This window comes from Pleurodeles waltl, chromosome 7 (genome assembly GCF_031143425.1).
Source record: "Pleurodeles waltl isolate 20211129_DDA chromosome 7, aPleWal1.hap1.20221129, whole genome shotgun sequence".
Taxonomy (NCBI): domain Eukaryota; kingdom Metazoa; phylum Chordata; class Amphibia; order Caudata; family Salamandridae; genus Pleurodeles; species Pleurodeles waltl.
Window position 1 is genome coordinate 1,111,753,379 of NC_090446.1, and position 1,153,433 is coordinate 1,112,906,811.

General features: G+C 44.8%; 6 protein-coding genes across 10 annotated transcripts; 3 read left to right on the top strand and 3 right to left on the bottom strand.

Annotated features, from left to right (window-relative positions):
* Nucleotides 1–2,397: 2,397 nt before the first annotated feature.
* On the bottom strand, nucleotides 2,398–601,561 carry ACSF2 (acyl-CoA synthetase family member 2). Its single transcript, XM_069200070.1, has 16 exons — nucleotides 600,690–601,561; nucleotides 365,243–365,438; nucleotides 352,883–353,011; nucleotides 340,513–340,566; nucleotides 326,623–326,741; nucleotides 302,439–302,601; nucleotides 300,678–300,776; nucleotides 289,841–289,989; nucleotides 251,593–251,684; nucleotides 228,537–228,613; nucleotides 110,145–110,252; nucleotides 82,423–82,574; nucleotides 64,066–64,207; nucleotides 62,934–63,044; nucleotides 6,831–6,899; nucleotides 2,398–5,049 (listed from the first exon to the last, which is right to left on the bottom strand). The coding sequence occupies exons 1-16, from the start codon at nucleotides 600,770–600,772 to the stop codon at nucleotides 4,999–5,001; spliced, it is 1,794 nt and encodes a 597-aa protein (XP_069056171.1). The 5' UTR covers nucleotides 600,773–601,561; the 3' UTR covers nucleotides 2,398–4,998.
* On the top strand, nucleotides 151,283–208,348 carry CHAD (chondroadherin). Its single transcript, XM_069200072.1, has 4 exons — nucleotides 151,283–152,109; nucleotides 177,767–177,930; nucleotides 178,852–178,997; nucleotides 206,661–208,348. The coding sequence occupies exons 1-3, from the start codon at nucleotides 151,333–151,335 to the stop codon at nucleotides 178,991–178,993; spliced, it is 1,083 nt and encodes a 360-aa protein (XP_069056173.1). The 5' UTR covers nucleotides 151,283–151,332; the 3' UTR covers nucleotides 178,994–178,997; nucleotides 206,661–208,348.
* Nucleotides 601,562–639,440: 37,879 nt separating the features above from the next.
* LRRC59 (leucine rich repeat containing 59) lies at nucleotides 639,441–711,773 on the top strand. 5 transcript variants are annotated; one of them, XM_069200076.1, is made up of 8 exons: nucleotides 639,441–639,518; nucleotides 665,586–665,694; nucleotides 673,775–673,834; nucleotides 694,211–694,369; nucleotides 696,297–696,401; nucleotides 697,788–697,860; nucleotides 707,308–707,481; nucleotides 710,941–711,773. In XM_069200076.1, the coding sequence occupies exons 2-8, from the start codon at nucleotides 665,590–665,592 to the stop codon at nucleotides 711,177–711,179; spliced, it is 915 nt and encodes a 304-aa protein (XP_069056177.1). In that variant the 5' UTR covers nucleotides 639,441–639,518; nucleotides 665,586–665,589; the 3' UTR covers nucleotides 711,180–711,773. The 5 variants fall into 5 exon arrangements, with proteins under 5 accessions (XP_069056177.1, XP_069056175.1, XP_069056178.1 ...); XM_069200074.1 differs by lacking the exon at nucleotides 639,441–639,518 and adding an exon at nucleotides 648,285–648,391; XM_069200077.1 differs by lacking the exon at nucleotides 639,441–639,518 and adding an exon at nucleotides 648,286–648,426.
* On the bottom strand, nucleotides 711,695–790,244 carry EME1 (essential meiotic structure-specific endonuclease 1). The gene is made up of 9 exons (XM_069200071.1): nucleotides 790,137–790,244; nucleotides 767,435–768,180; nucleotides 766,852–766,979; nucleotides 763,786–763,875; nucleotides 747,297–747,418; nucleotides 746,520–746,658; nucleotides 742,321–742,436; nucleotides 741,377–741,566; nucleotides 711,695–712,122 (listed from the first exon to the last, which is right to left on the bottom strand). The coding sequence occupies exons 2-9, from the start codon at nucleotides 768,153–768,155 to the stop codon at nucleotides 711,946–711,948; spliced, it is 1,683 nt and encodes a 560-aa protein (XP_069056172.1). The 5' UTR covers nucleotides 768,156–768,180; nucleotides 790,137–790,244; the 3' UTR covers nucleotides 711,695–711,945.
* Nucleotides 790,169–809,824, top strand: MRPL27 (mitochondrial ribosomal protein L27). The gene is made up of 4 exons (XM_069200078.1): nucleotides 790,169–790,301; nucleotides 802,902–803,027; nucleotides 805,211–805,278; nucleotides 807,635–809,824. Exons 1-4 carry the CDS (start codon nucleotides 790,214–790,216, stop codon nucleotides 807,839–807,841), a joined length of 489 nt encoding a protein of 162 aa, XP_069056179.1. The 5' UTR covers nucleotides 790,169–790,213; the 3' UTR covers nucleotides 807,842–809,824.
* Nucleotides 809,825–882,538: 72,714 nt separating this feature from the next.
* Nucleotides 882,539–1,018,476, bottom strand: XYLT2 (xylosyltransferase 2). The gene is made up of 11 exons (XM_069200079.1): nucleotides 1,018,289–1,018,476; nucleotides 985,567–986,038; nucleotides 973,704–973,879; nucleotides 973,245–973,447; nucleotides 946,051–946,131; nucleotides 944,737–944,953; nucleotides 920,042–920,218; nucleotides 905,110–905,372; nucleotides 887,564–887,759; nucleotides 885,786–886,119; nucleotides 882,539–884,881 (listed from the first exon to the last, which is right to left on the bottom strand). The coding sequence occupies exons 1-11, from the start codon at nucleotides 1,018,418–1,018,420 to the stop codon at nucleotides 884,559–884,561; spliced, it is 2,574 nt and encodes an 857-aa protein (XP_069056180.1). The 5' UTR covers nucleotides 1,018,421–1,018,476; the 3' UTR covers nucleotides 882,539–884,558.
* Nucleotides 1,018,477–1,153,433: the final 134,957 nt, after the last annotated feature.

Genomic DNA, 1,153,433 nt, shown 5'->3' on the forward strand with positions numbered 1-1,153,433 from the left:
AGCAGCAGCTGCAGTGAAACCCCAGGAAGGGCAGTTTGGCAGTACCAGGGTCTGTGCTACAGACCACTGGGATCATGGGATTGTGCCAACTATGCCAGGATGGCATAGAGGGGGCAATTCCATGATCATAGACATGTTACATGGCCATATTCTGAGTTACCATTGTGGAGCTACATATAGGTAGTGACCTATATGTAGTGCACGCGTGTAATGGTGTCCCCGCACTCACAAAGTTCAGGGAATTGGCTCTGAACAATGTGGGGGCACCTTGGCTAGTGCCAGGGTGCCCTCACACTAAGTAACTTTGCACCTAACCTTTACCAGGTAAAGGTTAGACATATAGGTGACTTATAAGTTACTTAAGTGCAGTGTAAAATGGCTGTGAAATAACGTGGACGTTATTTCACTCAGGCTGCAGTGGCAGGCCTGTGTAAGAATTGTCAGAGCTCCCTATGGGTGGCAAAAGAAATGCTGCAGCCCATAGGGATCTCCTGGAACCCCAATACCCTGGGTACCTCAGTACCATATACTAGGGAATTATAAGGGTGTTCCAGTAAGCCAATGTAAATTGGTAAAAATGGTCACTAGCCTGTCAGTGACAATTTGGAAAGAAATGAGAGAGCATAACCACTGAGGTTCTGATTAGCAGAGCCTCAGTGAGACAGTTAGTCACTACACAGGTAACACATTCAGGCACACTTATGAGCACTGGGGCCCTGGGTTACCAGGGTCCCAGTGACACATACAACTAAAACAACATATATACAGTGAAAAATGGGGGTAACATGCCAGGCAAGATGGTACTTTCCTACACTAGTGCAATTTAAATATCTCCACCAGGCCTACCTAACACCCCACCGTTTGTGGAAAGTCAGTACCCGTAACTCCTCAGCCTGCTATTGGTGCCAGGAACCCAAAAGGGACTTCCTTCATATCGTATGGACGGGCCTGGTGATATATAAGTACTGGAATACAGTCATGTTCACCCTGTCCGATGTAGGGGGGACTCACATAGAGGTCCAGCCAAGTATAGCACTGCTGGGATAGTAGACAATGTAGGAAGTCTCAGCAATGACAGGACGCTGGTGAGCCTGGGAACAGAGATAGCCAAACGAGATATAGTTAGGTGTTAGATCTCCCCCACAGCTCCTTCAGCAGCAGCCTGGATGAGGGACATGGGCTGGTGAGGAAAGATGGAAGAAACAATCTATGAGGCTGCCCCCGCAAATACAAAAGAATCTGGAGTAAATGGTGGCTACATCATGGTTTGGAGGTATAATAAGGCGAGTAACTGATAATCTGCATAGTTGTGCGGGCAACACTGTAGAATGGGGTGGAGAGCTCAACAAAAATGAGGATTATAATGTAATGCCTTTTATCTGACAAGAGCAATTGTTTTTGTTGTTTGTTTCTATGCAGATCAACAAAATAAAAATGTTGCTATGAAAAAACAGCACACCAGACCAAAAAACAGGCCCACAAACCTCTAAAGAAACAGCTCACATATTTCCCTGTCAGACCAGCACCTCGAACTCTACTCGATTGTCCCATAGGCCAGTCTGACCCTGCTTTTCGGTCTATTTCGCATGAACCATCTTTTGGTAAAGCTACAACAATTCTTTTCAGCACATTACCATTCCTTGCACCTATCCTTATGCTAAACCTGTTAGGGCTAGTACACTCTTGTAGTAGCTGTGCACTTTATAAATTCCTTCAGTCATTTATTCATTCAAATGCAAGCAAACCTTGCAAACATACCATCAGACACGCTTACTGTCAAGACCCCTTCCTATTAACAATAAAAGCACAAAACGCAAAAACCCCACAATCAATACACAATACCAAATCGACCACCACAGAGAACTAATGTTCCCCATCTTGCCCAGACATCTCACTACAATACATGAAAACCAGCCTTATCCCATATTACAAAACTCATCACTTTCAACACACAACCAACCGTCTTCAATACAGATATTTTGGACAATCATCAACTAACAGTACACTTTCATCAGACAGCTTCAGGTCTCAGTGACCAGTGAGATTTCTGTCTTTAGACACTGAGTAAATGATAAGGAAGAAAGCAACAAAAGCTAGAATGTTCAACAAAATAACCACCAAAGCAGAATTCAGAGCAGAACTCTATGAACCACCACTACCACAAAAGCAGAACAAATCACTATCAACACACATGCCACATTACACCATTATCCGAACACAGTCCTATACATCTTTATCGCATCCCTTGAAATGTCAGTGGTTTAGGGTCAGGGTGTCTTCTTTGGAAAGTAAGAAATTACTGCATGGTCTCTCCGGTGCATGGCGCACACTTCCAATGCCGAACTTATCATCTGCACAAAGTCCCAGAAGTTAAAAATAAAAAGAAGGCAAACGTACTAGATTTTCGGGTGTATTAGTTTAATACAAAAGCTGCTCATATTCTGAATAGTATCCTGAGGGTAGCATGCCTCCATTGACATATTTAATCATGCAATCTTTTCTTTAAAAACAAATATTTGCAAACATGTCACATTTATTTTGGCGAAAATCATGTCCTATTTAAGGTTATGTTTTCGAAGGAATTTGACAGTTATTTCCATAAAGCGAAATAAACAAGTGCTGGGTTGAGAGAGAAATCGATGTAAAACGAAGAGAAAAGGGTAATTAGAGAACGAACGACAGACGCCAAAAGAGATCTAAACAAAGAGATAGAGAGGAGGATTCGAGAAGAGAGCTAGAGTGTGGCCTGTGGTAACAGATGCATCCACGACAAGGACCTTGGTTTAAAGGTGTGGCCGCAGGTTTGAATCTCAGCAGGTCAACTCAGCCTTTCAAGCTCCTGGCATCCAAACAGCGAGCAAGGTTAGTTGGGTAACAATCATCTGTTATAAGCACCAGGCGTACCTGAGCTGTCAGTGTGTGCGTTAGAAGTAGGCGGTAATGGTATGCAGCTCAAATAAGGCCTGCCGCTTCTGTGAAGCCTGTCACCGGGTGCATCGCTGTGTCTTTTTAGTGTCATGACTTGTTCTTTGATTTAGTAATTCAAAGATCACCAGGAGTATGACTGACGGTGAGGGGACAAACGACTATGGGTTTCGAGATTTGTCAGTCAAGAAGCGTCACTAAAATGATTCCACAACAAACCCTGCTGTTTGCTTTCCAGAGGAACGTTTTAATAATGGGACACAATATTATTGTTTTTACTAGTCATGACTGGGCATCCATGATGGGGTGGAGATGTTGTTTCTGAATGGGTCAGTAGTCCGGTGCTCATGATGCACAGAAATTATCCCTGTTCCGTCCTTAGATGGGTATGCAAGAAGCACATGTGTGATAAACACAGTGCCTTACGAAGCTTTACTGTCAAGTGGTCCATCTGGGATTACAAGCATGTCAAATTCTAAAAGTCCATTCCTATCTGTACGTTAGCATGAGCATGACCCAATCAGAGCAGGGGAGAGAGAGGTGGATCAAAAAGCATATGATAGGATGGGAAAGTACACTCTGCACAGCTTCTGAAGTTTGAAGACATTCTTTGTATGTATGGGCGAAGAAGAGCATAGAAGCGGTAATGGGAATGGAAAAGCAAGAAAAGAAAAGATAACATGATGAAGTTGTCAAATAGGGACGATGATGGAGGTAATGCAGTAAAATCGGACAAGGATAAGATTGGGAGAATGATAGTATATGAGTGCGAGTAGGCACAGGTGGTAACTTCTTGATTAGTCTAGGAGCAAGATGTCTGCACCACGGGAGGCTGCTCGAAGACATTGGTCTTTTGGTCATTACAGAAGTGGTAAGGAGAAGGGGCCTACATCATCTGGACTGGATGAGGGTTCCATAACATTAGAGTGGAAGTCCAGTGGCTACAGAAATTCTTAGATCTGCTCACTAATGAGGGGAGTTAATTGTGGTTAATCAGACCAAGGAGGACCGCTGGTGCTATGACCACACTGACCAAAAGGAAAAGACGACCAAAGTTACCTAGCTCAATAAAGATGGCAGAAATTAAACTTCACACCAAAGGGGCACAACAGAAGCTGGGATGTGATATTAATGGTGATGGACGGATGCCAAGCCAATGTGGATGGCAGATGTTACAATCACTGGACAATGAGAAGGGCAGTTAGTGGCACCTTGGTTCATTTGGGATGAAAGGTGGCATAATTCTATATATGGATTTGTATGTATTTGGTATTTTTATAGCACAAACCTGGCAAAAGGAGAGTGCTGTACATGGTCAAAGGCAAGCCTAAAGTCAATGAGGAAGAAGACAGGAACCTGAGTTGTGGATAGCTAATATATTGTGATGTAGTGTTCTTTTAAAAAGATAAGTCTTCAACTCTTTCCTAAATTGGAGCAGCGTTGGGGTGGTCCTGATGGACATGGGGATGTTGTTCTGGAGGAAACTGCAGTCTGTGATTACTTGGATTACTGAGGTAGAAATGGCATGTGATAACAGCTGAGACCAAAGAGGATGTTGGAAGGTGGGAGTTCTGATCAAGGGGATGGCAGACTGTCATCTGAGATCCTTGAGGAAAGCAGATTATTGCATTTCAGAACAAAAAAGGACAATAGTAGGTGGGGCCTTTGACTAAAAAGGATTGCATACTGTGGCACCTGAGACTAAAGAGGACAGCAGTCATATACCTTCCGTCCAATAAGTAAGGCAGATAGTTGAATTTCAGAGGCAGACATACCAGTACCGAAGATGAGAGGAATTGGGAGATACCGTGCGTTTGGTCACCCCACCCACTCTTGACGTTATACTCTAATGTTAACTTGTCTAAAATGTGTGCCTAGTTTTTTTGTTGTACAGAGAAAGCAGTCTCCACAGGAGAGCTTTTGGTTGCATATTGGCCCTGGGTAGGGAACACCCTATTTGATTGAATTAAGAAAGTCTTAATGGTGGTCTACAAATATGTGAAGCCAAACTTAAGGGGGCATTCGGGCAACCAGAACCCACAGTGGCATCTACATAGCATCATTAACCATCACTCAGAGATTCAGTGACTTCTTTGCAATCTCCTTCAGTTCAAACTTCTTCACCTGGAACAAAGGGAGAAAGAGAGTCAGGGTACAATGGATACATTCAGCCAGGGGGCAAGGAATAGAACCCCACTTCCCACAACAGAAAAGAAATGCGTCTTTTTTCCAGAACCCCAATATTTCTCTTCTAGCATGAGGTTGGACGCTTCCTCTGCTGCTACTTGAATTCTCATTACTGGATGCATGCAATACTATTCGCAGATCTCTGTATTATATGTTCCGATATTAAAGCTTACACTGTTGCTGTCATACTGATGCATCCACACTTCATAACTGCATTGCTGTCTTATGAGTTTCACCTGTTGTGCGTGGGGGAATTTATATTTTTGCACAAGTGAAACTGTCACTGCTGCTGTCTGACATGCACCTGTGATTTGCATGGAAGTCTCACAATGCTCTTAGGGCCTGTTTTGTTCTTCAGAGCCTGTGAGGGAAGTTTGAAATGCTCTCTGCCTGTGCATTTTCTTTAAAGTGAGACAAAACGCCTCACTGTTCTACCCCTACTGTACTGCTGTGTTATCGAAGCCTCACTGCCCATGCCCCTGCTGTACTGATCTGCACACAAAGAAGACTCCTACTTCTAGGGCCACTTCTGTAATTCGCTTGTGAGAAGGAATGGCCCTGCTACTTGGGGAACATTGCACAGCTGCTTCTCCCGCTGTACCTGTTCGGGTGCTTACTGCGTCTTGCATACTGCCTGTGAGGGAAGCTTACACTGCTGCTGCAGTTCACAGTGCATGCGTGCTACTTGGGGAACATTGCAATTTTGCTGCCTGAGATGCATATGTTCTGTGTGTGAAAGAAGTTTGCACTATTGCTACCTGAGCTGCATATGTTCTGTGTGTGACAGGTTTGCACTACTGCTGTCTGAGCTGCACACGTTCTGTGTGTGAGAGAGGTTTGCACTACTGCTGTCTGAGCTGCACACGTTCTGTGTGTGAGAGGTTTGCACTACTGCTGTCTGAGCTGCACACGTTCTGTGCGTGACAGAGGTTTGCACTACTACTGTCTGAGCTGCACACGTTCTGTGCGTGACAGAAGTTTGCACTACTGCTGCCTGAGCTGCACACGTTCTGTGCGTGACAGAGGTTTGCACTACTGCTGCTTGAGCTGCACACGTTCTGTGTGTGAGAAAGGTTTGCACTACTACTGTCTGAGCTGCACACGTTCTGTGTGTGACAGAAGTTTGCACTACTGCTGCTTGAGCTGCACACGTTCTGTGCGTGACAGAGGTTTGTACTACTGCTGCCTGAGCTGCACACGTTCTGTGCGTGACAGAGGTTTGCACTACTGCTGCCTAAGCTGCACACGTTGTGTGTGTGACAGACGTTTGTATTGTTGAGGTGCAGCTGTGTGTATTTAGAAACTGAATAGTCAAACTATTTTTTATTGTGTGTGCTTGTGCCACACAGAAAGCGAACATCACAGAGAGGCACTTCCATGCTCTTCATTGCTACACCTACTCCGCGTGTAATGAGAGTTCCCCTGCAGCCTGTGCTGTAAATATTCTGTGAATAAGGTGCCTGTTTTGAGTGTGACGGTTTCTTCGCCCTGGTGTCTGTGCTGGGTCCGACGTGTAGGTGAAGGAACCCTGCTGACATAATGCTGTTGCTGCCCTGTGCGTGTGGAGAAACCTTGTACTGCTGCCCTGATGTGTATTTGTTCCACATGTGAGGGAAGGTTGGCCAGTGAGGGCTGCGGTGCTCAGGCTCTAAATAGCTGCACATCTTGCTACTTCCTTCGCTCCCGCGCATGCGCCCTCCTCCCCCGGTCATTCTTACCTTTCCAGACACGGTGAGCGGAAACGCTTTATAAAATAACACATATCGCGGGATCTTGAAGTGTGCGATCTAGAAAACAGAAAAAACAGCTCAATATTACCTTGGAAGCGCGCACAAGCAGCGAACAGTATACACGACCCTCAGGACAGGCTCTAGGATTTTTGTCGCCCTGTGCAAAACGGAAGATACGAGGCCCTTCTAAACTGCATCACAGGAAAATACATCATAGGCAGTGACATCACAGGGCTATTCATATTTTTTGCATCATTGAAATTAGTTGCAAGACCCAACTTCTTGGGTGTAGATAGCAGTACAATGAATAAGAGCATAAATATCCCAACTAAGACAAGTCCATACATTTTAAACCTCTGTTAGTAAATTACATTAGTGAAATTGGGTGGAATCGCTTGGCGCAGGTCTCACGAAAATGAGTATTTTACTCCGGTGTTCACTGTCCAATGTTTACTGATTACATGCACCACTTTAGACAATGTAAGCTGTACAGATGTGACCTACTGAAGAAACAAATTCTTCAAGTGCCTCAATGAAGTGGTAGTGGACACTCAGGCGCATACGCCAGACCTCCGCGAGGCCCTCAATGAGCGTGGCACACAACAAACAGCGTGGAACAGTTGTTTACTGCAGACACTGTATAGGGCTATGTGTTAAAAAACAAAGACCCAGCAGGCACAGGACTGTGATCCTGAGCGGCGATATGGATAAACGCGAATCTTGGCTGGTACAGGATGAAGCAGCAGAGAAGTGTGAGTGTTGTAGGGATGGGACAAACACGAAGATTGGGTGGTGTAGGGATGAAGCAGAGACTCAGTACTGTAGGGGTGGAGCAGGCAGAGATTGGGTGGTGTGAGGATGGAGCTGGCAGAGATTGGGTGGTGTAAGGATGGAGCAGACAGTGAGTGGGTGGTGTAGGGACTGAACAGCAAGATTGGGTGGAGTAGGGATGTAGCAGGCAGAGACTGGGTGGAGTAGGGATGTAGCAGGCAGAGACTGGGTGGTTTAGGGATGGAGCAGAGAGTGATAGGGTGGTGTAACGATGGAACAGGCAGTAAGTGGGTGGTGCAGGGATTGAGCAGGAAGATTGAGTGGTGCAGGGATGGAGCAGGCAAAGACTGGGTGGTGTAGGGATGGAGCAGAGAGATTGGGTGGTAAAAGGATGGAGCAGGCACTGAGTGGGTGGTGTAGGGATAGAGTAGGAAGATTGGGTGGTGAAGTGATATTGCTAAGGTTGTATAAGTAGTGGGGCTGCTAGAACTGCATAATAATGTAAAAGGTGGATAGTCTTGGGTTTTCCTGGCACAAAAGCAGCAGGGCTGCAAATGAAAAACAAGCATTTGCAATTCAACGGGTCTTGCGATTGCTCATGTTAGAGCTGATAGCGTTGTAAACTCCTAACCCGACTTTTCACCTATCGGCAAAAGTGCATTTATGTACGTAACCTGAAAAAGTGCAATAAACTGTGTAAAGCGCTCAACTTCTACCAAGCGAAATCGCGCTAGGAAAATAGAGAAAAAGTAGTCCACGAGCCGGACAGAAAACAGCGAGCCTTGCATGTTTTCTGTACTTGGTCGATGCGCTTGAGGAGGGCTAGCCACCGGAAAAGGCATGACGTATGCATGCCTTCGACTAATGAAAGCAAGCAGATTGTAATAGGCAAGCCCACGCACCAATGAAAAACACTGACGTGACGTTGACAGGGCTCCAAGCCCTTTTCTAATACCTAAAGCGTCTTGCTGCGCATGCGACGCAGGCTCGACCATAAAAAGAACAGCTACCAGTAAACAGCTGCCCATACCCCACGACACAGGGGAGGAATCATACTCCCCAGACCCTCCCAACCATGATCTTGAACTGGACGTCCAAGGGGAGGGGGCAACCCTGCCAAATATCACTCATCACATGTTAAACAAATGCATGTTTTAGTCTTCATTGTATTTCTGCACTGAAACATTTTGTCACAAAATTAGCAGAACTGATATAGCTCTGCAGCAGTTCATGGTCTGGACCACAAATTAGCAGGTATTTGCCAGTTTGAGCTCGGAGAAGACTGACAGCATACAACCGCTACCAGTGCGTGGAGCCCGGCTAGATGGTCTCGGGTTGAGGAAAGGTGGGCGCTGCGTCAACTAGCTTATGAACAAACAAACATGTGGTAGTTGAGAGACTCTATTTAATGGAGGTATGCTGGTGCAGAGTTGAAGGGTTGTGCTGCAAAGAATTGATGGGGAATACAGGAGGAAACATCTCAAAGAGAAAGGCTATCTCTATCAATCCTCTTTGTCTCTTTGCTATCTGGTACTTATATTTCTGCATTTTAATATTAGGGGGAGTACAAGTCGAAGATACAAAATAAGACTGGATGTGCTACTCATTCTTAATAGAAGCTGCGACTCATTCTTGATAGAAAGTATCTCAAGAGATCTACTCACATCAACACACAGGATCATTTTCACGCCTTTAAGTAGTTTAATCAAAGAAAGTTTTACTCCACAAAACAAAGTTTTATTCTGCTGACTCCTGTGGTTATTTCCTAGTTCACTTGGCAGCCCAATCAGGTACCAGGGTTCTGAGGTGGGGCATGAGGGAGGGCTCATTACAGAAGAAAAAAGTATATGTTGGGTACAGTTGCCCCACAGACAACCCATCATAACCAAATGACAGAGGACATGCAATTTCAGTATTAAACAATATGCCCAAACCAAAATAAGTGGCAAACTAGTTTATGGCATGGCAATGTTTTTCAGATTAACTGTTTGAAACGTGATCAGTTTGGAAACATTTCAATGTGTTGATGCATACTAGACCTTTACATAGCTCAAATAAGTGGAACCTTTCTGGAACTAGCAACAGTACCAAAAACAAATTTGTAGGACCGTTCATAATAGTGTCATTTTAAATGTCAATCATGAGACATACAGATATCATCCAGCCTGCTACAAGCTTGGAAGGGAAAGACATGCAGTTTGGAACCTGGAGGGCCCTTCTTCTGGACATAGCAGCCATGATCCAGCGTTGTGCGGCCCAGAAGAGGGCACCCCATTTCTTGGGCCTCCCAGGAATGGTGTAGTGCTACAAGGCCAGAAGAGGGCACCAGTGCCTATGGGCCTTGCAGCACTGGATCGTGGCTGCAAGGCCTAGTAATCCTATGCTAGGATTGCCAACTGTTATTTTACCAGCCTGGCCTGTACTTGTATGTCCATGCTTGCAAATAACCTGAAATAAGCAGTGACATATGTCATTTGTTTCAGTTTGCAAAATAAAAAGTTGAAAACAAACATCTGGACACTTAGCAAGTGTTGGAAATGGCCCTTTTTGAAGGGTTATCCCCAAACGTTTTGCTTTCTTCCTGCTATGTTTTCATATCTGTTTTGCTGGTTTATTGTCTCTGCCCACTTACCACTGCTGATCAGTGCTAATGTGCAAGTGCTCCGTATGTAAATTATATTGGTGCTTAGTTTATCCATGATTGACATATTTGCTTTACTAGTAAGTCCCTAGTAAAGTGCACTAGAGGTGCTTAGGGCCTGTAAATCAAATGCTACTAGTGGGCCTGCAGCACTGATTGTGCCACCCACATAAGTAGCCCTGTAAAGATGGCTCAGACCTGCGACTGCAGTGTCTGTGTGCGCAGTTTTAAACTGCCAATTCAACCTGGCAAGCGTACCCACTTGCCAGGCCCAAACGTTCCCTTTTACTACATGTAAGGCACCTCTACGGTAGGCCCTAGGTAGCCCCAAGGGCAGGGTGCAGTGTATGTTAAAGGTGGGACATGTACTGGTGTGTTGTACATGTCCTAACAGTGAAATAATGCCTAATTTGTTTTTCACTATTGCAAGGCCTACCTCTCTCATAGGCTAACATGGGGGCTGTCTTTAATTATCCTTAAAGTGCAGTTTCACTTAGTAAGCAGACAGAGATATGGAGTTTGGGGTCTCAGAGCTAACAATTTAAAAATACATCTTTTGGTGAAGTTGTTTGAAAATGCCACTTTCAGAAAGTGGGCATTTTTGTGCTTAAACCATTCTGTGCCTCTGCCTGCTTGTGTATTCCATGTCTGGGTCAGACTGACAGTTGGGCTGTTGTGAATTCCCTCTAGACAATGACACAAAGGGAGCTGGGGTGTAGCCTACATATCCTGATGAACCATCTGAGCTACAGTGGAGGAAGGAGTTGTCATTTACACCTGAAAGGGCTGTGCCTGCCCTCACACACTGCAGTCTCCAACCCCCTGGAGGGTGTTTGGGGCCAGGCCAGGGCAAGGAAGGATCTTGTCAACAACAGAGACTTTCCTTTGACGTTTGCCTACTTCAAAGGCAGAAAGAGGTATAAGTAGTGGACCCCAGACTTATAGAATCTTTTTGGATCAAGAGAGACCTCTGCCAAGGAGAAAAGCTGAAGAGCTGGAGGAAGAGTACTGCCCCTTTGCTGTGTGCTTTGCTGGGTTGGCGTGCAGTTGCTGCTTCTGCTTTAAAAGAGAGCAAATGGTGAACTTTGCTGTGTATCCTGCTTGAGAAAGTTCTCCAAGGGCTTGGAGTAGAGCTTGCCTCCTGTTGTAAGTCTCAGGGACACCAAATGAACGCGTTACTTACCTTTGGTAACGACTTTTCTGGTGGATACATTAGCTACCTGTGGATTCCTCACCTAATGAATACTCCCATGGCGCCAGCATTCAACAGAAATCTTCTTCCTAGTCTCTGCACGTCGACGAGGACGTCACTCTAGCCCACGCGACGCCGTCTGACGTCATACAGGCAATAAGAGGTCCTCGACGACGTGCCGACGTCAGTACCAACATTTTTGACGTGCATGAGAACAACAACCCAATACAATGAAAGAGCAAGGCAATATCCCATAACATTGTAAAATACACAACATTGCAATAAAATGGTTGTAGATTTAATATAACTTTTTTTTTTTTTTTTTTTTTAACAGCAAATATATGTAAATCATGTATATACCCAAAAATATATACATATATATATATATATACATATAAATACATACAAGTGTCCATATATACATCATCTATTGCAATCCTGAAGACCAAGAGGAGCCCACTCAAGGATTACTTGGTAAGACCAGAAAGGCAACGGGGAGGCGGGTGGGACCGTGAGGAATCCACAGGTAGCTAATGTATCCACCAGAAAAGTCGTTACCGAAGGTAAGTAACTCGTTCTTCTGATGGATACAACTACCTGTGGATTCCTCACCTAATGAATAGAGTCCCAAAGCAGTACCACTCCCGGTGGAGGGTGCCGAAATGGTCAAATCAAGAAATCCTGCAGCACTGACCGTGCAAAATGGCCGTCCCTTCTGACCTCAGAGTCCAAACAGTAATGTTTCGCAAAAGTGTGAAGGGACGACCAAGTTGCGGCCTTGCAGATGTCGACCACAGGAACACCTCTGGCCAAGGCCGAAGTGGCCGACTTAGCTCTGGTGGAATGAGCTCTAATGCCATCAGGAGGATCCTTCTTTGCCAAAGAGTAACAGATTTTAATGCAAAGAACAACCCACCTGGAGAGTGTTCTCTTGTGGACTGCCTTTCCTCTCCTCTTGCCCACGTATCCGATGAACAGCTGATCCTCCAGCCTGAAATCCTTCGTTCTATCAATGAAGAAGCTTAACGCCCTCTTTGGGTCCAAGCGATGTAGTCTCTCTTCCTCCTTTGAAGGATGAGGCGGAGGATAGAACGTGGACAAAGTAATTGTCTGGGCCAAATGGAAGGGTGAAACAACCTTCGGAAGGAAAGCAGCCTTGGTCCTCAACACCACCTTATCCCCATAAAAAGTTGTATAAGGGGGTTTTACCGATAAGGCTTGCAACTCACTCACTCTCCTTGCAGATGTTATAGCCACCAGGAAGACTGTTTTAATAACCAAATACCTTAAGGGGCAAGAATGCATAGGCTCAAAAGGGGACCCCATAAGGAAAGTGAGGACCAAGGACAAATCCCATTGAGGCATAACGAATGGTTTTGGCGGATATTTATTTAGAAGACCTTTCAAGAATCTGAGAACAATAGGGGATTTAAATAACAATGGTTGGTCTGGAAGACAAATGAAGGCTGACAAAGCCGACAAATAACCCTTTATGGTAGCCACTGCACAACCCTTCTGCGCTAGAGACAGAGCAAAAGACAAGACATCCGACAGATGAGCATGTAAGGGATCAATCTGTCTCTCCCCACACCACGTAACAAATTTAGACCGCCTATTAGCGTAGATAGATTTAGTGGAGTGTCGCCTGGCCGCTAATATAACATCCACTACATCAGGCGGGAGAGAGAAGGAACTCAGATTGCCCCGTTCAATCTCCAGGCATGTAGGTGTAGACTCTGGAGGTTGGGGTGTAAAACCTGCCCCTGCGAGAGGAGGTCTGCCCTGAGAGGGAGACGGAGCGGAGGGCACAGCGAGAGTTGGAGAAGGTCGGAGTACCACACCTTCCTTGGCCAATCCGGAGCTATTAAGATGACTTGGGCCCGGTCTTGGCGAATCTTCCTCAACACTCGAGGAATCAAGGGTATGGGGGGAAACGCGTAAAGCAACTGGTCGCACCAGGTTATCAGAAACGCGTCCCCCAATGCTCCCTGCACCGGATACTGGAGGCTGCAGAATAACGGACAATGCGCGTTCTCCCGAGTGGCAAACAGATCTATCCGAGGAAACCCCCACATCTGGAAGATTAAACGGACTTGATCTGGATGGAGATGCCACTCGTGGTCGGCCGAGAATTGGCGACTGAGACTGTCCGCACATACATTCAAGACCCCGGCCAGATGATTTGCTACCAAGCAAATCTGATGGTCCTTTGCCCAGGACCATAGTCGAAGAGCTTCTCTGCAGAGAAGGTACGACCCTACTCCTCCCTGTTTGTTTATGTACCACATCGTGGTAGTATTGTCCGTCAGGACCTGTACCGACTGACCACGAAGGGAAGGGAGGAAGGCCTTGAGAGCCAGACGTACAGCCCGTAACTCTAACAGATTGATATGAAACATCTGTTCCTCTGGAAACCAAAGTCCTTTGATCTCCAGATCCCCCAGATGAGCTCCCCACCCTAGAGTGGAAGCATCCGTTATGACCGTGGCCACTGGTGGCGACTGCGCGAACGGCTTTCCTTGCAAAAGATTGTTGCTCGCAATCCACCAATTCAAGTCCACAGCAGCATCTCTGGAGATCTTGACCGCACCTTCTAGATCTCCCTTGTGTTGAGACCACTGCCTTCGGAGGCACCACTGAAGAGCCCTCATGTGCCAGCGAGCATGCGTGACCAACAGTATGCAGGAGGCAAACAGACCGAGCAGACGAAGGACCTTGAGGACTGGAACGACAGCTCCATTTCGAAACATTGGAACCAATTCCTGAATATCTTGAACCCGCTGAGGCGGAGGAAAGGCTCGATTCAATGTTGTATCCAGTACTGCCCCTATGAACAGGAGGCGCTGAGAGGGCTACAGGTGAGATTTGGGCACGTTCACCGAAAAGCCCAGGTCGAACAACAACTGGGTTGTTGACTGCAGATGATACGACACAAGCTCTGGGGACTTGGCTTTGATCAACCAGTCGTCCAAGTAAGGGAATACTGCTATCCCCTTCCTTCTGAGCTCTGCCGCAACCACTGACATCACCTTCGTGAAGACTCAAGGTGCTGAAGTAAGACCAAACGGGAGGACCGCAAACTGATAGTGCTGCGACCCTACCACAAACCGGAGATACTTCCTGTGCGACTTGAGTATCGGGATATGAAAATAAGCATCCTGCAAGTCGACAGACACCATCCAATCTTCTTTGTTCAACGCCAAAAGCACCTGTGCTAGGGTCAGCATCTTGAACTTTTCCTGATTGAGGAACCAATTCAAGATCCTCAGATCCAGGATCGGTCTCAACCGACCATCTTTCTTGGGAATCAGGAAGTACCTTGAGTAACAACCTTGACCCCTTTCCTGCTCTGGCACCAACTCCACCGTGCCCTTTGAAAGGAGGACTTGAACCTCCTGTTTTAGCAACAGGAGGTGTTCTTCTGAACAATAAGATGGGCGGGGCGGGAGGGGGGGCGGAAACTCCCGAAAGGGAAGGGTGTAGCCTTTCTCCACAATACTGATAACCCAAGTGTCCGTTGTAATAGTCTCCCACTTGTGGAGAAAATGCCGTGATCTTCCCCCTACAGGAGAGAAGTGAGTGGTAAATGGTAGAGGCCTAAGGCTGCTTTCCCTGCTGCACCCCTCCAGAGGACGAGGAAGAGGCAGAGTGCTGTTGAGAGGCTCCTCTGGTGCGGGCCCTACCTCTCCCTCTAAATGATCTATAGGGGTGAGAAGAGGCGGCTTGCTGGAACCTCCCCCAAAAGGAAGAGGAGGAAGAGCCACGCCCAAATCCACGAAACCTCCTGAAAAACCTGGAAGAGGCAGAGGAAGAAGGAGCTTGCAGCCCTAACGATTTGGCTGTGGCCCTGCTCTCTTTAAATCGCTCCAACGCCGAATCTGCCTTTGCTCCAAACAGTTTGTCCCCATCAAACGGGAGGTCTAATAGGGTCGACTGTACATCCGCAGAAAACCCTGAATTACGGAGCCAGGCCTGTCTCCTTGCCACCACAGCCGTGCCCATCGCCCTAGCCACCGAGTCGGTCGTGTCCAGTCCAGACTGGATAATCTGGGTTGCGGCAGCCTGGGCGTCTGAGACAACATCCAAGAGTCCCTGGGGAAGCTCCGTAAAAGAAGATGAAATATCATCCATAAGAGCATGGACATATCCCCCCAGAATGCAAATTGCGTTGGTGGCCTTCAACGCCAAACTGCAAGAAGAAAATATTTTCTTGGATTGCGCATCCAGTTTTTCGGAGTCCCTGTCTCCTGGCACCGTCGGGAAGGATCCAGGCGCTGATTTTGATGAACAGGAGGCTTGCACCACCAAGCTCTCCGGCGTAGGGTGTCTTGAAAGAAAGCCAGGGTCAGATGGAGCAGCCCGATATCTCCTGGCCACAGCCCTATGGACTGCAGAGGAAGATACAGGCTTTTTCCACACCTCCAACACCGGATCAAGCAAAGCCTCATTAAACGGCAAGAGAGGCTCCGCTGCAGCAGAGTCCGGATGCAGCACCTCCGTCAATAAATTCTGCTTCGCCTCTGCCACCGGCAAAGGCAGGTCCAGAAAATTAGCCGCCTTCCTCACCACCGCGTGAAAGGTAGCGGCCTCCTCCGTATACTCCCCTGGTGATGAAAGGTCCCACTCAGGGGAAGTATCCAGCCCACTGGACGTATCCAGACCATGCAGTCCATCACCCGAGTCCTCAACCTCTCCTTCCTCCAGGACTCGCTGGTACTCCTGCTCTTCCAACAGACGGAGAGCACGCCTCCTTGAATGTAGTCTCTGCTCAATGCGCGGAGTCGACATGGCCTCTGCCGAAGTCGATGATCGGCGCCGATCTCCAGAAGCATCCGACGCCGCATCCGGCGCCGCAGGCAGCTTCGGCGCCTATGAAGGAGCAGGACAAAGAGATCTTGGAGCCGATGGACCCAACGGAGTCACAGGATGAAATCCCGACGTCGACGGGATGGAAACATCCGAAGCCAACCCCTCTGAAGCCACCGGAGCGGCCACCGGCGCCGACACCGGCGCCGAGCCCACATTCCCAAAAGGGAGAAAGGGCATAAAGGGTGCCGGCCGAAGAGGCGCAGGATCACCCAATGAAAAGGCCAAAGGCCCCGAAGGACCAGCCGGAGCACCTCCTGGAGCCATCTGCTGAAAGATGGTATACATCGCATTCAGAAATGCGGTACTATCGGCTCCAGGGGCTGGAAAAGCCGGATACTGAGGTGCCTGGATCGAAGGCGACCCCAACGCCGGCCTCGACGCCGGAGACATCACAAGAGTCTGCATCACCTCAACCACAGACGCTTGTCCAGGCGAAGTCGGTGACGCCGGAGAGGGCAACGGCGTCGATGGATGCGGCGTGACCGTCGGACTGACCTCCCAAGTCCTCCGACGCCGAGCCGAAGGCGACCTCGAACGAGTCTCCTTGCTTGAATGACGCCGTGAATCTCTACGGCGCCGGGAGTCTCGATGACGCCGATGAGACCTTGGCGAGGAAGACTTCTTGTGATGTTTTTCCTTTCTCTTCGACTTCGCCAGGAATAATTTAGCCTCACGTTCCTTGAGGGCCTTCGGATTCATGTGCTGACATGAATCGCAAGTCACAACGTCGTGATCGGAGCTCAAGCACCAGAGACAGTCGGAGTGAGGATCTGTAACGGACATCTTGCCCCCACACTCTCGACAGGGCTTGAAACCCGACTTTCTCTGAGACATTGTTACCGCAGAGAAGAACTACGCAGCAGAAAACACACTGTAACCACTAAAGTAACAGTAGCTCCCTCGAAGATAACCGTTTCGAATGCACGGAAAAAAGGGAACTGACGTCGGCACGTCGTCGAGGACCTCTTATTGCCTGTATGACGTCAGACGGCGTCGCGTGGGCTAGAGTGACGTCCTCGTCGACGTGCAGAGACTAGGAAGAAGATTTCCGTTGAATGCTGGCGCCATGGGAGTATTCATTAGGTGAGGAATCCACAGGTAGTTGTATCCATCAGAAACTTAATTTTCATCTGCTTACAGCACTGGGAGCTATGTGTTTTGTGCTGTTCAGGAAAAAAAGCCACAGTGACGCCGTCAACGATGCCGCTGGCCTGCACCATGATCTGCCGATGCCACACAGAGCCTCACCGCCCGCTTCACTCTGCAACCCTGGCCTCACCAATGCCGCCATCTGACACCGCCACAAGCCGCTGCTTGCACCGTCACCTGTGGACCCCGCACTCTGGCATCGCCTTGCTCACACCGCAGCCTGGGCATCCCCGAAGTCGTCGCTTCTTGTAACACCAGTGCCACTACCTGCAAGGTGGCATATGAAAACCGCTTGTGAGGTCCACAAAGCACCGTCCCATCACGCACCGCAGCTCCAGTCCACCGACGCCAGCACCATTGTCTCCAGTGTCCTCACCAGGCGTCCCTGTTTGCACCAAGACCCGTGGACACTGCATGGAGCCCGTCCCACGCCGCCGACTTGGGCCTACCCACAACAGCGCTTCACCAATGACAACACCGCTGCCCCGCTTCAAACTGCAGCCCTGGTCTTACTGACGCCGCTGGACGCCGTCACTGAGCCACTGCCTGCACTGTGACCTGTAGGTACCACACGTTGCATCATCCCGCTTTGCATCACAGCCCGATGCCATCCACACCAGCGCTCCTGACTTCATCAGCCTGGAGTTGGATTTGCAACGGGTGTGACTTCAAGGGCCTGATGACCCCTGCACCAACCTCCGGAACCGACGCCAGAGACGCCGCTCTCCAGATCTCATCACAAGGATCACGACGCCCTGCATTTCCAAGGTTCTGTTTGTGGATCTTCCTGACACCGTAGCTGGCCTGTGACGCCACGGCTGGCCTGAACTGTTGGATTTGTTGTTTACAACACCGTGATAGCCCCAGACAGAGCTATCGACTTCGATAGCTGTACCTTTAAGCTAATTCTTGCAAAATTCATATCTTTATTAGTGTATGTTGGATTTTTCTAGTTTTGGTCTTGTTTTACACAGATAAATATTGGCGAATTTTCTAAAACTGGTGTGGTGTCCTCTTGTAGTGTTTTCACTGTATTACTGTGTGCTATGTGCAAATGCTATATATATTGCTTCTGAGATAAGCCTGACTGCTCGTGCCAAACTACCAAGGGGGTGAGCAGGGGTTATCTGAGCGGGTATCTCCCTTATCCTGACTAAAGTGAGGGTCCGTACTCAGGGTGCAAAGCGACTGCCAACTAGAGAACCCATTTCTAACAGCAAACACAGAAGTAAAACTACGATTGTTCATCAGCTGAGGGGCACTGATTGACAAATAACAGCAGCTATTACCATAGAAACACAGACGAGGCACTAAGGAACTAAATTAAGTGCACCTTTTAAACCCAGACTCATGTGTCTTAAATAAAGACTGGGAAAATAAAAACGTGCCTCCCTATGCTGAGGTGCTACATTTGCCAAAATCTGCACCGGTAGTTGAATAAAACCCTGCTGTTCCCTCTTCCACCCTCTTCTCCTTACCTGTTATTTCTCACCAGTATAACTATCCCCCATCTAGAATCAACCAGCGTCTCAAAATGTAGTAGCACAAGTTACACTAAATACACACCAGAAATTCTACAATATAAGCACAGGATCACCCAGGAAATCTACTATAGCTTGTAAGGTCACATCGGTTATTTACACATAATCACAACTGTGATATGCAGTCGAGGGATCCATGCTGCTGTTCATAACTGGGTTAGCACTGTGCCCTGTCCGATGATCAAAAATAAATGTGTGACTAGATCAAAGGCCTTCATTTCTCCTGCGAGGATCTAAAACAAAAGATCCATACGTTTTTTTTGTAAGAAATTTAAGTGATTCGAACCTTGAAGGAATGGTCCTAAACTACGATATTCATTTGAGTTTTTATTTTGCTCTAAGATAAAAGCCGATTTTATGTGAAACTTGAAATGATCTCATAACCACTTCTCTGCTGTAGTATGTAACTGTTCTTAAGTAAAACGCACTGAAGTCTTGTTCAAGGTACAGAAAAGTGCAAAAAATAAATACATGAAAAAATATATATTCTTTAGCTTCAGTAAGCTATACAGAAGTAAAAGACACGCAAAGGCAAAGCCAGTAGTCCTGCCCTTGGGCTGCTGAGGTGATAGAATTTTTTTAATGTTTTATTGCAAGCACATGCCAGAAAAATAGATTAGAAATAAAACATAAACGCATGCATTAAAAAAAATAATTCACTTAGATGGCCATTTCATTAATGATGTTTTTCAAATAACAAGTCTTTCAGTTGTGCCATGCATGTTATTATTATTTGAGAAGGTGATCAGAACGACTACTTATGCACACAACAGGCAGCTACAATGTTACAATATCACTAAACAATTTATAACAGTAACTTTTAAAAAGGAGAAGGAGAACAAATGACCATGGAATTGGGCACCCGAGGTGCAGGCAAAATAAATAAATAATCGGCATTTAAAGTTAATATAAAAAACATTCTAAAAAAAACAAGTTCAACTGATGAAAAAGCAACTATTTTGGGACGTATGTTAAAAATGTGCCCAGCATTTGTGCAGACGCCCAAAGTGAAGGGAGCCAATGGGTAAAGCGATTGATCCACTGCACCATGCTGTATATATACCGTGGTAGGCAAAAGCAAAATGTCAATGGCAATTTAATTGGCCAACACATGAAGCTCATTGATTTAAAGTCCCTCTTTGTGTGTACAATATCTATGAACTGACTGAAAAAACACAGTAAAGCCATCTCAACGGCCAGGCCTAAAAGAAAACAGAAAAAAACACAGTAGAAATAAAAACAATAATTGGCAAAGTCAATTTGTCTCACCCATCGTGACACTGCAAATGCTATTTTACCTCATCTCCCTCAGGATGGCTGTCACACAACTACAAACAGGCACATTAGCAATGTGGGAATTATTGCTCTTTTGAGAAAAAGAAAAGACATTCCAAAATGACCACCATGTGTAAACAACCCGAAATAGTGTCAATTGTTAGTACATTTTCTTAATGGATAATCAGACGGGCCCGTCCTTTAGGGCGGAGGGGCCACGCCCCCCTTCACCTTTTGCTCCTTATGAAGAGTGTCTGTCAGGCTGAGCAAAGGTCAGCCTGACAAATACTCTTCATGTTCAGGTCAGGCAGCCAGGAGCAGACATGCGCGTTTTGCGCAGACTCCTGGCTGCCTGAGCTGAACTTTGCTGGGCTGAGGAGGTCACAGCTCCTATGGGCGTGACCTTCTCAGCTCAGCAAAGGTGCTTCGAGGCCCTTTCCTGGGTGACGAGGAAAGCATCACCCATTGACTTCGACCTGGGCGCTTCAGGTTTAAGCCCTGAAGCGCCCAGGGCGAGTGTCAATCAGTGACACTTCGTCACAGAGTGGGGTGGGGTCAGCAGTCTCACTGACCCCATCCAATTCTGTGAAGAGGCTGGGAAGGATTTGTGATTGATCTTTTAAAATGAATGTTTGGTGCGTGCGTGCATGTTTGAATGTTATGAGTGTTGTTAATGGATATGCCTGCGTGCGTGTGTGTGTGAAAGAATGAGTGTTGTGTGATCTTTTAAAATGAATGTTTGGTGTGTGCGTGCATGTTTGAATGTTATGAGTGTTGTTAATGGATGTGCGTGCGTGTGTGAAAGAATGAGTGTGTGTGTGTTCTTTTAAATGAATGTTTGGTGCGTGCGTGCATGTTTGAATGTTATGAGTGTTGTTAATGGATGTGCGTGCGTGCATGTGTGTGAAAGAATGTGTGTGTGTGTGTGCTTCCCGCCCACCCCTCTCCCCCCCTAAATCTGCAGGCCGCCACTGTGCATAATTATTTTAATATGGCTGCTGCACACACTTGTGCACTCAAGTTGCCATCTTGGAAGGGCTGAAAAACCATATTATGTGTTCGCCATCTGATACAACAGAGGATGGTGTGAAGACCACAAAGGGCAAAGGGGGACAAGCAGGGGCTGGGTGTTGGACTAATATATACATAATTTTTAATAAAGATAGCAAGGGTAGGAAATGAATAATGGGAGCAAAATTTGACAGAAAGAGGAAGTCCCTTCTGGACTGCAATGCAAAGTCTGATATACCTAGAAGAATACAAGTCAAGGCTGAAAGGGCTGGTGGAGGTGGGACACAGAGCAGGTGTTAGGGGGAGAACAGGAAAGTTGAGGATTGGAGCAGCATCTTACAGGAGAGAGACAGGACAGGGATCAGGTTGAGGAATTAGTGGAGCACTGGGTTATGGGAGGGACAAGACAAGCACAGGGGCTAGGAAGGAGAGGTAAGAGATGCACACATGCACTACCCTCCCACAGATTCAGCAGTGATCGCTGTTGGAAGTGCTTGCAGGTTGGAGTGGCTTTCATGGACCCCTGCATATTTTCCTACCCAGAACGCCCTGCAAAATTGAAAGTGTAGTGAATCCTAGTTTGTTTTAATGGGATAACAGGAGTTGGCTTAGCCTTTGGCTTGCAGACTTGTGCCCCTGTCACCTAGTGACTTTTAGCCTACTTAGCTTGCTCTGTCTTAGCCCATTTAATTATTTAATTCTTCTAAGATCGCTGCCTTGTTTATAGTTAGGCCACTTGTTATGATTTACATTATCAGTGCCACCGCGTTAAGGCGTAAAGATCAAGTGACAAAGACAAACAAACAGTAGGTGTTTACACTTAGGGACTTTTCCTCTCCATGCTTTCGAGGGAATTGTTTATATTAATTGCCGACCCAAGCATGCCTGTTATCTATTGTTTGGGAACACACCTACGTCAGGGGTCCAAGTAGATCTGTATAAATACATCACACTTTAGACAATTAATCAGAGGGATTCCGACCAGAGGGCATCACCACCATCGCTGATATTGATGCTGCACATCGTCTTGACGCTGACTGAGTAGAGACTCAGTCTTCGTGTCCCTATGGAGTCTGAGATAGAGACTTCATTCCAAGGTAACGAGGATTGGGGGCTCCTCTCATGGACATGGCATTAGCAGACTAGATTTAACATACCCAGCTCTCCATTAGGTAGGAGGTTAGGCCTATTATGATAGGGTATTAGGACATATTACACACCTTATGTCTTTCCATGTTATTGCAACATGGTGGGGGTCTTTGTAATAATGACTTGTAGTTACAATTCTGTTTCTTTATCCTAATCATTGCAGCCCATGCAACATATCGCAGATTGCAGTTGTGTTAAATAAAAACTATTGAAACTTTACTGCATCTTCGTTATTGCCTGTGTTTGTGTGAGACATGACATATCTGTGAGAAAGGGGTAATCTCCGTTTAACCACGACACTCCCTGAGATGTCATACTTTTGAGTCCATGCGTAAAGGCTGCCACAAATCACCTTTTACTGTTTGGGTTTTTGGTGAGCCGCAAGAGTTGGGACAACAGTTGCGAATTGTTGTAGGATAGGCATAGTGGCCTACAAACATAAGTAATGTCATCCTTAAACCAGCAGTCTTGCCTAGAGTAAGAGTCCAAACTACGACAAAAGTATAGGGGGAAAAATCTATTTCCACAAATTTATTTGACAGAAAAACTCAATAAAAAACAATACTCTACATGTGTGGGTGGGCTTATTATCAGTGACAAGAACTGACAAAAACTGTGGCCACGTGAGGACCATGTTGACACTAAATTAACACTAAATTGACACTTAATTTTCATCACTTATTGTCCATAACAATAGGCCCACCGACAAATGTGGGCAACAGCTTTCATCAGAAGAAGTGTGGAAATGCAGGATGGTAGGACTTTTGCTTTTGGCTGCAAGATCTGGAGTTTCTTGACACAGATGTTAGGAAAATATAGTCTTTTTTCATCCACACTTCAGCATTTGTAAGACACTCTGGTTAAGAAAATGGGCTGGGGGAGCCAGTAGCCAAAGAAGTAGGTGCATATCACTCATGCTCCCAGCCGGCTTGACGTGATCCTGCACCATGCTGAAATTAACACAGCAAAATACGATAAAGTTATATAACAACACTAAGAAAATGCAGTTTGGTCCATCATAGCAGACAAAAAACAGGGCACCAGGGTGAAAAACACAGAGAAGAAACACCACAGCCCCCACAGAACAAACGTGGTAGTGTGGCTGCTGCAGCGGAAGCCCTAGCAGTTGTCAAGAAGTCTGTGGAGAGGAGGGGGGGGACTGGGCTCTGCCCTAAAGGACAAAAAAATAGTCAGAGAATCCTAGCAGTCCCCATCATGCGGGAAGAAATTTCATAAGCCATTGATCCCCTAGGCGGACCTAAAGCCCCCTGACATGATGATTTCACGGGTCACTTTTACAAAGCTTTTAAACCAGGGTTGGTCCTGCACCTCTCTGAAGTCTATGTGGAGGCCCTTGAGGACGGCATTCTTCTCCCCATTTGCGGGAAGCTATTGTTACTTTTCTTCTTAACCCCTTCGCTGCCAGGCCTTTTCCCCTCCTGTGCGAGCCTTTTTTTGGCTATTTGGGGCAGTTCGCGCTTAGGCCCTCATCACTTTTTGTTCACATAAGCTACCCACGCCAAATTTGAGTCCTTTTTTTTCAACATCCTAGGGATTCTAGAGGTACCCAGACTTTGTGAGTTTCCCTGAAGGAGACCAAGAAATTAGCCAAAATACAGCAACATTTTCGTTTTTTTTATTTTTTTAAATGGGAAAAAAGGGCTGCAGAAGAAGGCTTGTGGTTTCTTCCCTGAAAATGGCGTCAACAAAGGGTTTGTAGTGCTGAAAGCACCATCTTCCCAGCTTTCAGGAACAGGCAGACTTGAATTAGAAAACCCAATTTTTCAACACAATTTTGGCATTTCACTGGAACATACCCCATTTTTACTATTTTTTGTGCTTTCAGCCTCCTTCCAGTTAGTGACCAAAATAGGTGAGGAACCAATGCTGGATCCCAGAAAGCTAAACATTTCTGAAAAGTAGACAAAATTCTGAATTTAGCAAGGGATCATTTATGTAGATCCTACAAGTGTTTCCTACAGAAAATAACAGCTGAAATAATAATAATATTGAAATTGAGGTGAAAAGAACAGCCATTTTTCACAACTTTTTACTCTGTAACCTTTTCCTGGGATGTCAGATTTTTTAAAGCAATATACCGTTATGTCAGCTGGTTGTGGGGATATATAGGACTTGTAGGTTCATCAAGAACCCTAGGTACCAAGAGCCAATAAATGAGCTGCACCTTGCAATGGGTTTTCCTTCTATACCGGGTATACAGCAATTCATTTGCTGAAATATAAAAAGTGAAAAATAGGTATCAAGAAAACCTTTGTATTTCCAAAATGGCCACAAGATAAGGTGTTGAGAAGCAGTGGTTATTTGCACATCTCTGAGTTCCAGGGTGCCCTGTGAATTACAGGGCATTTCTCAAATAGACGTCTTTTTTACACACTGTCTTACATTTGGAAGGAAGAAATGTAGAGAAAGACAAGGGGCAATTATACTTCATTTGCTATTCTGTGTTCCCCCAAGTCTCCCGATATAAATGGTACCTCACTTGCTTGGGTAGGCCTAGTGCCCCCGACGGGAACTGCCCCAAAACATAACGTGGACACATCACATTTTCACAAAGAAAACAAAGCTGTTTTTTTGCAAAGTGGCTAGCTGTGGATTTTGGCCTCTAGCTCAGCCGGCACCTAGGGAAACCTAGCAAACCTGCACAGTTTTGAAAACTAGACACCTAGGGGAATCCAAGATGGGGTGACTTGTGGGGCTCTGACCAGATTCTGTTAACCAGAATTGTTTGCAAACCTCAAGATTTTGCCAAAAAAACACTTTTTCCTCTAATTTCGGTGACAGAAAGTTCTGGAATCAGAGAGGAGCCCACATTTCCTTCCTCCCAGTGTTCCCTCAAGTCTCCAGATAAAAATGGTACCTAACTTGTAGGGGTATGCCTAGCGCCCGTGGCAGGAAATGACCAAAACACAACGTGGACACATCACATTTTCACAAAGAAAACAGAGCTGTTTTTTGCAACGTGCCAAGCTGTGGATTTTGGCCTCTAGCTCAGCCAGCACCTAGGGAAACCTAGCAAACCTGCGTAGTTGTGAAAACTAGACACCCAGGGGAATCCAATATGGGGTGACTTGTGGGGCTCTGACCAGTTTCTGTTACCCAGAATCCTTTGCAAACCTCAAAATTTGGCCAGACACTTTTTCTTCTCATTTCGGTGACAGAAAGTTCTGGAATCCGAGAGGAGCCAAAAAGGTCCTAACACCCAGCGTTCCCCCAAGTCTCCCGATACAAATGGTACCTCACTTTTGTGGGTAGGCCTACTGCCTGTGACAGGAAATGCCCCAAAACACTATCTGAACATATCAAAATTATAAAATACTAAACTACCTGTTTTTGCAGGGGCATCTGCGTCTTTGGTCCCGGGCTCAACAGCATTCTAGGGAAACCTACCAAACCCAGACATTTCTGAAAACTAGACACCGAAGGGAGTCCAGTGAGGTGTGACTTGCGTGGATCCCCCAATGTTTTCTTCCCCAGAATCCTCAGCAAACCTAAAATGTAGCTAAAAAAACACCGCACTGGGACATATAACCCAATGTTCCCTTCCGTCTCCCGGTAAAAATGATACCTCATTTGTGTAGGTGGGCCAAGTGCTTGTGAAAGGGAAGAACCAAAAACATGTCGATACTGAGGGGGAACCAAAGGGGTCCAAAAGGGCAGTTTGCAAAAAAAAAGTTTTTAGGCTGACAAGTGCAGCAGAATTTTTATCGGTATAGATGAGACAATGCTGGGTGGTAGGAATTTTGTGGATTCCTGCAGATTCCGGAAGGTTCCATCACAAAAACGTGGAGAAAATGTGTGATTTCCAGCAAAGTTCCAGGTTTGCAGGGCATTGTGGGTAAAAAAAATGGTGCAGGGTGCTTGTGAAACACACCACCCTGGAACCACCCAGATGTTTAGTTTTCAGATGTGTCTAGGTCTTGTGGACTTTTCTACATGGCAGGGTCCCAAAGTCCATAAAATGCAGCCCTCACCATTCCAAGTGGGACGATTTTGAGAGTTCGCCAAGCTCTCATGGTCCAAATGTAAAACCAAACCCAAAATAATCAAGTGTCTTCTTGCTTACTCTGGGATAAGATGTTTTAGAGTGTGTGGGAGAGCTGAAAGACTGTTACCCCCTTCAGTTGGGGTGGGGGAATAACCAGGCCCATAATGGTTGGTAGCCACCACCCCAATATATATATATTTTTTTAATTCCCTGGCATCTAGTAGACTTTTTGCCCCCTTGGGAGGTGGATCAGGGGTAATTGCCCCATCTGCCCACTGGTGGGCAGAACAACTTTGGCCCCATTTATTTGGGGTGAGGGTATGGCCATACCCCCACCCTCTTATTTTGGAAAAAAAACAACTTCCCAGGTGTCTGGTGGGCTTTCTGCCCCCCTTGGAGGCAGATGGGCCTTCCAAAAATAGGCCCCTTTTCTCCCGAGGGGGGCAGATATGGCCAACAGTAATGTGCCCCCATGGGGAGCGACCCTTACCCAAGGGGCTGCCCCCCTAAATAAAACACATGCATACACACACACACACCAATCCTTGGTGCCTAAGTGGTCTCTGCCCCCCTTGGGGGCAGATTGGCCTAACAAAAATCCGCCAATCTGCCCCCAATGGGGGCAGAAATGGACTAAAATAAATTTGCCCCCCTCCCCTGGGGAGCGGTCCTTGCCTAAGGGGTCGCTCCCCTTGCGTGAAATTGGCACAAAAAAAAGATCCCTGGTGCCTAGTGGTTTCTGCCCCCCTTGGGGCAGATTGGCCAAACAAAAGCGGCCGATCTGCCCCCAAGGGGGCCAGAAATGGTCTAAATACAATTTGCCCCAGGGGAGCGACCCTTGCCTAAGGGGTCGCTCCCAACCTCTAAAAAACGAAAAACAAAAACCTAAAACAATGTATCCCTGGCGCCTAGAAGTTTCTGCCCCCCCTGGGGGCAGATCGGCCTAATAACAATATGCTGATCTGGCCCAGGGGGAGCAGAAATGGCCTAAAATAAATTCTCCCCAACCCCCCCACCCCTGGGGAGCGACCCTTGCCTAAGGGGTCGCTCCCCTTCCGTGAATTCGCCATAAAAAAAACTCCCTGGTGTCTAGTGGTTTCTGCCCCCCTTGGGGGCAGACTGGCCTCATAAAAATAGGCCGATCAAGGGGGGCAGAAATGGACTAAATATAATTTCCCCCCTAGGGAGCGACCCTTGCCTAAGGGGTCGCTCCCCTCATGCCAGTTTCTAATGAAAAATAAATTCCTGGTGTCTAGTTGGCATTTCAAAAGCCGGATCGCTTTACGATCCGGCTTTTGAAATGCTAAGAAAGACTTCCAAGGGAAGCAAATTCCTTTCCTTCCCTTTGAAGCCTCTCACGGACCCCATCACATGATCAGAAGAGACATGCTTTGCATTTCTCTTCCAATCGCGCTGGAAGCTGAGCTTCCAATTCGCGCGCTGATGTTATCAGACGTCACTGGGGAGGTCAGGGGGGGGTCGGGGTGGAAGGGGAAGGGCTTCCCCTTCCATCCCTGCCTTGGGGGGTGGGAGCTAAGCCCACAGAGGGAGCGCTGGCGCTCCCTCTGAGCTCAGTGTCGAGGACGTAATGGTTACGTCCTCGGCACATGAGCACTGTGCCGGTGGACGTAACCATTACGTCCCTGGCACAGAAGGGGTTAAACCTGGCAAGCACCCGCACCTTTCTACCTTATATAGACCTCTGTCCCTCCTCAATTACAATAATAACATTTTAGCAAAAGTCATAGCAATGCGACTAGTGCTCTGTATGGAACACATAAGTTCCCCACTTCAGACGGGCTTTGTGCCACATCACTCCACCACCATTAACCTGCGTACAATATTTGCGATAATAAATCAAATTAACCAAACTTTCTCTGCGGCTGTCGCCCTTCTTGACCCAGAAAAGGCATTAGAATCCCTCGGATGGCCGTTCCTGCAAGCTACGCTCAACAAGTTGGGCTTCCCACCGGAGCTTCTGTGACCTGATACTGCTTCTCTACCCCAAACCTGCAGCCCACCTGAACATCAAGGGTCATCGCACTTATGCTTTTCCCATAACCTGAGGCACCCGGCAGGGGTGCCATTCCTCCCCTTCTTTTTATTATAACCCTTGACCCACTAATCTGACACTTCCAGGAGCACCACCTAAACATGGAATTGTGCTACCAGAGGGGCCCCATCCTGGCCACCATGTACGCCAACAATATACTGTTATTTATGAGAGATCCCGCCAAGTACCTCTTCCTAATTCTCTGGTAGATTCTACGGCTCAGTGCTCTATTTGGCCTCCTGATAAACGGGCATAAATCTGAACTGTTCCCACTCACTGAGGCTACTGTTCTTGTCCCCTTGAGTACCCTCTGCAGTGATGTGAATACTCCTCTAAGTACTTGGGAATCTTTGGTCATCCAAAAGGATTAAATGTTCCGTCACAACTACTGACATGCCATGGACACCCTCTCCTCCTAAATCAACAGGTGGATCTAGCTTCCACTGTCCACTCGGGATCACATTTCGATTATTAAAATGGTAGTACTTCCATGCTTTCTACACCTGTTCCTCAACATCCCAATCCCAATCCCAATCCTGCTGCACATTTCCTTTTTTTCTACACTGCATACCATTTTAACATGCTTAATATGGGCCGGCTGCCACCCCAGAATTAAATGGGAAACGCTCACCCTCCTTTATTCCAAATGAGGCTTTGGGGTATCTGGCTTTCATCTCTACTACTTGGTGGCTCAATGCGACTTTTCATACTACTGGTAGCACCAGAAAGCAAAGGCTCCCATACCTGAAACCTGAAAGGCTCCAGGCGGATCACCTCCCCTTGTCATCTCTCCTCCCGAAGGGATTACCCCGAGAACCCCAAGGGTATGGTGTGAACTTCGAATATATCTAGGGTATAACATCCACTACTCACCAGCTATCCCTCTCAATGATAACACGTGGCTTCCACTGACGCAGGAAACATTGGTGCAAAGCTCGCTCTCCATGCATCAGATCCGTACCGTTGGCGATCTGTTCACCAATGGTAAACTAGACCTCCACTCTATCTTTTAGGTTGACAGGAGGACCTCCACGATGGTCCACTTTGCCCATCTCCAACTGCACAGTACTCTACAGGAAATTCTGCCTGCATTCCCGGCAGAAGCACCCAACTTCTCCCCGCTCACTATGGTCATCTCAGCAATGGAAAGTACTAGGCTTGTCTCCCATCTTTCTCACACCAGCCTTGAGCTGCAGCAATTGCAACATGCTGCATCACAAGTGGCTTGAGAGAGGGATTTAAACTCCCCCATCTCTGACAAAGTGTGGCAGTTTTGCTGCATGCAGACTAAACCAGTTTTAATAAATAGTCAACACAAACTCCTGCATTATGAGTTTTTGAACCGTGCATATACCACTCCCCAGACCTTTGCCAAATCTGACCCATCACGTTCCCACAAATGCCCTAAATGTACAGCCAACTATGCCGATTTTGCTCATCTAACTTATAACTGTACCATCATACGGGATTATTGGCAAGGTATATTCACACTGTGATACTGGAAGTGTACTCTACGCCTCACTGTAGCCTTCTATTTCCAGGCCCAAGGATATCTGGACCCCTCTTCGTTCATACTTACTGACTGACGATGTGACCAACCCACCTGATGCTGCATCTGATTCATAATTTTAGCTTGTTTTGTGTCTGGTACTGCCTGAGGATTGTAAACATTGGTTGGAAGCATTGTGTCTTTGTGTGTCACTATTGTTCTATATACTGCAGAATGTGGATATGTATTTTGCTGTTTAAAAAGCAATAAAAACATTCCCCCCCTCCCAAAAACAAAAAGATGAAAAGCCAGAGAAGACATGACTCCTTTGGAGGTGATGGTGGCAGTAAGCGGTGCAGTGGCAAACAGGAGACATCAAGAATAGAGAAAGCAGCTGCTGTAGAGATTACAGCGCAGACAAAGTACGCCAGAAGCTGACTGAGCACATTAAGCAAGGCCAGAGCGACACACAAAACAGATGCTGCACCAGGGAAGTAAGGCCAAGGATATTCTATAAATGAGCCCACTTAAAGAGAGGGGGGAAAACAAGAGACTGTGGAACAAGGCACCACAAAGAGATCTGAGAGAACTCCACAAACTCAGCATAATTAAACCAGGACCTGTGAGTAGTACCATAAAAGTGTCTGAACTGCAAAAAAAAAAAGAATGGAGCCAGGGAGGGCAAAGGAAGATAAAATCCTGAACACTAGAAAAGCAAGAAAAGGTGGCTGGAAAGAACCTTATTTTCAAGCAGAGCTGTGTTTGAGATGTGGAATAGATAGAGCTGAGTGATAAAAGGCGCTAAGGAGAGGCCAAGTGCTTCCACAAAAGCAGTAGGGAAAAAAGACACTTGTGATGACCCGTAAAGTCGAAGGATAAACACTCTCTCTAAAGGAGATAAGTGCTACTGAAGTGCAAAGCTAGTATAACTTTGTGAGGTAGAAGACAAGGGAGAGCCTCTACTCATCAATAAAAGACAGTGAGCTAAAGAACACTTCAATAAAATTGGGCACATAATAAATTGGAGTGGCGAATGCCTAGAGAGGAGATCGCAGAATGAAAGTGATGGGAGGGTACACAAAAATAAAGCAACCCTTCAAAGGGCTATGGGAGAGCGGGTTAGTCCAATGGAAACAAAAGCAGGCTCTCATAACAACAATGGAGACCTACCAAATGAACAAATGAGATGCAATTTTGTAGGATACTCCTTCATCGAAAGACACCCTCAACACAAAATAGAGACAAGTCATAGAAGATGGCTATTGAAGACCTAGTGAAGTAGGAGAGGGACCTCACCAACAGAGTAAGCCCTGGAGTACATTACTGAGGATTCCGAAAGCTATACTCAGCAAAACAATATTAGGATGATGGGCCTTCCCAAAAAGATTGAGGGAAATAATATGATTACATTCCTCAAACAGTGGCTGGCACATACAGTAGCTCAGGAAGGTTTAGCACTATTCTATACAGTAGAAAGAACTCACAAAGCCCAGACATTATGGCACAATTGCTTCATTAATTGAACTGGACTTTTCGCTACATTAAGGCCTGTGAGAAATGACATTTTAACGTTGACAATAGAACAGTTATGACGTTCCCAGATTTCACAGCTGTTATTTGGCATCAGAGGTCCTCCTTTTTGGAATTTAAGGCTTCGGCAGATGAATGTCAATTTTTATTTTGTTTACTTAAAACTATTCATAAAGCGCATTCACACTCATGGATAGAGTATCTGCACTAAGGATTCCTCTTTCAAGGCCGTGAAAGAATAAGCAGGAGTTACGCCATATTACAGGTTTTAAGCAGAGTGCAGAACTTGTAGGGGACCAGCTATGATTCAATAAAAAGTGATGCTGCGATTCACAAAGATGTCCCTGTTACAAGAAGAGATCTTCCACCAAAATTTTGCAGTCTGATTTTTGCAACAGAAAAGAGTAAGCTGGAGGAGGATCTCGACAGGCATTGATATTTTTTTCCAATATGTGTAAGAACCATAAAAAACTTTGAGCAGAAAACAAACAACTGACCACAGTATTTAGAGACATGGTCAGTTCTCTTTGGAGTAAATGCAAACCTGACTACCACACTCTGAAGTCTTTGCAATCAATCCTACGTCTTCTTGAGCAAACAAAGCTATGCAGAGTTGCTATTGTTTAAGCCGAACTGTGTAAAGGCAGCAGCAATAATCACTCTATACTATAAGAAAGTGCGAGGAAAGGAAAAACCCACAAAGCTATCTTACCTGAGGGAGATACTGTTTTGTAATTGGTGAAATCTGAGATTCAAGTGAAAGTTTGGAATCTTGAACAAAGGCCTGATTACATACTGCAGACATCGTATCTTGGCAGACACCCAAGGAAATGCTTCATAAGGAAGGGTCCCAGTTGTTAATCTTTTTTAAAAAAAAGGGAGAATCACAACCTGACTGGGATTCAAGTTAAAAAAAGTTTGATCTAATCTATTTTTCAGTGGCTTATGCAATTAATGCTAGGTTGGTAAGTCTGGTATAAAAGTAAGGCTTCACTTGTAATTCATGACAGATAAAGGTTTGCATTTTTTTGCTGACCCCCAAGTAGCCTGGAAATTAAATGAGCAGCAAGGACCGGGTATGAACATTCTATCGAGTGGAGGGTGGGGAGAACCTTCTCCCACAAAGATGGAGAAAATCAATAAGTAAAAGAAGCCACGCTGGGTGTCCAATGGAAGGAACAAGCTCAGAGACAGATACAGTGCATTGGCAGCAGTGGCAAGTCTAGGAGAAAATGAAGTTGTGGACGACTTCAGGAGAACAAAAGATAAAAATTCAGAATTTGACGCAGACAGTCACAATGCCTAGAAGAGGAACACCAAATGCACCAAGTGACCCCAAGAACTGTAGGCAAACTCTAAGACACTGTACAGAGCGAGTGGGATGGCAGGATATGAATGCTTATGGGAGTACCATGAACTGTTGGACATGATGGTGGGTGGTGGGGGGGTGTCTAGGACAGAGCATTTCCCTTTTATAATGTGTCTAACGAGAGTCCAGTAAAGGGCACCAACAAGTTTACAGTTTTGTATGGGGAGGATTTGCCTTTCAGTCCTAGGATGGGTAGGCTGAGTGAGTTGATGGAGTTTAAGTTCAGAGGGTCAAAAAGACTGACCAAAATAAATGGGGCAAGAAAAGGAGGAGGAGGGATGCCTCGCAATCAGCAGGAGCATGCAAACCAGTGACTCGAAGAGCAATCTGTCCCAAATGGACTTTGTTCAGGACTTCTTTCTTCTACACAAAGGGAATTTGTCAAAGAAACCAAGCAAGGTGATTCCAGAGACAGCAGAGAGGAGAAACACTTCAGGAAAAAAACAGGCACTTACTTCAGAAAAAAGAAAATGGACATTTAAAAATGTGGAGTGAAGCCAAAACCCTCCTAAAAATTTGAGGTTTACAGCGAAGATAAGACTTAAAAAGGGAGCAGTGTTTGGAAGTCCTTCTCAGGTGATCTAGAAAAATTAGCTCCCTCATTCAACTGCACTGCAAGATGGGTAGGCAGGCAGTCTTGGAGTTCATTACAACTTTGGCGGTAACTATCGCCTACCTCCACGGCGACGGCCGCCAACATACCGCCGCCGTGGCTATTAGCTGTCTACACGTATCATGACTGCCAGAATGCTGGCAGAACACCACCGACGGTCATATCGGCAGACGGCGGTAAGGCGGTGCTGCTGACAGCAGCACCACGCCAACAAAACACCGCCGACCGTATCATGTCCAATGATATGGCCTGGTGGTGTTTTGCTGGCAGACGCTGCTGCTGGCAGCAGTGCCACGGACCGTTTCCACCCGGAGGACCCCCTGCAAGCAGGTAAGTCGGGTTCTCCGACCTGAGAGTGGGGTGGGGGGTGTTGTGTGTATGTGTGTGTGTGTGTGTATGTTTTGGAATGCGTGCATGCGGGTTTGAGTTGCGTTGGATGCATGCATGAATGAGTGACTGTGAGTGTTGTGAAGGCATGTGTGTGACAAGGTATGTTGGTGTGTACTGCGGTGTGTGGGTATGTATGTGTGCATGCGTGGGTGGGGATGTGTATGTGCATGTGTGTATGTGGGTGCGCATGTGGGTGTATATATGTGCAGGGGCACGAGAAAGAGGGGGGGGTGGGGAGGACTCTGGGGTGAGGGAGAGGGCGGGGGAGACCCCTATCAGTGCCAGGGAAGTGATCCCTGGCACTAATAGTGCCTACCGACATGGTTTTCAGGGTGGTAAGTTTGGCACGGAAACCATGGCAAGGTCGTAATCCCGAGAGAGGGACTGTGGCGGCCGCCAGGCTGGAGACCGAAGCGGCCATTACCACCCTAGTGGTCGGTGTGTTAAAATGGCGGTCTTGGATGGTGGTTACCTCTAGGGTCCAAATCCCATGTTTTTTACCGCCGACTTGTTGGCGGTCTTAACTCTGCTTTAACACCGACCGCCAGGGTTGTAAAGAGGGCCAAAGTGTTGATTATCAAAAAAGATCCAGTACAGTGGGCTTTTCATGCAAATACCCTATACTGTTAAGTTGGCTAATTTGATTTGTTTTTTAAAACTAGAAAAAAAGTAAAAATGTTGCCTTTTATATGCATGTTCTGGAATCCCACAGATTTGAGAAGATATTTTACTGTTTATGGATATCAGAGATAGCATTCCATGATACAAATGCACCTCGCCCATGGAGCTTAAGGAATCTCCAGACCATGCACTTCTTCTGTGCCATCATTACCATGAGATCTGGTAAGAGAAGCTACTTCAACCTATCAGAGACTGTAGTGTCATGAGGCAAGTTGAAAATTACACCCTTTGCAATGTCTAATCAGAATGCTGCCACCAATGAAAGAATCACTGCCCAGCTGAGAGAATGCTGAAGGAGGAGATCCACTATTATCCAAATACCTATTAGCTAATGAGGGCACATGGAACACCTAGTACACTTGAGCGCCTCAAGTACCTACAGCCTGGAGGCTATGGTCATGATTCTTGATTAGATTATTTTGTTTCACGCCATTTGCGGTGGAGATAAAATGGAGGCAATTGCTAGTAATGTAGAGCCCAAAATTAACTTGGTACCTTAATACTGTTGCATGACTACTCCTGAAAACAGGTAGGTGGGCAGGTTGGTGACTAATCTGTAGATAGAGCATCCACCAGAAAGATTGTTAGCAAAGTAAGTGACAAGAATGGATGATCAGGCAACAGGCAAGCCCGTAGTGCTGGAAAAAAAAAAATCTGTACCCAGAGCAAACCTTGCTGTGGTAAAACAGCACAGAGAACAACACATCGCATAACTTGCCTAAAAGGCTCCATACCAGCTCCACTGCAACAAAAAACAATATGTCTAGGAAGTAGCATTCACAGATTTGGAGGAAAACCACAATGGTGGTAATGGCCACCACTCCAGGAGACAAGTCAAGAACTTAAAGAGTCTCACACAATTGATCGACCCAGTTTATTTTGACTCCCTTTTTTTGTCACTTTAGCCTTTGTTTTTGTTTTCCGTATATATTTATATTTGTGTGTGTGTGTGTATATATATTCAGAAACAAAGATTAAAGTGAGGTCCTTATAAAAGCGTGAGAAATTCACTGAGAAAGGCAAAGGCTAAAGGGATGTTATAGTTAGTTGAAAATATCAATTAAAACATACCATTTTAAACTGGCAAAAACACTAAAATTCACCAGTTACTGTTAACTCAAGTAACTATAATTCGCACCCTAAAGTAACTATAACTAGCGTCCCGCCATGCAGAGTTGTCATCAATGATGTAATTTCAGATGTTGCAGTGATGTTATCAATTGTCACAGAACATGTCTGAATGTTGTAATATGTAAAATCATAACACTATATAGTTACTTTATAGTTTGAGTCCAACGCCCCATGGGCACACAACGCCCCCAGCCCCTTTAAAAAAAAAAATTCAGGACATAGGGTCCGAGTCCCCATATCCTGAAATGGTGGCTGCAACATTTCTGTTCAAGTTGCAGCCAGCCAATCACAGCACAAACTCGCTAGTGATTTTTGCTCTCACGTAAGTGAGAGGTCAAAGGAAGAAAAAAGCTCTCTCGGCCAATAAGATAGATTTATTTTCGAAGTTGAGAGATCACAGATTCTCTTGACACTTTTGTGAACCCAACTGTCCATATATACAAAGTTTTTTAACCTTAATTTCTCAAAAACTTCTTAACAGATTTTCATCAAATCACAAAAGCACGCTTTCGGGACAAAGATCTAGCTTTCTGCCAACTTTGGTGTAACTGAGTTCAGCTGTTTTCATGTTATAGATGTTCAATTTCCCTATGGAAAAATGAATAGGGAAATTGTGTTTTGGGATCCCTCTTTTTTCTTTCCAGGAAAGAGCTGAGGTGGTTGAACTTTTTAATTTGGAAAGTGTCATGAGTATTCGTAAGAACAGCACCAAAGTTATTAGCAACTAAAAAAATGTAGTTCCTACGGTAACTAGGTCCTAACTATAACTGCAAAGTGCCCACTGACACTCTATATATATATATATGTTTATATATATATATATAGAGTGTCAGTCGTCACTTTGCAGTTATAGTATGTATATATGGAAAATGTCACTTACCCAATGTACATCTGTTCGTGGCATGTTCCGCTGCAGATTCACATGCTGTGCACTGTTCCTGCCATCTAGTGTTGGGCTCAGAGTGTTACAAGTTGTTTTTCCTTCGAAGAAGTCTTTTCGAGTCACGGGACCGAGTGATTCCTCCCTTTCGGCTCCATTGCGCATGGGCATCGACTCCATCTTAGATTGTTTTCTCGCATAGGGTGAGGTAGGAGTGATAGAATGAGAATATTAAAGATGTCCATGCAATGGAATAGATATGTATGTACATAGTTTGTGCTAAAGGAATGTTTATTTACATATAAACAATTTTTGATTGCAACTTAAATGGCTACAGGCTCCCGGGGAGGAGGGAAGGCGCATGTGAATCTGCAGCGGAACATGCCACGAACAGATGTACACTGGGTAAGTGACCTTTTCCGTTCGATGGCATGTGTAGCTGCAAATACACATGCTGTGCATAAACTACAAAGCAGTAATCCTCCCCAAAGCAGTGGTCAGCCTGTAGGAGTTGAAGTCGTTTGAAATAATGTTCTTAGTACAGCCTGTCCTACTGTGGCTTGTTGGGTTGCTCACACATCTACACAGTAGTGTTTGGTAAACGTATGAGGTGTAGACCAAGTGGCTGCCTTACAAATCTCTGTCATTGGTATGTTACCTAGAAAGGCCATTGCTGCTCCTTTCTTTCTAGTGGAGTGTGCCTTTGGTGTAATGGGTAACTCTCTTTTAGCTTTGAGGTAACAGGTTTGTATGCATTTGACTATCTATCTGGCTATACCATGTTTGGATAAAGGGTTACCAGCATGGGGTTTTTGGAAAGCAATGAACAATTGCTTAGTTTTATGAAATGGTTTTGTTCTGTCTATGTAATACATTAGTGCTCTTTTTATGTCTAATGTATGCAGTGCTCTTTCTGCTACCGAGTCTGGCTGTGGGAAGAAGACTGGGAGCTCTACAGTTTGGTTTAGATGAAACAGTGAAATTACTTTTGCCAGAAATGTTGGATTTGTGCAGAGAACCACTTTCTGTTTGTGTACTTGTATAAATGGTTCTTCGATAGTGAACGCCTGTATTTCGCTAACTCTTCGAAGTGAAGTGATGGCTATTAGAAATGCTACCTTCCAAGTTAAGAATTGGATTTGGCAAGAATGCATGGGTTCAAAAGGTGGGCCCATAAGTCGTATAAGTACAATATTAAGATTCCAAGAGGGTACTGGTGGGGTTCTTGGAGGTATGATCCTTTTTATTCCTTCCATAAAGGCTTTAATAACTGGGATTCTAAAAAGTGACTTTGTATGTTTAATCTGCAGGTAAGCAGAGATTGCAGTGAGATGAATTTTGATGGAAGAAAAAGCGAGATTTGCTTTTTGTAGATGTAGTAAATAAATCACAATGTTTTGTATGGAGGCATCTAACGGTGTGATTTGGTTTGCTTGGCAGTAGAAAACAAACCTTTTCCATTTATTAGCATAACAATGCCTTGTTGTCGGTTTTCTTGCCTTTTTAAGGACTTCCATACACTCATTTGAAAGGTTTAGATAGCCAAATTCTAAGACTTCAGGAGCCAGATTACTAGGTTGAGCGATGCTGGATTGGGGTGTCTGATCTGTTGTTTGTGTTGTGTTAACAGATCTGGTCTGTTTGGGAGTTTGATGTGAGGTACTACTGAGAAGTCCAACAGTGTGGTGTACCACGGTTGGCGAGCCCACGTTGGTGCTATGAGTTTATTTTGACTCAGTTTGTTGACTAGGAAAGGAATTAGCGGGAGAGGGGGGAAAGCGTAAGCAAATATCCCTGACCAATTGATCCGTAGAGCATTGCCCTTGGACTGAGGGTGTGGGTACCTGGATGCGAAGTTTTGGCATTTTGCGTTTGTTTTGTTGCGAACAGATCTATGTCTGGTGTTCCCCAGCGGTAAAAGTATTCTTGTAGAATCTGGGGATGTATTTCCCACTCGTGAGTTTGCTGGTGATCTCGACTGAGATTGTCGACTAACTGATTGTGAATGCCTGGTATATATTGCGCTATCAAGCGAATGTTGTTGTGAATTGCCCAATGCCAATTTTTTTGAGCTAGGAGGCATAGTTGTGATGAGTGTGTCCCCCCTTGTTTGGCTTTTATTAGCCAATCGTCGAGATATGGGAATACGTGCATGTGATGTCTCCTTATATGAGCTGCTACTACAGCAAGGCATTTTGTAAATACTCAGGGTGCTGTTGTTATCCCGAAGGGCAGTACCTTGAATTGGTAATCTTTGCCCTGTATGACAGATCTGAGGTATTTTCTGTGAGATGGATGGATGGGTATATGGAAATACACATCTTTTAGATCCTGTGTTGCCATGTATTCTCCGTGTTTTAGTAAGGGGACTACATCTTGTAGTGTGACCATGTGGAAGTGCTCTGATTTGATGAAAAGGTTTAATGTCCTAAGATCTAAAATTGGTCTTAGCGTTTTCTCTTTCTTGGGAATAAGGACATATAGTGAATAAACCCCTGTTCCTTTTTGCTGGTGAAGTACTAGTTCTATGGCTTGTTTTGTTAATAGTGCATGTACCTCTATTAGTAACATGTCTAGATGTTGTGCCGACAGTTTGTGCGCTCTTGGGCGAATATCTGGAGGGAAATGTGTGAATTCTATGCAGTAACCATGTTGGATAATTGATAGGACCCATGTGTCCGTGGTTATGTCTGACCAATGTTTGTGATAAAGTGTTAGTCTTCCCTCTACTGGTGATGTATGTTGAGGAAGGGTGACAGTCAAGTCACTGTTTGTTGTTAGGGGCCTGCTTGGTGGGTTGAAACTTTCCCCTTGATCTTGGGAATTGTCCCCTGAAGGATCCGCGAAACCCTCCTCTCTGGTATTGGGATTGGTAGGTGGGTTTTGCTTGAGAGGTGGATGCCTCTGAAGGTTGCTGTCTGAAACCTCCCCTAAATTGCGTTTTTCTAAATGTACCTCTATACTGGGACGAGTAGAGCGTGCCCGTGGCTTTGGCCGTGTCAGTGTCTTTCTTCATCTTTTCAATGGCTGTGTCCACTTGTGCTGTATCTCAGGTTTGAATCCTGAGGATCTTAACCAAGCATGTCTCGTAATTGTGACTGCCGTGTTCACCGTTCTTGCAGCAGTGTCAGCGGAATCCAATGTCGAACGAATTTGATTGTTCGAAATTGCTTGCCCTTCCTCTACCACTTATTGAGCCCGTTTTTGATACTCTTTAGGTAGATGCTGGATGATGTCACTCATTTCATTCCAGTGAGCTCGGTCATAATGGGTGAGGAGGGCTTATGAATTTGCGATACGCTATTGGTTAGCAGCTTGCGACGCCACTCTCTTTCCCGCTGCGTCATATTTGCAACTCTCTTCATCCGGAGGTGGTGCATCTCCCGATGATTGTGAGTTTGCTCGTTTCCTTGCGGCACCAACCACTGCAGAAACCGGTGGGACCTGCTGCGTAATGAACACTGGGTCCGACGGGGGTGGTTTGTACTTTTTTTCCACCCGTGGTGTGATGGCCCTTCCCTTTACAGGCTCTTGAAACACTTGCTGTGCATGCTTAAGCATGCCTGGTAGCACAGGCAGGCTCTGGTATGATGCATGCGTAGAGGCCAGGGTATTGAAGAGGAAGTCATCCTCCAGTGGCTCAGAATGCATACTGACATTATGGAATGCCGCAGCCCTGGCCAAGACCTGGGTGTACGAGGTGCTATCCTCCGGTGGAGATGGTTTTGAGGGGTAGCACTCAGGGCTATTGTCAGAGACAGGAGGATCATAGAGGTCCCAGGGGTCTACATCATCTTGCGTTTGCACAGTATGTGTAGGTGACTGTGCAGTGGGCGTGCCAATTGGTGACCCTGTCCTTTGTGGCGAATGCGGGGGAGAAAGTTCTGGCAAAAAATGGCAAGTTGGTGATTTCTCCCTAGTCACTTTAGCTCTTGGCTGATCAGTCTCAGTCTCTGTTTGTGGTTGAAAAGCCAGCTTTCTCTTGAATTTGAGAGGAGGGGCAGTTTGGATCTTTCCAGTATCCTTATGGATCTGTATCCGTGCCTGCGTTTGGTCAAACTCTTCAATGTCCAGCTCCTCTTCAAATCTGTGCCTCTCCTTTAATTGTTTGGAGAGCCTATGTTCCGCTGTGTAAGAGGTCTTTTTCGGCTCCGAAGCCGGTTTCCTCGGCACCGAAATGCCCATGGTGATGGATGGCCTCGGCTCCGAAAGGCTCTTCCGAGGCTTAGTGGATTCGACAAGGCGATGTAGAGATTTTTCGACGCCGGTTTCTCGACTCGAGTCGGAACTCTTCGGCACAATTTTGGCCTTTTTCGGTGCCGAAGGTGTTGCTTGGTCACCGCTCTGTTTTTTGTGGGTCGAGCCATGGCCTTCAGGCCCAATTCGAATCACGGAGCGAAGAGGAACATGTCCGAACCCGATGACGGAAAGAAAACAATCTAAGATGGAGTCGATGCCCATGCGCAATGGAGCCAAAAGGGAGGAGTCACTCGGTCCCGTGACTCGAAAAGACTTCTTCCAAGAAAAACAACTTGTAACACTCCGAGCCCATGCTAGATGGCAGGAACAGTGCACAGCATGTGTATTTGCAACTACACATGCCATCAAACATATATATATATATATATATATATATATATATATATATATATATATATATATATATATGTGTAAATGCAATGAAAAAAAAACAAAGGTTAGAAGAAACGTTATAGTTAGGAAAACGTAATGAGCTATTTGTATACAAAGCCAACTTAACCTACACAAACCTTGGAAATTCTTGTAACTTAAAGTTATAATTTGCGCACCACCCAAACCGTAACATAACTTGTGCATCTATGCACATAGTGCTGTGAATTCCCTATGCAGACTATATGAACTATAACTCTCATCTTCCACATGCACTGCCTATACACTTTAATGATACATCACTTATAGTATGTTAAATCATTGTATTCATAACAACCCTCATGCCATCTCAAATGACATCACTTATGAGAACACTGAGAACACTATGCATGGCAGCAGGCTGAATTATAGCGGGATGAGGAAGAAGAGGTACAGTTGCAGCAGGAGGAAGAAGAGGTGCAGCAGAGAAAGAAAATAAAGGAGTTGATCATTTGAGATTTTTTCCCATTGCCACCCGGAGGGCAAAAGTTGAACTCCAAACTGTTGACGTGCATTGTATGCAACAAAGTAATCTCCTGTGGGAAGGTGAAACAGTATACATTTGGTACCAGAGGAATGAGAAAACACCTCCAAGCAATGCATTCCAACAAGATGGAGCAAGCTGAAAAAATGCATCAGAAAGAGACTGAAGATGCTGAAGCAGAAACATTGGCTACGGTCACTTCTTTGACTATTGCAACACATTCAACTTCTACTTTGTCACCACCACCCGCTGTGTCCGGGGCCGGTGCTAGGCATGGGTAGCTGACCAGGAACCTGCACCCTGCCCACCATCATAGGGCCTCGCACCAGTGTGTCACAGCCAGGCTAGTGCACTCATCCTCTTGTTCCCCTCTCCTTCAATTAAGAGTGAGGTGTGTCTTCTTACTGGGAAAGGGGAGAGGGCCCTCCCCTGGGCCTCACAGCTATAGTCTAGTGCTGCGAGGCCCAGGCAAGGGGCCCCGCTCCCATGGGCCAGCTAGGTGAGACAAACTGTGATGTTTTGTCAAGCAATCAGGTCTACTGTCTGAGTGCGAACCCTACTGCGGAATGCACATTGTCACCTAGATCGTGCACTGCCTCTTTTAGCCCTTTCTTTCAGCCCTTTAAAGGCTATGAATGAGGTGTCATGTCGGTCACTTCAAAAAAGTATATTTCTTTAACCTGTGGAAGCTTTGACATTAATATGTCACATTACAGCACTGCAGTGAGAGGCACATTAAATTCTTTAAACATAAATTATTCAACTAAGAGACAAGACAGTTGTCATGTAAACTCTGTGTTATTAAAGAGCAACATTATAGTCCACTAAATCAAACACAATTTATTTTTGTACAAATGGTATTCCGAACTTACGTTTGAAAGTGCTTTCATACGGTATAATAAAGAAAAAGGAGTTTTGGTGAAATAAAATATTGCCTTATATTAGCTAAGATCACACAATTTAAGCGGGTAAGCCACGATTTATCAAAGTTTTCTAGATTACCTTTGTATAAATCAGCCACTAAATAGATGGCTATTTGTCTTTCCTTTTTTATCTTAACACTTTGTTTTTATCTCTTTGTGCATTTTTCTGCAGTTTTTATACAGCACGAACTTGACCGAAAAGTATTGGGGTGCTTTATGTGAGTACCAGTTACATTACCCATCTGTTTTTATAGGCATAGGGGAATAAGTGATTCGTTCAGAATCAGAGGACGTTGAGCTGATGCCAAGACTCAAACCTGGTTCTCCAGTTGCAAAGTTGGTAGCTCTAGCTGTAATGCCACACCCTGTTAAGACGGAGGGTGGCAGGCAGAAGCCACATGACAGTTCGGCTCTTTATGGGCTTTTGGTTCAAACTGGACCTTGAGCTAAGCCAGAGTCAGGGAGGACGCCATTGGTGTCTATTTCTGTCACTAAGCCTGTTTCAAAGTGCTGCCTTATTGTCAGATCAGTGGACGAGGCACAGGGAGAATATTAATTGCCCAGGATCAAATAGTTTGTTAAATTAGTAGACCTAGGACTTAGTACACTGCTACTTGGTACAAAACTATATATTTACCACTATACTTTCTGGGGACTTGGCCAAGTCAGCCAACACAGTGGACGTGAAAGTGTAACACTTCATCACAAGCCTGCATAAAGTCCTGCAAACATCTACAGATGGTGGCACGGTCGACTCGCACTCACCACCCTACTACACCCTGAGGGCGACAGAGGTTATTCTGACCGGAGGAGCCATGACCTCACTCACCCGTTGCTCCCTGATAGCTGGTGCTTGGCTTGTCTGGGCTGGTGTGGCTGCCTGTGGTTGGCACAGATGGAAGACACTTGATTGAAAGACCTCCCTCTCCCCTTACTGCGCAACGCCCGGCGAGGATCCACTGGGTACTAGGAGGCCCCACCCCCCCATAAGGGGGTTAATTGCATCTGCGGCACCTCTGACCACCAACAAAGTGGGGGCTCCTCTGGGGGGTGCCCGCAGGCCCCTGTGGCCACCAGAACATTTAACAGTGAGTACATTTGCCCTCTCCAGAGTTCCACAATGCACAGAGACTGGGGCCTCTTTCCATACCTGCATTACAGACCAAGAGAACATAATGACCAGTGACTATCCCATGGCACACACAGTCCTGGGTGCCGTCCTTTGAATCCTAAACTCACCAACGTGCATTCTCGCTTGGATCCCCACCCACTGCTTGACCAGCCTGAATGTATAGCAGGAGGCCAGGACTAACCGGAGCAGACTTGAGGTGTTGAGAGCAGTTGATGCACAAGGGAATGCTTACTTGCAGCTACCTGGAGGGCGCGCTCGTCTCGCTCCCCTCCCGGCATGCGCCACCAGGACAAAGACCGGGGGTACCCCAGGGTCTGTTGAGGATCACAATGGGCAGACAACGACCTCATCCACCAGCCCCCTCCCCCGACCATGACATCGGGCCCCCTGCAGGTCATGGGCAAGGTGACCCTGGCACAGGGTGGTGCTGACACACCCTCGATGTCTGCCAAACCCAGGTACTTGCTGTAATTGAACAATCCAGACTATCCATGGAGACACAATTGGGAACATTAATTATGAGGCTCAGTCTTCTGTGCGTCGATCATCGCAAACTGGTGGACAAGGTGTCCCTGGGGGGAAAAACACTTACTGAACTGCAGCCTTAGGTGATGGAACACCACACAGTGCTGTGGGACCTCCCCAGTCAAGTCCAGTAACTGGAGATACGGACGGACAGCGCTAAGGGGCGCTCCCAAAGGAGCAGCATCAGGATACTTGGGCTGCCGGAAGGGGAGGAGGAACAGGACCGCCTGTTCTTTCTTGAAACCTGGTTCAGATACTTAATTCCAAGCTTGGATCTCACACCCTTTTACACCTTGGAGGGAGCCCAAAGGGTCCCGGCCCGCCACCCACCCCTGTGGTCATTCCCACGCCCCATGCTTGCCAAGCTCCTCCACTTCCGAGACAGAGATACCATTCTCCGGACAGCTAGGCTGGTGGCACCACTGCAGTACAAAGATAAGACAGTGATGTTGTTCCCTGACTACACAAGATTGGTCTAACAGCGCACTTCCTTCATGACTATTAAGCGCTGCCTCCAGCATATTGGTCTCTAGTGTTCATGAACTTTCCCGTTTAAAGGTCATCACAAACGAACAGTCACTTCTTCACTAGCCACACGCAGGCATGGGAACGCCCGGATAAACAAGATGGCGGCACAAAAACATGCAACACCGGGATGTCCCCAAAGCACCAACCCCTGATGGTGTCAAATGGCTTAATCACAGAAGAGGATGGCCCCTCAGAGGGCAGAACCGCCTCCTCAGGCCTAGAACAAATTATCAAAGAACGAAAGGCGGCATTGACTGCAGCGGCCACCCTGGGCATTGCAACTGCCTCCATAGACGGAGACACAAGACCCAATCTCTTCTCAGATGAAGTCTCAAGGGACTTGATCACTATGTCTCAAGATTCACAAGCGATTTCCACTGTCACGCCACAAACAGCAGATGGCCTGATTTTATGACTCTCACCCACTACTAGTGAGCTCTATAACTTCCTCACAAAGGCGTAAATGAACTGACATCCAGTGGATGGAGGGAAAAACACTCAGTCACCGCTTACTAAACAATTAATATAGTGAACACTATGCTGTGTTCCCTAATATCCACAGTACTGCGACCTGCCCAGTCAGCAGCTTTCACTACATAGACGAACAGTCCAGATCCCAAAGGAGACTGACAACCTGCTCTTCTGACACACTAGCTACGACTGCACCATCTCTATGAATACATGTAGACACATAAATGGCTTACGAGCTGACCCGTTCTTCTATCTAAGCCACTTCAACCCCCTACAAGGGCAGTTGGCTCTGTACATCTACAGTTTGGGCATTCCACCTGTTGCGAAGTGCTCTCCATGTTATTTGTATCCCATGCATAACTCCACTTCCTCAACACGATTCCCCCCCCTTATAGTGGCTGCACACTGAGAACCCCTCACACTGACACCGAATGGCTTCGCTAGCAGGGCCGGGCATAGGTCCTAGGACAGATGGGCCCTGGTCCCCCCCCTTTACATGAATTACACATGCAAACACCCTCGAGCATCCGATTAGTTACACTCAATATGAGAGGTATGTAATTAGTGAGGAAAGGATATACGGTCTACTCATATGTATGCTGCCAAACTGTCAACATAATACACTTGCAAGAGACACATGCCTCTGCAGAAGAACTGCAAAGACTGTGCCGCCGTTGGCGAGGGACCATCCATGCCACTACGTACTCTATATGCACGTGGGGCATTGATCTGGGTGAGACCAGGCCTCCCCTTTCAGGAAACGGAGATTACGATTGACAGAGGTCAATTTGTACTGCTAGAGCGCAGACTAAATGGCAAGCCATTACAGATAGGCAGCATCTATGCCCCCAACATCCACCAACACCTCCTCTGGGAAAGGCTGTCAGAACTCCTGACTCATAAGACACACCTTCCGTGGCTCCTAGGGGGTGACTACCATAGTGTTCTGGATACAACTCTAGACAGACCCCATCCTCCCCCTTCCCTGCACTCTCCCATGCCGTCAAGCGGCACATCGCAGAGCAAGGGCTGAGCACTGGTCCCTTATGGACATATGGCACACACTATTTCCTACAGATATACTTTACTCTTTTTATTCTGCTCCCCAGCAGCTTTATGTCAGTCTGGATTGTGTTTTGTGCTCCAGTACAATACTTCCCACAGTGAGGCAGTCTGACTATCTAGGCAGAATTGTGGCGGATCAAGCAGCACATATAGTGGACATGAGTTGGTCACCTCCACAACCCCCGGTCTGCCTCTGGCACCTCCAATGCGACACACTAGATGACCCCACATTTTGCGACGCTCAAGTCACCCACATACATCAATACTTCATAGATAATCAGAACTCCTCTGGGAGCTGAGCCACAGAGTGGGACAACTTCAAGGTTGTCAAGTGAGGCTTATGAATTAAAGAAATATCAGGTGTCCGCAGGACAATGGAGTGCGAGATAAAAGCTGAGATGCAATTGGCCTTCCTTGTTGGCCCCCGAGGCTCGCACAGACATAACTGCACAGCACATCCAAGCAAAAGAGGTCCTCACATCTCAGCTGGAGCGCCTCCGGTGTTTCAACTTTACACCATAAGTGGCCATGACCCACCAGGAAGGTAACAAAGCCGGAGGGCTTCTGGCTTGGCTGACGTGGAAGGTATCGACCACCCCACCGATCACGGAGCTACGCTCCTGGACTGGGGAGATACTCAGCGGTCAAGAAGCGTTACTCCAAGAATTCACCCAATACTATTCACATATACAGAAAGCCCCAACTGCAGTCTCCCCAACGGACCTCACAGACTATCTGTCACAGATCGACCTCCCGTGCATAGCGGCCAACAGGACAGAACTAGATACCCCAATCATGGTCCAGGAGGTCCTTCAGGCCATTAAAGACTTAGAGAGCAACAAATCCCCATTTTTAAACCCAACCGACATCCTGCCTTGTTAAGCTCCTATCAACCAACAGCCATATTAGGAGCGGACAATAACATACTAGGTAAAATCCTAGCGGGTCCCTTATACCAATTGTCCCTATGCTAGTACATGGGGACCAAAATGGTTTCATCCCCAGGCAGAACACCTTACAAAATCTTTGCTACTTGTTCCATGTCCAGGAATGAGACTCCTTCCCCCATGCCGCGGCGCTCATCCTAGACATGGAGAAAGCATTCAACACGCTTTCTGGAACTATCTGTTCCAGTTATTGGCCTGCATGGGAATCGGGAAGCGTCTCCTGGCACATACTTGTCTTCTGTACAGCGATGCTTCCTCCAGGTACACTTACGGTCCCTAGTCTCTGATTTGTTCCCAATCCAACGGGGCACGCAGTAGGGCTGCCCACTACCTCCCCTGTTATTTGCTCTGGCAATGGAACCCTTGGTAATCTGTCTACAAGAGGAGGGCAAACATTGGGGCATCCCATTGTCAGACAGGGTACACTTGGGTTTCCCTATATGCAGATAACATGCTTGTGTACCTTAGATGTACACGAATGCCCTTCATCCCACTACACAACATTTTAGGGGAATTTGCAGAAGTCTCCGGCCTCCCTATCAACTGGGCCAAATACATGATCTACCCTTTACACCCGGGAGCTCTGCACCATGATGTTGTACTGGGCCACAAGCATCTCCAATGGAGCCCAGAGGCGGTCCGTTACCTGGGAATCTGGCTTTACCACTTGGCTACGGACCTACATGAGGGTAACCTTTGTAAGGCGCTTGAAGGCATCAGGGCACAGATGACATTCTGACAGTCTCTTCCCTTGCCCCCATTAGTAGGATAGCGATTATTATTTAGATGCTTATCCTCCCTAAGCTGTTATATTTCTTCGGGAATCTCCCACTTGTTCCCCCTCGTGCCTTATTCAGAGAGCTAGACACGCTGTTGGGCTCCCTGATCAGGGGGACGCAATAACACAGAGTAGCCCTCTCAAAACTGCAACTCTCATCAGACCGGGGTGGACTAAGAGCCCCCTCCTTTTGAGGCCTACTTTTTAGCAGTGCAAAGACAATGACTGTCATGCTGGACAGCCGGCCAATCCATGAGTGAGGCCACAGGCCCACGTGGCACCCTAGACATGATCACGTTGCGCCAGCTACTCTTTGCCAGGTTGACATCCACCTCCCCCTGGCTCCTCCAGATCGCAATAGCATGAACCTGTATGCTACGTATCCACCGACTCTCCCGAGACAGACCATGCTATGCGCCTAACATCCCAATGGTGGGTCTTCCCCGCTTCCCAGGTTATTACACAACATGCACACTAACACCATGGAAAGCGCACACCCCTTGCATCAAAGGGGACCTTTACACTGATGGCAAATTTCTCACATTTGACCAGCTCACCACAGATGACACCCTTGCAACCTGGCAATTCCTCACCTACCAACAAAGGCGTACCTACATGCTGACACTATATACACTGAAGGACCACCACACCCTGTTATACAGGCTATATACACCATGGACACCAGGCGACAAGAGACATTCATACAGCCACTTGACCCCACTCTTACGCCGGTGGGAGGTGGACCTAGGCAGGGAATTGAGGGACAAGGAATGACAAATAGCGCTGTCTTACCCCAAGAGAGTCTCCCGTAACTCACGCTGCAAGAACATTCAATTCCATCTTCTTCACAGGGTGTACCTTACTCCAGCCCGAATTAATAGATACTACCCCACAGCACAACTCACATGCCTGCATTGCCCCCAACTTAGCGCAGATCTCAGCCACATGCTGTGGGCCTGTCTGACATTGCATCAGTACTGGACCACGGTCCACAAACACATTAAGGGAAGTGACAGAATTACCAGGCCTTCAAACATGGGAAGCCTGCTCCCTAGGTATCTTCAAGCACATGTGTGTTCCCACTTCGTATCGCTAGCACTCCCCTCTCCCCTGCGGAGGCCTGGAGGGAGTTCTGAATAAATGCCCCTCGACTGGGTGCCCCCCACTCTCATCCTCATTACTCAAAAATAGGATACATCACACCATTCATATTAGTGTGGCAAGCCAAGGACAATTTACATAGCCTCCGAACCCCTCCCAGTTCTACCCAGTTTAAATTCCTGAAAGACCAATGGTGCACCATCCCACTGACAACACTGTCAAATCTATAACTCTTGTAGACTCGCAGAGAACCCATCCTCAATTGATGCCGACCCAAAACGGACTCAAGCATTGCTGAACACTGAATAAAGTCTTCAATTCCATAACTGTATGATGTAAACGCCGTGCTCATATGGTGTGCCTCATGTTTTGCTTTTCTGTTTAAATAAAATTAAAATACTACTAAAAAAGGGGTAAGGAAAAATATTTACCACTGTCCTGCATTTAGGTGACTATTACATATAACTGGGTACCTCCTTCCTCTCAGTAAATATTAATACAGTTTTAAAAATATTGGTGGTGGACTAGAGGTTTTTATAATGAATCACAGTATTCCCAAACTTGTCAAAAAGGGAGCAGCAGAGCAATTAGCAGGGCCACTGAAATTATGTGGCAGGGGAGCGTCAAATTATGCAGCAGGGATGTGTAAATTATGCCCCAAGAAAAGGCATATTAGGCAGCATAATTTAGCACATTTTATAATAGTATTACTTCACTATATTGTCATTTTTGCACTTGTTAACACTGCCTGGGTATTGATGCACTAACTCTGTACCAGTTTAACATCCATAGCAATAAGCAAAACAAAGGTAACTAATCTAGCTTTACAAAGGATCTTTAGCTGCATGGCAACATGTCAGGAACGTTTGAATAATTTGAGCTAGAAACAAAAATTGTTTTTGTTAAAGCCTGCAGATTATGCAGTAATAAACGGATTATGTGGCAAATCTATAATTATGTGAAAATTGCAGCAGCTGCACAATTGCATAAATCCAGTGGCCCTGGTATTAAATTCAGAAAAGTGATTGCCCAAGAGCACACAATTTGGCCAAATGGGAATCCAGGATCGAAACGTGTGTCTCCTAGTTCCATATCTCCAACTAGTCCACTAAACCACAACTGAAGTGTCAGTGATTCTGATGGCAAGATGAAGGAGCTACCCCTCCCAGGGAACTGCCACTCTGTTATGGGCCCGCTGCTTTAAAACATGGTGATTATTTCCATCATAACTGAGATTAGGTGTCAAATATCCTAGTTCAATGGTTAAAACATACCAGTTGGACCAGGTCCTGTGGTAGTGGGTTCTTACTGGACAGTATGTGTGATAGGTACTGACATTCATTACTGGTGTTTCAAAGCTTAAGACTATTTCATTCTGTTTGAATACCAAAGTTCTTTTTCTAAATATGTCGCTCACAATTTGCATTTGTGTGCAGTCAAAGCTCTATTTTAGACATGCAAAAACTATCTATGATGGTAAAATACTTACCAGACACACGCCTAGAGACCTGGCCTCTCTCCCATGGACCTTGCAGCCATAGTCTATCCTTGTGAGGCCCGAGCAAATGGACTGGTTAGAAGGCCTGGCTCGCAGCATTATTTAATTGCATTTAAACATGCTTTCTAAGTTTTGTTCAAAATTGGGAGAAACCAAATGAGAGCAGATGTATCTCAAATCTATTCACTGAATCTGCCTCATACTAATTTAGAAAATAAATGCACTCTGGAGCTATGTAAGTGTACACTAATTATTAGTATCAGAACATTTAAAGGCTTCAGAGGGTGTTAATAGGGGTGTTGTAGCCATGGCTCATGGCACATGACATTAAACCATTATAGCCTACTTATGATTGCATTCTGGTGATTTCTGGTGTTTTTCAGTGACTACCATGATGGCTTTAATAGAGGGCAAGCTATTTTCAACTGTTCTATTTGCTTTCATATCTTTCTTGTACATCCCCTATATTTCACTGGGTGTCTGGAAAACCATCTTGAAATTTTAATCCACACTGGCCCCTTAATGACATTTTACATGCTGCAGAACACCTAACTAGGGCATAAAGAAATATGACCACATCATAACACTGTGATGGATCTCCACAGGTCCTCCTTGCTGGCCTTCACCATCTTCATGCTCAGCTCCATTATCTGCAAAGCTATCACAATGCGTTAACATCTCACAAACCAGCTATCTTTCCCATCACTCCTTGACTTTATGTTTGTCATTGACCCTGTACAGTGCTCTACTGCTTTTGGTTAGGTTTGCACTACATGACTGACACTTTGCCTTCTTGGCTGACAAGCTTACCATCGCCTGTGGCTTGCCACACACCCACAGTGAGGACACCTTCATAAAGAAGATGAAGAAGAGATACTAAAAAGAGAAAATACAAGAAAAAGGCCTTTCCCATCTATGGCCCAAAATCTGGAATGATATTCCCTTATCCATCTGGACAGCCCAGTGTCAGCTCCAATTTAGAAAACAGTGAATGCTCAACTTTAAAAAAAGAAACTAAATTGTGATTCGGTCACAATACATAAACCATCTACCCCTCCAACCACATGTTGACTGTTGGCACTCTAGAGTGCTTTGCAGCCTTTCTGCTTGTTTTGCACTATATAAATAAACAAAATACAGATGTGTAATCTGGAAACAAATTAGCATTTGATTGAATTTATAAGCTTTGGAGAGACCTAGGCTAAACCTTATCAACCAGAGTCACTAATATAATGTATTTCCAGTTAACTGAAATGTAATATATATGTACTTCTTTTATTACTGTTAATATTTATGTTTTTGATTTACTGATATTCACACCAAGAAAATTGCTTCTTGCAAAGTCAGGCAACAATAGTCAACTGATGGTCCTTCCCATGATGCCATTTTCTGTGATTTCACGCTGTATGCAAATTAGGGGGGCCTCACACATTTCCTCTCTGCCTGGGGCCCCAAACTTCCTAGGACTGGCCCTGGCTGCGTCTGTCCCTTTAGTAGTACCTTCAACTTCTTCCACTACATCTTCCCCTAAACCACCAGCCAATGCATCTGTCCCTGTATCAGTACATGCTCCTAGTACATCAGTGCCAACCCATCTGTTGAGAATATATAGAGAAATGATCAAGCCATACTGTCATGTAGCGAGAGAGAGGGTTATGACCATACTTCAGGAGCTGGTCATGGCTCACTAGTGTCCTCCTGTTTGCTGTTAAGATTTTTTTTGTTGGTTGGTCATCTTAACATTTGAAAAAATATATAAAAACTTCCATAAAAAAATCTTTAAAAAAGAAAATAAAAACGTTATTTTCAGAACTAACTAAATATCTCAAAGTATAAAAGACTGTACCAAATTTAACCGTATTTTATTAGGTATCAGAATAATTAAAATAGACATAAATGATTAGTATAAAGTAAGTCAAACAGGTGCCTTAGGGTGGCTTTATAGTAAATGGTAAGTTGATAATAGACTACTACAGTGATATCTGATTACATTTAGAGTGGAGTACATTGTCAGAGAAGAGTGGAGGGTGGTGTCGTTGAGTAGAGTGTGGCAGAATAGCACAGGATGGAGTAGAGTGTTGTGGCCTAGAGTGGAGTGGGGTGGGGTGGGGTAGAGGCGTACAGTGAAGTTGTGTAGAGTATGATATCATAGAGGAGAGTGGAGTGGTGTGTCAGAGTAGAATGGAGTGGCACATCATAGAGTAGTGTTTTGAAGAGTGTGTTAGAGTGGAGGGGAGTTGAGTAGCATGTCATAGAGTGGTGTGTCACAGAGTGGAGTGTCGTTGAGTAGAGTGCTGTAGAATGGCATAGAGTGGATTAGAGTGTTGTAGGGTGGAGTGGCATAGAATGGAGTACAGTTTTTTAGAGAGTCTTAAAATGGAGTGACGTCCAGTAGAGTGGAGGAGAGTGTGGTAGTGTGGACTGTTGAAGAATGCAGTAGAGTGGAGTGGCACAGAGTGTTGTAGAGTGTGCTGCAGTGGAGTGGCATAGAGTGGAGTAGCATAGTGAGGTGTAGAGTGGAGTACAGTGGAGTAGAGTAGTGTGTCAGAGTAGAGTGAAGTAAAGTGGCATAGAGGGAGTTGCACAAAGAGTGTCAAAGAGTGGAGCAGAGTATTGTACAGTGGCGTAGAATTTAGTGGCAAAGAGTGGAGCGGTGTACAGTCGAGTGGCGTACAGTGGAGTGTCATCTCGTAGAGTGTTCTGGGTTAGAATGGAGTGGCGTGGAGTGGCGTCCTCAAGCACCGTGGAGTGGCGTTTCATAGAGTGGTGTGTCAGAGTGCCTTAGATTGGAGGGCGCAGAGTGAAGTGGCCTAAAATGGAGTGGCATGTCATAAAGTGGAGTGTGATTTTGTAAAGTAGTGCGGTGTGTTGTACAGTGGAGTGGCATTGACTGACGCACCTTGAGTAGAGTGTTGTGGCACAGAGTGGAGTAGAGTGTCGTACAGTGGAGAGTTAATGAGACAAGTGTCGTTTAGTAGTGTGGAGGACACTGTAGTAAAGTGGAGTATCATTGTGGTGTGTCGTAGAGTGGAGTGGAGTGGTGTGGTGTGTCGTACAGTGGTATGGCATCACCTGAAGTGTGTTGAGTAGAGTGTCATAAAGTGGCAGAGAGCATAGTAGAGTGTCGTAGAGTGGAGTGTTGTTGACTGTCGCACAGTGGGGAAGAGTATCATAAAGTGGAGTGTCAGAGTGAAGTGGCATGTCAGAGTGGAGGGTGTATCGTAGAGTGGAGGTCATATTGTAGAGGGGAGTGGTGTTTTGTAGAGTGGAGTGGCATGCTGTAGAGTGGAGTGGCTTGTAATAGAGTGGAGTGTTGTAGAGTGGGGTAGACATGGCACACAGTAGAGTGGAGAGGTGTGTAATAGAGATGGGTGTCACAGAGTGTCAGAGTGGAGTGGCATGTAGTAAAGTGGACTAACCTGTCGTAGAGTGGAGTGTCATACAGTAGAGTCATGTGTCGTCGAGTGGAGTGGTGTTGCGTACAGTGGAGGGATTTGGAGTGTCATCTCAGAGTAGAGTGGCATGTCATAGTGGAGTGGCGTGTCGTAGAGTGGAGTAGCGCGTCGGAGAGTGGAGTGGCTTAGAGTGGAGTACAGGTTAACTATGTTTGCACATTATAGATTACATAAATACATACCTTGAGAGCTTATCATATTTTGGTTCTGAACATGAGCTACAGAAGCAGAGTAGAATTACAAAAACAGTATAAAAAAGCTCTGGCTGTTAGTAACGAAAGAGGACCAAGCATGCTACTGTTTCAACTCATTTATAAAAACCATGCAGAGAACTACTAAAAGAAGAGCATGGTGAGCATATTAACTATTATATAGGCAATTTTCCAACTAGCCAAGCCTAGAGCAAGACATTCAAGTCCAATGCCAATGCTCTTAAGTAGGCCCCCTTCTATACAGTAATACCAACTTTGGGGGACATAAACGAAGATTTGAATGAAAAAGGGAAATGTCACAGCATATTAAAAGAACACGAGATTTTTGTAATGATATGGCAGCCATTGTCACGAGTTAAAAAGAAAACAAAGCCAAAAATCCCTGAGAAAGCTCCAAGGGAATGAAACACATTTTAGCTGATATAAAGCAGCAATTTAAAACCAAATCTAGTGAGTAGGTGCCAATAGGCAACGCCTCCTATAATTCCTGAAACATCATCAAACCTATCTTTCCACCTTTTTAGTTGGGGCACTTTAGAATTTGAAAAACAGGATTACCTTTGTGCTGTATTGTATTTTCTCCTGTTAATGATCTGCTCTTCACAAGAAATTTCAGTAGTGAGATGACATATCTATCTTTATGGCTTAAAGTGTCTATTTCCAACTTTTCCTGACTTTAAGTGGAAAATCCAGGGGCTTTATCCATCTCACATGAATGACACTTGTTGACACTGAATTAAACAATCCAAGAATCTACAGGCCATTAAGAAGCACCTCTTTGCAAACCAGGTAAAACACGAAAAAGCAGGGAAATAAAGGGCAGGAGATTAAATTAATAAATGGAATACGTGTACTTCTTTTTATGCTAGATTTGTGTAAGCTTTTAGAGCCCTTATGCACTGACCACACAAACTCTTTCTTGCCTTCCAGGACCCTTGAAACAGAACAGAATGTTGGAGGTACATAAAAAAGGCCAGGTAAACAAACTCTGGCAAGCAACTGTGACAAGTTTTCTTCACCGTTGGATTTTTCATAGTTAACGTTGCTAAGGCTGGACCCAAGCCCAGCTACAAAAGGAGGAGAGCTATGTGTGGGGATAGCTATCCCACCAAACATCATCTACTGAATGGAGAAGAATTCTAATTTTTGTCTCTGTTCTGTTTATCCTTCAGCATTCTAAGCTCCTTTTTGTAGTTGGGTGGGCTCATCCTAGAGACCTCAAACTGTCATCAGGACAGACAACATCTTGAAAAAAAAGACTTTTATACTCTTGTGATTATTGGGGAGCCAGCAAAGAGTATGTAGATTTGGTGAGGAAATGCTCCATTTGCAAGTAGTTCAGCTGCAGGACATTCCACGATAGAAAGGGAACGCTCTTAACAGCACTTAAGGCACCTGGTGGTGAATCTGTCAGGTGCCCTCCCCTACAGACCACTGCTAAGACCAAGGAGTGAACATTAGCTCCTGCCTCGAAAGATCCTGTCAATTCATCCTCAATCAGTAAGGTGTCCTTTGGCTCTGCCTCTGAGGACCAACTTTTGGTGAGGATGACAAGCCTCCTAACAGAACCAAGATCCTAAAGACCAGCAGTGGATCAAGCATGGCTCTTTCGGAGGGGTCTCTCAAACCTTCTTCAACAGCAACATCTTCTTCAGCCGCACACTAATGATCATGCACACTTCGTCATCAGCAGTCTTGTCAACAAGGAAATGACTGTCAGCACCACTGTTGCTGATGATGAACGAGCCCCCTTGTGTGGTGAATGAGACTTCACTGATGGCAAGAAAAATCGTATCAATAGCAAAGAAGACCACATCCACTATGATCAAGACTCCTTCGACTACCAGCATGAACTTCACAATGACCTGAATGCTGGTGATGACAATCTGTAAAAAATTAGCTTTTTACAAACACATTAATGATCATGGTGGCACCAGAGATGCCATCAGCACTATCAAATCTACTGTTGGCAATATCTCTGAAAACTGTAGCTTCCTCAACAAGGATACTGACACCGTCAACAAAACTACTATACCCTTGCAGAGCAGTTCTTTAGTGTGAACCATTCCTGACTAATTGTTTATTGATCAAATGTTAATAATGTTGGAAACCCCATCGAGACTACTAAATAATGAGTTCCTTTTCTCCATACTCAAGGAAACACAGGAGGAGGATTTAATGCATGTTTACTCAGATGAAGATGATGAGTCAGTATGATTTGTTTTAGCACAAACTCATCAGGATATGTACATTTAATGCATTCATGATGATGACTTTCAGCATGAAGAAACCTATCTATACCAGCACGGCAATAGATGGAGCTATAGAGACCTATAAATGTTATCAGCTCCACCGATAGTCCAAGTGTCAGCAAAGCTTTGGGACTCATTGAAGAATACGTTTTAAGGAAGACGGCCTCCATAGGCACCGCAACCATCAGTGTCAATGGTACTGCCACCTGTGACTCCTCAGTTTCCACTGTCATCGTCTCCAAAATCTAACCCTGTCATTGTCCCTCCTCAAATGTTCATTCCTTACCCAGCCAATCCTATTTGGGCCATTGTCTGAACATCCTTAAGACACAGATGACAATTCCCTAGATTCCGATGGTAAAAGAAGTTAGGAAGATGATACTGATCAGGGTGATGCAACATATTCTTTCTGAATGGCCATATGTCTATGTGGGATGCATAAATCCCTTTAGAAAGAACTCATCAGAATACAGTTCCTGACAATTCTCAGCTTCAGAGTAAAGCTAGAAGTAGACAAGTGTGTTTTTTATTTTAAAGATAACGCTAGGAAATCCATCAGATCTGTTCATATGATAGACTTCTGTTAGCAAGAAAGTCTAACTTATATGTGGAATCAAGCTACAATCTCAACAGCCATGGCTCAGGCAGAGAAAAAGTGTAAGTTTCCTGATATAACTGCTGCCAGTTACTTTAATCAACTTAAGAATTATTTGGTCATCTCAACTGTGGTGCAACATCAATCATGCAACAGTACAGCTCCATGCACATTATGCCCAAATGGGGAAGGACATCAAGCGGACCCCACAAGTGGACACAATAGGCAAGCATATTAGAGTATTTGTAGCAACACTGACAAAGACTGCTAATACCTGAACCACAGTATAATAAGCTAGAGAATTAAGGCACAACAGCTTTGTCCTCATGGACAAACTGCCAGACAACTGCCAGTCCCTAGAAAAGGTTATTTTGAAGGAAAGAAAATTTGAATTGTCCGCTCTTACTTATACCTTTTTAAATGCATCTAACACTGCCTAATGCCAGTTGTCAACAGAAGCACATCTACTGGCTTTGCAGCACATCGCTTCGACCTAGGGTGCAGTCTGAGGCATTAGATATGCCCCCGATGGAGAGCATCTGTTTTTTCAATGTGTGGAGGAGGCCTTGCAAGCCATCAAGGCTGATACTGACACAACCTTTCTTTGGGCACTTTTCAAAAACAACAAAACTACCAATGAAGGGAATACTATGGCCAAAAACGAGATTACCAACAATCCTATCTAATCTAAGCTCATTACAAACAAAGTTAGTATGGGGATAAAGGACAACTTTACTCACAATATGGAAAGCACCATAAGTCATCCAGTAGGCAACAAAGAAAAGGGCAAAGAGCCTCTCATAACAGAGGCTAAGACTAAGCTTGCAAAACTTAACTCTGTTGCTTCCCCATCCCCTCGCACATCCACACTGCTAGGGGGGGAGATACTGGTGTTCCTCCTGGCGTGGGGCAACACCACCTCAGACAGTTGACTTCTGTATATAGTCCGGCAAATACTTCCAATAGAATTTCTTTCTATCTAGAAACCTTGCAGGAAGAAATCATAGGACTCCTCTCCAAGAATACAGTACAGCTAGTTCCAAAGGCCCAGCGAAATCAAGGTTGCATTCAAGAATCTTCCTTATCAAGACTAAAATCAGGAAATGGAGCCCTATTTTAGAAAAAGATTGCTCCACAAATTCATCAAGAAACAAGGTTTCAAGATGGAGACATAGTTGGATATACTTTAATCCAAAAATGGAGGGGATTATTTTGTATTCATAGACCTAGAGGCCACATATTCCACGTTTGGAAACAAATATCTAAGGTTCATGGTCAAAGGACAGAATTATCAGTTCAAGACCATTCTTCCCTTCCAATGGACCTCAACAGAAGTCCATGAGTCTGTACAAAATGCATATCACCTGAAGCAGCACATTCAGATCATCTTGGGGTGCAAGACATCCATTACTTGGCAACTGGCTCATCTAGGCAGGCTACAAAACATGAGGCACATGATGCAACTCATTGAGCTCTCAATCTGTTACATGAGCTCGATTTGGCTCTGGACATGGTGAAATCTGCTTTTATCCCTGCAACTGAGATGCTGGTTCTAGCAGCACAGATTTATTCTGGAAACTCGGAAGGTGTTTCCCTCACAAGAAAGAGGCTTCTGACAGATGCGCTTACCCCAGCATATTGATACACAAATCCAAGTTGCAGCAGGCAAATGCTACAAGGGATGATGTCTTCTAACTTTCCTTTTAGTATCTTCATGATGCTTGTGAGTAGATCATGGCCATAAGTATGAATCACTGGAACAAATGGTAACTCCTGCCATGGAGAAAGCTCTACGGTGGTGGATAATGGAAGAGATATTTTAAAAATCCACAAGTGCATGTGACACCAGATGCCAATCTGAACAGCTGGGTGCTCATCATCAAGACCTAGGAAAAACCAGACTCTTGCACTTAAAAGAAACTGTTGCTTCGAATAAATGTACTAGAACTGAGAGCAGAAACAATTACATTAAGAGAATTCTTGCAAATCAAGAGATGCCGGTAAGAACAGACGGTATGACACTAAACTATCTTGTGAAGCATGCAGGAATGATATCCCAAATTTATGTCATAGGAATCACAACAACAGAGGCACAACAGAGTCATGCTGACAGTTGAGCATGTGCCATTGTGGTGAATCCAATTTAATTTTTACTGGGATTCAGGAGATTTAGCTTAGCCCTTTGGCTTGCAGGCACGTGTCCCCGTCACCTAGTGACTTTTAACCTACTTAGCTTGCTCTGTTTTAGTCCATTTATTTTATTATTTCTTTTATGATGGCTGCTGTTTATATTTTATAAAGATGTTTTGATTTGCATTATCAGTGACACTTGGAGAAGGTGTCACTAGCAGCATTTTGATCAGTGATGTACGTAGGTATTAACATCATGTCCCTTTCTCACTTACGTGTGAGAGGAACATAATGTACACCTGTTGCGTATTATTTATATAATTGCCGCCACAAGTCAGCCTCCTTATCAGTTGTTTTGGAACATACCTGCATCGGGGTCCAACATGATCTGTATAAGTACATCTCACAAGGACAAGGTAATTAGAGGGATTCTTGCCAGATTTCATCTAAACTGTATGTCCCCTTGCTGCAGAAGTCAGCCTTTGTGTCACCATGAAGTCTGACCAAGAGACCTCATTCCAAGGTAACGAGGATTGGGGGCGCTTCTAATGGACATGGTACTGCCAGATTAGGTTTATCATACCTAGCTCTCATTAGGTTAGAGATTATGGGGGTGATTCTGACTATGGCGGACGGCGGAGGCCGTCCGCCATAGTACCGCCGCCAAATGACCGCACCGCGGTCAAAAGACCGCGGCGGCCATTCAGACATTTCCTCTGGGCCGGCGGGCGCTCTCCAAAAGAGCGCCCGCCGGCCCAGAGGAAATGCCCCTGCAACGAGGACGCCGGCTCAGAATTGAGCCGGCGTAGTTGCAGGGGTGCGACGGGTGCAGTTGCACCCGTCGCGTATTTCAGTGTCTGCAAGGCAGACACTGAAATACTTTGCGGGGCCCTCTTACGGGGGCCCCTGCCGTGCCCATGCCATTGGCATGGGCACGGCAGGGGCCCCCAGGGGCCCCGCGGCACCCCCTACCGCCATCCTGTTCATGGCGGGTTTCCCGCCATGAACAGGATGGCGGTAGGGGCTGTCAGAATCCTCATGGCGGCGGAGCGCGCTCCGCCGCCATGAAGGATTCCCCCGAGCAGCAGTAAGTCGGCGGGAGCCCGCCGACTTGCCGCTTCTGACCGCGGCTGAACCGCCGCGGTCAGAATGCTCGTGGGAGCACCGCCAGCCTGTTGGCGGTGCTCCCGTCGTCGGTGGCCCGAATGACCCCCTATGTTCTCTATGCTAAGGATTTTACATTTCATGTTTATTGGAAGATGGTGGCGGTCTTTGTATTCACGACTCTCATCTTCACAATTATGCTTCTTTTATTGTTCATTATCATAAACGTTGCAGCTCATGCATTTTATTGTAGATTGCAGTCTTTTCAATAAATATACAGAAAACTTTCCTGCATCTCCTTCATTACCTGTGTGTGACTGAGAATTGTTGCTAACATAAGAAAAGGATAACTTCTGTTCCACCACAATGTCCCTGAGAGGTCTAATCTGGAGTTCATGCGTAAGGATGCCAGAAATCACCTTTTACTGTTTGGGGTTTTAGTGAGGTACTGCTTGTGAGCCGGGAGGGTTGGGCCAACAATAGCGACTTGTTGTAGGAGGACTCAATTGCCTACAAACAAAAGTGCTGTTTCCCCTAAACCAGCAGACTCGCCTAGGAGCGAGAGTCCAACTACGACACCATAGCTTTGCAATGTGTCAGTGGGTTCCCTCACAGTAAAAGAAAGAGACTATTACAAGAGGTAGAGAGTGTTATACAGTTACAACTCTTGCATCAAAGATGCGTAAATCCACATATAGAGGTTTTTGCGAATCAAGAGAAAGTAAAATGCTGACTTGTCGCAAGCAGGTGGTGGTATCCAGTCACTCAGGATGCTTTTCAACATAGTCAGGAATATTCACCTACCATATTCCACAAACCCAATTGATTCCCTGGGTTCTACGGAAAGCAAAATGGGTCAGACAGTTTTAGTACACAGATATGTGAGAATTATTGATGTACAAGCCAATGATATTCAATGCTGAAGCATAACTCATATCAAAAGATAATGGCTAGGTGCTACGTCGCAATACAGTCTCACTTCACTTGACTGCTTCAGAAAGAGTTGGATCTTCAAATTTGACTCCTGAATGTCTTCAAATTCTGTGAACGGAAGACCTAATTCCATGAGCAAAATTAAACTCTCTATTAGAAGGGTTTTTGTATCTGGGAAGAAAGTGCACAACTTAAATCTGCTTCTGATGGATCCTAAATATTTCTTACCATACCTACTTCATTTGGCTGAATCAGGCACTTTGTACTCTTTGGTAGGAGTCCTCTTAGCAGCCATTGCCAGATATTAGCACTCTCTTTCAAGACCTTCTCTGTTTTCTACCAGGAACATAAAAGAATTTATGAAAAGGCTTATTCAGAATTTTTGATCCATGGTCAAAGCAACCACCTGCTTGGGAACTGAACTCATTTTTGGGGCCCTCACATGAAACACTGTCGAACCTATTTATCTCTCCAGACACTTTCATGGAAATGTCCTTTCCTACTGGCGATAACCTCCACCAGGCGAGTGGAAATAATTCAAGTTTAAATACATGTTTCCAAGGACAATATCATATTAACCACCAATCCAACCTTCCTTTCTTATTTCACATACATGAAATAGTTCATTAACTAATACTCTTTTCTCAGTCATCCACTCCTGCAGAAAGGGCAGTGTGCAATAACAATGCTTGAAATTCTATACAGAAAGAACAAATAGTTTCACAAATCCGACCAACTCTGTGGCATTTGGCAACAAGGGTAAATGTGCCCCCAATTTAAAACAAGGTATTTCCCAATGGATTACTTCATGCATCACTTCTGCCATTTCAATGCTGACGAACAAATGCAATGCAAATTAGGAGTGCACTTCACCAAGAGACATGGCAGCCACCAGGTCCTGTTTGTAGGAGTGCCACTCACAGACATATGCAAAATTGCAACATAGGCATTGGTGCATACCTTTACAAAGCACTACTGCTTGAACATCTAGTTCATATCGGAGACTGCAGTTGGACAGGCACTGCTATGCAATTTCTTCAATTATGGTGAACTTCTTCCTGCACTGCTAGTTGTAATTCAAGCATGTGAATCTATAAAATATCTGATCCTGGAGAACAAAAAAGTTACTTATTTTTTACTACAGTTCTTCCACATTTATATATTTTATTAGATTCACCTGCAACACTTCCTCCTCCCCTGTTGAGGCATAGATGTATATATCCATATATGTACATATTTGTACATGTTTAAGAATTTGAGAAGCTGAGCATCGGGGATGGAGTGGAGCTGTGTGTGTCTTCAAAGGATTGGCTGAAGTTGGGATCATCAAATTAGGTCAAGTGACTATGTAGAGTCTATGGCTGTTTCAGTGTCTACACTGCTGTGTTAACATTGATTACTGAGGGTTCAGGAACTATTCAAGCATGCAAATCTACAAAATATACCAGTTCCAGAGAAGTGAAGTTACAAGAAAGCAACTGTTGTCTTATTTAGCACTTCAAGAAAAGATTCAGCTGCATATGGGATGCTGAAGAAGGTCAACGTCTTACCTTTCCTTTGCAGAAAGCTCTGATTTCCTCAGCCTTGCATTCCTGGCCTTCTTTCAGCCTTACACAGGCACAGACCTCTTCTCCCATCCGCTCATCATCTATGCCAACCACCTTGGAAGGAAGAGCCAGTTTTACACAATTTACAGAAAACTCCATCCACAAACAATTATTTTTCATAATTTTACATCACCACAGATGCAGGCCGCCCTTCCACCAACATTATATCTGCAGGCAGCTCTTTTAATGCCTGCAATGTCAGCCTGAGTTGGATCTATATTTGTGTGCACTTCTCTGACGCCAATTACACCTATCCTGCACTGTATAAATCTGTTTAAACAATAAATAAATTAATTATAATATACAAAGAACTCCTAGTGCACTGTGTCTGGTTCTAAAACCATAACATACAATGGACTGAACCTGTCCATAAAATACAAAGAATTCCTGGTGCACTGGTTATATATGCATGGCATACAACAAAATTAACTCTTGGAGCATCTTGTGTGTTCCGAATTACATGCCACAGCATTAAAAGAATCTGAAGAATAGAGCCTGTTCCTGACTGTCGGACATGGTATAGAACGAACTGCGGTTGCTTCTATTCTGTTCTTTCTGCATGACATTCTATACAAACAACACCTGGTGCATTAAGTCTGACCATAACAGCAGGGAATAAAATCCAAAGATCCAACTCCTAAATGCATGACAATCTATAAAAAGAACCGTGTATGCTCATCATACAAAGAACTCCTGTGCCACTGAGGCTGTACCTGACTGCCTGGTTTATGATACAACACCTGTGTGGTGCACTGAGTCTGTTTTCACCACCATGGTTTACCATGTAATGAGCTTGGGATGCACCAAGACGCATGTCATGGTATAGAGAGAACCACGTTCACACACAATCCGCCCCCAATTGCATGTATACAATACAAGGAACGTGTGGTGCATGAATCTGCTCCTATCTCCACAGTGTATCTTGCACCAAACTACTGGTGAACCCAAGTATAGTCTGATATGTGTGTCATTCAACTTTATACCATGAAACATGGTCATCAGGCGAGCATCAGAACATAAATGAGTAGATCCAAATGTACAAACAAGTTAAATGAATACCCTTGCTTTTACAGACCTGTGCTTCATCAATCTTAGGGTGTGTGTGTAGAAACTGCTCAATCTCTGCTGGATAGATGTTCTCTCCACCTCGAATAATCATGTCTTTACTACGCCCGACTATTTTACAGTAACCATACTCATCCAAGGTGCCAATGTCCCTGAAAAGCGAACAGCAGCATGAGTAAAGGTAGACTGCACCAATGTATTTTCAAATAAACACTTTACCAATTAAACCATCATGTTCTCCAATCAAGGCTCTGTATCAATGAACTCCTTCAAACATGGTGCGCGGTATGAAGTTTGCAAACACAGCAATAGATAACTCATTTTACCACAAATCACATTACTCTCCCACACACCTAGAGGATAGCCATACAAGCTTCTATTAAGGTACATGAAGAATACGAACCTATGAAACCAATTCAATGTCCTCTACAAACTGAATGAGCCCCACCCATTGTCTTCGATGGCCTAGGTGGGACAGCTGGGATTCTTGTGCTGCATAGCAGAGGTCCTGCTAAATCTTCTTGGCGGAGGACTACTCTCTCTACTTGTTGCTTGTGAACCCTTGGCACTGAGCAATGTCTATGCTGGGCCGCTGTACCCAGAACCCATTTGCCTAGTGTTGCATGTGATTCAGATTCATGCAACACCTACAACTGATTCAGCCCAACCATTTGCACATCCCGATGCTGTCTGGACCTCTGTTTGTTTTTGGGTCTATTTCCCTATGTCGGGGTTGCCAAAGCTGTCTACAGTTTTTCTGTTTGAACTTGCCGGACAGTTCAGTCCTGCTCGGATGCTTCGTGATATGACTCTTGTTGGTTTGAGGTCACGGAGGGTCTCAATAGGTGACTTTATCACTCAGGGCAGAATGGGACGGGCTCCTCTGTGGCTCTTGTCCCTCCCTCGTATCCCCAACACCACGGGGCTGGCTATCTGGCAACCATTTTTCAAAGACATCAGCCACCTAAGCTCTCCTTTGACACAGGCTATCAAGAATATTGTGTTTCCTTGGTCTCCTGTCCCCCCCTTAGAGAGTAGAGAGTCCTGGGCATTGATGGTTTTCATACAGTGACATGCTGAGTTTCCACCATTCTGGAGTGCAAATGTACGTTTCTGCTTCGTTGAAAAACAAATCCTTCTCTTTTTGTGTGCACTGATTTTTCAAACAACCTTATTGAAGAAATCGACAGCTACAACTGCCCAGCATCATTGAAACATTCTGCTGCAACAGGAACAATTCTGAAGGGTGACACAAAATGCTTGCAAAATGTTACTTACGACCTTCGGAAAATGCTGTCCGATTTGTGCCTTCTACTTTTGGAAAAGCAGCAGATTGCTAGAAAACAGAAATAATGCTCCGGCAGCAACTTCTGTGCTCTGTTTTTAATTTGCCGTTTTGTTTCTATTATCAATTCCTGTATACACAACCCAACACAACACCAAAGCACCAGACTGTATGCACTCTGCCCACTATATATGTAAAATCATTTTGTCAGGGATGATTTGTCTTGTGTTTTACTGCATAAGGCTTCGAAATGAAATTTACTTTTGCACGGAAAACATAAGCCTATTTTCTTTAAAAAAATAACCAATGCAGTTGCAGTCTTGGTCATTATTTCTTTTTATTGGTGTAATAGCACATTATCTATTTATAGGTGCTAAATCCTCTATAAGTAATTAAAAGTCTCCATAATCAGCTCACTTTTTTTAATTTTTATTTACATTTTTAAACACTTACACATACAGTGAGGCAGGAAAAGAAAAAGCAAGTGCATCCATTCACAGTATAGTTGACCATTATGTAGAATTCAACCATTTAATCATCATCTAAACAAGTCTGGCAGGAAGCTTTCATGTCACTGTTAATATCCATATCTATTCTGATACCATCCCCACTTTTCTCTCGGGTATCATTACATGCGCCTTCTGATTCGCCAGTTTCTTTACCTATTAAATATTGCTTGTAGGTGTCCCAATATTTCGCTGGTTTGTGAGTTAGTGGTAGTAGTTCGCTATATAGATCTCTTTGTGTGTTACAGTATACCGTATCTCTGTGCCAGTCTTCAATTGTCGGCACTGGGCCACGATCCCACCTCATAGCAATTCGACGCTGGGCTAACAGTAGACCAATGGCACCAACCGTCTAATTGATTTTGGTATGTCTCCATCCCACCCCAGAAGTGCCAGAACAGACTCACAACCAAGTCTTTGTTCGCATATCACCTCCAATTCTTTAAAAACCAACCCCCAGAATTGCTGCACCCCCGCACACCCAGGACATGTGAAGAAAGTCCGCGCTACACCTGGGACAGGCCGCACTTGTGCGCAGGCCGTAGCCATAAAGTTTAAGGGGAGTGTAGCATACTCTATTAAGGTATTTAAAGTGGATCAGGCGATGTTGACCATTCAGGGAGAAGGTACGAGTCAGTGCGCAACAGCGACGCCACTGCTCATCTGTAAGCTGCTTTTCCAAATCCCTCCGTCATGCGAGCCGGGCTGTATTTAGGTCGTTGAGACGTGCCGTCTGCATGTGTGCATATAAACATGATATCAGTCTCCGGGGTAGGTCATTTACCAACATTGCGAATAAAGCTAGCATATCTGGAGGTTCCTGCATATCTTCCCCCAAGTGTGCTGCCATAGCGTGTCTCGCCCGAAAATATTGATATTGGAGCAGTGTAGACGGTCCGGAGATCTGTCCATGCAGCGCTTCCCATGGTCTCATGACACTGTCCTCAAATAGATCCCCCATGGTGGTGATGTCTAAGGTGTCCATGGCCTGTACTAAAGTCTTATCTCGCATAAGCGCAAACCAGGCACACGACCCCAAGGGCACATGCGGGGAGTATAGCAAAGCCATTCCCTGCTTATGTAATAAGTAATGCCAAGCACGCGTGACTGAATTCAAAGATGCTAGCTCGCTACATCATGTATCTGGACTATGGAATAACCTACTTGTCAGCGGTAACGGGGATGCCAGCTCACGTTCTATGGGCAAAAAAGGGAAATCATCAGCCCCATGGATCCAAGCATAAGCAGCTGCTGCATGTGTAACCATGTGGTAGGTTTCCAAGTCCGGGGCTCCCAGGCCACCCAGCTCGTATGGAAGCGTCAGTGTATGCCACTTGACTCGTGGCTGCTTACCCGCCCAGGCTAGTTTGATAAGTGATTTCTTCAAAGCCACAAACTATGTTTTCTTTAGTGACATAGGAATATTTTGAAATAGGAACAGAAATCGGGGGAGCACTACCATCTTTATAAGTGCCATGCGGCTGATCAGTGAGAGCTGGAGTCTAATCCACCTCTCAATATCACCTGCTAGGGTCTCTAAAGCTGTCATGTAGTTTTCTGATACTACCACCTTTGGGCCCGTATGAACCTTAGTGCCCAGGTATCTGACCGAGCCCGCCTCCCATAGGAGAGGGAACCCCCACCTCTACCTGTGATGCCTCTGGCATCAGGGGGAACATAATGGATTTGCCCCAGTTTACTTTAAGACCGGAATAGGTACCGTACCGCGCTATCTCTCGCAGAACCGGAGCAACATTACGTTGTGGGTTTTTGATATATAATAACGTGCCATCTGCGTAGGTGGAAAGTAGAAGGGTGCAGCCGGAGAAGTGGAGACCCCGATGACCATGGTATTCTCGCAGGGGGCAAGCCAAGAGCTCGGTTACAATAGCGTATAGAAGGGGGGACAATGTACATCCTTGTCTAGTGCCTCTAGTAATAGGGGCCGCGGCGGTGACTATCCCATTTATTCTCACTCTGGCTAATGGTTCCCTCTATAGAGTAGACACCAGACGCATAAATATATCTCCCACTCCAAACCGCCACAGAACTGCATTCATAAAACCCCATTCCACCGAGTTAAACACTTTTTCGGCATCTAAAAAAACTGCAACGGCCTTCAGGTCTGGGTTTATATTTTGTATAGTACCGAACAGTGTTCGGAGGTTAGTGGTAAGATCGCGACCCGGCACAAATCCTGATTGCTCCGGCCGCACCATTTTTGGTAGCAGTTTGGCTAACCGATCCACCAATATCTTTGCGTATATTTTAACATCCACATTCAATAAAGATAGCGGGCGATAAGATGAGCATTGTACCTGGGACTTGCCTGGCTTAAGTAGCACGATAAGCATTGCCTCGCCCATGGAAGGGAGCATAAGACCGTCCTCCACCATCTCCTCAAAAACCTCTTTGAGATGAGGGAATAGAAGGCCTTCCCCTCTGCCATGCCCCCTATCGCTTTGTTCATTTCTTCTAATGTCAGAGGTGCGCTGAGAGATTCTCTATCTACTTCTGTCAATCTCTGCATCTCAATATGCATTAAATAGTCCAGTAGCCCCCCCCGAATCCTGAAAGACCTTAGAGGCGTAAAGCGATTCATAGTACTCACGAAATCTGTTAGGTATGGATTCTGGTTCCCGGATTTCGCTACAATCTTCTGCTTGTATTACTACAATCAGGTTGTTATCTTTATTTGGCCGAATCACTTTCACCAAAGTCGATCCCGGCCTCTTCCTCTCTCCATACACCTGAGCCATGGCATATTTCCCCATGAGCTGAACCTCGGCCATCGCAGTGTTTTGAAACTCAGTCAACTTAGCTTGTATGCGGCCTAGGGTCTGGTCATCAGCATCGAGCACCTGCTCCTGTTCTAATTGTGCCAACTCCTGCTCTAGTGTGCATAGGCGCCCCCTGATCAACCGCAAAACTCCAGCTTTGAGCTTGTGATCCCTCTAATGTACACCTTGAATGTTTCCCACACTGTGCCCACACTAGCCACTGAGTCCTTATTCAGTTGGAAAAAGTCTACAATCGCCGTAGCTAGCTCTTTCTGAAAAACTGGATCTGACAGTGAATAGGGAGGGAAGCGCTACGAGAAAGAGGGGGGGCACCGCACACCCACAGCCACTCTCAACGGGACTGTGGAGTGGTCAGAGTATGTCCTCGGCCATGGAGCTCCCGGGTGTGCACCACCCAAGGGGCTCCTGGCAACCAACCATAAATCTATGCGTGTGTGCAGATTATCTGCAGCGGAGTAGTGCATATACCCACCTTTGCCTGGATGCCTATTGCGCCACACATCCACCAGCCCCAAATCGGATGCCACTTTCGTCACCGCTCTAGCTGCAGGTGCTAGCCTACGGTCACCCCCACCCGATGTGTCAAGGGCAGGGCTCAGCGTACAGTTGAAATCTCCCCCCCAGATCTGCGGCAACCCCCACCCATGAGCCCGCCTTAGTGGCCAAATCATAATAGAAGTGAGGATAATCAAAATTTGGGCCATAAATCCCCACCAGTAGAAAAGGGGCAACGCTCCCCTCACATCGTGCTACTATGTACCTTCCTCCTAGGTCTGCCACAACTTTCCTGAGGTCCACACCTGAGGGCCGTGAAGCCCAGATCATTACACCACGTGCATGAGTAGTGAAACCTGCCACCACAAATTGTCCTTGCAACTGCCTGGGGCTGAGCATTGGGATGTCCGGCGCTAAGTGTGTCTCCTGCAAAATAGCAAGAGCCACTTTGTGCCTGTGTAGGTAGGCTACTACCTTACAGACTTTTCGAGCGTCATTCAAAGCTCTTACATTCCACGTGATCAGTTTAAGCCGGCCCGGGGTCCTCGCGTGATCCAGGTACCAAGGATCATGTGACATTACATGTGTAGTGGTCACTATAGCCTGCCAATCCTGTCTCACTTACATGTCTGCACTCGCTTGATTGGATACACACAATACTATATCTGCAGTGAAAGTATAAAATACCCATCAACTGCCACCCCCCTCCCACAGCGGGCACTGCCCCAACTCACCTAGCTGACATTAACATAAAGTGTCCCCCCTCCCTACCTGAATGTCTACCCCTACCCCTTTCTATAAGTGTGGTACACGCTTAAGTGGATGTTACCCAGCCACTTCGTACTGCACTTATGCGTCAGCCACCAACAGTTATAACCAACAAACGAGCAAGCAGTAGACTGAGTTATATTCCAAGAAAAAATGGTATGGTAGGAACAAAAATGCCCCGTCCTTATTATCAAGTAGTACAAATACCAACCGCCCCCAAAGTATCCTACAGGGTCGGAGTCTTACAACCGACCACTTGAGGTTAGCAAAGGTCCTAAATTGTAACAGTGTTATACCTCACACCGTGGGGCTATCAATACCCTCCCCGCAGGTACACTCCAGGGGTGAACAATTCAGTCTTCAGCTGCAGGGGAATCAGTGTCGTCTCTGCCTCAGTCCACATTCTTCGTCGCCCTATGCTTGATGAATTGAGCACGTTTTTTGTGATCCATGAAAAACAGTGGCTTCCCGTCCACCTACACTTGCAACTTGGCTGGGTAAAGCATGCGATATTCCAGTTGTAGATCTCTAAGTTGTTTTTTCCCAGCAATAAATTGTCGTCTTGCCTCCTGCACTGGCAATGTGAAATCCGGGTATAGCGAGATGGACATGCCTTCGTTTTATAATGTCTTCAGTTCTCTGGCACGGCGCAGAGCCGCATCTCAGTCCCTGTAGTTCAGTAATCTTGCTATTATAGGATGTGGAGGGGCAACCAGAGGTGGGCGGGTTGCCAAAGAGCGATGGGCCCTTTCCACTACTAACAAGTCAGAAAAAGCGGTGCGTTCCAGCAGTTGTATAAACAGGCGTTCAATGAAGCTTTCCATGTTATCAATCGCAGTGGACTCAGCCACCTTGGCCTGTAAGGAGCACACACTTTTATTCAGTTTAGTCTGCATAGTGTTCAATTCCGGCTGACCATCCTCTGCCTCTGATATCCGCCTTTCCGCCTGATCCAACTTTTCTGCATGTTTGTCTAAACGTTTGGACATTCTGTCCATGCGGTAGGAGAGGGAATCAATCTTCCCATCGATTTGAGTTAGACTATGCTGCATTGCCACCAGGATTTGCCTCAGGTCCTGTTCCTCACCTGCTGGCATGCTTGATCCTCCTGCCTGGCCAGGTCCCGCATCTTCACCAGGGGGACCACTTGCTTTACGCTGATCGAATTGCAGCTTGGCTTGGGTTTTGTCTGACTTGCCCAAACTGCGGGCCTCCGGAGGGCAAGTTACACCAATCGAAACTCTTCGCGCCACTGTAACGCCACACGCCCAGAGCACGGGCACCAACTGCACTTGGCACAACACTGCTGTATCCCACAGACCGCTAGTTGCACCGCCTCGCTCCAACAGGGACCCGTTTCGGGATGATGTGTCGCCTCACCAGTTGCCATGGAGCACTCCTAATGTTATCACCCCGTAGGCTGCAGGGTCCTTAGTGCAACACCCCAGGGCAGCCATATCCAACAATCAGAGGTCAATAAGAGTCAGGGGGGCCGGGTGGCCAATCTCACCAGGCGTGGAACAGCGCCAGCACACTCCAGGACATGCAGCCACACCACACTCCACCGCAGCACTAGGCCGCTCACATGTGCCAGCAGCTCAGCCTACCTCCGCCGCACTTTAACTCTGCCCCCGGTCACCTCCCGTCCCACCGTCGCTGTCACCCCCACCCCGGGGCACTTCATAATGCGGTGTCCTGCTCCAGCTGGGGTCCGATCCACGACCACCACTGCTGACGTCTGCGGCTTCCCTGTGCCCCGACTGGACACCTCCACGCCCTGACCTGCCAGCCGGGACCGCCCCCAAGCACGCCGGCTTCAGGTCTGTCTAGGCCTCAATGTTGATACACGCGGATGCGGGCAATCTCTGCAGCTGCAGCCACGATTTCCAGCGCCAGGATACCAACAACGATAAATGCCGTACCCGGGCCAATTTTGTAGCTTGCTCGTTATGGAGGATTATGAATGGATTGTAGGGTGGCAGACAGCGTGGCCATTTTGCGGCTCGGCAAAATCGCTTTTAATTTGATGAGAAGACCTGGTTCCCAAATGTGATACAAGATTGCCCTGATTTTTTCCACACAATACAAACTAGATCATGCTTGCATACGCATGTTTGAGAATATTTAATTAAGGCTCCCAGTTTTCAATTTTTACTGATTTTTTACAGATGAATACAGACAGAAACAATGTGTTTCCTGCCTGTAATTATTGTTAAAAGCGAAACAATACTGAAAATTGTGTTTCTTGTGAGAGACTGTTGATGCTGTCTTTCATGAATTCCAGGTAAAAGCTGCACAGATAAGCTACACAGAAAACCCCCCTGGGGAGTTAAAAACCAGGATGAGAATTCTTTAAATACAGGCGTATGTTAACATATATTTGTAGTATAATGCTAATGTGCACCTGCAGGTGTAGTGTTTTGTTATATGTGGCTGCTTAATTTTCTAAAACGCGACAGGCATCCACGTATGAGTGCACGTTTCAGAATTAAATAAATGTGTAAATACACTATTTTACAACTCCATTTATTCTCGAAACACAAATTAAATATGGATAAATACCAATAAGATAGTCATATGCTCCATATGTCCAGCACTCAAAAAAATCTAACTTACTCGACCTTAAAGTACTCATGTTCAGGATACAACAACCTTGGGAGCCCAACCAACTCAATGACCGCAAAAGATAGGTGCAATATCGTGAGAAGAGTTGGCAGCAGCTATGAAGATTGAATCTCTTGCAGTTGTCAACTCAATAAACGAAAGGAAAAGTTACTACAGTTCTCCAGCACTGGTATTTCTATTGGATTCAGAGACTTGAATTATTCCCCAGTGTCATGATGGGAACTCGCAGAAGCCAATGCTAATAGAACAGTATTATAATACAGCAACTAACATGTAATACAAGTTGAAAACAACCACTGACTTCGAGTTGCTCTTCCACCTCATTTTATGACCTGAGGTTTGGCCAATCAGGGGAAGGGTCCATAGTTTCAACCCTCCTCAGAGGTATCCAATTATCAGATTTGCTTAGTTTGTTTCTCAAAGTTATTCATAGCTTTAAGAGCAGAGAGGAGGATTACAGCATGTGGATCTATAAAAGATATCATGCTGGAGAACTGTAGTTACAGGTTAGTAACTATTTCTTCTCCAGCAGTTTGTCATTCATGGACTTGTGCTTCAATTAAAATATCAAAGCTGTTCATTATATCTGGCAAAATGCACAGGCAGAAATGAGGTTTTCCTTAATTAAATAAGTTTGTGGTGCATTGCCTATCCCACTGCTATCAAATGGGCATTTAAACAGTAACTCTGCCAAGCAGCTGCTTTGCCAATGTCCAGTGAGGACACTCCACTAAATAGTGCAGCTGTGGCAGTCAGGCCCCTCATCAAATGTGCCCAGCCTCTGTGTTTGAGAGGGTGCCATGTTTTGGTGTGGCAAACAGTAGATGTATGCTGTGATTCAACAGGCTAGGCCCACTGTGACAAATAGCATCTGTTAGACCTGACATGCCTTAGGGTGGTCACCCCTAACTTTTTGCCTGCCTCCCTCCACTTTTTGGACCCTGTTTTGCTGGCTTTTATACTCTGCGCACTTTACCACTGCTAACCAGTGCTAAAGTGCATATGCTCTCTCCCTTTTTAAACATGGTAACTTTGGATCATACCTGATTGGACTATTTAATTTACTTATAAGTCCCTAGTAATGTGCACTATATGTGCCTAGGGCCTGTAGATTAAAGGCTACTAGTGGACCTGCAGCACTGGTTGTGCCACCCACTTAAGTAGCCCCCTTAACCTTGTCTCAGGCTTGCCATTGCAAGGCCTGTGTGTGCAGTTTCACTGCCACTTCGACTTGGCATTTAAAAGTACTTGCCAAGCCTAGAACTCCCCCTTTTCTACATATAAGTCACCCCTAATGTGTGCCCTAGGTAACCTCTAGAGCAGGGTGCTGTGTAGGTAAAAGGCAGGACATGTACCTGTGTAGTTATATGTCCTGGTAGTGTAAAACTCCTAAATTCGTTTTTACACTACTGTGAGGCCTGCTCCCTTCATATGCTAACATTGGGGCTGTCCTCATACATTGTTGAAGTGGCAGCTGCTGATCTGAAAGGAGCAGGAAGGTCATATTTAGTATGGCCGGAATGGTAATACAAAATCCTGCTGACTGGTGAAGTCGGATTTAATATTGCTATTCTAGAAATGCCACTTTTAGAAAGTGAGCATTTCTTTGCACTTAAATCTTTCTGTGCCTTACAATCTACGTCTGGCTGGGCTTGGTTGACAGCTCCTTGTGCATTCACTCAGACACACCCCAAACACAGGGTACTCAGCCTCACTTGCATACATCTGCATTTTGAATGGGTCTTCCTGGGCTGGGAGGGTGGAGGGCCTGCTCTCACACAAAGGACTGCCACACCCCCTACCGGGACCCTGGCAGACAGGATTGAACTGAAAGGGGACCTGGTGCACTTCTTAGCCACTTTTTGAAGTTTCCCCCACTTCAAAGGCACATTTGGGTATAAAACAGGGCCTCTGCCCTACCTCATCAGACACTTGCTGGAGAAAAAACCTGAACCAGAAACTACATCCTGACAAGAAGAACTGCCTGGCTGCTCAAAGGACTCACCTGTCTGCTTTCTACAAAGGACTGCTGCCTTGCTGTTGGCCTGCTGCCTTGCTGAACTCTTGTCTGGCTGTGAAAGTGCTCTCCAAGGGCTTGGATAGAGCTTGCCTCCTGTTCCCTGAAGTCTCAGGACCAAAAAGACTTCTCTTTTTCACTTGGACGCTTCGTGCGCCGAAATTTTCGACGCACAGCTTGTTCTGCGGTGAGAAAAACGCTGCACACCAACGCTGATCGATGCAACGCCTTCGGGACTTCCGGAACTTCGCCGCACGGCCTCGCAAAGACAACGCCGCCTGACCTCCAGAGAAGAAATCGACGTGACGCCTGCCGTCAGAGCGAAACTTCGACGCGCAGCCCTGCAGAACGACGCACAGCCGGAAAACAAGCAGGAGAATCCACGCACAGACCCGGGACATCTGGTAATCCCCGCGATCCACAGAAAGAGACTGTCCGCGCGCCGGAAAACGACGCACAACTTCCCCGCGTGAAAAATAACGACGCAAGTCTGTGTGTGCTGGGGATAAATCGACGCACACACCATTTTTCCACGTATCTCTTCTTCTGTGGCCCTCTGAGGAGATTTTCCAATCCAAACCAGGTACTTTGTGCTTGAAAGAGACTTTGTTTGCTTTTTAAAGACTTAAGACACTTTATATCACTTTTCCGTGATATCCCTACAAATTCATATTGCAACTTTATTCGTTTTGACCTAGAATTATCCTGATAAATATTATATATTTTTCTAAACACTGTGTGGTGTATTTTTGTGGTGTTATATGGTGGTATTGTATGATTTATTGCACAAATACTTTACACATTGCCTTCTAAGTTAAGCCTAACTGCTCGTGCCAAGCTACCAGAGGGTGGGCACAGGCTAATTTTGGATTGTGTGTGACTTACCCTGACTAGAGTGAGGGTTCTTGCTTGGACAGAGGGTAACCTGACTGCCAACCAAAAACCCAATTTCTAACAGCATCCATAATTAGAATTTACATATAAAAAAATAGAGATCAGTCTTGTGAAAGTTTATTGTTCTATCAATAATGAATATTAAACAAAATCTAAGGTCCAAAGAATAAGGGGATATTTTTGCGGCAGTAGATGATTATGGAAAAAGTTGGTAAATTACATTTTCTTTAGATGGAACAATGGTGGTACCTTGGGTCTGAATTTAGGATTTGCAGACAGCATCAGGTTGCCAAATTTTAGGTAGTGTGGTTTATTGATAATGCCTGATCCTCGCTGATGCATCCTTTAAATGTTCTTGTTAATAAGAAAGCCATCTTTCATGACAGCATCTGAAGAAGTGGTTTATGCATAGTCTTCAAATATTCTTTGATAAGTGCTTCAAGCACCGTATACGGCACCTATGCTGGCAAGTTTTCTGCTGGAACAGGGAAAATGAGATACATGCCTATTGTAAATTCTTGAATCACTCTAACCGAGAATAAAGATGGTGTGGTGGGAGTTTGCGGTATCTGGATATAACCACCAGATGAACCCTAATCAAAAAATATCTGGTTAGAAGGAGGAAGTAAGACAAAATCTAATTTGGACAAAGTGAAAGAAAATCAAGATTTTGAGATGAAGCCCAAAATTACAATTGTTTATATTTTGAAGGACCTGAGGTTTCACCACTTCTCTACTCACCTACAGAATTGTTTTACACTCTGCTGGAATGTTACGAGAACCATCTCAATGTCTGCAACAGCCAGGCAGTCAGGAAGACTGAGTTGTGCTGAGGTTTGATGTAACACAAGCTCTTGATTCTTTGAGAGAAGGTTTGGATCCTATTTGAATTTAAATAGTGCTGCTATTGATTAGTCCTTCTGGTTTCATGGACTAAAACTGCCTGTACCACGTGGGTGTACCATTAGTGTACATAGTTGTTTTTTCAAAGTCTGCAGGACTAGGGTGGTTGAGGGGAAATAGGGCCTCATTACAACATTGGCGGGTGGCAACCGCCGCCCACCAAGTTGTAACCGCCGTGCGGCCGCCAATGCGCCCGCACTCCAGCGGTGCCCATTATGACATCCCCGCCAGCCCAGCGGGGATGTGGGCCGCAACATGGGAGCCGGCTCCAAATGGAGCCGGCAGTGTTGCGGCCGTGCGACGTGTGCAGTTGCACCCGTCGCGCTTTTCACTGTCTGCAGAGCAGACAGTGAAAAGCCGCATGGGGCAGTGCTGGGGCCCCCACACTCCCCGTACCGCCAGCCTTTTCCTGGCGGCCCAAACCGCCAGGAAAAGGCTGGCGGTAGGGGGACTCGTAATCCCCTGGGCAGCGCTGCTAACAGCGCTGCCCTGGCGGATTACTACCGTCGGGGCCATTGTGGCGGGAAACCGCCGGCTCCGGCGGTGCGACCACGGCGCTTCCGCCGCGGTCGTAATGACCCTGGAAGCACCGCCAGCCTGTTGGCGGTGCTTCCGTCATTTCAGCCCTGGAGGTCCTGTACCGCCAGGGTTGAAATGACCCCCATAGTGTGCAAAATGTCCCTGCCCAACGAATTGAAAAAACACCCCCATAGTTCCACCAACTGCTTATATTTTTCTATTTGGAGTTCTCTAGAGTAGCGAAAAGATCCAGAGGAGGTGTGGCCCAAATCTGAAATATAAAGTCCAGTTGTTTTGTATCAAACTCCCAATCATAATAGTCTGTTTGTGTTTTGCTTATGGTGCCTGCTCTTGAGTTTTATAGTCCTAGCACATGCCCCACCGTCAAAATTATCTTGTGACACAACACCCCGTACCAAAGCAGCAGCGTTTTTGTTCTGCCTTGTTTTCTTGTATATTACATAGTTGCCATATTGTCCACTTTTATCATGACTTCCTGGTGCAAGATCAGATGTATAAAGGCTTTCACTACCAATCTGACTGCCCTTAGTACCAGTATAATTATATGCAGTTTGTTTTGTCTTGAAGCCACAGCCAAGAGCAGACAGGTTTTTCACATGTGCTCCCAGCTTTTAAATGAGGCATCTGTTAGAGAAGCTGTGGTTGATGCAGTTTTTTCTCTTTAGGAGGCCACTTGCAGACATATTTTTTACATGTGCTCCTTAGCTTTTTAATGAGACATATGTTAGAGAAGCTGTGGTAACCCCTTGTAAACACCCTGACACGGCTATCTAAATGTACCGGTCCCATTGTCCTGAGATCTGCTTCCACTGCATATCAGGTTTTCTTGCAGGGGTCTCATCCTCATTGCGGGTTCAAGGGGATGCAAGTAGACATCTTTCCCAATAACCCTTTCAGGGTGTGGTCCATTGGAATACATAACAGAAAATTTAACCTACCATCTCACTCTTAAGGTTCTCTTTTATAAAACCTTCTGTGTGAATAGAGGTAAATTTCACATGAATTAATCTAGGACCACAGTAAATCTGTTGAAGGTATCCTATTCATGCTTGTAAATGGGTTTCTAAATCAATGGCCCCTCCTTTCATCATGAAGATCTAGGCAAGTAGTCCTGCCTCCTATAAAATAAAGAAAAATCAACCCTTTCTCCTACCTATTCGACTTTAAGAATCTCAGACGAGTGACAAAAGTCTCCCACGCTGGGAAGTAATGAAAAAATGTTCTTTAACCAACTCCAAGAGCACATCAGCTAGCAGAATCTGCTATGGTCCCACTAGTGTATGGTTTGAAGTGGCACTGTAGTTCACAGGCAGTGACTCTTCATGAGGCTCTGCACAACCTTGAGTACGTAAAGACCTCTCTCCAAGGTATACATATATACTTATATATATATTTGACAATGGGAAACTTCAAAACACTTCTGGACTTTGCCAACAAAGTGTGATGCATTCCAAGTTAATTTTGGGTCAACCTTTAGCAAGCATTACATGGACTTCTTGAGGAATATTCCAACATGGCACTGCCAAGAAAATGCCAACACTACCCTTCTTTTTACTGGCGGGTGTGTACCGCTGAATGACATCCATCTGCTTCAGCAATTCATTCATGGTCTAGTAATCAGGATGTTCTCTTTCTAACTCTGTGTAAAGCCATGTTCACGGCTGCATCATCAACAGGATGAAATTGAAATTCTGAATTAAATGCAACCTCAGGGGTTCCATGTGGCCTGGGAGCCACCATAGTTTGAAGAGACTAGACTAGTCTTTAAATAGATAAAAACTAGACAAACCTACGCCAATCCTGTTAAAATGCTGCTCCCTCCAAATTTTTTGGGTGGAATAATATTAAGCTTTTCAATTTGGAACTTTGAAGACAACAGTATGTCGCATCATCGACCAAAATAATTATAATCATGTTTCTTCTTCTAACATAATAAAAGAAAATATTTCATCATTACTTGAATTCTCAGTACATGCAATGGAAATTGGATGATATGTGAATTTCAAAACTGTGGCAAGAGTAAATGTTTTCATTACTATACCCTCTGCCAAAGGTTATGATCCTATATTTGATCCAGAGGAAACTGTAATACTTCCAGAGTATTAGAATATCTACAGAGCACACTGCATAAATCTGTTAATATACAGAGGCGAGAGTACTGATGAGAGTAGAATGCAGATACACAATAATCACAGACCTTAATCCCAAGATGATTACTTTCCAAACAACTACGGTCAAGAATAGATCCTGGAAAGCGCATCAGGCTATGCGTCTGGTCATCAGCATGTCCACTGTCAAAAGACACTGAGGCTGGCTGGTGAGGCCAGCTAATCCTCCCATCAAGGGACGAAGGTCGTCTGTCTCCTAAAAAGTCTCAGTGTTCTACCAGCTCAAATAAAGTCATCAATCACGGTCAGTAAGTGCCTGAGAATCACAGTGTAGTGAGTGAAGTACAATATTTTAGGTAATATGGTAATCTTGCCTATCGCTAAATACTCTATCTAGGAGAACACGTTGTTGTGCCAATTCTGAAGTTCCTGCTGAACGTCCTTAAAAAGTAGAGTGTAAATGAGCTGAACCATTTTGGAAACAAAAGTGATGCCTGATTAAGTGACTGTGCTAATGGCTTATCTCTGCAGGAAACATGATCAGAAGATTGTCACTTGATCTTTGGACATAGCTAAGTTAAAGGCTTGGGACATTTGCATGTTAATCTTGAATGCAGTGTCTTTTTTCCATTTATCAGTGAGTGGACTACCATAATGTCAATCTGCATCATCAGTTTAAAAATATCTTGACCAATTTTAAGTATCAATCAATTTTACTGAGATCAAATTATGCATTCAACAAGAACATTATCTTGCCCACCAAAAGGACAGGACACTATATAACCCCTAAAAAAGGGATATGCACTGTCACCGTATTAGTCCAATGAATGCCATTCAAAACCATTCTCCGTCCCCCATATGGGCAGATTGGGGTATGATACAGTGGGAGTGTCAGTTTCATCCAAACTCAATAATCAACCACAAATATCATGAGCTCACCAAAACCCACTCTGGGCCAAAAACACATAAGGCCTATGCCTTCTTGCAGACCATTCAATCAGTCCTGGTAACAGCATAACAAATTATTTAACCCAAAACACATCGCTACTCATGTCCTTTATGCTTCACCCCTAAAAGGTTTAGTCTGTCTCAAACTGGATAAATATATCAATCTGTCCTTCATGATTCACTTTTAACGTCATGAACTGCCATATGAATGCTTTACGTCATAGCACGATCAAATATTTTTTGACAAAATTGAATTACTTTTTACTGATCTGCATCTCATAATTAGTCAGGAAGGATCAAAATGTGCTTACAATCAATAGTGGTTGTTTGGCAAATTAACTGCCTTACTTAGGACCCTTTCTTTCTTGAGCACCACTTAATTCTGAAACGACCATACCGCCAGGCTCTTTATTGCCATTCAAACTCTTTGATGAATGTCTATTTAACTTTCACACTTCAGCCCTATGGAAGTATTAACAGGGAGGATCTCTGTTTCTAAAAATGTCACTGTGAGGGTGTCAAGGGCCATCTCATAATACAGAAATTCTAGCATCCCCAAAAGGCGAATGTGGGCAGGTCACAGATTCTCTTCCGGGTATTTAGTCTGTGTTTCAACGTAAATCAGGACTGGTACATCCAAGTATTAAAAATTCTGTTGCATCTTGTTGACATCACAGTTCTTGCAACATTGTCTGTGGCAGTACCTTTAGTTTTTGGACAACCTTTAGCCCCTAGAAACTATGGTGGCCTCAACAGAGATTACCTTATTTCTTATGTTGGCAGTCTATTGTAAATCCAGAAAGGCCACCAAAATCAGTGTTGCTTCATGAGACATGCCTTCCACACAGTCATCAGCTGAATCAGACATCACTGTTTCCTTATCGCCTAAATGCGGTGGTAGGCAAATGCCATTTTGGAGTTGAGTGTGCCCAAGACATTATTTTGTGTGTGAGCCACACATTATCAAGAGGCATGTGGGGCCCCATTGTATTTCTTGCAGAAATCCTATAAGCATTTACTGCAAGACCAAGAATGTATACTTTTCCTGGTCTATACATGGCTGGGTACCTTTGTTTAGGAATTTCTTGAAGGACAGGATGCCTCCCAGCGCTCTTGGTGCTCTACTACAAAGTCTATTCAAGCCTCCTGCCAAGCAGGGTTCCCCTGCTGTCCTAAGAGCAGTGCTGTAAAGCAGTATTGACCAAGCTGACAGCATCCTCAGGCTGGTACCCCACAAAACAGTCTACCTCTGAATTTCTTCACTCACCAATCTTATTTTTCAACCACTCATCATGAACCCCATGAATGCTGCATGTAAGGCTGCGCAGGTATGGTCTAGACTGGGGGCTACCATACCCTGATGCAAAATCCAGAAGGACTCCTTTAACTGCAGTATGTGAAAGGGCAGACTGCTCTGCTCTCATTCAGGGCAAGAGTTGCAATGTTTACACAGTGAGTTGAGTTTACTGTAGTTCAAGGCACGGGGTGCAGACGTCTCTCCATGCTCCTCCGGTCACATTTGGCCCTCCAGAGCTTGCATGTCTGCTCCAGCCATGGAACTGGCCTTTCTCAGTCTCACTGCCAATGGATCTTCCTCGCACACGGAGCTGAGAGCTGCCTGAAATTCTCAGTTTCTCAAACCCTGAAAGGTTGTTCTTCTGCCTGCTCAAACTGCACTGCATTTGTGTCGCCAGTCTCAGATTTCTGTATTTGCAGCAGTGCTGGACAACTCACCTCTGCATAAGGAGACTCTTCTTTTGGGTGACTTCAGGGGCACTGATCACAGTAGTCCTGACCCTGAATCTGGGTGCCCCTCCTGAGCAGCCAGCAATGACGTGTCCAAGCCAGCACTCACTTCATCTACCACCATGGGAGTCCCCATCACAGCACTACAGAGGTAGCCAAGCTGCAGACCTACAACTTTTCACTTAATGGCCCTGCACTGAGTCCCATTAACTACTGAAGCTCAACTTTTTCTATAGGAAGGGAGCAGCAGTAGATGTTCCCCTCCCTTTGTGCTGCAGCAGATTCAGGGTTCATTTTGGGACGTGAAGTCCTCAAAAATGGAGTGGAGCACCACGATCCATCTCTCTCCATGCTCCAGAAGCCACATCTCAAACCTGTTAATCAGTTTTCAATACTACTGCTTGACAAATTTGTGCTTAGCAACAATCTGCTTTGACTAGTAATAATGAACATGTATTTTACTACATTATAATAAAAAAACAATTTCTGTGTCACGAATACAATTTTTGGCCATTCCCTTTAACATATCATTTTCTGTGTTCATCTCATGACTTTGCAGAATCATATCCAATGAGTAGCAAACATTACCAGAAACGACCCACTTCTAGTTTGGATCTGACACGCTTGATGCTTGAAACATTTTAGCTGTTTCACTTTGCAACAAATATTTTAGAAGGACAGTAAAATAGGGTTTTGCTTTTTCTATTTTGGATTAAAGCAGTTCTACTTACCCAGTTTTGTACCATTTTCCAGGGGCAAATGTTTCTTTAGTTTTCTCTTCATCGTCCCAGTATCCCAACATGTTGCAGTAGCCTCGGACCAGGATCTCTCCAGGGGTGTTCAGAGGTACAATACGACCAGTCTGCGTGCACACAATTTTAGCCTGGAGAAATAAAACACCTGAGTATAATAGCTAATGATGTGCACTGATTCTTCAATCTGTGGCTGTATACACCAACCCCAAACCCACATAGTCAAGTCTGCTTAAAAGAGGTTACCCTTGATGGGTAACATCAAGATTCCTGAATCCCTGATAATCTTAGTAGATCAGAGTAAGCTTTCTGATTCTCAGATAACTGCAGGGGATCATCGTCAGAATTTCTGGATCACTAACAACATCACCATCTTCCTCTAGATGGTTGCCCTCACATACAAAATGCTGACAATGTAAAATGTTGCACCACATAGTATTCCATAAGAACATTTTATTGAAGAAGGGATAAACCAGCTGACGGGGTGACAGGGACAGCATCTGCATAGCACCAAAGTCTGTCTCCAACTTCTTCAAGCTGAATGACATACACAGTCCATTCTCACTTCACCTGTGTACTCTATGTTCACACATTCTACACACCCACATTACCTCAACCTAGAAGGCCCAGCATACAGAAGCTTTAAGTAGGAATTACAGCAAAAACATCCTGCCCCTTCCATGATGGGGAGGAACTAGGGGAAAGAGCCACGTCTTGAGGTTGTTCCTCAAGATGGGGAGCGAAGGGCTTTGTCTGAGGTGCCAGGGCAAGGTTGTTCCAGCTTTTTGCTGTGATGTAGGTGAAGGATCGTCCTCCGGCAGTTGTTTTTATGAATGCGAGGGATGGTGGCCAGAGCCAGCTAGGCATAGCGGGGGGATCTGGCGGGGGTTTGGAAGGAAACACTGTGGTTCAGGTAGGCTGGTCCTGCGTTGTGTATGACCTTGTATGTGTGGGTGAGTAGCTTAAAGGTGATTTGTTTTTTTACTAGGAGCCAGTGGAGGGTCCTCGGTGTTGGGAGATATGTTCTCTGCATGGGAGGTCTAGGATGAGTCTGGCAGCGGCGTTCTTGATGAGTTGTCGTTTTTTTATGTTTCCAGTCGAGGTGCCAGTGTAGAGGGCGTTGCCGTATGAGCGCTGCGGTGTGGCCGCAGTCTAGGAGAGATCGGATGTCGTCGGTGGCTGCCAGGAGGACTCTCTGTGTTCTGTGGTTGCTGCGGAAACCGGACTGGGAGCTGTCCAGGGAGTTGTTGGGCTCAATTAAATTCTGTAGTTGCATGCTTTCTCCAGTACTTTGGCGGGGTTGAGTAGGAGCAAAATGGGCCGGAAATTCTTTCGTTCTGATGGGTCGGCTGAAGGTTTCTTCAGGAGGGGGCATATTTTGGCATGTTTCCAGTCCTCAGGGAAGGTGCCAATGTTGGTGGAGCAGTTCATTGTGTTTCGGAGCTCGGGGCGATATAAGTGCTGGCTCTGATGTATTTGTGGTGTGGGCAGGGGTCCGTGGGGGCTCCGGAGTGGGTGCTGTTCATGATGCCTCCGTGGTGAGCATGGACCAGCTGTGAATGGTCTGGGTGGGTTCTGGGGGGTGGGTCGGTCGCTGGTTCCAGCACCAGGATTTTCCAGGAGGAACCTGTCGTAAATTACCTGGATCTTAAAGTGGAAAAAGGTGGCGAGTTTGTTGCAGAGGTCCTGTCACGGGGATGCTGGGGGCTTCAGAGGGGGGATTTGTGAACTCATTGATGACTGAGAAGAGTTCCTTAGAGTTGTGTGCGGAGGAGTTGATGAGACCCTGGAGTGTGTCCTTCCTTGCGTTCTTGATGTTTCGGTAGTGGGCGGCGGTTGTGGCTCTGAAGGAGGTGAGGTCTTCGCTGGTTTGGCTGTTCCTCAACTTTTCCTCTAAAAATTTTGCGGGACGCTTTGATTCTTGGAGTTCGGTGATGAACCAGCTGGCTGTCTTAGGTACGCTTTCGGCTGATGTCAGCCAGAGGGGGGCTAGAGTGTTGTCACATTTGGTGATCCATGCGTTGAGATTGCGCGCTGATGTGTTGGCATCATCGGAGGGAGGGACTTTGGCGAGAGATGAGGTCAGATTGCCTGATAGGGTGATACCTCACACCAAGGGGACAGTGAGCACCTGGAGGGTGAAAATGTCAGAGGAACAAGACAGGCTAGATTCATGAGTGTTGTGTGGATGAGTGGGAGATCCCTAAATCCTTGCCTTGCTTCATCGTTTTTTTACGTAAATTTTCTGTACAATCAGACTGACAAGATGCCATGCATACAAGCAGGACAACAAGATCTGTAGGAATCTCATTAATTACAATTAGAGTAAAGTCAACTGTTTAAAAGCACCCCTACAAACTCGCCTCTTGGCGCTGGTCTGATTCTATTCTATTCCTCTCCAAGCCAAGATTTTTATGAGAAAAAAATATGCTTTAACAGCTTCCTATGAAAGTTTGGGACAGAGGCATATACTAAAGAGCAGTTCAGGAGATATTACATAAAGTAGGGCATCACGAACATTTTTTTATGCTCTGTGAAAATCTAGTTTTTTTAATTCTAAACATGTTTCCTATGGCTGAAAGCTGCACATCGGATGCTATATAAAAGGTGACACCAATCTGATTAAAGTAGCTAGGAACTTCGAAATAAAGGTATGTGTGTATCAACTACCAATTGCGAAAGGAGCAAACGGGCAATCCTGCTCAAAAAGCGGAACCACTAGCAGCTAGTGTTGCTGCATTTTATTCTTCTCCTTTCTCACATTGAGTGAATGCAGCCCATTTAACTAGCAGCTAGTGTTGAAGCGTTTTTAGGAGAATTGCAATTTTGTTCTTTTCCGACTGAGCTTCTGGAGCCAGGGTCGGACTGGGATCACAATTAGGCCCGGGCGCTCCCAAAAAAGCCCACGTCCCCTGATCGACCCTTTCATGGCTCACCATCTGCTTAGTCTCAGTTGAAACCGTTTTTTTTTTGTTCTTTTATATAGCGTGAAGTAACCAATGTTACATGTACCAAAGTACATGAGCACCAGTTACATTATACAAGATCAAATAAATGTTTATTTTAGGTATGCTTATTAAATGATTTGCCTAAACTCACAGCGTCTGCAGCACTGACTATAATGCTACACCCAAATGTATACAACCCTCGCCGTCCCCCCATTAAGGCATAAAAGACATTTTGGCTGAGGTGACAACACCTGCCCCCTAGCATGGCCACTTCTCTTACTCATCCCTCCCCAGCACACTATAGCCTGAGGGAAATTACCTGTCAACGGAGGTGTAAAAAACCTACACTGCTTCTGCTCCAGGGGGGCTTAGGTGAGAAGGGGCCAGGGGCACAAAATCACCTGGCTCCCCTGCAAGGCCTCTGCATACTTCCACCCTCCCCACACCCACCATGGCCTAAAAGTGATGGCCCAGCGGGGATGACACTGCTTCTAAAAGGGCAGGCCATGTGAGGCAAGGGGCCAATATGAGATTGCCTCATGGGGTACGTCGTTTATGGCTTTTTCTAAGGCAAGGCACGTTCCCTTTGAATCCTCTCTTGGCGAAATGGTACGTTACTTCCTCAATATGTAGCTTGTGCTATAACGGTCTCCAGGATTTTAAGCATGTTTTATTTGTCTGCCCGGCTCTCTGGCAGCACCAAAGGATCTGGTTGAGGACGATTTGTAAGCAATTGTCTATTTCCTCCTCTTCTGATTTCTTGAAGACACTTTACGCTCCCCCGATGAAAGGTTCTGTTACAAAAATGTTTGCTTTTTTAAGGGCTTTTTAAAACTTTATTAATGACATTTTAGTGGTTTGTTTGTAATGGATGTAAAACTGCTATATGAATTGTAATTTTCTTTCTTTCACCCTCCACCCCGCCACGAACAGGACTAGGAGCAGGATCCAACGCAAGACTTGATGCTTGACTGTGTTCTAGCGGGAGATATATTATATCACCTTCTATCTGTGTTTCAATCAGATCCTCTCTACAACAGAGCTTTCTGTGTCCCTTTTTGGGAAATCTGCATTGGGGTTTGTTCCTTTTCCCTCTCCGGTTTAGCTTCCTGTTCCTCTCCTCCAACTGTGGAACAACCAGCTCATCTGTACATATTACAGGTATGGGCGCAGTTTTAATAATCAGAAACACATTCTGATCAGCTCCCTGACCCTCCTTAACCAGATTCTTCCTAGTGAGGAAGTGATGGAAGATAAATCTAGTAGATTCCACAGGACTCTCTCCATACTGGGTGCATTTTTCATAGACTTCCCATGGGGAACAGGGTCAAGACTGATTTGCATATGGTTGGGTCCATACTGGAATGGCTTGGCAAGCAACAAAAAAAAAAAGCCGATGGATTAAACCCAGATCTGTAACTGGTGTGAATGTTTGATTTGTTCTGCATTCTGTCCATCATATGTTGTTTTTGCAAATTATATCACAGCATGAAAAATGCCGCATAGCTGGTCAAATTAGCTGGCTCCAGAGCAGCTAATGGTTTACCAAAAATGCGCCCAATCATATGATATTTATGCAGTAGAACAACATTCTACTCTCGAATGTAAGAGGCTTTAACAGAACAAAAGTCTAGACGCTATCCTGGATAAAATTAACCACGACTGTCAATACTCTAAACAAAATAACCTAACCCAACAATACCCTGGACGGAAACAATTCAGGAGACACAATATCTCAAAAAACCCTACAACAATATTTCAAATTAATATATATTTTTTTAAATGTACCACTTTAGTCTTTTGATACTGTAAACTTGTGAGCCATCTCTTTTTAAAATATAGATTTGTTTAACCCAAGGGTGGCTGTGTATTTTACAGCAGCAATAGACAACTTCACAATATAACTGTTGCAACTATACACGCAATAAAAGAGGCTCAGCAGGGAAGTGCGTTTGAAGGCTCCTTTGTTTTTAGTACCAATGTATGGAGCCACAGTAGCGCGACCCGAGCATCAGAGAGTCAGCAGGAAACTGATTCAACCGATCCCCAGGCAACACCAGGTAAACTCCCGCATTCTAAAACATAATACAATGCATCACGAGAAAACAGCTTTCAAGACAAACAAATTCCAATAAAGAATGCTCCCTGCACTGAGCCACTCTCGAGCACAAGAGCGGCAATACCATGAGCTGCAATAACATACAACAATAACTATACTCATTTTAGGCAAAGTAATGCAAGGTTACAAGTAAATGAGTGTGTTCCGAATTTAGGGGTTGCTAATGCAGCAAAGACAGCACTATTAAAACAAGGTTGCATGTGTCTTTCTTTTGTTTTTATTTGCTCTGGGTCGCTAGGATTTTCACCTCCGCTAAAGGCTGATGACTGCTAGACATGCCTCAACTGGATTACAACCAATGTGTATTCTACTTACGCAATTATAATTGAAATTATAATTGTACTTATATAGTGCTTACTACCCCTGAAGAGGCGCTGAATCCCAATACTGGTTAGTCCACTGTTATTGTGTGTTATTGGAATTAATTTTGTACTTTTAAGGAAACCATCCCATGAGTTTGCTTCTTTGTGGTAGATGAAATTAATACGACGTGGCTGAAATCATTAGTAGGTGGCTTGTGCGTTCATGCAGATGGCTGGTGGGATTAATAAGTGAGCTAGAGGATATTCAGGGGTATTACTTACAAAGTAGTTTGTTATGCTCTTTGAAAGAAGGTGTGGACAATTTGCAGAATGCAATACAGATTAAGGCAAACACGGGTGACAGAGTAGGCTGAGTTATTGCAGACGTGGCAAGCAGGGATGGAAAGTAGGAATGTGTCATTGAAAGAAAAAGAGAGGTGACAACTAGATGTTTTGAGAGAAGTTTGGCTTTCATGCAGGGTTTTAGGACTATATTAGGCTTTTCCAGATAGCATGCAATCTGAGGATGCAACACTCTAGAAAGAAACATCATCATTTGCATGTGATATACGTCTGACTGGCAATATATTCAAATGAACACTATGTCCACTGCTCAAATACTAAAGCACTACTGCTTCAGCAAGTGCAGGGGTTGGAAGTGTAAATAGTATAAAGTAATAACTGGATGCATGTATTGAGAAATATCAAGAGATTTAGGCAGCACTTGAAAAAGTAGGAACCTTATGAGCGTAACCATGCGATAAAATGAAAGGGGTAAATAATGCAAACATTGAAAGACATGCTTAAGCAGATTTCTTTTAATGTTCACCCTTACATTTTGGCTCACAGCATGAGAGAGGCTCAATACTAGTCCCTAGTTTAGCATGGCAGAAGATGACGGAGAGAGAGAAGTCTTCCCAGACAATGGAAGTGTGGGTGGGAGGTAGCGATCCAGATATTGAAGGGAAAGTGTTGGAGACAAGACTACCTCCAGAAATGCATGCACACTTTATTAGTGAAGCATTTCAGATTCGTTTTTACTGGGCACTGTCCTTTCTTGGCTAGGCCTGTTCTTTTGTCTGTCTCTCATTTCTGTGCTAGGAAGGTTGAGATGCAGAGATTTCACACCTCCTTGTGACTCTGGTTTGTGCACTCCTGCTTGGAGTCAGCCCTAGTGAGTTGCGTACAGTGTTGTATAGTGGACTAGACTTTTGTAAAGTGGAGTGGAATAGAGTGTTGTACAGTGGCATACAGTATAGTACAGAGTTGTACAGTGGAGTGAATGGGTATAGACAGGAGTAAAGTGTCCGAGAGTGGCATAGTAGTGTGTGAAATAGTGGAGCTGAGCAGTGTAGATTGCTGTATAGTACTGTAGAGTGGGATAAAGTCTTGAACAGTGGAGTCGAGAGGAGGGGTGTAACATAGTGTGGAGTAGAGTACAATAGAGATTATTGGTGTGTCTTAGAGTGGAGAGTTATAAACTGGAGTGGGGTCTCGTACAGTAGAGTGGAATACTGTTTCATATAGAAAAGTGTTGCATAGTGGAACAGAGAGTTGTACACTGGAGTGTATTGACACAGAATGGAGTATAGGGTTGGACAGTGGAGTGTACAGAAATAGAGTGGAGTAGAAAGTCACAGAGTGTCATGAAGTGCAGTAGACTTTTATAGAGTGGAGATATATAGAATGCAAGAGACTGTCATAGAATGGAATGACAGAGTGGAGTGCCCTACACTGTAGTGGGGTATAGTGGATTACCATAAAGTGGAGTAGCATAGAGTGGAATACTGTACAGTGGAGTGTAGAAGAGTGGCGTGGCACATAGTGGAACAGCGCAGAGTAGAGTGGTATACAGTGGAGTGGCTTAGAGTGACATAGGGTACAGTGAATTAGTGTAGAGTGAGGTGGCATACATTGAAGTTGCGTCGAGTTGTTATTAATTGGAGTGGTGTCTCATACAGTAGAGTGGAGTGCTGTGTAGTTCAGTGCTGGAAATTGTCATAGAGTGAAGTAGAGAATTGCACAACGGAGTGTACAGGCACGGAGCTGAGTAGAAATTTGAACAGTGGAGTGTACGGGGATAGAGTGGAGTAGAGTCTAATAGACTGGCATAAGTGTAGTGAAGTTTTGTAGAGTGGAGTTATATAGAGGGGAGGAGAGTACAATGGAGTGGTGCAGCAGAGTGGAGCAGAGTGCAGTGGAGTGGTATAAAGTGGAATTGTGTAGAGTGGAGTAGCGTAGACTGGAGCAATGTACAGTAGAGCGACGTAGAATGTAATAGCGTATAGTATAGTAGTGCACAGTGGAGTGGCATTAAGTGTAATAGCGTATAGTGTAGTAGGAGTGGCATACAGTGAAGTGCTTTTGACTGGAGTGACATTTTGTGGGGTGGAGTAAAGAATGACAGCATTCAGTGAAGTGGAGTTGAGATGCAGAGATTTCACACTTCCTTGTGTCTCTGTTTTGTGCACTCCTGCTTGGAGCCAGCCCCAGTGAGCTGCGTGCAGTGTTGTATAGTGGACTAGAGTTTTGTAGAGTGGAGTACAGTGTTGTACAGTGGAGTGAAGGGGTATAGACAGTAGTAAAGTGTTTGAGAGTGGCATAAAGTGTAGCAGAGTGTTCTAGAGTGGAGCTGCATAGAGTACAGTAGTGCGTGAAACAGTGGAGTCGAGTGGAGTGGTGTAACGCATTGAGGAGTAGAGTACAATAGAGATTATTGGTGTGTCGTAGAGTGGAGTGGAATGTACTGGGGTAGTGTAGGTAGTAAACTGTTATACACTGGAGTGGGGTCTCGTACAGTAGAGTGGAGCGCTGTTTCATATAGAATAGTGTTGCATAGTGGAACAGAGAATTGGACATTGGAGTGTATGAATATAGAGTGGAGTATAGGGTTGGACAGTGGAGTGTACAGGAATAAAGAGGAATAGAAAGTCAGAGTGTCATGAAGTGTGGTAGATGTTTATAGAGTAGAGATTTATAGAATGCAGGAGACTGTCATAGAATGGAACGACCTAGAGTGGAGTGCTGTACACTGTAGTGGTGTATAGTGGATTTATCATAAGGTGGAGTAGCATACAGTGGCAAAGCATACAGTGGCATAGCATACAGCGGAATACTGTACAGTGGAGTGTAGAAGAGTGGAGTGGCACTTAGTGGAACAGCACAGAGTGGAGTGGTTTACAGTGGAGTGACATAGAGTGACGCAGGGTACAGTGGATTAGTGTAGAGTGGGGTGGCATACATTGAAGTTGTGTAGAGTTGAGGGAACTGCTATAAATTAGAGTGGTGTCTCATACAGTAGAGGATAGTGCTGTGTCGTACAGTGGAATAGAGTCTAATTGAGTGGCATAAGTGTAGTGAAGTTTTGGAGAATGAAGTTATATTGAGGAGAGGAGAGTACACTGGAGTGGTGCAGCAGAGTGGAGTATCGTGGAGTATCATAAAGTGGACTAGCGTAGTGTGGAGCAGCGTAGACTGGAGCAATGTACAGTAGAGCAGCATAGAGTGTAATAGTGTGTAGTATAGTAGTGCACAGTGGAGTGGCGTGAAGTGGAATATTGTATAGTGTAGTAGGAGTGGCATACAGTGAAGCGGTTTCGACTGGAGTGGCATTTTGTGGGGTGGAGTAAAGTATGATAGCATTCAGTGGAGTGGCGTACAGTGGAATGTGGTAGAATGGGCTACCATACAGTAGAGGGGAAAGATAAAAGTTGAGTAGTGTAATAGCATGGAATGTAGTGGCATACAGTTGAATAGCGTGGAGTGGAATAGCATACAGTAGATTAGTGTAGAGTGGAGTGGCGTACAGTGGTGTGGTGTAGACTAGAGTAGTGTAGAGTGGAGCAGGGTAGAGTGAAATAGCATATACTAGAGTGGCATAGAGTGGAATAGTGTCCAATGGACTAGTGTAGAATGGAATAGCGTAGAGTGGCATGGTCTACAGTAGAGTGGCTTAGACTGGAATAGTGTATAGTGGAGTAGCGTACAGTGAAGTGGTGTAGACTGGAGTGGCATACACTGGAATGGGGTACAGTGTAACAGCATACAGTGGAGTGGCGTCAAATGCAATAGCGTAGAGTGGAGTGGACTGGCATACACTGGAGTGGTGTAGAGTGGAGTACCATACAATGGAATAGCATAGAGTGAAGTGGCATAGAGTGGAATATCATACACTGGAGTAGCATATAGTGGAGTCAAGAAATAAAGACCCCACCTCAACCTAAGGCTACCATATGCATAAATCTAGGGAGCCCAAGTTGATACAAAAGGTTAGCTTATTGTTTTATACACTGCTCCCAGATATTAGGCTCCAGAGGCAAAGCTTCAGTACCACAGTACCTTATGTTGTCATGTTGCATGGGACGTGTCTGGAGTGTGAGCTCTATTCCCACAAGACCTAGGATCTCTTTTTAATCTTGTTTCCAGTGGTGGCTTCTTTGGGACTGCTAGAAGACAGTCGCCGTTGGAGCTGTAAAGCTGAAAATGCCGATTTGCGACACATGCTGTATGCATGCCCTTCTTTACCCAATTTTTGGGGGAACATACATGATGTTACTGACCACAAATTTTACTTACAATTGACCAGGAACTTCTTGTTATCCATTTGTGGCCTCTTTAGCCCTACACTTACATTAACATTGCAAAAAGAGGAATGTTTACTTCTAGATCTAATGTTTACACTTGCCCACAAAACCATTTGGTCAACCTGTAAGTCTCTGGGGTAATGCCTCGAGCAATGCATGGTGGGAATTGCTATACTACATTAGGGGTGCACAAACAATCATGTCTGTTCGAGACCCATAGATTTCACCTAACAAGCCACTCTGGAATAGCTTGGACTTTTGGTTAAACCCCCATAGAACCCCTTCTGTTGCTCTGCGTGATATTAGTAACTTCCATCTGCTGCTTGTATTATGTTGCAAATTCTGTGCGTAGTATCAAAACTCAATACAAACGCCCCCCTCAGTAGTGGTTGGCTTGTTTACAGTGTTATATAAAATTGCCTTCTGCTTCTTTTTGTTGAAAACAATAAAAACTTTGGAAATCAAAAATGTTGTCATGCTGCAACATAACATGTCAGTTGCATTGGAGTTATTGATTAAACTGCGAGGTGTCTGTACCGTCCTGCATTTTACTCTGAAGTCGAGTTTTGATGAATTTCGTCACAGGCTTCCAATCAGTACAGGTGGGGGCACTGCTTCCATAGAACACAATGCATTTTGCAGTAAACAGCATCGCTTATTTTACCTTCAGCTAGTGTAGCTGTTTCTTGACCTCGTGAATGCTCTTTTAGCTTCTTGTGCTGTGCCACTGAAGTCAGAAATATAGAAATCGTGATTCCTTGATATTAAATGTTACCCTTTCATGACAGGTCTCAAGACTGTGTTGAGGATCCAGTAATTGAGGATCCAGTAATTGAGGATCCCTTGGGAGGACTGCCCAGAGACAGCTGCTAAGCCACATTATGGTCTCTGAGAAATGAGATGTGCAGCACTAAGCAGATTTTCAATGAATAATTTACTTGCATCTATGTTTTTTGTTTCTGCCAAGCCAAGATGAGGATATTATTGCACTCTGAGTGAGCTTTGAAGTCTTCATTTTTCACTTTGAATAATGAGAACTCTCTTTCCATGTGTAGGCTTTTGTAGGATACACTAGAGGTATCTTGTAGATAGGATTTGCAGTATTCCACATAGGCTATCCACTTGCTCTGTATATCTATCCTTTCCTTCATCCGGTCCAGCCTTTCTGTTTATCATCAATGGCCCTGAGACTGTTTTTCAAACCTAGTAGAATTTCTCACATTTCATTGTTGGGCGCATTAGCAGCCTAAGACTAATTTCTCTAAGTACGTGTGAAGGTTCTCTCCTTGGTGTTTGGTGCCTTACTTGTTCTCAAAGTATAACTTGCAATGTTGGGCTCTTTTTTCCCATGCTGTGATCATAGCTGGGGGAAGGTATGGTGTTGTGAAAACCCTCCTGTCTGGTGGAGATTTTGGAGGTCGAACTGTGACAATGTGATGCCTCTCCTGGTACCAGAGACCTCTAATGTCTAGGTCCTCTCACTCACAGGCACGACCTAAGGAGGAAAGTGAAGCCAGAGAGAGGAGGAGAGAATCAGTCTATTCAGGCTCATTCACCCAGTAGACTCCACACTGCTTTAGCCTTGCCTGCTCATCTCAGTCTCCTGGTCCCATGCTAAGCCCCTCTCAGTGTAGATCCTGCACTTCCATTGTTGGATTCTCCCACAACACAACTCCCAGCAACCATGTCTATTCCCAGGCCGTCCACTTTTTTGATTCTCTTAGGAGAAAGGTAGCCAGTACTCAGCTCAATGCAGTCCATTACTACTGCCTCCAATAGTGCTCCAGCACAATTGGTGCTCCACTACCCATCATAGGCCGCAGCCCAGCCAGACTGCATCTTGGCCCAGCCCTAGGTCACTTGACTTTCTCCCTGTCATGGCTGCTCAGGATTTGTTCCACAGGCTGGTTGACTCAGCAGTGCAGATGCTAACTCAGCTCCAGGCTCAATGATGGGCACTATCTCAGCTAGACCTCTGAAGTCAGTATTTTACAAATAAGCCTCACAGGGGGCAGAAGATAAAAAGTGGGCCATCCAAGCTCAAACGTTTGCAAATCTAAGGTCAACCTTCAAAAGGGTGTTCCTGGAGACCCCCTTTTTTAGGTCCAGCCTAGTAGATAGCACCCGGTTCAGAAACACACATTGTAGCCTTACCGAGAACAAACAGGAGCCTTGGAGCTCGATCACTGCTTACCACTGGATGGCTTTCCTGTCACTCATTTACCTGCTTCTAAATCCTATCCCAGCTCATCAAACGTGTATTTTTCCCTACTATGGAACATAGCCTTTTTACCATCGCTTTTGATTGGCTGGCTTCTATGCTTCCACTGCTTACTTTTCAAGCACTATTCTTTTCTTGTTGGTTAGGCACTCCAGGACGTATGTGTTTTCCAGCTGGCTCCCCAGTGTACATTCCTTAGCCCTACACTCTATCTTGCTCACTTTCACCTGTGTACTTCTTCCTGCCCCATCCATGTTGTACTTGCTCTCATGTCTTCCCTGCTGTTGCCTTCTCTCCTGTGTGCTCCTCCCCTGCCTGCTCCACGCCACCCTCTGTGTTAGTTCCTTACGTCCGCCCTCCATGTTGCTTCCCCTCACCATGCCCTCCATCTCTGTTGCCCATCGCTTCTACTTCCAACCTCCCTTTTGCTTTCACCATCCAAGGTCAATGTGCTGCTCTCCCCACACCCTCTAAATTGCCCTCCACCTGGATTTCAACATTGGTGGTGGGACAGGAATGTCCCCTGCATGGTGAACTAGAAAGTACATGCATGCCCAACTGCTGGTGAATCTGATATCCTGACATATTTTGGCCCTGTCATCGTGCTAATCTAGTGTGTGTGTATAGGCATAGGCCTGTCCCTGACAATGCAAGGTCCAGGATCCAAAGTGATGGAGGCAGTGTGCTGTGTTTTGTAAACGCTTAGCATGATCAGACCTTTATCTGTGTAAGATAGGTATTAGGCCTACTGGCCCTTTTCGGCTACAGTTCTACTGTTAAGTGAAAACATGAACCTATCACTATCGTCCCATGGGGAAGCAAAGAGAGAGATCTAGAAAAAGAGAGATATAGGGAGAGCGTTTGTAGAGTGAGCATGAATAGATGTGTTGTAATAGGAGAGAGTGTGTGTGTGAGAGAGATAGAGAGAGACAGCTTACTCATACAGTGGAAGTGTACTGCTTGCATTTCTATGGTTGGAGGGTGACAATTTAGACACAGAAGTGCAGTGGATGGAGGCAGGCCTACCTTTAGGAATTCCTTGAAGACTTTGTTAGCAAGGGGCTGCTGATAGGGCCAATGGGTGGGACTACGGTTTTGTTTTTTAAGGTGAGGAAGTTTGTAGAACAGGCATTCCCTTTTGTATTTCCCAGAATACTACTTCTAGAGAGCTGATGACAGCCAGGGGCAGGAACCTCACACTTTACTGTGCCCGTATTATGGGTGGTCTACCTTGGAGACTGCTACCTGCTGTTAGAATCACCACTTTACACAAAGGCTGTGTCCTGAGAGAAAGCTGAGATGTACATTTGAATGAGAACCACCCTAAACCGATCCTGAAGACTGAGGCAGTGGATCCACATCCCCTGTCTAGAAAATGTGTAAAAAGTGGGATCAAACCATTCCACTTTGCCCCAGTTCCAAGTTCGTCTTGGCTAAACAAGGGAATGCTTTGAAGAGTACTGGGATCACTGCAGTATTACAAGGGCTGATGTCTGCCTGACAACCAGTCTTCCAGAAGTAATGAGACATCTCCTTAAGTCTTCACTTTTTGATAAACGAGTGGCAGCCCTGTCCAGCACCTAGAACCCTAGTGAGAGACAGGACAAAACTGCCAGGCTCTGAAAAAGAAGAGTCCGTGAAGGAGGAGAAGCCCAGTGTGTCTCTAGGATGGGGAATAGCCAGAGAAAGTGGACTGTGTGAGAGTTTTCCCTGGGAAACCCTTGCTGCGAGTGGGTCCTCAGGACTCCTTACATGGCTCCCATTGATAACTAAACCCTTAAGATATGTGTGTGCCATGGCAGCCACTGTGGGCCGCAATTTGGGGCTGCCGCCTTCAACAGCATGTGGCTGCTGAGGGAGAGTCTATATGCCTAAGTAGGCTACAACTGCCACGGGCACACACCTGCAGATGGTTCTTCAGAGGGGGTATCTAACCTGCTGTGAAATGTATCTACACTGAACCAGAAGAGGGCCACAACTGCCTTACCCGATGAGCTATGTACATCAACATCACTACGCAAAAGCCTTCTGAGCTGCATTCATGTGTTCCATAAAGAGGCTGCCCATGCTGAAGACATGGACCGTGCTTGACTTTGCACTTCAACTGCAAAAGAGACAACAAATGAGTACTGCAGATCACTGCCTACAACCTTGACAGGGAACTGCAACTTGCTGATGCAAGCACAAGCACTGAAGATTAATTCTGAACTCAAACCAATATAGGAATAAGATAAAAGTTGACTCAATATACATTTGCACCTTTGGGTTTAAATGTTCATTTAGTCACTTTCAAATTATCCCTATAGTGCATAATTCATGCCTCTGCTAGGGACTGCTGGAGGACTGAAATGAATAGGATCATCCAAAAGGAAAGAGAGAGCTGAGAGGATGAGAGGTTGTAGCACACAGATGCTACTATCTTTGAGATCAAGAGTACTTTTATTTCACATAAAGATGAGCAGTGGGTGGAGCACTGAGTTATTGTGTCTGTTGTTTAACTGGTTCATTGTTGAGCTCTGAGCTGTTACCCCATACCCACCTCCCTGGCTGCTTGCTCTCGCTACCCTTAAGGTCAAGTGCAAGAGAGGGTTGCAAGTGGCCTAGTTTGCAGAGCCACAGCAGAGCAGGCACCTGACAATTGGACACAAGTGGTTTAAGACCTGCCAATGCCATTTGTTTCAACTTTCATGAATAATACCAGCTTTAGCACAGCAATACATGCACAGTACAATGGCAGATACAAGGATAGTTTGAGTAGACCTTGACACAATATTCCAGAACAGTTAAGAGATCTGTATTTAGATAGATAATTAAGGCTCTCAGAGATGAGGATCGGTAGATCCTTGTTAGTTAAAGGCCAGTAAGAGAAACTTAGCAATAGGGAAGAAACTATGGTAAACTCTGAGGAGGGTGCCTTGTCAAGAAACTAAGCAGGAAGTGCCGTAGTGTCACTCTCTCCTGGCCACTTAGCACAGGTTTTTCTAAAACGCTTTCCACCCTCCCAGTATATCCCCACATTTGCTTTACAGTATTCCTGGGGGGCATATTCTCACCTACTGCCCCACCCTCAACCTTCCTGATTTCAAAGGTACCTAGGTCACCGACTGTAGAATTTATTCCCTTGGGTAGGTTAACTCTAACAGAGACCTAAACTTGCCACTGGCTCTATAGAAAGCTAAGACTGGGGAAGAAAAGGCCAAGGAGTTCAAGAGGCAGAAATTGAGATTAGCTCACCAGGAACAAGAGGAATGGAGGTGAGAGAGACAGGAGGGATAGGTCCACGAGGAAACAAAAAGGGAAAGAGAGGAAAGGGGAATTGCAGGAAAAGAAATAAAAATGCAGGAAAAAGCATAAGAGAATTGGAGAGAGAGGGGTTATTTGTAGAAAAGGAAAATCTCAGGATATTAAGAGAGCCAACCACATCACATCTGCAAGAGGCAAATCTTCCGCCAACTCTACAGAAGTACTTTCCAAATATGCAAAACAATGTGTGCACATTAATGTGGACGGTCAGCATATTTTGGAATGAGATCACTTGTGATGTGCAGACACTGAGTGAGGTGTCAAAGGCGACACTTGGAGTTGTTTGCCAACAGAAAGTACAGCAGTCATAGGACCCATGTCTGTAACTGATTAAATGAACTATGAGCGCATGAAGGAAGCTCTGATCAGAAGGTTTGGGCTGAAGCCAGTTTGGTATTGTCAGATATTCAAAGAAAATAAGAGAGTGGGTGGTGCTCCATTTGAAAATTGGTTTCACGGTGTTCTGCATGAATGGAATGAGTCAGTGAGAGGGATGGATTCCAATGATGTTTATGTTCTAAACAGTTAATTGTGACAGAGTGACTCAAGCAGACGTGATCTGCCCTACCAGTCAAAGTTGACAAAATAGGATACAGATAAATGTGCAGTGTTGAATGAAAAGTGGTTAGCTAACTGGCTTAACAAAGGGCTGACGCGGCATGGGTCTAAGCCAAAGAGAGAAGGGAACACCCAACAGCTAGTCCCATACCAAAGGGTAAGGGCAGGAGACATTTCCAAGGGTCCAAAGGAGAATAAAAGCAGAAAGGGAATTGTGTTCCAAGTTAGGAACACATGGAGAAGGGAGGCTTGGAAGGTTCTACCGAGCCCAAAGTGATTACCTGGCACAAGATGGGGCACTACAAAAGAGACTGTCAGGTTAAAGACCCTGTTCCAGCTGTACCCATCATAGCAAGTATGTTAACTGTGAGTTAAGTGACCCGACAGAGAACTGTTACGCTCAACATTGTAACAATTGGCAATTGGGAGAGAGACCCAGATGCCCTCAAGTGAATCCAGGCTAGTATTGTTGTGAGGAACTCATAGGACTATGGTTACAAGGCAATTTCTCAAACCTGAGGATATTCTCCATAGTGCCAATGGCTCAAGCTTGGTAGCCAGAGCGGGATGACACTGAGTACCCAACTGCTCAATCTGAGGTAGAAATCAATGCCAAGATGCCAGTGATCAGTGTAGAGGTGTGAGAGATGCAAGGTAGTGCATATCTGGTGAGCAATGATTTAATTGCCCCTGGTATGGTACCAGGAGTCTATATTATAACAAGAGACCCCCTGAAATAGATAACGGTTGCTGAGGCAGGGAAAATAAACAATGATTCATGAAAAAATCCATTGTTTATTTCCCCTGCCCCAGGAACCGTTCTCTATTTCAGGGGGTCCCTTGTTATAATATAGGTTTACCCACAGCCTATCTGCATGGGACAAGACTGATGAGATAATTTTTTATTTCCCTTTCTCCAGGAACTGTTATCTATTTCAGGGGGTCCGTTGTTATAGCATAGGTTTACCCATGGCCTGTCTGTCTAGGACAAGACTGATTACATCTATTCTTCTATAGTAAATACATTGTAGTCAGAATCTCGAACCAAACATTTGTTTTTTTATTAACCTTTAGGCCAGAAAAATATCTTTCCATCATATATTGATATGCTATAAATTAACATGGAAATGCTCAAGTCTTTCGGCTTCACAGATGAGGACTATGCTAATTTGATAGCATAACAGATTTTGATAACCAAACAACTACTAAGCTAACTACTAATGAGGAAGTCAAGAAACTCGTACTTTAAAAAAAGAAAATTAAGAGGATAGAATGTCACGGAGATTTCATGCTAGAGTATCTACAGGCAGGAGGCATACCACAGAGCCTTTGAGTAAGAAACCTTCCTGGACAATTTATCCAGGTACGTACGTTTTTGAAAAGATGGTCCCTCATAGCTAATCGTTGCCTTAGAAACCTCATGATGCTGGCAGTAGAAACAGCAAAAGAGTTAGTTGAGACGCTAATGAATGAAGTATTAGAACTGGTGGGAAAAAAAAATCTAATGCTTTAGATGATGCAAAATGAAAATTGAAGAAGTAGAGAAAGAAATGGCTACATTTGCTGATTATCTCATAAAAAAGAAAACGGACAAACTGGAAAAAGTTATCCGTTACTTCACAAAGGAGAGGCTGTGCCCTTATTTATCAGAGAATTATTACCATCAAGGACGATACAACAAAGAAGAAAAGTCTGGGCAAGGTTGTAAGGCAAAAAAGCTTCTCTGACACATCAGATTCAAAGAATGAAGGTGACTTGCATCAGTTTGATGAAACTGGTAGGAGACTACAGTTTGAGTCCAACGCAGGAAGAGGTTCGCCTTTTTTAGCCATGGGCAGAGGACGGAGTTTTCACCCCAGTGACAATCACCAATATCTAGAGACCAGCAATGCATAGTACTGGAGACATTAAAATAGGTTCCATCTTCACATTGTCCACTACTGCATTAGATGCATCAACTAACTCGCTCCTCATGAAAGGTCTCTCTGCTTTGTGCCCCATAATTGTGCTAACAGGTTTGAATTATTTCAGGACATATTCTCCTTTCTCCGTAAAATAAAAATACTTTGCAACATTAGAAACACTAATAGTAGACAACACAATCAATCAAGTTTATTTCTACCATCCATGTTTAATACCCATTTGGAACAACTAGGCCCTGAAGTGGAGATTGTTGAGAAAGCGGTTAAAAAACGTATTAAACAAGCTATCGGTTTTGTCCAGGCCCTCAATCTAATAGAGACCGAGGGGAAGAGCCCTCCCTACCAAGCTTTGATCAAGAACAAGACCTTGACTATAAAATGTAGTGACAAAGAGGGTGGCATTGTACTCATAGATACTGAACAGTATATAACGAAAATGAATGATCATAATAACTAAATCTAAAAAAATCCTACTAGGAGAATAGCCACACAAATTGGGCATCTCATGACTCGTGCTCTGCAAAATGGCCAGATATGTTAAAAAGAGCATGATTTTCTTAATGTTGCTAATCCTAAAAAGGCAAGTATAAATGGAGTAACCAAGAACACATATGAACCACCATACCAACCAATTGTGACCACTTTAGGTTCAATCGTAGAGCCTTTATCAAAATATGTAGACTCTTTCTTAAGACCTGCAGTACCTCATATTCAGACATAAATAAAGGATACCTGGCACATGATCACCAGTATGGAAGAGCATCCATTAATTCCCAACCGTGACACTTTGGTTACGTTAGACATTGAAGCTTCGTACAGCAATATTCCTCAGAAGGAGGCTTTAGAAGCAGTACAGTAGTTCACGGAAGAACATCTCAGAGAGGCCCCTAGAGACTTCATTATGGAATGTCTTTAAATAGTACTTGAGGAAAACATCTTTGAATTTGGAGGACAGCTGTATAAACAAACGAAGGGAGTCAGTATGGGAGCTTCTTGTGTACCAAGTGTAGCAAACATCTACATGGCATTGTTTGAAAAGAAATACATCCATAATGAAATTGTTCTTTTCTTTGAGTCTGTGACCAAGTGGTCATGCTACACAGACAATATATTTTTCATCTGCGTCGGTACACCTGAGAATCTGAATGAATTTCCGTTATGGCTTAATTTGTTCAATTAAAATATGAAATTTACTGCACATATTAGTCAACAACAGGTGGAGTTCCTGCATATACTAATCCGTTATAACAATTGTTCTCTAGAAGTAGATCTGCATGTGAAACCTACTGCCAGAAATATATTATTTCATCTCAGTAGTTTCCACCCTTGCAACCAGAAACAAAGCATTCCATTTGGGCAGTTTTATAGCAACGTACAAGGCTATGATACCCAAGCTAAAGTGATGAAAGAACATTTTGAAGCCCGAGGATACCCTAGAGATTGGTACGTGAAGGCTTTAAGTGAGCTAGATTTTACAGAAGAGATCACTTGCTCACTAACCAAATACAGCCGGGTGAGCCCAAGCTAGTATGCATCACAAGACATTCAGTTTTAAATAAGAAGGTTTGCCAGATTGTCAACTCAAATTGGCACATACTGAACAGCAACACAGAAGAACATCTCAAGCTCCCATAACCTATGTTTTCACACATATGAAATAAAAATCTCATGTACTATGTTGTGCGATGTCGCTTGGAGAAACGCAGGTCATTTGTGCAGAAGACGATTGATGGCAGTGATCCTGGTTTTTGGCAACTTTCAATGCATATCATGCAGGGCATGTTCCAATGCCACTGAGACAGATGTCTTCACCTTTAACAAATATACAATCCGGCTTAAAAGCTTCACCAACTGTAAGACCACAAATCCAATTTATCTCTTGATTTGTACATGCGATTTACGGTATGTGAGCGAGACGGGGAGGCCTTTTGCCACCTGCTTCTCTGAACATAAATCTGCTATAAGGACAGCTAAGGTACAAGTACCACTAGTAAAATATTATATGGAGAAGAAGCATAGTTCTCAAGACATTCAATGGCTTATTCTGGAGAAAATTAGGATAAGAGAAGGAGAGGACCCCAAAGCAGTAAGGAAAAGAAGGGAGGTTTTTTAGATTTATACCCTTGATACCCACACAAAAGGTCTCAACAGTGAAACCCTTTGGCAAAATGTATAATTATTTATAATGCTTAATTAGTGGACAGAACAGTTGAGAATGTGATTGTTCATTAAGAATAGGGCACACCAACCTCCCAATCTTAAATATTTTTATTTGTTGCATTCTCGTTCTTAAAACTCTTTCATTATGGCACATAACATCTGCGCTTGGGTACGTGTTGTGATTATAGCATGTTTAGCTTGCAACTATGTTCTATTAGTTTTTATATCATGACTCTTTCAATAAAGTTTTTACAGTGCATGCCTCCATAGGGAAGTAGATCTTTCTCTGAGTAGAAAAACATTTCTTGTCAAAGAATAGTGTTTATCTCTGTCTAATTCTAGAAGTACCTTAGCTTAGCCGGGTTTTCACACTTCACATTTTTTACCATCCCCAAGATACCAAAGATTTCTCACGTATCATCACAGGCTTTCAGTATCTTTTATCATCGGTTTCTCTGTTTAGCTGTTGTATTTCAGGAGGAGCTCTCTTTTAAGTCTTCTCATTTCCAGTATGATTGTAACTGGAAATGCATACTTGTACTGCCATTTGATGGAGTTTATTTTGACCAATGACTTTGTGTTTCACCACTGCGCATATTAGTTGCTCAATGTTCACCAGTAGCACATGGTATGTTTTGTTCAGTTTAGCCGCCTATGGGCTTTGACATTGCATTAGCCATTACATTCTGTATTCTGCCTATTGGCTTTGACATGCTGTATCCAGTCTAGCCGCCTATTGGCTTTGACATTGCATTCCTATTGGCTTTGACACGATGTATTCAATTTAGCTGCCTATTGACTTTGACATGCTATTAGATATTCTGCCTATGGGCTTTGACATGATATTATATATTGCATTTTGTATTCAGCTTAACTGCCTATTGGCTTTGACATGATATCATATATTACATTTTGTATTCAGCTCCGCTGCCTATTGGCTTTGACATGATATCATATATTACATTTTGTATTCAGCTTAACTGCCTATTGGCTTTGACATGATCTTATACATTGCATTTTGTATTCAGCTCAGCTGCCTATTGGCTTTGACATGATATTATACATTGTATTTTATATTCAGCTTAACTGCCTATTGGCTTTGACATGATATTATATATTTTGCATTTTGTATTCAGCTCAGCTGCCTATTGGCTTTGACATGACACTAGACATTGCATTTGATATTTAGGTTAGCTGCCTATTGCCTTTAACATGACATTGCATTTGATATTTAGGTTAGCTGCCCATTGCCTTTAACGTGGAGTTAGACATTGCAGTTGAGAATCCAAGCTGTATTTTTCCAAGCTGTGTTTTTGCACCAGAGAACCAAGATGTTTTTCTCACAGTAGACTAGACATGATAAGAGAGAGTACATGGTGTTGTTCTCTCTGCTTGAGCTTGGGAACAGGAGTAGTCTTGGAGACCTGGCCAGTCTCCAAAAGGCTTGCTCAGTTTCCCAGGTCTGAGAGGAGGGGGCACACCTTTGTAACGAATGTAACAGGCTGCAGAGGGTCAGATTCGAATCTGCCGGACCTCGTGCTGGAGCTTGGCGCCAGCTGGCAGCAATCCCGTGTGGGTAGATGAATCTCTTTCTCGCGGCTGACAGGGGTCATCAGCTTGCAGACCTTAGAAAGATGAAGCTGTGAATAGTTCCCACACGGTGAAGTATTTGTTTTGCTTTGCATTCAATATCTTATAAATATAACCTGCTGTGTATATTGCAAACTGATATATTTTGTTTGATTAACGCGGACTTGAAAGCTACTAATTCGTCATTCATAAATATTGTGGTTGGGGAAGAATTAACAACAATAAAAGTCTTCTTTGACCTCAGAAGTGCATTTCTGTTGTGTTATGTTAGTGCTTAGAAACTAGATAAGAGGAAAGCACTACAATACTTCAACATGGCCGCTACATTAACTGGCGGGTCTTGAGGAGGATTTTTTGCAGAGGTAGCTCTACCCCTGGTTCCTCAGGTGCCTACTGTACCTAGCACACCACATTTTTTTTAACAGCAAACAATTTTTGTTATGATTAGGGTATCAGAGACCCCTTATGTTTCATTGTGGGTTCTCAGTATTTTTTATTATATGCTTTTATGTTTGTTACCTGTTTTTCAGGAGGGGCATCCTTTTGGATTTCATGTTTTTAGTACTATTGTGGCTGTAAATGGATGTTCCAATATGACCGCTATACTAATGGTCTTGGGGAGGGTTTTATTTTGGAGGTAGCTCTGTCCCCACCTTCCCCAGAGCCCATTATCGTTAGCACATCTATATCTAGTAGAGGTGGAATCCTGACAAAGAATGCGAGGTGTACCGTGTGCTTGCATATGGCGTGGCGAGGATTTTAAAAGAATACAGTGAGTACGTAATGATTATAGAGCAGTGGTTCCCAACCTGTGTTCCGGGGACCCCCAGGGGTCCGCAAAACCTTCTCAGGGGGTCCGCGACTGCTTAGAAAATTAAATAATATTAACAGATTAGGTCCCCAGCTTTCAGTAATGACTCAATCGGGGGTCCCCGGATTCCAATAATAATTCAGTGGGGGTCCTCGGGTTCCAGTAATGATAAAGTGGGGGTCAACAGAAGTACAAAGGTTGGGAACCACTGTTATAGAGAGAAGATCTCTAGGATGGAGAGAGACATTTTTAGTTGGCTGCCCTACTTTCTCAGTAAATTCTCCTCTTAATTACAATAGAAATCCTTTGAAGGCCCTGTAATGATTACTGGACCTGTGTTATTAAGAAACAATGTATATTTAACCAGTATTTTGAAACATGCTTGTATTGCAAGGTGCTTTCGAGAACCGCTAAGTCTCGATGAAGGACTTTTATTAGCTGAGATCATGGCTTGGTCGTTTAATGCTTAACTGGACCCCGTGTTAATAAGAGGCAATGTGTATTCAATCAACATTTTGGGAAGGTGTACATAACCCAGTAAAGCTTGTATTGCAAGGCGTTTTTGATACCCGTTAAGCCTTGATGAAGGACTCTTATTAACTGACATCACAGCTTCCCTTGTCTTGACTTTAAATTGTCTAGTGCTTGTCTAACCAGCCAATTACAGGAAACAGTGGATTAAAGATTGTCTTTGGCTGGGGCTTACCTAAGACACGCTGACAGCCCTGGAGTTTATGAAATATCAGCCCCATTACAGTTCTATTGTTACATGGGTGCAATATTTATCGCATACTTTTATAGATCTTTATCCGTCATGTTTTTTAGCTGTTCGCAGTCCCTGTTACTGTCTAAAAGCCGGGTTAGTAACTCCGACATTTGATGTAAGATTCTATCAGCAAAGTATTTAGACATTGGGTATGTGCTACCTCCTGAGTGTTCCAAAGATTTCATTTGAGAAACGCTAGTACTACTTAACTGTTTTCACAACCTCCTTTTGTTTTCCTCGCTTCACAGCATCTGGTCATTTGTCCAGTCCTTAAAAGAACTGAGAGTATCTTTCTATCTTCAGCATTGCGCTCTAAGGTTTTATATTCTAGAGTGTGGCATGAGAGTTAAATCCCTCGTAAACATGGTAGGCAGACATGGTATGAGGGCCTTGAGATATTATTCAGATATTTATTAAGAGCACAAGCATGTGAAACACTTTTTTCTTCTATATATTCCTCAAAGGAGCGCCAAAAATGTTTGCATAATTTTATTGGGCAATATTCTTCTTTTTTCCTTTCACTGTGGCCTTTGTAGTGGCATTTTGACTTTGTTCTGTAACAAGCACACATGTTTTCTTATAGCTAGTCTCCAGGTGAAGGTTCTGACTCAGTGTTTATTGATACAATGTAAAACGTATGGCTCTGTAAAATATTTGATTTAATTTTAGGTTACTTTCATGGGATGTACCACTGAAGTGGTTTTCCTGAAGAAGGCATGGATTCGCCAAAACGCGCATAGAAATCATAACTGAAGCCACAATATTGAAATATATGATACAAGCTACAATATTGAAAGAAGAAACTGAACAAAACCTAACATAACATCAACAGAAGATTGTATTATAAATTAAGGAACGGATGAATTAAAAAACTGTTTAGAAGTGTCATATGTATTTCATGCAGAAATTTGTGATGTTTTGAAAGTATAATTATATCACAGATTTACGTTGGAGAATATGAGAAGTGAGAGAGAGGTATGTATGACAGTAAGAGAATGTGTGTGAGTGAATGTTGTGGCAGGATGGACATGGTTTTTAAAATGTATTGACTCAATGTTTAAGTTTGGTGCCCAAGACGTAACGGTTACGTCCTCGTTTGCACCGCTCAGGTGCCGACGACGTAACCGTTATGTCCTGCTATGGGCGCTCGGCCCAAGCACCCCCCCCCCCCCACCTCCCCATTTGGCAATTGCACGCTGACCTCATCGGAGGCCGCCCCCACCGCGCTGCATTTCTCTTCCGATCCTGGGGCTGGGGGCAGCACAGAGACATGAAAGGAAAGGAAAGGCTTTTCCTGTCCTTTCATGTCTCTGTGAGCATTTCTGCTGCCCAATTGTGAAGCGATCTGGCAGCAGAAATGCCCACTAGACACCAGGGATGTTTGTTTGTTTACTATTTATGTATAAGGGGAGCAGCCCCTTTGGCAAGGGCCGCTCCCCAGGGGGGCAATATATCAATAGGCTTTTTTTGCCCTCCTGTCAGAAACATCAGTTTCACACAAGGTGAGCGTCCCCTTAGGCAAGGGTCGCTCTCCTGGGGGGGGGAAACATTTTTTAGCCCACTTCTGCCCCCTTTGGGGGCAGATCAGCCTATTTTAATTAGGCCGATCCTCCAGGGATTATTTTTTTTTTTTTTACAGATGGGGAGCGATAGGCAAGGGACGCTCAACTGGGGGGCAAATTTATTTTAGGCCATTTCTGCCCCCTTGGGGAAATTGATGCTTTTGAAGTAAACTCCATATGAGTAAGCTCCCCATGATTTATTTCTTGCATTGCAATCATGGGGATGTTAATTAGTTCTTCCTAAAGACTACCATTTGGCTGATGGTAGGGCGAGGGGTAAGACTACAGTTTCTCTTTTTTTAAAGGTGAAGACGTTTCTAGGTCAAGCTTTCCGTTTTGCCTGTCCCTGATTACTGCTTCAGGGCAGCTAATGTCCGTGAGGTGCAGAAACTCACTTCATTGTGCCCTTGTAGTGGGTACTCCAGCTTGGAAACTTAAACAAAGTCTATGCCTGGAGATCAGTCAGAGAAGGATACTTGAAACAAAAGGACCCCAAACCAGTTCTGAAATATGAGGCAGTGGATCCACCTGCACTATCTATAAAATGTGTTTTAAAGTGGGATCTTTATCTTCCACTTAGTTCCATCTAGAAGCTCTTCATGGCCAAGGAAGAAGTGTTTACAGAGTACTTGAAGGACTTCTGTGTTATTAGGGCTGTTGTCTGCTGACAGCCAGTCTCCCAGAAGCGAGGACATATCGCCTGATGTCTGCACGTTGTATAGGAGGAGTGGAAGGTCTACATAGTGTCTAGATGTTTGCTTGCCTGCTGATGAAGGGAAAGAGTCTGCCTGGTCCTGCAGGAGTAAAGACTGACCAGCAGGAAAAGCCCAGTGTGTTTTTAGCAAGGGGTACACAAGAGAAAGCAGGAGAGTGCCTCTTCCTGCCTCTTCCTGCAAGTGGGTTCCTAGGATTCCTTCTGCAAAAGACGGCCATGATTAACCTTCTGTGTGACCCCTTAGACTGCTGTGGGCCACGATTCAGTGCTGCCACCACCGACATCATGACACTGCCCTGCTACTGAGTTTAAGCCAATCAGCCTAAGTAGACTGCAAATACCAGAACCGCATGCATGGGATGGACTGAAATGGGGTGAGCTGGATTGAATTGGAGTGGAGTGGGCTGAAACAGAGTGGGGTGGATTGGATAGGGGTGGGGTGCAGTGGGGTGGATTGGAGAGGGGTGGGGTGGACTGGAGTGAAGTGGATGCGATTGAAGTGGGGTGGATTGGATAAGAATGGGGTTGAGTGGGTGGATTGGGTTGGACTGGATTGAACTGGGTTGGTTTGGTGTAGGGTGGATTGGACTGGAGTGGGAAGGAATGCACTGGAGAGGTGTAAGGTGGAATGGATTGGAATGGGGTGTATTGGAGTGGGATTCATTGGGGTGGAGTGGAGTGTACTTATGCAAGGTTTACTGGATTGGAGTGAGGTAGATTGGATTGGGCTGTATTGGATTGGTGTGGGGTGGATTAGAGTGGGGTGGATTGGGGAGGAGTGGGGTGGGTAGATTGAAATGGGGTGAGGTGGATTAGATTGGGGTGGATTGGAGTGTGGTAGATTAGATTGGTATGTGTGCATTTAGCTGGAGTGATAGAAGTGGGGTAGATTGGATTGGAGTGTGTGGAGTGATTTGGGGTGAGGTGGATTGAATTGGGGTGGTTTGCAGTGGGGTGAATGTGACTGAGGTGGAGTGAGTTGGACTAGATAGTACTGGAGTTGGGTCAGTTGGAGTGAACTGGAGTGGGGTGGATTGGACTGGGGTGGGGTGGACCAGATTGGACCGGTGGTGGACTGGAATTATTGGATTGGAGTGGGGTGGATTGGACTTGAGTGGGGTGAATGTGGAGTGGATCGGGTGGTCTGAATGGATTGGATTGGACTGGAGTGCGGGTAGACTGAACTGGGGTAGGGTGGATTGGATTAAGGTAGAGTGGGGTGGATTGGAGAAGATACGATTGGATTGGAGTGGGGTGGATTGGCGTGGAGTGGATTGGAGTGGTGTGGACTGGATTAGAGTGGGGTGGATTGGAATGGGCTGCTGTGGGTGGACTGGGGTGGTGTGGGTGGATTGGAGTGGGGCGGAGTGGGGTGAATTGAAGTGGGGTGGGGCAGATTGGAGTGGGGTAGATTATTTTGGATTGGAGTGGGGAAGATTGTTTTGGATTGAAGCGGGGTAGATTGCTTTGGACAGGAGTGGGGCAAATTGGAGTGGGGTGGGTTGCAAGGACTACAGTGTGGTGGATTAGAGTGGATTGGGGTGAGTGGTTTGGTTTGGAGTGCGGTGAATTGGTCTGCGGTCAATTGAACTGAATTGGGTGAATTGGATTGGAGTGGGGCAGAGTGTATTGAGGTGGGGTGGATCGCACGATTATGTGTTAAAACATAATTTCAGATATTACACCTAAGAAAGATACAGGCCCATATTTATACTTTGTTAGCGCCGCAATTGCGCTGCTTTTTGACACAAAAGAGGCGCAAACTTACAAAAAACAATTGTATTTTGGAGGTTTGCGCCACTTTTGCGTCAAAAAGCGGCGCAATTGCGGCGCTAAAAAAGTATAAATATGGGCCACAATGTTGATTTGAAATATTTACAATAAGAATCAATCAGTGATTGGTCCCTACTCCACAGACTGAAACAGAAATTATATTTGGCCTGCAGTGACAAATTACTTGGCGTGAAAGAAGAGTGCCACACAAGCCAACAAATGGTGCACAACGGGCAGGCTCCAAGCCCTTTTTAGTTAATAGTAGTCTCGCTAGCGAGACACATGCGCTAGCGCATGCCCTTGAAGGCTCAACCCTAAAAAGTACACGGCACTGTAGTATAAACAGGAAGACTGCAAGCAGGCATTACTTCAGTGTGGGGAACGACGGCGCCAACAGTCTGTGTTTTCCGGAAGTAATCATCATGTGGAAATCCCAGGAAGACGACAGGGCTGTTTTCTGTGCTACCATAAGCAACCTGCAGCAGAAAATAGAAAGATATCACAAAGAGTGAATCAAACAAGTCAAAGACGAAGGAGAAGCACAGTAACATGAAATAAAATAGAAAACATCCTGACCAACTGAAAAGGGTGACCTACACTTACCTTTATACCTAGGTGCACCCTTATACAGGGGCATAGCTACGACTGATGCACCAGGTGCAGTGGCACCTGGGCCAAGGGACCGGAGGAGCCAAAGAACCCTGAAAATTGTTGTATTTTACTATGCTGACAGCAGTCAAAGGGGACATTTTTACTGATTGCACCAGGTCCCTAACATCATTGCTATACTTCTGCCTCTATTCCCTTAAAGAGTGTGTGAATAATTCCAAAGCCAGATAATAAAAAAACAATGTTTCTATGCCCTTGAAAATAGCATGAAATAACCTAAGCTATGAGGAAAAGGAGATCTAGGTTCACATACATCAATAAGGAAGGCAGCAACTAATGTAAAGCCAGAGCAAAGCAGAGCTCTTTCGGTCTGTATGCCTTCAAAGAGACTTTACAACAACCCAAATAAGGAGGGAGAAATGCAGCTAGATTCCCTTCCTTGTCCTCAGGGAAAGCATGAACCACTCCAAAACCAAAGGAAAAGGCTCACTCGGTCTTAGTGACATCGGAAAGAGCATGATCCAACACAAATATGGAGTACTAGCCTTTTCTCCAGTCCTGCTGACTAGAAACTAGATTGCTCTTCCAAATCAACTCTTTTGTAGTCTAAATGAGTTTGATACATTGTTATACAATTTACGTAACGTGCAATAAATAAACACAACGTTTTCCATAACAATTTTACAATAAGAACTCAAAGACAAATGCAAAACCAATTCATTAATCATGAAAAAGTGCAGTTTGATGACAAAATAAAGGCACCAAAATATAAACAACTTTAACAGGAGAAAAAGAAGAGGGAGAAAAAGAGGAGTGAAAAGTTAGAGAGAAAAAGAAGGGAAAGGAATTGTGAAGGGAAAAAATAAAACAAAAAATGTACTGCTCTTGCAATTCTGGAAGATTACTATGAATTTAAGGAGGTTTAGAATCGTTTACATTGTCAGTTAATCTTTGATTACGGTAAAATAGGTTCTACACGAGTAAAACGTAAATGGAGACCACCCAATGTCTCCTTCGTCTAAACTCTAAAGGATCCAATTTATCTAACTTGAAACTATCTATTTTATGGTTGGAACATCCACCATTTCACCAGGCAATATGTGATATTTACATATTATCCTTCCAATTCAGCGTAATTGGAATTGCAGTATGTAAATCAACTATGATATTTTTCCAGTTTTTTTAAAAATAAACCACCAAATAAACTATTATTATAATGAAGACAGTTGCAGTACCTGCTACAGAATGGTCTACCATTTTGTGAATGGAGTGCAGAAAGCCCTTTAACGCAGCAACAAAACAGTCTACAACAAAATATGTTATGAATCTAAAAACACAAGTACATATTCAAGAAATGATAGTCTGCTCAAATTATAAATCTGCTCATTTGGCTAACTATTCTGATAGCTAGAAAAACGCACAAATCATACAAAATGACTACACACCTGTCAACAGGATTACAGATTAGCTTTGATGATCTAATTAAAGGAATTCCATGATTTTTGTATTCTATTTAAGACTACACTGGGGAGTTCAAGATAGAACATTTAATAGCCAGGGGTCACTCTTGTTTGATGTCTGGTACCCAGGATGTCTCCACTTGCATTTTAACCAGAAGAGTTTATAACCCTTTACTGCATGTAGTTTCTTCTCTCATTTTCATAGATAACACAATTTTATTTGGAAAATGGTAAATGTTGCTATAAATAGATATTGTTTTACTCAACCAACGAAGCAAGCTATTAAAGGTGTGCCATCAGCCCTACTGTACATTTATCTGGCTTGTCGCAAAAGGGAACTACGACACTAAAAGGCACATTGGAGTGCCGTGATCATTCCATAAGGAACATAATTAAAAACATTTCCAACACAAAAGGCTAAAGGGCCTTGGGTGACAAACTTTGACTACTTCCTTTTCACAGAACCTTCTACAGTGATAAATATCAGATGAAAATGTGAGTTTGGAAACAACTGAGTAAGATTAATACTCAACGATTCTTCTGAGAAACCATCAGTCACCAACAACATATACAACAGCAGTATATAGCAATTAGAGGGCGTTATATAGGTTGCAATTCTGGAGGCTTACTCTCTTTGCATTTTCCTTTCAAATGAAACCACCCAGTGTAGAGAAAAAAAGGTCTTTACCCTGCCCTGCGTCACTAGCAATCACCAACAAAAGTCAGTCTAGAATGTTGCTTTGCTTGATGATTTCAACTGGGGTGTTTGAGATCCACTGTTACACTGAGTGGCCACTTCAATTGTTATATATCACAAGGTGGGCTACCCAGTAACCCCCGATAGCTTGAGTATCAGCCTTACTGAAGGCAATGTGCCAACAAGAGGATCGTTTTGAAAAGCATAAGAAATACATTCGGAAAGTATGCCCCAGAATGGTGATAATACAGAATTACACTACAGGCAGAAATACCCTGCAACTGATCATATGAATTAATCAGGAAGGGAACAGGTGTACTCAACATTTGATTAAAAATACTAAATGTATTATTCGTATTCGGGAATAATACAGTGATGTGGGGTATAGTTCCACAGAACCAAAACACGCAGCATTTGCTGACTGTTACTCATTTGACTGACTCTGTGGAGCTTAAACTAATTTTAACCATTTCAGATTGTGACTCTGATAATAAGTACATTTGCATGTTTTAGTCATTTAGGCTCATAAAACCTAAACGCTAAACCAAGGTTGTACACTATGAACAGCCTGATTTAAAATCATCTCTTTGGGTCAACTTCAATCTCCCTATAAAACATTTGGCCCCGAAGATGATCTTGTGTGCGGCTAACAATTGAGACAGAAACATTGACGTCTGCTCCAATACTGCTGCATAAATCTTCGGCTCCCCAGATGAATAAATGCATACAATGGACTCATTCCACACATGGGCTGTTCAAAATATTTGTCGACTTTGCCCTATTTGCACATGGTTAATGTATGCAGGGTTTCTGTCTCGTGTACTTTATATCTTGTATTTATCTCTGAATAAGAAGAATACATAAAATGTTGTTAAATCAAATGTTGCGTTCGGCTGTCCCCTTCCTGGATAATTCATACGATCAGTCCCATGGCATTTTTGCCTCTAGTTCAATTCTATACTGCCACCATCCTAGTACAAACTATCCAGATTTACTTTTTTATTTTTCAAAACAATTCCCTTATTGGCACATTACCTCCATTCCATTGTTACTTAATGGTCATCTTCATTACACTTGGTCCTATTCATCCTCGTATCATTCATTACTTTTAAAGTCGGGATTCCTCTCCTCATATAGGCAAACAACCACGAAAGCCGTGCAGGATGCCATGTCCTCCCCTGCTTGACGCCATAAGGTCCATCCTACCCAGTATTACTACTGGTAAGACCAAGGCTGAATACTGAAGGTTGTAACCAAGGTAGGGTGTACGGGACATAGTAACTGGGATGAGGACAATAACAACTAGGAGTACTGAAGATTACCTGTAATTAATTGAAACATACCTTCCACGTCTTTCTCTGGTTCCCAGTCATTTCTTTCGGGGAATACCAAAGCAAAACAATGGCCTTCATTAACGTACACACACACACTCATTACTATAAAACACTATCATGCTGCATCAAAGTGACTGATTTGTAATAAAGCAAAAAAAACAAATATTCATGACAAAACTGAAGTCAGAACTCCAATACCTAAATTCTTTCTCTCATTTGAAATATTTCACAGTCTGTAATTCTGAATAAAGGTGTTCATACTTACCTAAGTGGCTACTCTGCATATCTGACTAAATTGACCTTCATAGATTTGTGTCCAGAATGCGGTCATTCTCTTAGTAGAGCATCCTTCTAATTCCAGACATGAAGGGTACTTCAGGTAAAGAATAGGCTAAAGCTACTGTAGAAAACGTATCCATCTACTAATTGCAGAATGTTATCCTCCAAATGCATAATTTTATCCATCTACTAATTTACAACTTAGATGCTTTCTTCCATATGCATCTGTATGGAATTCCTAAGCGGTCAAGATCCCTCAAAATAAATCTTCAAAATCCAATATCCAAAATTTCCAACTAATGCCAAGCCTCCTCCTCGGGAGAGAAAGAACCAAACATTGGCAAAACCACTACTTGAAATTCATGTAAAGCTGAAGCTACTTTTGGACTAAAAGCTAGACCAAGTCTTAAAATTATTCCATATATCTTAAAGGATGAAAATGCCTCCCTAGCAAGAAGGGTCTATATTCATCAGCCCTTCTGGCTGAAGAAACTGCTACTACAAAAGCTACCTTCATATTAACGCACTAAGGGCCTGATTAGGAGTTTGGCAGATGGTTTGCACCACCCGCCAAACTTCTGATGGGGAGGTTGCCACCACACTGTCTACGTCCCCGCCAGACTCATTAAGAGTTTCCCGCTAGGCTGGCAGGTGGAAGCCTTGGTTTCCACCTGCTGGCCCAGCGGAAACAGGCTACAGCATTGTCTCTGGCTCGTATTCGAGCCAGCGGCAATGCTGTTGTCAGCAGGCTGCAGCAGCACCCTCGCAATGTTCACTATGATGGTGCTGGGCAGGGGGGCCTACACTGCCCATGCCAACTGCATGAGAGGTGCAGGGCCCACCTGTGGCCCCCTGGACCTGTTCTCCACCAGTCTTTTCATGGTGCTCTTACTGCCACGAAAAGGCTGGAGGAAACAAGGTGGTAATCCGTAGGGCAGCACTGCATGCAGCTCTGCCCTGGCAGATTAGGATCTCCACCACCGCCAGACCGCAGGGATCCAAGATCCGTGCGGTTCCTTGCGGGTCGGACCATCAGGGTTATTATGTGGCAGTCGTAAGACCCACGCACTCGTAATGAGGCCCTTAGTATCAACTGATTCTAGGAGTTCAAACAGGTGTTTTAGTAGAGCATTCAGAACCAAAAGCAAATCACAAAAATGTCTCACTCCTGTACTGGAGACAAGCTTTTTAGAAAACACCACAATACATCTTAATAGCTGCCCTTTATGCTGCTAGATTGGAACTTGTCAGTTTTTGCTCAAAACCATCCCACAGAAACTGCAACATCATAAACATATGAAAATCTACCAGGATAGAATTATAATTAATGCACCACTTCTAAAAATTCCATCAGTGTCTAACATAAGATGTTAATGTTGAAGGGCTATGGGATTCCTGAATTGTAATAGCTAAATGTGTTGGGATCCCTTTATTCTTTAACACCCTCCTCTCAACCTCCAGATCCTTTAACATAATCTTTGTGGAAGGAGAATGACTGGAGATTGCAGATAAGATGGAGACAGAGGAAGAATTGAATTAAGCTGAACTGAAAGGGATCTCAGAATTAGGAACCAGATCTCTTGGGCCAAAACGGAACCAATAAAGTTATTACCTGTTGTGTCTTTGCAGCTGTGCTAATATTCTGGGGATTAGAAGGAATTCCTAAAAACATTTGGTTGGCCATGTTATGGTGACAGCATCCATCCCACATACTCACACCACCACACTACAAGAGTAATACCAACAAGATTTGTATACAGGGGAGAGGCAACCCGATCCAAAAATGGCTTGCTGAACTTCCTGCTAATTTTCTGAAAGAATTTGCTGGGCAGAGTAATACTTGTGTTGAGGTTTAGATCCTGCTTAATTTGCCAGCTTGGACATTCTCTTTCCTCTTATATGTACCACTGTCAGTGATAATAGATGCTATTGTACCAACTGTACCTGCAGTGCTAATTTGTGGAAAGGGATCTGGATTATGCACCCCTCTACTTGTTTATATTTACTACTGCCACCTTTTTGTCTGATCTGGTGATCGCATTTTGATGTAAAATTCATTCTCGCAAACAAAACACTGCCTTGCAAATAGCTGCTAACTCCCTCCAACTGGAAGGGCAACACCTCTCCCTCAGTGACCATCTGGCATGGAATATCACAGTCCCTACGTCTGCACCCCATCCAAAAGTGCTGGTGTCTTTTAGAGTGCATGCCCTGGCAGGGGTTAGAAAAACTATGTTGATGTCCATTCATCGACTTGGTCCCAGAGAAAATTTAGTCTTGTGATGACACTAGTTGGCATTTTGGAATTTTCAATAGACGTCCATGATGCCTTTGGCAGGCACATGCTATTCTCATCCCCTCAACATCACACTTTGAAGGTGCATGAAGCAACTAGCCATTGAGGTAAAATCCTCCAACTTTCTGATTTAAAGAGGCCACTAGTGGAGCTGTAACATTCGTGAACATTTGATGGGAGGGCTTTCACTCCAAGACCTTGTACCAGTAATGCCTCTTATGCTGAATGCAGAAGCTTAAGATACTTCTGGTGTTTGGCATCAATCGCCACATGGAAGAAAGTATCTTGTAAATCCAGTGTTATGTTATTTCATGAGAAGTGAAGGGAATTATTCTCTCAAATGTCTCCAATTAGAACGGGAAAAAAATCATCCAAGGTCATTTCTGCTTTGGGTATTGATAATATTGTTTTTTCACCAATAGAGACTGAATTGCAAGATTTAAAACCCTTCTCTTTCCTTAGTTATGCAACGAGATAATTGGTCTGATCCTTGATTCTAGAAGAAGGCTTGAAAATTCAATTTGGAACCCCAATCTGATTATCTGGAGTACCCATGCACCTAACGTAGATTCGTCTTATGACTTCAAGAAGGTTTGCATTCTCCCTCTAATCGGCAAGAAGTGGAATTGCCAACATAATTAGGATGTATTTTGTTTATGTGACAATCCCTCCTTTTGCTTTGGCTGTTGTCTATTGCCAGAGTTATTTGATTTAAATTCACTTAATTTGCTTTTGTGACTGCTGCCTCTTTGAAGGTTGAGGAAAATGAAACTTCTTCCCTGAGTTACTTGAGGCACACTGACTTTGCTTAAATAAAAATTAATGCTTCTTCTCTTCAAATAATTTATCAAATGTATTCTCTAACTCAGGCCAGAAAAGAAGTGTACTTAAAATAGCATCATCAAGGCTACTGATCTCTGTGCTGGGTCATTAAGCATTTCCTAAAGTATCAAACTGCACCATGCTGCCAATTGAGCACCACCTGTTTATGTGGCAGCTCTTTCTAAATCAGATGAATGGTGGATATTCTGTCTGTCTCTCCATGCTCTGTCAAGGCTAAACACTCTGAGCCTCCATTCAATGCTTTAAGCAATTGTTTGAAATCAGATATTATGAACTGAGAAACATAAGCCCTTGGATTCTAGCTCTGGATGGTAGAAGGGTACCAGAATGCACCTTTCTCAGTGCAGAATCTATCTTCTTATCTGTTTGGATCTTTAATGATAGATTATTCTGGCAAAGAGGTTCTTCTCATCAAAATTTCCAACAATTAATCAGTAGAAACTGCATCTGATGGGACTTTCTCCACGTCAATTAAAGGTTACAATTTAGCCATAATTCGCGAAAGATTAATTTTTCCAGATCTTTCCACTACCTCTTTAAAAAATACTCAATATGATAGTGAATTAGCAAATCTATTTGAGGATAGTGTTGGCAATTGTCTCGATAAGGAGTCTGAGGAAGTATCTGGGGTTTCTTTATCCTTAAATCCCGTGCCTGTAATATGTGACAGAATTTCGTCAGCATATGCCTGCTCGACTATTTCTCTTTCTGCTCATCAGGCATTGAAAGAGTCTTCAATTCTTTATTTCCAAAACTGTAAGAATAATCAGAAAAGATTGCTACAGGTTTTATCTACAGAAACCTGTCTTTTTTCAACTCTGAAATAGTCTCTAATAAATATCTCATAACTCCGCCCCCATACTCTCAGGTTTTGCCTCAGATGATAAGAAGAGGAAGTGGTTTCCATATAATATGCTTTTCCTGGTTTGTCACCCCATCTTCCTAACTCCAAGGGTTGAAAAGCACCTTCTCCAGTCGAGAAATGATATTGTAAAGGACAAGATCACCAGAAAAACAAATACACTCCTTTCGAAACATCCCAGACTTACCTGTGTGGGGAACCCCTAAAATTTTACCACCACAATATATTACCTCAACAGCACGCCTATTGGTGAATGAATCAGAAACAGTGTTAAACCTCAGTCTACTGAGGCAATGTGTCTGCGACATAAGGCATCCCACAACTTATCACAAATACAATTAATTACAATAGGACAGACTTAACTGAGTTTAAGGGTAGAAACACGTTTTAAGGATTTATTACAAAAATTCAAAAGGTGCGTTTAGAAATCCTAAATGCACATGTATAAAGTCACTGTCGTGAAGGCTGTCTGTAAACAGGTCATACAGACTAAGTGCAAAGTCATAATTATATTAAGTCCCAAATGAAAACCAAAATCAATAGAGAAATGGACAGCATCCCTAGTAGCATAGGAAAGTTTGTCACATCCCAAATTTTCGTTTTTTTTTTTGTTTTGTTTTTTTTACAATTTCTTGCATAGGAAATCATCAAATTCTGCTAAACCATCATGGTGTGAGCAAAAGAATTACATGGTCAACAAATCAGAGCATATTTTTACTAAACGTCATATTGCTTCAGCCTCAAAGCACTATCTCGCTACATGATTATTGACTCTCCCTACTCTATGCTAGTCTCATCCAGAGATGGCAGGACAAGCTAGCTACATGAACAATCGTAACCTTTGGGAATGGATGCAGTAGAGTGAGCTGGCGGAAGAACCTTGGGAAAGGTAACATTACTGTAACCATGCTGGAAATTGTTTTCTTCGAGAACATGAAGAACAATGTCAATAGAAATAAACAAACATCACTGTTTGAATTTGTGCTGCAGAAATGATGAATAGTGAACAAGCAGTAGGATACATTCCTTTTGAACAAGATGGCGCCAGGGCCAAAATTGAGGACTAGTTCACATAGGCCAGGAAAACACAAGTCTTAGCAAATTGGTTTCAAATGTAGTAGCACCAAACTTAGTAGAGATGTGTCAGTGAGTACACTTTCTGCAAGTTGCTAATAATGCACAAAAATATAAAATGCACTAAAAGTTCCACACAAGATTCTAACTGCATCCATTTACCTATTCCTGCTTCGCCGTTCAAGCAACAAATGAAAGCTGGTGCATGTACTGCCTCCACTGTTGATCGAGTAAGCTCGCTGATACAGATGCTACTTCCATCATTCAGTGAACACCAAAATGCTGTTGTATCCACTCTTTAACAATTACAAACTGCGTTTCTGCTGACCAAACTTGTGGATCTTTTCCCGCCCTTCCACTTTATGATGTTGCACCAACCGTTTTTCCCAAACCCACCAGAAGACCACTGTTGGTGAACTGTTACCGACTACTCAAGCCCTGCAGGATTCTCAGGTAGCTATTCTTGGTCCTAATTTGATGAGGTACAGGACAACAAATCAGCAGGATTGCTGGCTAGGATGACCCTTCTGGCTCTCAGCAGGGGTTGGCAGAGCATCCTACACAGTGTGTCTGTCTCTGCAGGGGATCCCCACCTCAAAAGTAATGACTGGGACAAAGACAAAAGACGTAGTGGTAACAAGTGGTTCTGATTATATGGCCCTGACCTACATTGCAAAACCTCTCCTTGCAAAGAAAAGAGGATTTTTTTTTTACCATTGCTGCTGTTCCTCATACTCAGCATTTCTCTTAGGGGGTGATTTTAACCTTGGCGGACGGCGGAGGCCGTCCGCCAAGGTACCGCCGCCAAATGACCGCACCGCGGTCAAAAGACCGCGGCGGCCATTCAAACATTTCCTCTGGGCCGGCGGGCGCTCTCCAAAAGAGCGCCCGCCGGCCCAGAGGAAATGCCCCTGCAACGAGGACGCCGGCTCAGAATTGAGCCGGCGTAGTTGCAGGGGTGCGACGGGTGCAGTTTGCACCCGTCGCGTATTTCAGTGTCTGCATTGCAGACACTGAAATACACAGTGGGGCCCTCTTACGGGGGCCCCTGCAGTGCCCATGCCATTGGCATGGGCACTGCATGGGCCCCCAGGGGCCCCGCGGCACCCCCTACCGCCATCCTGTTCCTGGCGGGAGACCCACCAGGAACAGGATGGCGGTAGGGGGTGTCAGAATCCCCCATGGAGGATTCCCCCGAGCAGCGGGAAGTCGGCGGGAGACCGCCGACTTTCCGCTTCTGACCGCGGCTGAACCGCTGCGGTCAGAATGCTCGTGGGAGCACCGCCAGCCTGTTGGCGGTGCTCCCGTGGTCGGTGGCCCTGGCGGCCACCGGCCGCCAGGGTCAGAATGACCCCCTTAGTGCTGTAATACACACTCTTATCTTTGGGTGCAGAATCACAGCTAAATAAATGCAACATGCAAACAATATGAGTCTCCAAGGCCTTTAATTTGGTAAAATTGTGACTTTCACACTAGGAAAAAGGTAAGAGAGTAACTAAATTCACCACTATACTCTCAATGCCATCAAAGAAATCAATGACCAACAATAAACAGGAAACAGCAGTGCAAGTTTTGCTTGTATACTATTAATATAACCTTGCAGCAGCACAAATGCAAGGGAAAGTAAAACCTGATCAGCCATAATAACCACACAGAATAGATGGACCAAATGAAGGAACTAGAAAATACAGCTACACCCTCAAATACATCATGTCAACACCTGGGGAAAGCACCCGTCTGTTTTATAGAAATAAAAAAAGCAGGGAGCAGTTCAAGGCCAGGAAGAAGAGAGTGGTGATGCAAACGTGCACATTTTTCATGCCCACACTCAGGAGGCAGACAATGACGAGAATTGAACACAAATACAGGTAAGGTTAGTGCCTAGTCTCTCTGTGAAACTCCATTTGCAGCAGTTGAAATGGGAGCAGGGGTGGAACTATCATTGGTGTGGCAGGTGCAGGCATCTGGACCAGGGGCCGTATCACACATACAGTGCATTTTCCTTGTTTGTGCCGGGCTCACCTTTTAAAAGGTGCGCCCGGCACAAACAAGGACAATGCACTCTATTAGCATGAATGTGCTGCACCAGGGCAGCTGTGAACTCGCACTGCTCTTGGGGCAGCGCATTCATATGAAAAACGGAGCTGCTGTTTTACAGCTACATAGTGTTTCTCTGTGCAGGCCGCAACCAACCTGCACTTTTAAGGGAAATTAGAGACCCCTTTGCAGGCGGGTGCAGTGAATGACTGCACCTGCCTGCAAGGAGATGTCTGTGGGGTCCATGTGATCCCCTTTGCCCTTTACAAAGGGCTGCCATCATGGGGCGTACTAAAAGCTTCTTTGCCTCTTGCACCCGTGTCTATAACACAGTGCGGGCACTGAGGCAAAGGGATTCTATCACTTGCCACCCCCCCCCCATGCAAATGAGGGAACACCCTTTAGTAACAGCGCTGGTGCTATATGTGCGTCAGCACTATCGGTATTACAGAAGGGGCTGCACCAGTGTCTGCAGCCCTTCTGTACTACCAAAGTGCTCCGGAGGCGCGCAAAGTGGGCGCAAATGTCCATTGTGCCCCTGGGGCACTTAATGTATTACAGTCCCAGTGGTCCTCTAAAACCTTGTTTACCAAAACATCTTAAGCTGTGGGCCGCAACACTAGCCCCAGTACTCAATCTTTTCACTCTTCCACTTGAACTTGGCTCAGTCCCTGCTTGTTGGAAACAAACCATGATCTGTCACTTTAAAAAAAATAAACAATGCTAATACCCAGAACTTCACAAATTGTATGCATGTACGAGGTGTTTGAAGGAAACCCTTTTCCCGATAGGAAGCCAGTGGAGGTCTCTTAGGTGATTGGAGATGTGTTCAATGTGGGGAATGTCCAGGATGAATCTGGCGGAAGTGTTTTGGATGTGCTGTCGTTTCTTCAGGTGATGCTGGCGTAGAGGGCGTTGCCATAGTTGATTCTGCTGGTACCAAGGGAGTTGGTCACAGTTCTGCGGCAGTCCTTTAGGATCCATCTGTAGATCTTCCGGAGCAGTCGGAGAGTGTGAAAACAGTAGTATGCAACTGAGTGGACTTGGCGGGTCATGGTGAATGATGAGTCCAGGATAAAGCTGAGGTTGCGTGCGTGGTCTGTAAGGGTGGGGGGGTGCTGAGGGTAGATGGCCACCAGGAGTCATTCCAGGTTGATGTGGAGGATTCCAGGATGAGGATCTCGGTCTTGTCAGAGTTTAGCTTGAGGCAGCTATCCTTCATCCAGGCAGCAGCTGCTTCCATCCCGTTGTGGAAATTCTTCTTGGCAGTTGTGGGGTTTTCAGTCAGAGAGGTGATCAGCTGGGTGTTGTCGCGTAAGAGACGATGTTCAGCCCGTGGTTCCTGATGATGGATGTGAGCGGGTCATATAGATGTTGAAGAGTGTGGGGCTCAGGGAGGAGCTCTGGGGAACTCCGCAGCTGATCTCCCTGGGTTCTGCTAGGTAAGGTGGGAGTCTGACTCTCTTGGTTCTGCCAGACAGGAAGGAACGTATCCATTGTAGGGCCTTTCCGTGGAGTCTGGAGCAGAGGGTTAGGTGTGAATCCATTGCGAAGGTGGCTGATAGGTCCAGTAGGATGAGAGCTGCTGTATGGCCGCGGTCGAGGAGTGAGGGAATGTAATCTGTGGCGGCGAGGAGGGTGGTCTCCGTGCTGTGGTTGCTCATGAAACCTGATTGGGAGATGTCCAGGATGTTGTTGTCCTCAATGTGCTTACGGAGATGAGTGTTGATGGCCTTTTCAATTACCTTGGCTGGGAAAGACAGCAGAGAGATGGAGCAGTAATTCTTGAAGTCCAGCGGGTCTGATGTGGGTTTCTACAGGAGCAGGTGGATCTTGGCATGCTTCAAGGCCTCTGGGAAGGTGGCTGTATCTGTAGAGCAGTTGAGGGTGTGGCGGAAAACAGGTGCAATGGAGGTGTTGGCTTTGTTGACAAAGTGGTGAGGACTGGGGTCCGTAGGGGCTCTGGAATGAATGCTGGTCATGATGGGGCAGGTCTCATCTGTTGTGAGGGTGGTCCAGCGGTGCAGGATCTGTGATGGTTCGGGTGTTGGAGTTGGGCAGGTGTAGGAGGGCTCGAAGGGTCTTGGGGTCCATTCTGTGCCTTTTAGGGCTCAGACCTAAACCAACACTGTTTAAACTTAATGGAGTTTTGCTGGTGAGCATAATTCGGTCTGTTGGCTTTAGAGACTAGATAGCGACCTTAAACAACGCAGAATAACTTCTGACAGCGCATGGCATCCATTGCCTATTGGATGAATGGTAATTAATTTAGATTTAATACTATAAATACTGAAATTCTAACTTTAGGCAAGACTACCAGCTGGAACTCCACGAGGTGGATAGTCAATTTGCCTCAACCTCTTCCGCCGACCTCATCTGCCAGAAATCTAAGGGTAATTTTTTACTCAAAGCTTTCCTTTCAAGAGCATATATCAAAATCATGTCTTTCTACTTATGAGTCTTAAAATGATTCTTCATTTTCTTCTGTGGGATTTTAGGAAAACTGTCACCAAGCTACCCCGGACTCCCAAAAAACAGATACTTTGTTTGCAGTGAATTAAAAAATATTGCAGCTCCTTGTGCTGAAACAATTCTGTCCTATATTACAACACTTGGAAGCCTGCACTGGCTAAGTATAGAAGAGATGCTGGTTTAAAACACCCTTCTTTTTTAAACCAAGCCATCAGTGGACCGAATCCCAGTTACATAGAGCAGCAGCTCACACTATCAACCCACCCACTCTTTGTGGGCTAGTACAACCTGTCTGGAAAATGAGATGGCATTCCTTCAGTTATCTCCTGGCTAAGGCCTGGAATCAATGTATCACTTTATTCTAGTCAAAGAGACGCTCCTGTCTCATTCAGGAAGTACTTAAAGGTTTGTCTGTTTTTACATCATAATCAAAAGAAATTAAGGCCCTCATTATAACATTGGCGGTATATACCGCCTACCGCCGCGGCGACGGCCGCCAAAAGACCGTAGCCACGCCTACCAGACATCAGCCGTATTATGACTGCAGCCGGATTTCCACCAGAAGGATAGTGGAAATCCAGCTGCGGCCATGCCGGCGGATGGCGGTAAGGTGGCGCTGCTGCCAGCAGCAGCGCCACGCCAGTAGACCGCTGCAGACCGTATCATGACCCATGATACAGCCTGGCGGTGTTCTACTGGCAGACGCTGCTGCTGTCAGCAATGCCCCGTCCTGTCTCCTGCCGGAGGACCCCCTGACATCAAGTAAGTCGGGTGCTCCGACAGGGGATGAGGGGTGTTGTGTGTGTGTGTGGAGGTGGGGGTGTATGTGCGTGAATGCGGGTGTGTGATGCGTGTATGGATGTGTGAGTGTGTGAGTGTGTGTATGTTGTATTGTGTGCATGCGTGTGTGCATGTATGTATGTCAGTGTGTGTGTGGATAAGTGTGTGAATGGATGTATGCATGCGTGGATGAATGGGGGTATGAGTGCGTGTATGTGTGTGTTTGTTGGTGAGTGAAAGTGTGTGTATGTTGTGGGGGGGTCTGGGGAGGGAGGGGGTTGGGGAAGAAACCGGGGGAGAGGGAGGGGAAGGGCAAGAACCCTTATCAGTGACAGGGAAGGAATTCCCTGTCACTGATAGTGCCTACCGCCATGGTTTTCGTGGCAGTAAGGAAGCCACGAAAACCATGGCGGTAGGTGGGGTCATGATCCTGTGGGCGGGCTATTGATAACCGCCTGGCTGGAGACTGAAGTCTCCAGCCCGGCGGTTGTTGCCACCGCGGTGGACGATGTGGTACATTGGCGGTTTGGCTTGAGCCAAACCGCCAATGTCATAATATGGAGAAAAGTACTGCCAGCCTGTTGGCAGTACTTTTCTCTATTTTACCGCCGTCCACCAGGGTTGTAATGAGGGCCTAAGTCTCTTCCTTGCTAACCAATGTCTGCGCAGTCCTAGCACCAGGACACCTGTGTAGGTAACTACTGCACTTTACAAGTTTTCAATTAATCATTCAAGAGATGTGAGGGCCACCCCACTGAACACACATTACTCTGGACTACAGTATAGCGAGGCATTTCTTTGCGCTCACCTTAACAAAGCACTCAATTTATTTAATGTCATGCCTGTATAATATAGTCTCTTCCAGTCAACGGCCAGTTGTGAGAACTCTTCTTAGGTTGCAGCCTACCATACAGTGCAACTGTCTGATTTGCTAAAGACATATTGGGGACTGTCAAAATGTTGACCGAGGAATACATTCTGCCCATTGATTACCATTGGCTTTGTAACTCACATTTTCAGGTTTTCTATTTGCTGGCTTTATTTGCCTTAGGCTGTACAGCTTGAGTTTGTCCCTCCCGCTGCCTAAACCGTGTTTACTTTTTCTTCCAACTCACTTTCTGTAAACAGGCCTTAAAATCTTGTTCTTATCTTGTCACATTTGATGTTCATTCAAAGACAGAGGTCAAATGTCAAGCTGTGTCTTCTGAGGGAGCTTGGTGTTTACTTTGGTTCGGCTGAGTTCAAAGTGAGAGCATTTATAGGAAGGAGGAATGCAGATGACTTTTCCCATGGAGTATGTTTGTGCCCCTCTATGCTCCATTTACGAGGCTGTAACATAACTCTTAAATAGCACATCATTTAACATGCGGACAAATAATTTTATTTTAGCTAGACAAGTAAGGGGGTGCTGCTTTTAATGCAGAGTTTATTTTGTTACTTGCAGTAAATAAAATGTAATCCTTCTAATATAGCACAGTGAGGTATGAAGGATATGTGACTCCTACACCTTGCAACCCTCACTGTTTATGCAAAAAAACATCTTGTACATTGATTTACATAGTTACATGATTATTATCAATGTATAATATGTATGTTATTTAAAGCGCTCTGACACCCTGCACTGGGATGATTAGCACTAAAAAGAGATAGAATAGTGGCAGTGGCAGTGGCATTTACATTGTTATTTGTGCAAATACTGGGACAGACCAACACATCTGACATTCTTAAAGTGCATGCATTTCTCTTATAAACAGGCACTGAAAAAAAGTCAAAAGTATGCCACTTTTAAGCACCTACCAAATGGTAACAAGCTGTGAGCCTTTCTTTCCCCTCCTTTCCATGCATTATGAGGCAAATGCGACAAATCTTCAATTATGCAAAAATCACCACAAACACACAACCGCATAATTCCAGGGGCCCTAAATATGGCTATTGTTCACTAACACCACAATTGATCGCCCTGCTTTATGGCACACAAACCAACAACACACCTCTCTCTTTACCTGTCATTCTGAGGTACACTTACCAAACGGCTATTACATTTATACATCAGGTACAGTGGCACCATGTCCAACACAAACACAATGAACATAAACCACAACTTCAAGGCTTCACAATCTGCCTCTAAGGGCCAGATGTCCAAAACTTTTTGCATGTTGCAAACAGCGAATTTCGCTGTTTGCGTCGTGCAAAAAGCACATTGTGATGCCCAATCCCCATTTTGTGAGTCGGTAACCTGATTACCGACTCGCAAAACGGGACTGCAAGTTGCAATTAGGAAGGGGTGTTCCCCTTCCTAATTGCGAGTTGCAGCGCGATGCTGTATTGTTTTGTGACCGGGAACGCGGTCGCAAAGCAATTGCAGTTACCACCAGTGTCACACTGGTGGTAACCCATTCGCAAAAGGGAAGGGGTCCCCCTGGGACCCCTTCCCCTTTGTGAATGGCATGAAAAACATTTTATCAGGGCAGGCCGTGGTCCTATGGACCACGGCCTGCCCTGACAAAAATGAAACGAAAACGTTTCATTTTTTAATTTTGTAATGCATCTCGTTTTCCTTTAAGGAAAACGGGTTGCATTACAAAAAAAAAAACTGCTTTATTTAAAAGCAGTCACAGACATGGTGGTCTGCTGTCTCCAGCAGGCCACCATCCCTGTGAGTGCCGCCACTCGCAAGGGGGTCGCAAATTGCGACCCCCTTGCGAGTCGCAGATGGTGTCAGGGACACCATCCTACATTCTGGATTGTGACTCGCAAATTGTGAGTCGGTCTGACTCTCAATTTGCGAGTCGCAATCCAGATTTTTACTACATCTGGCCCTAAGTTCTTTTAATATTTTGCCCAACACAGTGTCTACTCACAACTTTCCACGTGCTCTAACAACTATTACACGGTATCCTTCATGCCCTTTCACCACGGATAAGAATTTAAAATATATGCTCTTTCAGGCCCTGTCTTTTACTTGTTAAATCACATAAGCAACACAAACAGGCCTCTTACCATTAATTAGTGTGACTTAATTAGAGTACATGTACTAAGTGCAGTAACACTTTATGCCAAAAATAAGATCAATATACAATACTAATTTGTTGTTTGGCAATACAATACAGCTGCATATCTAATTAATACCACTACAAATCAGACACTCTACCTCTGCCACGGAGCACTTTTTCATTAAAATAGATTTGACTTTCTTGCCTTATTACCTCTAACCTACACCAATGTATTCTTTCAAAACAACAACAAAACTTCATAAGTAATATTTCATAACACTTATGCAGGTGTCTCTTTCTCACATCCCTACCTTTTGCGCATGCACTTATATGTCACTTTCTATTTGTGCAACAGGAGCAGTTGCACAAGGACAATCTGGCATCAAAAACATTTTGAAAACAAATTACTGTTTCTGTTTTTTTTTTTTTTACAAGACACAAGGATATAATTTTGCCTTTCTCTATGCCACTGCTTCCTGCACCACTTTACTTTACGCCACTGCAGTCTACAACACTCTACACTGCAGTGCTGCACTCTCTGCCACTGAACTCTCAGTCACTACTCTGCTCCACTGTACTCTATGAAACTGGACCACTCTACTCTACGACACTGCAGTATATGCCACTTTATTCTACCTCTTTACTCTAGTCTGCATCACTGTACTCTAAACCAATGCACTCTACTACACACCACTGCACTCTACACCACTCCAGTCTAGACCACTCTATGCCAATACACTCTATGCTCTACTCTATGACACTCCACTATACCCTGCAGCACTTCATTGTACGCCACTTCACTCTACTCTGAAACAATGCACTCGGCACCACTGCACTATATGCAATTCTATGGTGTGCCACTCTATGCCACTGCGCTCTATGCCAGTCTACTCTAAACCACTACACTCTACCCAATGTACTATACACCACTTTACTCAAAATCAATTAACTCTACGCCACTGCACTCTATGCCAGCATCTCTGCACCACTGCACTCTACGCCACTGTACTCCACAGCACTTTACACCACTGCATGCTATGCTACTCTACAGCATTGCGCTCTATGTCACTGCACTATACGCCACTCTACTCTGCACTACAATACTGTATGCCACTGCTCTCTACAGCACTCTATGCGGCAACACTCTAAGCCACTGCAGTCTATGTCAATGCACTGTACGTCACTGCACTCTATGACAATCTACTCTGCACCACTGTACTTTATGCCACTTCACTCTGGGACACTCAACTCCAATGTACAACACTTCACTCTATGCCACTCTACGTCATTATTCCACTCTAAATGCTCTACGCAACTCCCTCTATTCCACTCCATGCCACTTCACTCTACTCTACGACACTTTACTCCACTCTATGCCACTCCAGTACTACACTCTATGCCAATCCACTACTCCACTCTTCAACACTCCATGCCATTCCACTCAACTACACTATTCCATTCTATGCGACTGCACTCTACGACATTCTACTCCACTCTGCACCACTGTACTCCACTCTACACCCTCTTCGCTATTCCATACTGCTCAACAACACTCTACTCACTCTGACACTCTACTCCCCTACACCACTGAACTTTACAATACTCAATGCTCTTCCACCCTACGACACTCCACAACACTATGCCACTCCGCTCCATGCCACTCCACGCTTCTCAACTCTACTCCAAACTACTGTACGCCTCTCTACGCCACTCCATAACACCCACCTCTACTCCATGTCATTCTTCTTAACGACACTCCACGTCACTCTCCTTTATGCCACATTAGCCATGCTGAAGATCTGCCAAGCTGGTGTAAAACATGGCTAAATCATATCGGCCAATAGATCTTGCATAGGCGGTACCTATTGGCTTGACCAAGGCGTGTTAATTTCTGCATGTATATTGTGGTGATCTTAAATGCATAATAACAAATGCATGTGGGTGTTCCTTCAGCTGCGGCCTCACTGCAACGGCCCGGTTGCTGATTCACTGCAGCTCCACGCCTCTGCGCATAGACCACGGCTACACCGATCACTCAAGGGGGTCCTCGCTGCAGCGAGGGAAGTACTGGTGGGGTGCGAGGCGGACGAGAGAGAGAGAGACCCGGAAGAACAAGAGTTGTCTGCAGGACAGGCGCTGGAGGCAGCAGCATACAACACTGGGGGATGAGCACGAATGCTGTAGGGTTCAGGCGCGTGCAGTGGGCGCGTGGCGGATGCAGTGAGAGCACTGAGGTGTGCAGTGTGATGACTGAGGGCTAACTTTGGATGGGGTTGGTGCAGTGCTAACGATGCTGTTGGTGCGCCGCGGTGAGTTACACCAGAGGCATGAGGTACAGAATACGAGCTATGTATGGGCTTCAGTTTCAGGGGCACCGAACCTCAGTGATAAGGCCCAACAATGCTAAAACCAATGTAGGGGTGTCTCTGTTCTAGTTTAGAGGGGCACAGGCTTCTGCGGCAGGAACAGGGCTCCTGCATTTTAGTCCCCGGTTGTAGTGGGGAGGCGAAAGAGAAAACGACGGCAGGAAGAGGCTTGTTTAAATATTCCAACAGTCACACTCCGTTATATTTTGTATTCTCAGCGGTTACATTTGGCAGCACCGCGAGTACTGCGGTGTGTGTGGCGCGTGCTGTATCGCGACACTGTCCTGGTTTCAGATTTTGGCAGCTGCACCCCAGTCTCTTGCACACGCTACTTTGGTTACTCTGCCCACATCACTGTCTCTGATGAGGAGGAAAATAAGCTTTTATGGGTCAGGATGAGAGATGGTGGAGGGGCGAGGGGAAGAGCGGCCAAGAGCGAGGAACAACTGACGGGGACAGGGCGAGCTCTTTGACAGTCGGGTATCAATGCAACACCTGAGTACCCGCGCTCATGTGCATCAGTACACACCAGTGCTTAATGTGTTAATAAAAACGTGCAGGTGCTCAAAGCCTTCCGTGTAAACACGCGGCTGCTGCAATTAAATGTGGGAACACGGAATAATGAGGCGGAGTAATCCTGAAGCCATCTCGGGCCTCTTCAATCCATTTAAAGCCACTCCCTGCCCCTTCAGCTCACTCTTGCAGCATTCTGCTTTCTCCCATTGTGACGCTTTTTCGTTTTTCTCTTCCTACGTCTTTCCCATATGTGTCTTTTGTTCGCAGGGAATGCTTGGGGCAGAAGAATACGTGCCGACCCTGAAAAATAAGTGCCGGTGCTGAGCACCGGAAACACCAAGCACAAATTAAGCACTGGCGTACACACGCTCTGGCGTACACACACAGCACAGCGGCCTTACACATTTGGTGGTGCTGACACAGCCAGCCACCAACAGACATTGCACAGTCCGATGCAACAACCACACGTATCTGAGTGCTGACGCACACACTGTTTTTGAACATTAGAAACAGACACTGCCTGGCACTAACATATGCACACAAAGGGGCAACCAGACATATGGACCCAAAACAAGAGTAAAGAAGTGCAGACAAAGAAACCCACACAAAAATCCTTCCAGAGAGACCAGGCAAAAGGCAGAGCGCTCCGGCGTAACGGGAGACACACGGGCTCTTTGTGAGCTGTTTCTTTCCATGTCTGAGTGCCACCACCGAAGCTGGCATGGAAAAATCAGCAGGGGAGCTCCTGCTAACATCACTGTGCCCAGCACTGACTCATACCAAACTGTGAAATTCACCGCGCAAACAACTGCCGCTGCCAGCCTGGCAATGACCGACGAATGCCTACAGCCAAGAGAAACCGGATCAACAGCGCCGGTCAGAGGCGAGGGCATCGTGCCAGCCAACGCCCCGCCAGGAGAACACGTGGTCACACGCTGGGGCAAGGATGAGTGCCAGAGGCACCAGAAATGCCAGCATAGGATTCCTGCCAAGGTTGACTCAGTTTAAACCTGTAGTGTGAAAGGCGGTGTCCAAGTATGCAAATGAAGGATTTGTAAATGCAGCTAAAAATCGACTGCCGGCGTGCGTTGTATTGTAATTACATGATCCACGCTGAAGGGCGTGAATAAGAGAGCTGCGTCCTCAGCAGCGCTGAACTGATGGCCAAGAATGTGCACTCTATGCAGCGCCCTCACTAGAGGCGCGCAGGACGCACAAGGAGCACGAACAGGCTGTGAATGCAGGCAGTGTGCACACTCTGGTGAAATGTCTGTGTGCGTTAGGATGCGTACTGAGTGCGGCCGAAGTGGCTGTGCGCATGTCTGCACACCCACGTCACAATTATATGTGTATGTATGCAAGGGACGCGGCGCTTCAGCGGCACTGGGTCTGTGTGCAGGTAAATGTGAATCCATTCCGTGGTACAATCATGACCATCACTGTCGTCTGTCTTCTCTGTGCCCCAGCTGCCGAGTCACACAGTCATCGGCCACTAAACTCATCCATAACACAACCAGCAGGACAAAGATGATGCTAATTTGTCCCCTCTGGTCCACAGAGCTGGTTGAGCACTGGCTGGTCAGGTTGAGACTGTGCTCCGACTCATGGGTGTGAAGGCACTTGTCTGCTTCGGAGATCAGGGAATACTTTCAAGATCCAGGACTGCTGCAAATTCAGTGGGCCCCAGGAAGGAAGCACACAGGCGCGAGTGAGGTCCTACTGGTCTTGACTAATCTCAAAATACAGTAACAGTAAGTGATCTCTAAACTCACCTATACATTCTTAAATTAAGTTTCCTCGACAAAATCCCGTGAACGCTGGTTTAATGTTACATGAACGACATGAAATATCCTTCAAATCCAAACTGGATGCAGGGAGGCGAGGGCGCAGTGAAGCACCGGGTATCCCAGTGAAGGGAGAACATGTGATGTGCAGTGTGTTTGTGGCGCGAGGCCGACGTGAGCACAGCGTCCCTGCAGACACCGTCTTAGGCCCAAAAGTTGAGGAGGGGGAGGGGGTGGGGGGGCTGGAGCAGCGCCCTCGTTGTCGGGTTCCGCGCACTGGCCGAAGAACTCCAGGCAGCCGAGCAGGAACCAACGTTAAGAAAGCACGAAAAGCTATCGGTCAGGGAGGTGGTACAGAGGAACCCCATTGTTACCTCGAAAAGAACCCTGGCGCGGCTCCCTGGGCTGCTTTAAATCGGAAGCACCGGTTGAATATGGATTGCGGTCCCCAGGGTTAAGAGAAGTCCGCGCCTTGGCAGCTTCCTGGTGACCGAAGGCTTCGTCGCTAGCCCCTGCTGCAGGCATCTCTCACAGCGGCGCGAGTATGACGGCTGCATCAACTTCGACCAGGCCAGAAGTCCTATCAAGCATTTGCAATGCAATAGGTCTCGCATTTTCTTGAGTTAGAGCTATTGGCATTTTCAATTCATAACTTGACTTTTCTTGCCACATAAATTGGTCAACTCTGCATCATTTTCATCTTTTCCTGCCACATAATTCCAGTTGCCCAACATTTAAGTAAATTACTCCCATTTACATTCTTCCTCTATCTTAAAACATATACAATTATGAGAAATACACTTTTGGCTTTAGAGTGTAACACTCAAAACACCATAACAAAAATATCACTTGGGAGGGATTGGAGGGTGAAAGGAAAGAGGAAGTCCGGAGTAAAAATGGACAGGACAAGTAGCGTAGTAACGGTGACATGGGCTCTAGACTAAGAAAGGAAATTGGTTGACTGCAATTTCGGCAGGAAAATACAGCAGTAATTAGAGTTGAGTGAGGCCTATAGGTCTCTGGCTCCTGGTGCCACTGCACCTGCTGCTCCATTGATAACTAGGCCTCAGGAGAGAAAGTAGACGGGGCAGAAAAAGAGAAGCAAAATGAATACAGCAGACAAAGGGAAGAAAGAGAAGGAGTTGCAAAGAAAAAAAAGAAAGAACAAAAAAATGAAAACACAACTAAGAAGAAATAGAGCAAACATGTGAGACAAACGAAAACAGGAAAGAAGCTAGCAAATGAAAGACAGGAAAAAATAATGAAAGAAGTGTGAAAAGAAAGAGAATAATGAACATTAGAGAAACAAGCAGCGAAAGAACAAGGGCATGTATGTACAAACACATTTCCCACAGACACAGAATGGGAAAACCAATTTGACACTTCGGTCCCAACAAGTAACTTGTGGCTTCCAGATACTGATGGGAAAAAGAGGGATTTATAGTAAAGCGTGAATTGAGCTAAGGATTAAAAAAAAACACCAGAAAAAGGAAAGAATAAATATAAAAAAAAAGAGAAAGGATGCATACAAAGTCAAAGGAAAGAGCAAATAAAAAAAGAGAAGGAAAGAATGAAGGAAAGAGAAAAAATAGTGAAAGAATGAATGCCTGATGAAGAAACAAGAGAAGATACAAGGAAAGAAATAACCAAGTTTTTGCAAGTTTGAAAGAAGAGGTAGCAGGGGGAAAGAGGGAAATAAAAAAAAGAGAGGAGTTGAAATAAACAGTTGAAAGAAAGAGCAAAACTGTTAACATGTGGATTTCAAGAGCTGGAAATAGAAAAGGGGGGTAGAAAGGACACAGTGAAAGTAAACAGAGTAAAGGAAAGAACAGAGTGAGATAGGTGAAACAGACACTCCCAAATAAAGATGGCAGATAAGAATAGATTTAATTGGCTCCCCCAGGTCCTCAAACAGAAGTCAGTGTGGAACAGCAAGGGGCACTGCAGAACAGCAGGAGGTGCATTAGCAGAGTTGTATGTGAGCCCCAATACCGCAATATTGGGGCGCTTCAGATCAGGTTTGGGGGTATAGACACAGCTGTGTCCCGGCCCAGTGCTGGAATAACAGAAAGGCAGCAGATGAGGAATGAGAAGCAGAGCACCATGTAATTCCTGGTATTGGAATAATGGGGTGCTGTAGGTTAGGGTTGAGGTGCACTGACAGAGTTGTATGTGGGCTGCAGTACCGGAATAGTAACGGGCACACAAGGTCAGAAATGAGGTATGTTAATGGAGCTTTGTATGAAACCTAGCATTGGTATGCCAATGTTGCCAAGTGTTAGCCTGAAGGTGCCCTGGTGAAGCTGCGAGTGGGGCTCAGTATGGGAGTGGTATTGCCTCTGAACCACAGAAGCGAGGAGTCCTGAAGGGGTGTGTGTGTGTGAGCCTTATCACTGACAAGAAATGTGCATTGAAGGTTAGAATTGATGGATTCTGGCGGAGCTGTGGTGGTTCCTATCAATAGTGGCGTTGGATGTTAGACTTGAGGTGCACTGTGCTGAGCTGTGTTTTGCGCTTTTGGGTCCAGTATTGGCTTGCCAGTGGGACTGAATATTAGAAGTGAACTGCTGTAATGGAACTGTATGTGAACGGGGTCCCAGTATAGGGAAGGAAGTGACCTCACCGGGGTAGAACAGAGGTGCACTGATGGAGCTGCACCTGAGGTCCTAGTACTGGAACAGCAGTGTACACTGACTTTAAGAACTGATGTGCAGTGGCAGTCAGCGTGTGGGGTTCTGGCACGTCTGAGGGGCTTAGAGTGTGTGAACTGCAGTGCGCTGATGGTGCTGCACCCGAGGTCCCAGCACTGGAGCAACAGAGTGTACTGATTTCAAGAACTGAGATGCTCTGGCAGACAGTGTGTGTGGGGATCCTGGCACAGCTGAGGGCTTGGAGTGTGTGAACTGCAGTGCAGTGAAGGAGCTGTGCCTGAGGTCCCAGTACTGGAGCAGCAGAGTATATTGACTCGAAGAACTGAGGTGCTCTGGCAGACAACGTGTGTGGGGTGCCTGGCAGTGGCACAGCCGAGGGCTTAGAGCGTGTGAACTGCGGTGCGCTGATGGAGCTGCACCTGAGGTCCCAGTACTGGGGCAGCAGAGTGTACTGACTGCAAGAACTGAGGTGCTCTGGCAGACAGCATGTGTGGGGTTCTGGCACAGCCGACGGGCTTGAAGTGTGTAAACTGAGATGTGCTGATGGAGCTGCGCCTGCAATCCCAGTACTGGAACAGCAGTGTGTACTGACTGCAAAAAATGAGGTGCTTTGGCAGGCAGCGTGTGTAGGGTTATGGCACAACTGAGGGGCTTGGAGTGTGTGAACTGAGGTACACTGATGGAGCTGCGCCCGTGGTCCAAGTACTGGAACAGCAGTGTGTACTGACTGCAAGAACTGAGGTGCTCTGGCAGACAGCGTGTTTGGGGTTCTGGCACAGCTGAGGGGCTTGGAGTGTGTGTGTGTGTGTGTGTGTGGGGAATGTGTGCACTGATGGAGCTGCGCCAGAGGTCCCAGTACTGGAACAGCAGTGTGTACTGACTGTAAGAACGGAGGTGCTCTGGCAGACAGGGTGTGGGGTTCTGGCACAGCTGAGGTCTTGAAGTTTGTGAACTGAGGTGAACTGATGGAGCTGCGAGTGGGATCCCAGTATGGAACAGAAGTGGGCACAGTCTCTAAGGATTGTGGAGCCCTGGTAGAGCTGGGTGCCTAGGCTATAAGCAATTACAAGTGATCCTCTGCCCTTACTCTCAGTACATAGGCAGGCACACTTGGTAAAGAAAATACAACTCAAGGAAGGGTGGGAGCCAGGCAGCTGAGAGAGGGTGCAGAGAGCCCACAAATACCAAATGTGACCAAGATAACAGCCTGGATTATAGCCTTGTTTACAGCTAAGCTCAGAGGAAGAATGCTCTGCAAATGAAAAGGGAAGCTTCCCTGGAGAGGAGCAGGAAACAAAGTAAAAAAAAAGTCCCCTATAGACCAGATAAAAAGGACAAAGTGTAATTATACAGTAGTTGGTCCTTGCTCCCACACAGAAGAAGGAGGGACAAAGAGGCATGACAGATTTTTAAATGACACTGAAGCTAACAAATTAAATAGCTGGAAGCCCACAGAAGAAGTATACAAGAGGCTGTATGCTTACGCTCGACCTAAAAAACTAAGTTGGGGGACTAACAAAGGTAGGCAATACGCAAGTGACATCATAGCATATGACATCACATCACATGACATAGAGCTAGGCATCACAACCCATGACCTCACAGGAAGCGGCATCAGATCTGAACACCTCAGACATATGCTTAGCAGTTCTATCACAAATATATTTCAGTGCATTGCGAGATTCAACAAGTGAGATTTTGTTTTGGGGTTGTACAAAAAAAGTTACGCAACCCCGATACAAAATCTAGGCCTCCATTTATAAATTTATTATTAAAAACCTATGCCACAAAGAAATTGGCACCAAGGAGAAATCTGGAAGTAAATAAGTTCTGCATAATTGGTTGCAAAGTCTGCATTTTAAAATATCTTATGGGGTTAAGGAATCTGCTGCAGCGATCTCTGTATACCCAGTAAATCTCAGGGAATAATAATAATGTTAAAATAACTCTGGAGATTAACACATTTGCTGGGGAGATCTGTACTTTGCCTAGTCCCAGTTTTGAATCAAAGTAACATTGAGGGTTAATGTGTCTCCTATAAAGCACACCATGTAACATGCAGATGACAGAATTTTATTTTACGTAGCTAGGCAAGTGGGTTACCGTTTTTAACACAAAGATACTTTTGTAACTTGCTGATCACAGCTAGTCATCTTTCTAACATAGCACTGGGAGCTATGAATGACGTGTGATTCCCACACCATGTAACACCATGTGACCTTCACTGTATTACGTAACACATCCTGTACATTGATTTACAAACATATCATATATTGTCAAAGTATACTTATGATGTGAACTGCTGGGACACCGTGCATAGGGATGTGTAGTGCTATAAAAGAAATAAGGCAAAATATTGTTTTTTAAAATATTTGTGTGAATACTGGGACAGACCAACACACAAGACCTTCTTACAGTGTAAGCACATCTCTTGTAAAAGCATGCCTCTCTGAAGTACTGTGAGTGATAAGCTATGTGCCTTTGTTTTTCATTCTGTTGCAGTTAGGTGTAAGACTCCAGACAGCTTCCAGCCAGGATAATCATTAAAAGGAGGCCTGATGGCCCCTTAATGTCGGCCTTTGCCCTGAGGCAGCAGACTTTTTAAGTAAGAAGGCCCCCTCCTGCCCTGCATGTTGCTGCTCGAACAAAGGGAAGCATACAACATGCAGGCGCTGCTGAAAGTGTCCCGCTACACTGAATTCACCATGTTTTCCTGGGGCCCAACTTCGTTGCGGGGTGGACGGCGTTCACCCTGTGAAAATCAAGTGTACCCCGACTTGTGCCCTGCCCTCGACTTTTCCTTCACCTCACCCTCCTGTCTTTCGTCCTCACCCTTCTCTCTACTCACCTCACCTTCCTCTCACTGAGAATTCCTCTCTCCAACTGCCCTTCTGCCCCACCTCTCCCTCCCCTCTCTACTCAACGTTGTCTCTGTGCCTCACTCTTCTACTTTCCAGCTCCCCCTCCTTCTCTCCACCTCACTGTGCTCTCTTCCTCACCACCCCCCTCCCTTTGCCTCGTCTCCCCCCCCACCCTCTCTCCACCTCTCCCTCCTCTCGCCTTGGCCTCGATTCCCCCAACGCACCAGTTTCTCTCTGAGCCGCAGTCACTGCTGCTGCCTGCAGGGTGGCGATTTGGTACATGTAAAGGACGCATGCACCCCACAAGTGGGAGCGTGTGTGCACACGTGTGCAGTACGGGACCCCGCTCCTGCTGCCCTGAACCTGGCCTTCATTAGAAGCTTTCAACATCTGTAACAGCAGCAGCAACAAGGCACTGATTATACAGAGCGTGCCCATGAGCACGCACAAAATCCACGCAGATTAAGAGACCATTCATTCATGGCTTGAATAGATGGCGAGTCGCTGCGCAACGTGTTAAAGTAGGGGAAGGTGCCCACTGCTGCACATTTAGTGTAAATGCGTTTGACAACAACTGGAAGAGCAATCACAGTTGGCAACGTGAGCAGAAACGACCAAACACCAGAAGTGGGCCTGTTTCTACCTTCAGCTGCCCATTGTTCCAAGAGTACGGTTTCTGAGACTGGCTACTGGATTTGTAATTTGGTGGCTAGTTTCACAAAACAATATTTGTTTGTCAGTTCTTTGAGCAAAATATATATATTTTAAGGCCAACAAAAAGGAAATGCACAGCTTATGTGAGTGCCTCAAAACTGAAATGCCTCTCCTAGTGACCGGCATGATCCCGTCCCTTTCCTGTTCTCTTCCTCTCCCTCTCTCATTGGCCTCCCCTATTCACATCACCCACTCTTTTTCCATCCCCCTCTCCGGCCATCACTCTCTTCTTTCCTTTTACAACTCTCCTCTAGTTTCCTCCCACTCTCTCCGCGGCCGCTCCTCAACCACTTTTAATTTGCTCACCACTGTTCTCTCCGACCTCTTGTTTTTTTCATTATTCTAGTCCTTAACCGACCTCATTCTTTGCCTTCCCCTCCTCCACCCCTTCACTCATCTTCCATTGCCCCCATGACAACATCCTTACTTATTGCCCCAGTTCTAATACCCACTTTGCTCTTCATGCTCTTGCTCTGTAGTCTACCTTCTCAAACTCCCTTTTCACGCTACTTCATCCTCTCCTCACACCCTCTTCAGCGCCATCTCTGCCTCCGCAGAGTTATCACCCTCCTGCTCACCTCTATTCCACTATCTCAGGCATATTGTTCTCCTCTCTTCTACTTACTCCTTTACTCTGATTCCATTCAACTTTCTTTAATACTTTTTCTTATCCCTCCCTTTCTTTTTCCTTACCCTCACCTTTTCTATACTCATCCTCTCCTATAATCACCCCTCCATCTCTATACCAATCACCTTTTACTCAAGTCAAGAGTCTATACATTTTTCATTGTGTTCGCTACCCTTTGGAAACACAGTTGTGAAAAATGTGGCCCATGTGTTTTTCAAGACGGCCCATCAAAGGACACCACAGCACACACAGTTTAAGTTAATCCATAGCTAATACCATCACTGGTCTAGGTGTATTAAGCACTCTACCTTTCAAAATAGCCCCAAACATCACATTTATTTGAAGTTCAAATAAGCACTTGCTGTCCCACTCCTGTGCAGGAATGAAAGGTTGAGTAGCAAGATTTGAACTCATGAATCCCCAGACTGAAGGAACATCTTGACAGAAAGTGCATTAGACCACTATGTTATCTTCCTAGTATAGGACCCAAGGTGTTATATGAGTTCTACAACCCTTTTCCACCTACCCATGTGATAAAGAGAGAATGGACGTGCAACCACTGGTGCCACAAAGTTTAGCATCTGTTTTTTATGTTCCTTTTAAATCTATTAGCAGGCTCAGCCTTTAGAAATAACCACAGGAGATTTCGAGTAGGCTGGATGGTGGCAGCATGTGTTGCCAGTGTCACTGGAATGCCACAAGCAATGTTCTTTCCATATTTGGAACTTGCGCTGCTCATTTCCATGCAGTATCTGTGTGGTGTTAAGCTTGGCAAAAGATTCTTTCTCTTCAGTAAAGTCAAAGTTCTTGGTACTGGCTGTGTTTTTTTCTAGGGTCGCGCGTGCAAGCTCTCTGGCCCCTGTTGTATTCTCTCTGTGGACTTTTAACCACGACAACGTCACACCCATCAGTTTGTTTGATTTATGGGGTTGTATTTTAAAATGTGCTTGATTTCATTTGTGAAAGGCATGCATTCGTCATGTTTTTTCTGGTGTTGAGCTCTTCTCAAGTGCACCGGCAAACTACTGAAAACATACAAGCCTCTGTGTTCTCCACATGACTTCTGGACTACTTTTTCGTTTTATTTCCTAAGCAGCGCGATCTAGCTGGGCAGTAGCCAAGCGCTTTGCATGATATCGACCCTATTACATGGATAATTGCACTTTTGCCGATACGTTTGATTGCAAGCAAACTTCTGTTTCCTTTTGTGTGTTTCTTTCACGCTCATGGTGGCTGTCGGCTTGCTTATGTGAAACTGTTTTACTTTTGATTTTCAGTTTATAAGGCAAGAAAAGTCCAGTTAGGAGTTTACCATGCTAATAGCGCTAACTCAAGCAAATGTGAGACCCACTGCATTGCAAATGCTTGTCTTATAGTGCCACAAGTTAGGAATCTCAGGAAGGCAAAGTGGCTCAGAAATGAAATGCAATAAATTTGCTGACCAATAAAATCATGTTGTTATAAACGTTATTGTTTAGGTACTTAAAACCATTACAGCTGGTAAAATCAACGGTGAAGCCAATTATCTGAAGATAAAACCTCTGTATAAAAAGTGGAATTAAAAAACGTTTATCAGCAATCTATCAATACATTACAATGTGTTTTGCTATCATCTGAAAGGGTCTTAATAAACTGGAGGACAGCCTGGTCTTTAGGGCAATAGTTAATTTTTTTGTGTGCAAAAACACCTAGATTTGAGTTTGAGTTTGTATGAATGATCCAGTGCTTTCCAAAAGGCTACTGCTGATACTCAGGTGATACTACCCTACTTTCTAGTTTGTCGAGTGCAGACCCTCCGTACTGTTCACCAATGTGGTCAAAGACAGGAACTGCCCGAGTACGTAGACAAATTTTGCACATCTTGCCAGATCCCTTGCAGCCGAGTGTAAAAAGCAGACGTTGGAAGCTTCCAGGCATGAGCTCACCCTAAGGCCAAAGATGCTGGTTTAATTGCTTATCTCCTTTGATGTTCTAATGTAGAGTAGCAGCAAAGAAACAGGTGAAGCCATGATCTAGTTTGAGAAGAGCAAAGCCTACAACGTCTTTTGTCAATGAGTAGCCCAAGAAGGGTTAAAATCTTTAATTGGTAGAACTAGCAGGCGCTTGTAGAAGATATGCCGACGAGTTTCCACATTTATCGCCTCCAGTAAATATGGCTGTGGAGCCCCAGCCAGGTGGGAAGCTTTTAAAGCCTGTGCCTCTGGCAAATTATTAAGGGTCAATAGGTCTTGATCTCTCGAAATTACCTTTAGTCGTCTGTTAATTCTTTTTCCAGGTTGTTTATGGGACACCTCCTACCAGGTGGGTAGTCTTCCATCTCAAATGTCTTCAATGCCTTATTTACTTGTGAGAGCCAAAGGTTGCCTAGGGTTTTGAAGATACATTTTAAGTGCCATTTTAATAATTGTGTGTCTGCCATCCTGACCCTGATGCAGTACTTCAGCATACCCGCTTGATAGTCTAGAGTGAGATACCAAGCCCAACTCAGCCTTAACCTGGACTGTCGGACGTAGCCTGGTTGTTGTAGGATTTGCTTGAGTGCCCTGCAATGGGGTCATTCCAAAAATGTATCGCGGGTTCCTGGGTATGCAAAGTGGCCGTACTGTACGATATTGCACCCTTAGTAATGGGGCTGCCGATGCACTTCTTAATTGTCTGTTCAGGCGGGCAGTCCCATATGTGATTGCAGCAACCTTGTTTTTGATTGCACTTACACAAGCCCCTGCCATGCTATTTTCACTCAATCACACACTGAGGTAGTTGTACTTCCCGGCTGTGTTAATACACTGGCTGCCAGGTCGCCAGGAGGTGGTCTTTTTTTTTTTACACCTTCTGAATATAAGGACTTTTGTTTTTTCTTGGTTCATTTGAAGCTGACTGGCAATATTAAATGCATTCAGATAGTTCAATGCCCGCTGTAAGCCGACTCTTGTGCGGTCCATGATCACAATTTCATTGGCGTATTGAATTATTTGTGCCTAGTGGAACCTATTTTCGATGGGGCCGTACTGCTGGTCTCCAAGCTTTTTCACTAAGTCAGCTGTGTAAAGGTTAAACAGTAAAGGGCAAAGACACACTTCTGCTTTGGGCCCCTATTAATTTCAATTCTGGGGTAGTCGAAAAGGGACCTGTTGCCATTCGGACCCATGTGCCTTACTGCAGTGAAATTATGTCACTTAGGACCGTTGCGGGAATTCCCCATGCATCCAGCTTCCTTCATAGGTCTGCTGAGTCAACCCTGTTGAATGCTGCACTGCAGTCCACAAAACAACAGAATAGCGGGAGGCAGTTGTGTTTGGTGGCTTGATGTCTCAAAAATGATAGTGCTAAGATGTTGTCTACAGAGGATGCACTGGCTGTGAAGCTCGATTGGAAGAACGGAAAAATCTGTTTGTCATCAGCCCATGCATGCAATAGCTCCAGCAAGATATGGGCATATATTTTAGCCTCAACATCTAAGGCAACTATAAGGCAATAGTTTGAAGGGACTGAGCAATTTTTATAAATTGGGCAAAGGATTGACCCTCTCCACAAATCCAGCACTGTAGCCATTTGGAATGCACAGGTGTAAAGCGGAATCAGTGTTCTTGCCCAGTCTGCCAGATCGCTTTTGAAGAGGGACGCAGGTGAGCCGTTCGGGCCAGGAGCCTCATCCTTCCTCATGTGCTAAATAATTTTTTTGACCATCATGGGGGTGATGTGTTCAGGACCTGCGAGTACAGGTTTGTCAGATATAACTGGTAACTCAAGTCCAGAGGTTGCACTGTTCTTTGTTCCTCCTTTTTCCTCCTCAATAGGCACATGAGTGGGGGAGTGAGCATCAACTCACTCCACTGACTGGTCATTACAGAGGGTGCCAGTTTGGCCGTATATAAGTTTGTAATGTGTCTAACCCAGGCAGCCCCTGAGACGTCGTTCTCCCTTGATTCATTGGAGCTCTTTTGTTTTTTCACGTGCTCCCAGTAACCTCGCATGGTTAGGATCCTTCAGCAATTGAAATAGGATTTCCCATTATTTTTGATCCATTGAGAGCCTGTGTTCCTAAGTTATTTTCTTGAGAATGAATCTTTTATGTTTGATCTTAGCCACGGTCTTGATTGTAGGTTTTTGTTTATGCACGCACTGTGCACAGCGAAGTGCCCTTCTTGTGCTGACGACAGATATGTCATATTGTGGTGTTATTATTCTGACCACCCCAGGTTTAACTGAATAACGGTGGGGAGCTTCCCCTTTTAGGAGGGATATGAGGCCCACAACGATCTTCTCCCAGTGCTTGATGATCAGGTCCTGCTGCCTCAAAGTTATTGCAAGGGTGCGCTTGTTTAGCCAAGTTGCTATACAGGCTGAGCCTCCATTTTATTCTTCTGACTAAGTGTACTTTCTTCATGCCTGTGGAAGAAGCCACAGATGTGCTCTTTACAGGGGGCTGTACCTGAAGATCTATGGTACATTTTAAAGGATTGTGATTGCATTTCAGGCTCTCTATGATTTTGAAGTGCACCAGCCGCCTGGCCAAGTTCTCTGAAAGAAACACATAATTGATGGTTGAGCCTCTTTTGAAGAGGGGTGGAAGAAGCGGTCCTTCTCCTTTACCAGCATCTCCTGTTGAGCGATACCAGTTTGTAAGATGCCATGAAGTCCTGAATGGTTTGCCGCCCTCTGACCTGGGAGACAACGCCCAGTGGTCTACCTAAGCTTGGGATGATCTAGAATAAGCGATTCTAATCTCTCCAGCAAGCCCTGAATTGTAGCCAACTTTATTTTTTTTTGCAGCTTTTATGTAGCAGTTAACCAGTATCAGATCCACGCTCGTAGGATCGAGTTTCAAGCCTCTGATGCAGACTGCTTGGGCCACACCGCTATCAATAGAAAGATTTGTGGCCACTAGGTTAGATGAATGACTGATAAAAATGGACAGATGACCAAAAATGCTTTGGCGTGTTGCTGGTGAAAAAAATCTTGTAGAAACCTGGCAATGAAGGTTTGGTGATTTGACTAACAGAGTGTTAAATAGGTAAAGACACTTCTCGGTTTACAGGTTTGCTGTGTCTTTCTCTTAACCACCATAAATACCTCATTTTGGCGATGAGTGACCTAGCAAGCTCACAACTGAGCATAACGGCCAGTACATCATCACTGGTATTTGCTGAGACCCTGTCAATATGCTGTTCCAGAAGAACCTACTGTCACATTCTTACTGCATCCAGTGTGAATCTTGCTGCACTTGCTTGGTGAATGGAGGTGCAGCCAGGGAATTCTGTGGCATTTCAGTTTATTTCCAGACCCCTAACAAAGAATGGCGGGAAGAACAAGCATTTTGTTTGTGGCAATCTTATGCATTTCCTGGCTGATACCAGAGCAAGAATTCCATCAACATTTTTGTGGAATGGTTGTATGACAGAATCACACAGAACCACCCAGAACCACGACCACGTTGTTTCCATACCTGCCTTTATAAGAAATTTCCTTGTAAAAGCACGCCTAGTAAAAGCGTATGTGGAAACAGCACGTGAAATGGCGTGCGTGGTTCTGTCATGCAACCCCCTCACCCACCCTGAGGTCCAAAACTACCCCCACCCCTAAAAGCTAAGCTACCTTGATGCCCCCCTGAGCACTATAAAAAAAACTATCCCAATCCCCCCACCCCTGCCCTTAAAAACTAAACTACCCTGACCCCCTACCCGCCCTGAGTCCTACAAAAAAAACTACCCATGCCCCTGCCCCCAAAAACAAACCACCCCTGACACCCCCACCTGCCCAGAGCCCTAAAACCTTCCCCCCAATAAGTAAAGTACCCGGACCCCCACCCACACTAAGCCATAAAAAAAATTTATCCTGACCTCCCCACTCCTGCCCCTAAAAACAAAATTACCCCCACCCGCCCTGAGCCCTAAGAAAAACAAAGACTATCCCTCACCCACCTCAAGACCTAAATCCACCCCACCACTAAAAACTACCCACCAACCCTGCCCCAACCCCACTTACCTCACCGCCACCTCTCCCGATCCTTCCTCCTTTTCTCTCCTCCCTCCCTTCCTTAACCCTTGCCCCACCCCATTAAAATTAAACTACTCCGCCCCATTTAAATCCCTAAATAAATAAAAAAATACCCAAAGACCCGACTCCTGCCCCTAAAAAAAATAAATAGCCCGACCCCACCACCCTAACCCCTTAAAAAAAAAAAAAAACTGCGCCCCACCCACCCCAAGCCCTTAATCCACCCCCACTTACCTCAATGCATCCTCTCTCGATCCACTCCGGTTTTTTCTGTGCCTTGACCATGCATATGCGTAGTTTGGCACATGCGTGGGTAAGGCAAAGAAAAGGCCATGTGATGTTCCCGCAAGCGTGGTTACGCTTGTGTGCTAAATGCAGAGTTGTTCACAATGCGTTGTTCACGACGTTTCCGTTGTGGAAGTTGCTATGTACCTTTTGGTTAGTTTCCTTTCACCATTCATCTTGCATGAGGTTTTCAACAGCGCAAGCCTCTTCACTCTCTCAGCAATGTGTGGTTAACAGCGTGCGTAACATACAAAAGCACATTGTTGATGTAAACCTTATGGCTCCTACTTTGAAAATGTGGTGACCACCTTGAATTCCAGACAGATTTCACAGAGCAACGTATATGCAGGTTTCATGCACCGGAGTATCTATCTCTTTTTCCGAAAAGTAAATTCATCATCCATCATTTAACTACTGTACATATTTTTTTTTAAATAAAAAAGGCACACACAGGAGCTACATCTAACATTAATTCCTAGTTTAACAAAATGTTATTCTTTCCTCTATAAAATACTGATCATCTGCACATTATTCAAATATATTTTGTAATCTTCACTGCTTCTCTTTGGGATTACATTATTTCAGCCTGAGTGATAATTTCTTCAAATTTACAGAGTTGACACTAACCTTTTAAGAACTAGTCACATTTACTAAGTGGACGCCAAGATGCAGTGGGGTAACCAACCTCCTCAATTCCTAAATGAACCACGCCAATCTATGATGAGGTCAAACAATTGGCTTAGACTCTTTAATAATTATTTATCAACCATAGATGGACATACTGTTGATCTCAGAATCAAATAAAAAAAAGCTCTATTACTATATTTGTTGGGCAGTGAGGAAGAAGAAACATTTCAGTATCTGCCGCCAGCGCTCATACCAGAGGGAATATATCTGCAAAGTATGATTGTATTTCTGAAGCACTTGAAAGACTGACAATGAGGTTTACGAAGGAAAGTCACATCATAATGGAAGGTTAACTTGACATCAATAGAGCAATGAGTCAATACATGCCTATGTTTCTTTTTTGACAACATTAGCAGTCAATCGTGATTTTCGAAATAGCACACTGACATGTATATTCAAATCAATTAATTATTAGATGTTCTAATAAGAAGACAGTAGGAAAGTACCAAGTTTGACATGGTCTCCCCTCCACTTTTTGCCTGGTTTCTGGTATAATTTCAACTGAAATTGCACTGGGTTCCTGCTAACCACGTCTCCTGTGCCAGATCTCTTTCCCCAAAACTGCACAGTTGTTTTTCCCAATTGGCAAAACCTTTAGAGCCCACTGTAAGTCCTTAGTAAATGGTACCCCTGGTCCCTAGGGCATGGGTTGCTAGAGGAAGGCCCCTGGGGGCTGCAGCATGACTTGTGCCACCCTCAGGGGCCCTCTCACCTAGAGCACACAGTGCTGCTTTCGCAGGCTGCGTGTCTTGGTGCAGAATTCAAATGAAAACACGACATGGCACAAACTCTGTGTGCCATGTCCCCTTAACATTGCATGTAATATATGTAAGTCTCCACTCTAGCCGGCCTTCCAGCCCTAAACACAGAATGCATTATATTACATATGAGGGCATACCTGCATGAACAGATATACCCCTGCTATGTCTTTGTCGATTCTCAGACAGAGTAAATGAACAGGGAAGCCACTTTAATACATGTGCTGGATGCTGGTCACTACATGATGGCTTCTCTGAATATAGGGATGTTTGGTATCAAACATATTGTACTGGTGAGCCCATACTGATACTAGTGTTGGATTCACCAAGTGCCTTAGAGGTGCCCCTAAAAACCTACCCAACAACTGGTGTGTTCACTGACTGGTCAAAACCAGTGCAGGTACCCAAGACTGAGTTCTGCCCCCCACCCCACCCCAAGGTGAGAACTAACACTCTCAGAGGCACAGAAGAAAGGCCTGCTCTAGGTGCAGGTGATAACACCTCATTCAGAGCAGGATGGACATTCCGGTGTGGGGAGCTTCAAAGGCCTAACCACCTTTCTAATGCAACCCCGGTCTCTCCAGATGGTGGAGATGACCAACCCCCCAATCTTGATGCCACTTTTGGTGGCAGCACAAGTGGGAAAATTAGGCAGATTAGGAGGTGTGCCTACTTTATGCCAGTCCTACCCCTAAGGTGGACGAGCTGAAGTGGGCACTACTTTTTAAATTCCTCCATCTTATATGGAAAGGAATTAGGCCACTAGGGTTAGGGTTATGCCCACTTTGCACCGGAAGTGGTCCTATAAAAGGTGTAAAGGTGGTCAGCCCATTGGCTACCATCTGGCACTCCCAGTAATACCCCTAAACTGAGTATTTAGGTGGCACCCCTGAACCCAAGAACTCAGATCTCAATGACCTACGGAGAAAAGGACACAGAAGAGTCGGACCCCTGCAGAAGAGGAAGAAGAAGCAGCTGACTCGGTGGCCAGCCTGCTGACCTCGAAGGACTCTGCCCAAGAAGTGACTTGCCCTGCAGCTGAGATTCCAAGAAATCCAGGAGGTCTACCTGCATTCTAAAAAGACTCAAGACTCCAGTGAGCAGCGGATCTGCTCAGAAAACAAAGTAACAAGGAAGGACTCTGCAGCCCCATGAACAGAAAGACCAGACACTTGAAGGGACCTCTGCACCAGATGTCCTGGACCCAAGGCAAGGTAAACCAATGATGTCAGCAAGGTTCCGTGGCTGTCCAGAGTCTGACCCACTCAAGTGTTACATCTCTTGGACTCACCCAAGTCGCCTGCTGCCTCTGCACGCAGGCCTCCTCTCCCGCAGCCTGCTGGTAAAAGAAAACCTGACACCTTCAGCAGCACTGCACCCATCACCCCCAATGCAATCTGAGGTTGGTCACTGGTGCCAACAACATCTCCCGGCTCCCCTAAGCTTGAGTCCACCCTGGGTCCACCCCTGTTTAACTCCCTGGTGACCCCTGCAGCCTCAACACACAGGACCTCCTGACTGCAAGTGCTCTTGGATGAGGAAACCTGACACCTAAAGGCACCCCTGCATCTGTCACCCCTGGGTACAGGAGAAGCGGACCAACGGTGCACCTATGTCCCCGAGCACCCTAAGTATACTACCTCTCTGCTTGTTGTCCCAGACTGGCTTCCTAGACTGAGCCTGCAGCCTGTTTATCACGAGGTCCAACTCCCATAGAGAACCATTGGGCACCCGATGCATTACTGCACCTCTGCACCCAGCCGCCCCAGTGCCACCCAGTGTGATCAGTTGGTGTGGTTCTGATCAGTGCCCAGTACTTACCTTTGCTCCCTGAGCTAGACCAGTAGGTTGATGTTAACCCTGTGTTTGCTAAGCATTGTTTTCCTCCATAGGATAACAATGGAAGAACTCTGAAAACTGCACTGTGTTGATTTCTGAAACTGTTAAGTATTTATGCTTAAAAGTTTGCTTACCTGATTATGAAGTTCTTGGGTTTGAAATATAAATTAAAAAAAATTGTTATTTTTCTAAATTGGTCTAGGATTAATTCTCAGTGTGTGTCTCATTTATTGCCTCTGTGAGTACAATAAATGTTCACCATAACTCCTTGATAAGCCTAACTGCTCGACCACACTACCACAAATAGAGCATTAGACCTATCTGCTTTTGCAAACCAATCGGGGATCCACTGGACTCTGCACAGTGTACTTCATTTTAATGCATTATATACAGAGCCAACTTCCTACAAAGACATAGAAACAACAACTGCAGCCTCGAAATTCATTATCGCAGGAAGCTATAGACCTAGCAAAAAGTGTTGAGCGTTCCTATGCATCGTTTTAAGTGTCAATTCAATATGAGGGTGAAAAAGTTGCTTTTATCACAAAGGAAACCAAGAAAATAAAAAGGGATAGATACATGGATAAAAGGAATTCGAGTTATAATCAGAAAAATACTGTTGTAAGTAAGGTTAAGTATAATTGAACTATCTGGCGTTAGGAATGGAATGCTTTAAGTGTGGACATGTGGGCATTTATCTAATGTTTGCATGACAATGACCAGTAGTAAAGGAATATTTTGTAGAAGAAGGTTCAGCTGCAGTAAAAAAAAAAATACTTTGCTTTGGGTATTGTTAAAGATTCCACACACTCCTCTGTGCCATCCGCCCACCATTGTCCCTTCTAGGTCCCTCCCCTTGCTCCTCCTCCTGTATTTGGCCACTTTTCTTGCTACCTTCCTTTCTCTCTCTGTGCCTCTCATCTCCCCCTTTATTGTCCTACCTACTATTTCTTCTGTCTCTTTTCCTAGATTACTTCTTTCTCTGGAATCTCTTTTCTCGTAAAAGAACAAGCAAACACTGATAGAGCTACTTTACTTGAGCGAAGGATGGTGACGATGGAGACCGGAGCTCAGGGTCTGCTAGTAACAATACTGCCGGATATGGGTACATTGGATGCCGCTAGGATGAGGAGAGAAATAATACTGGAAAAGGGAAAGGTCCCGCTAACATATAGCTACATATAACAGAAGCTAAAATGAGTGCATACATGCCTTAGATTAATCTTTATAGGAATTGTGAAGCAGTCCTGCCTGATAAATAAACTCTGCTTTCTCTTGACAACTGATGTTGCAAAAGAAAGCGCAACAGACCTTCTACCTTGCTCATAACTAATTTGCAGAACTCTTCTATCCAGGAACCTCTTGTACAAAACTCTCAATCAATATCATTTTTATTTGACCAATCAAGATCTGCCAAAACAAATATTTACTTTGTGTTAAATAGCGCTCCATACCAGATACCAGGTGGTCAAGTAGGCGATTCTATTGCCAGCACAGCCCTCTCCTTCCATCACATAATATTTCACCCTGTGCTTAAATATGTCACAGCCCAGCCTAGTTCGTGATAAGGGTTTAGGATTTGGACAATCATTCATTGATCATTTATAAAATTTGCTTTTGTTATTTTGCTGTTGTCTAGATGTCTGAATCGGTATTGTTCCTGGCGTCCCTACTGATTTTGAAATGAAAACGCCATCGAGTTGGTGCAAAGGCTTTTAAGCCCCACCTCACCTGACTGGATCATTAGGAAGTAAGTCCAGACTTCTCCTCTACACTATCTTTTCAAATATATAGCTCTTTAATTTGGGTAGCCCCAATATAATACCTTGTTTATGATATAGCGCTATACACAGCACCAGTACTATTTACAGATATGAGTAATACTCAGTTTTATGATACTCAATTTACTGCCCTCACAATGATAGAAGGCTAAGTCAGCTTTGCTACCACGTGGACATGTGACCTCCTTTTCACCATTTATGTTAGCACACAACGTCACAGAGTGAATCTGCAAATTATTGAACACCAAAGTGATTTTGCAAGCTGTGAGTTGTAAGTTGCACGCTGTAATTAAATCGTGTTGTTATTGTTAATTGACGTTTGTGTAGTATTCTAGTGCTTTTTATGTGGCCTCGTAGCACTCCAACAACCTCCAGACATGAACGCACACTCACTACGGCCACTCACATAGTAGCTCATCTCTCCTCTCGACTGTGCGTGCACACAGCCGAGAAAAGTATGCACACAAACATAGTGGCACCACGCACATAGAAAATAATGTAAGGGAACATTGCTGATGACCCAAGAGGAAACTGCAGCAGCTATCATAAATTTGCACTGACTGTAAGACTATACTCAAACACAAAGGACTGTCTGGAGGTGAAGTCCAGGGTCCCAGGAGTACATCAGTCACTCCCCTCCTGCTTTCTCTCTTCCCTGTTACATGACCGTAACTCCTCGGCTGTTCTCTCTTCCTTCCAATGTCACTCCCCCATCCTCGTTCCAGTACTGTTTTGCTCTGACTGGTCTCTGGCCCAGAACATCTCTATTTGGTTGCACTGGGGTTAATTTCACACTGTGCTTCCAAAATGTGCCGCCTGCACGCAGGAGTCTGGCTGCTGCTTGTGGTTTTTGGATTGGGTCTGCTGTGAAATCCGATTATAAATAGCGCTGTGTTCACAGCTCAGCACACTTTCCCTCTCTTCTCCCTCTGCAGCGCCTTTCAGTGCTGACCATGGACTGCTCCAGCTTCCTCCTCAAGCTCACTTTGCTCTCATGGGCCATTCCTATCTTGCAAGCGTGCCCCCAAAGCTGCAATTGCCCTATGGGGGGGCAGCTGCATGTTATATGCAACGGAGCAGGGCTGAAGAAGGTACCCAAAGTGTCTGACCAGACCTTGCTCGTGAGCCTGCAGAGGAACAGCTTCCCGGTGCTGGCACCCAACACTTTCAAGGAGATGAAAGGGGTGGTGAGCCTTCACCTGCAGCACAGCCAGATCAAAGAGATCGCCAGCGGAGCCTTCCGGGGCTTGAATAAGCTTATCTATCTTTACCTGTCCAATAACGAAATTAGCACGCTCAAGCAAGGGGCTTTCGATGAATTGTCAGAGCTCACCTACCTGTACATGGATCACAACAAGATGGTGGAGCTTCCCAAAGGCATCTTCTCCCCGCTCATCAACCTCTTTGTACTGCAGCTGAGCAACAACAGGATCCATGAACTGAAGCCTGGCACCTTTGCCGGAGCCAAGGACCTTCGTTGGCTGTACCTCTCCAACAATGAGATCACCTCCATGCAGCCAGGCTCCCTGGATGAGGTGGAGAACCTCGCCATCTTCCACCTCGAAGGTAACCAGCTCAGCAGCTACCCGGTGGCAGCCATGAGCAAGCTGAGGGTGGTGGAGGATCTGAAGCTATCCCACAACCCTCTAAAATCTCTCCCCGACTTCGCCTTTCAGTCCTTCGGGCGTTACATGGAATCTCTCTTCATGGACAACATGGCCCTAGAAAAAGTAAGTGCTGCCAGTATCTACTCCTTGGTCCCACTTGCTCCTCTGTAAAGTGTGTACGTCCTCTGTTTTTCACAACTCCTCAGGGAACAATGATCAGACCAAGAGGAATTAATGCCTTTATGCTCTCTGTCCATTCCAGCTCATCTGGGATTAGTAATTGTGCATGTGGTACCAGGACCCGCAGCCAATCCCAGCTCTTCACAAAATGATTATGTGATCCAGAAGGTATCTGTGGTCCCTACCCATCCGAGCTCCTCAGTGAACAATTATTAAACCTATGATGTACGGGGTGCCCCCTACCAAGTTCAGGAATTCAAGAGCTGATGTTTGGGTCCCTGCAGTGGTCACAGATGAACCATAATTAAATAACCCTTAAAAGAAAACCGAGAAAAATGATTTGTTGAATGTGTATGTGGTCAGCTTCTTTACTTGAATTAGGGATATTTAAACCTCTGTAAACATTGATGTGTGCTTTTATGGGAGTCTAACTACAGATTTATTAAGATACCTGCAGATGGTTCTTGGAGTCCGATTGGCTTCTAAGCTACAGTTCAATCCAGCTCATACATGATTCTAAGAGCCATATTATGCATTCTCAGGTATTCTAAATTCCTCACCTCAAAATGAGGGATAATGTGATAATCCTATATGATTTCCACAGTTCCGGATTGCATCACTTTCCCTGCATAAATATCACGTGGTTTTACCTGGTGAAACTTGTGCTTGGGAAAATGCTAAAATTCATGTGCAAGTTGCAGCTCTGATTCAAGTACACGCTCCCAACGGCACCTTAATCAGGATTACCGACCCCTATGAAGTGAGTGCCTTTGTGTCAGAGGAGCTATTGGAGTGCCCAAGAAGCTCCTGACTTGTACACTCATTAAACCCAGATATCGTTATGAGTGTCGGAGAAGCACTTCATCCACAGACTCACTCAGCTCACAGATGGAGGTGTTAGGAGATGCAGCTCCGTATGCAGTTTAGAGATGGATGTCCAATAAAATCCTCAGCATTACACTTATGCAGGTCTTAGACAGCTGTGTGTAAAAATAGAGCTCCTCGGCTACACAGTACTCCAGCGAAGAAATGATCCTGTGTCCCAAAGGAGCTCCTCCGCCTCGGGCTTATCCAACCCAGTGATGCTTTTGTATCCCAGCTGAAATATATTAAAAAAACAAGATGACTGGAATGCTTGAATGAATGTCACCCACTGATTACTCTGAACGCATTCCAGTCCATTGTTTTTTTGCATACCATGCCACCTCTGTTTGGACCAAGCCATATGCAAATCAGTATTAATCCTGCTCCATTGGGAACAGTCTAGCTCGCGTTGCCAGATGAGACCGTCCCTGAACCAGAACTTAGGTGACACAATAGAGGTTACAAAAAAGTGATGGATGGAATGCCTGAAATAATCACAGCCACTGATAATTAATTGGGGCTGCATCCCAGTCCATCATTATTTTGCAAACCTTTCCACCTCAGTTTGGACACAGCCATTTGCTAGGTGATACTGGTCCTGGGTTGTTAGTGTTCTGTTTCAGAAAGGCCTGGTGTGGCAGTTTGGGCTCGACTATTCTCACTGGAGGAGGGTAAAGACTGAATTGCATATGGCTGGGGACAAACTGAGGTTGCATGGTGTGCAAAATAGAGGTGGATCAGGGTATGGCCCCGAATAAATAATAGTGGCTGAGATTAAATCAAGCATTCCATCTATGACTTTTTTGTATACTTTAGTGTGTCACCCTAAGTGGGATGGGTATGCCCAGACGTGGTTCCCATGCACACCGTCTTTTAATCCAAGCTATACCTGGCTGATGAGCTCTAACCAGTCCTGCGTTGCTTGTGTTCCAGTTTAGGCAGGACCTGGGCTGGCATTTCGGGCTGGACTGTTCCCATTGGAGTAGGGTCAAGACTGCTTTGCATATGGCTGAGTCCAAACTGAGGTGTGCAAAACAACAATACACTGTGATGCAGCCCTGAATAGTTACCAGTGGCTGAGAATTAATTCAAGTAATCCATCCATCATTTTTGTACACTTTTTAGGGACGAGCGCGTGCAAGCACTCTGGACCATGTTGTAAACTCTCAGTGGGCTTCTAACCACGCCCGTGTCACGCCCGTCACTTTCATTAGTCTGTGGGCTTGCCTTTTAAAAATCGATTGATTCCATTTGTGAAAGGCATGCATACGTCATGCCTTTTCTGGTGTTAAGCCCTCCTCGTGTGCACGGTAAACTACTGAAAACATACGAAGCTCTGTGTTTTCAGCTGGTTTCTGGACTACTTTATCTTTCATTTCCTGGGCAGCGCGATCTCGCTGGGCAGAAGTCGAGTGCTTTGCATGACATCGACCCTGGCATATGGCAACTGGCTGTCATAACATCAGAACTAGAGGGTGGCCAGAGGAGAAGGCTTGATTTCTTTTCCTGGTAGGCCCAATGGCTGGGGAGGGGACATAAAAGAAATGCTTTTATTAAATTCTTTACAATTCATTTTCATGGTGAGGTCTCTTTTGTTACCTCCAGCCCTCCACATGGCCCCTTATGAAGAACAAGTGTTCAGGGGTGTGGAATGGGACAGGGTACTTCATAAATCTACTTGTAATTTGTAATGTAAAAAAAAAATCTACTTGTCCCTTTTGTGCCATGTAGCGTGGCGATAATTTATGGCAACAGTCTAATTATATAAGAACTCTGGTAATAGCCTATCTGATGCTAGGGCTAATTCTATAGTATGGTTTGAATACTAGCAGTTTCCTTATTTTGCCACCTTTCTATGGAGCTACATACTGGTGCTGAAGGAAGCAGTAAGCAATAGTTCCAGGGTTAGAATGCTTTGAGGGCAAACCTACTAATTTGCATGTTTTAATGATTTTAACCAGCTCTTCTCAAATCTTTTCCCATACTGAGAAAGGTTTACTCCTGATAAGGCCAGAATCAAGAGTTCTTCCAGGGTTGGGAAAAAGTGGCTGGAGGGAAAGTGAACTTGTAAACGCTCAATAGATTTTCGCATGAACAAATCTACACTTGCAAATTTGCTTGTGCTAAAATACAGTTTACAATAATTTTCTAGGAGTACAATTTCCTGGTCTACCTGTGTAACTTCTTGTGAGTTCATGAAAGCCATAATTCTGCAATAATGCAAAGACCTATACCACGGGTACACTTTTGTGACTTTTTAATAATTACACCCCTCATTAGGTTGGGCGTTGACCAAGGCTGTTTGGTTTTATTTCTCTCTTGATCCATCTATCGGCTGGCTTTAGTGTCAGTGATAGCATTCTGCTCTTTCACAAGGAGCATATTTGCACACAAAATAGTTTTGCACACAAAATAGTTTTGTTCAGTGCCTGGAACTACTAAGGCAATGTGTGCTTTTGGCTTTTTTTTTGCTTGTTTGTTTTTTGTCAGTGTTCTTTACAACAGGGAGGGCCTGGCAGCTCCCACAACAATAAGGTTTTACATACACCATGTCAAAATCAGATACGCATTGAACAAACGAAAAGACTGACCACCAATATCGGATCGGTTGGCTTTGCCACTGCTTGTTTATTTTCTTGATTCCCATAATCTTGTGGAACCTGGGTACACTGATTTTCCTTTAGGAAGAGTTTTTGGAAATACTAGCATGCATCAACACATTTTGGTAAATGATGCTTTAAAGAAAATGGTACCTAAAATTTCACAGTATTTTTGGAAAATGTTTTTTTTCCTAGTTGCATTTTTATTCTAAACATTTTTGAAAGCAAGGAATCACCAATCTTGCTAACAAGCTTCTGCAAACATTTGCATCTAATCAGACAGCATTCTGGGAGCATTACATGTAGCCTTCTATTGTTGAACTTTTCAAACGTGTGTATGCATTTTTTTTAGAGGAACCACTGTCGGTAGTGCAGTCCGAGCTTACAACATGTACTTAGAGAGCTCACCCTAATAATAAAGGTTTTGCATCGATGAACAGCATTAACATATGGACACAAGTATTACCTCACCAGCAGAGAGCTCCCTTCCCTGCAAGCTGGCAACCAAAGGTTGTGCTGCAGCGGGCTGGCCAACTTGTCCAAAGGACAAAATAAACATAAAAAACTTGTTCTCCTTGATGCCAATCAATATGTCCTGCGCGTCTGGCTATAGGAATTCCACACCCCTAGGTGTTTGTGCTTGAGCTTTTAAGTCAGTGCCACATCAAGAGCTAGGGCTGAGAATGCAGTCAGCAGCTGAAATGAGAGGCATGCTATGGAGGCCCAGGGAAGCAATTATGGAGTGCGCCTCAGGCCCAGTATCTCACCAGGCTCTACTGATAGTTAGTATTGCCACATTTGGGGCGGGCACATTCTGAAGCCGGGCGCCATTTATTCGCAGAGAAAGAGTGGCTAAAAATAAGTCTTTTCAAGCTAGAGACAGAGAGCGTAAAAGAAAAAAGAAAATGGTGACAACGTTCTGTTTTGTAGTTGTTTGGCGAGGGGCATGTGCACTGTGTGGAAGGTGAAAGCGCATAACACAGGGTGACCACAGGGTGACCGTACTCCTTAGGTTTGAAATAGGGACACGTCTTGACCGAAAACTACCACTTGTTAATATAAGAAGACATCTTTTTTCAAAGCTGAACTGAAATCTGCCTTCTTTCACTGGAGTTAGTTTTTTGACTGTTTTATTTTAGTACAGCATTGCATTACACAATGGATGTCGTGTGATAGGCACCCGCAACCAGCCCCACATTCTTATTTGAGAAAACAGCACTTAGCACCATGGAATTCAATACTTTGAACAGAAATATCAAAATACAAACCCCAGAATACATAACAATGCTGGAATAAAATTTAAGACTGGCTAAACATGTCAAGCACGACATGGAGTAACTTGGGAGCTCTGATACACAGATTGCTGCATCCCCCCGGAACCTTTATGCACCTCTAGATGCCTGCAGGCCCGACATTCACCTCCCCAGGATGCAGACGGAACCGCAGGGTTGGATTGAGGACAGGCACAGCCTCATAACCTCAAAGAAATGTCACTTGTGGTTTACAGGCCACAGATGCTAATTCAGCCCAGCCAAAAAATATTCTAGGCCCAGACAGGGCTTGCCGCTCCAGCACAATTATTTTCTTTGCATTCTGAGGCTCGCAATCTGGCCTATCCCACTGCAAAAGCATTATAACATTTTCAGGACGCCAAAAAAAGTCCTGTACGGGAGCGCCTTGTCACGCATGGACCTGGGACTCTTGTTAGCTATGGTAATCTTGACCCGGAAATAATCTTATTGAAGAAATCATTAATTTTCTCTTCTCCTTTCCCCACTATTCACGATGGGACTATGTTCTGAAATTACATATTATTTATGTTTTTGACAACTATATGAATAGCAAAATCAAAACGTCTCCAGAATTCAGTTTTAAAAACGTGAATTTACTCCCACAATCAAGGTTTGTTTCATAAGGTGGTCGGTTCGTATGAACATGAACCCAACTCTTAGAAATACGCAGCATTCCCAAGAGTATTGCACTGATAACCTTCGAAGCATTCTGTACTTTTATTTTCGACACCCATCTGCATTGCGACTGTTGCATGCCGCCAAATGTTTTAAAGATTAATTTGGTCCTAATTTCGCATGTTTTATTAATGTTCTTAGGTGGCTGCATATAGTGTCACTGAGCTCTATTTTAAAAATATCACATTAACCTTGACTAAATCCTGCTAATTATCTGAAAATTAATGAAATTGCATGAACTGTATTTTTTTTTATTAAACGTGCTTAAGCAATATAGCTTTTGGACATTTGGCTCAGAATACAAATATTTCTTGTATTCCTTTCTTAACACACTGGCATGACTACACTGCTACAATGTGCATTAAAAAAAGTCCAGTCCTTGAAATCTTTCACTTTTAGTAGCCACTGACCTCCTGCAAAAACCGATCTTGCTAAACTCATGGGCCCACAACGCACCATCAGCATACTGCGGGGACCTTGAGCAATCCCACGCCATTCCCAATAAACCGGGAGCAGTATCGGGTTATGTACTGTATTACAAAAAGTCACAAGTGTCCTATCAAGCACATATATATAAAAAAGTTATAATTATAGACGGAGCACCTGTCAGCCAAACGGAACCCAGTCAAAGACGTTTGCCATCACCTACACTGCTCCTTCTACCGCCATTTGTGGTGTGGCCCAAACACCTGGACAGGCAGACCAGACTCTGGAGCCTTTCCACCTCCTTGAGCATGCCCACACTTGCATCCGGCCTAAGGAAGTTCTTGATGGGCAGCTGGGTGGGCTCAAGCCGCTGCACTGTGATAGTCTATGGCAGGCATGGACTAGCACCGACGTGTGACACCGACATCTCTGCCTTCTCTGCAGAAGCACAGCCAGGACAAGCATCTGTCCCAAGAGTCTCTGAGGGCCCTGGGGTGCATGTATTAAGATTATAGTCCTGGTTATCCTACGGAGAGGAGCTGAGCTGCTTGTGTCGAATGCTTTATCCCACTACTGTTCCACGTTAAACTGAGCGATGCATCATGAAAAAACACAAAACTCTTATGTCCCAGCACGTGTCCTGCTAATATTGGACTGGTAATATTGTGAGATATAAGTATTCTGCCACCCATGGTTAATCTCCATTTTCAAGCTTAGAACAAAAAATAAAAAATAAATGCTGCAAGTGGTAACGATCCCATATTTAACAACTTAAGCTCTACAAAATGGAAAGGCATCAGATGAACCCCTGAAGCCAGGTGTTAAATAAATGTGCAGTATACTTGTTTATAGGAACCTAGGATCATGTCAGGTCACAGAGTTCGTGAAAGCAATTCCTTAACTTAAGCCGCACCATCAAATATGAACCAGTTAGCTTGCGTGTTCACCATCACCCTCCCATGGACCCTGTTTGAGCCCCACATATCACACTGCATCAAATAGTCCTATAATCGACAGAGAGTGCCCTCCTCCACACTAAAGTGTATAAAAAATACATACTATAGTCGGTTTGTACTTTGGTTGTATTTCTGTGGTGCATCAAACCCTTAAGAAGACACTCAACCACTTAGCAGATTGATGGCACACACTCTAGGATGTGCTTGATTGGCAAGGTGCGAGTTTGTGGTGTGATCTACCTGCAAGTGTTTCTGAGTCATGCTTGATGACCATCTGTATTTAAAAATAAATTGCATAAGTTCTAGAGAGATGGCCTCGACCGGTACACGCTGAAAAATCTGTCACTCTCTGCTACAAAAACCTTCCTCCACCATCCCATCACTCCTCACAAGGCAGGACACACAGGCGCACATTGTGATTAAACCAAAGCCGAAGGCAGTTAAGAGACAGAAACTTTATTTATGAAATTGTGTGATGCCCGATCCAAAAAATATGTTACTACATAAAAACCAGAATAAAACTAAACAATGAGAGCAAAACAGGTGTAAGAACCTATCATTAAAGTATGTAGTAATATTAATCAGAGCAACAGAATGTTGATTGTATGGTTGCATTTGTGTGTCAGTACATTAGTGTGAAGGTTGAATTAAACCCTCTTTTGCTAAGAAGGAATGTTGGCATCTTGGTGCTTTGGGCAACTGTTCACATAACACAATTACAGCTTGAGAACGGTTAGGTCTTCACAATTACATCAGAGGCCCAGATGGTTTCCAGTGAGTGGAAGGTCTGAAGGAAATATATTCTAAAAGGATGTGGCATAAACAGAGATGGATTGAGTTTCACGCCTCTGTTTGCATCATCTGTAAATGCAAGGCAGAGACAGCGAAACAGAGGAAGTAGCGAGGTAATCGTCTTCTACTATTCTGCTGGATGAATCAGAGGACTTGAGTGTCAAAAGTTCTGTGGTTTGCACACACCGCCTTCAAACCATCTGGTGTGTGGAATTCAATATAGGTGAGACATGATCACTTTGGAAGAGTATATATGGTCAAAGTGAAGGGATATTATCAATGTGGACCAGATAAGCTCAAAGCTGGTGGGCCATTATTAATGTGAGTGATACCATGGTCATTGTGGGCAAGATGTAACCACTGCAGGTGAGACTGACTAACAGGAGAGAGGAAACATGATCAATGAAGGAGAAAAATGATCAGTGATAGCGAGGCCATAGCAGGTGACAAAAGATCAATCTGGACAAGGAGACATGATACATGTAGAAGGTACATTACCGTGCTACCTCTTACCAAAGATGGGCACTTGAAGCTGACAGTTGCATTTGGGAGTCATTGCAATCTGTTCTAAAGGTGCTCGGACAAGCGCATGTACTCCTGTAAACTTCAGGTGGGAGAGCACTGGAGTCAACCTGCCTTCTCTGTATGTGAGAAGGGTAGGAAGGTAAAATTCTAAGGAGCAACTTAAGTGCTAAGAGACCTGCATAGCTGTCCTACTGTTCTAGAGCACTGATGGGAGCTTGGAGTCGCGATGGACTACAAAGTTTGTCAACAAGATCACGAATAAAGGGTAGGCACCAGGAAGGTACACTGGTCATATTTCCAGATGCCAGCTTGCACCGTCTGTGATTCCACCATGATCTTGTTTTTTGGGCCTTTCGTCTTGAATTTTCTACTGCTCAACCTGTGATCGAGGGTGATCAGGCATATCGTAACATGCTTTTAGAAGAGAACTCTGCATAGCCAGAGCAATAGGAGTGGAAATACCAATGGGTTTAACTCAGCATTTCGCACTTCAGCAGAGAAAATAAGTACAATTTGCAGTAACTGACATTAAAAGGAGGGACAAGTAATGGTGGAAGCGAGTGGGAGGGGAGAAGTGATGGTCAGAGGAACGTATGCAAGACCTAGCCGATCGTGTGAAGGGAGACATGAGAGCAATCTCCAGCTTATGGTTCTGGGTGGGGGGGGTGGAGCGGTGAGGGGGGTGCTGAAAAAAGACAAGAACTACCTGTCCTAGGCAAAGTACCACCCACCCCGCTGAGTTATTTACTGTGGTGTACTTTGAAACCAACCGCACAGCGGCCTTGCTTGCCCCACCTACTCAAAACCCCCTTTCCAGCCTTGAAGGGGGGTCTTGAGAGGCACACTAGGGGTTTTACCAACCAAGACCACGGTTCCTTCCACTACTTCACCCACTGTTGAGAAAAAACACATCGTGTCATGCAGTGGCTTAAAGGCTGAGCTGGGCAGCAAAGTAAATACAAGCAAAGGAAGCAAGCAAATGCAGAAAAAGCAACCTTGGTACACAGAGACACTCAGAACAAACAGAGCAAGACCACAGACACATTTGGAGAGTACAGGTAAACAGCTGTATTTCTACCTAGCGACCTTCTCCGGTCTTCCCCTTTGCTCTCGCGCCTCCTTCCGACACCACCTCCTGTCCCTCTCTGTGCTACCCTTTTCCCTTGGCTTTCTCCATCCCTCCTCTCTTGCACCCATAAAGGGAGGTGTGTTTTTTGACGGGCTCTCCACACAGCCTACAAAGAGGCTCTTGTTCCACCCTGGGTGTACGGAAGAAACTTCGGATCACAGCAAAATACCAAAATACAGAGACAGCCAGGCAGGCACCTCGTGCTGCCCGCAGGACGGTCAGCAAAAGCAAGAAACCCCAGGTCCTAAGGGTAGTGCCCCTACAGCTTACCATTCCCAGAACTATGTGCTGTGCAGGAGATGGGGTAAATCCGGACAGGACTATCTCCATGAAGTTTGAAGCCATAAGTTAGGAACATGTTTATGCCTCCTTTTTCCCCCCTTGGGCTTGTCAGCAGCCTGCCCTCAGCCAACTTCCTTCGGCTCACTCCACTTGCCAACAGGAGGAGAAGCAGCACTCTCACTGTGGCATTACAGAAGACTGCAGACCTATATGCTGCTGGTGACTGGGATATCCCTGGGCACCAGGCACTATAAATGTGATCGCCTAAGGGGCATAAAGATAGAAAATGCCATGTGTCCAGAGTATGACAAAAGCACTCCAAGTAACATAAAATGCGTAACATAACAAGATATGCAGGGGAGAGGACATTTTCAGGTATGCCGGACAGCACAATGACAGCATGCTTAAGGCTCTGCTGGAATACCCGAAATGGAACATTAGCTGAGTAAAAGCATTACATTCTAGAAGAAGAGTACCCTAGACTCCAAGCATGATACGAAGGACATTACTCCAAGCAGTAGAGCACTCCAAACAGCATACTTCAAAAACAGTCCTTCCAGAAGCTGAGAGAAGAGGAACTTCTTGCAGAGAATGAACAAATGGAAGGCCAAATCCCCACCATCTTTCTTAGCCTGCCATGCAGACCTCATGAAGTGGGCAGGGGCTGGGAGTAAGGCCCCCACTGAGAAGAATTCAGAGGTTTACGAAGACGCCCTTTAGTAGGGACTTGGGACACACTCCTAATGACCCTGAAAGCACCCATGGGAGATGGCACCCCCTCCCAGGTGCCTGTCACCACCTTGTGATGAATCTACAAAACATCAACATCTTTCTTATTCCTACCCCTCAAACTCCATTTGAGCAAACTATAGTTCTTCCATCATTAATATCAGTGCCCTATCAACCATTACTCTTGTGCCAGCACAGCTCTTACCTTTGCAGCACACCTGGTTCCACAAAAACCAAGGCCTCCTCTCCTTCCTCCCCCTCCCCCATCTTCCTAGTTAAGTAATACGTGCATTTTTCATATTAGTGATCTTTCTTTACCAAATACATTACCCACACATACTATCATGGATATATATATATATATATATATATATATATATATATATTCACTGACAAAAACAAAGGTTACAGGGACGTTATAGTCAGGTTCTGAATTTACTCGTACAAAACCACAGAATTCAGCAGTTATAGCAGCTATAGTTAGAGTTCTTTTTTTAAGTAACTATAAGTCACACCCTAAGGTAACTATAACTCCTCCCTCAACATACTGAGTTGTCTCATCGATATGTTCATTGCAAATGCTGCAGTGAGAGTATGAAAGATGGCATAAAATAGGTCTTCAATGATATAATATGTGGAGTAATTAGCTGTGCATGGCAAAGGCACAAGTTATAATTACCTTAGGGTGTGAGCTATAGTTACCTAAAAAAACTAACTATAACTGCTGAATTTCTATGGTTTTGTGAGATTAAATTCAGAACCTAACTATAACGTCCCTTTCACCTTTGTTTTTTTCAGTGAATTTCTATGGTTTTTTAACATAAAGCAATTTTAATTACTATACGTTATTCCAACCCCGCTGTGCATGGCCTTCGGCTGTGCACAGCAGGGGTTATAACCACCCAACCCTACTCCATGCACGTCCTTTAGCTCTGGGCAGCACAGGTTGGCCAGAGCGCTTGTCTCTGTCAGTGGATCTGTGAGTAGGTCAGTGAGTGTTTGAGTGGGTCTGAAAGTGGGGGTGTGAGTCTGGGTGGGTGTGAGGGGGTGCATGAGTGTGTGAGTGGGAATGTGAGAGGACGCATGAGTCTCTGAGTGCATGAATTAATGAATTAATTAGTGTTTGAAAGAGTCTGTGGTTTTTCTTTAAAATTTTTCCATATTTGTGAATATTAAACCTATAATTTGCACCAAAAACACACCTATATTACACCCAGGTGTTCAAGGTACCTTCATCCTGACCACTTATGGCACTTTCAATTTGGATTTTCACCCCCGGGGACCGTGTCCCGTGAAATAAAATGGTGGCCGCAACTTTGTAGTCAGGTTGCGGCCAGCCAATTGCAACACGTATTTGCAAATAATTCATATATTATTCACGGCCAGAGATATACAAATGTATTTACCCTTCAATAACTCAACAATTACTGAATAGATTCACACCAAATAAGCGGAAGCATAATCGGCACACCGACAGCTAGCTTTCTGCCAAATTTGGTGTAATTTCATCCAGTGGTTCGGCCTGTAGTCGTATCTAAAGAATCCTATGAAAATTAACATGGGAAATGCGACATTTTTTTAGCCCACTTTTTCTCGGCCCCGCTTGACTGATCACCCCAAAACTTTACATGTACAACAAGAATCACTGCAATACTATTTTGGCAAATTTCGTAAAGATAAGTCAAACGGTGCCAAAGATATAGGCAAGTAAAAAACATGCTTTTTCAATGGAAACATGGTCCTAACTATAACTACCTACTGGCAACCACCAGTAGGTTATATATATATATATATATATATATATATATATATATAAACACACACACACACATATATATATATATACATATGTATGTATATATATATATATATATATATATATATATATATACATACACACACACATATATATACACACATATAAGATTTTAATTACCCATACCGCCCCTGTGCCAATGCCACCCTTAAACTCTAAAATTACCCTTACCTCCCTTTACCACTACCCATCACTGAACGCTAACATTACCCATACCTCACTTTACCATTAACTACCCTTAAACTGTAAAATTACCCATACCCCCTTTGCCACTGCCTAAGCCTAAAATTACCCCTATTCCCCTCTACCATTCCCCACCCCTGAACCCTAAAATTACCTTTACCTTACTTTACCACTGGACACCTCTAAAACCTCCCTTACCTCCCTATACCACTATCTACCCCATAACACTAAAATTACCCTTACCTCCCTTTAGGGGTTTGACTACCGCTAAACACTAAAATTACCTTTACCTCCACTTACCACCACACACCCTTTGACTCTAAAATTACCTCACTTTACAAATTATGTTATTTAAAATATGTTACAATATAGCAAAATGTTATTGGTCCCTTGGGGATGGGGTTCCCAAGGCTTGAAATGGCTCAGGGAAGGAGGGCCACATGCACCTGTCCCCATAACATTATCATTGCACCGACCCCCATGCACTGACCCTCCCTGGGAGGCTTTTATTTGAAAAGGGCGTAAACCTGCTGCTCTCTAAAAATATTCATAGCATATCTTCTGTGGATCCGCAGTAACAAGCCCTTTTGGGTGCCATGCCCCTACCAGACCACGGGGGTTGGGAGAACTCTACCATGCCCCCTATGTGTTTTTTTAAAACTTTTTACAGGACAGGAGCTTGAGGTCTGCTACAACATCCTTGTTGATGTTATAGCAAACAATCACATTTTATCTCTAGAATTGTCAGGTACGAAGATGTCCCACAGCATAAAATGTATATACATCTTGAACACTAATTTCTTGAAAACTACTCAACTGATTTACACCAAATCACAAAAAGTAGGCTTCCTGGATCAAGATCTAGCTTTCTGACAATCTTGGTTTAATCCGGTTCAGCTGCTTTTGCAGTATTTCTGGTCAATTTTCCAATGGAAAACTGCATGGAAAAAATGTGTTTTGGGAGACACCCATTTCCTCAGTTTTTATCATCCTCCACTTGATATATCACTTCAAAACTTTCAAGGGAGAAGCTGAGGTGGATGACACATTTTTTTGTAACGTTTTGAGAAAAATTGTCCAACTGCACCAAAGTTATTAGTAAACAAAAAAAACAATTTCCTCTGGAAACATGGTTGTAACTATAACTACCGAGTGGCGACTGCCAAAGGGCAAAGGATGCTTTTCCAACTTACTACGTATATATAAAAATCATTATGTTGGTACCTGTGTTGGGATGGAAAAGTTATTTGCATGGACAGGTGCCCCAAGTACCCAATTGTGATCTGGATCCCTAATGCTGATTTTCTTTTTTTCTTTGACGTAAGAGAACAGGACTGGTGTGTTTGTGGCATAACATGGGCCTGTTTCATGGAATGTCTTGTTGGACCGGGAGCGGTGCCCAAAGTGCTTCCCTCATAGTGGTGGAAGGCTATCTCCTTCACCAGGAGTTAAGAAGCACAAGTGCAGTGGAGGCAGCATACTGTGTAGTGATCAGTAGTAATGAACAGGACTTTTTTACCCTGTGTCACTGGAGTGATGTCTACAGGCTCACTCACCTTTTTAAAAGTTCAGCTACTGTGTGCTTAACTCACCCTTGGCCTATATCAGGTAGATGTGGAATGCTGCATAGAGCAGGAGTAGTGACTGCGTTAGTTGAATGTGTGCCTGGGAAGGGTACAGTACAAGGATGGAGCAATACTTTGCAGTACATGTGTGGTTAGTACATGTACTGGGTGTATGTAGGCCTAAGAGGAATACATTACATGAGAGATGTAGAGGTGTGCTGTGTGTGCACAGGGACCACGTGCTAGGTGTGTGTGTGCTTGTGTAAAGTACAATACATGAAGTGTGAAGTGTTATGCAGAGGACACATAGCTAGTGTGTGGGCTGGCAGTGTGCGTGTTTTAAAATAGGTACACCATGATTGAATGTAGGAAAGCTTCAGTGATGAACACTGCTCACAGACTGAGTGTGTGTGCTGGATGCATGGGTATATGTAAGGGTACAATGCATGGAAGAACAGTGCTGGACTGTAAGTTTGATGTAAAAATACCCCAAGTGTGCCTGTAATGGTACACTGTATGAAGGACCATAGGTTCCAATTTAGGAAGCCCAGGCATAAGGTGGAGAGGGAACCCAACAGACAGATTTGTGTATTACTAAATTTTAGTGAGTTCAGCGGGGCACACTGGAGGGAAGGAAGAAACTCCCTGTACCTTTCAAAAATCTGCTCTTTGAAAGAAGGAGCCTGAACACATCTCAGGAAGGGAGATGCAGCTGATAAGAAAATCATAAAGAGTAGGGCTGGGAGTCTGGGATTAACCCTTTGATGCACATATCACTATGGCTGACATCCAGGTGTGAACTCTGGTCACTCACATGAATTTGTTTGTGGACAACCAGCTTTGGAGTCGTGCCTGCTGTAACAGACCTCTTTCATGAAGGAAGATTAAATGAGAAGTGCCCACTTCAAAAGAAGCAGAACCCCAACATGAAACTTCAAAGACCCAGAGCATAAATCACATGTGCTGTCTATAAAAGGACTATAAGAAAGGGAGGTTAAGTACACAAAAATGTGTCATCTGCCAAGCAGCCAGGCAGGCTGTGTGAGAAGGGGAAGCTCTGCAAGACTTCCACCTGTAATTAGGACTGGGGGCAAAGGCCTGCTCGTCTCCCTGCTGGATGGGAGGACATCACCCAGAACACCAAAATCACCTGCCCTGGAGCACCATCATTTGCCTGCTCGCCAAGACCAGTGTGCCCAGTCAAGGAAAGGAAAGCGTTAGAGGCAGCGAGATCCAGTGATTCCTTTAGTGAGGTGTAGGCTGTGCACTAACTAGACTATTGCCTGTGTGTAGTATCGGCTTTGTGACCCTTGTATGCCAGGAGACAATCTCACTGATTTGAGGGCCAGGTGCACAGACCGTGTGACTGCTGAGATCAGCAACTTCGGCTACTTTACTTCACCATACATGATCCAGACTTGGAAGTGCCCTAGGAAAAGGCACTCACTGCACCACTGAACACTGCCATACCGCTGGAGCGGCTGATACTAAAATCTGGCCTCTGGAGCCCAGGGGACTTGCTACTAATGGTGCTGCAGTACCAAAGGCCCTTTATCTAAGTTCCTAGAAGGTCAGAAGGGAGAACTCTTGAGTACAGCCTAATAATTTGCTAATGCGGCCACCAGTAAATGGGGAATAACACTAAACACATTACACAAAGGAGGGTAGGGCAGGTATTCGCCTGACAACTACTAGAGCCCCGACCTCAAGGGGGTTATATTACTGCATTTGAATGCTGTATCTCTTTCCAAGTGTAGAATTAGAAATAGAATAATTATTTTTCTTATAAAAACAAGTATTTGGCTACATCCCCTTAAGGGAGCCTTGACTGCTCAACCACAGCTACCACTGAGACTCAAGTGCAGAAGGGGTACTTGGCCAAGTTGAGCAGGATCCATAACTGGTCAGCCCGGACATCAGGAATTTAAGTTCTCCACCACCAAGGTTGGGCCCGATAACCCATGTGTGCCCTGTGGCCCTCTGAAAGGGATTCTGGTAACCCCAGAGTAAAGACTCATGTATCTAATGAATGTCCATTGATCACATTTACTGTTGTTGTTACTTTGCCTTGCTCCATCATCTGTAACAAATGAAAAAGCCAATAAAGTTTGGTTAAAAAGAACATATATTGCATGAATGATGAGGACCCTGTGGGAGAACACACTAGGAGGGGTCATCTTCCAATGCAAAAGGGAAAGGCACAAGAGAAATAATATTTTGTAGAGCCCAAGAGTAGGCAAAGATATTTCAGGGTCTAAAAAACAATAAACTTCTTCTAGATTCCAACCAGAGAGATGCCTCTTCTAGAGCCTTTGAGGAGAGATGATCTTTCCCAGAGTGTAAAAGGAAGGAAACCCTCTACCAGAGCCGAAGAGGCACAGAACATCTTCTAAACCTGAAATGAAGCAACTTCTTATCTAACCCATTGGGAGTGAAACCTCTACTAGAAAGGATCACCTCCTAGTGACCAAGGAGTACATACCTACTGGACAGTGTGAAAAGAGAATTAACCTACTCAACAAGATACTCTTCGAGTACAGCATATCAACAGATTTCCTTCCAGTGATCAAAAGGAGAAGAATTTTTCAAGAAAATTAGAGACAGGCTCTGCTTTCATGGGCCAAGAGGAAAGGCACCAGTCTCAGGCAAAACTAAGAGTAGACCCTCTAGCACAGCACCAAAACAGAGGAACCACTTCCAGAGAGGAAAGCAAACTTTCAGAGCCCAAAGGTAGAAGAACCCCTTCCGAAGCCCCAGATGAGGGGATTTTCTGCTTCCAAGAGGGGAACTTCTCCCAGAACTTGAGAAAACAGAAACATCTTCCAAAGCCTGAAAGAATGGAACTACTTTAAGAGCCTAAGAGGAGAACCTCTTCCAGAACTTGTAGGAACCGCCTTCTGATAGAAGTTTTCATGAGGAAAGAAAAACTCCTCTAGAGCCGGCAGGGCCAGACTGGCCGTAGCGGGCATAGGGTGTTTTCCTGGGAGGCTGGAAGGGTGGGGGCCGTTTTCGTGACTGGGGGCTGGTTTTGCAGGGGTCCCCAGTAACGAAACCAGCAGCAAGCTGGCACCTGCACACCACAAAAACCGCCACCACCCACCGACCTGGGGGCTGGTCGGACAAAATTGCCAGGACTGCTTTTGGTTCCCAGTCCGTCCCTGAGAGCTGGAGGACAAGCTCTTCCAGAAATAAAATAAAAAAAGAAGCGGAAGCCCTTACTATCCATGCTCAGGAAGTTCCAGATTTCAGGATCTTGCTGACGATTGATCCATTTTGCAACTGTGCAGTGGGATCAGGCTGGGAGGTAAAAGAAGCCCTAGAAAGTATTATAACTTCTATACTTTACAAAGTGGCAAGTCCCGCACTCACCAAGACCTACAAGGGTTTTCTCCTGCATGTTTTAAAAATTGATCAAATTGTACATTCTTGCAACACGGTTTTGCAACTATTTAATCTATTTAAATCGTTAAACTTTTGATGAGAACCTCTTAAAATATTCCAACTTCTGATGGTCTGACACAGTCCCCAGGGACCTCATCTATCCTCAGCAGCAAATGTGGAGTTATTAGTAAAGCAGTGATTTATGCGCTCGCTGCTGATATCCAACGTGACCTGCAGGTCACGAATTTAACTCTAAATGAGACACCTCAAACATTCATCATTCTAAGGTCTGTAGTACTTTTAAATTATGTAACAGAAATAACTGTTATTTGCACAATTTACAAGTAGCAAAAATAAGCGCTATATAGAAAAAATATGCTATTACTATAATCCACCGCACGTGTTCTGCACCGAACCGGCGATGGAGGGGGCGGTGGGACCTGGAGGCCTGGGGAGACAGCACAGTAGTAATCTGGAGACGTGTCAGGCTTTGACACTATCCATCATTTGACACAGTGACCCCTGCACAGAAAGCTCGAGCATTGCTAAGAATCTGCAGCACTGTGGTGAAGATCACTGGAATGTGCTAAAACTGTCAGCACAGGCTCTGAGATGTCTTTTCCTCACCAGTGATGAAGACTCTTACATAAACCAATGGGTTATGGAGCCTGGAGCTGTTAAAACCAACTAGTTATTCCAGGAATGCCAGAGTAAGCAATTTCTCAGCAGCATACAATCGCAATACAAATTTATTCCATGCAGACTAAGAAAGAATGAAACTTTGTTCACAAAAAATAATTTCTTGAGGAAGAGAAGCTATAAATAAATATGATTCTCATTGTAAGATGAAACAATATATACACAGGCCAGTATTAAACACTTTGAACACCAAGGCTGTAGGTGGGTGAAACACTATAGTGGCATGTGACAGGCTAAAACACAATTTAAATGTCACAAGCACCCCTTACTCCAGCCATTTGCAGATTCATTGTTAAACTCACACACATTGGGAGTACCAACACAAAATCATCAGTTCAGGAACAAAAATTACAAAGCATTCACTAATGCCCTCCACCGGTTGCGTTCTCGAAAACGCTCCTGTGCCATCCTGCTTGGCTAAAATATTACTTCTCATTGTTGTTCACTTCGAGGTGCACCAAATAAAATTATCAAACGGAGGACGTTGAGAGGAGTAGAGGGGTAAAGGGTAGAAAGATGAAGAGACGAGGAGGGTGGAGGTGTGTGTGTGTGTCGATTATGTTATATGTATTTCTGAAGAACACTATAACCTGAAAAGGTACCCTGGGGCTGAGCAGTTGCATGTGCCTACCCCTGCTTATGGTAGGTTGATTAACGGAAAGTCAAGATCTTCAGCTTCTTGCAGAATTCATGAACAAAGGAGGAGGCTCTGATGTTGAGTGACAGATAATTCTGTGCTTTAGGAGCAACATAAGACAATGCTCTTCTTCTGATCTAGTTCTGTTTATGCGTGGGATGTGTGCGAGTAGGAGTGCAGCAGAGGGTAAGTGTCTGAGTGGTTAATAGAAGGAGAAGGGACTTTTCAGGTAGGTGGGGCCTCATTTGTATAGCTCCTTGAATATATGTGTGTGTTGTGTATTGGGAGCAAGTAGAGCTCCCTAAAGTCTGGTGTGATGCAAGTTCTGCATGGGAGGTTATGGATAGACTGTTTGTAGTTTTCTGGTGAGTTGCCTGGTAATTCTGGCATAGAGGGTGTTCCCATAGTCCAAGCTGCTGTGTTCCCATAGTCCAACTTGCGGGTGGCTAGGGCAAGAGTGGCAGTTTTTCTGGTGTTGCTTGGTAGCCATCTGAAGATATCCCTCAGCATCTTCAGGGTGTGGAAGCAGGATGCAGTGACCGTGGGCACTTATACATCATATCCAGTTTGCTGTTCTTGATAATTCTGAGGATCTTAATATGCCAGGTGTAGGTGTGGATCAGAATTCAGCTGGCGTTCTTGCCAAAGATAATTACTTCTGTCTTTTAGGCGTGGAGCTAGAGACAGCTGGCTTTCATCCAGTTAGTGACTTTGATCATGCAGGCGGTGAACTTATTTCCTGTGATGGAGAGTCTTTCCTGAGAGGAAGATTATGAGCTGGAGGTCATCTCCATAGGAGAGGATATTGATGCCGTGTGTGGATAACGTTGGCCAGAGGGTCATTGTATGCTTTGAGAGTGGTGGGGTTGAGTGACGAACCTTGAGCCACTATGCAGATGACTATGTGGGTTCCGATGAGTAAGGTGGCAGGCTGACAGCTTGTGTTCCATCAGTTAAGGAGTAGACCCAGCAGAGAGTGGGTCCTTGGATGCCAGTCTCATTCAGGTGCCTGATGATGATGGTGTGTGAGACAGTGTTGAAAGCTGCAGAGAGATCCAGGAGTATGAGGGCTGCTGTATCTCTCAAGGATAATTCTATTGTAATCTGTGGTAGCAATAAGTGCTGTTTCTGTACTGTGCCGAGCGTGAATCTGAACTGTGTGGTATCGAGGAGCAGTTGCTGAGGTGGTCAATTGATTAGTTTCTCGAGGCCCTTGGCAGTGTACAGTAGGTGGCAGATAGTTCTATAGCTGCAGGGCTGGTTCAGTCAATGCTTTTTTGTACATGGACGTGATGGTGAAGAGTTTCCAGATGTCAGGGTATGAGGTTCAGTCGATAGAAGAGTTTAGGATGGGTGTTAGTCCTTTGGTGGTTGGTAGGAGTCCTTTGGTAAAGGCCTGGTGGGGCAATAGTTAGATGAGGCACCTGAGTGGATGGTCTTCATGTCAGCAGAGGTTTGGATGGTGGTGACTGTGGGCCATGAGGTTAAAGTTCGTTCTTCGGCCATAATGAGAAGTTGAATTGCAACAGTGACAGGGTCTGTTGAGGGTCGAAGGTGCCATATATAGAGATGATTTTGTTAAAGAAGAATTCCAAGAGCTTATTGCAAAGGTCGCGTGAGGGGCTGATGTAGTTGGAGGCATGGTGAAATCTTTAATGATGGCAAAGATTTTCCTGCTGCTATTTGTGCCAGCATTGATGTAGTCTGCAAGGGTTGAACGCTTGCTGTTCCGTATCTGGTGGTGGTCGCGTCTTAGGGTGGATATGAAGAGGTCTCTATCTGTGATGTCTTGACTATTTCTCCATTTGTTTGCAGTGGTGTTTTATCAGCCTGAGTTCCTCTCTGTACCTGCTGTCCTGTGGTCATGCTTTTGCCATTGGATTGCGCTTGAGAGGAGCCAGGGTGTTGGTGCATGCAGTGATCCAGCTGTTGAGGCTCTTGATGGCTTTCGGCAAGCTGCTGGTATGCTTGGACCTGTGCGTGGAAAAGGTGGAAGCCCAGACCTCTTCTGTGACACTTTACCAGCTGCGGCGGGCAAGTCCGATGGCAGTAGGTCTGTGGTAGTGCAGGATGGTTTGCTGAAACTGACGAGTATGTAGCCTGTCAAGGTCATAGTTGCTGTTCTGTCAACTGTGATGTTGCTGATTGAGGAAAAAAATCGGGCACAATAGGTGTATGCTGGTGTGGGTAGGTTCAGTAACATGCTCGGTGAGGCTGGGGTTTCTTAGAAGGGCTACAGAGATTGGGTCGGAACGGTCCTCTATGTAAAATTTAAGGTCGCCAAGGAGGATGAAGGTGTTGGCAATGAATAAGGGATTAAATGAAGTCCTTGATATTGCTGGTGAAATTGTTGTGGGGTCTTGGTGGTCTGTATATAAGGGTTCTGCCTAGGAAGAAGTTGGCTGTGATGCATACCTTGAACATGAGGTTTTCATTGCAACTGGTGGGGGTGTCTGTGTAGGCTGTGCAGCTTAGGTTTTCTTAGAATATGATGGTAACTGCTTCTGGCTTGTGCTGACGGTCTTGCCTTGCAAGCTTGTAGCTAGCAGGGGTGTCTGTAGCAATGTCTGGTGCAGAGGCTGGATTTAGCCATGTTTCTCAAGACCATGTCCAGAGCGTAGTTGTGTGGCAGGTCCCATATGTCAGTGGCTTATTTGGTGAGCCAGACGCAAGCCCTGTCCTATGCTGTGGCTGCCATTAGGTAAGTCCTGGGAGGGGGTAGGAGCACAAGGGGTGGTAAGGAGTGTGCCGATGAATGATGGGGAATTAAGTCCTCTTTAATGACTTCTTCTTTAAAAGATGGTTTTGGTGGGAAACCAGTGATGTCACTTCCTGTGCAGATGGATAATGCAGTGATGCCACTTTCTGATCAGATGGATGACGGGAAATTAAGTGCCTGATTTAGATATCAGTGGATGGAATAATCAGTCACAAGTGTGAGAGATATCCCGTCAGCCATATTACGATCTCCATAGGATATAATGGGATCATAATAAGGCGGACGAGATATCTGTCACGTTTATGACAGAGTATTACCCTCCACCAAATTCTAAATCAGGCCCTAAGTCTTCTTGCTTCGAACGCAGATTTGGTAACCTGCCCCGACCGTGCACGCAACCTGGGCATCATTCTGGACTCAACACTTTCCATGACCTGTCAAGGCAACGCCGTCTCTTCAGTCTGCTTCCACACCTTGGGGCTTCTTCGAATGATCTTCAAATGGGTCCCCACAGAGACTAGAAGGAGAGTAGCCCACGTCCTGGTCAGCAGCAAATTGGACTACGGCAACACACACTACACCAGCATCACAAAGAAGCTACAAGCAAGACGACAGAGAACCCAGAATGCAGCAGCCAGACTCATCCTGGACATCCCCCACCACAACCACATTTCTGCCCACCTTAGAAAGCTCCACTGGCTCCCGGTCGACAAACGCATCACCTTCAAGCTACATACTCACACCTATAAGGTACTTCACAAACTAGGACCAGCCTACCTCAACCATTGCATGAACTTCTGCACCCTCACCGGGCAACTCCGATCCTCCCACCTCACCCTGGTCGCCATCCCCAGAATCAAGGAAAACACAGCTGGAGGCAGATCCTTCTCCTACCATGCAGCCCGGACATGGAACACACTCCGTCTCAAACTCAGATAGGCCGCATCACTGAAGCAATTCAGGAAGAATCTCAAGACCTGGCTCTTTGAATGATCAGCATGCCCACCACAGCACCTTGCGACCCTGTGGGTGATAAGCCACGCTCTACAAGTACTGATTTATGTACTGATTGATAAGAGACCAATGTGTCACTTCCTGTGCAGATGGATGATGGGAAATGCAGTGATGTCACCTCCAATTCAGATGGATGATTGGAAATCTGCCACATTGTATCATGAATTTTAGGGTTTCTCAGAAAGATGTTTTTTAATTATTAGTTCTGTGTACTTTTAGTCAGACTGAGATCTCTATCTCGGTCACATTATTGCCCTGCTCAAGCACATGCTGTTGAACAAGTATAATGAGTCACAAACACTGCTAAGGGAAACTGAAATATCGAAATGAAAATTTGAGCTCAGTGTTTAGAATATTGCTGTACAGGGCTTGTAATTTCTGATTGGGACTAGTAACCCTGCTACAAGCCCTACCCCACCCGGGGATCAAGGGGTCTACGGTGTTAACTCGGGCCTGTCCTCTTTACCCCAGAGATTTCAGCTGCTGAAATTTTCAGGGAAAACTGCAGGCAGTGCAAGGCATTACTAGGACCCAGAATTACCGATTTCTCCAGTAATCCCTATTAACTTCAGAGTTTATGGGTCCCCCAGTTTCTCTAACTCTGGGCGGGGCGAGGAATCAATCCCCTGTGACCCCCATACTTGTAACAAGGCTGAATAAATATACCTTTATTCTTAAATACATGGCAATAGACCGGTTCAGGCAGGGGCCAACCAAAATAAAGCATTTTGGGGTTAAAATTCGGGAGTCTCCCGCCTGAATTGTAGGCCTTGAGACAATTATGAAACTAAAAGCCCTGGCACCCGTCCGGAGACCCCAAATGAAGACAGGAGCGGCTCAGATTTCCTTGATGAAGGAAGGTAGGGTAAACCTAGGAAGGAGGCCATGGCAGGTGGGCCGACATCCAACGCTCCAGTACCCAACAGAGGGGTAATGAGTGTCTTCCAGAACATAAGAGTTGAGAGAGGAGCAACAGACTAATGCAGTAAAAGAGAATAAGAAGAGTCAAGGGAAAACGAGACAGGCAAATATAAAGTACAGCATTTTTTTTTAAAAGAATGCAAACGCAGGAAAGTTTGGGGCCCCAGGTAAAAGAGGTAGGGTAGGGGCTGGGGCGGGAGAATCGGAGACGGGGGATGTCGCCCTCATGGTGCCCTCTCTGAGATCGAGAGGGAAACACTGGAGTGCGAGGGTCTCACCCCCAGCACGAGCAGCTAAAAATAGCCGCTGCTTCAGACTGCAGCCAGGGCTGAGAGCCGCCGCTCGAGCGGGAAAGGCAGGCACGCAAACACCGAACAGAGGACCCCCTGAGCGCAAGGCCCCGGCGCAAGCCAAAAAACGTTTCCTCTGGACACCGGGCGGGGAGAGGGGCTGGCAGAAAAGAGGGCGCTCTTCAGCGAGCCACAGCTATAATTAACCGCCTGAAGGAGACGTCTGTGTCCCACCGCCTGTGTCCATTGGAACGGGTCCAGGATAAAGGAAGCGCTGGTGATGCAGCAGAGGGGAGGCCAGGATGAGAGGGGGAGAGGCGGGAAGCTACCGGAGGGTAAGGAACGATGGAGGCTAAGAGAGCTAGTCATGGCGCACCGAGAGCAGTGAAATTAGAAAAGAAACAGATGGGGCTGCGGAGAACTCGCTTAGAGAAAGCAGAAGAGCAAGTGTCAGAGAGGGGAAAATATAGCAAAGGAACAACAAATGAGAGGTAGGCTGGAGAGGGGGTGATCGCTGGTAAGACACGGAAGGGGAGCGGAGGGGCTAATAGTGACAAAGCGCTAGAAATGGGAGACGGGGGAAAGTGAAGGCGTGGTTGACAGGTAAGAGAGGTGACAGAAAATTATCAAATGAGGTAGTTGGGGGGTCACCGGTGATAAGGCACATTTGGGGGAGATGATGGACCAGATGTATGGTGATAACGCTAAAGGAATCGGAGGTGACAACTTTAGTGAGTGAAAGGCAGGTTCAGTGTGACAGAAAATGAGTAAACGATTGGAGTGGGAGTTGACACATCAGGAGCCTACAGGAAAAACTGCGACTTCCTCAAGCCAAGGAGAAATGCCGACCTTGACTAGGTGGGTTTTAACAGCTGCCGCCCACCACGATCCCAAAATTAAAACAGTGACATCCATCACTTTAGATGAGTCAATGAATGACAAGGTATTACAGTCATTTATCCAGGGCAAGCATTGACAAGCACTGGCCAACATGACTAAGATGGCTCCCCTCGCTTGACCAGAGCCACTTGTGACTGAAGGAGTAACACCAGAGCCGCACTAGATTTGTGAGTGGGACATGGCTTAATACAGTTTTCAAAGGTGGCCAACTGCACCCAAATGATAGTTATGGAAGGGCAGGATCAATACATTTGCGACCCAGTTACAAATATCTGCTGTGTGAGATGCATTATCCCTTGTAGAACATTTTTATTGGAATGGAGCAGTTAATTCTAGTTTTCATAATTGCTTATGAAGATTATCTATCCCTTTCAAAGGCCTAGGAAGAAATAGAAGCACATGCCTAGCATTTAGAAGACATTCCAGCACAGTCCAATGATTTTCCTATATGTTCAAAGGTTTGGAAACCCCCGAAGAACACTTTAAGGCATAGGAAGTCTTTCCATTATATTTCAATCATTGGGTAAGCATCCCAGCCCATTCAAAGACTCAGAGTAGCGTCACTATATGTATTCTCAATGTCGGTGGGGCAGTTCAATATAAGAAATATTGTTCTTGTAAATACTAACATTCCAAAATAACTTTTTTGATCAACAACAATACAGAAATCACTACTATATATAACAATTTCCTATGTAATACTTTCAATATTTAAAATCTGGTACAATTCAAAGCACCCAAGAACACCCCAAGGCCTCCGTGAGACTGCCCTCTTAACATCATTACAAGTGGTCACCTAATTCCAGGGTCCCATCAAAATTATCAGATGTGTGGGAACATTGCAGATTTGCAATGCTTCAGTTGGAACTGCCAAAACGATGAATTACGGAGCAAATCAGACCCAGAATTACAAGCTAATTCAGTCATTCTTATTTGTTTCCGGGGAACCGCAGGGCTCCACTTGTAATCACTGGTAATACACCCTCTCCTCCACGTCAGCTACTAGGACCGCCGATGTCGGTAGCACTGTTACTGTCAAATTACCACCATAAAATCCCAGGCAATCATAATGGGTCCCTTTGAGTCGTTGAGAATGGGTATCAAGGCACAGCCTTGCAACTCCCTTCCTAAAGACAAACAAATGTGTAAAAGGGATACATGTGGAATCAATGACTCAAATAACGAGGTATTCACTTCTATTTCAGATTTCCGATAAAGCCTTTACAGGGGTCACAACCTTGAAATCTGCTCACATAGAGAACAACAGGCTGAGCATCCTGCCGAAAAACTTCCCTTATGGCACCCTGGAAAACCTGACACTGTCCAACAACCCTTGGCACTGCTCCTGTCAGCTGACACCACTGCGCAGGTAAGATACACAATGTCTTCACGCCAACTGGCAGAGTCTTATCAGTACACTAGAGAGACTGGCACCATTTGCTGCACGCACCCGCCTATCATGGTATAGACGAGAACCACTGGTGATAACCGATTTACTACTGTAGAAGGCAGAGACTGAGTACATACTCTCAGCTGCGCCCCAAGACAGACATTGAGGCCTTCATTTTGAGTTTGGCTGGCGACCTCCCGCCAAACTCATTAGGATGGAAAACCGCCACTCCGGTTTTCCGCCGACTGACCCTACTATGAGTTTCACGCTGGGCCAGCGGGTGGAAACAGCGTTTCCACCCACTGGCCCAGTGGGAAACAGGCCACAACGAGCCGGCGTCAATGTTGCGGTGCATCAGGTGCAACAGCATCCGTTGTGCTTTCCACTGCCTGTAATTTAGGCAGTGAAAAGTGTGACAGGGCTGTACATGCAGGCCCCTGCACTGCCCATGCCAAATGCATGGGGAGTGCAGGGGCCCCCATCACTGCCAGCCTTTGCACGACAGTGGAACTGCCATGCAAAAGCCAGCAAAGAGGGAACTCATAATCCCCAGGGCAGAGTTGCTTGCAGCACTGCCCTGCCAGACTAGGACCGCCGGCACCACCAGACTGTTGTCAGGCGGCAACCTGGCGGTGATGGTGGTCAGACTGTGGCAGCTCCGCCATGGTCATAATGTGGAGGCCATACTGCTGCTTTGGCGGCTGTCAGACCGCCAATGCGAAGTCTGGCAGTCCCAGGACCACCAGACTTGTAATAAGGGCCTGAGTCAGTGCTTCACCAAGCACACCAGCCCGCCTCATTCATGGTTACATGCGGTTATTACTTTTCATTGTCTGAGGGGTAATGGACGGGGTCCTGTGCTCCGCTGTCAGCACCCTCATCCTCCTCTGTTTCTTGCAGGTGGTTGGAGTCCAGCCGCGCACGCCCGGATGCAGTCTGCGCCACCCCCTCTCAGTACAAAGGGCAGCAGGTGCGAGACACGGCCGCCTTCCGCACCTGCAAAGCACCCAGCAAGAAGCCACGGAGGGTCAGCCGCCATTAGCAAGGTAAAGAGGCGAGTTCCACTCCCTTCGCAGTACAGCCAGGCACCGGAGAGCACATCTCCAGCAACACCCTTTGAGAACTATCGTTTCTAAAGACAGCAACCCAAGAGCAGAGTAATTACCCAAAACAGCCCAACAACGGAATGGGTTTACCTTTTACATTCCACTCCTGCTCCCTCACAGAGGAGCATTAGATCAAACACATCTCCTTTAAAATACTTTGACAACTACAGAAGGCCAGGCTTTCTTTCGCTCTTGAAAATATATTTTGGGTTCAACCTTCAAGGTGAAATTATTTGCAAAACCTGCAACCTACCCTGCACCTACTTATGGAGAAGCAGGTTGCCCACTCTGTCCTTAGAGGTGAATTGCATGTGTAATGTGTTGCAAGTTATCGCCCACGAACGAGCCTATACCATTGTTTGTACACCAACTGACTGAAATAATCGCAGATTCCCTCATTACATCAAGCAACATCTTCCGCAGAGTCTTTAATCTTCACTGTAGGGACCAGAAGGAATCCCCACAACCCTCCAATACGTTTTGCTAAATGACATCAAATTTAGAAATTCTGCACATCCCCACTCACCCTTGACCTAATTTCTGAAAAAAAGAATTAAAAACGAATATTCTAACCAGGTTCAATGGTCAGACCATTTCTCTATCCTGTTCTCTTCGCATTCTCCACAAATTTCAAAGAAAGGTCAACCTAGAAGGCCCAAGCACATGCTGAGAAACTAGAAAAACCTCCCAAACTCGACTCCAAAGTGGAACAAGCCCTGCCTCATATCCCATCTGCTGGAAAAGTCGAATAGTTGACAGACGTATATAAAGCGAGAACAAGAGAAATTATCACCACATTAGTGTCTAAGAATTAAAATTAGAAGATCAGCACACTGGTTTATGAAATAAATAAATCAAAGAAGAAGTTACTGAGAATCCCTGAAAAACTCTGGCATCAAAAGCCAGCAGCAACACATTTAATGAAACTCTGAAACTAAAGAAATAAACACAAAAATATATCACCTTTTAAGCTAAAGCTTCTCATATAAGAAAGGAACTTGACCAGGCAAAGATCCATCCAAAAAAAACTCTTCGAAACTATAAAGTACGCCACACTCCATAAATCCAATGACTTATGCAACATGTCAAAAAAAGATGCAAGAAATGCCCTAGGTTCTTTGTTGAGAAAATTAAAATAATGTTGCTTTGACAAATCTCCCGAACTCGCAAGGCCCCAATGGTTTTGCCTTAAAAGCCAAAATCATCCAGACCAACTTCCTAGCGGTCTCCCTGTCTGAACTGAGCAAACCAATCACCTAAAAAACACACCTGTCTCACATCTATGAACCAAGTTAGGCTGCGCGCCTCAAGGAAATCAGCACCTCTATCTTCCCTAATGGACAAACTTAAAAGTTCCCAAATGATTAAAAACTGGCCAAGTTTTACGCCTGAAAAAAGGTATGGATCCAACTAAGCCTAACTGCAGACAGGTCTCCAACCCCTTTTTTTGGCTGAAGTCTTAGACAGCGGCTTTAGGTCGCAGCTCAAACAATTAATTGAAGAAAACAATCTATTTGAATGGATGCAACCAGGCTGCAGTCCAGACACTGCCTCTCTATAAATAGATGACAATGCTCTCCGTAGCCTTAAACCTTAACCTTGGAAACTAGAGTCTTCTCATCCTTCTTGACCTCTCCACTACCTTTGACAGAGTAAATCATGTCACTCTCCTTAAAACGCTAAGGAATGAATGAGGCTGAATGACACAGTTCTTGGATGGTTCTCTTCATAGACGAGTAATCACATCCAATGTATAAAAATGTCCAATGCTTTAATTTTTTTTTTTATATAAACATCTTTATTGATTATTATTAGAACAACTTAATAACAGGTCACGTTTACACCTTGGCATGTACTCACTGTCTTCACCCAGACAGGGTATGGATATAATATTCTCTTAACACATTGCATCCCCATGGACCTTGATACTGAGCAGCCAATGCCATACTTGAGGTTATTCATTGTAAATGAATATCACAGGACCCCCCTCCATTTACCCCACGCTTTATGGTATTTAGCTGGGCATCCCCTCATTTCATAGAGTAGCTTCTCCTGCTGGGCACACCAATCCACCCCTCGTCTCCACTGGGCACCATCTCTGATATCCAACTGGCAGCTATATGTCGCTTGGCCACCAGATATCCTAGCCCCATAAAAATATGATCTGGCCTGCTGCTCCCCACTCCCTCCAGGACACCCAGTAGGATTGGCAACGGGGCTATCTCTAACTCAATCCCCAACAATCCAGATATTTCAGTATTCAATGCCTGCCAGTAGGCCTCTATATGTGGGCAGGTCCACACCATGTGATAAAAGTCAGCATTAGTCTGTAAGCAACGGGGACAGGCAGAGTGTGGCTGAAGACCTGTATTATTGGGTGTAAGTTATGCAGCATGTAGGAAGTATGTCTGTACTAAGCGGAGGTGGGAGACAATGGCCAGGCCCCTCGGGCCGTCAAGGCATCCCTCCAGTCCTCCTCCTCCATGTGCCCCAGCCAGTGCTCCCATTGCTCTCAAAGGCTCATGAGCGGCTTCATTGTGTTCGTGACCAGAGTTTGGTATTTTTGGGAGACCCCACCTCTACCCAGGCCGCCCATCAAAACCTTCGCCTCTGCTGGACTAACCTCAGGGAGGACCGTCCCAGCATGGATATGGGTGTGCAATGCATGTGGAAGCTGTAGATATTTATGGAAAAAAAATGGACAATGCTACCTCCAATCCCACACTTCATTCAGGTGTCCACTAAGGCTCTATTCTTCCCCCAACACGTTTTAACCTCTGTGTGGCACCACTAGACTCCAATTCGAGCAACCTGAACATTCTGCTCCATTTAGAAGATTATGGTACCCTGTTCTATCTGAAAATGTCTTCCCTTGAAGATGCAGAGCACATACCCAACATTACTGAAAATATTCTGACTTGGATACCCGCATTACTGCCTCAAACACATCCCACAAAAATCTGAGTTCTTCCTTTTTCTACCATCAAGCACTGTCATAATTTAAATTAAAACATGGGTCACTCACCTTTTGATTTTGATTTGGAAATCTCAAAATCAGTGGGCATCTATCTTGTCAGAAACCTCAACCGCAACACTCACATCTAAGCAATGGCAAAAGGGACATAGGCCATCAGAGTCTCCTCAGAAGTAAGGAGAACCTGCTCCATAAGACTCCAGGATTTATGAAAAGTAAAATCCTCACAGAGGGGGTCATTACAACCCTGGCAGTCTTCGACCGCCAGGGCTGTTTTGGAGGAAGCACCTCCAACAGGCTGGTGGTGCTTCCAGGGGGGATTCCGCCGTGGTCGCACCACCGGGACCGGCAGCTTCCCACCATTTTTGTCTCGGCGGTTTCCCGCCACTTTTGTCCTGGCGGGAGTAATCCTCCAGGGCAGCGCTGCTTGCAGTCCCCCTCCCGCCAGCCTTTTCATGGGGCTGGCGGAAAGGGGAGTCGTGGGGCACCTGTCGCACAGCCACAACACCGCTGGCTCCATTTGGAGCCGGCTCCTGTGTTGCGGCCGAGATCCCCGCCGGCCCAACAGGGATCTCATTATGGCCGCGGCGGGCGCCTGGCGGTCGAAGCCGCCCGCCAAGGTTGTAATGACCCCAGAGTCTTTTTCAAGAATTCTCTAAATAGTCTGTAACTCTGCTCCACCAGCTATGACATCAATCCTCCCCTTAACACCTTCAAAAATGAACTAAAAAAACTATTATTCCAAGACAACATTTAGGACTTGGTAGCCTCTCTCGGCATTTCTGTGATGTCCATTAAGGACTCGCTGTTCAGTAAATTGATGTTCACCTTCACTCACTAGGTACTCATCTTGCCCTCATATTATTGTCTGTTAGATTTGCCATTATTCTCATATGGCACTGCTAATTTCTTCTTCTGTCTGTATATGTGTAAATAAATTCTGACACTACTGTTTGATCTTGTACTCTTTTCAGCTGCTACTATGTCGAGTTCTCTGACACTTTCGGATCATGTTTGAGCTGTATTAAAACCTTTAATAAATACTTTGACTCATGGTTGGATCCAATAGATACACACTCAATTAGGCGCACCAATTCACTAATGTAAAGTGCATACATTCCATCTCTCACTCCTCTTTCAGCCATCACATGCCTAAGCGCAGTGACCTAAAACAAAAGCATCACCCTGGCACTCATGCATAAGATCAAAACCCTTCCCACACAGTCCACACTGCAGGCCATCCGTCTTCCAACCAATCACTCCCCCAATGTTTATTGAGCTATCCGTACACTATTCTGTTTTGGCATTTACTTGGGGTTAGAAAGCATCATATAAATAGAATTACAATACCATACAATACATCTCAATGGACGTTTGCTGACCACATGTCTTGTGCCTTTGCTGTGTAAAGTCGTCAACTCGAAACAGACTGCACCTGCTGTAACAGCCCTAAGGACCCCATCACCAAAAAGGGCAGGGAAATATCAGAAACATAATTACAATGATTTGTGCTTTAACAGTGAATGACTGATAAATATGTTCACTCATGTGACAATAGGGCTAAAAACAGGCATTGATCAAAAAAAAAAATCCTTTGCAATTTCTGCCTTGTCCTCAAAAGGAGGGTATGTGGTTCTCTAGAAGCCAGAGATGAAAAAATAAATTTTTGTGGCAAATGAGCAGAGTGAAAGCTACAATCCAGACCTATGACAAGCATTACAGAAACAGTTGCATTTCCACGAAAACCTAACTCTGAGAGAAAAACAAAAATCCCCATTATTATCAAAGCCAGCTCCCCACCAAGGAATTCCGGAAAGCCAGAAAACTTAATAGCAACAAATATTTTTAGGTCGAGTGTGCAAGCACTCTGACATGTTGTAATCTATCGGTAGGCTTTTAACCACACCCACCACACACCTATCACTATCACACGTTCCTGGGCTTGCCTTTAAAAAATCCTTTGTTTTCATTGATAAATGCTTTACATTTGTCTTTCCTTCAGGCAGTTTTGTTACTGCTTTGGCCATCGATCCTGTTACATGGATAATTGCAAGTTTGCCAATACGTTTGACTGCGAGTGAACTTCTTTTTCCTTTTGTGTCTCTCCTTTGCGCTCCTGCTCATGGCGGCCATGGCACTTTGAATTGGCTTGCTTATGTCAACTGTTTTACTTTTCATTTTCAATTTATGTGGCAAAAAAAAGTCCAGTTAGGAATTTACAACAGCAATAGCTCTAACTCGAGCAAATGTGAGACCCATTGCATTGCAAATGCTTGTTTGTATTACAGTCATAGTGCAATTCCCTAGTTAAATTTTTTCTCCATGAAATCACTCCTGTAGATAAGGATGCTGAAGTTGAAGAGGCTCATTCACAAGAGGAATTTACAATATTCTAATTAAGGCCGTATCCAAGCCTGCAGTCCTCTGATACCTTCACGTTTTAGTCCCTCTCCATTTATTTTCCAGACTATCATTTAAGAGCAAGGCATTATGTTCACCAAATGATGTATGTCCATTCCCTATTGAAAAATATTGTTGAATTCCCTGCCATCTACATTGCAACATGGGAACCAATCAGTGTCTTATTACCGATAGGTCATGTCATACACAAGCTCAAATGAGCAGCTGAGAAGTACCACCCCTTAAAAAATCCCAAGCAAATTTATCAGATATATCGAAATTCAGGCCTATCATTAACTCGTCATTCCCTGGTAAGCTTCTTTAGAGAGCTGCGATGGAGCAACTAAACCCTTTCTTCGGGTCTTACAACCTCTTTTACCAAGGACAATCCTGTTTCCGACCAGCACAGAGGCAATGAGTTGGTCATTAAAACATCTTAGGCAGTCTCATATTATGGGTAGATGATAACCATGGCGCTGCCTTTATGCTATTAGTTCTTCGATGGCCTTATGCATTTTCATCCATAAAACTCCATTAGTTACATTGTACGACATGAGCATTAATGATTCAGCACTCAATGGCATTAATACCTTTCTCTAAAAAGGTCCTAAGATGTTGCCCCTCCTACCAGTCCTCACTGGAAGCTATGACCCGAGTTGCAATGAATCTTATTGTCACCGTAACAGAAGTATTCTTTTAGTGCCCACTTGTTTTTATTTAATTTTATGTCCCATAGAGAGCATACCATTCTGTGGATCACCTTAGAGGTCTGAGATAGTATGCCTGTGAGGTTCAACAGACGTATTCGAGTGGTTGTGGGGATATCTCCATAGAGAAGGTGAAATTGGGGACTGGTTTGTGGAAATGACAGGAAAAGTTTTGTATAGATTGTAGTCAGCTTAAAGAAGACTTCCATGAACAGCAGTGTCATAGCAGGGAGAATCGAGTATATAATTGGTGCGATCTTGCCCATAGAGTTTTCCCTCTGTGTTTCTTGTTTTCGAAGGAGGAAGGGCTGATCCATTTTGAGCTGCTAGATCTCAGTTTATCCTTTGGAATGTGGTGAAAGGCCAGTATCTGAAGGTACTTAGAGCAATTGCTCCAGTATCTGGTAGGTGATGCAGAATGTACTAAATCTGATTATTTCGTCTACTCTCAGTGCCAGAATGATATTTGCCCAATTTAACCAAAGCCCAGCCTTCAAATTTGCCAGTCTCTGGAGCCTATAAATGCTTTTTTCATGTTTTTGGTACAGACTATATTGCAGTAATCTAGTCAAGAGATGTGTTAGGGCTCTCATCAACTCTATCCCATGCTTTGCTTGCAATAGTAATTAAGTTATTGAATTGGAGCTGAAGTAAAACTCATCTCTTGAGACAAAACTGTTGGCTAGCATTGAAGCATTTACCAGTCGCCATGACATTGGCCACATACCCATGGATGGACAAAAGCGGTCTCTCATCCATATTTGGAAGCTTGGAAGAAACACAGACATCTTGTTAGGATGAATTGAGTAGTTACTTACATTTTGAAATGAATGTGGCATTCTGCAATCAAGTGTGTGGGGTTCTTATGCAGGCACTAAAGAGCAGACCCATTTGAGATGCAACTGGATACACTTTTCAACAAAGAGAAATTATTTCCTATTGTGATTTATTTCTACAGCTGGCAAAAATGGTTGAATAGGTGATTAGGTCAATGATGTCTGAAGTACTGCAGAGGAATTGTTAATGACCATGAGTTGTGTTTTGTGTTCTGTAATTCAGAGGTGTGTGATAGTTAATAGAATGTAGACTGTGCAAGGCTGGATCTGTGTTGTGAGGTTGCTGTGCGAGAGTGTACGTCACCTAAATCTGGGTATGGTTGTGGGGATTGGCAGTATAGAGTGCTGGTTGATGCACATGATTATATTTTACCTGGTAGGTTTCAGTGGGATAGGAAATCTGCCCCAACATCTGATGTAGCCCTAAAAGGCCCATATATGCAACACCCTTATCTCTGTCTGCACAAGTGGTGGAACAACTTGAGAAGTTGGTTGAAGTAGTGAGAATGCAGGAAGTAATGTCCTTTCCTGTCCAGATGAATGATGGGAAAACAATGATGTCACTTCCTGTGAAAATGGATGATAGGGATTAAAGTCCAGTTGCCTGGAGTATTCTTTTAAAGGAGGTTTTGGCAGGAAACCAGCAATGTCACTTCTTGGGCCGATGGATGATGGGGAATCAGTGATCAGACCATTTGAATGGACAGGGATGTAAATCAGGAAATGGTCTGCTCTGGAAATCACCAAGTCAAATGTAGCAACATTGGTGTGTGAATGGGGAAGCTGCAGTGCTGGAAAAGGTCATTCTCTAGTAGAAATGGTTGAAGCGAAGAAGCACATGTGCTTGTTGTCTTATTTCTCTGGAATTAGAAATCACCAAGTAGGAAGCGCTTACCATAATTGAGTAGTTGAATTGCAATGAAATCAACGAGTTTCCCTTAAAATAAACTATTTCTGTCAGAAGTATGACATAACGATGTGTAACCTGGTAGCAAAATGTATTTGGGTGCAAAGGTCCACTGTGAGGCTTCTTCATGGAATGCTTGTTTATAAGGCAGAATGCGACGAAGTCTTTTTAGATGATTGCTGATCCAATCCCAGGTATATCTGTGTGTATAAGTGGAACAGTCTTTAATTAGGAAGCAGTAATATGTCAATGAAAGAAGCAAATGAAAGGATGAGCCCAGTAATCCTTAAATCGCCATCTCTGCGTGCATCTTTTAGGGCTGCACTCTTCCCATTTTAATAAGACGTACGTCCTGTTGTAGAGTTTGTCAGATACGTTGCTTTGTCACAGATGTGATGGATATCCTGTCTGCCACATTACAAGAGCATTGTATCCAGTGGCACTTGTAGTACAGCCAGGGGTGTAGCTTCAGGAGGGGTGTTGAGGTGTTACACCACCACCAAATAGATGTTTTTTGTGATGAATAAAATAAATAAATAATTCTAGGATTTGGAAATCACAGCAAATCACCCGTGAAGGTTTCAAGGAGTTGTATTGTAAGGATAGGGAGATTAATTGATTTGCCCAGCATCAAAGGGTCTTGAGCTGAAGCAGAAACTCAAACCTGGATCCCCCAGCTCCAAAGTCTGCAGCTCAGGTAATTACGCCACAGGGGCTTCACCAGGAATATTTACATACACATATATATATATATATATATATTTTTTAATATATATCTCTCTCTCGTCGTATAATGTATTTTAACATTATATGTCAGTGTGATTGTTGGGAAATCTGAAGTTCACCCCCCATCTACTAACCAAGTAACACCCCTGAGTACAGTAGGCAAGATATCTGTCACTTTTGTGATGGAGTAACTTGCTGCCAACTTCCAAATCTGGTCCATAGTGTGGCCAAACAATTATATAATCCTAATTTCCACACAATTTAGTCTAGCCACCAGTTTCTGATTTACGAATAAATAATCAATCTTTGAATATGTTCTATCTGCTGAAGAAAAACAGGAATAGCCTTTCACAGACACGTGCAAAAAACCTCTTGTGTGAGTGAGCCCCAATTATTCAATTACCGCCATAAGTTTCTTATCTGTTGCCTTAATTGCCTGCCCTTGGTAACTGAATCTGTATAATCATCTCTGATCATCCCTCTCCATGTAGATGACTGAGTGAGTGAATAATGTCACTAATAAAAGTTTCCTGACATCAGCCAGGTTAGCTCGGATCCAGTGGCACAATAAGCCCGGTACCTACGTCTGGGCATACCCAGCGAACTTATTGCAACAAAAGCCTGGCTGCTGAAGGGTGATACCCTGAAACCGATCCCAGGATGCTTGTTTCCAGTCCAGGGAGGACCTGGTCTGGCAGTTCGGGCTGGACAGTTCCCATGGGGAACAGGGTCAAGACCGATTTGCATATGGCTGGGTCCAAATCGGGGTGGCAAGCTGAGCAAAAGAATTGATGGATTAAACCCAGATCTGTGATTGGTTCCGCAGTCCGTCCATCATATGTGTTTGTTTGAATAATTTATTCAGCTGCTTTCAAACAATTGCCCAAGTCATGCATTTCTTTCTTACTTGACCTCTTGATGGCTGTGCCAAGAATTCTTCAGCCATTACCGTCAGTGAATGTAGTCACAGCTGGAATAGATTCAACTCCATGGAGGCTGAGGTCTCCCCTAAAAAGTTGTCCTGACTAAGTCATTTTCTTAACTTATCGGGTTCCCTACATATAGATCTTTCATGCTGCTTTTCACTTCCCCAGAGGAAAATCCAACCAACAATGTCTTTTTCTATTGGTTATGGTGTTTCCTACTTGGGGTATGCTGGTTTTCCAATCATGGCTGGCTTAGATGGAAACTGTTTGCAGTTGTGTGTACGTGATGTTTTCCCATCATATTGTCTATCTGTTTCTGTCCTAAGAGTACACTTTCTCAGCTTGCACTTGCTCTGTTCACCTTGCAGCCTCCCTTACAACTTTGCTCCATTCTGCTGCAGGGGCATCTAAATTCGTTAGAAATGCCCTGACTTGCACTTATTTGGGAGGGCCTCCTGACATATACTGAGATGACTTACACACCCTCAAGGTCTCTTCTGTGACCCTTCACCTGCAAGCCGCTTAAGGAGAGACGTGTAAAGTATGAATAAGAGGGAGCTATTAATTACTCATTAGAGAGAGCAGGAAGCATACGAGGGGAACTAGCACAAATACAGGAGGTATTGGTAAGTGAATACTGTGATCAAAATATTAGTAACAGGGCTGTCTAAGCAACAATTACTAACACATTATGTTAGATATTACATACTTAGGGGGTCATTATGACCCCGGCGGTCAGCGATAATGTGGGGGTAGTACTGCCAACAGGCTGGCGGTACTTACCGTCACATTAAGACATTGGCTGGTTGGCTGAAGCCAACCCGTCAATGCACCACTCCGACCGCAATGGCGGTAGTAGCCACCGGGCTGGAGATAACCCTCTCCAGCACGGCGGCTGCCATTGTGCCGCCTGCGGGATTATGACCCCGCCTACCGCTATGGTTTTTGTGGCATTCATAACGCCACGTAAACCATGGCGGTAGGCCCTATCAGTGACAGGGAACTCTTTCCCTGACACTGATAGGAGGCCCCAACCCCTTCCACTTCTACAAAGACTTCCCCACCCCACCCACTACATCCACACCCCCATTCAGAAACACACACACACACACAGACACACACTCATTCACACATACATACATGCATGCATACATCCATCCAATCACACACACACATCTGCACACACTTCCAAACATACACGCAGACACACATTATGATTTCTAAACATACACACACTCACACTTGCCATACATTCACGCATGCAGTCAACACTCAACACACACCCACAATCACATGTACACATACATGCACACCACCCCCACACACACAACACCCCCCCACATCCCTCCCTTGTCGGAGACCCAACTTACCTGGATCCTTGGGGTCTTCCGGCAGGAGACGGGATGGGGCGTTGCTACCGCCAGCAGCACCCACCAGCAGAACACCGCCAGGCTGTATTATTTCTCATAATACGGTTGGCGGCGGTCTACCGGCGTGGCGCTGCTGGTGGAAGCAGCACCACCTTACCGCCATCCGCCAGTTGGCCACAGTCGGATTTCCGCCCTTCTTGTTGCGGAAATCCGGCTGTGGTCATAATATGGCGGATGGCTGGTAGCCCCTGCGCCAGTCTTTTGGCGGCGGTCGCCGCAGCGGTAGGCGTTTTTTTCCGCCAATGTTATAATGAGGGTCTAAATGTTACAAATATATACAGGACAGTGCAATATATACAAATAACCCAGGAACATTGATAAGTATTTGAGTTCTTGATCTATGTGTGGGATAGGTTTTACACGCAATAAACAGAACTTTGTAGAACAGGGCCTGTGTCGGAAGGCACGATGCGGAGACCTTTGAGTGATCTTCCCAAGTGGGGCCAAACTTCCATTTGTTGACTGCTGTCTTTTCAGTCTGTTATATGTATTCCCCTCGCGTCAGCCTTTTCGCTGGGGCCCTGAATAAGTGTGACTATGGCCGCGAACAGTCTAGCCATGTGTAACCGGGGTTTGCAGCAGGTAACAAACCATTCGGGTAACCAACCACCTGCTGCACACGCAAGTTAAGTTAAATTCTGGTTTCTCAAATTATATAAAGGTTGGTCAAATGGTGCCAAGGTTATTAGCAAATCAAAGCTTTTAGATCCCTACTTTACCTTTGTTACTTTTTATACAATCTACATTAAACTTGAGGTAACTTCACTGGACTTGTCCTCCAAAATGCCTAACAAATTCATGCAGATTCATTATAAAAGCCAAAGTAATACGCAAATGATGACTTGTTTGCCACATCAACCTCCCTTAAGTTTGCTCTCACTGCAAAATATGTGCCAAATGACATAGTAACAGAAAACTAAACATTTAAATCTCTGCCTTATTATTTGTGCATTTCTTAAAGAGCACCAACGTTTTTACAAATCAGTACTTTGGCCCCTCTTTACTGTGGCTTGATATATCTGCAAAAAACACACCCAGTGTATCAAAAGTTAGCTAAACATGCTGAGTGTCTGCCAAACGTTGTGAAGATCTGTCAAACGGCAACCTACTTATTTCCAAATAAAACACTGTTAGACACCCCAGCCCTTATATTTACTCCTCTTTGTCCCATCTCCATGAAACCTGTAACTTACATACCAACAGGCAACTAAACATGTAAATTACTGATTTGTCACTTTTCGACCCTTCATTGACAGTGCATAGAACTCATCATTTGAAAAGTAAATTATACATTCTAAGAATCAGCCAAATGTTGTGTAGATCTGTAAAATGACACCAAAATTATCAGCAAATCAAAGATTTTTCGACTCCTTCCCTACCTCTCCCCATCCTCTCGCATCTGTTTGAACCATGAGATTCCTGGACTAGGTATAACTTCCTAACAGCCCTCCTATACTCATGCAGATACATTTAACAGATCCAATGTTATTAGCAAATAAAAACCTCCCCCCACTTTAACTTTCCTTACCACCTTGATGGATATGCTGAAACCTAACATACCAACAAGTATGTATGATCATGAGACAGATTCATAAAGTGTATAACAGACCTGCAAATGACTTATCTTTTAAGTTACCCAACATACACATTGTACAATACTTTTCCAGCACACAAAGGAACTTTACATACTGAACTGCAACACACACCATACATATTACACAAACACACAACCACACCCATCCACCATAAGGCCAGGGCCGTAGACAGGAGCAATGGCTTAGAGGCATGGCCCACAGTGATGACAAGAAGGGTAGATTCAGGCTGCAAGGGAGAAAATTGGAGGGGTTCTATGGCCTTACACTTTGAGAACACTATTATTCTTCCCTGAGGTACACTGTGAAATGTGTGTGTGACAAATAAAGTTGTACATCATGTTGCATAACCAAATATGCGTTTTGTTGGGTGAATCAGGGTGTTTTCCAAAGAACTGCTGAGGATATTAGTGTGAATGTAAAAATCTTGATCCACCCAGAGGCGAGTGAGAGGAAAAGAAAAGAAAGTATTGGCACTAGGAATGGGCAAAATTCTAATTACACTGGAGTAATCTGAGACATTTCAGACACAAATTTACATAATCATGCTTACACCAGAGTGATCTGGGGCAAAAATACTTACCACAAAATCACACAGAGTGTGAGTTCTTCTATTTGTGTTCTGTTGCTTTTTGCGTTAAGAAAATAGACCTAAATGCACTCCCTGCTCAATTCTGCATAATCTTATGTAATGTTGCTCTAAATTTGCATAATGACTACAGAAAGTTATGTGAGTTACACCCACTGTTAATTGTTACATGACTACCCTATCAATGCAATATCACACAACGAGTGCAACAACCTGTATCAGCGACAGACTCATGGAGTCCGACTGGAACCAGATATTTGTAGATATGCAAACCTCAGCCACTTTATTGTGGCATACCTCATCATAGGTAACATTATCCCATCATGGAAAGACAGACCGACAGACTGGATGCAAAAAATATGCATGCAGAGACCAGTAGACAAGGCATTATATTTCTTGTCTTGCCTAATGGTCTCAGAATATATTATTTTTTGCCTCAAACCTCTCAGTCCATTAGCACAGACAGAGAGGTCTTGGATACATGTAAACTTGGGGAACTACTTTCCACTATTTGCACTGCACCAGCTACACTGCAATGACTTCAGAGCCAATATGTGGCATGTGACGCTCAACAGTGCAACTCACTGGAGGCTCCAGTATGCTAACCAAATAAAATGCCCAGTTCTTCTGACTATCAGGCACCACTAAGGCAGATGGCTGACAAGCATTAGGCACAAAAATATGAGCATAGCATCTTGATGAATTAAGTGGTGTGTTACGAATTCCGCAGTGGCCTGGTTACTGTGACTGAAATTGAGAAAAATTACAAACCACACAATGAAGAGAGTTATATGGCTTTCTATAGGCTAATAAATGGCACAAGGAATGAGAGAGACTGTCGCTTGAAATAATGCAATTCTGATTAAGAGTACAAATAATGATAATTACCTGATTACCATAGGTTATGGATGAAGTTACAGAGGGTGCCTTCCTAGTTAAAACACTGACAATATGACATCCCTTAGTTAAGGATAAGTTGTATGGCAGAGAGTGCATGTATTCACCTTTCTCCATGTGTACAGTGTTGTTCTGCAGTGTCTGCATGTCTCATAACTTTGAAACCACCACAGTCATGGTAGTTTGTGCATGCAAGTGGTGTATGTATAGTTTACAGGTTTTTATTTCACTATATTCACATACCTCTTTAGGTTGCATCCTTGCTGTCTTATGATCAACTGAGGTGTGATAAAAAAGTGTTCCCTAATCGGGCCCTGTGTATGGGACATGTTGCAGTTATGTGGGGATCCAACTTAGCTCCGATGAAGGCCTCTGAACCCGGTGGGCAGTCCTACAGGCTGAAACCTGCAAACATTGAGGATGATTGTGGATGCATAGGTCATAGTACACATTAGGCATCCCTCTTATTTTCTTTTTTATTTTACCTGATGTACCCACCCTAATAAAATAAATATCTTTGGGATTACCCTGGGGCAATTATGCGCCATTTGTAATAAAAAATAATTAAGGTGAAAGGCACAATATGGAGTACAAATTTACTGTGAATGGTGCAATTCCTTAAAAAATTTCGCTTGAAATACAGAAAATGCGCGACTTGTTTACTGTGCCGTTTAAATGTACCCTTTGTGTCAAATATTGACGCATTTCATAATAAAATATAGAGCAAAATGACTGAATTACATTAATTGCACCTCTAGTTCCACTGAGACTCCTGGAGTCTGTCACTGATATAGGTTGTCTCACTCACTATGAGGTAATCTAAAGTCTTCATATGGGGTTTTACCTCCAAGAATTTCAGAGACAACATGTGGCAAATGGTGTGTTTTGAGGCCCAGTGAATCCAAATGAAAATGTCACTTACCCAGTGTACATCTGTTCGTGGCATCAGTCGCAGTAGATTCGCATGTTCTGCAATAGCTCGCCATCTGGTGTTGGGCTCGCCATCTGGTGTTGGGCCGGAGTGTTACAAGTTGTTTTTCTTCGAAGAAGTCTTTCGAGTCACGGGACCGAGTGACTCCTCCTTTTGTCTCCATTGCGCATGGGCGTCGACTCCATCTTCGATTGTTTTTCCCCGCAGAGGGTGAGGTAGGAGTTGAATTGTAGTAATAGTGCCCATGCAATGGAGTGACTAAGTATGCACTTATTTAAGGTTGAGATGATACATATATAAATAATTGAAGGTAACTTCCAAACTGCTACAGGCTCCCGGGGAGGCGGGTGGGCACATGCGAATCTACTGCGACTGATGCCACGAACAGATGTACACTGGGTAAGTGACATTTTCAGTTCGATGGCATCTGTCGCTGTAGATACGCATGTTCTGCAATAGACTAGTAAGCAGTTATTTCCCCAAAAGCGGTGGATCAGCCTGTAGGAGTGGAAGTAGTCTGAAATAATGTCCTTAATACAGCTTGACCTACTGTGGCTTGTTGTGCGGATAACACGTCTACACAGTAGTGCTTGGTGAATGTGTGAGGCGTAGACCATGTGGCTGCCTTACATATTTCTTGCATTGGGATGTTTCCTAGAAAGGCCATGGTAGCACCTTTCTTTCTTGTTGAGTGTGCCCTTGGTGTAATGGGCAGCTGTCGTTTAGCTTTAAGGTAGCAGATTTGGATGCATTTAACTATCCATCTGGCTATACCTTGTTTTGAAATTGGGTTTCCTGCATGAGGTTTTTGAAATGCAATAAAGAGTTGTTTAGTCTTTCTGATGTTCTTTGTTCTGTCAATGTAATACATTAATGCTCTTTTGACATCTAATGTATGTAGTGCCCTTTCAGCTACGGTATCTGGCTGTGGAAAGAACACCGGAAGTTCCACTGTTTGATTTAGATGGAACGGTGAAATAACCTTTGGCAAAAATTTAGGATTGGTCCTTAGGACGACTTTATTTTTGTGTAGTTGTATAAAAGGTTCCTGTATAGTAAACGCCTGAATTTCGCTTACTCTTCTCAGGGAAGTAATGGCGATGAGAAATGCCACCTTCCAGGTTAGGAACTGTATGTCGCAGGAGTGCATGGGTTCAAAAGGTGGACCCATAAGTCTAGTTAGGACAACATTTAGGTTCCATGAAGGAACAGGTAGTGTTCTTGGTGGTATAATTCTCCTAAGGCCCTCCATGAATGCTTTAATGACTGGTATTTTATATAGGGAAGTTGAATAGGTAGTCTGCAGGTATGCAGATATTGCTGCAAGGTGAATCTTAATGGAAGAGAAAGCTAGGTTAGATTTTTGTAAGTGAAGCAAGTAACCCACTACATGTTCTGGAGTTGTGTGTAATGGTTGTATTTGATTAATATGGCAGTAGCAAACAAACCTCTTCCATTTACTTGCATAGCAGTGCCTGGTGGATGGCCTTCTTGCTTGTTTTATGACTTCCATACATTCTTGGGTAAGTTGTAAGTGCCCGAATTCTAGGATTTCAGGAGCCAGATTGCTAGATTCAGCGATGCTGGATCTGGGTGTCTGATCTTTTGGTTGTGCTGTGTCAACAGATCTGGCCTGTTGGGCAATTTGATGCAGGGTACCACTGATAGGTCTAGCAGCGTTGTGTACCAGGGTTGCCTTGCCCAAGTTGGTGCTATCAATATGAGTTTGAGTTTGCTTTGACTGAGTTTGTTTACCAGGTAAGGAAGGAGAGGGAGAGGAGGAAAAGCGTAAGCAAATATCCCTGACCAGTTCATCCATAGGGCATTGCCTTGGGATTGTTTGTGTGGGTATCTGGATGCGAAGTTTTGGCATTTTGCGTTCTCCCTTGTCGCAAACAAGTCTATCTGAGGTGTTCCCCAGAGTTTGAAATAAGTGTTCAGTATTTGGGGGTGAATTTCCCATTCGTGGACCTGTTGGTGATCTCGAGAGAGATTGTCTGCGAGTTGATTTTGTATCCCTGGTATAAACTGTGCAATTAGGCGAATTTGGTTGTGAATTGCCCAATGCCAAATTTTTTGTGCTAACAGGCTTAACTGCGTGGAGTGCGTCCCTCCCTGCTTGTTTAGATAATACATTGTTGTCATGTTGTCTGTTTTGACGAGAATGTATTTGTGAACTATTATTGGTTGGAAAGCTTTTAGTGCTTGAAAAACTGCAAGAAGTTCTAGGTGATTGATATGCAGTTTTGTTTGATGTACGTTCCATTGTCCTTGTATGCTGTGTTGATCGAGGTGTGCTCCCCACCCTGTCATGGAAGCATCTGTTGTTATTACGTATTGTGGCACTGGGTCTTGGAAAGGCCGCCCCTTGTTTAAATTTATGTTGTTCCACCACAGAAGCGAGAGGTAAGTTTGGCGGTCTATTAACACCAGATCTAGAAGGTGACCCTGTGCTTGAGACCACTGTGATGCTAGGCATTGTTGTAAGGGCCTCATGTGCAGTCTTGCGTTTGGGACAATGGCTATGCATGATGACATCATGCCTAGGAGTTGTAATACCATCTTTGCTTGTATTTTTTGTGTTGGATACATGCGTTGTATGATGGTGTTGAAATTTTGAATTCTTTGTGGACTTGGAGTGGCTACTCCTTTTGATGTGTCTATTATGGCTCCCAGGTATTGTTGTACCTTGCGTGGCAGAATTTTTGATTTTGTGAAATTGACGGTGAACCCTAGTTTGAAGAGGGTTTGTATGATATGATTTGTGTGATTTGAGCACTCTATTAACGAATGGGCCTTGATTAGCCAGTCGTCTAGATATGGGAACACATGTATTTGCTGCCTTCTGATGTGTGCAGCGACTACCGCTAGACATTTGGTAAAGACTCTTGGTGCGGTTGTTAATCCGAAAGGCAGTACCTTGAATTGGTAATGTATTCCTTTGAATACAAACCTTAGGTATTTCCTGTGCGATGGGTGTATTGGTATATGGAAATAAGCATCCTTGAGGTCTAAAGTTGCCATGTAGTCGTGCAGCTTTAGCAATGGCAATACTTCTTGTAGTGTGACCATGTGGAAGTGGTCTGATTTGATGAAAGTGTTGACTACTCTGAGGTCTAGGATTGGTCTCAGTGTTTTGTCCTTCTTTGGTATCAGAAAGTACAGTGAGTAAACTCCTGTGTTTATTTGTGTGTTTGGCACTAATTCGATTGCATTCTTTTGCAATAGTGCCTGCACTTCTATCTCTAGGAGATTGGAATGGTGTGTTGTTAAATTTTGTGCTTTTGGTGGTATGTTTGGAGGGAACTGTAGAAATTCTATGCAGTAACCATGTTGGATAATTGCTAGAACCCAAGTGTCTGTAGTGATTTTCTCCCATGCTGTGTAATAATGACCTATTCGTCCCCCCACTGGTGTTGTGTGGAGGGGGTGAGTGACATGTGAGTCACTGTTTAGTAGTAGGGGTTTTGGGGCTTTGGAATCTTCCTCTATTTCTAGGGAATTGCCCTCCTCTATATTGTCCCCGAAAACCTCCTCTATACTGTCCTTGGTAACTGGACGGTGTGGCTTGTGAGGTGCTGGCTTGTGTGCTTTGACCCCGAAACCCCCCTCGAAAGGGCGTTTTACGGAATGAGCTGTAATTCCCTCTGCTCTGCGGGGAGTAGAGTGCGCCCATGGCTTTGGCAGTGTCCGTATCTTTTTTGAGTTTCTCAATCGCTGTGTCCACTTCTGGACCGAACAGTTCTTTTTCATTAAAAGGCATATTGAGAACTGCTTGTTGAATCTCTGGTTTAAATCCAGACGTTCGGAGCCATGCATGCCTTCTGATAGTTACAGATGTATTAATTGTCCGTGCAGCTGTATCTGCAGCGTCCATGGAGGAGCGGATCTGGTTGTTGGAGATGGCCTGTCCCTCCTCAACCACTTGTTTTGCCCTATTTTGGAAGTCTTTGGGCAGATGTTCAATGAGATGTTGCATCTCGTCCCAGTGGGCTCTGTCATAGCGCGCAAGTAGTGCCTGGGAGTTCGCGATGCGCCACTGGTTTGCAGCTTGTGCTGCGACTCGTTTACCAGCTGCATCAAACTTGCGGCTTTCTTTATCTGGGGGTGGTGCATCTCCAGATGTGTGAGAGTTGGCCCTTTTCCTAGCTGCTCCTACAACAACAGAGTCTGGTGGCAGCTGTGTTGTGATGAAAGCCGGGTCCGTAGGAGGCGGCTTATACTTTTTTTCCACCCTTGGTGTGATTGCCCTACTTTTGACCGGGTCCTTAAATATGTCTTTTGCGTGCCGGAGCATACCAGGGAGCATAGGCAGGCTTTGGTAGGAGCTGTGGGTGGAGGAGAGTGTGTTGAACAAGAAATCATCCTCGACCTGTTCTGAGTGGAGGCTTACGTTGTGAAATTGTGCTGCTCTAGCCACCACCTGAGAGTACGCGGTGCTGTCTTCTGGTGGAGATGGTTTTGTAGGGTATGCCTCTGGGCTGTTATCTGACACTGGGGCGTCGTATAGGTCCCATGCGTCCTGGTCTTGGTCACCCTGGCTCATGGTGGTGTGAGCTGGGGAGTGTGATGGCGTTTGTGCTGGTGAAACGTTAATCACGGGCGGAGGAGAGGGTGGTGGTGTAACTCTTTTCACCACTTTTGGTTGTGGTGCTTGTTCCGTCTGGAACTCCAACCTTCTCTTTCTCCTAATGGGGGGAAGGGTGCTTATTTTTCCTGTCCCCTGCTGAATGAAGATACGCTTTTGCGTATGGTCCGCATCAGTTGCTTGTAGCTCTTCCTCAAACCTATGCTTCTGCATTTGGGAGGTTAGCGAGTGCTCTTCTGTATAAGAGCCTGAAGCTGGGTCGCTTGCAGTTTGTTTCGGCATGGAAACTTTGTCTGCGTGTTTTTTCGGCTCCGAGGTGACTTTTTTTCTTTTCGGGGCCGAAACCTCTCGGCGTCGATCTGTTTCGGTGCCGCTGTCTCGGCGTCGAGCCGTGTCCACACCGGCATCTCGGTGTCGAGGCTTGTCTCCAGCACTTTCTCGGTCCCGAGAAGGCTGCGTGCCGGTGTCTCGACCGGAGTCGGACGATCTCGGCACCGTTTGGGCCTTTTTCGGTGCCGACGGTCGGTCACCGATTTTATGGGTTGAGCCATGGCCTGGTGGCAGTGGCGTCCCCTGGGCCTTGTAAATGTTTCTTTGTGTGGTTTTCGACGTCTTACTCACGGTTTGTGTATCGTCGAATCCTTCGGAGTCTGAGTCTTGGATCGAGAAGGTACCTTCCTCTTCCTGTTCCTCGAACTCCCGTCGGGCTGTCGGTGCGGACGCCATTTGAAGTCTTCTGGCTCGACGGTCTCGGAGTGTTTTTCGGGACCGGAACGCACGACAGGCCTCGCAGGTGTCTTCGCTGTGCTCAGGTGACAGGCACAGGTTGCAGACCAAGTGTTGGTCTGTGTAGGGGTATTTATTGTGGCATTTGGGGCAGAAACGGAAAGGGGTCCGTTCCATCGGCGTTCCTCAGCACGCGGTCGGGCCGACCAGGCCCCGACGGAGGATCGAAAAACTACCCCGAAGGGCACCGGAGCTGTTCGATCTTCGATGCGGTGTTGAATGTAAGTACGCCGATCCCGAACGCAACAATACCGACGAAAATCTTCCGAAATTAACTATTTTTTCTGTTCCGAAACTCGGAGCGACAGGAACACGTCCGAACCCGATGGCGGAAAAAAAACAATCGAAGATGGAGTCGACGCCCATGCGCAATGGAGACAAAAGGAGGAGTCACTCGGTCCCGTGACTCGAAAGACTTCTTCGAAGAAAAACAACTTGTAACACTCCGGCCCAACACCAGATGGCGAGCCCAACACCAGATGGCGAGCTATTGCAGAACATGCGTATCTACAGCGACAGATGCCATCGAACACATTGATTACAAGTAGGATGGACTGAAAATGCTTCAAGGTTTTTCTCTCACAAGTGACCGTTGGTAAATTAGTAATCAACTGAATATTTGAAAAAAAATCAGCCCTGTAACACTGGTGAAAAACAGACAGTATTTAAAGAGTCTTTTTATATGTTTATAGTTCTCCTCCAAACATTTATGGGGGGAAACAGTGGGAAAATGTACATTTACAGATACCTTTGACTTATATAAAGTTGAAGAAAACTGGAATAATGGCTTTGGAGTTGGGCTTTGTGATTCATACAAAAAGATAAATTTTAAAGCACTTTTTGCTTGTAGCAATAAGAAATTAAAGGGTTATATTCTTCTCATTAATTTGCACACCTTCCTACAACCCCATGAACCTCAGTTATACTTTTAAAAGTCTCTGTAATTGAACAATACCTTGTGTGTGTTGCATGTTTCATAGCCCTGTAAAAATACACATTAATACAGTGGTGCTGGAATAATTTTCAGACTAAGGGTACTCCTATCAATGTTACATAACTGAACTCACAGGGTTTCAGAAAAATCTAAGCATCCCACAATAAACAAATGTCATAAATGAGCCACACCCATTCAGCCTAGTGTTAAGGATGTAGTTTGTAACTAGTTTTGCATTTAGGAGCACACTGTCACAAATATATTACTAATGCATACACATGGTGAGGATACTTACAGACAGCACATTTTCCATTAAAATTTAAACTAAATTTGCAGGACATACAGTGTGCCTGGTAAAATTATATAGCAAATAAACAACAATGTGTGAAAATTGGATTTCAGTAAATATCAGTAATTTGTGCATCACGGAGTGGAGAGTATTGGTTTGTTTTTCCTTTCACACAAGCAAGATTGTCACATAGTTCACTTTACAAAATCCTCACACTTTAATAAGACAATAAAAAGTGAACACCAGTCACCATGTTAAAAGAATAAGCAACAGTTTGTCAGAAGACTAGACTGCCATTTCACCTCTGTCTTTGAACACAACAAATGTGACAAGATAAAACCAACATTCAACGTCCTCTTTAATGCTTAATCACATTTGAAACTCCAGCATGGTTGTTTTGTGGGTGCTGCAGCACCCCTGCACCTATAATTCCAGCATTGATATCACGCAACTTAACGGTATCCATATAAGCGTCTTTAAAAGGATGAAAGCATGAAGAAGTCACGGTGGGATTCAAAAGTGGGGGCTGCCAGTTACACACAGCTATCAGCTCCAGGCCCACCAACCCAATGAATTATCTTACTGGTTTACTAATAATAGTTTACTGTAACTGTAGAAAATCGGATTATAGGTTGAGATGGATGGAAGCCCCACTCAGGCAACAACCATAGTCCTTCCCAGGGTGAACTATAAAAAAGGCACTGCATCAATCTGTGCTTAACCCTCTGGTAGCTTGGCACAAACAATAGGCTTAATGTTTTTTAAAGGTAATATGTGAAGTATTTATGCAGCACACAAACAGCAAGAAAGTGAAAGCACAACACCAGAAAGATCCCAAAGAAAGAGAGAGTAGATTTCAATAGATAAAATGATGAAAGAACAACAAAAATCCAATCTGTAGAACCAAGATATTCAAATTTAAAGCTTCTAATGAAAACAGAGCCTAAAAGCACAAAGCACCCCTGGCAGTCAACTGGTCATGTGAGACTGGAGGAAAGTCACAAGTTCATGCTGACAAGGATGAAGAATGGGTCGGACCCAGGGCCCACGTTAGTCCTGCTGAAAAGTTACCTTATAAGTCCAGTGCAAAGAGTTTGTTTCACAGTGGATAAGACCACAAAGTGGAGGCTGTACATTGTGGATGATTGTCATGTAGTGTAATAAGCAGGCCAGGCGCCACAGGCAGTCGTCGTGGTAGTGTAAAGAGCCAATCAAGCATGGCAGACAATCGTTGCTGTAGCTTTGTGTTAGCGGTCATTGCTGTAGAGCAAAGAGCAGGTCTCACATTGTTGGTTGCGCTGGGCTGTCATTCTTGACATGAATAACAGGGTTCACTGGAGCTTTGTGTTGGTGGTCATCACAGGTGGCAGAGCTTCAGTACTAACAGGCATGTTTGTAGTTAAGAGGAGCTCATACTTCAGAATTCTCACCTTTTCTTTATAAAAAGTACACTCTGATGCCAGCCACGGGCCCAAGACCCAGGGAGACACAACTTAGGTATCAGGTACTTACTCCAGCAGAAGCCAACAGAGCTCAGGCAGGTCCAGTTGCAAGTCCAAGCAGGTCCAGTTGCAGCAGGGCAGCTCAGCTATCGCAGGGAGGCATCTGAAACCTGTTGTGTCCTTGTAGCTCACATAGTGGGTCACCAACCGATGCTTGGAGTCACACTGGTTAGCAAGCATGTCCAGTCCTCCTTCCCAGAGAGCAGCTTCAATCAGCAGGGCAGTTTTCTGACAGCAGGCCAGTCTTTCTACTGTAACTTCCACAAGTCCAGGGATGTTCTCAAGAATGGCTCTGGTGGTCCAATATTTATACCTGGTGTCAGCCTTTGCATAAGAGGACTCCCTGTCGTACTGTCACATCTGTTTCGGGAAAGTTCTTACCCTCCCCTGTCAAGGGTCCAAACTGTCTGGGGGGTGACAAAAATCCAGAGCAGGCCTGGTATCAGGCTCCTCTTTGTCTGCAGTAGGCAAACCTCTTTTAAGTGTAAATGGGGCAGGGTACAGCTCCTCCCGAGTCATCCTATCAGGATGGCCAATTACGCCAAACCTAAGCTCCCTTTGTGTTACTGTCTGGAAACAATACACCAAACCCAACAGCAGAGTTATTCACAGTCATGCGGCCCAGGGTACTGGCTGAAAGCACAAATAAGTGAGACAAGAAAATGCCAACTTTCTAAAAGTGGCATTTTCAGAATTGTGCCTTTAAATCAGAGTTTACCTGATGACCGAACTCCCCTTGAGACCATAGATGGAAGGGTGGGCAATGAAAAGTAAGTTGAAAAAATAATACACCGGTGAGCAACACGTAGCACAGAAATGTCTGATTTGATGAACAGCGTAATTGTGATGCCTTGCACCTGTGTATTTAACTCGTTTATTGCAATCACATTGTTCATGTGTTTTATTTAAAAAAAAAAAAAAAAACAATAAGAATATTTATTGTTTAAATCTAACTTTTCCATTAAAGAGGATCTTAAGTTACAATTCACTTGACAGTAAACTGCATTTCTTTATCTGCTCCCATTCAAAAGTCATCACTTATCAAATTTAACCATGTTACCCAATGTTATCCTATGGGAGGGGGAGGCCCTACAAAAGTGAAAAACAAATTTAGGAGTTTTTCATTATTAGGAAGCAACTTTGAAAATACACTGCATCCTGCCCAATAGGCTGTTTAGGGCCTACCGAATGGGTAACTTGTAAGAATTAAAAATGAAGTTCTAAGCCTGGCAAAACGTTTCTTTTGCCAGGTCAAAAATTGCAATTTACATCTGCACTACAGGCTACAGTGGCAAGCCTGAAACATTCTATACAAGGCTACTTTAGTGGGTAACACATGAAGTGCTGCAGGCCCACTGGTAGCATCTAATTTACAAGCACTGGGTACAGGTAGTACTGTTACTAGGGGCTGACACGTAAATTATATGTGCCTGTTGGGTACAAGCCAATTTTACTATGTTTGAAGGAGAGAGCACAATACAATCCTGTTAGTACTGGTTAGCAGTGTCAAAGTGCACAGTCCTAAAGACAACAAAAATGAATTAAGCAAAAAGAGGAGGAGTGGTGGCAAAACATTTGGGGAGATACCAAACCACGGATATCAGGTCTAGCAGTAATTGTATGTCTGCTATAGTAAAACATATATTAAAAATATTTACACAACCTTGGTTTCTCATGCTTGAAAATTGAACCTAGTGTGCTTGCATAATAAGGGCCTTGTATATATTTACTAGTGTGCCTATTTACTACTAAAACTAGGTTTAAATCAACACTTTTTTATTATTCACTATTTCCAAATGTAGATCAATACTTATGTGGTAATGTACAAGTCCCAACCCCCCTCAAATCAAGGGGTGCAGTCTCCTACAACAGAATTTATAAGGGGTGTGTATATATAAAATTATATTTCTTTTTCATTTCTCCCTTTCTTCATCCATGCAGAAACATACTTCTACTGTTCCCCCCCTTCATTTATACAAACATCCATCCACCTTTCCTTCTTGTTTGAAAGGCACCTAGCATTTTCTTCATCCATTCATCCATCTCTCAATCCATCCATTCATCCATCTTTCTGTCAAGTCTACTTACTTCCCTGCCCTGCATGCTCTGTTTCTTTTGTCCCCCCCACAATACAGTTGTATCATACTACCAACTTACACCTGTAGGTTTCAGCCTCTGGGTGTAGAACAGCAGCCTCCAATGAAAAGAAGAGGAGCTTTAAATAAAATGTAAATGTTTTGTGATAGTCAGAACTGTCCTGCCAGACAGACAACCGCTGAAGCTGCTAAAATGGAGGTTCATGATGCTCCCGCACATAATAGCACTGATGTTCACCCACAATTGCTTCACAGGTGCTACAATAGATTTAATGACAACACATAATGTAATTTACACAATCCGTAAGCACACATGAGACACACTCCAGATGCATCAACATGCAGTCTCCTGCCTGCTCGACTACAGGCAGTCTAACCCCTCTTCCACAAATACACTCATAGGGAGATGATGGTTGGATATGTTGGTGCTGAAGCTGGCTCCTGCTCTGCTGGTTCTGGGGCTGGAAAGGCACCTTGGGGAGCAATGGGAACATGGGCAGAGCTACCACTGGTGCAGCAAGTGCAATGGCACTGGGGTCCAGAGTGTCCCATTGAACATAGGAGATAGGTTTTAGTGTAACAGCCAGAAATGCCAACCATGGAACTGGGGAACCGGGTTCAAGTCTGGGTAGTAGCTCAACATCCTGTGATTCAGGGAAAATCACTTAGTCCCATTGTGTCTACGAACAAAATAAAAATGAATGTGTTTACTTTAACTGGTTCTCATGTAAAGTGTTCCAATACATTTGGGTCAAGTTCGTGCTACATAAAATTGCAAAAATAAAACCACTGATAATTGCTATAATATTAGCTTCCGTACAGCAGTCAAAGGGGCCATTGTCCTAATTTGTAGCAGAGCCTATGGCTATGCTACTGGATGAGAAGACACAAGCTGAATGCAATAATGCTGAAAGGGCCTACTGGAGGAGAGGACAAGGGTTAGGTGAGGGTGGGCAATGATGTCAGTTTTCCATCGTAGGGGACTGGCCAATTGTTCTTGATTGGAGCTCACCAGAAACGGTGCTCTGTCAGACTTTAGTCTTTCATTTAGCTTCCCCTTATTTACCAAAGGACTGATTCAGCTTCTCAAACGTGGCACAGAACAAGAGGAGGTCTCAATATCTGACATATTTATATTTTGTTAGACACATTTTAATATGTGTTTGCTTTAAACCTAGGTCTGATGATTTTACATAAATGAGTGTCAGCCTCAGGTACAGAAACAAGCAGAGACTGACACAGGATAACTGCTGAGATCACACCTCTAGTTGCCTAGTTGTCTCAATTCATGTGAGTACAACATTTAATCATGTTTGTATTGCATCTTGGTACTTGTAGTTTCAGTGTCAGTGTGCGCACACACAGTCCCAGAATGGAAACTAAACCTAGAATAGAGCTCTCTGCATGAAACACTTTTCAGTTTCAGACACGAGCAATTGAAAGTGTCGTGCATTAGGCAAACAAACAGGAGAGTAGCTTTGGGGTGTTGCACACCCTTAATACATGTGTTTTCGGTTGAGTAGTTGTTTACAGGTGCTTTCAGTAGGTTATGGTAAGGTGTCTATTGGATTTCACCTGGGATTTTAGCATGCACCCACTGACAAAAACACACACACTTTTTCTCATCTTGGTTTTGAAAGGCCTACAAAAATGTTGATTATTCAACAAAATATTGTGTTTCTCTCACCTAGTACCCCTACCAGTCCACATTCCTCTCTCATTCCACTGCCCCTCAGGGCTCTCTCATGCACCCTGCTAATCGTATAATGTATTTTAACATTATATGCCAGCATGATTATTGAGAAAAGGGAATCTCACGCCCTCCCAAACTTCCTGACCAAGCTACGCCCCTGCATACAAACATCATCCAAAATCATAGTGAAAAATAAATAAATAGAAAATTCAGCTGCCAAAGACCTGCAGTAGACTAACTCACCTGTAGTGTTCCCACTGCCATTGGCGCACTCAATGTACTAGCACCATACCGTGCACTGCAGCCACCACCTCTGCTTGATGGTTGTCCATTTACTGGTGCAGATTTATGCGGTTGTCAAGCAGCAGTGGCCGTGGTGAGGGATGACTTTCCTGTCATCACGAAGTGGAGTAATGAGGCCTGTACCACTTCTCCTAGACCTGGCTCTCACATTGACCTCACACTGCCTCTCTTACTTTTGTTTTGTACACTAGCAGGAAAGAGGGCCTGGGCATGGTGCCTAGACTAACCGGTGGCCCTCACCCTGCAAACATCACATCGCCCAGCCTCAAAGAGGGGCCTGCACAGAAACAGAAAGAGCTAGCTACTCGCACTAAAATAAATTGCAAAGAAATTGGTATTGTCAAACTTCAGGCTACTAATTTAGCGGGGGCAAACAAGAATATGGGCTGGCTGGGCTCCGCTCAGCCCCACCCTTCTTGCCTCCCCCCACATCCCTTGGCTACAGGCTCTTTCATTTACAACAAATCATAAACTCATGTCTGTTTTATTATTCCCAGGTTGCGTTACGGCGACAGCTCCAGGTGAATGTCCACATCTTTCAGCAAACTACTGACATCTTCCAAGCCCGTCTGCAAGTTTCTCACCCCTGCAAGAAAATCTCTGACTTGTCCATTCATCGCTCACATTTCTGCAGACCTGCTTACCTGTAAGACTGAAATAAACTGTTACAAATAAACCACACCTCGATAGAGGATTTTATGAAAACTTCAAAAATTGTAGGTGAATTCACCAAAACCTGTAGCCAATGGTCAAACTTGACTCCTGCAGCTCCAGAGCTCATGCAAAAAAACATCTTACTAGGATTACAAATCACCTCATTGACCATTACATGAACTGGAGAACTGAAGGCGACATCTCCAAATGGGTTGCAGGAGTTGAAGAGCTTAGCAAAGACTGGAGACGCAACTGCATCCATTGTTACAGTCCCTTAAAACACTATCTGACTGGATGCAACTAGGATTAGAGATGCAATCCTGCAAACTGAGAGGTTCCAGAGGCACAATCTTGTGCAGTGTACATGAACAGTGTATATGGACTGAAAGCTATTCTGCTGAAAGTAATACAGAGGGAACAAATAATTAGATCCTACTGTGTTGCATTACCTGAATATAGTATCCTAAAGACTGTTCCACAAATTGAAAACATCATCCATGAACTGTTAGATGGACATAAAACACAATCATGCAACAGACAATGACAGAAGCTAAAGACAGCAACCTGCACAATGTTACAATGAATAAAGAATCCTATCAACTTCAAACGAAACTTAAGCTACTATCTAACTAGTTGTAGATTAAAGACACTACCCCACCAACTGATACAGACGCAGAAAATACGAAATGGCTGATTAAGCATGGAGTTTAAACAGCTTTTTCCCGACTGTTGCACTAACTAAAGACATTGTACTACTGACTGTCAACCCAACAAAAAACATAATGCTACTATCTGTAACATAGCTAAAAGTACTAACGCACCGATTTACAGAGGCAGAAGACACTAAGGGCCTGATTTAGATATCGGTGGTCAAGTTACTCCTTCACAATGGTGACAGATGTCCTGTCCTCCAAAATCTAAATCCCATAGGACATCATGGGATTTAGATTTCGGTGAACGGGATATCTATCACCGTTGTGACAGAGTAACCTGTGTGCCAATATCTAAATCAGGACCTAAGATACTCATCTGATCACAAGCAGCACTTCTGACCTGACCTTAACTACCCAGCATGCCTCTGTCTTGCAGCTGTGAGTTTGGCCCTTGGGGAAGAGTCAACACATTTAATTAATATGAAACTTGTGCTGCTGGTCTGAGTGTGTCATCAATTCAACGAGGCCTCAGATCTCCCTTTGCATCTCTTTTTATCTTCCTTCATACATCTTTCCTATGGTATTCCACTTTGTTCCTACAATGTATAAACACATATACTGAACTTCTCCACCTCATTTCACATCTCCATGCGCTTCACAACGAGCAGACAGTCAGAAGTTACTACCGAGATTCCGCAACACATTCGCTCGCAAAGTCGCTGTATTTATCAGATGTCTACAGATATATTTATTCCTTACACTTGGTATTAATTCTTTTGAAGCGGTCAAGACTTCATTTCTTCCTTCTCTGGAGCAATAAAGTATCTATTTTCTTATGTAAATCGCTGTGTATAATAAATCCATTATATCAAAGCAGACATGCACTGACTCAGAGTATGCATCACGTCTAGATCGGCTGGGAATAGCGATGGGTAATGATGGAAAAAGAGGTTAAAAGCAGCCAATGATGACTGAGCACAGTCATAACAAGCATTGGCAAATTCAATGGGCCACACCTATGCAAGTGCTACTGGCTTTGCCAAAGTGTTTTAGCCATGTTGTACAGCAGTTTAGCTGCTGTTCAGCATGGCTAAAAGATTATGGTGTAGAGAAGAGTGGCAAGTGAAGTGCCTACAGTGGAGTGGTAAAGAGTGGAGCAGAGCAGCATAGAGTCGAGTGGCATAGAATGTTGTAGAGTGCAACAGAATGAAGTGCTGTGGATTAGAGTGGAGTGGAGTGGTGTGGTGTAGAGTGGAGTGATGTAGAGTGGCACAATGTGGAGTAGAGGTCACAGAGTCTTGTGGCATAGGGTAGATCAGTGTGTTGTAGAGTGGAGTGTTGTGGAAGGGAGTAAAGTATCATTGAGTGGAGTAAAGTGCTGCAGAGTGGAGTAAAGGGTCACAGAGTGAAGTAGAGTGTCACAGTGGAGAAGCCTGGCACACAGTGGAGTGTCAAAGTAGAGAACCTTAGTGTGTCACTGAGGGATGTAGAGTGTAATGGAGGGTCATAGAGTGTCATGGAGTGATGCAGAATGGTGCAGAGTGTTGTAGGGTGGAGTGGAGCAAAGTGTTATAAAGTGGAGTGGCATACAGTGGAGTGTCAGAGAATGGAGTAGAGTGGTGTAGAGTGTCATAGTGGGGTGACGTAGAGAGGAGGGCTATAGAGTGGCATAGCACAGTGTGGAGTAAAGTGTCCTAGAGTGGAGTGCTGTACAGTAGAGTGGAGTACAACAGAGTGGAATGGTGTAGAGTAGAGAAAAGTTTCATGGAGTAAAGTGTCAGAGTGGAGCGGCATAGAGTGGAGTTAAGTGTCACAGAGGGTCACAGATTGGAGTGGCATAAAGTGTCATGGAGTTTCATCAAGTGTCAGAGTAGAGTGTTGTGGAGTGTCTTAGAGTAGACTGTCACAGTGAAGTAGAGTGTCACAGTGTCATGGAGGATCGCAGAGTGGAGGGTCTTAGAGTGGAAGAACACAGAATGGAGTAGAGTGTTATAGAGTGAAGGGGTGTAGAGTGTTACGGAGTGGTGTCAAGTGCCAGAGTGAAATGGCATATCGTAGAATGGAGTAAAGTGTCACAGAGTGGTGTGGCATAGTGTTGTAGATTGGAGTGGCCTAGCATGGCAGAGTGGCATAGAGCGGAGTTGCAATGAGTGGAGTATGCATGGTGTGATAGCGCACTGCCATTACAGACACCACATTTTCAATTGAAATGGCCACTACAATTACACATACAGTTTTAATGATAAAACTATACAGCACATGAGCAATAATGTGTGGAAATGACATCTCTAAGTCTATTGATTTGTTTTGATCACATTCCAATATTTATTTCCTTCACATTTCAGAATGACATAGAAATGCTGCATTTGTGCTTTCCTAATTCTGATATATTCTGAAATATTTGCACAGCTCATTCACAGACATTTTAGTTCTGTTGTGTGCTAGAAAATCTTTCATTCTGCAGCCTTTGATCTCACTTGGGTACCCAGCAGAATGTTTACAAAAATCCTCTAACTTTGAAATCAGAGAAAGAAAAGTAAACCCCAGCTCCCTCGAAAGACCGAGCCTGACATTTGATCTCTGTCTTTGAATTCACAGCAAATGTGACAGGATAAGAACAAAATGTAAAGGCCTATCTTCAGACACTGAGTTTATGGAAGGATACAGTAAATAGGGTATGCTCTGTGAGATGGGCTAGCTCAAGCTGGACAGCCTAAAACAAATAAAGCCAGCAAACAGAAAGCAAGCAAATGTGAGCTACAAGCCACAAAGCCAATGGTAAGCAATCAGTGGAATGCATTCTCTAAGAAGCTTTCAGAATGTCCCCAAAATGTCTTCAGGATACCAGACCAGCTGCGCTGTCTGGTAGACTTGTACCTAAACAAGAAAAGAAAACAGGGCAGTCATGGAATACAGAGGGGAAACAGTGTCGTCTCGAGGAACCAATAGCAGCGGTGGAGGAGGGGCCTGGGCCTCTATTAGCAAGCAGCAGAAGGAAACAAGAGGCAAGGCAAAGGGTGGCTGCAGGAGAGTGAGGGCAGCACCAGAGAGGAGAAACCTGGCGGCCATGGAAAGGAAAGAGGGCAGCCTTTAAGGTCAACCAAAAGTTGAACTTTTGAAGGGAGGGTACATATAATTGGGTCACCTCCTCTTCCAGAATGTCAACTTATCAGCACCAGCAAAGGATCTGTCAAAGTCTGAAGAAGGGCCTGGAGGAAAGATAGAGGAGTTGTGACTGGGATGTGGAAGAGGTAGGAGACTGAATGCAGCCACAGAAGACCAAGGAGAGAAAAAGACATCAGAGCTTGTCGTCACTGGTCAACTCCATAGGACTATCTGCTGTGTCACACTGCTCTTCCACGGATGCTGTGTCTACCCTCTAAAGAGATAATGGCCCAAAGGACCATTTACAGGACTTACATCCCCTGAGTAATGGCCACGAAGGAGCTCTGCACATCCTCATTATGGGCATTACTGTAGCCACTGTCCTTGAGGTGAAAATCTTGAAAGGGATGTAGTACATGATATACCCTCCTTAGTCATCTGCTTCTTAACTACAATGTACCACAAGAAAACTGTTGTACCGGGCGCCACCAGTTCTAAAGCTAGCCCTTCTTTGAATACTCAGAATTTTTTTAAGCACAGCTAGTACGGGTATCTTTCAAACTACTGAGTTTACTTTGACAACAAGCGTGTCTTTTACCCACCCCCCAATAGCAACACTCTTGGCAACTAACGTATGCACATCCAAACTCTGGCACGGGGTCTGTGACACATACTAACCACAAACAACATAAAAGAATATGAGTGTCTTTCACGCTACAGCCATGCTCAACCTCAATGCACGATATAATGCCTGCACAAAAATAAACAAAAACAAGAGTGTGCATCTTTCAGACAGCATCCATGCCAAAAGATCAGATTCAGGCAACTCTATTTTTAGGTCTGGTGTTAGCCAAGACCTTTAGATTTAAAAAAAAATTATGTATATAATATATCAGTTTTCTTCATCCATTGGTCTGTTGGTGTGTCATTCACATTTTGCTTCTGCCTAATACAGCATACAGCATGAGGCAAGGTGTTGGCCCACTTCTGCCACCAGATAACTTCACTTTGAGTGACCGCACTTTGCTCTTTCACCAGGAGCACATACACACACAGGCTAGTTCCCTTCTGTGCCAATTTGTTTAAATACATTACTTTGATGGTGCCTTTGTATTTAAAGTCTGATGTGACAGGACGCTACACCAAATGTGAGCACAGGTCACATTCCACCTTTTATCAGATCCTGTCTCCTGCCAATGCTGTTGCAAATTCCTTTTGGAGTGTCATTTTTTCTGTTTGACTGCCGGTATTTCACAGCATAACACGGCACAGCATTCATTTCCATTTATTTGTATGGAGTTATCTAAATCATCAATATCATACATGTGAGTTCATAGATGGACAATGTTTCAGAATACATCTATTGAGGACTCAACTTTACCAATGTTTTTAATACACTTTGCCCAGGAAGAAAACCAGCCTTTATCGTGTTTGCAGCTCTTTTTTAATTACGTTCTTTCTTTTCTTTCTCTTTCCTTCATTCTTGCTTCCTTTCTTTAATTCATCTTTCCTTTGCTTCCCTTTTACTTTCATTCTTTCTTTCCTTTCATTCTTTTTCTTTTTTCTTCATACTATCATTCATTTTTAATTTCTTTTTCCTTCTTTCATGCTTCCCTCTTTTTCTTTCATTATTTCATTTTTTTACTTTTCTTGATTTTCTTTCTTCTACCATGTCTTCTTTCATTTTTTATTCTTTCATTCCTTCTGTCTTGCTTTCTTTGTTTCTTTCTTTCTTTCATTCCTCCTTTCTTGATTTATTTTTCCTTCATTCCTTCTTTTCTGCTTTCTTTCCTTCTTTCCTGACTTTAGTAAGTTGGGAAAATAAATTCCCTTGACTTTTTTCTACTTTCTCCATTTTTCCTCTTTTGAAATGTTGCCATATATTGGAATTGTAATTGTATTTATATAGCACTTACTACCCTAGAGCTTTGCGGCGAGTAGCACGCTACTCCGAAACCCAAGGTTAGTGGTTAATCTAGTAGTTATTGTTGGTTATTATGATTAGACATGTGCACTCAAGAACAATTGCATGCATTTACTCCAGTTACTTTGTAAAATATTAGTACCAGTTACATGTGATCAATAGTGGGGGCTATGGGGTTTCAGGTGAATGGATGAATGGATACATAGGCAGTCAGAGACTAGGCAATGTTAGATTACAGGGATAGTGTTTTAAAGAAGAGGGATTATGATTTATGAAATTAACTCAGCCAATTGCAGAACCACAATAAGTACTGAGGGAGGCAAGCATGAGGCAGAGGAGGGCATACTCAGAAATAGCAGGCTTGCAGAGGATATAAAGTAAGAAGAGGGTCACTCTGAAGAAACAAGGTATATCAAGGTCTTTTTTTCATGCAGGATTTTATGAGTATATTCGAAGAAGGCTTTCTGACATAGCAAGCAATCAAAGAATAAAAGCTGGAGAAAGAAACAACGATAGATAGTATTCCATACACATGACAGACAGCTTAAACATGTGATTCTGAGTGTACACATCAAGAGCCTTGCGCAGTTGTGTGCAAAGCCTAGGACAGCCGTTTTAAACATAGCCTGAAGTATCCCAACCTTGGTATAGGTCTGTACACTGCACAAGGGGAGTTGGTGCAGAAAAAAGAAAGGTCTCATTTAAAGATACTCCCTCACTATTCTGAAAATTAAATGTTTTGTTCCTCACTCATTAGAAATTAATTATTTGGCACTGGCTGAGAGTGTCTCACCAATGCGTGGCCAGCTTTACACCCAGTTTTGTCACCTAATCTCATCAAAGTGTATGTTGTGGGTGTTTGTCTATGTGGCTATTGCAGTATATGCATTGTATCTATAAGCGAAGCAGAGGGATGAATGTCTGCAGGTTCCCTTTTGGACATTCCAGGCATGCTCCTGTGCACAATTTAGGGGTGATGTTTTCCAAGACAGTGGATGTGTATCAGGATGCATGAGGGCGGGTACCTAGACAGTGAATTGAGAGCAAAGGAGACAAGGTCCCTATAGAAATCCAATTAGGTCCTTCCTATGGCACTGCCACTTGGTAGATGGTGGGAATAAGGGAGGCTGCAGTCTTATGTTTAGAGTGAGGAGGGTATTTTAGGTAAAACCACCCTTTCATCTCTTTCCTGATGACTGTCTTGGCATGAAACCTGCCCTGGAATTGTCAGAGCATCTCTATACTCTTGTCCAACTTGCATATCTTGTACTGTATTGAAGCATTTATATAGTGCTTAATACTCTTATGTGGGATGCTGAAGTGCTTGCCTACATGAGTGACATGCTTCGCTGTATAGGGTGTGGATATGGCATGTATGTCACAAAAGCAAACAGTAACGATGTCTCACTACATAGTCTTTTCACTACGGTAACAATAAATATGTTGATGGTTCTCACCGGCACTAGATGTGATGCCTGAGGCTGCTCTGTCATCCTGCATTGCTGAATCTTGCCAATGAGCATTAGTCTACATTTATCTGAAAAGGACCTTAATGAAAACCTGTGTCCTTCATTGTCATCACACAGAAGACCAAACAACCAGGAACAATAAGGCTCTGCATTGACATGTGTCTCCCTAACAGAACAATTAAAAGGGAGAGGCACATTACCCATTCCATGGACAACATCATTGCAGACCTAAATGGAGTAAAATGGTTCTCCCAATTGGATCTTAACTAGGATACTATCAGCTACTCTTTGACCAGGAAAGCTGGAATATCACAACCTTCTTGATACATCCAGGCCTACAACACTACAAGCGGCTAAACTTTCTAATATGCTCCGCGGCAGACATGTTTTGAAATATCATTTGAGAACCACTCTCTGTCCTGCAAAGAGTCAACAATATCAGTAACAATATTCTTAAATATTCAGCAACCCTTGAACAACATAACTCCCAGTTGCAGGCTGCGTTACAATGACTTTGCTCAATTGTTGTGTCACAGATTGAGTTCTTTGGCCGCATATCCACAAAGGATGGACAAAAGTGGGATCCGAGCAAGTCAGATGCGATCCAACAAGGGCAGGCTCCTCGAAACGCCACAGAGTAGTGCAGCTGTCTGGGAATGGCCATATACTGTGGCTGTTTCAGTCAAAGTCTTGCAACGCAGTTGGAACGGCTCTGAGCACAAAAAAAAGGCAGATGTGAAGTTGGACTGGAGCCAGAAGGAAACCATAGCATTTGAAAACATAAAACAAGCCCTGCTTGATGATGCCTCAATGGCATATTTTGACCCAAAAAAAAAAACAATGCAACTGGTCGTGGATGCTATCCCCGTGGGTCTCGGAGCAGTGCTGACACAGGAAAGAGAGCCAGGCAAATGGCCCCATTGTGTTTGTCAGCTGGGCGCTAAATGCCGAAGAGACCCAATACTCCCAGATTGAGAGGTAAGACCCAGTGATCTAATGGGGTTCCAGACAATTTCATCTTTACGTGGGTGGACGTGAGTTCAAAGTAATTATTGCTCATCAACCCACTGTCTCCCTGTTTGGAGGGACTGCTCCTCACCCACCCCCTCATCAAACAATGAGTGATACAACTACAGGCCCTGGGCAAAGAATTCTGCAGATTTTATGTCTCTGCATCCAGCAGCCTAGAAATTGAAGTGAGCCAATGCAAACTTGATGCACAAAGACTATGTGCATAGGCTGAGCCAAACTGCATGCCCAAAGGAGTTGACTGAGCAAGAGATCAGCCAAGCTGCACTCAAGGACAAAGTGCTACAGAAAGTCATTGCCATCCTTCAAGAGGGGAGGTGGAAGGCATTCTTTAAGGATGCAAGATAGTGGATAACTCCTGAAAAAAAACAGCTAACCCACGTGTGGAGAGTTTGGAATGAGATCAGTGTAATCCTGGTTGGGCTACTACTACAAGGGCTCCACATTGTCATGCCAGCAACACTGTGCAAAAGAGTAACTGGGTTAGTACACAGTTCAGAGGATGCAATACCACAGTAAAAGACTGCCCTACATGCCAACTAACAAGTGGAACCAAAGCCCTGGCACCAATAGCCATGGTGGAACAATGCAAGACACCAAGGATCAAAGTCAGCCACGACTCAGGCAGCTTTCCAGATGGACACCTGACAATGGTGATGGTCGAGGAGTATTCCAAGAACCCAGCAGTACATCGGATCAAATCAACCATGTTATCCAAAGACAGTCCTCTCCTACAGAAGATATTTGCGTTGTTCAGCATCCCGGAAGAAATAAGAATGGACCATGGACCACCATTCCTATAAGCCGAATTCAAGGAGCTTATGGAAGTCCTTACGGTATAACAAAGCAAGATAACACTGCACAGGCCATGCGTACTTTAAGTAAGACACTGCTGCACGTGGCAGTGGTTGAAGAATCAGACCTGGAAGCCAGTTTACCTAGGTTTTTGTGAGCATATAAGCACAATTAAATTTTCTTCATGAGAACTGATGCTAAAAGGATGCGGACAGACACAATACCCACCAGTCCATGACAGGAAGTGCCTGCGCATGACCGTGCAGGGATGCAGAGTTGAAGAAAAAAAAAAAAACAACAACGCAAGCCAACACCACATGGCCCTCATCCCTAACCTGGCACCAGGAGACAAGGTGCTATTCTGAGACTAGCACTCAGGGTGAAAATTCAGCACTCTCTACGAGAGACGACTGTGACTGCAGTAAACAATAATCTAGTATTTGCCTGGCGAGGCACTGAGACAGTAGCTCAAAATGTCTCATGGTTGAAAAAGGTGAGGTGAGGACAACCAAAAGGGGTGAGAGGAATAATACTGATGGAAATACTGACTGGAACTATGAACCCTGGGGAGAGGTCCAGGATTAACCAACAAACACAATAACCAAACTGAGCAGCCAGAGAGGGGACCAAGGTACAACACCTCCCAAATCTTAATACCAGCTGAGAGATGGCAAACCTGAGACCTGGGTGGCTGGAGGGTCAACCTAAAACTGCCAGTACAATGTAACCCCAGATCCAACACCAAGCCAGTGACTTTGTGTGTAGCATGACTGACAATTAAAAAATGACTAGATGTGGACTAACACTGGATACGATGTAGTGGGCCATCCGGCTTCTAAATATGACCCTTCATCTCACATCTGTGCAACACATAACCCTTTGACCGGGAATGGACACAGGGTATAGATAAAAGAGAATTGGACCATTTGAGGTCCATCCCATAAATGCTACTACCTGTCTACAAGTGCTTCTGTTTGCGCAATCACCCAGACCTCGGTGAGGTGGTAAGCTGGCCCAGTGTGGCTCATTACACTGCCCACTGACACCAGACTGAAGAAATCCTGTTAATCACTACTGTGTTTGCCGTAAATGTTTCCCTTAGTCAATAAGTATTACCAAAGGCAGACATTATGGTGGTCATTCCAACCCTGGCGGTCGGTGTTAAAGCGGCGGCCAACCCGCCAACAGGCTGACGGTAAATAAAATGGAATTCTGACCCTGGCGGAAACCGCCAACATCACAGCCACTTTAACACTCCGACCGCCACGGCGGTACAGACAAGCAGCGCGGCGGTCACCGCCAACAGACAGGCGGGAGACAATGTACCACCCACCCTATCACAACCCACCAATCCGCCACCTTTTCCGGGGCGGTAGCCCCGCCGATAAATACACGGCGGAAACAGCCATTTCGAACGGAAAACGCTCACCTCCATACACCCCACGAGGAATCTGGACAGCATGGAACCCGAACTACACATCCTCCCAGCTATTGTATTCCTGCTCCTCTACCAGGAGCACGAACGCTGGCGCAGAAGACAACGGTGAGTACTGCACCTATGACACAGGGGAGGGGGGAGGAGAAAACATTACGGGCACACACATACGTGACACACCCACCCCCACCCTCACCCACTACAACACACACATCAATGCATAGCAACAACTCAGAGTTACACCCCCAAACCTCCCGGAAGAGTGCAAATACAAAAGGAAATGATTATGAAATTTGGATTATATTGTAAGGCTGAGGATAAAATGTATCAAACATCTATAACTATATATATATAAATTGTCCTGTCCGATATGTGTATCAGCCATTGTTCGTGGGCCACTGGGCCAAAACACATGGGCAAAGCCCACACAGGATACCGGAGTCCAATGGAGAGAACACTGCAGGGGCATCAGATAGGAAAACTACAGGCACCTCAGGGGGAAGGGAAGGGGGGGCACCTCAGCCAGATGAGTCCACGACGCCAGATCCACGAGGGGCCTCCATGCCCACTGTGCCATCCTGGGGAGTGCAAAGCCACAGTCTCTCAAGTCTCTACAGTGGGTGGGCTGCCCACTGTGCCATCCTGGGGAGTGCAAAGCCACAGTCTCTCAAGTCTCTACAGTGGGTGGGCTGCCCACTGTACCATCCTGGGGAGTGCAAAGCCACAGTCTCTCAAGTCTCTACAGTGGGTGGGCTGCCCACTGTGCCATCCTGGGGAGTGCAAAGCCACAGTCTCTCAAGTCTCTACAGTGGGTGGGCTGCCCACTGTGCCATCCTGGGGAGTGCAAAGCCACAGTATCTCAAGTCTCTACAGTGGGTGGGCTGCCCACTGTGCCATCCTGGGGAGTGCAAAGCCACAGTCTCAAGTCTCACAAGTGGGTGGCTTGCCCACTGTGCCATCCTGGGGAGTGCAAAGCCACAGTCTCACAAGTGGATGACAGACTCCACTGGTTCTGGAGGGGGACTAGTGCCCAGAGTGCTTCGTGCAGCCCTGCCCGACACAGATGCGGGCCTGCCTCTTCCGCCAATGGGCCAGCGGTCCATGAGATGAAAGGCCCAGTTCAGCGTTGCTTTAGACAGCGGTGCCCAGCGGAGCGTTGCTTTAGACGGCGGTGCCCAGTGGAGCGGTGCTTGAGATGAAGGGCCCAGCGGAGCGGTGCTTGAGATGAAGGGCTCAGCGGAGCGGTGCTTGAGATGAATGGCCCAGCGGAGCGGTGCTTGAGATGAAGGGCCCAGCGGAGCGGTGCTTGAGATGAAGGGCCCATCGTAGCGGTGCTTGAGATGAAGGGCCCAGCGGAGCGGTGCTTGAGATGAAGGGCACAGTGCAGCGGTGCTTGAGATGAAGGGCCCAGCGGAGCAGTGCTTTAGACGGCGGTGCCCAGCGGAGCGGTGCTTGAGATGAAGGGCCCAGCGGAGCGGTGCATGAGATGAAGGGCACAGTGCAGCGGTGCTTGAGATGAAGGGCCCAGCGGAGCGGTGCTTGAGATGAAGGGCTCAGCGGAGCAGTGCTTGAGATGAATGGCCCAGCGGAGCGGTGCTTGAGATGAAGGGCCCAGCGGAGCGGTGCTTGAAATGAAGGGCCCAGCGGAGCGGTGCTTGAGATGAAGGGCCCAGCGGAGCGGTGCTTGAGATGAAGGGCCCAGCGGAGCGGTGCTTGAGATGAAGGGCACAGTGCAGCGGTGCTTGAGATGAAGGGCCCAGCGGAGCGGTGCTTGAGAAGGCGGTGCCCTGTTCAGCGGTGCTTGAGATGGCAGTGCCCTGTTCAGCGGTGCTTGAGATGGCGGTGCCCTGTTCAGCGGTGCTTGAGATGGCGGTGCCCTGTTCAGCGGTGCTTGAGATGAAGGGCACAGTGCAGCGGTGCTTGAGATGAAGGGCCCAGTGCAGCGGTGCTTGAGATGAGTGTCCAGGTCAGCGGATCCGGCCATGGCATGGATGTCACTCGCCACCTGACATGTGGCTGGCGGGCCCTTCCTGCCCATCTGTCTGGTGGCTTGCGGGGCCCTCCTGGGCTGCAGTACCGGGCCTCTGGGTGTCCTCCTGCACACCTGGGATGGGGCTGGTGGGGCCCTCCTGGCCAGCTGGACTGCTGCCGGACTTGTCGGGCGTGCTGCCCTTCCCACCCTTCCCTGGTCGTCTGTGGCCCTTTCCCACCTTTGGCGGTGTGCCAGGTGGCACCCCACTTCCAGCCGGAGCCAGGGTAGGGATTTTTGTCCCTGGTGTCTTGGGCCTCTCGCACCGGGCACTGGCAATCCTTGGGTGCTTTTCAGGGGGTGGGCTGGCCGTGCCTTGGCTCCTAGTAGAACTAGCTGCCCTTGAGGATGGTGGACTCCACAGTCCTTGGACAATAGTCTTTATTGGTCCTGGTTTGGTGGTGGCTGAGGTGCTGATTGGAGTCTTATGAGATGGACGGGGTGGGGGAGTTGTTGGAAAGAGGTTAAGGTTGGCAAGGAAAAGCAATTTGGAAAGAGAGTGACGGGTAGGTGTAGTGGGTATGGGAGTGGAGGAAGAGGAGGTGGTTGTAGGAGTCTTAGGTCTGGTGTCTTTGGGTGCAGGTGCTTGGGCTGGAGGCTGTCGTGAGGTGGATGGCTGTTGGGTGGGTGGCTGCCTGCGTTTGTGTGGTTTGGAAGAGGGGGTGACAGACACACTGGGAGAGGACACAGGGGACGTGTAAATGGTAGTGGGGGTGGTGACTGCACGTGTGCGGAGTGTTCTGGTGGGTGTGCTGGTGATGGACGTAGTGGCTGAAGATGTTGTGCATGCAGGTGTGAGTGGAGACGTCACAGGGAGGAAGGAGGGAGACGAGGAGGAGGGGGACACAGAGGAGGCAGTGGCTGTTGGCATGTCTGCATGTGGATGTTGCTTGTGTGAATGCTTGTGTGATGTGTGGTGCTTATGTCTGGATGAGCTTCCCTTGGGTGTTGAGGTGTGTGCAGACTGGTCTGATGGTGTGTCTGGGATAGGCAGAGGTACAGGGGATTGGGTCTGGGTGGAGGAAGTTGGAGGGAGGAGGTTAGAGACAGGGACAATGGCTGCCGTCAGAGCGTTGAACGATCGCTGATGGGCAGCCTGACCAGAATGAATGCCCTCCAGGTATGCATTACTCCGGTGCACCTCCCTTTCTACACCCTAGATGGCATTCAAAAGGGTAGACTGCCCAACAATGATGGTCCTCAGGAGGTCAATGACCTCCTCACTGAGGGCAGCAGGGGTGACAGGGGCAGGGCCTGAGGTGCCTGGGGCGAAGGAGATGCCCACCTTCCTGGGTGAGCGGGCACGGGGCAAACGCTGAGGGGCTGCTGGGAGGGCGGTGCTGGTGCGCTGGGTGGCGGCTGTACCTGTAGTTGCGGGGGGCACGGATGTTGCCGCCACCACAAGGGAGCTCCCTTCAGAGGACGAGTCGCTGTCACTGACATCAGCACGGGTCCCCGCTGTGGAGCTCCCCTCGCCCTCCGTCCCACTGGTGTACTCAGAGTCCGTTGCATGGCCCTCCAGGGCCATGTGGGATGCAGCTCCCTCGTGCTCCGATGCCACTTCTCCTCCGCCTGATGATGCTAATGCACACATGAACAGGAAGACCACAAAAAAGGGGTAGGGTGGGTGAGAAATAAAGACATGTTGAGTGCATGCATAGGCGACACCGTTGGCGGAGAGGACAGACACAGAAGCCCCCTGCACTACGCCGCGCACTTGGGGTCCACTACTCAATCAGTGGGACATGGCCTACAAGCCTATGGACGACAACTGCACACATAGATGACACAGGGCCATGGATACCTGTACTTGGCACTCTACAGAGGTGGGGGGCGGGGGCACAGGGCCATGCCTTACGGAGGGGCCTAGCCTACAGAAATCGCCCTGGCCTAGGGATACCCACAGCCCTCCTCCCCCACCCAGACACCTCCACTGCACGCAAAGTCAGCAGAATGTGTTTGTACTCACCCCCTTGTGTCTGCTGTGATGTCCTCACGCGCCCATCCAAATCGGGGTAGGCCACCGCCAGGATCCGGGACATCAGGGGGGTCAAAGTACAACTGGCACCCCTCCTATGTTGGGAGGCCATCCCCAGCTGAGCCTCCGCCGTCTTCCTGCTCCAGCGGCAGATGTCCTCCTACCTCTTCCAGCAGTGGGTGCCACGTCTGTTGTGGACCCCCAGGGTCCGGACGTCCTTGGCAATGGCACGCCAAATCACGACTTTCTGGTGGGCGCTGACCTATGTGACATGTACAGGGGGAGAAAACAAAACATCACCTTCTGCATGCTCGATGTGAGTGGTCCCCCATCCCCACCCTTGCCATGTGGCACATGCTCTCATCTGTCGTTTGATGCATGCCTCAATCGCTCCCCTCCCCACCATCTTTCATTCACCCCACTCATCACAGGCATTGGCCACAAAACATGCTCCCAGTGTACTTACCTGTTGGTCTGGAGGACCGTAGAGTAGCGCATACTGGGGGAGGACCCCATCCACGAGTTTGTCCAATTCTTCAGAAGTGAAGGCAGGGGCCCTTTCCCCAGTCGCAGCAGCCATTGTCCCTTCCAGACCGAGGTCACAGCAGCACTTGCAGTATAGGTCTTCTCCTGTGGAAGATCAGGTATCGAGTGATTAAGCTGATAGAAAATGGCAGTCACGCCCGCAGCGGTACGTTCCGCGACCGCCGGCGGACATCGTCATTGGCTCATGAAACCCATAGGGTTCAATGTTAACCAATGCGGCTTTGCGCCGCGGTCTTCGACCGCCTACCGCCACGGTGTGCCACGCCAGCGCATTGACCTCACATCCCATTGTCGCCATTTCAAGGGCCCACATGGCTTAATTTATACTGCGTCACACATACCTAGGCCTTGCATCTACACTCATACAAACTGTTCAATGCATCTGGGAATCTTGTAATGTGCAAGCTGTGGGAACGTACCTGTGGGTTGTTTGACTCTGTGGTCACTGTTGTCCTTCATAGGCACCGTCCGCTGGGACATGCGAGGAGATGGAGGAATCTTCCCGTGTACAGACCGCTGGTAGACCTGTCGACAATGGAGGAACGACATGTCATACTGACATACAGGCTTGATCGAGCCACTATACAGGAACTGTGTGCCCAGTTGGAGCCAGACCTGATGTCACCCATCCGCCAACCCACAGGGATCCCCCCTCTAGTGCAGGTGCTGTCAGTACTCCATTTCTTGGCAAGTGGGTCATTTCAAACAACTGTGGCCATGTCATCAGGGATGTCCCAGTCCATGTTTTCCAAGGTGTTGTCCAGAGTGTTGTCTGCCCTGCTCAAACACATGCGGAGCTACATCGTCTTCCCTGAGGTGGGGGATTTGGCTACAGTGAAGGCTGATTTCTATGCCCTTGGACATATTCCAAACATCATTGATGCCATTGATGGGACCCATGTTGCTCTGGTCCCCCCCAGCAGGAGTGAACAGGTGTACAGGAACAGGAAGAGTTATCATTCCATGAATGTCCAGATGGTCTGTTTGGCAGACCAGTACATCTCCCATGTTAATGCCAAGTTCCCTGGGTCAGTGCATGACGCGTACATCATGCGGAATAGCAGCATCCCGTATGTGATGGGGCTACTCCAGAGGCACCGGGTGTGGCTATTGGGTGACTCTGGTTACCCCAACCTGTCCTGGCTATTGACCCCAGTGAGGAATCCCAGGACCAGGGCAGAGGAACGGTACAATGAGGCCCATGGGCGGACTAGGAGGGTGATTGAGCGAACCTTTGGCCTCCTGAAGGCCAGGTTCAGGTGCCTCCATATGACAGGTGGATCCCTAATGTACTCACCAAAGAAGGTGTGCCAGATCATCATGACCTGCTGTATGCTTCACAACCTGGCTTTGCGACGCCAGGTGCCTTTTCTGCAGGAGGATGGTCCAGATGGTGGTGTTGTAGCAGCTGTGGAGCCTGTGGAGAGTGAAGAGGAGGAAGGCGAAGAGGACGACATAGAGAACAGGGACACAGTAATACAGCAGTATTTTCAATGACACACAGGTAAGAGTACACACCGGCATATTACATTTACCTAAAGACTTCTACCTCTCTACTGTCTGACTTTTTCCCCCAGTGTATGGTAACTGTGTTGTCACTTTCCCTTCCGTTTTCAGAGTTGTGGGTCCCACTGCGTGACATCTGCTTTGTTTCCCCATGGACTACAGTTGTGTGACAGCGGTTTGTTGGCATCACAATGTGAATGAACATTTTGGCACTGTCATGTATAATACATTTGTTAAAATCACAGCCAGACTCCAGATTGTTTTGTGCAATAAGTGGGTTTATTCAAGTGCTCTAAATTGGATGGGTGGTTGCAAATGGGTGAGGGGTGATGGTGGAGGATTGTCCATGGCAGAGTCCAGACTATCAGAATCACATGTGCATTGTCCAAATGCCTGTGGAAAGTGGAGCAGGGGCAGTTTAAAGTTGGACAGGGTGACAATGTGGGACAGTGGGATGACAATCAGGGTGGTATCCTTTGCTGGCGGGGGTCTTGACATCTTACTCTGTCTTCTTCCTGGATATCAGGGCCCGCTTGCGGGGTGGTTCTCCTTCTGCAGGGGGTGGGGTTCTGGTGGCCTGTTGGTCTTGTGTCGGGGCCTCCTGTCCACTAGCGCCGGCGGAGGTGGTAGGCAGTTCTTGGTCCATGCTAGTGACAGGGGCCCTTTGAGGTGCAACAGTGTCCCTCAATGTGGTGACTAGCTGATTCAGGGCCACTACGATGGTACCCATGGCGGAACTGATGTTTCTGAGTTCCTCCCTGAACCCCATATACTGTTGCTCCTGCAGAAGCTGGATCTCCTGAAACCTGGCCAGGACCATGGCCATCGTCTCCTGGGAGTGGTGGTATGCTCTCATGATGTTGGAGAGGGCCTCGTGGAGAGTGGGTTCCCTTGGCCTGTACCCCCCCTGTCGCACAGCAGCCCTCCCAGTTCCCCTGTTTCCCTGGGCCTCTGTCCCTTGGACCGTGTGCCCACTACCACTGCCCCCAGGTCCCTGTTGTTGTTGGGGTGGTGGGTTAGCCTGGGTTCCCTGTTGTGGTGGACACACCGCTGATTGACGTGTCCTGGGGACAGAGGTATGGGCCCGCTGGGTGGGTGCTGTGCTGGTGTTCCCAGAGGGGGGAAGGTCTGCTGTGGGCTGTGGCTGTCTGAGGGGAACCGACTGTCCCGAGGTCCCTGATGGACCGGGCTGGTCATCTAGATCCAGGGAGACAGAGTTGCTATCCTCACTGTGGGCCTCTTCTGGGGGTGGAGTGGATATTTGTGGACCCTCCTGCGCGGTGACCTGGCGTTCGGGTCCTGCAGGGGTATAAAAGTATGGTTAATGCTTCGGTGTGTGCCAATGGCGTGCAATGGGTGGGTGCCCGTGTACTCCAGTGCTGGCATTCCTTTGTGGGGGCTGTTGTGACGGTGGTTTGGGGGGGTGATGGAGATGTGCAGTGGGCATGCTTTGGTGATGGGTGTCCATGCTTTGTGGTGGCATGCAGGGCTAAGTTTTGGGATGGGTGGGTTGTGATGGTGAGACATTTGCAAGGGGTAGGTGTGGTGGGGGTGGGGGTGAGGGTGGGGGTATGATTTGGTATGCAGATGGGGTGGGGGGGATGAAGTAGTGAAGATGGGACTTACCAGAGTCCATTCCTACGCCTACTCCTGCGAGGCCGTCAGGATGCAGGATGTTCAAGACCTGCTCCTCCCATGTTGTAAATTCTGGGGGAGGAGGTGGGGGTCCGCCGCCAGTCTTCTGCACCGCGATGTTGTGCCTGGATACCATGGAACGCACCTTCCCCCGTAGGTCGTTCCACCTCTTCCTGATGTCGTCCCTATTTCTTGGGTGCTGTCCCACAGCGTTGACCCTGTCGACTATTCTGCTCCATAGCTCCATCTTCCTGGCAATGGTGGTGTGCTGCACCTGTGTCCCGAACAGCTGGGGCTCTACTCGTACGATTTCCTCCACCATGACCCTGAGTTCATCATCTGAAAACCTGGGGTGTCTTTGAGGTGCCATGGGGTGGTGTGGGTGATGTGTGGGGTGGATTGTGTGGTGCTAAGTGTGGTGATGTGTATTGTTGTGTTGTGTGAAGTGCGTGCTAATATTTCTGGGTGACAGTGAATTGGGCGTCTGGGTGCTCGGATGTCTTTTCTCGGTGCGTGGTCCCGATTCTGTAGAAGTGGGGGTTTGTGGGTGATGTGGGTGTGTGTTTTATATTGTAATGGGTGTGTGGAAGTGGTGTGTGTATGTGTATCAGGTGTGTGTATTTCGAATTGTCCAATGTGGTAGTGTTTTGTACGAGTATGTGTATTTCGAGTGCGGCGGTGTGTACCGCCAATAGAATACCGCGGTTGAAAGACCGCCGCATGGATTCATGTGTCGTGATAGTGTGGGCGTATTTCTGTTAGCGTGACGGTGGAGGTTTGGACATCGTCAGTTTATCGCTGCCCTTTGGTGTGGCGGACTTTTGTGGATGTCGGGATTTTGGCGGTTTGCCTGTTGTGGGTCAGAATGACCGTGGCGGTTTACCGTGACCGCGGCGGTGTTGTGGCGGTCTTCTGTCTGGCGGTAAGCGGCTTTCACCGCCGAGGTTGGAATGAGGGCCTATGTCTTACTTTTCTGACTTTTGGCTTTACCAATATTTTTGGGCGATACTGTTTTGCATCATCAAAAAAGAAAAGAAACATGATTAACCAATGCAGCACAGAATCGGCAACAAAAAAAAAAAGAAATGCCAAAGAAGCGTAATGACATGTGTGCAAGCATGCACTACCATGCATGCAAACATATGCATGATGCCGCACATTTTTTTTTAAAAATCCTTCAAATTATGGTTCCAAGATGGAGGATGCAAACTGTGGACTGAAAAAAAAAAGTGTGAAAGTACATTGCGGCTAAAGGAGAAGCCTGGCAGCAAAGTTGCTAAACTCTAATAAAGAACTAGAATAAAGAGCAACAGAAAAACTGGCAGATAGACTAATGGAAGCAGAAAGCACTGTAGCTGAGATCAGCCCAACAGTGATGGAGAACCGTAACCGCCTGAGAGCTCTGGGGCAAGAGGTGGCCATGCTAGCGGATAAACTGAATAATTTCGGGGGTTGATCCTCCCACAATAATGTCCATGTTGCGGGGGTTTCCAGAGAGGATTGAGGGCCCCAGTGCTGAACTTTATTCGGAGGAGTGGTTTGCTTTTGTAGTGTTGCAGGGGTTTACGATGGAGAAGGCACACAGGGTGCCCAGATGGCCTCTTCCTCCTGGGGCCCCACGACGTGCCTTGGTAACCAGGCTGTTGAACTTTAGGGACAGGGATGCAATACTACAGGTAGCGTGGACCCATGACCTGTGAACAGTGCACAGGTTAACATCTCCCCCAACTATACAATAGTAGTCCAACTAAAAACTGAATCCTTTTGGGCAGTTGAACGACCCCTCTGTAAGTTGGATATCTGGTACTCTCTTTTTCCCAGAGAAGCTTTGTGTCATGGCTCAGGGCGAGACTCAATGTTTTCAAAGCAACAGAGGCTGTATGGGGCTAGTTGGAGAGACAGGTATACCACCCACCGGAGGGGGGAGGTACCAGATACCAAAATGGCAGGAAAGGGAAAAAAATCAGAAGACGCAACAGGGAGGTTGCCAACAATCCCAACAAAGGAACAAGTGCAAACGAACAGAGCAAGAGTAGTAGTGTATCTTCAAAGCCAAACGTCCTTGGAGATTACCTAAATATGGGAAGCCCTGGAGAATGATTGGAGGATCGTCAGTGGGAAACCTAGTCTACAATGTAGATGGTGAACTCGTGCTCCCTTGGCAGGATTAGCAGCTGGGTTCACTAGCCTTGGATGCCTAAAGGGCACTGAAGGCTGTCAGGGATGACTGAGACCAGATTCTTCATCAGAGTCCCCCATGTCTGAACCTGCAAGTTAACAAACAATATGCAATAACAACCAGACCCAGGGAGGTATTTAACTGCCCACAGAGCAGAAAGAAAAGAGGACCACTCAGATAAAAAATTACGGTAATGGAGGAAGGTATCCAGGTTGATGGGCGTCATAGAGGTGGTAGTTCTTTCATGTTGTCTCGGGTTTTTGTTCTGGTAGTAGTATGTCTATTGGAACTTATAGTACTACTATAATAATATGGAAGTAAAGAAGCCAAATGCTTAATATTCATCTGTGGTCCTGACATAGAACTCCATTTTTGCATAAACTAATATACATAATTTTGCTTATGGTATAATCTGTTGAGTGAATGGTAATTCACTGTCCCTTCCCTTCCTCTCCACCCCATTTTTCCCCCATCCTAAAGTTTTATTCTTGCCCTTGTCAGGAGTAAATTTCAAACATTTTCCAGTGTTGGAAGACACTGTGGAGGAGTTGGTAGATGCCCTTAAATATGTACATTTGTGGGTGTGCACAGAGTCACAAGGAATTCCAAACTACCAGTTCCCACCTACTTCCAATCTTACATGTGTATTTGTGTAATAGTGGGAAGATGAGAGTCTTGCCAGATATAATTTGACCCTTGGCATAATAAGCTCTCAAAGAGGCCCTATTATCAGCGCTCTGACATAATGAAAATGTTGCCATAATTTGCCACCTAACTGCATGACACCAAAGGGATAAAGTGACTTTTTACCAGATGGGTACATTTCTGAATAATTCCGTCCCTTGGGCAAGTAGACATTTTATCAAATTCGACACCCTTGTGCTTATGAACTAATTTCTGTGCTCTTTTCACTCTGATACCACCAACATGACAGTTCAACGCCAGGGTTACTTCTTTAGGGCTATCTTGTTAAGCACTGTGCTGTAGCTTCCCCTCCCTCCTTTACTTTTTCTGAATTTGAATGTAGTCTTTTTTTTTACAGTCTCTATTATTTTAGTGTCCAGTTTAACTTGTGGTTTATGTTGTAATATGCGTCAATTCTAGGAACACGCAGGTACAGTTCTGGTTTAGAATTGAATATACGTAAAGTAATGACATGAAAGAAAAGTCTAAGTATTTTACTCCACCAGGAGATTACTTCTCTGCTTAGGCATAGCCACTCTGGCTAATCACCACCTAAGAAACCTCCATCATCATGAAAGAATTATACACGCTTAGTTGGACTACAGACGTTCTCCATAAAATAATTATCCACATGATAGAAATAGTATGAAAACATGTTGAAGATCATTTCTACAAAATTGAGCTGCTGAGAAGTACAATAAAAAAGTAAGAAGCCCACATACTGATACAAAATATCAAAAGCACAGACTTACCACAATCTCTTTCATGTGGAGATCGTATATCGCCTTCTTCATGACTTCAGGAGGACATATCGATCCCGCCATAACTCCTTAAAGAAGGAAAAATAAACAGTAATTGTCAGATAAATATACAGAGAGGAGGGATAAGAAGTCAATTTAGACTGCCTATAGTTCTGTCTACAGTAAGATCCAGTCACCTAGATTAATTTTTGTTGTTCATGCTAGTTTTTGACATACTTTTTTGCCTCTTTCTGCATTAAAACATAGTGAAATATATTTTGTCAGCTACCACAAGGTCTGGATGGTTATGTACAATCAGTATTGGGAGAATTGTCGGTCTTTAGAAATATGCTATTGTGACTTCTCCAAACTATCAAATGTTTGTAACAAATGAAGGAAAGGGACCCATCTACAGCAGTCTTTTCAAGTCTCCTGAACACTCTGAAACACTTACAAACTCCTCCTGTAGAGCACTGACTAGGTCCTTACTCAAACTCTAGCTGAGTGGCCATTCTGTAACTTTCATAATGACGATGCAGACAGATGGCTGTTCTCAAACACAATGAATAGGGTTGACTATGAGTGCCCCGATCATTTCGCACACCATTGGTTTTTCCCAAGCCACCTCTAAATTCAAAATCTTTACACTCTTAAAAACTCACAAAGATAGTAGGGAAATTAGGGGGCTGCATGAGTGTTCCCTTGCAGACCGTCAGTCTCCAAACCTCTCTACCTTATGAGTATCAACTAGAAACAGACCATATTATCCCAGGCAGCTGTGACCAACTTTGTAATGGTGCATTTTCACCCTGTTTCTCCACTCTTGAATGGACAGATTAAAGATGTGAGTAAATAAAAAAGGGAAAGTCCTCATTTTGTAAACTAAATGTTTTTTTGACAGTTCTTTCTAGAAAGTGATTTTAGAGAGCATCAATTCCCATCAACTGCATCTTGGCTAATTCACAGCTAGCACCGTTAGCAGAGGGTAATAATGATCAGCCTTGCAAGCATTAGCAAACACCTACATAATGCATGATTACATACAAGTAATCTTCATTCAATTAAATCCAGCTTTTCTTTCATCCCACGCCTCACACTATTAAAGGAACCCGCCTTGAGACAGTCACCATCTGATGCTGCCAATAAAACACTGAACTTCTTTTCGGTGGAATAGTAGATGTAGCGCAACCACCTGTGTCTGAATTCATTGTATAGCTGCCCAATTCCATATCTCGTCAAACTCTGAGAGTCATCCCAGGAGAAAGAGACATGATGTGAGTCAGGCACAGAGAACAGAGCACACCGGTAATGGGAGTAGTAGAAAAGAGGTCCTCCCTCCGGGAAGTCTGTGATCGGACAGTAAAGGATGAGGAAGCAACACCTGGAAACAAGAGAGGATAGAAATGCCAGGGAAGAGTATGGCATGGATAGTAGAGTGAAGGAAGGCATACAACAGCAGCATTCAAGCAAAACAGTGCTCAGTGGATGCAGCCAGAAAAACTTTAAACCCAACACCAACCCCCCAGCTGAGGTGAAAAATGCATCACCTTTGAACATTTACAAGCACCTAAAAGGACACAGTTGTTGAGGAGAGCTAGGCAATGAGTTTCTCCTTGTATGTTGTGATTTAAGGAAAGGTGTACAGCTTCACCCAAGTACTTCTGAAAAGAAGATTTTCTTGCTGAAAGAGCAACTTAGGCTTGAAATAGATCGAGAGTGGCCTGACATTTGTGGTTGCCACAGTCGGAGTGGAAGGCAGTGCCTGGCTTGCATTGAGGTTTTGGGGGAAAAAAAAAGTCTTGCTCCAGATCAGCATTGTTCTGAGGTGGCTGAAATCCAGTTACCCATTGAACGAAACTAAACTTTCTGTTATTCCAGGTCATTAGCAGTGGGGACAACATAAGAACATATCCTAACAATGTATTCACCCGCATAGTAACTGTGCATGTTGCACGGGTTGCACATAACAAGTACCCCAGTCTCTTGAACCAAACATTTTGTTGTTTGTTGTTTCTATTCTCCTGCTATACACCTTCAACTGGAATTCAGATGGAATTATTCTCTGAAAGGACTACGTCTGGGGAAAGACCCTGCTTTTTGCCGTGAAATGCAGTCTTCCGCTATAATGTGCTCATAGATTTGGCAGTATCCATCTGATTCTTGATTCTTTCAAATTAGCCATCAAACTGATCAGTGGCTTGTCACCAAAAAGCTTATTTAGAACATGTACTTAGAATGCCAGTCTGAAGGCGGTCATTCAAAAGTGCGGAGTGTCTATTTAACGTCAGTTCTGTCACTATCTGCCTACTGGCTGTACACACTGACCTCTTCTCACTCTCTTTTGGGATGGAACTGTCCCCCTGCATGTCCTGGTGGAGCATGAACCCAAGTCAGTAGTTCCCATCATAGCAGATATATTTTAGTTTTTGATTATAAAAGAAGGTGTAGGCCTTTTACTTGTTACCTTCAGTAGAAGTTGTTAGCTGGTCTTCCTGTTGAAAATGTTTCACTTGTTGCTTCCCAAAGGCCCTTCACTCCACCCATTTCGGCCTTGTATCACGCAAGTACATTTGCACGTACAAGTGTGACAGTGGTCATTTAGGATGTATTTGGGGATTCATGTGGGCAAGCAAAATACCATTTTAAGACTCCTATAGGTGTATGGCTGACAAAACAGATGTTGAGGATGACCCTGCTCGATAGAGGTGTGAATTGGTGGAAAACCAGGGAACATTCCTAGGCTCTTTGAAGTGAGGTAGGCTCATATGATTAGAGGATAGGGAAAATAAGTCCCTTTGAAGTGAAGGCCATTTTTTGCCCCTTACCCACTTCATTTTTTTCCTGAAGTGTGTTGCAGATAGTTTAGAGTAATAGTAAGGTAGGGACGACCCCTCTAGTTTTGTGCCATGGTCTTACAGTTGCAGAAAGGGAACACCTATCTCCAATCCCCACCATCTTTTCTGCCAAATCTTCACATCAAAAGGGATGTGGTTAAACTGCCTATGTGAAAGAACACCCAAACAGATATGGGTTCTGAGATGCACATCTGCACCTGTCAAACAATGTACTTAGCATAACCTCCAAGTTTTTTTCCAGAGATTTCTCACCGGCTGGCTTAGGGCTCTGCACAATTGTTTGGAAGAGAAAATGTTATTGAGTTCTGTGGTTTTTGCCCTTGACATTCTTCTCCCCATCCAGGCTGGGAACACTCATGAAGTCCTGCATCCTTCTAGAATTGCAGCTCGGAAGACCCTTAAAGAAAGAGCCTGCTTGCTGCAATAGGGGACACTACAGGAGGTATCTTTACGGAACAGTGCTATCCAGAGAGAAATCCTGAAACTAGTATCCTGGTACAGACGCTGTACAAGCGGGACTAGAAAAACGAACCCCATCCAGCATTACATGGGGCCCAGATATTAACTGGCCTGCTTGGTGCTGTGGTTAACCCTCGCTCTACCTAAACCCATGTGTGCCACCTAGTTACCCTTTTGTGACCCAAATGCCTTGCGTCAGCCAATTATTATGGAAGGACCCACACCCCACGATCCACGATGAACTCCACCCAGGGGTCACAGCGATTTCAGCAATGGAAACATATATTTCCTGGGACTAATCTTATAAAACCGGAGGTCACAAATACATTCACCATTTGTAAAAAAAAGTGCCAAAAAGATATTTCCTGTTAGTCCAGGTCAAAAAGTCTCCCCCCAAAAAATGTAAAACATTGTTTTCTCTGTTTGATGATTTAAGGGGAGCTAGATAACTTGGTGGGGATGCTTTCATGGGATGGACGGCCTCTCATAGATTTATGCTCAAAATGCACCAAAAGTGATGTAATTGAAATGCTGATCTGCAAAAGATCTTGAGTATTGCTTTTGAGGTTGAAGACAACAAAGAATTGTTTCACCCTCGAAGGCATTACTTTTTGCAGATCTTATAAATGGATTGAAGTTAAAGAGTGGGATTTTTACCTTAAGTACTTAAAGGTCCTGGAGCCTTGTATCGCTCTGGCATTTTTGTGAGTGTGTGATGGCGAAGGGTCAGAGTGCCCTTCACACTTTTTAGAACTAACCTTTAACTGTGGTTCAACTTAAGCTCAAAGTGGCCCACTTCGTTACTCACTGCAAACATATGTTTATAACCTGTAGCTCACCTGTTGAATCCTTGCAGGCTTTAACTCAACTTATATGTCACTAAAAACACAAATCTCACTTTGTCACTTTGAAACTTGTAAACTCCAGTGTAACCTTGTTGCCGAACCTGGAGACAAGGTTCTATTTGTACTCGGTTCGACCTCTAACTGCTCCCTGCTAAAAATGTAACTTGGAAAAAATGGAATTAGCAATTGTCCCCATTGTGAGCAATTTGAATGCTAGGCAGCACTGGCAGCAAAACAAAAACCCTTGCCTGCAGGCTGCAGTCCTGCACAGTAAAGGGAACTGGATTTGTGCAAGCCCCCTGAATGGCCTGTGTCTGCACCAGGACACAGTCGGAAATATTCACTGGGGCTGGCCTGGTTCCAGGTCAAGAATAACTGCTCAAACCAGAGTCCAGCTGGTTCCTAGTCTTTTCCAGGACTGCAAAGGCCTGAAATTCAGAGCATCAATTAGACACCAAATAGACACATGACATCCTGAGTATAACTCTTTACAGATTTCAAGAGCTTTCAACTGCTGTCTCCCAAGAGTCTCACACAAAGCCTTGTTGTAGTTGTATTGTATGCTATTGGTATTTGTATAACACAAATGTAGGTGGGTAGCAATAGACTTGTAAGCAGTCAGGATCATACCGAAAGCGGAATGTGAACTTTTAAACTTTGCATGGAGACCCCAATGCCTGAGCCATCTCTATGCACAGAATGTTATGTTATCTTATGTGTATTAGTAAAGTGCATTATCACCAGCAAGGGAATCCTGGCACTGAGCAGGAGTGTGTGATTAGCCTTGCCTAGAGCAGGGTGGGTAATTAAATAGCTAAGTCTTCAGCTTCTTGCGGTGCTCCAGAAAAGAGGCGGCGACTCTAGTGTGTAGTGAGAAGTCATTCCATGCTTCAGCAGTGATGTAAGAGACGGCCCCCTCCAGATCTAGTTCTGTATATGCATGGAATGTGTGCGAGTAGGAGTTCTGTGGAGTGGAGCTGTCTGGGTGATTAGTGGAAGGAGGTGTGGCCGTTCAGATAGGTAGGGCCTAAGCTGTGTAGTGCCTTGAACATGTGAGGAGTTTGAACTAGGGGTGCAAGCCCAGGCCCCTTCTGTGATGTTGCTGCAGCTGCTGGTTTGGTAGTGTTAGGTTCTGTAGTGGTGCAGAACGGAATGCTGAAATTTACAAGAATGTTTTCTGTTTGAGGCATAAGTGATGCCTTGTCAATTGTGATGTTGCTGAGGGAGGTGAAAAGTGGGTCTAGCTTGGGTAAGTCTGATGACGTGCTGGGTTAAGGCTAAGGTTTCTGTGGTTTTCTAGGAGAGCTGAAGTGTCTAGGGGCATGAGTTATGGTTACCTTAAGGCACAAGTTATAGTTTCCCGAGATATGTTTAACTATAACCGCTGAATTTCTATGGATTTGTGTGTGTAAAATCTGAACCTGACTATAATGTCCCTGTAACCTTTGGTGTTTTAGTTAATTTCTATGTTTTTTTTTTAATTCTATTTTTTAACTATAACGTCCCTGTAGCCTTAAAAAAAAAGAATGTATATATATATATACACACACACACATATATATATAACCGAGCTCAGTAAAAAAGAAAAAAAAAAAAAAAAAAAAGGGAGTCAGGGTAGAGACACCCTGACTCCCTAGCTCTGGTGGGCGGATCCCAGAGGGACCCCCCCCCCCCCCCCACAAAGCAAAAAAAAATGTTTTAATTATGTTTTTGCTGCAAATTTGCTAAATTTGTGGCAAATATTTTTTTTAAAAGCAAGCGCAGGCTACAGTGCTTGGTTATTTTTTATAGGACCCCGGGAGGGCGAGGTCCCAGGGGCATTAAAAACTGTGTATGGTGGGGGGGTGACGAGCTTCTGGCCCCCCTCCAGCCACCTCCCCAGAGCTTTCATTTTTTCATGTGCAGGGGGCCCAAGGCCACCCCAGCTTCCCTGGGGACCTCCACTTCCCCAGAGCTTTCATTTTTATATATGGAGGGGGCAGCGCCCCCCCCATGACCCAGAGACCAGTACCACCTAAGGGTTCTATTATATCATATGTGGGGGGCACGCCTCTCCCACGTCTCGGGGACCACCACCCCGAGATTTTGTTTAAGTATATGCAGCGGGGCTGCCCGGAGACCACCACCACCTGGGGCAAAGAGGTCAAAAGAGTGAAGGTGGTCTGTTTCGGACCCCGTTAACCCTGAGGACCACCACCCCCAGGGGCTATCTTCATGTTGGAGCGGGGCACGCAGCCCCTGTCGAGGAGCCACTGATGGCCCTGGGGACCGCTACCCCCCAGGGCCAGCTCCTGCTATGTCCCGGGGAGCCCACCCCCGGACATAGCTGTTTGCTGTGGCTTGGGTGCAGCTCTGAAGCCAAGCCACAGTAAACACTTCAGTGTTTGACCGCGGGACCTGTATAGCAGGTCCCACTGTCAAAATCCAAACCTGCACGCATGCAGGGTCAGAGATTAAATGCTTCAGCGAGCACGGAGCTGCAGTTACAAGCAGCTCCCTGCTTGCTGAAGCAATGGCACTGCGAGGAAAGCCTTAAGATTTACCCCGCAGTGTCAGGTAGCCTGTAAAGGGCATTTTTGTTTAAAAATTATACAAATGAATAGATAAATCTATTGGAACTGCGGGAAGCCCTTGAGGGCACCCTCCTTAAAGGGCTAAGAAAACAAAAAGAAATAAAGAAAAAGCTGTAGCTCAGTGTGCAGGTTGCAGACCTTCACACTGAGCAGTGGTGGTTTGATTTCAGCTTGACTCTTTACCCTTTTTTAATTTTTGTTTAGAATAATAAAGTACAAATTATTATATTCTTAAACAAATACTTTTTTAAATTTTTTTATTTTAAATTGAACAAAAATAGCTCATTCTTACTATATCAGACAGCAGAGCCTAAAGAACTCTGTATCTCTCTCCCTCTCAATTTCTTTCTCTCTCTGTCTCTCTTCCAACCAATTCTCCCACTCACACACCCATTCAGACACTTATGCACCCATTCACAGACCCACTCAGGCACCCACTCACACCCTAAGGTAAATATAATTTGCCCCTTCGCCATGCACATCTATTTACTCCACATATTATGTAATTGATGAGATCTTGTACAGCATCTTTGATATCACTGCAACATTTGCGAAAACATTATTGCTAAGAAAACTGTGCATAGAAGGGGCGCGAGTTATAGTTACCTTAGGGAGCAAGATGATAGTTACCTGAAAGAACTCTAAATATAACCATTGAATTTCAATGATTTCGTACACAGTCAGAATCTAACTATAACATCCCTGTAACTTTATTTTTTTTAAGCGAACACACATATGTGTGTGTATATATATATATATATATATTTATTTTTTACTTAAAAAACAAAGGTTACAGAGGTGTTATAGCTAGGTTCTGTATTTACATGCACAAAACCATGGAAATTCAGCAGTTATAGTTAATTCAAGCAACTATAACTCGCGCCTAAGGTAACTATGACTGGCACTGCCGCCATACACAGTTTTATCTTCAGTAATTTGACTGCTAACGGAGTGGCGGTCCCCAGGGCCATCTATGGCTCCAGAACAGTGCTATCCAGAGAGAAATTCGGAATCTAGTATCCTGTAGAACAGAAGCTCTACAAGAGGGACTGGAAAAACGAACATCATCCACCATTATATGGGGCCAGATAATAACTGACCTGCTTGGTGCTATGGTTAACCCTCGATCACCCTAAACCTATGTGTGCCACCCAGTTACCCTATTGTGACCTGAAAGCCTTGCGTCAGCAAAATATGAAAGAACCACCACCCCACAATGAATTCGACCCATGGGTCACAACGATTTCATCACTGGAAACATATATGTCCTGGGACTAATTGAAGGATAATACCTGAAGTCACCAAGAAATTTTCCATTTGAAAACATGAGGGGGCTTGCGCAGCCTCCTCCATCTTTAGATGGGCCCCAGGCATTCTTTTTAATGCATTTGCCCCAGGTAGGGGGGGGTGGTTCCTTGAACCTAGGGGGGTGGTGGGAACGGCATAACCGCACAGATTACTAGAGTTTGCCCTGGGGATATTGGTGGTAGTGGTCCCTGGGGCATGGAGGGGGGGGGGGACACGTGATCCCTGCAAAAATATATGCAGGCACTGCCTGCATAGATAATAAAACACTGCCCTGAGTAGGCGGCGGTCCCTGGGGCATCAGTAAGCACCAGGAGGGGGGCCCAGTGCGCCCCCTTCTTTTTTCACACCCAGGACTTGGCCCACCTGAGGGCAAAGTAAAGGAAAAACATGGGAGACTACAGCTTTTTTTAAACCTCAGAAAAATCTGATGTTTCTGATATTTAAAAAAAAAGCTTTTTAGCACTGGCGGGGGCCCCTGGGGGGAACCGTGCACCAAGGTTAGGGGCTCAGGGTATCCATACCCTGGCCCCTTCTCTTTTGTTTAATCTTTTTTGTGGGACTTGGCTGAAGCCAAGCCCCAAAATGGCTGCCAACACTTCCTTGTTGAAATGTTGGCAGCCAATCACATATGAGACCGGGGACAGTTGGATCCAGGGAGGCCCTAGATATCTATATTTGTTAACCTTTAATTCGTCAAGCAGTGCTAAGGTTATTGGCAAAACAAAAAATGCTCTCCCTATGGAAACTAGGTCCTAAATATAACTACCAACTGCCGACCCCCAGTAGGTTATATATATATGTATGTATATATATATATATATATATATATATATATATATATATACATGAATATATATATATATATATATATTATATATACACACACATACACGCACACACGCACGCACACACTGCGTAGTAAAGGCATATGTGTCGGAAAAACATAAGTGGTAAAAGCATTGCATGATAACTGATGCATGGTAAAGGCATTATTTTGTAATGCCTATGTGGTAAAGGTTGTTTCCCGAATAGACTAAATGACTGCCTTTCCAGCAACCCTTTTTTGGTGCATATCGAACAAAGTCAAAGAGTTTTCTCTATGAGGAAAATCAAACTTCAGCAGGCAAAGCAATGCCATATTACAAAAAATATAGGCCCATATGATCTGTCTGTTTGCAAAGTTTAGACGAAAGAACAAGCACATTATTACTTTGGTGCCAGGGGGACTGCAGATATGACTGTTATGTATTACTCATACAGAGCATTCCAAACTGACAAGCTGTTTTATAATATTGCTGGCAACTCTGCCTGATGTATTAAGATGATCACTGCTAGTAATCTTGCATTTGGTGACCACCAACAACACTAATAATTATTAGACCCTTGGGATAATTTTCATTGAACATAAGTAGCTCTTATTACAGAAAAGGTTGGAGACCCTGACCCCAGTGGACACAATAGCTGAATCTGTCATTTTGGACACGTACAGTCTAGTGGTGGTTTCTTCTTGAGGGCTGGGGAAGTGTCACCCCACACCCGCTGAGAGCCCCACCAGCAAAAATAAAATGGCAATGAAAAGATGAATCGCCATTTTGCTTTTACCTGCACAGTGCTCACTGCAGCAGTGCCAGCCCCGAGCCCAGCGACATGCTGGGAGTGTCCTGTGCTGCCAATTGGCAGCAGAGGACTAAAGCAGGGCTGACTGGACACTCCAAAGTGCAAATGTCACCTTGGCCAGTTGTTTTGCCACTTTGTAGTTCTCCAATCAACAGTCTTAAAATAGTTGGGTAAAGACCAATCACAGGCCTCCAGCGCCTGATGGAGAGTCCAGCCAACCCACTCCATTCAATTCAGGCAATTCTCTCATGTTGGTTAAAAGCATTAGAGCAGTTTCTGGATTGGTTAGGGGAGTTCTTCCTCTATCGGAGAGCAGAAGAACACAAAGCAGGACATGCAGCCCATCGGTAAGTGCCATTTTTTAAATTTTATTTCGAATGTATAATGCAAGTAAATGTATAATATAATGCATGTAAATGTGTAATGCATGCAAATGTAGTGGTTGTGTTCTACTTTGTAGCTAGTGTTATATTTTTATTTGGGCTTTTGGAGGGAATATTATATTTTGGGCTTTTGGAGGGAGGGGTGTTTTACTTTCAGGTTTTGAAGGGAGGTTTTTTTTTTTTTTTTAAACTGTTGGGGCACTTCACGTACCCCACCACTTACAAAGGGTACCAGCAGCCCCTGCCAGCAGTGGTGGCAGCATACTATTTTGAATCCATAGTCCTGGACAGACCATTTTACCTGTTCAAGAGAGAGTGTGATGCCTACAAGCCCACTCAAGTAAGTTCCACTTACATGTTGTGACCAGGCCCTGCTGTGACATCCCTATTTGCATGCAGAGTGTGTTTATATGAAGGATGACTAGTAGCAGGAATCCATGTAGTTTGCGAGTGTTTGAATGCTGAAGTCATTGGGATCCATTTTGTATTGCCTCTGCTTTGACACTACACAAGAATGTTGTTGTCGTGCAGCCTCCCCAGACCATCTGAGTGTATTGCTTGCATTCCTGAACTGGAGGGTTTAGCCTAAGACATGAGAAGAATGGGTAAATAGAAACAAGTATGGCTTTTGAAATTATATGGCACCCTTTTTAGTAGGGGATTGTGGATTAATCCTTCCTGAGGACTGTCATTTGGTTGAAGGTATGTGAATAAGGTTGCCACAGGGAATGCAGCTGAGGGAGGGGAAGTTTCAGAGCAGAGAGTCTAGTTCTTTTATCTTTCTCTATAGCAACCCATTGAGGAAGGATGATGTCAGCTGTTTGACCTGGCCCTTTTTGCACGGTCATCCCCAAACTTTTTTCATCCTTCCTCCTAGGTTTTCTGACCTGTTTTAGTTGGCTTTAGGACTCTGGGCACTTTACCACTGCTAACCAGTGCTAAAGTGCATATGCTATCTGTCTAAATTGTATTGCTGATTGGTTTATCCATGATTGGCCTATATGATTTACTAGTAAGTCCCTAGTAAAATGCACTGGGTGTGCCCGGGCCCTGTAAATCAAATGCTACCAGTAGGCCTGCAGCACTGATTGTACCACACAAGAGTAGCCCTGTAAACCTGCCATTGCAGTGTCTGTGTGTGCAGTTTTAAACTGCCAGTTCGGCCTTGCAAGTGCACACACTTGCCAGGCCCAAACCTTCCCTTTTAATACATCTAAGTCACCCCTAAGGTAGTCCCAAGGCAGCCCTATGAGCAGGGTGCATTGTATTTAAAAGGTAGGGCATGTACTGGTGTGTTTCACATGTCCTGATAGTGAAATACTGCTAAATTAGTTTTTCACTATTGTAAGGCCTATCTCTCCCATAGGGAAACATGGGGATTGCTTTGAAATATATTTATTTTAAGTGTAATTTCTCATTAGGAGCAGATAGAGATTAGGAGTTTGGGGTCTCTGAACTCACAATTTAAAAATACATCCTTTAATGAAGTTGGTTTTTAAGTTGTAAGTTTGACAATGACACTTTTAGAAAGTGGACATTTTCTTGCTTAACCATTCTGTGCCTCTGGCCTTCTCCTAGAATACATGTCTAGGTCAGGAAGAAAGTTGGGCTGTGAATTCGCTCTAGACAGTCACACAAAGGGAGCTGAGGTGTGCCCTGCATATCCTGATGGGTCTTCCTGGGCTAGAGTGGTGGGAGGAGCTGACACTTTCACTTGAATAAGGCTGTGACTGTCCTTACACAAAGCAGTCTCCAACCACCTGAAGTGCGTGTGGGGCCAGGGCAGGAAAGGCAGCGTCTTGTGCATGCTTAAGAGTTGTGGGTCTGCCTAAGAACCAGGAGCTTACCTGCTGAGAGGAAAGGAGTGCCTTGTGCAATAGGAAGAAAGAATTGCCCAGCAATGTGTGTTGCTGCAGTTTCCATCCACCTGACATGGAGAAGAGTCAGGAGCCCCCAAATAGCCCCTGAAACTGCAAGTGCTATTGCTTTTACCGTGAGGTTGGTGATTGCAAGCCTGCACTTGACCTGAGGTAACTGTAATGCCTAAATAAAACAATGGCTGAAAACTTGACAATCAAATGTTGGTGGGACTTTGTTGAGGTTATTGCAACCAGCTTAAGAGAACTGCCTGTTTAAAGCATACTGCCCGATAGAACAGGGGACAGACGTCAGGCAATCTACTCCATTTCACCACTGTGAGACTGCATCTGTGCTAAAATCCACATCTTCCATGTGTAGTTACCTCTGTGGCATCTGTAAAATGCAGTCCTTCTAGTGTTGCATATTACTCACGCATAGCATTTAGTTATGGTGTGATTAAATTATTTTTTCTTAAAAGAAAAACACAGGGCTGGACATTAACTTGTTTTGTTTATTGCTTGACTGCTGAGGTTTAAATCTCTGCTTCCCATGGTACCAGAGACACCTTGGAATGCTCACCCTCTCTAGTCTGAGATTTAAGTCTGGAAGTGGTGTGCTCCGCAGTAGAATAGACCATGACACCAGAGGCAATAGATCCAAACAGCTGTGTTCTACGACTGCCTGCCTGCCCTATGGAACCTTGAACTGGCAACAGGACATTAAAACGATATGCACATCATTGTAAAGTGTCGTCACTGTCTGATAGAGTTGAAAATCCCCAGCTAAGGGTAGCAGAACTCCAGCCTGCTAGAGGTTTAGCAAAATGTACATACTGTGAATAAGCTGAAGAAACTGTAACTTGTGCTCTCACTATTCAGTGGTAAAATCAAAGATGTCACTTCAGATGCTGCATTGATGTTATCTATGATGCCATAAAACATGTCAGTGTAGATCATTTAAAAGCTGAATTATCCTTGAAGGGACATTTTTTATATTGAATGTTTTTGCAGTTAATCAACATTAGCGCACAGAAATGCTGCATTTTTATATGGCTCATGTAGTGTTCCATCTTGCTTTGTGACATGTGGACACTTTATTTCCAGGCGAAGCTTAAGTCCTAATTAAAACAATTAAAAAATTAGATTTTTTAGTTTTCTTTCCCATGTAAAATGTTTTCTTGTCACTGTGATAACCAGGAAATGTTATAACAGGTAGTATACTCATGGAAACACCTGCAGAGGACAGGCTGGTCCACGCATCCCATTTCGTTACAGATATTTTAAGTGTGAGGTAATCTGAGAAAAATGGTATTGTGGAAGATCCTGAGAAGCGAATGAGTTTACGATTGTATCATTTCATGAGAACTGTGTGAAGGTGTGCAAATGTTAGGAGGTCATAATTTGAGCTATGACATAGTATATTACAGTTCAGAGAATGCTGTGCCCACTTCTCAATGCAGCTTAGAGCATACCTAGAGATTTTAGAGTACTCTCTTTATGGGAGAACTGATATAAATCTCTCTCTTTGAGGTGACTCTACGCTAGTTCTTTCTCTTTCCTTTATAACTTTGTATTGAACTTCATATTAACTGATTCATTCATATATTGATAGATACTAATTTGATGATTTTGCCTTCTGTAAACTTTTAAGCTGTAATAAACCTTTATAGTTTGAAAACAATTATCTGTTTTCAATGTAGAGCTAAGTGTGCTTCACGTTTATTGAATGGATACATTTAACGACCAGCCTCAGTTCTGAACTTCGATTCATCTGATAGCCCTTTATAGGCCCTGAAATTTGTACTAAAAATTTCACGGTTTACTCGTCGCGTACGAAGAGGACCAGATGGAACTGCAGGATGGTCTTGCTTCTTGTAGGTCTTGCCTTGACCGAGGTATCGGCGACCCTTTCTGGTAGCCACGGTGCTGCTGACAAGGGAATGTCAAGGCATTCTGTGCCCTCCAAAAGGAGTCCCTGTGGAAAAACCCCAGGGGAAAAAAAACTCAATGGCTGGAACTCCCTGGAACATAAAATGGGCACAGGCAAAGACAACTCTTCAAATAACAAAAATATAACTGGAAGGACCAGAAAAAGGCAAGGAAAAGGCTGGAATAGCCAGAGCGTGATCACCACCAGAGGAAGTGTTGCAGCGCAATGAGACCAAGAGTCTCATTCCTTTATACCCAAGAACAGGAAGTGACATTCAGAAAGGAACAAAATACCCCATGTTAGATTGGGAAAACTAACACAGGGACTAAGGATGAAGACGCCATGTTGGAAAGGGATCCTGATGCATGCAGGAAAGAGGAAGACATGCTTGGAGAAGAAGAACATGGCTCCACCCAAAAAGATGCAGGCAAGAAAATAAAAGAACAAAACAGAAAAGAAAAGGACAGAACAGAAAATAACAGGTAAGTGAGATGGTGGGGGGGGGGATCGGGCCCACTGTTAATCTCCAGGCCACACCGCGCCCCGAGCTCGCCGAGGAACGATGCCCAATCTACGGCATCGTGCAAGGTAAGGCCGGAAAAAAGGGGCCCGGCATGCCCTGCGGCTGAGGAGATGCATTGCGGCCCCAGCCGCGTCCCGATCCACTCTCCCCATATGCGCCGCGGCAGGCAGCGGCGCAACAGTAGGTCCCCCCCTGGAACCCTGGGTTTGTGCAAATGCAGATGGAAGAGCTGAAGAACCAAAAGAGGAGCGTGAACAGAAGAAGCATCTTCCCAGGAACACTCGCTCAGAAGGTAGCCTTTCCAATGGATAAGATATGGGAGGTGATTTTGGAACATACGTGAATCACAAATCTCATGAACCTCGTACTCTGGTTCATCATTCACCAAAAGAGGAGGAGGAGGACAGATGAATTGTCTACCAAAAGGATCAGGCTTATAAGGTTTCAGCTGTGAGACATGAAAGACAAGATGAATTTTCCATGTCCAAGGCAAACGCAGCCGAAAGGAAACTGGATTGCTCTTCTGAAGGATAGAAAAGGGTACATAATAACGGGGCTTGAACTTGTTTTGTGATAAACGGAGAGGTAAAAACCGGGAGGAAAGCCAGACTTTGTTTTGTACTTTATAAGATGGAGCCTCACAGCGTTTTTTTATCAGCCATCCTTTTCATCTGTTGCTTGGTAGATAGAAGGTTAGAATGGATTAGGCGTTGAATACTACGTAATCTTCGAGTAAATGAAGTGACTGCAGGAAGTGTAGAAGAGTCTTTTACTACAGTAGGAAAGGACTTGGGATGGAAACCATATGAACAGAAAAAAGGAGTGGTTTTCGCGGCACTATGTACTGTATTTTTGTATGAAAATTCAGCCATAGGTAAATATGCAGACCAGTTACTCTGAGTAGTATTACAAAAACAACATAGATACTGTTCCAGTCCCTGATTTAGATGTTCCGTCTGCCCATTAGTCTGAGGGTGAAAACCAGAAGACAAGGCTACCTCAATATGTAAAGCCTTACAGAAATGCTTCCAAAAACATGATATATATTGCGGACCACGATCGGAAAGGATAACGTGAGGGAGACCATGAAGACAAAATATGTCTTGTATAAAGATTTGACTTAATTCTTGAGATGTGGGTAGTTTCTTTAGAGCAGTGAAATGAGCCATTTTAGTGAAGGAATCCACAGTCACCATTATCACTCGATTACCTGCTGAAGGAGGTAAGGAACACATGAAATCTGTTGATATCGTATGCCAAGGGGCTGGTGGCACAGGTAAAGGGTGAAGCAATCCTGCAGGCTTGGTATGGGGTGTTTTAGCTTGGGCACAGATGGAACAAGACCCACATAACTCTCAGTATCTTTCTTAAGCGTAGGCCACCAGAAGGAACGGAGAAGTAGTTCTTGTGTGACCTTAATACCACGATGACCTACTACAGGGGAGTCATGACACATTTGAAGTGCTCTCCTTTGTACCATTTTGGAAGGAAGAAATAATGCATCATTATAGTAGAAATGTTCTTTGACTTTGCGTAGCTTTGGACGTAGTTCTTTCATTTCTGAGTCTGAGAGAGTGGAATATTCGGACCGTACTTTGTCGAGAAAAGACTATACTAGTCCAATGATTCACTCTGGTTCAATGAGATGTTGTGAAGGGGAATGGATAACGTCAGGGTAAAGTTGTGACAAGGCATTTGCAAGTATATTCTGAGAACCAGGAATATAGGTGATATAAAAATCTAATTGACTAAAAAAGAAGGCTCAACGGGCTAGGTGACTGTTCTGACATTGAAAGTTCTGTAGACATTGTAAATTTCGGTGGTCAGTTCGTACTTCAAATGGTTCTCTAGATCCCATAAGGAAATGTCTCCACTCGTTACATGCTGCCTTTAGTGCTAGAAGTTCCCGTTCCAAAACAGAATAATTACATTCAGAATCTGATAGCACATGAGACAGATAAAAGATTGGATGTTCTAATCCATCGCCAACTTGTCTTTGTAATAAGGCAGCCCCTATAGCTCTTTCCGAAGCATCAGTGACCATGATAAATTGCTTGGTGGTATCAGGGTGTTGTAGTATTGGAGCTTGGGTAAAGGCATGTTTTAAGTTTTGGAAGGCGCTTTCGGCCATAGCAGTCCAGATGAAATCATTTAGCAAATTCTCTTTTTTAAGAGTCTGTGTAATTTGGCTGGTTTGCTGAGCGAAATCTGAAATAAATTGACTGTAAAAGTTGGCCAACCCTAAGAAACACTGTGGCCCTCATTCTAAGTTTGGCTTAGACCGCGGCGGCCATTAAGACTTTCCCGCTGGGCCGGCGGGCGCCCGCCAAGGGAGCGCCCGCCGGCCCAGCGGGAAAGGCCCTGCAACACAGAAGCCGGATCCGAATACAGCCGGCGGTGTTGCAGGGGTGCGACTGGTGCAGTTGCACCCGTCGCGATTTTCACTGTCTGCTATGCAGACAGTGAAAATCATGCTGGGGCCCTGTTAGGGGGCCCCTGCACTGGCCATGCCAGTGGCATGGGCAGTGCAGGGGCCCCCAGGGGCCCCATGACACCCGTTCCCGCCATCCTGTTCCTGGCGGTGAAAACCGCCAGAAACAGGCTGGCGGGAAGGGGGTCGGAATCCCCATGGCGGCGCTGCTTGCAGCGCCGCCATGGAGGTTCAGCCCAGCCAGGGGAAATCCGGCAGGAAACCGCCGGATCCCCTTTTCTGACCGCGGCGGTAGGGCAATGAAGCACCGCCAGCCTGTTGGCGGTGCTTCCGTTGCCCACGGCCCTGGCGGTCATGGACCGCCAGGGTCGGAATGAGGCCCTGTGTTTCTTTGATGGAAGAGGGGGATGGCCAGTCTAGGATAGCCTGGACTTTCTCTGGATCCATGGCAATTCCAGCTTGACTGATGTGATAACCTAAATATTTCACTTCTGATTTGTCCAATTCGCATTTCTCTGGTTTACAGAACAGTTGATGTTGTCTAAGTCTAGCTAGGACTTGAGTTACATGCACGGTATGATGTTCAGAATTTCTAGAGTATATTAGGATATCATCCAAGTAGGTAACCACGGTATGATTTAAAAGATCAGAAAATACTGAATCTGTAAATCTATGAAATTTTGAAGGGGCATTGGTAAAACCAAAGGGCATTACTCGATACTCATAATGACCAAATGGAGTGCAAAAGGCAGTTTTCCCATTCATCGCCTTCTTTCATTCTTAACAGATGGTAAGCTCCCCTAAGGTCTAACTTTGTAAATCTTTGCGCCCCTCTGACTGCTTCCAAGATATCTTTTATTATGGGTAACAGGTATGGGTCTTTTATGGTGTGTTTATTTAACCCACGAAAGTCTATACAGGGACGCAGCTCCTTTGTCTTTTTGGACACGAAGAAGAAAGGAGCCCCAGCTGGGGAAGAAGACGGAGCAATCAGACCACTCTGAAGATTTTCCTGCAGATAGTCCTTGACTATCTTTTTTTCTGGTTCAGTAAGGGAGTACAATCTACCAAAGGGAACAACAGCACCAGGTTCCAATGGAATGGTACAATTGTACTCTCTGTGTGGAGGTAGTACTGGTTTCGTTGGTTTTTGAAACATGTCTGCATAATCCATATAATGATTAGGTACCCCTTGGGTAGCATTTATGGAACATCCTACTTCTGGTACTGTTGAGAACATTTTCTTTGGTGCCCAATATGTTCCTGAAGCATAACAGTGGTCTTGACAAAATTGTGAGGAAAGAGAAATAGTTCTGGTTTCCCAATTGATATACGGGTTATGCCTCGTAAACCAGGGTATACCTAAGATTATGGTATGGTTAGGTGTGGATATCAAATCAAAAGAAACATGTTCTTGATGTTTTCCGAAGTGTAAACACAAGGTAGGAGTAGCGTTGATGACAGGACCAGAGGCTAACAAAGAACCATCAACAGTATGAACTTGCTCTGGAATATCTTTTGATACTCAAGAGATCCTGTGATCCATAGCCCATGTCTCATCCATATAGATTTCACTGGCCCCACCGTCTAATAATGCCAAGGCTCTTTCTTTCCGACCGTCAGGTAACTGTAGGGTAATCGGTAACAAAAACAGTGTACTGGCATTTTAATTAGAAGAACTGACAGAAGGTATTGCAGATAATCCTGTCCCCTCCCTTCGCATAGAGGATGGGAATTGGTGTTTCCCGAGGACTTCACTGGACGGACTGGACAAGTACATAGCAGGTGGCCAGCAGCTCCACAATAGAGACATAGGGGGTCATTCTGACTTTGGCGGGCGGCGGAGGCCGTCCGCCAAAGTCCCGCCGGCAGAATACAGCTGCGCGGTGAAAAGACCGCCGCGGTTATTCTGGGTTTCCCGCTGGGCTGGCGGGCGACCGCCAGAAGGCCGCCCACCAGCCCAGCGGGAAACACCCTTCCATGAGGATGCCGGCTCCGAATGGAGCCGGCGGAGTGGAAGGGGTGTGACGGGTGCAGTAGCACCCGTCGCGATTTTCAGTGTCTGCATGGCAGACACTGAAAATCTTGGTGGGGCCCTGTTACGGGGGCCCCACGACACCCCATACCGCCATCCTCTGCCTGGCGGCCAAAACCGCCAGGAACAGGATGGCGGTCGGAATCCCCATGGCGGCGCAGCAAGCTGCGCCGCCATGGAGGATTCCCCAGGACAGCGGAGAACCGGCGATACACCGCCGGTTTTCCGTTTCTGACCGCGGCTGTACCGCCGCGGTCAGAATGCAAAAGGGAGCACCACCAGCCTGTTGGCGGTGCTCCCGCGGTCGTTGGCCCTGGCGGATTTTACCGCCAGGGTCAGAATGACCCCCATAATCCTTTTCTACGTCTAGTCTAGCGCTTACTTGAAGTGAGAGGGCCACAAGCGGTGTCTAGTTGCATGGGTTCCTCATCTGTTGCTTCTTTCGAGTCTGGTTGAGATTCTTCGGAACGATGGACGATTGCACGTGGATTTCCTGCATAAGACAGTCCACGAGTCTTTCTCCTTTCTAGACAGCGTTCTTTAAGACGATACTCTATGGAGAGCGCTTGATCCATCAATCCACGTAGATCTTCCACTCTGGTTAAATGTACTAATTCATCTTTGATTTCATCTCGTAGACCTCTTTGGAACAGAGTTACCAAAGTACGTTCTACACATGTTGTCTCTTCTGCCAGTTGTCTAAAGCGCGTAATATATTGGAGAACATCTTGGTTCCCTTGCTGAATATCGCATAACGCTTCTTCTGCAGACACCTCCAATTCCGGGCGTACAAACATTTGTTTGAATGCAGTGAGAAAAGCTGAATAGTCAGACAGCATAGGGTCGTTCGAGGCTACTAATGGAGTCGCCCAGGCCAAGGCAGGACCAGACAAGGCACTGATGAGGTATTCCACCTTTGTTTTATCTTGCACAAATTGTGTGGTTCAAAAGGCAAAATAGACGGTCAGAGCATCAAGGAATTCTCGTAGTGTATGTGGATCTCCTGAGAAACGTGGCGTGGTAGCAGAGACAGTGGGAACATCTGTGGTTCGGGATGCGAGGGCTTGTCGTAAAGTCGCATTTTAATTTCGTACTTGTTGCAGTTCCTGGGCTTGCTGTTGAATAGTTAATAGCAGCGACTGGTTGGATTCTGCAGCTGCCGATGAGCTAGCCTCCATGCTGCTCAAAGAAGGCTGGTTTGTTTGGCGCTGCAAACTGCCACGGTTTACTTGTCACGTACGAAGAGGACCAGATGGAACTGCAGGATGGTCTTGCTTCTTGTAGGTCCTGCCGTGACAGAGGTATGGGCGACCCTTACTGGTAGCCACGGTGCTGCTGACAAGGGAACGTCAAGGCAGTCCCTGCCCTCCAAAAGGAGTCCCTGAGGAAAAACCCAAGGGGAGAAAACCTCAATGGCTGGAACTCCCTGGAACAAAAAATGGGCACAGACAAAGATAAGTCTTCAAATAACAGAAATATAACTGGAAGGACCAGAAAAAGGCAAGGAAAAGGCTGGAATAGCCGGAGTGTGATCACCACCAAAGGAAGTCTTGCAACGCAATGAGACCAAGAGTCTCATTCCTTTATACCCAAGAACTGGAAGTGACATTCAGGAAGAAAAAAAGACGCCATGTTAGATTGGGAAAACTGCCATAGGGAATATGGATGAAGACACCATGTTGGAAAGGGATCCTGATGCATGCAGAGAAGAGGAAGACATGCTGGGAGAAGAAGACGAACATGGCTCCACCCAAAAAGATGAAGGCAAGAAAAGAACAGAACAGAAAATACCAGGTAAGTGAGATGGTGGGGGGAATAGGGCCCACTGTTAATCTCCAGGTCGCGCGGCGCCCGAGCTCGCCAAGGCCCAATGCCCACTCTAAGGCCTCGTGTGAGGTAAGGCTGGAAAAAGGGGTGTGGCATGCCCCGCGGCCGAGGAGATGCACTGTGGCCCCATCCACGTCCCGATCCGGTCTCCCCGTGTGCGCCACGTCAGGCTGCGGCGCAACAAAAAGTGCTAACATGCTTTAGCATCTGAAAAAATACATCACTTGAAAATAAGTAAATATATTTTTGAAATGTCTTTGCAGATTTGTATGTATGGATATATATATTTTATTTATTTTGTATAACACTCACGCAGTTAAAGGGGTATTTCAGAACACTCACTAAAACATAACATGATTACAAACCTCTGCGATTCCAGGATTGAAAGATGTACTCATGTCCAATGGCGCACTCTTTAAGGTTTCCCAAGTGCTTGATAATCAGGCCTCTAGTGCAGAATCAGCAGCAGTAAAAGTCCTACATGGCATTAACAAATACTAGACGAAGGAGACTCCTATCAACAGGTTTTTCTAGACCTCTCAGCATCTCTGACACAATTGAGACTGATAGGCTGCTAAATGTACTGGAACCAAAATGGACTTCACATATCAAGGAGTGGGGACCAATTACAAGTTAGGTGATCCTATAACAGATGATGTGGTGCATTCTTTGGAGGGCATGGATGAGTCCAAAGATGGTGACACAGTTAATTTATTATCCTTTAAAAGTTACAGTATTTTAGAATGTGATTAAAAATGCACCAACTTTCCTTGGGGAGTGTAGGAGGGAGTAGCCTCGCTCACCTTTCCCCCTTGCAGTAGTAAGGCTGGTGCATTGTGCGTGCTTTCTCCATGCTGGCCTGACCAAATGTCCAGGGGTGCTTTTGGCTCTCAGTCCAGCCCTGTGTGACTACGATGTTAACAATATGTTGTGAAACCATGGTGTTTCACTCAATAATGTTTTTTCTTTTAGCAAAGTATATTAGAGATCTATGTGGATGACGTGTAGCATGAACCAGGAAGGTACATATGCAAAATGGTGTGTGTCAAATGGTGTTCACTGTGAAATAGGTAATCACTGCTAAACACGCTCATGGTTGCACAAAGGTGACTGAGGAACAGGCGGTTTCAAAATCTAGTGGACACTCACTTACCATACACCTTGACCTTGGGAGCATTCTGCATAAAAATTCTGTGGGTTGGAATTATCAGTAATCAGAGAGAGTTCAGGTAGAACTGACCGGAGAGAATGCGAGACAGGTCATATGGTAGAAAACAGGGAGAGTGGCGTATGGGTGAGACAAGGACTGCTGTAATTTTTTTTAACAATCTGTTAAGCCCTAGGTGTTTGTGTTGCATACTCTTTATTGATAGTTTTAGAGGAATAGCCTCCCTTTGCATAGATTTTGATGCATGCAGATGTGGTGAGTACACAAGTTGTTTGTGAAAGGTCATAGGGATAAAAATGCCACCTTCTTTGTAGAAAAGGTGTTTACAATTGGGGACTGCTATGAGGTTTTGTTGTCATTTTGTGGTTTTCATCCTACTGACTGCTGAGATGCTTTTGAAAGGGACAATGCGTGGAGTGCATTAGGAGTGGATGGTGTGAAGATATGCATGAAAGTTTTGGTACTTAATGAATGTATGCAGTTGGTAATTTCAATAGTGAGGAAGGTAGGGGAGGTTCTGCCAAATGATCGTGAGTTGTATAGTTTCACAAGGCAGTCAGTCTATAATTAGAACAAGCTTCAGGAGGTTAATTCGTGAGTCGTTGAATCATATAGTAGCAGACATAAGAGAGCAAAATGTGCCCTAAAGCAGTGTTTAGTCAGGAAAGAAAGCACAATCGTTTTGGCTGCATGCAATGGCTGGTACAGAGCTATGGTGGCACTGGTGCAAAGATGAGTTCTGGTATTAATCATAGGCGTGTTGAAAGAATGAGGTTTTGGCTTTTCTGTTCTCCTTGTTCTATTTCAAAACTAGGTAATCATTATCCTGTGTCAGGTGGCTCAGTGGACTAATGAATCCACTCTAGTGATCATGTTTGACCTTGTGGTCACAGGTTTGAGTCCAGCTGGGTCTACTTGGCCTTTCATCCTTCCAAAGTCAATACAATAAGTACCACTGGGTTGGTTAAAAATAAGTATCTGTTATTCAGCCTCAAGTGCAGAATGTGTGCTTCACAAATACACATTATGGTTTTACTGTGGTGGAGATGTCAAGATGAGATTAACAGTATGCCAACCTCGTGGACAGTCCCATGAAGCAAGCCAGAACAATGACTACTCTAATGACTTCTGCCTTTTGAATCCAATTGGCCTGACCGAAAATTTGTCTTTTTTCTATCAGGCCAGATTATGCATAATCAAAGCTGGATGGTGGATTAGCGGAATAGGCATCCTATCCATGACAATGAATACTTACCTCCACCAAGGCAGGAAATGTCATAGCTGGAGAAGTCTGGTTGGCTCAGAATGTCAATAAACATGGTTGGTGTGCCATAGAGGTGCGTGCATCTGGAGGGTAAACAACACAAAAGGTTAATCTTTGGCAATGGCAACCCCTCAGACAGCCACTAATGGTAAGAATCGCCCCTTGCATGCATCTCCACTTTCTGCATTTGCTCACCCTTCGTCTGGTAAATAAATAATCTGGAGATGTTGTGTTTCTTGGAAATTGGCATGATCAGATCAAGTCATGGATGTCTCAATTCAAACAGAGCCTAAGGGCCAGATGTATCAAAGGATTTTGCATTCGCAAATTGTGTGAATCTGGAAATTCCACTGTTTGCTAATGCAAAATCGCCTTTCAGGATGTATGAAAGGCAGTGCTGTGCAATTTTAGGGAATCGCAAATTTTTGCGATTCCCTAAAATTGCACGTGTCATGCATTTCCTAAATACAAACTGAGCATTTAGGAAATGCAATTACCACAAATTCAAATTTGGTGGTAACCATTTGCAATTTAAAAAAATGCATTAACAGTGTCATGTGGCAAACACATGCCCCTAGGGCATGTGTGGACTTTACATGTGAACAGTTTTTTTTGGGGTGGGTGCATCAAAGGGGCCCTAAGGCATTACCTAATTTGCACATTTCTAACAGGAATTCGCAAATTGGGAAATGCAAAACCATTCGCACCTATGGGCCTTCAGGCCCATAGTGATGAATGGAGTCCCATTCCCTTACAACGATTCCCTAATAGCGATTGCGAATTTTAAGAAATCGCTATTAGGCATTCGCTATTTTCTTTCATCCCATTTTGCATTTCTCAAATTGCAATTTCTTAAAATTCACTATTTAAGAAATGCAAACCGGGTTTTTGATACATCTGGCCCTAAATCCATCCCAAATTGAATTATTAGTAATAGCTACACCTCCAGATTGCTCCACAATTCAAATTAACTTGCCTCACTTTATCCACCTAAAATTCTTGGAAGTCAGGTACAAATAAGTGAAACCCTTGTGATTCATCCTTGACAAGACTCTCCATCTAGACAAAAGCATTAAACATATTGTTAAGGGCAACCATCTCCCACGGAAACAGGAAAGAAAATGAAAACATTTCACTTCCAAACAGACATGAAACATGTTGTAGAAGCGCTAGGACCTAAATGTTAAAGCAATGCCTTGATCACATATACTTAATAAGTCATCATAGATGCACTCTGATTCATTCTTGCATTGGCACACTTAACCAACAACAATAAAACCCACATGCAAACTTAACAAGCATGTGCAAGATAAATTAAAAGAATAAAAGTAGAAAGAAGAAAGCATGCCACTCCCTATATGTGCAGGGAATTAGCTTGCAATAAAATATACAATGACACATAGCACTAGAACTCCACTTTGCAATGGTATTGTACATAATGTATCATTTCTTTAAAGTTTCAATATGGCTAAGAAGTAAAGTAAGTAAAACAATGTCTACTGACTATCATTTCCACATGTACACTCAGTAAACATCGCATGTGATGCGCATCTTGGAATGGTAAAAAAAAAAAAAAGATTCACTATGAACATTACCATTCCAAGCTCGCTATCTGGTTTATAAGCACTAGCCGCATGGGATGCAGTGCACAGCAGATAAAATGAGCTCTAGGGGCCCGGTAGCACTGTCTTGGGGGTTGAAGGATGTTCTAAAATGCAATATAAGAAAAGGAAGAAAGAATAAAAAGGGACCTATGAAGGGAGAAAATAGAAAACCATGGCACTGAAACACTCTTTTTCAGATAGATGTGCATAAGTGAGCAGGCAAGAAGCTGTCACTCACAGGGCATTAGATTGAATAGCTGAATAGGACTGACAGATTGTGCCATGCTCTTTGCATAGACAAATGCAGAATGTGAGTGACACATGAACAGACCAGCGTCAGAAGAATGTTTCATCTAAAGGGCTTCTATGTATGTATATGTATGTGTCAGACGCCATTCAAGGGCACAGCCAGAAGGGCTACTGGACTCCAACCGTGGTGATTGTGGTTGTCTGCCAGTGGTGTTCATATTACAATTGCTCTGCAAACTAGGCCAAACACAACACTTTCTGCACTAAACGTACAATAGAGTGGCAAGATCTCAGAGATCGACAGTAAACAAGAGGTGCAATAACAATGTGCTGGACATAATGTCCACTCAGTGCTCATCTTTAATGCAAACAAAGACAGCACTCTAATCACACAGCACAGCTAAATACTGCATAATTCAATTAAAATGACATACATGGTTGAAAACTAAGCTGCGATGAATGTAAAGCATTAAACTCTCTTCCTCCCTGTATCCCCTTCCTCCCATTACAGTCACAAATACACTCTGGGTTTAGACTTGATTAAGTGCATATAGCTCAATTAATCTCATGGGTCAAATGTGCATCCTAGTTCAATGTCTCTACCTATTCATCAAGACTTTTAAGTGTGTGCAGCAGGCTGGTCTGTGCACGGGTAGGCCCTCAATTACAAAAATGTGACGCATCAGCTTCGATGAGTCAGATTTCTTCCATTGCTCTATGACCCCCTAACAACGCCACGGATGCGCTATATTTACAATACAGAGCTCCATGCCACATGTCTTTACAGATGCGTCAGAAACTATGGCACATATGTGGCATTAAACTGACGCATTTCTGGACTAGCATAAAAAAAACGATGCTACTCCAGCAATGCAAGGAAGATCACATAGAGAAAGCCCTGCATCTGTTTTATGCCTGCTCTGACCAGTTGGTCAAATTCTGATGCAGTGAAGTCGCAGAATGATGCAGTGAAATGTTGTAAATGTCACTGCATCAGTTCTGCATGGATTTTCCTGTGTGAATGCCTAGTTTGCAAACATTATACCTGGCGCACGTATAATGTGACACAAGGCTTTACCAACAGACCAATTGGGCCCAATGCGTCAGTTTATAAATGTTGAGCAGTGTAAAGCACTGTTTGCATCACCACTGTATAAAAAAATGATGCAAGGGTCGTTCAAAGGTCTTGTAAATGAGGCCCTTCGTGTCTTGTCCCCGGTGCAGGCTAAGTCCTGCATTTTACCTGCACCAGTGTTGCAGTTTGAGCTGTACAACTGATGCAGTAAGGGCTCCCGCACTCATAGCATTGGCAGGGACTGTGCTGCAGCCTTGCTTGGGCAAAGTTTGCAGGGACAATGAACGGAGTAGATCTGACCAGCACTCATCTTCAGCCCAGTGTTCTGGTGTAGCTGCTACCACCTCTAGGCCAAATTCATTACAGTGGAATATTTCTGGCAGTTGTATCCTTCGGGCCAATCAGGGATTCCTGCTTCAGAGGAAACATGGCTTTCACTGACAGTAGAATCAGCACCAGTCACTCACGTCCAGCAAAAATTGCTGGGAGCACAGGATATTTGTTCTGGAACAGCCTTAGGGAACTCACATGGAAATTCTGCAGAGCAACCGGGAGACCAACCACATCATGGGTCACTTGTGGATTTGCTCTCTGGGTAAGGCACCTTTCCTCAACCAGGAACATGCCACATTTCTCCTCCACACTCTCTCATCCTGAAGAGTCAGACACACACTGTCTCTCTCAGCAGGCACCCAGGCTTTTAGGCACTCCAAGCAGACCCTCAGCTCTTCCAGTAGAAAGTAACCTCCCCATACCTGTTGGAGACTGGCTATCACGCAGATACCAGGCCTTTTTGCACAGCAGTTCTCTTAGCGCTCTTCACAGCACACCCTTTCTTAATGAAGAACAGCCTTGGGCTGCAACTAAGTGCAGTGGTTTCATTTTTATATGCAATTCTCAGGCTGCTCTCCACACACAATCATTGCACAAAGTGCTGGCTCTCAAAGAAGGTAGCACTAGAGATGGCTCCAAGTAAGAATATACAAACCATGGGAAAAACTAATTGTAAGGTCGCTACATCTATCAGTCATCAACCTCACTAATCACGCTGAGCAGCAGAAAATGTAATCCCAACCCTCACCCATACCATCTACCAAATGGCATTGCTCAGGAAGAGTTAATCAGCATCCCTTTACTAACAAGGTCATAATTGAATTTCTAAACATAGCCCTGTCTCCATCCTCCATCACTTCAGTGGCTGGGACTCCATCCTAAAATACAAGAATGCAAGCAATACATGTCCACTTGTGCCAACAAAAGGCATGCATTTTAAAACCCACAGTCCCTCCTAATATTGTCTAGCAAGAACAGTCACATAGCAAATCTTCTATGCCTAGGGTTTGTCAAAAGGGGGTAAACAACCCCAAAAATGTAGACTACTCAAGTAACCTGTGAGGTTCCATTAACAAAATAATTAACACAGTACTATAGCAATCCACTCTTTAAGGCCTATTGGCCTGAACATAGGCTTTGCACAATGAATATGTCAAGTCTGCTCCATTTTTCATAACTTTTCATGATTAAACAGGACAGACCTATGCACTCTGACATCATTTTTCCCAAATAAAACAACCAGGCATATATCATTTATCACTTGCTTGTTGTCAGAACCAACTCAATGCTCCTGTGTTAAGCATACATTTTCCCACAAAGCAATCATAAGGCGTACAGCCATAGCATTAAAAATATGTACTAAATTACGTCTGTCAGGTGTATAAACCTCTCTTAAAAGGAGCTGAAATCACAGTGAAAATCTTCCACCCCAAGAGTCTGTCAGAAAGGTTGACAATACTAAATCTGTAGAATCTTATGTAACACAATTAATACCTCTTTACGGGCTAAAATACATGTAATAACAATGTACCATTAAAGTCCAACTGTATTGAGAATAAGCTTTCCCTAAAGGCAATAATTAGGTATAGTCATAAAATTACAAATATGTGCAAAATTACCCTTAGCAAAACAAGGTATAACCACTACTAGGAGGGCCTAACAGGGACAGTCAAAGAGCGAATCTACTACTATTTTCCATGTCGCTGCAGACAGGAACCCTATCCATTCACACATTAAGGAGTGTATCACTACAATATCTCGGACTAAGAGGATGGAAAACCCTGAGGGTGATGGGACTAGAAACCTCTGGCCTAGGACTGACAGCCACCCCAAAGGCAATTCTCTGCCATTCCCTATGAAGAGATGACAAGAAGGAGGAACAGAAAGACAGCATTGCCTAAAGCCAAAGATCTTGTAAGAACTCTTCTCTAACAGAAAGGAGAAAAACATTGTATAACTGTACCACCCATGCCATCTCTGCTACCTTCCTTTATCAAGTGTATAACTATCGGTGCTATGTAGTCTGTGAAAAGCATCAGTAGCACATACGGGTGCTAGTAAAACAAGAGGTGCAGGATCTGCATGATGCCGGTCCGGGCGTTTGCTGTTTATTTATGTATGTAGAGCCTGTAATGTGGGGCCCTAGGCCCTCATGCTGGTTAATGAGGTGACGCAGACACGGTGGTAGGGTGGTATTAAACTGGCCTCAGGCACGTGCGCCCGGCCCCTTTTATTGGCAGGGTCACCTGACTGGTGACGCCTGTGTTGGGTGGGTGTGGGTTACACAAGTAAGACCAGCCCTCAGCAGAGTGGCTGGCAGAAAAACTAGAATGAGTCCAGCTGGACTCTACATCCCTCCCAAACTTTATTGAGGAACCAAACAAAAATCCAACCTGTAAAAGAAACAATAACAAAGCACCACAATCAGTCTCTCGGCCTCGAAAAGGCAGACTGCAGAATTGCAGTGGACATGGTGCAGCTGGGAGCACCCGGACACCTCTGCACGAGTCCATAATTTAACCAGGTACATCTGGGCACGAACACAGTGTGGATGAAGTCCAGATACTTCAGTTGCTTGTCCACGACCTCACAGTTCGCTGGCTATTGTTGATCGGGTCCTGCCTGGGCTCATGTGGTCAGAGTCTATTTACAGTTTCTGATGCGGGTGCATCTGGAGCAGTGGGGAGTCCACTGTACACAGTTCTGGACGGCATTCTGACTCTGGAGATTGTCTACCTCCTAAGACTGCAGATGACGTGACGGCCTGGGGCACCTGGAAGTCCAGCGGCAGAGCAGCGGCAGTCTTCCCTCTCGTGCCAGACCTCCATCAAGCAGGAGTCTCCTCGAGGCCCTTTCGCGGGCTTCCACGGGACTGTGTGGGCTGTGCTTGCCTATCTCAGGCCCAGCAAAGACGTCTCAGAGGAACAGCCTACAGGACCACATCCTAGTCTCGCATGGAGCCACAAGGGTTGTTGATGCAGGGTCCGCTTGCTCGAGCCATCCGGATTCAGGTGCTCTGGCCATAGTGCAAAGTCTTCAGGTGACCAGTCTCTCGATATGAGACCTCCGTGCTTCTGGATGCCTGACGTGGAGCTGTCTCAGATGCATTCTCTCTCAGCGATATTCCGCTCTCACAGGAATTTGTTGGAGGCCCTTGTCCCTGGATTGCGGCGGGACTGCGTTGGCTGTGCGGGCCAACGTAGGCCACGCCAAAGGAGTCTCTCTGAACTCCCAACAGGGCCACGTCCTAGTCTTGTGCAACCCCAAGGGTGGATGATTCAAATGATCTGGTCTGCTCTCACCGGCAGGCGTCTGGTTCACGGAGCTCATGGCAGGTGTTCAGATGATAAGTTTCTACGTTGCCAGACATGCCTTGTCAGCGTCGGTTCTTGTTGCTGACTGTCTCCACTCAGGTGGTGCTGTGCTCCTCCTTCGATGATTGGGCGATGCACCTCATCATGATGATGATGTTTTTCATCGTTTTGCAGATCAAACAGGTGGCGGCGGCTTCGTCAGCGGAAGGACCACTTGATGGACGTAGTGGCCACGGCGGGTCTTGTGTGGCCTGTGCAGTCGGCGTCAGGGATGCCATCACAGCCAAGCAGCCGGTGACAGGTGACAGGACGGTCGTACTGGGAAGCGTGGGGGACCACCCGCATCGCTGTCTTCAGTGACGTCTGCTCACCCCGGTGACTGTCTTGTACTGATGGGTGCCTCCTCATCTGCGTGCACGAGTCCTCAGTTGTGTCACTCTACTTCCTTCCACTTTCACACATGCGATGGAGTTGATCTGTGGTGTGACCGGTCTGTAACACTCCTCTCCTCATTTCTTGTTGGCATCGTGCCACTCTCTCTTCTCCTTGGTGTGGCGTTGTGCCACAGGTCACATGTTGCGGCACATGGACCTTGCGCTGCACCTCTGCTGGTACATCTTCCTCTTTGTCCTCGACGTGGCGTGGTGCCACAGGTCGCATGCTGCGTCACATGGACCTATCACTGCACCTTCGCTGGTGCATCTTCCTCTTCATCCTCGATGTGGCGTTGTGCCACAGGTCGCATGCTGCTTCACACGGACCTATCACTGCACCTCCTCTGGTGCATCTTGCTCGGTCGCAGCCTCTCACAGGATGAGTCCTGCGGGTAAGACATGATCTGCTCTTCAGGCAGACCTCTCCCGGTCTGGTCCGTTCCCGGATCCTCTTGGTGGACCTCTCTCTGGCAGGAGGGTCCCCGCTCTCTTCCTCCTTCTCTTCACTCGAGGGCGACACTCTTGCTCCTCGAAGCTGCACTGTTTCGGCGCTCACTCCTGCCATCTGCTCTGGCAGGGTCGGTCAGTTCAGATGACCTGCTCAGTGATGGGCCAACAGTGGCCATCTTCCGTCGTTGCGCGGCCAGCTGACGTGGCCTCTTTTCCCGTGTGTTCCGTCATGCTCTCGGGTACTCTCTCCATCTTCACTTTTACCCATGTCGTCACATTCTCTGGCGCAGCTCTCTGTGCACGCTGCACACGTGTCAGTCTCTTTTTTTTCTGGGCGTCCTGTGGCAACGCCTGGCATGTCCCTTTCTTGTCCTGCGGTGATGTCCATCACTCCTGGGGCATGTGGCGTTCTCTCGTCGGTGGCGGCGGACGGCCGCCAGAGGCTGCGCAGACCATGCGCGCTCTCTTCGTACCTCACGTGGCACTTGCGTCCGTTTCTCACTGTTGCAGCTTGGCTGGGACAGCTGCAATCTTCTCTTCCCTTTTGCAGCGTCACTTCCTTCTTCTTCGTCGTTTCCGTCTTCTGCGCCGTTTCTGTCCACAGGCGCATTCTTGGTGTGCAGCAGTCACTTTCTGAAGGTGCTGCTGTAAACTTTCCTTCATCCAAGCTTGTTTTCCCTTTAAAACAGAAATAGGGTGCAATACCAACTCTGGCCACTGGATGCCAGTAGTGCACTTTTTTTTCTAGCTTGAAAGACAGTTTTTTCTGTTACCGGCGTCATTTATTTCAACAGATGCCGGTGAGGAGGGCATGCTGCTGGGAGGACTTCTCATGCTGGTGGGGGCTACAGGTAAGTGTAATTTTATCTTTTCTATCTTCTCTCCCTTTTCTCTTCTCTTTGTTTTTTTTTTCTTTCTGTCCAAATTTTGTTTTCAAGCTGCACAGCCTCGTTAAAGAGGCATGCAGAGGGCACACATTTCAGTGAGAGGGGGTGGGAGGCTCCGGGCACTGTTTTTTCTTTCATGTAGGTGCGTGTGAGCACCTCTCTTCTTTACTCCTTTGTTGGAGGTGGGGGCGGCCATGGTCACCTGTTGCTTTGGTGTGTGGATGCACCATTTCATTTCGACTTTGTTTCGGTGCGTGTCTGCACCTCCTGCTTTAGTTGCTGCCAGGACGAGGGGGGCAGCCCCTGGGCATTTTCATTTCTATTTTCTGGTGCCTGGTAGCATCGTCGCGGTTCACTTGTTGCGGCCGCAGCAGTCCTCCGTGCTGCGGCCGTTTTGCCGGCATTTTTGGGGTGGGGGTGGCCCTGGGCACATTTTCTTCGGTGCGCGAGTGCACCATTATTAAAATTAAAAGGGGCGACCGGCCCAGGCCACATTGGCAACTTCTCACAGCACACGGCGCGCGACAGCGCCACTTTTAAAGTAAAAGGGGAAACGGCCCCGGTAATTTTCTTTTTCATCGGTGCCGATCGCACCATGTTCTCCATTTCGGTGCAGGTCAGCACCGAGCGCTTGTGCAGAGGGGCGGCCCTGGGCATATTTCTTTATTTTCTTCGGTGCGCGGGAGCACCATTATTTAAGATTAAACGGGCGACGGCCCACATAATTTTTTCTTCTTTTGGACATTCATTTCTTCACGACGCTCAACAGAGCCTTCTACCCATGTGCTGCGCGGACTCCACAGCCCTGCGGGCCGCGCTCTATCCGACTTTTGGGGGGGGTGCGCTCAGGTCAATTTCTTCGGGGGGTTACCGGGAGCACAAGCCTCACAGCGCTTTACTCATGTTCCGCAACGCAGCAGTTTTGGCAGCGCTGCAGGATGCAGTCATCGACAGCACTCACCCCCTTCTTTCGCACCAATGGGGCTGGGGCTGCGACGGCTTCACTTCTCCTCTTTCTTCCACCGAGTTGAATCCATGTCTGCGACCACGTGGGGTTTCAGATCCCACTCGTCGCCAATGTAATGTGGGGCCCTAGGCCCTCATGCTGGTTAATGAGGTGACGCAGACACGGTGGTAGGGTGGTATTAAACTGGCCTCAGGCACGTGCGCCCGGCCCCTTTTATTGGCAGGGTCACCTGACTGGTGACGCCTGTGTTGGGTGGGTGTGGGTTACACAAGTAAGACCAGCCCTCAGCAGAGTGGCTGGCAGAAACACTAGAATGAGTCCAGCTGGACTCTACAGAGCCAAGCCGCCAGAGCTCAGATTGCTGTTCCATTGATGCTTCCGTTGAATAATAAAAGGAAGAAGATCACAAGAAGATAATGCAGAACACACAAGGAATGTGGCGAATTCTCTCATACGCCACCGGGTGGCAGTGTATAATTGTAAATGCTACAAACGATGATTACTGTGGTGCTCTAAGAGCCTGGGAACTCAAAGAAATGAAATGGTGCCTGTTACGCCGCAGCTTGTGCGAGAGATTTTTTCATTAATAATTATTCCTGCAATAGCGTACGCCTCATCATACAGACTGTGCCCAAGAGTTATGTAAATGCGTGACCAACGCATTTTAGTTAGGGTGACCACCTGGCACTGAGGCAAATTCTGGACAGGACCGTAAAAAATTCAGGACAAAGGGTCAAAATTCAGGACAAAAATTCAGGACAAAGGGTCAAAATTCAGGACAAAAATTCAGGACAAAGGGTCAAAATTCAGGACAAAAATTCAAGAACAAGCTTTGGTTTTACAGACACACGCAAGAAAGGCCATGCCTCACTATGTTGTCAGTGCATTTATTTACTCTTTTTTAACATAGCACTATTTATTCACTGTGGACCTTTTGTGATTGCCTCCTGGTATGCTACATTCAGGTGTCACATTACGTCCTTGTTCAGTAGTAAATTAATGCCCTTCACGGCAAGGCCATTATCCCTACCCAAATCTACCCGATCTTTCCTGAAGAGAAAGTAACAGCAACATTTCGATTATGTTTCTTAACATTTCAAAACCCCTGGCAAACAATTTGGGAAACATTAAGATAATTAACCTTATAATAGTTTAAACAAATTGAACAAAAACATCTGGCTTACCCCAACCGCCCATGGACTTTCAACCTAATTTTTTTTAAAGAGGCAGGGCAGATGGTGTGGGTGACAGTCTCACACCTAATGACAGGATGTGATGTACCCATAACTTGTCTGTAGTCTCACTGCACTAGAGTGTATGTTTGGGACTCTACATTTATCTCAGAAATGGGAGCCCGGACTACCAATCAAAGATAATAAAAGAGTAGGATGAAATCGAGATCAAATGAGAGATCCACGGCAAGTAGTTCAAAGGGTTGTTGCTAACAACTGGATAAATAAAGAAGAGAAGAACAAGGTGGGACAATTCCTAAAATCAGACAAGATGGGTCCACCAAGACTATTTGAAGGTATTGGGTACCTGGGGAGTTGTCTGCACACAGGAGCGAAACAGAAGAGGCACTGTCAAGTGGTTGAACAATCAACACCCATCCACCTTGGCAAACTCTTCTGGTGCAATGGTTCGCTGTTAGTGCTTGTGACGGGTGAGCAGGGGCCAGACCCCTTGCAAGGTTGTGCAAGGCAATTGCCCGCTTAGTCCATGTCTTTATATGGTTTTGAAATTGAGCAAAAGCCAAACTAGAGATCTGGGTTATCCCTAAGTGTCAAGTACACATAGAATCTTCAAAATATTTGGGATGTAAATTGCACAAACAAAATTTACAAATTTTAAAATGTAATTAGTGTTTCTTTAACATATGGCACTGTTTTCACCTTCATACACAATTAGATCTCAGATTGAACTGGGAACCAGTTACCTTTTGATACCTAGTGATTAATATCTACCATTCTTACACTGATTTCCAGGATGAAAATCTTGGCAGAGCGGACGGTCCCTCCAAGCCCAGTTTGCTTTTTGGTCTTCTCTTCTGCTTTCTGTAGAGGCCATGTGGCACTAGCGAAGATGGTGTGCTAGCCCAATGATAGTATTATTTTGCAAACCTTCCCCTGCTCGTCCTTCATTCTTTCTTCAGACAGGCTACACATCTGATTTGGTCGCTGCGGCGCCATCGGGAGCTCTTTCCACTCTAAAGCTAACTGTGACTGCGGGTGGATTAGATCTTCTGGACTTAGAATGCTTTTATTCAGCTACAGATGTCCAATGGGTGGCTCACTGGCTTTCTGCCCACCTCCCTGCATGAGATGGGGTTTACCAGTAAAGACTTTTAAGAAAGGCTTAATGCACTGCTCATCGTTTCCTACTGACCATTCTATGGATCACCATCCGGGGTTATCATGCATGGCTTTCTCTTGCCTTGCCAGAACCTGTAAACTCACTGACACAAAGAAACCCTATGCTCATGCACTACCTTTGCTAAGCCTTCCCACTCGCACAGGATGGCTGTGCTCAGAGCAACTCCATCAGTGGCATGTTGCAGGTGTCTTAAAATTGGGGACTTTGTTTCTGAACAGTGAGCTACTAAATTTCCAAACCCTTGTGGCAGACTACCATCTTCACCCCAGTCAACTCCTTTCTTACAACCACCTTAAATAATCATTAAATGCCCTAGAAGCTCTGTACCATAGGAAATGGTGGCAAACTGATGGAATGGGTGTACAGACCTATCCTGCAACATGGAAACCACACCAGGTCTTCTTGTCATACTACCTGGGTGATTGATGTAGCCAAACCTCTGCAAGATATGGACTAAAATACTGGACTTTCCCCACAAAGTATCCCACAGCTGTCACTTTAAGTAAATTCATAGTGCTTCCTTGTGAATGCATTCTGCCCGTTGTTTTCCATTGGCCTTGTGGTTTGTAACTCACAATTTGTTGCTTTCAATTTGCTGGCTTTATTTGTTTTAGGCTATGCAGCTTGAATTCGTCCCTTCCCTTGCCAAAACCTTATTTACAGTATCCTGCCGAGTGCTCCCTTTCTGTAAACAGGCCTGTAAATCTTGTTCTTATCTTATCATATTTGCTGTGCATTCAAAGAACATAGTCAAATGTCAGGCTCTGTCTTCGGTGGGAACTTAGTGTTTACTTTCCTTTCTCTGACTTCAAAGTGAGAGGATTTATGCAACATTCTTGCTGGATACTGGGGTTACAAATACCTTTACATGATTAAAACAAATCATTGCATTAGGTGATGCAATTTCCACACATATCATCTGTGCACAATATAGTTTGATTTGAAAAACTGTATATCTGTGCAAATGTAATGGTCACTTCAATCAAAAATGTGTTGTCTGTAATGGCAGTGTGTTACCACACCATGCATGCTCCACTCCACTCTGCTCTGCACCACTCCACACCACTGCACTCTACTCTGTATCACTCCACTTTACGCCACTCCATGCCACTGCACTCTTCTCCATTCGGAACCACTCCACATTATGACACTGCTCTCTATGCTACTTCACACTATGCCTCTCTACTTTACTCTGTACTACTCTACTCTAAGCCACTGCACTTTACGCCTCTCTACACCACTGCGCTCTGCTCGTCTGCATGCCATACCACTCCAGTCTAGGCAACACCAATCTAATCCGCACAACTCCACTCTCTGCCACTCTGCAACGCTGCACTGTACGCCAGTGCACTCTAAGCTAATACACTCTATGCTAATGCACTTTACTCTGTAACACTCAACTCTATGCCCCTGCACTCTACATCAATACACTGTACATCATTCTAATCTACTCTGCACCTCTGCACTTTATGCCACAGCACTCTACACTACTTTACTCTATGCCATCACACTCTATGCCACTTTATGCAACTCCACTCTAACCTGCACTTCTCCAGTCTAAGCCACCTCACTCTACTGTGAAATAATCTACTTTATGCCACTGCACTCTACTCTGCACCTCTCCACTCTATGCAACTGCACTCTACTCTGAAACAATCTATTCTACGCCACTGTACTCTATACCACTCTGACCACTGCACTCTAGTTCAATGCACTCTACACCACTGCAAGCTGACACTCTGCAACACTGCTCTGGCCGCCACTATACTCTACACCACTCTGCTCTGTACTACTGCATTTTGCACCAATATACTCTAAACAACTGCATTGTACGCCACTGCCCTCTACTCTGTACCACTGTGCTCTACGCCACTGCTCTGTGCCACTCTACTCCACATAACATCACTGCACTGACACTTTACTCTGCAGTGTTGCAGTCTCCACCACCGTACTATACACCAATGTACTATGTACTACTGCATTCTATGCCACTGCAATCTATGCCACTCTACTCTGCATCACTCCACTCTACAGCACTTTGCCCTACACCACTGCACTCCCTGCAACGTGAGTCTACTCTGCAATCTATGCCACTGCACCACTCTACACTACTACTCTCTCTGCCACTCTATTGTATGCCACTCTACTCCACTGCACTCTATGCCATTCTACTCTGTCCCATGCTACTCCATGCCACTGCACTCTAAACCACTGCACTCTACGCTAACGCACTCTAAACAACTGCACTGTACCCCACTGCACTGTACTTTGCACCACTGGGCTCTACGCCACTGCTCCTATGCCACTCTACTCCACCCCACACCACTATGCCACTAGCTTTAAGCCATGCTGAACAGCAGCTACTCTGGTAACATGGTTAATGGCTAAAACACATTAGCAAAGCCAATAACTCTTTCGTAGATGAGACCTACTGCTTTGCCAATGTTTGTTAGTACTATGAGGTACCGAAGTACCTGAAAGAACTGTAAAAAATACAATTACATCATAATAAAGGCTGCTACAAAATGCGCAAATACATTTCGGTTAAATTTTTAAAAAAGTGCTTCGCAAATACAGATTTGAATAATATACAGTTTATACCTAGTGCTAAAAAAATGTATAACACTACATTAAAACCACACACTCCACAGCTCACCTTGGAACACCATTACAATACCTCTCTGAAAGAAATATCTTTGCCACCAGAAAGCTTCAAGTGACTCCTTTTAGTAAAGTCAATGCAGGTTTTCAAGCCCTCTTGTATTTGCAGATTTACCAGTTGCCCACATTTGCATGTCTTTAGGGAAAGAGACCCCCTGGCAAGAAGGCCTTTTCTTATCTGTCTGCCCCTCCCTCAGAGCACAGGAGACCCCCTGCCTTCCAGTCCAGCTGGGGAGACTGATCTGCCCCTAATTTCGCCCTGCCTCCGTTGCCCTTTAGGTGAAAGGCTAAAATTACGGACAAATGCCGTCCGTTAAAGCTTTCATCACGGACAACGGACAGCAGGGCGAAATTACGGACAGTCCGTGAAATTTACGGACGGGTGGTCACCCTAATTTTAGTGTGGTGATACGGACACCAGCACTAAAATGTGTTAGAGTAACCCCTGCTGCGTGGTTCTTGGCGGGGCTAGGTCTGAGTCACAATGTCTGAAACAGACCACCCCCACCCTGAGAACGCATTTTTTGTGGCAAAAAGTAGACTTTGTGATCCTAAACCACAAATTTCGGGGAATTTTTGCAGCAGGCAAAACATGGGCCTCTCACAAAAATACTGCTCGGTTCTTTATCTGTCACTGCTGGGGACTCTGACAAGTCACAGTCTGTGACGTGGCTCAGTGCCCTTGCAGCACCGCGCCCTGGAACAAGAGGCTGTCTGATGCCAGAGTGTGCATTTCTAAAACTGAGAACTCTACTCCCTCTGGATTCCAACAAGCAATATTCCTAAAGCGCGCATGGTGTGAGGGGCACTGGAGACTCTGGAGTGGGGGGAGTAGTTAGGTGAAGTGAGGGGCACGATGAGTATCCTGAGGCTGTTGGCATAGGGGTGTTTCGCCAACAGGAGAGAGGTGGCACAGGGAGGGGCATAGAAGAGAGTATGTGCTGTTAATACCCGAGCTCCTGACTCTGAAATCAGTGGGACTAAGGGCCAGATGTAGCAAGCAGTTTTGCCCATTCTGTGTCTATGGGAAAATGTGTTTGTACATATGGCCCTAAGTTCGAGGCCAGACCTCAGCTCAACATCCTTTGATTCTGGGCAAATCACTTAATGTATATCTGCTCTTAAAGGAAGAAGGGAGTGTAGTAGTGGTGGATTAACTGCACCTATTGTCTCATACAGTAGCATAAATAGTTAAGTAGTCAATTTCAGTCAAAATTGGGGGTGGTGCTTAGTGGTTACCTATGCCTTACTACCCCAAGGCATAGACATGTACTTAGCAGAGTACATATAATGAAATAAGTAAAGGAAAAACCACAGCACCTGATATAAGTCCAATGTAGAATAATTCACAAGAAAGAAGTCACAGAGATTCCAATTTTATCCAGTCTTTTTAATTGAGAAATGCCATTTCTTCTTATAAGGTTAAAAGACATCAACAGTCTCAATCAGGGAAAAAACAGTCCTTCATATTGTCAAATAACTCATCACCAGCCAACACGTGTTTCGCCACGACATGTGACTTTTTCAAGGCTGCAAAGTATAGAGTATACATTCAGTCTAAATCACACTACATAACATTTTATGAAACACAACATTCTACCAACACCATATCTATACGGAATAAGTAAAATCCCAATAACACAAAGAAACCCCGAAACAGTGCATCAGAATGTGTCTATACAATGAATTACCAAAAAGGCTGTAAGCCCAAAGGGAAACACCAAGAATGCCAAAGAGTAAAGAAACCCTTGAAAGTGGCATAGAAAAATTCACAGATCTAAAGAACAAAGTCAAAGTGTAACCACTACCAGACAAGTCCAAAACCTACAAACAAGTAGCAAAAAATGGGATTGTGCCAAACTGTTTGTGTAGAATCACCCACGTCAAAGTAACTGTAATAGAGCACAGGGGATTTTAGCCATATGGCGACACAAAAGTCCAACATTAACCGTGCTTACTAGGTCGAAAACGGCAGATGGAGGATAAATACCTATTCACATAAAACCAAAGTTTTCTGGAATAAGTTTCAGTGGTGAAATAACCAGATGTCCACTCCAAAAATTTAAATGATTGGAACTTGGGTCAATAATCCAAGGACTAAAAGCAGTAGTAAAGGATAATTACAATGCGGCAAGGACCATGATAATTCCTAATCCTATAAACATAAGAAAATAACTAATAGATGCAGAACCACAAAATTCCAATACTGACGGTATAAAAGTGGGAAAGGATCACAGGACATTACTGGCATGCACATCAAACCCCCCAACTAAAAGGTCATATACAAAGAAAGGAGGGAAAAAAGGAAACAATTATATCCAATGGACTACGAGTTGGAGATACATCCATCTTAGGGCCGTCCTACACAGTTCTTTGTCTGATATTGATCCCAGAGCAGAAACAAACGCATAGCCTGATCATAAATGAATCTGCTATACATCCATCTAGGGGCCGTCATTTCCAATCATGTATATAATAAGGTCCCCAGAGCTGAACCAAATGAGCACTTAATAAAATTAAAACAACAGTTTTGATAACCACTATGATACTTATGTAATTAGCGTTATATTAAAGTCTCTTAATGAGGGGCAGACGTAGTCTAGTCTCTCCACGGGGATGTTCGGGAGGGAAGAGACGGAGGGAGGGCAGGATTGGCCACAGGGTACGTGGGGATGGGATATGGTTGGAGTACATAAAGCAAAGGGGGCGTGGCGACCAGCCTCTCCCGCGCTAGCCGTTCGCCCCGGTGGAAGTTTTGGGCCGGTCCCTTGGGATAGGTTTCTATAGATGCGTGTATTTTGTGTGTTCTGACAGTGCAATGGCTCAGAGCCATGACGCTGCTGCTGTGCGGGCAGAGCTTCGCCTGCTCGGCAAAGCTGGCCACTCTGAGCTCCTCAGGCCTGGTGTTCTTGACCAGGCCTGTGTCGGAAAGACACACACGGTGCGTACAGCCTCCAGCGGTGTTGCCACAAGCAATTCGCCCAAAAGGGCAAAAAGAAGGAAGTTAGCCGTGGGGAGTGGACGCCGCGTGTCTTCTCCCACAGCCCATTTTCATGCCTCCGAGGGCCAGGTGCAACAGGCGGTTTGTTGGAGGGTGGGTGGGTGGAGGGTGCAGCTCCTCAGATGTGGCACTCTCGAATGGGGTTGTTGGGGTCGGGGTTTGGCCCCCTCCACCAGCCTGGTTAGCAAACTCAGGGACAGCTGGGCCTGGAGCCAGCCCCAAGGTTTTGAAGGATCCCAGATCAGATGCGGTAGGTGAGGATCATGAGGCAGGCCAGGGGGCTGGGAATGGCAAGCAGGCAGGCCCTCTTACAGTGGCACATGATGCAAAGGCGGGGCCCAGCAAAGTGGGGGCCAAAAGGGCCCCCTGCAAGCGCAGGGCCAGGAGTGCAGGTGGGCAGGGCGAGGGGGTGCAGGGTGACAGTTTGCTGGAGAAGGGATCATCGGGGTGAGGTGAGGAGCTCAAGGGACCCGGCAGACCACTATGGGCCCCAGAAGGCATCAGCTGGCAGGGGCACAGGGAGCAGGTGGTACAGGACTGGTCCTCCGTGAACATTGAGACCAGGATCGGAGAACAGAGGCAGGTGGTCCAGGAGATGGACGATAGATATGTAGTTATGCAAGGGTACGGAGGAGGCCCTAGATATGGCACGTCACCCCAAAAGGAAGGCAGACAAGGAAGAGGTGAGGAGTCTTAAGGGCCATGATGCTGGGTCATGGACTTGGGTGTGGGTCCTAAAGGAGGTCAGGCAAGAGGCTTGTGCGGCCGAGCAGTGCGAGGGACACAAGAGGCGAATACGGCCGCGAGTGGCACGAAGGGTCAAAAGTAGGAACAGGATTAATATTTTTAGAATGGTATTGTTGGTGGGCACTTCTGTAAAAAGTGTGGGATTTTTACAAACGTGACGATTTTGTGATTATTTTGCTAATCGCAAAATCCCAATATGCTGGGGAATCTGGCAAAAAGCAGGTCAGGAAACATAATCACTGCTGCAGTTTAAATAAGGAAAACTGGAAAAGCATTGCCTTTCTTCTGATAGGTTTTTAGAAAGGAGATGTTTATGGAAATATGTGTATTTGTTTTCAAGCTATATCAGGAAAGATAGAATTTCAGCATGTTTCAACACCGCACTGTTTTAATCTGATTTACAAAAAACTGATCCTATTAATGTTTGGCAAAAATTACTAACAGGTATTTGGTGTGTTTTGCAGTACAAAATCTGTTTCTATTTTGTGTCTGCAATGAACATGAAAGCGCAAAACACTAAAGATTTAAACGGTTTATGGGAAAGGTGATGGTGTGACCGTCACATTATCCAACTAACACAAGGATATTGAAAGTCACTTCAGAGTTCCATGATCTTTTAAAGTACCGAGCCCGAATGTTCATGAAACTCCTCTATGACTTGCAATATCCTTATAATGTATGACAGGGTACTTTATCCTTTATATTACAGTAAGCAGCGGTGTCATTTGTTTATTACATGCAACTAGCCACAAGTCGCCTATAAAAAAGAAAGAGACATGCTTTTATATATGGATTCCAGGGTCCCATGTATTATAAGAAAATCTTACTGTGCAAACATTGTGGGAGGCGTGTTAAAATTGAATCTAGGCCCCAGGCCTCACGTATGGCGGGCGAAAGATTAGCTGCATAATAACAGACGCGGCAGAGTAGTAGGCCTTTCTGTGCACATTATGAATAAACTTCGGAATGTCACAGTAGTTTCACTTCTCCCGTTTTCCACTCTTTGCTGTTGAATCACTGCTCTCAATGTGCCATACTTACACAGTACTAAGAAACCACTCTAACCCAAGTGGCGGAAAAAAATTCATCTACGGAGGAATTGGGCTCCCTATGCAGTGCTCTATGGTTCAGAGAAAATTATCAACAGTGATTCCACAATAGCCCTAAAAAGAAATAAAAAGTTGCAATAACCCAAGGACAACAGTAGAGGTCAGCAAAGTCCATAACATGGGCATCTGTGCTAACTTCCTGTATCCGTGGAAGTAATTATGCTTCCCTGTTAATTTAATCTTCCTACCCCCTGCAATAAGTAAATAATCAAAGCTGGGTGAAAAATATATTTGAAAATTGATGGTTGTAATGATCCATAGAGTCATAATTGATTAAATAATGATGTTGCACTTTAAAAAAATGTACTGAGTCACTTTGAAAAGTAAGAACATACTATGAAATAGCTATGCCACATGTTCATGTGAGATGCCAATTACTTTAATATGGATGAAGTTTCTGGTGCTCTGCTCATCTGCTCATCCCCCCTCTTAGTGTCCCGCTGCAAATTATCTCCCCTCTTGTTTCCACACAGCATCAAATGAATGCCATCAAGGATTAAAAAATGAATGGTGTCAAGACGTGTGCACTGTGAATGTAGCTCCCATCATGTGCCTGAAGTATGAAATTCAAGGACCTCTGCTAGAAGTTCCATTGCAGGCTTGCTAACTCTATGAGCTATTGTTTAAGAAATGCTGCATTTTGTGCTGAACATCTCTAGAGTGCAACTGCTGAGAGAGCAGGTGGAAGATTTCTCTTACCTTAAGAAATGGCTTAGTACTAACAATATAAAATATTACATTCCTGTTTCTGATTTGCCAGTGTGACTCTAACCATGATGCACCATGCTGAATTTTCAGAATTTATTAATAAGTGTGTCATGTTTGTATAAAAACTCTTGGGCTTTAGAGATGTGGGGGAGGAAGTGGACATATTTATAGTTGTTTTTAGGCCTGCTGCTGCTGAGATTTTCCACGTTAATGTCCATTTTACTTACATATTCTTATTAGGATGTTGTCAGTACTCATTATGAGTTTGACTTGGGATTTTGCCTAGACTGGTCTAAATGGGGCTAAGTTTTAGAACTCTGCATTACTTTATTTTGGCCTTCTGGGAAATTTGTAGATTTTTCTTCATATCATGTTTACTAATAATTCTGTAATAAATGTATTTTGCCTTATTTTTGATCCAAAACTCACACTCAGTTATAAATGCTTTCTCATTTGTATTATTGTGCCAAAATGTATATTTTTGTATTAGGCTTGTAGTCTCTAAACTCTAGAACTATTAGAGATTCTGGAGCTGAATTAATTGGATGAAAATTGGAGTTTTCAAAATTTTGGGGTTCAGCTCCCACAAAGTTTTGGTAGTAGAGGATGGTTTGCGTTAGAGCACCTCCTCTTTAAGGGGGTCCCTTGTCTACGATTTAGAGCTCTGGACCATTTCTACTCCAATCGATGGGGAAATAGGTTTTTGGAGATTTGCCAAATTGCAAGGTGACAGATACTTCTGAGAGGTGAAAAACTGTGTTTGTGCGCTCCTGAATTAATTTTGAATGTATGTATGAATATGGAGAAACTGAGTTTGTGAAGTACAAGTTACTTACTAACGTTAATGATAGATCTGGTAGAGACATATTCCAGTTACAAATTACTTACCTTAGAATTTCCCCCAGGTGTCAGACTGGATCTGGAGATTTTTCTTCGAGCAGTACCCCTGTGCGCCGTCAAGTGGCGTCTGTCAACTCCACAAGCGTCCTTGGCGTCATGGTCACCGTGATGACATTGCAGTCATGTATAGGTGCCATCTAGGCATGCTGACGTCAGTTTTATTTCACAACTTTCCACGCCAGAAGCGATGAGCCATGAAGAACACTGAGAATGGTGCACCAAAACTAGGGCCCTTAAAGGGAAGTTCATGTCCCTAGAAATCAGTTTGCAGAGCAGGGAGGATGGGCAGATCTATCGTTACTGACGGTAAGTAACTTGAACATCTGATAGAGACTTCTAGTTGCAGATTCCTTACCTTTGAATAGATACCCGAGCAATACCATCCCCAGTGGTGGGCTGCAAACTAAGATCAAACTAAGAAGTCCTGCAGGACCAAACAGCCGAAGTAGCTGTCTCTGTGGGCCTGACTATCCAGGCAGTAATGTTTAGTGAATGTGTGCAGGGATCCCCATGTCGCTGATATCCAGGACTGGAACCCCACTTGCTAACGCTGTGCTAGCAGCAGTTGTTCTAGTAGAATGAGCCCGCAAACTCTCAGGGGGTTGCTTTTTGCCAAAGCGTAGCACATTTTGATGCAGAGGACCACCCATTGCGAGAATGGTCCTCTTCTGCTCTCCCCTTCCTTTCTTTGCACCCACATAACCCATAAAGAGGTGATTGTCCACCCAGAAATCTTTGGTAAGATTTAGGTAGAATGCCACCACTCTTTTTGAATCCAGGCGGTGGAGTCTCTCCGCCTCATGAGAAGGATGAGGGGATGCGTAAAAAGTAGGCAGGGTGATTGATTGGCCTACATGAAAAGGTGTCAACACTTTGGGAAGGAAGGAAGTCCTGGTACAAAGCAACATTTTGTCAGGATGGACAGACAGAAATGGTGGCTTTGAAGAGAGAGCCTGTAGCTCACTCACTCTGCGAGCAGAGGTGATGGCAATCAAGAAGGCAGTTTTTAGAATCAAGAGCCACAGGAGACAGTTGTGGAGCAGCTCGAAAGGAGCACTCACGAGATATGTGAGGACCAAGTTCAAATCCCACTGGGGCATTATGAACGGGGTAGGAGGAAACATGTGGGTGAGTCCTTTAAGAAACCTCTCAACAATGGGAGACTTGAATAGAGAAGGTTGGTCTTGCAGCCTTGAAAAGGCAGAGATGGGTGACAACCCATGAGGGTGCCCAGCGGAGAGCCCTGCTGGGCAAGAGAGCGAATGAAGAGGAGAACCACTGAGAGAGGTGCAGAAAGGGGATCAACAGACTTGTTGATACACCATGCCACAAATTTGTTTCAACTACAGGCGTATACCGTTTTGGTGGAGGGACACCTGGCTGCCAAAATAACATCACAGACTTCAGGCAGAAGGTCAAAAGCTGTCAACTGCTGTCATTCAATCTCGAACACAAGGAGGCAGAGACTGGACAGGTTCAGGTGAAGGACCGTCCCCTGCTGCTGCAATAGAAGATCCTCCCGAAGGGGCAGTCTGATCAGCGGATCTATGGTCAAACTCAATAGCTCCTGATACCAGATTCTTTATGCCCAGTCCGGAGCCACCAGGATTACTTGGCCCCAGTTGTGTCATATCTTCTTCGGAACTCTGGGCAGAAGTGGTATTGGCGGAAAGGAGTAAAGGAGGCCTGAGCTCCACTTGCGATGAAAAGCATCGCTGAGCGAGTGACGCCTTGGAAACTCCAACTTGCAGAACAGTGAACATTGTGCATTCTCTGCAGAGGCAAACAGATCTAACCAAGGCACTCTCCACTGCTGAAAGAGACCTTGTGCCACCTCTGGATGGAGACGCCATTCGTGATCAACGGCTGAGTTCATCTGCTCTAGTGTTCAGAGAGCCTGCAAGTTGCTGAACCAGTGAAATGTCCTGAGAAATACCAGTGAAGAGCCTTTTGACAAAGGGTACACAACCCTACTCCACCCTGCTGGTTGCAGTACTACATGGCAGTGGTGTTGTCGGTAAACACCTGCACCACTTTCCCTTTGAGAGAGGGAAGGAATTATTTCAATGCAAGTTGGGTCGCCCAGAGCTTCAAAAGGTTGATGTGGTGCCCGGTCTCCGCCGGAGGCCAGAGGCCTCTGATCTCCGCCTCTCCCATGTGGCCGCTCCATCCCAGGACTGACGCATCTGTCACTACTGTGAGGTCTGGTTGGGGAAGGGAGAGTGATCTGCTGTTGATCCAATCTGGATTCGATAGCGACCACTGCAGATCTAGTGCAGTCCCCTCCGAGATCTGGACCATGTCAGAGAGATTCCCCTGATGCTGTGCCCACTGGAACTTCAGGTCCCACTGCAGAGCCCGCATATGCCATCTGGCATGTTGGATCAGCAGGATGTAGGAGGCCGTGAAGCCCAGCAACCTCAGAGTCATGCTCACCGAAATCCAGGATACAGGCAGAAACATCAGGATCACAGCCCGAATATCCTAGACTCGCTTTTCGGGGTGATAAGCCTGAAACTGCACTTTGTCCAGAACAGCTCCGATGAATGGTAGAGTCTGAGAGGGAATCAGGTGTGACGTTGGCACATTTATAGTGAACCCCAGCGATTGCAGGAGGTTTGCTGTAGTCTGGAGGTGGGAGACGACAGCCAGGGGCGAGTTCTTCTTCAACTGCCAGTCATCTAGGTAGGGAAGACTGAAACCCCGAACCTGAGAAACATAAGCTGCAACCACTACCATCACTTTCGTGAACACCCGAGGGGTGCTGGTAAGGCCAAAAGTGAGCCCGGGGAACTGAAAGGGCACGTGCCCTACCACGATTCACAAATAACATCTGTGGGCCGGCAGGACGGAAATGTGGAAATAGGCGTCCTGCAAGTCCAACGCTACCATCCAGTCTCCAGGGTCAACGGCAGAAAGGACCTGAGCTAGAGGTAGCATTTTGAACTTCTTCTTGAGGAAGAGATTGAGGGACCAGAGATCTATGATGGGGCGAAGGCCCTTGTCCTTTTTGGGCACCGGAAAGTAGCAGGAATAACAACCACAACCTACTTCTGGCGCTGGGACCTTGTGGAAAAGTGCCAAATGATCCTCCGACAGATGATCAAATTAGCATGGCCGGAGGGGAAGTTTCGAAGGGGAGGGAGTAGCCCCTTCGAACGATTTCCAACACCCACCTGTCCATGGTTATGGATTCCCAGTGGGGCAGGTGAATGCGGATCCTACCGCCAACTGGTCCCAGATGTTCCAATGGACTAAGAAGGCTTGGAGGCAGAGGGGGGGGGGGTCGTGGGAATCTGCGGCCGCACAGAGGCTGCAAAGCATGCACGGGTCGGTGGCTGTGTGGAAATGAACGCATTTAGGTGCCCCTTCCGTAGCCACAAAAGAGGCAAAAAGCAGACTGTCGGGGCGAGGAGCAAGGGACTGAGCCTTAGTCCAGGAATCTTTAAAGCGCTAGAGTGCTGAGTCCGCTTTGTCTTGGAAGAGACGGGTGCCATCAAAGGGCATACTCATTAAAGATTGCTGGATACCCCCTGAAAAGCCAGAAGTCCTCAACCAGGCGTGGCACCTCAAGGCCTCTATCAATGCACAGATCTATCTAGTGAGTCGGTCGTTTCCAGTCCACAACGAGTCATGAACTTTGCTGCATCGCTCTTGTCCAGAACAGCTTGGGAGAGAACTGCCTGGGCCTCTTCCAGGACTCGAGGCAGCACATGCGCGACCGTATCCCAGAAATCATCAGCTGAAAAGGCATGCCGTGTTCATGGACTGCAGCGCTAGACTGGCGGAAGGAAACATTTTCTTCCCAAAGTTATCCAGTTTTTTTGAGTACCTATCCGGGGGAGTAGAAGGGAATGTGCCAGAAGATGAAAAAGCCTGCCTCAAAAGGCTCTCAGGGGTAGGATCTTGGGCCAGGAATTTTGGGTCGGTCAGCGTAGGTCAATGGCGGCGGGCAACCATCCTATTCTCAGGAGTCCCTGCGCTGGATTTGGATCAGATACCTGGCAGGGCGTCCATAAGGGTTTTATTAAAGGTGAGGAGGGGTTCGGAATTGGAAACTACAGGCTGAAGCACCTCGGTTAGGAGGTTAGTCCTGACCTCCACAGAAGGATGCTCCGGGTCCAAAACCTCAGCAGCCCTTCTTACCACCATGGAGTACGAAGCTCCCTCCTCCATAGCCATTAGAGTTCATAAGAGAGAATAATATTTAAGTGTTAGTTTTTTAGAGAATCTATGAGCGTGTAAGTATTAGGTGTGAACATGAATGTTTTTAATTCAATTGATGACAAATTTCATTTATAAATGTATACAATTATGACATAGTATGTACTACAGAAGTCACATTGTGTAGTTATTGTAACAATTTAATAAAATAGAATGAGAAAACAATAACACACTGTGGTCTCTTTTATTTTGCATTAGGGTTTGAATATGGCTATGAGTTAGTCACAGTTACTTTGTATAACGTTTGTGTGCCAGTAATATCTCTTAGGCTTATCTATTTGAGAACAATTCCCAAGGGAAACATTTCTGTGTGTATGCATACTCTAACCCTGTCCCTTTGGGGGACATAAAGGGTACCTCCCTAACTTGTTTGGAGGGTGAGAAAGCATGCCAGCATCAGAAGATGTATCTAGTCCGCTAGCGTCGCCCAAATCCTGAACCCAGTCCATGTCAGGGTCATTACTCAAAGAACAAGAAAAAAGGGTCCAGGAAACCACAAGAATCCCTGATAAATGCCTTATAGTTGCGTTGGGACTTCACCAGAGGACAATGGACCCTAGTCCTCCAACAACAAAACGTAAGTCAAATGGCGGTGAGGTGCCCACTAGATAGATAAGATTGTTCTTCTCCGGATCCTTTATAAGGATAAGGTTTTGTTATTAAGCAAAAATTTGCATCAAACGTCAGTGTTGCTCCAAGATCAATTTTATTATTTGAGAGGGGCAAAAAAGCAAAAGCGAAGTGTAGATACTCATAGGTCCAAGGAAATGTAAAGTAGGCCAGCCAACACGTGTTTCGCCCCAAGAGGCGCGTAGGCCAGGGCTTTCTCAAGGCATCTGTAGTAGGCAGTGTTGAGGAAATTGTTAAACAGTCGGTCATGTAAATATTAGATCAGCTATTGTCCAGTTTATATTTGGGAAAGGAAGTGCGGTAAACAAATCAATCCGTCGCCTGCAGTGTTATGTTTGTAATGAGGCATGTCAGGGTCAAGCTGGTATTCTAAAGGGTCCAGCGACGCCTCTACACTATCCTCATATCAATACCCATAGAAATAAGGGTTTGGATCCGCCATGGGCCCAGGAGAGCTCGTGAAAAACAGAATCAGCGTTGAGCGATGCAGTTCCAGCTCCACGTCCCCAGGAATAAGTATAGGATCGACGTCGATTTTGGGCCCAACAGACATCAGGAGCATTGACGTCTGTCCTGAAGCCGGGAATGTCCCATTGGCCCGACCGGCATCGGGATGGATCCAAGAATGGATCCGGGGGTGCCCCCGGAACCGGGGCCGAAGCCACTGACGTAGAACCAGAGGGGGCCCTCATCAACTCTCCTGGGCCCAAGGGCGCCAAGGGTGGGTCGGTGTGCCCAAAGATGAGGCGCATGGCCTCACAGAACTCTTTAAGCTGGGCAGGGGTAGCATGGGCTCCCGGAAATTCGGGGAGGAGCAAAACCAACCCAGATGTAGGCTCCAAAGGCAGAGGCCCAGAGCGTTGACGTTCTTCCCGCATTGCGTCATCCAATCGACAGGCTGAAGTCAAAGAATGTTTGGCCTTTTTTGACTTCTTTTTCTTGTGACCCGATTGTCCTGATGACTTGGATGAAGAGGAGTGGTAATGACTCCGCGGCGGTCTCCTGACCTTCCTCTCGAACGAGACCAGGAGCGACGCAGAGTCGAGTGCCGAGCCACCATGAACTTCAGGGACCACTCCCTCAAAGCCTTTGGGTTCATGGCCTGACACTCGGGACACGACTGTGGGCTGTGGTCGCGCTCCAGACATCAGAAGCAGACAAGATGCAGATCTGTCACCGACATCATTCGGTGACAGTAGTCGCATGGTTTAAAACCGGTCTTCCGGGACATCCATCGACGCATCCAAACTTTGTCAGAAAAGTATTTGACATAAGTGTAGCAGTTAGTCAAAAAAATTACTAGGGGTAGCTTGTCTTGAGATATGCAAGTAGGCTGGCACAGAAAGAAAAGAACTGATGTCAGCATGTGAGGTGGCGCGTATACACGACCGCAACATAATCACGGCAACCACAGTGCCAACGACACCTGCGGAGTCGACAGGCGTCACCTGACGGTGTGCAGAGTAATGCTCAACGAAAAATCTTCTGATCCAGTCTGGAGCCTGGGGGAAATTCTAAAGTAAAGAATTTGCAACTAGAAGTCTCTATCAGATCAAGTGTTGCAATGAATTGTAATGATTGATTTCTGTTCTGTGTTTGATTGTTTGGATACGTGATGGTGAACATGGGATCAATCAATGGGTTAATTATTGTTGTGATGATGTATTGTTCATATATGTAAACTTATCAAAAGTCATTTGTTATTTAAATAGAATCAGGTTGGTTATCAGATTTGTATAAAATCCAAGATCGCAAGATATTGACTACTTCACTATATTGCGGTGTGTACAGTGAGGCACTGATTACACATTGGTAGGCTTCTGAATTCAAGAATTTTCTCTTCCAGATTTGAGAATTTACTTTGTGTTATTGTGCTTACCCCGAGTGCAGGAGGTGAACTAGGATAACTCGTAGGTGGATTTCTGCTGGTCAGAAATTGCCTAGTGGCAGTTTTATTAGATTATTGAGGTTCTTCCTCTTATTTGAATTCAAAGCTTTGCAGTTTGTTGTTGAATTACTTTAAAGAACCAACAAGTTATCCTCAGTTAATTATCAGTGATTGTAATTGTATTTATATGGTGCTTACTACACCTGTCAAGGCACTGAAGCACTTTACAGCATGTAGCATGCTACTCTGGAGCCAAGGTTAGTGGTTAATCCAGTGGTTATTGCAATTCGTTATAGGCTCTAAAGAAAAATTGCATTACATTTACTCCAGTGACTTAGTGATAGATTATGTTCATACTTAGTTATCTGCGGTCATTAGTGGGGGCTGTGTGGTTTCAAGTGAATGAATGGTGAGATCAACAGGCAATGTTAAGTAGATGAGTAATGTTAGGTTACAGGTGTAGAGTTTTAAAGATAAGAGGTTGTGATCTATGAAATGAGCTAATTGTAGAATTACAATAAAAAGGATTAAGACAGGCATGGGACTGAGCTGAGGCTATGCTCAGAAATAGAAGACATGCAGAGGATGGAAGGTAAGAAGAGGACCACTGTGAAAAAAGAAAGGAAAGGAATCAAGTGGAAATGTGTCAAGGTCATTTTTTCATGCTAGGTTTTAGAAAGAGCTACCCTCACTATTCTGCAATTAAACATTTTTCACTCACAAAAAAGTAGTTATTTGGCACTGGCTGAGAGCGTCTCACCAATGCGCAAACAGATGTATACCCTCTCATGTAATCCCATTCAATCCCAACCATGCTGTGCATGTTTGTGTTGTGGCTATTGTAGTAACTGTACTGTATGTATATGCAAAGGAGAGTGATGGAGGTCTGTTGGTTCCATTTTGAAAGCCCCATTTTGAAACACCAGAGGAGCAGGAGCAGGAGCAGGCCAGGAGCCGAGAGCACGCTGGTCCAGGTGCCAGCCAGATCCAGTGCGAGTCAGGAGGAACAAGAAAGGAAAAGCAAGGAGCAGGAGAAACGAGCAACCCCAACGCGATCCAGGCGACTCCTTCAAGGAGCAGCACGACCACGGAAAGAGCGTAACCTGAAGCCTACCTGGAGGACGACACGCCCAATCCGAAGTAACCGGCGCTGAGGGCCCACAGTTGAGCACCAGGTCAGTCTCGTGGGCCGCTGCAGCCTCCAGCGCGTTCACCTAGCGGAGGCCGGCCGGCAGGACACGTGGAGGCGTTTGGGGACAACGGCACGAACGCAGACCTGCGCCCCGCCCAACGCCCGAACCCCGGAGCTGCTGCTGCTACTTTAAATGCACTCCCCCGCTGCCAACGCGTATAAACAGATACGGGAACACTTTGGAAGGCACAGTGAGGACTGGACCCGCGGCGGTTTACAAGTCGAGGCTATTAATTTAGTAATAATTTAGTAAAAGCTATTTAAAGAACCCGGGCCGCCAGCAGACATCGGAGTGTGGCCTGGGCTCACAAGAGGGTACAGGGCGAGCTGCCAGCAACGAACAGCCCGCCCACATAGTTCCGCAAACAAAACGCTTAGTGTGGTCGCTAAGGAAAAACCAGGCAAATGAACAAAGCTGTGCAAAAGGGGCAAGGCCACGCCCACACACGGGGAAAAGAAGGCTTAATACAAACAAAATTGTGAAATAGGGGCAGAGCCGCACCCAAACTCAGAGAAAAGTACAGCTGTAACCCCACAGTGAGCAGCATTTAAGGAGAAACGGGCTAGTCTCACAACAGTATAACAAAGACTAAAAAAAAATTAAAAAAACACGCGACCTGCCAGCGGATACATCTGCCAGTGGTCAAGAGCAAAGACACAGAACATCAGCGAGGGACAGCCCAGTTGGGCGATGCGACCTGGCCACAAGCGCAAGGCAAGAACCACAAACAGACACCTGGTCAGACAGCAGCCAGGGACAGCCCGCGGGCCGACCTGGCTGCAACCACAGACGCAGACTCAACCGGGGACAGCCCATTGGGCTTAGCGACTTGTGTGGAGCAACAGATCAGTAATAGGGGACAGCCCAACTGGGGTGATGCGACCCTTTTACTGGCAAACCAAGGACCAGCAAGAACCCAGGTCCGCATGGAGAACCACGGCGAAAGCCAAGAGCTTGACATCGAATAAATCATAAAGGCTGCAAGGGTAGCGGCGGCGACACGCAGCAAAGACTGGAACCTGAAGCAGATCAGGGGAGCCAGGGAAGCGAGACGCCGGCACAAGAGGGGCACAACAGCGACAGAGTAAGCGTGTCAACCATGGACAAAGAAGAACCACAGAACGAGGCAAAGAAGCGTCAGAGGAACGCAAGCAGAGGGGCCAAGAAAGGGGACAAGTAGGAAGAAGGAGAACTTCCCGAAGCAGGACCAAGCAAACGAGCGAAGGCAAATACGGGTGAGCAAATCAGCGCAATTGTGCAAGAATGTTTCAAATCAATGGCGCCATTGCCATTTGCAAAGCTGGGGGGGAGCGCGACACGGAAGGAGCGAACCCAAGGTGGACACAACCTCCAACGACACCAGGGAAAAGGGGGCCCCAACAGCTAAAGCAGCCAAGCCAACTATGCCCACCACCCAACCGGGGGGAGGAGGAGGCATCACCCTCCGGCAGTAGGGCAACCCCAACTCAAGCCTAGGGCAGGGACAACAATGGGGTCAGGCTCAGGCAGCACAGCCCAGCAACAGAAGGTTTAGCACCGGAGGCATACAAAAGGGGGAGCCTTGGGAGACCGTACATGGTAGCAAGAGCGCCTGGCCTGGCAAGTATGATTCCATTGGCAGTAAAAGAGCAAATTTGGCGCAGGGGGTTGATAGACATATTTTTACTCCTAGAAATTCAGGTCGAGGGCTTAGACCTAACTATGGTAGACAAGAAAGAGGATGAAAGAAAGGAAAGAAACAGGGTAAGGAAGGAAAATAATTTTGACAACTGGCTAGATTCGTTCAGAATTATGGCTTGCATCATAGCTGAGAAATTCCCACACTGTGCCAAAGACTTATGGCTCTACGAGTCAAAGATTCAGGAGGCACAAAGGCAATTCACTGGGGATGCCTGGCTAGATTAGGACAAAGACTTTAGGCTAAAAATGCAAGCCCATCCCGATATGGAATGGGACGAAGAGGACGTAGCAGGCTACATGCACAAAATGATGATAGCAAGGGAGGCTAGGAGCTGGGCCAACAAGGGCGAGCAGCCCTTTCGAGGGAGCTTCCACAAGAGTAGGCAAGAGAAAACAAAGCCCTTCTACAAAAAACCACACTACTCACAGTGGAAAGGGCCACAGGTCGGGAAGGGAACAACATCAATATGAGATAAATACGACAAGGATGACTGCACATGGGGGGCTGCATGCAAATTCAGACATGTATGCTCCACGTGCGGAGGGGGGCACCCCACAACAGAATGCAGAAGAGGTGGAGCTAACAGCCACAAGAAAGAGAAAGAAAAGAAGAAACAGGCAGAGCGACATGGCAGCCTGGTTGAAGAGAACAGTAGAATTGGGCTAGATCTCCCCATAAGCACAGGCATTTTAAGGCAGCTAGTCAATGAGTACAACAACAAAAAAAGACGCAGCATTACTATGCAAAGGTTTTGAGCAAGGCTTTACAATCCCCTCCAAATATAGAAGCCACAAGACAGAGCCCAAAAACCTGCGCTCAGGAGGAGACCACCCCACAATAGTAAAGGTTAAAATCGACAAGGAGATAGAGCTAGGAAGGGTAGAAGGCCCGCTAATAGGGCCCCCGCCGCCCGACTTAATCATCTCTCCTCTGGGGGTGGTACCTAAAAAAGAACAAGGTAAATTTAGACTAATCCACCACCTGTCCCACCCCGAAGGCCATTCAGTAAACGATGGCATTGATCCAGACGACTGCGCGGTGGGGTACGCATCAGTGGAGGACGCAGTTGACATAGTGCGCGCCAAGGGGCGGGGCGCTCTAATGGCAAAGGCAGACATAGAGTCAGCTTGCAGATTACTCCCCATCCACCCAGAAAGTTATCACCTACTGGGTTTCAAGTTTGAGGGAAAGACATTTTGACAAGGTGCTGCCCATGGGATGTTCCATTTCCTGCGCATACTTTGAAAAATTCAGCACGTTCATCGAATGGGCGCTGCACAAACAACACCCAGGTGGGGGGAAACTCCACTACCTAGATGATTTTCTATTTGTCGGCCAGCCCAGAGGGCAGGGATGCCAGAAATTACTTGAGGCTTTCCAAAAACTAACAGCTAAGCTAGGGGTCCCGCTAGCCGTAGATAAAACCACAGGCCCCACCACCAAGCTAGTTTTCCTGGGCATCGAGCTGGACTCAATAGCAGGCACATCCCGCATCCCCCAAGACAAGGTAGAAGACCTAGCAAAGGACATTAAGGGGCTCCTGGGCAAACAGAAGACGACACTGGGCGAGCTACAGGAGCTGATTGGTAAACTCAATTTTGCAGCAAGGGTCATCACAGTAGGAAGGGTTTTCGCCAGGTGAATCTCACACCTAACCAGGGGGCTGGAGAAAAAACACCACCAAGTCAGATAGAACGAATGGGTCAAACAAGGCTTGGCCACCTGGCTTGAGTTTTTGGTGAGCTTTAATGGCACGCTAATATGGAGAGAAGGCTGGGTGTCTGAGAAGCAAATGGAACTTTACACAGATGCAGCAGGCAGCACAGGCTTTGGGGCCATACTAAAAGACAAATGGTGCGCCAAAAAATGGCCACAGACATGAGCAACTTTAGGTATCACGAAGAACATCACGCTATTAGAATTATTCCCCATCGTGGTGGCCCTAACGATTTGAAAAAATCAGATGAAAGACATGAAGCTCACACTGTGGTCCGACAACCAAGCAGTCGTACACGTGGTTAACAAAGGGGCATCTCAATGCACGCTAGTGTTAAAATGACTGAGGTACATGGTAAGAATACAACTGGCTGGAAACCTTGATATTAGAGCGAGGGACGTGCAAGGCATTGTTAACAATAAAGCAGATGCACTATCTCAATTCCAGATGGGGAGATTCAGGAGCCTAGCCCCCGGAGTGGAACGGGAGATGACACCTTGCCCCAGCAGCCTATGGGGGCTGGTGGAGGGGACCTATTAGTACTAGTAGCTCACGCCCTAGCACCTAAGACAGCAAAAAGGTATGCAACAAATGTGGCATGAGTACAATAGGTCACAGGCCTGAGGGATTTTATGTGCCACGACAAAGCACAAGCAGCAGTGAAAAAATTCATACATTGGGCTTTATCAAAGAAAAAATCAAAAGTATGGGCACAGGCACACCTGTCCGCCGTGGCACACATTAGCAAGATAACAACAGGCAGAGATCCCACCAATTCACACTACATAAGGGCAGCAATGAAGGGCTGTCACAGGCTAGAAGGGCACGCGAGGGACCAGCGGCACCTGATAGAGTTCAGCACACTCAAGCAACTCGTGGGAGTGCTCAAAAGCCTGTGCCGGAATAATTTCGAGTACACCCTTTTCAGCTTTCTCGTTGGCATTTTTTGGGGCATTTAGGATAAGCGAGCTAGTCGCCCCCTCCAAAACAGGGAGCTCCACCGCATGCAGCATGGGTCATCGGTCACTCCTTCGTGCAGAGGGCACAGGATTGGTGGCTTTCAAGAGCGCACACGATGGAGCAACACCCGAATCAGACAAGGGTAGTTTGGTACGGTTTCCCAGGCATGAAATGGGAGCATCTGCTAGACAGGCTAGAAGAGATCATAGACTCGCAGCGCGAAGGGCCCGATGTGGTAATAATACATCTAGGGGGCAACAACCTAGCACAACTAGGGAGAAAGGGCTTGTTAGAAAGCATAAGGGGGAACCTCACGATGGTTGCAAGGCGCCTACTCAAATCAAATGTTGATCCGGTCAGAAATCATCCCTAGGCAGAAGTGGAGGGGGGCAAATTCCACAGGAGCCGTGATAATTTTTTGCGTACAAAACGGATGGGAAAGCATCACAGATGGGCTAATCAGCCTGCAGAGACCAGAATACTTTGCAGAAGACGGGACACACCTGCCTCCCCGGGGAACGGAGGTTTTCTGCAAAAACTTGCAGGAAGCTCTGCAACTGGCAGGCTGCAAATAAAGGGATCAGGACAGTGGAGCCGCCTGTTGGGCGGTAACCCAAAGGCAGCGTGGCGGAGAAGGTCAGCGAAAGAACAACGAAGGCCACACCCAACACAGCGGGGTGGCAGGGCTACTTACCTTGGGATGCCTCACGGCAGGGTAAGTCAGTCAGTGGAGGTACTTGAAACACGGCACTTGCAGCCCGGGTCCGCCAGAGAGCAGGATACAAGGACTAAACAAGGTAGCGAGTTAAGCCGAAAAAGAAACAAGTACCATCCTATATATAGACAAGCATTTACAATGCATCGGGTCTCGCGTTTGCTCGTGTTAGAGCCGATCGCGTTGTAAACTCCTAATCCGACTTTTCACCTATCGAGCAAAAGTGCATTTATGCACGTAACCCGAAAAAGTGAAATCAAGTAGGTAAAGCGCTCGACTTCTGCCAAGCGAGATCGGGCTCGTAAATTAGTTTAAAAAAAAGTCCACCAGCCGGATGGAAAACAGCGAGCCTCGCATGTTTTCTGTACTTGGTCGCTGCGCTCGAGGAGGGCTAGCCACCGGAAAAGGCATGACCTATGCGTGCCTTCGACTAATGAAAGCAAGCCGATTTAATTAGGGAAGCCCACGAACCAATAAAAAGCACTGACGTGAAGTTGACAGGGCTCGGAGCCCTTTTCTAAATACTAAAGAGTCTCCCTGCTATTCGCATGCGCGAGCGCATGCAAAGCAGGCTCGACCCTAAAAAGGAATAACGCCAATGCCAAGGGGCAAGATACACAAAGGACTAAACGTGAGAGTGATTGGTGGCAAAATATTGATGGACAGATGACATGCAGATATTAAAAAATATATGGGGGCTGTTAATATGCAAAGTGTGTAATGACAAACCTTAACAATGTAAGAATAACCCAAGGGCTTTTAACCTCATGGGTGAAAGATGATTTATGACAATGCATTACCCCCATGTTACACATACACCGGAAATGATGGAATGATTTATGGCCCTCATAAAAGCAGGGCAAACAGGTTGTAAATCAATTGTAAATAAACTGCGGCCAATAGTTCCCAAAACAATAACAGAGTCATGTGCTACTTATATTACCGGAATGGGCCGGCTGAAGGGGTTTAAAACGAAGGCCCGCAACCGAAGGGCGCTCGAGGGGCCGGAGAGAAACCCCGCTGAGGCCCTCGAGTAAGAAATCGCACCAAAAAGCGGCGTGAGAACAATGGCGGGGGACCGGAAGTGGTCTCCCCCCTCGTAGCGGCCCCCATTTTGTCCCAGGAAGGAAGCGGAAGGAAGGTGGGGGCCATAGAACTTGTTGGTCCAATGGGGGGCTGCTGCGGGATTTGAAATCCCCCGTTTACACCTGGGGCCAGGCTAAAGGCCATAAATTGGGCTGCCCGGACTGGAACCCCTCATCTTTTTGAGGCAGCCGGGCAGCGTAAGGACCAGAAACACCCACCCACACACACCTAAAAACAAGGATCCAGATCGTCGCAGGCTGGGGGCAAAGGGTGAGCGGAGAAGGTCAACGAAAGAACAACAAAGGCCACACCCAACACAGCGGGGTGGCAGGGCTACTTACCTTGGGATGCCTCATGGCAGGGTAAGTCAGTCAGGGGAGGTACTCGAAACATGGCACTCGCAGCCTGGGTCCGCCGGAGAGCAGGATAGAAGGACTAAACAAGGTAGCGAGTTAAGCCTAAAAAGAAACTAGTGCCATCCTATATATAGAAAAGGAATAACGCCAACGCCAAGGGGCAAGATACACAAAGGACTAATTGTGAGAGTGATTGGTGGCAAAATATTGATGGACAGATGGCATGCAGATATTAAAAAATATATGGGGGCTGTTAAGATGCAAAGTGTGTAATGACAAACCTTAACAATGTAAGAATAACCCAAGGGCTTTTAACCTCATGGGTGAAAGATAATTTATGACAATGCATAACCCACATGTTACACATACACCGGAAATGACAGAATGATTTATGGCCCTCATAAAAGCAGAGCAAACAGGTTGTAAATCAATTGTAAATAAACTGCGGCCAATATTTCCCAAAACAATAACAGTCATGTGCTACTTATATTACCGGAATGGGCCGACTGAAGGGGTTTCAGCTTAGGGAGGCAATTGAAAACATAAGCCAACCAAACCAGTTCTCCTACCTTCAGATTTCAGAACAAAATCGCACTTCCTGGTTTTCAGACAGGTGTTAAAGGAAAACTTCAGGAGAGTTAGTACGGCACTCCGGCTACAAGATCAAAGCTTGCGGCTGGTCTCATGGTCACATTGAATATTTCATGCCTATTGTTTACACAGTGTAAGGCACTAAACAGCAGGCATAGAGGTGGCAGAGGGGCGTGGAGGTCAGTACTGCATTAGAACATCCAAACTGTGCAGAGCCCTTCCATTGTATACAAATGCAATAAGAGGGAGTGCAGTGTGCAAGCACAGCTGTTCCATCTAGAAACGTGAGGGCAGAGTGAGGTTTAGTGGCAGTACGATTAGGAACAGCATGGTGATATTAATACCCACATAAGCATTTAACATAATGAAGACATCATAACCAGAAACAATGCCATCCTTTTTCACACTCCAGGCTATAGACCTATCAAATCCCCTGTAAATGTAGCACTGCCTACAGGGCTTGCAGTTAGCACGCGGTCTTAAAATGCCTTCTGAGCGGCTGATGAGATCTTCCTAGAATCTGGGGATGAACGCAGGGAGTTCCTGCTTTCTGCCATGTTTCTACCTCGAGACACCAAATTTATGACTTGGAAGGAATCAAGTGCAAAATATAGGCAGAACTCTCCTTCAACCGTGCAAGCTGGCACATAAGAAACTCCTAAAGTGACAGCTTTATGACTCCCCCCTCCCACACTTGTTATTCAAATACTAAAAAGAAAGCCATCTGTTGACCCTTCTAGACCAAGCAAACACCCTATCCCTCTTCCAACTCTATACTTTGGTAAAGCCCTTCAAAAGTTTACAGAGTACAAACCTGGAGATACACTACCAACAACCCGTGCACACCCCTCTATTTGGGATTCTGCTAAATACACTACAACAAGATGATACTCACCCACATTTACCAGCTCATAATATCTGCCCACCTCAATGATTTATCTTCCATGCTCATCATTCTGGGTCTTGCCACCTTGGCACAAGGTCACTAACAGTGCACCCTCCTGGCTCTTCTCTGACCTTTAATATCATCTTCATACCTGATGCTCCTCCAGGCCCATATCCACCATACTACACATAGGCTTCCAAAGCACTGGAGCACCAGTGACAGACTCCAGTATTTCAGTGGCATCTCAATGCTTGGTGGTTCAAGTTTGGTGTGTCCTGTTATCCTTTCATTAAAAACAAGTCAATTTGCTTTTCTTCTATTAGAAACTAACTCCAAGGTTCACTCTCTGCCAGCAGATACTGGATGGAAGTTTAATTCTGACCATCTTAAAGACTAAGATCATTTTTGATCCCTCATCCACTGCACCCACCCAATTTCACCCTATTCTTCTTGATAGTAAGTAGTGGATTTAATTTTGGTAGCAAAATGGAACTCCCCAACTTTTTTCATGTCTGTCAACCTCTCAGCATCACAAATTCTGCTCCACCTCTCCATTCATTCTGCTAAATCAAACAAATAGTACTGTTCATCACATGGTATTGGGGAGGAAAATAAGAACAGTTCCACGTCATATTCCAAGCAAGTCATCACTAGGAGCCCTTTCCTTAGGTAGCAGAAGATGGCAGGATCCCACTTATGATAAGACTGAAGTATGGGTGGACCGGCATTCAATGGAGATTAAAAGCAACTGTAGCACCCCCCCTAAGGGGCATCCAAGTCAAACAGCTCAGATCTAAACTTTGGGCAGAGCTGAGGAGATCTCAAAATAGGTGGGAATGAGCACTCTCTGCGCAGTTTCCCAAGCCCTTGGCTCTACTGAATATATTTAGGGGAACCACAGGTATGGAAGACATCTTAAACAGAGAATGTAGAATCAATCAGCCTGGCCTGTTGCACAATGTGGGCCAGTATATGCTTGATTCCTCCTGCAGATTCATGGCTTCCACAAACCCAGCAGGTTGAAGTGTGACAGAGGGTGCTGGGACTACAGAAGCACCCACCATTTGAAGATGTGTTGAATATTCCTTCTGCAATGGCACGTTCTGCCACTTTCTTATGTCCATATTTTCTGCCAGTGGTGCAATTAGGTCAGAAACTCAGTAGAATGAATGAGTAACTAGAGTTGTGGCACTGCAACATCACAATGACGTGCTTCCTTCTAACGGACACCAAAATGGCTGTAATTAATTTGTAAAACAAAATTGGGTGTGCATCCACCAATAGGGTTTGGTTGCTGTTACGCAGACTCAATACAGTAATTTCCTTCCCAATGATAGTTTGTCCAATAAAATACTCCATTGAGGTAGATATGTACACCCATTAGGACACTTTAGCATAATAATGAGCATTTGATTTCACCAGTAACATGTCACATTATGTGGCTCATAACTCTGGCCTCTATCATAGAGACAAAAATCTCATGGTGAGAGAAGGACTCACTTTTCACTCATGATGGCCTCCAGTGTGGCTTTGCTCTCGAAGGTTGGTGATGGAAAGACCATGGGGGTCCCATGAATGGCCATAACCATGGAACCCCCTACAGATGCCAGGCAATGGTACAGCGGGGCAGGTACAGCGCACCGGGCATCCTAGAAAAAAGAGAAGACGGTATTAAAAAAAGAAGAAATACTAGACAAACAGTGGAAGTGAGATCTGGGTTTAAGCTACGAAAATGGACAGAGTACTGAACAGAGAAGCAGGGAAATTCAAATAAAAATTGGGAACAAAGATCTAGACGAGAATGGGATAGGGGTGGGATACACGATTTAAGAAGCAATAAGTGCAGAGTTTAAGACTAAAAATAAACTATCATGTTTATAAAAGAAAGATCAGTTTGGAGAGAGGAGAAATAAGCCAAAGAAAAGGAGGGGGTGGAGAAAAGGATAGCAGTCAGGAGAGACTGTCATGGGTCAATTTTTTGTCTGTTTTGGGGACATTTATTTTAGCTTCGGTGAGGCCTGCGGCTTGTGCCCTTTTGCCTAGACAACACTGTTCTGTTTTCATTTATTCATTTTAAAATGGGCTGCTTTTCAGCTGTGATGTTTTATTTTTGTTATCACTTGTCACTAAGCGAAAGCATTGTTATGCATGACATCTTCTTTTATGTTCCTTGCCCTAGGGTTGACAAGCACAGAATGGGAACGGTACAAGGTAATGTTTGGTATTGCCGCCACAAGACTGCATGAACAATCTGTTACTTAGGCACATCTTCACATCAGGTCTAATTCGCAGAACAAAACCTTTATCTACATAATATCATGTGGACCAAGGGTCGTTAGAGAAGTCCTTCTGGCCAGGAATTCCCATCCATGCTGCACTCTATTTTGCAGTTGACCTCAGTCTTGTCTCTACAGCCTGATCAGGAGACGGAGGGCAGACCTTTGCGCCAAAGTCACATGGGTGGGTGCGTCTCTCATGGATTCTGAACAGACAGATTGGGCCAACACTGCCATGCTCTCGCTATAGGCTAGAGATAAGGCATTAGGTAGGAATCTCTTATCCATGTTAATTGCAATATTTGGAATTGTTCAATTTACATCACTGATTTTCACAATCCTAATTCTGTTATGTCTCATTATCCTCATTATTGTAGCTCATGCATTTTATCATAGATTGCAGTATTTTCAATAAATCTATCGAAAACTATTCTGCATCTTCTTTTTCTTTGCCTGTGTGTGTGTACGAGACCTGTTGCTGATGAGAGAAAAAGGTATGACTCATACACCGCGACTCCCCTGAGAAGTCACTACATTGTCATGCGCTAGACTGCCACAAATCACCTCCATCCTTTGTGTCTGGACGAGGTACTGCTAGCAAGCCACTAGGGTTGGGCCGAAAGTCGACCAAACTGGTGTGGGAGAAACTCTGTCACCCACAAGTGGTGGTGCTGCCACTCCAGTCCAGTAGTCTTGTGGAATCACGAGAGTCCCACAACAGGATATACGACATGGGGTGGTCAGAAATAAACTGTAAGATAGGGACAGAAAGAAGGATGACGGAGGGGAGACAGAATGAGGTGAGAGATAGACAGAAAAACAGAATTTATAGACAAGAGGGACAAGATGGTAGGCAGTGCGTCCATTTTTGTGATGAATTCTTAATGAGGAGCTGTCTGGAATTGTGCACCATGGATTCATTTTTCCTGCTTGTTCAAATCATTCTCTTCTCCTACATCCTGCTCATACTGGGCAATAAAAATGCAATATGTCTGAAGCTTCCCTAAGAAAATGAGGCCGAGTTTATCCATCCCTTAATGATCATGCTGCAATTAATTTACACTACAAGCCATTCACTGTCATTTCAATTTTCTATTTGAGCCTCTTATGTTCTCTCATCTCCATTCTAAGGTGGCAGTGATGTTGACTGACAGAACAGGGTCCATAACTACCACAAACGAATGGGGCATTACCAGAGATCGCATGAGGCCCTCCTGCCTGAACATGGCATTCTTCTGTAGGGCCCCCCTCATTCAGAGTTGAACAGTACTGGGGCTTGATAAAATCGAATGAGATTTTACTGTTATCATCCAGTAAATCTACCTCAGTACTGTGCAATTTCAAGTAAAACCTCATGGAATGAGGAATGATCATGTAGGACTGATTATTCGCAGCTGTAAAACGACACAAATATCTAAATTCTGTAAAGTTTAATATATACTGCTCTGAGTAGGTGTTAAATATACGCAGGGAACTTTTTTGGGGGGGGGGTTGTTGAGGGATGAGTGAGTGGGTTGGGGAAAGTAGGGTCAGGAAGGGAAAGCTGGTTTCTTGCAGAGGTGAGCATTGTATAACTCCCCCTCCCTTTGCCAGAATAAAAAAGGCGGATTAAGGCTTGGTAGCTGCTGCAGCCAAAGCCTCATCTGATTCTACTGCGATGGATTACCACACTAAAATCGGGTCTGGTTCTCCCACACCAAGAGAAACAGACCACTTGGTATCGGGCAGAGTTAAATTCCATGAGATAATTCAGCTCTGTCTGACTCATAAAGAGGGACTAAGGGTGGTAAGAGATGGAAGAGAAGTAGAAGGAAGCATTCTAGCATGAGGCAGAGATAAGTAGCAAAAGGTACACCTCAAGTGCGCACAGTGGCTTATGAGAGCAACTGAAAATAAATATATTTGGACTCAGTACAGCACGATATGATGAAGGGGACGGCCTTGCAACTCTTCAGTGCAAAAGGATAAGCTAGCCATCGAATATCAGCCTGCCAGACATTTGAGAACCTGGCTCTGTGCTGGCACCACTTTCAACAGACTCTGCGACTAAGGTTGGGAAAATAGTCTTACTTATACTACCATTGGGATCATCATCATCCATGCACTATCGGGTTATTCCTGTGGACCCTAGAACACTTACAAATAATACTTCAATGCAAATTGGGTCTTAAAGTATATAAATACAATTTTAAAATGCAGTCTGATTTTTTTCTAAACAGAAATTGCAAGCTAATGGAAGAAAGTGTTGCCCTTGGGACATTACCAGTTTTGCAACATCCACCATAACTCAGTTCCTCAGTTCTGGTTGAAGCTTCTTGAAATACACTATAGGTTTATTTCACATAAGGAGGCAGCACACCTCATGTCTGATGGCAATGACCATGGTAGAGAACGACTATCACTTTACCTTCTCCATCATGGAATCTACATCAGAATCAAGATGATTACAAAAGAAGAACAAGGAATAATCTTTTAAGAGGGGATGGAAAAGAAAATCTACATGAGAAAAAAAACTGAAAATATTCCTGAGAACAGATTGTTCTATCTAAGAATGCTGAATTGCACCCAGAATATGTTCTATAGAGCTCAGATAGAGTGGACTGCAGTGTGCAGAGTTTTCAAAGTAGAATGTGCCTTAACAGAGTAGCTGTTGCTGCCTGCCCACTAATCGAGTAAATTCTAGGTTTTCCTGGAATGGGCAGTTAACATTTTGAGAACATAAGCAACTGCAAGAAACTATTCACCTTAGACACCAGAGCAGAGTGGAGTAGGGCACAAAGTAGTTTATAAAATATCACATTTATTTTTGTCTAAATGATAACTCAACACTAGTTAATCATTTAAAGTATGTCTGAACTGTTCTGCTGGCGCTGTAGGATTGAAAAAGACAATTGTATTATGTATGGTTTTAGAAATCAGAAATTGCCTTATTTAGAGGAGTGAGAGTATGAGGAAAATCCATTATCAATTTGGAAAATAAAGAGACCTCATCATAGAAAAAGGCTACATTTCAATAACATTTCTACCCAAGGTTGTAGCTATTTAAAAAATATACTGTAGCTTCCACAACATATGGTTCATGTCTGACTCATGCATGAGTTTGAAATACGGGAATGCATTCATTTTATAACCCTACATTCCAAAGAAAGACCTGGTCTCCTAATATGGGATAATTCCCTGCAAAGCTCATGTAATGTCACCTCTGTCATGGTCAACCTCAATCTGACCACTAATCCCGCCAAAACGTTTATTTAAACCTTTGCACCAAAAATACCAAACAGAAGACTATAGTTAAGAAGTCCCTTACATGGACTATCATTTGACAGCCCTAATAGAAGGTATGATCCTTTGGAAACGAGGAGACTGTCATATATTAAACCTCTGGGAACTGGCTTTAGCTTCGCCTATAGGATAGACAATAAGCAGATCAGGTAGATGAAGATGTTCTACTCCAGCAAATACGTTCCTAAGGCTGTTTATGGAGCAGGTGTTTTGGGCTTTACAGAAGATTCTATTTTGCAAATAGAAGAAAACAGATTCCGTAGGAATGTGCTAGATTGCCACATAGAACACCTCACGTCATCTGCCATGAAGAGGCCGGACTTGAACACCTAGAAGATAAGATCACAGTGGCCCCAATTGTCTTACCGTTTTCAAACTGATAAAACCCTGTGGCTCACTTGAATAGGACAGGCACTTAGAATTGTGTATGCCTCATAAGGGAGCTGCAGTGCAATCCACATTGTATCCAGAAAATAGACAAGCAGTAGTTGACAGGAAAGCTTATGATGAGAAGAAATGTATATTGGGAGTCTGAAGTGGTCCTGGAACCATCAATGAGAGCCTTTACTGTTGTTAAATCTACCCAAGGCTCGGAACTCTTTTTGGAATAGGTAAACAATATTTATGAACATAATTTAACTAGTTTTAAAATTGACATTGCTCATCATATTCAATTTTGTAAAAGTGTGTCTTTTCTGGTGTTATTAATGTATGCCGCTGTAACAACAATTTGAGTTAATCTATGTTGTATTTCATGTTGTTTGCAACTTTTATAGACATGCTTACATTCAGTTTCGTGTCCCAGTTCTAAAACCTGTAAATTATACAAGCTGTCTGGAGGCTTTTTCATATGAGCAGATGTTACTGTCAATCTGGGGTTTGTGTTGCAGTTGGATATCTTCCAGCTAATGCTGTTAAATTGAGATCTGCATACTAGACGGATGCATATTTTTATACGGTAATATTGCTAAGCATTTTTTTTTATTGTCTGCGGTATACCTCATCAAATAAACTAATTATGACGATAATGTAAAAAGTCATATAATAATGGATAACAAAACACATTTCGGGTTGTGGTTTTCTCAAAGGACAGTAACAACAGCTCAGGGTACCAATAAAGAAAATATTAGAGCCTTACCTTGAACGTTGTAGCAGATACATGGAGACTGTTTCTCTAGATATTTCAGCGGAGTGCTGCGCCCCTAACATTAAGCCTCCAGTTGAAGGTAAGAGAGCGATGGAACCAAGAAGGGCAACACATCCATCCGCTTGTAAGAAGGCCAAAAAGTCAACTTCACTCCTTTTCTTTATTTAGCAGGAGCAGGAGGTCTGACTGAGCCCCTGAATATGTTTACCACTCTACATTATAGAGGTCAGACATGTGACCTCTCCATCCTCCTCGCACACTCAGGGCAACTTTTGAAAAGAGCAGGAAGGCATTCACAATCAGAAAAAAACACTTATTTAAAGACAAGCCTTAAGGCAAGAGCCTTCTGTGTTTTGGATTGACCTCAGATTGATTAAGAAGTGTGGGCACTAGACTGGTGCAGGGCCCCAAGGTTGCTGCAGGCTCAGAAGTGTCAAAGCAACAGCAACAAATTCCATATGCATTTTCTGTCTGTTTTGTTTCAGAAAACCTGAAATGTATTTATTTTTTACATTTTAAAACATTGTCTAGATCTAAATATTATTTGTAGTAGTCTTTTGAAAGCCCTTATGGAATATCCTACATGTCATATTTGATGACGATTCCCTGATGGAGAATTAAGTATGCTCATGCATTTTTTATTTCTGCACACAAAGAACATACTCAAATGTGTGTTTCTCTTTAGAGACCTCCTAAATAAAGCTATTTTTGCAAGGTGCTCAAGGTCTGCCTCTGTCATGCATCACTGACTTCTACTCTAGCAAGAGGGGTGTGAGTGGATAGATTTGTTCCAAAATCAGAGCACCAATATTTTTCCACTGAGTAGAAATCAGCCAGAGGTCATTAATACGCTATTTTGTTTTACTAACAGTGATCCTAGATTCCATTTCACTCAGAACACGTGTAGGAACTGAGGGGTGGTTTGTAGACAGAAGGGATAGAAGCATGGGTACACACACGCATGTACACTTCTATAAGTTTTATTCAGGTAAAAGTAGCTAGAAAAATGAATAAGACCGAGTGGTTTTTCGAGATCTATGTTCCAGAGTTTCCGAATCAAGTGTTTGGATTAGTTTTTTTCAGCTATGACTTTCTTTGACACCCACTTTGATTGGCAGCTCAAGTTTCGGCTGTTGTCTCCTCAAAATCAAAATGCTGAGAAATAATAACTATCCTTTGGAGGCAAGCACATTTGGTTACAGCATTTGCAGGATCTCATTTGTAGTACGCAAACTATCTCAACTTGGTCTTCCTTCAGCGTTGTTCCGTAAACTGCAAGTGGTCTAAAATAAGCAAACTACATTACTGGTAGGCGTGCCTTGTTTTGCTCGAATAAGCCTAATATTGCAGAAACTGCACTTGCTCCTGTTGATTTAAGGTATATGCTTCACGGCTATGTGTATGGTGCATAAATTATGTTTAGGAGAAGCCCAGCCTTTGTCAAAAGCAGCTTACAGAACTACTCTTTTAGGAGAAGTCTTCACTCCTTTTCAACTAACTTATTCGTGTTATCAGATTTCATAAAACTAATTTACGCTTTCAAAAATCTTTAATTAATTTCAGATGAGAATGAATGACCTAGTTGTTTAAACATGCCTTTAAACATTTATAAGGAGTATGCTTTCTGTTCGGGCATGCACACTTCTTCAGAGCTTAGACACTATTGGTGTCAATGGGCTTTATTAATGCATAGCAACACAACAACAGAATATGACATAACATCTGGAGCGGGAGTGCCTCTGTGAGAGTCGCTTAGTGATGATGATTCATTAGAGTGCATAGGTGTGTGCACGTTGCACTCCTGAAAGTGTGTGCACAAGTGGTAATTGTGAGCTATGTGTTGATCTTCTTACTTATGGAAGAGGAACACCTGAATGCAAATGTGTGTTTGTGTGAAATCGGAATTTTTGACCATAAAAGTGTTTAAGTGATTTTGTATGGTGTGTATATGTGTTTGTGAGGGACACAGTCCTTGAGTACAGTTAGGTAGCGTGTATGAGTGTAGGATGCATAATTGTTCACAACCACTTTGAAAGTCTAATAAGACAACAACAAAATGGTTTCCACCCCGACACACCCTTTGCTCACCCCTCACCAGGGTGGGTTCTTAACACATGTTGGTCATGTAGGAAAGGTACACAGGCTGATGATGTTGCTACGGTGTGAAAACGAATCCTCTATGGCTTTGTAAAGAAAACAGAAAGTATTTTGTTTGCAAAATTCCAAGGGAGTCTTCAGTTTCACTATTTATGCTGGGACTACCCTTGCTGTGTCCAAACCAATATCTATATGTGACTCCCCTTGTTCAGGCCTTACTACCCAGAATGTTCTTAAAGAATAAGAGTCGGGGAGTTAGCATAGTGTAAACATACAGTACCAATTATAGGAAATTATCCATTATAGGAAATTATCCAATCTAAAACAGTTGTGATAGTAGTCTATAACAGGACCTATAATGTATTCGAATAGCATCTCACCTGACAATATTATCATAAAATTCAGGCTATCATGTGAGCCTTCAATGCAACCTGGAGAGAATGCTGAGGGTTCTTCTAAATGGGAACATCCCACATTGCCCCCTCTTGCAAAACTACTCATGGCTGTCCTGATGAGACCACTGAAGGTCATCCTAATGAGACCACCAGGATCCCTACAAAATCTGAACATTACCCCAGGGCCGGGACTCAACAGCCCTCTTGTTAGAAATTGGGTCTTTGGTTGGCAGTCAGGTTACCCCCTGTCCAAGCAAGGACCCTCACTCTAGTCAGGGTAAGTCACACACAATCCAAATTATCCTGTGCCCACCCTCTGGTAGCTTGGCACTGAGCAGTCAGGCTTAATTTAGAAGGCAATGTGTAAAGTATTTGTGCAATAAATCATGCAGCAACACAGTATAGCACCACGAAAATACAACACACAGAGTTTAGAAAAATATATAATATGTATCTGGATAAATGCAGGTCAAAACAATTAAAATGCAATAAGTATATTTTGAGATATCACTGTAAATGTGATATAAAGTGTCTTAAGTCTTTTAAAAACAATCACAGTCTCTTTCAAGCACAAAGTACCTGGTACGCGTGCAAAATCTCCACAAAGAACTGCAGAGGAGATGCGTGGAAACAAAGGGGTGTGCGCCGATTTCTCGGACCGCACACAGCGATGCGTCGTTTAGTTTTCACACAGGGATGGCTGTGCATCGATTTCCGGTGCTCGGTCGTAGATCCTCTTGGGTTGCGGGGTTTTTGGACACCCCGGGGACGATGTGTGGATTTCCTGCAGTGACAGGACGAAGTCACAGGAGCTGCATCGATTCGGTGGGCGTTGCATCTAATTTTCTACCTCATGGCAGGCGCTGCGTCGATTCCTCTCTGGAAGTCGGGCTGCGTCATTCCGGCTCGGCTGTGCGTCGATCCGGTGGGCCGTGCGCCGAATTTCCAGTCGCTACGCTGGCACTGCGTCGGTCTTCTCGATGCGAACTCGGGCTGCACCGCTCCGGTTCAGCGTGCTTTATATTTTCACCATGGTGCAGGCTGTGCTTCATTTCTGGCAGGCTGTGCATCAAATTTAGCCACACAAGGAGTCCTTCTTGTAGAGATGAAGTCCTTTTGGTCCTGAGACTTCAGTGAACAGGAGTCAAGCTCTATCCAAGCCCTTGGCGAGCACTTCTTCACCTCAGCCAGAGAGCAGAAAGGCAGCAGTCCTTCACAGAAATCAGACAGGTGAGTCCTTTGGGCAGCCAGGCAGTTCTTGGCAGGATGCAGGTTCTGGTTCAAGTTTCTTCTCCAGGAAGTGTCTGAGTTGGTAGGGGCAGATGCCCTGTTTAAATACCCAAATGTGCCTTTGAAGTGGGGGAGACTTCAAAGAGTGGCTTAGAAGTGCACCAGGTTCTCTTTCAGTTCAATCCTGTCTGCCAGGGTCCCAGTATGGGGTGTGGCAGTCCTTTGTGTGAGGGCAGGCTACTGTCCTTTGATATGCAAGTGTCAGGCCCTCCACCCTCCCAGCCCAGGAAGACTCATTCAAAATGCAGATGTATGCAAGTGAGGCTGAGTATCCTGTGTTTGGGGTGTGTCTGAGTGGATGCACAAGGGAGCTGTCAACTAAACCCAGCCAGACGCGATTGTAAGGCACAGAAGGATTTAAGTGCAGAGAAATGCTCACTTTCTAAAAGTGGCATTTCTAAAATAGTAATATTAAATCCAGCTTCACCAGTCAGCAGGATTTGGTATCACCATTCTGGCCATACTAAATATGACCTTCCTACATCTTTCAGATCAGCAGCTACCACTCAAACAATGTATGAGGGCAGCCCCAATGTTAGCCTATGAAGGGAGCAGGCCTCACAGCAGTGTAAAAACGAATTTGGGAGTTTTACACTACCAGGACATATAAACTACACAGGTACATGTCCTGCCTTTTGCCTACACAGCACCATGCCCTGTGGGTTACCTAGGGCATACCTTAGGGGTGTCTTATATGTAGAAAAAGTGGAGTTTTAGGCTTGGCAACTACTTTTAAATGCCAAGTCGAATTGGCAGTGAAACTTCACACACAGACCTTACAGTGGCAGGCCTGAGACAAGGTTAAGGAGCTACTTAAGTGGGTGGCACAATAAGTGCTGCAGGCCCACTAGCAGCATTTAATCTACACGCCCTGGGCACATATAGTGCACTCTACTAGGGACTTATAAGTAAAATAGTCCAACTGGGTATGATCCAATGTTACCATGTTTAAAGGGAGAGAGCATATGCACTTTAGCACTGGTTAGCAGTGGTAAATTGCGCAGTCTTAAAACCAGTAAAAACAGTATCTAAAAAGTGGAGGGAGGCAAGCAAAACGTTAGGGGTGACCACCCTAAGGCTGTCAGGTCTAACACCTCTCAAATCACTCTTACCAGCTCAGCCCTAGCCAAGTTCTTCAGATGGGAGCTGACTTTAGCATTAGAATGAGATCACATGAAAGCATTATCGCCAATGGACATTTGGGTGATACTACCACCTGAGACACCTGCCACCAGAGAATAGAGCTGTGACCCCAACTCAGTTAATTTAGATACAAGCACCTCAGAGCATTAGGATGAACCACCTCATTTCCTATCACTCGGATACGGTCCGTAAGCATGGAATTCCAATTGGGCCCCCTTTCATGGCCTATGGTGAGGAGCTGCCCTCTTTAGGGAATTCACACAAGATGCCCCTCTTGAAATGCAGTTAAGACACCCCTGTAAGTATCATCATAAGGATCCTTCTAACAAAGGCATTTCCTTGAATCCGCCACAAACAATTCATTTAAGCGGTCTACATGCAATTGTTTACGGTCTACCGCAAGTCATTCAGATAAGGCCTCATCCCATAGGCCTTTCGAAGGTACATCCAATCAGAGTATCAGGGGGAAACCCCTTGAAGCAATTATATGAGATGTCTCCTTGCAGCTTAATGGGATGATTCAGGGAATCCTCTGACAATCCTTAGGGCATCTGGATGAGACCTGGCGAAATCTAGGAATATCTTCCCTCCAGATCATGAATTATTCCTCTGCTCATGAGTGTGTGTCTCAGTTAGTTTCCTACTGAACTCAGTGCATAACAAAATTAAGTACATAATATGCTGGTTTCAGAAAAGTCCATGCTTACCTCTCTCCAGGCAAAGCCATTCCGATGTCCAATCAGATTGGCATTATTCACAATGTTGTGGTGGGACAATGTGACCCCCTTAGGGTGACCTGTTGTTCCCTTGAAAAGAAGAAAGATCATAGTTAGGGACACATATTCAACAGTGCTTTCTAAGCACATCCAAGGAACACCATCTAAGATAATCAGGCCACATTGAATTGCTGAGAAGGCTCAATAATAATCAATTAAAAGGAATAAAGGAATAAAAATAAAGGAACCCAGCAATGGTTTTATACCAGAGGCATATTATGACCAGAGATTAGCTCCAAATACACGCAACAGGGTCCTAATGCTCTGGACTGGCGAGAGACTGCTACAACACTGAGCAAAGGCAGATAGGCACACCAAATGAAGGTGTCATACTAGTGACACCCTGCAAGAGTAGAGCATGAGACACACACAGGGAGGATACATTCTAGAGACACCAAGAGAAGACATGGTGCTCAAGGCACTGAGGAAGGCAGTAATGTTTGGAATACCAAAAGAAGGTTGAGTTCAAGAGTGAGAGGGCTGAGTGCTAGGAACTTCCTGTGAAGACTGAGCACTAGCAACACCCAGTGAAGACTGAGAGAAAGGGACAAACTTTCAGGATTCAATGCTAGAACCACCCAACCAGGGCCAAGAGGGAGGATTCAGTGCTACAGACTCCCCAGAAAAAATTAAGTGCTCAGTAATCTGAGTGATGATTAATGGCTGCAAACACCCAATGAGAATTACTTGCTTCGCCTAATGGTCATAACACTTAGTAAGGGTCTTCAAGCTAAGCGAGGGCTTTTGCTACAGACTACAAGTGAGAGGCGAATGCAGTGGGTGGCTATTTTTGAAATTACATTTCCAGAGAATTACAGGTGCAGGTGGACTAAAAGCACTTCCCTTAAAGATTTACATGGCACATGTCCTCCAGTTGTGTGTCAATGTATGTATTAATGTGCCACAAAAACAATAAGGGACAGAGGGCTACATGTACAAATATTTAGATTTGCGATTTCCTAATTGCGATTCCATGCAAATCGCAATTAGGGAATCGTAAATCCAAATGTAAGTAACTTTACTGTTTCTTTTGCAATTCCCCGTGGGTTGCAAATAGACCTGCCTCATTAATATTAATGAGGTAGGTCACAATTTGAGAACCACCGGGAATCGCTAAAATCACAGGGATGGTGGCCTGCTGGTGTCAGCAGACCATCATGTCTGTGATTGCTTTTAAACAAAGCAATCTTTTTTTTTTAAATGCAGCCCATTTTCCTTAAAGGAAAACAGGCTGTGTTTAAAAAGAAAGAAAATGAAACGTTTTAGTTTCATTTTTGAAGAGTAGGCAGTGGTCTGTTGGACCACTCCCTTCTCTTCAAGATCGTTTTCGCATGCATTCACAAAGGGGGAGGGGTCCCTTTGCGAATGGGTTAGCACCAATTCGAAATTGGTTCTAATTGTGATTGTTTTGCGACCGCATTCACAGTCACAAAACAATCATACATACCATTTAGATTCGTTATTAGGAAGGGATGCCTTCAATACGCCCCTTCCTAATACCGAATCGCAAAACCTAAATTGCGATTCGGCAACAAGTTACTGAATTACATTTTGGGCCTTGTACATCCCAAAAAGCATTTTTCTAGTCGCAAACGTGACGATTCTGCAAATCGGCCTGAGACTACAAAAATGCTTTGTACATGTGGCCCAGAGTACTTAAGGGCCTTGTAGAGGCAGAGTTTAGACACTTACAGATGTAAACTGGATGTTAATGGGATCATCGCAGCACAATTCTCGCTCCGTTTTGTGAAGCTGCTCCACATAGCGTGTGCTCCCCGCTTGAAACACCTCACTCAGCTGGAACGTCCCTGGCATCTTGGTGTCAGTGACAATAACGGTCCTCAGGTCAGGGAGCCTGAAAGAAAATGTATGTTTGAGCAAGTGCATCCACTCACTGGATGAAGTTACCCCACAATCTCCAACCTGCATGTCCAACAAGGTATTCTATCCTAATAGTCTAGGTCCCATCTGCAAACCTTCAGTCACAACCTCAGAGCCACTCTGACAGGATTTACAGATGGGCTAAACAATTGCATGGAATAAACTATTATAATGGGAACATGGGGGAGATGGGCAAACATATCATACATATTGACATATGCACTCTAGGCCACTGCACGTTACTCTGCACCACTCTAGGCCACTGCACTCTACACCACTGTATTCTATGCCGCTCTGCACCATTCTATTCTACGCCACTGTACTCTATGCCACTCCACTTTACGCCACTGCACTCTATGTCACTCTTCTCTACTTTGCCAATACACTCTATGCCACTGCACTGTACACTACTATACTCTATACCTCTGCACCAACCTACTCAAATGTACTCTAACCCAGTGCACTATACTCCACTCTATGCTCACCACTCTACGCCACTGCACTCTACACCATTCTAATCTATGCCACTCTATGCCTTTGCACTCCATGCCATTGTGCACTTCTCTGAAGTACTCCAGTCTAATTCACTGCACTCTATGCCACTTTACTCTTCACCACTCTACACCACTGCATTTTACGCCACTGTACTCTACACCACTTTACGCCTTTACATTCTGTTGCACTCTACTCTATACCACTCTATTGAACAACACTGGACTCTACTCCATACCATACTACTCTATACCACTGCACTCTACTCTGCACCACTCCATGCCACTGCACACTACGCCACTGCACGCTACTCCAGGCCACTATACTATGGGGTGCCCCACTCTACGCCACTTTCCTCTCCATCACTCCATGCTGCTGCACTTTATAACCACCATCAACACCACTCTAGTCAACATATTCTGTACCACTCTACTCTACTGTGATGCTATTAATTGTGTTTGACCAATGAGTTTGTGTTTCACCACTGCGCATATTAGTTGCTCAATGTTCACCAGTAGCACATTGTATGTTTTGTTCAGTTTAGCCGCCTATTGGCTTTGACATGGCATTAGACATTACATTCTGTATTCACTTTAGCTGCCTATTGGCTTTGACATGACATTAGACATTACATTTGATATTTAGGTTAGCTGCCTATTGGCTTTAACGTAGGGTTAGACATTGCAGCTGAGACATTACAGATGTCTGTGTTTTTCCAAGCTGTGTTTTTCCACAAGATGGACCAAGCTGTTTTCTTCACACCAGACCTTAGCTGATAAGAGCACGTAGATTTTGTGTTTACCTCGCAATCCAGCCTGAGAGCGAGTGAGCTCACTAGAATTGGCCGCTCTCCAAGGTTCTTTGGCTCTCACACTGAGTTTGCTTTTAAGGATGACTCTGGGCTACTTTGAGTTAGATTTGAATCTGCTTGACTTCAGACTGGAACTAGACGTCAGTTGCCTGTCTCCTGTTTGGGTAGAGAATCTCTTTCTCGCAGTTGACCGGAGTCATCAACTTGCAGACCCCAGAAAGATGAAGCTGAATATAGGCCCTACTTGCCCATACGGTGATGAATTTTGACTTTTATGCTTTGCTTTGAAGTTATACTATAAATGTCGTCACCTATATTTGCTGTGTACATTGCAACTGAGAAGTACTTTGATATTTTTTGCTTTCATTGCTGCGACTACTTTTAAACGTGTGCTTCCAATCTACTAATTTCGTCTCTCAGGAACTTGTGGGTGGGGAATTAATAACAATAAATGTCTTCTTTAAACTCAGAAGTGTATTCCAGAGAGGTTCTGTAAGCTCAGATATGAGATAAGTGGGAAAGCAGAACATCTACGTCACTGCACTTTGCGACTCACCTCTCTATTCTAGGCCACTGCACTCCACTCTGCACCATTCTACGCCACTACACTCTATGGCAAGGCACTCCACGCCATTCTACTCTGTGCCACTGCATTCCACTCTGCAGTAATCTATATAACTCTACACTATGCCACTGCAATCTATGCCACTCTACTCAGCACCATTTTACCCCACTGCACTCTAGGGCACTGAACTCTACTCTGTGCAACTCTATGCCACAGTATTCTACTCAACCCTGCACCACTGTACACCACTGCACTCTACTCTACACCACTCCATGCCACTGCACTCTACACTACTGCACTCTACTCTAGACCACTGCACTTTACACCACTGCACTCTATCACTCTGTAACAATCTCGCTAAGCTACTCTGCACCACTCTACTCTACGCCATTGTACTCTATGCTACTGCACTCTACGCCACTCTTCTCTACATTGCACCATTCTACTCTATGCCACTGCACTCTACTCTGCATCACTCTTCTCCATTGCACTCTACCCCAGTGCACTATACTCCACACTACTCTCACCACTCTATGCCACTGCACTCTATACCACTGGTCTCCCATCTACACCACGGAACTCTACTCCACTCCACTCTATGTTATTCCACTCTGCGCCACACCATTCCACACAGTGCACCCTACCTCACCCCACACAGTGCCACTCTACACCACGCTAATCTCCGCCACTCTGTTCTATCTCACTCTACTCTACTCCATGCCACTTCACACCAATCTACGCATGCCACTCTACTCTATGCCACTCTTCAACTGTACTCTACGCCACTGCACTCTATTCTACACCACTCTATTTTATTTACATATTTAAAACACATATAAGCACACTACGAGCTTGGAGGTATTCTGGAGCCATGGGCCTATATGAAGACACGGTGTATACTGCTATCTAGGGGTGTAGCTGTGATCCAGTAGTTCCATGGGAAAGAGCGATGTTTTAAGGGGTTTTCTAAATAATTTTAGATTCATTGCAGGTCTTAGGGCGACTAGGAGCTTGATCCAAAGCTCAGCTGCTCTGACCATGAAAATACGACCGCCCAGTTCTTATTTTTTTACAGACTTTTGAAATGCAGATGAAGTCTGCATTTGCTGAACGAAGGTGTTTCTCTGCGGTAATATATTTTTTATCTTCTTTGTAGCGGCAGAGGTCCTTTTCCCTGAAATGCTTTGAGGACTAAACACAATGCTTCAAAGGCTATCCTCTGCTTTATTGGAAGCCATTGAAGTTGCTTCATAGCACTGGAGGCAGATGGTCTCCTTGGTCTATTCAAAGCCAGTTTTGCGGCCGAAGCCTGGACTCCATGCAGTCTCTTTAGCAGGTAATCTGGTACTCTAAGTAGCAGTGCGTTACAGTAGTCAAGTCTACTAAGAATCACACTGCACAATCAAGGATTTTACCTGCGGTGGCAGCATTGGTAAACGTTTTCTTCGGCCTCTGAGAAACGCAAAGCAAGTGCCTGCCACGCTGTTTACATGGCTCTCCAATTTAGTTTCTGTGGTCAGCAGCCAGAAATGCAGAGGTAGTTTCATGGGAATTTTTATTTGTGGGCAGCACAGGAACTCGGTTCCCTCCTCACTGGATTTTAGCAAGTTACTATCTAGCCTTTTGACTGTCATTTATGTCATTTATTCAATTATGAAAAGAGACCAGAACGTCCAGTTTGTTGCTTTCAATGGACAAGATCAGCTGTGTATCATCAGCATAATTAACCATGCTGATGTTGTGGGACTTGATGAGAGTTATAAAGGCCTCATATAAATGTTAAAGAGGATCGGACTGAGTGACAATCCCTGTGGGGCTCCATGCTCAATGGTTTTAAAGTCAGCAGTAAGGAGGCAGCAAGACCGCTTGACATCGATCTGACAAGTAGGAGCTCACCCAGTTCAGAACAGTCCAACTGACCTCAGTCCTAGATAGTCTTGCCAGTAGTGTCTTATTGTTTACCGTATCAAAAGTGTCTGATTGATTGAGCAATGTCATTACTGCTGATTGATCGCTGTCCACCCTCACCTGGAGTTCGTCCATGGCCAAGATCAGAGCAGATTCTGTGCCCTGTCTCCCTGAATCCGAACTGCTCCTCCTCAAGGAGATTTTGGTCTTCAAGGTGAGGGAAAAGGATTTCAAGAAGTGTTATAGGGTTTGTACCAGAAAAGGCAGAAGCATATTGGCCTATAGTTACTGAGGACCAAGGGATCTGCAGAAGGTTTCTTCAGCAGAGGACTAACTATAGCCTTTTCCGGGCCCATACCAGTTTCCAGTGATTCGTTGCATATTTGTTATATTGGGGGAATAGTTCACCTGACATGTCTTACCAGACTTTGTATGGTAGTGGGTCTAGGGGTGGCACAGAATTAGTTGACAGTGCTAATGCTCTAAAGCTCTAGTCAGTCATAGGTTCAAAGGAATCTAGCTTAAAGATGTGGCTCTACACCAATCCGGTCGACTCTACGCCACTCTAGCTAGCCTACTCACATCTATTCTACACCAATCCACCCTAAGCCACTGCACTCTAAGCCAGTCTACTTCACTCTACGCTAGGCCACTTCATATCAATCTAAGCCATACCACTTGACTCCATTGTATGCTATGTCACCCCATACTGCTGTGCAACATGGCAAAAAGGCACGGGCAAAGCCAATAGCTCTGGCATAGGCGAAACCTATTGGCTTTGCCAATGCTTGTTTGTTTTAGGCTGTTCAGCATGTCCTTGTCCCTCTACTGGAGCAATCCATGTCTACTGTAGGCTTAAACAAGTGCTAATTTTCTGTAAACAGACCTTCAAAATTTGTTCTCATCTTGTCACATTTGCTATGCATTTAAGGACAGAGGTCAAATGTCAGGGTCTGTCTTCCGAGACAGCTGTGTGTTTACTTTTCTTTCTCTGACTTCAAAGTGAGAGGATTTATCTGAAAATCTGGGGATGTGATAGGAAAGGCTTTTTTCTAGCACACGACAGAATGTAAAAGTCTGTAAAGTAACTGTGAATATATCAGAATTAGGAAATCACAAATGTAGCACGTTTTGTAGTTCTGAAGTGTGACAGAAACAAATAATTTAATATGAACAAAACAAATACACTAGGATTTCCACACATTATTGTTTGTGTGCTGTGTAGTTTTGTCAGTAAAACTGTACGTCTGTGCAAATGCAATGGTCATTTCAATTGAAAATGTGTTGTCTGTAACAGCAGTGCACTACCACACAATGCATACTCCACTCTCCGCCTCTCCACTCTTTAACACTCTACACCTTTTGACTCTATGCCAATCCACAGCACTCCAGTCAATGCCACTCCACTCAAAGACAGTCTATGCCACTTTACTCCTATCTACGCTACTCCGCTCTATATCACTCCATGAGATTCTATGCCACTCCACTCAATGCTACTCTGCTCTACAACACTCCTCTATACACCACTCCATTCTAAGACACTTTAATCCACTCTATGCCATTCCAGCTCTTTTCTAATCTTTTCCCATACTGAGAAAGTTTGGAAATGTATTCATGACAAGGGCAGCAGTAAATTTCTTCCATGGTTGGGTAAAAAGTGGATGGAGGGAAAGTGAACTTGTAAACGCTCAAAAGATTTTTGCAAGAGCAAATCTACATATACATATTTGTTCATGCATAAATGCTATTCCCCCATCTTGTTTAACACATTAAGGCCCTCATTTCGACCCTGGCGGTCATAGACCGCCAGGACCGCGGGTGACTGAAGCACCGCCAACAGGCTGGCGGTGCTTCAAAGCCCATTCCAACCGCGGCGGTAAAGCCGCGGTCAGAAAAGGGGATCCGGCGGTTTCCCGCCGGCTTTCCCCTGCATGGGCTGAATCTCCATGGCGGCGCTGCTTGATTCCGACCCCCTTCCCGCCATCCTGTTTCTGGCGTTTTTTACCGCCAGGAACAGGATGGCGGGAACGGGTGTCCTGGGGCCTCTGGGGGCCCCTGCACTGCCCATGCCACTGGCACTGGCTCATGCCCGGGCCTGTAGAACCCAGCAGAATCCTTGCCCTGGCTCTCCCTGTTAATTTGTTGACTCACCCCCTTCTACAAGAAATCATAACACATACTAATGCAGATGACACTCAAACAAAGGCTGGCTTTAAAATGTTTAATTATATATTTATGACAAGTTGGGACATGCGTGGGAGGGTGCTTGAATGGGTCGAGGAAGAAAGCATTATAATGAACAAGTTACTTACCTCCAGTAAGGCCTTATCTGGTAGGGACAACATCTAGCTGCAGATTCCTTACCTTTGAATTCTCCTCAGGTGTCACACTGTATCAAGAAGATTTTTGTGAGCAATACCCCTGTGTACCATTTGGTGGCATCGATCTGCTCCGATATGACGTCGCAGGTCCTATATAGGTGCTACCCCGGCGCGCTGATGTCAGTTCTTTTCTTTACGTGGCAGGTAAGAGATCTGCAGCTAGAAGTCTCTATCAGATAGCACACTTACTTCAGTTGCAATAGTAATTGATATCCAGACTGTCAAGGAACTTTATTTGTTGAATAAAACTTTTATAAAATTCACCCAAGATTACTGAGGGGATGAAAATATGCTTTGGGTCTTTAGAGGTGAGAGGGCGGGTGCAGGGTGGGCTATGTGTCAAGGACAAAGCAGGACTTTTCTCAAATTGGAGGTGACATCATATTGCCATCCAGGAATCACTCCTGCCTGGCAAAGCAAGTGAATGGCAAAAAACAGAATGCATTTGCACTGTGATATATATATATATATATATATATATATATATATATATATATATATATATATACACAAAAATTAACAAGGAGAACCAAGGCAGTGTCAAGGGACTGGCTCAGCTTTTAAAGCCCATGCACAAGCTGAAAATATTTGCTATGCAATTCATACAACAAACAATGTAAAATATGAGACTCTTCAAAATGAAAAAAATATATATTTATGTATGGAAACTTTGACATTGATAGGACACATTTTAGCACTGCATACAGAAGTACTAGTTAAAAGTGATAGATGTATACAACATGTAGTCTGAACTCACAAATTTGAAAATACTTTCATACCCAATAATAAAGTAAAAGGAGTTTTAATGAAATAAAACATGTGCCTTAGATCACAATGATTAAGAGGGGAAGCTATGATTTACCAACGTTTTCTAGTTTCACTGTGTAGAAATCAGCCAGTAAATGAGTATCTATTTATGTTTCCTCATGTAATGATTTTGTTTTTACCTCAGTGCATTTTTCGAAATATAGCACAAACCTGATCCAAAGATATTGGAGCACTTTACCTGAGCACCAGTTACAGTACACAAGGTCCCATTCATTATTTATAGGCATGGGGAGATTCAGTGATTTGCTAAGAATCACAGAATGTTGAGCCAATGAAGAAAATCGAACCTGGTTCCGCAGTTCTGGCTGTAATGACACATCCCGGGGGGATGGAAGAAGGCAGGCAAAAGCCACACAAAAGCTTGGTTCGTTATGGGCTCAAGGCTACAGCGGGACCTCGAGCTGAGCCAAACCAGGCTTTAGGCTCGAACTTCCAGTGGCTTGCCCACTTATAATAAATATATATATGTTCAAAGAAAAAAACTAAACGTTACACCTTCTTATAGTTCAGAAAATGTTATTTATTATTTCTATACAAACCAAACTTAAAATACACAAACAGTAGAAACTCTTCAGTTATATTTATGGCTTATATTTATTTGTTGTGCACCACCTTTGCATTATATAACTTTATTTATTCTTTAGCTACAAAAAAACTTAAAGTACACAAAATTTTGATTTAAAAACCGATACCTTTAATTTATAATTTACACAGCAACTTCAAATTATTATAATTTGTGCCCCTCCATACACAGTATACTCAACTAAGTAGCCACACTACATTAACCATAACTCGGCACTCTCCCATGTACTGTGTTTTCACAAAATATATGATCTGCGATGTCATTGCTCTTATTGTAGTTAATATTATTTTAGATAGTATAACTGATATTATATAAAAGGGTATAAGCCGTACATGGAGAAGGTGCAAGTTATAGTTAATGTAGTGTGGATACCTAGTTGAAAACACATTGTACTAAAGTGTGCGAGTTATAATTTGAAGGTGTTGCGTAAATTATAAACTAAATATATAAATATCAGCAATTTAAATTTTTGTGCACTTTGAGTTTTGTTTGTAGCTAAAGAACAAATAAATGTAAAGGTTGTGAGTAACAGTACAGTAGAGGAGAGTGTCATAAGGTGTACTGGAGTAGCATGTAATGTAGTGCAATGGAACAGCATACATTGGAGTGGTGTAGAGTGGAGTGGCTTAGAGTTGAGCTTTGTACATTGCAGTGCAGTACAGTGGAGTGGCGTATTGTATAGTGGCTAGTGGCCTAGAGTGGAATAACATAGTGTGCAGTGTTGAGGAATGGAGTGGAGTGGCATACAGTAGAATGACGTACCATTCAAGTGACAAACAGCGGAGTGGAATAGAGTGTAGTGTGGAAGAGTGTAGTAGCTTACAGTGAAGTAGCGTTCAGTGTAATAGGGGAGAGCCGTACAGTGGAGTGAGATATGGTGTAGTGGCATATAGTAAAATAGCCTAGAGCAGAATGTCAGAGTGGAGTGGTGTAGAGTGGAGCAGCATATGGTGGAGTGGCATAGAGTAGAATAGCATGTAGTGGAGTGCTGTACAGTGGAACAGCAGAGAGTGGAGTAGCATAGAGGGGACCAGTGTGTAAAGCACATTGGTTTACACTGGAGCACCATAGAATGGAGTGGCATAGAATGGCGTGTGGTAAAGTAGTATACAGTAGTGTACAATGGAGTTGCTTGTAGTGGAATACTGTATACTAGAGTGGCGTACAAAGGAGTCGCATACAGTTGAACAGTGTAGAGTGGATTGGCATACAGTGTAGTGGCATACAGTGGAGAATGGAAGAGTGGGCTGGCCTACAGTGGAATAATGTGGTGTGGCACAGAGTGGAGTGTTCTAGAATTGACTGGCATAGAGAGTGGTGAGGTACAGTGTAGTGGTATATAGCAGAGTAGCACAGAGTGGTGTGACATACTCTAAAGTGGCATACAGTGGAGTAGTGTACACTGGAGTGGGGTAGAGTTGAGTGACATAGAATGTAACAGCATACAGTGAAGTGGCGTACAAGATGGCAGCATACAGCTGAGTGGCGTAGAATGGAATGAGTGACTGTAGTGGCATACAGAGGAATAGCACAGATTGAAGTGGCGCAGAACAGAGTGGTGAACATTGTAGTGGTGTACAGTGGAGCAGAGTAGGGTGTAGTGGAGTCGACTATCAGGCTGTACAGTGAAGTAGTGTACTGTGGAGTTGCTTGGAGTGTTCTAGAGAGGAATGGAAAACAGTGGAATAGGGTAGAGTGGAGTGATGTAGAGCGGAGTTGCATACAGTGAAGTAGTGTACAGTGGAGTGGTATAGGGTGGAATAACTGAGTGTTACTGATGTACAGTGTAGTGACAGAGTGGAGCGGAATATAATGGAATAGCTTACAGCAGAGTGGCGCAGGATGGAATGTTGTGCAGTGGAATAGAGTAGAGTGTAGTAGGGTAGAGTGGACTGTCATATGGTGAAGAGGCATAGAGGGCGTGATGGAGAATATAATAGCGCACAGTGGGTTGTCTTAAAGTGGAGTGATGTATAGTCAAGTGGAGTACAATGCAATGACAAACTGGAGTGGCACAGAGTTGAAAGGCACAAAGTGGAGAGGCACAAAGTGGAACAGGGTTGAGTGGGGTAGTGGTTTGGCGTCCAGTGGAGTGGTGTTGGAATGCCATATACTAGAGTGGCGAAGAGTGGAGCAGCAGTGGGTGAAATATCATAGAGTGGAGTGTCATACAGTGGAGTATAGTGCAATAGTGAAGAGTACTGGAGTAGAGTGGAGTGGCACAGACTGCAGTGACGTATACAGTGGAATAGCGTAATGGAGTTTGTTAAAGTGGAGTGGCATCTTGGAATAGCATAGAGTAGGGTGGCATACAATGGAGCGACAGAGTGGAGTGACATACCGTGCAGTGTTGGAGAATGGAGTAGAGTGAAGTGAGGTACAATTTAGTAGCATACAGTGGAACAGGGTGGAGGGGAGTGGTGTGCACTGGAGTAGCATACAGTGAAAAAGCGTACACTGGAGCAGGGTAGAGTGGAGTGGTGTTGGTTGGAGTGGCATACATGAAGTAGCATAGAGTAGAGTGGTGTAGAGTTGAATGAGGTACTGTGGAGTGCCATACAGTGAAATAGCACAGACTGGAGGGGCTCACAGTGTATTGGCATAGAGTGTAGTGTTGTAGAGTTGAATATCATAGAATGGAGTGGCAAACAGTAGAATAGCTTAGTGTATAGTGGCATAGAGTGGCATGGCATATAGTGGAGTGGCATGAAGTGGAGTAATGTACAGTGGAGTGGTGTAGAGTGAAATAACAGACTGTTACTGGCTTCCAGTGTGGCGACAGAGTAAAGTGTCATATAATGGAAAAGTGTCCAATAGAGAGGCACTGTGGTGTGTGTCATACAGTGGACTAGCATAGAGTGTAATACAGTAGAGTGGATTGGCATAGAGTAGAGTTCTGTACAGTGTAGTGCCATAGAATGAAGTGATGTACAGTGTAATAGCATACAGTGGAGTAGCATAGAGTAGAAGGGCGTACAATGTATTGCCATACACTGGAATGTCATAAAATGGAGTGGAGAGGAGTGGCGTAAGTGCAGTAGAATACAGAGCAATAACATACAGTACAGTGGAGTACACTAAAGTGGCGTACAGTGGAGTGGCATTGAGCGGAATAGTGTAGAAAGTAGCATTGTAGAGTGGAGTTTTGTACAGTGGAATGGCATACAATGCAGTATCATAGGGTGGAAGGGTATACAGTGTATTGCTGTATACAGTAATGTCATAAAATGTAGTGGCGCATAGTGTAATAGTGTACAGTGTAGTGGTGCAGAGTGGAGTGCGGTAGATTGGAGTGGGCTAGGGTGACGTGCCATAAAGTGGATTACCATACAGTGGAGTGGCGTACAGTGGAGTGGTGTACTGCTGGATGTGATAATTGAAATAGACATAGCATAAAAGTGTGTTCACTGATGTAGATATAATGTGGCAGGAAAGTATATTATTTGGTTTAAATGGTAATTTTTGGTAGAATGTGTGAATAGTGTAAGTAGTTTGTTTTAAAGTTATAATTTTTAAAATACTTAGCTACATATGGTGCCACAGTATACTGTGGTCAGTTCACAGTATACCGAAGTACATTTGCATGGTAAGGCAGTATGTAAATTGCTAATGGCTTTGTTTTCCAAAGGTAAAAGGCAGCTATGTCCTTTTCATGACATTTTGTCTGTGTTTTACTGCGTACTGGGTTACGGTTTTGGATCTAGGTAAGTAGTAGGCTTTATTGTTGTCTCCTACATACTACTACTTCATCAAAGGGCTAATAGGCAGAGAAATATATTTATAATTTTCTATAGATTTTTTACAGCAGTTTAGGGAGAACTGCACATTATTTTGGTGATTGTTTTAGGTAGCTCAGTAATTTGTATGTATCACTGCAGTACTCCATAGACTTTTCATGAAGATTTAAATATGCAAACAATGGAAAATGCCCTGGAGTACACTATATTTGAGAAATATAGGGTACCACAGTATATTCTTAATTTTTTTTGTATTTTTGGTGCTGCTCTAATCAGTACATTTTTTGAAAAGGTATATAGAAATGTATAAATATTTTCCCTACCTATTACCACTTTAGCAAATTGGTAATAGGTAGGGAAAAATGTCAAAGCTAATACTTACCTACATCAAATGGCAAAACACAGAACACAGGCAAAGTGTACCTAAAAACTGCATAACTGCCGTTAAACATTTGTAAAGGCAGTCATAAGCCAATTACATAATGACTTGTTTTCGCTATGTTCTCCAGTAACTCCACCAAATACAAATAAATACCGCAAAATTTCACAAAAATACTGAGGTCACAGATACATAATGTCTAATTCTGCCAAATTTCATGTAAAACCGTCTGCCCGTTTGCACGCTATGCAAGATACAAGTCTAAAAAAAATGCATTTTGGGCCCCCCTTATATCTTTGCACTTCTTTGACCAATCACTGCAAAACTTTGCATCACCTGCCAATGTGGAATAAGAATAGCTTTTTTGAGATGCGTCAAATGGGCGCAAAGATATTAGTGACCAAATTTCCGAGGATGTAATATACATGGCAATCCTAAGTATAACGAAATTCTTTACGTATATATGTATGTATGTATATATATATATATATATATATATATATATATATATATATATATTACCTATTGGCAGTCGCCAGTAGGTAGTTGTAGTTAGGTCCATTTTTTCCATAGACTGAGCATTTATTGTTCTGCCAATAACTGTGGGACTCCTTGACGAATCATCACAAAAGTTTCAAAACGTATACTTTGGTCAGTTCAGCTGCTGTGTTGAAAGTTTTGGGGTGATCTGTCAGGCGGGGGCCGAGGGAAAAAGGGGGGCCCAAAAACACTTTTTCCCCATTTTAAGTATATGGGATTTTTCTAATTTTTTAACATGACTACAGACCAAACCACTGAACTGAACTACAACAAATTTGGCAGAATGCTAGGTCTTGGTGCAGAAAGCACGCTTTTTGTAAGTGGGTGTAAATCCCTTAAGAAGACTTCGAGAAATCTGAGTTTAAAAAATATACATGGGGACGCGGATCCACCGCGGATCCAACTGTCCCCATGCTGATATCTGATTGGCTGCCAACACTGCCCTTTTCTTTTAATTAGCCCCCGGGTGGGCCAGGTCCTGGGGCATTGGGGGCTTTAATAAAGGAGGGAAGCACTCATGGTCCCCCTCCTAGGGCTTCTACCAGCCCAGGGGGCTGCAACCTTCCTAGGGCAATCAGAATGCTAAATGCACGGGGGGCATGGACCACCCGGCAGCCCTGGGGACTGGCACTTCCCCTGGGCTTTAATCTAATACAGTGCGCGGGGCCACACGCCCCACCCACAGCCCCGGGGACCACCACCTCCCGGGGCTTTAAGCCGGGGACTGCCATGACCACAGGACTTCAATCAAATACATTGCAAGGGGGGGGATCACGTGCCCCACCCGACAGCCCCAGGGTCCACCACCTCCCTGGGGGTACTTTACACTGGAGGGGGGCCACATGGCCCCACTCGTGGAGCCAATAATGGCCCTGGAAACCGCCACCTTCTAGGGCTGGCTCCTGCTACGTCCCGGGGTGCCCACCCCTGGGTTATAGCTGCTTGCTCTGACTTGGCGGGAGATTTGACAGTCCGAGCAAACACTTCACTTTCTGCAAGTGAGAGCTGTCAAACACCTAATTTGCAGAATGTGAAGTTTTCATCTGTTTCCCTGCACACAAATATGCGTACAGGGAAGCAGATGAAAACATTGCTTCTAGGGAGCTGCTATTTAAAGAAGCTCCCTGCTTGTCACAGCAATGTCGGCTCCCGAAGGATGCAGGGAGCTAGCTAGGACCGCATGGCCTTCAGGCAACCTCGCGGTCCTGTCTGTCTCTCTCTCTCTCTCTCTCTCTTCCATCCCATAAAGGGATATTATAGTTACTTGAGATAACTATAACAGGTGAATGAATTGCTATGGTTTTGTACGTTTCAAATGTGAGCCTAACAATTACGTCCCTGTAACCTTTGATTTTTTAACTGAATGTCTTATATGGAAAATGTCACTTACCCAGTGTACATCTGTTCGTGGCATGTAGTGCTGCAGATTCACATGCTATGCATATCTCTTCCGACATCTAGTGTTGGGCTCATATCTCTTCCGACATCTAGTGTTGGGCTCGGAGTGTTACAAGATGTTTTTCTTTGTGGAAGTATTTTCGGAGTCACGGGATCGACTGACTCCTCTTGGTTACAGTGCGCATGGGCATCAACTCCATTGTTAGATTGTTTTGCTGCAAAGGGTGAAGGCAGGAGTGATAGAGTATAAGAATATAAAGAGATTTCCATGCAAGTGTAAATGTATCTACATATGTTCAAATGATAAACTTAAACGACTATAGGCTTCTGGGGAAGAGGGAGGGTGCATGTGAATCTGCAGCACTACATGCCACGAACAGATGTACACTGGGTAAGTGACATTTTCCATTCAATGGCATGATTAGCTGCAGATACACATTCTATGCATAGACTACAAAGCAGGTAGTCCTCGAAAAAAATAGCGGTGGCTAGCCTGTAGGAGTTGAAGTTGTTTGAAATAGTGTTCTTAAGACAGATTGGCCTACAGTGGCCTGTTGCTGTGAGAAAACATCAACACAATAGTGTTTTGTAAAGGTATGAGGAGTAGACCATGTGGCAGCTTTACATATATCAGCCATTGGCATGTTTCCTAAAAATGCCATTGACGCACCTTTCTTCCTTGTAGAATGTGCTCTAGGAGTGATTAAAAGTTGTCTTTTTGCTTTGATGTAGCATGGTTGTATGCATTTAACAACCCATCTTGCTAAGCCTTGTTTAGATATAGGATTGCCTTTAAGTAGTTGTTGAAAAGCAAAGAAAAGTTGTTTTGTTTTCCTAAAATCTTTAGTTCTATCTATATAGTAAATAAGAGCTCTTTTGAGATCTAGAGTATGAAGAATTCTTTCTGCAACTGAGTCTGGCTGTGGAAAGAAGTCTGGCAATTCCACTGTTTGGTTGATGTGAAAAGGAGACACTACTTTTGGTAGAAATTTTTGATTTGTCCTAAGTACAACGTTATGTTTGTGTACTTGTTAAAAAGGTTCCTCAAGACTGAACGCTTGTATTTCACTAACTCTTCGGAATGAAGTAATAGCTACAAGGAAGGCAACCTTCCATGTAAAAATTGAATTTGACAAGAGTGCATGGGTTCAAAAGGTGGGCCCATGAGTCTGATAAGTACGATATTTAGATTCCAAGAAGGAACAGGTGGAGTTCTAGGTGGAATAATGCGTCTTAATGCTTCCATGTAAGCTTTAATAACAGGGACTCTGAATAGAGAAGTGGGTTGAATAGTTTGTAAGTATGCAGATATTGCAGTAAGGTGGATTTTAATGGATGAGAGATCGAAATTTGATTTTAGCCAATGAACTAGGTAGCATACAATATGTTGTATAGATGCTGTAAGTGGGTCAGTGTTTTTAGATTGACAGTAGTGAACAAATCTTTTCCATTTGTTAGAATAACATTGTCTGGTAGTAGGCTTACATGCCTGCTTAAGCACTTCCATACATTCTGATGGGAGTTTTAAGTAACCAAATTCTATGACTTCAGGAGCCAAATCGCAAAATTCAGAGCACTGGGGTTTGGATGCCTGATTTGACCTTTGCTTTGGGTTAACAAATCTGGTATGTTTGGGAGTTTGGAATGAGGTACTACAGAGAGGTCTAGGAGTGTTGTGTACCAATGTTGACGTGCCCATGTTGGGGCTATGAGTATCATGGTCAGAGATGTCTGATGTAGTTTGCTGACCAGAAAGGGAAGTAGTGGGAGAGGGGGAAAAGCGTTAGCAAATATCTCTGACCAATTGATCCATAGAGCATTGCCCTTAGATAGGGGATGTGGGTGTCTGGATGCAAAGTTTTGGCATTTTGCGTTTTCGCTTGTTGCAAATAGGTCTATTTCTGGTGTTCCCCACTTTTGAAAGTACTTTTGAAGTAGTTGGGAGTGAATCTCCCATTCGTGAGTTTGTTGGTGATTCCTGCTTTGGAGATCCACTAACTGATTGTCTATTCCTGGAATGTATTCTGCTAATAGATGAATGTGATTGTGAATTGCCCATTTCCATATTGTCTGGGCTAGCAGAGACAGTTGAGATGAACGTGTCCTGCCCTGTTTTTTGAGGTAATACATGGTCGTCATGTTGTCTGTTTTTATCAGGACAGTCTTCTGTTTGAGAAGGGGTTGAAATGCTTTTAGGGCAGGAAACACAGCCAATAATTCCAGGTGGTTCATGTGAAAGTGTTTCTGTTTGGGATCCCATTCCCCTTGAATGGTATGATTGTTGAGATGAGCTCCCCAACCTACCATTGATGTGTCTGTTGTTATTATGGTCTGAGGCACAGGGTCTTGAAATGACCGCCCCGTCATTAGATTGCTGGGATTCCACCACTGAAGGGACGTGTGCGTTTGGCGGTCCATCAACACTAGATCTTGAAGTTGACCGTGTGCCTGAGATCAGTGTTGTGAGAGGCATTGTTGTAAAGGCCTCATGTTTAGTCTTGCGTGTGGAACTATGGCTATGCAAGATACCATCGTCGCTAGAAGTTTCATGACAAATTTTACAGTGTATTGTTGATTTGGATGGATATGTGGTAAGAGATTTTGGAAAGCCTGTATCCTTTGTGTATTTGGATATGCTAGGGCTTTTTGAGTATTCAGAATAGCAACTAGGTAAGGGTGTACCTGTGCTGGCTGAAGGTGTGATTTCTGATAATTTAGAGTTAACCCTAGTGAATGCAGGGCTATTATTACATACTGAGTGTGTTGTTGGCATTATGTAAAATTGCTTGATTTTATTAGCCAATCATCTAGATGTGGAAAGATGTGAATGTGTTTTCTTCTTAAGTAGGCTGCTACTACTGCTAGCCATTTTGTGAACACTCTTGGTGCTGTTGTTATGCCGAACGGCAAAACCTTGAACTGTTAATGTTTTCCTGCTATGACGAACCTGAGGTATTTTCTGTGAGTTTGATGGATGGGTATATGGAAATACGCATCTTTGAGGTCTAAAGCAGCTCTTTTTGTAGGAGTGGAATGACATCATGCAGAGTTACCACGTGAAAATGTTCTGACAGGATGTATAGATTGAGAGGCTTGAGGTCTAGTAGCCCTTAGAGAGCCATCCTTTTTTGGGGAATGAGGACGTATAGTGAGTATACTCCTGTTCCTTGCTGCGAATGTGGGACCAATTCTATTGCTTGTTTTATTAGTAGGGATTGCACCTCCTGTTGCAACAGAACGTTGTGTTCTGGGGACTGGGGACAGTTTGTGGTAACGTGGTGGAATGTTTGGATGGGTGGAGATTAATTCTAGGCAATAGCCATTGCGGATAATTGATAACACCCAATTGTCTGTGGTGATATTTTGCCAATGAGAGTGGAATTGCTGTAGTCTTCCCCCCACCAGAGATGTGTGTGGATGAGGGATGGGGAAGAAGTCACTGGATGGTGAATTGGCTTGTTTTAAGGCTTGGAACCTGCCTCTGTTTTTGAAATATTGTCCTCTATAGGACCCTCTAAACTCCCCCTCTTTGATATTGTTGTTGCTGTTGTCCCTGCTTTGCCTGGGAGGTAGAAGCTTCAGAGGTTTGTGGTTTGAATCCTCCTCTAAACTGTGACCTGCGAAAGGAGCCTCTACATGGTGTGGTATATAATGCTCCTATTGCTTTGGCAGTATCAGAGTCTTTTCTTCGTTTTTCAATAGTGGTATCTACTTCAGGTCCAAATAAGTGTTTTTATCAAAAGGCATGTTAAGTACTTCCTGTTGAATTTCTGGTTTAAAACCAGATGAGCGTAACCCTGCATGCCTTCTTATTGCAATGGCAGTATTTACACTCCTTGCAGCTGTATCAGCAGCATCGAGGGCAGACCTTACCTGGTTGTTACTTATGGCTTGTCCCTCTTCTACAACCTGTTGTGCTCTCTTTTGATGCTCTTTGGGGAGGTGCTGTATGATTTCCTGCATCTCATCCCAGTGGGCTCTATCATACCTGGCAAGAAGTGCTTGCGAATTTGCAATACGCCATTGGTTGGCCGATTGTGTGGCTACTCTCTTGCCAGCAGCATCCAACTTTCTACTTTCCTTATCAGGTGGAGGAGCATCCCCTGGGGATTGTCTGTTAGCTCTTTTCCTAGCTGCACTCACCACTACTGAATCTGGAGGGACTTGGTGAGTGATATAGTCTGGGTCTGTAGGAGCAGGTTTATATTTCTAGTCAATTCTGGGAGTAATTACTCTAGCTTTGACTGGCTCACTAAAAATGTGGTCCGCATGTTTGACCATTCCAGGCAACATGGGAAGACGCTGGTATCTAGAGTGGGTGGAAGGGAGAGTGTTGAATAAGAAATCCTCTTCTAAGAGCTCAGTATGCATAAGCACCCAATGATAGGCTGCTACCCTAGAGACTACCTGGATGTAGGCAGTAGTGCCCTCTGGTGGAGAAGGTTTGGAGGGATATAGGTCGGGATCATTGTCTGGAATAGGATCCGGGTCATATAGATCCCAAGGATCCACTGTATCTCCATGAGAATATGGAGAGTGTGTTGGAAAAGACAAAGGTGGTGGACTATTTTGTGGAGGTGAAAAATAAAGCTGTGGAGAATGTGGAGGAGAAGTAGGGACAGGTGCTGGTTTCTCCTTTTGCTTTTGGACTTTTGCTGGTGGTTGAGCAGAGTCTAATTCTTCTTGAAAAGTCAGCTTTTCTTTAGTCTTTAAAGGAGATGCAGTAATAATTCTTCCAGTTTCTTTATGAATAAGGATTGTCTTTCATCCATAACCTCCAATATTGGCTGAATCTCAGTGTCCTCATCAGAAGGCTTGTAAGATTCTTGCATCGGCTTTGAGATGTGTTTCAGTTTGCTCGAAAGTCCTTGCTGCTCTGTGTATGACGATTTTTTCGGTACTGAATTTTGAATCTTTTTCGGTCCTGAAAATGAAGTCGGCTGTTTCGGCTCCGAAGCAGGGCGTTTTACTGGCATTCGAAGTGGAATTTTAACCGACTTGCTCGACTCCGAAGTGGATGTAGGTCTTTTTCAGCGCCGAACCAGTAGGTCGGTCGATTACAGTCTTTTTTCGGGCCGAACGATGGCCTTCTGGCAGTGGTGTACCTAAGGCCTTTGGTAGTTTTTTATATATGGGGGTAGGGGCTGACGTACTCACGTGCTGGCCAGTAGTGATAGGTGTATCTTCTTCTGATTCTTGCTCGGAGTCGGTATCTCGGATGGAGATTGCTGTTTGCGCCTGCTCTTCTTCCATGACATCGAGATGTTCTGTACTTTTTGACGCCATTTCTAATCTCTTAAGGTCTTCTTAGTTGAAATGATCGACAGGCCTCACAATCTTCTTCTCGGTGGTCCGGAGAAAGCCACAAATTACAAACCAGGTGTTGGTCTGTATATGGGAACTTCGCGTGGCACTGAGGGCAGAATCGAAATGGAGTCCGATCCAGCAGGCTTCCATGTGGTAGGCCCAAACAGGCCCGAGGCGGGCACACATGCCCAAAAGGGAGAAATCTAGATTCCGACTGTACTATCGGTTCAATGCTAGATGTGAAACGCAATCGAAACAATACCGACGATTAAATAGGTTTTCTAACGTTTTCCAATTCGAAATCTCGGAGCGAGAGGAAACACGTCCGAACCCGACAGAGGAAAGAAAACAATCTAACAATGGATTCGGGGCCCATGCACACTGTAACCAAGAGGAGGAGTCACTCAATCCAGTGACTCCGAAAAGACTTCTTCAAAGAAAAACAACTTGTAACACTCCGAGCCCAACACTATTTGTCGGAAGAGATATGAGCCCAACACTAGATGTCGAAAGAGATGTGCATAGCATGTGTATCTGCAGCTACAAAGGTGTCTTTATTACCTTTTATTTACATTTTTTTTTAAATAAAAGACGTCACCCCATAGAACCCATTAGAAACATTTCCTAAGCTTAAGAGTTCCCACTACAACTATCTGGCAGGCTCTCAGAGGCCCAAGCTAAAATCAGTCCTTGCAAAGGGCATCTGCACGTCACAGCTAGGTATCCGGCTGACAGGTACATAAATATTTAACATCGGAGACAGTTGCAGTACCTGACACCTAGGTCTCCTGAGCAAGCATTGCTCGCAGCAGCTCATTGTAAGAGGATTTGTCTGGTGCTGCTAGTTGCAGATAACATTTCCTGTCAGTCTTAGTACTGCCTTCTTTATTTTGGAAGCCGGAAACCTCTTGTAAATCAGATGTGTGGGATGGTGTGGGTGGCATCACCAGGCAGCACTCTACCTCCTTGTGCCTTCAGATCTGCCCACAAACAGGAGAGCCTTCCCCCAGGCCGCTGAGCCACCAGAAAGGGCTACTGACTAGAGAGGAAGACAGACAAAATTCTACTTTGCTTATCATAGGGTTTAGGTAAGAAAAGTAGATGTGCCGTTATTCCTCTCTAGCTATTTGGCCCTACTGGTGAGAAAGTAGTCTCTAGGAGAGACGCTTCAGAACTGGCTGTTGTATGCAGCTCGGGGTGTGTATGTCCCACAGGGAAGGGTAGCAACTAATTAGGAGTGGCGTTTTATCCATGTTGTGGGACAGAACAGGTCACACTGCGCTCACTCCTTCAATGGATATCTTTGAAGGAATGACTACTGCTCTACAATTCCTGGTCTCCTCTCTGTCCTTGCTAATGTTTCTCTACATTGCACCCAGGGGCGGCTCCTCCACTAAGGTGGAAGAGTGCCGCCCCCCTGCTTTCAGAAGGGAAGGAAAAATAAAATGATAATAACGCTTCGTTATTATCATTTTATTTTTCGGTGAGCCAGATTAAGGCGGGCTGGGCTATAGGGGACTGGAGGGAGGAGTGGTTGGAGCACCATAAGTGCGCATGTGTGTTTGGCCGGCCAAACAGACATGCACACTTTGCATTTCTCCACCCGGCTGTATTGAGCAGCCAGGAGAAAAAAGTGCACAGGGTGCCACTCCCTCTGTGAGCTTCGAAGCAGGGCGCTCAGACCAATCACGGCACTGCTGTCATGCTGGTGACAGCTGCATTGTTATTGGAGGGGAGTCTGGAAGCCTATGTGCTTCCAGGAAGAGGATGGAGGAGACAAACCCATCTCTGCAGGAAAGAGGTAAGTGTTTTTTTTTATTCCCCCGCCACCCCATTCGCTGGCATCAGTTACTGCTTGCACCACAACATTAGTGTTCCAGAATCCGAAGGGTACTGTGCCACCCTTCCCTTGCTTTCCTAACTTGTTTTAGGGATTGTTTTGTTTTCTGAATGGTGTTCTACATGTGATGCCTTCATTGATATTTGTTAAGAAAATGATCTTGCACGTACTGTTAACAAGAAGAATTATCCCCTGTGAACAAAGAATCCAGATATGCCCTAAGAGATCGCAGCGTAACTATACGCTACGCTTCTGTCCACAACAGTAACTTCTGCACTGGAGTTCAGAAGTATGTTTACAGCTAAAACATCAACAGAGGTATTTATGTGCTGATTTGTCTCAGAAGGAACAGTGACAGTTTCCCTAAGGTAGCATCAGACAAACCAGTGACTCCGCAGATTAAGGGCCTGATTTAGATGTTGGCGGTAACGGTCCTGCCATCGAAATACCATTGGATTTACCACCCGCCGCCTTGGTGGTCCACCCACCGAATTTACATGTTGGTGGTCCCATACACAAAAGACTGCTGCTGAACCACCGACTCCGTGAGGAATCTCCAGCCACTGCGGCAGCGGGATTGGACAGGGGGCTGGTGGCGGGACTCGAGCCAGCCGTCCCACTGAGCAGATATGATGTGCCTTCCTACTAGGCTGACTGTGGTGGTGTTACCTTCCAATCTGAGATGGTGGATTGGAAGGAAAAGGGGCACAAAACTCACCTTTTCCCACGTTTCTGCTTCCGTTTCAGACTGGACTAACTGAACATCACCTGCCATTGCTGCTGCCACTGGACCACGGAGGAGACACGACCCTGCTGTTGCCGCACTTGAAGGAAGGGAATCGCCATTACCTGTATGCGTTGTGTGGTTACTGTACAAGGGCTCAGGGCTTATGCAGACATATGCCAGAAACGCATTTGTGTCATAGATGGGTGGGCACACACGTGTACGAGACACATGTCGCACACATACCCAATTGTTAATGTGATGCCAGCATTCATTGCCAAATAAACGCTAGCATCACAATAACAATAGCATCATACTTGTCAACATGTCTATGTGTGCACATTGCAAGGGAATCTGTACCTGTAATATTATGAGTCTAGTTGTGTATGTGGGTCGGAACATATATGTGTGTGTGTGTGAGTGGAATGACTGGAGTGGGTGATGTGGTTCTATCAGTATGTGCCCCACGTGCATCTGTGTCTGATGTCTGTTGGGTTGCGTGTTGCATTGCTGTGTGCAACATTCAGGAGTGTGTTGTGTGGTGGTCGTTGTAATGTGTGCAATTGTGCTTTTGTGTATGCATGTTTGTATTAATGCGTGTGCCGTTATATTGGTTGTTGTGGTTGTGTTGTGTGTGCAGTATCAATGGTGTGTGTATGTTGTGCAATGGATGTATGGCAATGTGGGTTTCTAGCATGTAGATGTTGTGCTGCGGTGTAATGGCATGGATATTGGTGTTATGCTGTATGCTGTGTAGTATGTTGTGCAGGTAGGCACATATGGCTAAGGAATGGTGTGTGTCACTTACCTTGCTTCGATAGCCACTACCATTGTACAGTGTGCAATGGCTCCTGTGATGGTATCCCGCCGTCAGCAATCCGCCATTAGAACACTTTCGGCAGAGGTATAACATCTAAATATGGCAGGCGGAAGATCGTCAGCTTGACGGAGTACTTGGGACCACTGCGGTGGCGGGGCGGCGGTCTTACCACCAAGATGTAAATTAGGCCCTAAATACTTTCAACATGAAGTCAATGAAGTGGCAATAAATTGAGTAACCATAGCAAATGAGCTGGTAATGTCTTGGTGTAAGTGACACTGTGCATGTTACATACAAATGAGGCCCACTTTTGTGGTAAACATAAACCAATTCTTGACTAATCCTTTAGATCGTGTATATAGAAGGTTTAGGGTATGGGAACTAATATTTGGAACTGTAATAATTGCTAACAGTGAGCGAGATCAATGTATTATTTCATAAACAGGCTGACAGTTGCACTAACAAAAATAACGAAAATGAAGGAAAGAGAAAATCTACCATTCTGCTGTTTAGGAAGCTGCATGCACTAAGCAACATTGCAAGACCGCCTGGCCAAGCACAAAGCTAATGTGAAATGAAATGGGGTTTCTTACAATTGCCTACTTTTGGGCTATATCTCTAACTGAGGCATTTTTCACTCAGCAGTATAGATGAAATTAGCTGCACACACAACAACCCCCTTCTCTCGCAATAGAGAAGCATTGAGCAAAAAGGTATAAAGAGACCTAAGAACTAAGGAAAAATAGCCATGAAGACAGGTTGTTGGGGAGAAAGCTGGAGAGGCAGAGCGGTATGCAGGAATAATACATGGCTTTCTGCAATGTAAAAGCAGGTTATGCGAATAAATCAACCAAAACCTTAATTCAGAAACTGTCAATAATATGGTTTAGATGTCTGACTAAAGAATGTAGCAATGTGCAACGTAAAACACTTTGGGTTTTTCTCATATTCATTTTGTTTTATATCATGGTTGAGGAAATAATAGTAATAGATCGTATAATTAATATAGACAAGGTCTGCGCGCTGATTGTACACAATAAAACCATAACAAATAATCATTATAAACACCAATTGCAGTGCGTCTATTGCTTTCAGAGATCAAGGTAAGGATCTGCCAAACTACAAGTAACCCCTGCAGAGCAGAGTACCTCTGACAGGGTTGTCTGACTCACAACTCACTAAATGTGGATGCATCTAGATCATTACAGAGAAGGGTGAGACACACCTGCCCATTTTCCGTTTCTCCAACTAGGGGACGATAAGCAAATAGCCCCTTTGGTTTAAGGAAATCTATCAGGGTGTGCCCCACATTTAGGGGGGTTCACAACAATCTTGAAACAGCTTAACTGTGGTAGTAAGAGCTTCACTGCTTTTGTTACACCAAGCTGTGCCCATGATACTGCTCCAGGCTTTGTGTTTATGGTACTCAATGCTATGGCCATCATTCTACTTCGGAGTCTGATCCAATAGGTCAGGTCAATAAAGGCAATCTTGAATCAGTCCACCATTTAGACAGTATATACATTCCCTATTTATGTTTCTCATAAACTTAGATCTTGAGACTTAGCAGATCCCAAAGCCCACTTCAATGTTGTCGAGAACAGTAGACCCATGGCTGAAGGAGACCCTCTGGGCACTGATCCCACACTGTGATGCAGATAGGCAACCATCAAGACACTTACCTTGAGCTCTTCAGTTCTCCAGCACTTGATCTCTCTAGTTCTGGGCAGAGATTCAGCAGAAGATCATAGTAATTCTGTGTTTTAAAGTGTGATGGGAACACCACACCCTTACAGCCAACCTATGAGAAGAGGGAAAAGCGTGGATAGAATGAGAATAATGGAACGTGGAGAGGGAAAAGGGCAAACTCGTTGCCAGCCAACGAGATGAACATGGACAGAAAGTAAGAATGGCAAAGGCAGCTTAGAAGGAAAACTGCTACATAGCGAGACACTGAAAAAAGCAGACCTACATGTGATGTACATGCACATTAGAGGCCCTGCCAACCATTGTGTTTGCCAAGCGAGGACTTGTGCAGTAAGTGCTGCAAATATGCCTACATAATGCTCAGCTGGGCCTCTGGGCTCAAGAGTCCATGGGCCTAAATGCTGTAGTGTCTCCGACCAATGCATAGACTTTCTTCAGAAGGGTGTGGCGCACTTGCCACAGTAGAATTGGTGTTTCTGCTTGTGTGCGTAATAAGTGCAAACACAAACGCATTCGTTCATGATCATAGATAGCCAGCTAACTAACCATCCTTCAGACTGGCAGACTGTGACTCCAGAGAAGATGTGTGGCCCCTCTTCACCCTGCAGAAATCTCTCATTCAGTCAGAAGAGTCTCGCGCAGCATGAACAACTATCGCAGCCTGGTCTCAGCTGTGGGTAGCGTTCACACACCTCACACACCTACCGTGCTGTCTCCTTCGTTACCCTGACCACGCAGCCTTGTCCATCGCGGTTCCTCACTGACACTATCAGCCTGTGTTCAGGTGATCCACCATTCTAATAAATAGCACTATACATAGCGTCCACTTAACCCTGGAGGTCTGGATTGTGGCGGAAGAGTTGTAAAGGTGAGAGTTTAGCAGAGAGCTAAAGGAATGAGACAGAGAGAGGCAGAGAGCTGAGGAAGGGGAGGGGGAGACAGGCACTAGCGCCAAGCCCGACTCTGGGTCTAGCCCCAATGTATACTTAAATATACTGCTAATCCTGTCCTGCATATCCAGCCACGGGGTGTTGTTTTAGGGTAAGGAGAGGCAGGAAAGGAGGACACCCCCAAACTGAGCCGACGCTGTGAACGGCATGTCTTGGCAAAATCAGAATCTTTCAGTTGAATTTCGCAGTGACAATGTGGCATTTCCCTCTTAATATAGAAAGAATGCAGTATGGAAAGGCATTCTGTATGTTGGGTCCAGCCTTTCGTGCGGTTAATTACTTTACTTTTAAAATACATTCTTGCAAGAAAGATTAACCATGCTCTGCTAACTCTCATACTTTGCCTTTCTAAGTTACCAATTTCTTGAGGTGATGCCCTGCGTGAGGTGAACAGGTTAGGAATGCAGAAATCTATTTAAAATTAATAGATTGATTAATGTCCAACCGGCGCACGCTGGCACTTTTATTACGGTGTTTACCAAGGAAATGTCCGAAAAAGATTGTTTAAATGTTTTTTCAAGTAAGTGTGCAAAAGGGAATTATTGTTCCATGTAAATTTCAAACTTTCAGCTTTTGTAGACTTCACACTCCCACCTAATGGGCTTCAAACTTTTTAATTAATTGTTATCTCGTTTGCAACGAGCTACACTTTATCCTATGGTAGTCTAACAGTGTTTGTGGAAATGATACCAACAGGAGGGGGGAAACATCAAAATAACCTGTCAACGACCAATGAAGGTTGCAATATGCTTGTAGAACCCCATCCTTCGTGTATATATAAAGTCTAAGCCATAGGTGGATGAATCAGAGAGTTTTAGAAGGGGTCAGCAATGGAAAAGTCGACAGACAGTCTTACACATCTGACTAGCTGGGAAACAGGATCAATCAATGAGATGATACGAGATAACATTGAATGTATGAAAGAGGTGCAGCTATAAGGTGTGATGATGAGTATTTAAGGACCTATGGAAGTCGAGAAAGCCATTTTAGAATACTGATTGTGGTAGTAAAGTATTTCACAAAGTGGAGCCGTGTACATAAACAGCAGGTTTCTATCTGAAAGACAACGTAATGAGTTGGTTGTGGTTTGTCAACTCTAGATAGACAAGCTAAAATACACTTTCTTTAAAGATATCTTTTTATTTGTTTTTATAACAGTGTATATATCTCCCTCATACAGCGTGATTAGCACATCAAGTCATACAGAAAATTTCCACAACCCAGTCCGGGTATATTTAGTCAAGATGATCCCACCATGCATCCCATATGTTAAAGTATTATCATGGGCAACCATGAGCTGTATAGATTGATTTCTTGAACACTGCCTACATGTCAATCCCCGGAATCCTCTCGACAATCTTCGGGGGCCCATATAGCGTTAAGCAACGCCATGAAGCAGACGATCACTGAGACAGCTTCTAACTCTTTGATACCTAAAAGACCATGCTTCAGTTTTGGAGTCAGTGTATGACCTACTATTCTACTGAGTGTCATGCATGGCGGTCCAATGTGTGGCAATGAGGGTGTAATTCCATATCATGTAAAAGAACCCAACACACTACTCTAGGCAGTGGTTGTCATTTTTCTTTACTATCTGCCATACCTTATTTAGGTCATAGTACACCAGGTGGAAACATTTAAATTGGATTAGTCTAAGCTTGGCAGATATCGTCAGACACCTGGAGGCCATTTTGGCTTCTTGTCACTCCCCTTCTGTAAGTGGACCAGCATCTTGCTGCCAGTTGTCCCATAGTCAGGTGAGGGGACCTGGTGTATGTACCACTAGTGTCCTATAGATACAGCAGATCCCTTCACATCCCTGCCGTTCCATCATCACTTTATGCTAAACTCTAGCACTTGCTTCAGGACAGGGTCATATTGTGCCATGACATGCTGGAGCTGTAAGTATTGGAAAAAGTGAGTTTTGTGAAGCTGAATTTCTGCGGCAAGTGTGTCAAAATTTAATTGTCAGACGTCCTCTACTTTTGAAAACTCAATCAAGTCCAAGGCCTTGAAATCTTCCAGTTTCGACACCTGAAGGAGCCAGGAGCACTGCCATAGTGGAGGATTCATTGGTAATGGACTTATGCCATTAAATGAATTTACTTTAAGGGCATTGTGTCAGCAGATCAGGGGTTCCCAGTTGGCTCTGTTACCCCCTTGGGAACTGATAAATCATAAAGTATCGCCTCTGAATCCCAGGCTGATAGGGAGTCCTGCTCTAGGCAGTCAAACAGGTCGTCGCAGTTCGCAAATATCCAGTCTTCGATTATCACCTGTTTTGATGCCCAATAATAGAGGCACGTATTCAGGATCCCCAACCCACCACTGAATGGGGATTGCATGCATTTAGTGAGAGAGACTTGGGGCTGTACACCAGCCCAGAGGTACTTATTAAGTAGTGGATTAATTCTGGTGCAAAGGGACTGAGTATGGCCCCAGGAGAGCATATAAAAATCACAGCAACACCACCATTTTAAACAAAGCCCGTTGACCCATAATCAACAGAGGGAGTTTATCCCACACCATGATCTCCCTGTGCATAGTTTGCAGTAAGGGGTGATGTTGAGATTCCACGACTGTTGTCAGTCTGTGGCTAAATGTATTCCCAGGTATTTAAAGAGTCCATCTTTCAGTGTAGGGGACCAGGTGGTAGCAACAGTGGGACAAAGACCAGCTACAGACATTTAATATGGTTCACATGCAGACCAGACCCTTCTCGATAGATAGGCTAGTCTAGTAATCTGGAGATGGATTGCTCTGGTCTCTGCACAAAGTCTAAAAGATCATCAGCACTGAGGGACACCTGATCCTCGTGCATGGAATCCCAGGGGCTATTGGATAGCTGGGCATCTTGATGGATCCATTCTGCTAGTGGTACGGCCACAAGTGCAAAGAGGAGAACAGAGGACATTCCTACCTATCTTAATCAGGAATGGAGAGGTCAGAGTGCCACTGAATCAGACCCCCTCCCAAGATTTAGAGGAGAGCATTCGGCTTAATTGTAAGAAGCAGTGTCCAATGCTCATCGTATGGAAGATATGTCAAATGAACGACAAATAGACTGAATCAAAGCTTTTTTAAAGTTGATTAAAGCCAGGGCCATTCTCTCCTGCATCTACCCAGTTTGGCCATCGTGAGCTGCAGGCAACGAATGAAGCACCTAGTCTTGGTTTTAGCATAAAGCCTCCATGCTCTCTGCATCTCTTGCGGCAGAGGGAGCCATCCAAGGGGGGATTCTAGAAGCCAACAAAAAGTTACGTGTGGGGAGATAGTGCCTAGGATCCGCACCTCCCCTCTGCGACCTATGTGTCACGTTTCCCTCGTTTCGGGCCAACCTTGGAAATCCGAAGCACTCAGCATGCGCTGGGTCAAAATAGGAAAACAACAAAATGCCTCAATGTGCGCTGGCCTGGGCAACCACTTAGCCCTTGGGTGATACACACTATGCCAGACAGGGTCCCACAGCAGTGGTGTGCAACAGAATTATTTTGGGCCCCTGAGAGTTCAACGAACAGGGATGGGGCCAGCCAAGAGCCCCTGGAGAACACTGGGGCACAGAGCAGGGTGCAGGCAGGCAGACCAGCGCAAAGGTGCTCTTAGCAAAGTGGCAGTCCTTCTCTCAGCTCAGCAGGCAGCAGGTCAGCACAACCAAGCAAGTAAGTCCAATGGCAGTTCCTCCTGGCAGCACAGCAGTTCTCTGGCAATGTGTAGCATGTAGAGCCAGCAGCATCTGCTTACAAGTTCCATACAGTGTCTCTCCAAATGGAGTTACAATCTCTGTACTTATACTCAAAATGTCCTTGATCTAAGGCAGTGGTTCCCAACCTTTTGACTTCTGTGGACCCCCATTTTATCAATACTAGAGCCCGGGGACCCCCTCTGAATCATTATTGGAACACAGGGACCCCCACTGAGTCATTACTGATAGCTGGGAGCTAATATTATTAAATTTTTTAAGCAGTCGCGGACCCCCTGAGGAGGCTTCGCGGACCCCCAGGGGTCCCCGGCCCACAGGTTGGGAACCACTGATCTAAGGGTCACTTCAAAAGAACTTTGGAAGTGCCCAACACCCCCTTTCAACCCCAGCCCTGGCTCCAGACTTCAGTAGGTGGTAATCAGCCCATTGTGTGAGGGCAGGACACAGCCGATTCTCAGGTATGGTGTGAACGACCCTCCCTCTCCCCAGCCCAGGAAGACTATCAGTATGTACATGCCTCTTCTGTCATGCCCTGCCCTTCCTGTATGATGGCTGACTGGAAAGTATGCAAAAAGCCCAGCTGTCACTCTAACCTAGATGAAGAATGGAGTCAGGCTGCAAAGCACAAGCGTCATAAGCACAGTGAAATGCCAACTTTCTAAAAGTGGCATTTCCACAATAGTAATTAAAAATCCACCAACACCAATAAGCAGGATTTCTCACTACCATTCTAACCATACCAAACATGCCCACACAACTCCCCAGAGATCAGAAATTACAATTTAAGTATCTTTAAGGGAATTCCCCATTCTAGCCTATAAGAGGAGGAGGTCTCACAGAACTGAGAAACCAAATGGGCTGCTTGTCACTACTAGGCAATGTAACACATAAAATGTAATGTCCTTCCTTTTACATACACAGCACCTTGCCCATAGGGCCATCTAGGGCCTACCTTGGGGGTGACTAAGGTGTAGTGAAAAGGGAGTTTAGGGCTTGGTAAGTAGCTTGACTTGCCAAGTCAATGTGGCAGTAAACTGAGAAACATTTGAAAGACTACTTCTGCCGGTGGTGCAATCTGTGCTATAGGCCCACTAGTAGCATTTAATTAACAGGCCCTGGGTATATGGTATACCACTTTGAACAGGACTTGCAGGTAAATTGAATATGCCTAACAGGTGTAAGCCAATTATGTCAACTTTTAGGGGAGAAAGCACAGGCACTTTAGCACTGATTGACAGTGGTAAAGTGCCTAGAGTCCAAAAGCCCACAAAACGAGGGTCAGAAAAATAGGAGGAGAAGGGCGAAAAATTTGGGGATAACCCTGCAGAAAGAGCCAGTGTGAACAGTTGGCCAACAAAGGAAACACTGCATATTATCAAAACTACAATATACCAATAAAGGTATAGAGGGGAAGGATGAAACACAACTGTTAAGTAGTCAGATATCAAGAACAGGACAAGAGGCTGTAAAGTCAGCCAAGGAGAGCCTGAAAATAGATAGAAAGCAAAACCATGCACAGACACAAGACTAGATCAAAAGCAGGAAAGACATACTAGGAACTAGGATTACAGTGTAGGGAGTTGTACTCTGCAATAAACACAAGAAAAGCAAAGGATAACAAGAACAAATATTTTGGCACAGGAAGCATTGAGCTGCAAGAGTTGAAGCTTCTTAAGTAAGAAATTACATAACTTTCTTAATAGGGTCACCCTGCTAGGGATTGGTCAGCAGCCAATGCACCTCAAACAAATTAGCCTCCTGCTCCAGCCCACTGACAATTTGACTGGACAATCGAATGGCAGTGAAGTTTATAATACACTACAAAGATCATGCTGTGATCTCTCACTTTCCCAGACTGTGCAGGAATTCGTGCAAAGAGATGCTGAAGCAATTCAAGATTTACAAATTGCTGTTCATAGCAGAGTCTGAAAAATGTCCACACAGCTCAACTGTGGCTGAAAAATATCTAGAAAAATAAAATACTGCTAGTATCACATGCTATTTAATATCAGTTACCACTTAAAAGATAGTCCCTACAGTATTTCATGCTGGCAGTTCAAACAGAATACCCCCTAAAATAATTTGATATACCAGAAGAAACCAGCCCATGCTATAACAGGCCAACGTAAAGAAAGCAATATTTGCAACACCACATGTATCTGCCGGAAGACATTTTTCATAATAGAACATAACTTTCCAGAAGATAATATCAGCAAAATCACACCCCTGGTAATCTTCTTCTGGGCCAAACTGTGTTATCCTTTTTGTCAGTGAGTCAAAAATGTTACTTTATAGATAATAACATTCATTGTGAATATTCCCACCAGAACAAAAGCAAATAAACAAACAAAATTACAAAAATGACAATAGGTTGAAAACCTGTGGATGATAGCAAAGCCAAAACATATTTTCAGTCAAAACTAAAGCCTCTGAAGTAGCAGTAACTAGAGAATGCTGAGATAATTATATAAAGAACAAGAATACAAGAATGACAACACACTCACACATATGGATTGATAATACTGATATGAACAAGAAAGAAAGGAGGTGATTTGATATTGGGAGGTAAATTTTGATTTCAGTTTTGCTTCTACTGCATCCCAAAATGTTGTTACAGCTACAACTAACTTCAAGTTGTCACCTCTTGCCACTGCCTGGATTAGGGGTCCTATTTTAAGTTTAACTTTGAAGCCCCTTCTCTCCAATGCTGTTTCTTCGTAAATGCGGAGGATGTGTGCAATGGTTTCCATAGGGCAACCACAGAATCAACAACATTTACATTTAAGAGTGGTAGGGCTTTTTTGTAGCCATTATCTATGCAATGTAGCAGCACAAATCTCACCCACAGACAAGTTATGTCTTATAGTTGTGCCAATGGACTGCATAGATACATCTGTGCTTATGTGCCTTTTCTAAGCAGCTAACCATCCATGTTATGTGAAAACTCTTAGAGAAGGCTAGGTCTTCTAAGAAAAACTCATACTATTTTCATTCACAGTATCCTAAAAGACTTTAACAGGATGTTGGAAATCCAGTCCTCTTTTACTCTTAGGTGGCATTTTGTCAAGTCAATATGGTTTCGCCATAAAAGATTGGACGACAGAAGTAATCCCTCTGGTGCTTTTCTTAGGTGAAGTAATGCTTAATATAAAGTCAGAACTATAGCCAGCATGATTTTGGGAATCGTGGACCTTAGTGGACAATGTGATATACACTGAGATAGTAAAAATAACTGTCTTAAGGCTCATTTTCAATTTGTAAGTGTAAGTATGGAATATTAAATGGGCTATTACATTGTCCTAGAACACACGCTCCCTGCATATGTTATGACTCAAGAATTCATTTTCATAGAATTTCTTCCTTTACAGCCATGGCCTCCAGTAAAACTTTCAGATACTTTTAGCTGCCTACCGTTTTGGTATCTGCTCAGTGCCCAGACAAAGGCATAAGTCATATAATAGTACTTTTGTTGACCAAAATATTATAAAATATATACACACAGATATATATATATATATATATATATATATATATATATATATATATATTTATATACTTTTAGACTTGTGCCAAAGCCAATGTATCATCGATTTCTTGAAGCATCTGCTGGGTCAGCAGTTTCAGAAGCAGCGTTTCTCTTGTTCAATTCACACTAATATTCACCAGCAAACTACCCTGCTTCCATACGAATGTGGTATAAATGGCTTTAGATGCCTGTTTGGCACAATGCTAACATATGATGACAGTCCACCTAGGTTTCCGGGTATTCCAACATCATTTTGGCTAAGATATTTGAATCAGTATCCAATAGAACAAGGAATCAATAGTGTCTTGGTTTGCATTTTTGAAGATCAGATGTAAAATTGATCCTTTCTAGGATTCGTCTAAGGTCACTGAATAAACTATGGAGAAGTGTGGTGGAGTAAGTAATTTTTATCAAAATGACACGTCTTGTTTTAAGAAGTTAATTAGAATTCCATTCAGCCCAAAAGCATTACAATTATGGCTCTTCTAGGTCTGATTATAGTTAACTCCATTTCAGCTTATAGTTGTAAGTTGCAGACCACAAGCTATTTGTGCTGTTTATGAGAAATCAAGGAACTGCTTGTTCAACTCACTAAGTTACCATCACATTATGGAGATTTTGCTAGAATCTTAGGGCCAGATGTATCAAAAAACGGAATTGGATTTCTTAAATAGCAAATTTTAACAAAGCGCTATTTAAGAAATGCAAAATGGTATGGATAAATTTTGCGATTCAGTAATAGCGATTTCGTAAAAATTCGCAAATGCTATTACCGAATCGCCAATAGAGAATCCGACCCCATTCGCAACTATGGGCCTGTAAGCCCATAGGTGCGAATGTTTTTGCATTTCCCAAATTGCGAATCCCAGTTAGAAATTCACAAATTAGGAAATGCAAATCCCAGCTGCACCCCAAAATATTTTTAAGGACATGTGAAGCACACACATGCCTAAGGGGCATGTGTGCGCTACATGTCAATGTTAAAAAAATTATTTATAATGCATTTTTAAAATTTGCACATGGTTACCACCAAACTTTAATTTGTGGTAATTGCATTTCCTAAATGCCCAATTTGCATTTAGGAAATGCTTGATACATGTGCTTTGGAAATCGCAAATAATAATTCTCTATTTGCGAGTTCCAATTTAGAGAATCGCTATTTTAGTGATTCCTTAAAATTACAGAGTGAATGCCTTTCTTACATTGTGAAAGGCATTTTGGCATTCGCAAACGGCCGAATTTTGCAATTCGCACCGTTTGCAAATGCAGAAAAGCTTGATAGATCTGGCCCTTACTGTCCTATTAATCCAATTCTCTCCTGCCAACGGCAATCCTTATAGATTTGTTTTGCTTCAAACTGAGTGTTTTTTATAATCCTTCTTCTATTTAATTTCAGTAACATGGATAACTTTATAATTATACATGCATAACTACCAGAGACTTTCACACAAGTTTTCTTTTAGCGCGGTTTTAGCAAATCACGTTGGCTTATAAAATATACCACTGTGTGGACTACGGTTCCGTTGTGTACTCTGAGTTAACCTGATTACTATATCAATTATAAACAGACTAATGAAGCAAGGTCATATTGGATATCATAGTGTCCACCTCAGAAGCTAGGCCTAAGACAAAGCTGAATTTGCATTGCTCATAAACAGCCCTGCCAAGTACCACGCATCAAGGATCAAACTAACACATTTTAATGCTGGTGTCTGCATCACCGCATTAAAATGCTTCAGTCACGCTTAGTGCGCCCCAGAGACCATCCTGAAAAAGGCAATCAACAAGGCTGGCTGCATTTTCCAAAAGGAGGCAGCACACTTTCGGTTTGCTCTAGTGCATACCATGACATGCAAAGCTGTTGCAGAGTCTCATACACAGATGTGACCCGGCTTGAGCGCCTACATGGTGTCAGGTGAATGAGGAAAATACCCGCACTATTAGACGGAGGACACTGGCCGCAACAAAGTCATGGATCTGGTGGCTGCTTGCCTTCTTACGTTTAAGATTCGGTAAGCCCCCAGGGCGATACCATGCTGAGTGGTAGATAATTCCAGGCAGCAGCCGCCAGCTTTCTGTTATAACGAATCAAACAACTTAAATGTGTTGCCAGTGTGTCGTTCTCCCCTGTGTCGCAAACAGTAAAAAGTCCTTTCCATCTCAGCAGCTGATAGAGACCCCCATGAGTAATTTCGGTGCCAGACGGCCAAGTCAGCTGTAGGAATGCTGGCCTGGCGTGTGGTGAGCACCTATGGTGTTATCACTGCATACCAGTTCCAGGTATCCCCTATTAGTGAGGTGTAGACAGTGTCTAGGAAGCCAGGGATCTCTAGGAGTAGCTGTGGATGAGCAGCCAAGACTTATCTAAGAGACATTTAAAGCTTATGCAATACCACTACAGTCACACAGCACTCACACACATGAAAGCACCACATAGCGTTATTATGGTAACACACTTACTAAAATACTGTATAGGCAATACCCTACTAGCAGGTGAGTAAATACACTATTATATACACATTAGAAGTCAGGAATTGGCATAGAAATCAATAGATAAGAGTGAAATAATAGAATGCAATGGAGACGCTGGTGGGGGGGACCAAACCATATACTAAGCGAGTGGAATGCGAATGGTGGCCCACCATCCAAGGAAGTAGAATCTGTAGAGGGGAGCTGGAGGAATTAGGAACCTAAAAAAGGTGAGTACCAGGGTGCCCCCCAGCGACCAGGAGAGAAGCGATAAGTACCTGCTTTTTCCCCAACCCACAGGTAAACTTTGAAAGGGACTGTGCAAGACCCAAGCAAAGCTGGAAGAAACCCAAGGTGAATCCTGACAGAAGAGGACCTGCAAAAGAAGGGGACCATGTCCAGTTCGGGTTGAAGTGTCCGGTTGGGGCAGGAGCCACTACCCACCCTTCTGGAGATGTAGGACCTGGTCGGCAATGGAGACAAGGAATCAGCTGTGCAGCACTGGAACAGGAGAAGAGTTCCAAAAGTGATGCAGGCAATGCCCCACGATGGAAGAAGAGTTGGAGTCAGTCAGTAGTGCTGGTTAATCACCAACAGGCAATGCAAAGGCGAAAAATGCAGATGAGGACTTGCAGAGCTGCCACGGACCAGCAAGGTCCAGGGATACTCAACCAAAGGAGGGGAGTCCTAGGTGCCCCTCAGCAGTGAGGAGAGTCAGAAGACGAGGAGGCAGCCTCCACAGGCAACTCACAAGCAGCATGCATAGGAGTCGCAGTGAGGCCCACTCAGCACACTTGGATAGGAGTCCCACGTCACTGGAGCAGCAGGCAGGAGGCTGTGCTTTGCAGGGAAGAGTTCTGGAGGCTGGGGCTCCATGGAGCCTAAAGACCTCTTGGAAGAAGAGTCAACAAGCCTTTGTAGCTGCAAGAGTCACAGTGCACAGGGGTACTGGCCTGCAAGGAGAGGCAAGGGCTTACCGTCTCCCAAGCTGAACATCTGGTGTAGAGGACCAAGGGGACCACTTCAGACCACCACTTGTGATGCAGGATCCATGCAGTTCCGGTAGAAAGAGGGGATTCACGGAGCAGGTCTTTGTTGCAGTTGGTGCCTGCTGATGCAGGGAAGTGACTCCTTCACCCCAAGGGAGATTCCTTCTTACTTCTTGTGCAGGCTGAAGACTCGTCACCCTCAGACGATGCACAGCCAGGGAAATGTTGCAATTGGTAGAAGGAGCCGGAGGAACAATGCTGCAGAGTGGAGTCGTTGGTGGAGCTGCAGATTGTCAGTTCGTGGAGGGCCCAATTGCAGTCCTGATGGCCAGAAGGTGAAGTAAACGCGTCCTGCTGGAATCTTGGACGTCAGAGTGAGAGCCTAAACAGCCCAGGGAGGGGGATTGGTCACCTAGCAGGGTGACCACCTATCAGGAGGGGGCTGTGATGTCCCCTTCCTGACCTGGCCACTCAGATGCTCCCAGGGGCCTCTGCCCACCTTGGATTTAAGATGGAAGAATCAAGTGGCCACCTGGAGGAGCTCTGGGCACCACCCTTGGGGTGGTGATGGACAGGGGAGTTGTCACTCCCCTTTCCATTGTCCAGTTTCACGCCAGAGCAGGGACCAGTGGTCCCTGGACTGGGGCAAACCAGTTTATGCAAGGAGGGCACCAAATGTGCCCTTCAAAGCATACCAGTGGCTTGAGGAGGCTACCCCTCCCAAGCATTGTAATACCTATTTCCAAAGGGAGAGGGGGTTGTCTCCCACTCCCAAAGGAAATCAATTGTTCTGCCTTTCTGAACTTGAGCTGGTCAAGCAGCAGGAGGGCAGAAACCTGTCTGTAGGATGGCAGCAACGCAGGCTGCCCGGCAAAACCCTGCAAACTGGTAGGAGCAGAGTAGTGGGTGCTCTAAGGAGCACCAAGAGTACATGGGATCATACAACAAATACTGGGAACAGTATTGGAGTATGATTCCAACATGTTTCATACCACACGTGCCCAGGATCGGAGTTACCATTATGTAGCTGGACATAGTGACTATGTATAGTACACGGGTAAAATGGCTTCCACGCCCTTACAAAGTCTAGAGAAATAGACCTGGAGTTCATAGGGGCACCTCTGCTCATGCAGGGGTGCCCTCACATGCAGGTACTTACACCCTGCCCTCTGGGCTAGGAGGCCCTGCGGTAGGGGTGACTTACAATGATCTGGTGCAGTGACCTGTAGTGAAAGGATGCATGCACCTTCTTACGCAGGCTGCAATGGCAGGCCTGCAGACACATTTTGCATGGGCTTCCATGGGTGGTACAATACATGCCGCTGCCCATGGGAAACCCCTGGTGCCCCAATGCCCTAGGTACCATATACTAAGGGCTTACACAGGGGCACCAGTATGCCAATTGTGGTGTGTACTTAGTCAGGAACAACTTGGTTAGCAGGATCCCAGTGAACAGTCAAAACACACTGACCCCAGGCAAAAAGTGGGGGTCACCATGCTAATAAGGGTACTTTCCTACACCAGCCGTAAACACAATACAGTTGCCATTAAGAAGTTAAAGTTCCCGAGGAGGTGTACGATTTCTAAGGAATAACTGTACCATCCCGAAAAGTAATGGTTTTCTGACTACCTGCTTGTCTAATCCTTTGTCTCTCCGAAGAGCGCACAAGATGACATCAAACCTATGCAGATGGAACATTTCAGAAAGATGTGGAGAGGGAAGGAAGGAAAGTGCTTAAAAGAGTGAGACATATGCACTCTCAAAGTCACTTCCACTGAACAGAACTTAGTAATATTTAACTCATAGGTCTGGCTTGTTTTGGGGGTATATTGTGCCCTATTGAGTTATGTATCTGATATAATAATAGAAAACTCACAGGAATGCAAATACTCGTCTTCGCTCTGCTTTGCTCCCGGGGAAGTATCACACAAAGTGTTACACATACAACAGTATAATGTCACTCATTTACACCCTAAAACCATATAAATGTCACACATAAGGAATCCAAAACCTTGACAGCTCTGTATAAAGGTTGTTTATTTCACATATCCATGACAGGCAAATTATTCAATTTAAGTCCACTATATTCCCTAAAGCAGAGTGTGTGTACGGTATTTGCATGTCATTCAACAGTCTCCCTAGGATCTTAAAGCTTTTTCACATTTGTAAAGCTTTTGAAGCCAGCACTGTCAGATATTTTCATTCCTGAAGAAAGATGGCATGATCTTACCTTCTTCAGTGCATACTCCAGCTCTCTTATCTGGTAAGCAGGATTCACAGCCACCTCGAGGGTTAAAATAAACGACAAAGGGTACATCATTACAAAGAGACACAGAGCAAACAAAGTAAATATAGACACCTATCAAAGAAAAGGCATTGAGCACAAAGTGCAGATAAAAACTAAGAAGTAAAGCTACATAATGATTTGACTCTCCATCACTAACCTCCTGTGTTCCTTTCTCCCTTCACTTGCCATAAACTCCTTGTCTTTTCCAGCCCCACCCTACGGCATTTTCTCTCATGCCCCTGCTCTGCCCTACTTGGGGCAAGTCTTTTGGCCCCACTTGTTCCACCTGGCTGTTATCCCACACTGCGCTGGGAAGGTCTTTTTCAAATTTTCTCCAGCCCCTGATGGTGCTCCCCCTCAACCAAACCAGGCACGATCCCAATGATTTCTCCGTTTCACCACACTCCTCTGGACCTTTGCAATCCCCTCTCCCACTTGGGACTTCCAGGTCTCCGTAGGTGTGTCTCTATATCTCAGTTGTTCTTTTCGGCAACATCTTGCTCCCTTGTCATTAAGCCTCGCAATAAACATGTTCTACCCACCTGTCTCCTTGATCCACAAGGATACTCTGTAACCCACACTGTAATGAAAGAAAGACACCTGACCGCACTACCCACTCCAACACAGCCTGTGACCTCATACCACCAACTAAATCATTGCAGCCTCGTATGAGGTGGAGAGTTGGCTGAGGAAGTGTCAAGAATAACACTATCATGGGATACTCAATGGCCACTACCACCTGCCTTTTCCTCATGGAAGAAGGATGAAATTCTGTTTGTCCTGATCCTAAAGGGGCAACTGCTTTGGGACCTTTGTATCTACAGTGCTAAGACAGGACCTCCTCGCTATGTTTTTGTGCACCCTTTACTCCCTCTTTGTTTCTTTACTGTAATATTTAGAAAAGTTCTGATCCCACTGAATGACTCATCTTGTATACTCCACTCACTTGAAGGGACATTTTCTACATATTTGCATTATATTTCAGGGTCCTATTTAGTATGTTTTTTACTAGAATATCATATTACACTGTTTAATTCTTCACAGTAAATTAAATCACTTTTCATGGCTTGTATGAAACTTTTTTTGTGAAGCACTGTGGCCCTTTGGGTCTTGTCCACACTATAGAAAACTCTTGAAAAAGAAATAAGTAGAATGAAAATGCAGTAGAGCTACTCCTTTCCCTACTCCAGTCTCTTTGCAAGGAAGGGCATGCAATAACCAGGGGAGACAAACATCAGATGTTTCACAATAGTGTCTCTCAGAGGAAAAGGGCATTTCATCAAGCAGTTAGAACACCTTCCCCTGCAGATTCCCCTGGGCTGCGCAGCTGAACTGCTGTCTTTTCAGATATACCTCATCGCCAGGGAGACTCACTCAACACAGCCACATTGATATGGGTAAGAGCTCACTGGGTTACTTGCAGGGACTTCAGGAAAACATCCAAGGGACAGACAAGTTTACTTGACAGACTTCATGTCACTTGAACAGGAAGCGTGTATGTGCACAAATGTATGTATGTGTGCAGGCATTGGTATTTATAAAGCAAAAACCTATCTGGGAAACTACAGAGGGCCCTACATTTTCAGGTGTGTAGTGAGATGATACAATATTGTGTACATCAAGAGGGAATTTAGTTCTCTTAAATGCACAGATGCATGTCATTGCCTGCCGTACCCTCACATTGGAAGGGAGCTGGATCCCACTGCCATAAGCTACAATATCCCCTTCAGGGACACCCTAAAATATCCCCCGGGGAGTAAAGGCTACCCTTCCCAATGTTTAGTTAGCCATTTCTGCAAGATGGCTGCTGCCCTTGAGAGTGCCATAATATAGCAAGGATATCATCAATAATATATTAATATCCATATACACACACATACGCAAATGCGTTGTATAGTGCAGGCAAAAAAACAAATCTGCCATTAAAAAGCTATGGATTGTAGGAGATGCCTTCCTATAAAGAAATCAGTATCTGCCAACTGTAATATTAAACTGTCTGGAAGAGGAATGCTACCTACTAGAAGAATGAACAAGGAATGTTCGATGGAGGTTGTGAATTGAGTAGGGAAAATGCTAATGAAATTAGAAAATTATTTATGTTCTAAAAAAAATGAAAGAGGGTTTAGTTGCAAGACACTCACTGAAGACAAAGGGTCCAATGTGAAAAGTGTTTTTCTGGTTGCAAACTCTTCGGTGAAATACTGGGTTTGCGGTTGCAGAAACCCCTTCAACATATGTACTAAATGCATTTTGCGATTCAGAAACATTTTTCTGAATCATAAAATGGATTTATAAATCATTACCGAATCTCACTTTGGAAAATGCGTGTTAGGGATTTATTTATTCATAAAATGCATTCCAAAAGTCATGTTCTTCTCTCCTCTGCAGGTGCATTATCAAGAAATACTGTTAGATAGAATAAGGCTTTTGTTTATTGTTGAGGAGTGTTAGATTAGTCAGTCTAATTGAAACTTGAACATGGACATGGACATGCAGTGTGTGGGCATGAAAGCCTCCTGTACCAGGCAGACCAGACTGTTGCTAACTTCAAGGCAGTACATCTGCACATTTCTTTGTTCTGCCCTTAGTGCCTAGGTAGTCTACCGGCTCCCAGAAAACATCACCTCCAGAGGGAGCTGGTGGGATGGAGCTCCCAGAACTTTCCATTGCGTATTAATTGTGTGATCATTACAATGGTTTAGAAGATCCTGTCTTTACTTCATTGAGAAAAGACCTTTCTCAAACTCTGCTGATTCTCCTTGCCCAGAGTGTTGAGCTTCATGGTTGAGCATTCGTGCCTTTTCCCTGAAGACAGTGTACTTGGCGCAGGATTAGAGGTAGACCAAAGTGGTCCATCCATGGAAGGATAGGTGAATGGCCATCAAGTGTCCTTTTTGATCAACTGCACATACAAAGTCAATTTCTCTTGGTGTTCAGATTCCAAATTAGAATTTTGGCATTGTGCCGAGTTCCACAAGGGAATACAGAAATCCCTCAATCTTCAACCAGATCTAAGAATCTGGAAACTCTGAGGTTACCGTGCAACTTAATACTTGTCCAGTACATTGGCAAATTGCTGGTGGTGTCAATGTTGAAAGAGGCATGCAAGCAAGATACGACTGTCCTATTAAATGATTTGGCCAAAAATGGGCATAAAGTGTCCCTTAGTAAAGTAAATTAAAGTGCTGTCAGAAAGAAGTTCTGTAATTGGGACATCACATTGAAAAAGGAGCAAGGAAGAAAATAATCTCTGCTATTTTGAAAATGAACCCTCTTGCTATGCAGAGCGAAGTCAGAATGTTTTTGGATATGGTGGGCTACTGTCGTCAGTGGACACCCAACTTTTCCCTAGTGGTAAAGCCTCTATAGAGGCTGACACACAAGGATGTGTTTGATGCAATGCCATGGGACACCAAAAGCATGAACACCTTCGTGGAGTTGAGCAAAAGTCTCTTCCATGCCTGTACCTAAGAATGCCAGATTACAGTAAAAGGTTTGTACTATTCTGCAGTGAGTGGGAGGGCTGCACTTTCTCAGTGCTTACACAAACACATGGTGATTTCGGAATACCTGAAGCTTACGTCTCAGCTACACTTGACCTTGTAGTTATAGGACGGACAGGATGCCTTAAAGCAGTGACAGCAGATGGGTCAGCATTGAGCAGAGTGAGAATATAGTCATGGCTATTCTCTTATAGTGATCATTTGCACTAGTGCCCAACACCTGACCAGTAGCTAATTAACCGAGTATGAACAAATCATACTGGCAGCTGATAACATTACATTGAAACTCTGCTGCAGTTTGAACCCTCCCAACTGTTACTACTGCCTGCAACTGAAGGTGATGGGGGGAGAAGGTTGAGCATGGCTATCTCAATATGACTGAACTATGCACCAAGTCAACGCCAGATTTTAAAAACGAATCCCTTGCATAGCCTGATTATGTATTGTTTGTGGACAGCTCATACTTGAGAGATGTCACAGGAAATTTGAGCGCTGCCTATGCAAAATTGGCCAAATTGGTTACTCTTACTAAAGCTTGCTTTATCTCAGACCAATTGAAAGTTACCATTTTCACTGATAGTCAATATGCCTGTGGTGTTTTTCTTGACTTCAGACAGCTGTGGTCACAAAGAGGGTTTCCAACATCTGCTGGGTCTCTCATTTGAAATAGAAATTATGCAATGAAATGATTGGCGGTGCTACAGATTCCTCTGGAAATTGCTTTGGTTAAATATATATTGAACACAATCTCAGCAATGGCTATGTCACAGCTGGAAAGCTGTACATCAATGAAGTTCCCGGTATTGCACTCTTGGGTCCTGTGCATTTAATGGGGAATATACAAATGAACCTGAGAGTGAGATCAGTTTCAGTTTGTGGTTGACTGTTATTGATGCATGGGAAGGGCACACGATTTTAAGAAGAAGCGCTAGAGATTGAACAACAGAGTTAGGTTAGAGCAGGTAGTGCGAAAAATGATGATGACATCTGGTTTTCAGCAGATGGAAGAACATTGTTTCCAGACAGCTTATTGTCCCCGATGATAGGACATTGCCATGGTCCTGCACACACAGGGAGAGACAACATGTTGCTTCTGTTCAGGCAGAACAGGTTTAAACCCTGCTTTAGAGTAATGGATGAGAAGCCGCTGTGTCAATTGCCATCAGTTGAATGTAGGAAGGAGAACACCAGTAACAATGAGTCAAACAGGGAGATCAGGTGGTCCCTTAAACAGAATGCAACTGATCCTTATTGAAATGCATGTGTGTAACAGGCTGCGATATGTCCTGGTTGTAGAGTGTTTTGTCCAGTTGGGAGAATTTCTACCCAACTAGGCAAACTGCCAGTCTTAAAGTAGCCAAGTTATTGCTGCATGAGTTGATAGCCTGGTTCAGGTTTCCGGTTTCTATAAAGCCAGAACGTTGAGCCCACTTTAACAATTAGGTCTTGAGAATGCTGTGTGTAGTTTTGCAGGTTAAACAGAGACTGAACTATAGTTACCGGCCTGAGGCATCTGGAATCAGAGAGCAAGCGAGTAGGATTCTACAGTCCCGAAGGCTAAAGTGTGTGTCTACCTCTCTGAAGTGGCTAGATACCTTCCCTTTTGTGCTGATGAGTCTTTGAAGTACACCTGATCAACTAACAGGATTGTTGCCCTACAAGATTCTCATAGTAAGGGGAATGAGGCTGCCTGCTGTGCCTGCTAATGTGATTGTGAATATTTCAGATGATATGATTCAAGGTTACTGTAAAGGACTGGCTGAGCTGGTGCATTTTGTCTCTCATCAGCTTGAAGCTGTAACTGCCTTCCCCCACCAGGAGCAGTGCCTTGACCTAAGTCTGGGAGACTACATCTTGGTGAAGAAACACGCTAGAAAATCATGTCTTTAACCACACTGGCGAGGCCGCTTTCAAGTTATTTCAGTCACCAAAACTGGCATCTAATGTGGTGGGCTGCCTAAATAGGTGCACACCTGCCATACCAAGCGAGACGTCCTGATGAGGAAGTGATGAATGCAATCACTGACTCAGAAAGAGAGGCCACAGACGTTTCAGAGCCAATCAGTATTACAGATTCAAGAAGTGACACAGAGTCAAACTGAGACGAGTCCTGAGCCTGTAGTGAGTGAGACAAAAGCAGCTACATTGAACCAGTGCCAAATTAAAAGACTATTCTGTTCCACGAGAAGGACCCAGTAATGTGACCAGAAATGACAAAAGGAGGGAAGGAGGGGCTAAGGGTCAGAGAGATAGCGATTGAGTTCATTGGTGGAATGCATCCCACACACTGTCACTGAGGAGATTGACTCAAGTGGATTAAGTGGCAGCAAAGATGATCAACCAGAAGAGTTAGGTGATCAAAGAGGATGAGGATGCCCAGTCAAAGGTACTCCGCTCCGGAGTGGGCATACTATGCAGACAATGAAATTGACTGAATCTTCTATGAACTGCATAAGCAAAGAACGGTGCCTTCAGACCCCTGGTTAATCAGGCTATCACAGTGAAAGGTTTTGATTCCTGAATTTGATCACCCCTGCCCTGACTGAACTGTCTATGAACTGAACTTTATTGAACTTTGCATTTTTTGAATTCAGAAGATTCCCTAGGGCCAATGTTCCTGTAGAAGAGTAGGGTTGTCAAGAAGAAGATGGGGTAGGGCTAGAGATGACTCACAAAGATTATTATACACAAAATAATTGTATAACAATGAGGACCGTTTTGCCAGTTTGCACAAGTAGAAGTCATTTGCAGTAGCAATACGCCTATTTGCTGTGAAGGCTTGGCTGTAGAGAAACAATAAGCACCCTTACAACTAACCAATGTAGAGCAGTAGTGGCTGTAGTGTTGATTATTGCCATCAATAACCTGGTTGCTTTGCTAACAGGGTAAAGTTCCCCTGTTGATCCTGGTCCCATCAGGTCAACCCCATAGACCCACTATACATGCCCCTTCACAAGAAGATAGATGTAGTTTTGATGTTAGAATTCTACATATGAATGCTTCAGAAAGAGATTTTTCTACTAATACTTTCTTTAAATTATTGTACAAGTACACTGTTGTGATAGATGCCAACGTCCGCTATGTTTGCACTCATTTGCCTGCTGGGGGGTATTACCTACAATCATATTCCCCTTACCTATAGCATCACCTGTAGTATTCTGTTAGCTTTTTATATCATCAGGGTCACTTTGAATACTATTTCTTGAAATATGATTTAATCTTTTCAGAAGTACCCGTGTAAAAAAAATTGAATCCCCATGCCAATGTGAAAGAGGTTAAATTGTTTTGCCATTTCTTTAGGTCCCCTACAAAATTCGACACTGCTCTAGCTAATAGAAATAATTTGCCATGTTTAATGAGTTCCATTGAGAAGAAATCTATTCATTATGTGATAGATAGGAGAGCTATGATACACCAGAGAATTTTAAGAGGGATGGATATCCTAAAGGATGTGTGGAAGGAGGAGGGGAAGTATGAGGGAATGGGAGTTTCTCTTAAACTTACGCAACATCAAGGGGAATGTATACTTACAGAAGGGAAGATGAGGTTTGCAATCAGTTTATGAGTCAACGTGCTCACAAGTTTGAGGATCTAGATAACACAGATCAAGTGCTAGCAAGAAAGGATCCTGTCATTCTGAGTGTACAGGAAGCTTATTTCAAGTTCACTGCAAATTGGGCTTGTACATGTTACCTACCTTTAATTTTACATAAGATTTATCATGTAGATCGCTGAGATGCTCAAGCAGTTGAGAACCCTGCTAGGGACAAAGCATAGTAGCAGTGCATCTCAAATAGTGGGAGATATTTTCTGGAGCTATGATTCTTTCAGTAGGCGAGGTCTAAAGAGATTCAGAGATCAGAAAGCTTTCCACTAGAGTGGACAAACTTGCAGCCAGGACAGCTGGATCTATGCAGGCTATAGATACTGACCTGACTGCTATAAGGTCTATGGTTCTGCAGAACTGACTTGCATTAGATATTTTGTTAGCAAAAGTCTGCAAGATGCTGAAGACTCAACAGTGTTGTGCTTTTATACCAGATAAGAGTGAGGAGATAAGAGTGTATGTGAAGATCACTGGAGCGGAAACTGAGTTGAAAGAGCTTGAAGCGAAAGGTGCTTGGGGAGCAGGTAGAAAGGGTTTATCTGTTATAGGTAGTTGCCTTGACAAATTTGGTAGTGGACTTTTAGATGTTGTATTGAGACTAATATTGATTATTGGGATTTGTTTGAGTCACTTATTTGCTATGGTGAAGGGGTTTAAATACATGAAAACTAGGAAACTTGTGATTAAAGGAAAGGGTACCAAGAGGGAAAGAAATGAAGTTAAGATGGAGAAAAATCAGTGTAAAGCTTATGACGAGATGAAGGAGTTGGAAAAATCTAGACGTAAGTGTTTGAAGACAACAACATTTTGAAATGGTCTCAGAAGGTTGATTTGTTCTATGTGATGGCTATTCTACCCATTGAGGGTAGGCGGGGACTGAAGCAGCATAATTTAGTGCTTTATACATTTACACATTAATCATACTGATTGTGGGATAACAATATTAACATGTGTGCACTGTATTGATCACAGCAACCGTAGTGAGAGCCACATATATAAACAATTACAATCAAGGTATTCACTCATTCTAACTGTACTTGGTTAGCTGCCATCTTTCTTTTCTCTTAACAATGACATGATTTGTACCTAGGCCCAAGCCACTTGAACTATTTCTTTATAAAATGCATTCTAAGTTTCATGTTCTTCTCTCCTTTGCAGGTGTGTTAGCGAGGACAGCTTGTCAGTTAGAATAAGGTTTTTGCTTAACACAGCGATGACGATGCAATGTGTGGGCATGGGAGAGAGACAATTGTACCAGATAGGTCAGACTGATGCTAACTTTAAGCTGCACATTTTGTTTTTCTAACCTGGGGATTCTATCTGCTACCAGAGAAAATCATCTTCTGATTGGACTGTCCAGAGGAAGTTGGTAGGACAAAGCTTCCAGATTTTCCAATGCATATTAGTTGTGGGATTCTTTGAATAGTTTAGCTAATACTGTTCTGACATTATTGAAGGAAGACCTTTCGCGAACTCTGCTGATTCCCATTCCCATTGCCCAGGGTTCTGAGCTTCATGCTTAAGCACTCGTGTCTTCCCCGAACCTTAATTTGGTTCTTCTGATGCTGACATCTTCCTTTATGAACTTTCCCTTGTCACTTTCGATGCCTTATTGACAATAGGGAACTCCTTCATGGAATCAATTTATTTCTTACTCTGTGCACTCTACGTTACCATATTTTGCATCTTTTTCTTTATAATATATAAATTTAGACTGCATAACTATATTGATATGCATGCTTTTGGGATAAATTGACTTCTTTGATGATTGTTTTGTAACTTTACAAAATTTTTGTAATAATACCTTCATGGTTTCGACACCATCCTCTCTGTTATGTTTGTGGAGACTAATTGGTTTCACTGTCATTGAAATGTGTTGCTGATACTAGCTCCTTTCAAATGCTACCAGTTGACAACCAAAGGTCCATGAGACCAAGGGAGGATCCTGTAAGAGGACTATACTAAAATATTTAGGTACAGAGAGATTCAACAGATCAACAGCACTGAGGCACACAAAGCCAAACCATTGGAACAGGAGACTTCCCAGCCCTGATTCAGGACCAGTTTCATAGTCTGGATGGAGGAGGTTGATTTGAGAACACTGGTGCCTGAAGCAGTAAGTAAATTCTTCCATTGTCCACCAGCATGCATCAAGTTGTCAACAGGAATGCTGAGGGTACAGCAACTGCAAATGTGGCTTCATGATAAACTGGAATAGGATGTGTGCAATAATCAAAAAGAAATAAAGGAAAATTGAGAATTAAGAAGGGAATTGGGACCCATCAGCATTAAAGGCCCTGAGCAGTGGGTAATCTTTGTGGTGGTATGAACTGGAGGGCACATTTAGAAAGCACTCTTCAAATCCTCCTGCGTAGACAAGCAGGATTGAAATATTAGAATACTCGTATACAAGTACAGTAATGATATACTACTATTCAAGCATCTTATTTCTACGTTTGAGTGTTGTGAAAGCACTGAACGAAAATTAGGAGTGTCCATCAGTGTAGGAAAGAGGAGGATGAGAACAACCGAACGCAAGGTGAAGCATCATTACTCACTATTCCTCTCACCCCACACATGATCACATACATGACCAGCAGAATGTCTACCTAAAAGTTGAGTCTTCAAATGTTTTCTGAACAACAGGTGTTAGGCTCTGCTGTCCGGCAGGACTCTGGACACAGAGATCTGTTTCCACCATCTTTATATCATATGGCTGTTATTTGCTGGATGAGGTGAAGATTCATTGACAGAAAGTACCTGGCCTTACTGTACTGGAGAGCTACATTTGTAGGTAGCAGTCTCATATATTCTTGTAGGCCTTGGAGGTGATGGACAGGATTTTACACCTAATGCTGCATTTCAAAAGAAGCCAGTGGAGATATTCCAAGCCAGGATTTTCTAGAGGTTGAAGCAGAGTTTGGCTGCCTGTCTTTGCTGTCTGTAAAGAAGCTTCTTCGGGACCTCATTGTAGGTCACTGCACGCTAATTATGTGGGGGAATTACTAGGGTCTTAGCAGTTCATGTTAATAAGTGGCAGGAGTTTGCTGGACTGGGACTGATGTAGGTTTACCCCACCAACAACAGTGTTAATGTGTGTGGTGAATGAGAGACCTGCATTGACAATCATCTCCAGGGTTTTAACTTTAAAATGTAGTTGATGGGTGATGCTGGATCCTGGGCCACACAAAAGGATTTTTGTCATTGTTGTAACCACCTAGTACAGCCTAGACAAAGGACATTTTCTTCATCCAACAGAAAGTGTGGTCTAGGCATTCAGTGATGTTTGTCTGGCTTTCTGAGTTATCGCCCTGTCAGAATGAGATCTGGGTATGCTCTACAAAAGTGTGCAAGTGGAAGAATGTAAATGCTGCATAGCTCAGGTGAAATGAAGAATCACAGTGAGACAACGCAGGTGAACGCTTGTGCGGAAGAGTCTTCTGACCCGATTAGTACTACGTATGATATATATAGCATAGAATATACGCAGATGTGCAGTGTACTATGACATTAAATACCATTGTTGAGTGTGGGGAGGATCCATCTCCTCATCAATAATAACTAACAGCAAATTTTTTGCACTGGCCCAGCTTTAGCACTGGTGACACCTGCTGGGACAATTCCCAGATCTGTCCCCCCCGCCCCTCTGTCCCCTAATGGATCTCCTCCTCCACAGATTCCCTCACTTCCACCCTCAAGGAGTGCACCTCATCTCTCCATAGCCCCTCTATCACTGGCATTTTTGTTTTATTGTGCTTGTTGACAAGGACAAGGAAATTGAAAGTTCTGTTTTCCTGGACATAAAATTTATGGACAAACAAGTTGGAGGTTTATTGTTGTTTCAAGATAAAACCAACACAAGGACTTTGAAGATAGATCCAGAAGGATATTTAATTTGGAATTGATATAATTTGGAACAGGTTCAATTTTGAAGTAATAAATAATGTATGAATTGCATAGAAAGATTTTATTTTTGACTTTATCCTAATCGTTGTTTAATTTCTGTTAAATGTATACTCAAAAGAACGGGTAGGGCTTCAATCATTATATGTGTGCCATTACGAATTAATTGAAATTGTTAGACAAACCGAAGGTTTATCTGTCAGGTGTCGTAGGGGGGTGGACACCTCAGTTTTGTGCACCATATATATAACTAATTTAGTTAACTAATTTTGGAAATAGGAGCGCCAATTACTCACTACGTCATCCTCCTCTATTCCGGTAACAGTTCTGTGATCTGCATGGTACGTTTTTCGCAGCAAGAACAGTAATCCTTTGTGCTACTTTTTGGTATTAGACAAACCTCCATCCCCAGTGGGACATTAATCATCATATTTATCATGACAAGTGTTTAATGTTGCCTGTACTTTGCTCAAAGGAACTGATAGCAGGTGCTTTTAAACCCATAAGTTATTTCTAAACACAGCGCGCCTCAGCTGAGCGCCATGTGTGGCTGCACCCGTCGCGCTGCCCTAAAGCTGGCCCTGTCTATGCATCTGCATATATGGGTCATACAACGATATTTATTTTATTTGTACTTGTTTCATCAAAAGGTACCTAACCAAAAGCATGCTGTAAGGGGTTAAATTTGTGCAGTATGGCAGAATCACACTAAAGAGGCCTTGTTACTTTTGGGAGAGGTGTTGCTCTGTGTAAAATAATTGTCAATACGTTCTGAGCTTTGATACACTGTGGTAATACATTTTATTTTAACATTTGTATTGAAGCTATAAATGTGTGAATGTGCGTTAATTAGTACAGTTGCTCTACACAGCGTGAAAATTGGGCCACATTTATTTCCACTGATATGGCACAAATATATATATATATGTGTGTGCGTGTGTGTAAAAGTTCTCCCTTAAAAGAACAAGGTCCTATTTCTATGTTATTCAGGCACTTTTGAGATAATCTTACAGAACCTAATCACAATCCCATGCAGGCGTCTGCCCTGGTGGTGCCTAAACGCTAAAACAGTTTCTCTAATCACATAAATTAGTGTCTGCCCTTAATGGTGCCAAATTGCTGAAGTTATAGGTCTTATTTCCCATTAAAGCTAAAGCAACCATTTAAGCAAGACTGGGAAATGTGTAATGTCTGTTGGCAGGTGGCATACGTGGTTTAGCGATTTATTGAGGGCTCACTAATGACTGCTGTACATGACTGGATATAAGTAAACAATAAAAGTGCAACGTGCTTCGCTTACCAGAATGATGCCGGCTTGAGCTGTCGCAAACTGCATCAAAATCCACTCGTAGCTGTTTGGCCCCCACATCCCCACTCGGTCACCCCGCTGAAAGCCCACGGCAAGCAGCCCCGCTGCTAGCTCGCCCACCTAGGGAACAGACACAAGATGGTAAGAAAACCAGACATTGTACAGACACAAGATGGCAAGAAAACCAGACATTGTACACACACAGCGAGCACAGGGCTCTGCTCACAGAAAATGTCAAAACGACAGCACTGTGCCCTCCTAACACAAAAAGGCACACAGGCTCCGTATTATTCGGAGAGATGTCACAAGAGGAACCGGACACTGCCCGCGTATTCCACAATCTCTCTTTTGGGAATTATGAGTTGTATGCACAACCACTGAAAGCACTGTTCAACAACCAATCATACAGGATTATTAGTCCCACAATATTTTAGGTGTTTACCATGGACGTCAATTCACCAAAATGACATGGGTAGCATGAGTGACATCACACACTCTTTGACCTTCATGTTCACTCACACACACTTACACATTCACATATACACAGTCTTTCCCACGTAACCATACTCTCACCCCACGCACGCGCACAACCTACATTTAGACGCAATTTCATATTTACCTCAGCTGCCAGTGAAGGTCATATTCCAACTAATAAAGGGACATTTTATTACAATAATAGTAAATAATGTAGCATTTTTTACTATTAGTGTAATAACAAATATATTTAGCCTCCTTGAGTTGCTGTGAGGAAGGGTAGTTAAAGAATTCTGTTCCAAACAATAAGTTTCTTGCAAAGTACCATATAAACAGTTATTCAGAAACATACTCTGTGAGCTTTGGCAATGTTACAGGAATACAAAAGGACTATCAGGGTCTAGTTCTACTCTGCTGAAGAAAATTAAGTCTTCACTTATTTGGCTGAGGAAGACACCTCCACACAAGGATAGGTTTTAGATGTACACTCATAGTGGGGGGATCAGTACTCAGAATTCCTACATAGCTCCTAAAGTGTGGAACAACCTATGGCTTTACATAATAGCCTTCTCCTCGCGTCTTGAATTCCACAAAAAGCTGAAAACCTGTCATTTTGAGGAGTCCGACTAGGCCCTGGGTTTCCTAGACTCACACCTTGTCAGAGCCAGGATACTCTACTAGGTATAGTGCGAATGCTCTACAAATTGTCTTACATAACATAACAATTTCCATTGATCAGAAGAAATCCAGTGCATACCATTTCATGCCACAAATTAGTTTGCCTCAGTCTGCCCTTCTGATTTATTAGTAAGAATTCTGGTTGTTTTCACCTCAGAAAGAGGGAACTGTGTTGCCTCAAGACTGACTTTGAGCTGTTGTAAGTGATCCTTTTCCCAGCATTCAGGGAAATTAATGTCTCTGGAGTGTCACCAATTGCAGTTCTTCCAGTTCTTCCAGTGATCCAGCACACTGTACCTTATAGCACTTGGGATATTAGTTGCACAACAGCACACATTTCTCCAAAGTACCACCTACACTTTTTCAAAATGACATCAGTCACTTCAAAAGTGATGCAACCAGACTATATACATTGCTTAGGCAACTCCAATCATTATAACATGAAGTAAATATTTACATAGCTCCGTGACTCTTTTATAGAAAATATTGTTTGATGCAGAGTTTAATATATGTTCGGAATACCCTTCTGTAGGACCGGTAGAGAGGAGGTAGAAGGTAGGAAAAGTGCTAGTCTTGTCAGAAATATTCAGACAGTACACATGTGGGACTCAGTTAAATTCATAGACATCTCACAGGGATGCAAAGTGATATAGCAGAAGTGTTAGTACTGTCCTGCATGTCACATTGATCATCTATGTGTGACAACCTATGCATTGTGTTAACCAAATAATTAAATGTTTAGCTGTAATGTGGTGCACTAAAAGGCCATATTAATGTGCCTTCACTGTAGGTCACCAGTTGAAACACATGTGGTATAGTGTTTTAACTTCATGTTTGAAAAATTATTTTGCCTCTATGTTGTACTTCATGATAAAAACAGTCTGCATTAAAACAATATTAGATTTCATGTAGGAAATGGTTGTAAAATAACATGCAAATGTAGAGATTGTAGTACCACTCCTGAGGTATATGAAAGTGTTAAAAAAGAGTTTTCGTTTTAAATGTACTGTAACATAAACATGTCTGGTAGCTTATTAATAATGGATTTATAGTCTAGAATGTTAAATGTATATTAAATACATAAATGTACTGTTTTAATTCACTTCCATTAGCCTAAGCGAAGCCTGCAACCTGCTTTGTGACTGTGCAGAAAATGTTTAGTAATTTTTGTTAACATGAGCTTTTCTTTCAGATATCGTTCTCATGAGAAAGCTAGCTTGGAAATAGATATTTTATTGTTTTATGCATAGCAGGCTTGTGAGATAAACCTTGAGACCCATACATTCAGGAACAGTGGAATAAATAAGAATACAAATGTTTCAAATTTGCATAGAGGAGTACAGATGAAAGCTGTTCACATGAAAAACCTGAGGATTCTCACTGATGTTGCACTCTGAATCGTATGACTGTTTGCCATTGGACATTTCTACCTTTTCATCATATGGAGTGATAGATGGACAGATTATCTTGAACTATGAACTTTAATATACCATTCCCCAGCTGGACTTTGGTCACTCTTCCATTCTTCACCACTTGCTGAACCCCTAGGACTCTAAGAGGTATAACCCTTTCTACCCTTTATCCCATTGAAATACCTTGCTAAGCCTTAGAAAGATTTTCCCCCAACCCAAAGAAGAAGACTCTTGACCGAGCTCCTGAAATGCTGATGCCTTCCCTTTTTTTTACTTACCTTTTGCCCACTTTAGTTAGTAGCCTGTTACCCCAGATTTTGTATTTCCAAAGTATTTTTGTCCTTTTTGTGCTTTTTCCCTTAGTGTCCAATGTTTTTGTCCCAGCACATGCTAAATAGATTTGCTAATTTGTAGGGTTTCCTCTTGTCTAGGTTATTAAGAACTGCAGGTTAGAACTGCTAAATAATTAACAGGATTAGGCAGCGCATGTTACCGTCTTTTTAGATTTTTGTATTGCTTTTGTGCATTGTGTATATTGATTGTTTAGTATTTTTTATGTTAATTCATCTGAAATTCCTAAGAAGGTTTGGGAAACATTTATGTGGCTAAATGAGTCATCTTGTAAATGTAATTGATTGTTGAAGTTTTGATGCCTAGTGTCTTCACACCCTAACACGCTGGGTGAAAAGATTCATAAACTCCTTCCTAGCATAAATCCTGTGAAGGAAAATATGCTACACCAACAGTATAGTGAGCAGGACTTTCTTCACAAACTCTGCACATTTTATTCATGTGCCATTTTAAAAGGATTAGTGAACTTAAATTTATTTTATTACACTGTATTGTACATAGATGGAAAAATGAGCCAAGTAAACACATACTGGAATATTTAACATGTGGTTGAGACTGGTTTTCAATGGCAGAAGAGGAGAAAATATACTCCCCCTCATGCAAAAGTAGTGATGCGCAGCAATGTCGCTCTGTCTTTGCCACATTTATGGGGCTGGAAATGCTTCTTGTCTTTTACACAACATAATTTTCTTAATCTAAATGGTCTGATTTCTCCACAAAACAACATTAAAAAAGATAAGGTTCACATATGGGAAATGTGTTAATATTAGGAACAGACTCATTTCTCGAGGCAGGAGGGAAGGGATGACAGCATGTTGTGAGTCTACCTGGCTTCCTTACATTTAAAAAACAAGCCAATCTACCGATGGTGTGGGCTACTGCATCAGTGAAGCGACAACACTACCATCTTGAAGATTCCCTGGGCATCAGACCATCGCGGTATTAATGCTAAATAGTAATAGTCAGGTATTGGTTGACAATACTCCCAGAAGTTCAAACCAATTATCCTGAACACAATATCCGCTACGAAGCTATGGAAAGTGAACATCTGGTGATATTCTGTACATCGCAAGAAAACATGTACCTACCTAGATAGGACAAAAGTCGCGGTCACCTGGTAACTTTCATTTACAATGCTTCCCAACTGCAGGACAAACCGACAGTAGGCCAGTGCTAGGCACTTTATAATCCAGATTTATTGTATGAGTGTTTAGTACTGCGATAACTGTATGCTTCATACTATTGGGCCAGTTAATGTTGCTCTATGGTAAAATACATAAACTTCAGGTTAGGCCTGATATCTAGAAAGATTACCAGGCCATAGCAACCCAAAGATAGATCTATCTGCCCCTGCATGGGCACACAAACAAGAAAGCGCGTGCGCTCGCACTTCCTGCTGCGGAGTGTAGCGGCTGCATTCATTTATTGAATGAGTCATTTTATTGTGCCTCTTCCACAGGGCTTTCAGAACCAGCCGAGCCAAAATACACATACTGGAGTACCTAAGTGGCGTAATAAAACCGAGAACCCTGGGCATGGCATCCCGCCACTTAATAAGATTAGGATGGGAAAATTTGTGCTTACAGATAAACGTGAAAAACAAAAAGAGCGGGAGACAGGGCACTGCCCCTGAATTAGCGCAAGGAGGCAGAACCAACAGAAGCGAGAGGAAAAGCAGGGTGCGAGGTGAATCAGAGAATAACAAGCTTTGCCAAAGGCAGTAGGTATCACCTATGCAAAATCTAGTGGCTTTGCCAATGTGTTTTAGCTGTGTTGTACACCAGCGTGGCTGTTGTTCAGCATGGCTAAAAATAGTGACGTGCAGTGGAGTGGCATAGAGTGGAGTGTCAAAATGGGAAGTATAGGGTTTAAGAGTGGAGTAAAGTACTGTGGAGTATCACAGAGTGCAATGTCTTGGAGTGGTAGGGAGTAGAGCAGCGTATACAGAGTGGAGTATTATAGAGTGTTGAAGATTTGAGTGGCAGACAGTGGAGTGATGTTTAGTGGAGCTGAAGGTCGTAGAGTGGACATTTATTGTATTTTGATCGCCAAACTAAAGGGGTTTTGCCTGTACACACCTAAAAACCCAAAGAATAACTCTTGTTACACCAAAGACTGTGGTAAAGGAAACGGTATACTTATTACAGCAATAACATCCTGTATCCTGTCTGTGATATTAAAAGCTAGGCCGTATTGCAAGTCTACTTTAAACACAAGCAAACTGATTTGGGAGGAGGCGAACTGGACAGACCTTACTAAGGCTAAAGCTAGAGATACATTCTGGCACATCATAGCCAATGGCAGCAGAGAAAGTAACAACTCTAGCGGCCACTTCATTTCTCCTTCTGTTTGAGTCAATTATTTTGCAGATCTATATTCAAACACTACATTGTCGGAGCATAGTAAACATGACGATTTTATTATACCAGTGAGAACCAACAGCTAGCTATCAATTGAGCACTTGTCCTTTTCTATCTTTGACACAGTGCTTACCATAGAATCTTTAAAAAAGGACAGTGCCCCATGCCCCAATTTAATTTCCAGCGATCTTTATTGTTCTGACATCAAAAATGCGCCGTTGAGTGGCGTAGAGTGTAGTGTCGAATAGTGGAGCAACAAGAGAGACATGGAGTGTCATAGTGTGGGGTGTCAGAGTGGAGTGGCCCAGGTTGGAGCGGCGCAGGGTTGATGGGTGCAGAGTAGAGAGGCTCAGAGCGCAGCAGCGCAGAGTGTCGTATAGTATAGTGAGAGTGTAGTGGAGTAGAAATGCCTAGAGTGAAGCGGCATAGGGGGTCGTGGAGTGGCATAGAGTGGAACAGAGTGTCATCAAATGCAGTGTTGCAGAGAGGATCGGAGTGCTGTATAATGTCATTGAGTAGGGTGGCACAAAGTGGAGCTGCATGGAGTGGTGTAGCATAGAGTGGTTCAGTGTGTTGTAGAGTGGACTGGAGTGCCGAAGAGTGGAGTAGGGTGGAGTGGCAAAGTGTGTAGTGGAGTGAAGTGTAATAAAGTGGAGTGGTGTAGCATGGGGTGGCGTAAAGTGGAGTGATGTAGCATGGGGTGGCATAAAGTGGAGTAAAGTGGCATGGAGTGTCATAGAGTGAAATAGCAAAAAGTGAAGTGTCATGGAGTGCCACAGAGTGTAGTGGAGTGAGATAGTGTGTCAGAGTGGAGTAGAGTGGCATAGAGATGAGTGTTGCAGTGTTGAGTAGAGTTGCGCACTGTAGACTGGCGTGAAATGGAGTATGCATGGTGTGGTAGCGCACTGCCACCATAGACAACACATTTTCATTTGAAATTACCATTAAATTTGCACATACAGTTTTACTGATAAAACTGTACAGCGCAGAAACAATAATTTTTAGAAATGGCATCTGATCTTATTAAAATATTTGTTTCCACCACATCAGAATTACAAAAATGTGTTATAAGTGTGTTGGAATTTGGGTCTCTAGTAGGTAGAGCTATGCATCTTGTCCGAGTAGGGACCACAATCCTAGTCAGGGTAAGTCACTACTCAATCTAAATTATCCTGTGCTCACCCTCTGGTAGCTTGGCACTGAGCAGGCAGGCTTAACTTAGAAGACAATGTGTGAACTATTTGTGCAATAACTCAAACAGTAACAACACCACAAAATGTACTCTACACCAGTTTAGAAAAATAGAGAATATGCATCTGAATAAGAAAAGACCAAAACAACAAAGATTTAATATGCACAAGTCAAGATATCACTTTTATTAAATGTTTATATGGGTCCTAATCCATAAGAATCGGTGGTTGTGTCCCAGTACCTAGGATAAGTCAAAAATAATGATGCCGGGGGGCCGCAGAGGAGGTGATGCATTGGAAAGTGAAGTGAAGTGTTGGCTTTTCCGGCGACGGCAGAGGTGATGTGTTGATTCTTTCCTCATGGGCAAGGTGATCAATTGATTTCCGAGTGTGCAGCCTTGGCTCCTTACTCGGATGAGGGGATATTTTGACACCCATGGATGAAGCGTGGAAAATTCAAAACAAGCTGTGATAATGAAATAGGCGCTGCGTCAATTAGGGAGGCGCTGCGGCGAATTTTCAGTCACAAGACAGGTGCTGCGTTGATTCTGCAGTCCTGTCTGCCAGGAGATTTATCAGTGCTTTGTGTGAGGTCAGGCCACTAGCCTTTGAAGTGTAAGTGCAAGCCCCTCCACCCTTCCTGCCCAGGAAGACCCATCAGAATGCAGATGAATACTGATGCAGCTGAATGTCCTGTGTTTATGGCACTTCATCTCTTAAAATCTCACTGCATATGACATTACATGGTGTGTTATTGAAAAACTGACACAAACGAGATCCAACATGACCTAGATACTATTACGGTATGAACAAAGGTGGGTGTGGAGACTTAACACAGATAGAAGCGGGTTGAACAATGAGGTCCCTTGGTCCTCATTACGGAGATAATTACCATTGACTAGTTTAAGACCCACTCTCTTATTGAAACTAAACAAGAAATGCCCAAACTACTGTTACAGTATGGACAACTGGGTCCCCAAGATGCAATTCCCCTCAGCTACTGATCAAGTTCAATAGGAGAGGCTGTAATATACAATTTAGAGTACATTTGTAAATACTTCCGGTAGTTTACCAGTTTCTTGAGATACATATAGATGTGTTTTTGAACCACTAGCCTTCTGTAGGTTCCTGGTAAGTTGATATCCATTGGAACTGTAGTGTGTAAATAACGCAAATACCCCGCCACTCTTTGATTTTTGCCCTTCATTTTAAAGTTGCCAGAAAATAATGGTGCACCTGAAGTTGCCTTAGTTGACCTTGAACCCAGGGCCGATTGACACCACACTCAAAAAAATAAAATAACACTCCCATGAGTCCCTGAGAGCAGGCCCCGGGTTAATCCTTTGCTACACCAGATTCTAGGCCCCAGGACTAGAGTTGATTGGGAATCCGGTTAACTATGATTTCTAAAGCATTAGGCACATGAGTAGAACAAGTTATTTCTACTCGGTGCTATTTTATATCATGGGGAGTTGGAAGAACTACATCTCCCATGAGCACCTGAGTTTGGTGGCGCAATAGTGACACGGCCGGAGGTGCCCAACTAGGCCGTTTCTTTCGATGCTCTTTCAAAGCCATGGTGGCCTTGAAATAGCCGCATTACCCTGCCGTCCTTTTTACAATCGGCTGGGATTGACGTTGATGAGGTGAACAAGTACGATATTCCCTTTGACAAAGGTATAACCGATTGGGGGGTTGTTGGGAATGCTTTGCTGATCCTCTCCCTGTCCAAGGACTCTGCGTAACCCAAGAGGAATTTCCAGAATGCAATGAGAGCAGTCGCCGCCTGGATGGAGGCCAGCTGCCTCAAGTTCAACTTGTACAAGACAGAGATCCTCGTGATCGGCTCCACCCCTTCTGCCTGGAATGACTCCTGGTGGCCCACCGCTCTGTGCAATGCTCCCACCCCACTGACCATGCACGCAACCTGGGCATCACCCTGGACTCCTCTCTATCGATGACCTGCCAAGTTAACGCTGTCGCCTAATCAAGCTTCCACACCCACCATCTCCTGTGAAAGATTTTCATAAGGATTCCCCGCAACATGAGGAAGACAGTCACCCACGCACTCATCACCAGCAAACTGGACTACGGCAACGCACTCTATGCCGGCATTACCAAGAAACTTCAATCAAGATTACAAAGAGTCCAGAATGCAGCAGTCAGACTCATCCTGGACATCCCCCGACACAGCGGAATCTCCTCTCACCTCAGAGCCCTACACTGGCTTCCAGTCAACAAGCGCATCAAACACAAACTCCTGATCCACACCTTTGAGGCACTGCACAACATCGGACCAGCATACCTCAACCACCGCCTCACCTTCTATGTACCACACAGACGTCGCCGTTCCTCCCAGCTTGCCCTTGCAGCCGTCCCCAAGATCTGGAAAAGTACAGCAAGAGGAAGATCCTTCTTCTACTTAGCAGACCGGACATAGAACACACTGCCCTTCAAGGTCAGGCAGACCGCATCTCTGAAGCAGTTCAGGAAGGACCTCAAGACCTGGCTCTTCGACTGAGCAGCACACCTACATTAATCGTCTTGAGAACCTATAGGTGATTAGCTGCGCTTTACAAATCCATGATTGATTGATTGACTGGATTCAAGCTAGCCTGGCTGATAAGGGGTGATAACCTTAAACCGCTCCCAGGATGCTTGTTTTCAGTCCAGGGAGGACCTAACCTGGCAGCTCGGGCAGGGCTATTTCAATAAGGAGCAGGGTCAAGAATGATTTGCATATGGCTGAGTCCAAACTGGGGTGGCATGGTGAACAAAAGAACAATGGATTTATCACAGATCTGTGACTGGGGGTGAGTGTTTGAAAAGTTTCAGCTCTCCGTCCATCATCTTGTTGTGTTGCTATAACTCTGTCATTCCAGGGTTCTAAATGGTAAAACAACAAATCGGATCTCCTGTATGACTTCATCCAAAATGTTTAGCACCACTGATTAAGTCAGCCTTTCCAGAGATGTAGGATCTTCCGTCTCTGCAGGAGCCTTTAATGCATTGAGTAATGGAAAACAGCCTGAATGGATGAAGCCAGCAATCCCATTATTCTAACTAACTATAGGTGCAACAATCAAATAATCTTCAGAAAGTTTGAGTTATGCTTTTTATTTGGTCAACATCAACTGAAGTTTATTTGCCACAGAATTCATCATAAACCCTGAAACTCCATTTGTCTCTTGGATCTCACTTAAGTTTGATAAATCATTCACTGTTGGCCCGTAATGATTATGTAGTCCAGGTAGTTAATTAAATCACCCTCAGAAATTCTAAAACATGCTTCACTAACTTAGTGAAGCACATCAGAGTAGGTTAGAGTGCGAGCACTAGTGCTCTGAGTTTGTAAAGATGTCCCTTGTAAAGAAAGTGAAGGAACCCATGGCATGGAGTATAAATTAGCACCATCAGATGTGAATCTTTTATGTCTAGCTGTGCAATCCAGCTGAACTCCAATAATACATCTCTTGAGGCAGTGGTTCCCAACCTTTGGACTTCTGTGGACCCCCTCTTTATCAATTATAGAACCCGGGGACCCCCACTGTATCATTATTGGAATCCGGGGGACACCCCCTCACTGAGACATTACTGAAAACTGGGGACCTAATCTGTTATTAATATTTAATTTTCTAAGTAGTTGTGGACCCCATGACGAGGCTTCGCGGAACCCCAAGGGTCCCCTGGAGTACATGTTGGGAATCATTGTCTTGAGGCGTAGATTCACGCCTTCATTACATGTCTATAAATTAGCCAGGTATTGTACTTTGTGGAAGAATTCTGAGGAGTGTAGAAAGGACATGGAAATTGCCCCCTTTCGTAACATCTCTCTACCTCTGTTTCAATAACCTCTTGTTCTTCTTAAGAAAATACCATAGGACTGGTCCTGAAAAATCTATTTGGAAAACATGAATTATTTCTACCAGTCACACATCTTTTGTCAGAATGCTCGGGGGATAAGAAAATTATCTCATTCTTCCCCAAAAGCTTAGCCGACAAAAAGTGATTGCTCTTACCTCTATAGCTAGCTGTACCTCTATACTCTCCAGAGTATGTTGCTGCTTAATGGAAGTAGCCACCCCTGGATGAGCCCATGGCTACAATGCGCCCCCATGACAACACTGGAGGCCTGTATTTTGGTATCCGCCAACATGTGCCCGTAACCACATTTGACTCTTTCGAAACATTTAATAATCAAGATCTGCTTGACTGCATTCTGAGCCTTGTATAAAGCAGTAAACATAGGTACTAACTTTCTTGGCACCTTGTTAAAGGGATCCCTGAATATCCCACTATCTCTCACTGCCAGATTGCCCAAATCAACACAGATGGCGCAGTTGATGTTGCCTTGCATGCAAATAGCCCTCTATGCACAATTGTATAATACCGCTAAGTGGATACCTCCTCCTTTGTTATTTTAATCATGCCAAGGAATATAGTGAGGGTGCCAACTGAAAACTTACCTTGGCCTTCTTTTCAAGGCCAACCCAACTCCTTCCTGGACTCTCAGGAGAACTGCCCCATGAATCCGATCATCCTCGGATTATTCTTGACAGAGAGGAAAGTTTTACTTTTTACTGAAGATCTTTGGCATTCCACCTCTAGGCAGTTCTGCGCCTCCTTGTTGAGGGGTTATGCAGGTATGACTGTACATACATAGCCAAATTGGGAGATGGTAGGCAATCAGATGTTCTACAGCGACAGATGCCAACTAAGATCAAGATGACCTCAAGTTCGCTTAGGTCCAGGTCTGTGGCTGCGTCCCCTGTTTACTAACTAAATTAAACTGTCCAGTAGTAAAGATATTAAAAAAAAAAAAAAATGAACAAACTTCGTCAATGGAAGTAATACTGCCAATTATCCCAGAGCAGCAAAGAAAGAAGGCATACGCAAAGCTGAAGTCAGTGTTCGCGAATGGCTATGTTTGGATTGACATGGAGTCACAGTGTTTTGTAGTTTCTAAGCTGCAGAGTCCTGCTGTAAAGAATCGCCATGTGGAGGTCTCTGCCCAGGAACATTCTTACAGAATGCTGAGTGCTTCTATCTTGTCGGTTGCCAAGCTCTCCCCTCCCTAAAAGGATTTAATCAATAAATCATGTCCCCTCCACCTCACTTGGATCAGCTCCCTGTCACACAAGTTTTCTGGGTAAAGTTGTTTTTGTTGAATCACATGTTGTAAAGCCGCAGATCTAGTCAGTATCGAAAGTAAAAAACCTAATTAGTCGCCTGAGGTTTCTCATATTGAGTAAGAAAATAAGCTTGTTAACTCGATGTATATAGGTAAGATAACTGGGATCATGAAGAACTACAACGTCAATGAAATGGACTGGCAAGAAACCAGAATAAAATGGGCAGGTCAGATGAAAAACTGTGATGACATGTCAGCTAAAAGTGAATAATACGTGCACGAATTTAATGCTGGAAAAGAAAGGTCCAGAGATGGTATCTTTGGAAATGGTTGAAGCAAAGCAGTTTTGAAAGAGATTGCCTTTCATCACAAAAAGAGAACCAGCACTGGATACATCTCAGAGAGGGCTGCGAGGCAAGTCCTGGGCGCTGCTAATGGAGCATGTTGCTAAGTAGTATTCAAAGACAGTGACAAGTGGCTAGCATAAGTCACTGCTCACCAGGAAGGAGCAAAAAGCACTAGACGTGGCGGACAAAGAGATGATCAGCGAGCGTTGGGCACTTCGCATTGAGAGGACACCAATCAAACACTTGACACTACTAAAAGAGAGAGAAAACAGCAAACATTGTACACTGCTCACGTAGAGAGAGTTGCAAATACTGGCTTAAGAAGAATTTACAGCAACCAATGAAAACGGTTCATAGATAGAAGAATAGAACAAACAAATGGCAAGGTTCACTCACTCACTCACTTACCTCCTGCTTGAACTGAGCAAATGTTTTGCGGATTCCTGCTTTGGGGAATACCACTGCATCCCGGTCGGGCCACCGGTGTGTTGTGTCCTGAAGACATTGGCTGACTGTCTTGGGCATGAGAGGCACATCGGAGAGGCCGTGGACATAACTGATGGCGGTCACAGGTTTGGTTGGGATTTGTCTTGCAGTCTGAACACTATGGGGATAAGGGATACAAATAGATCAATAATAATAACAACCATAATAAACCTGTTTTTGTATAGACTTAAAATAGCAGTCTGTTATGTTCCGAGGCAGGCAATGAACGTGTTAAGATTTCCCACTGTACTAAACGTATGCATTCAGAAGGATTAACGGATGAGTTGGCCCTGCTGGGATATCAACTCTTGACCTGTAGGCCACGACAGATGTCAGCAGCAAACGCTAAAGTCACCGAGTCATCTGACCTAAGCAACAGGGACTGGAGAGAGCGAGGAGCAGAAGCGGCAGTGGCTAAAGAGGACATGAGAACAACATACCAGTGAAAAGTGAGATTAGAAAGGTAGATGCAAGAGGGGAGGAAGAAAGAGGGAGGGAGGAGAGGAAAGGCAATCAGGGCGCGAGGATGGCAGAGAATGAGATATATGAAGCTAGGGAGAGAAAGGAAGGAGATCAAAGGAAGAGAAATACAAATATAATATAAAGAGAGGTAGGAGGAGATAGAAAGAGGAAGAAAATGAGGCAGAGGGAACACAGTAGGAAGGAAGTGGCGAGGTGGTGGGAGAGAGAAGAGGAGAGACCTAAAGACAGTGTAGAAAGAAAAAAGGAGTAGGAATTGAAAGGAGAGCAACAAAAGTGGAAGTGTATTGAAAAGTTCAGGGCTTTGATAATTTGGGCTACTGGAAAGGTTTAAGCATATCAAGGGGAGGAAAAAAGACAGGGCGGTACAAGATGTGGAAAGAGAGCGAATCATAGGACAAAACAAGGAAAGAGGATTGCAAGGAAGCAGACTCAGAAGCAGATGTGAAAGAGGATATGAACAGCCAAAGATGGAAGGCACTATGGCCCAGATCACTAGCCATGCGGTAAATGGTTACAGCGTGAATCTCACTTTTACAACTCACTGGAATACAACTATTTAATTACAAGTGTTTCTGATATTCTATTTAGTGCAGGGGGTAATAGGTGTTAATTACAGCATGCATTTTTTTAACAGACATGGAAATATCGATAGGTGTTAATTACTCCATGTGCTAAATAACACTTGTGATGGTTAAAAAAGTGATTACAGGGTCAAAATGTGAGGCTAAATGTGAGATATTCAACTCTTAAAATGACCACCTGCATAAAGAAGGTGGTAAATGTTTGTAATGATTATATCAACCAGGAGTAAGTGTTTGCATGGGTTTGAAAGTGTGTAATAAAAATAAACAGAGAGCCACATACGTTTTTTAGAAATAGAAAGTGGTAACAACTTTCAGCTGCAACGAGACAAACCTAAAGTTATAAAGGTTGTATCCTGAACATGGATCTTTCAGGTGCTATAATTCACCCACTGCTGAACACTGACGTGGATGCACCTGTCTTTGGGTACTTCATTCAGATATGTCAAATCCCTGTGCTACTACAGCAGGCAGTACAAGAAGATGCATATTGAACTGCCTCGTAGGCAAATGATAGCCACAGGATGCCAGAGAAGGCCAATAATCCAAAGAATCTGGTTGGATCCACTAAACTGAATTGAAAATGGAATCTTATCAACATATAGGTTGGACATGCGTATTATCCAAGACATCCTAACATCACTAGGTGACATTGTATTGGTTATTGTAGGCATACACACAGCCATACCACCCCTCCTTAAAAGCCTTGCTGTGTTATAATTTTTAGCTACTGGCTCAGCTCATTACATATTGGTAGCATTCATGTTCATTTATGTATAGCACAGCCAAACTTTAGTAACATTTTCAAACAAGTCATTGACGCTTTGATCAATATTACCACTCAACCCATTGTTTTTCTAACAGACATTCGTGCATTGTTAGTAGATTCCTGGAGTCAAGAACAAGTGTACTGAAATCAGAAGAACTAGCACAACATAAATGTGCAAATAGTGTGTGGTGCTAACCTTTTTTATGCATTGCTGTAAGCTACATACCACATACAATGGAAACACATCATCATCAGAGAACATGGCTACTTGGTAAGCATGGACAAACCCTTTTAGCTGATCAAGATCTTTAATTTATATAACGATACAAATGTTTAATAATGCATTGGGGGTATTGCTGTATACATGTATTCTAATTATATGGCTGATGCTGGTTGTCCCTTGAAAAGATGGCTCATGACTCGATTGCATAACTCAGGGACTGCACACATACAAAATAGCTCATATTCACACTAGAAGCTCCATAAAACTAGCATTGGACTTCATAAGGACAGTTTCCAATGTCTGTATCTAAGTGATGGTGCCTTGGAATTCCAGCCTGACAAAGTCTGTTACATTATTGTAATCTGTTCTACGCTGCACAACACTGGGATTACACAACGTATGCCCATGCCTGAAGATGAGGAGGAGAACGTTGATTTGTGGTAATGACGAGGATGATCCACCACCAGCAAATCAAAGGCTGCAACAGGAGGTGAATGCCGGTCCCATAAGAAACACTATCATTACAAATTATTTTTGAAATGTTCAAATATGTCACAAACATTTGTAAGAAAGAGACATACAAAAGATGTGGTTCTTCAATGTTTATTGACATAAAATGTAAAGGCAACTGCCAAATTGTAAACAATAACTGTTGTGTCATTACTAAATTAAAGAATAAAGAATAAGAAAAGCTTTCTTAAACTTCTGATGCCAAAATAGCAGCTCTAGCAGATCTTCTTGCTTTTTTAAGGGAGGTCTGTGTGTCTAAGGACGGTGATGATGTAGAAGGTAGTAACGAAGATGGTGTGCTTTCTCTTGTAGCAAATTGAGACATCTGGAACATTGGCATTGCGTGATGCTCCAACATTTTACCAAAGGTATCCAAGACATCACGAACTGCCCTTTGCCCTTCTTCATTCTGTCAACAGTCAGAATGGACACAGTCGCCTATAAAGTGCGTGTGCATTAAATCTGGACTGATATGTTCTTTGTTGTTGACGTGAGTCAGCAGGGTGGGGATCCATCATGAAGTTGGGCAGTTGTTTCATTAGGTTCTTAATGACATGGATAACTGATTTCGCATGGGCTGTTTCTGAGTATTTTACAAGTAGGGGGTCTGCTGGCCTGACTCCATTAAGGAAATCCTGTGTTCCAATGTTTCATTATATCAGGATTGGCACCCAAAGATTGAACATTGTCCTAGGCGGGGACATCTCTTTCAGCATGAGATGTCAGATGAGGGTGACTGAAAAAGGACTTCATTCTTCATCTTCTTGCTAGGCGTCATGGCTCTCCATATTGGCAGCTCTCAAAGTCTCTAATTCAAGTGCAAATATTTGTTGTGGCTCTATGTAGGTTAATAGCTGTTCAGATACTTCAAGTGTCTATGTTAGCCTCAGATGTTGCTGAAACAGATATGTATTCTGAAGGGTGAAGCACGCTGTCATCTGCACCATTGTGCTTATCTGGGGAAGTTGTGATTCTTTCATGAGCATCTACTGGCCGAGCTACAGATGTTTTAGAAGCTGGAGCAGATTGATGCTCATCCTCAGATTGCATGGAAATAGCTGATGCAAATTTCTTTTGCAGTTATTGTTGCAGTCTCTTCGGCTGTAGAAGATGCCTGTTTTAGTGCATCCATCGTTTTTGTTGCGGAAGGTGCTGATGCAATGAGCTATGGTTCTTTTGGAGTTACAGGAAGATGTACTTTGATAGGCAACCTTAGTGATTCTTTAGTTGACAAGTGGGTGACGCCCTGTCACTGTTTTCCGGGTTGCTAACATATACTAATCTGCACATTATATACACATTATAGTTTACCACAAATAAGGTATGCCCATTTTAAGTTAGCCATAGTTAACGTTGTCCTCAGTTTAATAGAAAATGCAAACATTGAAAATATGCATTTTGGCTGTTGTGATTCTCCTTTTCTCTCTCTTGTTCCAGGAGACGAACTGCAATAGCTGAAATTTAGGAAGTTGCTACCACTGTTTTAGTTTCTGTGAGAAACGTTTATCATTGCAAATTTCACTGAAAGCTGAATAATGAGTATCTGCACCTGTGCTGGAGACAGGCTGATCAAGATGTACCATTCTGTTACAAAATATCTTTCTGAAGGCCACGCAGCTGAGGTCTTACATTGTGCGATGGATGGGAAGAAGGGCGAAGGCACGTTACCAGTAAATGCTAGATTCTGATTAGGCTCCACTTTTTGGCAACTGTGGGGACTGTTACTGTCACTGACGATTGGATGTTTAATTGAGCATTGCTGAGCTAGCCAGAGTCAGATGCTCCTATCTGCTTTTTTGAGAGCAGGTGCCCCTTTTCTACTCTCCTGATACCCAATTCGCTCCCGCTCAAAATCCTTTCTTATTTACCTAACTGAATCTTCACTTGATTCTCCATTTTAAATGCTTTACTTGCAGGCACTGCTGCTTAACTTCTCCAGACCTCATCTGAATCTTCAGCTTAGCATAATGGAATTTCCTTTCAAGGATAAGTGAATCCTATTCGATTTGCATATTACGAACTTTTAGTAACTTGCCTTTATAGCTGTTTTTTTGACTGCTTTGGATTACACCAAACAACGTGTGTCTAGAGTAATTATGGATTTATGATTTATTTGAAATGATTTAAGTATGTAACTTTGCTAATCTGCTAATAAAACTTCATAATTTGCAACTCTCCTCTTCTATATCTCCCTTGTGTAGGCTAATGTGTTTCACTTCACTGTTGTTAATGAATTGATGTTAAGCTTCAGTTCGAGACACAGGTCCAGTCACTTGAGCGTAGCCTGTGCTTGAATTTGCACCAGTGGTTTGCATGGTGCAAACCCCAGCCTGTGTTGCTTCACAGGGTTTCAGATATGTGACCACTATGCTTCTTGATTATTTAAGTGCCATGGATTAATTTGCTTTTTTTTTTCACCTGATGGTGGTCCCAGGAACTTTTTTCTGAGCTGAACGTGGTTATCCCACCACACTTGCTGGACATTTACCTATTGTCTCTTAATTTTAACAGCAAATTCATCAGTAGATGTGGGAAGTACAGCAGCAGACTTTGAGGCACTTGCTACAGCCGTGCCAGATGTACTGAGATGTCCTCTTGGTCTGAGTGTTCTGATGAGGTACGTGCAGAAAAAAACAAGCCTTTGCAATGCAATGTGTCTCGCATTTGCTCGAGTTCAAGCTATTAGCGTTGTAAACTCCTAACAAGACTTTCTTGCCACATAAATTGAAAATGAAAAGTAAAACAGTTTCACATAAGCAAGCCAATTCATAGCGCCAGGGCCGCCATGAGCATCAACGTGAAGTGACACACAAAAGAAAAAAGAAGTTCGCTCACAGTCAACTTATCGGCAAAAGTGCAATTAGCCATGTAACAGGTGCGATGGCCAAAGCGGTAGCAAAACCTCCCCAAGGAGGGACAAACGTAAACCATTTACAGGTAATCAAAGGATTTTTTAAGGGAAATCCCACAAAAGAGTGGTAGTGATGGGTGTGAGGTGGGCATGGTTAAAAGCCCAGATACATACCAACACGTTGGAAAAGCATCCCTTGCGCCCTGCTGTGCTCGACCTAAAAAGAGTAGTTCTTACTATACTTTACAATAAACCTTTTGCATTATAAATTGTACTGATGTCACAATTTGTATTACAAAACAATCTCAAATTATTTAACTACTGGAAGTTACAAAACTCGTCCTCTATATCTACTTTTATCATGTTGCTAAAGATTTGATTAAATAGCACCGTCAAGAGAAAAAGGTCTTCCTTTCCCATAGCGCCATTTGTTCAACTTAATATTGTGTACATTGTTGTGTATGATGTTAGAGCCTCCATAGTCTAGATTTATTTTATTAAATCAATGTGTATATAAAGCACATAGCCATAGTAGTCCCTGTCACTGTAGGGAACTAATTTGTGTGTAGGTGAGCTCCTGCTGAAAGGGCATAATGCCGCCATAACCAGTTAGTTACACAAAGGCTGTATTAGTGTTACACACCACCCCATTCAATATGGGGAGTGTTTCTAGACAATTCAGGTAGGCGGTTTATAAAAAAAAAGTTATGAGTAAGGTTCTGTAAAAATGAATGTAAGTCACAATGTTATACATAAAGTTTACATTGTAATCACACTATTAGCGACTGGCAGAACTACAAAGGGCGATATACAGGCTATGATAATACACGGTGAACATTATAAATTATAAGCATCATACATCTCGTGCAACATGGGAATGAGTTAATGCTTACGTTTATGGGCACATACCAGATTCTTCCTGGTTCCTCCACATTCCAATCCTCCAGGAATCCCCTCAAAGTCAGATAGTTCCATAATTCCTTATATTTTCTCCTCTTATAGTTTCAAATACAACTGTGGTGCAGGGCCATCCCCAGTTGCTAGCGAATCTTTGCTGTGCTTGGCAACTAATTCACAAACTTTCTGCTTCAGATCATGGTACCTTTTACACACATCTTCCACACCTCTAGGGTACAAAAAGGCCACAATCACTGTCAACGTTATCTGATAAATGACCCGTTGTCCGGTCATAGTGTTTAACTACCTCCCCTGCTAACACCTCCAATTCCGGGTCAGTAAATTCACATTTTCTCAGCCACGATGGATATATATTTAATTGTGCGGCAGTTCAATGTCCAGAAGGTGATGGGTGGCAGTGGACTGAATCAGCTTCTCAGCAAAAGCACATAGGCAAAATCTAAAATGGCTGCCTCCATATGAAGCCCCATTGAGAACTATGGCACTGATTTTATAACCAGTCCTTAGGAGGCTAAACGGATGCCACAGTGTTTACAGTAAATGCACAACAGTTCCCAACAATATTGAGCTGAGGTATAAAGATGCCATTTAAAAACCAACGCACATGCTCGTCATGTACTGCATGTGCTAAATAATGCGTGTTGTAAATAATGTATGAGCTAAATATCACATGAGTTATTTAACGCACAAAGTATTTACCGCATGCACTATTTAACAACCTTCGGTAAATAACGATTTCATGTGGTGTAATAAAATCTCATAATCACTTGATATTCACCCCGAAGAAAGGTTATTTACTGATACTAAGTATGATATGTCATTTAGCTCCAAACTCATGATCAGGGGCTTGGAGACCAAATGGCCATACCTATAGGTGAACAGTTCCTACCGGACATGGGGCCAGCTGTATCAAGGAGGGCTTTTGCGAGTCGCAAATAGCGATTTTTATGAAATCGCTATTTCTGATTCACAAAATGTAATGTATCACATTTGCGAATCGGTAATAGCGATTTCTAAAAAATCGCAAATGCTATTACCGAATCGCAAATTGCGATACCGGCCCCATTCGCACCTATGGGCCTTAACCAGAAATCGCAATTTTGGAAATGCAAAACCACAGGGTGCTGGGGGGCTAAGGCCCCCTCTGCTGCACCCCAAAATCATTTTTTGCAACATGTAAGGTGCACACCTACCAAAAGGGAATGTGTGCTTTACATGTAAATTTTAAAAATGCATTCTAAATGCATTTTTAAAATTTGCACATGGTTACCACCAGGTTCAAACTGGTGGTAAATAGCGATTCCTAAATGCCCAAATCGCATTTAGGAATTGCTTCTTACATGTGCTAAGAAATCGCAAATAAGGAATCCTTATTTGCGATTTCTTATTTAGAGTTGCAATTTGCGACTCTCTAAACAGGGTCCCAATTTTAAGGAATCGCTATTTTAGCGATTCCTTAAAATTGCGTGCAGAATCTCTTTCATACATTCTGAAATGGCTTTTTGCATTCGCAAACAGGCATTCACACCATTTGCGAATGCAAAAAGCTTTCATACATCTGGCCCTTAGAAGCATCCAGCTACCCAATAGTTGTTGCTGCACAACCTTTTTAGCTTATTCAATCCTTTCTCACCCCATTGAAACAGACAGAGTGCACTCTGGAGACCTAAGGCATGAGAACTCTTGCTAGGTTAATATGCCTTTTAAACTTTCTGATCTAGAAGAGATGTCAAGGTCCAGTTTGAACTATGAGACCAAAGGACCTCACCTACATTTAGTGGCCCACCAGGTTCTCCTGCTAGGCTAGATCACTGCTGCACAACCACATCTCCTCTCACCTGTGACGCCTGAGCCAGATTATTAACTGTCGAGATGTGGCAAACCACATCTTGCTTCCAGAATCTGCATGATGCCTCCACAGAAACCAGAAGAGTTGAATAGCTAGCAGCCACCTTCCCCAACCTTCTGTCTGGGCTGACAGGACACCACTTGACCCTCCAGGCCTTGGGGGTGGCAAACGAGCACACCAGAATATGAGAGAAATCTTAGACACCTAGTCAATGGTGAATCTGCTAGATAAGGCCTTACTGAACAGGGGTGTGCAAAATGTGGGGTAGGCCTAAATTTTTTAAATCTTTATTTTAATTGTTTTAGCCACATAGTACAAAATATATCAACAAACACAACATCATAACATAATGCCAGCAATGGAGTCCATATTTAACTAATACATATAAGCGCAATTAAGTTATAGTGTTTTTTCACCAGCAAGATACAGCCTTAATCGGTTCCAGATATCCTTGGTGGTGGGCATCAACAAGAAGCAGAGAGACATACATTTCAAACAAACACAGCATGACAAGAGATCTGCCAACCAGTTATCTATTTTGGGGGTCTTCTGCACCCCCAGGCCATGGCAACTCTACTTTTACCCAGTAGCAAGGCCAATGCAACATATCTATGGCATCCCTCGGGGATATCTTTTACATATCTGTAATGCTATGTATATTTGACCACCGACTCCATCTTGACCACTGACTCAATTTTGTGCTTAGCTTCAGGTGCCGTCTCAGTGGCGGCGCAGGGTTTTTCCACAGCAAGCTGGTTTTCCCCACAAAACGTGTTTGCATTTTTTTCACCAGCACAAGGTTACACCGCATTGGAACAAACCATGGGGAATGTAGAAGGTAGACGTGATAAGAGAGTCTCAGCCTGGGAATGTTTTCATCAAGGATAAGTACAGCTTCTCTGTCTCTAGAATGTGCATTTGGACAGGCCCGTTCCTTTGTGTGTTTTCGTTGCAGAACAAGTACAGCCAGCGCTTGAATTTCATAGCTGAAAGGAGGGGGAGATTGCTAGAATCTTCCTCTAGAGTTTGTTTAAGATATAGAAGGTGGGGAAACATGGCACCGACAAAGATGGAGCTCCTCTGAAAGTGGATGCACTGTTCAGGGTAAAAATCCCACGTTGGGAAGACCTCCTGCCTCATCCGTTCAGGGATCCTCAGCTTGATGCTGGCAAAGATGAAGGATTCAACCCCCATGGTGATGCATTTTAAATTCTTAATTATTTAGCTTGACTATATAAATTTTCACTGCATATATTCACTGTTGTTATTTCCCTTAATACGACCAAAACCCCATGCCAAAATGTACGTACCTGGGGGCATAACCAGGCTAGATGTAAGAAATCAGCCCTACAGTGCATTGCAGCACCAACAGTTCAGAGTTGTAGCTAATCCATATCTAGCCAGCTAACAGGAGTGTAACATACTTTAAATATGCATTTTAATTGAATTAGCCAAAATTTACCATTTCTAGAGACTGCCATTATTCGTTGGTGGCAACAAGACAATTGTGCATCTGTTACATCATGTTCCAGTTCTCGCTTCCCATTAACTTTTTATAAATGCATCTTCATTTAGGAGTTCATTTATAATACTGTTGAAATTTCTCAGAAGCAATTTACTATGACAAGGATTAGAGATATCCAATCTGCGCGTTTGCCCCTCAGCAGGCTTGTCGGGCATGGTGTTATAAATCTGACGCAGAGATCAACGTCCATTAGTGTGTCCACCCCTCCACTTACCTCATTTGGGAAAGTTTTAAATTTCTAGCTAATAAAGAGGTCATCAAGTGGGCTCAGTTGTTTATTCTGGGCTTGTCTTATGGTACCGCATTCACTAGTAATTGTGATACTAGGATTGCCATTAAACGTAACTAATGCAGAGTATGGCTCCTCAATCCCAACTGATGTGCCGAACCTAGACCATGCCCAAATAGTGCAGTGTACCGTATGTATTTGCTGATAGGGCCTGCAATGTTTTAGGAATAAACAAGAGGACATCAGGTGCGGGGCAGTCAACCCTGGTTCCAGACAGCGATGCAGTGCCTGCCTTTCAGTTAGGAAATAATAGTGCACAAAATGCATCTGGCAAACCAAAAAATATATTTCAAAATTTGGGGCTGCAAAACGCCCTTTGTCATAGGTAAGCTGTAATTTGTTCCAGCAATTCTGGGATGGTGTTCTGCCTGTATCTATTTAATCATACATGTCTTAAGTTGGTCAAATAAAAACCTAGTGAGAAGAATAGGGAAGTCTTGAAACAAGGATAAGAATACTGGTAAAAGTACCATCTGCATGAGGCTATCCTACCAGTTACTGTCAATTGTAGTTTAATCCACCTCTAAAATAATGCAGTTATTGTAGGAATGCATATCCCAAACCTTTGCTGCACAAATGTTTCTATGTCCTAGTAATAGGCCTCAGAATTTAAGGGGATAAACAAAAGGAAGAGGGTACAGGCTGTAGGAATATTTTATTCTTGGCACCCAATGCCAGGCCATGGGTTACGCTTACGTTTAACAAACTCCAACTCCTGGTCTTTGGGTGGCCATGCACAGGAGTAACAGCGGGAGATATTTGGGGAAGTGCTGTTTGCACAAGGGGCAAACTCCCCCCATGAAGGCTTCTGAGTAGGATGCTCAATTGAGATAGAGCCTCGCTCAAGGTTATCTTGAGAGAAGCATAGGCCTTGGTTAGGCCTTGATTCATGGCAGTGCAACCTTGATGGTTGTGAAAAGAGCACAGGTGTTAGGTCATCACTGGTTCCCTAGTTCAGATGACAAGACATTTCAAAAAGTGGCCAGGCTCTTTGGGGTAAAGTAAAATCCACTGGGTAGAGCGTACCTTCCCTTCAAGGAGTGCCTAGATGGGCAGGACAGCAATGTATATGGCAGTAATGTGAGAGTTCACTGAGGGGCTCTATGGACTTTTCCAGATGACCTTTATGAAGGAAGCACTGTATTGCTGGGGTCACTCTCTGGTTAGTGCCTTTCTGGCTAGTGTGACACAGCTGGAGCATGTCTGGGAAGGAAGAAGTCCATCTCAGCCTACAGTGAGATCTTGTATGACAATACAAATGTATTGATTAGAAATCGGGAAGGCCACAAGTCTCCACTAGTTCCCTATGTCAGATCAAAGGGGAGACATCACACTAACAGTCCAAAAGTGTTGTTGGGCTCTTTGAGTTAACTGTGACATCCACTGCTTAGAGCTTCTTTTCCCTTTAGCGTTTGGGTGTGTGGACATGAATATCACTTTGAGGAGGGGAGGTGTTAGACCTGGCAGATTTTTGGCATGTCTCCTCTGTCTTTCTGCGTTCTGACCTCCTGTTTTTATGGTATATGTACTCTGTTTTTGCTGGTTTATTGTCTCTGCACACTTTACCACTCCTAATCAGTGCTAAAGTGCAAGTGATCCCTATGTAAATGGTATTAGTGCAGCAGGGGTGCCCAGGGATTGTAAATCAAATGCTACTAGTGAACCTGCAGCACTGATTGTGCCACCCGCATGAGTAGCCCTGTGAACATGTCTCAGACCTGCCACTGCAGTGTCTGTGTGTGCAGTTTCAAACTGCCGATTCGACCTGGCAAGGGTACTCACTTGGCAGGACTAAACCTTCCATTTTACTACATGTAAGACGCGCCCAAGGTAGGCCCTAGGTAGCCCCATGGGCAGAGTACAGTGTATTTAGACGGTAGGACATGTACTGGTGTGTTTTACATGTCCGAATGGTGAAATATTGCCAGATTCGGTTTTCACTGTTGCAAGGCCTATCTCTCTCATAGGTTAACATGGGGACTGCCTTTAAATAACCTTAAAGTGCAGCTTCCCTTTGAGAGCAGATAGAAATATGGAGTTTGGGGGCTCTAAACTCCGAATTTAAAAATACATCTTTTAGTGAAGTTGGTTTTTAGATTGTTAGTTTGAAAATGTCATTTTTAGAGAGTGGGCATTTCCTTGCTTAAAACATCCTGTGCATCTTCCTGCTTGTGTATTTCATATCTGGGTCAGACTGACAGATGGGCTGTTGTGAATTTCCTCTAGACATTGACAGAAAGGTAGCTGGGGTGTAGCCTTCATGTCCTGATGAGCAATCTGAGCTAGAGTGGAGGGAAGAGTGGTCACTTACACCTGAAAGGACTGTTCCTGCCCTCACACAATGCAGTCTCCTACCCCCTGGTGTGTGCCTGGGGCCTGGGCTGGGCAAGGCAGAATCTTGTCAAAAGCAAAGACTTTCCTTTGAAGTCAGGCAACTTCAAAGACAGAAAGAGGTATAAGTAGTGGACCCAAAACCTCAGACCTTTAGAATCTTTCTGGAATCAAGAGGAACCTCTACCAAGGAGAAGAGCTGAAGAGCTAGAGGAGGAGTGCTGCCCCTTTGCTGTGTTGCTTTGCCAGGTTGGCCTGCAGTTGTTGCTTCTGCCTTAAAAGAGAGAAAAGGGTGGACTTTGCTATGTATCCTACTTGAGAAAGTTCTTCAAGGGCTTGGAGTAGATATTGCCTCCTGTTGGAAGTCTCAGGGATATCAAATACTTCAGTTTCATCTGCCTACAGCACTGAGAACTGTGTCTTTTGTGCTGTTGAAGAAGAAAAACCACTGCGATGCCGCTGGCCTACATCATGACCTGCAGACGCTGCACACTGCCCCGCTTCGCACTGCAACCCTGGTCTCACCGGTGCTGCCATCTGACACCGCCACCGAGCCGCTGCTTGCCCCATGACCTGTGGGCCACGCACTCCGGCATCGTCTTGCTCACACTGCAGCCTGGGCATCCCTGACAACGACGCTTCTGCTGACACTGGTACCGCTGCATGGATACCGCTTGTGAGGTACACAAAGCACCATCCCGCACTGCAGCCCAGGCCCACTGATGCCAGCACCATCGACTCCAGTGTCGTCAACAGATGTCCCAGTCTGCACCGCGAACTGTGGACGCCCCACAGAGTCAGCCCTGCCCCGCCGACTTGGGCCTACCGATGACATTGCTTCAGCAATGATGCCGCCACTGCCTGCACCGTGACCTGGTGATACCGCACATCGCACCGCCCCACTTCACACCGCAGCCCTGGTCTCACCAACGCCGCTGGATGCCGTCACCGAGCCACTGCCTGCACTGTGACCTGTGGGAATCGTACGCCGTATCATCTCGCTTCGCACCACAGCCCCAACGCCATCCACGCAAGAGCTCCTGACTTTATCAGCTCAGAGCTCGATCTGCAATGCATGTGACTTCAAGGACACGACAACCCCTGCACCGACTCTAGAACCGACACTGTGACGCCAGCGACATCACTCTCCGGATCTCATCGCAATTCCAAGCTACTGTTTGCGGGTCTTCTGAACACCATAGCTGGTCTGCGACGCCGCAGCCGGCCTGAACTGTTGGTTTTGTTGTTCACGACGCCGTGATAGCCCCAGGTGGAGTTATTGACTTCAAGGAACTGTATTTTTAAGTTAATTCTTGCAAAATTCATATCGTTGTTACTGCATGTTGGATTTTTCTCATTTTGGTCTTGTTTTACACAGATAAATATTGGCTATTTTTCTAAAACTGGTGTGGTGTCCTTTAGTAGTGTTTTCACTTGTTACTGTGTGTTATGTGCAAATGCTTTACACACTGCTTCTGAATAAGCCTGACTGACCGTGCCAAGCTATCAAGGGGGTGAGCAGGGGTTATCTGAGCGGGTATCTCTCTTATCCTAACTACAGTGAGGGTCACTACTTGGGCAGGGTGCAAACCGACTGCCAACTAGAGACCCCATTTCTAACAGGAGGTAATAAAGAAACCTACTGACAGGGATGTCGAGCTTCCAAGATGGCTTGTAAGGTAGAAAGACTTTACTTCTGGGGATTGCTTGAGAGGTGAAGGTTTCACTCTGGCTGGTGCCACATTTCTATAGTGTGTCTGGGAAGATCTGTCACATCCTGGAATGAGAAACCGGTCAATAAGCACCCTTCTGATGGGGTCCAATAAATGGTCTAGCTTCTATCTCCCAATCTAGCCTGCATGACCAGTTATTGTGGCCTTAGAACAATCCAATTACCCAACACCTGCTTCTGCACAAGCCTCTTATTGTATTCAATCCTTTCCCACCCTACTGAGGGAGAACCAGTGCACTATGGATAATGTGCCATTTGGCCTTTGTTATCCAAATAAGATGCCAGGATCCGGTTTTAACTATTTTGGGTGTTACTGTGGAATATATTTGATCAACATTGTCTTATGTCAGTCGAATTATAGTTGTCAAATATTATTTTTACATGCTTTTGTTACATATGCTAAATTGTTATGTTGGGTCTAGCATACTGTTGCACCTGTCAATTACATACCTGTTTCAAGCTTAAGAAAATCTTCTCCATTAAAGGCAGCACTATACTTACCAGCTGCTTTGGATCATGTATAACTCTCTGTTGCCTTTTGGCTAGGTTTGCACTATAAAATTCCAAAAACATACATCAGTTCTAATATGGCAGTCTGTTATTGCAATTGTCACAGTGTACTGTGTTGGCTGGGTGGGAACTATGTATAATGAGATTTTTGGAACCTGCATCAGAAGGGCGGGGCACTGACCCTAGGGGAGATGTTTAGCAATAACTTAAGATTTAAGAGCCCCTGCTGCAGTGTTGCTTGTCTGTACATCTTTCAGGCAGCAATACAAAAGTCAAGATAACTCTTGTGATTGATGTTCCTGCTAGAAAGAAGTCCGACTTTTGTCTAGTGGCAGCTTTGACTCACCATAAAGTAGCGCAAAGGGTTAATATGCCTGCTGCAAAAAGATCTGAATTTTATGTGGCTAGCTGAATGGATTAGTAAAGACGTTTACCAGTGCTTTAAAATAAATGAAATGTATTTGAGAGAGGGGCTATGGTGAGAAGAGGGCCACTTTTGGACGGGTGCTGGCGAGGGAATGCAAGGAGGTTATGGGGCAACAAAAAAAGATCGCACTGAGCGCCACCAACGCTACAGCCGGCACTGCTGGCTAGTTAAACACACACACACCTAGCGCATTTCTAACTAAAAAAGGTGTCAAGGTGCAGTTGAACTATCGCTGCCTGTTTTAATAAGCGTGCCTTAAGATTTGTCACATCGATTTATAAACCGATAAGGGCCGGGAGGTTGTTCCAGATTAAGGCTGAGTGAACAGAGGTGTGTGCTTGTTCTCTAGTGCAAACATATTTGCCTTTAGTGTGCCTTAGAGTCTGAGAGAAACTGTAACGTATCATTTCATAAGACAGAGGACAAGTCGAAGAGGTATTAAGATGGTCAGATGCAATTTTAAATGTTACCCTTTGCTGGAGGCAGCAAGCTAGCTTGAAAGCTGCATTGTGGGCCACCTGGAGCCTGGCACAGAAGGGTCTAACGTCTAATCTGCTCACTGGTGATACACCGAGAGTGATCTTAATTGATAGTGCTGTACTGTGTCTGAACCGTGGGAGAGTCCTTGCACTGTGGCCCATTAACATTCTAACATGCTAACAAAACTACAACTCAAACCTTTAAACTTCTATATGGTCTCCTTTACAACACTGCAACTACTATTTTATCCGAAAAACACCTCAGTAGTTCATGACAGTGCACAGTTGGTATTTATATCTTGCATAAAAACCTTCAAGGATGAACCATTGTAAAACTTTACAACTGCAGACGAATGTCACATAATCCAAGTGGATGTGGCTTTTAAAACAATTGCCAGTGGAGCATGGCTGCAACACTATCATTTTTAGATTTCCCCTGACAGTACATGCATTGTCTCTGCGTGACATGTTTACATATAGTGGGCTTACTGCCCGCCCATAGCTTACCATTTGTTAGCTTCAGTGTTGCTCTCATTTGGTTTGTTCCAGTTTGTGATGGCATGCAGACGTCTGTCCTCTTCTTGAATTTGGCCACCCACTAGAGAATGGGCCATATACTTGTGATCATTCACTGCTCCCGTTTTTAGAGCTACTCCTTGCTTTGTGTTCGACCACTCAATTTGAATGCTCGTGTTTTCAGGCCCTTTCCAATATCCCTATCCATATGGATTCTATTCCCTTGCACTCGTCTCTCTTCCATGTTGCTTCTTTTCCCTCCCACAACCTACCCTGTACTCTATTGCCACTGAACTTTACTCTGCACCGCTCTACTCTATGCAACTGCGCTCTATGTCACTGCACTCTATACCACTCTACACCACTGCCTTCTGTGCCATTCTGCTTCTCTTTGCAACACTCTATGCCACTGCACTCTGTGCCACTCTACTCTACTGCACTTTGTGCCACTCTAATCTGCATCACTCCATGCCACTGCACTTTATGCCACAGCGCTCTATGATACTCTACACCACTGTACTGTGCACCACTGCACTCTATATCACTGTACTCTACACCACTCTGCTCTATGCAACTGTACTCAATGCCAATGCACTATAAGCCACTGCACTCTACTCTGCATCACTCTATGCCACTGCACTCTACAACTCTACTCTGCACCACGCTACGCCACCGCACTTTACTCTGCATCACTCTTCACCACTGCATTCTACTCTGCACCACTGGTCTCTATACCACTCTATTCTACTTTGCATCACTCTGCGCTGCTGCACTCTATGCTACACCATTGTACTTTACCCCACTGCACTCTGTCACTGTACTGTACTCTACACCACTGCACCTTATGCCACTCTACAATACCTTACACAACTCTGCTCTATGCCACTGCGCTCTACTCTATACCACTCTCTTTCACAGCACTCTACACCACTGCACCACTCTACTTTACGCCACTCCACACCACTATGCCACTCCACTCCATGCCACTGTATGCCACTCAACTCTATCCCACTTCCCTCTACACCACTCCAGACCACTCTGCCCTGTCACTCCACTCCACTCTAGCCAATACTATAAACAACAGTATATGACAGAAGCAGAAACTGGCAGGAAAATAATGACAGACAAAGGAAATGAATAAGATTGCCACTCTGAAGGGCAGGGCCGGCTTTAGCCCTGGTGGTGCCCGCTGCAACAATGTTTGTGGGTGCCTCCAATGATCACCTCCTCCACATATTTCCACACTACCACATTCCAACAGTGGCCGTCATGTATCCACAGCCCCTCTCTAGCATGCATTTATTTTGTTTTAAAGCACTTCTCATACCTGTGTAGGGTTTCAGAGAGTCGCTGCTGGGGGGGAGGGGGTGAGGGCCAGAGAGACGCATGGGGGCAGGGGAAGGGACAAAAATAAAATAACTAAAACAATTTTTTTTTTTTTTTTAAACGTACCTTCCTCGCCGCCTCCACCCTGCCTCTCCTCGGTTATTACAGCTGACACAGGTTCCCAGCCTGCCCTGCGGGCAATCCTAAAACTGCTTTCATGCTGCTGGCAGCATGAAAGCAGCGTTAATAATGACCGGAGTGCCCTAGCTGTTGCCTCTGCCTGCTGTCTCCAACCCGGCAACACAGTGTCGGGTTGGAGAGAGCCTAGTGTTTGTTGAATTATTATTTTTTATCCCCGCCCGCCACCACTGTTCAGTGGCATCCACCACTGCTCCTATCACTCACTTCACGCTTGTCTTTGACTCTTCACAATACTCCGCAGTCTTTTGTCTAGGTTCGTGCTATAAGAATAAAAGTATTGAATTCGTGGTGACCTCAAAAACTGATTATCTCTAAAGGATACCCAAATTTTGAGAGATCGGGCTCCAACACTTTTACTCCTCTCCACAGTGTTCAATACAATAGATCATTCCATCCTTCTCTTCAGAGTTACACTGTTTTGATTTCAAGATATAACAATTCAATGGGTTGAGTCCAATCACCACAAATCCATCCTTTTTCAATCAGCCTCGCCTTTACCCAACCAAGTTAACTCAGGGTGCTACAAGTTATATATTGTCACCTATTTTTATACACTCTAAAAACACAAAGGTTACAGGCACGTTATGGTTCGGTTCTGAATTTATTTGTACAAAACCTTAGAAAGTCAGCAGTTATAGCTAGAGTTATTCCAAGTAACTATAACCTGCGCCCTAGGGTAACTTTAACTTGCACCTTCACCATGTGCAGTTTTTTTATTCACTAATTTGACTGCTAATGCTTCATGTATATTTTTAATAGCGTTATAGAAGTTGTCATGGGTTCTGTAATATCTGGGTAATTAGCAGTATCTGAGGAGGGCAACAGTTATAGCTACAGGGTGCAAGTTATAATTACTTGAAATAACTAACTATAACTGCTGATAAGGTTTTGTGAGATTAAATTCAGAACCTAACTATAATGTCCCAGTAACCTTGGGCTTTTTCTGTGAATTTCTATGTTTTTTTAAAATTCTATTTCCTACCTATAAAATCCCTGTAACCTTTGTTTTTTTAGTGAATTTCGATGTTTGTTTTTAACCTTGAGTAATTTTAATTACCATATGTTAATCCAACCACCACCACGCACAGCCTTCAGCCATGTGCTGCGGGTTTGGCCGCAGGGCCTACAGCCAACCCCCTATAACCACCCAACCCCACGCAGCACATGGCCTTCAACCGTGCACGGCGGGTGTTGGCCGCTGGGCCTGTCTCTCTAGGTGTGAGAATAAGTGTGAGAGGGTGTCTCTGAGTGTGAGAGTGGGTGTGACAGTGTCTGCCTGGGTGTTAGAGCCGATGTGAGAGGGAGTCTCTGGGTGTGAATGTGTCTCTGTGAGTGTGTGTGTGCCTGTGCGGCTCTGTGAGTGGGTGCGTAAATGTCTGAATGGGTCTGTGAGTGGGTGCATGAGTCTCTGAGTGGGTGTGTGAGTGTCTGGGTCTGTGAATAGGTGTGTAAGTCTCTGAGTGGGTCTGTGAGTTAGTGTGTGAGTCTTTGAGTAGATACGTGAGTGGGTGCGTGAGTCTCTGGGTGGGTCTGTGAGTGGGTGCATGAGTGTCTCAGTGGGCCTGTGAGTGGGTGCATGAGTGTCTGAGCTGATCTGTAAGTGGGTAGATGAGTCTCTGAGTGCATCTGTGAGTGATTGCATGAGATTCTGAGTAGGTCTGTGAGTAAGTGCATGCATCTCTCAGTGGGTCTGTGAGTGGGTGCGTGAGGCTGAGTGGGTCTGTGAGTGACTGTGTGGGTACCTGCCTGAGTGACTCAGGCACAAAGGAACCACACCTGCCCATTTATCCAACAAGATTCCACAGTTTTGCACAAAATGTCTACCCAACTGAAGTATTTTCTATGGTTAGTTAGTAAGTGCTACCTCATTGGGTAAATGTCCAGTGTGTATGTTACACTACAGCTGCGTAATAGACCACAAGGAAATGTCTCCAGGCAAACTTGTGTGCGTTTAGCAATGTGATGGTTCATCCGGCATCTTTCTCCAGAATTTTGTGATAACATGAATCCTGCTTATAGAGAGGCTGAGACTCCAAAGACGTCAATCTCAACCAAACCAGGGTCCTTCCCCTTATCTGTTTTACACAAGTGATTCTATGTTTTATAAAGACGTCCTCATATTCCTCCGCATCAAGAATGCGTCACTAAATCCGGCAGAAAACACACTGGGAGGCCTCTTGGTAAGTTGCACATCATCCTGGTAAAAGGCAGGAAGACTTTTGCATACTACTAAGGTGCGGTGCCAAGCCCTCAAGACCCCTGCGGTCCAAGCTACCTCACCGCCTCCTGCAGGAGCCATAATTGCTTTTGCACACAGGGAGCTGCTAAACATGCAGCACCCTGTCTGCAAAAGGAATTGTTTCATCTTTTTCACTGCCCGCATTTCTGCAGGCAGGGAAAGAGATGAAACCTCTGCTTCCAATGGGTGAGAGCTCTCACTCGCTGGAAGCTGTCAAATCTCCTGTCAAGTCAGAGAAAACAGCTATGTCCCGGGGTGGGCACCTGGGGACATAGCAGGAGCCGTCCCTAGGTGTGGTGGTCCCAACGGCCATTATTGGCTCCATGAGGGGTGTTGTGCAACCCCCTCCAACATTTTAACTTAGCCCCGGGGAGGGAATGATGGCTAGTGGGTCACGACAGACCCTCTTTATTAGTATTTTTTTTTTTTAGCCCCACAAAGGTGGTGGTCCCCAGGGCTGCAGGGAGGTACACTGGCCCCCGTATATATTTCATATTCAGCCCTGGGGAGGTGGTGGTCCCCGGGGCTGTGGGAGAGGCCATACAGGCCTCCCCATTACCAAGACATATTTTGCCCCAGGGAGGTGGTGGTCCCTGGGGCACAGGGAGGCTGCGTAGCCCCTTTATATTTTGACATCATAGCCCCAGGGAGGTGGTGGTCCCCGGGACTAATATAAGCTCGTATTTGGGGGGCCCGTGTGCCTCCCTCCATTTTTAAGTCACCAATGCCCCTGGTCCACCTGAGGGTAAAAAAAAGGAAAGGACAGGAGATTGCCCTTTTTTTTAATTTCAGAAAAGTCGCTGGATCGGCATATTTTTCTGAGATTTAAAAAAGAAAAATGCTTTTTCACTCTGGTGGGGTCTGTGAGGGACCCTTAGACCAAGGCTAGGGGCTCAGGGTGACCCTGCCTTCATCCCTTTTCTTTTTTAAAAACTTTTTGTGGGCCTTGGCTGAAGCTGTGTCCCAAAATGGCTGCAGCACTTCCTTGTTGAAGTGTTGGCAGAAAATATCAGCACTAGGACAGCTGGATCTACCGAGAATCTGGGTTTCTAGATATCTATATATTTTAAACTCTAATACCCCAAAAACTACTTATCGGATTTTCACCAAATCAAACAAAGCACACTTTCTGGACGAATAGCTAGCTTTCTCCCAAATTTGGTGTAATTCCATTCAGTGGTTCGGGCTGCAGTCATGTTCAAAATCCCTAGGGCAAAATGCATGGGGAAAATGTGTTTGAGGACCCCCCCCACTTTTTCTCAGCCCCACGTATTGGATCACCACGAAACTTTCAAGACAGCAGCTGATCTGACTCTTGTATTAGTTTTGAAAAGTTTGTGAGACTTCATCAAGTGGCGCCAAAGTTATTGACAAAACAAAAAACACTCTTCCTATGGAAACTAGCTCCTAACCATAACTACCTAAAAAACAGTTTGAAATGGGTCCATCTCATCTTCAACCTACCTTGGTAATCGTTAAATGCCAGAAGAGTGTCAACCACCGGCTGAAGTGTAGTAAAAGAGGTAGAAGAGAACAGCGGAAGATCATACAAGGGAGAAATGAAGAAAACAAAAATAGAAAATAGGGCACTAGAAAGATAACCGAGTTAGAAAAGAGGTGAGAAAACGAGTGATAGTGAATATAGCAACACTCTGATCCATACTATGTGTAATTGCTGCTGATGCAAGAGGCAAAAATCGAAATGAGGGATTCAGCAGAAGTCAGGATTTAAAGGTCTGTGCACAGAACGCAAGTGCTGCAGTTGTAAAAAAGTACAAAAACACCATGCTGAAGTCCACCAAACAACATCTGATGACTGGTTAAAATGCATGAAATGCCTCACTTTTTACCAAGCTTTGGAATCAAACATTTACCACAGAAACATAAATAGTTGAAGATCTGTGTTAGCCGCCTCAGTGTGCAAAGGTTGCAAGCAGGCATCTCCTCGACACAGTTTCCCTTTCAGAGCTACAGGCCCTACACTTTACTTTACGGCAGAACAGAATGTCACTCATTTTTCCCAATGAATGAACTAGAAAATTGCTATAAAGATGAGGGATGATGAGTTATGACTGGAAAGGAGAATCTTTAGTCCACTCCTTGACTTATCAGTGTCGTGCTACTATTACCAGAATTAAGGGTAGTTTCATTCTATCGGAACTAAAGCTGCCATAAGTCGCGACAAGCGGCCTTTGGGCGCAGACTGCTGGTGGTGTCAAATTACTGCTGCAGGCCCAGTATATGTGCCCTAGCCCCTATAAATCGCTAATAGCCAAATGCCATATTTAACTCTCCTTTAAGGCCACAGTATATGATGTAGACTTTTACATCAATGGCATGGAAAGTTAAATATCACTTGATGTAACCTGTGGACCAAAGCACTTATTCTAGTGAGAAGGAGAACATGGCTTCAAGCCTACCAATATAGCCTGACTGCTGCAGTTTAAACCTGCAGCTTGACCTGTCCAAATAACCTTTTCAACATGAGAAAAAAACTTCCTTTTAAATATAAATAAGTCACCACTAGGTAGGCCTTGCAGCCCACAAAGCATGGTGCATGTTTTTCAAAAGTGGGACATGTGGAAATGTATTGGCACCATGTCCCTGCAGTGATATGTCCTCCAAAGCTATTTCCACTATGCATGGTTCAGGTTGTCCTATGAGACAAAACTAGATTACAGACTACAATATTAATACTGTTATCTCAGGGTTAAGACAAACTAGACAACAGTTCAACCACTATTTTTTATATTAATTCAAAATTCAATTTAATGGCAAAGTTGGATTTTTACAAGATATTTGGGAAAAGTGACTTTTCCCTTCTTTAAGCTCCAGCAGCAGACCATCAGTGCTTAACCTTAATGAGGTATGAAAACTGATCCCACTGCACAGCAATTCCTTAGGCGTATTTGACCTGCACTCCATTGCAGTCGGCCTTAAATCGCACCTAGGTCCTGGTCACACACAAACACTACTTTCTATTGGCACTTTACTTTTTCCTTGACACGTTTTCCCTTAAATCTTAAAAAATTTAAATATCTGGTTCTCCTTATTTTATTTCTATCATTTTGGTGTCATTTTTCTCTATTTTTATAAAGCAAGTCTTTTTATTAAGTTGTGTTTTTTCTACATTTTAACTGTTTTATTACTTCTAAGTGCTTTTTACATTTTCTGTAAATTAAGCCTGTCTGCTCTGTTCAATTGAGGAGAGGATATAGTGCAGTGGTCAGAGCGACCGCCTCCAGAGCTAGGGATCTGGATTTGAGTCTTGGTATTGGTGCAACATGCTGTGATTTTGGGCAAATCACTTAGGGCCAGATGTAGCAAAGTGTTTGCGCCGCACAAATGGCGAAAAACGCTGTTTGCGAGGCGCAAAAGCCTCTCTGCTATGCAGAAATGCATTTTGCGAGTCGGATCCGACTCGCAAAATGCATTTCCGACTCGTAATTAGGAAGGGGTGTTCCCTTCCTATTTGCGACTCCCAATGCTATTCAATTTCATTTGCGACCGCAAAAGCGGTCGCAAATGAAATCGCAGTTACCATCCACTTGAAGTGAATGGTAACCCATTCGCAAACGGGAAGGGGTCCCCATGGGACCCCTTCCCCTTTGTGAATGGAAAATAAAGTATTTTTTCAGAGCAGGCAGTGAAAAAAAAACGAAACGAAAGGTTTCGGTTTTTTTTCCACATGCAGCTCGTTTTCCTTTAAGGAAAACGGTCTGCAGATGGAAAAAAAAAAATTTGCTTTGTTAAAAAGCAGTCACGGACATGGTGGTCTGCTGACTCCAGCAGGCCACCATCCCCGTGGGTGCCCATACTCGCAATGGGGTCGCAAACTGTGACCCACCTCATTAATATTAATGAGGTGGGTCTTTGCGACCCCATTGCGAGTTGCAGGAGGTGTCTGAGACACCTTTCTGCATAGCACATTGCGACTTGCAATTCGCAAGTCGCACGGACTCACAAATTGCAAGTCGCAATTTGCTTTGTTGCTACATCTGGCCCTTAATCTCCCTGTGCCCATGGACAGTGCCTATATACCCTCATGGGTGATAAGCCAAGCTATATAAATGTACACATTATAGTTACGAGAGGTTAAACTCAGGTTAAAATTACTGAAACCTTTGCCTAGACAGGTTAGCTACTTTATTACTTGTGGCGGACTACCACCCAACCCAATAAATAATTTACTTTTTTACTGCCAGGAAAACTGCATTTTTGGGTCTGGCCTTTGAGACCGCTTTAGCTGTTTCATCAGACTATCATTTTTTTTTCTCAAAAAGATTAATATATATAATATACATATACAGGCAGGTTTTGAGTAAATGATCTTCATCCCTTGGTCAGTTCAGTGGTCATTCATATTTTGCTTATGTCCACCACAGCATACATAAATGGGCAAGGAGTTGACCCAGTTCAGCCATTGGCTCTCCTCATTGTGGCTGATGGCATTTTGTATGTGCACAATATGCACACTGAATGCTCCCTCCTGCCAGAAAATAAATAAATTGGGTACAAATGCTTGGCTGGTGCTGCCAAAGCTTCAAGTGATCTTACTGGTCAGAATTACCATCTGGCGAAATTGAGTCCACTATTCTAACACCCAGGAACACCAACCCCAATCAATAGGAAGCGGGCATATGGTAGTTGGTAGGCTGAGAATGTCAAGTTTTCAATATCGCACTGCTAGCTTTCAGTTTTGACTGGTGATCCCATCTTCCACCCAGTGGTTGCGTTGGTTCCATACAGGTGTTACAGCTATGGTGCTTTGAACAAGACGAGCTGGGTCAACGTCTCATTTTTCCCCTACACTGGCCACTAACTAATGTGTGGTGTGCCATGTATACAATTACTCAAATTGCTAACATGTCACTATATTACAGCAATAGCCAGAGCTGAAATTGGAAAAACTTTACTTTGGTAACCCATAAACTGGGGATCAAAGCGGGCAACAAAAAGGGGGTGAAGTTAAAAAAAGCAGTGTGACAGTCAACTTATAGACTATGGGGCATATATATGAGCCCTTGTGCCGCCACTGCATCACTTTTTGTGAAGGCTCAGCAGCACAAACCTTGAACTCATGTCTATGAGGATGTTCCCACGCAACATCCATGGATTCTGATGCATCCCCAGATTTACAAGAGTTTGTAAACCTGGGGATGCGCAAAAACTTTACGCCGCCACATGGGAGGTGCAAGAAGGGAACATATATTTATTTCTCTTCAGTTTTTCCTCTTTCTAAGAGTGCTGCATTATGCAACACACTTAGAAAGAGGAAAAAGCCTCCAAGGGCTGTATTTGTGCAGGAAGGTTTCCCTTTCTACACAAAGCCAATACTACCTACATCGCAGACACCCTTGGATAGTGTTGCATAGATACGGCACATTCCTGACCTTTCAATTTAAGGCAGTGTAGTGCAGCAAGGTGACCTGCTTCGCTGCCCTGGGTCAAAAGTCCATAAATGTGGGCTTAATTTTTAAAAACTCTGTCACAAAGAAATTGGCACCAAGGACAAACGTGACAGAAAATCTGTTTTGGCTTTATTGGTTGCAAAGCCTGTATTTTAAAATATTTTGTCATGTTATGTGTATTTATATGGTGCAACTCATCATCTGTGAGAGTATCAAGGTGCTAGAGCAGAAATGCAGGATGGGCAGAGTTGCTGGTTGAACAGCCATGATGTTGGTTTCTTGCTGAAGTTGAGTAGCGAAGAGGTGATCCTGATGTGTTGAGAGAGATCATTCCAGGTCTTGCCTGCCATGTAGGAGAAAGAGGCGAGGGTGAGTGAGGCTGAGCATAGATGTCTGGTTGGATGGTACAGTTGAAGTTGGTCATTGAGGTACAGCAGTCCAGAGTTGTGGAGGGCTTTGCAGGTATGGACGAGCAGCTTAAATTGGCATTGTTTCTGGATGGGTAACCAGTGTTGGTCTATGAGGTGGGGAGTGATGTGAGCGCTTCTGGGGACATCTAGGCTAGGTCTGGCTGCAGTGTTTTGGATGGCCTGGAGTCTCGGAGTGAGCTGGTGGGAGATGCTGGTGTAGAGCGTGTTGCCGTGGGGTAGTCTGCTGGTTATGAGGACCTGGGCCACAGTGTGTTTTGCACATGTGGGAAGCCATTTGATGGGTTAAAACACTTGTAGCACAGTGCTTTATGTGCCTAATAAATTTCAGGGAATAATAATAATGGTAAGATAACTCTGAAGGTTAAAGCACTTGCCGCAGAGATCTGTGTTTTGTTTAGTCACAGTTCTGACTCATGAAGTAGCATAGAGGATTAATGTTTCTCCTATAAAGCACCTCAGGAAACATACAGACGACAGATATTTATTTCATGTAGGTAGGTATGTGAGTCACTGTCTTTGACAAAGAGATCCTTTCATTTTTTTGCACTTCATAAATTGCAGTCCTTCTAATATTGCACAGTGAGCCATGAACCAACATCAAGGACCTGCAAGACATGAGTTAAGAACCTTACTGTTTTTATTAATTTGTTCTTATACGGATGCTGTAAAGGGTTTTTTGGGCAGTAATAAAAGACAATCCCAAGCAATGTTACGCTGTAAATCCTGACTTTGTGTTTCTTCCAGCTACACAATCTTAGCATATAATTCCTACCTTTAAGGGTGATGTGTTAATCCTACACCTTGAACACCTCTTTGTTTTATGTAACATACTGTACAGTGACTTACGCTACACACTTGTATGATTTATTGTCAATGTATACCGTGTGCGTGTAAGGTAAAGGGCTATGACACCCTACAGTGGGAAGAGTGGCGCTGTAACAGTATTTCAAAAAAGACATTAGCAAGTACTATTTAAATTAATATTCATGTAAATACTTGTACGTACTGATACATCTGACATTCTTACAGTGCATGCATATCTCCTACATAAAAGGGTTACACAAAGTCAAAAACTTGCCTCCAAATCATAGTTCTCTCAGGTACTTGTGAACTGATACCGTGCTGTGTGCCTTTGTGTGTCCCACCACAAACTGCCTGCATGCTGCTGCAACAAACAGAAAGCAGACAACGTCCTGGTGTTGGCAAATTACACCGGGACCAATTCAGCATATTTCACTTGGGCCAGAGGATTCAGAATCCAGCTGAATAGCAGCTGCAGGATCGGGGATCCGATAGGGTCCCCCTTCATTCCAAAATTGAATTAAAAATTAGACACTTTTTAAACAGTAATTTGCTGAGGAGCTTCTCATCCATGAGTTCCAGCAGCTTCTCCAGTTAATAGAAGTCGTGCATCTTGAAGAACTGAAGCAATCCTGCTGTGGTTAAAGGTGAGAATGTCTCCAGCAGAGCACCTCTCCCTTCCATTGTTCCCTCACCAGGAAGAAAAGCAATCAATGGCTGTGTGCTTTGGTAATTAAAGGAGCTGAAAAATGATACTCAAGTTCTCAAATATGTTGAAATTGCTTAGAAAATTAAATAATATTAACAGATTAGGTACCCAGCTTTCAGTAATGAATCAGTGGAGGTCCCCAGATTCCAATATAAATTCAGTGAGGACCCCCGGGCTCCAGTATAATGATAAGGTGGGGGTCCACAGAAGTCAAAAGGTTGGGAACCACTGTCCTAGTGTACCGTCCACGCAGCTGCAGTGACAGAGTGAACTTTTATAAGATTGGAAGTAACTAGCAGATGCTTCTCCGGTCGTGTCCCAGGCTCACACGTTTCATAATTAAAGTGCCCTTGGCTTCTATGCCTGTGCTGCACTCAATGGGCAGAAGACAATTTACTCAAGATCACACAACTTAGTCTAGAGGGGACCAGTGATTAGAAAACAGGACTCCCACTTCCATAGTCAACAATTTAGCCGCAAGAAGACAAAAAAGTCGATTGTAGCACATAATCAACTCAAATCAAGATAAAGCATGGTTTCTTGCGTTTTTGGGTGGTTGTGCTGACAATCATTTACTTTTCATTCTTGAAAGTTAAGCTCAGATCTCTAAAGCAAGACTTCAACATGCTGAAATAGGTTGAACAGGTCAAGCCCATATACTCACTTGAGTTACATTTTACTGTTTGGGCGCTCAACGAGAATACATTTCTCTTTATCAGTATTGCTTGAGTCAACACTTTTGCAGCTTGATAGTGCTGTAAATAACATAAGTTACTATAAACCAAACCAATTGTAGCCCTTTTTTCATAAAAATAGAAGGGTTTAAAGTATAGCACTGGCCTGCTGCGAGTCAAGCGCGTGGTTTAATGCTTACATACAATTTTTAAAGCATGAACTTTTACCAACTGAGCTAACGCGCCATTTCATTCTTGCTACACTGATGTACGGTTGTAGTTTTTCAACAAGAAACAACAGGTATTGTTTACATTAACTTCAAAGACCGGCTATACGTTTGCTGAAAGTCCTTTTTGCAGTTTATGTGGTACAGTGTTTACGTGAGAATGGGACATGGTTGCTGTCTGAGAATTGAGTGCTAGGTTGGGGATGATTGCTTATTGATTCTTTCAAAAGGAATAATAAAATGCATAGTGTAACTGAAACGCTTGCTGTTCAAAAACCTCACCTGGAAAAACAGCTGCTTTGGCGAGTTTGGTTTTTAATTTCACTCTGACACGAAGAATGTGCCATTTCTAAAGGAAATGTTATATAATATTAGTCGCGGTTTCAACTTCCAACCCGAAACTTTCAAAACCATGGCAACAAACGGTCCACTGTAAAGAAGAATGCGACTATTTAATACAAAATGATAGGTAAAGTGATCTGAAAGGGCCGTAAAGTATTTCAGAAGCATTCTTTTATAACACGGGGCAGGCGGTAGGTTTTAAAAGTGCGTTTTGCCTGTGACTAACTCAGCTCAAGCGCAAAGGCCTTAATTTGTTTTAATTGCCCCGTCAGATGGGCATGTGCCTGCCCCTGGTGTGGCCCTGCCGTTCATTTAGCGGCACTGATCTGTCGAGCTTGGCGTGACTGACACTGCGCCTGCCCTGCTGGCCTTTCAGAAGCCGCAGTGTCTCTCCGCGTGTTCCACTCTGGTCTGACCCAGAAAATGGGTATCTGTCTGAAACCAATCAAACTAGGATAGCTGTACTACCTGAAAGAGCGCTGCTCTCGAGACCTGGCTATGTAAAATCTGCATTACCCAATACTTTTTAGGGTCGAGCCTGCTTTGCATGCGCTCGCGCATGCGTATAGCAGGGAGACTCTTTAGTATTTAGAAAAGGGCTCCGAGCCCTGTCAACTTCACGTCAGTGCTTTTTATTGGTTCGTGGGCTTCCCTAATTAAATCTGCTTGCTTTCATTAGTCGAAGGCACGCATAGGTCATGCCTTTTCCGGTGGCTAGCCCTCCTCGAGCGCAGCGACCAAGTACAGAAAACATGCGAGGCTCGCTGTTTTCCATCCGGCTGGTGGACTTTTTTTTAAAAACTAATTTACGAGCCCGATCTCGCTTGGCAGAAGTCGAGCGCTTTACCTACTTGATTTCACTTTTTCGGGTTACGTGCATAAATGCACTTTTGCCCGATAGGTGAAAAGTCGGGTTAGGAGTTTACAACGCGATCGGCTCTAACACGAGCAAACGCGAGACCCCCGATGCATTGTAAATGCTTGTTTTATACAGTGTTACATTGTACAGATTATTTTTCATTTTTAATGTTGAGCTGATGTACCAGGTTTCAAACCAGTGGCCTCCAAGTCAAACCAACAGGACGCAAAAAGCAGGAAACACTGGCTGGGGGAGGGGTGTAACTCTGCTGATCAAGGCCAGAGCAATATGTACCGTCAGAAATATGTTTGCTATGTGAAGGTTATGCTTGTAAAATGTTTGTAACCACAAGGATAGCTCTGCTGTGTAATAAGTACATAGGTAGGATTTAAGGTGCATTAAATGGAACCCCCACCACAATCCAACTTATAATTTACTATTCTTGGGTACACATTCCGAAAGTCCATTCCTACACCCACAAGTGGGGCATTGCTTTGTATGAGCTATTCTTGCACCGCCTATAAATCAATCCTGCTCAATCAATTTTGATGGAAAGTTGAAATTTGTTGCTTTTCCTCAGCTCAAATATCTATCCTTTCAACTGCATGACATGAGGGAGCTGCAGAGTGAGGGCAATAGCCAGCACTTTTTAGGGTTTTAAAATATTTTAGGGCATATACGTCCCGCTACATACAACCTCCCCAAATCTGAGAAAAAATAGTGTTTGGAACTTATTTTCTAATAAATGCTGTATTTCACTACCCTCTCTGCACTTCCAGATTTCCCTGGTTATGTTACTAGGTTGTACATTTAAGTCTCTGGTCACCTGGAGGTCATGCCCCGTGCTTGTTTGATTAGCTCCTATGCAGATGTTTCCTCGCCACGGCCTTCCAAGTTAAGGGAGATAAAAATGATGAACGTGTGAACTGAGGCTAACATTACATGCATTCTCCAGATGTGTAATATTTAAGATATGCTATTTGGTGTCTGTTTTTTGCAAACCAAACTGTGCAACCTACAATCTGCTGCTCTTTTATGAAGTAAACATAAACCACTGCCTACCGTTGTAAACCTCAAACTTACCAAGTGTGCATCTTCTATACTCAGCCCTGTCAAGGAGTGGGGCCCACAACATTGCATGTATACTACAGTATCTCTCATCACTATGACCTCTTCAAAGCAGATCTACTCTCCCTTGATCCTGCTTGTCTTCAGTAGTAAATGTTAACCCTTTTTCTTTTCTCGCTCTCTTGTGCCCCTGATATCTCGATTTTCTGAGCAATATCCAACCTCTGACCTAGTTCATTTTCCTTCAGATTTCCTGCTCTTTACCCCACTCCAACAGCCATTATAATCATTTTTTGCAACTCATCACCACACCCTTTATCTGCACTTGTCTGTGTTCTTACTACTTTCTGATTTTCCTGTTCCTTTAATCATCCTCTGCTGTTCCTTATGCTCTGTTTTTTTCTTCAAATTCCTTACATCATCCACTTCCCTACTTCCCCTCTTTTTCCTCTTAGAAGGTCGTGCTTTGCACTATTTTATGAATCTGGGGCAGTCTTGTACGCAGCTTTTTATTTCATTAAATTTGCAGAATGTATGAATTTTGCATTATGTGTAATTTGCAAAAAACTGCAATAGACTAGTTTGCAGAGACATTTTTCAAACCAGTCTCCTGCCAATATCACATAAGACTTCTTCATGCAAGATATGCGCCTGCATACTAAAAATAACTTGCAATACAGAAAAAACACATTTCCCTCTGAAACCATAATTTCTCCTAGTTTCCCTACACTTGGATTGAATTTTTCAAAATGTTGCAAAATAAATAACACATTTTCTCAAACTCCATCATTAAGTGAGTGCCCTCACAGTTACAGCATGTGCCACTGTCTCGTCCGAGATCTCAGGCCCTGGGCACTCAGCTCTCACCAAATACCAGACACTACTCTAAAACCATATCTACAACCATGCAGCTAAGCTTTTGTGTACTTCATGGCTTTTCATTTTCAAGTTAAAAAGTAGGCAATTAATAATGATGGGCATTCTGCTACTAAAATACCTTAAAGTGTCTTTTTAGGTTGAGCCTTGGCAGCGCGCATGCGATGTCTGGAAGACCTGTTGCATTGAATAAAGGGCTTTGCTCCCGCCTGCTGCTACTATTGGTTTAGTCCAGCCTTGCTCTTCTTTGCTGCCTCCTAATTGTTTCATGCATTGATATGTCACTTTCGTTGTTCGCAGAGGAGCGACGCTCAACTACAGTTTCCTTCCGCTTGCATTCTTCATCTGTTGTGGGGGCAAACTCTTTTTTTTTTATTTTAATTTTTAATTGTTGCAGCACAGCACGCCGCGCTTTATCTTTAAGTATGGTGACCACTTTATTTTTTGCAGTTATTTATAAAACCAACTCAACTTGTAGTAGACGCAGAGGCTCGAACCTGTTTCCTTAGAGCCAAAGTGGCAGCTCAGGCCTTTACGCCAATTCGCGCCACATCCTCTCCTCACTGTTGCTGCTTTTCCAATCCCCTCCCAACGACCATTTCACCGTATTGCAGACCCCTGCCCCCCTTCCCCACAATTGTTTTAGTTCTCCTGTCTCATTAGGTAGAGCGCAGGGGCAGGGAAGGTGGGACTAAATTGCTGAGGGGGATGTGAGGGAAAGGGAGCAGTTCTACAGCGTAGAGGAGACCTGAAAGGGGGGCTCAGAATGTGCTGTTGAGCAGGCAAGGTGACCCTCAACGTGTAGACAGAAGTATTATAGACTCCACTGGGAGGGTTCGGCTTGGTGAATAAAACGTATGGAACATGCATGAAAAAAATATTTTGTGGCTAAAAGAATCAAGTACCTGTACGCATTGAAAGTGAACGGGAGCGCTCGCACCTGAAAGACATGAAACTATTTTGGGGAGTTCACTCAGAGGGTGTCACATTACAAGGAGAAACACAGTAAGTAATGACAGGTTTAATTTGAATATGTTTTAGAAAAGTGAGATGTGTCTAAAGTGAAATATTCATAACACTTTTTTCCCCTCAAGTCTTGCCCCTTGTCACCACACTCCCATCCAGGACAGTTATAATTTTCCAAACAATTATCTAGTTTTCACATAATTTTTTTATTATAGAATTAAAATAGTACTTGCGATCTCTTTTAAAATATGTAGTAAGCGCGTATACATATGATATAGCTGTTTGTCTTTGCTGTGCAATAGCAATGACTCTTTTTGAGAGAGTTGAAAATCATATGTCAGGACGACAGGTAAGTTAACTGTATTTACTCCAAAGTGCAATTAACAAGCTGTGGTGAATATGCCTGGCTATTCGTGGCTGCCACGAACATGCGTCTCGTATTATTTTACATTCGTCTTTTTATTTGGTCTCTCTGCTGTGCCCCAATATACATTACCTGTTCACCCTCTCTCTTAATAACCAGCTACCCCTTGTGTTACACGTTGCCAGTATCTCTACCTTTGACTTGTATAGTGCTCTGCTAACTTTTGGCTTTGTTTGCGCTATACAATTATCACATATATACACACTTGGAATGTATATTGTGGGCTACGTGTTCTGAATGTTGTTCCTGAGCAGACTCGTGATTGATTTCTTGCAATCCTCATCTATGTGAAAGTAATCATCCCCTGTTCTCGCTGGCACTGACGGACTTAGCTACGTTTACAACAATTTCCTTTACATTTGTCCCTCTGTTTATGTCTCTAGAGACAGCGGTGACATACTGCCTATGACGCTCGACCTAGTTATTTTTGTTTCCTGTTGGTATCCCTCCATTATGGTCGGGACACATGTAGTACATATATTTATTACATCCTACTATTGTAGTCTTATAACAGAACACATTTCACTACGAAAAGAAATAATTATCATATATCAAATATTTCCATGCAAAACGTTCTTCATTTGTGATTTGTGTGTGCAGGTTCCCTGTCTATATAGATCCGTACCTCGGAGCATCACACTGCAACACCATCTTTACCATCATGATGTACCATCAGTCACCTACATCATTCTGCCTCACACTACACTAACAGCACTTCTGCATCACGCTGTATTGAAAGGATTAATACATTAGGCTGCACCACAGAACCATCAGTATCACTGCATCACAGTGCACCATAAAAGCAACTGCAACACACCGCGCTAGAAGCACAATTGCATCAAAATACCCCAAATGCATCACAACAATGAAGAACAAACAGGTGCTGGCTGGAAAGCTTGAATTAATGTCAGACACTGATATTTATTATGGGCCACACATACAGACCACTGTATTTGTTCTCTCTGAGCCACTAAAGATAGGGACCAACCTTTTGTAAATCAACCACTGACTTGCTCTAATTGAAACTGTGCAACTGGATTAGAAGGCCAGGTCACCTATGAACAGGAACAAATGCAAACCCAGACCAGTTTTGGCCAAATCAGTGAGATTCAGAATGAAGCCAGTTGCACACTGAGCGCATAATATTCATCTGATCACACCGATCACACTTAAGGTATCTCACAGAGAAGAAAAAAAAGTGCTAGATGGAATGCTTAAATTAACTTCAACAGCTGGTAATTACTACACATTCCAGCCCATCATTTACTCACTGTGCTACTTATTCAAAACAGCCAAAAATCTGAACTGTCCAGACATATCCCTTCAGAAAAGAAACAAATGCACCAATAGCCTACAACAAGAATATCAACAACAAGGTGATGGATAGAATGTTTGAATTAATCTCAGCCACTGGCAATCATTTGGACTGCATCCTAATCTATTTTTTTCGCCCACCATGCCACCTCAGTTTGAACCAAGATATATACAAATCAGCCTTGACCCTGCTCCAGTGGGACCAGTCTGACCCGAACTGCCAGGCCAGGTCCTCCCTGATCCAGAATACAAGCAACTTTGGACCGGTTTGTGGCACAGTGAGCACAGGCCCCATCGCCTGGGCATACCCGTCGCACTTAGGGTGATGATGGAATGCTTGAAATAATCTCAGCCACTGGTGATCGCTTGGCGACATATCCCAATCTATCATTTTTCACCCACCATGCTACCTCAGTTTGGACCCAGCCACATGCAAATAAGCCTTAACCTGCTCTAATGGGAATAGTAATTACCAGAGGCTAAGATTAATTCAAGCATTCCACCCATCCCTATTTTGTATAATTTAGTGTGTCATCCAAAGCGGGACGGGTATGCCCAGATGTGGGTCCCATGCACACTCTGTAATGGAGCCAAGCTATACGTGGTTTTGTTAAGCTGTCATCAATCTCTGACAACATGATTTCAGCCAGTTAGAGCTGCGCTCTTCCCCAGGAGAGGACAAAAAAAAACATGCTTGGAAGCTTTGGTTGTGTACATAGAGTGTGACTCTGGCCTGGGCCTCATGGGCGATAGCCTTGTGGATGGGAGGACACGAGTGTAGCGCAGTCATCGCTGTGCTTGAGCTTCTCGCTGCTCACGGTAAGTTTTTTTCTACACCTTCTCTGCTACTATTGTCAGGCTGCCAGACAAGCAAAGCTTCGCTGGGCTTTCCCTTCCTTCCTCCGTAGGAGAGTCCACGTGTTCCACTGCACACTGTGTTCTTTTGTTTCTCAATTTTAGATAATCATTGAAGGCAGAAAATAATAACTGCCACTTCTGTTCTTTTATTCAGGCTAACGCTGGAAAAGCATCTGCCTTACTTCTCTTCATAATTGATTGCTCTCTATGCTCTGGATCTGCCAGGGTCAGTATGCTGGTGACAAAAGTTCTTCTGAGATATTGATGCTGTGAAGAGTAATCCAAGGAGTCACTGGCGTCATTTTAGAACTACCCTGAGCTCTCGACCTTCTCGGGTCATTGCAGTTTTCAGTGGGTTCAGCATCCCCTTACATTTGCACAGCGCATTCTGATTCGCACGACTCTTCAATCTGCATCTTCTCAGGACCCTTGTCCAGTCCCTTTCCATATTCCCCCTCCCCCATGCATGTATTATCAACTAAGTGGAACGACAGAAGGCTTTGGAGATGCGAAATTTAAAGATAAGCAGTTCTATTCCTAGAAACACCAGCTTGTTGTCGTCATCTTCACTGCGTGATAAAGCACAGTATAACGTGAGTTTTATTTACCTTTCTAACACAGGTGTCAAGATGACCGTCAGATTTTTTCAGTATTGAAAAGGGCCTCCCGGAGGCTCCGAGCTATGCTTCTAGCACGCGCTCCCTTCTTTAGTTTCTATGCCAGGCGCTGTCCGTGCTAGCGGTAACAGCCGGAGCTTAGGGAGCAGTCGCAAGGCCGTGGCCGCAACTGCAGTGGACAGCTGTGTCCGAAGCGAGGGGACGTAACAAACAACACCGCAGCAACAGCGGCCACATAACCACACCTGCAGGTGCTTTTGTATGTAATTGCCTCTCATCTTTTACACAGGTGCTCCCTCTGTATGTATATGTCGCCTGCTCTCTCCTTTATCGCTTTCTCATTCACTCTTTCTGCTCCTCTGTCCGGATTTCATTCACCATTTTGTGCACGATCTACCTATTCCTCTCTGTCTTCCTATCTATTCTGTGCAGCTCTCACCCCTATCTATTCACCATGCCACATAATCCCATTACACAAATACACTACACGCCACACAATTCCACCACACACAATTCCAATCCAACACATAATTCCACTCCACATCACATACATACACTCCACTCCAAACCAAAACACATGGGTAAAAGACACTGTAATTCACAACACCAATGGCTCTAAAGCTCACACATACAAGACCTATTGCATTGCAAATGCTTGTTTCCTTTGCTCCTTCCTAGCTTGTGATTCAAGCTCTGAGCTCAGTACTTTGTGCTACTGCCGTTATCCATAGCTGTCATTTTATTATTTAAATTATTTCATAATTGTTGGGGCTTTGTCAGAACAATTGACACTAGTTCTGTATTTATTTATACAAATAGTAAGTTCTGATTTTGTACCCATCTTCCGATGTGTTCTTCCGCAATCCTTGTCTACGTCAAAGTCTATCAGTAGAAAGATAACGCTGCGGGAGTACTGAGTGCCCGGGCGGGTCGAGGCTTTACAGGTTCAGAGGCCTACAGGCTCCACCCCTCTCCCTTTTCTTGGAAACGTTTGCCCGTCCCCACACACTCCCGCCCAACTCAGCAGATAAGTAACTCTACGCGTGGTGGGGGTGAGCCACAACTGACAAGTGGGTGAGGTAGGGGTGAGAGGGCATGCTGCCAGGCAGTCGGAAGGGGCGAGAAGTTTCGCTTTCCAGTTGCAGCTCCTGGGCTCGGCTGCCGTCGGTCTGTGCCCTGCAGGAATTACTGTGCACCATAAAAGTTCAGGGGGGCGGTGGGGTGCCGCGCCACAGGGCCGGCCCAGCTCGATAATGAAAGCGTCGTCAGGTTATGAGAGGACGTGGGGCACGAAGCACTGCCGGGCCTCCTTTCTTGCTATGAACGCTGCGCGCAGGGACGGACTGCGGCAGGTGCACAGTGTATCAGTGTCTTCGGTACGCCATCTTTGGGCGGAGGGGCTTGGGTATCAGTACTGCAGCGCACGGGCGTGAGGGGACGTCTGGGACACAAGGCTGCCTGGTTTTTCACTGACAAACCACGGAGGGCGGGGCCCTTTCCTTGCTTCCCTTAGAGTACCTGGCACCTTTACTGTGCTACCTTTGGTAGGACCTACCTTCTGTCAAGGAAGGATGAAGTAATCTACTATGCCTGGACCTACCCCTGGGCGAGTGGATATGCCCAATGATCTGTGTGCTCTTACAGGAGACAGAGTGGCTGTATTCACGGTCTGGAAGCATCAAGAAGTCAGAAAGAACTTCCGCTGGAGAATTCAGAACTATGTAGTTTTCATCCACTCTGCCCTCAGTCTTCGCCCTGCAATTCCTTGTGCAAGTGTCAGGGCTATGAGAACATCTCCCTCTGGAGGACCCAACGATGATGCCGCATTTTTCGGAGGAACGGGTGGAGGGGTTTAGGGTAGGATCAGACCATCAGGGTCCCAAGAGTTGGATGGTTTGGCAGGGTGTGACTCTGCAGAGGTACAGGTCTTCTGACCAACTGCTAGCCACAGGCCTCACCACAGTGAGAACTGATCATGCCTAGCTTCCTTTAGTGCTAGATGTTGATCAAGCAGAACTAACTCAGCATTTAGACTCGACCCAGTGTTACCTGTTCCCCTGCTATCTCGTCCCAGTGTTTCTATCTAGCATGCAGACACCACTCAGTGTTCCCAGTTCCCCTGCTATCCCGTTCCAATGTATCTATCTAGTTGCACAGTCAGTGCTTAATTTGTGCTTGTTGTTTCCGGTCCAGAGCACAACCACTTATTTTTGAGGGCTGGCACTTATTTTTCTGCCTCACGCATTTACTACGACCAAAAGACACATATGGGGAAGATGGAGAAAGAGGATAACGAAAAAAGTGTAACATTGGGAGAAAGCAGAAAGCTGCAAAAGTGGGCTGAAGGGGCAGGGAGTGGCTGTAAATGGATTGAAGAGGCCCGAGATGGCTTCAGGATTACGCTGCCTCAGTATTCCACGTTCGCACATTTAATTGCAGTAGCCGCATGTTTAAGAGCAGGGCTTTGGGCACCGGAACGTTTTTATTTACAAATTAAGCACTGTGCACAGGATCCCAATGCAAGGATAGTCGCACAGACACGAGAAGCAGGTGGTTTTCCTAACATATATATTTGTTTCAGTGTAGGGTTGGGTGCTCCTTCTGCTTGTGGGTGGACACTGTTGCCTGTATTCCACATTGACTCACGTAGTGGATCTGAAAGCCCTGTGTTTCTTGATTATGATAACAATGAGAAGGCTAGTTCAGGTGTGTTCTGTGTGGAGAGACTGCGTTGCTATTGGTTCCGTTGAAGCAGGGTTGAATTAATGTCTGGTGTAGTAATTTGTGTTGTTTAGGTTGTTTTGTGCTGTTGCCTCTTGAATCTTTGTGCTGCAATCACCAGTATACAAAGAAAAAATCTCCAGTAAGCACTAAATGTCGGTAACCACATTTCCCCAGCAACGATGACCTTGCACTTGCTAACAAAGAAATCCAATTAATTCAGTTCTTTCCCAGACGCACAAAGCTGCCTTCGTCCACACACTTCAGTATTTCACTAGCAAAATCTAGTTACACCAAATGCCTAATGTTGCCCTCCCAAGACCCACTGACATTCTGCCAACCAAAGAACAAGCTTCATTCCTCCACCTCAGACTCAACCACGATTATCTGAAGATCAGAAGAACTATGACATTTTGAAGTCTTGCCTTAACCTAATGCTTCTTCTCCACCTTTGCACCAGCACTCTAAAGCAGCCTTCTGGGAATGTGAGATGAACATAAGTAAACATATAAACATTGAATATTAATATGTTGGAAACAAATATTATGGGCTACGTCTGACAAGTCGTTCAATTCTGTGCAGGAAGACACTACTTGAAAAGTGGAGGTTTATTTGAAAAGGTGGCAAATTGGTCCCCCCTGAAGCTGAAAAATGCCAGGTTGCTGCATCACATGTCCTGCAGGATTAACAGCCTCTCTCCCTGCAGTATCTGGCAGACTTCTTCCCTCTCAGCAAACAAACAGGCAGGCTGCTAGGTGCTTCAGGGCAGGTCCGAGGCTTCTCCAGCCTAGAGTCCAGACTTCATGTGATATCCCCACCCCACTCGGCCGTTAGGCAGACACCTGTCCTGGGTGCACAGCAGCCATTTCAGTAATCTGTGGAGCACTCATTTCCTTAGTCATAAAAAAACTCGGAATGGGAACAAAGTTACGTTCTTTGGACCTCACTTCTATACACAACTTTTAGACATTAGAGACCAGCACACACTGACTCGAGAGCTATTTGCTGGCACTGGAGGCAACCAGAATACACCTAGAAAGAAGAGGTCTCCCTGGGGGGGAACCCTTCAAGAATAAAGGGTTTGTCAATTCTCATTTGTGAAACCAAGCTTAAAATCCTGAGGCACTCTAGAGATTAAGATGTCACTGTAGAGGTTAAGATATTTTCCTAGTAAATCATAAGGAATAAATACATCGCTTGACACAAAGTAATCAACATTTTAAAAAAGGATGCCTTTCCAAACTCCACAATGGTTCGTCAATACCCAACTCTGTGTGATATTTAGGTAACTGGTGCTCAGTTGTGGATCTAGTGGATGCCACAATGATGATAACATTCACAGAAATGCAAAACAGAATAAAAAACCTCACCAACACTTTTTGTAAACTATCCAAAAATACAGATTTTTTTTAAAGTAGAATCCTTAAAGAGTCTAGACACTATGGCCTCATTAAAGAGACTTCTTTGGTTTGCACCTCCATAGCTTTGACCCATATCACAAGAATACTATTTAATTTGAAGAAAACCTATGATCACGGTGGATAGATTTCAAGACTGCCTTAAATTGTCTATGAAAATTTCCTTTGGCATAAATTTAGTAATTTTGAGCTTTGCCTATAGTTTCTCACCTGTTATTCACTATATCCAACTATTTCAGCACCAGGGGAAATTTGTTGTTTAAATAATTCAGAGATTCTTCCTGTAAGGAGCTGAAATCCAGTTACTGGGCCATGAAAAGTCAGAACCTTGAGACATGCAAGTGCATACCATTTGGAGCCCAAAACTGATGACGTGGTGAGCACCGGTCAAGCATGTCCTAATAACAGCCAGAGCGAAAATGTGCGGTATGATAAAAATGAACTGAAATCATAGCGAACAGTACGAGCAGCTTTCCCCACCCTTTTAAATATGTGTAGAAATGGCAACACTTCTATTGAATTCCAGTTTTAAATGTAACTGGGAAACAGTTTTTCCAAAAATATACTGGTGGTCATTACAACCTCGGCGGTCTTTTTTCAAGACCGCAGAGGGACCGCCGTGTGGAAGACCGCCAGTAGTGGCGGTTTTCCGCTCGGCGTATTATGACTGTTGGCTGCTCTCCGTCCTTTTTAGGACGGAGAGCCGCCAACAGCCATACTGGCGGGCGGCGGGGAAGTGGAGGTTGCTCCACCTCCACCGCCACACCAACAGAACCCCGCCCAGCGAATCACGTCCTGTGATTCGGCGTGGCGGTGTTCTGTTGGCGGTGTGGTGTCGGCGGATGACCCCCCATGGCTCCCGTCCCCTCCCGGAGGATCGACCGAACAGGTAAGTCGATCGTCCGTTAGGGGAGGGGGATGGGGGTATTGTGTGTTGTGTGAGTGCATGGGGGTGTGCGTGTGTGTATGTAGAGGGGGTGTGTGAGTGCGTGTATGCTTGCGGGGGTGTTGCGTGTTGTGGGAATGAGTGCGTGTATGTCTGTAAGTATATCTGTATGGATGTGTGCGTGTATGTTTGTATATAGGTGTGCGTGTCTGACTGAGTGTGTGGATGTAGGCATGTATGTTGGTGTGTGTGCGTGTGTGTGTTGGTGGTGCCTGCGTGTCGTGTGTGTGTGAGTGCTGTGATGTTGGGGGTCGGGGGTGTAGGGGGGGAAGTCGGGGTGGGGGAGACCCCTATCAGTGCCAGGGAAGGAATTCCCTGGCACTGATAGCGCTTACCGCCATGGATTTCATGGCGGTTCCTACTGCAGGAAATCCACGGCGGTAAGCCGGGTCAAAATACCGGCGGCAGTATTGTGACGGCCGCCATGGTCATAATACAAAAAAAAAAAGACCGCAAGCCTGTTGGCGGTCTTACCGCTGCTTCTCCGCCTTCCGCCAGTGTCATAATGACCCCCATTGTTTTTTCCATACTGTTAAATTTGCAATTCCAATGCGGTTTTCAACTACAAACTCTAGCCATTCATAATATTTTTTATTCTTTTTGTAACAATGTTTCTAGCTCAGGTGGTCTTCCATGTTGCCAGCTGCCTTCCACAGCTCATGCTGAAATTACATCAGAGGAAGGCACATATGAAGTCTGCGGAGCAATTACAACAGCAATGGTGTTAATTAAAATGTGCCATTTTGCTTGTTGGTCTAAGTAGAAGAAAGTCCAACTGTTTACTTTTCACCATTACTGCTACGATACAGCGGAACAATCCAGTCAATATGCCCTTTTAATGTAATTTCCTCTTTCAAAGCCAGTTCAAAACGGAGGACAGCTTGCAGAAGGCTAACAAGCACTGCCAAAGTCAATTGTCTGGATTTAGTGTGTCAGCACTTGCAAACATATGGATGCGTGCTTCTGTTTACACACATTAGCAAATTAAAGCCAACATACTTACGACCTGGATGGACCTCTACACTTGTCACTGAAGCATAGATAACAAAGTACCTTTGCTACACATGTTTCTGGCCATCATTACCAACATCCACCTCGGTATAGTCAAATTACTGCTCGGATTCCATCTAAACATTCCCAGCACCCATACCCGAGCTATCCCAATAGCAGCCCACACACCCTGGTTGCCGCATTACAGCACTGTCTTCACGTTTTCCTACATAACAAGGTACACGCACACAGGGCAGCTTGCTTACGTTGAACTCAGTTTTCAGCTTCATTCACAGGATATCTTTATGACTTTTAAAAAATATATATGGATATCCTTTAAGTCTGCTTAATAAATGTATGCATTACTTATGGTTTTATATATTATTCAATGCTTAACATGTGTATAGGTCACTGCAAACTTTTCACATAAGTTATTAAGTAGCTGCTTATGGATCTCTGTTTTATTTATCTATCACAATATGTAAATATATTCATAAACATTTTATATACAAGTGCTTCATTACTGAAATATTGAGGAAAATATAACATTTTAAAAAATAGTTATAAAAATACACAAATAAATTAGCTTAAAATACAGCTACACTTGAAATTCTGAGTTTATAAAATACAACTTTAAATCTCGATATTTTATCTACCTTATACACGTATAATCATTCTATGTAATTATGCATTTATATATGTATTACTCTACTTCTATTGTGAAAGAAAAACAACACTTTGACTCTCTTTAATGCACTACTCAGTGTCTCACCCTATACCTCTCAATATATCCTCCGAACCTCAAATCACCCCAAACCTCATTCTACTACTGTGTTCTCCTAAATAAACCTTTCTAGACTCTTCCCTCCGGTATCCCTCCTTTTATCAACTCAAACTTCATTTTACTACTATAATCTCCCTAACAACCCTTTCTAACTTCTTCCCTTAAGTATCCCTCCTTTGACTCATCCCAACCCTCATTTTACTAGTATCTTCTCTCTAATCCATTTCAAGAGACGCTCCAATCCTCCATCATCCCAAACCTCCTTGCAACTATGATCTCCCAAATAACACTTTCTAGACTCTTCCCTCTTCTAGTCTTCCATTATCCCATCCAATCCAAGTTACAGACTTGCATGTTCACCACTAATCCTTTTTGGGTTCTGGAGCAGCATGCTACTTGCCTAAAGGTGCTTCAACACTTTGTCAGGGGTAGTAAGTGCTATATATATACAATTACAGTTACACTAATGGAGGTTATTCTATGGACACAACCTATAAGGTATGATGTTAACCGGGGAGCTCACTCTCTGCACACGTAACTCTATTCAGAGCTCAACCTCTGCATACATGCCTTCTTGGACAAGTAATCCCCATACCATATGTGGGGGTCACTTTCTGCATATACTGCTGCTTCCGAATGGAAGGTGTGCATGTGGAGCGCGCTGTGCGCACATACATGTAGAGTCAAACTAGGCACACACAGCTACGCGTGTACCTTCTCTCACACATGGTTCCTGTCACTGCAGCGCATGCTTCGGTGCTGGCTGCTGGAAGAACTCTTGGGAGTTTTTGTTAAATGTCTACTCCCTAACTTCATCTATCACCCTGGTCTGCCATCAACCAGCCATGTGGACTAGAAGCGCTGCTGTAGCATTTGGCCACTGCCACGTTAACCAGATCCAAGGTCATGGCAAGGTCATCCATGCTACCATCTTCTGAGCATGGAACAGAGTGGAGGCCATCAGGTAGATTAAAGACCGAGTCAGGAGTCTTGACGCGCTGACCTTAAATGTAATGCGAGCGCTGTGGATGAAAGCAGCGTGTTGACTGATTTGCAGCCACTTCAAAATGGTATTGTAATAAAAAAAAAAGGCTGATGCAGTTAACAATACAAACAATTTTTAATAAAGATCACAAAAACAAGAAATGCCAAGGGTGTGTCTGTAGATTTATGTTGCTTACTCTGTTCTGGGACTTGAACGACCAGAACAGACTGACCCAGCATGGCCACCAGGATTCTTTAATTGTTCTGTAATAGGCACCTAGCTTAAGGTAGAGCTTGCACTAGAGTTTTGAAAAACCATTAAAAAAAGCTGGCCTACTGAAAACAAATTATAAAAAACAGTTTGCTCCAAGGCATGTATAACAAGTATAACAAATAACTAAGGGACAGATGTATGATCTTTTGTTTTGTGACTCGCAATTTGTGATCCGTTTGGGAATCGCATATTGTGAGTCGCAAAACAAAATGTACAACAGTGTTAATTGCAAGTTCTGGTGTCATTCATCCTATATCACTCCTGTGAGGCCTATGTGATTATCCAACAATTGAAACCTCTTGACTTATTTGCTGCCCTTTTTGTGTTGTTAATTCTTTCCAAGTTATCTCCAATAATAATAGTGCTAAAAATACTGTGACAGAAAAGCCTTTCAGCAGCTTTTACCTTGTTGTTACATCCCTCATTAATTTTCTGAAGTCAGTTTTCTACACAACTACTTTTCAGTTTTTCATCTACGGCGTGAAGTGTGAATAAACTGCAGAAACAGCTTACAAAAGTCCAACAGCGTAGTTTAATGAAGAACCACAAGCATCATGAGAGCTGCTGTACAAGGTCCAGAAGATCTATCCAGTTGACTTCAAATTGAACATAACCATCTAAGCATGCTAATTTAGAATATCACATAGTCCAATGAAGACGGAGCCTACACTAGCTCCGCATAGAATGTTACATCTTCCAATACTGACAAGATTTATAAACACATCACACAAGGCAGAGCAATACAAGCTCCACATGATTAACCCACGTATCTCCCCTTCACACACACACTAAACATTCAAACAACACACACAAAAAAAAACAGGACACGCACCTGGGTAAACATCAATCAATAAAGTATTTTGGCACTCTTTTCGTACGTGAACTCCTGCGTAAATAGCTCGCATGACCAAAACTCAGATTTTTACTACATCCCGCCACACGTGAAACATTCCACTATTGACCAGTGGAAACCTGAACAGAATTGCTGCGTACCTCCACCTTTTGAATGGGATCCCTAAAGGTTGACAAACCTTTTCTCAACAACATAGGATCATTAAAGCAGACCCAGTCTCCCACGCACACAACTTCAGCACTCTCATGCTTTTGCTTTTTCATGCACTCACTAATAATTCACAGCCCAACTCATCACTGGCAAGCTTCACATTGTTGGCAAGCACATGCACATCAACACTAAAATCTAAATCAGCGTCTGCCATCCATAGAGGAGACAAACATGACCCTCCTCCTCTTCTTCTATTCAACTCAAAATGGGATCTGCCCAGTAACAGAGTGTGGTGTTGTGCGGTAAGCCCACATACTATCCCTGATTGCATCAGCACAATCAACATCAGATTTAAGGGCAAGCTACATACACTCCACTTTGTTTAACCTTTCCACCGTGCCTTTAAATTGGGGACAACATAATGGAGCACACTTATGTTTAACACAATTTTTTCTTTAAAAGCTCTTGCATATAGTCTTGCATTATCTGTCAACACCTCAGAAGGTATTTATTCTTCTAATGCCTCCTTGAAATGTCTTTTGTTGATAACCATTTTTAATGAGTTTTCACAGCAATGTAAACCACACAGATGACACAATAAGATACATGTTGGTAGATCGCAATATGGACTGAACAAAGCACATCATTACATGGCAAAAAATTAAGAGGAGATAATGACTCATAGGCACAAGATGCAACGCTGACAGCAGTTCACTCCATGTGACCCAACCATTTCCACCATACATGTTCGTGCTTCGCCCGACAGCCCCTTGCCTCAAATACAGGTTTTTCTGGATGTGCACACCAGTCTACTCCTCTCCGCCACTGCAGTATCCCCTGAGGAGCTAGGTTCTTCCATCGAGTTGTGATGCCACGCTTGGCCACCATAATGGCTGTGTCCAGAAACGCCACAGCCGCCCAACAGCCCCCAGAACCCAGAGCAGTAGCCTCAGAGGGGAGAGTTCTATCTCCCAGCCCAGCACATTTGAGAATTCCCTTGTCACAGCCGTCCAGTATCATTGGTTCACGGGGCATGACCACACCATGTGATCAAATCTGCGGTGGTGTCAGAGCAGCGGACGCAGACTGGTCAGGGAGAAGGCATGCAGTGTGGTCTGGCCAGGGTGAGATAAGCACAGAGTGAATAATAAATCTGAATCAGACATTATGGTTTGAGGGGCCATCATAGCATCCTCCCAATCGTCATCGTCAAAAGGACCCAACCATCCCTCCCAGCATGTTCTAAGGTCCTCAAGCATACTGGAGGCACTAATGATCAGAGTGCGGTCGATCTGTGATAAACCTCCTTTACCCAGTGTAACCTTAAGGAGTTTAGCCTCTAGAGGGTCGAATTCTGGGAAGGAAGGTCCCAGGGTATATGGGAATGAAGGGCATGTTCCAGAATTGTGAAGAGCTGAGTGCGTCAGAGGGTATGTGAGTCCCAGACCATAGGTCGTCAATTTGTGTTATACCAATGAGGTCGCACTTCCCAGAGCCCTCCAACATGGCCCCTTCCCACAAACATTTGCCATGCCACAAGGGGTTTGGAGTGGGAGCTTAGCATCCCAGCAGGTGTGTCGGAGTGCTGCCCTCCAGGCAAGGAAGACTAATCCTGTCACCACTGGAATGGTGGCAGGGACCCATATAGCATGAGCCATAAACACAAAAAGTATGGGGGCTTCAGTGGTGGTTTGTGGAAACCTTATGTGCAGACCCTATATTTGGGGTTTCCCTGTTTTTTATATATCCTCTGCTCTTGTCTCTGCCCTTTTCCCCCAGGTTGGAGAGTGAATGTGGTTTCCACAGCAACACTGAGAAAAAAGGCACTTACTTTTTACCATTTCTACTCATATTCTTCTTTAAGTGTGAAGTTATTTAAAACTTTTGGGGTGCTTAGGGCCTGATTCACAAAGGTAAACTTACACCTTTGTGTAAGTTTACAACTGTTTGTTATTCACAAAGGTATTTTGCTAGTAGTATCTTTGCAACTGCGGAGTGTCCTCAAATAAAAAGATTGGACGGTCCTTACACTGATCTAGACGGCCACAACAGCATTTCACAGACATCAAAAGGCAATAGACTGAAAGGATGTTTGGGATACACTGGCTGGAAAAATATACATTTAATGAACAATGAGCAAAAAACGACTTTGTGAGATCACCATAATTTCACTGTAAGGCTAGCAGCAGAAACCAGCAGCTTGTGTTTCCGATCGTTGTGGCCTGCTGTGGAGACAAATGTCAAGCCCACCCCTCCTCCACCCACCCAAGACTTGATAATTGTGCTGCTTAAAGGCAGCAGATACCCCAAAAGACTTGCATGTGGCAGACTTCACATCTTGAAACCCGGAATGGGAAGTGGTCCTGCTCGGACTGGCCAATTCTCGTTCTAAATCTGACAATGAACCGGCCTGGTTTTGTGGCTTTCCCAGCCTAGCACTCACCTGAGGCTGCAGGAGCCTTTCTGGTTCTGCACCAGCAGGAAGTTCGGCCCAGGCACGTGGTGACGCTTTTTCCACAGACAAAAAACAGCCCACCAGCTGGACTCTGTTACTGGCCCTTCGGACAACGACTGATTGCCCACCCTGCCTATCTGACCCAGGACCTTAGTAACATGGTGAGATTCACGGTCTTCAGCAGGACGGTCTTGTCTTGCTCAACTCAAGGGAGTGCCTTTCAAATCATAGGCAACAGACCAGTGTTAAGGGAGAATCCTGTGGTGTAGAGCAGCCTTAATCCACCAATTGTAGACAGCTGCTGGAAAGCCAGCTAGCTTCATAATATTTCTGGGGACCTGTTTGGCACTCTGGGTAAATCAGTCCATAGATCTCTGTACCACTTCCTAGACCAGAGCAAACAGGTAGAATCTGTTTGAGAACCTCCAGCACAACACTGATCATTGCTGTTTCCAAGAGCAATAGTTCAGGAACACTGCAAACTCCAACTGAAAGAAATGGGTTCAACATGATCCATCTTCAAAAAAGGGTTCAACTTGGTCTTTCAACAGCTCTCGCAAAGAGTTCTGTGTGGCCCTTGGTGTCAACAGACATGATTTTTAGTAGATGCACACATGGGGCCATAGATACAACTACCAGGACCACCCACAACGGGCAATCATTCAAGGTGCAGCCTCTTTGTTAGACATTTAGGGCCAGATGTACAAAGCCCTTTTGCATTTCTTAACAGTCCAAAACAGTATTTCGGGCCATTAAGAAATACAAAATGGCCTTTTCTTACGTACAAACGCCTTCAAGGAATCACAAATAGGAATTTTCTATTTGCGATTCCTATTCTGATGTACCAAGTATTTCCTAAATGTGACTTGGGCATTTAGGCGATACAATTACCACTGACTTGAAGTCGGTGGTAACCAGGTGCACTTTAAAACAAGCATTTGCAAAGCAATGGGTCTTGCGTTTGCTTGAGTTAGAGCTATTAGCATTGTAAATTCCTAACTGGAATTTTCTTGCCAAATAAACTGAAAATTAAAAGTAAAACAGATGACACAAGGGAGCCGATTCAAAGTGCCACGGCCACCATGAGCGTGAGCGCGAAGGTGACACACAAAAAGAAAAAGAAGTTCGCTCACAGTGAAACGTATTGGCAATCGTGCAATTATCCATCTAACAGGGTCGATGGCCAATGTGGTAATTAAACTGCCCCAAAGAGGGACAAACATAAAATTTACCAATGATAAACAAAGGATTTTTGAAAGGCAAGCCCATGAACGAGTGATAGTGATGGGCGTGCGGTGGGCATAGTTAAAAGCCTAAAGATAGATTACAACAGGCCACAGCGCTTGATCGCTCGACCTAAACAGCACCCCTTAGGCATATGTGTGCTCTACAGGTGCACCCCTATTTTTAGAGTGTACGGAGGGGAGCCTTTTGCCCTTTGCCATCTCTGGCTTTGCATTTTCTAAATAGCGATTTCTTAATAAGGAGACGCTATTTAGGAAATGCAAAACCAGCCTATTTATTAAAATGCAATGGGATTTCTTAATACCGATTTCCTAATAAAGATTCCTACTTAGTAGGAATCTCTATTAGGATATCGGTATCTCTGTTTGCATTTCTTCAATAGCGATTTCTATGAAGTCGCTATTTAAGAAGTGTAAACTTGCATTACCCCAGGTCCCTCCAGTCCTCGTCCCATTCATCACTATGTGGAGATAACAAGCTCCACGACAGAAAAAAAAGAACATGAGGAATACTGGGATATCCCCTCCCCAACCCCTCCCTCTGGTAGTACATAAGCTGTACTTACCCAGCATTCTGCCTGGTTTTTTTTTTGTCTTCTGACAGTCCAAAATGAACGTGAGGATGTCGTCCCTGCTGGGCTTGGGCGACAGTGGTTCCAGGTGCGCTCTCTCCAGTCTGCTAGGCTTGCTGGAGTGAGCTGCTGTTTTCCCTCTCGAAGGCCGCTCGGCGGGCCCTTGTTGGGGTGGCTCGCTGCTACGGTGCTGCCTTGTCCGGCTGGATCCTATGGCTTCTGCTTCTGGGCTCCTGCCCTCGGGGGCGACGTGGTCCTGTTATTGGGCCCTCCCAGGGAGAGCTGTTGGTCCGATTGGTCCTGTTCCAGTTGCTGGCGTTCCGCTTTTCTCGTCTCCTGGCCAGCTGAGCAGCTGGGAGATGCATGGTGCATGCAGATCGCCTGATGCTTGCCTGACTAACTGTTCAGGCACTGTTGTTCCCGTGCATGCGTGAGGCTGCATGCTTTCCGGATGGGCAGCTGGAGGTTCCGGGGGTGAGTACCGCTTAGCGGTTTCTGTGTTTCTGTCCTGACGGATGTCATTCTCGCCAACGATGTCTTTCTCCTGCTTTCGGACCCTTGTGTTCCGCGGTCAGGGTCAGGACAATACTTGCCTCCATTATTCTCTTTCTTTCAGGGGCCCTGCCTTGTGGACATTGACCTGGCGGACTCCTTCCTGCAGGGTGGGCTGGCGCCAGCTTGGGCCCATGCACCCGCTCTGTCTTCTCCGGCTTGCCCCGGAGCAGGGGCGCCCCTGCAGTGCTCCCTCTCCCGGGATGCGATGATCCATGGCGCCCACACGGGGGCCAGTTCTGGTTGCGATCTGTTTGTTGTGGTGTCCCCCTTTTTTTTTGCGCAGGGTCGTATTTCTTGTTGTGCTGCCCCCCCACCCCCAGTGGGTGTAAGTCTGGGGCCATTTGTGGGTGGGGCAGTGGTCTCTCTGGTCTGCACGGCATGTGCTCGGGCCAGGGCCATTCTATCCTGGGTTCCTGTGGTTTCTTCCCTCCTTGTGGTGGTTGTGGTCCGCTGGTTTGGTTCTGGTGGCTTTGGCTGTGTCTGGTGGGCCTGTGTACTTCCCCGCCATCCATTTGTCTGCCTGGTTTTCTTTGCCTCTTGCCTGGCCTGTGGGTCCCTGTTTGCCTTTGGTAGAGGTGTTCATGCTGCTGGCTTCTCCCCTGTGGGGTATGGGGTCAGTCTCTGCCAGTTGCCTTTCCCCTCATTCCGCAAGTGCGCCCGTTATAGGTGGTGGTGCCTGCCTGGCTTCCTGTGTCTTCTCTGTGTGGCGGTGTGGGGTAGGGCGTTTTTGGCCACAGGCCCTCCCATTCTTCTTTTTCTGGTGGGTCAGTTCTGGTGCCCTGCCTGTCTTTTCCGCTTGCTAGTTCTGGGAGCACAGGGTTCTTTCCCTTTTACGCCTGTTGGCCCCTGGAGGTGGCAGGTTGTTGCTTTCCTGGTCTTATGTTTATTCCTGCCCGTGCATAGCTGGGTGGACGTTCTGTTTCCCGTATCTTGTTGCCGCCCCCTTTCTAGTTCTGGGTTGGCCTTGGTTTCTCGCTCTTCGCCCTGTGTGGTTCTGGCTTTTTCTTTCCTCCCTCCTGGTCTTTCTCTCTCTGTGTTCGCTTCGGCAACACATATGTTACCACTTGGTCCGCTACAGGGTGGTTTTTCATGGCCCTGACGCAGGGATTACACGTATATTTGTGCTGCGTTCTAAAGTGGTGTTTTTTTTTCAGGAGGTCCTCTCTGGTTGGTGTGGTGCTAGGGCGCCACCTGTTCCTGCCTTGCGCTATTGGTCTCCTACTGTCTCTTTGGGATTCCCCTGTGGTCTGTTGGACTTGGTCCCCGTACATTTTTGCATGTCGGTTGGGGTTCTTTATCGTGTGTCTTTTTGGTTGCATTTCCTCTGCCCGCCATTTTTTCTGGTGGGCTGTGCTCCCGTTTGGTTTTTCCTTTCTGGCCTCCTCTGTTGTGGCCGGTCTGGTGGGACTTCCTTCTGGGTCTTCCCTCTGGGAGTGCCGTCCTCTTTGTTTCGGTGTTCAACCTTCCTGCCTCCTTCTTGGGGGCGTATGCTTTTGGTCTGTCTTCTGTTCCCCGAGGTGGTGTACGGTCTTCTGCGTGCCCCCCCTGGTGCGGGGTTCCTCCATGCCTATTGGGGGGAGGTTACTCTTGGATTGTTCCCCAGCCTGGCTCTGGCTGTTCCGGTGGGTGGGTTCTGTTGCCTTCATCCACCTCTGGTTGCATCCTGCTCTTTGCCCTCCCTTCCGCAGGGTGTTCTTACCTGCTGTGGTCTCCTCCTGTTGGAAGTTGCCCATTTTTCTTTGCAGTCTGGGGTCTCCTCCATTCTTGCTGGGACCTCTGTTGGCGGGTTTTTTTTCGCTTGGGGTGCTGTTTTTGCCAGCTCTGGGCTTGCTCGCCATGTACTTTTCCAGTGGTGTATTCCACATTTTTCTGGCTGTGGGGCTCTTTCCTGTGGGATTCTTGGCCTGGTGTGGGCTTTTGGTTTTCCTTGTTTTCACTCTCTACTCTCTGCCGTTTGTGTTCTAGGGAGTGGTGGCTCCACTGCTGGTTCTCCGTCGGGGTTGTCTCTTGTGGCCTTCTTGGTCACTTGGCTCCCTCGTGACCCGTATTCTCTGGTCCATTGGCAGCCACATCTGTTTTTGCTGACGTTTAGGGCTCCTTCCGGTTGGTGACTTTTTTATTTTCTTACGGCCCTGCTTTTTGTTGGGGTCGGCTTTTTTGGAATGGTTTCCCTCTCGGTGTTAGTGTCTTCTTTCCGGCTCTGGCTCTGGGTTTGTTCGCCAGTGTCCTGTTGCTGCGGCTGTTGGAACTGCCCGCTTCGCCCTTGTGGGTTCTTCGGTCTCTCGTAGGGTTCTCCCTCTGGGCTTTTTGTCTTGCTGTTCATGCGGGCTCCGGCACTCTGTCTCGTCTTCTTGTTGCTGGTTGGCCTTTCCATTGCTGGGGTTCACTGGCTTCTGGTCCCTCCTTTTCTTCCCCATGCAGTGGCCTGTTCCTTTGCCTGGGGGTGGGCCTCCATTGGGCTTTCTCCTTTCCTGCCCACTGATCCTTACTGCTGAACCTTCTCTTTGTTGCTGCCTCAGGGCTTTGGTTGTGTTGTCTGGGGGGCTTTTGTCCCTTTGTGGTGGTTTCCCGCTGGTCTACAGGGGGTGCTTGTTTTATGGTTCTCTCTCTCTCTCTTCGAGGGGGGTGTTGTCTCTTTTTCTCTTGCCATTCATGTGGCCTGGTGTTGTCTGTGGGATGCCCTCTGCTGGGTGTTTTGTTCTCCGCCCACTGTATTTTGTTGCATCAGTGGTACTCTGGCTGGTGTTCGGCTGCTGAGCTGTTTCCTTTCTCGCTTTTCTTTCTTCCTCTCTCCTGGGTCTGCTTCCTCTATTGCTGACTGCTATCTGCAGATGAAGAGTGGGTTTCCAGGCAGTCCCCAGGCCCTTGTGTCTGTTCTTCCATCTGGGGGCGTTGTTGCCGTGTGTCTGCCTCCCTTCCGGTATGGGCCTTGGGTGGTTTTTGGTGGTCCTTTTTGCTCTGTTGTTTGGAATATCATTCCTAAGGTGTTTTGTGTTGGTGGCCCTTAGTTGTTTCCCATTTCTGTCCGTTGCCTTCATCTCTGCTTCTGCTGTGGCTCTTGGTTGGTTTCTGGTTTGGCTGGGTCTCCGGTACGGGGGCTTCCCAGGTTTCTGGCCATTGCTGTGTGGTGCTCTGGTCACTGTCTGTTTGTCCCCCTTCTCTTTGCCCCGGGTCTATTTTTTTGCATGTCCTGGTCAGTGCGTTTGGTTTTTTTTTCTGTTGGTTTGCTCTATGCAGCCTCCATCAGTTTGAAGTCCAGCTTTTGGGTGGTTTTGGCATTGCCTGCTTTGCTTGCGCTATGGGCTGGGAATTCCTCCGGTGTCCCGACCTGTGGGCCTCTGGGTTCTGTTCTTTTGTGCCTAGTGAGCGGGCTGCTGTTCAGCTTTGCTCATTGTCGGTGGTCTTTTTTGTTGGCCCTCTCCTAGGTGGGGCCTGGGTGTTTGTAGGGTCGGGTGCCCTTGTCTTTTTCCAGGTCTTGGATGCTGTTGGATTCAGTCTCTTCCTTTTTCCTGTTCCTGTGCTCTGCCACTCTGCTGGCTGGGCTTCCTCTCCTCCTTTGGCCTGGGCTGGTCGCTTTTTTCCTGGTTTTAGTTCTGCCGTTGTCTTGCCCTGGGGTTCCTGCAGGGGCTCTGTCTTGTTTTTTATGGGCGAGAACAAAGTGCTCCTTCCATTCTGTAATCTCTCTTTGGGCTTGAAACCACACCCATGCCACGTGAGTCACTTGCATTGGTTCGTGGGCGTGCCTTTTAAAATCTGCTTGCTTTCATTTGCGAAAGCCATGCATACGTCATGCCTTTTCCGGTATTTAGCCCACCTACACAGCACCGGTAAAGTACCAAAAACATACGAGGCTCGACTACTATATCTGTTTATTTTCCACGCAGCGCAATTGCGCTGCATTCTACATAGCGCGATTGCGCTGCTTTTTTATTTGCTTTACAACGCTAATAGCTCTAACTCGAACAAATGCAAGACCCGTTGTATTGAAAATGCTTGTCTCCCCTGCTACCAGTTTTGGGTTCCTGTGTTCATTTTCTAGGGTCACTTCTTGTGGTTTTCTGTTGTCTCTGTCCGGTTCCCAGAAGGCCGGGTTTTTTCCTGCTTTGGTATTCTCCACATAGTGATGAATGGGACAAGGACTGGAGGGACCTGGGGGTAATATTCTATTACTTACTGGTAATCTTCATTACTCCTGGTCCTGTTGTCCTCGTCTCATTCATCACACCCACCCCTCCCTCCCTCCCTCCCGTCCAGCCGGCCTTCTGTTGGGGGCTTGGTAGTGCAGGCGGAATGCTGGGTAAGTACAGCTTATGTACTACCAGAGGGAGGGGCTGAGGATGGGATATCCCAGCATTCCTCATGTTCTTGTTTTCTGTCGGGGAGCTAGTTATCTCCACATAGTGATGAATGGGATGAGGACAACAGGACCAGGAGTAATGAAGAGTACCGGTAAGGAATAGAACATTTTTGTACATTTGGCCCTTACACTCGTTTCTCTTCTTATTTTTCTGAAACACTCAATCTGCATATCTCACACATCTCTTTCCTCTTCAGCACCCTCTTTTCACTTTCTCCTGCTTTTACTTGTACCTCCTTCACTTTACTAAACCCCCTACATATACACAACGCACCCCTTGCCTGTAGACGCTGCATTTTTATTTATTTTTCGCCCCTAGGAGTGATTCTTTTGACACTATGCACTATACAAGAGTAATTTGTTGCATGAAAAAAAACAAGGAAACATACCATCCTGGGAAAAGTAAATACTCTTAGGGAATGCAAGAGTAATTAAAACGTGAAATGTAAACAAGGACAACATCGCTATTCCCAGGGCGAGGGCAGTGTCTGTTTTTGCTGGCTGTGATCGAAGACATAACTGAAGCCCTTAAGGAGGGGGTGGTTCGGGGTACGGGGCTCCAACCCTTCAGAGGGCACCGCAAACCTTCATAAGAGCCCATTTAGCTATAGACCTTTGAGTATCTGTGAGATATGGGAGACTAAATGGGCCCCTCTTCGCATTCTGCAGCGGGGCCCCCTCATTTGCGCTACGCCACTGGCTGAGATTGTCGCTGTTGTTGGGAGCAGGACATTTACAGAGGGGGCACCGGCCCGCCACGTCCCACCTCCCACAGCAGGAGTAAAGGGTGGTCTTTCCTTACATTTTCTTCAAAAATATTTCCTCTCTTTTCAACAGCCCCAAGCCTCTGGATGTTCCCCTTTCATCCCGCACTTTCCCTGGCCTCCCTCTGAGCCTCCAGCCCTCGTAGCAGAGTGACGTTTTGGTAGGTTACGTGCACAGCACCCCAGTCACTTTAAATGGTTGTAGTACTCCCTGTTTTTTCCTTCCACCAGGAAGGCCTTTTCCGCCTCCATCATCGATTTTTGTCTCCGTCTTTCCTCAACGTCTTTTCAAACTCCACTAACACAAAGTACAATAATTACTTCACAGATGCTATTATCCCTTTCCTGGAGTCTCGTATGGATGGAACTGTGTGCACTGTGGGCGAATAAGCTCAGTAACAAAACATACTTCTTTGAACTGAGCAGAAAAACAAGTGTAAACAGGAGAGCGAGAACTCCCCAAAGGCTGAAGCTAATTAGCCACTGGCCTGGGCTGAACGTTAGCCACAAGAGAAACAGCTGCAACTCACTGGCTGTAGTACAGGGTTTAAGGCGCATAAACAGGGCGAAGCTGTCATTCGTGCAGCAGGTACGGTGACACCGGGGCCCAGGACTGCGGGGGCCCACATCACCTTCATTAGCGGCTGTATTTTACTACCGGTCCAAACCGGTGGGCGGGGCCAACATTCCTTGCTTGCGATGGTGCCCTTGCTACCCCACTGCATATGAGACTAAGCACAATAAAGGAGAAACTGAGAACTAAAGAAAATATAAAACGTGCTATCCAGCTGCACACGGCATGGCACTCGAAAACACACCAGATCACATTACGAATAGCCCAGCTGCGGACGAGCACAGGCGACTCCCTGAGGCTGCACTAAGGAGCTCTCAAGCTCCCAGGTCCCTGTGCGAGCCCGCTCACCACACCAGGATTTATACTTGCAATCACGTCCATTCAGTGGTAATACAGGACTACAATGATTAGATTGTAAAGAAAAAACCTGGGAGACAAGCAGGAGGGACACCAGCACCATAACAAGGGAAAATGCAGTTCTAAGGCGCTATGAAGGGGAGATTGAAATATAGTTCAACTAGTCCTAAGTAACTGTGGTAGTAGCAAACACACTGGTAACTGAAAAATCAGCGCTGGCACTTCTAATCAAAAAACGTAACACAGACCTGGGTGTACAGGCAGAAAGTAAAACCCTCAAATCATCACCAGGGTGCTATCCCAGGCTCTATCAGCAAATCTCTTGGCTCACCCCTACTGCCCATATAGACCACCTTGGTCAACTCCTCTGTCAATCAGGGCCTCTTCCCTTAACCACTAAAATGAGTTCAAATCACTCTCCTCTCAAAAAAAACAATCTCTTGATCCAGAGAACCTGAACAACGACCACCCAGTCTCCACACTCCCATTTTTAGGCAAAGGCATTGAAAGCTGCCTAGCTTCAAACTAGAGACACACATCCAAACAAACCTCCTAGACACTCTCCAATCAGGTTTCCACCAGGGTTATGGTATAGAACCTGCTATCCTCATAATAGTAGATGACTCCTTTAGAATCCTTGACTCCAGCAACTCCTGCATCCTGGTCCTCCTTGATTTATCTGCCACATTCAATACTGTCAACCATCATGACCTCCTTCCTATTCTTGAACTACACATGGGATGTGGAGGCTAGGTCCTCAACTGGTTTTCCTCTTACCTGTCCAACCGTTCCCAAATTGGGAAAAAGGGCAAACCAGTTAGCGTTCACCCAGGTGTCCTCCCAATGTTCGATACTCTTTTCAATACTCTTCAACCTCTACCTAAAACCATTTTGTGTGATTCTCAGAAACGCTGAGATTCCCTTCCACCTCTCTGCCAGCGATAACCAAATATACTTGAAAATCTCATCCCCGGAGAACATTGCCTTGCTTTCAAATACACTCTTAAAGATTCAAAACTGGATTTCGAACCACCATTTAAAACATAACCAACTAAAACAGAATTTCTTTTGATCACACCTCAGAAAGCAAAAACGCCTGTTCAAGTATGAAGTGCCAACTTTCCTGCCTTCATAGGCTGCCCTGCCATTGTCACGAGTGCCAGATCACTCAGCATCTCCCTGGATAGTTGTCTCAATCTTCACAGCCACATAGCAACCATAGCCAAAAGCGCACAACACCAACCTAGGCAGTTTTGGCACATCAGACAACTGGTTCCGTAACAAGCCCTCAAAACAGTGGTGAAGTCTCCTGTTCGCAATAGAGTATACCATGGAATTACCCTTCTCTCATGCAATCCCAAAGTTCACATTGGCCGACTGAGAGCAACACTTCGTGCTGCAGCACAGTCCGTCTTAGGTCTCAAGAAATTTGGCCACATTTGCCCTGCCCTGCTAACCCTCCAATAGCTCCTCATTGAAGCGTGGGCCCAATTCAAAATCGCTTACATCACCCACAGAGCTCTGCACTCCTCCTCACCCTCCTATCTAAATGAGAAACTGAAAATCTCCGGAGCATATAGAGGTTCCAGAAATGCCCAATCCCTGATCCTCGAACTCCCCACCTTCAGGTGAGAACAATATATGAATCAGTCCTTCTCTGGCAGCGCCACTAGAATTTAGAACTCCCAACCTCCCTCACTACATCTACCACCTGCTTCGCAACCTTCAAAAAGGACTTCAAGCTTCTCCTATTTGATAAACATCTTGGTTGATTCTCCCTCAATCAGACTTATTTACTTTCTCCAAATGCGCCCTGCCTTCATTTAACGGTTCATGTCCTCTGTCCTATTGTTGTAATTGTCTCTTGTGGTAATTCTTGTACACATACACTGATGTAAACGTCCGGGTTCAACAAATATTAATGTAACCCGCTGGAACCCTGTATTTGGTGTGTTATAAAAGTGCTCTGTTGCTTTTGGGCCATGTCCGTGCTATATAAAATTGCAAAAATTAATAAATAATCAAAGATGTAGCAGAGGCTCCGACAGTAAATCCTAGCTTAAGTAGTGAGTCTGTGTGTGAGGCGCAAAGCACTCTTTCTCTTGTTCACTTCCCACACCTTAGTCATATAGCACTCACAACTAGCAAAAGATGGACTGAGATACAGTAAGAGAATGTATTGTGTACATTACAGAATTTACACCAAACCATATGCCTCAAATTAAAGTGGCACTGACAAAATCTCAACTATACGCTATTGTGTTGAGACAAGCCTTACATTGGCTGCAGTGAATGAGCGTGTGGAACGGTTTGATTGGTTTTGACTCAGGTGCAAAGAGACCACATTTTGCAGGACAAGGGAGGAAGTGATGGCAGATTCTTTTCCCTTGTGATCTCAACAGTAAAGATTCATGATGCAGCCACAATCTGAGATAGTAGGAACTACAAAGTGAGACTGAGACATCACCTGAGAATAGACACAGGTTGCAAAAGATCTTTGAGCCACTACAGAACTATACTGCACGCTTCCGTAGAATATAGCAGAAGAAGCGCATCAAATATCACACCAGCCTCATGAGTTTATCAGTGAAGATCTTCTAGATTACCTGGTAGGAAATTTGCTTTTATTCCATTCACGGGTGATATTTTTAAACTTTGTCCTACCAAGGGACTTACTGCAAATCTGCGATTTTTGGCTCCTGTGCAGAGCCACCATGAACCCTACCGCAGTGGTAACCTAACTGTCTTCCACTTCAGAACAAAGAGAGGAACAATCACAACAGAGAAATAACCTATTCCTGAGAGTAAGATGTGTAGAGTCTGCTCTTACTTCAATGATAGACAGTATCTTTCTAGGGACCAGGAAGGAGCACTCAGCCACTACAACAATGTGCTGCGTGAAGGTTCACCCCACTCCTACACCAATATGGAAGAAGAAGACTACTCTGAATAGTGGTATTCAATGGGTCTATCTCTGGACCCTCTAAGAGAAGACATTCATTTAACACTGATATACCGGCTGGGTTTGAGGTTCACACTCTTTATCCTGAGCCACTTGGTTGCCTTAAAAAGATATCTCCAGAGGGGCACTACGCAGATGGTGGCAAAACTGAGACTTTCTAATCAATTGAGAGAACTACAAGGCAGCTGTGCCCCTTTGGTAAATCCTGTAACTATAAGGTATTGAGAGAGAATCATATTTCACCTAACACAAATGCAAAGCCATATGAGCTTATTTATGGAACACACTCTCATGCAAAATGTAGTAAACAGATATGAACAAAGCCAATGGCAACCGCCCGTTTAATCCAAAGAAAGGGAACAGCTTTAGGGTTTGGTCACGGCAAAGTACTAAATGGGAGCATGCAGAGGCAGCTAGACATTAATTGAAAATTAAGCATATCCTGGTGTAGCCTGATTCAGGCGACAGTAAACACATACATGTAATGTGGATTCACTTTTTCATCTCTACAAAAGTGAAATGAAAATTTGGAAGAGTGCTACATGATGTGTTGACTATAGGTGCTTATCTTTATGAAATGATGATGTTTGCTGACAATTCTTTTTCCTGAAACCAGGTTGCAATGTCAAACATTTGGCAAAATATAACTACTTCTTACTCTGAAACAGAGTTTACATGTAACTTTTTCACAGCCGAGGGGGGATCTCACCCTTACAAATTTAACATTTATTAACACAGCCCCTATTCAAAATGGCTTGACGAGAGAGGATGCCTGTATTTCTGGAAATTCCAAATTGTAGGAAATCATCACCCTGGGGTACACCTCAGGGATTAAGCAGTGTAGTGGGATTGCTATGACTAAACAGGAAAAAACATCCACTTGCCAACATCACTGGAGCTATACATGCAAAACACAATCCTAGCTTGAGAATACCTTGTGCTCACCATAGCTTTGCTGTGGTTAAAAACTTCAATTTCTATATCATGCTGCTGACGAGATTCCTAGGTGCTGCACCCCCCGCATATGGTGAAGGAGCAGAGGGATCATCAAGAGGATAGACACTGACACCGGAAGGTGGGAGCAAGTGGGGGGTTGACATGTTCGGGTTAACCTGTAAATATATTGAATCCTCTGAAAGGTGAAAATGTATAATGAGCAGAGCATAAGTGGTGTGGGAAGTGTCATTGAGTACAATTTGTTTATTGGTTTTTATGTTGTGTTCTGAATGGACTTCAAGGCATTTTGGTATAGCACACTTTGGGGACAGTTGCTCCGAGGACTCACACAGTGACGCTGGTGATTACGTGGAGGCCTGTACCACTGGAGAGCATCATAATGGGTAATGATACTGTGCATGACCTGGATACGTAACATACTGACATGCCAATAAAATGTACAAAAAATGCTGCCGAGGATGATCTTCCTATTTGCTTCAGGTTTTCCCAAAATTGAAGTGACCAGAAGTCTGGTTTTGTTGTGACTAGACTATTGCATTATTATCTATACCAGACTGCGCCTCAATTTAAAGAAATTGGATCACATCTCACTGGCCCTCAAAGACCTCTGCTGGCTTTCAGTGTTGTAGAGAATACAATTCAACCTTTTTTGTGATGTCTTCAAAGTTTGGGAGTGTCTTGGTCTCAAATACAAATCAATATTATTCCTACTATACACACTAAGCTATAACTTAAACTCAAGCAAGGCAAAGCTGAGTGCCGGAGCCAGATACAACCTCTCGAAACCTGGAAGAAGGCTGATCCATCTATTGGGCACTTAACTGTGCAAATCATTGGGTCAGGATTTCAGAACCCTTTCTAAAGTGACTGTTGCAAGAAATAACTGAAAACATGTATCTTCAAAGTGGCTTTCCAGTCCTGTTTCAAAATGTTGAAGCCGCACCCTAATCAAGGGAGAGATTCTGAAGACTGCAAAGCAACCACCAATGAGTAACCACCAGGTGCCACTGATCCACTGACCCTGATCCCCAGTGCCTGGCCCACCACAGACACTGTCTGACTGAGCAGTATTGACCAGCACCACAAACCACCTTCCGTAAGAAGCAGGAGGTAAATGGAAATCTAGGTTATCTCTCCCTAAACCAAGGTCTAAAGAGTGGGCAACATATCCAAACCCTAGGTCCCTCTATCTCAATGTATCCTCTCATTTTTCCCTAAAGAAAAGACTAGTAGTCTTAGGATCTGCCATCAACTCCCTTCTCAGGAACATAAATTCACTCTAACTTGGCCTATCAACACATTTCTCCCCATGTGTAGAGGCCCAAAATGCTGCAGTCAGACAATAACCAGGACTCCATATTATGAATCCAAAGGACTCTCCACTGCCTCCCCATTAACACCTGGATCACCCACAAAGTTCTCTACCACACCCATGATGAAAGCGACCAGGAAAACACAAAACATTTACAATTAATACAACACAAACCTTATCATTTATTCACCAGCCCTTGGCCTCAGCTAACAAACTTTCACCTTCTTACCATACTCCCACTACTCCTTTTAATATCCATACTGCCTATTCATTCAGTTCACACTGCCCCCTTCTGCCTCCTGCATCCCATTCTCCTATCACAGTCACATGCTCACACTGCTCGATCACTACCAGTGCCCCAGAACTGGTTGAACTGGCTCTGTAAACACACCACAATCTGTGCTTACACTGGCCTCCTAAGCTATAGCAGTCAGTAGGCAGTAGGAGAATGAAGGTTATGAGACTGATTCTGCTTGGGCTTCTCTAGTATTAATGTTTCAATGGCCCCAATGGCCTGACAGCGTTCATCTGCATTTTGATCTTACATCTAGCACAGTCCACATGCTGGGATACAGTGCAGTGCCATTAAAAGGAACGATCTACATGTGACCTGGACCTTGTTCTTCTGACAGAATCACTCATATCCAAACTACCTTCCACTCCTGTACATTACTTGGCATGTCTGGAGGTACAGTGAATGGTGGAATGTTATAATGGCAATGGCTGAATCAATCTGTTAAAGACTTTCCATATGTTGTGGATCCTGTTGAGGTGATCCCTAGATTTTTCAAATCCATTGAATGAATTTTGCCTTTTGGCTGCTCCCCCTTCTTTAGCAGCAACACCACTTTTGTGATCAATGTTTCCATTAGGTGCTTTTTGGGGCCTCCTGTGTTGGTGACCCACAGCAGCTGGACACAGTTGCCTGTCCGTAGAGTCAACTCACAGTTCTCCTCCTGCCTTGTGGGATCCTCCTTTCAACCGTTGAGGGTGTGGTGGATCCCATTTAGTTTTAATGGGAATCAGGGGTTTAGCTTAGCCTTCTGGCTTGCAGGCCTGTGCCCCTGTCACCTAGTGACTTTTAACCTACTTATCTTGATCGGTCTTAGCCTATTTATTTAATTATTTCTTTCAAAATGGCTGCTTTGTTTATAGATAGTGAAATTTTTTGATTTTACGTTATCAGTACCACTCTGTAAAGGCGTCACTATTGTCAAAGTTAAGTGAGATGCGCAAGTATTCACATCATTCCCACTTACATGTGACAGGAACATAATGTACTTTTGAAGGGAATTGTTTATATAACTGCCGCCCAAACATGCCTCCTTATCTATTGTTTGGGAACATACCTGCATCAGGGGTCCTACAAGATCTATATAAATACATCTCACGCAGACAAGGTTATTAGAGGGATTCCTACAAGATGCTATCAACGCCATCTATGCTGCATATCACCTTTATGCAGACTCAGCCTTTGTGTCAACACGGAGTCTGATCTAGAGACCTCATTCCAAGGTAACAAGGGTTGGGGGGTACTTCTCACGGACCTGGTACTGCCAGATTAGGTTTAATACACCTAGCTCTTGTTAGGTTAGAGATGAGGTCTTCCATGCTAGAGTTTTAGGGATATTTTACATTTCATGTTTATTGCAAGATGGTGGGGGTCTTTGTATTCACGACTCTCATCTTTGCAATCCTGTTTCTTGCATTGTTCATTATTCTAATCATTGCAGTTCATGCATTTTACAGTACATTGCAGTATTTTTAATAAACCAACTGAAAACTTTCCTGCATCTCCTTTATTGCCTTCGTGTGACTAAGAGCACTAAGAGACTTATTACTAATGTGAGAAAGGGTAATCTCCTATCCACCACGACTTCCCTGAGATGTTGCACTCTAGAGTCCATGCGTAAAGGCTGACAGAAATCACCTTTTACTGTTTGGGATTTTGGTGAGGTACTGCTTGTGAGCTGGGAGGGTTGGGCAGACAGTTGTGACTTGTTGTAGGATTGGCATAGGCGCCTACAAACAAAAGTCCTGTCATCCCTAAACCAGCAGTCTCACCTAGGAGCAAGAGTCAAACTATGACAGGGGCCTAGGACTAGCCACTCATGTTCTCTTTCAATACATTTTGATTCAGCAGGTCTTCCGCCCCATCTCCTCAAACACCATGCAGGTACTGCTTGGCACCAGCAGATCACCCTTCTCAGAACATTTGTCTTTGGATACTGGCTTCTGCAGCAGAGGGCACTTCAGTGGTCAGGCTCCTCTGGTTGGAGGTTTTGTTTGACTCTCGGGCACAGGGACTGTCTGGAAAACAAAGGGCCAATCTAAATCTTTTATGCTGTCTCGGATTGGCCACAGCATTAACCGTTGAGCAGCATGAGCCTCGCTGTATCATAGCACAGCGACCCCTGCTTGTCTGAGAATTCCTTCTTTTTCTTCAGTAAAGACAGACACTTCTCTAGGTTTCAAGGCATAACATCTATATAGATGGGTACACATCTTCCAGGGCCAGGCAGGCATTATCATCAGAAACCATCTTTTTAAGGCTAGTAATTCTAGGCTTCCTTTTTCAGTCCATCCTTCTTTCAAGAGAAAGGGTAAGGTAAGAAACGAGGTAAAACCCAGGCTTAACATGGTCTGGAAACTATAGTTCTGAAAGTTAAATCTCTCAGGAAACGATCCATTGCTGGCTCGAGAGGTCCTAAAATGACAAAACAAACAGTTACGTAGTTGCAAGTTTCAGAGATTATATATTTCAGAGCTGGTTCGAAAGGCTGCTTTGCAGCTACTCTTAACACTAAAGTAGAGTAGGTCATGTTATTTCTGGCTGGGATGGGGTGGATGGGATGAGGGTTCCCGCAAAAGTTGTGGTGGATGTTTCTTATTTCCATATACACTGTCGGTGTACCTTATCCTCCTCTGCCTAGATTTGGCCTCACAATGTATCCAAGGGCCTGACCCTCTCTATCGGATTGGCTCCTAAACCATCCCTCCTCCGTAATGCAGATCTCTAATACAAAAGGTTTCAATGCAAGGACTGATATCCATTCTTACATAAACAATATGACATCACTACCCTCCCTCCTGATTAAGAAAATAAATGTGGGCTCTTCTTTTCATCTTGAGGACATGCACATGTAGGAAGCAGAGGTTGCTCTACAGCAGGGGCTTCAAGGCACAATCCTGCCACCTCTGATCTGCCGGATACTGCCCCATGTCCTACCCACACTGCTCAGCATTTGATTTAGCAGTGTGTTCGCGAAAACACAACTTTCTTGTTTTTATAAACACCGCCTGCCCTCTCTGCCTCTCCTGGATCCTGAGGACAGGAGAAGGTGGGGGGCTGAGTAATCACCAATCAACAGAGCACTCAGAGGGTGGATGGTCCGTTTGCGCCCACCAGAGGATCATACACCAATTATGGTCCCTCACTCATGCACAATCCATTTGATTTACCAGACATACTGGGCACGCCTCAGGTAGCACAGTATGATTGCTAAAATACGACTCTAAGGATGCACATCACTGCATCTATGAGGTCAAAGAGAAGCCACACAGAGCAGCAGGAGGACTGTACCAGCTGAACTTCTGATCTTATAAAGAAGCTGCGAGAGGGCTTGAGGCGTGTCGCCTCCTTTTTTTAGCCTTGCTCTTCACGGGGAATCGTGGCTTCCTGGCTCTGATGTGCAGCTCTAGATTGCAGCCTTGTAGCTGCCACTGGGCCTTGCAGTTGCCAGAAAAGGAAGAAAGGTAAGCACAAAAAAATATATAGCCTGTTTCTCTGTGCAAGTGTGAGTTTATGTGTGTTAAGAAGGGATTGAGAGATAATCAGGTTTAGTGGCAGTGTATGTGTTAGCTTAGTTTGATAGTGTCAATGAATGTGAAAGTGAGTGATAATCAGTGATCAATGAGTGAGCGTGAGCATGACTATGAATAACAAAGTGGGTGAGAAAGTGGGTAAATGAGTGTGGATCTGTTAGAATGAGTGGGGCAGAGATTATAGAAGGTGGTGTGAGTGAATTAGGGGCAAAGCTATACAATGTTTCAGCAGGTGCAGTTGCACCACGGCCCAAAGGGACCTGTTCAATCCTATTTATCAATGCAAAGTACCTGTGCACCATTAGTTCATAGCAGAGCCCCCTTTACACCAGCAGAGCCAGTGTGTGAAGGAGTGTGTGTGAGGCTCAATCAGTGTGTGTGGGGGTACCTTTGAATGTTATGTTATGGAGATTTGTAGAGTGCACTATAACCCGGGAGGGTATGCTGGTGCTGAATGTGAGTAACCGAGTGGTAATGGGTAAGAGTTAGAATGGGCAAGATGAGGGAATGGGAGAGTTGGAGTGGATGACCGGAGAGTGAATTGGAGACGGAAAGAGTATGAATAAGAGTGAGTGAGAACCTGTGAGTAAGAGTGTCTGTGTTTATTAGTATGTTTTATGTTTGTGAGTCTGCTGCTGGCTATGGCATACACAAGATAGTTCTTGGCTTATGTGAGCATGCAAGAGAACATACTATCACTGGCAAATTGGTAGTGGTTCTTGGCATAAGGGAATGCATATATAGCAAAATGCTGGTGTTTGCATACTGGAGGTAATTTTTTGAAATGTAGGTCACCAACAGTGTTTGGAAAGTATCAATTGTAAAATTCTGCTGCTGGCATAGTGTATGTAATTCTTGGTATGAAGGTGTTCCCAAGGCAAAATGCTGTGATTGGCACGCTGGAGGTAGTTTGTAATACAAGGGTCATACTAGCAAGATTTGGAACTAAACTGTGAACTAGTGGCAGATATTACACCCCACTACTTTCCAAGATCATCAGCCACCACTCATAAGAAGGGCAGATTAATCCACATCTTCTGAATTCAGGAACCATGGCAGACAGGTATGTTCTATAAAAGAAGCCCGATCAGTGGCCCTCAAGAGCAAAACTGGACTTTCAATGGACAGTGATACTTGAGAATGGCCCTACAGTAATTTGCAATTCACTCTGTTACAAACCCTTTTCTTGTCCTGCAATCAGATTGTCAATGTATTTAGTTCTTGCTATCCCGCAGCTGAAGAGCTATTCTACGAGCACCTAGTTTAGCTTCGGATTGTAGGTAGAACAGAGAGACAGTCCTGCGCATCCTTTGAAGGCCAGGGTCCCCCGAGATAGAAAGGACTGAGGTGGGCTCTGCTTTCTACACAGAAGGGTGGGCACATTAGGGACTGCCCCGGAGCCCGCGGGAAGATAGCCTTAGTGCCACTATCACCATTTTGTAAGAGGATAAACAAGATAGTGATACAACTTCCAGCAATTCCCCTTTAGAGATAATAAGAATCAGAGCTTCAGAAACACACACATAGTGCAAGCTCGACATTAACTGTCCAAACTACACAATTAACCAAATGCAACTGTCCCTGACGAGAAACACAAACCTGATGCGCCGTGGGCGGAGTGCATGCACCCCTCAGATCATACAGTGGAGCACTTGTTAGGGAGAGTTTCTGTTCCACACGCCCAACTCTTGAGAAAGAACTGTCCTGCTTGAGTAAATGAAAAAAAAAAGAAACATATCCCAATAAAAGTAGAAAAAAACAACAGCCATCGCACGAATCCCTTCAGAATTTCGGAGGATGGGAAACCTTCAGAAAACGTGTCTCATTAATGACTCTGAGGTCCGAACGTTCAAAGGCAGGATAACAGCCGCTGGCAAGTTCTCAAACGGAAAGAACAAAGGCTGTGTGGGTCCCAACACAAATACAAAACATGCCCACGGGTGACTGACAACCACACCATCTTTTATGGAACAGGGGCGGCTCCGGATATCCTGCCTTCGACTGTAGATGAAATCAGGTACCGTATTGCACAGTTCCTGCATGCACTAGATGCGTAGATGGGAATCATATAGCAAAATGCCCACCATCTGCAAATGAGTATTTATTTCGTAATTAAAAATAAAATACAGTCATTAAATATACAGTGCGTGTGATGATGCATCGTGTATTATCACGTTGCATGTTTCCCAGGCAGGACACAGAACTCCGACATGTTTCAACGCAGTGGGATATGTGTGTAATCGTAGTGATGGGTATTTGCTTGGTAAGTGTGTTGATCCACTTTCACACATGTAACCTGGGTGCATCTTGACAAGCACTAGTATAAGAATATTTTGTTATAGGAAACTCTGTTTAAGCTTTACGGTCTTGGCTTTTACCTCCATATCTCAGCCTTGCCACCAGAAGTGAGCGATGGCACAGCACTGCTCACAAATACACACCCAAGTTGCAGAGAGAATATTTGGACTTTTTATGAAGACAGCAAAGTCTTTGTTTTAAAAGTGACTGTGCGCTGCAATACAGCCTAGTCACATGCTGCAAGATCATAACATCTCTGCTTTATCACATAGTTTAGGAAGGGACTCCCCACTGTTGAACCAGATGCTAATTCTGACACCGAGGAGACACATCCACTGCCCCACCTCCCATCCCCCTCATCCATGAAGAGCTACAGAAGGCAGAGCACGGCCTACAGGCACTATCACGCATTACTCTTGAAGTAAGTAGAAATAAAACAGAAGAAAGCACAAGCCAAAAGCTCTGCTAATAAAGGTTAAACAAGCATAAACCTTTATTTCAGGCTATTGGTGATTGTAAATATTTTTGTTTTAGCTCCAAAAAGGTATCAATGTTTTAACAGACTGGACATCTATATAAAGTGCAAACTGTAAAAAAGGGTACACAAAATCAAAGTTGAAACAGGTGTCGCTGATGCTACCATCTCCCTCTCCCAACACTTCCTTTTTCTGTGCTTTCACCTTCAGCAGCTGCATAGGCATCAGTACCTGCAGCTTGTCTGCGACTGAGGCACACTTGTGCCTTCCGATACAGAAAGAATGCTGAGGCTCGGAATCTCTTCACTTACCCCCACCCAGCCCACCAGTAGTTGCTATTTGGGGAGTCTCAACACTCTCCCGGCAGTGGTAACCTGAACAAGGTCACGTGCTAGAGCTCCACTACGGAGCCCAGTCTCAACCTGCGTGTTTCACGCGCACCTGCACACCGCGGCAGCAGCACGCGCCAGGCGGCTTACCGCTCTCGTGAACCCATCCACGAGGGCTCTATGGCGACGTTGGCGCATGTGTGACGTTTCCCTGCAGGAAAACTGAACATAAGTTGGACTGTCTTTGTTACCTGAACAAGTCTTTGTTACCTGAACATATTAATCTGAAATAACATTGTGCCTCTCCTCAGCTGTGTATTTGCATGGACGTCATTAAGGGTCACATACAGTATGGCTTGTCTCCTGAGAACCCTGGCACTGTCCTTGCGGCCTCTAGCTTCGGAGACGCAAAGGGTAGCGTCAGAAACAGAAGTTAAATATCGCTCTAGGGAGTGCGCCTGGTTTACTGTATGTGAGCCTTAGCTATATCACGTGATGAGGCGGCATGAAAACTGTGAGCAATAGCCAGACTTAAACAAAGAAACATACTTGCAAATCAATTATTTAGTTGTAAGTGGAGCCAACTACTGTAAAAGGCTTGTTCTCCGTGCGTCCTGCGGCTATGGAGCATGAAACAAAAGAGAGGAAAGAAGAGGGGAAGACTATGAGGGAAATGCAAGGAAGGACACTAGATAGAGAAACAGATGAGAGAGAGGCAACACAGATGCGTGTGTATGTGAGACAGAGCGAGAGAGAAGGAGGGATTAAAGACATCCGATTTGTGAGCGAGACATAGACAGATGTGAAAGTGTGACACCGTTCAGAGAATTAGGTGAGAGACACAAATATGTGAAAGACAGCTGAGTTAGCGGGGACGATCCGTAAGAGTGGATGGCTGTATGAAAGATTAAACAGCGATAGCTGAGAAAGAGATAGCTAAAGGAAGCAGAGAGGGGAGAGGAAGGTGTAGGGAAAGTGATAAAACAACAGATGGGTGATGAACTAAACAGCTGGTTGTAGGTGAGACCAGGGCCGGCTTTAGCGGTGGTGGCGCCCGGTGCATCAATCCGTTTTGGCACCCCCACCCCATGACCAACTCCAACATTAATCACAAGAGTTATCTTGAAATGTTAATCGTTTCTTGAAGGCTGGAAGCACAAGGAACTTTTCAGCAGGTGCTTTTAAATCGCATTTTTTAAAAGTTATTGTTAAACGCAGCGCCCCCACATCCAGGTCAGCACCCGGTGCGGTCGCGCCGGTCGCACCTCCCTGAAGCCGGCCCTGGGTGAGACGTATTAGAAAGATGGCGCTCAGAGGTGGACAGGTAGGAGACAAAAAAGGGAGCTGAGGGGGGGAGAAACGTGACAGAGGTGAGAGACTAGTGAGGGAGTCTGTTCAGAGAGGAGAGAGTGGAGGGAGGCAGGTGAGAAAGGAGATGGAGAAAATCATGAGAGAGAGCACAGAGGAGGAGAGACAGGCGCGAGACAGTCACTATACAAATGTATTTTAGAAAGACATGAGGGAGAGGTGGCGAGGGAAAGATGAAAGAAAAAGCATAAGAGAGGTGGGAGACAGGTGAGGGAGAGGTGTAAAAGACAGGTGACAAGTCAAGTGAGAGAGGGGAAGACAGGAAATATGAGGAGATCAGTTATAAAAACTCAATTGAGGAGAAGGCGGTGATGAAGAGACAGCAACAGATGAGGAAGACAGATGAGAGGGATAATAAAAATAATCAGACAGTTGAAAAACAAACACACGAGTGGAGGGTGAAAGTGGATCACATGTCACAGGACATCAGTTCCTTTGATGTCACGGGGGTAAAATAATACGTGATGTCACTTCTGCTACCCTGGCATTTGGGTGAATCGACATCCATTTATATGTGAGTTTATCTAAGCCATCTTTGATGGAAGTAATGATTTTATTAATTTCCACTAACTGCTTATCAACAGCTTTTACATTTGTATTTTGTAGGCGAACACGGAGGCCTCCCACCAAACAAATCAGATATTTCTGCACCATCAGTAAGTGTAACAGAGACAGCGCTGAAGAATTCCCTGCACATTTGTCTGTTGTAGACTTCTCAGAGTCTTTGGGAAAATCTGTCAGTGGAGAGACTAGTGGTCTACATTTTGATGCAAAGGTGATGATATAGCGAGTAGGGGCTTCATTGCCTTCCTGCGTGTCTGATGGACTGTCTTAAGTTGCCGCTGGTTCTGTCTCTTGCCCTCTGTGATGGTACATCTGTGATGTATACTATATGTTACTGTGCTGAACTTTAAAGAAACAGTATGTTTTCTTTGCAAAGGGGGTATATTAAACTTTTATTTACTAACCACAGAAAAGTCAAGTGTGAAATTTGACATTTTTAAATGTATGTATCATTGTTCTGAAAGTCAGAATGTATTTGTATTAGTACACTAAAGTGTATGTATTACATCTCCCATAATTGTAATTGTATTTATGTGGCGCTTACTACCCCTGATACGGCGTAGAAGCGCTTTTCATCGAGTAACACACTACTCTGGAACTCAAAAAGATAGTGGTGGATTAGTAAAGGGAAATGAGAGTGAAGTATTAGTATAGAGAAATATGAGCTAATTTGAGGGGTGGACATGTAAGTCTTTTAGTTGGATTGAATAAAATAATGGAGGAATAGGAGAGGGAAGATTCCAGAACTGTTAATTGGGAGATCATAGTGGTAAAATGAGGTTTGGGATGAGGCTAAGGGGAGATACATGAGGAGGAATTTTGGCCTTCATTATGTCTTTGGCGGTAAAAACAGCCTACCGCCGCGGCAACGGCCACCAAAAGACTGTTGCCGCTGCTACCATCCTTCCGCCACAAGAAGGGCGGAAATCCGTCTGTGGCCACACTGGCGGACGGTGGTAAGGTGGCACTGCTACCACCAGCAGTGCCACACCAGTAGTCCGCCGCCAGCCGTATTATGACCAATAATACGGCCTGGCGGTGTTCTGCTGGCGGGCGCTGCTGGCGGTAGCAGCACCCCGTCCTGTCCCCTGCCGGAAGAACCCCTGGATGCAGGTAAGTCGGGGTTCCCACAGGGGTGGGGATGTTTTGTTTATGGGGGTGTGTGCATGTGTGAGTGTGTGCATAAATGTGAGTTTGTGTGTGTTGTGTTGTTTGCGTGTTGTGTTGTTTGCGTGCGTGTAAGCATGTGTGTATGCATGGAAAAGTGAATGTGTGTACGGATGTGTGCGCGAATGAATGGATGCATGTGTGTATGTCTGTGTGAATGAGTGTGTGTGTGTGTGTGTGTGTATGGGGGAGGTTGGAAGGGAGGGGGAGCGTGGATGAAGTGGGAGCATCTGGGGAGTGTTGGGGGGGAGGAGGCCTCCTATCAGTGACAAGGAAGGAATTCCCTGTTACTGATAGGGCCTACCGCCATGGTGTTCGTGGCGTTTCGAACACCACAAAAACCATGGCGGTAGGTAGGGTCATGATACAGCCAGCCATACAATAGTAGCTGCTGGGTTGGAATTCCAGCCCGGCGGCTGCTACTGCCATAGCGGTCAAAGTGGTACATTCCAACCCGCCAATGTCATAATGTGGTGGTAAGTACTGCCAGCCTGTTGGCGGTACTACCGCCACATTATCTCCGACCGCCGGGGTCATAATGACCCCCATAGTAGGGATGTTTGGGAGATCAAAGTAGTAAACTGAACTTTGGGGTGAGCCAGGAGGAGTAGAGGAAGGAAGAGTCTGGGAAGGTTTTTTTTTTGGAGTTCACAGAAGTAGAATGAGGTTTGGGATGAGCCAGAGAGTAGGACAGAGGATAGATTGATAAATGTACATCGTGAGACAGAGTATTGCATTGGAGAGAGTGCTTTGAATACATTAAAAAAAAAACCAATTCTAAGAATTGGAGTATTCTGCAAAATAGGCGACAATTGGGCTTCCCTCCACTGCTCTCTTTCAAAAAAGGTATCAGTATTAATGATCATCTAGTTCATACTAAACACCCCAGGCAAGGTCCAACCCAGGCTATGACATTATGAGGTCTCCCTCCAGTCACAGGTCATTACCAGTGTGAGAGATATATGGTGTGCAATCTCATTAAGGTTTAGAAGGAGAATGACATCGGGACGAGTCGTCCATAAATCAAAACATGTAGTAACTGTCACACAGAAAATGTGTTGTACATGATCACATGCCCTTGTGGTCTTAGACATGTGGATAGGAGATCATGTCACATTCACATCAGGATTAATAAATACAAGAGCAACATCGGGTACTAACAAAGTGTGACTGAGATAACAAATAATTTTGCTGATACTAAACACCATGAGGACAATATCAGTTGGGCAATACCAGCCAAGGTGTATATAACCCCCCAAGGCAACACGACACAGACTTTGCTAAACAGGGAAGAGCGTTGTTGTGTCATTTATAAACACATACTGATGGATTAAATGAGAGCCTTTGGCTACGAAGTAGAGGCTCCAGGAGGTCTTTACCCTGTTCAGCTTAGGGTTGTGCTATGAATTTTTATTTGCGATATATGCATGTATGCCTGCTATCACCATTAACATTTTTCCCATGTGTGCAGTGGAGTGCTAACAATATTTACAATTTCTCCCACATATTTGCAGGGGAGTGCACTTCATATCTTCAATGTGCGCAGGGTGACCTCTCACGTAGAGCTGGAATGCAGCATGCAACAAAGAGCATTGCCTCAGAGTCTCGTACACCCTTGTTTTTGTTTTGTCTGATCTCTCAATTTTGTCTATTGTAACAGGACCATTTAAATAGACAATGAAAAAGTGTTTTTCTATTCAGCAAGAATACAAAATATACAAATGGGTATTATGTGTCTATGCCTGCTGCATGTATATTATGCTCCATTAGTAGCATAGGAAAATGGGGATCCCTGGCCTGAACGTAAGCACAGACCCCGTATGAGGCCACTGGCTGATGCATGTTGACCTGTCAGATGCAGGGGTAATTATCACTTCTAGGCATCACTTTAGTTTTTAATCATCTTGTTGCCTTCTTTATAGAATAAAGCTAATTCCCAGTAGGAAGCCATAGAGATATTTAGTTCTAGATTTCTTGGTTCTCACAGACCATCCTTCATCCATAAGTGCTTCCTGTGAAGATAAAGGAAGCCTGCCCGCTATTAGAGGATCCTTAGGCACACAAGTATGGCCATTGATGAAGCATGACACCCAGGGAGAGTGAAAATCCATACCTTCTGCATTTTTTAAAATGACTTGCAAACTTTGATAAAAGTTTGAAGGCAATGTTGTCCTACTTTGACTACAAACCATTCAGGAATCTCACGTTGCCAGGATTAGGAATTTACCCAGTGTGGACCCTTTTGTGTATTGTCTCATTTGCTCATTGTTGTGTGTATCATTTTTGGGAGGATGCAAATGTAGAAAGCCCAGTATTTCCTCTTGTTCCCTTGATCCCTGGAGATAGGAGTGTCTTAGATAGTGTCCTGGAAACAATGCCTGCCTTCCTCTCTGTCGCCCAGGCCTCCAAGGAGCATGTGTTGTAGTACTTACCTCCTTATTGTGAGTTCCTAAAACAGTAGTCAAATCTGACTTTCACAATTTGAGAATGCATTCGGTAAATGTTAAATCATACAGACCACTGGTTTAGCATTTAGCAGTGTGATACATAACAAATACTGGATCCCAAATTGTCGTTCAAATTTCATCGTAATTTGCAATTTAGTATTCTTGAACTTTGTACATCTGGTCAATAATCCCTAAATGCACTCAATGAAAAAATGTACTCACTCATTTTAAAAATGAGTAGTCATCAGAATGACACGGGTTCCTGATTTTTTCTCCTCTAACTAAATAGTAGGGTTACTCTGTGGAACAATATCTGAGGCAGGTTTATTATTTAATAACCGACACTCATCCAAGAACGTGCATGGCCAGCAACATATGATTCTAAAAATAATTTGGTCTTACAACCTTTGGTAAGGAACACACAAAAATATCCAACTACTAATATTCTGCAATTAAGTAGAGCACACAAGAACATTATCCTTTTTTATAAAGCAAATATTGAGTTTTATGGTAAATGAGGTGGCTCTCTACCCCAGAACAATATCAGAATGGCTAAAGTGTGAAGTCTGCTCCTTCTTTTAACTTTGAGCATAATACTGCATGTTATGAATAGGGGATCATCTAACAACATCTTTACAAGTTTTGGACCATTCCAAACAGTCCTATCTTGATTTTGTGCCTTGTACCAGAATTTTGATGGATGGGTTACTCCGTCACGATGGTGACGGATATCACGTCTGCCAAATTCTAAATCCCATTAAATCATATGGGATTTAGATTTTGGGGGACGCGATAGCCGTCACCGTTGTCATGGAGTACCCATTCGCTAATATCTAAATCGGGCCCTAATTCTTGTTCACCCTGCAGAGAAAACCCATTGAGCCATTCAAGACATCGCTGATCAGGCACTAGTTAACCACTTGACACGCCAAAGCCAACATCATAGTGGCCACCAGGTGCGGAAACCAAGTTCAAGGAGTTGCTGATGGTTTATAAATGCCTTTTTTCATTATCTAACAAAGCAATTTATATAAAGTAATATATTATCATAACAACTCCTTTACTATGTAATGCTACTCTTACAATGTACTGGGACTCTAGCAGTAGACGATTACTGAAATGTGGGGAGAGCAGATCACGATGGACACAGGGTCTAGCCCAAGGCAAATATTTTTACACCTAAAGAATAATTTCAAGTGTCTTCCTAATATGACTCTGTAAAGCATTAATTATGAGAGGTTTGAATACCATCAGATGAGATGATAAACGCTCCACTCAATATATGTAGCCCTCTCATCATCTGTAATTCCCATACTCGACATTCTCAGTATCATTGCTAGGCTGGTATTCACTAAAACGTTTAGACTTTCTTTTGCCTAGGTTTTCCGGCTTCCCTATCCTCGATGTGACCATAAATGCCTGTTTTGTTCTACACAACAAAGATCTATAGCCAGACCTATATAGTCCAATGTTCTTCGAGTGGGGTCATTGGAGAAGTTAGCATTTTGTCAGTGAGCATTCTGCATCAAACCTGACCCCATTCACTCAGTCCCTACTGCAACTAAACTAATAACAGTCACAAGTCTCACATTCAAAGCAATGACTAACAGTGCATCTCCCCAACTCCATGAAAAACGTAACACCTCCAGGAACCATTCTAACACAAGGGGCAAGGGCACTGGTGGACAGAAAGAGAAGTGTAAAACGAGCACTGGCAAAGCCAATAGGTCTGGCCTATGCAAGAGCTATAGGCTTTAGCAATGTGTTTTAGCCAAGTTGTACACCAGTGTGGCTGCTGTTCGCTGTTCAGCATGGCTAAAAATCAGTGGAGTGGAGAAGACTGGGGAAGATTGGAGTGGAGTAGAATGGGGTAGATTGGGGTAGAGTGAGGTAGATTGGAGTGGGTTAGATTGGAACGGAGTAGAGGAGGGTAGATTGCAGTGGCGTGGGGTAGATTGGAGTTGAGTGGGGTAGATTGGAGTAGGGTGGAGTGCAGCAGACTGGGGTGGGGTAGATTGGAGTGGGGTAGATTGAGTGGGGTAGACTAGAGTGGGGTGGGATGGACTAGAACTAGGTGGGGTAATCTGGAATTAACTGGGGGTGGATTGGGATAAACTGGGGAAGAGTGGGGTGGAATGAGGTGGATTGGAGTGGGGTACACTGGGAAACAGTGCACTGGGGTGGACTGGGGTAGACTGTTGTGGAGTGGGGTGGGGTGGATTGGTGAAGTGTGGGGTGGATTTGGGTAAAGTGGAGTAGGGTAGATTGAATGGGGTAGGTCAGAATGGGGTAGATTGGGTGGTTTAGAGTTGGGTAGATTCTAATAGAGTGGGGATGACGGTAGAGGAGCTGGGTAGATGGAAGTGGAGTAGGGTAGTTTGGAGTAAGGTAGATTGTGGTAGATTGGAGTGAGGTAGATGGAGGTAAAGTGGAGTGGGGTAGACTGAAGTGTAGCAGGGTAGATTATAGAGGAGAATAGTTGGATAGCTTGGCGTGGAGACAAGTGGAGTGGGGTGTACTGTGGAACAGTGGAGCGGGCTGGTCTGGGGTAGAACTGAGTGGAGTGGGGTAGAGTGGAGTGGGGTAGACTGGAGTAGATTTGGGCAGAGTAGGGTAGATGGAGTGAGTTAGATTGTGTGGATTAGGGTAAGGTAGATTGGAATCGAGTGGGATAGATTGGAGTTGGGTAGATCTCAATGGGGTAGATTTGGGATGATGGGACTGAAGTGGGGTAGAGTGGAGTGGCGTAGGGTGGGGTGGGGTAGATTGAAGTAGTGTGGAGTCAGGTGGAGTGCACTGGGGTAGAATGGGGTAGACTGGAGTGTAGTAGCTTGGGGTAGGTTGGAGTAGGATAGATTGGGGTGGGGTAGATTGGAGTAGGTTGGAGTGGGGTGTAATGAAGTGGGTAGACTGAAGAGGAGTGGAGGGTTGGAGTGTGTAAGACTGGAGTGGATTGGGGTAGATTTGAGTGGAGTCTGGTAGACTGGAGTGGTTTAAACTGGGGGTAGAGTGTGGAAGAGTGGAGTGGAGCGAGGTACACTGGAGTGATGTGGGGTAGAATGGAGTGTGTGTGAATTGTGGTAGTGTGGAGTGGTGTAGATTGGAGGGCAGTGGGATAGATTAGAGTGAAGTGGAGTTGCATACATTGGACTGGGGAGTGGAGTGAGGTAGTTTGGAGTGGAGTAGGGTACATTGTGGTAGACTGTTGTGGGGTAGACTGAGGTAGATTGGATAGGGGTAGACTGAGGTGGATTGGAGTGGGTAGAGTGGAGCAGGTTGGAGTAGAATTGAGTGGGATATATTGTAGTGGAGTGGAGAGTGGATTGGGGTAAACTGGAATGGAGTGAGGTAGATTGGACTTGGGTAGAGTGGAGGTGGTTAGACTGGGGTAGACTGGAGTGTGTTGGATTGAGGCAGACTGAAGTGGGGGGAATTGGGTAGACTGGAGTGTGGTACACTGGAGTAGATTGGAGTAGACTGGGGTGATGTGAGGTAGACTGGGGTAGATTGGAGCTGAGTGCGGTAAACTGGAATGAGTTGGGTAGATGGGGTGAAGGGGAGTAGGGCAGATTGCAGTAGATTGCAAAAGGGTAGATTATGGGAGACTGGAGTGGGGTAGATTGGGTTAGAGTGGAGTGTGGTAGATTGGAGTGGAGTTGGATAAATTGTACTGAAAGTGGAGTGGTGTACATTGGAGAAGAGTGGAGTGGGGTGGATTGGTGTAGAATGGAGAGAAGTGGGGTAGACTGGAGTGAGTGAAGTAGATAACAGTGGAGTGGGGTAGAGTGGAGTAGGGTAGACTGGTGGATTAGAACAGGGTAAAGTAGAATGTAGTGGGGTAGACCTCAGTGGCACAGACTGGAGTGGGATAGATTGGGGTGTGGTAGTTATGAGTGGGGTAGATTTGGGAAGAGAGCAGTGGAGTGTGGTAAACTGGAGTGGGATAGATTGGGGTAATTTGGAGTAGGGTAGAATGGAGAGGGATAGAGTGGGGTGCGGTAGAATGGGGTAGACTGGGGTAGTGTAGGGTGGATTGGAGTGTGGAAGTTTGGGGTGGGGTACTGGAGTAGGGTAGACTGGGCTGGCAGGCGTGGGGTAGATTAGAGGGGGTGGATTGGGATAGAGTGGGTTAGATTAGAGAGGAGTGGGGTAGATTTGAGTGGAGGAGAGTTGGATGGAATGGAGAAGAGTGGGGTAGAGTGGAGTGTGGTACACTGGGGTGGAGTGGGATAGAGTGAAGTGGGTGGATTGGAGTGGGGTAGATTTGAGTGGAGTAGACTGGAATGGGGTAGAGGGTGGTAGACTCGACTGGCATAGATTGTAGCAGATTGGGATAGATTCTAGTGGAGTGTGGTAGATTGGGGTAAATTAGAGTCAGGTAGATTGGAGTGGGGTGGGGTTGACTGGGTTAGATGGAGTGGAGTGGGGTAGTTTGGACCCGAGTAGGGTTGATTGGAGTGGAGTAGACTGGAGTAGAGTAGGGCAGAAAGGGGTAGATTGTAGTGGCGTGGATAGATTGAGGTGGAATAAAGCAGAACGGGCTAGATTGTAGTAGAGTGGGGTTAACTGGATCGTAGCTGAGTGTAATGTACAGACACAATGACTTGCTCAAGCCAGTTACGCAGGGACCATCTGAATGGTCTATTGCATTGATCTCTGGGGCAGAGGCTGTATTAGAGGTGCTAGTGAGCAAGCTCACCTCATGCCCTGTAGAATGCCCTGGTGAATGGGGCTGATGAGTTGACTGTACCTGCAGTTGGGCTTGTCTCAGCTGCTTGGACTTCATCACAGTGAGTGGTGGAGGACAGTCAAGAACCCATGCGAGGTGCAGAAGAAGGGACCCTGCTGTCCAAAGCCCTACGGAATTCAGACCACAGTGCAATAACTTTGAACTTGCCACTCTGCCTACATAATGAAATGTTTCTTAGATGGAGGGGAATATATTGCATTGGACCAGGGCAAAAGTTCCAAGCAATACTACTGCAATTCTTATCTTGAAAGTTTTACATCCTTCCAAAAACATACTCACAAGCCCAGCTGGGAGCTGATATGGTGGTATGGGGAGGCCCTTGGCTTGGCTCACTTAGTCATGCATATTGTCATAGTGATGGGCCCGGAGAAGCATCAGCTTATTTATTACAAAGATAACATCTAAATCTATCTAAGTATACCATGTGAAGATAGCTCCATTCATATCCTGCACATCGTGGCTGCAGTTCTGGCTGTGGAAGATTGAGCTTACCCTGTGATAACAGTTTTACATCATTTTACTTCTCCCAGACTCCTTAGATTGTTAAGGTTGGCCCACCAATCTGAGGCCATCTTTGTAGAAAACCTCAAAATAGGACAAATGTAACAACTTCATAATCAACCCAGCATAGTACTTACCATTAAGCTTGGCTAGTTGTCAGACTGTCAATAGAGCGACAAGCCTAATATCATTAGCAAAAAAGTGTCTAATGGCCTCCACAAAAAAAACAAATGACAGAAGATCATCTGGCAGGTCTTTTCAAATAAGCACAGCATTTCTTACCAAAGTGTAAACAAATGTAATACAATGGCCCATGAAGACTTGAAAGACATCACCATGGGGACATGGAAGTGAGGGTATGGGCAAAATGAGTGAGCCCAATATACGGAACAACCAAACATTAAGGATGTGACGAGTACTTCAATCAATGCTATCAATGAGATTGGCCTAGAATTACCTGAAATCCTGAGGCAAGAGGCATTTTGTTTTGTCATTCGCATGTCTAGGACTGTAACAACTCGGATACAAAAGCCACAGCGTCAGGAATTAATCAACCAAGCACGCATTCATGGGCAATGTTAAAATGAAGGGAAAGCTATACGTCTCTTTAACAACTTGTTGGGTGAAATAGTTCATCAGTAAAGAGAAATCAATCAACAGCCTAAAATATCATTTTTGGTTCCAGACATTTTTCACTTTTATCACAAGCTATTGCATATATATGAAAAGACCAAATCCTGCCATAAAACAGCACAGCAAGATTCCCACGGCCACAAACTCTGTTATCTTAAGCAAAAATGGGAACAATATGGAATGAACCTTCAATAAATGCAATACTTAGTGCAAACAAGAACCTTGATGTAGTGAAGGCCAGAAACCAGAGTTACCAGGGTCTGACTCAATATTATGAGAAGACCCTCAAACAGAAAGTGGAGTCTCCGTATCTGTATGTCATTAATTGGGTCTTTAATGCCTGGGCAAAAAGAAGAGGCCTGTGTAGGTGAACTATTTCCTAAACTTAACAGAGCTGCTTTATTACAGGTCCAGCTGCCAACTGGGCTACATGTAAATGGTCAAATGCTGGGCAGCTATGCCCTCTTCTTAAGTCTGCATGATCACAAAGCATAGACAAACTATTCTCTTCATCAAAATGGTGTCCCACAGTGATGGGCAAGTGGGACTGTGAGATATTTGGTTAGTCAGTTCTGAACAGTAGAAAGACTTCACTTTCCATATCTTCCCCTTAGAAGCCACTTCTGATTTGTGGTTTACTTCCAAATAGGGCCAGACTGGGAAACCAAAAGCAGCAAAAGTGCTCGAACCAGCCTTGTTCCCTTCATCTCTATGATGAATCTCTCTTTCCATCATTCCTTTCTCTCTCTCCTCTCCCCCGTCCCACTCTCTGATTGCTTTCACTCTACCTTCCCCTTCCCTGTCTCTCTTTCTCTCTTGAAGCCTTACCGGAGCTTTGGGGAGCTGGGTAAAGTGACAGAGGCATGCAGAGCAGCCCTGTGCTTTCAAAACACACATCACCTACAAGGGCTCCTGCCCACCGAGGAATTGCCCAGTGGAAGAAAAGGCCTGCCCAGTCCTGAGCCTAGAAAAATTCCAGTGGGAGAAAGGGCATGTTAGACATTTCTGCTCACACTCTCCAATCACAGCCCAGTAGAACTCAATATTAGGATCTCTGGAGTACCCATCAATCTCCCACGGTCCATGCTTGATTAACAGATTCTTAAACACCAGATGCTAGATTCCAAGCATGGAACGAAGGATGGAATTCAAATAAAGGTATCTCAACTGCACACAAGAAATCTCCCAAATGATTGTTGGGTCAATTTTTAAGCAGTGTTGGGTAGTGTGTTAGGCTTTGGGAGATCAAAGGGCTTTTTTGGGGGAAAAGAATCGCATTTATTAAATATAATTCAAGAGCTTGAGATGGTACGAGACATAAGGGTCTCCCATGGACATTCCACAACTGAATAAACACAGAAGTCACTGAAAGAGATTATTGGAGCTAGAGCAGAAAAGCAGCACAGTAGCAAATACATGCAGAACCTTTTTGAGGAAAGAGATAGGTTTTTGAGGAATTTGGCATAGTACCAAGGACATTTCAAACCTTATTATATCACTGCACAGAGAAAACCTAACACTAGTAATTAACCCAAAAGGCAGCAACAACTTTTTCATTTCTGTATTACAAAGTTCTATGCAGATATCGTCAACTTTCTTCCTTAGGCAGTGTTTAGAGCGATAGATACAATTTTTAGATGCAGATCTTAATGCATGGTAATCCTGCTATTTAGAAATAAACAGAAACTATCAAAAGAGAAGGCTCTGGACATTCTCTTAATGAGTCTGTTATTGTATTGTTTTAAAAAGGGGGCAAGGACCCATCGTTCTTTGGATGTTGTAAGCATATTTGCAAAATTAGAGCAGATGCAAAGATATTTGTGAAGCACACATCCTGATGACTTAATCTGGTTTTGCCAATCTGATCCCTTTTGATCAAAAAGGTTTTATAATGGGAAATCACTCTAAAGACAAAGTCAAAGCAGCCCCCTCTAATACAATCATATTACTTGAATTCCCCCAACATAAAATTCAAAGACTCAGACACTAAATCACATTTTGTATCTGGAAATGGACTATAGAAACAGGAGCTTCAGGCCTCTGAAACTGTCAACTGCATAGCACCAATAGGCATTTATGTCAAGGAGAGGGTCTGCAACACTTCTACCAGTGACCAGGACTGAGGGCGAAGGTCTGCCAGTATCCCAGCTGGGTGAGGGGACATCACCCAGGGAAATCCAAGACCACCTGCCCTAAAGCCTGGAGCCTCAGTGTCTTTGTGCTTGCCAAGAACAGTGTGCCATGTGAGGAAGAGTAGAGCACCTGGAGGGACCAAGGTCCAGTGGGGAATCCAGGCACGTGGATCCCCACTGTGAGGTGTGAGGAGGCAGCAGCTACACCAATCGGGCCATCGCCTGGTTGCAGATTCAAGTCTGCTACATCATATGCCAGAAAGGGCCACTGTAAAGATTGCATTGCTGCTATGCGAATCGGGCTACCACCCGTGTGCGAAGTGAAGTCGGGGATGCTGTATGGCAGAGGAGGCAAGGATTGTAGCCGCTTGCCCGAGCCCCCACTGAAGTATCAAAACCTGAATGATTCCCTGTACCTGTGACAAGGATTAAAAGAGCTTACCGTATGATCAGAGAAAGCACTGTGGATGGCCAACCACTGATTATGCATAGCCAAGAATGCTAATGACCACCAGCAGCTACTGCATAACTTCATGGTGTCCAAGTGTAGAATGCTTCTGGAGACACCAGCAGATTAACCCCTTCAGAGCAGGTAAGACTGATAGCAGGGTCAAAAGGCCCAGGGGAACTTGTTCTGCCTCGTAGCACGTTAGGCGCTGGAACACTTTTGTATTTGGAAGAGTCTAATTGGGACTCTGGACACTCAAACTACTTTGAGACCCTAACCTGAATGTCGCCTACCATAAATGGGGAATAACCACTGCCATTAGAGACTAAAGTACTGACCTAACGGGACTATGTGTATTTTTCGTGTATGCCATATTTTACTTTGTGTTTGTAAATAAATACTCCTTTTTTGGTTGAAGCCTACCAGACAGCACAGCTGTCTGGTTTTCTAAAGACATCTTGGCGACATTCAGAAAGCTTCCCTTGAAATCCATTTCACCCATTGCTTACCACTGGCTTTCTGGCTCATACTTCACATTTGCTTTCTTTCTATCTGTTGAATTTATTTGCTTTAGGCTGTCCGGCTTAAGTTCATCCCTTCCATGTAGCACAGCCGGTTTACAAGGGACCCTTGTATTCTTTCACCAGTGATCCTTTCTGTGAATAGGCCTTTAAATCATGATCTTATCTTGTCATATTTTGTGTGCATTCAGACAGACGTCAAATGTCATGCCCTGTCTTCCGAATGAACCTGGTGTTTACTTTTCTTTTTCTGACTTTAAAGTGAGAGGATTTATGTGACAATCATGATGGGGGTGTGCTGCAAGAAAAAAGTACAATGTTATTTTTTCTCTAGCACACAACAAAATGTAATGTCTGTAAATGAACTGTACAGATATTCCAGAATGTATCTGAATTACAAAAGCACAAATGAAGCACATTTATTGGTAATTCTGAAGAGTGGCGGAAACAAATATTTTAATACAATCAAAACAAATAAATACACTAGTTGATGACATTTCCACACATTATCGTTTGTACTACTTACAAAAACAACTTGCTGCTTCCCCTTTACCCATTCCCATCATCCTATCCTTACTGTAAACTATGGAAACTCAAACATGTTCCCAGGTGCCACAAAGTAAGGTCTGTGCTGTGCCAGAGGTCCACACTGATGCCAGCACAGTGGCAGTGGGGCCTTTTGTAATGCTGTGTCTGAGTCGCAATGCCTCTACCACTGCCGGGGGTAAGCCTTTTCTGCTTGCTATCACTGCCTTGGGAGAGTCAAATGTAATAAGTATTGGCATAGCTAATAGGTCTCGCTTTTGGGACCTACTGCTTTGACAACTGCTGTAACACAACAAAGTAGATGCAACACATCTGAAGATGGTGCACGCGCTGTTTAGGCTTGACCTGAAAATGAGATACACCCGGTCACAAAAGGCAATGGATCAGTGTCTACTTTACTAATACAAACAGTTGGGAGTTCGTATTGTGTCACCCACTTTTAATTTAAAGCTTGATGACTGAGGAATGGGGAGGATTGGAACCTGCAACCTTCACCTCACCTAAAGACCAACTTAACAGGCACTTAAAGTTTTTTACTGAAATCAAGTACAGCAGCACTGCAAAATCATCACTTGTTAAGATATTCTCAAAAAAATAAAAACATGGCTTTACACAAAGAGAATATTCTTGTACACATCACGTTTTAATGATTTAACACACGTTCGGTGTGCCAGGCGGCTCAGGCACCCACCCCTAGGCGATGCACAGCACACTACTCATCCAAAGGAGGCAGGTGGATCCTCGTCAAGAATAGAGATCAGCAGCTTTTGTATTTTGGTAGTCACTGGTGGCTACTGACATCAGAAATCACAAGCCCTCGAGGAGAGACAAGAAGATTACTGCACGACCTCGAGTTGTGTAAACCTCTGAACAGAAATTGGAAAATAAAGCTGGAAAAGTATTTTCTTTTTATGTTAAACAATCCTTATGTGGACGTCTAACTCACTTCAAATGAAACATTTATTTGCTGTCAAGTGTATGCTCTTCTGACCCTTTTCAGTGGTAATCACTCACCCTTCTGAAACAGATAAAGAGGGGGAGTCAGAGCCACATTCAAAGCTGAAACAGGTTAAGCACAGGTCACACAGTTGGGGGGGCAACACAAACTGAGTGTTGTGTTGGTGTTAAATAGGCGATTTTACCACTTTTTTCAAGGGCACCCCTTCTATCTACCAGCTTGAACGGCTGTACAGATAATCTGGCCTTGCCAGGTTTCGAAGCTGCAACATCCTGGTTAACAGTAGGTGTGCATCTACAGTTGTGTTTCAATCAAAACCTACGGCTCTTTTGCCACTAAAACAGATGTTGTTATTATCCTTCTCACTCAGTCTCCTTTTATCTGCACCGAAGGGTGAAGGGTTAGTCGCCCCTGCTAAGTTGAAGCCATGACATCATTCACTGATCTCCATGGCCATGGTTTCATCAAACAGGGTATTCTCTTGGTGCTAAAATAGGTACTCTTCTAACTCTGTTCAATGGTACAACTCCTTGTATCTACCTTGAAAGGATAAACGACTAAGCAGGCTCTGCCGGGTTTCAACCCTGTGCCCTCCATGTTAGACATAGATCTCTGCAACTGTGATTTAACTCACTGAGCTATTTCACTGGCTTTACTGCTGATTTTCCGGGCCGGACATAAGGCCAGGCAACCCCTGTGGATACTCAGTAAGTACTCATAGAGGCAGAGAAGAGGTCGAGAACCCACATCTGAACCCCCCATTAGGGTCTAACGAGGGAGTGCAGGCTCAGGGAGTGGGGGACACCTCAGGCCCACCCCTTGTGCCAGTCTGAGGAGCACAATGAGACTCCAAGCAGAGCCATCCTGCTGTAATGAGCACAAATATTCATGACACTGAAGTGCTTCGAAGTGCTTAAACATGAGCCAGCAGGGAGAGCCTGGAGCAAAGTCCCATGAAACCTGCTAAAGCTGGGGGTTTTAAAAGAAGTGATATAGAATGCTGCTAATGAGCTAGTCAGCAACATCAATGAGCAAAGTGGGGTAACAGAAGAAACCGACATGGAGTGGTTGAGGAGTTGGGAAGAAACAGACATGAGAGCTAGTCAAAACACAAACGATCCTCGGAAATGCAGTTTCCACATTTAAACAAGCATTTGCAATGCAACGGGTCTCGCGTTTGCTCATGTTAGAGCTGATAGCGTTGTAAACTCCTAACCTGACTTTCACCTATCGGCAAAAGTGCATAAATGTACGTAACCCGAAAAAGTGCAATTAACTATGTAAAGCGCTCGACTTCTGCCAAGCGAAATCGCGCTAGTAAATTTGAGAAAAAGTAGTCCACGAGCCGGACAGAAAACAGCGAGCCTTGCATGTTTTCTGTACTTGGTCGATGCGCTCGAGGAGGACTAGCCACCGGAAAAAGCATGACGTATGCATGCCTTCGACTAATGAAAACAAGCAGATTTTATTAGGCAGGCTCACAAACCAATGAAAAATACTGACGTGACGTCGACAGGGCTCCGAGCCCTTTTCTAAATACTAAAGCGTCTCGCTGCGATACGCATGCGCCAGCGCATGCAAAGCAGGCTCGACCCTAAAAAAGAGTCTCTGGGGCAGACACTAAAACAGGACAAGTGGAATGCAACACGTACTGGAGCGCTGCTCCACAGGCCTGAATGAACAACAAAAGGGAGGGAAAAAAAAAAACATTAACCACTTGAAAAGAAGGATATTTCAAGGACACATTAACAAACAAATAATAAGCAAGAGGTGGGCTGTAAGCCCACAAAGTAGATACAACTCATCTCCAGATGGCGCAAGCACCTTCAACCTAAAAAGGAAGCAACTTACTTATTCAATTGTTCGAAGTGTGGTGGCTGCATTTCCTTGCTGGAGCACCATAGTACATAAGATGCATGTATAATAATGTTTAGTGAATTATAGGTGTGTGCCCACAGACACCCTGCCACCTATTGTTGTATATTATTTATTTACTGAATTGGAATAAAATATAATTGCATAAATTGAAACCTTAAAACCTGGGATTATTTGCTTATTTTCTTTTATTTCAATTAGTGTAAATAAACGCTTGCTTGTTTAATTAACAACTTTATGAATGGTAGCGCTTCCAGCAGCCCAATGCAGAGGTTCAGCTGGGAACCGCATGTGAGTGTCAGGAGGGCTGCATGCGGCCTCTGGGCCATACTTTGAGTACCACTGCTTTAAACTCTACAAAACGCACAAGAAATTAAGAACACAAACTTTAAAAAACAATTTTTTTTTTTTACTAATCTGTTAACTATTAACCTCTAATTTTGGGTTTCGGAGTAGCAGGCTACTCACCAGGAAGTGCTTCAATGCCTCATCAGGGGTAGTAAGCACTACATAAATACCATTTACCATTGTAATTACAAGATTACTCTGAGTCCAAACACCTCCCAGTATCACCCTGTACACTTCCAATGAGGTACTGGTAGGGCCAAACATGAAACAATTCACCCACCAAAGAATGTGATTAGTAGCCCTGACTCTCTCATGTCTCCCAGATATGCATTGGCCTTAAGGTAACTGGTGGGGTGGGCAGTTGGGTGGGGGCTATATGGCTGGGTGGCCTGTACATTGCGCGTGTGTGTTTTCAATTAACAATCTCCATTGAGCTGAGTGCTCACTCTCTACCCCAATGCACTTCCCCCTCTCTGCCTGAACTGGTTCCCCACCCATCCCTTTCTGCACCCCCAGTTTGTAGTCCTACTCCCTGTCGCCCTTACCCGTCCCTCAGCATCCTGTGTAAGTGTACCCCCTCCTCCCTCAAAGCCCTGTACCCTCTCCACTGTTAACATACTTCCAGATGTAACTAACGATCCCACAGATGTTGGCCATCTGCCAATCCCTTGTGCCAAGAATGCACCACGCGTCAGCACCCACCCTGAAGAGGCCACAACCACATGCGAGCCTTTTAGCGAAACCGAGACTGAAAAACAGTCATCTAGTGACAAGAGGAAGAAACACAGAGGAGAACACGACGGAGGGATCCAAGAAGAGGCCAGAGGGGCTCACAAAGGCTGACATTTAAAGGTTTCCTACAGAGAGAACGAAAAACATTTTTTCGCCTGACCAACTGTCCGCATATATAAACATATGTTAATATAAAGCTACATCTCCGGGTTCTAAAACAAGATAACGTGCATCAGACTCATTGCAAGACCTCCTCCAACATTGATCGACTGTGCTGCAGTGTTAGCAAGTTGTACCACGTAACCAGGAGAGCACTGAATGCGCTCTGCATGCTGGAACGTGAAAAGAGAAACACGCTGCAGAATAATAATGCTCTTGGTCAAAAACAGGACTGGCAAAACGGCGTAACGAGAGTGTCACCTGCCCTAATGCAAGGGAACGAAAGAGCCCCAAAGTCACCTTAGTTGACTAGCAAAAGGCAGCGATTATATGGGTGCGGAGGGTCGCTCACATACCATTGCACATGCTGCACTAAAGATAGCTACAGCTGCACAACTCTAGGCGTGATTTTAAGGGGAGCACACAGGGAGCCTTTTTCCCCTAGGACCAATTCACTCCAATGGGAGTCAGACTGATGGGCTGCCAGCAACTTGAAAAAAAATTGCTGGCAGCCATTACAGGACTTGGGGACTTAGTCAACAACCTCATTTCGGGCCCTGGGGACCCCATCCACTGGGCCAAGTATATTTATTAAGCGGATTGGGTGCACCCCCCTTTTTGCCAAGCATTAAAAGGCCTCAGGGATCCCATTCCCCAGAGACAATTTCTTTTATTAACAAAAAAGCAGTGCATCCCCCCTCCCGAGCCTCTAAAGGCCCAGGAACCACACCCTTGGGGCAGTGATACTTTTTTTAATGGATGGCAGCGTAGCAGCACCCCTCCCCGAGCCTTAATAGGCCCCGGGGACCTATACTCTGTCCCAGAGTAGCTTCGCTGCCCACACCAAGGCAGCGAAACATATGTTGCTTCCGTCTACTGGGTGCATTTTTAAATCTCCTGCCAAACAAGAGAAAACACTAAGAGGGTCATTCTGACCCTGGCGGGGAGCACCGCCAACAGGCTGGCGGTGCTCCAACGAGCATTCTGACCGCGGCGGTTCAGCCGCGGTCAGAAGCGGAAAGTCAGCGGTCTCCCGCTGACTTTCCGCTGCTCGTGTGAATCCTCCATGGCTGCGGAGCGCGCTCCGCAGCCATGAGGATTCTGACCCCCCCTACCGCCATCCTGTTCATGGCGGGAAAGCCGCCATGAACAGGATGGCGGTAGGGGGGGTCGCGGGGCCCCTGGGGGCCCCTGCCGTGCCCATGCCAATGGCATGGGCACGGCAGGGGCCCCCGTAAGAGGGCCCCGCAAAGTATTTCAGTGTCTGCCTTGCAGACACTGAAAACGCGACGGGTGCCACTGCACCCGTCGCACCTTCCCACTCCGCCGGCTCGATTACGAGCCGGCATCCTCGTGGGAAGGTCGTTTTCCCCTGGGCTGGCGGGCGGTTTTTCAGCAACCGCCCGCCAGCCCAGGGGAAAACTTGTAATACCCGCCGCGGTCTTTTGACCGCGGCGCGGTATTTTGGAGGGCGGCATCCTGGCGGGTGGCCTCCGCCGCCCGCCAGGGTCATAATGAGGCCCTAAGTCTGCTTCTAGCAGGTGGAAGATTTAAACATGTTCCCGCTGGCTAGGAGGAGATTTCTGTTCTATTTCCGTGCTCGCACTCTTGTGGGTAGAGAAACAGGACACAAGTTGCTCCTGCCCGGAAGAAGCAAGGATAAATAGCTACTCCCTCAAGTCGAAACAAAGCTGGCTTCTGCACTGTGCAAGGGAGGTGACTGGGGCCGCAGGGGCCCTGGTGCTCCTCCTATGGCTCCCGATGTGTGCTCTGTGGATGCCCTGGTAGGGCAGCAGGGCACCTATCTCTCGTCTCAGGGGACAGGATCTCTGGGGCCACCTTTCGTCAGGAAGCAGAGTAGTGGATTTTCTTGAGTTGACATTTCTTGTATCAGTTGGTTTCTCAAGTATACATAAGGCTGGAGGGCAGGTGTCTGAGGTAACTTCCCATGCCTTTGGGTGCTTCATTTGAAATTCTTTGACTAATTTGGAAACTGGAAAGAGGTTTCATCCCAGCATGCATGCCTCAAGGTCTGGCACTCTTTACATGATCTTAAGGCTACATTCTGTGTTGCCCCTGAACATATCTATCCTTCTTCTGTCAATCCTGCAGACAGTGATGCTACAACAGGGTACCTGGGATCACCACTTACTGGCAGCCATTTGGTCTGGGACATCGTTCCGATAACTGTTCAGCCCCAGAAGGAGGCTAGCATCCTTTCTGCCTTGTGAGTTCTGTCAGACTTCCTTTCCCTCCCAAGGGGACATTAGAGTCAGGTTGAGGCACTGGAAAAGTTGGATATAATTTCTGTGGTGCTCTGCTATGCCCTTTCAGACTTTTGTTAAGTTTCCGTAGATAGCTTTTGTTTTTCCTTGACAGAGTAGCAGATGTCCCTTCGGAGATTTAGGGGATTTTAATGCCAGAGGGCTCCGAGGCCTGGAAGCTGATATCACTTGCTCGTGTGAGAGTCACTTGAGCTGAAAGTACAGTTCCTGCAGTTTGCCCATCTAGATTTTGAAGTGACTCCAAATGACTGTCCAAGCTAGTTCATGGGTCGATTAACAAAACTGGTTGCTTAGTCTTGGACACGGTCTTGCACTCTTGAACTAGCTCTGCCATTACTTCCGGCCAGGCAGATATTTTATCTAACAAATAAGAACAATAACAAGGCACCAAAGGTTTATCTGTAATCTGTGGAGCCCTAATAATCAAATCATTGAGTTTATCTATCAGGGTGTTGAAGTTCTTAACATGGTCTGCAAGTGACTGGAGGGTGTTTATTTGTTTATGTAACTGTCTGCGTGCATTAGTGATGCCTGGGTAAGAGTGGTAAGAGCTCTGCCCATTACATCCCAAAACAAAGGTCTATTGTTGGTCTGAACCTTTTCAAAACGAGACTCGTACTCAGCAAAAATTGGGTTGGAGTCAGAGTTGGATGCGCGCACCAATAAATTTGATGGTGCCGTACTTGTTACATTAATGAGTCACTTCTTTGTGACCACAATCATCTTTTGCATGTAAATTGGTCGATGATGATGCCTGGTTCTGATTGTACTGCTGGTTTGCTGTCCTAATCCATGACGCTTAGAATTGCATCATCATCAATAGAATGATCTTCTGAAGCTTCTCGGAGCCCTTTCCATAAAATAAGTTTAGCACTTATTCACTGCAACTCGTTATTTGCAGGGCCCGAGTTAGGGAACATTCTGCTTTCATCATAGGACGTTCTGATGTTACAGCCCATGGGTGTTGGAGACGGCATCAATTCTTCAGTGACGGTATCTTCCGAGCTCCCAGAGCAGCTCCCCTTTGAACCTGAAGGTAAGGAGAGGTTATCACGATTGCACTTAAGGTTTTCGACCGCCATCACCAAGACTTCCGGGGATAATGGCAGTTGGGGCTTGAGCTTCTTCTGCTCCATCGTACCGCCCTCCCAACTTGTGTCGTCGGGATCCCGGGTTATAGCTCCGTGTCCTTGGCCGTCCCTGTCAGCCACTAGTGAGGCTTTCTTTACCCGAGGGACCTCTGGTGTAGTAAGTGGACTTTGGTCTACACATAATGATATTCGGCTCCGGCAAAACTCAGTACTTGACCCCGCACAGAATTTTCTACTGTTTGCACCTTGAGACCTCCCATGAGCACTGGCTCCTGCATGCCAGAGACCACTGTGCCAACATTGGGGCACAATGCCACTTGAGCTGATTGATTGAATTCAACAGTGATGTCCTCATCGCAGGAGCGCAGTTCCTTTTTCTGTTTATAATACCTCAATATCCCCTTGTTTCCTGCAACGTTTTTCTTAAATGATCGTTTAAGGGATGTTTGATTGTCCAGTTTGTCAAGTTTAAAAGGGGGTGTTCCTCTTAGGTCTCTTCACGGGCTTGGTAGCACGTGCTTGTAGGAGCAGGAAACTTCTAGTGCACATTCTGGAATTGCCCAGCGATGTACAGCAACTTAACACTTCCTTCACCACCCCTTCTGTGCAGTTTCACAGTCTGCACAGCTGAGCTGAGCTCATTTGCTTTTGCAGGCCACCATCTTTAACATGGTTATAGGCTGTAGGATGGGTTAGGGGAGAATGGCTCCAATCAAGAGATCAGCAGCATGCTCTTGAGCTTCAACTGTCCAATGAACAATGGGAAAAAAAGGGCCGCTCAGCCAGACCAGTCAAACTACAGCCAAAACCACTGGCATAAAAATGTAATTAATAGGAAACAGGAACAGCAGATGTCATCGGGGGGACAGCCCACAAGGCAGCTAACCCGGGCGCTGGAAGACTTCTGTGAGCGGGGCACATCGCGGTCGCCCGCAGGCCGCACCCAGACCTAGCTAGGTCGCTTCTGCGGGGCCCTGTTGCTCACACTCTGCTGCAGCTGACTACAGCTGCAGAGCTTGCTGCTCTTACCTCCACAAGGCTTTGCTATACTTCAGGATAATCATAATCCCGCCTGGCTGGTGCTTAGAGCTGCTGACTGCTGCTCCGCCATCACAGCACTGACTGCGCCAGCTGCTGCATTTGCCCAGCCCGCCCTATGTCGCCCTATACTGTCCTGACCCGGATTGTTTGGGACGGCTCAGGCGGCTCGGCAGCACAACAGCACCGCTCCCCCGCTCCGTTGGCACTGCTTACTCTGCTCCACCTCTGGCGTAGCTAACTGCTCACCACACTGGTCTTTGTAGCCAGAGTCAACTAATGCAATCATGAGGTGGGTGCTTTGCGTGGTGCAAAAAGTGTATTTGAACAGGGAATCCACACTTGCTTAAGTTTTGAAAATGATCAACCTATCACGAGATGTAATACAGATTGACATGAGACAGAAAATGTACCTGGGCTGTGGAAACTTGATGCCTCAGAGAAACCAGAAGCATTCTTCCAGTCATTAACCATCTTATCAAAAGGAAGGATTAGAAGATAAAGGCACAAACTCCAAGAAACTGTCAGAGTCTGCTACCAGCAGAGATTAACACATTTCTGGCCTCAGTTCAGACACTGCTAACAAGCCTGTGGGGTTTCCTAGGTTTCTAGACAAAGAAAAGAAAGGAGGAGGGTGGAACACTGAACGGATATTGAGGGAAGGTGGGCGATTTTCCAGAAACTCCTTCCTCAATCACGTTATCACCAGAATAGTTTTTTAGAGTTGAGCGCGCAAAGTGCTCTGTCCCTGGTGTAATCTCTCTGTGGGCTTTTAACCATGCCCAAATCACGTCCATCAGTTTGGTTAGTTTGTGGGCGTGCCTTTTAAAATTCGCTTGATTTAATTAGTGAAAGACATGCATATGTCAAGCCTTTTCTGGTGTTTAGCCCACCTCAAGCGCACCATGTTTTCGGTATGGTTTCTGGACTACTTTTTCTCTTTATTTCGCAGGCAGTGCGATCTCCCTGGCCAGTAGTTGATCACTTTGCATGACATCAACCCTGTTACATAGATATATACACTTTTGCCGGTTTCATGGATAATTGCACTTTTGCCAATACGTTTCACTGAGAGCGAACTTCTGTTTCCTTTTATGTGTCTGATTTGCGCTCATGGTGGCCATCGGCTCGCTTATGTGAAACTGTTTTACTTTTCATTTTCAGTTTATGTGGCAAGAAGAGTCCGGTTAGGAGTTTACAACGCTAATAGCTTTAACTCGAGCAAACGCGAGACCCACTGCATTGCAAATGCTTGTTGTGGTGGTCGGCACTCATACAAAGGACACATCGAGGAAAATCTTTTGAATGCTGTTTATTTAATGAATGCAATGCTCTGTCAATGTGGGGTTCACTCCTGGGAATTTTGTTTTTCAAAGCATGTTCAGTTAGTTAATCTTGTTAATTTAATCTACAGAAAGTAGCATATTTACGAGGTTACCCAGTCCAAGAAGCAAAGCAATGGATTGATAGTTTTTTTTAGAAGGGCCCAGTAGCGAAATCTGAACCACATTCAATTGCACTGACATTCAGAAAGAAGATTGTTTTCTTAGTGCTTTACATCTATAATTTTTCTTGCAATAATGCAAAATCATGGAAGGTTTAATGGACAAAAAACAAACCGTCAAGTTCAGAACGAAGCATTTCTCTACTCAACAGTTTTCTTGGAGGCCTGTGTTCGTGGGGGACCTTCTACAACCTCTAGAGGGCGCAAAACCCAGAGTCTGCTGAGTCAAAGAAAGCCATATTGACCCTGTGGCACCCTTGATTCTTAGGGAATTTATTACGTTTGAAAGCAGAGATACCAGTGAAATGCGTAGATTAATACACTATGAAATGAACAATCAATCTAAATGTAAATCTTCTTATATACACCCTCGCCAAGAAAAATATTCAATGGTATAAGGTAAAAAAAACTGCTGATTTTACACTAACCAGCACCAACTTTCATAATAACAATTTCAAAAATTGCTAGAACATTCTTATTGTAATCATATGGTACTACTGCACCATGCGCGACTGACTAGTTATAGCTTCTTTGTTGGGGAAAAGTATAATTTGCAGCCAAGTATGCTTTGTTATCTAGAAAAAAAAAGCCTTTACTACAGCACCTGAACCTCTTCTCTCAAGTGTTCTGCAGTCAATTATCAGACAGTGCAGTTGGTTTTTTCTTGATGTTGTCAACTGGCATGCAATTCAGTCCTACTCAAAACAAATTAGATTATCTTTTAGCCTGTAAGTACACTTTGGCAAAACATCAGTATAATATCTCTCAACAAATGGATTATATCCTCTCGATTCAATTTCTGTTTCAAACCAGATCCCACAAACAGCAAAGTCCACGCGTTACCTCACCTTCGTCCACTTTCTCAGATGCCTAAATTAAAGCGTACAGCATCTTTTCCACATAGTTTTACCCAAAAGAATGTGTTGTTGATTTGAAAGACCTGGGTTGCTCTTATCAAAGCTATGCCTTCAGGGTTGGACAGGTTTACAACAGGACACAGTTAACACATTCTACCCTACTCTGGCCATCATGGGACAGCAAAGACACAGAAAAGCATTCAGTGCTGTGCATGGTAGGAACAGCAGCCTCAAGATATACCGGGCTTGTCACCAGTTGTCCACATTGTATCTGTGTCATCGTGTGACGCCGTGCTGACGGAGAGGACTTCAGCCGCTTCCAGCACTACCAATAACTATCCACTGACTCCTTTGCAGACTTTGTATAGTCCAATAGTTTGACTCTCGTATTGATAACGGGGGATAGATAGAAACAATGAAATGTACATCACCCGGCGGCATTCCCACTCCTAACAATCAGCATCTGTATTAACTTAGGATATTTTCAGGGTTCATGGATCACCACGTGTAGTAACCACTGTCACCACAGATTGAGAACCATATTTCCTGACTGATTTTAGACAGATTTAAATCGATCACTAGATGTGTAAGAGTGTCGTTCTACTTCCACTGCAAATCATGAGGGATTATTGCAGTTGAAAACTAACGCTGAGAAGCCTGGGTGCACTGGGGAGCGAGAACTGAAAGGCATCTGAAAAAATGGATGCTGCACAAAAGAAAGCAACTCTTTTTTTGTCTGGGCTAGAGTCAGCTTTAGCTGTCTCTCCAGACGTGTGTAATCAATAAAGGAAACTTAATTAAAAAACTAATACATAAGAGGGGATTCGAGTCCATTAACCACTGCCCATTTCAAGTGTCAATTACATTTTGAGTCATCACATAAGATAACATACATAGAGGGTGCAAGGGGTCAGGCCTCATCAACGAGTTGCTTTACTGTCAGTGTCATTCACGTTCTGAGTCAGCCCCCTGGACATTCACTGGGTATCAGACGTGTCAGTCAGTGTGAATGGCAGCATTTTGCTCCAATAAGTGGGGTCTGCTGATGCTGTCCGGTGCAATCTGATATCAGTCTGCAAGGATTACGCCCCTGAAGGGCCAGCCTGTCTTCTTATTTATATGGTTTGCCCATGTTTCCCCTTCGTTTCCTGTGGCGCTGCCTGGACCACATCCCTTGTTCCCGACGAGGGCTGTGCAGCGGGAGTCGTTAGCCTCCACGCCCCGATGTCCGCAGAGATCGGAGTGCCTGTGGATATGTCTCAGCTGCGAGGGAGCAGAAGGCTGCTATCCTAGCTTGTTGCTCCCTCTTGCTGGTGACTGCATTGGCATCCTGTGGCTCAGGTGATGCGGTCCAGGCCACAGTCACTCCACAATGCGTTCTAAATGTCCCACTCTCTCCTAATAATATGTATCCTAATAAACTCCAGCTCCTGTCTCTTTCACTGTCTCTGGGGCACTTCTGTATCTGTATAGGCACTGTGACTCACTAAGGCACTGTCAGTGACTACAGCATGTATAAACTATGTGAGGAAGTAAGTTTCACAAACTAGGATAGTCCCACAACTTTGAAATCTTTGCCACTCAACAGCGAGATTCTTAAACAACAGGGTGTGAGGGCTCATTTTTAATTGTATTTTTATTTAAAGCAAATTTATATTTGAAACACAAACATTACAGTTTGCATTCAGCGGCGTTGCATCTATTGGTGCAGCAGCTGCCGGGGACCAGAGGCCTGAGGGGTCCACTGAAGCCTGAATACTGATGTAATTTATAAATCAGGCAACAACCATTTCTAAGCATTAATATGCCCTGCAAGGATGTTTGGGATAACTGTATTAGTGATAATATGGTTGAAGGAGTGCTCTAAAAGCATCACACACTGCTACTAAAGGGTCCACACTAATCAGTACTTGCCTTTTAAGTGTTTCAGGCGGGTTCTAAGAAAGTGTCCCAGAGACAGTGTCTTAGCTTTTTCTGTTTATGGTAGTAATGTGACTTTGAAGGGCGTACCCAGGCAGCCTATTTCCACACAATGTTGGCTCTGATAGCAAGGCACTCACTGCCCACCCCCTAGGTAGTTGAATGAATCTTCTGTGACCCAACACTCCAATACAGTGAAGCCTTGTGTGAAGATCCGGGAGATAAACCTGTGATTGCATATCTAAAGCCTTGGCAGACCTATAGATGTTCTTTTGTATTATGTTTTAGGCATAAGCCTTTCTTCTCCCTTTCAATTACTCCTGCAGCACCATGGAATCCTAGCTAATACCTAACCGATTAGTGGATTCTGCACAAGAGGTCAATGGATCAAAAAGACATAGGTTTGAGGGGATGTCATCAATGTGGCATGTAATCATCAATTATAATCAACATAGTTAAGAATTTTGAACCTCATGCAATAACCACACCAGTTTATTAGGAAAGAGTTTAAAATTTATTTCCCTAGATTAACAATGCAAATGTAACAAAAATAACTCTCAAACACAAATGATAAACATATAGAATTAATAATCGTTCATTAGAACGTCTAATATATCTAAGCTTAATCAAAACAATCAAACAAATAACTCCAAAACAATGACGCTGATTAAAACCACCAAAATCGGTAATAATGGCAATTTATGCATTAGTACAACATTCAAATGTGTCAATATGAATCTTGAGTATTCAGTATTAATACCCTCACTAACCACAAATTAGCATCAATGTGTTGGGCTTCATGTAAAAAGAATTCAGAAACATAAATTTAGAAAAATCTCTTTAACTTGGGTTATTAGGAAAAAACATTGTTAATATGCAGCAATCAGATTATAAATTGCAACTGGTACCTATAAAGCAAAAGAGACACATATTGTAATGTTATATCATACGTTACCCAATTGATAACAACATGCAGTCTACTTCAGCAAAGGGACACCAACAGGCATATCGTCAGAAGAATTGGGCCTAATAACAGCTAAACCCACACTGCTAATACAATTCAAACCATCAGCAGGAACTCTGTCATCAAATTCTCAGTTCTCTAACATGAAGTCTCTGATCATAGAATCTGACTGTAGAAAATCCAACCCAGGTTGTTGTACTCATCTTCAAAAAGCTTATGATTGGTCAGTACATAGGGTGGTTACGTTTCAGCCAATAGAAATTTTAATTGATAACCTAAAATATTACATCATTTCGTCAACTAGGATATGTTCTCAACAGTAACTTTTCCTCTTCTGTCTCGACTGTAGCTTCATTGTTCCATCCTTTATTTGTTACATCCACTTCCAACCCCGAGGAAGAAACCACGTATTAGTAACATCCTCAAACAATAGAACATTCAACTTATTCAAAGATTCAGTTAAACATGACCTTGTAAGACATAATGCAGCAATCCACGAGGGGTAGCCGTGGACACATCTAGTAGAGCATAAAATACACATTTATGCAAGCAATGAATTATGGAAAATAACTACGACATTTAATCTGAATTTTACTCAGATAAGAACAGAAAATTAGCTGTGGTGACCATTTTCAAAAGTCACCCGTTTTTCACATGTTAATTCAACGTATAATTAATATAATAAAATCATTAATAAATGAGTTAGAAAATTCACACTCTCACAATCCCTCCTCTGATGACTATTTGTGTCATCACATCAATCCATATTAAATGTATTTATTATCATAATTTCTTCAAATTTTGGTCTCATTTATTTTCACATTATTTCTCTTTCTTCTTCTATTTTTCCCATAAAATTTAGTCATTTGAGTTTTGAAACTCCTTCTATTTTTCTCAATTTTTCTCCTTTTTAAACATTTTATCATTATATGTATGCCCCAAATCCCAATTAAACAAAATACAATTATTAACACCCATTTTGCTATTGTCCATATAACACTTCTTCCCACATTACTAAACCAATTTCCCACAGCTTTAATTCTCTTGCCAGCTTTTTCCCCAAACAGTAGTTTCTGTTAGTTGAATTATCAGGTATAAATAAACAACAATGATTTAAACCAAGCAATTTGCAAACTCCGCCCTCTTTTGCTAAAAGAATGTCTAATGAAAGGCTGTTCTGAAGTGCCATAGCTCTTGTAGCAGCCAACTCAGTATCTAGAAGGATACTAGATCCAGAATATCTTGTCAACATGTTATCCACTATTGTAGACAACTTCTGTATTTTGATCAAATTCAAGACTATTCCCACTGAAGGAATTATAGCCCCAAAAATGTCTCCCACGATGCTAGAAATTGATTATCGCTTGTGTCTCGTTTGAAATTTCAGTGTTTCAGGAATCTTACTCAAGACTTCCAATTGATACATTTTTGGAAGAAACTATTCCCAATTAACATGTTCCATACCATCCTCTAGGAAGACGGTAATATGCATTTCTCCCACAAATATAGTAAATTCCAGGTACTGGTGGATCCTGTCCATTCATCATAAAATTCCACTTACTCCTAAACATAAAAACATGTCTACACTCGCTCTTTTCCACAAACACTCTATCATTCTTACTCCATGGTCGATATATACAAAGTCTTCGCACAAGTTCAGCATGTATTGTTAGTTTTTCTTGTTTAGTAATACCAGTATAAGCATAATCAACCCCAGGGTTTCTACTTATTATTCCCTTACCTATGTTTGCCTTTATTTCTCTTCTGTGTTGTATAAAAATGTCTTCTCTACAGGAGTTAGTAAACATGTTAGGTTATTCCTGTGAGCGAATGAAGTGCCAAAGGTTAAAGTAGGCTCAAAGAAATCTCTCATAATATCTATGTTATTATCTTTGGCTATTCTATTCAAATAACCTATGACAGGTACAAATTATACCATGTCATAATTTGAATAGAAATACTGAATATATTCTAGATTATAGAAATGCGTAAGTAAAAGACTGCAATTTATAGCATAAGTTACAGGTAAGCTATGGTAAGTAGTTCCTTCTTCCACTGAAGTCGGAATCTGTGTACATACATAACAATCTTTTGCATCCGTCACATCAATATACTCATGCAACAAGCGATAGAAAACATTAGAAAAAAGCTTTCTCTTCATGTAAGTATATAACATCTAACCTAAACTTATCTTTTGTTAGTGATATATCAGTAATATCCAAAGAATTATCAATCTTTGTAGTCTGGTTGGCTCCATCCATTTCATAAACAGTCACTCCTACAAACAGCAATAAACATATTAACACACTCATTACTGCCAAATCCAATACTTAGAACTTTACAACAACTATTTCTACTGTTTTGGTTATGTAAGTTTCTCATATTCTCCAATTTATAACATCCATTCACTCTGGACAGTCCCTTTGTTGATTTCAGTATAACAGCTTGTCAAATCCAGTTATTAATTTGTCATTTCCAGTTATTAATGCCTCTGCAAAGCACAACTTTCATATCATTTTCAATGTCTTTTCCCCAAAGTCTTCTCTCACCAACTTGATGTGCCAAAATAAAAAATTTCAATATTGTTGTCAAAACAATAACTCAAAAATTCTTCTTGCCAATCATTCGTAGTTAAATATGCCCATTTGGTCCAACACATTGCTTATTCGCAACTCTTTTTCTCTTTGGTCTCTTGCTACTTTCACCTTCTCCTCCACTAGTGTTTTCTCCTTCATTCAATTCTTTTTCCTCTTGAATTGGTGGAACTACATTCATTCTTCTACTCTTTGAACTTCTCTCTGGCCAATTTTTTCCTTTAAGTGTCTTTTTCGTCAACAATCTTCTCAAGATTGAGTCTTCACTTGCCTTAGAACCTTTTTCTTCTGACGTTCCCGCAGCTGGCTATTCTCAATTCCTTTCCCAGTTGGGTCAGTCCTTTCTTCAGTTTGGTATGCCAAACCACCTGCTTCTGAGGAAGCCCTCCTCTGAGCAGATCTTTTCTCATTTAATTCTTTCCCATTACTCTCATTCAACGACTCCCTCCTCGGATCAGGATCAATCTTTTCACTTTCTTCTCAAACTGACTCTTCTACGCCTTCTGCAGATTGTTCAGCTTCTTCTGCACTGTGTTCCCTTTCATTTGTTACAGGAGTAGGAACATCTCTTTCATTTTCAATATTCTGCTCACTCTTCTTCTCTTTGCTCCCGATGTTATCAACTGTTGGTAATCCCAACCGTTCTTCTTCTCTTTCTGTTGGATCATTCACTTTTTTCGTGTGGCTAGCATGCACCCAATTTGGCAAACCAGCACACTTCACAGCTGTGAGCTCTATTTGATAAGGACCCTTCCACTGTGGTTCCAGGCAAGACTTCCTCACATGCTTCCGTATGAGCGCCCAGTTACCAGCTCTCAGGCTGTGGCCTTGACCTTTTGTTTGTTATACTGTTGTTGCTTCCACCTGATGAGAAAAAGACCGAACCACATCAGCTAGGCTTTTGCAATAATCTAGCAACATATCATCTGTAATATTTACAAGTGCATTTGCAGGTATTGCTGGCAATCTCATTGCTCTTCCCATCAAAATCTTATGTGGGGACAACCCAGTCTTCTTATCAGGAGTTCTTCTCATTGACATTAGCACTAGTGGCAGAGCATCTGGCCATTTTAAATTTGTCGATGCACATACTTTTGCCAAATGTGATTTTAATGTCCCATTAATTTGTTCTATAAGTCCTGAAACATCTGGGCGATAACTACAATGTAGTCTCTGCTGAATGTTTAATGCTGAGAAAAGCAATTTTATCACTTCATTATTGAAGTAGCTCTCCCTATCTGATTCTATAGAAACCGGGAAACCAAAACGTGGAATTATTTCTCACAAAAGTAACTTAACTACTGTAAGGCTGTAATTTCTCCTTGTTGGATAGGCCTCAATCCAGTGACTGAAATGCACACAATCACCAACACGTATCTCAAACCAGCAGACTCAGGCATCTCAATAAAATCCATTTGCATCCTGCTGAATGGACCTCCTGCCATACCTATATGTCCCATGTTGACAATTGTTCCTTTGCCGACATTCATCTGCTGGCAGACATCACACCTATGGCGAACCAGTTGAGCAACTTGCCTGAATTTTGGATTGTACCAGAATTGTTTAAAACATCTGATCATTGCGTCTCTTCCTATGCGTGCCTGACCATGTTAGTATCTGGCCATCTGTGTCCAACTGCTTGGTTAAACCACTTTTCCCTCTGCTGTCATCCAAATTCCTTCTTCTCTCTGAATGCAACAATGTTTTAACCAATCCCTACGCTCCTCCTCTGGAACATTGTTCTATATGGCCTTTAACTCCTCTAGTGTTTTAACAATCTACATTGTAAAATGTGCATACACTTCATAATTTTCATACATTAATTCCCAATTTCCTTTGAATGAAATTCGTTCAGAGCACAACATTTTGCAACTTGGTCTGCATAAGCATTTCCCAATGTTACATAATCTTGTCCTCTCTGGTGAGCACTGCATTTAACCATGGCAATTTTCTCAGGTTTCTGTACAGCTTGTAACAAATCATGTATTCTTTCTCCATTTCTTACAGGTGAACCTGTTGAGGTCAGAAATCCTCTCCGTGACCAAATGTGCCCAAAATCGTGTACAATACCAAATCCATTATATCAGTGTAGACAGTTACTTTCATCTGGTCTGACAATAGGCATGCTCTAGTAAGAGCCACCAATTCTGCAACTTGTGCAGAAATTACTCCTTTGAGCCATGAAGCTTCTAGTATGCCAGTAACTGTACATACTGCATAACCTACTTTTAGTGCACCCTTATTCTCTTAGGCATGAACCATCAACAAAGAGAATTTGATCATTGTTTTCCAAACAAGTGTCTTTAATGTCATCCCTTGGTTTGGTGCATAGTTCTGTCACCTCCAAACAATCATGTTCAATGTCATCTGTTTTATTTTCTTCATTTGGTAATAATGTTGCTGGGTTAAGCACTGTGCACCTTTGGATCATTACATTTGGTGCTCCTAGAATCACTGCCCCAAATCTAGTTAGTCTTGCATTTGTCAAGTACTGTGTTTTTGATCTTGTCAATAACATTTCTATCGAATGAGGTACCATCACTGTCAGAGGATAATCCATCACATTGTTTTCATTTTGAGTTCTACTCTGCTCACCTGCTGCAACTGCTCACAAGCATCCTGGTAAGACTGCTGCAACATTATCCAAAGTAGCTTAAAAATATGCTACTGGGCAACTGACACCACCATGTGTCAAAACAGACAAAGAACATCCATCACACTCATGACAAAACAACAAGAAAGGTTTTGTGTAATCAGGCATACCTAAAGCTGGAGCTTGACACAAACTTTCTCTCAGTTCAGTAAATGCTCTCATGCATTCGTCATCCATCATTATGGGATCTGAAACATCCTTATGTGTCAGTCTTTGCAGTGGTTTAGAAATAGCTACTCTTTCTCTCGAAATTCTCCTTGATCCTTTCTCGATCAAATGACCCAAATATTTCACTTCTTGCTGACAATACTGCAACTTAGTAGGAGATACCTTATGACCATTGTCTCCCAAAAAGTTCAACAATGCAATTGTATCCTCTCTACAACATTCCTTTCTCTTTGATGCAATCAACAAATCATCAATGTACTGCAGTAATGTTGATTGGTAAGGCATTACCAATGACTCCAGGTTCTTTTTCAAAATCTGATTGAAAATTGATGGTGATCCTGAAAACCCTTGAGGAATTCTACACCAGCAATAGAATCTGGTCAGGAACTTAAAACAAAAGAGATATCTACTGTCCTCAAGTAGAGGCACGGAAAAGAAAGCTTGGCACAAATCAAATACTGTGAACCATTCTGCATCACATGGAATCTGAAACATTATTTCTGGTGGATTTGGCACAACTGGACAACATTTTACCACAATATCATTTATTTTCCTCAATTCTTGTACATGACGAATTTTCGCATTCATCTTTTTCAAACCCATTATTGGTGAATTACACGGACTGCTCATCACTTCTTTCAAAACTCCCTGTTCCAAAAAGTGTTCTATTAAAGGGCTTATCCCTTCAATCACCTCATTTGTCATTGAATATTGTGCAGTCTGTGGAACCACCACATTCTCTTTCACTGTTACTTTGACTCCTCCAACTCCTTTAATCAGACCAATGTCTTTCCCTGATAAGTCCCAAATCTTTGACTTAACTCTTTCTTGTAAGTCTTTCAGCAGATCGTTTATTTCAAAGATTGGAAAGAAATTAATCAAATCAATTGAATTGTTATTCTCAGTTATCTGCTCATTTTCATCTGTCGGTTCATCAAGATTTATCAAAGGAAATTCTCGAGACACCATCTCTCTTTCACCCACCTCTGATGAATCCTCTCCATCACTGTTTGTCTCAATTTCAATCCTTTTCATTGAACACAAGATTGAACAATTTATCTTACACAACAAGTTTCTTCCCAATAATGACACTGGACTAGAATCACAAACAATAAAACTATGGAAATCCCTGAAATTTACGATTTTCACAAGAACTGGTTCCGTAAGAGTATTGACTAAATTTTATTTGCAACTCCTACTATTTGCACTGACTTCTCTAAAACTGGTAAGTCTGGAACTTCCACAGTTCTCACTGTTGAGCGTGTTGTTCCTGTATCAACCAGGGAATTAACTTCATGACCATGTACTTCACTCTTCACATAAGGACCACTCTGATCCACTTCTAATGATGCGGCCATCATACACTCCTCCTTGTCTGAACTATCCAACAGCCGTTCAGCTTTTATTTCAGCCTGTAAAGGAAACTGTTCAGCTGTTTTTACACTTTTGCTTTTTCTCTGACTTGTGACCACTTGCGAAAGCATTACCTGTTGTTGATCCATAGGGCTCTGTATCATTTGAACCTGTCTTGGTATGTGCATTTGCTGTTCAGGCACCATCTGCACCTGTGGCTGCATTTGTTGTAACTGTGGCATTTGTACCTGATGTACCTGTTGTTGTGCATTCTGTATCTGCTGTATTGGTTGTAAAGGCTTGAAACCCTGCATGTTATTTACATTGTTCTGGTAACTTTGATTTTGACCCCCCCATCCTAGGTCCTCTCATGCTCTGATATGGATGGCACCCCATTTGTCTGTTGCACAATTCCTCCTTGATTTAACATCAGACACTGTCTCTTCCAATGTCCAATTACTCCACAAATATGACAAGGTAACACCTTTCGCCTTTGCTGCTCATCCTGCATCACCACTGAACTCAAATCCATATTTCTATTGACTACCAGAAACATCATTCCACCTCGACCTTGACTCAGAAACAAACCAATTCCCTGTGGCAGCTGTTGAAAATGTCCCTGTAATCCGGTTTGTGCAGCCTTGATCTACATTACCATCGCCTTCTCTTTTAACTTTTTCTGCTTCATCTCAATTTCATGACTACACAGTGACTACAGTATTTAGCATATTGCAACACCTCATCAATCGGGTTTGCTCGCCAGCAAATTAAATGATTCTTAATCATCTGATTTATTTCTGGTTTCAACACTTCAACAAACCTGAACATCAAATGATTCATGCTCGCTTTCTCAATTGTTTTCACGCCACTGAATTGTTTGAACGCCTTCAACAACCTTTCGTAATATGCATGAACTGCTTCCTTTCCTTCCTGTGATGTTCTATCTGTGCGTTGCCAATCAACATTTTTCATCGAAACTCTTGTTTTCAGAAAAACAATGACCTTATAATAATGTTTTATTACTTCAGGAGATGGCGCATCCGGTTTCAAATCTCTTTGCGGTTCACACGTTGGCCAATCAACACTCCTTTTGCATTCAATCCACAAATCTGCTGGAACAATAATATCAAAACGTGTATTCAGGTCTTCCCATAGACACTTCAAAAGTTTTACAAACCTATCCATTTGCTGGTACCACTCCATTGGCTTCTCTCTCAACCTCGGGTAATCATTTGTAAAACTTAAAATATCACTTCTATTCCAAGGCACATGTATGAATTTCCCTCCTGGTGTTTTTCTCATTGGCAGCATTTTTACTGATTCTCCTGCCTGTATCACATCGTCTTTCTTTGGTCTTTCTCTTTTCTTGACCCACCTATCTTCCCATTTATCTAATGCTCTACAAATCTGTACTTTCTCAAGTAACTCTCTAAGATGTGTTTTCATCACTGCAGATCTCATGTGTATATAATCTTACTCCTCCATGTTTAATCTGTAACCTCTCTTCAAAATTTTCATTTTTGACAAATCAATGTCATAATTGCCTGCTACTTCTTGTAGCTGCTGGGAGACTCTCTCTGCTTCTCTGGTAATTATTTTACACAAATATCTCAACTGAGCTTCAGTATAAGACTCAAGTCTATTCATGCCCATTGTCCCTTTCAAGAGTTCATTTCCTTCTATGGCCAATCCCACCCTGTTTATTGTCTCTTCCTCTCTATTCTTTCTCTCTTGCATTTTTGAATTACTTAAATCTTCCAACCATGGTGTAATTTCTTTTGCAGAAAAACCTTTCAAAGAAACTCCATTAGGTTGTGCACCTAAATCTCGCTCTTGTCCTGAACTTGCGCATTGTTGTGGAACCATTACTCTCTGTCCATGGCTATTGTATAATCTAGTCCCTGAATTTTCGACAGGAGACAAATCTATTAAAGAATTCATCTCATTCAAACTTTGTCCTTGTCCAGGAATTGATTTTTCCACAATCCCGTTCTGAACTTAATCAATGAACTCACTCCACTATTATCTACACGTGCATATAATAGAGCTACCGGACCAATCGTAATAAGTAAAGTAATTACATCTGGATTTGCTAAAGGTCCAACCCTTTGCATTTGCCCTGCACTCATGCTCTGCATTTGTGGAATCTTTATTTGAATAGACTCTCTTAATCCTTGTTAACCATGGGACAACACTAAATTAGTAGTCGTCCTTATGAACTGAGCCTCAGGCTGCATTTCAGGAATGTTTATTTCTAACTGCTGTCTGTTGTTCAATGAATCATTGAAACTACTCTGCATCTGAACCCTTTCATTGTTCAGGATACTCCTTGATGTTTCTGATATGCATGGTGCAGTTGCAATTGTATTACTAATTCCACTCCTATTTGATCCATTATCACTTCTCTGGTTCACATTTGGTGGAGGATAAGTCTCTAAAATATCAGAAACTATCTCATCTTCACCCATCTCATAGTCATCATTAAATATGACTTGTTTCAAGTCTTCCAATTTTTGTTCTTTAGTCTCTGTTGAACCCTTTTTCTTTTTCTTCCCATCTTTTGTTTCATTCTCATCCTCCTTTGTTCTTGCAGGAAATAATCTAATCCCCTGTAATATTTCTATTCTCCACCTTTTATACTCTTCATCCCATCTAGCATCTTTTCTACTCTCCTCATTTGCTTTTCATATTTTAATTCTTGTTGCTGTCTAGCTCCCAGCTCCCAAATCGCTAAGGCTTAGTCTTGTGCTGGCCACGGTGGAGGTTTTAAACTGTACATTTTCAACCTCAAATTCTCCAAAATTCTCAAATTATATTTCCATTTTCTGGAAAAGCCAAACAACCTTTTTTTCTTGTAAGCTTGACCCAATGTTTCAACCAAAGACATGCTCCTGCACCCTTCTCCTCAAATACAATATATGCCGGAGAATTCTCTGGCAGACAAACCTCTCCTTTGAGTGCCGGAATATACTCATCACCTCTCTGTGCGCTTCTCAAAGCCTTGAAAAACTTCATTTTCAACTGAATTTTATTTACACCTGATGTCCAACACAAAAATTACATACAAACTGAATTAATCTAAGCAAAACAAATATTAAATTGAATTAAAAAGAACAACCAATCAAAAAAGTGCTTACGATCCCACAATTCTCTTCGACCCTCTCACTTTCCAATCCTGTTACTCTATTGTCAGACTGATCGACGAATCCGTGTGCAACACTTCTCACTAATCAAACAATTCCAGCGCTGCACCACTTAAGTCACACTAACACATACACCCCCTCAGCGCGCTCTCTGGGACACTGATAAAGCCTATTGTACCGATTTCTTTCATAACCCACACATAAAATCAACGCAATATTAATTCGCGAGCTGACTTGAATCAAAAATAGGAAAACAAATTTGCTCATTTACTACAGGTAGAGTAATACAATCGCTTCTGAACCTTCCAAAGTAACCTTCAGCTTTCGCCTACTATTTTTCACAGGTCCCACAATCGCAAGTAAAATTCTACCTGCAAATTTCGCTTCTCAGCTGTTCCTTGGACTATCATCCTAGTGCACTTAATACTCACCAAGTCTTCAGTATATTGCCGGTCACACCAATTACCTCACAAACTCGACTTACCAATCACACCGGATCGGTCTATTAAATGAACGAATTACAACATGTACCAATAAACAACCATGTGGATAATTTTTCCTGCACTAAGCGCCACACTCAAATGAAGAACACCATTATCCTACTCTCATACCTATAGGAGTACGCCCACCCCTTCTAGAATCTACTTGAGTATTTCCACTCCTCTAAACTCATACTCACCACAATCATCTGCAAATTAGCTCAAGCTGTGCAAACGCAAATCAATTCGTTCAATTCAACCAAACACCACTACAAACATACCCTTCAACATAGAGGGTCTCCAAGAACTGGGGAAAGTCACTTAAGGCAACTAGCAACTAATCTTGTTAAATCCGTACAACATTTTAGAAAAAGAAAACCCAACAATTTTATTTTCACAAGGAAAGAAAACCTTACATTAACCACGTTATGACAGCATCAAACAATGGTGTAACCATAATCTTCTACCAAAAACTACTGCAGGGCCACGGAATCCTAGCTAATACTTAACAGATTAGTGGATTGAAGCAACATAGGTTTGAGGGGATGTCATCAATGTGGCATGTAATCATCAACTATAATCAACATAGGTAAGAATTTTGAACCTCATTCAATAACCACACCAGTTTATTAGGAAAGCTTTTAAAATGTATTTCCCTAGATTAACAATGCTAATGTCACGAAAGTAACTCTCAAACACAAATGATAAACATATAGAATTAATAATGGTTCATTAGAACGTCTAATATATCTAAGCTTAATCAAAACAATCAAACAAATAATCTCTAAAACAATGACGCTGATTAACAACACCAAAATCTGTAATAAGGGCAATTTATGCATTAGGACAACATTCAAATGTGTCAATATGAATCTTGAGCATTCAGTATTAATACCATGAATTAGCATCAACATTTTGGGCTTCGTGTAAAAAGAATTTAGAAACATAAATTTAGAAAAATCTCTTTAATGTAGGTTATTAGGAAAAAACATTGTTAATATGCAGCAATCAGATTATAAATTGCAGCTGGTACCTATAAAGCAAAAAAGACACATATAACATTACAATATCATACGTTACCCAATTGATAACAACATGTAGTCTACTTCAGCAAAGGGACACCAACAGATATATCTTCCGAAGAATCGGGCCTAACAACAGCTAAACCCACACTGCTAATACGACTCGAACCATCAGCAGGAACTCTATCACCAATTTTGTCAGGTCTCTAACATGAAGTCTCTGATCATAGAATCTGACTGTAAAAAATCATACCCAGGTTATTATACTAATCTTCAAAAAGCTTATGATTGGTCAGTACATGGGGTGGTTACGTTTCAGCCAATGGTCATTTTAATTAACCTAAAATACTACATCATTTCGTCAACTAGGATATGTTCTCAACAGTAACTGTTCCTCTTCCGTCTCGACTGCAGCTTCGTTGTTCCATCTCATCTAAACTTCTCTTCTCAGGGAAAAACTTTATTTGTTACATCCACTTCTATCCCCGAGGAAGAAACCGCGTATTAGTAACATTCTCAAACAATAGAACATTCAACTTATTCAAAGATTCAGTTAAACATGACCTTGTAAAACATAATGCAGCAACCCACTAGGGGTAGCTGTGGACACAGCTAGTAGAGCATAAAATACACATTTATGCAAGCATTGAATTATGGAAAATAACTATAACATTTAATCAGACTTTTACTCAGTTAAGAACAGAAAATAAGCTGCGGTGACCATTTTCAAAAGTCACCTGTCAACATATAATTAATATAATAAAATCATTAATAAATGTGTTAGAAATTTCACACTCTCACATTACCATTACTTTATTGTAAGATAAGTTGTAACAGAGGCAGTTATATAAGTGGATAGATGAGGGTTAGCTTAGGCAGCTGTGTAGTGCACTGTCAGTGAGCAGTAGCTACTCACTGTATACATAGCTTGCCATGAGTCACAACATCAAACTAGTGCTTATAGTTTATTTATCAGTATGTAACGGATGTTGTGGGAATAAAATTGCAAACAATGCAGATACCATCAATGTAACCAGATCATAAAAAAATATGAAAGCATGCTGCAAACAACAAGCATGTGTGGATGAGAACATGGAGCATGCGCAGTGCAGTTGATGTATCTTTAGTGACTAATTTGATTTTTGTTTTCTGTATTTTCCCATTTATTACAGATAAATGATCACCATTGAGTCAGGAAGAGACACACTGGCATTTCTTAATAGATTTACACTCTTCTAAACCGTAAAAGAATAATAACAGTGCTCCTCATCCTCTGACTTTTTACATGTTTTTATGTCTCTTTCTAGAGAGAGAGATATTTTTAGGGAGGGTGTTGTTGTTTAGTTGTATTTTCAGCAGAACGCCTGCACTTTGCCTCTGCATCAGTAGTTGCTAACAGAACCCTGTGGGTGAGTTCTAAAGGTAGCATGTAGCCATTACAAGACGTTCACTTAAAATAGTCCATAAGTATTTGCTTTCCCAATGCTGGTTGTGGTCTGTAACCAATACTTGTCCATATACGTCTGTCCCCTCACTTAGACTGAATGATTCACTTGGAAATGTCCTGCTCTTGATTCAATGCTTTTCCTCCCTATTCGTGTTTTTGTCTCATCATAGGAGCATTTGATTTACCCTGCTCTTTGTCTGATTGAGTGTATCCTTCCATTACCCACAACAAGGAATTACTCCTCTTTCTACGTGCTTCAGTAACATTTCAACTTAAGCACCAATAGCTTACATCCTCTGCAGCTTTATCTTAACTCCCCTTGTCTCCCAAGTCATCAATGGTATCACATCCTGCATAGACCTCTATTCCCCTGCCTCTGGCCCCTCCCTACAGCTCTCATCTGACTTTTGCAACACCAAGCAGTGCTTGTTGTCTTACTATACCCTCCTCCACCACCTCTCTACATTCTCTTCTTTTGCATGCTGCTGTCGCTACTGGCTTTACCAATGCTTATAGACTTTTGACACAATTGGTGGCAAAGCCAAAAGCATCAGGCATCTGTGAAAGCTGAATTAATTACTAATAAATTTGCATTGATTAACTGTTAGGAATTCACATGAATTAGGATAACATAGATAAAATCGTGTATCTTGGAGAATGTGCCCACTGATGTGGCCACCATAAGATGTAGGACAATCAATAATGAATTCACGTTTATAGTCTAAATGATGTGCACATGTAGGATAAAATGTATTAGTGGGTCGCATTAACACATTAGTACTATGTATATGCTTAAATAATATTAGGCATTGATCAATTATGAGGTTTGGGCCTAGTTGACAGAGCCTCATGTTAAGTTACATGGCATGAATAAATGTTCATAAATGTTTTGTGAGAGCCGAGAATTAATATTGTACATTGTTCACATTAATGTTGACCAAGCGATTTGTAAATGTCTTAAACTTTCTCATGAGAACTGCCTGTTCGAATATCTTGCACTAGAAATGCATACCTTCTAGGTTTGATGCATAAGAAGAAGCTGCTCCCAGGATTGAACAATGGCCGCACTGACTACAGCTAGGATTGGAACAAAAAAGTTACCCGACGATGGGAACAGGAGAAGAGGAGCCAATCATCTACATGTGAAAGACTGTTCAGTTATATTTGAGATTTATAGTTTATAGCCTATTGGTTCTACTGTGAACGTACGATTTTCTGACAATGACGACGTGACAAAATGCTTTCGGGATTTTAATATATCCAGACTGCACTTTGTAGAACGTTCAGCCATTACTTTCTGTTCTTGTTAGAGTCCTGTATGTGGAGCACCACAGTTTCATGTATTCTGTTAAATTGTGTTAATGCTGATTCCTTAGCTTGAATCTCTTCTAAGTTGGTTCAGTTATCTTAGAGTCCAACGCTGGGTATGCCAATTCCTTTTACTGCCCCTTTGTTGACGTTGACCAGACAGATGTCCACCTGACGAAGAAACCCCTTCTTGTGTACTCTTTGAGGAGAGCTATAACAAAATGCTATTCTTTCTGTGCTATATTTGTGCTTTCTTTTGGGTACCAACGGCAATTTTTAAAGACCCTTAGTTAGATGTTTTCCAAATTAACTTTGACTAAAATTGTTTTGCATGAAGCCCAAACATGCTATTCAAATTACACAGTTAGTTAGTATGTCCAAATGTGTTGATAGCTGTTATTAACAAAGAATTTATTCTGTTCATCTGTCGAGTCTAGATGTATACAATCGCTGTTTTCCAGCTACTGCTGTGATTTGGTTTGTACTGTAACCCTGGAGTCCTTAATTATCAATGCTTTAGCTAAATTGAGATTCTTTAGACAATTTGGTCAGCCCGTGTTGTCTGCATACGTTTATCATTTGGTTTTGAGACTAATCTACGTGATATTAGCATTGGTAACCTAGGGAAATAAACATTTAACTTTACTAAAGGGTGTGGTTATTCATGGCCACATGGGCCATGGTGTGTAAAGACTACTAGCTCCAAAGGATTGATGGTGCTTATTGATTATGTTGTACATACTGCTGTTGAAGTTATGAGCTATGGTGAAATCACTCGAAGCGTAGTCAAAAGGTCCATCAAACCTCTAACGTGTCCCCTTATCAAATAAATGATAAAAGACCAAATAAGGCTAGACGCGCTCACACAGCCATCTTGGAACTTAATTTTGTAATCTTCCAAGATGGCTTTGTGTCTAGACACAAAATGGCAGTCATCTTGGAACGGTATAACAATATTATTTTGCACACTTTCAAGGTAGCCACTACATTGTATCTAGACACAACATGGTGGGTTTCTTGGAAGTATGCACAATAACATTCTAAGATGTCCACTCGCCAGTAGTGGCTTTGCCAATGCTTGTGCTGCATTTCTACATACAGTGCCAATACCGGCAGCAGAGAACAGCAGAGTGAAATCGATAGGCTTTACAAAAGCTTTCGGAGCATACATTTTTCAGATGTTTTAACCTGTGTTTGCTCCTTTGCGATGCTGGGCACACAAGCAATGGCAAAGTCAATAAATAGGGCCGGCATTTGTAAATCATGTGCAAGCCCGATCTGCACCCTATTATGACAACATCAAAAGAATGAAAACATAACTGAACATACTACAATACAAACAGAGAAAATCAAAAGATGAAAAAGACAAAATCACTTTATGCCCCTATAACAGAGACTACAGAAGAGCCAATAGGACAAATACACTACTCCCTCCACATGTATAACTAAAGCCGACTGCCCTTCCCAGGAACCCCACAAGATTGAAGCAGAATTCTGCAATTCGAAGTGCCAAAGCACAAACACCAAAATCGGAAGACTTATGCAACAAAATGTAGATTTTCCTAGTAATTCATGACGGAAAGTCTTCATTTTATTAAAGACACAGAGGCGAGTATTATGCATTTTCTTTTCTTGTTTAATAAATAGCAGCAGTCAAGAAAACAACAACTCCCAGAAGGCCAGAGGAATACGGGACAATGGGAGACAAACAGTGGTTTGAAGAGTCCACCAATCACAGGTCATCAAACCCCTAAATACGTATCTTGACTGTGAACAGCCCTCTTTTCCTGTGCGAGGGTCAAACTGTATAAAACAAAGGCACAATAGAACAAATGATGCAAAAAGCCATGACAAAAGCCAGAAAGTCTTGACAAAAGTTCAATAACTGGATCTCGGAAGAGGAAAGGATGACATCCGAATGAAAACGGAGTAGAAGAAGAGGTAAAACCAATGAAGATGGGCAATGATGATCCGCTGAAGATTGGTGATCACAATGAAGGTTGTAAAGGAGTAGTTGATGCTGGAAGGGAGGTAAAAAACAATCATAGCATTAATTGTTGAAGCAGGATAATACTCGCCTCCATGTCTTTAATAAAATTAAGACTTTCCGGCATAATTTACTAGGAAAATCTACATTTCATGGCAAGACCGGAGGCTCATATTATGCAAGTTTAAAGCATATTAATAACATCTAAAGCAACATGATGTACCGGTTTGCAATAAAACACTTTAAACACATTGTCGTTAGACCAATCGCCGATTTGACAATATCCTCTAAACGGGAACCAGCCCAAAAAAGCTTTGAAAGCCATAGCACCTCTTGCGGAATGGGCGCCAAAAGCAGATGTGTCAATACCAGCTAAGGACATAATCCATTTAACCCAATGGGCTAGGGTTGGAGAAGAAATTGGTTTGAAAGGTTTTTTTAAGGAAATAAGGAGTTGGGAAGCAGAAGAAGATCTCAAATCGTCTGTTTGTTGTTCATATATTTTTAAATTTTGACCCACACAAAGTTTAGGATGGTCCGGAAAGTAAGGATAAAATACTGATGACAAATTAGTTTTCGTACGTCTATGAATATTAAACAAAACCCCCGAAGGGGTAAAATGATGAGCAGTAATATAAAGAGCTCTAACATCTGAAAGACGCTTAAAAGAAACCAAACATAGTAACATGGCCAACTTTGCAGACAATTTTTTTCAATGAAAGCATATCACTGTCAGGCCAAGATAAAAACAGATTAAACACAACATTGACATCCCATAATGAACTGTATTTGGGTAAAGGAGGATTAGAAAACTTACCTCCCTTCAATAGTCGTCAAACTAGAGGATGTACCCCAGAAGGCGTTCCGTTGATGTAAGGGTGATAGGAAGAAATTGCCGATCTGTACATATTAATCGTACGGTATGACCTACCTTTACTAGCTTCAGCTGCAAGGAAATTAACTATGAAAGTTACATCTGCTAAAAGGGAATTGATATTTTTTCTAATGCATTAGCTATGCCATAAGAATAAAGCTGAGCTATAGGCTTTTTTTGTGCCTGATGCCAAGGAATGTTCAATGAGGCTTGAAGCTTCTCCCGAAATCGCAGGGACTGGTTGGGAATCCCTAACAATTTCCATGCTGAAAGGGAGAGAAGGTTGTCTAGAATCAAGTTGTGAGAAAGACCGAAGAGGTTGGTGAGAAGGTACAGAAAGGAGGTAAGAGAAAAAGGGGAGTCTACTGCCAACTCTAGGAGAGAAGGGAACCATACTCTGGATTGCCAGAAAGGAGCTATGAGGACTACCACTGCTTGTTGACGTCGGATGTGCGCCAATAGCCTGTTCATCATAATGAAAGTGGGAAAAGCGTAGTTCAGAGATGATGACCAATCCTGAGAGAAAGCATCGAAGGCTAGAGTGAACGGATCTGGGCGCCAACTGTAGAATTGTGGCAACTGAGTGTTGAGACGTGACGCAAAAAGGTCTATTTGGAATGGACCCCATTTGCGAGATATAGCCCGGAAACTTTCGGGATGAAGTTTCCAGTCGCTGGAGTCTTGGAGAAAACGAGAATGCCAGTCCCCTATGGTATTGAGATTGCCTGGGATGTATTCCGCTTGGACTGAGATTTTTCTTTGAAGACAAAACTCCCAAAACCCTTTCACTAATTCCACGAAAGGTTTGGATCTTGTGCCTCCCAAAAGGTTCATATATCTGACAGCTGAAATGTTGTCCATTCTGAGAAGAACTGAACAACATACTCAATCTCTTGCCAGGCTTTTGTCCGCAAAGGAGCCGGCAAGCATCTCTAAATAGTTGATGTGCAACAGTGACTCCTGAAGAGACCATGTACCCCCAGTTGAGATCGTACCACACCGGGCTCCCCATCCGGAGAAGCTTGCATCAGATTCTAATACTAGATCTGGGGCTGACGCAAATATGGTCCTGCCATTCCAGGCGTCTAAATGGTCTATCCACCATTGGAGTTCTGCGCGTGAATCATGATCTAAAACCACGTTGTCTGTATAAGCGAGACCCCTTTGAAGATGGCGTATTTTGAGTCTTTGAAGGGCTCTGTAGTGAAGAGGACCCGGAAAAATTGCCTGGATGGAAGAGGAAAGAAGGCATACAATCCTTGCCAAAGATCTGAGGGATATAAGGCATTTGCGTAGGGTGTGAATAATTTCGTCTTTATAGACTTTACCTTTGCGGGGGGAAGAAGAAGAGTAACTGACACCGAATCTACGAGGAACCCTAGAAACTCTATGCATTGGACTGGAACAAGAGAAGGCTTTTCGTTGTTTATGAGGAAACCCAGATCGGTGAGAAGTGAGGAGGTCAAGGGAAGATGAGATTGAAGGAAAGTACGATCTTGGTTCATAATAAGGATATCGTCTAGATAAATGATCAGTCTGATACCCTGTGCCCTGAGGAAAGCCACGACCGGCCTCATAAGTTTTGTAAAACACCAGGGCGCTGAAGAAAGGCCGAAAGGAAGGGAAGAAAAATGATAGAATTGATTCATCCATTCGAATTGTAGGAATTTCCTGGAATCTGGATGCATAGGAACTGACAGGTAGGCGTCCTGGAGATCCAAACGACCCATCCAATCGCCCTGAAGAAGCGAGTCCAGAGATCGAGAATAGTCTTCATTTTTAAGTGACGGTAAACCACAAATTGGTTGAAATGTTTTAGATTGATGACTGGGCGCATCTTTTTGTTCTTTTTCTGTACCAGAAACATAGAACTGAAGAAGCCTGAGGGGCCTGGGTGACAGGGGAGGATTGTGTATTTCTAAAGTTATGCCTGGATTTCCACTGATATCGCCAACGTCATCTCCTGGGAAAACTTGGGAGGCTGAGGAAAAAGAGTCTGAATAGGCTCTGAGTAGTTGTAACCTTGAACAGTGTTTATAACCCATGGATCTGAAGTTATAGACTGCCATTTTGGAAGGAACAACAAAAGATGACCCCCTACAATAGGAGGGCCAGAAGAAAGACTTACCGGTTTGGCCTGCAAGTCTGGAAGCTTGGCTGCCTCTGTTGCAGAAACCGTGTCCTCTTTGTGGATAGAATTGTGGTCTATACTCCTGGTAGGAGGCATTGAAGGCACCACAGGAACCTTGGTTATTGTATGAGCGGCCGGCAAAGCGGTTCCTGCCTCTGCCGGCCCTGGCAAAAACCAGACTGTGAAACATCTTCTTGAGCGACTCATGGGCCTTGTCCAAGGAGGCAAAGGTTGAAACATATTTGCTCAATTCCTTGATGAAGGAATCCCCAAAAAGTAGCCCTTCCGCCTTGATACCTGGGTCTGACACAGCCAGATTGACCAACTTTGGATCCAATTTAAGAAGGAGGCCTTTCCTGCGTTTGTGGGTAATTGCAGCATTGGCATTGCCTAGTAGACAAAAGGATCTCTGAACCCATAGAGATAAATCCACTGGATCAATGGGACAACTGTCCAGACAGGAAGGTTCGGCCAAATAAAAAATGCAGGTGAGAGGATCCACTACATCCAGCAGCTTATCCTGGCAAGTGGACCAGGCTTTGTGCACGCCTTTGCATGGATCCTTACCGAACTTGGTAAAAAAGTAATGAGGGAAGGGTCAATAGCTGGGGTGGATGTAATTTTGGATGCTAAAGAAGGACGAGGACATTCAGAACGGAGTTTGGCTCTGGTTTGTTTATCCAATGATGTGCGTAATCTAGATGCCACAATCACCTACATCAGTGTTCCCCAACACCCGGGCCGCGGACCGGTGCCGGTCCGTGGATCAATCGGCACTGGGCCGCCCCACTGTGGCGGGCGGTAAATGTTTGATAATTTTTCCGTGGCCCGCTTGTCACACAATGGGACAAGCGGGCCACGGAAAAATTATCAAACATTTACCGGTCCGCGGTGATAAAAAGGTTGGACAACACTGACCTACATGATCCGCAGGGAACCATTCTGTAGAATTAGGGTGATGAATATCAATTGGTTTGAACATAGGAACCCCTTCTGCATCCAAAATTACTGGAGGCTGGCTAGCCTCTTGCGCCATCATCTTTGCTTTCTTTGGAGGAGGAGAAAATACAGAGTCGTCATCATCTGAATTGTTTGCCTCAGAGACGGAATCTGTACCATCATCATCAGTATCTAAAATATTGGAAATCACAATAGGCGCAGCAATATGCTTGGATTTATTTGCACACTTAAGAGATGATTTAGAATGTAAAATCTTAGAACCTTCCTTAGAAGGAGCCTTATGAGGAGCCGCGTCCTCTGCCATTTTGTTAGGTAACCTCACTAATCAACGCCTTTTTTGAAACATTTTTTTTCTGCTTCCCCCAACACCCCCCCCCCCGATTGAGCCAAAATCATCTTAGAGACCAAGCTTAAAATAGAATTTTCCAAATTTTTAGATAATTTATTAATAGAAGTTGACACAGCTTGCTCCACAGAACATTGAATGAACTCACTCGGCTGTTCATTCATTTGTTTATCCTCCTCCAAGCTATTTTTAATCAAAGAGCCTTCCATTTCCATTAAAAAATGAATTAATCAGGAATTAAAATAAAGAAATATTAGAAATATTAGAAAGGGTTAATGTCCCTTTAATTTTAGAAGAAAACTAACTTGGCTCTGCCAATGGGCGGAGAAAAAGGCAGAACCTGACTGAAACACGAAGCCGGGACGAGACAGCAAGCAGGTAAGGAAACGTCCCACAAACAAAGAAAGAGCACGAAACTGCCGTTTCAGACAAGAGCTGACATGCAATGAAGTTGCGCTATGAGAAACGGCAGTTTAGAATGCTGGTGAGAGAAAAAGGCACGCATGCGCGAGAGGAGACGCGCTAAACTGAAAATATGCGGCTACAAGCCAACTAGGAATAAAAGGGCAGCAAAAGCAACGTTATGGCTGACAAAGCACATCATACAATAAAAGAACACCTTTACAGTGAAAAATGTAAATAAAGACAAAAACGAGCATAGATGTGAAATACTTATCTTGACTGCAAGCAGGAAGAAAAGATGGCTGTTCACAGTCAAGATACGTATTTAGGGGTTTGATGACCTGTGATTGGTGGACTTCTCGAACTACTGTTTGTCTCCCATTGGCCAGTTTTCCTTTTGCCTTCTGGGAGTTGTTTTCTTGACTGCTGCTATTTATTAAACAAGAAAAGAAAATGCATAATATCAGCCTCCGGTCTTGCCATAACATTTCCACAGAATAGATCTAAAAAATTAGAGCGAGAGAAAACTACCTTAAGAAAAACACAGACACCACCATCCCATCACACGACCCAACCACCACAAAAACACAAAAAGAGATGTTAACAGTCTCCCACCACTTTAAATACCATCTTAGAAAAAGATTTCCCTGACATTAGCATTGCAACCAGACCATCAGACCTGGCACTTCCAAAAATCTTTAAAGCTATCCATCTCACAACAAGGCTTTTACTTAAAAGGTCCCTGCAACTACATTCATTCGTATCCAAGCTGAAACTCTCCTATATTAGACCACTTCTAAAAAAAAATATTAAAAAAAAAAAAAAAAAAAAAACACATTTACCCATCTGACCCAGCAAACTCTAGGCCAATATAAAATGATCATTCTTAGGAAAAATATTTGAAAGAGCAGCATTTACTCAACTTCCAAAGTTTACAGAACAAAATGACGATGTTAGTCCAACAGCCCAGCTTCAGGGCAAGCACAGGCACAGAGTCAGCTATTATATACATTTGGGATTAACTCAACCTCATACTGGACAGGAACTGAGTGGCCTGCAAGCCATTCTCACTCTCAATCGATCAATCAGTCAGTATTTGTAGAGCACAGCACTGTCACACTGGGGTATCTGGGTACTGGGGTGCGATGTCTCAGTCGAAAAGCCAGGTCCCGAGTTTTTCTGAAGTCCGCAAGGGAGGGTGCTATTTGGAGGTGGAGGAGAAGGTAGTTTCAGGTCTTGGCACCGATATAAGACAAGGAATGTCCATTGATGCGGCTGAGATGGCTATGGGTAGTGTGCACAAGGCCCAGTGAGGAGTAGCGCAGATGCCTGGTGGGTTGATGAAAGTGAGGATCTTAAACTGCGATCCACCTGAGGACGTTCTCCTGGTATGCCGATGCTGTGGAGTCTGTTGATGAAGGTGTGGTGTGATACGGTGTTGAATGCAGCTGAGAGGTCGAGGAGGATCAAGGCTGCAATCTCCCCGCAGTCGAGGAGGGTTCTGATATCATCTGTGGCTGCGATCAAATCTGTTTCTGTGCTGTGGCTGGTTTGGAATCCTGATTGGGCGGCATCAAACAGGTTATGTTCCAGGTATTCAGTGAGTTGTTGGTTGATGGCCTTCTCAAGTACTTTGGCAGGGTGAGGGAGCAGGGTGCGGGGATCAAAGGAAGGTTTCTTTAGGAGGGGTCTGATCTCTGCGTGTTTCCATCTGTCAAGGACGGATGCCATGGTGATGGAGGTGTTGAGGATGCTGGTGAGTTCTGTGCTGATTTGATTGGTTCCAAGGTTGAAAAAATGGTGGGGACATGGGTCGTCAGTGTTCCGGAGTGGATGGATGACATGATGGTCGTGGTGGTCTGTGTGGTGAGCGGAGTCCATGTGGTGATCGTATGGCTGGTGTGTGTTGGTTGGCAGAGCTTCTTGAGGTTGAGAACTGTGGGTTGGGGGTTGAAGTTGTTGTATATAGTGGCAATCTTGCTGTGGAAATAATCCGAGAGGGTGTTGCAGAGTTTTTTGTGAAGGTTGGATTGTGTTCTCTGTGGCTGCCGGGTTGGAGTATTCCTTGACTATTGTGAATAGTTATTTTGTGTGGTTGGTTGCTGTATCGATGCAGGCTGTGATGGCTGCTCTCTTGGCTTCCTTGATGCGCAAGTGGTCGTTTCTGAAGGCTGCTTTGTGAGTGGCTCTGTTGGAGGGATTCCTGGTGGAGTGCCATTGTTTTTCGAGTCAGTAGCAGCTGTGCTTGGTGGTTCTGAGCTCTGGGATGTATCACCTGGCTTGTCTTGAGGTTTTGTAGGTTCTAGCTGGCTTCATCTGAACGACTCTGTCAGCACATTCCGTGATCCAGGTGGAGAAGTTCTGGACAGCCTGTTCTAAGTCTGATGAGACTTTGGGTTGGGTGGTGCTGAGGGCCCAAGTCTACTGTGTCTCTGCTACTTTGCCTCAGCTGCAGTGGGTGGAGCTGTGGTGTTTGGTGATGATATGGTGTGCCCCAGAGATGGTGAAGTGAATGATGGTGTGATCGGACCACATGAGTTGTGTGATGTGGCTGAATTTGACTGTCACTGGGGGGTAAAGATAGGGTCAAGTGTGTGTTCAGCTTTGTGTGTGGTTTTAGTGACGAGTTGAGTGAGGCCGATGTTGTTCATGTTCTCCAGTCCAGGAGAGTGGTAGAACTGGTGTTGTCTGGGTCAAGGTGGAAATTGAGGTCGCCAAGTAGGATGTAGTGATTGGAGTTGATGGCTAGTGGAGCGATGAGGTTGGAGATGCCATCGCCGAAGGCCAGTCGAGGTCCCAGGGGTCTGTATACAAGGGTGCCTCTTACTGTTGTCTTGGTGTTAGTCAGTAGTTGGAAGCTGTGGTGCTCCATGAGAGGTGTGAGGTCATCGTCGGTGGCAAGGCATCGGATGGTTTCCTTGAAGATGATGGTGATGCCTCCGCCGTGTTTGTTTGTATGGTCTTGTGTATCATCTTATAGCCACTGGATGATGATATCTGGGTTTGAGGACGGGCTGAGACAGGTTTCGGTGATAAAGGCTACGTCGGGGGAGAGGGTGGTGATGGTGTCCCAGATTTCTGTGGAATGCTTACAGAGGAATTGTGCGTTGAGCAGGGTGCACTAGAGCGGTTCTGGGTTCTTCGTGCTCTTCCAGGTAGGTGTGGCACGGGGTCCTGTGTGGATTGGCTTTCCTGTATTGCAGGAGAAGTGACAGTGTAGGTAGGTGAAGAGTCCTTTGGTTGCTCTAGGGGATGAGGTGTAGCAGTTGCATTTGAGGCATCTGGGGTCTATGAGCAGAATCAACTTGACAGTGTATCGGTGGGTGGCAGGAGGGCCAGGGTTTCTGGCACTGGCCGCAGTATAGGCACGGATGATTGCAGACAGGCTTGCCTTTGGTGTGCCAGTGGCGCACCACGCTGCAGCCTCCTTTTTGTATGCCCTGGGGGAGGAAGGGGTGCTGGATGGTGGTAGGTGGGCAGAAGGGACCCATGGGATGTGGGCGGGAAATCTAACGGGAAGAACGCGGGAGAGCACAGCGAGGAAAGGCAGCACGAAGGAAGCACCAAGGATATAGATTACGGTTTAAAGGATTAGAGTAAAGAGCAATGGTATGTAGAGTAATTACACACCCTACACTGCGTAGCCTGCTGCCGATATAGGCAAGCACTACAGTACCCCCACATGGGGGTAGTAAGTGCTATATAAATAGTGCAATACAGTGCAAACATCAAAATGCCGGCCTTCGCCAATGCTTGTTTTTCATTGTTCCAGCACTCTCACGCGGGGATGATCTGCACGTGGGCGCTGTAAATTAAAGCTACAGGCGTTATGTTATTTTCAGACGTGACAGAAGGCACTATATTGCCATTTTAACACTACCCCGACTGGAACTTTTAATTTAGTTGGGAGGGGCGGCAGGGTAACATATTTGCCAACAGACATAAGTTATTAAGCTTTTAAGAAAAGCCCAAGAGCGAAGGAAGCGCGAGACGTTTTCAGTAGTTGCCAAGCACTACTCTCTTCGTGCTCGCCGTGCTTCGCTTTACGCCGCTTGTGTCTAACGACTTGGCCGGGTATAACTCACAGGACAGGAAGCGCCCACCGTCCTCGGTGGCGTGGTGAAGGCCACCCCTGCAGCGTCACCGAAGCTGCCCAGGGTCCAGGACTGGCGCCAACTGCAGGCATCAGTCAAGGTACGTGCTGCACACACAGCACAGCCCTGACCCAGGCACCTGGAAAGCGTTAGCACCCTGAGGGTCAGCCTGTCCTTGAGATAAGAACGGGCTCAAAAACTGCAGAAATGAATATCGCTCGCGGGGCCGGTGACAAAATGTTCTCTGCAGCCACTGCCAGGCACACTTGGCAGCTAAGTTTATTCGTGAGCTGTCGACGGTAGCCCTGCTGTCGCGCAATGTCGCAATCCAGGTCAATCACATCTGCTCAGAGGCAGGTCAGGTCACTCTGGAGTGACCGTGACGTGATTGAAACTCTCACTATCCGGAAAACGTAACGAGGCATTGATGTGGCAACGCGTGACCTGACGTAGTTCGGTGGTGTGTTCTTCAGACTCCCTCTGTCTTAGACCTTTCGGGATAACAGTCTAATTAGCTCTAAGGTTTAAGTGGTCTTTACTACGTGCTCGTCTCTTTTCCTATCAGCGGAGGAAGAATGTAGTGAACAGGGTAAAGTCATAATGGGTGCCTGGGGTCATTTCTGAATTTAAGTGTGTCTTATGCAGTGCCTGAATTGCAAAAACAGACCTGGTAACCATAAATTGAGGGGTCAAGGTGTGGCAGAGGCCAGAGGAAAGATGGTGCAGCCAGGACGGGCATTGCTTGAAAAGCAAACTCTGACAGTCAATTTATACATTTATTTGAACAAAAGTCTGCTGCAAAGAAATTGTCACCAAGGTCTAATGCGGCAGCAATTCTGTTCTAGCTTATTTAACAGCCCACAAAGAAGTTGTACATAAATATCTGACTGGTTTAAGAGACCTGTTGCAGATATCTTTGTATGCCCAGCAATCTTCATGAGAATATAATAGTGATAAGATAACTGTAGTGGTTAAATCAGTTCTAGGAGAGTTCTGTGTTTTGTCTAGTCATAGTTTTGACTCATAAAGTAGCATAGGGGGTTAATGTGCCTGGCACTAAGCACATTGTGTAACATGCAGATCAAAGATGTATATGTTATGTAGACAGGTAACTGGGCTACTGCTTTTAAAACTGAGATAATGTTGTAACATCCAGATCATAAGTCACAATCCTAATAAAGCACAGTCAATCAATCAATCAATCCGTAGGTGGTTGTAATGTGCAACTTCTCAGGTGGGGTGGAGGGGCAGTCGTTCCAGATCTTGATGGCGAGGTAGGAAAAGGATCGTCCAATGCAGCGACTGTGGCACACTCTTGGGACTTGAGCAAGGGTGTCAGTGGTAGAACGAGCTCCCTGGTGGGCCGGTGGAAGGAGAGTTTGTGGTTGATGAGATTGGGTCTAATGTTGTGGAGGACTTTGTACGCAAGGGTGAGAACCTTGAATTTGCACTTCTTGTAAACAGACAGCCAAAAGAGACCTCTGAGGTTGGGGGGGAGGAGCGTGGCTGATGCAGGTCTGCCTAGGAAGGTCCAGCACAAGTCTCCCCACTGCATTCTGGATGGTTTGAAGGCAGTGGAGGAGCTGGGCAGGGATTCCGATGTAAAGGGTGTTTCCGCAGTCCAGTCTGCTGGCGATGATGGCTTGGGTTACAGTCTTTCTGATTTCCCTGTGGTCCAGGTTGAAGATGTAGTGGGGCATCGGTCATAGGGTGAGCTGGAGTGAGTCAAACTCATGAGGACTGCTGTTTCCTGGATGGATAGAGGTTTCCAGTCGGTGATCAGGTGTCTGGGTAAGTCGCCTGAAGGTGGTCGATGGTGGGTTGGGGTGAAAGTTGCTGTACATGGCTGTGATTGTGTCATAGAAGTAGTTAGCTAGTGTGTCATAGAGGGTCTGGGAGGATAGTGCTTTCGGTGGCTGCTGGGCAGGAGAACTCTTCGACGATCTTGAAAAGTGCCTTCTGGCGGTAGGTGCTTTCCTCAATGCGGCTGAGTAGGGCGACCTTTTTTGCTGCTCTGAGGCAGAGATGGTATTTTTCAGTGCTCCTTTGAAGGTGGTATGGTCTTGTTGGTCTCTTCTGAGGCGCCGTCGTCTTCCTAGCTGTTTGCATTCTCTCTTGGGTGTGCGGAGTTCGGGGTGAATCACCTTGCAGGTTCACTGGATCTTCTGGAGGTGGAGTTCCTTGTGGGAGCGACTTTGTTGGCATTGTTGAGGTTCCACTGGGATAGATTGCGGGCGTCTTACTCGAGGTTGCTAGAGAGAGGGGGTTTGTTGGAGTTCAGGGCAGTGAACCATTGGGTCTCCGTGATTTTTCCCCATCTGTGGAAGGGAGGGGTGGTGGAGGGGGGGGGCGGGTGGAAGGCTCCAGTCTACTTTATATGGAGAAATGTACAATATGGTAGTCGGTCCATGGGAGCTCCCTTGTGTGGGAGAACTTAATTATGTTGATGGCAGTAAAGATGGGATCCAGGGTGTGTCTTGCGGTGTGTGTGTGTGGGGTTGGTGACTAGCTGTTTGAGTCCAATGTTGCTTAGGTTGTCCAGGAGGTTGGTGGAGTTGTGGTCATTGGGATCATCTCAGTGGAAATTGAGGTCCACTAAAAACATTTAGTGTGTCAAGTTGATGGCCGGGGGGGTGATGAAATTGGTGATGGCCTTGCAGAAGGCAGAGGCGGGGCCCAGGGGGTAGTTATGCCAGGGCTCCCTTGATAGTTTTTCTGGCGTTGATTTGGATTAGGAAGTTGAGATGTTCCATGAGGTGAGACATCTCTTCCTCGAAAGTGGTACATGGGAGGCTGTTCTTAAGTATGATGGCAATGTCTCCTCCATGCTTGTTGTGGCGGTCTTTCTGAATCAGCTTGTATCTTTGCAGGGTGGCAGAAAAAAGCAGGAAAAATGGCAGGAAGACAGCGGGAGCAGAGCCGAATGCGCAGCACACAGGGGCACAACAGGGCGAAAGAGAAAGGAGGGTGAGCAGATCCACCTGCAACCAACTCACAACAGAGTTTGCGGAGACGGCATGTAAGGGAGATGACCAGGCCGCAAGGAGAACTGGTGCTAGTACCTGCTCAGTGGAGTCTTGGTGCGACGGCCATTAAGTAGGCCCTGCGGTGGGAGGGGTGTAGTGGGAGAAGGACGGGCAGAAAAAAGCAGGAAAAAAACAGCAGGAAAGCAGGGGGGCCAAACAAGCAGCACACGGGGGCCAAACGAGCAGCACACAGGGGCCACAACAGGAAGAAAGAGAAAGGAGGGTGAGCAGATCCACCTGCAACCAGCTCACAGCAGAGTTATCAGGGAAAGGAGGCTAACAGACAGTGAGGGGAGCTGGTGCTAGGACCTACTCAGTGGGGTCCCGCAGTGACTGCCATTAAGTAGGTCCTGGGAGGGGCGCAGTGGAAGGAGAGTGGGCAGACGAGAGTGGGCAGACAAAAGTGGGGAAAAACGACTGGAAGGCAGCATGCATAGGGGCCAAACGTGCAGCACACAGGGGGCACAACAGGGAGAAAGAGAAAGGTGGGTGAGCAGACCCACCTGCAAACAACTCACAGCAGAATTGTCAGGGAAGGGAAGCGACCAGACAGCAAGGGGAGCTTGTGCTAGGACTTGCAAAGTGATCTATTTTCCAGCTTCAAAGAGCTGCATGCAAACTGTAAGACATGGGTTTAGATCCTAAAAGTATTTTTCTCACTCTGTTGTTAATCTAAAATTCTAAGAAGGGTTCCCTTGGGAAGTAATAGTCTTTTTAGTATAGACAACCACAATCGCTGTTGTACGTTTTTATATTAAGACTTTGCATTTCCCCCGAGCATGCACTCTTAACATTAATTGGCTACAAGTATTCAAGATAAGTGATTCCTACTCCTTATAATCCTCATTGTTTTATGAAACATTTCCTGTACCTTGATTTACACAATTGTATGTTATATTGTGCTTCTGTGTTTGTTGTACAACGCCCTAACACTCTCCACTGAGGTGATTAGTGCTGTGAAAGAATTAAACAAAAAAAGTAGTAGGTGCCTTTTAAATCATTATTTCTCTATTCATACACACAAATACGTCTTTCATTATCTCTCACATAGGGGGTTGTTTAACACAGTAAAAAACTTGTCTCCAGGGCATTTTCTCTAAAGTGCTTGTGAAGTGACAGCATGTGGTGCCTTTGTTTCCTTCCTTTGCGTTGGCATCTAGTTATTAAGGTCCAGATAGCTCCCAGCTAGAGTGATACTTGAAGAAAGGAAAGGCTAATGACCCTTTAAATGAGGCCTTTGTTTTGGGCCCAGCTGGAAGCGAGAATAAGAAAGCCCTCTAGATGTCTACAGGATGCTCTTCCGAATGGGATGCAGGCGCTGCTGAATTCTGTCCGGTGCCGGAATATGACACCGGGACAAATTCAGCGCATTTCCCTGGGTTGGTCGGATCCCAGATCCGGCCCAGAAATAGCTGTTAGAACCAGGATATGGTGGGTTCTCCTACTTTCCAATGCTGATCCTGTGCCATGGTACTGGGAGAGCCATGGTTGGAGGTGAACTGAGGTGTAATGACCGGGCTGGACTCGTCGTAAACTTCAGTATACAGACAAATATTATGCAGCAAATTAACACAATTTCAGTGGAAGTTATATACAGATCGCTCTGGAAACCTTCATTATAGTATTCTGCGTTTTGAGATGCCTTTCACGAAAACTGCAACATTTGTATTACAATGGTTACTGTCCATGAACACATGGCGCTTCTGAAACGAGTTAAAACTGAACGACTGTGACAGAATGCTCACTAAAAAGTGTTGAAAAAAGAATGGAATATAACTTTGCCTCATGACTCCTATGTGGATGGGTATGAGAGTGTGTGTGTGTGTATAAAATGGTGACCTCTGAGAGGATGCTGCCATTATAGCACAAGGTCACGGCTCATTTTCAGGCTTCTTTGCGCCTTGCTGCACATTTAGACCTTCAAGTCTCTGCCCCATTGGGCCCAAAAAGCCCACCACGGAAGGTTGGGGCAAACCACTTCGCCATCATGATAAGCCTGTTCATCTAGGACTATGCCAGGTGCAGAAAAAATTAGACTAGGTAAAACTGTTCAACCCGCCCCTACACTGTAGAAGGCTGCAAGCAGAATGTGGTTATGGTCATCTGGTTGGGTCACGGCAACCCATCCTGCTCGGAAAGCAACCACTGAAGACTGTAACCTACCAGGCAAACGTCAGCGTGGCACAATGGACAGTCCTGGATATGCATTACGACCCATTCTCTTCCAGAACCATACTCCTCTCTCTGAGGCTTGGAAGAAGCCTAAATGAAATCAGTGCTGTTGCTGCGCTCTACATGAAAGACAAACTGCTGAGGCGAACTGTTCTGGGGTGAATGAGACCTGCTTGATCTACAGGCAAGCTGGCCTGGGCCAAACCCAAGAGCAAGACTTTATTCATAACCAGGGAGATGGCGTGGGTGGGGGGGGGGGGTCAAGAACCTGCCTGCAATGCTTGAAAGAATTTGCCTATGTACCCCAGTTTTGAATATGCTGTGAGCAACTGGGCCGCAGCTCAGTAGTGGATAAGTGGGAAGCCTGAAGATGTGTACAATCATCCACTTTTGTACCAAGTCACATCCTAAGCCAGACAGGAAACCTCAGGACTGCATACCTTTCTCTCTAGACCCCCGTTGGTTACAGCTGCTACCCATCGGTGCTGTGTCACTGAAACACTTTGCAACAGTCTTTCACCAAAATACAGGCCTCTAAAATGTGTGATGCTTGCTGTGTCCCCGCAATGAGACTGCGAGATACTAATCCATCTTGCAGTAGCAGATCAACAACAAGACCAATCTGCAGTTCCCAATGCTCCACTGAAATGTGTTTGCTAACTCCTGAGCTGAAACTACAGCTCACCAAACACTGCAGAACTTTAGGCTTTGTCGCTTTTTCTGTGCCAACCAGTTCAACATCAGCTGGTTTAGCTACTGAGTTTTAGATACAACTGCAGCAGAAATGGCAGAGGCTCTCTAAGATAACTCTCTTGAACCAAAGATTGTAAGGAAGCAAAGGCAAACAAGCATTTGCAATCCAATAGGTCTCGCATATTTCGAACATGTTTATTGTCATCTTTTGACAACAAGCAAAAACAAAAGAAAACATGAGTGGAAACTGAAAAAACAAGCATTTGCAATGCAACTGGTCTCGCGTTTGCTCATGTTAGAGCTGATAGCGTTGTAAACTCCTAACCCGACTTTTCACCTATCGGCAAAAGTGCATTTATGTACGTAATCCGAAAAAGTGCAATTAACTATGTAAAGCGCTCGACTTCTGCCAAGCAAAATCGCGCTAGTAAATTAGAGAAAAAGTAGTCCACGAGCTGGACAGAAAACAGCGAGCCTCGCATGTTTTCTGTACTTGGTCGATGCGCTCGAGGAGGGCTAGCCACCGGAAAAGGCATGACGTATGCATGCCTTCGACTAATGAAAGCAAGCAGATTTTATTAGGCAAGCCCACGTACCAATGAAAAACACTGACGTGACGTCGACAGGGCTCCGAGCCCTTTTCTAAACCCTAAAGCGTCTCGCTGCGATACGCATGCGCGAGCAACGCAAGCTCGACCCTAAAAACGACTTAACAAAATAAAATAAAGTTAGCTTTAAAAAATAAAACATTGCAATTGTGTTGGTCCTGCTGGGCACGTTTTTGCCAGTCACAAACCTTCTGTTTGCAGGGCACTGGAAGTTAGAACAAAATAGTACCTTCAATCACGTCGGGAGCAGCGGGCGGGCACTAACTAAGTTGAAATTAATTAGTGCTTGATGCCTGCTCCACACAGTGGAATGGAAATGATGCCAGACATGCCTTGACGAATTACGAGGCTGTAAAAAAGAGTGGCACGCAAACCAACAAATGGTGAGCAACAGGCGGGCTCCAAGCCCTTCACTGAACACAACAGTGTCTCGCATGCGAGACACATGCACATGCACTTGCAGGCTCCACCCTAAAAGGCAATAATATGATAGTATATGGACTACTTTGCAGCAATTCATTAACTGGTTTGTAAATGATACACAGATGGCACTCCTTGGGTGGCTCGAGGGCAAGAATACTTAGTTGCTAAAATCCCTCTCTAATTGCAATTAGGATAAAACATTTTATCACTTTTGAGGTTATTTTCAGGCTGTGTGCTTCGGTTGCATCTGGTCACAGAAGGCAGTAGGACTTTTTTTTTTTTTTTTTACGAATAATAACTGCGATGGGGCAATTATTTTACTCCATGTGGTTCCTGTGTTAGGAATACAGGATACAGTCCATTAATCAAGACGTGGTCCAGGACCCTGACATCAGGCCCCAAAGAGGCATTAGTGCAAAGGTTTATTTTTGTACTACGGAGGCAATATTCTTGCTTTCCACAATGGTAGAAGAATGGTTTTTTTTTCAAGTTATTTGTGGCAACATTCATTTGGAAATCTGCATTTTAAAGCACACTAAGATTGCAGTTTTCGTCAAAACACATAGTTAAAGACTAATTTACAAGAGGATTTGGGATTGTCCACCAAGGTATTTTTTGGGCTTTTTTAGACAAGTGATACATTTTTTAAAGACATTAAACCAATAAAATTTGCAAAACAAGCACTGGCAATGACAATATGCCTGGCTTCTGACTGAAAGTGTACTCTGTCACTCATCTTTGCACTCATCCACTGACTCATCCTTGCATTCGCCCCATGATCCACCCTAAGCAAAACACACACAGACTCAATAACATAGATAAGATAAATCAAACGGACACAAGGAGAAAAAAGAATGTATGTTGTCCTCTAAATACCACAAGGACATTCTTGCAATAACAAAATTAAACATAGCAGCGAGTGTCCTTCTTGCAGTGCGGATGTAATAGCCTATGGTATCCTGGTTTAGAGGAAGTAGCCACACGTGATGCAGTGAACAGCAGTTGAAACAAGTGGCAAGCACTCAACCCATTAGCATTGCCTTGGGAGCTGTAGTATCTCCTGCAGAAAAATTAAAATAAAAATAGGAGAAAAAATAAACTATACACCGAGTAAATAAAAAACTAAAGGCTTGGCCAACTAGCCCTGACGCTGAAGTGCACTAATTGTAAGGTTTATGTGCACATGTTATCAAAAGACACCATTATTCACAGGGCAAGAAAGCGGATGAGTGATATGGACTGAACCATTATCCCATAAAGTACACTGTTATGGATGGAATCAGAGTGTAAATGCCACTCAGGCAGATCAATGACAGAAGAGGGCTGACCCAAGGACCTTCTATGTATCTACATGGATATATATTTAAATAAAAGGATGCATGCATTATTTAATTACTGTTTTTATTACAATATCTTGGGAGACAGCTAAGCTTGGCAAGCCTTCCGAAGAGATCCTATCAGTAATTATTGCAGTACAAATATTTCACCTCATAGATTGTCAAAGTGGGGAACACCTAAATCCTTCCCTAGAAAGCCAATTTGTGAGATTTCATGTAACAGAAGACGTACTGGCAACCTTTAGCGTGGTGCAAAAACAATCCAACCTTAAAGATGCTTTTCTTTTATGTGTTACATAGTAATAAATCAGACGCACTGCCTTTGTTGTAACTTTTCATTATAAACAGAGCAGAGCTACGGCATCTGAAATACCTTTTCCTAGTGAATTAATGGGGAGTATAGCTGTTATCATTGGCTTGTCACTATTACCAGCTGAGGCCTACTGTGTTTGGCATAAGCTTTCCCACAAGGCGATAATCAGGTATACCACAGTAAGCAATATAAAATCCCTCCTAATAAAGCAAATATTCTATCCTGTGGTTCGGCTGGGTCACCAACACTAAAATCCTTGCCTACTATGGTAATCTGTGAGAATCTGTGTAACAAAATATCTGCCCACAAAGTTTGAAACAGCCTAATACCAAATCTCAGTTAAAAGCCTATTGCCTTTAGCTCACACTTTTCACAATAATACTTGCTTTGTCATGAACTTTTCATTATACACAGATTACTCCTTAGGAATCAGACATAACCTTTCTCTGTGGACCGATAAGGCCTGTAGCCTTTACAAATTGCTTGACATTTTAACCAACACACTCTCACTGAAGTGTGCATACACTACCAGGCTTAAAGTTATAAAATTACAAATAAGCGCAAAATTACATCTGACAAAACATTAGACAACCCTCTCAGTGGGTCCTAACAAGAATCACAGAGAAAATCTTCTACTCCCAGGGTTTGTCAGAGTGTATAATCAGCATCGAAACCCTTTCCTGCTATGGTAATCTATAATTGCATGTCACAAAATAACTCTATACAGCCTGTAACATAGTCTGATAACAATCCACTGTTAGAGTTGTAAGGGCTTTACCAAATATTTTTCACAATAAATTAGCAGTGAATACTGCCTTTGTCACACCTATTGCATCTGGCATTTCCCCAGTGCACCAATCTGACCCATTAGCTATTGTGTCCTGTTTCCATAATGAACTCATGTCTACTGTACCGAACATAATCTTCCCCATAAAGCAGGCTTCAGGCACACAGGGCTAAAATTACAAATGTATACAAATTTGAAGTTGGCAAAGCAAAATACTCTCCTTCCTAAAAGGTCTTAACAAAGCTTCTCACAGTGCACGTCTTCTATCCTGAGAATTTATCACAGGGTGTAAACAAAACCAAAACCTTTGCCGACTACAGTAATTTGTGAGTGTCCAAGTAATAAAGTGCCTACCTATAGTATTTAATAATAATGAGTAAAAACAATCCACTCTTTAACACCTTTTACTTTAACATATGTTTTTTCTATTGCCTTTACCCCATCGTTTCATGCAAACAAACATGATGATAACTTTTTTCATTGTCTTGTGACAATAACCAACTCAGACACACTGAGGAGGGCAGAAGCTTTCACACAAGGTAACCATCAGGTATACCATAAGAAAATTACAGATATGTACAGAATTACAATTATAACAAATATAGAATCCCTCCTAAAACAGCCTACGGATTATGGTATTGCACATCCCATGGTTTCTTCGGGCAGGTTACCAAAACACTTGCCTACTCTTGTAATCTGTGAGATTCCATATCTCAAAAACCCTACCTACATGCTTTAGAACAATGTATCAACATCCCATCCTTAAAATCCTATTACCTTTTACTCAAGATTTTCACAAAAAGTAAGTCACACCTACTTGTTTTGTCATCACCTTTCATTATAAACAGATCACATTTAAGGAATCTGCCATAACTTTTCCTAGGGAACTGATAAAGCCTATAGCCTTTAGCATTGGCTTGGCACTATAACCAACACAGGTCTTACCAAGTGTGCCTAAACTGGCAACCATTATGCACACGGTTAGACAATTACAAAGATGTAAAAAAACTGTTTGCCAAACAAAAAAATCACCCCCTCACAATAGAGCCTAACAAGAATCGTCTGAGTGATAACCCCTATGACTTGTCAGTCTTTGGCCAACACTGTTGCCTGCCACTGTAATCTTTGAGAATACATGAAACACAATAGCTGTCAATAGCCTATAACTGAATTTTATAACAGACCTACTGGCTTTAATAAGTGCTTTTCACATTAACTAATCCAGGCGTACTACCTTTGTGAAGTCACCAAATCATTATTCAACTATAAGCCATAAAAGCACAACCTTAAATAGCAGAAATGCATGACATGGATTAAAAAGTTCAGGTAAATAATTTAAAAAACAGTAAAATAGTTTGGCACGGTTACTCAAATACCTACCGGTATAAAATGATCAGTTCCATAGTTTTTTTTTCAATTATCAGAGCTGGTTGAGGGAAACTGACTAAAGAAGCACACATGCTTTCTGAGAAAAGCTGCTGTTGCCACATGATTGCCAATGTATACTTCCTGATATTTAGAATTTTAAATAAAAGGGAAAAGGAATTGTTTCTGGGGGAGCTATACAATGTGAAAAATAGCATTATGCGCAAAGGGCTTTATAAGGATGCACTGTCACACAGAGTCTTATTGTGTTAGATAAAATCTATCTGCACATTTCGAACAATCAGTGAATCAGGTTCAATTCCTCAAAACATTACCAACACAGAGTGTTGTCTCACTATTGGTTTAATATTTTCACTTGCCTTTTGTTTTGGCTCTAGATATTTATAGAACATATGCCTGACTATCAATTTAGTTGTGCCATCAAATTCCGGTTGTTCAAATAATTCAGAGACTCCTAGTGCAGCAAAGCTTTGTTTTACATACTGAAGATTGGGTATGGCTTCCGTATTATCCAAGGGCACACAACCCTTTATTACAGCTTTCGAGAAAATCATTTCACATGTAGCCCATATTGAAACCCACAAAACATGGAACAAATCTTCATGAAATCATTGTTGTAGAGTATACCAATATCGGAGTGGCAGATGGTATTAGAACATGTTTTCTTTACTGGTAACAGACGGCGTATAACATCATTCTCAACCCTCTAAAAGGCCCCAGGATTAACATAGCCCTGTACCTCTGTACCATAACAATCCACCAAGATACTTCTGGACTTGTATATCTCTAGTACGGCTTTGATTGTTCTTTCCCCTGTCTAGATGGCAAATATGTGTAGTGCCTCAGTTGCTCTCAGCAGTTGTTGGGTTCTGATAGTGAGGAGATGCCTGCAACCAAAGGAAAATGCGAACAGTAGCCTCAAGTATGTAAAATGGGTTACTCTTCTTAGCTTTGCATTAACTATCAAATGAGGTCTAATCTTGGTTGCCTTTGGGCCACGTGTCATGATAAATGATTTGGCAAGATTGATATTTAAATTTAATTAGTTTATGAAAAGAGTGAAGGTGTCCAATAGGATTTAAGGCCGTTTCAATGCCAACAAAATAGCTGTCTATAGCCTATGATACTCTTTGTCAATAATAGACCTACTGGTGTTAACAAATGGTTTTCACAGTAAATAGGACAAACCTACTACCTCTGCCATAACTTTTCATTATAAGCAAATCAGACATATGGCACTGGACATAACTTTTCCCAGTGCACCAATCAGTCCTATAGCTTGTCACCATGAGCAACCCAAGCCTACTCTTTTGAGCATAGGATTTGCCACAACTAAACCAGCAGGGGAGGAACAGTCATAAAAGTAGAAAGGTTAACAAAATTACAGCTGGCTAACCAAAACACAATATCGCCTTAAAGGGTGTAAAAAAAGATTCCAAAATGGCAAATCTTCTATATCCATGGTTTGTCAATTTCTTGTAACAAAACTATTCTCTGCAGGCTTTCATAAAGAGGAATAACAATCCAACCTTAAATAAATTGATATTAACATATGGTTGTCACAATAAATGTTAGGCCTTTTATCATAACATTTCATGATAAGCAGATCAGGCCTATAACCGTAACCACTGGCTTGTCACAATAACCAACTCAGCCTTGCTATTCTGAGTATAAGCTTTGCTGCAAGCCAAAAATGGTAATACATGTGCTCCTTTTAGTGGAAGGACACAGCTTGCTTCACCCTAATCCAGTCCTGTAGTTAGGGAAACCAGCATGAAGGTGGAGCCAAAGCCCCTAACTTAGTATCACTCTGAAAGGTCTTTTTTGTTGATCACAAAGTCATGGGGCAACTGCACTGCCAAGCCAGAACTAAAACATGAGAGAATTTAAAGAGAATCCCTGATTGATTGATTGCAATCTCCGCCCCTGTCACAGTTCAGGAAGCACCTCAAGACCTGGTTCTTCGACTTATCCTCAGCACCCCTTCTCCTACCTCCCCCAGCACCTTGAGACCCTCATGGGTGAGTAGCCGCACTTTTCAAATCCCTGATTGATTGATTGATTAATACCCCATTACACAGGAGCTCAATGTTCTCCAAATAAAGAAGTGATCTGTAACTGGTGGAGGATCCATTCAATAGCATTCTGGAGCAAACACATTGACAAAAAGTGGATTGATGTTGAAGACAATTTTAAAGAGACCTAAAGCTGAGTAGCCAAGCAGAGGCCTACACCTGCGTCCAATATTTAATATGCACAAACAATCCATACCATGGAAGACATATCCGACCGTACTTGAATAAATGAAGAGGAAGAAACAGAAGGATTCTGGGCCAAACTGAGGGCATTCAAGTACACAACAAATACAGGAATGCATACCGAAGGCAGATTTGGACCAACAATTAATTTATTACCATGTTACAGGAGAGCTGATGCCCATCACTGAGCAACTAACAGAAAGAGGATTATGTGCAGGCTGGGTGCGAAAGGTAAATGTAAATTTAGCCAAAAAGAGCTGAAGAACACCTAACACGACTGCTCACTTTTAGAGCAGTTTAATACAAACACAGGAGGTAGGCTGTCTACAAACTAAAAACTACAGAAACCTTACATTATCTCTGATAGGAAGAGCTGCTAGCAACATCCACGTAAAATAAAACAAATACGGAAGTTAAAATACCGTGGAGCTCTCCAGCCTGACCATGTAAAGAGATTACTGCCACAAAGTTTGCCACAGTAGTAAGACGGAAACTCGCAAACATGGCTATAGAAAGAAGTCGATTCTGAGAGAGTCCTGCACATGTAAGGGCATTAACTGGCGAAACACTTGGTGACCAAAAGGCAATAAGGTAATGGAAATTGCCCCGTGGCCTCCGCTGCCGGAGATGTATCAAGAAAGGTGTGCAGACCAGTTTAGACAAGCTGTCCATGGGTGCGACAGCTTCCAGAAAGAAGCTACTATTCTTGGCTCAAGGTAAACATTACAAAGAGCACTTGCAGTAAACTCGAGAGATTAACGTTTAACGTTATCCAGGCAAGTCTGAACTCTGAAAGGACTTTTATTTCAGCTCTGACATGTAAAATGCAAAACAATATTCAGTCTAGAGACAGGAACCCTAAGGAACCTAGATTCACTCGATGTCCATTCTAAGTGGGGCAATAGCCAAATACGATTTGTAATTGTGAAACATTAGGGCCCCCTACCTCCCCACAATTGTCCACACCAGGGTTAGTAGCCGAATCTTACCACTGATCCGTCTGCCAGAACCAGTGGCCGAAATTGCCTGACCCGTGCTCTGTTTGCGGTAGAGGAGGAACTAACACGATAACAGACCAATGGGTGTCGGTGTTGGTCACCATCCACTTCCTGCAAAGTGTGCCTACCCGTGCCACTGTCTGCGCTGTGTGGGATTAACGCATGCGCAGAGGACATGCCAATGCAGAATTTAAAAGGAGAACGGTTCATCAGATTTCCTTTTCAGTTAGGACAAGCTGGCTGCAGAGCGAGGCATTTCCCAAACTCAGATTTGTCAATGGACTCTTAACCCTTCTGTAAAAGGAACACTGTTGGACATACAAGGTTTGAGCGAACATATTTTTCTCTCATTCAGACACTTTTGGTTCTTCTTTGTTCTATGATTAAAAAGATTGAACTTGTGTGCATTACATCATGATGTTCTCCAAGCAAATGACACTTTGGCAGGAAAACGAAATGCGATTTAACGTCATGTTGCATTAAAAGTGGTTTTAAGGAGATAATAAGACCACCTTGACTCCGTATCCTTAAATTAATGACGCCGTTGTGTGAACAGCAGCTGTAGGTTGCTAGCCGGGCTGTTTTTCACTGTGTCCCAGTACACTAACGAGGGAGAGAACCGTGTGCGCGTGTGCACGAGTGATCACGTGATCAGTTGACCGCCCGCTCTGGTTTCAGCTAATGTGTTAGGAATGCTACATGACAGTTGGGCTTGGGATTAGCTGTTCAAGTCAGTAGGAAGGCCCACCGCCTGGAGGGTTCTATGCTGAGTCTGAACCTAGCTCGATCATAGCTTGGGTCATGGACAGCTTCTGCCCCTTGGGGGCCGTGGTGTGCTCAGGCCTGGAGAAAGCTTAAAATGCAGTGTTTTTTTTCTAGCCAAAGTTGACAACTTAGAAGTCTGAGAAAGTGTTGCAATACTCACATAATGGGATAGTGCACATCTTGTCATTATACAAACGTATAGGCTACTTTTATTTACCCAGCGAGTTTTTTTTAATGTGATTCAAAACTTCAAATGCTTTTAAAATTAAGCATTCCGTTTGAAATGTGAGAGGTTACTATCTATGCATGATCACCGTGCTGCTTAGATGCTCGAGCACCCTAGAGTAGCGCGTGGGTTCCACCGTTTGAATATTATAGCATAAAATTAAATAGGGCGAGTAAATCATTATTTGAATCACAAAGGCGATTCAGAAAAAACAGGCAAGATTGCTCTTTTTCAAACAGTTTAATCAAAAGGACCTTTTATACTCCAGGGCTGATGCTCTGTAAGGTGTCCCGGAGGATAGTCACAGGATCTGAGAGTCATGAGCAGCTCAGCTGTGTGAACACTGAAGGTGGTCTATGAACACACTGAGCGCCGAGGACATCCGGGGCTTCCGCTCAAAGAACTGCTCTCTAGCGCCAATGGTCCAACAGCCTGACCAAAGGGATAACTAAAAAAAATGAACACAAAAGTGATGCTTCTGATAATTATGTACGTGTTTTCTGGAGAGTAGCCTGGAGTGTGGACCCTACCCTCCCTATTGCTATAGATCACCACAGAATGCGACCAGTGTTAAGAAGTCTGATTAGCTTGAGAAAGAGACACACTTCATAGAATGTGGACAGTGTTCAGTGGTCTGACTTTAGTTGTCAGAGACCCTCTTTGGAGGCACCGGAGAATGCAGAAGAGGGTTCTGTACCCCATATTGCTGTACCTTTATATTCAATATTAGGAACCATACCAATAGGAGAAATTCCTGCCACGAATGTTTACAAAAATACCAACAACTACTTTCTATATAGCAAAGGACATGGAATGGAAGGACAAATATTCGCACTTTCCGAAGATCTTAGTGAGGGCCTGCAGAAAGTAGCCAAAGCACACTCATCTAATAATGTACTGCCCAACAAAAGGCACCAACATACACAGAAAATACATTAGCGCCGGCAAATAAATACAGGACTTTTCAAAGACATCCCCACCTTGTTTTCACAATAGTATAAACCTAAAAACGCAAAAAAGACGTGGCAATTTTCAGGAAAACGCTGTCTGCATGATGACTGCACCAGCGTCAGACCAAACCCAGAGCTTTCATAGTGAGGCACTGATGTTATCACGACTGATGGAAGTCAAACATGACACTGTTCTCTATCTCACATGCGAGCCCTATTAGAACCACACAAGTTCCTACCGCTTTTACAAGCAGCTGTAAATGTGTACTAGGCACTTGCTCGGTTCCATGTCCGCCCAAACGACTGTGGAAAGGGAGTCCGGGTTTGCTTCAGATTAATATGTGAGAGAGAGGGCGCGAACAGTAAACCAGTCACGCGCAGATGGCAGTCTGACAGAATGTACCAGGCAGCAGTGAAGAGATATTTTTATGGGCACAGTGATAAGGGGAAATGGAGTTTGGAGACCTGTGTGTGATTGATGGACAACAGTAACACACCCCGTTTCCCTTCAGTGGCCTGGGCGAGTCCTCTTACAGTTATATATAACGTTCACCTGCAGTATATCAGGTTAATATCCCAGGACTAGAATACGATTCACACATCACAGATAAATCCTGTCCCGCTAAGACACAATGAAAATCCACAGGTAACAGAGAAGGAAAGGCAAGAAAACAGACAAAATAGGTAGGGGAAAAAATAAAGAGGTTTAAAAAACACAGAAAGGCTCACCATAGGTGAGGGAGATCCGCCAAAAATGTCTTCTCTTTCACAGGGTTGATCAGGCCAGCAACGTAGCTGCAGCAATCACAGTGAAACCAAGGCGTGAGCACAACCCATCAGCTCATGGCACATCCGCCACCCACAGCATCAACGGCTGCAAGCCAGAGCACAACAACGGACACCACCACAGAACACGTCGAAGGATTACACTGCAACAGCGGACGTGCACCACAAAAACTACTTCTAGTAATTTCTGATATCATACCTTGCATACCTGGACCAGGACGGATAGTTTTCAGCGGTACGATCTAGGTTGAGACAAACTCTCCAGCGTCTTAGCAGAATGTGTCACTGTTCAGATTCTTAGGGTACCACAGAATGTGCCACTGTTCAGAGATTCTTTAGGGTACCACAGAATGTGCCACTTTTCAGATTATTTAGGGTGCCACAGAATGTGCCACTGTTCCGAGATTCTTTAGGGCACCACAGAATGTGCCACTGTTCCGAGATTCTTTAGGGTACAGCAGAATGTGCCACTGTTCAGAGATTCTTTAGGGTACCACAGAATGTGCCACTGTTCAGAGATTCTTTAGGGTACAACAGAATGTGCCACTTTTCAGATTATTTAAGGTGCCACAGAATGTGCCACTGTTCAGAGATTCTTTAGGGTACCACAGAATGTGCCACTGTTCCGAGATTCTTTAGGGCACCACAGAATGTGCCACTGTTCCGAGATTCTTTAGGGTACAGCAGAATGTGCCACTGTTTAGAGATTCTTTAGGGTACCACAGAATGTGCCACTGTTCAGAGATTCTTTAGGGTACCACAGAATGTGCCACTTTTCAGATTATTTAAGGTGCCACAGAATGTGCCACTGTTCTGAGATTCTTTAGGGTACCACAGAATGTGCCACTGTTCTGAGATTCTTTAGGGTACCACGGAATGTGCCACTGTTCAGAGATTCTTTAGGGTACCACAGAATGTGCCACTGTTCTGAGATTCTTTAGGGTACCACGGAATGTGCCACTGTTCAGAGATTCTTTAGGGTACCACAGAAGGTGCCACTGTTCAGATTCTTCAGGGTACCGCAGAATGTGCCAGTGTTCAGAGATTCTTTAGGGTACCACAGAATGTGCCACTGTTCAGATTCTTTAGGGTACCACAGAATGTGCCACTGTTCCGAGATTCTTTAGGGCACCACAGAATGTGCCACTGTTCCGAGATTCTTTAGGGCACCACAGAATGTGCCACTGTTCAGAGATTCTTTAGGGTACCACAGAATGTGCCACTGTTCAGATTCTTTAGGGTACCACAGAATGTGCCACTTTTCAGATTATTTAAGGTGCCACAGAATGTGCCACTGTTCCGAGATTCTTTAGGGTACCACAGAATGTGCCACTGTTCCGAGATTCTTTAGGGTACCACAGAAGGTGCCACTGTTCAGATTCTTCAGGGTACCACAGAATGTGCCAGTGTTCAGAGATTCTTTAGGGTACCACAGAATGTGCCACTGTTCAGATTCTTTAGGGTACCACAGAATGTGACACTGTTCCGAGATTCTTTAGGGCACCACAGAATGTGCCACTGTTCCGAGATTCTTTAGGGCACCACAGAATGTGCCACATGTTCCGAGATTCTTTAGGGCACCACAGAATGTGCCACTGTACCGAGATTCTTTAGGGTACCTCGGTATGTGGCAGCGTACAGCAGTATGCGCCAGGAGTCCTTCGACACTTAACGAAAGTTTGATTATCTCGACAAACTAATGGCTTAGACATTTCTACTTTTCATTTTATGATGACTTTGCCCTAGTGGCTGTGGTGTCTACTCTAAAATGTGCTTGAAGTGATAAACCTGCCAGGCACAGTTTTTCTGTGCAGCTGAGAACTGTTCTTTGCCTGCATCTCGGATATTGCGTCCATTTTCTTACGATAATGGCATTACTCCTAGTCCTACTACCTCGCCTTCCTTTTAAACCAATGAGGCCTCCCGCCTCCCCCTAGACCCTCCCTTCCCCTTTTAAACCCCCCCCACCCACCCTTACCTCCTCCTGTACAAAAACCAAGCCCAAGCAGCAACTCGGACAGTCCGTACCGGGAGGGCGGGAGGGAACGGAAAAGGAAGGCGAGGGAGTAGGACTAGGAGTAATGCCATTATCGTAAGAAAATGGACGCATTACCTCCCGTCCCTCCCTCGCCTTCCTTTTAAACCAATGAGACATAGCAAGAAAAACACAGGAGACGGACACTGAGTTGCAAGAACCTTTATTCATATCCTGCCCCAAGGACACCAAAACACCCTACCCCTATTACCTCATAGAGGATAAGACCCGGTGACCTAATACCGACTCCAAACTACCCAAGTCCGATAGCCTATAATGACGCACAATCGTCAAAGGTGAAGCCCAAGTGGCGGCCCTGCAAATTTCCACCACGGAGGTCCCTTGTAGTTCTGCCACTGTAGCCGCCATACCTCTGGTAGACCGACCCTGAATCCCTTGAGGCGGCACTAACCCTTTCAAGGAATAGGCCAACAGAATCAAAGATCTCACCCACCGACTCAAGGAAGCCATGGAAGGTTTCTCACCTTTACGTGCCGGACCGAAATTCACAAAAAGCGAATCCCCCTTACGAAAAGAAGCCACCACCCGCAGGTACTCCAATAAAGCCCTGCGTACATCCAACGAATGCAAACGGACCTCTTCCTTTGAGGAGGGATCAGGACAAAATGAAGGAAGGATAACCTCCTGACGGGAATGGAATGAAGAATTGACCTTCGGAATAAAGGAAGGAACCAGAACCAGAACTTCCCGATTGGGAAAAACCTTACAAAAAGGAAAGGAACAGGCCAATGCCCCCAACTCCCCTAACCGACGAGCCGAAGTAATGGCTACCAAAAAGAACGTCTTCAAAGACAGATGGCGTAAATCACAGTCCCCCAGTGGCTCAAACGGGGCCTCTGTCAAAACATCCAAAACCAAAGAAAGATCCCAGGAAGGAAAGGAACGTACTGGGCGAGGAAACAAATTAACCAGACCCTGAAAGAATCTAGGCATCAGGTGCCCTTCATCCTGAAGATTCCGCCACGGACCTCTGAATGCCTGAATCGCCGCCCACTGTACCCTCAGAGATGCTACTGACAAACTCAATTGTGCGCCGTCCTGTAGGAACTGCATCACCTCAAAGATAGACGCGCAGGTAGGATCCAACTCATGATTCAAACACCAAGAAGAAAAAACCCGCCACTGTCTACCACAGGAAAGTAAAGTGGAACGCCGCCTGGAAGCCAATAATGTAGAACTCAACGCTACAGGTACCCCCAGACCCGTCAAGCCCCGCCGTTCAACTTCCAGGCCGTCAAGTGCAACCTCCTCAACGACACCACTGAGAGGCAGGGAAACTCCAGGGGGGATGGACAAAGAGGCAGAGGCCACATCCTCCCTTCTGCCATCAGCCGTAACAACGGGAACCAATTCGCTCTCGGCCAAAGAGGTGCAATCAGGATAACCCTGGAGCCCAGATCCCTCACCCTCAACAGAAAAGCCCTGAGAAGTTGAAACGGAGGGAATGCATACAACAGACCCTCGGCCAAGGACATGACATCCCGTCCACCTCCCAGGCCTGGGGACACCGAAACTGGGAGCAGAAGTGATCCAACTTCGCATTTTCTGCGGACGCAAACACACCCAACACTGGAAGCCCCCAAAGCCGAACCAGATGCAGAAACAGAGACTTCCGGAGGGAGAAAAGTTGAGATGAAGGAATCACCCTGCTTAGAAGATCCGCCCGAACATTGACCACCCCCCGAATGTACGTAGCCCTGAGAGAAGGAACCCACTCCCGAGCCCACACAAAAATCTCCCTGGCTAGACTGAACAGAGCCCTTGACCTGGTCCCTCCTTGTCGGTTGACATAAGCTTTGGCCACTAAGTTGTCCGTCCGAATAAGAACCGCCGTCCCCCTCAGGGACCCCTGGAAATGGACCAGAGCCAGAAATACCGCTCTCAATTCGTGCCAATTCGATGACCGACTCGCCTCCCGAGGGGACCAAAACCCCTGAACCTGAGCCGACCCTGTCCACGCACCCCAACCGGAGAGGCTGGCATCCGTAGTCACCACCACGGGCCTCAGAGGAAATAAAGAAACCCCTACCCGAAGATGATCTGCATCCAACCACCATTGCAACTCCCTGCGAATCAATCTGGACCCCGGAACCCTGTCCTTCAGAGAACCGGACCCCGGAGTCCACCTTTTCAAGAACCACGTCATCAGGCATAGGAGATGGAAACACGCCCAAGGAACCAGAAATATCACCGATGCCAAATGACCCTGCAGTCGCAACCAAAGAAGAGCTCGTGGCGCAGTCAGTAATACAACCTTCCTGACCAAGGTCTGGAGTACACCCAACCTCTTCTCTGATACCGATACCAATCCTAGAAGAGTCTGAAACCAAGCCCCCAGAAAAACCAGATCCTGGGACGGAACTAAATCTGATTTCTCCCAATTGATTAAAAACCCGTGGTTTTGCAGGACCCCCAGAACTTGGTCCACCTGTCTCTGCAACAGGACCCGTGACTGGGCATGAATTAAAATGTCGTCCAGATATGGATGAATAAACACCCCTTCTGCATGTAGCAAAGCCACCAGGGGGGCCAGCACCTTTGTGAAAATCTGAGGAGAAGATTTCAGACCGAAAGGAAGAACGCAAAACTGGTAGTGTTCTTGATCCACGGCAAACCTCAGGAACCTCTGAGAAGATATTGCCACAGGCACGTGCAGGTAAGCATCCTGCAGGTCCAGTGACACAAGAAAGTCCCCTTGCCTGACCAATGGAAAGATAGTCTGAAGAGACAGCATGCGGAAATGCACTGTCCTGATCCAAGTATTCACCTCCTTCAGATTGAGCACTGGTCGAAAACCCCCTGAAACTTTCTGCACAAGAAAGAGGACCGAATAAGTTCCCCGACCCCTTTCTTTCAGTGGAACGCGGGAAATGGCCCCCTTGACCAACAAGTCCCTTACTCCGTCCAATAATGCCCTTCTCCTTGACCCCCCTAAAGGCAGAGGGGTGGGACGCACCCCTGAATCTGGAGGAACCCTCACAAAATCGATGACATAACCACTGGCCACAATGTCTAGCACCCAACGATCGTTGATACTTTCCTCCCAAGCTGAAAGAAAGTGACTCAGCCTTCCCCCAACCGGCCCTATGCCAGGCCCACAGTGATTGTCAGGACCCCTTCTTGAAACCACCCCGGGTCGCAGGAGCAGCCTTCTTAGGAGAAAAACGTGGCTGAAAACGCCGTTTCCTAAATGAAAAGGATTTGGCCTCCCTATTCGGAGAAGATCGGGAATGCTTCTTCCACCCTTTATTAGAAGTAGAACCCCTTTATAAGGTAAGACATGTTTCCGTTCCTTAAACGCCTTGGAAAGCATGGATGGCAATTGCTCTCCAAACAAGTTACGACCTTCAAACGGCAGTCTCAGCAAGGCCGCCTTGTCCCCTGGGTCAGCCTTCCAGGAACGTAACCAGAGGGACCTACGAGCCCCAATCAAAGCCCCAGAGGCCAGCGCTGAAGTACGGACCACATCTGAAGAAACATCCGCCAACAATCTGGCCTGTTGCTCCATAACAGCCAGGAGCTCTGAACATTCTGCACCTTCCTGAACAGCCACCGCCAGCTTATCAAAGTCTTGCACCAACGACTGAGCCGCATAAGCAGAATATATACCTGCCCTTAGTGCCAGATTCTCACCGGCAAATGCCCTTTTAAGACCTGAATCCACTTTACGATCCGTGGCATCCGTAGGCACACAATCCTCCGGATTTACCGCCGTTTTACCAATCAGGGTAGCTAAAATTGAATCCAGGCAGACCGAAGGAGGTAATACATCCTCACCCTCAAGTAAATACAGTTTCTGCAGAAATCGTGGAACCTGAGCTTTATCCACATCTTTCCATTCACGAAACACCATTTCCTTCACAGGTCCCTGGAAAGGCATGGCAAACTTGGAAGGGGTCTGATATTGAGGAAATAAGTGAGAATCCGAGCTTGAAGGATGAAACACTGGGAAACCCAAATTGTCCCGAACATGTGCCATCACCTCCCACATTTCCTCTCTGGACACATATTTACCCCCAGATGACGTAGATGGAGCCTCATCACCCTCACTGTCTGACGAGGACTTCCTTGTAGCAGCCGATGAATGAGAAATCTTAGAGTGACCAGTCCTGGTCACTCCTACTTGAAGAGCCCTGGTAACAGCCATTTCAATCATCTCCTGCACCTCCTCCCTGGACATGAGTGGAGTGCCCCTATCCTGTAACTGTGAGCCCCCAGGAGTGGAAACTCCAGCAGCACCCTCCTCCTCAGAGGAGGAAGATGAGACAATCCTACACCTCTTTGCCTGAACCTTCGGCATGACTATCCAATAAACACTGTCTTACATCCCAATCACTCCCCATATATAGTGACTAGGACCTGCCCCCTAGAAATAAACCAATCCCCAAAAAGGTCAAACATTCCTGGCCAAACAATAAAACTGCGGACAGAACGCCCGTCCTACCAGTCGATTCCCGGCATCTCAGCCCAAAAATCGCCATCTCGCAGCTCCTCGCTGCTCAGCAGCGTGGTAACCCGGAAATGAAAGCCCCAGCCACAAAGCGCCGGTCGACGCCGTCGGCCGGCCCTCATTCCGCGTAGTTCTGAGCAGCCCAGCTGCTCTCCTACCAATGCGGTCAGCTGCCGTACTCCTCGTGGAGCTCCGCACCCCGAGGAGCACCTTTAACGAAGACCTCCAGGCCCCGCCGTGCAGGTAAGGGAAAGAAAAAAACGTCTAGCGTGGGCTAGACGAAAGAAACAGGAGGAGGTAAGGGTGGGGGGGGGTTTAAAAGGGGAAGGGAGGGTCTAGGGGGAGGCGGGAGGCCTCATTGGTTTAAAAGGAAGGCGAGGGAGGGACGGGAGGTAATGTGCTCTACTCGTTTTCTTGTCTATTCAAAGCTTCAGCTGAATTTAAGCAGTGCTTAATTTGTAAATAAAAACGTGCAGGTGCTCAAAGCCCTCGTCTTAACACGCGGCTGCTGTAATTAAATGTGTGAACACGGCATACTGAGGCAGCGTAATCCTGAGCCATGTGGGTCCCCTTCAATCCACTTACAGCCTCTCCCAGCCCTTCAGCTCACTCTTACAGCTTTCTGATTTCTCCCTTCATGACGCTTTTTCGTTTTTTCCTTCCTCCGTCTTTCCCATATGTGCCTTTTGCGCTCAGTGAATGCTTGAGGCAGCAAAATAATAACCGTCCCTCAAAAATAGGTGCCGGTGCACTGCACCGGAAACAACAAGCACAAATTAAGCTCTGCTTTTTAGGTCCGAGCGTAAAGGGATCCGCGTACATAGGCACCTCCTGTACTCATTAACACATCAAACGCACTGTAGCGCTCCCCACTCACAGGAGCTGCAATTAAACAAATAAGCGCCAGCCAGCACACGTTTCTGTTCTTCCATAACAAAGTTCTGTAAGAACACAACAAATGTTACTTTGAAAATGAGGGGATTGGAAATGAGAACTGAAAATGTTCACACTACATGCACTGTAGTTATTATTTTGTAAAAATGTTTGATAAGATCTGGGGAATGTTTCCTTTCACCAAAGCCTGAGCACATTTAAAACATCTTAACAAGTTTGCTCACAAACTAAGCATTCTCATATTAGAGAACTAGTTTAAAAGTAACGTTATTAAATTAAAAGAAAGGATGATTTAAGTAAAATGTCAATGAATCAGTGGTAAATACTGTGACCAGCTGGAACACATTTGAAACTGCCACTACAATTTTTTTTTTAATGGAAAAAGCAAAACAAACCTCAGGAGGCAAGGACAAAAAATGGGACTGGATAAGCTACTCACACCTGACATGGAGCAAATGTTCAGTTTATGAAGGTGTGGTACAAGCCCAGCAACAGCTGTCAGTGGCTAGGATTCTTCCTAGAGTGAACTCACATTCGCGGAGAGCATCACTGGATGCCTTGCATCACAAACAACTCCACAGCACCGCAGCTAGTTTGGGGTGCTTGCCCAAATGGGCCTGGACTGTACACAGTGAAGGCTACACTTGGATTTGTCTCTCTTCACGCAGTGAAGTGTAACACAATTCTGTTGCTGGTTTGTCTCACAACAAATACCGTAACTGACGGGTCTAATCCAGCCCTTGTGTTCAGTTTGCAGCTTTCCAGGACTTCTGCGAGGACCCGCTGCCGGAAGGAGGAGCTGGATCAAGAAAGGAATAATGATTCAGCTGCAGCGTCAGCCAAACACTATGGAACCAGGCTGAGAGCTCGCCCTGCATCACCTCTACTTGTCTACAATCGGAAAGAATCCTTTGTTATATGACTGGCTGGAGGTCTGACTGCTGAAAAGAGCTCAGAGTCCAGGAGAACCACTGTTGTGATGTGCTTTGCCCAAAGTGCTCCGAATCCACCAGCCTCCTTGTGAGACTGAGTGCCTAACAAAAATATCCCTTCAAAGGACCCTCTCTCCTTCCTCCCTGCAACACAGCTCTTGCTACTCCAATCTTGAGAAGAAATTCCCTCCTCACAGTGCTGCAACTGCAGAGTGAATCTGTGGTGCGTAGATCGAATGTGAAAGGTTGACATTCACATTCGATCTACGAGACGGGGGTTCGGAAGGTGGCGGTTAGGAAGGAAAGGATCAGAATGAACGGAGCGGTTCCGACATTGCTCCTGTAAAGTCCCCGCATATTTTAGAATAAAATATTACCTGTTACTGCCAGTCTCCGTCTTTACAGTGGCGACGAGGCGGGCAGGAGCGATGTCGGAGGTGAGGATCGTGCTTTTATTTTCGGCGAATTTCTGGCTGCTGGTGTTTCCATAACTTGAGGGGCGGCGCATTAAGTACTTCTTGATGTCCTGTATTGGCAAGATTCCTGTTTCGGAAAAATATCTGCAACTACGCCAGGAATTATGGGTTGGAGTGTGCCCAAATTACTCTAGAGAGTGAACAACACAGTTGAAGCAGCCATTTTGAAGTGGTTTGGAGATCTTTTCAATCTTTATTAAGGAACACGGTGATAGGCACACCTGTGTGCCTACAAATAGAAAATTGGCAGCCATCTTTAAGGAGTAGACTTCGTACCTGCAAATATTGTCTACAATTACAAGGAACTAGGCACGTTTAGTGTGCTATAAATACAATTACAAGGAATTTGGTACGTTTAATTTGGAATACGGTGATAGGCACACCTTGTGCTTATAATTACAAAAAGAACCTTTATCTATACATTTGACTTGTTGGATGTGCCGGAATTTATTGTGACTGGACTCTGTTTAAAAAAAAAAAAAAAAATACAACTGCATTCAGTAATTATTGATATAGGACATTATTAATTACAGAATGTCTAGTATTCAACCTCCACCATTTTTTTTTAATGAACCAGGAGATCCGCCCATTCAGTGGGAATTGTGGTTGGATTTATTTGAGGCATATGTTGATGTGTTGGAAGAGGGCGAATGTTCACCTGATAGGCACCTGTCATTGCTTAAACATCGTTTGGGCGCTGTAGGGTTAAGGGAATTTAAAAATTTACCACCTGTAGATAATGTGCATGGGGTAGATGTGTATAAATGTGCTTTACAACAGTTACAGGATAGGTATGGACGGAAAATAAATGTAGTTATGGAAAGATATACATTTTATTCCAGGGAACAGAAGGTTGATGAGTCTATTGACCAGTATATGGCAGTGTTAAGAGGCTTAGCGGTTACGTGTGCTTTTGACAATATGACATATGACCAAGTTTTAAGGGACCAATTATTAATGAAGACTAAATCTAAAAAAATACAGGAGAAACTTTGGTCTTCTGGGGAAATATCTTTAAAAACGGCTGTTGAAGTGGCGAGGAGCATTGAGATTACCGAAGATTGCATACAAACTATGAGGAGGGAAGTTAAAGATTGTGACAACGTTTGTACCGTAAGCAAAGACAGGGATTGCAAGGATAAAAATAAAAAAATGGTTTCCTGGTCTGGTAGTGGGGATAACAAGTCTGGCATGAATAACAATACTAGAGTGTGCTTTAGATGCGGCGCCAGTTCGCATTTTGCAAATTTTAATGGTTGTCCGGCGATTGGGAAAAATTGCAGTGCATGTAAAAAAAAGGGACATTTTGCACGCGTCTGCAGAAGTTTCGAGAAAAAAGTGAGTTGTGTTGTGGAGAATGTGGATGATGATGAGGTTGAGGGAGGAATTCAGAATTTGGTACTAAGTATTCAAGAGCGTAACATTAAGGGAAAAGAGCTTCAATTTCCGAAGTGTTATATAAATATTGACGGTGCACGACTGGAAGTTATGGTGGACTCGTGTGCGTGGTACACTATAATAGGCAAGTCTCTATTTAATCAGTTGTGGCCTGGAAGGAGTTTACAAAAAACAAAAAACAGTCCTTGCAGTTACTCTGGTCATAAAATTGCTATTGTAGGAAAAATACAGGCAGAAATCGAATATGCTGGAAAGAAGTGTTCAGGTGAAGTTCTTGTGGCAGAAGGAGGGGCAACTATTCTGGGTTGGCCACATATATGTCAATTGGGGTTGAGGGTGGACCCTAATGCTACTCCGCCAGTGTACATTGTGAGTATGGATACGTCACAGGATGATTTGTATCATGATATAAAGGGACTATTTCCCACCGTGTTTAGTGGTTGTTTGGGAAGTATGAAAAATTTTAGACATACAATTGTATTAAAGGAGAATGCTGTTCCCATAAGGCAGAAGTTGAGGAATGTTCCCTTGAATTATAGAGAAAAATTGAAGGAGATGTTAAAGGATTTGTGTGATAATGATATTATTGAACCCATTGAGTGCTCCGATTGGGTTTCTCCGATTGTAATTTCGGTAAAATCCAGTGGGGACCTCAGGTTGTGTGTTGACCTGCGGGCACTCAATGATGCAATTTGGATAGATACATTTCCTTTACCAAATTTGCAGGAATTGATGTCGTCTATTGGAGATGCTACTGTATTTTCAACCATCGACTTGGCAAGTGCGTATCACCAGATACATTTAAGTCCTGAGTCTAAACATTGTACAGCTTTTATTACACCGGAGGGGATGTTCCAGTACAAAAGGATGCCGTTTGGATTGGCTAGTGCGTCTGCAGTTTTTCAGAGGGAATTGTCCAAAATACTTTCGAATGTTAAGGGGGCAAAGGTATTCCAGGATGACATTTTAGTATATGGTCGCGACAGAAGTGAGCATGACCGGAACTTAAAAATAGTATTGCAAGCACTGAGTGACTATGGATTAACTGCTAAGGATCAAAAGTGCAAATTTGGAGAGAGCCACGTGGAATATTTAGGTCATATTATTTCTAAGGATGGTATTCAACCTAAGGTTAGTCACATCAAAGCTATTAGTGAGGCTCCAGAACCAAGGTGCAAGGAACAATTGTTATCATTTTTAGGCCTAGCAGAGTTTTATTCTCGCTTTGTGGAAAACTTTGCATCCAAGGTGGAGAACCTCCGTGCCTTGCTGAGGAAAAATGCGACGTTCTGCTGGACAGAGATACATTCCAAGGAGTTTTCGACTATAAAGAAAGAAATTGTCAACGCCTCTTGTCTCAAATCGTTTGATGAAACTGCTGAATGTATTATAGCAGTAGATGCTTCCGCATATGGTATTGGTGCGGTTTTGTCTCAGAAGAAGAAAGGAGACACATGGGTGGTTGCATATGCTTCTCGTACTCTGTCTCAAGCAGAGAGGAACTATTCTGTAATTGAGAAGGAGTTATTGGCCGCTACGTGGGCTGTGCAACGATTTAGGATGTACATATGGGGGCGCAAATTAAAAATTTGTACGGATCACAAACCTCTGATTAATATTTTGAGCGCGGGAGGGGGAAGGAACCTCACTCCTAGGTTGGCAAGGTTGGCTTCCAAATTACAAATGTATCACTTTGAGATTTTGCAGCTTCCAGGGAAAAGTAATTGTGTAGCAGATGGGTTGTCTCGGTTACCACTATCGCATAGTAGTGCCGAGGAAATTGATGATGGAGAGTGTGATGTTGCGTTCACTTATAGGGATGCTATGTTTCTGCAAAATGGGAATGTGCATGACAATTTATCTGAATGCGTGTGGATGAGAGAAATGCAGAAGGATGAGGTTTTGTTGAAAGTGAAGGACTTTATTTTGAAAGGATGGCCATCAGAACGTAGTTTACGAGGTGAGAGCAGTACATTTTGGAAGATTAAAGAGGAATTGTCTGTGTCGAATGATATTATATTAAGAGGTGATAAAATTGTGCCTCCCTATGGTATGCGTGATACCATTGTTAAGTTGGGACATGAAGGTCATGGTGGCATGGCAAGTACCAGGAGGAAGATCAAAGAAGTTTTTTGGTGGCCGGGGTTAGATGGTATGGTAGATCGTTGGGTAAGAGAGTGTGGTAAGTGTGTACTGAGTGATAAGTCTGTGAAACCATTAGTGGTACCATTACAGTTGGTTGAGTTGCCTGATGGCCCGTGGCGCAAAGTTGCAATTGATTTTATGGGTCCGTTTGTTAACTTACCTGCTAAGGAAGGGTATGCGATTGTCCTAGTTGATTATTTTTCCAAATGGCCAGAGGTTCGTATGGTTGGCAATATAACTACTGATACTGTGATCCAATTCTTAAAAGATGTATTTCCGAGGGAAGGAAATCCTGAAACTATTGTTTCGGACAATGGTGTACAACTTACTTCTGTTATGATGAGTTCCTTTTTGAAGAGCTGTGGGGTAAATCATTTGAGGGTGTCATTATACCATCCTGAAGGCAATGGTCAGGTTGAAAAGTTCAACAAGGTTATTAAGGACACTATACAATTAGCTTTAGAATCTAATTTGTCTTGGAAGGAGGCCATCCAAAATATGTTGTTATCATACAGAATTACGCCACATTCAGTCACTGGAAAAACACCTTGTGAGTTACTGAGGGGTCGGAAACCATCTTCTAAACTAATCCCTTGGTGGTTGATGAACAGAAGGCAAGGAAGTTTTGGTGGGGTAGACTTTAGCTCTGTGAGAAATCGGGTGCAAGAGTATCAAAACAAAGTTTTAATCAAAATCAATAGTGGAAAAAATATGCCAAACTTGGCAGTTGGACAGTACGTACGTGTGAAGAATTTTGGGCTAATAAATAAAGGGAATGCGAGATGGTCACGCCCTATGAAAGTGGTGAAGGTATTGAATGGTGCAGTTCAGCTTGAGGATGGAAGAGTACGTAATTTGCGGCATGTGAGTTTGTTTAAAGCAAGTAACATTCCCCAGGAATTTGGGTGTGAAGATTTTGATGAAGAGAGTGGATATTTGTGGGGATACGAGGATGCGCGGCCAGACAGAGGTGAAGGAGGCGGTGAATTCCGTGGTCTTGAATCTAGGAATCGGGAGGATGACGTGATACCTATTCGTAAAAGTTTGAGAGAAAGGAAATTACCAAGGCATTTCAATGAATTTGTGATGGGAAGTTAACTAAATGGGAATGCTTCCAATTCAATGTAAAAAATTAATTTCCTTTAGAGGTACATGTATTATGTATTTTCTCTTATATGTATTTTCCAAATTTTAAGTATGTTATTTGTTTTGTTGTTGTTGATAAGAGGGGAAGATGTGTGGTGCGCAGATCGAATGTGAAAGGTTGACATTCACATTCGATCTACGAGACGGGGGTTCGGAAGGTGGCGGTTAGGAAGGAAAGGATCAGAATGAACGGAGCGGTTCCGACATTGCTCCTGTAAAGTCCCTGCATATTTTAGAATAAAATATTACCTGTTACTGCCGGTCTCCGTCTTTACAGAATCCTCACTGGAGCTTTGTTGTGTGGCAGCCCACTCTCCTGCGTCACTGATGACTTCCCCACAGAACGTCTCTGGCGCTTCCACACGCTGCGTCTGACCACAACAATAAAGATTGTGCTACAGTCTAGATGGTTGCCTCCTGCATACAAAGCAACACACAAACACAGATGAACATGGAAGCGTGCACCCTCATTTAGCCAGCGCACACCAAGAGACAGGAGTTGGGTAACTACCGGGAGCCTCACATTTAATAGTGATAACATTAACTACAAGGCACTACCTTTGGCTCTACTATTGAATCTACCAGTTCTATTACTTTACAAAGACCACTGCCTACGCGGAGGCGAGTGCCGGGCGGCCATCAGCTTTAGGGACTGCTCCCTCAAAGCCTTCGGATGCATCGCCCGGCACTCGGAGCAAGACTTCGGGTCGTAGTCGCGTTCGAGGCACCACAGACAGACACGATGAGGGTCTGTCCCCGACATGTGGTGACAGTCCTCGCATGGCTTGAACCCGGTCTTCGGGGACATCCTCGACACACCAAGATCGCACCAAAAAATGTCGACAAAACGGTTGAATTCGGACAAAAAATAGCTGAGGGTAGCTTTTTTTCGGATCAGCGCGTAGCGCGGAAAGAAAAGAACTGACGTCACCGCGCGGGCGGCGTCTATGTACTGATCCCAACGTCATAACGGCGACCGCGACGCCTATGGAGTCGACTGACGCAACCTAACGACGCGCAAGGGTATTGCTCGAAAAAAAAATCTCCGGATCCAGTCTGACGCCTGGGGGAAAATTCTAAGGTAAAGAATCTGCAACTAGAATATGTCTCTACCAGATATTTCATTACCGAAGGTAAGTAACTTGTCCATTAAGTTAACGGAACTGAGTCCCTAAACAAACATAATTCTACAAGAGTAAACCATGGCTGCTCCTCCCTCTATCGCCTGAGAGTTGATGCCCAAACAACAATTTCTTTACCTTTAAGATCTCTCTTTAGGTGTACCAAACCTTTATTGTCAAAAGGGTAACATGCAATACTTGTCACAACAGCACCAATCAAGCTGCCCCAAATCTCAGGCATTGGGCCAAACAGATATAATAGAGGAGAGGCTCTCAGTCGAGCATTCCTCTGGAATAATTGTCATTTGTTGCGGTACTTGCGGTTTCAAACTTAAAATCGGAATGGACAGGCAACTTGGAAATCAATGCCAATTCAGCAACTCATTTTTAAAACATCAGGAAGATGTAGTGTTTATGTAGAAGTTCTCATTCTAAATGCTACCTCCTCTGAATCAAATCAGTAGTTTTCAGCTTCAGGGTGTTAGCGCGCCTGGTCCTTAGTAAGTAGACTTACAAGAGGGCGCGTATAGGCCGATGAACCTTTTGAATCGCATGGGGTATTCTAGCTATGTAGTAACCAATGTTCATCAATAATCAATATACAAATCAATAACCACTAAGAAAAACATTAATCATTGTCAATATTGTCAACATTTTATGAATAACCACAACTGAATATACATTTTAACAATTTTTATTTCCTTATTAGTTACAATACTAGTCCATAAGGTTAATTCAAACTTTATTCAATCAGCTCAAAATTAATTCATTAGTGACCACCAATAACAATCTAATGAGAACTTGAGAAATGCTTCTAATGCTTCAGCATAAGCCAACAAAGATGAATATATCAACATTAATAGCAGAGTTCAGCAACCAGTTTGTCAATCATTTGTCACTGTCAGCGTCACCCCATAGGGACCTTAACTAACCCAAATTAGCATTAGCTTGAGGGACGTCATGCAAAAACGATTTAGAACATGAATTTGGAAAAACATCTAGCTAGAAGAAAAACTATTTAAACAGCGCAGTTGTTACCTAGAGAGAAAAGGCCCAAAAGTTGATCACTTACATTGTGATAGCTACCTATCCACGGAATGGATCAGCAACAAAGTCAGTCTTTGTCTTCAGGTCATCAATCGATCAGTAGCGCATCAGGCTCTCAAGAGCATGAGCCCAATGACAGAATCTCACATCTATTACGGTAAAGGTCTCTACCCGATCAGCTGCCTCTAATGTCTCCCTAACAGTTCTGAAGATTTTCCCCTTTGTCACAATATTATATCAAAGTTACCCAGTCCATCCCCCAATTCCTAATTGGTGAATTAGTCATCCGTTATGACTCTACCCAATAACCTTTATTTTACAAATCTACGAATTCTACTATTACGCCGCTCTCAGATTGTCGATTGGTTCACGGTACGATCTCTTCATCATCCGGCTCATCAGGTATTGAAAATGTTGCATCTTCTTCTCCAGTCAGTGTCTCTATTGTTTGAGTCCTGGGAAAGTACATCTCGTCTGCTGTGCACAGTCTGTGTTGCAAATTAGATTCCCTCATTTCCTGTTCGTCGGTTCATTGCAGAAAATTCTAGCTAAGCAGACTTTACTAACACAGAGTAGTTCACGGTCAGTTCGGCACATTGGCTTCTCTACATTGCATGATTATTCTGCTGCTGCATGAGGCCTGGCAAAACTAGGCCACAACTTCGGCTAAGTTAACTCTACAATGTAATGTAAAACATACGTTATACATCTCAATATGACATATTACTACATTGTTATTACACATTTTCAACATTTTACATATTTTTAGTCATTTTTAGTATAATTTGTGAATTCTGCAGGCCACTCTCTGTGGGCACATTTTCAAACGTGTACATTACATTTTCTATGTTTAATTATTTCCATTATTTTCTTGTTAATCAAAATGCATAAACACTCATTAATATTTTTAATTAACATCTCTGCTTCAGCAAGGGTGAGCATCGCTGACAATCCACTACAGCAAAGCAGCTCTCACAACTTCTCTTCCAAACTGACGGACCTCTGCAATTTGGAATGTTTTACAAGTTCACGAGGAATAGCCCATGTGGGTGCTCGGTAAATTTGGATTAATAGGACACATTGAATTTCAGCCAAAGACATTACCTTTGCTCTGGTGGTCCACCACGGGGAACGATAAGGCTCGCCAAAACATGTGCCAGAGAAACTGTTCTGTGGGTTCATTACCAGCTGAGGCTTTCAGTTCTAAACCAGAGGCCCCAGAGGTAACTGAATGTTGAACATACCAATGAGGATCCTCCCTAGGAGACAGCAATGCCCTTCACACATTTAGAAAGATACTAATGTAGCTAATACCCCTGCTTGAGACCAATGAAAAAAGGTAGAAACCTGGAGGTGAAACAAAAGAGTCTGTTCACAGAAACAATGCTTCAGGACAGCCCATCAAGATATATTTCCTGTCTACAAGAGCCCCTGAATCACTTAACAACGACCTGAGGTAACAGCAACCAAGAAGGTGTCTTCATGGAGAGAAAGTGACTGGCATATCATCTTTTTATTGAGCAAGAAAGAGCAGCAAAAATATATTCATAACACACACAAGAAAGGATTCCAAGCTCATAATAAAGTGCAGCAGTGTCTAAGGTGCAGGTCAATACTCAACACAATTTTTACAGGTATAATATGAAATGTAGGCATTTACCTGAATATCGCCATCATAATCAATAGGAAAAGCAATCAACTTCATCATTATAAACCATAATCAAGATCAGCATTGGACCATCATCAGTCAAAAAAAGAAAAAAAATCATGAATTCTGGCTGAGGGGCAACATCTAAAATATAGACAGCTAATCTTGCAGCCAGAAATTATACAAAAATGAACACCGATAGTAAAGTCCAAATAGTATCAATATTAACGTGCAAACAGTGCCCATAATGAAACTAATCTCTATTAACAGAAGCTTAGCCTATACACTTATTATTAGTAAATTGACTGATATCGAAAAAAATCACCATCTCATCTATAACCCCAACCGAGGAGCCTTGCCACTGGATAATAATATGAACCTGTCCAGCTGGGACCAATCACCTAACCCTGGTCAAGGGAGCACCAGGAGGACTAAAGAATTATGTCCTGAGCAACAGGAACTAAAACGCAAAAAAGCTGCACAAGTCGCCAAGTATTTTCTCACAGCCCCTATCCTCCTGGCGAAAGTCCCTTCAAAAGCTTGTGTCCTTTTCATTTTGATGAACCATTACTGAAATAAAATGTCAAACACCAACCTCTAACAGTAGGCATTTAAATCGGTGAAGTGTTTTGGTTCAAACATTACAATTATTTTTTATTACTCAGCCTTTCCAACCCTGCAAAACCATGAAATGGGCTACTGCAACAGCCACTGATATAAAATAGTGTGGATATTTTCACAGACTACATAGCTCATTCGAAGACCCAAAAAGCACCAACAACTGAGTCAGAAAAATCTCTATCTGGGCCCTGCACCTAATTGAATAAAAGACTTTGCACCAAAATTGCTGAAGGCTGGGGAAATCAAAGAAAACATGGTTCCATCCAATACATTCCATTGCAAAGCACCTGGAGCACTGATCGTGCACCAAAGAATACTTCTTACGGAGCCCAGGGTGTGTATAATATGCTAACCATCTTGATAAAAAAAAGCCATACACTTAAAATTAGCTGCTATTAAAGATATGTGCCTAAGAAATTCCCATTCCTGACTATTAAATCTATCATTTGTTTCCTGAACGATTTTCTGCAATAGTTCAGGAAGTCATTTCTGATTCACATGGTGACATAACAGATGGTACCAATTCCCCACAACTGTCAATTTGGTTACATACATAAGATATGCTATCAACCTTGCAGCTTCATTCATTACTATATATTTTTTCTTTAGAAAGATGCTAATTTGATTAAAACTAAAACAAATTAAGGTGCTTTGATTGCCAAATTGCTGTGCCACACTATCGCATGTTATCAAATTTGCCCCATTATAGAAATCAGCGAGTGTCATAAAACCAAGTACCTCTCAAACTTCTAAAACATGTTTACTTAGTAACAGGCCCCAGACCTCACAGTCTTGTAATGGGATAAAAGCATGACAGGTTGGGGGATACACCATGATCTAAAAATGCCAATATCCGGTATGACAGGACTGATACTATTTTATATCTGGTCGTCTTTGGGAGTTTGGCAGTACATAGGAAGACTGGTAGCCTAATTTGGCTTTCATTGATCATTAGATTCAACAGGAAGTTGTCATAAATTGGGGAGTGTGATGCCAACTGGACCATATAATCAACTAACGTCACCTGATAATATGTCTGGAGATGCGGTAAGGTTAAGCCTCCCTGAGCTACATCTAATTGGAGTACGGGGAGTTTAACCCTGGGCTGCTTGTTTTCCCACACAAAGGTTCCAAAAAACACTGTCCACCTCACTGAAATATGAGTTTGAATTTCTAAGGGGGAGTCGGACAATAAATATAAAAATAAGGGGAGGATAGACATCTTGATCAGTATAACTCTGTCAATCAATGACAGGTGTAGAAGAGTCCACCTCTGCAACAAATTTGACTTTCGACAACATAGCACCATAATTTAGTTGAAATAATTGTGAATAGTTACTCTACACAGATTCCTAGGTGCCTGATCGAATCATTTGGAATCAACTACAAGCTAGTGGGGAGAAAAGAATGGGCTGCATTAAATAGAAAGCGCTCTTTTTTCGCTTGGTTGACTTTGTACACATCTATCGGTGTGAAGCATACATTTTCATCAATGGCATTCTGAACATTTTGCCTCTCATCCTCTAAATATAGAACTACATCATCAGCAAACAGCTTAATCTTCGCCACCCCACCTTTAAGTGGCATGATCAGGGTTAGCACAAATCCTAACTGCTAAGGGTTCTATAAAAACAACAAAAAGCAACGGAGACAAGGGACAACCCTACCTAGTGGCACGCTTGATCCTTACAAGCCCCGATTCTTTGGCATTGATAATCTTAGTCTCTGTGCCATTATAGAGTTCTTCAAGCATAGTAATTAATGAAGGTGGGAATCCAAATTTTCCTAAAATTAAAAAAAGCGCCTACCAGTTTTCAAGGTTAAACGCTTTTCAGCGTCCATCCTTAGGATTGACGCCTTTTCCTTACTGACTGTAAAATAATTGATAGCTTGAATCAAAAAATGGGTATTGGCGGCCATCACCCTATTGGGCAAAAAGCCATTTTGTTCCTCGTGGATTATCCGCTGTGCACATGGTGTAAGACGTTCTGCCCATATTTTCATAAATAATTTATAATCAGCATTCAACAGGCTTATGGGGCAATAGGAATTTTGATCTAAGGGATTTTTATCTTTTTTCTGGAAGCTTACAACTACAGACTCTTTAAAAGTATTTGGAATAGATACAGACTCTTTTATATCATTGAAAAGTTGGATTCCGAATGGAAAGAGTTTGACCACAAAGGCCATATAAACTTTGGTGAGAATACCGTCACCCCACTAGCTTTAGCATTTGTCATTCCCCTCAGGGCAGAAGTTATCCCCTCTGCCACTATTTGCTTTGACAGATCATTCTTCTCATTCCTAGAAACTCGAGTTAGCTGCACCGAAGAACAAGCATTTGCAGTGCAAAGGGTCTGGTATATGTGAGAGTTAGAGCTATTGGCATTGTAAACGATAATGTTTTTGGGTCAATCATAAGTGTACAACATTTGTTAGTTTCAGTGTCATTTAAAAATCCTTGCTTGCTAGTGGTCAGTTATGACTCTTTATCCCTCCTTCTTCTGTGTGGGAGCAGCGACCAAGTACTGTATAATTACACTTTGTCCTGTTTATCTAGTCTGTAGGAGACTTTCTTTTTAACTTTGTTTCCTGCTCCTGTCCAGGGAACCTTCCCTTTTCAATTGCAGAGCATTCTTCCTCTGAGCTTAGCTGTAAACAAGGCTATAAATCAGGCAGTTATCTTGGTCACATTTGGTCTGTGTGGGCTCCCTGCACTCTCTCCCAGCTGCTTGGCTCCTGCCATTCCTTGGCTTGGATTTTCTTTTCCAAGTGTGCCTGACTGTGTGCTGAGAGCAAGGGTGGAGGGTCACTTATAATTGCTTATAGCCTAGGCACCCAGCTCTACCAGGGCTCTGCAATACTTAGAGACAGTGCCCACTTTTGCTCCATACTAGGATCCCACTCGCAGCTCCATCAGTGCACCTCAGTTCACACACTCCAAGTTCTCAGCTGTGGCAGGAACCCCACACATGCTGTCTGCCAGAGCACCTCAGTTCTTGCAGTCAGTACACTCTACTGGTCCAGTACGGGGACCTCGGCTGCAGCTCCATTAGTGCACTGCAGTTCACACACTCCAAGCCCTCAAGCATGGCACTGCCAGTGCCAGGAACCCCACACACGCTGTTTGCCAGAGCACCTCAGTTCTTGCAGTCAGTACACTCTGCTGCTCCTGTACTGGGACCTTGGAGAGCAGCCCCATCAGTGCATCTCAGTTCACACCCTCCAAACCCTCAGCTGTGCCAGTGCCAGGAACCCCACACACGCTGTTTGTCACAGCACCTCGGTTCTCACAGTCACTACACTCTGCTGCTCCAGTACTGGGACCTCGGAGCGCAGTCCTATCAGTGCACAGCAGTTCACAAATCCAAAGCCCTCAGCCGTGCCACTGCCCCACACACACACTGTTTGCCAGAGCACCTCAGTTCTTGCAGTCAGTAAGTATACTCTGCTACGTACTTGGACTTTGGGCGCAGCTCTATCAGTGCACCACAATTCACACTCCTCAAGCCCTCAGCCGTGCCGGGGCCAGGAACCTCACACACACGCTGTATGTCAGAGCACCTCAGTTCTCACAGTCACTACACTCTGCTACGTACTGGGACTTTGAGCGCAGCTCTATCAGTGCACCGCAGTTCTCACTCCACAAGCCCTCAGCCGTGCCAGTGCCAGGAATCTCACACACGCTGTCTGCCACAGCACCTCAGTTCTTGCAATCATTACACTTTGCTGCTCCAGACCTGGGACCTCTGGTGCAGCTCCATCAGTGCACTGCAGTTCACACACTCCAGGCCCTCAGCTGTACCCGTGTGAGAACCCCCACACACGCTGTCTGTCAGAGCACCTCAGTTTCTGAGCTTAGCTGTGAACAAGGCTATAAAGAAGGCTGTTATCTTGGTCACATTACAGCCCGTGGTCCCTGGTGCTGAGAGCAAGGGAGGATGGCTTGTAATTGCTTATAGCGTAGCCACCCAGGGCTTCATACATCAGGGTCTGCAACAAAATTAGCAGTGTTATCTGCACAACACAAAATTGTTTTCATGAACTTTGCAATAAACTGTGACTGCTTGACATTTCCTGCTCTCCTAGTCAGATGTGCCTGACCTTTTCTAATTAATTCTGTGGCGTTGTAAATTAACCTGCTACCTCCACTTTTGTCTGAACAAGCATACAGTAATATTCCCCCATCCAGAGGCCCTGCCCCCAGATGTAACCTGATGTCACCTAGAAAACCTTTGTCCCTGCTCTTTCAGCTTGCTATCCACATGCAGCTCAGCCAAAGCACTTCCTTCCAAACACTCAGTGCCCACGGCTGTTCCAGAGCCAAGTCACCTCACCAAGCACTACCAGGGCTACGCAGTCCTTAGAGACAGTGCCCATTTCTACTCCATACTGGAATCCCACTCGCAGCTCCATCACTGCACCTCAGTTCACGCACTCCAAGCCCTCGGCTGTGCCAGTGCCAGGAACCCCATACAGGCTGTCTGACAGAGCACCTCAGTTCTTACAGTCAGTACACTTCTGCTGTCCAGTACTGGGACCTCATGCACATCTCCATCAGTCCACCTCAGTTCACACACTTCAAGCCCCTTAGCCATGCCAGAACCCCACACATGCTGTCTGCCAGAGCACCTCAGTTCTTACAGTGAGTACACTCTGCTGTTACAGTACTAGGACCTAGAGTGCAGCTCCTTCAATGCACCTCAGTTTTACTTCGGTGAGGTCACTTCCTTTCCTATACTCAATTCTAATATTAAGTCCCCCTACCAAGCCAATACTGGACCCAAAAGAGCAAAAACAGATCAGCCAGTGCACCTCAAGTCTAACATCCAACATCACTGTTGATGGGAAACACCACAGCTCTGCCAGAATCAATCAACTTTAACATTCAGTGCACATTTCTTCGTAGTAATAAGATTAACACACAGGCCCCCCAGAACTCCTTGCTTCTGTGGTTCAGAGGCAATGCCACTCCCATACTGGGCCCTACTTGCAGCTTCACCAGGGCACCTCCAGGCTAACACTCTGCAACACTGGCATGCCAATACTAGGTTCCACACATAGCTCCATTAACATACCTCACTTCTGACCTTGTGTGCCTGTTACTATTCCAGTACTGCAGCTCAAATACAACTCTGTCAGTGCACCACAACCCTTACCTACAGCACCCCATTATTCCAATACCAGGAATTACACAGCGCTCTGTTTCTCATTCCTCACCCGCTGCCTTTCTGTTATTCCAGCACTCGGCCGGGACACAGCTCTGTCTATACTCCCAATTCTCATCTGAAGCACCCTTATATTGCTGTATTGGGGTTCACATACAACTCTGCTAATGCACCTCTTGCTGTTCTTCAGTGGCCCCAGCTCTTCCACACTCTGACTTTTGTTTGAGAATGTGAGGGGCCAAATAAATCTATTCTTAGATGCCATCTTTATTTGGGAGGGTCTGTTTCACCTATCTCCCTCAGCTCTTTCCTTTACTCTGTTTACTCTCAATATTTTCTTTCTCCCCCACTTTTCTCTTTCGAGCTCTTAAAATCCACACATTAACAGTTTCGCTCTTTCTTTCAAATGTTTATTTCTACTCCTCTCCCTTTTTTTATTTCCCTCTTCCTCTTGCTACCTCTTCTTTCAAACTTGAAAAAACGTGGTTATTTCTTTCCTTGTTTCGTTCCTCACTTTTTTCTTCATCAGGCATTAATTCTTTCACTATTTTTTTATCTTCCCTTCATTCTTTCTTTGTCTTTTTTATTTGCTCTTTCCTTTGACTCTGTATGCATCCTTTTTTTTTTTTTAGATCTTTCTTTCTTCCTTTCTCTGGTATTTTTCTTATCTTTATCTGTCAATTCACGTTTTAATATAAATCCCTCTTTTTTCAGTCTGTATGTGTAAGCCACAAGTTACTTGTCGGAACCTGAAGTGTCAAAGTGGTTTTCCCATTCTGTGTCTGTGGGAAAAAAGTGTTAGTACATACATATCCCCGTACTTTCACTGCTTGTTTCTCTCACCATCTCTCTTTTTTCTCCTTCTTTTCACGCTTCTTAAAATTCTTTTTTCCTCTTTATCTTTCGTTTGCTAGCTTCCTTCCCTTTTTTCTTTTGGCTCACACATTTGCTCTATTTCTTCTCTTTGCTGTGTTTTCATTTTCTCGTTATTTATTTCCATTTTCTTTTATTTCTTAGCGACCCATTCTCTATCTTCCTTTTGTCTGTTGTATTCCTTCCATTTCTCCTTTTTCTGCTCCATCCGCTTTCTCTCCTGATGCCTAGTTATCAATGGAACAACAGGTGCAGTGGCACCAGGGCCCAGAGACCCATGGACCGCACTCAATTCTAAATACTGCTGTATTTTCCTACCGAAATTGCAGTCAAACATTTTCCTTTCTTACTCCAGGGCCCATGACTTAGTTTCTATGCCACTTGTTCTCTCCATCTTTACTCCCAATTCCCTCTTTCCTTTCACCCTCCAATCCGTCCCAAATTATATTTTTGTTATTGTGTGTTGAGCATTACACTCTAATGGCAAAAGTTTATTTCTGTTAAACGTTTATATGATAATTGTATATGTTTTAAGATAGAGGAAGATGGTAAATGGAAGTGCTTATATTGCAGGAAAAGATTAAATTATGAGGCAGGGTTGACCAATGTATGTGGCAAGAAAAGTCCAGTTGTTAATTTACAGTGCCAGTAGCTCTAACTCAAGAAAATGCGAGACCTATTGCATTGCTTATGCTTGTTTAAGTAGGTGTTTTGGTTTGTAGTGTAGTGGGAGTATGTGGTGTGTAGTGGAATTATGTGTGTTGTACTGGAATATTAGTGAGGCGAGATGGTGCGTGAGAGAGCGAGGTAGATGGGAAAGAGAGAGTACAAGAGACAGAGATAGAGGGAGAAGTGGAGGAGGCACATGGAGGGAGGGGGATGGGCGAGGTTGATCAGTGCACAGCGTGAGGAGGTACATTTGGGTAGTATGTTTTAGTAGGCAGTACAGAGAGGAGCTAGGTAATGTAAGGGAGGGATGAGAGTGTGAATGAAAGGGGGTAGAGAGATAAAGGGAATACATGTGAAATAAATAGAAACTGAGATAGCAGAGATCATAAGGAGATGTACGTAAGAATGGAGAATTACAGGGGGATCAAATTAAATGGCCTGAGGAAAAGAGGAGGATAGAAACATACAAAGAAGACAGGAAAGGTATAGTGAAGAGACGTAGGGGAAAGAAAGAAGGGGCGTATCAAAGAAATAAAGGGGATAATAGAGAGTAGCAAGTGAAGAGGGGCAATAAGAGTGAAAAGAGAATGTAAGAGGGAAATCAAAAATGCAGGGGAGAGTAGAGAGGTCGGCGAAGTAGCGAAGTAGGAAGGATGAGAAATGTACAAGGAAGGATGTAGAGGTGCCCAGAGACTGATAAGAGGTAAACACGAAGGTTCATATTCATAGGACAGTGAAAGTTGGAAAGTAGGTGCATGGGAAGTAGTTAGAGGATGGAGAGATACAGGGTTGGATGTCCCAAAGTAGCAGAGCCTGAAGAGAAGGGTCAAAACGGGCTGCACAGACGAGGACATAAAAGAGAGACTTTGAGTTCCACTGCAGATTGGAAGCCTCATTGGAGAAAGGAAAGAGGGAAGGGGTAGCAGATAGGTAAATGTGAGAAAAGGAGGCAATGAAAGGTGGAAGAAGGGAGGTACAGAGGAAGGGAGAAGAAGGCACAAAATGATGGCTGGAGGGATACAGGAAGAATGAGGAATAATGGTAGAGCTAAGAGGTGCAGTGGAAGAGGAGGGACAAGGAAGGCAGTTGAAAAGCGAGATGGTGGAAGGAAGATATAGTGAGAAATTGAAATATCAATGGTCAATGGAAAGGCATGGAGAGCGTGGAAAGTGAAGGTAGGGCAATAGCAAGGGAGGAAAGGAATGGGTAGGAGACATTCTGGGAGTGATACAGGGATGCAGGAGTGAAGAGATACGTGGGAGCAGGGACACAGCTATTACTAGGGCTGCAGGTGCAGTGGCACCGGGTACAAGGTGTGAGAGGGCCACTGCACCTCCCACTAAGGCAGTACTTATACTCTAATCAAAATGAAAAAGGGCATTTTCCTTACATTCATTGGGGCCCATGGCATATTTGTTGCCCCTCAGCAGTTCCCACGGTGTATTGCTCCATTTCTTGCTGCAGCCTCATTTCAGGTACCCGCGCCTGCTACTATTTAGCATTAAACAGGGCCCCTGTCCTAAATAACAAATAGTGTGTGTGCACTCGGTGTCTGCGCTGTTTCAATGTGAGAGCCAGGCCTGGCGCTAAGGGGTAAGGCGACGCCAGGGTGCGGTTCGGAAGAAAAAGGAGCCTGCAGATGTTGGTGGTGGTGCCACATTCGGTGGAAATCTCGATAGTGAGAAACTAAGGGCCCTCGACAGGGTTAGGGTGTGAGGTGCAGCAGTAATTTGTGTGTGTGCACTAAATGAACGCTGCGCATGATAAATAGCTGCTGTATGTTATTGAACTAAATGTACCTATTATGTCTTTCTTTCAGTATTACCCGCACTTGTGTTTTATAAAAAAAGTAAATTTATTTTTTTATTTGCTGCCCTACTAATAATGGCATATTAGTACATTTTAATATGATGATTACATTGTGCAACAGAGGTCTTTAACAACGAGCCATGTATACGAATATGTATGCTGGATAAAGGGCCGTTCGTGAGGCTGTGGTATATGTTTGCCTAATTCTGATTTATAAATTCATGGTTACTTATTTTGGTGTGCTTTTAATAATGGCGTTGCTGTATAGATGTTATTTATTTAAATGGTATGGTTTTTGTGCGCCACAATGGCACTTTAGAGCGTCGTGTGGATCTGAAAGCTACATTTTCTATGGACGAAAGATGCACTTTAAAAAGGACAAGTATTCAAGAGCTCAGCTATTTTAGCATCAGAGCAGCAGTGTTGAGAAGCACTTAAAAAAGGCGAAAAAGGGAGAAGCAGGCAGGTGGGCAAGGGGGTGGGGAAGAAAGGAGTAGCTCTATCATGTGGTGCAATCGTTAAGTCAATCCGTGCTGGGTCCCTGCTCCACGGACTGGACTGGAAATTAAGCCAGCCTGAAGTGGACGAATTACAAAGCTGTAAAGAAGAGTGCCACGAAAGCCAACAAATAGTGAGCGACAGGCGGGCTCCAAGCCCTATTCTAATTAAGACAGCGTCTTGCAAGCGATACTCTCAAGTGCTGAGGAATGATGCTGCTCTGCAGCTAGAGCTGCTTCTTATACTGCAGTCGGGTGTCAGACCAGCAATGCTGGATACTATACATTCTTTAACCCACTCCTAACCACCCAGGAAGGAAACTTATGCTGCATAGCCACTGGTCCGGGTCTCAGGTCACTGTATTTTTAAAGAATGTTTATTCAACACCCGATGCTAAAATGTATAAACACTAATTTATAATGACCCAAAACAAATAAAATAGCAAAAAGCATCCCTAAAAACCTCTAGTCAAATAAATCACAGGCCTTGCTAGTAGCAAATCATGGGTAGTCACTGCTAATGCCTGCTATCCCTGAATCTCGCCCTTACTATTGTGCATGTTGTCATGCCTGGCGGGAAGAGAAAATGAAGGAATGGAATCATCTCCTCAGTGGTGCAGTCTGCAAACATCAAAGAAAAAAAGCAGGCATGTGAACTCTTCTATGTTGTGAAACTAATTTATGAAAAAAACAGCCAAGAAATGTGCTGAAAACGTGACGGTGCGTTTTGGCGCTGTGTGAAAATATGCATCTTTCAGGGATTGTTATCCGCACAAATCCTCCCTTCTATATCCTTTTTAAAAAAAATGTTTGCCCTCATCGAAACAATCAGCACGTTACTTTGAGACGACAAAATTTGGCTGCAGTTGTTACCTGTGTTGGTCAACACAGATCACAGGTGTTGGACTAAATAGCAACAGTGCAGGTACAACAACTGTGCAAAGCCTTAACGACTTTTTGTAGCTTTTGGATACATGCACCGCTCTATGCTCTATGAATGAAAGATGCAGTTTAAAAAGGCCAAATATTCAAGAGCTCATCTGTTTTAGTATTAAAGCAGCAATGTTGACAAGCACTTAAATAAAAAGAAAAACTCTAAAGAGGGAGAAGCAGGCAGTGGGAGAGGGAGGAGGGGAGAAAAGAGTACCTCAATCACATCGGAAGCAGCGTATGGGCACTAATTAAGTTAAATCAATCAGTGCTTGATCCCTGCTCCACGGACAGGACCGGAAATGATGCCAGCCTGAAGTGGACGAATTACGAGGCTGTAAAGAAGAGTGCCATGAAAGCCAACAAATGGTGAGCAGCAATTCCTTGTCTAACTACAACAGCGTCGCGCATTCAATACACATGCGCTAGCACATGGTATCGAAGGCTCGACCCTAATACGCACCACACAAAGAACCCTAGGGGAGAGGATGTGGCGTAAGGGCCAGCGCCGCCGACATTGGAGCTTGGGAACACAGCTTGAGTCTTGGTGCCGGCTTAACATACTTTGATTCTGGGAAAATCACTTAATCTCCCCTTGCTACCAAAAATTAATGTGTTCTTGTGTAATAAAACTGGTGCTCGTGTAAAGGCCTGTAATACATCTGTATCGTGTCCTGGACTCCAGTTGAAGAGGCCCAATTTAACTTCAAAGGCTAGATTTTTTTTGTTATCAAGCTTGATGGCATGAAGTGCTTGGATCTAGAGTCACTATCGCCTAGTTTTAAGCTCTACTCCAGTCAGCTGGTTAATGCACCCACTGCAGCGGTCTTGCTAGAATGAGAATGTCACAGATTACAAACCTGACATAGCTTTTTCACCTCTTTATCTCTGCAAGGTCGATGAAAATGAATTCTAGCTATTTTATTAAGAACGGCACTTGCTTTGCAGCGCTATGAAATGGCAGAACCTGTATTATCAAGCTGTACTTGGTAATACAGGTTATTCCCAGACTACCCCAACATGCACCAGAGAGGGGAGAGGATGTGGCGTAAGGACCAGAGCTGCCGACTTTGTAGCTGCGGGAATACAGTTCGAGTCTCCGAGCCGGCTCAACATCCTGCGATTCTGGACGTCACTTAATCCCTCCTTGCGACCAAAAATGAAGGTACTCTTGTGTAATTTAACCGGTGGTTAAAGCCTAGGGGACAGATTACATGTTGAAGAGCAGCGCGTGCGCCCTGCTATACTTGACCTAAAAATAGTCGGACAATAGCTCTTTCGATACTACCTGGTCTTTTTCATAAATCTGTCTATCATGATGGAGAAATATCTCCATTATTCCTGCAGTACTGTTCTCAATCCTCCCTGCGGCTGGATCCTCTATTTGGTTAAGTAAGTGTCTACTCTGTTAACTTTCTGTTGGCCATGCCACATATCTTCCCACATGGTGGCTCTTCATAGAGACTCTGTTGAAAAGCTTTACTGCCGGCAATTATCTCTAGAATAAAGAAATCCCTGAGATCTTGCTTTGATCGGATGAATTGATCTTGTGCTACCTGCTAGAGAACAGTATTGCCACCCCCGACATTGCCATTCCAGCTGAAGCATAGAATACACGTGTGTATTTTGCAGGAATAGAAACCCTTAAAGAGTTAGTTTTAAAGTGAGTCACCTGCAAAGAACAACTTCAGGAGACCATTCCCATTGCAGGTAATACTTTTTATCTGCAGTATCATTTTAGCCCGGGAAGTCAAGTTTCACCCCTAGACAATCTCGCAAATCCTCCTTGGGTCAACTGAAATCCCCCTGAAATATCATGGAACATGCAAAACAGCTGGCTGCAGTTGCCCAAGTCTGCAGACCCTTACACAACACCTGCCTTGACCTGTATTTGCCACTCTGCCCTTGCACATTTTGATTAACAAACTACCGCTGCAATCCCCTTTCATCCCACATACCTCCACCTCCTCAAAACCGTCACCCCCTGACTCCACGCTGTCAGGAAGGAGTGCCCACCTTACTCCCTGTCCCCTCCCAGCAGAAAATGGGTTCCATATGAGTGCACCTCACAGTGCTCCAAAGCCTGTCTTACCCTCCCCGGCACCCCGCAAGCACACCCACCACCTGGACCCAAAAGCGGTCAGACATACAATGATACATACATTTTAATCAAAAGACGCACTTTGGATGAAGGTGACGAAAAGCAAGGCGAGGAGAGGTGCATTACCCTCTGACATTGTCGCCCCCCAGCCTTCCCTGTAACCTAGTGGCCTAATAAGATAACTTGAAAAACTGAGGTTGAAAAGAGCCAAGTAATATAATGCATCCTAAACCATATCAGCCATTTGATCTTTAGAACTCTGCACAGCCTCCTGTCCTTTCCTATCCTCACCCACAAACTACACACCTATCATCCTAGAGATGAAATGCAGCATACAATTATGCCATATTTTAACCAGCTGCCTGATGCAGCAAGGATTGTGCTTCTTCTAAAGTGGTACAAACATGAGGGGCGTGGCCGAGCGGCAGACCAGCATGGCCGCGCAGCTTTGAAGCTTCTGCGGAGGCTCCCGAGACTCGAGTTGGGGAGTGCGCCCGGTACCCGGAGGCAGCCCAGCGCTCATGTCGGAGCTGTGAGGAGTGGAGGGTGATCGTGGGGGGTGGTCATGGGGGGAGCCCGTGGCTGTGGACATCGCGGTGCACTGGCATGGCTGTTGCTGCGGCCGCGCCCCCAGGCCTGCACACCTCAGAGGCCCGAGGCGACAGGGCCACGGGTGAGCCTGAGGTGGGTGGGCCGCCTTTCGGTGCAGTTCTGCCGGTGGCGGCCGACAGTGGTTCCTTCCCCCGTCCCCCTCAAACCCAGAGTGACGCCGGGGGAGCATCTCCAGTGCCCCCCCCCTGGACAATGTACGGTACAGTTGGGTGGCAGTTAGGTCTGGAGCGGCCCTTTCCATGACTACAGAACCAGGGGCAAATTCCGGTCTTTGGTGATTTGAGCCTGGCTGGCCCCGGGGGAGTCTACAGGGTGGTGTGGGGGATAGGCCTGTGCACCTCCCCTCTTCTTTTGATCATACGAAGTAGTGAATGGTGTGGTCACGCATCGGCCTGTAGGGAAGCCCCATAGATACGAACTTACCTGCTGGCTGAGTGCCCCTCGACTGAGGCCCACATTGGTGATCCGTGCTTCGGACAGTCTAATTTCAATCTGTGATGGTGCTTGGTGCTGCCTGCCTTGCGAATTGGGTGTGATCTGTGTCGCCGTGGCTGTTACCAGTGCCATCCCCCTCTGAGGTGAGGCTTCCCCCTACGATCCAAGGTTTGAAAACAGACCAGTGCTAGCTGGGAGGCAATTCTGGGTGGCCAGGGGCCGTGGTGACCCCAAGCAGCATAAGCTTGCATTTGAGTGGAGGCCTCAGGATAACATGGCTGCCACTCCGGGAAAGTAGTCGGAGTGAACAAATGCAAGATTCAGCATCAGGTGCGGAGGCAATATTGCTGGAACTGAAGGCAGGATTTTGCACTATTGATACTAGATTTGACTCTCTGACCTCCAGACTAGACAACATGAATAGCAGATTTGACAAGTACCATTCGCACCTGGAGGGAGCGGAGGGTCGAATGGCCACCATCGAACCTGAAACGGCGGGGCTCCAGAAGTGCCTTGAGATGGTCGAGGGGTGGTTAAAGACAGTGTCGTTAAAGAATGAAGACTTGGAGGCCAGGGGGCGGTGTAACAACTTACACATAGCAGGAATAGCGGAGTCCACCAATACTGGTCACTTAGATTTGTTTGTTGAGAACCTGCTGGTGGATCTACTGGGGTGCCAAGACTTCACCTCCGCTTTTGTGGTTGAGGGGGCACATCGTAAGCTGGGCCCCAGGCCTCCCAGGGGGCACCTGCCCATTTGATTATCGCCCGCCTATTGAACAATAGAGACCGAGACACTGCCCTCCGCCTTGCTAGGGAGGAAGGTACCTCACAGTGTCAAGGAGCAGTTGTGTCCCTCACAGTGCAGGACGCCAGACGGAAATTCTCAGAGGTCAAGGCTGCGCTCTGTTCCCTAGGCAGATGCTATGGAATGATGTATCCGTCCAGGGTGAGGGTGAGGGGGAAGGGTAAAGCTCGATACTTTGATACCCCTGGTGATGCTATGAAGTTCTGCAAACAACACCCTTGGCCGGGTGGGTTGCATGGCGGCTTCCCGCGGGGGCACAACGATCAGGAGGCGTGGCCTGCTTCAAGCATGGAACTATTTCCCTCGGATTAGATGACATGGCCTGAATCGTTCCCACGGTCCCGTTGATATAATCAGCGCTCCTCCAGTACCCACAAAAAATGGTTGCTTGTGTGCTGCACTACTGTTTATTATTCATGTTCTCTCTTTATGTCAGTTTGTATTCCCCTTTGTCACACAATCAATCCCATTTACAATTGGGAGTGCTCCGGGGCTGCGTAGTGATGCTCCCACAGTTGATAGCATGTCATTGGTGTTTTTTATTGTAATGGTCTGGGTTTAGTGTATTATGGGATTCGCTTGGCATGTTTGAGCCGGGTGTGGGTGGTGGTTGGGATGTTTTATTTACGTAGGCTACGTGTTGTAATGTTGTTTTGTTATGCAAAGCAGATTCAACACACATCTACCCTATATACATATGGCTTCACAGATTCTGATCTCCAGGGCTTGCGCTCCAGCAATGACAAACCCGCTAGGCCTTACATTCCTCTCCTGGAATATAAGTGGTCTCAATAACCCCCGGAAAGGCAAAATAGTGCTATAATATCTTCGCAGGCATGGTGTGCAGATTGCTTTCCTGCGCATTTCAATGCTGGTACGACATCCTTGAGGTACACATTGATACTTTGCTAGGTACAGCTCATACTCACGGGGTGTATATCCTGATTCATAAAACAGTTCCTTTTAAACTACTGTTGACCCGAGTGGATGATAATGGCAGATATGTGATGGTTGCAGGGCTTTTGGATAACCGTAAGGTCCTACTTGTAAATGTGTATGCCCCTAACATTGACGCTCCGGAATTCTTCCAGGATGTCCATGCGCACATTAACATTTTTGATACAGAGTGTTAACTGCTGGATGGGGACTTTAAATTAGGTGTGGACCGAGAGGTCGATACCACCTCCCGGGCCCTGACGTCCAAGCCCTGCTCCCTTAGGGCTCTGAGGGACTTATGCACTGCACTTTCCCTGCATGACCCTTGGCGGCTGTATGACACAGGCACTTTGGATTATACATTTCACTCAGTACCCCATGGTACATGGTTGCGTATTGACTATTGGTTGTTGACAGTCGCAATGGCACAGTGGGTTACTAACATTACACATTTACCTCGGAAGCTGTTGGACCATTCCCCTGTGCTGATGACACTCTCTATACCCCCTGCATGTGGGCCAGAAAAAATTGGAGGTTCCCAAACATGGCGTTGCTGGACGCTCCATTCGGAGCGGCCTTGCAGGAGGCAGTGGTCGACTTCTTTAAGCTGAACATGGGTTCTGTGAGTACATGGGTGGTGCTGGGGGATGCTTTTAAGGCTTTAAATCAGAGGCATTTGCATCTCTACATATTGTGGTGTCCTATAGGAAATTTGTCGCAATCTGGAGAAGGTGGAGGTTCAGCTTATTGACCATGACCAGGTGACTGGGGCAGTTGAAGTAGCCCCTCACCTGGGGCGGCGCAGAGCTCTGTTGGGTGAGTTCAATGAACTAGCAGGGAGAGAAGTTCATTACATGGGCAAATACGCAATGGCCTGTAGATATGGTGAGGGAGACCGAACCGGGAGGCTGTTAGCCAGATTGATACGCCCCCAGATTCTGCATCCCATAACCTTGAAATTAAAAGATCTGACGATGGTGTTGCCGTTGGCGCTGAGGCGGTCCAGGAGGAGTTTTTAAAATACTACTCAGCACTCTATACTGTGCAGGCGGGACCATCTGGCCCTGAATTACAGGACTATTTAAATGACATAGCCATGCCATTGATTCACTGGACGGGGGGGGCGTGCCCCAGGATTGGATGATAGGTTCACTGGGGTGTTCTACAAGAAATACAAGGATATTCTAAATATGCTGAGGCTCTGGAGGCTGGGGTTCTCCTGGCATCTATGATAGAGGAGGTCATCGCACTTTTGCCTAAGCACCGGCAAAGATCCTCTAAACTGTGGATCTTATCACCCCCTCTCCCTGATAAATTTCAACAAGATCCTGGCCAAAATGATTGCCACTCGCCTTTCCTTTCTATTGGACACAATCATTTCTCCTGCTCAGTCTGGTTTTGTCCCGCATCGCTCTACTTCTATTAACCTTCACACTGTCTTTTTGGTGATAAACAGGGTGTCCTCTGAGGTTCCGGCAGCGATTGCCTTCCTGGATGCCGAAAAGGCCCTCGACTCACTTGAATGGTCCTTTTTACATGCTGCCCCTAATAAGCTCGGGTTTCCCCCCGGTTACACTAAACTGATTGTTCTACTGTATTTGCAGCCAACAGCAGCTATACGCCTAAATCGTCTCTCCATTTTCCCCCATAATGCAGGGTACACGGAAGGGATGACTTCTTTCGCCTCAATTCTTTGTCCTGGCAAAGGATCCCCTGGTGTGCCACCTACACAAGCGACATAGCCACATGGGACTGCAGTGGTTCAGTTGATCGCTTTTGGTGTCATATGCAGATGACAGCCTGCTATTTCTCTGTCATCCAGACACAAACCTGGCGCTGGAGCTGGCAGAGGTGACCTGCTTTGCCGAATTGTCTGGGTTGCATGTGAACTGGAGCAGATCGGAGCTGTTCCCATTGACTAATATTACCCGCCCACCAGAGACCGAATTCACCTTGTGCTGGTGACCTGATTCGGTGAAGCATCTGAGTATACATCTGCACAGAGATAGGGAGCAGGTGATTTGGCTCAATTATGGGCCCATGGTGGAGAGATTCACCGAACATGTGGACAGATTGGTGAAGTTGCCGATCTCGATAGCTGGCCGGATATCGCTCATAAAAATGGTGGTTCTCCCCCAATTTCTATATCTGTTTCTAAATATCCATGTCCAGCTGACTAACTCCTTTTTTGCCACTATTCGCAGCCTGGTCATTCAACTAGTGTGGGCAGATAAACATCCACGCATCCTATGGGAGATCCTTACTCTCCCGCATGAGTGGGGCGGGTTTGGGGTCAGGTATCTTCAGGTTTACTATTTGGTGGCACAGTGTCAATATGTGTTTTATTGGTATCATCCTGACGCCTGTCTCACTTACTCCATTCCGGAGCGAGACCTGGCGGATCCTGTTCTGCTGAGTGCCCTTTGTGTAAGGAAATACCTTCCTTGGCATGGTTACCCCCTAACTCTTTGCCTTTTGTTGATGCCAGTTATGATTGAAAGTGTGCTGGGACCCTGCTAACCAGGCCCCAGCACCAGTGTTCTTTCCCTAAACTGTACCTTTGTTTCCACAATTGGCACAGCCCTGACACACAGATAAGTCCCTTGTAAATGGTACCCATGGTACCAAGGGCCCTGTGGCCAGGGAAGGTCTCTAAGGGCTGCAGCATGTTTTATTCCACCCTGGGGACCCCTCACTCAGCACATGCACACTGCCTCACAGCTTGTCGATATGGCACTCCCCTCAGAGTGCCATGCCCTTCTCTCACTGCCTGTGGCATAGGTAAGTCACCCCTCTAGCAGGCCGTACAGACGTAAGGCAGGGTGGACTATAACACAGGTTAGGGCATAGTTGCATGAGCACTATGACCCTAGAATGTCTAAGCAAAACCTTAGACTTTGTAAGTGCAGGGTAGCCATAAAGAGTATATGGTCTGGGAGTCTGTCAATTACGAACTCCACAGTTCCATAATGGCTACACTGAAATCTGGGAAGTTTGGTATCAAACCTCTCAGCACAATAAATGCACACTGATGCCAGTGCGCGATTTATTGTAAAATACACCCAGAGGGCATCTTAGAGATGCCCACTGAATACCAGTCCGAATCTTAGTGGTAGGCTGACCAGTTTCTTCCAGCCTGCCACAACCAGACGAGTTTCTGGCCATATGAGGTGAGTGCCTTTGTCACTCTGTGGCCAGGAACAAGACCTGTACCGGGTGGAGGTGCTTCTTACCTCCCCCTGCAGGAACTGTAACACCTGGCGGCGAGCCTCAAAGGCTCATGCCTTTTTTTACAGCACCCCAGGGCATCCCAGCTCGTGGAGATGCCCGCCCCTCCGGCCACTGCCCCCACTTTTAGCGGCAAGGCCGGAGGGGATACTGAGAAAAACAAGGAGGAGTCACCTACCAATTAGAACAGCCCCTAAGGTGCCCTGAGATGAGGTGACCCCTGCCTTTAGAAATCCTCCATCTTGAGTTTGGAGGATTCCCCTAATAGGAATAGGGATGTGCCCCCCTCCCCTCAGGGAGGAGGCACCAAGAGGGTGTAGCCACCCTCAAGGACAGTAGCCATTAGCTACTGCCCCTGACCTAAACACAACCCTAAATTGAGTATTTAGGGGCAACCCTGAACCCAGGAAATCAGATTCCTGCAACCTGAAGAAAGAAGGACTGCTGACCTGAAAGCCCTGCAGAGATGATGGAGACAACAACTGACTTGGCCCCAGCCCTACCGGTCTGTCTCCAGACTCAAAGAACCTGCACAGTGACGCATCCGACAGGGACCAGTGACCTCTGAGGACTCAGAGAACTGGCCTGAACCTAAAGGACCAAGAAACTCCTGAGAACAGCGGCACTGTTCAGAACTTGCAACAACTTTGCAACAAAGAAGCAACTTTTAAAGAACTCTCTCCTCCCGCCGGAAGTGTGAGACTTCATATTCTGCACCCGACGCACCCGGCTCGAGTTCAGGAGAACCAACACCGCTGAGAGGACTCCCATGTGACTCCAATGACGTTGACACCCTGAGTCCACCTCCCTGCACTACCACAGCGACGCCTGCATAGAAGATCCAGAGGCTCCCCCTGACAGCGACTGCCTGGTAACAAAGGAACCCGACGCCTGGACCAAGCACTGCACCCACAGCCCCCAGGACCGAGTGGAACCACCTACCAGTGCAGGAGTGACCAGCAAGCTGCCCTCATCCTAGCCCAGTCAGTGGCTGTCCCGAAAAGCTCCCCTGTACCCTGCCTGCATCACCTAAGTGACCCCCGGTCCCCTCCATTGCTTTCAATAGCAAACCAGATGCCTACTTTGTCCACTGCACCCGGCCACCCCTGTGCCGCTGAGGGTGTGTTTTGTGGGCTTGTGTGTGTCCCCCCCAGTGCTCTACAAAAACCCCCTGGTCTGCTCCCAGAGGATGCAGGTACTTACCTGTAAGCAGACTAGGACCTGAGCACCCCTGTTCTTCATAGGCGCCTATGTGTTTTGGGCCCTCCTTTGACCTCTACACCTGGCCAGCCCTGTGTTGATGGTGCTGTGGCTTTAGGGTTTCCTTGAACCTCCGACGGTGGGCTGCCTGTGCCCAGGAGACTGACTGTATAAGTGCTCTACTTACCTGAGAAACCTAACCAAACCTTCCCCCCCTCAGGAACTGTTGATTTTTGCACTGTGTCCACTTTTAAAATAGCTTATTGCCATGTTAACCTAAACTGTGTGTACTACTGTTTTAAATCAAAATTCTATACTTACCTGTGTGAAGTACCTTGCATTTTATGTACTTACCTCAAATCTTGAATCTTGTGGTTCTAAAATAAATTAAGAAAATATATTTTTCTATATAAAAACTATTGGCCTGGCGTTAAGTCTTTGAGTGTGTGTTCCTCATTTATTTCCTGTGCGTGTACAACAAATGCTTAACACTACCCTCTGATAAGCCTACTGCTCGACCACACTACCACAAAATAGAGCATTGGCATTATCTAATTTTGCCACTATCAACGTCTAAAGGGGAACCCTTGGACTCTGGGCACACTATCTCTCACTTTGAGATAGTATATACAGAGCCAACTTCATACAGGGGTGTACCTCTGCACCACAGCGACATTCAGACTTTTTCCACAACAAGTTGGGCATGGCGCAGACTGGCGCATCTGCTTCAATGTGACGCTCTGTACTCACCGGCATTGCCTCTCATTAACAATCCATTTATACCCATCAAACAGGAGACGCTTGTACAGAGTACATTACGTGCTCTTCAGCGTCACACTTTTGGGGATGTTTTCCCAGATGACCATATATTCTCACGTACTACAGATACTTGTTTTGCTGATGCTACACACCTGCAACACTTCGTGCTATGCCGGTTGTGACGCGGTATGTGAGCACACAATGCTACGTATCCACTGGCTCCTGTGGAGTTTACACCACTTACCCTGGTTGCTCCGTGGCCTCAGAAGCACGCTTGGAGACCAGTCTCTTCAGTCTGCATTAGGTATCTACCTGTTCAAGATGTGCAACTGAGGGAATCCTGGGAGAGAGATCTGGGTCACCCATTATCTCAAAAGGTCTGGGAGACATGCTGTGCACAGACTAGGTTTATTTCACCTAACCAACCCCACAAATTAATACACTTCAAATTTCTCAGATGGTTTATGTCACCCCGAAAGAAGTAGCTCGAACTGACCCAAGCCATTCCGCTGCTTGCCCCAAGTACCGAGCTGTAATTGCTGATTTTTCACACATGTTCTGGACCTGCCCTAAGATTGGCCCTTTTTGGTGCAAGGTGTATGTGAGCGTGTCATCCATTGTGGGTCGGCCTTTATGTCCAGATCCGCTTTCGGCTCTTCTTGGCTAAACTGGTGACTTTCCCAGATCTATAAGGTGCCTCACAGCAATATTGCTTTTACCAGCTGAACGGGAGGTTGCAATCCAATGGGGGTCCAAACATGCACCTAGCATTCACTCCTAGTTGGCCAGCCTCATGTAGTGGGACACAAATAGTGAACTATATGCCTCACTGCAGAACGTAAGCTCTAGGCCTATGGACATTTGGCAGCCGCTAAGGGATTACTTCTCTGCGTTGGCCGTCACACCTCCTTCATCACAGCAAACTATTGATATCAGGGCATGTTGAATTCCAGTCATGTTTGTCAATTGGTCTATTACAAGTGCAACTATATCCACTTTTTTCCCTCTATTATATCCATTGCTGTTCAATAGCCCTCAGAGAATACGAGATGATGTTAAATATAACATATGCGATCACCTGATCATTTATATGCTGTATGATGTATGTGTTTAAACTGCATTGTTATACGTTTGTTCTTTGCATTGTCATAAAATGAAAAATAAAGTTACAAAAAAAAACAAATAAAGTGGTACAAACATAGAATTTGCCTTTAAACAACACTTTTAACTTTAATTGCTGGATGAGCGAGGCCTGGGCACCAGCAGATTTATTTGACCAATTAATCCCAAAAAGTGTCTCCTGCTGGCTGCTGAGGCTGACATATCAGAAAAGATGCAGATTTGACCCCCATCAGGTAATAAAAAACTTTGTTTCTCAATTGCTTTAGTAAGGATTCTTTCCTTGATACGATAGTCAGCAAAGGTCACAATAATGGTGAGAGGATATCTGGAATTGAGGAGCCGTTGTTTTAGTACTTTGTGTGCCCTCATAATGGTGAGGTCAGGAGGAGCATGTTCGAGAATATGTAATCTTATTAAGGAAACAACCAAGTGCAAAGCACCGTCATACTTCCCCGAGTCCTTTATGCCTTTGGGGACCCCAACCAGGTGCAGATTAGCCCTCCGGGCATAGTTTTCCACGTCGTCAACTTTGCTCTGTGAAATCGTTAGGATTTTTGGAAACTTGCAAGCTCTTTGTCCCAAAGAAGTGAGCGGTCCTCCAAATCGGACACTGCCTGCTCAACTGCCAACAGTCGCTCAGGGATTCGTGAAACCATCTCTTCAGTCTTATCCCATCCCAAATGAAGTGTCACGATTTCGGCAGCATGTGAGTTTTTAAGATCTCAAATCTCAGGTAGGATAGTTTCGAAAAGAGGCTGGAACAGACCTAAATTCACCATAGGACTTGGCTGATTTATCAGAACAGAGGTGGTACATCTCTCTGTTTGTGCTGGTGCATTGAACATTCCTCCATCTGTACAGGATACTGGACTTCACCCAGGGATGAATCTGAAATACCTGGCGACGGAGGGGAAACCGCTGACTGTTAGATTTGACTGGAAGCGGGCAGCAACAGGGATTTAGTGAGTGTATCTATCTCTTGCACTAACTCAGGCATTGATTTTAGGGCTCCCGGTCCACGTGGAGCCCCTCTCCCCCAGTTTTCATGCTTTTGGTAAATAGCGGATAGTCCCTTGGCCCTTTGTTTGATTCCTTGAGTTTCCCTTGCCACGATAAAGCCGGAGTGAGAGTAGGGTTGATCCTCCCTGAACCAATAGATGATTGTTGAACCAGGGTCAGTTGCAGCTGGGAGTCACAGGCCGCCGTTGTCTCCAGGCTGGCTGTTCTGGCAAAAGCATCTCCTGGGCTACTATGGGGGGGGTGGGGGGGTCAGAGCTCACTATCAATGCCACTTTCAGGACACTACAGTTCTGAATGTTGACACGCGCTGGGCTAGCCCTGGAAATAATACCTTTTGTCACCCTTCACTCTGCAAGCCTTAAGGGTGCTGATCTGTGCTGTACAACTTTTTAATCTTTTGCACAGACTGGGTGGATGTGGTATGGGAGCTCCTCAAATGCGGATGCCTCATGACACCTTGCACCCCCCAGAATAGTCTGTTACTATAGAACGGTTCCTCAAGGTCATGAATTGCTGTACAAATTGCATTGCCAATAGTTAAGGCCCAGACATGCTGCCAAATAGTTCAATATGGGGGGGGGTGGGGACAGGAGGGGGGGGAGAGGAGGGAGACAGTCCTGACAGAGGTTTAACAGCATAAGACTTCTTAAGACGCGTCAGCTCTCACCCCCTTATGGATCCTGCGGATTCCTGGCATTGTTTAATCAATGTCCTGCCTGGTCACCACACCAGCACATCACCCCGTCAGCTCTGAGCAATGCTCACGGCTGACACCAATGGGGCTGCATCGGCCGTCTCGGTCCGTGCCCACGGTGCAATGACTTTCACACCACATTTTTTTTCTGCGGCCTCCTTTCCTTGTGTTGCGTTTTGTAAAGCCTGTAACACAACAGTAAATCCTATAAGGGTAGAATCAGCTGTATCATGGACTACACAGCAGGAAATCTGTGTGATGGGTGGGCTACCAAAGCTTTACTTCAAGGGGCGATCAACCAAGGTTCCTGAAGTGCTTACAGGTTACCCCCCCCATTGACACACAAACACTGTAAACTAACAAGGATGCCACAAAACACTGTAGTACATCAGCTCTGAAAGAACTCGTAACACTTGCAACTTTACAGCAGTCACGTAAAGTCTCCACCTTGCAAACACATTAATAACTGGCTGGGATCCTTTGCCGCACAAGCCTTCCTGATCAAACTCCAAACCTCCTCTGTGCTCTAATCCATGGATCTGACTCCAATAACACTGCCACAATGGTGGAGGAAACTATGAAAGCCTAAAAAATGGGCATAATGACACCTGAACCAATATTGCAAACCATCCTGACTAAACTGGTGCCACTACAGTCACGTCTGCTTTGATCAACCATATTTCATAATAAATGCAGGGAGGATTGACAGAGGAGGAAATGTATAAACAACCCCTGGGGTCACCTCAGAGACAACACATGTTCCTTAACTCCAACAGATTCTGGGAAGCAGGCAAAATTACTTGCAAACTGTGAGGTTACTGAGGATGCAAACAGATCTATAATGATTTAAGGCAGAAAGTCTCTTGAGCCATTTTGTCATTCTGGTCAAATCAGAATGCTTTCCTGTGAAGGAGACATGAGTCACTATGGGTTTCTGTATTTTGTTCATCAACAGGGTCCTAGGCTCTGTTGGGAAACTGGGATACAGCTAAATAGGTACTATCTTTATCACATGTGAATATAGTACCCATGAACAGGCTGCAACATGACTAACAATTAGTGATAGCTCATCAAAGGTCCTGGGTTAGAGGCTTTTCTGCCTGTGGGGATGCTACCAACTGGCTACCCCCTACTGTTTTCTCTGTGTAAAACACTGTATTCTGGTCTAGTGTTGCCATTTAGGTCTACACTGGGTTAGCATGGTGTGTGTGAAGTAGTGATCGTATACATGATGTGAGGTGGGACTACACCCACTTTGAGACCCCCTCCGCCCCTTGTTGGTTTTCAGCAGACAAGGGTGTAGGGTTCTTCTTCAATTTAGGGAAGCAAGATGTCTGCTGTCTCACTGTGTTGCTCTTCTCCCCATCCATGCTGCATCCCACTGTATGACTCTTGGTTGGTTTCACATTACCTTTAGTAGAGAAAGAATAGTTCTTCATGAACATCATGTTTAGATCAAGCCAACTCAAGCAGCTCAGCCAGTGGCCTGAGAGATGAGAATCCTGAAAAAAGGTCTGTGAATAACACATGGTAATGACAACTTGCCTACACAAAGGAGATGGAGCACCCTCTCCCCCATCCCCTGCATTCCATGCCTCATCTGCCAAAGAAGCAAGAGCCAACACAACAGCTTCAGATGTGTCAGAGGTTGTCTGACTCCAGTTCACACAAGCAATGGACAGTATGGGATGCCTGCTGTTCCAAACACAACCTGAGCAATAGCCGATCTTTGGTAGCTAGCTCGCATGGAATACCTACAGGGAAGTGGCTCCTTCAAAAAATTGGTTTGCAAACAACTTTGACTCTTTGCTTTTGCTCAATTGCCAATGATTTTTGCCATGTTATTCAGCACACAGAGTCCATCGATTGATTTGCATGCCTGTGCAGATTCAGCACTGGACCAGAGTTAGGATACCTGGGGGGCCTCTACTGAAGGAGCAAGGGATATGGAAAATATCTGCTGCTATAATATGAAAGAAGACAGTAGTAGACTGCCTAGCATGTGGAGAACCTGTCTTAATTTAAGCCCAGACCTCGAGCACAGCTATTACAGGTGCAGCATTGGGATCTTTGATGGAAAACGTGCTGTTTGGAAGAAAGACCTGCTGCAGATGCACAGGTCAACTCATTGTTACAGAGATCAAAGAGTAGAGCTCTCACATGTCTCTCCATGCTCCCCTGAAACAGAATTCAACTGCAACACCCAAAACAGATGAACACAGAGAGAGTCAAGAACCCAATGGATAGAGCACTGTGAGATTATGTAGACAGTCAGAGGCTTCTGTCTCCTCTACCTGCATCACTGTTAGCTCTTATATGTTGGCCCATTTTGTGAATTGGGTGGTTCTCTGTGGGCTCATGTCCAGGTGGCACCAGTCACCACCAAAACTCTAATGCTGCATCACTTAAGAGCCCAGCTGCCCGAGATGTGCCTGTCCACCCAAATCTATCCTGTGGCCTCTCTGTCACTCTTCCACTTAAAACTGTCCTTGGACTTCCTAAGCTCTGCACCTACCCAACATGCCTCCCGGTGTGACTGTGCTGCTACATTCTCTTAACGCTACAGCTGCACACGTCTCTAGCTGATAACCCTGATCAATACATTGCTTCCTTCTGCATGGAATGGTGTACCAGGGAAGTGCAGTCCCTGCCTCCACGCAAGATTATGCTATGATCACGTATGGCAAACTGAGTAAGACTGTTAATAAGTATGTTTGAATCCTCCTAATGAAGCAGACACCTCTTTGCTGCTCCCCTTCACCAGACCAGCGAAGGCACATGGAGATCTGAACCACGAAAGATGATGTGAAGTATCTAAACGCCCTTGGGCAGACTGCTGGAGTAATGTATTAACATATTAACTGAGCATTTGCACTTAGTAGAAATAAAAGGTCTACTTCCAGTAGAAAAATATATAGTACTGCCTGGACATTAAGTTAATATGCAATATACCTTTGTTGGGTAATGTTCCGGCCCCTAAACCAACTTTGAAGGCCTTGTTACCCCAGAGAGTAGAAGCCTCAAAAGGAAGTACTTAGCAATTTAATGAGCTTGTAGTAGTACCTGGATGCTGTTGTTCCAGTGACTGACAACATCAAAACTTGTCTTTGGGATTGTCAAGTTGCCTAGCAACTCCCACATACAACCTGCAGCTCTCTGGACTGGCTTCTTATGACCTGCAGCTCCTGCATATGACCTGCAGCTCTCTAGGACAGCTACAGACCCCAAATGATTCGGAAGGCCCTGTTCAATTCTGTCTGCAATCACATTATACAGACCCTTGATAAGGATTACTGGCAAAGTGTGGAAGTTATTCTCTGCACACAGTCCCAACGAAAAGGTCATCAAACCAAGGAGAAGGGGACCAGACACTTCCATGTTGTGGTTGGCATTTGCTTTTGCTACTTTGTTGTCTGTCTTCACCACTGCAGGCTGGTTCTAGCTAAACTCAAAAAAGCACCTTAAAACTAAATGATATTCCTTGTCAATTCTTTCCATCTGAATGACAGCCCTTGGTTCCCCACACAGACCACAGTGCCCAAATGCTCTTGCACTCCATTGTGTCAGCCAACCTCCAACCACCTGCATCAGTTATCACATGGTGCAAGGGCATATGAAAAGGGGTTCACATTCGCATTGAAAAGCACCCCTGCTCCAAGGAGTTACAAGAATCATGGCTTAAAAATTCAGAGATGTTGGAGACCAACACTGAGGAGTGTGGGAGTTCAGCTAAGGTGACAAACAGTGCCACTGCAGGTACGGACTATCCTCAATCCACCACTCCAGCTCAGAAACATTCAGGGACATTAACATGAGCAGTATTAAAGCATCACTGCTGTCCCAGAGACATAGATCAGGCTGTTAAAATATACAATCCTTCCGAACAAATGTAATTAAGGACTGTCACAAGCAAATACTCCAACTCTCAAGTGTGACTATGGCTAATTTGTAAAAACTCCCCTCCCATAAGTATTGTTGTTGTAATTACAAATAACTCAGTTCCATAAGGCACAAATCACACTGCAAGGCACCAGACAACCATAAACCAAGAAGCGGAACAGCAACGCTACCACAGTGAGAGCAAATCCAGCTGCCACTGATAGTACAAGGAGCATAGTTTCAGGGGATATGACACTACCCAAACAAAAGCTTTATTGGCTTGGTAGTTGGATCTGGGAACCATTAGTCAGGTCTACTATCGGTGCTGGTTTTTCTTGTTATGACTAAGAGGTTTTAACTTTTTTATTTTTTAGATTCAGATATAACAATATAATTATCGCTTTGCCAAAAAAGTAGCAAATCTGAACCCAAACTAGAACTCCTTGAATGGATGCAAATGTACTACTTTTTGGAATTCACAAACATTGACAGTAAAAGGTTTGGAAAACTATGCTCTAACAATGGTGAAACCAGTCTTGGGTTGTGTGTATTCCAGTTCAGGAAGAACTTGGCCTGGCAGTTTGAGCTAAACTGCTCCTGTTGCAGCAGGGTCAAGACTGAATTGCATTTGACTGGGTCCAAACTGAGGTGCCATGCTGCAGCCCAGAGTAATTACCATTGGCTGAGATTAATTCAAGCATGCCACCATCGATTTTTTGTCTATTTTAGTCTCAGATTTCCAGGCATACTACTAGCAATCAAACACCCAAAATGTGATAGGATGAATGCTAACAAATAGTTTAATCACTAGCAATCACTCAGGGTGACAATCCAACCCATCATTTTTCACTCACTATGTAGACAGAGGGCCTGATTTAGGTTTGGCAGGCAAAATAATGGCTGAGAGGGAGACAGATGACTATGTCTGAAACTTTGCCTTTATTCCATTGGCCAAATTTAGAGATGTCTGTCAGGAACTAGTGTCATGGCAGGTTCTTTCAGTGTAGGATAAGTTTGGCGGACAGCTCTGTCCCAAAGCAGGAGTTGTTTTTTTTAATTAAAAAAACAATGGCCCCCACTCTATGGCAGTAGATAATTTTTTAGGTCTGTCTCTTTGAGACATGATGTTATATACTCTGTGGCCTTCAGTTTGCCCATAGGCTTCCCGTTTGCTGGATTCATCGTTGCTCTCCTATTCTTTTCCCTCATTTGTCCATTGCAGGCATCTGTCAAGCCTTTTGGTGTGTTTCCCTCCCCGAGAGCAAGGACCAAGTACTGTATGAATACACTGGTCACCATTTCAACATCTGTTCAGGAACTACTTTTGTCTTTCTTGAAAAGCAGTTGACACAATCAGTCCTGTTCAGAGTTTCTGCATTTCTGTAACCAGGCTTGTAAATTTTGTTTTTATCTTTTCTCTCGTCACCAGCTATGAGGGTGGTGAGCCAGCCGCCTGGGGCTCTTTGTTCCACACAAGTTTGTCTGTTCCTGACCAGGATTGCTTTGGTTTCCTCTCCACATTTGTGTCCTTTGAAGAGAGCAGCTCTTGTTTTATAGCTGTACCCGCTTTAGGTAAAAGCGGTTTGTATCAATCTACCTTTCTACCTGTCTGTAAACCTGTCTGTCCTTCTCTATTTATCCTATCTATCGTATGTATTGTATCTATCTTAACTACTGTATCTATCTATATATCTATTGTAAGTATCATATTAATGGCTCTATCTTGGTTATCTGTTATATCTATCTTATTTATTTTATCCTATCTATCTAGCTATCTTTCTGTCTATAGCATTCTATCTTTTATCTATCGATCTATCTTTTAATTATGTATCTTTTACCCATCTTTTATCTATGTGAGCTATCTTTTAGCTATCTTTTATCTATCTGTTATCTATCTATCATCTACCTTTTATCTATCTATTGTTATTTATCTTTTATCTATCTTGTATCTGTCTTTTATCTATCTACACAATTAATTTTTAGGTCACTTAAGCACTAACTGTTTCACATTTAAGCATAATCCAAAGGATAACTGTCAAACGGACTATAGCTAAACATGGCTAAAGACATTAAAACTGACAATGCCAGTGCTAATACCTCTGGGATTGCCGAGATCTCTTAGCTTTGCGAACGCTTGTCTTTATGTAATGTCCCTCACAAACACAAAGTACCTGGCAGTAATGAAGGGTAATTAAAAAAAAGCTATTTGGCCGTCCACTCTACATAGGGCAAACTCTTGGATGGCTTACCCCTGATGGGCCCCTACTATGTCATATGACGTTTTACACTAACAGAACAAATTTTACTCCATCAACGTAAAATTTGCAGTCCAAAATTTGCAGCGGGAGCAACCCCAACGACCTAATGAGTGAACTCTTCCTCCATGTAGCTCCAGCAGTAAGCGCAGCCTGTGTCTGATTGAACACTGACACCGGTCAGAAGTTCGAGGCCCTCCTCCACCCACAGGCTCCTGCCTGCGCCTCATCCCTGGTGTCTGGTAGGAGAGCCTTGCTCTTCTGCTAGGCTGTCTCTTTCTCTCTGTCTTTCCCCTTCGTGTTTTTCTGCTTCTCTGTCTTCTCCCTTGCGCCTTCTGTACTTTTCTCAGATTCCTCTTTTTTCTGTGCTTTTACCCTCTTTTTCCAATTTTTCTCTTCTGATCTATTTTACCCCTTCTCGCTTCCCTCTCCCCACCGCTGCCCCAACCCCCTTTTGTTATTTTTTTGTTTTTTGAATACGTTTATTGTTATTATACCAACATTACCAAAAAAGGAAGTTACAGTTGTGTACAAGTTTGCTTAATTGCCCAGTTATTTCCATGTATCAACATTTATCCCTCTTAGTTTCACATGTTAACGATACAATTACCATTTGGCATGTAGGCAAGTGTTTTGGAAACATTATGCACATAATAATCATTGTATGACTCGTAACATATGTGAAAAGAGAAAAAAAAAAAAAGAAACAAAGAGAATACAACAGGTTAAAGATGAGAAGGAAGAAGAGAGAGGTTGAGGTCAAAAAAGGTCAAGATGGGTGTATTCGCGAAAGGAGAGGATGAGGGGTGGAGGAGAGCGGCGCACACGCCGTGCTCGAGCAGACCCTTCGTCATCCTCTGAACTGGGATGATATGTGTTCTTAGAATGATTTCGGGTCCGGACACACGGGGGGGGGTCCAGCGATCGTGCAGGCGCCAGGGGCGATGTCAACGAGGTGAGCGTGTCTGTGGCCTGGGGCCTCTACGCCTGGGCCGCAACAATCTGAGGTGCATTTATGTCCTTCAATCCATGTGTTCTAATATATTGCAAGATGCGTTTGTGTCACGGCGTGTCTACCAGGATGTTTCCTGTGATTCCTGCGGTTACAGTTCTTGTGTTCTGTGTGGCTTCCACCCTGCATTTATTAGTGTGCTAATTATGTCGTCGTTCCAAGTATGTACTATGGTTGTTAGTTGTTACCTATTCATGACGTCTATTCAGGGGGGGGGGAATTTGTCATCTTTGCTTTCTAAAAGAGTAACAAAGGAACTCCAGGTCTCTGCACCCTTTACCTGGATCCCCCTGTCCTGAAGTGATTGCAGTGTATGTTCTTCTGCCTTTGCCCAGCCTAATAACTCTGTTTGCCATTGGTGTATGCTAAGCGCGCTGGGTGCTTTCCAGTGCATAGCTATCAGGCGTCTGTACATCACTAGTGCTAGTGCTATGCATCTGTGTGTCTGCTTCCGCCTTTTAGAACTTACCCCTATACCCAGAAGACATAGCTCGGGGTTGGGAGACATTGGGGTATCAGTCCATTCGGACAACAAATTTATTATATCATTCCTTGTGCGCTGAATTGGTGGACATTCCCCTGTCATATGAAAAAAGGTAGCTTCTGCGGTGCCGCACCTAGGGCAACATGCGTGCTAGTCGGTGAGGTGACAAATATGCTTGATGTACATAATTAAACTGAGTATAGCGGAATCGGGGATTACGTGACACTTCATAAATCATTTGCATAGCCTGGTTCCATGCTTGTGCCTGGAGGGCCTCCGAAAGTACCTGATCCCACTTGTTTTTTGCTAGCTCCTGTCCATGTTCAGTGTGCGTTGTCAGGATTTTATATATTCTGGATACGTTTATTGGGATCGTAGTACTATCTAACAAATCATGTAATATAGGGGCAATTTTTGGTTCATTTTGCCCACAGTTCCAGGTTGAGCGAGCTAATTGTCGTAATGCACTGTATGCTATTAAGCTTCCCTGCCCCAGATTATGGGCATTGGCCAGTGCATCGTATGTTGAAAAGCATCCTTCGTTGTAGATATCACCCACTGTTTGTATACCCTTCTCTAGCCATATGTGCAGGTCTACCTTTCCTGCTATGTTTTCGATTTTTGGGATGGCCAGTAGTGGGATCTTGGGGGAGTATTGCTGCTTTTTGTCCCCAGCTAGTGCGAAGCGTCCCCATATCCAGTGAGCGATATTTAGTAGGATGTTTTGTGTTTGCGTTGATCCTTCTCGGTTCATCAGATATTGTAGTATACTAGTGTGACCTAGGTCCACAATTATCATCTGCGTTTCTGCATTTGTGAGATTTCCAAGCCATTTAAACACCCATTGTAGCTGGGCAGAAGCATAATATAATTCAAATCTTGGTGCCCCAAGCCCTCCCGCTGTGAGTGGTTGATATATTTTCATTAGCGCCACGCGCCAACGACCCTTGCCCCATATTAGGTCTGTTAGTATGCTGTTCAGTGATTTTTAAAAAAAGCGGGGAGTACCAATGGGAGCGCCATGAAGAAGTACAGCAGACGCGGTAGTACCAACATCTTTGTTATGGCAACTCTGCCCATGGGGGAGAGCTGGAGCGAGCACCAGAAAGATAATGAGCCCCTAACGGAGCGTATCACTTGACCCAGGTTTCCATCTTTGAGATAAGATGGGTCATGATATACATTTATTCCCAAGTATTTAAAAGTAGTGTAGCACCATTTCAGGTCCCCCGAGCTGGAAATTGAACGGTGTATTTCGGGTGCTGGTCGCATAGGAAATAGGCAGGATTTTGACCAATTTACTTTTAACCCAGACACCACTCCGAATTTGTGTAGTAACCCTAGCAAGTCAGGCAGAGACTCTGAGTGATTTTGTAGAAATATTAATGCGTCGTCTGCATACAGTGGTACTATGCGATGCATGTGTCCGTCCAGGATGCCCCATGCTGGAGACAGTGAGCGTAGCCGGGCGGCTAGTGGTTCGATGGCGAGGGCGAACAGCAATGGGGATAGTGGGCAACCCTGTCTGGTGCCCCTTTCTATGGGGAACTTCTCGGATATTGTATCGCCTGTCTTGACTCTCGCTGTTGGGCTAGAATACAAGACCCTAACCCAGCTTATGTATGTCTTACCAAATCCCATGCGGTTTAGAGTTTCTATAAGGAAGGGCCATCCCAGAGTGTGGAACGCTTTTTCAATATCTAATGATACTGCTGCTTGGCTATATTTGCCCTCTGGGGTATTTGCCATTAGTCACAGTAGATTCCGTATGTTGGTAAAAGTACTGCGGCCTGGTATGAATCCGGACTGATCTTGGTGGACCAGGTCCGACACCCATGGGAGCAGCCGATTTGCCAGGATTTTACCAAGCAACTTACAGTCCGTGTTTAACAGGGATAATGGTCTGTATGAGCGCACATCTAATGGGTCTCTACCTGACTTAGGTAGTACCGCTATCAGTGCCTCCCTTAAAGTGACAGGAAGCTGACCGAGATTCAAGGCCTCAGTCAGCATTCCCAGATATGGAATCAGTGTTTGTGCAGAGAATGTACTATAGTACTCTATGGGAATGCCATCATTGCCATCATTGCCTGGTGCTTTACCGTGCGCTAGTTGTTGCAAGGCTAGCTGTATCTCTGCCAGATCTATCGGTTTTTCTAAATCCTCCACCCCATATGCTGGGTGCGGTCAAGTCATTAGATAAGTGTGAGATCGTGTTTAGTAGGAACTCGCCCTGTTTGAAGTTCGGGATGTATATTCCATTAATTACTAGCTTTTCACCATCTAAAGAGCCTACTATTTGTATAAACCTGCCATCTTTATCCATTGTGGTGTGTTCTACTGTGTATGGGACCCCTGGGGCTATCCAAATCAGAACTCCTCTTGCAAAAGTTGATGTCCCTGATCCATATATTAGTCCCGCCCATTTCTTCCCTATGTGTTTAATGTCTTCTGGTGTGAGATGCGTTTCTTGTAATATGGCAATGTGGATGTGATGGCGTTTTAAGTACGCGTACACTCTATTGCGTTTGGACATTCCCGCCATACCCTTCACATTCCAAGTTAGTATATTATAGATAGACTCCTTGTGCATTGTATATTATAATGTAATCATTGCATATCCACACTGCGGGAAAAGCCCACGAACTGTGCCCACGTCCCTACCGCAAACCCACCACGGAAGCCTCCACCCTCATAGCCGCCCCATCCCACACCAATCCCCGCGCAAGATAATATTGACCTTAAGGTGTGGGAAAGACCCCAAGACAGTAAAAAGAGAGTGAATAAAACAACATAAAAGGATATTTGGGCAGATGCCCAGCTTTAAACGGAGTGGCACAACTGGTGCCTAAACTTAAGTCTGTGGTGGGGGACGTGGATTAACTGGTGACTGGCGCTTTGCCAGCCCACCCTCACGATGCTTCTTTCCACTGCGACAGCCCTGGATGTGTTCATGACCTCTGGCTTTAGTTTCTTGCATCTTATGAGGTCTGTGCCTGGTCTGGCCACGTTGTGGGATGCCCATGTGTGTCCGCTCCCGCATGTTGGAGGGGAGCAGGTACGGCCCCTATTGTCCTAGGGTTGGCGAGTCCTTTCCATACAACTACTGCAAGTCTTAGATTTTGTCCGCCAGGCATGGGGTGAGGTCAGGGCCACCCAGTAACTGGGAGAGGGAGGAGCTGGAGCCACTGTGCAATGAGCCACTTTAGTTTAAATCTGTTTCGTCTTTAGTGTCTGGTGACAGGTGCGTAAATATGCTAGTGTCAATCACGATTTTCGCTTGATCAGCCGCCATTTGTGATTTGGTTGGACGTGCTGTGGTGCTTTTCCTTTTCTTTTTCTTAGAGCTGGGAGTGATCCATTCCTCTTTTGCTGTATCCTCGTTGGACGGTTCGGCTAGGCCATTAGCATGTAACAATGTCCATGCGTCTTCAGGGGTTGGGAACATAAGAGTTTTTTCATCCATTATTATTCGGAGGCAAGCTGGGAACATAAGTGAGTAAGTGATTTTGTGCTCACGCAATATTTGTTAGATTTTGATATATGATGCTCTTTTGCGTTGTACTTCTATTGTGTAGTCTGGGTAGGCAGTGGCTTTGCTATTCTCCAGGCTGGCTGTACCTGTAGTTCGAAAATGTTGGAGTACAAGGTCTCTGTCCCTGTAATTTAGGAAACGTGCTATCAGAGGGCGAGGTGGAGCACCTGGTCACGGAGGTCTGCCGGGGATTCTGTGCGCTCTTTCTATCACTGGCATTTTAGTGGAGTCCTGTGCATCCATTATGTTTTTCAGCCAGTTCTCTAGAAATTCCTCAGCGTTGGGTGTTTCTTTTCGCTCTGGTATACTGAGGAATCTGATGTTATTATGCCTGAAGCGGCCCTCCGCTTACTCGGTCTTGCGTTGTAGTAGTGACATTTCCATTTCCATTTGCTGAATTTTAGTTCACATGTCTGCAATCTCGGGTTGGACTGTTTTTAGTGCTAGTTCTGTGTTGTTGACCCTGTCTGATAGTTTGCGATGGTCAGCGCGAAGTAGTGTAACCTCCAAGACCGCCGTGTCGATTTTGCCCTCCAGTGAAGACTTGGTGTCCATTATTGCCTGTAAAAGTTTGTCAAATTGCATAGAAGGAGTACGCAGTGTTTCGTTCACTTGATGAAGTGTTGCAATTTGTGTGTTGGATTCGCTTGCAGAGGGTTGGTTACCACTGTCCCTGTGGCTCCCTGGTTTGGGGGTTTTTGGCTTAACCATTGTGGTCAGCGGCAGCGATCACTGCTGGATTACTCGTTGAGGCTGGTATCGGTTAAAATTCCCTGTAGAGTGCAGAGTGTGCTGGTGTTTTACTCTGATTAAATTCGTAAGTGTGGACTACCTTGCAGGTTTGTGCGTGCCTCCATGATTATGTTTCTCTTACAGATTCCAAAGAGCTTGTTGGAGAATTATTGACTCTGGGAGGACGGATGGAATCCAGGTTTGAAATAAGCAGAGTTTATGACTCTCTTTGTAGTGGTTAGTAGTTTCACTTGGGTTTATGGTGTGTTTCTGTCTCCCTTTTTTTTTTTTTTTAATGTGATTATTTTGTTGTTGTGCTTCAGTGGCTCCTGGCCCCCCTGCTCCGTTCCTTTGCCACTCCGAGGGCGGCACGTTCGCAGCTGTTCACTGGGGGGTGAGCCACTGGTTCCGCGTCAGTGTGCCTGCACGCGGTCACAGCTCCCTTGGTGGCTCCCCCAGGGAGGCCCAAGCTCGGGTGCCCGCAACTCGAGAGTCCCGATCCCGCTCGCCACTGCGGCGAGAACAGGCCCAGATGGGGGGCTGGAATGTGGCGTCAGGGACCGGCAGCGTCCGCCCCCGCTCTGGGCAGAGCAGACCAGGCCCTCCTGGCACCAGAGGATTCAGGTAGGCCGCAGTATGAGCGGCGTTTCACCTCGGGGGCTCTGTGCCGGTTACACAAGGCACGCTGGCACAATCCGGCCCCCTCACGTAGCGAGGGCGAATACAGGCAGGGACCCAGGAGGCCCGCGCGCAGCAATAATCTGCGCCTACCTCTCAGTCAGGACCCGTGGCCCAGTCCTCTCCAGCACCCGCGTCGGCCATATCGATCCTGTGCTGTCGGCGTTATTTTTCGCCTAGGCTTACAGCGGACCTACATGTGTATGGGACTTCTCCCACTGCATGGATTAGTATCGGGCATCGCAGGGAACAGGATTACGGCAGATTTTGGTGGGCCGAGAGCGGAGCTCCTAATTTAAGCGTCCGCTCTGGCCGCCATCTTGGCCACGCCCCCCAACCCCCCTTTGTTGTGCTGCTTTCCCGCTCCCACCTCCCAGCTGTCCCCTCCTCCACCCTCACCCTACTTAATGGCGCCAGCTGCGCAGACGCGCCAAAGGCAAGCCCGTCTACGCCCGTCCGCAAACCGACCGCGACCAGCACCATGACCCCTGCACCTCCCAACTGCCACATCTACAAGCCAGCAGCATTCCACGCACTCAACCCAGAACGCAGCAACAACTGCAAGCCCTCATCACCGGCTGGCACCAACGGACCCTTCAGCTGCCTCCCTTGCCACCAATCCTACACCACCACCAAGGCCTTTGATCCGGCACAACCCACCCGCAACAACACACCCACACCGAAGATCCTGAAATGCATCCTCCTCAACATCCACTCCGTCCACAAACACGCCACCGAAATCTGGGACATCCTTGAGAGCACCACCCCGGACGTAGCATTCCTCATTGAAACCTGGACCAGCACCACATCTCGCCTGGACATTGCCATCGCCATTCCCCAGGGATACAAGATCACCCTGAAAGACTGCCCCAGCCGCCCGGGCAGGGTGGGGGAGGAAATCGCCATTGTCCACAAGTGTGGCATCCGACTGAGTACACACTCAGAAGACTCCACAAAACTGATGGAACACCTCCACTTCAAACTTCAGGTAAGTCCAGCGTCCACCCTCAGTGGAACCCTCATCTCCCGCCCACCTGGGCCCTGCGCACCTTTTTCCGACTCTATCACAGACAGTATCACTGCGCAAGCCATTGCAGCCTCCAACTACACTCTGCTGGAAGACCTTAACTTCCACCTCAACAACCTACAAGACCCCAACACCGCATCCCTCCTAGACACCCTCCACAACATAGGTCTCCAACAGATCGTAATGGAACCAACGCATTCAGCAGGACACACCCTTGAACCCATTTTCACAACATGAACCTCTGCCACCTTCAGCCACACCTCCGAACTTCCATGGACCGACCATCGCTGCATCCATTTCACCTTCAACACACCCACCATCATCAGACCCCAAAAACAACCATCCTGTAGAAACCGGGCAAGAATCACCGACGACCAGCTCACCACAACTCTCAACGACTCCGCTCCCCCCATCGTACACAATGACGATCCGAACATCGCAGCCCGCACCTTGCACAAATGGATCGCCGACTGCGCCAACATCCTAGCCCTCTTCAAAGAGAACAACACCCACACCAAGAAAGCCAGCTGGTCCTTTGTAGTACTCCGAGAATCCAGACGCACATGACGACGCCTCTAGGAAATCTGGAGGAACACTAAATCCACAGAAGCCCAAATCACTTTCAGAGCCGCCGCCACCGCACACCACCATCTCATCAAAAGCACCAGAAACAAAGCAATACAAGAAAGAATCCCCGCACACCAGCAAGGAACTCTTCAGCATCATCAAGGAGATAGCCCAACCCAACAGCGAAGCAACAGACATCCCACCTTCACAAGATCTCTGCAACAAACTCAACACATACTTCCACCACAATATCAAGACCATCTATGACAACTTCAGCTAGGACAATCCACGCGCAGGACCCCCTCCACTGGACCCCCCTTACCACCGAAGATACACTGAAGACAATGAGGACCATAAACTCCGGGGCCCACACAGACCCATGCCCCCACCACATCTTCAAAAGAGCCACTGAGACCATCGCCCCCAAGCTCTGCCTCACCATCAACTGCTTCCTAGCAGACACCTCCTTCCCTGACTGGAAACACGCCGAGATCAACCCCCTTCTCAAGAAACCCTCTGCGGACCCCACCGACCTCAAGAACTACAGGCCCATCTCCCTGCTCCCTTTTCCAGCGAAAGTCATTGAGAAAGCCATCAACAGCCAACCCGCCACTTTCATCAAAGACCACAGCATCCTCAATGCCGCCCAATGTGGCTTCAGAAAAAACCACAGCACCGAAACAGCCCTCCTAGCCGCAACGGACGACATCCGCTCCCTGCTGGACAAGGGACGGACTGGGGCCCTCATCCTGCTCGACCTCTCGGCGGCCTTCGACACAGTCTCCCACCACACCCTGATACACAGACTTCATGAGGCCGGCATCAGAGACAAGGCCCTCGACTGGATTTGATCTTTCCTTTCCAGCAGAACTCAAGTAAGACTTCCCCCCTTCCTCTCGGACCCCACACCCACCACCTGCAGAGTTCCACAGGGATCCTCCCTCAGCCCCACGCTGTTTAACATCTACATGGCCCCACTAGCTGCCATCGTCAGATAATGCAGACTCAACATCATCTCCTACGCTGACGACACCCAACTCATCCTCTCCCTATCCAACGAACCCAAAACAGCCAGACACAACTTCCATGAAGGCACGGGAGCAGTCTCCAACTGGATGAAAAGCAGTTGCCTACAACTCAATGCGGACAAAACTGAAGTAGTCATTATGGGCCCTCAACCCGATGCATGAACGACTCCTGATGGCCCTCCACCCTCGAGAGCCCACCCACACCCACGAACCAAGCCTGCAACCTCTGAATCATCCTGGACTCCAAACTCAACATGGACCGCCAAGTCAACTCAGTTGCCTCCACCTGCCTCTTATGCAAGACATTCAAATGGATCCCCCTCGAACACTGAAAGACTGTCACACATGCCCTTGTTACCTGTAGACAGGACTACAGCAACATGCTCTACGCCAGAATCAACAAGAAACTCACCTGCAAACTACAGAACATACAGAACGCCACTGCCAGACTAGTCCTCGACCTGCCCCAACACTGTCACATCTCCAAACACCTGCGCACACTACACTGGCTCCCCATAGAGAAAACAATCCCCTTCAAGAACCTCATCCACGCATACAAAGCCCTCCACAACACCGGACCAGCCTACCTAAACAGGAGACTCAACTTCCACGTACTCCACAGGACCCTATGCTCAGCACAGCTCTCTCTCGCCAAAATACCTTGCATCAGAAAAACAAGAACAGGGGGACTCTCTTTCTCCTACCTCGCAACCACAGCCTGGGACGCCCTACCGCCCTACCGCCCCACCTCAGACAGACTACACCCCTCCCCAACTTCACGAAGAAAATGAAGACATGGATGTTTGAAGAAAATATTTGAAGAACCACCACACTGATGAACGTTCCACGTCCCCCCACACGTCAGCGCCTTGAGACCCTCACGGGTGAGTAGCTGCGCTTAACAAACGCTGATTGATTAGATTGATTGACCTGCCTCAAAATTGGGTGGGCGGACCTTGACTTTGGTGGACAGGATACTCCATCGCCACTGCGATGGAGTACCTGTCCACCACCAAACTCTAAATCGTCCCCAGAGACCCAGGTAATGCAAATATGTACCGACCTCACTCCTCAAGGGATCAGCCCATCCCAAACCTCAGTCATCCCACCAACCGGCCCATTGCTTTTGTATATGGGAACTATGAAATTCACACACACCCAAACTAACTGCCTAAGTTACGTCTCCAGATATTACACACACAACTCAATAAAGGACAAGCATCCTAAAACTGTTAGATACAGGACGTACAGACACTTCCAGGGATAGAAGATACTGGAGAGTAAGAAGGCGGAGTCAAAGGACAGTCCCACAGGCAGCGAACCGTTAACGTCTGCAATGAGCCGCCGCTCTGTAGCAGTGGCGTAACAATAGACCCCGCATCCCCCATGGTTCGGGGGGCCCTCAGCAGCTCACAGTCAGCACGACCTGGCTGCCACTGTGCACAGTCTGAGGGACCCCTGGCCTTTACAGCCCCTGCCTAAGTGTGTAGGAGGGCTCCTCCATTTACACTGAAGGGGGGGGCTCAAGTTTCGTTACACTACTGCTTGGTAGGCAATAGAAGGACTGGTGCCTAAGAGAGTAATCCTCTCGTACTTTTCTCAGGAACAATCAACCCTTCCACCATACCATCCTTTAGGGTGACCACCTGTCCATGAATTACACAGACGGCCCGTAATGTCAGCCTGATGTCAGTTGTCCATTATTGATCTGATAACGGACAGCATTTGTCCGTAATTTCGATACTGTTACTTTTTACAGCTTTCTGGTTCATCATGCAGCTGACAGTTACATGATGCAGGCCTCAGAACTGGCTATCAGTGCAGCGTCACAGGTCAATGAGCACTGAATGGAACAGAAAAATATTTTAACAGAGCACAGTAACATTGCAAGGCATTTGAAAAGCTCTAGATTTTTGCTTGTACTGCCTTTTTGGGGCTTTTATTATGGTTTCACAATTTATTTTTTTATATTTTCCTATCATATAATATGGCACTATGATTTTTACTTACATATATTTTCATCTAATTTGAGCACCTTGATGTTTCAATTTCTATTGTTTGAAGTGGATAGATGTTGGATTGATAAATGGGTGAATGAACAGAGGGACAGATAGATGAGCAGATAGGTAAACTGATGAAGGGATAGAGAGTTTGGGCATTAATGGAGAATGTGTAAATGTGAGGATGGCTAAATAGATGGCTGCATTGGTCGGTAGCATGGATTTCTCAGTGGATGGGTAGGTAGATGTATGAATGGTTATGGGTGCCTCCGTGGATGCTTCGGCAGATGGACGGGTGGGTGGCTGGATAGATGATTGGACAGGTGCTTGTTTGGATGGATGAATGAATATGGGTAAACTGAAGAATGTTGTGGATGTGTGGATCAATGGATGTATGGATGGAACTTGGTAGGTGCAAAAATGGATAGATGGAAGAATGGATGGATGGGTTGGTGGGTGCTTGGATGATGGGCAGATCACGGTGAATGGATCTGGGTTTAGTGGATGGATCCTGCATGGTGCATGGATGGATAGATGGATTCACGATGGGTGCTGCCAGAGTTTGCTAAAGTGTGGCATTCAGAATTCGACGCCAAGGGCAGAAGTCTGCATCGTGAGGAGAGTGCACGTCTCACCTATTGTGTGTGACATGGACTGGCTGCCAGTTGAGAAGAGGATTCATTTTAAGGCACCGCACTAGAGCACCAGCATGCTTGTTAATAGACTGGCGATATACAGTCCATTCTGAAAAGGCAAAACTCCCCATCCGTGCACGGATGTCAAACAGTTATGAAAACATTATAAATGATGCTGACAATGACTATTATTACTGTTGTGTTCTCTCCAGTGTGTGTAGAGAGTAAAGTCTCCATTGATACGGTTAAGGTGTTCATTAAAGTTAGTGATGACTGGCAGGCTTAGGGACAATTTTCAACAAAAACATGCTCATACGATTAATTCATGCTATGCTTTAGGGTTCTGCAAAGGTGAAATCTGGACATAAAGTGTGAGTAATTTGGAGGGAGTAGCATCAAGATAAGAGCAATTGTGCTTTTCTAATGTGCACTTCTTCAAGTATTACCATTTATAGTAAAGGGGTAGCATTGTCTGACAAATGGCCCTCATGGCAGCGGTCACATTTTTTCTTAGCGGGCATGCGTTTGCTATTTTTTAATTCTTTAAAAAAGTCGAGTTACATGTGAATTTTTGCTACATACTGCTGTGTATCATACTAGCCAAAGGCCATGGGCCTATTTTGAGTTTTACTTCTAACAGCTGTCTCTTTATTCACTTTCACATTATTGAATCTACACTCCCTTGACCTATTCTGATGTGTCTGTAAAATGTTAATTTTGTCCTGAATTTTTTTACCTAAATGTTGACCCTTCATCCTGAATTTTTAGAGTCACTGTCCAGATTTTGCCTCCGTGCCAGGTGGTCACCCTACCGTCCTTGCCACTTGGTTGCCCATGCCCGGGGGTTCATTGTATTTATTTTGTGTGCTTTATTACGAGCAGACAGAACAAAATCGTAAATGGAATGCCCTCAAGCGGAGGACTTAAGAAAATGACACATAATAATTAAATGAACAACTTGTTTCATAGAGACGGCGCCATAAAACATCAGTTAATTTTCTATGGATGGTTCTGAACTCCGGAACACTGCCATGCATCACAGCAACAGGCGATGCAGCGTTTTCCTTGAGAAGTGCTAAAGTACAGAAGGTTACAGCAAGGGGAGGGCGGGCATCAGTGGGGAAGGCCTGGGGGATGTGCTTCCCTTTTCCCATCAAACCAAGAAGCACAGCACATATCTCGGTTCACAGTGGGTTTTTTTGTTTTAACTAAAATGCAAGCTTTTGTGCCAAACATGTCTTTATAGATTTGTAAACTAGCCTCAGGCAGTTTCTATTACCCTGCCTGACTCGAATAGGAATGTCTGCAGCTCCCCATAGGCGGAACTGCAAACAATTTATTTAGCAATAAATCAGACAAGAAGAGAATGGGGTTGTGTGCACACGAATTCATGACTGACAGTCAAAATAAGTACTACCAAAGCCAATAGGTCTCACCTGCGTGAAAGCTATTGGCCTTGTCAATGATTTTTAGCCATGCTGTAGAGCAGTGTGGCTGCTGTGCAGCATAGCTGTAAGTTTTTTTTTTTTAATTTAAAAAGCACAATGTCATTGTCACGTGGACTGGAAAAACAAAATACCTCCAAAGTCTGACCAGCAGTGGAAGGACACACTGGGAAAGGAAGCAATACTTGGACCATGCTCTAGGGGAGGGGCAAACACAGGAAAAAGAAGAGAACCAGGCACAAGCTGACCAAAAAGAAGCAAGGATATGAGAGTGACAATTAAGTCAACCAACCCTAACCAATTGATGGGCTCTAAGCCCTCGTAAGTAAACAAAATGTCTTACAGGCAACAGTGTGTGCGCTGTCTCAGATGAGTACTACAAATGGTTTGGAAAAAAGTCATTTTTGCCAATATTGTAGAATGGCTTCATTCTTTTTATAGGCATGTGCCTCCTAGAAATGGCTGGGATCATGCGGGGGACCCTATCTGCTGATCGGGGGAGCTTCTCCCTCATGCTCCACCTGCATGCACTTCTCTACTAGTGCTCATGGTTCCGGCTGTACTCAGGACCCCGGCATAGCAATCCAGATTGTACTCCTGGGCCCATGCAGGTCTCATGGGCTCTGGATAAAAGCACCCATCGGACATGGAGAGCCAAAGCCCAGGCCAGGCCCTATGAGATGAAATGCATATGCTCCATTGCTGGAGCTTGGAATTTCCGGCGGCCTGACAGTGCAACTTCTTGTGAAAGTAAATAACCTGAAGCCTTGGTTTGGAACATACTCTGATCAAGAGAGGCCTCTCCATAGAAACCAACTGAAAGGAGATAATGTTGTCGCTCTTGAGAGTATCCTGATGAGATGCCCCTTAATAGGTACTGGCTGTACTGCATCAAGTTTATGCGGCTGATTTAGGCTTGCTATGCCCAATGCAAAATAGTTTTCTTTTAAATTAGGAGACCAGTTTGCTTCCACTCTGCAGACAACGCTGGTCTGGATAAGAACTGGTCTAAAAAGAGTATGTTTTATCTTGGAAGTACACTGCCACAGAATAAATTGGTGGCAAACAAAGAGAAGCCTAAAGAAATAGTATTTGGTCACTGTAAGAAAATGCCACTTACTGTCATAATCACCCCCATTTATTTATGACTGATGTTTTGGACTCTGTACCCAGGGACACCTCTAACCAGGCTCCAGTGCACGTGTTTTGACCCCTAAAATATGTCAAAATTGGCTACACTCCTAGTTGCATTTTTAACTCGCCTATCAGTTCTACGTACATGGTACAAAACTGTACCTAGGACCCTTCAGTTAAATGTCACTAGGAGACTGCAGTACATATTGTGCCACCACAAAAGTGACAATGCAAAGCATTTCTCCAAGCCTGCTGCAGCAGCCTGGGTGTGTAGTTTAAAAACTGCAAAATCGACCTGGCAAAATAACCCTACAGTTAGGCCCCAAATGTTCCCAGGTCAGAACGTGTGTTTAAAAAGTAGGCCATGCATAATCTGTGTTTTACATGCACTGGAAATGAAAAAACTTCCAGTCGTTTTTCACTGTGGCAAGGCAGGTTCTCCAAGAAAACACTTGGTTATTTTATAGCATGTTATAATGCTTAACTTCAATAGAAGAGTAGCTAGAAAAATGATTCAAGGACTTGTTTTAATAGTAAATTAAAATCCAACTTAATGATAAAGTTGGATTTCATATTATCATTTTGAAAATTAAACTTTTAGAAAGATGTCAGTTTTCTACCTGGGTCATATGGGCCGATTTGCTAGTGTTCACAGTCACACAGGAGCTGAGTAGCTCCTTGATTAGGTGTAAATTAGCTCCCAGAGCTGACACAAAGAGTTCGCCTTATCCTGGCAGCATGGCCATTTGTGCTATGCCAAGGAACTTAATTAACTACAAATATGTTAGATGAAGTTCACACCTAAACCTGCCACCACTTTGTCCTCCCAGCCAACTTGTCTCCAAAGACAGCAGAAGGGAGAGCTACCCCAGAACTGGTTTTGAGTGACAACAAAGGCTGGTTTGCCCATTATCATAGCCACATGTCTGGGTGTCCACATGGATTTACATGAGGAAGGAGGGTTCTGTCTTACTGGTTTTAGGTAGAGAGGGGCAGTGGGGGACAGTTCATAGTGAAACACACAGGAGGTTTGCAAAAGTGGGTAGGGGCAGGCCTGGGACCTTTTACATATTTATTAGGAAGTGGCCAGGAACTCCCCCCACAGGCTGGCACTGGGCATACATGTAGCACCCCCAGGTACCCTCAGGAGAACACTGATGGGCTTGTAAAGACAGAAGAGGGACTACACCTACCGTTGTGACCTTTGGGGGAACCCTAAGGGCTGGACCTGCTCCCACTTGTTCCCATGACTAAAAGTGGACTTCAAGAGTCAGTTAAATGACCTTCTGTTAAGCTATTGGGACACAAAAGCTGGAATAAGATAACTTTCCTGAACAGCCCATAGGAACATGTCCAACTGGACCTGACCTGGACCCTGCTCGTGACTTCTGTTGGAGTGAGTCCTGATCCCCAAGTGCTGTTCTTGAGATCCTTGAACCCTTGGCTGGTGTTTGAGTGAACTCTTCCTGCCCAAACCGCAAAAGCTGGAACTTAAAAACGTTTTTGCAACTTTTCCTCTGAAGAACTAATGGGAGACTCTGAATGCCATCAAATCATGGGCGGATCCAACTTTCTGGTTCATCCTGCTTAAAGAGATCTGAATTTCAGAAACGTTTCTAAGTCCAAATGTAGAGGGCTTCACCGAGAGTGATGCAGATTCGGAGATGATCAACACCAAGACCTTCCTGGGCATGGACAATGAGCTTCACCTTCTCTGAGCTGTTCTGCCAACGTCAACCGCCGCACCAGGATCTCGCCTTTCAGCAACCCACCTCTTGCAGCTTGCAATACTGATGATGTCTTTTCACTAGAAAAATGTCTAAGTCAGAAGGTAACTCTGACTGGGACTAACCTGGTCCTCATATACGACCTGCGCACCATCGAGGTCAGTCTTAAACATTATGTTTGTCCAGTCTTGTGTGGTCATTTGTCCATGGTTGCCGTTTTCCGCTTTTTGTCACTAAAATGTAATTGAAACTTTAAATACTCATATCTCTGATTCCCCTCATGGGATTTTTGTTGTTTTAGTGTCATTTTGTTCATTAAAATATTCTCTATTTTTATAAATTGAAGTGGGATTTTTATTGTGTAGTGTTTTCAACTTTTTAACTGTTTGGTACTTCAAAATGCTTTACACGTTTTCTTAAGCTAAGCTGTCTGCTGTGTGAAATAGTTTTTAAGGGTTAAGCTCATGTTTTAAGCAATGACATTTTTACTGAACATAACAAAAATAGTGAGATGACTCATGGTGTACTAACAACTATCCCAATTAATAATCCCTGGATTCACAAATGTTCTAGTGGTTTCTGTAGCTCTGTACCGGAATGTTCCAATACAAATATTTAGAAGCTCTTTTGAGAAATGGGGCAGGTGTTCTCGTCATCTAGTTTCCCTGACTGGAGGATATCCTACCAGCAGCATTATCACGTCCATATCGTGGATGTCCAGTCTTTCCTTTGCTGGTCTTTACATTTCTAAGCCTTCCCCAGGGGCCACTTACTTTACACTGGGCTGGAACTCAGTCTATCTCAGTCACGAACAGCCACTCAGAAGCCTTACCTAACTGGCTCTTAAAACAGCAGATGCATCAGTAAACACAACCTTAGTCAGCTTCCAGGACCTCATTTACATGACCAGGAACCACATCTGTGCACCACCAGCCTATGCTCTCTGGGTAGGTGTAGACTCCAGTATTAAACTGAGTTAACTGGGCTCCATGGTGATTGGTTACATGTTTTTAGGTATTGCCAAGGCAATGCCTGCACTGTCTGTCGCAATACATATTGTTACTTCCAGTGAACTCAGCGCTCATCCATTGCTTACCATTGGTTAGCATCATTGTCACTCACTTCTTTTCTTCTTATTCACTAGAGTGTGTGGGCTACCTGTCTTTTTCATGTGGTTGCCACTCCTCAGGAAGATGGATGCATTACTATGCCCATCCACTGCTCACTTTTTCAGGCACTACTTTTTTTAAGCACTCTACGAGAGTGCATGTGTTTTCCCAACGCAATCAATCAATCAATCAATCAGTACTTCTAGAGCACAGCTTATCACCCATGGAGTCCCAAGGCACTGTGGTGGGCATGCTGATTATTCGAAGAGCCAGATCTTGGGATCGTTACTGAATTGCTCCAGTGATGCGGCCTGTCTGAGATTGAGAGGGAGAGTGTTCCATGTCCAGGCTGTGAGGTAGGAGAAGGATCCGCCTCCAGATGTGCTTTCCTTGATTCTGGGAATTGGGGCAAGGGCGAGGTGGGAGGATCTCAGTTGCCTGGTGGAGGTGTAGAAGGTCAGGTGGGTAGTCTGGTCCGATGTTGTAAAGTGCCTTACAGGTGTGAGTCAGTAGCTTGAAGGTAATACGACCGGGAGCCAGTGGAGGTCCTTGAGGTGGACAGAGATGTGGTTGTGGCGGGGGATGCCCAGGACAAGTCTCACTGCTTATTCTGGATTCGCTGTAGTCTTGCTTGTAGCTTCTTTGTGATGCTGGCATAGAGTGTGCTGCTGTAGTCCCATCTGCTGCTTACCAGGTCGTGGGTGACCAGCCTTCTGGTCTCAGTGGGGATCCATTTGAAGATCTTTCAAAGGAGCCCCAAGGTGTGGAAGTAGGCTGAGGAGACAGTGTTGACATGACAGGTCATGGAAAGCGTTGAGTCCAGGATGATGCCCAGGCTGCGTGTGTGGTCAGTGGGGGCGTTTCCCAGGGAGGCTTGCCACCAGCAGTCGTCCCAAGTGGAGAGGGTGCAGCCGAGCACGAGGGCCTCTGTCTTGTCTGAGTTGAGCCTGAGGCAACTGGCTCTCATACAGCTGGTGACTGCTCTCATGCTGTTGAGGAAATTTCTCTTGGCTGTTGATGGGTTGTCGGTCAGGGAGAGGATCAGCTGGGTGTCGGCATAGGAAACGATCTTTAGACCATGCTGATCTGACAATATTAGCGAGATGGGCCATGTAGATGTTGAAGAGAGTTAGGCTAAATGAGGATCCCTGGGATACTCTGGAGCATGTTTCTTTGGGTGCTTAGGTGTATGATGGGAGTCTGACACTCTGGGTTCTTCCAGTCAGGAAGGATCAGATCCATTCCAGTGCTTTGTCGCGGATGCCAGTGTCGTGGAGTCTAGCACAGAGGGTGGAGTGGGAGACTGTGTCGAACGTGGCGGAGAGTTCAAGAAGGATGAGGGTGGCTGTGGCTCCGTGGTCCAGTATGGTGCGGATGTCATCTGTGGCTATGAGGAGGGCTGTCTCGTGCTGTAGTTGCTCCTGAATCAGGACTGTGAGGGGGTCCAAAATGTGGTTTGATTCGAGAAACTCCGTCAGTTGCATGTTGATGGCCTTTTCTGTTACCTTGGCTCGGAAGGGTAGCAGTGAGATGGGTCTGTAGTTTTATATCTCCTTTGGATCGGCAGAGGGCTCCCTTGTGTGCTCTTCTCCCCCACACCACGATCTGTGTTTCTCTCCATCACCTGTGTTGCCTTCTCACCCCTGTACTTTCTCCCCCCAGTGCCATGTTGCTGTGTTCTCCTATTCGTATCCCTGTGCTGCTTATTCCCACTCACGCTGTTTCGCTTCCATCTCTGTATCCACATCCCCATGTTTCTTTTGCCCCTCGTCCCCTGTGTTGCTACCACCACCTACCTGCAGTCCACCATTTTACTTCCCCTAGCTGCTTAAAATAAAAGGCTTAATAACTACAAAGAAAAAGCAGATTAGTAATTTTGTAGGCATTAACATGCATGGTGCATGTGCCTTCAAAATAATATTGTGGGCCACGTCTATATATATATATATTTTTATTATTCTTTAGTCATGCAGCGCAGCATCGAGGGTGCAGTGCTACATGGCTAAAACCACTGCAAAGCCAATTTGACCCAAAGGGGAGACCTACTGGCTTTGTCAGTATGTGTTATTTATTTGCTTGAAAAGTCAATCAACTTTTTTCCCCCCCACAGCTAAAGAATAAACAAGTTTTTGTTCAGAATTCATGGTTAAGTTGCTTAAGCTTCCAAATAGTTTTGCTGACATAGCTAAGCAGGAAATTGAGAGGTGGCCTTTTTGTTGTTTAACAAAGCAGGTACCTTATCAAGCAGCAACATCATAATAATTGGGTCTGTCAAGAATGGGTCTAACTGGGTGTAGGCTCTACTTCATTGGGTCATTAAGGGTGCTTCCTGGTTACCGGACAACAGAGGCCTCCGCTGCTTACTGAACAGTATCTGCCCTTCCACAGTAGTCAATGGCAGACAACTCCCATGTCTTACACTGGACCAGTTGCCTGTCTGCGGTTTTCTGTGATTACCCACATTGTGAAGCAAGTCCAGCTCCAGAATTTGCAATCTGGGAGGGCAATGAAAACATGTGGGTAGATCATGAAGATGCACGAGGGAAGCAGGGTAAATTCAACAATGGTTTACCAGACACCTGGAGGGATCAAGCTTCACTCCCTCCAACAAACCTATCAAAATACCTAATTGGACTATTTGATGCTAAGGTCATATATTATGCCAAAATCTCTTTTCATTCTTTCAAGCAGGCTTACTCGAATGTTGGATATGACAAAGTTCTAGCACAGTCTATAGTCATCCCAAAATATGTTAATGCTGGAAATCTACTGAGGGCTTGCTTCATCGACTTGATAGGAACTTACTGTTGACTACATTGAATTGCTGGGATACCTATACTGCTGTTGGCTATCCAGCAGTAATACAGTAGAATTGAGTTCAAATAAAACTTAACAGGACCTCTGCTTCATCCCCTATGCCTTATGCTGGCAGGAGGTTCGTACAGGGCTGTGTGCCCGCTCTTTTCTTGTTCACCCTGTTTGCAGCAGCCTTAAAGAGCTTGATACATACTGTGATGGCAGTAAATACAAGGAAGACAAATGCTTTAGAACTTTAAAAAAAGGTAAAATAACAAAACAGTCCATGGTGTATGAATGGTCAAACAGTCAGCGCCGGCTCCTCTGCTATGGCGGAGGGGCGTGCCCCCCTGGAAACGGCAGCAGCTGCAAGTCTTTTACAACTAAACAATTATAAACCTGGTTTATTATTGTTTTGTTGTTAAAGGGACGGGCCATGGGGGGGGACGGAGACGAGGGAAGTGCACTGTGCATTCCTCTCAGTGCCCAAGTATATTTGGCCGGCCGTCTTGAGCGGGCCAAACACACATGCACACAGTGCTCTCTCCAGCCCTGCACTGGGTTGCTGGGCTAGAGAGAGTAAGCACAGGCCCCCAGTCTTCCTGGGAGTGCCCTGGCTGGGAGCTCCCAGCCAATACTAACGCTTCTCTGAGCAGCGTCAGGATTGGGTGCAGGGCAGGCTGGGAGCCTGTGCCTGCAGTGACCAGGGAAAGAGGTGCGGAGCGGCAGCAGAGCAGGTAACTTTTTATTTTTTATTTTTTTTATTAAATGTTTTTGCACCGCCCCTTTAGAGAGCAGCAAGCTGCAACTGCAAGTAGTTGCCAAATTATCAGCTTCAGAAACCTTGGTCGGGTTCAACAAAAAGGGGAGTCATAATGACCAATTAACATTGCTAAAATTGAAAGGTGCTTCTTAAACATAACTGTTCCACACGCTATTAATTTACCTCTCAGGCCCTTCGGCAAAGCCAGACGTAGATGGAGCAAGAGCCTTATTTCTGTGAAATATAGCATATGGTTCAGATGGATATCTATTGAACTTCTCAAAATGGATACCCAAAACTACGCTTTCGAAGATCATAAATCCATGCATCAAACTCATCAATTTCTCACCTCTTTGTGGGATCAACAAAGCTTAAAAATTAGCTTTTTAAAACTATGTGGACAAGTAGCATTGATTAGAGCACAATGTGATTTACACTTGTGGGGGAAATTGATTTTCCCTTATGATATTTTTGGTAAATGTGGTGAATGGTCGCCGACAGACAGTGGAACAAGATCCCTGAAGAGCAACTCTTCTCCGCACTCGCCGCCAACCAACCCACCCTCACTACCGACCCCAACGACGCAGCCCTCAACCTCACAAACTGGATCTCCAACTGCGCAGACAACCTTGCTCCCCTCAAACCTCGCAGCGACAGAACAACACCAAGAAACCCCTCTGGTTCTCTGACACCCTCAAAGAATCAAAGAAAACTTGTCGCGCACTTGAGAAAGCCTGGCGCAAGGACCGCACCGCTGACCACATGACCGCCCTCAAGAACGCTACCCGCGAACACCACCACCTGATCCGCGCTGCCAAAAGGAATTTTTTCACCGACAGACTGGACAAAAACAGCCACAACAGCAGAGAACTCTTCAGCATCGTCAAGGAGTTCTCCAATCCCTGCGCCAACGCCAACGCCGTCACGCCCTCACAGGATCTATGCGAATCCCTCGCCACTTTCTTCCATCGCAAGATCAGCGACCTCCACGACAGCTTCGGACACCAGACCCAACCAAACACCACAGAACCCACATCCCCGACCATCACCCTCAACAACTGGACCCACATCAGCACGGAAGAAACCAAATCCATCATGAACTCTATCCACTCCGGCGCCCCTTCGGACCCCTGCCCGCACTTCATCTTTAACAAAGCCGACGACATCATCGCCCCGCACCTCCAGACCATCATCAACTCTTCTTTTTCTTCTGCTACCTTCCCCGAATGCTGGAAACACGCCGAAGTCAACGCCCTACTAAAGAAACCTACGGCTGACCCGAGCGACCTGAAAAACTTCCGCCCCATCTCCCTTCTGCCTTTCCCAGCCAAAGTAATAGAGAAGACCGTCAACAAACAGCTGACCACCTTCCTGGAAGACAACAACCTGCTCGACCCCTCATAGACCGGATTCCGAACCAACCACAGCACTGAAACCGCCCTCATCTCAGTCACAGACGACATCAGAACCCTGATGGATAACGGTGAAACAGTCGCCCTCATTCTTCTCGACCTCTCGGCTGCCTTTGACACCGTCTGTCACCGCACCCTAATCACCCGCCTCTGCTCCACCGGGATCCAAGACCAGGCCCTGGACTGGATTGCCTCCTTCCTCGCAAACCGCTCCCAAAGAGTCTACCTCCCTCCGTTTCACTCAGAACCCACTGAGATCATCTGCGGCGTACCTCAAGGCTCATCACTCAGCCCGACACTCTTCAATGTCTACATGAGCCCCCTCGCTAACATCGTACGCAAGCACGACATCATCATCACCTCTTACACCGACGACACCCAACTTATACTCTCCCTCACCAAGGACCCCGCCAGCGCCAAGACCAACCTACAAGAGGGTATGAAGGACGTCGCAGATTGGATGAGGCTCAGCCGCCTAAAGCTGAACTCTGAAAAAACCGAAGTCCTCATCCTCGGCAACACCCCGTCCGCCTGGGACGACTCCTGGTGGCCCACGGCCCTCGGCACCGCACCGACCCCCGCAGACCACGCCCGCAACCTCGGCTTCATCTTGGACCCTCTTCTCACCATGACCAAGCAAGTCAACGCCGTGTCCTCCGCCTGCTTCCTCACCCTCCGCATGCTCCGCAAGATCTTCCGCTGGATCCCCGCCGACACCAGAAAAACCGTGACCCACGCCCTCGTCACGAGCCGCCTGGACTACGGCAACACCCTCTACGCCGGGACCACAGCCAAACTCCAAAATCGCCTACAACGCATTCAAAACGCCTCGGCCCGCCTCATCCTTGACGTACCCCGCAGCAGCCACATCTCCGCACACCTGAGACACCTGCATTGGCTCCCAGTCAGCAAAAGGATCACCTTCCGACTTCTCACCCACGCACACAAAGCCCTCCACGACAAGGGACCGGAATACCTCAACAGACGCCTCAACTTCTACGTCCCCACCCGCCCCCTCCGCTCCTCTGGCCTCGCACTCGCCGCCGTCCCTCGCATCCGACGCTCCACGGCGGGTGGGAGATCTTTCTCCTTCCTGGCGGCCAAGACCTGGAACTCCCTCCCCACCAGCCTCAGGACCACCCAGGACCACTCCGCTTTCCGGAGACTCCTAAAGACCTGGCTGTTCGAGCAGCGATAACCACCCCCTTTGTCCCTAGCGCCTTGAGACCCGCACGGGTGAGTAGCGCGCTTTATAAATGCTAATGATTTGATTTGATTTGAATGGTGCATTTTGAAGCATACTGAGCCAGCAACACAGCTTAAAACAATAGGAATCAAATATGTTACATGAGAATTAAGCCACGTGCCAGGAACAACATAATTGACATGTGATTGAATCTGACCCAGCCTTAACCTTTCAGAGACGCTGCCTGTTTTGTCATTAAACATTATTGGGTAAATTTCCATCTTCTCAGTTTTTTACCTGCCTGGCAGGTATTTTCATGTCTAGGCTGGGAAAGTAAATAGGAAATTAAAAACAGTGCATATTTTGTTGTTCTTGGGTCACACAAAGATAAATCAGTAACTACATGAACAAATCACTTTAAAAGCGGTATAGAGCTCTCTAGACTATTCATGATGGATCTAAAGGCAGATAATATTACACATCATATTCAGACACAAGCTCAGGGTCCTTCCATAATTTCAAAGGGCAGGGTTTACATTTTTTCTGAAAAATGAGTCAACCCTACCAATTGGGGGTCCAGAGATTAAAATTTGACACGGAAGTCGATGAGAGTGCCCCATCGTTGTGAGCAACTGAAGAAAGCGCTGCATTGGTTGCAGCAACAGAGTGCTTTCCCCCCTGCCCTCGCGCAAGTGTAGCGACAAGGACAGAGATCAGCCCGCAAGTACACACAAAACTTTATAAACACACAACCGGACATTTTTTTGCTTCTTAGTGGGAATTTGGAGGGCCAGGGGGCTCCCTTGGGTGGGCCTGGTCCGTACTCTACATCCGGATCTGTTATGAAGTCACTCCTCTAATAATTATTTCCAGGCCCGAAGGGCAAGGAGCTCTTCCCTCGGTTTATGATTTTCCAAAAGAATGGGCTGCTGTTTGCATTTGGACTCATTGTTACATCTGCGTCTATGTGAGGCTTTTTACCGTCTCTGTGGTCGCGGGTGTTCCCTTCCACCTCGCTGAAAAAGCCAACGGTGTACGACATTTTCTTACACCGGTATGTGCCTGTAAGCAGCACTTGCGTATTTCCATTAAGCCTGTGGAGTCAGCAGCTCCCAGGCTAATTGTCCCAGCTTGTTGATGTGGGGTGGACTCTGTGGTTGCTGTTTTGCTACTCTGGGCATTTTACCCCTTCTAACTAGTGCAAAAAAGGCAAGTGCTCATGTACAAAAGGTGAATGTAATTGGTTCATCCGTGATTGACATATTTGATTTACTGGTAAGTCCTTAGCGCTGTGCACTACAACTGAACGCAAGCAATTGTGCGAAGGCTTTAGGTAAGCTGTCAATACTGTTACGGCAAGTGCATGCCCACGGGTAGTGCGGTGTCATGTTCCTTAGTCGAAACAGGCAGGGCTGGTTCTGACGAGTGTAGGGCAACCCTCAGTGCAGTCTGAACACCTCAGTCAGTCACTGGGGGTGCCACTGGCCCCTGGAAGGACTCAGGGACCTGGGCATTGAGAGTGATTCAACGGAAGGGATGTGCCGATTGCCGGAGGGCAAGGCCACGGCGCTGCAGGCCGACATCCGCAGGTGCTGAGCAAGGATAAAGCGATGCTAGCCACAACTCGGAGCCTCCTAGGCAGGCTCAACGTTGCAGCGAGGATTATACCAGCGGGCAGAATATGTGCCAGGTGGCTAGCAAGGGCAACAGCGATGAGAAAGAAATCAGAATGATGCGGAGATTAGACCGTTCAGGGCGAGCGGTGGCGTTTGGTACAGTGGAGCGAAGGTTAGGGGCACTGGGAGTGTTATCGCTGACCCCTGCTTCCTGATATAGATACAAGGCGTGTTTTGACAGGTCCACATCAGTAACACAGTCATGGGGTGCTGGAGACGCCCATCCACCGGCCAGAGGGGTGCATCGATTAGTGCTGTGGGAAAAAGACAATGGGGAATCACACGCGTGGGTCTCTAGGCACTTGACGGCAAGCGCCTATTTCTCAAAATTTGAAGGGAGAGGGAGAGCAGACGGCGGACTTCCCTTTGAGGGCAGCACTAAAAGGACGGGCTGGACAGAAAGGGAAGACACCTGACCAAGGGCTCCCATCGATCTAGACATGTGCAGGACTTTGGTGAGGGGGCACTACCGGCCAGCTGTAACACACAGTACGAGGAGCGGTTGTTCGGTCACATTTTCCCTAGTTTTCCTTGGTGAGTTCAGCACCTTAGAGTTAGTGGCAAAGGCGAGGGGTGACACTTCCGTTAGGGCACTAAGATGGGGTGATCGCAAGATAGGACAGGACATGGCGGAACTGATAGTACAGCGCTCAAAAGCTGGCCAGAAAGGAAAAGGCGGGGGGTCGTTTGAGAGGAATAGGGACACTCCCCCCCCATCTTCCCCTTTAGAACTACTCAGGAGGTACATCGCATGCCGTCCCTCACAGCCAGGATACCTATTTCTTCACCTAGACGGCCAGCCTTAAAGCAGTTCCAATATAGGAGGGTCTTAAGGTGGGCAATAGCAAAAAAGCAGGGGACCTAGGGCGGAAATGGCGGAAACATCCGAGGTGAGATAAGGGCATGGCTAGGGTGCTAAAATGCGTTGAATATATTGTAGCATTGTTGAGCCCTGACACGTGCTGTTACAGATGTCAAGAAATTGTGTGGTAATGCTTTCCTTCTCGTCCATCTAGGGAATGCGGCAGTATGGTGATGGGCCACTCCTTGGTGGCCAGAGCAGAACGCCGGGCCAGAGAGGGTGGCTGGAACCCCGGTTTCAGTGACATCAAACTCGCCTGGATAGGAACCCCAGGAATGAGATGGGCCATGTTGGAGACTAGAGTTGGCCAGTTGGTGGGGAAGAGAGGGTTTAAGCCTGGCATTCAGGTAATCCACCTGGGTGGAAACTACCTAAACTACTGGCGGGAGAGGTCCACTGTGGCAGGCCTTGACGCAGGGTCTGGCCAGAATTGCCGCCCCGATGGAAGACGGGGAAATAATTTGGGCTGAGATGATCCCAGGGGAGGTGTGGCAGGGAGCCAGGTCTCCGGCCACAATTGTAATGTCCAGGCAGAGAATCAACCGGTCGTTACAATTATTGCGAATCAGCTGGGATTTGTTTCAGCAGACTGGGTACACCGGTCTGATGCAGGCACGTATATTTCTTAATAATATTAGAGACGCTCTATTGCGAATCAGCAGGGATTTGTTTTCAGCAGACGGGGTACACCGGGCTGATGCGGGCACGTACATTTCCTAATAATATTAGAGACGCTCTCGAGATAGCAGCCTGTAATTAGCAAGTAAGGTATGAGCACAGGTGCGGGGGCCTCGGTTATCGCGAGGTGGCATCCCCGAGGCTTGGCAAAGTTACAGGGCGATCCTAAAGCTTTAAAATTGATTAAAAGGCCTCCAGATGGTGATTCCTGGAGCCAAAAGCTATTCCTCCGGCTACTGGGAGCCTTTACAGCGGGGCCTGGGATGACGCAGCGGCGCTCCTTAATCCCGCATGGGACAGTTGGAATCCTGAGCAACTGTGGAGACTGGCCGGGGTCTCGCTCTGACTTGTCAGGAGCATGACAAAATTGATAAAGTGGTAAACCACGGTAAAGGAAGGAGCTGTAAGATGCTAAGCAAATTGGTGCAGAGAACACCAGACGGAACAGCTCTAGCTTTCTCAGGATGGGTGTCGGCCAATGTTTAAGAAACTCATCTCTGACACCGGGATCGCCCGTAAGCTAACCCAACCTGTGTAAACAATAAACTTGCGACATATTATACCCACAAATGTTGTCCTAGCATTTATTATGTTGCATGCATGATATTGAGATAAACGCCAATTGCACACACCCTAATGGACTAAGGGTAGCAGCGCTATGTCAGTCCTGCCTTACAGGAAAACAATACTGTGCATGAACCCGGGCGCAGGCGGTTCTAGTTGAACTGAGCAGTCACCCCCTTCAACTATGATACTGAAAAGGCAGCTGAAGCCCCCCTGCGCAGGCAAACATTGCGGACACTTGTACACAAAAACTACCAACAAAAGTAGCTATGTTGTTGACCTACAGCCTAGTCCATTGTATTTTAGGTCAAGCATAGAAGCGCCCAAGCAATGCTTTTCTGGCGTGTTGGCATATCTGAGCTTTTAACAACACCTACCACTCGTTCGTGGGCTTGCCCTTCAAAAATCCTTTTATGACATTGGTACATGGCTTACATTTGTCCCTCCTTGGGGAGGTTTTGTTACCTACCACCTTGGCTATCGCCCCTGTTACATGGATAATTGCACTTTTGCCGATTAGTCTGACTGCAAGCGAACTTATTTTTTCTTTTGTGTGTCTCTTCACGTTGATGCTCACGGTGGCCCTGGCAATGTAAATCGGCTCGCTTATGTGAAACTGTTTTACTTTTAATTTATGTGACAAGAAAAGTCCGGTTAGAGTTTACAATGCTAATAACTCTAACTCTAGCAAATTCGAGACCCGTTGCATTGCAAATGCTTGTTGCTCACTGGATCACCTCAAATTATGCAAGCAACAAGTGAATTAGCAGTGGTATTGCACCAATAGGAACAGTCAAGCCGTCTCTGAACCGAAACTAAAGCACCCCAAGACTGGATTCACCCTTCAGTTGATAACAGTTTGGTTCCAGAGACAACTGAGCACGTGACCCCCATCTGGCCATACCCACCCTACTGAGGGAACTACATCAAGCACACAAAAAGAGATTGGAGAAATGCTTGAAAATAGTCTGCCTTTTGGCAGTCACCACAGAGTTCCAATCCATCTTTCACAAAGACCTCTACAACAATTGTAGAATCCAACTGAACTTTCATGAAGTAAGAGTGTTTTTTTCACAGATAAGTTTAACTTGTATTCATGGATGGGTGTGTTACGTTTTGTGTGTATTTACCTGAAGGTGAATGACCAACAAAATTGATGCATGACATTTCACTCTTTTTAGCCAAGTCTGGGGAGCCGCCCCCAATGCACTTGTGGTCCCAGGTCCCATGCTTTTTTATGCACTTCAACCGCTGCCTATTTTTAGGTCAAGCATAGCAGCGCGCATGCACTGCTTTTCCGCATGTTGGTATGTATCTGGCCTTTTAACAACACCCACCTCATGCCCACCACATGCCCATCACTTGCCCTTCAAAAATCCTTTGATGGCATTGGTAAATGGTTTACGTTTGTCCCTCCTTGGGGAGATTTTGTTACTGCCTTGGTTATCGTCCTTGTTACATGGAAAATTTAACTTTTGCTAACAAATTTGACTGCGAGCAAACTACTTTTTCCTTTGGTGTCTCTACTTATCACTGATGCTCATGGCGGCCGTGGCGCTGTGAATCGGCTGTCTTATGTGAAACTTTTGATTTTCATGTTATTAGGTATGAAAATTCCGGTTTAGCTCTAAATGCAAGACCCATTGCATTGCACATGCTTGTTTTGTTGGCAGTTTTTCCATAATGCAACTTGGTCCCAGGGCATTGCAGCAATTCACATTGGCATCAGGGTTACATTACAATATTTTTAGGCACAAGGAGATTAAGTGACTTTCCTAGAATCACAGGATGCTTAGCGGACTCTGGGCCTCGAACTTGGTTCCTAATTCTAAAACGGGCGCCTCTAATCGCTAGGCTACACGACCCCTGCTTACTCAAAAACCGGAGCCACTGGGGCCAGGGATCAGGCTGCGCAGAGGCAGAATAATGAAAGCCGAAGCTGTGCAGCTGCCACATTCTTGGCGGAAAAGAAAATATTTCACCTTCCTCTTTGTTCTAAAAATAAACACCAGGCGCTCTCTACTCTCAGAGGCTCTGTCTGCGCGGGCCACCCTGGGAGGCTTTCATGCACTCAGACGCCCACAACTCACGGACCGCTGAAGAGAGAGACTTGGGACAGTTCGGTCAGGCACCCGGTAGAGAGCTCTGCACGCAGACTTCCGGTACAGACATAGGCAGCCCCGGTGCAGAGCTCTGAGCACCGACCCCAGGTACAGAGTGACACATGCATGACCGGTACAGAGCTCTGTGCGCAGACATCCCGATACAGACCCAGGCATCCCGGTACCGATCTCTGTGCACATACGGCCCTGTTCAGCGGCAGGAACCGGGGCAGTAAGAGGTAGAGCGGCTCAGAGTTCCGTCGGGAGTTCTCGGGCCAAGGCACCGGCTGAGGGGGCCCCTGGAGCTCGAACCCCACCACTGCGCAGGGCGGAGCTTGGTCAGTACCATTTGGGAGGGTGTGAACGTCAGATTTTGGGCTGAAAATGTCGTGATGTATGTTCACCAAAACGACGAAACACGTGGTGGCTACATCTGTTTGGCTACCTGTTTCTTGTCAAGAACTAGTGCTTAATTTTGAGCCAGTGGTTGGGGGGGGGGGGGGGGGGGGCGGCGGAGGGGCACCAGCACTTATTTTTGAGGGCCGGCACTTATTATTCTGTATGAGGCAATTACTGTGAGCAAAAGGCACAGTTGCGAAAGACGGGGGAAAGAAAGACGATAAAGCGTCACACAAAGCGAAAGAGAGAGCTGAAGGGGCAGGGAGTGGCTGTAAATGGATTAAAGAGGCTCGAGGTGGCTTTAGGTTTGGGCGGCCTCGGTATTCTGTATTCACACGTCAGTGCAGCAGCCGCGTGTTACAGAGAAGAGTTTTGGGCACCGGCACGTTTGTATCAACAAATTAACCACTGTCAAGAACTATTTGGAGACTATGAAGATTGTGAAATAAACGGACTTTGAATATATGGACTTTTCATAGTCATATATACTGCTTTACAGTTGCTCGGGAGATTGAATTGAGTGAAAGCAACTGTACCCAACTATCAATTAGAAAATACATTTATCAGGGGAGTGTAACACCCAAAGAACCCCCACTCCCCTGCCCACCTGCGTTCCTGGGACTATGGGGGCCAAAGTTACCCCAGTGAACCAGTCTGGTTCAGAGACTGGCAGCCCAGTACAGAGCTGGGGTAGGTAGGCAGGTGTAGAGGTCTGCCCCCGGGATCCCTACTATAGAGACCAGCAGCCCGGCACAGAGCTCTGTACACAAGCAGCCTTGTACAGACAGAGGCAGCCCAGTTCACACACCAATAGAAAGTTTGGCACGAGGTGGCGCTACGGCCAGAGCTGCCCACTTATTAACTGGGGAAGCAGGTTCGAGTCTCGGTGCAGGCTGGGCATACTGTAATTCTGGGAAAATCACTTAATATCCCCTGCTTAAAATGATTGTAACCTTGTGTAATGCAAATGCTGTTCATGGAAGATGATCCAATAACGTCGGGTTGAGTTTACGTTGAAACTGCAACAAAACAGAAAAATCTGCGCACAGGCATCCCAGTACAGAAACAGGCAAGCCCAGTACAGGGCTCTGTACACAGACAACAACCCAGTACGGAGACAGGCAGCCAGCAACAGAGTTTGTACTCCAGTACAGTGAGACAGCCCTTTACAGAGGTCTGAGCAGCGGCATGCAAGGACACAGACAGGCAGCCAGCGCAGACGTCCGTACACAGACAGTCTGATACAAGACCCCTGAACAGAAGCAATGCAGACATTCATTCCAGGAGACACCCCACAGAACTCTCATGCAAGGCCTGGTACAGTCTGTTTGGTCTTCGAGGCGAATGCACACAAGCAGCCTGCCCGGTGGAGTAAAACTGAAGGCTGGCCAGGCGTTCGCCATACTGTGGCAGTAGGGACGGGCTCTGCGCCGAGGGGAGGTGGGCACCCACACTTGGGTGGCGGCGGTTAACACCCAAACCCCACACGGTTCTGGAAGCTGCAGACTGGCCCGCTGGGCAGGGTGCACGGTTAACCCACCGGGAGGCTAAGTTCTAACCATTCCGTCGTAAACTCCTTCTAGGAATCGGTGTTCAGTTCTTGACCGACCCTGCGGCTCAAACCAGTGCTTAATTTGTAAATAAAAATGTGCCGGAGCCCAAGGCCCTCCTCTTAAACATGCGGCTGCTGCAATTAAACATGCGAGCCCACAATACTGAGGCAGCGTAATCCTGAAGCCACCCCGGGCCTCTTTAATCCATTTACAACAACTCCCTGCTCCTTCAGCTCACTCTTGCAACTTTCTGTGTGACACTTTTTTGTTTTTCTCTTCGTCTGTCTTTTGCTCGCGGTAAATGTTTGAGGCAGAAAAAACAAATAATTACCGGCCCTCAAAAATAAGTGCCGGTGCTGCGCACTGGAAACAACAAGCACATATTAAGCACTGGCTCTAACAACCTTGACTCCAGGCCTAGCGGGGGAGAGGGTGGCTAATGGAGAGTAGGGGGGGACGGGGTGGTCGTGGGGGGCAGAGGGACTGACTCAGCCCGGGGCCGTAGCTACGGCGCCCTTTAGGGCCTGGACAGTCTATACTGAAAGTTGCCCCCCCCAAACTCTTCACAATAGGCACCGTGGAAAGGTCAAGTGAACTGTTATAACACAAATGTTTAGCACATTCAAACATCATTACAATTAAACAATGAAAATTAAAGTGCAAGACCTGCTGTATTCTGCACTATAAAGCAAGCATTTGCAAACTCTCCAGCTCCTTTCCCAATTAGCAGGGGTGAGACAGGAAGTGAACATTATAAAGGAATAATAATATTGTAAAGTGTAATGCATGCTTCTGTTAACTCTCAGGAAGGGCTTTTCCAGCTGTCCTGTTTTTTCATATGTTCTGTTTTGTGGGTAACTAGGGCCCAAATTTACTAAACTTTCACACAATGAAACGCAGCAAGGGAACTTGCTGCACTGCGTTGTACGAAGGGAGACGGCAGAAATGCACCAACTTACAGGGGCTGCCTCTCCGCTATGGCGGGGGAGCATCGCCCCACTGATGAAAAGCGGAAAAATAAAGGGATAATAAAAGTATGTTACTATCCCTTTATTTTTCAGCCTTCATAGGGCGGGGCAGGGCCAGCCTCCTCCATGTCATGTGAGGAGGAGGAGGGATATGTGTGCTTCTAAGTGCACGTCAGTTTGGCCGGCCAACCAAGCGCAGTGCCTCACTCTCCTCCGGATCGGCATTTCTGCCTGCTCAGGCAAATCATGGCACTTCTTTCATGATGTGTAACAGCATGAAAGAAGCATTGTGATTGGTTGGCGAGAGAAGACGAGGCAGGCGGAGCTGCGCATCATGGAGGGATAGGTTAGTTTACTTTTTTTTAATTTAACTACCCCCCGGCATCCTCTGCTCTGCATGCAGCTCCGCGCGCTGCCCCACCCCCACCCTCTCACCCCTTCCTGGTAGCAGCTGCCATCTTAACAAAGATATTGTGCAGTTCTGCTCTCTTATAGCGCTGGCGCGCTTCTGGCTGCCTATCACCATTTTGATGCAAACCCATGTTTACTGAATTAGGAAATATGGGTATGCATCAAAATACATGTGTGTGCACATAAATGCCCATACTCCATCCAATTAACACCTCCTCAATGCAAGGTAACACAAGGCAGTGCAATACGCTGAATTATGTTACGTTAAAAAAATTAAAAAAAAACACACACAGCCAGATTTGCATGACTGTGTAAATACTAAAATAGATACGAATTACGCAACCCTAACTCAAAACCTTAGTAAATCTGGGCCCAGGACTTTAGGCAAAAGTGTTCATTCCTTCCCAATTCTTATTATAAGGGCCTCTTTAATCCATCACAAATCAACTAATACTACTGAATACCAACAGCTATTCGAAACTGTCTTTGGGTGAAATAAGAACCGAGAACCATGGGCATCAAGGGTGCACTGGGACGAAGGCACTAATGATGGAAGTAGGACATTGACTCTCAGGCATGGACTCTGATGTGAGGCATTTCTTTCAATAATGTCAAAGGGACACTGAATCATAGGAACCAGCAATCATATTGGGGAAACTGACATGGGGATGCTACAGTAATGGTATTGACATGGGGTGTCTGACATAACTCTTTCATGAGGATGTGGATACTGAGACACTGATACATGGACATTGCCTGGGAGAACTTGGATATTGATACACTGATCCTGGGGCTATGGCATGGGATTACCTACACACAGACAGTGACAAAAGCCACAGAAGACTAGGGCAGAAGGAAAAGCAAACTGACAGAGGGATACCAACAGTTGGACACAATGATGACTATGGAAACAGAAGGGGGAGGGAATTGTCATGACAGCTCTGACACTAAAACACTAAGGCCCTCATTATGAATATGGTGGTAATGTCTGCCATGCTGGCGGTGAGCACCGCAAACGGCATGGCAGTTCAGACCGCCATATTCTGAACACAGTAGTGTAGGCCAACGGTAGGCACTTTTGACCCTGCGGTGGAGGCCGAACCGGAGGTGGGATAATGATCCCATTTCCACCAGGGATTTCCTGCGGGATACCCCGCCAGGTAATCCCTGGCAGAAAGCATACAGGTGACAGGAATTCTTATTCCTGTCACCTGTATGTGACACGCCAGGCCCTCCCCTTGCCACTACCCCCACCCACCCCTCCAAACCCCCAGAACCGCCTTCACCCTCCCACCCCCCGAACCCTGAAAACCGACCCTCCCATCCCTCCTCCCTCCAATCTCCCTGTAGGCCTCACAAAAACCCCTTCACTATCCCCCACCTCCATACAGGTCCCCACCAAACCCCAACCCTCCACATCCACATACACCCATATTCCTACATGCACACACACATTCATACATACAGACACAAATCCGCTCCCCTTCACAAACACACACGCACACCCCCATGCACGCACACACACACACATCCTCGCTCTCCCCCACTTCCCTCTCGGACAGCACATGTCTGTTCCGTGGCGCTGCTCCAGGAGGGAACAGGCTCCTTGGATGCTGCTCCGCCGGCATCGCCGCGCCTCCATTCACCGCCACGCCTATGATTGCATCATTATAGACGTGGCAGAGTCTGGACTGACGTGGCGGTGAGAGTGGAGCAGCATCCACCTCGGCCACTGACCACCAGCATGGCGGGATTCACCATCATCAATGGCAGTGAGGCTCCATGCGTCATAATATGGCAGGATGCCTGCCGCCGCCACTGGCGGTTTTCCATTGACCGTCAGCATGGTCGGCGGCGGGCTATCCTGCCATGTTCATAATGAGGGCCAAACTGTTGGACTTGGCCTTCTCTGAAGTGTCACCCCAAACCCTCTGCCTTCTCCCCTACTGTTTTGCTGAATTCGTTTTTGCTGGCTTTAGGACTCTGTGCACTTTACCACTGGAAACCAGTGCTAAAGTGCTTGTTCTCATTCTGTAAAGCATGGTAATATTGGTTTACACCTGACTGGCATATTTATCTTACTTATACGTTATTCATTTTTCACTACTGAGAGGCCTACCTCTCTCCTAGGATAGCACTGGGCTACCTTATCATTTTTAATAAGTGATAGCTTTTGTTCTGTAGCAGGTAGAAATATCATATTTGGTGTCTAAAAACTTGTAATTTAAAATCCTCTTTAGTGGTAACGTCGGGGTTTAAGCACAATTCTGAAAATGTCAAGTTGGCATTTTCTTCTCGAAACCCTTTGGTGCCCGCAGCCTGTTTCCTTGGTCACATTACTAGGTGTAGTTGACAATTGGCCTTTCTGTTTTTATCCCAGACAGCCACACAATACAGAAACTGGGTGGTGGGAGGATGGGCCATCCAGGGCAGGATGGGCAGGCAAGCTGTGCCAGCCATTGTTGTACTTCGGACACTGCCTCAGGTCGCACACAAAGAAATTCCCACTAGCCTGTTATGTCTGCAGATAGACTGGGACTAGGGCAGGGAGGCGGAAATTCCAGACATTTGTGTTGGGGGGAACTTCAGATGTCTGACCCTCTTCAAAGTGTGCACCTGGCATACAAATGGAACAAATTACAGATTAACAAACAACGGGGAACCCCTACTAACAACAAGCATGGACGGCATGAAGCAGGCACCGCAACAGCCTCAGAGATAGCAGTCGCCATTTTGCTGGAAAACCAGCTCCAATCAAACCAAAAACAAGTAAAGCGCAGCGCTCGCGAAACGGGCAGGAAATGCAAGATTAAGTAAAGTATCTGAAATGCAAGCACGAGCAACATATTACGTTAAAGTTTTTATACATGTAATATGCTGGCTTTAAAAAGCCTGCAACATTTAGTGTTGTAATGTGCATGAAGCAGGGAAAGGCTGCAGTACTACCCCTTAGAGTCCCTTGTGTGCCTATGGTCAGCTTGTGACAACGAAGACCCGAAAACGGCACTGTGAGATAAGCCAAGCTCCTTGCTTGCCTCTCCCTGTCGATTTGTTGACTCGCCCACATATATGTTAAACAAAATGAACTATTTCTGCATTTCAGAAAGATTACCACATTTTTACGTGACATAGTTTTGTAAACATATTTTCAGAAGTTTCAGCTAACGCTCTGGCTGAAACTGCCATAATAGCACACAGTTCAGTTCGGTTCACCTTGTTAGTCTGCGCTTTGCAGATCTCTGTGGCGCTCATTATGCTGTAAGCCAGTGGTTCCCAACCTGTGGGCCGGGGACCCCTGGGGGTCCGCGAAGCCTCCTCAGGGGGTCCGCGCCTGCTTAAAACATTTAATAATATTAGGTCCCAGCTATTGGTAATGACTCCTCGGGGGTCCCCGTGTTCTAATAATGATTCAGTGGGGGTCCCCGGGCTCCAGTATTGATAAAATAGGGGTCCACAGAAGTCAAAAGGTTGGGAACCACTGCTGTAAGCTGACACTCCAGCAGAATAAAGAAGAAGGTTCTTTAACATCGGCCTTACCTCTCATCTCTCAACATTTCGATTATTGCCTTAACTTAGTTTCAGATAACCAAGTCAAACACGTGTAGATGAGAGAAAGTAATCATAAAACTACGATTATCAAATTGAATGACATAATATGAGGCACCACTGTTCGGGTTTTTGTAGCTATACTTCAGAGTAAGCGTTCTAATTGATTAGAAAAGCTGGTCCGTTCAAAAAACAAACCTTGCCGCACCCAAAGCAACTGTCAGATGATTCGGAAATCAGGGACCAGACTCCGGGGACCAGCCACTCTTGAGTCGGTGTTTCTCACTGTATCTACGTGTAACTAGCCACGGATGTGGGTCACGTAGGTCTCAGTAGTATTGTGCTGTGATGTATCCGGTGGCCGACAAAGCAGCATGGGGGTAAGCAGTTTTATGGGGTGAAATTACACAAGGGAGAGCAACACGGAGCACAAGGGGACGGAAGTTGTGAAGGCAAGAGACAACGGTGGAAATTAGGGGAATAATCACAGGAACGTACTTGTGCACTACAGGGTGGACTAGAGGGGAATAAAAACCGGCAACATACTTGTGCACTACGGGGTGGAACAGAGACAAGAGAGCAATGCTTTCCAATACCAGTCGAGTTCGCACTGTGAGTTTGTGCTATATCAAAATTCAAAGTGCCATGGTCGCCATGGAGTGCGAACGGGGCTTACAAAAGAAAAAAGGTGTGTACCCACATTAAAGTATATGGCCAATGTGGTAATAGGTCATGCAACTGGGTCAGTCTGCAAGGCGTGACAAAACAGCCTCAAGTTGGGATAAACGTTAAGTATTTACCAACGACATAAAGGGATTTTTGAAAAGGCAGACCCAGGAACGAATGAAAGGGATGGGCATGGTTAAAGCCCTCAGAATAGTTTACAACAGGTCAAAAAGCAGCGCTTGCACACTGCTATGCTCAACCTAAAAACATGGTCATGATGTTTTTTGCAGTTTTGATATAGCACAAACCCGATTTGAAGGTATTGGAGCACTGTACACGAGCACCAGTTACAATACCCAAGGACACATGCATTTTAGGTAGACACAGGGAGAGTAAGTGATTTTTCCAAAATCAAGGGGTATTGAGTTGACACTGAGTTTCGAACATGGCTCCAAAGTCACCAGTTATGCCACATCCTCTCCCTTAATTTTTCAGTTACTACCTTAACAAGTGCACTATTTCTGCATGTTGCACCGGTGGGCAACTTGAGTGGCAATTTTTGGGCAGTCCTTGGGAAAGATGTTACCAGAGCTCAGAATTCATATTCATTCTGGTGGCCAATTTGCCATTAGAGTTTGACACCATTGCCCTTACGGCACAGGCAGGCCAAGTACCTTTAGCAGCAGATGGCAGCAGGCTCATCTGAGTAAGGTCAAAGTAGGAGAGTACATTTGAGATAACAGTTATTTCTTGCAGAGTCCTGAAAGGGGTCTCTGGTGTAAAGTTCTTGTGGGTGACACTCAGATCTTGCTCAAGCACCCCAAGACCTTAAGGGATAGTACTTTGATACCCCACAGCCTCAGTGGGGCGCACGGCCAAGTGCAGGACTGTTCACTCAAACTTTTTAGAAGTCAGGGACCCTTCTTGGGGGCAGGGCAGAAACAAGTAGTATGACAGTACCTTTAGAGTGACCAGTACCTTCGAACCAGCTTCTTGTAAAAGCACACCGCGAAGCAAGCATCCCTAGGTGCATGCAACATGCCACTTAAACACTCAAATACAAATGACAGCCCACAATCCAACAGATATACCAAGTATTCATGAAATCACATTGGAGGCAAACTTCCTTGACCTCATCACCATCAAGTATTGAGAAGTCTACCTAACGTCAACATCTATAAAGTGCCGTCTTGCAGCATCACCTGCGAGTCTCATGCCAAGGTAGGGTGTATTCTGGTTTTCACACACCTAGACCGTGCATGACTCTCCAGCGAGGCCTTCCAGGCTGCCAATTGGCTCTAATGAGGAAGGAAAAGAAAGGCAGCATCTGTGTTCATCTCCAGCCTGACAGAGGTTTGTTATACTCAATTACACTCTGTCTGACCTGCTGAAGGCCTCAAAAACCAACCCTACACTCCCTGCAGAGTACTCTGTTCTGGAAATACCACTTCCTCTCCAAATCCAAATCTAAGCACGTAGGCGGGAGAGAGGACAGGTCAATCTCTGCACCAGTAATGCAGCTCTGGAACAGCCTGCCCTTCCAGATCAGATCCCACACAATACTCGCATTATTCTGGCAAGTACTTGACATTTCCCTCATTACCAGTAATGGTGTTTAACATCTCTCCTCCTACTAAGGACTTCCAGTCGGGGGTGGCTGGTACCCTTTGAAAGTTGTGAGGCGAGTGAAGTGTTCTACCACTGGCCCAAAAAAAAAAACAAATGCACCACTTTCCTCCAAAACCCCAAAGTAAACCATCCCTCCCCCCAAAAGCCCCAAATAAAATAGCCGTCTTCCAAAGTCTATATAAAAACATACCACTAACTACAAAATAAAATACAGTCACTACACTTACATGCATTACACACATATGCATTACACACTTGAAATTAAATAAAAACAGGTCTTTCTCACCGGCTGCGCGTCCTCCTCGTGTTCTTCTGGTGTCCAATAGAGGAAGAGCTCTCCTAACCAATCCAGACACTGCTCTCATGTTGTTAACCAGCATGAAAGAAGTGCCTGGATTGGATCAAGAGGGCTGGCTGGACGTTCCTTTAGGCCCTGGAGGCATGTGCTTGGTATCCACCCAGCTGTCTTAAGACAGTTGAATGGAAAGCTTCAAAGTGCACATGTCACTTTGGGCAGCGCAAAACACCTGGCTAAAGTGACATGCACACTCTGGAGAGTCCAGTCATCCCTGCTTCTGTCACACCCAGCATGGCTAGGGGCTCCTGCAGTGCGCACCATTCAGGTAAAAATAAAAAGGCAATGAAATATTTTCACTGTCTTTATTTTTTTTTTTGCCTGCACGGCTAGCAGTGGACGGGTGGAAGGGGGGTGACCCTTCCCCGCCCTCAAGAAGAAACAGCTGGAGCATCCGGTAAGACACAGGCCACATGCTCCATTGTAATGAGATAACGAATGAAATGACCGAGGCCACGTGCTCCACTGCAGCGAGGTAACCAATCAAATAACAATGTAGCTCTCTAGTCTCAATCATGTGCAACTATAGGAATCGTACTTCTTGAATGATTGCTATCAATTAAGTTCTTTGCCTCTAATACAACCCACACCAGTGCAGCTCAAACAGGCCACGTAGCATGCCTGCAATAAGCTGCAATGCAGATACAAAAGTAGCCAAGGAAGTTCTTTTCTCTCTCAGTTTCCTCTTCAAGATTTTCTACTTCATCCAACTAAGACATAAAGCTAAATTAGCCCACTCAGTCAGAGTGCAGCTAGTGCAGTTTTGTCTATTAGTGTACAGAAATCTTCCAAAAAGAGTTATACATATGTTGCAAAAAGAATGAAACAAATAAAAACAAGCAGTGGCAAAGCAGTGGTGTCTGGCAATGACAGGCTGGTGCAATAATTATTTTGTTATTTATTGGAAGAATGTGCCACAAAAAGAAAAAAGGACCCATGAATACCATACACTTACATTAAACATTTTAAAAATATCACTAATGAAAAACAAATCACTATCTAAACGGCCACTTGAGTTGCAAGCAAAATAAACAAGCACCATTTAAATCTAACACAAAAAATCCATAAAGTAAAAAAAAAAATAGTTGGAATCAGTTTTACCACTGAAGAGAAATTCGTTTTTTTAGGTGGATATGAACAATTTGCACAGGTTGTGTGCAATCACTCAAAGTGAAGGGAGCCAATGGGTGAGCTGACCTACTGCTCCATGATGTGAGCTGTGGTGGGCGGAAGCGCAATGTGAATGACAATTAAACAAATCAATGGATGAAGCTTGCTGATCAAAAACCCCAGAATTCATGTATATTATGCAAGATGTAAAAAATATATTTAAAAAAAGCGTTAGTCAGGTGAAACGTGTAAAGCTGTCACAAAGGCCAGACAGGGGCAGCTCCTCCGTTATGGTGGAAGAAAATCGCACCCTCACCCCCGCCAGCAGGAGCTGCAAATCTTTAGAAATAAAACTATAATAAACACTGTTTATTATTGTTTTAAAAGGGGCGGGCCATAGGGGTAAGCACTCCCCTCAGTGCGTATGTATGTTTGGCCGACCGTCTCGGGCCAGCCAAACACACATCCGCAAAAGGGCTCTCTCCAACCCGGCACTGTGCCGAGCTGGCCCAGGCTCCCAGTGTGCGCTGGAGCGCCCAGCCAGGGCGCTCCAGCCAATCATAACGCTGCTCTGAGCATCATCATGACTGGCGCAAGGCAGGCTGGGAGCCTGGAGTGCGATGGCGACTAGGTAAGTTTATTTTTTTTAATATATTTTTTTATTATTTTTGTTGTGCTTCCCCCTGCCCACGCCCACCACATTGCCAAGACGCCAGCCGCAACCGAGGCCAGACCTAAAAAATATTCATCTCTGAGCTAAGAAGAATCAGACCATGCATCAAATGGAAAATAAAACAAGGATTGTTAATGTACCAAAAATAAGAGCAACATGTGGCTGGTTCACATATTGGAGAAGAGGGAAGATTATGATTTCTAAGTAGTCAATGCCAAGGAGAAAATAATGTTAGTACTATGATGAAGATAATGGCAAAGCTATGCAGGTGAAGGAAAAATAAAAATGGTTAATGTGTCGAAGGCAGATCTTGATTAGTTAACAAGTTAAAGATTAGGGTAAAGCAAGAACGGTTAATGAGGAAAGGTGAAGGCAGGATCAGAGCGTTAACCATACAAAATCAAATAAACTGTGGGTGATAGGAATATGACCAGTGCCACTGGACACTACACCTGAATACTTGCCACAAAACGCAGGGCCATATCCCAGCTAAAGGTCAGCAGTTAACTCTGCACCCAAAATGGTAACTTGGATTCAAGTTTGTTCAATTGGGGCACCCACCACCCAAAAAGCCAACAGTCAGTGATTCATTTACTGACTTGTCTTCAAGATCGCGTATTTAAGCAAGCCTCGTCAAAGACAACAGCTCTACCCAGATAAGTTGTTGATTGCTAACGTTAAATATATATATAGAATCACTTAAGAACACACCACAATTCCTAAAATTAGTATGACATCACCAACAAACAATTTACATTTAGACAACTATCACTCTTTTTATACGTTTCTTTTTGTGACCCTCAGAAATAGCCGTTCACTACAATGTAATGCAATTGAAGACATGTCCCAGGGCTCTGTAATGGCTGCCATTACCTGTTGTCATGTAGTGACCAGACAACCAAGCTTCACATAAGCCCCTAGGGGTCAATGTGCGCTCGTCTTACTATCTCATATATATATATATATATATATATATATATATATATATATATATATATATATATATATATATATTTTTTTTTTTTTATTTTTATTTATGTTCGGGACACACTGATCATAACCCTAACCCTGAAATGACTATCTGAACATTCGGTGTAATTCCATTCAGATATTTCTATGCATCGGGATGCAAACTTTTGTATGGGAATTAAAGTTGGGAATCAAAGTTTTGGGACTCCCATCCCACTTTTTCTTGGTCCCTGCTTGTCACATCAATGCAATCTTTCAATGGAGGAGTGTGGAAGACCTTTTTTGGAAAGTTTCCTGCAGATTCAAACAGTGCCAAAGTTAATAAGAAAATAAAAAATGCCTTTCATAAGGAATGTCTTAGCACAAAAATATATCTCCACTATAACGTTTCGGCTTCTGCCTTCCTCAGATCGTATCTAAGTGTTTGCTAAGTGACTGCACAGCTGACACTGCGGAGTTTCATAAAGCATCATCAGTGATGATTCCATTTGGAATGTGGAATCAATGCATTCCTGAAATCTACTGAGATATGCAGTAATAAGGCGGTAATGTCAATGATGTTCAGTCCATCTAGAGGCAATGATTTTAAATTATTGCTATTTTGTGGGTCCTGAAACATGTACGAGAACATTTACTGTTTGGCCTACATACTGTTTTTTTCAGCCGTGGAGTTGGAACTGAATTACACCAAATTTTCAGAGTATTAGAACTTTATTCAGAAAGCGTGCTTTTAATTAATCAGTGTAAACTGTTTAGTAGTTTTCATCACTAACGGCATGTTACATGACATCATTGATGACATCGCCCATTAGACTTGAAGAACAACATTGTTACTGCTAATGAGTACTGCAGCCCCCATTGTAATATGTGGGGTCATAAGCAGTGTGTGATAGGGCTACAAGTTACAGTTAATTAAACTAAACTATCACTGGCATATTTCAGTGTTTTTTATTATGTTTTTTAACATTGCCTTTTATCACATTTCAACAGCTATCTATAAATTCAGTTTATCCTTTGTTTTTTTTCTGAAAATGTACCATAGGCCATAAAAGAAAACAAATTCATGCTGCTGCCTTAAAGTTAGTGACCAGGGACTTGTAAACAAAAATGCAAATACAAAATAATAACTATTGCATATAATATTAATACAGTAGTGCTGGTGCTTCCTTGCACGTTGGTGTACTTAGAACAGGTATAAAAACCCTTTAAAGGTTTAATAGATGTCACACGAAAAACTGATTCTAGTTGGTGCAAAAAAAAGGAACTATTGGCTTTTAATTGCTGTACTGGACTGTAATGTGCTGTACTGTTGAGTTATAACAATCAATCACCAAACCAGTTAAAATATGTCAGTGTCTACAATCATCCACATCCTCTCACAAACATGCTAGACGTAGTAATAAGAGGCATCCAACCTTTCTCACACAGAGCAAATGAACAGATGTCAAGACAAACACCCCATCCATCTCAGAAGTCATGACAAACACATAACCATCTTTAATGTATAACTATGGCTTTTCTAAAAGCATCTGCACCATCTTGTTTACATAAAATATCCAAATTTAAAAACATACGTAAATAATGGCCATTTGTACAACAAGCATTAGCAATGCAATGGGTTTCGCATTTGCTCGAATTAGAGTTATCAGCGTTGTAAACTCCTAACCTGACTTTTCTTGCCACATAAATTGAAAATTAAAATTAAAACAGTTTCACATTAGCGAGCCGATTCACAGCGCCACAGCCTCCATGAGCATGCTTGCAGTCAAACTTATCAGCGAAAGTGCAATTAGCCATGTAACAGGGGTGATGGCCAAGGTGTAACAAAGCCTCCCCATGACGTCAGTACATGACCGCGCGCTGACCTCATCAGAGGTCGCCTCCCATTTGCGCTGGAAACTCAGCTTCCAGTGCGACCGGAAGAGAAATGCTTTCCATTTCTCTTCCGACCGGGAGAGGGGAGCGACCACTTGAGCAAGGATCGCTCCCAGGGGGCCCATTTTTTTAAGGCCTTTTCTGCCCGCCCCTAGGGGCAGATCGGCCTATTGTAATTAGGCTGATCTGCCTCCGGGGGGGGGGGGCAGAAACATATAGAAACCAGGGATCATTTTTTTTTGGAGTTGGTTTTTTTAAGATGTGGGGAGCGACTCCTTAAGCAAGGGTCGCTCCCCTGGGGGGCAAAATCTCAAAGTCTTTTGGGGCCATTTCTACCCCCCTTGGGGGCAGATCAGCCCTATATTTTTTAGCCCAGCCTGCCCCAAAGGGGGCCAAAAACCTCTAGACACCAGGGATTTTCTTTTTTTTAATGACGATTTCACTAAAGGGGAGCAACCCCTTAGGCAAGGGTCGCTCCCCTGGGGGGCAAATTTATTTTAGGCCATTTCGGCCCCTCTTGGGGGCAGAAACCACTAGGCACCGGGGAGGTTTTTTTTCTTTTCTTTTACAGATGGGGAGTGAACCCTTGGGCAAGGGCGCTCCAAGAATAGGCCGATCTACCACCTTCTTTAGTGGCAGAAAGACCACTAGAGAAGATTATTTTTTTCTTCAAAAAAAGAGAGTGGGGAGGGTACGGCCATACCCCCACCCCAAATAAATGGGGACAAAGTTGTTCTGCCCACCGGTGGGCAGATGGGGCAATTACCCATGATCCACTCCACGGGGGCAGAAAGCCTATGAGAGCTTGTCTAACTCTCATAATCATCACACTTGGAATGGTGAGGGATGCACTTTTTGGACTTTGTGCCGCTGCCATGTAGAAAAATCTACGAGACCTAGACACATCTAAAAACTAAACATCTGGGCAAGTCCAGGGTGGTGTGCTTCACATGCACCACGCACCATTTTCTTACCCACAATGCCCTGCAAACCTCCAACTTTGCTGGAAATCACACTTTTTTCCCCACATTTTTGTGATGGAACCTTCCGGAATCTGCAGGAATCTGCAGGAATCCACAAAATTCCTACCACAACACAGCATTGTCGCATCTATACCGATTAAAATTCTGCCCCACTTGTCAGCCTAAAAACGTTTTTTTTTTCAAACTGCCCTTTTGGACCACTTTGGTTCCCCCTCATTTTTTACATGTTTTTGGCTCTTCCCTGTCAAGGCACTTGGCCCACCTACACAAGTGAGGCATCATTTTTACCAGGAGGGGAACTTTGAGTGGTAGGAAATGTGTGCCACTGCAGTGATCCCACACAGAAATGTGGGAAAATGTGTTTTTTTTAGCTAAATTTGAGGTTTGCTGATGATTCTGGGTAAGAAATCACTGGGGGATCCACACAAGTCACACCTCTCCAGACTCTCTTGTTTAGTTTACAGAAATGTTTGGGTTTGGTAGGTTTCCCTAGAAGGCAGCTGAGCCCAGGACCGCAAATGCCAGTGCCCCCCCCCCCCCCTGCAAAAACAGGTAGTTTTGTATCTGATAATTTTATGTGTCTACATAGAGTTTTGGGGCATTTCCTGTTGCTGGCACTAGGCCTACCCACACAAGTGAGGTACCATTTTTATCAAGAGACTTGGGGGAACGCTGGGTGGAAGGAAATTTGTGGCTCCTCTCAGATTCCAGAACATTCTATCACCAAAATGTGGGGAAAAGTGTTTTTTTGGCAAATTGTAAGGTTTGCAAAGGATTCTGGGTAACAGAACCTGATGAGAGACCCACAAGTCACCCCATTCTGAATTCCCCAGGTGTCTAGTTTTAAAAAATGTATAGGTTTGCTAGGTTTTCCTAGGTGCTGACTGAGCTAGAGGCCAAAATCCACAGCTAGGCACTTTGCAAAAAACAGGTCTGTTTTCTTTGGGAAAACGTGATGTGTCCATGTTGCATTTCCTGTTGCAGGCATTAGGCCTAGCTACGCAAGCAAGGTACCATTTGTATCGGGAGACTTGGGGGAAACACAGAATAGAATAACAATTGTTATTGCCCCTTGTATTCCTCTACATTTTTACCTTCCAAATGTAAGACAGTGTGTAATAAAGATGTCTATTTGAGAAATGCCCTGTAATTCACATGCTAGTATGGGGACTCCGGAATTCAGAGATGTGCAAATAACCACTGCTTCTCAACACCTTATCTTGTGCCCATCTTGGAAATATAAAGGTTTCCATGATATCTATTTTTCACTTTTTATATTTCACCAAATGAATTGCTGTATATCCGGTATACAATGAAAACCCATTGCAAGGTGCAGCTCCTTTATTGGCTCTGGGTACCTAGGGGTCTTGATGAACCTACAAGCCCTATATATTCCCGCAACCAGATTAGTCCAGCAGACGTAACGGTATGTTGCTTCTGAAAATCTGACATGACAGGAAAAAGTTACAGAGTAAAACGTGGAGAGAAATGGCTGTTTTTTCACCTCCATTTCAATTTTTTTTTTATTTTAGCTGTTATTTTCTGTAGGAAAACATTGTAGGATCTACACAATTGACCCCTTGTTGATTTTAGAATTTTGTTTACTTTTCAGAAATGTTTAGCTTTCTGGGATCCAGCATTGGTTTCACACTCATTTCTGCCACTAAGTGGAAGGAGGCTAAAAGCACAAAAAATAGTAACAATGAGGTATGTCTCAGTAAAATGCCAAAATTGTGTTGAAAAAATGTGGTTTTCTGATTCGAGTCTGCCTGTTCCTTAAAGCTGGGAAGATGGTGATTTTAGCTCCGCAAACCCTTTGTTGATGCCATTTTCAGGGAAAAGAAACACAAGCCTTCTTCTGCAGCCCTTTTTCCCATTTTTTTTTTTTTTTTTTAAACAAATGTTTTGCTGTATTTTGGCTAAATTCTTGGTCTCCTCCAGGGAAACTCACAAACTCTGGGTACATCTAGAATCCCTAGGATGTTGCGAAAAAAGGACACAAATTTGGCGTGGGTAGCTTATGTGGAGAAAAAGTTATGAGGGCCTAAGCGCGAACTGTTCCAAATAGCCAAAAAAATGCATGACATGGGGGGCGGGCGGGCAGGCAGGCAGCAAAGGGGTTAAGCTGCTATGCTCGACCTGAAAAGGAGTGAACCAAAACACCCACCCTTCCGTCAGGCATTTGGAAAGGCTGTCAGCAAACACAGGCTTCCTTAGACAAAATCTAATCCCATCACCAAAAAACACAATTTCACAGAAGCATTTCAAATAGAGCCTCATCCCCTTAAGGTACATTGAGAAATTGTATAAAAATACTCACACTGTCTCACTTACATAACTAACTAGTCTATTAACACCCGACCAAACAGAGGCATTATTTATAATCCAGACGATCTCTCATTGACTACTGGGGAATGTCATTAAAGACCCACTCCTCCACTAGACATGAGTGGTGTTGGTCGTTAAAAACGCATTCCATCATAATAGGGGCCGTCTGCAAACAACCATTTCATTTTATAAACGAAGTCCAGGCTGAAACGACAAAAGAACACTCCTGCCTTCTACCGAAGACAATCGGCGGCAATAACAGTTCGGAAAGGTGCCACGGATTTTTTTTATCTCACTATCTTTCGTTTCAATAAAGCACGGACTTTTCGAAACTACTGTACAGCCCAAGCCTTCCCTGCAATCGAAAAACATTCCACCATTCCATCCAAACCGAATTTGTTAATAGCGATTGCTATACCCAGATTATGGCAGTGTTAACACGAGGGCACTGCACATGACATCTGGGCTGGGCACATGTTCTAAAAAAATAAGTTATAATAATACTAACTTAGGCAGTATGCATGTGAGATCATGGCGAGTGACATCACAGCACATGGCATCACAGGAAGTGGCATCACGACCCACGACCTCACAAGAAGTGACGTCACATTAAGTGACATCACATCTTCAGACCTCATACAGGTTTAGCAGGTCTACCAGTATTACATTTGAGCTCATTACAATATTTAACAAATGAGAATTTGCGTTGGACTTGTGCCAAAAAAGTGACACAACCAGATGCAAAATCTGGGCCTCAATTTACACAATTATTTTTTTCAAACCCTGCCACAAAGAAATTGGAAACAAGGAGAAACGTGGGAATAAATCTGTTCTGCTTGTTGGCAAAGCCTACGTTTTAAAATATATTATGGGGTTAAGGCACCTGTTGCAGAGATCTTTGTGTGCCAGTAAATCTCAGGGAACAAGAATAATGGTAAGATAACTTTGGACGGTAACGCATTTGCTGGAGTAACTGTACTTTAGGGTAGAGCGCAAAGCGCTCTGTCCTTGTTGTAACCTCTCTGTGGGCTTTTAACCACACCCATGTCACACCTGTCACTTTCATTGGTTGGTGGGCTTGCCTTTCAAAATCGCTTGATTTAATCGGTGAAAGACATGCATACATCATGCCTTTTCCGGTGTTAAGCCCTCCTCGAGAGCACCTGCCAACTAATGAAACCATACGAGGCTCCATGTTTTCCGTATGGCTTCTGGACTACTTTTTCTCTTTATTTTTTATGCAGCGCGATCTCGCTGGGCAATAGTTGCGTGCTTTGCATGACACTGACCCTCTTTTGCCCATACGTTTCATTGCGAGCGAACTTGTTTCCTTTTGTGTGTATGTTTTGCACTCATGGTGGCTGTCTGCTTGCTTATGTGAAACTGTTTTACTTTTCAGTTTATATGTCAAGAAAAGTCAGGTTAGGAGTTTAAAACACTAATAGCTTTAACTCGAGCAAACGCGAAACCCATTGCATTGCAATGCTTGTTTCTCTAGTCCCAGTTTTGAATCAAAGTAGCATAGAGGGTTAATGTGCCTGCTTCAAAGCACACCATCTAACTGCAAATGACATTTTTATTATATGTCGGTAGGTCAGTTAGTTACTGATTTTAACTCAGAGATCCTTTTGTTACTTGCCGTTCATAAATGGTAATTTTTCTAATATATCAAGCTATGCAGGAAATGTAAACCCTACACCTTGTAACCCTCACTGTCTTAGGTAACACATTTTGTACATTGATTTACACATTTACAAGATTTGACAACGTGTAATGTGTAAGTTTGATGTAAGGTGCTCTGACACCCTGCAGTAGGATGAGTAGCACTATAAAAGAAATAAAACAAAATAGTGGTATTTAAATTGTTTTATGTGCAAATACTGAAACAGACCAACAAATCTGACATTCTTACAGTGCATGAAAATCTCTTATAAACAGGGATTGTACAACTAAAAAACATGCCTCTCAAGTATTAGTGAAGTGATAAAAAAGCTGTGTGCCTTTGTTTTCCCTCCCCTGCATTTGCATCTAGGTGTGAGGCTCAGATAGCTTCCAGTCAAAATAAGTGGAACCAAAGGATGCCTGATGGCCCCTTAAATTCGGCCTCTGTCAAGGGCTCAGTTGGAGTCTGAAACATGAAAGCCCCCTGCCCGCCTGCACCTTGCAGCTGGAAAACAAAAGCAGACAAGGTTCAAGAGCTGCTGTATGTGTCCCAATGTCTGAAAATTACACCGGGACAAGTTCAGTATATTTCAGTGGGGTCCACCCTGTGAAAATAGTGGGGGGACGCTGTGTACCCACGACTTGTGCCCTGCATCTGGGGGTTGCTACAACCAACCAGTTTTTGGAGCACTATGTTTTAGTGTCTAACACCTAGACAATGTCGTAGCCTGTAAGTTACGGGCCCTGGTACAAGGAAGGGAATCTTCACCCCACCCCCAAGTCCACTGCCTATACTATAATAATCAGGGTTCATTGGGCCCCAGTGCCACTGCACCAATGGAATCTGCTGCCTTGCATCTGGGCATGCACATGGCATCTTGTGTACGAAAAAGATATGTGGTGACCAGTTATCAGACGTGTTTACCCCTGCAGGACACTTCCGCCGACTAGTAAACTATGGGCTCATGCAGGGGCGTAGACCGGTCAGTAAGATTAGGAGGGGAGGTTGAGCTTCCGATCTTCCGACAATCAGGTTGGCATATAATGTTTAAATACATCATACAACAAGCAAGGTTTGTGAGATGGGACATAAGGGGCAGTGGAAAGAGAGAGAGAAGTGGATTTGTAGGAAGGAGTACTAAGAAAGAAAACAATAGTTTTTTAATGACCAATATTGTTTAGAACTTTCAAAACAGGGAGGAAGAGAGCATGTGTGAATTTGTGTCTGTGTGTATGCAAAAACTCCTGGTGAAATTCTACTGACATCTTACAATAACTAACTGACACTGCCAATAAACCTTCCCACCACCACCTCCTTCAGAACCCTCAAAACGGACCTCAAAAACATTCTCTTCCGAAGATATTTTTCACAATACCACCACTCGGCATAATCTATACTAGGCCTTCACCCCACCTTCATTCGCATAACCCTAACTGCTACTGAACTATCTCGTAAGCTATAACTCTGTTATTTAAGAGTCCCATTTTAAGGTATATTGTATTTAATTATGAAAGTATGTAGTTTTATTCTGTATAACCTTGTATCTCTTCTGCAATTTCTCTAAAGATGTTTTTTAGTAAATAATAGGTACATTTTGTTTCAATTCTCAATTTCTCTTGCAATGTTACTTGTTCTGTTGTAAAGCGCTTGGACACTTATGAGTAAGGTCCGCGCTATATAAAACTGAATAAATAAATAAACAAACAAATTAACAAATAAATAAATAAAGCACACGTTCCCAACTATTTATCAGAAAATACAATTCTTTTTTTGGGGGGTGTAACATCCCAAACCCCGAGCACCCCATTTGAAGCTACTACGCGCCTGGACTCTGTGAGTGAAGCCCTCCTGCAAAGTCGCCCCTGTGACCGGCGGTGACCAGATGACTGGCGCAGAACTAAGTATGTTCATATCAATCCCAGGACAGGCGACTTGGTTTCCACAGCACAGGGTGAATCCCAAAAGAGGGTGGGGGTTGGAGACCCTTCTAGACCCGCTGGTCGCCTTGTACGGGTCAGTATGGGAGTCAAATATCGCGGAGGTTAAAAGCCAGTCAAACGTATGTATTGTATTTGCATTTACATATCAGAATACCGGCGGCCCTCTAGTCACCGTGACCTTGCCCCCCTGGGGTGTACAGCATTCACTCCCCGACCGCTTCCCCCCTTACCTGCTGCAGTGAAGGGACCGGATCCGCACGTGGCTCCAACTTCCCCGACCCCCGCAGAGCTTCCTCAGCACAGAGCAGGCCATCGCTCGACGTCACCGTGTGATCTTCTGCAGTCACTGCAGTCACCTGAGAGCCTCCTCAGGTCACCTGCGGTCTCGCCCAGTCGCTTGTCAGCTCGCACGTGAGCCCCGAGTTCTCCTACAAACTGCAATAAAGCCTGAGCTGGGTCGGCCACCTGCAAGCTCCCCAGTCACCTGCGAGCTCCTGACGTCACGTGCAAACTCCTTACGTCACATGCGAGCTCCGTCGACCGCCTGCAAGTTATCTCCTTCGCCTGCAAACTCCGTCGGTCGCCTAGGAGTTCCTCGAGTGTGCTGTAAGCTCCCCTTCTCACACGCGAGTTCCCCTGTCCCAAAATCAAGTGTGAAGCCCACCTATGAGACCTTGTCACTCTGTAAAGTTTTCGCTAATCCCACCACCCCCGGGACGTTCAGGTGTGGGCTCCCCTTCCACGCAGTCTTGACCCCAACCGCCCACCAGCTTTACCCTGGGATGACCCTCGGGTCAGTCTTGGCACCGCTGGTCCCCGCGGGCTCCTCCTCCAGGTGCTCACTGGCTTTCACAGTCGGTAGCCTGCCTCGTCACCCCTGTCCGGCTCCCCGGGGAGTTCTCACGCCGCTCGGCAGCGCCACAGGGACCCAAATTCCTAAAGCGGCACCCAGCGCCCCCCGCAGGCTTCACAAGAACCCACACGCCTGCGCCTGGCTCTGAGCAGGGACTATCTGCAAATGTCGAGCGTCAAGGGGAATCCAGCAGAAACCAGCAGCCACTGCCTCGAGTGTGGGCCACATCCACAGTGCAAAGGAAATGCCAATGTCTGTAAACCGCGCCTGCTGCTAGTGAGCGCCGTCTTCCGGCTGCACTGTCCCTGAGCGGAGGAGGCATGTCTGCAACCGTGGGGCAGGCTGACTGAGGGGGGACGGGGAGGCTGCGAAAACACATACAAAGAAACACTGTTCTTTTCTGATAGATAAAGGGACCCGTTAAAACACATTATCAGAAGTAGTACACACATGGTCGCATGCAGTGTGACAGATAAGAGGACTCGTAGCCGATCGTCCGAGACACGCGTCTACAGCCGGAGAAATATGTAATGATATTTACCCCAGTCACACACACCATGAAAGATGGGACCCGAGAGAACGAAACAGACAGGAAATCCACCCACCCACCACGAAGAAGCATACTTTCTGACTGGCAGTAGCCTGTAGAAGATTGCCACAGAGAGAGACAAGTTGTAAACATTCTTCAGATGGCACACTGGCAGATATACAGACAAAACAAGCAAAGCCAATTTAAGCACTAGTGGCCTTGTCAATGTCTTTTAACCATGTAGTACAGCAGAGGGGGCTACTGTGCAGAGCGCCTGAAAGTTTGGAAACAAAGCGCTATGACCCGATGGGTGCTGTGATCCGTTTTCTTAGTATGGGATTATTCTCTGCCTTCACAAAAAACGTTTAAGGAACAAATGACAATAAAAGGGAAGAAATTTAAATACACATTTATGCATCAAGCTTTTTTTCATCTGGAGCAGGATGGTAGGCAAAACACAAAGTTAGCAATAATAAGAAAAATAAATGATAATCACCAGGCAAAAATGGGTGTGAGGGTCGCAATCTTCTTCAACAAGTCCAAAGTTATCAAAAGTGAGAAGGATCATGGCACAACAGCATGCCTGGAACTCACCAAAACATATAAGGCATTCAAGGGAAAAAGCTCACTTGTTTAATTATCTTACCACAAAGCTGATGTTCGCCATGTTGTCCCAGTATGAAGATGGTGCTGCACTCAATGCTCTGCATAGCCCTTTTGGCACTATGTACAGCATGGGACTCACAAACATTTTCCAAGGGGCCACAAAGCTTGGTGTGTGGTGTGACCGCAGGACGCATTGGTGGGAGCAGGATGTTGGTTTGGTTGGTAGGCAGGGGAGTGACTGTAGTGGAAGGGAAGCGTGTATATCTAGCAGCAGAATTGCACAATGTGAAACCGGAAAACCTGGCCTCAATCCCCGCTTTCCCACTTGATCAAAGTGTGTAATTCTAGGCAATCGTTTTATTTCACTTTCCCTCCTTTTTCTTCATTATCACGTACAAGAGGACCTGGAAATACATGACTTCAGGAAGTGCACTGTATAAAACCTGTGTTTGGTTTAAACGTTAATGTTGTTCATGCATAATAGCAACCCAGGCCACCCTCGTGGAGCCAATAACAATTGATTTGACCCAGTTCACTACTGGCATTGTTGTCAGGGTGGAGGGGAAGCATGAATGTTTTTAAAGTAAAGTTTGACAGGTATCACTTTTTAAAAAACTACTTCTCAATGCAATTCACTGATATAATCGGATTTATTAAGGTCAAATGGTTATACCTTTTCTAATTTTTGAATTATGAGGAGACTTTATCATATTTTTACAAGATAGCTAAGATATCTTTAAAAATGAGGTGTTTATAAAGTTTAATGGTGTGGGACACCATAGTTATTGCCTTTGTTTAACACAATTAATCTTTGACTAAATGCTTGTTAGTTTATTTAATATATTTTTAATATTATTGCTGAGTCGAGTAAACAGCAGCCCAGTGCTCCTGTTGATTGGGGGCCACATGAAGAGGTCAGGAGGGCCGCACTTTGAGTATCACTGATCTACAGTTTTCTAACATCTTGAAGCTAGTTGGAGTGATTCAGCCCAGGGCTTAGGAATGTGCTTATTTATGCAAATGTGCAGACTTACCATCCTCTTGCAAAGAACATTTGCCAGGCTGACAATCTCATTGCCCTGTGGTCTGTGAGGTCATCAGCTCGGCACATCTAAAGGATTACCTCAACCCCCTGATGACGTGGAGGCAAAGATAGTCCCCAGTGCTTCAGACTCAACCCCCTCAGCGCTAGGGGCTTCCCATCAATCAGGGAGTAGATATTATGGTTAACACTGCCTTTGACAACTCATCACGGGATGGGGTGAAGTCTGTGTTCTTCACAGACACCACTGCACCCTATGACAAGCTGTCAAATGATGGGGGTAGAGGCTGCAAATGCGAAGCAGAGAAATAAAGCATGCACAGTATATTATCAACAATTTTGATGATACACTGCACAGACTTGAGTTGTTTGCTTCCAGCATCTTTGTTAGCCTGCACAATAGCAAAGTGTGAGACTGAGGGAAGTTTGCACTGCGGCTGCAGAGGTCATTCTGTCCCAAGCATAGCTCCTCTGCTAAAGAGGAGGAGCGCCCGCCGCCCCACTGCTTTGTGCAGTAAAGAAAAAGGAAAAATAAAATGATAAAACGCAACATTATCATTTTATTTTTCCTCTGGAGCACGTTAGGGCGGGGCGGGCTGGAGAATGAGTGGAGTGCACCATAAGTGCGCATGACCATTTGGCCAGCCGTGTTTGGCAAGCTAAATGGTCATGTACACTTAGCATGTCTCCACCCGGCTGTATTACACAGCCCGGTGGAGAAAGTGCATGGGCTCCTGCTCCTTGTCTGAGCTCCGAACCAGGCCGCTCAGACCAATCACAACACTTCTGTCATGTCGGTGACATCAGCGTCATGATTGGCTTAGGGGAGTCTGGGAGCCTGTGTGCTTCCGGGAGTTGGGGAAGAGAAGAGGACAAAGGAGAGATAGAATCGTCTCTCCCAACGGAAAAGGTGTTTAAATTTTTTTTATACCCCCCACCCTGCCACCCCCGTTGAGTAGTAGCTGCCACTGCCCAAGCAATTTAGCCTTTTCTGCTCAGTGGCCCCCCATACATCCACGAGTTGACCCACTAAGAGAAAAATGTTTCTATTGTAAACTAAAATGAAAATGAGTATACCGCTCTTTGTTCGGGAGCAGGGTCCTGACCTCTGTGTCTTCTTTTTCTCTGAGCACGGTTCGACGCCGATCCCTGGCCCCCCACGTCACCTGCCCCCATGAAGTGAAACAATTCGGCAGGAAGACTGGGCATCGTGAACCTTGTGTCTTTGCACAGTACTAATGAGGTCATTAGGAATCATGTATATAAACCAGGTGCCCAGACACCCTTCCGAAGACAAGTTTTGGGTCATGCCAGGTATCCGTGGAGATTGCCTCCACTGCTTCTTCCCACTTGTTTTATCTGAACCCCCCATTTACACCCCTCCACTATTGGTCCCCTGCACTTACCTTACTGTACAAGCCTTTGACTGAGAGTATTGTCATTTAAATCAATCCTTTGTGTCTCAGTTTTCCCCGACTCGAACAGTCCCAATGCATTGTCCATTTCACAACAAAAAGTGACACCGCCTCCAGCTTTGAAGCCAAGCATTTAAGATGACACGGCCTGTCAAATGTCCCCGACCTTGAATCACAAACCCTGAGCCCGCTTTAAAGCTTCCCTGTGAATTAGAAGATGCTACTTTGACACATAGAAAAATGTGTCATTCACTGCAAAATCCATTTCTCTTGGTGCGTCGTGCAGTCAGTAACAGACTCCACAGTGGGTGGATGGAATAATACCGACACTCAGCTATGTTTGCCATAAAAGACCGACAGTAAATAAATAACATGTAAATTCATAATTAACAGCAGTGACACATTGGGCTTCCTCTTCCAACCCCCACAGTGCCTTGACAGAAAGCCTTGCAGCACTGTGCTAGTGTGATTACCAATAACCCCGTGGCCCAGCTTGTTCTGTTTAGGTATCGTGAAAAGTACTTCGGTGGCAGATTACAGCAGCCCCGGTGTATTGTGCTTTCCCATGACAAACAGCCCTGCAGCACCGAGGTTCGTCATTGTAAAACCTGGTATTTACAGTTCTTAGAAAGGCAATAAACTGTAGCATTAAGCTCTGTATAAACACAAGTCATCACTTTTCAGCTAAACTGTCACGGAGCATCAAGTCTGCCCAAGCTTTCTGATGGTGACATGTCTGACCAGTGGACTCCATTGTAAAAACAGCCACAGAAAGCCATGTTATCCATGCCCCACTGGGCTGTCTTGCCCCAGTCATCTTACAAATCAACCCTTTCGTTAAGGAATTGGTCTATTTCCCATTACAAACAGCACTCCCCGGGGTGGGGCGAAGTCCGCGATCTTCACAGACACCACCTCACCGCAGCACAGACTGGATTTTCTCAAGAGCAGGACAACATCATTTACCTTCTCTCGAAAAAGAGCAGTTCAGCCTTTTGCCAGCCTATTCTGTGGCGCTACGCACACAGTTGCAATGTGGACCTGGGAGACAAATGACACCTTCCGCTAGCTGGGGCTTCAGAACAGGCGCTCACTGTATTCTGTGGTATGTACTTTAATTCTCCCAAATGTATGGGCTAGACTTCAAGTCTCAGGAGGCCACTTGCGTTACCGACAAAGCCAGGACAGGATGATCATGTCAACTCTACTGGGTTTGCGCTCCTGCTTGCAAATGCGCATACAATCCTACTTATTTGTATTTTCTTTGTGCATACGGCACACAAACGGGCACTGCACAATAATACACACCCTCGCCTGTGCACTGCTGAACAATGTAGTCATAACAGAAAATAAATAAGTGAGTTTTACCAATTTCTTGTGTGTTTTTTTCAAACTATTCTCAATTTCTAATTTGTTTACTTTTCAAGACAGGGAACACGGAACCCTCTTGACTCCTGCACACATCACTATGGAGGAGGTCAGGCTTGCTGCCTAAGCAATCATTTTCTTAAATATTTTTAGAGTTCTTCTAGAAAACTATTGCTTTTTAGTCATTTTATTTAAAGAAGACAGTGTCGAAGAATTTACAGTTACCCCGTTTAAAAAAAATATTCCGAGGGGCCCCATTCCCCACCACAATAAGCCGCACCATTTTCACACTTCACAGACCGTCGCTTGGGCCGGGCAGACAAACAAGCAATGCTGGAGGGGGATGGGGCAGTGTGGAAAGCAACAATGCGGGGGGGGGCAGAGGGAATGAAGAGGGTACAGGTAAAAGGGAAAAAATAAATCTGAAAGTGGCAAGCAGTGGGAGAACACTGGGCAATAGAAGCCATACTTGGGCCATGCTCCAGTGTAGAGAAAAAGCTTGAAGAGGAAGTGAAGCAGTTGCTCACTGATAAAAAAAGAAGCAAATAAATGAGCGATAATGAAGTCCATCAATGGTAAGCAATCGACAGTTTCTAAGCCCCAGTACCTAAACAAAACGTCTTGCCAGTGACACCGCATGTGCTGTTTCAGGTGAGACAAAGTATAGGGGATGGGAGGAGGGGCAAATAGTCAAAGAGGTGAAGGTGCCCACCAAACATAGTGAAGGGCATTACACGACCAACAGTGCTCCCAAAACATACAGAGATGCTATGGTGAAGGCAGGAGTGTTTTTAATGAGGGGGTGGGAATGTATCCTGCTTAGGGGAAAGAAGGCCTTTGCCATGCAGTTTACAATGAAAGACCCTTACCACACAGTATTTACCACCCAGGAAAGTACCACACAGGTATTTGTACCACACAGTACACCACAGTACATTACCATGCAGGTTCGTTTTTTTTTTTTAAATAACATACTTTTCATGTTATTTAAAAACATGATATTAGGGTATAGGGTGGGTAGAGGTAAAGAGACGTAAGGGTGCTTTTAGCATTCAGGAGTAGGTAGAAGTAGTAGAGGTAAAGGAAGGTTAGGGTGATTTTAGGATTTAGGGATGGGTAGAGGTAAAGGAAGGTAAGTGTGAATTTAGCATTCAGGGGGTTATACGACGGAACACCGACTCCCGAAACAACTAGTGCCTTAACAACGAGGTCGGAACACTGACATCGTTGTTACTACTAATGCCTTTACCACGAATGCCTAAACAACGATATTTCGTTGTAAAGGCATTCCTGATAAAAGCATTAGTAATAGGCACCATTGATCCTGCATCCCTCACCCCAACCCCCCAACCACACCCCAAAACCTAAAATCCCCCAACCCCCCACCCCCTCCCCAAAACCAAAAACGCCCCGCCCCAAAACCTAAAACCCTCCGACCCCCCACCCCCTCCCCAAAACCAAAAACGCCCCCCCCAACCCCACCCCAAAACCTAAAACCCCCTGACCACCCACCCCCTCCCCAAAACCAAAAACGCCCCACCCCCCAACCCCGCCCCAAAACCTAAAACCCCCTGACCCCCCACCCCCTCCCCAAAAACGCACCCCCCCAACCCCACCCCAAAACCTAAAACCCCTGACCCCCCACCCCCTCCCCCTCCCCAAAACCAAAAACGCCCCACCCCCCAACCCCACCCCAAAACCTAAAACCCCCTGACCCCCACCCCCTCCCCAAAACCAAAAATGCCCCACCCCCCCAACCCCGCCCCAAAACCTAAAACCCCCTGACCCCCCACCCCCTCCCCAAAACCTAAAACACCCCACCCCCCCAACCCCAGGTGAAAGGAAGTAAGGATGATTTTAGGGATGAATGGTGGGTACAGATAAAGGAAGGTAAAGGTGGGTTCAGAGTTTAGGGGTGGGCAGTAGTAACAGGTAAAGTAGGAGGTAAAGTTGAGTTTACAATTTACGGTGGGTAGAGGTAAGGGGAGTTAAGAGTGATTTGAAGATTCAGGATGGGTAGAGGTAATGGGAGGTAAGGGTGACTTTATGGTTCAGGGTTTGGTTCAGGTAATGGGTGGTAAGGGTGGTTTTAGGGTTCGGGGAACGGGTGGAAGTAAAGGGAGGCAAGGGTGATTCTAGAGTTCAGTTATGGGGAGAGGTAAAGGGAGGTAAGGGTGAATTTAGAGTTTAGGGGTGGGCCGTAGTAAAGGGAGTCAAGGGTGATTTTAGGGTTCAGGGGTGCATAGGGGTAAAGGGAGATAAGGGTGATTTTAGGGTTCAAGGATAGGAAAAGGTAAAGTTATTTAAGGGTGATTTTAGAGATCAGTGTTGATTAGAGGTAAAGGAAAGTATGGTTGATTTTAGGGTAGATGAGTGGGTAGAAGTAAAGAAATGTAATTGTAATTTTACGGCTCAGGGATGGGTACAGGTAACAGGAGGTAAGCGTGTTTTAAGGGTTCGTGGGTGGGTAGAGGTAGAAGGAGGTATGGTGGTTTGAGATTTCGGGGGTTAGTATTGCTAAGGGTGAGTTTAGGATTCAGAGGTAGGTAGAGGTAAAGGGAGGTCAAGTGAGTTCTGGTTTCGGATGGGTAGAAGTAAAGAAAGATAAGGGTGAATTTAGAGGTTAGAGGCGGATAGAGGTAAGGGAAGTCTGAGTGGTATTAGATTTTAGGGGTGGGTAGAGGTAAAGGAAGGTAAAGATGAAACATAAATCTTTTGAAAACATAGCGTGTTTGATGATGAATAGAACATCCTCATATTAGAAAAGAGGTACACAGTGGGAACATTAATTCAGAAGACACTGTGACCGGGTAAGCCCGATCACCCCTTCGGGAATGGCTGCAGCTGACGTATCGGATGATTCCGATACGTCATGTCCGCGTTCCCACGTTGCCGTGGGAACGCTACCAGACGGAGGCTGGCGACCCGGCGTTGCCGCGGTAATCCGGGAGGGTTTCCGGGCCGCGGCAGTTAAGAGGCGGTCTAGCCCCAGCATAGGGACGGAGGAGCCCGAGAGAGAGAAGCCCGAGAGAGAGGAGCCCGAGAGAAAGAACGGCGAGAACGAGGAAGGAGAAACCGGAGAGGATACAAACGGAAACAGCCAGACGGGAGCGCCGGGAAGAACGGACCACACACATAACGAGGTGCTGGGAACAGACAGCGTTGCCGAAGGTCATCAACAGACGAACCACCCCAGCGCCAGCCACGACCCTGGAGGGTCGTGGCTCGCTAAGGTACGGTCTTTTTGGACCGACAGAGGGAGCACCACACTTAAGGGGACTGGGGAAGGGAACTGAGAAGGGTGAGGGGTGGATTGGGAGGGCTTGGAGGGCACAGGGGTGATAACGTGTGAATCACCTATAGGTGCACTACAAAGAAGTTAGTCTTTGTACCCACAACTCTTCACTAGCACAACCCCACCCTTTGTTACCTCTTCCCCGTTCTGTCATAGTTGGTATAGAGAAACATACCTATTGTCCCACTTACCGGCGCGTTTCTTTCCTTTTGTTCTCGGTACCCCAACATTGGAAACCACACGAGAGACCGCCAGAGAATCAACCTAAAAGACAATAAAGAAAGAAGGAGGAAACCACCATTAAAGGGAAGAAAAGGCCACTCCTTGAGATTAAAACCAGAACTCCATAAACACTAAGATAGAAATGTTTTTTTTTTTTTTAAATAAACCACTTACCTGAGCACCGCAATTTCTCTCCGTTGCCTTTATACTGTTCGTCCTGTCACAGTGGTGTCAGAAGTGGGATTTTGAGGAGCCCTAACCCGACTACCGAACAGTATAAACAATGAGTGAACGCCCGTCTTTAGAGGATACGATCAAACAACTGGCGGAAGGTCAACGCCATTTGCAGTTGGTATGGGAGGCACACCAACGAGAAGCGAAAGAGGACAGGGAAGCCTTACAGTCGGCTTTGAAAAGCCAAGCGACAATACTAGCAAACAACCAATTGGTACACGAAACGGCCATGAAGAAACTAACCGAAACCATTGCCGCTAGCAAGGTTCACCCCAATGTCCCCAGTTCCGTGTTGCAAAAATATCAGGAGGGGGAAGACCCGGAGTCTTTCTTCACTAACTTTGAAAGAGTGGCTTCTTCAGCTCAATGGCCAGAAGAAAGATGGGGACAATACGTCGCACCTTTACTTACTGGTCTCTTACAAGCCGCCTATCAGGCCGCGAACCCCGGGGGAACCACGCCATACAAAGACATAAAGACCAGCATTTTAGAACGAGTGGGACATGACACAGAATACTACCGGGTCAAATTCCGAAAAGTAAAATGGGGACCAAATGAAGACCCCTGTACCTTTTTATTTTTGTGTAAAAGATTTGGCCTTGAAATGGTTGGGTCCTATCGGGAATAGCCGCGAGGAGGTTATACAAACAATTGTACTTGAACAATACTTAGACGCTTTACCTCCTTCTACAAAAAACTGGATACGGCAACATCCAAAGGTAGGTACCGACATGGCGATCGATTTAGCCTGCGCATATCATCGATCTACAGATGTAAGAGGTATACAACCCAGACCCAACATAAAATCTGTTGTGCCCAATCCTAAAAAAAAACCGAGAGTTCTCCTAGAAGATCCGGTTCCCCGCAGACTTTCAGAAGGTCCTCCCGTACAAGGGCCCCAATGTTACAACTGTGGAGAATGGGGACACATTGCCCGTATGTGTCCGCGGAAACGTGAGGATAGTGAGCCGATGGAGATAGGAGTGACCAGGCGACGCGTCCTCTGTACCGGAGGAGGTGACATTAAGTTCAAGCAGACCTTGAAAATCAATGGACGGTCTGTATGTGCTCTAGTTGACTCGGGTTGCAGCCAATCCGTGGTTAGAGAGGACGTAATAAGCCCGGTAGATAGGGAAACAAGGCAGTGGGTCAATATTTGCTGTATTCACGGCGACAAGGAACAATACCCATTGAAAGTACTTAAAATAGAGTGGGGAGACTACAAGGATTTCCTTCCTATGGGGATAATGTCCCAACTGATTGAGGAATGTATTGTTGGGACCGATTATAACAATTTCCAAGAGCTCCTGGATCAGGTTAGGAACCCCAAGATGTCACAGGACTGGTGGGGTGAGGCTCCTTTTGCTGACAGTACTATTGAATGCCCATTAACCCGTAGAAAACTGTCACAACGAGAAAAACGAGAGGAGAGAGTACAATTCCGGAGTTGTAATGGGCCGGAACAAGTCCAAGGACTTGTAGCAGAAACCCATGAGGCACCTGTCAGTTTCCATCAACAACAGAGAGAAGATCCCTCCCTCGCTCAGGCCTGGAGATCCGCAAAAACAGAAGAAACTGAGGAGGTGGGTCCCTACTTCCTAATTAAAAGAAACCTCTTATATAGGGTGACCACTACTCGTGCTGGGGAGCGCAAACAACAACTAATAGTACCAGAACATTATAGGGATCACGTCCTGACCCTTGCTCACAATCAACCAGGGGGGGCATTTTGGGAGGGAAAAAAACGAAGAGTATCTCCTCAGGCGGTTTTATTGGCCGGGTGTTTTTGCACACATAAGAAGATATTGTTCACAGTGTACCAGGTGTCAGCTTACAGAACCGGGTAGACCTAAGAAAGCACCACTTATACCCCTCCCCATTATAGACATCCCATTTAGCAGGGTAGGGATGGATTTGATTGGTCCCGTAGTACCTTCCTCTAAAGGTCACACATATATATTGGTTATTGTTGATTATGCCACCCGATACCCCGAGGCTATTCCCCTGACAAGTATGACTACAAAAACAGTTGCCCAAGCAATGATAACTGTCTTCACTCGAATCGGGTTCCCCCACGAAATACTCACCGACCAAGGGACCCCCTTTAAGTCAACTCTCATGAAACAAGTTTGTAAGACATTAGGTATCTCCCAAATCAAAACCTCTGTGTATCATCCACAGACAGATGGTTTGGTGGAACGTTACAACCGGACCATCAAAACCCTACTGAGAAAAATAGTGCAGGATTCGGGGGGAGACTGGGATAAAAAATTACCGTTAGTGTTATACGCTATCCGAACACATGAACAGGCCTCAACACGACATAGCCCATTCGAGTTAGTGTTCGGACGGCAGCCGCGTTCCCTTCTTGACATGGCCGTCGAAACATGGGAGGAAGAAGCGGGGGAAGGAGGAAGGCCACTGTTGGAATATGCCCACAACTTGAGGGCACACTTACAAGGGTTATGGGAAGAGGTACGAGTAAATATGGAACAGGCTCAAAGGAACCACAAATTTTACTATGACAAAGGGAGTAAGTTGAGGGTTTTCCAACCAGAAGACCAGGTACTAATAATGCGTCCCACATCGGAGCAAAAACTCCTTGCAAGATGGCAAGGTCCATATCGGGTAATCCGAGCAGTCTCTCCTGTTACTTACTTTATTGAGATATCGGCCAATCCTAAAAAGACCCAAATTTATCATGTCAACCTCTTAAAGAAATGGGAGGTACCCGAGAGCCCCGACAGTACAGTAGAAATGGGTCGGTTCCTATGTCCAAGTAAAGAATTAAATATCGAGTTCTACCCCAAAGGACAAAACGATGGAAAAAAATTACCCTCTGTAAATGGCACCTTGACGAATCTAGAGAAGGGGCAGGTATATCGCTTATTGAATCGCTTTCAACATTTGTTTTCAGAGACACCCGGTAAAACCACCTTGATCTACCATAGAATACGAACAACCCCAGGTAAAATTATTAGATTACGACCATACCGTATTCCGGAGGCAAGAAAACAAATCATAGAGGACGAGATACAGAAAATGTTAGCTCTAGGAGTAGTGGAACCTTCTAATAGTCCCTGGTGCTCCCCGGTAGTCGTGGTACCAAAACCTGACGGGACTGTCAGATTCTGTATCGACTTCCGCAAACTCAATGAAAATTCGATGTTTGACACCTATCCAATTCCTAGAGTAGACGACGTACTAGAGAAGCTGGGAAAAGCTAAATATATGTCCACAATAGACTTAACTAAGGGGTATTGGCAGATTCCCTTGGCCCCTGAAGATAAAGAAAAAACGGCCTTCTCTACCCAGTCCGGGCTTTATCATTTTACAGTGTTACCTTTTGGACTACATGGGGCGCCGGCTACCTTCCAAAGGTTAATGGATAGGCTACTAAAGCCGTTCCACACTTTCTCGGCAGCCTATTTAGACGATGTAGTCATTTTTAGCGAGACATGGGGGGATCATTTAGATCATTTACAACAAATATTCCACACTCTAACAAAAGCGGGTTTAACGGCCAACCCCAAGAAATGCGTTATAGGAACAACCGATATCTCGTACCTAGGATACAAAATCAGTCAGGGTACACTTCAACCACAAACCAAGAAAGTGGAGGCCATACTAAATGCCCCTACCCCTAAAACCAAGAAAGATTTACGCTCTTTTCTGGGACTAGTGGGCTACTATCGAAGGTTCATACCTGGTTATTCCACCCTTGCGGCTCCCCTCACAGACCTTCTGTCCAAATCGCACCCTAACCTGTTATTACCTTTTTCTGATCTTCAGACAAATAGTTTTGTCCGCTTAAAATCCTATCTAACCAGGGAACCCATATTACAGTGTCCAGACTTTTCCAAACCATTTCATCTGTATACTGATGCCTCAGATGTGGGACTGGGGGGGTTCTGGCTCAGCCTGACGAGGAGGGTCGTGATCATCCTATCATATACATCAGCAGGAAATTGTTTCCTCTGGAACGTCATTTTCCCATCATCGAAAGAGAGTGTTTGGCTATTAAATGGGCCGTGGACAGTTTACAGTATTACCTGTTGGGTCGGCCTTTTGTTCTTTTCACAGATCACGCTCCCCTCACCTGGATGGCCGCTCATAAAGATTCGAATTCCCGGATTCTGAGATGGTTCCTTGAACTACAGCCTTTTTCCTTTCAGGTTCGCCACGTCCCGGGGACTCAGCAAGCCCTTGCTGATTATTTGTCTCGGTTCCCTTGCTCTACATCGGTCCTCGAGCAGGACCGTTCATGGGAAGGGGTGTGTGACCGGGTAAGCCCGATCACCCCTTCGGGAATGGCTTCAGCTGACGTATCGGATGATTCCGATACGTCATGTCTGCGTTCCCACGTTGCCGTGGGAACGCTACCAGACGGAGGCTGGCGACCCGGCGTTGCCGCGGTAACCCGGGAGGGTTTCCGGTCCGCGGGAGTTAAGAGGCGGTCTAGCCCCAGCATAGGGACGGAGGAGCCCGAGAGAGAGAAGCCAGAGAGAGAGGAGCCCGAGAGAAAGAACGGCGAGAACGAGGAAGGAGAAACCGGAGAGGATACAAACGGAAACAGCCAGACGGGAGCGCCGGGAAGAACGGACCACACACATAACGAGGTGCTGGGAACAGACAGCGTTGCCGAAGGTCATCAACAGACGAACCACCCCAGCGCCAGCCACGACCCTGGAGGGTCGTGGCTCGCTAAGGTACGGTCTTTTTGGACCGACAGAGGGAGCACCACACTTAAGGGGACTGGGGAAGGGAACTGAGAAGGGTGAGGGGTGGATTGGGAGGGCTTGGAGGGCACAGGGGTGATAACGTGTGAATCACCTATAGGTGCACTACAAAGAAGTTAGTCTTTGTACCCACAACTCTTCACTAGCACAACCCCACCCTTTGTTACCTCTTCCCCGTTCTGTCATAGTTGGTATAGAGAAACATACCTATTGTCCCACTTACCGGCGCGTTTCTTTCCTTTTGTTCTCGGTACCCCAACATTGGAAACCACATGAGAGACCGCCAGAGAATCAACCTAAAAGACAATAAAGAAAGAAGGAGGAAACCACCATTAAAGGGAAGAAAAGGCCACTCCTTGAGATTAAAACCAGAACTCCATAAACACTAAGAAAGAAATGTTTTTGTTTTTTTAAATAAACCACTTACCTGAGCACCGCAATTTCTCTCCGTTGCCTTTATACTGTTCGTCCTGTCACAGTGGTGTCAGAAGTGGGATTTTGAGGAGCCCTAACCCGACTACCGAACAGTATAAACAATGAGTGAACGCCCGTCTTTAGAGGATATGATCAAACAACTGGCGGAAGGTCAACGCCATTTGCAGTTGGTATGGGAGGCACACCAACGAGAAGCGAAAGAGGACAGGGAAGCCTTACAGTCGGCTTTGAAAAGCCAAGCGACAATACTAGCAAACAACCAATTGGTACACGAAACGGCCATGAAGAAACTAACCGAAACCATTGCCGCTAGCAAGGTTCACCCCAATGTCCCCAGTTCCGTGTTGCAAAAATATCAGGAGGGGGAAGACCCGGAGTCTTTCTTCACTAACTTTGAAAGAGTGGCTTCTTCAGCTCAATGGCCAGAAGAAAGATGGGGACAATACGTCGCACCTTTACTTACTGGTCTCTTACAAGCCGCCTATCAGGCCGCGAACCCCGGGGGAACCACGCCATACAAAGACATAAAGACCAGCATTTTAGAACGAGTGGGACATGACACAGAATACTACCGGGTCAAATTCCGAAAAGTAAAATGGGGACCAAATGAAGACCCTGTACCTTTTTATTTTTGTGTAAAAGATTTGGCCTTGAAATGGTTGGGTCCTATCGGGAATAGCCGCGAGGAGGTTATACAAACAATTGTACTTGAACAATACTTAGACGCTTTACCTCCTTCTACAAAAAACTGGATACGGCAACATCCAAAGGTAGGTACCGACATGGCGATCGATTTAGCCTGCGCATATCATCGATCTACAGATGTAAGAGGTATACAACCCAGACCCAACATAAAATCTGTTGTGCCCAATCCTAAAAAAAAACCGAGAGTTCTCCTAGAAGATCCGGTTCCCCGCAGACTTTCAGAAGGTCCTCCCGTACAAGGGCCCCAATGTTACAACTGTGGAGAATGGGGACACATTGCCCGTATGTGTCCGCGGAAACGTGAGGATAGTGAGCCGATGGAGATAGGAGTGACCAGGCGACGCGTCCTCTGTACCGGAGGAGGTGACATTAAGTTCAAGCAGACCTTGAAAATCAATGGACGGTCTGTATGTGCTCTAGTTGACTCGGGTTGCAGCCAATCCGTGGTTAGAGAGGACGTAATAAGCCCGGTAGATAGGGAAACAAGGCAGTGGGTCAATATTTGCTGTATTCACGGCGACAAGGAACAATACCCATTGAAAGTACTTAAAATAGAGTGGGGAGACTACAAGGATTTCCTTCCTATGGGGATAATGTCCCAACTGATTGAGGAATGTATTGTTGGGACCGATTATAACCATTTCCAAGAGCTCCTGGATCAGGTTAGGAACCCCAAGATGTCACAGGACTGGTGGGGTGAGGCTCCTTTTTCTGACAGTACTATTGAATGCCCATTAACCCGTAGAAAACTGTCACAACGAGAAAAACGAGAGGAGAGAGTACAATTCCGGAGTTGTAATGGGCCGGAACAAGTCCAAGGACTTGTAGCAGAAACCCATGAGGCACCTGTCAGTTTCCATCAACAACAGAGAGAAGATCCCTCCCTCGCTCAGGCCTGGAGATCCGCAAAAACAGAAGAAACTGAGGAGGTGGGTCCCTACTTCCTAATTAAAAGAAACCTCTTATATAGGGTGACCACTACTCGTGCTGGGGAGCGCAAACAACAACTAATAGTACCAGAACATTATAGGGATCACGTCCTGACCCTTGCTCACAATCAACCAGGGGGGGGCATTTTGGGAGGGAAAAAAACGAAGAGTATCTCCTCAGGCGGTTTTATTGGCCGGGTGTTTTTGCACACATAAGAAGATATTGTTCACAGTGTACCAGGTGTCAGCTTACAGAACCGGGTAGACCTAAGAAAGCACCACTTATACCCCTCCCCATTATAGACATCCCATTTAGCAGGGTAGGGATGGATTTGATTGGTCCCGTAGTACCTTCCTCTAAAGGTCACACATATATATTGGTTATTGTTGATTATGCCACCCGATACCCCGAGGCTATTCCCCTGACAAGTATGACTACAAAAACAGTTGCCCAAGCAATGATAACTGTCTTCACTCGAATCGGGTTCCCCCACGAAATACTCACCGACCAAGGGACCCCCTTTATGTCAGCTCTCATGAAACAAGTTTGTAAGACATTAGGTATCTCCCAAATCAAAACCTCTGTGTATCATCCACAGACAGATGGTTTGGTGGAACGTTACAACCAGACCATCAAAACCCTACTGAGAAAAATAGTGCAGGATTCGGGGAGAGACTGGGATAAAAAATTACCGTTAGTGTTATACGCTATCCGAACACGTGAACAGGCCTCAACACGACATAGCCCATTCAAATTAGTGTTCGGACGGCAGCCGCGTTCCCTTCTTGACATGGCCGTCGAAACATGGGAGGAAGAAGCGGGGGAAGGAGGAAGGCCACTGTTGGAATATGCCCACAACTTGAGGGCACACTTACAAGGGTTATGGGAAGAGGTACGAGTAAATATGGAACAGGCTCAAAGGAACCACAAATTTTACTATGACAAAGGGAGTAAGTTGAGGGTTTTCCAACCAGAAGACCAGGTACTAATAATGCGTCCCACATCGGAGCAAAAACTCCTTGCAAGATGGCAAGGTCCATATCGGGTAATCCGAGCAGTCTCTCCTGTTACTTACTTTATTGAGATATCGGCCAATCCTAAAAAGACCCAAATTTATCATGTCAACCTCTTAAAGAAATGGGAGGTACCCGAGAGCCCCGACAGTACAGTAGAAATGGGTCGGTTCCTATGTCCAAGTAAAGAATTAAATATCGAGTTCTACCCCAAAGGACAAAACGATGGAAAAAAATTACCCTCTGTAAATGGCACCTTGACGAATCTAGAGAAGGGGCAGGTATATCGCTTATTGAATCGCTTTCAACATTTGTTTTCAGAGACACCCGGTAAAACCACCTTGATCTACCATAGAATACGAACAACCCCAGGTAAAATTATTAGATTACGACCATACCGTATTCCGGAGGCAAGAAAACAAATCATAGAGGACGAGATACAGAAAATGTTAGCTCTAGGAGTAGTGGAACCTTCTAATAGTCCCTGGTGCTCCCCGGTAGTCCTGGTACCAAAACCTGACGGGACTGTCAGATTCTGTATCGACTTCCGCAAACTCAATGAAAATTCGATGTTTGACACCTATCCAATTCCTAGAGTAGACGACGTACTAGAGAAGCTGGGAAAAGCTAAATATATGTCCACAATAGACTTAACTAAGGGGTATTGGCAGATTCCCTTGGCCCCTGAAGATAAAGAAAAAACGGCCTTCTCTACCCAGTCCGGGCTTTATCATTTTACAGTGTTACCTTTTGGACTTCATGGGGCGCCGGCTACCTTCCAAAGGTTAATGGATAGGCTACTAAAGCCGTTCCACACTTTCTCGGTAGCCTATTTAGACGATGTAGTCATTTTTAGCGAGACATGGGGGGATCATTTAGATCATTTACAACAAATATTCCACACTCTAACAAAAGCGGGTTTAACGGCCAACCCCAAGAAATGCGTTATAGGAACAACCGATATCTCGTACCTAGGATACAAAATCAGTCAGGGTACACTTCAACCACAAACCAAGAAAGTGGAGGCCATACTAAATGCCCCTACCCCTAAAACCAAGAAAGATTTACGCTCTTTTCTGGGACTAGTGGGCTACTATCGAAGGTTCATACCTGGTTATTCCACCCTTGCGGCTCCCCTCACAGACCTTCTGTCCAAATCGCACCCTAACCTGTTATTACCTTTTTCTGATCTTCAGACAAATAGTTTTGTCCGCTTAAAATCCTATCTAACCAGGGAACCCATATTACAGTGTCCAGACTTTTCCAAACCATTTCATCTGTATACTGATGCCTCAGATGTGGGACTGGGGGGGTTCTGGCTCAGCCTGACGAGGAGGGTCGTGATCATCCTATCATATACATCAGCAGGAAATTGTTTCCTCTGGAACGTCATTTTCCCATCATCGAAAGAGAGTGTTTGGCTATTAAATGGGCCGTGGACAGTTTACAGTATTACCTGTTGGGTCTGCCTTTTGTTCTTTTCACAGATCACGCTCCCCTCACCTGGATGGCCGCTCATAAAGATTCGAATTCCCGGATTCTGAGATGGTTCCTTGAACTACAGCCTTTTTCCTTTCAGGTTCGCCACGTCCCGGGGACTCAGCAAGCCCTTGCTGATTATTTGTCTCGGTTCCCTTGCTCTACATCGGTCCTCGAGCAGGACCGTTCATGGGAAGGGGTGTGTGACCGGGTAAGCCCGATCACCCCTTCGGGAATGGCTTCAGCTGACGTATCGGATGATTCCGATACGTCATGTCTGCGTTCCCACGTTGCCGTGGGAATGCTACCAGACGGAGGCTGGCGACCCGGCGTTGCCGCGGTAACCCGGGAGGGTTTCCGGGCCGCGGGAGTTAAGAGGCGGTCTAGCCCCAGCATAGGGACGGAGGAGCCCGAGAGAGAGAAGCCCGAGAGAGAGGAGCCCGAGAGAAAGAACGGCGAGAACGAGGAAGGAGAAACCGGAGAGGATACAAAGGGAAACAGCCAGACGGGAGCGCCGGGAAGAACGGACCACACACATAACGAGGTGCTGGGAACGGACAGCGTTGCCGAAGGTCATCAACAGACGAACCACCCCAGCGCCAGCCACGACCCTGGAGGGTCGTGGCTCGCTAAGGTACGGTCTTTTTGGACCGACAGAGGGAGCACCACACTTAAGGGGACTGGGGAAGGGAACTGAGAAGGGTGAGGGGTGGATTGGGAGGGCTTGGAGGGCACAGGGGTAAACACGTGTGAATCACCTATAAGTGCACTACAAAGAAGTTAGTCTTTGTACCCACAACTCTTCACTAGCACAACCCCACCCTTTGTTACCTCTTCCCCGTTCTGTCATAGTTGGTATAGAGAAACATACCTATTGTCCCACTTACCGGCGCGTTTCTTTCCTTTTGTTCTCGGTACCCCAACATTGGAAACCACACGAGAGACCACCAGAGAATCAACCTAAAAGACAATAAAGAAAGAAGGAGGAAACCACCATTAAAGGGAAGAAAAGGCCACTCCTTGAGATTAAAACCAGAACTCCATAAACACTAAGATAGAAATAGTTTTTTCTTTTAAATAAACCACTTACCTGAGCACCGCAATTTCTCTCCGTTGCCTTTATACTGTTCGTCCTGTCACAGACACATTCTGTGTGGCAACAGCTTTAAATGAAGGAAGTGTGTTTACAGCTTCATTATCAATTAAAGTGACAGGCATAAAAAAATGTATGTTTCAGACGCTGGTCACATGCAAAAAGTTTTGTTATTGCTAGTTGTTTGCATTCATCTCTTGGAAATACAGGGAAGAGTGAGCTTCCACTTTGATAGTTTCAAGTTGTCTTGCAAGCAAATGCAAAAAAAGTAACACAATCTGAGCTGTTCAAGCAGCGCAGAAGAACACTAATCAGATAATCAATCAATACTTGGTCCATGCTCCAGGCAAGAAAAGAAACACATGGGAGACAAAGTGAAGCCCAAGTGAAGCCGACATGTGCTGACACGTTTTCACCAATGAAAAGGAAAAAAATAAGAGTGACAATTAAGCCAACCAATGATGAGCAATAGGTGGGCTAACTTTTTTTACAGTTTTTTTAAAGAAATAAGAGATCGTCACAAGAGACACCTAAAAATAGACACACTGATGCAACGGCAGGCTTGATGGAGTCAGTCACAAACAGGCAGTCACAAAGAAAGGCGAGAAGATAGGTAGAGAAACTATTAACGCAGTATGTGCTGGGGTTGAATGTCGCCTGCCTGGTATTATAGGTTTGCATCACTGCCCTGAGTAATCCTACATGTAGGTTTTCTAGTATCCTGATATTTTGTGACCCACAGTCACAACATTCATGTGCACATGTCGAGGCATAGACTATGAGACCCAGAGCACAGCTATGTGATCAGGAGGGATGCACTGAATATGCTGTCTAGTTGCCAATGAACTACTGTTCATGTCCTTAGTTATATACATTTAGCGATGGTGCAGTATACCATTTTTCTGATTGACAGTTCTGACCAGACCTTTTTTCTGTTCATTAACAAGCGTGGCATCTACAAGCCCCACACTTATAATGTTCTTCTTGAATGTTATGTTCAGACCCTGTACTGAGATAGCATGTGTATGTCATGTATGTGTTACAATCTACGTGACTCGTAGCGTGATTCCATATTGTTTGTTAGTGTGTGGCTGCAAAGACCTGTAGGCTCCATTGTGGATACCCATGGGATAACATAGCACAAGGTGGAAGTTGAAGTAAAACTACTCCAGACATTGGAAGTGTATAGTTTGGATTCCTGAGCTAGACAGTGTGGCTTGAGACAGTGACGTGTGGGAGAATGGAGACAGTGCTGTCTTGGTTATTAAATTGTAACCTTTTAGCATTGGTCTGTTGATTATCTCTTCTTGAGCTATGCCATTTGGGTTGATACTGTGGAAACAGGGCCGGCCTTAGTGCTGGTGGCACCTTGTTCGACAATGTTTTTTGGTGCCCCCCAATGACTACCTCTGCCACGGATTCCCTCACTACCACCCTTTAGCAGTGCCCCTCAAGTCTCCATAACCACTCTTCTCAGATGCATTTAATTCATTTTATAGCGCCGCTCATACCAGTGTAGGGTGTCAGAGCACTTTACATCAAACATACATTACACAGAGACAATGAATCATCAGTGTGTAATTTAGTGTATAAGAAATGTTACATAAGACAGAGGACTACAAGGTGTAGTAGTCACATGTCATCCATACTAGTAGGCTGTATAGTGTAAGAGTGCATGGTCTGGAGAAGCACACTCAGAATTTAAAACGTAAAACCATGGCTCTGGGTTCTCTTTAGGAATAAGAATTGATTTCTACCCAAATGAATCCTTTTTGCAATATTAGGATAATGAAAGACTGGGGAAAAAATCATAACGCTATGACCTATACCTTGCAGTATGCATGCAGTTCTATGATGACAGTCTATAGTTTACTGTTCTATATTAGGAATTCTACTTATAAACTGCAAGTAACCAAAGGATCTCTGACAAAAGTAGTAACCCACTGACCTATTTGCATTATATGCCCTTAATCTCCATGGTACACACCTTTGCAGCAGGTATATTAATCCTCTGGCCTACCTTAAAACGTCCACTAGAATCCATCTCTCTCCATGCAGAAGCTTAATCACCATAGTGCTCGAGGCAAGCAACTCCACTATAGCAACACAAAAGGATGATGGACGGAGTGCTGAACAATGCAAACACTAACCCCCAGTCACAGATCTGGGTTTAATCCATCGTTCTCTTGCTCACCATGCCACCCCAGTTTGGACCCAACCATATGCAAATCAGTCTTGACCCTGTTCCTCATGGGAACAGTCCAGCCCGAACTGCCAAGCCAGGTCCTCACTGGACCAGAAACAAGCATCCTGGGACCGGTTTCAGGGGTTCACCCTTCATCAGCCTGGCTAGCTTGAATCCAGTGGCACAGTGAGCAAGGGACCCACATCTGGGCATACCCTTCCCACTTAGGGCAACTTTAGGAACCCAAAAGGATGATGGACGGAGTGCTGAACAATGCAAACATTCACCCCCAGTCACAGATCTGGGTTTAATCCATCGTTCTTTTGCTCACCATGCCACCCCAGTTTGGACCCGGCCATATGCAAATCAGTCTTGACCCTATTCCTCATTGGAACAGTCCAGTCCAAACTGCTAAGCCGGGTCCTCACTGGACCGGAAACAAGCATCCTGGACCGGTTTCAGGGTTTCACCCTTCATCAGCCACTGCAGGTGCTTTTAAAATCATAATGCACCTGCAAACACAACACCCCCACTCAAAGTCAGCACCCGGTGTGGTAGCCCCAGTCACACTGCCATAGAGCTGACCCTTTGTTTAAAGGCAGGTTAGTTAGTATATTCTGATATGGAGAGGGAATCTTCTAGCCAGGGCCTGCCCTCCTTTGTCCCCTCTCCCCCGTGGTATTTCAAAAGGTCAAAGTCAGCCAGCTGCAGAGTCTTTATGGATCATTCTTTTCATGGTTTAGGTGCTTCAATTGGCAGGAGCATTTTAACTACCTGCTCTGAGAGCCATCTTCTTGGACAACAAATGTCTTTGCTCTGCAGAAGGTAAAATGAACTATGAAAAGAAACTGGTTCCTGTATGTTGACAGTGGAATACAAATTCAGTCTGGAAAATGTGTATACAAGTGAGACTGAAGCTAACCTACCTATTTGCAGTTCCAAGTGCTTCACTGACAAAGGGTGAGATGCTCAGTCTACACAGATCTAGGGCTGTTTTGTAGCGCTGATATAGTCAGTCTCCCAGAGGTGTGGGGACGTCACCTGCAGTCTGCACATCTTGTTGGAGAGCTGTGGTGTGCCTGTGGGCTGATCTTCCAAGGCACGGGAAGGAGTGCCTGACCCTGCAGGATAAGACAGCACCAGAAGAAGAAGCCTCGATTTGGTGCCAGGAGTGCCGGGCGGGCGGAAGAAGCAGATTGAACTGAGGAATGTACCTGGTGCTGTCGAGAGTCTGATGAGGGTCTCCCAACCTCCCAATGAGTTTCCACAAAAGCCAAGTCAGTTGAATCATCCTATTATAGTACATGTCAGCCAGCACAACCAAAACATGCCCGTTATCTGTCTTCTATGTTTAATATGCCCCTAAGCAATTTGGGCAGATTAGAAGCTGTATGTAATTTGCCCAGGGTGTTATTAATTGATTTAGTTGCAGCATTTTGTACCATTTGTAGTTGATCAAGTAAATAAGTCGGCATGGTTGGTCCTGTGGGAACTACCGTCATGCTCTGGGACTGAGAGCTCGCACGCAGCAGTGCAATGGCGGGCGGACAAGACACGCTGGGAATCTCGCCGCATTGATCTCTAGCGGCTGCGCTGGCAATATCCCCCCCCCCCCCGTTCTAGGAACTGTCGGGAGGTCGGGAATTACCTCCAATGTAATTTGTCCTTCAATCCCCACACATTTTAAAGTTGGGGTCCTTCCGCATGAATGCGCTCAGCGAAGTGCATCAAAAACTGCAGGAGGAGCACAGCACAGCGCCCATCGGGGGCACACTGGAGTGCTTCCCTACAGAAGCTGTTTCTTGTCTGGAAGACAGCCCCCCCTCCATCATTTGTCTAACTATTTTTGAGGGCATTCAAGGAGACAAGGAGGAAAAGAGAGGAGGGGAGACATAGAGAAGCCACGAACAAGCACAGACTTCGGACACATACAGATAAGTATAGGTGCAGTATTGGAGCGTGTGCTGGGAGGCTGGGGTTGGCAGTGCAGGAACAGCCCCCGGCTTGGGGGTATTTTTTGGAGACCAGTGCAAGGGGACTACTCTGGGGGCTATTTTGGGGGCATAACTTTTTTCCGATCTAAGGACCTAAAAACTGAAGGAGGCAGAAGCAAGTGGATGACAGCAGGCAAAAGGGGGGGGGAGAAAAAAAAAAGGGGGACAATGTGTGTTACCTATGGCAGGGGAGGGGTAATATACAGTTAGTTATCAAATGTTTTTCGATCTCAGGACTGCTCCGATAAAGCTGCAAAGCTGTAAAACTTTGCTGCACACATAGCCTGTCCTGAAGAAGCAAGTACCGTACTCAAGACTTTTTGCTGCCTCTAAAATTTCAGCCATTTATTGTGATTTTGTGTCCAGCCAGACACTCCTTTAAGCTCACCTGCATGGGCCAGAGGTGCGACGGAAGCGGTTCGCGCTCACGTGGATGCGGCTTGTTGACCCTAGGTGCCCTCTGGTACCCCTGTCTTGTGTTTGGTCTCTGTCCCCCTAACTTAGGGTATCCACATTAAATGTTCTGGTTGCCACCCCCTCCAGTTTCCTTGGCCTCCTCTCGGCCTCATTTTGGTTTCATCTCTGCCTGAGGGTCCCAATTTTAACTTCAGTTTACAATGAAACGGATGACCTGGGATGGAGGGTTTAAAGCACGGACCGTGGGCAAGAGCCCAAAAGGATTACAATCTACAACCCTGACCCCTGCTACAGGCAGGTATAGACATAGTTCTCACCAACAAGACGTAGCAGGTTCATTAAGAGATTCTGCTGGGATTCAGGATTTTTCAACGCTTCGTTGGATCTCTCAGTCATGCTGCATCCTAGCACTGTGGAAATTCCTGCGCAACCAGCACTGCAGCCTGCTGATCCAACCTTCAAATCTGCAATTGTGTCTCCCTCTCTATCACCAACTCTAGAGGTACTAGGCTACCCCCTTCCTGTCTGCTCTACGACATCCCCTCAACACAAGGGGGAACTTATGGCGAAACCTGTGTATCTGCTGTTTTCAAATGTCATAGTAATGTTAAAAGATCACTCAAAGAGATCGAAGGGGGTTCATTGTAGGAAAGTACCATCTTGCCTGGCATGTTACCCCCATATTTCCCTGTATGTATGTTGTTTTAGTCCTTGTGTCACTGGGACCCTGCCAGGCAGGGCCCCAGTGCTCATAAGTATGTGCCCTGTATGTGTTCCCTGTGTGGTGCCTAACTGTCTCACTGAGGCTCTGCTAACCAGAACCTCAGTGGTTATGCTCTCTCTGCTTTCCAAATTTGTCACTAACAGGCTAGTGGCTAAATTTACCAATTCACATTGGCATACTGGTACACCCATATAATTCCCTTATATATGGTACTGAGGTACCCATGGTATTGGGGTTCCAGGAAATCCCTATGAGCTGCAACATTTCTTTTGCCACCCATAGGGAGCTCTGACAATTCTTACACAGGCCTGCCACTGCAGCCTGCGTGAAATAACGTGAACATTATTTCACAGCCATTTACCACTGCACATAAGTAACTTATAAGTCACCTATATGTCTAACCTTCACCTGGTGAAGGTTGGGTGCCAAGTTACTTAGTGTGTGGGCACCCTGGCACTAGCCAAGGTGCCCCCACATTGTTCAGGGCAAATTCCCCGGACTTTGTGAGTGCGGGGACACCATTACACGCGTGCACTATACATAGGTCACTACCTATGCATAGCATCACAATGGTAGCTCCGAACATGGCCATGTAACATGTCTAAGATCATGGAATTGTCGCCCCAATATTGGGGGACAATTCCCTCATCCCCCAGGTCTCTAGCACAGAACCCGGGTACTGGCAAACTGCCTTTCCGGGGTCTCCACTGCAGCTGCTGCCAACCCCTCAGACAGGTTTCTGCCCTCCTGGGGTCCAGGCAACCCTGGCCCAGGAAGGCAGAACAAAGGATTTCCTCTGAGAGACGGTGTTACACCCTCTCCCTTTGGAAATAGGTGTGAAGGGCTGCGGTGGAGTAGCCTCCTCCAGCCTCTGGAAATGCTTTGATGGGCACAGATGGTGCCCATCTCTGCATAAGCCAGTCTACACCGGTTCAGGGATCCCCCAGCCCTGCTCTGGCGCGAAACTGGACAAAGGAAATGGGAGTGACCACTCCCCTGACCAGTACCTCCCAGGGGAGGTGCCAAGAGCTCCTCCAGTGTGTCCCAGACCTCTGCCATCTTGGAAACAGAGGTGTTGGGGGCACACTGAACTGCTCTGAGTGGCCAGTGCCAGCAGGTGACGTCAGAGGCTCCTTCTGATAGGCTCTTACCTCTCTTGGTAGCCAATCCTCCTTCCTTGGTAGCCAAACCTCCTTTTCTGGCTATCTAGGGTCTCTGCTTTGGGGAATTCTTCAGATAACGAATGCAAGAGCTCACCAGAGTTCCTCTGCTTCTCCCTCTTCGCCTTCTACCAAGATCGACTGCTGACTGCTCCAGGGCGCCTGCAAAACCGCAACAAAGTAGCAAGACGACTACCAGCAACATTGTAGCACCTAATCCTGCAGGCTTTCTCAACTGTTTCCAGGTGGTGCATGCTCTGGGGGTAGCCTGCCTTCACCCTGCACCAGAAGCTCCGAAGAAATCTCCAGTGGGTCGACTGAATCTTCCCCCTGCTAACACAGGCACCAAAAGACTGCATCACCGGTCCTCTGGGTCCCCTCTCATCCTAACGAGCGTGGTCCCTGGAACACAGCAACCCTGTCCAAGTGACTCCCACAGTCCAGTGACTCTTCAGTCCAAGTTTGGTGAAGGTAAGTCCTTGCCTCCCCACGCTAGACTGCAAAGCTGTGTACTGCGTGATTTGCAGCTGCTCCATCTCCTGTGCACTCTTCCAGGATTTCCTTCATGCACAGCCTAGCCTGGGTCCCCAGCACTCCATCCTGCAGTGCACAACCCTCTGAGTTGGCCTCCGACGTCGTGGGACCCTCTTTTGTAACTTCGCGTGGACTCCGGTTCACTCTTCTTCTAAGTGCCCGTTGGGGTACTTCTGCGGGTGCTGCCTGCTTCTGTGAGGGCTCTCTGAGTTGCTGAGCGCCCCCTCTGTCTCCTCCTCCAAAAGGCGACATCCTGGTCCTTCCTGGTCCTCAGCAGCACCCATAAACCTCTACTAGCAAGGCTTGTTTGTGGTATTTCTGCGTGGGAACACCTCTGCAAGCTTCATCACGACGTGGGACATCTGTCTTCCAAAGGAGAAGTTCCTAGTCCTCTTCTTTCTTGCAGAACTCCAAGCTTCTTCCATCCAGAGGTATCTTCCTTGCACCTTCATCCGGAGTTTCCGGGGCTCCTGCCCCCCTGGACACTGTCGCGACTATTGGACTTGGTCCCCTTGCCATGCAGGTCCTCAGGTCCGGAAATCCGTTGTCAGTGCACTGCTGGTGTTTGTTGTTGTTGTTGCAGAATCCCCCTATCACGACTATTGTGCTCTATTGGGGTAGTAGGTGTACTTTACTCCTACTTTTCAGGGTCTTGGGGTGGGGTATCTTGGACACCCTGACTGTTTTCTTACAGTCCCAGTGACCCTCTACAAGCTCCCATAGGTCTGGAGTCCATTCGTGATTCGCATTCCACTTTTGGAGTATATGGTTTGTGTTGCCCCTAGACCTATGTTCTCCTATTGCAACCTATTGTAATTCTGCCCTGTTTGCATTACTTGTCTTGCTCTTACCTGATTTTGGTTTGTGTACGTATAACTTGTGTATAGTACTTACCTTCTTATTGAGGGTACTCACTGAGATACTTTTGGCATATTGTCATAAAAAGAAAGTACCTTTATTTTTAGTAACTCTGTGTATTGTGTTTTCTTATGATATTGTGCATATGATATAAGTGGTATAGTAGGAGCTTTGCATGTCTCCTAGTTCAGCCTAAGCTGCTTTGCCATAGCTACCTTCTATCAGCCTAAGCTGCTAGAAACACCTCTCTTCTACTAATAAGGGATAACTGGACCTGGCACAAGGTGTAAGTACCTTTGGTACCCACTACAAGCCAGGCCAGCCTCCTACATTCATCCAAAGAGGGAGAGCTAGAGAAAACAACCCCTGCAGGCAAAGAAACTGTAACAAATATACAGTAGGAGTGCCTCCAGTCGCTGCCTCTGTTTTGGTGTCGGGTGGGTCTTGCTCAAGGGTATTCGACCCAATCTTAGCTAGCTCACAAACGAATACTATGCCTTCGACCCTCAGCTCTTTACATAACCCTCTCATCCTGGTCAGCACAATAAGCGCAACAAATGGCTCTGCAACAATAGAGAAGCTGATGGGACAAATCTTAGTAGAGCTTCGAGTTATAAAATTATCTCAGGAGGGGACTCGCAGGGAGACAAAGGACCAGCTTAATCAACTAAACACTCATCTAACCCTTCTCTCAACGTAGGTGTCACAGGTGGAACAGAGGGTTTCTGACTTAGAGGATGTTGAAAACCAAGTAGAAACTTCAATATCTTGGATCCAATCTGAACTAGAGGATCTCCAAATCAAACTTGATGAGATGGAAAACAGATCTAGGCGCTCAAATCTTATATTTGTAGGGGACCCTGAGGAGATCGAAACAGCCTCATCTGTAACTAAGGTGATCTCTGAGCTCATCTGTAAAACCATCCTTCCTGATAGGGCAGAAACAGGGGTTTTATCAATCATAAGGGCTCATAGGGTACCATTTATTCGTCCTGCCAACTCAAAGTATCCTCGTACCATTTTGGTTAATATTGGTGACTATAGAATTAAGGAGCAAATTCTCTCTCAAGCTAGGAAAGTAGGTAAATTTAAGTTGGACGATAGCTTTAGCTTCCGTGTGTTTTTTGGACATGTCAGTGGCAGCAGTCCACAGACGTCATGTTTTTGTCGGATTAATAGATGAATTCAAAAGATTGGGGGCTCCGGCTGGTATCGTGCAACTAGCAAAACTCAAAGTACTGTATAAGGGACAAACGAAAGTCTTGCAGAACGTTCAGGAATCAAGGAACTTTTTGGAGCAAAGAGGTGGCTCGTGAAGAATGAGAAGGACAAAAAATAAGAAATAAAAGAAAAAAAAAACAGGTCCAACGAGATGAGGAGAAATCTACGTATCCAGTACGGCAGATCGTTTCTTGTGGACTATTCCATATCTCGAATATTATTTATCGTTGTATTGATGTGCTGACATTGTATGTTTGTGTATTTATGTTTTTATGGTCCCGCAGATTCTTATATTCGGTTGCCTGTTTGGAAAATTTGGGCTTAAAGGATAATAGGCCTTGGCAAGAGGTACAGGGGAAGTGAGATGCGCGGGGCAGGGGGGAGCTGAGGGAAGGCGAGGGGAGGAGGAAGTGATAATGCCGTTTAGGGTATTTCTCTGACAGGGGTTGGATGATAACGGCGCTGCACTTGGATTCTGCTCGTTTGCTGTAGTCTTTGTTCCGCCACCTTGCTGCTCTCTTGGAGCTCATCAATCATGACACACAGGCACATTGGGTTGTGATTAGTACTCTCATTTCAGAAAATCACATTCATCTGGTTAGCTTTTATGGCCCAATTGAGGACGATCCTACTATTCTCCAAAGTCTTTACAAGATCTTAAGTGTACTTCCAGGCCGTTTTTTCATTGGAGGAGACTTTAATGTTATTCCATATCTACAGATCGATTCTTCTGGTACAAATAAGAAGCAGAATAAACCAAAGGTCTTTCAATGGCTCGGTAAAATTGTCTCAGACCTGGCATCGGTTGATGCGTGGAGGGATGACCATCCACAGGACCATAGCTATACGTATGTTTCAAAAAAGAATAATACGGCTTCTAGAACAGACTTCATTCTAACCTCATTTTTTCTTCCCCACAACAATTCTTATATAAATGCCAATCCATTTTCAGGCCATTCAACACCTCAAGTCAATCTTAATGTTTCTGGCAGGCTGGGAGTTAGTCCACGTTGGAGCTTTGATAAATCGTTGTTGGTAGACGAAGGATGGGTCCAAAGTCTTAAAACTTCTAGTACTAACTTTCTCGAGATTAACAAAGATTCAGCATCTGCATTCTCTATTTGGGAAGCACTTAAAGCACATATAAGAGGTTAAAGTATATCTTACAAGGCTTTTTTGGGTAAATCTAATAAGCAAAAAGTTAACAAGCTCCAGCTAGAGCTCAACCAAGCGCAAAGTGCCCTTCTGTCTTCCCGAAACCCAGAGGTGTGGGTAAGATTGAGAAGGGCACAGGCTACGTTAAGCGATTACTTTTTATCACGTGAGATAGTTAATCAACATACAAGTCTTCAGAATTGGAACGAAGAAAGTGAACACGTACGTCATTTTTTGGCCAGGTCTGTAAACAAAATAAAACTCCAAAAAGATACCATTAACTCTGTTTTTGATGAGGGGACGAATACGTTAGTAAGTGATCCAGAAGATATTGAAAGGGTTTTTGTTTCTCATTATTCCAAAATATATGCTTGTTCCATTCCATCTAACATCCAGCAAATTAAGCAGTATTTGGATTCAATAACATTACCCAGTCTAGATTCATCTGCTCGGGTAAATCTTATATCTCCCATTTCACTTGTTGAGGTAAAAGAGGCAATAATGGCCTCACCAAGCGGGAAGGCTTGCGGGGAGGATGGTATCCCGGCAGAAGTCTATAAAATCATTGTTGATCAGATCGCAGGATATCTCGCTGTCTTGTATAATAGTATTCTTCAGGGGGTGGACATACCTGCATCCTTTGCAAGAGCTATGGTGATCAGTTTTCTGAAAAAAGATAAGCCATTCCAGAAACCGGATTCATATCATCCGATCAGTTTACTAAATTCTGATCATAAATTTCTAGCTAAGATATTGGCACAAAGATTGACTTTAGTAGCACAGGACCTTATCCATGAAGACCAGTGTGGCTTTCTCCCAGATAGGTTGCTAGCGACAAATAGTAATTTCTAAATTCAGGCAATAGACTACTATTCTAATAATGATAAACCAGCGGCTATTATAATGTTGGATGCCGAGAAAGCCTTTGATTTAGTTCAATGGGAGGTGCTTTTTCAGATTGTAGAAAAATGTAAGTTTCCCAGCCAATTTACCTAGATTCTGCGCAATATCTACTCTAAAGCTCAGATAAAAATTCTTATCAATTCACCTATAGCAGGAATCCTTCAAGTCCAGCGGGGTACGTGCCAAGGATGCCCTCTTTCCCCGGTGCTTTTTGTGCTGTTCGTCGAACCCTTAGTGACGGCTATACGTCAAGACGCCTGTATTCTGTTTCTAATGACCCAGGCCCTGAAACTGAAACTGTTCGCCGACGACATGATTCTCGATTTGGCAGCTGAATCCTCAAATATTGCTCGGGCTTTTACCAAACTAATTGCCTTTACAGAGCTACAGGGGTATAGGATTAAGCTCTCCAAATCAGAAGCCCTATTGTTTAACACCACTCAATCAATCAATCAATCAAAGTATTTATAAAGTGCTCTACCTACCCGTGAGGGTTTCAAGGCGCTGGGGGGGGGGGAAGCTGCTACTGATCGAAGAGCCAGGTCTTGAGGAGTCTTCTGAAGGTGAGTAGGTCTTGGGTCTGCCGTAGGTTGGTCGGGAGGGTGTTCCAGGTCTTGGCCGCGAGGTAGGAGAAAGATCTGCCACCAGAGGTCTTTCGTTGGATGTGGGGAACAATGGCGTGGGCGAGGTTTGCGGAGCGGAGCTGACGGGTGGGGGTGTAGAAGCTGAGTCTGTTGTTCAGGTAGGCTGGTCCGGTGTCGTGGAGTGCCTTGTGTGCCTGGGTGAGGAGCTTGAATGTGATCCTCTTGTCTACGGGGAGCCAGTGAAGGTCTCTCAGATGTTGGGAGATGTGGCTGCGGCAGGGTACATTGAGGATCAGCCGGGCGGAGGCGTTCTGGATGCGTTGGAGGCGTTGCAGGTTTTTGGCCGGGATACCTGTGTAGAGTGCGTTGCTGTTGTCTAGCCTGCTGCTGACGAGGGCCTGAGTAACCGTTTTTCTTGTTTCTGTGGGGATCCACTTGTAGATCCTTCGGGGCATGTAGAGGGTGTTGTAGCAGGAGGAGGAGACTGCGTTGACCTGTTTTGACATGGAGAGGGAGGAGTCGAGGCCGAAGCCCAGGTTGCGTGCGTGGTCGGTCGGGGTCGGTAGGGTTCCCAGTGAGGTTGGCCAGCACCAGTCATCCCAGGCAGAGGGGGTGGGTCCGAGGATGAGGACCTTCGTCTTGTCAGAGTTCAGTTTCAGACGGCTGCTTCTCATCCATTTGGCGATGGCCTTCATTCCCTCGTGAAGGTTGGTTTTGGCGGTGAGCGGGTCCTTGGTGAGGGAGAGTATGAGCAGGGTGTCGTCGGCGTAGGAGATGATGTTGAGGTCGTGTTGGTGGGCCACTTGTGCAAGGGGGGCCATGTAGATATTGAACAGCGTCGGGCTGAGGGATGAGCCCTGGGGTATGCCGCAGATGATGTTGGTGGCTTTGGAACGGAATGGAGGGAGGCGGACTCTCTGGGTTCTGCCAGAGAGGAAGGAGGTGATCCAGTCAAGGGCTTTTTCTTGTATTCCAGTTTCGTGGAGGTGTATTTTTAGAGTGCAGTGGCAGACCGTGTCAAAGGTGGCTGACAGGTCCAGGAGGATGAGGGCTGATGTTTCGCCGTTGTCCATTTGGTGTCTGATGTCTTCTGTGGCGGCGAGAAGGGCGGTCTCAGTGCTGTGGTTTCGTCTGAAACCGGACTGGGAGGGGTCCAGGGTGTCATTGTCTTCGAGGTAGCTGGTCAGCTGTGTGTTGACGATTTTCTCAATGACCTTCGCCGGGAATGGGGGTAGGGAGATGGGTCGGAAGTTCCTGAGGTCCTTGGGGTCTGCCTTTGGCTTCTTTAGGAGGGCTTTGATTTCGGCATGTTTCCAGCTTTCCGGGAATGTCGCTGTCTTGAAGGAGATGTTGATGACCTTCCGTAGTTGGGGTGCGATGACTGCGTCGGCTTTGTTGTATACGTGGTGCGGACATGGGTCTGACGGTGATCCTGAGTGGATGGAGTTCATGTCTTGCGTGTCTCGTCGTCATTGACGTTGGTCCAGGAGGTCAGGCGGTTGGTGCGGGTGGTGTTAGCGGGTGTGGGGTCTGGCGTGGTCGGCGTGATCGAGGTGTTGAAGCTGTTGTGGATGTCGGTGATCTTCTGGTGGAAGAAGGTGGCCAGTGAGTTGCAGAGTTCTTCTGATGGAGGGATGTCGTTGACGTTGGCGCTGGGGTTGGAGAGTTCTTTCACGATGCTGAAGAGCTCTTTGCTGTTGTGTGCGTTGTTATCCAGGCGGTCTTTGAAGGAGGATCTCTTGGCTAGTCTGATGAGTTGGTGATGTCTGCGGGTGGCGTCCTTGTGGGCTGCGTGGCTGTCGGGTGTGCGATCGTGAAGCCATTTCTTCTTTAGTTTCCAGCAGTCACGCTTGGAGGTTTGGAGCTCGTCGGTGAACCAGGTGGCTTTCTTGCTGGGCTGGTTGTTGGTGGTTCTCTTGAGTGGTGCGAGGGAATTGGCGCAGTCTTTGATCCACTGTCTGAGGTTGTGGGTAGTCGTGTGTGGTTCAGTGGGGTCGAATGGTGGGTTCTGGGCGAGGGTGCTGGTCAGCTGATCTTCAGAGATTTTGCTCCAGCAGCGGCGGGGTGGTTGATGGGTGCGGTGGTGCTTGGTAGGTTTCTTAAAGGTGAAGTGAATGCAGTGGTGGTCGGTCCAGTAGAGTTCAGTGGTGTGGTTGAAGGCGACGTGGGCGCTTGTGGAGAAGATGGGGTCAAGCGTGTGTACGGCGATATGGGTGGGTGCGGTGACGAGTTGTCTGAGGCCGAGGTGGGCGAGGTTGGCGATCAGAGTGGTGGAGTTGACATCGTAGTTGTTCTTGAGGTAAAAGTTTAGGTCCCCGAGGAGGATGTAGTTTGTGGAGGCAAGTGCGTGGGTGCTTGCGAGGTCAGCGATGGAGTCGCTGAAGGGTGCTCGTGGTCCGGGGGGTCTGTAAACGAGCGTTCCCCCTGAGGGTGGTGTTGGGGTCAGTGTGGATTCAGAAGTGCAGGTGTTCGGCGGTCTTGAGGGTGTTGTCAGTGTGGGTGTACACTTTGAGGGTGGATTTGTGGGTGATGGCTATGCCTCCTCCGATTCTATTGGCGCGGTCCCTGCGGGTGATTTTGTAGCTGTTCGGTATGGCAATGGCGATGTCGGGCGCTGAGGAGTCGTTCCACCAGGTCTTGGTCAGGAAGGCTACGTCCGGGGCGGCGGTGTCGAGCAAGTCCCAGAGCTCGATGGCGTGCTTGCGTGCGGAGCGGGTGTCGAGGAGTATGCAGTGGAGGAGGTTGGTTCTGGTCTTTGGCGGTTTGGTGGCTCTGTTGCAGGTGAATCTGCAGGTGTGGCAGGAGAAGGGTCCGTGGGTGCTCCCCGGAGAGGACTGGAAGCAAGTTGCGGTGCAGCCAGGGTTGAGGGCATTGAGGTCGCTGGTAGTGTAGCGGCGTCTGGGGGTGTGGAGGGCCCGTGGACCGGGGGGGTGGCGCTGGGCGCGGTCCAGGCGCGGATGGGCGCAGACGGGCTTACCTCTCGCGCGCCAGTGGCGCAGCCGCTGCGCGCTCGCGCAGCGTCCGCCATTAAGAAGGGGAGGTGGGAGGGAGGAGAAGCTGGGAGGTGGGAGGCGGGAACGAATGGGGGCTTGAGGGGGGCGGTGCCGCAGGGATGCAGTGGCGGGAAAGGGAGACGGCTCGGGAGAGCCGGCCGAGGCGCTGGGGGGCGAGGGGGCACACAAGGCGGCACAAAACGGGCAAGAAGCAAGGCGCAAACAGAAAAGCAAAAATAAATACAAAACAGAAAATACAGAATACGGTCACAGATTTAAGGCTTACCACTAGACACCAGGGATAGCCTCGAGCAGTTGGGAAGCAGCGAGAACGGGGAGGAGAGACACGGGACAGCTGAGGGACGCTGTGCACGTGGGGAGTGTACCAGTGGCCAACAAGGGTCAAAGGCACTCACCTGCGTTCGCGCAGCGCCCGCCATTAAGAAGGGGAGGTGGGAGGGAGGAGCAGCTGGGAGGCGGGAACGAATGGGGGTTCCAGGGGGCGGGCCGCAGGGACGCAGCGGCAGGGAAGAGAGACGGCTCGGGGGAGCCGGCCGAGGCGCTGGGGGGGTAGGGGGGGGACACATGGCGGCACAAAACGGGCAAGAAGCAAGGCGCAAACAGGAAAGCAAAAGCAAAAATAAATACAAAACAGAAAATACAGAATATGGTCACAGATCTAAGGCTTGCCACTAGACACCAGGGATAGCCTCGAGCAGTTGGGAATTAGCAAGGGCGGGGAGGGGAGACACGGCACAGCTGAGGGATGCTGTGCACGTGGGGAATGTACCAGTGGCCAACAAGGGTCAAAGGTCACTCCACTGAGAATGTTCTTCCATTAGAGATGTGGGCCCAGTATTATCTTCGTCATCCCATAAGATATCTGGGTATCTATGTCTCCCACGAGGTTTCAGAACTTTTTGGTCTAAATGATCTCCCTACGTTTAAAAAAGTGCAACATTTACTTAAAAAATGGCAAACCTCTCCATTATCAATTATTGGACGTGTAGCTGTGGTAAAAATGATGATCCTTCCTCTTTTGTTTATTTTTTCTAGCGTGGTCATCAAAATCCATCAAAAAGTCTTTAAAGAACTTGATGTACTATTATGCCAATTTGTATGGGCCAATAAAAAACCAAGGGCTCAACTGGAGACTCTTTCTCTTGCAGTTGAAGATGGAGGACTGGCCCTTCCAAACTTTAGAAAATATTATGATTCTGCATTTATGGATTGGGTTTCTAAAGCAACCATATTCCCTAACTCTAGTTTCTATTTCAGTATCATGCCAATGGAGAATTGTTGCCAGTTAATTTCCGCGGCAACCCAAAAGTACTAGATACAAACTCCTTAACATAATTTATGCCAGGCTTTCTCATTTTCGAGAAAAGTGTCAAATTCCTGGGTTTTTTCCCAAAATGTCTTTGACCCAGCCAGGAATAGCAGGCCAAAACTTGATCCCTGCACATTTAAACCAATGGTTAAATTCCGGGTTTACCAGCTTTTCCCACTTTTTGATAGGCAATCAAGTCAAAACTTGGGATCAATGGCAGGCCAAAGCACCTATTCCTGACTTGTTAAAATATTCTTATCTCCAGATTCGCCATCTTTTGCTTCCTTATACTTCCTTAGTGGATCAACCCTCCTCTCTTACCTCGCAGGCATTCTATGGGAACCAGAGGGGGCTAGGCAACTGGTATCAGATCCTTAACCCCCAGGGAGTAATGCAAGTACTTTCCTGTTTTTTTTACAAAGATGGAAAAATCCACTGGGTGTAATAGCGCATTGAAAATGTGGAGGTATTTTAATAACATATCACACAAGGCAGTTATGGGGGCTTATTTTAAAAGAATGGCCTTTTACATAAAATGGATGCTTTATCTCACTCCAGCCCAAATTACATAAAGTATTCCCGACTGTTTCAGGTTATTGTTTGCACTGTAAGGTCAATTCAGGGAACTGGCTGCATATGTGTTTTACCTGTCCCAAGCTTATGATTTTTTGGGATAAACTTTTTCAGTGGATTAGTAGAACTTTAACAGTGTGTACTTGTCCCAGACCCTTTGGGGGCTCTTTTTGGTATTTCGGAACATCTGGATTTAAGGTTGCGAGCAAACCAGCTGTTCTTTATAGCCTCATTGATCGCAAAATCACTGATTTTACAAACCTGGAAATCACCAGTTCCCCCTACATTTGAAGCCTGGAAGGCAAAAATGAAGGTGGTACGTGCAAGGGAAAACCTTTATGCACTAAGAATGGGTGTAGGTCGCAAGTTTAGGGATATTTGGGGACCATCTCTTGAGGAAGAGGATGATTTAGGATATGATATGTTTGGCCTAAGGAACTGTATTTTACAGAAGCATATAGACAACTTAATGACACAGCATGCTATAGGAGAATTACTAGAGAAGAGTACAAACAGTCTAAGGAAGAACTTGGCCGATGTCTGAGAGAACTGACAGATAGAGGTTTATTGAATGAAGATGAGTATAGAATTTTGAAGCAGGGCCGTCCTAAGCTGCCTATATTTTATCTTATACCCAAAGTCCATTAGAACATGGAAAATTCACCAGGCCGCCCATCATAGCTGTGCATGGGAGTATATATGAGAATGTATTGAAGTATGTGGATTCCTTTCTAAATCCACTAGTATTGGGTTTGCCATCCTACATTTAAGACACATCTGATTTCTTATGTAGGATTTTTGATGTTGGTTGGAAGAATGACATGCTTTTGATTAGTTTGGATGTCACATCACTCTACATGAGTATTAGACATTTGGATGGCTTAAGAGCAGTGAAACAGAGGATGAGACTCATTAAATATTTTGTACACAGTCAGATGATCATGCAAATGAATGAGTTCTATCTGACCAAAAACATATTCGCGTTCATAGGTGAAATCTTTGTGCAAACTAAGGGGACAGCGATGGGCACCTGCTTTACCCCTTGCTATGTGAATCTGCATATGGGCTGGTGGAAGGAGCAGGTGTTCGGTGACCCTAAGCACTAGAAGTGGTTGAATATCATTACTCTGTTGGTAAGAGTTATTGGTGATTTACTTATTATCTGTAAGGGAAGTCAGGAACTGGTGGATGAGTTTGTGAAAGAGGTGAATGTCAATGATTTGAATTTAGAGTTCACATATAAAATGAGTAGAAAAGAAATTGAGTTTTTGTACGTGGAGATACGGGTTGAAGAACAAAGTTTGACCACAACATTACATAGAAAGCTCACAGCTGAAAACATAACCCTCCATACTCATAGCTTCCATCCTATCTTTATGATTGGATATATTCCCTGTTGAGAACTATACAGAGCAAGAATGCTGTGCAGCACAGAAAATGAATATATAAAAATCCAATAAGAAATGTGTGATAGATTTGAGCAACGACAGTACACACAAGAATGTCTAGTGTCTGCCATGAAAAGATCTAGGAATATCAAGAGAGAAGAGGCCCTCTTTATAGAAGCAAGACAAGCACACAGAGAGATACAATATAGGTTCTTTACTACATATGACAAACAACATCTACCACCAAGAAAGGCCGTAAATACCATTGTCACCTGGTAAGAAAAGATCCAGTGATAGGCAATTTGGTGGATAGGAAACCTAGCATAAGTTTTAGAAGAGCGGCATCTATGAGGGAGTATTTGGTCAAAAGTGAAGTGAGACAAGCCATACAAGAGGATATTTGGTTGAAACTTAGGAAAGGTTTTGTAAAATATACACAATACCAGGTGTGTAAGAATGGACAGAATAGAATGGTGTATGACACAAAATGTAGGAAAGGGGTCATCATTAGGGAAACCATAAATGGCAAAACAGTTTTTGTTGTGTATGTATTAGAATGCTCATGCCTAAAGCTGTATATAGGTACCACCACATTGCCACTCCATAAAATGAATTTACAACACCTCGGGCTGCTACGAATGAGAACGCCACGTATACAGTAGCTAGGTGGGAACAGCGAATTAGAATTGAGGTGACATGAAGCTACCCTTATATTAGAAATGGATTTTTAAGGAGCCTCTAGGTTTGAACACTGATGAAGAGCTGCATATTTTGTTTGTGATTATTTGACATGTGAATGTTGATCTCTCTTTTTTTTGTGTATCGTAAGAACAATTATTTCACCTTTTCCCTCTTCCCTGTGACTTGAGTGTAAGTGTGGCTTACTTTAAAATGTTTACCCTCCATAGATAATTAATGCTGGAGCTCTAACTACTGCCACACATAGTTTTACAAATAATCAGTTTTTCTTTACCCATTTTATTTTTCCTTTGTTTACAGAAAAGGGAGATTAACAGCAGGCAGACAGCATACCCACTGGGGTAATGGAGAAGATTAGTAGACTGACAGCAGGAATATCAGTGGTAGGAATTTAGTTTATGATATTACACTGAATTATTGTTTTTTTTTCTAGACCTAAGCATATGTCGTAACATATTAAATTACCTACTGGGGTAATAGATCTACCTAATACATATTATATTATGTGGAACATTATCTATCTCTACTATGTGACATCTAATAATGTTGTATTACTACCTATTGTCTCTCTTTATTTTCTGTTTTACTTTATTTTATTCAATGGTATATGAATTTTGATTGTGATAAGTTTCATTATGAAAAATTAATGAGCTGTTATTGATACTACTACTAGAAATATGGTGGCTGTTCAAGACAGGAAGTTTAGTCCATTATTGATGTTTATTATTTGTATGAGTGAATGACGTGCTTATAATGGTGGACACAGAGCAGAGGCATTACGGTGATCAAGGCTCTGCAGAGCCTAAATGCGTTTGTTGTTGTTTTGTGTTGCTGAACAAAAAGTAAAGAATGCCAAGTGCAGCTGCTGGAGTGTCTTTTACATGGTACAAGCTTCCGCCATCGTACTCTACTCAAAAGCATACCGTGTGGTGAATTTCTGAGAGTCAGATGCAATTGCTCAGAAGAAGATACAATGAAAGAACAATGTGAGGAAATGAGAAACCGGTTTATAAAAAGAGGATGTAATCCGAAGGACATTAGAATGGGCATGGTAAAAGCACAAAAAATAGGTAGCGAACAGACTTTAGTGAAGAAAATGTCAAAGAATTTGCAGATTAAAAATGAACAAAAGAACGATCAGGAAATTAGGATGATAATGTCTTATAATAAAAAACGCAATGAAATTTCAAAAATCCTAAAAAGGCATTGGAATCTATTATATAATGAACCGGATATTGGACCTTTGGTGGGAAAAGGACCAAAGATCACTTATAAAAAGGCACCTGCCATTAGAGATCAACTGGTAAAAAGCCATTTTATTGAACAAGTACCACAGATATGGTTGAATAAAGAAGACACAGGTTTCTTTAAATGTTTGAAATGTAAAGCTTGTCAAATTGGCGCCAATAGAAAACTAGTGAAAGACACTATGGGACAAACTTTTAAGATCAATCAAAAAATAACCTGTGAGACAACTTATGTGGTATATGTATTGAAGTGTGGTTGTGGCCTAAAGTACATAGGATTTACAATCTGCAATTTGAAAAAGCACATATTGGAACATATTAGAGCGGTTAACAACAATGACTTAAGCTATGCGATGGCAAAACATCATAAAAAGTGCTCAGAAAATCACTGGAAACAGATGCGATACTTTGGAGTGGCACATGGCCCCCCAAACGAAAGATGGGGCAGCAGAACAGTAAAACTACGTTGTCTGGAATCTAGGTACATCATAAAATTAAAGACTAAGACCCCGTTTGGGTTAAAGTTTGATGAAGAACTTTTTGTGCATTTATGGGAAAATAACTTGAATTATTAAGACAGCATTTGAAAAAGAAATACAAAAAAATGCTTTATGAACAAGTGTCACTGAACAAGTTATATGACATAGCATATATGAAATACGAATATTTTTGTCCTACAAGAATGAAAATCATTGTTTTTAATTCACAATGGGTATAGATGGGAAAAAGCACACCACCCTTTCCCTCAATTGTATAGTGAGGTGTTTAACATTGAGAATAGTGGAAATTATGAAATCAACATCAGTGGATATAGAAACGCAGGATAGTTATCCTGTTATACCTGTGATGGTCACCACAAGAGGCAAAGATAAAGGAGCAACAACAATCGAGTGATAGAAAAATATGTTAATTATAAGAGATAAAGCCCATACATTTTCATTTAAATAATGAATTGGAGGTTATTCACTTTACCTTTTTCCCCTGTGTTGTGGTGTTATAATACATAATGTGGAAATAATTGGTTTTAACCATAAGAATCATGCTGCGTTTTACCATATTTCGGATAAATCTATTAATATGGTCAATATAAGGCTTAAAAAGGGTAATTAATTAAAAAAATTTAGGAGAGCTTAAGTTAATAGCAGACAAAGGTGGCACTGTCTAATATAACACATGATTGAATAAATCATCCATTAGAGATAAATGTTAAAAAAAACTATGTTTCCCAGAATGCAACTGTATAGCTGTTTGTTAAGGAACTATATAAGTGTGGTGAAAGGAGACTTTTTTATGCCTGTGATCCAGACCTGTTTAGGTTGAAACACGTTGGGTGGTGTTAGCACAGTTTATAATAATGGAAATAAAAGGGTGAACAAGTATCTTCCTGGAGTGCGATGATCACTAACTCCTTCATCTGCACCGGCAGCAAGAGCACGCGGTTTCCTATGCGACCGTTGATATATATATCCAGCACAATGGGTTACCTTAATGAACTAGTGATCCAAACGCCACAAAGGCAACGTATCGTGTGAGTTTTCACAGATATTAGATGTGACATTTGAGTTAGAATCTTAATTTTAATTTTTCATTTTTTGTTTTGTGTTTATATTTATGAGGGTGCTGTTGTGAAGATGAAGTTGCAATGGAGATATAGGAACACAGAAGACCTATTATACCTTTTGGTCATCTATAGATTTAATACATATTGGATTCAGGGAAAACAAGTCCACAGTATGTAATTGCTTCTTTTTTCATTATTATTCTAAAAAGGAATATATAATCTTGAGATTGAAGAAATAACATAGTTAAAGGCGATCGAATTAGAAATGAAAGAAATTTAATAGAGAGACTATAAGTATTGTTGTATTTCTATTTTCATTTTATTGTTCATTTTTTATTTTTTTCATTTTTATATTGTTTTTTGTCACTTTAAAATGGGGGTTATATAAGATTATATTTGTGTAATGAGAGAGAGTACAGTATATTGAAGCCATTGTGCACGTTTTGGATAGGTATGAAAGTACATTTTTCAAAATAATGAATGTTCAAATATAGCCAACACATTTTTGAAAAGCGGAAGAGCATTTGTTAGTCCATCATGTGTGTTAACTATTATAGTTAAGCTTGTTTCTACAAATGTCACCGAATTGCATATGATGTGTATTTGAACCTGTGAGCAACGAGCAGAGGCTCCGAAACGCGTCTGGAAAATTGATGTCAGTACTGAAAATTAAACATGCTGTTTGACAACGAGCCACGGTACGTTGCCTTTGTGGAGTTTGGATCGCTAGTTCATTAAGGTAATGGGTTGTGCTGGATATATATAAGGGCTCGCTACCCTACCGCGGATTCACTGCAATAAAGTGGCTGGAACTCAGCAACTTAGTGGATTTTAAATATATGAATGTATGACAAAACTCATGCCCTAAAGTAATTATAATTTGTGCCCTCTCCATACACTGCTAATTCCTTCCCATATTGCATCACTCATGGCATGTTCTATGACAAGACTGATAACCATAACTGAAATGCCATCATTGATGACAACAGTGTGCATGGTGGGGGCTCCAGATATAGTTACTTAAGGGCACAATTCATAGCAATTTCACATAACTAAAACGTCCCTTTAGCCTTTGTTTTTTCAATCTAATATGTACTCATTCAAAATGGCCGCATCATAGTCTAGTTTGATAGAGGCAGCAGAGCTGGGTGAATCATGTCAGTTTTTATCATGCAACTTGCCCTTTGGGACACAGCATTTTCTCTGATATCGGTTGAACACTGGGAATTTACCAGGATAATGGATTGAAGGTGATAATGAAACAATAAAGATTTTTATTTTAACAAACCTCACCTGTGGCAGGACTGCTAAATCACAGAGGCTCAGAATTTCCACCATGAGTGAATACTTTTGACGAGCTCCTGGATTAAAGATGATGTCATTGTTATGTATGACTGTCTTCAGACTAATGACTATACACTTAACAACATCATATTGACAATAGAGGACATGAGGAGTCTGGGGAATGCAAAGATGAAATAAAAAAATCTTAGTTGAGGCAAGGACCAAGTAGCTAGAATGTGTGAAACTGTAAAGGAGCACAGCAGACTCAGGGGAGATGAAGTTTCAGTTGGATGAGCAAATGCTGTGTGAGAGTGCATATATGTTCTGCATTTGTGATAGGTAGCTGTGTGATAGAACATTTATGGCTTTAAATACCCTATTAAATTGCTTGCCTGTAGCCCTGTTTTTGCTCATAACCAGTCCACTCTCAACAAGAATTAATTGCACAGTGGGTGCATACAGGAATAGTACAAGGATTATTTGTGCCACAAAAAACATGGGTTCCAACAGGGTCATACAGTACTCTTTGCTGTTCTTCTTTGGTGGCTCTTTGGGGGCAGAGAGCAATTTTTACCACAGTTTAGTTCCCCTGTACACATGCCTCCCCCTAAAGAGCAAACAAGCCCCACCTTATGGGAGCAACATTGCCTCCAGGCATAAATGACTAAAATAAACCCCCAAAGGAAGAAAGTGAGGCAGAGAGGAAGGAATGACAGACAGTTGACAGGCACAGAAGAAAGACTATTTAGAATAATTAGTATACCCAGATGTGGGTCCCTTGCTCATTGTGCCACTGGATTCAAGCAAGCCTGGCTGATGAGTGGTGGTACCCTTAAACCGATCCCAGGATGCGTGTTTCCGGTCCAGGGAGGGCCTGGCAGTTTGGGCTGGACTGTCTTGGCCATTTATGCCTTTCAACATCAGCTTTGTGCTTTTCTTGTGCTTCCTTTATCTTTTCTGGCACGTTAGATACTCCCACTGACCCACTCCCTTTTCTGTGTGTACCGCTCTCCTCTATGTCTGCGCATTTCACCAACTTGTAACGTCTCTTCCCTCCAACACTTCTTCCTCCGCGTAAAACAAATCAGTCAATTCTTCATGCCCACAATCATCTCCATCCTTTCTGCTCAACCCCGGGCACTCGCTCTCACCCACCCCACCAACAAACAATCTCCATTCAGTCTTTTGCTTTTTAGCGCTACGAGTGGCATTCTTCTCGTCCATCAACTTCAGGATGGTTGCACTGAACCTCTTCTTCTCTTCAGCCTGGTGTAACTAGGTCGCTTCCAACCTGACCAGTTTTGGCTCATCTTGCCTGGCCTACTGTACCAGGCTTGACACAAAGTTGTCCCTCATGCTGCTCCAACCTGAGAGATCTGACATCCTCTTCTGCTCCCCTTGTCATCTGGCATCCACATCCATTTCCCACCATCCTCGTCTTTCAAGAAATGCTCATTCATTCCTGCTTCTGTTTTCCTCAGAAGTGTCTCTGTCCTCCATGGCATCTACCTTTTTTCTGAGTGGGAACAACCAAAAATCACAGTTTTTGTCAGTACTGTGCCTTCCTACCATCAACTCACTGTGCGTTTCAAGGTTCCTTGCCTCACCACTTTCATCCCCCAGCTTTTCAAAGTACCGTTTTGCTCCCAAATCTGCCATTTGTTTACAACTTTAGTCGGTCCTCTACTTAAGGCTCCAGAAATAATCACCTCACAAAAAGAGAGCTCTGTCACGATGCCGACACCCTGCCTCAGTTCCACCTGCCGGGTCTCAATTAAACCAGGGGATACATCATGTGACCTCCCTGGTGCCACCAGCTGGTTCTCAACTAAAACAGAAGTCGCCACCTACTGGCCTAGGTGCTGCACTGTGGCAGGTACAGGAGGGGCTGATTCAGCCCTCACTTGTGACAGCTTCCTCAACCCTCCCTTGGTTTCACCTCTTTCGTTTGCTGACCTTCTCCCACACTGTGGGACATTGCATTCTCTTAATTTGTAAACTACTCAGCCCAACTCCCCGAATCCACCTGCTTCCAGTAAGACGCTAACCTATTTCGCCACATGCAGCATTTTCTCCCCGGACATGGGGGTGCTTGCCACCACCTTTCCTTTTTAGGTCAAAGCCTACCAGTTAGCACAGCCGTCTGGTTTTCAAGGACTTCTTGGGGACATTTGAAAAGCTTCCCTGGGGATACATTCCACCCAGTGCTTTACAGTGGCCTTGTGTTTTGTAACTCACAGTTGCTTGCTTTCTATTTGCTAGTTTTCTTTGTGAAAGGTTGTACAATATGTCTTTGTCCCTCCCGTGGGGCACAGCCTGTTTACTGTATTCTTCCACGAGTGCTATCCTTCTGTAAACAGGCCTTTACATTTTGTACTTATCTTGTCACATTTGCTGTGCATTCAAAGACAGAGGTCAAATGTCAGGCTCTATTTTCCACATTCAAAGACAGAGGGCCAATGTTGGTCTCTGTTTTCTGAGAAAGTTTGGTGTTTTCTTTCTTTGACTACAAAGCAAGAGGATTTATGCGACTCTCATGATGGGTCCTGGGAGTGTGCTGGAATAAGGCTATGCAAATGTTGTTTTTTTTCTAGCACCCAACAAAATTGAAATGTCTGTGAATGAACTGTGCAAATATTGAAGAATAAATCAGAATTAGGAAAGCGCTAATGAAGCACATGTATTTGTAATTCTGACATGTGGTGGAAACAACTACTTTAATACAATCAAACCAAATCAGTACACTAGGTGATGCCATTTCCATACATTATCTTTTGTGCGCTGTGTAGTTTTATCAGTAAAACGGTCTGTGCAAATATAATGGTGATTTCAATTGAAAATGTGTTGTCTGTAATGGCAGTGCGCTACCACACCCTCTACTCCACAACACTCTACAACATAATACTCCCCTCTACGCTATGCTACTGTGCTCTACACTGCACCATGCTACTCTACGACACACTAACCACTCCATGACACTCCACTAAACTCATTCTACTCTAATTTAGACTATGCCGCTCTGCTCTACTACTTGTCACTCTACTCCCTTCTATACCACACCTCTCCACTCTATGCCACTCCAATCGATGCTACTCCACTTTACTCCACTCGATTCCGCTCCACTCCATGACCCTACACTTCACGATATTCCCCTCTATGACACCCTATTCCATTCCACTCTATGCCAGTCCACAACACTCTGCTCCACAATACACCACTACAATCTAGGCTACTTTACTCCACTCTATGCCACTCCACTCTATGATACTCCATGACACTGTACACCACACCAGTGTATGACACTGCACCCCACTCTAGCAAACTCTATGACACTCTACAACACTCCACATTATACGCTACTTTACTCCACTCTATGCCACTATGTGCCATGGCACTCCGCTCTCAAACACTTTAATCCACTTTACACTATGCCACTCCGCTCTATGGCATACTACTCCACTCTCTGCTACTCCAATGTATGACACTCTACTCCACTCTGTGCCCCTCCACTCTACTCTAAAACACTCCACTCTATGAAACTCCACTCAATGCCACCACACCCTACACCCCTCTACTCTACAAACCTCCTGTCTATGGCCCTCCACTTTACTTCACTCTACCCCACACTATGCCATTCCACTCGAAGACACTCTACTCCTCTCCACTGTATAACACTGCACTCTACGCCACTTCACTCTGTGCCACTCTTCTCCATTCTACTCCCCTGTACTCCACTCTATGCCACTTGACTCTACTCCACTTCATTCTACAACCCTTCACTATATGACACTCCGCTTTACAACCTGACACTCTATGACAGTCCACTCTGCAACACTTTGCGATGCTCCACTCTATGCTACTCCACTCTAGGCCACTTTTACACCACTCTACTCTACACCACTCTACCCCAACGTACTTTACTCTGTGCTACTCCAGTTTAAAATACTTTTCTCCACTCTACAACACTCTACCCCCCTCTATGCAGGACATTCTACTACACTCTACATCACTCCACTCTACTCCACTCCACTCTGCAATACTCCACTCCACTCTACTCTATGACACTCAACTCTATGGCACTCTACTCCTCAGTACTCCACTCTATGCCACTCAACTATATTATGCTCCACAACACTCTTTGCCACTCCACCACACTCCATGAGTGCATAGGCAGGAAGTATTGGCTTTGACAATGCTTGTTTAATTACCAATTTTGCTTTATGGGGTCAGCAGGCCAATATAGTGACCCCTACTCCACTCATTGCCTCTCTTTTAGATCTGGTGAAGCTGACCCACACATGTGACATAGCCTTAGGCTTTATAATACATGCCAACCCTCCCGATTCAGGTGGGAGATTACTGACTTCAAGATTCCTCTCCGGACTTTTACAGCAGGGACCTGTCTAGTGTGACTTGGAGTACACACAGCCAGTACCAGCTCCTGCAAACCAGTGCACAACATTTTTGTCGAGATCGTTCTATCTGCCATAGGGGTTTCTCCTTCCTCCTGGCAGGTTTAAAAAAAAAAAAAAACATCTTTGCATTTTTGATATCTGATCCTGCTGCACCACACTTGCATGCCCCACACATGACACATAGTCCCGATTCAGGCTTCAATGGGAGAAATACATTCTCCCGATTATTTTTTTAAAACCTCCCACTTTCTTCTAAAATGTTGGCATGTATGCCTTATCAAGCCATCGATGCCTGTCGCGCACAGGACCCTAAATGCCTACCTAACCGCCTCTCTCTCTTCTTCCATAATCGGGCCTGCCTTATTCTTTTTCGGTTGCAAAAGGTCAATAATGCCACATTATCCCACCCAAAGAAGCAGGTAAAATTCCCTAGCTACATGCAGGACGGCAGCGCACTTCATACGTGCCACTCTGACATGTGAGCCTTAACTGCCCCAGCGAACAGCCATTTTGAGTGGTATGAAATTAGCTTTAGTTTAGGTTTTACTGATGCCACTGCATCCTCCCTTTGGTTACAATTTTGCTCACAGCCTGCAGGTGCCGCTGTAGTGTCCAAAGTTTCGTGGCGTCACTCTGGTCCTTTGCTCCTCTCGTTGCTCCCCCTGGCCCTCTCTCACACTGCATCGTTGACGCTGGAGAAGGAAAGCGTGACGTGGATCAGGAACCGGCCGCGAGCACAGGCAAGGGAGGTGAGCAGGAGAGCCAGCTGGAACAGAAGTGGAAGGTATCCGCAGGAGGAGGGCTCACCTGAGACTGTAGCGGGGCGTACGTACTAAAAAGAAGCTAGGGTGTCAGCCTTTGAAAGGCAGCCTACATATGCACACACACAAGGAGTCCGATTGACCCACCCTGTCAAGTGGATTAGTAGCGACACCCTGGATAGAGGAAGGCACTGTGCGGCATAGTGGGGTCCTTCTTGGGAGAATCCTATTAATAAACCGCGAAGCTCAGTTATTTTCTGGATCTTAAAGCTAGAAATGGAGTAAGTAGAGCTGGTGCAAGATTTTTTTTCGTATAGGCTAATCGAACATCTGTGCCAGTAGCGCATTGCCATGTACTTCTCGTTATATATATACATACACGTTAAAGCATAACAACTGCAATGCTACCCACCAAATTCCAGGCAATTTTCTCTAACCCGATGATGTATATTGTTCAGAAATTACTGTAAAGCGAGGAATAGTGCTTAAAGAACTTCTGAATTAAAAATCTGCTACAATCCGTACATGTCACAGAACGATTAGAAGCATTATCTACACACAACGAGATGTGCAGACCGTTGTTCATGCTTTCAAAACTTTAGAAAAACCCATTCTGCACCCATATTTAACCATTGGCCTCAACTTTTCTCGACGTTGCCTTTGACCATGTACAGTGTCCAGCTGCCTTTTGGCAATGTTCGTGCTAGTCCAATACCACATACATACATCCTATCAATTTATAGGCTCATTTAACCCTACTAGGTCCGCCTCACTGTTCTGGCCAACCAGACTATTGTTATTTGCAGGCTCGTTCGTATCCAGAGGTGGAAGGGACAGGATCTGCATGGCACAGCATGCCCATACTTATTAATTTGACAAATAGTTCTCTTACATAATGTTAAAAGGCAACCATTTCAGGACGGTTAATTCCAACATTTGAGATGCTTCACATGAAGTGGAATGAGAGGGACAGACAACAGAACAAGAAACAAGCCTTCTTGCCAGGGTGTCTATAATGTGCACATTTGGTTAATGTGTAAATGTAAAGACTGCTTGGAAGCCTGTATTTGCTGTAATTGATGGGAACACTTGAAGATTATTTTCTTTGTGATGAGCCGTGGAGTGTGAGCTTTCAATGGACACTGATGAAGAAAAAATGTTTGCCCTAGATGCAGCCTGAATATTACTCAGATCTATATTAGGAAGCACTTTTAATCTTAAACCTAAATCTTTTTGTGCACTTTGTGGCAGCCTATCTTATATTGTGTGTAATGCAAGTTTAAAATAATGGCATACATATTCGCAGTGATTGCTGTCACAGGTTCGGACCTCTTAGCACTAAAACCCAAGTCAGTATTCCCCTTTGCACGAAACAGAATTAAATTCTGTGGCTTTCTGGTTTCACAGATATCTGCAGTGATCATTACCCAATAAGGGTTTCACAGCTCAAAATAGTCTATCTCTCACTGATTAGTTTAACTTGCATTTATTTTTCATTCAAGGTATGTGTTGTTTATTTGCAGTTACTTGAAAGTGAAAGACCAACAAAATAGTAACTGCATATTTTGTTCTTTTTAGCCAAGCCTTTGATCCTGCTCCCATGGTCACTGGCCCCGCCCCATTGGACTCATGATCACAGTCCCCCTACTTATTTTAATGCGGTTTAAGTGCTTATAGCATCTCCGTGGTTTGTCTGGTGATATTTCATTGGTGTGCTAGTAGAGTTCTTTCACTAAGAAACACAATATTAATGCAGCATTCTCTGTATTTGTAGCTTGACTTGGCACTAGTTTATTAATTAGACTATTCGAACATTGACTTGTGTTATCAGTTCATCATTCTCCTCGGATAGTAATCCCAGATCATACATTACATTTTGAGCCCTGTTAATGTGGCAGATCTATTTTTACAAACACCTACTAGATTGAGATTTGGCAGCCCTTTGCTCATGATTTGATGTTTTTCATAATTGTCTGCTGCTGATTAGATGATTTTCATCCCTATTCTTGTATTAGACCTGACCACGAACATTTCTGTTTCAGTGTTCTGAATGGACGACCTGTATCTTTTCACTGCATAACTGAGGGGACCTTTCTTCTGGATTGCACCCTCAATGGGAGTGTGTGTTTTCTCTCCCCTAGTCTTGGTCATTTCATTGCCTCCTCCCAAGCACCCCAATACTTCCTCCCCATCTCACTAACCCTCTCCCCTTCCTGTCTCCCATCCAGTTCCCTGTGTTAAATGTATGTCTTTATTGTAAAAGTACCAAACAGATACAGATGTCTTGGCTTCCATTTGTTTCCCCCCCTTTTTTACGTTTTAATTGAACTTTTCGACATGGCACACAATATGGAATTCATATTCAACAATTTTTTGCACGCTCTGCACCAGCACTGCCTAACTAGTTTCACCACCTGGGGCGGAACTAATCCATTGGTAATTTTGCAGAACAGCACTTCCATCCACTGTCAAGTTGGGAGGATGGATCGGCGGGTATGGGAGGGTGGTGGGAGGGAGGTCCTAATCTGTGGGACTGAAGTGCATTTCTAGTTTGTCAGTGTCCTCTAGCCGTTTTGTAAATTGGATCTTTGAGGCTAGACTTTATAGTCCCATATTGGGGAGCCTATAGTCTCCTTTATGATACATCAGTTTAATGGATTATACAAATACTCTTTGTCTTCCATTGCTCCAACCAATTTTGGTCAGAAATGTATCTCTCTCTGAAGTGAGACATCTTAAAACTCACAGGTTTGTTCAGCAAATAGTTTCGGAATCAAAGTAGTAAAACCTTTTCCCCACACCTAAGAGGTAGAATTCAACAGAGTTTCACAACTTCCTGCATGCTGTTAGTTAGCTGCTATATAGGTGTTCAGCTTTCAGACAGCACGCTGAGCGCCAGATGCCTAAAAATGGTCATAGGCAATGGTAAAAAAAAGAAATAGAAGGATGCTGTCATTGCCCTCTTTTAAGGCAAGTAGGAGAAAGAGGCAAGATTTGCCCCAGTTGTTTCTAGTTTAGACATTGAGCCAAATTTGTTTTCCTCTTCCTGCATAAAAAGGGCTTGTTCTTTTAGTTTTTAGCTGTGAGCACGTGAACACTCTTCTGGTTTCATTTCTCTTACTCCTCCTCAACAGGCAGGTCAGTAGCTTTAATTCCAAATCAAAAGTACAGGGAGTGCAGAATTATTAGGCAAATGAGTATTTTGACCACATCATCCTCTTTATGCATGTTGCCTTACTCCAAGCTGTATAGGCTCGAAAGCCTACTACCAATTAAGCATATTAGGTGATGTGCATCTCTGTAATGAGAAGGGGTGTGGTCTAATGACATCAACACCCTATATCAGGTGTGCATAATTATTAGGCAACTTCCTTTCCTTTGGCAAAATGGGTCAAAAGAAGGACTTGACAGGCTCAGAAAAGTCAAAAATAGTGAGATATCTTGCAGAGGGATGCAGCACTCTTAAAATTGCAAAGCTTCTGAAGCGTGATCATCGAACAATCAAGTGTTTCATTCAAAATAGTCAACAGGGTCGCAAGAAGCGTGTGGAAAAACCAAGGCGCAAAATAACTGCCCATGAACTGAGAAAAGTCAAGCGTGCAGCTGCCACGATGCCACTTGCCACCAGTTTGGCCATATTTCAGAGCTGCAACATCACTGGAGTGCCCAAAAGCACAAGGTGTGCAATACTCAGAGACATGGCCAAGGTAAGAAAGGCTGAAAGACGACCACCACTGAACAAGACACACAAGCTGAAACGTCAAGACTGGGCCAAGAAATATCTCAAGACTGATTTTTCTAAGGTTTTATGGACTGATGAAATGAGAGTGAGTCTTGATGGGCCAGATGGATGGGCCCGTGGCTGGATTGGTAAAGGGCAGAGAGCTCCAGTCCGACTCAGATGCCAGCAAGGTGGAGGTGGAGTACTGGTTTGGGCTGGTATCATCAAAGATGAGCTTGTGGGGCCTTTTCGGGTTGAGGATGGAGTCAAGCTCAACTCCCAGTCCTACTGCCAGTTCCTGGAAGACACCTTCTTCAAGCAGTGGTACAGGAAGAAGTCTGCATCCTTCAAGAAAAACATGATTTTCATGCAGGACAATGCTCCATCACACGCGTCCAAGTACTCCACAGCGTGGCTGGCAAGAAAGGGTATAAAAGAAGGAAATCTAATGACATGGCCTCCTTGTTCACCTGATCTGAACCCCATTGAGAACCTGTGGTCCATCATCAAATGTGAGATTTACAAGGAGGGAAAACAGTACACCTCTCTGAACAGTGTCTGGGAGGCTGTGGTTGCTGCTGCACGCAATGTTGATGGTGAACAGATCAAAACACTGACAGAATCCATGGATGGCAGGCTTTTGAGTGTCCTTGCAAAGAAAGGTGGCTATATTGGTCACTGATTTGTTTTTGTTTTGTTTTTGAATGTCAGAAATGTATATTTGTGAATGTTGAGATGTTATATTGGTTTCCCTGGTAATGATAAATAATTGAAATGGGTATATATATTTTTTTTGTTAAGTTGCCTAATAATTATGCACAGTGATAGTCACCTGCACACACAGATATCCCCCTAACATAGCTAAAACTAAAAACAAACTAAAAACTACTTCCAAAAATATTCAGTTTTGATATTAATGAGTTTTTTGGGTTCATTGAGAACATGGTTGTTGTTCAATAATAAAATTAATCCTCAAAAATACAACTTGCCTAATAATTCTGCACTCCCTGTATTTGGGAGAGCAGTCATCCTGGTCTTAGCTTTTCCCTACTTCTCTAAAATGACTGAGCCAAATTACTATGATTTTACTCTGGCCGGACATTCGAGCCTTATAGAGAAGACCTAGCCAGTTAATCATGCTTGGATTGTAATTCTTTCAGGACAGCGCATAGAGTAGGTACTTCCTACCAATTGAATCAAACATCTTATCTGTGTGCGAGATGACTGAAGATTACACCCTCATTTTGTACCTCTAAAAAGAAATGAAAAGGCTTTCGGAACTTACGACATTGTGTTATGAGAATGATTGCTTCCCAAACATAAGTCACCTACACAGTAATGAAACTCTGAATCCTAATAAGATAATTACTGATACGTTTGGCGGGAGCCTTATCGGGCTTGGCGACAATGACATAATGTGCCTCTCTTATGCGTGGATCCAACACATCTTTCTATGTTAGGTCGAATTTCTTGGGTAGCCTGTCTCAGTTCTAGGCATTTCACTTTGCCAGTGCTTCCAATTCATTCCATTACCTCTTCTAAGGAGGTGAGTGCTTCTCCTTTCTCCCTCTACTGCCTGTTACTTAGGAATACTTGCTTTCAATATGGAAGTGAGTGTTAAGAATGTAAGTTTTAATGGTATTTGACAAAGGTGTGGTTATGTAGCTCATCTTTTTGTGTGTGTATATGGAGGTAATGGGCATATGTGCCAGATATAGGTGTCAGGCAACTTGACACTTTTTTATTTATAACTTTATAATTGCTCTGATGCAGGATTTGTTTGTTGGTACCCACCATTCCCCTTTGTCTCTTTCCTCATGGTATCTACATGTATATTCCTCATAGTCAATTTGAAATAAACTCTAAAGTGGTCTTGTATAAACTGGCCTACTCTATAGAAAAGAAAGGTGTACTTGCTGGTGGGTTGGTGGCAGATTTAATTTCCAGTTCCCAAATTGTCTTCTTTAGACTCCTAATCCTGTTTGTAGTTGCATTCCTGAGCTTTGGCTGTGGCCTTCAAACATAACGTTGTCAACTACTACTATTTGCAGTCAACCACTGGACCATCTACACTGCCAAAGTTCTCCCTAAAGTATATAGTTATAGTTCAGATTTTCCCTTTGTCTGCCTCATCTAATCATGTAGTCATTGTCTTTTAAGATGCCTTAATGGAATACTAGACATGTCTGTTCCAGTGCAATGTGCCTAGGACAGGAACTGGTCAGGTATTAATAATATCCCTAGTTTCAGTTCACACCAGCAATATGCCATGTAAAGCAGAAAGAATAACTGTGCCCGTCGGGCATTCTTCAGCTGGAAATCCTGGACCACTCCAGCCCCAGGATCTTGAAGTCAAAAACCTCGTCCTTCCCAAGGGTCTGCATCTGTCCACTATTGATCAAGCACATAATCAAAATGTCTGCCCAAAATCATCAAAAGGAATATCAAAAACAGGTTTATGGCACTAGGCTTTTGGTCCCAGAATATTTTGCTGAAATAACCCTCAAAACTCTTAGGTTATACTGATGTGCATGTTCACCTTAAACAAGTTTGCCCAATAAGAATATTTTTTCTGCATGCCTGGCTTTTCAAATAAGGTAATACAAAATAGTCTTCCAGTACAATTGAGTAATGCGATTAGTAAACGATTAGCTAGTGAACCTTGTTTATTTTTTTATAGATAGGTAAATCAGTTCTGCCTTTCTTTGAGGGCTATACCATTGTTCTTATACGCTCCTCAAGAGAAGTGAAAACATGTAAGCTCATTTACCTGGATATTGTAGATTTAACTAGGAAATCAAGCCCTTTTGCTTTAGAAAATGTGATTAGAGGCAATATCCTTTTCATGGGGTTCTAAGAACTTTTCATTATAGTATTGTTAATTTTTATTAGAAGATCCTCATTTAGGCCTTCTTGATTATGTAGATCAGTAATATGTTTTGACTATCAGCTAAATGTTACAAGGTCTTTTCATCACAGGCTCGGCTGAGGATTCCCGAGTACAGCTCAAGAGTTTCTCTGTATTATTTTCCTGCAGCTTGGTCTGGATGCCTAAGTTGCCTACTTTGCAGTACATGTGTGTACCTCTGTCCTCAGTGATCCCAGCTGTAAGTTTCTGGTGACCCTTTTGAAAAATAATTTATTGATTTATTTCACAGTAGTTACAGCTACTACTGCCAACTCGAATTATAATTGCTGGACACGTTGTTTAACTATTTCAGTCCTGTATTCATTTTCCAAGTGAACAATAATATCATATGTTTAGGGAGCAATCTATGACCCTCATTAGGCACCCCAGAAACATTATCCACCCATCCTCTTATGTCATCCTCAAGGTCACCCAAATATCAACGATCATCCACACTCGCAGTGTAATCTATTTATTGTCTATATCGTGTAAATACACATGGACTTGGACACAAATATCAACAGGTCTGGCCACTTCAGGCTGTTGGGCTACATATATTTCAGCACTGGTGTTCATCATACCACATCATACAGCTAGCTCTTTGCTTGTGGGACCGTCATCCATCTCATGCCAACTTGGCTGTTTGTCAGCACCAGAAGTATTTCAGTCACCCTGCACTCTGTTTGGGTATATCTGCTACATAACTTAGTAGGGTCACAATCGGGCATTCATGGATTTGCAAATCTATTACATGTGACATTATAAGAATACTTTCCCTCCAGAAGTGTTGTAGTCAAAGCCGTAATAGGTGGAGAAAGTCAGACTGCAGGGTTTTATATTTGTGACAGATGCGAGCTGTACTTGGATCCACACTATGTAGTAAGGCTCATGTGTGGGACAACAAATGTGAAAATTATAAATGTTCTAGTTTTTGCCTATTATTTGAGATGGAGTAGGGCTGTGAACAGGCGTATCTCATCTTATTGAGCAACTACATATCTAATCCTAACTACTGTATTGATAGGATATCTGTCTGTTCTAGTGTTGTTAGACATGTGATATGGCTTAGCTATCCACCCTTTAACTTCTGGCTGTTGTATTATCTTAATTAACCATACAAGTTGAGGAGGCTACTGTGGGAATAGAGGCACTGACATCCTCATGTTCATGTTGTGCATTTGTGTTGTGTGATTGGTGGCTGGCAGCAAAAATCCATATTGCGTATGATTGTGGGGCTGCAGAGATCAGTAGGATTCTTTTTGGTTACCACTGGTAAAAATACAGTGGAGATGGAGGCTGAGGTACAGCCTTACCAGACAGTGGACGTGTACTGCATGCTTTCCTAAGCTTGGGGTAGCCTCAGACAAGTTTGTTTGTTGTCTGAGAAATCTGGGAACAATCACTACCCTCACCTCCAATAATGTCTTCATTACTGAGACCTGGCTCAATCCCTCCGCCATCCCCGACATCGCTACTGCAGCACCCAACGGATACAAAATGATACACCGGGACTGCACCAACAAACATGGGAAACCATCCGTTGCACCACCACCAAAGACGACACTGCACCAATCATCGAATACCTCAACTTCCAACTCCAAACCGATGACAGAATGACCATCCGAGGCACACTAGCATACAGACCCCCCAGGTCCACGCCCGGCTTCTGCAACATCATTCCAGTATTTATCGCTCAGTCGCCATCGACTCCAAACACTACATCTTCCTCGGTGATCTCAACTCCCACCTCGACAACCATGAAGATGCTAACACCACCAACCTCCTGAAAATCATTAGCAAAATTTACATCACCCAATCGGTCACCAACCCCACTCTGCGCAGGACACACACTTTATTTAATCTTTACTACCAACGACAGATTCAAGTACAGCCATGCCACAGAACTCACCTGGATTGACCATGCCATTGTCTACTTTACCATCGCAGTAACTCCATACACCACTGCCAGACCCCAAGCTCCTCCTCCCACAGCTGGAAGAAAGTAACAGAAACCCATTGGACGGACTCCCTCAACACCATACATCCTGACCATGCAACCAACCTCAAACAGGGTGTAGAGAACCTCTCTGTCTGGATCACCAAATGTGCCAGCAGAGTCACCCCCCATCAAGCCTTCCAAATCCAGTAGATCCACGAAACATGCCAGCTGGTACACACCAGAACTCAGGACCACGAAACGCAACTGCAAACATCTCGTGAGTCAGTGGTGTCCAGCAAAGAACCTACACACCAAGCCACCGCCAAAACATCCCTCAAACACCATCAATGCCTAAAAAGCACGAAAAAACACACCCTCACAGACTGTATCAAAGCCAGCTCCAAGCAGAGCAAGGAACTCTTCAACATTGTCAGAGAGTCCTCCTGCTCATCAGCCAATGAGAACACTATTCCCCCCCAATCCCAGGAACTCTGCCACACCCTGGCTGACTACTTCCAACAACAAGCTATCCACCATCTACAGCAGCTTTGAACCCACAGACCTGCACAACCTCCTCACGCAAACTGATGCCACTTACAACTCTTCACTCTCCACATAAGAACAGCTCTCCGCACAGAACACCACAGCCATCATGAACTCTAGCCTCTCTGGAGCACCTGCAGACCCCTGCCCTCACCACTTTTCCAACCTTGGGAGCAAGAAAATAAACTGCGAGCTCCCCACTATTCTCAACACCTCCATCACCACGGACATCTTCCACGATCAATGGAAACATTCAGAGATCAGAACTCGCCTCAAGAAACCCTCTGCTGACCGCAGTGATCTCAAGAACTACCGCCCTATCTGTCTGCTCCTCTTCCCTGCCAAAGTCCTCGGGAAGGCCATCAACTGATAACTCGCCGATCATCTGGAGAGCAGCAACCTGCTGGACACCTCTTAAAATGTCTTCCGTGCCAGTCAGAGCACTGAAACCATCCTGATTGCTTCCATTAATGACATCTGAACCCTCCTTGACTGTAAAGACACAGCAGCCCTGAACCTCCTTGACCTAACAGCAGCGTTTCACTCTGTATCCCATCACACCCTCATCAAGCGAATCTGCCATATCAGCATCCAGGGAGACGCCCTCAAATGGATCATTCTTCCTCACAGGACGAACCCAGATCATCCTCCTTCCACCCTTCATGTCGTAACCCAAGCGCATCATCTGCGGCGTCCCGCACGCTTTGTCCCTGTGCCCCGCTATGTTCAACATCTACATGATGCTCTTGGCCAACATCGTCAGAACCCAGGGCCTCAAAATAATTTCCTATGCCACACCCAACTCATCCTCGCTCTCAGAAGACCCCTCTACCACCTGATCCAACTTCCACCAATCCATGAAGAGCGTTGCCCAATGGATGAAGTCCAACTGCCTGAAGCTCAGCACGCACAAGACTGAAGTGCTGATCTTCGGAAGCAACACCTCCCTGTGGAACAACATCTGGTGGCCTTCCGAAATCAGGCCCACACTGACAGACCACACCCACAACCTTGGCATCATCCTGGACAGCAAACTCACCATGAAATGGCAGATCAGTGCAGTCGCCTCCGCTTGCTTCCACACCCTTTGCCTACTCCGAAAGATCTTCAGATATCTTCCTGTCGATACCAGGAAAACCGTCTCCCAAGCCCTAGTCACCAGCCGACTTGACCACGGAAATGCGCTCTATGCAGGAATCGACACCTAACTCCTAAAGAGTCTCTGGACAATACAGAACTCAGTGGCCAGACTCATGCTCAGCCTCCCCAAACGAGCCCACATCACCCCCCCACCCCACCTTAGTAACTACCACTGGCTCCCCATCCAGAAAAGATGTCAAATCAAGTTGCTGCTGCACACCTATAAGGCGCTCCATAACCAGCATGCATCAACCACCACCTGACCTCCTACCAACCCTTCAGACCCCTCGCACCACCTTCCTTGCTCACACACCCCCACATCTGTCAAAGCCACAGCGGTGTATGCTACTTCCCCTACCTCACTACCAAGTCCTGGAACGACCTTACCCTCCATCTCCGAACAGAACCCTCTCTCACAGAATTCAGGAAAGGAATCTATACCTGGCTCTTTAACTGATCAGAGCAGGATCCTAGCACCTGGATACCTTCTCAGGGGATTAGATGCGCTCTACAAAAACAGATTGTTAGGATAGGGGCAGACTGCCTCAGTTAATCAATTGTTGTGACCTGTTACTGTGGTTTCAGTGATATCTTCCTAAGTGTGCCATTTGGGTTGACAGCCTGTAAGGGGAGAGAAGTTAGAAGGTTTGTTATTAAGGAGAAGGAATCTTCTAGGTAAGTCTGCCCCTCGGTCTCTCTTCAGAGAACTACTCCATAAGGATGATAAGAGGGAGGTGCAGAATCTTTACACTCCATTTGGCTCATGTTTTGGGTGCTTCCTTTGAACCCAGCATTATCACTATCTGCAGTGTGAGTGATCACCTTTGACAAAGAATGTGTATGCCCAGAAGGAAAATTATTTACAAAAAGGAACCACTGTAAACTGTTTTTGGGATGTTGATAATGGGATCAACATCCCTTTTCTGAAAAACGTGTATAAATGTGGGACGCAAACTGTCCCTTTAGTTCCAGTTCTAAGTTCATCACAGGCCAAGGAAGAGCATGCTCTGCAGAGTGTTCAAACAACTGCGGTATCCAAGGCTGGTATCTTTGATAGCCAGACTCCCAGAGCTGAGGGCATATTAACTGTAGTCTGCAGATTTTGTTGTCGAGTTGTGGTGTGCCCGTGGTCTGGCCTGCTAAGAGACTTCCTTTTAAACAGGCTTGTGTGTTTTTTCTAGTTGACTCATTTTCCTTTTCGTTAGTTGCTGAAAGGTATTTTTTGCTTAGGATGGAGAATTTGCCTAGCAAAAGAAATTTCAGAGTAGAATTATGATTTGTATTTGTTATTTTAATCTCCGGTACTCAGTTACCTGCTGTAGTATATATAAAAACATGGTTCTGTGTCCCCTGTGTTTGCTCAGTTTTAGCTGATGCCATCACATCAATGACACAAACTTATCCTAGATTATGATATTGGTAATAGAATGCTGCATAATAGTACTTGATTCCTCGATTAGGTGCATTGGAGAAGAGATAATCTACTTTGACCGAAGGAGTACTTGTTAGACAAATTTGCCTGAGTCACATGATAGCTCAGGTGTTTTATCTATTAGGACTGAAAGCAGAATCGAGAGGTTGCTTGGGTCATTATTAATATTTATGGTGATTTTACCATTGTATAAATAGCATAAGATATATAAAAAAATGTGATCAATTGTGGAAAAACAGAGGTTTCTCTTGACCAATTAAAATTGCCACAAACTGCTCTAGTATCTTATCTGTCAAAGATAGCCAATTTAAAAGTATCCGTGATTTGAAGCAATGAATATTTTGGATACAGGAAAATGTACTAGAACTAGCCAGAGCAGTAAATTGAAGAAAACATTTGGTGCAAGATAGTAATTACTACTTAGAAATCCTGTTACGCTGTAACCAAGAGGAGGGAATCAGTTTCAAAATGTTTGTTTGTTCTAGCTAATTTACTTTTGTTTACTTCAAGAAAGAACTTAAAAGAAACAGAAACGTCTATGGTGTGAATATAATTAGGATGTGATTTTTGACTGGATATATCCAGAATAAATCTGAAACGTCATTATTGTGATACACCAACAGCAGCTAATAAGCTGAAACAAATATCAGCACATGGATCACTTGACTTTTGATTGGTCACAACAAGGATACATAGTGTTAGAGGTTTGAAGCAAAATAACAATGTGTAGAAAAGCTGTTTTTAATTGGATTGGTTTTTGAAGTTGCAACAAGATATTATTATGGTGTGCCCCATTTTGAAGCACATTTGTTTGTATGAAACAGTAAATTGCTTTAATCCTGAAGAAATGTTTATCTAGAAATGCATAGAACGTTTAGACGTATTTCACTGCATAATGTAATCTACCAATACAATCATTTTGAAGTTCTAAAATTATTGCAGTGAATTTATAAATGTCTTGAATAAAATTGTATTGACAAATATGAGAGAATTAAAACATGAAATTATTTTAAAAATATTGTGCCTATTGCACTAAAGTGGTGCTTTCCTTTTTTGCCAACACTGTACAATGGACTAATAATTATTGATCGGTATGTTGCCATCTACTGCAGTTGTAACCCTGATGTTCTCCACAGCTGGTGGTCCATTGCCCCTATTCTTTTGTCCAGGGTTTTTCTAATTGCTTTGGAGGCTTCTGTGATCATCTCATTAAGGTCTGGGAATTTCTTCTTTTTTAGCCTCCGTTATTTCTGCCAAAGCCCTTTCAGGATTTGTGTAAAGAAATATAATGTTCTGCCCTGGAAATATGATATTGATGTCTTTGGATCCTGTTGATGTAGCATTTGTTTAGTTTGACTGTTTTAAAGAATCATTCTCTTTGTAGTAGAGACATTGATTTATAGCACTTGAATCATATTGTTTAAGATCCTTCCCTGTGGTTCGTTGTAGAATAGCATCTTTGCCTACTTCATAAAAAGTAGAAATACCAAAGACAGAATATTTACAAATGCACTAAATCTACATGGACTTAGTCACAGCAGCATTTAATACTCTCAAAGATCAACTTAATTGCAGCTAAGGCAAAAACACACATTTGCTGTAAAATGGGCAAATTTACAGCTTCACAAAGTTGCTGATTGCAAGCAGTCAAGCATAAAAGATGCTTTCTAAGAAAACTAGTGAAAAACGTTCACTTACTTAAGTTTTAAAACGTAAGCTTGCATTCCATATGAACCAGTGACAACATCATAATGGCTGATCCTGAAGTTATTTTTTTGTGCTTGAATCATTTTTATTGGTATATTTAGACAAAAACCAACAAGTAACTAACATAGGGACCAGGGGATACACTTAGTTGGAAAATAACATGAGAAACTCACATTATCCATGTACATATTGTATATAAATTAACCAGAGAGATATCAAGGTTGACGTAAGGATAGATCTTATATACGTCTAGGTCAAGGTAGAACAACCATTGCTGACATTTGTAATTGTACACGTTCTAGAATGATTACTACATGGAGGAATGTGTATCCGCTAGTCATACTGGGGATGATATCAACTTAGGAGAGAAAGGAAAAGAGAGGAGGAGGCAGGGCGAGGGCGATGGTATATATGAGTAACTAGTTATGACTAGTGTGGTTGACCTTTTGAGGTATGATTGTATAGAAGCAGTAAGATAGGCACTAATTGGGTTTCTCTTCTTTTTCCATAAAGTGGTCTAATGTTGACCGTATATTCGATGTCTTATGAGAGCATGTGGGCGATTTGAGTAGCTTATTAGCTCCTCTTAAATATGTTACCCATGCCCACCATGTATGAGGGGAAACATGTTTGAGGGATTTCCAATCTGCTAATATAACCTTAATTACAATGGCTAGAAGAAGATCTAATAAAGCCATGACACTCTCATCATGATTGAGTCTATTTGAGATACTCCAAGGGCCCAATATAATTAGTGTGAAATTTAGGGTAATTGATGTCTCAAACATGTTGTTGATTTGGTTTTAGATATATGACCAAAAGAAAGATATTTGGGGACATTGGAAGAACATATGTTTGTGGGATCCAGGAGCAGTTCTACAGCTCCAAAATTTGTCGTTGTCTCTGAGACCCATCTTGTGCAGCCTAGCAGGAATCCAGTGGAGGAAGTGTAGGGTAAAAAATTTAGATTGGATCAGCGAAGGGGAAACTTTATTTCGAAGAGCATATTACCCTATATTAATCCAGTGCTTCTCAGAAAATCTGTATCAAGTCAAAACCTCCTAAACGTTTACACCATTTAGACCATTTAGACCTAAGGGGTGACATCTCCTGTGAGGTAGGCGTCTCAAGAGCTTTGTATATCTTGGAGCAGATATGTCCTGAGTAATGCCATAGTTTATAGTCGTTTGTAGCCCAATCTAGTTTAGAGAGTTTAGCTTTAATTTTTAGAAAGCTATAAACATCGATTGGGGGGAGTTTGTGTTAAGCAACCAAAAAAGCGAAGGGCATAGGTTCTCTGATGACATCATATAGGTCATGAAATAGCATGGATGTTTTTTGAGGCCCATGAACGGTGTAGTTAATCTGTAGTGTCCAGTTTTATTCTGGTATTGCGCCACAGAGAAGCCATTAAAGATCTTTGTAATGGGAATTGTGAGTGTTTATCTAATACTTTAATAGCGGTAGCAATGTCAACAAAAATCTCTTGCGAGATAGGGGGTCTGAACTTTTTCGTGCAGAGATATGTGGCGAGGGAGAAGGGTGAACATATAGACTTTTTAATTTTAAGCCATCTTGGGGGACCAGGAAGTTCTGAACAACTCTTGCTGGTAATCAAGAGATTCAAGAGACCTACTGAAGCCGAACAACCTATTTTAAATGAGCTGAAGAAAGGCCCACCTCAATTTAATCATATGAGTACAGCTTATGGCACCCTTCTTGTGGTGTGAACTCACACTTAACCATGCCGAGGCTTCGAGTGATGACATTCTTTTGTTCTCAATCCCAAACTGGATTTGTGAACTGAAAATGGTTTGTTAGAGACACTTAAGAGAGCTGCATCCACCTCTCTGCCGTCTGTCTTAGCTCCTCCCTTGTGGGGCATAGGTGTCACCCATTTTGAGCACCAAGTAGAGCACACATGTTGTGTGCTGTTAGTCCTGCCTATTTCTTCCTCCTTGTGATACTGAATCTGCGGAGCCCTATTTTAGTTATGAAACAGAGTGCTAACCTCTCTTTATGGATACACTGGCCTTTTGCCAAATGGCCAGTTTAGAGGGAGTAGCCAACAGCAGCGCCCAGTGTTTTTTTATTATTTTTATTTTTAGGTCGAGTCTAGGCAGCGTGCAAGCGCTGTCTCTCAACATGTTGTAATCTACATCTGTGGGCTTGCAACACACACACATCTCACCCGTCACTTTCATTCGTTGCTTTGCCTGTTTTTAAAATTCCCTTGATTTTGTAGGTAAATGCTTTACGTTTGTCCCGCCTTGAGGCTGCTTTGTTACTGCCTTGGAGACTGACCTTGTTACATGGATTACTGCACGATTAGCTGCATACCTTAGTGTGCGCACTGCTTTTTTCTTTTGCCTCACCTCTTCGCGCTGCGTGGCCATATATTGTTTCTTCCTTTTCCTTGTTTTAGGCATGCCGCTGTTTCTTTGTGGTGTCTGCGCACAAAGGCTGCAAGCTGGAGGGGGTTCTTTTTAATGTATTTAATATTTCTTTAAAAAAAAAAAGATTAATATATTGCAAACTCAGTCAGAGGCGCACTTTACATAACTATGTGAAGTTTCATATAATGTAACCGTGATCTGAGGAGTGCTTTCCATGAGTACCACTTAACAATTTGAGCAGTTGAAGAAATATACAAACTGGAGCATTTAACACAGGAAAAGAAAACAGAGAAATTCTCAAAGCGTCTCTCCCGGCACAGCGGGAGAGCCAAAACTAAAATATTCACTGCACTCTGGAAACTTGCCCCATAATACTTTGCGAGGCATTCCTTTTTCAGAACATTTGTGCACATAACTCAGCCTTTGGTGGTCCTACAACAATGGGACTACCACCAAACCGTTCAGCACAACACACTCCTTCTATCCAGGCCATTTCTGGGTCCTCATACTAGGTTGGGAGAGGGGTGCAAAAGAGTAACCACTCCCACCATTCGATGTCTTTTTATGCTCTGTCATGTCTGGAACCTTTGTTTTACAGCTGCAAGTAGTTTGTGTTTTAAGGGCCTTGTTTGTAATAGTATTGCAGTAGGTCTGCTAGGCCTGAAAATCGGACTATATCGTTAAATGGCAGTGTTTCTTACAAATGTTATTTTTATAGTGATGCCCGCTACGGGCTGTTCTGAACATTACGGTCAAGATACTACAATATTCGCTGCACTCGAAAGGTTGTACTTCGGATGCCTGTGTTGTACCTGTTTTGTATTAGAAAAGCAACTTGTTCTACCTGGGCTCTATTTCTTCTCTGTGTGGACGAGGGCAGCAATGCTGCTGCCCACATGATGCTCAGAATATTTTTTCACAAAAGAAAAATCATTGCATTTTAAGTCTACTGTGGGTGTGAATAACCATTGTGGTTTTTTTTTCTGTTACAAAGGAGGGATGCTAGAATCTTTTTACTGTTACTGACCGAGGCGTACATTGGTATTTCAATTTATAGTATTTACTTAATGGTAAACTGAAGGCTATGGAGGGTGAACCTTAATGGCAGTAAAGCTTATTTGGAAAAAAAAAACTTAAAGCCAAAGAGCATCAGACTTAAACTAGGAAGAGAACCAGCAACAAGGGGGGCAACCTGCAGTGGATGTGGTAAATCTCCTGTCTAAACCCCAGTGCAAGTTAAGCCTTCTCTTTGCATCTCTTCCTTTTAACACAAGATTCACTGTTTGTCATAAAACGTATCGCTGTATGGTTACTGGTTGGCCAGTGCTTCTTAACTCTTCTATCTTAACCCCCAGTTGTCTAACCCATTGATTTCTTTTGTATCTTCTCTTTAAAGAATCATGGCAAGAGCAGGAGGAAAAAGCATCAACCTGAGGGACAAACTTGATGGCAATGAGTTGGATCTCAGCCTGAGTGACCTGAATGAAGTTCCAGTCAAGGAGCTGGTTAGTAACAGTGACTCACCTTCCTACACTGCCCCCACCTCCCCACTGAAGGCCCCCTTTAACATTTTGTCTACTATTTGCCTTTGAGGGGATGTCTGGGTTTTTCATATGTACAACCAAAATTAAGAGGGCCAGGTGGGGATTGGGACTTTTAAACCTTATCCTGATCCATATACCACAACCTATCCCCTACTTTCTCTAAAATCATCAAGCTCCCATACTGTTGGCACAGTCAACTAGCTTTTTACCCAGAAACATCCCTTGCCTATTCCCTCATGCAGCCCCTCTCCATTCTATTTCACCTGCACATTGTCTATATTCCCAACCCATTCACTGCTTAACCACCATCTCAAACCATCCACTATTTAACCACTGTACCAAACCAACCATTGGATAACTACTTACTAATCCATCCATTGTTTGTCCAGGATGTCAAAATCCATCCACTAGCTAGCCACTTCAGTGGATGAAACAAAGACTTGCTACTATTGCAAACCTCTAAGTGGCTACCCCACTCCTCCCTTTTGCTGCTTATATTACATTCAAACCTATCCACTCCCTAAACACCTCCCTAAACATTCGTCTATTAAGTGACCACTCCAGAACATCCAGTAGAAAGTGACCACCATGCCGTCCACTTGCCTTGCCAACACCTACAAAGCATCCACTGCCTGTTCACCATTCCAAACTATCCACTTCATAACCACAAGGACAAAACATTAACTGCTGGTCCCGATCACAACAACCATCCACTAAGTAGTTGCCTTACCAAACATACACATCCTTCCCAATTTCCAAACCACCGACTGCCCAGGCGTCAATCCTAACCTTCAGTGCCAAACCCCCATCCCCAAACTTCCATTACCTATCCCTCACTCTAAACCGCCCATCATAGCCCTCACTGCTAACCTTCCACTGGATAGCTCTCATTTTTATTTACCCACTGGTGAACCACCACTCTAAACCACTCAATGTCAAGTAACCCCTCCAGACCTCGCACATGCCTTGCCACTGTTCTCAAGCACCCATTGCCTAGCCGCAACCCCAATCCATATAATGGGATCGGGCAGCGGGAGACGAGGGAATATGCGTTAGTTACTTTGTGCCTTTTTTCTTTATGCCAGGCCTTTTCCCCCTCAGGTGTCAGACCTTTTTTTTGGCTACTTGGGGCAGTTCGCGCTTAGGCCCTCATACCTTTTTGTCCACATAAGCGAGCCACGCCAAATTTGGGTCCTTTTTTCCAGTATCTCAGGGATTCTAGAGGTACTCAGAGTTTGTGGTTTCCCCTGGAGGAGACCAAGAAATTAGCCAAAATACAGTGACAATTTTTTTTTTTTTTTTTTGTAAATGGAAAAACGGGCTGCAGAAGAAGGCTGGTGGATTTTTTCCCTGAAATTGGCATCAACAAAGGGTTTGTGGGGCTAAAATCACCATCTTCCCAGCTTTCAGGAACAGGCAGACTTGAGTCAGAAAACTACATTTTTCAACATAATTTTGGCATTTTACTAGGACCCATTTTTACTATATTTTGTACTTTCAGCCTCCTTCCACTTAGTGACAGAAATGGCTGTGAAACCAGTGCTGGATCCCGGACAGCTAAACTTTTCAGAAAAGTAGACAAAATTCTGAATTCAGCAAGGGTCATTTGTGTAGATCCGTCAGGGTTTTCTTACAGAAAGTAACAGCTAAAATAAAAAAATATTGAAATGGAGGTGAAAAATATCAATTTCTCTCAATGTTTAATCTATAACTTTTTCCAGCGATGTCAGATTTTTAAAAGCAATATACCGTTTCGTCTGCTGGACTCTTCTGGTTGCGGGCATTTATAGAGCTTGTAGGTTCATCAAAAACCCTAGGTACCCAGAGCCAATAAGTGAGCTGCACCTTGCATTGGGTTTTCATTGTATACCGGGTATACAGCAGTTCATGTGGTGAAATATAAAGAGTGAAAAATAGGTATCGAGGAAACCTTTGTATTTCCAAAATGGGCACAAGGTGTTGAGAAGCAGTGGTTATTTGCACATCTCTGCATTCTGGGGTCCTCATACTAGCATGTGAATTACAGGGCATTTCTCAAATAGACATCTTTTTTACACACTGTCTTACATTTGGAAGAAAAAAAATTAAAGAATGACAAGGGGCAATAATACCTGTTCTGCTATTCTTTGCTCCCACAAGTCTCCCAATAAAAATGGTACCTCACTTGCATGGGTAGGTGTAATGCCCGCAACAGGAAACGCAACATGGACACATCACACTTTTACATTTAAATCTAACGTGTTTTATGGAAAGTGTCTAGCTGTGGATTTTGGCCTCTAGCTCCGCCGGCACATAGGGAAACCTACCAAATCTGTGCATTTTCTAAAACTAGACACATAGGGGAATTCAGAATTAGGTGACTTGTGGGGCTCTCACCATGGTCTGTTACCCAGAATCCTTTGCAAATCTCAAAATGTGGCAAAAAAACACTTTTTCCTCTCATTTCGGTAATAGAAAGTTCTAGAATCTAAGAGGAGCCACAAATTTCCTTCCACTTAGCATTCCTCCAAGTCTCCCGATAAAAATGGTACCTGACTTGTGTGGGTAGGTCTGGTGCCCGCGACAGGAAACGCCCCAAAACGCAACATGGATACATCATTTTTACATTGACAACTGTTGAGTTTTTTTAAAAGTGCCTAGCTGGGGATTTTGGTCTGTAGCTCAGCCAGCATCTAGGAAACCTACCAAACCTGTGCATTTTTTAAAACTAGACACCTACGGGAACCCAGGATGAGGTGACTTGTGGTGGTCTCACCAGGTTCTGTTACACAGAATCCTTTGCAAACCTCAAAATGTGGCAAAAAAAACACTTTTTCCTCATATTTCGGTGATAGAAAGTTCTGGAATCTAAGAGGAGTCCCAAATGCCCTCCCACCCAGCATTCCCCCATGTCTCCCAATAAAAATTGTACCTCATTTGTGTGGGTAGGGCTAGTGCCTGTGACAGGAAATGCCCCAAAACACAATGTGGACACATCACATTTTCCATAAGAAAACAGACTTGTTTTTTGCAAAGTGCCTAGCTGTGGATTTTGGCCTCTAGCTCATCCGACACCTAGGAAAACCTGGACATTTCTGAAAACTAGACATCTAGAGGAAGCCAGGATAGGGTAACTTGTGGCGCGTTCACCAGGTTCTGTTACCCAGAATCCTTTGCAAACCTCAAACTTTGGCAAAAAAACACTTTTCCTCACAGTTCGGTGCTGCAAAGTTCTGGAATCTGAGGCGAGCCACAAACTTTATTCTACCCAGTGCCCCCCAGGTCTCCTGATAAAAATGATACCTCACTTGTTTGGGTAGGCCTAGACCCCGCGACAGGAAATGCCCCAAAACACTATGTGGACACATCAAACTTATCAAGTACAAAACTACCTGTGTTTGCGGGGAGAGGGCACCTGCGTTTTTGGTCCTGGGCTGAGCAGCCATCTAGGGAAACCTACCAAACCCAGACATTTCTGAAAACTAGACACCCGAGGGAGTCCAGGGAGGTGTGACTTGCGTGGATCCCCCAGTGTTTTCTTACCCAGAATCCTCAGCAAACCTCAAATGTAGCTAAAGAATCACATTTTTCCCACATTTCTGTGTGGGATCACTGCACCAGCACAAATTTCATACCGCCGAACATTCCCCTCAGTCTCCCGGTAAAAATTATACCTCACTTGTATAGGTGGGCCAAGTGCCTGTGAAAGGGAAGAGCCAAAAACATGTAAAAAATGAGGTGGAACCAAAATGGGTCCAAAAGGGTAGTTTGAAAAATAACATTTTTAGGCTTACAAGTGGGGCAGAATTTTTATTGGTATAGATACGGCAATGCTGGGTAGTAGAGATTTTGTGGATTCCTGCAGATTCCGGAATGTTCCATCACAAAAATGTGGGAAAAATGTGTGATTTCAAGCAAAGTTGGAGGTTTGCAGGGCATTGTGAGTAAGAAAATGGTGCGGTGCATGTGAAGCACACCACCCTGGACTCTCCCAGATGTTTAGTTTTCAGATGTGTCTAGGTCTCATAGATTTTTCTAGATGGCAACGTCCTGAAGTCCAAAAGGTACAGCCCTCACGATTCCAAGTGGGAGGATTTTGAGAGTTAAGACAAGCTCTCATGGCCCATATGTAAAAACAAAACCCAAAATAATCAAATGTCCTTGTGCTTGCCATGAGGTAAGATGTTTTATTGTGCGGGAGGAAAGCTGAAAAACTGTTATCCCCTTAAGTTAGGGTGGGGGATAACCATACCCATACTGGTTGGTAGCTGCCACCCCCATTAATTTTTATTTTTTATTTTTAGTTCCCTGGCATCTAGTAGGCTTTCTGTAACCCCCCCTGCCAGGAGTGGATGGGGGGTAATTGCCCCATCTGCCTACCGGTGGGCAAAACAACTTTATCCCCATTTATTTTAGGTGGGGGTACGGCCACACCACCACAGTCTTTTTTGGAGAAAAAACAATCCCTGGTCTCTGGTTGACTTTCTGACCCTCTTGGGGGCAGATGGGCCTTACAAAAATAGGCTGATCTGCCCCACAGGGGGGCAGAAATACCCTAAAATAAAATTGCCCCCCAGAGGAGCGACTCTTGCCTAAGGGGTCGCTCCCCATCTGTAAAAAACAAAAAACAAAAAAAATCCCTGGTGCGTGCTCATTACTGCCCCCTTTGGGGGCTGAAAAGGCCTAATAAAAAAAAATGCCCCCTGGGGAGCGACCCTTGCCCCCTTATCAATGTAAACAAAAAAAACAAAAAACAAAATCCCTGGTGTCCACTGGTTTTCCCCCCCTCCCACTCTCCCCGGGGGCAGAAAAGGCCTAATAAACAAATTGCCCCCTGGGGAGCAACCCTTGCCTAAGGGTGTTTTGCTTCACTAATGACCGAGCTGGAACACTCATGCACTGACAAAAATCTCTGGAATGCGCTTCTTAGTCCAAAGAAGACATTTATTATTTCACTACGCAAGGTTCCTAAAAGGAGAATAGCAGGCTGAAAGCGCATGTGTAAAAATGGTCACATCAATGAAATGAAAGAATGTGCACATGATTCTCCACTGCAATATACACACCAAATATATGTATCTATATTATAATGCTAAGTATATAATGAATTTTAAAAAATGCATCACCATGAGGCAAGGGCCAAAACTGCTTCATCTCCCTCCTGTTCAGTATCAGATCGCCAGATCCCACAATCGATCGAGGATAGAGAGATCAATTATTCTCACGGGAAGGATGACACACTCCAGCGTCCTGGATATGCCTGAGATCTGCAAACACTCTCTGTCCCTGGTCCATCTGGTCTCGGCCTTTTACACTTTGAACAAACAAGAGAGGAAAATGTTAGAACCTCCCTCTCCCTGCAGAAGTTTATTTATTAAGCAAAAATGCTGATTGCTTTAGGCCAGCTTTGAAAATAATACGTCAGGGCTTGGCCACAATCCCAAGGTGCCAATTCAAAACAAGACAGTCCATGCCGTCTGACTACATTCTCATAAGCCTAAGCCCTTGGTGGGAAAAGAACACAAAAAATAAAACATGCACATCGTACAATGTGGAAGACTACTTGCAGCTTTTAACGTGGCAGTGGCTAATGCTAAAATAAAATCAATAGGCAAATTGAGGTTGGTGGTCACTAATGTGACGGTGTACTGCTAGGCTAAGTGCAACGTGGAGACAGTGGTCAGAACTCACATATCATTCCATCGGGGTCGCTCCCCTTATCAATATAAAAAACAAAAAAAACCCTGGTGTCTAGTGGCTTCTGCCACCCCCTGGGGGCAAAAAAGGCCTAATTAATATAGGTCAATCTTGCCAAAGGGGTCGCTCGCCTGATGTCAATTTCCTAAAAAAATTCCTTGTGTCTAGTGGGCATTTCTGCAGCCCTATCGCTTCACAATTGGGCTGCAGAAATGCTCAGAGAGACATAAAAGGAAAGGCCTTTACTTTGCTTTGATGCCTCTCTCGCCTCCAGCCCGAGATCGTAAGAGAAATGTTTTTGCATTTCTCTACCGATCCGTGCTGCAAGCTCAAGCTTCCAGCGCGGTGGGGGCAGCCTCTGATGAGGTCAGCGCGCAATTGTGCGCTGACGTCATCAGACGTCACGGGGGGAGGGTAGGGGAAGGCTCAATAGGAGAAACGATTCCCCTTCCACCCCTGCCCATAGAAGGGGGGTGCCAGGCCCGCAGAGGGAGCGCTAGCGCTTTCCTCGAGGGCCCATACCAGGCCGTTACGGTTACGTCCTCGGCACTCGAGCGGTGCAGCCGATGATGTAACCGTTACGTTCTTGGCACCCAAGGGGTTAAAATTCAAGTGCTATTGGAAATAGGTTGGTGATAAAAACAAATACAAAAATCCATTTATATAGTCCATTTTAAATAGTTGTTTTCTGACAGTATTGTCAGGCTGCACTGTTACATCTGTCTGGTGCGACCTAAAGTTGAGTTGTTGATTTGTCTTAGATAACATCTTAGGCAAAGCATGGGGTGATTCTGCTACTCAAATGCTCAAAGTCCTAGAGATGCCTTAATTATTTTTTCCCTTAAATATAATTTCATTCTACAGTGTTTATGGTAAACTAAATGATTTTATTCATTTTTTTTTTATTTTTTTTTTTATCTCGATCATATGAAGGTGGTCATAACTGCAAAAGGCCACCAACCCAATGCAGCTATTCCATGGCCACCACTCTTGACCATCCTCTGCCTGACCTGTCCTACCACGTACCATCAATTGCCTGTCCACAATGCCAAAACATTCAGTTTTCTCTCTCTATTCATAACCACTTCCTCGAGCAACTCCCCACACAGTCACCTTCTTAGCGAAGCACTGCCAGTCGCCACAATCCCACATCATCCAATGTCTACCCTGTCTAGCCTCTCCCCCAGAAATTCAGAATCATCTATTTACTAATAACCAGCCCATACCATCTACTTCATAACCACCACCTCTAATTATTGTCTTCCTAACCTGTTTTGTTCTTCATGACTTCAAACTATTTACTGCATATCCGCAAATTGCCCTTTGTACTACCCCAGGCCTTTCCCTGCAACCCACCATCTCAGCTGTGTAGCCACCACCCTGAAAGATCCGCTGTGTGAGCTTTTTTTCTAAATGATCCACTGTTTGTCTACCTTCCTAAACATTTTACTTTCTAGTCACCTTCCCCAAACCAGCCACTGCCCAACACCTCCACTCTCACTACCATACCTCCTGATCCAGCATATTTCATAGCCCACTCCCCACCTTTCAAATTCTCCACTTTCTAGTCTTTCCTGCCGATACTACTGCCCAGCCACCGCCGTCACATCAGTTGTCTAGTTGCCACCTACATACCGACTGTCTCTCCACCAATAGTACATCCACTGCCTAACTACTAACCAGCATCCGATTCCTCATCCAATATTGCGCATTGACTTACCCCATCTTGCACATTTTACCTGTAGGTGCTGTCCAAAACCATGTACTGCCTAGCTTCCACTCCAGTTCATTTACTAGCCACCACCCCAGACCATCTGCTGTCTACTCACCATTTCAAGATTTATCTTGTGGCCCCAGCCAGAGCTATTGGTAGCTTGTTTCTGGGCCACTTAGAGTGCACTTGTGTATTCATAAGTCCAGAGCGAGACTCCTCTGCCATCCAGACATGCTAATTTTAAAAACCGCACTGATTTTCCTCAATGTTCTCTTGGCTCAAATTCATTTAAAATTTAACCTTGTGGGCGGTGTTACTTTTTTGACAATTCTGCCAGTTAAATTACTATACATACAATTTTCTCGCGAAAGTCACATTAATTTATGTCAAACTTGAATCTTTATGTTCTAGTTACAAAGAAATGTGAAAAAAGGAGGAAGTGTCTTTTTAAATGACAGATCTGACGACTGCAAGCAACACTTGGAGACAAATCTGTTTTTTATATATTTTTTATGTGTGTGCATGCCATGCTGTATGGTTATCCTGACATCCTGATACCCTCACTATATTCTTCTGTTCCCCTTACATATTGAATCGTGCTTTTAAAAACTCACAGAACCATGCTTTTGACTCTCGACTTTCTTTTTGCAGGCGGCCCTCCCAAAGGCCACGGTCTTGGACCTGTCCTGTAACAACCTGACATCTCTTCCGGTAAGAGTGATGCCCTTGATGTAGAGTGGCATGAAGGTTGCTGTAGTGCAGACTGTAGGGATTGGTGTGGTAAGTGGCTAGGGATCTTAGAGGGTAAACGGGAAGATTAGAGGAGATAATAGGAGGGTTTGGGATGGGCTCTGAAGAACCTGAAGGGGGTGTTGTGATGGGGATCAGGAAAGAGGAGAAAAGGAGTATGAGATTCAAGGACAGCCTAGAGGCGTTTTTAACACCTAACTTACGTATATAGCTTCAGTTACATTGGATTTAGGCTAAAAGCCAGGTTCTTTGTACGTTTTTTCTTGTTCTGTAAAGTTCAAGTTGTACTTGAAATAGGTTGGTGGTACAAGGATATAAAAAATGTTTTTACAATCAATTGTAGATATTGGTGTACTAATCGTATTGTCAAAATGCACTGTTCCATCTATCTGGTCGGACCTAAAGTTGACTTTTTGATTGGTCATCTCCGATAATGTCTTAAGAAAAGTATGAAGTAATTCTCTGCTCAAAAGTCCTACAGATGCCCTAATTTATGCTTCTCCAATAAGTAGCTCGTGAGCTACTGGTAGGTCTCCAGTTACTCCTGTGTACATTGCAACATACTAAATTAGAAGCTTATGCTTGGTTGAATTATTATATGTATGGTAAATTTGAAAAGTGTGTATTTGAGATTAATATGTGTGTATTTTCAGAACTCTTAAGCTGATGTTTAGAGAAAAAAGGTTGAATTTCTAAAATATACTTAAGTTCATATTTTAGTGATCAATCATGCTGCTTTGGGCAGTCATTACTTATATCGGTACATTTGTGCTAGTGGCATTGCAAGTACGGCTGTTATGTATTACCCATGTAGAGACATTCGCAAGACTCTGTTTTGTACAGTAGAGCATGCCTATCAATTACCATTTCTTGGCTTGTGCGGCACTCTTCTTTACAGCCTCGTAATTAGTCTCTGCAGGCCAAACATTATTTTTGTTCCTCTATGTGGAGCAGGGATGAAGCACTGATTGAATCAACTTAAACAGTGCCCGTTCGCTGCACCTGACATGATTGATGTATTTTTTTCTTTTTTAACTTATAGTGCCCTGCAAATAGAAGGCTTGTGAGTGGCAAAAACAGGTCTAGCAGTACAAAGAAAATTGCAAAGTTTTAATTTTTTATAGCTAACTTCCTTTGATTTTGCCAAGTCGTCCATTTCTCATTTTGCAGTCATGTTTTCTTTTAACGTGCTCGTGGGTGCTGCTCTCAAACAATGACGATTTGCTTGTTCCAAATATTGTAAAACAGCAGTGTATCTTTATTATGTGTAATTTCTGAAATGATGCTTTAACACGTAATTGTGCAGCACATCCCAATCCAATTAAATCTACTCCAACCCACCCTACTCCATTCCTCCCAACCCACCCCAGTCTAATCTGCCCTACTCCAATTCACCCACCTCCAATCCAAACCAATCTGCACCACTCCAAAACAATCTGTTCCACTCCAGTGCAAAACAATCTGCCCTACTCCAGTCTGTTTTACTCCAATCCAAAACAATATGCCCGCTCCCACTTACCCCACTTCAATCTTCCCCATTCCAATCCAAAACAATCTGCCCCACTCCAATCCAAAACAATATACCCCACGCCCCAAAAATATGCTTGCTCCTATCTACCCCACTCCAATCCAAAACAATCTACCCCACTGCAATCCAAAACAGTTTGCTGCACTCCATTCCAAAACAATCTGCCCCACTCCAATCAAGAACATTCTGCCACACTAGTCAGCCCCACTCCAGTCTGCCCTACTCCATTCCAAAATAATCTGCCCCACTCTAATCCAAAACAATATGCCCCACTCCAATCCATCTCACCCTAATTCGATCCATCCCACCCCATCCCAATTCACCCCACTCCAGTGCCATCCAGTGCACCCCACTCCCATCTAATCCACCCCACTTCAGTCCAGTCCACCCCACTTCAATCTGCCCCACTCCAGTCTGTCCCACAGCAACCGGCCACACTCCAATCCAAAACAATCTGCCCCACTGCAATCCAGACAATCTGCCCAACTCCAATCCAAAACAACCTGCCCACTGCAATCCAAAACAACCTGCCCCACTCCAATCCATTTCAATCTGCCCCACATCAGTTCAAAACAATCTGCTCCACTCCACCCTGCCCCACTCCAGTCCCAAACACCCCACCCCACTCCAAAACAATCTGCCCCACTCCAATCCAATCCACCCCACTCCAGTCCAGTCTTCACCACACCAATCCAGTACCCCACACCAATCCACCCCAGTCCAGCCCAGAGCAGTCAACCGCACTCCAATCCAATACACCACACCCCAATCCAATCTACCCCACCCCATTCCGGTCCAATGCACCCCACTCCAGTCCAACCCACTTCACTCCAGTCCACCCACTCCAATCCACCCCACTCCATTCAAGTTCACTGCTACCCAAACCACCTCTCTCCAGTCCACCAACACCATCCCACTCCAATACAGTCCACTTTAATTCACCCCACTCCAGCCCATTCCACATTAATCCACCCTACCACAGTCCAATACACCCCACTTCAAGCCACCGTAATCTATCCCACTCCAATCCAGTCTACCCCTCTCCAATGAATCCACCCCTCCAGTCAATCCACCCCACTCCAATCCAGTCCACCCTACCCTACCCCAATCCAACCCAACTCACTCCACTGCAGTCCAATCCACCTACCCCACTCAATCCACCCTACCCAGTTCAATCAACTCCACCCTACCCCAAAGCAGTCCACCCCACCCATTCCACCCCAGTCCAATCCACCACACTTAGTCCAATCCACCAGACCCAATCCAATCCACCACACTTAGTCCAATCCACCAGACCCAATCCAATCCACCACACTCAATCCAGTCCAATTTACTCATTTCAGTCCACTTCACCCCAAATTGGATCCACCCCAATCGGAACCACCCACCCCACTCCAATCCACCCCACGCAATCCACCCCACTCCAACCCCACCACCCACTTCAATCCACCCACCCCAGTCCACCCCACCCCATTTCAAACCATTCCAGCCCATTCCAGTACACCCATTCTCTACTCCAATCCACCCCACTGTACCCCAATCCAATTCACCCCACCCTGGTTCAGTCCACCATACTCCACTCCAATCCACCCCACTCCACTACAGTCCAACCCACCCCAGTTCAGCCCACTCCACTCTGTCCACCCCACCACCCCATCCCTCTCCACTTCACCCCAATCCAATCCACCCAGATCCAATCCACCCCACCCAGATCCAATCCACCCCACCCCTGTCCAGTCCACCCCACTCCAATCCATCCCACCCCACTCCAACCCATCCCACTGCAGTCCACCTCACCTTACCCCAATCCACCCTACTCACTCCAATCTACCACATTCTCATCCACCCGCTGCACCCTACCCCAGTCCAAGTTCAGTCCACCATGCTTCAGTCCAGTCCATCCAGCCTACCCCACTCCAGTCCACTCCACTACAAACCACCCCATCCCAGTTCTAATCCTCCCCAATCCAATCCACCACACTCAATCCAGTCCAACTCACTCATTTCAGTCCACTCCACCCCAAATTGGATCCACCCCAATCAGAACCACCCACCCCACTCAAATTCACCCCACTCCAATCCACCCCACGCAATCCAACCCACCACATGTTAATGCAATCCACCCCACTCCAACCCCACCACCCACTTCAATCCACCCACCCCAGTCCACCCCACCCCATTTCAAACCATTCCACCCCATTCCAGTACACCCATTCTCTACTCCAGTCCACCCCACTCTACTCCAATCCACCCCACTGTACCCCAATCCAATTCACCCCACCCTGGTTCAGTCCACCATACTCCACTCCACTACAGTCCAGCCCACCCCAGTTCAGCCCACTCCACTCTGTCCACCCCACCCCTCTACCCCATCCCTCTCCACTTCACCCCAATCCAATCCACCCCACCCAGATCCAATCCACCCCACCCCACCCCTGTCCAGTCCACCCCACTCCAATCCATCCTACCCCACTGCAGTCCACCTCACCTTACCCCAATCCAATCCACCCTACTCACTCCAATCTACCACATTCTCATCCACCCGCTGCACCCTACCCCAGTCCAAGTTCAGTCCACCATGCTTCAGTCCAGTCCATCCAGCCTACCCCACTCCAGTCCACTCCACTACAAACCACCCCATCCCAGTTCTAATCCTCCCCAATCCAATCCAACACACTCCACTCCAGCCCATCCCACTGCAGCCCACTACATCCCAATCCAATTCACCCCACTCTCCTCCAATCTACCCCACTCTACTCAAACTTATATGCACTACCCCAATTCACCCCACCCCAGTTCAGTCCACCATACTCCAATCCATCCAGCCCACCCCACTCCAATCCACCCACCCCATCCCAGTTCAGTCCACCCACTCCACTCCGTCCACCCCTCCCCACCGCAGTCTAACCCACTCCATCCCACCCCAATCACTTCCACTCAGTCATTCCACCCCAAGCCAATCCACCCCACTCCAATCCAGTCCATCCCACTGCAGCACACCACACCCCATTCCAATCCACCCCACTCACTCCAATCCACCTCACTCCACCCCACCCACCCCAAGTGCAGTCCATCACATTCCAATCCAATCCATCCAGCCTACCCCACTCTAATCCACTCCAATCCAACCCAGCCCCTCCAAGTTCATTCCACACCACTACAGTCCAATCCATCCACTGTACCCTACCCCACCCCAATCCACCCCATCCCACTCCAATCCACCCCAACCCACTTCAGTCTAATCACTCCCACTGCAGCACACCACACCCCAATCCACCCACTTTAATCCAATCCAGCCGCTGTACTCCAGTTCACCCCTCTTTCCCAATCCACAGCACCCCATCCCAGTTCAGTCCACCATACTTCAATCCAATCCATCCAGCCTACCCCACTCCAATCCACCCCACTCAAATCCAATCCAGTTTGTCCACCCCAATCCAATTCACCCCACTCCAATCCACCCCATTCCAAAACAGTCCATCTCACTGCAGCCCAATCCAATCCACCCCACCCCATGTTCAGTCCACCATACTCCAATCCAATTCATCCAGCCTACCCCACTCCGGTCTACCCACTCCAATCCATGCCCCTACAGTCCACTTTATCCCAGTTTAGTCCAGCCCATTCCAATCGATCCACCCCACCCCACCCCGATCCACCCCAGTCTAATCCAATCCTACGACACCCCACTCCAATCCAGCCCACCCCACTGCAGTGCACCCCACACAATCCAGTCCACCCCACTTTGTCCCAAATCCACCTCACTCTGTCCCAATCCACCTCACTCTGTCAATCCAATCCACCCAGCCTACCCCCATTCCAGTCCACTCCACCTCACTTCTCTCCAATCACCTCACTCCAATCCAGTCCATCTCACTCCAATCCAACCCACCCCACTCCAATCCACCCCACTACAGTCCAGTCTAACCCACCCTACTCCATCCCACTCCACACAAATCCACGCCACCCAATACAATTCACCCCACCCCAGTCCTATCACTCCAGTACAAACCACCTGCCCCAATCCATTCTAACCCACTCGAATCCACCCCATCCAATCAACCTTAACCCATTTCGATCAACCCCACTCCAGTCCACCCCACACCAATCCACCCCACTTCAGCCACCCTACTCCACCTGACTCTACTCCAGTCCAATCCACCTCATTACCTCAGTCCACTCCAGCCTATTCCACTCTGCTCTCTACCACTGAACTCTACTCCCTTCTACTCAACTCTACTTCCCCTGCTCTACATTACGACACTCCAACAAATCCGCTCTACTACACACTACTCCCCCACTCCGATCTGACTCTCTACACCATTAACTTTTACCCATGCCAAGCCAAGAATTCTGTTTCTAAGGTGACCTCCAGTAGCTGCAGAATGCTTTCCCACCCTACCTTGAGATTTGTATTATTAGTCCACAGAGTATATTGCGGTTTTTAGGTTGAGCGCGCAAGCTATTGACCTGTTGTAAGTGTTGTGGGCTTTTAACCATGCTCACCTCACGCCCATTACTTTCACTCGTTCTTGGGCTTGCCATGCAAAAATCCCTTGATGACATTGGTAAATGCTTTACGTTTGTCCCGCCTTGGGGCAGTTTTGTTACCACCTTGCAGACTGACCCTGTTACATGAATTACTGCACGAGTGCCATATGTTTTACTGTGAGCAAACTCCTTTTTTCTTCTTTGTCTCTCCTTTGCACTCATGCTTTTGGCAGCCATGGCGCTTTGAATCAGCTCGCACTGCCCTCCCGCAAAACTTCGCGCCTGACCCTGAGTTTACTGTTCGTGTCTGCCCGTCCCCACCACCCCTCTCTCGTAGTTGCTTGTTTTGTACTTTTTCTTTTCTTTTTTTTAAGCTTTTACGTCGTTTTGAAGATTCGATTACAGTAACTACTATGTGCGCACTGTTAACAAACATTCCTTCCATGTGAAACGAGAGACTTGCAAGATAGATTCAGTGCTTCGGAATATGTAGATGCTTCTAAATATTTGTGCTATTTTCGCACCCCCAATGTACAGGGAATTCAGGCATTGGGGCTGCATCATTTTTCCACGTTTTAGAAACGCATCTGTGATCTCTGCTGGTTCTAAGCGCATGTAGAGCTTGTTAGACTACTGTCCCTACTATCTAATTCAGCGACACTCGTGTTACTAATGTTGATTTCTACAGTTGCAGTTTGATCATGGGTTTTCTTTGCTGCTCACATACATATGTAACAGGTGCAGTAATCCTTTTAGCTGCTTCGTCGCCATACGTCTTGAATGAAGTCTGAAATACCCCAATGAAAATTGTAGCGGGATATTAAGAATGCAGTGGACATGATGGAAACGTCTGTGCCTCTGAAATGTTTTTTTCAGCAAACTAGGTGGCACTGTGGCTTAATAACGTGCAGTTATTTGTGGAGTACAGTTTGCAGCAAACGAGTGCATGGGCGTGTGAGTTAGTAATTGAAACGACCCTCAGTATGAGCATTTATCGGAACATCTTATAAGAACCACACATCACAATGCATTACTAACTTTGCACTTTTGGATTTGTTTTTAATAATGCATATAACCGACACAAACATTATAATACAAGGACGTGTGTAATAACCGTATAATGCATGTTTCTGTCATAACTTTGTACTTGTGATCTCACCGTTCGACTTTAAATGAAAAAAATATTGTTTAATAAATTGTCACTGGTTCTGATAGCAGTATTGTCATATCACACACAATTCAACTGTAATAAAGTGTGAAACACACCTTATTGAGCAGAATTACAACTATTTAAACAATAAAAGCCAGCCTAGCCCCTCTTTAGTCTTTACTATTTTTCTGAAAATTCAAGGGCATGAGCTGTTAAGGAGGCCTTATGACAGAATGTTTATTCCACTTCAGGAGTTTACAGCCTATCTGCATGTTATCACCTATTCTAACCTGCAGCCGTTTTAAAAAAAATAACAGATGAAACTGCTTTAAATATGTTTTGAAATCTATTACAATTTGAATATGGGCATGCTCATTCTCAAGTGCAGCTTCCACATTTATTATACATAATTGCAGACGTACAATTGAGCAGAATACCAAAGATTTAAAAGAAGGCTTTAGGAAGGATGAAGATATGAGCATATATTGAAAGTAGGGCCCTCGGTTATATGTTTTATTTTTATTTTTTTTATTTCCGTCTGTAATTATCCATACCTATTTGCTAAATTTATCTTTGGCCATAAATATTTCGTATTTGTTTGAAAGAAAAAAATAAAGCTGAAACTACTTCCCACGTTTATTTAATCAAATGTATATTTCTTTTTGAATGCACGACATATTTGACATAGATTATAAATCAATACACTCGAATGAAAACCTGCACATTTTAGTATCGACCTTATGCAAAAACTTCAGTATCATTACTACATTTTTTTCTCTTTTTTTAACTCCTTTATCTGTCAATTCGCACAGCCGTGGCAGTTGCGTTTGACAGCATTTGGTAGGTTGGGGGGGGGACTCTAAAATAATGAAAAAAATCTATAATAAATAATAGCAATATTTTCAATTTTTGCTGTAGATAGAGAAAGAAGGTAAATGGAAGTGCTTTTGTTATACGCAGGCCCACTGGAATTATGTGGCAGAGAGGCCCAAATTATGCGGCAGGGATGACCAATTTACGTGGCAAGAAAAGTCCAGTTATATATTTACAACACCAATAGCTCTAAGTCGAGCAAATGAGAGACCTATTGCATTGTTGGACCGCTAGAGTGATTTTGCCTGTAGGTGGCAGCAAAGAATGACGAACGGTATAGAATGCGAACTGAGGGCCGTTTGTAAGCCAGTGAGATATATAATAAATATATATATAATGATGATTGCAGCTGTATAACACATAATTAAGCCTTTTTTGATTATTTTGTAATGCATTCTGTTGACTGGGGTAGTTGTAAACCTCTGTAGAAGGATTATTCCACACAGAAAAGAGTTCACAAGTGCTAATTAAAAACGGGTTAAGATATAATTATACGTATTTTCAAATACGTTAGTGATGCAGCTTGGATAAATATGTATTAGTGCACAGTAGGAGGGAGATTTTCTTCAGCCATGCTCTAGCTCCATCAGCATTGGAATGTGTGGGCAGTTGTAATGGAGACTTTCTAAGTGTTTTAGAAGCGGCTTGATATTTACTAAAATGTTGCATGTTAATGAGCATACAGTATCTCGTGTACACTGTCGCGGAGTGAGGAGACCGGTTAGACCCCTAGGTGTTGTGATAGGCGGAGTGCTGTGGTGAGAGCAAGGCAGCATGGGTGGGGAGGGAGGGTTGATGTCAACCAAGGAGAACTGCGTGAGTGCCATTCATGCGTGAAGAAATGGTAGCACAAAGTACTGCACTCACAAACTAGTTTAAGGAAGGTTCATTGCAATTTGATGGCGTAAAGAGTGTTTAAACATTGATTGTATTCATAATGGGGAGTATATTATCCCGGCCTCAAGTCTTAGATGTAGCATCGCCTAGTATGCTGGAGGCCATCTACAGAGAACTAAAGATTTTTCCTGTTTATAAAGAATAGCCCCAGAGGTGCAAGCAGCAGATGGGGCACATCTACTACCATAGTCTTCTTCAGCCAAATTGCAGAGGTTCAGAGGAAGTAGTAGGGTCCCAATACATGAGGGAGAGAGGAGAACAATACCTGTATTCCTGGAAGTATCTTCCTCTTGAGGAGGTAAGCTCCCCTGAGAATGAAGATGTATATGTAGTTAAGTATTTCTTCCTTGTGAGACTTGTCGTGCCGTTGCGTATAAAACCAAGTTCCACTGTAGAGTCACAGTGCAGATTGAGGAGAAGGTTGATGTTCTCATTGAGACTTTGTCTCTAACAGTGTAAAACAACCAGCATTTATTTTTGAGGACTATTCAAAACTGGAACCCCCTTGTTTCTTAATGGGTGGGAAGGAAACTGAAGGCTGCACTACAAGGTTTAATTTACCTCCTTGGCCATTTCCAGTTTGACTTTATAGTTTACCATACAGCTCCAAATCTTGCTTTAGAACCAGGGCCTCGGATGGACCACTTACGGTCAAATGTTGGATGCAGCATGACATATAAAGGTCATGGAAGCAGTCATGAATCGTCATGTCGCCAATTTCCAGACACTTTTGAGCAGATATAAGAGGTTCCAGTAGGAATAAAGAGAAGACCTGCTTCAACATCTATCGAAACAGCATAAGAGACCTCAGAAAATTGTCTCTGAGGGAGAAGAAAAAGGCTATTTCATACGCTGGTTTTCGTTGTACCTTTGATGTGTGTGCCACTTCTTCCAGGCATAAATATAAATTGTTTATTGTATAAGCATCCATGGCTTAGGGTTTCAGGATTTCCTTCTGAGGTCCAGACACATTTCCTGAACGTTTGTTTTGTTGGAGAACATTTCTATCGCTCCATGGCAGCTGAGGTGCTAGAATTCTTTTTTTAAAAGAACAGTGTGGTAGAAAAATTGATGCGTGCTTCACCACAAGACACACCATGCAGCACCCCGTTGGGGCCTTCAGACTTTTATCAACTATTACCACAGCTGTGGCCGCAGCCTCAGCAATATTCCATAGGTACCCTCTGAAGCAACACTCAGTTCTAAATTCTCAATGAAGTTTCTTCATACTGCGACCAGTGACTGCTCCCTCCTCCCCCTCTGACCTCCTTACACAATTTGGGGGAAGAATGAGGTTGTTTCATCTCCAGTGTGAGGAAATTAAGTTGGATTGGTAGGTACTTACTGCTATTAGATCCCAGTACTGCTTCGAAATCTAAGACATAACTTTATCATCATCTAGATTTTTGTTATGCTATGTAGATTTGTATGGCGCAGCTTCTCACCCTTGAGGGTATCCAGGCACTAGAGCAGGAGTGTAGGTCTGGAGGTGCTCCTAGTTGAACATCCAGGAGTGGTGTTCCTGATATGTAGAGGGAGTTTGTTCCAGGTTTTGTCTGCGATAAAGGACAAAATGCGACTTACTGTCTTGCTTTTGCGGCTGAGGGAAATTCGTGCAAGGGAGAGAGAAGCGCAGCATAGACATTTGGAGTGTTAGTAGAGTTGGAGTCTGTTGTTGAGGTAGGTTTGTCCTTTGTAGGCGTGGATGAGAAGCTTGAATTTGAAGTGCTTTTGGATGGGTAGCCAGTGCAGTTTTGCGAAGTAAGCTATGATGTGTGCGCTTCTGGGGATGTCTAGGATGAGTCTGGTGGCGGTGTTCTGGAGGGTTTGCATGAGTTTGCTGGAGATACTGAAATATAGTGCATTGCCATAGTCGAGTCTGCTAGTGATGAGGGCCTGGGTGACTGCACATCTAGTGTGTGTGTGGGAGTCATTTGAAGATATTACAAAGCCTTCTGAGAATGTGGCAGTAGGATGCAATCCCAGAGTTGACTTGTTTGTTAATCTAGAGCTTGTCGTCTAGAATGATGCCAGAGGTTTCTGTGGGGGAGTCCCAGGTGGAGTTCTTATTTCCGAAGATCAGGATCTCTGCTTTATCCGTTTTGAGTTTGAGGCAGTTCTCTTGCATCCAGTTTGCTAAGTCAGACATACAGGCAGTGAAGTTGTTCCTGGTGGTAAAGTTTGGCGATGAGGGTGCTGTGGGAGACGGTGTTGAATGCTGCCGAGAGGTTAAGCAGGATGAGTGCAGCAGTTTCTCCTCTGTCCATGATTGAGCGGCTGCCATCGGTTGCTGCCATGAGGGTGTTCTCAGTGCTGTGGCTGCTGCGGAATCCTGATTGGGCGGAGTCATGGAGGTGGTGCTTTTGAAGATGAACGGAGAGCTGCTTGTTGATCTTTCTCCAGGACTTTTGCCAGGAAGTATAGGAGCGAGATAGGCCTGTAGTTGCTGAGAAACTTGGGATTAGTTGAGGGTTTCTTCATCAGAGCAGTGATTTCTGCATGTTTCCAGCCGTCCGTGAACAAGATCATCACAGCTCATTTATAATGTCTTTTGGAAAAGGCTGCAAAATTGATGAGCAAAAGAGACCGAGGAAGTTTGCTATTAGAATGGGGGGGAAATAGTGTACATCTTCCTCTCAAAAAATGATGGAATGCTATGTACCATCCTATGCCTGCAAGCTCTGCACCACTATTCATGTCTATGGAGTAAATACTTCAGGATGACCGCCTTGCAAGAAAGCATTGCTCTGCTCCAAATGGGATTTCTCAATGTAAAAGATGCCTATTTCCAGATACAAATGCATCCTCTACTTCAAAGTGTTTAAGGTACATGGTAGGTAGTAAACATTGCCACTTCGAAGTTTTCCCTTTTGGGATAAAGGCTACTCAAAGAGTGTTTACCAGATGTAAGTAAGCCACCACCAGAGACAGACAATGGCAGTCTAGTGTAGCCATGATTTATTAGTAGATTAGTAACTGGCGAAGCCTTTTCAGCAGTGCCAGACAAAAACAAAGCCAATTATATAGTAGCTGCACAAGCAGTGGTTTCAGAATTGCTTCTCCAACCATTACCTCTCCAGAATGTTTTGGAGGCAGGCAATGGCAAAAGTTTACACACACTGTAACATTTCAGGCTTTCTGAAAATGGCTTCTCTTTACATGACATCACAGTCATGTGACAGTTGGGCCTGATGGTGCCCAATGCAAGTTTGCACATGCAACCATTGTTGGGTAGTCCATGTTCTCAAGGTACTTGGAGATTCTAGTGTTAGTTGCACCCGGGGTTCAGCAGAGGTTTCCTTGTTGGAACAGGCACAATCTGTTACCGTACAGTACCAACTAATGGAGTAAACCTGTATTCCCCAGAACCTGGGTGCAATATATAGTACAGAAAATAATGGTTCAGATGGATCTGCTCTTGTAGTATTTCACAACGAGTTGAAGGCTGATTAAGTCCTCTCCGTGAGATAAATCATTGTAAACAGTCACCTTTTTGCCCAGTCGAGATCAGAGGCACAGCTGTCTTCACAATCACTGCGGTTGAGCATTGAAAATCTTGTGGATCTGTTGACCATATGTTTGCTGTAAGAGGAAGTAAACACACATCTCTTTCAGTAATCCTCCATGTTAGTGACTTGTTTTTCCAGTCTTTGGACAGTGCATCTTTTAATTTGTCCTGTGAATACCCTGTTTTATAAGGTGTTTGCATTTGGGTAGAAACTTTGATGATACGTGTGTTCTCGCTCTACATTAAATTTATATTGATGGGGCATTCAGGACATATGGGAAAAATACTATTGTTTTTCTTTGATTGCCTATTGCAGTCAAGATCTCCATGTTTTTGAGTTAATTATCTTTTCTACATTACTTCTGTCACTGCTCATGGACAATGCATCATACAGTCTTTTTCTGTATGGAGCACTTTGAATGTATAAGTTATTTTTCTTTCTATAAAAGAAAATATTACTGATCTGATCTCGACTGGGATTAGTTAATTATTTATAATATAATGATTACATTTACTGAGAGGGCCTACCTAGCCTCTGACATGTTGCAAAATACTACAAGAATTGACCTGTAGGAACCATTGTTTTCCGTATTATACATTGTGTTACTGGGCAGACCCACGGCACAGGTGACCATAACCAGATACGATGGGGACCTCATGAGGGCTCCATCAGTACAGGGCAAGTTAACTTGAAGGAGCCTCTGCTGCTTAAGGGGCTGGAGCTTAAAGGGAATCATTGACAATGAAAGCTTATCATGCCTCTTTGTCCCACATATTTGTTAAGTCTGTCATTGTCAACACTACTATGCACTCTGTACAGAAACTGGAAGGCACACGTTTCACACTTATTTACAGGCGTACAGGAAATTTAGCACTGGGCTTAGGGTGGCGCAAGCATCTCTTCTAAGAACACCTTCGAGGAATACACATCATCTTGCAGATTTGAGCAGAGGCCTCCGTGAACAAAAGCTCTTATTTTCAAATTTGATGGTTTCTATCTACCAATATCAGTATTTGAAATTTCAGTTTTTTTCCTTACTTTTAGGGTTACCTACATGTTTCATAATCCTTATTTTTAAGTCGAGCTCGCAGGCGCTCTGACGTGTTGTAATCTATCTGTGGGCCTTTATCTATGTCCACCGCACACCCATCACTGTCACTTGTTCATGGGCTTGCCTTTCAAAAATCCTGTGTCATAATTGGTAAATGCTTTACGTTTGTCCCTCCTTAGTGCGGTTTGATTACTGCCTTGGCCATCGACTCTGTTAAAGGGATAATTGCAAGTTTGTCAATACGTTTGACTATGAGCAAACTTCTTTTTCCTTTTGTTTCCCTCCTTCACGCTCACGGATGCCGTGACGCTTTGAATTGACTTGCCTATGTCATCTGTATTACTTTTCATTTTCAATTTATGTGGCAAGAAAAGTCCAGTTAGGAATTTACAACGCTAATAGCTCTAACTTGAGCAAATGCGAGACCCATTGCATTGCAAATACTTGTTTGATCTGGGGGTATTTAGAAAATAAACAGCCATTCAGAAAGACTCCTTCTTTTAACAGTGCCTTTTTATTTGGATTCCATTTAGCGTTTGAGAAACGAGATGTGTTTAGAAAGGAGAACGGCTCTGTATGCATTGCTTTTACTCTCTTTGTGGGGCTGTACAACGGTGACAGAGCTTGGGTTTGCATACTTTCTGCAGCCCATGATCACAACTAGGAGCTAGCTGTGGTATGACGCCTGACATACAGTGGGTATTGTGACATAAGCTTATGCTTTCAGTCTTCTTTGCTATTGATGAGTTGTTGTCACTTTATGTAACCTATAAAGTGGACAAGACTACATCAGTATGTGCAGATTCAATCGTTTCAGATCAAATGTTTTATATAGCGCAAACTTGACCTGAAGGTTTTGGAGTGCTTTACATGAGCACCAGTTATATTACACAAGGATACATTATATTCTGTTTTTTTAGACATGGAGAGCGGTTAAGTGATTTGCCCAGAATCACAGGATGTTGAGCTGATGCCAAGACTCGAACCTGGTTTCACAGTTCCCAAGTCGGGAACTTCGGCCAGTATGCCACATTCTGATAGCATAAATGTCTATTTCTGCATTTCTTCATTAGCCTATTAGGGTGAACATGTGTAGTTGTGTCAATGAAATGCTGTCAGAATGGGTATTCAGTCCTCTTATGTATTGAGATGTTCAGCGTCATAAAATGATCATTAGACTTCTGAATACACTTACTTCTCTTTTCCATTCTCATCCTTTAGGGTATCCTGGTCTCTGGTAGCAGGAACACACTGTTTCTAAAACTGTTTTCTTACTGCATGCATTAATGCATAAGCCCCCTATTGCAACTACATTTTCTCACCTATCGATGTAAATGCCAATCAAAGTATCTTTAACTCAGCAACATTTTGTGCCCATTTTTCATCACAGTTTTTCCCTCTGTGTCCTTTTTTCCTTTAGATGGGGTAGCTAGCATTGTAGTCCCCTGGGTTGACGACATATGCACCCTACTACCCATTTGCAGCAGCAGACCTGTATAGACTCTGCATCTAATACTTGGGCCAATGTCATACTCTGCTGCATTCAGAATAGGCCCTTCTAGAATGGCATGACTTGCAAAGAGTGATGTCATTAGCAGGAAGAAGAGCAGTCCCAAACTCTGTTCTGCTGGTACTCCATCATGGAAGTCATCCTCACTGGCCCTCAGTAAGTGGTCCGAGTAACTCATGGGAAGATGAATGCGCATGTAAGGCCCTCCTGATGACATCTTGTTGTCCTGGTTGAAGGGCAGGAATTGAAGCACAGGGGGGCAGAATTCTCATTCTGGATCAAAACACCCTGTTCTGAACTATGGTGCACCGCTGAGTTGAGCCAGGTTCCTCATATAGCCATAGAGGTTCCAAGCCGCCATTTCATCAACTGGACTTGTTTCTCTTCAAGAGCACGGCGATGCAAGCCTATTGTTCCTAGAAATTGAGTGAAAGGAGAGCACCACCCACTCAGTGAGTTATGAGCCGTGGTGCAGGAGGCATGTCTCCTGTGGTGCTCAGACAAACAGAGACTACAATGAAGCATAGAAAGAAGTAATCTTGGAGATCACCCCAACACTGGGAGCGCACTGTATAATAGAGTACCTGACCCTACCATCTGCTCTCTCAGTCCACTTCCTTCAGGAGCAGTTCTAAGTTCCAGTCTTTCTTTATTGTGCATAATATGCAAAATCATTGATAGCTTAAATCTTGAAGTTCATATAATCTTCTACAAGCCAAATAAAACCAAAAGAAAAGTATTACCATAACCTAGCACATCAATACAAAATTATAGAACATGTCCCAGTTGTGTAAAAAAAAAAAAAGCCTTTTGTAAATACCCCATTTACAGTTAATGTGCCTGTCTGTTTTCTCCATCATAAACAAGTCAAAGAAATCTGTCAAGCATTGCACTCTTCCATTCATATGGCAAAGTGGAACTACTGCTGAGCTATTTTAATGCACAGACTTCTGTCCATTAACAAAATAACTCTTACTGCCCACTCTCTAACCTCTGTTACACTTCACAAGTCATTCTGACAGCAACCCCTGTTGAATTGACCGAGTGGGTATCAGTTAGCTTGGAATATTGTAGGGTGAACATGGAAGGACCATTTAGTCTTCTTAGTATTACGATAACTGGGTAATCACTTCAACATCCACTTTGCTCCCTTGAACAGTATGACCAACATAACCCTGACATCAGAAAATGTGAAGGCATAGCCCAGTTTGAACTCTGAATTTAAATCATCACGGTATTATAACATACCTTGATGGAACAGTTATCCATACCTGAACAGCCCCACCTTATTTCAACATGCCATATATGTAGATCCTTAAATACAAAAGTCAGCAACTGGTATCCAACATATGCATCTCTGCACTGATACCTTTTATCTTCAGTACCTTAGATAGGTCCCATCATACGTTTAGCGCAGCATATAAAGTCTTGATTCTAAAACAAAGATGGTAGAACTTCAAACTAGAAAGTCTATTCTTTTTCTGCCCAAAATAACATTTTCAATTTGGGTAAATTTAATTTTCGTCAGCCTTCTTAATTGTTGCTTGTAGTTCTATACTAATGAGCTAATGAACAAATGTAGTTTTTGACAGAGCAGAGACCTGTACAAACACAAAAAGCATGAAAGTAGGTCGATTTTAGCTAAATTATAATTACTGATAAGTGATGGGAAGGTTTGGTTCTTGCATGTAAACCTTAATGATAATATCAAGTTCTGCCAGTAATATCAGCATTCTTAACTTCTAGCTAATTCTCGCATCCAAATCTCTCTGCCTCTGTAACTATGGTAGGATAAACAATCACCACGTATGCTTTATACAAATCTGTGCTTGACAAAAGCTGTGACCCTGAGCCTACCAAATGTATTAATATTAAAAGATATATAAATACTAGTAATAATTGATACTACAAAGGGCTCGAAAAAATTAACAAACCAAGCAGGCGACCAGGGGATCCCTTGACTAACTCCCTATTGTCGAGATATACAATGGAGTGGCTACATTTTAAACAACTTTTATCGAATTTAAATACGTTACCATATGTGCCATAAAATAATGGCCCAAACCATGTTATACATTGCTGTCCATAGTTGTGGCCAATCCAACTGATCAAATTAATTTAGTTTGATGTTGAAATATTTATAAAGTGTGTATTTAATCACTGACCCGAAAAACCTAATTAAGGTTTGGGACAAAGTGGGTATTAATAAGCCACTGTGGGGGAAGATTTGGGGAATACGCCGCAATTTTAAAGTATCAGAGGTACTTCTTCATCCAGTATCTTTATAAATTCTCTGCAACGATGTCAATTGTGTCTGTAATAGTTAAAATTGAGAACCTCCATTAATACTAAGGGTACTCTCAATGATCTTTTTCTACAGCAGGTTTTTCCATGTCCATCTCATTGCTTGTGCTTGCTGAGGGAGTTTATCGGTATCCTGTAAGACAGGAAAGATGATCAGAAAGTGATAGGTCCATGGGAGGGCAGAATAGAGTTCCAGTTTAAGGAAACCTTATAGGGCAAAATATGGAATGTTCCATTGCGTATATAACTTCCAGAACGTACTGAACCAACCCACATGCCTCAGTTGTTTTCCTAGATTGTTGGCTTTGACTTCATTTATGTCCGCTGTAAGAATAATAAAATCCCCTAAAATAATCAGTGTTTGCCTACTCGCTACTAAGCGGTCAATCAAATCATATACTTCCTACCACGACAGCTTATCTAATTTTGGCGGACAATAAATAGCAGAAAATGTAGTCTAGTTTCAACTGATAAAGCACATCTGCATGTCAGTGCTTGGAAATGACCGTTGGTAACTGTGTTGATAACAGTAAGGTTCCAGTTCTCTCTATGACTGATGGCTGCCCGCTCCCTCGACAGCCCATGCATGATTTTGTATTCTTGGGCTATTGAGCAACGTAACTCAGGAACTGAAGCCTTTGATAACAGGTTTCTGTTAAACAAAAAATCCCACTTCTCCTTTCCCAAATCATATACTTCAACTGTATGAGCAGGGATACATCTAGCATCAAGTAAGCCTGCTTCAACCAGGGCAGTTGTACCCTCCTCCGCGAACACTTCCGGGGACAGAGGTACTTGTGGGAAAGGCTGCATCCTGTTCAAATCATACTCATCCGCCTTCTGACCCATTTTCTCAAGAACTTGGGCAATGTTATGAGATAATATAGTTTTGTTATCCAAGTTTAATAATAAATGTCTAGGGTAAATTAATTTACCACTAATGGATGATGTTTTTAGAGGGAGCAGAATCCAGCACTGGCTATGTGGGCTTAGCGCTGATGGGTGGTGATAGGTGTGCCTTTGGCGCACGGGCACGCAGCTTGTGCCTTTATATCCTTGTCCATGGGCCTGCAAAGGCTCAGATGTGTTTGTAAAGCTAAAGCGCTAATCCAGCAGAATGGCTCTTTTAGTGTCCCAGGATAAACAATCCCTCTGCTCAGTCAAGAGGTGATGGCAGACCGGAAAGCTCAGTAGATACAACTAACAAAATCCTTCTAACGTTAGATGTAAAACTAACCTATGAGTCTCACAATCCAGCTAAAAAAATCTAATACATCCCTCCACCCCCAAATTCCATAGCCAGTAGTAAATAAACTGCAGAATAGCACCCTGTCCATATAGTGTGTAATTACAGTTAGGTGCCTGTGCTGTTGTTTGCCTATCACGATTGGCCCAGTCATCTATGTTTGTCAGACAGCTGTTTGTGTCCTTTAAAGCAATGATTCCGGGTGTGGGTTTGCTAAGGCCACCGTTTCTAGATGGATAACATCATGCATCGCCCATTGCTACTCTGGCTATAGCCCCTTCTTCTTCTGGTGTCCATCAGGAATAATATAATCTCAGGCGCATTCTTCAGGCATGTGCCTATCGGAGGTATCCATGATTCAGCTACATGGCTACCCCCACATGCATTCTACCAACACTGTTCTATTGGTTTCTTTGCGGAGAGATACAGAGTTTGGCCTGGAAGTTCTGTGAAACGTGTTTGCATAGGCTGCCTGGCTCTGCCTTCTTTCATCACTTTTTCATAGTCATTTGCTGTGGAATACGAATGAGCCAGAACGTAAGAGCAGGTCCGTTTTACATTCTTGAGTACTCCATTGCTGTTCGCCTGTAGGCTCTGCCATAGCCTGAAATCACACACTGGTTTTCTTCTTTTTCAAATTGAAGAGAACAGGCAATGATGCTTGCATGCGTAGAGATGGATGATGCACCTTGTATGAAACATGCATGCACAGGCAGTACTGGCACACAAAGCTGTGGATTAAACAGCTTTGCATGTATTTTCTGGCCCAGCCACTAAGTAGCATGAATACCCTGCTGATTGATAATAGAAAGTAATCGATGGACTAAGAGTAATCGAGTCATAATGCAGTTAAAATCATCATTGTTGTCACTGTTGATGCAGGTTAAATGATCGTGGCTTATCCAGAAGCTTAGTGGACAGTTCTGCTTCTGGTTCAAACATATAATATGGTGCTGAAAAATAATGTTTTCATTAAATGAATTAAAAATGTAGCTTATTAAAACCATTACAAATTTTCTAACACACCTCAGAAAATTGCAATTGTAGTAAAAACACTGACTCAGATAATTCAATCTATCACAAGGTTCGTCCAGTACATAATCTTTAAAAAAAAAGACTGCCTTTGAAAACACTTTAAGATCTGTATTATAAGAGTGCCACATAAATCTTGGCCATCAACTCAGGATAAAGTAGTAAATGAACAGTGATATTATCAAGAGTATTTTCTTACTTAGAGCTTGAATAGAACATCGTGAAAAAATCCTTGGGGACTAGATATATCATTCTAACGAAATAGACTTTTGCCCTGATCTCCCCTGAAGAACTGCACTGAAGCTGAAAGTATATATGCCGATGTATGCGTGTTGTCCAAATACCACAGAACCACCATTGTGTATAGTCAATGTTCGTGGGTATTAAATGGAGCTCTATAAGTGCTGTAGGTTAACAAGAGGTAAAGTTCTGTAGTGAATGGAGGCTGAAAAGCACACCTCTTTGTTTACATTTGTGCTTGTGGAAAATAGGCGACCATCCAACCACATGGAAACTAAGCGATTCAAAGGTGAGCACACACACTCTGGCTTCTGTTCAGATGCTGAGGTGCAAGATAGCCTCTTTAGTGGAAGAGGTCATCCTGGCTTATGATTGAGGAGATGTCGGTACATAAAATGGTATATGCGACAGCTGAGTACATTGGGACACAGAATACAAGAACATTTCTGTAGCTGAAAGTTAGGATTGCTGTTGTGCTAAATATTGTCAATGTTTTTCTTTTGCAGGCGGAGTTCTGTGCCCTAACACACCTAGTAAGGCTCGATCTCAGTAAGAATCAGCTCCTACAGCTCCCTTCTGACTTTGGCCGTTTGATCAATCTGCAGCATCTTGACTTACTGAACAACAGACTGAGTGTCCTTCCTGTCAGCTTCTCCCAGCTGAAGGTAATGCACAGCCTCCCAGAGCTCTAAGAAAAAAAACAAGTTATTCATTTAGTAAACCACAAACTCTTTTTATTTAGGCTTCATCTACAGACACCTATAGCTTTTGTTAAAGACCTATTTTGAAAAATACAATAAAAAGAGTTAACTTTGAATCAGTCATTTGCACGCGCTTGGGATGGCTTTCGTACCTATGTCAGCCCCATCCTCCTCGAGATTAGCTTCTTTGCCATCCTTTTTTTTGGATGAGTTGTATTCTTCCGCTGCTGAAATGAGGAGCTACTGTTAATTTTTATCACACTCCATTGGGAGTGCGTAGCTTTTCCCTGTCTGCTTACCACCCCTTCATCCCTACCCTCCTTCTACCCACTCGCAAAGGGTTGCTCTCGCCAATGTTTTCTATTTTTACCTCTCACTTTCCCACTTGTCTGATGCTCCTCACCTCCCCTTCCTGCCTCTCACCCCACCAACTCTGTAGAGTGAAAGAGATGAACGTAACTATTAAGGATAATGTGAAGTTTCCTTGGGAGGATTGCAGCTGGGATGACCAGGCCTGGCTCTTCCAAAAAGTGTTTGTGACTCCCTGTGACTGATCCAGATTAAACTACTACTGCTTACATCATCCTTCCTTTCTGGATGGCATACAGTCAGTTTCCACCCAGGCGTCCAAACACCTAATCATACCAGTAGTGAGGGTGGGCTTAAAGAAATTCAAAGTTTGTTTCAGGGAGACACATGTTATACAGTTATTAGTTCAAAGATTCCAGTTAAAAAGGAAAGGTGAAAGCTGCTCAGGAGTACCAGTATAGTAACTCACTTTGTATAGTTATAGTGTATATTGTCAAAGAGGGGGTTGCATATGTATCCTAAGTGTATCTAGAAGTTGTGAAACACCCTCTTAAGCTGGAACAAAGATAAAGTGTTTCCCAGATCAGATACACAATGTTGTGGTTGTTTAGTTAATTTACTTGGGAGAATCTTGGATCTTTTACATTCTTTTAGAGAGATGGGTGTCGATCATCTAGCCATGATTGTCCACCAGTGTTATTATGACCACAGGCACATTGAAACTACCAGAGGTAGGTTTGCCACCCAGAATATGACTTGCAGTGTCCTTCAGTGTGATATGGGGAAGCATTTGCTTAGTGCCTCATAGACCAGAAAACCAACAAACTCAGTTCTCAGTTAAACAGTAAAGGATGTGTTTGCTTTCCTTCTTGAAAGGTCTAAGTAATGTAGGGTGGCCCTAACATCACATATCTAATTGACTAGTGCTTCTGGCGACTTAGCTACAATCATCAGACAATCTCTTAAGTACAGGGAATTGTGTATCCCTTGCTACATATTTTTGTCCTTCACTGCTTCAGTAACCTTCCTCAGAACTAGGGTGGAACGCAAAGCAAAGGCAGCATAGGTAAGGAAGCCCGCAAAGGGAAGGAAGTTCAATTGTGGTCGCTATTTGCATGAATAGGACATAGTGTACATGAAGCAGACCTCGGTTTCAATCTCTTAACTGCAGGTAGAGAAGGGATTTCAGTCAGCATCATTACTTTGAACCTTTTCATGAGAAGATGCTGGCTGAAACTGTAAAAGTTGAGGCTTTTTCGCACATACCTTCATTTAGCTTCTCCACTTGGAGAATCTGGAAATAAACTTCAGACCTATTTCCATGGTGAGCGCTTTGGCCTCAAGCAGTGCTGTGAGAATGCACAACCTTACTTGGAGTCGTAACAGAGGGGCTGCCCTTTGCACTGAACTGCATGTGGCCGCACAGAGCACCCAAGCCTAATTTGTTATGCTGCGATAGGTACACGTCCCATCTATCATCAAGATTGAGCACCTTCAATATCTGATGAAAAAGGGTAGAGGATACAAAAGCATGGTCGTGTTCTAAAAGGGCTGTGTTAACAGGCTGCCTTTCTCTCTGCAGAGCCTGAAGTGGTTGGACCTGAAGGACAATCCATTGGATCCAGCTTTGGCCAAAATAGCTGGAGATTGCCTTGATGAGAAGCAGTGCAAACAGTGTGCTACTGCGGTACGGTGGAGTGTGGTCACCTTGGGGTTGGGGAGGGAGGTTTGGGCGGAGGGTGATGTTGAGATGTAAATCGTGCACTGTTGGAATGTAGCTGCTCTCTTTTCTTGCACTGCTCAGCTTTCTGTGTCGAGTTTACTCAGGTTTTCCTCTTTCTTTAGTGATAATGCCACCTCTCTGTCTCTCATATTTTTCTTGCTGTTTATGTGCCCAGCTCCATCACTTGTTCTTCATCTCTTGCACGTCTTAACATGTTTATTTAGAGAATTTGTAAATCTCTGTGTATCACCTTACAGTTAATTAAAAATGCTAATGTTACGGTTTACTTAAGGTCACCTTGGGTCATGTTCACTTATGTCTTGTTCTTTTTCTCTCACATTTCACTTATTTCTTGCTCACTGTCATGGTCAGGTTGGCACGTTGTCTTTTACCGTTTTGCTTCCTTTTGTTGGGCTTGCGTGTTATTTATCAGGATGGCCCCCTTTCTTTCTCTATCAGACTTATTTAATTCCCGTTGATCTGCCTTTGACTGTCTGGATTATTTAATTTCCTGCTCTTTTACTTTCTTAAGACTCCTGCAATATATTTTTATCTTTAGCTCATGCGTCTCCAGCCAGTAGCTCGTGAGCCGTGAGTCAGCGGTAGCTCTCCAGCTACCTGTAAGTAGCTGCCCTGTGTTCAACCCAGCCTACTAATATAGAAGTTGTTGCTAGGTTGAATTAATGTATGTACACCAAAGTTAAAAAGCACATATTTGAGACGAAATTATTTGGATTTTCAGGACTCAAAAGCTGATGTTTGGAGAAAATGGTTACATTTCCAAAATGCATTTAAAACTATTGAGTGATAAATGGCGCTGGAGAGACTTACTACTTATATTATTATCTTGATGCCAGGTGGAGTGCAGTTATGGCTGTTATGTACCACCTATGTGGAGGCATTCCAAATTGATAATGCTTTTTTACTTTACTACTGGTAATCCTGCCGGATGCACTGCTGTGATATCGGCTGACAGTCTTGGATGGGGTGGTCACTATTACATCACTAATATTAGCATCTCAGGATTATTTTCATTGAAGTTTTACAATAGCAAAGGTTGGAGACCCTTGCTTTAGCTCATGCAAACTCCTGACGCCTAACAGGCTTGCTCCTGTCCTCGGGGTAGCTCTCCTAGTTCTCGTTAAAGCTGACTCTAGTCTCACTTTGTCTCTTGTTCTTTCCTTTATCAGGGCCCATTCCCGCCCCATTGAGTGTTATACGTCTGTCAGTATATTTTATTCATTTCTCCGTTTTTTCTTGATCTGTTGCTTATTGCACACGCCATTGTCTTACACAGCACCAATCGCCATGTTGTCATATCTTTCTCATCCCTTGTCTTTTTCCTTGTAGGTTCTTCAGCACATGAGAGCAATCCAGTCTGAGCAGGATCGTGAGCGTCAGCGCCGGCTACTTGTAGAGCGAGGTAGCCACTGATGCAAAACTTCATTAGGGAGTACCTTCAGGGAAATTGTTTGCTAATACTGTTGCATGGTTTTTTTTCTCATTTTTTTCTACTGGTTTCTGGTCCATCACCTTGAATTTGTGATTTTTAAGGTGCTAAGCCACCCAAGGCTTCTGTTACTTAGCCTCGAACAAGGAAGGCTAACAGAACTGGAGAAAAGGAAATGGTTTCTTAAACTACCAGATCTTAAGCACCTGCTTGAAATTTAGCTAGGTCTCCCGCTTCCTAATTTAGTGGGGAAACTGTTCCAGAGTTTGGGACATCTGTCTGAAAGTTCTGGCCTTTCAACGCACAACATTTCAATCCTGGATAAGAACATTTTGTCAGGTAGTTCTTGTTCAGCTATAGAGATATATTGCTGGTGTGTGGTATGCATGATCGTATGGAGGATGTGTTGCACTGAGAGCATTATCTTTCAGGCTATAAGTGAAGTTTTAGAATTGTTCTAGTTGTCATGTTTATTACATATCTTGAGCTCAGTGCTTCATAAAACTGCACCCACAGCCCTCCCAAGTCGGGTTTTTATATAGTGCATTGCCACATAAACATCTTGCCATTATTGCTGGCAAGAATCCTGTCTATGAAAATACATGTGTTTTTAGGTTAGTTATAACGATCCATGGGTTCAATTTATGTATAAGTTCCATTCCGTAATAGCAAGGTTAAAAGTCCTTTCCTGCTTTTACTGGAAAGACTATAAGCCATTGGATTTAAAATGTTATTCGATGTTATTAATGTCCAGATATTAGGTGGAAACAGTAGTTTTTCCTGAAAATATTAGAGGGCAAGCGTCCGCATCCATTTAAACACCAGACATAGGCATTTAAAACTGATTGATTTACAATTCTGCCTAGCTGCGGATTCAGACTTGACCTAGCTGCATTATGGGTGGTTTGAAGCTTGTAAGTTACAGCCTTTTACAAACCAAAAAACTACATTGGCACAACGTAGCCTAGAGTTCACAAGCGTGACCATTACTAACAGTAGGAAAGAATACAGGAGTAACTGATGGATTTTTTTGAGCTGGGAAAGTTAGAAAAATATATTTAACAATAAATACTACATGGAAAGGTGTTTATCCAGCATAATAGGGCAAATTTCTGTTTTTAGCAACTAAGGAATTTTCAAGATAAAAAGGCTCATCCCCAGCAATATAGATTTACTCAGTCGCACAAACCGCCATAAGCAGTTTCTTTCAGCATACTAAGGACATTACGTAGTCCTTCAGCCCCCTTTCTGCTTACATATAGGTACACTGGAAACCCAGTTTTTTTGTAAACTGTATGATATTTCTGACTTTTCTTTCTGATTAGACCTGAGAGCCAAGATGCCTTCTGTATGAACTTTACAAATATCTGAAATAAATTAATAAAAATAAATTTATGCCTGGGAACAACACGTGCCACAGCACAAAAATAGGATCATGCACAGAACTGCAGTTTGCAGAGACCGAGAACGCCACTACTCCTGTTCTTAATCGGTTTTTCTCAAACTCCTGCTTTATTAGGACTTAATGCCCGTGAAAGTATAAAACACTTAGAAATGACAGTTTGTTAAAGACAGGTGCTGGAGGAGCACGACCAACAGGGTTATTTCACCAGTAAGAACAGAGGAACATCTCTTTCAAAGGCATCCCAGGCTGCTTCTGCCCAAAGTCAGGCTCAGGTTAACAGGTGAGGAAACAGGATGGTCACTTTTTAGCCAGTCTGGCTAGTTATAAGGTATTCTTTTAAGATGAGAACACAAGGATAATTCTAGTCCTATATAATACAGTTAAAGACCAACACGAACAGTGGCATTAATTTCTTGTTTTTTTTACATTTCTTTTGTACATATTCAATAAGGACACATGGCCAGAGGCAAAATAAAGGGTGATGGGCTTGGTAGTGCAGTGATTTGCATTTTGCTGTGGCAGCCTAGCGGTGATTGGGTGGAGAAGAGTGGTGCTGGCAGGTGGTACAAGTGAAAAAAAGCAATATCGTGCATACTATCCTCTACAACGTAATCTTATTTAAACAAAAATTGACTGATAAATGTGCTGCGTTGGATGGGATCCTGCCCAGAGCCCGCAAACAATTCTCAAAACTAGCTAGAGCCAAATAATTGTGCACTAGTCCCAGCACGCACTCTGAAGGCCTGAAAGGCTCAATCTGTACACCAATTTAACAGTTGTTTGGAAGGAGTTCTCCTTTGTTCAGTGTATTATTTTTATTGAATCTAAAGTCCATCCATCAAAATGAATATTCCTTCATGGTGTGAAATCAAACTGGATGGCTTTTTCAAACAAATTTGTTGAATCCCATGCATTTCGGGTAAACACCCTTCATCAGGGGAACTGTAAGAAAACTTATCATACAAACAAATCAGGCTATAAGTATTTAACAATATGAACAATAAAAACCAAAGTACTGTTGTCAGATCACATCCTGTGAATATATATACATGGTTTCATGCAGAAACAACGTGCGTAGTATGTAAAAGCATGACTCAGCGTGCAAGGTTGTGGCACAAATTTAGTATACAAACTGGTAATTGCTTTACACACATCACCAGTCTAAATCTAATGTATTAGCGCTTGTAAGATGGGAAATCTCCCATACCAAAGCTTCATGGAATGACTCGCACAAAAAATGAAAATAAAGCAAGCTTCCATGGCGAACATACTGACTGTTCCGAATAAGTGCCCACAAACGGAAATGTCCGTGGTGTGCTACCTTATAGCCCTGCTTAAGAACAAACTGCATGCAGCTGGATTGACCAGTATGGTGAAATGCCAAATAAACTCACGATGTTCTGAAACACCGAAAAGCGTCACTTAGTGCATCCAAACACAAAGTACCTTCACACCCAATACAAAGAACAGAAAAGAAGTAGCGGCCGGCAGCTTTACGAGGGAGGGGGCGGGCGGGGAAACAAACAAACACACACACACCCATTCAAACATGCATGCACGCACCGAACATTCATTGTAAGGAAATGCCTCCTTGGCATGGTTATCCCCTGACTTTTTGCCTTTGCTGATGCTATGTTTTGAATTGAAAGTGTGCTGAGGCCTGCTAACCAGGCCCCAGCACCACTGTTCTTTCCCTAACCTGTACTTTTGATTCCACAATTGGCACACCCTGGCAGCCAGGTAAGTCCCTTGTAACTGGTACCCCTGGTACCAAGGGCCCTGATGCCAGGGAAGGTCTCTAAGGGCTGCAGCATATCTTATGCCACCCTGGGGACCCCTCACTCAGCACAGACACACTGCTTACCAGCTTGTGTGTGCTGGTGAGAACAAAACGAATACGTCGACATGGCTCTCCCCTCAGGGTGCCATGCCAACCTCACACTGCCTATGCAGTATAGATAAGTCACCCCTCTAGTAGGCCTTACAGCCCTAAGGCAGGGTGCACTATACCATAGGTGAGGGCACCAGTACATGAGTACTGTGCCCCTACAGTGTCTAAGCCCAACCTTAGACATTGTAAGTGCAGGGTAGCCATAAGAGTATATGGTCTGGGAGTCTGTCAAACACGGACTCCACAGCACCATAATGGCTACACTAAAAACTGGGAAGTTTGGTATCAAACTTCTCAGCACAATAAATGCACACTGATGCCAGTGTACATTTTATTGTGAAATACACCCCAGAGGGCACCTTAGAGGTGCCCCCTGAAACCTTAACCGACTATCTGTGTAGGCTGACTAGTTCCAGCAGCCTGCCACAACCGAGACATGTTGCTGGCCCCATGGGGAGAGTGCCTTTGTCACTCTGAGGCCAGTAACAAAGCCTGCACTGGGCGGAGATGCTAACACCTCCCCCAGGCAGGAGCTGTCACACCTGGCGGTGAGCCTCAAAGGCTCACCCCTTTGTGCCAGCACCGCAGGACACTCCAGCTAGTGGAGTTGCCCGCCCCCTCCGGCCACGGGCCCCACTTTTGGCGGCAAGGCCGGAGAAAATAATGAGAATAACAAGGAGGAGTCACTGGCCAGTCAGGACAGCCCCTAAGGTGTCCTGAGCTGAAGTGACTCTAACTTTTAGAAATCCTCCATCTTGCAGATGGAGGATTCCCCAATAGGATTAGGGATGTGACCCCCTCCCCTTGGGAGGAGGCACAAAGAGGGTGTACCCACCCTCAGGGCTAGTAGCCATTGGCTACTAACCCCCCAGACCTAAACACGCCCTTAAATTTGGTATTTAAGGGCTTCCCTGAACCTAAGAATTTAGATTCCTGAAACCACAAGAAGAAGAAGACTGCCGAGCTGAAAAACCCCTGCAGAGGAAGAACAGAAGACACCAACTGCTTTGGCCCCAGTCCTACCGGCCTGTCTCCTGCTTTCCAAAGAACCCTGCTCCAGCGACGCTTTCCAAAGGACCAGCGACCTCTGAATCCTCAGAGGACTGCCCTGCTTCAAGCAAAACAAGGAACTCCCGAGGACAGCGGTCCGGCTCCAAAAAGAACTGCAACTTTGTTTCAAAGAGCAGACTTAAAGACCCCTGCAATTCCCCGCAAGAAGCGTGAGACTTGCAACACTGCACCCGGCGACCCCGACTCGACTGGTGGAGAACCAACACCTCAGGGAGGACCCTCCGGCGACTCCGAGACCGTGAGTAACCAAAGTTGTCCCCCCTGAGCCCCCACAGCGACGCCTGCAGAGGGAATCCCGAGGCTCCCCCTGACCTCGACTGCCTGAACTCCATTTCCCGACGGCTGGAAAAGACTCTGCACCCGCAGCCCCCAGCACCGAAAGGAACAGAACTCCTGTGCAGGAGTGACCCCCAGGAGGCCCTCTCCCTTGCCCAGGTGGTGGCTACCCCGAGGAGCCCCCCCCCTTGCCTGCCTGCAACGCTGAAGAGATACCTTGATCTCTCATTGATTTACATTGAAAACCCGACGCTTGTTTCTACACTGCACCCGGCCGCCCCAGTGCCGCTGAGGGTGTACTTTTTGTGTGAACTTGTGTCCCCCCCGGTGCCCTACAAAACCCCCCTGGTCTGCCCTCCGAAGACGCGGGTACTTACCTGCTGGCAGACCGGAACCGGGGCACCCCCTTCTCTCCATTGCAGCCTATGCGTTTTGGGCACCTCTTTGACCTCTGCACCTGACCGGCCCTGAGCTGCTGGTGTGGTAACTTTGGGGTTGCTCTGAACCCCCAACGGTGGGCTACCTTGGACCCAAACCTGAGACTTGTAAGTGATTTACTTACCTGACAAAACTAACAAAAACTTACCTCCCCCAGGAACTGTGAAAATTGCACTGTGTCCACTTTTAAAACAGCTTATTGTGTTTTATGTAAAAAGTATACATGCTAATGTAATGATTTAAAGTTCCTGAAGTACTTACCTGCAATACCTTTCAAATGAGATATTACATGTAGAATTTGAACCTGTGGTTCTTAAACTAAACTAAGAAAAGATATTTTTCTATAACAAAACCTATTGGCTGGATTTGTCTCTGAGTGTATGCTCCTCATTTATTGCCTGGGTGTATGTACAACAAATGCTTAACACTACTCCTTTGATAAGCCTACTGCTCGACCACACTACCACAAAATAGAGCATTAGTATTATCTCTTTTTGCCACTATCTTACCTCCAAGGGGAACCCTTGGACTCTGTGCATACTATTCCTTACTTTGAAATAGTGCATACAGAGCCAACTTCCTACATTCATTTTAAAACATCACACACACTTACCTTCAGCCTCGAGGTCCCAGGAGGGATGGGCCACGCCTGCAGAAAAGCCTGCAAAATACACTTGATTATACTCATCCCACACACCCGCGGTTAATGCTCCCATAGACCCAGACTGTGGTAATTCTTACCTGCCGCGTCCTGCTTTACCGAAAGCTGCTCCTCCAATGACTGCCAATAAAAATGCATCAATTACGACATGTACGTTTAAAAACAAACGTGCATTGACAATGGTGGGTTAATAAATAAAGGAAATGCCTTAGCTTCCACCAGTGTGTCTTGACCACAAGACCGTGTACTTCCACCTCGACGGTGACTGGTTAATGTGCAAACATGCAAATAATATCAGTGGTCCACCAAAACCTAAAAATGAAAAAACCAGTGTAGCAAGTGCCTTAAACTAATGGTAATAACCACCAAGCACACACATTAATCACGTCTGTGTAAACAGCCCTGCAACAATGGTTGTCAGTTGATCAATCACCGAGGAGATGTCTTGACTTTAATGAATGCATAGACAGTGAAAATACTTGTAATCAGCCGTGAAACATGCAGAAGATGTCTGTGACTAGAAAAGAAAGAAAAACTGTTTTTTAAAAAAGCTCGTGGTGTACAAGTGAGGTAAAAAAGGTTCTGTAATGGGAAACGTTTTGTAATGCTTAAGACCTTTTTTGGAATGCTTTAGATCTTGGATGCAAGTTATAATATCAAGGTTAAAAAATATACGTTTGTATTGAGTCTTTTGTCCTCTTCGGTGTCAGATTCCTTCCTCTAGTGTTCCACACAGGAGCTCAATGGAGTGTTATTGTGACCATTCGTTAGCATGCGTAAAACATAGTAATGTGAGCATTGAATATACAATATATCTACCAAAGTATATTATTTAATCAACATCAAGTGCCCTTGCACAACTATTGGAGATTATTTGAGTCCGTATGTTTCAGACAAGAAAAACATGCGTCACAGGCTAGATTTTTCTGGACAGACTAGATAAATCTCACCAAAACCCACTGTAGGTTTATTCATGGATGATATGGATTGCTTACCAGGTAGGACAAAGGACAAAGCCATGGTGAAGTATTTAGTTCCAGGTCAATGTATTTTTATATTGCTTTGTCTCTCGATTTTAGAGGTCACCCTCCTATGTGGCATTGGGAGGTCAATGTGTTTTGGTAAAAAAAAATGTAAGGGTGGCTTTGTCAGGAAAGTCGGACTTTGGAGGTGGTGTACAATACATCTGTCCAGTAGTTTTCAAACCTTTGTCCATAAAGAACCGGAAATAGTTTTTATATTAAAAGAACATTTGCCATGGTCGACACAAAATGTTGATGTCAATTGGGTCTTTAACCCAAAGAGATAGAGAGCCAGGATCACATTATGCTGAGGTGTGATGGTATTAGTCTGGCAGAAGGATGGTGGCAAGGTTGGGGAGATTTAGTCATGTAGTGGGCTTATTGTGGGTTGGGGTAGTATCGTAAAGAGTAGGAAATGGTAGTTTATTAGTTTGGGTTCTAATAGTGTCCTGCGGGTTGGGGCGTGGTAATGCTTCCAGAGGAGGGCAGTGCTAGTTACTAATAAGCACAGCTTTACCAGTTCTGACCATAGACAGCTCCCAAGTAGCATATTAGAAGCAATTAGACAAATTACTGGTCCTGTTAGTGCATCATTGCCAGTTCCCAATCCTCAGATCGTCTGTTGTTCATGTAAGCAACCATTTTAGCCAGTAAGCCCTTCATTGACATATCTTAGATGGCACTTAATCACCTGTATGAATACCATGTAGGATGTATGCACATCATAGCCAGGTCTCATTAAACACTTAATAGCCAGTTTCAACACATTACAGGTAACTTCCACATACCTCATGATATCCAGTTTCCAATTAGCCCTTTATTGCTAAGTACCAATTCATTTTCAGTTTCTATTTAGCTCACTTTTGCCAACTCGTAGTTTTATTACTGATTCCTGGTTAGCACACGATTGTCAGTTCTCTTTGTTACTTTGGTGCATCGCTGAGGAAATGACAAATCTATTTAGAGCTGGCTTGCAGTTTTTATCTGTATGGTGTTGTCAAACAATTGTGGATAATACCAGTGCTTACAGTGGGCTTTGGATCAGCCTGTTACTTCTAGTTATTTGCTATCCTTTTGACTGGATTAATTTTATTGTTCATCTTCTAAAACTCCGGAAACTACTTTTTAGGTCGCAGCCTACTAGACAGTGCAGCCTGGGGGACTTTCAGAAAGTTGACCTGGGAATGCATTTTGCTTGTTGATTACCATTGGCTTTGTGGCTTGTAACTCACACTTTGACTCTCTATTTGCTGGTGTTATTTGCTTTAGGCTCTCCAGGTTCAGTGTGTCCCTCCTGTTGCCTAAACCAGGTTTCTGTATTCTTCCACGAACCAGCTTTCTGTCAACAGGCCTTTAAATTATGTTCTTATCTTGTTATATTTGCTGTGAAATCAAAGACCAAGGTCAAATGTCAGGCACTATCTTCCAAGGACACTTGTTTACTTTTCCTTCTCTGACTACAGAGTTAGAGGATTTGTGTGACAATCTTGCAGGATAATGAGAGGTCACTATGAAGTCTCTACAGGCCTTTGCTGACAAAGATTCTGGACACTAAGCTATCTGAGAGGTGTACAGTATTAATACCACAATGCAAAGTAACTATATAAGTACAGCCAACATCTTGCAATTATTTATGTGATCACCTGGTAGTTGCGAGATGCGATTCGGAGTATTCGCAATTTTGTCTGTGGGAGTGTTGAGTGCTGACCCCTCAGCCCACAAGAGGGTTCTCCAATGTGTCATAGGCACATTCAACTCTAATCTCGCAACTTTTGAAAGATGGTGGTGATCAACGTAATTGTTTCAGGTAGTTTTGCTTGAAGCACACAATCCCAAACACTGATTCGGAAATACTTTCTTTAGCCTGAGAGGAATCACTAAGGCGAATGTGTCTCCTGGACTGAGGATAACACTAGTTAGCTCAGCCTAATAAACGCGCTGCCAGTTCCAGAGCTCAAATGGTTAGCTGGGCACATCAGTGCCAAACCCTTCTGTCCCCAAATGCTCCATTTGAAATTCCTCAGATTGCTGCGGCCTGCTCTGAACATTGCCTCAAGAAAGCACGTTTGGTGCAGCGTTCCCTCAGAGAATCAGTGCATATCAATGGAACTAACTTCAGCTTTTGCAGCTTTAGAATAGAATTATGCAATATCCTGGGGATTTCAAGCACCTAAGATGTATTTGCTACTAGCGTAAATGGCTATTAGATAGGCACAGACGTTTGTGTGCTTTGGAGTGCAATTTGCTGCAGTCAGTGCTTGGCATATCTAAGTGCTTTAGAGTTGGTTTTGTGTGGCATGAAGGGGAATCCAGAAGTGTGTAGAGGAAGCAGACAGACAGGAGCAGATGTCCGGTTCAAAGTCTGAGTAAAAAAAGAGACTGCCTGAATCTCGTTAGCCCTCCGGAAGAGTAGGCCCCATGCATCAGATCACATAAGGCAGAGAAAACCACTAAAGTCAAAAAGCCTGAGGAAGGCTATGTCTACACCTGGGTTTATGTTTTCGATGCTGAGCAGTTGTTCTGGTGCATTGACCTGCGTGGCAGTACATCCAAGGGTTATGGTGACTGAGGATTTATCACGGATGACATTTCTGCTTTTGTGTGGTACAGTCGTTTAGTGGTTCTGTAGAATCTGATGTTTACAATTTCATCACAGAGCTGGAGAAGAAGCGTGAAGCTGAGCAACGGGTGAGGGATGCACAGGAGCGAGAGCTGCGTCGACGTGAGAAGGCAGAGGAAAAGGAGCGCAGGAGGCGGGAGTACGATGCTCTGCGTGCGGCCAAGCAGGAGCTGGAGAAGAAGGCGGAGAATGGCAAGAGTCAAGCACGTAGTAAGTGCAGTTAATTGAGATATGAAAGTAATGAAGTGCTCTAGAACCCTGTGATTATTTCTCACTCTGTATCACAACATTGTTTTCTGGTATTGCTTCAGTCATGAGCGTAGACCCGTGGCTGTGCCAGCAGATGAAAAATAAAACAATAGCTTGCTTTTGTTTTATTTTTCTTCATTTTTCATCTGCTGGCCCAACCAGCAGGTGCAGGGAGGGAAGGTTGGGAGAGTGCACCTAAGTGCACATGTATGTTTGGCTGGCTGTTTGAGGCCTGCCAAACACACATGTGCACTTAGGTTTCTTCAAGCTGGCTGTATACACAGCCGGGCTGGAGAAACAGCACAGACCCCAGGCTTATGTCTGAGCCGCAGTCACTGCCGCTCAGACCAATCATTACGCTGCTATGTTTAGCATGTAAACAGCGCTGGGATTGCTGGGGGCCTTTGCTGGTGTCCCAGAGGACCAAGGTGGCAGGAGATGGCATTTGGGAGATAGACGTCGCAAGTTTTTTTTTTTTTTTTTGGGTGGGGAGTTTATACTGTTTCCCCTGTCTCGCCGCTCCCTTGACATGCTACGGCAACCACTAGTTGAAAAGGTATACTGCAATAGACCAAGCTTGCAGTCCTTTGTAATCATCCTTTAGTCTTAAGGTTTAAGGTCTTAAAAGTGAATTGCATAAAGGCACAGGATATCGCAGCCTAATACTGCACATTTAAAGATATCTACACCAGAAAGCTGGCTTACGCTGATCACAAAGTTTCAGAAGGGTGTGCTTACAGGAGGCAAGCTTGGAGAAGATCTAGTTGTTACATAAAAAATATCAGGAAGGGCTGTTCAGACTCCATGGGTAAGTCTGCACTCTTAGAGGTACTGTTCCACATGGGTGCAGGTTTACAATGTTGCTCTGCTTGCAGAACGAGAAAGTAGTGCGCCTATTAAGCTGTACCATTCACCTTTTTAGGCATACTACTGAGCGGGTCGTAATTTGTTTGTTTATTTTAGGAGGCTGCTATTTCCCCAATGCCTAGTTATACATAGTGTAATATAACCCGCTGTGAAAATGCATGTTTTTCTATTTTCCTCAAAGTGAAAGGAGAAACTAATTTCCCTACATTCCTAGAAAGGTTGGGACTATTCCCCTTCACACCTGGAAAGTGAGTTACACTCAATCTTTCCTGGAGTACATCTCTTTCCTGGAGTACATCTCTGTAAGGAAGTAACAGGAAATGCTCATAATTTCACAAGTTTGTGGGAATTCAAAAACTGTCAAGACAAATCATGCCGTGGGACTTAAAACTGTGTAATTGTGCGCAGTTGTATAGATGTAAAAGACACTAGTGCGCTGCACAGTGTCAGAGACAAAAATTCAGCATAGTATTAGAAGGCTGTAGATGGTTTCTAAGAGCGAAAATTGACGTTTACTGTGCTCTTTAAAGAGGTGTTTCGTCAGCTGTGTGTTAAATTATATATATATATATATATATATATATATATATATATATATATATATTTTGCACTTAGCCTCTGGTGGTGCCTTGGATGTGGTGTGCTGGGAGCCACTGGAGGTGATGAAAGTCAGTTAGGCAGGGGTGCCAGTCGATATAGCTTTGTAGATTATGTAACTGCTTTTTAAGGTTTAAATTGGTAAGGGAAGATATTCCAATGTTATGTTTTGTTTTTTATTTAAAAAAACAAAAAATGCATTGAAGTAATTTAGACAGGCGTTTTGCATGTTGAGAATCGAGGTAGTCGAACGTGAGGTGCATTCATCCTTGAGGCAGTTTGGAGGTGTCTTTGAAGTTGACCTGGCTGAGGGTGTGCAGAGCCCCACCATAGATGGTGAGCTTGTCTTCAAGATAAGCAGGTAAGGTGGTTGTGATGGCATTGTAAATCACGCAGCTGGTTTTCAACATGGTGTGGATTGGTAAGGGAAGCTAGTGAAGGGTGGGGATGTTTTATTTCTTCAGGCCTTTGTTGAGGCATGCTGCTACATGAAGAATGCCTTTAATATGAGCTAATGTGGGAGCCTGGAATGCTACGGAACAGAGCCTTGCTACCATCCAGCTTGGAAAACTCAAAGTTTAAGCAGTAGTTCTAAAACCACGTTCTTAGAGGACTTTCTTTGTTTTCTTTAGTAGAGAGAGATGCTATCAGGCAGGCTTGGTTTCTTCGTCATGTGTTTTTAGGTAGGTTGGTGTCCTGGATCAATCAGAGTGATTTGGCATAGGGTGAATCCATTCAGGTTTATGTTACTGAGCCAGGATGGACTTACTGTTGTGTGCTGTTCTTGGCGAAAAGCAGGAATTCTGTTGTGGTGGTGTTAAGTTTCTGGACAACCAGGACTAGATGAGATGTAAGCACTGTTTGAGGCACAGGATGTCTCGAGCAGAGGAGACTTTTGTGACGTACGATTACACAACTGTTAAAACATTTATGACTGAGACGTACTCTTATATGGATAGCTGGCAGACATAATTGGAGCTATTCTTGGCCACAAGTATAGGTTTACAGCTGTAAATGGCTTTGCAGTTCAGGCCCCCAATGTGCTGTTGAGTCCTTAGAAATCACCACACAGAACTTAGCCTAGTATATTCCTAGAGATTGCTGAAAGCCCACCCTAGTGCACGCTAACAAATTCCACTACAGGTCTGACTTGTTCGGAATGCAGAGTGGCGTCCGATTTCTTTGGAAGGTGACGATGTATGGCAAACAGAACTCCTCGGATAAGCTATACCTCTTTGGCACTGAAGAAAGTTATCCCTATGGCTTATTCAATGCACTTGTCACGGTGTAACGTGGAACTGCGGTTGAGTAGCTCCCAACCCCCAGTCCTTCAAAGGTTAACACCCCATCCAGCAACACTTTATCCATAATATATACATTGCACTGAGGTAGATTGGCAAAAGGGGGGAAACTAAGCACCCTCAAGGAAAGTCATTCTGTGAGTAGCAAGCAATTATAACGAGCCTACCCTTCCCAGTTGTTGTTTGTATTTCTCGCAACTGACCTGGGGATAATCATTCTTTTTGTTCCTAGTCTTTATACCACCTCTCTGTTTTTCTCTGCTCCTCTTCTGGTACTTATTGCTGTTACAGTGGGAAAACCCTGGCGATCACCCAAGAGCCTGGTTCCCCAGGATGCTGAGAATCCCGTGGTCTGCTCTCTCAGGAAACAAGACAAAACAAGGGGTGGAACGGCGTGTCCTTTAAGAGCTAGTTGAATGCCTGGATGACAGAGGATGTTAATACGTTTTTTGACACAGCTGGGAGCATAAAAGGGTCATACTGTAGCACTAGCTAGAATACACACCTCATTAGGATGTCAGACGGATGATCCACAAGATCTGTCGCAGATTGGTACTTCATTTATTGCAATGATTGCTGAGGGGGGGAGGTGATCTTTGATGTCTTATGTAGGATTGGTTTGTTTATAATCTCTCTTTTTTTTTTTTCTCTCCAGAACCTTCATCGCCTACCACCGCATCCCCAGCATGTAGACGCTCTTGGTTTGGCCTCCTGCTGCGCCTCTTTGGAATTGTCATGGTTTGCACCTTGGGCATGTTCGCAGTGTGTGCAGTTACTGATCTGAAGAACCAGCCCCTGTGCACGAGTATAAATAACTTGTATGAGGACATGGTGACTCGACTGCGAGCCCACAAGATCTTGTCTGGTGTCTTACAGCACAATTCACAGCAATAATACTTGGACATCTGAAAACTAGACTGTACTTAGTGACCCTGATCCGTATTGGACCAAGGTTGAAACCATGGAGTGCATGGTACAGTCAGGGGTCACTTAAACTGCCGAGACTCCTCACAAGTGCTGGCTGTGCTGCTTGAGAGACAAAGAATCAAATGCCCTTGTACGTGTGAAACCAATCGAAAGTTATTCTCTTGCTGAACACCGGTGATCCCTGAGCAAGCGCCAGCCTCTCAGCTATGACTGATAAGATATACATAAAGTTCTGTTTGTTATAATTATATGATAATTACATTTGGAGGAGCCCTTCCTTCTTATTGGCTACCCTGGTTGGGAAGCCCTCATTTCTTCACTGCCTAAAGTTTCCGCCGCATTTACGTCTTTGTTTGCAAGGATTAGTGACCATAACATTGCCTGCTGTCTGGGTTTATTGTCCCTCGACTGCCAGAGGAAGGACTCTTCCTTGCTGTTTCTTCTGAAAAATGTATTTTTAATTAAAATGAACGCTTTAACAATTACTCGCAGTTACTTTAATACATACATAAAGGATTAAAACACAAAGTATTTACAATAAAAGAAAATCTGTTTATAAAAGGTGTTGTTTGTTAATGCTTGGAAGTAGCCCTTGTAAGACCACAGGTGGGACCATCACATCGAGGAGAGATGTAGTCCAGACAATTGTGCTTCTTAGATCACACTTAACTCAGAACATTCAGCAGCAGTGTGGCCCCCTGCTTTCCTTCACCTGAGGACAAGGTCATCAATACTATACGGTAACCTCCAGAGAAAGTTCTGGGTTCATGGATGTCATCTGAAGATAAATCCGTTTAGAAAGTTCTGGGCCAACTCGTCGTGATGTGGAGGTGACTCCTTCGCCACGGCGTACTAGGATGTCTGAGAGCAAGTCATGCCGGGCTTGGGTAGAGGCGCACCGCCTGTAAGCCTGCAATGAAATGAACAGTACAACAGCTGTAAACTCACTTCAGCCAGAGTACTCTCTACTCAGCATGATAGACATGCAACAACTGGTTGTAGAAAACAATATCACCCTACTTTCAAGAAACTACCATACTCAAGGTAACAGAGTATTCTCTATGCAAAATATACACAGGCTTTGTTTGATGCATTCAGGATTCAATTCTAGGCCCAAGTGCAGTTCTCAAGGTGTATACCTTTGCAGCGATAACTGAGTGATAGAGCTGTGTCTTGTAGTTGTGGACTGATTTATCTACTAGAGATCTGTGTTTGACCACCTGGTCACAGGTTAGAATCCTGACAGGTATGCTCAGCTTTTGAGCCTTCCTAGATATAGATAAGAGTAGCATGGGGGTAATGGTAAATTGTCTGTTAACAGTGGCATAGTACGCGCTGGGGTGAATGTGCTTTAAAGTGCATTTTAGGTGACATAGTGTAAGCCTGTTTTAACTATTTCCACATTCCTAACGTGTTAAATGTGTCCAGAGGTCAGGAAGGGCCCCGAGTGCACATCTGTTTTGCAGATATCTCAGAATGCTCTCCACCAACAAGTTACCTTAGGTCTGATTTGTAACCAGTCTGGGAGGCAAAACAGTCTTCTCCAATATGTAAGAGAGGACAAGAAAGTTCTGAACGTGATGAGCATTATTATGATGAAGGAAATATAAGTCAGTAATCTTTTCGTATAGACAATAATGTTCTGTTAGAGCTGTTCCCCCATTGCAAACATGCTCTTCAAAAGATACGGAGCGCCCCACACTAATCTCATCATGGACCCTGCCGCTAAAGCTTTATGAATAAGGGGACAACTCTATAGATTAAACCTAAGGACACCATTATTAGCGGGATAGCACCAACTAGTCTGCTTGTAGGTTACCACATATCAGTGCGTCAGTTTACACACTGTCTGTTTTACTACGCTTTTAAATAACCAGCAAGAGTGACTGTGCTCGACAATTGACTCCGTTAACAAAGAAGGCCCAGATCTCGTCATAAATTTAATTACCTGAAAAAGTCCAGTGCAATGGGTGAAACACCTATTGGCTGGGGCTACAGTTTCTGTGATCCCTTACAAATGGTACCATGCTAGATCAATCAAATACTGTTTATCCCTACCAAAGCAGAACAATCAGCTAGTCCATGTACGTCTGCGATCCATACCGTTATGCTGTATACGAGTCAGCTATATTACGCTTATGAATGGTTTGCCACAAACTCAAGTTCATATTGTTAGGAACTATCCTCTGGTTTAGTACTCTGTTGCCCCGACTTGTAGTGAGGTGCTTTGGGGACACCTTACTCAACTACTCTTGCAACTAATACTTCTGAACCATATGTTCAGATGCATAATCGTGATGCTTCCAGTTTATGGAAGTCTGAAAACTAGCATCAATCTGATCCACATGAAAGTTAAATGACTTCAGACAAGAATTCAGGTTTGGTACACAGCAGTATAGTCTTTCTGAAAGAGGACATGTGTGGCTTACTGTCTGAAGAAGCTTTAATTTTATCAACCGAGCCAATGTAATAGTTGATTTCTCCTGCCTTAACCAGCACTGTTACAGGTAAAAAAAAAAAAAAAGAAAATGCCTCTCCCTGGCAAAAAGGTGGATCAGGAAGTTCCTGTTTGCATCCTACAACAAAGGGATCATCCTTGGGGAATTGCATATTTTAATTCCAAGTTCTTCTCTGCAAAGGTTGACAGTAGGGTTTATCCATGAGGGAAGATTCTATACCCCGCAAAGGCTCACTGTAAGTACATGGTGCCAATTTGAGCGAAGCTAGGGAAAACCAGGTTCTAAGAGGCACAAGTCGAAATAATCCACTGCCTTTTTCAAAACAGAATGAAAATGTCTATATGAAGCTAAATGTAATCTTGTTCAACATCTAAAGAGTTTTTGAGGGTATGGTGGAGTATCTGTAAGACGCATCTTCACACAATTCTTGCCACTGAGACGGTTTCATAACTGAACGAACACATTTAGTTTGAAAAATTACGTTTTTTACAATTTTCTGATAAAAAAGACTGAGCTCGAAGTGACGAGGAGTTGCAGGCCTTGGCTGCAGACAGACAACATTCTACCCCCATAAGCTACTGTTCAGGACTTGGAAACAGTCATCAGGGAATGCTGAGCAAATGGATCTACCGCGTGTATGTATGTATGTATATTTATGTAGAGTGAACCTAGATGTGAAGCAAAATAATGCTACACATTACTAGAGAGGTTGCTTAGGGACTATCTATAAGATAGTTTACATTTTACATACATTGTAGGCACCAGGAGATTAAGTGATTTTCCCAGAATCACACGATTTTGAGTGAAGGGCAGCGGGCGAGATTCGAAACCGAGGCCCCATGTTCTAAAGGGCGGCAGCTGTAGCCGTAAGGCCACATGTCCTCCCCTTTATCTAATTGCTATATTTTTTTTCTGAAAGGCGATATAGAGCAACATAACTGGGAATATTGGAATTGGCTGCTGGGTTCTCTGTGTGAACAGTAAAGCAACAGGACTCGAAACAAAGTCATTTTGTAATTCAGGCAAGTAAATTACCCTAGAACTAACCTGAACATCTGGACTGCATCAGCCATTTTTAAAGCCTGTTCAGCCTGTTTATTCTGTGAGAAACAGACATTGTAGGGGATATAAAATTCCTTTGAAACTAATGAGGAAAAAATGAAAGGTAGGAGTAGTGTTAACTTAACAGTCTTCTGGTATTTGTTAAGGTATACAGGCATATGTATGTTGGTTGAGGAAAAAACGAACATGTGGCACCTTGAGCCAGATTTGGATGAGTAAGAAAATTGCAACTGTTGGCCTTGTGAAGGGATGTAAACTCAGGGAAGGGGGCACCCAAAGGGTGCACGGGGCCTGTTGGCATACAGGTGAGGTAGGAGCACCGCCCTGTAGTACTATTCAGGGCAGGGTTTAACTGCTGACAGACCCGCAGCTTTGGGAATTCGCACTTTTTCTGCTAGAGTTGCTTGCAGATGCATGTGCCGGAAGGCTCTCCCTCCTGAACAGGTAAAAGAAAGACATAAAAAGTGGCACTGACCTACATACTGACACTAATGCAGACCCAGGAACTGCTATGGGACTGAATCCCCTTCAACCCAAGTGATTCACCTTCTGTCCTGGGTTTTCTTCAGTACCAGCTCCTTCTTACACATTGGCAAGAGGTGGTTTGTCATAGACAAAGTACCGATCCAGAACAGAAAACACACGAATTCATGAGATGCTCGTTACTATAGAGACCTTGTGATGGTCAACTGCTAATACCTACTTCCTGTCTGCTTTGCACTATTTGAAGCATGCGGCGAACAGCTGGCAAAGCAGAGGGAGATGATCTCTCCAATATACTATTGCATTTAAAAAGGGAAACCCCTGGCGCTGGAGGGAAAACAGCTGAAAGAAAAAATAATTGCCACCCAAAAAGTGGAAGCACCAAATAAACCGATATGTTCAGTGTAAGGAAATGCCTCCTTGGCATGGTTACCCCCTGACTTTTTGCCTTTGCTGATGCTATGTTTTGAATTGAAAGTGTGATGAGGCCTGCTAACCAGGCCCCAGCACCAGTGTTCTTTCCCTAACCTGTACTTTTGTATCCACAATTGGCACACCCTGGCATCCAGGTAAGTCCCTTGTAACTGGTACCCCTGGTACCAAGGGCCCTGATGCCAGGGAAGGTCTCTAAGGGTTGCAGCATATTTTATGCCACCCTGGGGACCCCTCACTCAGCACAGACACACTGCTTGCCAGCTTGTGTGTGCTGGTGAGGACAAAACGAGTAAGTCCACATGGCACTCCCCTCAGGGTGCCATGCCAACCTCCCACTGCCTATGCAGTATAGATAAGTCACCCCTCTAGCAGGCCTTACAACCCTAAGGCAGGGTGCACTATACCAAAGGTGAGGGCACCAGTGCATGAGCACTGTGCCCCTACAGTGTCTAAGCCAAACCTTAGACATTGTAAGTGCAGGGTAGCCATAAGAGTATATGGTCTGGGAGTCTGTCAAACACGAACTCCACAGCACCATAATGGCTACACTGAAAAATGGGAAGTTTGGTATCAAACTTCTCAGCACAATAAATGCACACTGATGCCAGTGTACATTTTAGGGTGAAATACACCCCAGAGGGCACCTTAGAGGTGCCCCCAGAAACCTTAACCAACTACCTGTGTAGGCTGACTGGTTTTAGCAGCCTGCCACACTCGAGAGATGTTGCTGGCCCCATGGGGAGAGTGCCTTTGTCACTCTGAGGCCAGTAACAAAGCCTGCACTGGGTGGAGATGCAAACACCTCCCCCAGGCAGGAGCTGTAAAACCTGGCGGTGAGCCTCAAAGGCTCACCCCCTTTGTTCCAGCACCACAGGGCACTCCAGCTAGTGGAGTTGCCCGCCCCCTCCGGCCACGGCCCCACGTTTGGCGGCAAGGCCGGAGGAAATAATGAGAATAACAAGGAGGGGTCACTGGCCAGTCAGGACAACCCCTAAGGTGTCCTGAGCTGAGGTGACTCTAACTTTTAGAAATCCTCCATCTTGCAGATGGAGGATTCCCCCAATAGGGATAGGAATGTGACCCCCTCCCCTTGGGAGGAGGCACAAAGAGGGTGTACCCACCCTCAGGGCTACTAACCCCCCAGACCTAAACACGCCCTTAAATTTAGTATTTAAGGGCTTCCCTGAACCTAAGAATTTAGATTCCTGCAACTTAAAGAAGAAGAGGACTGCTGAGCTGAAAAACCCTGCAGAGAAGAAGAAGACACCAACTGCTTTGGCCCCAGCCCTACCGGCCTGTCTCCCTCCTTCAGAAGAAAACTGCTCCAGTGACGCTTTCCCCAGGACCAGCGACCCCTGAATCCTCAGAGGACTGCCCTGCTTCCAAGAGACCAAGAAACTCCCGAGAACAGCGGCCCTGTTCAACAAAGACTGCAACTTTGTTTCCAGAGGAGCAGATTTAAAGACCCCTGCAATCCCCGCAAGAAGCGTGAGACTTGCAACACTGCACCCGGCGACCCCGACTCGACTGGTGGAGAAACAACGCTACAGGGAGGACCCCCAGGCAACTCCAAGACTGTGAGTAACCAAAGTTGTCCCTCTGAGCCCCCACAGCGACGCCTGCAGAGGGAATCCCGAGGCTCCCCCTGACCGCGACTGCCTGACTCTGAAATCATGACGCCTGGAAAAGACCCTGCACCCGCAGCCCCCAGGACCTGAAGGTTCAGAACTCCAGTGCAGGAGTGACCCCCAGGAGGCCCTCTCCCTTGCCCAGGTGGTGGCTACCCCGAGGAACCCCCCCTTGCCTGCCTGCAACGCTGAAGAGACCCCTTGGTCTCTCATTGAAACCTATTAGAAACCCGACGCGTGTTTGCACACTGCACCCGGCCGCCCCCGCGCTGCTGAGGGTGTACTTTTTGTGCTAACTTGTGTCCCCCCCGGTGCCCTACAAAACCCCCCTGGTCTGCCCTCCGAAGACGCGGGTACTTACCTGCTGGCAGACTGGAACCGGGGCACCCCTTTACTTCCATTGAAGCCTATGTGTTTTGGGCACCTCTTTGACCTCTGCACCTGACCGGCCCTGAGCTGCTGGTGTGGTAACTTTGGGGTTGCTCTGAACCCCCAACGGTGGGCTACCTTGGACCCCAATTTGAACCCTGTAGGTGGTTTACTTACCTGCAAGAACTAACATTACTTTACCTCCCCCAGGAACTGTGAAAATTGCACTGTGTCCACTTTTAAAATAGCTATATGTGTTTTATGTAAAAAGTATATATGCTATTGTGATTATTTAAAGTTCCTAAAGTACTTACCTGCAATACCTTTCAAATGAGATATTACATGTAGAATTTGAACCTGTGGTTCTTAAAATAAACTAAGAAAATATATTTTTCTATACAAAAACCTATTGGCCTGGAATTGTCTCTGAGTGTGTTCCTCATTTATTGCCTGTGTGTATGTACAACAAATGCTTAACACTACTCCTTTGACAAGCCTACTGCTCGACCACACTACCACAAAATAGAGCATTAGTATTATCTCTTTTTGCCACTATCTTACCTCTAAGGGGAACCCTTGGACTCTGTGCATACTATTCCTTACTTTGCCATACAGAGCCAACTTCCTACATTGGTGGATCAGCGGTGGGGTACAAGACTTTGCATTTGCTGGACTACTCAGCCAATACCTGATCACACGACAAATTCCCAAAATTGTCATTAGAAATAGATTTTTGCAATTTGAACTAGTTTTCTAAATTTTTAAAAGTCCTGCTAGGGCCTTGTGTTAGTCCCTGTTAGCATTACTTTTAGAGTTTAAAAGTTTTGTGAAAGTTTGAATTAGAACCTAGAACTAGTTTTAGTTTCTTAAAAAGTATTCCAACTTTAAGAAGCATAATGTCTAGTGCAGATTTGAATGTGATGGAACTCGACACCACCCCTTACCTCCATCTTAAGATGAGGGAGCTACGGTCACTCTGCAAAATAAAGAAAATAACCATGGGCCCCAGACCTTCCAAACTACAGCTCCAGGAGCTTTTGGCAGAGTTTGAAAAGGCCAACCCCTCTGAGGATGGCAACACAGAGGATGAAGATAGTGACTTGGAGGAAAATTCCCACCTACCAGTCCCAACTCGGGAGAACAGGGCCTCTCAAGCCCCGTCTCCAAACATAATAGTCAGAGATGCTGTTTCCCTCACAGGAGGGACCAACGTCTCTGAAATCACTGAGGATAATCCCAGTGAAGAGGACATCCAGTTAGCCAGGATGGCCAAAAGATTGGCTTTGGAAAGACAGATCCTAGACATAGAAAGGGAAAGACAAGAGATGGGCCTAGGACCCATCAATGGTGGCAGCAACATAACTAGGGCCAGAGATTCTCCTGACATGTTAAAAATCCCTAAAGGGATTGTGACTAGATATGAAGATGGTGATGACATCACCAAATGGTTCACAGCTTTTGAGAGGGCTTGTGTAACCAGAAAAGTGAACAAATCTCACTGGGGTGCTCTCCTTTGGGAAATGTTCACAGGAAAGTGTAGGGATAGACTCCTCACACTCTGGAAAAGATGCAGAATCTTATGACCTCATGAAGGGTACCCTGATTGAGGGCTTTGGATTCTCCACTGAGGAGTATAGGATTAGATTCAGGGGGGCTCAAAAATCCTCGAGCCAGACCTGGGTTGATTTTGTAGACTACTCAGTGAAAACACTGGATAGTTGGATTCAAGGCAGTGGTGTAAATGATTATGATGGGCTGTACAATTTATTTGTGAAAGAACATCTGTTAAGTAATTGTTTCAATGACAAACTGCATCAGCATCTGGTAGACCTAGGACCAATTTCTCCCCAAGAATTGGGAAAGAAGGCGGACCATTGGGTCAAGACTAGGGTGACCAAGACTTCCACGGGGGGTGACCAAAAGAAAGGGGTCACAAAGCCTCCCCAGGGGAAGGGTGGTGAGACATCCAAAAACAAAAATAGTAAAGAGTCTTCTACAGGTCCCCAAAAACCTGCACAGGAGGGTGGGCCCAGAGCCTCTTCACAAAACAATTTTGGGTACAAGGGTAAAAACTTTGATCCCAAAAAGGCCTGGTGTCGTAGCTGTAATCAGCCTGGACACCAAACTGGAGACAAGGCCTGTCCCAAGAAAACAACCACTTCTAACTCCACTCCAGCTAACGCTGGAATGGCTAGTCTCCAAGTGGGATCAACAGTGTGCCCAGAGCAAATCAGGTGTCACACTGAAGCTACATTAGTCTCTGAGGGTGGGGTGGATTTAGCCACACTGGCTGCCTGGCCTCCTAACATGCAAAAATACAGGCAGCAGCTCTTAATTAATGGGACAAGTGTAGAAGGCCTGAGGGATACAGGTGCCAGTGTCACTATGGTGACAGAGAAACTGGTTTCCCCTGGTCAATACCTGACTGGACAAACTTATCCAGTCACCAATGCTGACAATCAAACTAAAGTACATCCCATGGCTATGGTAACTTTAGAGTGGGGAGGGGTCAATGGCCTGAAACAGGTGGTGGTCTCCTCAAATATCCCAGTAGACTGTTTGCTTGGAAATGACCTGGAGTCCTCAGCATGGGCTGAGGTAGAACTGAAAACCCATGCAGCCATTCCGGGTATCCCTGAACTGGTGTGTGCCAAGACAAGGGCACAGTGCAAGGCACAGGGTGAAAAAGTAGAGCTGGAGTCTGGAAAAAGGGCCCAGCCTACCAAGGGAAAAGGAAAGCCAGCTGGGAAACCAGCTGCAAAACAACACCAAAAAGAGAACCTCTCTTCTCAGGAAGAAGTTCTGCCCTCTGAGGGAACTGAGCCTATGGAGTTGGAACCTTATCAGGTTGAGCTCTTAGGCCCAGGGGGACCCTCAAGGGAGCAGTTGTGTAAGGGGCAAGAAACCTGTCCCTCTCTTGAAGGCCTTAGGCAGCAAGCTGCTGAAGAGTCCAATGGCAAGAAAACTGGAACACATAGGGTCTATTGGGAAGATGGACTCCTGTACACTGAGGCAAGAGATCCCAAACCTGGTGCCACTAGGAGAGTGTTAGTGCCTCAGGAGTTCATTCTGACCTTAGCCCATGATATTCCCCTTGCTGGGCATTTGGGACAAACCGAGACGTGGGAGAGATTAGTCAACCACTTCTACTGGCCCAACATGTCCCAGAAAGTTAAGGAGTTTTGTGTCACCTGTACCACCTGTCAAGCCAGTGGTAAGACAGGTGGACATCCAAAGGCCCCCTCATTCCACTTCCAGTGGTGGGGGTTCCCTTTGAAAGAGTGGGTGTGGACATAGTGGGTCCACTTGAACCTCCCACAGCCTCAGGAAATATGTACATCCTAGTAGTAGTGGATCATGCTACTAGGTATCCTGAAGCTATTCCCCTTAGGTCGACTACTGCCCCTGCAGTAGCCAAGGCCCTCATTGGTATCTTTACCAGAGTGGGCTTCCCTAAGGAGGTGGTGTCTGACAGAGGTACCAACTTCATGTCAGCATACCTGAAACACATGTGGAATGAGTGTGGAGTGACTTATAAATTCACTACACCCTATCATCCACAAACTAATGGCCTTGTTGAGAGATTCAACAAGATATTAAAGGGCATGATCATGGGGCTCCCAGAAAAACTCAAAAGGAGATGGGATGTCCTCTTGCCATGTCTGCTCTTCGCTTACAGAGAGGTGCCTCAGAAGGGAGTAGGGTTCTCACCCTTTGAACTTCTGTTTGGCCACCCTGTAAGGGGACCATTAGCTCTTGTTAAAGAAGGCTGGGAGAGACCTCTTCATGAGCCTAAACAAGACATAGTGGACTATGTGCTTGGCCTTCGTTCAAGAATGGCAGAGTCCATGGAAAAGGCAAGTAAAAACCTTGAGGCCAGCCAACAGCTCCAGAAGTTTTGGTATGACCAAAAGGCTGCAATGGTTGAATTTCAACCAGGGCAGAAAGTCTGGGTTTTGGAGCCTGTGGCTCCCAGGGCACTTCAGAACAGATGGAGTGGCCCTTACCCAGTGCTAGAGAAGAAGAGTCAGGTCACCTACCTGGTGGACCTAGGCACTAGCAGGAGCCCCAAGAGGGTGATCCATGTGAACCGCCTAAAGCTCTTCCATGACAGGGCTGATGTAAATCTGTTGATGGTAACAGAGGAGGACCAGGAAGCTGAGAGTGAACCTCTCCTTGATCTCCTCTCATCAAATCCTAAAGATGGTTCAGTAGATGGAGTGATCTATTCAGACACCCTCTCTGACCAACAGCAATCTGATTGTAGGAAGGTCTTACAACAGTTTGCTGAGCTCTTTTCCCTAACCCCTGGTCAGACACACCTGTGTACCCATGACGTGGACACAGGAGACAGCATGCCTGTCAAAAACAAAATATTCAGACAGTCTGACCAAGTTAAGGAAAGCATCAAGGTGGAAGTCCACAAGATGCTGGAATTGGGAGTAATTGAGCACTGACAGCCCCTGGGCTAGCCCAGTGGTCTTAGTCCCCAAACCTCACACCAAAGATGGAAAGAGAGAGATGAGGTTTTGTGTGGACTACAGAGGACTTAATTCTGTCACCAAGACAGATGCCCATCCCATTCCTAGAGCTGATGAACTGATTGACAAATTAGGTGCTGCCAAATTCTTAAGTACCTTTGACTTAACAGCAGGGTACTGGCAAATCAAAATGGCACCTGGAGAAAAAGAAAAGACTGAATTCTCCACACCTGATGGGCATTATCAGTTCACTGTCATGCCCTTTGGTTTAAAGAATGCCCCTGCCACCTTCCAAAGGTTGTTGAATCAAGTCCTTGCTGGCTTGGAGTCCTTTAGTGCAGCTTATCTTGATGATATTGCTGTCTTTAGCTCCAACTGGCAGGATCACCTGGTCCACCTGAAGAAGGTTTTGATGGCTCTGCAATCAGCAGGCCTCTCTATCAAGGCATCCAAATGCCAGATAGGGCAGGGAACTGTGGTTTACTTGGGACACCTTGTAGGTGAAGGCCAAGTTCAGCCACTCCAGCCTAAGATCCAGACTATTCTGGACTGGGCAGCTCCAAAAACCCAGACTCAAGTCAGGGCATTCCTTGGCTTGACTGGGTACTATAGGAGGTTTGTGAAGGGATATGGATCCATTGTGACAGCCCTCACAAAACTCACCTCCAAGAAAATGCCCAAGAAGGTAAACTGGACTGTAGAATGCCAACAGGCCTTTGACACCCTGAAACAAGCTATGTGCACAGCACCAGTTCTAAAAGCTCCAGATTACTCCAAGCAGTTCATTGTGCAGACAGATGCCTCTGAACATGGGATAGGGGCAGTTTTGACCCAAACAAATGATGATGGCCTTGACCAGCCTGTTGCTTTCATTAGCAGGAGGTTACTCCCCAGGGAGCAGCGTTGGAGTGCCATTGAGAGGGAGGCCTTTGCTGTGGTTTGGTCCCTGAAGAAGCTGAGACCATACCTCTTTGGTACTCACTTTGTAGTTCAAACTGACCACAGACCTCTCAGATGGCTGATGCAAATGAAAGGTGAAAATCCAAAACTGTTGAGGTGGTCCATCTCCCTACAGGGAATGGACTTTATAGTGGAACACAGACCTGGGACTGCCCATGCCAATGCAGATGGCCTTTCCAGGTTCTTCCACTTAGAAAATGAAGACTGTCTTGGGAAAGGTTAGTCTCATCCTATTTCGTTTGGGGGAAGGGGGAGGGTTGTGTAAGGAAATGCCTCCTTGGCATGGTTACCCCCTGACTTTTTGCCTTTGCTGATGCTATGTTTTGAATTGAAAGTGTGCTGAGGCCTGCTAACCAGGCCCCAGCACCAGTGTTCTTTCCCTAACCTGTACTTTTGTATCCACAATTGGCACACCCTGGCATCCAGGTAAGTCCCTTGTAACTGGTACCCCTGGTACCAAGGGCCCTGATGCCAGGGAAGGTCTCTAAGGGCTGCAGCATATTTTATGCCACCCTGGGGACCCCTCACTCAGCACAGACACACTGCTTGCCAGCTTGTGTGTGATGGTGAGGACAAAACGAGTAAGTCGACATGGCACTCCCCTTAGGGTGCCATGCCAACCTCCCACTGCCTATGCAGTATAGATAAGTCAGCCCTAAGGCAGGGTGCACTATACCATAGGTGAGAGCACCAGTGCATGAGCACTGTGCCCCTACAGTGTCTAAGCCAAACCTTAGACATTGTAAGTGCAGGGTAGCCATAAGAGTATATGGTCTGGGAGTCTGTCAAACACGAACTCCACAGCACCATAATGGCTACACTGAAAAATGGGAAGTTTGGTATCAAACTTCTCAGCACAATAAATGCACACTGATGCCAGTGTACATTTTATTGTGAAATACACCCCAGAGGGCACCTTAGAGGTGCCCCCTGAAACCTTAACCAACTACCTGTGTAGGCTGACTGGTTTTAGCAGCCTGCCACACTCGAGACATGTTGCTGACCCCATGGGGAGAGTGCCTTTGTCACTCTGAGGCCAGTAAAAAAGCCTGCACTGGGTGGAGATGCTAACACCTCCCCCAGGCAGGAGCTGTAACACCTGGTGGTGAGCCTCAAAGGCTCACCCCCTTTGTTCCAGCACCACAGGGCACTCCAGTTAGTGGAGTTGCCCGCCCCCTACGGCCACGGCCCCACTTTTGGTGGCAAGGCCGGAGGAAATAATGAGAATAACAAGGAGGAGTCACTGGCCAGTCAGGACAGCCCCTAAGGTGTCCTGAGCTGAAGTGACTCTAACTTTTAGAAATCCTCCATCTTGCAGATGGAGGATTCCCCCAATAGGGATAGGAATGTGACCCCCTCCCCTTGGGAGGAGGCACAAAGAGGGTGTACCCACCCTCAGGGCTAGTAGCCATTGGCTACTAACCCCCCAGACCTAAACACGCCCTTAAATTTAGTATTTAAGGGCTTTCCTGAACCTAAGAATTTAGATTCCTGCAACTTAAGAAGAAGAGGACTGCTGAGCTGAAAAACCCTGCAGAGAAGAAGAAGACACCAACTGCTTTGGCCCCAGCCCTACCGGCCTGTCTCCCTCCTTCAGAAGAAAACTGCTCCAGTGACGCTTTCCCCAGGACCAGCGACCCCTGAATCCTCAAAGGACTGCCCTGCTTCCAAGAGACCAAGAAACTCCCGAGAACAGCGGCCCTGTTCAACAAAGACTGCAACTTTGTTTCCAGAGGAGCAGATTTGAAGACCCCTGCAATCCCCGCAAGAAGCGTGAGACTTGCAACACTGCACCCGGCGACCCCGACTCGACTGGTGGAGAAACAACGCTACAGGGAGGACCCCCAGGCGACTCCAAGACTGTGAGTAACCAAAGCTGTCCTCCCTGAGCCCCCACAGCGACGTCTGCAGAGGGAATCCCGAGGCTCCCCCTGACCGCGACTGCCTGACTCTGAAATCCCGACGCCTGGAAAAGACCCTGCACCCGCAGCCCCCAGGACCTGAAGGTTCGGAACTCCAGTGCAGGAGTGACCCCCAGGAGGCCCTCTTCCTTGCCCAGGTGGTGGCTACCCCGAGGAGCCCCCCCCCTTGCCTGCCTGCAACGCTGAAGAGACCCCTTGGTCTCTCATTGAAACCTATTAGAAACCCGACGCGTGTTTGCACACTGCACCCGGCCGCCCCCGCGCTGCTGAGGGTGTACTTTTTGTGCTGACTTGTGTCCCCCCCGGTGCCCTACAAAACCCCCTTGGTCTGCCCTCCGAAGACGCGGGTACTTACCTGCTGGCAGACTGGAACCAGGGCACCCCCTTACCTCCATTGAAGCCTATGTGTTTTGGGCACCTCTTTGACCTCTGCACCTGACCGGCCCTGAGCTGCTGGTGTGGTAACTTTGGGGTTGCTCTGAACCCCCAACGGTGGGCTACCTTGGACCCCAATTTGAACCTCGTAGGTGGTTTACTTACCTGCAAGAACTAACATTACTTTACCTCCCCCAGGAACTGTGAAAATTGCACTGTGTCCACTTTTAAAATAGCTATATGTGTTTTATGTAAAAAGTATATATGCTATTGTGATTATTCAAAGTTCCTAAAGTACTTACCTGCAATACCTTTCAAATGAGATATTACATGTAGAATTTGAACCTGTGGTTCTTAAAATAAACTAATAAAATATATTTTTCTATACAAAAACCTATTGGCCTGGAATTGTCTCTGAGTGTGTGTTCCTCATTTATTGCCTGTGTGTATGTACAACAAATGCTTAACACTACTCCTTTGCTAAGCCTACTGCTCGACCACACTACCACAAAATAGAGCATTAGTATTATCTCTTTTTGCCACTATCTTACCTCTAAGGGGAACCCTTGGACTCTGTGCATACTATTCCTTACTTTGAAATAGTGCATACAGAGCCAACTTCCTACATTCAGTTACTGGTGGAAAAAAAGTATCTGGATGTGGCAATTGGTGACAGAAATGGGGTGCTCACTCATGCACAGAGATACTCCAAAATCCTTAAAGGGATTACAAATTTTTTTAGATGAACTTTTCCCTGGTCTTGCATGTAGCTCAGACAATTATCAACCAGTTGGGACAGTTGGAGTAAAAGAGTCTTGAAGTGTTCCTGTATCGTTTAGAACAGGAAAATACAACGTGATCTGCTACTGAACAACATTAGGGAAAATTAACTTGAATACCATTTAGTACATGATCACCAAATCTGAGCACCAAGCTAGTGTGCATCCCTCACTATGACTACGGGCTACTAGCTGAGCCCTCTGTCCTGACATACCACCCTTGGACAATGGGTACAGAAAACCCCTATTTCTACATACATGATTAAGCTTTTTACAAACAGAATTGCCCTCTCTAAACATTCAACCAACAGTTACAGGCCTGAAAAAGTGACTTGCATTTATGCCAGTTTGCATGTGAGCTTATCTACAGCTTCACTGAGAAGTACAACAGAAGACGTATCCTCATTGCTGCAGCTCTAAGAAGGACCCACCTTTACTTAGAATGTGTCAGAAGAAGATGGCCTATCGGCATCAGTAGTTAAAACTCCGGAGGTGATGTTTCTTATTGTGGTGACCTGGGTCAGCCCAAAAAGGAAGGGACGAGGAGGCAGAATTTACATGTTAGTGTTTTTTTTTTTGTTTGAGAAGGGGTGGTACAAGGAGGAGACAAGAAGTTGAGCATTAGAAGAAAAAAAAGGTATAGGCCTGTGAAGACCTCAATCTGGGAGAGATGCAAGACTGTCAGAAGAAATGACTGCACGCTATCTTAGAAAAGACCACTCAGAGCTCCTACAGGCATGTTGAAAAGCAACGGAAAAAAGGTTTATTAGTAATGATTTGCTCCTCCTTGTGTAGCTCCTAAGAGGGGATTTCTTTGCAAAAAAATCAACAACAAAAAACAGCTGAACTCTGACCTTTACACATCTTTTGACTGACTCTCACAGAGCACACGTACAGACAAATCCAAGGACCCTGACCTGAGAACATACATTTGCAATTGGTGTGGGGGACAACTGTATCATATTTATGGGTGTGGATGATCCATGACAGGATGTCAGCTGACTAATGTCATTCAAAGAACGCTGAGAGGATACTGCCTTCTGCGAATGCAGAAGATCTTACTGCCTTTGACACGCCACCGCCTGTGTGAGCCGCCTCCTCTTGCTTAACTGTGTTGCATTTGGGCTGTCCATTATTTGGGGGGGGGGGGGGTGAGGTCAGTTTTAGAAATTCCGCACTTCTATCCCCCTCACTCACTCAACACCCAGGACTGATTTGATACTGGTAATCTTCGCTCTCCCACACAGACAGCATTGTGGGCCTTTAGCTATTGCATAACAGTTAAAGCCTCGGGTTAGTTAGTTGCCAACATGACTAAGGTCATGGAAAAGATCATAGCAAATGAATTATTGTCCGAAAAGGACAATATCACTACTCATGTACAGCAGATGCTCTCAAACCTACTTCTGACAACAGTGTCAGCATCCCACGCCCCAATGTCCATCAATCCCTCCCCCAAACATATTTATAAACTTTCTTAACCTCTCTGGTACACGGTGGAGAAAGGATTTCTAAAGAAAACCTTTTAAGGAGTATGCTACAAAGGATTATGGCTTAGGTGGGACCCTGGCACACAAAGCATTATGGGGAGTGGGTCTGGAATTTTATAAAATATCTACTTGTCGAAGAGAGAATGCAGTTGCCTACCTGCCGAGTTACAAAAAAACAACAACAAAAATCCACTAGTCTTATACAGTGCCATACGGGTGCCAAATTATAGTATCATTATCATCAGGGCTTTGTTGATAGGTTCTCCAAATGTACTGAGGTTCATATGTAAGGGTTTGAATTTTAACAAGACTCTCATTATGCCAAACATCTCTGGCTATAAAGGGCTCAGAGCTCAATTAGTGTCAAATCTTTGAACGTGCACAGGCTCTGTATATGCAGAGGTACTGTTTTTAAGCACAGTAGGGCTATTAATATGCCAGCACTTTACTCTTCTGTTCAGATTACAGCATAATTTCAGGTAAATTATTGTTATAATTGCTCCACCCTAACTTTTGGGGGATATGTCATCATAGAATTCAATATCTCCTTCCATCAGTGGCATACTTATCTTTGGTCTGCTCCTTAGCCAGTCAATAGAGATATTTGACCGCATGAGAGCTCTTATCAGAGATATTTTTACACCAGTCAGTACTAATACGTAGAAAGGTGATCCTCCAACTAGAATGTTAAAATTACCTGAAGGTCTACCATCTTGACTTTATTAAGTTTGCCTATGAAAATATTAAAAATCTCATAGAAAAAGGATGTTTGAGGACCTGAGCCGGAACTCCGATCTTGTGGTCAACATGTTTTGGCCACTTTATGAAGATACATATGGGGTCTATCACTTTCTTCAGGATCCCTATTCACTATTCTTACTGTCTTGTAGAGCTTGTTAAGCACAGGTGTGGAACGTGTACACTAGTATGACAATGCACACATTATTAAATATAATATTTAGTTATGGTGATAATGAACCAATCAACTTTTTCCACGTGTGTAAATATGGAGAGATAAGAGGCAACATAAGCGTTAACAATGGTAAACTGTCTTGTAAACATTCGGTACGGTCACACAAATTCACTCATTGTGTAAGTTGGCACTGCACTCCACGTTTTCAACCCACAAGTGCTGTGTATTCATTGGATACTGCTGAACATGCACAACACTTAGTGAGGCACTCTTGTGAGAGAACTGTCTTACCCCTCAGTGAAAGAGAGCTTCCCCATGAAGCGGGAGCCTCAGTACCTGATCAGCCAAACTTTATTATAAAACAGACACATGCTTCAGAGCTAGGCACATTGACTGCGTTAGATTATTAAAAGGTCAAGTCTTCATCAAGAGGTTGTACCACGCTATTGAACCTACACCAAATGGTGCCCCAACCTACACAAGGTAGACTGGTGCTGCAAGGATATTTGTATGTGAAGAGAAAAAAGCCTACAATGTGCTTAGAGCAGGCTTTTGCATCTGAGGCGAATGATGCCACACATACACATAGTTCATCACACATCATTAGCGCATGCATGTCAGAATGCATGAACAACACAGCTAAACGTGATTAGTCATACTTTTTTTTTTAATTTTGAGGCCTATCAATGAACATATTTACCTTGTATAAAAGGAGGAAGTCTGCAGTATGCTTATTGTGGACTTGTGAAGAATGTCTTTCCTGAAGAAACATGTGGCCAAATCAGAACAATTTCTCAAATAGAAAAAAATAGACAATACAGATGGAAAACGGAGCGCTAGTTCCCAAGTAAATGTAGGGTGCGCACTGCTGTTTTTCCAAGCCCACCCTTGATACAGTGAATATGAGTAAAATTCTCTTGATGTGTGTCATAATAGGAGACAGGATTTTTCTTCCCTAGCCATATTCTGTTATGAAGACTAACCATGCGTAATACTGTAAATTTAAAATGTTGGGTCATGTGCTTAGGTTGGAATAGATATAGATAAAACTTATCTTATTGATGTGTGCCATAACGGGAGAGGAGAGAAGAAAAAATGTTGCTACTTAAGACTGACACCTCTTTAAAAGGCAAATAGGTGTTTCTCCGGTATTAAGTCTATGCCACAATTTAATAATGTTATTTCCTACACTGAATATGTAGAGTGTGTGGTGACACATGCCACTTGGTCATTAAATGGACATGTATGATTCTCCAATAGAGCCTATCAGTTGTTATTGGGTGCCCCTTGCCTCACTGTGTTGATTAGTATTAACGGATATTGATTACCAGTTGGTTTAATACATTACAAATTACTAGCCTAGACATCAAAGTGATCAGTTTTAGTGCAGCTTCGTCTTAAGTTGAGAAATTGGCCAAAAAGGTAAAATTTCTCAAAGGGCATGAAGATGACAACTATCGTATTCAAATAATGAATTGCGGACAGCAGTCTCATGGTATACCTCTGTGATCAGACTACTACTAAGCTTTGGTGAAATGTCAAAGCCCTAGAAGGCCAAATATTGTTTGTTCACGGTGTATTTAAATTGAATATGTTGGTTTTGAAAGTTTAAACACTAAATGAAGCCCAAAGTGTCTTCTTCACTGCCAGCTCAGATGGTAAAGAGATTGTCTATATAGGTACACCATAGTCTCAAGTTTGATAGAATTTTAGTCTGAATCAATAAGTTCAGCCTCAAAACAACACATATGCAGCAGGCCAGACAAAGGGTTTCAGCCTATTTGTCCATTGGACAAACTGAATAAAAACATTTCATTGTTGACGCCAAATATCCTGGGCATTGGGTGATAGGAATTCCTCACCCCTATAATTGTTGAGGGCTGTTTTTAATGTTTTTTTGTATAGGTTTTTGATTAATAGGAATATGTATTATTATTCTCTCTATCTATCACGAGCACTTTTCTTTTTCACACTATCTGTTCTTTGGTGTGTTGTTTTACTAGATGGGTTGTCCATATAGGAAGAAAATATTACATTGATATTTATGTATAAGTAAATGAATGAATATATATATTTATATGAATAAATAGTTTTTTTGTTTTCACCTATGTTGTTTTATGATATATAAATAATTTGTCGTTCTTTCCCATCAGGGCATTGTTGTATTAAATGATTATCTTCCACCCAGCCTGATCTGGTTTTTTGGGTTACCCTCTGTTGTTTATAAGTACTCTGGAATGGAGCAAGAGAATAGGCACAGTCCCGCCCCAATAAATGGAAACAAGGTGATTTGCAAGAGTGTGTGTTATTTACTTTCTAGGAAATGCTTCAAGAAAAGGTTTGCTATGGCAAATCAGCCTCTTCAGAGCTGTTTGAAATGGCACAGGGAAAACAAGCTTGGTTTTGTAACTGTGGATAGGAGTTACTCTTTTTGTGGTTTTTACATGCTTGCAAAGTATGTGTCCAGAAAGGTTATCATTTCGAAATACAACATTTCTCAGTTCAGCAAAAATCATTTGTGTAGATCAGGTTGGTCAGGCTCCAAGAAAAGGATAACTGGATTCGCAAATTAGTAATGTAAATGGGAAAGAAGAGAAATTGACTAAAATGCTTACATCTGTAACTCTGTATTGAAGTTGGATCTATGAAACAATACATTCCCCAGACAGACATCCATATGCACAGATATATAAAACGTTCCTAGCCCATCCAAAACACAGCAGTACCTACAACTAACAAACAAGCTGCAGCCTACAGTGATTTTCCACTTAGTACCGACCATGCATCACATTACAATGAAAAATAAAATCAACAGAAATTTGATACCTAGGAAAAGTATGTATTTTTTTCAAACTATACCCAAGAATCTGGAGTGGTGTCAATCGCATTACGCAAAACTATGGATTACCCTTAATACAATGGGATTGTGGGAGTGGTTTGCAAAAGTACTTTTGTGGATACTTACAACAGAACTCATACATTTTGCAAACAACAAATGATTAGATCAAGAGTTTTGCCATCCTGCGTTCTCACACTTCTACCCAGGTGTGACTATCGCACAAAACAGAAATAGGCATAAATTGTTCTCATTTGTTGGTCGTTCAGCAAACAGGGAATTCTTTCAACATTAGACAGTAGTTGATCAGTACTTTGTTGGAGAGACTTTTTAGTTGTTTAGCAGTAGTGGTTTAGGCAAGTAGTTGTTTAGGACCTAGTTGTTCCATCACATATTCCAGGATCTCTATTAGAAACAGCGGAGGACATACTTATTCTTTGAGTGACTTTATGATAATCATGTTGGCTGGGAGTCAAGAGTATTCAACCTCCGATACCAGTCAACCCTCCTCACTGCACCCAACTTCCATCAAATGCAATAGCTCACTTACCATGATTGCTCTATGTGTCACCACTGCTCTTAATTGCGCAGTGTTCAGAACCTACCAACATACTGTTGCCTAACACAAAAATAATTAGAGGATATACTGGGTAACTGGTGGCGAGCTTTGGTATTAGCTCCTTTCTACATGTGAGCAAATAGCGTTTAGCCATAATATTTGACTGACATTATGGCGCAACAGGCACAGATTACAAATCCATGACCATCATGTATCAATGGTTTTTGAAAAAATGTCTGAATGTGTTTTCCCTGTGTGTCACGTGAACCCAGTGAAAGACGTGGATGCACACCGTTTACAAGAATATTTTTTAAACATTTTTTACATTTATTTTCTTAAACTCAGGCAATGTCAGGTTCGAGCAATCTATGCTCATTCAACAGGACTAGGGCAAACATATTGCAACACCCCACCTGTTGGAACACGCCCCCGGGAGACACAGAAAATATACTTTACACCACAATGTCAGCCTTGTAAGTACCTGTTGCTCTCCAGTACTCATGTCCTCAGTGCGATTTATTGCTAACTCCTTGGAAGGAGTGCCATCTGTCCCAAATCTTTTCCCATTTTTTAACACATCCCTTCCCTTGATTTACCACTTTTTCGGCATTTTGCCACCAGTCCATGTCCTTCTGCCAATCTTGAATCCAGGGAGGCAGTGGCGCTCCCCACGCTCTCGCTATGTTCCTTTTAGCCACACTGGCCCCCAACCACAGTGTGGTGTAATTCGGCCACGTCCTGTCATCCTTTCACAATAAGGAGTAGCCATTTGGCATCTAGCAAGACTTCCACTGCTGTCACAATCACCATTACCCCGTAACATTTTCCAAATAAGTTTGAATGACTGGACATGTCCACAGTATGTGTATGAATGTACCTTCCAGAACACATCTCCGTATGCAACACCTCGAGGACGCCCTCCCCATCATGTATAGCAATGTTGTTGCACAGTAGGATCTATGAAGAATGCAAAGTTGAACTAGGCGAATGCCGGCCCGTATTGCTATGACTCTAGGACTTTGTAGAGCTTCGCTCCATTTTTCATTGTCAAAGTCACCCAGGTTCGCCTCCCTCCTAGCCCTCAGGGGACCCAAAACGTCTGGGGCGTTATTCATAATCGTTTTATACATTAGGGAGATGGCATTCTCTGGCAGAGTCCATCAAAAGTCGATACTCAAGCAGGGAAGAGTCCTCCACCTGTAACACCTGGGTGAGATGAGTGGTGAGGGCGTGTGTCACTAGTCGATAGTGGTAATGCTCAGAATCAGCCAACTGAAATTCAGCCTGTAAGTGCCCAAAGGAGCTGCCCCCACCCCCCCCATCCCGCCAGACGTCTAAGATGCTCTATGACCAGGAGCTCACATTTTCCTAAGCCCTCAAGGCTTCCCACTTCCGATAAGAGATCACTATCCCACAGGAGAGTTTGTTACATCACTTTCCCTGCCCATCCCAAATTTCTCATGGTCGCCCACCATGTTTCAACCACTGTCCGAGTATGCATAGGTAGGGTCTGTCTACGTCCGGTCTCACAGAGTATGGCAGGATATTCCCTGTTGCCCATCTCCCAGACCTCCATCATAAACCCTTTTTTGAAGCTTGGTCTTTGCTATTCTAGAGGTCCACCGTCCCAAAGAAGAAGTCGAACCTCTCAATCGACCCTATGGAAAAAGGATCTCAGTATGGGGAATGGTGTGTTTTGTAAGACGTATAAAAGGCGGGGTAGAGCCATCATTTTGTATAAGGCGTCTCTCCTCTTTAGGGAAAGTGGCACCTCCCGCCCATGAACTACATCTCAATGTAGTCTGTCTAATATGACATACAGGTTCTTATTAAAAAATTGCATTGTATCCCGTGTGCTGTAGATAACCCAAATAGGTAAACCCATCGGGTCTCACAGTCAACTCTGTCACAAGAGCAAGACTTGTCCCAGTTTATACGGTAAACGGTGTGGTCCCCAAATATACGGAACACCTGCAATACTGAACATGGTTGGGTTACCCAAGTAGAACAGAATATCGTCCGCATAAAGAGATATGCGTTCTTCCCATGTGTCTCTACCCTTGATTCCCCAAATGAACGAATCGGTCCGGATCCAGGCTGCTAATGGTTCTAGTGCCAGGGCAAACATCATGGGGTATAGCGGGCATCCTTGCTGGGTAGCCCTTCCCCAACAAACCGTTGGTAAAGTACTCAGTTAACTCTGACCCTCGCCACTGGGTTCGTGTAAGTAGTCGAAGCCAGGCACAAAAAAAAGGGCCAAATTGTAGTCCTGGAGGACAGCAAAGAGGTAGTCCCACTCAACACTGTTGGATGCCATACGTGCATCCAACGAAAGGATTACTGTCAGATCTACCCCGGGGTCTTGTGTCATGTGTAACACACCACATAATCGGCTCAGTTTAAGACGTTTTCCCCTCTGTGGCATAAATTCAGACTGGTCAAGGTGTTGGACTGTAGTTATGATTTTCAAAGTTCTAGTACCTTGGCTTCTAAATTCATCAGTGATATTGGGCGGTAGGACGAGCATTCTGTGGGAAGTTTATTTTTCTTGGGGAGTACTACAATAGTTGCAATTCTTTGATCTAGTGGGAGTTCACACTCATTAAGTGCTGCTTATTACATTGCCAGTAAATGTTTGGATATCTTTGAGGCCTTTGTATATGTCAACCAGTATACCATTAGGACCCACTGCCTTCCCAGAGTGTAAGGATTTTAGGGCTGCTATGATTTTGTTTTCTGTGATACAACTCTCCAGGGCTTCTCTGTCAGGGTTTGGACTTGAATGTCTCCGAGAAACTCAATACAATCCTCCATTGTAGTACCTGAAATCAGTGTACAAAGGGCCTTGTAGTAGTCAGCTAAGGCATCAGCGATTCCATTGGTCGATCCCTGAAGCTCCACACCTCTGTCACGGATCTGGAGTACCCCCTTGTCTCGGTCTCTCTTCTCCAGCCAGGCCAATATTTTGCCCGCCTTATTCTAAACCTCATTTAGCCAGCGTTGCGTACTAAGGGCATGCGCTCTGGCTTGCCCTTTCAATATCGCCCAGAACTCATTTCATTTGAGTCGTAATTTATGCCCTTCTTCGGTAGTTAGCCGATGGGATTCCCCCCTACAGATCCTGAATCTCCCTTTCCAGTTTAGCTCATTGATCTTGTTTCATCCCGGCGCCCAAAGAGATCACCTATCCTCGTATCACTGACTTGAACGCCTTTCAGAACATGCTGTGGGAGTCCACTGTCCCCATATTTTCTGAAAAATACTGCACTGCGGACTTACTATGCTGCCCCAACCTAGATTCTTCTTTAAAATACCAGGGATCTATGTGCGGTATCAGCTCCTGCCGGTGAGCCCTTCCCTGCGCGATCAACTCAAACGGGGCATGGTCAGATATGCCCCTGGTCTTATGTCGGTTACCCGTGAATCTGTGCGCATTCGTGTGGTGTGTCAGAAATTAATCCAAGCGTGGACTGTTGAATAGAACATATATTAGCACTCAAGGAGATTATGTACCCTCCAAAGATCAACCAAACCGAAGGCATCCACAAATGCCGGCACTTGGGAGGACCTACTAGTGCCTTCCCCTGGTCCTGACCTGTATGTTGTGGGATCCATTACTGCATTCCAGTCCCCTCCCATGCCTAAAAGTCCCAGGGGCATTCCCACTATAGTGGAACTGAGTTCTGAAAGTAAAGCCAGTGTGTGCATCCTGTCTAAGGCTCAGTACTGGTTACCCCTCCAATTGTTCTCCTGTAGAAGTACAATGTAGGAGGAGTGACGTTTCAGGTACTGCATTACCATTATCCTAAACCAAATAAACACTCCAAGTAATCACTTTTAGAGTATTTCTAATTGCGTTGTCCTTTCCCTGATTATGGGGCACCCAGTCATCCATATCTGTCAAATCCACTGTGTCCACCCGGAGCCCCCTTATCTACGTCTTTTGCCCACGTCCCTACCTCCAGCACAGTTTTGCCCTATATTGCCTTATCCCTGTAGCCAAAACCCATTAATTCAAGCACAAATTCAAGAAAACCATAACCCAACACTCCACTCCCAGCCCCCTGCAAGGAAGGCATAGAACTGCCCACCACCTCCAACATGCGAAGTGTCTGTCGCCCCCACAGAAACATCAAACAATCTGAGCGTTGCCTGTATGCCAATTAGAAATCAATTGTTAATTTATACATCACAATAAAAGTAGTGTATGTCATCATGCATCCAGCCTATTAAACCCCCAACCCGTAGCTATGCAGAAAAGATATCCCGGCTGCATTGCAGTAACCCATGGCAGCCCCCCACTTTTAGTTAGTAGTCAAGATCTGTGGGCCTGTATTCATTCCGGCCCCTCAGTAGTCTTTTGAGGAGTGACAGTCATACATACGTTTGTTGTCTTTCTTAGCATTCCTGTTTCTTTTCTTTATGACTCACTAGCCCTCCAACCAGTCTCGGACCTGTGATGGTGATCCAAAGTGCCAGGTCTTCTCCTCAGCAATGACCCGGAGTTTCGCAGGGAACAGCATCATATATTTCAGATCCACTTTGCAGAGAGCTTCCTTAACTTCCAGTAAGCTGCGACGTTGACGCTGTACCTGAAGAGTGAAGGCTGTGAAAAAACAGATTGTTGTATTCTCAAATTGAATATCCCCTTCACTTGAGTCGCTTGAAGGATAGTATCTTGATCCATACAATTGAACACCCTTTCAATAATGGTCCTGGGTGGTGTGCCTGGTTTTTGAGGGGGGGGGCTGGCACTCTGTGTGCCCTCTCAATTGTGAAGTAATGGGAGATTCCCTTTGATTTGAGTGGTATGGTGATGAGCTCCTCCGGGAACAGCTCAACACTAGGGCCTTCCACCTTCTCTGGTAATCCCACTATCCGGATATTGTTTCGCCCTGCTTTCCCCTCCTGATCCTCCAACCTGGTTGTCATCATAGTATGCTCCTTTACAAGTGTTTGAACCTGTTCCTCAAAACGCTTGCGTAGACACCTGCAAGGTGGTGACACTGGATTCAGTGGTGGTTACTTTCTCTGAAATTTTCTGCTAATCCGCCCGGAGGAGAGTGACATCTATCGCATCTGCATCCAGTTTCGGCTCAATCAATCATTTTGAGGTCTTTTATCGCCGCTATTATTTCTTTCAGCTGTTCTGGTTGCTGTGGATGCCCTACCTCTCCTCCGCCACAGTGGCCGTTAGCGGCACCACATACTTATCCATCTTGTTTAATTAAGTCGGACGCCCTCTGCAACCCCACCATGCTAGAGGCAGTCATACACAAGTCACTCTGCCCTGCTCCTGCAAGGTGTGTTTCGAACTCCTGCTCTGCTATCGAGATGTTAATGGAGGTAGGACCATCTGGCACCACCGAAACTGGGGCGAGAGGCTGAAGAGTGAATCAAGGGGTCCTCCCCAATCGTATGCACAATATCAACTTCTTAGCCCCATTACCGTGGAAGCTCCTTTCTTCAACATAACTCTGCTGCTAAGATGTGGTGGAAATTCAATGTTTGGTAAATCTCCCCAGGTGTTGAAACTATTATGCAGCAGTGTTCCCAGTCCCCCAGCCTGTCCTCAACCCGGCTCCTGCCAACAGTTCACATGGCCATGATCTATTTTCCCATCAGGGGTACTCATGACCCCTTACCCATTACCAAACTTAATTGACAAACCATGAATCTAAAATGCTCTATTCTTGGGTGGAGTTTTGGTCTGTCTCTCTTCATTGCGGTATTGCCCCTTATATGGAGGCCCCACCATTTGAGAAGAGTTAAGTATGGTGGGACTGGGGAGGGGGCAAGCAAGAGGCAACAGTGGACAGCACCCGTTATCTCAATTAAAAAACATGTATCTTTACATTAGTGATCTCAGCTCCTCTATGGTGCATAAACAAGGGAGCCACACCCCAGTCTGTTCGCAAAATGCAGTTGGTGGGAAGAGGCTAGAGAGAGGCACAACTTGTGCTGTGTAACCAGCTTCCCACTTTGATATATAATTCTGGCTAAGAGGTCAGAAAAACTCGATAGTCATACTCACTGCAGCACACCCTTCACCCAGTGTGTCTAGCACAAAGAAAAGAAGTGTACCAGATTAAAAAACAAAAAAACAACAACAACAACAAAAAACACTTGTCTCTACGAGCGATCTATCTTTCCCTGGAAGCAAACTGTGGTTTTGCCCCATGAAAGCAAGGGGCTTAATTCCCTTTGTGCCATAATACATGCAGTCAAGAGGCACGATGACTGTGCGCCAGACAGAGGTGTCGCCCAGCCAGTGAGACCCTTGGGAGAGGGGCACATGAACCTAGGAACCCTACATCCATTCCCCAGCAGACAGGTGTGGGTAGCACACCCAAAAGACAGTGGATCTACTGGTGACAGGAAGGGCATCATAATAATGGGGCGGTGTATTAATGACTGCCCAGGGAACTTGCAAACGGCCTTCAAGCACTGTAGCTTTATTGGCGTTAGGACTGCCACAGTGAGTGTTGGGTATGTGGTTTACTGGGGGGAATATTAGCTGACCAAAGAAAGTATTATTTCACAAGATGAACTAATGCTGCTAGTACTGTATGTTTCTTATATTACTGTTTCCTGCCCTTTTAAATTTTGACTAGACTATTGAGACGACAATGAATTTAAAATGTAGTTTTTTATGCTATGGTTCTGGGCTTTATGCAATGTATATATGACCTTGTTCATACTTGTAGGGTTGTTTATTTTTTGTGAGCTACTGACTCTCTAGTAACAATTTTAATGAACTGAACAAATAAATGTATTACTTACTAGGTACAGTCACCCAGCACGCACACTCGCAAGGGAATTCCCTCATCCCTCCCACCCCTTACCACCTTGAAACTCTACCCACTGCTGTGGATGGGTCAAGGCTGTGCTCAGCTGCGGTGGTATTGGTGGGATGGCAGGAAAGCGAGGGGCTGGTTATAAGCCCATGCCACACAAAAGCAGTTAGCACTTGATAACTGGTTCATTAAACCGTAACTGCTGAATTTCAGTGGTTCTTGGGTTTTTAAAAGTTAGTTCATAACTTATTTCAACACCTAATTATAACGTTGCTTTAACCTTTGGTTTCTTTAGTGAATTTGGTGTGGGGTTTTTTCAACATATGTAAAGGTCTTATTACCATACGTAACTATAACATCACTTTAACCTTTGTTTTTTCAGTGAAAAAAATATATATAGTTATATTGAGATACATAATACAGTGGCAGTCTGTATAGTTAGATCAGAGTTTCTATAGGGAGAGCATTTTTGTTTTGCTAATAACTTTGGTGCCATTTGCCAAACCTTCATCCACCTCAGTTCCTTCCTGGAAGGTTTTGGGGTGATCCGTCCAGGTAGGGCCACGAAAAAGGGGGTTACCAAAACACTGATTGGCACAGGAATCTTCTGTAGCAGCTACAGAAAAAGGAATTACGCCAAATTTCGTAAAAAGTCAGAAAGTTATTCAGAAAGCTAAACTATGGCTAGTGTTCTAGAAAGCTAGTGTTCTGGAAATGTGAGATCATGGAAATTATCTACTAAAAAATGCTATTTTTTTCATATATATTTCATACTTATACATGTGTGTTTTTATAAATGCTCCGGGATCCCTGCACAAGAGCGGGAATATTCAATGTTTATGACTTTGATGAGGATACCCCTGGAAGAGAACTAGGATTTACAGGTAAGTAACTTATCCTGACACTCTGCTTCCATCCACGACTGCATGCTGCATGGCTTCTAATTCAGTTCACGTCAATCATTGGCTCTCTTGCCATGCGTATGAAAGTGTTTTCTGAGTGATAATGCAGCGATTTTATGTGGTTATATTTTGAAAGATATTGATTCATGGTTTTCTTTACATAGATTACTCCATCAAACCATTCAACATTTCTTAAATCATTGAAGCTGTGGTAAGAGTCTTTTTACATGACTGAGGATAGCATGTAGCAGATGAAAGTTTGGCAATTTATCTCACGAGTGAAATGTGTCTTTTATGTTTAGTTACCCATGCTGGCTAAATAAGAGTATTGGACTTGTCTCTGTTTGACTCAGAGCAGGTATTGTTAATTTGTGCTGATTTCCGTTCTGGGGCTGAATTTTCACTACGATTCACTCTCTGTGTCGGGTTCTTTGTGGTTGCATGAGACTTTGTTGTCATTTGAAAGTTTTGGGTGAGTACCGCAGATTTCATTTAGGGTTGACCAGAGACTGTGGTTGTGTGTCACTGGGGTACTTGGACAGGCATAACACTTGGCTTGTTTAAGGTGTATTTATTGGTGCATTTATTGGTGCCTTGTGAGCGAGCGATACAGTTGCATGTACAGCGTATTTGTTGGTTTGTAGTAGTATCATTGTTGGTTTTGTAATGTAAGTCATTTATTGTGTTAGAGAGCAACATTAGTAGGATACATTCCATTTCAACACTATGTCCTGAGGATGGTCTTGTGGACTAATCTAGCCGTTGGAGACTGAAACGTCAACAGTATACACTCCATGACTGAACTTACAGCATAAACTGCCTCGTCCATCTTAAAATATCTGGATTCCTTGAAATGCTTTATATGGGACTGTAAACATTGTCAGGTACTTTTTAGTCAGGAGGAAGGTGTCCTCCTGCTGCTCCCCAGGTGTAGTGGAGGTGTGGATCGGAGGGGTCACCAGTGCGTCTGCATATACAAAAGACACATAGATTTATGCTGCAATATACGTTGCTTTGATAACCATCAATACTGGTTGATGTTAAGATATGTGAATATATAAAAAAGTAATTTATTTTTAAGGAAAAACAATAAGCTGTTTGCTTTATTTATTCACATGCAGAATTGTTTAATTGATTATTATAACATTAATTGTCTCAATACATTGTTGAAGAACTGAATATGGAAATAACTCCTCTAGGAGCACATTATATTTCATATTGTAGGGTTGTTTTACCATTCCAAGATAGCCAACATGTTTGTTCTAAAGGTGGCGGCCATGCTGGAACTTCAGAATAACAACAGACTATGTAAAATATCACTGCAAAGCGGACACCAGGTACTATGTTTAGTTTTATAATGGCAACCATATTCACGCTTTTGTTTAGATGGCAGCAGGTTTTTTTTTTTTTATTCTTGTATCCTTTTCATTTAGCTTGCATATGTTTTTGAGTTTGTGTATGTTTTATCATGGTTGTGTCACAGGGGGGACGCATGAATGAGTCAGTGGATAGATGAATGGTTGCAAAAAAGAGTGACAGAGTGCATGCATGAGTTATCAAGCACCTAAACCCATCAATGACGCAAAAGGCACTTTCACTCCTAATCCAGACCTATTAACATTTAGACTTGTTTATGCTTAAAACAGATTATGGTTACACACATTGATTTATCTCTACTGTGTCACTGCAACCTTTTCATATCTAGAAGGCCTACCTGTACCAGGAGTTGAGGAGAGGGGTATGCTGCCACCAGTGCATTCGAGATTTCCACGCTGACTCTGTTAAACTGTTGCAGCTGTCGCTTCCAGACCTGTAGGAGGCCCTTACCAAAACGATCCACCCGCACTCCGCCAGCCCAGTCGTTCTCCAAGTAGAAGGAAAAGTTTGTTTTCTCGCGCTGACGCCTAGAGTGGTAGAGACTGAATTAATGAATGCCTCCTCAATTCCTTTTTGGTGGGTGTCAATCTGGCGGTGTTCAATGGTTCTTTGAGGTATCAAAACGAAGGGCCTGATTCAAATATTGGCGGAGGGGCTACTCCGCCACAACGGTGACAGATTTCCCATCTGTCGAACTCTAAATCACATTATGTCCTATGGGATTTAGATTTCAGTGGATGGTATATCTGTCATCATAGTGATGGAATAAGCCGTCCGCCAATATCTAAATCAGGCCCTAAGACCCAAAATAAGAAAAATAAGATATACTTTTAGATTGTAGATTACTCCTCAGTTAATACATTGAAATCATAGGGAAATCATGAGTGTACACACTGGGCTAGCAAATAGGAAACAAGGCCTCAAGCACAGTCATTGGAGCATGGCAGAAAATAAAAGTGGGAAGAAGATAAAAAATGAGTCAGTACTTAAAGTAAAAGCTAGAACTCTTGGAGTTCTGGCCAATACCAAGCGTTCTAGCTAATAACCTTAAACATTCTAATCAGTGTGAAAAGATGGAGCAGACACATTCCAAAGGAGAACAACCAAAATGATGCAACACCAGCAACAAACGTTTAAACAGGACAGATTCAAGGATATAAATTAATAAGTTAATTTAAATATTTCAGGTATAAATATGTTTGAGGCGATGAGCATACTAGAGGAGGAGTATCTGACAAGCATGTTTGTATCCTCTGCCCCCCATCCGCAGCCCTCACTTACTTGAATGGTGCCTCAGCCACAGATTTGGTGAAACTGCTGGCAAACTCGCCAAACTCCTTCCATGTCTCCACGAATCGGACTTGCACTCCAGTGTGCAGCTGGACATCCACCAAGGCCTTATGTAGAAGAGAGCCCGTTGGTGAGCAAACAGGTAGTACATGCGCTCTAAACCACCCTCCCTACCCACTACCACCACCACAGCCTTTGTTTGAGGACACCCCTAGAAAATGCAGTACCCAAGTAAAGTCTGAGCTCCTTTTCAACCACAGCAGTACAGCCACACCACCTCTGAGATACTACGAGCAAAGAAGTGCAGCCACACCCAGTAACCCACCTCCTAAGAGCTCGATAGTAACTACAGCCTGCACCTCCTTCCACAGGTACAGAAGTCAAATGCAGGATCGGGGCACCACATCCGTATAAGGATTTGTCCTGAGAGCTGAACTAATTGAACTTCACAAGAAGCAGCTTTAGGAGCAAATGGAAACAGAACTATTAGTCAATTGGGCTAATGCTCGAATGTAAGAGGCACATATTTCTACTAAAAAGATCCCACTTCCCCTCTCTGAGGTGCTGTCACCTCTGCATACTTAGATGCCATTTGCTTATATAAAGCATAACCATACAAAAACTGAATTCTTCATGGAGCATCAAATCAATACAGGAAGCATCCCGAACGAGTCCTGAACAACGAAGTCGTGAAAAACGAAAGCGAAACAACGCTTTCGTTTTTCACTACTTCATTGTTCAGGGCCTTAACCATGCATGTGCTGAACCACGTACATGCGTGGTTAAGGCACAGAAGAAGGGAGACAACGCAATCAAGGAGGAGGTAAGTTGGGCAGGGACTGGGGCTGTTTTTTTTGGGGGTGGGGTCGGAGGCTCGGGGTGCTTAAGGTTTAGGGGCGGGGGTCAGGGTTTAGGGGTGGGGGTGAGGGCGAGGGTATTTTTAGGGGTAGGGTGTGGGGCTCGGGGTGATTAAGGTTTAGGGGCAGGGAGGGGGGTTAGGGTTTAGGTTTTAGGGGTGGGTGCTTTAAGTTTTAGGGGAGGGGGTTGGGGTTTGCGGTAATTTTGGGGGTGGGGGTTGGGGTGGTTGTGGGGGGACACGGTAATTTTTAGGGGTGGGGGCCAGGGGACACGCATGCTTGAACCATGCATGCAGTTCACTAATGCCTTTACCAGAAATGCCTTTACAATGAAAAATCGTTGTTAAGGCATTCGTGGTAAAGGCATTAGTGGTAACAACAAGGTTGTTGTTCCGACCTCGTTGTTCAGGCATGGGTGGTTCAAGCACTCGTTGTTCCGACATATACCCAATCAATACCCTTCTTCCGCACAATCCAAAGGATAAAGGGGAAGGCAGCAGTTCAATGAACGTACTTGTTATGGGCATACAACATAACTGTTGGTAAAGGCAAAAGCATCAAAGGAAGACTTGTAATAGAACAAGCGCCAGTGGAATTAGGTTTGGCATGCTATCAGCGAAGCAAAAATCACCTTGTGGCCTATCTGTTTATCAACCCCTTCACAGAAGATCCTTGATTCTTCGTGGAACCGAGTATCCTCTTGTTTTTTGTTGTTTGCAAGTGATGTCAGGTACAAAGTTATTTGAATATGTGGCATATAGGGTTCTTGCTGCTCTCCTCCTGTTTGTCACTTTGTCAAGTTTCCTTCGCTAACTGCTGCTGTAGGTCATGTTACGCTGATGGAGCTAGGATTAAATACTTGCTTACCAAGTGTCAGTCAGTTCCTGTTAGGCACTGCAGTAGCTTGGCATTTTTTGTTATTTATTTTTTATGTAACAGTCAATTTTGAAAGTAAGTTTTCGATATCTGCTGGCGTTGTTCGCAGTGGTGTTAGGACAGAAGTAGGACTGTAGAGGAGACCCTCTCCTATTAGCAGAAATTAAGTCAAGGGGGGCTTGGGGTGGTCCTTATTCAGAATGACTAGTTATGATTCTTCCTTTGTTACATATCAAGTGGAATGCTGATGAGAGCAAAAAAACATACAAATGTGTAGTGGCTTATCCCCATAGACCAAACCTAAGCTGTGCCGTGCAGCCTGGATTTTCAATGGCTAGTAAGAAAAAGGCTGCTTATGTTTAAAATGAAAAGTCCTGATTCTTGAAATCTGAATCAGGTATGGATTCAAATTCAAGATGACCATTAAAAATTAATTAAAATAAAAGTAACATAAAAAGAAGGGACCCTGAATGGTACAAAAGTAAACTACAGCGTCATTTTAAAAGGAAGAAGCAAATGAATCTGTATTGGTAGCACTAAAACATTTTATTGGCTTCAGAGATACTGGTTCTGGCGCCTTACCTAAAAAGCTCAGTAGCCAACAAAATTGACCACTTGAAAGACTGCCCCTCCATCATAAGCTTCTGTACCTAATTAAACCGATATACATTCTAGTCCATATGTGAACAGCAGGCCAGGGCACACCAAAACAAATTCCGTGTGGTTGATCCAAGTGGTCAATCAATTAGAGTCAAAGTCCAAGGAATAAGTGAAAAACAGACATTTATTGATGCGTGCACTGGTGTGATCAATATTCAGGTCAAAGACCACATGTAATACAAATAATCAAAAACAACCGGCCAACACATGTTTAGTCTCCTAGACTTTGCCAAGGCTTCAGAATTTAGGTATAAAGAATGTGAGTTCCATGAAAAGCGTATCTAAAATACAGTCTCCAAGTGGATCAATACAATCTAGCAAGATGAAGGAAATGGCAGGCCATGATAAGCCCGAGATCAAAGTATGGATCCGTGCCCAAGGCGTCGGAATGCCGAGTGAGCCACATTCTAGTCCATAACAGCACTGCACAAGCCTCGATCCCGGACATACATGACACTGGTCGGATTAACAATAAATCTCACCAGAAGCACAAACGGCTGATTCACCATCAAATCCAACCTCTCCTTGAAACCCACAATGCCAATAGAGCATGGAACGGTGGATACCAACTGTTAACTCATATGCAGCTTGAAGCCATACTTCCACAAAGCTCCCCACTGCCTAACCCTGGTCTTCTCCAATCTAAATGGGTGCAATGGATTACTTGACTGTGTTCCAAACAATGCCCACACCAAGCTTCCTTCACGTCACATCTTACGTTAGAAGTGAAAAAATATGATCACTTGTTTCCCTCCTTGGAAGCATACTATGGCTGCATCTTCTTCAAAACCCATTACATCATCTTCAAAGCAGTGAGGAACATCACCATATCCTATTTGGAATGTAACAGAGGGAGCCATGGCAAGCCTCTCCAAACTACAAGCTTAGGCTCTTGAATAATATCCCTCTGCAGACCATTTCTGCTTTATTTCCACTACATTTCAAAAGGCAACTCAACACCAGTCTCTTCAAGGAGCAGCTAAGTAACAGGAATCCTCTTTCAGCAGTCACTAGAGCCAAAAACTGAAGAAACAGCAGCTGGTCCTACTACACTATCTCGAATCATCTGTGCTCCATTGCTTCCATGCTAGATTTGTATGACATAAACAGCAATGCATAATGCACCTGCCAGCCTACCAGGACTTGCAGTTTTTGTTTTCAGCCAATACTAGGGACTGACCGGCATAAGTGGATCCAAGTTCTGTATTCTTTTATTGCTATTTTGCTTTTTTAAAGCATGCACTAGAATCATAAAAGCAACAAGACCTCGTATGAGAAGTGTGTTTCAGCCAGGTTAGCCACCCACCCCCGGTCATTATTTACGCTGTCTGCAGTTCTGGGCTTTCCACCTACAAGTCACTGATTTCAGGTGTGTGAGTCTAAGCAGCTCAATGTCAGCAAAAACAAGACTACAACACCTATGATGCATTAGGCTATCACAACAAAAGATCAAGGACTGGAAACAGTGTCCATAATGAACTGGAGGGAAGTGGTCACCCAAGTTTCAGCATAAATGACTATGAGACTTTTTTCATAAAAGCATAATTGCTCCAATTTCCTTGCCTTCACTGTATGACACAGAAGCAAATATGAGATGACTGCATTTCCCTCAAAAGTAAGTTCAATCGGAACCTCAGGCACAGACCTAAAAGCCCTGTCGGACACACACATGGCCTTCCCAGAGTACACAAATAGGTATTGAGTCGTATAACACATCTTGTTACGACAGTGAAACTACTACATGGCTATCCTGGTGCAAACATCCCACAATATTTCTATATCATCCCATCAGCTTACCTCCTCCACGTCCACCCTGGAGAGAACAGGGAGGATGTCCTGTCCTCCCTTCTTTTTCCTCTTCTTTGTTTGCTCCTCACCAGCAGCTGCACCAAGCACCGCCTGACGCAGCTGCTTCTGAGTCTGAGTCTTCTGACACCTGCAAAAAGAAAAGATGTTCAACAAAGTCAAACTATTTGCTAAATAATGTTAGGACATACATGAGCTCCTAGCATTACCTTCTTAGAACAAGGTGATGCTGGGCTTTGAGGTATAACTAACTTCTGCTCAACACACAGGAAGAGTGAAAACGTTCTGACTTTAAACAGTCACAGTTCCATCATGCCATCCCTGTTCCAGTGCAAGGTGCTGTAGAAATGTTGTAAGGCTTGCCATTCGGGGACGCTTAGACTGGGAAGAGCTCAAAGCACTTCCCTGATCTAGTAAGATCATGATCTGGAAGCGGAGACAGGACATAGTTCCCAAGCCCTATTTCACCCAAAAAATAAAAAGAGGTTCTGTAGGACATTGTGTAGAAGCAACATTACATCTTCTCCCCCCGCCCCCAGTACAAGGACATGTAGGGAGAGTAAAGAAGCAGGCAGTGGAGGCAGCTCACAAGTCATACCCCTCCCAGTAGGAGGCACTACAAGGATACGGAAGCACATAGTAGAAGCTCACAGCTCCTGTCTCTCTCTATGAGGCTCTGTAGAAAAGAGTCTGGCAGTGCTGTAATCTCTCTCAGTATGTGGCACTGTAGAAAAGAGTTTAGTAGTGCAAAGACCAAGTTGCATTTACTTGAAATATTTCTCCATTTCCATGACAACCAGTGCAGTGGATTTTTCATAACTTCTTTGCAGGAGGCTGGCGGAGAAGCTCCTCAAGGTCTGCAGTCTCTCTTCCTGGATGCTTTGGTGTTCCTGTGAGATAATATGAGAAGGGTGAAAAGTCAGCACTCAGTGTGAGAGCACTTTGCGGCATCTCGGAAGCATTCAAAGCCTTTAACACATTCTCAGTTCTATCAGTAGGAAGGTTGTCAATGTTTTCAGCCCTGAAAAGCTTAACCCATCTTTGATTTCCTCTGGTTTTGCTGATGTTGCATGGACTTACCCCATGTAATAGTTTCATACTTAACATTACAAATTCTCTGTGACCACAGCTGTGCTCGATCTTAGCTCAACGCCTGCACCCGCACAGTTTTCTCACTTCCCTACCCCCAATAAAGATATGAATCTTAACTACTGCTGGAAAACTCCCTAAATGAGTCACGGTTCTCATCTCCTGAAAAATAGCTTGAATGCCATGTCCTTATGGTGCACCTGGAACCGATGAATTAATAGCTAAACAACATTTGGTGTGGAAATACCTGCAGAAATCCCCCATGTACCACTGTGGATGCACAGCTGATGGTGTCAGATAGTTATTGGAGCAACCACAAAAGCATCACCAAAATAAGGTACATTTAACAATGCAAGTTCCCGTATGTCCACAGCTTCACAGCTATTTTAATTACCAGACTGAGCTCTCTCCACTCTATCAAAAAAGATACATGTCCAGGACACTGGTAGCTGGTACACCCTGTAAAAGGTGTGGTATTTTTTAAAGTATGTGAGCTGGTGGATGATTACTTGTTAAGACACACGCAGCTATAACCGGACATGGAAATGACTGAGATATCGCTTCCTTTCTCTTCCACGTCGTGAGGTTTCTGGCCAGCTGTGCTGTGGGCAGTCCCTTTTTTCACATAATAAATTGGCATAACAACTGATTGGGCTTTATCATTGGAGACTCCACTTTGTACAGTCCTGAAGACATCTGAGGTTTCTCTTGCTTACTATAAGATTTTCAGTTTTCAGTGCCAATGAGGTGCCTGCATCATTCAAGCAAAAAGCTGAGACACAACATCCATCTCTGCTCTTTGAACCTGCAATGCAGTGAGCACATCTGCCCAGCTTTGGCTTCTCGTCATCAGTTAGTGGTTGAAGAGCTGAAGTTTAATACCATCTATCTGGTCCAAGAGACTATCTATCATACCTGACCAACATTTTTGGCAACCAAAATATATATTTCACTTCACCAATCCATACCCTGTCCACCACCTTTCAAAATATATTGATGATTCAGAGGATAAAAAGGGCAAACTAAATGAGAAGCATTTTTCAATTGCGGCAGCCATTTTATGGAACACTGTACCTCTCAACACCAAAAGGTATTTTACATCATTCAATTTCAAAAGACATTAAAACACAAAACATGGCTCTTTATGTTAAGGACCTAGTCCAAGCCACCACAGACTCGCCAACTTAAGTGTGAGCTGTACGTTGCCAAGAGGCCGCATAAGGAAACTTCCCTTAAGAATTCCCTAAATATAAACAGACATGTCATTATGGTTACACTCCACCAGTCCTGGCTTTGGCTTCTTAGACTTGTAGTTTTGCTTTCTCCAAGGATGAACAAGGCCCATACCCCAAGAAGCAGATGTGACTAGGAGTCCGTTAGCAGCTTTGTTCCCCATTACATAATCACAGGCAACAAACTAAGTTCACCACTACATGACTGAGGCATTCTGACTGAAAATATGTGATCATTCTCACTTCTATTCTGCATTTTACCCTTGAGATATTTAATTTATCATCCAAAGCCTTTTTCTCTTTGATAGTCCTTCCATTTCTAGAGGATTTTGTTTCATACTATACACTGCCATTTTTGCCACTGCCTTGTGTTTCTTTCATTATAAATAACGGCTGCTGATTTCTTCTCTCGTCTCCATTTCTCTGCACCATTCTGTGATCTATCTTTTAAAGCTAGAATGTTTTGGTCAGTTAAGAGTTTCACCAAAGAACTTTAATCCTGGCTTACATCATCTTCAGCTGTTTCAGGACTGAGGTCATACACAGTTCTGCCAGTCTGCCTCATCCTTGATCCAGTCAATATTCCAGCTATTTCAAAACTTTTTTATTTGAAGCTAAATGGTATCAGCTGAAGCAGTAACATAAAGGAGGGACATTATCCCCAACCTAGTTAAGTAAATACCAAGGGACATCTATTAAAAGTTTTAAAGTTTACAAACTAAGCAAATCTAGTCACTGAAGAGTTTAGGAAAGGTAGCAAGCTACAAATTAACCTCTTAAGTTTGGAATAGTCTTTAGGAATCTAGTACACAATAGGCAAGAAGTTCATGAAGCCTCAAACCTCACTGTGACGATAGAGACAAAGAGCTTTACACTTGACTTACAGTGTATGTTGTCTATTATCCAGCTTGGTTTCTAACTGCAGCGCCCTACAAGTCCCCTGAATTGCAGATGGACGGGAGGTGGTGGAGGTTGTTTATCTAATGTGTTAATGTTAGCTCGGCTGCAGACATACAACTAGAAATAAACAATCCAATTAGTTTTACTGTAATACCCCTGGGCATTCCAAAAATGATTGTCTCAAGGGGTTAGATTGATTTTAAAGGTTTCATCGCTTTTCACACCATTCCCACCCGAAAGGTCACTACATAGGTTAGTTCAGCACTGTCATTATTGCACCTCGAATATTTCATTAATGTGTTAGTCATTTTATATTGCTTGTAAGGTATAAAATATATGCATCTGAGAGTAATAGAATGCTGTTGCTTAAGGGCTGAGGAGCTAGGGAAGCTCTGTAAATAGCCTGCAATAACTGTCTCTGGAAACATCTGACCCCAGTTGCTGAGACCAGAAACAATCATATAAGGAAATCCTGCAAGTCACTGAGGGTCCAAACACAATTGTGAGGGGGACGGGATTTGACACAAAAGTGAGTATTACTGTACACATCGTTAGAAATTATGTATTTATTATTGCCTGTTACTTGGATCTTTTCTTAATTCTCATACTTGATCGCTGCTCAAATGTTGGTTCTACCCAAGTATGAGCCATGTGAACCTGTTTGGCAAATGTACACTTGAGAGATGTTATTTGTGTTTACATAATCTATGAATTCGAACCAAGTAAAAAATAAAGGTTCTGTTCAACTGTTACCGCATATGGTCTGATATTGACTAGTTTATGTATTACTTACTTGTGAAAAATATGCAACATCAAGAATAAATCTACAATAAAAAGTTCCGTATGAACTGCTCTGTAATTGGTTTATGTTAGGGAACCCCACCCTTATTTTTGCAGATGAAGAAGAGTGTATTTGGTTCAACTGGTACAGAATCAGTGTTCTGCATCTGACACAATAACACTATTTTAAGTCCTTCGGTGAAAAAAAACAGCAGGTACACACTCATTACTGCGGATGAAGAACCCACATGCAATAAAGCAAATACATTCTACTACTAAAGTGCTGGGAACCCTGCACTGGAATCATACACCTCTACCAATGAATTTTAACCAGGAAACTAGAAAATAGGCCTAGTGGACTGAAGCATATTGTGGATTAAAGAATTGAGTCTCAGAGGAGATTACGGTGAGTCTGTGGAGAAGCAGAAATCAATGCAGACACCCCAATACCCTCTGTGACTCAATTCTTTAATGCACAGCATGGTTCAGTCCTCTAGGCCTAGTTTCTAGTTTCCTTATCAATGGCCTACATTTGCCTATATTCGGTAGTACAGTTGGTCCTTGGTCTGCCCTGGCTGTCCCATGCCTTCAAGAAGAATGACACACACAGCACTTGCACTTTTCAATGTCTAATGGTGCTGGTGCTGCAGAATCTCCTTGTATGCCCACCAAAAATACAAAGGTAATAATCTAAGGGGACTACTGTATATCCCTCGGGAGGTGTGGCAAGGTACAGTAGCCAGAAGGCACGGGCATACACCGCCCAACTTACCTTTACATTTTAAACACTCCACCAATCTGGGAAAGTGCCTCTTCCCTGACTTTTCTCATTCCCTGAGCTGCTGCAGGGGGAGTGAATGGGGTACATATCAAATACCTAAGTAATGCGGATTTGTTTTTTTGCAGGAATGCATCAAATACTTATTTCAGATGTCTTTGTCAGTTGACAACACTCAGCCCAGGGAAAATGAACGGGAGCTCGGATATTTGTGACTGGATAGATGGTCCGAGTCTGCTAGGGTAAAATTCTGTAATGTACCTCCAACAATCTATAAAGTCTCTTGGACAAAGCCCCAAGAACAGGAGCATGCAGGGAGTCATAGCCTCAAGCAGGAGAATTTTAAGGGATCTATTTTGTACAGGCACTCAACACACACAAACTACAAATATTTTCCACCAACTTTTCAGTCTCTTCACAGTCTTGTGCAAGAGGTCTGTATTAAACTTCAACTCGGGGAGGCGTACATCCCCAGACTATAGATTTTGGAAAATGGACAAAACTGTGGAGCACCTCCAGTGCTCAAGTCCACTTGGGAAAAAATACCCACAAGTCGGCCAAAAAATCTGAAAGAAACGCGAGTGGCACAGCTTGCCTTCCCATGTGAGAACTTTTTATCCTTTGATTACGTTTCATTTTCAGGCAAAAACAAGGACATGATAACAGTTCTTTAGCAGCTACACAGGGCTCTTTGGGTTGACTCCCAAGTACTCAACATCAAAACCGCAGACAGATTTTACATACTGCAAGAACTTTCCAGAGGTCTGGACATTCCAGATCCAATGGGCCATCTAAAATGCAGGATTTCACAAAGATGTTTCTCTCACCATTCCATCCAGCCCATAATATTTTTCCCTGGGTGCCCCTTCACTTAAGAATTTTCAGGGGTCACCCACTACCCTCCTAATCCATCCTGTTGGCTTCCATACAGTGCTCCATCCCATGCACAATTGTGACGTGGTGGGTTAGTACCAGGACCAGACCTTCTGAGCTGAATTGTAATCCTTAGACCTACAGTCAGTTTATATCTCTGTCATTTGCCATACTAAGGAACACTAAATGTGGAATTGTGGGGATTGCAACTTCAAGAACTCCAGGACATTCCTCCCAGCACATTTCAGAAAGCCTGTACTTGTCTGCAGATACAAACTGTATGCTAGAAGCTGCTCCCCTCCACTTCACATCTGAGGAAGTAACTTGTAGGAAGTTGGCTCTGTATGTGCTATTTCAAAGTAAGGAATAGCATGCACAGAGTCCAAGGGTTCCCCTTAGAGGTAAAATAGTGGTAAAAATAGATAATACTAATGCTCTATTTTGTGGTAGTGTGGTCGAGCAGTAGGCTTATCCAAGGAGTAGTGTTAAGCATTTGTTGTACATACACATAGACAATAAATGAGGTACACACACTCAGAGACAAATCCAGCCAATAGGTTTTTGTATAGAAAAATATCTTTTCTTAGTTTATTTTAAGAACCACAGGTTCAAATTCTACATGTAATATCTCATTCGAAAGGTATTGCAGGTAAGTACTTTAGGAACTTCAAATCATCAAAATTGCATGTATACTTTTCAAGTTATTGACAAATAGCTGTTTGGAAAGTGGACACTTAGTGCAATTTTCACAGTTCCTAGGGGAGGTAAGTATTGGTTAGGTTAACCAGGTAAGTAAGACACTTACAGGGCTTAGTTCTTGGTCCAAGGTAGCCCACCGTTGGGGGTTCAGAGCAACCCCAAAGTCACCACACCAGCAGCGCAGGGCCGGTCAGGTGCAGAGTTCAAAGTGGTGCCCAAAACGCATAGGCTAGAATGGAGAGAAGGGGGTGCCCCGGTTCCGGTCTGCTTGCAGGTAAGTACCCGCGTCTTCGGAGGGCAGACCAGGGGGGTTTTGTAGGGCACCGGGGGGGACACAAGTCCACACAGAAATTTCACCCTCAGCAGCGCGGGGGCGGCCGGGTGCAGCGTAGAAACAAGCGTCGGGGTTGTAATGTTAGTCTATGAGAGATCTCGGTATCTCTTCAGCGCTGCAGGCAGGCAAGGGGGGGGATTCCTCGGGGAAACCTCCACTTGGGCAAGGGAGAGGGACTCCTGGGGGTCACTTCTCCAGTGAAAGTCCGGTCCTTCAGGTCCTGGGGGCTGCGGGTGCAGGGTCTCTCCCAGGCGTCGGGACTTTAGGTTCAAAGAGTCGCGGTCAGGGGAAGCCTCGGGATTCCCTCTGCAGGCGGCGCTGTGGGGGCTCAGGGGGGACAGGTTTTGGTACTCACAGTATCAGAGTAGTCCTGGGGTCCCTCCTGAGGTGTTGGATCGCCACCAGCCGAGTCGGGGTCGCCGGGTGCAGTGTGGCAAGTCTCACGCTTCTTGCGGGGAGCTTGCAGGGTTCTTTAAAGCTGCTGGAAACAAAGTTGCAGCTTTTCTTGGAGCAGGTCCGCTGTCCTCGGGAGTTTCTTGTCTTTTCGAAGCAGGGGCAGTCCTCAGAGGATGTCGAGGTCGCTGGTCCCTTTGGAAGGCGTCGCTGGAGCAGGATCTTTGGAAGGCAGGAGACAGGCCGGTGAGTTTCTGGAGCCAAGGCAGTTGTCGTCTTCTGGTCTTCCGCTGCAGGGGTTTTCAGCTGGGCAGTCCTTCTTCTTGTAGTTGCAGGAATCTAATTTTCTAGGGTTCAGGGTAGCCCTTAAATACTAAATTTAAGGGCGTGTTTAGGTCTGGGGGGTTAGTAGCCAATGGCTACTAGCCCTGAGGGTGGGTACACCCTCGTTGTGCCTCCTCCCAAGGGGAGGGGGTCACAATCCTAACCCTATTGGGGGAATCCTCCATCTGCAAGATGGAGGATTTCTAAAAGTTAGAGTCACCTCAGCTCAGGACACCTTAGGGGCTGTCCTGACTGGCCAGTGACTCCTCCTTGTTATTCTCATTATTTTCTCCGGCCTTGCCGCCAAAAGTGGGGCCTGGCCGGAGGGGGCGGGCAACTCCACTAGCTGGAGTGTCCTGCTGGGTTGGCACAAAGGAGGTGAGCCTTTGAGGCTCACCGCCAGGTGTGACAATTCCTGCCTGGGGGAGGTGTTAGCATCTCCACCCAGTGCAGGCTTTGTTACTGGCCTCAGAGTGACAAAGGCACTCTCCCCATGGGGCCAGCAACATGTCTCGGTTTGTGGCAGGCTGCTAAAACTAGTCAGCCTACACAGATAGTCGGTTAAGTTTCAGGGGGCACCTCTAAGGTGCCCTCTGGGGTGTATTTTACAATAAAATGTACACTGGCATCAGTGTGCATTTATTGTGCTGAGAAGTTTGATACCAAACTTCCCAGTTTTCAGTGTAGCCATTATGGTGCTGTGGAGTTCGTGTTTGACAAACTCCCAGACCATATACTCTTATGGCTACCCTGCACTTACAATGTCTAAGGTTTTGGTTAGACACTGTAGGGGTACCATGCTCATGCACTGGTACCCTCACCTATGGTATAGTGCACCCTGCCTTAGGGCTGTAAGGCCTGCTAGAGGGGTGTCTTACCTATACTGCATAGGCAGTGAGAGGCTGGCATGGCACCCTGAGGGGAGTGCCATGTCGACTTACTCGTTTTGTTCTCACTAGCACACACAAGCTGGCAAGCAGTGTGTCTGTGCTGAGTGAGAGGTCTCCAGGGTGGCATAAGACATGCTGCAGCCCTTAGAGACCTTCCTTGGCATCAGGGCCCTTGGTACTAGAAGTACCAGTTACAAGGGACTTATCTGGATGCCAGGGTCTGCCAATTGTGGATACAAAAGTACAGGTTAGGGAAAGAACACTGGTGCTGGGGCCTGGTTAGCAGGCCTCAGCACACTTTCAATTGTAAACATAGCATCAGCAAAGGCAAAAAGTCAGGGGGCAACCATGCCAAGGAGGCATTTCCTTACACAACCCCCCCCCAAACGAAAGAGGATGAGACTAACCTTTCCCAAGAGAGTCTTCATTTTCTAAGTGGAAGAACCTGGAAAGGCCATCTGCATTGGCATGGGCAGTCCCAGGTCTGTGTTCCACTATAAAGTCCATTCCCTGTAGGGAGATGGACCACCTCAACAGTTTAGGATTTTCACCTTTCATTTGCATCAGCCATTTGAGAGGTCTGTGGTCAGTTTGAACTAGGAAGTGAGTCCCAAAGAGGTATGGTCTCAGCTTCTTCAGGGACCAAACCACAGCAAAGGCCTCCCTCTCAATGGCACTCCAACGCTGCTCCCTGGGGAGTAACCTCCTGCTAATGAAAGCAACAGGCTGGTCAAGGCCATCATCATTTGTTTGGGACAAAACTGCCCCTATCCCATGTTCAGAGGCATCAGTCTGCACAATGAACTGCTTAGAATAATCTGGAGCTTTTAGAACTGGTGCTGAGCACATTGCCTGTTTCAGGGTGTCAAAGGCCTGTTGGCATTCCACAGTCCAGTTTACTTTCTTGGGCATTTTCTTGGAGGTGAGTTCAGTGAGGGCTGTCACAATGGATCCATATCCCTTCACAAACCTCCTGTAATACCCAGTCAAGCCAAGGAATGCCCTGACTTGAGTCTGGGTTTTTGGAGCTACCCAGTCCAGAATAGTCTGGATCTTGGGTTGGAGTGGCTGAACTTGGCCTCCACCTACAAGGTGTCCAAAGTAAACCACAGTTCCCTGCCCTATCTGGCATTTGGATGCCTTGATAGAGAGGCCTGCAGATTGCAGAGCCTTCAAAACCTTCTTCAGGTGGACCAGGTGATCCTGCCAGGTGGAGCTAAAGACAGCAATATCATCAAGATAAGCTGTGCTAAAGGACTCCAAGCCAGCAAGGACTTGATTCACCAACCTTTGGAAGGTGGCAGGGGCATTCTTTAAACCAAAGGGCATAACAGTAAACTGATAATGCCCATCAGGTGTGGAGAATGCTGTTTTCTCTTTTGCTCCAGGTGCCATTTTTATTTGCCAGTACCCTGCTGTCAAGTCAAAGGTACTTAAGAATTTGGCAGCACCTAATTTGTCTATGAGCTCATCAGCTCTTGGAATTGGATGAGCATCTGTCTTGGTGACAGAATTGAGCCCTCTGTAGTCCACACAAAACCTCATCTCTTTCTTTCCATCTTTGGTGTGAGGTTTGGGGACTAAGACCACTGGGCTAGCCCAGGGGCTGTCAGAGCGCTCAATTACTCCCAATTCCAGCATCTTGTGGACTTCCACCTTGATGCTTTCCTTAACATGGTCAGACTGTCTAAAGATTTTGTTCTTGACAGGCATGCTGTCTCCTGTGTCCACATCATGGGTACACAGGTGTGTCTGACCAGGGGTTAAGGAGAAGAGTTCAGGAAACTGTTGTAGGACTCTCCTACAATCAGCTTGCTGTTGGCCAGAGAGGGTGTCTGAGTAGATCACTCCATCTACTGTGCCATCTTGTGGGTCTGATGACAGAAGATCAGGGAGAGGTTCACTCTCTGCCTCCTGATCCTCATCTGTTACCATCAACAGATTGACATCAGCCCTGTCGTGGAAGAGCTTAAGGCGGTTTACATGGATCACCCTCTTGGGGCTCCTGCTTGTGCCCAGGTCCACCAGGTAGGTGACCTGACTCTTCCTTTCTAGTACTGGGTAAGGGCCACTCCATTTGTCCTGGAGTGCCCTGGGAGCCACAGGCTCCAGAACCCAGACTTTCTGCCCTGGTTGGAACTCAACCAGTGCAGCCTTTTGGTCATACCAAAACTTCTGGAGCTGTTGGCTGGCCTCAAGGTTTTTGGTTGCCTTTTCCATGTACTCTGCCATTCTAGAGCGAAGGCCAAGTACATAGTCCACTATGTCCTGTTTAGGCTCATGGAGAGGTCTCTCCCAGCCTTCTTTAACAAGGGCAAGTGGTCCCCTTACAGGATGACCAAACAGAAGTTCAAAGGGTGAGAATCCTACTCCCTTCTGTGGCACCTCTCTGTAAGCGAAAAGCAGGCATGGCAAGAGGACATCCCATCTCCTTTTGAGTTTTTCTGGGAGCCCCATGATCATGCCCTTTAATGTCTTGTTGAATCTCTCAACTAAGCCATTAGTTTGTGGATGGTATGGTGTAGTGAATTTATAAGTCACCCCACACTCATTCCACATGTGCTTTAGGTATGCTGACATGAAGTTGGTACCTCTGTCAGACACCACCTCCTTAGGGAAACCCACTCTGGTAAAGATACCAATGAGGGCCTTGGCTACTGCAGGGGCAGTAGTCGACCTAAGGGGAATAGCTTCAGGATACCTGGTAGCATGATCCACTACTACCAGGATATACATATTTCCTGAGGCTGTGGGAGGTTCTAGTGGACCAACTATGTCCACACCCACTCTTTCAAAGGGAACCCCCACCACTGGAAGTGGAATGAGGGGGGCCTTTGGATGCCCACCTGTCTTACCACTGGCTTGACAGGTGGGGCAGGAGAGGCAAAACTCCTTAACCATGTTGGACATATTGGGCCAGTAGAAGTGGTTGACTAACCTCTCCCATGTCTTGGTTTGTCCCAAATGTCCAGCAAGGGGAATGTCATGGGCCAATGTTAGGATGAACTTCCTGAACAGCTGAGGCACTACCACTCTCCTAGTGGCACCAGGTTTGGGGTCTCTGGCCTCAGTGTATAGGAGTCCATCTTCCCAATAGACCCTATGGGTTCCAGTTTTCTTGCCCTTGGACTCTTCAGCAGCTTGCTGCCTAAGGCCTTCAAGAGAGGGACAGGTTTCTTGTCCCTTACACAGCTCCTCCCTTGAGGGTCCCCCTGGGCCTAAGAGCTCAACCTGAAAAGGTTCAAGCTCCAAAGGCTCAGTTCCCTCAGAGGGCAGAACTTCTTCCTGAGAAGAGAGGTTCCCTTTCTTTTGCTGTGTTGCAGTTGGTTTCCCAACTGACTTTCCTGTTCTCTTGGTAGGCTGGGCCATTCTTCCAGACTCCAGCTCTACTTGTTCACCCTGTGCCTTGCATTGTGCTCTTGTTTTCACACACACCAGTTCAGGGATACCCAGCATTGCTGCATGGGTTTTTAGTTCTACCTCAGCCCATGCTGAGGACTCCAGGTCATTTCCAAGCAGACAGTCCACTGGGATATTTGAGGAGACCACCACCTGTTTCAGGCCATTGACCCCTCCCCATTCTAAAGTAACCATTGCCATGGGATGTACTTTTCTCTGATTGTCAGCGTTGGTGACTGTGTAAGTTTTTCCAGTCAGGTATTGGCCAGGGGAAACCAGTTTCTCTGTCACCATGGTGACACTGGCACCTGTATCCCTCAGGCCCTCTATTCTAGTCCCATTAATTAAGAGTTGCTGTCTGTATTTTTGCATGTTAGGCGGCCAGACAGCTAGTGTGGCTAAATCCACCCCACCCTCAGAAACTAGAGTAGCTTCAGTGTGGACCCTGATTTGCTCTGGGCACACTGTTGATCCCACTTGGAGACTAGCCATACCAGTGTTACCTGGATGGGAGTTTGGAGTGGAACCTTTCTTGGGACAGGCCTTGTCTCCAGTTTGGTGTCCATGCTGTTTACAGCTATGACACCAGGCCTTTTTGGGATCAAAGTTTTTACCCTTGTACCCATTGTTTTGTGAAGAGGCTCTGGGCCCACCCTCCTGTGCAGGTTTTTGGGGGCCTGTAGAAGACTCTTTACTATTTTTAGTTTTGGCTGTCTCATCACCCTTCCCCTGGGGAGTCTTTGTGACCCCTTTCTTTTGGTCACCCCCTGTTGAAGTCTTGGACACCCTTGTCTTGACCCAATGGTCCGCCTTCTTTCCCAATTCTTGGGGAGAAATTGGTCCTAGGTCTACCAGATGCTGATGCAGTTTATCATTGAAACAATTACTTAACAGGTGTTCCTTCACAAATAAATTGTACAGCCCATCATAATTACTTACACCACTGCCTTGAATCCAACCATCTAGTGTTTTCACTGAGTAGTCAACAAAGTCAACCCAGGTCTGGCTCGAGGATTTTTGAGCCCCCCTGAACCTAATCCTGTACTCCTCAGTGGAGAATCCAAAGCCCTCAATCAGGGTACCCTTCATGAGGTCATAAGATTCTGCATCTTTTCCAGAGAGTGTGAGGAGTCTATCCCTACACTTTCCAGTGAACATTTCCCAAAGGAGAGCACCCCAGTGAGATCTGTTCACTTTTCTGGTTACACAAGCCCTCTCAAAAGCTGTGAACCACTTGGTGATGTCATCACCATCTTCATATTTTGTCACAATCCCTTTGGGGATTTTTAACATGTCAGGAGAATCTCTGACCCTATTTATATTGCTGCCACCATTGATGGGTCCTAGGCCCATCTCTTGTCTTTCCCTTTCTATGGCTAGGAGCTGTCTCTCTAAAGCCAATCTTTTGGCCATCCTGGCTAACAGGAGGTCATCTTCACTGAGAGCATCCTCAGTGATTTCAGAAATGTGGGACCCTCCTGTGAGGGACTCACTATTTCTGACTAACACAGTTGGAGACAGGACTTGAGGGGTCCTGTTCTCCCTATTTAGGACTGGAGGAGGGACATTGGCCTCCAAGTCACTAATTTCTTCCTCTGTGATGTCATCATCAGAGGGGTTGGCTTTTTCAAACTCTGCCAACAGCTCCTGGAGCTGAATTTTGGTAGGTCTGGAGCCAATGGTTATTTTTTTTATATTACAGAGAGACCTTAGCTCCCTCATCTTAAGATGGAGGTAAGGTGTGGTGTCGAGTTCCACCACCTGCATCTCTGTATCAGACATTATTCTGCTAAGAGTTGGAATACTTTTTTAAGAATCTAAAACTGTTTCTAGAATCTAATTTCAAACTTTTAACAAACTTTTAAACTCTAAAAGACAAAGCTAAATAGGGACTTAACACACAAGGCCCTAGCAGGACTTTTAAGAATTTAGAGAAATTTCAAATTGCAAAAATGAATTTCTAATGACAATTTTGGAATTTGTCGTGTGATCAGGTATTGGCTGAGTAGTCCAGCAAATGCAAAGTCTTGTACCCCACCGCTGATCCACCAATGTAGGAAGTTGGCTCTGTATGTGCTATTTCAAAGTAAGGAATAGCATGCACAGAGTCCAAGGGTTCCCCTTAGAGGTAAAATAGTGGTAAAAATAGATAATACTAATGCTCTATTTTGTGGTAGTGTGGTCGAGCAGTAGGCTTATCCAAGGAGTAGTGTTAAGCATTTGTTGTACATACACATAGACAATAAATGAGGTACACACACTCAGAGACAAATCCAGCCAATAGGTTTTTGTATAGAAAAATATATTTTCTTAGTTTATTTTAAGAACCACAGGTTCAAATTCTACATGTAATAGCTCATTCGAAAGGTATTGCAGGTAAGTACTTTAGGAACTTCAAATCATCAAAATTGCATGTATACTTTTCAAGTTATTGACAAATAGCTGTTTGGAAAGTGGACACTTAGTGCAATTTTCACAGTTCCTAGGGGAGGTAAGTATTGGTTAGGTTAACCAGGTAAGTAAGACACTTACAGGGCTTAGTTCTTGGTCCAAGGTAGCCCACCGTTGGGGGTTCAGAGCAACCCCAAAGTCACCACACCAGCAGCGCAGGGCCGGTCAGGTGCAGAGTTCAAAGTGGTGCCCAAAACGCATAGGCTAGAATGGAGAGAAGGGGGTGCCCCGGTTCCGGTCTGCTTGCAGGTAAGTACCCGCGTCTTCGGAGGGCAGACCAGGGGGGTTTTGTAGGGCACCGGGGGGGACACAAGTCCACACAGAAATTTCACCCTCAGCAGCGCGGGGGCGGCCGGGTGCAGCGTAGAAACAAGCGTCGGGGTTGTAATGTTAGTCTATGAGAGATCTCGGGATCTCTTCAGCGCTGCAGGCAGGCAAGGGGGGGATTCCTCGGGGAAACCTCCACTTGGGCAAGGGAGAGGGACTCCTGGGGGTCACTTCTCCAGTGAAAGTCCGGTCCTTCAGGTCCTGGGGGCTGCGGGTGCAGGGTCTCTCCCAGGCGTCGGGACTTTAGGTTCAAAGAGTCGCGGTCAGGGGAAGCCTCGGGATTCCCTCTGCAGGCGGCGCTGTGGGGGCTCAGGGGGGACAGGTTTTGGTACTCACAGTATCAGAGTAGTCCTGGGGTCCCTCCTGAGGTGTTGGATCGCCACCAGCCGAGTCGGGGTCGCCGGGTGCAGTGTGGCAAGTCTCACGCTTCTTGCGGGGAGCTTGCAGGGTTCTTTAAAGCTGCTGGAAACAAAGTTGCAGCTTTTCTTGGAGCAGGTCCGCTGTCCTCGGGAGTTTCTTGTCTTTTCGAAGCAGGGGCAGTCCTCAGAGGATGTCGAGGTCGCTGGTCCCTTTGGAAGGCGTCGCTGGAGCAGGATCTTTGGAAGGCAGGAGACAGGCCGGTGAGTTTCTGGAGCCAAGGCAGTTGTCGTCTTCTGGTCTTCCGCTGCAGGGGTTTTCAGCTGGGCAGTCCTTCTTCTTGTAGTTGCAGGAATCTAATTTTCTAGGGTTCAGGGTAGCCCTTAAATACTAAATTTAAGGGCGTGTTTAGGTCTGGGGGGTTAGTAGCCAATGGCTACTAGCCCTGAGGGTGGGTACACCCTCGTTGTGCCTCCTCCCAAGGGGAGGGGGTCACAATCCTAACCCTATTGGGGGAATCCTCCATCTGCAAGATGGAGGATTTCTAAAAGTTAGAGTCACCTCAGCTCAGGACACCTTAGGGGCTGTCCTGACTGGCCAGTGACTCCTCCTTGTTATTCTCATTATTTTCTCCGGCCTTGCCGCCAAAAGTGGGGCCTGGCCGGAGGGGGCGGGCAACTCCACTAGCTGGAGTGTCCTGCTGGGTTGGCACAAAGGAGGTGAGCCTTTGAGGCTCACCGCCAGGTGTGACAATTCCTGCCTGGGGGAGGTGTTAGCATCTCCACCCAGTGCAGGCTTTGTTACTGGCCTCAGAGTGACAAAGGCACTCTCCCCATGGGGCCAGCAACATGTCTCGGTTTGTGGCAGGCTGCTAAAACTAGTCAGCCTACACAGATAGTCGGTTAAGTTTCAGGGGGCACCTCTAAGGTGCCCTCTGGGGTGTATTTTACAATAAAATGTACACTGGCATCAGTGTGCATTTATTGTGCTGAGAAGTTTGATACCAAACTTCCCAGTTTTCAGTGTAGCCATTATGGTGCTGTGGAGTTCGTGTTTGACAAACTCCCAGACCATATACTCTTATGGCTACCCTGCACTTACAATGTCTAAGGTTTTGGTTAGACACTGTAGGGGTACCATGCTCATGCACTGGTACCCTCACCTATGGTATAGTGCACCCTGCCTTAGGGCTGTAAGGCCTGCTAGAGGGGTGTCTTACCTATACTGCATAGGCAGTGAGAGGCTGGCATGGCACCCTGAGGGGAGTGCCATGTCGACTTACTCGTTTTGTTCTCACTAGCACACACAAGCTGGCAAGCAGTGTGTCTGTGCTGAGTGAGAGGTCTCCAGGGTGGCATAAGACATGCTGCAGCCCTTAGAGACCTTCCTTGGCATCAGGGCCCTTGGTACTAGAAGTACCAGTTACAAGGGACTTATCTGGATGCCAGGGTCTGCCAATTGTGGATACAAAAGTACAGGTTAGGGAAAGAACACTGGTGCTGGGGCCTGGTTAGCAGGCCTCAGCACACTTTCAATTGTAAACATAGCATCAGCAAAGGCAAAAAGTCAGGGGGCAACCATGCCAAGGAGGCATTTCCTTACATAACTGCTTGGAGTTGACTCCACTTTATACAGCCTACTGTAGATATAATACGTGCTATGTAGTATCTTTAGCTGCATCAGTCAGAGGCTCTTCACAATTACAATCTCCTCGGATACCTCAATGATGACTCCTAATTCCTATTCTTCAACACACCTAGCTCTTTCTGCCAACTGTCCCCGAGTCTACATCAACAGTCTGTTGTTAAATCATTAGTTCTCTACATGCCAGTATGCTCAGACATAACTAAGCTATTAAAATGACCATGGCTATTCTAGATCAAGATAAGAAGCATAGCTAAAAAAAATGCATATAAAAAAATCAGCAATCTTGTGGTCCTTTCATTAAGCTCCACTACTGCACACCTCCATGAGGGCTGCTCCTGGGTCACAGAAACAAAAAAAGAAAGCTGCATGACAACAGACAAGAAACCTTTAAAAGTGACGCCTCAACCCTACCACTAAGCTATGAAGAGGAGAAAACAACAGACGAAGTTAACAAATCGGAAATGGAGCTTTGTGAGAGACTAAGATAAACACAGACACACAAAATTAAGCTAGTGTTGAGAAAAGATAAATGCAGTAGAATACACAAACTGTAAGTACTAATATAATTTTCTTCACATACGTATTAGCATAATTTTACCCTCAGGCCAACCAGGATCTAGGGCACTCTGGGAATCGCAGAGAAAGATGCAAGATTCAGCCTCCAGCCACTTAATGGGCATGGATCTGGTCACTCTTTCATCTCCTGATACAACCAATTTCATCTGTGTCCTAATGAAGAGTAACTTAGTGCGAGGGCAAGAGGAAACTAAAGGAGTTATCTTACCTTCCTTGAGTTCTGGATCATGGTGATAAAATCTTTCTGAGGCACTAGAACTAGGAGGCTTGGGTCGTCAACCCAAACACTTTCTTCTTCCTAGATAGAAAGGAAAGCCAAAAGTCACACGGAAACCTTAGTAGCAGAGCACAGTAGACAGAGATCTGTACCCCATACATGATATCATCAGTGACAGTATCAGATTCTGTTCTACAGAGCTCAGTGCCTAACAGATGCCATCAGTAGTGGAAGCACCATGACCAGGCAGAGAATAATTGCAGTCTACCCTTTAGATGCCATCAGCAGCAAGAGAAGCTAGCAACTGGCCAGGAGAACTTTGTTCCACAGATGTATTCAGCAGGGAAAGGTCTGTACCTCAGAGAATTGGTGGTGGTTGGGTGGGTGGGGTGGCTTGTCAATGCTTAATATTCAATGCTGTGGACTGCAAACACCATCAACTATAAGAGGAATCAGTGCCCAGCCTCTAGAGTTCTCTTCCCTAGGAAATCATCAGCAATGAGGGAAGTTAAAGCCATTTATAAGAAAAGCAGGCATGGTATGTGCTCTGTGGCAAGACACGTCAGAGCCTTGCTTACAGAGCTCTGTAGTTCATAAATCCCCAGGGGTGTGGAATTTAATAAAATATCTACTTGTCCATGGGACAGGTTGCTACATAAATCTACTTGCCCTCTAAAAAAATCTGCTTGTCCCTTTGGTGCCATGTAGTGCAGCGACAAATTATGGCAGCAATTTCATTATTTAGGAGCTCTTAATATAGCCTCTCTGATTACGCCAAGGCCCATACTACAGAAGGGTTTAAAACTAGCAATTCCGTTATATTGCCACCTTTCCACAGAGCTACCTACTGGGACTGGAGGTAGTGGTTACTAATAGTTCCAGGATTGGAATGCACTTTTGTGTCTGTGCAAACCTACTAACATGTTTTAGGGGTTTTCACCAGCTCTTCTCTAATCTTTTCCCATACTGAGAAAGTTTTGAAATTTACTCCTGACAAGGGCAGATGTAAAATTTCTTCCACTGTTGGGGAAAAAAGTAGTTGGAGGGAAAGTGAACTTTTAAACACTCAACAGATTTTCACATAAGTAAATTGACACTTATTTGCTTGTGCTAAAATGCAATTCACAAATATTTTGTAGGGGTATGATTTCTGTAAATCTGCACTAATGCAAGGATGTATGCAATGGGTGCACTTTTATGACTTTCTGTAAGAAGTGGGCGCAAAAATAGGTCTGATGTTGACCAAGACCTTTATTTTTTATTAAAATGCCATCTCTTTCTCTAGTGACTGGCTTCACTGTGAGTAATAACATTCTGCTCTTTCACAAGGTGCATATCTGCACACAAAGTAGTTTTATTCAGTGCCAGGAACATTCTGGCAATGTGGACTTTTTGAGAACAACATTTCTTTTTTTTTGCCAATGTTTTTTTATAATGGTAGTCCGGCAGATCCCACAGCTATATGGTTGTACAAAAACCATTGCAAAATAAGACAATCATTGACAAAACCAAAAGGCTGTCCACCAATTTTGCCAAACCTTGTTTAATTTCATGTTTTACATTATCCTGTAGAGATTTGTTAACCTGATATTCCATTGTGAATATTTTTAAAATACTAGCATGCATCAAACTATTTTACTAATGATGCTTCAAAGAAATTGTACCTAAAATTTCACAGTAGTTTAGCACAAAACATTTGTTTTAGAGTTTCATTTTTTGTGAACAATTTAAATTGAAAGCAAAGAATCATCAATCTTCCCTTCAGGGTTCAGCAATATTTGCATCTAATCAGAGAGTATTATGGGAGCATTACAGGTAGCCTCATATTGTTAAACTTTGCAAACGTGTGCATACATTTTAATACTGGATGCACTGTCACTAGTGCAGTCTGGGGCTTACATTTCCTTAGAGTGCTAACCCTGAAAATCACTGCTTTGCATTAAAAACTATAAATACAAGTTTGAACAGCATTAGCACAAGAACACAAATATTACCTTAAATGCAGACAGTGCCCTTCCCTGATCCATAATGTACTTTAAATTGGTAGCCAAACGGTTTGTGCTGCAGGGGAGAGGGGGTTTGGCCTACTTGTCCCAAGGTCAAAAGAGACACCAAAACGTGTTGTTCTTGACCCCAAACAATCTGTCTTGAGACTCCACATCCCTGATCCTATTACAGTAAGATAAGCCAGAGCACTGCCTACAGAGCATTATTTCTCATAGACAATGTCTGTAGTGAGAGAAGTCACAGCCTAACCAGCTGAACTCTGTAGCTCCTGACAGACAGCATTGAGAGGAACATATCCAGCATACGCAACAGTCGAAATCGAAAGAGAGAGGATTTGAACCCCATGGTGATGTCAACCCTCCTCCCCCTACGTTCACTTTAAGGAAACAAAGTGAACATTGTTTTCTGTTTTTTCTTTCTGTGTCTCTATTGTCAGAAAGGATTTTAGCTATTTGTTAACAAAGGAAAATCCTACATTTCTCAAGATCAGTCCTATGCAAACAAATACTACGGGGAGCCAATAACCAATGTATCAGCCTTGACGTCTTCCATTAGGGAATTCCCAATGGTGTGATTAATTACAGATCTTTATTTGTGGTAAAAATAGAAACATGTGTGAATGATTCTTGAGAAAAGAATCAACACATATGGCATAATACTGAACACTAGAAAATACTATGGAAAAACAGTGTTCCCTACAAGAAATATGGTAATATGCCTAATGTCTTGAACTCATTTTAATTTTAACAGAATAATAGAAATAGAAATTCTTTGGAAAGAAACAGATCAACGCTGGCAGTCAAAGGCAGCACAGAAGAAGAAAATGTTGTATTTCTTTTCGCTCATACAGGTTCTGTCCCTGCCTCCTGCCATGATGGGCCCTAACAATCAAACCTTCTTGTAACCAGGGATATTATTAAATGAGGAGGGCAGGTGATCATGTTCCATAAAGATCTCTGAACCTAACAAGGTAGGTCATTACTAAACACTTTACACATCTGTACCTCAAAAAAAACATATACTAGAGACTAAACTAGTGAGGTCTCCTACCTGCAGGTCTGTTGCTCGCCTCCTCCAGGAGATGCTGTAAGGCACCGGCCGGGTGTCCACTACACAGCTACACTCCATGGTCTGCAGGGCACTCAGGAGAAGCCCCCCACCCTCCATCTGCAAGACAGCTGGTGGAAGGGGAAGGAACAGAATTTACTCAGACTCTACCTATTTCACTTGAAAGAGAGCAGATGGAGGTCTTCCCACCCCTAACCCAGGCCTACAGGTGAGATCTTAACAGTGTTCAGCCAAACACACCTGCCACTCATCTTCAAGATCAGAGGTATCAACACCAAGCACCTGCTTACTCCACTCGCTGACCTTCTGGTTCTGTGCTCTATCTTGCCCCCAAACCACTTTTCTTCCCTCCACACCACCTGTGGTGCTCACATTCCTCTGCTTTTATACAATCATCTTCCCTTCTACAACACACCGACCTTCCTCTCACAACACAGTTTTCTATCTCTATTCACCTTCCACTGTTCCACTTTTGCATTTGACTTCTACACTCCCTCACCCCCCCCCCGCCCACACCCCCTCTAAAACCCTGGCTTTTTACCCCACTCCTTAAGTGCAGGGTTACCTGGATCTATCAGCACTTGCAAGTGTTTCATGCACTCCTCTGGTCTTTGTGCCTTCAAAGCCTCGGCCAGTGCCTTTCTCTTCGCCTTCTCCTGCTCCAAACACTCCTTTCTTTCTCTGAGTTTCTCTCGCTCTTGCCTCTTCCTTAGAGCTTCCAGGTGTCCCTTCTCTAGATCCTCCACACTATATTTAACTTTCTTCTGGGGAGGACCAATATTTAAGCTTGTCACTTGGGGCTGAGGAATGAAGTCCAACCGATCGGACTGATGAACAGGGGACGTACGCTGTGTTTCTTTGGGGGCCCTTGGTACTGCACCTTTTTCACTGAAGGGTAACTGCAGGGGTCTTGCAACCGATGACTCCTGGGCTGTCTTGGACCTGATAGTTGTGGTTTGTACGTCCATATGCTCGGAGTGGACTGTAAATCTGCCCTTCAGCCTCTCTGCGAGGGGAACTATATCTTCTTCTTCCTCACTTTCACTGCTGATCATGGTGATATCCTTGTCACAGATGTTGGTTGAGGGATAGTCCTCCAGAGCAGTGGAGGAAATGTTTCGTACAGGAGAAGGAGGATGGGAGGTTTCAGAGCCAGAACTTTCTAGCAGGATGACATTGCTCTTTGGAAGAGAACTGTTGCTACTCCGCTGCTGCAGGAAACCGAACCTTGGCAGCTCTTCATGGTCACTGTCACTGAATTCGTCAAGAACATTTTGTGGTCCCATCTGATGAACGCAAACTTGTACACACCTGCAAACAGAAAGCAGTTGCTAACATATCAACAAAGGCAAATCACAGTGGGTGACTAATCTTGGTGAATAGCGCACACTGTCAGTGATTGGCATGAGAGTAGCAAAACAAGTAACTGACTGCTATCAGTGCAGAGAAATCATATTCGATAACTGACATCAGGATAAGAGAAGATACCAATTACTAAATCTGTGATGGAAATATTTCAGAATCCAATTATAAATCACTGTGCAATTACTAAGGCAGCATTGCATCATTTATAACTCCGTACATTACAGGAAACAATCTAACCATTTGCAAACCAGCCAGTCTTGCACTAAAAAGATAAGCCTAGCCCAAACTGAGAACTGCTCCTTACTGCACAGAATGAGAAAAAACATTAGACTTATTTCTGTTTCAGATGATTGGTAAAAGCCAGCGCACGATTAGTCAAACCAAGACTAGAAATGTTTCTGACAAAATGTTCACCTATTGATCCAGAGCGGTGGCATCAGTTTCTCGCTGATATCAAGAGAGAAAATTGTTCAAAGCACAAAGAACTGGTTTATTTGAGGCATACCTCTTGCTCACTAACATCAAATTCAAACGATCCATTGGGATCCGTCAGCAGCCCTAGTCATTGGTTGCCACAAGCAATGGCAGCACAGTTACTGGATAGGTTTCGAGGAGTTTGTGAAGATGATAGCCTTCACAGAGTTACTTACACAAAGTCTAACATTTCACACACATCTTTGCTTGTTTGCCACCACCAGCCTGCAAAGGCACTCAGATTCAAGACAAACCTGTCAAATACACTATTGTGTTTGGGTTTTATATCCACTGCAGTCCCGAAACAGCCCCCCCCCCTTATTCATGGAGCACAATCGATAGCTCAAAAATATCCAAATAAGGGAAAAAACACACTGCTTTTATAGAGAAAAGCCCCCGAGTGTTGAGACCAAATGACTGTTGAGGGTGTCATTTTGTAAGATTGCGTGTGGCAAAAAGGCACTGCTTACAAACAGAGAGGGACAAGGAGCTTATTAAGATCCATCATACATGCCCCTCTATATGAATCAATATGAAAAGGGTATGCAGTTCCTAGGATGCATCAAATGGGTGATCCTGTTGGTATCACACGAATATAAAGAAGCCGGAGTAATATCAATATTCATAAGCAAGAGCCCTCACCTACCCAGGTGGGTGGCATGCTTCATCATCAGGCAGCTCTTCATTGGGTCAGCGCTGCAATGCCCAATAGGCCACTTGAGGGGGCTCTTTGCCAAAGATCTTTTAAGATGTTTTTCCCCTAATGAGCCTAAAGTGATCACTTTAGGGTCATCACAGCTAAAAGCATCTTAGTCGGAGATCTTTTAAGATGTTTTAGCTGTGATGAGCCTAAAGTAGGCACTTTAGGCTATTCGGAGATCTTTTAAGAGAGCACTTTAGGCTCATCACAGCTAAAAACATCTTAAAAGATCTCCGACAAAGAGCCCACTCAAGGGTTTAACACCGGTCCGATGATGTAGCATGCCACCCAACTGTGTGGGTGAGGGCTCTTGCTTCCGAAGATTAATTTTCCTCCGGTCTTCCTTGATATGGGTGTGATACCTACAAGATCTAGCCCTTGTGAGATAGGGGTTGCCTGCCTGCTGCAGACACACCCAAGTGTACTATGGAGGAGACAGGAATGAGACCCTGCAGAGTTTTTCACTTCTGAATGGGGCTGCTATATTTTCAATAGCACAATATAGCACTTTTCAGTAAGGCTGGTATAAGTGAGGACAGTTGTACCGTTTGCCTACCCCAGCCCCCCTTTTCCTGATACTGTACTTTTTATAGACCAGTACCGAACATCCTGGCAGAGTTTGTATGTTAGTGCAATACTGCACTTTGTTGAATGTGTGGGCTCATGCCAAGGTATGAATGAGAAGTAAAGCAGATGAAACCTCTCTCCCACCTGTTTGACAACTGATGACAGAGGAAGGGTGAGTAGGGGAGCCGCTGCAAGGGCACGGGAAGGCGTTACGCTGGGCGACTAAGTGCTCACCGCAGTATCTGTATGTTTAAAGCTTTCTCTTGCATTAGTCTTCCTTCCCAAGCAAACCTAATCCAGCAATGTGACCCACCCAGGCACTGCTCTTGTTTGATTCAGCATTTTGTCCCACCCAGGCACCACTCGCGTATGATCCAGCACTGTGTCCCACCCAGATACTGCTTGTGTTTGATCCAGCAATATGTCCCACCCATGCACTGCTCATGTTTGATCCAGCACTGTGTCCCACCCAGTCACAGCTCGCCTTTAAACTGGCTTACCAGGCACTTAAATGGTCATGTTAAAGAGACTTTGTTCTTGTTAATGCTAGTGCATTTCACTCATAAATTGGGTTTACCATGTTCAAATGGCTGGTAAAAACAGTGACTGGATGCTGTTGAATGACGGTATCACGGCGACTGAGACTAGCAAAATAGGCATATTTTATTTAAAACTTTAACCAAAGCTCACCTTTGCTCAGAGAAAGGTGTGGAAAAACAAATCCAATAATTTTTGCAGGTTTGTGTGCTTTATTGAATTGGTTGATTTAATTTTGGTGACTTTTAAACATTTGGTTATGAATGGCAGTTTTACTGTGCTCTTGCAAAAGCATCTTTCGAAACATGGCTAGTATTGTTGTTATTACTTGTTTGACTAATAATGATGTTTAGCTGTGGGTTTGGCAGAATCCCTGTCAGTTTAAGTGCTGCTTTGTATTAGAAGACAAAAGAGCAGAAAAATCGTTGGTTGGCTAACAGTTAAATTGCTGGGTTCACCTCATTCCGTAAATCATCTATATAAATTGTCCCTTTTGACTGTTAAAATTCAGTATTTTAACTGTGGAAGTGTATTGCCTGCATTCCTATGGGTTAAGGGTGAAGTGAGAAAGAACGGAGACAGGGCTCTCCTTTGAAATCGAATGAGGACTTTCTTAGGAACGGGCTGCTGATTACATGTTTTTCCTGAGTACTGTGGTTTGGTAGATGGAAAATGGGAGACACGACTACAGTTTCTATTGTTCAGGTGAAAAAGTGTTTTGGCATGTTCTTTCCTTTTGTGTGTCTGATTACTCCTACGGAAAGGCCGGATGACAGGCAGATGCAGGATGTACACTTACTGTGCCTGTTTTATGTGTGCTGCAGATTCGAGACATCCCCAGTGCTACCTGTCTTGGAAGCATTACTTTTCATGAATTCACTAAAACGGACTCTGTTCTCCTTCATCTCGCCCTGATCATCAGAAGGAAAAGGGAGGAGTTTCTCTAGCACAAACATTTAAAATACAACATTACTGTTCCACTGTTTCCTTCCACTGGATTTTATGGGAAAATGAAACACTACGTATTTTAAGTCTATTTACTCGTGGGTGACAGAGGTGTTTTTACGCGCTAATGGGACAGTGGAAATGAAAGATAGGCAAATAACGTTGTTTCTTTCTACAATTTGCATTGCATTCTCAAAAAGACACCACAGTATTCCTAAAAACCTTCCATAAAAACTGACTGACTCTAAAAGCTGCCACAGTAATCCTAAAAACCCTGCATGAAAACTGGCTTTGACTTAACACTTATGATTGTCGACTCTCCATTTCTTTCAAATCAATTTCTCTTTTTTTTTTATCCTGTTCATGCCTTCTTGCTCTAAGCATAGCCGTTCGTATGTCCCTATTATTATATCTCTACACATTGCCACTACCTTATTTCAAAGTTCTCAACCTCTCATTTAAGTCATTTCCATGCAACCTAACAATACCTAATCTCCTGTAGCGTATCTATAACTAGCACCGACCAATGCATGAATTCACATATCAGCCTCTCCCACGGAAGATTATACTTAACTCCTGTTAATTTAGGTGTCCACACTGGAGACAGGAGTAAATGAATGGCACTGTTTCCTTAAGAGGACAAGGCTAATCCCATTAACCTATCTATTGTAGACCTTCTGTTTGTTAAAAAGACCCCTCACCCACCAACCTAGTATGTGGCATTCTTCATCATAGGGGTCCCACCCCAGATGCCTACGCATCAGGGGTGTGCTACGATGCCTGATTACAGCAGAGCGGGTGGTTCTTAGTGGTCAGTGCACAAAGAAAGTGGTCAGTGCATAAAGAAAAAGGTGAATTCAAATTGTCTGCGGGGTACCACTTTCTAGTGTAGTTTAATCATGGTACCCTACGACAAGATTAAAAATAGTGAAAGATGTATTAGAAGGTATAATGCATTCCTAAATCCAAATCTTTGGTCGACATTTTTCAGTCAGTGAATAAGATGGTTTTCTTCAAAACCTTTTATTTTAGTATGTGCTCACTAAGACATGCGTCTTACCGCCATCTGTCACTTATGTTTTTTTGATTGTGGGAACACTCCTTTTGAGCACCTATTGAGAAAACATAACCACTTTTTACATCTGTGGCCCCGAAGCGGTTTGTGAATCCTTCTTTACACAGTCCACATGCCTTTTAGAAACACCGTCATACTAACCCCTGTGCAGTAGCGTAGTAGTGTCCTACAAGGATTAATACACCTGGGAAGAAATCTAAGTCATGCTCTACTCATGTGCTTCCCTGTTTGACCTTTTATATCCGTCCACCAAACAAACCTGGGGCTCAGAACAATTGCATTAACTGAAAAGTTGCAGTCAACTTGTGATCATACTGTGGGGAACATCAGTCTTCTGTTTTCTCCAAAATGTCATATCTGCCCTCTGCAGCACTCAGAGAGAGAAGTGGGGTGTTCCTGATATGTGGCCTGCAAGAGGCACAAAGATCTGTGGCCAGGTTTGTGCATTCTGAAAACGTTTAGAAGGAGGGTGTGAGATAATCTTAAGAATCACAAGTAGATGTGTAGTGAGTTGATTGGCCTTCAAAGCAATGGGGACCATGTATTAAGAAGCCTGGAGATTTATACAGAGCTCTTCATTGTTTATCTTCGGGACCAGGAGGAGCCAGTGCACTGAGCACAGTTTGTGTAATATGCTGTTTGTGTCAGGGAACTGTGGAATTATGCTGTCTCTTTAGACGCTAAACCATACACTGAGGAAAGCAAATTGGCATTGACATGGCATGATCACAGCAACTGAGAACCATGGCAATAACAGCGCTGACTTTATGTGGGTAAGGCATGCAGAATACAGTTTCCAGATGGGCCCTACATGACACAAGCCTTTGATGCAGCTGCAATCTGTGAATGCATTTGACCGAACTTGGTCAAACAGATCACATGATTCTTAACCTGGGACTGAAAGTAGGCCTTGGCTAAGTGTAAGGAAATGCCTCCTTGGCATGTTACCCCATGGGTTTTTGCCTTTTGTTGATGCCAGTTATGACTAACAGTGTGCTGGGACCCTGCTACCCAGGCCCCAGCACCAGTGTTCTTTCCCTAAACTGTACCTTTGTTCTCACAATTGGCACAGCCCTGGCACACAGATAAGTCCCTTGTAAATGGTACCCCGGGTACCAAGGGCCCTGTTGCCAGGGAAGGGCTCTAAGGGCTGCAGCATGTCTTATGCCACCCTGGGGACCCCTCACTCAGCACATGCACACTGCCTCACAGCTTGTGTGTGCTGGTGGGGAGAAAATGACTAATTCGACATGGCACTCCCCTCAGAGTGCCATGTCCACCTGACACTGCCTGTGGCATAGGTAAGTCAACCTCTTGCAGACCTTACATCCCTAAGGCAGGGTGCACTATACCACAGGTGAGGGCATATGTGCATGAGCGCTATGCCCCCTACAGTGTTGAAGCAAAACCTCAGGCATTGTAAGTTCAGGATAGCCATAAAGAGTATATGGTCTGGGAGTTTGTCAAAAACAAACTCCACAGTTCCATAATGGCTACACTGAAATCTGGAAAGTTTGGTATCAAACTTCTCAGCACAATAAATGCACACTGATGCCAGTGTGGGATTTATTGTAAAATACACCCAGAGGGCATCTTAGAGATGCCCCCTGAATACCAGTCCGACTCCTAGTGCTAGGCTGACCGGTTTCTGCCAGCCTGCCACAACCAGACGAATTTCTGGCCACATGGGGAGAGTCACTCTGTGGCCAGGAACAAAGCCTGTACTGGGTGGAGGTGCTTCTCACCTCCCCCTGCAGGAACTGTAACACCTGACGGTGAGCCTCAAAGGATCATGCCTTTTGTTACAGCACCCCAGGGCATCCCAGCTAGTGGAGATGCCCACCCCTCCGGCCACGGACCCTACTTTTGGCGGCAAGACTGGAGGAGATAATGAGGAAAACAAGGAGGAGCCACCCACCAGTCAGGACAGCCCATAAGGTGCCCTGAGGTGAGTTGACTCCTGCCTTTAGAAATCCTCCATCTTGAGATTGGAGGATTCCCCCAATAGGATTAGGGATGTGCCCCCCTCTCCTCAGGGAGGAGGCACAAAGAGGGCATAGCCACCCTCTAGGACAGTAGCCATTGGCTACTGCCCCCCTGACCTAAACACACCCCTAAATTTAGTATTTAGGGGTGACCCAGAACCCAGGAAATCAGATTCCTGCAACCTACACAAAGAAGGACTGCTGACTTGAAAGCCCCGCAGAGACGACAGAGACGACAACTGACTTGGCCCCAGCACTACCAGACTGTCTCCAGGCTCAAAGAACCTGCACAGCGACGCAACTGACAGGGACCAGCGACCTATGAGGACTCAGAGGACTGCCCTGAACCCGAAGGACCAAGAAACTCCTGAGAACAGCATCACTGTTCACAACCTGTAACATTGTTGCAACTTTGAAACAACTTTGAAAGAATTCTCTCTTCACGGCGAAAGCGTGAGACCTCTCACTCTGCACCCGACACCCCCGGCACGAGCTCCAGAGAACAAACACTGCAGAGAGGACTCCCAGGCGACTGCGACGACATGAGTAACCTGAGTCGACCCTCCTGCATTCCCACAGCGACGCCTGCAGAGAGGATCCAGAGGCTCCCCCTGACCGCGACTGCCTGGTAACAAGGAACCCGATGCCTTGACCAAGCACTTCACCCGCTGCCCCCAGGATCAGGAGGAACCAACCTCCAGTGCAGGAGTGACCAGCAGGCGGTCCTCTTCCTAACCCAGTTGGTGGCTGGCCCGAGAAGACCCCCTGTGCCCTGCCTGCATCGTCTAAGTGACCCCCGATTCCCTCCATTGCTTCCTATAGCAAACCGAACGCCAACTTTGCACACTGCACCTGGCCGCCCCTGTGCCGCTGAGGGTGTGTTTTGTTTGCCTGTTTGTGTCCCCCCAGTGCTCTACAAAACCCCCCTGGGTCTGCTCCACGAGAACGCAGGTACTTACCTGCCAGCAGACCGGAACTGGAGCACCCCTGTTCTCCATAGGCGCCTATGTGTTTTGGGCCCTCCTTTGACCTCTGCCCCTGACCGGCCCTGTGTGGTGGGCTGCTTATGCCCATGAGACTGACTGTGTAAGTGCTTTACTTACCTGCAAAACCTGACCAAACCTACCTCCCCCAGGAACTGTTGATTTTTGCACTGTGTCCACTTTTAAAATAGCTTATTGCCACATTAACCTATACTGTGTGTACTACTGCTTTAATTCAAAGTTTCCTACTTACCTGTGTGGAGTACCTTGCATTTTATGTATTTACTTCAAATCTTGAAACTTGTTGTTCTATAATAAATTAAGAAAATATATTTTTCTATATAAAAACTATTGGCCTGGAGGTAAGTCTTTGAGTTTTTGTTCCTCATTTATTGCCTGTGTGTGTACAACAAATGCTTAACACTACCCTCTGATAAGCCTACTGCTCGACCACACTGCCACAAAATAGAGCATTAGAATTATCTCATTTTGCCACTATCGACCTCTAAGGGGAACCCTTGGATTCTCTGCACACTATCTCTCACTTTGAGATACTATATACAGAGCCAACTTCCTACACTAAGATTCTTAGGTCATAAAAAGTGCCTGATGATTGTGATGCAACCACCAAACAATAATTTGGGTGTCATTCAATGTAGGTTTATTTTGGCTCATTAATTTGGTAAATTAAGTTTATTAGTAGTCGCCGGCCTAGTTAAAAAATGAGAATCTGAATGACTCATTCAATCTGAATCAAAAAGAAGAAGAGTTTTACAAAATGGCTGAATAATGTTAAGAAGAACAGAAGAAACCGTTAATTGCACAATAAAGCTTAAATGTAGTGGAATCTGGCAGTGAACATTTAGTAAAGTAATTTATAAAAGTTGGATAACAGCTACTTTATTCAGCAGTTGTTCACATATTCCCTTTGTTTACTAGTCACAAGTTATGGACAGAAAACTCAAAAATTTACTTTAATTGTAGTAAAATATTTAGCAACAAAATGGTAGAGACTGTGGTGCGAGAAATTAGGTAATAGGCTCAGTTATTAATAAAATAATTCTGGGGCTACTCCGGAAATTCAAGGAACTAAAAAAGTATAGTTGCTTTTGGTATTTAATGAATTGTAATTCGGATGTTTAAATTAGCCGTGTACGATTTGGCTTTTTACTGAAACTGCAAGCCGTATCTATATTCTGGGACTGTTAGTATGTTTTTTTTTTTCTTTCTTTCCTCTCTTTACTTTAATCCTATTGTTAATCGGGCAGCCTCAAAATGGGCACACTGATATTTCATATTATATTTTGTAAGGAATGTTATTTGTCTATGATTTGCTGTGAAACTTTGGCCCATATTTATTTGGGGTTTTTGTCACCCTTGTGTAATGCAAGAGGGCGCAAGGACGACGCAAAAACTTGAAGGATATTTACCAAGCAGCACAAGGTCACCTTGCGTTGCCCTGCATGACTTGGTAAATGTGGAGTAATGCAAGTCATCCCCGGGGATGTGTTACATGGATGGAGTGTGGGTGTTTTCACGCATCCACTCATGGATTCTGGCGCACTCCCAAATATACCATTAGTGGTAGACCTGGGAATGCGTCAAAATGCTACGCCAGCCCAGGGGAGGTGTAACAAGAAGAAATATGTTTACCTGGTTTTCCCTCTTTCTAGGTATTCTGCATTCTGCAGCACACAAAGAAAGAGAACAATGCCTCTGAGGAATGTTTTTTGTGCTGGAAAGTGTCTGTGTTGGCGCTAGGCAGCACATTGTCCACCAGTGAAGGCAAAGAGCTGGAAAAGGACATGTTATGTTAAATACGGCAAGGAACGTTAAAAGTCTATAAAGTAATTTTTGAAAGACAGGCTAGTAAAGAAATTGCTGAAGGGAGGGCAGTCAAAAAGAATTTCTATTTGTCTACAGCCACACGACTGAACGTCTAGGTCATCTAAAAGCCTAATATAAATAAAATAGTTGACAGGCGTTCAGTAATCTCACTTCACTTTTGAAAGCAGAAGAAGGTGAAAGACCTTCTCCCGATGAGAAAGGCAACGCTATTTGCACATACAAATATAATTTTAGAAATGATTGATCCGGAACTGGATAACAATGTCTTTGTACACTGCCAAAGAATGTTTTGTCAGACACAGGGAAAAGCAATGGGTGTCACCTTTTCACCATCGTATGCAGATCTGTGGAAGCTCAGCCCAACTAACATCACAAACATCTTTTACTGAGGCATGTACACTGACGATATTTTTATGATTTGGACTTGAGATACACCCTATAGGATCTCTTCCTATATTTTAACAACGATTACAATCGGCGCTTCACTAATCATAGTTGAACATCCATAGAATTTACAGATGTTACACTAAGTGAAAGGCAAACACATTGTATCTAGACTGTATAGGAAGCCCACAACTTGTAACGGTATTGCATATTCTTCAAGCTCAAATCAGAAACCACAAATCTCACCAATCCCATTTGGGGAAATGACAAGATAGAGACGCAACTTTAGTGATGATACCGTATTCCAGAAGGAACTTTAACACATTGACACACAATTTCAGAGGTTACGTCATGAGATACTGGAAAAAAGCAAAATTAGATATCCAAGACACACAGGGTCAAATCACTATGTAAGCAAACACAAAATAAGAAAGACACCAAGCCCTGTCTTCATAACCCCTTACAACATATCAGTTTTCTTCACCCTACAAGAGATACAAAGACGCAATCTTAGCTGCCCCTTAAAATGCCATGGTATTGCAAATGCAACATGTGCCCTCGTGCCATTGACAAAAGGATTGCATTTCAATACAACTGTGAAAAAAGTATAAAATATTATTAACTGAAATTTGAAATGTGTTGCCTATGTTATTTTAGGTCACTGTTATATCTTGGTAGCACCATCCAGTGCTTCAAAGAATGCATTCAGGGTCATTTCACAGTCATACGAAGCCAAGATGAGTCCTATCATCTGGCCACATATTACAAGACAATGCCTTCTTCCCCTTGACAACACTTCCATCAAATTCCACGCATTAGACACACTCAAAAGATGTCGCAGAGGAGGAGATAAAGTATTAGCCTTACATAAGAATGAAGCCAGGTGGATCTTCAGACTGAGATCTCTAGATAAGGGATTATATCAAGACAATGAATTACGCCATTTCCTTTATGTAAGTGTATCTCATTTGCTATGAAACTCTGTAAACATTGAGGCAACGTTCCTACTCCCACACTGCAAAGACCAGTTCCAAAATAAAAGACTTCTGTACACTATTAACATCCTGTGATGTTAACACCATCACAATATTTGAATAATTCAAAGTAAAAACTAGCCGAACCTACCCTTTACCCATATTTTTATTTTCTTAACCAATTTTTTTTAGTTTAATTGTTACTTCGCATAGACACTTAAATAGGTATACACATCAGCTTGTCTGAACGTCATAAGGTATCCCTAATATATGCATTACAATACTATTGGCATGGCAGGAGTAATTGGTTCAACATGTTTACAAGAAAAAACATGCACAAACGTTAGGTCAAAACAGATGTATTGGCAAAGATAAGGAAGGCAAAGGCAATATTCACAGTGCGCCCTCCAGCAGCACATCTTGAGGGGGGAGTCCTGTCAAACAGCCCCCTCAGTTCAGGGGCAAGGTGTGGTGAGGAGGGGGGGGGGGGGGGGGGGAGAAGCAACAGGCCATGGACAAAAATGTCAAGGCAGGTGATGAGTCAGCAACCACCCGATAGTGTGAAGTGTGTGATCCAGTGTGTGGTGCTCCGGATCAGTGGTGATGATCTGCCGCAGTCTGCCCATTTCAGCCAGCAGCTGTCCTTGAGTGGGGAATTGGTCTGCCAGTAGGCCAAAATCAACCTGTAACTGCTCAAAGGGTATGAGTGCACCCTGGTGGAATAAAGTGCTGAATGTGCTGGCACTGGCGGCCGCCCACGCCATCTGACTCTCTCTCCCAATAATGTCTCGGAAGGCCACAATGGAGTGGACATGGAGCGCAGGGGAATATTGCAGGATGAGTGGCATCAGACGCAAGCTCCTGGCATATGCTACCAGTAGCAGACTGTTAGCATCTGTTAGCAAATGGTAATAGAGCATCACGCGTCTTGCACAATTGGTGGTGGGCTAACCTAACTACTCCCAATTGTCGCCCCGCTAGCCAGCCAGCTGACCATTGCAGTTGCACCGCTAAGTAAAAGTGATCAAAATTGGGGGCTCCCCTTTACCTAGAATTCTAATAGTGAACAGCATGAGATCATAATTGTACCTTGCACATGCTACAAATACTGTACACATGCCTACTTAATTTAACTTTTTGCCCTCTCCCAGTGTAGCATAAACCATTTTATCTTAGTTGATTGGTTAATTTGCTTAGAATACTATGTTGATACAACTGCTAAGTAAAGCATTATTTCACAATATGCATTCTCAACTGTTTATACCAAGAAGCATAATCTTATGACCAATTTTTGCTCAACATTGATTGTAATCATCTGTGTCTTACTCTCTGCATTTCTATTTTCCATCTGTTCTGGTATTATAAAAATGCACCGAGCGGAGATAATCCTGTCACACGTGAACTAATTATGCTTTTCAATTTCCCATCTAGGTAGATATGTTTGACTGAATGTCATGTATTTCCTTCCCGCACCATTATCTTAATATCACTAACACATGACTGTTCTGTCCTTTCTCACTAGCTCATCCAAACTCATTAACCCATCATTGTTATAACTACTTAGGAACAACTGTGGATGATCACCTCTTGTTCACTTCTTTCTTCTAAGAATGGAACTCTCGAAATCAGAGGTATACTCTTATATACTACTAGCATGATAACTAAGACTATAGTCTCTTTTTCTGGCAATAGTTTCATTTCTGTTTTCTATCTTCACAGCCTTCTAAAAGTCCATTGTGACAAAACACGTGTTGGCTGTAGTAGGTGTCATTCGTTTGGCTTAAACCACTATCAGAAATTACCTGAGCCACTAAAGTACTGAATTCTTCTGCTCACAGCAGTATTTTAAAATTGCATTGCACCCTTAAATGAGACAGTGAAACACCTGTTTGCATCAATACACATAACAAACTTTACAACTATTTAAGATTTTTTGTCAATTATCAAAAATAATGACCTATTTCATTGTTCGCTGTCTCAATTCAAACCTTGTTCCTGATATGAGTGATGGTCCTTGTATCGCTCTTCATGCACTCTTTTGGTATCAGTGTAGTCTGGTGTAGGCCCTATCCACTATTGCAGTCTTTTACTGCTACTGTATAGCTTCAAACATGGTCACTTCAATTTGAAATGTGCAGTTGTTATTTTTCCCTGCTACCATTTTAAATTTGACAAAATAAAATAGTCCACAGCTGCTCATAGATTAGGGACCAGGGCCATCTTCTGTCCCTTGCCTAAAACTGCAATGGAATCTCTGCAGTTTAGAAAGCTGATTTCCTCAAAGTAAGGCTGGAGCAAATTTATAATCATTTTTTCCAGGAGATCAGAGTTATACAGCAAGAAGTAAGCAGGTCTAAATCTTGCAATATCGGATGGGGTCATATAGGACATTTTTGGAGAAGAGGCAGAGCCAAGATTTTGTTTTACTTTTTATTAGTTGTGATGGTGCCATTGTTAATACAAATGAGCAGTGATTGCTGTATGGATAAGTGACAGGTGTAAAGCTGGACCACAGCATTTACTAGAACTTGCTGAACTGGAAATGTCATCTTCGGTCAGAGGATGAGAGTTGATTTATAAAAAAAAGTTGCTAGGGGATGACGTTGGGCTTTCTCTAGTGGATTATGATCCTAAAGGACAGAGAGAGAGTAAATGGGGGGGGGGGGAGAGAAGAACAAGAGATTCGACAAGGGAGAACAGCAAGGAGGGATGGAGAACAGGAATTGGAGGGGGAGGGTAGAGGGAAGAGGAAGAAGACAAAAAATGGTGAGAGGGATTAGTGAGTGAAGGAGCTGCTTATAAGCACAGGTACACCCAAGCATATCTGGGCAGTAAGAATAAATGGTGAAGTGAATGTTCTGGCAACGAAATCCCAGGAGCAAAGCAGGTATCTGGTGTTTCCTGGTCTATTACGACAAGCAAAAGGGAGGGTAGTACCTCATGTCGACTTAGTTCCCTTGTGCTACATCAATCCAAATTTAGAAGTGGGTGACAATCAAGAATCCTGATTCTTATAGGAAGCACAAAATATATTTTACAATAAGGATAGTAAATTGAAGGATTACTATTAGTCTTCTCTCTGTGTCATACTGTTAGAGATAGGGACCTGTGTGGGGCTAGGGGATTACCAGCACCCTTCATTTCCATGAAGGCAGTACTGATAAAGGCCCTTACAACTGTCAGTGACACCAGCAGCCAAGCTGTCTTTCTAGTATCCTTGCTCTTCACACTTGCTAACATCGAAAATATTCTTACCATGTGAGAGGATAAGAACCTTGGAAGGGCAGAATTTAAAGTGTGGTGGAGCCTTGAGCCGATCACTTCCTCACCAACAGGCAATGACACATGGTTTAGAGCCCGGTACTACCAAAACAAGCTTACTCAATTTAATTAAAAAACAAATGACAGAAGTTTCTGACTCTGCAGCTGAGATCTTGGGGAAGTTGTAAAACGCCTGGTGGATGTTGACTGAGCAGAGCCTCCACCTAGTAGCTGGAAATCAATTTCTTGCAGCAGTTTCCAGCTCCTTAGCATGTGATGTTGGTTCTTCACTAGGAGACTGTGAACCGAACCAATATCATATTACACATGGTGACAGGCATGCCTAACTCTTGACAGGCAGATACACTTGGAAAGACAGTTAGGCCCAGCTCCTGCCTACTCTGTCTGTAGTAAAACCAGGAAAGTACAAACCTGGCCCAATGATTTAAACCAGGTGTCTCCAACCAGTCGATCACAAGCTACCTGTAGCGACCAGTAGCTCCCAGACACCTTCAGAGCAGCTCACAGCCTTGAGTTTGTTGTTAAGTAAGCACAGAGACACATTTTTCTTCTTAATGTTAAGGGAAGGCTGTTAATTTTACATTATTATCACCAGGCTGCTGACTGCAGGGCCTGATAATGAGCAGTGCCGAAGTCAGATTTATGACTCATGGTGAGCCACAGAGGTGAAGAATTGGACCAATAAGGTATTTAACTCTTAAATAAAAGACCTTGTCAACTTTATATTGGAGGTGACAACAAAATGATGTTTCTCAATGCTTTTAAATCAGGGAAAATTCAAATTAAAATTTACCTTAATGATTAATTAAATGTAGCACATTTTGTGATATTTTGACTTTTTTCATTTTCAAACTTAACACAGTCTGAGCATTAGTTTCATCTGATTAATACCAGTCTCACACCCAAATATAGCAATAAGCAACAGAAAGGTGACCAGTCATTCTTTGTGAAAGGCCTTCCACTGTGCAGCAACAAGTGTTTTTAGTAACTTTTGAACAGTTTGCGTTATAAACTATTTTTTTGTTAAAATCGCCAGTTATGTGGCAGATGATGGATTATTTGGCAAATGCGGAAGGCAAATCTACAATCATGCAAAAATTGCTGTGGCCGCACAACTGCTTAATTCCAGTGGCCCTGGTTATAAATGAAAAATACAGTCATTTTGTAAGTAGGAGAAATTGGTACAATGTTCCATGTTATGAACATTTGTGCACTTTAAAATCTCCCATTTTAAAAAATGATTGTATGTTTGTGTTATACATGTAACTGTGCCACATATAGCAAAAGGTATGTCCTGTGCCACAAGTACATATGACACAGGCTTTCAGTCACCCATACTCATCCCATTCATATGCACACATGTTCATACATTTCCAAAGACCATGCTCTCCCCGACACTTGGCAACCCGGTTGGTAGTGCGCCTGGTCAAAATATCATGTTCAAACCATAATATGTGGCTCTATGGATATTAGGCTTAAAGTCAATGAAGCTGGGTGTGCGGTAGTCTGGCAGGCCTCGAAGGGTAGTCTGGCAGACCTCGAAAAATCATTAAAATGTAACTAGACGTGTAGGTCAAGTAACTTGAATAATCTACTTGACTGAATTGTAATGTACTTGACCTGTTAACAGGCCTAAAATTGTGTGATCCTAGGCAAATATTTTAGTTAACAGTCACCTTTTTCTTCGTCCTCGCATAGAAGTGCACTTTTAAACATGCGAGCTCAGCATTTCTGCTGTACAAAAAAACACTTTTGTTTGGTTAAATAGACGAAGGCCCTCATTATGACGTTGGCGGCAAATCCCACTTACCGTCACGCTGACTGCTGCCAACTTACTGCCGCGGATATCCGTTCACTATATTATGACACACACACACCAATCCGTCACTATTCAGCCACAAACACAATTCCGCCAGCCCAAAGGTTATTGATAAACTGGCGGTATCAAAACCCACACCGTTAAGCCAACAGAACAACGTCCACCACATTATGAACCACGAATCACCACAGTGGACATTCAACGGCGGTAAACCATTGGCAGTACATACCGCCGCGCTAAAAATGCACACACACACACACAAACAAACACCACTTTGGACAATTTAAATAACACACACCTGACACCCATACACACACACCACACCCACACCACTATAAATCACACACCCACAGTACCCACAACCCTTTGCGAACACGAAAAAAAGAGAGAGAGACACCTGAGAGACTGTGACCTTGCACTCCCCAGGATCAAGAGCACAGGGCATGATGTCCCCTCCAGAACCAGTGGGTAAGACACCCACCTACCCCAGACTCCACAGGATCAAGAGCACAGAGCATGATGCCCCCTCCATAACCAGTGGGTAAGACACCCACCTACCCCAGACTCCCCAGGATCAAGAGCACAGGGAAGGATGCCCCCTCCAGAACCAGTGGGTAAGACACCCACTCGAGAGAGTGTGGCCCCAGGACCAAGCACAGGGCATGTTGCCTCCTCCAGACCAAGTGGGCAAATCATCCACTCGAGAGACTGTGGCGTTGCACTCCCCAGAAACAAGCACAGGGCATGTTGCCCCCTCCAGAACCAGTGGTGTTGTTCCATCTCCCGGCTGAGGTGCCCCTCCGTCCCCCTGAGGTGCCTGCCTATTTACCAACAGATGCCCCTGCAGTGTTCTCTCCGTGTTGAGGCAGGTGCCATGTTTGGCCTTGGACTTTGGCCTGTGGCCATGTGGATTACGTACATTGTGGACTGAGCTGTGTCCCTTTTTGTGTGTGAGAGGGTGTGCGTGTGTGTGTCACGCTCTTTTTCCTCCCTCCCTCCCTTGTGTGCTAGGCGTCTGTACTAACCGTCGTCATCTTTGCCGGGGTTGGTGTTCGTGGTGGAGCAGCACGTAGAAAATCATGGGGAAGACATGCTGCTCGGGCTCCATGGCGGCGCGTGTGTTCCCTGCGACTCCAATGGTGAGTCCTTTCACTTCTGTGCAGTGTTTCCGCCAGGCTTCAGATGTCATTGGTACCGCCCTGGAAAAGGTGGCGGTTTCAAGGGTCTTAATATGGTGGGCAGAACAATGACTTCTGCCTGGCTGTAGGCGGCTACTGCCTTGGTGGGTGTTGTTTCAGCCCTGGCGGTTGGTGTGGTACATCGGCTGTCTATCGGAGATACCACCGCCATGGTCATAATTTGGCGGTAATTACCGCTGGCCTATGGGCGGTATTACCGCCACTTTAACACCAACCGCCAGGGTTGTAACGAGGGCCTACATGTTTGCTCCATTTATACAAATTAGCTAGTCTACATATAGGGGACACATGATCCATGCCTTGCCTCTTTGTTTACTAATAGCATTGCCACCAGGACACTCACTTTTAAAAAATATATAGCTAAAGCATGATATGGTAGCACACTGTCATTTACAGACAGTAAGTTTCCAAAAAATGCCCAAAAACCTTCCCACTAACTTGCAGCTTTATTTATAAAGCTATACAGCGTAGTAACAATAATCTCTGAAACTTGGGTTTTAGAAAACATACTTATCCTTTACACATCACAAAGTAAAGTGTTCTGATTTGTTTTCATCCTACTAATTTTTTTCACCACACAGAAGTACAAAAAATGGGATTTCACCACTACTGAAATATATTTTGAAATGTTGTCCAGTTGACTTGTTAAGTAAGTGGTGTGCATTAGGAAAAAACTGACACACAACAGCCTTTCATTTCAGACTCTTTGAACAGCAGGTCAAATAGCTCACCTTACAAAATCCTGGAACTTCGAAGTCAGAAGGAAATGTAATTGTAAGAAGACAAACTGACTTTTGACCTCTGTCTTTTGAACTTAGAGCAAATGTCACAAGAGAAGAACAAGATTTAAAGGCGTCTTTATTGCTCCTTTGCTTTCTGACTGAACAGAACACCTGTTCTTTGTCAACTCCTCAGAAGAGGCGAGTAAGTCAAATCGCCAGAAGGGGCAGTTAGGTCCTAAAAATAGCTTGACCTGACAAAATATGACTCGCCATAGCAGGTGGGCAAGTAGATTTTTCAAGGCCCGTCTGGTTACAATGTGCGAGTTGTTTAGCCTTCAGTAGCCCATGATGACTTTCACTGACCAGAAGTAGCTCTTGTTACAGAAAAAGAGGGAGATCTCAGATCTGCACCTGGATAGCTTTGAACCCAAACTTTCACCGCATGCCAAGTCATTTGCATTCACCCTGCACACCAACCACATGCCCAAGTAACAAACACACTGTAAAAAAACAAAAAACAAAGATGGCCTGGTATCACTTCTTCCTTTTAAATAAAGTGAAATTGTTTCCTTGTAAACTTTGGAACTGCTGTTCAGGCCCTTGTACTCTTGCATTTCAATGTTGCTAACACTCTGCTCCATAGACTCCCAGGTTCCAAACTGGCACCCTTTATGGGCATCCTACATGCCACAGCATGTCTCATCCAGGTACTTGTGAAATATATTCAAATCACCCCCCAACACGTGCTTCCCGCCACAAGCGCAGAGGCCCTTTGTGAATTAGGCGGTAAGAAGTGTATAAAAAAAGAAAAATAAGGCAGCAGACATTTTCCATCTACGCTCCCAGGATTTTGGACAAGATCCCCCTATTCATCAGAACCCCCTCCCAAACGCTGCTCCAGTTTAGGATAGAGTTGAAGATGCACTTTGTTACCAAACCCTACAGCACAATGAAGTAATACTACACTTCTGCTCCAAGAACCAGTACCTCTCCTATGACTAGTTGAAATCAATCAATCAGTCTTTATTTGGCCAATATCCTCATCCATAAAAGAATAAAACAATGCATTACAGCAATTAAAACACAGAATCCAACAATATAAAATCTTCATAAAATCAAATTCATCAAATCATCTAATTTCTTTTTCCATATAATGTATCTGATACTAACGCCCTCCCCACTAATTTAAAGTGCATAAATTGTCTTAATAGCGAGGGCAGCTTTAATATAACTAATCATCATAACATATACATCCATTGAAGGAAAACTCTGTAGATATTCTAGGCCTTCTATGTAAGATAAAAAACACTTCTTCAACAGCATACGGCGTAAAAATCTGTCTAGGTGTGTCATATACAGGGAGTGCAGAATTATTAGGCAAGTTGTATTTTTGAGGATTAATTTTATTATTGAACAACAACCATGTTCTCAATGAACCCAAAAAACTCATTAATATCAAAGCTGAATATTTTTGGAAGTAGTTTTTAGTTTGTTTTTAGTTTTAGCTATGTTAGGGGGATATCTGTGTGTGCAGGTGACTATTACTGTGCATAATTATTAGGCAACTTAACAAAAAAAAATATATACCCATTTCAATTATTTATTATTACCAGTGAAACCAATATAACATCTCAACATTCACAAATATACATTTCTGACATTCAAAAACAAAACAAAAACAAATCAGTGACCAATATAGCCACCTTTCTTTGCAAGGACACTCAAAAGCCTGCCATCCATGGATTCTGTCAGTGTTTTGATCTGTTCACCATCAACATTGCGTGCAGCAGCAACCACAGCCTCCCAGACACTGTTCAGAGAGGTGTACTGTTTTCCCTCCTTGTAAATCTCACATTTGATGATGGACCACAGGTTCTCAATGGGGTTCAGATCAGGTGAACAAGGAGGCCATGTCATTAGATTTCCTTCTTTTATACCCTTTCTTGCCAGCCACGCTGTGGAGTACTTGGACGCGTGTGATGGAGCATTGTCCTGCATGAAAATCAGGTTTTTCTTGAAGGATGCAGACTTCTTCCTGTACCACTGCTTGAAGAAGGTGTCTTCCAGGAACTGGCAGTAGGACTGGGAGTTGAGTTTGACTCCATCCTCAACCCGAAAAGGCCCCACAAGCTCATCTTTGATGATACCAGCCCAAACCAGTACTCCACCTCCACCTTGCTGGCGTCTGAGTCGGACTGGAGCTCTCTGCCCTTTACCAATCCAGCCACGGGCCCATCCATCTGGCCCATCAAGACTCACTCTCATTTCATCAGTCCATAAAACCTTAGAAAAATCAGTCTTGAGATATTTCTTGGCCCAGTCTTGACGTTTCAGCTTGTGTGTCTTGTTCAGTGGTGGTCGTCTTTCAGCCTTTCTTACCTTGGCCATGTCTCTGAGTATTGCACACCTTGGCTTTTGGGCACTCCAGTGATGTTGCAGCTCTGAAATATGGCCAAACTGGTGGCAAGTGGCATCGTGGCAGCTGCACGCTTGACTTTTCTCAGTTCATGGGCAGTTATTTTGCGCCTTGGTTTTTCCACACGCTTCTTGCGACCCTGTTGACTATTTTGAATGAAACGCTTGATTGTTCGATGATCACGCTTCAGAAGCTTTGCAATTTTAAGAGTGCTGCATCCCTCTGCAAGATATCTCACTATTTTTGACTTTTCTGAGCCTGTCAAGTCCTTCTTTTGACCCATTTTGCCAAAGGAAAGGAAGTTGCCTAATAATTATGCACACCTGATATAGGGTGTTGATGTCATTAGACCAAACCCCTTCTCATTACAGAGATGCACATCACCTAATATACTTAATTGGTAGTAGGCTTTCGAGCCTATACAGCTTGGAGTAAGACAACATGCATAAAGAGGATGATGTGGTCAAAATACTAATTTGCCTAATAATTCTGCACTCCCTGTAGTGTAGAAAATGAAAAAAGTGTAAAGTAGATTGTACAGTTAACCCGTTACACGGTCAAGGTCGAAGAGATGCGTGCCAAAAGCCACACACCGGGAAGGCAACCAAATGATGAATCGTATTGAGCCTAAGTTTGGTAAAATAATCTATGCTCTGGGTTATCTATCCACAAGAGATATGGCTCTACACTATATGTCGTCCTAATTTGAATATACTTTGTGATTGAAAAGCTTTTTACAACACAAATCAATCTTAATTCTTCTTTATACAGTTCAAAGGTTTCAATTACATTTATTTTAGACCTGACAGCGATGGTGTTTGGATCATCAAAAAATTGAGGGCAGCCTAAACTCTGAAAGGAATGTTTAATATAGACCAACCAGGGAATGGATGCCATATTATCCAGCTTCATGCAATCATTTATTACTTCCCTTGAGAATTTAGCCTGGAGGCTACTCCATATCTTCATCCATAAAAGTAACAGTGTCAGTTTGATGTGATCATCTATCTACCCCACTCCTAATTCTGTGTGGACAGTAAAACGGGCAGTGGATCTTGGTGCGGCCAAAAGCCTACAGCAAAAGCTATTTTCCACTACTTGAAGTCTACCCAGGGGTGAATAGCCCCACACTACCACACAATAATTTCCTGCCACTAAGCTTTTGCAGCTATTGAGCTGAACCAGTTCACGGATTGGCTTATGACCCAAACTCCTTGTAAATCTAAATATGGATTCATCTATTATCTCCATTGTTACTGCCCTTTGAGCTATCAATCGTTCCCATTTTTTTAAGTCAAATAAGGAACACAAATAATCAAACGTTGTCGTACTTGCAATTTGTCTTTCCTAAAGACAAAACACCCTTGAGTTATGTTTTTTTGGGCCTCCTGACATTACAAATGATTTTTGATGGTTGACCTTGAGTTTTAAACCGGTCATGAAACCATCAAGCAGTTTTTGCAGACCGTTTGCTGTGCGCGACAAAAGAACACCGTTGTCCCGGTACATCAATTCTGTTACTGAGTGATTCCCAATTTTGTGTGCATCCTTAGTGTACTCATTCTAGGCGATATCCAAAGAATTAATTTACAGTAGAAGTAAAAAGAAGGCAAATACGAAACTCTGCTTTACTCTCTTGACTACTTTGAACGGAGCTGTACAATCACCGTCCCTTGAGTAAGGGACTCTAGTAGATGTCTTCCAATGCAGTCGCTTTATAGGGTCAGTGCTCATAATGCGCGTTACCTGTTTTATACCTACTTGACATCAGCACTTTAGTTAGTAAATACGCAGCTGTTTTAAGAATCTTTCGATTTCTTAAAATTGAGGTAGTTCTTAAAATTAACTACTTTGCACAGGCATAACTGCCATGCCTTACTCAGAATACTGTCAAAGGAGCTATTCAAACGTATTATTTATTTCACTCTCCAAATACACCAAACTTCATCCCTCGCAGAGACGCATCAGGTTGAAATCTTTACATTCACTCACCGAGTTTACGCTTGTCACTTGTTCGCAGTGCACTCGGTTCCCTCTGATTCAACTATTCCCGCGAGCGGCGCGCACCGATGACGTCGCTGGGGAGCGCCAGCCTGTCAGCTATGGCGGCCTCCTTGAGCGTACTGTGTCGTGTGTTGCGGAGTGGTGGCCCCAGCGGTAAGTAGTGAGAGGGTTGTTAAGGGATAAGGAGGTGCGGAAGTTTAAGCAGTGTAATTTTGTGTCTGGAGCGCTCTCAGTGGATCCTTACGTGTGGGGAAGCACTGTTGTCTGCATAGGGCAAACAGGAGGGTGAGGGTTACGCCAGTGTGACATTCAACTAAGAATAGGATTTTGCAGCTGGGATTATGTAATAGGGACAAGAATAAGAGGTGGTTCTGAGGATGTGTAATGTGAGGCATTCTTTCCGGAGCTATCGCGCAAAACTCTGGTTCCAGGACCAGAATTCTTGTAGATGTTATCCCAAGCTCTTCGTAGCCACCAGGGTTTAAGTACAGGCATCAGTCCCACTGACACTATTTGCTGTAGTGTATTCAGTATTAAGGTACAGACTTTGGCGGTAATCTTTGGTTGGAAATGCCCCGGGCTCCATTTTTGTGTGTGTATCGGCGTTCTCCCTTGCAGGTTTTGGAAGTATGCTCTTTTAAAAATGTAAAAAATATATACACAAACTACGTTCTTGCTCTATAATATAGGTTATACAACGAAAAACATGTTTTTTGAACCTTTTCTTACAAGACATTCTCCTTGTTTCCCAACATGCATCTAGTCAGGTACGAATGTACTGCATTAATAAAACAAATTTACAAGAGGTAAACACACTTTTACTTAACTTACAATTTCATATAGTACAAAAATTAAAAAATAGGCGTACCTGAGCACCTTACAAAGGAATAGTTACTACTGCATACAAGGTCATGAAGTATAACAACAATTTACACAATGTGAGAAAACAGAACTGATTGCAGACGCCCCCTTTTTCCACTTTTTGATGGTGTTTTCCTGACTCTGATGGTGCCCTGGGTACTGTTAACCAGTCCCAGGGCCTGTGCTATGTGTAAAATCAATATGCAAATTAGGCTAATTATAATTGGCTATGTCAACCTACCTATAAGTCCCTAATATATGGTAGGGCATGTAGGTTTAGGGACCCCAGCATAGGTAGTGCACTCATAGGTGCCCTGCTGAGGTGCCCAGTGTCATTTTAAAGGCAGGCTTAACTTGCTGGCTGCTTTTCAATTAAAGTCATATGCAAATTTGACTTTGGAATTAAAAGTAGTTCCAAAGTCTTAAACTACCTTATTTTTACATATGTTACCCCTAAGGTGTGCCCTATGTGCCCCTAGGGCTGGGTGCCATGTAACTATAAGCAGGGTCCTTATGAAAGTAGTTTTATAAGCCCTGGTGAGGTAAAAACAGCCAAATTTGTTTTTCCCTCATTGTAGTGAATCGCCTTCATAGGCTAAATGGGGAGACTTTATTTCAATTTTTAAAGTCCCCTTAAGTAATGGATACCAAGAGTTTGGTATCAAAGTCATTGTTATAATAAATCCCACAATTTCCAGTTGTTGGATTTAATATAACTTGTTCAGGTAAAGAGTTTTAAACTTTACCTGAAAAGTTGCCAATTTCACCCCTGCATTGTTTTTGCTGCTGTGCCCTGATTGGCCAGCCTCTGGCAGCCTGGCCAGGCTGCTTGATGAGGTGTGAAGTGGCCTGGCTTCATACAAAGAGATGTGCCTGTGGTAGGGAATTTCCTCTCAGCAGATGGTGAGGCAGGAAGGGGGAGGGCTGCCAAACTGGTCTTCAAAGGCAGAGAAGGACATTTGGAGCACCCCAGCAACACCCCCACATCCTGCAACCCCAGACATCTAGGTGCCCCCTTGATTAGATTAGGAGGGGGGTGTGTTTTAGCCACACCAGTGGGTGGGCTCAGCCAGATGTAACCTTCAAAAATCAGATTCAGCCATGATGAATATTTGAAGAATGTTGCCTCCTGGGATTGATTTTTGCCACACTTCCCAGGAAGTGGTCATCACAGGGAGAAGGACCCTGCACCTGATTGGAGAATCAGGACCCCCCTGTTTTTCACCCAGGAGCCAGGATAAAACTGACAGACCTGCACCCACACCTCAAATTCTAACAAGGAAGAACCAAAGGAGAAGAAGGACTGCAATGCTGGACCTCTGGCCTGCACCTGGAACCTGCACTCAGAAGGACTGCACCAGCTGCACACTTGGGCTTCACCACAAGAAGGACTTTGCCTGGCTTCAACTGGTTCAAGGAGGGACGCCTTGTTTGCTGCAGGTGAAAAATTGTTAACCAGAGTCCCCTGCACCAACTCCTGAAGAAATCAACCAGCTGACCACTGCCCAGTGGCCAAAAAGGAGTTTGCGCCAGGTGCATTCTGGGAGTTGTAGTCCACACCCCCCAAGGATTATCTCAGAACTTCTGGACCCTTGGGGTGAGCTGTGGACCCCAAAAGAACCTTAAAAGAACATCTGGGAGAAGCCCTAGAAGTTTGGAGAACTTTTGAAAAAAAGCTCCATAGAGGGACCGACCCGCCACGGCAACTCTTGCCGGCTTGCCTCAACTGCGACCCGGCCTGATTTGCTGGTTCGTCCCGGTGAAGAAAATCTCCAAAAAAGAGACTAAATCCGAAGGTAAAAAGTTGACCGGGACCTCCCAGCCAGCGTATCCGCGGAGGGCTTCAAGGACGTCGGATCAAGATTCAGGTTTACCCCAGTCGAAGGATTTTCACCTCCCAAAAAATGACTAAGTCCGAAGGTAAAAATCTCCACTGAGGATTCCCGCGACGCGTATCTGGAGAAGAGTTCCAGGAGCTTGGATTGAACTGTCAGGTTCGTCCCACTGAAGAAAATCTTCAGAAAAACGACTAAGTGCGAAGGTAAACTTTTGACCGAGGCCTCCCGCGGCATGTAGCCGAGCCGGGCTCCATCACGGTCGGCCTTAAACTTTGACTTTACCCCAGTCGAGGTGCGACCAGATTGGCGCTTTTTGTTTCTAGGTGCTAGAAACCAATAATTCTTTAAAAAAAATCATATCTCCGGTTCCTCTTAACCGATTTTATTTGTTTTTGTGTCATTTTAAAGATAAAAATATAATCTATTTTTATAAATTGGTTTTGGATTTTTAAACTGTTTCCTATGTTTTATTTAATTACTGTTTGTGATACTTGAATGCTTTACACTCTGTCTCCTAAGTTAAGCCTTGACGCTCGTTGCCAAGCTACCAAGGGTTGAGCTGGGTTTAATTTACTGAGACCTAACTGGACCTAAGTGGAGGTTAGTGGCCTTTTGCTAAGTGTAGGTACCTACCTGCCCTTACCAATAACTCATTTTCCAACACACAATTAAACCAGTGCCTGCATCACTGAGATTGTCCACACGAAGAAGACCACTGTTTAAAGCAGAATATTTACAAGACCAAAATCATGGTCTTTGGGAAGAGCACTTCACAGTAGGACTCCACCTTTTGGCCAACAGAGCTAGGATTGACACCCACAACCAAGTCAACACTGTAACAGTCTCAGGCTTCCATACTCTGAAGATGCTGAGGAATATTTTCAAATGATTCCCAATCAGCACAATCAGGCTGGACAGCAGGAACATCCTCTATGCAAGGATCAACAAAAAACTCACAAGAAGGCTACAGACCAATCAGAACTTGGTCGACAGAGTCACTTTCAACTCCCATGTCACATTTGTATCACACCACACCTGAAAGAGCTCCACTGGCTCCCCATGCACAAACAATCACAATCACACACAACATCAAGACACTATCACACTGGCCCAGCATACCTCAACAAATGCATCCCTTTTCACAGAACTTCCAGACACCTCTGCTCGTCCGGACTCTTACTTGCATGAATACAGAAAACCAAATCCATCAGTCAAGCTGTCTTCTACATCGCTCCCAAAGTGTGGAACGACCTGCAACTACACATTAGAGCCTCCTCCTCACTTCTTGATTTCTGCTAGAAGCTGAAGACCTGGCTTTTCGTATAGCCCCAGTAGACACTAGGTTTGGCTAGACTCACAGCTGCTCAGTGCCACGGTACTCTCAGGGTGATATAGTACACTCTACAAATCTGCATTAAATAACATGAGCATCTTTTAGTCCAGTCTCATTCGTTTCATTCAGGTAATTGGAAAGAAAATTTATGATCACTTCCTGAGTTTGTCTAAGCGGCTATACAATTCTCACCATGTTTAAAAATATTTTAATTTTTGAGAAAACGGTGATTGGTTCAAAGAAACATTTGTATAGAATGTGGAGGGAATTTGAATAGTTTAAAATGGGATGTAAATCATGAACTATCTCAGGGATTTAGGGACACATTTTGGGGTAAATGTGCCATGCACTCAAAAATGTAACTGCTAATAACTATTGTTTAGTTGCTTTTATTGGAGTAAAGCTGTCTAAGAAAGTCTTCAAGGATAGGTATTTGTTCCAGAGTGTTGATTGCTGTCATTGTTCCAGTCAAGTCCGTAGTTTTCTTGGTTTTAAATTCAGATACTTAGTTTCTAGTGTTTTTCTTTAGATCATAAATCTAGATCAAGCTTGGTCCATTATTGTTTCTGACAGAAGCCAACATATTATTTCTCTGTGCACCTTGTTGTTCTTGACTTACTGACTTGCCACTTAAAAGTTGCCCTTTTATATTGCTAGCAAAAAATCCCATGGGATGCTAAATTGACTCAAACACACTAAATGGTGGTGACAGGGCAAGCATGGAATTGCAGATCCGCTTTCTTAACCCACCCCATCCATCCAGTTTTGTTAAGCAGGGACTGCATTTTGTATTCACTCGTTCAAATATTGGCACATATACCTAAGAAACCTGCAGAGTTGCTTTTCCATGAGACCTTAGTCATTTTCATTCCTTCATCTAGAGTGTCACACATATTAACAAACATGTATCGCCTCTGTGGCCTCGCCCCCAACTTGTTGCAAGTGAATGAATGTTATTTTGTTCTACGTGTGGTCGGTCAGCAGTCTGATATTTTTGGTCGAGCCCCTGATGATGCTCGAGGTGCTGCTATATTTCTGTTTCTCGGAATCTTGTCTTACTGTTATGATAGAGTTTGACAGCAAATATCCTATGAATTTACTTTTGGCTTGTTGATTTGGCTACTTCTTTTACTATAACCATGATTGAGAGCGTAGAGGTCACAGATGCAATTGTAGGGGGAGCCCTTCTGACTGATAGTCAATTCAGCATAAAGAACTACACAGGTGGGCCACTATCTAACGTGCATTGTAGTATGTGAGGAGTAACAGGCAGTGAGGCTTGCGGTAACAGCCATGTCAACAACATGCACAGTCTATATATTATAATCGCCCCCCCCCTTGCTGGCAGCTCACCAAATTTTCCACATGCTCTCTTATTAGTGTAAGTAGAATGATTCTAACTTACACTGCCATGGAAGACTGTTTGCTGTCAGGCACTCTTAGGAAGGCAGCAAGCACGTGGGGAAGATCATATAGAACCGGAAGAACTGTCCAAACTATCGACGATTCATGTGCCCGAGGGCCAGCAAAAGCACATCGGACAAAGACCGTACTCCCTGCATCTGGGTCTCCTACACTTCCTCTCGTTCAGCCATGCTGCTGCTGTTATTGTGTGTGCAATCAGACCAGGCTGCTGGATTCTCCCAGACCCATTCACAGTGCCCTCCATAATCCTCTCAGCATTTCTATGAGCTCGGGCAATTTCCTTGATGTTTTGGTACAAGGGGTATTAGACACAACTCCTACTGTTACTCACAGTACTACCCTAACATTGGCTCATGTACAGCTTTGCCACATATGTCCCTCTTGTTGGTCGGTGGCAAACCGCTTACTGCAGGTGTTCTAGCACCTGCAAGAATGTACATAAACCTTTTTCATTGGCCTCTCATTGACATTACACAATTGAATGTTCCAGATTACTTTTGTGAAAAACAGCTGCAGAGGCATGAAACTGCAAAAACTGGTTCTTTTCCAGCAAAAGTCCAATCCATATGCTCATCAGGCAACGTGTGTTGTCTCCATTGTTTTGTAGCTACATTGTGAGTCACTAACTTTGCTGGAGAAGTGGAAGAAAATCATTGATACCTGCCTTGGGTGGGTTGCTTTAATGAAAAAAACAGTTTACTGTCATGGGGAGGAGATTACGTGTCGAATTGTTGGCTAAGTGTGCATTATGAAAATAATGTAAACTGGTTGTGGAACAAAATAACAACTGTAGTGGCTGGTTGAAACAGTTTCTATGTTTATATGGAGTTAACTGAAACATGTTTGTTCAGGGCTATTGTAGAACAGTTGATTCAACATAAGTAGAGGGAGTAAATGATGGAGTTTAGTCTCTTGAGAAGAGGAAAAGATGGAAAAGTTGTTGAAGTTATTTTTGGTTAAAATCATATTTGCTTAGTAACATGGACATTTTGCATTTGAAGCAACAAAGCTGCAATGTACAGAACTGTGTTTTCTTGGCACAGGCTAAACTAGGACTTAATTGACGCTGGACTCCATATTGTATTTTATAGTAGGTATATATTTATCATGTTTACATTTCTCATTGACACCACATGAAGCAAAATGTGCACTAATTCTTTGAGATGACTTTCTGTTCGTGGAGAGCGTTGGAGGAAGTTCATTGTTAATTTGCATCTCTCTAAGGCCTCCTCCTGCCTCGTTCACTGCAAATTCATTGATTTAAGTGATTTTCATTGTTTATGTAACCAGATATGTACTGTCGCGTCTGATGACAATAGGTCAGAGAAGAGTTTAATATTCGTTTAGGGGAATAGTGCTAGGATGGTGGCATTATATGACATTGTATTAATCCTGTATTTTGATTCTTCAGCATGTTATATATTTACTCACCTTACGCTGACTGTGTGGTTTCCACTATGAACCTACCTATAAAAAGCCATAATTTGAGCCTTTGTGTGCCCTTTTTTCTGAGCCTGCAAGGATGCAGCCTGATTTCTTATTGATTTGCTGCAAATTCTGGACTTAAGACTACTTTCCAGATTTTGTTCACCCTGCATCTATTTTAAATGCTGCCAACCTTTATCACAAAATGATTTCTAAACCTTATGCTAACGCTCTGTGACTAATGGAAAGGAACCTCGTTGCTGTGAGGATTCTTACTTTGAGGACTACATTTCCCACAATCCTGCTGTCTGCCCAGGAAAATGGGCTAGCAGTCTTATAATCATTGTGTGAGACCCGCTGGCACGGTCCAAGAGCAGGCCCGTGTGTGCCTATCTGCACCTGAATGAGGCCGGGGTTGGCCACCCCTCGTGGCCTGATGATCCCCAGGATATGGGAATTCTGGTAAGATTGCTTGTTTTTATCAGTCCAGAATAACGATTGGCCTTGTAGCTGTGTAGACAAATTTTATTATGGGCAGCCGAAAGCTAGCTCAAGGCATGGCAGGGAAAACCGGCAAAGCAGTAAATGCCATCACAAACTATCTCACTGATGCAATGGGTCTGATTAATTCTGAGATTGCAATGTGGAAGAAAAGCTGACTGCTACCGAGAGTGCAGCTAATGAGGCCTTGTCCAGTATAATAGTGGAGGTCGCCAATGAACCTATATCAGCTCCATTTGAGCACCCAAAAATATGATACAGTACCTGTCGTAGCAAGTTTGAGTTGTATTGAACAGGGGCAATGTGTATCAAATATACCTTTGGAAACAACAGAGCTTTCATCGAGCCCTGAATCTAGGCTACCACTCATGAAAAATTGTAGACAGCCATCCAGAACAAATATCAAATCTAAGCCGAATACTGGAGCTCCAGGTCCAAAGGAAAAAGTCATTTGTATTAATGGATGTACTAAAGAGCAGGAGCCCGCTCAAAGTAGGAATATTGAGGCTTTGATTAAAAAGGTCCATGCAAAGCTGGATAAAATAGAACAGAAACTCCTACTACAAATTAGGGAAGTTAAGGAAAGTGTCTCCTCATTAGAATTATTTGTTAAAAACATGCCATGTGTAACTCTTGATGGTAAAGGAGCAAATAACAAGTCGAAGCCCACAGGAGGGAAATCTGTTGCAGAAATGAACACTCAATACCCAACGGTTCCCCAAAAGACAATATCAGAGTACCCCCACCTAATGATACACAATGCCACCAACCAAGCAAAGGAGTGCAAGGGGTACATTTAACATACCTTATTAGCACCTGGGGAGACCACAACCCCCGGCGAACAAGTGAGCCTGGGTACAGAATTCACTGCTCCAGAGACACTCCATCTTCCTTGTACCATACATTATTATCTTAAAGGACTTCCCAGAATGGGGAACAAAGGTGGTTTGAAAAGTGGTGCACCTGAAAAACAAAGTTGTGCACTGCATGGTTGCCCACTGGTACTGAGGTTTTTCGACTGAGGTGCACTGGGGTCCCTGCTAAACAGGTTCCCAGTGCCAGTGCTCTTTCCCTAAAATGAGGTAAAAGATCTAAAATGTGTACAATTGGCGCACCCTCTAGTATATCTGTATGTCCCTAATAAATGATACCCCTGGCACCTGGGGCCTGGGTACTAGAGAGAGTCTCTAAGGGCTACATCATGTATTATGCCATTGTAAGGGACCACCATAAAAAGTGCACACAGCCTGCCATTGCAGACTGCGTGTCATGGTGCAAGCCATGAGAAAAAATATGACATGGCACACTCATTGGGTGCCATGTCCCAGTCACTGCATCTAAGTATATGTAAGTCAACCGCACAGCAGACCTTAGAGCCCTAAGGCAGGGTGCATTATATTTGATGTGAGGATATATCTGCATGAGAAGATATCCCCATGTGATAACTAGTTTAATTACTATATGTTGCAAGTGAACAGGGAAGCCATCTTTAGGTATATTCTGGACACTCAGCATTCTGAATTACCTAGCTACATAGTGGCTCCACTGAAACCTATGGCATTTGGCACCAAACACATCATTTTAATAAAGCCCACACCAATGTCAGTCTTGGATTTATTATGACATGCACCCAGAGGGCACCATAGAGGTGCCCCCTGAAACCTACCAGTTCTCTATTTTGCTGGCTGACTGGTATTGACCAGCCTGCCACCACAGACATGTTTCTGATCCCCTGGAGTTGAGAGGCTGCACTCTGAGGCCAGAAACAATGCCTGCTCCAGAGAAAGGTGTTATCACTGCCTCCAGCGCAATGGCTAGTGATTCTGCTTACCAGAGTCAGGGACTTCAAAGTCCATGCTGCTTTTGATATGCAAACCATGCTTCCCCCCAGACCTAGGAGTTGCCACCCCCTGCCCTAAGACCCATTTGGCACCAGCACAGGAGGGAAATTAGCAATGCATGTAGGCATGGTGCACTACCAGGCTAGTCATTCCCTGAAGCTGGGCAGTCTGATGTGCTCCATGAAAGAAGGGTTTTACCATCTTATGTCTGTGAAGTTAGGAATTCTGGGACAGGGCTATGCCCACACCCCACAGGAAGTGGTCATTTAGGGATGTAGTCACCCCAGCGGTAAGTAGCCCATTGACTACTATCCTCCACTCCCCTAAACGCCTCTAAATTGAGAAGAGCTGAAGAAGCTAGAACTGCAGACTGCTGGAGGACTTTGGCATGAAACCTTGCTACCTTCCTGCTCCTGTCCCATCAATTACGACAAAGCAGCTGTGCATCTTCCAAAAGCCTTGGAGGGCCTCCAGCGCTTCACCAAGCCATCAGCAACTCCTTTGAAGTGGAGCAGCCACTTGTACTGGGTGGCTGCTGCGTCGGTGGACCCGGTGGTCAGCAGAATGGTGAGCCGGGCGTGGTGGACAGTGCCTGCAGACAAGTGGCTCCTCCACTTCAAAGGAGTTGCTGATGGCTTGGTGAAGCACTGGAGTCCCCGACAGCACCGTCCGGCTCACCATTCTGCTGACCACCGGGTCCACCGACGCAGCAGCCACCCAGGAGGAGGTCACTGTGCTTGAGGAGGTCAGATCCTTCGCTCCACCAAGCGAGAAGACACCAAGGAGCCGTCCTGCACCAATACCCAGAGTACCGGACCCCTTGCAGCAACCAACGCTTGTTTGAGCCCAACCCAGACTCCAGTGCCACAACCAGAGACCAGTCATCGAGAGATGTTCGAATCTGAGAGGACAGCACTGAGAGTGGGCCAGTTGCCCTGTTTTGTCCCCTTCTTGCAGGGTCAACCGAGATCCATGGGCTCCTTGACGTAGGAGCCCAAGACGACCAAAACAAGCTGCACCCAAGCTCTGCAGTACTGGGTTCCTGTTTACAGGATTCTTGTGACCTTGCCTCTCTAGCACCCTGTGACCAAAAGGTGACCCTACAAATCCGACTGCAAAGGCCTCTTTGCAGTAGAAGTACTTGGTCCAAGTAAGGGTCTGATTACGATCTTGGCAGGTGGGATACACTGTCACAAACGGGACGATATCCCCGTCCTCTATATTACAAGTTCCATAGGATAAAATTGAACTTTTAATACGCTGGACAGGATATCTGTCACTTTTGTGACAGAGTATCCCATTTGCTAAGATCATAATCTGGCCCTAAGTCCTTTTATGCATAAAAGCGCATTTGAGTGAACTTATTGGTTACTTGCGAAAATCGATACACTTTTTAATAGTACTTACCTTCTTTGAAGTTTTTCCGGAGTTGAATCATTATAGAACAGTATTTGTGTATTTCTACAAATTGGTCTCAAATTTCTTCTTGAGTGTGTGTTATTTATTGACTTTGTGTGTTCAACAGATTCTTAGCACTACCCTTTAATAAGCCTAAACTGCTCACCACCACAAAAGAAGTAGCTGAGATTATTTTAACCCCTGTAAACCAATAGGGATCCCCTGGAATATCTGCATAGTGTCCCCTTAAATTAGGTACATTATATAAATAGCCAGCTTCCTACATAGAATTATTAGGCAAGGTCATGTCCTTGCTCCGTTTTTTTTTTCCCTTTACATACCTGGAGTAGACAAGGCTCTCCGAGAAGTGAGGGCGAATGCTCCGAGAGTGGGTAAGCGCCCAACCCCTGTCCTCTTATACACAGATGATGTGGTACTGTTATCCAGGACCGCAAATCGTCTGTAATGCCTCATAGATAAATTCACCATGTATATGGAAGAGAAATATTTGAAATTGAATTTAACAAAAAAATGTACTATGGTATGTGGAAATGGGAAATTAAACAAAGAAGAACCCAATTTCATCAGGGGAACCGAATTATTGGAAACACATCATTTTGTGTGTTTAGGTATTCAGTTCTCACAATATGGACAATGGGGCCATCAGTTGAGAAGTGCAACATTAATATTTTTAAGGACAACTGAAGCCATTTGTAGGTTTGCGAAGAAAATAGGGACTAAACCAATAAGGGAAATGCTAACAACTTTACAACTGTAAATGCCTGGCAGGGGTAACTTACGGGGCTGCCCCTGGGAATGGCAAATAATGAAATATTGCATACACACAAGAACATTTTCTACATAGCTGATTGGCAGTCCCACAATCCTCGGCAACTTACATCACACATAAAGAATTAGATGTACCTGATGTAGAGAACATGCTACAGATAAGCCCAATCCTCATCTGGCATAGCATCTAGAGCAGGGTAGGCACAACATTTACAAGTGATATAATTGAAGGCTGCCTAACACTTGATTGGCATTCAGAAATACCTTGAGTAGCCGATATAGGTAACTTACTATTTGAGCTAGATGAAACAATGAGTATAGAGAACCCTACCAGTATCCTGCAATATAGCAAGAAAGAATTGAGAATTATTCTTATAAGGAAAGGAAAAGCTATAAGAGAGCACAGTGAAATGTCTAAATCCACTGTATGTAGTTATTCCCTAAGACATACTGAACACTGCAGTCAAAGATATCTGATTTCAGTACCTAGTGTCCAAAATAGGTTCTGTCTTACACGTTTATGACTAGGCATCAAACATCACATGGTTGCTTTTCCCAAAATGGGGATTTGGAATGAGGAAAAAGCAAAAATGTCAGTGAGATGGGAAAACAAGTCAATCCATCCTGCATTTTATTTTATTTTATTTTGTACATTTTATATACATATACATATTAGAAGGCGTTATTTGAAGCCATTGTTTTTATCAATGAGGTTCATTTACAATCTAGATGCTTTTAACTATTTATGTAAACTGGAAAATGTTCAAATCTGTTATGCTTTCTCCTCATATATTTCACAATTGATGAATCAGGAGTTTGTTAAAATGGGACTACAAGCACTGTTAATTTAAGATCTGATTCAAATATGTACTTTTTAATATATTATTTTATGGATTCATTTTAATCTGAATACAAATTGATTATTGTGCATTTTGACTGATTTGTAGACTGAATATATTTTTGGCTTCTGTATTGCTCTTTAATATTTTTAATACGTCTTCATGATTTCAAATTTACTAATCTTTAGCCTTTTTGAGTCCCAAAGCTTTTTAACTGTTTGCTTTTTGAACTGCTGTTTTGAATCTTATCTTTAAGGCTACCTTTCCTCATCTTCCCTCGAGGACAACACCATCCCCATTCCTGCATAGGTGCTTTATCTCTATCCTATCAGATTTTTGGCAAAATCATAAACATTGCAAGGTGTAACATGTGATGTTGAGTCTAGAGAATGTGTCTAGCATCATCTAGAGTCGACGATAAGATAGGAATTGTCTAAAGTAATGTAATTAATACATGGAACTCTGCATTTTCCTTTACTACTGCTTCTTTTTATTTGTAACAGGATTCTTAACTCTGGCACCTCTCACCCAGAGCCAGTCAAGATTGGCATCAAAGAAGTCTGGAGGCAGCTCGAAAAACCGTGGTGGCAAAAGTCCTGGAAAGCATTATGGGGTCAAGAAACTAGATGGTAAGTGGAAGGGAGTTAAAATAGCCTGTCTACAGAACCATGGCATAAAAGAAGGTGTCAGGGATGACTTTGTAGACCCTAACTATCTGATCAGGTTTTTACATAAACCCTAATCAAGTGACAGAGTTTGGGGAATGGGGAGCACAGAGCTTTGCAGTGCCTGACGTTAATTTTTTTATTTCCCCTGCTAAATTTAGATGATTGTTATTTTTCTTTCAGCACTCCATGGAAAGCATCCCTTTCGTTATTCTTACCTACCCCCAGCTTTATTGTTTTATTTAATTATTGTCTTTTGACTCGGGGAAACCAAAATCCTTTACCATCCCTTTCCAGTGCAGCACAACACGTAGATCTGACTTCTACCTTAGCCAGACTCTCAGACCTCCTAGAATAGCTGCTATCATCCTCCTGGACCTAAGTGCAGCATTCATCATGGTTGACCATGAGACACTTATGTACAGAATAGGTGAAGCCAGAATAAAGAGATCCTCATTTTTGAAGGACAGATCTTTCCACATTTGTGACAATGCATGCTACTCTGACGTCCCTCCCTTGAAGTGTGAAGTCTTGCAGGATTCAGCCCTCAGCTCCACACTTTTTAGCTTGTACATGCAACTATTGGCAGATGTTGTTCAGGAGTTTAGGATGTCCGTAGTATCATATGCTGACACACAATTGGTCATCTCCCTTGCCTATTGGAAAGGCCGATAGTCCCATCAGCTGTCTCCCCACTTGGAAAAAAGTATCCACGTGGATGGCAAACTGCTGCTTACGCTAATCCAGGAAAAACTGAGCTGATGATTCTGGGGAACAGACCTGACCCCCAACCATCTGTAGAATGGCCAGAATGTTTGGGCAAGCCATCCATCCCCTCGTCCCCTATCAAAAACCTTGGGATGTGGCAAGACAAGTCCCTTTCCATGGATACACAGGCCAAAAAACTTGTGGCTACTTGTATTGGCACTCTCAGATCACTCTGTAAAATCCTCGACAATGTCTCAAGAGTGTCCAGAATAATTGTGGTCCAACCCTTGTTCTTTCCCAGGTGGACTGTAGGAATTCTTTGTACATAGACTCCCCCAAATATGTCATAAAAAAAACTCAAAATTTGCCCGAGCAAACAGTGCTGTAGTTTGTCTGCACTTGCTCCTCATTAGGGCAAGGATAAAAATTCAAACATTCTGTCTGGCACATAAAGGTCTTAACGCCAAAGAACCCACTATGATAAAGGCACGCTTGACCCCCTAATCTCCCAGTAAGGCTCTAAGATCCTCTACTGGCAGGTTCTTGAAGGTACCTAGACTTCACAAGGCCAGATGGAGCGGTAGGTCCTTTTCAGTTCTCCTCCTCAAACTTTGGAGCGTGCTTCCTATAAAATTAAAATGCATAAACATGTAGCACAGTTCAGAAAAAAAGCTAAAAGCATAGCTATATCCCCAGTAATACACCCCCGTGTTTCTCCACTTGTCCTGAAGCAAAGCTATGTCCTAGTCAGCGCTGGGAAGCCTACGGGTAGCCATGCGCTTGGAAGCCTACGGGTAGCCATGCGCTGTAGAAATCCATACAGCACAGCAATATGATTGAATTCTAGCCAGCCATGGAGGCTTTTTACCATCACCAGTTAACTAAAGACATTGATAAATGCTCTCCCACAGGAACACAGGTCTTTCTGGACACTGTTTTTACCTTATGCAACATACCAGGTAAATTATACTTGGTCTGCGGAAGTCTGTTTCCCATCACACTTTTATTCATTTCTAAATTAAAAACAGCAGTGTTCCTGCAGCTATTCCGCCTTATTTGATACAATTTGCTAACTGTCTCAACCTAAAAAGACCCTACAACGGAACCCTTTCGAGTTTAGTCATTTAGTCCATGGCTGGGTTGAATTGCTCTATGTGAATGGCCAGTGCACTGGTGCTTTAGAACTCAATGTACAGCAAAGCATTAATAGTTTCGAATTCATGACACCTCCTGAGGTCATAGCTCATCGTTTTCTAAACTAGTGCTTCCCTGGTGTATAGTGGGCTGGTAAAAGGCAAATGGGACATGTGAAGATATACAAACATTAACATGTTTTTGTACTTGAGTATTAAGAGCATTTGTTTTGCTTTTATTAAGTTACTTCTCCTTTCCTACCTCCCACCCCGAGTTTCCTTTTGAGTCCAGTGTTTCTCTTTCAGGGGATTTCGTTCACGCTGGAAATATTTTAGCAACACAGCGTGTGATTCGTTGGCACCCAGGCGCTCACGTAAGTCCCTTTTACACCATGTATGTTGATGCGAATGAATAGAATTTGATTGTAAAAACCTGAACATGGGGGTATGTTTGTCTGGCTTCACTAGCACTTTGGGTAAAGTGGATTTTTCAGGTCTAGTGATTTTAGTTAAAAAGAGCAGTGTCTGTACCAATGATATCTCTGCTATCAAACATACTGTATACAACAACAGCAGCAGGCAGCTTCCAGTTTTGTTTCTGCTACTTGACCCAGAATAAAGGAAGGCCATATCAACTGAGAAAGGGTCTTTCAGAAGAACTGCAGGAATACGTGTGGGCTACACACTTTGAAAGCATAGGAAAATTCTTCATTTACATTGTGTTTTGTCATTCTTTTCATTTTATATAAAATATATGTATTTACGATACAGCTCAATAACAAATACAGGAAGAATGAGAGGAAACCATGGAGAAAATGCAATAGATAAACGATTATTTGCAAAATTCACTCAGTCATCATTTTGAAAATCAGACAGCCTAAAAGGTACAAGTGAAATAAAAAAACTTTAAAAAAGCTGTGGTTTATTGAAAGTATTAAACAGATGTTTCCATAGTTATTCCATCCCACTGATCTTTTTTCCTCTGTATCCCACGAGGGATAGCTTCAGTAAAATAACAATCTAGAAGAAATGTATAGCAGCATTAATTGGTGGCTGAGTTCTATATAACCTAAACTCATCGAGAGTGAAACAGAAGGAGTATGCATAATGCTTTAATTGAACAGTGACTGGGCGTCATTTTATTAAAGACAAAAGAGGCAGTAAGATTTTTCTGCTGTAGATCTGTGAGTGGCTCATAGCTGGTTACATGGTGGGCGAGAAAGATAAACTGAAAAAATAACGGAATGGAAATGCCACAGGAAAAACTGTTCACAAATCCGAAGTTCTTCAAGCAGTTAATGTATCAGATACAGTTAATGGAAATTATAGAAGTTATTAGGTGGTGGTCATTCTTTACCAAAAAGCATAACAAGTAGAAAGTGACTGGTTCATTTCTCCTGTAAATCTTTAAAAGGCGATTTTGAAATATGCCTAAGCGATCACACTGTATCCTGCAAGATGTATATTTGTCTGAGCACAATATAGATTTTTGCTGTTTGAAATGTAAGTTCAGCTTGGTTTAGTGCATCCATTAGTTTCTGGAAAAAAAATCACACCAATCTGTTGTTTGTGCACGAGAAGGTACTATTTACTTGCAGTCACAAGAAGGACCACTAAGAGTAGTTACTGCTAATGTCCTAGGTTAATCCCATCCTGTTTTTCGAACATTGTCAAAGTTACCACTGTGTTTTCTGCATATTTTACTACGGTGTTGATGTACTTCCATAACTCCAGTCTTAGCATACTTGAGGAAAAAGAGCTCTAGTGCAACTTTTGTTGGGAGATAGTTATGAGATTTCACAGACTTTGCTTTTAGTCTGTTTTTTGCACAATATGTTTTTTGCATTCTGTGTTCTCACAGGCAGCTGATTATTATTGAGGCCAAAATGTATGCACAAGCAAATATAGGTTCTGAGACCTACAAGGGCCAGCAGAGTTTTTATGCTGACCCACTGTGGCAGGCATTGAGGGGGAGGAGCCTGTAGCAGTCCACGAGAACACTGTCTGCATGCCCGCATTTGGTAGCCATCCAATTCTTTGCAACTGGAGAGCAGCTGAGAATTATTTAATGTAGATCATTGTGAGTGGAGAGAAAGTGGCAGGTAATTTCCCTTTCCCTTGTGCCTTCCAATTTATGTTTCTGAATTGTAATATAGTGCAGTGTTAGGGCTGCGTACCCACACAGGCACTGAGTTTGCTATGGGCTGGCTTTCTGGTGAATGCAGAGCCCTATTATAGATCTTTCCCCAAAGATTACTGCTGTATTTCCTTGTTCCGTTCCATGGATTACCAATAGTTCCTTGCTCTGGCTCCAGACTTTGTGGCCCATGATTGTCTTCCTCAGCCCCTTATCATTCCCTGCAACTTATTCCATGTCCACTTTAAACCCAATCAATCCTACTCCATGCATTCCCTAACTCTCTCCAAGCCCCATTCTGTTTTGAGAACCTCACTTTATGTCCCCCTTGAAATACATGACTCTATCTGGATCCTATTTGCATTTCATGACCTTTCAGCTACTTTTTATACTCCTTGCTTCATACTCAGTGATCCCTCAGTTGTCCGTGGTGCTTATTGTAAGCCTTCCATGTATTCAGTGGCATTTTCTACTTTCCCGATTCTGAGTCCCCTCAGTGCACTTGGCTATATGTCCCCTGTTTCTCTTTGGATGAGCATCTATTTGCTTTCCTCAGCTCTTTGCATTCCCTTAAAAATGCGTCTTTCTTTCAGGTGGGAATAGGTCGGAACAAGACTATTTTTGCCCTGGAAGAAGGAACAGTCCGATTCACCAAGGAAGTTTTTGTTCCACCTCCTGAGAGTCCTGACAGCACAGAAGTCGTCTGCCGCTTGCCCAAGGGGGCCATCATCTACAAAACCTTCATCAACATTGTGCCCACCCCACAGGTGGCAAGATTCAGGCTGGTGGACATGCTTTGAGTTGTGCTTCTACTGTGATTCTATACATAGTTGATAACACGTGTCTCCCTTGGGGAAGAGATTTATGATTTTGCATTTCCAGATAACTGAAGGGCTCTTTTTTTTTTGTATCCCTATTTTGTAAGGTGGCCTTATTCATACCTCTGTAATGTACAACACACTGTAGAGAATACCAGTGGAGTGCAGCAATCTCAGCAAAAGAGGAGACAGATTTGATAAGAATGTTTCTCTTCTCTGCATCAACAGTGTAAAACCAGTGACCATAGAGCCCTCGATGCAAGGATTCTGAGTCTCCTTTTCAGTAGCAAACTTAATTTGTATGCTCTTAACCTACACTGCATATGTACCTCCTGCACTAACGTACTGCTGCATGAGGTAGTGCAATTTTACCTGGCATTCTGCATGTTAACAAACAAAGGCCAGTCATGCTAGACAAATGAAAGAGAAAGAAGAAAGAGTGATGCTGCACGTCTACAGAAAACTGAGCGGTAGTAGTAATACAGAATATGAAACATCATTCTTTTGGTGGAAAAAAAAAAGAAAATTTAGTGAAAGTGGGACTTGTACCTAGATACAAAGTCCTTCTATGTACTCCTCGAGAGAATGTCATTGCTGGTCTTCCTTCTCACTGTGATCACTCACCAAATCTCTCTCACTGCTTTCCTAGACGTGGTGTAAAGCTGAAGACCATAACTGGGTGTTACCTATACCACTCTAGGTGGCCGAGTCCCACTTTCATTCTTTTTTTGTGAGAGGACGTCTTGGCTGAGTTTGGGAGGGCATTTCCTTGGGCACTGATTACCCCTCATCGACTATCCCCCAGTATAACTCCCAGGTCTATCCTGGGTTTGTGAATGTCCTAAAGAGTCTGCCCCAAAGGAGTAGGTCACATTGACAATAATAATCCCATGTAGCGGGGTGTTCACTTGCAGGTTGGCAAGTGCCCATTCAAAGGCTGTCAAAAAATCCATTGATCTGCTTACATCAAGGTCTCAGTAATCATCTAAAAATGCAGTTGAAATTTCTACATAAAAATGAATAGCAGTCTGATAGGGAAGAACATTTGGGCATCCAGTTAAAAGCTCTGATATTGTACAGGTGCATCTGGCAGAGAGGCATTTGGTGTCATTCTGGAGGATGAGTGGTGTCCACAGAAAGGGCACACCAGAAAACTTACCTCAAATGTTTAAGTTCCTATAGTTCTAGCTTACAGTCTGTAGCCACACGGTTTGTTCGAGAGAAGGATCTATTATGGTTAGATAAAATCCATGTTGTACATGCTTCCAGGCTGCCACCTGCCTTCTAGTATTATGGAATTTGTTAGGATCTGCATTTTCAAAAACATTGCGTTTAAGGCATGCTACATTTAGAGGTTAAAAACAATGCTGCTGAAGCGTACTCTTTTTTTTCCAGCAGTAGACGTTTGATCAGTGTCGCCCCAGGCGCAAGCAGAGATGATATTTTATAGGCAGATCTGTGATGCTTGCTGTAATGAATATACATATCTTGGGACACCTGGGCAACTGTCCCTGTTACTAGACTTGCTACAGTAGATTAAAGAAGGTGTTTTGTGCAACCAGAATGAGAAGGTGTATTGGGCTCTCAAAATGAGAGAACAAGACTTTGCTTTCTGGGCCAAATATGAGGGATAGATCCGAACCTGGATTTGCAGGCATGTCACAGGGATTTTATATTACACCAAATTGGAGGGCAAAGCAGATCCCACCAAATCTTTACCACTCAGGGCGGCTTAGAAAGGATGAGCTAGATCTTAGTAAAAAAATAACCGATGGCATTAAAAAACACAGATTGCAAGAGTTCAATATTTATGTGTGACCACGAGTCTGTGAGAAACCATCACGGTGTAATGATATCCAAAAGATTATTGTAGTTTTATAAATGTGCATCATTAAATGTTTGTGCTGTGAAAAAAGGTCTTTGTATAAATTCTGTGTTTTTTGTGATTAAAACATGTTGCTAATGCTTGTCTGTATATGGATACATAGTTGCGCTTTCACAGCAATCCTTGGATGAATCTAACAGGTAGTAGCAGAGACTATACTATGGAGAATAGCCACTAAACATCAAAGAGGTTATCCTGGGGCAAATGATCTGACTACCTTAGGAACATCCCTGCTATTCCATGCAATGACAGGAACACTGGCCGCACTCTGCAGGATCTGGCAAGATTGTGTAATCTGAGATTATCCCTTGAATTGGCAAGGAGTCAGATCAAACTCAGTAACTGAATATAATCATGCATAAATTCACAGCTAGTATAGATTTTGGCTTTATTAGACCAAGCTTTATCTTTCCTCATATGCAAGGCTTCTTTCCCTACGATGGAGTACAGCTTTCTGGGGTTGGCATTGATGCATTTTTTATATTAAACTTCCAGCAGCCACTGGAATTGAAAGTATGCAAATAGACAATTAGCACCAAAGAATACAGGCATTTGTGAAGGCCTCACAGGTGATTGCACACCTATTGAGGCTTGGCAGTGTTACACATTGATCCAAAGGCAACTGGCGCAGTAGAGGACCCAAATAATTGTAATAAATGGATCTTCAAATCATTACTTTGAGTCTATAAATAGTAATTCTTTGTTCTCTACCCATAGTAAGAACATTGAATTAGATGCTCCTTGATCTCTCCAACCTAACATGCTATAATCTGTTTGGGTAAAAGGTACCTAGCCTTGCACGTCACCTTTTCCCCCAAAGGTATGCTATCATGTAAATCTTGTTTGCCCTTAAGAGCAAACGGGCTAATACCAGTAGGTAACTAGCATTCTTAAAGTACACTTGATCAGATTTAATTGTGATAGATGAATCTGAATCAGCCGTAAATAGTAAATGTACCTCCTCAATTTAAATTTCACACACCAACTCACCTTTCAAATTAAATGATGAACTTTGTGCTTCAACAGTTAAAACACAAAGTGCAGTTTTCCACAGTTAAAAACCAAAGTGCAGTTTTCCATTGCATTTTTCACACTTTGAGATGGCAGCTGTGACATTGCAACCAGTCTGAATATCAGTATGAAATCTGAATATATAGCAGCGTGTATATTACTTATCATCCCACATGCAGCAGCCCAGGGAGACATCAGTGATAGTGTCTGTCATGCTGATCGGGGTGAGCAAGAATCAGGTCAAGACTTACCTGACATCCATTGCTGCAGCAATCTTAACTTCGTGTCTGCAACAGAAAGAAAAGAAAGACTTTTATATTTGCAGGACCATGTACCAAAAGATGCTGAGACAGAAGGACAGCCACAGGAGGCAGAGATAAGAGGGAAGTCGAAGGAAAGCATAGTGGGACTGGAGATGAAGAAAGAGGAGAGGTAGCGACCCAGCGCAGCCAACAAGGAAGACGTGGAGACAGCGGAACAATGAAGTGCTTACAGTGAGGCACCATGCTTCTACAAAGATGAGCAGCGATAACTCTCTGAGAGATCCTGGTGTCCGGGACAGAAGGACGAGGTTGTGAGACAATAGAAGAGCAGAGAGACCGTGTGGCTGAATGATACACCCCGCCAAGCTCCGGGAGGAGTATGGCTCAACCAGGTGTATAACTGCATGCGGTTCTGGAAGGGGAAAGATGGGGTGGTATCTGGCATGCTAAGTGGCTATAGCAGATAAACAGGCCTCGCTTAGGCATCACAGCAAGTAGTCATTTCCCTTAAGACTTTTGGTTTGTTTGTTCAGTGAGAGATAGCGCTAAGTGATTGTTCTTTTAGACATGCTCCAGGACACAATAAAGGGGGACCGGGAGAACGTCTAGGTCCAGCGTGCAAGCTCCCAAAATATACACGTATACAAGTGGAGTATGCAGTTCCTAAAAGAATCAGAAAAGGAGACACCAGGCAGTATGTCATAATGGGTCTGGATAAGCAGAACTGGGAAATCTGATTATTCAGAAGCAAGAGCCCTCACACACCCAGAAAGGGTGTCATGCTTCATCATAGGGTAGCTCCTCGTTGGGCCATGTTGGAGGTGGCTCGGTCGAGTTGGCTAAAGCGTATGCTCAGCCAGGTGGAACGTGCCACTTATGTCCGGGGTGTTCATGTACACCTGCTAGATAACCAGCACTCACTGTTGGGTAGCTTGGCACGGAGCAGTCAGGCTTTTCTCTGAGGCAATGTGTAAAGTAACAGCACAGCACGTTCCCACAATGCCCCGGCTGATCAACCCCAAAAAGAGACTTTTCACGGGTTGTTTGTGTAGAAAAATTGTATTCAACACAAACATGATTAATGCAGTTTGATTACAATGTGAGCTCAGCGTAAATGTCAATGAGCACACAATAATATGCAATGTAAGCTTGGTTGTGGATCTCAGTGAACCACACAACACACCATAATAGTCCCAAACCGTTACACAGTGATCACTGTTTATACATACACATAAGGTCCCACCCGCTGTCGTAAACCCTCCTGTTACCCACAATCAGTGTAACACGTGCAATCCAGGGTGCACCCTGGGGTTTACAGTAGCAGCAAAATGTATATCACAGTACAATCACACTCCTACCTAGACCCACTGTCTCAGCCGCGCTAGGAAAATGTGATGCCAACTTTATGAATCCCTGGCTGAACCCGAATACCCAGCAACACCACAGTGCTGCGCCACCACTCATTCATTCAAGCTCAGACTCCCTCCCTCAGATCCACCCTGCACCTAGGCACAGGACCCCTATATCAGTTGGCGCTAGTACACAGAAACACACTCTAGTATGGAGTCGCTTCCGGCACCCTAATGCGATGCCCTGATAACTGGCAAGTTGATGCCCATAAGCTTGCAAACCCTCTGAGTCCCAACCCGTCCTCCACCTGCCAACCATCCTCCTGTGAACCCTCCCTCCCCTCCCACCCCCACCGCAACCCGAAAGATTATAGTAACTTTCGCCTGGGCATGCAGCCGCTCCAAGTTAAGTGGCAACTCCTTCAGGACTCCGGGACCTATGGAATGAAGCCTAATTTACGGGGCGCCAGAACAAATCCCAACGCTTAGGAATGCCCACTTTCTAGAAGTGGCACTTCCTGGGCAGTGATGACAAAACTATTATTACCAACGGTTCGGGTTTGTCATCCTGAGTCCAACAATACTATACAGTATGAGGCGGCTCCCCTGCAATTCCTTATTGTATTCTGACTTAATAAGCCTTGGCGTCCCATATCATTGTATAAGTAGAGCAGCTCTCAAGGGCAGTGCGTACATTCATGGGTGTTTGGCACTTCCTGGGCAATTATGCCCTAGTGCATGCACCAACCTGCCAAGGCAGGTGATACTTCCGCTAGACCACCACCGAGGTGCTTGTGCGCCTCGGTCGGCATGAGTCCTCAGACTCTGTTCCTATCATGAAATACTCATGCATAAATACAAGTGCCATGGCCACGTCGGCCTTGTGCGCATTCACATAACCCTACCCGGTTGTAGACGTGGACACCTGGGTCAGAGAGGCCAACCCCATCCATACTTGGCCTGGCCTAGGTACTCAAAGTCGCACACGTGTAGCGGTGCCAGTTCCCAAATCGTATGGACGGCGTGGGCACTTTCACTCTGCATTGACAGAAGTTAAGTGCTCCTATCCCGTAGGCTCTTGGGTTGTATCGTGCCCAGTGGCAGTTAGGCATCTTTGGAGCTACTGTGCCAGCGCACCACCAGGAGGGGAGGGAATCTCCAGAGCAGGGTATGTTGGTACAGGGCAGCTGTGCCAGGCCTGTACTTTACCCAACCCTAAAGGCCTAAGGCACCCTGAGGGTCCAACCTTTGCTGGTCCCACACACACACACTGGCCAGCGCGGATTCCCCACTCGGGGAGCACCTGTGCTTGCATCTCCACCCTACCCACACAGGGGGGGCCAATGTGCGTGGTCCACGGCCACATTATCAAGGAACCAGATCCCCACCTTCCTCATTTCCCCAATCAGGAAAATCTGGGGAGGGGGATGTGTCATTTTTAGAGGGTGAGCAAGATTCGAGGAAAGACTTACAGGACATCCATTGCTGGAGCAATCCTGCAATGGAAAGAAAAGAAATACTGGTAACTATTCTGAACGATGCACCAGAAAATGCCAAGACAGAAGGTGAACAGCTACAGGAGATGGAAATAAGAGGGAAGGTGGAAGAGAGCAAAGGAGGACTGGCGATGACGGAAGAGGAGAAGGTGCGACCCAGCACGGCCAGCAAAAGAGATGCAGAGATCGTGGAACAAAAAAGTGCTTACGACCATACCACCACCGAGATGAGCAGATCCTGGTGCCTGGGACAGAAGGACCTATTCGTGAGACAACAGAAGAGTCGAGAGGCCAGCCAGGTGGACACTTCACCCCACTACGCTCCAGGAGAAGCGTGGCTCAACCAGGTGCCTGAGCGTACACGGTTCTGGAAGGAAGAAGGGAGAGAGGAACTTTTGTTTTGTTTTCAGCAAGAGGTAGAGCTAAGTGATTCTTCTTTTAGACGTGCTGCTGTTTTGAGTTCCAATAATAATTTATTTGCTTTTGATAAAGAAACCCCATATAAGAGGGGTGATAGAGGCTCTGAGAGAAAGTCACTATTAAAGATAGAACCTAAAAGAAATCCTAGGCTATCAAACTTAGAAAAAAATATAATTTAAAGACCACATCACTTACCTATTCTTTATTATTTTTCTCTGGAGGGTGCCGGAGGAAGGATCTCCGGATCAACCTGAAAGAAAGAACAGGAGGTGAAGTCATCAACTTGAAAACTCGTAGCTGTGCACACACTACAAACCCTTTGTGCCTACATGCTTTGGTCAATCAAATAAAAACCTATAACTGTACTAAGCGTGAAGTGTTTTACATGCCAAATGACCGTGTGATTGGCCTCTGATGCCTGATCATAAAGTAGGGCATCACATCAAACACACAGAAGGTGAGGGGACGATGGGTGCAATAAGTCTAATCACTGGCCAACCCATCTTTCTTTTGCCCACCATGTTAGCTCAGATTAGACTCATTCATATGCAAATCAGTCTTGACTCTGCTCCAGTAGGAACTGTCCAGCCCAAACTGCCAAGCCAGGGCCTCTCTAAACCGGAATGCAAGCAAACCAAGGCTGATTTTGCCCTCACTGGGGCTCTTGGGTCTGGTGTAGCTTGATTCCAGTGGCACATTGAGAAAGAGATCCATGTCTGGACATGTCCTTCGCCACTTGGAGTGTTACATCAAACACACAAAATGTGATGTCAGGATGCCAGCAATACGTCTAACAGTGGCAGACTGATGAGTCCTCATAAGGGCAAAACCGGTCTTGCTCGTGTTCTGGTTCAGGGAACACATCACCTGGCATTTCAGGCTGGACTGTTCCCATTGCAGCATGGTCGAGACTGATTTCAATATGGTTGGGTCCAAACTGAGGTGGCATAATGTGCAAATAACAATGGACTGTAATGCGGCCCCAAGTACTTGGCAGTGGCTGAATTTAATTCCACTAACTTTTACTGTGAAGTCTTTCAGGACTGATCATTAGTAAAAATGCACCTCATTTATGTAATGCTGAGTGAGTTGGAGGGCGGTTGCAGTCCACCTGATTTTCTGTCTCATGATGGTACATTGACTAATTCTTCAGAGTCTAGAAAACTCAAATCCTGGGGTTTTGCTGAGACAGAAGAAGAATGTGACTTTAAAGATATGCAAAAATACATTGTGCGTGTGTGGAAAATGAGTTCTGACAGTCACACATTTGACTATCTTCAGTACAGTGAGTTCAAGAGATCAGTCCCGCTAAGTGACCTTCCACCGACGTCATATTTTGTGCGTGGACACATTAAAAGAGTGTTACTTGACCAGAAGATGTGTGAATGTTTTGTATCCTGCATATGTAGAGAAGATCTGTGTGCATTTGGCTGGGAAGATATTGATGGGGTGCTAAAACCTACGAAATTTCTAAAACCTCTACCCACCGAACTTACACATACATGTACTTGCAAAACCTGTGGTACAAACAGATGTCCCTGTCAATATGCTCTTCTCAAATGTTTAACATTCTGCAAACGTACCATGGTATTGCTGAAACAAATAAATAAAGTGAACTATGAAAATGTGACTAAAACAGGAGCGATACACATTTTTTCATATTTAGATCATAAACATTGTTTGGTGTATACATAAAAGGATTAAAACCTTTAGTATGTTTAATTTCTGTATATAGCTTCTTCCTCTGTTATAGCTGCCATTTTGGAGAATGGCGAAAGGGTTGCTCTGTGGAGTTATTTTCTATCTCTATAAGACTACTTGACCCCAAAATCGTATGTTTTTAAACCATAATCAAGTGTATAGGTCTCATGGTTCCTGGAATATTACATCATCACTGCAATGCATCTGCCGTTTACAAATCAAAAATGAAAATCTCTGGACAACATTATTTTACTGAGGTATATCAAGAGGCCAAGACTAATAGTATCAGAAAGATGTCTTTGCCCTGTTTGAAATGGTTTGAAAGCATATTGCTATTTAAACTATTTGTTTGAGGTAAGAAGGTGATACATAGTTTGGAATCATGGATGTGTGAAATAATACTACTTGGTCTTTATGGTCCATAATAAAGAGACAGCAGCTGTAATTTGCTAAATTCAAAAAAAAATAGCTACTGACAATGCAACATTCTTAGTTAATGCCTTTAGTAAACCTGAAAGTAATGGTTTCTTAAGGTGGAACAAGGACAGCACTGTTCGTTCCAGGTGAAATAGCTGCAGGGATGAAGGGGGTGAATGAATTAGACGTGTCAATAAAATAATATAAAACATTACAATGTGTATACAGTATTTTGGATCTAAATCGGTTTATTGAATGTACACAACTGATAGGTTCTAGTAATTCAATAAAGGACCATATAATTTCATTGAAGAAGTAGAAAGTTTTAATTGAGTTATAGTGAAGCAGCTTTCAGTGGTCCAAGATCACCAAAGTGCCCCACAGTAGCCAGGATTCTGACATTAATTAACCCCTATTCTCTATTGGACTCAGTGGATTATCTAGGAGATAAGTTGGCCTGACAACACTGTGAAAGTGCTTTTTAATTATCCCAGTTTCAAATCCCCATACAGTTTAACAGTCTATAACACAATGATTCATCAATTCAAAACAAAGGCTAATAATCGTCCCTTCTAGGCAACCCCAAAAGAAGAAACAAATGGCTGTTAATGATAACCCATATGATAATGGCTTCCTTTGACAGTCTGCCTCAAACACCATTAGAAACCCTTCACACAGTTATTGATTTGTATTTATTTTTAAGCCAGAAAGACAAAGGGATAATATACTTCACTAAGTGTTCTTACAAACGTTAAAAATATGAACAACACGAACGGGATCAGTAATAAATAGGAATTCACAAAATGATACAAGAATTTGAATACATAAAATTTCATGTAAATGCACTTACATTAAGAAAACGTTCATATCATCAGGCAGAAAAACGTCATTTTGCTTTCCACTAGCAACATTTTTTCTCATTATTTTTGCTTTCTTTTAAATAGCAATACTGTGTTATCATTCATTTACACCTTCACAGGTGAGATTTCGTTAACTCCCCATAATTGAAATGTACCAAATAAATTAAAACATTCTGCTATAGTCTACTAATAAGTCACAATTTTGAGCATTCCAACACAGTTTACAAAGTTACACTTTCGCCTCTGCTCACTTAATTTAAAACACCTCCTGACCACAGAAAACAGCTGAAAAACAACTTGCTCTCTTGACTACCAGTTACGTTTTTTTCTTTCTGACGCAGCAGCAAAGAAAGCTTTAGAGCTTCTACTACATGTTCCCACTTCGTAACTTTACCACTTCCAACTTCATTGAAGATGAGGTATTCCTTCATGGTAAAGGCTTGTTGGCATTACAATCTCCCAGACAATAATCTCACACCTCTAATGCTAAATGAATACATTCAAACCGCACAACCTTCCTAGAGACACTCGCACATAATTTAATTAAAACAATGAGCAGGCAAACTAGTTTTGGATGAGGAACCTGTTTCATCACAAATTAAAAATGAATGTGTGTGCCTTTATCGTAATCCAATCTGATGGTTTCAAATGGGATCCTAAATTATCACCTATTTCCATACTCTCCAATATTACCATCTGTCATCATTTCCCTCTTTCCCAGAGTTCAATATTTACCTATCACCTGGCAGAAACCCCACTGAAGAAAATTATAGATAAATATGAAAATAGTTCTGACGAAATTTCTACTGCTTCTCTCAAATGACACAATCCAATGTCACCTTTAGGAATCTGTTCTTTCTCCTTTCTCTATACACACTTAAATAAGACTTCAGGCCACACCTAACTCGGTAAACAATATGACACTCTTCTTTTTCGTCACAATACTAACTTTGGATCGGCTACTTATGTTGTCAATCAACATAATTCTTTCTCCTTGAGGCTAAGGTCATCACCAAAGGGGAGTGTGTATCACACTTTAAAAAGAGCAACTCTCCATGATTATTTGGTGATAAGGTGGAACTTAAAGTTACGGTTTTGGAGGTGAGGTCAATTGCTTGTGTGTCAATGGCTTATTTGCAAATACCATTGCCTTTCCTGCCTCCAGACGGGTATCCATTACGAGGATATCACTATTAACAACTGCCCTGTATTCAGTTAGAAACTCTTCAGATAGACATCCCATTAATGATTTATGTTATACTTTTCGTAACCTAATTTAACCCACTTTACCGTACCGAAACAAAGCTGCCTCACGTCCATTATGCCCATTAAATTTCAGACACAGAAGACCACATGATTTCTTTCCACTGAGTGGCCACCTTTATCGCATTAAGAAATCAGGGGCTGTCCCAAAGACACGAACAACTTCCACCCTGTAATTAACCTGCCCTTTCTGGCAAAGACTTGAAAAATGTCTTTTGGCACAAATGAATCAAAACATAGAAAACTATGATCTACTTCTGACATCCCCCATGCAGACTTCGGGGCAGGTTGCTGCATGGGAACAGCTACGCTCAATATCACAGACATCTTTAGGATGATGGATACATATAATGCCTGCCTGCTTACGCTCCTTCACCTATCATCAGCATTCAACAAAGTCAAACGTGAAAATGTCATAAATACCTTAACATTTATGCAAGGGCAATAGAAGGCATGGTTCTCAGTTGTTCACCTTCTACCTCAGCAACTGATCACAACATCTCAAACTGAAAGATGCTTTCTCTAATCCATCCTCCATATACTAAGGAATTTCCCCAAGGTTCATTTCTATCAACTGTCTTCTTCAATCTTTATATGGAGCCTTTATATTGTATGGAGGGCTTTTGCAGTACAAAGTGCACATCTGTTGGGCCGGCCAAACAGACATGCACACTTTGCATGATCTCTACCCGGCTGTATTTCACAGCCGAGTGGAGAACATGCTCAGGCTCCCACTCCCAGTCTGAGCAGTGAAGCAGGCAGCTCAGACCAATCACAATGCTGCTGTGATGCTGGTGAGAACAGCATCGTGATTGGCTGAGAGCCTGTGTGCAGTTGGGAAGAGGGTGAGGACGGAGGGGAGACGAATGCATCTCCCCCGAGGGTAAGCATTAAAAAAAAAAAAAAAAAAAAAATCACCCCAACCCTCCTGCCCTGCTTGCTTCCCCCAACATCCCGCCACCCCCTTTGAGTAGCAGCAACCACAGGTTACCATTAATGCAGCAGTCAGGTTCATACCATGGGGAACGCTAGTATGAACACATCGCACCCACACGAAAGAAGCTTGGATTGCTCCAGGTAAAAGAAAGATGCATTTTTAAAAACGGCCTGTGTCACACACAAAGCGCTCCATGCAGATACACAGGAAAAAACTATCAAGGACAGCAAAGACTCGCACCAAATGATGTACAGACTTGCTGCTATTTACTCTGCTTAGATTCAAGGAGGAAAGGTCCCAGGCAACCTCGTTCTTCTGTAACGCACCCAGAATCCGCTACCCCCTGCCATCAGAGATTACTGACATCAAGAAAAGCGTTAAAGCATTACTACTTGAGAGGCACCGCAGCACAAATGGGAACTGAGTCCTCCCCACAACTTACACCTCGGGTCTACTGCACAACACCCCACGAAAAATTAAATATAGATTCAATCGCAATCCAATAACACAAGTACTCACCCTGACCTGACCTCATACATGCCAAGGAAACACAGATCTTAACTGTGATCCTGTGACCACCAAAGACGACCTGCTGGGGTTACTGGGTACATATCGATTTATTAATTTATCCACATAATAAATCAAGAGTACTTTGGGTGATGCAACATTTACATAACATGACGTACCATTAGAATCTATGTAACCACTACTACAGGCAGAATAATGTTTTACTGCACAGCGCTCTGATACCCTCAAGTCAAGTATGCACTATATAAACATCAGGTACAACTGAAAGCCCTTTCTCTTTCTAACCCATAACAAGATGATTCTGTGTTTTATGACTTCCAGCACAGAAGTTTTAGGTGCCTCACACAATAATCTTATCTTTTTACAAGGTACAGGTCAAAACCCCTTTTAGGTTTCATGTTAATACAAATTACATTCAGGTTCTACTCAACGAAAAATCACCTGGCTTCTTCACATGTGTATCCTGTCTTCACACCCAGGCATTTATATTGGCTTTCTTGCATTATGGTTGCTGGGCATTAATCTGTCCACTCAGCAAATACACTCAGTTGTGAGTGATTCTGTACTGCCATGTCAGCAGCTATGATTTTACCTATAGTTTTCTGTGTATCCTTTGCACATGGACAAGCCTGGTCAACATATCTACTAACACAGGGTCCCACAAACCAGCGATTCATTACTAAATACATGGAGGCCCCTTCCTCAATAAATATATTATTCAAGAATGATGTCATTAAGCCTGCCTCCTTGAGTCAAAGAAGCTTTGAACTAGATGTGACAGACTTACAGTCAGTGGATCTCACCATTAAAATAAAGAATAGTTCTACAGTGTCAGGCCTTCTTTGTTACAGGCCACCCCGCCCTCTAAACAGCTTCCTACAGCCTTTTCTGCAATTGGTTTCTAATCTCGCCCTCTATCATACCAACCTTGTTGTGCTGGGTGATTTCAATGTCTGGATGGAGGACCAATCCTGTGCACAGGAAAGGGAACTCCTGGCAGGTTGTGAGGTCCTGGACCTGAAACAACTGGTAGTATATCCTACCCGTCTAGGTGGGCACACTCTAGATTTGATATTTGCCTCTGCAAATGTAATTAATTCAGTAACATCTACCCCGTTAAGTTAGAAGGACCATGCGCTTATTTCTTTTGATTTGGAGTGGCCTGATGTAGAACCAGGGGAGCTGGACGTAGAACCCGTGGTAGACCTTGGTACAAACTAAATAGGCTTAAAGATAGAAGGCTATTTGATAGCCTGAGCTGTTTTCAGGCAGAGAGGTCAGTAGACAAGAACTATAACAAACTTCATGAGCATATAAAGAAAGTTTTAGATATAGTTATCCCTGGAAAAAACAATGATCAAGCGAGATAGACCATCTAAGCCCCGCTACACAGAGAGGAAAGAAGTCTGCCGAAAATATGAATGACTCTGTCAGAAGGCATATCTTGATTCTGACAAAATGCAGGTAATGTCAAGGACCACAAAAGAGAAATCAGGAAAGCTAAGCCAGATTACTATTCCATAATTATTCCAGAATCAACTAATAAACCCAAAAAGATTTTCACTGTGGTGAGTAACTTAGGTCAACATTTTTGCACAACTCAAACCATCATGCCCTCTTGAGAACTATGTGATAAATTTTGAAACTGTTTCCTTTATAAAATTCAATTCATCTTAACAGACATTATTACGATATTTAGTGGTAAGGATCAATCTGGAAGAGCATCAAGAGCACATATGTTCCCTCCAGCAGAAATCTAAGCATGACTTGATAGAATTGAACCTATAGAAGAGGTGGGATTTAGATAGCTAGCAAGGAGTGTTTCCTCGGATCCTTATTGGACCCACGCAGGTTTGGAAAAATAGGGAAGAGGAACTTCTCCCTTGCCTGCTGAAAATATGCAATCAATCTCCAGAGACTAGTTCAGTACCCGAGACATGGAAAAAAGCATTGGTAACTCCACTACTGAAAAAAGTCGTAGCTGATCGAAAGGAAATAGGCAACTGCCATCCATTATCCCTTCTTCACTACCCTTCAAAGATAGTGGAAAAATATATGAGTAAAAAAAACTTGAAGATTTTCTGGAAAATAATACCCTTCTGGAGGCCGAACAAATTGGCTTTCCTCCAGCTCACGGAACTAAGTCTGTGCTGATTATGACTATGGATGAATAAAGGATGGCGGTAGATGGAGGTCAAATAGCCATACTAATTTTGTTAGACCTATTTGCGGCCTTTGACACCGTCAACCATCAAAGAATGCTGCAGAGACTCAAAGATATAGTAGTGGAGGGAAGATGTCTGCAATGGTTTGAGTCCTTCCTGGTGGACAGATTTCAAGCAATTTCTACCCCTCCTTTACAATCAGAATGTAAGAAAGTGGAACATGCGGTACACAACAGGGCTCAGCATTGAGCCCCATTCTATTTAAAATACACACACGCCCTCTATTAAGGCTAATTACACCCTATGGGATTACTTCTGTGAATTATGCTGAAGATACTCAGCTGATTGTATCCTACAAGAATAACAACCCTGAGTCAATAGAGAATTGTAAGCTTTGCATACAGGAGATGGATACCTGGTTAAAAATAACTACCTAAAATTTTATGTAGGTAAAACAGAATTCCTCCTTTGCTCCGGCTCCATTCACTCTGAAGTACTCCCCAGGAATTTCTGGCTGTGTGCAAATACGAAGAACTCTGAGTCCTCCCAGGTTGTGCACAACCTGGGCATTTATGTGGATGAAAGGCTCTCCCTAGAAATGCATATATATAAAACAGCAGCGACTTGTTTTGGTATATGGAAAAATTTGAGGAAAATTGCCCTTTTACTGCCTCAGCCTGCATGTAAATTGGTGATCCAAGGGACAATTTTGCGTAGACTGGACTACTGAAATGCATTGCTGCATGGGGCGCTCGTATATGTGATCCATAGACACTTCAGGGTACAAAAACTGGCAGCTAAACTTGCCCTGAATAAATCTAGAATGGATGTCTGCTCAGCAGCCTTGAGAGCATTACATTGGCTGCCTTTGGAGAAACAAATTATATTCAAGGCTGTTTGTATAGCCCACAAGGCAGTAAATGGAAATGGACCAATACTGTTGCAAAAGAAGTTTGATTTCTGTAGGCCAAAGAAAAGCTTACGCTCTGTCAGCTAACCTGATTCTGATACAAAAATTCAGGAAGGTCAAGGCGGGAAGGAGGTCTTTCAAGACCAAAGCATCCCAGTTATGGAATAAATTACAGACTGAATTTAGGGTCCACCGAAATCTGGCTAGTTTTAGGAAAGACCAAAAACCTGGCTTTTACCAAAATAGGCTCAGGAACACATGGTTTCTGATGTTATGATAGGGAATCTCAGGAGGTGTTTGTAACATCTTGCTCAAGAGTTGTTAGTGGGTTTTTTTTCCAGGCGGAGCTTGCTATAGCGCCTTGATACCTGTAATGGCGGATGTTTGTGCTTTAGAAATGTTGGTTCATTCATTCATTCACCTCAATCCACCTCACTCCAATCCACCATAATCCACCCCATTCAAATCCAGTTCACTCCACTCCACCCCAATCAAATCCAGCCCACCTCACTCCAATCCAATCCAATCCACCCCTCTCCAATGCCCCACCCAGTCCAATCCACCTCAATCCTATCCACACTATCTCAAACCAATCCACCTCAACCCAATACAGTGCACCCCGCTGCACCCCAATCCAATCCATCCCAATCTGATCAACTCCACCCCACTCAATCCAATCCACCACACTCCAAGCCAGTTCACCCAACTGCAATCCAATCCTCTCCAGTCTACCTCACCCCACACCCATCCATTCCACCCTACTCCATTCCATCCCAATCCACACCACTCAATCCATTTCACACCACTCCAGTCCACCCCACCTCACTCCAATCCACTCCATTTCAGTCCACCCCAACCCACTCCACCCCAATCCAATCCCCTCACCCCATTTCAATCCAGTCCACCACATCCAGCCCACCCCACTCCAATCTACCCCACTCCAATCTAATCCACATCGCTGTACTCCAATCCAGCTCAGTCCATCCCACTCCAAACCAATCTGCCCCACTCTAGCCCAATCCAAACCAATCCAGCCCAATCCACTCCAGTCCACCCCACCACTGTCCACCCAACTCCAATCCTGCCTCCCTCCAGTCCAGTCCAGCCCAGTCCAGTCCATGCATTCCAGTCCATCCCAGTCCTATCACTCCACCCAAAACCAATCTAATCCACCCCAATTGAATCCACCTCACCCCATTTCAATCCACACCACTCAAATCCAATCCACAGCACTCAAATCCACCGCACTCGACCCCAATCCAGCCAGTCCACCCCACTGTACTTCAAAACAATCTACCCCACTACCTCAATCCACTCTACCCTATTCCACCACAGTCCAGTGAACGCCACTTCACTCTGTGACACACTCTGCCACTGAACTACTAAACTCTACTCCCCCTGTTCTGCTCTGACACTCTTCACCAACAAATCCACTCTGCAACACTACCCCCTCCACACACCAACTTTTAACCATGCTGAACAGCAACCACACTGGTGTACAACATGCTAAAAACACATTGCCAAGTCCAATAGCGCTTGTATAGATGAGACCTGTTGGCTTTGCCAGTAATTTTTCCTGAGGCTTATCAAAATATGGACAGTATAAATGTCCAAGATCCAAAGATGAATGTATGCTTCAAGTAGAAATGGTGTTTCCCTCTGCCATAATTTCTGCACCTTGCTTGCGACATTGCTCGGATAGATGCTGGAGCAAGCCTTCCATTTCTTTCCTTTGGAAGAGGTCATTACAGCTGACGATAGAAGGAGAATTTGCAGTGTATCTTGGAGTTGTGACACCCATTGCAGATCTTGTTCATGCTTTATCTGTGAGATTGCTTTCTTTATTGTGGGCTAGACGCTCGGTCGCATTTTAATTACGGTGTCTCTTTCGGGCTGTGCTAGGCGCCACTGAAGAAGGGGGGGGAGCATTACTTCTGATGTAAACTGGGTCCTGCTGCACAGCTGTATATTATTGTTCATTTCTGGGCATTACACACCACGTTTTAACAGCTGTCTTCAAATTTCATTTTTTAACAATAGCAAATATTTTTCTGCTGGACAGTCCACCAATAGGGACATTCTCCTCCTCTTGTTAGACAGCCATAGTGACCCCATGTTAGGATTCAGCCTGCTGGAATACAGTATGGCAGACCGATGTCTCGACTGCAGGAGGCGTTTAAGAGGTCACTGCTCCAAAAGCTCTTCTAATCATGGGGCAAGCTCCTCATAGAAGTACCCCTCTTCATTATAATCATCTGTGCCATTGGGTTGTGGTAAGGAAGGCGATTAAGCAATTGTCTGGAGGTGTAGTTGTGAGTGGTTATATAGGTATTGCCTTTCTGGTTTGACTGTGTGGTTGGGAATATGGTAGTGCCCTAGTTTGGATCAAATAGTCTCCTAAAACGGAATTTTGCATTGAATACCAGTCTCAGCTGAAGGCAATAGGCCCTATGATGAAGAACTGGTTGATTTGGCCTTCATATTGGGCCTAAAAACATTCTTCTGAGGTCTAGCTGAAATGTGGCCTGAAATTAGGGTCCACATCAATGCATTTTTGTTTAGAATCCTGAATCTCAGTTGCATCATAGTGTGACCTCTCAATTTTTGCTTCGGTGCTACAGCAAACTCTCAGATGCACGCTTGAACGTCAAAAACATATTCTTTTTATGGTGAGTATCCCGGAAAGACTATACAAGCCCTTGTCAAAGTCACCGTCTTCACACCTTTCTGAAGCTGTTTTGTTCCATTACCTCGAATTTGTGAAGGCATATGAAGCCCACCTGATATGGATGGATAGTCTGTTCACACTTAAAATGCTGAATTTTGCTTAACACGAAATTTGGAAATTACATGAATTTCCCCCGATCATCTTTAAAAAAAAAAAAAAAATGGCAAAGGACTGCTCTGTCTTTTCTTATGTAGCAGAATGCAGCATCCAAAGAATTCTAGAATAAAAAATGTTCTAGCTACCTCGTCAAGAACTTTCAATTCTATTAAGGACACTGAGGCGAGGATTATGCTTTCTCTCTCTTTACTGAGAGAATGAAAGCAGCCAATCGAAGTTAAAGTATACAAAAAAACTACATTTCCCAACAACCCTTGTTGTCCATATTCTGCCCCAGGCCTGCTCTCCATATAAATGTCTCTGCCTCTTTAGTCCTTCCTCTTTCTTTGAAGCTTGCAGCCAGAGATAAGTACCTACTACATTTCTACATGTTTAAACATATGTTTAGTTGTTTCAGGCCCATGAAGCGGGGGTGGGGATAGAGCGGCGCTTGTTAGGAGAAACCTGCCATTATTTATGCTCGACTTCGTGCTCGTATGCAACCGATCCTTGTGCCACTTTTGCATCGGCCGTGTCGGCATTGACGGTTCACGTCACTGTCCAGCCATCAGAGCGGTGATGTAAAGTGCTCTGAGACTCAGTGTGGTGTGCGTGTTTTTTCTGGCCTCCTGTGGAGCCCAGCCGAGCGCTGCCTGGAGGATTGTGTCCTCTTTCTAGTTTTATGCACGCGCATGTGTGCAGAACGATCTCCGACTGGAATTAGTGCCAGAGATTGGCTCAAGTGCTGTGTATGTGCCTGGCTACTGTGCATATCCCCCAGAATGCTCGACGGGGCAGATAAACATTCAAGGGCTTTGCCCTAGAGGAACTGTGAGCAGGTGCTCGCTCCACATTCAGGTTTGGGCTATTTTGAGAGATGTTTTCTCATATCAGGAGTTTCTCCTTTGGTGACCTGCTGGGGCTGATTTCCCCCGCCACCCCTTTTGAACCCCTTCATCGACTCTGGCTTTTTCAAGTATGGCGTATTATGCAGAAGAGGACAAATATTATCAAGACAAGGCTGAGGTGCCTTTTGAACATCAGATGGAGGAGAGATTGGTACAGGGCCTGGGTCATCATGTACAGGACTCTATTAATCAGGCTCTAATAAAAGCTTTAAAGCCTTTCACACAAACTCTAGTAAGGTTTGGACAGAGAGAATTGATGGGGCGACCCCCCTGTGAGACACTGAATAGAGAGAATTAGTCTGATGAGGTGGGCCTTGTTCCAAGAGCCTCAATGGGATCTCTATCCTTGGTGGAAATATTTACTCAAATGGCTACTTCAGTACGCAAAGACCATGAGTACGGACATGGGCCTCATTAGCCATGGAGACCTTTCCAGCCCCTTCAGTACCACGAGCTGAAGAGTCCCATGCCTCTATTTTTCCTTCCTCCGACTCCGACTCTGACCAAGAAACCTGCCAAACGAAAGCATAATCCGAAGCCTCCGGTCCTGACATAGAATTTGCCATCGGTTGCACTGATTTCCAGAGCCAGATCCTGCCACACGGATGACGCCTTATCCGAATAACAAAAGGTAAACCACGCAGTGATTGCTTTTTCACAAATGGCTCGCTTTTCTCTTCGGTTCTGACTCCTAAAGGTAGGCGCACAGATTCCAACAATTGTTGGCTAGAGATAGATGAGAGGGGAGGTGGGGGAGGTCCCTTTTAAATAAGGCAAGTCCCACCTCGGACATTTTCAAGGGTGTACCTTTTCCCCTCAAAAGTACGCACCACTGTCATTGTCCTGAAATTTGACTTTTAATGCAGGTCGTTGAATTCCTTGAGCAATATTCTGGCAAAGATTATTGTTGGGTGGCAGGGGTCAAGTCTCCTTGGGCTACTACTTATACAAATATGCATGAATGAAAATAAAATACTATGGTGCCTAGAGGTTTGTGCTTTACATTATGTGTTGTTGGAATCGATTGCTTGTTAAACTGATCTGAATATTCCAACATTTTGGGTGTTAGTGTAAATAGTATATTTCTTGGCCTGAGCATGTGGCAATTCCCTGATAGACCACTTTTTGAAGAAGAGACTGATCTGTAATAGAAATTGCTAAAGGTCACTTTCAACCCTTTTCGGTCTATGCAATACCCGTACTTGATTGTCTAATGTTACGAAGACCCGCACCTGCTTCTTCTCGCCTAACTATCTCTGGAGTCCTCTGTTGCCAAAATTCAACATCCTTTCCTTTTCCACCCCTGTAGTCTGACCTCTTCCAAGTGTGTAACCTCTTCAGTTAATGGATCTTTTGTGTGGTTGCCCATAGTGTCTTGGTGGCATCTTACCTGATCCAAAGGACTGTAAGCTCCTCTCAGAAGTAGCTCTTAGCTGATACAATGCGCTTTATAAGGGGATAGTGTCTCTGGCCTGTTTGCTGCAAAGCCCCTGTGCATTTACCGGATCTGTACTGGCAGACCGTACGCAAAGAAATAACTTTAAGAAGCACGAATAAGTGAGAGGCATTTCACTAGGCAGATGTTGTGTGCTTTCGCTTATACTGCATTTTTTGTCTTGTCTGAAAACTGTGCTCAATACTGCAGGACTGAGTTTGCTGTGATGTAATAAAGGCCATAGACTTGATCTGTTTTTTTATGAAAATAGACAAGTAGGCCTGACATATTTATTGTGAAACACTTTTTGTATACCCATTCGGCATTAAAAGGTGGATTGTTAGTGAACTGTGTTAGAGAAAGGTATCCTGGTACAAATAATATCACAGATTGCTGTAGTAGACATGAGGTTTGGTGTAGTTAACCCCCTTTAACAAATCCTGAAGAAGAGTTTCACTATGATAACCCTTGTATGGATGTCTTAGGAAGGCGTATATATTATTTTGCCAGCAGTACCTCTGCACAAATTTGCAATTTTAGGACAAAACACCTGATGCTGTGTGCGCAGGCTTGTGCTCCATATAGCAGACCTGAGCTGATGATGGTGACGAAACTGAAGGTAAAGACAATAAGCATTGTTGGTTCATTGCGAAATGTTGTGTCAGATGCCTGTGGTCGATTTATCATAACAAATTATGACACAAGCAGTGTGCCTCATTTATTGGGAAAGACGTAGGTTAAAGCCACACGCCTTTAACGGCGAATTGTTATAACGTGTTGAAAGGAAAAGTCTGCTATGTTGTTACATGGAATCTTGCAGTTTACTGTATAGTGCCACGTTCCTCCTATTTTTAGGGTCGAGCCTGCGTTGTATGCGCTCGCGGATGCGTATCGCAGCGAGATGCTTTAGTTATTAGAAAAGGGCTCGGAACCCTGTTGACATCATGTCAGTGTGTTTGATTGGTTGGTGGGCTTGCCTAGTAAAATCTGCTTGCTTTAATTAGTGGAAGGCATGCACACGTCATGCCTTTTCCGTGGTTAGCCCTCCTCCACCGCAGCGACCAAGTACAGAAAACATGGAAGGCTCGCTGTTTTCTGTCGGATCGTGGACTACTTTTTCTCTATTTTCCTAGCGCGATTTTGCTTGGCAGAAGTCGAGCACTTTACACAGTTAATTTAACTTTTTCGGGTTACGTACATAAAAGCCGATAGATGAAAAGTCGGGTTAGGAGTTTACAACGCGGTCAGCTCTAACATGAGCAAACGCGAGACCCGTTGCATTGCAAATGCTTGTTTTCTCTGTGTGCAGAAACCGTATGTTTGTGTGCACACTTCTCTCGACTGTGTGCAGAATCCTGAGCAGCAAAGAGGTGCCACGTGTAAGGAGTGCTCTTGGCACAGGTAGGTGGGTAAGTTCTAGAGGTAGAAGGCTGAAGTGGCCTAGCCAAGATTAATTATCAGAAAACACCAAAAAAATCAAGCAAGCTGCAGCTAACACAAATACAATCCATATTCACTGAGTGATTGGTGTGCTGTGCATCAGCCTGTAGAGCATATATGTGAATTTTATTTTCACTCACAAGCACCATATGGATACAAGTACATAACTTCATGGAGAATTGAGAAAATCTTTTTAGTCAGAGCTGTTCCTGGACTGAAAGCTGACAGAGGGGATACATAACGACAAATGCAGCATAGATGGAACTTCACACCTTCGCTCCACTTCCACTGCATGTCAGTCGATGAAATATCATGAGATACACAGAGATTAAAACGTTTTTGATTAGCTGTGTACTTTGGTAAGAATGCAGGTCTGTAAATTGTGAAGACACGTCCGGCATGTTATTCCCTGGCGTGACTACATTAAAAATAAACAATTTGATATAGAAAAAAATATTTTCCTCATACTGCAGCGCTTACATTTTTAATTACTGTAAATAACTAGTTTTACTATTACCCATTTGAACAGTTCCTAATTTACCTACCTCGGAATGATGGGGCAGTCATTGCCAGGCCTTGCCAAGATTCAAACTGTGAATAGCAGATCCCCAAATGTATTACCAGTAAGCATTCAACTCGGTGAATCATTGTGCCAGCTGATGTTGGCACTAATTGTTTAACCCTACTTACAGAAACCATTTTACTAACCTTAGAACGACAACTTTCAGTTGCTGCCTGACTACATGTAGTAGGTTGCAGTGGGCTCATAACGCAATCTCTACTTTTCCATCATTGTAATTTGTGACCTACAGTCTACATAAGAATTTCTCAAGCAATGCATTAACCCACTGACAATGACTGCAAATATGTGACCTCAACATTGCATGCAACGCTGTACTATACATATATATTCACATAAAAAAATAATGGTTACAGAGACTCTATAGTCAGGTTCTGAATTTACTCGTAGAAAACCGTAGAAATTCAGCAGTTATATTTAAAGTTATTTCAAGTAACTATAATTTGCACCCTAAGATAACTATAACTCGCTCCCCCGCCATACATAGTTTTTTCTTCATTAATTTGACTGCTAATGCTTCATTGATATTTTTAGTGACATTAGAAAAGTTGTCATGATTGCTGTAACATCTGGGGCAATTAGCATTGCATGGCGATGGTGCAAGTTGTAGTTACCTTGGGGCACGAGTTATAGTTACTTGAAATAACTCTAAATATAACTGCTGAATTTCTAAGGGTTTGTACGGGTAAAGTAAGAGCCTAACTATAACGTCCCTGTAACCTTTGGTTTTTTAAGTGAAGTTCTATGTTTTTTTATTCTATTTCCTAACTATAATGTCCCTATAACCATTGTTTTTTTCAATGAATTTCAATGTTTTTTTTTTTTTAACGTAAAGTAATTTTCATGACTATATGTTAATCCAACCGTCGAGCACGCACCCCGTGTACAATTACAACTTTATCCTGGGGTGGTGGTGGTCCCCGGGACTGCGGGGGGACACATGCCCCCCCAACATAAATAGTGTATTCTGCCCTGAGAAGGCGGCGGTGCCCGGGGCTGAAGACCCCTCCCCCCAAACACACACATTTTCTTTGTAACCCCCCTCCAGGGAGGTGGCAGTCCCCGGGGTTAATTAAGCCCAAGGAGGGGGCCCCGTGTGCCTCCTCCTCTTAAAAGCCCCCAATACCTCTGGGACCTGGCCCACCCGGGGGCTAATTAAAAGAAAAGGGCAGGAAACCGCCTGTTTTTTTTTTTTTATCTGCAAATTTGCAAAGTTTCCCCAACATTTAAAAAAAAATATATATATGCTTTTTAGCCCTGGCAGGTTTTTCCCAGCACCAGAGCTCAGGGGTCAGGACCCCAACCTGGCCCCTTTTCTTTCTTTTTTTAGCTTTTTTTGTGGGACTCGGCTGAAGCTGAGTGCCAAGATGGCTGCCAACACTTCCTTGTTGAAGTGTTGGCAGCCACTCGGATATCAGCACAGGGCCAGTTGAATAGCGGAGTATCCACATGCCAAGAAATCTTTATTTTTTCAACTCTAATACCTCCAAAACTACTGAAGGGATTTACACCAAATCACAAAAAGCGTGCTTTCTGTACCAAGAACTAGCTTTCCACCAAATTTGCTGTAATTCCGTTCAGCTGTTCGGGCTTTAGTCATGTTCAAAAATTTGAAAAATCCTTTTGACACAGAATGGGGGGGAAAGTGTTTTGGCCCTCGCCCCCTTTTTTCTCAGGCCTCGCTTGAAATTTTTAAGACAGCAGCTGAAGTGACTAAAGCATACGTTTTGAACATTTCGTGAAGAATTGTCAAATGGTGCCGAAGTTATTGGCAAAACAAAAAATGCTTTATATACAGAAAAAAATGTCCTAACTATAACTACCTAGCGGTGACCGCCACTAGTTAATATATATGGTTAAGAGGTATATACATATCTTAACCATCAAAACTAAACCTGTTACAGATATTATACACTCCAGTATCTCCAGAAAGTTCATTAACCACCTGAGCTATCTTAACAGTATTAAATAATGAGATTTTCTGAATACATAGGGATATCTGCAGCGGCTGCCTTAACCTCCAAAACTGATTATGACAAATTAATAAAGGCAGGCTGATGGGAGTAGGTATAACCATCTATGTTATTATGGCGAATGCTGTGTGGTTGAAATGCTGATATACATATGAGTATACAAATGTTACCAACTCAACCATGTATACCCGCAGTCTTTTGTAAAGTTTTTCTCATATTGATGGGAAGACAATTGAGGGTCTTTCCCTATACAACTAAACCATATATTTGATTTTTAAAGTGGTTTCCATTTTTGTGAAGAGAAACTGGAGGGGGTGAAAGAGGGAATTCACTAGCAAGGTCCATGTATTTATCTTTAATGGCGCCCGTGAACAGGGGACCGCCCTGTAATAATAAAGTGTGATCGAGGCCTCCAATAAACACATGCCTGCAGGCATTAGCCCATTGAGGCTGATAGCTGCCTATTGTTTGAAATTAATAGGATCTGTGTGTGTACTCTCAACATCTTTCTGTGCAGCAAGAGGACAGAGGCTGTGCAAGCACACACCTTAGAGGGAACACAGGTTTGGCCTTAATTACACCCCTCTTACAAACACCTGGGGTTGGCGATCTGCCAAAACCATCTTTAAAAGACACCAGACACGATGACTTAAATTCCCCATCATTCATCTTCATGGAAAATGACATCACTGGCACCCTGATCATCCATTTACCCAGGAAGTGACTTCACTTCTTGCTTTCTCCCTTCTTTAATCCACTTGCAGTGTGTCTCCTCTTCTGGTTGTGCTCAGCAAACGGCAGGCACAGACGAGGACATTGCCTGTTATAGACGGGAAGGGCCTTGAGCCATAACCCATGTTCCAATGAAACTTATAAGGTATTTACACCAAGACGTAAACAACCCACTCACACAGCTATCACAGATAGACCCAACCTCATTTAGCTTCTACTAACTACCACACACCTTCAAACTACAGAACACACACTCTAACTCATGCTCGGTAAGGCAGTACTCCCTGCACCAGACATCTTCGACCTTAACACAAGCTTGACACTCTCTTAGTATTAGAAACAGGATGCCACAGTGGCATCGCTTAAGAGCACTTTACATGCCACAGCATGTCTCTGCCAGGGCTTGCAAAATATGATTACATCACCTCCATCCTGATGGAACTTCTTTGGTAACCCTTGCCAGCTCGCACCATCTTCAAAACCAGCTGTGGCCCCCATTTACCTTGCTGAGAAGCTCACCATCGCTAGAGGCTTGGCACATCCACAGCCAGGACTCTTGAAGACTAAGAAGTGTAAAAAGGGAATACTAAGACAAGGCAGCAGGCTTTTTATCTATGGACTCTGATGTGGAACAACATCACTGTATCCATCAGGACTGCCCCAAGGCTACTTCAATTTAAAAGACTTGAAGACTCACCTTAAAGAAAACTACATCTCAATGTATTAATATTCCACAAACCTGCTGCCTTTACGAGCACTCAGACTTTATGCTGTGTTTTTTGATCATGTACAACACTTCTCTGCTTTTTGGCCAGGTTCATGATATGAAATACTAGATCCATAAATTCTTTGTTCCATTAGTTCAACGAACTGTGAATTTGTACATCTTGAACACGTTACTTACTTCACTAGCACATCTAAAAAGTACTTTTCCCAGAGGCTATAGCATCCTTTGAGTGCACTGTACACAGAAGAAGGGTGGAGGCCTCATTGGCATCCATGAGCTCACCTGGTCCTGCACCCTAGGCAAACAGGTAACACTCAACCCCACTGAGATGCTGACATGCCACTTCCCACTCTCTGCAACTTAGTCTACCACCTTCGATCTCATCTTCAGGCCTCCTGGACAGAAAAACCCAGGAAACTATTCCAGCATCAACATACTATGTAAAGACCACATCCTTCACCTTATATACTCAATATCACCAACAATCCAATAAAAACCACCCTTACCCCTGGACTGATTAAACCACTTTGCCATCCCCCTCTCTCTTTTCACCATCTTACCAATAAACCAAGGTCAGCCCAAAAGAGAAGACCAAACCTTAGGATCCTTCAAAGACCTCTCCAAATACAAATGAATGCTTGAATTCACCTCTAACCCTTTCAGCTCCACATCCAATGCCAACACCTATCTAAATGACGTCAACGCTTTTTGGGAAAACTACTTAAACATCCACACACACTTAAAATATCTGAGGGCACACCAAAGCCTCCAGCACCCTATTACTGTAAACATCCTGTTGACAATCCATCTGCAGACAGAAAAGAAAATGAATGGAAGAAAAACAGAACTTGAGATGACCTCATAATACTGAAATCTCTCTGTAGATCACGCAGACAGCTTATCACATCAACTAAAGCAAAGTACTATACCAACAAAATCAATGAAGCCATCAGCTGAAGCAGTATCCTTTTCAAGATAATCAAGCACTGCCTCAGCCTCATGCCAGATCCTATTTATATTCCTCACTCAATAGAAAGAAAGTGCAATGCCATCAACCTCTTATTTAGTGAAAATGGTACAGGAGATCCAATAGCACAACGACAAGCCTGCTTTATCTCATATGCCCACCCGCCTCCATACGATCCTGTAATGGTCATCTTTCAAAGCCTTATCCCTTGGAGATCTCACTGACATACCAAACTCAAAGCTATTTCTTCATCAAATGTCTCTATGAGGACATTCTGTTGCCACTACTCCCCATTATCAATGCCTGCCTCACTGATGGAATGTTCCCAGAAGTTTTCAAAATAGGCAAGATCCTCCCATTCCTAAAGAAACCTACATCCGACCCAGAGGACCTTGCTATCTACCGGCCCATCACTTACCTAGCAGATGTCAACAAGACTATTGAAAAAGCCGTACATGTTCAACTCCAAGATCACATTGATGTTACACATTTGCACAACTATGTCTAGCTGAAACATAGTGACTACTACCTTAGAATTGCAGGGGTACTCTCCTGAGATGAAGTAGACCCTCTGCCTCCTCATATTGCGGGACATTGCAGCTTCCTTTTTCTCAGTCAACTATCCTGCATCTTGGTATTTGAAAAGGATTCACAAGCAGTGCCCTTCATTGGTAACTTTCCTACTTTTTCAGCTTCCACCAGTTTAACATGTTCACATCTAGGTCCCAAAAAAATGCCTAGCACCTGCACAGTCCCCAAGGGGTTTCATACTATAGCCAACCATCTTCAACCTTCACATGGAGCCAATTGATGTCTTCTCACAGATAACAACATTAACATTCAATAAGATGTTGATGCTAAACAACTCCTCAGCTTAAGAAATCCAACATGTCAAGCACCATCTGCACATCATCCAGACTTGTATATCCAGCACCTTCCAGAAGCTGAACCCAACCAAGATAGAATTCCTGTTATTTACCCACAACAACAAGAAATGGTGCACACTGTGCTCAATTACATGATCTTTGACAGCTTTGAACTCAACTTTCAGTAAATACCAAGTCACTTGAATTCACCCTGGGCACGAACCTCACCCTCAAGGAACGCAATGCCAAAAACCAAACAATGACCTGGTACCATCTCTCTCTTCTAAGAAAAGTGAAACTGTTTCTTCCAGAAAGCGACTTCAGAGATGCTATTCATGCCCTCATACTCCTGCACCTGGATTGTGAACACCCTACTACAGGACCTCACAGGCTGCACATTGGCACCCTGTAAGTGCACTTTACATTCCACAACATCTCACCCAGGGCCTGAAAAAATATGATCACATCGCCTCCATCCTGATGGAACTTCATTGGTGGTTCTTGCCAGCTCGCACTATCTTCAAAACCAGCTGCGGACTCCCACTAACCTCGCAGAGAAGATCACTATCTCTGGAGTCTCAGCACATCCACAGCCAGGTCTCTTGCAGACTAGAAAGTGTAACAAGGGAAAAACAAGACAAGGCAACAAGTCTTTTAAATCTATGGATTTAGGATCTGGGGAAACATCACTGTATCCATCAGGACCACCCGAGGGCTGCTCCAGTTTAGAAAAGAGTTGAAGACTTGCCTCTCTAAAGAACACTACATCACAAAGCATTAATATTCCACAAACCCGCTGGCTTTCTGAACACTCGATCTTTATGCTGGACATTGACCACATACAGCACTTCTCTGCTATTTTGCTAAGGCTTGCACCATAGGCATACTACATACATAAAACCTTTGTCACACCCTTAAAAAAGAACTGTATATTGTTTTGCCAACTGTAATTTTTTACCTTTGGGAACACTCCTAGTGGATACTTGATCTAACTACAGATTCTTCAACTTTAGAATATCCCCAGGCACCAGACTGGATCCGGAAATCATCTCAGGATTGCTCCTATGCACAGCCCGGCTCCACACTGGCTTTGTTCTCCCTGGGAAGTGAAAGAGTTGCAGATAAGCTCCTGTCTTTTACACTAGTGTTGGTGCCTTTCTTTCTGCACTTTCAAATGCAGATCCAGAGCTCCACTCCCTTTGCCATTTTATTAGCAATACAATGGCCCCTGAGTTGGTTATGTTGATAAACTAAAGCTAAAGTCTTGTTTGGTTTATTTAGAAATGTTATGTCAGATGCCATAGGTATCATCTGTTTTTTTCTGAAAATGTAGGACAAAGGCAATGTGGATGGCGTTGTGAGCATGTGACCTCCTATATCAGGTTAGGTGACACGTAATAAGGCAGTGACATCTATTACCCTCAGAGGTTGACTCAAATCTTTTGACTCAGATGGGAGTGTGACTTCATCCAATTAGACAATATAAACCAATTATCATCAAGTATAACATCAAATAATCAACATAATCAGTGTGGAGTCAGTAATTTATACACATCATGACCTATGTGTCATGATTAACCACACCACTTTAGTAAAGTTTAAACAGTTATTACCCTCAAATTAACAATGCTAAAGTCACCTAAATGATGCGCGAGACCAAATAGATATATAGAAACAACATAGCCTGGGCAAAACGTCTGAAGCATCTCAGTTTTGCTAATGCATTTATCATTAAACACGCCAAAAGAACAACACAGAATAGCAATATAATTAAGTGAATAATAGAAACAGTATACATTTAGTTTGTGCAGTTGAATTAATCACAATCAATTAATTACATTCAAAATCAGATATTAGGTCAAGCATCCCTAACTAACACTTTAATTTGAGGAACATGTGTGGGCTTTATGCAAAAATAAAATAAGACAAAATTTGATTTGGAAAACGTCCAACTATGGCGTTAACCAAAATTAGCGGTTGAATTTTCTAAACGGAAAACCTGCAAAGGAAAAACAAATGCACATTGGTTATACCTTTACTAAATGGAACAAAACAGCTTCTAGTATCTTCATCAGCAGGGCGCAGGAACATCAGGTCTTCATTAATCAGCATCAGGACATGAAGGGGAAACAGTTCAGTGAAGTTGGGCTTAATATAATTGAATTGTAAGATCATAGACAAGAGCTAAATAACAGAACTAAACAGAATCACTAAAAATGCAGAACTAACTTACATCACCCAAAACTTTGTTATATTAAAGTCCCAAAAGATACTATCTAAGCTTCTATTGGATAAGACTTTGAGGTGGTGTAGTATGCAGCCAATAACACATTATTTGCGCTTCAGATGTATCTTTTCTTTGTTCTCTGCACCTAAGATTGGTTTACACTGCCACCTCTCCTGCCAGCAGCTTCCGTACCAAAATTACAATTTTATTTTACATGGCAACATGACATGTGCTTCCTGCCAAAGAGTAAGGTCCATTGTTAAATGTAACATGTTATTTCACATTATGTTTTAATGACACATTTGTTTATTAATAATGTTTGCTCTCTAACAGCGTATTTATCGTGAAAAGCATGTTAAAGCAAATAAGCCTTTAAGAAGGTTTGTTCTCCCACTCTATTGAAGCCTGTAGACTTATTTTGTTACATCAAACCTTGCAGATTACCTAAATAGCTAAAAGTCTTTGGCAAACCCTGGAGTTAGAAGATTTGCAGTGTTAGATCCTTGTTAGGTCCCGGTAAAGGGGGTTGTATTTTCTTACTTATGATTTTATGGCTATATACCAGGTGGTACAATTGTGGGAAACTTTATGTTCAATACAGCAAGCTTGCATTGGTAAGGGGGACAAGCCACCTTTAAAGACTATGGGCTTAATTGGTTCACAGGTTAAAAAAGAATGATATCAGATGTCAAAAGGTCTAATCTGTTTATTATGAAAAGTTGCAACAAATAAAATAGGACAGATGTGTATTTAATGAAAAGCATTTCTTAAAGTCAATAAAACTGTGGGTGTATACATGTGTATATACATATATACATACATATGTATTTTTTACAGGGACATTATAGTTGGGTTCTGAATTTACTCGCACAAAACCAGAGAAATTCAGCAGTTTGTTACTTCAAGTAACTCGCGGCCTCGTCATGCACTGCTAATTATCTCAGATATTAGAGCACTCAGGCCAACTTTTATAACATCAATAAAAATATCAATGAAACAATGGAAGTCAAATTATTGGATAAAAAACTGTGCATGGCACGGCGAGAGGTACCCTAGGGCGCAAGTTATAGTTACTTTAAATAATTCTCTGGTTTTGTGTGAGTAAATTCAGAACTAACAATAAAGTACCTTTACATTTGTTTTTTTTAAAAAGAATTTCAAAGGTTTTTTTTTAAATTCTGTTTTCTATCCATAACATCTCTCTGGCCTTTGTTTTTTTTCAGTGAAAAACTAAATATGTATATATACATATATATATATATATATATATATGTATCTAGATATATATATATATACACACACACACTGTCTCTCTCTTTCCCTCACACACACGAAAGTTGTGTCATACAAAACATACCCAAATGAAAAATAAGTTGGCCTTATATTTCGTGAAGTCTTTTTCATAAAGTAACTGCAGAACAAGCTGTTGGATCACAAGTTGTCCTGTCAAGCACCAGTATATTTGTGATAGTAGTTTTAGACACTAGCACATTAGTGGGAAACAGAGCTGCCCTGGGAGTACTGAAGTGCATCTGGAGACTTGGTCTACTCAAAAGGCGTCCAGCAGAAAATGAATTTGTTTTATGTATTTATGGCATAGCATTTATAATTATATTACAGTATTTTCTTCTATGTTCACATACACACACAGGATGAGAGACAAAAGTCAAAACAGGAGTTTGCAATGCAATAGGCCTCGCGTTTAAATGGTAATATCTTTTACCCATGTGCTTTTGTTTGGAGTGTTCTGGATGCATGTGGTGTAGAATGGAATTATGTGGGATGGATTGGAATTGTTAGTTGTGAAATTGAGTGGGGTGGTATTGTGTGGTGTGTAGTGTACTTGTGTAAAAGAATTATGTGGCATGGTGAATAGATAGCGGTGAGAGCTGCAGCAGATGAGGATAAAAACATCAATCAATCAGATATTTCTAGAGCACACTACTCACCCACAGGGTCTCAAGGTGCTGAGGGGGTGTGACCTCTGAGATTAGTTGAAGAGCCAGATCTTGAAGCCCTTACTGAACTGAGGCAGTGATGGTGACTGTCTCAGGTGAAGAGGTAAGGTTTTCCAACCTTTTGCTGCCAGGTAGGTGAAAGATCTTCCTCCTGCCGTGAACGTCTTTATGCAGGGTACATTGGCGAGCGACTGCTGGGACAAGCGGTGAGGTCTGGAAGGGGAATACCAGGTGGTGCGGTGTTTGAGGTAGCATGGTCCAATGTTGTGGAGGGCTCTGTAGGTGTGTACTAGGAGCTTGAAGTTGATCATCTTCTTGATGGTGAGACAGTGGAGGTTTTTCAGGTGTTCTGTGATGTGTTCTCGGCGGGGGATGTTTAGGACGATTCTGGCGGCGGTGTTCTGAATTTGTTGCAGCTTGCTCAGGTTCTTCTTGGAGGTACCAGCATAGAGGGCGTTGCCGTAGTCAAGTCTGCTTGTGATTAGGGTGTATATCACGGTTTTTCAGCAGTCGGTTGATATCCATCTGAAAATCTTCCGTAGGAGTCGGAGGATGTGGAAGCAGGTGGAGGTGACGGAATTGACCTGTCTGGTCATGGTAAGCATTGAGTCGAGGATGATGCTGAGGTTTAGTGCGTGGTCTGTGGGGGTGGGGGGCCTCCAGAGTGTTGAGGGCCACCAGGAGTCGTCCCAGGCTGAGGAGGAAGGCCCCATGATGAGGATCTCTGTTTTGTCAGAGTTCAGCTTAAGGCAGCTTTCCCTCATCCAGGTGGCGACTGCTTCCATCCCGTCCTTGAAGTTCTTCTTGGCTGTTGAGGGGTTCTCGGTCAGGGAGATGATCAGCTAGGTATCAACACCATAGGAGACGATGTTTATATCGTAGTTCCGGACGATAGGGGCCATGTCGCTGTTGAACAGTGTGGGGCTCAATGATGATCCTTGGGGTACTCCACAGCTGATGTTTATAGGTTCTGATAGGTGTGGTGGGAGCCTGACTTTCTGTGTTCTGCCAGTCAGGAAGGAGTGTATCCATCGAAGGGCCTTGCTATTTATGCCTGCTGCATGGAGTCTGGCGCATAAGGTGCAGTGAGTTCCTGTATCAAAGGCGGCTGAAAGATCAAGTAGGATGAGGGCTGCTGTTTGACCGCGATCGAGGAGGGAGCGGATGTCGCCTGTGGCGGCGAGCATGGCGGTTTCAGTGGTGTGCTTAGTTCTGAATCCTGAATGGGAGCTGTCCTGGGTGTTGTTGTCCTTGATGGGTTGGTGTAGCTGAGTGTTGATTGCTTTCTCAGCGCCCTTAGCTGGGAAAGTCAGCAGCGAGATGGGGCGGTAGTTCTTGAGATCCGTTGGGTCGGCTGTGGGTTTCTTCAGAAGTGGGTGGATCTCTGTGTGCTTCCAGTCTTCGGGGAAGGTTGCTTACTCCAGGAAGCAGTTGATGGTCTTGCAGAGTTTGGGCGCGATCGAGGTGCTGGCCTTGTTGAAGATGTATTGGGAGCAGAGGTTGGTAGGGGCTCCAGAGTGGATGCTGCTCATGATGGAGTGGGTCTCATCCGTCGTGAGGGGGGTCCACACGTGTAGGAGTCATGGGGGTTTGGTAGATCCTGGCAGGGGTGTTGTTGGTGAGTTCAAAGCGTCTTGGATCTGAAGCTGTCGTGGATGTCTTTGATCTTCTGACAGAAGAAGGTGGCTAGTCTGTCGCAGAGATCATGACATGGAGGGATGTTAGTGGTCTCGGCTTGTGGTTTGGCGAATTCTTTGATTACGCTGAAGAGTTCTTTAGTGTTGTGTACGGTGGTGTTGATGCAGTCCTGCAGAGCAGTTTTCCTGGTGGATCTGATGAGGCCATGGTGGAATCTCGTAACAGATTTGAAGGTTGCAAGGTCTTCAGGGGATTTGCTGTTCAGCCTGGTTACTGGACTTGGCCATGTGCTTGTGCCTGTCCTTGTATCTAAGGGACTTATCTCTCCCCCATTTAAGTGGCACTCAAGTGGTATTCACCTCACTGGCCTTGGCAAGTTCTTGCTTTGGACAAGCCGAATGTTGTCAGAAATGTGGGAAGTTCCTGGAAACCTCTGTTCAGCACAAACCTTTAGCAGACCCGCAATTACCTAATGGACACCTGCTCTCTCTACCCCTTTGTTTTGTTAATAGCAGATTAAAGCAGGTTCCTTTGGGATCAATTGTTCTGCAGAATAACAGTGAACCTTTGTCCTGTTATGGTGTGATAGCTCTGTACAGATGGCATATTTCCGATATTTTGCAAAATTCCAGATCGCACCTTTTTCCCTCATTCGCTTGATACTTACAGCGACCTTTCTGGGAATGGTCTTCCGGGAGGTGCTGTGATTGTGAAAGATGGAGGGGGAGCAGAATCGCACAGGGACACTGCCTCTTACACCCTGTACCTGTTGCCTGGCTTTCCTTCCCCGGCACTAATGCTAGATTCCCGAGCACTCGCCCCTGGAGACGTACACATTGCTGTAGTTACTCGAGGAGCTAGCACTTCGCGCAGCTATCACCTGTGAAAAGGGCTGCGTTTGCCTGCTTTGAAAAAAATAAAATAATGTAGGGCTTTTTTCCATTTGTTGTGCTTGCCAATTGCTCCTGTTTAGGAATACATGAAGGGTTCTAATTGCCCATTAATTTAAAAACTATATGCCAGTCCATCTGCAGACCTGATTTCTGAATTTCTTAGGCTGTCACCTCGCATCCTTTATTTAAATTTTGAAAGATGGAGGCAAGAAAATATATTTTCATTTCTGGTGATGTTAAAACAGAAATGAGTACATCATTGGGTTCTTGGTACTGGGTCGCTCGGAGTGGGGAAATCGTGTAAACTAGACGGATTTACTGTAATTAAAAACTCACGGACTACGAGAGATATTGCCTCATAAGTTCTAGTGCAAATTATAAAAAGGTGCACCAGAGCCAAGATGGACATCTTATGCCATCATTTATCATTCAACAGAGCTTCGCTTTCTGGAATTTGATTTTTTGCAGTTGCTTGTATAAGTATTGGCCACTATTGCAGAGCATTCAAGCTACTGCTAGCAACAAATGCCATATTTGATCAAAGGTGCCACGTATGACAGCTGTAATCACTTGTATTTAAGCTTCACATCATAAATAGGAGTGTTGAGTGACACCGACAGCCCTTCAGCACTGTAGCGTATCATCTTAGATCTGCCCTATCTAACTCTACCACCAAGGCATTCCAAGCTAGTAAAAAAGGCTAATGAGGGAGCAGCAGGCAGCGGGAGGGGGGAAGAAACAGTACCTCGATCATGTTGGGAGCAGCAAATGGGCATTAATTAAGTTAAATCAATCAGTGCTTGGTCCCTGCTCCATGGACAGGACCGGAAATGAGCCCCCCAGAAGACTGTCAGCTACCCACTAAAAGGAATTTCACAGTAAAGCCTCGGACACTTGAAAGGCTCCGTTCTCAGATTTCTCACTATTTTGTGAGGCGTTCTGCGGGTTCTGGTGCCAGTCCCTGATAAATTGAGCTCCGAGCCATTGGGCTGAGGTCGGGGATACCAGGGGTGGTCCTGGCCACAGCGTCCTTACCTAATTTTCCCAGCTGATGTAACAGCTTTAACTTTCATTGGGGGGGGGGGGTGGGATAGGGGTCAGTGAAATTTCACGGAACTAAATGACATTCCAATCCAGGCTGCCATAGAGAGCCCCCCAAACCGAAGCTAGTGAGCTGTTCTGTGCGCAGAGCGCAGGGTTCAGAGATGGGATGCCGGGGCAGGTGGCATATGTTGCAGGCTGCACCAATGAAGGCCCGGTGCTCGGCTCTGCCCCTGGGGTGTAGGAGCCATGTCTGGATATGTACTATAACTACAGTCCCAGGGCTAGTTCATAAATTACAAGTCCAACCATAGACTCGCCGTCATTCCAAACTGCACAAAATTCGACATTTAGTTTGCTTGCTACTGTAGCTTTGTCTGTCTATCCAATGTGTCTATTAATAAATGTCATTTTTTTTAACACATAACATGCGAAATTTTCAAGACGTTTTAGTATAGTACATGAATTATACTTTGTCTACGTGACAATTAAACACATAAATACCCTCGCGTAAATAAGTCTGGCAAAATACCAATTGTATGTACACTGTAGTTATCTGCATGAAAAATGTATTTGAGGGTGACCTCTTCTACAAAGCGCACATGATACGACTGCTCAATGTATTGGGCAGTCAATGTAATTTATATTGTAATAATTGAGGTATGACCTTGGTTATAAAAGCCACATGACAAATGTGCTGTGCTGTGCAGTCAATCATCTGCAAGTGTCATGCGCAGTCATTTGTATTAGATTGTCTACTCAACCCAGTCTCCTGGATTGGAAAATCATAAAACATGTAAGCATATGAAAAAATAAAATATATGCAAGTAGGTGAAACCCAATAATCATAATTCAAAATTAATCTTGAATAAAAAAAAAAATGTCAGGGCCTATTTGTTGATCTTCATCGAGTGGTAATTTTGTACAGCATGCATACATTTCAAAGAGCGAAATCCATGCAAACTATGTAATTTGTTGTGAGACGGTGAAGTGTAACTGCCTAATTTGGAAGTCATTTGATTCAGTCTGTCTGTCTGACAGTCTGCCTGTCTAGCTATCTGTCTGTCTTCCTCAATGCAGGACTCACTGCGTGTGATATCTTTGCTACCAAAGCGTGCTCGCTAGATGTTCAGATTCACAGGTTGCAAAGTCATCTTTTCCTCTCCACTATTCTGAATATCCTGTAGGGTTTGAATTCCTACAAGCTTGGGGAGGCTTCAGTAACTAAGGCCACCAGGACAGCACATCCGGGGATGAAATGAATCTTGATAGGACATGTACAGAAGTCTCTTGGTATGCACCCTTTCATGCCAGCTGGCTGCCTTCAATGAAAGCCCTCACAGTGGAGTTCGCGGTGAGGTTGTTGTGGTGGTAGTGGCACCGTCAGCAGCACAAAGTACACTCGCTTCTTCGTCTTCTGACCCTGGTATCCGGTGCCTCCAGCTGGCGGACACCACCATTCATTTCTAGGGACCAGAACTTATCTTTTCATCATCAGTCCTTGGCCTAGAGTAAGTGAGTGAGAGAGAGGCAAAAAAGGCAGGAAGGATGAGGAAAAAGAGAACAATGGGAAAACGGTGACAAAGGGAGAAAGCTGGGAAGAAAAATAACTAGAAGAGAGAGATAAGGAGAAATGAATTGTAGGCCGTGGGAGAAAGAAGCATGACGTTGTATTCAGCAAGCATCTAGAAAAAACATAGGTCCCTGCACTTATTATTTACAAAATACGCCTTGGTACCGGCCTTTTCCATGTGAGAAACACTTCTCCCGCAGGTAGGTCCGTAGACAGGAGTCCCCCTCCAGTGGGAGGGCTTCAAACACTGACCAAAGGGCCACCCATGCTTGTTCGTCGGGACCTACCCCCCCAAACGGGACAGAGCACTGCGACTGAAAATGCGTTTAAACTTCTACACAGGTAGAACGAAAAGATATTCTTATTAAACTGCAAAAAACAAACAAACAAGCAAAATGCATTCTGCTCAAATGAGCATTTTTTTTGCTGTATTCCACTTTTCAGCTGTTAATCCCTTTTCAGACTATATTTTAGAAAACGCCAGAGGTTTATTTAGGTTGATTAACAGTAATAACTACGTTTTCGTGTATGCCATAAGCTAACTCCAATAGTAAATTACGAGGTTCAGGTCCCAGGTACCCATTAAAATGTGGAGTGATGCACTGCAGGTGGGGTCCGCATGCCACCTGTCACTGGCCCTATTCCTGCGGTTTTTGTTCACCTCGTAACTTGGTCCAACCAAGGTCGATGGAATGGGCGCTAAATCTCCAGCTTAAAAGTCAAGTCAAAGCTGCTGGGGGTCAAACGTGGTCCACATAAGGATAATTTTGCACGTTTAGTACAGTTTTTGCAATATTTGTAGAGATTCCACAAAACAGCAGAAAAGGGCTCCAAAACGAACAACGGAAATGTTTACCCCGCCTGTCAGACTAAGGCAATGTGTATACTACGATCGCTTTATAATTGCTTGTGGCAATGCCAGATTCACGTGAAACCAGCCGCACTTTTCCAGCCAGTGGCTGAGCACTTTCACAAAACACTTTCTCTGACGTGTTTGTTTTTAGTTATTCGTTGAGCACCTGCTCGGGAGACACTGTACCGAGTTTTATTAAAGACGCTGGGTGGCCCTTGTTTATGGATACAGCAGCTGAACTGACTGAAGTATAAGTTCTGAAAATTTCGTGAAGATTTGTTAAACAGCAACAAAGGTATTGGCAAAACAAAAAACACATTCTGTCGATGGAAAAAATGGCCCTAACTATAACTACCCGGTGGAAATATATATATATATATATATATATATATATATATATATATATATATATATATATTAATAAGAAAAGGACGCTGCACTCCCGGAATTTGACGAGGTGAAACATTTATTTCTGTTGTTGGTAAACCAATTTTCACACCACGACGCGTTTCGACATCCGTCTTTATCAAGTGGTTGCAAAAAATGTACGCCATCAAGAGCAACAGGCAGCATGCTGGTATTTGTAGTTCGTGAAAATTACTGCAGCTGAAAAAACTTACATAGGGACCTTTGATAGACGTTGTATAACCATTCACACCTGATTCAGGTCAAATGAGTGATTGAAGTAAAAGTAGGGTCCCGGGATAGCACTACGTTTGAATTGTGCCAAAATCAATAAATTACTTTCTCCAATGTCAACGAGGGAACAGTATTGTAAATCAAACATAAATGTATCCACCCTAATAGAATCACTCATTCCTCCTCCAAAATGTATACCGGCGTCTATTTGAAATACCCAGTGTTAGTGTTCAAAATCAATACTTTTCTCGAGTGATTAAAATACAGCTGAATTTGCGGGAAAAACTCCACGTCCTGATTGAAGTAAGTTCGTAACATCACTGCATCCGGTATAAACAAAGCGGCATCATTCTTTAGAAGGACGTGGGGTACATTTCATTGTAACCCTGAAATAATCACTCTGATCTTCCTCCAACATATTCTCACCTGGTGAGTGCAGTCATTGCGTTCCAGTTAAGATAAAATAAATTGCCTGATGCAAATCTGTACATCTCAAGCACATCGCACGAAAAAAATGTTCAAACAAAGTCAATCTCCGGGCCCCACATTGAGGGCCACATCAGCATAATGGGATTTCACTTTCCATGAAGAGAGCACTAGGCGCAAATGGGAAATAGACAGTCATTGTCAAAAAATGGCCCTAACTATAACTACCCGGTGGAAATATATATATATATAGCTGGCATTGGACTACAACCTTGAGTGAGCATCTTTATTTGTTTCAAGTTTGGAAGTTGTTAGCCAGCATGACCCACGGACGAGAACGCCCCGCCCCCCTCAGATAGTGACTCCAATAGGAGTGTTCGTCGTTTGGCATTACATTGGAGGAGTCAGCCGGTACCAGCTCTACAGCGTTTTACTGGTCCGACAAGCGCATCCAGCTCCTTTATGGTGCAGAATATACCAGCAGCAGCCCTGTGGACGTCTGGAGGAACACCTCATCATTGGATACAGCATTCCAGGTGACGCAGTGAGTGGAGTTTGTATTTGGCCCAACAGACTTAAGTTTCTCCTTTTACAGGGATAGTTTATCAATTCCGCAACTATACTCCCTTACTTTGCGACCTATGTCCTGTTACACCACTGTTGGCTGTGACGATAACATTAGTGATATATGCAGTGACTGCAGACTATTCATGCACCTGGGGCAAATTGCATATGTGAGTGACGCCCTCAGGTATCCTAGGATGATACAACGGGAATCGGGTACTGACATTCGACCAATGTTACCCAACACGCAGGTCACCTACCAGTTCCTGGATATATAGAATTGTTTTTGGGTGGCACAGCTTGGCCTATACAGATTATAATACATGCAGAGATTGCACCACTTTTTCCTCTATTAGGAAGTGGCACAGACCTGCTCATAAAGACTATACTATACACAGGGACCTTGTTTTTGTGTCTTTTGGATTGATGTACAGTATGGTGTGGGACCTATCAACAGGACAATATCTGTCAAGCAATAAGGGCTGAAGTCATACACACGATCACAGCTAGGACCTTCAAGTTCACTCCCCTTTTTTAAGGACACAGATTATTAATTCTAAACTGTTAACATAAAAAAAATAAGGGGACTTGGTACATTAGAAGACATTCTAAGTTGGGAGCAAGTGGAACCTGCTATTATAGGGTGGGAGATTGTGGATTGCATCAGCGGACACTGTGACAAACTAAGAACTTGTACAGAATGGCAATATTTATTGACTCAGACAGATAGGCAAATACACAGGAATTATTTTCTAAACTTCCACCTAAGGGAAGTGGTCCTATCAAAGATAATACAAAGGAAGTTGGCCTGCAAGACAAACTCAGGAGATTGGAGAAATTGAATAAAAGAGTGAAATCCAAATGGTGGGAGGCTGCGTCTCTTCAGAATTATGGATATTCAGAATGTGGATATGATACCAAGAGGTCTCAGGATATACACTATCCCCTCCTATGAATTGCCCCATCCTAATATGTTGACAAAATGGGCTGAAAATTCCAAAGCAAGTTCTAGGAGAATGTTACAGATTGTGGTCAAATATGCCTGGTCAGATAGAGAAACTCTGTTTATTGAGATCAAAGCTATACAGGAAGAATTAAAAAGTAGACCGTAACAGGAGATATTTGTGGAGTTCCTGGCAGCTATGAACAAACGTTTGATCAAACATGAGGAAGAGATAACTGCAAGGAAACAGAGAACATTACAAAAAGATTATGATGATTATGAAAGAGGCTGGATCTCACTTTCAATAGAAAGTATGACAACATCATTAAAAAATGTTTTGAAACAAAAAATGAAACCAGCAAGGCGGAAAGATCTAAGGGGAACAAAGGTAATCCCATAAGCAACCTAAACATAGGGGACATGGATTTCCTTTTTTCCATGTACACGCTGGAAAGAGAAAATGTTTTGTCTGTCACAAGAAACATATGGGTGGTTGGATGATATGGATATTTCACATGATCTCGGCAGTGGTTTTAAACATAAGTCGATATTATGTCCTGTAATGCCACATGATAACATTGATACATTTCACGACATGGTAATAAAAGATCTTAAGACATTGAAACACAATACACAAGTAGATCCAACATAAGTTGGGAACAAAAAGAAGCCATAGAACGGATTGCACAGGACACTGAGGTGGTTATCAGACCCTCAGATAAAGGCGGTAATATTGTACTTATGTCACAACATCAGTACATAATTGGGGCCTTGCAACAATTTAATGATACTAAATTCTATGATGTCATAAATAGGGAGACCTATACCAAAAGGTGTAATTGACATATGGGATAAATTGACAATATGGAAGGACATGGGTATACTAGAATGGGAGGAATTTTGTTTTCTCAAAAGGGAGTATCCCAAGCTCCCGGTATCATACGTTGCCAAAGGTACACAAGGATATGAAACTCCTCTTTGAAGATCTATTGTGTCGTCTAGGGGCAGTGCCCTTGAAAATATCTCAAAATGTAGATTTTTTTTCTAGGAGAACATGTAGTGGCTTTCCATCATATTTGACAGCAAAGATTTTCTGGGGAAGATTAACCACTTACATTGGGATGCGTATTTTCTACTTATGATCCTGGACATAAATTCCATTTACACGATTATTGATCATCAGATAGGTCTAGAGGCCTGCAAAAACTTTTTTGATACCAGATCTCTAAGTTTTTGGCCCATACCGAGATGTTACTGGATACGATTGAATACTGTTTAAAAAACAATATTTTTTTGTTCAATGGCATACTTTACAGACAGAAACTTGGAGCAACAGTGGGTACTTGTTTTGCTCCAAGTCTAGCAAATTTGTTTTTTGGGGTGGAGAGAGAAGTCACTGTTCCAAAACACCAATAAACTCCCATACCTTTAACAGGTAATATTATGGTTACACTGCATGTAGTATGGGAAGGGACTGCAAAATAAGATGAATTATTTGTGAAGGTATTAAACAACAATCTTCACAACTTGATATTCACTGAGAATATCAGCAAGAAGTGTGTGATATATCTTGATGTCGAGGTGGACGTGGTGAACAACAAGGTTGAGACCTGGCTTCATAAAAAATCCACTTCTGGTAACAGCCTTCTCCATGCCCTCAGTGACCATCCTACTAGTTTGAAATGGAGCAAACCGTTTGGGGAGCTACTGAGAGCAAAAATAAACTGCAGTTGTGCTGAATCCTATTTGAGAGAGGAAGAGATTAGGGTTCACAGATTCAAAGAGGGAGGATATCCTTGTTGGGCCCTAGATGAAGCCTGCATGAAGGTGGGGAAAATTGATTGAAATTAGATTTTAGTGGAGAAAGAGGGGGCCTCAATCAATGCGTGCCATAATGACTTTCAGCAATGAGGCAAATGAAATCCAAGGAATTTTGTGCAAACATTGGAATATATGAGGATTGACCCCCATATTGGTGACAAGGTAGATGCACATCCCAGAATGACATACTGGAGAGGACGTACTTTGAGGGATTTGCTCATACACAATGATATTACCATTACCAAAAACATCAAGGACCATACCTTGCCAGGTTTCTTTCCTTGTGGCCATTGTAGGGCTTGCCCTAACAGTAAGATGGTACAAAAGATGAAAAGACCCAGTGGGGGCGGGGAATGGGTTATCAAACAGTTTCTCACCTGCAGCACTGCATATGTAATTTATGTACTGGAGTGCCTGTGTCAACTGAGATATAAAGGCAGCACTACATTGATGGCCAAAAAGCGGGTCATGGAACATATGAGGGCGATAACAAATGCAGACCCCCGTTATCTGGTAGCTAGACACTTTAATAAGAAACATGGTGGAAACAGTGCCCTTCTTTCTTTCTATGCTATTCAGCATATAGCTGAAAGACCCAGAGGGGGAAATGGAACTCTACGACTGAGGCAACAAGAATCCAGATATATTTTGGAGTTTGAAACCAAGACCCCAAAAGGCCTCAATTCTGATGAGGAATTGGGAATACAACTTTATGAAGAGTAGGAGGGACAGTGTCTTTGTTTTGCTAGAAACAATATGTACAATGCATCAGATCATGTGAAAAGATCAGAGGTGTTTTTAACTTGTATTGTAATTTAGGAATTATGTTTTCACGTTTAATTTGGTGATAGGATTGCATTGTTATTTGTTTTTCAATTTTAATTTTGTATGTTTCAGGTAGAAGGAAGGGCTCGTGAATGCAGGGATTCCACATGCAGGATGGACCCTACTTCTTCCACACCCCCTCCATAGTTAGCGAATTATCAGAGAAGTCAGATAAAGTTACCTAATTTTCTTTCCTCGATACTTAGGTAACAAATATACCTACTTTACTCTGTTTATATACGCTTTGCACTATGCGAATATGTATGACTTATTTACTTGAAGAGAGTCAGGAATCATGCCTGTTTTCATTCTCGACCATATGTACTTATTGCATAGCTGATTATAGCTAAAATGACATATTTTCAGATTGTTCTGTAAAGTATTTAACAAGCAGTATGCATGTTTGGAATATTATATATGGTGGCTGGAGGTACTATACAATTAAAGATGGCTGTCACACTGAGGATAGTGGAGAAGTCCTTTGTTTATGTTTAAATAGGGAACACAACATGGTTGAATCTATGTGATCATGCACACTTGTTGGGTGAAACGTGTCATGTTTATGTTGTAGTAAATCCACTTGCACTACAACCTTGAGTGAGCGTCTCTAATGCTCGTTTCAAGTTTGGAAGTTGTTAGCCAGCGTGCTCGACTGGCGAGGACTCTCTGCCCCCTCCCCCACGGGTGACTCCAGTAGGAGTGTTCGTAGTTTGGATATAGATATATACATATATGTATATTCAGAGGCCTTGCGCTCCAGGAAGCAGTTTTAAACAGCAATTCTCTTTATTTTTGCCAAAGTGAGTGCTCCATCCACCACCAACGCTGTTCGACCACCAAGGTCTTGGGCACAGATAGTTCAGTCCCTCTTCTCTTTCTCTCTTTATAGGTCCTTACTAGCAGATACTTAGTAGAGCATGCTGGATAATGTAGTCCATATAGTTTTTCGTGTTATGGGGAATCCAATTAAAAACCATTATTGTTCTTGTTATAACCCATTATCAAACACCAGATTTTTGTTATAAGGCAATTCTGTTGCCCTACTGCATAATACCTGGCAATATCTCACAATACACTAATGGGATGGGGTTATGTCACAGGTTATTCTCGCTCAATGCCCACTTTATCTTATGCTCCCATTACCAATCGACATCTGAAAACATTATGGCCCTCTTTACAACTTTGGCGGTAACTGCCACCTACCGCCATGGTGACGGCCGCCAACATACCGTTGCCACCAGCCACCCACCTGCATTATGACCCTCGACGGAATTCAGGCAGAAGGCTGGCGGAATAGCATTGATGGACATGACGGCGGTAAGGTGGTGCTGCTGTCAGCAGCAGTGCTACGCCAGCAAAACACCACCTACCGTATCATGAGCATCCCGTCTCCTGCCGGAGGACCCCCTGCAAGCAGGTAATTCAGGTTTTCCAACAGGAGAGGAAGGTGGGGGGTGGTGTGTGCGTGTGTGAGGGTGGTGTGTGTGTGGGGATGTGTCTGTTTTTGTATGCGTGCATGCGGGTGTGAGTCACGTTGAATGCGTTCATGAATGACTGGATGTGAGTGTACATGTATGTTGTGAATGCGTGTGTGCGACAATGTATGTTGGTGTGTGGGTGTGTATGAGTGCATGCGTGGGTGGATGTGGGTATGCGTGTGTCTGATTGTGTATGTGTGCGCATGTGGGTGTGTAAATGGGGGGTGGGAGGAGGAGGGTGGTGTAGGACTCTGGGGAGAGGGAGAGGGGTGGGTGAGACCCGTATCAGTGCCAGGGAAGGAATTCCCTGGCACTTATAGTGCCTACCGCCATGGTTTTCGTGGCGGTACGCTTGCCATTAAAACCATGGCACCAGGTGGTCATAATCCAGAGGGTGGGATTGTGACAGCTGCCGGGCTGGAGACCGAAGTCTCCAGCCCAGCGGCTGTTACCACCCTGGTGGCCGGAGTGGTACTGTTGGCAGTACCTTTCCCCCCAAATTACCACCAACCGCCAGGGTCATAATGAGGGCCTATATTGCTTGCATGCCATGCTGAGAAGTGTAACACACATGTGGTCCACAATACTATTTAAGTTCTTGATTATTGATTGATCGACAGTGGTCTCAACAACATCACACTGCCCCTTCAAATGATACTGCTTTGATGTCAAATCACATTACATGTGTATGTACGCGTGTGGGCATTTGTAGTCCACTCTGTGAAGACCGGTTCGGTCCTCATAACGTGGGTAAACACTGTCAGATCAAGACCAACACTATCCTTGTAAGGACTGGTGCGTAAGGAGGAACGATCCCCAAAGTGTGTTTGAGCAGTTTCGAGTGAGTGTTTCAAAAACACGAAAAGTGCAGTTATATCTGCCTCGGTCCGCCTAATAACCTACCCTACTATCAAAACGCACGTGGAGTTAGAACAGTAAATATACACTTCATTACGGTCAATGGCCGGTCCTCATAATTATAAGTATTTAATTGGGGGGGGGGGGCAGGGGTGGATGAGCATAGGATTGGCACATTGCTATCCTCTCTGAGCTGTAAAATGGCAAAAGCCTTTCACCACTCCAGGCACAGTACTACAGCTTTGGATTGGTATAATACCATTTTATGATATATATATATATGGCAAAAGACTTTGGGCCCGATTAGGAGTTGGGCGGTTGAACCACCACAACTCCAATACAGTGGTGGTGAGGTGACCATCAAACCGCCAGCCTCACCATCGCCGTATTAGGATGTTTCCATGGGCTGACCGGCAGAAACCATCTTATTATGACGTTTCCGCCAGTCAGCCTGGTGGAAACAGTGCAGTGGCATAGGCCTCGGCTCCCACAGGGAGCCAAGCCCAATGCCATCGCACACAGACCCTTTTGAATGCGCACTGTCTGCATAGCAGACAGTGCGCATTCTGAGGGTGCTGACAGAGGTGCCCCTGCACTGCCCACGACATGGTCATGGGCAGTGCTGGGGCCCAGTGTAGCCCCCAGAACTGCCTTTCCACCAGCCTTTTAATGTTGGGGACCCTGAACTCAGCACCGCCGTGGCTGACCACGACTTTGACCGCTGCCAACCTGTCAGGAACCCTGATGCCAGTGGAGGTAGAGGTCTCGCCAGGATCATAATCTGGTGGTCGGACCGCCACCCCATGTTTGGCCGTCTAAAGTCCGCCAAACTTGTAATTAGGCCCTTTGTCTCTTTCTAGCTCTGCATGGATGGCAGTATGCTAATCCTGTGCTTACAATCTCTGCTAGAAAAATAAACGTTTGAGGTGCGCAAATTGAGTGTTGCGGATGCTCCTTACTGGAGCTGCTCTCCACCTTAACTTGGGAACTACCCAGAGTTCTCTCTTCTTTTTTTGCATAATTTATGCATCACTGTAGGAAGATAGCCTCTTTCTAGCCTTGTTACCCCCACTTTTGGCCTGTTTGTGAGTATATGTCAGGGTGTTTTTACTGTCTCACTGGGATCCTGCTAGCCAGGGCCCAGTGCTCATAGTGAAAACCCTATGTTGTCAGTGTGTTTGATATGTGTCACTGGGATCCTGATAGCCAGGACCCCAGTGCTCATAAGTTTGTGGCCTATATGTGTTCCCTGTGTGGTGCCTAACTGTATCACTGAGGCTCTGCTAACCAGAACCTCAGTGTTTATGCTCTCTCTGATTTAAAATTGTCACTGCAGGCTAGTGACTAATTTTACCAATTCTGATTGGCACACTGGAACACCCTTATAATTCCCTAGTATATGGTACCTAGGTACCCAGGGTATTGGGGTTCCAGGAGATCCCTATGGGCTGCAGCATTTCTTTTGCCACCCATAGGGAGCTCAGACAATTCTTACACAGGGCGTCCACGTTATTTCACAGCCATTTTACACTGCACTTAAGTAACTTATAAGTCACTTATATGTCTAACCATCACTTGGTGAAGGTTAGGTGCAAAGTTACTTAGTGTGTGGGCAGCCTGGCACTAACCAAGGTGCCCCCACATTGTTCAGGGCAAATTCCCCCGGACTTTGTGAGTGCGGAGACACCATTACACACGTGCACTACATATAGGTCAACACCTATATGTAGCGTCACAATGGTAACTCCGAACATGGCCATGTGCCATGTCTAGGATCATGGAATTGTCACCCCAATACCATTCTGGTATTGAGGAGACAATTCCATGCATCCCTAGAGCCCGGGTACTGCCAAACTAACTTTCTGGGGGTCTCCTCTGCAGCTACCGCTGCTGCCAACCCCTCAGACAGGTTTCTGCCCCCCGCGGCCTGGGCCGCCTGGTCCCAGGAAGGCAGAACAAAGGATTTCCTCTGAGAGAGGGTGTTACACCCTCTCCCTTTGGAAATAGGTGTGAAGGGCCTGGAAGTAGCAGCCTCTCCTGGCCTCTGGAAATGCTTTGAAGGGCACAGATGGTGCACTCCTTGCATAAGCCAGTCTACACTGGTTCAGGGATCCCCCCAGCCGCGAAACTGGACAAAGGAAAGGGGAATGACCACTCCCCTGACCAGCAACTCCTGGGGGAGGTGCCCAGAGCTCCTCCAGTGTGTCCCAGACCTCTGCCATCTTGGATGCAGAGGTGTGAGGGCACAATGGACAGCTCTGAGTGGCCAGTGAAAGCAGGTGATGTCAGAGACCCCTCCTGATAGGTGCTTACCTATCTCTGTAGCCAATCATCCTCTAAGGGCTATTTAGGGTCTCTCCTGTGGGCATCTCACCAGATAGCGAATGCAAGAACTCACCAGAGTTCCTCTGCACTTCCCTCTTCGACTTCTGCCAAGGATAGACCGCTAACTGCTGCAAGACGCCTGCATAACTGCAACAAAGTAGCAAGAAGACTACCAGCAACATTGTAGCGCCCCATCCTGCCGGCTTTCTCGACTGTTTCCTGGTGGTGCATGCTCTGAGGGCTGTCTGCCTTCACCCTGCACTGGAAGCCAAGAAGTAATCTCCTGTGGGTCGACGGAATCTTCCCCCCGGCTAACGCAGGCACCAAACTTCTGCATCACTGGTCCTCTGGGTCCCCTCTCATCCTGACGAGCGTGGTCCCTGGAACACAGGAGCTGGGTCCAAGGGTCTTCGACAGTCCAGTGGCCCTTCTGTCCAAATTTGGTGGAGGTAAGTCTTTGCCTCCCCACGCCAGACAGTAATCCTGTGAACTGCAGCTGCTCTGGCTTCTGTGCACTTTTGCAAGACTTCCTTCGTGCACAGCCTAGCCCAGGTCCCCAGCACTCCGTCCTGCATTGCCCAACTCGCTGAGTTGGACTCTGACGTCGTGGGACCCTCTTTTGTTGCTCTGAGTCAACATTCGTCCTCAGATCTTCTAAGTGCCTGTTCAGGTGCTGCCTGCTTCTGTGTGGGCTCTCTGTGTTGCTGAGCGCCCCCTCTGTCTCCTCCTCCAAGGGGCGACCTCCTGGCCCTTCCTGGACCCTAGCAGCACCCACAATCCTCAATCGCGGCTCTTGCAGCAAGCAAGGCTTGTTTGCGTTCTTTCTGCATGGAAACAACTCTGCATCCTCCAGCACGCTGTGGGACATGTTCTGACCAAAGGAGAAGTTCCTGGCACTTTCCGTTGTAGCAGAATCTTTGGCTTCTTCCACCCAGAGGCAGCCCTTTTGCACCTTCATCTGGGGTTTAGTGGGCTCCTGCTCCTGCCCCCCCCCCCGGACACTTGTGTGACTCTTGGACTTGGTCCCTTTCCTTTACAGGTCCTCAGGTCTGTCTTCAGTGTTTTGCAGTCAGTTGTTGTCCTTGCAGCATCCCCTATCTCGACTTTACTGTCTTTCTGGGGTAGTAGGGTAACTTTACTCCTACTTTTCAGGGTCTTGGGGTGGGGTATCTTGGACACCCTTAGTGTTTTCTTACACTCCCAGCGACCCTCTACACACTACACTAGGCCTGGGGTCCATTCGTGGTTCGCATTCCACTTTTGGAGTATATGGTTTGTGTTGCCCCTAGGCCTATTTCTCCCTATTGCATTCTATTGTGTTCTACATTGTTTGCACTACTTTTCTAACTGTTACGTACCTGATTTTGGTTTGTGTGTTTATTTAGTGTATATTACTTACCTCCTAAGGGAGTATATCCTCTGAGATACTTTTGGCATATTATCAATAAAATAAAGTATCTGCTATAGCTACCTCTACCAGCCTAAGCTGCTAGAACACCTCCATTCTACTAATAAGGGATAACTGGACCTGGCATAAGATGTAAGTACCACAAGGTGCCCACTATAAGCCAGGCCAGACTCCTACAATCACTCTAACCCGGAAAAGGTTTTTGTTTTGATAGATTCTTTTTTTTTTTTTTTTCCCTTTCTTTCTTTCTCTTTCTCTCTCTCTCTCTCTCTCTCTCTCTATATATATATATATATATATATATATATATATATATATATATATATATATATATATATATATATATATATATATATATAGCGAGAGAGATAGATTGGTTTTAGGTCAGCAGAGGATAGTGGGTCAACTAACTTCAGCAATTACCTCAATTGCCCTGTGAGTGATTTGGTCTCATCACATATGCACATCCTGTCCACTAGGGCCTCTTGTAGTTTTCTACATTTTCTATTTTTTCCATTTTGTTTAAAGAGTGCAACAAAACAGTGCTTTTATTTATCCTTCTTTTATCTGCAGTGTGCCCCCATGTCTAATATTTCTAAACCATGTGATTGCATAAATGAGTCAGTAGGTGGATGACTGGAGGCATGAGTGTAAAGATCAATGACAAAGTGCATTAATTATGAGATACTGAGAGCCTGAGCACCAGTGACTGAAGATACATGAGTGTAAAGATCAATGACAGTGCATTAATTATGAGGTACTGAGGGCCTGAGCACCAGTGACTGATGATACATTTTCAGTAATAAGCGAGACTGATCAGATTTGTAAGTACTGGTTTTTATTTTTCCTGTCTTCTCACATTTGTTGGCATTCTGCATACCTCTGAAGGGAGGCACAAGTAGGGAAGTGTCTGGCAGGGAAGGGGTCCACTTACTAATTTGTGTGCAAGCTCAAAAATCTTTTCAGCTCTACTTTGATATTGGCCTTTCTAGCTAATGACTATCAAAATTTGGTAGAACCCTAGAGCCAATAGTGTTAAATTGGCATCACGATCAGAATGCCTAATTTGTTTTCTCTTGTATGGCAGCCTTTTCTACACTTGTTTAGCCCAATGTCCCTCGAAATTGCCAGCTTTGAGTCTTTGGCATGGCAGAATACCCAGGAATGTCTTGGTCTTTAAATCTAGTGAAGAGTCCTGGAAATCACCCTTTCTTAGGTATCAGGATACCTACATGCTGAGCATCCTCGATCGCTATCATTGGAGCTACTAGCAAGGTCTGGCTCCGTAGACTCCAAAAACGTTTCAACAGCAGATGGTCAATCCTGATTCTGAAGCATAAAATGAAAAGCAGTATGTCACAAGCCTAAAACAGTGTGTCACTGCAATCTCAGTATATACACACATTTTGAACACCTTAAGGAGGTCAATCCACAGAAACCCTTTAAGACACTTGGGGTGGAAACAATGAAACAACATTTGTAAAAAGTGGGTTATAAATTGAGTGGGGTAAGTACTAACTTCAAGTAATAATCACAACCCATGTCAGGGTGAACCCCTACAGCCACTAAGTTAATCGTTGGTAGCTGTGACATAAAACAGACAGGCTTACCTTAGGGCAATGTGTGAAGTATTTATGCAATACCAAAACAGGAGTAAAGTTAAAATGCAAAACAATAAAAATCCCAAACTAAATAGAAAAATTTAGTAAAATTTAATAAACAAAATCCTATAAGAGGAGTCAGAGATCTACATGTTTAAAGTTTCAAGTAGGAATAACACCAAGAAGCACATAGTGCCAATGCGAGTCAATGGTCGCGGTAGAACAGGACCTAGACACAATGTGTCGTTGACTGCTTTGGGCTGAGGGTCAGATACACTAACCAGGTTTGTGCTGATCTAAGATTTTCACCTTCTGACCCTGGTCCCTTATCTCGCAATACCTCACAAGAGTACACTTCTATATCCCCCCCCCTCACCCTCCCAGAGGGCTCCTCTGGTTGTGTGTAGGGAGTGTACTACAGTAATCCTAGTCTCCTCCCACATCTAACACTAAAATCCAATTTTAGGCTGCCCCATAACCCCTCAATAAACCTAGAGACAGAAGCCTGGTAGAAGAAAGCTGAGCTTTCAGCAACCAGATCGTGGATACACACACATTGTATTGGCATTCTGTTTCCCTCCTTCAAAATTTACCTCAAATGTCATATGTCAACCCAGCATACCTGTCAAACAAGCTGTGACACTAATGTCAAAAAGAGACCCACTGTGATTGGAGCCTGACTGAATTGGAGAAGAAAAAAATGGCCCTGCTAAAGTGTCGGCTAACATTTGCCTGTGGCAGGGGAGACCTCTTTGAAATGCACCCCAAGTGCCCTGTGAAATACTACAGCAAACCTGTCAATCAGGTCTAGACACTTCAGGAGCATTTGACATTGTGATGGAGGCTGCTCTGGCTGAAGATGAGTGCAGGCCTAGGTGGTAGCTACATCTGCTTGTGACAGGGTACACAGACTTTCAAGTTAAGTCCGTGTGACCATCCCACAGGAGATTGTCAAGGGCACAACTGTACCTACCCACACCCAAGGCCTTTTCTCCCAGTCCTGGGAGCAAGTTCACACCTCATTTAAACCTTCTGAAATGCTAATTGTTATTTGGCAGAAGTGGGAAGGCAAACTGAATATTTAGTTTCCAGGGACTTCAGTCAGGGCAAAGGAAACTTTCTAAGACATTTTTCCAAAATATTTATTACAAATCAAATTCCAAAGTAAAAACAAAATTGTAGCTGTTTCCTAGGTAGCAGTATCATTTATTAATCTTAAAATTGTATCCCAACGCTTCCCTATGGAACAGCCAACCCTGCAATAGTGAAAATATATTTTACGGCCTTTTCACTGTAAGGACATGTTTAATATGCTGCCATGATTGTTTGTGTTCACATTTTTCCTGAAAGCAGAGAAGTTAAATAAAAAAAAAAAATTGGTGCAATCTGGGAGTCATTCTCGCATGACTTTATTGCTAAAACTCCAATTTCAAACAAGTGTCTGATTCTGGCTCAAATCACAACCATATGTTCCCCTTTTATATGGTTTTAATTGACACTAGGTAGTATTTCAGATGTAACAGGTAAGGACATCGCCTTAATTTCCAAAGTAATGTTCCGTTTTAGTTTGGTGCATGCCACGTCTGTCATGATATATCTTATACAGGTTTTCAGATATATGATTTTTTTGTTTTTAGAGGGTGCACCCAAATAAGTTTCAAGGAAGTTATTTCCCAAATCAATTTGCTGATAGTCCTTATGTAGTAGTTATCTGTATGAGATACTATACCATCATTCGCACTCGATACATTGAAAAAGGGGAGTACCATGTATGCAGATATCTGTTAATTTATTTTGTTATGTTTATTTATACGATATATCCTTGAGAAATCGAAAGCCTTTGATGCTTTCTGACCTGGATATTACACATTATGGCCATCTAATGGATCCTTCTTGTGTGCTGTGATGAATTGTGATGCATCAACTAATTGCACATTTAAGAAACAAAATAGCAATCTCAAAACACTATGGAATGGAGTAATTCAATACCAAAATAAATTGAAGGTGCATTAAGGCTGCTATAGCTAAACGTCTAAAAAAAGAAAAAAAAGACTACCAGCGAATGCCTTTGACACCACACCTACTTCATAAAGAGGAGCAGTCCACAAAGTCCCAAAGAGAGAAAGACAATAAAAGTCCCAGAAAGCAGGTACTCAAAAAACAAACAAGAAAGGCCTTGTAAAATCGATATTTGGAATTTCTGCATAAAGCAAATGGATATCAAATCCCCGTGGAAGGTAACAATTCAAATTATAATCAAACACCCAAAAATAACACTCGTCTTTGGTGATGCTGACCGGTACCAAGTGTGTACAATTTACAAAATATCTTAGGGCTTGATTTTTTCTGCTGCGGTGAAAAGGACGTTTTAAAATGGCACAGAGGGTGGACTGGGTTTCTGTTCGACCTCACATGAGAGCTTTCATACAGATATTCTCTCATGTCAACTCCTCATTTTTTTATAAAAAAAAAAAAACACAAGATGGCAGTAGAAGGCAAGCATGTAAATCTATGGCAGATTCACAAAAAATGATTGGTGGCATTTGTTAGACAGCAGTTACAAAAGACAGCCGAAGTAGCTCAGAGACAACAGGTAAGTGCTCTACTAAATTCAATTAAGGAGTGAGAAGTTTCAGTACAGGGTCTTCATTTATGAAAACATTGCTGAAATGACATACAGCATCATTAAAAACCTTCATTCACTTGGCAGGATGAGATCGCATATGTGATAAGTGGGCGAGGAAAAGGGTATTCAAAGGTTTTTTCTTCCAAGAAAAAAGTGCCACTATAAGAACATGAAGATCCACCCGAATTGCCCTATAAATACACTTTCAAGAATGCAGGCCCAAGCCAGGCTACTCCTTCCAGATGACAATATAAACAAGATCATGATTTCATCCAGCCTACCCTTAAAGGGCATGTTATGATCCATATCCAGAACTAAAACAGGCATACTATAACCACAAGAAACATATATGCCTTTTCACCTTCATACTATTTCCGGTAGTATTTCACTGTTTATGCACGTGTATTACACAGTTATTTAATAGTAGGTAAGTAACTTGCAACTTAACCACATCACAAACTGTTTTAGTTATGCTGCACACAAAGGATATAGACTTTAATTTATGGGTGTCCCAGCACGGAGGTACCAGCAATCTGGAGCACCTAAAGGATTGTCTCTCTAGTCATCCATCCATAAGCACAGAGGAAGTCCAGGATCGCAGTCTGCCCCTTACAGACTGTCCGCCCTGCATGCAAAATAACTCCAGGACATAGGTCAAAAATAAAGGTGTTTAAGCTGCTTACTTCCTTTTCTTTATGTGGTGGAAAATCCTAATATATTACACAGTGGCATTCACCATTGTGTAGTTCTAGTTAGGACCTAGTTACCATAGGAAATGCATTTATTGTTTTCTAATTATTTTAGTGTAGTTCGAAGCATTTTCACCCACCTCAGCTCCTTCCCATAATGTTTTGGAGGTAATTAATCAAGCAGGGGCTTAGAAAGGGGGTGGGGATCCCCAAATGTTATTTCTATAGGGATTTCTGAAGAGCTCTACAACAAAACCAGCTGACCAGAATTACACCTAATTGGTCAGAAAGCTAGATCTTTACTTAGAAAGATTTGTTTTTTAATTTGGTGTAATTACATCAATTAGTTTTTGAGAAATTAAGATTCCGAATGTATAGCTATCTGGACTGTTGGACTAAAATCCAATATTAAATAAAAAAATTAAAGCCTTCTGATTTGCTTTTTCAGAGTATTTGCATGAAAGAAATATTGGGGCAGCCATTACAGGACTTGGGTACTTGATCCCCTATCTTGAAAATGTTTAAATATACCATAAGGGGGTGGTGTAGGGTATGCTGACCACCTGCCCTTTGTGGTTGGGGAGAAGCAGGAAGTGGTTCTGAAGGTACCTTCACTGGGCCAATAATAATAATTATTGGGTGGTCATCACTGGACTCCCAAGGGACTGGGTAAAAAAGAAAATTGGACTTGGTGTGCTTCGGATGGGGTGGTGGTGGGGGTTGAGTGGCTACCCTCCAGGTATCCCCTTTTCTGGACATCTCCCCCACTCATAGCTCACCAATACCAGAGCTCCCCAAATGTTGCCAGTAGCCATTCCCATAAAAACAGAGTATCTTTAGGTTGATCAGGCCCTGCCTCACATAGTCAAAACCCACGATCTTGCAAAACCTATGCATTTCAATAAGCAGCTCTCTCCTGGATTTCTCCACTGCTTTATGTGACAATGCACCTCTCCATTTATATCGCAAGATAATCTCCGACCATACAACCCCACCCGAAGTGCACAGCATCGCTAATGCGTTTGGCTGTTTCTTCATGACTTGCAACAGTCACTTATTATCCAGTATCTTCATATCATTCTCACCTTGGTGAATAACCACAAAGTCTGGCGTCCCATGTTGGACCCTCACATTCCCTATCATGGGGACTAGCTGCTCCACCTCATGCTTGGTATACCCATCCACTTAATTACGGTGTCTGGACAATGTTTTTTCAGGTCCGAGCATCACTCACTTCTCTGTTGATCCACCAGGGCGAGCAAAGTAGGTGACCAGGAACTGCTTCGCTGGTCATTTATATGGGGGCAGGTGGGCTCACCTTTAGTGTTCTTTACTTGGCAGCCCATCCTGCGACTGACTTGTTAGTATCTTGCCAACCTCTCCTGTCCAATCTGGTGCTCCTCCAGAGCATTCCTTTCGGCATGCTATACCTGCGCCCTCTACATGCCCTCGTAGATTATGTAGTTATGGGGTGTTGGGGAGTGGTTGGTCTGCTCTGGTGCCGTTTTGGTGTTGCCAACTTTCTCCTGGGCCCTCTGTCACGCTGCAACGATTTAGGGCCTGATTTGCCATATGGGGTCTGCGCTGCTTCTCCTATAGCCCTCCATAGTGTGAAGGAGTTACAAACCTTTCAGTCCATCTGGAGACTTCTCTACCCATGTAGGTAATGCCTCCCAACTACAAGCAATCAAGCCAAGACTTATGTGGGGGGCCTACTGTGACTCCAGATCGAGTGCGTTTCTGTTCTTCCATCCCAAGATAAACAGAGCCCTGCTAAGGAGCATGAGAGGATAGCGAGGGTGCCGTGTCATAAATAAAGAGGACAGAGGCAATGGAAGGAGACAGGAAAGTTAGAGGGAATGGACAGAAAGGCAAACGGAGAATTACTAGAAGTCTATATCAAATAGAAGATAAGACAAAGGGACACAAAACCAAAGGAAAGAAAAATTGAGAGAGGTGGTTTTGGAAGAGGAGAGGTGAAGGAGAGAGATGACCGAGAATCAGATGGGAGGATGGGAAGGAAATGGACAAAATGAGAAGGTAAAGGAGGACTTTGAGAGCAGCAGTCAGCCTGACGAGAAAGGACATGAGGTGGTGGAGGAAAGAAATATTGAAATAGGGCTGAGAGGTGGGAAAGACAACAGAAGGGACAAAATAGAGGAAATATAACACAAGGCCAAAAAAAGTTAGAGGAGCAGAGAAAGGAGAAGATGGGGCAAATATAGAGGACAAAGGTGCAAGGTGGGGGAGAGAGTATATATAGAAAGTGGAGATGAGCAGGAGAAACAGTCACTGTGAGTGCATGTGATGGTGAATGAAGGGAGCAGGGAAACACTAGAAACCTAGAACAGGAAGGTGGGAAGTGTAAGTGGAGTGGAGGTGCTTTTAAGTGACCCTTTTTGGGTGGTCACCCCAGTGTTGTTTTTTTTTTTGGGACTCATCTGATTGAGATCTTGAACTCACACAGGGACACTGCTACTCAGTGTGTGCTCTGTCCCCAAGAACCAGTTGAAATTAGCTTAAAACCTTAGAGGTTTTACTTTTCTATAAGACCATTTTTTTTGGTGCAGACTTATACCCATCGCATGGAAAAATAAATGCCACTTTTTAACTGGCAGCTCCATTAATTAAAAGCTCGAGAACAGAGTACTTTCGAGGTCTGTTGACCACGGGCAAGTACAGTGAATGGTTTCTATTTTGCATACCTACCACGATGAATGACCTACACTCGTACCTTTGCTTAACATTAAGTGGTTTTCTAGGGTGTATCCCTCCATGTTGTCCTGAGGAAGGTCCGGTTTCAAAGCATAGATGGGTCAAAAAGCCAGCAGTGACAAATTAGGAGCATGATGTAGATTGACTGTTATAAGACAAAATTTGACTAACTTTGAACATAATAGTTCACAGGCTCTTATTTATGTAATACATGTTGTACACTAGTTGTGATCTCAAGTTCACTAGCATTGCACAGATCTCAGTGTGTGGAACACCCAGATTTAGTGTTGTCTTACATATTTGCATGTTGTTGTAAGTCACTACACAGTCTGTTGAGGATTCTTGGACGCCTTGCTACATAATTGGTTGTTAAAAATCCTTCTTGTTACCTTTCAGGCAGAAACATTCTGAAATTAAATATGTATTAGGCCCAGATTGCAAGGGTTACTGAGTTCACCCAGTGAATATTTGAACTTGTGAACTGCAGCACCTATTGTGACATCTACTGCAGTGGCAGAGAAAACATGATTTCTGGGCCTACCCTGTGAAGCCTGACAGCAGCAGCTTGAACCCTGCTGCACAGACTTATCAAACCATCCATTTAACAAGTAGGAAAACCTGATTTTAAATAAGTCACACCTAAGTGCACCTTGTCTCCCACAAGGCAGGGTGCATAATATTTAGAAGTGGGACATGTATAACATTAGAAATTGAACGTTTCCCAGTGACTAGGCCCAAAATGACATTGCCACTGGTCAGTCGGGCTTGTAGCTGGCACACAAGAAAAGTCAAAGTATAGTTTATACATTTAGGGGCATATTTAAGAAATCTTGCGTCCCCTTAATGCCACCATGTGTGTGCCGTATTTAAAATACGGTGCACCGTAGTGGTAGTTAGAAGACTAGCAGCAGATTTTTTTTATGTTAGTCCGGCGGTTTGCAGGATTAGCATAAAAAATTCTGATGCTAATCCTGCAAAGCAACCAGAGACCCATTGTAAGCAATGGAGGCCTCCTTTTAATGCCTGCTCTGAGGAGCCATTAAAAGTGCCGGAAAAAAATGGCACAAGGAAATGTTTTAGAATTGCTTGCACCATTTTTATGGCCACCCTAATAGAGGAATGCCCCCTTTTGTAACCCTTTGCCCCAGGCATAATGTATGCAAAGTGGCACAATGCTCCACTTTGTGAATATGGTACTGCGTTCTTGGTCTTCTAACGCCATATTAGCGTAAAGAAATGATGCTAATATGGCACTGGAATGGCACTAGGGGCTGTTAAATATGCCCCTTAATCTATAGCTTTTAACGTTTACCAACTATGGACTCTATTCAAAGAGTTATTTTTATATTACATAAAAAAATCCTATCTAGTGGTAGTCAGATATGTATTAAATATATGAGAAATATAAAGTTGCCTTTACCCTGCTTGAAGCTACAGCAGGTTAATTTGCATTACCTTTCTGGAACTACTCAGCCTAATACTTAGTCTGAATGAGGTTTGAAAGAGGTGCAAAATTAATCCCAGGAGCTGAACAATAAGTTTACATAAATGGGCAAAGGTGACTCCTCTGAGTTTAGTAGAATATGCAGGGTGAAGGACTGTCAAATCCTGCCTGATCTGTCTGTTTGAGCCACATTGGAGCACCTGGAAGGGACAGAACAGGATGGCAGGACAGTTCTTGTGCATCTCCTGTCTGGGTGCTGTATGACCCTGCCTTTGTCTCCTAGTTTGCTGTGGGTACAGGGTCTGCTTGAAACTGGATTTTTGTGCTACGTGTGAGACGACTCTGGGAATTACCACAATCCACTCTCCTATACACACACACACACAACCCTCAGAGCCCAGGTTTATTGTGGCTGAAACTGATCTTCATCTTCAAAATGTCAAAGGTACGTGGCATTTGCGACCTGTCTGCAGTAAGACAAACAGGAGCTACTGAAAAAAGTGGGTAGAGTTGCCCCTGAAACTCTTAGGTTAGGGAGTGGGTCAACCACTAGCTGGTGCAAGGCATATATGTGGCATCATCCCCAGGAACCCTCCACAGACAACTTTCTGGATCTGCTCCTCTGTTGCACCAGGACAAAGTGGACCCCATTAGCCAGTTGAATGACCAGTGCGGCTACAGGGACACAAAAAGGTGCAAGAGGTATTTTTGTGTAATTCCCAGCTAACCAGTGGCAACTGGAACTTGGAATGTACTTTGCTAGTAACCTCTGACTGACACCGAGAGTTTCTAGATGCCATTACGGCAGCCACAATTTCAGACATGTCCTGTGGAAAGACAACCCCCCTCCCACAAGAAAAAAAGACAAATTCCCTTTGTGGATTAGGACTATGAAACTTTTTCAAACTTTTTGACTCCCAGACTCTCACCAGGACGAATCCACTTGGTGTATCCTGCTAGGGCTCAATTGAGGTAAGGTTCAAATCCGCACACAAGTCCCAGTCTAATGCTTCCATAGACTATCATTGGTGCTTTGTGGAGCTATTTTCACTTAAATCTTTCAAAATTCATATCTGGGGTTCCCCTTATTGGCGTTTTTTTGGGGGATATGGGATTTTATTATGTTGTGTGTGACTTTTTCTCAAAGTTTTACTGCTTAAATGCTTTACACATTGCCTATGAGTTGATCCTGACTGCTTTGTGGCATATATCCAGGGACTGAGCACAGCTTTTTTAAATTTAATTTGTGTGACATCTAGCAGGTTTTGGCATTATCCTCTGAGGTGGACACTTGTTCACCTCAAATGGCAATCCAGTCCTACAGGAGGAAAATCAATGCTAAAGAGGGAGGAGTGATAGCAAAGGAATAAGAAGGCGAGAGTATTTTGGCTAAATGGTGGAGACAGGAGAAATATGTGTAGCTGAATGGTGGCGGGACAAGAAAAGAGAGGGTACCAGGACCATCTTGGTCTGTAACAAGTGAAGGCTGTATAGTGCCTCACATGCATTACTTTACCTTCCATGTCATCAAGCAGTCTATGGGCTTGATTCAGGGATGGGTTGGTAATGGAGAATTATTCAGTTCTCGGGTGAGGTGGTAAATCAGAAGGATAATTCCCCATAGGAATTCCCTTCACTACAGAGATAATACCAATAGTGCACTCTTAAGTATGAAGTTGCCAGTTTTCTGAGTGACAGCCCTTAATGCCAGAGACCAAGTAGCAAGCCCAGTTGCTCTAAGCTGCCTGTTGTTTTAAGGTATGTCTAACTCATAATACTGAGATACAGCGGAAAAGGCTCCCAATTTGTTCATATTATACTCTGTGGCTGACAGGACCATGGCTGCTATGCACGTTTTTTGTTGCCTGTGTTTAACTTTCCAGGCGGTTGTAACTCTTTTAATGTCTATTTTGCACCATCATATTTCAGAACAGGGCGTTCTTTCTGATCTATTTGTTTTTTTTGTGGCCACAACAGTGCTGGTCTATTCAATGTAAAATGTCTCTCAAAAGTATCGCATTAAGGCACTAACATTTCAGACAAACACTTCAAACATAGAAATATCACAGATAAGTAAAGTGAAGACGTGGCAGCTTGGATGACAAATAAACAACGCCTTCCTATGCAGCGGTTCAGTTTCTGCTGAGCAAATGCTGCCTTTCCTATGGAGATATTGACCACCCAAACTCAAAGCTATATCTCTTACTAACCTTTAAGATTTTTCAGGGCAGGCGCTTCTTTGCTTTCCCAAATTGACCTTTCAGGGTGATATTAATCTACAAACTGAATTATCAGGGTGCCTCGCTCAGGAACTTGGCTCAGTCCAGACGAAATTTTCTGTTCCACCTGATTCTACTGGCTATTAAGATGTATCTTTCCACGTCCATCTCAGTGTTTGCATTGAACTGGACGAGGAACTGTTTTATAGCTACGGGCAGGCATCTCCATGACCTCCTTGCACCTCTTTATCCATTGGCATCTTGTGTACAATCATGGCTGCTCTCTTCCATCCCATCATTCTTCCCCTGCATCCTCCCACGTTTCTCCTTCACCATCCTCTAGTTTCTTCCTCCAGCTTTTGTGTCTTGCGATTCATTCCTGCAGAACCTCTTTCTTCCAGCCCACCACTGTCACATGGGGGCTTCTCCATGGTGTGGCCGGAATAAAAATCAGTGTGCAAAAAGGCTCCATTGTCTTCATTTGCTTCCAGTTTTTCTATGTGAAATGAAGGTCAGTGGCAAGGAAGCGTCTGTTATAGCCCATTTTCTGTTTCAATGACATACAAAAGGAACAAGGTCTATAATGTAGACCCTCTTGCCAGCCAACCTTTGTTTCAATCCAAAACAAAACCGAATTGCAATTAAGACAAAGGAATTTTCACTAGTCATTTTAGGCACTAATATAATCTGTGCACGCTGACCTAATTTCCAGAGACCAAAGCTCATTCCTGCAGTTGAGGACCAATGGTGATGAAGATATTATTTACAAAATCGTCTGCTTGATCAGCCATCAGCAAGGTAGAGGTCCTTTGAGTTCCTGCAGCTTTTCTGTTAAGTTTTAGTCTGTTCGCATTTTTTTTTTTTAATGACAGCAGGGAACAATAATTATTCTGGCATACGTTTTAGCAGTATCCCAGACTTTTTCAATGTCAAGATTATTTTTTTAAATCCTAGAGTACTCTATTTTTGCACCTTTTCTCATATCTTCATTTTGAGTAAATAGTTTTTTTTTTTTTTTTTTTTTAGTGCAGTGGTAATTTTTTAGGTAGTTTAGCCAAACCTGGTACTCAATCCAGCTTCAGATTTACTGCTTCTTCGGAAATCTTCCAGTTCACCTCTCAAACCATTTTCATTACAAGTCTGGAGTCTATCATTATGCATTAATTCTTTTAATGCTAATCCATGCAGCACTTTAAAGAACACATTACATCATACAACATTAACAATCCAGAACTAGAACATTTCTTCACACAAATAGTCCTCTCACGGAATCATCTTCCTCTTTCAAATGCTGCTCCCACTCAGATATTTAGCACATTTTTTTTTTTTAATTGAACCTTCTTAGAGGGTTGTGGTTTTTGTAAATGGTTTCCAGTTGGCGGAAACGTGTTAGATATTCACTCTATTTTTACTTATTTCAGGTTTGAAGTTTGTAAATCCTTTTATTTAAGATCAAGTGTTTTGATTTGTGCCGGTTACAAGGCTAAACAAATTTGTTTGGGAAAACAAACATTTTAAGATGAAATTGATGCCCGTTGCTTAAAAGTATTTTGTTTGCTTACTTTTACATTTGGCACATTCATGCAGGGCTACTGAATCTGCAATTGAGCCAGAGCATGTCTCTGGAGAGCCCCTTTGGCCTCAGCACGATGACTGTATTACCAGAGATACGCATAGGCTTTGGCCTATTAAGCGTGAGCCATAGGTGCACTCATAAGCCGCAGGATGAGAGTAGCTCGGCACATCAGTCATGCACAGAACAAGTCTGCATTGCAGTAGCCTGCTCTCACAAGTCAGCTCTTCTGACGCAGGCAGCAGAGCTATTATTTGACTAATGTACTGGGCAACGGATTATCATGAGATATGGGTGCCATTTTGGATTGGGCTTGACTTATCAATAAAAATATAGAATAAGTTGTAGATTTTAAGAGCTGTTACGAGGTATTCTGTCAGTTGACAGTTACTTTAAAGGCATCTTGAGTTGGAAAAACTGTAGGTTGCTCCAGGTCAGGAGAGTTGTGATATTTGAAGGAGACAGGAAATCAAGGATTGTATTATAAAAAAACAATACTTTAAGTTAGAGTTCAGGAAAGGTGATTAGACAAATATGTCTGAGAAGGGAAATTATTTAATTGAGATTCCCCGAGGGAGAAGGTTAATGAGGAATTGATAATCTCATTCAACAAGTAATGAGAAGTTGCATGCAGTAAACAATTGACAAAGTTATAGAGAAAAAGAGAGCAGGTCTAGATAATGAGTGCTTACCCTTATCACAGGGAGAATCTTATAATGGTGAAAAGGAATACTAAACATTTCGAACAAGTAAGTAATTTAAAAGAAGTAGTAGGTATGTGCATCCTAAAGGAGAGAGGTAGCACAGGAAGAAGGTTGTCCAGTGCGGCACACAAGGAAATAAAACTCAGGATGATGAGTTTTTGGAGGATGGTTATTTAAAAGGGGATGAGGAATTTGTTGATGAGTATGTTTCAGATCTCCAGCAGGAGGATGATGAGTGTGATCTGTTTGGAGAGAACCTAATTCCCTTCACATCGAAGGATAGTATTAAAAATCAATTAGGGGAAGAAATGTTTTTACCCCATAATATAAAGCACCCTAGAAGTGCAGTATGTTTGGCCCTGGGGCAAATGGGCAATTTTATTGAGATGAATTAGAAATCCTCTAGAGAAAGAGGAGAGGGAAGTATTAAAGGCAGAGTTCAAAGTCTGTTAATGAGGGCTGCCTTACCTTGAATTTGGATCCTGAAATGATCACTTTATTTAGGATGGACAGAGATCCCCAGAAAGTTCCTTAAAACAGTGTCAGGATAGACACCTGCATGTGGTTGGTCAATTAGCACAAATATGACAGAGGAGGCTTATATTAAGGACCTTCTGCGGAACCTAGATCTGTTAAGAGGTTACAGCCAAAAAGCTCCTTATTTTTTTAAGCAACACTAACAAAGACCTTAACGCAGGAAAGGAGAAAAGCGGTTTTAGTGAAAATAAACCGTAAGTTAGGTAACGTAGTGGAGAAGGAAGCGAGTGAGACTCTAAAAGGATTGTTTGGGGGAAGACATGGTCAAGAGCCTAGGAAAGTACCTGGTCACCTTCACTGCCCTAGACAAGGCTCAGTATAACATGTGTAGAGTGTGTAGTGGAGATGTTTTGGAAGGGCTGGCAGAAAGGGACTTTCTGCTGGTCAGGGATTCCAGGGGTTCCACTACAGTTATAGGCAATGATAAAATGGAAGAGGTTACCACGCAGGAGCAGGGGCATACTTCAATCCTCAGAGAGAACGCTTTTAGTGAGGAAGAAAAACTAAGGCCCATGGACAAAAGTCTTCTGGTTTCCAGGGTTAGTACAGTGATTTCTTCTTTCCAAGGAAGCGTAGGGGGTTGAGTAAATTTTTTTTTAAAAAGTAGGGAAGACTATAACACAAGATCCATGGGTACTGGAAACAATTCAGGGGTACAGAATAGAATTTACAGAAATACCCATGCAGTACAACCCTTGAAGGGAAGTGGTTTTGAGAGCAAACCACTAGAGTGTTAGAGTGTGGTTGAGGAAAAGATAAAGAGTATGTTAGAGGAAGGTCCAATTGTGGAAGTAAACAAAAAATACATTTTTGTGTGTACACTCTTCCTGCCAGAAAAAATCAACAAAGGATGGAGACCCGTTATAAACTTGAGCGACTTAAACAAGTTTCTAGTATGCAGACATTTCAAAACAGAGGGTATCCATCTTTTAAAAGGACATGCCATTGAAGAATAGTTGGTTGGTAAAGTTGGATCTGAAAGAGTCTTACTTTACAATACCAATGGCAAAATAAAAAAGTCAGCCTTACCATCAGTTCATTTGGCAGGACAGAGTATGTCAGTTTTGTTTGCCTTCCTTCGGGCTGTCCTCAGCACCACGGTGTTTCACCTGATAAGGTTGGCGGTAGCTTACCTGCGAGAGCAGGGAATTAGGGTGATCATTTATCTAGACGACATTTTGATAATGTCTCAATGTTTGAATGAGCTTCTTGCGGATTTGGATTTGGTGAAGAAGTATTGGAAAGTCTAGGTTTTATTGTGAACAAATACAAGTCAGCATATTCTCCAACTCTGACTTTGCAATTTTTAGGTTTCATAATAGACACAATCAATGTGGTTTTATTTTTACCAGTGGAGAAGGTGAACAAAATAAGGAAGGTGATTCGATATCTACTGTAAAGAGGATTTTTGACCCTAAGAGAATAGGCTAGGTTAATAGCTCTGTTATCCTCTTCAATTCAAGAATTGTTCCTATGTCCATTACACTATTGAACACTGCAAAGAGTAAAGGTCAGAACTTTACAAGCAGGGTTATAAAATAGGGACAAGATAAATCTAGATCAAGAGGCACAGATGGAGCCAGGTTGGAGGTTAGAAAATTTAGATGCATGGAAAATACAAGCAATTTTTGGCTGTACTCCAGCTTTTGTTTGGAGTCGGGTGCAAGCCTAACTGGTTGGGGGTGCACATTTGGATGTGCAGTAGACTGGTGGATTGTGGTAAAGTATGGAAAGAGAGCAACACGTAGTGTTTACAGTTGACAGCAGGACTTGATGCGGTCATGAGTTTCAAGCAAACTTTACAAGGCAGTGCAGTACTGTTGAATATGGAGTATGTTTCTGCAGTAGCTTATATAAATCGCTTAAGGGGCACAAGGTCCCATAGTATGTTGCAACTGGCAAAAGAGCTTTCGTTATTCTGCTTGGAGCACAATCAGTTTGATGGCAGAACATTTGCCTGGGAAGAAAAATGTAACTACGGATTGGAATTCAAGGTTTTTGAAGGATTTCAGCGACTGGAAGTTGAAGAAAATTAGTTACTTACCTGTAACTCCAGTTATCCAGTATTGGTATCTTTAAGAGGTTCACATGCTTGAATTGTTCCTGTCATCGACATGAGACCCATGGTACCATAACATAGCAGTATGTATTACTATCATAGGCCCTAATTGCAATGAACAATGTCTTTAAGAACATATCTATGTCCTTTTGTAAAAAAAAAAGGACTAAACCTGAACCATGACCAATCAGGTGACAGCACCCTCCAGAACACTCTCTAGACAGGCTTTTTCCTTCAGATCTTTCAGCACAAGTGCAACATTGGTATATGAGGTGTAAGGGGAGTATCTTAGGGGGAGGAGGGTGGGTCGCATGTGAATCTATGAAAGATACCAATACAGGATAACTGAAGTTACACATAAGTAACTCATTTTCTTATCCAGTATTGGATCTTTCATAGATTCACATGCTTGAATCAGAAAAGCACACAGTTTCCAGCATTGTGTTAAGAAACAATACAATTATTTGCGGATGGTGGGTAGTAAAACCAATCCAGTAAAGAAAACTATATCTTGTATTCATAATAAAATGTAATCAGAATAACAGTTATAATAAAAACATTCTGCAATGACCATTACATAAGTAATTTGGTAACAAACTGTTCCTTTAAAATAGAGGCTCGCCTTACTGGAACAAATGTCGTAACACAGCTTGACCTACCGCCTCATCTTCTCGAAGTAGCGATTGCAGTTAGTAGTGCTGCATATTTGTGTGGGCATTTTTCCATGTTGCAGCCTGGCAGATCTTTTCCAATGGCACACCTGCAAAAAGAGCATCTGAGGTGGATACGGCCCTAGTTGAATGTGCCTTGCCTTTGGTTGTAAATGGTTTCCCCGCTTTGAATGACAAAACTGGATTGCAGTGGAATTCCATCTAGCGAACATGGCTTTAGTGACTGCAGATCCTTGATGTATCTGACCAGATGATACGAATAGATGATTGGATTTGCGCATGTCCTTTGTACAATGCAAATAGAATTGAAGGCATCTTTTGACATCCAGAGTATGAAGCGCTTGCTCAGCTGGGGTGGCTGGATTCGGAAAGAAAGTGCACAGAATGATTGGTTCATTCAGATGGAAGTGAGTTTGTTCTTAATAGTCTATGAAATGGAAGAACAGTTCTTGAGTAGTGAAGTCGAGTAGACGAGTCAATGTATCTCATTGACTCGCCTTGCAGAGGTAAGTGCTAATAATAATGCTACCTTCCAGGTGAGAAATTTTAAGTTGGCCTTATTAATGGGCTCAAATGGCGGTTTCATAAACCGTGAAAGCACTATGCTGAGATGTCCTTCTGGTGGTGGGGCTCTGATCAGTGGGAAAGCCCTGAATTAATCCTTCATAAATTGTTTGATTATTCTCTCTGAGCATATGGATGGTGAGTTAGATGATCTTCTGTATCTTCTCATAGCTGCAAGGTGTACCTTGATGGAAGCATGCACTTGCCCAGATTTTGCCAGAGATAGGGGACACAGCAGTATCTGTTCAGGTGATGCTTTTAAAGGATATAACGTAGATTGTCAACACCATACAGAGAATCTTTTCCACTTTAGCCTGTATGTTTTGTGGGTGGAGTCAGCTCTTGCTTTAATATGTATGTGTAGCGGTATTTATAAAGCGCATTCCGGCTCAAACGAGCATCGAAGCACTAACAGTAGGTGAGTGGGGCAAAGCTGAAGAAGGGAAAGGAGAAAAAAAGAACATATGCCAGTGACTAGCGCAGGAAGAGCCAGATTTTAACCAATTTCCTGAAGCCCAAATAGTTAGGTTTCTTCCTGATGTTCAGGGGGAGCAAGTTCCAGCACTTTGCTGCAGCCACGGTGAAGGCTTTATCACCCCATTTAACTTTGTTGGTTCGAGAGATCCGAATTTTGTAAGCCCCAAGTGACCTAAGATGACGCTTCGGTCTATACCAGCAAAGGTTAGAGACCAGGTATTGGGAGCCACAAACAGCTTTGTGGGTCATGAAGAGCGTTTTGAAGACAATGAGCTGAGCTACCGGGAGCCAGTACAATTGATTGAGACTGTCGCTAGCAGAGGCAGATTGAGGATGGATCTAGCAGCCGTGTTCTGAATCAGCTGTAGCTTATTCAAGGAAACTCTATCCAGGTTAAGTAATAGAGCATTACAGTAGTCCATTTTAGACATGACCAAGGCTAGAGTAACTGTAATTTTCCATTCCCATTGGAGGTAAGGAAAGACTTTTCTTAGCATTTTTAACGTCCACAGGCACGTTTTTACAGCAAGATTCACCTGGTTTTTGAAAGATAGGTGATTCCTAGGTTCCTGCTGGCAGTAGTAGGGACCAGGAGGGTGCCACAGTCTGTAGGCCACCACTGTGTGTTCCACTGGGCCTTACCGTGTCCGACACAAAGAATATCGTTTTGTCGCTGTTAAGTTTTACTTTAGTAAGTATATACTTGCAGTCTTAAGGAATGTCTAGGTCCTTGTATTCATTAAACAAGTGTAGAGATGTTGGATCTGGATGGAGAACCTGGCCTTTGTCCCTTGTCAATAGTGTTGGAAGTGGAGGCAGGTAAATGGGTTTGCACTCAGACATCAAGAGAAGCTCTGTATACGTGTGCTGCCAGGGCCTTCTAGGCACGATGAATATCAGACAACAATGCTCCCTTTTTATCTTCATAAGAACCGTTGGTATGAGAGGGAAAAGCGTAAGCATATATCCCTGACCATCTCATTGAAAAGGGTATTTCCCTCCCACAACCCTGGGAGTGGGTATCGACTGGCAAAAAACTGACAGTTGGTGTTGATGTTCGTCGCAAAAAAAGGTCTAACGCTGGCCTGCCCCAACATGAGAATATCTTGTTTGTCTGCATTTGATCGAGCTCTCACTTGTGAGTTTTCTGTTGTCCTGCTGAGTGTGTCTGCGAGTGTTGTTGACTCCTGATACATGCCCTGCCCTTAATGATATATTCTTAACAGTGAGCCAAGACAAGAGATCCTGAGCCTCCTGGGAGAGTGGTAGGGATTGTGTTCCTTCTTGCTTGTTTATATAATGCATCCTGGTCTTGTTGTTTGTACGGACCAGCTCTGACAAGCCTGCCATCCTTGGAAGAAAGGCTTGAAGAGTGAGAAAGATGGCCATTAATTCGAGGCTGTTCATATACAATGCTTTTTGTTTTTGTGACCATTGTACATGAATTTGAAAATCCTGCAGATGGCTGCCCCAGCCCTGAAGGGAGGCGTCTGTGGTTATCACAAATCTTGGTAAGTGAGGAAGGAATTTGAGGCTTTGAGATAAATGAGAAGCCTGGTTCCACCATGCTACGGTGTTTTTCATTTTTGGAGTAATAGTTACCATATCCTCGAACAATCCTTCTTTCCGTATCCATTGCTTCTGCAGTTCTTCCTGAAGTGGTCTCATTTTGAGTCTCGCATGAGGCACCATATTTATTGCAGAGGCCATCATGCCTAGCATGGATTTGTACAGATATACTGAAACAGACCTTTTTCTTGAAAGCTTGATCGCCAGTTGTCTTAACTTGTATTGTCTGTCCTGGGATAAAAATGCTTTGTTGTGCACGGTGTCTAGAAGAGCCCTTAAAAACAGTATATTCTGCTTCAGGATATCTGATTTCTGCAAGTTGATCGTTAGCCCCAATATGAGGAAGAGGTCGAGACAGGCTTGTGTTGATTCTCTTGCCTTTTTTGCTGTTGGGGCTTTAAAGAGCCAGCTGTCCAAATAGGGAAATTTTTGTTGACCTTGGTTCCTTAGAGTTGCTTCTACTGGGGCAAGTGAAATACACACTGCATGAAAAAATGCGGTGTGTATTTCAGCCCAAATAGGAGAACCTTGAATTGGTAATCGGTACCAGCCACTGTGAAGCAAAGATATTTTCTGTGTTTGGGTTGGCTGGGGATATGTAAGTATGCATCTTCCAGACCGAGAGATGTCATAAAATCTCCACTGTTGAGAAGGTTCAAGATATCTGAGAGAGTGATCATCCGAAATGACTATTTGCGTAGAAATTTGTTCAGTTATCTCAAGTTCAGGATGGGCCTCCATTCGCCTGATTTCTTTCTTTTTTTTTTTTTTTTTTTTTAAATCAGGAAGAATCTGGAATAGAAGCCTATGCCTTTTTGAGAAAACAGTACTCTCTCAAATGCTCTTTTTGCCAGCATGATGAGGCCTTCCTTTATTAATAAGTGAAGAAGAGGGGAGGGGGGTAATTTAGTGGTGTTTCTGTGAATTCCAGAGTATGGCTATACTATCTTAGGTCTAAGACCCATTTGTCAGATTTTTCCATTGGTATGAATGTCTGGAAATCTTTGCGCCCACTGGATGTAGAGATGTTGTTGTGACTGATACCTGATGGAGGTCTCTGCTTACGACCGGTGTGTCTAGCCTAGGAGGGTGGTTTTCTCCATGGCCCTGTTTTTGTGTAGGCAGTTGTAGGAGGCTGTTGGTACTGCTGCTGATAGGGAAGCCTATACTGTGACCGAAAGGGCTGGTATTGTGGTCTTTTGTAAGTCCCTCTGTAGGATGAAAATCCTCCTCCAAGGACTCCTCAAAAGGGCTTTTTTTAATATATGGGGAGTACCCAAGGATCTTGCTGTATCCATGTACGTTTCTATAGCAAAGAGGGCTTTATCGATGTGTTTACCAAACAATGTCCCTCCGTCATAAGCCATGTCAAGGACCTTAGACTGTACATCAGGTCTGAACGATGTTGACTTCAGCCATCCTTGGTGTTTAAATACTGCCACTCCAGCTAACTGGCAAAATGCTGTAATGGCTATATCCAGAGCATAATCAATTACCTCCGAGGAGAAGTGCTCACCATCCTGTAGTATTTTAATTACCTCAGGTTTTTTATCCTCTGGGATGAGGTCTACTAGATTTCAAATGTCCAACCACATCTGCCTGTCATAGCGACCCAAGATAGCTAGGGCATTTGCACCACGCACCACAGTGGCAGACATAATGGAAAATCTTTTGCCCACATTATCCATTCATCTTCCGTCCCTGTCCGGTGGTGTGGAGATGGTGGCTGAAGGATTCTTAGATCGTCTTTGAGCCGCCTGTGAGATAACCAAGTCTGGTTTGGGATGACCCATTAAGCATACCGGTGAATAATCCGGGTCTTTTATTTTTTTGTCTGTCTTGGGCGGTACCGCTACGCCTGTTGCCAGGGTTTTCATAATCTTAATCCCCCTCTGCCCAGGTGTAGGCTATTATGGGGATGGCCCTGACAGATTTACTGGCTTGTTCCTTAAAATCGTAAAGGAAGCAATCAGCTTGTTTGACTGAAGCTGGGAGGTGAAATCTGTTGGCTGCCCTATCCACCAGGTTATGGAATCCACCTATGTCCTCCGGCGGTGAATCTGTTTGATGAGGAGGTGGAAGTGTGGGTATAAGATAATCATCCCACTCTTTTTGCAGCAGTATAGTCTCCTGGATTTCTCCTTCTCTGTCCTGTTCGGAGGATGAAGGGTTGTCTCTCGGTGGTGCTGGCACGGTTGATCGCAGTGTAACTCTGTCATGCACAGAAATCTTTTATAGTCCTGTAAAATCGTTTCCAGATCCTGCAACACCGAGATAGATATTCGTGGATTGTCCTGTCATTTTTTATAATCAAAGCGCTCATGATCGTAATATTGCTGGTAGTATGGGTGATCTTTCTCATAAAGTTCATCCTCGTCATCATCCTGGCATTTAACCAGAGGCAGAGATGGGCTATGCGCAGTCTCAATGGTCCTTCATCATCACCTGATTCCTCTAGATCCAAGAGATGCAATGGAGGATAGGGAGAAACTTTACTAGGAGAAGTAATGTCTGGAGTAATTGTCGTTTTTGAAACTTTCAATATCACTGTCGACAGACCCTTCGAGGGTGCTGTCGACAGCAGTTCAGTCATCACCGATGTGGGATGTCAATAAGGTATTTTCTTTGTTGACCTCATGGCCATGTAATATGTCAAATGTGAAAGCTTTGTAGATGAGTAACAGAGTTTATGACCCTTTTGGAGTAGCATCTGATTATTACTAAAAGAACTAAAACAATGTCTGAAACAAATTTCATCAGAAATTTAAGACACATAAGAACCTGTGCGTAGTAGATTGCATGGAAGAGTGTGATTCTAGAATGAAAGACTATCATCCTGATGGAGTAAGTCAATTATTGATCTCATCTTTAAAGCCATTTAAGGCTGTGACTACATCTACTATTGCAAGATGGGTAAAATGGTCTATGCAACAGGCAGGTGTTGATTTACACAAGTGTACAGCTTATTTAAAGAGGCGCAGTGGCAAGCCAGGCTTCCTGGAAAGGTGGAAGATTGGGTGACAATATGAAAGCAGCTGATTGGTCAAATGCTTTTGTTTTTGCAAAACATTATTGCAAGCCAATTGAGCATATGGCAGGCGTGGTGTTAGAGGGCTACCAACATGCACAATGATAGCCTCGGACAGCCTTGTAATGAAAAAGTGATTCTCCATATAAAGTGGCTAGAGAATACAAATTTCATTAATGACACAGAGGCTAGCATTATCTCACCCTCCACTACATGTTTTTTAGGAGTAAATATAAGAATTGTTAAAAAAAAAACACAAAAGCAAGAGAATAAATTTAAGTAAAACTTTGGTTATTCTATATTTTGAGAGACTATTTAACATTGTTCTTGTTTCAGAAAACAGTTATTAATAGAGTGGACAGAGGATGAGTACACGTGCATGGAAGAAGATGCTGTGCAGGATGAGGCTTTGTGCCAGCAGAATAAGAAAGAGAAACAAGGTTTTGCATTGAAGAGGAAGGTGATTCCATGAGAGGACTATTTATGTGTGAAGGAAGGTTCTAGTTCTGGATTGTTAATGTTTTATGATGTAATGTGTTCTTTATAGTGCTCCATGGAGTACTAAAAAAAGGTTTAATGCATTGTCCAAGCCTCTGTCTCTTAAATTAAATTGACATTCTCTAGGCACTTTATTTTGGAGAATCGCTATTCCCTCACAGATTTGGGAGGCCTCCCGGATTTGTCCCTGCATAAAGATACGCGCCTGGAAGACACTTTATGCAGAGTGTGAAGGTCCATCACTGATTTATTTTTCTTGTTACAAGAATAGCACTTCACAAAATGTGGAGCGATAGGCACTTGCTCCATAAAAACAAGGGCAGAAATGAAACAATGAATCTAAATGAGTATTTTATCTTTACAGAAAAAAATGAGGAACCAAAAGTTGTTGACTTTCTGTCGAGAAACAAACAGGAAGGAAGAGCCCAATGTACCAGCATCCTACTCTCAGAAGCTACAAAGAAAAAAAAAGAAAAAAAAAAAGAGTAAAGGCACTAACATTATGTAAGACCCTCCAATCCTAACTTTAAGTTTTGTATTAGTGAATCGTAAAGTTTCAGTGATGGTGCCGTAACAGTAAGCAACTTATCTTTTCACGTAGACTGAATGGAAATCCTAAAAAGACACTGATCCTGGTTTCTATTTCCACATTATTAATTTCAGTTAGTGAGAAATCATTTTGAAGTTTACAGTGTCTGGTGCGAGTAACACAGGCCACTTCCTCTCATATTCATAATGCATTAATGAAGCAACAAAAGGCCACCACATTCCAGATATACCAAGCACCTGCCCAGTTACCAGTTAAAATATATTCCAGTTTTTTTTTTTTTTTTTCAAAAGGCCAGAACACACAGACACTAGCCAGGCTAAACAATTTCATTTATGAATTCATAGATAGTGATACAACACAGTTTGTTGTTGTTTTCGGATTTATGATTTCAATTTTTGTATGAAAACAAAAAAGTAATGGCTGATGCTTGAAATAATCTCAGCTACAGCTAATTCCTTGTATCAGCATCCCAATCCATTGTTCTCTGCCACCTAAGAGAGGAACCAGCCATAAAGAAATCAGTCAAGATCCTGCTCCCGCTGGAACTGTCTGGCTTGACCAGCCAGGCCAGGTCCCATTTAAACTACAACACAAGCAATCCCAGACCAGTTACAGCCACTACAGTGCAGTTTGGCTCCAGTGGCACGGTGAGCACCGGACCCATGACTGGGCATACCTGTCACACAGGAATACCAAAAAGCAATAGGTGCAATATTGGATTTTTTTTTATTTAATTTCTTGTGTATATGTATTAATATATATGTACTTTTTGTTTTTTATAAACACACAGAAGGTGCTTCAATGACTCGTTTAGGTGTACTTATTCTTCCAAACCAGGAGACAAGCTGGTATTTAGATCTTGCATAATGCTTCACAAAATAATTTAATGACCAGAAAACCTTCCCTAGAAGTTGCAAGGAAAGATCTCACAGAAAAGACCACACGCTGGGCATATTCTCTTTTGGATATACGTGCAATACTTTAAAAAAAAAACAAAAAAAACTCTCAGACAGTCACCAAACTACCTAGTAGTTGTCCAACATATTTACTATTTGCTAACAGGCTTTTGTGCTGCATGTTTTTTTCCATTACTGTTCAGTGGCACAGTGACATTAGTCCCTACAGCATCTTCCTCAAGCAGATGGAAGACATACTGTCATAATGTGAACTACCTTCAACGCCAGCTGAGACTACACAAACATCTTAGATCTGGCTCCTAACTCCCAGCAGTTGAGACTGCCTCAGTCTAGCAGTAAAATAAAAAGAATTGAGTCATGAAACTCCATCTTGGCTACTTTGGTTGTCTTCAAAGCTCTTTGCCTCGCCCACAAATATTTCAATGTAAAGACACCACATCTCAGCAACTACATAAAATAAAAAACAAAACAAGTAAAAAACAACTCTGGATCACCTCTGTTGCCGTTACCAGAACATGCTGCAGTTCAAACATTTTCAACTATGTAGCATATTTCTTGCAGTGAGCCAGGCCAAACCTAACCCCTGGATGATACAACTACCTATTCCCAGTAGAAAGTATCCTGAGGTAACATTTCAGCAGTGAGCTACAGTACATTATTTGTCCATCCACTGTGGTACCAGTGTCCAGCAATCACTTACTTGTTGCACTGCCTGTTTTCAGCAAGTAATATAGTGCTTCACACCTGTGCACTGCAGAAACTTAAGGTCCTGCCGACCATGCTCAGCAGACTTTAAAGCTGCTGTACTACATGTTTTAAGAAGCCATTTCAGCCGTTTTTCTGCAAGCGCCCACCAGATAGTTCAATCACGGCTCTGCCTCTAGTGACGGCCCTACTCGAGTCCAGCACACAGTTCAGCAGACAATTGCAGCTGTATATGTGCGTCCAACAAATAATAAGTGACGTTACTGGCCTGTGACCAGTAGACACTAGTGCTGGCCCTGCCTATCCAAAGCAGACACTTGTGGTTATTGGTAAGAAGGGCTGTATCAACACACAAGTGAGTGTACTCTTCATGAGCATGATAAACTGCAACACTTACATACAGAAGAAACAAGAGGTGGTGCAGCTTTTATCGAGAATACCTGTTTGTACTACTATGTGACCAAAATACATTTTTGTAGCGGTTGCAGTACATGTTTTCAGCAGACAGCTTAGTGGTAGAACAGCCTTTGTCCATCGTATGTTAGCTGTTCCTCTGCCTGCGTCCAGCAGACATTCCCAATTCAAGTCACTGTGTCCAGAAGACATCACCTATTCAATGTATACGTACGCACACATCTGCGGTTGCGCTACCTATGACTCGCAAACATTGAGCCGCACGGTCAGTGCCCCACAGACTAGCATTAGTAAATCGATTGCTTGTTTCCAGCATACAGTTTAACATCTGCAAAGTTTCTGTCCAGAAGACACCAGCTGACAGAAGAGGTTGGTGGTACTGGTGGCCATTAGGGGGCACACTGATTCTGTTTAGCTGACAATTCTAGTGGTTACATGGACTGCATTCATACACAAGTGGTTGCGCCAAGAAGATCCTGCAGCGCGGGTATGTGAATTGCCTGCATTCACTGGGCACAGTGGCTGCACGGCCTGTGCATCATACATTTTATAGCAGTTCTGCAGCCTAGGTCCGGCAGAAATCAGCAGCCCGAGTCAGACATATAGTGGCTGTACTGCATATGCCAAACAGACATTTCTGCTGGCACTGCCACTGTAGAGCAGACATCCGTTTTTGCACTGTTTGGTCCGGCAAACAGCAGTGTTGTGTTCAATAGGTACTAGTGGCTGTGCTGCTGCATCCTACGCAAGATGCCTTTTTAAAAAAAAAATGTCCAACAAAAGACATAATATCTTGTGACGAGACAGAACATTTTGAAAAAGAAAGTGTAAAAAAGACAGATAAACAATATCCTTTTAACACTGTCCTACTCAGGATATGAAATGAGACAAGACAACTTAGAACACAACAGTTTCAATGATATTTTCAACTCTTCTAACTGTAACTCTTCCAGTGGTCTCTCTCTCTGCACCTAAGACATTTTAACCAACTACACTCCATCGTCCTCACCACACTTCCATAATCACTGCCTCCTGCTACTGGCTCTTTTCAATCATCCTTCCTCAAGTTCATCCATTACCTCCTCCTTCATTCTCTACACAATTGTCTTCCATTGCTCGTTTCTCAAACTCTCATCTCCTGCAAGCACTTCATTGCTTTCACCTCCTTCTTCCCTTCCCCACTCTCCTTAAACTAGTGATCTTCACATGCTCAGTCCATGTGCTTTAGCTTAGACCCATCTGGATCCTTGAGTTCCTCACTACTCAATTTGCTCTCCTTTGCCTGGCCACAGCTCGCTCACTTAGTCTCCATTCGATCACTACCAATTCTGTGATGACCACCTTGTCCTACACACATACTAATTCTTAACTTCACACTTTCTTCCTATCAAGGTGCTCTCATTTGCCATTGTTCTTACGTCCTTCCTTTCTGTCACTGTCTCATGATGCACTCTAACTCACCCTGGCGCTCCACATCCCCCACAAATATTGCACATAATTAACAGGTACCATGACAGATGACGAGTAAGACACATGAAAGCCACCACCAAGCCTTGCTGTTTGGAGTTTTGATGCTCCTCTAGCGTCCTTGGAGAGCCTCTGCCTTTGGTATGGCTTGATCCTGCTAATAAGTTACTCTGGAAGTGTACAGAATAAGGGGCGCTTTTCAGCTGCCCTTCCCTAGGGCAAGTCAAACTCCCATTAATGCCTGTGTGGTCCAGCTATCGGTACCAGCCCTTGCTGCAACCCACAGTTTTGTTCTGTGATAAACAGTTCTTTCTGACCCAGTGCCGGTCTCGCCCATCCAAAACCTACTGTGCCGTCCGGTTTAGGCAGACTCGTGGGCCAGCACGTACGCCTAAACCAGAAGTCGACCATAAGCAGCATCCTGTGGGCACATCTTCAATTCCTGTGCATGGGGAAAAGAGACAAACCAACAAAAGCCAGAGAACTAGCCCTAGGCAATCGCCAGGAACAGTCTCTCAACAAGACACACATCCCTGGGCACCGTGCTACCTCAAGCGGCCGTCAGCCTTAACAGAACCCAGTTCAGATTTGGGGTCCGGGGAGAGGCTGCTCCAGCTGGATTCAGTACAGGATGGAAGTAAGGAGCAGCTGGATAGCCCCGATGTGCACAGGTTGGCCACAGACCAGAAACTGCCCACACAGTCGTCTGTCCAGTCCTCCAGGGCACGGCCCAGTAGCTCTGCTTTGTGCTTTGAATCCTGCTCTGCCATGTCCCTCCGGGGCAGGTTTAGGACTCCACTGAGTCCCTGGAAGCTCTGATCCATATACTCATTGCGAGGAGGCCCTGCGTGCAGCCAGCTGCTATCGCCTGCAATAAGGGAAAGGTAACAGGTTAAAATTTATATATATACATATATATTTAAATATTCTCCAGCAGGAACTAGACACAGTCAGACAATTTTAGATTCAGAAATATGTTTGTGTGTTTTAATTAAAGGAACAGATGAGAACACAAACTACAATTATATACATGCTGAAATCAATGAATTTGTGTCCACACAAGCGCCCCACACCCAGTGTCCTCCTTGATCAGTGTTTTTTCCTCAAATTCTTTTGAGATGGAAAGGCCGTGGAGAAATCAAAAAGTAACAAATCCATGTTTAACTGATATGCCATGTGTGTTTGTGGTGGGTGGGTGGGTGGTGGTGGTGGTGGTGGAGGAGGAGGGGGGGGTTGGTGGTGGTGTAGCCTTATAGAAGAGACAACCTCCAAGCTTTGTGCTGGTCGCATGCCATTTTGATAGGTTGGCCCATATGCACTAACGTACCCTCTCAAACTCACAGAATAGGAAAACCCCCTTGATACATCAGGCCCTAGTTTGCAAAATCAAGAAAGATTTTGGAGTAACACTATCCTCCAGAACCACAAACCACTGCAGTAAATAATAACGAGACACAAGACACCATTGGCAACACACCCACCAGCCTTTGTAGAGAACACAATGGGCAATATTGATTTAGATACCGATGACCCTTCCTAGGTAATACTGACAGCAATGTCTGAATGTTGATCGGCGCAGCTGGCCTTCAGAAAGCAAAGTGAGTTATACTGCCATACAAAACCAGCAGCTTCTGTAGCCCAATGCTGCACCCGCCATCTCTAAAGAACATGTTGCACCATTCCTCCTCTACTGCAAAATCAATCTCAAATTGAACTCGGGATAAATGATGAATAGCCCCAAATGCCCCAGCCAAGTCTCGATGCGCCCTCACCTTTTTTTATAGGCTCCTTGTGATGGAAGTTCAGGGGTGCTACAAGAAACTGAGTTTCCCCCACAGGCTCCCAAAAATGGAGGATGCGAACGCTCCAGACCCCAGGCCTCAGTGGAAGACTCAGAGACGGCTTATAATGTGTGAAGTCTGCCTCCACATCCACAGTGATGTCATAGGATGCAGCCACAATGTAAGTGGGGTCCACCCAAACCACCGTCACTGTCAGGTTGGCACCTCGAGACCACTTCTGCATGGCCACAGGCTCGTCAAAAGGCCCCATAAGTCCACCAAAATTCCGAAAAATTCTCTCTTTTGGATCCCATTCTGTCCCAACCTGCAAGAAAAAAATTAAACACACTAGGAGTCAGAGTTCGGGAGAGGTGGGGCAACCAGGAGATGCTAGACAAAGGAAAGGAAACGAGCTAGTTTGGAAGGGAAAAATAGATATTTATGGTTGCTATAAGGCATAAGTAATGATTTAGGAAGAGGGGGTTATCAGGTGCTGATGGAATATGCCTTTTGAAGCATGGAAGAGAACAAGGGTTGCAACCTTAGGTCACTATGTGAAGGCATATAGGTGTATGTGGTAAAAGAGCATAACAGAAAAGTTTAAAAAGGGGGTGGGAGGTTGGTCCAGGAACAGAAAAAGGGCTACCCAGTTGCAGGGTTCTGAGAAATAGCATATTACTGAAGAAACATCACATTTAAAACAACAATTAAAAGCTTTTCAAAAGGAAATCAGTACTTCTTTTCCACTTTGCAGCAGAAAATGGGTGTGCACACTGGTGCCATGAATGGATGTATATACTATACATTGGCCTAAAGCACAAGTATGCAGTGGACTACTACTTGCCTGACATTTATCTTTAAATTGCCCATTGATTTGGGAAAGAGGAAAATGGAAGAGAGAAAGACAAGCGATAGGGATATAATCGTTTTTGGAAACTTTAGGGGGTGGTTAAACAGAAAGGGTCTTAAGTATTGCTGATGAAAAGAAAAAGGAACTTTCTCTAAACTTAAACATTTTCAATTTGTAGCATTTCATATCAAAAGGCAGCCAGAAAAGAAATAAGTGTTTGTTGAGTTAAACTACAACTAAACAACATGGGTTTTCAACAGCACATTTAAGTATTATTGCCTGCAATTCTACTTGTGATTTCTTTCATTTTCCACAAACATCATTTCTGGCTCCAATCTAGTTTAGTTTCACAGCTTTCAAAGAAAGAATAGTTAGAGTGAACTCTTGTTGGGTATTTTGTTGTTGAGGCTGTACTCTATTACACCCAGAAAGATAACTTGCTTTGGATCAACTCTACTCATATGCAAATATATGGCGATGTTCCTGAGCCTGCAGGATGAGTCAGTGACCTGAGACTGTTCTCAAAAAGAGATGATATCTGAATTCAGTGCTGCAGTAACTTTTTACAATACATTCCGCTGCAGCAGATTTCTGGATGGGGAACTGTTTTATGGATTTGCAACAGTCCTCACGAGTGACCTCTACTTACCTAGGAGGAAGCATCACAAGGCAGAAGATGGATGAAAATGGAAGCTGTTGGGGGTATGGATGAGAGGGCAAGAACACTGTGGATCATACTGGCATCTCATTCCTAATTGTTCTTGTACATGGATGAGGATAACTACCATTCCTTTCCTGGGATGGCCAAGTCCTGAAGATCATGTAGTAGTGACTTACTTTGCACATTTTTTGGGGGGTGTGGGGGGAAGGGGGAGAATGTATCATTTGTTTGGAATACAGATGACTCTCATAAATATACCTCCAAACTCAGTAGTCGGGTAGCTGGGCCAGTGTGACCAGAAATCTTCTGCATTCCTTGAGGCATCAGCCACATCTCTAGCACCTCCATCTGACCAGTGGCGACATTCTCAATCTCCTGCATCAGAAGGTAGCCCTGGAAATGGTCATCATAGAAATACAGCTGCACACTGGAGGGAAACCCCATCGCCTTGTACCTGAGGAATCAAAGTAACAGAAACAGGGGGGTCAAGACGGAAAGAAACCACTTCGTGGTGGACACAAGAGACAATCATTTACTGTAGAGATCTGTGTGTAACCTGGAGGTCTTGTGTTCAAATGTTGGAGGGCCCACTCAGTATCACATTCTTCCGAGGTCAATAAAATGAAAACCTCTGAACAGAATACTGACACTTGTGAGGGCATTTCCCGTGGAGTGCTGGAAAACGGTGATGGTCAATAACATCAATGTACGGTCAAAGGTATAACCAGGGTCACTGGAATTATGTGACAACGGAGGACCAAATTGTGTGGCAAAAGAAGGTAAATTATGCAGTGTAACACAGCACATTTTACGTTAGAATTGCTTCAGGTTTTTTTTTTTTTTTTTTTTTTACATATGGTAACACTGAGAAAAGATTGGACTTCATTAGCACCAGTTTAACAACCAAACACAGTAATAAACAACTGAAAGTTTCCAATCAACCTTTGTAAAAGGCCTTTCACTGCATGGGAACACGTGCTGCCACATTTTTAGTAACCTTTGATCCAAATGGACTAGGAACCTTTTTTTTTTTTTTTCCTTTTGTTCAAATCTGCAGATTATGCAGCAGATGACAGACTAAGTAGCAAATGCAGTAAAGAACAAGTTACTTACCTTCTGTAATGCCTTATCTGGTAGAGACAATATCTAGTCGCAGATTTCTTACCTTTGAATTCTCCCCAGGCGTTAGACTGGCTCCAGAAGATTTTTCGCTAGTTCCCCTGCGCACCGGTAGGTGTTGTAGATCTACTCCATGCAGCAGAGTACGCACCAGAAGTGACATCCGATTCCCCTAAATAGGCGCCACTTCTGAGCCCGGATATCAGTTACTTTTCACGACTTTCAACGCCAAAAGCATCGAGCCATGAAGACCACTGGCACTGGTATGTGCAAACTAGGGCCCTGAAAGGGATCATCTCCTAGCCTAAAATCTGTCAGCAGAGTGGGGAGGAGGAGTGGGTCAGTAAGGAATCTGCAGCTAGATATTGTCTCTACCAGATGGGAAGTTACTGAAGGTAAGTAACTTGTTCATCTGATAAAGACTTCTAGCCACAGATTCCTTACCTTTGAATAGGTATCCAAGCAATACCATCCCTGGTGGTGGGTCTGTGGACAAAGTTAAACTGAGGAGTCCTGCAGGACCGAAAGGGCGAAATGCCCATCTCTACAGACCTGACTGTCCAGGCAGTAGTGCTTGGTAAACGTGTGCAGGGAAGCCCACTAGTTCACTGGTGCATAGCAGATCTTGATGCAGAGAACGACTGTCGGACGCTGGCCCTTCATATAGAATGTAAAAACCGTGTAAAGGGTCCAGGGGTTCCCCAGTGAGTGAAAAGGGCTTTGTAGGAAGTTGGCTCTGTATGCACTATTTCAAAGTAAGGAATAGTATGCACAGAGTCCAAGGGGTCCCCTTAGAGGTAAGATAGTGGCAAAAAGAGATAATACTAATGCTCTATTTTGTGGTAGTGTGGTCGAGCAGTAGGCTTATCAGTAGATGTAGTGTTAAGCATTTGTTGTACATACACACAGGCAATAAATGAGGAACACACACTCAGAGACAATTCCAGGCCAATAGGTTTTTGTATAGAAAAATATATTTTCTTAGTTTATTTTAAGAACCACAGGTTCAAATTCTACATGTAATACTTTGCATGAAAGGTATTGCAGGTAAGTACTTGAGGAACTTTGAATAATCACAATAGCATATACACTTTTCAAATAAAACACATATAGCTATTTTAAAACTAGACAGTGCAATTTTCACAGTTCCTAGGGGAGGTAAGTAATTGTTAGTTCTTGCAGGTAAGTAAACCACCTACGGGGTTCAAGATTGGGTCCAAGGTAGCCCACCGTTGGGGGTTCAGGGCAACCCCAAAGTTACCACACCAGCAGCTCAGGGCCGGTCAGGTGCAGAGTTCATAGTGGTGCCCAAAACACATAGGCTTCAATGGAGAAGGGGGTGCCCCCGGTTCCAGTCTGCCAGCAGGTAAGGACCAGTGTCTTCGGAGGGCAGACCAGGGGGGTTTTGTAGGGCACCGGGGGGGACACAAGTTAGCACAGAAAGTACACCCTCAGCAGCACTGGGGTGGCCGGGTGCAGTGTGCAAACACACGTCGGGTTTTCAATTGGAATCAATGGGAGACCAAGGGGTCTCTTCAGTGATGCAGGCAAGGGGGGGAGGGGGGGTCCTCGGGGTAGCCACCACCTGGGCAAGGGAGAGGGCCTCCTAGGGGTCACTCCTGCACTGGAGTTCCGATCTTTCAGGTCCTGGGGGCTGCGGGTGCAGGCGTCGGGATCTGGGAGTCAGGCAGTCACGGTCAGGGGGAGCCTCGGGATTCCCTCTGCAGGCGTCGCTGTGGGAGCTCAAGGGGGGGGGGGGGGGGGGGGGGGGGCAACTGGCTACTCACAGTCTCGTAGTCGCCGGGGAGTCCTCCCTGAAGTGTTGTTTCTCCACAAGTCGAGCCAGGGGCGTCGGGTGCAGAGTTGCAAGTCTCACGCTTCTGGCGGGAAACGCAGTTGTCTTTAAGTTGCTCCTTTAGAAACAAAGTTGCAGTCTTTGGTGAACAGGGCTGCTATTCTCTGGAGTTTCTTGGTCCTTCTAGAGCAGGGCAGTCCTCTGAGGATTCAGAGGTCGCTGGTCCTGGGGAAAGCGTCGCTGGAGCAGTTTCTTCAGAAGGGGGGGGGGGGGGGGGGGGGGGGACACAGGCCGGTAGAGCTGGGGCCAAAGCAGTTGGTGTCTCCGTCTTCTCTGCAGGGTTTTTCAGCTTAGCAGTCCTCTTCTTCTTAGGTTGCAGGAATCTCAGTTCCTAGGTTCTGGGGAGCCCTTAAATACTGAATTTAAGGGTGTGTTTAGGTCTGGGGGGTTAATAGCCAATGGCTACTAGCCCTGAGGGTGGGTACACCCTCTTTGTGCCTCCTCCCTGAGGGGAGGGGGGCACATCCCTAATCCTATTGGGGGAATCCTCAAAACCAAGATGGAGGATTTCTAAAAGTCAGAGTCACCTCCGCTCAGGACACCTTAGGGGCTGTCCTGACTGGCCAGTGACTCCTCCTTGTTTTTCTCATTATCTCTCCTGGACTTGCCGCCAAAAGTGGGGGCTGTGTCCAGGGGGCGGGCATCTCCACTAGCTGGAGTGCCCTGGGGCACTGTAACACGAAGCTTGAGCCTTTGAAGCTCACTGCTAAGTGTTACAGTTCCTGCAGGGGGGAGGTGTGAAGCACCTCCACCCAGAGCAGGCTTTAGTTTCTGTCCTCAGAGAGCACAAAGGCTCTCACCGCATGGGGTCAGAAACTCGTGTCTCAGCAGCAGGCTGGCACAGACCAGTCAGTCCTGCACTTGAACCCTTGGCCAAGAGAGCCTGGATTTCCTCGTGTAGCACTGACAGATGATCCTCTGTCAGTTGGGCATAAGGTGGCGCTATGGAGGGAGGAGTGGTCTCGAAGGAGAGGGAGTAGCCCCTTCGAACAACGCAGTGCGGTGCAGCTGAGAGGCCCAAAGACTTGGCCATAGCCTGCAAATTCCGAAAGCGCTCCTGCCTTGCCTACAAAGAGACGATTGCCATGAAAGAGCATTCTCCTGAAGGAAGACTGAACATCCCCTGAAAAGCCAAACGTTCTCAGCCAGACGTTGCGCCTGAGTGCAACAGACGTGGAAACTACTCTGCCCAGTGAGTCGTTGTGTCCAAATCACAGCATATAGTGAACTTAGCTGCTTCTCTTCAGTCTTTGACTGGTTGGGTGAGAATGGTCCGGGCCTCCCCCGGGACCTGTGGCAGCACTTGTGCAACCTTGTCCCACTTTGAGTGAGAATAGCGGCCCAATAAGCATGCGGTGTTCATGGATCGCAATGCAAGGCTGGTGGAAGAAAATTATTTCTTACCAAGGCTATCCAGCCTCTTGGACTCCCTGTCCAGGGGTGCAGACGGGACTGTGCCATAAGAAGTGGAAGCTTGGAACACCAACCTCCTTAGGGGTAGAGTGTTGGGTGAGGAAGCTTGGGTCTCCTAAAGCAGTGCAGTGGTGGAAGGCTGTTGTCCTATTCACAGAAGCCACTGTGCTGGGCTTGGACCAGGTTTCCAGAAGGACGATGGTGAGGGCTTCGTTGAAAGGGAGCAAGGATCAGAGGAGGAAGCTCCCGATTGCAGCACCTCCGTCAAGATGTTGATCTCAACAGCAACTGAATGCAACTTGAGGTCCAGAACCTCAGCAGCATTCTTCACCACCACAGCATAGGTAGCTCCCTCCTCCATAGCCACAGTAGGGGGAGACAGCATGCCAGTATCTGGAGACGTGTCCCAGACGCTAGCATCACCCAGTTCCTCACACCAATCCATATCCTGTTCTTCTGACTGGTATTCTAAAGGGTCCAGTGACCCACCCTTAACCCGCCCTTTAGAATAAGGCTGAGGAATCCGCTAGGACACAAGGGTCCTGTAGGTGCATATTCGGCACTGGTCAACGCAGCTTCGGCTCCATGTCGGATTTGGGAATCACAATGGGGATGGCACTGCTGGTGGGCACTGGGCGCATTGGCATCAGGATCAGTGCCAGGGAAGGCCGCAGTGGCACGCACTAGTCCGAATCCATGATCAGAGTCATGGAGGCCCATCGGACCTGTCAGCGTAGAACCAGATGGGCCCCTCTGACCCCACAAGGCATAAAAGGTGTTCTGGAGGTGCATGGGCTTGTAAGATTCTTTGAGCTGGCGGGGGTGGTGGGTGCTCCGGCTCCTGGAAATGATGTTCCTTTGGCCGACGGACGAGGAGAAGTCGAAGCAGACTTTGACTTCTTGTGTCTGTTACTGGAGTGTTCTGACGACTTCAAGTGTGTCGACGGGGACTTGGGACTCTGGACCTCCCTCTCGGCGAGGATCGAAATCTTCGAGGAGTTGTGCGACACAGTCACCTGATGGCCACGAGCAGCTTCAGAAGCCGCTCCCTCAAAGTTTTCAGCGCCATCGCCCGACAGAGTACGACTTGAAATCGTGGTCAAGCTCCAGACACCACAGACATACATGGTGTGGTCTGTCACTGACATGGCACAGTGACAGGTGCCACAGGGTTTAAACCTGTCTCCTGCGATAACAGTTTTACCTAACACACCAGGAGGAAAACTGACAAAACATTAAAAAAAAAAAAGGGGTAGATCTTTCTGGATCTCTGCTGGCTTTCGCAGAAAGAAAAAAACTGATGTTAGTGCGCCGAGGTGGTCCCTACATATCTAAAGCAAACATCACTTCCGGCGCGGACGATGCCATGCAGACTCTGTCGCCACCTCCAGGGTGCAGTGGTAATCAAGAAAAACATTTTGGATCCCGTCTGAGGCCTCAGGGGAGGAGCCAAAGGTAAGGAATCTGCAGCTAGAAGTCTCTATTAGATTTCATAATTATGCAGAAAAAGCTGTGGCCACAGAGTCACATAATTCCAACGGCCCCCAAGAAGAGAAAGATTTCTATAAAGATGTGTGGAAAGGAACAGATGAAAGTAAGATGCAAAAAAAAAAAAAAAAAAAGGAGAACTTCCTAGCACCTTTTGTGGTCAGGATACAACCCAAATGTATTTACAGTGCCTTTCAGGAGGAGCATGATTTTTATAGCATTGGCCCTATGGCCTATTTTATTGCCCCCGCATGGGTGGGCTTGTAGATCTTCGAGACTCATCAGAATTGTAATGCTATGTTTAGAAAGTGTTCTTTCAATGGCACCTCTCACCAGCACCTGGAGCATAAACAGATACAATGTAGCTATATTGCTATATGTATAGTCATAGGTTTGAGGGACTCTGGATCAAGCTATGCAACTTAGAGGGTTGAAACATCTGATGCGGAGCTTCTAGTACACACATATATTTGAAAGATCTTAGTCAGCAGTGACACTTGTGCATGGCCAATACAAAGTCCACTGGTGTCCAATTAGAAATATGTTTTTGCTTTAAAACAGGGACACATACAACAGTAGATTTCTCACATGGGAACACAACTTGGGTGGCCTCTATCCTGAAATCTTGCACTGTGTTGTAACCTTCCAGTGGTGAGGGCACCATCAGGCCCAAGAGAATGCAATAAACCCAAGGGATTCATCCATTCTCAAGGAGAACTGGAAATAAAGCTCAATCACAATTTTCAATACCCATACACTGTAATGATATCTATGTTTAGACCACTGACTCCATGTTGCACTTAACCTGGCAGCACACCGTCACATTAGTGACCACCAGCTTAATTTTGCCTTTTGACTTTATTTTAGCATTAGCCACCGACACGTTAAAAGCTGCAAGTAGTTTTCTGCGTTGCCATTTTGTTTATTTTTCGTGTTCTTTCCTACCAAGGGCATAGGCTGATAAGAATGTACTAAAACAGCAGGGAACAGTCTTGTTCTGAATTGGCACCTTGGGATTGTGGCCAAGTCACAACATGTTATTTTCAAAGCTGGACTAATGCAATCAGCTTTTTTTTTTATAAATAAACTTCTGCAGTGAGAGAGAGGTTCTAGAATTTTCCTCTCGTTTGTTTAAAGTATAAGAGGCAGAGACCACATGGACCGGGGAACAGAGTATTTTCAGATCTCAGGCATACCCAGGACGCTGGGGTGCGTCATCCTTCCTGTGAGGATAATTGATCTCTCTCTCCTCAATCGATTCTGGGATCTGGCGATCTTATGCTGAATAGGAGGGAGATGAAGCAGTTGTGCCCTTGCCTCATGGTGATGCATATTTTTTATTCATTATTTGCTGTGCATTATACTATAGATACATATATTTGCTGTGTATATTGCAGTGGAGAATCATTTGTACATGTTTTCATTTCATTGCTGTGACCATTTTTAAACGTGTGCTTTCAGCATGCTAATCTCCTTTCACGAACCTTGCAAAGTGAAATAATAAATGTATTCTTTGGACTAAGAAGCGCATTCCAAAGAATTTTTGTCAGTGCATGAGTGTTTCAGCTCGGTCATTAGTGAACCAAAACACATTGCCGTAGTCGGAAAGTCTAAAGGGAGGTTGGAAGTTTAAAGCGTACGATTTAAAAGTGAAAATATGTTTTTATTCAGAGAATTAACCCCTATGGTGCCGCGGGCGAGCTGGTCTCATCCCAGGCACGACAAGACCAGCTCGTCCTGCACCCGGCCCACGGGGGAAGGACTAGCCTCCTTCCCACACACACCAGTCGGGGATGGAAGGGGAAGCAGAAACCACTAGACACCAGGCATTATTATTTTTTTTTATCATACTTGTGCATAAGGGGAGCGGCACCTTGGGCAAGAAAACCCCTGGACAGCAGGGATAATATATATATATATTTTTTTTAATGAGGGGAGCGACCCCTTAGGCAAGGATCGCTTCCCGGGGGCCAAATAATTTTTAGGCCATTTCTGCCCCACTCCCCGAGGAAAATCGGCCTAATACAATAAGGATACAGAAACCTCTAGACACCAGGGATATATATATTTTTTTATTTACTTTACGTTTTTATGTATAGGGAGCAACCCCTTAGGCAAGGGTCGCTCCCCTGGGGGGCAAATTGTAATTAGGCCATTTCTGCAAACCCCCTCCCCCCCCCCCCCTTGGGGACAGATGAGCCTATTTTTGTTAGGCCAATCTGTCCCCAAGGGGGGCATAAACCTCTAGACACCAGGGATTGGTGTGTGTGTGTGTGTGTGTTTTGTTTGGGGGAGCCCCCTGGACAAGGGTCATTCCCCATGGGGGCACATTACTGTTGGCCATATGGGGACACAAAGTCTACTAGATGCTAGGGAATAAAAAATAAAACAAATAGTGGGGTGGTGGCTACCCGTATGGGCCTGGTTATGCCCCCACCCAAACTGAAGGGGGTAACAGCCTTTCAGCTCTCCCCCGCACACTAAAACATCTTATCCTATGGCAAGCAAGAGGACATTTGATTATTTTGGGTTTTGGTTTTACATTTGGGCCATGAGAGCATGTTAACTCTCAAAATCGTCCCACTTGGAATGGTGAGGGCTGCACTTTTTTGACTTTGGGACACTGCCATGTAGAAAAATCCACAAAACCTAGACATCTCAAAACTAAATATCTGCTTGATTCCAGGGTGGTGTGCTTCACATGCACCCTGCACCCTTTTCCTACCTGCAATGCCCTGCAAACCTCCAACGTTGCTGTAAATCACACATTTTTCCCACATTCTCATGAGACCTTCCGGAATCTGCAGGAATCCACACAATTCCTACCACCCAACATTGTCTCATCTATAGCAATAAAAATTCTGCTGCACTTGTCAGCCTAAAATGTTTTTTTTTTTTTTCAAACTGCCCTTTTGGACCTGCTTTGGTTCCCCCTCAATTTCAACATGTTTTTGGCTCTTCCCTGTCACAAGCACTTGGCCCACCTACACAAGTGAGGTATCATTTTTACAGGGAGACGTAGGGGAACGCTGGGTGGTAGGAAATGTGTCCCGGTGCAGTGATCCCACACACAAATGTGAGGTTTGCTGAGTATTCTGGGTAAGAAAACATTGGGGGACACCTCCCTGGACTCCCTCGGGTGTATAGTTTTCAGAAATGTCTGGGTTTGGTAGGTTTCCCTAGATGGCTGCTGAGCCCAGGACCAAAAACGCAGGTGGCCCCCGCAAAAGCACGTAGGTATGTATCTGATAATTTTGATGTGTCCAGATAGTGTTTTGGGGCATTTCCTGACGTAAGCCCTAGGCCTACCCACACAAGTGAGGTACTATTTTTTAATTGGGAGACTCAGAGAAACGCTGGGTGGAAGGAAATTTGTGGCTCCTCTCAGATTCCAGAACTTTCTGTCACCGAAATGAGAGGAAAAAGTGTTTTTGCCAAATTTTGCGGTTTGCAAAGGAGTCTGGGTAACAGAACCTGGTGAGAGCCCCACAAGTCACCCCACCTTGGATTCCCCTAGGTGTCTAGTTTTAAAAAAATGCATAGGTTTGGTAGGTTCCCCTTGGTGCCGGCTGAGCTAGAGGCCAAAATCCACTTTGCAAAAAACAGCTCTGTTTTCTTTGGGAAAATGTGATGTGTCAATGTTGTGTTTTGGGGCATTTTCTGTCGCAGGCGCTAGGCCTACCCACACAAGTGAGGTACCATTTATATCGGGAGACTTGGGGGAACGCTGGGTGGAAGGACATTTGTGGCTCCTCTCAGATTCCAGAACTTTCTGTCAGGTGTCTAGTTTTCAAAAATACGTAGGTTTGGTAGGTTTCCCTAGGTGCCAGCTGAGCTAGAGGCCAAAATCTAAAGCTAGGCACTTTGCAAAAAAACACGTCAGATTTCAATGTAAAAATGTTATGTGACCATGTTGTGTTTCCTGTCACGAGCATTAGGCCTACCCACGCAAGTGAGGTACCATTTTTATCAGGAGACTTGGGGGAACACAGAATAGCAAAACAACTGTTATTGCCCCTTGTCTTTCTTTACATTTTTTCCTTCCAAATGTAAAACAGTGTGTAAAAAAGACGTCTATTTGAGAAATGGCCTGTAATTCACATGCTAGAATGGGCACCCCGGAATTCAGAGATGTACAAATAACCACTGCTTCTCAACACCTTATCTTGTGCCCATTTTTTATATTTATATTATATTTCAGCAAATGAATTGCTGTATACCTGGTATAGAATGAAAACCCACTGCAAGGTACAGCTATTTATTTGCTCTGGGTACCTAGGGTTCTTGATGAACCTACAAGCCTTATATATCCCCTTAACCAGAAGAGTCCTGCAGACGTAACGGTATATTGCTTTAAAAAATCTGACATTGCAGGAAAAAGTTACAGAGTAAAACGTGGAGAAACAAAGGCTGTTTTTTTCACCTCAATTTCAATATTTTTTCATTTCAGCTGTTATTTTCTGTAGGAAACCCTTGTAGGGTCTACACAAATTACCCATTGCTGAATTCAGAATTTTGTCTACTTTTCAGAAATGTTTAGCTTTCCGGGATCCAGCATTGGTTTCACACCAATTTCTGTCACTAACTGGAATTTTCTTGTTTATCAGGACTTTCTAAATTTTGGGATGGGTGCTTGGATATAACTGTACTTCTGTTTAAAAAATATGCTTTTTGAACGGATTAATGACCCTTTTGTTCTGGACAAGAGGGTTTGGATACTTTTGTCTTCTTACAGAAAAATGCATGAGAGAGGTAAGCAGTTAGAATATGAAAATAAGGAACTAAAGACACAGCTTGATACAAAAAAAATACTGTAATTATACGGTCTTGTCAGCATAAGTTATTACAAGATATGGCTGATATCTACCAAGCTGTTGCAGGGAAATCTGATTTTTCACATTCCAGTAATGAGGTTCAAAAAGGTGGGGGCCAGTGTGAGCTACATGAGCAGAATGTACTTCGTGCGCAGCCAATATTTAGACAAAAATTCAGAGTAGCCCACAGAAATTGGCAGGAGTTTAAATGCTTTCTTTAAAAGATTACACCCAGCAAGAAGCTAGGGATGTTACCGATATATTCAAGGCGCTTTTGCAGAGCAAAATGTGGCCAGGACATAAAGAGATGTTCCTACAGGTAAAACAAAAGATTTTGGAGTTTACCACTGCTCGCACTAAGCAAGAGGCACAATGATTTATGGGATTGTTTGATTTTGGAGATAGCATGACCCTCATCTGAGTAAAATCTTGACCCTTTGGTACAAAGTGACAAGAAAAAACATGAGTTTGAATGGGGTGAAGAGCAGCAGTGTGCTTTTGATTTGGCAAAGGAAATAATTCAACAGGCTTTAGACTTATGGACAGTGTAGGAAGGATACACTGTGTTGCATCCAACTATCCAGGGACAATGTCTAGATTGGAGCAGGTGGCAAACGCAGAGAAAATTAGGAGTGTCTCTGGGGTTCTGGACTAACAAATTATCTGATGGGACTTTTAAAAACTAGAGAGAGCATTTAAATGAAGCCCTCCAGATTCTGAATAAAAGACCATTACAAAATGCTAAAACAGCCCTGATGAAAATGTTAACTCAGATACAACCACGTGTCCACCAACACCATTGTGTACTGGGAAATAAAACCTAGCGCTTCAGCTCCTTACAGAGACAAAATTGCCCAACCTGTCATAAGTCCACTGTATGGTGGATTGGTGAGGAAGGGGACTGCCCCAGCCCTTCTGACAGTACAAGGAAAAGGAGGTTTTTGGTTCAATTGGCAAAAACCCTGGTGCTAAGGTGTGGGTGGAATCCACAAATGGCCCTCCAAAACCTGCAGAAATTATAGAGAAGGGCCCTAATAATGTTCTGCTGATCATAAAACAGGGAAAGGAAAAGGGAAGCACATTTCAGGTGACAAATGTTATTTGAAAGAAAGATCATACTTGTTTCTTTTACAGATCATACGACGACTTGCCTCTGATCAGGAGTGTGCCGTGTGCGGTCGGGTGAGACAGCACCCCCAACCCGAACCTGATTGATCAATTACGTTGCACAATACCCCTGCTGACTTTGTAGAGCAATACCTATGGATCCATGTGGTGCAAGTCGTGCTCCACAGATCAATGTTCTACCTGTGAATAATGCAGAGTACCATGGATGTTCTATCAACCTGTTTGATTGCAATTTTAATGGAACCAGCAACATGGATCGTTATCACCTGATAACTGCTGCCAGTCATATTAAGCATGTTTAAGTTGCCAGATGGCTGACTATTCTCGTATGGGAACCTCACTTTTACTTACATTCCAGCAAACATTACAGGTGGACCTGTACCTTTACATGAGTAGGACTCATGATGTTTCCATCTAACTCTATACCAACTCGTTATCCTAGAGACAGTTATCATCCCAATCGGAATATATAAGCTTCAGCCTTTTTACTGTAGAGGTGCCTGGTTTATCGGTTTATAATATCAATAAGTTAATCCCACTTCCATTGTTTTACAGTGATTGCTTATTATTTCATTATGTTGCTGTGTACAATGCATGCCTAATTTGCTTGTAACGTTTTAAAGAAGAAAAAAATAAATAAAAAATATTGATTTTAGGACTATATGGTATATGAGTCATTGGTCAAAAGGACTGAGTGTTATGATATTTATGTTTTAACCACCAGGTTAAAAGCTGCAAGTAGTTTTCCACGTTGTCATGTTTTCATTTTTCGTGTCCTTTCCCACCAGGGGCTTAGACTGATAAGAATGTACTAAGACGGCTGGGAACGGTCTTGTTCTGAATTGGCACCTTGGGATTGTGGCCAAGTCCAAACGTGTTATTTTCAAAACCGGCCCAAAGCATTCAGCATTTCTTGAATAAAGAAACTTCTGCAGTGAGAGGGAGGTTCTAGAATTTTCCTCTCTTGTTTGTTCAAAGTATAAGAGGCAGAGACCACATGGACCAGGGACAGAGTATTTTCAGCTCTCTGGCATGCCAAGGACGCTGGGGTGTGTCATCCTTCTCGAAAGGATAATTGATCTCTCTCTCCTCAATCGATTCTGGGATCTGGCGATCTGATGCTGAATAGGAGGGAGATGAAGCAGTTGTGCCCTTACCTCGTAGTGATGAATATTTTTTAATTCATTATTTGCTTTGCATTATAATATAGATAAATATATTTGCTGTGTATATTGCAGTGGAGAATCATTTATACATGTTTTCATTTCATTGCTGTGAGCATTTGTTAATGTGTGCTTTCAGCATGCGGATCTCCTTTTACAAACCTTATGAAGTGAAATAATAGATGTCTTCTTTGGACTATTAAGATTTTTGTCAGGGCATGAGTGTTTCAGCTCGGTAATTAGTGAAGCAAAACATACACCCAGACCGCAAGGGATAGAGCGATGGCTCATGTGGTTTCGCCATCAGGAGCACTTACTTCAACCAACAGAATCAGACACTGCACCAGAGAAGTGAAGGTAGAGAAATCCATGCCCTTCTAGGATTGGGGATGGAGCAGCACGGCAAAGCTAAGGGTTAAGGGTGGGTCAGAGAAGAAGCAAGCTCTCCAATTTGACAAAGACAAATTATCACGCAGCTCCATGACTAAGATGATGCTGGTCTTTATTTTGCTACCATTCAGGTCTCCTGGCCAGTAAAGCTACTGTATGGCCTCAGTCCATTGATGTGTCTTTCAAGAAGATTCTCCAGTTAGCTGGGCCTTGTGAAGATCTTCCTTGGATCAAGGTGACTAGTCTCTTAGCTCCTCATGCAGTCAGGTAAGCCCCCCTTCTCTCCATAGATCACAGTAACAGGAAAGCAGATGTGGGCCACGTCTAGAAGCATGACTGTAACAACACTCTACTGGAAAACACAGCTGCTCTCTATACGTTTGTACAGTTCCTTGCAAGTTCTAATGATGTACAAGACACTGGTTGAAACATTTATTTGTCGCTGGTGGTCAAAGAGGCAAAAGAGGGCCAAAGGGCTCCCTGCTCAAAACTCACACTTTCTCCAATACTGAAAACGGAACAATGCATCTTCCTTTTCAGTCCTGTTCTCGCCAACATTTTAGAGCAAGATGTCACGTGTTAGACCAGTTTGAATAAAGATACGGAGATATTGTGCATCTCTAACTAGAACAAGAACAGGTCACCTAAGCAATCCAGGGAGAGATCTGTTTCACCAAGGCAAAATAGAGGTTTTGCTCACCAAACAGGTTAGACTAGATTAAGGTACTAATCCAAGAAGAGAATCAGGCCATGTGCTATGCCTTACAATGGACAAAGATAAATGTAGCAAGATATGCCTCTTGTGAAACCACAGACAACATTCTCAAATGTACACCACCCTGCACTCAGAAGAACTGAAAAATGCACTTCCACATCACACAGGGGTTCTTCTGCATGTACCAAAAATTAGGAACACCAGGGGCCCCAGCTATGGGACTAAACATACCTTTCACTGGGAAAGCCAACAGGAAGTTTCCCTAAATGGGGAGGACACCATGGAATCCATGTGCTGCCCTCCATATCAGTGAGTCCCCAGCAGACATTCAATTATAACAGGGGTCCACTTTGGAATCCCCCATCATCAGGCTCACTTCTAATAATGAACAGTAAAGTAAAAGATGAAGCACTCTAGCAGACTTGCATATTTGTAGAGATCACTAGAGAAAAAACACAGGGTGTAGGAGGCTGGCCTGGCTTATAGTGGGTACATTGTGATACTTACACTCTGTGCTAGGTCCAGTTATCCCTTATTAGTAGAATAGAGGTGTTTCTATCAGCTTAGGCTGATAGAAGGTAGCTATGGCAAAGCAGCTTAGGCTGAACTAGGAGACATGCAAAGCTCCTACTATACCACTTATATCATATAGCACAATAGCATAAGAAAACACAATACTCAGAGTTACTAAAAATAAAGGTACTTTATTTTTATGACAATATGCAAAAAGTATCTCAGAGAATACCCTCACTTAGAAGGTAAGTAATATACACAAGTTATATGTACACAAACCCCAAACAGGTAATTAACAGTAAGAAAAGTAGTGCAAACAATGTAGAATCACAATAGGTGAACATAGGTCTAGGGGCAACACAAACCATATACTCCAAAAGTGGAATGTGAATCATGAATGGATCCCAGACCTATGGGAGCTTATGGAGGGTCCTGGGACTGAAAGAAAACAGTCAGGGTGTCCAAGGTACCCCACCCCAAGTCCCTGAAAAGTAGGAGAAAAGTTACCCTACTACCCCAGAAAGACACAATAGTCGTGATAGGGGGATTCTGCAAGAACCACAAGCACCACCAAAACACTGCAGACGGATTCCTGGACGTGAGGACCTGCAAGGCAAGGGGACCAAGTCCAAGAGTCGCAATAGTGTCCAGGGGGGCAGGAGCCCAGGAAACCCCGGATGAAGGTGCAAAAGGGCTGCCTCCGGGTGGAAGAAGCCAAAGATTCTGCAACGAAAAGGGCTAGGAACTTCTCCTTTGGATGGAAGATGTCCCACGGCGTGCTGGATGTTGCAGAAGTGTTTCCACGCAGAAATACCGCAAACAAGCCTTGCTAGAGGTTTTTGGGTGCTGCTGGGCACCAGGTAGGACCAGGATGTCGCCCCCTTGGAGGAGGAGACAGAGGGGGCGCTCAGCAACTCAGAGAGCCCCCACAGAAGCAGGCAGCACCCGCAGAAGTACTGGAGCAGGCATTTAGAAGATTGGTGTAACCGGAGTCACAAAAAGAAGGTCCCACGACGTCGGAGTCCAACTCAGAGGGTTGAGCACTGCAGGACGGAGTGCTGGGGACCCAGGCTAGGCTGTGCACAAATGAATCCTTGGAGAAGTGCACAGAAGCCGGAGTAGCTGCAAATCACGCAGTACACAGGTTTTCAGTCTGGCGTGTGGAGACAAGGTCTTACATCCACCAAACTTGGACTGAAGGATCACTGGACTGTGGGGGTCACTTGGATCTAGCTCCTATGTTCCAGGGACCACGCTTGTCAGAATGAGAGGGGACCCAGAGGACCAGAGATGCAGTCTTTTGGTGCCTGCGTTAGCAGGGGGAAGATTCCGTCGACCCACAGGAGATTTCTTCTTGGCTTTCAGTGCAGGGTGAAGGCGGACAGCCCTCAGAGCAGGCACCACCAGGAAACAGTCGAGAAAGCCGGCAGGATGAGGCGCTACAATTGTGCTGGTAGTCGTCTTGCTACTTTGTTGCGGTTTTGCAGGCATCCTGGAGCAGTCAGTGGTCAATACTTGGCAGAAGTCGAAGAGGGAAGTGCAGAGGAACTCTGGTGAGCTCTTGCATTTGTTAAATGAAGAATACCCCAGAGGAGAGACCCTAAATAGCCAGAAAAGGAGGTTTGGCTACCAAGAAAGGTAAGAGCCTATCAGAGGGGGTCTCTGACGTCACCTGCTGGCACTGGCCACTCAGAGCAGTCCAGTGTGCCCCCAGCACCTCTGAATCCAAGATGGCAGAGGTCTGGGACACACTGGACAAGCTCTGGGCACCTCCGCTGGGAGGTACTGGTCAGGGGAGTGGTCACTCCCTTTTCCTTTGTCCAGTTTTGCGCCAGAGCAGGGCTGGGGGATCCCTGAAACGGTGTAGACTGGCTTATGCAGAGATGGGCACCATCTGTGCCCATCATATCATTTCCAGAGGCTGGGGGAGGCTACTCCTCCCCAGCCCTTCACACCTATTTCCAAAGGGAGAGGGTGTAACACCCTCTCAGAGGAAATCCTTTGTTCTGCCTTCCTGGGCCGGGGCTGCCCAGACCCCAGGAGGGTAGAATCCTGTCTGAGGGGTTGGCAGCAGCAGCTGCAGTGGAAACCCTGGAAAGGCAGTTTGGCAGCACCCGGGTTCTGTGCTAGAGACCCGGGGGATCATGGAATTGTCTCCCCAATACCAGAATGGTATTGGGGTGACAATTCCATGAACTTAGACATGTTACATGAACATGTTCGGAGTTACCATTGTGACGCTATACATAGGTAGTGACCTATGTATAGTGCACACGTGTAATGGTGTCCCCGCACTCACAAAGTTCGGGGAATTTGCCCTGAACAATGTGGGGGCACCTTGGCTAGTGCCAGGGTGCCCACACACTAGGTAACTTGGCACCTAACCTTCACCAAGTGAGGGTTAGACATATAGGTGACTTATAAGTTACTTATGTGCAGTGAAAAATGGCTGTGAAATAACGCAGACGTTATTTCACTCAGGCTGCAGTGGCAGGCCTGTGTAAGAATTGCATTGGGGCTCCCTATGGGTGGCAAAAGAAATACTGCAGCCCATAGGGATCTCCTGGAACCCCAATACCCTGGGTACCTAGGTACCCTATACAAGGGAATTATTTTATAGGTGTACCAGTGTGCCAATGAGAATTGGTAAGATTAGTCACTAGCCTGCAGTGACAATTTTAGAAAGCAGAGAGAGCATAAACACCGAGGTTCTGGTTAGCAGAGCCTCAGTGATACAGTTAGGCACCACACAGGGAACACATACAGGGCATAAATTATGAGCACTGGGGTCCTGCCAGCAGGATTCCATTGACACAAGGGCAAAAACAAACATACACACAGTGAAAATGGGGGTAACATGCCAGGCAAGATGGTACTTTCCTACACAGGGCTATTCCATAAAAACAAGCAAGGCAGCACAGTCTTTTTAAGCCATGCAGAGGACTTTCTTCCTCATAGCATCTAGTGACATTTCAGTTTGAAGAGTGTAGTGAATCAGTGTGCATATTACTAACAGGATTTTCAGCACTCCTTAAACATTCTTTGTTCTCCTACCTTCTCAGGCAGTCATGTTTTCTTAAAATGCACATGGAATATGGTTCTTCTCACCCTAAAACCTCCAATCTAGTGTGTTGTTGTTGCGGGGTAATGCAGTCAGTACTGTTCCCTGAAAACATTACCTCACTAGGCTATGACCTATGGCTTACCTGCATTGTTTTTCAGCCTGTGCTCCCTGCAGAGCGGTCACTTTGCGCAGACCCAATCTAGAAAAGGATGAATACATAGTCAGGGTGACATCTGTTAAGCCATCGCGGCCATCTATGTGGTCGTAAACGCTCTCCCAGTATGCTTTCAGGGCAGGCGTGCCTGGTGGGTGTTTCCCGTATAGGTGAGAATCCAGGATATCCAGAATCTCCTGGTTCACCATAGATTCAAACTTCCGAGCAAAGAAGGTAGGACGGGACAGTTGCTGGAAGAGAGTAAGAAATAAACAAAAAGAACAGAGCAATAGGTTATTCTAGACATTTAGACTGACTGTTAAGACAGTATATGCCACAAATATGCAGAATAAAAGTGTGAAGGAAAAAAAGAAAATGATTCTGTGAAGCTATTAGACAGGCAGGAGAGATGAGGACAGAAAGAGGAAGGGAGAGCCAGACGATTTATGTGAAGGGATGACAGCCAAGAGGTTAGTTAATGACAAAGAAAGAAATCAACTTTGGTAAAACAACATGTTAAAGCAGGGAAGCAGCAGTAAATATTCAATGGCCCAGTAAGAGGTGCAGCTAAAATTACAAGACCCACAGCGAGCAACTAAGATTCCTGACCTACCACACACTAGGTTAAAAAAGATGTGACTCAGGGAGACAACCTCTAGGCAGGGTGCAACACTTTGCTTCGAGTTCCAGAATATCTACTAACAGTCCACATATTCAAGCATCTTTCTGGTGGGGGCACAAGAACGTGTGAAACCAAAAGGGCTGATATCGGAGGGGCAATTTGATGTCTATTGCAATCCTTTCCCTCTCTACATCATTTTTATGGCAAACATACTTTTAAAAAAAATATATGTAGATTTGATGATACAGTTGAGATGGACCATTTTTATTTAATATGGGAGGCAAGTATTACCATCACAGGCTTTACCCAATGCACAAGTGCGGTCTAAAATAACAGCGCTATATTACTATCTTGTCAGGTGGCGATAGGCACACCAGATATAATTTGTAAACCTCAAATGGCTAGTCAGTTTTATAGTCAATCCTAAACTACTTTTTCCTCCACAGGATAATAAAGAGATTCTGCCTTGGTCAGTGTTTTTTGTCAATGCTGTGCAGCTTTCAGGAGACCAACTAGATGAGAAGGGAAAACAACAGATGAGTGTGGGGGTGTGAAGCTGCAAGCGAGGGAGAGAGCAACTAAGCACTAGCAATCGCATAGAGGGTTGCAAGAAAAAGAAAAAAGTAGTCCCCTGTAAGTGAGCAGTAAAAAAATACAAGTAATGTCAGAAAATCAAAATAATGATAATGAAGATTTGCACCAGCAGACAAGACAGAAAAGGAAGGAAAGCCATCATATAAGAAGCAAACTAATAAGAGTAACAAGAGTACTAACCAATATTAAGACAGTCTGTCCCAAAGACCAATTTAAATATCTTTATTGTCCACAATACGTTTTCAACAAAAGAAATATAAAACAAATATATGTAGGCAAGACTAAAAAGTGGTCATGTTGCACCAACATTGGCATCAATGTCATCCTGAGCAACCTCTTCATGGGTGTGCTACGATGACTGTACAAGGTGGATACTTATTGAGGCACTGATCTTTCAGTGTGTTCTTTGGCTTTTTTTTTCTTAGAACAGTATATGACCATATTGTTTCCTTAAATACAAATGTAGTTTTTATTGGTACGATAAATTGTTCAGTTCCTGAAAGTTATCCATTGTCAAGCTAAACAGATGAGGTGCTTTTGGCACTACGTTGCTAGGGTCGATTGCATGGGGTTGGTTGCTCTTCGGATGTAGGTCTTCCTTTATTGGAATTACCAAATCAAGTCTGAAGGCAACGATATGGCGAGTACATTTTTTTTAGTTAATAAGATAGTATTTGTAACCAGGTGGTCTTATTGTCGGAGATGTGGGCTTTTGGACTTTTGGTACAGTCATAACATAATCCCGAGAAACGCTTTTAACAAGTTGAGTATGTTGTTGCGTGTGTTCCCCTTCATTTTCGGAAGTACTATTTTTGGGAATCTGCACAAACTGTGCTTCAATATCACCTAAGGTCTTCACTTCAGAGCTGGCGCCCTACCCCTTGTTGTGCAGTTTAAGAAAATTGACTACAACTCCGTTCTGGTTCCCTCCACAGCATATAGCAGTCAGTAGTTTTAATTCCTTGTATTGAGAACAATCGGTATTGTAAACTAAATGAAGCACACTCATAATAAAACAAAATATATATAATCTTGCAATCAATAATTAAAACTTGTGCAAGGTCATTGCATCACTGATCATGCACACATGCAGTACACCTAAAACAGGTCGCAGATTCTTCTTTGAAGTATCTGACTGGCATGCACTACAACACGCTTCTCCAACGAGTGGCTCATGAACTACTGGTAGCTCTCCAGCTACCTAGAAGTAGCTCTCCTATGTGCAGCCCTCTCTACTAAATCAGAAGTGGTGGTGGGATGTGTTGTTGTGTGTGCGCGTGTAAATGAAAACTAAACAGATTTTAAGATCTGTGTCCTACTGTTGTGCTGCCTCTCCTTTTAACAAGGATTTCTTATGAAGTATAGAGGAGAGGAGAAATATATATTTTGTCTCAAATGATTTTTTGACACAAAAAAGTATGTATTTTCAGAACTCATTAGGTGATATTTGGAGTAAAGTAGCTGAATTTCTAAAATATATCTAAAGTAGATATTTGGCAGACCAATCATGCAACTTTTGGGAGACTTATTATTATCTTGGAGTTGGTACCAAGAGCACTGCAGCTATGGTTGTTATGTATTAACGACTTAAGACATTCCACATTGACAACATTTTTTTTTTTTTTTTTTTTTTTACATTACGGCTGCCAACCCGGCCTGATGAACTGAGGTGATCAATGCTTGTAATCTTCCATATGATGACCACAAATATACCATGTCCTGGTGTGGTCACTATTATAAACACTGATATTATTAGCTCGAAGTGAGGTCGAAGCAAGTGAGAAGCAAGCAAGGAGACTGCAAGGCTGCAGCTTGCTCTGCGAATACCCACCGGGCTGAGCCCAAGCCGTTTATTGGGCTTCAGTGCCTGACACGTGTTGCACTGGTATGGCCACTGTGAGACCTGGAAAGCGCATGCACTCCTACACCTTCACACCCTCGCGAGTAGAGCCGCATACGGGATTGGAGCCCATGCCAGGATCCAGAGCTTTGCAGTGCTAGAGTGTGTTTGCTGGAGCCTGCGTTGCCGACGTGGTGCGGCAGTGCTGCTGATAAAGGTATTGGATACTGGGGAGGGGAGGTGAAGTGCCAGCAAAGGTCCGTCTTTGTGCACACAGAGCACTCGCCCTGAAGCTCTAGGCTCAGGTACACAGTGCTTGTATTGCCCTCTCCAGTGGCAGCAGGAGTCAGGGGTGGGTAGCGTGGTGAAATGGCTTTGCAGTTCTGCAGGTAGTGTGGCTCAGTGAGAGGGCCCTAGGCACCTGCGGCCCTCCTGTTTGCAGATGTGACTCATTAGGCTGGTGCAGCTTGTACCCAAGGGAGAGCAGTAACTCTGTTCCTCAATTCACTGCCCCACTCCTCCACTCTGTCGTTCCAACAATGCTATGACAATTCTACTTAGTGATCAAACAGACCACTAACATTTCAAAAAAGCCACCCACACCCCACCCAGCAATAATGACACTGAGGAAATTGCGTTGTGGACGCGTAATTCATTCCACTTCAACTAAAAAAACAAAAAGATCTACCAGCAGCAATAAAGTGTATCAGCAGCAGTTTTATAAATCTCATTATTATATTTCAGTTTTCTTCTGAAACAGACAACATTTTGCCCAATGAAGCCTTCGGCTCCTCTCTTCCAGAGCTTTCAACTTTGGCTGTGTCTTCTTTGCCAAATGCAAAAACATCCAAAGATGGAAAGAATGCAGAACAAATCAAACATTCACTCCCAGTCACAGATCTGGGTTTAATCCATCAGTTTGTTTGCTTGCCATGCCTTTCCAGCTCAGACCCAGCCATATGCAAATCAGTCTTGACCCTGTTCCCTATGGGAACAGTCCAGCCCGAACTGCCAGGCCAGGTCTTCCCTGGACCAGAAACAAGCATCCTGGGACCAGTTTCAGGGTATCACCCAGACGTGGGTCCCGTGCTCACTGTGCCACTGGATTCAAGCTAGCCTGGCTGATAAAAGGTGAAACCCTGAAACCGGTCCCAGGATGCTTGTTTCCAGTCCAGTGAGGACCTGGCTAGGCAGTTCGGGCTTGACTGTTGCCAGGAGGAACAGGGTCAAGACTGATTTGCATATGGCTGGGTCCAAACTGGGGTGGCATGGTGAGAAAAAGAACAATAGATTAAACCCAGATCTGTGACTGGGGGTGAGTGTTTGCATTGTTCAGCACTCCGTCCATCATCCTTTTGTGTTGCTAAAGTGTCTTCTTTGCCTTCAGCTCAATCAAGTTTGAATGACTGGAAGCATAGTTGCTCCTCTCAATCTGCAAATGCAAATGAACTTCCAGAACTGGTTAAAGCCAGACTGGAGGAGGCCAGTGAGTGCCTTGGGTCTTCATTGGTTACTGGAATTTCCGAGGGCTTAAGTCTGCATCTCGGGCCCTTGGAGGAAATGTTGATGGCTGTTCCTTCAGTTCAGACTTCAGGGGGTTCCTCTCTGACAAGGGTAATGGAGGCTGTCCCATGTTGTTACCCACATCCGGTCAGGAGAGGGGCTCGCAAGTAGATCCAGAAGCCTTCCTTGCAAGTGGTAATAGTTTTAAAATTGATGATGAGGAGGCTGTTTTCACAGAGTTAACCCTGCCCAATACTAACGGTCTTTTAGTGGGAAAGGGCCAGGAACTTCCAAAAGTTGTTCTCCCATGAACATTCTGAATGATGTGGGTCAATCTAATATTAAGCCATCATCCCACCCTCAACATCCATCTTTACCCATCTATATCAAAGTTCATCACCCCTTTCAAGGGTAAAGGGGGGACCCTCTCCAAATCAGAACATAATCACTTTTCATTTGCAAGCACACAGTTGAATACAAACAATGGAGGAGGACAGGGTGTTCCATCAGAATCTGATTTGAAATGAATAAATGTAATTCTCCATTTTGCTCTATTAGAGAAATCTGTGTCCAGTTCCGATCATGTATTAGAATTGTTGTCAGCAATTCTATTGGAAGTACAGGATGTAAATAAGCTAGTCTGCTCCAATCTAAATCATATTGGGAATAATACTAACGATAATGTAAGGTCTTTGTGAATGTCAGGAGGGGTAAAGGATTCCTTTGTTAGAGCGGGCAACCAAAGCAAAATGTGGTCCCACCAAAAACTAGTTGTTTACATGGTAATGAGGATCACTACTTAAACTAGCTGTTTAGAGACCATATTCAGAATTTCCCATCAGACACTGAAAAGATTGAGATTTTCCAGATGTTTAAAAAAGGGTCCAAAAAAGGAGATAAGAAATTTGCGAAGGAGAACAGTTCAGTGTCTCAGTCAGGAGCAAGGGTTGGTGTGAGGTTAAAGGTTAAGCCTGACTTCATAGAAATGCAGAATTTGGTCCCTGTACCAAACTGCTCAAAGTGGGAATCCACGTCAAAGCCCTCTTCGCTTTGGCAGGTGGGGGCTACAAAGAAACATAAATATAAAGGATCAGAAGAATCACAAAATGCAAAACGAAAAAATTGCTCTTTCTCCACTGTCTTGACATGGAGAGTCCTGGTGAGGTGATGCTAAAGACGCTTAGAGGCAGTGGCTCGCCTCTTCCCCCAACTAAGACTTGTTTGTATACCTGCAATACTATGGCGGAAGAGAGGGTTGGGGCAATCTTAATTGATCCTCCCATGCCTGCTGTGACTTCCCCATGCCACCTGGGAGTTCTGTATGTTGCACCAAGTGCTTCATTTGTTTTGTTGGGGGCAGGGAGGATTGCAAGTGTGTCTCCTCAAACCCCACCAGTTGTAGAGGGAGCTAAGCACACTGTGTCCCATTTAAATTCTGCTGATCTGCATAAAGTGGATAGTACTTCTTTAGGGAAGATAAGGATGGGCAACCAAGTAATTCAATCATTTAATACTCGAAATGATGAAGAACAAGGTGCTAATAAATCTTGTGTTCTGCTCAATTATGGGGCAAAAACGTGTGTTCCAAGATCTAAGGAGTATGTAGCAGAGCACGTGACAAGTTTTTCCAATGGGGTGCGTTTAGAGCAGAACCATGTGTCAACTTGCTCTGGATTTTATTTTGATGTTTGACAAGGAGTCTCCTCTGATATGTTCTATTGTCAGTTATTTTTGGGAGATTGACTCATTAAGGGTTGTAAAAAGCTGTGATATCTAAAAGGTGGCCATTTATTCCTTCGTCCCGACTTTATATTCTAGAATTATCTTCAGCACCCTGGCCATCACAAACCTGGCTGTGCAAAATTATGATTACTTTTTAAGAAGGGTTATTGATGATGTTCCTGGGATAAAGCACCTAGAGCCCCCAGCCCCCCTACCCCCAAAGACATTACTCAAAGACACAAAAAGAAAACAAGTCAACGACGGCTGCTGCAGTGGGGCCTGCTAACGATTTCCAACAGGGGTCTCCTAAGGATATGTGTGTCTAAGTTAGGCAGGGCGGATGAGGGATCAAAATCTTGGATGGTCCTGTGGCTTATTTACAACCTACTGAATCAAAGGATGACCTCCTTAAGTGGAGCTGAGTGAGTCTTGAACAGCACCCACCCCACTGTAAAGAAGGGTGAGACTTTGAGATAACTCGGGGGGGGGGGGGGGGGGGGGCTACTTCTGTCTTAGAATTTGGCCAGGCTGAGACATGAGGCAAAACTGAATTTTCTGAAGTCTTGTAACTCACAAATTGTATGTTTACAAGAAACCTGGTCATGTTCAGAGCTTACATTTGCAGATTAGTTTGAATTTTCGTGCAATGCAAGTTGTTCTGAAAAGGGCCCTGCAAGTGGGGGGTGGACATCTTACTTAAGAATACGGTGAACTAGAACTAAGAGGTTTTTGTTCATCCTTCAAATGTATGCCTCTGCTTCAAGTTGGCTTTTTGAGATGAGAGAGGCTCTTCTTACTTTTTTTCTATTATCAAATATGTACATTCCTCCAGGAAACTCTTTTGGCAACTTAGTGAGTTCTTTTTTAGGTCATAGCCTACCAGACAGTGCAGCTGTCTGATATGCGAAAGACATCTTGGAGTTTCAGAAAGCTGACCTGGAAATGCATTCTGCCCGTCGCATGCCATTGGCTTTGTGGTTTGTAGCTCGCGTTTTTTTGCTTCCAATTTGCTGGCTGAGGGGTCTCCAGGTTCACTTCCTCCCTCCCATGCAACAGCATTATTTACAGTATCCTTTCGAGAGCACCCTTTCTGTAAACAGGCTTGTACATCTCGTTTCTTATCTTTTCTTATTTGTTGTGTCCAGAGAGCTGTGTTTACTTTGCTTTCGGCTGACTTCAAAGTGAGAGCTTTTAGAAGAAAGAGTAATGCAGAGTTTTATTTTTTTAGGCACGGAGAGATAAGTGTCTAGTTTTCTTTAGCTTTAACCAGCCTTTAAGAGTACACCTCGGATACAACCTGCATTCTAAAATAGGTCTTATGCCTGCTTGTCAGTACATGACAGCTTTTTTCTTTAAGAGGGGACTAGGCCACATACTGGGTTTTATTTATTTGTATCTACTTCGAAGCAAGAATATGAGGAATGTTTAAAGCTATGTCATCAGCATGTGATGGCTTCTTTACCTTTAGTGCACCTCAGAGAGCAGGGATTCATAGATATCTAGTATAACAACCCACCCAGGAGCCATGCAATGACCCACGAACATGCCGAGCACAGAAACAACATATACACATACATACACACATGAATACACACACATATATGTACATACACTACATTATTAGAACCATGGGTAAATATATAAGGTGTAAGTACCTAGGGTACCCACTACAAACCAGGCCAGCCTCCTACAACAGTACTTCTGTTCGGTTCACAAAAGGCTACCAAGAACACAGTTTTAGACAGAGGTTTAGTGATCTTAGTTTAGAGTTTATGGGGTGCTTAAATATCAACTCCTGGCAAAAGATTTAAAAATTACAGCACATGGTGTGGGGGTAGTAAATTTAGACATGCATACAGTTTACAGTACGGATGTGTAGAAGTGTGCAGATTATATTGGCAGTTCTCACATTTACAAGAGGCTCAGGAGACTGGAAAGCCTGATCAAATACCTCATACTAGATTATCAGTATTCCCCTTAGAAGTTTTATGTGGCTACCCATTCAAATTGCCGGCTTCAGCTTCTGGTAAGACTTGTGTAGACCAGAGTGACCTCAATCAGTTTAGTGCCAACATTTGCCCTAGTCATTCATTCATATATATTGCAGTTTTCTAGCATGCAGACAAGACTTAAATTGGGGGGCGTGGGTCAAATAGCTTTACACGGAACGTAATTACAAGTGAGAACCAACACATCAAAACGTTGGACTATTTTTTTATAAGGCCATTTCCATGGCTCTATATAGACTTATCACAGGTGACTGGGATACAGAAGTAACTGATATTTTGATCCTCTTTAGAAGGTTTTGAAGAAATTCTTTGGGCACACACTCAGGCAAGGGTTGTCAAAGTGTTCTTTTCATTTGGAAGGCTGTAGCTCAGTAAGGAGGATACAATATGTTCAGTTTACCCAAGGCTAACATATAGGCTCATAATGCACTGGGAGAAAGATTTAGTCACAATGGCTGGTGTGAAGATATACATCCTGTGCATAGACTGAAATGCAGTCCTCTCCTATAATAAGCGGTAGCTAGTCTGTAGGAGTTGAAGTAGTTTGAAATAGTGTTTTAAGCACTGCTTGACCAACATTTGCTTGTTGGCGAGACAACACGTCTACACAATAGTGTTTTGTAATTATGTGTGGTGTAGACCATGTGGCTGCTTTGCATGTCTGCCATTGGAATATTTCCTAAGAATGCCATTGAAGCATTCTTCCTAGTAGAATGTGCTTTAGTAGTTACTAATAGTTGTCTTTTAGCTTTAAGATAACACGTTTTAATACACTTTACTATCCATCTGGCTAATACTTGTTTGGAAATGGGATTACCTTTATGAGGCTGTTGAAAAGCCACAAAAAGTTGTTTAGATTTTCTAAAATCTTTTGTTCTGTCTATATAATACATAAAAGCTCTTTTGAGATGAAGAGTGTGGAGAGCTCCTTCAGCAAATTAATCTGGCTGTGGAAAGAAGACTGCCAATTCCACTGACTGATAGATGTGAAAAGGTGAGACCACTTTGGGTAGGAATTTGGGATTTGTCCTAAGTACTACTTTGTGTTTGTGAATTTGGAAGAAGGGATCTTCTAAAGTGAATGCTTGAATTTCACTTACTCTCCTTAAGGAAGTAATTGCTACTAGGAAAGCAACTTTCCATGACAGAAATTGAACTGTGCAAGAATGCATGGGTTCAAATGGTGGACCCAAAAGCCTTGTGAGCACAATGTTAGAATTCCAGGCTGGAGCTGTGGAGCTCTAGGTGGAATAACTATTTTAAGGCCTTCCATAAAAGCTTTGATGACAGGAATTCTAAACAGAGAGATATGCTGTTTATGTTGAAGGTAGGCTGATATTGCTGTTAAATGAATTTTAATAAATGAATATGCAAGATTTGCTTTTTGTAAGTAAAGTAAATAGCATACAATATCCTGTATGGATGCCTTAAGTGGATCAATGTTTATGGGTTGACAGCAATACACAAAACGTTTCCATTTAGCTGCATAGCACTGCTTAGTTGTAGGTTTACGTGCTTCCCTGAGAATGTCTATACATTCTGATAGAAGCTGTAGATATCCAAACTCTATGACCTCAGGAGCCAAATCACCAGGTTGAGCATACTGGGATTGGGATGTCTGATTTGACCTTTGTTTTGAGTCAAGAGGTCTGGTCTGTTTGGGAGCTTGTGATGTGGTACTACAGATAGATCCAATAGTGTTGTGTACCAGTGTTGATGTGCCCACGTGGGAGCTATAAGTATCATAGTGAGGGAAGTGTGCCAGGTCTTGTTGAGCAGAAACGGAATTAGAGGGAGAGGGGGAGGGGGAAAAGTATAAGCAAATATCCCTGACCAATTGATCCATAGAGCCTTGCCCTTGGCTTGAGGGTGTGGGTACCTGGATGCAAAGTTTGGGCATTTCGCATTTTTCGCTTGGAGCAAAAAGGTCTATGTCTGGTGTTCCCCACATGTGAAAGTAATGTGGGTGAATCTCCGATTTGTGTATTTGTTGGCGTGTCCTGCTTGAGAGGTCCCTGGGATGTACTCTGCTACTAGGTGAATGAGATTGTGAATTGCCCACTTCCAAATTGTTTGTGCTAGAAGGGACAATTGGGATGAATGTCCCCCCCCCTGTTTTTGCAGATAATACATGGTTGTCATGTTGTCTGTCCTTATTAAGACTGTCTTGTGTGTGATCTGTGGTTGGAATGCTTTGATTGCTAAAAACACTGCTAACAATTCCAATTGGTTTATGTGGTACATTTGCTGGATTGAGACCTATTCTCCCTGTATTGTATGATTGTCGAGATAGGCTCCCCAACCTGTTATTGGTGCATCTGTGGTGATTATGGTCTGTGGCACAGGGTCTTGGAATGGCCGCCCCTTTGATAAGTTGGTGTGATTCCACCATTACAGAGAGTTGTAAGTTTGGCGGTCCAACAACACTAGATTGTGAAGTTGACACTGTGCCTGAGACCATTGCTGTGAGAGACACTGTTGTAGGGGTCTCATGTTTAGACGTGCATTGGGTACTATTGATATACAGGATGCCATCATTCCAAAGAGTTTCATGATAAATCTTACTGTTTAAGTTTCATTGTACTGGAGTTGCGATATGAGTGTGTGGAAGTCTTGAATTCTTTGTGGGTTTGGGTATGCTAATGCGGACTCGGTGTTCAGAATTGCTTCCACATATGCTTGTATTTGGGCTGGCTGAAGGTGAGACTTCTGATAATTGATTATGAAACCTAGGCTGTGTAGGGTAGTGATTGTATATGGAGTCTGTCGTTGACAAGTTTGAATGGTACTGCTTTTATTAGCCAGTCGTCTAGATAGGGAAAAACGTGTATGCACTGTCTTCTGAGGTATGCTGCAACCACTGTTAGGCATTGGTAAATACTCTTGGTGCTGTTTTTACCCCAAAGGGTAGCACTTTGAACTGGTAGTGCTTTCCTGCTATTACAAACCTCGGGTACTTGTGGTGTGCCAAAGGTATTGGAATGTGGAAGTAAGCATCTTTTAGATCTAATGCTGTCATGTAGTCTTGTTTTTGTAACAAAGGATAACATCCTGAAGAGTGACCATGTGGAAATGCTCTGAGAGAATATATTGATTGAGAGGTCTAAGATCGAGGATTGGTCTGAGAGTGCCATCCTTTTTTGGTATAAGGAAGTTTAGAGAATATACTCCTGCTCCTTGTTGATTGATGGGTACTACCTCTATTGCACCTTTGGAGTAGAAGAGATTCTACCCCTTGTTTTAACAGAACAATGTGTGCGCGAAAAAAAAGCCTGTGCGAACGAGAGGGAATGTTTGGTGAAGTGGAGCGGAGTTCTAGGCAATAACCATTGTAGAAAATTGACAGTGCCCATTGATCTGATGCGATTGGTTGCCAATAACGGTGGAAATATTGCAGTTTTCCTTCCACAGGAGGTGTATGCTGCAAGGGGATGGATAGAAAGTCACTCCTTTCATGAGGTGGAGGCACCTCTTGTGGCAGTGGATTTGCCCCTACTTCTGAAATTGTGTCCTCTATAGGAACCCCTGAAAGATCCCCTGGAATAATATTGTTGTTCCTGTTTTTGTTGGGACGTAGAGGTCTCTAATCTTAGGGGTTTAAAACCTCCTCTGAATTGAGGCTTATGAAAAGTGCACCGAAAAGTTGAAGTGTAAAGGGCTCCCGTGGCCTTTGCTGTATCAGAGTCCTTTTTTAAATTTTCAATGGAGGTATCCAAATAGTTGCTTTTTATTAAAAGGCATATTAAGGACCGCTTGCTGTATTTCAGGTTTGAAACATGAGGACCTCAACCAAGTATGCTTTCTGATCATCACACTAGTATTAATCCCCCTAGCTGCGGTGTCAGCAGCGTCTAGTGTGAATCTAATCTCCTTGATGGCAATAGCTTGTCCTTCTGCCACTACCTGCTGTGCCCTTTTCTGGTGTTCTGTAGGGAGATATTTAAGGAACTCCTGTATTTCGTACTAATGGACCCTGTCATACGTGGCTAAAAGAGCATGGGAGTTGAGAATCCTCCACTGATTTGCAGCTTGAGTTGCCACTCTTGCCTGCTGCATCAAATTTGTGGCTTTTTTCATCAGGGGGAGGAGTATCCTGTGTGGATTGACTGTTCACCCTTTTCCTAGCTGCACTGAGCACAATGGAATCAGGTGGCAATTGTTGTGATATAAAAATTGGGTCTGAGGGTGCAGCTTTATATTTTTTATCCACCCTAGGTGTTAGTACCCTAGCCTTTGCTGGCTCTTTAAAATTGTCATCAGCTTGTTTTAACATGCCTGGTAACATTGGCAAACATTGGTACTGCTTATGTGTAGAGGAAAGGGTATTTAATAGGAAATGTTTCTCTATGGGCTCAGACTGCAGCTGCCTATTATGGTATGTGGTTGCTCGGGCAACGACCTGATTATAGGCCGTGGTGTCTTCAGGCGGAGATGGCCTTGGATCAGGGTCGTTAGATGGGATTGGATCAGAATCTTACATATCCCATGGATCCATGTTATAAGGATTATAACCCATATAATTCCTGTGTGAGGAAACAGGAGATTGTGCTGAAAACTGTATGGGTGAAGGTGGTGGCGGTTGAGTGTAAGGTGCTGGAGTAGTGGAAAGGAAAGGTGAGTGTGGAAGAGAAGGCTGATGCACTGTCTTTGGCTTCTCCTTGTGTTTAAATGTTTTCGCCGCTGAAGAGCCAGGTTCCAAACTTTCTTGGAATGACAGTTTCCTTTTGGTAATAAGAGGAGGAAAGGCAATAATTTTCCCCGTATCCCTTTGGATCTGTATTTTCCTCTGCTTATGGTCCATGACCTCAAGAATAGGTCTAATGTCCGTTGACTCCTCTGGAGATGGAACATGTTTACTTCCCACAAATTAATGCTCTGAAACTTGGTGACAGACTGCTTTAAATGGGCCGAAAATGTGGTATTTGAAGCAGATGGAAGTTTTTTCGGCTCCAAAGAGGAGCTGGGATGTTTCGGCTCCGAGGTGGTATGTAGCCATTTCGGTTCCGACGTGGAAGCTTCCATCTTGCCACTCGATCGCGAAACAGGCGTGGCAGTCTGTTCGGTGGATCGCATTTTGGGCTTTTTCAACTCCGAAGCAGAGGGTCGGTCGACGAGATGTAGATTTTGGGTCAGACCATGGCCGGCAAGCAGTGGTGGACCCAGGGCCTTCTATGACTTTTTAAATTGCTCTTGGTGATGGGAAGGGGCCGGTGTACTCACGTACTGCGCAGCAGGAATAACCGGACTGTCCCCATCTGAGTCACGGACGGAGCCGGAGTCTGCGATGGAGACTGCAGTTTGCGCCTGTTCCTCACCGAAGATGTTGGCGTTTATTCTGTCCACTTTAATGCCTTCTCCAGCCGTCTTGCTCTTCAATCCTGTAAAGTCTTCTTGGATCGGAAGGATCGGCATGTCTCACTGGTTTCCCCTTTATGATCTGGAGAGAGGCAGAGGTTACACATAGAGTGTTGGTTGGTGTAGGGGAACTTGGTGTGGCACTGAGGGCAGAATCGAAATGGAGTCCGATCCATGAGCATGTGACGCAGGAGGCCCGGGAAGGGTGTGGGCGCCCGAAAGGTCGATACGTCGATCCCGATGCTACAATCGGATCGAGTGTAGTGAGAAAACGCATTTGAAAAAGATACCAACGTTAAAGGAAAAGATAGAGAAGTTCAGATAGTACTGAACCGAGATCTACTGGAGTGAAAGGAACACGTCCGAACCAGATGGTGGAAAGAAAACAATCTAACAAAGGACTCGATGCCCATGCGCACTATCACCAAGCGGAGGAATCACTCGATCTGTGATTCGAAAAAGCTTCTTCTAATAAAGACAACTTGTAACACTCCGAGCCCAACACTAGATGGCAGACCATGCACAGCATGTGAATCTGCAGCTACACATGCCATTGAACATATATAATCATATGTGTACACACACTGTCCTATGCGCGTACACTATCCTATGCGCACAAATACACACACACTATCCTTCCTGCTTTTAAATGAAATATTGTGTTGAAATCACTAGGGCTCCTTTAAGGAAAGCATGGTCTACATTTCCCATAATTCACGGCCATGAGGTCATTTGGAGTGAGGATTATGATGGTAGTCGAATTTCTTTTTTTTAAATAAGGTGCACAAAACAATGAGTATTAACTGTGAACAAAACCATCAATGGTTGAAACATTTTTGTGATTGTGTGCTTTGGTGGAGGAATAAAAGCAATTTACACCCCGACACAAGTGTGTCTGTGTCATCTTTGTTCAGATGAAACCGTTTGAATCTAGAATTCGGCTGGTCATCGGACTACTGGCTGCACTGCAGGAGGATGAGTTGAGGGCCAGGAATAGTGGCAGACCATACCATATTAAGGGGGCAGGTAGGTGTGCACAAGTGTTCCCCAGTTCCGAGGAACAAGAATCAGTTGTAACTTAAAATTTACGCCACACCAAGTGTTATTGCCTTACCTGCACTGTCAAGCTAAATGGATATATAAATGTTATACATTTCTTATATTATACATGCTCAAAAGGCAAGCAATAAATAATCCAATGAGGTCCATCTCATTGGACTGAGGGATCGTTTGGAGAATGGGGGTACAGACAGAGGCAAAACAGGAGTCTTATACCTGTAGGCGCAGGAAGTCCTGGGGCTTGAAGTCGTTGGGTGAGCACCCACACCAGTCCACAATGTGCTTGTACTGACATTTGCAGCCTAGCTTGCGGTTCCAGTTGGTCACTCGAAGGTTATTGTCAATCAGCGTCTCACAAGCATGGCTGTTTTCCAGGACTGTGTGAAAGAATGACTGCACAGTGGAAAAAAGACAGAAAACAGATGTGAGCAATGGTTTACTCGGCACCCTTCCTGAACACAAACAGCTAAGGTGACTGCATAAATCCGTGTCACCAAGGACACAACGTCTGCAGTTCAGGATTTTTATTTTACAGAATCAGTTATTTCTGGGAGTAGTAGTCTTAGTTTTCTTCAATTCGAATAAATTAAGTATTGCACCAGTTGTCTTGGCCCTCCAACTGTTCATTTTGCCCCAAAAGGTGCTCATATCAGATAAACTTAGACAATAAAGAACCACGTTCAACAAAACCATACTGCTCAGTTATCGGATTCACTCAGACAATAAAGAACCACGTCGTACAAAACCATACTTCATTCAAAGAATCAAGGGACAGATGTTTTAACAGAAAGGTGGCAAACAGTGAATGCAAATTACACACACACTTTCTGTCACCTGCCTGTTATTTTTGTCTGCAACATATGTACTAATAGGTCACACCATAGAATGTGCAGGCACAGAGGATCACACTATGACATACCTTATCAATATTAATTTGGCATCTCTCTATTTGCAACCCCCTCCATTGCCCACAAACACGGGCATGTTGGCCTGCAAGGGAAAGTAGGCCACCATCCATATGTTTGAGAAAGCAAACAAGAGTCCTATTTTTCTTTTCGAAGCCAGTGTTCTTTACAGCAGCAAGCAGGTTTAAAAAAATTAAAAAAAATAAACAGTTTCCTGTTTGGGAATTGATAGAGGCGAGTAGGCAGTGGACCACCGCTTACTCCCCCTGAGCCTACCTAACAATTCCAATACAGGAAGCTAAGTAGGACATATTCTCGTTGGGAAATGAATTACCACTTCCTGAGAGGAATTATTAACATTGTAGTGGTTGCAAAAGAGTTTAAGTTAATTGTGTAAAAAAAATATATCTATATATTGATATCACAAACCGTGTGAATTTACAAATTATTTTGTATATCTGGCCCCAGATCGCCAATGTCAACTTTAATGGTCAAGGATTTTGAGCATTCTTTGCTTAAGTAATACTGCAGTGCACATAAAATAATTCCTGTTCAAACCCCAAACTTAAAACTATGGTGAAGCGGACACTTAGATGGTTGAAGTACAGTGACAGAGCTCATTTTGAAAAATTACCTAGTAATTATTTGGGCAATATAATGAAGTAGGGCCAAAAATTGATAAATTGAAGGACAGGATCTCAACTGAGGATAAGGTACTGTATCTTTTGCTAATACGTGCGTACAGAGTCTCAAGAAAGTGGCTGCACAGCAAGTAAAGTTACAGTGTGTTTCAAAACAATGGTATGAAAGAAAAAATGTGCAATGTACAACAATGCAAGACAAATACATTGTAATTTCTAGAGTACTCAGGAATGAGGCATAGCTATAGTGAGTCAATGCACAGGCCTCATGACAGAGGGAGGGCAAACAAACACCTATTACTTTGTTGCCGTTACAGTGCAGTAAAAATAACCACACCTATTTCCCTTAGGGGAAGCCATATTAACTATCTTGCTAATGTAGGTGAGTGATTTCATCCTCTGGTCTCTGTGCTCAGATATGGACTATGCAAGGCCAGTTATGCGTTTCCAGTTTACACTGAAATCCCATGGCCTGAGTGAATGGTGTTAGCCTCAAAGATCAGCGGCAATATTCAGTGTAACTAAAATAAAATCACATCCCATTAGAACAAGGGAATTACAACACTTGCAAAGCAAGTTCGTAGAGTGCATATTAAGTTTAACCGCGATATCACATGTTGTAAGCAATCTTAACTGCGCTCCAAGGAGGCAGTAAAATGTGCTTACCTACAACATTACTTAAATACCCAAATCCACAACTAAAGACTTTCTTTCGTAAATTATTTTATTAATGTACCACGGATAAGTGCATTAAAGAGTTCATGAACTCTTTAAAGCACGTATCTGTGGTACCATGTTCAATTATTTGGAATTTATGTGTATTTCTGAACACTTAATTCTCAGAGGATATGGAATTAGCCAGTGGGCTCAACTCTAGACATTAATTGGATTTATTGATTTTGTTAACTTTTCCTGATATAATAATTTACAAAATATTTTTCTTCATTTTGGATTTGGGTATTTCTGTAAACCAATGTTTTCATTTTCATTTTAGACTTCTCTTGACTTTTGGTGGTATATTTTTGAGTGTGAGGGTGTTTTTGGAATGGTTAGCCCACCTGTTCTATGGGAATGATGCAGTGTGCGGAGAATAATACCACAAATGTTGTACAGCTGTGTCTTTTGAATTCTGTGGAGAACAACAAAAGTTAAATCATATTCTGCTTCCATTGTCGGAGAGGAATACAATGCCACCAATTGATATGAGGAGGAAGTAGAAAGTGACAAAAAAACTGTAGTGTTTAAGCAACCTAACATCATGTAAAGAAACACCACAACAGATTTTATTTTTAGATGAGCGCTATTTAAATAAAATTAGGATTCATTTCACTTCACAGATGTGCAATAACCATAATCCAAGAGGTGTCTCTTGCCACATCTCTGGGTTAAATGTACAGGGAGTGCAGAATTATTAGGCAAGTTGTATTTTTGAGGATTAATTTTATTATTGAACAACAACCATGTTCTTAATGAACCCAAAAAACTCATTAATATCAAAACTGAATATTTTTGGAAGTAGTTTAGTTTGTTTTTAGTTTTAGCTATGTTAGGGGGATATCTGTGTGTGCAGGTGACTATCACTGTGCATAATTATTAGGCAACTTAACAAAAAAAAATATATACCCATTTCAATTATTTATCATTACCAGTGAAACCAATATAACATCTCAACATTCACAAATATACATTTCTGACATTCAAAAACAAAACAAAAACAAATCAGTGACCAATATAGCCACCTTTCTTTGCAAGGACACTCAAAAGCCTGCCATCCATGGATTCTGTCAGTGTTTTGATCTGTTCACCATCAACATTGCGTGCAGCAGCAACCACAGCCTCCCAGACACTGTTCAGAGAGGTGTACTGTTTTCCCTCCTTGTAAATCTCACATTTGATGATGGACCACAGGTTCTCAATGGGGTTCAGATCAGGTGAACAAGGAGGCCATGTCATTAGATTTCCTTCTTTTATACCCTTTCTTGCCAGCCACGCTGTGGAGTACTTGGACGCGTGTGATGGAGCATTGTCCTGCATGAAAATCATGTTTTTCTTGAAGGATGCAGACTTCTTCCTGTACCACTGCTTGAAGAAGGTGTCTTCCAGGAACTGGCAGTAGGACTGGGAGTTGAGCTTGACTCCATCCTCAACCCGAAAAGGCCCCACAAGCTCATCTTTGATGATACCAGCCCAAACCAGTACTCCACCTCCACCTTGCTGGCGTCTGAGTCGGACTGGAGCTCTCTGCCCTTTACCAATCCAGCCACGGGCCCATCCATCTGGCCCATCAAGACTCACTCTCATTTTATCAGTCCATAAAACCTTAGAAAAATCAGTCTTGAGATTTCTTGGCCCAGTCTTGACGTTTCAGCTTGTGTGTCTTGTTCAGTGGTGGTCGTCTTTCAGCCTTTCTTACCTTGGCCATGTCTCTGAGTATTGCACACCTTGTGCTTTTGGGCACTCCAGTGATGTTGCAACTCTGAAATATGGCCAAACTGGTGGCAAGTGGCATCGTGGCAGCTGCACGCTTGACTTTTCTCAGTTCATGGGCAGTTATTTTGCGCCTTGGTTTTTCCACACGCTTCTTGCGACCCTGTTGACTATTTTGAATGAAACGCTTGATTGTTCGATGATCACGCTTCAGAAGCTTTGCAATTTTAAGAGTGCTGCATCCCTCTGCAAGATATCTCACTATTTTTGACTTTTCTGAGCCTGTCAAGTCCTTCTTTTGACCCATTTTGCCAAAGGAAAGGAAGTTGCCTAATAATTATGCACACCTGATATAGGGTGTTGATGTCATTAGACCACACCCCTTCTCATTACAGAGATGCACATCACCTAATATGCTTAATTGGTAGTAGGCTTTCGAGCCTATACAGCTTGGAGTAAGACAACATGCATAAAGAGGATGATGTGGTCAAAATACTCATTTGCCTAATAATTCTGCACTCCCTGTATACTGCTGCCCAAATCCCAATGATGTAACCAACCCAGAAGCTGGTCAAAGCAAAAATGGCTGTCTTCATGATGGAACTTTCATGCTATGTTACATTCAGTTTACCCTGGTAAAGGAAACCATTCACATAGCACATCCATTCACGTATCTCTCATAAGCACAACCACACAGATGAACCTCAGTTAAGGAGGATGGAAGGGGTTTTCCATAAGAGAGGCAGTAAACATCTTTTTAAGGGTACAAGGATACAGATTAAAAAACATGTGTACCTGGATATGAAATCAGATGCTCCTGATGGAGCAGATATGGTAATATGAGAAATTCTATGATTTGCGTGTGTTTATTAATGAGAAAATTCAATAAAGAAAATAATATTTGAAAATAACATGTGTAAGCCAAATGTGCCCGCGGGGGAGTGGTCACCATGTGTATTAACAAAATGCTAAGTAATGAAAAATATTCATTAAAAATGTATTAATATGTCATATTTGGATGTATAACCCATGTTTTGTGTTAATTTGCATCCTTAACTTAGCCAAACTGAGGGCCTGGTTTCGCTGGGCCTCTTGCCTGCTCTAACGTGAAGACGCGGCAAGGCTTCTGAGGATTGGAACTGGAGAGAAGGACCTTGAACTGTGCAGAGTTCAGATGCCTCTGCTAGAACATTCTGCAAATGTACCAGTAGACAGGAGATGATGAAGACAATTTGATACAATTATGTGTAGTGTAGGCTAAACGTACTTTCCCAGGACTTGAACAATGGAAGCTCTGACTAAAAGACTGTGCAACAATTTTGTTACCTGAAGAGCCGGATGATGTTCTCATCAACAGAAGAACCAATCAAACTAATTGAATTTGAATCCTGAATAGGCGTGTATATGCGGTAAACAAAAACTATAGGTTAGAGTCCCAGATAAAACTGAACTATAAAAAGTCATGACAAGGGGAGAAAAATTAGAGCAGAGAGGAGAAAGTTGATGAAGTCAGGAGACGCTGTCCGAAGTGCTGATAATTGGGCTTACGCTTTGTGAGCCTGATACTTTGCTGATGACTGATGACCTGGAGACGAAGACTGAGTCATTGCTGATCCATCTTGGATAGGTAGCTATAATAATGTGACTGATTAATGTGTGCTTTTTCTTCTGGGTACCAACTGCGCTGTTTTAAATATTTTTCTCTTTTAGATAGATTTTTTCCAAATGAATGTTTTTCCAAATAGTTTTCGCATGAAGACCCACATGTTGATGCTACTCTTGGTTAGGTAGGCTGACAGGGGCGACATTGACGGTGACAACTGACTGACGACAATTGCTTTGCTGAATTACTATGCCATGTATTGAGGAAGTATTAGTTTAATGTTGCTTCGATTTTGCAATTCTTAGATGAACAATGTTTCTGAAACGATTAATAAAGCTTGATTAATGATAAAGTCGAATAAGGTTTTTGATTAGAATTGTAACCAATAGGGAATAAAACTATTAACATTCAAGAGTGATGGTATTTTTCTTAGATAGGTTTTCCATTAATGTTTGATATTGATTTTAGTGTTGTTGATGGTTCAATAGTGTATCGCATAGCTAGGATACTCCATGCGATCCAAAAGGTTCATCAACCTATACGCGTCCCCTTGTAAGTTTACTTACTAAGGACCAGGCGCGCTAGCATTCTGAAGCCACCAGTCACCCCCCCGATTGAAGAAGGCCTTTCGCATCATCCATCAAGGGGGAGGGTATGCTTTAAATACATCTAAGTTCAGCAGAGCCTTCTGCTTGGCTAGAGGACCAACAAAAACATGAAGAATCTTCCAAATAGGGACAATATTAGGTTAAAACACAATCAGCAAATTAGAAGAGGGTAAAACCTGAAAAGAGGATAATGTCATAGCTCTCTGTATAGTGTTTCATTCTTCCACTGCCTTAAATATGACGCTCATAAGCAGTTGTAACCTCACCTCCTTGAAAACTGGGCAGGACAAGCATATACTTGTACAGAAGCTACATTCACAAAAAAGTGCATGACTGGACAAGGACACGGACACTGGCTCACATACTTATCTACACCCGACTCTCACCCATAATTAAATCACCAGAAATAAGAGGCTCATTTCCATAACTCCATCATCAATAGCACAGTTTTTAGAAGTCTCCACTTTCTTGATCGTTTTTTTACCTACAGCTAAAGCAGGACCATTCAAGAGTTGGGATGAAATCACTAGAAGGCGTCTATAGTAGTACCAACTAGCGGGACATAATGAACGGTTGACCAAGAACTAGCTCTAATCTAGGTGTCTTAAACCAGACCACAGCAAGCTATACCTAGCCAACTCCATGGGAGCTGCTCACAGCATTGTAGCTTCAATGATAAGGCCACATCATGCCTGTAACATAAGAGGCTGTATTTTACATGTTTAGACTTAGACTGTATATTTTACCTCTAATGCCATTTCTATGTAAATTAGCTCTTGCCCGCACTCAAACAAAACAGCTGCTGCAAGCTCAGCTGAGGGAGGGCGGGTTACACATTTCAAAATCCCATCATCACACACTACCGCTTCACCTACCTTGCATTACACGGAACCGCGTTCAGTGAATGTGCCTGCAACCTTCAAGCTCTGACAGGGCTACAGCTTGCCCATATGCCCGAGTAGCACCAAGCAGCAGCACATCAATGGAGTCTTGGAAGAGGCCCCGGACTGGGACTGGAGGCGGTGCCCTGCACAGTCTGGTCATCAGGCAGAAGCACCGCCCAGCTGAGCTAGGCAACTAGCCTCTGAAGAGGCCTGGCACCAGGGCGCTACATGGTGCCTCACTCGGTTTTGTGAAGCAGTGTGGGACTCAGATCTCTGAAGGATCAGCGTCCCGGAGAGAATTTAAAACAGTAAATAAGGAGAATGTAAGCCACATTTAATGTAAATGCGGTAGCTAAGAACAGATGGGGCAAGAAGCTAAACATTTCAGCCCACAAGGCTTCTGTAAGCTCCCTTGTGATTATTGTACTGGTATTCGGTACAATGTGTGCCATAGGAGAAGACCTCCATATACGCTAATTGGAACAGGCTGTCTTTTACATTTTTCACACTCCTACCTTAGGATAATTATGCTGAGAGGAACAACATTATTGTTTAGAATAAAACACACATGTACAATTTCACGGAAAAGGAACTACCGCAAAACTGAAAATACACAACATGAAATGCAATCTGGCCAAACTCTTGATATAGAATAACCATCAAATCCCACAAAAGAGATAGAAATGAACTGAAAGAATAATACAACTACAACTTTAAGAAAGTATAGAAAAGACAACTGGCTTTACTTTTCAAGACCTAAAACTATAGCTATTCTTGAAACTGGACTTTTTGAGTCTTGCTCTTGCAGTTTCTGCTGCGGTAGGGAGGCCTCATTACCTCGGACTTAACAGCAGAACGAATTTACAGTGACACAGCACTGGAAAGTGGGGGGCTTTGTTTGTGGAAACTTATACAAGGGTGTTTTGTATGTGAAATAAGTGAGTATTTCACTTTGGTCCTCGGTGGCAAACACACTGGACAGTCGCAAAGTACCATAAGTGATTGTTCAAACTCAGTGCTAAATTATAACTGTCGAAAGCGTGGATTGGATTAAATAAACTAACAAAATAATTTTTAGGAGAAAAATGCTGAGTTGTAGAGCCAAGTCTAGGTCGCTACTCCTAAAGTGGTACTGGTGGGAGGACTGAAGGTGATCATCCACCTATCATTCAGTGCCAGTTTGAAAGTCTGTACTTTGTCACCACTACAATAAAAAAAAAAACTTTACATTTTCTAACTTCTGGACCTAGGTTCCGCCTGCTGTACTTCAGCCAGAAACTAAGACCCTCTCAATAGCACTGATTCTTAAGACACTTTCTTTTAACAGATCAGACTTTTCCACTTTGTCACAGATCATCATTCCAGTGCTTGGCAGAATCAGCACCTACTGGTGTTTTCTGTAATTCTCAGTGACATGGAGTACAGAGATGCTGCCACATCTGTGCTGTGGGAATGCACAACTGCTGGCGTTGGTAAGTGGCTATGAGCCAAGCAGCAGCATAACCAGTATGTAATGGGCCCCAGAGCAAAGAAGTAAGTTCAACCACCCTCACCATCCCACCCTGATGCTGTGCAAATTATAAAATATAGCAATATTAAGGGTTTTGTGGGCCCCTCAGGCGTCTGTGCCCTCATGCCACTGCACCTGCTGCACCAATGGAAGCAGCATCCCTGGTGCTAAGGGACAGGGTACCATGTGAATTATGCGAGTCTGGGGCAGGTGGTAAGGTTTATTCCACCAACAGCCCCCACTTGGCTTGATCACAATACCAAACACAGTGTGGTCAATAGGTTTCAAATACCCTTTTTCAAACTGGAGCCCCGGCATTGACTTTGAAAGCGCCCAGAAGCCCTCTGCCTCCACATGCATGGCACATATAAATATAGTTCAGGGACAATGCACAGGTTACTCTGCCTTTAGTGGTTCAACGATTTTCACTGATCAGAAGTAGCACTCACTACAGGAAAGCTTGGAGACCACTGCTCTAATATATCAAAAACATCTGTCCATAAGGTTGAGAGTTTGTTTCACCGTAATAGTAACCTATGATCTAAAGAACCTGTAAACCAATGATAAGCCGAATTTGAAAGTTAGTAACAAGAAGCGAAAAATTATTTTATGCCAAGACCGGAGGTTCCTATTATGCTTATCTAATCTTGCTTTAATTCAATAGCAGCAGTCAAGAAAACTACGATTCCCATAAGGCTAGCAAACAATTAGCCAATGGAAACGCAAAACGTATCGGAAAAAGCACCAATCATAAAAGTACACAGTATAAATCATAACACTTGACTGCAACCAGCCCTCTTTTCTTGCCGCTCGCAGTCAAGATCAGTACTACTCCACATATTTAATACGTTATACAGATACTTCATTTAATTGGTTTTGTCATTATTACCAGTTATTACAGCTTTATTTACAGTCACTTTCTCCTGAAGCTTTCAGCATTTCTTTAACCCTTTCCTCCCTAAAATTTAAATCCTTACTATTTACAATATGGAATTAGCCAGCTCTCCCCTTATTCATGTCAGGAATGACAAAGGCGACATTTTTTATAAGGATTTTAGTTCCTATATTCACAATTCTGTGGAGCAGGCCATTGCAGCCTCTATGGATAAAATGACTAAGAACCTAGAAACTTCTGTTAAGACTGTAGTGACAAAATCATTACTGGCCCATTCTGCGGGGGATAGCAGAAAATGTAAACTAAATGTTATGTCATCTCTCAAGTCCCTAATTAAGGTCACCCTTCTGGCGCTGCATTGTCTCATTGTCTGGTTAAGTTTATTCACCCAAGGTTGAGGACTTAGATCCTCCCAGGCCTCCATCTAAGGAGGGGAACTTTTCTGTTACCCACTCTCAATGCAATTCAAAGTTAAACATTTACAAAGCGTGCCTAAACAGATTGTAATTTCGTACATCGTAGATACAGATGATGACATGGGTGACATGGGAGATTTCGATGATGCCTCTGATATTTTGGGTTCTAATGATCCTTCTTCGTCCCCACCTCCCAAAAGACCTAAGTTATCGTTTTCCTCCTCTGACCCTTATGTTGTTAAACAATCCTAGACTCAGATGGCACCCCTAGGTTTGATCACTCCCTCCTACATCTCCCTAATTCAACAGAATGGTTTCCTTCTTCCCATGTGAGGGACTATATCTCTTCCAGGTTAAGACTTCCATTAGGTAAGCAGACAAGGGCTAAATTAAAATTTGAATGCCCTAGACCCTCTTTATCTTCTAATATTACCTCTAACCCCTCCATAGACCAACCTCTTCATACTTTCTTTTCCAAGTTTGGCAAAGATCCTGGTAAAGGGGTGGACAATGCCTGGTCAATTTGCCGGGGCAAATTGCTAGACTTAGTGGGTCCTTTAGCCTGTATTTTTGATATGGCGGAGTCTGCAAGGTTAGAGAACTCAGACATTGACCCATTAGACCTTTCTCTGTGGATTCAGGCAGCTTTTTGTCTTTTGGGGAACGCTAGTGCTGCCATTACTCGAGAGAAGAAAAGGTCTTTTGTTACAGCTAGATTCTAAGCTAGCTAATTTAGTGACCCTGGCATTAAAGCGGATGGTCTACTATTCGGGGACTCCTTTATTAAGGATCTCTACAGATATGTGTCTACGTTTGCCTCCATTGATAAAGTGCAACAATCCCTAAAGAAGGTTTTCAACCAGCATGTTTTTGCACAGGCCACTAGAGGCAGGAGCCTCTTTACTGGCCGTTCCTTTTGTTTGCAAGGATACAGAGGTTCCTTCAATTCTTCGTACGGAGAGCAAGACTACAGCCCCAGTTATGCCCTGAAAGAGCAGAGGTTACTGGGGTCAATGACAATGCAACTTCAGGAACAATACCCATCAAGGTATATAGTGTCAAACAGGGGGGAGAACATCACGGTCAGTTACAGGCTCGGCGTGGCGCAGACAAGCAGAGACTTTGCTTACCTTTTTTGCATGGAGAAGAGCGGTTGTCAATGGACCGGGGACGTCGAGCAGAGTAGCGGTCCTGTGCAGGGCGAGGAGGTAAGGTGAAAGAAACCGGATTGATTTTCCCCTTACATGAGAGGCAGCGGGCTCCTAGTAAGTCGCGCTGTGGAAGAACGTCGTGAGGCAATGCTGGAAGGAGGAGCACGCTGGAGTTGGGCTGCCCTGGAAGTGAGGAAGGTGCGTAGACTCACTTCCAGGGTCACGTTGAGGGGGTCGAGCGGGGGCAGCAGAGGCAGCACCAGCGAGGAGGCATTAGTGTCTCCTTGAGAACACCTGGTTCGTGGCTTGGCAGCCCCAGAAGGGCAAAAAGAAGGTCCTGGAGGACACACAGATGGTTACGGAGGACTCGGATGGACGGGGTGGCTGGCTCTCAAAGTATAAAAGCAGGGAGGCTGGAAAAGCACTCATTGAGGGCTTCAGTCAGGGCAAGAGGATCTCTTCAAAAGGCTTGGGGGCAAACTTGCCAGAGTGATCAGATAGGGGGAATCCTTAAAAAAGTAAGAGGTGCGCCGAATCAAAAAAGTCTTCGAGAACCAGTAGTGGCACGAGGAAGAAAAAAGTAACCCTGGGCCATGGCAGTGAACAACAAAAAAAATAACCCCCTCTCTTAGGTCTTTTTTTTCTTTTAAAGCTCAGGGGGACCTTTTTGAGAACTCTACCACCCCCTTACCCCTCTTACATCTCAGTGAGAGCCCAGACGGGATCATGGAGGATGATAATAGTGGGCTAAAGATGGATCAAACTCCACTAGCCCCAAACCCGTACCAAAGTTTGGTGTAAACAGGAAGGGGGGGGGTTTGGGGGGGGGGGGGGGGGGGGAGAAGGAGATGGTCAAACCCAACCAAGTTAAGCGTGACAGAGGCACAGGGGATGCTATCCAGCAGGGCAGTTTACAATCAGGAGCCTCCAGGGCGAGGAGGAAAAAAGAGACTTGAACCCCCAGAAGTACTTGGAACCTCTATGTAAGCATAATTGGGAGGGGGGCTGACAGCCCGCGGGCCCCACAGACCTATTCTTTGAAACAGTTACTACAGTCCCTAGCAGGGGAGGTCAGAAAGGGTTTTATCGTATCTCAGACTAATCAGAAAGAGATACAGGAAGTGTGTGAGGGCCTAGCAGATAAGCTAGATGTGTTGACACAAAGAATGTGGGCCCTGAAGGCCTCAGTTGAAGAACTAAAAGAAAACTACCTCCAGGGACAGACAGGAAGTAGAAAAATTGAAGGCAAAATACAAAGAGAGCCTGGACAGGCTTGAATTCCTGTAGAATAATGCAAGGAGAAACAATATCAGACTGGCGAATGTTCCAGAAGGGAAAGAAGAAGAGGACATGAAGACACTAGTAGTCAAGTTTCTTATCCAGTGGCACCTGGGAGGGCCCAGAGGACAAGTTGGTTAAAGACATTCAGAGAGTGCACCAAGACCCATATCAGAAGTTTGTAAACAAGTATAAGCCCAGCAGGATTCGAGTGAACTTTCTCACATATTCCTTCAAGGAGAAGATACTGACTAAAAGTTTAAAAAGTCACACGTTATCATCTGTGGCCCTAGAAATACACATACTAAATGCTTTAAAATGAGGGGGGGACACCTTAACAAAGTTAAAAGATTTTTGTTATTTAGGTTTGTACATAAGTTCCTCTTTGTCATGGAAACCCCATTTGAATTTTAAGCTCCAACAAATGTAAAGAAATGTTGAAGCAATTTTTTGCTTTGCCCGTAGACTAGGGCACAGACCAGTTCATCAGATCATTACGCTCTATAAATCCAAATGTGTCTTGGCGGCGATTTATGGGGGGGCCTTTGGGGATACACCAGCTCAATTACATTACAACGGGCGGAGAATACATTTCTCCATCAGCTATTTATGGTTCCCATGAATGTAGCGAATATCATATGCCATGAGGAGTTGGGAATCGGCTACATTACTGATCTGATAGACATTGCTCCCCTTTTGTTATGGATAAAAGTATGGTCAAACCCAGAGGCTATTTTAACACAGGATTGTGTAAAAGACTGTTCTTCGTTAGCAAACCACAACAAAATTCCATAGTTAAATTTTATTCAAAATTGTTTTCGAAATTTGGACTTGGAGTTTATGTATCTTAAACCAGAGCTTATGCCTGCCAACGCGAAGGAAATTGTCAAATTCCGTTATAATGAGTATGTCATGAATCTTAGATACCAAGTGGCAGAGAAATTGAGATCCTTTGAGTTATATGTACAAATTTCATCTTTAAACTCAATAGAACACTATTTTGTCTGGTTTCCGTTCCCCTCCCAATATTCTTTACTTGTACTTTTTAGATTTAATATGATTCATTTTAGAGTGGCGTTTCCAACAAAATGTGTGTGGGAAAAAATATTACCGCCATGCCCTTGCGACAATTTCTCGAAACAAAGCCCTTGTCACTTTATTTTATTTTGTTCACTTTACTCAGTTCCTAGGAAAACTTTTATATTACCAATTTTGCGCAATTTACATATTCTTTCTTATAAGGAAGGACTGATTGGTATTCAAAGCCTTTCATCTAAACAAATGTGTAGCTCTATTTTAAGTTTTATCAAATCAGCTATTGCTATTAGAAATCGATATGAATTAGTTGATGTGACTATTTGTTAACGTAATTTTAAATACTGTTTTTTTGTTGCGTATGATTTTATAAGTATTAACTATTATATTCTGATTTAGAAGAGCTAAGAGACACGTTCAGATTTTTAGTTTTTGTAAATTAGCTGATCGAAGAATCTCGCTTTCTGAATTAAGTAATAAGTATTGTATTTTTATGGTGATATACATATATATATATATATATATATATATGCATGTGCACTTTTATGGCAATATGCCGAATAAAGTTTTTCTGACTGACTGACTAAAGCATTAAGGCAGGGTACACTTAGTGGGAAAGACCGTACTTTTGAAGTAAGGTCAGACATCTTCCATATTAACCTTAATAAACATTAGGAGTTAGGGAAGAGGCTGGTTGGGTTTAAGAAACTAGGTGGCATGGCACAGCTAAAATTCCCAGCTACCTCAAAAGTCATGATGAATAACAAAATGTATAACAAAGGACGGGGAGGAGGCTGACAACTTACTAGGGACATTGAGAAATAAGTCATAAGTAACTATTCAGGATAGATGTGCGGCATAGGCTCCCTGGCCCATAGGAAATAATATGTAATCAAGCTTTTCCTACTATCCTTCGCTCTTCTCTCTTTTGTGTTTAGAAAGCCCGATAGCGCCCAAAGGGCTATTAAAGCCATGATGGAGCAGGGTAGGGTTCTCCAGGGGCAGGGGGACTTTTGGGTAAAGAGGGGTGGAGGGGAGCACTGGGTAGGGAGCATAAGGAGAAAAAAGGAAGAAAAAAAATGTGTGCCTCAGTATATTTTGGGATCCACAGGAAACGGTTGCAGTACTTGATGTAGGAAATAATATGCTAGAATCCACAGAAAACCAAGGAAACAAAGATGATAGATAATATGAGAGCGTTTCAGGTTCTATCCTGGAACACGAATGGTCTTCGAGTAAATCCTAGGAGAGATAACATTCTTCAATATTGAAGGGATTTCTCAGCCCAGATAATAGTGCTACAGGAGACGCACCTCTCATGTAAAGAATCCTCTGATATTTTCGAATCCCAGAGATGGGTGAAGCAGATGGTCTGAACAGATCACACCAGCGACTCAAGGGGGGTCCTGACCTTGATTAAGAATCAGCTAAGGGCCTCCATGATGAATTATAAATCAGACAAGGCAGGTGGGTCATACCAAACAAACATTTACGAGAGGGTTTACACACTGGCAGGTTACTATGACCCTAACATTGATGATACAGAACCCCTGCAAGCATTATGTTGTGAATTACTGGATACCCCACACCCAATTATAATCTCAGGCAATTTCAACATAGTACTAGATAATTCTCTGGATAAATCAAACAAGAGTATAGTTTACGGCTGCCCAAAAACACAGACACATGTTAGATCTAAAATGAAACATTTCGCGTTTTTGGGATATTTGGCAAGATAATCATGGCCTGGAACGAGGTTACACGTTCCATAATAAAAAGTATAAACATCAATCAATAATAGATCACTTCTTGCTAGATAGGTCACTTAAAGCAGAAGCAATAGACATTCTGCATACAGTCGCCCACTTATCTGACCATGCGGCAGTCCTCTTAAAGTTGAAATCTAATCCTGGTAACCAAACAAGGAGGTGGACCTTAGATTGTTCACTCCTGAAAGATCAAGAAGTGATAGAGGCTCTAAAGGCGCAGACCTGTGAGTTCTTTGAGATTAATATCAATTCTGCGGCACCCCATGTGGTCTGGGACTCCTTTAAAGCCTCTATAAGGGGTATTCTGATTAATCTTTCAGCGCACAAGAACAGGGAGTACAGGAGGACGCTACAGGAATGTGAACAGGCCATCCCCTCCTTAGAGGGTAAGCTAGAATTACAGGCGCAGGAAGCAGAGAGGGAAGCCCTGTTTGAAGAGATTACAGCGCAAAAGGTCACCTTAGCTGTCGCTGTAGAAGTAAGGGTAAATGCTAGATGGAGGCAAGCAAATTAGAACACTTTGAGTATAGTGAAGGCACAGGGAAACCTCTGGCATGGAAAATCAAGACAGATCTGATCAGAAATGAGGTGAGTGAAATCCGATGTAAAGCCACTGGCAAAAAATTTAAGGGGACCACAGAGGTACACCAAAAGCCTTCGTAGACTTTTCTGAGTCATTATACAATGGAGATCAAACAACAACAGAACCACAAAGGTCTGAATGGTTGAAAGGGCTGCAAGTTAAAAAAACTCACAGAGTGGGAGAAGGAAGCGCTAGAGACGATAACATCGGATGTGTCGCTGGTTATTAGTAAGGGCAACAAAAAAGGAAGACGGCAGAACGGATGGGTTGCCAAATGAATAATATCAATGTTTGAAAGAGGTTATTAAGCTTAATTTAACACAATTATTCAATGGCGTTTTTAGAGGAGGTATCCCCCTTCCAAAGTCATGGAATGAGGCTGTGATCACCTTGATATTAAAACCAGGTAAAGATCCCAGGATGTGCGGAACATACAGACCAATTTCTCTGTTAAACAATGACTAAGTTATTTTCAAATATTCAGGAAAAAAGGTTGGGCAATGGGGCAAGTAAATTGATTGAGGAACACCAGAAGGGTTTTTTCATGGGGAGATACATGCATGATGTATCTCATATATCTATAGATCTGGCAAAAGACAATAAAAGCCTACTTGCTATAATCACTTTAGACACCATTAAGGTCTTTGACAGGGTTAATTGTGCTTACCTACATTTTATCCTGACTCACTACAATTTCGGTGAAAACTTTTACAAGGTCCTTAAGGACATTTATAAAACCCCCACTGCTAGAATATTGCTACATGGGAATTTAACTTCGGCTTTTAAGATTACTAGGGGGACCAGACAAGGTTGCCCACTTTCCCAACTACTGTTTAATCTATATATTGAGCCGCTTGCAGAGAAAATCAGGAGGGACCCGTTTATTAAACCTTTTTTATATGCTGTAAAGAAATGGCTCCCTATTGCAGTTACCCCCCACTTTTTGCCTGATACTGATGCTGACTTGACCCAGAAGTGTGCTGGGATCCTGCTAACCAGGCCCCAGCACCAGTGTTCTTTCACCTAAAATGTACCATTGTCTCCACAACTGGCACAACCCTGGCACCCAGGTAAGTCCCTTGTAACTGGTACCCCTGGTACCAAGGGCCCTGATGCCAGGGAAGGTCTCTAAGGGCTGCAGCATGTCTTACGCCACCCTAGGGACCCCTCACTCAGAACAGACACACTGCTTGCCAGCTTGTGTGTGCTGGTGGGGCGAAAATGACTAAGTCGACATGGCACTCCCCTCAAGGTTTCATGCCAACCTCACACTGCCTATGGCATAGGTAAGTCACCCCTCTAACAGGCCTTACAGCCCTAAGGCAGGGTGCCCTATACCACAGGTGAGGGCATAGGTGCATGAGCACTATGCCCCTACAATGTCTAAGCAAAACCTTAGACATTGTAAGTGCAGGGTAGCCATAAGAGTATATGGTCTGGTAGTCTGTCAAAAACGAACTCCACAGCTCCATAATGGCTACACTGAATACTGGGAAGTTAGGTATCAAACTTCTCAGAATAATAAACCCACACTGATGGCAGTGTTGGATTTATTAAAAAATGCACACAGAGGGCATCCTAGAGATGCCCCCTGTATTTTACCTAATTGTTCAGTGCAGGACTGACTGGTCTCTGCCAGCCTGCTGCTGAGAGACGAGTTTCTGACCCCATGTGGTGAGGACCTTTGTGCTCTCTGAGGACAGAAACAAAAGCCTGCTCTGGGTGGAGGTGCTTCACACCTCCCCCCTGCAGGAACTGTAACACCTAGCAGTGAGCTTCAAAGGCTCAGGCTTCGTGTTACAATGCCCCAGGGCACTCCAGGCAGTGGAGATGCCCGTCCCCAGGACACAGCCCCCACTTTTGGCGGCAAGTCCAGGAGAAATAATGAGAAAAACAAGGAGGAGTCACTGGCCAGTCAGGACAGCCCCTAAGGTGTCCTGAGCGGAGGTGACTGACTTTTAGAAATCCTCCATCTTGCAGATGGAGGATTCCCCCAATAGGATTAGGGATGTGCCCCCCTCCCCTCAGGGAGGAGGCACAAAGAGGGTGTAGCCACCCTCAAGGACAGTAGCCATTGGCTACTGCCCTCCCAGACCTAAACACACCCCTAAATCGAGTATTTAGGGGCTCCCCAGAACCTAGGAACTCAGATTCCTGCAACCTAAGAAGAAGAGGACTGCTAAGCTGAAAAACCCTGCAGAGAAGACGGAGACACCAACTGCTTTGGCCCCAGCTCTACCGGCCTGTCTCCCCCTTCTAAATACACTGCTCCAGCGACGCTCTCCCCAGGGACCAGCGACCTCTGAATCCTCAGAGGACTGCCCTGCTCTAGAAGGACAAAGAAACTCCAGAGGACAGCGGCTCTGTTCACCCAAGACTGCAACTTTAAAGCAACGGCGTTTCCCCCCCGGAAGCGTGAGACTTGCTACTCTGCACTAGACGCCCCCGGCTCGACTTGTGGAGAAACAACACTTTAGGGAGGACTCCCCGGCGACTACGAGACAGTGAGTAGCCAGAGTTCCCCCCCTGAGCCCCCACAGCGACGCCTGCAGAGGGAATCCCGAGGCTCCCCCTGACTGCGACTGCCTGACTCCCAGATCCCGACGCCTGGTAAATATTCTGCACCCACAGCCCCCAGGACATGAAAGATCGGAACTCCAGTGCAGGAGTGACCCCCAGGAGGCCCTCTCCCTTGCCCAGGTGGTGGCTACCCCGAGGAGCCCCCCCCCCCCCCCTTGCCTGCATCGCTGAAGACACCCCTTGGTCTCCCATTGATTTCCATTGGAAACCCGACATGTGTTTGCACACTGCACCCTGCTGCTGAGGGTGTACTTTCTGTGCTAACTTGTGTCCCCCCCGGTGCCCTACAAAACCCCCCTGGTCTGCCCTCCGAAGACGCGGGTACTTACCTGCTGGCAGACTGGAACCGGGGCACCCTCTTCTCCATTGAAGCCTATGCATTTTGGGCACCACTTTGACCTCTGCACCTGACCGGCCCTGAGCTGCTGGTGTGGTAAGTTTGGGGTTGCTCTGAACCCCCAACGGTGGGCTACTTTGGACCCAAACTTGAACCCCGTAGGTGGTTTACTTACCTGCAAGAACTAACAAACTCTTACTCCCCCTAGTAACTGTGAAAATTGCACAGTGTCTAGTTTTAAAATAGCTATATGTCATTTATGTGAAAACTGTATATGCTATTTTGCTAATTCAAAGTTCCTAAAGTACCTACCTGCAATACCTTTCATTTGAAGTATTACATGTAAAATTTGAATCTGTGGTTCTTAAAATAAACTAAGAAAATATATTTTTCTATACAAAAACCTATTGGCCTGGAATTGTCTGAGTGTGTGTTCCTCATTTATTGCCTGTGTGTGTACAACAAATGCTTAACACTTCTCCTTTGATAAGCCTACTGCTCGACCACACTACCACAAAATAGAGCATTAGTATTATCTATTTTTGCCACTATCTTACCTCTAAGGGGAACCCTTGGACTCTGTGCATACTATTCCTTACTTTGAAATAGTGCATACAGAGCCAACTTCCTAAATATGCAGGTTGGGAAAAGAAAATATTGTTATATGCTGATGACATAATGGGCTACACAAGTAACCTGTGTCATACTTTGGAAAGGTTAGAGCGTTTGACATTGGAGTTTGGGAAGACCTCAGGATATGCAGTCAATATGTCTCAAACTGAAATTATGACCTGGAATATTGAGGAGGTGCATAGCTTAATTAAAAACAAATTAAAATATTTGGGTATTAGTATCTGCAATATCATGGAAGAGATCGCTGAGGCAAATTTCAATAGCGTCATGAAAGTGGTTAACAGGTCGCTCCTAAGTTGGGCTCACCTTCTGCTATCTTTGTATGGAAGAACCAATTTAATAAAAATGTCCATTCTTCCGAAATTCCCCTTTCTCCGTTCAACACGATACCCCTGCACTTCAAGAAGACTTGGGTCCAAAAGTTGCAATGGAAAATAGATTACTTTATTTGGGTGTCTAAAGGAGTTCAAATTGCTAGGAAGAAGTTGAGAAAGAAATAGGAGAAGGGAAGAATAGGGCTTCCGGACATCCAACTATACGCCTGGGCCTTTCAGTTAAAGAACACAAAGGGTCTGCTATCCTGGGCCAGTGGAAATATGTTAAGGGACAGAAATGTGTTAAGGTACACTATGTTAAAGGGTGTGGCAGGAGGTGCATTGAAACTAATGTACAAATTCGGTCACCCCAGATTGTATAAAAGAGTGAGATTAAAAGTCTTGCAGGTGGCCACTCAGTTATGGGCCCAGATACGGAAAGCAACAAATTTAACATGCTATAGTAAGTATGCTCCCCTGTGGGATTCCCCAGGAACACCAGAACATCTTAAAGACAGTCTAGCACTCCCCTTGAGGGACACAGGAATTACGGAATGCAAGCAGCTGCTGCAAAATAGGAAAATCCCCTCGTGGGAGGAACTTGTGGCTAAAACCCAGGGGGCCTTATCAAAATTTAAATATTACCAATTGCAGAGCTGGGCCCGATCCTTATGGGAGGAGGGAACTGACACAAACAAACTGGAGGAGGAGATGGCTAAAGGTCTAATATGGAAGAAGGAAGTGGCAGCCTAGTAGAGCTTATTTGTGAACACTCTAGACTAGGACAAGGACCCTGCAGTTTCTACGTGCAGGGATACGTTCCCGTATAAAGACATCTCCCAATTATAGCTGACATCATGGCGCTTTTTATTTCAAGTGGCAAAACAAGCATACCTAAGAAGGGACCACCACTTTATCCTCCATAGGGCATATTATACTCCCATGAAATTAGCAAAATTAAGAGAAGTGAAAAGTTCAGACTGTAGAAAATGTGGTTTCAGTAAGGCCGATGACCTACATATGTTTTTAAGTTGCCCCCGTATCCAGGCTTTTTGGGTAGAGATCAGCAGTGTGGTAAAGGAGATTTTTCACTTGCAGATAGATATGGGTCCAAAACTTTTTTTCTTTTTTTTGGGTGGTCACCTAAAGTAAGCGGCTTAAATAGATATGAACTAAAATTGCTGTTTTACTTGATGAAACTGGGTAGAAGGGAGATATGTAGGCAATGGGCATCTTTAAAGGCCCCTACCAAAACCAAATGGTTGAATGCAGTAGCCTACATATGCAAGATAGACTCTAGCGGGATGATGTGCACCCCTTGGCTAAGGTGTTAGAGAGAAAGGCAGGAGATGGTTTTAACACGGTTATTGCAGGGCAAACTGTCCGATGATTAGAGCCATATGGGATCAAGACATGGTTTTTGTCTTGTCCCTTTCTTGGGCTTCTTATTTTGAGAACCTCAATCTTCCTGGGGCCGTTTCTTAAACCAACAGTCAAAAATCATGGAGATCAGTATGGAAGTATAAAAGGTAAATGGGGACACCAAAAAAAATAAAAACACCAACAAGGTAAGTCCTGTTTCTAGCCTTCCTCCAGTAGTGGAGAGGGGGGGGGGGGGGGGGGGGGAGGAAGGAGTGGGGTGTGGGAGGGGGGGGGGTCATCTTCAGTTGTTCTTAAAAGAATAGAAATTGGTAACTGAGGACTCATGGGTTCTATATACGATATAGGGTTACTTAATAAAATTCTATTCTACTCCGTTTCAGAAGTTGTTTCCTCCCCATGATGGAAATGTCCACTCTAATTTCCCAAGAAATCAAATCTTTTCTCTCAAAAGAATGCCATTCAACTTATACTTCCGAACTCTTCAGGTTTTCCGAGTTTCCTTTTTCTGGTACGGAAGAAAAACAACTAAATGAGACTGGTTATCAATCTCAGAGCTTTCAACAAGTTTGTCGTCTATTGACACTTCAAGATGGAAACCATACTAAATCTCAGAGATGCTGTTCTCCAATTCGATTTCATGGTACGTTTAGACCTGCAGGATGCATACCTTTCCGTTCCAATTCACACAGACCACAGAAAGTTCCTCCAGTTCCAGTGGCAGGGAAAACGTACCAGTTTTCTTCCCTTCGGCCCCTCATCAGCACCTTGGTGCTTTACAAAAATAATGAAGCCGTTGGTAGTACATCTCAGATCTCTGGGCATCAGGTTAAATCAGATATCTAGATGACATTCTTCTCATTAACAAGAGTCATCATTCGCTTTCAGCTCATCTCCGACTATTTGTTCCCTTCTTTCCCAGTTGGGTTTCATAACCAACAAAGAAAAATCTGTGATGTTTCCTACTCAACAAATAGAGTTTCTGGGTTTTGTAGTGGACTCTTCTCCCGCTACTCTCCATCATCCTCAGCAAAAAGTAAACACTATCAAAGCAGAGATTTTATGAACTCTCTACAGTACACAACTCTCTCTCAGATCCCCAGCCAGGATAGTAGGTCTCCGGTCTTTTTCGATTCAAGCTATATTTCCCAGACCCCTTCACTATCGAGCCCTCCAGCGCGTAAAGATTCGTCATCTCAGAAAAGGTCTCGCGTATTCAGATGTTACCGGTCTAGACTTAGAGTCTCATTCAGAACTCCAGTGGTGGATAAGCAATTCTGATGTCTGGAACAGCAGAACTATCTTCGCATTAGCCCCAATCTTGTGTTAGGTTGAGATGGAAGCTCAACAGGTTAGGGCGCTGTTGTGGTCCAATCTCGACTGGAGGTACTTGGTCCATCAAGGAGTCCAAAGTGCATATCCACTGTTTAGAGATACTTACGGGCTCCTTTGCAATCAAAAGCCCAACAAGAGACAAAATTCAGTGTTCTATCCTCCTCTGCATGGACAATATTTCGGCTGTCTGTTACATAAACTATTTGTGAGGTACCAGATAAAAAACTTTGGCGGATCTCGCAAAAAGTCCAAGGGGGTTTTGTCTCCACTACAGGATTTCTTTTACGGCGGAGTATCTGCCAGGCAGACTCAATACAACAACAAACTGGCACACCCATTTTCTCCGAGATTTCAGTTTCTCCTTAACAAACGGGGTCCCTTTGGTATCGACCTCTTTGCTTTCTGCCTGAATTCCCAATTATCCCAATTCTTCAGTTGGTGTCCAGATCCGTTGGCTCTGGCCACGGATGCTTTCCACCAGAACTGGTACACTTTGGTCAATTATGCCTTCCCTCCGTTTCTCATGATCACCAGAGTTCTTGCCCAGGTCAGACATCAGAAGGCAACACTGGGTGATAATAGTACATTTCTGGCAACCGCCAGTGTGGCTCCCTCCCCTTCCGGAGGTGGTAATTAACTTTACAAGCCTACTGCCATCCTTTCATACCCTCATTCTGGATTCCTTAGGTCATCATCACAACTTATTACTCAACAAGTCTCTCACCCTTTCAGCATGGAAAGTGTCAGGTCAGACCAATCTACCATCCCGATTTCATCAGAAGATTCAGACTTTAGTAACAAAGCCTGGGCTCCAGGTACCAGAAAGGCATACAGTTCTGCTTGGTCTCTTTGGTCAGGCTTGTGTATGGGAAGAAATCTCAAACCCATTTCAGCCAATATAATTTATGTTATAAGTTTCTTAGCTGCGGAAGCCAGTGCAGGTAAGTCTTACAGGCCGATTAATCTCTACAGATCAGCAATTTCTATGCATCACGTCCACATCAATGGCAAGCCGACTGAAGAACATCCTCTTCTTTGCCGCCTATTAAAGGGAATACAAATTTCTATTCCTCCCCTACCCAAATATTCAAATTATGGGATGTTAATGTTGTTTTTAATTTGTTTTTATCTTGGCAAGATAATGCAGAGCTTTCATTGAAAATGTTTTCTGCTAAACTTACGATGCTGTTGGGTCTTATTTCTATTAACCGTTTATTAGATGTTAAAGCTTTAGATATTTCCTCTTGTCAGTTTACTCCAACTGGAGTATTGTTTTCTATTAATAAGGGTACTAAGACCAATTTACGTACTGTATTCTATCCTTACTTTCCTAATCAACCAAAACTTTGTATGGGACAATGTCATAAGATTTATGAAAAGCACACAGCCAATCTCAGAATGCCCTCTCATTCTCAATTCCTTATTTCCTTCCTCAAACCTCACAAACCCGTTTCTTCTGCTACCCTAGCCAGATGGGTCCGTTGGGTAATGTCCTTGGCAGGTATTGATACTTCAGTTTTTGGGGCTCATTCCTCTAGAGGAGCCATGGCCTCCAAGGCTTTCTGGGTGGGTTCCAGACATGAAGACATTCGGAGATCAGCTGACTGGTCCAACAATAATTTGTTAAGGACTTTTTATTGCAAGCCAGTTCATACAGCAACTTCTGTGGTGAATAACATGCTTTAAAAAAGAATAATATGAGCATCTGGTCTTGATATAAAATGTGGATTTTCATAAAAATCTGTGACAAAGAGACTTAATTTTATTAAAGACACAGAGGCGAGTATTATCCTTCTGCAACTCTCAGTAACTGTTGTCGTTCGTTTATCTCCCTAACAGCATCCGCAATTCAACCACCACCTTCTTCATAGGAGTTGGCAGTTTTACAGAGTCTTCTTCCTCTTCTGTGGATCCATCTCGTTTGCAGTTTGGCTTTCTTCCAGATATGCAGATTTCTTCTTCAGTCCGCTCATGGTTGAATTTTTGTCAAAAACTATTTTCTTTGATTTTGGCATTTTCTATAATTGTAACTATTTTTCCTCTGTTCTCTAATACTGACTAGCCCCTCGCAACAAGAAAAGAGGGCTGGTCGCAGTCAAGTGTTAGGATTATACTGTACACTGTGTTATGATTGGTGTTTTTTATGATATGTTTTGTGTTCCCATTGGCTAATTAGTGTCTAGCTTCATGGCAATCGTAGTTTTCTTGACTGCTGCTATTGAATTAAAGCAAGGTTAGAGAAGCAGAATACTCGCCTCTGTGTCTTTAATAAAATTAAGACTTTCCGTCATGGAGTACTAGGAAAATCTACATTATTAGTGGTCCCAGTTTTCTAAGGGTGTTGTTAAAGCTAGGTGTGTTAGATGAAGGTCTAAACAAGAAACAAATTACATTTCTTTACGGATTTGTGCACACAGGAAAGTATCCACAGGGAGGACAGATGGAAGGGACCCATGCAGAGAAACACAGATAAAAACTCAAGGGCGAGGAGTACAAAAGGAAGTGCTCTGCATGGAAGCAAGACAGCACAAATAACTGCACTGAACAAGGAGTATCACAGAGATAAAGGGTACTTATTCACAGAGAAAAGCAGACGGGAAGCACTCTGATAACACAAGCAGACTCACTTCTGCAGGGAGAAGCGTGTAGGTGTAAAACTGCCGTAGCTGAGCAACCAATTCATCCTGTGTGTGGATTACATACTCCACAAAGGTCCGTGTCAAAGCAAACCAATCCGAGCCACCATCCACAACTATGCCCTCTGGGATCTGCCGCTCTCCTAGGCGCCACATATGGGAGTCACACTCATGGAAGAGACGGTCCAGGCCCTGCTTTTTAATAAACCTGAAGTAAAACATAAGGTATAAACACTAGGTGAGAAGCATGCTAGGAATTAAAGGTGGAGAAGCTAAACAGAAGAAAGAAAATAATGAGGTACAGCTTAGAATGGAGGGGGTAATGGGAAGACACAAAAACAGACCACATGGGTGGAGGTGCAAAGACAGAGCGATGGGGTCCGCAAAGACAGGCTATGAGAAGGGACGTGCAAAGATAAGCTGCGCAGGGGGTGCAAACAGGCCGTGCCAGGGGTGGGTGGAAATACAATCCATGCAAGGAGTCTGGGGGAAGGGGGATAGGAGGGAAAAGGGAAAAAGCAGGGGAGGAGGGTGTAAGGGGGTAGGGGCTAGGTGCAAAACAGGCCCATGAGGGTGAGAGCCAAAAAGATAGGTCTAAGCACAAAAAAGGCCACAAGTAGTGCTGAAGAAAGGACCAGCAACAGGATGTGTGTGGCAGAGTAAAAACAGACAGCAAGGGTGGAAGCATGAAAAAGGCCATAGATGATGTGGAGGTGGATTGAGGCATGAAGACGGAGAACGGGGTGGAAGGGTGAAGGTGATGCATAAGGTAGAGATATAAAGACAGGGTGCATGGTGGAATCGCAGAGATGGAATGGTGTAGAGGCATGAAGACAGCGCAAGTGAAGTCTGAAGACGGAGCGATGGAGGTGGTAAGAGAGGACACATGGGGAGGTGTAGACACAGAGTGATGGGTAGGGTGGAAATACAGGGGAGCTGTGGTTCATAAAAAGGGGGCAGTGGGGCACGTGGGGAGGCAAAAGTGCAACAAGAGTATGGAAACCGGGCATAGAAAAGGTAAGAGCGCTGGATGATGAGAGGGAAGAAGCTCAAACAGAGGGAATGGAAGAAGCAAACAGAGGGGAGGTAAAAGGATTAAGGACAGGAAATGGAAGAGGTCCAGTGAAGGAAGATGTGAATAGAAAGAGGACTTCCAGAGAAAGGAGAGAAGTTCAGGGCAAGAATATGGAAGAGATCCACGAGTAGGGGTGGAAGAGCCCAAGGTGAGGGGACGGGGGAACCCACGGATAGGGAAGAAAACCTCCGTGGATGGATGGCTAAAATGTACTACTGTGAAGCTTTTACCTTGCATTGTCTCTGCCGTGGGACTTAAGAAAGTTCTTGTCTCTGTACTTGGAAAGGAAGAGCACCAACTCGTCATTGGGCCTAGATGAGAAGAAGAAAAAAATAATATTTTAATACAGCAACACAGGGAACATAAGTGGACTGAACCATAATCAACCTCTTTTTCCTGCCAATCAGGCCAACAGGATGCACATAAGACAATAGATAGTGCAGGGAACTCCAACGAGTAGCTCATGAGCTACTGGTAACTCTCCAACTCTATATAACCAGCTATTCTTTGTGCAACCCAACCTGCTAAATTAGTTTTGATTGCTTGAATTAACACAGACATACAAAAATTGGAAAGCATGTAACTCATGAAATAATACGTGCATTTTCAGAACTTGTGAGCTAATGTTTGGGGGAAGAAACGGTTGAAACTCTAAAACATATTTAAAACTGATGTTTGAGTGATAAAGTGGTACTGGAGAGACTTATTACTAATATTATTCCCTTGATGCCATGGGCCTTTCAGCTACGGCTGTTCTGTATTACCCATGTAGAGGCATTCCACACTGAAAAAGTATTTTTTATATTGTTGCTGGCAACCCTAACAAATAATACACTGAGGTGACCACGGTTAGTAATCTTCTAGATGGTGGCTACAAATGTAATCTTATCTCATGTGTTCACATTTAAAATACTAATAACATTAGTAGCGCAGGACCATTTTCATTGAACATAAGTGTCAAAAGATCTATGTGAATTGGTGCAAGCCTATTATGAGAGATTGATAACTTACAGATAGTATAATGGAGCTGAAAATCACCCTTAAGGCGTTTCTGGATACCTTTCGGCCTTTGTGTTGGGATTGCATTCGGAAATTATTTCGTAGATTCAGCAAAGTGTGATGTGCTGGAAGGCCAAATCTTTAGATGAGATTCTGGCCTATGTCCTGCATTGTAGGGATTGTTGCAATACTAAGAAGAAAACGACAAAGGAAAAATTCATGGTGGCTTAAACTAAGTTTTTCACAAAGGGTGGTAACGGTGGTTTTCAGGCACCTGGTTCTGGTGTTAATTCACAAGAAAACGACGCACAATTTGAATAAGGTAGAAATTGGGTCCTAGTGATATATATAGAGCAGGGATGTGGAATTTTTTTAATTAATCTACTGATCCAAAGGAAACCTACATGTCCTGTACCTCAATTATATCAGCTGACAAAGAAAAAGTTATAGATTTTTGTTTAAAAAACTAAAACTACAGCAATGCTTTGCAAAAACACTAAGCAAAACATTATTTTATTACTGACCAAAGTGAATATCCTTATTCACCAAGAACATACTGAAAGCAGGCAGTAAATGCTCTTCACCAACTGACTCCTGGTATTGCTATTTGGAAACTATTGTCCACAAATCAAGTTACACCCCTTTTGCATTACCATCTGTTTTGCTGTGAAGATAGAAAAGATCAGAAATGTGGTGCAGTTGGAGAGGCGTCTGTCATCAGATGCCTGCAGTATTGCTCAAACACTGGAGGATACATGCTGAAATCAAGGTGCTGCCCATTATTTGAGGCTCAGCGCATCCTCCTGTCGGAGACACTGCTCAAATATCATACAAGGAGCAGTGTCCACATATTTCAAAGTACTAGGCTTAGTTTCCAACGACCATTATGTAGTGCTATATTTTCATACTTGCCACTGTTGCTAAAACACACTGTCACACCAAATTCACATGTACCGCAATTAATACCTTGTTCAAAATGATGCAGAGAGTGGTTCTCACCAGAAGGACAACAATTCAGAGGTACACATGTGTGCATAAAGATCAGTTATTTGGGACACGGAAATATCCTACATGGCAATGTGTCTTTGAATAGGATCAAATATGAAACTAATACAACACAATATTGATTCTGGGCCGTGTGTTAACTGAAGCAGGTGTGAATTTGGCATGGGAAACAATTATGATTCCATGCATTCATTTTTCTTCATCCAAGTCATTTGCTACCTGAAAGGGCAGTCATCAGTTTTTATACATTTATTTATCACCCTTTGCCTGTCACCATGTCAGGCAAGACCTGGAACAGCAGGACCAGAGGATTTTTTTTTTTTTTTTTAATAAGAAGGTGCACTGGGAGCATTAAAAACCAAATTGATCCACAGTTCACCAACTTCACTTCCCTGACGAGTGGTCTTCAGAAAAGAGAATGCTTTGATTTTGAATCTGCAAGTGGGCCTTTTGTGCTTTCACTGATTTTGGTTTCCTGCACTGAGAATAGTTTCCCCCTTGACCAGTAGTCTGCCCAAATATATGCAGAACTTGTGTTCATTCCGATGTCTTCCTAGCTCAGATCTCGAATTTCGCTATTCCTTCTTAACTGGTTCTTCCGTTATTGTCTTATTAACTGCACAAAACAACCCACTTCACAGGCCCACATCCTGGCACAGGCAAACACATACACATTTCCCTGCTCAGTCACAGGGGAACACCCTGTATAAACCTTAAGCATAGAAACACCCTTTCTACAGACACATCCACAATAGTTCCTACGCAAATACACACACTGCACACAAACCATGCATATACACACTCCATGCACAGACAGGCACATACACCTGCCTGCATAAAGACATACAGAACTCCAGCACACAAAAACCAGAACCCTGTAGCAAGACACACAGGGAGATCCGCAGCGAAGAGGTACACCCACTGCACTCTGCCAAGTCACACAAGTTCACATACTCTCCTCCCTCCCTTATATCATGTAGCTAAACCGAGCTGCCTCGCAGAGACCTCTACACATCTTTTTTTCAAGGTGTGTGTGCAAGTTTCAGAAGGGATTTTAAACAGAAAAAGTCCGGGATAGCTCGGATTGGGAAGTAGCAAGATTTACTATCAGACTGGAACTCACAAACTGTAACAACCGCAAAGTAATTTGTGAGCAATGCAGAGCCTAAAACATACTGACTGACCGACTCCGAAACGTCAGCATACATGTCCCTAACATGAACATAACTAGAGAAGCAGAATCCTGCCAAGAAATTAAGAGATTATCAAAAAAGCAAGAGAGAAGCCACACATTTTCCAGTCTAAGGAGGGGACATTTCAAGCATCTGATAAGGAGCCTGCCACCGCAGTAGCTCGCAGAAGGATAATGGTTCCAAGGGACCCAGGGGAAATGTGTCAAAGGCCGTGAAGACAAGTCAGGATCCATGACCGACTTTCAGGATAACCACTGTAAAATTGCAAAGTCCGTTTATTTTATATGATGATCGTGAATCTGGTACCAATTTGTTCCTTGTGGACTCTGTTGGAGACCGACGCTTAGCTTTCTCATAACACAGCATCCGCTGCGTTTCAAAACAGTTTGGGCAAACACTAACCTGAAGACCAACGCACTTTCACCTGTCAATACCTAAGCATCTAGTCAAGTGCCCGGCTAGAAACGAAGGCAGGAGCTCACTGCAATAGCCAAAGGCAGGAGTTTTCACAATTGTGAATGCTGTGTGACATTGGGTGCTGAGGCGGGAGGATAGTCCACGTCACTTCCCAGAGGGAAGAGCTTGGGCGTTTTTCATCTCTGAGAGGTAAAAATCCTAAGTCTTATGGAACCCAGCACCTCTTTCTGCAGTTTCTTTTACACAGAAAGATGCCAAATGGCAGCTTAAACCACTTTAAACAGCTGCATTACCAGGAAAGAGCAGCAAAAAGCAAAATTTTAAAGTGATGGGTTGACGCACACTTACAGTATATTCCTCCTCTGCTGTCGAAACCAAGCATTAACTTGATCCAAACTCAGCATCATTAAAGGTCTCCGCTTCCTGCTGGATTATGGCCCTCCAGTTTGCGCACCGGTATTATCATCTTGCGAAATTATAGGTACTGTTGACAGTGGATTCCAAACATTTACCCAATTGTAAAGCCTTTGCAGGGGCTGACTGTTAGACCTGACAGCCTTAGGGTGGTCATCCCCCCAAACTTTTTGCCTGCCTCCCTCCACTTTTCTGACATTGTTTTTGATGGTTTTAGGACATTGCGCACTTTAACACTGCTAACTAGTGCTAAAGAGCATGTGCTCTCTCCCCTAAACATGGTAACATTTGTCTCTACCCAATTGGCATATTTAATCTACTTGTAAGACCCTAGCTGAGTGCACTACATGTGTCAGGGCCTGTAAATTAAATGCTACTAGTGGGCTTAAAGCACTGATTGTGCCACCCACATAAGTAGGCACTTAACCAAGTCCCAGGCCTGCCATTGAAAGGCCCGTGTGTGCGCAGTTTCACTGTCACTTCTACTTGGCATTTAAAAGTACTTGCCAAGCCTTAAACTCCTCTTTTTATTTATATGTCACCCCTCAGGTAGGTCCTAGGTAACCCATGGACACGGTGCTATGTTAGGAAAAGGCAGGACATGTACTTATGTGTTTTACATGTCCTAGTAATGACCAACTCACAAATTAGTTTCCCACTACTGTGAGGCCTGCTCCTCTCATAGACCGGCATTATAACTCCCCTTATGTACATCTACTTGAGTGGTCAATTCTGATCTGGAAAGTGAAGCTATGGCACATTTAGTATGAGCAGAATGGTAATAGTAAAATAAAATCCAACTTCACCAGTAAGCAGGATTTTCTATTTTAGAAATGTCACTTTTAGAAAGTGGGCAATTGTCTGCACTTACTACCATCTGTGCCTTACAGCCTGTCTCCAAACCATGTCTGCTCTGTGCTGGCTGACCGCTCCCCTTGGGCATTCCACCCAGACAGCCATAAACACAGGACACTCAGTCACATCTGCATCCATCTGCATACTGAACGGGTCTCCCTGGGCAGGAAGGATGGAGGGGCTCTCGCTTACATTTCAAATGCCAGTTGCCTGCCCTAACACACAGGACTGATAAGCCCCCACAGCTGGAAGGCAGGACTGGGATGAAAGGGGAACTTGTGCACTACGAAACCACTCTTTGAAATCTCCCCCACTTCAAAGGCATGTTTAGGAATCTAAACTGAGTCTCTGACCCCACCAAATCAGACCCTTCTGGATCTACACCTGAACTCTGTCACAGGAACCGCCTGGCTGCCCAAAGGACTCAATTGGACTGCTTTGCTGAGAAGGATTGCTGCCCTGCTGGCCTCTAACTTTGCTGGAAGGACTCTGCATTCCCCAAAAGTGCTCTCCAAAGGCTTGGATTGAGCTTGCCTCCTGTTGTGAAGTCTCAAGGACAGCAAAGACTTCACCCAATAGCTTTTAGCTAGTTATCTGACTTCAGCAATGCCAGGATTAGCAGCAATGCCAGGATTAGCACCAACGCCGCAGCCTGCTCCCACTCCATGGACATCGCTGCACGCAAAGACCACGGTCTGCAACACAAGTTTGCCGTTGCTGTGACACCGCTACTGTCACGCAGGGTCATCTCTATACTACGAAGTCGACACATAATATCTTGACCTAATGGATCCATCTACCTCGCTGGGTCACAAGGAAGTGATGCCTCGCCACCAATGCCACACCTGCTCCCCCTACAACCGGACAGAACAGACGCCTCACCTCGCCTCCCCTGCCTCGCTATTGTGTTTCTAAGCACTTTAGTGGGATTTAATCTTTTTAAAAAATCATAACTTAGCTTGTGTACATTGTATTTATCATTTTGACCTTATTTTATTCAGATAAATGCTACCTATTTTTATAAATCTGAGTGGTGTGTTTTTGTGGTGTTTTCACATTGTTACTGTATGCGTTATTTCACAAACAATTTGCACCCTGCCTACTGACTTACCCGGACTAGGACTGTGGTCCCTACTTGAACATAGGTGTATACCTCTGCCAACCAGAGATCCAATGTCTAACACTGTCTAACAGTGATGGAAGGGGGGACCCAGTGCACAAGCATTCCTGAAGCCCAGACACATTTGTCTAGCACCCCTGCTCGAGGAATGCCAACTTATGAGAAAGATTTTTATTTATTTTGCCATGAAAGACAAGGGTGCGTACATGCACCAGCTGTAGTGGCTGGGGGTGGGGTTGTGTGTGTGTGTTTTTTTTGGGGGGAGGGGAGGCCTGGCGTGGTCAAAGGGTACAGGGACTGATGATTCCATTATTTTCTGCTACGGTGGATGCAGTGGCCGCTGTGCTTCTCAGATGCATGAAGAATTTTGTAGCTACTTCCTTCTCAACTGTGAAGATTGAGACTATTGTGATAGAACACACACACCTAATGTGTTGTGTCCTCATTTGAGACATTGCTCGAACTTGTACTCCGCACCTTATAAACAACCCATTGACTAAATATGAACAGATTATACTGGCAGCAGAAAACATTACAAAGAAACACTACAATACCTTGAATCCGTCAACACTTTTGCTACCGCCAAAGGAGGAACTGGTTGAAGAGATTGGTGCAAGTGATCATTGTGTATTGATGTGACAGAAACGTGCCGGTCACAAACTAGACCGGACATTAAAGATGTACGACTCTAACTGTCCGATTTGTTTGCCCGAGAGACCATTAAGGAACTTGGACAGCATAACCAGTCTGCAGAATAACGTATACTGTGGAAGTACCATACTTGTGTAATGCAACTTCAGTATAAGTAGCAGAATGAACTGCAACTACAAGAGCATGATGCATAGCCAATAGATTGAGTGTTACAATCTATACAGATAGCCAATACAGTTTTGAAGTGCCCCACGATTTTGGACAACTATTGTGACAAAGAGCTTCTTGACATCCGCTAAAACCTCTTTAAGCCGTGCGCCACAAATTCTGGATTTGTTATATACTCTGCAGTTCTCAAAGAAAGATGCTGTTGTGAAATGTGCAGCACACAAGAGTAGAGATTACATGTTTTTCAGCAGGAAAAACTCTGCAGACTGAGATGCAAAGTACTTTGCTCTTGCATCTAATATTATTGGGAAGTAATGAACATCAGGGTGCAAAATGAAAAATTTCAATATTTTCTTTTCTATGCCAGCTCAATCAATCGAGGAACTGAGGGAAGTGCAGACAGAGGTACCAGAGGATGAGAAAAGGAGGATGTTTAAAATATATACACGAAGCCTGGATGCCTCAAGACAATAGAATTGTGCTGCTGGATTTCATGTTGTTGCAGACAGCAATGTACTTTCATGGGACTACACATGTGGGACGTGATGGAATGTAGTCAGCATTTAAAAGATGTTGGCTCCATCCATAGAGTAATTGCTCTTAAGTGGCCTTAATTTTAGCCTACCTGCAGTTTAATGTCAGCAGAAAAACAACAGTGACCATGCGTCACATAGGAAAAATAGTGGGCCTCTTTACAAGATTACAAACAGATTTTGTTGAAATGCGCATAGGTGGCTCGTGGCCTGCCCAACTAGGAGATGCAATGTTCTCACTGTAGCCAAGCTTTTATTGAAGGACTTGATCCCTGAGGCGGGGTGTGTACTAATTTTAAGAATATAGTTCCGAGTCTTTTGCACAGCTCTGAATATGGAGCAAAAAACCATTAGGGATTTCACCTAGAAGCATTAGGAAATGTGGAAAGGGCCAAGTACCCTGAAAGCAAAGCTAGAAAAAGTGTGTGCATAGACGACATTGAAATGGCCGGATGCCCTACATGTGGTATTGTTCAGTATGAGGAGTACACCCAACAAGACTACTGGCTTGTCTCCTCATGAAATTGTTATGGGCCGGGCTGTCAGAATTCCTGCTATCCCGTTAGCTGCACTTCTAAATATTACTGATGGTTTGCTTCTGGGTGTCTGCAAGAGTTTGGCTCATTTGGCATGAGCCAGGTCAGTTTGGATATACATTAAGTAAATAAAGAACCCTGCCACAAACTAGAGCCTGGTTAACGGGTAGTGGCAAACAAACATGTGAGGAAAGCTTGTTTCATGCATCTCACACAAAGCGTGAAGGCTGCAGATTAAGAAGTGGTGACAAACCACTCATTCAAAGTCAAGCTAGAGTTAACTATGTGGCTCCAGAGAGGGATAACAAGGAGAAAGAGTTCAAAGAGGACAAAGTCTACAACAACAACTTAGTTAAATGTTTTCCTTATGCCCCCTTTTAGTAGTTAACTGCCCGCCATTAAGAAGATCGATTTTATACCTTATGTATCCTGCTGAAGATAGATTCTGGTCTGCAATCACCTCTACGAACTAAACTCTTGAGTCATATTCCCGTATCTATTGACATCAATCAAAAAGACGGCTACCTGTGACAAATTTTGTTTAGCTTTAAGATTCTCATTTTATTAATTGCCATATTAGTGAGTCTAAATTATCTGGTCAGGTATGCTTCAAATAACAAAAATGAGTCACAACAAAATACCTTTTGGAAGTTATAGGTTTGAAATGGGATTGTGAAAATATGTTGACAACCAAAAAATGAAAAAAAGATGTCAACAACCAAAAAATTAAAAAAAAGAGAAGTAATTGAGACTAACAATATCAAATCAATAATATATTAAGAGTTGAAAGTCTTAGAGAAACTGAGGATGAAGAAACAGAAATCTACAATAAATCATTTGTTGAGGAGTGTAGTGTGGTTTGTGAGGATTTCAAAAATCAGAGGCGGGATTTGTTAGAGCAGATTTATTATTGAAAAGTAATGTTCATTTATGTGCATTTAAGCAAGCATAAATCAAGCCTCTACTTTGACATGACTGGGCCGCAGCCAGCTTGTATTGGCATGCACTTTTGTAAATGCAAAAAGATAAAGCTGTTTTATTCTTCATGTTTAAATGAAAGTCTGCTGGTGTTCTTTTTCATTAACAGAAAATAACAGAAATAGTATCTATTCTGAGGTGCTGTGCTGAAACAAACAGTGATTTTTTTTCATAGCTTTGATGGAAGCTGTGTTCCAACTCTTGAAATAATTAAAGGACTTTTCCTGTTCCTGCAGATGATTCTGAAGGCTCCATTGTACTGAAAATATGTGCAAACTGTAGTGTCTTTCTCTTGTTTTCAGGTTAAGTGTTATCATGAATTATGTATTCTGAATGTGTTTCTAGCAGTGCTGCAGTTAACGTAACATGTGTTAATAAAAATCTGTTGGCTGTTGTCATTATTATTTCACACCATATCATGAACGTGCCTATCACAGTTTGAAAATCTATACACCTAGACAATCTTCCTTTTTGTTAAATTATTTTGAGACACTTAGCGAGCTTTCTTAATACAGTTGTGGGAAAGTGCTTCTTTTTGACATGGTTACCCCCCCACTTTTTGCCTGGTATCTGATGTGATTTCGACTGAAAGTGCACTGGGTTCCTGCTAACTAGGTCTCTTTCCCTAAGCTGTACAATGGTTTCCCCAATTGGTAAACCCTTAAGCATCCTCTGCAAGTCCCTAGTACATGGTACCCATGGTACCTAGGGCCGGAGGTGTAAATGAGGGTCCCTAAGGACTGCAGCACAAATTGTGCCATCCTAAGGGACCGTACACTAAGCACATGACAGGAAGACATTGCAGGCTGTGTGCTTTGTTACAGACAAAAGTGAAAACATAACATGGCACACAGCTTGTGTGCCATGTCCCCTAACATTGCATGCAATATATGCAAGTCACCCCTCTAGCAGGCCTTACAGCCCTAAGGCAGGGTGCATCATATTACATGGGAGGGCTTATCAGCACAAGCAGATATACCCCTGCTATGCCTTTGTCAATTCTAAGACATAGTAAGTGACCAGGGAAGCCATATATGAGTTCCCCAGCTACACAATGGCTTCCCTGAAGATAGGGATGCTTGGTATCAAACATCTCATACTGCTGAACCCACACTGATGCCAATGTTGGACTTACCAATACATACACCCAGAGGGCACCTTAGATGTGGCCCCTGACAACCTACCAGCTTCTGGTGTGCTTGTTGACCTGTTTCTGCCTGCCTAACACCCGAGACACGGTTCTGACCCCCCTAGGGTGAGAGCCTTCTGCTCTCAGGAGGCCCAGAACAAAAGTCTGTCCAGGAGGAGTATGCAACACCCCCTCCCACAGGATGAACTGCTGATTAGCCTTCCTAAATCAGCCAGCCTCAAAGGGCTGCTGCCTTTGAAATGCGAATCTGGCTCCCCTCACAGAAGAGGCAGTAAATCCCCTGTCTACAAGCCCATTTGGCACCTGGACAGACAGAAAATTACCCAGTCAGATAGGCGTGCCACGTCTAGGCTAGTACCACCCTTAGGCAGGCTACTGAGAGGTGGACACGATTTTTTAGAGGTAGCCATCTTTGAGTTGGCATACCTGGAAATTCAGGGACCGGGTTATGCCCGCTCATGTAGGGGGCATAGTGACCCCAAGAGTCAGAGACCCATTGGCTACTACCCTACACACCCCTCACACCCCCAAATTCAGTATTTAGGGGAGCCCCTATCACCAGAGACCTAACAACCTAGGAAGACCAAGTACACAGAAGAGCCGCGACGGCAGAAGAGGGGAAAAGAAGCAGCTGATCTGGTACCAATCCCGCCGGTCTGTCTGCATCCCTCGTTGAAATCTGCTCCAAAACCAACTTGTCTTGTAGCTGTGACTCCAGAAACCCAGGAGGACACTATGCCTTTGAACAAGACTCATGACCTCCTGCGAACATCAGACCTGTTCTCCAACAAACTCCAAAAGAAGGGACTCTGAAGCCTTTGGAACCACCAAAACCGGACACCTGAAGTCACCACTGCACCTGCCGTCTCTGACCAGAATTGAACTGGACAACCGATGCCTACAAGGTTCCCCAACCCTCCAGAGTCCGAGTCCATTGCTGTTTCCCCCCTTCTAGACTCCCCAATGACATCTGCAGCCTCTGAACGCAGCCTCCTCTACCTCGATCGGTCCAGTCAGCAAAACCAGACACCCAAGGACACCTCTTCACCAGTCGCCATGGAGAAGAGGACGAAAGGTGCCTACCTGTGCCCGAGCATCGCAAGGCCTGAGCCCTGCTGTTGGTTCAGCCCAACTGGCCTCCTGAATAACATTAACTTTATGTATTTCAATCCAGAGATAAGAATCCTTAACTACTGATGTTGATGAGGTATACAAATTTACTTTTTGTATATGTGGAGAATCATCCCAAAGTGGTTGAGCTGTACCTTTGTTTGAATCATTGTGAGAGCAGGTTGAGTAGGTATGACTGGTAGTTGAGTGATTTATTAGGTATAAGTTATAACTGGTTGTTTTAGGGGGGTTATGTGTTTTACTCTTTTCATTCTGTTGAATTTCTCTTGTTGAATGTGTATCATTTTGATAATCAAACAAACAGAAAGAAAAAATACATATAATGTTTGGATAGATATTTTGCTGTATATCATTTTATAATAAAAAGTGTTATATTGGATCTTATCTTTGGACTCAATATAACAATTTATGGCAATACTGTATTTCTGTAAGTTTAATAGTGGGGCAGCCTGTTTGTTTATTTATATTGTTGTTCCCCTGATAGGGTTGCCCCAAGTCTGTTCAGGGGCCCTCTTTTGTACTTTAGTATTCTCCTGGCCAGAGCCTGCAGCCTCTTTCCGCACAGACCGATCCCCGTAGGAACCTCCTGGGCACCCAACGCTGCTTTGCACTCAGCACCCAGCCTCTGACGGGGTACTGTGGGGGTGTTGCCATGGACCTCACCCACTACTCACCTTAACTCCTGGAGATTAATCTTCTAAGCTGCTGCATTCTATGTCTTTGAGGAACTAGTTTTTCCTCCCATAACAATGCAGAACTCATAAATTGCAGTGTCCACTTTTTAAAGTGAAAAGAATTTATATTTAAAAACATACCTGCCTAAAAGTTTTTTCTCCAATGTCCACACATATATAAAGAAAATTGCAATTTTTATAAATTGGTTGGGATCTTCTTTTTGAGTTGTGTGTCTCATTTATTGACTATTGTGTGTATTTGCAGATGTCTTGCACTCCTCATTGTTAAGCCTAAGAGAACCCCACTACCCCTAAATAGAGCACTTTGGGATTTCATAGCAAGCCCGGTCCACTCACTGGGGAACCCCTGGACCCTTTATACGTTATTCACATACCACATAAAGGGCCAGCTTCCTATAATAGTGATTTGCATTTCTTCTCCTGGCCTTGGTTTTCAATCTGCCTTTTTGCCTTAATTATTTTTCACTTATGAGCTTTGTAAAAGGTTATTGGTGACCTGGGGCCAAAGCAGAGCAGGGCCCTTTGGAAACGTATTTTTAGAAACTTCAATGATTATCTATTTCGAAGTGTCAATAAAGAGAAAACATGGCATCTGGCCATATACTAATATGCCCAATAAGCTTTCTTATTATTAAAGAAGAAAAGAAAAAAAAAGAAAGAAAAAAAAAAAAAAAAAACATATAAATAGTCTTGCTCATGGAGGGCATGAATATCTACCTTGTGAAAAGTGGCTGCCTGCTGGGATGACCTCCCGAGGACATGGTGTTAGGGGGAGATGCCAAGGTCTGGGTTGCCCGGTGGGTCGGTGTCATAGTCCTCCCATGTGTGGGCCCATGCTTGAAGGTCAGGTCATTGTGTCAGCAGGTCCTAACAGGAGTGGGGAGATCCCTCCGATGACTCTCACTGCCTTCACAAAGGTGGTGTTCTTGGTGGTGGAGGAAGTAGTGGAGGTGGAGTGTAGGGAAGGGGACTGGTACCCGTGTCTATAGATTTTGAGCATGGTACCCTAACAGGCCTCAGATGCAGGTTCCTCTTCTTTTGAGAGAGAGCCTCTGTGGGATTTGGCAGGGGTGGTTTTGGCAAAATCTTCCCAGTAAGGGGATGAATAAAGACAAGCTGTTGCCTTGCATCAAGTTCCTGCTTTCGATTTTGGAGCACTGACTGCTCCGAATCTTTTGGGCCAGTCGTCTACGGTTTCGGCAATGATATGGGCTTGACCGGTAGTGCTGAAGGGGCCTTATGCTCCGAATGGAGTCATGGCTTGTCAGCGGCTGTGTATCTCGACAACTTTGGATGTCCTTTTTTTCGGATATGAAGATTTCCTTCTGCACCGAACAGAGCCCAAAGAGAGAAGAGGCCCTGGAGGCTGTGGTGTTTTGCGAGCATGGCTTGATGCCAGAATTCCTCAAGAGCAGTGCTCCGTCTCGGCTTGAGGCCTCTTCAGAGGGTTAGGGTGGGTGCCAGATCTGACCATACTTATGAACATTGAGGAGGTCTTCAGTCAAGGGTTGCTGGTCTTGCAGGCTAGTGAAACCGTTCGTTCCTCCAGCTCATAGCCGCTAGACGAGATGGGCTCTGGGCAGGGTTTTGGGAAGCCTTAAGGACCGTCATTCTAACTTTCCTCAGCAACAAATCCATTATGTGCGTCTGCGGCAGACCGCTGGTGCACTTGTTGGTGAACTTGCACCTCTTCCCTCAGTACTGAAGTTTCCTTCAGCCGCCAAGCAAGCTTCACACGAGGCATTGCCGTGGTCGTCGGAGAGGCAGACGTTACATACTTCATGGTCACACTCGGGGGCCTGTCAGCATTTGGTGAAGCTGGAGTACCAGGTCTGGACTTAAAAGCTATTGTGAGATGCTAGGACCAAGGGCATTGCATCACACTACCTCATTCTGTTCTTTGGCAGCATTCTTCCATTTCAACTAGTGAATCAAGATGGCTTCAAGCTGCTACAAATGTAAAAATGTCTTTATGCACTTCTGTAGTATAAAGTGTTTTTAAATATGTCTTTACAAATGGCGATTTTTGATGCACCTCGACATAAGACCCATTAACTCCTTGATGAACTACAATGACTTCAGCGTGTTTTACTGATAGAGAGTTGATTTTCTAATGATAAAATGCGACTGGTTCTTTTTTGCTTAGCTCAAAATTACACCACACGCTTTTTTCCTTATGAAGACTTTATATCTAGGAAACATACCTAGGATGGCTCACCTGCAACACTGGTGCAGCTCTGGAGCTTAGAAGCCTTGTTGAGCTGTTGGATTTTGTTGGCTGCTGGAGAACCCAGTAGGGATGAATTCTGTTGGGCTCATGCAGCAAGTCCTGTGATCATACACATGGTGCCAAGAAGAGGATGGCCAAACCAGTTATGCTTGGCAGGGCATCTTGTGGTCAAGAAAATAAGGAACGTGTGTATCCCATTTGACTGACTCAACATGGGGTGGGTGGAGAGTAATTTTGACAGAAGGCAGTCTAGGTGATGGCAGTGGAACAAAGAGGGTCCTCGTAAGCTCTCCTGACTTCAGAGATTGCAGAGAGCAATGCCATTGGTACCCAGGAGAGTCGTACTACCACAAACAACAGACACCCTGTAACTTATCTTTCCGGACCCTGGACTGACTTGAGTTTACATCAACGATATAGGCAAAAGTAAAAAGTCCACCTTTCAGTTACACACGTTCCTTAACTGCGTGAAAGTAGAGATCGCTAATATGCTATACTTGGAGATGACTGGGAATGCAAAGTCCATTGTCAACCCTGTGGAACTAATGCTCAAGCAAAGTTCAGACCTATGATTCTACATGGACTATTGTGTCAATTAAATGACAGAGGGATCTCAAGGCCTTTCTTCCAGCAGGCTGGCTTGTGGATAGGTTGGGCACAATAAAGCACCTCAGCACATTCTTCTGATCAATGGTTGATGGCAAATTAGGTTGTCCCCGGAGATAAGGAGAACACTGCATTCTGGCGGAGTTCTTCTATCAATCCTGAATTATGCATCCATGTATAAAGAGCACAATGTCCACATTCCAGAGGCTGGAGAATCATGTGATGGCTGTCGTGGAGGCACCGTGCCCTCTAAAATGATAGCATGGCTGTCGTTGGTGAGGACTCGAAGAAATAATTTACATCTCTAAAGGGTTTTGGCAGTAATGCAGAAGGCCAAAGTGACCGTTTACGAACACCAAGCACAATACTGGCCAGTACTCTGTATTGTACTTTGGCCATCAAGTGGGGAGTTAAAACACCTGACTACTGGAAGCCAAATTCCAGGATGTGCTGGACTATGTTTTGGTCCCCAATCCTCTGATTAGGTGAGAGCTATTTTACCTTTCACTGGGTATTGTCATAACGGTTTGGCTAACCTTTGGAAGACACATCTTGCCACCCCTACTGCTCTTAAGACTACTAAAAGCAGGCCAAAAATGTCTTCCGCACTGCTGAGTGTTAGGTCTTCAATGCTATGAAACAGGTGTAGTGGAAAATGCTGATACTGAAATCCGAATGCATTCAGTCCTCCACAGCACAGATGCTTTAGATGACTCAATTAAAAGTGAAGAGAAAGGAGCCTCCTATGATTTTCATCATACATAGGTTGGGACCGAGTAGCAGCACTGGGAATCAAGCTGTTAAAATGCTTTAGGTCTAACTTTTTTCATAACCAGTTTCACAGACAAGAGAGAACTTAAGCCCCTGAAGTAAAAGAGCACGACGAAGGGTGAAAATTTCAAGATACTTAGGTGTTCCATTTTCATGCACGAGGTGGACTTCACTGTGATGTAAATGGTAGAGATGTATATTTTAAAAGCTTTCCTGAAGGCTGCCCAAACAGATGGGCAGGAGTGGACCGGGTGGCTGATGGTGCGGTCGGCGCCTGGCTGACAGACGGGGTGCCCGAGTTTCTGCAGGGCGGGCCCCAGGGCCAGGCCTGTCCGGGCGGCAGTGCATAGGCTGCTTGTAGCCGCTGGTGGTCGGGCCGGGCCTTCGGTCCTGAAGAAAGTGAGGGGAGCGTACGGCCGGACCCCTTTGTGGCGGTGGCCGCCGCGTTTGGACCTCCTGGAGGCGGTGGTGAGTGTGGGGCCGCTCCGACATCGGGCGGAGGGAGAGGCGCGTGAAGATTGTGTGCGGCCTGCCTCTCCCCCCCCCCAGCCCAGAGAGAGCCTGGAGGTTATTGCTGGCAGCGGCCCCGTGGGACATGGAGGGGCCATCAGACCGGATCGGGGCTGCTCTACTGCCTCCTGGCGCAGCAGGCTTGTGGCCCTTCAAGCAATGTGAGGATGGCGGCAAAAGGGGTAGTCGGTGGGACTGATCGGGCCGCGGTGCTGTGAAGTGTCGCGAGGTGGAAGTGGGCGGCGGCGCAGTGCGGTTTGGGCCTTCCGGCCCTGAGAGGATACGAGGGGCCCGAGAGTGACCAGCAGCGGCCCCGGAGAGCTGGGACGTGGTGACTGGCTCCTCCAGTCCCGGCCTGCAGCGGTGAGCGGCGGTTCCGGAGGTGCAGAGGGCGACTCTGACTGGCTCGGGGAGTTCGGCGGGATGACTCGGCCCGCGGCGAGGGGACGAGGATCCTGTGGAGTGTGCTCACCTGCGGGGACTGTAGCAGAGGCCTTGTAGAAATCGAGAGTGTGGTGATGGCATCTACCAAACCTAAAAGGGACCAGTCGGTAAGAGATATGCTGACGAGATCGCAGGCTGAGGCCGCAGCTTCAGCGCGGGGGCCCGAAGGCCAGGGTGAGGCAGAGGCTGATAGAGGCCCCGGTTACAAAAGGCATCCTTACTTCCCTGTTACGACTCGCCGAGGGTGGATCTGCAGGAGCTCCGAAGAGATATCTCCCAGGAGATGCGGGAACTACGTTCTGATATCACATCGCTGGGGGAAAAAGTGTACAGTATGGAAAATAATGAGATCTCCAGAGGGGAGGAAGTCGAACAACTTCAACAGGAAATACTCTGCTTGCGTGAAGATCAGGAAGAGTTGCGACCGAAGATTTGGAAAATCGCTTTAGGCGCAATAATATACGTATCAGAGGGGTTCCGCACGGGGCCGAGGGAGATGACATTAGAGAGTTTGTCACAGCCTTGTTTCGCTCCCTCTTATCCCCTGAGAACACGCAGGAGATCACTCTGGATCGGGTCAACAGAGTGGGCCAGACGGGGGTGGGGTGCCGGGGTGCGCCCCCCTGATATTTTAGCGTGCGTCCATAATTTTACGATCAAAGAAGCTATACTTCAAAAGGCTTGGAATCTCACTCAGATCCAGTTTCGGGGGCACAGCATGCAGCTTTATCAAGACCTCTCCGTGCTGATGTTGCAGAGGCGTAGAGAGCTTAAGCCCATCACGGATCATCTCTGGGCCGCCTCCACATCCTACACCTGGGGTCACCCCTTTAGACTGGTATTCCGATGGGGGGGACCAGATGAGACAAGTAAAGACGCTCCAGGAGGCCCGCTGAGTGCTGGGTCTGGAGGAGACGGAGCAGTGGATGGGGTCCCCCGGGGGCGGGGGCCCTGCTGAGCGCCGGCTGGCATGGCGGCGAAAAGAAAAGAAGCGGAGGCCGTCACGGTCGTCATCAAAGGAACGGGCGCGGGAGAGACAAGCAGTTCTGAATAGTATCACCGCGGGTGATGGGGGATGTGCCCGTGGACCGTCCTGTGGGAATAGAGTGAACACGACTGGAGCTGGGCCTGGGTGGGGGGGCTTCTGGATGTCAGGAGTGAGACCCGTGACATGTCCCGGACATCGGCTTGGAGCTCTATCTCGACGTGGCATTCTCACAGAGGACTGGATTGTTGGTTGTTATGCACCTGTTGTGCCTTCTTGTCTAGTTATGCTTTACTCCCTCTACAAGAATTTTGTTCTCTATCTGAGCTTGCTATAGTGCCCCATGTCTGCCTTACCCGGGGCTGTCCCGGAGCTCGGCTCCACCGTAGAGGTCGGTTGTCGCAGCCTTTCGTCCCCCTCCATGCGTCTGATTTTTACGTGTATTAGCCTTAACGTCCGAGGCCTTAATAACCCTTCGAAGAGGCTGGCAGTTTTATCTTTCTTGGAGCGCTCTGGGAGCCATGTTTGCTTGATAGAAGAAACGCATCTACTGGCTACTGATACCTATTGTATGCGCTCTAGATGGTTCCCCCTGCAGTATTGGTCCTCCGCTTCCACTAAGCAGGGCGGGATGGCGATTTTGTTCTTGAGGTCCTTCCCTGGGAGGTCATTGCTAAGATCCACGAGGCCAGGGGCAGATATCTGGCTCTAAGAGTTCGCATAGACTCTTAATTTCACAATTGCCAATATATACACACCAAACACTCAAGAAAGTTTCATTAAGCGGGCTCTATCCCTGACGTTCACGACCTCGTATAGGGCCATACTTGTAGGTGGGGACTTCAATATTGTTATGGATAACGACTTGGATAGATCAGGGCATCGGTATGGGCAGACTCCGGCTGGGTTGCAGTGGCTGGCAGATTGTGACTTGGAGGATATTTGGCTGACGGCCCATCCAGGCCTACGAGATTATTCATTTTACTCAACAGCCTCAAAAACGTATGCACGCATAGACTACTTCTTAGCTTCCTCAGAGTTGCGTACACGGATTCAGGAGACTTCAATAGAGCCCAGGGTTCTGGCGGATCATGCTCCTATAAACTTTGACAGCCCGCCTGGATCTCGGACAAGCTCGGGGTCCTGAATGGTGCTTCCGGGACACAATGCTGCAGTCTCGGGATGTGGCAGACGTTATGCGCCAGTCGATCAGGGATTATCTTGATCGAACGATAATGGACTAACTAGTGTGGGGACATTGTGGGAGGCGCTCAAAGCGGTCATGCGTGGGGAGGTGATTTCACTCGCGGCTAAAGAAAATAAGGCCCGGAGGGACCGGCGGGAGGCTCTGGAACGGAGCGTAACGGCTCTGGAGTGCTCTCATAAGCGTACGGGAGCTGGAGAAGATGCGCTTGCAATTGAAGAGACTGGACTGGGATAGGGCGGAATATGCGCTGGCGCAACTTAAGCATAATTACTACATAGGGGGCGATAGATGTGGGAAACTCCTGGCTCAGAAATTGAGGGCTCAGAGGCACGCCACTGCTGTGCGAATGGTGCGTTCCCCCTCTCTGGGGGAGGTGCGCACCGACATGCAAATAGCCAAAGCCTTTTAAGATTTCTTCAGGGAATTGTATATGGAGAACCCAGCTATTGACCGCGACCCCTCTTCCTATCTTTCTGATTGCGTAATCACGCCACTCAGGGAGCAAGATGCCGTTCTCTTTGACCAACCTATTTGGCTGGAGGAGGTGATCTTGGCTGTCTCGCACCTGAAGGTTGGGAAGTCGCCTGGCCCAAACGGTTTTACTCTGCTTTTCTATAAAACTTTCTGTCCGGAGCTCGCCCCGGTACTCACCCAGTTGTTTAACTCATTCACAGAGACCAAAACTCTTGCTCCCAGTATGCTCGAAGCCATCATCACGGTCATTCATAAGCCCGGGAAAAACCCGGAAGAGTGTAGGTCATGCCGATCCAGCTCGCTCCTAAACACAGACGCCAAATTGTTTACGGGTATATTAGCGCAGCATATCAACCCATACATGCCCAGGCTCATCGACCCAGATCAGGCGGGTTTCATACCCCATCGACAGTGTGGGGATAATACGAAACGGATTTTACATCTGATAGATAAAACACACAGGTCTCGTAGGGAGGCAAATCTTATTATCGATGTGGAGAAGGCGTTTGATAGAGTGCATTGGCCTTACCTTTTCCGGGTGTTGGAGCGTTTCGGGGTGGGGCCGACGCTCCTGAAATGGATCAAATGTATGTATGGCGGGCCCAGCGCAGAAGTCCGCGTTAACGGAATGGTTTCGCTGCCGTTTCTGATAAGAAGGGGAACGAGACAGGGGTGCCCCCTTTCCCTGCTCCTGTTCATTCTCTACATGGAGCCCTTGGCACAAAGACTTCGAGCTGATCCTCATATTACAGGCATTACATTTGGGGGTGACCACCACCTTATCAATCTTACGCTGATGACGTCATTCTTACGCTGGCAGAGCCCATGGTCTCGCTTCCAGCGCTTAGACGCTTTACATGCATTTGGTATGGTCTCTGGGTTCAGAGTGAATGCACAGAAATCTCAGATCCTGAATTTGGCAGTCCCTCCTGGCCACGAGAAAGAACTGCGCTCTAGATTCCCCTTTATTTGGGCGTCGTCTCACGTCCCGTACCTGGGCATCGTTTTAGCGAAGACGGCTGCAAAGACATCCCGCATGAATTACGCTGTCCTCTCCAGGGAGGTACTCAGGGACTTAGAGATATGGGGGAAGCATAAATTATCTTGGTTCGGTAGGATTGCCGCAATTAAGATGACCATCTTGCCGCGCATACTCTTTCTGTTTCAGACGCTTCCTCCCACCCCGCCGCCTAACGCTATAGCTACACTTCTGACGGAAAATTTGAAGTTTATCTGGGACTGGAAACCCGCACGGATATCCTGCCATACTTTATACCGCTCAAAGATGGAGGGGGGGGGGCTGGTGGTTCCCTGTCTGTTAAAATACTACCGGGCAGCTCCGCTGCGTTTTCTAGTAGAGTGGAGTCGCCCATTGACAGAGAAGCACTGGTGCTTCATGAACCAGGCGGTCGCTAGGTCCCATATCTGGAGAGAACTTTGGTTGCGACGTAGGCACAGAGCGACAGGGCTCTACTCCTCTCCTATCACTGGCGTGACTCTCGGGGTGTGGGATGCGGTGGCGATCAGATGCGGCCTGACAACTTTCCCTTCCCCCATGACACCGATATGCACGAACCCTGAGTTTGTCCCTGGTCTGAATTCAGAGGGTTTTCAGCATCTGCATGCTGGGGGGTGTAGAAGGGTAGGGAGCCTATTTGACACAGATGGTATTATTCCCTTTGACCTGCTGAGGGAGACCTATGGTTTAACGGAAGCAGATAGATTGACTTATTACCAGGTCCGGCACTGGGTGCTGCAGCCAACGGTTAAGTCCCTAGTAGCCAGAACACTCACTGCATTTGAGAAATGGCTTATAGGGGAAAAAGGATGATAAGTGGTTGGTATCGGAAATCTATGCGCATTCTCCAAGACGAAGGGGCAGATGCGATGGGAGAGGGAGGCTGTGAGAGAACTGACGGAGGAGGAGTGGGAGGGAATATATTTCAGGGCACACCACACAGCTCACCATATACCAGGGGTTGAAACGGCCTATAAGATAGCTACATCCTGGTACTACACCCCCCGAGGATTCGAGAGTGGAACCCCACTAAATCGGGGCTCTGTTGGAGGGGCTGTGGAAACACAGGCACACTCATTCACTTGCTGTGGCACTGCCCGAAGCTGACAAGATATTGGAGCAGCATTCTGGATGAAATAGACAAAGTATTCCACACAGAGATCCCAAGGCTCCCAACTTACACCATTTTGGGTTTATCCAACCCTCTCACCTTTCCCCTCCACTCTTTGAGGGGTCGGCAGATCGCCCTTGCCCTCAATGCGACACACCAGGTGATTCTTGGCCTATGGGGCACGGACAGGGTTCTGAGCTATACCTCCTGGCTTTATAAGCTCTGGCATATTTTGGCGATGAAGAAACTAACCTTAGCAGCCAGTCAGAGGGCAGATGAAACGGCTGAGCTGTGGAGACCCTTTATTCAGATTCTATCCGCTGAATTTAACGAACTCACCTGCCCCGTATATTTAAAGGTACTGCGGTTGCTTAGCAATGTTTGATCGGGTGGAGGTAGCCAGGCCTGGGAGAGGGGTCATGTGATGTGGACCCTGGTGGAGGAGGGGTAGGGGCTTGGGTGGATGCATGGGAGGCACATTGCTGAGTATAGCTGTGAGGGGTTATGTTGCTCTATCTTGTTTTTGTTGTATTCGACCTTTTTATTCTCTTTCTTTTCTTACCGGCTAGTTACCTGACTTTTGTGGTGCTCGTTCTGGTTTGCTGTTACCTGATGCAGGAGAGACAAGACTGTATTAAGCTTGGGCTGCACAGCCTTCTCTACCGGACCCACTTATTGGGACTATTCGACAGATGATGCTATATGCTGCCGGCCCAAGAGGTTGTAGGCGCACAGCTGTGTTAGGTGTTTCATGCATCTTAAACTAATAAACCGATTTGATCCATAAGGAGAATGGTTGTTCGTGACCAGTGATTATGGAATCAGGTGAACAGGCTTCTTTACTTCTATTGCAGGAGGTGAGAGAAGTTACAGTGTTGCCCAAAGAGCAGAGGTATTTGCCTTACCTGGAAAGATGTGGTGTGGTGCGGTGCAAATTCTTAAAGCATCTAGGACCATGAGATCATGTCTGATGATGATAGCGGTCAACTGAAGACAGTGCTAACTAGGTTTGCACAAAATGGTAGTTTAACTAAAGAATTTATTGATCCAATGTGGATGTGTCAACAAGCATGCCCGATGGGTCTCCTATCTGAAATTGTAGTTCTGGTGGGCTAGGCAGTATATTCATCCCTTCCCTGACACTTTCCAATGTTGTGGTGGCTATTAACAGTGTCCAACCGTAAGATCAATACAGGCCCTCTCAAGCCAGTGCTTTATATTCACCAGGAAACAGAGAGAAACACTCTGCCTACTCTAGCAGAAGATGATTAACCAGGGATCATGCCCCGTTTGCTAAGCTCTCTGAAGTTCTGGGAAAAAGTCTGGTTGCTATCATGACAAGGAGTAAACATGTAAAGCAGTAAACAGGCAAAACTTTGAAGATTTTTCTGTTTCCAAGAAAACCTTTGTGGTATCTTGTAGGAAGTTGGCTCTGTATATACTATTTCAAAGTAGAAATAGTGTGCACAGAGACCAATGGTTCCCCTTAGAGGTAAGATAGCGGCAAAAGCAGATAATTCTAATACTCTATTTTGTGGTAGTGTGGTCGAGCAGTAGACTTATCAGAGGGTAGTGTTAAGCATTTGTTGTACACACACAGGCAATAAATGAGGAACACACACTCAAAGACTTACTCCAGGGGAATAGGTTTTTATATTGAAAAATATATTTTCTTAGTTTATTTTAAGAACCACAGGTTCAAGATTTACAGGTAATACTTTAAATGCAAGGTACTTCACTTAGATACTTTAGGAACTTTGAATGAAAACAATATCATGTACAGTCTTTGTAAAAATTGCAATAAGCTATTTTCAAAGTGGACACTGCACAAATCAACAGTTCCTGGGGGAGGTAAGTAAAGGTTAGATTAGGAGGTAAGTAAAACACTTACAAGTCTCAATTCTGGGGCATAGGCAGCCCACTGTTGGGGGCTCAAGGAAAACCCGAAGTTACCACACCAGCAGCTCAGGGCCGGTCAGGTGCGGAGGTCAAAGAGGTGCCCAAAACACATAGGTGCCTATCTATGGAGAACAGGGGTGCTCCGGTTCCAGTCTGCCAGCAGGTAAGTACCTGCGTCCTCGGGGGGCAGGCCGTTTGGGGGGGGGGGGGGTTGTAGAGCACTGGGGGGGGACACAAGTAAGCACACAAAACACACCCTCAGCGGCCCAGGGGCGGCCGGCTGCAGTGTGCAAAGTAGGCGTCGGGTTTTGTAGAGGTTTCAATGGAGGGACCCGGGGGTCACTCTAGCGATGCAGGCAGGCACCGGGGGGGGGGGGGGGGGGCTTTTTGGGACACCCGCCACCTGGGCAAGGCAGAGGGTCGCCTGGGGGTCACTCCTGCATCGAAGTTCGGTTCCTTCAGGTCCTGGGGCCTGCGGGTGCAGTGTTGGTTCCAGGCGTCGGGTCCCTTGTTACAGGCAGTCGCAGTCAGGGGGAGCCTCTGGATTCTCTCTGCAGGCGTCGCTGTGGGGGGTCGTCTCTGGTCCCCCGGGCTCGCAGTCGCCAGAGAGTCCTCCCTGAGGTGTTAGTTTTCTGCAGGTCGAGCCAGGGGCGTCGGGTGCAGAGTGTAGAGTCTCACGCTTCCAGCGGGAAACGTGAAGTCCTTGGAAGTTGCTTCTTTGTTGCAGAGAAGTAGCTGGTTTTGAACAGGGCCGCTGTTCATGGGAGTTTCTGGGTCCTGCAGTCCAGGGCAGTCCTCTAAGGCTTCAGAGGTCGCTGGTCTCTGTCGGATGCGTCGCTGGAGCAGGTTTTTGAAGTTGGAGACAGGCCCGTAGGGCTGGGGCCAAATCAGTTGTCTTCCTCCTTCTCTGCAGGCTTGTAGGTCAGCAGTCCTTCTTTCTTCAGGTTGCAGGAATCTAATTTCCTGGGATCTGGGGAGTCCCTAAATACTGAATTTAGGGGTGTGTTTAGGTCTGGGAGGGCAGTAACCAATGGCTACTGTCCTTGAGGGTGGCTACACCCTCTTTGTGCCTCCTCCCTGTGGGGAGGAGGGCACATCCCTAATCCTATTGGGGGGGAATCCTCCAAACTCAAGATGGAGGATTTCTCAAGGCAGAGGTCATCTCACCTTAGGGGCTGTCCTGACTAGTGGGTGACTCCTCCTTGTTTTTCTCATTATCTCCTCCAGCCTTGCACCAGAAGTGGGGGCAGTGGCCGGAGGGGTGGGCATCTCCACTAGCTGGGATGCCCTGGGGCGCTGTAACAAAAGGGGTGAGCCTTTGAGGCTCACCGCCAGGTGTTACAGTTCCTGCAGGGGGAGGTGAGAAGCACCTCCACCCAGTACAGGCTTTATTCCTGGTCATAGAGTGACAAAGGCACTCTCCCCATGTGGCCAGCAACATGTCTGGTGTGTGGCAGGCTGGTAGGAACTTGTCAGCCCACACTAGAAGTCGGGTAGGTATTCAGGGGGCATCTATAAGCTGCCCTCTGGGTGTATGTTACAATAAATTGCACACTGGCATCAGTGTGCATTTATTGTCCTGAGAAGTTTGATACCAAACTTCCCAGTTTTCAGTGTAGCCATTATGGAACTGTGGAGTTCGTGTTTGACAAACTCCCAGACCATATACTCTTTATGGCTACCCTGCACTTACAATGTTTAAGGTTTTGCTTAGACACTGTAGGGCATAGTGCTCATGCACATATGCCCTCACCTGTGGTATAGTGCACCCTGCCTTAGGGCTGTAAGGCCTGCTAGAGGGGTGGCTTACCTATGCCACAGGCAGTGTGAGGTTGGCATGGCACTCGCAGGGGAGTGCCATGTCGACTTAGTCATTTTCTCCCCACCAGCACACACAAGCTGTGAAGCAGTATGCATGTGCTGAGTGCGGGGTCCCCTAGGGGGGCATAAGACATGCTGCAGCCCTTAGAGACCTTCCCTGCCATCAGGGCCCTTGGTACCAGGGGTACCAGTTACAAGGGACTTACCTGAGTGCCAGGGCTGTGCCAATTGTGGAGACAAAGGTACAGTTTAGGGAAAGAACCCTGGTGCTGGGGCCTGGTTAGCAGCGCCCCAGCACACTTTCAAATCATATCTTAGCATCAGCAAAGGCAAAACGTTAGGGGGTAACCATGCCAAGGAGGCATTTCCTTACATTCCTCTTACTCATTCTTACACATTTTGAAAGGTGCTGTAGGCGATCTGGCTAATGAATTCCCTAGGCTAAACCTAAATCACTACCTAAACTTCATGAAACATAAGAGAAAGCCAGTCACCATGCAGTAGCAGATATCTTGGAATAGAATTTCAAGGTTACCTTAAAGTAGCAAAATGATTCACTGGCACTAAGAAGAGTAATATACTTTCTCCTGAAGATGATGATCCAGCTGCAATTTGCATTTAGTCTCTGAAATGTATCTGGGATGAAGCAATTTTTGCTCAGGTGAGAGGTGTATGCATATTCATTTCAGTCATGAAATTACCCAAGGTTAGTCTATGCACACTGGCAATGCCATAACAGGTGGAACGGGCTTCTTTTGTCAGACCTTCAGTAAAACCATTTAATTGACTATTTATAGAAGATGATCTCTGGGATAGATTAAAACGGCATGTATTAAAGCTTAACACAAAATGTAGATCTATGGGATACAGGAAACTGCATTCCAATGACCGAACATGAACCTGGTAGTATTCACATTAGTCACTTCACACAAGGCGTTCACCATTTTCATTTGAAAATAGAAAATAAAAGGCGACTGCTGAAGGTGGCTGGAGACAATGGTATCACAGCACATTCAGATTATCTGATCCTCTTTTCAAGAGGTATTGTAGTTCAGTGGCTAAGATGCTCACACAAAGGGGGGCATATATCTAATTTGGGTTAGAGCATCTGTGAGATTTTGGCTCAAACATACTTTCTGGTCTCAAAACAAATGAGTAATGTAGATATATATAAGTTAAACTGGTCTACAAAAAGGAAAGGCACGCTGTACTTCATTTACATGTACCTATTCTCCACTATATCTTGTTTTGTGCAGTTTAGTCTCAACTGGACCTGGCATATAATATTTTTCTTGTACAGCGACTTCTGCTACAATAAAAAATTCTCTATAGAGTCAGATCCATGATTTATCAAATGCTTCAAAGACACATAGAGAAAATGTCACTTTCTGAGACTCCAATTCTTCAACCTGACCCTACTCAGATATAATAAACTGGCAGCAAAAGCACTATATATGGGAACCATAATTATCATACGTCCAAAGCACTAACAGATGCTAGACTTGTATGGCGTAAAGGCATAAGTCACAAGTTAAATGACAAACAGGTCAAAGGCATGCTTCCACTTCAAAGCAACATCTTATGTGCTCGAGTTACTATGGGATAATATCTAGTCCCTACAGTACACCAATGAAAACCACCACCAAAGAGATGGATGATGATAGTGGATGCCAAACTGAGGATTGCAAGATTTATAGGGTTAATCCATAAATATAAATGCATGTAAGCATAATAAACAAGAATTATATAAGTGGTGATGTCTTTTAATGTACAGTTGACATAATTTAAGGATGCATGCATGCGGAGAGTATGTGGAATGAGTTCAAGTTAGAGCCAAAATGTGTGCTGCTTGCCTTGGTGCTATCAATTGAAGATTTGCATTGGCATGGGCAATCTATTAAAATGAGGCTTCGATATTTTGCAATAAAGCAGATGTCTTTATTTGATAAGATGCTAATTTAATGTAAAATACCCAATAAAAACAGAGAGAAACGCATCCAAGGAATGTGTATGTAGATTTAGTATAATTTTAATTGAAAGTAGGGACTACACACTGTCTATAAGTGGAACCAAATGGAGGATGTAGATTTGTGCCAAAGAGTTAGTGTCCCCAATAAATAAAGCGTGAATATACCAAACCAATGCACATTTCCAAATATGTTAAACAACAAATAATACTTTCCTGACAATACAGAAAAGGAAAGTATGTTAGACAGGCAGGCTCTCTTATCTTTTTTACCTTCTCAAACCCATTGTTCAGCCATTATAAGAAACTTAGTTGGTAAGTTGTTCTCTGAGTACATTAAACCACGACTATTCATTATTATCTGCCCATAGCCTCCAAAATACACTACTTAATCATACCCACTAAGCTCATGTTGAAGTAGAGATTTGCATTCATATCTTTCTGGGCACAGTGCAGCACCCCATAAAGCACCCTATGAATTCAACCTTCTGCTTCATAAAGGGTTGATTATCGACTATATTTCCCAGGCCCAGTTACCTGGTTGGGTAGTCAGTAGCGCTGAGATTAATGTAGAAGTCCCAGGGCCATTCTGACATTTCCAGCAGGTCCCTCATACTGTGCAGGTACATGGTGAGAAGACTTGCACCACCCCAGATGGTGATCATGCGCCAGGGTGTGACACGCATGTTGGGGTAGTGCTGCACAAGCTCTGCCACCTCCCGGTGCAAGTAATTGGAACGCTGAAAAAGGAGAGACAAAGAGTCAGATAGAAGGCACCAAAGTAACAAGACAAGGTGACCAGCATGTTGAGTGTGTAGGAGTAATGAGATAGAAGGGATAAACATTCAACTAACAGTGGAATAAGGCTATAACCATATTAATAGCAAGAACCAACAGATTATACAACCACCTTTATCAGTATGAACCCGTAATCTAAAGGCATGCACCTTTTTCCTTATCAGGTGAGTGTACAGGCTGTTGACCAAATGTCCCTACCTTATCCACATGGATATAGAAGAAGTGGTCTTGGTGGTAAATGGCCTTGATCAAACGCTTCAGTTGCCTGATGGCCCTGCCGTGAACAACCAACATGTAGGCAATACGCAAGGGCCTCTTGCTCGATGCGTGCTTCGCCTCCGTCTCATCCCACTGCACGGCTGGGCTTCCCTTCCCTGTGCCAGCAAGACACACAAGCAGTGAGACAAACAAGTAGTAAAGCAGACAAATTAAGGGACAATGAGAGAAACCCACAGTAAGCGATACAACGGAGTAGAGGAAGTGAACATCTATGAGAGAAAGAACGGGATAATTCGTGAGAGGAAAGAGTAAAACTACATAAAGTAACACATTTTAACATGACAAACACAATCGATACATGTATCGCCAAAGGGAAGAGACATCATCAGGCAGTCTCCTGGTGGGTAGACAAGGAGAAACAGTAACAGGTAGGACGTAATGGTATAATTCCAGGAGTCTTTATTAATCCAGTTTCACAAGACCAGTTCCCGTCTTTGTTTATCTTCTCGGAGGCCCTAAGTGGGCACCTACCCAGTGCCCTCACCTAGTAAACTTTAGTCAATAATGACCACCCTCCCCACCTTCCATTAGATGTTGAAATTTTAATGTACAGCTTCCTATTAGAATTTGAAGCGTATGGACATCTTTCTCCATTCACATGCCTCCATCTCGAACATTCAATGCAAAGCTGCTGTTCTAAAGAAGTTAAAAACGTAATTCAAAGAAGCGTTCCTCCAGGTGATGTACATACAACTATTCCCTAAAAAACATCTGTACAGCTGCTTTTAACCCCGTGCTGATTAACATTAGCAAATCAAATTCAAAATAGCTTTCCTTTCAGTTGAGAACCATTAAAAGCATACATACAGCTTAGTCATCATACAGTGCAAATCCAGAGTTGTCAATAAAGTGTATAAACAAAACAATCTTTCAGCATTTATATGTAATTCAATCTATTAAAAAGATAAAAACCGCTAGTAAAAGAATAGAACCACAACTTATTAAATGTCAATCCCCTTTTTTTCTGTGCAAATCCTACTGCTAATAAATATCTGCTTAAGCTAAAAACTATATGCGTAGTGTCTTTTTTTGTTTTTAAGACTCTCAATGTATCTAAATGTTTGCTAAATCCCACACCTCGGCAAATCGGGCGAATCCATTTGCTTTTAGAATTGGCATATACAAGGCAGAAAAATAACATGTGTACACTATTTTCCCTAGGGTTCAGAGTACATAAAGTGCAGTTAGTTTCTTCATTAGCATTATTGGCTAGTTTCTATTGTGCTGTAAAGTTTTGATTTGAAGAATATCAAAACAAAATTTCATGTACATTTTGCCAAATGAGGTTGGACAACGTCCAGATACTTTTTAAAACGTGGATCGGTTTAACATCAAGAAATTGTGAAGTTAGCCTTCCCAACCTGAGATCTTGGTGAAGAATGTTCGAAACATACTCCCAATCTATGTGCTCCAGATGCTTTTTTGAGTGTACTATTAGTGTTTGTGGATCTCTCCAGAAGGAGGTTAGACCAATCTTACCAACCCAGATCTGAACATGGCACAACCAGGGAAAGGTGGTGAGAGTGTCAATTCCAAATAGTTTCCTTTGTCCCTCTGTAGTGTATTAATTCCTGCATCATCCACAGCCTTATCCAGTAAAGCATGAATCCCAGAATAGCTAAGTGCTCAATTCTTTTGATGTCTATATCTAAATAAACAGGTATCACTGGTGTAGGAAGACATAATAACCTTCTTATAAACTTGTTACCACTCAGTGTGAGCTGGTTGAGACTGTCTGCACCCTATAACTCAGCACCATAAAGTGCTGCAGCCTGGGCCTTCTACTTGTAAACCTCAAGGGCCGGTGATATAGTTTTAGATGTAGTGGCTTGGGGCTTTTTAATGACAGCCACAGAGCTGCGGGCGAGAACTGTTTTAGATTTATTCATTTGTGGCGGCACGAAAGTCTACTGTCCAACATTAGTTAGTAACTAAAGTTAGTTAAATGCTCCAATTTTTGGTGCCAAACTACAATGTTTTTCCTGAATGTTTTTATGGGGTCTAATGGCCGCGTAGTTCGTTTTGCTGGGATTAACTTCTAGACCGTTGGCTATGTAAGATTAGTTAAAACTATTCTGTAGCTTTTGTAGTCCCTTCAACATCTAGAATACTAAGTTTATCATCTTCTGCGAAAGGTAATGCAGGAACTGGGGCACCCACAAAGCATTGGAGAGCCATGGTTACACTCCTGCAGATGCTTTACAACATAGTTAGCATAGAGTAAGATCAGGGTGGGTGCAAGCATGCATCCCTGCCTCACTCTTCTTTTAATAGGAATGGGTTCTTCGAGTTCAGCACGCAGGCCCCAGCGGGCTTTGGCATAGTTATCCTGATGTAGCATAATTATCTGGGCTAAAAGTTCATTGGGTACACCTTGGCTTTTTAGCGTGGCCCATAAGAGGCACCTTGGGACAAGGTCAAAAGCTGCCTTTAAATAAACAAACAAATGCGACGTACAAGCGCCCTCCCCTCAGGTTAATATATTTCCATAGAATACGTAGAAGCCTGAAGACCTCATCGATTGTGCGGACACACATCCTGAACCCTGCTTGGTAAGCTGTCAAGATGTGATTTTCATCTAACCAGTTGTTCAGTTTATTCAGGACCTGTCTGACATATTTTTTTGTAAACTGTCTATATGACTTCTTGGTCTATAATTGCCAGGCTCTCATCTACTACCTTTTTTTTTAATAAATTGGGACTATTTTAGCCCCTCTCCATGTAAAGGGGACCAGTGTTCCCGAGACCACTGCACTACTAAGTAGATTGACATAAGGTGCCTACACATCTTTATCATGCCTAAATAGATCCCCCAGGATTTTGTCTGGTCCTGAGGCTTTTCCCAGTCTGATGGCATCAATAGCCCCTTTATCTCTTCTAGGCTAAAGTAAGTTACGTATTCTGTGCCATTATTTAAAAGGCCATTCAGTAGCCATTGTGATTCTTGGGAATCCTCTGTGGGCTCAGATTAAAGCTTAGAGAAAGGGCAGGTCGAAGTACCAGGGTTTAAATAATGCTCTGTGCAGGTGAATACATCCTTATCACCATGTGCAACGGTTTTCCAAAAGGTAGTGGTATCTTTACATTTTGCTGCGTGGACCAAATCATTTCAATTAGCCTCTTCCCAACTCCTATCTATAGATAGTACTTTCTTATAGTTGGTCCTAGCTGTTGCACAACTATTTCACTTTTAGTCTTAAAGGCATTAAGTAGTAGCTTCTTGGTCACTCGGCAATCCTTTGTGTACCAGGAATTGCATAAGGAACACTTAAGAATTCCTTGCCCTCCCTTTTGGTGAGGCAACTTGGTTAAGTGTGATTTTAAACTCTCAGCCAAGGAGTAAAGGATTTCTATAATAGGAATTTCAGGAGGATCGTAGTCAATAGATGGACTCATTGTGTCGTAAAATTAATAATACTGGCCTTAGTCTCCCATTTACTCATTATTAATGACCACTTAACTGACCTGCAGTTGTTTCCAATGGTTGGTTGTGTAAATAACAGACCCCTGTCCAACGGCCGTGTCTCAGAGAGAAACCTTGACATCGATGGGCATAACAGAAGGTGATCACTTTCTTCCCTACTGTCTATTTTAAAATATATTAGCCTAGCCAAGATTGCTACACTAATTAGTATGTAATCAATCTTTGATTGAGTGTTGCCTCTTAAATGTAAATAAACTGCGGCTGTCTGAGTCCATCCTACCATTACATGCTCTCAGCCTATGTTCTACTGCAAGGTGTGCCAATCGCATCAATCAATCAATATTTGTAAAGCAAGGCTACTCACCTGTGAGGGTCTCAACGCGCTGGGGGAGGAGAGAGGGCTTAGTAAGGGGCCTCATCTCAAGAGCCACGTCTTGAGGTTCTTCCTGAAGATGGAGAGCGACTGGCTTTGTCTGAGGTGCAGGGGGGAGGTTGTTCCAGCTCTTTGCTGCAGTGTAGGTGAAAGATCGACCTCCGGCAGTGGTGGTTTTGCAGATGCGCAGGACAGTGGCCAGGGCCATCTGGGTAGAGCAGAGGGATCTGGCAGGGGTGTGGACGGAGACGCATTGGTTCAGGTAGGCTGGTCCTGCGTAGTGTATGGCCTTGTACGTGTGGGTTAGAAGCTTGAAGGTGATTCACTTCCCACCGGTAGCCAGTGGAGGGTCCTCAGGTGTTGGGAGTTGTGTTCTTGGCGAGGGAGGTCCAGAATGAGTCTGGCGGCGGCGTTCTGGATGAGTTGACATTTGTTTTTATGTTCTTACGACAGTCTGCCGAGATCCATTTGAAGATCTTCAGAAGTTTGCAGAGTGTATGCCAGCGACAGTTCACCTGACGGGTCATGGATAGGGAGGGGTCGAGGATGATGCCTAGGTTGCGGGCGTTCTCAGTCAGTGCAGGGGGCGCTGAGGGATGTGGGCCACCAAGAGTCGTCCCAAGCTGAGGTGGCGTTTCCTAAGATGATGAGCTCCGTCTTGTCGGAGTTGAGCTTGAGGCAGCTTTCTCTCATCCAGGTGGCAACAGCTTCCTTTCCTGTGTGAAAGTCCCTTTTTGGCCATGTCCAGGCCTTAGAAGAGGGAAATTATGAGTTGTGTGTCATCTGCACATGACACGATGTTCATAGTCTGGCTTCTGCTGATGGCAGCAAGAGGGGCCATGTATACGTTGAACAGTGTGGGACTCAGTGAGGACCCTTGGGGGACTTCGCAGTTGACTCCTGAGGGTCTGAAAGTGTAGGGCAGGAGTCTGACTCTCTGCGTTCTCCCGGAGAGGAAGGAGCGGATCCATTCCAGGGCTCTTCCGCAGATTACTAAGTCATGGAGTCTGGTGCGCAGAGTGCTGTGGGAGACCGTGTCGAAAGCTGCTGAGAGGTCCAGGAGTACGAGTGCTGTAGTGTGGCCACGGTCTAGGACTAATCAGATGTCGCCGGTGGCTGCCAGGAGTGCTGTCTCCGTGCTGCGATTGCTGCGGAAGCCAGACTGGGAGCTGTCCAGAGCGTACTCGCGTCCGTCTCAGCAGTGTTTAATCTGGAACTCTGTACTTCGGAGCTTCCGTGGAGCCGCGATTCTCATAAATAAGCAAAATAACGACATATACATGTAATATTATCTTTGGAAGTCTATATTTCAACATTGACTTATTAATGGTCCGGTCAGTGGAGGAAATACTGACGAGCTAAGTTGTTATCTATTGGAGAACTTGGGAGGTTCAATTACTATGCAACGATTGAGTCTCAGCCCTGAAGAAGTTAATTGGCGAAACACGTATTGGCTGTGAGGTCGTTATGAACAAGAATGGAAAATGAATTAACCTTCTCCTTATGGAAGTGATGGATCAGTGGTGGATAACCCTTTAAAAGGAAACAGACTAATATAGGACTAACACCTTGATTTATTATACTTGACTGGGACTTGCAATCTTGATGCCGGAGAAGGATGAAAATGATACATGAAATCCATGAGAGGAGTTTTGCTTTGATTTAAGTGTATTAAACAATATTGGAATTATGTATTTTGTTGTAATCTTCTAGATGCTATGATAGAAGATATTTAATGAATATTTGGGTCGATTATGGTATTATGTGTCAATGTTTGAGTTTTAGTAACTTCAACGTTAGTACCTTTCTCTAGCATCATTATGATGTACGGCTGTACAGCATCTGAAACTATAGCAAATTGTGAGTAATACTACTGTTAATTGAAATGAGATTGAGTGCCGCAGCTTAGGCTCGGTCCAGGGAGTTGTCGACCTCGATGAAATTCCGTAGTTGTGCGTCGATTGCTTTCTCTAGTACTCTGGCGGGGTAGGGTAGCAGCAAGATGGGCCGGAAATTCTTTAGGTCTGATGGGTCGGTTGAAGGTTTCTTCTAGAGAAGGTGTATTTCGGCGTGTTTCCAGTCCTCAGGGAAGGTGCCCGTGCTGATGGAGCAGTTGATTGTGTTACGAAGCTCAGGGGCGATGGATGCGCTAGCTCTGATGAATATGTGGTACGCGCAGGGGTCCGAGGGGGCTCCGGAGTGGGTGCTGTTCAGGTTGTTGACTGTTTCCTCTGTGGTGAGCGTGCACCAGTCATGGATGGTCTCGGCGGGTTCATGAGGTGAGGTAGGGGTGGGGGTCGTTCGCAGGTTCCAGTGCCAGGATTTTTTTGGGAGAAAGCAGTCATAGATTTCCTGGATCTTGTGGTGGAAAAAGTAGGTGAGTTTCTTGCGGAGGTCCTCTTATGGGGGGATGCTGGTGGCTTACGAGGATGGATCTGTGAACAAGTTGATAACTGAGAAGAGTTCCTCCGAGTTGTGTGCGGAGGAGTTCATGCGCTCCCAGAGGGCGTCCTTTCTTGATTTTTTGGTGGTGGGCGGCGGTTGTGGCTCTAAATGAGGCGAGGACTTTGTTGGATAGGCTGTTCCTCCATTTTTCCCTCTAAACATATGCGTTTACGCTTTGATTCTGGGAGTTCGGTGGTGAACCAGCTGGCTTTCTTAGGTATGCGTTTGGCCGATGTCAGCCGGAGAGGGGCTAGAGTGGCGGCGCATATGGTGATCCGTGCGTTGAGATTGTGCACTGCTGTGTTGCCGTCATCAGAGGGGGGAGGGAGGGATTTGGCGAGCGATTAAGTGAGTTGCTCATTGGTGATTTTGTTCCATTTCCTGTGGGGGAAGGGGGTCCTGGAGGTGCGGGTGCGGCTGCTGGGTGCGGTGATTGTGACACATATGCACTGGTGGTCGGTCGAGTCTGGGGTGGAGATGGTCTCAATGGTGATCCGGTTGCTTGAGGTGAAGATGGGGTCCAGTGTGTGTCCTGTGATGTGTGTGGGTGTGGAGACCAGCTGTCTGAGGCCGAGGGTGGCGAGGTTGTCGAGTAGATCAGTGGTGTTTGGTCGGTGTGGTCCTCAAGGTGGAAGATCAGGTTGCCGAGTAGGAGGTAGTCGACTGACGTCAGGGCCTGGGGGGTGGCGATTTATATGATGTTGTCTATGAAAGCTGGGTGGGGGCCGGGTGGCCTGTACACCAGGGTGCCACAGATGGAGGAGTTGTGGTTGGAGTGGACAAGTAAGTGAAGGTGTTCCACGGTGGTGCAGCGTTCTTTTTGGATGGCCTTGACACATAGTGAGGACCTGTGTACAATGGCGAGTCCTCTGCCCGGGCGGGAGGGCCAGTCCCTCCTTAGGATGCCGTAGCCGTCGGGAATGGCGATGTCTGGACCCGAGGTGGTGTTGGTGCAGGTCTTGGTGAGGAAGGCGATGCCTGGTCAGGTGGTGTCAATTAGGTCCCAGAGTTCAGTGGCGTGTTTGAGGAGGGAGCGGATGTTCAGGAGCAGGCAGTTGGATGGGGTTGAGGAGGATGTTGGTATCTTTGTGTGCGGAGAGTACCTTCGGTTTGCAGAGTTCAGTTTGCTGAGGTTGGCACTGAAGTTGCAGTTCCTGCAGGTGAAAGGTCCGCGGGTGTCCTTGGGGGGAGATGGTGCAGCAGCTGTTGAGACGTCCAGTATTGATGGCAGAGGAGGGTTTCGGAGTCGTAGCAGAGGCAGTCCAGGGGGGTGGGTTAACAGAGATCCAGGGTTCCTGGTGCTGGGCGCAGACGGTCTTGCAATTAACAAGAGCAGGGGTGTGGGGGGGAGCAGTCAGCTGGGAGGCAGAAGAGCAGGAAAGGTGTTTCGTGGGGGAAAGGGGGCAGGGGAAAGGGGGCAGAGGAAAGAGAGGAGAAAGTAAAAAGAACTAGAGAAAAACGAAGGATAGAATAAATAGGCAGAAAACTGAAGAATGAAAGGGTGACAGAGAGAAGGAAAAGAAAAGTAAAAACTTGTGATGGCCACTAGACCACCAGGAATGAGGCTCAGGGATGAGCCTGGGGGTGGAAGAGGGCCTCGAATTGAGAGTCAGGAGACTCTCAGTTTGTACCAGCAAAGTCAGAGGCGGCAGCAGCAGCCAGAGGAGCTGGGGAGGGCAGCAGACGCTGACCAGGAGGTCAGTGCAGTTGCATGGTATCAAAGGGATCCCCTTTAAAGAGAGAATACTTCCTGTTGCATCCTCTTCTTCCAAAATATGGCCAAATTCACTTATTGGCTAGTATGTACAATCAAACTCGCTACTGCCTTCGGAGCTTATAGTGCTGAGAACACTTGCCAGTGTTTCCCAGTCCGGAGTCTCCACATTACTATTCCTTGGTCTTACAAACACATTAAACAGGTATACTAGGGTTTCATTGTGTGTTCTTAAACCTTTTCCCCCAAAATATCTGGTGAGCCTATAGCAAACACATACACAGTGACATTTAAAGAAATTATTATCCATAAGGCCAACTGCCCTTTTGGTCTGCTGCTCGGCGAGGCAACTGCATTAATATAAAAGGTTTAGAAACCTAGCTTGTATTTTAGTTCCAATAGCCAGGTTTCCTGGAACAAGCAGAGATAGAACTGATCAGTATACTCTTGTCAAGCTGGATCCATTAGCTTCTACCTTAATCCTGCTACACTCCAGGAAACTAGGTGCAACTTCCAACCTTGGGTCTCTCAAGCTGTAGGGTACAGACTCTGGACCCTTCTCCCTTCCGGTGTTTAAGTAATACTTTCCATTGTCTTCCCCTCTGGGATATCTGGCGTTGAACACTACTAAACCTTGTGTTAGGGCTGCTGTAAGGAAATGCCTCCTTGGCATGGTTACCCCCCTAACATTTTGCCTTTGCTAATGCTAAGTTATGATTTGAAAGTGTGCTGGGACCCTGCTAACCAGGCCTCAGCACCAGTGTTCTTTCCCTAAACTGTACCTTTGTCTCCACAATTGGCACAACCATGGCACTCAGGTAAGTCCCTTGTAACAGGTACCCCTGGTACCAAGGGCCCTGATGCCAGGGAAGGTCTCTAAAGGCTGCAGCATGTCTTATGCCACCCTAGGGACCCTTCGCTCAGCACATGCACACTGCTTCACAGCTTGTGTGCGCTGGTAGGGAGAAAATGACTAAGTTGACATGGCACTCCCCTCGGAGTTCAATGCCAACCTCACACTGCCTGTGGCACCCCTCTAGAAGGCCTTACAGCCCTAAAGCAGGGTGCACTATACCACAGGTGAGGGCATATGTGCATGAGCACTATGCCCCTACAGTTTCTAAGCAAAACCTTAGACATTGTAAGGGCAGGGTAGCCATAAGAGTATATGGTCTGGGAGTTTGTCAAACACTAACTCCACAGTTCCATAATGGCTACACTGAAAACTGGGAAGTTTGGTATCAAACTTCTCAGCACAATAAATGCACACTGATGCCAGTGTGCAATTTATTGTAACATATACCCAGAGGGCATCTTAGAGATGCCCCCTGAATACCTACCCGACTTCTAGTGTAGGCTGACCAGCTCCTGCCAGCCGGCCACTTACCAGACATGTTGCTGGCCCATTGGGGAGAGTGCCTTTGTCAGTCTGTGGCAAGGGACATAGCCTGTACTGGGTGGAGGTGCTTCTCGCCTCCCCCTTCAGGAACTATAACACCTGGCGATGAGCCTCAAAGGCTCACCCATTTTGTTACAGCGCCCCAGGGCATCCCAGCTGGTGGAGATGCCCGCCCCTCCGGCCAGTGCCCCCACTTTTGGCGGCAAGGCTGGAGGACAGAATGAGAAAAACAAGGAGGAGTCCCCCACCAGTCAGGACAGCCCCTAAGATGTCCTGAGCGGAGGTGACCCCTGCCTTGAGAAATCCTCCATCTGAGTTTGGAAGATTCCCCCAATAGGATTAGGGATGTGCCCCCCTTCCCACAGGGAGGAGGCACAAAGAGGGTGTAGCCACCCTCAAGGACAGTAGCCATTGGCTACTGCCCTCCCAGACCTAAACACACCCCTAAATTCAGTATTTAGGGGCTACCCAGATCCCAGGAAATCAGATTCCTGCATCCTGAAGAAAGAAGAAGTACTGCTGACCTACAAGCCTGCAGAGAAGGAGGAAGACGACAACTGATTTGGCCCCAGCCCTACCAGCCTGTCTCCAACTTCGAAAACCTGCTCCAGCGACACATCCGACAGGGACCAGCAACCTCTGAAGTCTCAGAGGACTGCCCTGGACTACAGGACCAAGAAACTCCAGTGAACAGTGGCCTGGTTCAATACCAGCTACTTCTTTGCAACAAAGAAGCAACTTCCAAAGACTTCATGTTTCCCGCCGGAAGCGTGAGACTCTACACTCTGCACCCGACACGCCCAGCTCGACCTGCAGAAAACCAACACCTCAGGGAGGACTCCCCAGCGACTGCGAGCCCATGAGTAACCAGAGATGACCCCTCTGAGCCCCCCACAGCGATGCCTGCAGAGAGAATCCAGAGGCTCCCCCTGACCGCGACTGCCAATAACAAGGGACCCGACGCCTGGAACCAACACTGCACCCACAGCCCGCAAGACCTGAAGGAACTGAACTTCGACGCAGGAGTGACCCCCAGGCGACCCTCTGCCTAGCCCAGATGGTGGCTGTCCCAAGAAGCCCCTCTGTGCCTGCCTGCACCGCAAGAGTGACCCCCCCGGTCCCTCCATTGAAACCTATACAAAACCCGACGCCTGCTTTGCACACTGCACCTGGCCGCCCCTGGGCAGCTGAGGGTGTGTTTTGTGTGCCTACTTGTGTCCCCCTGTTCTCCATAGGCGCCTATGTGTTTTGGGCACCTCTTTGACCCCCACACCTGACTGGCCCTGGGCTGCTGGTGTGGTAACTTTGGGGTTGCCTTGAACCCCTAACGGTGGGCTGCCTATGCCCCAGGATTGAGACTTGTATTTTACTTACCTCCTAATCTAACCTTTACTAACCTCCCCCAGGAACTGTTGATTTTTGCACTGTGTACACTTTGAAAATAGCATATTGCCATTTTTACAAAGACTGTACATGATATTGTTTTCATTCAAAGTTCCTAAAGTATCTAAGTGAAGTACCTTACATTTAATGTATTAACTGTAAACCTTGAACCTGTGGTTCTTAAAATAAACTAAGAAAATATATTTTTCAATATAAAAACCCATTGGCCTGGAGTAAGTCTCTGAGTGTGTGTTCCTCATTTATTGCCTGTGTGTGTACAGCAAATGCTTAACACTACCCTCTGATAAGCCCACTGCTCGACCACACTACCACAAAATAGAGCATTAGAATTATCTACTTTTGCCACTATCTTACCTCTAAGGGGAACCCTTGGACTGTGTGCACGCTCTTTCTTACTTTGAAATAGAATATACAGAGCCAACTTCCTACACTGCCATTCAAAAATTGACACAGGTCCTCCTCCTTGGCAGAAAGGTATAGGACAGTGAGTCCCTTGGCAGACAACAGCACAGCTCCCTGAATGTCCCATGCTGCTGGAGGTAGAAGGACACTATAAGCGGCCAGCGCCCCGTCCTCCTCATGAGGGAGCAGTCTGGGACAGTGAGAACCCAGGCAGACAGCACAGCTCCCTGAATGTTAACATTAGCACAACAATGTACCTCTAAAAGATGATTAAAGATGGGAAGCATGTAACCCATAACCTGCTAAGGGGCACAGCTTTCTCTATCCAGGAATTCAATATTTAAGTAACAGCTGCCCATCAAACTTGTTGAATATTTGCTACTCAACTCATCGCCAGTGTTAATTTCTTTCCTAGACATATGATGAATAGTCACTGTTGTCTCGCCAGATGTTGACCATTTCATGCACAGCTAGTTCTGTGGGATTTAAAGTGAATTTACACAATACAGGTACTCTTGCTCAGGGGAAAGGATGAATGTTAATAATCATGTTAGACTAAATGAGCCATTCCACCTTGCCAGATAAAAGGCACATCGCAGCAAGAGCCTTCAAAAGCCTCACCTGATAGTTGACAATACCGTGGAACAGAACGCGGCATTAGCTTTCCAGCCTGGTGCAAACACATGACATTGGCTATCTCCTGTCGGCACTGCCGGGTATTTGCTCTGGAAAGAGCTGAAAGAGCCTCTTTGCCAGTGATCTCACACTTTGGGAGGAACTGGTTGTCGGTAGGTGGAGGTGCTCCCTCTACACTGCCTGTGTCCCCATGTTGGAGGATAGACAGCTGTGGATCTCCTCGAAGGTCAGTCAGGTTCTTGATGTTGGACAGGTCAGACAAGACTGGAATCTTACGGGCTGATTTGCGTTGGGCTGTCGCGGTTCGCACCACTCTGGCTCCAACACCACCCGGGTTCTCAATTCGACTTTTCCACTGTCCTTGTTTCTGACTGGCATTGCTGCGTCGAGCTGCAGAGGTATCTGAATCTTTGGCACCATTGTGTTCTTCAAGATGGCTTTTCCGTGGCCTTCCCGTCTGTAAGTCAAGAAAAAGGACAGCAGCAGATAATCCATAATTCATACATTAAAAACAATCAAAAATAAACTTGACACTTAACTTGAACTAGAATAAGGTTTTGCAAAATTAAAACATGCATTTTTAAATAAATCTTACAAAGATACTCCATAATGAACCAAAAACATATGTAAGTTCCTTCAGTTCTGATAGTTTAGCACAGTAGTGTTCCCAGTGTTCTTTAAATTGCTTAGCCAGTACAGAATTATCCTTAGAAATCCAAAGACTTTTCCATAGGTCCTTAGAGCGTTCAGAAAGCAAGAAATGGGCCATCTTGCCTCAAGATCATGATTTTTTTTTTAAAAGCAAGACCTCACTTACATGCCTCACTAACTGACAACACAACGAACAACGCAGGAAGACTAATAAACACCTGCCATTGCATATGTTCTGCCCACAAGTGAGCTGCAGTGTGGACTTACAGCTGTCAAGTGAGTGAATCTACAAATATGTATTCCACTCATTGGAGGGACCTTCTTTTAATAGGTAAGCTCATGGGCAGGTTGCTGTTGGAAGTGGCCCATTGACCCTGTCTCTTCTGCGCTAGACTATCTCCAAATCAGAGTACTGGACAAAATGTTTGGAAGTGCCCAATGTAAGAATTTAGCAGATATAAGCTAAGGGCTTCTTGGAGCCCCCATTATCAGGAGAAGAGACCACTAATGGATATGGCTCACTGTCTACCAAGGAAAGAATGGGGGCCTTAGATCCTGTTGTCCTTAGCACTCAAGTGTTGTAAGTTCTACTGAAAGGGTGAGGGAATCTGAACTTTTCTGGTCCACAAGGAAATTCTGGAGAAAAGAGAGCACCTTGGAATAATTAATCAACTGTGAATCAAAAGAGGTACCAATAAGCCCCCCTACCCACTTTGAATCTGTGGTCTGGATACCAAAAAAAGACCTCCTGAAAGTTTAGGAGCCAAGGAAACAAAGGAAGTACTTCTGCAAGTTCAGGCAAAGTGGGGAATAAACTTCTGGTGGGCCCCTCAAACAGAGCCGTAGAAAAGTCTGTCCATGGCTCCCACCTTGGACTCCATGGCCCATCAGACCTCTTGAACGTTTTTGGAGCATTTGGTACACCAGCCTGTAAGGTAACAGACTGTCCTTCTGCTCTCCCAGCCTGTGTGAGGCTGGGCATTTTGCAGGTAGTTGCTTTTAGTTTTGGTAGACTCCAGAAGCTGCTTATGGTAAGGTCCATAGATTGGCATTGATGTTTACTTCCACACCGGTTTCCTACATGTTTATGCTGCTTTTTTAGGAATTCCTAACTTCTGATACGCTTTGCAAATATTGGTGATTTTGGTGTTGTTTTAACCACTTTTTGTTGTTTTTATACAAAATTAGTTTGGAAAGTTTGGTCTTTAGTTTTTTTTTTACTTTGCTGTTTGATCTGAAGTAAGCCTGTTGCTTCAAGCCAAAGATAAAGGGGCGTAGCCTAGAATCCATCACTAAACCCTGCTTTCACTTAGCAAGGTAATGGCTTAAGGGTTTTGTGGCAATTCATAGACTGCTTTTTCCTAAATTAGTAATCAAGATGTTTGCTGATTAACACTGCATCCTTTCAGACGAACACTTCCTTCTTTCCTGCATGACAGCCTACCAGTCCTCCTTTTGCTTTCCCTCCTCCAACCACACTCACTACTTCCTGTATAAGAACTTTCTTTCATGGAAGAAATTTATGTTCATTTACTGTTTACCCAAAATTAATAACCAAGAGGCTCAGAATAACTCACCCCTCCCCCAAAACACAAACACACACACACACAACCGCTTATCAGATCCTCCTATCAATTCTTCCCTCCCAGCACACCACAAAGCAGTGCACTAATGAACTTTCTTATATGAAGGCACAGCAACTGTAAATCCCTACCAACTACTCCTAAACCACAACATCTCCCTGCAAGCTCATTAGGATTACTATTCTGTGAGCTTGTTTTAATCTAGCATTTTTCCCAGTGACTCTACGATGCAGCCAAGGTGTGTCATGATGTGATCCCTGTGCCATCTCTAATACTGGACAAAGTTTCCTGACCTTGTTCTACATGCCTGTACAGATTTCCAGCCTCTTCACACTATTCAGAACTTAACTTTCATTTCAGATCCATGAATAGGGACAACCAGAATAGGAATCAGTCTACTAAAGAGACTACCTACAATTCCCATAAGCCCTGATCAGGAGTATAAACCATCAATGATATTCCACTTTCTTAATAAATGTTCACAATCTGACTCACATACCAGATTCATTCCTGGCTTTTTTGGCAGCTTGTATGCTTTTACTGTAAAATACTGCATTTCTCAGAATCCCCTGATTACTGCTTAGTTTCCATACTTGCAGGCCAACAGTGGGTGGGCAAATGAGCACATTTTTAGCAGGTAGGTGCTAGGCTGATAACACCTATGGCATGTGATCAATACTGAGCTCTCCTATACCCACTGTTTACTTCAGTCCAACATAAGTCATTGATGCTGTGTTGCTGTCTGGCTTTTCCTGTTTCAGAACTCACATGATTCTTGAGCAAAAACAATCCTGAGAAATAGCACTATCTATCAACATTGTTTCATGAACCTGTACTATTTAGCAGTGTATCCTTGCTTCTTGAAATAGTACTGTCCAGCAGTGTGATTGCTAGAATTCATAGGCACAGTGGTTGCCCTTGGTGTGTTTCTCTTCCAGTGCGAGTAGTGCCTTTAGTTACCTTTTATAACATCGCCAAAGTTGACAGCTACAAAGACTGCCCTTTCATATATGCCTTAAAAGTGGTTGTTTTACAGACAGTATATGTTTTTTCAAACATTTTTTTATTGATTTAATTAAAAAAAAAACACAACAAGAAAGAAAAGCAGGCAGCTCCGTGATTCCTCACCAGAAAGAGAGATTTTGTTTACACACTCCCTACTCTAAACTGGAGGGAGGGATTTATCTTTTTTTCAGGTCACACTGATTGACTTGAAATTACATGGGTACCTGATCCATCAGCCCAACGTGTTGTGTCCGTGGTCCCAAAGAAACAGTATTTTTACCAACTATTGTGAGTGAGGACCCTACTGAGCTTCACTTTTAAATTGTGGAGATCCAGAGTGCTTTACCATAAAAGTACTTCAGTATTACGTTTATTTTAATGTCTTTAAGGCCATGAATGCTAAATTTCCTTGAGTGTATGCTCTAGATTAGCTTTGCCCTCAGTAATTTTGCAGGGCTTCTCCGTTTGATCGCCCCTTCTCCTCTGTCTTCCTGTGTGATCTGGGACAGCTCTGCTAATAACAATAGTTTTGTAGTATACACGAGTAGGAATCCTAAAACAACTTAGGTGTATGTAGCTGCTTTTTAGTTTCTTGTTTAGGTGCCATACCTAAATGTTTATTTTATTTTTTTTAACTTCCATAAACACATCACACCTTCAACTTAAAAAATGATACACATCATTTTCTAGCTCACTTGGCAGCACAGCAGTTGCCACACCTTATCAGACCAATTGGAAGAGAGCTTTCTGAAGCACTACTGAGAGGAACACAGAGAGGGATTTATATAGGATACCTCCTACAAAATATCACAAGCAGGGGCTTTATATTGTGAACCTAATCCAGCAGAAAGGTGATTCAAATCGTGAACTCTCAACTCTTTGACAAATACAACAGGAAGGGGCTCATAAGTTTAACTCTTTGACAAACAGCATAGTAAATGGCTGTACATTTTGAACTGTTTGCCAAATATACTTATAATATACAATGAGTGGGTTTAGTTTGGTCAAGTCTGATCAAGGCAATAGGGAGGTATTCAGTAAATATATTTATTTATGGCTCCATCTACAGCAAATACTTTGAGTCTCCAAACGGAGAGTTGAGGTCTCTGTCACTGTATACTTTGGGACTACCTCAACTGTTTGATGAGTCTCTAGCAAGAGACAACATTGTTATTTTTACATGCTTTACTGATTTTAAATGTGGTGATTAAGACCGTATGCCTTTCATTTTACACTGTGGCTGGATTGACAAAGCCTGCAGACTTAACCTTTTTGATTGCGAGAAGTCTTGTATCTTCTAATAGCTTCAAATAGGACCCTTGTTTTTTACGACTGCAGTAGTGCACAGATTATGACATGGTAACTCACCGCTAATGGTAGGAGACATTTACGGGAACAGTTTCCCTCTGTGATATTTCTTTGGGGTGAGCGACTTGCATCATGTTCAATCAGAAAGACTCCTACATTAAGTGTTTAATTGAAATCCCACAAGAAATCTTGTATCGATTTGTCATTTTGATGATAGTACCCAGCTGTGTGTGAATTAAAAGTACTTTTTCTAGATATTAATTTATTGTGTTAATGTAATGCACTGCATTCCAATTTTCTAGCTCACATTACCTCCCTGAGTCAGCCTTGGAATGACTGCTATATCTAGTTACCTTTAAATACAAGTTCCAAAAAGGTGAATTTGTATCCCAATCCCTCTAACTGGGTATCAAGTCCCTTTGACACAATAGGTGAAAGCACTCCCCTCCCAATTGGAACAATTTTGGTGGGAAACTTCCAGTCTCCATAGGACCTTGCAAACAGGATTTCTTACATACAACAGGAGGGGGTTTTACATTTTAAATTCTAACAAATAAAACAGGAAGGGGTTTATATTGTAAGCTCCTCGCCAAACACAATGGGAATTGGTTTTACATTGTGAAATCTCTGAAAAATGCATTAGTGAAGGATTTACATTGTGACCCTTGTATCAAATAGATTAGAAAAGGCTTGGACATTCTGAACACTGACAAATACTAAAGGAATGGGTTTTATATTTTGAACATTACAAACACAGAGTCTATTTTTTAGGTCTGCTCACAGTAAATGCTTGGTGTTTCAAAAGAAGGACTTAATATTCATATCAATGTATACTTTGGGCCTATGTAAAATGTCTGCTAAGTCACTCTAGGCTAACGGTTAGGTTTACGTTAACAGGACTAATTTATTTAGGAATTGCGGTGACAAAAGCAGTAGAACTCCCATTTTACAATGTCAAGGGCAGAGACTACAGACTTGCAAAAAGACTCAGTTTTCTAATAAGTCATTATAGGACGACTCGGAGTTTTACAATTAGAGCTTGTTTTGGCACAATTTATTACACTGTACCCCACAGATAACAGAAGCAGACTACATTTACATAGCTAGTTGACTCTGGTACTATTTCTTTAGACCGCATGATTAGTACTCTGTTTAAGCTGCTAGAACCCTATAGGAAGGATTCCAATTACTACTTCCACCTAAAATCTTGTAAATATGTGTCAATCTGATTATAGCACCCAGTTGTGTGTGCATTAAAATACTTTTTCTTTTTAAAGATATGGCATTTTCTGGATATTGAATTATTGGAACTTTAATATCGTGTATTGCTCGGTTCTAACCCACAGCACCTCACTGAATCAAGTTAAGACGGTCCTGCCAATTTACCTTCACAGTCAAGCGTTAAAATGGGACATTTGGTGTCCAGTTTGAAAAGATGGTGTAGGGAGGTCACAGACAAGAAAGAACCCCTCACACACAAATGGGGCTAGTATCTTCCGACTACACCGAGAAATCATGACTCAAATCACAACTGCAAGATATTGGGGCTACATTGTGAACTGCTTCTCAAATAATAGGAAGTAGCTTTAGGCTGTAAACTCTGATAATTGCAAAACAAAGTGGTTTCATATTGTGAACTCTGTGACAAAAGCAACAGCAAGAGGTTTAAATCGGTCACATGCAACAGGAAGGGGGTTTTATATTGTGAGCGCATGAAAAACACTATAGAGAAGGTGGTATAACACAGAATTTTGTGACAAATGCAAAAAGAAAGGGTTGAGTATACATGTCAATTTTTAAGTTGGGTCACAGAAAATGCTCAAATGTCATCAGAGGGAGACAATGTTCATATCTAAGTATACTTTAAGAGGCCTAAAACCTTTGGTGGGTCTCTCAAGGCAGAGACAATATGGTCGGGTTTATGTTCATGCCACAACCAAAAGGCTTACTTTATTGTTTTTTTAATGTGGTGACCAAGGCTGTAGGCCTCTTATCTTACAGAATAAATGGCTTGACAAAGCCTACAGACCTAACTTTGCTGATGATGGCCAGCAAGATGGCCGACCGGTAGCACTGAGTTAGTGCTCCAGCCCCAAAGTACACAATCCTACTTGATCTTGCTGCCCCCGGGCTCTGCAAACCGGGGAGAACGTGTGCGGACGCCGGAGGGAGGGGGGGTGTAGTTCAAGATGAGGCCCAGAGGAGAGAGGAGCAACGACCGGAGCCATTGCTGCGGATCTGACATAGAGGAGCGGCTGAGGCCTCACCCACAAGATGGAGTCGCTGGGCCCAGAATGTGAGAGGGCACCCTGGCATGGAGCTGAGGCAGTGAGCATGGCTGTACCCTGGTCGTGGGGGGAGGTAGCGCGCGGAGGACAACGTGGGCCCCAGGGCCGGTGGTGTGTGACTGCTTGCGTGGTCGCACGACACTCAGCTGCCTGCTTGCTGCAGAGGAGGATGTTGTGGTGAGAGGAGGCCTTCCGCAGTGCTGCAGGGATGTAGACATCGCTGCCTGAACTGGAGGACTGGGACCGAGTCGGAGGTTAGGGAGGGGGGGGTTGGGGATTCGGGGGTGGTGCGGTGGCCAGAGTCCCTCCTCCCCATACCACCCCGCCCCTGTTTTTGCCTTGATTTAATTGTGGAGGAGACAGTGAGTGCGTGCAGCACATGTAGACATTGTGGCCGGAGATGGTGCAGAGAGGGTAGCGATATGGGGCATGACAGCATAGGCCCAGCTACACAGAAAAACGCCAGAGGCTGACGAACCGGTTGCACAGGCGGATAATAAAGGATGTCTTGCGGCGGTGGGCCGCCTACTGCCGGGAGGTTGGTGCTGTTTGACGGGGGCCACGGCGGACAGTGAGTGCAGGCTGCCGGATAGCTGCTACAGGTCGTGTCCATCTGTCCCCCCCACCCCCTCCTTTTGCACCGCTGATGCTCAGATGCAATTGGCTTCGACTGGGGGCAGACTCTGCAGTGACTGGGACAAAAGTGCTGGCCTAGCGAAAGTATCAAACTGTGCACAGCATCACAATGTAACGGACAATATGCATGAGGAGTGAGGCACTCACTTGCTGAGTGCTCCTCCATAGTGCAGTTGCTTGAAGAGCCACTAGGGACACGTTGTGCCTTAAGTAACATGGGCAAGGATAGAGTGGCAAAAGGTGTGCAGCAATCTAAGATGGAGCAATTCATGGAGCAGCATCCTGTAGGAAGGTCACAGCACGAAATTGGCGGTCTGCTGGGGAAAGTGTGCGAGCCATCCGGGGCCCAGATCCTGGTGGCCACTGAGACTTCTGGTCAAGCAGTGCAGACACAGATAGCAGCTATTGCGGTATAGGTTAACCCATTGAGAACAGACCTGCAAGCTGTGGCTGAGAGGTCCGTGGCCACAGGAAAACAGATGAGCACCATATGAACAAATCTAGACGCCTTGAAGGATGCTGGGGCTACTTTAGCGGCAAAGACGCGTAAGCTGGAGATGAGAGCAGAGGGACGGTCCCGAAGGTGCAACTTGAGAGTTGTAGGCTTCCCGGAGGGGGTCGCACCAGAAGTATTTTTAGAGGACTGGATAACTAAGGCACTGCCTGCAGCACCCCTATCGGCTGTGTTTGTAGTTGTGCGGACGCATAGGGCCTTAGCCCCTCAGCCGCCTCCTGGGTTCCCCCTCCCCTCCATTCCACCTCCGAGGACGGTCACTGCCAAGATTCTCAATTATAAAGATCGGGACACTATACTGCAAGAAGTGTGCAAGCACGGTGACCCCTCATATGAGAATCATACTATACGATTCTTCCGACTACACAAGAACTGTTCAGCTCCAACAACAATCATTCAGCGGCGTTAAACAAAAGTTAAAGACACTGGGGACACATACATGTTGCTGTTTCCCGCTAAGCTGAAAGTTCTGCTCACATTTTTGCCAAATGCTGGAAGCAGCATGAGACAGGCTGGAACTCAGAGGGGGTGGGGGGAAGTCTTGGTGACCCCCCTCAAGAGGGGTTGCGGACGTGGAGATGTCTGGGGGGTCTGATGACTCACTGGTCACCACACAGAGGAAAACCAAATGACGCTGACGCGACAGCTCAGAGACCAGAGTAATAGTGTACCTGAATGGCTCCTTGAGTCCGGAGCAGAGGCGGCAGGAATGAGAGGAGGCCAGGATGCTGGTGGAGACAGTCACCTCTGCGGGGTCCTTGCGCTCGGAGTCTATGCAGGGAGAAGAGGGCCCAGCTGTAGACCTGGATGACATCCGCACATGAAGTGAGATGCACTTGCGGAGCTTGATGGGATAGCTTGAGCGTGCCTTGGAGCACATGGGTGACTGTTGTGCAGTCTGAACAATGCGTAAAGGATTTAAAAATTATGTTCTGTTATCTCTGTGCGTGGGCTGTCCCTCTGCCTTTGATTTTTTTTTTTTTTTTTTTTTTACGTATTATTAGTCTTGGGTGGGGTTGCGGGGCTATGGTTTCTCCCTTTTTCAATTGCCTTCTCCTCTGTTCCTCCTCTGTTTTTCTCTCGGCTCCTTCCAGATGGAGAGAATGCAGGGTTCAGGGCAGCAACAACGAAGGGGGACTGGCACTGCAAGGAGGAGTACTTCCTTACTAGCTTTACCCTTTTCATGTTTTTGGTATCGGGTATTACCTGTGGGGAGCGAGAGTGTGAATCAAGCAACAGGGGTGGGGGTATGTGGGAAATATATGGGCTTGATGCACACTATCTTATGACACCTTAAGCTCTCCTTGCAGCAGGGTGGGAGTCACTAACTCTCTGCCTCTTGTCTAGGTGTAGACTGCAAGGGAGAGTAGGATACACACACACACACACACAGAGTGGGGGGAGAAAGGTTGTTCAGAGGTGTTTACCCAGGGTGGGATGGGTTTGAGTGGGGATTGTTCATTGTTGTATTGGAGTGTTTTATCACAGTAGTGGTGGATTGTGTGCACTAACGCAATGAGTGGTGCAGAGATGTGCAAAGAGAGAGCAATGTACACAGGCTTGTGAGACGGGTGGGTGGATGATGAGGGTATGTCTGGGTAGGGGAGGGTGGGGTGAAATGCTACGATTGGGGACTGAAATAAATCCCCATGAGTGATTTAGTGCACTTTCCTACGTGGAACATGAGGGGTCTAAATTCATTTGTAAAACGTTATGGAGTGCACTCATACCTCAGATGAGTTGGCGTACATATCGCTCTCCTTCAGGAGAGACATTTGATGGATGCAGAGGCACAAAAACTACAGAAAAATGGAGGAGCCATCTCTACTCATGTATGTATTTATCTTATGCTAGAGGGGTTTCGATATAGGTGGCATTGGGGGAGCCACTATGGGCACAGGGTCAGGTGGCAGATGTGGTAGGCAGCTATGTCCTCCTGATAATCGAGGGCCAGGAAACAAGTGGTGAAGGCCTCGTTTAAAGGGGAAAGAGTTTCCCTTTTGAAACGAGGCCTTTGCGAACATCGGGAAGGCTGTTTGGAGCGGTTTCCTGCTGCAGTGGAGAAAACAAACAGTGACGTCAGTGCACCTCGTGGCGCGCTGGCATCACAAAGTGGCGGGTGGGGAGCCAGGGAGAGAGACAGAAGATCTTCTGTGTCTCCAGTGGTATTTTTAAATAAAAAACAAGTCCTCGGGTGCAACACACCAGAGGATTATTTAACCCCCACCCTGGTGTCGGCTACTGGGCGACGCCCGCACTGTAGGGGGTTAAAAAAGGGAGAAACAGAAAGACAAACATTGGAGTGTTGGAGCAGAAGGTCTGTCCCTGGCACGATTGGTTCTTAGTCACTCAATTGTTTTCCGTGGAGCTCTCAACAGTTAAATGTTTTATTAAGGATTATTACCTACTTTAAACATTTCAGTAACTTTTATTTAACCCCTTTAGTTTAGTTAGTTGCTTTACCACATTTGTTTGGTTTATTTTTTTTATTTTATTTTTTAACCATGCTATTGATACTCAATTCCTGGGACAATAGCGGTGACCTAGGCAGCTTTATCTTCCTGTTTGGAGTATAAGAATGTAGTCTTGCTTGGCATACCTAAATAGTTTCTCTAGGGCCTTCAAACAGTGCAAACAGCACCTGTACAGTCTGTTGCCTAATTTACCTTAGCACACCTCTATTAAATCCAAGTTAAATGTCCTCCACAAGTTACCAGAGAATAAATGGATCTAGTTTACAACACTTTGTAGGGCAGAAAGGACCTTGCTGGCCCTTGTGTTAACTTTTTTAGCTCAGTGAGCCCTCACATGCTTTGCTCTACTTCTAGACCCCAAAAGCCTATGAGCCCACTCAAGCCCTACCTGGTGTTTGAGTCTGTAGAGTGCTGATTGCTGCTGAGGACTGATAGGGATGCCCCAGCTTGTTGTCAACCACCAATTTTACTGGGGAGTGATCTGAGAGCGTATGCTGGGGTTATAATACCGCTGTTGGGTACATGTCTATAACTAAGAAAACATATGCTCTACAGGTCTAATGCATTGATGACTTGAAGCAGAGCCCTTGTTCTCTTTTTTGAGTGTGCCACACAAGGTTTAAACCTATGACTTACTGGATATAACACCAGATTCAAGCCCCTTGCCCCTCACAAACTACAGTACCAACCTCCACCTTACTGCACACTGACTACGCTGTCAAAGATAACAGCAGAGTTTATGTTTGAAGAAAGCTGGCTCTTTATAGAATATATCAAAATGAAATATACTGTACAAAGAGTCCAGGGATTCCCTTACTAGTGGACAGGGGCTTGCTCTAGCAATCCCAAGGTACTCTAATAGAGGGTACTGTGGTCGAGCAGACTTGGGCTTATTAGAGAGGAGTGTTAAGACATCTGCAAATACATACACAGTCTAAAATGTATGCACACGACTCTAAGGAGATCCACACTGAGTTATAAAAATAATGTGCGTGTGTGTTTGTATATATTTATTTATATTAATTACCTAGTGGCGCTCGCCACTGGGTAGTTATAGTTAGGACCAAGTTTCTATAGAAAGGATGTTTTTTGTTTTGATATTAACTTTGGCACCGCTTGACGAATTTTCATGAAATTTTTCAAGAAAATATGACGCTCACTTTGGCTGCCGTCTGGAAAGCTTCGGGTGATCCATCTAGGGGGGTGGGGCCAAGAAAAGAAGGGGAGGGCCCAAAATACTTTTTCCCCCCCATTCATTTTTTCCATAGGAAAAACTGAACAGCAATACACAATTTTTGGCAGAAAGGTAGGTCCTAGTCCAGAAAGCGACCTTTTTTGCTTTGGTGTAAATCCATTCAGTAGTGTGAGAAATTTAAGGAAACCCAAATTTGTATATCTAAGGACACAATGGATTCGCGACCCCTCCAGATCTTGTGCTGAGATCTGATTGGCTGACAACATTTCAACAAAAAAGCCACTGAAGTGTTGTCAGTCATAGTCCCAGAAAAAAAACAAAAAATAAAAATAAAAAAAAGGGACCAGGGTACGAACACACTGACCCCATAGCTCTGATGCTGGGGGCCCAAATGGACCCCCTTCCACCCCAGGGCTAAAAGCATTTTTAAAAATGTTTTCACTGTGAATCTGCAATGGGGTCCCGAATTCACAGTATAAAAAAACAAGTTATAGCGCTTGTTTTTAAATAAGCCCCCGGATGGTCCAGGTCCTGTGGCTTTTTCACCCTCCTCCACACAGCCCCAGGGACCATCACCCCCGGGGCAAAATGTGTGTGTTTTTTTTTTTTTTATTGAAAAGGGGGGGGGGGGGGCCTTGCCTCACCCGCAGCCCCAGGGATCACCACCTCCAAGGGGCATTACAAATAATTACAGTGGGTTTGTTGCAGACCCCTTCAGCCCTGGGGGCCACCAACTCCCTGGGTCTTCTTCTAAGTTGGAAGGGGGGGCAGCACATGCCGCCCGCCTCCCCCCCCCCACCTCCCCAGGGCCAGCTCCTTCTATGTCCCGGGCTCCCCACCCCGTGACATAGCTATTTGATATTGGGCTTGGCCACAGCAAACACATCGGTTTTTGACATCAGGACCCGTCAAGCAGGTCCCGCTGTCAAAAGCTGAGGATTTCATCTCTATCCCAGACCTTCACACGGAGGGTTGAGGGTTCGAGTCCTGCCGAACTCGTTTCTCTTTTTTTTTTTTTTTTTTTTTTTTTTTTTTAACTACAAATGTTTAAGGCTCATACTGAAAGGTAATCTTATTCTTTTTAAATGACATACATTTTTCTTCTTAATTTGCCCAGAAATATCTGATTCTAAGTATGTCATGTATCAAAGTCTAAAACAACTCTGCCTGTCACTATTTCTCTCTGTCAATCTTTCTCCCACTCACACACCCACCCTGACACTAACGCACCGAGTCACAGCCCCAGTCAGACCCTCACACACTCACAGAACCACTGACACCCTCATGCACCCACTCACTGACCCGCGCACACACGGACTCACCCACTAAAATTCTGATGTACGCACTCTCACACCCAAACAATCTGACAGCCACTCTCACCCCCCAGATACAACCTCTCACACCTATTCTCACACCCAGAAAGGCTGAGGCCATCTCCCGCCGCACACAGCCAAAGGGAAGTACAGAGCATGTTGTTTCAGGGCTCGAAAAATCTACTCGACCACTCGCTATGGCAAGTTTTATTTTATGAGGGAAATCTATTTTTAGGTTCCACTCAGACATTCTGGCAGTGGACAAAAAACAGGTGTTCTGTTCAGTCAGAAACTGAATTAGCAATTAAGATGCTTTTAAATCTTATTCTTGTCACATTTGCTCTGTGTGTCCAGAGACATAGGTCAAAAGTCAGTTTGTCTTCTTGCAATGCAAATACTTTTCCTTGTGACCTATGTGAAAGTAAAGGCTTTTGGTATAAGGTTTTTCCTAACACTCAACATTTATATAACTAGGTCAACATTACAAACATTTCAAAATATATTTCAGTAGCTGTGAAAGACCATGTATTGTACTTCTGTGTGATGAAAAAAATATTTTATTAGGATGAAAAAAAGTCAGAACAGTTTACTAGGTGATTTGCAAATGACAAAGGTTTTCTGAAACCCAATTTTTACAGCTTATTATTTATACACTATATAGTTTTATCAGTGAAGCTGCAAGTTAGTGGGAAGGTTTTTGACATTTCTTGGAAACTTACTGTCTGTAAATGACAGCGCGCTACCACATCATGCTTTAGTCATATATTTATTATAAGTGAGTGTTTGAACAAACTGAGAAACACTCCTGCCCTGACGGCAAAGCTATTGGTAAACTAAGAGGCAAGTCACGCATGGATCATGTATACCCCATATGTGGGCTAGATTTATTATACATGTAGCAAACGTTTAATGTATTTAATCAAACAAGAGATTTTTTTATTTTACAGCAGAAATGGTGAACTCATTTATTTGAAGGTGCACTCATATGAATGAAGAAAAAGGTGACTGTAAAATACAATATTGGCCTAGGACCACACAATTTGAGACCCGTTTCTGGGTCAAGTACACTAGTTATGTGGAGTAGATTGTTCAAGCTACTCAACCTACAGGTGTAGTAACATTTTTCGAGGCTTGTGTTGGGTTGAATGCCATGCACGGGGCAAGGTTGGGTGCTTATAGGAGGTTGGCCTCACGGTGGTCTATACTAATGAAAATTAATATACTTTAAAAAAAACATAGAAATTCACTGACAAAAACCAAAGGCTACAGGACGTTATAGTTAGGCTCCCATTTTAAACATACTAAACCATAGAAATTCACCAGTTACAGTTAGAGTTATCTCAAGTAACTATAACTCATGCCGTGGGGTAACTATAACTCGTGCCCTCGTCATGCACTGCTAAGAACCCCACAAACTAAGGCACTGATGACATCTTTGATAATATCAATGCAGTATTTGCAGTAAATATTTTGACGTAAATAACTGCATTGCAGGGGAGCGAGTTATAGTTACCTTAGGGCACGAGTTTATAGTTTTTTGAGTTAACTCTCACTGTAACTAGTGAATTTCTATGGTTTCATACGTTTAAAATGTGAGCATAACTATAAAGTCCCTGTAACCTTTGTTTTTTTAAGTGAATATACATATATGTGCATTTTTCAGAGGCAGTAATATTATCCTATGGAGGAAAAACAAGCATTGCATTCAGGTATAGTACAGCGACTTACAAGACCAATCTCCTGGGCTTAAGGTAAGTATGGGGCAAGGTCCAAGACAGAACCAACAGGTAACCTTTGGTGGCACTGGGGCGGCCTGGTGCAGAGGTGCTTTTCAGCGCCGGGTGTCCAATGTTATCCTATGGGGAAAAATGTGTACTGCATTCAGGCACGTCACAGTGACCTACAGAACCAATCTCCTGGACTTAAGGTAAGTATGGGGCAAGGTCCAGGGCAGCACAAACAGGTCACCTCAGGTGGCACTGGACAGCCAGGTGCAGAGTTGCTTTTCAGCACTGGGTACCCAATGGGAGTCAATTTGGATCGGGCCAGTTAAAAAGAGGCTGCAGGTTTGGACTGGGAGGCCAGTTGGGCTGAACAAGCAAGTGGGCTCAGCTCACACGATGCTCGGGGATGTGGAGACACCTTAGGTCCTCTTCTTCACGGGCCAGGGGCGACGGGAGCAGAGATGTTGAATTTTCATCTGGGAGCACTGGCAGTTGAGGGGGCCTGCAAACAGAGGTGACGTCGGTGAGTCCACAGTGGTGGTCAAATGGCGAGGTCGGCACAGAGTTCAGCTGTAAGGTAGACATTTCATCTGGCGGTATTGTGCCCTTTTTTCAGGCCGCATATTATCCAAGGCCCAGAATTGGACATCGGGCCTCGCCATGTTAGGGGTGTGGCGCGGGCCCAACATTAGGAGTATGCACACCCCGCATCCCTCACTTACCTGGTGTCCTGCCTTTTTTTGGGGCTTCTTTTTTCTTTTCTCTAAGTAGGGGCCATAGTCTCTTTCTCCCAGCATGCCTTTCTTCTTGACTTCTTCCCTACATGCATCTGGTTCCCTTTCTAATATGGTGTCCTCATCTATCTCATTCTATAGTCTTTTCCCAATCCAACAAGGTGTTCTTGCTTTTTCCTGTATGTCACTTCCTGTTCAGGGGTATTTTAGGAGATGGATTCTTGTTCTCCATGCGCTGCAGCACTTCCTTTGGTGGTCATCATGCTCTGGTTATTTTCTTCCAATTCCTTTATTCCTGTTTGGTCCAGCTTTCTTCCAGTTATTTTTTCCTGACTTGGAAGTCAGGTATTTTTGTATGTGTCTTCTTTCGTTCCAGGGAGTTCCTGTCAGAGGTTTTTTTCCCTTTGGGGTTTTTCCTCTGGGACTCCTTCTGGAGGGCACAGACTGCCTTTGATGTACCATTGTCAGCAGCACCGTGGCTACCAGGAAGGCCACCCTTACCTTGGACAGAGCAGGACCTGCAAGAATCCAGGTGTCCTGTTCTAGCTGACAAAGGCCGTAAGCGAAGGGTAGACCGTGACAGGCGCTCTAGCCACACAGAATAGTTTAATTTCGTAATACAAGCAAATGGGTGCCATGTTTTTGCAGCGGCATATTTTATTTTATTTTGTATTTTACACTTGCAATAAAAGCATAAAATCTAACTATAGCACTAGCTTGCCAAGGCCGGACCTACTGGTTTTGCCAGCGCTTGTTTTATGCAGCATCCATTTTATAAATGTGCTTGTAGTGCTAGCTCCGCATTGCTACCAGGCCACTTACTGACTGTAAAACAGGTCTGCATGTATTTCAATCGAGGCCAAAAGACATTGCAAAAGAACCAAAAGACAAACGGTTAAACTGACATATTCCTGTGGGCTCATTCAAGATAGGATTGACAATGCCTCAAGCCAGTGTCCAAAGATTCTATGGTAGGACCAGAGGCTTTGGATTATGCTTTCTCTTTCTTTTACTGACAAACAGCAGCCAATGAAAAACAGTAAAACTTTAAACTACATACCCCATGTCATTCAAATCATGGGCTTTCCCTAATCGATTTATAAGGCTCCAACATCAAAGTCCGTTCTCCTCATTTACAAGCTTATTTACTATTTGATTCACGATTAGTGATGCAATTTATTTTGCAGTTTTAAGCGTGCTTCGCGTTTCTTGCTTCACGCTGTATTATTGTCAAGGGGATCTATGATCCCTGGCGCTGAGCCAGTGGGAGTGGGAGCAAAGCCAGCGGAGTTTCTCTGCATGTTCTGTTCAGAGTCCTATTGCACTTGACCCACATGCAAGTTGAGCTGATTCTGGAAACTTTTCTTTTCCAACTGGCTCATCCCATGTGCTGCGTCTTGGCAACCTGTTGGCCCCTCAGATCGTCAGACGGAGCTGAAATAAACGTTGTTCAGGGTCCAGCCCAGGGGGAAATTGAATTTTTTTTTTAAAGAAGTACATTATCTTTATCGAGCAGGTGGCTCCCTCCACAGTTTTTTGACTGGCCAGGCATTTGTACTGCTGCCTTTTTTTCTGCACCATTCATCACCTGCTTCAGGCCCCTCCCCCCACTTACTCCTACATACCTCCTAACCACAATAATGGTGAACTACGCCGATGAGGAGGAACAATTTGAAGATCTCCAAGAGGTGCCCCTTGATCACCAGGTGGAGGAGAGACTAGTGGAGGCACTTGGGCATCATGTGCAGGACTCCGTGAACTGGGCCTTGATAAAGGCTTTAATGCCTTTCACTCAACTCCTGACCAATTTTGTCAAGAGAGAACTATTGGGCGAAGGCAGTCAGCAGGCTCGCAGACATGAGACTATGGAAGTCTCTGGCCTTCTGGTTGCAGCACTTGGGTGATGGTGGTGGCGGGGGTCTAGTAATTCTTTGGTTCTGCTGAAAGTTTGGCGCAAATGGCAGCTTCACTGGGGTGTGATCACAAATACGGTGGGTTTAACCCTTGTAAGTCCACAAGTTATTTTCCTATGTGTTCTCAACCTCAGGCAGAGGTACAACAATGTTCTTCTAATTCCGGGTCAGTGGACTCGCAAAAAGACTCTTTCCCTGAACAAGAAGTGAAAGTCTCACCACGTACCTTCTGAGGTATTCGCCCCAAGTGGCCAAAACCTCCTTTTCACTCCTGAAAACATTATCCATCCCTGCTCCACGGAGTGGGTTCCTAGAGCTGAGGTGGCTCATTATGTGCAGGACAGACTGCGCAAAGGTTTTGAGAAAGAAGTGCACAACACTCTTCGTTACGAATGTTCCCAGCCATCCTTGATTGCCAAAGTTTCTGATAACCAGAGCTAGATCCCAGTATGGCGACGTTCCTGAAAAAAATTTGCCAAGAACTCCAAGAGGGGGCTGGACCATGCTTGGCACGGCTGTCAAGATAAACTTTTAGACTTGTTAGGACCTTTAACAAAAATTCTTAATTTGGCAATCCGATTTAAAGAAGCAAATACGGCCCTGGATCCGGGGGTCGTACTCAAATGGGCGCAATGCGCTGTTTGACTTTTGGGCAATGCGAACTGCGCCATGTCCTCTGAGTGTAGGTGCTCTTTTCTCATGCGCCTGGACCCTAAGTTAGCAGATTTAGCATCTATTGAGGCTGGGACTCTAGCTAATGGCGTGCTTTTTGGTGACAAGTTCGTCAAAGATCTAAGCAAATATGTAGCGGCATTCACAGCACTAGATAAAAACAAAAATCTCCATACAAAAGGTTTTCAACAATACTCTTTATGCCTGGGCGCTTCAAGGGCAGAGCGCCAGGGCGTGGTTTCCAGGCTTCTAGAATTGCCACTCAAAGAGGTAGAGGCGGTAACTACAGCTCGACATTCTACCCTAACAGCCATACCTTTGATGGGTATCGTGGAGGTGGTCCCAATCAGGGAAACAATACCACAGATAAGGACGATTCCTTTTTCAGAGGTAACTTGGATGGGGTGGGGGTGGGCAGAATTCAACATTTCCTCATTGCCTGGCAAAATATCACACGAGACTCGTGGGTGTTACAAAATGTTCATGGGTTTTAGCTAGAGTTCTATGCTTCACCGACTCAGAGGGGTCTCCTTCACCATCTTCATTTTTCCCCCCTCGAAGATCGCTCATTAATAGAGGAAGAAATTTTGCGCTCCTGCAGAAAGGAGCTGAAGTAGAGTCTGTGCCTCATCCTCACTGGTTTAGGAGCATGATTTTCTTGGTGCAAAAGAAAGGAGGCAGTTCTCGTCTGGTGTTGAACCTTAAACAGTTCAATTAGTGGATTGTATACCACCATTTTAAAATGGAGGGCATACATTTACTCAGAGATTTATTAAGAAAAGGCGATTGGTTGGCTTGTTTGGAACTCAAAAGGCACCCATCTTTCAGTGCCAGTTTTTGCACCCCACAGAGTTTCTTCAATTCCAATGGGGGCACCACTGGTTCGAGTTCACCGCACTGCCCTTCAGTCTGTCCTCGGCGCCTTGGTGCTTCACCAAGCTTCTACTTCTGGTGGTTCAGTAGCTGAGGGAACGGGGGTGTAAGGCTTATTGTTTACCTCAACAATATCCTAATTATGGCTCAAGAGAGACATCTCAATTGGACTGTACAATTATTACAGGATCTCCGGTTTATCAACGCTGAGACATCCAGCATGGTGTCATCGCAAAGTATTGAGTTCTTAGGCTAACAGACAGACTTGGTCAAAGCCCTGTTACTTCTTCCTCTAGACAAGGAAGCACGGATCAAGAAAGAGTTTAGGAGAGCCCTTGTCTCTCCGACTATATCATTGAGGATGATGGCACGACTAGTGGGTCTACTTGCATCCTCAATTCAGCCCATTTTCCCAGGGCTTCTGCACTACAGAGCTCTTCAAAGACTGAAGACCTTACATCTTTGGAAGGGACTACAGTATTCGGAATTAGTCTGGACTTTGGAAGAAGCCAAGACCGAGATATCTTGGTGGCTCTTCCACATGGATGCATGGAATGGCAGGGCAATGTTTATCTCAGTTCCGGATACAGTAATAGAATTGGATGCCAGCCGATGGGGCTGTAGGGCACGCTGTGGCTCAGAAGAGACGGGGGAGGGGTGTCGTTGGTCCCTGGGATAGTTGAATTATCACTTCAATTGTATAGAACGTTTGGCAGGCATTTACGATCAGATCGCTTTCCCCACGCAGAGCCCATTGTTGTATTCTCCTCTGGATGGACAATGTGTCCGCAGTCAGGTATATCAATCACCTGGGAGGGACCATATCTCATCTGTTGGTGGTGAGTGCTAACGATTTTTGGCATTATTGTCTGCATTACCAAATTTCAGTGATAGTGGAATATATTCTGGGTTGTTCCAATACGACAGCGGATTGGAATTCTCGCTTCCTTCTCGATTTCAGCAATTGGAAGCTCAAACCACAGATTTTCCAAGCACTTCAACTGCGGTGGGGACGTTGTCGCTGACTTGTTTGCTTCCTAGCTGAACAATCAAATTCCGACTTACTCCAGTTGAAGGCCAGACCCTCATGCTTTTCCCCCCATTCGCCATGATTCTGCACGTCCTGGCCCAATTACTGCGCCAAACAACGGAAGTAATTTTGGTGACTCAGTATTGGAGAACGTAGCCTTGGTTCCCATCAGCAATGGCTCTCTCGTTTTTCTTATCTCAATCTTGGGCCCCCTCCACTCATAAAAGATATGAGCAAACCTGGAGAAAGTGGCTATGTCGGTGCGGTGAAAGGAGTTTGGATCCCCTGGGATCGGAAATACATGTCATAGCCAATATTCTATCTGACCTAGCCTCACAGGGTTTGGCTTACAGGACAATTAATAATTGTTGTTCGGCTATTTCTGCAGGTCATTCTCATATTCAGGCTAGACCAGTGGGGGAACATCCATTAATCTGGAAACTTCTTAGGGGCATTCGTATGGATAAACCCCCTCAACCATAATATTCCTCAATGTGGGATGTTAATGTTCTTCTTCGTTTTATTAGAAGTTGGCGTAATGAGGAACTTACCCGTAAACAACTGTCAGCAAAACTTACAATGTTGCTGTGCTTACTTTCCTGTAGACGAGTTTCTGATGTCAGGGCCTTGGATTTAGCAGGTAAAGTATTTACTCCCTCAGGGGTATCTTTTTCCATTAAAGACATAAAAAAACTTCATTGCAGTGCATACCCATCTTTTCCCCATGACAAAAAGTTATGTGTAGTGCAATGTATAAAGGTTTATGAAGACTGTACTCATGAATTCAGACAGGATATTTCTGGCCAACTACTCATTTCTTTGCAGGAAACCTTTGAGCCCATTTAATGCAGCAACCTTGGCTCGTTGGGTCAGACAGAGATTGGCTGAGGCAGGTACAGATATAACTATCTTTGGAGCTCACTCTGTAAGAGGAGCTCTGACCTCTAAAGCTTTTTCAACTGGGGAACGATTGAAGGACATTATAGCTGCAGCAGATTGGTCAAATGATTCTACTTTTAAAGTGTTTTATCACAAACCAATTGTGGATGTGGTGTATAAAGGTTAGACTCGCATAATCCGAAGCCTTCGGTCCTACCATAGATTTAAACTTTTCTGGCTAATGCATCAAGAATTTAGAGACATGGAGGCGAGGATTATCCCACCCTAAGTATTTATGCTATGCATGCAATGTATTATGTATCTGTTGTTTGACGAAAAGTTGTTTTTCGTTGGTGAACTTACCCATCCCTATACAAGTGTGGATATTAGATTTGTTTGTTATCTTCACCAGGGGCGACTACTACTGCTTCTTGAAATCAGTCCGGTTGTGATGTTTTGTTAAAGTTGAAGAATCCTGCCTTTGGCGGAGGTCGTCAGAAGAGGTTGGCTTAGATTAGCTGGCAGTTCTCTCAGGATCGAATGGTTCTAAACAGTTGTTTGCATGTTCTTTTTTAAAAACTGACTTTCTGTTGTTATGGTTCATGAAAAAAAAAAGAAAAAAAAAAAAAAAGAAAAACACAAAGGGACAGACTGATGTTCGAGCCTTATAAATTGATAAGGGAAGGGCCATGATTGTATGACATGGGTTATCATGGGATATGTAGCTTAAAAGTTTACTGTTTTTCATTGGCTGCTGTCGCTCTGTAAAAGTAAGAAAAAGCACAATCCTCGCCTCCGTGTCCTTGACAGATTCTAAAATGCTTGACCCGTTAGCTACAAAAATGTTTAATTCTGGAGCCAAAGGGACACTTGCTGAAGAAGACTACCAAAGGGGCTTTAAAGAGGTAAACAAGGATAGGTGTGCAATAAGTGGCCATATACGTGAAACCTAAAATTGTAACCCAGAGGACAGCAAATACCCATTGTAAGCCAACAGTGACTAAAGTCTTGGGTGTTTGTCCTCACATCAGTTCTGACCATTAACCAAGTACCCACTTTTTACAATACAGCAATCTGCCATGCATGACTGTAAACTGTACCACAATCTCATCAAAACAGTAAACAAGTCAAAGACGTGCAGTGACAATAATGTGACGACTAGGTGTGTAGTCAAAATGCTGCAAGGCTAACAAAGACAAGCCTATGGTAAATGAGATAACCCTCCGGGTACAGCACCGTTAAATGCTAAGGCAGAGGACAACAAAGACATCCTCTGGGTACTGCAGATCTTAAGTGCTCAAGGCAGAGACAGCAGGGATATCTTTTCAGCATACACAACTTTTGCAAACTTGTCCAACTGATTACAAATCTTTTACCTCGATTAATCTAAAGATATGCTGGTAAAAACTGATTCAGGGCTAGACAGATCTCACAGATGCAATACTAGGTTCAGTCATTTAACGAAAAGCTATCCCCGAGAGGACACTGAAGAAGCTGGTGCATTCCACTGACAGCAGAACACAATGATCTTACAGGTCATTTAAGATTCAGAGGGTGAATGCTCTCAAGCATATTAGAGCAGTTTTATCTCATAATAATCTACTCTTACAGCCTTAAACTGTTATGTGAACTTTCAGCATTAGCGTTGTGTTACACACTGCACTTCAAGAAGGAGCCACTAGGACGAACACTACGTTTTTGCTTTAACAAGAATTTTAGCTTCAATTGACACTACATGCAGCTTAGAACTTGCACAAGCTCCGCTCAAACACATAAATTAGTCGGAGAAAGACAAGCAGATCTGCAAACTCTATTCACATACAGAACAGGAATAGTGTAAACAGCATCCGACGTATCATCATCCTAAACAGTGGGAACTTAAAAGACTGGTGCCTGGACAGAGCCCTGTTTGTCCATCTCCTGAGACATTTTGGTTAGCATTTCAGCACATTACTTTAAATTTTTGGAAAGGGAGCTGAAGTTTCTTGATGTCAGCACTACTTACGATTTTTCTGACAGTCACATTTAAGAAGCGTTTGCAGTCAGCTCAGCCATCAGCACCTATGCCCACCAAGCAAGTTAGTTTGAATGATCGAAGAAAAAGAAAAGAAAAAAAGCTTACATGCCACTAGCTGGAAAATAATCAAATGCTTTCAACTCCCTATGCTATAAAAAATATAGGTTATCTTTTTAGGATCAATGTTTTACTGGGACTGTATCTGTGACAGCTTATTGGGATTATTCATCTCACCGCATCTAGCTAAAAAAAGCAGCCTAGCTTCATCTGCCACGAAAGTACGTGCATCAGACGTTCAGCTTAGAAGCGTCATCTTTACAACCCTTCGCTACACCTGGCTTGATTACAGGAAGTATCAGCATAAATTGCATTAATGATTACCCTACATTTTACGGCAGCAGAAATTTACAGCACTCCACCACCTTGCCAAAAAAACACCATACACTATTCAACAAGTTTAATAAAATGTATTTAAAAGTAACAAAATATGAAGTCTCATACAGCAAACTTCTGCAAAAACACAAGCAGCAGACTTTTGTATATAAAACACAAAACAAAAGAAAGCTACTGAAGTAATTAAACAGGGAGTCTTTAAGGAATTAAATTGATCTCACAATGCAAACCCCATTAAACGTCCAAGGAGGTCAGCTTTATATTAATGGGAAAGTTCTATTTAGCGCTTTGACCTGTATTTACTGATTTCAGATAATCTGGAAGACCCTACCATTACATTCAAATGAGATGTTGAATTTATGTTGGACATTATAAACTTTCAGTATTCTTCTCACCTAGCCCTAATAAGAAGCAAGTGTGAACTGCATTACCCAGGACAAATGAGCCAGAAAAGTGTCTATGTTGTTGCCTGCGCACCATCAAACAAAACTGTTCCATCTCCCACAAATAGGTTTTGTGGAGGGGCAACAAGTTGACAGAATTATATTCACCACCTCTGCAGAAATTAGTCTAAATATCTCCGCTCAATCTCCAGGTATGAAGGTGCAGGCCTTCGAGATTGGGGTGCAGCACTACGTTCCCTCCCCACTGACAGGGGTAGAGAAGATCCAGTTGTAATGACAGCTTTTTTTAAGAAGGGGGGCGAACGACATCCTACAATGCTCCCCTCAACAGATACTGAAGGGCACAGAACTGTCAGCACTGAGATTTTTCGAAGGAGGGGAACAAGTCCATTTGAGAAACTCCCAACTAGGCAATGATGTCATGGACTATCTATGACAGGAGAGGCAACATGTGATTGGCAAGAAAACACTGGTTCAGGCAGTCACCTCTGACATTCAGAGACCTTGCTAGGTGATTGGCTGTTAATCAGATCTCTTGGTGGTGTGCCCAAAACCACAGGCTCAATGCCTTTAGGCAAAGATGTTGATAGGACGTGCCAGATGGTGCTAGCAAAGGTGTTGTACATTGCATTAAGGAACACAGCTGAGTCCGAGCCTGGCACCAAGAATTTTGAGTAGGACAGATCAGGTGCTAGGAATGCTGGGTAAACCAGAGCCTTCACCAGTGGAATCAGGAGCCCCGGAGGCAGTGCTAGAGGATATTGTGATGGCTTCAGGCTCTGGTCCTGTAGAGGTACTGGCACTGGACCTCTCAGAGAAGGTTCTGCAGGCTCCAAGACACCAACCCTAGGTCTGAGGATGAAGATCCTGTGGAGACAGAGGCCATCTAGGTGACTTACCTTTCCTGTGTTTTTTTTTTGGTGTTTTGTGAGCTTTCCAATTCCTAATGTATGAGAGGGCAGTGACCTGGAGTACGGCCTTGAGTGATGACAGCTGAGCCTGTCATTGTGGACCTGGGACATGAATAAAATGGCATCCCACTTTTTGATGGCCTTCGGGTGCATGCTGAGACAGAAGTCGCACATTGAGGGTCATGGTCTGATCCTAAACATCAAAAGCAGAAGGAATAAGGGTCAGTAATGGACAACTGCCTCTCACATTCCCTGCATGGCTTCAAAACAGAATGTTTTTGATTAGACATTGTACTGAACAGAAGCATTATTTTCTGTGATGAGAACTCACGACTCTCAGGAGAGAGTGAGATACGGATCCACATTGAAGTCGTGGAACAAAGGGGACTGCTGTCGCTGTGTCAAAGTCACTAGACGGCTTCAGTGATATCATCCGTCGTCACTTTCAGTGTGTAAACAAGGCCAGCAGCCACTACTGGAAACCTGAAAGCTTTGAAGTTTCAGGATCCAGTCTGACGCATGCACTTATTCTACAAGTGAGGAATCTGCAGGTAGAAGTATCCATCTGAAAATGTAAACATAGGTGTGGAACAACAGAAAAAGATACTCCTATGCAGTGCTTAATTTGAGCCTGTGGTTTCCTGGGCCCTGCATTGGCACTTAATTGTCAGCAGCAGCGCTTATGACAGCTACCACAGAGTGGCGCTGTTTGTGAATTTTAGAGATAAGCATAAAAGTTGTTTATTGAGTCAGTATACATTAAAACCAATTAACACCTTCTGCCTAAGCCATTCTTATTGCTTTATGGGCCTCCAATATTCTGAATTTTCACACTTGTACTAGTGTTATAGTTATTAGTTGTGCAGGTACGTCACTGGCTGCTCTTGAATGGGCAATGGGTAGTGCAAGCTGGAGCAGCCTCCGGACAGGGGCCCTGGGACTTGCCTTCTTTTAACAAATTAAGCACTGCTCCTATGTTACTAAACTAGACAACTGTGCACCAGAACCATATAAAATCACAAGCTCCACATGGCTGCAATAAGAGCTCCATACTTCCCCTCGTCTGCACAATGGTTGCAGTCATAATACAATGCGGTATTCAACAAAGGCCTAGGACTCTACCAGTGATTGAGCCTAGGTAGGGTTAGGCAATCACAGGGTACGGATACCGATGATGTACAGCAATCAAGTAAGGGACACAGTGTTGATCAAGAAGGAAGCTAGAGCCAGAGTGGTAAGGTTAGGAAGACACCAGACCATGTAGGCTGTGTCTCAGTGTTAAGGAACAGGGTGGAGAGGTTCACCAGTGAAAGGACCATAGAGATAGATGAAATGGGCTCTTTGGGAGAGTGGGATGGATGTAGCCAAAAAGCTGTAGCATGCATTGCAGAGGTGTTATAAGGCAGCTGTCTTGTACTGTTCCGATTAGATCTATACTAGAATATTAATGCACTGTGACACTTATTCTGTATTTTTCTGTGCATACGAATGGAAAGGAAGAGAGAAGAGAACGGCATCAAATAATAGTAATCCAAATGTTTCAAAGGAAGTATTCTTTGTCCTAAAAGAGCTTAGACTTTGGAGACCCTGACTTGGCTGCATACCTAATGTGGCACCTTATTGAGACATGTCTTTATCTAGGTTACAGAGGGCAAACACTTAGTCACATTGATGCTAAATTTAATGAGGGAGCAACCAAGTATCACAACTGGTGCAAGCTGATAGCTCTTGTGCAGCTGTGCCTATCGAATTAAAGATATGTATCCCAAAATCTAAAAGCATGCATTTGTGAGGAAAACGTATGCATTTTCAGAAATCATTTATTGATGTTTAGAGGAAAAATTATTTACTAAAATATATTTAAGCTGACATTTGAGTAATAAATTAAGCAACATTACTAACATTATCTTGATGCTGGTGCAGTGTAGCTATGGCTATTATCTTTTACCCAAGTAGAGGCATTCCTAATTGAAAATGCTTCATACATTACAGCTGGCAACCGTAGGCCGGTGATCACTGCTATTAATCTTGCAAATGGTGGACACTAATGTAACTCATAATATTAGTAGTGTAGAATAGTGTTTATTGAACAAGGCTGGAGACCCCCCTGAAAAAGACAAAAAAAAGAGCAAAGCTTGAGCACTCCATAATATGACCCTGAACCCCAAGGCAAAAATATAAATTATCTAAATATGTACATATATACACACACATTATCTACTGGCAATAGCCAGTAGGTAGTTATAGTTAGGACCAACTAATTAATATCTTTGGCATCGTTTGACAAATCTTAACAAAATTTTCAAAACTAGCTTGCCACTCACTTAAGGTTATGTGTGGAAAGTTTTGAGGCGATTCGTCAAGCAGGGGCAGAGTAAAAAAAGGGCGGGGTCCCAATATAGTTTTCCTTCATGCAATGTCTATCAGGATTTTGCAATTTTTAGACACTGCTACAGTCCAAACAGAATTACACTAAATTTGGCAGAAACCTGGATCTTGTTCCAGAAAGAGACCTTTTTCTTAATTTGATGTAAATCTGTTCAGTAGTTTCTGAGTTAACAAAAGAAAACAAATATACATATCTAGGAATGTGTATATTTTGCAGATCCAAAAGCAAGGCCCTGATTGGCTGACCACAAAGTGAAAGGAAAGGTGCAGCCGCCATTTTGTTTCTCGGCTGGACTCGGGCAGAAATTATAAATAAAAAGAAAAATCACATATTGGTTCAGGATAGAGGTATCCTGGGCCCATAGAAAACATTGAGCGGTTTCTGAGGGACCCCTTATGGGAATAAAATTGCCCTGCAGTCAGTTAAATAGACTAGCATAAAGGCTAACATGGTAAAATCTCCAAAACCAACCTCTTGAAACCATTCCAATCAGGGTTCCAACAAAAAAAAATGCTATACCCAGTGAACCTATTAATAATGAATGAATTTCACCACACAATTGACAACAGTGAACCTTGCCTCCTAATACTAGGAGACTAGACTGCTGCACATAGCACCAGTGACCATGAGATGCTACTCTCAATTTTATCCAACAGAAAGAGGACGAAGGTTAAGTTCTGAACTGACTTGTATATTTTCCTTCTTCCAGATCACAATTTGTTATATTATGCTCTTTTGGATATCATGCTCTTCCTCTAAAATGCAGAGTCCTTCAGGGCTCTAGTATTTTCTCATATTACTCAGTCTCTACATGGAAACACTTGGTCAGATGCTCCTGGAAAAAAGGTTCACATACGCCAATAACATAACTATCTTTAAGAATCTAACACATCTGATAATACAACCCTAAAATCTTTCCTCTGATACCAGCAGAATTAGAAGAGGTATTTTTCCTTGAAACTATATTTGTCAAAAATGAGATTCCTCCTGCTCTACTGCACGAGAACACCATTACAGTCCAAATAATGCTTCTTTTTCACACCTTGCTATCACTCACAAACTGGTCCCTTATGCTAATTGCTGGATTTCACTATTGAGCAATATCTCACAAAAGGTGCCATCCTCCATCACAAAACTGGTGAAACTATGTAACAAGCCTAAAGTCCTCATAACAAATTCACTACACCATTGCAGATGCCAGCTCTCTCTCAATGTAATGAAGTAAACCCCTACTCTCAGATCTCCCGAAATCCACTCTGACTTCCCTCTAAACAATTCTCTGTGCGAGTCTTCCATGTTAAAGTCATAAAAATATAAATTCAGCAAAAAACCCTTTGTGTTTCCAAGTGGGGAAGAAATTACTTTCAAATGGCGTGAACAACCCATAAACTACTACATCTCTGCATCACCAACTAGATCATAAACAAGCTGTGCACCTTGGGAGAAAACAAAATACTAGTGGAAAGTTTATCCTCCTACTGGAGATCCCCAAAATCAGGAGAAAGACACTGAAACAGACATCCTACTGATAAACTCCAAAAATGCAGACTCAGTTCCCAGGCAGAAAATGGCACAATCATATTCTACTGACAATCTGAAAGAACTTCAAACCCACCCCTTCAGATCACACTTAGCCATCTAGACATTGCCATACATGAATACAGGGACCTCTTCTTGTGAATGCCCATGACGCACAATTTAACTGGATACAGCAAAAACATGTGGAAAATACCATAAAGGTATATAATATAACCTGTACTCTTTCTTTAAACTATGTAAAAGAGGTAGAAATAAAGTTAAGAAAACAATATAAGCATCCTCATCCCAATTTAACTCTAGTCCTAGAGATCAACCTGACTGGAAGAGGTGTCGGAATTTCTACAGAATTTTAAGGAGTTAAAGTCCAAACTCTGACACAAGTGTGACTTGAACCATTTAAGGGCACTATAACCTTGCCCCAGAGCTCCAACAGGAGCCCACCACGCACCAGAAGCATGGTCATGACGAGCAGAAACCTAATAATTAAGTATGTCACTCGATTTGGATGAGGATTACCGCCATTTTTTAATTTACATGGTGAAGATTATGAAGAAAGAAGGGACTGAGGAGGAGAAAAAAAAAAAAAAAGACAGCAATTCTCTTGCTCTGTTGATGGCCCAGTTGACTAATGTATCCAATCCAGGATGTGCAAATTTAGATAGTGGTGGGTCTACTGAGCCTTTCATCTTCCTGAGGTCAATAAAATGAGTATTATTAAGTTGGGTAACAATAAATATCCTTTATCAGTCGACAGAGCTAAGCACTTCTGCACTGGTAAACGTGTTCCACAGATACATATCTAGAATAAACAAGACAGACCCAGTCAATGACCTTGTTAAAGTATTCAGGTATATTTTAAGTTGTATGCACGAGTTACAATGCCATTACAGTTAATGTTCTACTTCAACGCTGCATCAATACTCAACAGCACAGTAGTGGAATCTCAGTTGGCTGGTACAGTTATACCAAAATTGGCCAAATTAATTTACTATGCATGCCTGTTACAACTCCGCACTCAAGCAGCTGCTGAGTTTTGTCTTGGAAACACAGGTAAACTGCTGTCACCAAACTAAAGCGTGGGCACATAACAGATGTCCTGGAATCAGGCCTAGAAAAATCCACTAGACCACTTGCTATGGCGAGTCGCAATTTATCAGGTCAGGACATTTTTAGGATCTACAGTTGACAAAAAACAGGTGTTCTGTTCACTCAGAAATAGGAGGAGCAATAAAGAAGCCTTTAAATCTTCTTCTTGTCACATTTGCTTTGTGTTCAGAGGCAGAGGTCCAAAGTCAGTTTGTCTTACAATTAATTTTCAATGCAGAGTTCCAAGATTTTGTCAGGTGTTTCCTAACACACAACATTCAAATAGCAAAGTCAACTGTACAAACATTTCCAAAATATATTTCAGTAGTTGTGAAAGCCCATTGTTTGTAAATCGGTGATATGAAAAAAATATTTTTGTAGGATGAAAACAAATCAGAACACTTTACTTGGTTATGTATAAAGGATAAATATGTTTTCTGAAACCTGAGTTTTACAGATATATTATATAGTGTTATCAGTAAAGCTGCAAGTTAGCAGGAAGTTTTTGGGATATTTCTAGAAAATGGTCTGTCTGTAAATGACAGTGTGCAATCACACCATGCTTTAGTAATATGTTTGAAGTGAGTATTCAAACAAAGTGAGAAACACTCCTGCCCTGGTGGCAATGCTATTAGTAAACTAAGAGGCAAGTAATGGATTATGTGTTCCCTATGTACGGGCTTGATTCTTTTGATACATGGAGCAAACATTTAGTCAATTTAATCAAACAAAGATGTTTTTTGTACTGCAGAAATGCTGAGCTCACATATTTGAAGGTGCACTCATACACAACAATGAAGAAAAAGGCAACTCTGTAAACTAAAATATTTGACTAGGATCACAAAATTTGAGACCCGTTTATGGGTCATGTACATTGCAGTTATGGTTGAGTAGATTATTCAAGTTACTCGACCTGCAGGTCTAATAACATTTTTATGATTTTTTTCGAGGCCTGGGAATTTGTTTTTTGTTTTCTAAACAAATCTGTGGAATTCATTTTTTACCACAGACACTCCCAATAGACTTATTCAGATTGTGAATGTGCAATTAGACAGTAGGATCTAAGGATTGTTGGGATAGCTTGGTCATTTTGTTACTCCTAATGTATCTTTCGAGTATGCTGATGACATCCAACTGTACTTAAAGCTATCCTCTCCAAAAGACATCTTGCCTACACATTAAACAAAGTTCAAGACTAGAAGACTTCTCATCATTTAAAACCAAACCCTTCCAAAACTGACTTCCTTCTCATTTCCTCATAGAAATCACCACTTCTGATACAATCCTAAATCAACACACTTGACACCTTTAACAGTAAACCCGCTACGGTTGACAAGGCAAAATCCACAAGAGCCACCCTAGATAAAAGGGTGAACTTAAAATCACAAATCAACACCATGGCCATAATATGCATTCAACTATGCTGAATCTGCTGCTACATTCCAGAACAAGGTCTCAAAAATCTTGCTCAATCACTGGTGCTAACCAGAATAGACTACTCTAACTCTTTCGACTGGTCCTTCCACTCCCACTAAATCAGTCTTACGTGATCCAAATGTTTTGTCTATGTGACCAAAAGGAATTCAACATTCCACAGATACTGTTTTTACTTCACTGGCTGCTCAATCAAACCGGGGTTACATGTAAGGCAGCTTGTACTACTCACAAAGACCTAGATACACTCACTCCATGGTACCCAGCTGACAAACTTAACTTAGTTGGGGTCACTAAGCCATCACAGAAAGCTAAAGGACTGCTGCTAAAAGGTTCAATCTTTAAAAAGGAACCACTTTTGACACAATTATTACGATGTACTAGAGCAGAGGTCTCCAAACTTTTAATGCCGCGCCCCCCCCCCAGTTGAAAAACAAAAATCATTGGGCCCCCCTCAGAATTTTTCACAATTATTCTATAAACATGACAATGTTTAAATATGTCTAAACCTATTTAAACATTGCAGTTAAGTACTGTTACCTTTTTAAAACTGCAATAACATGCTTCTGCTTAAAATAAAGGCCTGTTATCGGTATAATATTTATTTTGGCCAGAGTCCGGGGCCCCCCCTGGGATCACTTGAGGCCCCCCTAGGGGGGCCCACCCCCCAGTTTGAAGACCTCTGTACTAGAGTATGGGACTCCTTAACTCCGAACCTACATACCACCACTTTGAAGTTTATCTTTAAGTCGGAGCTTAAAGCCCTTCTCTTTCAAAGGCACTTGAAGTAACCTCGTCCCAGTTTTCAGCCTATCGGTTTTAATATCCACACTAAGCAGTACCTTGAGGCTTACTTCTCTACCTGGATTTACTGGAAGCCACCTTGTACTTGGCACCAGTCGACATCCTGTTTCTCATTTTTTTGATTTCTGCAATTTAAACCATACTCTTTAACGTGTTTGGCTTATTTAAATGTGGCAAAGTTCTCGGACAATTTAATCTTGTGCCTTGTGTAATGGTCTATTTCTATTGTACAACGCTCTAGCACAGTGGTTCCCAACCTGTGGTCCGGGGACCACTGGGGGTCCGCTAAGTCACCTCAGGGGGTCTCTGACTGCTTAGAAAATTTAATAATATTAACAGATTAGGGCCCCCAGCTTTCAGTAATGACTCAGTGGGGGGGGGGGGGGGGGGGCACCAGATTCCAATGATTCAGTGGGGGTCCCCGGGTTCCAGGAATGATAAAGTGGGAGTCCACAGAAGTCAAAAGGTTGGAGGCCACTGATCTAATTCTTTTGGGTAACATCCACATTATGTAAAAATACATCAAAAAAAATATATTTTCTCCTTTTCTCCCCATGCCTGTCTACCACTCCCAATCACAATGTATCTTTTCCTCTACTAATCCACATTTGGGATCCGGGGTAGCGTGCAATTAGCAGAAAAGCGTTTTAATGCCTCGCCATCGGTAGTAAGCGCTATATACAATTGCAATGTCTGTGACACGACTCGTGCAATTCCATTTTGTGATCAATTACATGTGGGTCGACATACAACCTCAAATATGACTTCCATTCCGAGTGCCCGATTTACGAGGTCATCTCCAGCACATTAACTAGAAAAATCAGTCATTATTTCAGCCATCACTTGCAAACGTAGCTATCGTTGCCCAAACAACACCAGCCCTTCCCTAGATCCTCTAATCCACATTCTCGATGCACCCACTGCACTCCTGATCTCACCTCCTCACCCCCTTCCTCCAGACTCTGGAAGCTCCACCCCAGAAGCGCTTGCAGCAAAAGGATCAACAGCGCGGTGAACAGTAGTAGCCGGTACCGGCGAAGGAGCGACTGCACCCGTGCCCGACCCGCCATCTCCAAACGTTGCTGCTTTAGGGTGCGCGCACGTACTGGTGCTACGGTTGTCACGGACATAAATGACGGGCTATATGCACATCGGCTTACTGCAGGGCTGTCGATCACCGTTAAGACCACTAGTGTGCGTTTGTGAGCTCCATGGAACGGTGGAGTTCACAAGAAGGAGTGGGTCTTTCCAAACAAAGGAGCACCACCTAAGACTCCAAATGAGTTCGTGTATATTACTAAGCGCGGACCATCCGTGCAATGCGCAAAGACAGAACTCTGAAAAAGTTGCTTATTCAAGTATCTGAATCTGAGCAAAAGCCTCCTCAAGATGGCCGCCATAGCTGCTCCGAGGGCTATTCGCCGGCAGCAACTCTTGGGCTGCTAGGAATAATCTCTTATTGCCGAGGATATACTTTTTCTTAAATCTTTAAATATGCGCTAACTACATTATATGTTCAAAAACAATTTTAATCTGTTAAAACTTCCGATAAACTAGCTAGCGTCAGTGAATTTCAGAATATTTAAGAAACAATGGTTAGCAACTTGGGAAATGCACAATGTATGTTTTCAGTTTCTCGCCGCTTCCCCTCCAAATTTTCTCTTTAACGCTCAAAAATGTACTAGTTTTGGTCTTCTGCTCGAACTATTAGAAGCGTTGTCCCGTCGCTTCGTTTGTGTCCCAGAAAGGACTTTTTTCCTTCTTTTTTGTGCAGCTGGTCGGCTTTCACATAGAAAACAGCGGTTACTAAGTCAGACTAGAAATCGTGACGATTTGAAGCGTCGGGGATTTCTAGTTATTTGTTAACCTATAGAATCGCAGCTACAATTTAGAGGCGGGACTTAGTAGTTTGTTGCCATGGTGCTCTTGTGTTTGGTGAGCCGAACTGGCCTAGGGGAGACGGTTGTTTGTCGTGGGAGTGTGTGTAAATGCTCGGACACGGGTGGGTCGGTAGGTAGGGTTAAAATATGAAATCCGACAGGTGTAACTGGTCAGGTGCCCAATGTAAAGTTGCGTGAGAGAAGCCGCGCACAGGATCCTTTACGTGTGTATTGCGAGTCAACTGTATGTTCTAGTGGAGGTTAGAGGGGTGCTTGTCCTAGGCGCTTACTGCCACCTGGGTAACGCCTCATTCTTACTGGTGCCTTGCAATTTGGTACTGAATTAACGTGTGCATGTTAAGTATCCATCTGCGAAACAAAGCAGGATTCGGACCTATACTTAACTGCTGACCTAGTGGTCTCTTTTTAAAAAAAACAAAATATTGTTTTTCACTGAAAGGGAACGTTTGCAGTATTTTCAATTAAAAAAAGCATGACCTTAATGCAGAGCCTGCTGCACTGTATTCTTCTAGATTGTGTTGAGGGAAAAACGGGTCTGGGCTGTGACAGAACAACATGCAGCGTGACAGGGCCGACTTTAGCGCTGGTGGCGCCCTGTGCGACAGTCTTTTTGGGCGCCCCCTCTCCACCATACACACCTCCTGGGGGTCCCTCACTACCACCTGGCAAATATACCCATCATCTCACCATAGCCCCCCTTTCACATACATTCATAAAGGCTGGCTTTACTAATTCACTCAGCTATCCATATACATTTTATGTCAAGAACGGAGGCTCCTATTATGCTTCTCTTACTTGCTTTAATTTTCAGCAGCAGCAGTCAAGAAAACTACAACTCACAAAAGGCTTACAACATAGAATCCAATGGGAGAGAAAAACGTAATAACAAATACACCAATCAGAAACCATGGAAGCTATGCATACACCAAGCTTGACTGCGACCAGCCCTCTTTCTTGCTGCTCGCAGTCAAGATAAGTCACATTCTTTTTAGCTTATATATATTTGTATTTACGGTGCATGTTTATTATGTTTGTTTGACAACATTTCAGTATTTGCATTGTTTACAAGTATACCGGCGCGTCATTATCGCTTTCCTGTCAGCGCTAGGTGTTTTATTTGTGTTTCGGGACCCGTTTTTGGTTTAGCGCGCTCGCGCGCATCTGAGGCAGCCTCTTCGCCTCGAACGTTCTAACGGGCGCGCTTCACTGAAGACGCGTCCGTTGAACGGTGAAGCTCAATTCAAGCTCAGCGCTTACCTCCGGACGGCCGTTTTTCTTTCTCTTGGTGTGCCGGCCCACCGTTTTCCTCTCCGGACCTCGCCTTAAGAGGTGAAGAGTTCCCTGTTTCCTCCCCTCGCTGTTGTATGCCAGGCCACGCCTCTTAGGGCGTGTTTATCCTCTCCTTCAGCCTTGTATATATTTTTAACCCCTTCCAACCAGGTTTTTTCTTTTCCCTTGTTCCCTATTACTCTATATCTTGGAAGGGCAAGACCCTTTTTATGAATTAGCCAATACTAATGAAATTGGAGCCTTTATTAACGAGGCTGTGACCAAGGCTGTGTCAGCCACTATGAACAAAATGTCAAAGAACATTGAAAGTTCAGTACAAAATATGGTTCTCAAATCCTTTTTGGCCCAATCTGCGGGGGATAGCAGAAAGAGAAAAAATAAGGATTTGTCAATACAAAAAGATGGCGCTTTGATTGGTGAAGATTCTTCACCCTTGACTGAGGATGAAATGCCTCCCAGGCCTCCTGCTCAGGAGGGGAATGCTAATAAAGTTTCTGGAAAACATAAGTCCAAAGTAAAAAACATTCTTTCAGCGCCAAAACAAGTTATAATTACACATATTTCGGATACCGATGATGATATCGGTGACATGGAGGATGATGACGATGATTCTGATGTATGGGGCTCGCTCTCGCAAGTTTCTTCCCCGAAAAAGCCTAAATTAGAAACTTCTAACCCTTTTTCCGCAAAAAACATTCTAGATTCAGAGGGTAATCCCATGTTCGATCCCTCCTACCTCCACCACCCTAACTCCACAGAGTGGTCTCCTGCGGGTCATGTGGGTCAATATATAGCTTCCAGGTTAAGGCTTCCCCTGGACAAGCAAACGAGAGCTAAGTTAAGGTTAGAATGCCCCAGACCCTCTCTCTCTTCCAACATCACTACTACCCCAGTGATTGATGAATCACTTTTGACTTTCTTTTCTAAATTTAGCAAGGACCCCCGGAAAGGGGTAGATAAGGCCTGGTCGGATTGCCAGGACAAGCTCCATAATCTGGTGGGTCCTCTAGCTCGTATTTTGGATCTGGCAGAATCAGCCAAATCAGACAATGTGGACATCGATCCTTCAGAACGCTCCCTCTGGACTCAGAGAGCATTCTGTTTGTTGGGCAACGCCAATGCTGCCATTACCCACAAAAGAAGGAAGGGATTGTTACTTAAATTAGATCCTAAGTTGTCTAATCTAGCGTCCATGGATCCTGGCTTGAAAGCTGAGGGTCGTCCCTTTGGTGACTCGTTTATTAAGGACTTGGGAAAGTTTGTCGCAACTTTTTCCTCTATCGACAAGGCCCAGCAGAACATCAAAAAAGTGTTTAATCAACGGGTTTTTGCCAGGGCCGGTACAGGCAGGAGCCGCTCTACCGGCCGATTCATTCATCCACAAGGATTCAGAGGCTCCTCATTCTCATATTCGAACTATGGATATCAATCCTACAAGCCCCAGTTCTACCCTCAGAGAGGCAGAGGATACAGGGGCCGTGGACAACGCGGATTCAGATCCAACAAGACCCAAGGTAAGCCTTACCTCTGGCCCTCCTCCAATAGGGGGCAGACTCAATTTTTTCATTAAAAAATGGCGCTCTTTAACCACCAATCCATGGGTTCTGAATACTATTCAGGGATACCAAATAGAGTTTTATTCACAGCCTCACCAAGTTTATTTTCCCCCTCCACCAGTTTTCTCGACGGAAATGTCTCTTCTTATTTCAGAAGAGGTAAAGTCTCTCCTTTCCAAAAACGCCATTCAAATCTCTTCTCCAGATCCCTCAGGTTTCCTCAGTTCATTATTCCTGGTTCAGAAGAAAAACACAAAGTTCAGGCCAGTCATAAACTTAAAGTATTTCAACCAGTTTGTCGTTTAGCGACATTTCAAAATGGAAACAATTCTTCATTTACGGGATATTCTCCTCTCATTGGACTTTATGGTACGATTATATCTTCAGGATGCGTACCTTTCGGTTCCCATTCACTGGGATCACCGCAAGTACTTTCAGTTTCAGTGGCTCGGTCTAACGTACCAGTTTTCTTCCCTTCCGTTCGGTCTCTTGTCAGCACCCTGGTGCTTCACAAAACTGATGAAACCAATAACGGCGCATCTCAGATCTTTGGGCATCAGGTTACTGATTTATCTCGACGATATCCTTATCTTACATCAGAATTGCGAGACTCTTCTTTCCCATCTACAATTGACTTGTTCTCTTCTCTCCCAACTGGGGTTTCTAGTCAACAAGGAGAAATCAAGCATGGTTCCTTCGCAAAGAATCCAGTTTTTGGGGTTCAAAATAGATTCTTCTTCCTCCACCCTTCATCTCCCCCTTCAAAAAGTGAACTCCATCAAATCGGAGATTCTGAGAACGCTCCGGAAAACTCAGATCTCTCTAAGATCCCTAGCCAGGATTGTAGGCCTCTTGTCCTCTTCAATTCAAGCCATATTTCCCGGCCCTTTACATTATCGGGCTCTTCAAAGATTAAAAATCCGTCATCTCAGAAAAGGTCTAGCCTATTCAAATATGGTCTTTCTGGATCAAGAATCCCGCCTAGAACTCCAATGGTGGATAAACCATTTAGATGCCTGGAATGGCAGAACTATCTTTCCATCAGCCCCAGATCTCGTGTTAGAGTCCGATGCAAGCCTGACGGGCTGGGGCGCCCGCTGTGGACCAATCTCGACTGGCGGTACATGGTCGTTAAGGGAGTCCAGATTGCACATCAACTATTTAGAGATGCTTGCAGGCTCCTTTGCAATAAAGAGTCTAGCAAAAGGCAGGGTTCAGTGTACCATCCTCCTCCGCATGGACAATGTTTCGGCTGTCCGATACATAAATCATCTAGGAGGGACCAGATCAAAGCCGTTAGCAGACCTGGCAAAAAGCCTGTGGGAATATTGTTTGAGCAACGAAATATCGCTCACAGCGGAATATCTCCCCAGTTCCCTCAATCAGACGGCGGACTGGCATTCTCGCTTCCTCAGGGACTACAGCGATTGGAAACTTCACCCCTCAGCATTTCAATCTATCCTACACAAGTGGGGCCCCTTCAGTATAGACCTCTTTGCCTCCCGCCTCAACGCACAAATTCCTCTCTTTTTCAGTTGGCGTCCAGATCCTTCAGCGTTGGCTTCCGATGTGTTCCTTCAGGATTGGTCCCAATCAACCAACCACGCTTTTCATCCTTTTATTATGATCACCAGAGTGCTGGCCCAAGTCAGGCATCAGGAAGCAACTCTGGTCCTAGTGGTACCTTTTTTGGCAATCTCAAATTTGGTTTCCCCCTCTTCTGAAACTGGCAATCGACTTTCCTGTCCTTCTCCCCTCTTTTCCTTTCCTTTTGCTAGATCCCTTTGGGAATCCCCATCCGTTGGTATTCAACAAGACACTCACCCTTTCAGGATGGAAGGTTTCAGGAATAACTCATCTACCATCCCAATTTTGGAAGAGGCTACTAACTTCATCAATAAGGCCTGGGCCCCCGGCACCAGGAAAGCATATTCTTCCGCCTGGTCTCTTTGGTCTAGCTGGTGTATGGGAAGGGACCTCAATCCCATTTCAGCAGATTTAAATTATGTAATCAACTTTCTGGCGGCGCAAGCTAGTGCAGGTAAGTCTTACAGGACAATTAATTTATATAGATCTGCTATTTCCATGCATCACGCCCATGTCAACGGAAAACCGGTAGGTGAACACCCTCTACTTTGTCGGCTGTTGAAGGGAGTAAGATTTTCAATTCCCCCATTACCTAAATATTCAAAGTTATGGGATGTCAATTTGGTCCTGAACTTGTTTTTGTCTTGGCAGGACAATGCTGACTTGTCTTTGAAAATGCTTTCAGCAAAACTTACTATGTTACTTTGTTTAGTTTCTATTAAGCGATTATCTGATGTTAGAGCACTTGATGTTACTTCCCGACTGTTTGCCCCCACAGGGGTACTATTTTCCATTAACAAGCGCACAAAAACCAACTTACGTACAGTCTTTTATCCATATTTTCCAGATCAACCTAAGCTCTGTGTGGGACAATGTCTCAAATGTTACGAAGAATGTACAGATGATCTCAGAAAGTCCTCTGTTTCCCAACTGTTAATTTCTTTCCAAAAACCACACAATCCCGTATCTGCTGCAACTCTTGCCAGATGGGTTCGTTGGGTGATGTCCCTTGCGGGTATTGATACCTCCATATTTGGAGCTCACTCAGTTAGAGGTGCCATGGCTTCCAAGGCCTTCTGGGTTGGATCCAGGTTAGAGGACATTCTGAGATCTGCTGATTGGTCCAACGATAACGTGTTTAGGACATTCTATTGTAAACCAGTTCATACTGCTACATCAATAGTGATTAATATGCTTTAAAATAGCATAATAGGAGCCTCCGTTCTTGACATAAAATGTAGATTTTCCTAGTAGTTTATAACGGAAAGTCTTAATTTTATTAGAGACACGGAGGCGAGTATTATCCCGCCTCAACAAGGAGATATTTCTGATTTATCTTGTTTCTTCCCTCCCTTGCAGCTACCTCCACTCCAGCTCAAACTTCTACATGATCAGAAGATGGTTTTGCCAAACACCAACAGATCGGCTGGTCGGTCGGATTCCTTCCGAAGCACTCCTTCTTCTCCCTACAGGATACCTGCTTCGCTACAGTTTTGTCTAGTATTGATCCAGGACTTTTGTTCTCTGACTTTAGCAATTGCTGTAATCTTTGCCATTTTTCCACAGTTTTCTCGTAATTCCTAGCCTTCTCGCATCAAGAAAGAGGGCTGGTCGCAGTCAAGCTTGGTGTATGCATAGCTTCCATGGTTTCTGATTGGTGTATTTGTTATTACGTTTTTCTCTCCCATTGGCTTCTATGTTGTAAGCCTTTTGGGAGTTGTAGTTTTCTTGACTGCTGCTGTTGAAAATTAAAGCAAGTAAAAGAAGCATAATACTCGCCTCCGTGTCTTTAATAAAATTAAGACTTTCCGTCATAAACTACTAGGAAAATCTACATTATGGTTCTGTTCTTCGCAGCAGGTATGTTAATTCTCTATGCTACCTTATGGCGAGTCAAAGCTGCCATTGGACAAAACTCTCATCTCTTTCCCCAGCAGGAACATTAATCACAAGAGGTATCTTGACATTTTAATTGCTTCATGAAGGCTCAACGCACAAGGAACTTTTCAGCAGGTGCTTTATAAATCGCAAGGTTTATAAGTTACTGTTAAACACAGCGCCCACCTGAGGTCAGCACCCCCCTCCCCTCAATCCAGGTCAGCACCTCTCGCACCGTCCTAAAGCTGACCCTGCAGCATGATATGAATGCAAGAAAGCCTACTACCATTACCTTTATGCGCCTCTTCCTCGCCCAGTTATTACTTATGTAAGTAAATGTGTCTGCTTATAAGGAACAGAACACAGCGAACCAGGAAATGCCACCTTTTAGCTCACTTACCCTATCTGGGTATTATTATTAGAATAGCCCCTCCCAGCACTTCTTCTTTTGTTTGGGGTTAGAGGTGGTAGCCGGGCTACTGTCTCATTGGGTAGTGTTTAGTAGAAATGAAAAATTCTTGATGCAAATGCTATTTTTTTTAAAATTCTTTGCCAGGACCAGAGGCTCCAATTATGCTTCTTTTAAAGCTGAGCCACCACAACTGAAGCAATATCAACAATAGGCTTATAATTAAATGACTTGAACGTAGATTCAGACGACTAATCGTCTGCCTTTAAAATGCCTTATAAACAAGAACCCAGGGAAAAAGACTTCAGTGCCATGGCAGCCCTTGCAGAACGAGCATCAAAACTCAATACTGCTTCATTCAAAAGTCATCACATTCATCTGGCTAAAGTAGCCGAAGTGACTGGGCAAAAACGTTTTTGTAAGGACATTTCATTACAAGACCGGAGGCTCATATTTTGCATTCTTTTCTTAATTTAATAAACAGCAGCCAAGAAAAACTACAAATCCCAGAAAACCTGGGAGAAAAAACTACCAGGTTACATCATAATGGAACAACCAATCACACGTCGAGTATTGACATAATTATCTTGACTGAGATCAACAAGCCCTCTTTTCTTGCTTTTTGCAGTCAAGATAAGTATTCCTCTCGCCATTTTCGATTATTATATTAATGTGTTTTATTTTACTTGATATTTGCATGTTTACACTTTTTTTTTGGTAAAGTTCCTTTTGCTGTTTTTCTGGTCACGAGTCTCACACTTCCTTGAACGTTCGATAACGTTAGTTTTTCCTCTTTGTGAGGCATTCTGGCCTCTTCAGCGTTTCCGGGTGCTTTGTTTTTCTTCAGCGCTCCTGGGACAGCTGCAATGGACCTCCTGCTGTCTGTCTGACATTGCGGTAGCATTTTGGGTTTTTCTGACACTCTCCTTGTGTCGGAACAAGCTGCTCAGTGATTTGTGAGGGTTTCCCCAGCCGGTGGCGTCCTGGTTCGGCTGGTTCCCCACTCCGAACACACCCCTTTTACAGCCTGCTTCAACCTGGCCCTCCCACCTGGGTTTTTCTCTAGTTTAACCCTTGTTTGTCTGGGGTTTATTCACAGACAGCCTATTTCCTTAGTTTTGTAGCGTTTACAGTTATTTTTTTAAATATTTAAACTGTTTAGTTACTTTTTTGACTGGTAATTTTTTCTCTTTTGTTATTGATATGTCGGGGGACAAACAGGCTCAATCTTTGAAGGATAATTTAAAATCTTTCATTAAACACTCTGTTCAGCATGCCGTTTCTGTATCCATGCTTGATATTTAAATAAATTTAGAAGCTTCCTTATCCAAAATGACACAAACTCCTAAGGATGTTCCTTCTAAAAGAGGGATGAAACATGCAGCACCACCCTATGTGCCTTCTAAAGGTGTTTCATTAAACTTGGGCCTCCTGCCCGAGAGGCGGATCCTTCATGGATACCTTCCTCCCCCCTTAACATTGTTAATCTAAGAGATACTGACAGTGATTGGGATGATATTTTAGATGATGTCACATCTCAATCTAATATTAATGATGACATCTCTGATAATGGGCCTTTGGAGAAAAGGCGGAATTTTTCTCCCTCAGAAGTTTACCCCCATCTATTGTCCTATGACCTCGTTGACCATTTGGGGGAATCCATGTTTTACCCTGTGTCAATTCACAACCCACATTCTTCAGAGTGGTTCCCTTCCAACCATGCCTCTGATTATGTGTCTTTTTATTTGAGGCATGCTCTAGATAAATCTTCTAGAAATAAATTAAAATCAGAGTGTCCTCGACCATTCTTTCCCTTTAAGGTGGCTGATACCCAACGTGTTATTTTTCACCAAATTTGGGAAAGATCCCAAGGAAGTGGTCAATAGAGCTTGGTCTAATTGCCAGGACAGGCTTTTGGACCTGGTTGGCCCACTGACTAGGATATTGAATTTGGCTGAGGAGGCAAGGATGGAAGGGGAAAAAGTGGACCCTGAGGCTCTTTTCAACTGGGCGCAGATACAATCTGCATGCTGGGTAATGCAAGTACCTACATCTCCCGGGAATGGCTCAAAAGCCTTCTTTTGAAGATTAACCCGAAACTGATTACTTTGGCAACCAAGGAAGAAGGTTCCAAAGTGGATAGTCTTCTCTTCAGAGGCTCTTTTAAAAAATAAATGAGCAAATATGTATCTACCTTTGTTTCTATCCATAAGTCCCAGTCTTCAATGAAGACATTTGTTTCCCAGCCTGTTTTTAGCAGGGCTGGCACAGGAAAGGGTTGATTTGCCAGCTGTTATTCATCAAGAGGACAATCCCTTGGCAGAGGCTCCTTCAGTCAAGGCTTCCAACAGGATTACTACCAGAACCCCAGTTCTATCCCCGATGCTTCCGTGGAACCCGCAGCAGGGGATATAGAACCAAAGGAGACCAACTCGCAGGTAAGAACTTCCAATTCTGGCCCTCCTTCCGTAGGAGGCAGATTGGGAATTTGTCTAAATGCTTGGCTGTCTCTGACCTCAGATCCTTGGGTTATTCAAACTGTTCAGGGTTACTGCATAGACTTGTATCAGGTTCCTTTTCAGGCTCATCATCTCCAACCTCTTCATTTTTTACAGGATCAAATCTTTTTGGTTCAGGAGGAAGTGCAGTCACTGCTATCAAAACAAGCTATAGAAAGGGTCATCCTCTTCCTCACAGTACGGTCCTAGAGGGCTCCCTGCATCTCATAGCTTGGAGAATTTCAGGGCTTCCTGGAGAACCCCAGGAATTTTAGAGGTGTCTGTCCAGTTTATCCAACAGTCCTGGGCCCCAGGCACAGCAAGGGTTTACAAATCAGCCTGGTTGGTGTGGTGTAGCTGATGTTTGAACAGGGATTCAGATCCCCTTTCAGAAGATGTGACCTTGGTGGTAAATTTTCTGGCTTCCCTGGCGTCCCAAGGTAAGGCTTACCGTACTATTAATACTTACAGATCTGCAATCTCTTCAGAACATATCAGAGTGGATGGAAGACCTATTGGTGAAAACCCGTTGGTTTGTTGCTTATTAAAGGAGTTTGTTTTGCTCAACCCCCAGCTCCCAAACACGATGTTATGTGGGATGTTAATTCAGTACTTCACTTATTTATCTCATGGGCAGATAATGCTGATTTATCACTGATACATTTGTCTGCCATATTGACTCTTGTGTTTAGTTTCTATCAAATGGGTATCTGACGTTAAGTCTCTGGATGGTTCCTCTTTATGATATTCCTCTTTAAGTGTTTATTTTCAGATCAGTAGGTGTACCAAAACTAATTTATCATTTGTACATTACCCCTTTTTCCTCTCTCAACCTAAGTTGTGTAGTGGTAATTGTTTGAAGACTTACATTTCTCAAACTGCAGATCTCAGAAATATCTCCTCTTCCCAACTGCTTATTTCCTTTCAATACCCCAAAAGACTGTCCCAGCGCCTACATTAGCCCGTTGGGTTAGATGGCTCATTTCCCTGGCTGGCGTTTCTACCCTTTCTTTTGGCGTCCATTCAGTTAGAGGGGCTGCGGCCTCTCGAGCATTCTGGGCGGGGTCTAGTTTACATAATATTCTCAGATCTGCAGATTGGTCAAACGTTAGCACTTTTAGAACTTTTTTATTGTAAACCAGTTGATCATCCATTTGACTCTGTTATATCTTTGGTTTAAACAAGCATAATATGAGCCTCTGGTCTTGTAATAAAATTGAGATTTTCCTAGCCTTACTGTCTGAAAGGCTACATTTTATTAAAAACATGGAGGCGAGTATTATCCCACCGCAGTTGCATTAACCCTCCCTGTTCTTTCTTTCTGCAGTTCCACTGCCTTTAACAAGCTCAGCTGCATCCGGTTAATCCACAGCCAGTTTCACCTTGCCTGATTTCTCCATGCCGAATTTCCTGATTGCCAGTTTCTCCTTTCCTGATGGAATCCTTTAAGGATTTCTTATCCGCACTATTGACTTTATGTATAGTCTTTATTTTGCTCTCTGAATCCTTCTCTGACTGACTCTCGCAAGAAAAGAGGGCTTGTTGCTCTCAGTCAAGATCGTTATGTTCATACGCGACGTGTGATTTGTTATTCCATTATGATGTAACCTGGTAGTTTTTTTCTACTAGGTTTTCTGGGATTTGTACTTTTTCTTGGCTGCTGTTTATTAAAGTAAGAAAAGAATGCATAATACTCTCCTCTGTGTCTTTAATAAAATCTATCCTTTCAGACACCAAGCCTAGGAAAATCTCAATTAACTATGGTCCCCCCCCCAATATGGGTACAAAACTCTGCAGTACTTACCGCATATGCTTTCAAACACTGCATTACACACAGTTTAGAATTATCAGAAAAATTAGGGTAAGGTACCAACCTAGAATTACATTTAGTACGGCAAGTGATGGAAAATGCCACCCCTCCTGGGGAAAATACTATTCCTGCCAAAATCTTTTCAGCTGTCGTTTGAGCTGAGAGGCAAAGAGATCTATCGAGAAGGGGCCTGAAAGGCACTAGAAACAGTGAAAGACTTTCAGATGTAGGCTTCAATCGCTGAAGTCGTAAAGGTGATGAAACTGGCAATCCGCCACTGTGTTGTTCCGACCCGGAAGGTATTCTACTACAAAGGATATTCGGTGTTGAAGTAAAAAATGCCAGAAATCTTTGGCTATCCCGCCACGCTTGTTGACATATCCCACAGCAGAGATGTTGTCCATCCGAAGGAGGATGCAACAATCTGTCCTGTCCGAGGAAAGACTCTGGTTGCTAAGGAGCCCCCCAGGAGCTCAAGGCAATTGATACGAAGGTCCAGTTCCACTTTGGACCAGCGGCCCCTGTGGATATCGGATAGCACTGAGACCCCCCACCCTCCCAACACCTGGCATCAGACTTGATCATGATCTCCGGAGAAGATCCAAAGATCACTCTGTCATTCCAGGCTTCCATATGTTCCAGCCACCAGTGCATCTATGTCTTTGCAGTCTGCCAATAGGGGAATCTGTTCTGAATAACTGAGGCCTTTTTGCAGATGGGAGATATTTAGACTTTGAAGAGCCCGATAATGAAAGGGATCTGGAAAAATGGGTTTTATTGAGGAGGTTAAAAGGCCCACCACAGGGGCTACAGATTTCAATGGCAATGTCTGTTTGCACAACATCTATCTCAGTTCCTTCTTGATGTTGCGGACCTTCAAAGGGGGAAGAATTAATTGGGTCAGGATAGAGTCCACCTAAAACCCTAAAAACTCCATCGGTTGTGAAGGAGTCAAAACTGACTTCTGACTGTGCACAATGAAGCCCAGATCTTGTAGAAGAGAAATTCTCCATTCCAGGTGAGTGAGAAATAATTGGGGTCTCTGAGCCATGATGATGTTGTCTAGGTAAATTATTAGACAAACACCCCGGTCCAAAAAGACTCTGCATCGGACACATCCCTTTTGTGAAGTACTCCGCAAAATAGGAATGGTCAGATAAGCATCCTTCAAATCTGTTTGGAGCCCTCTCACAGGATGTCTCATAACAAATGGATGCCCTCCATTTTGAAATGATGGTAGATGACCCACCCATTGAAGTCTTTCAAAGTCGGGACCAAACGGGATCCGCCACCCTTCTTTTCTACCAGGAAAATGTACTGACGAAACCCTGAGGGCGGGGAGGCATTCATCTATGGCTCCTTTGAGCAGGAGGTCTGTCACTTCTGAGGAGATGAAAATACATCACAGGAGGGGGAACACGTTGAACTGGGGAACTGTAAAATTCCAACTTGTAACCCTGTATCGAGTCCAGGACCCAAGTGTCCTGAGTGATTTTCTGCCAATTGTGTAGAAACAACCCATTTCTACTCCCCAAAATCACATCTGACATTAAAAGTAGGCTCACCTGTGGAACCGGTGTCCTGGTAAAAGGCTTAGGATCCTCTGGATCTCCCTCTCCAGAATCGGTTTCGACCTACCCAAAGCAGGAGGGGTAGAAAGTGGAGGAGGAATCATGGTACCCTCCTCGGGATTGCCCGTGTGGGGGTCTTGATGGAAGTTGCAGCCAAAGGCTCGCCCTCTGAAGTGTCCGGCCCTATCAAAAAGTAGATGGAGAACCTTTTTGATGTAACCCCTAGCCTTATCAAGGCTTGCATAGGTTGTTGCAAATTTTAACAGTTCTTTGAGGAAGGAGGCTCTTAAAAGCAAACCTTGTGCCAAGGGACCTGATTCCAATGTAGCAAGATCAGTCAGTTTTGGGTCCATTTTAATCAGAGTAGATCAACGCTGTTAAATGGAGATAGCAAAATTAGCATTTCCCTGGAAGCACATGGCCCTCTGGACCCATCTGACCAGAACTCAGGGTAGATAGGAGCCCCAGATTCTTTGGCGTGGAAATCCATCTCTAGTATCTTCATCGGTGGCCCAGAGACAGCCAGCAGCTTGTCTTGGCTCCCTCGCCAAGCGCAATCAATGCCCTTCTTAGGGTCTTTGGAGAATTTCTTCAAATATGTAACCAGAGTGGGATCTATTTCTGGGGTCTCTGTGACTTTGGCAGGGAAATCTGGTCTGGGGCACCCGGATCTCAGCCAAGATCTGATGTCTTTTTCAAACCATTGGCATATGTGGGTTTGCACATATTCTGCCACCTAGACCGAAGGGCTCCATAAGATTGACTTAGGGTGAATGATTTCCTCAGGTTCGTATTTGAGGACTTTGGGAGGAGGTGTGGCCTCTTGTGAGTGGTGCATCTTCTTCTTGCGTTTGCATGGGAGAGTATCATCTCCCTGCCCTGGACTCTGGGTGGAAGAAGAGGAATCCGAATCATCTTGGGTGCTCGTTTTCGGGGCCTTAGGAGAGGCGCTATAGTTGTGGTCTTTAGCCAGTGACCTCACAAACCTTCCAAAGTTGGCCATGTGAGGGTTCCTGTCAACTTTAGGACCTGGGGTGACTTGGGAAGCTGAGGGTTCTTCGCTGGTGCGGAGTGCAGTGGAAGGAATCCAGCCTTGTTGCTCCTCAAAGCCATATAAGTGTTGTTTTATATGCTGTATAGCCTTGGCCAAGGCTACGTTTACAGAGTGGCATACCCCAGTGTCTAGCGCATAGACCAAGTCCTGTTCAAAGGACCCCCAAAGCCATCATAGTAACCTTCCCCTGCTTCCTTCTCATATTCAGCCATAATTGTTGAGGAAGGACACAGAAGTATCAGGTAGCAGGAAGTGAGAGGTACAAAATTAATGCTTCAATAAGCTGTTATTTGATTCAAAAAATTTAAATGGGGATGTAGGTACCACCAGTAATTCCCCCTTGGCAGGTGAGAAATCAACCCAAGGGCTGAAGAAAAATTTAAAGCGTGGAGGGAGACCTGCCAGAGAAACAACTAGGCAAAGCCTATGTAATTTATTATTATAGCCCTGATTGTTCTTCCATCAGGGTGGGGGCAGAGACAGAAAACGTGTTTTTCCGTGTTCAGCTGCCCTTGAAAAAGACCAGGCGAGAAGTCGGATATCCACGCTTGCGCGTGAGGGCCCCCAAGCAATAGAAACAGGGGACAGCGCAGACGAGTATCATGCTTCCTCACACCCATTGCTCTATCTCCCTAATAAAAGGATATTTAATGGGGTGGGCAAGCGCCTCGGGGGGAGGATTGAACGCTCCCTTAAGCCCACAAGGCAGCGCGTGGGTAAGCTGCACTTAAAAGAGGTTATTAGAATAAAAGGTAATAAGAGCAACACAAGGAAAGTGATATAACGTGCAAAGCATGCATAGACCACTTTTAATTGGCTGCTGAGAAAGTTAAAGTGGAGAAAGAGAAGCATAATTGGAGCCTCCGATCCTGACATAGACTTGGAACCCCTGGAGCTTCTAAGCAGCTGATGTCCAATATGGTATGTGAAAATGCCTCAGAGCAGTGGTTCCCAACCTGTGGTCCGTGGACCCCCAGGGGTCCGTGACACATTCCCAGGGGGTCTGCAGGCCTGAGCTGGCAGGAAACACCTCTCCAGCTGGGGCCTCTCAGAAACACGAGCGTGTTTTTCTATTCATTACTTTATTTATGCAGCAGTTTAAAAAGCACTGCAAATCCATCCACCAGCTTTCATGCAAAAAATAAAAGCGTCAAGAGAACTCATGTGATTAATGTTCCTGCAGGAGAGAGATGGGAGGTTTGACTAGTGGCAGTTTTGACTCATCTAAGGTAGCGCAGAGGGTTAACATGCCTGCTGCAAAGAACGTATATTGTGGAAAGAACAGCATTTTATGTGCATAGCACAGTGGGTTACTGCTTTTGTGACAGATTATTTTGTCACTGCATTTCATAAATTACAATCGTAATGTAGCACAGTGAACTATGAACTGCGGTCAAAGAGCTGCATGCAACCTGCATGGCAGAAATGAGAAAGTTGTGTTTTTACCCAGTCTTTCATTATCCTAATGCTTGTAAAAAAATCTTTGCTTGCATAGACATGCATTCTTATTATTAAAGTCAACGCTAACCAGTGTTATGTTCTGAATCCTGAGTTTGCACGTCTCTAAACCAAGCACGCTTAGAAAATGCCTACCAGTATAGATGACATGTGAATCCTACACTTTGTAGACCACTGTAAAGCGCTCCGACACCCTACAGTGGTATGAGAGGTGCTATTAAACAAATTAATTACATGTGACAGAGACGTTATGGAGAGAAGAAGAGGCCCTTATGGTTTTATTTCCTTTCCCCACCACATTTATAGGTGAAAAGGCTTCTCAGATCCTATGTACGTAAAAATAGAAACAAATGGCTTGGGAAATGTAGAATCTGACCTGAGGATTCTGCTTCCCTAAATAAAACCAAACATTGAAAAGTTAGCCATTGAGAAGCAGTGTTGACCTTTTCATTAAAATCTTTTGATTTTTTGTGCATATTTTCAAAATAAAATAATTATATCTTTAGTAATTTGAGTATTTGTTTGGTGTGTTCTTGTTTGTGTATTTTTTGCGAATTACTATTTTAATTCTTGAAATTTAAATTGTACAAATTGCTTGGGGGTCCCTGGCTTTCAACAGTGATTCAGTGGGGGTCCTCGGGAGTCAAAAGGTTGGGAACCCCTGCCTCAGAGCATTGATGGCCCACTAGAACACTTCAGACTAAGACCTGCCTTATACAAATCAGTATAACTCTGTCCCTCATGGGAACAGTCTGTCCCGAAATGCCAGGCAAGGCTTCCTCCAGAAGGGACTACAAGCAACCCCAGACCAGGTTTCTCCTAGTTGGCGCCTGTCAGTAGGTTGTAGCTTGGGTACTATGGCAAAGGGCGCACAGAACCCATGTCTGGGCATGTTCATTGCAGTTAGGGCATCAACTGCAACAACAACAAGGTGATGGGTGGAACACTTGAATTAATCTTAGCCACTGGCAATCGCTCTGGGCTGCATCCCAGGCCATCATTTTTCATCCACCGTACCACTCTAGACAAAGGTACATCTTATGCAGATCAGTACCAACTCTGCTGCCCATGGGAAAAGTCCATCCTGAACTGCCAGATTAGGCCCCTTCCAGAAGGGAGCACAAGCAACCCCAGACCAGTTTTGCTCTAGCTGGAGCTCATCAGTAGGTTGTAGCTTGAATCCTGTGGCAGAATGAGCATATGGCTGGGTCCAAACTGAGGTGGCATGGTGTGCAAAACAACAGTGGATTGGGTTGTGGCCTGAGTAATTGCCTGTGGCTGAGATTAATTCAAGCATTCCATCCATCACTTTTTTATACTTCAGTGTGACACCCTAAATGTTAAGTGTAGGAAGTTGGCTCTGTATGTGCTATTTCAAAGTGAGGAATAGCATGCACAGAGTCCAAGGGTTCCCCTTAGAGGTAAAATAGTGGTAAAAAGAGATAATACTAATGCTCTATTTTGTGGTAGTGTGGTCGAGCAGTAGGCTTATCCAAGGAGTAGTGTTAAGCATTTGTTGTACATACACATAGACAATAAATGAGGTACCCACACTCAGAGACAAATCCAGTCAATAGGTTTTGTTATAGAAAAATATCTTTTCTTAGTTTATTTTAAGAACCACAGGTTCAAATGTAACATGTAATATCGTGTTTGAAAGGTATTGCAGGTAAGTACATTAGGAACTTTGAATCATTTCAATTGCATGTATACTTTTCAAGTTATTCACAAATAGCTATTTCAAAAGTGGACACAGTGCAATTTTCACAGTTCCTGGGGGAGGTAAGTTTTTGTTAGTTTTACCAGGTAAGTACGACACTTACAGGGTTCAATTCTTGGTCCAAGGTAGCCCACCGTTGGGGGTTCAGAGCAACCCCAAAGTCACCACACCAGCAGCTCAGGGCCGGTCAGGTGCAGAGTTCAAAGTGGTGCCCAAAACGCATAGGCTTCAATGGAGAGAAGGGGGTGCCCCGGTTCCAGTCTGCCAGCAGGTAAGTACCCACGTCTTCGGAGGGCAGACCAGGGGGGTTTTGTAGGGCACCGGGGGGGACACAAGCCCACACAGAAATTTCACCCTCAGCGGCGCGGGGGCGGCCGGGTGCAGTGTTAGAACAAGCGTCGGGTTCGCAATGGAAGTCAATGAGAGATCAAGGGATCTCTTCAGCGCTGCAGGCATGCAAGGGGGGGCTTCCTCGGGGAAACCTCCACTTGGGCAAGGGAGAGGGACTCCTGGGGGTCACTTCTGCAGTGAAAGTCCGGTCCTTCAGGTCCTGGGGGCTGCGGGTGCAGGGTCTTTTCCAGGCGTCGGGACTTAGGTTTCAGAGAGTCGCGGTCAGGGGAAGCCTCGGGATTCCCTCTGCAGGCAGTGCTGTGGGGGCTCAGGGGGGACAGGTTTTGGTACTCACAGTCGTAGAGTAGTCCGGGGGTCCTCCCTGAGGTGTTGGTTCTCCACCAGCCGAGTCGGGGTCGCCGGGTGCAGTGTTGCAAGTCTCATGCTTCTTGCGGGGAGATTGCAGGGTTCTTTAAAGCTGCTCCTTTGGATAAAGTTGCAGTCTTTTTGGAGCAGGTCCGCTGTCCTCTGGAGTTTCTTGTCGTCGTCGAAGCAGGGCAGTCCTCAGAGGATTCAGAGGTCGCTGGTCCCTTTGGAAGGCGTCGCTGGAGCAGAGTTCTTTGGAAGGCAGGAGACAGGCCGGTGAGTTTCTGGAGCCAAGGCAGTTGTTGTCTTCTGGTCTTCCTCTGCAGGGGTTTTCAGCTAGGCAGTCCTTCTTCTTGTTGTTGCAGGAATCTAATTTTCTAGGGTTCAGGGTAGCCCTTAAATACTAAATATAAGGGCGTGTTTAGGTCTGGGGGGTTAGTAGCCAATGGCTACTAGCCCTGAGGGTGGGTACACCCTCTTTGTGCCTCCTCCCAAGGGGAGGGGGTCACAATCCTAACCCTATTGGGGGAATCCTCCATCTCCAAGATGGAGGATTTCTAAAAGTTAGAGTCACCTCAGCTCAGGACACCTTAGGGGCTGTCCTGACTGGCCAGTGACTCCTCCTTGTTATTCTCATTATTTTCTCCGGCCTTGCCGCCAAAAGTGGGGGCCGGGGCCGGAGGGGGCGGGCAACTCCACTAGCTGGAGTGTCCTGCGGTGCTGTGACAAAGGGGTGAGCCTTTGAGGCTCACCGCCAGGTGTTACAGCTCCTGCCTGGGGGAGGTGTTAGCATCTCCACCCAGTGCAGGCTTTGTTACTGGCCTCAGAGTGACAAAGGCACTCTCCCCATGGGGCCAGCAACATGTCTCTAGTGTGGCAGGCTGCTGGAACTAGTCAGCCTACACAGACAGTCGGTTAAGTTTCAGGGGGCACCTCTAAGGTGCCCTCTGGGGTGTATTTTGCAATAAAATGTACACTGGCATCAGTGTGCATTTATTGTGCTGAGAAGTTTGATACCAAACTTCCCAGTTTTCAGTGTAGCCATTATGGTGCTGTGGAGTTCGTGTTTGACAAACTCCCAGACCATATACTCTTATGGCTACCCTGCACTTACAATGTCTAAGGTTTTGTTTAGACACTGTAGGGGTACCATGCTCATGCACTGGTACCCTCACCTATGGTATAGTGCACCCTGCCTTAGGGCTGTAAGGCCTGCTAGAGGGGTGACTGACCTATACTTGCATAGGCAGTGAGAGGCTGGCATGGCACCCTGAGGGGAGTGCCATGTCGACTTACTCGTTTTGTTCTCACTAGCACACACAAGCTGGCAAGCAGTGTGTCTGTGCTGAGTGAGAGGTCTCCAGGGTGGCATAAGACATGCTGCAGCCCTTAGAGACCTTCCTTGGCATCAGGGCCCTTGGTACTAGAAGTACCAGTTACAAGGGACTTATCTGGATGCCAGGGTCTGCCAATTGTGGATACAAAAGTACAGGTTAGGGAAAGAACACTGGTGCTGGGGCCTGGTTAGCAGGCCTCAGCACACTTTCAATTGTAAACATAGCATCAGCAAAGGCAAAAAGTCAGGGGGCAACCATGCCAAGGAGGCATTTCCTTACACAACCCCCCCCCCAAACGAAAGAGGATGAGACTAACCTTTCCCAAGAGAGTCTTCATTTTCTAAGTGGAAGAACCTGGAAAGGCCATCTGCATTGGCATGGGCAGCCCCAGGTCTGTGTTCCACTATAAAGTCCATTCCCTGTAGGGAGATGGACCACCTCAACAGTTTAGGATTTTCACCTTTCATTTGCATCAGCCATTTGAGAGGTCTGTGGTCAGTTTGAACTAGGAAGTGAGTCCCAAAGAGGTATGGTCTCAGCTTCTTCAGGGACCAAACCACAGCAAAGGCCTCCTCTCAATGGCACTCCAACGCTGCTCCCTGGGGAGTAACCTCCTGCTAATGAAAGCAACAGGCTGGTCAAGGCCATCATCATTTGTTTGGGACAAAACTGCCCCTATCCCATGTTCAGAGGCATCTGTCTTCACAATGAACTGCTTAGAATAATCTGGAGCTTTTAGAACTGGTGCTGAGCACATTGCTTGTTTCAGGGTGTCAAAGGCCTGTTGGCATTCCACAGTCCAGTTCACTTTCTTGGGCATTTTCTTGGAGGTGAGTTCAGTGAGGGCTGTCACAATGGATCCATATCCCTTCACAAACCTCCTGTAATACCCAGTCAAGCCAAGGAATGCCCTGACTTGAGTCTGGGGTTTTGGAGCTACCCAGTCCAGAATAGTCTGGATCTTGGGTTGGAGTGGCTGAACTTGGCCTCCACCTACAAGGTGGCCCAAGTAAACCACAGTTCCCTGCCCTATCTGGCATTTGGATGCCTTGATAGAGAGGCCTGCAGATTGCAGAGCCTTCAAAACCTTCGTCAGGTGGACCAGGTGATCCTGCCAGGTGGAGCTAAAGACAGCAATATCATCAAGATAAGCTGTGCTAAAGGACTCCAAACCAGCAAGGACTTGATTCACCAACCTTTGGAAGGTGGCAGGGGCATTCTTTAAACCAAAGGGCATAACAGTAAACTGATAATGCCCATCAGGTGTGGAGAATGCTGTTTTCTCTTTTGCTCCAGGTGCCATTTTTATTTGCCAGTACCCTGCTGTCAAGTCAAAGGTACTTAAGAATTTGGCAGCACCTAATTTGTCTATGAGCTCATCAGCTCTAGGAATTGGATGGGCGTCTGTCTTGGTGACAGAGTTGAGCCCTCTGTAGTCCACACAAAACCTCATCTCTTTCTTTCCATCTTTGGTGTGAGGTTTGGGGACTAAGACCACTGGGCTAGCCCAGGGGCTGTCAGAGCGCTCAATTACTCCCAATTCCAGCATCTTGTGGACTTCCACCTTGATGCTTTCCTTAACATGGTCAGACTGTCTAAAAATGTTGTTTTTGACAGGCATGCTGTCTCCTGTGTCCACATCATGGGTACACAGGTGTGTCTGACCAGGGGTTAGGGAGAAGAGTTCAGGAAACTGTTGTAGGACTCTCCTACAATCAGCTTGCTGTTGGCCAGAGAGGGTGTCTGAGTAGATCACTCCATCTACTGAGCCATCTTTTGGGTCTGATGACAGAAGATCAGGGAGAGGTTCACTCTCTGCCTCCTGATCCTCATCTGTTACCATCAACAGATTTACATCAGCCCTGTCATGGAAGATCTTAAGGCGGTTCACATGGATCACCCTCTTGGGGCTCCTGCTTGTGCCCAGGTCCACCAGGTAGGTGACCTGACTCTTCCTTTCTAGCACTGGGTAAGGGCCACTCCATTTGTCCTGAAGTGCCCTGGGAGCCACAGGCTCCAGAACCCAGACTTTCTGCCCTGGTTGGAACTCAACCATTGCAGCCTTTTGGTCATACCAAAACTTCTGGAGCTGTTGGCTGGCCTCAAGGTTTTTGCTTGCCTTTTCCATGTACTCTGCCATTCTAGAGCGAAGGCCAAGTACATAGTCCACTATGTCCTGTTTAGGCTCATGAAGAGGTCTCTCCCAGCCTTCTTTAACAAGAGCAAGTGGTCCCCTTACAGGGTGACCAAACAGAAGTTCAAAGGGTGAGAATCCTACTCCCTTCTGTGGCACCTCTCTGTAAGCGAAAAGCAGACATGGCAAGAGGACATCCCATCTCCTTTTGAGCTTTTCTGGGAGCCCCATGATCATGCCTTTTAATGTCTTGTTGAATCTCTCAACTAAGCCATTAGTTTGTGGATGGTATGGTGTAGTGAATTTGTAAGTCACTCCACACTCATTCCACATGTGTTTTAGGTATGCTGACATGAAGTTGGTACCTCTGTCAGACACCACCTCCTTAGGGAAACCCACTCTGGTAAAGATACCAATGAGGGCCTTGGCTACTGCAGGGGCAGTAGTCGACCTAAGGGGAATAGCTTCAGGATACCTAGTAGCATGATCCACTACTACTAGGATGTACATATTTCCTGAGGCTGTGGGAGGTTCTAGTGGACCAACTATGTCCACACCCACTCTTTCAAAGGGGACCCCTACCACTGGAAGTGGAATGAGGGGGGCCTTTGGGTGCCCACCTGTCTTACCACTGGATTGACAGGTGGGGCAGGAGAGGCAAAACTCCTTAACCTTCTGGGACATATTGGGCCAGTAGAAGTGGTTGACTAACCTCTCCCACGTCTTGGTTTGTCCCAAATGCCCAGCAAGGGGAATATCATGGGCTAAGGTCAGAATAAACTCTCTGAACGACTGAGGCACTACCACTCTCCTAGTGGCACCAGGTTTGGGGTCTCTGGCCTCAGTGTACAGGAGTCCATCTTCCCAATAGACCCTATGTGTTCCATTTTTCTTGCCCTTGGACTCTTCAGCAGCTTGCTGCCTAAGGCCTTCAAGAGAGGGACAGGTTTCTTGTCCCTTACACAGCTCCTCCCTTGAGGGTCCCCCTGGGCCTAAGAGCTCAACCTGATAAGGTTCAAGCTCCAAAGGCTCAGTTCCCTCAGAGGGCAGAACTTCTTCCTGAGAAGAGAGGTTCTCTTTTTCTGACTGTGTTGCAGTTGGTTTCCCAACTGACTTTCCTTTTCTCTTGGTAGGCTGGGCCTTTCTTCCAGACTCCAGCTCTACTTTTTCACCCTGTGCCTTGCATTGTGCTCTTGTTTTTACACACACCAGTTCAGGGATACCCAGCATGGCTGCATGGGTTTTTAGTTCTACCTCAGCCCATGCTGAGGACTCCAGGTCATTTCCAAGCAGACAGTCTACTGGGATGTTTGAGGAGACCACCACCTGTTTCAGGCCATTGACCCCTCCCCATTCTAAAGTTACCATTGCCATGGGATGTGCTTTAGTCTGATTGTCAGCGTTGGCGACTGTATAGGTTTTTCCAGTCAGGTATTGGCCAGGGGAAACCAGTTTCTCTGTCACCATGGTGACACTGGCACCTGTATCCCTCAGGCCCTCTACACTTGTCCCATTAATAAAGAGCTGCTGCCTGTATTTTTGCATGTTAGGCGGCCAGGCAGCTAGTGTGGCTAAATCCACCCCACCCTCAGAGACTAGAGTAGCTTCAGTGTGGACCCTGATTTGCTCTGGGCACACTGTTGATCCCACTTGGAGACTAGCCATTCCAGTGTTACCTGGATTGGAGTTTGGAGTGGAACCTTTCTTGGGACAGGCCTTGTCTCCAGTTTGGTGTCCAGGCTGATTACAGCTACGACACCAGGCCTTTTTGGGATCAAAGTTTTTACCCTTGTACCCAGGATTGTTTTGTGAAGAGGCTCTGGGCCCACCCTCCTGTGCAGGTTTTTGGGGGCCTGTAGAAGACTCTTTACTATTTTTATTTTTGGTTGTCTCACCACCTTTCCCCTGGGGAGGTTTTGTGACCCCTTTCTTTTGGTCACCCCCTGTGGAAGTTTTGGACACCCTTGTCTTGACCCAATGGTCCGCCTTCTTTCCCAATTCTTGGGGAGAAATTGGTCCTAGGTCTACCAGATGCTGATGCAGTTTATCATTGAAACAATTACTTAACAGGTGTTCTTTCACAAATAAATTGTACAGCCCATCATAATTACTTACACCACTGCCTTGAATCCAACCATCTAGTGTTTTTACTGAGTAGTCTACAAAGTCAACCCAGGTCTGGCTCGAGGTTTTTTGAGCCCCCCTGAATCTAATCCTATACTCCTCAGTGGAGAATCCAAAGCCCTCAATCAGGGTACCCTTCATGAGGTCATAAGATTCTGCATCTTTTCCAGAGAGTGTGAGGAGTCTATCCCTACACTTTCCTGTGAACATTTCCCAAAGGAGAGCACCCCAGTGAGATTTGTTCACTTTTCTGGTTACACAAGCCCTCTCAAAAGCTGTGAACCATTTGGTGATGTCATCACCATCTTCATATTTAGTTACAATCCCTTTAGGGATTTTCAACATGTCAGGAGAATCTCTGACCCTATTTATGTTGCTGCCACCATTGATGGGTCCTAGGCCCATCTCTTGTCTTTCCCTTTCTATGGCTAGGATCTGTCTTTCCAAAGCCAATCTTTTGGCCATCCTGGCTAACTGGATGTCCTCTTCACTGGAGTTATCCTCAGTGATTTCAGAGTTGTTGGTCCCTCCTGTGAGGGAACCAGCATCTCTGACTATTATTTGTGGAGTCAGGGCTTGAGAAGCCCTGTTCTCCCCAAGTAGGACTGGTAGGGGGGAATTTTCCTCCAAGTCACTATCTTCATCCTCTGTGTTGCCATCCTCAGAGGGGTTGGCCTTTTCAAACTCTGCCAACAGCTCCTGGAGCTGTAGTTTGGAAGGTCTGGGGCCCATTACTATTTTCTTTATTTTACAGAGTGACCTTAGCTCCCTCATCTTAAGATGGAGGTAAGGTGTGGTGTCGAGTTCCACCACATTCATCTCTGCACTAGACATTATGCTTCTAAAAGTTGGAATACTTTTTAAGAAACTAAAACTGGTTCTAGAATCTAATTCAAACTTTTAACAAACTTTTAAACTCTAAAAGAAATGCTAACAGGGACTAACACAAGGCCCTAGCAGGACTTTAAAGAATTTAGAAAACTTTTCAAATTGCAAAAATCAATTTCTAAGGACAATTTTGGAATTTGTCGTGTGATCAGGTATTGGCTGAGTAGTCCAGCAAATGCAAAGTCTTGTACCCCACCGCTGATCCACCAATGTAGGAAGTTGGCTCTGTATGTGCTATTTCAAAGTGAGGAATAGCATGCACAGAGTCCAAGGGTTCCCCTTAGAGGTAAAATAGTGGTAAAAAGAGATAATACTAATGCTCTATTTTGTGGTAGTGTGGTCGAGCAGTAGGCTTATCCAAGGAGTAGTGTTAAGCATTTGTTGTACATACACATAGACAATAAATGAGGTACCCACACTCAGAGACAAATCCAGTCAATAGGTTTTGTTATAGAAAAATATCTTTTCTTAGTTTATTTTAAGAACCACAGGTTCAAATTTAACATGTAATATCTTGTTTGAAAGGTATTGCAGGTAAGTACATTAGGAACTTTGAATCATTTCAATTGCATGTATACTTTTCAAGTTATTCACAAATAGCTATTTCAAAAGTGGACACAGTGCAATTTTCACAGTTCCTGGGGGAGGTAAGTTTTTGTTAGTTTTACCAGGTAAGTACGACACTTACAGGGTTCAATTCTTGGTCCAAGGTAGCCCACCGTTGGGGGTTCAGAGCAACCCCAAAGTCACCACACCAGCAGCTCAGGGCCGGTCAGGTGCAGAGTTCAAAGTGGTGCCCAAAACGCATAGGCTTCAATGGAGAGAAGGGGGTGCCCCGGTTCCAGTCTGCCAGCAGGTAAGTACCCGCGTCTTCGGAGGGCAGACCAGGGGGGTTTTGTAGGGCACCGGGGGGGACACAAGCCCACACAGAAATTTCACCCTCAGCGGCGCGGGGGCGGCCGGGTGCAGTGTTAGAACAAGCGTCGGGTTCGCAATGGAAGTCAATGAGAGATCAAGGGATCTCTTCAGCGCTGCAGGCAGGCAAGGGGGGGCTTCCTCGGGGAAACCTCCACTTGGGCAAGGGAGAGGGACTCCTGGGGGTCACTTCTGCAGTGAAAGTCCGGTCCTTCAGGTCCTGGGGTCTGCGGGTGCAGGGTCTTTTCCAGGCGTCGGGACTTAGGTTTCAGAGAGTCGCGGTCAGGGGAAGCCTCGGGATTCCCTCTGCAGGCGGCGCTGTGGGGGCTCAGGGGGGACAGGTTTTGGTACTCACAGTCGTAGAGTAGTCCGGGGGTCCTCCCTGAGGTGTTGGTTCTCCACCAGCCGAGTCGGGGTCGCCGGGTGCAGTGTTGCAAGTCTCACGCTTCTTGCGGGGAGATTGCAGGGTTCTTTAAAGCTGCTCCTTTGGATAAAGTTGCAGTCTTTTTGGAGCAGGTCCGCTGTCCTCGGGAGTTTCTTGTCGTCGTCGAAGCAGGGCAGTCCTCAGAGGATTCAGAGGTCGCTGGTCCCTTTGGAAGGCGTCGCTGGAGCAGAGTTCTTTGGAAGGCAGGAGACAGGCCGGTGAGTTTCTGGAGCCAAGGCAGTTGTTGTCTTCTGGTCTTCCTCTGCAGGGGTTTTCAGCTAGGCAGTCCTTCTTCTTGTTGTTGCAGGAATCTAATTTTCTAGGGTTCAGGGTAGCCCTTAAATACTAAATTTAAGGGCGTGTTTAGGTCTGGGGGGTTAGTAGCCAATGGCTACTAGCCCTGAGGGTGGGTACACCCTCTTTGTGCCTCCTCCCAAGGGGAGGGGGTCACTATCCTAACCCTATTGGGGGAATCCTCCATCTGCAAGATGGAGGATTTCTAAAAGTTAGAGTCACCTCAGCTCAGGACACCTTAGGGGCTGTCCTGACTGGCCAGTGACTCCTCCTTGTTATTCTCATTATTTTCTCCGGTCTTGCCGCCAAAAGTGGGGGCCGGGGCCGGAGGGGGCGGGCAACTCCACTAGCTGGAGTGTCCTGCGGTGCTGTGACAAAGGGGTGAGCCTTTGAGGCTCACCGCCAGGTGTTACAGCTCCTGCCTGGGGGAGGTGTTAGCATCTCCACCCAGTGCAGGCTTTGTTACTGGCCTCAGAGTGACAAAGGCACTCTCCCCATGGGGCCAGCAACATGTCTCTAGTGTGGCAGGCTGCTGGAACTAGTCAGCCTACACAGACAGTCGGTTAAGTTTCAGGGGGCCCCTCTAAGGTGCCCTCTGGGGTGTATTTTGCAATAAAATGTACACTGGCATCAGTGTGCATTTATTGTGCTGAGAAGTTTGATACCAAACTTCCCAGTTTTCAGTGTAGCCATTATGGTGCTGTGGAGTTCGTGTTTGACAAACTCCCAGACCATATACTCTTATGGCTACCCTGCACTTACAATGTCTAAGGTTTTGTTTAGACACTGTAGGGGTACCATGCTCAGGCACTGGTACCCTCACCTATGGTATAGTGCACCCTGCCTTAGGGCTGTAAGGCCTGCTAGAGGGGTGACTGACCTATACTTGCATAGGCAGTGAGAGGCTGGCATGGCACCCTGAGGGGAGTGCCATGTCGACTTACTCGTTTTGTTCTCACTAGCACACACAAGCTGGCAAGCAGTGTGTCTGTGCTGAGTGAGAGGTCTCCAGGGTGGCATAAGACATGCTGCAGCCCTTAGAGACCTTCCTTGGCATCAGGGCCCTTGGTACTAGAAGTACCAGTTACAAGGGACTTATCTGGATGCCAGGGTCTGCCAATTGTGGATACAAAAGTACAGGTTAGGGAAAGAACACTGGTGCTGGGGCCTGGTTAGCAGGCCTCAGCACACTTTCAATTGTAAACATAGCATCAGCAAAGGCAAAAAGTCAGGGGGCAACCATGCCAAGGAGGCATTTCCTTACATTAAGGGTGTGCCTAGACATGGGTCCTTTGTTCACTGTGCCACTAGAACCAAGCTACACCTAACTGGAAAGCCCCAACCAGAGCAAAACCAGTCTTGTACTGTTGTTGTTCCCATTCAGGGAGGACCCGGCTTGGCAGTTCCTGCTAGACTGTTGCTATTGGAGCAGGGTCACAACTGATTTGCAAATTACTTGGTCCAAACTGAGATGGCATGGTGTACAGAATAACAGTGGACTGGAATGCAGCCAAGAGTAATTACCAGTGACTGAGATTAATTCAAGCCATCCACCCATTACTTTACTGTATACTTCACCTCAGGCACTTCAGGGCATAAAGCATTGTCCCTCCAAGGCCTGCTGCCTCCTCACATGCTGAATTTTCTTTTAAGTTGGCAGGTCTGGTACAGGTATCTCTCCCCGCCAGGCACAGGATTACCCGTACAGCAAAGTGGTAGAAACAGGCTATTGGAAGGATGGAGCATGGATGCCCCCAGAGCCTGAGGTTTACCATCAATAAGTCTGATGAGGTAGTTAATGAGTAGAAGAATCCAAATAATAATAATTTCTCTAGGTTTATTGGAAAATTGTATCTATTATAATCCATTAAAGAGAAATTTCCAGATGTTAATCAAATGGACTCAGTGGTGGCGAGTCTTGTCAGTAGATCCTCCATGGCGTAGGAGAGTATCCTGAGAGATCCAGCTGGCAAGAAAGTAGATGAAGCCTTCAGGAAAAGTTACAATGGTTCTCATTTGGCTCTAGTATAAGAGTATATGCAGCTTGTATGTTTCAGTCACTCCTTTCAGATTTTAAAGAACTCTTAAAGCAGTCCAAGAGGGACAAGAATGTGCGAACTTGTGAGAGAGCACAGAGATGCAAGTGGAGATTGTCTTGGATATCTCTTTTGATGCAGTGAGGGCTTTGGCTAGTGGTGCATCTGTGGTGGCAAGGCAAATGTGCTTCTAAAGGATTGGAATGCTGATTCCCTTTGAGGGAGTAAAAGTGTTTGGTACAGATTAAAAAAAAGCTACATACGATTTTCATAGAATTAAAGCATCAATCTTCCTTTCGAAGACAACAGCCTTAGAATTTTTTAAGCACAAGTCGTCTTCAAGGCAGCCTTCCAGAAGACAACAAAACTTTGACAATACAGCAAAATTTCAACCTAGAGAGTTTCAGCAGAAATATCATAAGAAAGAAAAGTATGATCCTTCTAAAGAACACCACTTCTGACTTTTCTGAGTGCCAAGAAGATAATGATCAGGAATCACATGTTTTTGGCAGGATCCACCACTTCTTGGAATGTTTGAAAAGATGTACTTCATGCAAGTGCATTCTGAACATTGTGAGAAGGAGTTATCAGATAGAATTTCTGTTCCTTTCTGTGAACTCAGGGATAATTTCTATGCCTCTGAAAAATCTTTGACAAAAGAAGAGTCTTTTAAAGAAGAAAGCCATTGATTCTGTTCCAGAGTAGAAGAGGAATGAGTATACTCAAGAGTCTTTCTGGTGGCAAAGATGAATATAGGTTATCTGACGGTGACAGTTCTGAAGGCACTGAATGTGATGGTGAAGAAAATCCCTGTCAAAATGGAGACGTTAGTACAAATAACTCCTTTGGTAAAAAAGAATCACTACTTGGCAATGCTGGATTTGAAGGATGCATACTTACATGTCCCATCAGTGAAATCTCATCAGAAGTATCTGAGGTTTGTGTGAAAGAGCATCACTCGCAGTTCAGAGGTCTCCATTTTGGGTGGAAGTCATCCCCTAGAGCTTTTACAAACTCATCAGATTTCATATCTTCATCTTCAGGGTGTCAGTGTTCCCATATTTGGACAACTGGCTGCTGCAAGCTCCATCTCTTAAGCAGTTACATATTCATATGGAACTGACCATCAATACATTAAACTAGCATGGGTTCCGGTTCAACAGGGGTCAGGGTCAACTGAGTACTGCAATGAATGAGATTGTCACTGGGGTAAGTTTCAGCCCCCAAATGGGGAGAGTTCTTCTTCCAATAGAAAGAGCAGAATGTCTTCAGAGACTCTTGACTTTGCTGTTGAAGCAAGAAGAGGCAACAACATTGGAATGAATGGAGATACAAGGCCACACTGCACCCTTAGTGTTTACAGTGCAATAAGCAAGGTCCCACCTCAGACCCTGCCATGGCACCTTCACAGATATTGGTCACCATTGTTACAGAATCTAGAACACAGGATTCCAGGCACACAGAAGATCAGGAACACTCTGCAGTGGTAGCTTATGTGTAACAATCTACTGAAGGAGATCTCTATGCACCCGGAACCACAATTGATTCTAGCCACAAACACCAGTGTAGATGGTTGGCGTGGAACAATGAGGAATGTGACTTATGGACCAAGATGGTCCTTGGTGGAGTCATTCATTAAGAGCCTCACATTGGAGGGAACTAACAGCAATTTACAGAGTTCTTTACCTTACCTCTTCCCCTCCAATGTGTGGGTAAGGACAGACAATTCAGCATCTGTGGCATATATCAACAATGAATTCAGCACACACTTGAAACCCCTAAATGAGGTGGCATGTTCCCTGGGCCTCTAGGCGGAGGGACATTTTCTCTCAATTAGGGCAGTTCACTTGAGGGAATCAGACAATGTGTAAACAGATCAACTGGCCAGAGTGTTAACTTCCTCTCAGAAACAGATACTGCTCAGGGAGATTTTTCGACAGATATTCTCAAGACTTGGCACCCCATTCATAGACCTTTTTGCATCCAGGATAAATGTGCAGCTCTCAATGCTTTTCTGCACAATATCCACGGAAGGAGTCATGGAATATATGCTTTACTCATGAAGTACCTAAGGAGGTTGTTGTTTGCCTTCCCTCCAGTTCATCTTATTCAGAAGTTGTTACTGAAAATACAGCTTGTGAAGGTGCTCGTAATTGTGGTAGTGCCATATTGACCATGCAGGAATTGGCTACCGCTTCTGAGGCTGGTGGCAATGCTTCTGCCTTAGATTCTACCTTGCCTTCCATATTCTTTGCAGAAGTCCAACCACCCACTCCATATGACTCTCACCCTGTCCATCTGGAGGTTGAGAGCTCTTAGCTCTTTTAAAGAAGCTGTTGCCTTCTTATTTGGTACAAATAATCAAAAAGTTGTGAAAGCCTTTTACTTTGGAGTCTTACTCTAAAAATGTGGGTGCTTTTGATGCTTTGTGTTGCCATCAAAACCTGTCCTCCATTTCTTGTTCATACTTTTCTATTCTGAAAATCTTAGTGGACTGCTTTATCAAGAATTTGAGTTTATCTACTTTAAAAGTACAGTAGCTTCCTCTCAAGCCTTTTTTTTTATTTTTTTTTTACAAATTCTCTATTGCACATTCAGTCTGTCTGCAGCTCCATGGGATTTTCCTTTGGTTTTGAAATTTTCACAGTATTCTACTTTCGAGCCTCTGGAGTTGGCAGGTATTAAGTTTCTCGCCTACGAAATGTGTTTTCCATTACTAGTCACACCAGCACGAAGGTTGGGGAAACCCTGAGATCTTCTTTGACATCCACCCTTTTTGAGATCTTTGAATGATGCAGTGGTAGTGAGGCCTAATTCCATGTTTCATCCAAAACTTCTGAACACCCCTGTTCTTGGGAGATTATTTCACCATTTTTTCTCTCTCCTATTAAAGAAAAAGGTTGTTTAGTTTGTTGGATGTTAAACATGCCTTATCTATTTATCGTGACAGTGCATTCAGGAAGCCAAATTCTCGGTTCGCAATCTTTAGCCTTCTTGGCCAAGGTAAATAGGGAACTAAAGAAACACTGACTCAGTGGGTGAACGAGACTATTAGGCTGGTTTATGGAAATCAGAAAGAGACAATCTCATAAGGTATTTAAGGCAGCTCAGCTAGACCAAAGGCAGCCACCTCGGCTGAGATGCAAGTGATATCATTGAAGATTTGTAGAGCCAGCACTCGGGCCTCACATTACATCTGCATTTTTTTAATTTCTTTATTTATTTTGATGAATACAATAACAAAACAACATGGTAGTATTCGTGCCAATAGTATAAATTACTGCGTTTGAAGTCCGTGCTATGGGCATTAAAGAGCAAATAACATTCAGGGCAAAAGCCATTAATATGAAATGTAGATTTTCAGAGTATTTATGATGGAAAGTCTTAGTTTTATTAAAGACACGGAGGCGAGTATTATGCTTTCTTTTCCTGCTTTATTTCAATAGCAGCCAAGAGAAAAACACCAGAGGTTTGTGAAACAGGCAACCAATGGGAGATAAGAGTAATAATCTTAACCAATCAGCACACCATACAACATAAGATATACCAATCCTGACTGCAGGCAACCCTCTTTTCAGCTGCGAGACTGTCAAGAAAATGATTTGAATAAAGGTACAATACAAAAAATTAAGCATATTGCCAGGATAAGTGCAAAAAAGTATTGAATTTTGTCCAGGTTAGGCGAGTAGGACGGCTTGACAGGATGGAGAACGGAGGAATCAATCTTCAATGGAGATTGCGCTGGAAGAGTACTTTGAGTAGAAGCGGCATCAGATGGATTAGTTTGAAGAGGATGCTGGAGCATTGGTAGTAACTAAAAGGGCGGGAAAGAACAACATTAGTACAGTAAGCGGTGGGATAAATCTCACCTCCGTGCCTTTAATAAAATTAAGACTTTCCATCATAAATACTCGGAAAATCTACATTTTATGACAAGACCGGAGGCTCCTATTATGCTTGTTTAAAGCATGTTAATTACTACAGAAGTTGCTGTATTAACAGGTTTACAATAAAATGTGCGAAAAGTAAAATCATTTGACCAATCTGCCGATCTTAGAATATCTTCCAAACGTGAGCCAGCCCAAAAGGCTTTTGACGCCATAGCCCCTCTAGCAGAATGGGCTCCAAACTTTGACGTATCAATGCCCGCTAATGACATAACCCATTTGACCCAACGGGCTAAGGTAGGGGAAGATTCAGGTTTATAAGGTTTCTTGAAGGAGATTAAGCAGAAGATGTTCTAAGATCGGTCGTCTTTTGTTCATAAACCTTTAAACAGTTTCCCACACAAAGTTTCGGTTGATTGGGAAAGAAGGGGTAGAAAACAGAAGTAATGTTGGTTTTTGTACGACGAGAGACTTTGAACAGAACACCAGTAGGGGTGAAGTGACGAGCTGAGATATCCAAGGCTTTCACATCAGACAGACATTTGATAGATACTAGACATAGTAACATTGTTAGTTTAGCGGAAAGCATTTTCAAAGACAATAAGCTATTATCTTGCCAGGATACAAACATTTGTAAGATGAGATTAACATCCCATAAAGCGGTGTATTTGGGAAGTGGAGGATTGGAGAATTTTACTCCTTTCAAGAGACGACAAATGATAGGATGTTCTCCTACAGGTTTTCCGTTTATAAAAGGATGATGCAGGGATATAGCTGACCTATATAGATTAATGGTCCTCTACGATTTGCCGGCGCTAGCTTGAGAAGCAAGAAAATTAGCTATCAGAGTTAGATCTGCTGAAAAGGGATCCCATGCTTTTCCCAGACACCAGCTAGACCAGATGGACCAAGCTGATTTGTAAGCCTTGGAAGTGCCTGGAGCCCAGGAATTGTTGATGTAGGTTGCAGCTTCGAGTGAAATTCTTGGATAAGATGAGGAAGACCTGAAACTTTCCAGGCGGATAGGAGAAGGGATTCGTTGAGAATGAGATTGTGAGGGAGACCTTGTGGATTGAGAAGGAGAGAAGGGAAGGAGGGCAGAAGTACAGGGAAGTCGATTGATAATTCGAGAAGAGTGGGATACCACACTTGGGCTTGCCACAACGGAACCACTAAAACTACTGTGGCTTTTTGACGACGAAGATGAGCGAGAACTCTGTTTATCATGATGAATGGAGGAAATGCGTAGTTTATTGAATGGGACCACTGTTGAAGGAATGCGTCGGTCACTAAAGCTTGAGGATCTGGCCTCCAGCTGAAGAAACGAGGGAGTTGGGCATTCAGACGGGATGCGAAGAGGTCTATATGGAGAGGACCCCATTTGCGATGAATAGAGTTGAAGACCGAAGAGTGAAGCTTCCAGTCGCTGTAGTCGGAAAGATGACGTGAATACCAATCTGCAACTGAGTTGAGTGAACCTGGCAAGTATTCTGCTCGAACTGAAATTTTTCGGTGTAGGCAGAATTCCCAGAATTTTTTTGCTATTTCTGCTAGAGGTTTGGATTTGGTACCGCCGAGGTGATTGATGTATTTTACTGCCGTGAGGTTGTCCATACGCAGAAGTACGGAACAACAGACTCTGTTTTTGGTGAAACGTTTGATTGCAAAGGAGCCTGCAAGCATCTCTAAATAGTTGATGTGCAATAAAGACTCCTGCAGAGACCATGTGCCTCCAGTCGATATTTGCCCACACCTTGCGCCCCAACCTGTTAGGCTTGCATCGGATTCTAAGACAAGATCTGGGGCTGAGGCAAAGATGGTCCTGCCATTCCTAGCCTCGAGATGGTCGAGCCACCATTGAAGTTCTGTACGGGATTCGAGGTCGAGGGGGATGAAATCTGAATAAGCAAGACCTTTGCGTAAGTGTCGAATTTTCAATCTCTGAAGAGCCCGATAGTAAAGAGGGCCTGGAAAAATTGCCTGTATCGAGGAGGAAAGAAGACCTACAATCCTTGCAAGAGACCTTAGGGAGAGAGAAGTGTGCTGTAAAGATAGGGTTATCTCTGATTTGATGCTTTTTATTTTTGAATTCGGAAGTTGTAGCAGTCCTTGGGAGGAGTTGACTAGAAAGCCTAGGAATTCCATTGTCTGAGACGGAGTAAACATAGATTTCTCGTTGTTGACTAAAAAACCTAGATCTGAAAGGAGTGATATGGTGTAGGACAGTTGAGACCGAAGGATAGAGATGTCTTGATGCATAAGAAGGATATCGTCTAGATAGATTATCATTCTGAAACCTTGAGATCGGAGAAGAGCTACTATAGGTTTAAGGGGCCGAGGAGAGCCCGAAGGGTAAGCAAGTAAATTGGTAGGTTTGATGTTGCCATTGGAACTGTAGGAACTTTCTGTGCGAGTAGTGAATAGGAACTGTTAAGTATGTGTCTTGAAGGTCCAGACGGACCATCCAGTCATTTAGAAGAAGCAAGTCTCTTAAATGAAGAATTGTTTCCAACTTGAAATGTAGATAGACAACAAATTGATTGAATTGTCTGAGATTGATGACTGGTCTGAATTTTTTGTTTTTTCTGATTACTAAAAACAGGAGGCTTATGAAACCGGATGGAAGGGGACGAGCTGGTTGGATATCTCGTTTTCGAAGGAGATCTTGGATTTCGGCAAAAATGAGATTTGATATGTCTTCTGCAAAGCTGAGGGGAAGAAGGGGAGAAGGTTGGAAGGGAGTTTCGTAAAATTCTATTAAATAGCCTTTGACTGTGTTGAGAACCCAGGGGTCTGAGGTAATCTCTTTCCATTTGTGGAGAAACATTTTTAGACGAGCCCCCTACAGAAGGATGGCCAGAAGATTGACTTACCTGAATTGTTATGGGACCTGCGTTGGTTCCTGCCTCTGAACCCTCTGGAACGCTGGGGGTAGAATTGTGGCCGAAAGTCTTGTTGCTGTTGATAGTTGTAAGAACCTCTGAACCCTTGATTCCTGAAGGACCGGCCGGTGGAGCGGCCTCTTCCTGTACTGGCCCTGGCAAAAACCTGTGAGTTAAGCACCTTTTTAAGCGACTGTTGAGCTTTGTCCAGTGAAGCAAAGGTGGTAACATATTTGCTTAATTCCTTAATAAAATTATCTGCCATCGGAATCCAATAGTGGGGCGTGGGTTTGGTCTGCTGATGTTGATTTAGACTTTTTTGGAGGAGGTCCAATCCAAAAATCAGAGGTGTTATCATCCTCATTGTCTGAGGTAGAATCATTGTCATCCCCATCGTCATCCGTGTCTCTAATGTCCGCAATCACAATCTTATGGGTCTTAGACTCATTTTTTGTTTTATTTTTACTTTTAGTACACATAACTTTATTCCCCTCCGTACTAGGAGGCCTGTGAGGAGCTTCACCCTCCATCCTGAGTGAGTTTGACTCACCATCCATTAGCGCAGACGAGGCGTTAGCCTGATTAACAAAAGCCTCCGAGGCTTTGAGCTTTCTGCTTTCCCCCGCAGAATGGGCCACATGTGATTGGGATAGACAGGAAGACACAGTAGATTGAATTTGCTTTGAAATGTTTCCCATGGAAGCAGAAACTGCTTTCTTAACGGAAGATTGAATAAAATTATTTAAATTGTAAAAAAAATTCTCTTCAGAATCTTCATTAGCAGAGAAAAAATCTGTAAAATCCATTTTGCTATGGGAAGAAAGTAAACTGGTCAGTAAAGGGTTAAAAATTTGAAGGGCAGGGCTTTAAAATCATAATAACTGTGACTCACCGGGAAGCTAACAATTGAGAGGGTGGTAACACAAAGCCACGCCTCACCAGGAAGTATCTGAATTGGCAGTCGACGAGATGTAGAGCAGAGCGAAGGTGAGGGCTGTCAAAATTGTTCAATGCAGCGAAAGCCGGTAAAACTAGAACGAGCGCTTGTCAACAAATGCACTCTGAAGGTAGAGCGAGGAAGGAGCTGTCAAAATGTTTAAATAGTAAATGCCGGTGAAGCTGAAACGAGCGATTTTAAAATGAATGCGCTCGGGACTGTGTTAGAGGGATTTATGATGCTCGCGTCAGCCGGCGTTCAAAATAGAACGTTCACGGCTACGCGAGGAAAAGTGTCTGAAGAGAAGGCTTGGCGCCTCGCGGGCGCTGTTATTTTAACAAATGCACATTAAACAGTGAAAACAAAAACACGCGTATACGATAGATCATTAGTCAATATTAGAACATGAAAGTAGAACAGTAAATGCTATCCAATATAAAAACTGAATGGAGCAACAAAAGATATACCTATCTTGACTGCAAGCAGCAAGAAAAGAGGGCTGCCTGCAGTCAGGATTGGTATATCTTATGTTGTATGGTGTGCTGATTGGTTAAGATTATTACTCTTATCTCCCATTGGTTGCCTGTTTCGCAAACCTCTGGGATGGGTGTTTTTCTCTTGGCTGCTATTGAAATAAAGCAGGAAAAGAAAGCATAATAGGAGCCTCCGGTCTTGTCATAAAATTGTCGGTACCACAGCACATACAAGCACGTCAGTGGGAAATAAGAAAAAAATGAGACCATATTCACGGAACAATAACAAAGGCAGGCAATACTGATTGGACGTAGATAGTGATACAGGCATAGTTAGGAGTCTTAACAGCAAGCAACAACATTCTGGAGTGAATACTAGTCAGTAGGTACACAGAGGACATTGCACACACCTTCAAGGAGACCAGCCAGCAATCTCTGATTGAGGAGAATGGGCATGCAATACATGCAGTGCGGTATGAGGGGGGTAAGGGCAGGGGGGACCTCAATGGGGGAGGGAGTTGCCTGAAGCGAAGTAGCAGACCTTTCCATCTAAAACTAGCATTCGCAATGCAATAGGTATGGCATTTGCTTGTTTAAGCTGTTGTAAATGATTAACTGAACTTTTCTTGCCACATAAATTGGTCAACCTTGACCATAATTTGGTCCTCCCTGCCACATAATTCCAATGGCCCTGCATATAACTAAAGCACCTCCATTTACCTTCCTCCTCTATGTGCAACAAAAAATGAAAATGATGCCATTATTTATATTTATTTATATCATTATTTCCCCGAACCTAGTTTGGGGACCCAGAGATGACCTAGACAGAAAGAGGATATTGTGCGGTGAGTTATGGGCAAAAATGTTTTGTAATAGGAATGCCCCACAAAGCATTATGGTATGATTTCTGAGTGCAGCAAATATTGTAGTATCTTGACTGTAATGCTCAGAACAGCCCCTAGAAAGCACCACTATAAAAATAACATTTGTAAGAAACAAGGTAATGTAACCATATAGTCAGCCCCTAGAGAGTATAACCACATGAAAACAGAATGGCAGAATGGCAGAATATAATGCAGTGTGACCATGTATTTAGCCCCTAGAGGGCATAGTACATTACACATTTTCAGATCTAGCAGGCCTACTAGAATAATATTACAAACAAGGCCCTTAAACCACAAACTACTCCCAGTTGTAAAACTAAAGTTCCAGCCATGAGAGAGCTTCAAAAGATACTGACTGGTGGGAGGGCTTATTATTTTGTGGTCCCTACCAGCCTAGTGTGGGACCCAGAGATGCCCTAGAAAGAGTGTGTTGTGCTGAACATTGTGATGGTGGTCCTATTGTCCTAGGACCACCACTTGGTGAGTTATGGGTAAAAATGTTTTGTTAAAGAAATGCCCCGGAAGGTATCATAGTGCAAGTTTAGAAGTGCAGCAAATATTATAGTATCTTGATTGTAATGCTCGTAACAGCCCTAGAGGACACCATAATAAAAATAGCATTTGTAAGAAACATGGTCACGTCACCATATTGTTAGTCCCTACAGGGCATAATGACACAAAAACAGAATTGCAGAAAGTAATGCAGTGTAACCATATATGTAGCCCCTAGAGGACGTAGTGCCTTACTCATTTTCAGCCTAGCAGGCCTACTGCATTACTATTACAAACAAGGCCCTTAAAACACAAACTGCTCCCAGCTGTAAAACAAAGGTTCCAGCCATGAGAGAGCTTAAAAAGACATTGAATGGTGGGAGAGGTAACTATTTTAGGGTCCCCCCAACCTAGTGTGGGGACCCAGGGAAGACCTAGACAGAAAGAACGCATCGTGCTGAATGGTTTATTTGGGGTCCCCTCCAACCTACTGTGGGGACCCAGAGTTCACCTAGACAGAAAGAGTGTGTTGTGCTGAACAGTTTGGTGGTGGTCACATTGTCATAGGACCACCACAGGCTGAGTTATGGGCACATTTTAAAAAAAAAGAAATGCCCCGCAAAGCATTTTGAGGCAAGTTTCTGAGTGCAGCGAGCATTGTAGTATCTTGACTGTAATGCTCAGAATAGCCCCTAGAGGACACCACAAGAAAAATAGCATTTGTAAGAAACATGGTTGTGTACCCATATAGGCAGCCATGGGAGGTCATAACGACATGAAAACAGAATGGCCGAAAGTAATGCAGTGCAACCATATATGTAGCCCCTAGAAGCTGTAGTGCTTTACACATTTTCAGGTGATGCAGGCCTCCTGCAATACTATTACAAACAAGGTCCAGCCATGAGCGAGCATGAAAAGACATTTATTGGTAGGAAAGGTTACTATCCCCAACCTAGTGTGGGGACCCAAAGACGACCTAGACAGAAAGAGCGTGTCATGCTGAATGGTTTGGTGGTGGTCCCATTATCATAGGACAACCACAGGCTGAGTTATGGGCAGAACTGTTTTAAAAAAGAAATACCCCACAAAGCATTATGGGGTGAGTTTCCTAAGTGCAATGAATATTGGAGTATCAGCTGTCCTGTTGTGGCGGGAGAGCCTCTTTAAGGATTTCTGTGGTTTTTTTCTGTGTTAAATGCTCCAGTTTCTATATTTTTCAACTGCTAAACCTGTTAGGTGGTACTCATGTAAAGCGCTCCTCAGATCGAGGTTGCGCTATATGAAACTTCATGTCGTCATGTAAAGCGCTCCTTTGATTAAGTTTGCCTTGTATGAACCTTTAAAAAATAAAATTAAAAAGACCCCCTCCAGCTTGCAGCCTTTGTGCGCAGACACTACAAAGAAACAGCAGCATGCCCAAAACAAGGAAATGGAAGAAACAACATACGGCTACGCAGCGTGCAGCAGTGAGACAAAAGAAAAAAAATATTGTGTCACACTAAGCTATATGACCGATCATGCAAGAATCCATGTAACAGGGGCAGTCTCCGAAGCGGTAACAAAGCAGCCTCAAGGTGGGAAAAATGTAAAGCATTTACCTACAAAATCAAGGAAATTTTGAAAGGCAAGCCAAGGAATGAATGAAAGTGATGAGCGTGAGACGGGCATGTTGCAAGCCCACAGAAGTAGATTACAATTTGTTGAGTGACAGCGATTGCGCTGTGTCTAGGCTCAACCTAAAAATGGGATGCTTCCTGAGATCTGTGTCTTCCTCCCCTGTCCGGCACTACCCTCCTCCCTGGCCCAAACCACTACAATTGCTGCAACACCGTTACAGCAAGGGGAGGGAGAGTCTTCCATCAGAGTGTGATAGTGTGCTTGGCTACGAGCAGAGCCCGCAAGGCCCGCCGCCTTCCACAGGGACATGGTGTGGTGTGCCAACAAAGACCGTGCATCAAGCAGAAGTGTCAAGGGATACTTAGGGGAGTATGGCAAGCGAGGTCCCCTGCCGTGGACATAGCGTAGCCAGCACGACCTTGCAGCAGTCAGTACAGTGTTCCCATGTAGTGGGGAGGAGGATTTGTCTGACAGCCAGGTCAGTAATGGTGTCTGAGCCAGGGAGTTGAGCAGGGTCGATTTTTCGCCCGATGGGTGATAGCGTAGCCAATCTGCTGGCCACTGCAGCTGGGCCGCAGCATAGTATATTTCAAAATTAGGGACACCCAGTCCACCCTCAGTCTGTGGATGTTGGATCGTAGATGAGGCCGCGCAGTATCTGTCCTTACCCCACACAAAGTCCGTCAGAGTGCCCTGTAGTGTCTTAAAGAATGAGCGTGGCAAGACAAGTGGGAGCGTTGCAAAGTAGTAAAGTAGGCGAGGGAGGATGATCATCTTAGTGATAGAGACCCTGCCCATGGGGGACAGGGAGAGCGTACCCCAGAAGGGCAGGGAGCCCCTAATGGAGCGGAGGGCTCTGTCCAAATTGCCTTCCCTGAGGTCCTTGAGAGAGTGGTACATCTGTATGCCCAAGTATTTAAAGGTGGTTTGACACCATGGCAGCTGGTAATTCGGTAATGCTGACTGGAGTTCCGGTGGCACTGGAGATAAGGGGAAGATGCAAGATTTTGACTTATTTACACATAGGCCAGAAATATCTGCATAGGAGTCCAATATCTCCATTACCTGGCTTAGTGACGATGTGTGGTCCCGTAGATAAATTAAAGCATCATCCGCGTACAAGGAGATTATATGAAATGTATGTAGTTCTGGGATGCCCCAGCGTTGCGCCTGTTGTCTAAGGTGTACGGCTAAGGGTTCCATGGCCAGGGCGAATAGTAGGAGGGATAAGGGGCAGCCCTGTCTGGTGCCCCTGGAAATGGGGAATGGGTCTAAGATAATTTGTCCCGTTTTGACGGGGGCCGATGGATTGGAGTGGAGGATCTTGATCCATGCTATGAATCCACCTCCGAGCCCCAGTGCTGCGAGTGATTGGAAGAGGAAATCCCAGCTCAGTGTATCGAACGCTTTTTCTATGTCAAGTGACACAGCGACTTCGCTGCTGATAGGGGTTGGATCGGTGGCGTGTAGTATACGGATCAGTCTCCTAATATTTTGTGAAGTAATCCTACCCGGTATGAAACCCGATTGATCCTCGTGAATTAAGTGAGGAATGTATGGGAGAAGCCGGTTGGCTAAGATTTTCTCAAGTATTTTGAAGTCAGTGTTTAGTAATGAGAGGGGACGATATGACCGGACATCAAGGAGGTCGCAGCCAGATTTCGGCAGTACCACTATGAGGGCTTCCCGCATGGATGCCGGCAGTGTACCGTGGGACTGCGCCTCGTTGTAGACCTGGAGTAGGGGCTGCAAGAGGTGGGGCGCTAGCGATGCGAAATACTCAGGTGGGAGGCCGTCCGAGCCAGGGGCCTTGCCTCTGAACAACTGATCTCCTCAACCTCGATAGGCCCATTCAGTGTGTCCGCCTGTTCCGGAGGCAGGCGGCGGAACTGTAGGGAGTCCAGAAAGCCAGTCACACGGCCCCCTGGGGGGAGGGAGGAGGGGCGTATAGTGTACAATAGTAGGTGTAAAAGGCTTCGTTGATTGCCCCTTGGGTGTTTACTAGTTCACCTGAATCCAAGTGGATCGCTCTGATGGGCGAGGACTGGGGATTATCGTGAGCCAGCCATTCCAGCAGGCGGCCTGATCTGTCGCCCTCAGTGTAGTGGCGTGTAGTGTAATGTCGGTGATCATGCTTGCGCAATCTATCGTCGGCCTCCCTGCGGTCTGCACGTATGGATATGAGTGTGTTCGCCGCTTTCTCGCCTCTGGCCACGGCGATCTCTTCAGTGCGTAGTTTGCATTCTAACTGTGACAGTTCCCTGGCTAGAACCCTGCGGACCCCATCGGAAGCCATCATGCAGTGTCCCCATATCACCACTTTATGTGCATCCCACTCTGTTGCCCTATGTGTGGTCGTGTTTTGGTTTTGTGAGAAATAAGTGGACAGGCATTGTGCTAGGTCCGCCCGAAAAGGGGGATCCATCAGGGCCTCCGGTTGTAGGCGCCACGTTGGTATCCGGGTCCTCGGGCGACCCCAGTCCAGAGCCACCTGTAAGGGGCAGTGATCCAACACAGTACGTGCCAGGTAAGTGGCAATGCTGATCTTGGATATCATTGTGGAAGGGACAAAGAATAGGTCAATCCTAGTATGCAAGTCATGCACTGGGGAGTAAAATGAGTACTCACGGTCTGTCGGGTGTCGCAGGCGTCAGACGTCATTTAGGCCATTTTTTACGCTCCATGTGTCAAGCTCCTGTGATACCTGCCTGCTCGGGGCGGAGGGTAGGGGAGGATAAGAGCGATCAAGGTGGATATCCGGGACACTATTAAAGTCTCCGCCCCAGATGCTCTCCACAGTGGGGTCTATGAGCAAGCCTGTGGACGTTGCCTGTAGAAAGCTATTTTGGGAGCAAAGGTTCATGCGTGGGCGTAATGACAACGAGGGACCTCTGAATGCGTACAGGGTAAGCCGTGGCTCAATAAGTGCCACTGATTCCCCACTTCACCGCTGCGCAAGCCCTAGGCTCCGATTCCTGTGTCCAGGCGATGATCGCAGTGTTCCCCGTCACAGGGGGCTAGGTGGATGTGCTCGGTGGCCTGCGGGTGGGGAAGGGAGTGCCCCTTGGGGCAAGCCGTGTACTCACTGCCAAGGAGGTAGTCACCGCTGGGGTTGCGTCGTCAGTAGCATCCGATCGTGCTGTGTGTGGAGAGGCAGAGTCAGCAGGGGCTCGCAGGTCGCACGCGTCATCTGCAGTGCATGCAGGAGGAACACAGCTTCGGCATGGGTGTTTCCCCGGCCTCCCATGCTGGCGGCAGGCCACGGTCCCACAGAGCACGTGGGGCCCGGCGGGCGTGGCTCCGAGAGTCGTCCAAGAGGAGCTTCAAGATTCAGGGCTTTCGCGGGGCGGGCGCTGGGCCCCAGCCGGTACCGTGCACCGCAGAGCGCACACCGCCCACGCCGTGCACAGAATACGCTCCTCTTCCGGATCTAGGCCAAACTTTCCCGGGGGGCCGTTCGAGTGGTGGGGCAAGCGGCGACCCGCCGGGAGGGCGGGGGGAGCCTGGAATCAGGATGAACACGTGACCGGGAGCAGAGCTGCAGTTTATACAACCGCACCGGTCACCATCTTGACACGCCCCATAAATATGTAGATATATGACCGCATATCAGAGGTATACAGACATAGAGATTTTAATATGATACGCTTATTGAAAAAAACAGGATATATAAATTTGTACAGGAAAGAGTCCCATATGTACATGTATGGATAAATCTTTACAAACACAGGCTTACCAAGTTTGTTGTAATTGAAGGTTTTTGTTTTCTTTTATTCTTTTTTTTTTTTTTTAAATGTGTCCTTCAGTATTTCAATAGTGGAGCACTTGTAGATGCAATTTCTATAATCATATTTATGTTTTGTGACTAGTATTGGCTATTATAGGAAAGTAAATCCATAAGCATACACTAATCATCTTATATGTTATTGATTAATTGATCCACTTTTAAATGGATATAATGATAAGGTTATTGCTATAATGATATTTACACATTATGACAGATTTGTGTTATTATAGGAAAGTAAACCCATAAACATACAATCATCATGTTATTTTATTGATGCATTGCTCTACTTACATATCAATATAATGATAACATAATACATATATGTATGCTTATATATTTTTTTATTTGTGTGTGTGAAGCATTACAGCAGTTTGAGGTGTAACATCTCGGGACTTGGGTTGAAATGCTATAATTGTGTCAAGCATGGAGAAGGCATACTTTGACAGACTCACAAGTAGACCGTTGGAGTATTAAGGTGTGTCATGTGCAATGTGTTTATGAGAAATGTAGTAGTCAGTGTAGGGCCAAAAGCCCCTGATGTGGTGTCCTTGTGAACACATGCTCCTCATTCTGGCTGACTCTATTTCTTTGTGACCAAGACCCATGTTATGCTCTGCATGATTTTGTAAGATGCTCAACAACTGAGTGCTAGGCTCTGTTGTGTGATAGGTACACTTAACGCGGTATTTCTTTAAAGATAGGTACCTGCTGAGATAGAGGCCTTTCCACTGATTGTAGGGTGTTTCTCATGATTTAGAAGTCAGTGCTGCTGACCCCCCATCCCCTCAGAATTTTTTGTAAAGTCAACTGCAGATGTTTAACTGTGAATTACCTCCTTATTAATAGATTGGTTCTTTTGTGTTCAGTGTGCCTGGACAAAACCAGTGACCTGACAAGTGCAACACTCAACCAATGAAGTTCGCTAAAGGTGTGGTAAGAATACACACGTTATACAAAGAGAGGTGCTACCTGCCTATCCCCAGTATCATGTGAAATCCCACAGCAGTATCTCATTGGCCAGAGGTAGTCTGGAAAACCAGTGCACTCCCAATTGGCTTTAATTATTTTATCCAAACAGTTGTAGCTGAATCTGAGCGGAAAGTAGGTTGGACGCCAACTGCACTGGTTATAGGCTACCCCCTTTAGCTTATTCAGTGTTCATCTTTTAATTAAACTATTGGCTGCTCTATTGGGGCTGTCTCCAGGAAGTCCTTATAAGATGTATATTTATATGGCATGGCAGCCAAGAGCTTAAACAAATGGATGAATATTTTTAGGTTTTTAGGGTTTTTTGCCCCCGTCCCCCAATGAGGGACAAGCTCCTCACTGTTATAAGGGCAGTGAGTGGGAGTTTGCCAGTAACCATTCCATTCTGGGCAGTGGCAATCGTCTGAATAAGGGAGTCTGGTGCTCACTTCCGGGCCACTTCACAGATGTGCATATTAATGATGCCAAACACATATTGGCTAGATCTGGGAGGGATTCTTAGCCATCCCCAGGTCCAGTCAAGGATTATGGTGGTACATGGGGCTACAGGAGGGGCTAAAAACAGCCATTAGCGCCCTTACCTCTTGCTAGCCTGGACCAGCTTGATGCTCTTTTTTTCTGTTGATTGGAGGAAGGGAAGTGGTTGGGATGACAGGCAGAGCAGCCAGGTCACCCGCCCTCACCCCTCGAACCACACCAATAGAAGAAAAAATTAATCAGGAGGGTGGGGCTTGGCAAGGGATTGTTCCTAGTCCTTTCCATTCCACTCATGTCCTGACTCAGTTTAAGATAGCACACATTTTTGTCACCAAGAGGAGCCAAAGGCTGAAAATATTGTTTCTTAGCCTAAGAAAAATTCCAAGTGTATGGCTCTTTTCTGGGACATAGACACAGTTCTGTGTCCCAGCAAGGAGTCATCCTCTGCTTGGATTTTCCAAATAGTATCTAGATCCTTGTTGGAGCCCAGACGTGTGCGCCTGTGTACCTGCAAGAAGCCAGACTGCCTTGGAGGAATGAAAGAGGAAGAATGAGGACTTGTGGTTATGGTAAAGTGACTCATTAATAGTGGGGTCTTGGAATAGAAGTTATCAACAAAGTCATCTGCTGAGAGGGTAGAGTGAGTAATATTAGTGTGCGCAAGGAGTATGATACTTGGATCGTTTGGACTTCAATATGTGCACTAGTGAGATGATTAAGTGAGATGAATAGAAGAGAAGGTCCTTGGGGTGAAAGGCAAATGAGCTCAGTTTATTGTTGTGGTCCCTGGCAGATGGGTTGTGTTGTCGTCCCAGTGGTTGTTCCCATCTTTGTGTCAGCTCTGAAGGAGGCCTGCTACAAAATATGTCAATCTCTTTGTGGTGTCACAGTAGACAAATTCAGATCTTTTACCACCAAGCAGACACTTGAATGAGAATAGAACTTAGAGAAAAGGGGGCGGGGTTCCAAAACATGTTTTCTCCATTCATTTTTCCATAGGGATTTTGATCAGCGATAGCGCTAAATCTACTGGAAGGATTTACACCAAATTTGGCAGCAACATAGCTCTTGGTCCAGGAAGGAGTGTTGTTGTTATTTGGTGTAAATTCATTCAGTAGTTTTTGAGAAATGTAAGGAAATCTATATTTGTATATATAGGGATGGGAAGGATTCATAACCCCTCCCGATCTTGTGCTATGAAAGCAGCAAAGCGAGAACTATACCCAATGAATTTTTCAGGGTTGGCCAACAGCATAGATGTCAGAGTGGTCACAGTTACATGTAGATTCTGGTCAGAGGGATTAGCAGGAGTGGAAGTGGAGGGTTGATTACCAAATTTGGGGGGGATTAATAATGGGCCATGGACCTGAGGGATCCCTCCATTGCATGAAGAATGTGGAACGTGTTAGGGTCTCCCTGAGCTCTTGGGTCTCGGTTCGTAATTTCAGGACTTGTTCCTGTAAATTTTGTACTAGAACTGCCAACTGCTCAGTAGGGTTAAATGCTCTAAATCATATACAGACTTGTGATCTTTGATGACTTCGCCCCAAGGGAACTTTAGTGTTTTGCCTTGGCTTTCTGTTCTGTGCAAGCCTGAATTTCAGGAGTTCCGACCAGGTGATGACAATTCCCCAATCCCAGTGAGGACTAACATGACCGCGATGAAGAGTACATTGCCCTCTCACAAGTCCTCAAGGGGCAGGCGGCTTTGGGAAGAAAAAAAGAGAAAATACCAGCTTCTGCTTCGTGTGCTGCAGAATCCGACTACTGGACCCTGGACTGCGTGTTGTGTTGTGCATCAGGACTTCTGATTTCTCAAAATACTGGGTTCTTGGTTTTTAGGATTTTGGGCTGCAAAAGAATTGCTTTCAGCGATGAACGTGTTGTCAGCCATGTTGGGACTTGGCTTGAGCCGAGTCACAGACAAAAATGTAAAAAAAGAAAAAGAAAAGGGGCCAGGCTTCAGACACCCTGCTCCCCCCTCACCCCCCAGGGCTAAAAAGCATTTAAAAAAAAAAATTGCAGAGATTCGTGGCTGATCCAACGGTAATAAAAAAAAAAACAATAATGAAGCGTGGGCTCCTGCGCCTAATTTTGTCAGCCCTGTGTGGGCCAAGTACCAGGAGCAATCTTGTTTGTAACAGGGGGGGCAGCCCGGCCCCCATTCATAGACCCGGGGACTGCCACCTCCCTGGGGTGATGATCTATAGTAATGTGGGGGGACCTCATCCCCCCTGCAACCCCAGGGACCACCACTTCCTTGGGGCTTTTTAGAATTAATACGCTGTGGGACACCCAGCCCTCCCCCCCATCCTCTGGGACCACCACCTCCCCCGGGCTCTATTTAAATTAAATGGGGAGTCCTGTCAGCCTGGGGACCGCCATCTCCCTGGAGCGATAATCTACTTTAATGTGGGGGGGGGCTGTGTGGCCCCCCGCAGCACTGGGAGCCAAAACCACCCCTGGGGCAAGCTGAAAAAAATGGAAAGGGGGTCCTTAGCCCCGGGGACCATCACTACCCTGGGGCTCTTTTTTGCTGGAGTGGGACCGCATGGCCCCCCTCATGGAGCCACTGATGGCCCTGGGGACCGCCACCCCCCAGGGCCGGTTCTGCTATGTCCCGGGGGTGCCCACCCCCGGGACATAGCTGTTTGCTGTGGCTTGGTTACATCTTTGACAGCTGCAGTCAAGTCACAGCAACCACTCTGCTTTCTGATAGTGGGACCTGTCAAACAGGTCCAACTGTCAAAAAGCAGAGTTTTCATCTCTGTTCCCTGCATGCAGATATGCGCACAGGGAACAGAGATGAAATCTTTACTCCAGCAAGCACGGAGCTGCTACCTAAAGCCTTGAGGCTCTCCCCAGTGGTCCCAGATATCTTGTAAAGTGCATAGTATCAAATAATTTTTTTTAAATAGTCAGGGACTGCAGGGGAGGCCTTGAGGCTCTCCCCTTGGTCCCAGATAGCCCGTAAAGGGCTAAAACAATTAACAAAATATTAAATAGCTCAAGTGTGAAGGTCGCAGACCTTCACACTGAGCTTTGAGGGTTCGAATCCAGGTGTGTTGCTGGTCGTTTTCCTCCTTTATTTGTTTTTTTTATTCAAATGTTTAAGGTTCATACTGAAAGGTGATCTTACTGTTTTTAAATGACATACATTTTTCTTTTCAAGTTGTGCAGAAATATCTCATTCTAAGTATATCATACATCAAACCCAAAAAACTCTCTATCTCTCTCCCTCTCACTTTCTTTATCTGTCTCTCTCGTTCAATCTCTTTCTCCTATTCACACACCCACTCAGACACTTACGCACCCACTCACAGACCCACTCAGACACTCACGCACCCACTCACAGACTCAGTCAGTTACACACCCACTCACAGACCCACTCATACTCACACACCCACTCACAGACCCACTGACACCCTCATGCACCCACTCACAGACCCGCGCACACACTGATGCACCCACTAAAACACTGATGTACGCAGTCTCACAACCAAACAGACACTCTTACAGCCTCTCTCATGCCCAGATACACTCTCCCAACCTATTCTCACACCCAGAGAGGTTGCATCCTATTCCTGCTGCACACGGCCAAAGGGCTGTGCACAGTATTGGCTTGGGTGTTTAGGAGGGTTGGTGGCAGGGTCTGGCTGCAGGCCAGGTTTTGCGGGCAACCTCTACTGCGCACGGGCGAAGGCCAAGCACAGTGCAAAGTTAGATGCTTCTAGGGAGTTAGCCAGGCCCTGTACCCAACTGCTGCCGCGCATGGCCTTTGGCTGTGCATGGTGGGGGTTGATATAATGTATAGGAATGAAAATTACTATATGTTAAAAAAAAAACATAGATATTCAGTGAAAAAAACAAAGATTACAGGGGTGTTATACTTAGGAAATAGAATTATAAAAAAAATAGAAATTCACTAAAAAAAACAAAGGTTACTAGGAGGTTATAGTTAGGCTCACATTTTAAACGTATGAAACCTTAGAAATTCACCAGTTATAGTTACCTCAAGTAACTATAACTTGTGACCTAAGGTAACTATAACCCTCTCCAGGCACCCCTAACTACCCAGCAAATTACAGTGCTCATGACACCTTTGATAACATCATTGATAACATCAATGTAATATTTGCAGTAAGATTTTTTACTAAAAAACTGTTCATGGCAAGTGCACGAGTTATAGTTACCTTAGGGCACAAGTCATAGTTACTTGAGGAAACTCTAACTATAACTGGTGAATTTCTGTGGTTTGGTACATTTAAAAAGTGAGCCTAACAATAACGCCCCTGTAACCTTTGGTATATATATAAAGGCTGCCAATGCTCTCAGACAGGGTGCCTCCCTTCCATGAGGGTGAATCAGGGTATGTACCAAAGTGATTCCTCAGCTACGAGAAAGAATATGGCTCCCTTGGGGGGGTTACCGTCACATACGTTGTTTATTAATAACAAGTCAGATACGTTTCAGCACTTAGGCCTTCCTCAGTGTCAAATAAAAAAAGAAATATATACATTTACAGGCCGGAGACCGCGGCACAGCTACAGTCAGGTAGTGAAATGTATTTAACCTTTACTGTTCCATACAGACACGGTAAAAACTGACCATATAAATATATAGTTAGAGTTAGACCTGCTTTTCCCTAGACGGAGAGTGTGCTTATAACTTTGGTCCCGTTTGACGAATCTTCACATCACTGTCCAAAAAAAAGTTGATCCACCTCAGCTCCTTCCTGGAAAGTTTCAGGGTGATACATCAATCGGGGACAGAGAAAAAGGGGGGACCCCAAATCGTAAAATCGACATGCATTTTCCATAGTCTTCTTTAGACGAGGCTACAGCGAAAACTGCAGAACAGAATTACACCAAATTAAGCAGTAAGCTAGATCTTGGTCCGCTGATAGTGATTTGGTGTAAATCCATTCTGTAGATTTTGAGAAATTAAGGGTAAAAATGTTTTTATATTTTGATCGTTGGGGGTTGCAAGAGTCCCTGTGAACCTCCTGTGAGAGCACAAATGTAAAAATGTAGGCCTGTCATTGGTCGAGAGGTCATTTTTCCTGTGAGCCTTCACGCTATTGCGGGATCGAATGGCTCCCTGAATGCTGTGATTTGCTGACTGTTGGAATGTTACAAATGAAATGGCAGCCGTTACTGTTTACTGTGACAAACATGAAGTGTTGTGGAAATGAAGAATAAAGCTATATAAGTGGGGAGCAGAAAGGCATGCTGCCCCCTAGATTTGGAGAGGAGGTGCCGAAGGGATACCTACTGTGAAAAAAATAAATGTATGTTGTTTTTAACTACATTTTACAATCTTGTCGGACTCTCGGAATTCTGCATAGTTAAAAGGGGTAGATGCATTCTAAATACCTTCCATTAGTAGGAATGCATATTGTGGGAATTGTTTTTGAGAGGAAGTGTGTAAGAGATTAGTACTGTGATGAGTAGATGCTTAATTCCTATTTTCCAAAAAAGTTATGATCTTGCGAGACTCTTGCGGAGATCGCTAACAGTAGAAAGGAGTAGGTGATCTTTGAAAAGACTGTATGATTGTTTTTACTGCCTATGGCAACATTTGTACCCTTGGACAAGCTTGTTCATTCTGTGTAGCTCTACTTGTTTTTGATGACAAAATGATTTGCTTACTTAAACAGCAAAATAGTGCTTTATTTAGAAAATGAAGGTTGTTATCTACTTGAGCAGGGCTAGATTCCTGTAATGGTGTAACACAATGATTGTTTCTAATTTCCTGGTGGAACTCCTTTTTGCTAATTTTATTTTATTTCCAGTGACTCTTTTGCCACCTAGTCTGCCAGAAAATTACTATTAAAGCAGATATTGTTTGGCAGGCAAGGGTGGCTAAAACAAAGGAAAAAATTTACGGATATCAAAATTCAGTAGGCAAATGAAGACAAAATGGAGGTGGTATTACTTGCTAGTAATGAGAAGGAAGAAAAAACAACTGTTTGTTGTTGTAGTTTACTAAATGTTGTTATTGTTCGGTATGTTGTTAAATTGTGTTTTTTATTAAAGTGTTTAAAGTTACTAGTGATTTATTTCCGTAATAGCTTTTAACGATTTGAAAATGAATACAGTCTTATAATGTTGACTTAAAGTAGCAGTTCATTCTTCAAGAACTGTAACTGTTCTGCTGCCTATATATGTATGTTTAAGGTATTATAGAGAGCTTAGTGCTTCTTCCCACTGTAGAATAACGATTTGTATACAAGAGGCAGGTGTTGGCACAGAGGCAAATGCATTCTGACAGTATAGTATGCACTGCTATCTGCTGGTGTAGAGGGAGTTCTTTTGTTGTACATCTTAGTATATATGCTTGTCACTCTGGAGAGAAGTTTCAGCACAGAGCTCTGTGTTCACCATACTTCACTCAGAGTAGTGAGTGTACCCTTTCATTTGGTTGTCAACAAAGAGGAGGCCCTATTTTACACTCTACTAATGATATTCAATATCATGAAGAAAGGTATGAGCAGAGACAGCAGTCTCTACCTACAGCATATTTTGCACATGTGTTACTCTGGGAATCAGCTGAGAGGGCAGTGTGTTTTCAAGTCATAATCTCTATAGTTGTTCTGCAAGGTATACTTATGAGCATTATGGTAATTTCAACTCTGTACTTTACTTGTACTTCTTTCATAATGGGCAGAGGTGTGACCACAAAGGTAAGCCACATTTCACAGCCTAATCTGCACAAGCATTATCCAAGGGACACATCACAGGGGAGAAAGGCCAGTCTCTGTACACACTATACTACACAGAGTTAACATGCAATACACTTGTCTCAGGAAACATGGCAGTTTCTCACCACAGTCTACTGTGCATACCTGTCAGCATGAGAAGAGGTATGAGTAGAGAGATATATTTCTCTCAAGCCCTTCTAGAGACACCTCTTACCCAAATTATGACCATGGCGGTTAAATCTCCGAAAGACAGCCAATGTACCACACCAACGGCCGGTACGGAAACAACAGTCACTACGGTGGTAGCTGCCTACAGCCAGGCAGAAGACAAAGTTCCGCCCAACAAATTATGACATGGCAATCCACCACCATTTCCAGGGTGGTACTAACACCATCAAAATCCTGGCGGAAACACTGCACAGAAGTGAAAGGAGTCACCATTGGAGACACAGGAAAGAACCACGCCGCCATGGAACCCGAACTGCAAGTATTTCCGATGATCTTTTACGTTATGCTCCACCACGAACACCAGCGCCGGCGAAGACGACGACGGTGAGTACAGCCACCTAGCACAAATGGGGGGGAGTAAAACAAGAGTGACACACACACGCACAACACACACCCCATACACACACACCATACACACAACCAGCTGCACAAGAAAACATTTTATTCCCGTAAATTGGCTGAATAATGCAAGGACAACAGGAATTGACAAAAGTGATTGTAATAAGATCAACAAAAAATTTATAATACGTTTTCCCAATGCAACAGATATGTACAAATGTACAAAAAAGGAACATTGCCGAGTCCTCAGTTCACAGGGGCCACATGGCCACAGGGCAAAGTCCAAGGTCCCATTCGTCACCTGCACCAATACGGAGAGAACACTGCAGGGGCATCAGTTGGCAAATAGGCAGGCACCTCACGGGGAGGGGGGCACTTCAGCCGGATGGGGTAACAAGACCACTGGTTCTGGAGGGGGCAACATGCCCTGTGCTTGGTCCTGGGGAGTGCAAGGCCACAGTTTCTCAAGTGCGTGTCTCCCACACTGGTTCTGGAGGGGGCAACAAGCCCTGTGCTTGGTCCTGGGGAGACCAAGACCACAGTCTCTCAAGTGGGTGTCTCCCACACTGGTTCTGGAGGGGGCAACAAGCCCTGTGCTTTGTCCTGGGGAGTGCAAGGCCACAGTCTCTCACATGGGTGTCTCCTACACTGGTTCTGGAGGGGGCAACATGTCCTGTACTTTGTCCTGGGGAGTGCAAGGCCACAGTCTCTCAAGTGGGTGCCGCCCACACGGGTCCTGGAGGGGGCAACATGCCCTGTGCTTGGTCCTGGGGAGTGCAAGGCCGCAGTCTCTTGAGTGGGTGACTTGTCCACTGGTTCTGGAGGGGGACAGGCCGCACAGCAGCCCATGGAGGCCAGATCACACGGCGTCCAGCGGCAGTGACGGCAGCACTATGGTGGTGGTGGTAGTAGTGGGAGGCTCCTGCCCAGCCCCTGCACCCTGCGATGGCTGCACTGTGGTGGTGGTGGTAGTAGTGGGAGGCTCCTGCTCAGCCCCTGCACCCTGCAATGCCTGCACTGTGGTGGTGGTGGTAGTAGTGGGAGGCTCCCGCTTAGCCCCTTCACCCTGCGATGGCTGCACTGTGGTGGTGGTGGTAGTAGTGGGAAGCTCCTGCTCTGCCCCTGCACCCTGCAATGCCTGCACTATGGTGGTGATGGTAGTAGTGGGAGGCTTCTGCTCAGCTCCTGCACTCACTGATGGTTGCACAACCCCGGCTGGCGGTGGGGGCTCTGTGACAGCTGCTGGTGCAGGCTCCTTCCTGTTCTTGCTTGCTGGTGCAGGCTCCTTCCCCTTCTTGCTTGCTGGTGCAGGCTCCTTCCCCTTCAGTAATCGTGGCTTGGAATCCTTTTCACCATGAGTAGGTGCTGATGGAACTGGGCCAGTGGACTGTTTGGCTGAGGTGCTTGGCTGGGTTCTTGATACCTTGGCCATACATGCAGGACTGGGGGAGGGGTAGGGAAGAGGTAAATTGTGGAAAGAAAAAGCTTTTTAGGGACATTGGGGTGGGAAGAGGGAGAAGTAATGGGAGTGGAGGATGAGGGAGTGATTGTTGGAGGTGTTTGTCTGCTGGATTTGAGTGCAGGTGCATGGGTTGTATGCTGTTGTGAGGTGGATGGCTGTTGGGTGTCTGAGTGCTTGCGTTTGTGTACTGTAGGAGGGGAGGACAGACACTTTGAGAGAGGACACAGGGGACATGTGCATTGCTGTTGTCGAGGTGTCTGCCAGTGAGGTGTGTGTTCTGCTTGGTGTGGTGATGATTCAGGTAGTGGATGATGATTAGTGCATGCAGGTGTGAACGTAACTGGGTGGGAGGTGGAGGAGGAGGAGGGGAGACAGCGGACATAGTGGATGTTATTGTGTCTGCAACTGAATGGTGTTTGTGTGAGTGTCTGTGGGATGAAGTGTAGTGCTTGTGTTTGCCTGTGACACTCTTGGCTGTTGTCTTGTGTGCATGCTCGTCTGTGTACTTGGGATGGGTTGGGGTTGAGGAGAATGTGACTGGGAAGTGGAAGTTGGAGGGGGGACGGTTGAAACAGGGACAATGGCTGCCATCAGAGAGGAGGCCCGAGCCTTGATCGATCTCTGTTGGACCACCAATCCACCATGAATGCCCTCCAGGAATGCATTAGATTGTTGTATCTGGGCTGCCAGCCCCTGGATGGCATTCACAATGGCTGACTGCCCTACAGAGATGGATCTCAGGAGGTCAATAGCCTCCTCACTCAGGGCAGCAGGGCTCACTGGGGCAGACCCTGAGGTGCCTGGGGCAAAGGAGATGCCCACCCTCCTGGGTGAGCGGGCACGGGCAACTCGCTGAGGGGCTGCTGAGAGGGCGGTGCTGGTATGGGGGTAGGGGGCTGTACCTGTAGCTGGGGTGGTCACAGAGGTGTCCGCCACCACCAGGGAGCTCCCATCGGAGGAGGTATCTGAGTGTGTATTGTCCCCACCATGTGCTCCCCTCGCCCTCCGTCCCACTGGTGCCCTCAGCGTTGGTGGACTCTGCCTCCAGGGTCCTGTTGGATGCAGTTGGATGCAACTCCCTCTGTTGCCAGTGCCTCTGCTCCTCTGCCAGATGATGCTAATGCACATAAGGACAGGATGACAAGACGGGGGGGAGAGAGACAAAGGATACAATGGGTCAATAACTGCACCAACACCACCGTTGGCATACACAGCACCCTCACACAAAGGGAACAGGCCTATGCACTAAGCATTGCACTACCAGTGATATTGCTAGCCCCCAAGGCATAAGGAGGAGCACACACCGCCAACTGCAGCACACCCACGCAGCCCTGACCAGTAGTGGATGCTAACAAGCTAGGTAGGCAGTATTTCCCCTTCAGATCCTTAGCCACCAGAGGACCTATGCTGCTATGTCTGGCCTGGCCTAGGGACACCCACTGACACACAACCACCACCCGGATACCACCCCACCACGCGTAAGAGTTGTAATGATAGCCACTGTACTCACCCCCTTGTGGGTGCTGTGTTGCCCTCAATCGCCCATCCAGCTCTGGATAGGCCACCGGCAGTATGTGGGCCATCAGGGGGATCAGGGCTCGATGGGCACCCCTTTCTCATTGGGAGGCGATCCTGAGCTGGGCCTCCACAGTCTTCCGTGCCCAGCGTCTCAGGTCGTCCCATCGTTTGCGACAGTGGGTGTTCCACCTGCCATAGACCCCCAGGGTCCGCACCTTGGCGATGGCAAGCCATATACTCTTCTTTTGATGGGCGCTGACCGGCAGAGGCAATAGGCAGGAGAACACCATTAGACAAACAGTCCAGCCAGTTATACAAATGGCCCGCCATACCCATTTACAGCACTATTGGCACACACGTAGTCCAGCACTCAATGTGTACCCAGCCAGAAGGACATCCCTCCCCCCTTACACGATGCCTTCACACACACCTCCATACATGCATGCCACATGCATCGTGCCCACAGTGTACTCACCTGTTGGTCCAGAGGCCCATACAGCAGTCCCTACTGGGGTAGGGCCCCATCCACCAGTCTCTCCAACTCCTTCGAAGTGAAGGCTGGGGCCCTTTCCCCAGTCACACGGGCCATGGTAGGTTCCAGACACAGGTCACAGCAGCACATGCAGTGTAGGTCCTCTCCTATGGAAGGTCAGGAAACAAGTGAGGAATATGATAGAAAATGGCAGTCACGTCCGCGGCAGTGCATACCGTCACCGCCTTTGTAGATCACCATTGGCCACTGTACTCCATAGGGCCAAATTTTAACCAATGGGGAATTGAACGGCGGTTTCCGACCGCCTACCGCCATGGCACACAACGTCATCGGGATTACATCATTTCCACCTGTCCCTCCACACAGGACCGTCGGACGCCATTTCAGGGGGGGAACAGGCCTATCGAATAATGCTGCATCACAGGAGAAATAGGCACATACTGTACAGATCACACTGACCCATTTGATGTATACAGATTGCAAACTCCCGTTGCTGCTCCATTGTTCAGTTTGTGACAGGCTCCTCACTCTTTTGTCCCTTAGATTCCTACCGCTGCTAATGAATAGGAAATGGAGACATGGAGGACAGGCACATAATACTTACATATAGACTGAATAGGGCCACAATCACAGAGCTGTGTGCACAATTGGAGCCAGACCTGATATTTGCTATCCTTCACCCCACTGGGATCCCCCCCTCTTGTGCAAGTTTTATCAGTGCTCCATTTCCTGGCAACTGGTTCTTTCCAAGTGACAGTGGGATAGGCAGCTGGAATGTCACAGCCAATATTCTCAATAGTGCTGACAAGAGTGTTGTGTGCCCTGATAAAACACATGTGCAGCTACATTGCATTCCCCCAGGTTGAGGATTTGGCCACTGTGAAGGCTGTGTTTTATGCAATGGGACATATCCCCAATATAATTGGGGCAATTGACAGAATATATATTGCATTTGTCCTCCCCGCCAGAATGGACAGGTGTTCAGGAATTGTAAGAGTTTCTACTCTATGAATGTTCAGATGGTGTGCTTGGTGGACCAGTACATCTCCCACATCAATGCTGAGTAGTCCAGGATCTGGCCCGTCGTGCCCTGGGAATGTTGATAGGCTCCCAGGATCTTGGATTGTGCCTCCTGGAGAGTCGGTTCCCTGGGCCTGTCCTCCCCCTGGCGCACAGCAGTCCTCTCAGTGTCCCTGGTGGCCTGTGCCTCTGTCCCCTGAACCATGTGCCACACTGCCACTGACCCCAGGTCCCTGATTGTCTTGGGTGCGAAGTGTAGCCCGGGGTCCCTATTCAGGTGGGCACATGGCTGACTGATGTGTCCTGGGGACAGAGGTTTGGGTACGCTGGTTGGGTGCTGTGGTGTTGTTTCCTGATAGGGGCTCTGTGTTGGTCTGTGACTGGGCTTGGGTAACCAGCTGTCCAGTGGTCCCTGATGGGCCAGGTAGATCTCCATATCCTGAAAACCAGAGTTACTTTCATCATTGTGGGCCTCTTCAGTTGGGGGACTGGATAGTGCTGGCACCTCCTCTCTGGTGACATTGGCTAGGGTACCTGTGGGGATGTAAATGATGTGTTATGGTTGATGTGTATGACATATTGTACATCCCTGGCTTCCCCTCTATAGTTGGTGTTGCCCTGCCAGCTTTTGCTTGTGAATGTTGGTGTATGGTGGGATTGTTAGTTCTCTCTGCTATGCATGCTTTAGTGAAGTGTGTCCATGCAGGGCTGTGACGGGTGTCCATGCATTGGTACAGCATGCAGGGCGTGGCATTCGGATTAGTGAGATGTGATGGCTGAGTGTGTTGGATGGAGTGGAGTGATGGGAGTGAGGGTGAGGGTATGTGATGGTATGCAGGTATGGGGGTGCTAATTGATAGAGTTTGACTTACCAGTGTCCAGTCCTCCTCCGACTCCGGCCAGGCCCTCAGGATGCAATATTGCCAAGACTTGCTCCTCCCATGCTGTGAGTTGTGGGGGAGCTAGAGGGGAGCCACCACCAGTCCTCTGGATAGCGCGCTGGTGTCTTGCTGCTATGGAACGTGCCTTCCTCCGAAGGTCTTTCCACCTCTTCCTGATGTCGTCTCTGGTTCTTGGGTGCTGTCCCACGGTGTTGACCCTGTCCACAATTCTCGTCCATAGCTCCATCTTCCATGCAATGGATCTCTGTTGCACCTGTGCTCCAAATAGCTGTGGCTCTACCCTGACAATTTCCTCCACCATGACCCTTAACTCCTCCTCTGTGAAACAGGGGTGTCTTTGTGGCACCATGGGTGTTATGTGAGGTGTGTTGGTGAGGGTGTGTTGGGTGACGTTTTGGGGTCTGTGATGTGGAGTCCGAGTGGTGTATGGGCGTGAGTGGTGTGTGGCTCCAGTTGGCTAAGTGGTCTTGGTGTCAGTTTCATGCCTATGAATTGTAATTTTAAAGGGTTGTGGGTAATGTGGGTGTGGGTTTTATTGTGGTGTGGGTTTGTGGTGTGTGTATTGGTGTCAGGTGTGTGTTGTTTGAATTGTCCAATGTCGTGTTGTTTTGTCTGTGGGTGTCCATTGTGAGCGCGGCGATATGTACCGCTAGTTGTTTACTGCCATTTAATGTCAGCCTTGGTGATTTGTGTGTCATAATGTGGTGGGCGTTCTGTTGGTGTAACAGTGTGAGTTTTGATGCCGCCAGTTTATCACTGACCTTTGGTCTGGTGGATTTGTGTATGTGGCTGAATTCTGTAGGATTGGTGGGTGTGTCATAATATGGTGAACGGATAACCGCTGCCGCAGCGTTAAGTTAGCGGCCATCATCGTGGCGGTAAGCAGGATTTACCGCCAATGCCATAATGAGGGCCTATGTTTTTATCTTTAAAATGACACTAGAATGTTTAAAATCGGATATAAATTTTTAAAGAAGATATGGAATTCTAGCGCTTAGAAGAAAAAAAAGGTCACACTGGACAGGGACAAAGTCCAGAGTTCAAGCCACCCATGATGTAACACTGTAACACTTACTTTCAGAAGTGTTTCTTGATACAGGAAAGTGGTCCACAGCACCAGCCAAGGGTTCAGAGGCTCTGGTTTGCCTCTTAGGGCCTGGGACTACAACTCCTACAATGCACCTCTTCAGGTTATGGAGCTGTTTACAACAGTTGCTCCAAATGTCTCCAAACGTCTCGATCTTCTTCCAGAGGTCCTTTTTAAGTCCTTGAAGTGCCCACAAATTGATCCAAGGTTCCAGAAGCTCTGAGTTGCTCCTTGGGAGTTGGGGATACAATTCCCAGAATGCACCTGGTCAGAATCCTCAACTGGCTGCTGGTCAGCTGGTCTCTTCTTGCAGGACTTGATGCAGGGGTCTCTGGGCAGCTCCTTTGTGCCTGTAGCTCACAGGGAGTCCACTCCTGGAGTTGCAGAAGCAAGGCAAATACCTTTTCTTGTTGAAGCCCAAAGTGTGCAGCTAGTGCAGTCCTTGTGAGTGCAGTGTCCAGGTGCAGGCCAGGGTTCCAGCAGGGCAGTCCTTCTTCTCCAGGATCTTCGTCCAGCAGGGATCTGAAGTGTGGGTGCAGCTCTGCCTTTTAATCCTTGCCCAATCACAGGCAGGCCACTACCCTCTTGGATGACTACTTCCTGGGAAGTGTGGCAAAAATCAATCCCAGAGAGCGACATTCCTTAAAAATCCAACATTGCAGAAACTGAATTTTGGAGGTTAGGTATGGCTGCGCCCACCCACTGATGTGGCTAAAAATCCTTAACACACCCCTCTCCTGCCCTCTCCTAATCTATTCAAGAGGGCACCTGGTTGTCTGAGTTTGCAGGAAATGGGGGAGGTCTTGAGCTGCTCCAAATGACATTCCCTCCTTTGAAGACCAGTTTGGCTGCTCTCCCCCATCCTGTTTCACCATCTGCTGAGGCAGATCTCCTCCCCCAGGCACTTCCTTTGTGTTCAGCTCAGGCCACTTCACACCTCATCAAGGCAGCCTGGCCAGGTTGCCAAAGGCTGGTCAATCAGAGAAGGGCACTACAGAGTTGAAAATGGTAACTTTTAGGAAGAGTTCCAAAACTCTTTCCCTGGACTAAGTATATTAAATCCAACAATGGCAAGGTTTTGCATTTATTATACCAATCAGTTTGAGACCAAATTTGTTTGCCATATCTAGCTAATTTGGAGACTTTATTAATTAAAATAAAGTCTCCCTATTTTAGCCTATGTAGCCTATTCACTACAATGAGGGAAAAACTAATTTGGCTATTTTTCCTCACAAGGGTTTATAAAACAAATGTTATATGGTCCCTGCTTATAGTTACACTGCACCCTGCCTGGGTCACCTAGGCCACACCTTAGGGGTGACTTATATGTACAAATAAGGTAGTTTAAGATTTTGGAGGTACTTTTAATTCCAAAGTCAAATTTGCGTGTAACTTTAATTTAAAAGCAGCCAGCAAGGTAGGCCTGCCTTTAAAATGACCCTGGCACCTCAGCAGCACACCTATGGTGGCACTACCTATACTGGGGTCCTTAAACTTAAACCTACATGCTCTACCATATACTAGGGACTTATAAAGTAGGTTGACATAGCCAATTATAGTTAGCCTATTTTACATACTCAGAGCACAGGCCCTGAGACTGGTTCACAGTACTCAGAGCACCATCAGAGTCAGGAAAACACCTGCAAAAAATGAAAAATGGGAGCAAAAAGTTAGGAGCTTTTGCAATCAGCCCAGTTCTCTCACACAAGCCCCCCTACTCCCCCTCCTAGCCCACACACCCAGGAGACTCAGTCCAACCCTGGGAGAGTCTTCTTGGCTTGTCAGGCAAGAAAGACAGTGAGGAAAACTGTCTGTCCCTTTTCAGGTCCCACTCTGCCTTACATCCACCTGTCATGGTCACTCTCACTGGGTAGTGAACCCATCCCCACAGTAAAAGGACCAATTTTAAACTGTAACCCCCCTCTAGGGGGGTTCCTCCTCCTCTCTCTCTCTGCCAACGTGGGTAGTAAGGAGCTCACCTCCCCTACCCCTAACTTTGCTAGGGCAACACCTAGCTCACCCAAAGACGTCACCAAACACTTGAGCAACCCCACCATGACTAACAGGGCAGAGAGCCTACTTTGCTTTTGGCCATGGGGTCTGCCTCCCAGGCCAAGTGCAGTGCTGCCATGAAGACCAGCACACAGCAGAGGCGAGTGACAGCTGTCTGCCCCCAGAACCACACCCTAAGCTCTCCACTGACATGTGGGTGAGCTACTTTAGGGACAACTGTGGGATCCCGGCAATCCTTTGTTTAGAGTGAGGGGCTGCCACATCCTGTGGTAGACACCCTCCTTCCACTCTCCCTTCTGTCAGTGCAGGGGCAACACCCTGCAGCTGGACAGCTGTCTGACTACTCAGGACTTCCTTGGGGTCAGGTGAGGCCTCACCGGTGCCAATTCTAGGCTCCACCCCTACTGGGGTCTACCCCAAGGGTAGGTCGCTCCCCCTGCCGCTGCAGCTCCTCCAAGTTCCCGAGTTCCTGTGTTCCTGAGACCCACCTAACTGTAAGTACCCCCCTCCTCCCAGCCCCTCGCCCTGCCCCGCGCCACTCACCTTCTCTCCTGCTCCTGCTTCTTTTCCTCCTCTCTGTCTCTTCCTCCTCGCCCCCCCTCTGCAATCTTCTTCTGTGTTCTTCTGTTCTTCTCTTCTGTTCTTCTGTTCTTCCCTTCTGTTCTTCTGTGTTCTTCCGGTCTTCTGTGTTCTTCTTCTCTGTTCTTCTCGGTGCTTCTGTGTTCTTCTCTGTTCTTCTCTGTTCTTCTGTTCTTCTGTTCTTCTGTTCTTCTGTTCTTCTGTCTTCTGCTCTTCCGGTCTTCTGTTCTTCTATTCTTCTGCTCTTCCGGTCTTCTGTTCTTCTGTCTTCTGTTCTTCTGTCTTCTGTTCTCCTGTCTTCGGCTCTTCTACCTCCTCCGTCTTCTTCCCCCGAGCCTGCCCTCCTGCTCCTTCCTCATCCCCCTCCCTCACTCGCCTCCCCCTCTCTCACCCCTAGCTAACCCGTTCGCTATCTACCTCCCTCACTCCTCCTATCTCTCTAGCTCCCTATCTCACTATCTAACTCCCCCACTCTCCACCTCCTCCTACCTACCTATCTGTCTATCTATCTATTTCCCTATCTATCGACTTCTCTATCTATTTTCTCTATCTATTTCTCTATCTCTCCCCCCCTCCCGCCACCCCCTCTACTACCTATCTCCCTATCCTCTCACTCTACCTCTCTCCCTCACCCACCTCTACAACCCCCCCTCCCCTATCTTCACAACCCTACTCCTATCTCTCTCCCTAATCTCCAAACCTCCTAACACTCACCCTCCTCCACCCTAAACCTCCTCCCCCAGCTCCTCTCACTCTACCTGTCCCCCCCCCTCCCTCGCGCTTTCCCGCCGCGACCTCCTGCACGCCCCCGCCCCCAGCTCCCATTCGCCCCCAGCTGACCCCTCCCCCCCCTCCTACCTCTTATGGCGGCCGCTGCGCGACAGTGGTAGCGACCCTTGACCCAAGGGTAGGTCGCTCCCCCTGCCGCTGCAGCTCCTCCAAGTTCCCGAGTTCCTGTGTTCCTGAGACCCACCTAACTGTAAGTACCCACCTCCTCCCAGCCCCTCGCCCTGCCCCGCGCCACTCACCTTCTCTCCTGCTCCTGCTTCTTTTCCTCCTCTCTGTCTCTTCCTCCTCGCCCCCCCTCTGCAATCTTCTTCTGTGTTCTTCTGTTCTTCTCTTCTGTTCTTCTGTTCTCCCCTTCTGTTCTTCTGTGTTCTTCCGGTCTTCTGTGTTCTTCTTCTCTGTTCTTCTCGGTGCTTCTGTGTTCTTCTGTGTTCTTCTCTGTTCTTCTGTTCTTCTGTTCTTCTGTTCTTCTGTTCTTCTGTCTTCTGCTCTTCCGGTCTTCTGTTCTTCTATTCTTCTGCTCTTCCGGTCTTCTGTTCTTCTGTCTTCTGTTCTTCTGTCTTCTGTTCTCCTGTCTTCGGCTCTTCTACCTCCTCCGTCTTCTTCCCCCGAGCCTGCCCTCCTGCTCCTTCCTCATCCCCCTCCCTCACTCGCCTCCCCCTCTCTCACCCCTAGCTAACCCGTTCGCTATCTACCTCCCTCACTCCTCCTATCTTCCTATCTCTCTAGCTCCCTATCTCACTATCTAACTCCCCCACTCTCCACCTCCTCCTACCTACCTATCTGTCTATCTATCTATTTCCCTATCTATCGACTTCTCTATCTATTTTCTCTATCTATTTCTCTATCTCTCCCCCCCTCCCGCCACCCCCTCTACTACCTATCTCCCTATCCTCTCACTCTACCTCTCTCCCTCACCCACCTCTACAACCCCCCCTCCCCTATCTTCACAACCCTACTCCTATCTCTCTCCCTAATCTCCAAACCTCCTAACACTCACCCTCCTCCACCCTAAACCTCCTCCCCCAGCTCCTCTCACTCTACCTGTCCCCCCCCCTCCCTCGCGCTTTCCCGCCGCGACCTCCTGCACGCCCCCGCCCCCAGCTCCCATTCGCCCCCAGCTGACCCCTCCCCCCCCCTCCTACCTCTTATGGCGGCCGCTGCGCGACAGTGGTAGCGACCCTTGACCCAAGGGTAGGTCGCTCCCCCTGCCGCTGCAGCTCCTCCAAGTTCCCGAGTTCCTGTGTTCCTGAGACCCACCTAACTGTAAGTACCCACCTCCTCCCAGCCCCTCGCCCTGCCCCGCGCCACTCACCTTCTCTCCTGCTCCTGCTTCTTTTCCTCCTCTCTGTCTCTTCCTCCTCGCCCCCCCTCTGCAATCTTCTTCTGTGTTCTTCTGTTCTTCTCTTCTGTTCTTCTGTTCTTCCCTTCTGTTCTTCTGTGTTCTTCCGGTCTTCTGTGTTCTTCTTCTCTGTTCTTCTCGGTGCTTCTGTGTTCTTCTCTGTTCTTCTCTGTTCTTCTGTTCTTCTGTTCTTCTGTTCTTCTGTTCTTCTGTTCTTCTGTCTTCTGCTCTTCCGGTCTTCTGTTCTTCTATTCTTCTGCTCTTCCGGTCTTCTGTTCTTCTGTCTTCTGTTCTTCTGTCTTCTGTTCTCCTGTCTTCGGCTCTTCTACCTCCTCCGTCTTCTTCCCCCGAGCCTGCCCTCCTGCTCCTTCCTCATCCCCCTCCCTCACTCGCCTCCCCCTCTCTCGCCCCTAGCTAACCCGTTCGCTATCTACCTCCCTCACTCCTCCTATCTTCCTATCTCTCTAGCTCCCTATCTCACTATCTAACTCCCCCACTCTCCACCTCCTCCTACCTACCTATCTGTCTATCTATCTATTTCCCTATCTATCGACTTCTCTATCTATTTTCTCTATCTATTTCTCTATCTCTCCCCCCCTCCCGCCACCCCCTCTACTACCTATCTCCCTATCCTCTCACTCTACCTCTCTCCCTCACCCACCTCTACAACCCCCCTCCCCTATCTTCACAACCCTACTCCTATCTCTCTCCCTAATCTCCAAACCTCCTAACACTCACCCTCCTCCACCCTAAACCCCCTCCCCCAGCTCCTCTCACTCTACCTGTCCCCCCCCCTCCCTCGCGCTTTCCCGCCGCGACCTCCTGCACGCCCCCGCCCCCCAGCTCCCATTCGCCCCCAGCTGACCCCTCCCCCCCCTCCTACCTCTTATGGCGGCCGCTGCGCGACAGTGGTAGCGACCCTTGACCCAAGGGTAGGTCGCTCCCCCTGCCGCTGCAGCTCCTCCAAGTTCCCGAGTTCCTGTGTTCCTGAGACCCACCTAACTGTAAGTACCCCCCTCCTCCCAGCCCCTCGCCCTGCCCCGCGCCACTCACCTTCTCTCCTGCTCCTGCTTCTTTTCCTCCTCTCTGTCTCTTCCTCCTCGCCCCCCCTCTGCAATCTTCTTCTGTGTTCTTCTGTTCTTCTCTTCTGTTCTTCTGTTCTTCCCTTCTGTTCTTCTGTGTTCTTCCGGTCTTCTGTGTTCTTCTTCTCTGTTCTTCTCGGTGCTTCTGTGTTCTTCTCTGTTCTTCTCTGTTCTTCTGTTCTTCTGTTCTTCTGTTCTTCTGTTCTTCTGTCTTCTGCTCTTCCGGTCTTCTGTTCTTCTATTCTTCTGCTCTTCCGGTCTTCTGTTCTTCTGTCTTCTGTTCTTCTGTCTTCTGTTCTCCTGTCTTCGGCTCTTCTACCTCCTCCGTCTTCTTCCCCCGAGCCTGCCCTCCTGCTCCTTCCTCATCCCCCTCCCTCACTCGCCTCCCCCTCTCTCACCCCTAGCTAACCCGTTCGCTATCTACCTCCCTCACTCCTCCTATCTTCCTATCTCTCTAGCTCCCTATCTCACTATCTAACTCCCCCACTCTCCACCTCCTCCTACCTACCTATCTGTCTATCTATCTATTTCCCTATCTATCGACTTCTCTATCTATTTTCTCTATCTATTTCTCTATCTCTCCCCCCCTCCCGCCACCCCCTCTACTACCTATCTCCCTATCCTCTCACTCTACCTCTCTCCCTCACCCACCTCTACAACCCCCCCTCCCCTATCTTCACAACCCTACTCCTATCTCTCTCCCTAATCTCCAAACCTCCTAACACTCACCCTCCTCCACCCTAAACCCCCTCCCCCAGCTCCTCTCACTCTACCTGTCCCCCCCCCTCCCTCGCGCTTTCCCGCCGCGACCTCCTGCACGCCCCCGCCCCCCAGCTCCCATTCGCCCCCAGCTGACCCCTCCCCCCCCTCCTACCTCTTATGGCGGCCGCTGCGCGACTGCGCAGCGGGCGCGCGCAGCGGGCACGCCGCTGGCGCGCCAGAGGCGCGCCAGAGGCAAGCCCGTCTGCGCCCGTCTGCGCCTGGCCCGCGCCCAGCGCCACGACCCCTGGTCCCCAGCTCCCCCAAGCCCCGCTGATCCGCTACGACCCCACCACCCTCCACGCCCTCAACCCAGGGCGCTCCAAAACCTGCTTCCTAGCTCACCCCAAACGCACCCATGGACCCTTCGCCTGCAACTCCTGCAAACGCATCTTCCACCACGCAACTACCACGACCAAAAGCCCACGCGTCATCAACCACCTCAAGTGCATCCTGATCAACGCTCGTTCCGTCCACAAGCACGCCGTTGAACTTTGGGACCTCCTGGACTCCACAGCCCCGGACGTCGCCTTCATCACGGAGACATGGATGAACGCCTCCTCTGCTCCAGACATCGCTACCCGCCATCCCCGAAGGCTACAAGATCTCCAGAAAAGACCGCACCAACCAAGTAGGAGGAGGTGTCGCCATCATCTTCAAAGACTCCATCAGCGTCACCACCTCCACCGAAGACCCCCCCCTCGCCGCTGAACACCTGCATTTTCAGATTCGCACCGACCCAAGGACCACCCTCAGAGGATCCCTTGTCTACCGTCCTCCCGGACCTCGCGCCTCTTTCAGCGACGCCATCGCCGACTTCATCTCCCCGCACGCCCTCGCCTCACCGGACTACATCCTCCTAGGCGACCTCAACTTCCATCTGGAACAAAACAACGACCCCAACACCACCACCCTGCTCGACAACCTCGCCAACCTCGGCCTCAAACAACTGGTGAACACCGCCACCCACATCGCCGGACACACGCTCGACCCTATCTTCTCCGCCAGCAAACACGTCTTCTTCAGCCACACCTCTGCCCTACACTGGACCGACCACAGCTGCGTCCACTTCACATTCCGACGCGAGACCTCCCACCTCCGCACTCAACCCATCCCTCATCGACAGTGGAACAAGATCCCTGAAGAGCAACTCTTCTCCGCTCTCGCCGCCAACCAACCCACCCTCACCACCGACCCCAACGACGCAGCTCTCAACCTCACAAACTGGATCTCCAACTGCGCTGACAACCTTGCTCCCCTCAAACGCACGCATCGACAGACCAACACCAAAAAACCTCTCTGGTTCTCTGACACCCTCAAAGAATCAAAGAAAACTTGTCGTGCCCTTGAGAAGGCCTGGCGCAAGGACCACACCGCTGACAACATGACCGCCCTCAAGAACGCTACACGCGAACACCACCACCTGATCCGCACTGCCAAAAGGAACTTTTTCACCGACAGACTAGACAAAAACAGCCACAACAGCAGAGAACTCTTCAGCATTGTCAAAGAGTTCTCCAACCCCAGCGCCAGCGCCAACGCCGTCACGCCCTCACAGGATTTGTGCGAATCCCTCGCCACTTTCTTCCATCGCAAGATCAGCGACCTCCACGACAGCTTCGGACACCAGACCCAACCATACACCACTGAACCCGCTTCCCCGGACATCACCCTCAACAACTGGTCCCACATCAACACAGAAGAAACCAAATCCATCATGAACTCTATCCACTCCGGCGCCCCTTTGGACCCCTGCCCGCACTTCATCTTTAACAAAGCCGACGACATCATCGCCCCGCACCTCCAGACCGTCATCAACTCTTCTTTTTCTTCTGCTACCTTCCCCGAATGCTGGAAGCACGCTGAAGTCAACGCCCTACTAAAGAAACCTACGGCTGACCCAAGCGACCTGAAAAACTTCCGCCCCATCTCTCTTCTACCTTTCCCAGCCAAGGTAATAGAAAAGACCGTCAACAAACAGCTGACCACCTTCCTGGAAGACAACAACCTGCTCGACCCTTCACAAACCGGATTCCGAACCAACCACAGCACGGAAACCGCCCTCATCTCAGTCACAGACGACATCAGAACCCTGATGGACAACGGTGAAACAGTCGCCCTCATTCTCCTCGACCTCTCGGCTGCCTTTGACACCGTCTGTCACCGCACCCTAATCACCCGCCTACGCTCCACCGGGATCCAAGGCCAGGCCCTGGACTGGATCGCCTCCTTCCTCGCTAACCGCTCCCAAAGAGTTTACCTCCCTCCGTTTCGCTCAGAACCCACCAAGATCATCTGCGGCGTACCTCAAGGCTCATCGCTCAGCCCGACACTCTTCAATGTCTACATGAGCCCCCTCGCCGACATCGTACGCAAGCACGACATCATCATCACCTCCTACGCCGACGACACCCAACTTGTACTCTCCCTCACCAAGGACCCCGCCAGCGCCAAGACCAACCTACAAGAGGGTATGAAGGACGTCGCAGATTGGATGAGGCTCAGCCGCCTAAAGCTGAACTCTGAAAAAACGGAAGTCCTCATCCTCGGCAACACCCCGTCCGCCTGGGACGACTCCTGGTGGCCCACGGCCCTCGGCACCGCACCGACCCCCGCAGACCACGCCCGCAACGTAAGATCTTCCGCTGGATCCCCGCCGACACCAGAAAAACCGTGACCCACGCCCTCGTCACGAGCCGCCTGGACTACGGCAACACCCTCTACGCCGGGACCACAGCCAAACTCCAAAACCGCCTGCAACGCATCCAAAACGCCTCGGCCCGCCTCATCCTCGACGTACCCCGCAACAGCCACATCTCCGCACACCTGAGACACCTGCATTGGCTCCCAGTCAGCAAAAGGATCACCTTCCGTCTTCTCACCCACGCACACAAAGCCCTCCACAACAAGGGACCGGAATACCTCAACAGACGCCTCAGCTTCTACGTCCCCACCCGCCCCCTCCGCTCCGCTGGCCTCGCACTTGCTGCCGTCCCTCGCACCCGCCGCTCCACGGCGGGTGGGAGATCTTTCTCCTTCCTGGCGGCCAAGACCTGGAACTCCCTCCCCACCAGCCTCAGGACCACCCAGGACCACTCCGCTTTCCGGAGACTCCTAAAGACTTGGCTGTTCGAGCAGCGATAACCCCCCCTTTCCCCCCTAGCGCCTTGAGACCCGCACGGGTGAGTAGCGCGCTTTATAAATGTTAATGATTTGATTTGATTTGATTTGGGGCAGTAGGCCTTGGGCTCACTGGAACTCTGAGTGGCCTACCCTTCCTTTTCTTCTTCCCTTTTCTTGGGAACCCCTGTCTCCTAACTGTAGGGACTGGCTCCCCAGGACTTTGGATTGGAGGGGTGCGCTGACCGACCGCCCCATTTGGGATCAGACTCACCTCTCGGAGGTCATTGCCCAGGATACACTCTAGAGGGAGGTCAGCACTGACCACCACCCTGAACCAGTCAAGGATACCCTCCCTCTCTAGGGGCAATATGACTACAGGTTTGTTGGTGACCTCATCTGTGGCTATCCTGACTTTCATGGTCTCCCCTGGGACATACATGTCTGGGGACACCAACTTGTCACTCGCTATAGTGTGACTGACACAGTTGTCTTCCAGGTCAGTGGTAGAGATCCCATTCACCTGAATGGGGTGATAGTGCCTACTCCCACCCTCAGGGATCACCAGCTTACCATCTAGTCCTGTCTCCCAACCCAATGTTATGAGGACCTCGTCATCTGAGTAGTCATCCCCCATGGCTGCACTGGACAGCCCTGTGCCAACCACCTTCTTTGGACAGGCTGCATTTCCTCTGAAGTGGCCTGACTGCTGACAGTCAAATCAGGCCTTATTGCCCAAGAGCTTCTTTAACCCTTGGCCTCCCTGTCTCTGCTTTTCAGAGTGGGAGTCAGATTTACTCCTCTCCTTTTTAGGGTTCTGGGATACAGGGGGAGTCTCTGTGGTGGGCTTACCACCTCCCTCTTTAGGTTTTTGGGGATCTGACCCCCCCCCCATTCTTGGAATCTCCCCCCTGGGACTTACCAACCACTCTGGTTCTCAGCCACTTATCATCTGCCTGCCCCAGCTCCCTGGGGATGGTTAGCTTGGAGGACACTAGATGCTAGCGTAACCTCTCTTGGATACAATTGGTCAAGATGTGCTCCCTCATGATCGAATTGTATAACCTCTCATAAGTATTCCCTTTTTTACCATGTACCCAGCCCTCTACAGCCTTAAGTGAGGTGTCTGCAAAGTCAGCCTAAGACTGGGTATTGAACTTCTGGGTGTCCCTGAACTTCATTCGGTACTGCTCTGGGGTCAGACCAAACTTTCTGGTTAAACTCCTCTTCATACTGGGATAGGAATCTGCTTCTCCCCTTCCTAGGGTCTGGAGCCTATCCCTCTCAGATTTTGGGACCAACTCCCATAGGAGTGAACCCCGAAATTGGGGCTTAACCCTTCTTATTTGGAGAGCCCTCTCAAAGGCCTCCAACCACTTGTCTATGTCATCCCCCTCTACATCAGCAGGAACAACTGACTTAGGTAACCTGGGACAGAATTCACCACCCATGGACACCTCAACTTCTCTGTCGCTGCCACCATATCTCTGTTACATCTTTGTCCACTTCTTCTTCTCTAGGGCCAACTTCTCTGCCTCCAAAGCTATGAGGGCTACCTGGGTCTTATGTTCCCTCTCCCTGAGGTCCAGGTCTGCTTCTTCTTGGGCTGATGCCACAGACTCTTAGCTCTGGATGGGGCCCTAACTACTGATGTCACTGACAGGTGATCATTCTCCCCCTCCTGGAGGTTGGAGACAACATCTTACCTCTCTCTTCCTACCTCTGAAGCTTTGTCTGCCTCCATCTGAGCTACTCAGGCTTCAAGGGACTTGACCATCACAGCCTTCGTAAGGCCCTTCCCTCTTTCTGCACAACACCCTATGCTCAGCTGCAGTTAGTGTAGGTAGGCTAGCCAGATCACGCTCCATGGTCTCCCTTAAGTTTTGTGTCACTTAAAAAAACTTTGCCACCAATTGATCAGAACAATTTAGAAAAATCAAAAATGAAGTAATTAAAAACAATTAGCCCATATTTGAAAAATCAAAAAATACTTTTGCTCTAGGTCAATTTAGAGGATTTTTAACTGGCTTCACTTAAAACTGTAGGGTGATATTAAACACAAGTACTGGATTCCACCACTGCTCACTAAAAATGTTGGAAAGTGGATTACTAGTAAGGGCAAGTAAGTACCTACACATAGCAATAGGCCACTAACCCCTACTTAGGTCCAGTTAGGGCTCAATAAATTAAACCCAGCACAACTCCTGGTAGCTTGGCAGTGTGCGACAAGACTTAACTTAGGAGACAGGTGTGTAAACCATTTAAAAATCACAAAACAGTAAATTGGTAAAACACAAAACACAATAAAAATCCAACACCAATTTATAAAAAATGATTATGTTTTTATCTTTAGAATGACACCAAAACAATGAAAGTTTAAAGAATAAATGTAATTCTAGCACTTAGAAGCAAATAGTGCCAACTGTTATACTTTTCATTTTTTAATTTATGTGGCAAGAAATGTCCGGTTAGGAATTTACAACGCTAATAACTTTAACTCGATCAAACGTGTTTGCAAATGCTTGTCACTGCAGGAAAGGGGAGGGAAACCTAGCCATTCAATAGCCCATTGAGCTGTTGGGTGCTTATGTCAGCAACGGAGCCAGAGTCCTTACAAATCTGTATAGACTCAGATGTATTCCAATCTGTCTCCTGTTTCCTAACATTTACTCCTCCATTATATGCTATGTACCCTTCGTGAGTCTGCTTGTCTCTTGAATAACAAGCAAGGTGTTTTAAGTGTTGTGAAAGGTTGACAGCTGCTATCAGTTTAGAGGCAACTTTTATCTATCCCTCTTTATGTTCGACGATCATCACTCCTCAAGAAGTATAACAGAAGGTTGTTCCAAGGTAGTGATTTGACGGTTGCTCCAGGTTTTAGGGATGTCTGTTGAACTGCCATTATTTCAACCCATTTTTTCACCTCTTCTTCCCATCTGGTTAACATGGCGGGAGAGGGTTGAGGGATTTCTAGTGTCTGGAGATATGTTGGTTTGCCAGTAGAATCACAAAGCATCCGCCCACCTCATTCTTTACGTCCCACGCCGCAACCACATCTACCCCCACCTCAGAGACCTACACTGGCTACCAATATCAAAGAGGATCACCTTCAAGCTCCTCATCCATGCACACAAGGCCCTCCACCACACAGGCCCAGCCCACCTCAACGACAGGCTCACCTTCCACACCCCCACCCGCGATCTTCGCTCTGCCAGCCTCGCCTTGCCTCTGTCCCCCGCATCCGCCACTCCACCGCCAGAGGTAGATCCTTCTCTTACCTAGCCGCCAAGACCTGGAACTCCCTACCGCTCCACCTTCGCCAGACCGAAGACCTCTTGACGTTCAGGAAACGCCTCAAGACATGGCTTTACGACCAGTAGCTCTCCCCCATCCCCCCCAGCGCCTTGAGACCCTAACTGGTGAGTAGTGCGCTTTATAAATCCTTTCATTTATTCATTGATTGATTTACCCTTGCTATCTCTAGCCTCAATATGTGGCCTAACATACTTCTTGATTTCCAATAGTCTGAAAGGCTGGTGCAGATTGCCATGTGAGCCACGTTTGCTATGGACCTGTGTAGTTCAGGTCCATAGGAAACGTGGCATGTATCACTTGTAGGCATTATCTAGACACCTTTACTTGATATAGTAATATGTAGGGGCCATGTATGCCCCTTTTGAGCGCTGGATGAAGCTAGCAAGCAGCCAGACTGGCTCTGGTCCTCTATATAGCATGGCAGGGCCAGAAGCCAGAGTTTCAATCAATCAATCAATCAAGGATTTGTAAAGCACAGCAAACCACCCAGGAGAGTCTCAAGGCACTGGGTGCAGCATCCTTCACCACTCATGCCTCAAAATGTGTTGATGGGACTATGTCCGGTTTCATGCTGGATGAAGACTAATATATACTGGTAAAGGACATGCGGATAGAATCGGTGTTGTGAACACGAAAACAGACACAGTGAAATTGTGCTCACTGGAAAGAATTTTCACTCAGATCTCAAGCACTTGTTGGTTGATCCAGGGCATCTTTCTTCCACATTCTTATGGGTTTTGGAGGGATTTACCTGGCTGTGTGGGTCAATGTATCTAGACTTTTTGGTTTTGCTAGCGCCTACCACTCAGGCATGGTAATCAGCAGGGCAGGCTGGCCCAAATTCACTAGGTCATCCGCCTTAGTACTAGCCTTCAGGGCAGGGCAGTACTCAGCTCCACATTCAAGAAGAATTGTTGCAGGGTTCACACCATCTGTGTTGGTGTTGAATTTTCAGATGCTGGAGTGGGGCGACTGGAGTGTCCTGCAAGTACTCTGTCACGTAGGTGTTAGTGCCTTTGTGACTCCAGATAGGTACACTCACCATGGGGGAGGTCTCCTTCCCCATCTGAAAGACCCCCATGACAAAGAAACAAGACGCAGAAAGAATAAATGAGGAAGGACTAAACCTGCTGTTCGCTGTGGATTGCAGTCTTCTTCCAGTTAATGTGGGGTGGACCAGCTCTCATACAAACTGATTCTTGCGTTCATTGACAAGTAACTTTCGCGTTGGATGTACTGAAAGTTATGGCAATCATTGCTCCATCAACACTTGTTCCGATGTTTCTGGCCCCAATCCCTACAATGACTATAAACATTATTTTTCATTAGCAAAATATTAAACACAAAGGAGTTGCTGCTAGCAGAGGTTACAGGATTTAATCACAGGGAAGGGCCAGTAGCTTTAGCTTCGGTGCATCTTCTGCCTACCAAAGCTGCATAAGGCTTCTAGCAGCATGGACCTTAGGAAAGTGGTAGAGTGAAGTGTTCCCTTGAGACAAAGGCTCTGATAATAAATAAAGCGTTACATTTCAGTATGTGCAGTAACCCATGTTACTGCACTCTTTGGAATTCTGAGTTTTGAGATCATTCCTTCACTCTTGCAATTTTCCTCAGGTAAATTGCAGCAAGTCAAATCTGCCAAAATCTGTTTGGGGAAAATGCTTGGCAAAATACAAAGCAATGTGGAATTCTGTGTGAAATGCAACACTATTCTTCATGTTAAGCCTCATTTTCCAAGGAATAACTTGGTGTAGGAGGTACTTGCTGCCCCCACTTGTGATACGGGATATACACTGTAGTGAGGTCACATTGGAATGTCCCTCTACCAGTCTAAACAAGGTTTTTCTTCCGGGAGCACTAGAGTTGTAGTTTGGAGAGTCCCTTGGCATCTGGGTCCCCCAACTGAGACAAAAGGGAAAATACAGTAAAGTGGAATTCCAGAGTACAGGACAAAATGGTGGGGATTAGAAAAGTGGGAAATGCGGCTGGGGACCTTCATCTGAGGACCCCTCCTAACTAGCTATGACAACGGAGCTCACAAACTTCCTTAGTTTATTTAGTTAGATGTATTGACTAAACTATCAAATGTTCAAGTGCTCTGAATTAACAAATAAAAGGTGAACTCTTCAGTTTGGGGTTAGTGACGTGTTGTGGCTCTCATGTGACTTTTTTATCTGGAAAAACTCTGGCAGGGCCTTTACCAAAAATGGGGAGGAAACCCGCTCACTTAAAAGTCAATGGATAAAGGTTAGAGAAGGAGCCAAAAAAGGGAAATCATAGAAGAGGAAGAAAAGAAGTTGATGGAGCAAAAAAGAAAGCAACAGTTAATAAAATGAAAGAAGGAAACCAGAAAGCAAATGAATGAAGGAGACAGCTTCTCAGAATTGCGATTCTTAAAGGCCAACTGAATAAAGAATCAAAATTTGATGAAAGACAATGGAGGTTAGGATTATGCATAAATCTTTTGTTCACTCCTTCTTCTGAACAGTATCTTTAAAAGCTTCCAACATAGAACATCACAATGAACTAAAACATTAACTCCCATAAATGCTGCTTGTTCTCTATCTTCTTCCTCTTTTGTTTGATTCTTCCAGATAAAACTTGTTATCCTATTACTCCTCCGCCTAAGTTGCAAAATAAACCAGGAAAAACATTTAGGGGGTCATTACAACCCTGGCGGACGGTGTTAAAGCGGCGGTAATACCGCAAACAGGCCGGCGGAATAAAAAAGGGAATTATGACCGTGGCGGAAACCGCCAACAAAGACAGCCAGTTTAACACTCCGACCGCCACGGCGGTACAGACAAGCAGCGCGACGGTCACCGCCAACAGACAGGCGGGAGACAAAGTACCGCCCACAGTATTACAACAGGCCAATCCGCCACCTTCTCCGGGGCGGATTCACCGTGGATAAAAACACGGCGGAAACAGCCATTTCAATGGGAAAACGGTCACCTTAACACACTCCACGAGGAAGGAGGGCACCATGGAGCCGGAACTCCAAATACTCCCTGCGATAGTCTTCCTGCTCCTCTACGATCATCAGCAACGCCGGCGCCGAAGACAACGGTGAGTACTGCACCTACGACATAGGGGGGGGAGGCAAAAGTCAGGGACACACACACGCAACACCCTCACCCCCAACCCAACCCTCACACACTACAACACACACACCAATGCATTTCCAAACATCACAGTAACAACCCCAACCCCCCTGGAAGAATGCAAAGACAAAAGGAAATGAGTTCAACCATTGTAATGTTACAAAATACAGTAAGCTAATATATACAGATATATATACACATTCCAAAAATTATACATCACCATTAGTAGTGCAGGTATGCACCATTCAATATCCGTGGACCACTGGGCCCTAAATGCATGGGCGAGGCCCACACACGATACCTGACCAGAAACGAAGAGAACACTGCTGGGGTATCAGATCGAAATACAACAGGCACCTCAGGGGGAAGGGAAGGGGGGCACCTCAGCCGGATGACAGCACCACGCCAGATCCACGACGGGGATCCATGTATCCTGGGGAGTGCAAAGCCACAGTCTCACAAGTCTTTTCAGTGGGTGGTTTGCCCACTGCTTTATCCTGGGGAGTGCAAAGCCACAGTCTCACAAGTCTTTCCAGTGGGTGGTTTGCCCACTGTACCATCCTGGGGAGTGCAAAGCCACAGTCTCACAAGTCTTTTCAGTGGGTGGTTTGCCCACTGTACCATCCATGGGCAGTGCAAAGCCACAGTCTCACAAGTCTTTTCAGTGGGTGGTTTGCCCACTGCACCATCCTGGGGAGTGCAAAGCCACAGTCTCACAAGTCTTTTCAGTGGGTGGTTTGCCCACTGTACCATCATGGGGAGTGCAAAGCCACAGTCTCAAAAGTATTTTCAGTGGGTGGTTTGCCCACTGCTTTATGCTGGGGAGTGCAAAGCCACAGTCTCACAAGTCTTTTCAGTGGGTGGCTTGCCCACTGTACCATCCTGGGGAGTGCAAAGCCACAGTTTCACAAGTGGATAACAGTCTCCACTGGTTCTGGAGGGACTGGTGCCCAGAGTGCTTCATCCTGTTAAGGACTGAGGTAGTGGATGCTGTTCTCCACTGGTTCTGGAGGGGGACTGTTGCCCAGAGTGCTTCATCCTGTTAAGGTCTGAGGTAGTGGATGCTGTTCTGGAGGGGGACTGGTGCCCAGAGTGCATCACTTTCCCCGTGACGGTCCCAATTCCGTCACTGCCCCTGCCGCACATGGGCTACTGGGGCTTGATTTTGCGGTGCTTGCCCTGTTCAGCTGTGCTTGCCATGGCGGTCTTTGCCCTGTTCAGCAGTGCTTGACTTTGCAGTTTCTGACCTGTTCACCGGGTGCTTGCCATGGCGGTCTTTGCCCTGTTCAGCGGTGCTTGACTTTGCTGTCTCTGACCTGTTCAGCGGTGCTTGCCATGGCGGTCTTTGCCCTGTTCAGCGGTGCTTGACTTTGCAGTTTCTGACCTGTTCAGTGGTGCTTGCCATGGCGGTCTTTGCCCTGTTCAGCAGTCTTTGCTCTGTTCAGCGGTGCTTGACTTTGCAGTTTCTGACCTGTTCAGCGGTGCTTGCCATGGCGGTGCTTGCCCTGTTCAGCGGTGCTTGACTTTGCAGTCTCTGACCTGTGCAGCGGTGTTTGCCATGGCAGTCCCTCATTGCCCAGCGGGGCCCTCCTGGGCACTGACACTGGCGGTGGTCCCCTGACCAGTGACGATTGGACTGCCCTCCTGGGCACTGACTCTGGGGGTGGTCTCCTGACCAGTGACGATCGGGCTGGCGGTGGCGTCCTGGGCATCGGGGAGGATGGCGGCCTTCTCAGCCGTGCTGCTCTTCCCAGACTTTGGCGCTTTCTTCTGCCCCTTCCCCACCTTGGGAGGAGTCACAGCTGACTTGACACTCCCCCCGGGTCCCTTGTGAGCGGCTTTGCCGGCAGGAGTCTTCCCCCACTCCCGTCGGGCACTGTCCAACTTCTGGTGCTTCACAGGGGGGGGGGACTGGCTGTGCTTTGGCTCCGTGTCACACTGGCTGCCCTGGTGCCCGGTGCACTCCACATACCTCTAACAGGCACCACTGGTACCGGAGATTTTTTGGCTGAGGTGCTAGTACGGGACCTATGAATTGGAGGGGGGGGTGGTGGGAAAGAGGTCAACGTTGCTCAGGAAAAGTTTCTGACGAACACTGGGATGGGTAGCTGGAGGGGGTCTGGGAGTGGAGGAAGAGGAGGTGGTTGTAGGAGGTGTAACTTTTGATGATTTGGGTGCAGGTGCATGTTCTGGAGGCTGTCGTGAGGTGGATGGATGTTGGGTGTGTGTGTGCCCGCTTTTGTGTACTTTGGGAGGGGGCGTCACAGACACACTGGGAGAGGACACAGGGGACGTGTAAATGGTAGTGGGGGTGGTGAGTGCAGGTGAGCGGGGTGTGGTGGTGGGTGTGCTGGTGGGAGTCCTAGTGGCTGTAGTGGTAGTGCATGCAGGTGAGAGTGTAGACGACACTGGGAGGGAGGAAGGAGACGACGAGGAGGGGGACACAGTGGAGGCAGTGGATGTTGCTGTGTCTGTATGTGGGTGATGCTTGTGTGAGTGCCTGTGGGATGTGTAGTGCCTATGTTTGCCTGAGCTGCCCTTGTGTGTTGAGGTGTGTGCAGGCTGGTCTGATGGTGTGCTTGGGATAGGCAGAGGTACAGGGGATTGGGTCTGGGTGGAGGAAGTTGGAGGGGGGAGGCTAGACACAGGGTCAATGACTGCCTTCAGTGCTGAGGCCAGAGATTGCAGGGTTCGCTGAAGGGCAGCCTGACCAGAATGAATGCCCTCCAGGAATGCATTACCGTGTTGCAACTCCCTTTCTACACCCTGGATGCCATTCACAATGGTAGACTGCTCAACAGTGAGTGACCTGAGGAGGTCAATGGCCTCCTCACTGAGGGCAGCAGAGGTGACAGGGGCAGGGGCTGAGGTGCCTGGGGTGAAGGTGATGCCCACCCTCCTGGGTGAGCGGGCACAGAGCGAAGGCTGAGGGGCTGCTGGGAGGGCGGTGCTGGTAGGGGGGGGTGGTGGCTGTACCTGTAGAAGTGGGGGGCACAGATGTTGCCGCCACCACAAGGGAGCTCCCATCGGAGGACGAGTCCGTGTCGCTGGTTGCTGATCCGGTGACCGCCGTGAAGCTCCCCTCGCCCTCTGTCCCACTGGTATATTCTGAGTCTGTGGTGTGGCCCTCCATGGCCATGTGGGATGCAGCCCCCTCGTGCTCCGGTGCCACTGTACCTCTGCCTGATGATGCTGATGCACAAAAGAACAGGGCGAGCACAAAAAGGGGGGGGAACAACAAAAGAAAGACAGGTTGAGTGCATAGCTTACGGCTACCGTTGGCGGACAATAAAGACACAGCAGCCCCCTGCACTACGCCGCCCTGTTGGGCTCTACATATGCAGTTCCTGGGATATGGCCTACATGGTGGACATCTGCACACATAGATGACACAGGGACATGTATACCTGTACTTGGCCCTCTACAGAGGTGGGGTGGAGTGGCACATGGCCTGCATTACGGAGGGGCCTAGCCTACGGAACTCGCCCTGGCCTAGGGAAACCCACAGCCCTCCTCCCCCACCCAGACACCTTCACTGTGCGCAAAGTCAGCTGAATGATGTTGTACTCACCCCCTTGTGTCTGCTGTGATGCCCTCAAGCGCCCATCCAACTCAGGGTAGGCCACCGCTAGGATCCTGGACACCAGGGGGGTCATGGTGCGACGGGCACCCCTCCCACGTTGGGAGGCCATCCCCAGCTGAGCCTCCGCCGTCTTCTTGCTCCAGCGGCGAATGTCCTCCCATCTTTTACGGCAGTGGGTGCTCCGTCTCTGGTGGACCCTCAGGGTCCGGACGTCCTTGGCGATGGCATGCCAAATATCTTTCTTCTGGTGGGCGCTGACCTACATGACATGTACAGGGGAAGAAGAGAAGTCATTACCAACTGCACCGTCGAAGTGAGTGGCCCACATCCCTACCCTTGCCATGTGGCACATGCATTCACAGTCCTTCATGCTCGAAGAACTCTGCCCCCTTCCTTCTTACATCCAGCCCTCTCCACCCAGGCATAGCCCATACAACTTGCACCCTCTGTACTCACCTGTTGGTCTGGAGGACCGTAGAGTAGCGTGTACTGGGGAAGGAACCCATCCACGAGCTTCTCCAACTCCTGTGCAGTGAAGGCAGGGGCCCTTTCCCCAGACGCACGTGCCATTGTCTCTTCCAGACCGAGGTCACAGCAGCACTTGCAGTATAGGTCCTCTCCTGTCGAAGATCAGGTATCGAGTGATTCAACAGATAGAAAATGGCGGTCACGTCCGCGGCGGTGACGTCCGCGGCAGTGCGTATCATCACCGCCGGCGCACTCCGTCATTGGCTCCTGGGACCCATAGGGTCCAATGTTAACCAATGCAGCATTGTGCAGCGGTCTTCGACCGCCTACCGCAACGGTGTACAACGCCAGCGCAGTTACCTCACATCCCATTGTCCCAGTTTAGAGGTCAGGCAGCCACCATTTCAGGGGCCCACATGGCTTCATTTTCAACTGCGTCACACATACCTAGGCCTGGACTCAACACACATACAGACAACTTTTTGGATTTTGTTTCGTGTTCTGTGTAGCTGTGGGTATATACCTCTGAGTTGCTTGACTCTGTGGTCGTTGTTGTCCTTCCTAGGCACCGTCAGCTGGGACATGTGAGGAGATGGCGGAATCCTCCGGTGTACCGACCGCTGGTGGACCTGTTGACAATAGAGGAGCGACATTTAATCATCACCTACAGGTTTGACCGTGCCACAATCCAGGAACTGTGTACCCAGTTGGAGCCAGACCTTATGTCACCAATCCGCCATCCCACAGGAATCCCCCTCAAGTGCAGGTGCTATCAGTGCTCCATTTCCTAGCAAGTGGGTCATTTCAAACAACAGTGGCCATGGCATCAGGGATTTCCCAGCCTATGTTTTCCAACGTGTTGTCCAGAGTGTTGTCTGCCCTGCTGAAGCACATGAGGAGCTACATCGTTTTCCCTCAGGTGGAGGATTTGGCTACTGTTAAAGGTGACTTCTATGCCCTTGGTCATATCCCTAACATCATAGGTGCCATTGATGGGGCCCATGTAGCTCTGGTCCCCCCCCAAAGGAGTGAACAGGTGTACAGGAACCGGAAGAGTTATCATTCCATGAATGTACAGATAGTATGTTTGGCAGACCAGTACATCTCGCAGGTAAATGCAATGTTCCCTGGCTCAGTGCATGACGCCTACATCCTGCGGAATACCAGCATCCCTTATGTGATGGGTCAACTCCAGAGGCACCGGGTGTGGCTATTAGGGGACTCAGGTTACCCCAACCTGTCATGGCTATTGACCCCAGTGAGGAATCCCAGGACCAGGGCAGAGGAACGCTACAATGAGGCCCATGGGTGGACTAGGAGGGTGATCGAACGCACCTTCGGCCTCCTGAAGGCCAGGTTCAGGTGCCTCCATATGACAGGTGGTTCCCTATTCTACTCACCAAGGAAGGTGTGCCAGATCATCATCGCCTGCTCTATGCTTCACAATCTTGCTTTGCGACGCCAGGTGCCTTTTCTGCAGGAGGATGGTCCAGATGACGGTGTTGTGGCAGCTATGGAGCCTGTGGACAGTGATGAGGAGGAAGCAGAGGAAGAAGACATTGACAACAGGGACTCAGTCATACAGCAATATTTCCAGTGACACACAGGTGAGAACCCTTTCTTGACTACTACATTTACTTTCACACTTCTACCTTTATCCTGTCTGTCAATTTCAAGCAGTATTTGGTAACTGAGTTGTACATTTCCATTACGGTTTCACAGGTGTGGTTACCAACGTATGTCATCTGCTTGCATCCTTCATGGACTTGTGATGTGTGACATAGGTATGTTGACATTACATTTTCGAACGGATTTTGTCATTGTCATAGCTAATACACATGTTCAAAATCACAGACTGACTCCAGATATTTTTGTGCTTCAAGGGTGTTTATTGAGGTGCTAATTATTGTAGGGGGTGGTAAAATGGTCAGGGCTGATGGTGGAGAAATGTCCATGGCAGAGTCCAGTCTATTAGTCTCACAGGTGCATTGCCCATATGGGCATCGGAAGAGGAGCTGGGGCAGTTCAAATATGGACAGGGTTACAAAGTGGGACAGTGGGATGACAGTCAGGGTGGTCTCATTTCTTGGCGGGGTCTTGCCATCGTGCTCTGTCCTGTTCCTGGATCTCAGGGACTGCTTGCGGGGTGGTTCTCTGTCTGCAGGGGGTGGGGTGCTGGTGTGGTGGTCCTGTTGCGGGGCGTCCTGTTCACTAGCGCCAGCAGAGGTGGTGGGCAGTTCATCATCCAGGCTAGTGTCAGGGGCCCCTTGGAGTGCCACGGTGTCCCTCATGGTGTTCTGTATGTCCTTCAGCACCCCTACGATGGTGCCCAGGGCGGAGCTGATGGTTCTGAGTTCCTCCCTGAACCCCAAATACTGTTCCTCCTGCAGGCGCTGGGTCTCCTGAAACTTGGCCAGGACCATAGCCATCGTCTTCTGGGAGTGGTGGTATGCTCCCATGATGGAGGAGAGGGCCTTGTGGAGAGTGGATTCCCTTTGCCTGTCCGCCCCCTGTCGCACAGCAGCCCTCCCAGTTCCCCTGTGTTTCTGGGCCTCCATCCCCTGGACTGTGTGCCCACTACCACTGCCCTCAGGTCCCTGTTGTTGTTGGGGTGGTGGGTTATCCTGGGTTCCCTGTAGTGGTGGACACACATCTGATTGACGTGTCCTTGGGGCGGAGGTATGGGCCCGCTGGGTGGGTGCTGTACTGGTGTTTCCAGAGGGTGGAAGGTCAGTGTTGGGCTGTGCCTGTGCGAGGGGAACCGACTGTCCCGAGGCCCACAATGGTCCGGGCTGGTCATCTGGATCCAGTTGGCCAGAGCTGCTGTCATCACTGTGGGCCTCTTCTGTGGGTGGGGTAGAGATGTCTGGACCCTCCTGTCTGGTGACGTAAGGTAGTGGTCCTGCAGGGGTGTAAAAGCATGATTATTGCATGTGTGTGTGTCATGGTGTGTAATGGGTGGGTGAGCGTGTACCCCAGTGCTAGCATTCCTGTGTGGGGGATTGTGTGATGATGGTTGGGGGGGGTGTTATTGGTATGTGCAGTGGGCATGCTTTAGTGAGGGGTGACCATGCTTTGTTGTGTCATGCAGGGCTTGGTGTTGGAATGGGTGGTTTGTGTTATTAGTATATTAGTAAGGAGTTGGAGTGATAGGGGAGGGGGTGAGGGTGGGGGTGTGTGATAGCATGCAGGTAGGGTGGGGAATATGATAGTTAACATTTGACTTACCAGTGTCCATTCCTCCACCGACTCCTCCGAGGCCCTCTGGATGCATAATTGTCAATACCTGCTCCTCCTATGTTGTTAGTTGTGGGGGAGGAGGTGGGGGTCCGCCGCCAGTCCGCTGAACCGCGATGTTGTGCCTGGAGACCACGGAACGCACCTTCCCCCGTAGGTTGTTCCACCTCTTCCTGATGTCCTCCCGATTTCTTGGGTGCTGTCCCACTGCGTTGACCCTGTCGACTATTCTTCGCCATAGCTCCATCTTCCTTGCAATGGAGGTGTGCTGCACCTGTGCTCCAAATAGCTGTGGCTCTGCCCGGACGATTTCCTCCACCATGACCCTGAGCTCCTCCTCCGAAAACCTGGGGTGTCTTTGCCGTGCCATGAGGTGGTGTAGGTGATGTGTGGGGTGGTGTATGTGGTGATGAGTGTGGTGATGTGTAGTGGTGTGGGGTCTTTTGTGCGTGGATGTTGTGTGGGGGATGGTGTTGTGTGCCTCTGTGTGGTGGGGTTTTCTATGCTGTGCTCTCTCTCGCCTTCGTCTATAATTTTTGGTCGTAGGGGTTTGTGGGTGATGTGGGTGTGTGTTTTATATTGTTTTGGGTGTGTGCGAGTGGTGTGTGTATGTGTATCAGGTGTGTGTATTTCGAATTGTCCAATGTAGAGGTGTTTTGGAGATGTGTGTGTATTTTGAGTGCGGCGGTGTGTACCGCCAATGGAATACCGTGGTTGAAAGACCGCCACGTGGATTCGTGGGTCGTAATAGCATGGGCGTGTTTCTGTTGGCGTGACGGTGGAGGTTTTGCTTTCGTCAGTTTATCACTGACCTTTGGTGTGGCGGACGTGTGTGGGTGTCTGAATTTTGGCGGATTCCGAGATGTGGGTCATAATAGCTGTGGTGGAATTCCGCGGCCGCGGCGGTGTATTGGCGGTCTTATGCACGGCGGTAAGCGGCTTTTACCGCCAATGTTGTAATGACCCCCTTAGTCATGTTTATTTACCCTTTGTTCACCCAGGTAAATCTAAACAATTATTAACCTCAAACTATTAAATATTGCAAAACACTCGCGTATACTGTTTCCCTATCCACCAGAATCTGCCTCTCGTATGGGAGGGGTGGGTGGAATAATGCTAGCCTCCTTTGCCTTTAATGAAATCTTAATTCTTCATTCAGTTAACCTTTAAGAATCACAATTTGATGTCAAGACAGGAGGCCCAGCATTATGCATGTTCAAAGCTTTCCAAGACACAACTTGAAACATATTCTACAGCTTTAGAATTGAATTTTCGAAAAGTGTCTGCATTAGACCAATCTGCTGCCTTTAACACGTCCTCCAATCGTCCCCATGACATAAACAACTTACTTGCTGTGGCTCCTCTGGTCTAATGAGCTGTTAATTTTGATAAATCTACACCAGCTTCTTTCATTACCTATTTCACACATCTTGTAATCGTAGCACTTGTAACACTTTTAACACTTTTAGATAGGAGATTATAAATTGATCTTCACCTGCATGTTTTTTCTTTAACATTCTTCACTCACAGGGACAAATTTAAGAAGCCCCTAGCGCCACCTTCCACCACATTTGCATCATTTTTTTGATGGAAATGTGGTGTTAAGGTGACATTTCCTCCACGTCATATTTCCAAAGTGGCGCAATGCACCCTTGCACCACATTATGCCTGCGCCACAATAGCGTCAAAAATGTTGATGTTATTGTTCTAACTACCGCCATGGTGCGCTGTATGTTAAATATGGCGCAACAATTATGTAGTTAGGTGCCGGTATGGGGTACAGAAAAAGTGGCATATTAGAGCCAATGCTTCATCTTTTCATGTATCTGGGCCCTAGTCTTTTGAGAACCTCACCATGCACAGCTTCGGAATGTTGTCAAGACCTGGGTAAAATCTGAACAAGACATAGGGCCTGATTACTACATTGGCGGATGGGATACTCCGTCACAAAGGTGACGGATATCCTGCCTGCCATTTTACAAGTTCCATAGGATACAATGGAACTTGTCATACGGCAGATAGGATATCCATCATAATTGTGACAGAGTATCCCATTCACAAAGGTTGTAGTCAGGCCCATAGTGTTAATTATTTTCCATATTTCAAAAATAATTCCATTTGGCTGGTAAAATGTCCTAGATTTTTCTAGAGCTCCAATATCAGATAATCTCCTGAAAGAAATGAAACCTAGCAACATTGCTAATTTCCACGTCAATTCCTGTACACCCAAGTACTTGTTCCCTGGCCAATTTTCAAAAGGTTTTAACACTAGATCAACATCCCTTAAAGTCTGATACTTGGCTTTCAGTGGTTCTCTAAGTCTAACTCCTTTCATTACTCTGCATACTAAAGAAATTCTATCAATAGAAATCCCTTGAACCAAAGTATATCCTGCCACCCTGCCTACCTATAGCAATTAACAGTCCTGTATGATAACTCTCAAATAATTCTGCTAAAAAGTTAGACACTTTTACTTCATCTGCCTGCACAGGAACCAAATCCCTTTCCAAGCACCAATGTAGCCGTAGTTTCCATGCCCCTCGTATTTCTTCCTTGTACCAGGTGCCCACGACTCATTAAGTAAGTCTGTAGCTGCTCCTGAAAGGCCTGAGAGTCTTCCTAAATTCCTGATATTTTCCAAACTAGAAGGTTGAGTAAACCGGCTAACACTAAAGGGTGTTCTTCTTACTCTACTCCTTTCAAGAGTTCTTCGCATAACTGACTCAAATATGGAATGTCGACTGTCATCTCTAATAATGTTTGGAGCCAAGCAAAAGGGGAAAGCATAACCCTTTATTTTTCTCCAATAAAGAGTTATGCTATTGCTCCTGGATCTGGTCTCCAATTTACGTAACTCCGTAACTAGGTTGTCAACCTGGATGCAAAAAGATCTACACCAATGGGACCCAAAATCTTCTGAATTCTCCTAAACAAATCTAAATTTCCAGTCGCTATAATCTGCCAAATCCCTAGAACTCCAATCCGCTACTACATTGTATACACCAGGAAAATACTTTGCCTTCAGAATAATTTTGTGTTCCAAACAAAAATCCTACATTTCCTGAGTTAAATCCGACAATCTCTTTGTCCTGGTTCCTCTCAATTTGTTGATATTGGTCACTGCTGAAATATTGTCCATCATTAAGAGAAAAGAATGAACTTCCAACTGTCTCTTGAAACTCTGCAAAGCAAATAATCCTGCTTTCATCTCCAGACAATTTATGTGACTCTCGCTTTCTAATACATTCCATACACCTCCTGTTTCCTGGACTAAGCAAAAAGCTTAATTGCTTGCATCCGATTCCAAAATGAAATCTGGTGTGACTCACAAATATTGCCTTTCCATTCCATGCCTTCAAATTCTCCTTCCAGCATTGCAACCCTACTATTGCATCTTGACTTAAGACTGCCCTGTCTTCATATCATATCACAGACTTCTGGACAGACCCAAAGTCTTCAAGTGCTGTAATGCTCAGTAGTGCAATGGTCCTGGAAAAATTGTCTGAATTGACAAAGACAACAGACCAATCACCCAAGCCAGCTTCCTCAACATCACTTCATCTTTCTTCAACAAAGCATTAACATCTTGTCTTATCTTTCTCACTCTTTTCTCCGGTCACTGCAAGTGACAAGCCACCATGCCTACTACAAATCCTAGAAACCCCAAACTGCAGGTTGAAATCAAAAAAGATTTCTCCATGTTCACTATGAATCCCAAATACTCCAAGAAATCCTTAATTAGAACCAGATGCCCTTTCAATTCCTCCAGACCCTGTCCCATCACCTGAATATCGTCCAAATATATTATCATCCAAACACCTCTTTCCATTTGGTAACCTACAACTGGCTTCAACACTTTTGTACAACAACAAGGGGCTGCAGATAACCCAAATGGAAGCCACTGAAATGGGTATAAAACCCATCTCCACCTGAATTGTAAGCAAGTCCTGGTCTTTCCCTATTGGAATTGTGAAATATACATCCTTGAGATCCAACTTCACCATCCAATCCTGTTCCCGAAGCATGCCTCAGAACATGTGCACCCCTTCCATTTTGAAATGCCTGTAAATTACAAATTGATTTAAATTCCTCAAATTTATTACTGACCTCCATCCTTTGTCCTTTTTTTCAACAAGAAAAAGTGTACTCCCAAAACCTTTCTTGTCCTCTCCTACTACCAATATTGCTCCCTTTGCTAGCTTTTTTCCCTCGCTTACCATGTCCTCAAACTCTTTGTTGAATACCAATTTGTTTGGCACTCGTACCTGATAAAGCTGATTTACAAACTCTATTTGATATCCTTTGACAGCCTCTAAAACCCAAGTATCTTTTGTTATTTGTCTCCAATAATCGGGAAACAATCTTAATCTGTCTTCCACCTTTAAAGGGGTAAAACCAGTAATTGTTCTCATATACACCTTGTACTGAACTGGTTGCTTGCCCTCGACCTCTATTCGATCTATACTTTCCTCCTCTTCCCCTTTGGGGATAGAAACCTCCTTGGTTTCCTCTGGATCCATAATTTCCACTTGTCTGGTCACCAGAGTAATGATTCTTATAATTTGCCTGGCTGAAAGTTTGCCCTCATCTTCCATCCGATCTGGAAGCACTACTCCTATTGAAGCCTCTATTCATTCTGAATTGCACGTATCCGAACTAGTAAATGTTTGCAGATACTTCCCTAAGGATTTCACCATGCCTTCACGGAATAAAAGACCCTGATGTCCTAATTTGTCTCCCTTTTGGCCAAATCAACCAACTTTTGGGTTTATGCGTATCAACATTGTTATACATCTCTCAGCCATCAGGCCTGTGTTCACATTGCCTAAAAAACATATTGTGCATTGGTACCTACCCTTAACTGATCAATATTCAGATATTTTCCTTTTAGGTAAGCATCCTCCACTAAGTGTCAAACATCCTTGCCAGCTGCCCCAAAACAAATAAGAGCCTGTCTTGACATTGTTTGAGAGATCTCTCCAAACCTTTTCTAGGGTCTCGTCCCAGCTTTAACAAGTAAGTGATAATCTCTGGATCTAAAATCATCACTTTGTCATAGATTACTGGTTGAGAACACTAACACTCTGCCCTCATTATATTGTGCTCCTCCTTTTTATAGGGCTTTCTGATCCAGTTATCTGATGAGCCTGACGATGGGAACAGGAGAAGAGGAGCCAATCATCGACATGTGAAAGACAGTTTAGGTATATCTTAGATATAAAATTTTACCTTCATTGGACTAAAGGTAAACATACCATTCTTTAACCAATGGCAACGTAGGAAGTGTTTTAGATAATTTTAACTTAGCCCAACTGCACAGAGTGAAGCGCTCATTTTCTGTTTTGCGCCGAAGAGGCATGCTTATTTCTATTTAGATTCTCCTCCTTAGAGAATTCTAATTTTAACTTCATTGCTTAAACTTCTGATGCTGAATGCTGATCCCTTAGATATTGCTTTCCAAATGGTTCAGATAGCTTAGAGCCCTGGGTTGTAAACTATTCCCTTTCACTGTCCAATGCTGATGCTGACCAAACAGATGCCCAACTTACGAAGATAATTGCACCTTGCTGATCCATACTGAGGAAAGGTATAACAAAATCCTATTGTTCTTGTTGTAATTTGTCTTTTGTTTCTAAGTACCAACCGCTATTTTGATAGACCCATAGTTAGATGTTTTCCAAATTTATGTTGACTAAATTGTTTTGGATGAAGTCCAAACATGATATTCTAATCAGAAGAGGTTACTGAGAGAAGACCCTGAAATGTTAATAGGTTGCTATTAATAAAATGATTGATGTTACTCAGTTGCTTACTCTAGATGTATGCGGTTTCTATTGCGCAGTTGTTCCTGCTATTGAATTGTACTGTAACTCTTGAATGCGTAGTAATACATGCATTAGTGAAATTGAGATTCTTTAGAAGGTTTGCTCAACCAGTGTTGTTTTTGTATGTATATCATTTGATTTTGAGACTAAGTTACGTGATATTAGCATTGTTAATATAGGGAAATAAACATTCTAACTTTTACATAAAGGTGTGGTTATACATGGCCCGAAGGGGTCATGGTGCGTGAAATTACTGACTCCAAAGATTATTGATATTGTTGATTGATATTGTTAATGATTTGTACTGAAATTAAGTCTGTTGGTGGGACTTACTCTAAGCGCTGTCAAAAGGTCCATCAAACCTCTAACGCGCCCTTATAAATTAAAGATGAGAAACCAAATAAGGTTAGACGCGCTTACACTTATGATGCACCTGAGCATGGAAAAAAGCAACTGTTTCCGCGCTCGAGCCCCACAGGTAAAATGCCCATTTTCCTTTAAAGAAACTACTGGTCTTAGATAAACAATAAAAGTCTAAAGCTTATGCCCCCTGCTTACCCTTAAAGTTAACCATAAAAAATACATAATCCTCATTAAACATGTAGTGCTCTATTCCTTATAATACATTTTTATTATACTCCTCAGACTAAACATACCTAAATAAACAACTTACACCAAACTAAACATTTCTACCCATAAAATGGGTAATCTTAACACAAAACTTATCTATTTAATCAATGGTATATTTCCCAACTACCACAGAGTCTTAATAATAAACACAAATATACTTATCCGGTCAGAAGCAGAAAACAAAAGAGGAAGCAGATGGAGGACAAGCGGCATTTATGGGACTGAAAGTTCTAGTTCACTGTGATGTTTCAAAGTTCTATGTTGAAAGCTTTTCAAGATGCTTGAAGAAGAAACGAATAAAAGATTTATGCATAATGCCAGCCTTTTTTCTTGACATAAAATCTGCTCACTACTGATGCTGGCTACTGAAGACAACCCATCCTGCCTCCTGCCTCACATCCATAGGAATGCCGACGAGAAGCCTAGAGTGATGGGAACATTTATATCCTCACATACTGCAGAGCTCAGCATTCCTCCTTTTAAAACTGGATGAAAAGTTTTGAGATAGAATATTTTGCCAGCAATTGCACAAACAAATAGAGTACTATTTTCTAAGCATTTCAGCTAAACCTTTGACTGTAATAGAGGTGGCAGAATGCAAGACGGATCCTGAAGTCTGTCGCCTTGTTGGATGGGGCTTGGAACAAAAAATGGCGTAAACCAAATGAATAATTAATGTTTCTCCCATTCAATGCCGCAGTGGTATGGAGTAAAATGTTGGACCCCTATTCTAATTCTTTGGCATGGAAGGGGTGATCTCCCCAGCAGTACAGAGCATGTGGTTCTAAGGGATGCTGCCCCCTACTAGAAAGGCTGCCTGCCCTGTCTGACTGGCAGGAACTGCTAAACCATTCTCGCACTCAGCCATCCTCATTCTTGCTTTGCCCCCATCTATATAGGATGTTTCACCTCTTTCAAAGGTACTTAAAGTATATTTAATTCTTTACTTTCAAGCTGTTTAATCTGATTTTACCATTAGCATATCGCTAACCTGGCATGCAGGAGGAGGGCTGGTTCAGGTAAAGGCCTTTCCAGGCTGATGAGGTCACAATGGAGGCTGACTGTCAGGCAAATGAAATCAAGAGGTGGATGAGAGGTTGCTGCTGCAAGGGATGCCTCCTGAAAACACCACTGGGAGCTGCTGCTTGACATGATGAATTATTTGGCGGACCTTCTACTGAAAGGGCAGGTGAGGGCAGAGAGCTGTATGGGTGTTACTGAGTTTGGGAAGCCAAAGTTTAGGACCAAACCTGGTCGGTAACAGGCAAGTGGTGGAGCCCTGCCAAGCTGTACCTGAAGGTCTCAGTTCAGGCTATGATGTGTGCTCTGCCAAACTGAGGCTGAAGCATTGATAGGCAATAGGTGGAACTCCATGCAAAAATGTTTCCTCTCCAAATCTTGCTTCTGTGCACATTGACCGTGCTCATACATGCTTGTTGCGGTGAGCGAAAATTCAAATGTCCACCATTCCCTATCTGACCCTGTGGTGACTAGTGGCTGCAGCCAGTGAGGGCTTTGTAAGACAAAGTGGCCACTCTTTCTAAATTCCACCACATTGTATTTGTAATTGTGTAAACCACTTTGGATATTTCCCTCGGCACCAGAGAATTACTTTCACGTTTACTTTAATCCTGAATCTGAGCTTGCCAAATGCAGCTGCATTAAATGCAATACTGTACATCACAAGCTAGCGCTTTACAAACCAAACAATAGAATAGGCAAACATTGTGCACCGGAACCAGCTACCGGTGTGTATACGCTCACGTAGCTGAACATCTAAAAATGCTTTATTTTTTTTTAGAAAACATTTCAATTGATTTTCATGCAATAATAATATATTGTACAGAGTTGTAAGAGATAACAGCCAAAGAAATAAGCAGCCGTAGCGGTTCGATTAGCCTATTCTGGGTCTAGTAAAAACATCTTCTCTGCAGTGTGGTGACAATTAGTGCAGATGACCAATATCTGGCAACAACAACCATAGTAAGAATATAATCACCACAATACTCTCTACGAAATAAAAACAAAAATTTGTGAGAAGGAGCCGGTGGTGCAGATAGTGTTGAGAGAGTAGAACTACTGTACTAGTCTCAAGAAACAAAATAAAGAAGCCCCTCCACCCTGCTGGTCACCACCTCATGTGTTCCAAGGCCTTTGCATGGATGGTTGATTCAGCTGTCTAAAGTCGTGGTGTGATACATCCAGCAGCGCAAGGTGCAGGGGTAATTTGAGTGGCCAAAGAAACCTAGGGGGTTATTACAACTTTGGAGGAGGTGTTAATCTGTCCCAAATGTGACGATAAAGTGACCGATATACCACCAGCCGTATTACGAGTCCATTATATCCTATGGAACTCGTTTTACGGCTGGTGGTATATCCGTCACCTCCTCCAAAGTTGTAATAACCCCCTTAGTGTATGAAGAATTTACCTATGGGGTTTTGTTACAACAAAGATGATCTATTTTAGGCAGGGTCCCCAGATCCTCGAAAGCATTATTGTTTGGTCTTGTAGTTTGTATATAAGACTTTCATGCATTACCATTTGGAGGAAGGTCCACAGTCCACTCATTCTGTTAGAGAGTCCTGGGTTATCACCAGTGCTTTAAAATGCACATTTTGGTGGTACATTAGGCAATGGTAATCAATCTCTGCCAATGTGATGTGGATTAGTCAGTGTCTGAGGTGCCATGTAGTATGGCCAGCTTCACGAAAGACTGAAATGGGTGGTCTGCAGCGCAACTTTTGATTTATACAGTTTGAAAGGGAACCCTAACCAATTGTGTATGTTTTTGAAGGAAATTAACTCTTCTGAGTAGTGACGGTCAAGAAGTGTCTGCTATAAGAGACTTTTTCTCTGGAGTACAGTGGTGGAGTGTAGAAATCTTAGCAGGGTATTATACAGTCTGGACACAATCAGTTTTGCCTTGTCCCATAGGTTGATATAGGAAAGTATTTGAGATGTTGGTAGTGAAATTGGACCATGTCCCAATAAAGCAACCAGGGTGATTTTCAGCATTGATAGATACATTCTTTAAGCTGTTGTTCAAATGATCTAAAGGCATCATCTTGTATCAAATTCTCTAGTGGATTTATTTCGGAGGAGGCCCATTGTCTGCCCTGCATTATGCTAGATCAAGGCTCTGTTGGTTATGTACATGTGTCTTGAGTCTTCTCTGTGCTGACATCCATGAGTCTAACATTGTTTTGATTATAGGAGGGTGGATTGGATCACATGAGTGTTGTTTCTAAAAGCTCCTTGTAAGTTTAGTTTGTTCCCTATATACAACTCTCAATTTTGGCCCACAGAAGGGGTCTGTGCAGTTCCAGGCCAAGTAAGCCATTGAGTCCAGTTGGTATGCCAGATGGTAGAAAAACATATTCAAAGTCATAGGCCCTCTAATCTGATGGCTACATGTAGTTTTGAGGGTTTCGGTCTGGGTTTCCTGCCCACCTATACAAAATCTTTTATGTGGTCACTGACAGTCCTCAGGAGGGATACTGGCATAGGAAGAGGCAGCATCCCCAGTAGATAATTGTATCTCTAGGCTTCTACCTGTGGAGATGGGGCCACTCACCTGAAAAGCAGGATGTCTGCAGGGGCAATGGTATGCCCCCCGACCTCCTGGAACACCTCTCGGCACTTCCTGGTGGACACAGAAACCCCAGAAGGTGTCCCAAAAGGAAAGGGGGAGTGGAAGAGAAAGAAACAAAACACTGCCATGTCTTGCCGGTCCAGCCAGGCACCCTGTATCTTCAGGGGCCAGGTCGTTGTTGACAGAGTGATAGTAGAGTTAGTGCACTCAACTTCCTTAAAACTGAATCTCTCTTTCTAATATGGGCACAGGAGCGGTAGAACACCAGAATGCTCCAGCACTTTTCTTGGATAATAATAACTGTTGGCACAATTACTAACAGTGCATTACCAAAAGCCCAAACTGAGTACCCTAACAATAAGTACTTCAACACTAGGGCTGGCTTCACAGAGATTCACTATTGCACACTAAAATTAGAACTGTGGTTGCACTTATCATGCACAAGAAAGACAAACAAGGGCATTAATTATATCACGTATAACTTTCCTGCATGCATAGGGTTAAACTAAAAGGAACAAAATCAATCCAAGAAATACAAATGTCCACTCTGGGTTTAAACATTTAGGGTGGCACAGTTTGATTTGGTTTCACTGTGTGTGTGAAAAACCCTTCAAAAGCAAACTCCTCAAACCTGAAACACAGGCATGAATGGCACAATTCAATTCCAAGAGTTATGCTATTAGAGAAAGAAAAGTCACATAAATGATCTTTTAAAATTGCACTGTCACTTTTTGGAGTACTTGAGCTCAAGCAGATTTCCTGAAGCACATTTAGGAAAGTAACTAAAATTATAATGGAGAATGTTCAGAAATGCATTTGTCTCTTCAAGATAAGCACTCTGCCAAAATACGAGGTCTGAAATACACCAGCTGTTCTAGGAAAGTGCGGCGCTCAAATAACAAACTCCCTGGAGAATACTAGTCACTTAGCTGCAGTCTTTTCAGGAGTGCTGGAGGAATGCCTGGTGTCAGCTAGTACAGGAACGAAGAAAATAATTGCCTCAAAAGTCCTGAATACGAGGATGACAGCAGGGGCTGGACTGCCAAATCAGAAGCTGAGATCAGGAAGCAAAACAAAGCCAAGCAGGGAGGCATGCTTCACTCTGCTATTTATAGCCAATCAGGAAAGCAGTTGGGTTTCCACATGTGGATGAGTCTTACCACACCCAATTAGAAGCACATGTCTACACCTGCTCACATTAGCGAACAAGCATTGGTAAAACAAGCATTGATAAAACCAATCGTGTAACACAGCACATTATGTTTACTTAGAAACATGAAGGTTTAACCAAGAACAGAGATATGATTTAACCCTAATCCCTGGCGATGCTGACATATAACGCAGGAGGCACCTTGGGGATTCCTGACACTACTGTTTCAATCACCTGCACTCATCCCTACATTGAGAGTTGCAATGATGACCACTGAACAAAATCATTATCTGTCTTGACTATATGTGCTTGTAAGTTGTTTGAGACAAAGTTTGCAAAGCCCCTGCTTATCAATAGGCCTAGATTTTTAGGTTTCACCTGCTAGACAGCTCCTGCGCTGTCTGATGTGAGGTTTGCTTCATTGTCAGTCTTATTTGCTTGCTTTTTATTCATTTGTGCATGTGGGCTTTTCTTCCTCTTATGTTTGTCCCTCCCTTGGAACAAGGGCGCGTTACTTTATACTTACACTATTCTCTTTTTCAGGTGCTACTTTTAGATTTTTGTTTAAGCACTTTACAAGAGTCCAGGTGTTTTCCAGCTATCTTTCTCTTCCTGCCTCTGTGGACTGTGTCGTGGTCTCTCTGTCTTGCCTGTGACCTCTACGCCTGTCCACTCCTATTGCTCTGTTGCCCATTTCCTTCCCGGTGAGCTACACATTGTTCTTTCTCATTGTTAGTTTCCTTCTCTGCCCCTACCCTCTCAGTTACTTCCCCCACCCCAGATTTCTTCTCCTCACTTATATTCTCCATGATTCTGCCCCACCCTTGGGATTGCTTCTACCCCCTTCTCCATGTTGCTGTCTCTCACCTGTGTTTTTCCCTTTGCGCTTGGCTCCCAGGAAAGCTGAGGATATTTGGATATGCTTCGCCTGAGGGCAAATGACCTACAAAACTTTGCTGGGGAACAAATACTGCAACTCTACTTCTAAAGATGCATGGTGGCACCAGGAGTCCCCAGACCCACAATCACAACCTTGGGTGTCACGGTGGAGGTCAGGCCCTCAACTTTTTTTCTTTTAACTTAACCAAACCCACATGCTCTTCCTGTGACACAAAACCCCAGCTGTGTCCCTGCCCTTCCAGAGATGATCCAGATTGAGGGCAGCAAATGAGCAAAGCAGTTGCTCCTTCCTTCTGCTCAACAAGTATTGGATTTGGCTCAAGGGACTTCCCCCTCTTAACAATATTACAGTTCATATTTCTTGCCTGTGAGACAGCTTTCATCTGTCTGTAAGCAAATACCTTTTGAGGACTACAGTGCCTTAGGTGGGATGACAAAGGTGACAGGGGGCTGTCTCTATAAAGGGGTGTGGCCTGAACAATTAAGGGCATAGTTTAAAAAAAGTTAACTACAGTCCTGTTATTTATGCAGAATGCTGGCTGACCAGCATTTAAGTGCCTCTTTACCCAGACATATTACACGACAGCAGGCATGTCAAAACAAGCCTGACCTATTACTTTTATGAGTGCTTCTTAGCAGTTTGATATAAATAAGTAAAAACAATGCTTTTGTTGAAAATAACTACTTTTGGTAAGTACTCATGGTACATGTGTAACCATCACTATGTGAAGGCCAAAGATTGGGTGGGCATGTAGTCTGAATACTGTTATGGCTCACTGATTCACACCACCTCCAGGCTCAGCTCCAGAGTTCTCAATTGTGACCCATTATCAATGTTTAATTTGTAGAAGAGTAAATGCCGGTACCCAAAGGTCTGTTCAGAAGCCTACCATAGATACAAAAACTGGAATGCTTCTTTAATGGTCTACCAGGCACTCCCTTTCCCTTTATCTCACTATTGCATGTTCCTGCTTTCTCCCTTTTGATGTTGTTTCCATCCTTCTCTAACTCCTTCTTTTTCCTTTGGGAATTTTTTGTCTCTTTCTCTAGGGAAATGTCAGATGCGGAAAAATAATTGCCGGTCTGCAAAAATGAGTGCCGGTAGGACCCACCAGCAACCCCAGCTCAAATTTAGGACTGCCCATTATAATCACCCTCCCACAACCAGAACTTATCCGGACATCTAAATGCAACTCAGCTCACACGTGCGACACAAGCATTTGAAAATTCAATAGCTCAGGATTTTAGTACTAAGATTTCTTGGCTTTTCCAATACTTCGTGAAGTCAGTTCCAAATGCAATACATAATTGCACTAAAGCAAAGAGAGTTTCCAAATGGTAACAAATTCATAAGAGGGTGGAAAAAGTGATCAATTTGATAAAAAGGTCTGGAGCTCCTGGCCTCAACGGATGCCAGCAGGTATTTTCAAATTGCAACCCTCCAAATGGGCAGCCATTTTAACCCCTTCATTCAATCAATGCCCCTCTAATAACATTATCCCAGATAGATGGAGAGGGTCCTTGTTTGACCCCTTCCATAAAAATGGGGGAACATAATCTCAGCAAATTTTAGGCTTGCATCACTTTTGGATGTAGAAGGGGAAATGTTTTGCTAAAATTCTTAATGAAGAGTTGGAAATGTGGGCCTGGAAGAAGCAACTAATCCCACTTTCCTAGACAGGCTTTCAAACAGGCTGCATCATTGTGGACAGTCTTTTGTCCCTCACCACACTGATTGGGAGTTAGTGGAAAAAAGGGCAAGCAACTGTATACAGTATTCATCGACTTCGGCAGTCTGGCAGGAAATGTCTTGTGTGAGAAACTGCAGAAACGGGGCATCCCACCAGGCTTTTTAAGGGCAATAGTAGCTCTGTAGACTAATACATGGGTGAAGGTTAGAATTTCACCAGCATAGACAACCAAAATTGAAACTAAGAGAGGCTTGTAATAAGGTTGTATCCTCGCACCACTATTATTCAGTCGTTATCTAGCAGACCTGCCGTGCCTTCAGTCTCAGCCTCTCCACCTAAATTTGCCAGTCAGAAAATTCAGATGCTGTAATGGCACCAATGACTTAGGAATCTGAGTGGATGAAAAGGCATGGGCTCACTCACTTGAATGCCCTAAAAAACACCATTTATGCACTAACTGGAGTTTCCCAAAAATTATATATGAGTATTACCTGCCCCAATATAAGTACAATAAAGTGAGTGATCATCTGCAAACTAGCGCCCACATGATCAAATGGCATCATTGCAGTGCCAGACAAACTCACTTCTTGGTTGGACAAGGAACAGTGCATCTGTCACCAGCAAGTTTTCCATCTTTCTTCATGAACCAGGTTAGCTCGAATTTGATTAGAATAAAATGAATCTCCTAAAATAAAATCTTATGCTTATAGCTAGAATTTTATCTACTGTAGCAAAGCAAAGAGAGCCAGCAATGGATCCCTCGAGAGTGTTATTTGGCAAGAAATAACCAGGGGCAGTTCCTTGCCCCCACCAGCAGCAGAAGCTGCAAAACCTTTAACAAACAAAATGATAATAAACCAAGTTTATTATCGTTTTGTTTGTTAAAGGGGCAGGACCACGGGGTGACGAGCAGTAAGGAGACTCCACTGTGCACTCATCTCTGTGCGTATGTATGTATGGTTAGCCATCTCAGGCCGACCAAACACACATGCGCAGTAGGCTCTCCTGGAGAGAGCCTGCACAGGCTCCTAGTCTGCCTAGGAACTCCCTGGCTGGGCGCTCCCAGTCAATCCTGATGCTGCTCTGAGCAGCGTCAGGATTGGCCACAGGGCACGCTGGGAGCCTGTGCATGCCTGCAACGACGTGAGCAAGTGGAGTAGTGCGGGAGCAGAACAGGTACATTTAAAACAAAATAAAAAATGAATAAAGTTTACAACCTCCCACCACTACCGCACCCCAGCACACCGCACCCGACGCGCCCCTTGAAACTGAAGTGAGCCGCTACTAGAAATAACAGGCCTCAAGAAGGCACTGCACAATCTGGATGCAATAGATCTGTTGGGTGACCCTCTGTCCTCGAAACTATTTGGAAAGGCACTAACCAAGTAGGTGAAAGTAATTTCTGCACTGGCTGACGTAGATGAACTTACAAAATGCTCTTGTGATAGCTAGGCGTGCAAGCTTTACGACCCATTGTAACTGCCTACGTACTTAACTCACCTCTCTTGAAGCAGCAGAAACACCAGCATATGCGACTACAAAAACTCTCTTTGTATAGAAAATTTTGGTTGAGGTAATGTTTAGAATCTTTAACATTCATCCTTGTAATGAGGCGTTGGAAACCTATTTAGAGGGAGAATCCCTAAAACTAACTGTCACGATTCTTGAAATATATGATGATGGTAACAAGTACCTCAGGCCTTGGGGATAATAATTAACCTCAATAATATTGCAGTTAAGGTTAAGTTATTGTGGTATTGTTTCTAAAACCCTGAGTTTAAGAACCTGTGTGACATCCTTCAGTCAATTGCGGGGTGTGATTGGGCCTTAATTTTATTATTACAAGTTCCATAGCTAATGGCGCAATAGGAGCATACATTTTAAGCTTACCATGTTTTATAACTTATTCTGCAATTCGTTTTTAATGTTTTACCCTGCTTTCACTTTTACTGAAGGATAGACCACATTAGGAATGCAGATTTTATGCCTATTACTGAGGCTTTGTACCACGGTTTGAGGCTCCGTTTACTTCTCATTCCCACTGATTATTTTAATATGCTATCATTTTGTATGTGTATATTTGCACAATAATGTTTTAATTCGATTATGTCATTGATTTTGATTAATTGTGCCAAATACATAAAATCTACCTATCAAAGCCTTTGCCTATGTAAAATATGCAAAGTATATAGTAACATTTTGCTAAACCCCTTGGCAAAGTGAATAGGTCTCAAAGGAGACCTTTTGGCTTTGCCAATGCTTGTTTTAATCCCAATGCTTGTTTTAATCCATCTGAACCCGTGTCCCTACAAACACTTTAGATATGAACTGAAGATGTATGTATTTCTTCTCACTTTGCACATGCCTGGTTTTTTATGGTTATCGGAATGTACTGATTTTAGTCTAATTGAATTTTAGTTTCAATATTTAACAATGTGAAGAATTGTTTTCCATATTTGGTTAAGTCTACAGCAGGGGTCTGAGAGCAAGCGGTGAAGAAAAAACTGCATCGTGCCCCCTTTGATAGGGAGCTAAAGGTTTCGAGTCTAGCCTCTTCTCGGGATAGGGATAACTTAATGTCAATGGAAGCTTGGAGAGTGGGTAGTTGCTTTGTGGCGGGTGACTTATAACCTAACGAGGTATTTTTTCTTCTTTCAGGAGGTGCGAGATATGTTCAGATTGAGTGCTGGACAGTTCTTGCAGTATGCTAAGATCGAGAGTGTGGCTCAAGAGGTTTGGTTTGGATTTCTGGTGGGACCCCGGCATCAAAAGTGTTGAATGGATTAATAAATTGGGGAGAGGATTCCCGTTTGATTACCCTGTTTTATAGAGCCCTCCGTGGGGATTCTGCGGGGTGGAGTGTGCAGCGTGTAGGGCCTGAGATCAAGAACTTGAGGACCCTTTGGAGGATCTGGACTGGACTCTGTCACTGTCTCTGGTATGCAAGGTATCTTGTAATCACAGATTTAAATTGTTGCACTTTAATTTTGTGCATTGTGTATATGTTACACCAGTGCGACTTAACAAGATAGACCCGACAAAGCAGTCTGGGTGTCCCCGATGTGGGGAGCTGGGTGCGTCCTTTCTTCATTTAGCCTGGTTCTGTAGGGAGGTGCAGCAATTCTGGTGGGTGGTGGTTCGGAAAATTGTTATGGTCACCGGTCTGGGGCTTGAGGCAATGCCATTGATCTGCCTTCTGGGTATATTATGAAGACCACGGCGTAGGCGCATCTCCTACAGGTTTGCACAGCTTGCACTGGTGCTGGCTAAACGTAGGGTGGCTATATGCTGGATGAGTACACAAAGCCCATCTCTTCCTAGCTGGACCTGTGATGTATTGGAATGGGGTGTGGCCAAAGAACAAAAAATGAAACTGACACGTCAGGAGGAGGGGGCTCTAACTGACATCACGGCTTGGAGCGCATTATTAGAACGCTTCACAACAGGTCAGGAGTCCAGATCTGATGGTAGTACTGACGATGATTGTTGAATGTGTTGTGCTGAGCTAGGCACATAGGGGACAACCTACTGTGGTGATATGGTAACGATGGTAATATATTAAATGAATGAGTTGGTTACATCTGAGCTCCTTGGGGTGGTGGGGGGAGCAAATACAATTTGACTAATTGGATATGCTCCATGTCTCTGTCTGAATATGTCATCATTCCTTGCCCAGGAGAGCATTCGATATAGTGGCATCTCACATTGCTATGCACTGCTTTGTTTTTGTTTCTGTTTTTAAGTTGATGAATGATAAATTCAATGAAACTGAGTTATAAAAAAATATATATATTTAACAATTTAGTCTTATTTTGTTGAAACCAGCTTTCCCCGGTATTTGTTTGCTCTTTATAAGCAGAATAAACATAAACATAAACATCTCTATCTTTCTCAGTCCACGTAGCAGAGGAAGCGCTTTTGACCTTTGTCTGCTCTGCCCACCAGAAGAGCCAAGGAGCGCTTCAAGTAAGGCCCTCTGACTCCCCCATGTTTGTGAACCTCTAAATGTGGAGATTGCGGGGGACGGCTAAAGAATATTAAAGATAGGCTTCTTACACGTGTATTACTGGGGCTGGCCAGGGAGTGAGGCGGTTTGCTGTGTGTCCTTTGAAGTGATGCTGTGCGCTTCTTTACCTATCCATGCCTGGAGCCAAGCCTATGTAACAACATTGCTGGTAAAGGCACTTCCAGTATATGCACTCAGCCTGGCTCTCACAGGTATCACAGACGAGAAGAATATATTAAAATAGAAACGTGAAGAACGAGATTTGCCTGTTGCTAAACGAAACTCGATTTTAAACTTTTGAAAGTGGCCAGAATGCTTTGAAAAATTCCAACGTATATATTTTAATGTGCTACAGCTGGATGACAGCAGTTTTGCAAACATATTATAGGACAGAAAAAGTGTGAACTAGGATTGGTTTACTCACTCTTTTCTAATCAGGACCAATTCTCAACTGTAAAAAGTGTCCGGGGCGCCCGCAGCGGCCCTGTAAATCCAATATATATGTGCATCTGATATAGATATCTACCAACTGTGGAGCATGTGCTGTAATTCCTCCTGTCCATTTTGCTGTACTTTGGTAATAAATTCAAATATGAACGTTGTACTGATTTCTAATGGAGTAATAAATGTGTGAATGTGTATGTATTAATACATTTGCTCGAAATAACATGTTATTGGGCCACGTTTATTTTCACTGTCATGGCATAATACAGTGGTTCCCAACTTTTTGACTTTTGTGGAACCCCCACTGTATCATTTTTGGAAATAGGGACCCCCACAAAATCATGATTCTAATTTGAGGACCCCCCCCACTGAGTCATTTCTGGAAGCCGAGGACCGCCACAGAATCATTATTGTATTCCCGGACCCTCCCATTGGGTCATTCCTGAAAGCTGGGGACCCCGGTCCAAACATTGTTGATGATTTGAACCACAAAAAATACAGAAACAAGCACTCCATCAAACATGTACATGAATGATAACCCATGTTATGTAATTTGCAAACAAATAAAATAAAAATGCAAATTTTAAATTTAATAGGAAGGTTTAATCAGATAATATTAATTAATTTTCTAGGCAGTCACGGACCCTCCGAGGAGGCTTTGCGGACCCCCAGGGGTCCCCAGATCCGAGGTTGGGAACTACTGGCATTATATATATATATATATATATATATATATATATATATATATATATATATATATATATAAAACATGTATCTATATGAAGGTCATGTGGCAGGCGGTTGGTAATCAGGTGAAATAGAATTTCAGTGTATACCGTGACATTGCCATGCTGTTCCAGGACATTGCCGGAATTTAGCAAGTTAATAGCTACATCTTGTTTCACATTTCTAGCCAAAAACAGATTTCTAAAGCGTATGTACACATCTCAGCTTGACCTGAATCTGTACACTGGAAGTACCATACCAGTCTATGCTATTTTGGCCACCAGCAGCTGTTGAACGTGGGTTTAGTCACAAAAGCATCTTGCTTCACACATATTATCCAATAGCACTCACCTAAAGTACAGATAACTTATCTTTGTTGAATATTAATCCATTTATTAGAACTTTTTCAGCTATTTAGAATGGGTTCGGGAGAGGAATGAGTTTCTAATTTTGTAGTAAAATATTATTATAAAGCACAGGCATCATAACTCTGATGTGTTTCAATACACACTTTAAAATCACCACATTCTTACGGCCCTTAAAAGTGATCCAATATAGCCTCTGTTTCTCATTTTCTATCCTAAAATATTCTCATTGAGTGTCAAAACCTACGTCGACTACATTTGATTGCCAGCACTGGAATTACTTTGCAGGTCTGCCTGTTCCTACACTTTCATTGTTTTGCAAATTGTTCCACTGAGGAATGGGTAATATAAGACTTTTGTTTCACATTTTTTTAACCTGTGTCTTTTTTTCACATGAATGCTTTTTTGTAATTTTTTATTGAAGCTTATTAAATGACAGCCGACATCGAAGGAATGGGTACATCAGACACAAACATGGCAGTAATGATGGTTAAAAAGGACGAACAGTTACAAATGGTACATTCAGTCGTAACATGCCCGTGGTGGGAATCAGGTGGCAACATGAGATATCATAACAATAGGTTTGAAATCAATGGATGGATAGATGGAGCTATGGTATCTGAGATGCTCGGGCCACTACACTGCTCGTTGAGGAGGCATCAGAGTTCAGCTGCGCAGGAGCTATGTTTGAATGGTTCCCTAAAGTCTTTAGGACGGCACGCAGGGTGCAACGCCTGAGCATATATTTTGGCCTGGGCTCTAGAATAGATCATATCCAGCATCCAACGGTCATGCCTGGGAACTGCTTTTTCCATCATGCCTAGGGCACAATGCGTTGTATAGAAGACAATTGTACTGCAAGAAGCGGGCGCCCAGTCCAATATGTCTAAGTACCTTGAACAGGTAAGGCCACTCCACGGCATCAAACCCCTTTTCCGATTCCCAGCAGTCCTGCCACTGCTGGCAGATCTGGATCGAGCTGATGCAGAATTGCCATCAGGGTACGTACATTAACTCTGTAGATCTCTGTTGGATGAATCTTGACTGTTCAGGGAGCAACAACAACTGCATTAACAGATAGAGGCGCTGCACCAACAATTTATCCAAAATGTTGTTGTCACTATGTAACTGAGAAAGCGGCCTATAGGAGGAACGATGGGGTCTTGTCCAGGTTTGCAACGCACCATTATAACAAATTCATTCAGCAGCGGGGGGAGGTGACCTTTAGTAACTGTATTCAGCTAGAGTGCCTGCAGTCAAGAAGCTAGCAGATTAATACATTGCTTGTAAAACTCTACGGGCAATTAATCGCTGCTCAGAGCCTTGGCACTGGATAGGGCTCGTACAGCATGTTTAACATCCACAACTGTAATAAGCGAATTAAAGAGGTCCCTCCCAGGACCTTCAAAGCCAACCCAACGCAACCTGTTCAAGATAGACTGACAGGGCTCAGGAGTCTCCTGGGGCCCTGGAGGTATAGAGATGAGCTTTGTAACCTCAGAATGTCTTTAGAATATGTTCAGGGAGGACGGTAACTACCCCATCCCCATGCACAACACTAGTGACGCAATTGAAACCTCAATACCCATGCCAGTGTCTTACCTGGTCTATCCACCTTTCCAAACACACAAGCCCAGGCGTTCCTTCCCAGGTACCTCGTGTTCGGCAGCATTATAAAACACCTGCCTCTTTTCCTGCAGGGAGCAGGGGAGCACATGGAGCCCAAGCATAAGCACGTTGCAGTGACTTGATCTCAGCCTCAAGGGGATCAAAGGTGCCATGCAACAAGTGCAGGATACCAGTAATTTTTAGATATACACACCCCTCTGATATACACCTTAAAAGCTTCCCAAAGTGTGGCCATCTCTGAAACTGAGTTCTCATTTAGCTTGAAGAATTCTGTTATCGCCAAGCGGACTTCAACTCTGAAGACCTCTTTGCATAATTCAGAGCCTATAAGACGCCAGTTAATTAAGGGGGGGAGGGTTCAGGAAGGGCAATACCATCTGGGGACTGGTCCTATGAGTCCTCAAATAGATGATGGATTTGCGTATCATCACCGTTAAGGACAGTGTTCCCAGTCACATATTGATGTGTGAAGATGTACCGTGCACAGCAGAATAATATCAGTGTCAACTTCCATCTGGTGTAGAGCCTGCCATATGTCAACTAGGTCATACAGGCACATTGTGTGTCAAAGGGCCTTAGCCACTCAAGGGGATCACCTGTAGACATGTGTAGTTATATCAATGTGATTAGAGACTGTGAGATTAAAGTCTCCACCCCAGACAATGGGCCAGTCTTTATACCTACTACATTTAAGCAGGAATGTCATCAAAGAAGTCATGGTCATCAGTGTTTGGGGCATATATATTGACATGCAATATTGGATGAGTGTGGACTGCATCAGCAAGGACCGGATAACCACCCACCTCACCATGTCAGCAACATCTTAGCTCAGAGCAAATGCAATAGTCTTTTTTTAAATCAGAGTTATTTCACCATAAATTGTGATTTTAAATTGTGAGTCTAGAGACACCAACTCCAAATTTCTATTGTTTCCCAACTGCCAGTTACACTTAAAGGATGCTTCAAAGTAATTCTAATGTTAACCTATGGGAGAGATAGGTTTTGCAGTAGTGGAAAGAAATTGAGAAGTTTTGCAGTACCTGGATATGTTAAACTTAAAAGTACAGGTCCAATATTTGAAATACACTGCACCCTGCCCTTGGGGTAAACTAGAGACTGGTTTAAGGGGTGACGTATATGTAATAAAAAGGAAGGTTTGGGCCTGGCAAATGGGTGTACTTACCAGATATGAATGGCAGTTTAGGACTACACACACATAGGCTCTGCAGTGGCAGGCCTGAGACATGTTTGAAGGGCTACTGTAGTGGGTAGCACAATGAGTGCTGCAGACCCACTGGTAGCATTTAATTTACAGGCCCTGGGCACATGTAGTGAATTCTACTAGGGACTTACAAGTAAATTAAGTATGGCAATTGTGAATAAACCAATAGAGTACATAGCACCTGCACTTTAGCAATAGTTAGTAGTGGTAATGTGCAAAGAATCCTAAAGCCAACAAAACGAGGTCCTAAAAAGAGGAGGAAGGCAAAAATTTGGAGATGACCCTGCAGAAAGGGCCAGGTCAAACAGTGCCACACTTAGAGAAGTAAGATCCCCTTGTGATTCCTGTCACTCCTTCGCCTTTTACCTTTGCCTGTCAATACATACACACATGCATACCCTTTCAAGTAGCTGTGCAGTGACCCTACATTCTGCTGTTCATAGTGTGCAGAGAGGATGGCTCGGAACGCAACCAACTGCTGAGGTTAGTTATGGCTGCACCAAGAGAGACCTCGCCTCACAAGAACATGTCCTCACCTGTGTGTCACTTGGAGAAGAGCAAACCTCAAGCCACAGTGCACGTGTGGCAACTTCGCAAGGACTCTGCAGGAGGACAGAGAGCTCAGGATGCTTCCAAAAGAGGTACTGTATTCTATTATACTGCATTTGAATTTATGTATTGCTTCATAACCATTATGTAGAGCGTATTATTGCATGCAGAGACGTGATCTATTCTGAAAGCTACATGGCGACGAGGATTCTCCGAGTAGGGTTCACTCAGGCACACTCTCTTCCTACGCATCTCACAGAGATGAGGAGGCATGACCCCTTCACAAACATATCAGTCTCTTTGGTAGAAGGCACAGTACAGTCCCTGTCACCGCTCTTGACCACACAGGTTACTTTTTGCATAGCATGTCCTATACAGATCCCAGATGCACAGGGTGTGAAATATACTGAAATACAAATGTAAGTATCACCGAGCAACATATGACCTCATTAATGCACACTTCGGACCTCATGGCTGCCGGCCTTTGGGGTTGTCTCCTCATTGACTACCTGTCGTCATACAGCACAACCTACAGATGGCTTCCAAAGGATGTCGATGCAAGGAGTCCACTAATTGGTGAGACTGATGTTCTTGTGTGTGACAAGAAGTTAGTGACCGCAATGTAAGTAACCTGGGAAGGCAGACGTAGAGTTGAAGGGTACAGAAAAACAGAAGAGAAAGGACTGGAGCGGGCACAAAACACAAAGTCCATAAAGAAAGGGTTGATGAACATTAACCGGAGAGACTTTGGCAACATAGATAGGGTACACAACTGTAATAAACCTTACACATTTCTTTGTTTGACCCCAAACTTTCATAGACCTGACCGAGTTCAGGCCCTGAGTCTGTAAGCACAGCTCACTTTGAATCATGGGATGGATTTGCCACAGGGCAAGTGGACACCTGGAGTAATGCTGAGAATGCCCTCGGGGCTAACCCAGTCGCCCTCCCCCCGGAGGTTCAGAGGAGGGCACGTGAGGGAGACTGATCCCTTGCTATCCGAGAGAGCTAATTACCCCTGCCCCCCTCCGCACTCCCTGTGGAGCTCTCGGGATCCGTGGTCAGCACAGGCCGGATAAAACTGAAATCTGCAGCTGCAATGGCTTAATAAAAACACAAAGTGAAAATCATAATTATAGGAGCAAGTGAAGGAAGGGAAGCGAATAAATAAGCATTAGAGTCCTCAATTACACCAGTCTCGCGAGGGCCCATATTTTCCTAGGAAGAGGCAAACAAGTAGAAGAAAGGGATGGTTGAAGGATGCTTTTCAATGTCTGAGTCCTCATGAGAGCTTCTGGTAGGCCGGCGTTTGCCTGGCCATTTCCGGGGGGTTTCTTCCGTTGCTGGAGAGAGAAATGAGGTTGCTCAGAATCAGTATTTGCACCCGAGACCCATGCCAAATCAGGGCTGCAGTAATATGGCCTATTTGTTTTACCCATGAGTTATAGCTCAAGTCTCGTCACCAGCCCCAAGGATTCTGATGGTGGGTGACTAATGTCCAACTCTTGGAGGGGGCACCCTGCAACTCTAGTGACGTGAGACAACCCTACATAACACCATCGCCCATCTCAGCTTTAGCGTCTCCACGAACTAGAGCTTTGGGCTGAATGGGTCCAACAACTACTGCGAGCTGTAACCAGACACTTACGTACAGATTATCTATACTTGTGTGAGTGCTGGGAAGGCAAACATAGCCTGTCTTCTATCCCAAAGTGACACACAATCATAGTGTCTATGGTGAACAATTTTGCACCTCTTTACAGAAAGGAAGCCGTTACTTTAGAGTTGACACATTAAAAACATTTAAAACATAATTGAACATTGAGTTTCTTAATTCTGGGTGTGTAATCTAAGGTCCAGAGGTGGTAGGTAGTGGATATTAGTTCTGCTTGGAGGACTCCCCAGTGCCACTGTCCCAAGGCACCTTGGCAGGAGCTATGTTACTGCCTTGACCCAGAGCTCCCTTGCCTACAAGCGCACACGAGGGAGGACTCCAAGCTGGTGATGCACAAACAGGTAAGAAACTGCCGACCGTGTTCAACAGATCTGGGAGTATAGACACGCCACCTCCCCACATTCATGGAAGCTCTCACAGGCAGGCACAACTCACGTTTACAGGAGCTTACTCGACTCCCAGATTTGTGAATTAAAGAGCATTACTTACAAAGGGGAAGATCCGTGCTGGTCTTGTGGCTGTCTCCACAAGAGGGAAGAGATGTGCCAGGAGTAGATATCTCAATGACAAACCCTAGAAAAGTAAGCTCTTGCGAGAGAGCTGTGACAGAGAAGGGGCAGGGGAGGGGAGGTTCTAGATCGAGTTACTTCCTGCAGGATCTGGACGGAGTGGCTGTATTTCTTAGTTGAGAATATATGACTGTTTTCTTATGGTTTGGGGATGGGGTGGTGCTTGTTTTGACTGAATTTAAAGGGGTACTTATGATTTCTCTGTCTTTCTTTGCAGTTGGTGCAGGACAGCTGTCTGCCACTGTCCAGAGAGCCCGGCCCAGCGCCCACCAGGTACCCTCTTTATTCTTACCACAGTGCCCTCTTGATTATTCTCATCTCCTGAAACCCTCCTCCACCTGCCCAGCCCACTGATTCTGCAGTCCTCCCATCTCTGCACCCCACTAATGCTCACCTCTACGCACATACACCTTTCTGAAAGCCTGTATTCTGTTAAGCCAACAACACCTCTTCATGGATAACATATTCATTGTGGACACTCTGCATCATATTACCTCCATTGCTGCATCTCCTGCAGAAAGCATCTCCACACCACCTGTACACACACCTCTTTTCCAGCTCTACACATGCCACCTTCCTCTTAACCCAGCCCTACAGCTCCATTACACCAGTAACCCCACTGCACCATCCCTACTGTTTATCCACATGTTCTATAGTTTTATTGTCCCTCCCTAGGTTCTTTTTCTTTCTCTGCCCCATCTTGGGCACCAGTACAATATTTGGTCCATTGTGACCCATGCCACACTGCAGCACCTCTACACCCTTTCTTCTTTGCGCACCCTTCCACTCACTTTCTTCACATTGATCTCATGGACCATTGCATTTTTTGTGGGATCCCTGGCACCTCTGCAACCTATCCCTTACCATACCTATTTCCCTTTGCACCCCTCCCCTCTTCCGTCTCTACCTCTGAGACCTCCTTTCCCCTCTCGAAGGGTGTCTGGAAAAAGGAGAGAGACAACATCTGATAAAAGAAATCCCAAACTCACTGATTTCCTGCACCTCTCAATGTCATCTTGTAGTGTGGTTAGTTTTATGTATCCTTTGTGCATTAGCTTCAGGCTTTAGGCCTTTTTGCACTTTGCCCTGGATGTATTTTATTCATTTGCTTGCAGCTTAGAGCCTCTGTGCACTTTGCTCTACATGCTTTTTATTAGGCTTCGTACTGTTATTTTTCAAATAACCAGTTCTACGGTTTCGTTTTTTATTCATATCACACTGTTTAGCCTACTTCAGCACTGGAGTTCTCCATAACACATTCCTGTTTACTCTGTGCTTCAGTCAAGGATACAGTCTGGTACATCGCCGATAGACGTGGTAGGAGTTTAGACTTGGCATTCCTGCGTAGGGACATTTTGTGATCACGCTGACATGTTAGTTATAAAATCACGTCCTTGTCCCAATACACGCAAGAGGGAGATTCCGACCAGGGAACCACAACTAGAAGCTGACTGCCTCGTTGCAGATGCTGAACCAAGATCACAGGCCTTTGCTCAGGTATGAGGGCTGATGTCTCCCCAGTGATACAAACAGGCAAGCTAGAAGCTTAACATGCTGTGCTCTAAATATAACAAGCAGAGGGAGAGTAGAAACTGTTAGGCACCATGATAGCTTTGTTCTTATGTTTTACTCTCCTGGTGACTATTTCAATCCTACTGTGTTGTATTGTTCTGGTTATTGCGGCTCACGCCTTAATATCTAAAATACAGTCGTTTTATTAAAACATTATATAAAACTTATACTGTCTTTGTCATTTGTATATGAGATCATATTGTAAATGAGAGAGTTGGTTTGGATCTGAGTGAGCACGACTTCCCTGAGAAGTTCCAAAGATGTCATGCGCTCGGCTGCCCAATCATCTCTTCCCTTTGGGAGAAATGAGGCACTGCTAGTTAGCCAGAGCAAGAACCGGATTTAGGGTGACAGAGTTCTTTACACGTGGGTCAGACTCAGTCTCCCACACCGTTATCGATCCTGCTGCCTAGAAATCCAGTAGTCTCATTTAGGATAATGAGAGCCCACGTGACAATCTCATGAGGTAGGTTGGCATTCAGTGCAGCATTACACCCTCTCACTTCTTAATTGGTCTCATTCCAGGCTCTTGTAAAGGTGTTTTTATGATCTAAGTAACACATTCGTAGAGGCGTTAGCATTTTCCTTTCTCTGTAATTGCTCTTTCTTCCAAGGGTCGCAGATTGCACCTGTGTGTGGATCTTGTTCTTGGTACTTGTGATCAAGTGTGCCTACCACCACAAGACTCCATATTTGCAGAAAGTGGTACTTTTTCGCCTACTGAAAACCGAATTCCATGAGTGTATTTGAATAAAGGCTGGATGAAGGACAAAAAGTGCTGCTGAGGAAGGTAGATGGACAAAAAGCAGAAGGAGGGGTAGGAGATATGCTAGAGTTACAAAGGTGCGGGGGACAGGATGGGGCCTGGAAATGGTGGTGGGGGGGGCGAAAAATGTTACAGTTATGCTGGACATTTGTAGGACCGATGTGGGATCGGGTGCAGCAATGCTAGCAGGAACAATCACTCTTGACTTGCTTATTATGATGTGTTAGCGTGGCATCTTTGGTGTTGGAATTTATCTTATAATAAAATGTATAGTAATAAAAAAGTGTAACAAAGGTGCAATGTGCCCTGTGGGGGTGGGCAGCAGTGGTGCAGAAAGGCAGAAGAAGCGGAGTTCCAGGCAGCACGGTGTAGAGGATGATAGACACTGCCAAAGCATGAAGGTATTTACAGAGCTAGGTATATACACGGGCCAACATTTCAGAACTCCAATAAGGGAAATCTGTAAGACTCACGAGAACAACGTTGTACTAATAACTCAAGTTCCCTATGAAAAAAGTGTCTTGACAAGAACTGGGCTCATCTAAAGAGTAAGCAGAAAAATTAGCAGTCAGTACAGTGCTGCTGAATGTCCCTCAAGGCTTGACTGGTGTCAGTTACCACCATCTTTTGTGAAACCTAAGCCTAGCACTTGGTCATACCCTTTAAGGTCTGAGACTCTGATCCATAGGTCTGAGCAAAGCAGTAAGGATCGGTCCTTCCCCGACTGAATGCCTTCAGGGCTTTAGCAGCCCCCTCATTACACTGCTTCTGCAAATAGGCCAGAATCACTGTAATCATTTTGAGGTAGTCAGGCCCAAGCCCATGGATGAGTCAATTCTCGCACATCTCAAAATATCCAAAATGAATGTTCACTAGTGAAACATTTATGCTTCATCCTGACTTCTACATATACTTTGCTGGATGCTCGTCCTCATGTTCTGCCATTAATATCAAGTTACTCAGCATTCTGTAGCCCGTCTGTAAGGAAATGCCTCCTTGGCATGGTTGCCCCCTGACTTTTTGCCTTTGCTGATGCTATGTTTACAATTGAAAGTGTGCTGAGGCCTGCTAACCAGGCCCCAGCACCAGTGTTCTTTCCCTAACCTGTACTTTTGTATCCACAATTGGCAGACCCTGGCATCCAGATAAGTCCCTTGTAACTGGTACTTCTAGTACCAAGGGCCCTGATGCCAAGGAAGGTCTCTAAGGGCTGCAGCATGTCTTATGCCACCCTGGAGACCTCTCACTCAGCACAGACACACTGCTTGCCAGCTTGTGTGTGCTAGTGAGGACAAAACGAGTAAGTCGACATGGCACTCCCCTCAGGGTGCCATGCCAGCCTCTCACTGCCTATGCAGTATAGGTAAGACACCCCTCTAGCAGGCCTTACAGCCCTAAGGCAGGGCGCACTATACCATAGGTGAGGGTACCAGTGCATGAGCATGGTACCCCTACAGTGTCTAAACAAAACCTTAGACATTGTAAGTGCAGGGTAGCCATAAGAGTATATGGTCTGGGAGTTTGTCAAACACGAACTCCACAGCACCATAATGGCTACACTGAAAACTGGGAAGTTTGGTATCAAACTTCTCAGCACAATAAATGCACACTGATGCCAGTGTACATTTTATTGTAAAATACACCACAGAGGGCACCTTAGAGGTGCCCCCTGAAACTTAACCGACTATCTGTGTAGGCTGACTAGTTTTAGCAGCCTGCCACAAACCGAGACATGTGGCTGGCCCCATGGGGAGAGTGCCTTTGTCACTCTGAGGCCAGTAACAAAGCCTGCACTGGGTGGAGATGCTAACACCTCCCCCAGGCAGGAATTGTCACACCTGGCGGTGAGCCTCAAAGGCTCACCTCCTTTGTGCCAACCCAGCAGGACACTCCAGCTAGTGGAGTTGCCCGCCCCCTCCGGCCAGGCCCCACTTTTGGCGGCAAGGCCGGAGAAGATAATGAGAAAAACAAGGAGGAGTCACTGACCAGTCAGGACAGCCCCTAAGGTGTCCTGAGCTGAAGTGACTCTAACTTTTAGAAATCCTCCATCTTGCAGATGGAGGATTCCCCCAATAGGGTTAGGATTGTGACCCCCTCCCCTTGGGAGGAGGCACAAAGAGGGTGTACCCACCCTCAGGGCTAGTAGCCATTGGCTACTAACCCCCCAGACCTAAACACGCCCTTAAATTTAGTATTTAAGGGCTACCCTGAACCCTAGAAAATTAGATTCCTGCAACTACAAGAAGAAGGACTGCCTAGCTGAAAACCCCTGCAGCGGAAGACCAGAAGACGACAACTGCCTTGGCTCCAGAAACTCACCGGCCTGTCTCCTGCCTTCCAAAGATCCTGCTCCAGCGACGCCTTCCAAAGGGACCAGCGACCTCGACATCCTCTGAGGACTGCCCCTGCTTCGAAAAGACAAGAAACTCCCGAGGACAGCGGACCTGCTCCAAGAAAAGCTGCAACTTTGTTTCCAGCAGCTTTAAAGAACCCTGCAAGCTCCCCGCAAGAAGCGTGAGACTTGCAACACTACACCCGGCGACCCCGACTCGGCTGGTGGCGATCCAACACCTCAGGAGGGACCCCAGGACTACTCTGATACTGTGAGTACCAAAACCTGTCCCCCCTGAGCCCCCACAGCGCCGCCTGCAGAGGGAATCCCGAGGCTTCCCCTGACCGCGACTCTTTGAACCTAAAGTCCCGACGCCTGGGAGAGACCCTGCACCCGCAGCCCCCAGGACCTGAAGGACCGGACTTTCACTGGAGAAGTGACCCCCAGGAGTCCCTCTCCCTTGCCCAAGTGGAGGTTTCCCCGAGGAATCCCCCCCTTGCCTGCCTGCAGCGCTGAAGAGATCCCGAGATCTCTCATAGACTAACATTGCGAACCCGACGCCTGTTCCTACACTGCACCCGGCCGCCCCCGCGCTGCTGAGGGTGAAATTTCTGTGTGGACTTGTGTCCCCCCCGGTGCCCTACAAAACCCCCCTGGTCTGCCCTCCGAAGACGCGGGTACTTACCTGCAAGCAGACCGGAACCGGGGCACCCCCTTCTCTCCATTCTAGCCTATGTGTTTTGGGCACCACTTTGAACTCTGCACCTGACCGGCCCTGAGCTGCTGGTGTGGTGACTTTGGGGTTGCTCTGAACCCCCAACGGTGGGCTACCTTGGACCAAGAACTGAACCCTGTAAGTGTCTTACTTACCTGGTAAAACTAACAAAAACTTACCTCCCCCAGGAACTGTGAAAATTGCACTAAGTGTCCACTTTTAAAACAGCTATTTGTCAATAACTTGAAAAGTATACATGCAATTTTTATGATTTGAAGTTCCTAAAGTACTTACCTGCAATACCTTTCGAATGAGATATTACATGTAGAATTTGAACCTGTGGTTCTTAAAATAAACTAAGAAAAGATATTTTTCTATACAAAAACCTATTGGCTGGATTTGTCTCTGAGTGTGTGTACCTCATTTATTGTCTATGTGTATGTACAACAAATGCTTAACACTACTCCTTGGATAAGCCTACTGCTCGACCACACTACCACAAAATAGAGCATTAGTATTATCTATTTTTACCACTATTTTACCTCTAAGGGGAACCCTTGGACTCTGTGCATGCTATTCCTTACTTTGAAATAGCACATACAGAGCCAACTTCCTACACCGTCACTCAGCATGCATGGGTTCATCAAATGTGCCCAAACATGCCTCGGAATTTTACCATTGTATAAAGGCCCTAAACACTACAACCTGGGTTAAGGTTCATGCTCAGGATACCCTGAGAGGGTGTCTCAATGCTCCCTTTGCATGATTCTGAGGGCAGCTAAAATTGCATCTCCCGGGCTGGGTGAATGCATGTGAGTAATAATTCTCTTAAACATTGGTTACAAATAGGTTGAGTATAGGACCGTTTTAGAGGTAAGAACAAGAACACGTAGCACAAAAAATAGTTCTTTATCAAAGGCGTGCTAAAAGGGAAGAATCAATAGTGAACCTCAATGCACTGAGACAGTTCAGATGGGCCAATCGGGATGTGCTAAAGGCAGTTACCTCGTTATCTTTTATCTATAGTTTTTTTTTTCTCAAAAGAGAAACTTCTCAAGGCTTTAGTTCTTCTTCTGTGTCCAGGTGAAGATGGCATGGTGGGTGAAGAATTAACAAATCTAGGCCTCAGGCTTTCTTAGCTGATCACTCAATTACATGGCTCCTGGAACAGCATATGTACAGTGAACATCGCATAAGCCTACCACTCCTCCTATCCACGGCCAGGGCACATAGAGATGGACACAGCCAGGTCTCTCGACTTCAGGAGTGTCCAGCTGCATCTACGTTGACTTCTTTGCTTAGGCTGCCTTCAGGCCACTCTGGGAATTTAAAACTCCCATATTAGTCCGCCAGAACATCCAACTACTCCGTGGGGCAAATATAGAGTATGGAGGTATTTAAACATGTTCAGACTCAAACAATACATCCTTCTTCATGTCCGAAGGAATCAGGGGCAGTCCTCAGAATTCATGGCTTCTACCAAGGTCAGTCAGCTTCAGCTAGGCACTATAAAGGTGAAGATTGTTTTTGAATGGTGGTACTTCCAACTCTTAAGATTTATAAAATTAGTTACCTTAACAAAGTCTACTGAGACTTGACTTCCTACTACTAAAACCATGTATGTTATCCTGCAAATCCACCATGGGAGGAAGTGGAGATTTCGGGTAACTACTCCCTGTTTCGAAATGTTCATGGGATGAGGTAGCTGGCAATGGCGATTTGGATCCAGCATGGCCATGTTGCTTCTTTCAAGCACAAAACTCATCACCAAGTTAATGTGTGTGAATAGTTATTCCTGTGACAAAGCCAAAGCTGCAGAGTGCTTTTGGCTGTTTTCAGACTGCGTTTTCAGCAGGGGCGTAGGAGACAATACATTTCTGGGGGGGACAGGGACAGCCTTGGGAACTTTCAATCAACCCTATACAAATCGCTTGTTGTTTGCGAACTGCAGGCTCTGATAAATATACACAATCATATATATTAGAAGTGAAATAGGGAGAAAGGAAGGCATGTTTTCACAGTCTGAAAGTATATTTTATTGTTATTTACATTCACAAAGTAATTAGCTCAAATGTGAAAATAACATGTTGATTAATCTTGCATCTTCATGCACCAAGCAAATAAAGGTAGGAGGGTACATACCCTTTGCGCCCCACACCCATCATGCCCCTCATCTCATGCCAATTGGAACTGCACTGGAGATATCAAAAGCGATTAGGTACAACAGCTGTAAACTGTGCTCAGAAACCACAGTTCTAATAACACTTCTACTCCTGTGTGTGATCTTGGGAAGCTCAGCTCCACATCAGTCATAACTAGAAGCATTTCTACTGAAGACGCTCTTGGAGTTACAGGCTATATAAAGATGGATTCTTTAATCTCTGTATAAACTGCAGTCACTCATTTCTTTAGAATCAGCTGTTTGTGATGCACCAAGTCACTGATTAAAAAGAAAAGACATCAGAAAATTACTATGATAGTGTTATTATAGTCGAGTTCTGACATTACAATGCCTTCTGCCAGAGCTAGCAGCCGAGGTGAAAGGCAGATCCGGTCACAGAGCATAATTAATGCAGCTGTTTAAAGCAAAAAAAATGGAATGTTGCTTTTCTTTCTTCTGCTCTACTTTAACAGCTTGGAATGACAGAAGCTATGCACAAAGGTTTTAAGTGGTTTGTGGGAAAGTTGGTGGTGTGACCATGTATTATATTGGGGTAAAATACCCCCTGCGTACATAAGGATATTGCAAGTCACCTTGAAGTTCATACCTTATAAACAAGCATTGGCAAAGCCAATAGGTCTCGCCTATGCGAGTTCTATTGCCTTTGCCAATGTGTTTTTGCCATGCTGTACACTAGTACGACTACTATTCAGCATGGCTCAAAGTTAATGGCATAAAGGAGAATGATGTGTCATCGACTGGTGTGGCGTAGTGTCATGCAAGTACAGTGTCCTAGAATAGAGCAGTAAACTAACTTTAAAGGAACAGGGGTCCCTTGAATAAAATGCAACACCACTCCCATAAAAAATGATATTAAAGTAGTATGCAAATGGAATGTGTCATGCATTTATTCAATCAAAATATAAAAGAGCAAATGTAGTGGGAAAACATCAACAGAGGAAATCGAGAAAGACTGGTATTCGGGCATTACACAAGTTATCTGTAAATGTCACCAATTACAAGAAAAATGTAAAAAGTAACCTATATAGTACAATGGTCCGGAGGAGGCCGGGCTGGTTTGTAGTTGGTACCTATGGTACTTACACCTTATACCAGGTCCAGTTATCCCTTATTAGTAAAATGCAGGCAGTGTCTAGAAGCCAGGCTCTCTAGGGGTAGCTGAGCAACCAAGGCTTATCTAGGAGACATGCAAAGCTCATGCAATACCACTGTAGTCACACAATACTCACACACATGAAAGAAAATACTTAGTGTTACAAAAATAAAGGTACTTTATTTTAGTGACACAAATGTCAAAAATACCATAGAGACTATACTCCCTTGGGAGATAAGTAATACACCAATTATATACACTAGTATGCAGCAACAGCAATAAAAACAGTTAGAAAACAGTGCAATTAGTGAAAATCACAATGGATAGAAATGGGCCTGGGGGAAACACAAACCATATACTAACACCTTGGAATGTTAATGTCGGTTTCCCACCTAGGCAAGTGTGGTGTGTAGAGGGGTGCTGGGAGTGTTAGAAAACACCAAAGGTAATTAATAGAACCCACCTCAGAGCCCAAGAAAGCAGGAGTAAATCACAGTATCTTTCCTATAACACACAAGAACACGAGAAAGAAGATAATGCAAGAACCAGAAGAGACTTCAAGACACAAAGGGTAGATTCCTGGACCTAAAGACCTGTGGAAGAATGGGACTAAGTCCAAGAAGCACAGAAGAGTCCAGGGATGACAGGAGCCCCTGCTAACCCGAATCAAGGTGCAAAAGAAGAACCACTGGTGAAGAACAACAGTCAGTACTGCACCCAAGAAGATGGATGTGGGTTCCTGGTTGGTTCAGATGATATCCCACACAGGATGGATGACTGCAGTCTGGTTTGCCTCGCTGGATTCCGCCAACAAGCCTTGGCACACGCAAAGCTCACGGTTAGCGGAAAATGGCACTGCCCAGGACCAGGAGGGACCTGGTGGACTCTACCCAGGAGGGGGAGTCAGAGAGGAGCTCTCAGCAACTCAGAGAGCCCACAGAAGACCAGGCAGTGCACACAGGAGTCCCCCAGCACGGGGACAAAGGAGTTGCAAAAGGAGGCTCACGCAGCACAAAATCAAAGGATCCCATGCCACCAAAGAACCACTCAGGAAGCTGTTCATCGCAGCAGAGAGTGCTGGGGGCCGGCGCTACATTGTGCACAAAGAATTTCGTAGAAAGATGCAACAAGCCTTGGCAACTGAAAAACACGTGGTGCACAGGGGTACTGTTTTGCGTGGGAAGGCAAGCTCTTACCTCCACCAAAGTTGGACAGTAGGACGTCAGGACCATCGGGACCACTTCAGTCCACCACCCGTGATGCAGAATCCATGCAACTCATCAGGAGAGGGGACCTACGCAGATGGTTGTCGTTGCAGAGAGGTGCTGGCTGAAGCAGGGGAGTGACTCCTTCACTCCAAGGGAGATTCCTTCATTCTTTTAGTGCAGGCTGAAGACCGGCTGTCCTCTGAGGATGCACAACCGGGAAACAGCTGCATTTGCTGGCCAGAGCTGAAGATACAATGTTGCAGAAGTGGTCTTTGCTTCTTTGTTGCAGTTTGTGGAGTTCCTGGAGGGTCCAGGTGCAATTCTTTGGTGAGAAGCTGAAGTAAAGGACGCAGAGGATTCCTGCTGGAGTCTTGCAATCCGAATCTGAAAAACCTCCCAAAGTAGAGACCCTAAATAGCCCTGAAAAGGGGCTTGATCAGCTAAACAGGTAACCTATCAGGGGACGGCTCTGATGCCACCTGCTGGCACTGGCCACTCAGATGCTTCCAGAGTTCGCTGCCAACTTCTAATCCAAGATGGCAAAATCCAGGGACCCTATGGAGGAGCTCTGAGCACCACACCTGGGGTGGTGATGGACAGGGGAGTGGTCACTCCCCTTTCCTTTGTCCAGTTTCGTGCCAGAGCAGGGACTGGTGGTACCTGAACCGGTGTAGACTGGATTATGCAAGGAGGGTACCAAATGTGCCATTCAAAGCATTTCCAGTGGCCTGGGGAAGGAAGCTACCTCTCCCAAGCCTGTAACACCTATTTGCAAAGGAAGAGGGTGTAACACTTCTCTCCCAAAGGAAATCCTTTGTTCTGCCTTCCTGGGCTTGAGCTTTTCAAGCAACAGGAGGGCAGAAACCTGTCAGAGGTGGCAGCAGCTGGGGCTACCTGGAAAACCTCAGAAGGCTGGAATGGCAATACTGGGGGTCCTCTAAGGAGCCCCCAGAGTGCATGAAGTCATACAACCAATGCTTGCAAAAGCCCTGGGGTATGATTCCAACATGTTTGATACCAAACATACCTATGTTCGGAGTTACCATTATGTAGTTGGACATAGGTAGTGACCTATTTCCAGTACACGTGTAAAATGGCATCCCTGCACTCACAAAGTCTGGGAAAATGGTCCTGGAGGTCGTGGGGGCACCTCTGCTAGTGCAGGGGTGCCCTCACACACAGGTACTCTGCACCCTGCCCTCAGGGCTGGAGGGCCTGCTATAGGGGTGACTTATAAGTCACCCGGTGCAGTGTAAATGGCAGTGAAAGGGTGCATGCACCTTCTCACGCAGGCTGCAATTGCAGTCCTGCAGAAGCCTTTTGCATGGGCTCCCCATGGGTGGCAAAAGAAATGCTGCAGCCCATAGGGATCCCTGGAACCCCAATGCCCTGGGTACCTAAGTACCATATACTAGGGACTTATAAGGGGGCACCAGTATGCCAATTGTGGGTGAAATACTGGGTTACCAGTATGCAACAACCATAATTTAAGGGAGAGAGCATAACTACTGAGGTCCTGATTAGCAGGATCCCAGTAGACACACTCAAACACACTGGCAAACAGGCCAAAAGTGTGGGTAACCAAGCTCGAAAGAGGCTACTTTCCTTCAAGGTTAGCATCCACAATAATGATTTACAAGCTTTTATACCCTGACTTTTACATGAATGACTCAAATAGTGAATCTAGAAGTCATTAGGTCATAGTGCCTATGCTTATGCCAACTTATGTACAATATCACAAATTCAAGTCAAGGTACTTTGGCCGTCGATATTTCGATCCCCTAGACAAGTATCAGGATCATCCTAAGCCTTCGTTAAGCTTGAGTTAAAAGGGTTACAGAGTGCTTGTAACCAAAACGGCGAAGATAAATCTGACTCACGTCTCATATGAGTGACAAGGCAATCAACGGAGATCTGAATCTCTAATCAAGCGCCAATGCCATAAAGTATTAGTAGAGTGGAGTAGTGTCACAGTGTAATAAAGTGTCATAGAGTGGAGTGGCAGAGTGTCATAGAGTGGAAAGGCATAAAGAAGAGTGAAATGGCATAGAGTGAAGTAAAGTAACGTGAAGTCACATAAAGAAAGTTGGGTAGAGTGTTGTTGAGCATAGTACATTGTTGTATAGTAGAGTGGCATACAGGGTTGTGCAGTGGTGTAGAGTATCATAGACTGAAGTGGCATAGAGTGGCATGGAGTGGTATAGAGTGGAGTCAAGTGGAATGAAGTGGCCTATAGGGAGTTGTGTAGGGAGTTACAGAGTGGAGAAAGTGTTAGAATGTAATGGAATAGAGTTTCATCGTCTAGTATCATGGAGTGTAATGTCAGAGTGAAGTGTCAGAGTGGAGTTGGGTGGTCTATAGTGAAGTGGCATAAAGTACAGTGGTGCAAAGTAAATTGGTGTCGAGTGTAGTGGTACAGAGTGCATTGGTTTTGAGTAAAGTGGTGTAGAGTGCATTGGTGAAGACTGCACTGGTTTAACGTACAGTGCATTAGTGTAGAGTGGTGAAGAGTAGAGGGGAGCAGAGTGGAGTAGCACATCATAGATTGCAGTGGTGTGGAGTGCAGTCGGGCAAAGTGCTGTGTCATAAAATGATGCAGTGCATGGTAGAGTGGTGTGGCACATCATAGATTGCAGTGGCTCATAGTGCTGTGTCATAGAGTGATGCGGTGCATCGTAGAGTGGAGTGGTGCAAGGTAGAGTAGACTGGTGTAGAGTGTAGTGGTGGAGTGCAGTGATGCAGAGTAGAGTGTCATAAAGGGCAGTGGTGTAGGGTAGAGTGGCACAGAATACATTGGCATAGAGTGCAGTGATGTAGAGTGATGCAGAGTAGAGGAGTGGCGTAGAGTACAGTGGTGCAGAGTAGAAAAGAGTTGCATAGAGTGCCGTGGCATAGAGTAGACTGCTGCAGAGTACAGTATAGTGGTGAAGAGTAGATTGTTGCAGAGAGGAGCATAGTGATGTAGAGTGCAGTAGCATATAGCGGTGCAGAGCAGATTGGAGTGGCACAGGGTACATTGGAGTGGTGCAGGGTAGATTGGACTGGCATAGCATAGAGTGGAGTTGTGTAGATTGCAGTGGCAGAGAGGAGTTGATTTCAAAGTAGAATGAAGTGCCCTACAGTGGAGTGGTGTAGAGCAGATTAGAGTGCAGTGGTGCAGAAAAGAGTGCAGTGGGACAGAGTACAGTGGCATTGAGTGCAGTGGTGCAGAGTAGATTGGCATGGAGTTCAGTGGCAGAGAGCGCAATGTTGCAGATTAGAGGGTCGTCGAGTACAGTGGTGTATTGTAGAGTGGCATAGAGTGCAGTGGCATAGAGTGCCGTGGCGCAGAGTACAGCGGCATTGAAAGCAGTTGAATAGAGTGCTATGGTGCCGAGTAGATTGGCATAGAGTGCAGTGGCAAAGAGTGCATTGGTTTTGAGTAAAGTGGTGAAGAGTGCACTGGCAGAGTGCAGGGGTGTAGTGTACTATGGTTAGAGTAGAATAGCATAGATTACAGTGGCGTAGTGTAGAGTGGTGTAGAGTGGAGTGGTACAGCATAGATTGCAGTGGTGTAGAGTAGCACAGAGTGGAGAAAAGTGGTGTAGGGTGCAGTGGTATAGGGTAGATTGTTTCAGAGTAGAGTGAAGAAAAGATAGAGAAAAGATAATATACTTCAATATGCTTAAGTATGTAACGATAACAACAACATAAATAATAACGCTAGGCATAACGCCCCAAAATGAAATATGGCTTCTCCCTGTTAGCCAAGCTGTAATCACAAAACATTACCTAGATAACAAAACATTAAACATAAATGTTAGAAAACTATACCCTTCTAATAGCTAAACTGTTGTGTGAAAAGGTAAAAGCTGGGTTCAATCTCGACTTCACTGTTTCACCAACTGGTGTGATCTTAGGCAAATACAAATATTGTTTCACAGTCTCCTTTCTAGCCTGCAGGCATCCGGGTGAGTGGGACTCTGTTTCCTCTTTAGATCTTCCTCATTGTCTTGCAGTTCCTCTTGAAGGCCTCCTGCAGTGCTCCTCTTCAAGGCGGCAGGTGATGCAGACAGTAATCATCCAAAACTCTTTTCTCCTCCTCGTGCCCTTTGTTCTTATACGCACCCTTAATGCCCACAGCTGTGAACAGGACAAACAAAAGGGCAGAGGGCGCAGGGGGCCTCTGGACTCACCTTCATTCTGTTACCATCAGATTGGAGGATGGTCGGTACAGGGCTATAATAAGTAGCACTTTTGTGCGCTAATGGCCCTCTGAATAATATATGTGAGAGGGGAAATTATTGTGTCCCCTTGTCCCCCCCACCTTCGTCCCCCGTGTCCCCCACCCTCCAAAATCTGGGAGGATACATCCCCCGCCTCCCCCACACTTCCTACGCCCATGGTTTTCATCATGTGGTAAAACTTTTTAAAGCTAACCTAACAAGGGCCAGGAACCTAAGAGAGGTACTTGCTCACTCTTGGGTGGCTGGTTTAAGTTTGATGCAACATTTTTTAAACTTCTTTTATGGATTTTCATTTTATAAAGCAAACACATATTTACATCATAAACCTCATGTGTCTTCAGTGCCGGTTAAATGTATTTTACATATCCGTTTTTCAGTTACACAAATATGAACTTCTCCGTGGCTTTGCACTTTAGGATTCAACTATCCTTCAATAGATACGTTATATTTAACTTTGAGAATTAATTAAGTAAAGAACTGGGTGGTGATTCCTGGCCCATATTCTACACTTTCACAGCTATAGTAAACGTTAGATGTGAGTAGGCCCGGTGTCTGGTCCTTCGACCGGCTGGTGACTTGTCTTGGTGCAAATTCTTATTGAAAGGTGTCTGAAGGAGCATAAGTGTAGGGTTGCCCATCCCTCAACCTGTACTAACTAGTACATTTTCTTTGCACATACGTTTGACTTCATTTTTTGGCTTTACTACACTTAGGTGCATATTTAAGAAAAGTGGCTCTGCACACAGTGCAGCGCCATTTTTCTTGTGCCCCTTAGTGCCCCCCTAACGCCACCATGTGTGCGCTGCATTTAAAATACGGCACACCATGGCAGTAGTTAGGGGACTAGCGTCAGAATTGTTTGTGCCAGTCCGGAGCTTTGCAGGATTAGCATACATTTTTTTGACGCTAATCCTGCAAAGCACCCAGAGGCCCATTGTAACCAATGGAAGCCTCCTTTTAATGACTCCTCTGAGCAGGCGTTAAAAGTGCCGGAAGAAAATAATGCAAAGAAATCTCTTAGATTTCTTTTCGCCATTTTTTTCGTCCCCCTAACGGGGGAACGCCCCATTTGCATACATTATGCCTGGCGCAGGCATAGGGTGGCTCAAACGGTTATAAAGTGGCTCAATGCATGCATCGTGTCACTTTGTAAATATGCCGCTGCGTTTTTGGCCTTCTAACACCAAATTAGCGTAAAAAAAATGAAGCTAATATGGGGTTGGAATGGCACTAGGGCTCCTAAATATGCACCTAAGTTTCTTTTTTTTCTTTTCTTTTTGGAGTTACAATTCCTAACCCTTATGCAATTATGACTTAGAAACCTCATATGAAAATAAAGTCACATATGTGACTCTCAATGTAATTTACAAACTTTGTAATTTGCATGATATTTGTTGCCACTAGCTAGAAATTATGGCCCTTTATTAAAGATTGGCCGGCTGCCCTTCAGGGTGGCAGGGGCTATTCTGTCCCCCACTTCTGAGGAAGTATTGTAGTGGCGGTTCCTCTGAAGGCACTGCAAATTTTATGTGTGTTGACTCTTCAGGCGCCAGCGCACCAAACGTTTTTGTTATTTAAATACAAACTCCAAAAGCAGAATTTTGTCGTTGAAAAACAAAAAAGTGATAACCCCATTCCACGGGAAGTTTCTTCCAGGGTGAGGGGCTTGGACAGCTATTCCCCTACATTTGTGGGGGAGCACCCTGTAAGCCAAACTCAAGCCCTGTGACTTAAGCCATTTAAGTCGAAGAGGTTCCTTTAGTAACACTTGCCTTTAGCCCCGCTGCACATCTACAGGACTGACAAAGGCAATTCCATTTGCCGGACACTTGCGATCAAAAGCGTTTCTCTCGACTTCATCTTTCAAGTTGACACATCTATACTGAAGCAGACAGCTCTCATCTCCCATACGTGTTGTATGTGTGCACCTTTCATCAAAACAAGGTCTTTCTGTACAAAGTATTAAGTGTGGCCTGAGAATGGCTGCACAAGGGATAGGGCCAGTTTTAGTGTTGTTGGTGTTTGCTGAAACAATCTATATTGACGCCTCCTGCACCCCAGGACATCTTTCTCTAAGAATTTCCTCACTACCACCCTTCAACATTAACCCTCATCTCTCCATAGTCCCTCTCTCACATTTCATTTCTTTCGTAACCTTACTCGTCCCAACATATAGTATCAGAGCACTTTACGTCACACACATATACAGATACAACAAATCCTGCAAGTGTGTAAATCAATGTTTAGGAAATGTTACATGAGACAATGAGGGCTACAAGATGTGAAAGTCACATGATATCCATGCTTATAGGCATCATAAGTTAAGACTGTTTGGCCTGGAGATACACAACTCTAGATTTAAAACATAACACAGTGGTTGGGGTTTTCTATGCTTTTAAGAATTTATTACTACCCATAGGACCCTTTTTTAACAACCTTAGATTGAGAAAAAAACCCAATTGGTTCTAAACCTATGCCTTGCAGTTTGCATGCAGCTATTTGATGCTGGCTCACAGCTCACTGTGCTATTGGAGTGATTGTAACTTATGAACTGCAAGTAACGCAAGAATATATGTGATAAAACCAGTACCCCACTGAGCTATTTACATAAAATGCAAATCTGTGATCGGCATTTTACACATTGTACTTTGTAGCAGGCATATTGACCGTCTGTGCTACTTTAAGATGAACCACAATTATGACTACACAAAACACAGATCTCCCCAACAAGTATATTAACCACCCGAGTTATCTTGCCGTTATTATTATCCTCTGAACAAAGGCCCTGGTGCATTCAACGCCGTAAGATATTCTAAATGCAACCTGTTTATGACCAAATTAGGAAAGCGAGCAAAGACAATTAAAACGTTTTCTGATTCACTTTACAGGGGCTCAATCAGGGTCGAGCAGCACATTAGCGCTGCTCGATGTATGAAGACCTGTGTCGGTCCGAGGGGACGCCACTGAGGTCACTGGTGCTGTTTTGTCCGCGAGGGACAGGTGAGAGCACAGTCGGGCTGCCCTGTCCCCCACACAGATGAAGAGCGCCAGAGGCTGGCGTGGGCCGAGCATGGGAGGCTCACACTCTTTGTTTCGCGTATCTCACTTCCATATTGAATTGTTCACAAGTAAAACTGATGTCAGTAATCAGAAAACAGTACACATATAAAATAACAACGATACATAGAGTAATAAACAGAGTAATAATAAAAAAAAATAACAGAGGAAAATGTTCCCATTTTTCCAAGTACCACAGTTTCGTACATGAGTAATAATTTCTTTCTACAACGCATGAATATAAGCAATAAGATCAGGGAAAAGGGGAACATAAAAATGAGTTGTATTAACAATAAACTTCAAACTGAAGATAAATGTATACCCAACAGTAATAAAAATATATTAAAAGAACAGTGCTCCAAACATAAAGTGATGCAGTTTGCCATTTAATTTATACATCATTTTCTCGAATTTAGCCACTTCAAACATATCTTTCTTCGCTCCCACCAGCCTAGCTCACTGGTCTTCTCTGACAGTAACTCCTCTTCTTCTTTGTGGAATATTCTGGTTGCCTTTTCTAGTCTAGAGGCTACCTGGAGTCAACTGAGTTACTGACGTCACTGCAGACTGTTGATGTCGATAGAAGGAGCAGAGGAAACATGAAACAGCGAGAACTGCTTAAAATCAAAAAAGAGGGTAGGGCAGTGCTTAATTTGAGCCAGTTGTTTTCGGTGCGGAGCACTGGCACTTATTTTTGAGGGCCCGCACTTATTTTTCTGCCTCAAGCATTTACTGCGAGCAAAAGGCACATATGGGAAAGTCGGAGGAAGAGAAAAAAGAAAAAGCTTCACAAAGGGAGAAAGCAGAAAGCTGCAAGAGTGAGCTGAAGGGGCATGGAGTGACTGTAAATAGAGGTCCAAGATGGCTTCAAGATTATGCTGCCTCAGTATTCCGTGCTCTCACATGTAAGTGCAGCAGCCACGAGTTTCAGAGGAGAGATTTGGGCAATGGCACATTTTTATTTACAAATTAAGTACTGGGGTGGGGGCAGGCCAATACACTTCAGACATGGCCATCATTGGTTGCGCCTTATGGGTGCCACATTTTATTGACCGTCCTGAAACAGTAACAACACTAGGGTTGGTATAGCTAATTTTACGTGATACAACATTATAAAAGAGGTGCACAGGTCATCTTCTCCTGCATGTGCGCCTGTGACACACACACACTAGTGACTGCTGCTGGCTGGGGGCAGCAGGACTGGCCTGTGGGACTAGAGCAGCCGTAGCAGGCAGGCTCTTTCTGCAGCAGCAGCTGCCGCAGATATCAAGGGGCGGGGCGGGGGGACGACGGAGATGACAGGGATGGGGAGGATAAATTAAATTTAAAAAAACCTGTTTACCGTTCGTCGCCACCGCCACCATCCTCTCCTACCACCTCGCTCATCCTCCTTTCCTGTTGTGGTGTCCCAGCATTAGCTGGGACACCAGAAGAGGCTCCCCATCAACCTTGGCACTGCTTACATGTCAAACATAGCTTGTAAGCAGCATCAGGATTGGTCTGAGTGGCTCAGACTGCTGCTCAGTCTCAACCCTGGGGCCTGTGCAGTTTCTCCAGTCCGGCTGTGTACACAGCTGGGCTGGAGAAACCTAAGTGCGCATGTGTGTTTGGGCAGCTGTCTTAGGCCGTCCAAACACACATGTGCCCTTACTGCACACAATTCCTACCTCCCGTGTATGGGCGTAGGAAGTGTGGGGGACACAGGGGATATGTCCCCCCAGATTTTGGAGTGGGAGGGACACAGGGGCCAAGGGTGGGGGGGGGACTTGATGACAAAATAATTTCCTCTTCTCCTCTGTAATTCGCAGTGCCATTAGCACATGGAAGTGCTACCTATACTGGCCCTGCACTTGACCTGTGACCTGCCTCCAGCTGCCTGTGACCAATCTGATGGTCAGAGCATAAGGGTGACGTCACAAAGGACACTCACCATCCCTCCATTTTGTTGTGCTGCAGCACACAAGGAATTCTTTCTCACCTTGCCGCCACCGCTGCCTGCAGACTGCACTTCTGAGAACAAAGGGAGATGAGAGAGGCCCTTTGTTGATTGCTGTCTGCATCCTATCCCTCCTGTGCCCTACCATTCCTGTCCCTTGAAGATCGAACCCTGAAGACAGCAGCAAGATTTGAAGAAGGTAAGGGAGGTTTGGGTAATTAAATAAAGTATTGCCCAGTATCTCCTTTTCTTTTTAAATACAGTGCTATGTTGCCGAGTATCTCCCTTTTTAAATACAGTATTGTTGAGTTACCGTAAGATATAAGCAGGGCAGGCTTTAGCGCGCTGGTGGAACCCTCTGCGACAATATTTGTTAGGGCCCCCGTTTCTGTCCCCTCTCTCTCGCTCTCTCCTCTTGTCTGTCTCAAGCTTGTCTGCCTCAGTGCTAATTATTGTCCGCTAAGGTGACATCCTGCCCCCCCAAACATTCCTGTCTCCTGTCTCTCCCTCAGCCATCCTGGCATTTGTGACAGCCCGCTCTGAAGGCCAAGGTTTGTCTGTAAATTTAATTTCCTGCCAACGGCCTGTGGATGCAAAGCCAGCACTGTGGCAACTCACAAGCTTTACAGGACTTCACAGGCCGAGGTGGAACAGAGGCTGACACTGCCGGATAGACAGCGGAGAGACCGGCACACAGCAAGGGTCCCAGAAAGAAGCAGATGGCCTGCAAGATGGACAGGGCCGGGTAAGGCAGCAGGGCCGGGTGCTGACTTAGGATGGGGGCGCTCCTTCTGGGTGTTCCTTGCTACCAACAGTTTTCAGGCAACAATTAAAATCTCAAGATAATTCCGGTGATTAACGGTGTTCCTGGAGAGAGATTGAAGTTTTGTCTAGTGGAAGTTTTGACTCATCATAACGTACAGGGTTAAAATGCCTGCTGCAAAGAACGTCTACATGCAGATCACAAAGTGCATATAATGTGAATAGGTCAGTGTGTTACTACTTTTGTCAGATTTAGGAAAGTTCCCTCTTTTTGGCATAGTTACACCCACTTTTTGCCTGTTGTCAGTATGTTTTAACTGTGTACACTGGGATCCTGCAAACCAGGACCCCAGTGACTGTGCTCTCTCCCTTTATATTTGGTTGCTTGGACCACACACACCCCACATTTGGCATACTGGTGCCCCCCTATAAGTCCCTAGTATACGGTACACAGGTAACCAGGGCATTGGGGGACCAGGGGTTCACCATGGGATGCAGCATTCATTATACCACACATAGGAGCCCATGTAAAATATATCTTCAGGCCTGCCATTGCAGCCTGCATGAAAAAGTGGATGCACCCTTTAACTTCAGTTCACCCTAATGGTAGGCCCTCCTAGCCCAGAGGGCAGAGTGCAGGTACCTGTGTGTGAAGCCATCCCTGCAGGGGCAGAGGTGCCCCCACAACCTCCAGCTCCATTTTCCTGGACTTCGTGAGTGCTGGGATGCCAATTTACATGTGTACTAGACATAGGTCACTACCTATGTCCAGCTACATAATGGTAACTTCGAACTTGGGCATGTTTGGTATCAGACATGTCGGAATCATACCCCAATACTATTGTCAGTATTGATTGTATAATTCCTTGCACTCTGGGGGCTCCTTAGAGGATCTCCAGCATTGCTCCGACCAGCTTTCTGGGGTTTTCTGGGTAGCTCACACTGCTGCCATCCCTCAGACAGATTTCTACCTTCATGCTGCTTGAGCAGCTCAAGCCCATGAAGGCAGAACAAAGGATTTCCTTTGGGAGAGGGAGGCACCACCCTCTCCCTTTGGAAATAGGTGTTACAAGGCTTGGGAGTGGTAGCCTCCCCAAGCCACTGGAATGCTTAGAAGGGCACATTTGGCGCCCTCATTGATAAACCAGTCTGTACCAGTTCAGGGACCCCAGTCCTGCTCTGGTGCAAAACTAGCCAATGGAAAGCGGCTTGAATCCAAGGTGGGCAGAGGCCTCTGGGAGCATCTGAGTGGCCAGGTCAGGCAGGTGACTTCACAGCCCCCTCCTGATAGGTGGTCACCCTGCTAGGTGCCCAATCCCCCTTTCTGGGCTATTTAGGGCCTCCCTCTTGGGTGGGTCCTCAGATTTGAAGTGCAAGACTCCAGCAGGACTCCTCCGCAATGTTTATTTCGACTTCTGGCCACTGGAACCGCAACTGGACTTCACAGGAACCTACAATCTGCAGCTCCAGCGATGACTTCACCCTGCACCATTGTTTCTCCGGCTCCTTCCAGCAACTGCAACATTTCCCCAGCTGTGCATCCTCTGAGGGTGGCAAGTCTTCAGCCTGCATGAGAAGAAAGAAGGAATCTCCCTTGGAGTGAAGGAGTCACTTACCTGCATCCGCAGGCATCAACTACAATGACAACCGGCTGCATGGATCTCCTCGCCTCCTGAGCTGCATGGATCCTGCATCAGGGGTGGTAGTGTGGAGTAGTTCCCTTGGTCCTCTCTCCCAGCTGTCCAACTTTTGAGAAGGTAGGCTCATGCCTTCCCATGCAGGTCAGTACCCCATGCACTGTGTCTCTTGCAGCTACCAAGGCTTGTTGGCCTCTTCACGAAGGAATCTTCAGGCTCCATGTAGCCCCAACCCCCAGCACTCCTCCTTGCGAAGCACAGCCCTCTGCGTGCTTCTTCTGTGACGTGGGACCTCTCTTCAGGTGTGCTGCGTGGGCCTCTCCGTGACTCCTTGCCTGTGGATCTTCTGTGATGGCTGCCTCCCCTTCTCTGGACTCTTTGCACTACTGAGGGTCACCTGGGCCTCCCCTCCATGGGTTGAGTCGGGCTGGACCGTGCTGGTCCCCGGCAGCTCTACTTTTCTCCTACCGTGATATTTGCGTTTGACAAGGCTTGTTGGTGGTTTTTCTACACCAAAGACTGAGTGCAATCCTCTATCCGGCGTGGGACGTTGACTGCATCACCCAGGAACTCTTTATCTGCTCCAGTGCTTCATTGCTGACCGCCTTAGTCTCCCTGTCGACCAACTACTGCATCCACAGACGAGTGGGTAATAGATCCAGCTGCGACCGGACACTCCAACTTGAGCTGGACTTGATCCCCTTATTTTCCAGGTCTTCCTCTTCCAGGACCCACCTCTGGTTTCTTGCAGTCTTGTCTATGTCTTGCAATATACTTCTCTGAAGTCCTTTTGGTGGGTTGGGGAAAAACCAGTAACTTACCTCTTTTCTCCTGGTCGCTGGGAGGCATTCTGGTACTTACCTTTGGGGTTTCCTAGTTCATCCATCTCCCCTTTCCCAATTCCACTTCCTTGCGTGGGGACCCGACTTTCGCATTCCACTTTCTTAGTATATGGTTTGGTACCCCCAGGCCTTCAGGATTGCCTTTTGATTTTCATTGGATTTTATTGCTTATTATGCCAATTTCTGATTGCTACTGTACAGAGCCGGCTTTAGGACTGGTGGCGCCCTGTGCGACAGTTTATTGTGGCGCCCCCCACCCAATGACCTTCTCCTCGGTTTCACTCACTACCACCCGGCAAATGTGCCCCTCATCTCTCCACTGCTCCCCTTTCACATAAATTCATGTGTTTTAAAGCACTTACAAAAGGCTGGCTTTACTAATCCACTCAGCTAGCCACTTAAAATATAGGGGCATATTTGAGAGCCCCTAGCTCCATTCTAACGCCACATTAGCATATATTTTTTTTTTTACGCTAATGTGGCGTTAGAAGGCCAAAAATGCGGTGCCATATTTACAAAGTGGCGCAATGCATCCCTTTGTGCTACATTATAAAAAAATCTGAGGCTAGTCCTCTAACTGCCACCATGGTGCGCCGTATTTTAAATATGAATCACACATGGTGGCGTTAGGGGGGGTTCCCAAAGCCCTCCTCTTAAAAACGCGGCTGTTGTAATTAAATGTGTTAACATGGAATACCGAGGTAGCGTAATCCTGAAGCCATCTCGGGCCTCTTCAATCCATTTACAGGCACTCCCTGTCCCTTCAGCTCACTCTTGCGGATTTCTGCTTTTCCTCCATTGTGATGCTTTTTCGTTTTTCTCTTCCTCCGTCTTTCCCATATGTGTCTTTTTCTCACAGTAAATACTTGAGGCAGAAAAATAAGCGCCGGCCCTCAAAAATAAGTGCAGGTGCTCTGCACCGGAAACAACAAGCACAAATTAGGCACTGCCATAGGGGCATATTTAAGAGCCCCTAGTGCCATTCTAACGCTATATTAGTGTCATTTCTTTACACTAATGTCACGTTAGAATGCCAAAAACACTGCGCCAAATTTACAAAGAGGTGTAATGCATGCACTGCACCACTTTGTAACCCTTTGCGCTACATTATGCCTGCGCCAGACATAATGTATGCAAAGGGGGCATCCCCCGTTAGGCGGGGCCAAAAAATGAAGCAAAGAAATCTGTCAGGTTTTTTTGCGTCATTGTTTTCCAGCCATTTTAACGCCTGCTCAGTGCAGGCATTAAAAGGAGGCTTCCATTGGTTACAATGGGCCTCTGGGTGCTTTGCAAAACTAGCGTTTACATTTTTTGCGCTAATCCTGCAAAGTGCAGGACTAGCGCAAAAAATTCTGATGCTAGTCCCCTAACTACCGCCATGGTGCACCGTATTTTAAATATGAAGCACACATGGTGGCGTTAGGGGTGTGCAAAGGAGTGCAAGAAAAGTGGGGCTACACTGCGTGCAGCGCCACTTTTCTTAAATATGCCCCATGTCTTCTAGATAAGTCTTGGCTGCTCATCCACTGCTACCTCTAGAGAGCCTGGTTCTAGACACTGCCTACACTTCACTAATGAGGGGATACCTGACATAAGGTGATAATACCATAGGTACTGACCACACACCAGGCCACCGTCCTACATCAGAAAGCTCCTTTTTTCTCCCCTGCAGTTTATAAATTAAAAACTATTGAAGAACAGTGAGCAATTAACTTATCAAAGAGCTGCATGCAAACTTTAAGGTATAGATTAGAGTGTTAGGATTCTCCCTCCCCCCCATTTTCATTAACTTAATGTTGCAAAACAGGTTAATTTGAGTGCAAATCAATTCTTATTAGTAAAGAGAGCCCCAAACCATGGTGTTTTGTTTTAAATTCTGAGTTTGCTCTTCTCCAGACAAAGCACTCTTAAACTATACCTGCTACCAGTATGGATGACCTGTGACTCCTACACCTTGGAGTCCTCTGTTTTATGTAACATTTCCTATACACTGATTCACACACATATGATGATTGTCTCTGTGTAATGTTTGTGAGATGTAAAGTGCTCTGACACCCTAGACTGGTATGAGGGATGTATTATGGAACAACACATGTGTATATCATGCATGCCTTAACAACGCGGTATCAACAACGCCTGCGTCTTTACCATGCATGCCTTTACCACACATGCCTTTACAACAAATTTCGTTGTAAAAGTATGTTTGGTAAAGGAACATGCGTGGTAAATACTCCCCGCCCTGCCCCCTTACACCTGATACCATACTCCACCCTGCTCAAGCACTTAAAACTGCCCCTTCCACCACCTGCCCTGAGCCCTAAACCCCCCCGTCCTGAGCTCTAAATGTAACCCTGCCCTGTCCTAAAAACTACCCTGAACCATGCACCCATCCTGTGCCCTAAAGCCTACCCTACCCTGCCCTGTCCTAAAAACTACCGCCTCCTTGCCCCCACCCTGAACCCTAAAACCTACCCTGCTCTGTCCTAAAAACTACCCCAACCCCTCCGCCCAGCCATGAACCCTAAAACCTACCCCACTCTGTCCTTAAAACTACCCTAACACCCCCACCCTGAATCCTAAAACCTACCCAACCTTGTCCTAAAACCTACCCTGCCCCTCCACCCCCACCCTGTACCCTAAAACCTACCCTGCTCTGTCCTAAAAACTACCCTAACCCCATGCCCCACCCCAAACCCTAAAACCTACCCCGCTCTGTCCTAAAAAACAACATGACCCCCACCCTCTACTCTACAACCTACCTCACACTGTGCTAAAAGCTACTCAAACCCCCACCCTGTACCCAAAAACCTACCCTGCACTGTCCTAAAAACTACCCGACCCCCACACCCCATCCTGACCCCCCAAACCTATCCCACCCTATCCTAAAAACTACCCCTACCCTATCCTGTCCTACAAACTACCCCAACCTCCCACCCCAAGCCCAGCCCAGCCCTAGACTACTTACCTCTCTCTCCTCTGCTCCCTCCTATTCCACCCAGACAGCTAGACCGCTCTCTAGCTGTGACCACGCATATGCGTGGTAAAGACATGTGTGGTAAAGGCATGCGTGCTAGACCCATATGTGTGGTAATGGCAGCGGGGTAATTGCATTGTATTGATCGCATTGTAAGTGATGTTTCCTGGTATGAGTGGTGCTATAAAACTAATGAAATGCATCTGAGAGAGAGTGGTGATGGATGGTAGAGAGGGAATCCGTGGCAGAGGTGGTGATTGGGGGTCTCCAACAAAAAATGTCGCACAGGGCGCCACCAGCACTAAGGCCGGCCCTGTCAGACAGCACAGCAGTTCACAGGACAGTGGCAGCACAGAGACTGCCCCTTGACAGTCAGACAAGGACCTAGCAGCAATCATAGAACTTACTGGACTTCATAGGTGGGGGGGGGGCAGAGACTAACACCTCCCGACTAGAAAGAAAGCTCTCAACAGGCAGCACAGTGCATGGCAGGCAGCACAGGAATCGACCAGAAGCACCCTGCCCAGCAGGCAGCACAGACCTCTCAGGACTTCACAGGTGGTTAGCAGCAAAGAACCTGTTGCTGCCCAACAGGCAGCAAAGGGCCAAGCAGACAGGGAATTGCAGGCCGCACAGGACTCGAATGGAAGCACTGGGCCCGACAGTCAGTGCAGCCTTTTAAGGACATCATAGCCAGGCGCCAGCACACAGCCTGCCACCACCGGACAAGCAGGAAGGGCCTAACCAGTTGAACCGCGCCTGCCAGGCAATGCCTTCCAAGCTGCAGTCAACAGGGAAGATGTACATTACTTGACAGGCAGCAGAGGACATATAGGGTTTCCCAGGGAGGTGGTGCAAGGCAGCCTGACACTACCTAGCATTCATCAAAGGACATAACAGTCAGTGGCACTGTGCCTGGCTCACTGCCTTAGACCTTACAGACTCCCAATCCTCACAGGCAGAACGGGCCTGATAAACAACATAGGGTCACACAGACTTTGGCACAACAAATGGCTTTTACCAGTGACACAGCGTGTGCCTTGACACAATTCTTTTTGAGTGATACTGAGTTAGCCTGGCTGACCAGGCCTGTCACTACCTTCTCAACCTTCTCTCTTAATATGGCCAGGTACTGCTAAGGCCTCCCACCCATCCCAGAGTTTTGCCTCCATCATGTCCTATTACAACTTGTTAGTCAATAAAACACACTTCTTGGGTTAGGTGTCGTAAATCTCCGGCTGTATTTTATTTCTGAAACAGCAAATTAAGATCAATCATCACTTAAAACATTTATAAGCAGTAGCCCCATCATATTTACAGCTTAATTTACATGTGTAGATGTCTAGCCTTAGCTGAGGTGCTAATAAATCTGATTTCGTAATATTATCTAAATTCAAATGTTATGTATCCACTTCAGTGACTGCAGATGAGATCATGACTGGCCCATGGTGAGTCTTAGGTCCGGATCCATCCCTCTGGCTAAGTGGCCTTGGGGTAGGTCCCTCCATATAGGAGGGCTCACCCCCTGTTGCTCCCCTCCCCCCACCGCAGCAACCCTTCTGGGTGCAAACTTTGTGCAGGGGGTCCACCTCAAGGTTGTTCCCCCCAGAAATGTAGTGTCTCCTATGCCCCCTGCTCCCGTGGCCCAGCCCCACCCTGCACCTGCTGGCTAAGCCAGCAGCAGAAAAATAAAATGATATTCAGATATCGTTTTATTTTTCTGCTTCTGGCTTTTAGCCTGTGGGGGACACACACTCCTCTGCCATTGTGGAGGCAGCCCTGTCCATCTGGTAAAGAGAGATGTTACGCATTAGCTAACTTAGTGCAGTGGGAAAGTGAGCGTCTGCAGCAGTTAAAGGGAGTAGGGGGGCGACCTCCCATTACAAAAACGCACACAAGTCTCAATTTAGCCCCAAAATAAGCCAGTCACCAATTTGAGCTTTTCCCTCCAAATATCGACCATTTGTGGGTAATAGCTCAATTCAGGCAACAGTGAACGTCCGTGATTATGAGAGCATCGTTGTCTGTCTTTTATTTCCAGGATGATGAACGCCATAGAATTTGGAAATTAAAGATAGTCATTTCGATCAAAGCACAAATGACACCCCAAACGTCGAGCCTCGTGCTCCCCTATTGATAACATGCCCTAAAGCCGGAACTGTTTACCATTTTAATTGAAGGACAAGAAGTCTTAGGAAGCGATGGGTGTCCTAGATGCCAGTGAAGTCCAAAACCCTAAAACACTGGACCAGCCTACCTCAACGAACGAGTGAACTTCCACGCACCCACTCGTCTACTCCGCTCTGCTGACCTCGCCACAATCCCACGCATCCAACGTACCACCTCCGGAGGCAGATCCTTCTCCTACCTCGCCTCCAAGACCTGGAACTCCCTCCCCACCAACCTACGCAAGACCCAGGACCTCCTGACTTTCAGAAAGCACCTAAAAACATGGCTTTTTGAGCAGTAATACGGCTTCCCAACCCCCCCACAGTGCCTTTTGACCCTTTCGGGTGAGTAGCGCACTTAAAACATTTTTTGATTGATTGATTGATTGAACCCCTCGTACAGGAAAGCAAACTCTTTGTGAGTTCAGAGCACTCCTCACATACAACCCAATCAGAGAAGACAGATTCAAGAGTCTCTGACATGTCTGTGTATGAC

Bases quoted from the DNA above. Each gene is read 5' to 3' on its own strand.
- XYLT2 (XM_069200079.1), bottom strand. From the start codon at position 1,018,420: ATGGCGGGTCGGGCACGGGTGCAGTCGCTCCTTCGCCGGTACCGGCTA. The intron at 944,954-946,050 runs GTAAAAGCTTCA...GTTTTACTTCAG, and splicing joins CACGGCAGAGACAATGCAAG to GTTTATTAAAAAGCAGGGCC. The intron at 905,373-920,041 runs GTATAAGACTCC...ACTCTCTTCCAG, and splicing joins AGGACTTCCTGCGCCTACAG to CAACTGTCCCGTCCTACCTT.
- MRPL27 (XM_069200078.1), top strand. From the start codon at position 790,214: ATGACGTCGCTGGGGAGCGCCAGCCTGTCAGCTATGGCGGCCTCCTTG. The intron at 803,028-805,210 runs GTAAGTGGAAGG...TTTCTCTTTCAG, and splicing joins TGGGGTCAAGAAACTAGATG to GGGATTTCGTTCACGCTGGA. The intron at 805,279-807,634 runs GTAAGTCCCTTT...TCTTTCTTTCAG, and splicing joins GTTGGCACCCAGGCGCTCAC to GTGGGAATAGGTCGGAACAA.
- LRRC59 (XM_069200073.1), top strand. The intron at 673,835-694,210 runs GTAAGAGTGATG...TTTCTTTTGCAG, and splicing joins ACAACCTGACATCTCTTCCG to GCGGAGTTCTGTGCCCTAAC. The intron at 707,482-710,940 runs GTAAGTGCAGTT...TTTTCTCTCCAG, and splicing joins TGGCAAGAGTCAAGCACGTA to AACCTTCATCGCCTACCACC.
- CHAD (XM_069200072.1), top strand. From the start codon at position 151,333: ATGGACTGCTCCAGCTTCCTCCTCAAGCTCACTTTGCTCTCATGGGCC. The intron at 152,110-177,766 runs GTAAGTGCTGCC...CTTCTATTTCAG, and splicing joins ACAACATGGCCCTAGAAAAA to ATTTCCGATAAAGCCTTTAC. The intron at 177,931-178,851 runs GTAAGATACACA...TGTTTCTTGCAG, and splicing joins CAGCTGACACCACTGCGCAG to GTGGTTGGAGTCCAGCCGCG.
- ACSF2 (XM_069200070.1), bottom strand. From the start codon at position 600,772: ATGGCCTGCTCTGTGCTGAGGAAGCTCTGCGGGGGTCGGGGAAGTTGG. The intron at 289,990-300,677 runs GTAAGCATGGAC...TCTTTTTTCTAG, and splicing joins ATGGCTTTGCCTGGAGAGAG to GATGCCCGGTGCGCTGTACC. The intron at 64,208-82,422 runs GTAAGTAGAACT...TTCGCTTTTCAG, and splicing joins GGAAAATGGTACAAAACTGG to GGACATTGGCACCTTGGATG.
- EME1 (XM_069200071.1), bottom strand. From the start codon at position 768,155: ATGGGACCACAAAATGTTCTTGACGAATTCAGTGACAGTGACCATGAA. The intron at 746,659-747,296 runs GTAAATGCAACT...TTCTTTTTGCAG, and splicing joins GAAATGGAGAAATATTTCAA to GTGTCAGAAGACTCAGACTC. The intron at 742,437-746,519 runs GTAAGCTGATGG...CTTCTACATAAG, and splicing joins CCAGGGTGGACGTGGAGGAG to GCCTTGGTGGATGTCCAGCT.